A 1,153,433-nucleotide genomic window follows, 5' to 3' on the forward strand; every position below is an offset into this window, starting at 1 on the left:
TTAAAAACAAACAAACAAACAAACAAACAAACAAACAAACAAACTGCCCCTCGGCCAAGCGTGATCTCTCAATGTAGCCTAATCAGCAAATTCCAGGTTCAGTGAGAGAACATGTTTCGAAAAGGGGGGAAAAGCGAAAAGTAATAGAGACATACACTCAGTGATGACCTCTGCCCTCTACACACACACACACACACACACACACACACACGGATGTGTGCATGCACCCCCAGGTATGTGCACACACTTAAGCCGCACATACATCAGCACACAAAAACAATAAAGTTTCGTGTTGGTGTCTCTTCAGACATCCAGCACAAGTCTGAATTTTTACCTGAAAATTTTTACGTCCTGGTTTGAAATGCAGATGGGCATGCGAAGGGAAGCCGCTGTGACACACGTGCCTCAGCCTATGATGGTTCCAAGGGGACATTCGAGGTGGGACAGCTGTGCCGCATAGGGGCACTCAGGGGCCAAGGCTCGCCTTTGCTGTCCTGCTTCCCCACAGGGCACTATTCCCCTCTGCTACCAGACTGGCCGCCTTTGCGCCACGTGTGACGTAGCTGAGAGCCGAAGGAGACTTCCGGACACACTCGGAACGGCTGGGACTGCAGCCCAGCCCCGCACAGCATCTGGAAACGCCTGTGGCTGCCACATGAAGTGGACCCCTCTGCCGGTGTCCTCAGCTCTGTGAGAGTCTCTGTGATAGGCCCTTTGCCTAGACCTTGGGGGTATGATGGATTTCTTTGCTTTCTCAGTCTTGAACTTGGGGGTCGTTCCACTTATTTGAGGTTGGAGAATGTTGTAATGTTTTGGCTCGAACTTTCAGGCCTACCCCTTCTTTACTGTCTACGCTTCTGAAGCGGAATGTTCATCAGAGACATGGGTCCTTCTACTTCCCGTCTTGTATTGACTTTTCTCTCTTCCTCTCCCTGCCTCCTCTCCGTTACGTTCTCATTTTTTGTGGAAATCACGTTCTGCCTTTAAGAGCAGGGATTTATTTATTTACGTGTATAAACGTTTGGCCCGTGTGGATGTGTGCGCGACGTGTGCACACGTGGGGCCCGCAGAAATCGGAGAGGGTGTCAGATGGCTCTGAAACCGGAGCCCCAGCTTTTGGAGTGTAAGTTCCCACTTACGTGCGCATTCAAACAACGCAACTAGTTTCACTTATTAGTGAGGTTTACGCAAGTGAGCACTCTCCTACCTCTCGTCCCTTTTGGAGGTTCTCGTAGCTCCAGCTCTTCGGCCTTTACAGAACACAAGTGGTGCGTTAATCTGCACAAATGCTTTTGGTGTTAGCGAAAGTGAAAAGTACCGCTGAAGGATATAAAGAAAAAAATCCTTAAAAATGAGCCGAACATTTGTAAGGATTCTGACACGTCAGAGCAAATGAGCCTTTGAGAAGATGGCCCTCCTTCGCGCCACGAGCTGATTATAACAGGATTAAGGGAAGGAAATGACTATATATGTACGCTATGTGCTTCGTTCTCATAATAATTTCTCAAAAATATGAAATATACACATATACACACACGTGTGTGTGTGTGTATTGACTGTAAAGTGTCCTGCAAAGAGGATCCAGATATACTGAGAAGCAAAGCATGTGCTGATAAGTTCTTTTGACTGCATGGGTCTCTGAGTTCAAGGCCAGCCTAGTCGACAGAGTGAGTCCAGGATAGCCAGGTTCTCCACAGAGAGACCCTGTCTCAAAAAACAGACAGACAGACAAACAAACAATAAAAAAGTTCTTTCTTAAACTACAAACTTTTGCAACCAAAACAGACTGTGTGTATAAGTGGCTTATATAGGCATTTAGCAAGTATTTCAAAATAATGTTCTTGAAGCTTGCTAGCATCTTTTACAATGTTCATGAGCTAAGAATGAAGCTACTTACAATTAAGTTAATATAACAACAAAAAAATGGCATTGGGTGTCACGGCTCATGTCTGTAATGCCAGCACTTGAGAGCTGAGGCAGACAAATTGCTATGAGTTCAAGGCTGGTTTACATTGCAAGTTCCAGGCCAGTTTGGACTATAAGAGCGAGACCCTATCTCAAAAACAAATAAGCAAACAAACAATCAAACAAACCAAAAAAGCAAAGCAAACAGTGGAAAGGATGTGTTGAGGAAGCTGGAGGCCCCACTCCAGAAGTGGTAAAGTCACGTTATGTTTCCTCTCTGTGAACACCGGCCCTCAGGTCTAGAGAAGCTAGCAAGGCAGGACTAACATCAGACAAAACGTTATGTAGGGCCTAAAGTAAAACCCAAACTTGAAACCCAAGTGGTGGGTTCAGGCCGTGGGGACTCAGACCGAGTATAAGCAAAGAGAGTGTAAGCAAAGGGCGCCCGAAAGAGAAAGTGTGGCCTACGACAACGAAACCACTTGGGCCTCCACGAATGATCAAGCTGACGGCAACCTCAGCGCACGCAAGCCTGCTTCTTATGTAACTGGGACACTCTACACAGAAAAAGGAACTCTGAGGGCAGGCTCTGTATTGTGTTAAGGAAACACCGAAGCCGTTAACAGCTGATGGCTGATGGAGCAGTTAAATGGAGAAAAGGTACAAAATCAATTTTACAGCCTGCGTGTTTGTTTGCACCACCCTTCATTCCCTCAACAAAAAAAAACATTTGGCCACCATACTCCATAGGCAAAGCCCTCCTGCTGAGTCCTAGAGCAGTCTCAGGGACATGCGTGCCGTGATCTGACATGACTTGCGTTCTTCTTCGGCAGAACGTCGACCTTTCAATCCTTGTGTCTTTCCTAACACTTAACCCTTATCTTTGAGAAACTTTAAACTCATGGGGCATTGATCCTTAACGAACGGGACCTTGGTATTTGCTCAAGGTCCGTGAGACAGTTTTTAGAAGGGTGAGAAATGATTTTTAGTTTGTTGTGGGACTGTGTGTTTTTGCCACTGCCTAAAAGCTAATGTTGTTTTTAAAAACAAAGCAAAGCAGGGAACACCGATGAGTCAAACCAGAATTGAACGATTTCCCTTTGTTTTCGCTGCATCAGTGTTTCAGTTACTTTTATTTCTGTGACACAGTAATGGTTTCCCACTTACAAGCTCAGTAGTTCATAGAGAAGCTTCAGGAGTCGGGATGCTGGCTGCTCCTGTTTCTGTAGGAATTCTGGAGGGCTCCCCAGAGGAGGCTTTCTATGGGTATTGGAGCACAAGGCCTTCCGACTAGGAAAGTTACTGTGGAAATGTGTGCTGAAGTTGACCAGGAGACTCCAACTCGAGAACGCCTTTCTATCACTCTCATCCTCAAGACCTACACCCTTGTAGGTAAGGAGTCAGTGGGTGGGGGAGGGGAGCATTCCAGCCTCACTCTGAGTAGGTCCTGGAACCCCTGGAGAGAACCTCTCCATCCAGATTGGTTGAGAGCCACAGGCGCTGCGGAAGGCACTGAGCACAGACCCTCTGCAAGTGGCCTGCTGCTTGTGGGACAGGTGGGTGACTGCCTGTTTCCTCTGCCTCTGGCTGCAAACAGGGGTGGGCTGTTTCAGCAGGCTTCTGGATCCTTATGCTGCCCCGGAGACCCACCTGCGTATTTGCCACTGTTAGGCTGCATTTCCGTGGGAGCCATTGGGAAGAGAATGTGTGGCTGTAGGAGGCTTGCAATTCTATGTTCTCCACATAAGCCTAGCACATGGCTAGGCATTCACTGTTCCCTGGAGGACACTGTGAAATGAGGATGCGAAAGTTCTGCTGGACCTGGCTATTTATGGGCAGCATTAGTACCACATTTCCCGGCTCCTTGAAATTTCCATCCTTCTCTGGTGGGAAATTATAAGGCCTGGCATCTGTAAATTGCTTTGAGAGTAAACCGTGGCTGTACAAGTAGGTGGCATTGTTTGCCTGGCACTGACAGAAAGACCCAGTGGGAAGGGGGGTGGCTTCCGGGTAAAATGAAGACTTTTCAAATTAGCAAGAACCATGGGATTAAACCAAATGTGAGCCCCAAATACAGAGTGCAGAGTCAGCACTTTGCCTTAAACTACCAGATGGATAATGCTGCTTGGGGCTTACAGCGTGGGTTGTTTTTGAGGATATAAGATTGCTGACCCAGGCTGGGACAGTGGACAGGCTGTGGGCACATTTGCAACTACTGAGCACACATTCCTAAAGGTTTCCAAAAGAACACAAGTAAGCAATCGACCGCCTGAGTGATGTGGGATTCTCTCAAGTGCCATAAACCACCAAACTTCCTGGATGGCAATGGCAGGAAAGTCCAGCTGTTTGCAGATACAGCCATTTTGCCAAAGCATCCCGGATGGCACTGTGTCTCTCAGGTTTCTCTGTAACATTCCGAGCAGAAAAGCCGCATCTAAGAGATGGGTTCCTGGGATCTCTGACCTGGCGACATGAGCAAAGATTTGGCAAGTATGTAAAGACGTGATGTCAGCGTTGTTGCAGACAGAACCGAACAGTCCAGGGAGCCAGGGCTTCCAATAGCAGGAAAGGGAATCCACACAAGGCCAGATGCTTGCCCCACAAATCACAGCCTACCGAAGCACAGTTCTTCCAGGTTCTTACACGGCATAGACATTTTACCACATCAGCTCCATCCTGAAATAAGGAACACTCTGGACATTGTCAGGAGATGGAGAAAAACAAAGTGTTCTCTCAGGAAGCCTAGGGTCTTAGGTGTTTGTTTATCTAGAATTTGACCCATGGCTTTAAAATGCAGATTGCTTCCAAAACTCTAAGTGGGGCATGGGTTTGTGGTGGAAAACAGCCAGCAGAGGAAGCTGAGTCCTAGCAATGACACAAAAATGGCACAAAAGTAGACAGTAACAAGGCAGAGAGAAAGAAACGGCTTCCCACCTCAACAAAGCATTCTGTACAGGCTCTGGGAACTGTTGTTGGGCTGAAAGGTTGCTATTTGGAGGTGAGTGTGACCAAAAGTCGTGACAGAGAACAAAGGTCTGCTGGTCGAGGGCTCACCAGCCAAAAATGGATACTGTGTTTTGAACTGAAAACACACCCAGCTTTTTTGGTATGTAACAAAGGTAAGATCTAAGAGAAAGCATTGACATGGAACTCTGGGAACGCAGAACCCAGACACGGAGGTAGAAGATGAAAAGGGGCCATGAAGACTTACAATGAAACCACGTAGGTTGAACACTTGCTTTATTTTTAATTATGTCTGAGTGGGTGTGTGTGGTGTTTTGAATGTGAATGACGCTCATAGGCTCATATATGTGAATCTTTGGTCCTCTCTTGGTGGAAGTGTTTGGGAAGGATTTGGAGGCACGGACTTGTTGGAAGAGGTGTATCACTGGGGGTGGGCTTTGAGGTTTCAAAAGCCCCGGGCTTTTCCAGTTAGCCCCTTCTCTTCGTCTCTGTGCCCTGTGTGCTTGGGAATCAGATGTAAGCTCTCAGCTACCGCTCCCGTGCCATGCCTGCCTGCCTCATGCCATGTTCTCTGCCACGATGGTCATGGGCTCTAACCTGGAACTGTGAGCACCGACAAATGCTTTCTTATAAAGGCAACTTAGAAAGTTGCCTTGGTCATGGTGTTTTGTTATGGCAATAGAAAAGCAACTAAGACTCTCTGTCGCTGTCTTTCTGTTTTATCTGTGAGTTTCAAGAACTAAAGCAACACTGTTTTGGTGGAATTTGCCTTTGTGTGTGGACGTGTGCATTGTGTGGTTCAGGGTATGAACGGAATACCTTTCTTTGTAGGGAAGTGGTGGAACCACACCTTAGGACCGCAAATAAATGTTGTGATGTCTCCCCCTTCTTTCTAAGCAATGTAGGCAAAGCAGTCACTTCTATTGCTTTTGACACACATGGGAAGCTGAGAATGATGGAATTCTTCTGAGAATTTGCAAAAACTGTTTTGTATATGTTGCTATCAAGGGCCTCATACCCTTGTACTGGGTTGGGCCTTGTACCCTGAGTCCAGGGCAGGAAGCAAGTGACTCTGAAAGCCAACTGCTTCTCAATGTCTGTGCACACTGGTGCGAGGCTTGAAGGAAGCTCTCTCTCTCTCTCTCTCTCTCTCTCTCTCTCTCTCTCTCTCACACACACACACACACACACACAGAGCTGGCAAGCTCCCTTTCAACTCTATGAGGCCACGCAAGAGCTAGTAGCTGCTCAGAAACTGTCCCAAGCCATCACTAATGTCCTTGCAAGAAGCAGTAAAGAAGTTATTGAACATTCATCTGCCAGAGAGGCTCTGTGGCCTCTTTCACCTGCTTTCTCTGCTCCCTGGAGAGCAGAGGTCTTCCCTACTCTTTTCTGATTGGGAGAAGGATCTCTGTTGTCTAACTACCCCGAGATCGTCTCTTCTTACCCAGTTGTCCAGTGTGAGGGCTTTTCTTATTGTTGGATTATAGACAAAAACTCGGGCTCAGTGTCAGACCAGGTTTTGCCTGAGAACATAGATCTATAAGGTTAGCTCCTAGGGAGTTAGCTCTAAGGTGGATTCCAAATCCTGTCATTGAGCATCTACAACCTGCTTCTAAATTTTAAGGAAGTTAACTTCCTCCATCCACAGCAAGAACTTCTCATTGACACCCTCCTGAAGGGCCTGTAGGACATCAAAGGCCTGGGGTACCATGGGAAGTGACCTTTCATCTGGTTTAAACAGACTTTTATCGTTGTGAGCCAATGGACACATCCTGGGAATCCTACCGGTATGATGCTTTCTCTCCTCGTGCCAATCGGGTCATCACTTGCTTTCAAAACAGTTTTTGATCACGAACTGAAGCCTCACAAAGTTCTCACAGGTTCTCAAATGTTGGGATCCAAATCCAGAGCTATATCTTCTGAGTGACAGGAGCAAGATGGGGAGAGAGGTCCAATATGCACAGTGCCAGGGGACAGCCACCTCTGTGCAAGTCCTTGTAAGCCAGGCTTCTAAGCACCCATAGGCAGGGGCAAGCCCACAGGAGACAGGAGGATGGCTCTCAGATGGAAATCCTTTGGGGAGGCGCACTACAATGACCCTCCCTCATTTAGCTGGCTCACAACTCGTGGATTATGGGAGGAAAGTCCAGAGAGAAGAGAAATGATTTTCAGGAGGAGAGCGGGCCACAGCTTCCACTCTGCTGCTGGAAGAGGTGACAGAGGCAGAGCCTCTGTGTCCAGGCAGGAGTTTCTCCAGGAAGTCTTTCCCACCCCCCACCCCCCCGAATCAGCTGAGATAAGAGTGGGCCCCTCGGAGCAGTGAGGGTTACTCCCCTGCAGCGACCTTCAGGCTGCTGAGCTAGTGCTAGGCAGTGGCGCTCATTTGCCTTCAAAGAACTGGTCCCTTCTTCTCCATCCCACAACTGATTTTACTGTGGTCACATATTTAAGGACATAGTCTACTTTCTATGCTACGTAAATCATTTAAAGGGACACTCAACAAACCAGGCGGTAAATACTTATGCACATCCGTTTGCTAGACGGTATGGTTCCCTTTGTTGGAAATAAAGCAGTGAAGGGAGGAACCACAGAACGAACCCTGGGAAGGATTTTTTTTTTCCCTTCTTGCATCTATGTGTCCAAGCTGTCAAGCTCTTAAGAAGCTTTCCTTTTTCACTGTGCTTCCCTGGAAGCTCAGAGCCCAAGTTCTTCAACTCACTTCTAGCAATCGCTCAGGCTCTCATGGGATAAATCCACGCAGGCCATGCCTTTGCTTTCATGAAGTTTTTTCTGATTTTGCCTCTGTGGCTCACCTTACATCTTTGCTATCTTTTATTTTTTTCCTTTCCTTTTTAAAAACAGGAGTTTTTAGTCAAATAATAAGAGCAACAGTTTTGTGGGACAGAGAGCAGAAACTTGTGGTGAGATGTTTTGTAATCACACCCTCCCCCTTCCCCCTCACATGGGAAGTAAACACTACCAGGAAAATATGCTGCTGGGTGAGGTAGGTCTGGATGCCCAGGGCCTTAGGGAGCAGCAGGCCAGGGCTGTTGAGAAACAGGGCTTGGGGGGGAAGGTGTCAGAAGTGATGTTACTGACACTGACCTGGGGCAGAAAGCACCAGAACTTAAGGAAGGGGACTCAGAGAGAAGGCCGAGTTGTAAGGACAGTTGGGAAAAGGGCCAGAAACAACAGCGTGGCTGAAACCAAACCTTTAATTAGGCAGTAAGCAGCAGGTCACTTAGGAAGTTTTGACTGTAACGGGCAGGGACTCTGGAATGTAGCGGAAGGGAAGGGAATTCAAGGGAGCATGCAGAACCTCAAGGAAAAACAACAAACAGGCTTTAAGGAGACTGGGTCCCTTCTGAGAACACATTGGACCACCACCTTAGAGTTCCCTTGTTTAAAGGAGAAGGAAGCAACCATTTCCCGTGTTTTGGCTTCTCTGCTGAAGATTCCTATTGTTTGACGTGTAAGAGAAGCCCTCCCGCATACAGGATGAAAGAACGATGAGTGAAGGGACACCTGACTGACTGAGCACTCCTTAAACCTACATCCTGGGGAGCACCTAGACAAGAGTCCAGCAACGCGAGGTGACGGACTAGGATGTTTCACTCACTGGAGGAAGGCGAAGGGCGGCCCGGCTTATAGAGCCCACTGGGACATCTACATGAGGCTGGGGCATGGCTGTCAGACTAAAGAGGGCGAGGGCTCTGTTGCTGGCATGGAACAGTCCTTGATCCGGTTAGCTTCTGCACCCCTCCCCCCATCCCCCGTGCTCAGCTTCTTAAATGGTGGGTTGCATGACTGAATGTGTGTGTGTATGTGTGTGTGTATGTAGGGGTGGTGCTCACAAAACTTTTGGCAACAGGAAAAATGTATCTGAATGCACTTGGAATTGAATGCTCATGAAGCTGAGTGTTTCTGGAGGCACTTGTCTGTGCTGTGCTGTGTGACTTCACAAGGCGAGTTCGGCAGCCTTGGCTCCGAACTCACAGCATGAGCACTTGGCGACAGGCATGCGGTGGCTACATCATGCAATGCCAACCAACGCTGCTCAGACCACACCATGTTAGGAATCACAGCATTCTGACGGTACGTGCAACGCTTTCTGCTCCTGCAGTAGGAAGACTCACTACGGAAAAGCAAAGCCATCGTTTCCCTACCGCCATCCCTCAGCACGTGTTAAATCAGTCCATCTTTGTATTGCATTATAAGGTTTGATAGTAAAACTTTCTGTTTGAATTGCTGACCACACAATCTTGCTCGGTCATCTTGCCTTGGGATTAGGACAGGATTTCCAATAGTTTCTGGAAAGGTCCTCGACAGGTCTCTGCCATTTGGACTATGCATTTAGGCGAAACAGTTGCTTCTCATCATCGATGATCATAAAATGCAAATATCGATCAGCTTGGAAGAGCATTGATGATGGGCTCTGTCTTGCCGTATCAAGTGCAGGCCAAGACCTAATGCTCTTTCTAAAGACAAACAGCCACAGCCGATTAGCGAGTGTGATGGTTAACCTTCACTGTCACCTTGGTGAGGCTTAGCGTCCCCATGGAAGCAAGCTTCTGAGCATGTTTGTGAGGGATTTTCCAGAGTATGTTGAGGTAGGAAGGCCCATCCTAAGCGTGGTAGCATACCACAGACCGAATAAAAACAGGAAAAGGCACCAAGCGGGAGCGTTCACCTGCTTCTGCCTCCTGACTGAGGAATCCACGTCATCAGCCGCTTCAGGGTCCTGCCCACGTGCCTCTCTGCCACGATGGACGGTGCCCACGAACCGCGAGCTGAAATAAACCCCTTCTCTTAAGCTGCCTTTGTCAGCGTTGTCCAAGTGCAGGATGCAGATTTATTCTTACGTGCATCCAGGGATTATTTTAAAAGAAATTTATTGGTTATTTATTACCAGTAAATGTTTGACTTGCATACTATTGTATACGCCCATATGCCGGGGTTATATGAAATTTTCTCGGGCAGGAAGGGGCTGTGAGGAAAAGAAGCCACTGAACAGGCTAGAACTAGCGGTCCTCGACCTTCCTAATGGCTGCGATCCGTTGAGACAGTTTCTCATGCTGTGGTGACCCAAACCACAAAATGACTTTTGTTGGTGCTTCATAACTGCAACTTTCTGCCGTTAAGAACCATTAATATAAAATATCTGGGTTTTCTGATGGTCTCAGGTAAACCCTGCGGAAAGCTCATTTGACCCCAGAGGGGTCGAGACCCACAAGTTGAGAACCATTGGTCTAGCAGCAAAGGTGCAGATGCGAACCAGAACAACAGTCCGAGGCGCTGCCGCTTACCTCCGGGGCTAAGGCCAGACCCAGGAGGTGGACAGCTGGTCACACAGGGCAAAACTGAGTCCAGCTGGGCATGTCCAGGCGAGGCATGGGGAGGAGTGTGCTTAATCGAGGACACTCGATTAAGAGGGGACTCACTTGGAAACCAGCTACACGTTTTTGGAGAAGTAAATCAGAGCCCGTTTCTCCTACAACATCCCTTTAAGGCTTCTTATCAGGCTGCGTTTTAAAGTTTAAGGTTAAAAAACCAACGTCTGTAGCTCAAGCCCGGGGAACCCCAGCCAGGGGACTCTATGACCTTTTCACTGGATTTTGGACCAACTGAAAAAATTGTTGCTTCCTTCTTTTATTTTTTAAATATTTTGTGTATTGGTGCTTTGCCTCACAAGCATGCGGTGTGTGGGCAGTGTTCACAGAGGCCAGAAGGGGGCGCCAGATTCCATGGAACTGGAGTTACAGGTGGTTGTGAACTGCCCGGTGGGCTCCGACACTTGAACCCAGCTCCTCTTGAAGAGCAGCCAGTGTTCTTATCCCCTGAACCTTATCTTCAGCCTCACTCTTGTTGCTTAAAACAAAAACAAAAACAAAAAATTCCAAAAAACGAAAAAACGATAGTGACTTAATTCCACGTATGGTTCTGTATGTGCTGTGTCTCCAGCAAGCTCTTCTCATGTTTCCCGTGCAGCATCCTCATTCCTTGCAAGGATCACTTCTCCTTCTCAAAGGTCATCTCCAGTGTGAAGGAGCCGCCCCCAGTTTTTATCACAGTGCTCTCTTTCAGAGCAATCTTACTTAAGCTCGTGTGCACGAATGTCTTCTCGTCCACGAGGGTGGAGAGTCCGTGTCACTCGTCTGTGTCCTGCGGAAGTTGAGAGGCGCCTGCTCTCCCGCGGGTGCTTGACATTCATCAAGTGGACACTCCGCTCCCGGGATCGGTTCAGCGTGGTTACGGAACACTGCCCTCCTCCCCAGTATGATTAGACTGATTTTTTTTTCTCATACGTTTACACAAATTATGTATTCATCCTCAGCCATATGCTTCCTCCTCCCACCTGTCTCCTTCCAGATGATATTTCCCCTCAGGATGGGAGGGGGGAGGATAGCTCCTAGTGTGTGGAACAGTTGTACAAGATGGAAGGCACCTAAGCCTTGAGCGATTTGGAAGGACCTTCTTTAAATCCCTCTGAGCCCCTTGCCTTTTCTCCTGGGAACATTTTAAGTGACTGCCCTGGTTCCTTAGTAAGCTCAAGATTATTCAAGCTATTTCCCTTTGAGATTGTAAAGGAAAACGTTCCTTAAAATTCTCCTTGGGGTGTGACCATTTCACCTAAATTTCGGAACTAAGTTTAGTAGGCGTGGCTGCCTTTGGGCGTTTTTGGTCCACGTAACAGAATATTTTTATATGTTGCTCAGCCATATAAAATGAGTCACTTGTATTAATGAGGACAGTATGTTTTAGGTCAATGATTAAAGAATATTAAAAACAGTTGTGCACTCCCAAGTTCTACTGGAAACTTGTAAATTGCTGAAAATACAAAGGATGGAATGAATGGATTTTAGTGCCGAGGGAGAGCATTTCCCAGAGACAGGTCTCCTGGCTCCCTGGGTCGCATACAGCCCTGGGTGGGAACCAGTCCCTGGGGGCAGCCCCACATCTTTCCCCAGTTCAGATTCCGACAGAGAATTCTCCAATCTGTGCCACGTCCCCCAGGCTGGGGTCTGGCCTTCCACACCAGAGTATCAGAATCCTTCAGCGTGTTTCCAGGAGCAGTTCCCTTCCTGAGCAAACCGCAGCAGACAGCAGCGCTCTGAGGGCTTTCTTAGAAGAGATCGAATTGTAACAGAAGTAAATAGTGTTTTGAGACGTACCACAGCCCTGTGGCCGGATGGGACCCTCTGCAAGTGAAATTGCTACGTGGATTATTACATCTGGTCACTATTAGACCGAAAGGAGAGAAATTCCTGGACAAATGCAGGCGGAAGGGCACCTTCTAGTTCTATCATTAGCTGTCACAAAGTTTGGAATTAATCAAGACACTGTGAAAATGGCAAAATATTTACAAGCGGGGAGACTGGTGGGGATGCCAGAACCTATAAATTTAGGCCAGCTGAGCATCACAGCGGAGCGTCACTGTGGAGGCGGCTGACAAACGGAGTCCCTATTTTGCCAACTCCAGGAAAGCATTACACAACTGCATCAGAATTGTTTCTATGCAAACAATTGTTTTTTAAAAGGGTCCTTACCTCAATAACAGCAATTGAGTGCTTTCTGGCTAAGCACAAGCCCAGATATTCATATCAGACTCTTAGAAGGTATTTCTCTCGGCATGGTGATGGAGACCATAGGTGTGTTATTCTCTTCTCACTATTCCTATTTCCTCCATCAGTTTTTTTTTTTTTCCCATTCAAAAATACAGCTTTAGGTTCTGTGGGGGAAAGAGCAGAAGGAAGGAGGGGAGGTGTCTTCGAGGTAACACTGGAAGGGAGGTGGAGGTGGGAAAAAGGAAGGATGGAAGGCAGCACATTTAACACAGACTGGCAATCTTTACAGGCTTCATTTGTACCCAGAGGGATGTAATGAGGCATCTACTTAAGTTATAGGTGAAATTTGATGGCTTTGAGAAACGGCTCCACCTGTAAAGGTCCTTGCCACTACGCCAAACAACCAGAGTCACACCCCTGGCACCCACACAAGTTGTCCTCTGATGTTTCCGCACCAGTGCTGTGGCACATGCGCACTCCTGCACACAAAAATGTTTTCAAGATTGATCTCCACTGAGGGAGTCCTGTGGAAGAGCGGGAGGAAGGACTCCACAGGAGACCTACAGAGTCAACTCACTGGGCCCATGGTGGCTCACAGACACTGAACCACCAACCAAAGAGCATGCATGGGCTGGACCTAGGCCCCCTACACATATGTAGCAGACACGCAGCTTGTTCTTCATGTGGGTCCCCTAACAATTGGAGCTGGTGCTCTCTCTGACTCAGTTGCCTTCCTCTCTTCCATCTCAATTTGTGTAAATTCTGTTCTAGAAATGTCTTGTCCATATACTTTATTAGAACCAAGAGGGAACGCCTCAGCGGACCCTTGCTGGTGACATTATGGATTTTTCTGGAAAACAGGACTAAGTCAAACCGTGAACACTTTTTGCACTACTTCTTTGTCTCCACGTGTGTAGGGACGGGGACCCAATGTGTAAGGCAGCACACATGGATTTCAAAGTACAGCTTGTAGGAATTGATTCCATCATGCGGATTCCAGGGTTCAAATTCAGATCCCAGGCTTTAGTGCAAGAGCCATTTCGGTGGTCCTACATCATATTATTATTATTTTTTTAAAAATTTTAAACCTCGAAACCAAACCTATACAAAACAAAACAAAGACCTCCTTCCCCCAAACCAAACAGAAACAAAAACAAAACTAGTTAAGGTCACAGGGGCAATTGAAGTAAGTCCTTTCCCAAGAATTCCCGTGCCCAAAAGATTCTGTACGATTCCCTCAAAAAAAAAAAAAAAAAAAAAAAAAAAAAGTCATCAATGGCAACATTTTAAATATAGAAGGGTCTTCAGGCCGAGGGAGGCTGCTCCAGGTAGATAATTCGGTAGTAATTGTGTTTTACTTGTAAAAGCTTCAAACGGACCGGAGCTAATCAGACAGTCTCCCGGTGACCCCAGTTTTCCACAGGGCTGGTTCTCGGGACCACAGTGACTCATGTTTCCGTCCTTCTAGATGGAAACTGGAGTACCGTCTTTTCCTAGGCGCCCTCTAACCTTCACCCATCCTGCCCTCTCCCAGGGCTACCGCAGCTGCCCCATTTCACAGCGGAGGCGACGCTTCATCCCCTCACCAGTTCAAGGAAAGTACACAAACGAACCCAGACAGAAATAAAAAGTAACTTTTTAACACCCAAGAAGGTTTTCCTTTGCGATCGAGTTCTTTGATCTCGTCTCTTTGAAGCCAAGGGCCCCGACCAAGTATTTTTACTAGAAATTAAAACAAAGCGTCCACCCTCCTCCTCCCCCCCCCCCCCCCCCCCCCCCGCAGCCGGGTCTCAGAGGATGTCAGCAAAGGTTGGAAGCTCCGCTAGGAGCGCAAAGCCTAGAGCATCTGCCGGGCGTGCGGCGGGGGATGCGGGGTCACGGAAACCTGGGGGCCTGGTCCAAGTCCAGGTTCCCCGGACAGGGCGTCGCGAGGCTCGCCCTGAGGCCTCTTCAGTGACCCCTGGGCCAGAAGGATTTGTTACTTCCTCCTTGAGGGAGAAACCACAGACCAGCTGGAAAGGGCGAGCGCCGGGGGGTCGAAGCGTCAGGCCCGCGTTCCCGCGGCACCCACGGCCGGGGAGGTACGCCGTGGGGAGGGGGTGGGGCGGGGGAGATTCCTGCTCAAACTTTCATCCCCAACTCTTCTCCGCCGCGGATGCCGGAGCCCCAGCCGTGCGGCCGCCGAGAGGACCCAAGTCTCCGGCCGCGCGGGAGAGCCGCGGCTCGGGCCCCGGCGCCGCGCTCGGGGCGCCCCGAGAGCTCCGCTCCGTGGCCGGGCTGGGGGGGTGGGGAGGGGGAGGCGGCCCGGGCGGCGCCGCCTGGAACCGGGTCGCGTCTCGGGCCCCTGAGGAGGTGGCGGCGGGAGTCGGGGCTGCGGGGAGGGCGGGTGTGGGACGGGCTGGGGAGGAGGAGGAGGGCCGCGCGGCGGAGGGGAGGAGCCCGGGCGACAGACGGCGGCGCGCACCAACCCCGAGCGGGCTGGCAGGAGCCGCGCAGAGGCCGGCCCGAGCGCGCTGCAGGCGCCCGGCGTAGGGGGAGTCGGGTAGCATCCTCCTCCTCCTCCTCCCGGGAGCCGCTTCAGTGCGGCCTCGGCGGGGGCTCTCTCCGCCTCGGGACCTCGTTGGGCAGAAGCGGCCGGTGCCGGAGGCCCCCCTCCCCACCTTTTTTTTTTTTTTTTTCTTTTTTCTTGCCTCCAGCTACGTAGTACAGAGTCCTCCCGGGCCAGTCCGCGGCCGCGGAGCGCCGCCCGCCCGGACATCCTCCCTCCGGGTGATGGGCAGAAGCAGCGGGCGCTGCGGGGCCGCGCTCTGCACCGTCCCCGCCAGCCTCTCCGGAGGGATGGGGAGGTTCGCCCCGCCGAGGCCCGGGAGAGCGAGCGACGGAGAGCAGATCAGTCTGGAGCCGGGACGTAGATAAGCGCATCACCCTCCGACCTCCCCCCCTCCCCAGCGTCCACCCTCCAGCCAGCCCGCTTCGTGCCGCCCCGGAGCCGGTAGGGAGGCTGCGCTCCCGGGACACGGGAGGAGACGTCGCCGGAGCCGGGCCGCGGAGCGCAGAGCCGGGGCTCCGGGCCGGGTGAAAGTTTCCCCTCCCGGGCTGCGGGGGAAACTCTGCCCGGGGCCGGGGCGGCGGAGCACCGCGGCTTCCCGGGAAGGCTCGGAGACCCCACCGCCACCGCCCGGAGGCGGGAGAGCACCACCGCAGAGTCAAACCGAGCAGAGAGCGCGCTGAGCCGGACGGTCCGCCGCTCGGGGATCCGGGGACGCTCCGGAGCGCGCCCGGAGCTCCAGGTGAGCGCGGGAGCCCGGGGGGGGGGGGGAACCGGACCGGAGGGGGGTCACGGGGAGGCGTCTGGGGGGAGAGAGACCGGACCGGAGGGGGGGCGTCACGGGGAGGCGCCCGGGGGAAGAGACCGGGCTCCCCCACCCCCCCCACCCCACCCCTCCGCTCACCCCGCTTCCCCCCTCCGCCAGGTCCTGCCCGGAGCCGCTGCCATGGGAGAGCCAGCCCCAGGCGCCGGGGACCAGCCGCCTCTGCCGCCGCGCCCGCCCCGGATCGGCGGCGCCCGCAGCCGGCCCGCGGCGTCCCCCTCCCGGGCGGCAGGGCCGCGTCCGCCGCGCCGCCGGCCCCGGCTGGGCCTGTGATGAGCCGCAGCTCGCCGCGAGCCCCGGCCCCGGGCGCGCTCCCCCGGCCGCCGCCGCCGCCGCCCCCGCCGCCGGCCCCGCTCCCGCCGTGGCCCCGGCGAGCCGGCCGCCGCTGGCCCGCGTCCCCGCTCGGGATGAAGGTGTTCCGCAGGAAGGCGCTGGTGCTGTGCGCGGGCTACGCGCTGCTCCTGGTGCTCACCATGCTCAACCTCCTGGACTACAAGTGGCACAAGGAGCCCCTGCAGCAGTGCCATCCCGACGGGCCTCCGGGGGGCGCGGCCGGGGCCCCCGGGGGAGGCTGGGGGCGGCCGGGCTCGCCCCCCGCGGCGCCGCCCCGGGCCCACCCTCGCCCGGACCCCCGCCCCCCTCAGCGCCCCCCCGCGGCCGGCGCGGGGGCGGTCCCGGCCTCCGGGGCTGCGGGGGCCGCGGGCTCCCCGGGCAACGGCACCCGGGGCCCCGGGGGCGGCGGGGCCAAGCGGCAGCTGGTGTACGTGTTCACCACGTGGCGCTCGGGCTCGTCCTTCTTCGGCGAGCTCTTCAACCAGAACCCCGAGGTGTTCTTCCTCTACGAGCCCGTGTGGCACGTGTGGCAGAAGCTCTACCCCGGGGACGCGGTCTCCCTGCAGGGGGCGGCGCGGGACATGCTGAGCGCTCTCTACCGCTGCGACCTGTCGGTGTTCCAGCTCTACAGCCCCGCTGGCAGCGGGGGGCGCAACCTGACCACCCTGGGCATCTTCGGCGCCGCCACCAACAAGGTGGTGTGCTCGTCCCCCCTCTGCCCCGCCTACCGCAAGGAGGTCGTCGGCTTGGTGGACGACCGGGTGTGCAAGAAGTGCCCGCCCCAGCGCCTGGCCCGCTTCGAGGAGGAGTGCCGAAAGTACCGTACGCTGGTCATCAAGGGCGTGCGCGTCTTCGACGTGGCCGTGCTGGCGCCCCTGCTGAGGGACCCGGCCCTGGACCTCAAGGTCATCCACCTGGTGCGCGACCCGCGGGCCGTGGCCAGCTCCCGCATCCGCTCTCGCCACGGCCTCATCCGGGAAAGCCTGCAGGTGGTGCGCAGCCGGGACCCCAGGGCCCACCGCATGCCCTTCCTGGAGGCCGCCGGCCACAAGCTGGGGGCTAAGAAAGAGGGCCTGGGCGGCCCGGCTGACTACCACGCCCTGGGTGCCATGGAGGTCATCTGCAACAGCATGGCCAAGACCCTGCAGACGGCCCTGCAGCCCCCTGACTGGCTCCAGGGCCACTACCTGGTGGTGAGGTACGAGGACCTGGTGGGGGACCCGGTGAAGACCCTGCGGAGGGTCTACGGCTTTGTGGGGCTGCTGGTGAGCCCCGAGATGGAGCAGTTCGCCCTGAACATGACCAGCGGCTCGGGCTCCTCCTCCAAGCCTTTCGTGGTGTCAGCCCGCAACGCCACCCAGGCCGCCAATGCCTGGCGGAGCGCGCTCACCTTCCAGCAGATCAAACAGGTGGAGGAGTTTTGCTACCAGCCCATGGCGGTGCTGGGCTACGAGCGGGTCAACAGCCCGGAGGAGGTCAAAGACCTCAGCAAGACCCTGCTCCGGAAGCCCCGGCTCTGAGAGGGGCCCCCCTCCACCCCCCACCGGAGGGACCGGACTCCCCGCCGAGGCACCCGCAAAGAGGATGGCTGGCATTGTTGTCCAAACAAACACGGCCCAGATCCAAGCTGAGGAAGCCCACATAATTCTGTGATAGATATATATTATAAATAACCACACAGGCACTTTTGCTGTCAACGTTTTGAGTCAGTGACTTTCAAGGAACAGCCTCAACTCACGGGCGCGCGCTCTCTTGCTCGCTCACGCGTGCGTGTGCGCACACACCTCGGAAAAGGCAAGACTGAAAGTTCTGACAGATTGCCTTGGGCCCTCGCTTCTTCTCCCTCTTCCCTTCTCATCCCTTCCCCCGCCTCCCCCTTCCATCCCCGAAGTGGAATGTCGCTAAATCAAGTTCCAGTAACCCAAATCTTGTTTACAGAATTTCCGTGGTATCTGTGAAAGTGTTAAAAGAGTAATTTGGATGTGGGGTGGGTGGAGAAAGGGGAAGTGGTCCCCAGAGCAGAAAGCCCCCCCCCCACTGGGCTGGTAAACCGAGGAGGCAGTCTTCAAAAGTAGACTTTCCTGTAAAGAGCAAAGGTTACGTGTGAGTGTTAATAAAGGAGATAATAAATAATATTCTTTTTTTTTTTTTTTAATATTTGCCTCCATTACTCTGGATTTACCAGTGCTTTCTGCGCCCCTCCTCTCCATACATTTCCAGCTAGCTACCTGGGGCCCAGCTAAGCTGGGAGAAACCTCTGCCTTCCTGATAACTGAGCATTGTTTTCTCACATGTAAATCATTGCCTGCCAGGTGCCCAGCAATGGAACAAATCTTCTACGGGCAAAACCAAACAGGGCAGAGAAGAAAGAGCACACACTACTCCCCCTGTTCCGCGCTGAGCACAGAAAGGAAGAAAGGAGCCCTGGAGAGTTGAAGGCACTCAAGGCTTTGATTACTACTGCGCTGGGCGGAGACAGGCTACCTGGAAGCAGAGACTGGTGTTTTTGTTCTGAAGTTGGTTCTGGGGGGGTGGGGTCGGGGAGGAAAGATCGAAAGCATAGAATTTTCTTTTTCAAAAAAAGTTCTGATGACTAGAATATAAGTCTCGAAATGGAGTGAACGGTCTTGGTGGTGGTAGCAGCAGCTTCTGTAGTTAGTGGAGTAACAGAAATGCCTGTCTGGGGTGTTCTTGTGTGTCTTTGACACAGTGACTGGAGGCATATGAGAGCAAAGAAGTTTTAGCTGAGGACTGGAGGGGCGCTCACAGGTTTCCTTTTTTCCTCATGTCCCATCCAAATAATACTAAAGGACAGGAATTTGAAATAGTTTGCTTGGGACTTGGGTCGTCCTGGGAATATGGTATTCTCTTTATTTCCTAAAAGCAAATTTGCAAAACAAGGTACATGTTGCAGACAGTGTAGAGCGTTAGCTAAGAACCTTTAGATACTAAAGTGGCTATGAGGAAGAGGAAACAGAAGTGCATCAGTGTGTAGGATTTTGAGATTTGGTATTTTCTGGTGAGAAAGCCATTGAATTTCCCAGAGGTGGTTATGATACTCCTATGTCCTGAACTCATATTGTGCTCAAGTATGCTGTATGGTGTTGTGTTACGATACGAAATTATGAAGTTCAAATAGGACAAACAAACAGTATGGTTGTATATTATATTAAATACGGTACAAGTCCCGTATCCCTGCAGCTTTATTTTAATGTAATTTATTATGAGATTCTGGAAAGCCAACAAGTGTGGGTTAAATGCTGAGGACTTTCTTTAAAAAAAATGTACATAGGAAATGTTTTAACATGAGGCGATTCTTGAGTTTAATTATCATTACAATGTGAAATCCAAGATAAAGAAGCACATTTTTAAAAAGGTGTATCTGAATGGTTATTTCTTAATGTACTAAGATTGTTTCCCATGTGTTCTTATTGAGCTAGACTGCTAGGATACCACTAATCAAGAGTTCCAGGATGTTTTTATGGTAGTGCCTTCAGCAGCAGGGGAATCTTTGTAAGAGCTCTCATTTAAGAATACTTTAAAATTAAATGAACAAAATAAATATTAATGTTGGGTGCCTATAGATGAAAAAGGTTTAGCAGCAAATTAAGGTAGTGTCATTAAAAAACAATGACTCTGGATAAAATAACCATTTAAAAACAAATTTTATATGGCATTAGAATCCACCTTTATCAGCCACAGTGAAATTCATGTCTTGTTGAGCAAAAGATTTTTAAGCAGTTGACTCCATTCTTCCCTGGTGTATTCGCACACTTGGATTGCACTAGAATAGAATTATGTATTTGGATCTTGTATTTAAAACTTATTAGATGTTGTAACAGAGCCTTGAAGCTTGCACGGCATTCATGGCCTCTGCTAAGAGGAAAGTCTCAGCTAATGCCAACAGCTCTCCTCTCCTCTATTTGCACAGAGTTTCTGTCTATTTTTCTTGTTTTGTAGCAGCTGCTTTCTCCCCACTCCGCTCCTCCAGGGCTCTGCAATTTGAAAAGGTGAATTGCTGCTCCTAGAGATTTGTACCTAGCTGCATTCTAGGAAAGTGAGATGGGTGTTGTTCCCACGAGAGGCTAACATAGTCATATCAGTGACATTTAGCTGCCAGAGCTCGGGAGGGGGGGGGGGCAGCATTTTTGGTGTTAACAAGCTCTTGTCAGCCCCTGGTGCAAGCAGACAAACCTGTGCCACGACAAACTGCAACAGGGCTGTGACCGTTTCTGAAGCACTGTGTATGAGAGGGAAGCCTTTCATATTTCCCAACCTACCGGGATGTCCATCAGCAGGAGGAAATATTCCTCTGAGCAGCTTATCTGTCAGAGAGATTCTGTTTGTAAGTTCTGCCTGACTGGTAGCACGCCTGGCTTAGCCCATAGACTTTGGAATGTAGTTGTTAATTAGAAAGCTCCATTTAGAGAGTGAAGTCCAGGCAGGGCATTTAGTCAACAAATAGAAATTTGGATCAAGACAGAGGCACAGGCTGGGTGCTTGAGTTTCAGGACTGTCTGGGCCAAAGGCTGCATTCATCCAAGGGCAAATTGTTGCCCTTCACCATCTACCCACAGTGAGTGCTTGGTAAATATTTGTTAATAAGTGAATGAAATGTGTAACTGTCGACTACTGAAGATATTTAGAGGGAAAGAGAGAAAGACTGTGTTAGTCTGGACAGAGAAAGTGTCAGGCTTCTGGGTGAGGCTGTGGTCCATAGGCTCTGTGTAGATGCGCGGAACAATCAATGGGGCGTCTGCAGCGTTTCCAAGGTGATACAGATCTTTAATTCCCACCAAGGAATTAGGAAGGACTGTAGAGCTTATTAATGTGGAGAGACAAAAAATTCAAAAGAAGGAATTAAACTTTCAGTATTAATTTTTCTAGATAACACGAACACACAGAAGGGCAGGGATTGCCTGGGTGCCTAGGGGTGGTCTCTGAAGTCCGTTTTCGAAGAAACTGACCTGAGGGCTGTAAAGGTGTAGGCTGGAGAATCATGTTGTAGACTGTGGCCAGGCAGAGCAATGGCTACTGTCAGAAAGCCCATCCCACTGTGGAGGCAGAGTGAGGCAAATGTTGTCTAAGGTTTCTGTCACTCACTGGATCATGCCACTGGCTTGAAATGAATGTGAATTTGGGTGAAACTATTAAGTTAATTTTCCCTGGGCACTGATAAAAAAAATAAAGATCGTCTTTGAAACACAGTCTCTAGACATGAATTCAAGAGGAGCGAGAGAGGGATGAGATTGGGTCACTTCCGTTAGTCACTGACGATCAGGATGATGCGTCTGCTGTCGCCTTTCACCAGCGTACAGGCCCATGCAATGCTCTCTGCTTGAGTTCCTGAACTGTCTTTGAGGGGTCTTCACGAAGAGATCTTCTTCCTTTCTTTTTTTTTTTTTTTTTGGTGCTGAGGATTGAACCCAGTAGGGCCAAGGCAAGGCAAACACTCTATCATGAAGCCACATTCCCAAATCACCAAAAAAAAAAAAAAAAAAAAAATCTTTTTGGAGAAGAGGTCTTCATACGACCCAGGTTGGCTTAACCTTATACGTCCCAAGTAACCTTCAATTTCTGACCTCCTGTCTCCATCTCCCAAATGCTGGGGTTATAGTTGTACAGCACCATACCTGGTTTGTGTGATAATGGGGGTCAAATCTGGAGCTTTGTGCATGTTAGGTAAGTACCAACCGCATCACTGGCCCTCAAGAGAGCACTTTAATACCAGCTAACAGTGAAGAGCTCCTGTTTGATCTCCGGCCTCTGGAGAGTCAGCGAGCGGTCATTATATCAGAACTGGTGACCGTTCCATGTCAAGATCTGAAGTGGATAGGTAGAAATGACAATTACAACCGAAGAAATGACTTGAGGTGTGATGGGATGCCCTGAGATAAAGGCAGAGTTTACAGGCCTCCTTTGTCACTCACCTTAAGGAGAGCCTCTTTCAAGCTGTCAAGGATAAGAAAATAAATTTCCTCCCATGTGGGTGTTCAATTCTGGCTTTTTCAGCTCCTGTAGGAGCCACCCACCGGCTCAAGTTCCAGGGTCTGGTACGAGTTGGTCATAAGGCATAACATACATACCCTACACCAAATTGTGCTAAAGAAAGCGTTAAATCAGACCTAACGCACTGGGACCACCCCCTGGGGAAGTTTTGAACCAGTGTTTGGCCGGGCAGGTGTTTATAAACTTGAAGGAATTTTAAGGAGGGGAAAGGCCTCTCCCTGTAGTTGCTAATGGGATGATGATAAAATGTAGTCCGGAGCAAAGGGTACTATAGGTAAACATCAGTTACTTGTAACAAAATGTCAGACACATTTTGGGGCTGCTTGAACTCCCAGGCTGCCGCGGTCACCCTGGGAAGTGAAGGATGGCTAAAACAATCACTGTAACACAACTGGGCTCGGAACCGTTTTGTGATGGCTCCCGTGCCACTTCCGCACAGGGCTTCACAGAAATTTACCTCCAAGTGGGCTGTTTTCTGGACAGAGGCAGATGCATAATTTGCAATGCTCACTGCGAAAATAAAATGCAGTTCTCCTTGCTAAAAACAAAAAACAAAAAACAAAAAAAAAAACAATCAGGAGGCCTTTCAAGATGACAACTGCAGGGGCTTAAACCAGCTGTGAAATCCTTCTAAGCGTGCGGCACCATGCAGTCATACAGGTTGCATGCCTCTGGAGCACCTAGATGCAGAGAATGGCATGTCTAGCTGCAGGAGAGAGGATGGCTGATCGCTGCAAAAGGAAACTGCAGAAGCGTGAGCTGCTACATGTGGCGGCCATGGAAGCAAAGGTGTGCGAGCGCACACTTCGGTGATGAAGTTCTAAGTGGCTGGGTGTACGCATGACAAATCCCCCTCGGTGGCTGTCGCAGGTGACTGGCAATGCCCTTTCAGTCCTTGGTGGCGCTTGACAACACTAAGGATTTTCCATTTGAAGACGGACAGGACAGGTCACGCTCTGTGTTCATTTTTCACAAGAGCAGCTCAGAAGTCTCACATAGGTGGAAGAACTAGGATGCTGGCAAGTTTTGCTAATAATATCTCCTTCCTTTTAGAAGGTGTACGGGGATCTCTCTCTCTCTCCCGCTCTCTCTGCTTAGTGTGTATAAAGAGAATGCCCAAGCATGGAAAAGCAGAGCTGAAGTTACCATGTACCTAAAAGGCAAAGCTCAACTGGTATAGCTGGGTTCTGTACCGTTGATTGAGATTATTTATATTATAGGTTTGAGACATTCATATTTTATATTTATGCATATATATATATATTTCATATTTCCCCTGGCCACCATTTTCTCTAGTCTCTATGACTCTCCCTGCTTCCTTCTTCTTTCTCCTCCTGTTTTTTCTTTGTTGTACAAGACTTAGTTATGTAACTAAGGCTGGGCTGGAATTCCTCTAATTCCTCTTGCCCCAATCTCCTGGGTTTTCAGGCATGCACCAGTAAGATCTCTTCTTTACCTGTGAGTTCTTGCTTATTATTGAAGGCCCTGGGTCTTTTGAAGTTTTTATATATATCAACACTGCTCCAAGATATAGAAATGTCTTCCCGTCCCCTAGTCTCACATTGTGCACGGACCTGCCAGTGTGTTTTGTTGCAAACTGGACTTACTGGTAGGCCTGTTTTCCTCCCCTAGGCCAGATCCATCAGAATGGAAGGGACCGGCTCTTAGTATTATATGTGTGTGTGTCCCAGGGACAGCGAGTACTGTGCACATAGGTGTTTCATAAGGGAGTGCTAAATAAAAGGTGCAGCCTGAGAAATCAGAACAGAAAGATCTGGGGACAGAGGCTTTGTCAAGTAGCTTCAGACTTCATACAGCCATATGTTGGCAGTTCCAGCAAATGTTGGCAGTTGGTCTGATACTTGTCTATTGAGGCCGGTTACTGCCTGAGTATACCTAGCCTTGCTGTGTAAACCTACCTGATTGGCTGATTAAATGGCCTAAACCTGGGCAAGGCAGAATGGAGTGGGAGTGGCTTTGGGTTCAAGTGAATCATGGGAAAGAGACGGACAGGAAGAGAGGAGGCAGGAGGATGACACAATGGGTTAGCCTGGAGAAGGAACCACTTGAGCCGGGAAGAAGAACTTCAAGGATGTCGTGGATGAAGAGAACACCAAAATGAAAAAAAGATAAGTAAGTGTCTTGGGGTTATGGATGGAAGGTAGTCCAGATGAGGATGGTTAAGGTGATGGCATTGGGTGGGGCCTGGGAGGTGAATGGTGAGGTTGTTGAGACAGCATAGGTAGAAATATCTGCCCCGTCCAAGGTAAATAAGGCAATTACAAAATCTAACAGGTGTCTGTGTCTTATTATTTGTGATAGCAGGTAAGATAAGACCTACACGATAATCACAGAGAAAATATAATATAAAGCCAAACATCTCATTTTTATTTACTACAAAACCAAGTCTCAGCCTTCAGTTGCATGGCTAGTAGACGCTAATGGACCATGAAGAGTTAATATGGATGAAAAGGAACAGCAAGTTAACTCTCAAGGAGGAGCCGGATAGTCATCCTCAAACAAGTCTGAATGCTCCCCCAAAGAAAAACAATAAGTGAATTATAGTCAAAGAAAATGATAACAACTTTTAAAGTCCACCACTGGACTGTCACTGTAAAACCGGTTGCTACTCTGTGCTTGTGACCTGTAGAGGTTGAAGCCAATGATCATCTTTCAAGCATCTGAAGAACTTGAAAATTCTCAAGAACTATTGAGGTCTAAATGTTACAATTCCATTTTGAGATGTCCCAACGACTCTGGAAAATTCTTAGTTCCTCTAGGATTGCATTGGCTCCTAGGAAGAATGACAATATTTCATTTAAAATATTCTCACATTTGTGTTCCGCACCTACATGAAGGCTGGTGTCAGGTTATTACTTTTTAAAAAGAAAAAAACAGAAATGAAAACACGTCTTCTCTCTGAGATGACAATCACAGTTATGGTTTTTAGCCCTGTTATTTAAGCAATCCTATTAGCCAGCGAAACAAGTATTCTCCCAAAGATGTGGACTGGGAGTTCCCATTGTTGAGGCTAAGGCTTCATTGCATGCAGTTTTTCATTTATGTTTTCACATTTCCCAAATGTGCGGTGCTTTTTGTAACATCCTATCAATGTTTCCATTTCACTTTCAGATGAGCGGTGGCATGCCGGGCACATGTCCTGTCGTAGGGTCCATTAGAGTCTAGAACGGTACCATGATGGTTCTTGTTTGACAGAAGGGAATACAGGTTCGGATGAGTCATTTTGAGGTCACTAGTGAGGGCAAGTTTTCTTCTTGTTTAGTACATCTGAGGTCATACTGTTTTCAGTTTAAGTGTTATCAACAAAAGAGTAACCCCTCTGCCTCCCCACCCTCACCCCAGTTCTAGCCAAATGCTTTCTGAGAGATGCAGCCTGAGTACTTGCTACATTTTGACTAGGTGCCAGTATCTTTGGAGAAGCATTAATAAATAACAGAAGAAAACGGTAATTGCTATTTGAGGCCCTGGTCAAAATTTCTCTCACACTGGCTTTTATTTAGCAAACACTATAACAGGCCATTCTGGGAGCAGAAGATAACACTACAGAAAGCCTAGATGGGAAAATTTGGGGTTGGCTAAAGAAAGGAAGAATATGGACAAGACAGAATGTTGCAGCCCAAATGGGGAGATGACTGAGACACCTGTGAAGAGAAGAGAATGGCCAGGGACTTGAAGAACAGCTGTCCTTCTGGGAGTCATTTCCCTGGCTGAGCCGCACTGTGGCTGCTTTTATACCCTCCATGATGGCTTCTGCGTGCTGAGCAGTTTCCACCGAGGCAGAACACAGAGAGGCGTATTATTACTTGTCTGGAAGCTGGAAGTCAGAACTGGAGTCTGTCCACGGAGTGTTGGCTCATCCTGGGTACATGGAGGAACAGGGCAATGTCTCAACCATTCTGAGAAGAAGTGGGGGAATGATGAGTGAATGGTGAGGTGGTCTTGGTCCAGCTCCAGGAACAGGCCCTGACCAGGAGACTAAGATATAGCATGAGGAGCTCAGTGGGCAGGCAGAGATGGAGCCGAGGCATGTTGCCGTGTTGTAAAGGCTGATAAGATGGTGACAGCTGTCATTCACAGATGTGAAGGCTGCGGTGTGAGTCATGTGCTCAGACTCACATTCCATAGCTTGAAGCTTTGGCCAGGAGCTCTCTGATGGCCTGGACGCTTTTATTCTCAGGGTTCTGGCAGCCTTTTCGCAGTTCCAGTATTTCCTAATGAATTTGTAGAATATCCAGGTGTTAGAGGAATGCTCTCAGATTATTCTGGGTTTAGGGAGCAATGTGGCCTGCCTGGAAGGCTACAGCTGAGGGGCGCTGAGAACATCTGTCCGAACTCATTGGTCATCATATTGACTCAGGTTTGTTGAGGAGAACAGGAAAACATGTGGACAAAAGGGGAGCCCGCCAGTGAGGAGAGAGGAAGAGCCAGGCTGAATTTTTTCTTCTCCATCTCTCTTACCTTTCTTCGCATTCTCAACCTCCTTCCTTACTCTATTTGTTCATTCATTCCTTCTTTTCTTTTCTTTTTCTTTCATCTTCTTCCTCTTATTTTTATTTTTTTAATCTTTTTTTCCCTCCTTGCTTCCAACATTCAGAGGTCCTGGAAGACAGAGTTGGACTGGTTGAGGTTGGCTCTGGTGTTTGTTTTGGCCCCTGAGCAGGGCACCTTGGTTGATAATCCCGTCAGTCTGTGTGTCATGCAGGGGAAGTAATTTCTCACAGGAAGATAGGGCTGTAATAACGAAGCCCACGTTAGATGGGTACGAGGTGGTCTTAAACCCACCCAGTCTTCATGCTCATTTATGCACTTTTGTGATTATTCTCCGTGCCATGAATAACCAGGGGCTATTTTCTTCGGAGTCTGATATGCATGAGATGTGTTCTGCATTGTGGGCAGAGGTGTGTGCTTCATTAGTTAATTGGGCTGCCAAGCTTATTGGACATAAGACCTTCATTTATTTAGTCCCCAGTAAAGCAGATAAATGGCATGCCAGATGGAATTCGCGTGATAAAGTGCCTGACGGTGCTGTATTTCATGGTAGGTTTTTCTTCAAGCTTTTACAATCATTCCTCTTTACACTTTATAGTACTTGGTTGTTTACTAAGGATTCTGCCAACTTCCCACCCACTGTACGTTTCTTTTTCTTTCTTAACTCTCGGAACCTTAATTTTGTTCAGGAAGCCAATGTGCTTATCTAAAATTATTTCCCAGTCTTCTTTGTAGTTAGAAATGACCACATGACAGAAAGGAGGTGTAAGTGGAAGACTGCTGGGGACATCTGCAGTTTTCAAATATCGTATTTCTTTCTCTTTTCCTTCCTCCTTCCCCTTCTCCTATCCATCTCTTTTCTCTTCTCTTCCTCCTTTCTTTCTCCATCTTCCTGTTTCTGGATGCCCCACAGATTTGAGTATGGCAGTTTTCAAAAAGATAGGGAGCAGGGCTGTTGCTTTCCTGAGGACGCCACACCAGCCACAAACCACTAGTCTCCAGAGTAAGAGTGATGTGGAAAAACGCCCACCTACCTGCTTAAACTATTGCTGCCAGCTTTAGCGTCAGACCCAATCTCAGTGAGCTCATCTGTTAGTTTCACTAATGATATCCTATTTGATCATTTGAGACTTGTGACCCTGAGGTGGACGCGTTGCTATGAGTCTTCGTTTAGGGAAGACCAACATTTGGAGAAGCTAAGGTGCATTCAAGGGCAGAAAGCAGAGTAGATTCACTTCGGATGTCCAAGGTGGATGTCTTTCTAGTAGCCAGAAGTTTTCAAAGGGTTGTAGGACTGTGTCTGAAGTCAATATGTTTGAGGGAGCAGATTATGAAAAAGAACCTGTGCCATTTCTCCTCTATGATTATAGAATACTACTAGGTTTTAGTTGGGCTAGGAAAGCAGGGCTAAGTTTTTTGCCCAGTTCCCAACACTCTTTTGTAATGTAAGCTTGTTCTGTTCAAATGCCAATAGTGCTTTTCTTGAGCAATACTGAGATAAATTAAGCCAAATAACATTGCACACTTCCTGACTCAGAACCAGAAATAAGGGCACCTCATAGTCAGATCCAATCGGTACTAAGAAACGGTACTACCAGCAAGGTCATCATTGTCACTATCACTACCTACACCTTTGTGGCTATAAGTAATTGTAAGGCTGGTCAGTTAGTCTTTGGTTATATTCTTCAGCTTCAGGCTGGGTGCAAAGAAGGCACACGGTTGGATGATGCATAGTGGGGAAGCAGGAGGGATACAGGATTGGAAGCAGTGCGAGAGATGACAGATTTGTCATCTATGTTTTTGGCAGAACAGAATGTGGAAGTGGCGGCGTCAGGAATCCCTGAATCCTCCACTTGTGAGATGTGAAGGCGTTATTAGTCAATGGTAAGGGGGAAATGCGTGGGAGTGATGATGGCCACCATAAACTGGGCCACCATTCCAGAAAGGCTGGGATGTCGAATAACTAGGTGCCCAAACTGGACACTGTCGTTATGGATCATGTTAGACGAGGCCATAGAAGAGGGGACGTCATTGCAATGGGCACCAAAGGACTGCAGCTGTCCACATCTTTTCTGCGGATAACAATGTGCTTCTGTCCTACCATTTGCTCAGTCTCTCTGTGTCTCAAGGCACCCGCCAGCTCATTACTGCATCTGCTAGGTCAGGCTGGTGGATGCGTTTATTCCCGGCAATGTCCCGGGTCTCTTTTCTCTGTGCACCTGGCTGCACAGTCACTTGTAACTGGCTTCAAATCATTTGATGTGTGTTGATCTGGCCTATATTCTGATATGACTGTAATCTCCTTGGGAGCAATTAAATCACACTTTCTGCTTCATACCTTCTGCACACAAAGTAGCGAGTGAAATCTTTGTGGGGTGGCTGATTTCCTTGAGGGAACCCATGGCTTCTGCTGTCTTGGTCCACACCGTTCTTCTGAACTCTAGGGTTTGTTGATGGAGGTTTGATTATCCCAAGATCTTATTCCTTGGCTAAGGGTTGAACACCTTCACCAGTAGAGGCTTTTGTTAAGGTTTCTGGGAGAAGCAAGCTTGCTTATTATGGAGAAAGAGGTAAGGGGAAGAATTCAGTGCAGAATGTATTTAGTGTGTGGTAAGCGGCCACACTCCTCTAAGACAGGGCTCTTGTCTTGTCATCTGTGCGCCTCTAGCAGAAGCCACAGTGCCTAGTACCTGGCCTGTCTCCAAACTGTGTTTATTTTGCTGTGAGCGGAATGGTGCCACATTTCAGCAATGCAGCTCAAACTAAGATTCCCAGATCCCACTCACTAGGCTTCCACCCCAGAATGTGTATTTTAATATGATTTTCAGGGATTTGTGTGCTTTTGCAAAGGACTTCTCCAGAGGACCATGGCCTATTTCATTTTGTGAGCACATGGCCTGGAGAGGCTGTGCTGGTGTGTGCCAGCTCAGTAAAGGCTCCCTCAGACGGCATCTGCTCACAGGGCTCTGTGAATGCACACACAAAGATGCTCTGTTAGGTGAGACATCTGAAGTTGTTCTCTGCCCATGGGATGAGGAAGACAACAGAGCCTCTGGATATCTGGATCCTTTCCTGGCTCTGTGTACTGGAAGTCAGCTGCAGCGAGGGATTTTGCTTACTCATCGATATGTCAACTGCCTAACAGGTTCCTCTTGGTTTTGGGAGCCTGGCGAAGGCTAAGGCCCAAATTCAATACAACAGTCTAGAGAATGCTACATTCTGGGCTTCCATCTTGTGCCGTTTGCCACATTTCTCTCTCTCTCTCTTTCTTTCTTTCTTTCTTTCTTTCTTTCTTTCTTTCTTTCTTTCTTTCTTTCTTCCTACAAGGTTTCTCTGTATAACCTTGGCTGTCCTGGACTTCCTTTGTAGACAAGGCTGGCCTTGAACTCACAGAAATCCACCTGCCTCTGCCCCCCCACCCCGAGTACTGGGATTTCAGGCGTGCGCCACAGTGCCTGGCTTCTAAGTCTTTTTCTAAGACTCTAGAATTTGAGTCTTAGACAAAATTCCTGTCCATGTATTATCAGGGGGGCTGAAGGCAAAGAAGCAGAATATAAAGAATATAAAATAGTGAATGTCTTTACTTTTATTTGTGTGTGTGCATGCATGTTGTGTAATACATGTGTGTGATCACATTGTGGAGGTCAGAAGACAATATTTTGCTTTGGTTTCTGCCTTATACCCTGTTTGGATGCAGATCGACCAGGCTAGCTAGTCTCAAGCCTCTGGGACTTGCCTGTCCCTACCATGCTGCCATAGTAGACACATGCCTTGTGTAGGGTCTGGGGATTTTAAGTGAGGTCATCACACTTGCATAGCCATGGCGTGTTCCCAGACCATAATATGCTTGTTTCTAAGCTTGTTTTCAGGTGATCAAAGTTTTATTTGTCAGGCTCTCCAAGATCAAAAATTGGCTGTAAACAACGATGTGGAGCTTATTCCTTAAAATTCTCCCTGAATTCTGTCCAGCCCATCCACTGAGAATACATTTCTACTCTAAAGAATTTTACACTCAAACAGAACACATGAATTTTGGATGCAAAGACAGGCTGACATATGCACATTTCCGTGCACACACACTTGACAGACGTGACTTGTACAAATTTAATGAATTCAGGGCAAACACAATGAGTCACTTCTTTTCTGTAGCTTGGAATGTGAGATGCTAAGCAAGGGGTAGAAGAGGATCACTCCCATGGCCTTGTGGTTGCCGTCTGCCCAGAAGTGGGGCATGACTGACTCAGCACTGTCCCTGTGGCAGAGGTGTCCTGGCATTGTCAATGGCAGCTATTCTTCTGGGCCTTTCTGGGCACCTGAAATAACTCCGGACTTCCGGCTTTGAGATTTTCTAGCCTCTAGCCTGAGTGTGAGTCAGTTCTCTGGGTGTCAAAATGTCATGATGCCCCCACCCCCCCAACTCCAACAACAGAGAGCTTCTCTGATGTCCCATTGCAGAAAGGTTGTTGCTTCACCCCTCTGGTGAAGACATTCCAATTGTGCTAAATTACATCTTAGCATCCATCCAGGTTCTCTCTGTTTCTTTGCTGTGGGTTAAGTGTCCTCGTGTATATATGAGCCACACAATTTACAACTCCCATAAATTGCAGGGTCAAGCTATTACATACTCAACAGGAGACATTATGGAAGATATTAAAATGTTGAAGAGCAAGAGAATTCGGTGCTTGGCCACAGTGATCATTATCACTGAAAGCCCAGGCCCCTCAGTGTGTATGTATGCGTGTGCACATGTATTTTTGCATTTATGTGTGGGTCCATGTGTATGAGTGTGTGTGTGTGTATGTTTGTGTGTTTCTAAGGATGCTTTCTCACAGCTGAGGAGCATTGTACAATATCAGACCGAGCAGGGTAGAACAAAAGTGTTTCAGAGCATCCAGTGTGCAGAATGCAGATAAATGCTTTCTTTCCCCTTTTACATTGACTACGCTGGTAGCTCATTCACTGGAGAGGATCAGCTTTCCATTTTACAATGGAAGAATGGAAAGATCATCCAACCTCTGGCATCCAGAGGATGATAATTGGTAACTTTGGTCCTCTGCATGGGTCCAGCCAGCCTTTGAGTTCGACACTACTCAGAGCCTTGTCTACAGAGACGGTCAGAGAGGTGAAGTAACCTGCCAAGGTCACACAGCCAGTAATGGGTAGAGACAGGCTGTCTCCTCTGAACTCTGTTTCCCAGATAAAGAGTGGATAGCTGTTTTCATTTAGATCAACACAGCTACAGGAGCTCTTGCCAAATAAAAGACCTGAACTCGGTGTGGTCATTTGACAAGAAGAGAAAAGCATTGTACAAGTCTTTCCTTTCATGTGAGTAATTACTGAGTGATTCTTGGCTTTCTATTTTTAGGTTTTTTTTTTTTTTTTCAAAGAACACTTCAAGCGATCCAATCCACATACACAATTAGGATGTAATTTCTAATTTGAATCGTCATTATGTATCATCTGCAATTGGGACCAAATTATCAACTTTAATGGAAATGTCCTTTTTAGGGGAATGGGGAAAGAGACATTTTCTGTTCCTCATGACTTAGAATCAGCTGGTAGAGACTGACCAAAGGAGAGGTAGCTGCTTGTTCTCTTAATGGGAAGTCCAGCTCTGACCCGTGACCTGTGGCCAGTAGAGACACACATTTGAAACTTAGTTACATGTGGGTAGCGTGCTTTAGAGATTCTGTCCTCAAGGGATTCTGAGAACATCCTGTGAGGTTCAGAGTAGGGTTGAAACTAACACTCTAACTTGGCATCTTCCACAGTGTATGTTCTTAAAATAAGGATTAAGGGACTGCAGAGATGCTTGGTAATTAAGAGAGTACTGGCTGCTCCTCCAGAGGGCCAGGATTTGATTCCCTGCACTCACATGATGGCTGATAGGTCCATAACTCTGTTTCTAGGGCACCCAAAGCCTTATTCTGATCTCCGCAGGGACCAGGTGTGGAAGTGGTGCACAAATGTACGACAGGCGATAAACAGGCATGCACATAAAATAACAAATTCTAATATCTAGTATATATAAAGAACTAAAGACGCTGAAAAGCAGCAAACCAAGTAATCCAATTAAAAAATGGGGAACAGAGCTAAACAGAGAACTCTCTGTAGAGGAATATCGAATGGCAGAGAAACATTTAAAGAAATGGTCAACGTCATTAGCCATTAGGGAAATGCAAATCAAAACGACCCTGAGATTTCACCTTACACCCATCAGAATGGCCAAGATGAAAAATTCAAGTGACAACACATGCTGGAGAGGTTGTGGAGAAAGGGGAACCCTCCTCCACTGCTGGTGGGAATGTAAACTTGTACAACCACTTTGGAAATCAGTCTGGCGCTTTCTCAGACAACTAGGAATAACGCTGCCTCAAGGTCCAGCCATACCACTCCTAGGCATATATCCAAAAGAGGCTCAAGTACACAATAAAGACATTTGCTCAGCCATGTTTGTGGCAGCTTTATTTGTAATAGCCAGAAGCTGGAAACAGCCCAGATGCCCCTCAACTGAAGAATGGATGCAGAAGTTGTGGTACATCTACAATGGAGTATTACTCTGCAATGAAAAATAAGGAAATCATGAAATTTGCAGGTAAATGGTTTGACCTGGAAAGGATCATCCTGAGTGAGCTGTCCTAGAAGCAGAGGGACACACACGGTATATACTCACTCATATAGACATATAACATAGGATAATCATACTAAAACCTGTACCTCTAAAGAAACTAATTAAGAGAGAGGACCCTGACTAAAACGCTCAATTCTCATTCCTAAAGGCAAAGAGGATAGACATCAGAAGAAGAAGAAAACAGGAAACAACCTAGGAACCTGCCACAGAGGGCCTCCGAAAGCCTCTGCCCTGCAGACTATCAAAGCAGACACTGAGACTTATGGAATCTTATGTAAGAAGTGGGAAATAGTAAGATCTGGAGAGGACAGGAACCCCACAAGGAGAGTGACAGAACCAGGAAATTTGAACACAGGGGTCTACCCAGAGACTCATACTCCAACTAAGTACCAGGCATAGAGATAATCTAGAACCCCTGCACAGATGTAGCCCATGCAGTGTAGTGTCCAAGTGGGTTCCATAATAATGTGAAGAGGGACTGCCTCTGACATAATCTGATTGGCCTGCTCTTTGATCACTTCCCCCTGAGGGGAGAGCAGCCTTACCAGGCCACAGAAGATGACAATGCAGCCATTCCTGATGTGATCTGCTAGACTAAGATCAGAAGGAAGGAGAGGAGGACCTCCCCTATCAGTGCACTTGGGGAGGGGCATGCTCGAAGAAGGGGGAGGGAAGGTGGGACCGGGAGGGGAGGAGGGAGGGGATTATGGGGGGATACAAAGTGAATAAACTGTAATTAATAAAAAAATATCACTTATAAGTGATATTAGCTATTAAGTAAAAAAATAATCATCCAAAAAAAAGTGTTAAAACATTGCCTGTGGGTACATATATGTATACATGAGTGTGAGACAACTTCTGTGGCCTGTGGAATTGCACAATTCTCACTGCTGGGGAGAAGTGGACAAGCACAGATCTGGTTCTGCATTGTGCCTATTGAACAACCAGCGTGTACCAAGAAGTCCAAGGATCCTTGATTGATGGTGGCATTGACAGATGATGACATCATGGACTCATAGGCCAAGGGTCCAGAATGATCTTCTTTATGAAAGAGTTTTAGGCTACGTGTTAACTTTCCCCGAGGGGAGGGGGAGAGAGAGAGAGAGAGAGAGAAGCCTGGTCTCTCCTTCTAGGTAAGAAGATGGTCTTATTAGCTTGGTGCCAGTCTAACCCATTATGAAATGGAATATACATGGTCTGAAGGTATCAAATGTGACAATACTTCTAAGACAGCTGAACACAGGATGCTCCATGGCCTGACGCCTTAAGAACTCACGTCTGCAGAGAAGTGAGTGCAAACCCTCGATGCACGAACTGCTGTTTAAGATTCTGCTTTGGAGGTGAGAAGTGAGGCCCTTGTAAAAGCAAAGAGGGTAGACACCTCTGGCTGCCATGGTCCAGTTGGGGTTAGGCTTCCTGTAACCCAGTAGATCCCCTTTCTTTTGTGTTTCTGTCAGGGCTTGGTGGTTCGCACATTCTCCTCTTTGTGTTTGAACCCTGGGCCAGGGAATCATCCTAAAGAGCATCTTTCAGCCGCTTTCACTAAATAAGTAAAACCCCAAACCCACAAATGTGTATTTAAGGTTTTGATTTGGAACTGAAGGAAAGGGTAGGAAGCCAAGGAAATTTAGTGTTTTGGGTGAAATGCCTCATTTCGTTGGCTCATGCAGTTTTGCCTACCGCTCACAAGATACCAAAAGAGAAATTAATGTGGGGGAGAAAAAAATCAAAGGCTTTTAACATTAAACAGCCTTTTCATGTTCATAAGCCATCCCGGCTGTGTCTTCGGCCGATGTTGCTACAAAGCCCTCTTGCTCAGGAGACTGGAGTGTGCCACCCCAGGCTGGAGGCAGCTCCAGCTTTGGCTGATCTCCTTGAAGGAAGTGCTGGGGACATGTTGTCCTCCAGCTCAGCTGGTGCATGCATAAGCCAAGAGCAGGGCAGGCCTCCCCAGGGCCCCTGTGGGGCATGTGACATCTGGACTCTTTTTCTTTTTTCCTATGCAATGGGTTTGGTTTTACTAGTACTTTCTCTACCACCTGCCCAGATCTGGAGAGAGGTGGTTATATTTAGGCCCAAGAACATTCTTCTGTAACACAAAGCAACATTAGTTTGGAAAATTCAAATATGGACTTTTTTGGAAGTCACACTCAGCAGAAATATAAAGCACTACGATATCCCAGGGACATGGCATATTTTATTCTTGGCCATCATGTAGTTTACATTGTGGGAACACTATTAAATGGTTCAGGTACAGTGTGATAAATGTCACTGCAAGACAAGTCCTGGGCGGGGGAAGCTTCTCCCTGTTGGGAGGTAGCCAGGTGCTTAAGAAAGCTTGGCATAGAAAAGAACATTTATCTCTTCGGGTACCAAAAGGTGAAAGAGGGATTCTGTAACAGGCAAGGTGAGGACCAGGTTAGGGAATCAGACAGAAGGAGTGGTGAGTGCAGAGGTGTGGAGCAGTGGGCGGGGCGGCAGGCAGCTCCCACACAGTATTCTCCATTCAGCTACAGTGAAAGGACTACCATGTTTTAGAAAGTCCCAGAACAAAGATTACACCTCACAACCTTCCTCGCCACTGGGTATGGCTCACGACTATGCCCCTAACCGGTATGCCCTCCCTCCTGATCATTTTTTGCTTCACGGTATGATTAGAATATGGTTGATGTCATGAGCCTTCTGGCAATAGTCCCAACCAAGACTACAGTTGGGTCCTAATCAAGGAGGTACCTCAGAGTCAACAGACCACACACCCTTAGGTGGGTGCATGACAAAAACCTGCTTTGATGAACTCACTGGTAATTTGCATCTGTTATTACAAGTAGCTCTGTGCTTTAAATAATTCAAGAGGTCAGCTGTAGCTGGATCCTTCTTCCATTGGTGACAAATCTGGACAGAGTCATCACTCTCAAGGACCTGGAGTATGGTGAGGCAGTTGGTAGTATTCCCAAAGTAAAAGGATAATAACGTTGAAGAAGATGATAAGAGTAGCCAATGTTTATCACGCGCTCTCCGTGCTGGCAAGCACTTGATGTATTATTTCTTCCACTCCTTACCCAGGCCAGGTGACCTGGCTGCTATTATTGGCCCCATCCTATAAATGAATAATGAAGAACTTGTCTAAAGCCTCACCGAGAAGAAGTTTGTTCTCAATTTTGCATGACCTTTGAAAGTTACCGGCCAGTTTCCTCATGCGCAGTCCCTTACTCAGAGTTTGTATAATGTTTCATGATGGTTAAGTTTGGGCTGTTTGTTTTTGATGTGGACATCACAGAACTGATGCCACCCTTTGTGTCAGGAAGCACATAAGATTGTTCTCTAACTGATGATGCTAACAGATTAACCTGGTGGTACCTGAAATAATTCTCCATTGGAAAGTTACTCTCGTCCTCTGTGTAATTCATAAGTACTTTATGGGGAGATACTTTGAGACAATCTCTTTGCACTCAATTTAATTTTAGCACTCACTGATAATTCTTGCTGGAACAATTGTTATTATTGTATTTGTCAAACGATTATTGTTCTATTTCCATCATTCCTTCTATATTTGCTAATTGAAATTCTACTGTAAAGACAGATCTTTTTCTTCTCATATTTATTTGTCAATTTAGTTTTTGTGTTGGTATGGATGAGTAGATTTTATTGTATGCTATAGGAAATTATGTATTTCTGTCATCATGTATTTTACTGATGAAACTGTCTCAGATTGGGGCATTTGCTTCCTGTGTCATCTTAATAGAACCTCGTTAGTTTCTGAAGGTTTTATATATATACCTCTTAGCTGAAAATAGTTCAGGTTTATCTTTTACTGACTCAGACTCAGTCTCTTTTCCTAGGAGCCCTGAGTCCTTTTGTTGGTGAATGACATTTATAAATCAAGATCTGACAGAACCATTTTAAGCCTCAGTATAGGTGGGCTTACCGAGTACTGTCATTTTTCATTCTTTCCCTCTCAGTTCCCTGTTTTGTGAATTTATTTTTGTGGTCTGTGAGGATACATATTTACCTTCATTTACTGTGTGGCAACAAATTATGACTAAATATTTACTGTTCTGACAATCTCTCTACTTCTCAACCAGAACTTATTGCTAACGTAGATGAAAAGACGTTGGATTCAAGATAACCTAACTCTGATTCTACACATATGTGCTTGGCTGAAGAGACTGGACCGTAACTCAGCTTCTCAGTGCTCTTAGTTTGGATCTAGAATGTGTCAGAGCCCTGGTTCCCAGCTTGATGCTATTGGGGAGGGTGGAGCCTAACTGCAGCTATTTAGGTAACGAGACATGTAATAGTTTGAATCTGGACTGTCCCTCACTGGCTCACGCTCTGAGTGTTTGTCCCCATTTGGTGGTGCCATTCTGTGAGGCTGTGAAACCTTGAGGAGATGAGCTTTGGTGGGGAAAAGTGGGTTGCTAGGGGTAGGCTTTTGAAGGTAATAGCTTAGTCTTGGTTGCAGCATGCTCTCTGCTTCTTGGACCCCCATTATAGGAGGAACCTCCCGCCAGCTCTCTGCCTCCACACACTCTGTCATTTCTTTTCTGCCATGATAGATTGAAGTTCTCTGAAACCGTGAGGCAAAAATAAGTCTTTTCTCTCATAAGCTGTTTCTGTCACACATTATGTCATTGACATTTTGAGGTTCAAATCTGGGCACGGTGGCATACGCCTTTAATCCCAGCCCTCAGGAGGAAGAGGGAGGCGGATCTATCTTTAGGAGTGTGAAGCTAGCCTGGTCTACAGAGTGAGTTTCAGGACAGCCAGGGCTACATGGGGAAACCCTGTCTTGAAAACACACACACACACACACACACACACACGCAGAAAGAGAGAGAGAGACTTAAAAGTAACAGATTCAAGGTACATGCTCTTGAGGAGATTATGGAACCTCGGTCTATTTCTTTCTCATTCTGGCTGAGGTGTGTGGTTTTTGTTTTGCAACATTTAGCAGGGAGGCTAAAACACCCCCAGACTAAAACCTATGAAACCCTGAACCCAAACAGACATATTCTTTCTCTCCGTTGATTATCTCAGCTGGAGATGTGACAGAGTGGCAGACCCCTTGCCTAACACGTATGTGGTCTGAGGTTCAAACCTCTAGTATCACAATGAGCAGATTATCTCCAGGATTTGTTCTAGTGGCAACGAAGTGAACAGTACGAAAGTCATTCACTCATATCACTGCTCAGTGAGGCTCCACACAAATCACACAGACTGGCTGTTGGCACCCTCACAGCCCAAGTAATTACGCCTTCCATTGTTTAGAACAACAACGTTACCACATATGTGCAGCTTTGGTCAGAATTTCAGTTTACGAATTGGTAACACATCTCCCAGGATCCTTTCCCCCAAGGAATACTGCGGCTATGTGCACAGTCAGCAGGTGACTTAAGGGTTCCAGGGCCCAATCTGCCAGTGTAAGAACGATTCTCTTCTGTTTCGGTGCAGGATGTCTTTATTTCATTTTCTATGGGTTCTCCATCAGAATCACTCACATGGTTTGGTGGGAAACTCTCAGAACACGATTCAGTCATGTTGATTAGCCAACAGTTTCCTGTGTTGTAACACAGTTAGAGCGCTCATATAAACCACAACACCCAGTTCTTATCTACAAAGACTTTCCTATGTGGGCATCATGTGTTTGATGACCAGTGACAGATGAAGAAGAAAAAACTCAAGGTTTTGAGAGAGAACAAGAGCGAGAGTGAGAGACAGAAAGTGAGAGAGAGAGAGAGAGAGAGAGAGAGAGAGAGAATTCCATCTAGTCTCTTAAGATGTAATTTGGGAGTTGCAGTTGCCTTGAATTAATTTTACAAAAGATCCCCAGTTCCTGAATGCTCCAACCAGGACCGCCATTATAGATATAGCATAGACCTCATTGTGATGATTTGGTCTCACTGCTTTTGGGTCTCTTTGCTATTCAAGAGGGGCTATTCTAAGTAGGATGTTTGCTAGATCTTGCAGAGACACCGTCTTGCTGAAGAAAAGGGTTGGAAAGATGCCCAGCATCTCTCGTGCTTCCTGTGGGCTTCAAGTGACTGTTTCAGCAGAAGCATGCTTCCCCATGAGTGGTTTGGCTTAATGCTCTGCTCCGCAAAAGTAAGACCTAACGACCCAACATGAAGCCTCCTGGGGAGAAGAGCATTTCCTCAGTTAGAACCCCAGGTATAGACGAAGTCAACTGTTCTCATCTGGCTCAAGAAGACTTGACTTCCTGTTGACTCTTGCTGTTGAGGCTGACAGTCTTTGGCTCAAATTATATGTCCTACATGACCTGTAAAGGGAGCTGCTGTGGCCATCATGAGAAGTTTGGAAAACTTATGGTTAACCCAGATCAGCAGCACACTCACCTGATACGGTTTCGAGGAATTAAATCAGGTCAGATTGGAGGGGCCACAGCCCAACTGAGGCTGTGACAATTTTATTGAGAGCCATCAGACTTTTTATGACCTTGTCAGAAACAGACTATAATGTCAATTGCCAGGATCAATGGAGTTGTAGTTTCCAGGATACAACGATGTTTGCAAGTTACACAGCATATGCAAGATTAATGTCTAAGACCAAATGTTTTGTCAAGTTTCCATGTTTCCTTGACTGTTAAAGAGAGCAGACAGAGAAACACAAAGTAGCTTGAATGCTTCTCTTCCTGAGGGAGTGCATTGGTCTCTCAGGAACTTGAAGGCACATTGTGTCCTAGAAACCAAGGACTCTAACCTGAAAAACCCGTGACACATGCCTCTCAAGGCAGCTTGGCCAAACTAACTCCATGGTTCTCTACAGACAACAAGGCGCGCAAAAGTCAAACGTGCCACCTGGTGTCTTCCAAACATCTCAGGCCTTCACATTTGTACTTTCATTTATGTGGTGCTGCTGGTGGCTGCCGTGAAGAGCTCAGAATTGGGGGTTCCTCTCAGGCCCTCCCAACTTTTGAGAATGAGTCCTGTTAGCCCAGGTTTGTCTTGAGAATTTGTGCCATTCCTCCAGCTTTAGCCTCCTGAGTGCTAGGGTTATAAATGTGCAAAATCACATCCTTCTTGTAATTTTGTTTTCCTTCTGACTCACACTTCACTTGCTATTTTGCTGCCTCTCTTTCTCCTTTCCTTTCTCTCTCCCTTTCTTCCTCTCTGATTTCTTTCCTTTCTGTTTCATTTTTGTTGTTTTGTTTTGTGTGTTTATCTGTATGCGTGTGTGTGTGTGTGTGTGTGCATGTGTGGAGGGCACATCTGCCACAGTACTCGTGTAGAAGTTAAATGTCAGTCCTCATGTTTTTCCTTTGAGACCGGGTCTCTTTGATGCTGTTCCATTTCACATGCCAGGCTAGCTGGCCCACGAGTTCTGGGACTTCTCCCGTCTCTACTTCCCATCTCCATATAGGAGTACTGGGGTTACAGACACTTGAGTATGTGTCTCGCTTCTACTCCAGTTCTGCAGATCTGAACTCGTGTCGTCACACTTGCATGACTATCATTTCTACACACTGAACCATTTCTCTAGTGCGCTAGTTTTCTTTCTTTCTTTCTTTCTTTCTTTCTTTCTTTCTTTCTTTCTTTCTTTCCTTTCTTCCTTCCTTCCTTCCTTCCTTCCTTCCTTCCTTCCTTCCTTCCTTCCTTCCTTCCTTCCTTCCTTCCTTCCTTCTTTCTTTCTTTCTCTTTCTTTCTTTCTTCCTCCCTCCCTCCCTCCTTCCTTCCTTTTTTCTTCCTTTTTTTTTTCTTTTTTTTTTCGAGATGTGGTTCAGACTACGCTGAAATTCACAGTGCATTCTCAAGCAGCTTAAAGCTTGAGCTCCTCTTGTCTTGGTCTTCCAAGTGCTGGTCTGACAGTGTGGGTGCTGACTTGCTTACCAGACACTAGGGACCAGCACGAGGACTCACAAGTGCGGACCATATCTATTTTGGTTACAAGAGCGTTCTTGGGATTTGGAACAGTAATGGAGACTCTGCCTTAGAAGAATCTACAACACTCATGTGGATCTGAGTGTAGAACCATCCACCCTCCCTGGCAGAACTGATCTTGCTTCCTCTGGTGGCCTCAGGCCCATCTCCTAACTGACAACTCCCAGGCCTAGGAGTCTTCCTGTTTTGATCACTGTCTTTGTAGTGGCCGAGAAGAGTCATGTGACTCTTGTTTTCAGTTCATCCCCCTGAGATCCCATCGTGCAGCAGCAGTGAAGCCAGGCACACCAGCAGTGTATGCGTGTCATCCTTTAGTAACGTCCTCATGTACGATGTGTGGGGGGGGTAGAGTTTGCTTTCCTCTGAAATTTGGGGACCGGCTGCTGCTTTTGAGGGGTTTCTGTACAACTCATCTGCCCAGCTGAGCCGTGGGAACTAAGCGGAGGCCTGCCATCTGACATCTCTCCCTACCCCAATTAATATTACAAAAGGGCAATGTTTATGCAAAGCCACATGCCGAGAGGCCTTTTGCTCCTAATTTAAACTATTAAAATGCCATTAAGAATTGCGATGCACATTTCAGCCTAGTTTTCCTTCATTATTTCTTGTTGAAGAACAACCATGTGGAAGGGAAGGGAGGCATTTTGTTTCCGTGTAAGTGAGGCTCGTTTTTCAAGACAGTTTATGATGCCCCTTGGTGGAATTTATCATCCCCCCAAAGCCAACCCCCCCAGCCCCTCCCCTCACCGCCCAGGGATGGAGTTAGCAGATGCGATTTCTGTCAGCAAAAAAATAAGTGCGATCGATAGGAACATACCAAGGCATTTATTTCAAATATTGGCCAGATAAACGGTCATGGCTGTCGCGCTGGAGACAGGGTTGACTTCGGCTGGGAGGGCTGGGGAACTGGTGATATTTCCATCCTGCTCACTTGCTCCTTTGCAGCGTTGTCCCACAGCTGACGCCTCCTCTGAGGTGACATCTCAGGTACAAGGCATGTTGTCCAAGAGGTAGTTAGCACGTCATGGGAAGCTTCTCACGAACGTATAGCCTGCCCACGAGGCTTGTTATTTTTGAAGTTTTGGCCTAATTTACATTAAAAAAAATTTTTTTTTTGAGATTAAAAGACACACACAGTTTGATCCCAGTGTTGACCTTTTAAATTGTTTCAACTATATCTTTGGCTAAAAGCATGGAGAGTGGGATAATTACATTTTGTGAAAGAAGCAAGTTCTGTGCACAGAAGGTAGTCACAGCTATGGTAATGTGTCTTTCTCACAGGAGGGTCCATGCTGGATGGTATAAACAAAGAAAAACAGTATTTTTGTGCATTTTTTAATGAAAAAGTGTACTTTGCTTCCAGATGATGGCTGCCTTGCAAGGAGCTGTTCCCGGTTCTTTTTCTTATCTTGATGTCCTGTCCCCTGCAGGGTAGATGGCTTTTCCGAAAATGCTGCTCTGGGCTGCTGGAGCAGGCCTGAGGACACAAGTGATTCATTCAGAGATCGGGGCTTCCTGCAGAAGCCAGAGTCCCTTCAGGGCGGGTCTTGCTGGTCTCTGAAGAAAGAGCTAGTGCCGGCTTTGCCTTGCTAACTTCCTGCAGCTGGGTGCAGGGCTCTTCTCTCCTGTCCTCCTGTTCTGGCTGGTGGATCTGAGATGCCCGCTAAGCCTGTTCATTGCTACCTCAGAGACCACCTGCTTCTCCAGGCCTCACAGTCACCCCTGAGGACTGTGAAGTTGCTGCTATGTGTTGGTGGAAAAACCGGATTTTTCACATAGTCTACTGGATTCCTGAGCCCACTGCAGGCTCTGGCATCAGTTCAGGACCCGTTGTCCTGAACTGTCATCTAAGGGACTCAGGAGGATTTTCAGTCCAGCTGTTTGTTTGACCATCCATTTTCTCTACACAGAGAAAAATGACATTCTCTCTTGTGGGATATGGGCCACCATGATACCCCACAGTGAAACCTGGTGGCTTGAGACCATGGAATGAACCAGCTACTGCTGTCTCCAACATCAAGGCTGAGGCAGGATACCTCGCTCCAGTCATGCTTCAGTGCCATTAAACATACTTTCCTGCTTTCTCCCTTGGCCTCTGGGCACTGTTCCGGGCCACAGTTTCTCTTAAGGGATAAGGCAAAGGATGTGGACATGGTGTTCAAGGCTTCACGCCTGAGACCACAGACCCCAAAGGTGACTGTAGGCAACTTACCCAAGAATTATAACCTTCGACCCATCCTTCAAGGGGATGGTCCCGTTCCTGCAGCAGCCCTTTGCAGAAAGGAGTTGAGAGTTAGGTAGAGTGTGTCTGTAGGGCCCTAGGCATAAAGGTTGGGATGACTGGGCACAGTTTTCTCTTTGAGTGATTTGTGAAGTGAATTGGCAGTGATTGCATAGTTGTTGAAGGAGGGTAACTGACTGCTCCCCTTCCCAGGATGGAAAAGTTCTGGTGGTTACTCTGTGAAGGTTCTGTGTGATGGCTCTGTGACTCCAATTTGGCTCTGTGATTCTGTCTAAGTTAGGGTTTAATATTGCTGTGATAAAACATTAGGGCCAGAAGCAACTCGTGGAGGAAAGGGTTTATTTCACTAAATGCTTCCTGATTACAGTCTGTCACCGAGGGAAGTCGGGGCAGAAACTCAAACAGGGAGGAACCTGGAGGCAGGAGCTGATGCAGAGATCGTGGAGGAGTGCTGCTTACTGGCTCCTCATGCCTTGCTCGGGCCTGCTTTCTTCCAGAACCAGCCCAGGGCTGGCCCCACCTACTCTATCAATCACTAATTCAGAAAATGCCTTACAGGCTGGCCTGTAGACCGATTTTGTGAAGGCACCTTTAAATTGAGGTTTCCTTCATCCTTCTCAGATGACTTTAACTTATGTCAAGTTAATACAAAACATACCCAGAACATACAGTCATAAAAAAGGTACTTACAGAGCAGGAATGGCAGCCACCTTGGCCACTGTTGAAAATTGCTTGGCTGTTGCTTTGAGTAAGCCTAGAAGTTAGAGGAATACGGGATGGTACTTACCAGGGGCCAGTCCTAGGCAGAGGAGGAAAATGAAACACACTCCAATTGTTGGTACTATCCTCCTTACCCCACCAGATAGCCTCACCTCTGCCGAGGAAATCTGAGATGTAAACAAGACTAATTTATGTGCAAAGTTATTGGCATTGAACATCCAGGCACTGGCATGAGATGCCAGGCTCTTCCCACAGCTTCTGAGGTCAGAAGCCTAAACTCGTTTACTCATACCAAATGGCAGATTCAGAGGACTTCTGGGCTGCTGTGTGTCTGTGTCACTGTGTCGGTCCAGCTGTTCAGCTGTTCCCACTGGTCCATGATAAAGGCTCCTTTTAGCAGTGGCATGATGATGCGGTGGGGTGGTTTGAGGATTTGCCCAGCGAAAAGCATATCAGGGTATGTGACCCCATTTTGGTCCCTGATTTGTAAATCCATTTCTAAGTGACTCAGTGGGGAAAACTTTTCGCTTTCTGGATACAAACGCTGCTCACTTAGGTTTCTTTCTCTTCTTCCTGCCTGGAATGTCAAGGTGATGACTGGGAGAGCTATCTTGGAGCCTTGAAGCATGAAGAGAGAGACCTGAAATGTGAGGCTTGTGGCACCAAAGGAAAGGCTGGACTCCTGATGCTGGTCTTGCTTGAGTCTCTGAGCTGTTCCCAGGTTGCTGACCTAGAATGCTTCTGTATAAGACCAGTAACTCTTCATGCTTGAAGCCCTTCCCTGCCAGGCTTTCTCTTATGCCCGGCTGACTGCATTTCTAACAGGCACAAACAGCTTCTGTATCAGTGGTCTGCACACATACACAAACTTACCCTTTGAAATGGGCTCTGGGTTTTATGGGAAAACAGCGCACATATGAACAGATAATGAAAACAATATACAGTCTCTTTCTCAGTAAGGAACCAGCCTTTCTAGCTACAGCTTTGTCTCAAATTATGGCATCTGGCCTCCCGTGTCTTTTGATTCTTTAAAAAATTTAATTGAAACAATTCATTGTTAGGAAGCAGATGGCTGCTGTGGATCTGGCTAGGCGCTGTCCTGTTCTTTGGCCTGATTCCTTGTCCTGGCTCTTTCTTTTGGTCACATCCCCTGGCTTCTTCCTGGCACTGTTTATCACATAAACCCGTTCCCTCTTCTGCTGTGATTCAGAGGCAGTTATTGTCCACCTTGACCAAAAGTGGAGGGAATGGCCCCAGAAGCCAGGGACAGTCGGATTTGCTTCTCTTGGCTCTTCAGAAAGGAACGGAGTATTCGAAGTCTTCCTTATTATTGAATTTTCTCCTTCCCCTCCTTGCTGCAGGACCTGGTTTCTTGGAAGAGAATGAAGACACAGTTTCAAGAAGAAGAGCATGGCTTCCAAAGGGGGTGGGGTGGGACAACAAAGTTGTGGTTATAGAGAAAGGGATGCCGTGTCAGAGAAGGGATGAGGTCTGGTGGAGAGCCATACACGCTCTAGGAAAAGGATGTAGTCTCAGGGAGAGGGTCATGGGCTGAGGAGAGGGACATGGGCTGAGGGGAGGGACTTGGGCTCAGGGAGTGAAACATGAATTCCCGCAGCTACCAGTAGGGTTGCCTGCTCCTCGTCCACCTCCAGGTGTGGCTTGGAACGAGCTCTGTAAAAATCGTCAGCCTCTCCCAGTCACCAACAGCTGGGGCCCCTGACTTCTGTACTGTTTACACACCTGCCTAGAGATATTCCACAGAAAAGAGTTCCAGATCATTCCTTCCAGATGAGGGGGTCCTGTGGAGCAGTATGGGGAGGTGCAGAGGAGCTGGTGGGGTTTGTGAACACCCTTGCACTGTGGAAACTGACCCCCTTCTGAGCCCTGCCCCTTCCAGTAAACATAATTTGACGCCAACCCCACCTACCCGCAAACAGTAACTCAGTAACCAAGACGAAGGCCTCCAGAAGATGCTGGGTTGTCACTGGGCTCCAGCACTGTGGCCGACCCACAGTGGTTTCAGGTTCGGTGTTCCTTACCTCTTTGTCCTTGTGTTATTTATGGCAGGGCTGGAGTCAGTGGCCGAGGCACTTTTCAGCATATGCTTCATAAGTTTTATGAACCTCAATTGAATTTGCTTTCTTTGCCTCCTCAGTCCAGGCCTTTAAAACTCGTTTCTGGATTATAACCCTCGGCCTGCCGAAGCGGCCATCTATACTCCCACCACCCGCCGGGTTTCCTCACGCCTGGGTGCACCTGAGACAGGGTCCCATGCTGCTCCTGGGCATTGGGATGGAGCACCGCCTGCTCTGCTCCTTCGCTACCAAGTCCTTTTCGGAAGTGAGGCTGCCTCCTCTCAAAGTATGCAACAGTCACAGGCAAGGGGGCTAGAGAAGACGGCTCGGTGATTAAAAGTACTCGCTGCTTGCGCAGCGGACTTGGGTTCTGTTCCCAGCGCCCACATACCCGCTGTCAACCACCAGGTGGCCACTTCCAGAGGATTTAAAACCCTCTGCTGACCTCTGTATGCTCCTGCATTCATGTGCACATAGAGTATATATATATATATATATATATATATATATATATATGGTAAATATATATATGGCTGTCACTGTCACTGTTGGCCCCCTCAGCAACATTGCACACTTCTTACTATAGTGTATCTATCTCATGACGGGGGTGATTTCTATAAAGAGAGGCAGGTGCCCCCCCATTCCTCATTCCTTTCATTGACATCTAGAAGGGTTTGGAATTATCAGGGAGTGCAGCGTCCGAGGGAGACAGGCTGTGGTGGGCAGAGCTGGGTGGCATTGTCCCTGCTGGGAATCACACTTCCTGAGCGGGATTTATGTGTTTCTGGATGCTCAGCCTCCTCCTCTCTTCCATGTTTTCCAGACTAAGCCTTCTATCCTCTGTCTATGTATCAACGGTCCACATTCTTTTGGCACAACCTCAACCACAGTAGGCACACCAAAAACAATGAAATCCCTGCTTCTCATTGGCCTACGCTCTTGTTCACATCAGCAAAATCACAAGAAAGAGACCCGGTTGGTCTCTGTGCCAGCTGCAGTCTTCCCGTCCACAGTCCCAGCTCGTGTCAAATGTCCGTGGGACTGTTTCTCTTCCTCCACCCGTACTGGGCTGGACTGAAGTCCAGGCTTGTTTTCCTGAGCTCATTTCAAAGAAGTACTTTGGAGGTGACCGTGACTGATCTTAGTCCCCGAGTCAGAGTCAAGCGATTCAGGGGCTTAGGGAGGAAGGGGCAGCCCCCTTCTCAAGCAAAGCCTCTTGGATCTCTGCTCTGAGAGGAAGGCATTGTGGACAGGGCTTTTCATGTATCTAGTCTCCACACCTCTAAAACAGAAATGGGACATGCTGTGGAGGTGCATTTCTTATTTTGTTTCTTCGTTTCTCTCAGACAAGGTACCCCTATGAGGTCCAGGCAGGCACTGAACTGTCTCGATCCCTCGGTCCCAGGCTCTGAAGTTCTGGGATTACAGACATGCATTATCACACTTGGCTCTGGATTTGACTTTTGGAGCCTCCCATCCCCCTCCAAAGAGCAATCCGGGGGATCTTTCCATAAAGGTGCAGTGTGTTCTTTCTGTGTGAAGGCTGACAGTCAGTGTTGGACATCTTCCATCTCTTCTCCCTTCATTATTTTGGAAACAGGCTCTCTCGTTTGAGCCTGGAGCTCCGCAGTTTGGCAAGAGCTTCAGGGCACATGTCTGCCTCCACAGTGCTGGAATCACAGACCTGGCGGGGCACTCAGTCATTTTACTTAGGTGCTGCAGATCTGAGCTCAAGGTTCTCATGCTTCCGCAGCAGGCAATTTACTGACCGAGCCATCTCCTCATCACCCTCCATATATTCTTCTACGGATTCTGTAAAATTTTATTTTATACTTTACTTAACCCCTTATTTACATACGTAGTTTTCACTGGTAGATAGTATTCCTTTGAAAAACCTTGCATATTCATTATTGCATGCATATGAATTGTTTTTCTAGAACAGGTTTTTCTTGAATAGAATAGAACTGAGTTCTTTCCCCCCCTGTCCCCCTTAGATTAAAATTTCTGGGGCAAATACATGTCTTCACAATTTTGATAGCTGCCATCCAGTGGCTTTGCCAAAAAGCTTCATCAGTTCTCAGTTGCCCTGATGCCTAGTTCCAACAGCACAGCCCGGATGAAGTCCAATGGCCCTTTGGTGAATTTTACAGGCATCTAAACATGCTTTCCACTAATGCTTCCAAAACAATTGTGAGTTTCTGCACCAGAACTGAGCCTGAAGTACTGGGCTGTGTTCCCATCATATGGCTTCTCTGTTTAAAACACTTCTGTGACCGGTAAATACAGTTCACACGGAAATACAAGGCCCCATGCTCACTCACAGCCAGTCCCCTTTCTCCTGCCTCTGGGCTAGGCATGACTCAGCCTGCCTTTTCTGAGCTGCAGGGTTCTGTCTTCTGGCCACCTGGTCAGGGTGTGCTCACAGGGTCCCTTCCACCGGCCTCTTGTGTAATTGGATTGTGGCACTTATCCAGACCCATCAATTGAATTTTTCAGTTATTGAATTTTCCTCTTCTAAGCCTCTTTTCCTATCTCTGTACATGGGGAGCTTGGCCTGGCCTGGGCCTTCTGAGGAACTCATGCCTCATCCCCCATATCTTTTTTTTGGTGCACTTTGCTCTGGGCCACACTTTTGCTCTGTGGTCAGTTTAGCACCTGGTTAGACCAGAGTGGAATGTGTTCGTGGTTTACCATTTCAACGCTTGTATTTCGTCCCAATAAGCACTAGGATGAATGGTACCTCACCTTGCTCTCATTTCGTGTTCCAAAATGTTTCCAGAAAGATAAAAGAAAGGGTGTTTATTGAGTACCTACCACAGATGAAGTTCCTTCCTTCCTTCCTTCCTTCCTTCCTTCCTTCCTTCCTTCCTTCCTTCCTTCCTTCCTTCCTTCCTTCCTTCCTTCCTTCCTTCCTTCTCTTTCTTTCTTTCTTTCTTTCTTTCTTTCTTTCTTTCTCTTCAGGGTTTCACTGTGTACCCTTGCCTGTCCTGGACTCACTTTGTAGACTAGGCTGGCCTTGAAATCACAGAGATCCACCTGCCTCTGCCTCCTAAAGTGCTGGGATTACAGGTGTGTGCCACCACGCCCAGCATGAAGTGCTTTCCTAACCGTGAAATTGGTTAATATTCACAACCAACCCTGGAAGAATACCGTCATGTTTCAGATATGAAACAAATTACCCTTGAGAAATTGCCCCATTATAAGCTCAGGTATGCTAATTGAGAAATTCCCCCAACAGAAACTCAAATAAGCCAAAACACTCCCGGTTCTTCCTAACTACACAGAATGACCAGCTCCCTTTAGGAGCTTCAATCTGCAAAGCAGTATTGTGCTGAACACCTCCTAGGAAAACTAATTCGTGAAGAATGAAGAGGAGCCCTCTGCCTAAAGATCTTTCAAGACCCAACACATTCACAACGGGTTATTTTCTTTTTTTTTTTTTTGCACACCTGAAAAACATTTCTTTGGACTTTAAAAATTTACTGATTAGCCAGGTGCAGTGGCACATGCTTGTAATCCCAGCACTCAAGGGAGGCAGAGGCAGGTGGATCTCTGTGAGTTTGAGGCCAGCCTGCACTACAGAGTGAGCCCAGAACAGCCAAGGCTACACAGAGAAACCCTGTCTCAAAAAAACAAAAAAAAATATTTTTGACAGTTTACACACGTATTTAAGAACTTTCACTTTTCTCTCTATCTACTCTCATCTTCTTTGCTGTTAAAACTCTCAGCATTCTACTTTCACGTCTCCTGTTTGTGTGTGACCCACCGAGTCTATTTAGAGAGGCTTGCCTGAGCATGGCTGGAGGTATTGACCGGAGAATGGGCAGCTCATCAGTGGCCATGCTACTGAAGAAAAAGACACTCCTCCCTCACAGCTACTAACTGCTTATAGATTCTCATAGGCCTATCACCCATCCACGGTGAAGTGCTGACGGCCCAGTCTTGCAAAGATCTGATGCAAGAAACCACATGAGGTCTGAGTTCTTGAGTGCAGTGTCTGGGTCAAGAAGTATTTCGCTCTATGTATTCTCACCCTCTTAGGTTCTTTCTGTCTCCTCTTCTGTGGTTTCTGAGCCTTGGTGACACAGTTGTCTTATTTGGGGCTGAGTAATGTAGCGTCACTTATTCTAGGTACTTTGACCACTTCCGAGTCTCTTTTTGAACCACTGCTCAAGGCGGTAAGAAGTTTCTCTGATTAAGGACGAGAGCTGCCCTAATCGATGGATATAAACGTGAAATACTTAGATGGTGGTTAACAAACTACATGGCTGTTTTGCAAACAATGGTAGCACGTTCCACCCCTAGGGCCTCTGACTTCTCCAGCCATGGCTATTGACCAGGTTTATAGCACATACAGTACCAGGAATGAATCTCCTGCTATGGAGTAGCCCTCCAATCCAATCAGAAAGCAGTTGGTTATCTCCATAACCCATGCTAGTACTTACTGTTCCAGGGGCCACATCTTGAATTACAGGTTGTTGTTATTGTTCACAGGGTTTGTAGTGGGGTAAGGCCATTACTGTCTTTTTTTTCTTCAGCAGCCTGCATGTCCCCTTTTCAGCAGCAGAAAGGCTTCCCTTAGTAGGCAGGAAGCTTCCCGTTCAGCCCTAGCTTGATTTCTCTACATCTAGGAGTCAAAGTGTGTGGTTCTTTCTGCAATCCAGTCTCACGTACCTTTTCTATTCAGATAGTACTGGAAGTTGGAGACTGAGCAGTTAGGCAAGAAAAAGGAATAATAGGTGTTCAAATTGGAGAGGAAGTAGCAATTTTTTTCTTCAGTTCACGGGTAACATGACTTTATAGGTGGGTATCTCTGAGGACTGCACAAAAGGCCAAAGGGTCTCATGTTCAAGTTCTGGTGGGAAACCAAGAGCAACGGCAATAGAATATATTATAAAAGCAACCTTTCACTTGGAAATCTTTCTAGTCTTACAAAGGAGCTGCAAAACAGTGCAGAGAGCTCCAGACACCTTTTTAGCAGGCTTCCCACTGTGTTCAATCTTATATAACCATAATTACACAAGCTAAGAAAGCATATAGTGTTAACAAAATACAGATTATTATTAGTATTTTTATCAGGTTTTTAATTTTTTATTTATTTAGTTTTTATTTATTTATTGTCTTTTACAGATGCCTTTCCCATTTTAGAATCTCATCCACCATAATGGTGGAAAAACTGAAAGCATTTCCTTTAGGCTGAAGTATTTTTTTTTCTCTTCAAATAGTATTGGAAATTAGAGCCCAAGCAACTAGGCAAGAAAAAGAAATATAACGTATTCAAGTTGGAGAGGAAGAAGTAAGTGTTTCTTCAGTTCATAGATAATATGACTTCATAAGTGGATGACTCTGAAGATTGCACAACAACCGAATAACTAGTACTGTATCATGGAGTTACAGATGAAGGTTCAGCATACACAGCTATCTGTTCTTCTACACACTGACAATGAATAACTTGAAAACTAATTCCATTTGCAACAAAATCAGCAAGAATGAAATTCTCAAAAATACATTTACCAAGAAAGCAAAAGAAAACTTATTTATTAGCATCTTTTAATGTGTTTAATGTGTTGGATATTTTAAAAACTAAATTTATTTTAATTGATATATTAAGTCATAAATGTTAACAATTTGAGTTAATGTGATGTCTTGATACATGTATAAACTATACAATGTTTAGATCAGGTTAAAGTTATTTCCTCAGTCATTGATTATATTCGTATGTTAAAACTTTCAAAAGTCCTCTCTTCTAGTATTTCTAAAGACCCTTACACTAAAAACTATGCTGCTGGGAGACATTAAAAGATAGGAAGACATTCTGTATTTATGATTGGTAAACTTCATATTAAGATGTCTATACTTGTCCAAAGTGATAGACAGATTCAATACAATTCTTGCCAAAATCTCAATTTTTTGCAGAAAGGAAATTCAAAATCCATGTGGATCTATTAAAGACTATCAATAACTAATTCAAAAGAAAAAAAAGACAGAAGAAGCATACTAACTGGTTTTAAAAATATATTTTAAAGCTATAGTAACCAAAAAGTATGGCACTGGCATAAAGACAGTCATAAAGGTCACTGGAATAGAACAGCATGCTCAGAAATAAATCTTCACATTTGTGGTAAAATATTTTTTGACAAAGGTTTTTAGATTGTTCAATGAAGTAAGATGGTCTTTTCAGCAAAAATTTCTGGGGAAATGTGTATTCACATTCAAGAGAATAAAAAAAACTGAACCCCTGCCTTGTGCAATATATTAAAAATGGAATCAATACCCAACTGTAAGAGCTAAAACTATAAAACTTTTAGAAATAAACATGAGGGGAAAGTTCATGGTTTGGCAATTTCTTGCCACTACTACAAGAAGAATGGGCAACTCAAGAAAACAATTAGATAAATTGGACTTTATTGAAATTATTACTTTGTTTTTGTGCATCAAAGGCCATCATTACTGAACACATTTTCCCACAGATAACAGCAAGTAGCTGGAAAGAATATGGAAAGATACTCAACATCAACAACCACTAGAGAAATTCATTCGAAACATCCATGAAATTCTGCATCCCATCCAGCAGTGTTGCCAGAGCCCCCTCACTGAAAATGGAAGCATCCGGAGGGGAGGTGGGGGAGAGGGATGAGCAGACACTGGGACCTCGGAGCACTCCTGGAACTGTCACGTGGTGTCTTCATGGTGAGAGACAGCATGGTGATTATGAAAAAAATCCACACACATAAAATCACCACCCGACACACATTGTTACTGTGTCGGTGTTAGACATTGGCGGGGCAGTCATAGCCGTATGTTCGTATCAGCCTTATTCACAGCAGCCAAAATATGGAAACAGCTCCAATGACCGTCAGTAGACGAATGGATAACAAAAGCATGTATATAGAAGGCAGGATATTATTCAGCCATCAGGAGCAAAACCCTTTAAAAATGTCTTAATTTTCATATTTGAGAATTCCATTCCATACAAGGCGTTTTGATTATGTATTCATTCCCTCTCCTCCGTTCCTCCAAGATCCTCACACACCTTCCCACCCACCCAACTTCACGCTCTCTTTCTCTCATTTAATAAATCCATCAAATCCACTTTGTGTTGGTTGGGTGTAGGGTCCGCCCCAGGGTGTGCTTGATACAGCAGGTGTCACACTACTAAGGGACACTGCTTTCTCCTCTCCTATCCTCTCCTATCAACAGTCGAATGCCAATAGCTCATTAGGTAGGGGTGAAACTTCATGGCCCCCCTTTCTTCTCCATATCAGGATTTTCTGTCTGGCTTTTGCTTGCTCAGGGCTTATTCAGGCTGTCCCCATTGCTGTGACTTCATACGTGCGATTTCCCTGTTGTGTCTGGGGAAGCACTGTTTCCTTGATGTTATCCAGTACCTCTGGCTTTTAGCGTCTTCCTGTCCCTCGACTCCACATAGATCCCTGAGCCTTGAGGGGAGGACTGTGATAGAGATCTCCCATTTAGGGTGAACACCCCTAAAGTCTCATACTCTCTGTGCATTGACAAATTGAAGGTCTCTGTGTTAATTGCCATTTACTGCAAGGGGTTACTCTGAAGAGAGCGGAAAGATGCACTGATCTATCGGTATAGAAATAAGTCACAAGAAGTCATCTGAATGCTATGTCAATTTAGCATAATAATAGTGTTTTGTTTTTTTTTTTTTTTTCCTAAGCACACAACCTTTTTAGTCACAATTCTTGGCCTCTCAATGGATTCCATATTGGATAGCAGGCCATAAGTTCATTAAAAAAGACTGAGGAGGGCTGGAGAGATGGCTCAGAGCTTAAGAGCACTGGCTGTTCTTCCAGAGGTCCTGAGTTCAATTCCCAGCAACCACATGGTGGCTCACACCCATCTATAATGAGATCTGGTGTCTTCTTCTGGCCTGCAGGTGTACATGCAGATAGAACATTGTATACATAATAAATAAATCATTAAAAAAAAGAAGACTGAGGAGGGGCATATGGGGGGAGGTAGGAGGGAAAAGGAAGACAGAAATGTAATTAAATTATTGTTGGTATACTTTAAAAACAACTCTTTTATTTACATTTTTATATCTCTTTCTCCCTTCTGCCGGAGCCTGCCAGCAGAGTCGAACGATTCTTGAGTTGGGAGTGAGGATTAAAATTAATAAAAAAACCACACAACACACAGGAGACTTTTTAAAGAGGCTCCAGACCCGACCAGCCAGCAGCAGCAGCAGCAGCAGCCTGACTTTTATTGCAGAGAGCTTTTTAGCCAGAGTAAAAACAGCTCAGAACAATGGGTTAAATTCACAAGGAGGTGAAGCAAGAGGTGTGATCTTCACAAGCTATCCCACCTGCTGTCACAAACAAAAGGAGATGGACTTGCAAATTCTTCCCTGACTTCAGTGAAGGCCTGGTAAAAGCAGTCTTTCCGCTGAGATTTAAATATCAAAGCAGCTGCCAGATCAAGGGCTCCCACACCTTCTCCACCCTAATCCCTCCCAACACCACAGCACCAGGTAGGAGAGAGAAACGGTTAGTGGGAGAGGGGGGCACAGCTCTCTTAGCTGCTTCCTTGCTGGTTAAGGTTGTCGGGTTCCTTGGAGCCAGTCCAACCCTCATTTCAGGAGATCTCCAAAACTTGTCTCACTGCATCAATAGCAACCAGAAGTCATGGGAGCGGGGGGAGCAGCAGCAGCCTTTGTCTTTCTCAGAGCTCCCCAACACTCTCTGGGCTCTGGCATTTATTCTCTCTCCAGAGTCCTCAGATTTAAAGTGTCTGCACCTGGCAAACAGCTGCTCTCAGAGCCTGCATGAGGCAAGTAGTTTGCTGCTGTGGACCATCTGAATCAGTCCCACATCCCACACCTGGGATTAATAAAAACGTTGTTTATATCCATAACAAATTATAACTTCAAAAATTAAAATAAAAGAAGTGGTTGGTTACTGCCATAACATTTGTACCACTAATGCACTAGTGGGCATCTCTTGTCAGGCAGATTATTATTATTTTTTTTTGTAGCTTGCAGAGTTCACAGATGGGTGAAACTGAATATTACTTTTCTCCTCTGGTCATGTGCGTATCACTTTCCAGCACCAGGAAAGCCAGGCAATAGGGATGAAGCTTCAAGTTGAGAGCCAGATGTGATGTTTTCAGCAATAGGGTACTAACATCAAATTCTAGAGGGTAATCAATAGAAGTTGCAATAGCCTATAATGTTTTTTTTTTGGGGGGTCTCTGTGAGACCCCATTGGCCAACAGCTCAGAATGGGGTAACCGATTTATGGTACCGGAGTTTTTATTTGATAGAATATGGCAGACATAAAGTTTGTGTGTTATATAAATCTCCTTATTAAAGTAATCTATAGAAAATGTGAAAACAGCTAGCAGGGGCTCAGTGGAGGGTACAGCAGGAGCTAGTGTTTAATGGATGCAAGATTTTTCAGTTGGAAATAACAGAAGAATTCTGCAGGTGGGTAGTAACGATGATTATACAACTATTTGAGGTGCATGGAGTGAATGCTCTGAGTCACACCTCAGAAAGGGCCTTGATAGTGTGTTTAACGTACGTACATTTGACCACAAAATAAAAAATAGACATGGTTTCACATTGCTGCCTTTGGCTTCAAGCTAGCATCACCATCACCCTTTCTTTGATCATAGTTTGCAGTGTCTTTCTCTAAGTGAGGATTCTTGGTCCTCATGAACAGCGTGTCTGTGTCTGTTTATTGCCAACAGTGCCCCCGCCCACCAGTTGTTTCAGAACTGCCAAGTCAATATCCCTGCAAGAAAAAAAGCTTGCCAATAACAGCCAGTGTTTAATGTCCTTTTGTCTTTGGTTTTACCAGACTGGGTGGGGATCCTGTTTCCACCCAGAGAAAGGATACCTCTATTCCTTTCTTCCATATGGTCCTTGGTGCAGCTTTGTCATTTGTTTCAATACGGTTAGATCAATTTGTCACAAGTGCCTCCTTGACAGCAGTGAGATGATGCAGGCATGCAACATGGCTAACACACTACCTGGCATGGAGCAGAGCCTGACACTAGGACCCAGGCCTGAGTCTGTGGCCTTGGTTAGCATTTTGCAAATACCCATGGAACGTCAAGAGAGCCGCAATCTGGTTTGCAGTGCCCTCCACACCTGTGAGTCTAAACTACGCTGAGCAGCCATGGGGATCATGTTGGAAGGGCTTGCCTTCATTGGCATCCCCATCAAGACAGCATAACTATTCACCAGAAAATAATTAACCTGTATGTTTAAATGAGGTGTAATTATGATAGGTGTCAACCATGCAAGGGACTGCAGATACCTGGAAAAGGAGAGTGCATCCTCTTTTCTTGTCTCTTGAACATGTTTCCCTCAGCAGCTCTTCCATGTCAGTCATCTTATCAGAGAAGTGGCATGAGCAGGAGAGGGCTAAGCTGGAGGGCATGAGGCAGACATCTCACAGAAGTGAAGGAGAGCTGCCAGATTTCACCTTGCAAAGCTGGGCCAGATGAGCTCTGAGAACTCAAGGCCAGGAGCAAGCAACCCTGTGTCCATGCCACGGCTATTGGCTTGAGGCTCTGGGATTTTCCTGGTGTCAAATTTTATGATACTCTCAAATAAAATCCCAATATAAATTAAACTATTAGACTTGATATAATTCAATGCCAAGTTTAAGGGATGGGACGTGGGGTGAGGAGAGTGACCTTCCACTCACCAGTCATGTGTTTCTTGATGTTTTCAAAACTTCTGCAAGGCCCAATTTTCTCATCAATATGGGAAGGTTCTGGCAGAGTTAAAGTACAGAAGCAGGACCAGAAACTTTTCTGGTTCACACGAGCTAGACATCAGCAGAGAAGTTATCAGTGCCTTTACATTCTCCCCTTACCTACAAAATGGGTACTAATTCTCAAAGGCTTGATCTGAGAGTTACACGAGATGGTTTGTGTCTCTTGGCAATATTATTACCATAATCTTCCAGAGAATTAAGTGAACTCTTGTGCGAGAGGTGCTTGGCCCAGAGGGCCTTCACTGTGGCGAGACCTTTGTAAATGATGGGCAGTGGTTTGCATAGCTCCTTGGTGAATTATTCGTGCTCCCGTTTATTTGTTTGGATGACTGGGTTCTTGTTAATTGCTCCCCGTTGCTCCTACTTTCTTCTCACGATTCTAAAAATTGCAACGACCTTAAGAGACTTTTAGAGGAATGCTTATATAAACTGGTCTGATTCGACCACATAAATTCCTTGCAGATCCTGACATGGTGACACACACCCTCAATTTCAAAGGTCTTTCTGCTTTTAAAAGTTGAAGCTGAGAACGTGTTCTGGTAATTTAGGTAAACTAAACCACAGACCATCTTTTTCCTTCACGCAAATTCTTTGGTCTCAGTTTCTCCAGCTTTGGGGCACTAGGCTTTGCTCATGGACACAGGGCTATCTGACTGTCTCCACACAGTACCAGAGTCTCATGAGCAGAAACTGAACACCTCCCTTTGTCTTGGCTACTGCATCTGGAGCAGTTCTTTCTGGGACCTTCACTTTCTTTCTGCATTCTGTACCTTTCAGTTACTCTGGCCTTATGACCCAGGGCCTCGTGTTTCTCTAGAGGCAGTCTTACTTCTCTGGCTTGGGGCCTTTCCATTGTCCACTGCAGCTTCCTCATGGTTGCCTGATGACAGTGCCCTTGGGATAGGTGAAGATTGCTCTGTCAACTCTTGGAAAACAAAACAAAACAAACATCCCAGGGAAATTTGAAGAATTAATTTGGATTCTCCTGTCACCGTGTCATGTCATCCCACAGTGGGTCCCAGGCCTGGGGCCTTTCAAACTCCCAGACATCACTGTCCCCCAATGTTGCTGCCTCTCAGACGCATTTCTTGGTCTGCTTTGAGCTGCCAGTGTGGGCTTCCCTGCAGGCAGCACCGCTCAATAATTCCTTACCTTCTGGCCAGATCGGCCTTTTCAGTTCTTTAGAATGGTTTCATGGGATGCCCCAGGAATCTCCTGACCTAATGCTTCCCAGTCCACTCTGCAGGTCTCTTGTAATACCTCTGTGCTTAGGAGCTTTGTACATTTCCTGTTTGTGAGAGCTGCAGTTTCCTGGTGACTTTCTGTTTAAAGAGCAGCTTCCCCACACTGTCTCTACAGGTCTTCATGAGAGACGTAGAATCGGGGATGAGAAGAGCTGTAGGGATTCACAGGGTTCAGATTCTGAATGCAGCCTCGTGGGTGAAAGCAGTATATGACCAGCATTGTCTTGCAAAACAAATCCTTAATCTCCTATGAAACGTAGCTTACGTGGTTGGCAGGTCAAACTCTGGGTGGGACAAGGATGTGTAGTTCTGTACTGTAGGACAGGACAGGCAATAAGGGCACATATAAGCCTGCAGAAGTTAACTTTGTCATCACTGATACTGCTGTCCTGACGAGCTGGAGTTGCCTAATGAGTCCTTGAGGTGCCTGCATTCCTCAGAGCAGGAACCGGGAGAGAGGTTCCTGGCCCATGGATAGATGGCTCTGAAGTGTTGAGCTGGCCCTTGAACTCACATCTTCCTTTTGTCTCTTCTTGCTATCACAGGAGATAAAGGAGATCTAAGTAGTTCAACCCCAATTTTCTCATCCCTTAATAGTTCGTTGTCTATTTCCTTAATTTACAAGTTGTACACAGAGGAATTTTCCCAGTAAAATTCAAATCTTGCACAATCAGCCTAGTGTTAGACTCCTGTCCTGAATCTCTCTAAAATAGTAAACTGTCAGTAGACTTTCAGAAAGGCTGTGTTGTGGGTGAAAAATCGCTGCATTTATCAGAATTTGATTAACTTTAGTGTGCTCATTTGGTAGTTGCTCATCCTCCTGAAGGGAATCCCTTTCTGACTCAGAATCGACCACTCTCCTGTCAATGGGATTACACATCTGGGGTTGAAGATTGAGGCAGTGAAGGGTCTGCCGACGTCCTCAGAAGCTCTCTGTGTGGGAGCACAGTGAAGAGTCACAGTCAGGATGACAGAGGCAGGAATGGGTGTGAGCGAAAGTGAGTCAAAGTGCTTGGAACAAGGCAGGAGGGCAGAGGACTCACGGTTTAAGTGAATGCTCACTCCCCTTCCCCACCGAGAGGAAGTCTGTGTCGAGGACCTACTATGCATGTGTTTCTGTGTCTGGTGATGAAGAAGACAGTCACATTCAGACCTGGCTTCTGAAGCATCAAAACAGGGTTGTTGGAACTGGGAAGGCCAGTTTTGATGGTTAACTTAGAGGAATTGGTGGGAAATGATACATATTGGTGTGCTATCTACCACCATGATTAGATTAGACGTTTTGGGATTGGGAAAAGTGAAGCCGAGGAAGACGTCATGTGCCAGGGGAACCTTACCGGGGAAGGAGGGTTTGGCTTAGACTTTGAAGGAGGAAATGTATGTGGCATGATTTCTAAAGGCATGCCTTTACCTATAGAAAGGCTGGGTCTGGATCCCACGCCTAAGGGACAGCCCATCCATGGAGCATTGGTTTCCTAAAACCTAAAGCAGGGAGCAAAACACATCAGAGGATTGTTACAGAGATTAAGATGTTTTGACCAGGGACTAACTTTTCTCAGTCTTTCTAACAAATAGCGATGAGACAACAGGAGAGAGTGAGCCTTGGCTCTCGTATCAGCCCGGATCCAAATATGGATCCATAAAAATGGTGAAAAGTATTATAGGCAAAATATATAAAACTAGAATTGTAAAGTTTAGGAAAGCAAGCAAGGGGGAAGTCTTAGTAATCTTAGAGCAGCAAAAAACTGTTAGGGCATAAAAGCCCTTAAACATGAAAAAGAAAGTTGGGAAATTAACTTCAAAATTAAAAATCTTTGGTCATCAAAAGAAGTCACTATAACTACTATCCAAAATGAAATTGAGAGGAAAAAAGAAATCTCAAGCTGGAAGTATAGCTCAGTATCAGGGTGTTGGTACAGAATGCACAAGGTCCTGGGTTCCAACCAGAACCAGAAAGAAGAAAGCCACTTAAGAGTAAAATTAGCCAAGGAGATGAAAGGCCTGTATACTGAGGACCTCCAAATATATGAATAAAAGGGATAAAAATGGATGGAGATGAATTTGGCATCCTATGTTCATAGACTAGGAGCTTGATGGTCACACTAATCAGTTTCTCTTCACTTTCAGTGCAGCTGCCATGGGAATTCCAATGACTTTTTTTTTTCCCCCATAGGAAAAAGGCAACAATCCCAAAGTTTGCATAAAAGAGTCAATAGCCAAAGCAATTTTGAGCAAAATGAGGAAAACAAGAGGCATTGCTTTGTTGACTTCAAAATCTATCACAAAGCTATAGTGACCTAAACAATATGCTCCCAGCACAAGAGCAGACTTACAGACTTATAGCACAGAATAGAGACCAGAGATAAATCCATGTGTTATGGTGCCTTCAGTGAGGGCACCAGGAACATACATGGGGGTAAGGAACGGCATCTTCCGGAAACAAAGCGTGAGCAATCTACAGAAAAATAGAATCAGACCTTTGCCTCACACCATGTATGAAAATCAACTCGAAGGTGACCAAAGGTGTCAATAAAAGAACCAAAACTATAAAATTACTGGAGAATCTGATGGGGCAAAGTCTCCCCAATCCTATCTGTGACAAGGATTTCTTTGGGTTTGAGAGGTACAAACAACAAGGCAGAAATAGACAAGTGGGATTGCATCAATCTAGAGAGTGCTGGCCAGACAGGGAGACCGTGAACAGGATGAGAAAGATAATCCATGGAAATGAGAAAAATGTTTAGAAGGTATGTATCTGCTAAGGGTTCACAGCCAAGTGTGACTCAAAGAATTCAATAGTAAGAAAACAACTAAACCAGTGGAAGAAAAATTAAAGTCACAGCGGGATGTAATCACATACCTGAGAGAATGGGTATTGTTGAAAGATGGAGAGGAGTCTAGGAGAGGACTCATAGGAAAATGGGTGTCACGGAGTGATGCACATTGGCTGTCTTCACTGTACAGTTAACGTGAGTGTGAGACTGTCAAAACCCCTGGAGCTGAACACTTCAGATCATTACAGTTTTCTGATGTAATCTATTCTTTAAAAAAAAAAAAAAAAAAAAAAAAAAAAAGCCTGGGAGAGTTCACAGTGCAGGCCAACTTCTTAGAGACGGTGGCTGTGGCCATCGCAGGCACCACTGCCAAGAGCTTCAGCGTTGACGCTCCACCTCATGAAGCTGGTGGTTCCATCGGCCATCCCTTTGGCCTAGCATAGTCCCGTGGGACTCCGCTCGGACTATGGCCAGAGATGGGATGCCTCCCAATAGTACTGTGCCTCCCAATGGTGTATTTTACGAGGATAGAGTTTAGAAAGAACAATTCAGGAACACCTCCATCCCCAGACAATCACAGAAGGACTCCCTCCTCCTGTTGTTCATATTTTCTCTCCTCTTTTCCTTTCTCTATCAGTCATATTTAAATTTGTTTTTGAGATAAGGTCTTTTATGTGGCTCAGTCTGGCTACAGAGAGGGCCCAGAGCACTGTAACCACAGTGGCAAAAAGGGAAAAATGATTAGTTAGTAAGAAGACCACAGAGCAGTCTTGCCTTATTGTAATTGGTTTCCTTATAGTGAGTTAATGACCAGTAGGGAGGAACTGGATATTTTCGCCCTTGGCTAATTTTGCATCAGGAAGGTGCTGGTGGTCTGGAAGTGCAGGGCTGCTCCAGGATGCTTTCCATTCTCAGTCTGCGTGGCTATCTGCTGGGAAGTTCTGCTGCTTGCTGCGAGTTCATCCTCCTGCGGTCCCACTTTTGATGTGACACACCTTCCAAGTTCTGGCCAGATGCACTGTCACTGGATGGTCAATCGCAGTACAGGTCTTTTTGGTTCTTCTTGTCTGTTTTTCTTTGATTATGGTAGACTCGCTTTTTTTTTTTTTAATCCCCACTCTCAGGGTTATTTTAGACTTTAAGCTTTCTTAAGGTTTTTAGCTGCCTCTGTAGAGCATGTGGGTGCAGGCAGTTGGTAGATCAAGGGCTCTTTCCTGCCCATTCTTGTAAGAACGGACTTTTGTGAGCGGAGGCGGGCGATGGTCCTGCTATCGAGCATAGATCCACCTTCTGCTCTTCTTCGGGGGTTACTTCCTTGCAGGCCTGCCAGTTGGTAGCTGGGAACGAGGTTTGGAGAGAGCTCACCAAAACGAACTCCCAACGTTCAGAAATGGGGCTTCAAGCACAGTGGACTGTGGAATGGGGGTAGGGTCTCAGGGTGACTGCTAGGATGGAAGCCGGTACCTCAGTCTTTCAGGGCTTGCCTACTGTGTACAGGACCCAACACCCACAGGCTGTGACCATCAGACAAGAGCTAATGCTTGGGAATGCCACAAAAATTCATTTTTGTGAGTTTCTTTTTTCTTTTTTTTCCACGTTAAGTCCTTAAGGAGATAACAAGAAGAAATATATTCTCCATCATGAAGACAGAGCCACACATTACAAAACCACAATTACAATTCTTTTGTTATTGTCTGAAAAATTTCGGGCCCCAAATTCTTAATTACTCTTTGTCTAAATACTTAACTTCTTCCTCCTGGTTCCAATAAGTAGGAATTACAAAACAAAAAAAAAACAAAACAAAACAAACAGAAAAATAACCATAACAACAAAAAACAAAACAAAAAACCCAACAACAACAAAAACAAAACAAAATAAAACAAAAACCCTCCTCTTCTTTCCCTCAAAAGGGTTGTTGACGATGAGCTGAGTTTAGCAGCTCATGTCTCTTTTTGCCTGGATTATCAGCAACACAGAACTATATCTATTGTCAAAATGTCCGAGGCGTCTATGGTACTTGAAGCACTTTTTCTTTACCTTCTTATTCTACCTGGGATTTCTTTTGGGGGCCATTCAGATAGACTTTGGTACAGACCTTTTCAGAAGCATAAACATGTAAGTTGAAACTATAAATAATGTGGTTACTCATGAAACACTACGAATGCTTGCCTGGGAGAGGCTGAGATCCTATTCGGCATTGTTGTGGCTGTCTTGCTGCATAGTAAGAGGCTCTCTGTAATTTTAAAGCTCCTGCTCAAACATGGTTTCCTACGTAAGGAAGTGATGCCAAGTGGGGGCACAGTCTTTCATGTTTGTGTAGGACATCTTTTGAGGTATTATACCTGTGTAGCTTAGAATGCCTATTCAAGTGGATTTTGTGTGTGCATTGAGTGTTTGAGTATGTGTGTGTGTGTGTATGAGTATGTATGAGTAAATGTGTGTCCTAAGAACATCAGCTAGGTAGCACGTATGTGCACTTCGCGCTGTCCCTTTTTCTAACTCCATCTCTACAACAGGCAAGGATGAGACCCGAAGGCGCAGTGGAAGTACATCCATGCTTTTCCTGTGCCTGCCAGGACTAAGTGGATGGGGCGGGGCTTGGCACCGGAAGTTGAGCACCGACACGCTTGGGACTGATTTATTTTGATGGAGGCTAGCTGTGTCTGAGAGCGGACTTTGATTATTGGAAGCAAGCTTCTTTGTGTGGCTGACAGGGACTGGGAAATTTTCCATCGGTTGAGTTGTGGTTCAGGGGCAGAGAAGGAAGGTCTGACGGGGCAAATATCTAGACAGTAGACGTAGGAAAATACGCTTGTTCCCAATTTGAGTAATGCTGGCTGCTGACTAGGCAGTAAACTGGCTGGGAATCTGGGTGTTTAAGGGGAAAATGGATAGGAAAACATTGGCCCAGCCTCTCTTTGCATCTCAGCACTGGGTCTTAGGAAATACTGCCTTATCTGAGGTGACATCACTCACCTGTGATCCTAGCACCCCGAAGCTGCGGTGGGAGAATTGCTGTGAGTTCGAAGCCAACCTGAGTTACATACAGAATACCAGGACAGAGTATGTGACATAGAATATGTTACCTATATCAGAGAAGGGCAGCAGTGGGAGTGGGGGGGGGCGTGGCAGGGAAGAGGAGGAGGAAAAAACAGAAGAGAAAAAAAATACTTAGTATTCAGAGGTGTGCTTGGAAGCTTCTGTTCCAAGACATTACCTTATTTGACACCTCTTTCCTTGGATTAATGAACAGCCTTTCTCCTTTTGCCTCTGGGAAGTTGTCAGTTGAAACAGAAATATTCCCAGGGCATTAACAGCCCAGGCAGTATGATTTTGGTGTGTGTATGTGTGTGTGACTGGAAAGGAGATGGGATCAAGTCATCCATCCTGCTAGAAACCTTCAGTGCTTTTGTGAGTCATTCTGGAAAATCAGTGTGGCAGGCAAGGTCTTTTAGACCTGACCTCTGTTGCCCTTCTGGGTTAGAATTCTCTACCTGCCTGGAACATTAGTCTCAGAGATCTTGTGGAGTCTATGGTGCTCTGTCTGTCCTGTTCACCATTGTGCTCTCCTCTTTTCCCCGCTGGGAGCTGGGTATGGTGGTGTGTACTAGTAATCTAAGCTACTCCAGGGGCTGAGGTAAGAGGAGGTTATTGAGTTAGAAGGCAGCCTGGGCTACATGTGAGACCTCATCTAAAAACAAAAACAGCTGGCTTCTGATAACTTCTTTTATATAAAGTCTTCCTTCAGCACCCCAACTGATGGCTTCCTCCCTTAGTGCTGCTAAATGCTGAAAGCTTCTCCAAGATGAGATGGCTTTATGTGCCAGCAATTACAGGGAGGATGGGGAGAGATATAGCAAGTGAGAGCTCATGAAAGGCTTCCAAGCAAACTAGGGCCTCCTTTAAGAGTTTGCTGTTAATGTGTGGGTTCCTTCCTTTTGTTTTTGTTTTCAGATCTAAAATCTACCTTTATTCTTTTGAGTCTAATGAGATCTTCTTACCTCTCTGACTGTGAGTGCCTCTCCCCTGCTGATTACAAAGCAGTCCTTGGGTAGGCTCCACTCTCACTTTTTATGCACTAAGGAACTGGCTGGTGAGCAACTCCCCCCTCTCTCCTGCAGTGCTGAACTTAGTAAACCACTTGCAAAAGTCCTGATATTTGCCCCATGCTGTAGCTTTGTCCACACACGATTCTAGTATGTCACCTGACCTTCCTGATTTAGATGATCCGATCTGTTCTCCATAACTGACTATATGTATTTATGGTCAGTCTCAGCATTGAGGTCCGTCTTCCCCATAGGTGCTTTGTAGATCATAGATGCTTCATAAATGTTTGCTGAGTGATAAGCCATGTGATCTGAACCTAGAGAGAAAAATCTGGTGAGATGCTAAGTGAAAGAAATTGCTGGAAGGGCTGTGAGCGAGGGGTTGGGGGTACCTGTGGCCATCAGGCTGCCAAATTGCCTGGACTGGCCTACACCAGACTGAAGCATCCTGCTCATGTAAGACATCAGACTTGCAGGGAAAGAACTCCTCTATATAGAACTTTCTTTTATATACATGCTCAGTCTCTCTCTCTCTCTCTCTCTCTCTCTGTGTGTGTGTGTGTGTGTGTGTGTGTCTGTGTGTGTGTCTGTGTGCAGGAGGCACAAATGTAGATTGGGGAGTGAGGGGAACTGTATCTTTAACTATATATTTAACTATATATTTTAGACTTTCAGTGGCTCCAACTATGTCTAATACCAAGCCCATGGCACTGTTCCTTGGCCAGGTGGCAAATGTAGCACAAATGTTATCTCCATAACAACAACAACAACAACAACAACAACTATATATATATATATATATATATATATATATATATATATATAAAGACATGTGCTGCCATTTTCAAGTTAGCTTCTCCTCTTCAATGGAACCTTCCAGATTTGTACAATTCTTGAGAATCACCCCTTTACAGATGATCCTGCAACGCTTAATGCCTGATGCTTCCCAGTTTAGTTCTTGTTTATAATATCTTGATACTTCTGTTTCTCTCCTTAAAATGCAACTTCTGCCTCCTAGTACATTCTTATTTCATTCCTTCTATTGTTTCTTTTTTGCTCATAGAACAGAACTGACTATATGGGGGGGGTGTTGAGTAATTATGGATTAGTTAGATCTACCATGGAGGGCTTCATTAGGGTGCCAGTTTTTAGGAAAATATATAGAGAAGTATTTTGGGGCAGTCGTTTCTAAAGACAAAAAGAGAAAAAAAAAGTAACTAAGTTTGCCTCTCTGGAACAGCCTACGAGCTTGAAGTAGATCAACAGACTTTTAAAGAAATAAGCTACAAGTGGCCCAAAACCACAAGAGTTCAAATCACATCCGGTGTAACCCTGGGAGAGAATTTCTGCCCCAGGAGGAAGTCGGCTGTTCTTGACCTGAACTTCAGTATTCAGCAGTAATAGGAGGGCAGCCAAAACTCCTGATCTCACTGATGATGGTAGACTCCTGCTTGTAAGTCAAATCTGACATGAGGGGAACTGAATGCCTCACAGAGAACCGATCCCCCTTAGTTGACATATACAAACAGCAAGCATGTGTGTGTGTGTGTGTGTGTGTGTGTGTGTGTATCAAAGTAATTGATTACTTTGATACACACCCATCTCATTTTAAATATTGTTTCTTGTCATGTGATGCACATTATTTTTAAAACACAGCACAGGCATCTTTCAACTCTTCCCCCCAGCGCCTCTGGCATTATTCATACTGAAACTTTCAACCGGAGGACTTGGGAATGCTTTTTAACTACAGCTCACATCATTAGTGTTCCTGCTGTCTAAGCAGAAAAACAATGGGATTCAGCTTAGCAAAAGGCTTCAGGAAAACATAAACTCTGAAGGGTAATAGATCTGCTTCTCAAATGGTTTTCCTGTCTAATGAGCGCCCTAATGATTTTTTTTTCAATTAAAATATTTTCACAGATCTCAGAATAGTTAACCTGGGACTGTTTTGTTGGGATAATCTTCATTTACTGAGAGGTGTTGACTTTGAGGTCACTAGTCTTTACTCAGCTCTTGCCCTGACAACCTTCCCTAGGCTGTGTCGTCCCCTCAGGCCCTCACAGCTTGATCTTGACTGATCCAGTGCCTGAACTCCGGTCTTTCCAGCTCCATGCCAGACATTCCTGAAAGGGTCCACGGACAGTTGTAATGCAACAAGTCTTGTGATGTCGTCTCCAAGCAACATATACGGTAACACGACTGCAACATTGCACCTTCAAGTCAACTTTGTCTTATATTTTGATTTTCTACAATTAACAGCTTCTGAGTCCTGTTGCTCTTGACCCTGAAACAACATCAAGAGAACACTCTCGTGTTTCCTTTTCTGTTTCTGCTGCCCCCGTTCAGCCCACGACATCTCTTGCTTGTCTGGAGGAGGAACTAAGATGGCTGTTGTCTTAGGGTTTTATCACTGTGAAGAGACATCATGACTAAGGCAACTCTTATAAAGGAAAACATTTCATTGGGGCTGGCTTACAGTTTCAGAGGTTTGGTTCAGTAATTATCATGATGCAGGAAGCATGGTGGTGTGCGAGCAGACATGGTGCTGGAGAAGGAGCTGAGAGTTCCACATCTCGATCCTCAGTCAGCAGCAGGAGACTGTGTCATTGGATGTAGCTTGAGCATAAGAGACCTTAAAGCCCACCTCCACAGTGACACACTTCCTCCAACAAGGCCATACCCATTCCAACAAGGCCACATTTCCTAATCGTACCACTCTTTCGGCCAAGCATTCAAACACATACGTCAATGGGGGCCATACCTATTCAAACCATATTGGCCTTGTGGGCAGAAACCAACTTCTTTCTCGAGAGCACCCAGAGTGCTCTTCCCACAGAATGTCTTGGGTTAAGGTCATTTCTTGCTAAATATTCTTGGTGGTGGGCCTCAATTTCCTGTCTAGTCTCTTTGCAGCTGTTTGGTTCTATTTTCTGATCTCTCTGTACCGAATCCCAAGAGGCAACTCACTATTGCTTGATGGAATGCCCAGTGTCACTCTTCAGTGTCTTTCCTGGGCTTCTATTTCTGTGTCTCACAATGCCACACATGTGTTCTATGGATTCCATGCTCCTTACTCTGACTGCCCAGTCACTCCTCTTTTGATGTTTTAACAAAACTCTCTTGGCAGGCTTTATGAAGATTGTGTTTGTTCATATTTATGTTTCTGTTAACATTAGACTTGAGCTACTAGATAAAGGATGATTTTTTTTTTAAATTTAAACTTTGAATTTTGGTAAGGCTCAACTTTATGATGAATTAAAAACGTTCTCGTGTCTTCAATGTGTTGGAGAATCTTTGATCTTCCAAAGTTCAGTATTCTCCTTTTTGTATGTTTTTCTGAGGCTTTCTTTGTACTCAGTGACTAGCAGTTTTATTTTACTGTCTTTTCTTGCAAAGAATCAAACTCAGGGCTTCATATGGCTTGATGTTTTTTTGTCAACTTTAAAAGAATCTTGGTCAATGTTTTTTCATATATCGCTCTGTGACACCTTTCTCCTCCTCTTCTTTGGCGATTTTAATCCCATGGATGTTAGATTTTTTTTTTTTTTCTCCAGTGGAGTTTCCCTGTATCTCCTACAGTCTTTGGTATCTCTTTTTTTCTGGAGTAGCTTCTACCTTTCTATCTTCCGCATTGCTAGTCCCCTTCCCAGCTAAATTTACTTACTGAATTAATTTTAATACCTACTCATTTGGTTCATTCATTTATTTTTAGCAGTGTTGATCAAACCCACAACTTTTGTGAATGTTAGGTAAGCTAATATCAACTTAGAATTTCTATCTACTTCTTATAGATTTAATTCCCTGGTGTGATTTTCAGTTTTATAGATTTTCATTAACTTTGGGTGTTCAGGAGTATTTAAATATCTCTCTGTGTCTCTCGAGGGTCTGCTTCCAATTTTATTTATATTTAATCTCTATGCAGGGCAGAGGCTTCTGCATGTCAGGCAAGGACTTTATCTCTGTGTTAAATCTCCACCTCCAAGCCTGCTCCTATTGGTTTGAAAACATCTCGTGGCCATGTCTCTTGAATTGTCTTCTAAAATTTTGCTGAAGGTCAACAGTGTTTATAAAAGCTGCAGGTTCTTAATAATACTTTCTCCAGGGGAAACTTAGAAAATCTTCTGCCATGAGACACTGTCAGTAGCTATGCCCAGCTTCTTTCCCTTCGAGAAGCCTTTCTCTGCCCAGATGTAGGTGCTTCTGATGAGTCAGCAAATGCCTCACAGGAGTACTGGTGTTCAGGCTGTTGGCTTGTCTACCCTGGTGTCCCTTCTGTCCTGACGCTCTGGCACTTTCTGGTCTGAGCAGTCTTACTGGCCCTGAACTTCATTTTTTTTTTTTTTTGTCTCTCTAGACATGTAGATTGCTAAAATCTATACAATCATTTATTTATTCTATATCTATCTATCAGTCTGTCTATCTATCATCTATTTATCTATCATCTATCTATCTATTACCTATATCTATCTGTCTATCTATCATCTCTCTTCTTTCTCTTTCTCCATCTTTCTTTCTTTCTTTCATCATTTTGCATTTTAGGAGCTGATTATTAGTCTCAGCATTTCTACACACAGCATGTGTATGAATGAGAAGGGGGGGATCTTTTCCCTGACTCAGTGGGATCTCCTTACTAGGGGCTCCTGATGATCCTGCAAAGCCTGGCTACCTCGAGAATTTTCAGTGTCTTCGGATTTTTAAGTCCTAACAATCTTTCCACACCTCTGTAGTGTGGTCAGTTGGGTGACTGTTCTGTCATAAAAGTGCTAGCCGTGACTGGAAGCAGGAATAGATGTCTTGTCAGAGCACTTCCTCCTGTGACACACTCCCCAGGCCTGTTTGTTTCTCCAGTTCCTTAATTTCTTGGGTGCGGGGACAGTGAAGAATGGCAATTTGTTTCAGTTAAAGTATGAAATGCTAATTCATTCCTTAAGTCTTACGATAATCTTTCTTTTCTTTTTCTTTTTTGTTTTTTTTTTTTTTTGAGTGCTTGCTGCGGGGCCACGTGCTGAGGTAATGGCACGAGGAAGAGAGTCTCAGGTTCTCTGAGCTGTGGCCAGTAAGGAAGAAGAAAAGCAGCCACATGGAGGACCACGCTGGATGCCAGATCTACTTAATGCCCTTTCTAAATGGGAGTTGTTGGGATTTACAAGACAGGAACAATTCAGCTGTGAAAAGATTTAGGTCCCAGAGAAGGAAAGGGAAGGCAAGGGACCCAAGAGTGTTGCTAAAGTGGATTAATGTTGTGAGATCCTAAATTAAAAATTTCAACATAAGCTTTTTTTTTTTCCCCTTAAAAGAGAACATTACTTCATACACTTCAAAACATTTCTAATCTCAGCTAAGCAATTATCTCTGGCTTGTAAGTGGGTGCTACATACGCACTACTTTAACTTACCTTAATCAGGGTGTTACTCACTGCTCTTGACGAGGTTAAGGTGTTTGCAGCAAGGCTGACTTCCTTCAGCAGGGCAACTTGCCTGTGGTAGAGCCAAGATTGTGTGTACACGCAAACATGCTATTTTTATCTAAATGTAACAATGAGACATGACTGATAGAGTCTCGAAACTAAGTTTCTCTTACCCATCAATATCTCAGCCAATCAATCTAATTTGCACAGCCAAAGTGACTGCAAACAAGATGCTTAAAAGAGTACGGATGAGCTCAAGGGAACAGACACACCCCAGGCCTTTAGGGCCCGGGAGCGGTGTGCGGGACAGTGGGAGGGTACATGCAGGGATGCAGCAGCTGTGAGACCACACCATCCAGGCAGGGAGTGGGCAGAAAGATAAGCGACTGCTTTCTCCCCCCTCCTGCTTCTCCTCAGTCTGCTGTCAACCGGGGTGTGGGGGATTAATGCCAACCTCAGTCTGCTGCCAGTGGGACCAGGATGATGCTTTGCTTGGAGCTCGTCTCAGTACTGCAAGGAGAAGGGCAAAGAATGGACCCGGAGACAGGGAGCAAACTGTCAGTGATCCGCACAGATCTGGGGCTGGCGAACTAGCGACCAGGACAGGAAGAGAGGTTACTGGCTTCTTTGAGGGTCCAGCCTTGGAAGGGCATCTAACAGAGTGGCTTTCCCACACCGAGGATTGTCAATCCGAAAGGGTTCCAATCATTCTCAAATCCTTAAGACAGGGTGGGAACTAGAAAAGATCGTCCTGAGTGAGGTATCCCAGAAGCAGAAAGACACACATGGTATATACTCACTTATAAGTGGATATTAGACATATAATATGGGATAATCATACTAAAATCTATACACTTAAGCTAATCAAGAAGGAGGACCCTGGGTAAGATGATCAATCCTCATTCAGAAAGACAAACAGGATGGACATCAAAAGAAGGAGAAAATAGGGAACAGGACAGGAGCCTACCACAGAGGGACTCTGAAAGACTACCCAGCAGGGTATCAAAGCAGAGGCTGAGACTCATAGCCAAACTTTGGGCAGAGTGCAGGGAATCTTATGAAAGAAGTGGGAGATAGTAAGACCTGGAGGGGACAGGAGCTCCACAAGGAAAGAAAAAAAAAAATCTTGGCACAGGGATGTTTTCTGAGACTGATACTCTAACCAAGGACCATTCATGGAGATAACCTAGAACCCCTGCACAGATGTACCTCACGGCAGCTCAGTCTCCAAGTGGGTACCCTAGTAAGGGGAAACAGGAGCTGTCTCTGACATGAACTCAGTGGCTAGCTCTTTGATCACCTCCCCCTGATGGGGGAGCAGACTTACCAGACCACAGAGGAAGACAATGCAGCCAGTCCTGATTAGACTAGGATCAGATGGAAGGGGAGGAGGACCTCTCCTATCAGTGGACTTGGAGAGGGGTATAGGAGGAGAAGAGGGAGGATGGATGGGATTGGGAAGGGACGGGGGAGAGGGCTACAGTTGGGAAACAAAGTGAAGAAACTGTGATAAAAATAATTTTTAAAAAAGTCACTTAGAGGAAACTTGCAACCAAATCGAGCAAATATAAGAGTATTAGAAAAAGTAGAGTACCATTGAGTGGTGCCACGGACTGGATTTACTTCTGATGTCAGGAAACTTGGATAGCAAGCTTAGAAGTGTTGGAAAGTCACTTGCCCTGCTGGGGTGGGCTGTGAACTCTACTCATGTCTTAAGCAAAGGGTGGTGGAGGAAGGGATAACCTAGGAGAGGGAATGGGGACAGAGATGCCAGTGACAGAGAGGCCACAGAGGGAACTTGTGCAGGAACATGGGATTCATAATCATCGTTATTCGAGAGACTCCTTCAAATCCGTTTGTCTTAAAACTCTCCCAACAAAAGTTCAGTATATTGATAGGATTATAGTGTTATGATACAGAAGTAGCTATTTTCCCAATTCAGCAATTGAAATAGTAATGCCTTGGAAACTTTACTGCTCAGCACATACAAACGTGCCCATATGTATTGCTTTGCATACCCAGCTGCATGAAATGTCATTGTCCTCAGGCCCTGGGACTTTGTGCAATTAGGCGAAATGGTTTTTAGTTCCTATCTGGTATTTTTCTGTCAAACCTCCTACTCTGAATATCTCCTTTCTACTTCTGCATATTATATAATGGTTCAGTCAAATTTTATTGTTAATTCATAACAGAAGCGTTTATTATTTCTTTTTAAGCAGATTGAAAACAGGCTAGTTCTTAGAAAGGGCAAGAGCAATGGGATAGTCTTTTTTTTTTTAAGGGCACAAATATTATTCTTTTTAAAACTGTTTGTGTTAACTTTGTATATATATTTGAGTATTTTGCTTGCATGTATATCTGTGCACCCCATGTGTCCAGAATGGGTGTTGGATCCCCTGAAACTGGAGTTACAGATATTCATGAGCTGCCATGTGGGTGCTGAGAATTGAACCCAGCCAGTGTTCTTAACCACTGAGCCATACCTTCAGCCCCTGGAATAAATCTTATGCATCAAAGAGTTGGTACACCTTCTTGCCCCAGAGAGACTGAAATGGTTCATATTTATTATCCATTTTTTTCCAAGAGCATTGTTAGTATCTACTTGTGTAAATATTTATTCATTTTAAGTTCTTAAAATCTCGTGGGAACAATATGAACAGGTACCAAGGTGGTTCTTTTCCTCAGACACGCAGAGAAGCTGAAAGCTTTGGTAAGGAGAGCTCACGGCTAGCACAAGGCCACCAGCTAATAAAGGGAAGAGACAGGATTCGAACCTGGGAATCTGGCCCCAGAGTGTGTGGGCTAAAACACTGTTTCCAGTTGTTGTCAACCACTGAGAACATTTCTCTAAGATAATCTTGCTGCAGTGTGGTTCAGATGTCCGTATTGTGAATGGCTGTGTTTATCTAATGTTTGACTATCATTGTTAAGAGTTTCCTGGAAAATCTGCTAAGTCCTCAACTTAAAAAAGAATATCGATCAAATTGTGCCACAAAAGAATTTCTGATTTTTTTCCTTTGGGTCAATACAAGAGAAGGGTCTAAATGTTTTCACTACATGACCGGCTTTCAGGAAGCCTCTCTGTAAAACGTTTCCATGGCCAAATAAGCATGGAGAACAACACACCGTGCAGGGGAGAGGCGCACACACATGGAACATCACATACTAGGGTGAGAGGCTCGCACACATGTTACATCATACATGGTGGGTGAGAGGCGCACACACAGCCATCACCATGTGCTGTGGCTGAGAGGTCCACAGCCTATTGAACACCACAGACTACGGCTGAGGGGCTCACAGACATATTAAAGCATCACGTGCTGAGGGTGAAAGGTGCAAACACACACGTTAGAAGTGTGGACAAGTCATTTGAGGATGGACTCCTGCTTTGCTTTTTCAAGCAGGGATTTAGCAAGTTAGTTTAGCCAAATCTTCTTCTTCTTCTTCTTCTTCTTCTTCTTCTTCTTCTTCTTCTTCTTCTTCTTCTTCTTCTTCTTCTTCTTCTTCTTCTTCTTCTTCTTCCTCTTCTTCTTCTTCCTCTTCCTCTTCCTCTTCCTCTTCCTCTTCCTCCTCCTCCTCCTCCTCCTCCTTCTTCATAAATTGTAACATTCTGTAGACCAGGGTTACCCAATGTTGCACTGGTTCCTTAAAATCAGATCACAGGCTGTGATATTTCTGGCAGGCAAGTAAAAAGTGTAGAGTGGCTGAGAGAAGCAACTGAACTGGACAGGGACACAGACTTTGTGTCTGCTCTCTTTCACTCACCTGTAGAGCGTGTCTGAAATCTGCTCCGTGGATACCTCACACCATTGTGTAGTGTTGTCCTTGTTGGATTTCCTCTCTGTTCTTAGGCAGCCTGGAGTATAAGCTTGGAAGTGTAGTGGTGAATCTCACTTGCCCTGGTGCGGTGCGCTGTGATGTCTCTATACGGAGAGGCTTTGTGTGACATTTTGGAGTGATTTCTGAATGCTCAAAAAGGGCAGGTTCTAAATGCAGATCTGGTGAGAAACCGTGAGATGTGTCTGGGAAAATCAGCTCCATGAAGGACACACATATGTGAAGAGTAGATGAGAGAGAGAGAGAGAGAGAGAGAGAGAGAGAGAGAGAGAGAGAATTGAGATTCACAGGGACCCATGCTATAAGCTGTCTGTGTCTGGACTGTAATTCAGCAACATTTGAGGACGAAGGCCCGCACACTCACGTCTTCTCTCTCTACCAGAGTGCACGCTCTCCTGATAGAAGAATGAGGGAGGTCCAGCTGGTCTGAACTTCCACACACCTGCTTCTGTGAGCCCGTGCCTTCATCTCCTCCCTTTACAACTTCTCCATGCTCCCCTCACCTTTTAGCTCTCCAGTCTTTAGGTCTCTTCCCTAGGAGAGGCCAGCCCTAATATGACAATGGAGAATCACTCAGGTCTTTCAGAGACAGCTGCTGCTCACATCTCTCTCCCCCAGCCAGGCTTCTGAGGATCAGGACCAGCGGGAACTGCTGTTGGTACTGAGCTTCAATTTTCCATTAGACCTGGGTCTGTTCTGGCCGAGAGGAAACTACTCTCTGGAAGTAAACTTGTGACCTGTGCAAAATGAATTCACTCTTCCCCAGCACCAGAGGACCATTTAGTAAATTACTTTCATTGCACAGAATTCTGCCCCTGTGTCCTGGATGATGGAATCGTTGTTGCACCGGCCAGCTATTTTTTCTCTTAGAAAAAGAGTACTCACAGAAAAGGCTGTTGATGGAGCCTCACGTGGCCGGTGGGGCGGGGGAATGCGTCGCCAGCAGTGGACCAGGACAGGGCATGCCTGCCTAATATATACTTATTCTTAAAATTCTGCATATTGAATTTTGTCCCTGAAGGTTCTAGAAGGGCATAAGAGAAGGGCATAAGATCCCCTGGGATCCTAACTGCATTTCCGACCACAATTTGCAGCATCAGTGTCAGTGAATGGTAAAACCGCCACCACCAATTGTGTTTTTGGCTATCAGATTCTGGCACTATGGAAGATACGGCACACGCATGATGTTATTTAATTTAGCAACAGCAGAGTGATACAGGATTTTAAATCTGTTGGATGGCTGAAGACAATGGAGAGTGAGATCACGTGCAGAAAGCATTGCTGAACTCCTAACCCTCAGCGAGACGGCTTTAGGAGGTGAAGCCCTGATGTGGTGCTTGAGTCACGAGAGGGGAGCACTCCTGAATGAGCTGAGTGGCCTCGTAAGAGGAGATGTAAAATTCTGCCCCTTGTCGCTGCTGTCCACCACGAGAGGACACAGCATTTGAAAAGTAGGGGCATGCCCTCGCCAGTCATTAGATCTGCTGGAGTTTTGATCTTAGACTTACAGTCTTCAGAATGCTGAAAAATGGCAGATTTTTGTGTATCTGTTACTTGACAAAAATGCTTATCGGCTTTCAGGGTTTTTTGGTAGAGCCTTTAAGTATAGGTTTTTAGCCTTTAAGTATTTTAAGTATAGGTTTATATTATCTGCAAGTAGGGGCAATTTGACTTCTTCCTTTCCTATTTATGCTCGGGTTCTTTCTCTGCTAAACTAACGTTATTTCACTTAACTCCACTCAAGAAGGAACAGTTTTCAACACGCCAATCCCAAGTAATTTTATTAAGTTATATTAGGTTAGTTTGGCTAAGGAGGGGTCAACTCTTTGTTTCACTGGTTCTTTGAGTCTCCATTTCATTAGCTGTCTCTGGCTTTTTTTTTTTTTTTAAATCTCTATCTTCTGATTAAGGATAGACTTGCTATTGTGTTTCTAAGACTTTTGATGTACAACATAAAATGCTTAAAAATTTTAGAGTTCTCTGGTTTTCTGGTGCAGGCTCTCCTGGCTGTGAGCATCCCTCTCAGAGTTCCCTGGGATGTATCTGACTGGTTCTAGTAAGCTGTGTTCTCATTTTCAGATCCTAGTCTACATATGTCATAATCTCCCTGATTTCTTCCCTGATCCATTGATCACTCAAGAGTGTGATGCTCAATCCCTGTTGATTTGTGTAATTTCTATAGTTCCTTGAGCTCCTGACTTCCAGTTTGGTTCAATTGTATTCTGATAAGATACAAGAAATTACTCTTATACCTTTAACACCTGACTTATGGCCCAGAATGTGGGTTTATTTTAGAGAAACCATGAGATGATAAGTAGAATGATAAGTAGAATCTGTAGGCTGTTGGATATCAACTTCATTTAATTTATCATGCGTTTTAACTCTGAACTTCCTTTGTGGAATTTTGGCTGGAAAGTACGCGTTGCTGAAATTGGGTTATTGAAGTCATTCACTATTATGACATCTGGATTTACCTGTCTAGTAACATCTGTGAAATCAGAAGCACCAACATTTGGTGCAGGTATTCATAATCATTGCTGTTATTATGCCACCTTGTTGGCTTGTTTCTTTTGCTACTGTGCAATTACTTTCTTCATATCATCTGATTACTTTTGGCTTCAGGCTAGTCTGTTGGACATAAGTGTGGCTATTATTTATAGCTATTTCCTGCTTCCTATAGCTTGTCAAACAGCTTTCCATCTTTTCATTTTTGGTCTGTGTGTCTTTTGCAAACAACAAATAGTTGAATCTTGTGTTTTGGTTCGTCAAGTAGCCTGTGTCTTTTAGAGATGATCTATTTTTATATTGGGTTCAATTGTGTGTGTGTGTGTGCATGGGTCTATGCATGTGACTTCAGGTGTTATCAGAGGTCGGCGGTGTCATATCCCGTGGAGCTGGAGTCACAGGTGGTGGCGAGACTTCTGACGTAGGTGCTGGGAACTGAATCCGGGTCCTCTATAAGTGCAGTACACGCTCTTAATTGCTGATCCACTTCTTTTACACATGCCTGTGTGTTTTAATTGAAAAACTGAGATCATTAACATTTAGGGTTGTTAGTTTTATTGGTTGGTTCAGAGTGTTTTTCCTTTTCTTTCTTCCTTATTCCTCATGGGGTTTTGATGGTTTACTGAGACAGACATTTTTGATTCTTTCCTGGCTCTTTATTTGTCTAGTCCATTTGTGGGATTGATTATATATTTTTAATGCAACCATGTAATGACTTTCTTTCTCTTTTGTGTGTATCATTCTCCTAAGCATCTTTTGCAATGCTGGCCAAGTAGTCATGAAAAACTTTACTCTTGGATTGTCTGGGAAGGTCCTTGTGTATGCATCAACTGAAAATGATATCTTGTATGGACAGAATAATCTTGTTCAGCAGTTATTTACCTTGGGAGGCTCGCTTCTATGCTTGCCCAGATCTTACGGTTTCTGCAGTAGGAGGGTTGGTTCTAGTAGATTTTTCTTTGTAAGAAAGTTGGTTTTTTTCCTCCCTTTCAGATTTTATTTTTATTTGTTCTGCAGTTTAAACAATGAGGTGCCTTGGAGAACTTTTTATTTTTTGGGTCATGTCTACTTGGGGTTCTAGGTGTCTCTTATACTTATATGTCCTTATCTTTCCTTAGGTTTAGAAAAATTTGGCTACAATTTCATTGAGTAGATTTCTCTATAAATCAGTTTTAAAAAAATCATTATTATCTCAGCTGCTTCGTCTGTCTTGTAGATGATCAGGTTCAGTCTCTTGATCACATCCCAGGGTTCTTGAAAGTAGCGATCATACTTGATTATAATTTTTCTTTCTTTTTCTTTTGTTGTAGAATTTGGAACTGAGCCCAAGATTTTTAAGAGAAAGAATAAGAAAAGGGAGAAAAAGAAATAAAGTAGGAACAAGGGGAAATTCATGTGAATATGATAGTTCCTTTTCTTGTCTCTCCAACAAAATACCTGGCAAGCAATTTTTAGGAGGAGAGGATTATATTGGCTCATGGTTTTGGAAAATAGAATCCATCATGGTTGGAAAAGTATGGTGGCAGAAGATTTTTTTTTTTTTTTTTTTTTTTGCCTAATAGTCAAGAATTTTATGACTTAGCTATATTTATTTTCATCTTCTTTTTAATTTTCATTTTGAGACAGAATCTCACTAAGTTTCTCAGTCTGGCCTTGAACTCATTCTGTAGCCCAAGCTAGCTTTGAAGCTGTAACCCTTCTGAGTCAGTCCTAGCATCCCTTTAGTAGCTGGGATTTTAGGTCTGTACGACCAGGCCTGATTATTTTTTGTTCATGGCTGTCTGAATGTGATATTTCTTTAACCTTGTCTTTCATCCATGGTGTTCTTTCTTCTGTTTGATGTAGTCTGTTGATGAAGTTTTTTAAATCTTTTTTTATTTGACAAGTTGACGTTTTCATTTCCAACATTTCTATTTGGTTTCTTTTCAGAATATCACTTTAAAGTGATTTTTTAAATGTTATTGAATTTTTCATCCATGCTGCAGACTTTCTCATCTACATAATTGACCTCTTTATCTAGGCTCTGTGCTGCTTTATTCATATCATTCATTTACTTGTTTGAGCCTGCTTCGAAGGCATTACATATTATTTTTATTAATTCTGTGAGAATTCTATACAACACATTTTGAACATATTTACGCCTCCTCCAACTTCTCCCAGTTCCACTCTTTTCACCCTGATCTCCCTTCCCTTAAAATTTGAGCTTTTTCTTTATATACATCAAGTTTGTGTTGCCCAACTAGTCTTGGAAGTGGGGCCTTCCCTGGGCTGTGGTTGACCTGCTAGGGACCACACCATTAAAGAAAACAGACTTTCCCTCTCCCAGGAGCTTTTAAATGCCGATAACTCCTCAGTTAGTGGTGTGATTTCATAAGCACCGACCTCTTCTGGGATAGGATTTTGTCTTGTATCAACCTGTGCAGGTCTTGTGCATGTTGTCATAGTCATTATGAGTTCACAGGTACAGCTTCTCTGTTGTGTCTGAAAAACACTCTTTCCTGACTCACTGCTTCTGGCTCTTTCCAACTCCTCTTCCCTGAGTCTTAGGGGCAAGGGTGTGACAGACATCCCATTTAGAACTGAGAATATCATCATCTTCTTCTTCTTCTTCTTCTTCTTCTTCTTCTTCTTCTTCTTCTTCTTCTTCTTCTTCTTCTTCTTCTTCTTTGCCTGTTGACCAGTTGAAGGTCTCTAAGTAAATTGCCATCTACTGTAAGAAGCTTCTCTGATTAGGGTTGAGAAATGCTCTGACCTATGGGTATAGCAAGAAGTCAATAGGAGTCATTTTAATATGATGCCCATTTTACAAAATAATAGTATTGGTTCTCTCTTAGGACCCGTGATCTGTCTAGGTTCTTGGCCTTTTAGAACAGTGTTAAGGATAGGTTTTACCTCATGGAGCATGCCTTAGATCCAATCAGAAAGTGGTTGGGTACACCCATAACATTCATGCCACTGTTTCACCAGTAGGCATATCTTGTTATGGGCAGTTATTACTATAACTTTCAGAGTTCACAGCCTAGTGAGATTGCTGAAGCTATGAGGATGGTTTCACATTAAAACCATAACGGGAGGTTGAAGGTATGAAAAATAATAGAGAGAACACAATAGATTTAATATAGAAAAAAAAGCAGAACAATCATAAAGCCTAACCAATCAAGATAAAAATAAAAACCAAAAATTTAAAACAAAAATACAAAAGGAAAAGTTAAAAGAATAAGACATAAATTAAAACAAAACAGAAAATAGTGTAATACCAGTCTCTATTGTCGCTTTTATGTGCTGGGTTCCCACTCCTGGGGTGTCTTTGCACTCTGAGCTCTGCCAGTGGACAGGCAGCTGCATTCAAACAGGTTAGGCTAGAAGGAGGAGGTGAAAAGTGTGCTCTGTTTTCCTTCTCCGCTGAATTTCTGTGTGTAACTGGTCCTCTAGCTTTCTCTGCTGCTGAGAGCAAGTCTCTCCAGCCTTCCGCATGGATGCCCCATAGCTTTAGGCCCGCCCCACCGATACCATCTTCTTCAGTGGTGAGTAGCACTCTCAGCCCACATTTTTCAGTGACCGAGGTTGCAGAGCGGCCATGCATTTTGTGTTTACTTTTGTAGAGGAATGTCCTCATACAACTGCTCTGCCGTGTCACTATCACAGCCTGCAGTGTTTACCTAGTGGATTTTGTGTCCAGGTCAGCTCCAATCCATACTCCCATGTTTCCTGGGATAGTCTCTGGCTGAGTCAGTGTGTGTGTGTGTGTGTGTGTGTGTGTGTGTGTGTAGAGGTAACAGTGCCTTCTTTGGTTTTAATTAATTTTTAGCTCTCTTCATTAGTGGAATGGTTTGACTCCAGTGTTTTTTTGAGGATTGGCTCTGTATCTCATACCAACTTGCAAGCCAGGGGCCAAGAGGCAGGGCCCTTCTCTAGGCAGATAGGTTCCTTCTCCAGCATCACTCCATCACAGCACACAGATCTCTTGTCTAAAGTTTTGTTTTTGCAGTGTTTCTGGAGGCTTTCCACGCCTTTGCAGCCTCAGGGCAGAGTGGCAGTGGCGGTGGTGGTGGTGGTGGTGGTGGTGATGTGTGTGTGTCCTCTTTGCCCATTGGTTGCTCTAAGTTGGGGGGGGTCTATTGTTCCCTCTGTAAACTTAAATTGCAGTGTTTCTGGATCTCATTTGGTCTCTCACCATCTGCTGCGGCCTCCTTGCCCTTTCCATGCTCCACTGCTCTCTGTAGGCAAGGAGCCAGTGTTTCCTTTAAGGTTAGTGGTGACACAGGAGAGTGTTGTTTGCCTCTTCTTTGCCATGATAAAAATTCTTATGGGGCTGGGGAGATGGTTCAGTGGGTAAGATCACTTGCTCTGCAAGCAAGTGATTTGACTGGAGTTCAAATCCCTAGAACCCATATAAAAATCCAGGCATGACTGTGTGTGCCTGTCGCCGCAGCATCAGGGAGACAGAGACGGGAGAACCCCGAGGGCTCTCTGCCCATTCAACCTCATCAAAATGTAGAACTATCAGTTCAGGGAGAGGCCTGGGCTCAGTTCAAGAAAATGAATAGTGATAGAGGAAGACACGTGGCTTCCATACTGTACATCTGTGTGTTCACAACTCTCTCTGTCTCTGTCTCTGTCTCTGTCTCTGTCTCTGTCTCTGTCTCTCTCCCAGGTACCTTTAAAGGCTTTCATAGAAAGAGAGTTTTGATGAGGTCCCTGGGTTCTCCCATTTACACTGCCACGAATCCTTAGGACCACAGAGCTGGTCTCAGATCTTTCTATACTTTTCCCCTGAGAGGATTCTCAGACCAACCCCACGAGGGTCATGAATATTTCAACTTCAGCCCTTCATCTTCATCAGAGAACCTGTCACTGAGAGGCCCTTATCCTTACAACGTTCTGTTTGCTCTGAAATGGACCGGTCTGTTCCTCTTCATCCGTCCAAAGCCTTTGGAGCTCATGATTTGCCGTTAAGAGACATAAATTCTTATCTGCCCTGAGTTGTGTCGCTATCTTCCTCCTCAGATGGACCCTGGCTGTCCCCAATGACACTGCTCTCCCTGCGGCCCTCTCATAGAGACACTTTTGATTTCATACCTTAAAGGGGAAGTATCTTCCTCACTCCCCCTTTCAGCCTTTAATTAATCATCGCACTTGCTTTCAGCTTCAAAGACTACATCCCTTTGAAGCACACCATCAAATGCTGCCACCTGCTACCCCACCTCTTTGCTGTCCTTCACTGACCTTCATCCTTGGTCCCTCCAGCACCTGCCTTGCTGCCTGACTTTATCTCTAATGCCAGTGACAATAAGAGCTGCCACTCTTCTTTTCCTGGAATCTTCCAAGCACCTTGAAACCCCATTTTATCTAATTCCTACACTACTCTACAGTAGGTGTTAATAGTACCCTCATTTTATAGCTGGAGTAGAGTGAGGTGCCAAGGGACCACGTGCTTTGCCTAATAACATACACAGTGGCACAGTAGGTGCAGAGAAATAATTTGGTCCCAGGAACGTGCCCTTAACTGGTACGTTGTTTCCTTATCAGTGTTGCCGGCGGCAGCATCTGCGCAGGTGACCCTTGACTTTGCTGTTTCCCCCAACACACCACCCAGTCCTGAAACTGTATCCACTATCTCTGCATCAGCTGCAGCAGCATTATGTTAAAATATTGCTTCCAAATTTTCTGTCTTTTGTGTAATCTCTAGTTGTAGCGAGATTTATTTTTTAAAAACATAGAAGTGTTATACGGATGTGTTTTTGTTTTAATCCCAGGTGTGGGATATGGGGCTGCTTCAGATTTGTCCACGGAAGCCGGCTATGGTTTGCCCCTTGTTCTAGCAGGGGCGTGACTTCGCCAGCTGGAGATAGTTTTCGTTTGGAATTCTCAAGAGAGTCGATAAATGCTAGGCAGCTGCTGCTCCTAGTGCTGGTGCTGGTTGCTGTCTGTTTCTTCTGCTGTTGCTGGTTGCTGATTAGAGATGTCCTGGCAATGCTGATCAAACTCACCCCAAGGAACATGACACCCCTAATTAGTAGGAAGTAGTCTAATAATATCGATACCCCATTTCCTCTCTAACCTTCTTTCTTTCCTACCCAGTGTTGGGGGAGGGTTGTAAGTAATAGGGGTGGTGTAGGGAGGTAGGAAAAGGAACCCGATAAAGCAGCCCCAAACTCCAGCTACATCTAGTCTTAGCAACTACTTATTGAAAGGCGTCTATTTCAGAAGATCGTCAGGCTCATGGGAGTCTCATTCACCATCTGTGTTGGCCCTACCACAATATTCCATATCTCAGCATATATCTGAACTCCTCATCTTCTTCCAGCCGCTGATGACAAGGTTGAGGAGTATTTTTCTAATTAGTTATGGGTCATTGGCTAATAAAGCACAAGTTTGCCGACAATTTTGTGGGTCAGAATTTGAAAGGGGTTTCTGGATGGTTCTTCATCTCCACATTTGCTGGAGTCTCTCGGGGTTGTAGTCAGATAGTAAGTGAACGTAGAAAAGATAGTTTCATTTACTGGAGCCTTGGAGGTGACTATGAGATCTCTGTCTCTCCCTCTCCATCCTTCCTTCCCACACTTATTAGGGTGGTCTCCACATGTCTTCCTTAGGCTTCCTTGCTTGCAACTGGATCTCAACAGTAAGCATTCTCTTTAGCAAAGATAGAGGCTGTGGGTCTTTTGACGTTTTACTCTAGAAGTCTAACTATACAATTTCTGTTATATTTTATGAGTAAAAATGACATAGATAGCGAACTAGATCTAAAGTGAGAGTAAATGCCCCCCCCTCCCAGGTCATACCAGAAAAGAGGTGCCGAGTGATAGTGGGGGTCCTGTTGAAGCAGCTTTGGAAACACAATCAAATATCCCCCCCCCCATGGCACTGTCTTTCATGTCTTCTCCCTCTTTCCTGCTTGTCGCCTTTCCAGTCCTGATGGACAATTATCAGTTGACTCCATGTCTTTAGCTGAGTAGGTTAACGTATCTAGAGAAAAATCACACAACTGTCCTGACTCATCTCATGCCTATATTATCATCCAGAGTCTCAAGCGATCTCCCAGGACTGTGGAACAGTTTTCACAGCTTCTGGATGCTCACTTTGCACTCTCTTCACGCCACTCCTTCCTTCTCAAATCCCCAGCAGTACCCTCTTCTGGACAACAGTCATGAACTAGTTAGCCAGCTCACCTTCTGCTTAGCTCTACAGCAAGTTTGGCTCTGTCACACAGTTTACGAAGAACATGATGCAGCCGCACGTGGAGTGCTTCATTTCCCCCATCTGTCATCCTGCATGAACCTGGAGTGCCTCCCTACTGTTGGTGTGGGTCAAAGGTCCCTGATCCACCCCATTCAACGGCAAGAAGTGGACATGCGTGGGGTTCCCTTTGTTTTCAGTCTCCTCAACAACTTCATTACCGCAGGTATGTTTTCCTCTCCAATATCAAGTTGTCTGTTTAATTAATCACTCTAATTAGCACGCAAAGGCTTTGATACTGCCACCTTAAACAAAACAAGTAAAAACAAAACCCTGCTTCGACTTCATATCTTGCTAGTTACTAAGATTTCCTTTTGTCTCTTGACAAAATGTCTCTAAAAACAACCTGAACTTCCAAATTGAGGTTCTTCATCTCCCGTCGCCCCCACCCCCATCCCAGGCACGCTGGTGGGGCTTGTCTCTGTTACTCCAGGGGAACTGTTCTTGCCTTAGGCAATGCCAGCTCTCCCTCATGCGATGCTTTCATCAGCAACTGACATAGCTGACTCCTCCCCTCTTCTGAAACGTGTCCCTCTTTCGTTACTGTGCACCACACATTGACTGGTTGATACCCTACTTCATCAGACACTCCTTCATAGCCTTTGTGGTTTTCTAGTTTTTCTCCTGACAAAAACCTGGCAGTTACAGTAGAGCCTTTGCTTTTTTCAATACCATCCATCCATCATCGGCTAAGCTACTTATCCATTGTTCACCCACCATCCATCCATCCATCCATCCATCCATCCATCCATCCATCCGCACATAGTCCATCCATGCAGCTTTCCATAGTCTCTTCATTCTTCCTTAAAATATATTCTGGATATGGCTGTTCTACCATCTCCACTATCACCCTGTTTAGAAACCATCACATCCCCTAGCGTCCCATCCTCCTTTCCCTGTCTTGGATGACAGCTTATTCTGTTCCTAGTTGGAAAGTGATTAAAATCATTGCCTGTGTAATCATATTGCCTGATTCAAATGACAAATCTATTAAGCAAGAGTCAATGCAGATATCACTCCTTTACTTAAAACTCTTTAATAACTTTGCATTTCAATTAGACAAAATCAAATTACTAATCGTGACCCAAAAGAACCAGTCAAATCTGGCCTCCAACACACTTTCTGAGCTTGACTCATTATTTTTCCCTTACACATTTCATTTTGACCAATTGGCTTGCCTCCCACTAGCCTGTGAATATGCCACACTTAAGTTTTAGGCAACACTTTTCCATACCCTGGAATGACTGCCTTCTCTTTGTTCAGGTCTCTGCCCCAATGTCATCCTCTCCCAGAAACCTCCCCGGATCTCTCTAGATAGATTGTACAACACATGTCCTCTACAAAACATCTCCGATGAACTAATTACTTGAAATCAGATTATTGATCAAATAATTTCCATGTTACCATCAGTCTCACTGATAAGAATGCTAGATTTTATTTGAATGCAAGGACTGTACTTATGAATTCCCAGAACTTGGACACAGCTTAGAGCCGAAGAGCATTCTATAAATATGTATTGACTGGGAGAATGAGAGATTTTTGATTCACTAAAATATAAGTGATAGAAGAAATTCAAGCACGTAAGAAAAATCTCAGGTATCATCCAGGCATAAAACAACAGTGACATTGTCCTGTTGGCTGTGTGTAGGACATCTGCACTACTCTGCCAGGCTCTAATCCCAAGAGGCAAGTTGGCTTTGGATGTCACAGAATCCAGCACATTAATTAACATCACTCAGCTCCTGATTCACCCATTTTGAAAGTTACATTCCTTAAAATGTCTTCTTTGCTTACCGTTAAAGCCATAGCAGCAGAAGTGACAACAGTTTCTTGGCTAGTCCCTATCTCTGGAGAGAGCATGAGGACTTTCTCCCCACTTTTATCTGGCCCCTCTCAGCTTCCATCATTTGTTTCACACGATTAAGGTTTATTACATTTTTCACTCTGATCTGTGGCTATCGTTCAGTCTGTGCTTTGAGGAGAGGTTAGTTTCTTAAAACCAAATGCCATTAAATGACAGTTGGAAATGATGATTATGTAAATATTATTCAGGGGAGAACCAAGTGGTTTGATTAGACTTGTAGAGAATGAAAATAATCTTAGCTCTTCAAACCAATGGCACTCCAAGGCAAAACTCCCATCTTCAGACCAAATGAATTCTGATTTCAGCTGGACATTCCTTCAGTCACTCAAAACCACACTGTTTTTATTTGATTTGACATATGCCATTTCTTGACAGCTTCATTTTATCTCTCTCCAAATCTCTAATTGACTTTCTTTTTTCTTGGTGCAGAAAGTATAATAAAAATAAGCCCTTTCAGGGAAAAATACTGAGTGCAATGTTCAAGGTATTTTGGGTGCATTATTTCATTTACTTTTCATTATGACACAAAGTAGAAATTGTCGTTAAATTTATGAAGATGATGTTTATGTGTGTGACATGCACGCATGCACGTGCGTGTGCCCACGCACAGGCGCACACCCATGGGGATATTCATGCCACAGCATGTGTGTGGAGGTCAGAGGACAACTGGTGGGGGTCTGTTCTCTGCTTTTACTATGTAGGCTCTGGTTCTGAGGATGGGACTGAGGTCTTCAGTCCTGACAGGAAACATCTTTACCTGCTGAACTGTTTCTCTGGCCCGGGAATGATTTTATAATTAGGGACAGAATTCCAGCACATACCTTTTGATGCTCTTGTCTCCACTTCACAAGATCCGCAGATACAGGTGTGCATGTATGTATTTGTGAATATGTCCACACACCTTACTTACAGTTGCTTTTCAAGTAAAATAAATCAGTCTTGAGAAGACGCCCATGATTGCCCAAGTTCACATCATCTGTGATTTGGTGCAGGCAGCCTGGAGATTGGGAATTTAACCACACTGAGATGTCCTTATGGATTTCAGAAACTTCCAAGCTTTCTTCATTACACTGTCACTGAAGTAAGTGTGCTATCTTAATTGAAAACACACTAAAGTTCCTATTTGACTCAGTGCTTGTAGGTTTGGTATCCCTGCATGGGTATCATCTTGAGTTCTGTTTTGATCGCTTCATTTCTGGTTTGATCTGCGTGGATTTTCCCCCCTTCTATTTAATTCTTTTCCTGCTGGCATATAGTAACAGACAAGTTTCACAGGAAGAGTAATTGAGACCTATCATTTCTGAGTGCTTAAATGCAAAGCTATTAGGCTGTCCTTACACTCTGCTGATAGTTTGGCTCGCTATTGAATCAGAATTTTACCAGCCATGGTATATACTCACTTATATAGACCTATAAGATATGATAAACATAATGAAATCTATACACCTAAAGAAGATAAACAAGAAAGAGGACACGGGGTAAGATGATCAACCCTCACTTAGAAAGACAAATGGGATGTGCAGGGAATCATATGAAAGAAGGGGGAGTTAGTATGACCTACAGAGGACAGGAGCACCACAAGGACCAAATATATCTGAGCACAGGGGTCTTTTATGAGACTGACACTCCACCAAGGACCATGTATGGATATAACCTAGAACCCCCTGCTCGGATGTAGCCTGTGGTAGCTCAGTAACCAATTGGTTTCCCAAAGTAAGGGGAACAGGGACTATTTCTGACAGGAACTCAATGGCAGGCTCTTTGACCTCCCCACCCTCCAAGGGAGGAGCAGTCCCATTAGGCCACAGAGGAGGACTTTGCAGCCAGTCTCAAAGATACCTAACAAAACAGGGTCAGATGAAAGGGGAGGAGGTCCTCCCCAAGCAGTGGACTTGGAAAGGGGCAGGGTGGAGATGAGGGAGGGAGGGTGGGGTTGGGAGGGAATGAGGGAGTGGAATATAGCTGGGATACAGAATTAATAAAATGTAACTAATAATAATAAAAAAAGAATTTTACTGGCTTTGCTGTCTTTGAAAATCTAGTATGATTAATGAAAAGTTTCATACAATCATTTGTAGATTTTTTTTTCTTGTGGAAGTTTGCATCTACTCTTTACTTTTTATGTTTCAGATTTTAGGAGAGTATATTTATGTGTGTCCCATTATGCTCAATTATTGCAGCTTTGAATCTTGTGCTTTCCTCTGGTCCAGGATACTTTCTTCTATGATGGATTAGGTTATTTCCTTCCAATTCTCCCTCCCCTCTCTGGAACTTCTTTTGGACTGGTATTAGAATTCTTGAATTCAAGTCTGGCTCCCTAACCACAAGAGGGATTTATGTCTGGTATTGTAAACCTGGTCAAAGGTCAAGGTCGGGGAAATCAAAGACCCTAAGGGGGTGAGGTTTGGGGGTGGAGGGAACCTTACTGTTTTCTTCCCTAGATGGTCATGCTTGCCAAACTTCGTTCTAAATATTTATGTTTACTGGTATGCATGCCGGCTGGTGTCAACTTCGGTGTGAGAAGGCTCTTTTGCAGTGGGTGGTGGTTAGCCCAGGGACTCATAGCTGGTTCAAGGGCTGAGTATAAATAACTGTACGTGGTCAGACATGGATGGATCATCGTATCAGCCTGCCAGCATCCAAGGCTCAGGATACCTAGCAGGAGAAGGGATGGAAACAATTAAGAACCAGTGTTTGGGGAGAAGGACTGTGAAATGCCAACGTCTAGCCATGACATGGCTATTGTACACATCAACTCTTAGTAGCTGATGTTGGCCAATCCACTCAAGATTGCAGCAAGGATAGGGGAGGGCCTCCCCCAAACCTCTATCACCCTTAAAGGAGCAACTGGCAGCAAATGATTGCGGATGGAGGGGGAATCGCTCATCTCGAGGATGTGGCTGCTGGCAGATTGCTTATGCATCCGTGGAGAAGGGCAGCATTAAGTGGAGTTGGAGGCTATTAATAAGAAAAGTAAATAGAGAAGACATGCAGCAGGGAAGGAGATGGGCTGGAGGACCCGAGTTGGAGGGAGGTAGCAGTGGGTGGACGTGAGCAATATACATTGTATAAATGTATGGGACTTCCAAGAATAAAAATTCCTACTGAAGAGTCACTTCAGGCTGGGTGTGGTGCTGCTTGCCTGAAATCCTAGAAACTTGGTAGGTTGATACAGGACGCACCCTTGAGTTTGGGGCTAGCCTGGGGGGTTCCAGGCTACCCTGTGTGGTTGCTGTACTTTGTGGCGGTCCTACTTCCATTTGAAACTGTGTATAGGAGTATCACGAGGGGAGACCACAGAGAGCAGGAGGATGTGGGAAATGAGGGGAAGGAAGCTATCCTACAACACACCTTGTTTGAAAATGCCATAATGATATCTGCTACTTTGCATGCTAATTTAAAAATAAAAACAATCCAGCCATGCATTCTTGCTAATCTGCCATTCTGCCTTCCACAGTGGCTCTCTTTTATGATTCCTGCACTGTTTCTGCAGATTTGCTGCTTGCTCCTATTTGTAGCAAAATGATTAGATTGATCGCTATGGCCCATTAAGGTAGGTGCAGAGTGGGTCCATCCCTCTAGCATGCTCACCTTTAAAAAAGAAATCCAAAATAGATCGAGATTGCTGAGCGTTACATTCTCGTGAAAATCTTAAGCAATCCCAAGGTGCTCTGATCTAAACACCCACTTTTCAGGACATTTCCCTCCGATTTCCAAAATCATCTCATGAGCAACAGTTGGGAGGAGGAACCTTTAAGATGTGACTAGGACATGAGGACTTTACAGTGAGCGGAATCCAGTGCCTTTGTAAAAGGGCTTGGTGGAAGAAGTTTGGACTCTTGCTGCTGTGCCTCCTACTGTGTGACTCTGTGATAGATGCATATTAGCTAAACAGGCCATGCCCCATCTTCAGGTCACAGATTTCCTTCTTGAACTGTGAAACTCCTTTCCTTTCCCCTGCTCCTGGGTTATTAGAGGCAGCCTGATGACAAGCACATACTGTGGACTGCCATGGTGGCATGCGGCTTCTCCTCCTCCTCTGAAACCTATAGAAAGGCCCTTATGCTCTGCCGTGTGAGTCTGAACCCTACTCAGAGACCTGCCAGATATCCGTCTACCTGTGGTATTAGTAACTGTTCCATCAAATCTCTTACCCCAAAAGGTCAACTTGTCTCAGTGGCCCCTTTGATTCCCAAGCCTGAAATGGTTCATGATAGTGCTGAGACTTAGATTAGGGGCTCCACTAAAATGGACTATTTTTTTAGGGACCCCTGTACCATTGCTTTCTCCACACCTGACACTGGCTTCCACTTTCCACTGGGGAGGTTTTGGGTCTTCTGACAGTTCTGACCTGAAGAACTTTTTCTGATAGAGTCTTCCCTTAGGCTTGGGTTAGACCCCACTACCCTCAACCAGCAGAATCTAAGGATGCTTATTCCCTCTCTGTTAACTAGTTGTGACATTTGTCACACCTCCAGAGGGGGGTTAGAGTTCTGAGGATGCTTCTCTCTCTTATCCCTCTCCAGCAATCAACTAAGTCACCCCATAGCCCATAATGTGTACCTTTGACCTCAGACTTCTTACAGAAGTCTGTGAAATGGCAGATGGCTGAGGACTTCCGGTATCAGCATTTTTCTACCTTAAAACCACCTTCCTTTTTCTGTTGTATGCTGCTTGCCAAATCTTATTACTAAAAACCTGCTCCCCATAGCTGCTTTCTCTGGCTGCGTGGGAATATCAGGCTGCCTCTCCACTAGCAGGATTCCTCGCTTTGATCACATACGAGCCTTGTTTCTCTTAAGTGGTGTCACCCAGGGTCTCTTTCTTTGACTTGCCCCTGCTCTGACACATGTGTGCTTCCTATTCCTTCCTCCCCAGCCTAGCACAGACGGTCATCATGCAGCCTTTCCCCTCGACGTGGTACCCAGCCTCATTAACCAGCCATTGCCTCCCCCAGCAAAAAGTTCACCTCGTTGCCACCTACAACAATTCTCAGTCCTTCCGGAAAGACGAGCCTGCCCTCTCCTTCACTGCTGACTTTTGGCTAAAATGAAACCAAGTTTCAGCGCAAGCCAGACACTTCATTCTTTAGAACCCGCACTGACTCATCCCTGAGCTACATTTAAAGAATAAAAGGCAAAACTCAACCTCCACCCTGCCAATCAAGGCAACTTACTGGTTTTCCATCAGTCAGGAAGCTCAGTCCTCAACAGCAAGGATCTCTAGAACAGGGTGGAGTGTGCACCCCCAGGAAGCCTTCAGGGATGTGGTTCCCACCAGACAAGTAACTTCAGAACCGAGCAAGGCTTGCTACTGCTTACTCTAGACAACTAACCTGATATTTCATCAAGAGGGTCCCAAAATGTTTCTGTAGCTTCCCAAACCCCCTCAGCCATGCCTCTTTCGTTTTCTTTTTTATCCTCAGGAACCGCATTAGGGACAGGAAGGTCTGATCCTTGTTACGTCCCTGCTGTGCTTCCCTCCCCCTCCCACCCCCGCCCCAGGCCCTGCAGCTCTCAGCCAGTAGCTATAAAACCTTGTGAGCATGCCTGAGTCTCCATTCCCTCCCAGCCACAGACCCTCTCTGCAGCAGAACCTCTTCCTAAACACCATGTCTGCTCAGCTATAAGCCTTCACTATGCCCTTTGCCCTCTTAATGGTTAGACACAATCATGTCATTTAACATGTTGTCATTTTGTTTATGTGCTGCGGCTGTATGTAATCTGTGTTTGTGCTACATATATGCAAACTGTCTTTATGTGTCACTCTGTGTCCTAAGGGGAGGAGGAGACCTAAGTAAGACTTTGCCACTGTTAAGGTCACAGAGTCCTGTGTGCCCGATTCTAAGGTGTAAACACGCACATGGATGCGAATGCATGGTGTGTGGACAGATATAAACATTTCAAGAAAAAGAAGTTTTTGTACAAATACATACAGGACTCCTTAGAATTTACAGATAATCCTGTGTGCTTTTACTACACCATCAATATAACTTTTCTTTTACAATGTATTTGGGATAACCACTAGTTTCTGTGGTAAAGAGAAGAGGTATAGTCATGAAGCATGTTTTTGGTAAAGACGTCTAAAGAAAGGGAAATGCTTTGGGATGAAAAAAGTTTTTGCATGAAAATTTATAAGGGATAGTTAGATACGAGGTATACCATACATATCATAGATCATATATGACATATAATAATTCCTGAGGTCAGAATTCCATTGCACTGAGATGAAATTGATGCTAATTCTGTTTGCAACCATACGATTCTCTTTAGTGTTGATCCGATAACAGAAATGTTCACAAAAACTGGCTTAGGAAAACAAGGGTTCTGCTTTATCCTTTTACTGAGATATTGAAAACGTGTTTAATCCTCACAACCCTGAACACGATCACAAATTTACTTTGCTGGACACACACATAAGTCTTCATAAATATGGCCTATTATGCAAAATTTCCTCAAGTCTATGATCTTCAGTCATCTAGACTGATAATTAAGTGAACAACAATAATAATGAAGTGATTTTTACCACTATAAGTGCTTGAAAAGTAAAGCCAACCAAATTATTTCACTACCTGTAAGAAGGCCCTCTCTGGCCTAAAGGGAAATGTCTGTGCTTCTGCTTTTCTTAAATCTTGTTATATTTTAAAAATATTAAAAATTTTCTGCATTATTCCTCAATGATAAAAATGGTGCTCATCTTGATTCTGATGTAAGTGCTAGACCTCCTGGAAACTGTTTTTTACTGAGATCTCCTTCCCATCTTCCTTGAAAAAGATTACTTAAAACGATTTGAGTGTTTTCACTGTCTTTGTAAAATGATTTTCTTATTACTCAGTATACCTTGGACTTAAAAAAAAAATCTAATTTTAAAATTGACAAACTCTTATACTTAATTCCTCCAAAACAAACTCCATTTTGGATGGTGTCTATATTTTAAATCCAAGCTTTTAGAGCTCCAAACATTTTTCTCTATAAATAAAAAAAAAAGAAAGAAAAGAAAAAAAATACTAAGTGGTTTTAACCAATTAGATGACTATTCTTCTAACTTCAACTCCATTTATCAGGAATATGTGAAGATTCTAATGAATTCTTCTTGTCTGGACGAGAGGCCCTGTCTCCTTCATACACTAGCTTTCCATCTTTGAGACATATTGTGTTTTTTATTATTTTAGTGTTAGATGCAATGCTTTTGTTACATCAATGTTAAATGGGATACAGAAAACAGGATTAAAATCACTCCAGATCACAATGGTTTGTAGATTAATATGATTTAGACATTTCTTTCTTAATGACTTTAGCAACCATTTCTCTGTCCCGAAGATCTGTTGTCCTGCCCAGTCAGCCTCATGTTCCTCAGATCCTAGGACAGAACATCTTGGCAATGTGACACACAGACCCATATTTGTCATGCTTGGCCCATGGGAACTGTAAAGTTCCAAGGAAAAGCTAAGCTCATGCCCTTACAACATCATGGAGCTCCATGAACTTCAACAGTAAGCATGGACAGCCAGAATGGTACAAGGCCAAAGCCAAAAATTACAGCATGGGGTGCTTTGCCTGCCTCCTGCCTGCCTGTCTGCCTTCTTCTCCTTTCCTTCTTCACTTTCCTTTCTTCCTTCTCTCCTTTCATTATTTCCTTTCTTTCCTTCCTTCCTTCTTTCCCTCCTTCTTTTCCTTCCTTCCCTTCCTCTCTCTTCTTCCTTCCTTCCCTTATGTTCATTTCTTCCCTCCCTCCTTCCTTCCTTTTCTTCCACCCTTCCTTTCTTCTTTCCTTCTCTCCTTCCCTTCTTTCCCCTCTTCCTTTCCTTCCCTTCCTTTCCCTTCTTTCCCTCCCTCCTTCCCTCTATCTTCTTTCTTCTTTCCTTCCTTCCTTCTTCTTCTTCTTCCTTCCTTCCTTCCTTCCTTCCTTCCTTCCTTTCTTTCTTTTTTTCTTTCTTTCTTCCTTTCTTTCTAAATAGCCAATCTATTGCCTCCCTCTGTACGTGATGACATTCATGAGGGCAAAACTCAAAAAACCATTTAATAATTAACTTTGTGAAGATCTATAACAACCCCATAGAGAGCTATATTTTACTCTCTTGTTTACCTAGCCTTCTCCCTTCTCCTCCTCCTTCTCAATAACTATAATTTAAATTGTTTTCAAAATTCCTCATGAACTTCCTTACATACCAGAATACTTGTTTAATTACTTGTTTTTCTTTTTTCAAAACAGGGTTTCTCTTTGTAACAGCCCCAGTTGTCATGGACTTGCTTTGTAGACCAGGCTGGCCTCACACTCAGAGATCTGCCTGTCTCAGCTTCCCAAGTGCTGGGATTAATGCTGTGCACCACCACTGCCTGTCGATAACCATTTTTGGTTGTTATGTTCATAGACCCCCTCTCCGGTCAGTCTGCTGACTCAATTCATCCTGACCACTGTATGCCACGCATACTTATACAGAAAGTGCCCTCCCGATGCAATACTAGTATTTAACCCAGACCAGGATGTGGATGCAATACTAGTATTTAACCCAGACCAGGATGTGGAGGTCTTCTAACTCCATAGTTTCCCAACAGTCAGCAGGAAGCTGCCAGAAATTAAACATGATGCTCAGAACCCTGAAGACACCCCACCCTGTAACTCCTCCTCTTTCTTTTTATAAAACCAAAAAAAGCTGTTATATCCTGCTCAGCTCATACTCAGATGCAGTTACAACAACTGGCTACAACAACTGATTTTCCAACAAGCCCTAGGCTAATAGACTCCAAGCTATCAGTGGCTTTTGGTAACACACCACACAAGATGAATGTACTTTAACTAAATGCCTTCCCCCACACCACGGGAACGTCTTTCTTCTTCAGAATGTACAATGCCTGTGTCTTTTCTCTATCCGTCAGGGAATCAAGCGTGGACTGCCACAAGTATCCATCAACCACATGTCCGTTTGTCTGTCTATGTTGTTAATAACTTCCAATAAATCTCTTACTCAATAAATCTCTTATCTCGCTAAGTGGTCCCCCTGAACTTGAAACCTAGGACCTTTCACCTCCTGACAGTTTATCTTTTCACAGCTAGTTGACTTATTTTTATATAAATGATAAAATTCCTGTGTCGAAATATATTGAAGAAACACATAAAAGCACACAGGAATCTGTTTTGATCCAAGCAGCTCTGAGGCAGGAACTCTGGGTCCTGCTGAAGCTCTGCTCTGGCTGGCTACAGAGACTTGGGCAGTGAGCATGTCTGGGCCTCAGCATCTCAGCAGTGAAATGAGAAAGGCTGGCTAGGCTTGCTCAGACTCCGTTGGGTAGCAATAGCCTCAAGTCCGTTATTTATGGCATAAAAATTTGTGTAACAAATGGCCTCCAAAAGGAGTGACGTAGCTACAGCCCACAGCACCGTGGTCACAGGCGTTCATGGAGCCTGGGACATGACTACACATTGATCTTAGCTGACATTCACAGGGAACCAGCAGAACCACGTACGCTTTGGAGTCAGTTCAATTTCAGATCTTTTCCAGCCTTCAACTCTGTGATGAAAACAAATCGAAGACCACCCCACACTAGCATTGTGTCAGTTCCAAAGAAGGGGCGAGAGGGGAGCCCTGAGGAGAGGGGGCCTCTGATAAAAGATGGGGGGGTGGGGAGCTGGGTCCTGTTACCATTTTGCAAAGCTCCAGGGAATCTGAACAAAAGAGACAAGGGCTTTGAAGGTCCATGCCAGGCTCCTCTTAACAGCCATGGGATTAGGAGGAGAATGAAGCTTCTGGGAGCATGACCAAGCCTTTACTATCCCCAACCCGGCAGCCTACCCAACAAAAACCAAACCACCTTCATCTCACGACTTAAAAAGAAAACATGGAGGACCGTGGCTTTACTTGATCTCTTCGATTGGCTCATAAGCTTACACCCTAAGTAGCCAAAGCTTCCTGCCCAGGCAAACACACTCAGGGGCAGAGCACATGTCCACCCAAGACTTCATTTCCAGAAGAATGGGGCTTAATTTCTACACTATCAACGCTCTGATCTGTGCAATGTTCCCCGTTGAAACAATTCAACTTAACAAACAGGGAAAGTGTGATCTCACGTTGGTGGTAGCCATTAATAGCTCTTTTTTGGATGAATATGAAAACCTCCTCCCCCACCTCTGTCACACACACACACACACACACACACACACACGCAAAGGCGCCGGTGCCTTTGGAAGCATGAAAAGAAAAGTTTAATATATTGGCTAAAACCACAGCACACGGAGAAGGAATGGGTTATGGACATAGCCATAAAAATGTTTTCAATTTCTTTTGCTGTTAAGATACATCGTGAGGAACTAGTCCGTTTCCAGAGAGTCACTCGAGGCGATTTGCATATAGAATGTTTATTGCGGGATGGCAGATGTGACTTGGAGAGAGTGAGCTGGGCCAGCTCTTGTGGATTTTGATGCCCTTCTCTGTGCATGCTTCCAGGATCAGAGGAGGCAGCTGAGCCACATCCCAGAAAGCAATTCAGGACGTTACTAGGAGGCCTTTCCCCCAGCGCTGGTTAATTCCAGCTGACTTTACAGCTAATCGATGTGTCATTGCTCTAGAGTTTGTCTTGTGAAACGAGTCCTTTTTCAACATCAAGAGAAATACTTGGTTTACTCCCTGCCCCAGAAAGCCTTTAATTCTGTACAGAAAAGTTGGAATAACATAACTTCACCCTATGTACACTCGGACACCCTTCCCCAGTTCATGCAGAGGGCAAATTGGAAAAGCCACACGGGTTGCAGGCTTCTTGGAGACATTTAACGATACACGGAGGGTCAAAGCAGGTCATGAGTGAGAGTGATGAGCCCCGGGGCTGGAAGGAGGACAATGTGCCCAATGAGAAAGAAAGTCAACCGGGAAATTTGCTTTGACTTCATTCCAGACAGAAGAGGTCTTAAGATACAATAGTCTTGTAGACAGAATGGCTGTCTATCCCCCCTGGGGGTCCCTGGGAAGAAGTGGAGGGGCTGAGAGAGTCCAGCTGGTTGCACTTGTTCAGTTTTTCATCCCCAAGGCAGTGGTGGCAACAGGGGAGGCCCGCTTTCTCTCCTTTCATGGTTAGGATGATGCTATCATGTTGAGTACACACGGAACACCTCTGCTGGGGTGATCTGTTGCCAGCCACCAGCCACAGGCTCCAGGTGTCTCTGTGGAGCAAGGAGGCCTCTTCAGGGTGGTCTTCTGTGACCTGTCTGTCTCAATTATATGCCCTTTGCACACATTGGCCTGGGTTTCTTTTGAGGCTTCCACAGTGGTCTTGCTGTACCTCTTTTTTTTTTTTTTTTTTTTCTTCAATGTGGTTGGTTTTTCTGGCTAGGCTGTGTTGTTCATCCCTGGCTCCCTGCAGCTTCCAGGCTCCAAACCAGGCCCGGCACAGGAAGAACTCTCAGGAAGTCTTTGGTGACAGATGAGTGGACTCGGGGACTTTTGAAGGAACACTGGTCTCCGTTCTCCTGCTCAGGGTGGGAAGAACTCTCCCACTGCTTGGTGTCCACCTGTCCTCTCCCAGCTCTGCCTCTCCCTTACTCTGCCCTTCCCGACTCCCCTATGCTCATCTGTAACAACTCTGATGGTTTCCTTGCTACTTCTCCCATGCGGGCTGAAGAAGGAAACAGATGGGTAGAAGGTTTCCGTTGAATACTGAATACCACTCCCCATTGATGAGATCATTTTTTTTGGAATTTGCTAAAATTATTCTTCACACTTACATGGCCAGGGAGAAAAATATCCCTTGGTTCTTTGAGAGCTGGGATGTTTATCATTGTTAAAGAAACAAAGGCTTACCAGGACGAAGCTGTTGACAGTTTTCCTTGGCAGAAGACTGTACTCAGTAAGCTGTCCTCACCAGAGGCTCTGCAGGACTAGAGCTCTGTGCGTGTGTGCACGTGTGTGTGTGTGTGAGTGTGTGTGTGTGTGTGTGTGTGTATGTGATTACTTGCCACTGTATCTAAATGTCCTATCTGGGACGCTTACCATCCTTTAGGCTGTGCCAGTGGTATCCACGGTACGAATGCCAAGAGGAGATGATGTGTCCCTGGAAGGAATAGTCTTTACAGTTCAGTCTTAGTGACATGGGATTCTCTCCCCTTCCTTAGAATTGTGGCAAGCACGTAGGAAGGGTGATGTCATGCCCTGAGCCTAGGAAAGGAGTTCCAGGTGTTGCCGCCTGCCTGCCATGTTTGACCCTCCTTCCTCACTCTGTGGACAATAGAGAGCTTATGGGTTTGTCTCCTTCAGAGAAGCATCTAAACTCTCTCAAGGTTGAGTTCTCCGGTTGATTAGTACTGACAGAAGGAGTTGAGTTGTTGGAGCCCAAGAACAAGCAAACATAGCCCTGGTCCCTGGAGGCTAAATGCTCACCGGCCCTGGTGATGGCCACAGCAATTAGACTCTAGGCCAACTCTCTCCCTCACCTTGATCTCAGCCCAGAAAAGGCTGCCCTAGTGTAAAACTGTAGCAAGTTTCAACATCTCAGAGCAGGCTGGGAGGTCTGCCAGTAACCTAGCAACAGGGTAACGGAAGCACCCTCCCGATGTTTAGGTTTTCCAGTAATGAAATGATAGTCATAACATTTTGCATTTCAACAGCACAGTCTCGGAGGCTTGCAGTGTCTGCTGTGAATACAGAAAAGGAATCCTAAGAACCTTCCACTGAAGGGCTGGCTACGTCCATTTTACAGATAGGTAAACTGGAGCAAACAGGTTCCCTGCTGTTTTAAGAGGCAGAAGTAGTAGGAGATCATGCAAGAAGAACTTTTAACCAATAGAAAAGGAGCCATGGAGCAGCTTACTTTTCTTTTTTTCTCATTAAACTTTACAGCTCCGAGAGAGCGGAGATCGCTCTTCGTGTGTTTTGAAAAGCACTAACCTCCCTGATTGCTAAATTATAGATGAAATCAATGGATAGGTTACAGCCTTGCCAAATGGGGATTTGACTATTGGAAAAGTTTGCAGGACATTTTCTAGAAGTATGATTATTCTGTGATTGTTTTCTGAAAATGTAGCTTATTTCTGATCCCAAGGCACATGCTGCTGTTTGCCTGATTCTGCTTTTCTGCTAACAGCAGAAAAGTGGTTTTAAGAGATGATTGCAATTTTTTTTATGTTTTTTTTTTCTTTTGGAGAGTAATCTCTATACTTTCCCTTTGAATCCTGGGAATCTAAGGATTGATGCAAGCAAGAGAGGATGGTGGGAAGTTATGCTAAGTGAGTTCCTAGGCTGAGTCCCCAGATCACTCCAACTATCTCATTGTTTCTAGGGATACTCACATTTGAAGACCAGGGAAGCCAGATGAGGATTTTGATTCCTTTCAGCCTGATGCTATGTGGAAACCCAAGCCCCACAGGGAGGCCATGTGGAGACACTTAATCATTCCACCAAGCTCAGATCTTGAGTGTTTTCTGCCCAAGCACCAGGCACATGCCAGGAGGTCTTCAGATAACTATTTCGGTTTTCCAACAATCTTAATCTTTCCATCTAAAGCTTTAGATCTCATAAGGCAGATATCAGTGACCTCTCCCAGGCCCTTTACAAACTGTGAACATTATTAAATCATTGTTGTTTTATGCCAGAGAGTTTGAGAAAATTTTTTAAGCAATACAAATGAGAAAAGTAACAGAACTGTAATTTTTTGTGATCTGAGTGTTTATAGGCTAGAAAACAGACTGGGCTCTTTCTCGACTCCCTTGGGTGAATGTTTTGTCTAAGGCACTCTGGTCATCTAATTGACTTTATTTAGGCTTCAATTTTATATGTAGGGCAGGATGAATGCAGAAGTTTGCTGGGACTGCCTTCTGAGGACACGTATTGTCAATATGATTGGCAGGGCAGAACGGAACTCAGTGCTACTTTGGGATGCTTCTCTTTGCACACTCTGCTTATGCCTGAGTGCCCATTCTAGAGCTCTCAGAGGAGCCCTGGGTGGCAAACCTCACACTAAGGCAAAGGATGGGGAAGCTTTTCCTAGATGATTCTTAGCACAGATGATGTCCAATTCCTGCCCTAGTGCTACCAGCCAGGGCTTCCTAACTGTCCATGGATGTCCCAGAGCATAGAGACAAAGGTCAAGAGAATTAAATTATGTGTGGATTCCTCCATTATCAGATCTCAGCTCTGGCCGAACTGCTTGGTCACCTCTTTCGACTAAGCAGATTTTCTTTATAAGGACACATGAAGATTTGGAATGGGCCATTGCATTTGTAAAGAACAGTCTTGAGTTCTAAAGGGTACCTCGGTGAACAGAAGGGATCTCACACAGAGACAAGGGCTATAGACACAGCTTTGGAGGTAAGACACACGGGGGTTTAGGTGGTCATGGCCTGCCACTCGTGGTGTAACAGCTACACCTCTGCAGGTCTCAAGAGCTCAGGGAAGGGTCCTGGGGAGGGCTTGACGATATTTGCGTGAAGATCTTAACCAGGTTCTAAAGCTGTCCATCAAGCCAGTCAGATAGAGCCCCGGCCCAAGCCAAAGGGCTGACGAGGAAGAGGGAGCTGTTGTTTGGCACGATCGATACAAGGCAGCACACAGCACAAGCTGTGTTTCCAAACACCACGTGCAAGAAATCCCTCACCGGAGTTTCTCAGCTGGCAGCACAGGGGGCATCAGGATTGCCCTTAAGCAGTAGTTATTGGTCAGCTGCATCATGGGAAAAGTGAAGCAGGGAAGAGCCATCAGACCTTTCAATGGAGAAAAGACTGCCAGATGATGCCATGGCTCCGTCAGCACGGGCATCGCACGCAGGGCTCCTGGCAGGAGAACTTTCTTGGCTGCATGGAGCTGAGTCAGGATGTTTCAGACACTCGCTTTCCCGAGCGTTTAAAGACGCTTTGCAGTCCTGCTCGTACTTGCCTACAAAATTCACACGGCTATTTTTGTCATCGCTCCCACCTTCTAGGTACTTGGACTGTCTTCTAGAGTCACAACTGTGGCTGTGAAGGCTACACTGGTTCCATAATAAGCCCTCCTTAGGATGATGGCTTGGCTCTCTGCCCATCCCATGACAGCCACGGGCTTTCACTATCTCATTTGGTGTGTGTAGAGTTTCAGCTTCTGTGCACTGCAGCGCCTTGACCACCTCCTTCTAAAGATGAGAGAATAGGGGTGGGGCCCCCGTTCTTTTCTACAGCCCAGAGACCCAAATCTGACCTTATTGGAGTCCTTTTGATTACTTGCCTTTCCAATAGTGATTTGGATGCTACTAACTTTAATTAAAAAAAAAATGATAATAGGCATAATTTTATTTTAGCTGCAGCCCTGGATATCCAGGGACATCTACCTCCTTCCTCATGACGGGGCAGTTACAGACAAGGCCAGCATGAAGTGGGCCCAAAGGGTGGGACCTAGAGCCAAGCAGGATTATGGAGCTCCAAGGTCTAATGCTGTTACCTCTGGTATGTTTTGAATTTATATGAGGGCGATATCCTTTTCTCTGTTGTATTCCCCCCTTTTGAAATGGAAATTTCAAACCTATGCTTGTCCCACTCTTGAGCTGAGTTCAGGAAGTCTATAACAGACTCACAGCTGGAGAGGAATTCTGCCTTTGCATGAATCACACCTTGGGTCTCATCCATATCTAATTTAGATGCCATTTAGATGAGACTTTGGCCTTTAGAGTTTAGAGTTGATGCTGGAATAAATTAAGGCACTTGGAAGTGTTAAGTTGGAATGAATCTATTTTACGGTGAAGGAAAGGCATAGATTTCGGGGGTCAGGAGCAGAATGCTTTAATCTGAGCATTTGAATCCCCCCAATTTCAGATGTTGAAACCGTCATCTCCCATGTGATGCTGCAGGAGATGGAGGCTTTGGAAGGTGATTAAATTATGAGGGTGGAGCCTTTGTGAACAGAATTAGCATCTTATAAAAAGAGTCCTCGGAGTGCTGTTTCAAGAGGGGACAGCACAGAGATGGCCATCTGTGAACCAGCAAGAGGACCCTCACCAGAGGGCCTAGCACCTCAACTTCGATTCCAATCTCCACGGAGAACTGAAAAATGAATATTGGTTGAGCCATCCAGCCAATGGCATATGTCAGTACAGCTCATGTTAAGTCATGTGACCTTTTTGTGCTAAGCCCAGGGTTGAGCATTTTGCATGCCCCATCTCCTTTAATAATTTCATTTGTTGTATTGGTTTTTTGACACAGGGTCTCACTATGTAGCTTTTGAGTGACCTTAAACTCACAGGAACTCCACCCCCATCTCTGCCTCCCAAGTGCTGACATTAAAGGCTTGCTCCACCATTCCGGATCTCTACCAGGTTTTGACACAGACCAATCTCTGGGGATGGCTTTGTTAGTTTACTTGTTTACTGCCAGTCTTCCTGAGAGCTGGAAGTTTATTCGGCTTACACATAACTATCCCTCGGTGCCAGAAATGAAGACCAGCACAAGGCATGTGAACAGCAGGTATATTTTTTTTTTATATAGTGAATAATGTTATCCTTTAGGGATGAAAACATTCTCATCCTTATTTTACACGTGAAAGAACATGTCAGAGCAAGTCAGATATCTGCAAGCTGCAAAATTAAGATTTGAACTTGGCTCTTTGGGTTTATTAAGACAAGGAATAGGTAGGTTATTCCCTTTTGGAACCTTAGCTATAACCAACTTTTTTTTTTTTTTTTTTGAGATAGTATTTCTCTGTGTAGCCTTGGCTGTTCTGGGCTCACTTTGTAGACCAGGTTGGCCTTGAACTCACAAAAATCTGCCTGCCTCTGCCTTTGTGAGTGCTGGGATTACAGGCATGTGCCACCTCGCCTAGCTATAACACACTTTTAATTTTTTCTTTATTATAATTATTTATTACAATTTAATTTATTCACTTTGTATCCTGGCTGTGGTCCCCCTCCCTTGACACCTTCCAATCCTCCCTCCTTCCTCTTCTTCCCCTGTGGCCCTCCCCAAGTCCATTAAAAAAAGAGGTCCTCTTCCCCTTCCATCTGACTCTAGCCTATCAGGTCTCAACAGGACTGGCTGCACTGTCTTCCTCTGTGGCCTGGCAAGGCCCCTCTTTCAGTGGTAGGTGATCAAAGAACCAGCCATTGAGTTCATGCCAGAGACAGCCCTTGCTCCCTTACTAGGGACTCCACTTGGAGACTGAGTCCATGGGCCACATCTGAGCCTGGGTTTTAGGTCCTCTCCATACATGGTCCTTGGTTCGGGTATCATTGGTTCAGTTTTTTTTTTTCTTTCCTCTGTTGGTCTCCTTTTGGAGCTCCTGTCTCCTCAGATCTCTCTATCTCACCCTTCTTTCATAAATTCCATGCACTCTGCCCCAAGTTTGGCTATAAGTCTCAGCCTCTGCTTCAATACCTTGATCAGTAGAGTCTTTCAGAGGTCCTCTGTGGTAGGCTCCTGTCCTGTTCCCTATTTTCTCCTACTTCCGATGTCTATCACGTTTGCCCTTCTGAATGAGGATTGAACATCTTCCCTAGGGTCTTCCTTGTTGTTTAGTTTCTTTAGGAGTATAGATTTTTGTTTATCCTATATTATATGGCTAATATCCACTTATGAGTGAGTATATACCATGTGTGTCTTTCTGCTTCTGGGTTACCTCACTCAGGATGATCTTTTCTAATTCTATCCATTTGCCTGCAAATTTCATGATTTCCTTGTTTTTAATAGCTGAGTAGTATTCCATTGTGTAAATGTACCGTAATTTCTGTATCCATTCCTCCGTTGAGAGACATCTGGGTTGTTTCTAGCTTCTGGCTATTACGAATAAAGCTGCTATGAACATGGCTGAGCAAATGTCCTTGTTGTGTAGTTGAGCATATTTCAGATATATGCCTTGGAATGGTATAGCTGGATTTTGAGGTAGCACTATTCCTAATTGTCTGAGAAAGGTCCAGCTTGATTTACAAAGTAGTTGCACAAGTTTACATTCCCACCAGCAATGGAGGAGGGTTCCCCTTTCTCCACATCCTCTCCAGCATGTGTTGTCACTTGAGTTTTTGATCTTAGCCATTCTGATGAGTGTAAATCTCAGGGTTGTTTTGATTTGTATCTCCCTGATGACTAAGGACATTGAATATTTCTTTAAGTGTTTTCCTGACATTCGATATTCCTCTATTGAGATTTCTCTGTTTAGCCCTGTATCCCATTTTTTAATTTGATTACTTGATTTGTTGGTTTTTGTCTTCTTAAGTTCTTTACATATTCTGGATATTAGCCCTCTGTCAGATATAGGGTTGATGAAGATCTTTTCCCAATCAGTAGGCTGTTGTTTTGTTCTGACAATAGTGTCCTATGCTTTACAGAAGCTTTTAACTTTCATGAGGTCCCATTTATTGATTGTTGCTCTTAGAGCCTGTGCTGTTTGTGTTCTGTTCAGGAAGTTGTCTTCTGTGTCAATGAGTTCTAGGTTCTTCCCCATTTTTTCTTCTAATAGGTTGAGTGTGTCTTGTTTTATATTGAGGTCTTTGATCCACTTAGACTTTAGTTTTGTGCAGGGTGATAAATGTCGATCTATTTGCATTTTTGCCATGTAGACATCCAGTTAGACCAGCACCATTTGTTGAAGATGCTGTCTTTTCCCACTGTCTTGTTTTAGCTTCTTTCTCAAAAATCAGGTATCCATAGGTGTGTGGGTTTATTTCTGGGTCTTCTATTTGATTCCATTGATCCTCCAGACTGTTTCTCTGCCAGTACCATGCAGTTTTTATTACTATTGCTCTACAGTATAGCTTGAGTTCAAGGAGAGAGATATCTTCAGAAGACCTGTTATCATACAGGATTGTTTTCGCTATTCTGTTTTTTTTCCATATGAAATTGAAAATTGTTCTTTTAAATTCTGTAAAGAACTGTGTTGGTATTTTGATGGGAATTGCATTGAATCTGTAGATTGCTTTTGGTAGGATGGCCATTTTCACTATGAGCATGAGAGATCTTTCCATCTTCTGATAGCTTCTTCAATTTCTTTCTTCAGAGACTTGAAGGGTTTTTTTTTTTTTTTTCATATAAATCTTTGACTTGCTTGGTTAGAGTTACACCAAGGTACTTTATGTTATTTGTGGCTATTGTGAAGGGTGTTGTTTCCCTAATTTCTTTCTCAGCCCTTTTGTCTTTTGTATACAGGAAGGCTACTGATTTTTTATTTTTAAGTTAATTTTGCATCCAGCCACTCTGCTGAAGGTGTTTATCAGCTGAAAGAGTTCTCTGGTTGAATTTTTGGGATCACTCCTGTATACTATCATATCATCTGCAAATAGTGATACTTTGACTTTTTCCTTTCCAATTTGTGTTTCCTTGATCACCCTTAGTTGTCTTATTGCTCCAGTTAGGACTTCAAGAACTATGTTGAAGAGACATGGAGAGTGTGGGCAGCCTTGCCTTGTCCCTGATTTCAGTGGGATTGATTTAAGTTTCTTTCTGTTTAGTTTGGTGTTGGCTATAGGCTTATTATGTTTAGGTATGTTCCTTGTATCCCTGATCTCTCCAAAACTTTAAACATGAATGGGTGTTGGACTTTGTCAAATGCTTTTTCGGCATCTAAGAAGATGATCATGTGCTTTTATTCCTTCTGTTTGTGTATATGGTGGATTACATTGATGGATTTCTGTATATTGAACCACCCTTGGGATGGAGTCTACTTGGCCACGGTGGATGATATCTTTATGTATTCTTGGATTTGGTTTGCGAGTATTTTATTGATTATTTTTTTGCGTCAGTTATAACCCACTTTTATATCTCCTTTCTTTGATTATCAAAATACATGGGCTTAGAATCAGGTAGACCTGGGCTTAAAATGTTGGTTTTTCAATTTATATGCTGTTTGACTTTGAGCAACTTGCTTACCCTCTCTGAGTCTGGTTTGTTGTTGCTGTCTGTCCATGGCAATAGAAAACAACGATTCATTCAGAGGGCTACTGAGGGGTTAGGAGAGTTGGCACATCACAGTGATCAGTGAACCTGTCATTTTAGGTGTCTTGTCCTTTTGAATGCAATTGTCACATCTAGGATTCTCATGAGACAGTGAGTGCTATCAACATACACTCCCTGTCTAGACTCCTTATTGTTGCTATTAACCAAATGTCATGCACTGAGTACAAACCACAGAAATTTATTCTAGCGGCTGGGTGTGTGACATCAGGGTAGCAGCGTAGGCAGCTTCTGCCGAGGACCTCTTCGGAGATGCAGTCAGCTGACTTCTCGCCCTGTCTTCACGTGGTTGAAGCTAGAGCTCCTCAAGGCTTTGTTTGTTTGTTTCATTTTTCAAGACAGGTTTTCTCTGTTTAACAGCCCCCATGGCTGTTCCTGGAGCTCCCTCTGTAGATCAGGCTGGCCTCAAACTCACAGAGATCCGCCTTTGTCTGCCTCCTGAGGGCTGGGAGCATGTGCCTATGCTGCCTAGCCTCCTTTGTACATTTTAAGAAGGTCAACGGTTTCGCTCCAAGCTCTGCTGCTTTTGGCTTCCTCATCTCCTGGAGGCCCCGTCTTAACGCCATCATCCAAGGCTCATATTTCAGTCTGTGGATGGGGCAGGGCACAGGTGTTCACTGCTCCATCATCTAGAGGTTATTAAATGAAGTAATGTTTGAGCTTAAGCAGGGAGGGTGGAAGGAGAGTAAAATTAATTGGTGCTAACACCAAAGACATTGCTTTTTGACTTTATAGCTTTCCTAGAAACAGGGCTTTTAGGGAAACTACTATGAATGTATTCTAAGGAGTTCCAAGGTCCATAGCACTCACTTGAGGCAGGAAAGCTGGGATCTATGGCATTGCTATATACTTTTTAGATGTCTTATTAAGTAAGAACTCAGATTATAATGGACGTCATCATGAAACTCTTGTAGACAACACTGGTTTTAGAACCTGACATTTTCCTTGGACGCTTCTAGAGCAATACTGTCTGGTGGAACAGGGCTAGCACATGGGTATTGTTTGAACACTTGAAGCGAGGCTGGTTCAGGCTGTAATGGGCTTCATTGCAAATATTCACCAACTTCTGGATATTTGGCCTGAAAAACAAAAACACTCAACTTGCTTAATGCTTTTTTTTTTTTTTTTTTTTTAAAGTTGGTTGCATGTAGGAATGAGACTTTCTTGAACGTGTTGGGCTAAACAAACTATATTGTTAGAATTCATCTTCTAGTGCCTGTTTTACTTCCTCTTGTCATTTTGGGTGCAGGGTCTTACTTTATTGGCCTGGAACTTGCTGCATAGACTAGGTTGGCCTAAAACTCATTGAGATCCTCCTGCCTCTGCCTCCTGAGTGCTGGGATTAAGGGGGTGTGCCACCAGGCCTTGGTGTTTCTGACTTTCAAACTATGGCCTCTAGAAAATCTGAGTTTCCATGTCATAGTCCTCATACTGTGTGGTACAGCCTTGGAACACAGACATCAGAGCTCATCTGCTATGACTGGACAGCCTATTGCCTCAGAATTGGTTCAGATTTTAAGGTGAATTATGACACACACACACACACACACACACACACACACACACACACACCCTTGTAGGAGTTGCAAAGCGTTGTTCACGGAACTTTCTGGAGAAACCACAATAGATTCAAGGAAGCTGACAATAGCTTAGGAGCGTGAGCAGGAAATTAAAGATTTTTGGTGGGTATAGTATTGGGTGATGTGAAGGTTCTTGCACACTAGATTTGAAACACCACAGGGCAAGAAGCAGGACTTTCTTCCTGACTTTCCAGATGTGGGCATCGGGGGAAGAGGTTTTAAAGCGTCAGTTCCAAGTGCTGATAACAAGTGAGTCAGACATATTGCATTCCTTAACCTTCGACTTCGTTTGACCCACAGGGACTGAGAAGCAGAGAATATGGGGCGTAACCAAAAAAAAAAAACCACAGGTAGCAGCAGTATCAGAACTCAGGCCTCGAAAGCCAGACACTTCCTCCTCTCTTTTCTACGGGCCTCACAAACAGTCGCTTGCTTAGAGGGTCAGAAGGTTCTTTGCGACGAGTCTGTTTTGTGGATCTGCCAGACAGGAAGTGCTAAAGAGAGCCAGGCGCACAGGCTCACAGCCTTCTCACCAGGGCAGCTCTGGTCGAGGTTTGTTGACAAGATGTCTCAAGACTCTGAATTTTTAAAACTGCCTCAATATAAAATGGAAAAAAAAAAAGGCCAGTAGTCTGAAAAAAGTAAAATGAAACAAAGAAAGAAAGAGAGAAACAAACAAACAAATAAACAAACAAACAAAATAATCTTTGAGAGCAGAGTGGGCCCTGCTGCATTCTCCTCTGTGGACTTGAAAGTAGGGCAGGAAGCTGAGATCCGGGATTCTACTAAAAGGCAAAACCACCTTCTAGGAGAGGCTGTGAGTCTACAGAGGTCCTCTCTTGTAGGAGCACAAGTGCTTTAGAAAGAAAAGGAAGAACAGTCATTGGAGGAGTTTGAATATTTACAGGAGAGGTTTTTTTGTTATTGTTGTTTTTTTTTGTTTGTTTTTGTTTGTTTTTTTTTTTTTTCATTTCAGAAGCCCTGGATGCTTCACACCTGGGAAAAAGGTCGTTCTGTTCTAAAACCTGCATCTTTGCCTGACGCTTGGCAAAAATCTAAGTTTTTTTTTTTTCATCTTCCTCCTTATCCTTTTCCTCCTCCTCGTTTCCTTCCTCCTCCTCCTCCTTCCCCTCCTCCTCTCCATCTTCAACCCTGGAAGTAGAGATGAATCCTCAGTGGAAGTGACTTTGAGTTAAATCTCAAATAATTAGCTGCTAGTTCCAGCTGGCAGCCATGGGGATCCTGGAATGCGTTCTGTCTGCTGCCTTCCAGGAAGAAAGATGGAAGAATTAGTTAAGAAGCAGATATGGGGGATGGAGAGATGACTAGGCAGTCAAGAACACTTGCTACTTCCAGGGGACTGAGTTTCATTCCCAACAGCCGCATTAGGCGGCTCAGAGCTGCCTGTGATTCTAACTCCAAGGGATCTGATGCCCTCATCTGATCTCTAAGGATGCTGGTACTCACGTGGTACCCCCCTGCCCCCACCGTTCCAAGCAGATAGGGCTCTCTTATGCCATCAGTAGCAAGATAATTCTGCTGAAGACTTGGTCCACAGTTGCTTGGTGAATGGGATACAGTGGGCAAAGGAAAACATAGTGAAAGTACAGACACCTGCTCATGGGCCATCACCTTCTCCACGTCTCCAAAATGTTTTTTCTTTTCTTTTTTTTTTTTTTTTTTTCCCCAGCATTAGGTCCTATGTCCTGAAAAAGTATTCTCATATCATTTAACTCTCTTTTACCCAAATGCCCCTCTCTTTGCCCCACTTGACCTAATATTCCACTCAGACCCTCCCAGCTATGGTTGTCACATGTTGACAAAGAAGACAGAATGATTTGGTCTGTTGTCATCAGTCACTGATACAAAAATCAAGTCGCCAGGTTGACTGAGCTGGACGCTACTCATGGAGCCATTTACTGTGACTGGTGTAGTTGCTGCCAGCACCGAGTAGTCAACTTGACAGTGAGAGAGAACAACAATAAACCTAAATATAGGCTCTACCCGTCAGTGTCAAGGTGACCATGCTGGGCCCCCTGGGCCACTTCCCTCCTCAGGTGTGTGTGAAAGCAGTTCATTTTGTGTAGAATCAACACATTTCATAGGCGTATCTTTTCCTTTTTTTTTTTTTTTAAAAAAAAATTATTTATTTTTTTAATTTTATGTGCATTGGTGTGAAGGTGTCAGATCCCTTGGAACTGGTGTTACAGACAGTTGTGAGCTGCCATGTGGGTGCTGGGAATTGAACCCGGGTCCTTTGAAAGAGCAGGCAGTGCTCTTAACCACTGAGCCACCTCTCCAGCCCCAGGTATACCTTTTCCATGGGGGTCTAACAGTTCCACTCTTCAAACACTTGCTGAGGTATTTTTTTAACTTCTATTTATTTTTATATGAATGTATGTTCTTTTGACTGCATGTGTCTACACACCACATGCATGCCTGATGTGCAAGGGAGGCCAGAAGAGGGTATCAGAGCCAATACCTTGGCAAGAAAGAGCCCCACCCCGCAGGATAGAGCATATATCCTAAGCCAATAGTCAGATGGCACAGGGTCCCCAGGAGGGAGGTTATGTGAATCTTGGAAGGAGAGGAGCAAGCAGGAATGAGTTGACTTACTAGCGGCCCCTTTGGAGAGTTTTTACTTCCTTCTCTACAAACTCTTTTAGATCTGCAGATTCACGATACTTCCACCAGGGAGGTACCACTGTCAGTACCATCGAAGCTGAAGCTACGGTACCAGCTGGTCTCTTAGGAGTCTGTGTATCAGGAGAACAGCAAGAAAGAGTAAGCTGCTAGCTTGGCATGGTCAATTGGTCATGATAATCAGGAGATGGATTGACGCTGCACAGTGAGGCAAGAGAGAGCATCTCTGCATATCAAGACAGGTGACTCTCCTCTGATGATTCTGAGGGGAAAAGCTGGGCACCACACAATGGCATAAGCCTTGCAGGATGTGTGAGAAATTAGCTCTGTCAAGAATGGAGGAGTTTCCTTCAGCACGGTCGCAAACTGAGGCATCTAGAGTAAGCACTTGCAGAGACGATAGTGACTATCAGATACTGTCAAGATAGCTGGGGATTCTAGCTCACCCTGAGCTATGCTGCATTAACCACTGAAAAATCTCACATCCTGGGTAAAGCAGGGGAGCTCTTGCTGCAGCCGGGAAACTTGCTGCCTTGGTGGGGTTGAAAATTGCAATGCAAACCATCGTCTTGCAAATTTCTTCAGAAAGAGAAACTATCAGGTTTCTGGAGGTGTTGTTTCTAAAAGTGTTGACTTACACAAATGAGTCGAATACATTGGAAGGTACTGGGGTGGGGGGAAGAGCAGAGGGGACTGCACTGAATGCCATAGTACCGCAGACCCCTGCCTCCGCTGAAGGAATCACCCCCAGACAGCTTTCCTGCAGATGGTTTCTGGGCGAGTTGTTCCCCAGGAATCGACGTTAGCCACAGGGAAGATGGTTTGCCCCAGGTCATAGTCCAGAGCTTGCTGCTCCAGTTTCTGGCCACTGCAGGGGAGGCAAGTCTGAACAGTTGCCACAAACTGTGCCTCCTGAAGGGCCATTCTTCAGGACTCACCATGCGGCTGACGGCTGACAAGGACTCTCCTACAACTGCATCTCAATGCCTTCCGTCTGATTCCTTTCATCCTCGGTGCTAATTCTTCTCCCAAACACTCTACAAACAAATCGCCATTCCTCTGGAGCATCCCTGGCCTTCAGCTCCCCTTGACTCTCTGGTATGGGTGTGGTGTGGGCAGGGGTATGAGTGTGACTGCTGTGGCTCCTGCTTCAACACTCCCAGTGCTGTGGGCACTGTTGCTGTTTATCCCTCTCCTGATCCCAATTTACCTTCTAATTTCCACATGATTTTTCATGTTTAAGCAAAACGTTTTCATGCTCACTGTTCTCTACCTCTGCAGAGCATGAATATGCGTGTTTGTAAAAATTTGACTTATAGACCCAGTTCCTATGACTTAAAAATCCCAAACACCAAAAATTGCATCCCATAGGGATTGAGCATGATTTATTATAGTTTACATTCTGTTTTCAGGCACATTTTGAATACTCTCTACTTTTTTGTTTTGAGTGCTATTGAGAAGTCATGGCTTTTTATGTATAAAAAAAGTATTTCAACCAACCATGAAGTACACCGGTAATCTGTTCTCAAATGACCACCTCTCTATCAGCTGAGGGCTCTTCACATAGCTTTCCCTTTGCTCTTAAAGCTGGTCCTTTCTTTGTTTTTTTTCTTTTCTTTTTTTTTTTTTAAAAAAAAAAGAATTCTTGCTTGACCTGAAATTTCTCTCCCAGAAAGAACAGAAACTTGTATACGTCAAGGATCCTGGTTCTTCTTGCAGAACAAGATTTGAGTGTCAGGATGCCATCTAAGCTAGTTATTGGTGAGATACAGCTGCTGCTGCTGCTTGGCCGCTTTCAAAAACAACAACGTTGGGGTTGATGAAGCTGTGACCTCAGCCCAATATTTCCAATTAGACGTTTCATCTATTGGACTCTAGTCACAGTTCCAGTGACCTCCTAAAACTGCACCACACCGATGGTCTTACATACTTTTTATGAAGACCATCTGAGGTAGGGGTCATTATTCTATTTAAAATAATCAAAATGAAGATTCACAAAGTTTTGCATAAAGTTCAGAGAAGCAAGTGTTTGCTAGTCACATTGGTCCCGTTGGTTGCTAGCACATTCCAGTAGCAGGTGTTGGGATTCATAACACGTGACACTGATTTACTTTTTTAAATGTTTCCAGATGAATGTTAGAATACCTTTAACTTCTCTTCTCCATGGAGTCTTCCTCCATATTGAATGTCAGAAAGTATCAAACCTAAATTCAACTTCTTTCTTTTTCTTAAACTGGTGTTTGTCCCTTCTCTCCACAATCTTAGCTGTAGAAAGACTATTACGTATGTTGGGGTAAAATGGTTGTCCTGATAGTTAAGTATGGACAGGGTGACCCCCACACCCCAAACCTTCCTTCCCATTGTCTTCGATAGAGTTTGAGTGATAGAAAGCAATACTTAACCTCCCCCCCGCCCCGATTTACAGGTTTAGAAACTGAGCTTTGCCAATGCTGTTAACCAGAGCTGAATCTGTTAGAGTGACCTTGCCTGTGTGACCCAGGTGACATTTTTTAAAAATGGTCATCAGTAGCATCTAGAAACCCATATGATTTGAAGGCTAATATCTTTTATTGAGAGAACCAAGGTTTCACTTTGTGCGAAATTCTTCTCAGCTCCCAGTGACTTGCTTGCCTGGAAGGCTACACTTGGACCATCAGGGCCGGAGTCTTGGAAGCCAGTTTTCTCTTAGTTCACTGATGCATGATGGATAGACTAGCATATTTTTTTTCCATCAGTGAAATGTAAATTAAAAGCATAACTCAGTCAGTTAGGCTGGTCTTCTAAAAGAAAAGGATTGAGTCTTGGGATGTGACATGCTTGCCTTCTGCTCATTTGTGCAGAGGCTGGCCTGCATGGCGGAGGAAGGGTGAAACAGACTATCAGAAAATCTTTCCTTCTTTGCTTCTGCCCTTCCCTGAGCCTGGCTTTATTTTGCCTCCTAGTTTTAAACAAATGAGCTCCTATCTGTTACTCAGAGGCTCAACTAAAAACACAGCTTCATTTGCTTGAACATTCCCCATGCCTAAATGTCACTATACAGTTTTGCCTTTCTCTTGCCCTCCATTCCTCCCTTTCTCCCACTTCTTGTGACTCATCTCTATCATTTTTCTCCAAGACTACATTATGATAGGGCACTCAGGTTACAGTGAATCCTCATTTTTAACACAAAGCCGTTTTCTTGCCAGGAATCCCACAGCGACAAACTCTCAGCTTTGAAGGAGCAATTAAGCTAAAGGGTATACCTGCCAGAAAGTAGCTCACAACCTGTTGTCTGAAGAAAATCTGCAGAGTCACGGCTGTTCCCCAAAGGCAGCCTCCTCTCCTGCCTCCTCTTCATTAAGCACATATGTCTGGCTTCATTTCTGTGAGCGTCAGTCAACAACTCCTTTCACCGAAAAAGGGACAAGCACCCAGAAAATGAGAGGACACTGTGGCCCTTCACATGTGCTTCTTCAGTCAGCTTCATGATTCTTTAATATAGAAGAAGAAAGACTTAATAGTCGTCTCTCCACTTGTCAGTCAAAGAGAGTTCAAATGCAGTGGATTTGTTTGAAAAAAAAAATCATTCAAATTCAATATTCTTGCTTGCTGTGGCAAAAGGAAAACAACGAAAACCTGGAAATAACCCCACATTTCAGATATAGGAAAATGCTTGAATAAACTGTGTGATGGCTGCATTTTAGAAAGGTGAGCAGTTATTAAAATGAAATGATTTAGAGCAAACAGATTACACCAAGAGCTCGGTCCAGGCTAAGCTTACTATCTTGGCATTTACCCAGTTCACTTCCAGAAGGCCAATCTTTTCTGTGTGTGTGTGTGTGTGTGTGTGTGTGTGTGTGTGTTTCTTTCTTTCTTTTTTTTTCTTCACCAGACACACCAGAGAAAAAGACTACATTCTCTGGTTTTCTAGCTGTCATCTATGTATCTATCTGTCTGTCTGTCTGTCTGTCTATCTGTCTACCTACCTACCTACTTACAATGCAGTACTCCATTCTACCTCTCTATTTCTTTAAGGAAAGAAATAACAGACAATAGTTAAAACTACACTATTAAGAACAGGAACTAAACTATTTTTCTTTATCTTATACAGGAAACGGAGGCCAACTGCTTATTTTCGCTTTCTCTTCCTTCATAAGGTGGGGAAAAAATGCAGTGGAAGAAAAGATTGTGCCAGAGACACATTTTAATTATTTATTTACTTTACACCCCAATCAGAACTTCCTCTCCCTCTCCTCCCAGTCTTTTCTTGTCCCCCTCCCTTCATGTTCTTCTTCCCTTTTTCTCAGAGAAGGGGAGACCTCCCATGGATATCAACCTGCCTTGGCATATCAAGTAGGGATGGGCCCATATTTTTCTATTGAGGCTGGACAAGGCAGTCCAGTTAGGAGAATGGGATCAAAGACAGGCAACAGAGTAAGAGACAGGCCCTGCTCCTGCTGCTAGAGGTTCCCCATGAGGACCAAACTGTGTATCTGTTACATATGTGTCGGGGGGGGGGGGGTGTAGGTCCATCCCATGGATGCTCTCTGGTTGGTGGTTCAGTCTCTGTGAGTCCTCATGGGGCCAGGTGAGTTGAATTTGTAGGGTTTTTTTTGTGGTGTCCTTGACCTCTCTGGCTCTTTTAATCCTCCTTCTTCCTCTTCCATAAGATTTCCCGAGCTCTGCCTAATGTTTGGCTGTGTGTCTCTGCGTCTGTTTTCATCAGCCTCTGGGTGAAGCCACTCAGATGACAGTTATGTTAGCCTCCTGTCTGCAAGTACAGCATATTAATAGTGTCAGGAATGGGTTCTCTCCCATGGCATGGGACTCAAGTTGGGACGGTCATTGGTTTGTTGGGTCAAAGGTTTTGGGGGTGGGTTGGTGTCCCCCTCCCTCCACTGGAAGTCCCACAAGACTACAGAAGCTAGCCACTTCAGGCTCCATATTCCCCATTGCTAAGAGTCTCAGCTAGGATCACCCTCATAGACTTTTGACATCCTCCGCAGTATCAGAGATGTGCTCCCCTCACTGATTTCTCTTCTCTCTTCAAGCTCCCTCCCCTGACCCCTAATCCCTACTCTAATTCCTACCCCCATTCTCCTCCCTACTCCATCCCCCATCCGGTTCCCAGTTCCCTCCTTCCATCTACTTCAGATACCTATTTTATTTCCCTTTCTGAGTGAGATTCAAGCATCCTCCCTTAAGTAGCTTCTTTGGATCTGTGGATTGCAGCATTTACTTTGTGGCTAACATCCACTTATAAGTGAGCACATACCATGCATGGACAGAGACACATTTTAAAAGACATCCTTTCTAGGTCTATACACAAACCGTTAACGAAGTAGTAAATGCCTTTGAAGTGACACTCTAAACTGACACACGTCATGGTGGTCTGGCATCATAGGAAGAGCATGAACTTAGGGATCAGAGATATCTGTGTTCAGATCTTTAGTATTTCCATTAGATTCGTGTAACAGAATGAGAACACAAGCCCCCATGCTCCATGGTGTCACGTTTGGCCGGGACCTCAAGGCTAACTTCTGTTAGAAAGAGGAGATTGTAGGACCATGCAGGACATGCAAATGTGCTTGCAATCATTTTGGGGTCCACATATCCCTCGGCCACTGAGGTAATGAAAGGACTAAATAGAATCAGGGAAGGTTGTACTTGACTGGTTGGAACATTTTTCTTTTCTCTCAGGCCTAGGAGAAGGAAGTCTTTAATGGAGCTACCAGTGAGCTTGACATCTGTCCCAGCAGATAAATGTCTGAATCACATCTGAAGAGGGGGAAGGGAAAAGGCTGGTATACTTTGCTTTTCTCCGGGAAGCATGGGAAAGGAAAGACTTCTGTTCAAGTTCACTGGGGCAAGAAACAAATTTCCTCTTGAGGAACTGTTGAGTGTGGGGAAACTGAAATTAGGTTATTCAGACTCTGTCTGTGGTGGTTTGAATGAGAATGGTCCTCCCCCCCTCCCCCTGGACTTCTTAAGTTTGAATGCTTGACCCCCTGTTGGAGGAAATGTTTGGGAAGAATTAAGGTGTGGCTCTGTGGGAGGAGCTATGTCATGAGGGAAAGTCTCTTAAATTTCAACAGACTCAGGAGATTTTTGGTGTTCTTTCTCTGCCCCATGATTGTGAATCAAGATGTGAGTGCTCAGCTTTTTCTTCACTCTGCATCATGGACTCTAACCCTCTGAAACTATAAGCCAAATTAAGTGCTTTCTTTTATTAGTTGCCTCTGTCATGGGACGTATTACAGCAATAGAGAAAGCAATGAAGATACTAACAAAGAAGACTCTTTAGAAAGGCAGAGAGAACTCAGCAGAGAATGTGGAGCCCTTTGTCTAAAATGCTGCAGTACTGGTGAATAACTTGTGTATACGTCTTGTTTTCTTTTATTATTTATATATTATTATAACGATCTAATACAATGTGAATGCTGTGTAAATTGTCACTCTAGGCTACGGATTAGGGTATAATCATGAGAAAAAGTCTGTGCATGTTCAATACGGAGTGACCAATACAGCACAGTCCTAAGGTGTTGGTTAGCTTTATGTCAAGTTGACACAGAAGAGGGTCATCCGAAAAGAGGTAACCTCCGCTGAGAAAAGGCCTTCATCAGAGTTGCCTGTAGGCAAGTCTGTGGGATAGTCTCTTGACTAATGATTGCTATGAGATGGCCCAGCCTACTGCAGATGGTGTCACTCTAGGAAGGTGGTTCCAGTTTGTATAAGAAAGGTAACTGATCAAACTAGGGGAAGCAAACCAGTAAAGCAGTGTTTTTTCCATGGCCCCTGATTCAGTTTCTACCTTCAGGTTCCTGCCTTGAGCTCCTGGCTTGACTTCCCTTCATAGTGGACTGTGATTGGGATGTATAAGCCAAAAAAAGCCTTTCCTCCCTAAGTTGCTTTCCATCATGGTGTTTTATTATGGTAATAGAAAGTACATTAAGACCCCTAACTACACAGTCACATCAGGAACTGTAGAACAGTATTTTCCCAGAATATTTCTGACTCAGGTAGTTTGAATTCCTGTAAGAGGAAACCAATGGATACGAAGAGTTGATGAATATGGAATATTGTGAGTATGAGATACCCAAGCTAATACTGGGCATTACTGAGGAAAGTTAAAAAAATTAGAAATTAACAGCTAAATAAACAATTACGTAAGTAAAACTATATTTTTCCATTTTCTGCTTTAAAAACAAAGTACTTTCAAAGCAAACAGGAGCGGGAATCTTTTTCCTCAGTCTCCTAAAATTGAATATATTTTCTTTTCAAACATGCACAATCATGTGAAAATTATATACATTAGTAGGGTACCACATCATGTTTCAGTATATGAAAACATTTTGTACCAAGTCAGAGTCATAATAAACATACCTATTTCCTCAAAACTCATCTTTTCTCTAAAAGATGAGTTTTTCGTCTAAGTTTTTAAGAGGATATGTAGCAGGTAATTGCTATCCGCAGTACTAACACTGGGACATCAGCGCTTCCTCCTCCTTCCTAACAGTAATGCTGTGTCCACTGTTTACCTTCCCATACTTTCTTCGTCCCATGTCCCCCATCTCTGACAGTCAGCATTCTACTCCCAGCTTCTCTGAGGTTGACTCTTCACCCATTATACAAGTAATTGAGGTCACACACAGCCTGTCTTTTGCCGCTAGTCCCATCCATGGCACTTCACATGACAATATTTTATCTTTTAAGAAAACAGATGAATTATGTTCCACTGATCACACATACCAAATTTTTCTTTATTTGTTCATCAGCGGATGGACACCTAGGGTTAGTCCTTTGAGGAAATGTGCCTTATGAGCTCACGTGTTTGACCAGTAGGCTCCAGGCTGGTGACACTGCTGTGGGAGGTTACAGGACCTTTAAGGAGTGGGGGTGAGGCTCCCTGGAGGAATAAAGTCACTGGGAGTGGGCCTCATGGGGTAGAGCCCTGTTCTAGTTCCAACACCAAGTCCTCTTGCTGCCTCTCAGGTGCCTAGCTGTGAGCCATGAACCCAGAACTAATGTGCCCGCCTCCAAGCCTGCTGCCATGCCTACGTTACCATGAAACTGGGAGCTAAAGGAAATGCCCCCTGACGTTGCCTCTGATATGCACGCAGCCATAAGAATAAGAAAAGTGATTAATTTATGTAGTTGTTTCCATGTCTTAGCTGTTGCAAAGAGAGCTATAATAAGCATAAAGCAACACACACACACACACACACTCCACACACACACAGCATTGTGTGGTTAAGAATTGCTTTCAGAGCTGTCTCCAGCAGTTGAGAAATGGAAAAGGCTCTTCTGGGTCAGGCCATCAGTGGCAAAATGACAACTGCTTTTCCCAAGACCCTTCCTTGGTTAGTGAGGCATTGAACTTGGGTTTTGGCCGTGACATGCAGGCAGAAGTACACTTGGCTATAGTCATGGTTCCTGCATGGCCCTCTAGAAGTCTTCTTTCTTTGCCACGGTGACATTTAAAGGTCACTCTTTCTAGGGGAGTAGTTACACGGAGGAAGTATTCGTGGGCTCTTTGTGAGCGTGTTAATCAACAGCCACATTAGACTAAACTGTGGCTCAAGACAGCCCCCGTGAAAACAGAAAGCCAGGAGCAGGAATATGAGGTGCTTTCCACAGGCAAGTCTAGAGGTGAAATCTATATTTGTTTTAGATCAATATCTGCTGGTGAGAAAGGCAATAGGGAAAGAGAGAAGAAACAGCCCCGAATAATTGTACCTCGTCATTGCGTTAAAAAACTATAAAGTGAAGAAAAAACCATATTTATCAAGATGCACAAAAGTCACGGAATGTTCACGGAGCACACACACTGTGCCTCCAGCACAGGAGGAAAAGAAACGGTGAGTTTCCTCCCTGCCGTTTCAAGCCACTCCCATCGAAGGACACGGCATCGCGAGACTGCACAGGACCTCAGCTGACCTCTGCAGCTCTCTTCGGGCCCCACGTTATCAGAACCCAGAACTTACAACTTTCTTTCCCTCCCACTTTCTCATAACTAGTGGAGTCAAAGTAAGACAGGAAGGAACTGAATGGAGCCATTACTAAGCTGATTTAACTTTTTAGCCTATTATGTTTTGATCTCCTTCATTTTCCTCGAATAAATATTATACATCAACAAGAATCTACGAAGTTAGTGACATATGATTACCTCAGAGGACATCTTAGCACTTTAAAGAAACATTTTGGTGCTAGGCTCAAACGTCAGCTCAGGGCTCACTGTGTGCTCAACAGTTTCTACCCCTGAGCTAACGTCTGGGCTGATCTTATCTTTTGTGGTGGAGATTTTACAAGGTGAATCATACAGCATAACCCAACCTGATCATAAGCCGATACTGGAAAGTCCCAGAAATGGGAGCTGAAGGAGAATAAGAATAAATGGATAATGCTTGGTATAATGCAAATTAAAACTGAATTTGAAATCTATTGAAACGCAATGAAAAGAATAATAATTTATATGAAATACAACAATCACGGCGGAAGCTGTTGTCATGGAAAAATTCATAGCCTTCAATATTCTCAGCAGTACGGTAGGGAGAAGATAAAAACATCATCTTCCTTAAAATAGCAAAAATATTAAAGAGTGGAAAATAAGAAGGAAGTAAGGATAACCATGTTTCATCCACTTAAAGGCACACTTGACTTTTTACCTTGGCATATTTGCAGTTAGGATGTGTCCTCAATTTCTGTTGGTCACGTAACTGTGTGGTTCCTTTGTTACTGGTCATGTAACTAGCTGTGTGGCCTCATTGTTACTGCCCATGCGTGTAAGAACATGATTGTTCTTTTGCTGACCCAATCGAAATCCCTCAACACACCAGTCAAAAAGCCACTTAAACACTGTGAGCAGCGTTTAGTGCTGGCTGATGTCTGAAATACTCTGAGTGACATTTCCACTAAGAGATGCGCAGGGTGGAAGCTTGAAGAAAGAGCAGGAACAATTTGGGGGAACAAAACTTGGAACCCACAGTGTGACACCCTTCCAAGAAGTACTGCCTTGCCTCAGTGAGGAACAACACTATGGCCAGAAAGAAACACGGACGGCTACATGAAAGAGCTTGTCTTCCTCTGAGAAGAAGACATTTTAGAAGCAGCCAGAGCAGTTTCACATTTTCCTTTTATGGATACATGAGGGAAATAAGACCAAAACTTATGTCTAGATAAATCTGAAACTTTTCTTCCAAGATATACCAAGTAAACAAAGTGAAAAGGAGGCCTTATGTTGTAGATTATGTGAGAGTGTTTTGTTTTTCAAAACGGTCCAAAATCATGATGAAATGTGATAAGACAGCCAAATGCTACAGTTAATAAGAGCGAGAAGCGAGAGAAGCTTGCATATGTAATTATAAAAAACCAGTTTCTTGCAAAAGCCAGCAATAGATTTATAAAGTCTTCAGGAGACTGGCGAAGAAGGAGAGTGAGGACAATACATACAAGATCCGGGGTAAAGAAAGAGGGAAAACAGATAAGGCAGAGGTGAAAAACCACAAAGGAGCATCTCATATAACTCATTGGCAAGCTCTTCAAAAATTGAGAATACGGGTTGGCAAACTTGTGTGTAGGAAATATTTTAGACATTGTGAACGAGAAGATATTATGCTGTCATTTAAGTGCCATTTCAAATTCAAGCATTTAAAAATTTATAAATCAGATTTTGCTCAGTAACTGTAGAAAAGGAGATGTTGGGCTAGGCTTGCCCTGGAGTCCACTGTTTGTTTACTTGATTCAGAAGAAAACAGTAATCGTCTAGAAAAAAAAAATACAGTTTGCCAAAAATGACCTAATAAGAGATGGAAACTTTGAATAAAAATCATTGTGGAAGAATGAAAAAGGTTATATGGTTTAAAAGACCAGAGTGAGATAATTTCACAAGTTCACATTTTGTTTTCAAAGAAAAATGGCTTCTTGGCTTTTTGTCTAAGATTAAGCAGTAGTCATCTTTAAAACAAAAACAGCACCAGAAAACTATCCAATATCATATAAAAGATGAAAATCTCTCAAATTCACTCAATAAAGACAGTGTAGTTGATCCTGACACCAACATGAGTTCCTACTCAATAGCACAAATGTATGGACAACATGGAAGCTGAAAATGAAACGTGATGGCTGATCTCATAATCAACTTTACTAGATCCAGGGTCTTCTAGGATGTGTCTGTGGTCATGTTCCAGAGAGTATTAGCCACAGGGAAGACTCACCCTGAATGAGGAGCTCTGGGGTAATGAACGGAAAAAGGGAGACATTCGCCAGAGTTCCATCTGGAGCCACGAACCAAAATCAATTTCTTCTTTACACTGTTTTTGTCAGGAGTTTAGTCACAGTGATGAGAAAAGCAACTCGTAGGAAGAGTTACCAAAACCAAACCAAAACGGAAAACAACAAACCTGAAAAATCTAACAAGTGAACTGCATAGTAGCCAATAGGAAAAGTAGAGGGATTGGATATGTGGAAATTTATCAGTGTTATTTATTATATAACCAATTAAGGGAAACCACATGATCAGAGCAGGAAGTACTGAAATAAGTGCTCTGATACTAAAATATTGTGGATCAATCAAAATCTATTAATGAAACAGTGATGCAATAAATTGCCTTTGTTGTTCAATATTGTTTGGAGGTTTTTAGCAAATGTATGTATAAAAACAATAAAATAATTTGTAAAAGCACTGGAAAAACAAGCTAAACTGATCATGTGATCCCATATCTAGAAAAGCAAAGAAAGCTGAGCTTTAAGCATTTCTAGAACAATTAAGACAATTTTTTAATTATAGGAACAAGTTTTTCCTAGGAATAAGAACTTCAAAATGGAAAAACTGTTCTCTCTCACATGTGGATACTAGCATTTAAACTTAAGGTACATGTGCTTTGTTTTGAACACCCACAGAGGTTAAGTAGCTGGTAAGGGATGATGAGGGGCTAGGTGGGAGGGGAAGATCTTCTAAGGAAGAGGGGATGGGATATAGTGTTAGTAAGGGGCAAAGGGAAAATTAGAACAGGAGGATTAAATGGGGGTGGGGTGGGGAGGGAAGGGTAGAAGAGAGAATATAGGGACGGGCAGCTGACAAGGCCTTTTGAAAAGCCGTATGGAAACCTAACCACTGTAGAAACTTAAATGGAGGTGCCATGTCATGCGGTGGAGCAATGCCCAATTAGACACCCACACTACCAAATAAAACACCAAACACAGGTAATGGGTTACATTTCTTTGAGTCACTGTCCAAAGGGCTTCCATGGATTAACTACCCCAAACATTTACAGGGTTATTACTGTCAATGCTGTGGATTACCCTCCACAATCTGACAGTTAAGACACTGTCGGTGAGGACACCGGAAACTCATGTCGTAGAACAAATCTAGCTGGTACTCCACAGAAAGCTTCACTGCTATTAGGTAGCTCATAATCCTAGAAGGTGCTATACTCGCTACCAGAGGAGCAGAGTAATCGCTTAGTTTCACGTTTCACCTAGCAGTGAACTTTTTTGAACTACAATAATGATCTGCCTGGCAAGCTAAGCCCATGGATACAATAGTGTCGCAAATGCTATGAGAGTAACCTTTTTCTTGGATTTAAGCCCCTCTCCATGAGATGGAACCCATACCTCACACTGTTAGTGAGCCAAGAACCTGAGTTTAGCTTCGGTGATGGGCCCTAGGAGAAAACCTACCATGGCTGTTCTGCCAAATGAGCATAGCAATACAACTCCTCACAATTCAATTATTTCTATACCCATTGATCAGAGCATCTCCAAACCCTCACCAGAGAGGCTTATTCTTAAAACGGATGAGAGTCAACACAAAGACCAACAACCGGACAATCTTCAGACTGTGAAGGACTTTGGAGTGCTCAGCCCTAAATGGGATCTTTAGCAAACTCTTCCCCTCAAGGCTCAGGGATCCAAGCAATGAGCAGGTGGAGAGACCGTAAGAGCCAGAGGTGGTGGATGACTTTAAGGAAAGAGCGTTTTCCAGATACAACAGGGCAGGTGCTTATATGAACTAAGGAGACTGTGAGCCTGAGCAAATTCAACTCCAACAAAACCAACCCCAGCATGCTGGAGGGTAAGTGTACACAAAGTCTTACTATACAAGAAGCTGTTGGTAATTGATAACTGATAGGAGAGAGAAAAATCAGTTTTTTTTAAATGAAGTGGCAGTAGGTATATTAATCATACTCCAGGCTCTAAGCTCACACGAATCCAGCTCGTGTGTGTGTGTGTGTATGTGTGTGTGTGTGTGTGTGTGTGTGTGTGTATGTGTTTAAGACAGAGAAAAGACATGAAGTTGGGTGTGTGTGGAGGTTGGGGTGGACCTGAGGAGAGTTGTGGAAGAGGAAATAATACGATCAAAATATATTATATGAGCTTCTCAAAGAATAAATAAAATCATTTTTTAAAGATAGTTTTAGAAAGAGAACTAGGAAAATGCTCCTTTTGTAATACCAACATTTTAAAGAAAATATTTAAAAGAAAGTATAGGACTTATATGAATGAATGGAAGGAGTCAAACTGACACCTGATGGAGCAGAGAAATGTAAAACTCTGCAGGGGCAGAGCTAATACTGTAACAAACGTCAATCTCAGAACGATAAGAAAATACCTGGCCTTCTAATGTAGACTCCGATACAGTAACTAAAGGGGTGATCTTACACTTCATGGGAAGAAACGTGCCCACGAGCAGCCAGTAAGTATGCGAGGAGCTGCACAGTGAAGAGGCAGCTGCTTGGCTGGGTGTTAACGTACTAAAAGTACCATCGAGAGTCTACGTGTAAAGGCAGAGGGTAGCTGTACAGATCAGAGCACAGATGGACAATTTACAAATAGACCCCATTCTATATGAGAATTTTGAATATGAAAATGTGGTGTGTGGTTTTTTTTTTCAGTAGCAGAAGAATGGTTTATTTAATAATCTGTGAGTACAACAGGCTCTCCATCTGGAAGAAAATTGGTTTTCTCATATGTAGGATAGCTTACAAGGATAAACCATAAGGAATTAAAAGGATGAGACTTATGAGACCTTTTTGAAGGTCGATTCCACTACTTAAGGCCTCCTAACTCCATCCCAGGATGATGATGGGGAAGCTGAAGGACAGGATGAGGAAACTTGGAAGTGAAGGTTTCAGACTCAGTGAAGACAAGGGGAGCGGGCAACTGATAATGTCTGCTAGAGAGAGCTAGTGGGAGGGAAAGGAGAGAGGGCAGAGGAAAAGCAGGAAGAGGGAGAAGGGGGGACGAGGGAGGAAGAGAGAGACAGAGACACACAGAGAGCCATAGAGACAGGGAAACAGAGAGCATTAGAGAGGTATACAGAAGGGCACAGAGAGACACACAGAGAGAGACAGAGAAAGGGTGAGGGAGGTGCACAGGGAGAGATGAAGAGAGAGACAGGAAGAGAGCTACACAGAGAGAGACAGACACACACACACGTGTGTAATAGCTCATCAGCAACCGTCAATATATACAGCATAGTACAATAAGATTACACAGGAAGACCATGAGATGGCCTAGTTGTTGAAGGTGCTTGATCCCACATGATAGAAGGAGAGAAGCTGCTCCTATAAGTTGTCCTCTGACCTCCACACGTGTATGGTGGCATGTGTGTATGTTTTGCACATACATACACACACACACACACACACACACTCACACACACCAAATGAATGAATGAATAAATAAATGAAGGCAAAACTGTAAAAGGATCACAACAGAGCTGAAACATTCACATCCCCTACTGGCATCACCAGATGAGGAATCTCTCCAGTATTTGGAGTGATGTGCTAACGCAGACAAACCTACGCACTCCTGATTGTATAAAAGAAAAGCACATACAATTACACACAGTCCACAACACATGACAATATTAAGAAAATTCTGTTGCTGCAGGATGGAGAGATGGCTTGGCCATTGCTAGCACTGGCTGCTCTTCTAGAGGAACTAGGATTGATTCCCAGTGCTCATACTGTGGCTAACAAAGGCTCTATGCCCTCTTCTAGCATTTCTGGGAGCTGCACACACATGATACATGACACTTGCAGGCAAAACACTAATGCACATGAAAAAAAAAAACACAGCAAAGCTTTAAAAATCTGTTACTGACTTGTGTACCAATCACCATTCTATACTTCAGTCATTATTTTGGAGTGTACTCCTTTCACTGAGAATCAGGAAATGGTGTATGGTTGGTGACCTGCATTCACATCTCATGCCATTCTAGTCTCTGATGGCAACTGGAGCCCACCCCGGGCAGCTGGCTCCAGCAATGATGTCTGTGCAAGCAGAGGTCACTAAGGACAACGTTCCCAGAATGTAACCCTGTTAAGTGACACATGATTGTATGTTCGTCATCGGCTGGCATCATTTGTTGTGGCTATAACACAGGATGGCTTTCCCATTTGCTTCCACTCGCTTTGGCTTGTGGCCAGCCATTTACCGGGCCCCTGCAGCTCTTCCTTTCAGGACCAGAAAGCTGATTTCATCTTAGGTAACCAGGAGGAAAACGACCATTATTGTGTTAGAAAACTGAGCAAAAAATGCTGTGTTCTTTACTCATTTGTAAAGACCCTCCCCTTCCCTCCAACCTGGTCACTATAGGTAAGTGTGAGGATTGAGCACTGTTTCCCTGTGGCCTGTGAAGGGTCTTCACAGACTGGTGGTGTTGTTGCCTTAGAGATCGGCTCAGTGAACTCATGGGTGTGGGGGAGGGGAGAAGGGTAGATGCTGGCTGAGCAGCTTGACTGGGAGCAGTGCACTGACCCTCAGGCCTGAGCCTGGCTTGGGGATGGAAGGAGCGGCAGCTCTTAAAGAGGTTCTGGGAGAGGAAAGCAACCACGCACGGTGGGAGTGTCTGAGCTCAGAGCTGAAGCCAATATGTTGCTTCAGCAACAGTGAGGCCATCTGAAGGCCTAACGGGTGCTAGAAAGGGCAGTGGTGGGTGGCTTTCAAGACCAGATGACACAGACAGAGGGATATTTAAGGAAGTTGTAAGTAAGGACAGGGACAAAGTACATCTAGAACCTTCGAGGTCACCATCTGGCTTCTCTCAGGGATCCAGAGAAGTACCACGCCGGGGGTGGGGTGGGGTGGGGTGACAAAGTACCTCATCACAGTCACCAAACATGCCAATTTGCAGAGCTTCCCTGAGGGTAATAGGCTTCCCTCAGAAAGGGTATCAGAATGTGGGGACTTGAATAAAAACGACCCCAGAAGTTCATATAGTTGAATGCTGGGTGGAGCTGTTTGGGGAAGAATTAGGAGGACTGGCGCTGTTGGAGGAGGTGTGTCACTGAGGGTGGGTTTTGAGATTTCAACAGCACACAACTGGCTCAGCCCTCCACCCAACCCCCCAGCCTGTGGATAAGATGTAAGCGCTCAGCTGCTGTTCCAGATCCATGCCTGCCTGCCTGCCATGTTCCCTGTCATGGACTCTAACCCTCTGAAACTGTGAGTCCCAAATTAAATGACTTATTTTATAAGCTGACCTGGTCACAGTGTCTCTTCATGTAGAAAAATAACTGGGACACAGAGTAAAAGGTTGCAGTGCGAGGTTAGACAGGCCAGGGTTGAGATTCTACCTGGCCACCGGTTAGCCATCTGGCTGACAAAGTTTCCTGAAAGGTACGTTATGGCTAAAATGAAAATGACCTAGCAGAGCTGCTGGAGGACTCCATAAGATCATGGGCGGGGCATTGAAAACCGGAGGGTAGGCCCTGAGTTAAAGTGAGCTTCCCTTCATTCTGTGGGAGGTAACGAGGGTAGCTTTCCCCAGGCCTTTGAGACTCCATCCACTTTCAGTAAAGCTTACCTGGTTCTTTCCTAGCGGGTGGGGTAGGAGGAGCTTAGCAAACTGTAGTTCTAAGTATGGCTATGATTTCGCTCTCTGTTGCTTTGCCAAGAGTTGGCACCTGGCACCTGGCGCCTCTCTCAGTGCTACAGAGTGAGTGAATCATTTACTTGTGATAGGTAGACTGCTTTGAGTCGACTGTTAGATCGGGCAATTGGCACCTGACAGTCATTGTCATTTGAGTCCTCTCTCCCTTTCAGCTTATGGTTCCCCACAAAGACTCAGCCACATTGCGAGGTCACCACCAGCTTTCCGACCTCACATCATGCTCTTTGGGTTTATGCACACAAAGCCTGAATTAAAATCATGTTTTCCTCCAAAGTAAGAAAAGGGGGTTTGTGGGAACGGTTAGAAATAACTGGCCACTGGAAACTTACTTAATTGGCAATTTGCTATGATTTCTTGGCAATCATCCTGTTTGCTCAGGAGATTTTGCAAGGTGAGCAGAAGCCACAAATAGAGTACAGATGAAATGAAATTCTTAGGAAAATGAAGCTGAACAGTTAGTGAGGTTAAAATGCTGTTACATTTTGGCAATAAATATCTATTAATTAGCATTTTGTCAGTTTTCTTTCCATGTTTGGGAGTCAGTGGCTTTAAATACTGGCCTCCAACATCTTTGAAGTCCCTGAAGGACTCATACGAATGGATGGATGGATAGTTTGATAGATAAAAAGCCTTTGAAGGACTATCGATTCAGCATTCCCATGACTTACTCTTATCCAGACTAGGTCTGGTTGCCATCTTGAAGGAGCAAGGACATTAAGGCACTTTCCTAATTCTTGCCTTTATGCCCTTCATCTCTATTTCTCCTTCTGGTAGCTTCTTCCCTGCCTACTTCCACTCTGTTTTCATTAAAATCTGTCCTATTATATTAAGGGGATCAAGGCCACAGAACCTGATTAATAACACACTCTACTCTGTATTATTCAGTTCTTGTAGGGGTAGATGAAATAATTTTGTGTTTCTCACAAGGGGAGGTTAGTGAGTATAAATTGTAGGTGAGAAGCAGCAGATTAATTCTTTGGGTTAATTCAAAGGCATCTTTTCTCTTCAGGAGCTGTGCTGGGCTTGTGATAGAAGCGGGTAAGAATCCAGCAGTCACAAGGTCTCTTTTCTCAAACTGGCCTCCTGCTTCCATACTTTAGAGAGCAGATGATAGAACAAGGTGGAGACGGCTAGAAAAGCGGGCTGCTATTTCCAGACCTTATCTAATTGCACCATTAGATGCTTGACAGCAGATGAGGGCCACGAGTGAGGATCATCTATAGCCAGAAAGTGCAGGGATTCAGGCTCCATCCAGACCTGTCCAAGGAGCAACCGTACTTTAATAGCTCCCGGCTGAATGAGGGGATATAAAAGGCTTAAGGATCCCTGGCCTGGGAATTAAAGCCCAGAAGTCCACTGTTCTGATAAGAAGACCTTCATCCGCTCTCACAACTGGTGGCCCTTCCCGAACCTGTTGCATAGTGGGAGTATTTTAAACAGAATTTCATTACAGGACACACAATAGTTAATACTGACTGGCAACCTGACAGGGTCTAGAATCACTTAGGAGATAAGCTTTTGGGCATGGCTGTGAGGGATTATCTAGATTAGGTTAGCCTCTTGGCACGTCTGTGAGGGATTTTTCTATCTTAGGTTAGCTGCTGGGCTTGCCTGTAGGAGATTATCTAGGGGCTTACTGAGGTGGGAGGACCCAGCTTAACTGTGGGTGGCAGCATTTCAGGAGCCTGGGTCCTGGACTGAGAAGGAGAGCTGCCTGCTCTCACTTAGGCTCCCTGTAGTGAATGCAATGTGATCACCTATGCCAGGCTCCCTCCACCATGGCTTCCCTGCCACACACCACGCCCTTGAACTCTGAACTAAGGCACACCTCCCCTTCTTCAAGGTGCTTTTATTAGGCCTTTGGCCATAGCAAAGTGACAAATAATTAAAACAGGATGTGTTTATTGTATATTTTGTTGAATATACATATATAGCCACTGTGATCCAGTTAGATTATAAACTTCCTGATGATAGGTACCCTGCACATTCACTTTCCTCCACCAACAGCTTAAACTGGGTAGGAAACAACTTCATTTCCTTATCCAAGTGTAGGGGCTGAGCTTCATCTTGGAGATGTCTCTTGATTGCATAATTATTTTGATCCCGTGATAATGCCTTTAAAAACCAGAAAGAACCATAAAGTTGAAGAACACCTTGAATGCCACTAAATCAAGTAACCTCTGTCACCTCATCTTGCTGCCTGATTCTATCTTTTTCCCATATGTCTTCAGATGATTGTCTCACTTAACTGTGGGCATCTTGAGTGACAGCAACCACATAGCCAGTGGATGACATTTCCAGAAAGCCCGTATGTTTGTAGAAATTTGTTCCTATGTTTGTGGCTCTACATAGTCAAACAGATTAAAAAAAAAAAGTGGGTATTAGAATCAAAACAGATCTGCTGACTCGTTATCCCAAGTGTGTCAGTACCTGCCTCTTGGTGTGCGTGCAACCGTGCAACCTCCTTCCCTTGAGCACAGTTGAGTCCTGTGACTTATTTCTAGGCCACAGGGTATGTCAAGCCTTGTGATTACATCATGTGTTAACAGTGAGGTCACTTCTTCATTATGTTAGTTCCATTATACGACACTCTCCATCCTTAGCTGTCTTATTGACTTCACAGCCACAGGGGATAGAGTTTACTCTCAGTCTGCGGAAGTTTAGATGTTGTAATCTCACAGCTGAGTTTCCAGACAAGAACCCATTCCTGACACTTTGGTTACAGCTTTCGTGAGGGTCCTGCTCAGCCATTCCTGGCTTCTTGACCCACAAGAATAAATCTTAGTCAGCAAAGGAGACAAGTTTTATCCTCCTTCTATCTGACTACAGAACCCTCACTCTTGCAATATGTGCAAGAATAAATGTGCATGTTTTTAAGCTGAAAATTTTGTTTTAGAACATAGAAAATTTATATAGAACATAGAAAATTTATATACTGAACTTACACACTACATATTCTTCACTGCATTTCTGTAAGTTTAGTTGATAATAATGTTTGCTGTGCTAGGCTCTTACAGAGGTTAGAGAATATTGGTGGTTCCTAGTAGAAGCTCAAATAAGTTGGTTAGTTATTTCAGTTGTTATCATTCTTGTGTTTTTGAGTGTCTTTCTAGTCAATGACATGCAACTGTTGTCTCCACATTCTGTCTCCATTTCTTTGTGGCTTAATCCCTGGTCAGTCAGAGCTCCCCATCTAGTCCCTACCTGTACCAGGTTACTGAAGAGGCTCTCATCACGGTGATTAACAATGAGGCCAGCTTCATCCTGACAGCAATGTCTTGAAGTCTTAGATGATGTGGCTATCACTGATGACTCATGCTTTGCTGCTCTTTTTGTTTGTTTGTTTATTACTGTCTCTGGCTGACATCTTTTGGCTGAGACCTCTACAGAATCTCTCAGTTCCATAGAGCCTGGTGTTATGTCCCTCACCCTGTACATACTCTTTGGATTTGAGATAAGGTCTCATTATACAGACTGGGTGGGAACTCATGGTCCTCCTGCCTCAGGCTCCTGAGTGCTCTTACAACAGGTCTGCACTAGCACACCCGGGTCTACACACACTCTTTCTTATAGGAAATCCTCTGAGTTTAAAGTCAATGCTGTTAAATAGCATCCACAAGTTATTGCCTCCCAATTCCCTGGGTCCTTTGCAGTTCATTCCTCTGAACTCCAGACACTGTCCGAGTGTTCCCTTGAGTCCTTTGTTTCAACCCAAACTTAGCGAGTCACTCCTAGTTTCTTGTTTTCACACATTCTTCATACCTCCGTCCACAAATCCCGTGCATTCCAGCTTAATAAAACATGTCTCAGATGTGGCCACTTGTCTCCATCTCTCTTTACACCGCCGTAGCCCAACCTTGCGTGAACAACCATTGAATTACGACACCCTCTTAGCACAGTGTTCTAGACCACAAGTAGTCATTTAAATATTTTTAATTTGATTTTTTGTGACTGTACTCCTTAAAGACTTTTAACAGCATATATGCCATTGTATTTAAAGTGAAATTAAAAATTAAAGGTCCTAATGTGGGGGTGGGTGGGGGGAGCTTTCGCCATGTTCCTGGCCTTTCTTTTCTTCCTTGCCTCTTATTCACTCTAGAGATAATGGCTGCCTTAGCATGCTGCAAGTTGCATGCTTATACCTAGTCCTTTCTTCTTCTTCTTCTTCTTCTTCTTCTTCTTCTTCTTCTTCTTCTTCTTCTTCTTCTTCTTCTTCTTCTTCTGCTTCTTCTTCTTCTTCCTCTTCTTTTTTTTAAGACAAAATAGCTCATTGACTGTCAATATGTAGAAGAACATTTTGATAACCTTAAGGACATCATTGAACTTCAATAGCCATCTTGAAAATACATGTTTAATTCAGTTGAGATGATAACAGTATGAAGGGCCATGAGCAAGTTTGCCATTCAGAGGCCACGGAAATGCTACCACATTGTCTTGATCCTAAGGCATATTTGGATTTTAAAAATATTAAAATGGAGCAGAGGCTACTTCTAAATAGCTCAGTAGTTTCTGCCTGGATCAAAACTATCAAATGTCTCCATGCCCTGAATTACCACCATGAGAGTAGGGCCATGGTGTTAAAATGCTGGGGAAGGCAGGCTGGTTAGTGATGGCATGAACAGTTCCCAGATCAGAGAGACATGTAACAAGGCTCTTTGCTGAGCAGGTTGTTCAACATGAGTGGTCACCACTGGTTCTTGTAATTTTCTTATTGCTAATTGGACGAATGCTTGTGTTGTCTGTCACTTTCTGCATTTGTTTTCTGCTTCACTGCACTCTTCAATAAGGCAATAGGGGTGTGTTATAAAAAAAAGTTCTCTCTGTGTGTGAGAGAGACACTGAGAGGGAGGGAGAAGGAGGGGAGAAGAGAGAGGGAGAAGGAGAAAAGAGGGAGAAGGAAAAGGGAGAAGGAGACAGAGGAGAAGAGGGAGGAGAGTGAGTAGGAGAGAGGGATGGAGTGTAGAGGATATATTCATTCCAGAGATGACAGGATCCAGTGAGCTAGGTGGAATCCAGGAGGAATACACCCCTCTTCCTGTGTGCTGCAGAAGAGTGTGTCGGCATGATCCCCTCAGAAAGACCTCTCCCTCTAAGCCTATATGTAAGCACTGAAAACTGTGAAAACAAAGCCAGGTCCCAGACCAGACCTCCCTGCTGAGACATAGATTTTCACTGGGTACATGGGGATTTGAAACCTGTTGTGTCTTCTGTCAAAGAATTGAAAGGGCACAGTTGGTTTTTTAATGATTCAGTGAAGAAAACAAGCTGGTTTGGTACAGTTCCTTCTTACTTTCAAGTTGAGGCACCTCAGTCCCTGGACCACCCATCCAGCTCAATTCTTTTTCACATGGCATGGAGTAGAGTAAGGTCAGTGTGGACTTGTCAGATCTTGAAAGAAAAACTGACTGTCAGTATCCATGCTGTCCTTGCTGCCCCCAACACAGGTGGACTGTGGATGTGGTGTGATTTTAATGTTCTTTGCTTCTAAGCCTCCAAATCATTAAGTTTCTTATTTTATTGTCTGTGTTTGAAAAATCAACCTCCTTTCTGGTCATAGAACACAAGACAGGACAGGGTCTTCCTCTTTTGAAAACAGTACTCAATGTTAGACCACATTAGATTAGCCAAGAGTGAGGGTTCTGTAGTCATATAGAAGGAGGATAAAACTTGTCTCCTTTGCTGACTAAGATTTTGCCTTGGGCCTTCAAGTGCTAGGAATCTGCTTATGTGGGAAATGAGGAGAGTCATGAGAGACATCACTCACTCAAAGCCCAGGGCCTGCGTGTCACCTTCTGTGTGTCCAGTCAATGGTAACCACAGCAGTGTGTCTACGGGTCTGAAAGGGTTTCTTTCATGGTCTTATTCAGCTTTCTGATTCCATCTCTGTAAACCCTCTTCTTCTACAGTTAGGCTTTTGGTGTTGGCCAGGGTATTATTTTACAAGTGTTCCTGTCTATCTGGTTCTCTGGGCTTCTGCTTGCCTTTCTCAAGCCTCTCTTCCCCATTAAGTTCTTCAAATTCACCTGCTGATGGAAGCTAGCCTGTGGCTAATGCAATAATTGAAGTCACTGAGCCCTGTCCAGTCACACTTTTCCTCCAGGACATCTCTTTCTCAACACCATCTGCCAGTCTGCCAGTAGAGCTCAGCCCCATTTTCTTCTGACTGTCTTGTGTTCAATGATTCACCAGTGTCCCCTGGCCCCTGTACTCTGTTCTTTTATCTTCCATCTTAAGGTCTCATGGTTTCTACACACTATTCCTAACTAGCTTCTTTGCTTCCATTTTCTGTTTTCCACTCCATCTTTTACTTGGTTGTTCTTAGCTATTCATCTTTCTTAAAGCTGTCGTGGTGATTTTAATATGAATGGCTCGGTCCCAAGTTGGTGGAACTGTTTGGGAAGGATTAGGTTTGGTGTTGTTGGAGAATTGTCTAACAAAAGGCTTAGAGGTTCCAAAAGACTCATGGGCTTTCCAGTGCTCTTTCTCTGCCTGTGGATCAGATGTAAACTCTCAGCTACTGCTCTAGCTCCATGCCTGACTGCCTGTTGCCATGCTCCTCACAATGATGACCATGACTCACCCTTTGAAACTGTGAGCCTACAGGTAAATTCTTTCTTCTATAAGTTGACTTGGTCATGATGTTTCATCATGGCAATAGCGTAGTAGTTTGCTTTTCCTCCCTGCCTCATAGCTCCCAGAATAACAATTCATGAGACTCAACATATATATTACAAATACCTAGGGCACATAGCTAGGTTCATCTCTGACTAGTGCTTAACTTTATAACTCATTTGTACTAATCTACATTCTGTCACGTGGCTACCTGTGCTAAAGTACCATGCATCCACCTTCTTCACATCTTGCTGAAATCTCCTGCACCTGGCTCCATCCCATAATCGTGTCTGCCTTCCAGATGTCCCAACTCCTATTTCCTGCCTAAGCTATAGGCCATCAGATTTGTTATTGACAGGTGCTACATCTGTTGTTATAATGTTCTTGTGGAATGTATATCATTTACCCTTGTTCATTCAAATGCTGATTTCTCTACCCCACTGTCTGGTTTCAATCCAGACATTGCATTGTGATGCTTATTCTAAGCATCACCTGTCTCAAGGTTGTGTAAATATGCTACCATTTGTTCCCTGTATGTCAATAAAAAAACTAGCCAGTGCTGAGCAATGGAGATAATAGGGTAGGACATCCTGGTCTGGAGGGGAGGAGAAACAAGCGAGTGGGAGGAAAGGTTGGGAGAGAGATCAGAGAGGAGAGGACCTGGCAACATCAGGAGAAATGAACTGGACCTAAGATATAACTAAAAAGCAAGTATAATGTGGGAAATCTGAATGGGAGGAAGCTATGCAGGCTTGGAGGTTTAGGATGGAATAATTATTGCCCAGCATTGTGCTCTAGGTTAACTAAATAAATCCTAGTCTCTGTGTGGTGACTTGGGTATACAGCTGGTTTAGGAATAACCACATTTTAACTAAAAGATATTTCAATAATAAATATTAATAATCATCGACATACATCTATACAATATACAATACATATATACATACATCTATACAATTCACAATAGAAAAATAATGAAGGTGGCTTCCAATGGCTTCCTATTATCTTAGCATAAAATCAGAGTTCTATAACCACCTGTAACATCCTCCCTGATTTGCCCAGCCCTCTAACTACCTGGTTTTTCTGTCTGAGCTCACACTTCAGCCACAGCAGAATGATCTTCCTGGTTAGATGGGTTTGTACGCTCTTCCCTCTGGAATACACTTGTTCTATTTGCTCCCCTGGTTTACCCACTTCTTCAATATTCAGCTCAGTTGACACTTTCTGAAAGCCTTCCCAACTCTGCCCTTAGATGTGGGCCCGTCTTCTCTCCCTTTGCTTTCCAGGCCTTTCTTAATCCAAGCTCTAGTCACGCTCCATGGGTGACTACGAAATTCAGTGGTGCTGCTTGAATGCTGTATCACACTGGTATATGACTGGTATGTGAATGACACGGAAAGTATTTCCTGAAATGGTGACTGGAGAAAGGAAAGAACAGAAAAAAAGAGGATAACCGTCATCTCTCTGGAAATAAATCTGGGAGGGAGGCTTGCATGTAAGACATCCACACATTGTTATTTTTATGCAGCAAACTGCCTGGCCTCTGCACCGCTATTCGCTCCTAGGGAGCACGCTGTGGCTCACAGTGCCCTCTGGAATCAAATACTGTGGCTCTTTCTGGCCAGCTCCCTAGGCTCAGAGCAGCTAAGCAGCCTGCCTCTTAGGTTCTGCCTTTCTGAAAGAGGAGGTCACCCAGAGGCTGAAGCCACCTTGTTCTAGGACTAATAGGGAATGCAGCAGCATAACTGCCAAGCTGCGTTGAATGCTAGCTCTGCCTGTCCCCACCACGGGACCTGTTCAGTTTTTATGGGCCAGTTTGCATGGCCAAAGTCCTTTTGCAATGGCAAATAGCCCCTCTTGCACCTCATTTTTCTCTCGCTAGTTTCTTGTTCTGCATACCAAAAGAGAAAATTTGACAAAAAAACCACGGGTATATTTGTAGATCTAGAGTGATTTTTGAAAGCTTGTGGGCTGTTACCCCCCTTTTTAACAGACTGTAAAGACTCCGGGTCTCTAATTTATGCTGAACACATTTCAGTTCTGAACAGCTCTGATCGACTTACTTTCCAGAGCATTCATCTTAAGCACACAAAGGGAGTTGTAACATATCCTTTACCCAGCCGGGTACATTTTCAGGATTTTGTCTTTTGTTTCCTTAAATGACAGAGTTGAAATGAAGGAGAAGAGAGTAAAGGCTGCAGGAGGATGTGCCTTCTCTGCTGGCTGTTTGGTGTTCAGTTCTTATAGGTCAACAATTAGCTTTATGTGCTTTCTTGTGCCTATTGTCTCCATAAAGAGCTCTTAAAGGGCTACTCTCTAAGTGCTTGAACTTGACAAAGGAGGGCAACACATTTGCCCAAGGGCATTCAGGTAAGGAGCAGAAGTTTGGACAGCAAATACCCTCTCACATTTCACTTCAAGGCCTGGCTATTTAGTGTGGTCATCTTATACTTATTTCTCTTCTCTGCATCCATCACACTTTATCAGTCATTGTCTTCCTTTGGGACTAGTCAGACTCCTTTTTTCTCTTCACAAAGGCCAGAGGTTCGACTTCCTTCGAAGCCAACCTCAGGAGTCTCTGGTTCACACGCTCGCCATCCTCAGGTACAGATGTGAATGGGACACACGTACCCTCAGACCTCTGCAGATGTCTTCTCCAGGTGTCGGCAGCCGGAAGGTGAATTAGAGAGTCATTCCAAGGCCCCGAGAGGCCCAGCATCTTCAGTGCAGTTGTTCGTTTCTTGGCTGCATGTTCAAAAGAAAATTCTTGGACTTAGGCCCCGACCCTGGAGGTTTGCTTTGCGTTTAATTAGTTGAGGGTAAGGCTGAGGCATGGCTGTTCTGAAAAAATCTCCTCGAATGATTTTAATGGATGATTAGAATAAAGAACCGATTTTCTTGGCTGTTCTGTCAGTTTGGTGCGAAACCACTTGACCCTGAAAAGCTGGTTCTGCAGACATGGCCAGACCTGTCAGAACTGTCTTTTCATGTAAGCCACATTTATTATACTCTGCAGATGCTGAAGAAAAGATGGCTTAGCCTTGGAAATTGTAGACAGAAGATTAAACTCCTCAGCGTAGGAGCTGAGATGCACATGACAAAAGGAATTGCAAGAGGCAAAAAGTATCATGGAAGCATCACATGAAGCCATAGGATGGGTAGAATTTGAATGGAACCAGCCTCTGAAGTGGGGGAGATTAAGGCTCTTGCGCCTGCCAGAAGTCCTAAAATGAAGAGGTGGATAAAAGAGACTAGTAGTTATAATTCGCTTATTATCTCCAGAAGCCTGTGATAATGTTAATTCATAATAAGTAACTCGGTAGCCATGCAGGGGTGACAGAACTTTTAGGGGCCATGGACTGATGAGGAGGCCTGACACCTTGTACCAGGAACTTCCTGTCATTTTTCATTTGACAGTCTTTGGTCAGGACTCCACACAATGATCTGGTAATGGGCTTTGGGGTTCCAATTTTTTTTTCTCTTATTTTAATCACTCAGTTGCAGAACACAGTCTGAGAAAGAAGTGTCTCAGGCAAAAAGGTTCTCAGCCTCTCCTCCAGACCGCCTTTCTTTTGCTTTTCGATCTCAGCTTATATTCATCTTTTCACCTCACTTGTCCATGACCAGGCAGTGAGGTCAAGTGGCTGTAACCTCAGGTAATCTACTTGAGATAAATATAATGTTCTGTGCAGAGTCGTAAAGAAAACAAACCATGGACGTGCTAGGAACTGCTCTGGAGGCAGATGGGATGTGGTCCTCTACCTAATGATACACAGAAGATGCAATAACTCCAGCTTACATTGCTGCTTAGACTTCACATGTCTCCCCCGATACTTCCAGGGCTTTCTAGCTTGGATTGCAGACCTCCTGAGATGTTTCTTCTCTAGTTTGTTTACATATGGGTGTTGTGGTTTCTTTTTGGAAAACCACTGTCACCAGCTTCCAGTGTCTGGGTTCAGGTGGAAACTGCCTCTCACTGCCCTCCCCATTCTATATGCACCTCTCAGCTCCAAGTGCTCGGCATGCTTCCCTGGCCTGACCAGGCTATCCCTTTGGCTCACTGACTAGTGTAGGCATGGTCACTGGGCCCCTTGTGGTCCAGGGAAATCTAGTACAGGGGTCTTATTGAAACTATGGAGAAAGAAGCTCTAGTCTGCTGGGTTTGCTAAGATGGTGACCAGAAGCTGCCTTCAGGGTGTGGTTTCTTGAGAAAAGGCAACAGAACAGAAGAAAGCAAAGCCAAGAGAGGTATCCATTTATCAGACATGCCAAACAGACTTCTCTGTGGTGCTAGCAAAGCCTGCCTTCTGCTTTCCCTCTTAAACTTGGCAAAGCTGTATCTCTGTTATTGACCATCTCTTCATGAAAGGTCCCTAGCCGGTGCCTTTCTTCATACTGCAGTATCCCAACCCACTTCAGACATGGTGTCCCATCTTCTTAGGGATGGGGCTTTGGGCAGCAGTGTGTGGTAAGTCCATTTGAGAAATGATTCTGTGACTAGAAGCTGGTGGTTGAGGGACTGGAGAGGTGGGGCTAAGGCTTGCTTTTGAACAGCGGTTTTCTAGTTCCCCATCTACAGGTAACTCTCCAGAGTTTTCTGGGGAGCTTAGGTGACAGAGGAGATTGTGAGTATCTTCTATGTGCTTGGTATTGGGTCCTGAGCTCAGTGTGTGCAACCTGCCTCGAATCTCACAAAAACCTTAACTATATTATCTTACCCGCCTTATAGGCCAGAAGCCGTATCAGTAACTATCAGATACTGTGCTCCAACTCTTTTGTAATTATATTTTAGCCGTTGTGTTCATAACTTGTAAGTATATCATAATCAATATTTCACAGAGAGTGAAAACAAAGCCCGGAGAAGTTATGTAAATTTACCATGACCGCACAGACAAAGTGACCATGAGGGTGATGACGTCACTAGGGACTGGGCCTCAGCCACGAAGGACGGTGACTTGATCATCTAAGCTCTGAAGAGTTTTGTGGTTTTTACTGTATCTTACATATCTTTAATTAGACATTTAACATGGTTGGCTAACATTTATGGTGCCAGATATTCAGGAAGACCTAGTTTGGGGGTCAAGCTTGCTATTAAGCAGACCCTAATTTCTAGACTTGTTGCGGGGGCTGCCTGGCATGGGAGAGGAAGCATCCAGATAAGTGTCATCACACTGGATGCTCACTCTGAGCTCCTCACCTCAGACCACCTTAGCTAGGACCTCTGCTCAGGTTACTTGCTTAACAATATTTAAAATAATTATCTGCCCTAGGCTCTATAAAGATAACGAGAAGGGGTGATTAAGTACTGTTAAAGTAACTTTTAGTCACCTGATTTAATTATCATCTTGGAGGCTTACTGCCTCAGCCTGCTAACCTAGGCCTAGTCCTGAAGCTTCTAGCCTCTGTAATCTAATCTAGGCCTAGAATGTTTTCAGCCTCTGAGACTTACTGCTGAACAAGATAACCCTTTCTAGTTCTTTCTGAACTCTGGCTGGCTGGTTCAGCTCAGCTTTCTGGCTCCAAACTCCTCTCCAAGTTGACTAATTCAAAGTGGCTTCTCTCAGCTTCTGACTGAATTGCTCTGCTTGGCCTCATACTAACCTTGACAATGTGTTCTAGTCTTCTGCCTCCTTCTCTGGGTCTTTCTGTCTTCACCTATGTCTACCTTGTTCTCCTCAACCTGTTTCTGTAAAACTCTCCCAGTAAAAACTGCCTCTAATTCCACAAACTGAACTACCACAAACTCAACTCTACTGTACTGCCTCTTAACTTGCTCGGCCAACCGAAATGATGGAACAGAACTGACTAGAAAACAGAGATCTGCATACCTCTGTCTCCTGAGTGCTGGGATTAAAGCTGTGCATCACCATGCCTGAGTCTAAGCTTTACTTTGTCTGAAACTTGCTCTATTCCAGGCTGGTCTTTGAACTCAGAGATCTGCCTGCCTCTGTCTCCTAGGATTAAAGATGTGTCTGTATTACAATTGGTCACATAGGCCTAGAAGATCTTTGGATGTGACCTCTTGCCAGAGCAGCCATGTTCTGAACTTAAATTCCTCTACAAAGTACACATAGTAAAATATAACTCCCATCCACTCTATATACTCCAAAACAAAGATACAAAAATCTGTAGTGAAAGTTTTGGTTTCTTTAAAAACTCAGTTATGTTATATAAATATGTTCTTGTTTTAATCCCAAGTGTGGGATATGGAGCTGCTTTTAGTTTTTCCACAGCTGTTATGATTGTTTTGTGTGGGCTGGGAGACGGGCGTGATCTTTGCCAGCTGTGGATCGTTTAGTTCTGAAGACTCAGAGTGTATAAGTGCCAGAGCCCTGAGAGAAAAAAAGAGTTTGAGGAGGAAGAAGGCTGCTGCAGGTTTGTCTTACTGTTGTGTTTGCTACTTGCTGGTTTGCTGGACTGCTGGATATCCTGACTATGAAGATTGAACATGCCCCAAGGAACTGAGTCTGAAGAAATCTATGTCCCTTTCCCCTTCTAACCTTCTTTCTCTCCTACCTAGTGTTGGAGGGTTGGAAGAGAGATAGAGGTATAACAAAGTAGATAAATGTACGCCTACAAAAATCCTAAGCAGAATGATCACACTTTCAGTTACTAGCTCGTAAAACGTGGACCTGGCCAGGATCAGGGTGTTTATTGGATTCTACCAGTATTTTATTATGCTGCAGTAGTCCTGGGCATTGCCTGGGCTAGTCATTGGCCCATGCTACGTCCTGTGGCAATCTGTGCCTCATACGGAATCATGTGAGTCTCTCCAGAGAAGTTTCCTTCCTGGGTTAGAGGTGCTGTCCGTCCTCAAGTCTGCTTTACAGTGCAGCTACTCAAAATCAGTCTCATGACCATTCCGTCCTGCCATCAGTCTTGTTTCTGTCTCACAGCTGTGACACGTAGTAAGCTGAATAATGGCTCTGAGAGATGTTCGCTTCCTGGTCCCTGGAGCTTGCCAGTGTCCTTTCCCACAGTGAAGGTATTCTGTGTTTGTGAATAGGGGTGTGAGAGAAGGAATGCACTAGACTATCCGGCCGGCCCCATTGAAATCTCAGTCTTACACATGCGGGAACCAGGCAGATAAGAATTGGAAACAGGAATGTAAACAAGAGGTTGAATGGTCCAATGAAGAGTCATAAGCAACAGAGTCTGGCATCTTCTAGAAGCATAAGGGCTGAGAGATACTGAGATGTGTTCCAGATCGAGGCTCTGGTTGCAGCAACTCTTTTTCTTCCAGTGACTTCCTTCAGCCATGAAGCACTTTGATCATTTGCTTGCAAAGGTGTGTGCAGCTGACTTCCTCTGTGCTATGCAGATGGAATTCATGGATCCAGACTTTAGAAGAGGGAATGATAACTTTTGATTTGGGGAAACAAAGACCCTGCCCTTTACTTACAAGGACCCCTTTCTTCCTCTCTCACAGAATTGTATGCCCTACCACCACAGGCAACTTAAAACTGTCCACTCGTTATTCACTGGGTTTTGTGATGATGGAAGAGTTGTCCTTGGTTGACAGGCTCAAAGTTAAACACTTAATTCAGATTTCCCATGTTCTCATGTGAAGCCCAGCTCATGAGTCCCAGTGAGCCTTGGGGGTGGTGAATTCACTAGGGACCTGGCCTCAGCCAGATGGGAGGATGACTTGACTTATGTGTTATTAAGACCAATTAAAGTCACAAGAGTCTAATGACTACACTGGATTTTACACAACGGCCATTAGGCACATTTAATGCTGGTGGCTGATATTTGGGAGCCCCCTTTTTTCCTATAAGGGAAGGAAAAATTATCATCATAAGGTTGCTTTGTTCCTGTGACATCATCTCAAGGGGAAGGAGCAGACTAATAGGTACTGAGTTAAGGACAGCTGTTTCCCAGCAAAGGCTCTTGCTACCTTGTTTATTTGTATTTATTTCTGTATCTACATGTGTGTGTGTGCACATGTTCACATGTGTGAGTATATGTGCAGGAGGTAAGAGGTCAACCTGATGTCATTCTTCAGGCACCAGGTACCACCTATCTTGGCTTTTGAAACAGGGCCTCTCATTGGCCTGGGGCTCACTGATCAGGTTAGGTTAGCTGGCCAATGAGCCCAGGGACCCTCCTGTTTAATCCCTCTCTCACAGCACTTGGGTTGCAGAAATGTGAGCCCATTTTTTTTTTTTTTTTGTTTAAAACGTGAATTTCAGGATCAAACTCAGGTCCTTAGGTTTGCATGGCAAGCATTTTATTGAATGAACCAGCACCCCGCCTCCCACTTCAAGTCGATACTCCAGTTTCTGCTCTGCCTCCTCTTCCTCCTCCTCCTGCTTCATCTTAGTAGAGATCATTAGGTGAGATTTATGGGGCTTTGGGTGCTTGAGGGCTGGGGATTGGGATCGCAGCAGCTGGGTTTCTCCTCCTTATCTACAGAGGCCCTGAGGAGACTGATACCTCAGTCCTTCCTGTGTTGCCTTGCTCATACCTGCCCTGAGGAGTCTTCCTTCAGGACGGGGCTGAGACAGTGCTGCCACTCCCAGCTCTGGGGGGTTCTCTGTGTGCTCCATGCCAGCGCTCCTGCCTCGCATTCCATAATCTGTTCTTAAACTGGGCACAATGCAATTGATTAGGATTTATTTATCTCAATTACAATCACAGTTGAGTTTTGTTTCTTAGAAATTACACTCTTGTCCCCTTGATTGGCATTTTGAGTGTTCCCAAGCCCTTCAGTCACACATCTGCAATCCTTCGGTTTATTTTCAGAGGGCCGAATTCACGCATTTTGATGGTTTACTGGTGGGATCAGCTGTGCTTCTGAGTGGTTCTGGGTGCCGCAGTCACTGTCGTGTTTTCTCCATGTGTGGTGACAATCTTACCTCTGAGCAGGAATGCCTGATGTACTCACAGGATACACACAATATCCTCACAAAGGAGGGACAGGCAAAATACACTTTCACATTTCCCCCCATAATCCTGAAAGGAGAAGGTATTTTGAGTAGAAATTGGGCCAGAAGTGTCAGAAGCATACAGAAGCAGGAGACTCGGTTCATGAAGAATGCATATCCTTATCCTCCTTTGTTAATTTAGGTGCAAAACAAACAAATAAACAAACAAACAAAAAATAAAGTTTGAATGCTGAGCTGGTTTGAAGAAGAATGCCCCTCCCCCCCATAGGCTTATATGTTTGAATGCTTAGTTCCCAGTTATTGGAACTGTTTGGAAAGGATTAGAAGGTGTGTCCTTGGGAGAGGCAATGTATCACTGGAAGGAGGCTTTGATGTTTTGACCATGCCAGGGTCAGTGTCTCTCTCTTTGCCTGCTGCCTTTGGATGAAGATGTAAAGCTTTCAGCTACTGTTCCAGCACTGGGTCTGTCTGCTTCCTGACATGATGATCATAGACTAACTCTCTGAAACTGTAAGCAAGCCCCCAGTTCAATGTTTTATTTTATAAGAGTTGTCTGGTCATGGTGTCTCTTCACAGCGATGGAACAGTAACTAAGACAAATACTCAGGGACAACACCACAGCTGGCGGTGTTCAGCCCAGCACCTCTGTCTTCCTGGGACTGTGCTAGCTCAGCGTGGCTTGGCTTTGTCCCCATATTTCTTCCTCAATTTTAAACCAACTGCCATTTCAGCTGGTCAGTGGTAACTTCTTTCTTGTGACTGTGTTCCATGAAAAACATTATATTGAAATAATAGTCCCTCCTGTCCTTCAGGGACTGCGGAGTCTTTTTTACTCCTGCTTACTTTTCTCCTCACCTGGTTTAGACTTACCCATCTGTGTACACACAACTCCTTATCACAGAGCCACACAGCCAAGATGTTGTCTTGCCTCCCACAGCATCCGTGTTTGTTCAGAGGCCTTCAGGCCCAGGCTGCTCACCACGGAGGGGGTCCCTGCAGTCTTACTCAGCTGTGCTGTCTGCTTTCAGCACTTGAACTTGACCTGCTGTGCTGTCCTTGAGAAGATCAGTGCGGAGTGGGAAATGCATAGATGGGCTAATTACATAGGAGGGAGGAAAGCGTGCCCCTCGGAGCAAGCGCTCTTGAGGTTAGGGCTACCGTCAGTGCTTGGAAAGTGCTGTCTGGAGAGGAGCTAGTAATTGCTCTGTTTCCACATGTCCAGTGGGTGTCAGAGGGAGGAGCTGCCATGGGAGCAGTGTGATAAGTAGAGGTCATTTTCATCGAGTGCCAAATGGAGTCGGGAGTCTTTTCTCTTCTTGATGTGGACAGGTCACTGTTTTTATGGCTGCACTTGTTTCATCGTTCTTATAACTCACTTGGCTTGTTGGCAGGGCTGGGTGTTGCAGACTGAAAATTATTAGGAGTGTTTTCCCTTCAAATGGATTGTCTCACGTACTTTATCCCAGGCTATCCGTCAGCAGTACTCGGTATGAACTGATTTGTGGCAGGCAAGGGAGCAGGCTGGATTTGCTTGTCACTTCTTGGCCTGTTTCTCAAAACTTGAGCAGTTCATGAGTATTAGCAGGGGGCATCTGGTATACTGGTGCCCCACCACTTTCATGGAGAAGAGATGCAATGGTGTTTTTTTTTTTTTTCTTTTTCATAGCTCAAACAGAAAATATTAATAATTTAGTATTATTTTACCCTGTGACAATCCGTAGTCTAAAGTCTAGTCCAGGACATCCATATCTGGTTCAACAGTGGAGTGTGGACTACCGATGAACGTCTCTGTATAGCTGATTGCTTTTCCTCATTAATATCCTTCCTGAACTTAAAGGACTTAACTCCTAATTACGTCTTTGGTAATAAAGGGAGAGGTCAGGGAGTTCTGGCTATCTGGGTAGAAGGTGAACTGAACCACAGGGCATTTTCGCCGTTTCTACATCCAGCATCCCAGCTGGGGGTTAGTGATGCCGTGGAAAGCTGGAGATGCTAGCAAAGAAACCGATGGAAATGCATTCCTTATTTATTATCTGGCTATATTTGTAAGTTTCCTCTAATTCTGTCATAATATTTAGATGTGGCTTTCAAGTATGCCCATTAATAAGCCATGTATTTCTCTCTCTCAAAAAGACAAAAAAACATGTCTTAGAGAATTGCCTCTCCCAGAGACGAGATTTATAGGCAATTTGTGTTTTGAAAATCCTGATGCCTTATCCTCAACACTGGAAGTATGGCATTTCAGCTTTTGAGGAGATAGAGTCAAGCTGTTCAGGAACTGAACACATTGCTGTGATATGTAACGTGAGGAACAAAGTCGGAAGGATGAGTTATAAAGATGGCTTTCTGCTGGCAGTCAGTGTCTTGGAGAAAAAAAAATCTTTTCACTAAAAACAAACCCTAGCGGGTCCCACCATGACTTATATAGTTAGAGCATTTTGGAAATGAAAGCACCAAATGTTCACTGTGCATGCTCTACATTACATGATAAAAAAAAAAAAAAAGAAACAAACAAAACTACAAGGCATGTATCTTTTCTTTAATGTGTGACACTAGTGTTAGATCAAAAACACATGTAATGCCAATGAGAGCCATGGAAAGAAGATGACAGGTCTACAATCTCCAACATGGAGTGGGGGTAGGCACAAGTCCTACTGCTGGACAAGGAGAAATGTTGGCAATTGACAGCTGCCGGGGGGTGGGCACTGGTTAAGAGTGTATGTAGCCCTTGATAGGTTAATCACAGTCCAGTGGAAGACCATATATCCAAGAATATATGGGCCATACAAAGTGGATTTGATGGACATTAAAAAAGAAAAGAAAAGAGCACAAAATTGGGCAGCTAGGGAAGGGAGGAGGGGTCAATAAGATCAAAGCACTAACTTAGAGAGGAAGGAAGTGTGGATGGAAGGAAGGAAGAAAATCCCGCATCAAGCCAGCTGTTTCTGTTGGAGGACGGAAAGGGAGCAGGGAGAGGGCCAATGACGCTGGCTCAGTAGGCCTCGGTCTAGTCCGGAAGACCTCCAAAACACTGCACAGATATCGGAACAATGAGATACCCTCACTGTTTATGTGGCTGAGCTTTTAAAATTGTCATGCCATGAACTCAGTGTCTGGCTCTTTGATCACCTCCCTCTTAGCAGGGAGCAGCTGTACCAGCCCACAGAGAAAGACAATGCAGCCAGTCCTGATGAGACCTGATAGGCTAGGGTCAGAGGGAAGGGGAAGAGGACCTCCCCTATCAGTGAACTTGGAGAGGGGCATGGGAGGAGATGAGGGAGGGAAGGTGGGATTGGGAGGGAATGAGGGAGGGGGCTACAGCTGGGATACAAGGTGAATAAACTGTAATTAATATAAAAAATTAAAATTAAAAATTTTTTTTCATGTGGCACTATCAGACCAATATTCTTTATTGCTTGCCCAGAGTTTATTTCCACAGAGCACCAGGGTGATTCCTTTGGACATCAGAGTTGTCATTTGCTGTCATCCCTGTGATTGGCTGCCACCAGTTCTTATTTCACTGAGAGCAGAGCCAGTCTTTACAACAGCCTATCAGAACTGCCTCTCCCCTGACTCCTCCCACCCTGACCCTGTATTCTACAGTTCTCCTTGATACCTTGCTTATCTTGTTTCCCTGCTCTTCTCGAAGGTTCCAGGCAAGCACGGAAGCCTCTTCTTACATGTGTCTCATTAGTCATCCTTCTCAAGTCTTTACTCAAATGCCATCTTCTCGTAAGGGCCATACCCCTATGTAAAGTTCCAAGTCGCCACCCGGCCTATATTCTCAGTCTGCTTTATCCTGCTCATAAATGTGGGCTGTGTGGCTTGGTAATACACCACATAGCTACATCTGTCTCTTGCTCTAATGTAGGGCTTACAGGGGCAAGGACAGTGCCTGGTATATTTCAGGCACTTGTTAGATATTCACTGACTAGAGAGTGTACTGGTCACCATTTTGGCTTTCTCTGCTATAGCAATGTGAAGGTAGACATGCTTATTTTCCCGGCTAAGACCTTCCTGGCCACCCCAGCAGGATTTTGTTAGGATGACCCTAACATTTCTTCCCTCATCTGCTCCATCAGGCACAGAACAAGCATTTTCAAAACGTAAAGGCTTCTCTGTGGCAAGGGTGTCACAAACAAGAAGATGGCTCTCTCGCATCAGCTAAGAGCTGTTTTGTATTTTGTACACATTGATGATACTGTCAACCTTAGCTGCCTTTCCTGTTGCTGTAGTGAAAAACCCTGACAAAAGCAGCTCGAGAGACAGGGTTTATTTTGGCTCAGTCCTCAAGGGTAAAGTCCGTTATGTTGGGACGTCCTGTGGGCAGGAGTTTGAAGTAGCTGATCCTATTGCAGCTGCTGCCAGGGAGAAGAGAATGAGGATGTTTGTGTTCAGCTCTTTATAGAGTCCAGGATCCCAAGCTAGGCAATAATGTCAACCAAGACAATGGTGCCACACATGGTGGGAGATGGTCTTCCCACCTCTATTAACTGAATCAAGATATTCCCCCGTGAGCATGCCCAGATGCTGTCTCCTGGATGATTCCAGACTTATTCAAGTTGACAACTGAGCTTAACCAAAACATTGTTCCACTGAAAAGTGAAATACTAGCTAGAAAACACATGCGATCACCTTAAAAACCATGTCCTACAGGCCATCCTTTTCCTCTTCCTCTTCCCCATCCTTCCTCGTCTCTCCCTTCCTCTCCATCTCTTCTTATGGCTTTTTGAGATAGGATCTTACTATGTGCTTTAGTTGACCTTACACTCATGATCTTTCTGCTTCCATCTCTCCATCCCTCAGAGCTCGGTTTAGTGATACATGCTATTGAAAGGGCCAGACTAACTTTGTAACCTGTATGTCTTCTAAAGCCTATAGTTTTGAGTTTTAGGTTCAGGTTAAGCTAAAGCCTCTTAGTACCTTTCCAGAGAATGGAGAAATGTGACCCTATCTGTGAGGACAGATAGAAAAAAAGCGAGCAAGCAATGACCTTCACTCAGCAAAAAGAAGGACCAGACCCTTATCTTCGAGATAGTGTTTCTTAGCAACCAACCCAGATGGCCTCAGTTCTTCTTCTGAGTAGCTTCTGACCTCCAGCCAAAAGTCTGCAGCCCCAATCTCCACCCCCACCTTCAATTGCAGCTGCATCCACACTTGGCAGGACTGGCCAAGCTTGAGCACCTAAGACTAATCAGTTATCTTACTTTATAGCTTCCTTGTCCAATCCTAAATCGCCAAAACTGCAACTTCAAATTTCCCGCAATTTTTCTTTTAAAAACCTAAGGTCTTTGTCTCCTGGTGCCACTCTTTGCTGACCAGCAGGGGTGGCCCCATTGCGCAATGGTTAATAAACCTCTCACTTTTGCAACGAGTCGTGGTCTGTGGGAGTTTCTGGGAAGGGCACGATCTTGAACTCCTGAGCTGTGAGACCCCAGGTCTTACACTATCGCTCTTGCTCTTGCTGGTTTCATTCCTTTCAGTTGGTTTAGGAAACAATTTGGTCAAAACAATTTGACCCATTTTTGCTGCTACATATAAAGCTTTGAATGACATTCCTGTGGCTTAGGAGTCTATATCATTTGGGGGCCAAATTTGTGGATTTTTGTACTAGACAATATTAATTTTTTTTTTTTTTTTTTTTTTTACTTGTCCTGGAAACATTCAAGGGTCGTGTCAGGCTCCCCTATCTGTTTTGAAGTTTTCAATTTCATGTCCACCACAAGCAAGCATACTACGGGGGAGTCCTCCTGAATCGAGGGGTGAACTGCTAAGGGCATTTCCAAGTCTCCTGTGGGTTGCATGGTGCATGGGTTAGCTCTGCAGATTCGCATGCCCAGCCTCAAGAATGAGGACCTACGCTCTTACCGAGTTCCCTTTGCCACCCCTATGGATGCCATGTTGGATTTTGTGCTTTTACTGTTACCACCATGTCTGCTTTTATGTCTTAGCAAATCACAGTTGAGTGAATGACATAGATTTGTGAATTGTGCCAGTATAGTACTAACAACTGAAATGGACATTTGTTATGTATAAACCTTGACACCCAAATAAGGTGAAATATGTTAGAACCAACTTTGCCCTATATTAACCTGAGGGTTAGCTGGTATGAGCCATGAATCCTTTATCGTATGTGGACACACTTTAAAAATACAAGTGTTTCTGTGAAAATTTCAGTCAGTGCATTTTTATTTATTTATTTATTTATTTAATATTAGTTACAGTTTATTAACTTTGTATCCCTGCTCCCTCATTCCCTCCCAATCCCACCCTCCCTCCCTCATCTCCTCCCTGCCCCTCTCTAAGTCCACTTCCCTTTCATCTCACCCTGGTTTATCAGGTGTCTTCAGGACTGGCTGCAAAGTCCTCCTCTGTGGCCTAGCAGGACTGCTCCTCCCTTAGGGGGTGGGGAGGTCAAAGAGCCTGCCATTGAGTTCATGTCAAAAATAGTCCCTGTTCCCCTTACTAGGGTACCCACTTGGATACTGAGCTACCATGGGCTACATCCGAACAGGGGTTTTAGGTTATATCCATACATGGTCCTTGGTTGGAGAAATAGTCTCATATAAGACTCCTGTGCCCAGACATATTTAGTCCTTGTGGAACTCCTGTCCTCTCAGGTCATATTAACTCCCCCTTCTTTCTTATGATTCCCTGCACTCTGCTGAAGGTTTGGTTATGAGTCTCAGTGTCAGCCATGTTTGTAGCAGCTTCATTTGTAATAGCCAGGACCTGGAAACAACCCAGATGTCCATCAATGGAAGAATGGATACAGAAATTGTGGTATTTTTACACAATGGAATACTACTTAGCAATCAAAAACAAGGAAATCATGAAATTTGCAGGGAAATGGTGGAATCTAGAAAAGATAATTCTGAGTGAGGTATCCCAGGAGAAAGACACACATGGTATATACTCACTTATTTAGACCTATAAGATATGATAAACATAATGCAATCTATATACCTAAAGAAGATAAACAGGAAAGAGGACCCAGGGGTAGATGATCAATCCTCACTTAGAAAGACAAATGGTATGGGCATTAGATGTAGGAGAAAACAAGTAACAGGACAGGCACCTACCACAGAGGGCCACTGATAAAAGACTCTACCTATCAGTGTATCAAAGTAGTCAACGCATTTTTAAATGGGCAGTGTGGTTAAATTGGTAAAGATGCTGTGCTTGCTTTAGCCCTGAAACTTCCAGACTGCCTCTAGACAAGGAAAGCCCAAGCCTGGTGAACATTGCTCTGGCCTCTGGCCACCAAGAAGTATCATCTGAGAGCCCACCAGGAATGCAGACACTCAGGTCCCATTTAGACTTCCTGCCTGATTTTAATAAGCTCTTTAGTGTATCCCAAATGCATATTAAAATTTACAACTCCCTGTTCTATTGTTGCAGTAAATAAAAAAAAGAAGTGTTGGGCTATATAATTTTTATTATTGGCCCTAAGATTATCACAGCGATATTATCTAACCTGCTATCACATATAATAAGACACTGACAACTGTTAGATTTTATAATTGCCTTATTTACCTTGGGCCGGGCAGATATTTTACCTATACTGTCTCAATAACCTCACCATCCATCTCCCAGCCCCCATCCAAAGCTATCCACCTTAATCCTCCTCATCTGGTCTATCTTTCATCCATAATCCCATGGTACTTGCATTCTTCATTTGGGCCGTTTCATGCCATTATTGGAGTCCTTCCTCTCAGCCCATGTGTTTTTTTTCTGCACACTAACCCACGGAGGTGTCCTCCTTCCTCCTCTCTTTCCATCTGTCTGTTTTCCATGCTTCTTCTGTCCTTTCCAAGCCCAGGAACCTTAGCCATGCCTCCCCCATTTTGCCCTGCACAGGTAGAGTCTGTTCAATCAACTAATGAGATATAATGACTTACGTAGGTCCACACAACAAGGATGTGAGAATGTGCTCTTCTGAGCAGGGACATGATCTTAGAGGCCAGTAACACGCATCAGGCCAACCTCCAACACATCCGTTTGGACTAAGTTAGGCAGTTTACCTGTTCACTTCAGAAAGAGCAACAACAGGCCTTGGAGGGAAGGAAATAAACACTTAGAATGGGCAAACCCTATCAAATCAATAGTCATGTCTTCACTTTTACATGGTATGGAGTGTGGGGTGAGAGTGGGGACAGCTCTCACTGAGGATCTGAGAGGGGATGAACATACTTCGAAACACATATTCAAGGTGGACCGAGCCAGAGCTGAGCCAAATTCAGATGCAGTTGTCAGCTTTGGATCTGGTGTTAACGAAGGGAGACAAACTGAAGTGCTATGTCCAATGACATTGTTGCTGGATCACGGGGCCTCAGAAGGGAGCAGTTATTTTTCTTTCTTCTTTTGTTCAGGCAGCAGCTGTGGCTCCCTAAAGTGATATCCCAAATGTGTTGCATGCCAAGGATTTAGAAGTTGATGATTCACAGGTTTTGTGAACTGGAGCTTTTATAGGCAGGGCAGTGGCGCTGGAGTTACAGCTGAGGTTGGGATTTAGAACAGAAACTTCGGCAGCCTTCTCATCAGCCTGTGGCGGCTCCCCACAGCTCCATGTCGCATGGCCACACCTCTACTGGCGTGTCTGGCATGTCTTGCTCACGCTCTCTTCTCTTCGCTATCTGGTTTTGAAATCTTTCGCATGATAACAACCAGATGCTCTTAGGTGCCCCTGGGGCCTTTTCTGCAAACAGTTGATACCTTCTCCCTCCTGGAAGCCCCTATCAGCTCCTGGTTCTCACTGTTGTTTGCACAATAGAATCACCTGGGGAGCTTTGAAAAGTATTCCTTGGTTTGGGCCACAGTCTGGCTTGGTTCTGAAGCTTCAGGGGTGGGAAGCAGGCCTTGCTGGTTTTAGAAGCTTTCTTGTTTGGTCCAATGTGCAGGCCTAATGGTGAACCACAATCCCTTTCCTGTTAGGGCTCCACTTAAGCCTTAAGTGCTTCTATGGATTACAGAAAGAACTCCATTTTCAGTTCATCCCTATGCCCAGATCAGAACCTTCCAGAAGTCAGCAACAATTTTCTTCTCTCTGTTCCCTTACTAGCACTCAGCAGTTAGCTCAGGGAACCCGTCCTGTATTTTTCCATTCAGCCCCGGTGGAGCCCTTGTGTGACCATCTGAGGGGGTGTGGCTACTGCCACTTTGGTTCTGTAACCAACATCCATTTGTGAATTTGGGATCAGACAGTGGGGAAATCAGATATGTATATGCTGAGATGCAGGGGGAGGCAAGGCTTCTTGAATCTTAATCAGTTAGCAAAGGATTTGCTTTTACTGTGAGAAATGCTTAATAGGATGCATGGCTACAGAGTTCTTTTTGTTCATCCAGGAGCTTTGCATCTCGGTTACTGCATTAAAGCCACCCTTAAAGCCAGTGACTTAAAACAATAGATGATGTTTACTCTTCTACAGATTTTGTGGGTCAGGAATCTTGGAACAGCCTCATTGGGTGGCTTTGGCTCAGGGGCTTTCATAAGGTTATAGTCAAATGTCACCTGGGACTGTTATCATTCGAAGGGGTAGCCCTTCCAAGCTGGCTCTCTCAGATGACTGCAGAGGTGTGCTGAAGATTGGCAAGCAGCCAAATTTCCATGCCACATAAACTTCTCTATGTGACTATCTTTATGGGACAAGCGATTTTCCCGTAGTGTTAAGATCCAAGACCACCTGGAAGAAACTGAAATGCTTTGTGATTATGAATTATTATCTCCATAATCTACTGTTGGCTATGCAGGTTACTTTAGGAAGATATGACCTAAGAAATGAACTTTTGTCTTGGACAGGAGCTGTCTGCTAAACATTCAGGTTTGAGACTCTGCAAGATGGCTGTGTAGCATAGACTAGCTGACCTTGTAACTACCAAGAGGTGAGCAGGAGGCTGGAGATGGCCAATCGCTGAATTGCTAGGATTTTACTAGTATAATTAGGAAAAAGCTACCCTTAGGGTTTAAGAATTTGGTTGCCATAAAGACAACCAAAGCCCAGGAGTGCTGATGGGCATCTGTGCCATGTGTTGGGTCTACTGAGAATGAGGTCAAGGTAGAGGGGAGAAGAGAAGGTAGAAGGCATTATAAAGCCCTGGCTTAGGTCCTTATCTGCACCAAAGCTAACAAACTGACTTCTAAGTTATACAAAAGAGAATTTCCTTTCTTCAGCTAGACTGATGCAGGTTTCTTTCATTTAGTGTACCAACGGAGGTTTGACTAATCCAGGCCCTGGTATCTCCTGGCTCACCCTTAGCCACTGTCTTCTACTCTGTGCCTGGCCATTTACCCTGTGTCTGGTCTGAGAGCCATGAACCTCACACCTCTGGGTCTTATCAGTCAAATGCTCCGTCCAACGCTAGTGCATGAAGGGTTCTGGGCATATACAATTTTCTCCCAAGCAGCACGCAGAACAGGAAAATGGACTCAGGAGCTGTATTATTCTATGTTCAAAATTTGCTTCTGCCATTAGCCACCCATGGGATCATAGGCCCTTATCCCCTTGGACCATGTACATAAGCCGGAGACCTTAAGATGATGTTTCCACGTTCCAAAGATGAAATAAAATAGCGTGTGTAGAAAACGAGGCCAATATCAAAGGTTCATCCATATTTGTTTCCCTTCCCTCCTGCTGTCATTTTCCCTTTCTTTACTTCGGAGATAGTGCCAGGTACATGGGAGCCAAAATTAAATTCAGTTTAATTCTGCTTAATCGGCACGTTTTCATGCTTGCCATCTGCTAGATGTGAGTGGAAAGCAGGCTCTCAAGAAGGGTGACCTGGTGGTTTCCACTAACTGAGGTTTCCCTTAGACCAGGCATGGGATAGGCGAGTGTCCTGTATGGTTTTATATTGCTTCGGGTCTCATTAGGAAGGCGGGGGGGGGGGCACTTGAGTCTGACTTTGGCTTTAGGTCCCTGCTGTGGCCCTTGCCTCCCACTTCTCAGTGGGGAGAAGAGCGGAGGATGGTGCTAATATTCAGAGAAGCGGGCCACTAGGGTGCGGTTAGCTGTGCTGCTTCTCTACCTCAGGCTGTGGGAGATCCGCTCTCTTCCCCACTCATTGCTAAATTTAAGAAGTCTGCATGATGAAGCGATAAAGTAGAAGATCATGTTTCCAAATTAATGCACTTTCTGGCCTCGACTGCTGCTCCTTCTGCCTCCTCATATTTATCCCACTAATTACTCTGACATTGTCAATGCCTAACCTTGATTATTATTAGTCTATTATAAGGGTTTAATAAGTGTTTGTTGAACACAGTGACCGACAGATTGATGGAAAATATTTAAGAAGCATATAGAACCTTCATGTTAGGCTTCTTATACCCTCACACAACCCCCTATCCCAGCCTAACAATTGCCCTGACAGGAATAATGGATGAACATGAATGCTTCCTTGCTGGTCTCGCAGGCGCTTCAGGAGTTTGCTTCAGGGTCATCTTCATGAACATCAGCTCTCCCTGAACCATACTGCAGACAGAGAAGGGTCAGGTGACTGACCAGGTCAATATTACGAGCATGTTTTCCAGAAAAAAAAATACCTGAAGCTCTCTCTCATTGCAAACATCTGATTTCATCAGAGGTCTATGTGCTTCATTCATTCTTGTGGACATTCTTCTCACTGCCGAAGTCTTTCTGATCTAGTCTGAAGGGTAGAAGGGAAAGATAGCAACATTGTTGTAGGCTTGTGAGGTTCTCTAAGTAAATGTGGTGCCTGGAGGGCAGGCCATCATTAGGGCACAGGAGCCTTCTGGTAGGTTTTGACACTACTGTCCCCAGATAAAATTTATTTTCTCTCCACAAATTTCTGTTCTGTTCCCTCAACGGATTGAATCAAGGCCACCCAGATGAGCTGGCACAATTTTGTCTAATTAAAGTCAACTAATTGTGGACATCAACCATCTATGAAGTATACATTCTTAGCAAAAGAAATAGATTAGTACTTGATTGACTAGTGAGGTCCACAAGATAGCGGAATTGATGCATAGAAATGGCTACGAACATTAATCCCTGTTATTCATGCCTCCTTAAATAATTTAGTCTGGACTTAAAGGCAATAACAAAGTCCCATTTCTTCTGTACTGGCTGGCTTTTGTAGTCTTGACACAAGCTAGAGTCATCAGAGAGGAAGGAGCCTCAGTTGAGGAAATGCCTCTGTGAGATCCAGCTGTAAGGCATTTTTTTCAATTAGTGATCAGTGGTCCAGGGCCCAGCCCATTGTGGGAGATGCCACTCCCCGGCTGGTGGTCCTGGCCTCTCTAATAAGAAGCAGGCTGAGCGAGCCAGGGGAAGCACAACCATAAGCAGTACTCTTCCATGGCCTCTGCATCAGCTGTGGCCTCCAGGAGGCTGCCCTGTTTTCAGTTCCTGTTCTGACTTCCTTCAACAACGGACTATGATGTGGAAATATAAGCCAAATAAACCCTTTCCTCCCCAGCTTGCTTTTTGGTCATGTTGTTTTGTTGAAGCTATAGAAACACCACAGTGACCAGACACCTTCTGAAGCTACAGTCGTCTTGCGTACAAGAGAAACCATATTAACCCTTTCCTCAGGAGAGGATGAAAGGCCTTGTAGCATTTTCTTTTCTTTTCCTTTGACTTCCTGTAACTTAGTACTGTGACGTAAAGTTAGCTACCAATAATCTATGCTATTTTGAATGTGAGTGTTCTAAGAGAAAAGAAAAAAATATTAGCTTAATATGTGTGTAACATTTCACAACGCAGCAAGAAAGAAAGAGTCATGGCAATGAATCCTAACTTCTGTAGCTTATCATGTTGCTGATATTTATATCTACCATGCTCTAACTTCTCCACATTCCTTCTGTCTCAGTGAGAACCTTGGATACCTGTGGTTCTTAGGTCCCCAGAGCAATCTAACATTTCACTCATGATGACTCAGGGACATGAACAAATTTTCTTAATTGAGTTAGTGTAGTTTCCCCACTGACTTGAATCACAGGGTCTTTTTGGCATTAGACATGGTCTATGGGACTGTCAGTGTTCTAGGCTCACTATTCTTTAGCTCTGCTTATGCAGTAGCAGTTCAGTTCCTTCTTGGAAGACAGGTTCCCACCACAGTCTACACAGCAGCACCCTTCTTTCTTTATGCCTCAAGTTTATGAGGACTGGAGTGGCTGGGGCAGGACACTGTGGTCCCCGAGTGAAAGTCATCCTTTCTGAACAGTCAATAAGCTAGGGTGGAGAGTTAAAGAGGGACTTCTGGGCCAGGGGTGGGGGAAGCTTTCTCAGGTGTGAACCAGGGGCTTGCTATTGGAACATGGATAAAGAAGGAGGTGCTGGTAATTTGATGGGAATTGTGTTGAATCCGTAGATGATTTGGGAAAGATGGCCATTTTTTACTATGTTAATCCCATTGAGTTATGAGCATGGAGGATCTTTCCATCTTCTGATATCTTCTATTTCTTTCTTCAGAGACTTAAAGTTTTTTTTTATACAAGTCTTTGACTTGCTTGATTAGAGTTACACCAAAATACTTTTGTGTGTGTGTGTGTGTGTGTGTGTGTGTGTGTGTGGCTATTGTGAAGGGTGTTGTTTCCCTAATTTCTTTCTCAGCCCATTTGTATTTTGTATATAGGAGCGCTACTGATTTTTTTAGTTAATTTTGTATCCAGCCACTTTGCTGAAGGTCTTTATCAGCTGTTTCCATGTGGATCTCTGAGTGGGGGGGAAGGGGCTGCCTTTATCATGAGCTCAGTTGACTGTTCTTTTATCAGTCACCCCTAGTGATGCAGCCTTGCCAGGCCACGGAGGAAGAGGATCCAGGCGGTCCTGATGAGACTTAACAAGCTATGGGCAGATGGCAATATTGCAGAACTCCTTCTTTCAGTGGACTAGGGGAAAGGGACAGAGAGGAAGAGGCAGGGAGAGTGGGAATGGGACGAATTGAGGGAGGGGGCTTCAATCAGGATATATAATGAATACATTGTGAAAAAATAATAAAAAAGGAGGTGCCAGGGTGAGACAGAGATGAGAGGTAATGGCCACGTGGCGGGAAAGTAGACCAGGCCAGAATCGTCGGGTTAGGATAGCTGAGCATTTGGCCAGCTACGGTGCTTGAAGCTTTTAATAAATATAAAGGTCTTCGTGTCACTATTCAGAGCAAGAGCGGGCATAGAAAAAAAAAACCTTGTGTTTTACACTATATGCATTTGGATAAATCCTCACATAAATGAAAAAGCCTGCCACTCTGCCTACCTGATCATTTTATATACCACGTCCCTCAGCTTCGTGTCATAAAACACCTTGTTCATGTTAGCTGCTTGGGTCACACGCCAGCCTGGTGGCCTATGGGTACTTGTCAGTCTCTACTAGGATTAGTTACGGACTAAATTATTTCTCATCCATAGATAGTTGTCTACAAAGGACAGTCGAACCTTGCTTGGAAATCCTGAGGCTCTGAATGGTGATTCATCTCTAGGGACTCTCCAGGGCTAGTACCATCAGATCTGCTGGATCATGGAACCCAAGTGTCAGAGGAGATTGCCTTGTATCTTGGATCAATTGCAAAGCTTCCTCTGTTCGTAGTTCCTCTCAAACTCACAGCTCTTCAGATCACTGGGTATATGACTTCTCTAGGGCTGATTGCCACACGCTGATTGCTTAAAAAGTTAGACATTTATTCTTGTACAGGTACAGAGGCCAGGAGTCTGAGTTCAAGGCGTTACAGCCTCCATCTGTAAGCTTTGAAGGAAAAATGTCCCCCATCTGTTTCCTAACTTCTGGAGGATGCAGCCTTTCTCGGCTTTCATTGGCTTATAGCTGGTATCACTCCATTTTCTGCCTCCACTGTCACATGCTATCAGCCCTGGTGTCTGTGTTTCCATATAAAGACATTCATTTTTAGAATTAGGGCTCACTCTAATACCCTATGATCCCAACTTAACTTGATTACATCTGCAAAGATCCTGTTATCAAGTTAAGCCACAATCATGGCTGGCATATCTCTTGAAGGGTTTATAATTCACCCTTGGTAAATGAGCTGGATCAGTGGATGAAGAATGTACTTCCTTTACACTCCTTTACACTCTACAGCTGGCATACATGATGCTTTTTTTTTTTTTTTTTGGTCATCTCAGAAGGGACCATATGCAACAACTCACCTTCATCTTCAAGAAGATAGCTTGATATGCCTTATACTACCAGGCTGGGCAATTTCTCTAAGGTTCAAAGACCTGGCACTTTTGTCAGGTTTATTTCCAAGCTCCTGACAGGCAAATGTCTTGCCATTATGTTCAGGATAATAGCTACCTCTTGCTCACTAGGTCCAAATGTCATCAATGTAATAGACCAGCGTGATGTCTTGGGGGAAGGGAAAGGTGATCAGGGTCCCCAAGGAATGATTATGACCAGATTAAAGGAGCTGACATGCCGATGACATAGGACGGTAAAGTGGCGCTGCTGGATTTGCCGTCTGAAAGCAAACTACATCTGGTGGTTCCTAAGAGTTATTGAGAGCAAAGCATTTGTCAGATCAATAGGTGCTGGGGAAGCGTTACTATGCTGGGTCTGACCGTCACAGCCGGGGAGAGACAGCGCAGGTGTTTGAGAGCACAGATATAGTAACAGCAGAAATAAACATGGCTCAGTGTCCAATTCTCTAGTTCATGCAAATGATCTTGGATTCACAGGAAGGGATTGGGGGGGGAGGGGTTCAGAAGCACGTACTCTGTCCAACCAGGCAGTCTAGCATGCCTCAGCTCTCCATCTTGTTTGGTTTCTTTTTTGTCTCCCATGGTGCACCTCAGTCACTGTGGTGTCTTTTGAAGACAATCATGCGGAGGGTCTATAGTCTATTGCATAGAGAACATATCAGAACCTCTTCACAGTAGCTAGAGAAATCAGGGTCAAATGGCACCTGAAAAAAAATATCTCCACAAACCCAGGATGCGCATCTCATCCCTTAAAACCCCCATCTCCAGAACTTTTACTGAAAATTTTATCATCATCATTATTATTGCTACTGTAGAGCTGGGGATCAATACCATACCTTTCTCAGAATGTGCTCGGCAAGTACTTTGCCACTAAGCCATACGCTAACTCCCTACTCAAACTCTAAATCCACTTAAACACCACCTTAGTATTGCTAGAGGTGCTATGTGGGAGCCTCTGTTTCATCTTGTTCAGAACCAGATTGATTGGCTTTTCTTTGGACCTGTTCTTCCTGTCAGCTCCCCTCTCCCAAGGGATAGAATCACCATCCATTATGTATGTATGTAGACTGGGGGTCATTTTGGTGTCCAGTATTTTTCTTCCTACCACATTCCTTCCATTACAGCTGTATGTATTTCGCCTCTGAACTTCACCTGGACCTCCTTTTTCTCTTCATCCTCCTGACATTGTCTGTGATGGTCATAAGCTCAGATGTTTAGACGCTTGAACCCAAATTTGTGGCACTGTTTGGGGGAGATTATGGACCCCTAAGGGGAAGAAGGTTGCTGGAGGAAGTTTGTCACTGAGTTGTCACTGTGTTGAGTCCTTTTAAAATTATTCTACTGGTTTCTTAATGCTTCTACCTCCCTTCGAATCCCCCAATCCTAGGCATGAGAGAAAGAAGGTTAGTGGGGTGAGGGAGCGGGTTCTCTTTAGCTATTTCTGGCTTGTTAGAGTCATCAGATTCTTTGGGAAAATACCAATCTCAGTGAACAGAGTATCCAGCAGTCCAGCAAACCAGTAACTGTAAACACAGCAAACAGGCCTTCTTCTTTCTCTGTCTGTTCTTCCAAGCTCTTCTCTATGCTCTGGAATTTATACCCTCTCCAGTCCTCAGAACTATGCAGCTGACAAATACCACTCCCCTTTCCAAGCCACACGAGGCTGTTATTAGCTGTGGACAAATTAAAAGCACTTCCATCTCCCACACTTGGGATTGAAACAAAAACCTGTTTATGTACCATGACTGAGTTTTTAAAGAAACCAAAACTTCTGCTACAGGGGTGGCTTTGAGAGTCTGATGGCCTTGACACACTTCTGGTTCCGTCTCTGCTTTGTGCTTGTGTTTAAAGACATGATCGCTCAGCTTCCTTCTCCCACCACCTCCAACCATGGCTCACCCACCAACATGGACTCTCCCTCCAGAACCATAAGCCCAAATAAGCTTTCTTCCTTCTACAAGTCGCTGGTGGCCATGGTATTTTATCACAGCCACCGAACAGTGCCTACTGCATCTTCCTTCTCAGCTGTGAAAGCAACACCCATACTGGGAGAGCCCTAGGTAGTTCATCATCTCCATCCTTTGCACGCCGTGCCGTCTCCACCCAGCCCAAACGGTTCTCTTCCCTGAGTCCCTGTCCTCACAGGGTTGTGCTCCTCCTTAGTCTGTTCTGCATGGCCAGAACGGTCTCCTGTTCTTCTACTTCTCATCTTCAAACCGTAGCAACCCGTGTGGTTACCATGTGGAATCACTTTCTGGATGACCCTCACCCTGTTGCTGTCCACATTCTCCCCTTGGGCTGGAATGCCTTCACGGTATTCTAGTAATTTAGATCTTCTGTCTCCCAGTGGGAGAGGACTCAAGGGATCTGGGAAGCCTCTTATCTTTCAAGACCTTGCTCAAACAGAAGCAATGAGGTCTTTCTTAATCACACCTCCCCTCCCCCATCTTGAAGCCAAGGGCGTTCACTCTCAGGAGAAACCTCACATGCTTTTTATGGCTTTCCCTTTTCTGACACAGAATTCAACAATCTATTATCACTTTACTCATATTTTCCTAAACTTCTCAAATTATTAAAAAAAAACAGGGAAATCATGATTATAGTATCATTATTAAAATTAAACAACAAAACCCAAAGCCTCACCACTTCTCAGAGCTCTTAATCTGGACCCTTTCAATCTTCCATCCCTCCAGACTCCTTTTCACATGCAATATTGTGGTATTCAGGCTTTATCGTTGCTGTGCTCAATACCTGAGAAGGAGCAGTCTAAAAAGAGGAAGAATTTATTTTGGCTTCTGGCTTTCGTGATTCCAGAGTAAGGGTGAGCGGCTCCCTTGTTGCTGGGCCTTGAGGAGGCCAAGCATCAAGATCCAAGGGTATGGAGGGTAAATTTATTCACTACCTACCTGTGAGGAAGAGAGGGAGGAGAGGGAGAAAGACAGGGGAAGGAAGAGAGGAAAGAAAGGAGGGAGGGGGAAGAGAGAGAGAAAGAGAGAGAGAGAGAGAGAGAGAGAGAGAGAGAGAGAGAGAGAAAGAACAAGGCATATCTTCAGAGACTATTTCCTACCTGTTAACATTTCCTTCCCTCTCAAATGAGAACCACCAGCTGGTTACAAGGCTTCACTCAACACAGGCTCTTACGGGGATATTTCATATTTAAACCCCAACAATCATATTCTAGAAATATTTCCATCTGAGCGCACGTGGATGGGCTAATTGCTGCAGCGTGTGATTGCTGCAGTGTTCACCACAATGGGGGTAGTTTAGACAACCCTCCTGCTATTGGTGGGTATTTTGTGATTTCCCCCCAACACCTTGGCGACAGACAGTGCCACACTAAGGGTTGCTCTGTGTATGTCCTTCTGCATAAATGTCAATTATTTGTTTTCTATATAGTTATCTAAAAATAGACATTCTGAATAGTAGAAATTCTGGTAGCCTTTTGAATTTTTCTGATGTATTGTTAAGAGTTATTTGTATATTCTGGAGAATAATCCTCAATATGTACATATATAATATGCACGTCTATATTTTTCTCCCAGGTTGTTTCTTGGTTTCAAATTTGGTTTTATTGTATATTTTAATCTAGGAAGTTTCAAAATTTTAAGTCATAATGTTATTTGCTTTTAGTTTCTGTCTCAGGAAGACTACATGGGAAGGTCACTGCATGTTCTGAGGTTTTATTTACTTTTAAATTTCCGGTTGTTTTGCTTCTTACGTTACTCCAGTCACTTGGCATTTTGTTTGACATGCATCGGAGGTTAGCATTCAACTTTCTTTCATTTTCTAAATTGAAAAACCAATCAGTCCACTTAACCCCAGCCCAAATTGAAATGCCACGTTTTATAAACTAGGTTTCTAAATATATTCACAGGTCTGTTTCTGGACCTTGTGCTGGATTCTCCTGATCCCGTTGCTTGTTTCTGGGTCAGCAGCATACTGTTCTAGTTATAGTCTCTTTCTCCTGTATGCTTCCACCTATGCAACCACTTCTTTAAAAAATGCTAATTACTGGAGAGGTGGGGACACTTTCAGTCAGTAGCCAATGAGTCAAAGAGCTTTTGCAGAGTGGCAGGTCTGAGTGCTGAATGAGTTGGTGCTTGGTGCTCTGGGTGCTGTACCTCATACTCTTCTTCTCAGGGGAGGTTGTTTTGTCTCTCAAGGTGTAGCCCTGCCCGTCCTGGCCTCACCTGCCTGCCTGTGTCTCCAGAGTGCTGGGGTTAAACGTGTGTGCCATCACCGCCCAGCCTGTATCTCCTACACTTACACTCTCCCAACGATGATGGTGAGAATGACAGCATTTCTAGCTTTGTGCTCCATTTCCCATTGTGGCTTAGCTTTCTGCATTGAATCATTTCATATGAGTCATAATTATTGTTTTGTTTTGAGTGACTAATTCAAAGTCGACAGTATGTATACCTCACAAGGGACAAAAGCGAAAAGTGGCTCCTTCCAGTTCCTGGCAGCCAACCACCTCTATCGTCTTCACGGTAGCCCAGCATGCATTCTGGCCTGAACCTTGTTACTCTAACACTGTCTTGGAACTCAGTCTATATCAGCATGTCAGACTCTCCTTTATGAAATGGTTGTACCATGATTTATTAGTCAGGATGGCAATCAAGTTGTTTCAATAATTGTTTTCAATATGTGCAATTTCTCACATACACAGAATAAAAATTTCAGTCTTCAGTAAAGTCAAATTTAACATTTGAACAACTTTGTGGTTTGAAACTCTGGTCTATATCTTTTTGCTTAGTTGTGTGTCTGTATATATGGGGTCTACTTGTATACAATCTTTCATAGTAATTGAAGCAGTCCCTTGACTATGTAAGAGGTCAAAAATTTTGTTTATCAATCCTGTGGTTATATCTTACTGAAACAAAGAGTCTAACTTTTGTTTTAAAAGCAGAAGCTAAATTAATATAGATTATACATAATAGATATTATGTATAAATTAATGTATATATATGGGTTCTATATAGTTCAATAATGGCTATTCTGGTTTTTTTATATATGTACACATGCTTCTTATATTGTTAAAGACTTCTAAGAATGAATAGGCCTTGGACATTGGCATACAAGTTTGAAATCAGTCCTACTCCGGTTGGTTGTCTTTTGTGAAGCTTTGTAACTACTGTATGTTAGCATTCCTCAACAGTGTTTGCCCTTGATAACTACATGTTTGTTTAGCTTTATGCAGTGGTCATCTGTGAATATTCTTCAGAAGTATGGCTTCTGACAGAGGAGCCTGAACAGTATTTTTGGGATTTTTTCCTCGCTACCCACAGAAGAAGCAGAATGGTCTCTAGAAATGCTTGACATAGGAGCCATTCCTTCTAGACTTCTTAGTTGCTTAAAACTGGCCATAAAAGGTTCATGGCTCTAGCTCCTTGACACCTGCCACTTACCTTTCCAATGTGGGCTCAAATCCACCAACCAACTGTAAGTCTTATCTTGGCAATGAGACACAAGAGAGAAAACAAACCTGATGGTTAATCAGTGATATCTTCAGGGAATATTGTTCATAGACAAGGGAGGGGGATTGTCACAAACAAAATGAAGGCATAGTGGTCATGGTAGTGCTTGCTTGTATTTGCAGCACTTGGGAAGTTGAAGATAATGCAAGTTTGAGGCAAGTCTGAGCTTCATAGTGACATTTTGTCTCAAACCAACAAGATGGAGTTCCTTATGCCAGCTCTTCCAAAAGTAACTAAAGCTAAGAAGCTATGCAGAAATGGTCCTTGTGTACCAGATATTAACTGGATGAGTTCTAACCTTGGCTCCCTCTTGTATTCTGCTTATATTTGTTTTAAATGCACTTATACTTCATTGAGTTGTTAAAACAGAAAATGGTAGATCTCTGTGAGTTCAGGGATAGCTTGGTCTAGGACAACCAGGGCTTAGTAGAAAGACCCTGCCTCAAAAACAAAACACAAACAGAAACAAACAACGAACGCAAAGAGTGGGGAAATGTAACTGGCTGGCAGAAACGAATACATTCTAAAGAGACACTTACGTCCTTCTCTTTGGCTATTATACTATTCAAACAATGGGCACCAACAAATTAGAGTTTCCCCAGGGACCTCCTGCTGGGAGAAGGAAATCTGGGAGCACTGGTGACAATCAGAGGAGGAACTTGTCTACCAGAGGAGGAATCTAATCTCTCTCTTGGAGACAGATTTATAACTTGTGGGACAGCCCTGCAGGAGAGACTAGAGCAGAGACAACGCTGGGCAGGACTACACCTTGGCCAGACAGCTTGGTTGTTCACATTTCCTTACTTCTCTTTAAACTATACCCTCATTTGAGGATTCCGAGTTGAACTTGGGATCCACTGGGTGTCTTTGTACCATTTCCAAAATGTGACTGCATTGAAAAATTTCCTTAATTCTGAGTTTCATTGTAAAAAAAACTCTGTGCGTGATATTAAAGGTACAGAGAGTATTTAAAATTTCAGCTTTGATTTATATTCTTAGATTGATCTCTAAGAAATTTAAAAAAATTTCATGATGAATAAAGACCCTAATAGCATTTGATACTAGGTTTCAGACCTGCTCAGACATATCCAAGAATTATGGGAAGAACCAAAGAGGCTCTGGTAGTGAGTCAAATTCTATGTGTGTAAATGTACATGTGTGTGATGTACTCATCCATGTTAAAAAGTTCAAGGAAGATCCAGCCCTCTAATTAATGAGAACCCCATTTCAAGCTCTAAGAATGAATGAAAATATTAGTAGCTTGAATAAAAGCACTTGTGCCTTTATTATTCATTAGAAACTGGCAGTAAATAATAGGTTTGAATTTCACAGTCAGGAGGCTGCTAATCAAAGCAAGGGGCACTGCTTAAGATCATAATTCATTATCCTTCACAGCAGTGGCATAACAGGGCTTGTCTTTATGAATTGCTAACTGCGCACTAGCCTCTGCTAGGGTCTTGGACTGATTCAGAGGGAGGAAGGCTGGTAGAGTCATATAGCAAGATGGAGACACTGTCCTATATTTATATCAGATGGGCCATAATTGGGATCCTACTCCTGGGATCAGCCTGGTAAGGGGTATCCCCAACTGTCCTTGTCAGCAGTAATTCATGACAGTAGGTTTGAAGGAGAGTTTGTCTCTAAGCAAAAAGCCATCTGGGAGGCAGAGCCTAGGTTTATTCTTACTCATTCTTCATGACTTGATGCTGGCTTTAGTCAGCAACTGTCCCTTCTCACCTTACTTTATTTCGTCTGGTTGGTAGGTCAGATTCCTCTTCCTTCTACTTGTTCTGTTTCCATTATTGTTTGACTATTTTGAAGCCTCTTTTCTTTGGTGTGTGTGTGTGTGTGTGTGTGTGTGTGTGTGTGTGTATTTTAACAAAGCAAACACCTCTTCCTTCCACTTGAAGTGGGCAGAAATAAGACGAACCCTCAACTTCTGACCTACTTTTCTTCCTTCTTTAGTATCTCCTCTATTTTTTTTTTTTTTTTTTTAGCTCTTCATAAGTTCTGCTCACCTCTGGGGAGATGAAAGGAGGCTTCGATACTTTGCTTGACTCAGTTTCCCTCCTCTGGGACATCCTCCTCCCAGATTTCTTTATTCCCTCAATGCTTGCTGCTCCAGCCCCTTTGGCTATTCACAAGTCTGAGGACCCATGCATCTCCCTTACGCTAGCATCTTGTACCTGCTGTAGCCAGATCTCTAAAAGACAAGACTGTCGAGCTCTCAATTAGCTTGGTCAGGAGAGATGCCTCGAAATGAAGCTACAGCCAACACAATCATACACCATAACAAAACTTTATTAGGATGAGGTCAAATTAGAAAACTCCTCTACTTGCCATATTTACCTGAAATGACAAGGTTTTACTTAGTCGAATATAAAAGTTCCCCGCAGTATTTGGAAGCAAGAAAACTGACATGCAGAGCAGTATACCTGACACCACAGGTCTAAGGCCTAAGAAGAGCTCAGCGAAGCATGCATTAGTTTTAGGCTTTGGGCCTGAGAAAGAACCCATTCTCCGTCACCCTCAAAAGCAAATCCATCCTGTCTTAGGCTCCCAAGTGTGAAGCCTGTTCTTTGGAGCCTAACAGTAACATCTGCATTTCAAGAGAAACTAGGCTTGAGGTATCTTATGGCTTCAAAGGCACAGGTCATGCAGCTGAATTAAAAGCTATTGTGTTGTTTTTTTCAATGCAGCTATGAGCCACGCTGGGAAGGGGGTGGGTCCTTATTGGTGCTTGTCCTTGGTGCCTCAGTGTGGCCTAAATGCCACCATCCCTACTCTTCTGGCTTCTCTGTTGCCAATCAGTCACCGAATATTGGAATTGGAAAAGGTCAGGGCTCCTGCACAATCTCCTCCATGTGGAAAGAGCATGATGCAGAATACGACTTCCCAGCATGCAGAGGGAATCTGCGTCAAGAAGTTGTTCGTGTGCACACAAGGAAGGGAGGCTCAGCATTTGAGTGAAACACAGAATGTGGGAAAGAAACCAGCTTTCCCCTGAAAGAGTCCCCTTAAACTGGCTAGAGGCCCTCCACTTAACATAGACACACCTTGGAGGAGGGGGAGGAACAGTATGGGGAGAGTGCCAGCAAGGACAACAGGGCTCCCGACTCATGACTCATGTGACTTCTCTGAGGCCATCAATAGCGGGCACCGCACACTCACTGGGCTCTGTATGTAGCCAGCCCTACAGTCAAGTAGAACAAGTCAAGTCCTAAGAGATAAGCCTTATCGCTTATGCTCAGGAGTATTCTTTTCCATGTTATTAATGTTCCATAATTAATGGAAGAGAATCCAAAATCCACACGAAGGGCCTGGGGAACTGTCTGAGGAACAGGAGGAGCCCCCTGCAGGCCCAGCGCATATGGTTCATCCCAATAGCAGCTAGACCTGATTCCCCTGGCCCCCAATCCAGCAGTAAAAAATGGCTGTCAGATAATTAAATGAGGTTGTATAATAAGGAGGGAAGGTAATGAATTCTCATTTCTGAAGGCACGGGAGGATACATGTGACAAGGTTTTGATTCAGTCCAATTTATGCTCTTAATACTCTTTGTGCGTCTCTCTCTCTGCACCACCTTCTTGGCTGTTGGCATTCCTCAGTGGTTTTGCATTACCCGGTGACTACGTCTGCACTCATCATACCAATTAGTCCACCTGGGGTTGACCCCGGGTCTGCTCAAGTTTGAGTCCATAGCCTCCCAGGCCGAGGTCTCCCTCGTAGATGTTTTCCTTGCCTGGGGTCTGGAGTGAAGACTTCTGATCCAGAGCGAGCTTAGTGACAGGACTGCTGGGCGAGGGGCTTTGCTCCTGGTAGTTCATGGCGAGTTCATCTTGGTTTACAATACATTCCACATCATCGTCTTTCACTTGTTCCTGCTTAGTTAAGACAGAGAGATGGGTCACGCCATGATGAGGGCAGAAAACAGTAGCATCCCCACTGTATAAGAAAATCAGAGCGCTGCGTGCGTGGGGCACACATACATGCGGGCAGGTGGGGGCGGGAGGTGGACAGCAGCTGTTTTTAATGGCTTTCCACTTTCTCTCTCTCTTTTTCCCCTCTTCCTTTCTCGAGACAGGTTCTCTCACTACCCCCAAGGGCTCACCAGTTTGGTCAGACTAGCTGGCTAGTGAGCTCTGGACATCCCTCTGTCTCTGTCTCTACAGGCTGGGATTACAGGATCATGCCAGGTGCTGGGGATAGAACTCAGGGCTTCATGTTTGCACAGTGAATACTTTACTGACTAAGCCATCTCCCCAGGATCGGAGATTCCCTTTTCTTTGAATTAATGACCAATTTTACTATGGTCCATCTGTGCTTGCACATGGCACAGCATCCGCTGAGTCAGCATTGAAAACTTGGCTTCCTGCACAGCCTCAAAGAGTCTCCCAGCCCAAGGCCGGAAGAGGGTCATGACCCATGACCTTGGGCTGAGGGAGGAAGAATGGGGTGTGGTGGATTCTCTTCACTAGCACCCAGGGAGGTTGAGCAGAGTCAAGACTAAGCCAAATCCTGTGTCCTTAGGCACCTGCTTTCCTGAAAACCCCTAGAGCCAAATAGGTTGTAATTTACTGTAAATGGGTTTTCAGCACATTTCTTGAGACAAGTGTCACAGACTAGAAGTGACTGGCATCGACCCTGGTGGACCAGATAACGTCAGAAACGAACAGATCTGGCCGGTAATGTTCACCCCATCCAGAGGTTCCGCCAGAGTGAATGGCATCTCAGGACTACTTAGGGAGGATTTCACCAAGTCACGGCACAGTGAGGGCTGGCTGGGTCACCTCAGGACAGGGTTCCTACCTTTAGCCTACTCTAGGAACATCTGAGAGCTATTTAAAACAGATCTGTTGTGTGAGGGTTATTTCTGTCACCTTCCTCTGGGAAGCCCCCAGCTGCTGAGCGGATCAGAGGGAAGCGTCTCTGTCTCCGTCTGCAGGGGAATGTTGGCTGCCGGCTCCTTAGGCCACTTTCGGCTCCCACACTCTGTTCTTCCCCAGTTGCCTGACACTCTGATTTGCTGGTAATGGCTCTAATTGCTTCTCGGTATTTTTTTTTTTATTCTACTCCCCTGAGCTATAAAGCACAGACCTAATATCCAAAACTTCAAAACACAGCAGTTTGTGACGACACATCACTTTTATATTTTCTAAGTTCATTTTATGGTTAAAGATATTGGCGACAATAAAAAAAAATGCCTTAAAAAAAAAAGAAGAAGAAGCCAACATCAGCAACAAGAGGCAGAGAAGAAGAGAAACGCTTCTTGGTGCAGGAATTTAAAATCTGCCTTCCCTTCAAGCTGGGAAGTGAGATCCCCCAGATTTTTAGCTCGACAGTACCCACCAGGCTTGACCAAATGATTCTTGACTCACCCCATAGGCCTGAGGACTGGTGAGCAGCCTGGAGACGGGGCCACACCATGCCGGTAATGTGGTGGTCAGTGGAGGACCTGAATGCGTTAAGATGGGCTTCAGATATCTGGTGGGCCTGTTAAGGAATGCTTGTCAAAGGGAAGCCAGACTTTCATTTCTCACACAGCAGAAACCTTTGCACACCGCTCAGACAGATAGTTATGTCCACCTTTAAATCTCTCGCTCCCTCATTTGGGAAGCAATTTGGGCCCGCAAAAATTGCTGTTTGTAATCTTTGCTCTACACGCTGTTGTGGCCCTCCAGACAGCCTTTCATCATGTAAGAATGGCGAAGGGGCTACTGTCAGAAGGCGATGGGAGCATACCTCTGCTCCCGCCAGCCCCCACACCATGGTTAGTCTCTTTAGAGAACACACTTTGAGGAATTACCTAGAACAATAGTATAAAAGCATAACAGTGTAAACATTGTATATATAGCATAATAGTATAAAAGTGTGTTTTCTAAAAATTGTACATGACTTTACACACACACACACACACACACACCACACCACGCCACGCCACGCCATACCACACGGCATGGAGTGGGGTTGGGGAAAGCTTAAAACACCAGTCATTTCCACAAAGGAGGAAAAGGTATTCCATAAAACGCTCAGCTATTTCAGAACTGGGTAGTCAACAGAGATTGTTTTCCAAGATTCTTCATTTTCAATATTCAGTGCAGTCACTTTATACTTCATACATCAGTGCACTTTTATACAAAATTATGCAAATGAGCTGCTGCTAGGTTTATTCTATTGTCTAGCACCTGTCTTTCTCGTCTCTCCATCCCAAAGTGCTCTAACCAGCTAAAAGGAAAACCTGTTCATCTGAAGCCATTGCCTTTCCTTCCAATCTATCAATGATGAAATTCCCCCAGAGGGGGCCTCACGCTGCATTATTATTATTATTATTATTATTATCATCATCATCACCACCACCATCATCACTATTATTACTTGTTTACTGAAAGAAAGTAGTGAAATTATTCCACCATTGCATTAGAAATGACTTTTAAACTTATATTATTTTCTTTGCCAGAGAGTATTTCACTTCATCAACTTTCTGAAAAGTGATAATAAAAAGGGGAAGGAAGAAGAAGGGAAGAAGTTGACACTGGTTGGCTTGTCAAGATCTGCAGCCTCCCACAGGTAGTTGGGGTATCAGAAGATACAGGGCAGTGACTGTAGGAACCACCCATAATTTCAGTATGGCTCTTTCACTCCCATGATGCCCCAGGAAGTGGGGGTAGAGGGAAGATCTCTGCCCCACTCTGAGTACAAATCACCTGACAGTAAAGCAGCAGTGTAGCTGGGGATGCCTATGAACACGGCCTGTTTATGCTGGGAGGAAAATGGCTGGCAAGATTTGTATGCCAGTCTGCAAAAGGGAAGGTTGGCTTCTTTCAGATGAGTGTCTGGTGAGGCCAGTAGATGACCGGGGAAGAAATTATTGTTCAGCGACTAGCTTTGCTGTCACATCTTGTAAGTATATATACAGATCTGAAAGCCCTTGATGATATTCTATTAATTTTCATTAGCGTGTTATTTCCTTCATTTTATGGATGAAGGGATCAGGGCCTGAAGATATTATGATTTTACATAACCTAAGTCTCTCTTTGCAAATTTGGTTGCGAGCCTAGCCTTTAATAGCTGAGCCATCTCTCCATGCACCCCCCCCCCGAAACTTTGAGTCCACCACTATCATCTCCCTAAGAAGGTAAGTTATCAAGGCAGAATGAGGCATGTCAGAGTTCTCTAAAAGCAGGCTTTGGGGCTCCTTTGTGCTTGTGGGTTGCAGCCTCTTCTGAGCCAGGGTGGGAGGACATGGTGTCATGTCATGTCTTATCATATGCACAGGACCATGAAAATCTGTGGAAAAGCTTTTCAATGACAGACATATGAGCAAGGAAAACCTGGTTAACTTGATTTCTAGAGGTCTAAGCGATAGCATGCCAACAATGTCTTAGGGATGCCACTGTGGTCAAGGCTCTAAGGGTAGGAGCAAGGCCCAGGGAATGTCTACCAGGCTTCTCAGTGTGCTGAGAAATAAACAATGACAAAACAGGGTTATTTAAGTCAAACACAAATCAAGAGTTGTGTTAAGAACATTCTTTTAACCCTGAGGTGGTAACTTCTTTTATATTGCCATTAGAGCAAACCATTAAAGGCTAAATTTCTAGGTGTGTGTGTGTGTGTGTGTGTGTGTGTGTGTGTGTGTGTGGAGTGTGTATACATTAGAACTCAATCCAAATGGAACCATCCATCTCCTTCTGGATAGGCTGTGCTGATTTTACCAAGACAAGATGACATGGGCATGAATAGTAGCTCTACTGTGCAACTGATGGTCCGGTTATTAATCTACCCGAGTCTCACGTTTGTCACGGATATTCACTAAAGTCTCACGTTTGTCACGGATATTCACTAAACATACATCGGAGTCTTTTAAACTTTGACTTGCTATTCAGATGCTATTTTTCATGGCATTGAGGATGAAACCCAAAGTGTCAGTCACGCTCCCATGGGGCAGCCTCGGGAAGTTGCTTATGCTTGCCTTGAACTTTGTGGTTTTCCTGCCTCGGCCTCTCGTGTATGAGGGATTACATGCCTTTGCCACCAGGCCTGGAACTACTTACTTGATTTTTAAAATGTGTTGTTTGAGCTGATGTTTCCGTCCTTGTTTAAGTGAGAGTGGGGATCAACAGTGAGGGTGAACACAGATGCCATTCATACATTAGGTGTAGCATTGGAATTCATGGGCCCTGAAGTAGACCCTGTGCCCTGAACAGCTCTGTTGATTAAAAATTACGGAGTAGGGGCTAGCAGAGAATGATGAGTGAGAGAGAGGTCTGTAGAAGGACTCTCTTGTGTATTGTATGGATGCAACACCTGTCAATCAAAAAACTTATGGCCTATGGCTGAGGAAAGAAATAGGTGGGGCTTCTGGCAGGTAGAAGGGATTCTGGGATAGAGCCAGATGTGTGAGATTGAGCCACCAAGTTGTGAAGAAGATGGGTGCATGGTGCCTGCGCTCAGGTAACCGGCCCCCTGGAAGAATGTAAATTAGTATAATAGGGTATTTTAAGTTATGAGTTAGTCAGAGAAGAGCCTAGCTATATGGCCTAGATATTTGTATAATATTTAATAACTCTCATGAATCATTACTCTGGGAGCTAAGGGAGGGGGGGAAACCCACCTGAAACATAATGGTGTTCTAATACTTCAGAGAGGTGGGCAGCCTTTGCAATGTGTAACTCCTAGGAAGCACCATGATGCCCATTGACTATTCTGTAGTAGAGTGAACCCCAAAAAGCATGACCTTGTTGCATGAAGGGAAGTGTGAAGCCCTGTGCTCCCCATCATCTTGGTTTGTTCAGTGAGCCATATATGATAGACTCAGTAGATTCCCTGCTGAGTTTCTGGTATAGGATAATATTCAGAAGTGGTAAGGGGTGAGGGACAGAAGTAGGCTCTGAACGAGTTCCAGAGAAGAATGAGAAAGTTGGATCACAGACAGTGCATGAGAGTTTCCTGAGGATAGAGGCTAAGAGCCTTTATCATATAAAAATGGACCACTTGAGCTTGTGTTATAGACAATGGCAATCCCAGGAAGAGTGATGATGACATAGCATAAGGCGTTTAAAAATTACCTTGTGCTTCACTCACTAACTTACCCATTCACTCACCCAGTCAGTCAGTCAGTCATTCACTCACTCACTCACTCCTTCCCTCCCTCCCTTCTCACTCACTCACTTGTTTTTTACCATGTTTTTATTTTATGTGCCAAACTAGTGCAAGATAAAGACAAGCCCCTGCAGAAGTAGAGTAAGCATTCTGTGAGAGGATGGAAAGCTCTGTTTCCAGCCAGCAGCATCCTGAGTGCAGGCTACTCCTTTTATCTGTGTATAGTATTTGGTACATCTTTATACTGTACTCAATAAATGATTGCTAAATCAATAAAGACACCAGAAAAGCAAGGACAAATAAAGGCTCAAAGGACCCCAGCAGACCTGAGCTGTGACCATGGACTCTTCTCACATCTCTCAGTCTGTCATAGAGACAGATTAAGTGCACTTGGCTAGTAGAATGACTGAGTGAAACCAGGGAAGCAGCAACTTTTTGATTCTTCATTGCTAAGCAATATCTGAAAAGCAGCTGGATCTCCAAGGTTACCTGAATTATTAAAAAGCAAGAAAAATCTTTTTGATCTACAAAAAAAAATCCTCCATAGCAAATTTTGCAAAATGTGTTATTTTTCTCATTAGGGCTCTGGTATGTGCTTGGGGAGGGAAGTTCCCCATGGGGCATTTGACTATGGCTAGCTTTGCTTCCCTTGAAAGCTGATGATGCACTGAGACAAAATGTTGAGCTCTTGGGGGGCAAACAGTGATTTTCCTCATTTCTAAAGGAACAAGCACTTCAGGAATGACTGAAAGCTGAGGCTCAACGTGAGGTTTAACACATGGGAACTAGGAGAGGCCAATGCATTAGCAAATGCATTTTCTCTTTTGGCCAAAGATCCTAGAGCAAAATTTGGTACCCATCTACACTGACAACTGAAGTACATGGCCACAGGGACACCTCCAATCTCTGCTGTGGGTTGAAGCTTGGGTTATTGTCTGTCATTAAGCTTTGTTCATTTTAAATTGCCCAAAGCAATGGACATACAGTTTGTTGGTGTTTGTGCCTTGTCTAACTAACTTTTCACAGATGGATGAGAAGCAAAGACCCATCTCCAATTCCCCTTTAAAGTCCCACTGTCTCCTAGTATGGACACAAGGTTTTTTTTTTTTTTGTTGTTGTTGTTGCTGTTGTTTCGTTTTGTTTCTCTTTCTCAGATTCCTGTATTGGATAAAACCCTTGCTTCAGTGTGATGTTAAGTGGAGATAGAGCCTGAGAGGAGCAAATGGGATGTTATGAGGTCATCATTGTGTGTCATGAGGAGCTAAGTGTGGGTCCCCATGTTGTGATTAGTGTCCTCAGAAGAAGTTTGCACTCTCTCTCTACCAAGAGAAGAGGCTTCACCAAAACCTGGCAATGCTGGAATCCACTCTTTCCAGACCAGTGATAACATACACATGTTTTTTGAAGCCAGCTAATCTATGGTATTTTGTTGTAGAAGCCACAGCAGAATAAGACATCCATTCCTCTGGCTCTTGACTCTGTTTTTGAGACCTTTGTGAGCTTGTTTCTTAGCATATGTTTCTGTTGCGTTAGGTATCAAACGAGTGCAAGATAGAGACATGGAAGCCAAGTAACAATGATTTGAGAGGTTAAACCACTCCTTTACCAGCTCACAGCATCCTTGCATTTCCTTAAGCTTGCCTGGTGATTCAAATCACCTAGAGATCTCTGTTCCAATTTGTGATCTCAAAGACTGTAGCTTTTGATTCAGTAGGGTTAGGGAGTCCTAGCCTTTTGTTGTTGTTGGAACAGGGTCCTGTTATTTAACCAGCTGGCCTGGAATTCACTCTGTGGCCAGGTGACTTTCATACGGCAATCATCCTTCCTCAGCCTCCCAAGTGCTGGAATGACAGGTGTGAGCCACCATCCCTGGCTTTATTTATTTATTTATGTTTAGGGACTCTTTATTTTTCAACAAGCCATGCAGCTGACCGAGGATCAGGTATGTGTGGTACACAGCAGTGTCTCTTTGGGATACAAACTGCCATCCCTGTGACACAAACCTTAGACAGGAAGGGAATAAAAATGCCTTTTCATATCCATAAAGTTATATACATTAAGGATGAGGACAGGTGGAAGAAAAGCCTACTTGGCCATGGGCCCTCATCAATACAATGGCCTTTGATGCTGGTTTTATATTGTCTTCAGTGATGACATACTTGGTTTGAGATGATGAATATCTGATCTTGGATTAACAAAGCATCAGGTCTTGGCTTGTGGAGGAAAATTTTGTCCTTTCTAAGAGTCTGTGATGCACTGGCCTGGTGAACGGGTTTCATTTAAAGGATAACATGCTCACCAGGTCCTAAAGAAGGAAAGCACCAGTCTCTAGGTCAGGTCCGCAGAAACACACTGCTCCCCACTCATTTCTAAGTATTCCCATTTATCTTGTTTTCTCCTTAACAGCACAGGTGGGGCTGTAGCCCCATTTTATAAATCAATGAGCCTGGAAGCCCATGACTTTTCAAGTCTCACGTCTTTTCTAACCCACTCTTAACTGCATTCCCAGGCTATGCTTAGTTTCTAGTGCCAGCTTGCCAGCAGAGATAGTGAGGAACGGATGCCAGGTGGGTGAGAAGGATAACGGAATGCTGGCCTGGATGCCAGCCTCTCAGCCTTTAGGTTCCTGCCGAATACCCGGGTACCACATGCTCTGGCTCTTGCCTTTCTGAGCCCCCCTCTGCTGGCCCTGTTCCTAGACGCCCACAGTACTATTTACAGAACATCTAGGGACAGGGAAAGCAGAGGACAACCAGACCTGGACACACTCAATTGTTCTTTGTTTCTAATATACGACTCAGGAATTTGTTTGGTTCTCAGGAAATGTAGCCTAACAAAATGTGTCCTTCCTCTTCTCTTTGGATATGTCAGATTTTATCATCAGATAGTCATTGTCTTGCCTTGTTGGTTAAGCATGCAATGGGCCATTTTGTGGGACTGGTGTGTTGGGTTCGGGTAGGAGGAAGTTTTCTGGAAATTCCTCCATCCCTCAGCTCCCTGGCTGAAGGAGGAATCCTAGCTGTGAAGTGTGCTTGCGGAGATGGTGGCTGGGTGGGATTCTGCCTACACAGCTGAAGAAAAGTTGAGGATGGAATCTTTTTTTTTTTCCTTCAGATCACATGTGACGCTCTAGTTTTAAAACAAGGGAAGGGCAGGAGATATCAGTGACGTTAGTTCATTCACATCATCCTGTAATAATATGCCCTTTTGGTCAAATATTGTACCCTCCATTCTCTCAGAAGACACTGTCCTGGACAACCGCAGGGCCACAAAAGAAGCAACAAATCCCAGAATAAACACCAAGGGGCCCAGGATTGTCTAGAGGAAGCCAGTGCCAGGTGACCTGTGATCACTCTAGTCCAGTCTCTGCATTTGTCCCTCTGGAGAAGGCTATCCCCAGTAGCCAAGGCACTGTGTTTCCTCCTCCCAGGAGCCTTTCCTGACCTGGCCTGCTGAATTGTTTCAGCTCCACACCGCTTTGACAACCAGGTGTATAGACCCGTCTAAAAACATTTGTCATATTGCCTCAAAAGTTATTGTTTATAACATGATTTCCCACTCTAGACTCTGACCTCCTTGACGGCAAGAACTTTATCGTATTCATTTTTTTTTCCCCTAGTGATGGGCATCAAACTCAGGGCCTTGTGTTACCCTGTGAGCACACTTGATTGTATTTTTAAAGTATTTTCATTACAGAGAGAAACGGGGAATTGGCAAACCTTATAAAGCTCACACAAAGGTTAATAATCTTTATAAAACAAGAAGCCATGTCTGCTTGGAAATATAACTCGATCGTCCACCGCAAAATCCCTCACTTGTGTTTTGTCCTCATCAAAGTGTCTCCTTCCCATAGAGACCTGATATCCTGAATTTTGTATTAACCACGGCCTTCAGTATGCATCATAATTTTATTGCCCGTAGTGCATTCCTCCACACTACAGTTTGTTTTGCCCCCTAATAAAAAGGTATATGCCTTCTGATTCCCGGGCACCTCCCCAACACTGTCATTTTTTGTGTGTGCATGTGTGTGTGTGTGTGTGTGTGGTGTGTGTGTGTGTGTGTGTGTGTGTATGTTCTGGTCTACCTGCTGATGGTCTAGTTGATCTTTAGCATTTCCCATAGTCTGGATTTTGCTGATTGGAGCTGCCCCTGGCGTTTCTGGCATTTTTTTCCCCAGTTGGATCAGATCCAAGCTCTCTTTATATATCTGATTGTCTCTCTTGGTGTGGTCCTAGCAGCCACCGACTGATAAGGAATACTTACTTATATCTGTGTGCTCATTGGGAATTGCAAACTATTGAAATTCTATGTTTAGAATAATTTTATTATTATTATAGGCAGGACGTTTTTAAAGAGGCGTGTCATTCATTCAGCTGGTGTATTCTGTGGGGATATTTGATACGAAAGACAGTGCCTGATCATTCCATATATTTGTTAGCATTTAGGATAATGGTTCATTTCCTCAATCTTCCTAAAAGTGATCATCACTTTTGGTTAAATATCACTGTAAAGTTACTAGGTTTAAATATATTTGATTATAGTTCTTATTGTTGCTGTTCACATTGCGCCATCTTTGCTCAGTGGGAGTTACCTTTAGAGTCACCTTCTGAGTCTCTTTTTCTTTTTAGACAAGGTCTCACTACGTGTCACTGGCCCCAGCTCTCCAAGTACTGTGTATCAAATGCTCAGCATCAGACCTTCTGTCAACGTCTCGCACGTCATTTTGACTGAAGCTTGTTATTCAATAGATTCCTCAGGAAAGTCTCATGGGATCCATATTCTCTGAGTTCTCGTATATTGATAACAGTCAGTGCCCATTATATTTTGAAAGTCAATTTTTCAGGAACTAAAATCATTGACTTACTTTCTCTGAGTATCTTAAATATATCACTCTATTTCTTTCGACAGGAGAAGTTGCCCCTGAAAGTGTAATGGAAATGTAAATCATTGCTTTTCTAGTCGATGATCCGAGGTCTTTTTCCTCGGAGTTTATTAATATTACTATCATTTGTCCAGCGCTGTCTGTTCGAGGCTGACTGTCATAGGCATGAGATATGCTCTCTAAGCAGTTCCAAACCCGTTTACTCCAGGAAAGGTCTCTCCACTTAGAATCTGCTGTTTGCTTGCTCTTATGGCAAAACTCCTGCTCCATCCTAAGCGATGGCCAGAGGTGGTTGGTTCATGAGGATGCTATCTTCATGAATGGATTAACAATCCCTGGATGAACTCGTGGCTGAGAGGGATAGGCGAAGCAGGGGGTCTAGCGGAAGTAAGTCAGTTGGAAGCAAGATGTTGAAGGCGTTTATAATCCAAAATTTTTCTCTCTTTCTTCTTCCTCGCTATCATGGGGTAAACAGCCTGCTCTGATATATGCTCTTGCTGTCGTGATTTTCTGGTTCACCTTAGGCTAAAGCAGGGGAGCCAGATAACCACAGCCTGAACTCTGCAACCACGAGCCAGATAACCGCCTATAAGTGGTTTTTCTCAAGCATTTTGTCACAGCAAGGGAAAGGTAATATGTGTGTTTTGCCTTCTTCCTTTAGGGGCTCCTGTTTTCTGGATGTTTAACTGTCTTTGCTCATCTTTGACATTAGTTATTTTTTCTCAAATTATTTTTTCTTTTTATTTAATGTTGTATCTTTTCCGTCTGCATTTTTTTCATTGTGTTTATTTGGTTTCATGTTCTATATAATTTAGTCATGATTTCTAAAATGACTTTTCTTTTACTTTGTTTTTGGAATTTAAGTTTTTATAATTCTAGTAAATGCTGCTCTTTTGTGCCTTGCATCATTCACACATTGCTTTCTAACTGAGCTAATGAAGGATGTTACAGTTCTGCTTTACTTTATGGCTGTATTCTGGGGTATACTTTCCTTGTGTATATTAGTTCTCTGTTATTTTTTTCTTGTAAGAGCTGTCTGGGACTTGACTTCCATTCTTTCCTTTTCTTTTTTAAAACAATCTATCTATCTATCTATCTATCTATCTATCTATCTATCTATCTATCTGAGCGCTCTGTTTGCATGTATGCCTGCATGACAGAAGAAGACATCAGATCCCATTATAGATGGTTGTGAGCTACCATGTGATTGCTGGGAATTGAACTCAGGACCCCTGGAAGAGCAGACAATGCTCTTAACTGCTGAGCCATCTATCCAGCCCCCTCCATTCTTTCCTTAGTATTCATTCTTATGTGAAATTATTTTTCTTGAACTTATGGAAAGAGCTGGATTTCAGGAAACCATTTCCAATTTCAGAGCCCCTCTTCTATTGAATTAAACATGGCATTAAACATGGTGGCTTGTCTTCTGAGCTTTCCTGCCCGTTTGCTCCCCGAGACAGCATGAATCTTACTTCTTTTGAGTCCATTCAGGGCAGTTTCTCACCCTGTCCTGGTAGATGTATCCTGAGAACTTACAGCCTTTTTGTCTGCTCTAGCGCTTTCAACACCCCCTTACCTAGACCTGTATGTTTCTCCAGATAGAAAAGGCGATATTCTCCACTCCCTGAACATCTTTCATGTTTGATTTCATGTTTCAGAGGCATCTCAACTTTGAAGGGATGCTGTCTGCTCTTAGGGGCTGTTGCCCTCAGCCTCTCCCAAAAACACTTCTCAGTTTTTTTCTCTTCTGGCCTGATGCTAGTATTTCCACCCATTTGCCAACCAGGCCTTGATAGACAACTTGACCGTAATTTGGTTGGAAATGTGTTGATGGATGTTTGGTTTTGTTACCTAATTGTTTGACCCATTTTTGTATAGGGTTTTGTAGAGATTCGAAGATGTGTTGGTACCACTACCACCTTCCCAGAATTCTTCAAAGCCACTCAAGCTGCCTGAGACCTGCCTATGACCAAAGAGTGCCTGTTAGAATTAACAAAATGAACATCGGAATCACAGTCAGGTGATCTGGGTAGTTAGGTGATGCCTGGAACCATGGTTTTCTACCTTTCCTGTCAGCGGATTTACCTCTGAGAACTTGCCAACGTGCATTACAGAGCTCCCAGAGGCCTTGAAACCCATCCCCATTTTCCCAGAGGCTTGAGTTAGGAAATCCAAGAGTGATTAAGAGCAAAGGCAGATGAAGGACTGATAAAGTAGAATGCTGACAATCTTGTTTGTACTGGGGGTTAGTTTTAGCAGTGATAGCTATAGGATCTACTTATCACATGTTAAGATAATTCTATTAGGTTCCTCAGATCCAGACAATCCAGAGACAGAGAAAGGGCATCAGTGTTTGTTGGAAAGGTTAAAGGAAAGATGAGAGTGCTAAGATGCCAGAGCAGCAGCATAAGTAGGGCAAATGGACTCAAGATAAACCAGCAGACATACTGGGGTCAGGAGGAAACCTGAGCACTCATCTAACCTGCAGCCTTTGGAGCTCCAGAAGAAAGTCTAAGCCCGTTTTCTATGAGCTGGTCACCTGTCTGCACCAGAACTCTCTGCTGGGCTTGTTAAAATGAAGTCTTCTAGGCCCTTGAAGTTGACCCTCTCATGTTGGTGGGGTGAATGATGCGTACTTCTAAGCAAATCTGGGATATTGGACCCTGTTCCAGTATGACCTCAGCTCTTCTTAACTTATGGAAACCAATACCTGCAAACCAACCTATTTATGAGTGAGGTTGCATTTTTGAAGTCCTCAAGTTAGGGCTTCCACATGTCTTTTTGCGGGGGTGGATAATTCAATGTATAATACCTAACTACTTTGGGACCATCCAAGTCTGCTATTTATTTATTTACATTTTTTTTAAAGTAAAAGGACAGACTAGACTTGAGTCATAGCTCTGACACTGGTTATCTATGAATGACTAAATTTCTTGACCTCTTTGAACTTTGTGAAATGGAAGTAACATACCATAGTGACCTCGTAACAGAGAGGATTAGATGAGATTAAAATTAGACCTAATTTCTAGCATCGTTCTGGGCACAGAACCAGCATTCAGAAGATGGTACCTCATATTATTCTTTTCATCATTTCCTTTGAGGACTTATAAGTATTAGAAATATATCTCAGGGCTGGAGAGATGGTTTGGTGGTTAAAAGCACTGGCTGCTCTTCCAGAGGACCTGAGTTCAATGCCCTTTGTTACACACTATGTGAGCAACAACCAGTTATAATTCCAGTTCCAGGGCCTCCAATGTCCTCTTCCCAACCTCCTCAGGCATTACACACACACACACACACACACACACACACACACACACACACACAGAGATAAAAATGCCTATACCCATAAAATAAAAATAAACAAATCTTTAAAAAAGAAACATATTTCAAACATCCTAAGCCAAATTACTCCTCTAACATCAACCACACGGCCTACAGAATTCACAGTATTTCTTTTGCTGGCTGCTGAAGCCCTTCAAAAGATATTGCAAAGTTTCTCCCCTAAGGTCTCCAAGAAGATACTGCTCACTGTGTAATCGATGACACAGTTTCACAGAAGGATATTTTAATTAAGCCCTTACAGGATAAGAGCTCTCCTCATCCAGGAATGGCTATGTCTTTATAAAAGGGAAGTATTTGCTTAGAAGTCGGGGCTGTTCTGCTGAGCAGCAGGTTTTTAACACCACCTTTGTGGAGCTTTCTCTCATTGTTATGTTTGCTCACAGAGTCCTGGCTGTGCTTGAGGCCCCTTCTAACTTTCCCACAGTCAATCGTCATTTTTTTTTTTTTTATTCTTGGCCATTTAGCAAATTGCTTAGTAAGATGTCTATGCTGACTCTTTGACAAAGTTAACACACACACACACACACATGCACAAACACACACACAAATGTATGTATGTATGTGTGTGAACATGCATACATACACACAAATGTGCACAAACACACACACACACACCCACACACCACAAATGAGGGTAATGCAATGCAGGCTTTCACTCACTGAATTGTTGTAGGTGATAGTGAGTTATTTTTGAGCTGTGGAATGAAGACTTTTCAGGAGGCATGAGAAACTTTCTTTTTTCTTTTTTTGAAAGGACACAGAGAAGAGCCCTGAGTTACTGGGCATGTGCTATAGTTTCTTGGAAACTTTACTCAGTGGAGCTGTTTGCAAGTTGGGCAGAGAACCCTAAGGATGAAGCTCTCGTGAGTCAGCACTCATGCATAAATGCAATTTTTAGTGGTGCAGTTGCCCCAGGGTCATTCATGCTCCTGTAAGTCACCTCCTAAACTCATTGGTTCATCAAGCTGGGCTTGGGAGGACTATTGATTTGTTGTCTCCCAGTGTCCTTCCTGGACTGAGCAGATGGCTCTCCCCAGGAGAGTCAACGCTGCATTCCACGCTCACCTGCTAGTCTGCTTGCTGCTGGCCCGTGCTCTCTGATGTCTGGTTCTTTTTCAGGTACTTAGAACAGGAGCATCTGCCTCTTTGAGGTAAGTGAGACTATAGGACCAATGCTGGCATGAGTATCACTTCTATGTGGATACAGGGCAGGTAGCAGGTGACCCTCTCTCTGACTCTTTGCTCAGGTGACCCAAGGGTGAAAGGGTGTAGCCCTTTCACGTATCAGAGCAAATGGGGAATAGTTGTGCCCAGAGACTCATCCAGATTTTCTGTCACTGTTAATTGACAAAGAAACAAAACTGCTGGATGAGCCTCTGAGAGTTTAGGAACAGCCTACATATCTCGATACAACCATTATGCTTTCACTATGGCTTATCAGAGATGCCGGGAATCTCAGAGGCATTCAGAGTTGGTTAGGGATATTTGTATACCCATAATGAGATGTCTGAGAGGTGATGTTATGACTAAATGCAAATTCATTTGTGTACTAATTCAATACTTTATTGGTACGTTTATATTACCTTTCGTGTGTATCTGTGTTTTGATCGGCCCTTCTCAAGAGGCTGGGTGTGCCTGCTGTCTTTCCCTCACATTCCGATCTCCAGGGTACAGCCACTTCACCATGACTACCTACCCTACCCAATGGACTGAAATCTCTTGAATCCCTGAGGCAAAATCAACCTCTCCTCCTTTTAGTGGCTTCTGGCAGGGATTTTGTTACAGTAACAACAAAAGTTAACTAAAACAGGAAGCCAAAAGTAACGGAACAGAGAACCGGGGCCCAAGCCATGCGGTGCTTCTTTGCTACTGTCCCTGTGTCCACTGGAGAGCTTCTTCACCAACGTTCCGCAAGCTGCCACTCAGGCCATTCTGATTCCATTTATCACACCAGAATTATTTGGCCACATGTTTCCACTCCTGTTAAGCTGCGGGCACCTCGAGGGAGAGACACCGTGACTTCCTCCTCTTTGGGCCCACCAAAGAGTTTCCAGTGACCAGAAACAAATCCCTTCAAGTGAAGCCTGATGAGTCAAATTGAGACTTGGAAGAGATCTGGGGTTGGCCTGCAAATTCTCTTGGGATTTCAGTTGGGGTTCCACTGGTAAGTAAAAAGGCCTTAAGACATGGCACTGATGGGGTCCTTTGAACCCGTTATTGGAAGGAAAGGAAAAAAAAAGTGCAGCTGTGGATTTCAGCTATGGATTCCCCCAGGGCGATTCTTGTTTGCTGTCACATTTTCCTGCTACAAATTCTGTGTCCCCGGAAAGCCCTGAAGCAGCCTGACCACTGAGAATGCCTTTCTTGGCTGTTTAGCCTCCTTGAGAGGTAAAGCTTTCCCCTTGGGGCTGGGGATCAGAGATAACTGGCAACCCAGGCACGGCTGCCTGGCATCTCCGCAAGCCCCAGCTCTGTCCCCTTGGCCCTCCTGAGGCACTCTGGGAGGTTCTTCATGCTTGAGTTGCAAGATTAAATGAATGTATGTTTGGATAAGATGCTTTTAGGCTCCAGATCAAAGTTTTCACCATTTGGGGGTCTAGACCCCTTTCAGCACAAAGTACAAAACCAGCTTTCTCATCCTGGTAGATTATGGGTGCCAAGGAAGGCAGAGCCTATATCTACTGTACCAACAAATTTTCTGGGGAGTAGAGGTCATGGCTGCCAGGGAACCAATGTGATGAGAAAATGGAAAATGCACATTTTATTAAAACCACTCAACATGTTATTCTGCATGAGCAAAATTGATCCTTTGGCTAAATAAAACCACTAGAGAGCAAATTAAACAGTGACTCATAATGTGATTATTCTGTCCTTGTAAAAATAATAAAAAATTGTTTTGGTGCGTTTGCTGTGGGTGTTTGTGTGTTCCCTTTAATAAGCAGTTCTAGGGCCCTTTCTGGGAAGATACAGATATGAACTCAAGCAAAGGCAGTGGCAGGGGCTGTCCTGCTTGCTGTGTCGCAGAAGAGATGGAGAGCACACCTTGTCCATAGGCATTCTCGTTCTCTCACCTCACTTTCCATCCACCTCGGTCATTTGCCCTTCCTTTGCAATTGTGAGCAGGCACCGCAGTGGAACTGGAAGTATCTCCATTCTTTAAAGAGACATAAAGTGGCAGTTGGAGTCCCAGATGACAATTCTCCTTTTCTCCTCGTTAATATCCAACTGCTGCTAGAAGACGTAATGCCAGCTCTAGAAATTTCAATGGGACTTAGCTCTTGCCCCAGCTTTGAATTTTTTTTTTTCTTTTTGAAATCACCTCAGAAATTGGGAAGCTGAGTGGATTGTGACCTTGAGGAGTAATTCTTCTCTAATATTTCAGACGGGATGGCGAACTTCCCCTCATGCATCTGCCTACGGCTCAGCAGTGGGAAGGAAGGAAGTATTGGTGGCTTTCCAGAAATAGGATTGTGCTGTGGATATCTGCAGCTCAACTTGAGATTTAGCCAACTGGAATTTGGTAAAGAAAACTGGATCTTCAGACACTTCGGTGCCCAGGTAGCCTTGTAGCATTTAAACGTGTATCCAGAAAACTTACATCCTTCTGGCAGACATCATCAATGGCAGGGGGTCTTTGCTATCCTTCATGGGTCATCTTCCAATCTCCCCCCAACCCTTACTGTTAGCAAAATGCATGTTGCAGACAGCTGATTGTTCTTAATCTATACAATATTTTTAACACCTTCAGACTGCCTGTTGAATAACTGCGTCTGCTCGCATGGGGAAAGGGTGAACAGACCTTGCCAGGGAAGGTGCTGATAGCAGTGGCCCTGTCCAGGCTCTGGATGTATAGTTATATTCTTTCTCCAGTTTTATGCAGTGTCGCTGAGTTTCTGATATACCGATCAGAAGCGGCCAATGCCAGGCTCTCTGACCATTCAGGCTGGAACTGAAATGTTCTTGGTGTCAAGCATCTAGTAGACATGAAGTACACTGGACGCCCCATGTCAAGCTTTTCACAGGAAAAATCCTCTTTAAGGTGTTCATCATTATACTCATCTTAAGGCTGGGGAAAATCTGAGCACTGGGAGGCCAAAAGGTCACTCCATGGCCATGTAGTCAGGACTCGGGAGTACCGCCTGGAACTCAGGGTGATGATGTACTCTCCCTGTCACCTTGCCTCTGGAGCTCAGTGCAGTACAACAGCTTCCTTAGCTCAGGCTGAGTCACTGCAGGGGTCTCCTAGGAAAACAATATCACTTTGAGGCTCTGACATCTTTCACAACCAAGGCTATCAATCCAGTGGGTGAAACTAACCCAGGGAGCTCTGAGGCATGACTCATGGTAGGAGAACCAGCCATGGATTGTTAGGCAAAGATTTTTCACTTAGAAAATTTACTGGAAACTTCCATTTGCAAAGATGGAAGTTTTAGTATTTTTGTCTCTTTGTGTCTGGGTTTCTGGAGGACAAATTAGAAAAAGTAAGGACTACGGAAGAGGAACCTCTCTCGTGCTTTCTCTCTCTCTGAGTTTCAAGGTTATATTCAGGAGCTGTGCTTTGAGAATTTAGGAAATTAAGTAGCTGATAATCTAATCATCCTGAGAGGCTAGAATCTTAGGGCTAGTGACACACACAGGAAGGACCCCTTTCTCTTTTCTCCAGCTAGAGGGGGTGTCAAGGGCATCCAAGAGTTGATTTTAGAAGCTGAAATTTCCACATTCCATCTGCCATCTGCTGACTGGATGTTAGTTGTTATCATTTTCTCCCATCTGAGCTTCTTTTTCTCCCGTTTCTGATCTTAAGAGTGCTTGCCAGGAAGGGCATGTGCATTCTCTGCAGGTACCTGTGCTGGGAAGGACTCAAGTGCTCCCCATCAGCCTTCCAGGATCTGCCTGAGAACTCCAGCAACGGCCTGGCCGTGAACACAGTGCCGATGCAGACAGAGCCTCTGACCTTTCAGAGCATTGGAAGAGACCAAGCAAGCAGTCCAGGCATCCTTTGGTTGGCTTCCTCAGGACCCCAGAAGCCCGATGCCATTCAGATCCATTGTAGTAATTTGACATTTTGAAAGGAGTCCAGTGTAATTTTTAGTACAGGCAGTAGCCAGGCTCTTAGCAAATCACTGGTGTTTACTGCCTGGTGACATTCCGTCCAGCTCTAATCTCTAGTCCGGTTGGGGCTTTACTGAGTGTTTTTGCTCAGGCTAACGCAGCCGTTGTTTGTGCTATTGCGGTCAAATTCTTTCTTTCCCATTGATTTTCTCCAGGTCAGGGATGCAGTTCTAGATTAGCACATATCTGGAAAGCCATCAGAGTGGACAGGTCTCAGAGACTCAGCTATCTGAACGGTGTCTTCTGGTGTTTCCCAGGACTCAAAGAATGCAGATCAATTAACTCTGAACTCTCTAGAAGAATATTTCTGAATTCCTGAGAGACCGTGAAACAGATGCCAGTGTGGTTCTCTGCTGAGACAAGAGTCTGTTATCACTAGAAATCTTGAAGCAAAATGAGGTTCCTTTTTCTTGATTGCACAATGTGCTTATGGGTAGAATTTCCCAGATCCTCCCTTTCCCTGCTACTTGGGTTAGTGTGGGCTGGAGGACACTGACTGGCAAGCAGAAGAGGAGGGGAAAATGACCATGGCAGTACTTCTAGACGGACTGTGAACATTGAGTGAGAGGAGATGGCAAAGTTGGGAACATTTCCAATTTTGTGTTTGGATTGGTCAGTTCATAGCTTGGACACAGTTTTCACTGTGTGGGTGTGGAAGTGTGCTAGCAAGGCATGCTGGGATTTATTTGGTGAGTCAAATAATAGCCTGCTACAGGCATGTAGAAAAGGTGCTATGATCTAAAGGGAGACATATCCCTTTTGGTTTTCTTTGTATTTTGGAAGCTTCCCTTTCATGCTTGCCATCCCTGGTGGCTCTTGGGATTCACAAAGCCCCGGAATTGAAAGGACATGGGGGTGGGGTGGGGAGGATCACCCACAGCTTCCGGGTCAATTCCTGAAATCTCTCCTTGCCCACATAATGAAGGAGCCAACTGTAGAGCTGCTGCCTCAGGGTTTGGAAGAATTCCCAATGCTGCTCCTCATGCAGGCCAGTGCTATCATTTCTTCATTTTCTGCTCAGCATCATGTTCTTCAGTGCTAATGGAATAATGTTGAGCTGCCTCATAGAGTCATCAAGCCTACATACCTTTGCCCTTCAATTAGGAATGGCCTGGATGAAGAGGATCATTCACATAAAGTGGACTCCAAAGAGCATTTGGAAGACTTAAACATTTCCCAGAGATAAATTACTTGATTTTTTTTTAAAAAAAAAAAAACAGACCCGGGCTGGAGAGATGGCTCAGTGGTTAAGAGCACTGTCTGCTCTTCCAAAGGACCCGGGTTCAATTCTCAGCACCCACATGGCAGCTCACAACTGTCTATACCACCAATTCCAAGGGATCTGACAACTTCACACTAATGCACATCAAATAAAATAAAAATAAATTAAAAAAAAAAACAGACCCCCAAGTTATATCAACCGGTTACTTTGAGTAACGTTATAACAAGGATGGCATTTTCTGGTAAGTGCTGGTCTTTATCAAAAAGCCTCTTCCTGGAAAAGGACTCAGGCTTGATTGAGTTGTTTTGATTCAGAGAAACTGGAGAGGAGTCAATTTTATGTGTTGAGAGATGGTCACTGCTTCTGCGGCTGTCAGAACTACGATGGACAAAAATGGAACGCTTCCTTCTAAACGGAATTGTGGTGCACTGAGAACTAAAGAGCGAGTGGGAAATAGCCTTCAAATGATGATTTGTGCTTGCTTAAATGCCTGATTACGAGGATTGTAATGCTAGCTATACACAGAAAAAAAACAAGGGAAAGAAGCTAAGCCTGGGCTTCCATTATCACAATGACGACAACAACAACAACACAAAATCAAAGGACATACTGCACTTTTAAAAGTCCTTTAGGTTTCTTGGGATTGCCAAGTAAAAAAACAAACGAACATAGGACTCAGGATCTACTACCAGGGCTCAGAGTTCCTTGTAGGCCCTCTTTAACGTATTCACTTTTGATTTTGGGTCCCTACAAAACATTAGAAAGGGATATGCTGTTCCTTGTTTTGTCTGCAAAGGTTGTCCCACTGGACTACAGCGCCAGGCTTTGCAGGGTGAAAAATACATCTTCCGATGATGCCTCAGGGTTCTAGGAGTTGGACTTGAGCAGCCTCTGACCCAGCTGGTTTTAGAGAAGGTGACTTTGTGAATGCTACAGAGAGAATGCCTCCCTCCCGCTGCACTGCCGCCTACTGAGCAGAACCCCACTGGTGAGGTCAGCTCAGAAAAGCATTTTTTTCCTCTTTAATAAAGATAAAGTAGGACCACCACAAGTGTTTGGAAGCTATTTTTTTTAAGACTAAGGTCATTTTGAAAAATGTTAATAAGCTCAGAGTCAAAAAATGGTTAGAGTACCAACTACAGGATTTCAAATGACCTTGAGGGACCCAAGAACCATCAGGATAACTTAAAGCTTTCCTCTTCTCTGGTCAGGAGCGACAAAGACTCCAACTGCCCTGACCTTACTGTGTTCACAGTAACCCCAGGGATGTTTGGTACATAGGGAAGCAGTGACAAGGGAGAGGATACAGCTGGTGAACGGCTATCAAATCATCCATCTGACTTTAAACCTGAGGCCATTTGATGACGGGGAGTCCCCCAGCTGGGCTGTCAGACTAGAACCTCAGGCTCTGTGCTCGTGATGGGTGGAAGGGACGGTTACAGGGTCCTTGTTCATACCAGCTTCGTCTCACAACAGAGGGCACCAAACAGGGTCTTGGCACTGGAAGTTCAATTCACTGCTCCTGAACAACGGCAGCAGTGATTCAGGGTACCAATATCAAGGCTGCCCTGGCACACACACTTTGACTTGGCTTTTTGTTTTATTCAGTTTCAAGAATGTTTCTGATTTTTTTTTTTTTTTTTTTTTTTGTTTCTTCCCCCAAATGTCCCATTGTCTTTACCGGTTCAGCAATGAAGCTTTGGAAACAGCAAAGAGCTCTCAGAGATGCAGTCAGGCAGTTAGCCACACTTATCCTAACTCAAACCGAACACACCATCTCTCCTTTCCCTGGACCTGCTTCTCCCTCTGTTTCACATCTCATTGAAAGAGCCTCCTACTTTTTCATGCCCAGACATGGGCCTCTCCTACAAGCCTTTCTTATCGTTTCTCCACTATGTCAAATCAACCATCAGGTTCTGTTTGGTCCACCTTCCTGAGACATTCCTATCATCCTTGTATTCAGGCGTCTGTTAGTCCACTCATTTACTCTTCCTTCCTCTTCAGCCCGTAAGTAATTTCCCCACCCAGGTTGTTGGCACCTCTCCTCAGAGTTGTGACGATGCCCTTACATGTCCACGGGCAGGGCTGACTGGCTCTGGATCTTTACTCCATTTCCACTGAGAGCCAGAGAAAGTCTTCTATAAAGCTGATGGGATCCTTGGTTAGAAAAAAACAGAACAAAACAACAATGACGCTGACAATAAAATATTGAAAGCTCTGCTGGTCGCTAGACAGGGTTTAACACAGCTGGTCTCTGAGGCCAGTTTCCCTCCCTGATGCTGTGTGTTCTGAGTCTTGTTTACAGGCCTCCTTTGTAGGTGCTATTTCTTCTGCCTGGGTATGGACTCCACCACTGTCCCTGGCCACTTCTGCCTCAGTTATCCAGAACTCAGCTCAATTGTCAGCTTCTAATATTGCAGAGCACAGAAGTCCTGGTGGGGGGGAGGGGCAAAAAAGGCATTTCAGAGACTTGACACTTGAAAAGATGGTCATGCCTGGTTTCTAACATGGCTGACTTTTACAGTGATGGTCAGTACATATTTGTAAATAAATGTATAAGAGATGAACATGGCATTAGCAAATGGGAGTTTGGTCACGTGGTCCCAGATTTCAGGGTCCAGGGAAGTCTGCCTCTGTACATTGCCAGTGGGCTTGGATAGCCGTCCCACATGGCACATAAATGGATGTACCGGCTGGCCTTGCTAACACCACCAACATTCTGAAAACCAAGGAGCATTTTGTGAGATAAAGTAGAGGGGCATATCCCAAAGCGTGTTTCAGGAGGACAAGCCACTTGGATAACTGATGCTACATGACAGATAAACTCAGGACCCCAGATAAGCCGTGTAGATCTGGACTATTTCTAAGCAATGTGTTTCAGATTCAAATAGCCCTGGTACCACCCCCACTTTGCCTTCTCCATCACCCAGGTTTTGTGTTCTAGTTCTCTGAGAGCCAACCCAGGGCTGTGGCTCAGATGCCTGGTGGTGGCCGAAAGCCTTACATCTGTCAAAAGCAGGGCTGTGCTCTATTCATCTTCTTAGTTCTGTAACCAGGACTCACAGCCAAGGCTCAGAAGAGTCTTGATTCATGTAGGCTGGAAGCCTGTGTTTGAGCTGGAGTCCATGGAGTCCATAAATCCAGCGCTGCAGGTAGAGCAGGGCACAGAACCCTGACTTGCCTGAGAATGGTCCAGGAACAGTAAGGTCACGCCCCTTCCCTTCCCTGTGAGCATCTCCCTGTCTCCATCCTCACCATCCCATTGTCTACTGCCATATTCTCTGACACCAAAGTGCCACACTGACGAGACCTAGCCTAGGGTACTTGCCATGGCCTAGCCTAGGGTACTTGCCACGGATGTTTCCTATTGGATAAAATGTATCTGAACTTCAAGGAAAACTGCTGAGCTACAGAGGGCCAGGTGGTAGGGCTTATTCTGAGCCAGGCCACATCCACACTTTGTTCACTACCCTGCCCATCTGTAGGGATGGCCTTGGCTATGACAGTTAGAGTTGAACCCAGCACTCACTGAGCTAAAGGTCTGGATTGTGAGGTTGTTTGAGTGCCTGCTGACTGTTCTCTTCTGTGATGGCTTACTCTCTTTAAACTCTATGTTACAGAATGATGGGATTCCCCTCATGTTTCAGTGGAATGCCTCCTTTTCCTCCCACCCCAAGCCCAGCTTCTTCTTTCTTGATATGTGGCTCAAACTGTCCTGGAACTTACTCTGAGGCTCTTGGAACCTTGTGGCCATTCTCCTGCCTCACCCTTCCATAATGCTTGGAGGGTAGGGATGCCTCATCACATCTGGTGGCTTCTCCTTTGTATGATGTCTCTTCTCTAGTTTAAAATGGGAGAGAAAAGAGCCAGCGAATGACTCAGTGCAATTATGTAGTGAGCTTTTTAGGACTTCAGGTGAGTATGGCTCGGGGATTGCCCTACCTCTGCTTTAGGTGGCCAGGCCCATGCTGAGGGGAGTCCAAACACATTATATATATGTAAAAAGCCAGTCTTCAGGCTCTTACTAGTCTAAATGCTCCCGGACTAGAGCAGACATGAGCCAGGCATGGGACCAGCATAAGGAGGATACAGAGATAGAGGCCTTCCTTGGCTTAGAAGCCTCTTGAAGGCTTAGCCTTAGACAGTGCTAGCATTCAGCCTCATGCTACTTCATGGAAGTTTTGCCTCCAAGTCCAGCTCAGTTCTAATCAGCTTTGCCACCAAAGGAATCATGAAACCTGTAAAGTTTGCAGATAATAGCTTGCGATCCTATGGGATTATTCCCAATGTTCGAATGAGTGAAGCAAGATTCAGAACATTTAGAGAGTACCTCAGTTTCTACATTTGAGATTTATACGTTTGAGACCTGAATCTAACTCAGCCTACTTTCAGCAGAACCTATATCCTGATAATTCCTTGACCATGCCCAGGCCCCCTGCTCTCTTGTGAGTAGACCCCGTGGTTAGAAATATCCCAGAGCTGTACAATCAGGCATGTGGGCTCCATGACTGTGAAGCTTACTTCTCGGCCTCTTCTTCTACGTCTCTGACACGCCCCCTGCCTAAGATGGGCTCACACCTAACAGACACTATGAAGATAAATTTGTCCCCTCTGAGACTCCATCCGAACTGCAAGACCCTCATGCTGGTGGACACGTGTACACTCGAGACCTTTCATCACCCTGTGTTTTCAGGGCACTCCCTTTTGGTTGAAGCATGGGTTGTCTTAACTGAGCCAGGAGCCTGGTGGGGTAAATTAGGAAACACACAGGTATTCATCCTTTTTCCCATCTGTCTTTACGGTGGAGTGTGTTTAAGGACACACTTCTTATACCTCCCTATCCTCGTGTATCTGTACACTTATATCAGTTCATAAATAAAATATACAGCTGCCCGGCTGCAGTGTATCAGCTACTGCCAAGATTCCTTCTTGCAGGTTAATGCTTCCTGCCTGGGGAGCTGCCCTGGTTTGTGGCGACTTTTGATGACCTACTTGTAGTCAGCGGTCCAAGCCTCACTTAGCAGTGAGCTGTGCTCACTGCACACACTCCCACACGCTCGGATTATTTTAGTATCTTATCCCACCTCCCCAGATCAATACACCAAGCTAGCTATGTACACAAAGGTAGCTATGCAAACACGCTTTGCAAGAGCAGCTGACGGGAACGGGGGCTTCGGAAGGGGCTGCGGCTGGAAGACCAGTTCACGCTATTCCGCATGCCAGTGCTGCTCATTGTGACACAACTGACATTTCCCCTCTAACAGCCCTCAGGAACCCCTGCCTCTGGAAGGGAGGACTTCAAACCTGAGGACCGTGGCTTCCTGCTCAGAAGTGCTGTGTGGGAAAAGATCTAATTGACAGTGGAGATTGGTGTCACGGCAGTGTATCTGAGCCTTATTTGGCCCGGAAAGAATTGGAAATTTTTAAGTAATTCTTGAATAATAACCCAGGCATGGGCTAGTCTCCAAGTCAGAAGTTGGTTTAATCACCGTCATCACATCTTCAACGAAGGATCCTCAAGTTTTTCTCACACTTTCTGCAAAAGTCAATGCCTGAAAATTGCAGCTACCGCAGGGAACATTCATTGTTAAAATGGGGCATTTAACTAGGGGCAGGTATAGAAAACTGGACAAGGAAAATGTATAAATCTCTAGTCTTGTCTATGTTTATAAAAGCAGCTAGAACAAACATGATGGGTGAGGCAGCACAGATTCCTACAGCTGCTCGTAGGTATGCCTAGCCCCAGCACAGGCTTGGAGAGTTGAGGATTATTCTGTTTCTTGTAAACTAAATTACAACAAGTTGGATAAAAAAAAAATCAATGGACTATTATTTATGTTCCATTTAATCCAGGTGTCTTAATAATGTCTATCTGGCCAAACACAGGATTGATTTTTCATTGCTGTGGGATTCACTTAGCCTCAAATAAAACTAAGCAAAACTAAGCCCAAATTGCCTACTCTTTCTCCCAGATGTTGGTGTTTACAGTGGGAAAGAATACTCTAAATTCATACACCAGAGACATGATGAGGAGGAATTTGGGAGCCTTTGCTTTCTGTGCTTTTGACTAACAAAATTCTGATTGTGGGGTGAGGCTTAGGTTCTTTCCTTCTTTCTTTCTTTCTTTCTTTCTTTCTTTCTTTCTTTCTTTCTTCCTTTCTTTCTTTCTTCCTTCCTTCCTTTCTTTCTTTCCCTTCCTTCCTTCCTTCCTTCCTTCCTTCCTTCCTTCCTTCCTTCCTTCCTTCCTTTTTTCATTTATCTGTTTTTAAGAGTGATTCATGTAGTCTTGCCTAGCTTGGGACTTGCCCTGCAGCCAGCAATGGCTCTGAGTTCCTTCTCCTGCTGCCTCTACCTCCCAAGTCTCAAGAGGTCACTAGCATGTGCCACTGTGACAGGGGGGCTCAAGATCTTGTACTTTTTCAAATCTTAACCAGAAACCCAGCAAGTGCTCAGTCAAGAAGCATAGTAGAATACTGATCTGTGAACCAGATTAGAAGCCACATTTGCCAATACACATTAACTCCTAGAGTAAATCCTCTGTATTCTAAACAGGTAGCCTAAATGATACAACCAAGCAATTCACAGACCAGGCATGGCTGAGGGACAGAGGGCAGCAAAGAAACCACCAAGGTTTCACAAGCACCGTTTGATCTGGCATTTGAGATGTCTGATAATTCATTTCCCCACTTAAATCTTATCTCAGTTCTAATACACACGCACGTGTCCCCATTTTGTCTACACCCGGAGAGCTCACACATCTCGCACTCAGCAGATCTGGAATTCAAACTCAGTATGTCAACATGCATGTTCCTTCTGCACAGGCCCAAATCATAGCAATACTCTTATGAGTCAAAAGTATTATTTACACAAAGATTAATAATGTATTTTAGGCTTATATCTCTGACATGGATTTTTCTGTCTATAAAATAATGGCCCTGAGAGAAGCTCATTTGGTGACAGAGTCAGCTTTAAGCAGCAGCCAATCTCTTAGAATTGTCTGCAGTTCTTCTTGGTGAGTTGGTCTCCACAAAGTCTTATTGTCTCCCCATCCTGGAAGGCAAATGACCCCATAGCTTTTGCTTCCTTCCATTCTTCAGATCCGAAAGCTTCTCTCATTTGCACTGCCTGCCATGCCCTGTAGGCTTGTCGAGGGCTTTCCTGACACAGAGGACAGAGAAGCGTCTAAAGGTACAAGAGACACTCGTGTTGGAGAACCTACCATGATGACGATAAGCCCTGTGAGCTGAGGCTACCCCTCAGAAGCTCATGTTACTTTTGGTTAAGTGGGATGGTGGCTGGTTTGGAGAAAAGTAAACTTGGTAGCTGTTAAAAAGCTCCAAGTCACTCTTTAAAGAACAGAAATTTTCCCTACCTCCAAGCCTTGCAGGATGCTCTACCTGACAATTTCCCTACCTACCTACCCATTTCCACAGCCAGCCTTTCGCCTTACCTGCCCCTCTTCATTCTCTTCCCACCAACTGCCTTTTTGTTGCGCTTTCAGACCACTTCCGGCATTCCTGTAATTACGTGATAACATAAAACTAAATGGAACAAATGCACAGAAGGGTGCAAAGGCTCTCACCTTTCACCCTGCCTTTGGCATCTTCCCTTTTGAGAAGGCCCTACACCTTCTGGCACTAGGCATCTTTCTGTTATTCTATTCCAAGGTCCTGTAGCAGTCAAAGAACATGATTAAATGCCCAGAAATGCTGAGCAGCTTTTGGAGATTGATTAGCTAATTGCAGCAAGAACCCTGAAATGACAGCTGTGCTCTGCGCATGTTTTCTCTGGTTCCGTTAACTGTGTAGCTGCATCACGGAAGGTCCAACACTGGTCTCTGTGTGATAGAGACAGCCATTCCCAGAGTGCAGGCTGCATCTGAGCAGTATGTCCAACCTCTCCTAGGCCCAAGAGGGCTTTGAACAAAGGAGCTCAGCTGATAGGGCAAACCCTGAGGCCACCATTGCCACTTTGCAATCTTAAAAGTGCAATGACAATGACAGGCAATGTTTGTTGACCTGGGTTTCTGATGCCTAGCACAGAGCACGTGCTCATAACTGCCAGTTCTCCTTTCTCTTGGCCATGTCCACTTCTTTGTGGCCTTAGCAGAAAGTGGGTTAAAACACAGAAAGAGCATTTAATATTTCATCTGCTAGCCTCCACTCACCCTCTCCATCCTAAAGCATTAGAGCTTTTTTTACCCCCCAAGGGGCAAAGAAGGCCCTAAGAAGATTAAAGCAGCATGTAAATTTCAGCTTAGTTTAAAGCTAAGCCCCTTAAGAAACCACTCTTTGCGGAGATGCTGAAGCCTGGGACAGAGGCTTCTGTTCCGGAGCTTAGGGCTGACTCCCAGACTGGGGCCCTGGAGCACCGTGCTGTAGTGGTCCCATTCTCAGAGTGAACAATGTTAGAACTTCCCCAGAGGCTCACTGGGAAGATCGAGGGGTGTGCTGGGTGACCTTCTCATTTTTTTTACAAGTTCCCGATGAGAGGATTCTTCTGGTCCAAGGGCACCCTGTGGGAAGAGGCGTGCAGACAGCCAGATTCCTGCACTCTGTGCTTATCCTAGTATTAAGGAGTTGGAGACCTTAACCCCGGTGGGGGTTGGGGACACAGATTCCTTTCCGCCTAGAAGTGGGTGGAAAGGATGGTCTGGCAAACCTGTCACTTTAAGGTGAAACTTGCCAGTCATTTCTGCTGTGCTGGGTGCTGAGGATCAGCACCACATCTGCAACCCATTCAGATGTTTGATGCGCAGGTCGGACAGACACACAGTGAAAGCAAGCACATTCACATCCCGCCTCCTGGAAACTCTGGGTCTGTTTTCACTGGACTATCTGGATGGTCTTTGCTGTTCACCTAGGTCTGAGCCTCAGACCTAGCTATGCTTAGCTTAGCTATGAAACAGGCACAGAGCTTATAGCTACATCCGGGGTCACAACCAGCATTCAATTAAACAATGCAAGAGGAGTCATCGTGCGTAAACTATTCTTGAGCGGTTGTTATTGTCATTCTAAAGTCCTTCCATTCATCCTGTCTGTGTCTATCCTTATCGAATTGGAGGGTGATTATCCTCTGTAAGCCTCTTCAGTGTTAAGAATAGGTCCTTTAGAAAGTACTTTCCAGTCTTTAAAAGCATTCAAATTACCTAAAGATATTGTTCAAATGCAGACCTAATTTCAGAGGACTGTGGGGCCTGCGATTCTATGTCCAGGCTACTGACCCACAGAATTAAACTTTGGGTAGCAAGGCTTTGGGCAGTGGCTCTGGAATTTAGGTGCTTATTAGAATTCCTAGCCATGACCTTGCTAGTTAGAGTGCAGGGTCCCTGGGACAGGACCAAGGCTCACAGCTGCAGCTACCCAGGGGCTTCCAAGCACACCAAGACTGAGGACCACCGCTCTGAGCTGGCTGCATATTGGATTTAAAGAGAATGATATTTGAGCCTTATTCCCAAAGACATTGATTCAGGCCTGAGCATCAGGGGCCTTTAAGTGCTTCCTGAAGCGAGTTTGGGAACCACTTGCTAAAACCTAAAGTAGTACTTATATAGCACAGGGAGATAATCAACTCATCTTGTGTTCAAAGTGGTTTATAGTAATTAATTTCCCTTCAGATGGACCCTGGGTCCAGAGGAGATTTGCACTGAAATATAGCCAAACAAGAACTCAAAAAAAAAAAAAAATCCCATTTACAGCTGCACTGGGGGATGCTTGTTGTCCAGAAGCTAAGAAATGGGTCCAAGAGAAAGCTCCCTAATCCTCCTCACCAATGACTTCAGCGTGGCTTTGGGGAGCTCTCCTTATGTTTCTGTATTTTGTCATTCCCCAAACTTGGCTAACCTGCTAAAGTGATCTCAGGACAGACACATCCTCAGATGTAGCTTCAAACATAGCCCTTCCACAGGCGCAGGCAGGCCCCCCTAGCTGTTCTGATTTACTGACTGAATCCCGCCTGTTAAGTAAAAACACATAGTCTGCGAATCAGCCGAATGTTAAACCGCAGTCCTCTGTCTCCTTTAATGGTGCCAAATGCTTCCTGTTCTTCTCATGCCGAGTTTAGGATTAATGCACCGGGAGACGCCAAGAGACAGCCAGGGGCCAGAAATGACTTAAAAAGCAAGCAAACAGCAAGAAAACAAACAAACAAAATGTGAAATAGCCTGCTGCTTGGTCTTCCAGTGGAAAAGTGGGAGTCACGGGGACAAAGAGGTTCAGTAGATAGAGCCAGGTGGAGTGTGTGGAAATCAGGGTTATCCTGATGCAGGAGGATGCACTAGAGCAGAGATTCTCAATCTCCCTAATGCTGTGATCCTTCCCCAACCATAAGATCATTTTCATTGCTACTTTGTAACTCTAGTTTTGCTACTGTTGTGAATTATAACGTGAAAACATCTGTGTTTTCTGATGGTCTTAAGTGACCCCTGTGAAAGGGTCATGACCCACAGGAGGTTGAGAACCTCTGCTTTTGCAGCGTGTAATGCAGTGGAAAGCTAGAAGAGCCCTTGAGATTCAGAGCACGTAGGCAAGAGAGAGGGTGGAGGGTAGGGGCGGTGAGCCCATGAAGATGCAGAGATGAGGCAAGATGGGGCCTTGCCTTTGTGCTTTGCCAGGTTTCCTGGGGCATCCCCATACTCATCCAAAGCTGAGACCTCTGTTTAGCATTAGCTGTCTCTGTGTTTTCATGGACTTCCTGGACATAGTCTCCAAGTTATCTAAGGCACCGAGGCTTCATTCCAATATTAAACACAAGACGACTTCATTTTCAAGTGTTGCGACCCTCTCACTTTTGGCATAGCTTGCCAGGATCCCCTTGAAATTTGGTGTAGCAGTGGTGAGTTAAAGAGGGTGTGGTGGTTTGAATAGGAATAGCCCCAAAGACATGTGTTTGAATGCTCGGCCTACAGGGAGCAACACTATTGAGAGGTATGGCCTTGGTAGAGTGGGTGTGGTCTCACTGGAAGAAGTGTGTCATTGTGGGGGCAGGTGTGAGGTCTTCTACGCTCAAGCTATGCCCAGTCTCCTTCTTCTGCCTAGGATCCAGATATGTAATGCTCAGTTCCTTCTCCAGCACCATGACTGCATGCCGCCATGTTTTCTACCACGACAATAATGGACTAAACCTCTGAACTGTAAGCCAGCCCCAATTAAAGGTTTTCCTTTATAAGAGTTGCTGTGGTCATCCATGTCTCTTCACAGCAGTAAAACCCTAACTAAGAAAAGGGGTTAGAGAGAGAGTGCAGGGAGTGCAGGGCTTTGAGGGCCGGCAGAGCACACCACTGCTTTCTGAAAGGAGGGCGTGTGTCTTTGTTTCAGTAGGATGAAACATGTTGCCAGAACACATCAAGAAGGAACTTTATAGAACACTTGTCAGGGCCAGTGAGATGTCTCAGTGGGTAAAAGTGCTTGCCACCAACTTGATGACCTTTAGGACCCTTGTGGTGGAAGGAGAGAGATAAAATTAAGAAAAAGAAATGCTTGTCAGAGCAATAAATGAATGAATGGAGTAGCAGCAAGATGTGAGATGAGGCAGCATCAAAGGACGTCAAAAAACAGAATGGGAATTCTGTCATAGGAGGGAGGTAGGTGAACGTGAGATGATGGTGTCGATAAACAGCAAGGAGAACGAAAGCACAGATCTGGGAGAGGCCTGCAGGGGAGAGACAGGAAGGCTGAGTGGAGTGGGGAGGAACAGAGGCCCTGAGATGAAGAAAAAGTTAAAAATGACAGGAGAGAAGACAACAGGGGTAGTGATGAGGGAGGAGGAGGAGGAGGAGGAGGAGGAGGAGGAGGAGGAGGAGGAGGAGGAGGGAGAGGAGGCAGAGGCAGATGAAAAGAATAAAGGGTCAGGGAGGGAGGCTACAGCTGCCAGGAGGAAGGCTGTGTTTGCTCAAGGACTAGGGCCTGAGCAGGGCAGAATCAATAGAGGTGAATAGTCAGGAATCTCATGGTTTCTGGAACTGGAAGTTTTTAAAATTGCACAACTCTCCTCATTCTCAGTTATCCTCTCCAAGACAGCAGAGTCCCTCCCACATGACAAATCCACCTCAGCCAAGCACCAGACCATAGACAACTAATGCCGTAGACAACTTTTTGGCAGCCTTCCCACACACCACATCCTGTCTCCACCCCCATCCCCACAGAGACACAACTGGACCTCTAGGCATTTCCCTTCCAAATGTGGACCCAAGCCTCCTTCCTGCCCTGCAGACCCTCGCTCTCCCAGGGCCACAGCTACTTCACAAATAGCTTTTGTATAAATTAGGGAAAGGAGCCCGACTGGGTCCTGGGCAGATGATGTAGAGAAGAGTGCCGGTGAGAAAACGAAGGGCAACCAAACTTAAGAAGAAAGAAGCTCTTCTGCATTCTGGGCATGACGCGGAGCAGCCCCAGAAACTTCAGGAAAGTTCCTCACAGGAAACACTATCTGAATTGAGTTATCAAAGTGCCCTGAGAAGGTTTTGGTCACCAGAGATGGTCCCTGCTCCAAGAATGCATTTTTGAGGAAGGCTGGCTGAGGGATTGGTCTTCCCAGAGGCTTGAACAGGAACAGGGGTGAGAAGAAGGTGGCATTCAGTATCGGAGACGGTGTTTGTGCAAAGTGTTGGCAGCCAAGTATGGGGATGGAGTGAAGAGTCAGGAGCGGTGACGCTTTCAGGCAGAGATAAAACTGAAATGCGCCTGTGAGAACTGTCATTCTGAAAAAGGTGAGACTGTTTTTAACGAGGAGAAAATTAGACCTCAATGAAGCATTCGTAAATGACCTGTTTCCTGTCACACGATCAACGGTGGTACCAGAATTGGATTTTGCCAGGATAGATTAGGTGTTTTACCCACACCCCAGGTCTTGGTGACTTTGCAAGACTTTCCTTGGAGAGCTCGGATCTTTTCTTCCCACCTGCTAAAGACAGAATGGACTGGGTTTGGGTCAGCACAGATATTGCCCTTGGTCCTTTAAAGAAAGAGATGGCTTAAGCATTTCTTTTTCTTCCTTCCGAGTCTTAACAGATGATCATGTCACTATTTAGAAAGTGAAACCCAAATGCCCCATTGGCTGTTGATACGGATTTACAGAAAATACTTATACTGGATGAGTGGGGGCAGAGGAAGAAAGGCCTGGGCCTTTGTGGGAAATGGTGATTCTTAGTCACCAGCTGGGATGGTGAGGAGTAAGCCAAGCCACAACAGTGCTTTTGTCTGCACTTCCACTCCACTTCATGGCAGGCCTCCTTAAGTCAGAGAAAGGACATTTCCTCAGTGTTTCCCCGCTTTTTCTGTCTCCTGTCTAGGAAAGGTTACTCCTAGAGTTGGCCTTGGGGAGAAGAGAGATGGGAAAATCCACACTGCGGACATTCGTTTCCTGGAGTAGTCACTGGCTGCACCATCAGGAAGTGCATGGCTTGGTGGCCCTGCCTGGGACATGCCTTCATTAGATTCCAGCAGCGTGAGTACTGGAGGAGCTGGCAAAATCATTACCAAGGCTAGAGACAGCATTAGGAGAAGAACCAGAGCCGCATCCTCTGTAGCTTTCCAGAAAGACAGAGGAAGAAGAGGGAAACATATACCTCTCTCTGACCTTCCTTTATCGTGGCCTGAAGGCTGTGAGGAACTTGGTTTGAAGTCCTCAGATCTGATAGAAATACAGTCAGGTTTGGCTCATCAATGTGACACCCAAGAAGCCAATACTATTATCTCTGCTGATGAGGTTGAGTCTCCTTGAAGTTTTTCTCAAGAAGGATGATGTAAATAGTAGCTCTGCCCGAAGTGTTCCCCCAGACAGTAACAATCTGTCTTCTGATACTAACAGTTTGAAACTCTAACTCATCATTCCCTTCTTTCTCCTGGAGTCTTGTTATTAAAATGGAAGTCCTAGAGCAGCAGGGTGGAGATACACAGATCATTCCAGAAGCGGAGCCTTCTCCTAAAAACCCAGAGGCGGAATGGCCCCATGGTCAGCTCTGTGTTTCAGGCCCCACAATCTCTTTTGGGGGGGCCTAGCACCTCTTCCTGCTGACTGCTTACTCCTGCACGTAACGTCAAAACAGCCAACTGATTTGGGTCTACAGATATTAGCTCAGAAGAAAACTTTTATGTTTTGATATATGATCCTGAACCAGATGTCAGAATAACTACTAATTACTCGTATGAAGAAACAGATTCCCTTTTAACTTACGCATAAAAAGGCAAGACACAAGAGCCCCCTGACACTATTCACTTGAGAATCTTAAAGGCCAACTTATGTCAGGTGGTTGGGCAGGTTTGGGGAAAGAGGGCTGGGAACAGCTTTCTGGGAAGTACTAGTATCCATTTCTGTTGCTTCTCCCCATGTTCTGGTAAGTGATCCCCATCCCTCCAACTCCTCTCTCAGAGTTACAGTCAATTTGGTACCCTGCTGCTGGGTCATCTCTGTTCACAGAAGCAATGTATGTCTCAGTGTTGAACATACATTCAGTTTTAAGCCTTTACCTCATTTCTCTTTCTCGATCACAGAACGTTAGGGAATACCATTTTCACTTGAGAAGCAGGCCCAGAGAGAGTAGGTAATTGCTTAGAGTTACACAGCTCATACATAAGTGGTTAGAAACCTGGATTTGGAGGCTTGAACTGTTTCTGTCTGACCTGAAAGTATGGAAAGCAGGGTTTTTCTCTTCCATACAAATTCACGTCCAGATGGGTCTTTGTGTGTTGATAAAGGGTTGCCGAGAGGAAATACGTCGCTAGGAAGAGAAAGCCCTGGAAAAAGGCTGTCTACACAAATATAAATAGAGTGTGGAGCAATCTAAAAAAAATCTTTTGGGAAATATGACAGACATAGTTAGTAGACATCACTTCTCTTTAAAGCCCATGATCAAAACCAACTGCCCATCACCTCATTAGAAAAAAAAAAAAGAAAAAGAAAAAAGAAATGACTGAAGATAAGAAGGTATCAGCTAGGGTCTGGCTGAGAGTGAGACATGTCTTCTTTCTTAGTTTGTGATGGGGGAGAATACTTGCCGTGTGTCAGATTTATTGCTGAACAGGACAAAATAGCGGTGCAAGTGTTTCTTTGTGATGTATTCTAATCGGCAGCTTAATAGGGCTTGTGATCACTTGCTTAGTCCTATTGGAGTGTATGGTCTGCAGAAATTGTAAAATAGATTTCTTCCAAACAAAGGTTTCTTAAAATGTTAGACTTTAGCAAACAGAGGAATCATCCTTTTGTTTTCCTGTGGCCAACCTGGCTGCTTCCTAGATGAATACTGTTATACACCATGGAGGTATAATCAGGGAGGCAGAGGAGCTGAGGTGAGGCCACTGCATAGGAAACCTGGGCCTTATTAACAGATGGCCAGGCATTCCCCAGATGAACTCCAGCCTCTTTCTGGCCCCCTCACAGCATCCCCATGCCTTCCAGCCCCGACAGGCTCACCTTGGAGATGGCAGCTAAAATCCTGGCCAGACTTTAGACCCCTGAATGGCAGTCCTACCAGATAGATCCCTTCTCAGTATCTCCAGCAAGGGCTACCCTTGCACCTATCCCCACAAGTGTGTGAGGGTTAAATGGGAACAGTGTCTGGCAAGTATTAAGGGTGGTGCTGGGCATGCAATGAGCTCCAAAGATCTAGTCATTCTTATAATGCTGAGGACATTTCTACTTGCCTGAATGTTTCATGGAGACTATGGTGGTGATCTCTTTGGTGGGCTACCAGCGCCTAGCACAATGATAGGTGCCTGGTACAACCTTAGTGAATGCCTGTTCAACAAATAAGTGACTATATCTTGCATATTCAAGGGTCCTGTGTTGCAGAATATTTGATCCTATTGTGAACCCCCAAATTGTGAACTGTAAAACCCTGTTTCTTGTTTGATGTGGCTGAGCCATATCACACACCTTTAATCCAAGAGCTTTCTGCACACCAGATTTAATAAAGTTAACCCTAGGTCAAGAGGAGGAGCAAGAAAGCAGCTGACAGGGATTAAAGCGTAGAAGGGACTTTGAGTTGAGGGGTGTTTAAGACAGCAGGAAGAAGTAGAAAAGGCTTTTAGCTTAAGCTCTGACTCTATATTAGGCTTCAACTCCTCAGCTCCCTGGCTCTTTGGCTTTGAGTTAGCAAGCCTTTGGCTTTAGTGTTTTTATTGTTGTTGTTTGTTTTGTTTTTTGGCCTTTTCCTCTTGGGCTGTCAGTTGAGCTAGTGAGCCTTTTGGGTTTTTTCCATCCAGAGCTGAGAAGGGAGGTCAGCAGGGTGCTTTCTTTGCCTCTCTGAGCTAGCAGGTTTTCACCCAGCATCTGGTTCCTGAGTCTTTATTGGAAAAATCAAATGGTTGGGATTTCCATTTTTGATTATAACAACAATCCTGTATCTGTGATTCAACTAACCATAGATTGAAAGTATTTGGAAAGAATATGGTATATTACACATAGAAAGACAGTTTGTCCTTGGCGCCTTCTCATTTTCAAAATGATGCAGTGTAAACAACTGTTTAGGAGGCAGTTACACGGTACCAGGTTTTGGTATTAGGTTTTGTCCATACTCTAGAGATGATGTAAAACACACAGCAGTGGGATAAAGGTATAGCTTAGAAGGAAGATGTTTGCATATACAAGGCTTTAGGTCCATCCCTAGAATCGCAATAATAAAAAAATGTAAAAAAAAAAAAAAAACATTCAGAAGGATTTGTGCAAGTTCTCAGCAAATACTGTGCCTTGTTATATAAGGGATTTGAGCATCTATGGGTCTGATTATCCTTGGGTGTGCTGGGAGATTGAAGGGACAACTGTTTATACTCCCAGCCCAGGTCACCACAGGACCTGCTACGCCTGCTCACCCCTTGTCTCTGTGCACTAGCCACACAGCAGCCGGAATGATCTGAACCATAGGAAGAGTGCCATGGATTCCTCTGCACAGATCCCAGCTCTGGAGCTCGTCAAAGGCTGCCCCCGGCTCTTCTGCTCTCTGCTTATCCTCATCCCTGTCTTTCCCAGTTCCAGGCTTTTCTCAGCTATGCTTTCGTCTTTCTTCCCCTTCCCCTGTGACTTGTATATCCTCTGCTTCCTTATCCCATTTATATCCAGACATTTGCCACGTCTGGCGGAACTCTGTCTCTCTTGGGGAGGCCCTTCCCATGCAGTCCCAGTTGACTGATTTGTCCTCTGCTGTGGCACCATAGTCTGCTCTCGGCGGTCAGCTGCTGTAGGATCCACAGCGTCGTAAGCTTACAGACATCTCAATAGTTCTGTATCCAGTGACAGATGGTGCCATAGGGGCAGTAATTGCACCTGGCATATGCCAAAAAGTAGTCTTTACTTTTTCTCCGGATAACTGGTTTTTAAACATTCATGAGAATGCTACTGGCTGATTCTGTAGATGCCAGGAGTATCTCAGTCTGCCCCGCTGAGCCCAGCTCATAGTAGAGCTCGGGAAATATTTAAAGAGTTGAATAAACACAAGTTGAAGCTTTTCAGTGTGGCCACAGTGGACTGTGCACTCTGTATATCTGCTCTTTGACCTTGACACTCACTTGTGAGTTTAACACTACTTCCCTAATTTCCAAATGACGAAATTCAGGCTTAATGAAGGGAAACGATTTGGCCAGGTCACAGACTATGCAAGATGAGGTTCTCCCGAGGCTGCACACAGGTTCTGGTCCATCTTGCTGCCTTGAGCACTCCATACTGTTGACATTATGGCTCTGGTCTCTGGATATGGCCCAGAGCAGACTAGTTCTCAAGCTAACTGACACCTCTCTGCTCATCTGCCTGGCTCCCAGCCTTGCAGTGTTAATCCGTTAGCTGCCTGTCCACCCTATGCCAGGATCAGACTCTCTAGCTTGTTATCTGGGCCAGCCCCACCTTTGGAGGTCATACCTGTGGCCCCACAGGCATAGAGAGCTGCATAGCAGAGAAGATAACTTCTGGACAGCATCACCTGGGACCCACGAGTAGCATAAGCAACTTAATTTTCTAGGAACTCTCCTGATGCTAGAACGGAGAAATAATCCCAGTTTACGATAAACTGGGATTCATGATAACACTATTTGGCCACATGACCCCAGGGGAAAGAGTCTGGGTCATGTTCGCAGGGGAGTCTCAAAGGGCTCTGAAATCATGCCACCCACATAGCTTCCCCCTCAGCTCAGCAGTGTCTGCTTTGGCCTTCCCTTGCCTTGGTGGTGTCTGCAGTCTAGTCTTGGAGAGCAGCTGAGGCCAAGAACAAACAGTTGAATTTTCTCAATTCTCTGTTGACACATCTATAAAATGGAAATAATGAGGACTCTCTGCTTAATTTGTGGGGGATCAACACAAAAATGAAAACGTTGCTTAAAAACCACAAAGGATTTCAAACCAGTGGTTGGGTGGAACATTAAACCATGTATATAGCCCTTCTAAATGGGGACCTCAGTGACAGGATTGGTCTCATGGATGTCCTTGGCCCTGGCCCTGGAGGTGATAAGGTCCAAAACCATGGTGGTGAGCATTAAATGCCCCCCCCCCATGAACTGCACTGAGCCCATTCACAGCCCGGGTACATGGCCATGGTGATTGCTTCATGGAAGTCCAGCTTCTCTTCCCCAGCTTGCCTGGCCTGAGGTTTTTACCTTGACACTGACTCGACTGAGTGATCTTCCAAAAGTTCCTTCTGCTTCTCTAGGATCAGATCTTCTCCACAGGGATTGCAGAAATCTCTGAAAAAGCTTACCAGCTCCAGATCTGTCTTGGTCGGCTCCGCGATATGTATGCACACAGGCAAAGTCTTAATGTGCATCTGCAAGCCCTTTCTCTCTCCTTGGGCTTGCAGACATTCTCTTTGGATTTCAAGGTCTGTTCCCATAAAGAAGTTTCTGCCTTCTGCATACATACATGAAGGGTTCCTAGATTATTCCATATATATTTAACTAGGCTATTCCTGTGTTCTTTAAGCCTGCATCTCTGACACAGGCTGGACTCCCTGGTTTCTCTGCAGTTAATTTGCATTCGGCTAGGAGAGTGGAGGGTTTCCAGACCCTTTCTTGTGCTCTCTGCTGAGTAAATGGATGCTGCCTGCATTAAAGGAGAACTTTCTTAACCTTTTGGCTCCCTCTATGTAAGTGGTATTTTGGGGACTATCAAGTCATTCCTTTCAAAGAGAAGGTTGGAAAGAGAGAAGGAATATTTTCAGCCCTGGGTCTGTGCCATGCGGGGTGCCTCCCAGGCCTCTCCATGGGGCATCTGGTCATGTGCCTGTTGGCTGGAAAGTTTTGAGCTTTTCCTAGGGATGAAGAGTTAAGGGGAAATGGTCTTTGACTCCCTAAACCCTGTGTGTTCATGTCCTTCTGCAGCTAAGCCCTGGCTGTGACTGGAGAGCAATTTATGACTTTATTTCAAAGAAGAAATGAAAAATTTCACTTTGAACATGAACTGGCTCAGGGCCAAATGCACATTCCTTGTTGGGGAAGATGGTGTTTTGTTTTCTCCTTTTTTTTTTTTTTTTTGTGGCTTGGACTCTTCTAAGCTGTGTGCCACCTTTTTCTGCCACAGAGACGTTGATGGCAGAGCTCCAGTCAGCTGGGAAGGGTCTTCAAAATACTCAAGATGTCCAGGACCACATGCTACTTTCTCCATTTTTAAGCTTTGTAAGGAAGCACAGAGGCTCAAATTCTGACGCACCATGATGAGAAGGCCAGTGCAGGGCCATAGGTGAAGTTCTAAACTAGGAACCGTTTCCGGTGGGTGCTTTCTTCCTTTTCTGTGGAATCATCTTTCTAGAAGGCTGCTATGAATTTACGGTTGGTATCAAGCCAACATTAGAGCTGAGAGGCTTGGAGTGAAGTGCGGGGGTGGTAACGGCCTTTATAAAACAAAATCAGATTGTCTAATTTTTTTTTTTAAATCCCAATTTAGAATCTAAATTTGCACTGATGTCAGAGGTGGACTGGATCCCTTCAGCTTCTTGCTCACTCTCATGATGTAAGGCAGGCTCTCTGTGTGGACATCTTTCGTGTGACTGTTGAACCGAACAGGGAGGTAGCTGGTGCCTCTGCAAGAGAGCCTACAAATAGCAGGAGCACTGCGGAGAGGGTAGTTGAGAGCTGAGGCATTTAGAAGAATCTGTGCCCCAGGGCTCCCACACACTCATTTGACTGTGTATACAATGACAAGCGCAGGTAGTTGTACCCTTCCTAAGTAGAAAATAATATTTAAGTTCTGGAAAAATCTTCTGGGCCTCTCATCACCCAATGCTAGGAATGTCTTTGAGTCAAACCGGATTGTTTATCTGGGAGGATGTGGGATGTCCTTAGGCTTCTCCTTTTAGATGCCAGGAAGTGAACTCTGAGAAGGGTCAAGTGAGATGCCCAAGGTTGTAAAAGGGGACAAGTGTAAACAGCTTGGATTTCCAGGGACTTTTGCGTTTCAGCTCACACCAGATTAAAAGGGGCTCTTTGCCCCACACAGTTAACAGACTTTCCTTTTAAAGTATTTTTATTTCATGTGTGCTTGTGTTTTTCCTGCGTTGATGTCAATGTCCTCTAGGTGTGCCTGGTGCTCAAAGAGACCAGAAGAGGATATTGGAGTCCCTGGCACTGAAGTTCCAGACAGTTGTGGGTTGACATGTAGCTGCTGGGAATGAAACTTTGGTCCTTTCTAAGAGCAGCCAGTACTTTTAACCAATGGGCTATTTCTCCAGTCCCTACGTAGCCTTTTCTTCAAGAACAAGTGCAAGCTGGGCCCAGTGGCACAGACTGGTAATCCCTGCACTGTGGGGGATGGGACAGATTCAAGGTCTACCTGAGTTACAGAGTAAATTCGTGGCTAGTCTGGGCAACTTAGTGAGACACTGTTTCAAAAACAGTAAGTTAAAAATGGTATAAGTAACTATGCAGAGGAATACTTGCCTAGCACACAGGAGGGCCTTGGTCTGATCTCCAAATCCCCAACACTTCCCCAAAGAGAAAGTCCATTGTGTATTCATCGAAGCTGGCTGTCTGAGCTTCAAGACCTCCTCTTAGCTGCCAGGATCTCCCTCCCATGAGGGAGAGTTTGTTCTCAGCAACGAAGAGAAGGGTATCTCAGAAAGAAAGACGGTAAAATGGCCCCGAGAGCCAGAAAGCAAACACAAGCTTGACTTTATAAGTTTGACATTGGTATTTTCGTTCTATCTAAGCCAAACAAAGACTTTCCACAGCCTGGGAGTGAAATGGCGTATGACTTTGGCATGGGGTCAGAAACGGTCTTCATTAATAAACTAATATGTCTGCTTTTCCTGTTGGTTATGACCCTCTCCTCTGGCTGGGTGGGAAATCGATGGCAAACAGACATTTAAATGTCAGACTGTTATGGAGTATAGGTTAGGAGTTAACAGTTTATTCGACCTTTCACATATATCACCTCATGTTTTCAAATGTACGTGTGATCTTATTTTTACAGATAAGGAAATAAAAACATGGAAAAGGATGATTTATTAACAAGAATACAATTAAAGTGGCAGGCGTGGGGGTTAAACCTGAGACTTCTTGCTCCAATTCAAAATTCCTTGTATCACATGAGAATTGAGCTTTCCTAAGTCATGAGATAGTCTTTCTTAGCTGCTAGGAAAAAGCAGACTTACTCCTGGACAGGCTGGGCATTTCTACTCTCAGTCACTACACCTTTGACCTTGAGAACAAGGGGATGACAACAGAGAATGAGGCCCAAGTGCAGTTTTAGTAGAAGTAGGTGAAATGTCAATCTTATGACATAAAATAGCAATTATGGGGACAGTCCCTCCTCTCTGCACGTTTCCTTAGGATGTCCATCCAGTTGTGCCAACAGCAGTAGGGACAGGAAATGTGTTGGTAGCATTCTTTTTGCTTTACTCTGTGTAAATTGCCCTGACTTTGCTTCCTATGTGTCTTGAACACCAACCTTACATATTATGAAAATGACGAGCGAAGACAGCCGTTCCATATTTTAGTGTGTCTAAGAACATTCTAGGTGCAGTCTCAGAAAATAGTTTGAAAATACACCGTACTTCTCTATTCAATGGGGAAAATCTTTGCTTGAGTGAGTCCTTTTGACAAATAGAAACATTCTATTGTCTCCTAGAAGGAGAAACAAAACACGAAGCTCCACTATTCATGGGGGGAAGAGGCCTGAATTATGACCTTTTGTTGTTGTTGTTGTTCTGTTAAGAGAATTTAAACATCCCAGAAAAATAATCAATAGCTCTGTCACAGTGTCAGAGAACAGCATAAGACCTACTTTTGTCATTTAGGGGGCAAGAGCTGGCGTGTGGAGGGTGGGTGGGGGATGGGAGGGTAGACAGTTTCAAAGGTACCGCCACAGGCTCAAAACAATACCAAGTCAAAAGGAGCAGGGATATCTCTGGAGAAAAAAAAAAAAAAAACAAAAAACAGATGTGGCTTTCAGACAGTTGTCCTGACTGCAAAGTCACAGCGGCTCCCTGGAAGGGTCTGTTTGCAGAAACGTGAACATTATACAGGAGAGACGGGTTGTTGCCCAAATCTCTATCCTGATGTCTCTGACCTTCCAGAATTGATGAGCTGGTGATCTGCCTGTCATCACCCACCAAGGCATAAGCATGAGCCTTCCACACTCGCCGGGGGGTAAGGGGACCCCCGGGAAGTCAGCCATTTCATCATCCTACCGTTCTTTCTACCAGATGGAAGCTTACCCTACTTTGCGTGGCTGAGCCTGAAGTAATTTTCTGCCCTTCCCCCAGTACCCTATTCCCACAACTACCCAGAAGGCAGTCTCACTTTCGTACCTGTGGTTGCCGTGTTTGATCCCGACCTTATCTTCGTTCAGAGAAGATGACCACTGTTTCTGATGGTGTCAGACATCTGAGGACTGAAGTTGTCCCCAGGCTGTTATCCCTCACAACTCTAACCATTGCTCAGGCCATGATGGCGCCCCATGACAACCCCACCGATTCACATTGCCAACTCAGGGGTTTCCCCAGCCAACCTTCCACGCTCAACAGCAGGTTCTTCTTCTGACACACCCCTCTTCTCCTTTCAAACATCTTCCCTCAGACTGCTATCTGGGCAGGGGTGAACTCACTCCTTTTCGGAGATTCACCAAGGCTCTATTGTTAGTGGACGTAGATTCAGGGGGTTAGGAAAAACAACCACAAAGAGCTGAAATTGATTAGTCTCCTGCTGGAGACAGCGCAGCATGCCAAGGGCTTTCACAAGGCCTACCACTGTCCCCCACAGGGGGTCCCTCCTAGGTAGTGGTGGCCTCTACTCCTTCAGTGGCTGCAGAAACGGAGCCTGCTCTCAGCCGTCAGTGGGAGACAGTATCTTGCTGTTTCTAAAGCTGTTCTCAGCCACACAGCCACTCACAGGAGGGCAAATGATGGGGGTGAACTGTATCCCACAGACTAAATCCCTTTCCAGCCTCTTTTATTTTTTCTTTCCCGTAGCCACAGGAAAACAGTTTTATGAGTAACTTCAACTCTGAAAATGCTTGGAGGGCTCTGGCAATTAGGAGGCTGAAATCCACATCTGTAGAAACAGGTTTGTGCTTCTCTTGTATGACAGAGCCATGAGATTTCTTCATGCTTCTTGGTTAAAACACCAACAGTTTCATTTCCCCCGTGCATCCTCCTAGATCAGCGGTTCTCATCCTTCCTCATGTTGTGTGCGGCCTTTTAATACAGTCCTCCTGTTGTGGTGACCCCAACCATAAAATTGTCTTCATTGCTGCTTCAGAGCTGTAAGCTTACTACTGTCATGAACCATAACGTAAATACCTTTTTGGAGATGGAGTTTGCTAAAGGAGTCTCAGTACTGAGAACTACTGTCCTAGGGTGCTCCAGGCATTACTCCCGCTTGACAGAGATCTCGACAGCTTCTTCGTCCCCGTGAGCAGTAGAGGAATGAACGTTGCCAATCCTACAGCTTGTAGAGAAGCCTGGCCAGCATTACTGCAGAACTGTACCGGCTCATATGCAGGCGTTGGAAGTGGCCTGACCATTCACAGGCAGGGCTGCAGAGAACACGGCAGCAGACAAGGCAGCAGACGGGTGTACCTGATCCCGTCTATACCAAACAGAACCCATTTCCAAAGGAAGCATGCTATAGTAAGCACAGAGCTGGTCATGCTGCCCACTCCTGCCTCTCTGTGGGATGCTTGATGTAACTGGGACAGAGTTGTTCAGCAACCTTGCCCTGAGCTCCGGCTCACCATGGCCACTGCAGCTTTCTCATTTAGTTCTCTGTGCTGTGATTTCTTCTTTTTTTAAAGTGTTCTTCCCCCACTGGGCTGTGAGCTGCTTCAGAGCTGCATTTTCTCTTCCACAAACCCAGCAGGCAGCTGTTTGCTTGTTCATAGTAACTTTTTAATAAATGTGTGCTGAACCAATGAGGAGAGGAGCATGGCTACCTGCTGCGGATTCTGGTCTTTGCTGTTGAGGTGGCACACCGTTTCATCTCATCAGCTGTCGGCCGAATCCTGCGTTCCTCCCTGCTCGCATTCCTCCCTCTACGGTGCTCACCCTTGTCCCTCTAACCTACAATGCAGAGGGCCAATTCAAGGGAAGAACCTAGAAACCCAGCCCCCAGAGAGCCGTCCAAACAAACATGTATAGGTTTGAGACAGGGGAGCGGATGGTTTGAATTATAGTTTTCTAGGGTTTGCAGCGGGACTGGGGGAGTGACACACAGCAGCTGTTTCCACTTAAAATTGATTAACAAGTATCACTACAAATGAACTCAGAATTTAAAACAAAACTCCATGGAAACGAATCATGCGAAATCATTCCAAAATGGCCCAAAGGGAAGAACTTTCTCCAACCGATGACGCCCCCCCCCCCAAAAAAAAAAAAGAGCTTCAACCCAGTTTATCCCCACGGACAAACCCTCCTTGGGGCTACGTCACAGACATCACAGACATGCACGAAAGGCCAGTTCCTCCCTGCTGGCTGCTTGGCATGAGAACTGCAAATTGGCTCCAACGAACGCCCGGGCTGTGTCTGCAAAGCAGGAGGCAAAATTTCGCTTGTGACAGAGGTAGCCCAGGCAAAGGCAGCCTCTTTGTGCTTTGGGCAAGAGCCACCCTCCGGGAGATTAACCTCAGAACCACTCCGGGGACTCTTAGCACTGGTCCACTGCTGTATAGCACAGTGAGCAGCTGTTAGCCTGTGGGCAGGGCTTACCCCTTCCCCACCAAGGATGTTAAACAGAAAATAGTGGTTTTTTTTTTTCCTGAATGTTCTCATTAGAGTTAAGAGTCTAATTCTCAGAAACAAATAACCCCCAGGTGTGACACTCAAGGAAATTTCAGAGTGTCCTGTGGTTATTAACGGCTATACAATAGGGCAGGCTTCGTGGAAAGCCCAATGAGGAGGTAAATCAAATAAAGAAAATCAATTTTTGAGAATAAATGAAATTTAAAATGCTCCAGCTGCAGGGCCCCAGCCAAGACAAGACGTAGTCCATCTTCTGGTCATCTAACTAATGGAAGTCACACTTTATTTCTGTTACATCGTGTGCATATTACCAAGCTCTGTTCTCTAAAATTAGATCTCCACAAAAACACAGACGGCCCCTCCTGACAAGGCCAGCGGTGGGGGAAACCTCTGAGGGCCACAGGCTCCATCCGGGCAGATGGTGCGGCGGAGCCCCGCTGCGCATGCTCTGTGTGTCTAGAGCGCATGAGGTCGCCACATGGCACCGCAAAGCAAAGCTCACGCTTTCCCCTCCGAGGCTTCACACAAGGAAAAGGTCCTTCTCTGGTCCTAGCCAAGTCACCCCGATGGGAACTGAAAGTTTTCATCATGCAATGTTTGTAAGTTAAAAAATCGTGTGCTAGAGGCTCACGTGTCACAAGTCACAGAGACTCCGGGGTGGAGTCCCTTTGTAAAAGAAATTTAATGTCTGTACGAACTTTAGGTTTTTTTCTTTTTATTATCTCCTTAGTTGTAAGGATTCCCACTTGGACAGAGTTAAAAATAGGCACTGTGCTTTAATGTTGCCTTGGGGTACTGTTTAAAAGTATATTAATGCGCATTGATGCAGTGAACACCATCCCGTGGCCTTATGCTGTGAAGAGGAGAGAAAATGGAGGCCGGTCTGGATGGAGAGCTGTAGTGGCGTGGACAGAGCCTTAGCTGGTCATGGGTCTTCTTGTCTGGGTTCTGTGTTTTATCTACTTGTTTCTAAGCAGGTGGGTGGATTGTGTTTGGTAAAGTCAGTTGAGGCTTGTGGGTGTCAGGGATGGAGAGAGTTGGAAGCTAAGACAGGAGGAAGAAAGACTACATTGATGAAATCATCCGGATAAAAACAGCTCTATGATCTTTTGCCACTAAAGACCACCACGACCCACAAGGCCCAAAGATTGGCTATCTAGGGAAAGTGGGTTGCCAGTTTTATTTCACGCTGTTGATTGATCTATTTTCGATCTTGGGGACCACAACCTGTGTCTCAAGCCATGTCTATCTGCCCATCCCCAACAAGCCAGTTGAAAGAACCAGATAGTGGAAGCGGGAAAAGGAGATTCATTCAATGTGGCCTCACTGGGAAGAGGGATGAAGGGACCCAGTGAATCCCCTGGCCCCGGGTCCCCCAACAACTAAGACGTATTTGGTGTCCTGAGGTGATACCAAAGTTTAAAAAGAGTGCCATGCACATCTCAGCAGCCCCGGTCAGAGTGTGGTCATGCTCACCACGAACCCCGATGAAGATCCTCCTCCCCCTTTTCCTCCTCATCCGCCTCCTCATCTAGGTTTCAATCTCATCCTGTAAGGCCGACCGAGAAGACGCTAGGACTGTGTGAAATCTCAAAAGACAAGTCTCCTCCTCTGCCTGGTGCCCTTGCCTTTTCCCAGCATACGATTTGTGGGGGGAGGAAATCGTCTTTCTTTGGGGCCCATTGTTTCAAGAGTCTGATGGACTGAAAGACACAAGGGTCTCCTCAGAACATCTTTGCTTCTGCCTGGGTGGTTACAGAGCCATTTAGAACATGTCTCATATTTCAAAGACTTTAACGGCCAGTGAGGACCAATAACAACCACCGTTAAGACACAGTCTCTGTGTCTCTGTCCTCAGATTTGTTTCTGTCCCAGTAAGGAAAAGGAAAATAAGCAAAGGACTTCAATTTCTTTGCTCACTGATCCAAGAGACATAGGATTGGAATTTCCAGAAGTGTTGGGAGTGGTGCTAATAACAAGTTTGGTGGCAAGAAGACCTCTGCTTTACTATAGCGCATTGAAAAAGCACTGGCCGCGACAGTGACCAGCAGACTATGAGGTGAATTACCTAGTGGAAACGCCTGTAAGGCTGTGCTGACATTGATACATTGCAGTTCTATCATGAAAATACCTTGTTGGGACCACATCATGTATGTATATAGAAATGCTGTAACAGGGTCTCAGACCTGAGTAGGCTCCCAGATCTTAGCACAACTGACTCCATGATGGAAGAACCATTCAGGCTGTAAAACTTGGTACCACCTGCTGAAACTAAGACAAAGGCCTAATATATCAAAGTCCACATAGTTCTGGGAAAGTCTCAAACTGTACCACTCTTGCTTTTTGGCTTCTGGAGTTCTTCTTCTGGCTAACTGCTCTTGTTAACTGAAGCATGTTAACTCAGAACATCATTTTTGTGCTTAAAAGCTCACCCTGAGAAAGGCTTGGGGCTACACCAGGATCCCAAACACTCGCCTGTTGGCTAATAAAGACTTTCTGTTGGCTTAAACCCATGTCCAAGCAGTCTTCTCTGGTGGATACACCATAACAGTACTGCATTCTGGACTTTCAATAAACCATGACTCTGACATGAACCCAAATTAGGGAAGTGGGAAAAACTGGCCCTTCTGGGCTGTCACGCGAAGGACAGGCGGAGGAAGAGATGGCCAGTGCTAAGAACAGAGGCATGGTGAGCACTTAAAATGTTTTACTAGTACCCCTGCATTTAATTCTCTCAAAAAGCCACAGAGGGAGGAGACAGAGTTAATTCTATCTCTAAGATGAGTATAGAGAGGAGTCAAGCACAGTCAAGCTTATCCTGTTCCAAGGTACTAAGTAGTAAGTACAACAGTTGATCTCACTTCCTATCCTAGAGTTGGGCTTTCAGATGGGCAATGTACTAGAAATATGGCCTGAAATACAGCCAACACTCAGTATTTGTTAACCACTACCACCCTCCTACGCACGCACGCACGAATAGACACAGACAAATCCCCACTGCAGCTCTTTTTCAAGGAAAAAACGGATGATTCTCCATCAAATATTCAACCCAACATAGACCCTTTGATGATTCATGGCCAAAGGGAATCATGCTAGTACTTTTCAGCTCTCCTTTCCTTCTAACTAAGCACGGGGCCTACCAGGGGCCAGTCAAGAGAAACTTGTTGTGTTTGCACCCTCTCCCACTGATTTTACTTTTTTGGAATTGATGTCTGAGGGTTCCCCTGATTAAAACCTTCCCCTTACTCACAGCCCCAATGCTCCCCTTAGCAGGAGGATGTGATGTCATCAAGAGGTGCAACAACGAAATTTGGGGGGACCAAACTTTCCCAGATGTGGATCAACCATCGGCCTATTATTAGATAAATATCTATTTTCTTCCCTACAAGTTTTTTTTTTTTTTTTAATTTACTTATGAGGTCAGAAATGTTCATTGTTCTGTTTTCCCCCATCTCTCCCCATCTGATCTTTTTGCAGGCCTTCACCACACAGTGAGATTTCTAAAAGTGAGATTTCTAAGCACCAATCTGAAACAACAAAGACTACTTTTCAGTTTTTCAACTTTTTATATGACATACTTTTAGAGACTACATATAAGATTTAAATAACTTCCCAAACCTCAACCTCATGGGCAAAGACCACAGAAACTCTACAACCATTGCTCTCAAAGACTGGCATCCTCTCCAACTCAAGCCACCAAAGGCTTCAACGGGGCAGCTGTGGCCATGCGAAACAACCTAGGACTAAGGCTTCCTTGACTGAGTCCTAGGACCAGAGCCCAGCTGCTACACTGCATCGTTTTCCATGGGCAAGCAGTAGGCCGTGAGTGACATCTGGGCTTTGAGGGTGGTGGTGGTGGGGTTCATGGGTTTTTCAAGCACATTGAAAATCAGAGCTCCCTGCCTGTTTGAAAGTCAGTGCCCTTGGAAGAGAGGCTGCCTCCTGGTGTGTGTGTGTGTGTGCGTGTGTGTGTGTGTGTGGTTACTGCTCTCTAGTGCCTGGATAAGATCTCCCCTATGTTCTCATGTGTCAAGGGAAAAGGTTTGTTCAATCAGCAGGCGAGGGTTTTTCTAGAGGCTGCCTCTGTGACTAGGGAAGAGGTGGCAACTCCCAGGCTATTATTGCCATTTGTCTTTTTCCTCACTGACATTTTTGCAGTCTGTCGCAAGACACAAATCCTACAGAACAGATGTGCCAGGGGTGGGTGGGTACAAGGATGGAGCAGCTAAGGGGGAAGGCAATAGGTCACCAAGAATTTCCACTGAAAATGAAATTTAAAGCCTCATAAGAAACATGTCAAGATGATCAGGGCAAAGAGGGGGCACAGTGCAGGCCTGAGTGCTTCGGGCAGTGCCTTCACGGAGCGTGCTTCTGTTTCCCAGCTCAGAAATGAGGGTGATGGCCCTTGCCTGTCCTTTTGTCTCTGCCTATGTCTTTCCTCCATGACACGGTGTCGCCCAAGTCAGGATCATCGTCGGCCCATAAATAAGAGTCAGTTATTTGCCTAGTTGGCCTACTTGGCCTTAACATGGCTGAGTTTCTACGGCTCTTTCTCTATTTCATGTGTTCCAGTGTTCAAGTCTACCTCTCCATGCCTTGGTGGGCTTCAGAAGAGCAGGCAGAGCAATTCTCTAATTCACCGTGGCATGTCAGTTCTGGGGACTGGCCTGGACAGCGAAGCTAGAGTATGCTGTATGCTCATGTGACGATGAGTGTATTCTCACTGATATAATCAGGGAAAGGAGATATCTACCTCCTCTTACCCATGAACTAATTTTCTCTCCATGGTCCTAAGTGTCTCTGTATTTGCTTCTTTGAATTTTAAGTTCCAAGGATTACTTCTAAGAACAAATAGGATGCCCACCGATTTGAAGAAGACTTACCAAATTCGAGTGTTGGTATGTGCTTCATACCGCAGTAATCATAAAAGGTAGTTATGTTTGCTTTGTTTCCGACACTCAGTTCCATTTAGGGTACCTCCACGCTTGGAGTTTCTGGTATTTTAAAAATGGGTGCTTGGAGTATGCTTATGCTAATTCTCGCTTGTCCATTTGCACAAGAAATCGGTTGTGTACCCTTCAATTACCTAGTTGGTTTCACATGCTTCCCTCGGGGTACGGTCGTCCTTCCCAGTGTACCCGTCAGTGGGGGTGTTGGGGGAGAGGCTGCTTCTCTTTGCTGTTAGTCCCTTCCTGTGCTTGGCCTACATAGTCTGCTCTTCTGGGATGGGATACAGGTGAGGGCAAGAACACTGTACCAGGCTTCATGAATAAGTGGGAGCAACATGGCGGGGGGGGGGGTTATAGGGAAGTGCTCCCAGGTGACAGGCTGGCCTGGTCTAGTCACAGACATGCTTTGCTTTCAGCAGTGCCCTGGGTCACACTCCAGGCAGAGGATGGTCCCAGGTCCCGCTGCCACTGAAGCCTGAGCTACTTGAGGTCCTGGCTCTTCCACAAGGCTGTACTGCAGCTTCAGAGCACAACTGGGCAGCAGGAAAGGAGTGAGAGAGGTTTGGAGGTGTAGATCAGGCTTGCCTACATGGAATTTAGGGTAGCTTAAATCTGTGTTCCTGAGCAATGGCCATTTAAGTAGGGAGTCAGAACAAGGAGATCTTTTGTATCTTTCAGAGTGAAAAGAAAAGAAACAAAGACAGACAGGCAGGCAGGCAGGCATTTTAAGTCCATCATGCCCCTGGTCTGTTTCTTATCATTGCAAAAAAGCATCCGATAAAAACAGTTTAAGGTAGGAAGGATTTATCTGGAAGCAGGATTTCAGAATTGCTAGTACCTGGATGGTGACTCACTGTTTCAGAGTCGTTAGTAAGCGTTTGGTTGGTGCGGTTGTTTCTGGGCCGTAGTGAGGTCTAATATAAAGGGGCTGAGAGTGTGTGGTAGAGAAGGCTGCTCACCCACCTTATGTTTGTGGGAAAGCAGACAGAAAAAGAATAAGAAGGGCCAGGGCCAGATCAGCTTCTCCAAAGACATGCCCCGAGAGGCTTACTTCTTTCAGCGAGGACTCACTTTCCACAGTTTCACTGTCCTCCAAAAAATCTATTCAAAGTTTGAATCCACAAATTAATTTAATTATTCACTAGCCCAGAGCCATCATGATCCAGTTCCCACTAAAACCATCTTCACTGACATGCCCAGAGGTATGTTTTGCAAATTTTCTAGGTGTCTTTAATCCAGTCAAGTTGACAGTCAAGTGTAATTATCACGCGCACGCGCACACACAACCCTCCTGTGAATAGATGATACCATTATCCACAGGACTGCGTAAGTCAGGATCATGGGGAATCAGCCTAGACTTCCCCTTTCCTTCAGCCTCTTCCCATACTCAGTGCGAATACGAAGTCCTGCGATTCTACTCCAAGACGTCCATGGCATCGTGATTCCTCGATTTCCCATGTAGGTGACTCCTTGCTCTTATCCACATTGGTGTAACAGCTTCCCAAATGGCTTCCCATTCCAACAACCCCCACAGCGCTGAGTTATCTGAAGAGCAATGACTCCAAGTCCACTGTGAGGATGTTTAAGCCCCAGTCAGCTAGCTGCGGCCTGTGGAACAGGCTGCCTCTGGCTTCCTCCTAAACTTCCCTCCTCACTCACTGGCTCTTCCTACACTTTAGCCTTGCTGGCCTCCTGTTTCTTAAGCGTGCTTAGGTCTTTGCACAGGCTGTGCCTTTTGCCTAGAATGTTCTCTCAGTTCCTGAGGGGATACCTCCTCACCTCAGTTTCAGAAAGCCCTTCTCTCGCTGCCTCCTTTCACACGGTCCCCGATTATGTCAAACTATGATCACACTGCATAACTATTCCTTTTGTTAATCTGACCTCCCGCTACGTTATTCCATTGAAAGTAGTATGAAAACAGGGGCTACATTTCTCATGCACCAAGTACAGTGCCTGGCACATAGCAGTCACTAAGCATTTGTTTATTCAATGGGGTGTTGCTTGATGGTCACAAGACCCTCTTGTCTTCTGCTCATGGATTCTACAAATAGAAACAGGGCTCCCTCATATATTGAATTTTATTTTCCTAAGTGGTAATGTCCTCTTGAACCTGTCAGCACAGTGCACACAGTTAGGATCATTCCAGCTAAGAGAGGAGCACACTTGGCTCCTGGAGGTCTTCTGAGAGCGTTGTGGAAAACTGGCAGTGTGCGCCTGCAGTTTCTCCTGAACTCCACAACCAAGGCTCTTGCAGACAGGACAGAATTAAGGAAGCCTATACAGTCTCTCACAGTGGCAATGATGAATCCACATGAGGGTGTACCTTGGTTTCCGAAGAGTCGTGATTTCCCACGTGTAAAGAAAAACACACTGAATGCTGAATTCAGACTGTGATGGGCTCCCACAGAGGAGTCTGCAAAAGGAAACCCCCTTATAAATGTGTGTGAATTGGGGGTGGGAGAACAATTTAAACACTGGGCTTGACCCCCCCCCCCCCGTAAGAGGTACCTTATGGAGCAATCTGAATTTCTTCCACCATTCTCACCATGCTCCGACTTGACAGGGAAATATGGATACCCCTGACTCTCCTGGAACCATGCCCTGCTCCCCATTACCTTGATTCATCCCTGGTTAGTGCTGGAAGCCCACCTCAGTGGTATCTGCTCTATCAGAACCTTCACTCTCCTCCCGGAAGTCATTTTTGTCACTCCCGAGTCCCTCTGGGAACTTCTTGTACTTTCCAGGTTCTAGTTGTGAACAGGGATGTCTGTGTTTCTTTACCTGCTGGGCGCTGTCTAGGTTGTTGGTCCCGACTAGCTCCACACAAGCTACCATCTCCTCCCAAATCTGCCTCAGAGCACTGCTTTCCTTTGTGCGCCTGCTTACGAGTCTCCGTGTTTATATTCTGCTGTTGATTTTGCCTGAACATGCTCCATTCATGTAGAAATCAGGCCAAAGGGCATCGGACATGTAACCTGTCACCCACTGTGGGCCATGAACTTTCTACTTATGCTGACCTTTCAGAGTGGCATTGTTCAAAAAAGATCAGAGCGTCAAAAGAACAGCTTTGAAGAACTAACCACTTAACAGGGAGCTGTCTCCCCAGCTCGGAAGAGCCAAGCCATGCCCCGCTTCCCCGCTCACAGAAAATGCTGCATTTGGCAGAGGCAACTCATAGATCCTCTCATTCACTGCCTCTTGTAGGAGTCGAGAGGGGAGAGGAAGAGGAAAAGAGGAAAGTTGGCTAGGGCAGAGCTATCAGTAAAGAAACTGACTGGGACAGAAGAAAAAGAATGAGAGGCCCAGACAGGATACTGAATAATACCACTTAGGGAGAGACAATGCCTGCATGAAAGAGAGGTGTGGGCTTTGTCCGAGAAACCTCTCTGTCTTGGAACCATTCGATCCTTACTGACACAAAGTTGGAGATCATCTAATTCTATCTAATTGTTGGTAGCAGAGTGGGGGACTGGTACCTTGCTGCCATTCCCGGCAATGCGCGCAGCTGTCCAGCGGTAGGCTGGCCCGATTCCACACCTCCTGTGGCCTCAGGTTCCTGTTACTGGCAAAGGGGCTCAGCCTGTCTGGCTTAGGGACTTCCCATCTGTTTCTCTCCCAGGCATCCACTGTGGTTTCCTTTTCGGACCGTAAGTTCTCACCTCAGCTAGGAGCTGACGTGCCCTTCGTGGGAGGACTCAGACTAGCTTCTTGCTCAGCCAAACACTCGATGGAGATGTTCCTGGAACTCGCTGCTGCTGCTGTGTTTCACCCTGACTGGTTCTGGGTTTGGACCTGAGGTTTTTGAGGGAGGGTAGTTAGGAGGAGAGCCTGAGAAAACCTATAGAATATGGAAAGATGTTGGTGGCAAACTCGGGATAAAGTACAATTTGGCCTAGCCCCGAGCTCCACATCAGGCTTTAATTTGGGTGGAGAATCTAAATGAGGGGAGTGGGTCATCAAGGATGACCAGTGTGAAGGAGCTAGTTATGGCAGTAACCTTCTGCATGCTACTTAGGACAGAGGGACAGGACAGCGCTCACGAAAACCTGATGGGCAGCCAACATGCCTTGCAGTGTGCCCTCAGGGAGTCTTAACTGCGGTTTTGGAGTCTGGAAAACAATTCTGATCACTAACCTTCATCTAAACACAGGCAGTAGAGTGTTTGCATGTCATTTTGAGAGTGTCTTTTTGTTCAAAATTTTATTATCAGTGGCTGATGTTTTAGGGCATGCGTGGCTTCATTTCCCTGAGTGTCAAACACCTGCTGTATCCTGAACATTATACAACATCCTCCTTCTATCCTGCCAGTCCCTTTCAGCAGTGACATTTCCCATTGTCTTGTTTCCACATGCTCAACTATGTTATAGTAAATGTCGATAGTGAATTAACCACCCTGCTGAATGCTTTGAATATGGCTTTTAATTAAGCATATTAACCCAATGTAACACCATTTGAACAGCAACTAAAATAAGATTATATGCATCTTAAACTTTTGGATGCCCCACAGAACATTCAAAGTACTTTATGGAGCTTGCATTAATGCATATTTCATCATAATGTAATTCTCTATTAGACATTCCACTTATGCACAGAGCTGAAACAGTTTCTGTTCTGCAATGATACTGACTTAAATGAGTAAATCACCAGGAATCAAAAAAAGAAAAAAAAATATTAACTCTTCGTGAATATCAGCACTGTTGTGCTGGTAAACAGTCCTTTGAGGCAGAATTCCTTTTGTAGTTTGTAAAGCCCAATAGTGGGGGTTCAGGTGGGTGGTGTGTAAACTCATGGCTGCAGGTTTCCTCCTGAATACATTTACTAATTTGGGATGACGGGATACATTTCCTTTACATGCGTGTGATGTGGCTGATTTTGACACACCCCCCAAACCCCAGCAAGCCTTGAGACTGAGCTGCACAGGAGAGAGGGGCTGCTAGCCGCTTTGACACAGCCAGAGGAGCACGCCCACATGATACACAAAGAGACCCTAGATGCCCCACATGTGGTGCCAAGCAACTCTGCCCTGAAGCCTCCTGTGCAATATTACTAATTGACATTTGATGAGTTTTATAGCTTCCGAGTTATTTTTGCGTCAGTACTAGCATTCAATTATTTCCTGTTGAATAAGAAATAACATGGGCCTAAAGATGGAAAGGAAAGGCTGCTGTGGGGAGAGGTCTCTCCAGATGGAAGTTTTCTGGCAGATTGTGCTTTATGACTCAGAAGGAGCCCAGATTACTGCAGCAGATGGGTGGCAGCAGGGTCCACAGACACTGCTCATCGCTCAGCAGGCTCCCGCTGAACTCCTACTATGTGTCAGTTACTCACTGGGAAACAGGATGTGTAAGCATATGCACCTAAGGTTCCGTTCACTCACTCACTTACTCACTCACTCACTCACTCACCCACCCACCCACTCACTTATCAGCAACGTTCAGTGTATCAGGAGGGATGCACACATGTCAACTTACGGCACACACAAAATATCAATCAGAAAGAAGAGAAGAAGACTGCTTGGCTTAGAGGTGGAGACAGATGACATCCAGGGCAGTGAGAAGTCTTCAGGGAAAAGGTGACATTTCAGTTTGAGTCTTGGAGTGGGAGTCGGGTTATTTGGGGAGAAGGAAGGACAGGGCCACTCTAGCAAGGAGCTGGCAGCAGTGAAGGCGTGGACCTCAGGCTTTCTGCCTGGTAGGAGCCTTAAGAAACTAATGGTGGGCATAGCTTTGGGGTCAAAGACAGTCTGTGCAAGGTCCTTGGTCTGTGTTTAACTTGTGGCTTCACTCTGTTTGCTGGACAGGCAGACCTCAGAGCTGTTCACTCTGTCCCCAACGGTGGTCTTTCCTGCTGGGCCCAGGCTAGTTGCAGAATCTTACACACTAGGTTTAAAGAGGCCACAGCCAGCTTACTAGAAGTGGCACACTGGGGAGTCTGTTTAGCATTTTTCTCATAGGCAAAGGAATCTAAGGTTTCTAGCAGGCCAGTGTCAAGGTCAGATTTGACAGCTGGGGAAATTCCGGAAGCAGTATCATGAAGAAGAAGCCCAGTAGGAAGAATTGTGAATTGGGCAAATTAGAAAGGGAGCTATGGGCTTAAGCCACTGTTTCTCACTTTGGGTGCACATTGAAACACCTGGAATGTTTTTAAAAACACCAAACCCGGGCTCCACCCTAGGCCAGTTCTTCAAGATTTAACCCGAATAAAATCCAAACCAGGTGATTCTGTGTGCTCACTCATTTCAATCTATTTTTTTTTGTGAGTCTTCATGAAAACATTTACTTATGCACATATGGAATAGAATCATTACCCCTTTCAGTACAGACTCAGAGATGAGAGAGAATGAGTTGAGGAAGATGAGGGGGGACTTGCCAGTATTGGGGAGAGGTGTTGATAATGAATGGGTTTTGGTGTTTACCTTAACTATGTGCTTACTGAATTGTATATGGGTATGTGATTTCATGTACTGCCTCGCATTTTTCCTTTGAGTATGTATTTATTATTCCCAGTAAGCAGACGAAGTAGCCAAAGCTTGGCGACCTAGAGACATTAAGTTAACTTATTCAAGATCATAGGGCAATTGACACCAATTACAACTGCGGGCCGACCGTCATATTCTTTGGGAGAATGATGGGTTACATGGGCATCTCTTTGAAGGTTAGACTAGATCACTGTTGCCCATCAAGCGCTTTTACAGTGTTTCCTGATCACCCCAACTCCTCGCAATGTGTGTGCTATACTGTGGTCTGAGAGGTATGTTTTCTATACTGTGATTCACGTCTACTGTTAAAAACATTTTTCCTCAAATCAAAAATACCTTCACTTCATTTAGTCTTTCACAGATGTCTGTAACATTTGGTTTGTTTTGCCAGATGTCACTTATCAACCATGGCTGCATAATTATCACAACTGATCAGCAGGACATTGGTGGTAGCTAAGATATTCTGTGTGCATGCTAGGTTTGTGTTTTTTTGAAATGTCTAGAGTCTCCCCACAAGTAGCCAGCACCTAAGGTACACATCTAATTGGGCATCTGGATGGCATGTATAAGGTCACAGGCTGCTTCCTGCCTGGGAGTTCAGCCTGGGCTCTTGGAGGAGCATATGACAGCAGCTAGCAAGCTTCATGGCTGGCTAGTGATGAAGGATGCTGGGAGTGCGGCACACAGCAGAGCTGCCTTCAGGCATCGGATCATATCAGTTCCTAACAATGGAATCTTGCAAGGAGCATTTAACATAGTTGTTATCGTTCACTCTCTCGACAAAACTCCATGCATTTCCTTAGCATCTGCTTCTAAAATTATCATGGGGAAGAGAACCCAGCCCTTCCAGCTGGGTTCTTTCCAAGATTCCACACTGGCTGAGAGGGCCTTAGCAGATGTTATAGGAAGAAAAGAAGCGGAGAAGCCGCATTTCCCTCCTATCTCCAGGCAGAGCCAGTTTCCTCTCCTTGATTCTGTGTTGAAGAAAGCATTTGTTATCGTTGTTGTGTGACACACTGCCCTGGAGAGGTGAAATCTCTGGGTAAAATATGTGTGTATGTCAATTAGTTGGATTTAGTAACTCAATCATCCGGGAATTCAATCTTGATCCTTTACATGTCCTCAAAAAGTGAATTTGGCTGTCACTAAGGCCACAGACTTGAGGTACAGGTGCATATGTGGACACTTTTCCAGAGACAGCAGACGGTTGGTGTAAAGCTATTGCTGAATTAATAATCTTGGTTACTGGGCTTCAAGAAACATCATTAGCAAAGGTGGTTTGAAGCCAACATGCTGAAAAGCAGTAGGCAGCCCAGGAAGACGGGCGGCAACTCTGGGCACAGGCAGCGTTGAGAACTGTGAGTTCTCACAGTCGAGAGTTTGACGGCTTGTGTGTGCTTCACAGTCCAGTTTGCTCCTTGACTTTCTTTGTGACATTAAACCTCCTTGCTGATTTCTCCAAAGTGGGCTGAACCGAGATGCAGGACTTTTGATGCTCGTTTGAACTAAAGCGTTCATGTGTGCCATGGCCACAGACAAAAGACACAGTAACAATGGCTCTGTTAGGAAGTGACCCAAACCACTTTTTTGAAGTCAAAATTCAGCTGGGCAGTCATGGCTCACACCTTTGATCCCAGTTCTCAGGGAGGCAGAGGCAGTGAGATCTCTGTGAGTTCAAGGCCAGCCTGATTTACAGAGTGTGTTCCAGCCAAGTCTACACAGAGAAACCCTGTCTCAAACAAAACAACCAAACCAACCAACCAAACAAACAAACAAGAAGTCAAATACTCTTCAGGTCACCACAGCATCGTAACTCACATACTAATTCAGAACGATATCCTTATGTTTATATAGTTATATATTATGTAGAAAAGATTTGCTAGGCAGAGGGGTTAAGAGCAAATAGGCTATATGTTTTAGAAAAACGTCACAAATAACTTCATGCATAAAAACCAAACAAGCTTTCAAGATTAAGACAAGCTTGTTTTCTTGCGCCACTTATATTGAACAGTGTAACAATGGAAGTCCTAGCCAGACCAATTAAGTATGAAAAAAGCAATCCATCTTGAAAAGAAGTAATAAAGCGATCAACTTTCACACACTAAAAATCTTAAATAAAAATCCCACAGAAGACTATTTGAACTAACCGTTAAATCAGAAGGTTTCAGCATACAAAAGCAACATGCAGAAATGAGTTAACTTTCCATGCATCAACAATGACTAATACAGAAAGGAAATTGAGAATTCAGTCTCATTAATGAAATGGTAAAAAAAGAATAAAGACATTAGCAAATAAGCACAGGAAAGGACCAAGAACAGAATGAAAGCAGACACAAGGAACTGGAAAGACATCTTGTTAGCATATGTCAGAAAACAGTATCGTGAGAATGTCCCCACTACAGAGTGGCCTAACAAATTCAGTAGTATTCTCATTAAAATTCTAAGGGCACTCTTTAAGACACAAGAACAAGAACAAAAACAAAATTCTGTCATTTATATGGAATCAGAAGGGTTCCCAAGTAATGAAAACATGGAGAAAAAAAAGACAAAACTTGGAGACTTTATCCCTGCTTATTTCAAAACACATTACAAAGCTACAATGTTCAAAACAGTGTGGTATTCCCATAAAACCATACAAGTAGATGAGTGGAGTAAAGAGAGTAGAAATATATACAATCTTGTGTATGTGGTCAGATCCTCTTTCATGAAGTGACAAGAACATATAATGAGAAATTGTCAGTTTCTCCAACAAATGACTTTGGAAAACTGAGTATCTGTGTAAAACTGTAAAGTTGGATCCTTACCTATACTTATAAAGAAAACAAACTGAAAATGGATGAAGGCCTAAAAGTACAAAACTCATATAAGAAAATAAGCAGAAAATGCTTTGAGACATTGGGCTTGGAAATTATATTTTGATAATGACATCAAGAAGAATGAAAGGAAAAATAAACCAACTATGTGATCTCAAACCATAAAACTCCACGATAGAGGAAACAATCAATAGAAATGGGAAAACAACCTACCCAATGGGAGAAAATACTTGTAAATCTTCTTAGGAGCTATTATAATAACATTCAGGGCATACAAAGAACCCTTACAAACAGACAACAGAAGTAAACAACCCAACGGAAACAATGGAGAAAGGACTGGGTGAGATACTTATTCATGGAAGTTATGAGAGAGTCAGGAGCTTAGGAAAGGTTGTTCAGTGTCACCGCTGCTCAGAAAACAGTGGGTTGAAGCCACATTGAAAAATCAGCTCATACCCAGTAGGAAGCCTGCTTTAAGAACCCTCTCCTGTGCCAGTGACTTCAAGGCTCTTCCCCACCTTTTCTTCTAGTAGATTCAGTGTGTCTAGTTTTATGTCGAGGTCTTTGATCCACTTCGGCTTTAATTTTTTCAGGGTGATAAATATAGATCTATTTACATTTTTTTTTACATGTAGACATCCAGTTAGACCAGCGCCATTTGTTGACAATGATATCTTCTTTCCATTGTATGGTTTTGCCTTCTTTGTAAAAAATTAAGGTGTGTGGGTTTATTTCTGGGTCTTCAATTTGATTCCATTTATCCACCAGTCTGTTTCTATGCCAGTACCATTCAGTTTTTATTGAGATCAGGGATGGAGATATCTCCAGATGATCTTCTATTATAGAGGATTGTTTTAGCTATCCTGGGATTTTTGTTTTTCCATATGAAGTTGAGAATTGTTCTTTCAAGGTCTGTAAAGAATTGTGTTGCTATTTTGATGGGCATTGCATTGCTTTTGGTAAGATAGTCATTTTTACTATTTTGAGCCTACTGATTAATGAGCATAGGAGATCTTTCCATCTTCTGATATCTTCTTCAATTTATTTCTTCAGAGACTTGAAGGTTTTTTTTTTTTTTTTCATATAAGTTTTTCACTTGCTTGCTTAGAGTTACACCAAGATACTTCATGGTGTGGTTTTTTGTTTGTTTGTTTGTTTGTGGCTATACTGAAGTGTGTTGTTTCCCTTGTTTCTTTCTCAGCCTAGTTATTGCTTGTATATAGGAGAGCTACTGATTTTTTTGGAGTTAATGTTGTATCCAGTCACTTTGTTGAAAGTGTTTATCAGTTGTAGGAGTTCTCTGGTAGAATTGCTGAGGTCGTTTATGCATACTGTCATATCATCCACGAATAGAGATACTTTGACTTCTTCCTTTCCAAATTGTATCCCCTTCATATCCTTTAGTTATCGTATTGCTCTAGCTAGGACTTTAAGTGATATGTTGAAGAGATACAGAGAGAGTGGGCAGCCATGCCATGTCTTTGATACCAGTGGATTGATTTAAGTTTTTCTCCATTTAGTTTGATGCTGGCTACAGGCTTACTGTATATTGCCTTTACTATGTTTAGGTGATTAGCCTTATATCCCTGATCTTTCTGAGACTTTAAACATAAACAGATGTTGGATTTTGTCAAATGCTTTTTTTTTGGTATCTAAGGAGATGATCATGTGGTTTTTTTTTCTTCCAAATTGTTTATACGGTGGATTACATTTATGGATTTCTGTATATTGAATCACCCCTGCATGCCTAGGATGAAGCCTACTTGGTCAGGCTCTAAGATCAACAATAAATAAATGGGACCTCAAGAAACTGAAAAGCTTCTATAAAGCTAAAGACACTGTCAGTAGAACAAAATGACAGTCTACTAATTGGGAAAAGATCTTTACCAACCCTGCATCTGATAGAGGGCTAATATCCATAATGTATAAAGAACTCAAGAAATTAAACACCAACAAACTAAATAAGCCAATTTAAAAATGGGGAACAGAGCTAAACAAAGAATTCTCAACAGAGGAATATCATATGGCCAAGAAACACTTAAAGAAATGCTCAGAGTTCTTAGTCATCAGGGAAATGCAAATCAAAATGACTCTGAGATTCCATCTTATACCTATCAGAATGCCTAAGATCAAAAACTCAAGTGACAGCACATGCTGGTGAGGTGGAGAAAAGGGAACCCTCCTCCATTACTGGTGGGAGTGTAAAACTTGTACAACAAACTTGTACAAACACTTTGGAAATCAATCTGGCGCTTTTTCAGAAAACTGGGAATAGCTCTATCTCAAGACCCAGCTACATCACTCACTCCTGGGCATAGACCCAAAAGATGTTCAACTATACAACAAGGACACTTGCTCAACTATGTTCATAGCAGCTTTATTCATAATAGCCAGAAACTGGAAACAACCCAGATTTCTCTCAACTGAAGAATGGATAAAGAAACTGTGGGACATTTACACAATGGAATACTACTCAACTGTTAAAAACAAGGACATCATGAAATCTGTAGACAAATGGGTGTAACTAGAAAAGAGTGTCCTGAGTGAGGTAACCCAGACCCAGAAAGACACTCATAGTATACACTCACACATAAGCAGATATTAGCCTTACAATACAGAATAACCATACAATTCACAGACATAAAGAAGCTAAGTAACAAGGAGGACCTAGGGAGAATGCTCAATTCTCATTCAGAAGGGCAAATAGAATAGACACTGGAAGCAGTTGAAGAGAGGGAACAGGATCAAGATGTCCTCTGAAAGACTCCACCCAGCAGGGGATTGAAGCAGATGCTGAGACTCACAGCCGAACTTTGGGCAGAGCAAAGGGAGTCTTATGGAAGAGTGGGGGATAGAAGGGTCCAGAGGGGACAGGAGCTCCACAAGAAGACCAACAGAGCCAACAAAATGTGGGCCAGGGGAGCCTGCAGAGACTGATGCACCAACCAAGGACTATGCATAGAGAGAACCTAGGCCCCCTGCTCAGATGTAGCCCATAGGGTCTCCAAGTGGGTCCCTAAGTAAGGGCACTAGAGGCTGTCTCTGACATGGACTCTGGTGCATGCTCCTCTATCACTTCCCCCAGGGCGGGGCGGCCTTGCCAGGTACAGAGGGGGAGGATGCAGGCAGACTTGATAGTCTGTGGCCAGTAGGTAAGGGAGGCACCTGCCCCTTTCTGAGGACCAGGTGAGGGGAATAGGGAGGAAGAAGGAGAGAGGGTAGGATCTGAACGAGATGAGGGAGGATGATCAGGATGTAAAGTGGAAAAAAAAAGAAACAAAACAAAAACAAACAAACAAACAAACAAAACCTCCATTTAGCCAGGCATGGTGATGCCTGCCTTTAATCCTAGCACTTGGGTGGCAGAGGCAGGTGGATCTCTGTGAGTTTGAGGCCAGCCTTGTCTACAAAGTGAGATACAGACAGGCAGAGCTATACAAAGAGAAACTCTGTCTCAGGAAAAAAAAAAGAAAGAAAGAAATAGAAAGAGAAAGAGAGAGAGAATAACAACCTGCCCCTTGCCTGTTAATCTACCTCAGTGATTACCTATCTCAACCTTTCTAATGCTTCCAGCCTTTAACATAGTTCCTCATGTTGTGGTGACCGGAACCTTAAAATTATCTTCACTGCTTCTTCATAACTGTAATTTTGCTACTGTCATGAATCGTAACGTATATATGTCACATGCAGAATATCTGATATGCCACCCCTTTGAAAGGGTAGTTGGAACCCAGAAGATGTCACGACCGCATAGGGTAAAAACCGATGATTTATCTTATCTGGTCATTGACAAAGCCCCTGGATCAGGCAGGCTTTGCATGAATGTGTCAAGGCCTCTTCTTCTTAGGGCTTGAATTTTGCCTGGGCTTTCTGGTAGATTTTACAGCAGAATCCCCCTGGCACAGGTTAAGTGAAACAGACCTCTTGGCCTTTCCTCCAGAAAGCCTGAACCCGTGTTTAGATGTAAGACAAATGATCTTGTGCCCAGGCATCTGGAGCCTTTCTGCCTTCGGAAGCCCTGAGAGGCAGCCCTGTGAGCCCTGAGGAAGGTTCTTTGAAGCTACTGAATGCGGAGGGTCACCACAGCCTATGGTGGCCTTGGCCACTCACATAATTTTCTTTTGAGACCTGCGCCTTCTCTGTCGGTGTAGGAGCAGCTTTGAAAGTCAGGGTCAGCATGCAGCCAGTTGTGTTCCCCTGATGCAAAGTCACATGTTTCCACATGGCCTGTCCTTAAGGGAAAGTGAAGAAAGGGGGGAACCTTCAACACCAAATTATGTGACTTTTTTTTTAAACATGAGAGTAATATGCAATAAATCAAAAGTCTTTTTAAAATTTGCGCGTGCGTGTGTGTGTTTGGTAGTCACGCTTCTTTACCACCGCTGGACCGACAGGCTCCTTATCCGGAAACCAGGAGAGTTTCAAGAACAAAGGAAGCAATCATGTTGGTTGCATGGTCAAAGTGTTATGGGTGTCGCCTTGTTGGGCTTAAGTCTATTTTAAGATCCTTCCTTGAAAGTAAAACTGCATTCCACTTTCTGTAATGTTTCCATTTGCACAAAGCTTGTGGTAGAAAGAGAAAGAAATTGATAACAGTTTGGGCACAATTTGGTCTTTATGTGATTCTATGGCAGACAGTGATATAGTCTTCATGTGATGTGCCAGACAGGGTAGTGCCATGTTTAAAAACACCTTTGTGAATCCCAGGGGCAGACGAGGAGAAGGGAGAAGAGAGGGAAGGGAGAGAAAGTGAATGAGATGAGACGGCAGCTCGTCAGCTCAGTTTAATCACATATTTTGATTAATTCCCCCTCAACCTAAATCAGATCTTGGGGCACATTTACACACATCTTAGAATAATTTGTTAAAATAATGACACACCCGGCTCTAACCTATGGCCTCTGAGGTGCTTGCTTATACTCACAGCAGCCACTAGACAGAGGGGAAAAAAAATCAAAATGGATGTACAGTTTTCAATGCTAAAAACAACCCAGAGTAGCTGGAGGTGAATTATGGGTGGGACAGGGCTCCACACTGCACCGCTGTGAAGGAATTCTGCTCCCGTTTCGAATAACTGAAACCAGAGATTTGAAAGCACAACTTGCTCAAGACCCACGGGGTTAAATGGAAGAGCCAGGTGTTCAGATTCTGCTTTTAGAATTGGCGTTCTACAAAGGCACACTGCTGTATGTGCTACAGCCTGAAAAAACAAAAAACGAAAAAAACAGCAGGAAGACTGAGGATGCCTCTGCTTCTGTTCCCTATCGAGCGTTGCTGGCTTGTTGGTAAATTATAGGCAAGAAGTAGTTGAGAAACCTGGACTCCCTCAGACGCCATATTTAAATCTTATTGATGCCTCTCACACAAAGCGCTCTGTCGACTGACAGCCTGTGGCACAGTATTTTGGTTTGCTCATGCTACTACCATTGGTTTTTTTTTTTTCCCCACCTCTCAGGCATCACTAGTAATTATTCCTGAGTCCCCTGGAATTCCACCTTCCTCTATCTCACAATCTCCTCATTAGCACTCCCTCCTGATGTGGAGGGTCCTTGGAGAGGGGCCCTCCAGCATCCTTCTCTGCTAGCATGCATTGTCTGGCATCCTTTTCTTGGGTAATTAATTGTAATTTGCACGGCTGAAGAGAAGAAGTGCAGCTCGCTCACCTGTGTGAGCTAGCTCAGGGCTAGGGCTGGGGCTGAGGAGGGGCCCTTCTCTGCTTGAATTGCAGGCTGCTCATTCTCAGTTGGTGGATAGCAATCCTTTTGCTTTCTGTCTCTCTTTACCTTACTCCCTCCCACCTTCTGCACTGACGCCTACTTTGCTTCTTAATGTGAATAAATTACTCTCCAGATCCTTTTCTCTAATGTTCTCCAGGCCCTCCATCACACCATATTGGCTCATCACTTAAAGATGTGAGGTGCCTGGTGAATAGTTGTGAGTGAAGGCAGACTGCTGGGCTGCTCTCTGGAGTTCTCAACAATCACAGATACAGTGATGCTTCCTTCCCTGCTGCAAAACTGAGCCTGGCTGCGCGTTCAGTTCCCAACCCAGGCTTCGTGCTAACAACCGTTGTTCAATTCGCTGCTTTGACCTGATCATTAAGAGCACTCTGGAAGTGACAAATGCTTGCGGAAAAGGGTGGTGCTATGTGAATGGTGGGCTGCGCTAGCCACAGTCATGGCTTCCAAAGGGTGTTAGCAGACATGGTTGGAAGAGCAAAGATGGTCAGAAAGTTGAAACCTCAAATACACCGAGGACACAGTATGTAAACTTGTTGCATGGTGACACCGTAAACAGAATATTAATAAACGACTTAAAAATCCAGGCTGGAAGTCCCCAGTACTGTTGGGTCATGCTTAGTCTCCTGTGCATCCTTGTGCATTGCCAGCTGCCAACACACTATCATTTCATGCATGACCAGCTTAATACAGCCCTAGGCTCCAGATTCTTCTGTACACAACCAGGCCAACCACAGAAGCTAAGCTCCAAGCAAAGGAATCATAAAATAGTGAATAGCAGCCAAGAGACAATGCCCGCCACCAACCTGAAACACAGCAAGTCTCTCCTTGGAACTCCTCAGAGTTCCTGCTGTCATTGAACTGAAGGACTCTTCCCCTTCCTCGCAGATTGAACGTTAAGTAGGTGTTTCTGAAGCACCCGCGGAGGCCAAGCGCAGTGGGCCGGTAGACTGTGACTTGGAGGAAACAGACACTAATGAACATTTGCAGTTTCTTCATAGAGAGCCAGATGGTGGTCTCATCAGCCACTCTGTAGCCACTGGAGTCTTGGGGAGACTCACAGAGACACCAGTTGGTTCTCTGATAGGTTTCCCATGGTTTTCTGCCCCTTCTTCAGGATTCTTGCTGTGAGGGTCATTGACTCTCTCTACCCTTTCTCAGAAGTAGCTTCCTGGTAACTCTCTGCCCTTCTATATTCACGAGTCTGTATTTCACAACTGACTCAGGAAAAGCCTTCTCATTTGGTCTATCTGTGCTCATTCAACATTCTCTTGAGGCCTTGAAACCGTTACCAGGACCCTTTCATTTGCTGTAAAGTTAGAGCATAAATGGATTAGTGTAAGGGCTGCAAAGAAGAGAAACTGGAAAGGCATTGGGAAGTGTTGGTCACCACCAGGAACGGCTTTATTCCTCTAGCTGTATTTTACACAGTAAGAATCGTCTGAATTTAAGCACTTTTGCTGGTAAGAGAATCATAATTAAAGCTGAAAAGGACCCTTAATTCTAAGAAAATTCTTGAAGAAATCCTTAACAAAATTCTGAAGACTATCGCTCTCATTATCCTTAAGGCTGAATAGTCTGTCCAAATACCTTTTGGCACTTCCAGTAAATATAATAAATTCTTTTCTCTGAGGCTGTCTCAGGGCAGCATTAATTTGGTATGATTGGGAGGCAATTTTCTTTAATTAGGATCCTTCCCACTGTTCTTTAGAGGCTCTGTCATGCAGGCTCTTTTGAGCAGTGAGCTCTAGGATACTTATCTCCTGTGAACTTTGGTCTTGGGAATGCATACCTGAGACGGGAGCCTCTGGTACCTGCAGTCTGAGGTACCCAATAGGATTTTATAGAAGCCATAAGCAATGGGTTGCAAAGGAGGGTGGAAGGCTTGCTCCAGGCTATAACTGTATAATGTACATTCTGATGGGAGAATGAAAGGTGCTGGAATAATTGTTATTTCCTGTCTATGAGTCTAAACACACACTTCAGGAGATGATAGGTTGCTTGCCTTCATGCCGAATAGGGAAAGCTGTGCAGAACAGTCTCAACAAGATGTGGAGAGGGGTAACTGAGAGGTAAACTCAGAGCTTACAAACCTTCCTCAAATACGCTGAAAATGTATTCATTTACAAAACCAGCACTGACAGGCAAGTGCAGAAAACGATGCGATGTAGGATTGACATCTTTTACAACTGTGATTTATTATAAGAATTAATGTTTCGGATTGTAAATTACCTGATTTGTCTTCCGGCATGCACACACATGGACAGGGATACAGTGGAACCTGAAGACTACTCTGCTTATGGGTTTCCTCTTAACAAAAACGATACAAACTTTTGAATATAAAACAAACCCAAATAAGAGAGACCCTAAAAGCTAAACTTCATTGGATCTTAGGAAATCTACCTCCAGAGGGAAGCCTGTGTTATGGGACCCCATGCCTGGGTGCTTTCTCCTTGTACCCAGGAGGAAGCAGGCAAAGACACAGGAGGAAACTGCAGTTCTATGCTTCATCCTTAGTACGTCATAATAATCAGCTGAGCACCTTGGAAGATGATGCCTGGAGCCTTCTGGAGGAGATCGGTCAGTGGAACATATGCTAGGACTTCTGATCTTGCCAGGTTCTGGAGAGATGGCTCAGCGGTTAGGAGCACTGTCTGCACTTCCAGGGGTCCTGAGTTCAGTTCCCAGCAACCACATGGTCGCTCACAACCATCTATACCCTCTACTGCCCTCTTCTGGTGTGCAGGTGCACATGCAGATAGAGTATCCGCATAGATGAGAGAGGGAATGGTATCAGGAGGAAAGCCCTACTTAATAAACAAACAAACAAAAAAAGGGCATGGCTGACCCCTCCTAGGCTATTGTTGTTGTTATTATTATTTTGTTTTTGAGACAGGGTTTCTCTGTGTAGCCTTGGCTGTCCTGGACTCACTTTGTAGACCAGGCTGGCCTCTGCCTCCCTGAGTGCTGGGATTAAAGGCCCCCATACTCCATGCCATGCCTGTTGGGGCAGCAAGATCAATGTTGGAAACTGAGACAACTCTCAAGGACAAACAGCTCTGCCCACAAGCGGAGTTTAACTCAAGATTAACTCAAGCAAGTTGTCAAAAGTAGGCAGTGCTTAAAAACACACACCCTGTCAGAAAATGCCACCTTATTTCAAAAGACGGATAAAGCTGAAAATGAGCTGCAAAAACTCCTACTGAGAGATCTGAATTTAATCACCCGGGCTAGGTATAGTGTGTCTGCCGTGTATTTAGGCTGAGTCAGATATGTCAGACCACACACATGTGCACATACACACATAAACATTTGTCTGTTCTTGAAAAGATTATTTACTCTTCCTGTCTCGCCTGTCTGTGAGCAAACTGTCAAAGCAATCCTCAGATGCTAGGCAATATAATCCTCAAATGTCAGTAATATAAAAATTACTGTAATAATACGAGCGATGTCATTGAGGACCGTGGCACTGGCACTTTGAGTGCTCAAATCTGCAACTATCCTATTTTCTAATCTTTATTCTTTTATTCGCCAAAATGACTGATCCAGGCAGCTTAGACACCCAGCGGAGGAGGTAAGGGCTTTTTTTTTTTTAACCTCAGGTCATACACTGTGCAATGTATCCCACAGACTCAATACTATGAGAAGTTACACATTTTTTTTCTCCTGCTTTCTCCTTCTCTATTGTTCAGGAGACTAATTGTGTGTGGTCACAAACACATGAACATGCGTGTGACAGGAAATGTTGAATTCTTTTTGATTTTCTTTTTTCTTTTCTGGTTGCCAGGAGCGGGGTGGGGGGGCATTCTTTTGAATTTCTTTTCTTCTAAGAAGAGTGTGGGAATGAAGGGTGAGAAGTCAGTCCTCAGAATAAGTTGTTCTACCAACATGAGAAAGGGTTGGGGGGAGGGAGACAAAAGTAATTTTCAACAGCCAGGAGAGAGCTGCCATGAGTGGGAGTCGATCAAATCAATGACATGGCTTCATAACGTGGTGCTGGCTACAGCAGGAAAATGCTGGGGAGAGGAAGCTTTGGGATCCCCTATTATGTCCCTTCATGATGAAGGAGACGTTCTGCTGGAACCTGGGGCTTTCAGGTGAACTGTCTGCCACTGACTCCTCTGCTGTCGACAGTGTTTCTCAGTTCCCTAAAAAGAGAAGCCCTTTTTGTTTGCTTTGCTCGGGATGCACGTAAACGGAGGCAGGAGATTTGTGGTCACCTCATGGATTTACCCATGCCACAGTTCTGAGACCCGGGGACTTTGTGTCTATGAGCAGAGATCTGAATTCTCATGTAACTATTCAAGAAATAATCCATCCTGAACAGACTTTCTCAACCTGCGGGTCTCACTCAACCCCTTTGGCAAACCTCTGTCAAAATATTTACAGTTCATAACGGTAGCAAAATTACAGTTATGAAGTCGTAATGAAAACGGTTTTACGGTTGGGGTCAGCACACCGTGAGGAGCTTGTTTGTGTTAAAGGGTTGCAGCATCAGGAAGGTCGAGAGCCACTGCTCTGAACTTACCTAGTAAGGTGTAGTGATCAGTGGCTGGCTCAGCTTGCAAGTCATGGCTGAAAGGATGGCTTACCCTTCAAACTCGCATAGCGCCCGGATTAATTATGGTTCTAGCTTTTGTGCTGGATGCCATTTAAACGAATGATTACTTACAAAAAATGACAGCAGGGAGAAGAATCATGTAAATTGGCTTCATTCAATGGATAGGTCCACTTACACCTTACACTGGGATAATTTATGCTTGTTTCCTCTGATGTCATCTGTTGTCCAGGTCACAATTATTCATGGTCTGTACTAACTGAAGGGTGCTTTGTATACTGGCAGAGGGAAGCATATTATTTGGGAAAGTGCCTATGAATACTGAGCTTTCAATAACGGTATGAGAGATTATTTGCAAAGATGTAACGCTTATTTCCCAAACAATTGAAACTCTTTTCAGTCTCATGAGGCTTTGTGAAGGAGTATATTTTCTTTACTAGTATACAAACACGACTAAAAAAGAATAGGACAAAAATATTTCCTCTAGCTGTGTGGTGCTCTTTGCTCAAAGAGAAAGATAATATTTTAAAATATATTATGAGATGTCTCTTTTATAGGCCATACTATAGATCTTTTGAAAATCCAATGTGAACATGCTCATTTGCAAGATTTAATGAGCAGGATATTAACTTTACAATTCATTTACAGTGCCACCAAATATAAGGGATATATGTATCTATGATAGTGAGACAGTAATCCATTTGGGCTTTTTGAAATTCTTGATGCAGGTTGGAGTCCTTTGTGTGTGTCTGTGTAATGTACTGACTCTGGCCTTTAGGAGATAACAAAAATGATCCCACTACTGTTTTCTCTGAAAACAACAACAGCAACAACAGTAACAATAACAACAACAAAGTATTTCCTGGAATGTCATTTTTTTTTCTTTTTGCAAAACATGTCTGGTCCTGCATAGTATTTTATACTTAGAGAATTTCCCCAGTCTTAATATTTTCTTGTTTCAGTGCATTGGAGCAGCAACTGGGCAAGTATTATGTTGTTCTTAAAAAAGAAAAAGAAAAAAAAAAAGACCAACCAGACAATAATAATGGTAGCATTCTGAAGTATTTACTCTGATGGCAATAGCGACAGTAAACAACAATTTGTATGACAGTGAGATGAGAGAAAGAATATCCAGAAAACTCTTGAACATCCCTTTCAGTATCAGGGTGGAGGGAAGAATGGATGTCGTTTAGGCCTGCAGGAGGATTCCTGCTTGGGAAATGACTGTGGTGCGGCTGTGTGATGCACCTGTACCGGGTGAGGGCGGCTAGAAGGCGGGGCTGAGTGGAGGGATACATGCAGGGCTCATCTTAGTCTCCATGTTGTTTTAATTCAAGAACAGAAAGGAAAAGACAGAGTCTAGAGTTGTGAGAAAGGAAGATCTTAACAGAAACGTAGTCATTTCTTAACACATTTAATGGGTAGAGAAAGAAAGATAAGCCTGGGACAGTGAGATATCTCGGCAGATAAAGGTGCTTGCCACCAAGCTTGATGACCTGGGTTCAATTTATGGACCCACATGGTGGGGGGAGAGAGCAGATGCCGGAGAGAGAGAGAGCAGACTCTTCTAACTTGTCCAATGACTTCCACATGTGCAATGGAGTACACGTGCTTCTGAACACACACACACACACACACAAACATATGTACTTAAAACAAACAAACACTTTTAAGCAGAAGGATGAGTCTGAAGATGGCTGCCCAGAAGAGCGGTAGGAAATGACCAAACAGTACAGAGCTAAGAAGGACATGGATAAGAGCATTACAAGAGCAAGTGGGGATCAGCAACCCCCAGTATCAGATGCTACTAAAAGACAGATCAGAACAGAGCTGACAATCAATACCCATTGCTTGGGAATGTGGTGGCCCCTGGGGACCTATAAGCTACACTGGGAAGGAAGGGAGCCAGGTAGCAGGTTGAGCAGCTAAAACAAACATACAGTCTGCAAGGTCAATGTTCTGAGGAGCTGGACCAGGAAGGGACCCTGACATGGGGGGGGCGTTGTGAAGTCTCTGGAGGGTTTTATTCATGCCATTGTTAAACAGTCAGGATGTACGCATTTAGAAGTCATTTCAAAGGATTTAGTTAGAAGGTTGACTACACAACAAAAAAGAAAGGGTAGAAGCCAATTGTTGATGCTTTGACGGATTTATGGGAACAATTCCTACCCAGTATCTTCTGCATTCTCTGTGAGGTAGGAGGCAAGATCAGTTGTTCAGAGTGAGAAGTCAGAGGGCTGGGGATTTGGGGACAGTCGGGATAGGCTATGAAGTCATCGAAGACAAGATGATGAGCAACGTGGTGTAGGGGTCTTTGAATGGTACAGGTCTGTTAGAGGTTGATGACCAAACGTTTATAAGGCAGGCAGGAACCAGTCTGTACACGCATGTGGCTCCCAACACAACCATTCAGTCTGAGTTAAGGGTGTTAACTCATCCAAGCTCTGCTTGCTCTGGAAACAAAGGGTGGGATTTTTACTGCTTGGGACTTTTCCAAATGGGTGGATCACTAAGGGAGAGTGCCCTGGGATGTTTGCAGGGCTGTTGTGAAAATGGGGAAGCATGGTTCCCACCTGGACGAAGAGGAAAGTGAAGGAAGGGAGTGTGTTTGGGAGCCCAGGTCTCCATCAGCTTGAAGAGGGGTCCTCATTTACTGGGGTGCACTCTCTAACACAGAAGAGGGAAAGCTTGCATTCCTTTGTAATCCTTCTTAAAGGCACCGAATATAAAGAATTTCTTTTTGATTAAAATAAAAGAGAAAGAGAGCTGGGTCCAACTTTTCAGTCTCCTCTCCCCTCAGGTTTTTCGGAGGTCCAACTACAGAAAGCAAACTTCAGACAGGTCCAGCCTGATGCATACTCTTATGTGAATATAAGAGTATTTCTTCCCTTACGCCAGATGCAGCTCTCACAGAATAAGAAGCTTGTAGGAACAGCTGTCCTTCCTCTTCTTTTGACTAAAGCAGAAGAGGGCCATTGCATGCCAAGAGTTGCTGTCTAGGTGAGAGAGAGATAGGAGAAGGATGAATAACAAAGTTGTACTTAAGCAAGAATCTCACCTAATTTGCCTATCATTCTGGTGAAAGGAAATCTGGGTGAACTGCTTGAGAAAACTGATCCATGATGCTGCAAAACAGAAATTGTACTCATTCTAGAGTGTCATTCCTTCTCCCGTACTAAGTGGTCTTTTGATATTATTTTTATAAAAATGTGTAGATAAGATGAAATAGAGAAGTAATGAAACGTTTGCTATGTAGAAAGCAATAGAAGAACAGTAATGTAATAATATACAGACTTTACAGCGTTTTTCGCTGACTCCCAAGTTTCTTCACCAAATGATAAGTAATATCAAGCCTAACCTTTTTTTTTTCCTCCCCAGAAAGGCAAGCAACTAGTAATTTCAGATAAGGAAATGGGAGTTTTCTGTTCACCAACCAAACCTTACATAAAAAGAAATGATGTAAGTGCTCAAGGGCCAGCCTGGACCAGAACTATGGACCTGAGGCATCTGCCGGAATCCTAGCAAATGCTGGGGTGTGAGCTGAGAAAATGGCTCCAGTTCCTCCCGTGCAGGGAACATAAGGCTATTTTTCACCCTCGAACATGACCGCACATCCGTTCCTACAAGCATGGCTGCCGAATCTTGGGGTCCTCCACAGAGAAGCCCTGCCTGGCTTGATGAAGATGGGAAGGCAGGAAAACAACCGGCACGGTTTGTTCATCAACAAATGGAGCAATTAAAAAGATAAAACGAGAAGCAAAGACGATGGTTATTCCAAGAAAGCAAACAATGGGGAAAATAAAACAAAAACTCCTCAAATAGAAATCATCCTAAGAAAACACAGCCACTTTCTGGTTAAATTGGAAATCAAATGGAAACTATGCATCTTTGAGGTCCAGTGTTACAAAGCATAGGATGGGGAAGCTGTCCTTCAGTAGAGAAGTCCTGACCCTGAAGTTTAGTCTTAGCTTTTCTGAGCCTCAGTTTTCCTACATCTAAGGATCAAGCATTGTGCCTGGTGGGCACTACAACAGAGAGGCCACCAGCATTGTCACTGCCCTCTCCCATCCACAGCCACCCTGATGGACAGGGGACAGCTCTCTTTTCAGCCCTTTTCCCAAATGCTGGAGATGTACCTCAGGATAATTTAGAGTGAACAGCTCTTCCTAATTTGTCCTTGGGAAGATTATTCCAAAGTCAAGACGACAAACGGGATGAAGATGGGGAAAAATATACCTGTAAGGTGACAATCAACTCCAAAGGACCTCATTGAATACTTTGTGACTTGTCAGAAGTGAGGAAAGGTTGCTTTCCTGTTTCGTTGAGAAGGGAGGTAAAAGCAGGTCATGTTGAGAACTGTCTCTGAAGTTAAGCAGCTAGTTACAGCAGCATGCTAGACTTTATATTGTACTGTTCTTCCATACCCATGCATTATTTTTGTGACCAAATTATATCAAGTTAAGGTGTCAATTATCTCCTGCTGGCCCAAGAAAACACATCTGTCTACTACATGCTGTCACACAGACCTATTACATTTGTAAGGATAAACACATGACAAATGCACCTTAGTTCTGGAAGACAGGCTTCAAACACATAACGGGGAAGCAGGAGCCTTCTTCCATTGCTCACAGAAAACCATGAGCAAAGGTTTATTCTTTCTGATATAAGTAGCTTTCCTTTGGCTAAAGAGAGGACTGACTTTTACAGAGTAAAGCACTCCCAGGCTGTAGTATGGCTCTGGATGAAAAACTGTAAAACCAGTTCTAATTTCCAAGCTTTTCGAAACCATGGAGCATGTCATGTGAAAACACAGGTTTTCCAGATGTGAGGGTTGTTACCCAAACTTGAAGGCACACTGCATTGCATTGTGTAAGTTGTTTTTGTGGCAAGAGAACAGGGAAGGAGTTTCCTTTAGCTGTCAGACAAAGATACAGGTCTTTGAAGGGCTGGTTCGAGCTCACACGGCCAGCAAAGCCTGAACTAGACGCCTGATCCACTGGCTCTGTCTTGCTGCTGGTGACCTCTGGGGCCGGACTGCATAGACTTGATTATGAGTTTTGGTCTATTTGGGAAACACATGACTTTTCCTACAGTGGACACTCTCCTCACTCTACTACGCATTCTACGGCACTTGCGTGTTTAATGCTTACAGTCACAATTTATGATTGAAACAATGGGCAATTTATTGTCAGAACCAGATAGAAGCTATTCTACTCTGTGGTGAGGCAGGAGGAAGCCAGCGACCCCAGGACTCTATTCCTCGCAGCCAAAGACACCCCCCCCCTCTTCCTCCGATACTCCATCCTCAGCCCTTGCATGACTGGAGCAAGCAGTCTCATCCCTGAATGTCGTTTCATTTCCAAACCATACTGAGGCGAAACAAAGTTATTTTGTCCAGAGTGTCTGTAGCTGGGCTTTAAGGTGTTGAGAGAGCAGAGGGGCAGTGAGAACACTGTGCTCCTAAAGGGGCAGGATTGGCCAGGTCAGCTCTGGCAGAGCTTCTGTCTGGCAGAACCTAGGTAAGACTCTTCTATGGAAACAGAGAAGGGCTGCAGGGTGGTTATGGGGATGACAATTCATGCCCTTGAATAATAATACCCCCGCCAGGCTCTTTGTTACACATGCTGAGTTCAGTTGCGAGGATCTCACCCAGCCTCTGTGAGGTGGAGATTATCATTGTCATCATCCTTATTTTATAGATCAAGGTCCAAAAAGTTCAAGTAGTTTTCCCCACGTCACATCTGACTCATGCTGTGCTGCCTCGGGCTAATGATTCTGAACTTGGCTGGGTAGGATGTGGCGCAGCCATGCCTATTCATAACACAAGTTAGCCTGAGGTGAATTTCAGTGAGGTCTACAGGCAGAAGACAAGTTGATGAGACCAAATTAGCGCAAAATACGGAAATAAATGTTCTGTCTCTTTTCTTGCACGGGGTGTTAACCATGGCGTGTTCCTCCGTAAGAGAGCTGCTTGAAGAGAAATAGCAAGTTCACTGGGAGGTCTAGAGAATGCCATCTGGGAGGCAAGTGGCTTGCTTTATCCCCAAGAACCGGCTCAGCAAACATGAGCCTTCTTGAGCAAGAGGTTGGATCCGTTTCCTAGTTTCCTCCCCTAGCGTGTCCATTGTGACAAACACCATCCAGCCGGATACCCATAGTTACCTGGACCTCTACTTTCTTATAGCCTGGCTCTTTCTCTCTGTAGCACTGACATCCCCAATAATACCAGACCCTGTTCTGAGGGATTGGAGCAAGAGTTTCCTAGCCCTCACCCCTTTCCTTCCTATTCCCATGGTAACTACCACAATCAGATACCCCTTGACTTCTCCTGCCTAAATGCTGCTAGGTCAATCTCTCTAGGAGCAGACTCCTGTCATTCCTGAGTCTACACACTACCTGATTCTTCATCGTCTCCCAAATCACACCCAGACAAATTCCCTCAGCACTCAAGTCTTTACAAATTCCTCTACACATGGCTCCTTAGACTCTCTTCTTCTTACAGCCTGGCTGCAACTCACTTCCCCCAAAACATGCAACACTTGCCTTTCCTTCCTGCCTCCTCTTCAAACGTCGCTTTGCCTGGAGACAGTGACTGCTCCTGTGTTGGCTTGGCTTGTCAGGTTTTGCTCACTCCGTTTGGACATTACAGTTTTTCTCTACAGCAAATGTGACTATACTGATTTAATGGATTTAAAAACAGGGGTTTGGAGGAGGCCGGGAGCCTGTGGTTGTGTATCTAAGAAGTCAGAACCTAGGAGTTTATTTCATCCCCACCAACCCCAGCCCACTTGTGAAATTCTGCCTTTCTTTATAAAGTCCAGCTTGAATGCACCAGCTCTGTACTTTTCCAAAACCAAGTGATGAGGGCTCTCCTCTGAGTTTATACAGCAACTTGTCTAACTTGCTGACTACTTAAAACAATCGGGGGAAAGCCTGAGAATTCCAACACAAGGCCATTTTAGGGCATGACGCCAGCAGAAGTCAAACTTTCAAAATCTTTTGAACATGACCACTTCAAGGAACATATTTAAGCATGCACACAAGCATGCACACACACACACACACACACACACACACACGTACACACACACAAGCACAAACACATGCACACCCTGAAATACGTGTCACAACTAACATTTATTTCTAATTCTTCACTGTACTCTGATGTATGAAGAACTTTTGGGTAGGAACCTACTAAACTGATTTTGAGACCTACTCATGAGTTTGGGAATAGCAGTTTGAAAATCTCAAACTGAAATCTTGTAAAAAGCCCCTCAATATTTTTAGAGGTTTGCAACAGACTAGACCTACAAGAGAAATACGTTCAGTGGGATTTAAGTGCAGCTCCTACTGGAAACATAAACAGTTCTGACAAGGCTGGGTCAGGAAGGAAAAGCCTTGGCCTGCCAGAGGACATCAGCTCCTTGCGGGAAGGTCAAAGGTGGCCGCGTCACAGTGGGGCGTCTTTGAGGAGTGAGATTTGTGAGAACTAAAGATGCTGGGAGAAAGATTTCTCAAAAGACAAAGTTGTGTCTGAAGACTGAGAGGAATCTTACATGCTCATCATAATCTTGGATATACTGGGAAATCAGTGAGAATTTAAAAATAATAAAAATGTAATAAAATCCTTTGTTTCTATCTGCATAGCAAGTCTGCACGCCTTCAGGCCTGTAAACCTGTCACTGAATTTAGTATCATTTCAACTTTATGAAGCACTTGATGTTTGCCAAGTGCTTGTACAATTACCAATTACCATAATGTTCATCTTCTGAGCATTGTAGCTCACAGAGGGCCTGGGGACTTCAAACTCAGAGCGAAGAAAAAAAAATTATTTATTTATTTTTCTCAAAAGGAGAAACATTGGTCAGGCCAATTAAAGAGCAGCTTTCTGAGCTTGTAGTGCTGGAGCTGGTTAAGAGGTGGGGTGCTTCCTTCTGGAGACTCCTTCATTGCTCAGGACCCAGAGCCCACAGAGACAGCAGCCTCTCCTGACAGACATTAGCATGCTGCACTGGGGTGTGCCCAGAAAGACTCGGTGCCCTGGGACCAGAAGAGGCATCTGTAACCCAAGCCTAGACCAGAGCGAGGGATGCAGGGAACAGTTTCTCCGGTTGCTAGAGAAAAGCCGGAGGACAGCCCAAAACTCTTTCAGATTCTTGAAGTGCCAGCTGCTCAGCACAGAGTAGAGGTTCAGGCCTTGGCTTGCAGAGCATCCTGTGTTCTGGCTGTGTTTACAGGCAACAGGTCCACGAAACCCAGGACGGTGCTGGATTTCAAGGAATTTCGAGGAAATGGCTTCAAGGGGTGTCAGAGGCAATGGTTTCAGGATGTGCCTGCTTCCTTTGGGAGGAGGGTGGCTCCCCTGTGCATCTTCCCCTACTTTTGAAAGACAACAGCACTAGTGCTACCGTAGGAGCTGAGCATGACTGAAATGCTGTGTGGCATTGTAGTTTGGCTTAAGACCCAAAAGCAACTTTTTCTTGGGAAGTGAAATCTGATCCACACATTTTCTGTTAGGTTACTTAAGGCCTCTGTCAGTCAGTGTCTGGCTGGCAGATGCCCAGGGTTTTTAGAACGAAAGTGTTCTACTTGACCCTGACCAGAATACTTATACCGCCGAACCATCTTCATTGGTGGAAATCTAAGACTCCATCTCTTCATGAAAGGACACGTTGATATTTTAACCCACTTATGTCTTAGAATGCACAACATTCAAAGCAGACTGAGGACTTCACTGCACTAATTTTTACCCAAGCAGGAAGCTGGTGGGTGGGTGGGAAATGACTGTCTGAGGTCACTTCGTTCTTCCTGTCACATCACGCTGTACACCTGGCCGCTAGCTGCCATCATTATGACAAAGGCGATGGGTGACTCCATGTTTACGCATTCATCTGCTCTCAAGAAGGAAAGTCGTTTTCTTGTCCATGACGTGTGTGACTGACTAGCTGTGCGAGGAGCCTGCTCTGGTCTCACTTCTGGACAGTTGTGCCATTTTCCAAGCCCGCTGTGCCTGCTGGTGATTTTGCAGACCTGCCAGGAGGTCTCTCATCCCCTCATCCTCCTTGGAGTTTCCGACTGCCACTCAGTTCCCAAGTCCTCTCCATGGTGGCTCCCTGACTCTCCTGAGCTGCTGCTGATCACATCCCTCTTTGGCTTCCACAGCTTCTCATGTGCCAGTTGTTTGTGTCCCCGGAACTCCTCTGTTGAGACCTAATCCCCAAGGAGCAGCACTGAGAGGAGGGGCCTTTGGAAGTGATTCAGGTTAGAGGACTCTGCTCTCATGAATGGGACTTCCGTCCCTAGGAAAAGGACACAATGATTCGTTTACTTCTGTGGCTTCAGCAGAAGGTTGAGGATACACTCCCCCACACCCTAAGAAAGAAGCATCCAGAAAATGCAAACAAAACACCTATATTTCTTTTATGAAGAAAGGCACTGAAACCAAATCCGGTCCTGGAAGTATTAAGTGTGTAGGTGCCTAATAAATGGCTGTCACAGGAATGAATCAAAACCACTTTGGTCCATTTTTAGGCACCCAACAAAATACAAATTAACAGCAGTCAGAGAGAATTCTTTTTCCTTTTCATCTTCCTTCGTTCCCCCCTTCTTTCTAAAACAGGATCTCCCTGGAACTCAGACAGAACTTTGGTCTTGAACTCAGATCTGTTCTCCTCCCAAGTGCTGGGATCAATGGTGCTGAGCCACCATGCCCTGCTGAGACTTCTTACAGTAACTGTGGGATGCTGACATGCATTCCTTGCTGGAAATAAGCTTGTCTTCTAGAGGCTGGCATTCATCACTTTCTTCTGGGTCTGTCTACCGTGCTGGTTTTCTTTTATCCACATCTGTCACAGGCTTTTCTGTCATGTTACTCTCCTTGTTTAGAGTGCTCAGGCTTTCTTCTCATTATTAAAATCCTCCTTAGGAAACCTTAACTCCTCCATGGACCCTTTCCCACATGACTTAGAGAACAGTAATTATCACTCCATCAAGGCCTTCTTCTTCAAGTGTCAATGCGCTTAACTGTGTTCACTCATGCCTGTGGGGTGGTGTGAGGAGGTATTGTCAACATTGCACTCCATGAAGAAGACCTAATTTAGGGTGGTCTGTGCCATGTGGTGTCTACAAAGGCGTCATATGCAGATAGGTGATGAGTAACTGCAATCCTCCAGAGACACCAGGCTCCCCCTCCTGAAGGCGACAGCGTAGCGAGCAGCGGCCATCCACGCTCATAATGTGTGTCTCTGGTAGCTCACAAATTTGTTGGCAACTTGAAAACGCCCTGGCCACAGTTGAGGAGTGACTAAGGAACAATTAAATTTTAAACAGAAGACACCACCCCCACCAGGAGGAAAAACCCTATGAAAGCGAAACTCAATACTGGCAACATGGAGACAGTATGTATTTGATTTTGAAAGTCTTTTACATTTTTTTCCTTCGAATATTTTTAAACCAAATGATACAGTACGAGCCTAGAAATCATCAATATGACACTACATCGCTAATGGCAAGACAGCACAGCTTCACCTGGAAGGGGCAATTGAAAGACTTCTTTATCATGGGAAGGTACAAGAGGAATAATTACCATCAAAGCCTAGTATTGCTTCCATTGTGGAATCAAAAAATCGCCACACTTCTCTATCAAGTCCAAATTGCTATCTTGTGGTGTAATTTTCAGGGAAATAACTGTGGGAGGATGGACCGTAACTTAGGAAAAATTATACAGAACGCACACACACACACACAGAACAGCTTGGCTCCCAGCCTGGCCACTGAATCAAGATCAAATAAGAATTGTGGGGAGGGGAGTGTGTGGAGAAGGGGGAGGAAGAGAGGGATTGGGAGGGGAGGAGGAAGGGAACTAGAGGGGGGATACAAAGTAAATAAAGTATAATTAAAAATTTAAAAAATTATTTGGCAAAGAAAAAAAAAGAATTATGGCTGGTTTAAAATCTAAGTGAAACCTTTGATTATGGAGACTGAAGACTTTCCAATGCTGTTAAAATACAGCTGCTATAACGAAACATTATTGATGAGATATAAAATAATGGAAGTTGGGCAACTCAGAGATAACAAGTGATAATGAATATTAAATGCACTACATGTTGTTCTTTTAGATCTAGGCCTATCAATATGTAGTAAAGCTAACAGAACCCTTAACATTTCTAAGCACCACTCTAAGTGCCCGGGGTGAATTCTTTTAATGATCAAAACAAACCAAACAATTTCACAACTGCTCCTGGATAAGCCATAATAGCAAATCGTAGCTGATTTAAGTAAAAAAGCAAAGACGTGAGTTGCAGTAGAGAATCAATGCCCGACCATTAAAGCAGATCTTCTTTATTTGGTAAAAAGCAATAGTGGGACATCTGAGTGTGCTTTTCTTTATTCTAGAAATGCCTTCCTAAAAGGATACCTCTGAAGCAGAGGCCCTCAAACAAAACCACGTTAGAATGCTAGGTCTGTGGAATCTGTCCACACTGAGCATCCAGAGCCTGAGATGTCACTGGACCATGGAAGGCTCTCGACAATTACACAGCAAATCAAAGACTGAATCAATGAAGGAGTGAGGAACATCTCAGACATTGCTGTCTGTTAGGAAAATACCCAATTGATTGGTGACATAATTTAAAGCACAAATTTGGTGACAAATTTGTAAATTCATTTTCTGCAGAAGGAAGAGCTATGTTCTGATTTTTGTGGCTGCATAAATTTCAACGTTCATTTTGTTTGTTAAAAGTGCAGGTGAAATGAGAAAGCAGTCTCATCTAATTATCAAAAATATACTTACGGGAAGAAAGGAAAATCAGTGTAGGGGTCTTGAAGCTCATGCAGAAACCTTAGACCACTGTAGAAAACGCAGTCACCATCTTTGGACCTTGTTTTTTCACAATGGCAATGGTAAGCTATGGTGTTTAGGCAAGAGTTCAGAGGATCAAATCAGCGGTCACACTTACTCTCTAGGAGAGCTTACTCCAACTGTGGATTTAGGCTGTAGGGTCTTGAGAAAATAAAATTCTTTGAGTGTTTTCATTCTCGGACACTATCAAGTGGGTTGCTTGCAGTAGGAGTCTCTGAATAGCTAGTCATTTTCTCATGGATTCAGACAAAATAGGGGGTAGGATGCATTCCTCCCCCACAGGGAGGAAGGAAGCAGGAAGAGCCATGTTATGACTTGAACCTGACAGTCTCTGTTACCCTGTTGTTTCCCTTATATTGCTTCCACCAAAAAGTTGGGAGAACACAGGGGCCCAGGAAGCTGGCTTTTTCTTGCATTTAATTTTACTTTCTCTCCATTTGATGAGTAAAGTCAAGATCTAGACAGAAGCTTTTTCAACAGTGGCACCTATAAATGCCCGAGAAACTGACTGAGGGATGGGGGACAGTGGCCTACCTGCTGCTTCATGTAGGAATACTCCTTTTGGCCAGCTTTTGGGGGAAGCAATGCTGTGGGCATTCTTCTGCGAGGCAACTATCACAGGAGCCCTCAGGACTGCTTTTGTTTGTCTCAAATATGTGCCAATCATGATGCTTCCTGAAATCGCTTTGGGATCATCTGGCTACATTTTGCAAGTGAGAGCTACAATCTGTAGCTTGTTCTGTAGCTCCCTTAAACACATCGACCTGTCCCCAAGTCTCCTTCTCACTAGTGATTTCAAACAGGGCTGAAGCTCCCTTCAATAAGAACCTCATGAGGGCCAGCCGTGCCCATCTACCTAGCACCTAGCATCTAATGCGTCACCTGTCACATAGTGGGTGCTCATTACAGTGTTACTTATATAGATTCTGCTGTCTACTAATGAAAATAAAATGAGCCTCATCCCCAGACTATTGAAGTTTTAATGAACTACTAAGGAAATGATGACATTAAAAACAATGGCAGACATGTGTGTAGGAATAGTATCAAATACAAATCAAGGGCAGCAGAACTCAGTAGATGGGTCACATGAAGCAGCAACTGTGGGTTCCTCTGATGGGCACATTGAATTGATCATGCTATTGGCTTTCAGGTCCATCAGCAACTCTGGGTACCTCAGATGAGCCTTGCCTTCCTTTCCAACACAGAGTTCCTTGCTCTTCTGGAATGCTGTATAAGGCAAACTCAAGTCATTCACGAAGCTATAGGACTACTCCAACAAATGACTCGTGGCTGCTTCAACCGGTCAGCACAGGGAAAACCTGCATTGCAGGGAATCGTCATTTGAAATGGAAATTGCTGCCCATAACATTCGTACTTGGATTTAACGTAAGTGTGACTGTGTGGGATAGAGAGCATTCTGTCAAGTTTTAGGGGGAGGAGTTTTCTTTTATTCCTTATCAACCCCTTTCTCTCTCTGCTTCATATATGGTTTTATTTAAGTCCCCTAAAGACGTGTTTACTTCTCCCGGAGTACAGGCTCAACCACTGTACCTCAGGGTAGCAGGGAGTTCCCAGCAGGAACATACAAGAGCCACAGAACCCATACATCCTTCAGTGGGCCTTTCATTTGGTTGGTGGGTGTCTCACGGTTTCTACTGCTGTGAAGAGACACCACGACCAAGGCAACTCTTATAAAGAAAAACATTTAACTGGGGGTAGCTTGGAATTTCTGAGGTTTAGTCCATTATCATCATGGCAGAAAGCATGGTGGAATGCAGGCAGACATGGTGCTGGAGGAGGAGGCAAGAGTTCTATATCTGGATTGGCAGGCAGCAGGAAGAGGGAGTGCCACTTGGCCTGGCTTGAGCATCTGAAACCTCAAAGCCCACCCCCCAGTGACTCACTTCCTCTAGCAAGACCACACCCACTCCAAGAAGACCACACCTACTCCAAGAAGGCCACACCTCCTAAAGGTGCTAATCCCTATGGGCCTATGGGGGCCATTTTCATTCAAACCACCACAGTGGGAGAGTTCTGGGGGCTTTTTACCCTTGTGGCTTTCTATAATTTTATTAATGTGTCAATTTGCCAACTCATTGTTTTATCTGAGCATTCTTTGCACCATGGAAAATGCTGGCAAGCACACACTAAGTTCTTGTGTTAGTTGATTTTGTCACAGGGGAAGTGCTCAAGATGATTTTATGCTGCCCTTTTTATTTTTGAAAAGGTCATTTTTTATCTCGTGTCATTCGCTTTTGTAGGACTAATATATACACATGCTTAAGGAGAGCGGTGATAAATGATGGAATGGAAAAAGACTCTACGAAGCAGACAGCCCAGCAGGACCATTAGTCATGAAGAAGGCATGCCTGATTCCCACACCAGCTGTAACACTCTGAATCTAAGCAAATAGTTCCATCCGCTGTCTTAAAATATGTATAAGGATGCATCAATTTTGGCTTCTAGCATGCTCATTATATGAGAGTTAGTGAGGTTGATAGGTGATTCTAAAATCTGGGGTTCGGTCTTAATAGAACCAATATGTAAATGGTGGGATAAGACGTATTCAGTCCCCCACACAGAGGAGATTCAGCTTCTAAGCCAGGACCAGGCTCAACACAGCACTTCAGCTGAGTAGTGGAACATACGTGACTATGTATATCTGGGTCATTTGAGTTTATCCTTTAAGAGGTCAGACTGCTTTTAACCTTTAAAAATATCCTCCCTTAAATGAAATGGATAATCATGTTACTTTAACCAGATTCTTAGCCATGAAATTTTGGGCTCCTCTGTTAGTAATAAAGTCACTAGTATATTAGGCTTACAAAAGTCTGGTGGTTACACTAGAAAATCAATAGAAAAAGACCCATATTTCTTTCTCCTATGTACAGTAGGGACTAAAGAAGGGGAAACAACCATAGACTTGAGGTCAGTTAAAGTAACTGGAGCCAGGTCAACTGTGTGTGGTCATCTGTATCCAGTGAGATACATAGGTTAGGACGCCATGGGTGAGTGTCTACATAGGGCAGCCGAGATATACACCACTAATGCTATCCACTTGGTCTTGGCCTGCTTGCAGGCTCACTTAGTAACCTTCGGTAATTAATAGACATTTCTTGCAACATCAATATTTGAGGTGAAGGTGCCCTGGAGAGAAAACATTGCCTACTTGTTTGCTGCTTGTCTAATCCATCCATCCACCCACCCATCCATCCATCCACCCATCCATCCATCCATCCATCCATCCCTCCACCCCCACCCCATCCATCCATCCATCCATCCATCCATCCATCCACTAATTCATTCAGTCATTTAACAAATATTTATTGAGTGCCCCCTCCCTGCCAGGCATTGTTCTATGCCCTAAGGATAACCACAGAACAAGAACAGACTCAAATCTCCATCTCCAGAAAGAATATATCTTTGTCAGAGGAGGCGATTCAAACAAAGCACATGATATATTGGGAGGTATTGTTGTAGGAAAATTATAAAGCAGAGAAGAACTAAGTAAATGCCTTGTGGGGACTTGCTGATTCCAATATTCCTCTCGTCTTGAGGCAAGAGGAAGGGGAGAGGGAAAGGGTAGAGGCATTTCAGAAGAGAGAACCAGAGAGACGCCGGCCCTGGCACATGCTCAGCGCAGGGGGCCAGGCTGTGACTTTAGTCTTCTCCTGGATAGGGAAGGATATTCTTCCCCATGGGGACATGGAAACATAGAAGTTTGGAGTCTGGTTTGCATTTCTGCCTCCTCTGAGGTTGGTAAGACTGAGTCTATTCTCTTAGGATATTGAAGTACCTAAGTCCCTGGAATATTTGGCTTTATAATCCTGAAACATGGAAGATGTGATATGTTTAACGGTGCTAGGAACTGAACCCAGGACCTCACACATTCTGACTGCTCTACTGTCCTGTTATATCACCAGCCCGAACTTTGAAGACATGTCTCAGGAACTTAGCGCCTCCTTCACGGTGGTGCTCTCTTTGTGACCAGCATTGACCTCTGACCCTGATATCACTTAAATATTGTCAATAGGTATTTGAGAGTTGAGTGCACAGTATAGGGAAGAATCAGGACGACTCTTTGTTTGAAGGACATCTTCACGAACATGTTGAGATATGGGGTTTTATAAGTAGAGTGAATCGTTACAGGAGAGTTCATGTAAGTATCTCTATGGACTTTGGAGAGAACTGGGCTTGAATCATGGAGCTGAATTTTGCCAGCAGTGGAATGTGAAGCTAGTTATAAAAGTGATCTGGGAGCCTGGCTTCCTGTCACAAAGATGGCGATAAGAATTTAAACGAGAAGAGTGGTTAGCAGATCACGAAGTGCAGTGTCTGATAGTGCCCTGGGGCCCAGTAGCATTTGCTCCCCATCACCCCCTATGTCTCAATTTCTTCTTTCTGCTGCATGATTCAGAATTGATGCCCATGTTGAACTGAAAAGAAAAATGTCATTAATCATCAATTTTGGCACCACAGGCTTCCAACACCACAGCTGACCATGAGAACCCAGGTTGCTGCACTGAGGCCAACCTTGACCCCCGTGGTCTCTTTGTGTGAACTTTACCCTCTTCCCCAAATCTCTTGCAGAGGAATGTGAGGTACCAAGTGGAAAGCCCTCTGTGCTCTGCCTGGCCAATGCTCATCTTCATTAAATATGCATTTGTGTGACTCCTACCCCCACAGTGTAGTTTTGAGGAAACTCTTATGAAAACACACATATGAATTACTTAATGCTGTGGAAAAGTAAAACAAAAAAGGATATGTGAGCCCCAGTGGTGTGTTTTATTGCTAATAATGATGAAATAATGAGCCCTAAGTCTGAACATTGGGTATCAATCCCATCTGAATGGGAAAAGTAATGGTTACTTTTCCAAGAGAGTACCTCACTAGTCAATTAAACCCCAGCTTAGATGTTGCTGTCAAAAGCGTTTTGTAGATACGGCTGAATGTACAATCAGTTGATTTTAAGTTAAATAAATTATCCAGTGGGCCTCCTGCAATTAGTTGCATGAACTAATTGCATTGAAAGCAGAACTGAGGATTCTCCGTAAGATTCTGCCTCAAGATTGAAACATTAGCAGCTACCCCAGCTTCCAGGCTGAGAGTCAACTCTTCAAATTGCACCTGTTACCTTCTACAACTATTTACAGGCCAGTTCATTGAAATGGGTTTACATACACATATGTGCATCCTTAAATTACTTTCAGCAGTTGGTCCTGTTTCCTTGGAGAACTCTATCTAGTTCAGGTGTGCTTGAAGGCTCCTTTATTCTTTTTCTTTTACTGGTGCTAAGGATCAAACCCAGGACCTTTCATGTTAGGCAAGTGTCCTACCATGGGACTGCCTTCTCAGTCTTGTCAGGAACTCTCAGAAGGGGGCTGAGGCAGGATGGTGGCAAGTTCAAGGCTTCCCTGGGCTGTTGACTGTGTTCAAGACCATTATGGGCAACTTAGCTGGATTCTATCTTAAAATTAAAAAAAAAAAAAAAACAACAAAAAACGAAGGGGTAGGGGACTGGGGCTATATAGCTCAGTGGTGGAGCGCCTGTCTAGCATGTGCAAGATCCTGGGCTCAAACCCTGAGTACTACAAAGATAAGCAACAGTTCTTTATCCTGCTTCAACCATATGCTGGCATCTTACAGAAATGAAGCATCAATAGCTCCATACTCTATAGTCCATTTCTATCAGTGCCTTTGGTCAAGGTAGGCGACCTCCTTTGGCAATGACAGGCATGGCTTAACCTATGAGGGTCACAGGAAACGTCAACAGGGTTCCAAGTGGCCAACAGAGTAAATGTAAATGGTAAATTAATAACTCGTCTAAAAATATACCCACATCAAGAAGAAGTCACAGAGTTGAAACTGGTTGGCCTGCTCCTCTCCAGGTAAAATCCAGACCTTAACTAGGGCACAAAACCCCCGTTTTCTACAGAAAATATATTTGCGCAATGATGGCTGCACTGCAGTTGCTAGAATGAATGCACAGGAGGACAAATTGCGGCGCAGAGAGATATTACCGAGAGGATAAATCTGCTTTCATTTCTAGTAGGCTGTCCTTAATCGTATGGAAATAAACCTTTGGTGGAAAGTGAGATTAAAAACTATGACATCATCTAAATTTAGAGCCACTGCTCCAAGCTAAAAATCTGAGTGGGCTCCAAATTTCATTTTCTCGTCTCCGAGTTAATTTTTCTGCTTTATTCCTTTTCTTTGTTGCAAAGCTTCCTCGCAGCACTTCCAGAATTTGGAGGACGAAAATAAAAACCTCTTCCCAGGTTTCTGATTTCCCATTTCCTTGCTGTGTATTTCATTAGGTGCTTGCTTCACTCATTTCTTACACCTTCCTATAAATTTGGTTATCAGAGACTGAAATCAATGGCAGGAGCCAATCCTGTTTCTAGAAGAGAAGCGCAACAGGGGTATAAGCTTGCAGTAACCTGCCAAGAACAAACTCCCCTAGAGACCAGAAGGCTCCAGGTAACTAATGAAACCAGAGCATGCGGGACTTGCTAATGACCAGGATGCATTGCTTTTTGCAGGGTGGTAACCTGCACTCCCACACAAACGCAGGACTGACAGGAGGGAAGACACCTGGCCACAGACAGCAGGGAGATGGGCTTAAGCAGAACTAAGCTCCAAGCCCTGCCTTACACAGCACCCTTTGACTGCAGATCCCTTCTGGGGTGTTCCCTTTTTCTTTCTTATTTATTTATTTATTTATTTATTTATTTATTTATTTATTCATTTGTTTATTTTTAATATTAGTTACAATTTATTAACTTTGTGTCCCAGCTGTATCCCTGCTCCCTCATTCCCTCCCAATCCCAACCTCCCTCCCTCATCTCCTCCCTGCCCCTTTCCAAGTCCACTTCCCTTTCATCTCACCCTGGTTTATCAGGCCTCTTCAGGACTGGCTGCAAAGTCCTCCTCTGTGGCCTAGAAGGACTGATTTTCCCTCGGGTGTGTGTGTGGGGGTGGGGGTGGGGGAGGTCAAAGAGCCAGCCATTGAGTTCATGTCAGAACTGTTCCCCTTACTCTAGTAAGTAGAGTACCCATTTGGATACTGAGCTACCATGGGCTACATCCTAGCAGAGGTTCTAGGTTATATCCATACATGGTCCTTGGTTAGATAAACAGTCTCATAAAAGACCCCTGTGCTCAGATATATTTGGTCCTTATGGAGCTTATGTCCTCTCCAGGTCATATTAACTCCCCTTTCTTTCTTATGATTCCCTACACTCTGCCAAAGGTTTGGTTATGAGTCTTAGTATCTGCTTTGATACACTGCTCGGTAGAGTCTTTCAGAGGCCCTCTGTGGTAGGCTCCTGTCCTGTTACTTGTTTACATTGTATGTCCAATGTTCATCCCATTTGTCTTTCTAAGTGAGGATTGATCATCTTACCCCGGGTCCTCTTTCTTGTTAATCTTCTTTAGATGTATAGATTTCAGTAGGTTTATCCTATCTTATAGGTCTATATAAGTGAGTATATACCATGTGTGTCTTTCTGCTTTTGGGATACTTCACTCAGGATGATCTTTTCAAGGTCCCACCATTTGCCTGCAAATTTCATGATTTCTAACTTGCACAGGAACATATTCTTGCTTTCCTCTGCATCTTCAGTTGCCTTCTCTTCACGTCCTTCTTAATCTTCCTTTCTAATTTCCAGGCCTTCCTCCAATCTGCTTTCCTTTTATCCCTGATGTGAAGTTATGATATTTCTCGCCTCCTTGCCCCTTCCCATCACAGCTTCCTCTTCTTTACCTGTTTGCTGAGTTCTATCAAACTTCCAAGAAAAGTTCCTTTCTCTGATCTTAACTTTCCTGTTCCCACTGACATGTTGTGGCTTTAATCATTGCCTTTTAATCACCCACGGACTTACTTTTTCTTACTAAAAGAAGAGGGATTTTTGTCACTGCCAAAACAAAACAACAACAAAAACAGCTGCAAAGACCCAACACATTCAGTTCACAGTGAAATTGTTTGTTTTCTCCCACATGGTACTCTTGACTGGATTAGCCATGGACGGCTTGCTTCCACAGGGCAAAACACTTCAGCATGACTTTTTAGCCCTCAGACTCACAATGGCAGGGCCTGTCTGAGCTGCTGTGTTCACACTGATGGCTAGAACTTTTGTTTTTTTAAATGCTTTTCAGAGGAAAGAGTTTACCTAAGTGTTCCTGAGGGGAATACAATGAGCAATGCAGTTTTATGTACTTAAGCAGACTCCCAGTCCTCAGCCCCATTCATTTCTACTCCTACCCCATCATTTTACACAGGCGACAAAGGTATACGGTGGGCTCCTGAGAGACAGGTGTAGCTCAGTCCTGTCCAAGCCCATCAGACCAGCCAAAGCCTGCAAACACCACTGAGACTGTTCAGTGAAGCAGGTCTCTGGACAGCCCAACTGGAAGTAAGAACTTTAGATTGAACAACAAAATAGATACATTCTTTAGGACCACAGGATTTTGTTACCTGAAAATATCAGATCACCACAAAACAAACAAACAAACAAAAACCCAATAACCCACACTCACACAAAAACCCGCCGCGTACACGTGACACTTTCCCTTTTCAGCACTTCACAGTGGTCTACGTGGTTTTAGGTTTTGGAATCATTCCTTGGTGTGCGTTTGCCTGTGGACTCACTTTACCTTTGCGCGCTCCTCGGGATGCAGGCCTTCCTCCATGAAGAGGGTGCAGCGTAACCTGCCCTCATGGGGGCCTGCCAGGCTGTCACTAGAAAGGATACTTGTGGTCAAATCCATACCACATCCTGAAGAGCTGTGCGCTCTCCGTCTTTGTCGTGTTTTTGTCCATCTTACTTGCTTCCTGGAACGAGACCACAGAAAACGGAACATCTTAAATACATGTCAAACCAAATCCAATTTAACTATATTATTAAAGAAACATTTTTTTTTTTAAGTCTAGGCATGTTCATCTTCATGGTGAAAGAGTTTTCAAATTAGCTCTGAGATCTTTCTGTGCGGATGAGACTTTGGCACAATCCGACATTCACTTTCTTAATCATCTTGATTTTATTAAATAGCTCAGAGACATCACTTTTGGATGTCAGCATAAGTGGCGCATCTGTCATATTGCTGTGTGAGAATTTGCAGCCCACTTAAGTTAAATGTGGGTGGCATTTATTTATGGATTACTGAGAAATTACTAGAAAAATAATAGCCTAATGATTGTTATACTGGTTTTTGTACATTTTCCTTTTGATAGATCACTGTTAAAGGCCATGATTGGTGTTTGATACCTTTTTTGTTAGGATTAGAAACAGTTCAAAGAGTTGTTCCTGAAGGGAAGCTAGCACGAACTGTAGATGTATTTGCTTCTTCACTCCCCAAATCACCATAAAGCAAGGAAGAAGGAAATAAAGACAAAAGCGAAAATGTTTCTGATGGCATTGACTGAGAATGGCAGAGAAAAGGGGAGACAGGAAAGATTTTGTGCTAAAGATACTTGCACTGCAGTAAAACGGGTCTTTGGGAGCATTTTGATGTTTCAGTATTTCATTTTGCATATTAAGGAAAGTGAATTCCAGTCAATTTCATGCGATGGCCACTTACACCGGGCTTAATATGGCTTTTCTGCTTTGTCTGGTCCCAGAATTCCGCTCCTAACTATGACTTGGCTGACAGAAATAAAGCAAGCATTGTTCTGATGGATGATGATGCACGGGAGGCTGTGGAAACCCACCCGCTATGTCGAAGTCAGCCCTCCTCAAGCCCAGGACGGTTTGATCTTCTTGGTTTCAACTTGTTTGTTGCTCTTCCCCAGCCAGCTCCGTTACTGTTAACAATGCTCCGCTCTGTGAAATGTCTACCACTCCAAGCAATGGGAATACAGGGAAGACAAGTATGGCCCATTGTTACTTAACAATTCCCCTTTGCCATAAACGGTGCAGCTGAGACTCACACTGAAACCAGACCCAAACTCATCATCCCTCTGTTTTAGATCTCTAACCTTTCAAAATTGAAAGTTTCCTGCATGATGCTCCCTGCTATACCACTCTAAAGCCCTAAAATTCCAACCTTTTTTCCCCTTCCTTTTTGCTTTTGTTATGTAGTGCTGGTTGAATTTCTGTGTAGACCAGACTGGCCCAAACTCATGGAGAGCCACCTGCCTCTGCCTCCCGAGTGCTGGGACTGAAGACCTGTGCCTCCACCTTTTGTCCTTTTATAATGACCATTGAAAACACCATGAAGAGTTAATGTTTTCACACCCACGCCCTAGGCTGTAGCTCCCAATTTTCATTCCCAGTTCTTCCAGGAGACCCTGTTGTCTCTCACGGGTGTTATGAGGTCTCTGCTCTGTGAAGGATGGTGCACCATGGCTTGGTCTCAGGAATTAGAATTTTTACCCATTTATCTCTGAAGGAAATGCAGTCATCTGCTTCAGTCTCCCTGGGCTTTCTGACGTGTGTGTCTCTGCAGCCATGATTCACCTGATAACAGTGTCAGAGCAACCACTTCGTACAGCAGTTTCCGAACTGTGAGACAACTCCGGACATGTTTTCAAGCCTCCGCTGCCCACACACAGCATGACAGGACTAAGCTTCCAGAGTAAAACCTCTCATAATGAACTGGACTAGTTCAAAACGCACCAAATGTGGGAGCCTTCCATCTCCTTTCCTCCCTTTCCTTAAGAACAAGGGCTTTGAGGGTGAGTGTTTTACCCATCAACAAGGTTTGGCTGATTTCAACAGCCAGTAGCACCTACCAGTTACAAAACAGTCACTAAGTAAAGTGTTGGAACTGCAGGGTTTTCCCCAGTCCCCTTTTAGAGAAAGGTTAAGGTGGTAAGCTTGGACGGTGTTTGGAGGCTCAGCTGCCAGCCTTCAACAGCCCAGCTGAGTGGCTTTGTAATAATGACAGTTCCTAGCTATTGAAGGCTCGTTAGCTTCCAGGCAGCGTGCTAGTCATATTATGCAGCCATTAATTTCTTCAATCATTATCTTTCAATTTTCACCACAATCCATCTAGGTCGGTTGAGTTGTAGCTCCTCCGCACCCAAGGACCCAGAGACCCCTAGAGTTCTAGAGAAGACATGAGCCTACATTCACAGTTAGCAAGGAACATCACTGATTTCAGTTTGGGACCGAATTGCTAGACTTCAGAGATGACATTTCCTCCAAGTGTCTCACATTTAAACTGTGGAAAGCAGCCATTCCCTAAAAGGCAACATAATTTCATAGGTTTTTTTTTTTTATCCCCCTCCCTCTCTCCCTCTCTCCTGTTCTTCCTTCCTCAGACTCTTTCATAGACGTACCTCAAACTTGACATCCTTCTGTCTCAGCCTCATGAATACTGGGATTATAGAACATTTATAGTGTGAGTTACAGTTTCTTAACTATAAAATTAACTGAGGAGATCAGACTGGTCTCTAAGGGACTAAAGCCCTTTGGAATTACTATATGTGTGTTACTGACCGCTATACTAGCAGTGGCTGTCTCTTGTCCTTCCATGTCAGACAGCATCGCAGGTGATTTTTGTACCTTGTAGGTTCTGGTAATAAGTCTAGAACGTATGCTTTGTCATTGCCTCTAGTTTTTCTCCATTTATTATTTATTTAATCACTTTATATCCTGATCCCAGCCCCCTCTCTCCCCTCTTCCAAGCCCCACCCTCACACTCCTCCCCCCAAATTCTCCCTTCTCCTTCTTCTCAGATAAGAGAAGGTCCCCAAGGGGATACCAAGTCACCCTAGCCCCTCAGTTATTTTAAGGACAAGGAACCTGAAAGTGAGTGGGGAACATGGATATTTCTAGCACACTTTAAATTCCCCAGCCGCAGGCATTCTTTCATCTAGCTAGAGCTCTGGTGTGTAAACAGGAAGCCACTGAGGGCAGAAAGGGTCTCTGAGCAGGAAAACAAGGTCAGGATACTGGTATGCTCCTGGACACTGGGATGGAATTACTACCTACCATTTAGACTCCTGGGCACTCTTTTCAAGGTTTTTTTTTTTTTTTTTTTTTTTTTTTTTGTGATCTTAGAACTTCTCCTCTCTTGTTTTTCTGCTTTCCCCCCTCTGTTTCATTTTGCTTCCCAAGAATACAATATTGGAACTCAGCAGCACTAATAAGAAGACATACTTTTTTGTCATCTGATGGATACAATCTATAATTAAAAACCTTTATTTTAGTTGACTGGAGATGTTATTCATCTCGCTACTTTCTAAAGAAGTAAATTGAGTTCTAATTCTAATAAAACAGGGGTACAATGTATTTTCCCAGGTGGGAAAAATTTCACTGATGACCAAGAATTGACTGTTTTGCTGATCCTAGTTAAAAATTTCAATATGTATCTTAAACATCTGTTGGCTCAGTTCTGGATCCATTAATTTATTTCTCTGGAGTTATTGATGACTTAATAACTTGGTTATGAAAGGCCATTAATACATGAGTAGAAATAAATTAGTTAGTCCAGTCTGTGTTCCGTTTGTGCAGTGGGGGCTAAAGGTAAATGTGCCAAGGGAAGGCTAGCCTTTGCAGTCACACCAGAGTGGCGAAGGTATCTGATAAGGCAGCCTGGAGAACAGGCTCCTGGAAGGGTCCCAATATGCAGAGGACCAGGAGGGGCATCAATCTATCTGTATTATTCTAAAATAGGGACCAACGCATGCTTCAAGGACAACGGATGTGAGCAGTCATCAGAAGGAGGATCTACAGTCCCGTGGTGTTTTTCTTTATCACCAGCAATAGTTATTCTCTGGTAAGTTTCCTTATTCCGGAGAAGTGATACGCGTTTTAGAACAAGCATAGGGTACAACATGTCCTCACCTTTCCTATTCCCAGATGAGTTCTTAAATGTTCCCAAGACCAAGACTGGACTTTCCTCCATTGAATAACAATGATACACTCAACCAACTCGGAGGCCTCAGGTTTCCCAGCTCTGCATGGGAACTGGAAATTCAAGCGTGTTGAATTGTACCTTTTATTTGCCTTGCTGCATCTAAGAAGCAGAATGATGGATGTATATGGAATTTCTGGCTCCCTTATTATCTTCTATTTCTGGGAACATTTAAAAATGGCTAGGTAACCTGATCTTTCATTCCCCCCCCCCACTTTGAACAAGGGAATAGAGTAGAGATTGGGAAATGACTGCGCACAGCAGGATGTGGATCCTTTTCTTTGTATGTGGCACCACCTCGAGAGGAAACACTATGATGGTCTTCTTTATTTTGGGTTATTTGGACTGGCGAGGGAAAAAAAAAAAAACCAAAGGCTCTGGTGAGAAATTTACAAAAACCAGACATGGAAGCAAGAAAGGACAGCGCACTGCGTGGGTTTCAAAGACAAGTACTAAGCGAATGACAAGGCTTTCCCCCACTGCTGTGCAAATGAGGCGTTTGCCAACTGGATTGGGCAGCCTGGAGTGGGTGCCCACAGGGGCTGTTACGCATTTTTCAAGTAGGTCATGTGAAGGCACGCTTTGCTTTCTCTTTCTCAGTAGTTCATAGTCAGTAGTAATATCGGTAGAAGTTAAGTGAAGTGATTGCTTTAAGGGTTCTGAAAAAATGCTGTGAGGCCCCTTCTGGGTTCCCAAGTTGCTTTTTGGGTGGTCCACGTAGGTGGAATTGGCTTTTGGTATTTTGCCTTATCACCTCCCTTCAGGATGGAGATTTTTATGTGGTAATTTCAAATTTATGCCTTGGGTTACTAATTACCAAGGAGAGAACCAAATTTTGTGCTCTAAAGGGAAAGATTCCAGGATTCTAAAGGGAGGTCATAACATAGCTGAAGGGCAAGTGAAAAGTTTTTAAGTTACCTTTTAAAAGGTCAACCATCATTGCTTAGTCCCCACATAGAAACACTTTATGCAAATGTTCTCACCTTTCCCAAACCCAAATAAATTCTTAAATGTTCCAAAGAAGGCAGGCAGGAAATGCATGTACAAGAAGGAAACATTAGTGTTTATGGACAGAACAATAAGTGAGACACAGTGATACATTCAGCAGTATTCAATTTAATCACCCAGGGAAGGGAGTCTTTTTGTGTGTATTTGTACAAATCCAGTTTCCTCTTCATATATTAAATACTGCCATACTGTATATTTAAAAAAATACAAAGAAAACATGAGGGCAGATGACTATCAAAAGATGGGCAAAACTCTGAGATGCCTCCCAGATATTTCCAGATACCCACAGGTAGCCTGCATTACCAGATGGGCCAGCTCCAGGGTTAGCTGCCAAGGAACAGGCCTGGTCCATGTGACTTGGACTGTTAACAGATGTGCATTCATACAGGGAAGACAGATCGTTCGGCTCAGGAAAATGCAATATTGGTTTTTAAATAGATATCAACAAATTCTTTGATTCTACTTTCTTTGAGATGATCAATCCTCATTCAGAAAGGAAAACAGGATGGACATCTGAAGAGGCAGAAAACAGGGAACAGGACAGGAGCCTACCACAGAGGGACTCTGGGGTATCAAAGCAGATGCTGAGACTCATAGCCAAACTTTGAGCAGAGTGCAGGGAATCTTATGAAAGAAGGGGGAGACAGAAAGACCTGGAGGTAACAGGAGCTCCACAAGGAGATCAACAGAACAACAACAACAACAAAACTGGACACAGAGGTCTTTTCTGAGACTGATACTCCAACCAAGGACTATTCATGGAGATAACCTAGAATCCCTGCACAGATGTAGCCCATGGCAGCTCAGTGTCCAAGTGGGTTCCCTAGTAAGGGGAACAGGGACTCTCTCTGACATGAACTCAGTGGCCTGTTCTCTGATCACCTCCCCCTGAAAGGGGTACAGCCTTATCAGGGCACAGAGGCAGACAATGCAGACAGTCCTGATGAGACCTGATAGACTAGGATCAGAAGGAAGGGGAGGAGGACCTCCCTTATCAGTTGCCTGGGGGAGGGGCATGGGTAGAGAAGAGGGAGGGAGGATGGGATTGGGAACAGACAAGGGAGGGGACTACAGTTGGGATACAAAGTGAATAAACTGTAATTAATTAAAAAATAAATAAAAAAGAAAGCAAAAAGGAAAGATAGGGCCTAATTTCTCTCAAGCACTGTGTGTAGGATGTACTTAAAAACTCATATCCAGTGAATAAAATGTAAAATACAAGTGATGTGATGGTATGTCACGCTCTAGATTAGGTTATCAAAAGGCACTGGCACTTCCTCTTTGCTTCCTTTCTTCTTCCTGCTCAGAGTAGCTGGCCCCCCAGTGACAGTGTATGATAGCCGGTCTGTGGAGTGCTCCTATGTCAAGACAGAATCTTCTATAGCTAGAGAGAAACTGAGGGCTCTGCCAACACAGATGTGGATTCTCTGGATCTAGACAAGTCTCCCGGATATAGTCACTCCAGCCAACATCTGGTCTGCAATCACATGGGCGACCCTGAGTGGAAACACTCAGGTACGTTGCTTTCAAATCATTGACCCATAAAACCTTTGAGATAATAAATGTGTTGTTTTAAGGCATTATGTAGCAGTAAATAATGAATACTAACTAGCGCCTACTCTATTGTGAATTCTAGCTATAAAAGGTGCTCACAGGAATTGAAAAAATTAAGAAATGACGATGCCTGCATTTCTATAGTTCTCTGCAAAGTATTTCTACCAAATAACTTATTTATAAGGTAGACGATTTATCTCCCTTCTTAACAGTATGTCAAAAACTAATCAAGGGTCCAAAATGACCATGTTACAAACTGAACACTGAGGACAAAGACAAAAAAAAAAATGGTGGGTGAATTTAAAGATGGGAGGATATTTACACCACGTCATTGCTCTTGCTTCACAGTACTCTTACCTGATATCTGATTTATAGCATCATTTAGTTGGTATGATAACTCCTTTACATACCAGCATCCACATGCACTCACATTCCATAACGGAAAATGCATCTTACAAAGCAAGATTCCAGCTCAAGCTGCCCTCAAATATTAAGCTCCAGAAACACAACCTCCACAATAAAGCTAAGAGTCTCCCTTTAGGATTCACAGTTCCGTTATACAGCATTCTGTGTAGATCTGAAGACAAAGTGAAAGGAAACAACATTCTCAACCGCTCTCAGAATATGTAACGGTGGGCCACGTGGGATGAGTGGTATCACGGACACAGTAGGACTCAATGATTGGGTAAAGGGCAGCAAATAACGATAGGGTAAGCTACGGATAAAAAAAAAAGCAACAATAATGGGACATCCAAACTGGCAATCGACAGAAACAAACTTTGAAATAACTCAGGTGTTAGAATTAATAGGCAAAGGCTGTAAAAAACAGCTGTAAAAAAACAGCATGGTGGAGAATTTAAATAAATTGAGGAAATAAGTGCAAGTAAAAAAGACCTCAAAAGAAAAATGTGAGCTACAAAGAAAGAAAGGAAGGAAGGAAGGAAGAAAGAAAGGGACATTCCAGGTTTGTAATGTCTATAAAGAAAACTCTACTATATTGTCTTAACTGCTAACTACAGAAGTAACTGGTGGTGAACTTGAAAAGAGATCATAAGTTAAAGCATCCAACTTGTGGAACACAGTAAAATAAGATTCAAATAATAGGAAAGTGGCTACACGACCTAAGAAAAACACATAAAGAGGCTTAACAATTCTACGGCCGGGCTGCAGGAAGAGAACAGGGAACACAGACAGAAGAGTGTTTGAGAAGACAACAGCTGGATTTTATAAATTAGGCTAAAAACATCTCCACAGAAAACCAAGGAACTCAGTGAATCAGAGCAAATGTAAAGAACAACAAACCATAGTCAAACTTCTAAAACTGGAGATAAAGAAAAAAAATCTTAAAAGACATGAGATTAAAACAGATCAAATTATGTTGAGTGTTTTGGATAGAATGTTTTATTGCTACAATGAAGCACTATGACTAAAAAGCTTATACCCCTACATGGCTGTTGCCACCAAAGGAAGTCAGGACAGGAAGTCAAGCAGGGCAGGAACCTGGAGGCGAGGGCTGATGCGGAGGCCATGGATGGTACTGCTTACTGATTTGCTTTCCCTGACCTGCTCAGCCTGCTTCTTATAGAACCCAGGACCACCAGCCTAGGATGGACCCACCCATCTTGGGCTGGGCCCTCCCCCACTGATCACTACTTGAGAAAAATGCCGTACAGCTGGATCTCATGGAGGCATTCCCTCAACTGCGGCTCCCCTCTCTGTGATGACTCTAGTTTGTGTCAAGTTGACACCAAACTAGGCCAGTACATTCGGCAAAATAAAATAAACTCTACTAACATTTCATGAAAAATAAATGCTTGAGGCAAGAGGATGCCATTTTCAAAGCATTAAACGAAGTTGGGTTCTGTATTCAGTGACATTTCTGAAGTATCCGGGGCAGTATTGGCCAGACTATGAAGAAGAACCAGGCCAACCCCCAATGGGTGTAAGTTGTATCAGTAACTGATAAAACAAGTAGATTGAAACAAAGAATCAATCTGACATAGTTGACATATTGTGTGCATGTGTATATCTTTTGTGTATATGGGTATGCATTCATGTTTGCCTGTATGCACACATGTATGTACGGAAGGCAGAAGTTGGTGGCTGTTTAACTCTCTACCTTACTTTCTAAGACAGGGTCTGGTCTCTCAGTGAGTGTGGAGCTCATTGATTCATCTAGGCTGGCTGCCTAATGTCAGCCACCCACCTGTCACTGCTTTCCCAGCACTGTGGTCATTGACACATATCCTGTGCCTGTGTATGTGGGTGCTGAGGACCGGAAACCGGCACCCCTTTACTCAGAAAATGCTTTTACCAACATCTCCCTACCCAGCCTTTTATTTTGAGTGAGACTCTCATGCTAGGTAACCATGGATGATCTTGAACTTTTAATCCACCAGCTGCCACCCCTAAGGTGTTAGAACTACAAGCATGTAAGACAAGTTTGGGCAGCACCATAATCTGAATCCATGCATTTAGGGGTGTACATTAACAACTGACCTACAGCCTCTCTCCCAACTATTGACACTTTTGTGTCAATATTTAGTTGGTAATAGTATATCAACTGTATTCGGCAGTTGTTGGGTGTGTTGTTGAAACAGTTGCCGGAAGACATGTCTTTTCAAGTACGTATGGGATACTTACCAAGATGGGCCAATCACACTTATAAAATCAAGCCATGCATGTTCAAAAGACTGAAATTTTATCTATTATAAAACTGAAACTCTTTACCGTAGCCCAAATGATGTATACGGCAGATCAATTGTGTTGGAGATCCCAACTTCTTACGTCTCCCCATGTCCCTGGCATTTCCGATGAAAGCTGGCAGTACTTTTCACCAAAGAAGGATTGCCTACTTATGTACTTATTTTCTGGGGTGTCCTTGGCACTCTCTCTGAGGAATAGAGTGTAGAAGCAGAGTCAGCATATTAGGACTGAGGCTAGCCCCAAGAAGGCCTGCTTTATCTAACATTCTTGCTCTCTGTCTTTGCCAGTAGCATGGTGTGCCCTAGGTCGTAGACAGCAGTAGGACTCCCTGAGGCACATCTCTGAGGTGTGTTACCCACCATTAATGTGGTGACAGATCACCACACAAGCTGGCCCCTGCCTCTATCTCTTATAGATTCATAGTCTCTAATGTTCCCTGTGGCTATTCCAGCTGCAGCAGGGTTGTTACCACTGATCACACAGGCTGTGAATGTTCCTTCCTTTGGAGTTTTGTCCTGTCTGGAATGTTCCTCCTTTAGGCCTCCACAGGAACAAGAGTTTTAGACAGGCAACCCATGCCAGGAGAAATGAAGAAGCAGAAAATAATCGAGTAGGGGAGGGTGTCCAGCCTACTCCACTGTGACGAATGTTGACATACCATAGAGTGTAGAGGACTTCTAGACAACGGAACAAGGCTCTGAGCTCAGTGGGTATGGGAGAAGGGGAGGATTCCATGTTGAGATAAGCAAGGAATGGATGAGGCCTGTGCTCTAAGCCCTTGAAGTCAGGATCTGCTTCTATTCCTGCTAGAACTGAGAAGTTAGACTGGCTTGAAAAGTGATCGTCTTCAATGTCAATGGGAGACTGTAAACAGACAAGGCAAGTGCCCATGAAGGACTGCCAGGATGGAATAGCTCTGGCTTTAAGTCTTGGCTCAACACATCACGGGTTGGTTATCTTGGAGAGGGTTTCTTTTGAAAACTTTCATCTTCTCCCTTTAACAGAAGGCTATATTCATAGATATCCCGATTGGGCAAAATAAAAGTTAAAAATTATTTAAATCATATATATATGATTTAAATAATTATATATGATTTTAAATATATATATATTTTTTATATATATATATAAAATGTATAACAATTGCTCCTTACATTGTACCTGATACCTCCCTCTGCTTCCTCATCATTACTCCTGCTTTCTAGAGCATGAAATTAAAGAATCTATTGGTAAGAAAATATGTGGATATTGGCCCTATATGTAAATATGTTAGTGGGGAGTATGCTTTTGGGTGTTTATGACCCAGGTAAATATTACAAACAAAAATGCCAGTGTCAGTCAAGGGGAAAACCCAAGATTTTGGCTTAGGGATATTCTTTTTTTTTTTTTTTTTAATCAAGATAGTTTTAGTTACAAGGTGGCATTCAAAAACTTTTATCTGATTTGTATTTTCCTGATAGCTAAACAACTCTGAGATTCCATCTTACACCCATCAGAATGGCTAAGATGAAAAACTCACATGACAACACATGCTGGAGGGGATGCGGAGAAAAGGGAGCTCTCTTCTATTGCTGGTGGGAGTGCAAACAACCACCTTGAAAATCAGTCTGGTGCTTTCTCAGAAAACTGGGAATAGCCATATGTCAAGACCCATCTCTACCACGCCTGGGCATACACCTGAAAGAAGCTCCACCATACAAAAACAACATTTGCTCAACTATGTTCATAGCAGCTTTATTCATGACAGCCAGGAATCTGGAAACAACCTAAATGTCCCTCAACTGAAGTATGGTTACAGAAATTGTGGGACGTTTACACAATGGAATACTACTAAGCTGTTAAAAGCAAGGAAATCATGACATTTGTAGGCAAATGGAGGAAACTAGAAATGATTGTCCTGAGTATGGTAACCCAGAATCAGAAAGACATACACAGTATATACTCATTTATAATTAGATATTAGGATAAACATAGCAAAATCTACAGACCTAAAGAAGCTAAACAACAAGGAGGACTCTGGGGAGGATGCTTAAATCTCATTCAGAAGGGAAACAGGATAGTCACCAGAAGCAGTGGAAGAGAGGGAACAGGATGAGACCCTACCACAGATATACTCATCCAAGTCCACCCAACAGGGGATTGAAGCAGATGCAGAGATTTACAGCCAAACTTTGGGTAGAGTGCAGGGAGTCCTATGGAAGAAGAGGGGGATAGAAGGACTTGGAGAGGACAGGGGCTCCACAAGCAGACAAACAAAGCTAAAAAATATGGGCCAGGTGGACCTTCAGAGACTGATGCATCAACCAAGAACCATGCACGGAGAAGACAGAGACCCCCTGTTCAGATGCAGCCCATAGGCAGCTTAGCCTCCAAGTGAGTTCCCTAATAAAGGGAGCAGGAGCAGTCTCTGACAGGTGGGGTGGCCTTACCAGGCCACAGAGGAAGAGGATCCAGGCAGTCTTGATGAGACTTGATAGGCTAGGGTCAGATAGTAGGGAAAGAGGACCCCCCCCCTTTCAGTGGACTAGAGGAGGGAGAGGGGGGAAAGAGGGAGAGCAAATGGGACCAGGAGGAGACGAGGGAGGGGGCTACAACTGGGATACAAAGTAAATAAATTGTAAAAAGAAAATAAAAATTAAAAAAAAGTCTTATCTGGGCCATATCGATTTTAAATTTAATATTCTACTCCTGAAACACTTGTGGGGTATTGTGTGGAATTTGCGTCCCGTGAAACCAAGGCCAACTGTATAGGCTCGAGAAATGAAGTGAGTACGCAAGTATATCACACTAAGTGTGAGGTCTACGGGTGGAGTCCATTGTCTTGTGGTTATAATTCTATTAGGAATATTTGAAAACTATAACAACGAAAAGGTAAATCTTATGTAATGGACCGAATGACCCTACTTTTGCTGATCAGTCTCTCTCCTTGATGAGCATACCTGCCTTTCTGAGCACCGTAGGACCTGGATAAGGAGGTGTCATTTGTGCAGAGGAACAGACACCCTGTTCTGTATCAGTGATTGCAGGTTTCAAAGGCGTTCAAGGTTATGGCTTCCTGAGAGTTGGCAGACAAGTGTTTGTTCAGTGTACTTACACCCTTCATACCTGACAGACATTTCTTTGTGTCTCTGCTTAGCATGAGTCTTTTTGGGTGAGAAATCTTATCTTTAAATCCCTGTTGCTCAATTCCTGCCAGTGTCCTGCTCTTCTTGGTGGCTTTTGTGGCTGCGCTTGGACTGTCCGGAGCCACAGCAGTCAGAACCAAGTCACCAAGGTCATACTCACACAGAATGGACAACCGAAACCAGACCCTCAGGAAAGGGACTACTGGAAGGAAAAGAAAGGTGCAAGCTAATATATGAGAAACGCTACTGAGATGAGCACTGTGTTAAAAATAAAAATGATGTTCATAATGATGAAAACGGGCTTTTTCAGTTGACAGAGAGGAATGAGGAGAAATGAGACACTTCCAAGCTTGAGAAACTGTTGCGTGTGGTCATCACATGCAGTGTAAGATCAAACTCGCCATCGCAAATCAGGTCCTGGCCCTGTTCACCACCCCCACCTCAGCTCCTCTACTTCTGCCTTGTTCCTGCACCTCCAGCCTGCACACTGCTCTGCTTGGGCTCACACCAACCCACTGACTCAGAGCCTGCACCCTTGCTGTGCCCTCTGAGTGGACCACTGCCTTCATTTCCGCTTGGCTTGCTTGCTTACATGCTTCAGCTTTCTATCAAATGGGACTTTCGGCGGGCCTGTCCTATATAGCCAATGACCTCTCCTCCCTTCTCCACCCACTCACCTGCCTTATCGTTATCTTTTTTTGAACTCCCAGCCTGTACTTACTATCTTTTTCTCATAGGTGTTCTTCCTTGGAGCTGAAGTTCTGTGTGGGAAAAAACTTCAAACTAGTAGCAGTTGAACTTTCTGCATAGCAGCTGAGTCTTTGACAGGAGCGGGGTCAAGGGTTACTTGCACAAATGCATGTGTATCTGGTAAAACGGGATGTTCTGGAACCAAATTACCTGGACTCAAATTCCACCTTTGTCTTCTCTGTGCCTTTGGTCACATTATCTAACTTCTCTGTGTATAGTTTCCTTGCTTGTAGATGGGATGAGATAGTACCTGCTCAGGTTTATCTTTGAAACTGGGATAACACACATAATATGCTTAGAATGGTATTAAAAACCACAGCCAGCATTCAATCGGAAGGTTATGACAAAATAATGAAAAGGGAAAAAGAAGCCCTGCCGAGTCCTCTTAAGTGCTGGAAATTTCCGTCAAAGGCAGGAGTAGTACTCCAGAGACTTTACCTACCTCATAAGGGCATGCTTCCAAGAGTAGGGAAGTAATTACAAGGGAAACTTTTTGGGGGTTGGGGGAAGGAAAGTACTATTTGTTTTTCAAGCTTCTGGGACATACACCCAGTAGCTCCCATTTCTCAAGGCAGCGAAGTCACAAACTGTACACTTAAAGCTTAATGGCTGCATTTGGAGGATGCTTTCCAAAGTTTCCGAGCCTGGTACAGTGAAGAATGCAGTCATGCCCTGCAGAGTCAAAGGCAATCGTGCTGCTAGCTCATATCCCAAAGGTATTCCTTACAAGCTCAGAAGGTGGAAACTCCTTTATAAGGAGCCTCGTTTAATTATACATGTTTGGTTTTGACTTTGAGATTGCCTAGTGCGTAATGGCTATACGTATTTTAAACATTTTTAAGCTTTTGGTTGAGAACCGCTGTTATGGTTGGCCAGTACAGAGATTATCTTATGCTAATCCTGTCGGTGTAAACCTAGTTTAATAAACACAAAGCAAGCAGAAACATAGTCTTGCTAAGCATTGGACTTGTGCTTCACATCGACAGATACTGATGACAAGTAAGGCATTGCCAGGCAAAAGGACAGCAGAGAGCATCTTGAGAGAAGGCTTGAAAAGTACCAAACACACGTGTAGCCCAGCTACACGGCTCCTTTGGCCAGTTACTTCTGGTGGGAGTCCACAGCTTCCTGTACTTGACACTAAGAGAACAATTATTCCAGCCTCCTTCTGAAACTGGTTTTGCTATTTGCTGTCTTTGTGCTAGCTAAAGAATATGGTGAGAAAGGGTACCCATAGAAAACAAAACAAAACAAAACAAAACAAAACAACAAACTCCTGAAAGTTATTTGTAAGCCACAGCAGCTCCCCAGGATGCATGTAATTAAAGTGGGAATGGCTTAATATGGACAGAGTTCCTTCTTTGCCTCCCCACAGGATGCTCTGGCTAGATAGGTCGGTTCAAAACAGCAAGCGCCACTGTTTTCACACCACTGGTGCAGAGGATATGCCTTTTGTCCCCTAAAGATAAGGATTTAATATGTCACTGATTATTTCTTTTTCTGCCAGGTGCCCTCGGGTGCCAGAAAATTCATTTATAGTTGGAGCACAGCAAGGACAAGGATAGAGGCCCTGCAACCTGCTTATTAGGATTCTCTTTACCCCTGTGTGCTTGCTTTCTGTTCTGATTATTCTTATTCCACTGAAATTTAAAGCACACAATTATTTAATGATATGTAGTGATGCAGAGTTTCTAAAACCTTTTATGAGACTGGTCTATTTTAATGACATCTCTCTCTCTCTCTGTGTATAAGTGCGTATATGTGTGTGTGTTAGATATTTGTGTTTATGGGTTTGCTTGCTTGTATATATGCATGCGGAGGCCAGAGGTTGATATTGGATGTCTTTCTCTATTGTTCTCTCACCTTAGTTTTGAGCCACCAGCTCTCATTGACTCTTGAGCTCACTGTTTCAGCTGGGCTGGCTGGCCATTGAACCCCAGCATCAGCCTGTTGCCATTGCTACCCAGCCTGTGATTACAGCTGCGTGTGTGCCTCCATGTCCAGTTTTGCATGGGTGCTGGAGACCTGGATTCAGGGCCTCATGCTTACCCAGCAGGCTCTTTACCCACTGAGCCCTCTCCCTGGCTCTAAGTTTTTTTATTTTATTTTTTTAATGACAGCCTGCTCTGATAAACATCATTACCATTCACTTCGTACAGACAGGGAAGCTGAAACTCCAAGATATGAAAGCTTTTCAAGACCCAAATGTCACATAATGTTCACTTTGTATGTAGCACAATCCTATTTCTGAAACAACTAAAAAATGCCTTTCATTATGGTAATGTCTCCAGGTAAGAGTCTTTGCTAAATTAACAACATTGAACTTTATTTTAAAGCATTATATGAATAAGCTAAAATATGGATAAACTTTAAAAACGAGTTAGGCTAGTAGGAAATTTTATTTTTTACCAATAATTATATGTGATTATAAAATTTCAGGCCATTAGAGGAAGATGAAAAATTTTTCTTTGATGAATTTTCTTATTCTGTCTTCTAAAGAAAAAGGTACATGAAAACAATAGAATTTAGATAAAGGTTTGCTTGAAGGTCGGAGAATAGATTATTTGACCTATGGTAGATGAAAATGCCTTTGAAAGCTCAGCCACAGCCAGACCTTCCTCATTGCTCATTATAGCCCAGGATCCTCTCTCTAAGGTCACCAGGCTGGCCCTCATCCCAGTACTCCAGGCGGCCATGCTGTGCTCTGTCCTGCATGAAGGTTGTTTACCAGGAGCAATCAGTCTGAAATGAGCACCTACGGCCCTGGGACACACATGCAACCGAGTACAAAGCCCTCATGAGTCATGTCCGCCATCACTCCTTGGCCTTCTCTGTGGAGCAGGGGCCCTTCCGTCTCTCTGTGTATGAGCCAGGGAAGTGGCCACCTGCCCAGGAATGCCAGCCAGCTGTTTCACAATGATGATAAAGGAGGGGAAAAAGCCTTGAAATCAAAGCAGGGACTGTCCGTCCCCAAATCCAAACACGATCACAAAACACACAGTTTCTTAAGCAATGTCACACATTTACCACATTGTTCTGGTCGTTTCTGCAGACTTCTAACTGCAGCGAATGTGGAACATTACCCCCACGTTTGTCCTTTTCTTCTAAGGTGAATGACCACGTCAGGAAAGACTAAGGCGATATCACCAATGGCAGCTCCTATCTTGACGGCAGATCCAGAACTAGGTTTGGAAAACAGTTTCCTCCTACTCAAGGGATTGTGAGCACACTGTTCTGAGCAATGTTCTCAAAGGCTTTTGGTGGGGCTTTGCAGAAAATGGCCGTGCAGCTAGGTCAGGAATGGATCACCTGAACGGTTTCTCTGTCTCTTGACAGTTTCACTATTCCTGAACACCCAGATCTGATGAATGAGAAGCCACTCAAGAGAAGCAGGCCCATCTGTTGTGTGCTGAACAAGCTTTGAGTGAGCTGAGACCTGAGATCACCCGCTAGCAGCTGGTCAGGATGTGAACCATAGGGTGCCCCATTCTTAGAGTCATGATCTAGATCCTATTCTCTGTTTTCAGGACTGCTGATATCACAAGAGGCTGTGGTGAGTTGGTTCTGAGCATTTATATGTTAAACATAACCCCCTGAATTCCTAGGAACAGAGGCGACCCCTTTTAGAAACAGCTACCCTGGCTATGGGCTCTAGAAATCATGGATGGACCAGTCCAACTTGCCTGCTGTGAGGAGGGCTCTTCCTTCAGATTTTCATCCAGGTCCACACCAACTCTGTGAAAGAAACAAATATAGAGTAGATCATCGTACGTGCCCTGCTGCTGACAAGATCTTGAGCATCAATCAAATCATCAGGTGACCTAAACACAACGCAAGTGTGAGTGAAGGTTTGGTGAGAAAACCGTCCGGCCTCCTTAGAAACAGAAGCTCCAGGAGACAGATCACAGGAGTGTGGCCCTGAGAACTTGGCATAGGAGCCATCACGAGAAAGACCTCTGTAGCTTCAAAACCAGGGTTAACCCACAGGATTTGCTGAGAAAACTCTCCCACAATCGTGGCTCCCTAGGCTGGCGTAGGATTCTTTAATGCAGGGAAAATCGATGTGGGCTGTACGTCCACAGGGAGGGTCTATGTTGCGAGCCCTGAAGTGTATACAGTCTTGGGAGGTGGTTTCTTTAAGGAAATAATATAAAACACAAATAACGGAATATCGTAAAGAGACTCTTTAGAAAAGGAGGTATCACAGAAATCCTATAAAGCTAGCAAATGCAGCCAATATCATCATCATCATCATCACCACCACAATGTTTTGATTAACTGCCCTGGCACACCTCTAAAATCACCTTTTGGGCTGTAAAATGTGCTAGTATACCCTGACGTTTTCTTTATCTGATAATGATTTTCTATTAGTGGGGACGGAAAGAACAGAGAGGCCATCTCCCCCAGCAAGCCTGGAATTCTTGCTAGCCTGGAGGAACTAAAGCATGCTTCCTCACCGAGACTGGCTTGCTCCGCGCAGCGCTGTCATGCTAACGCGCCAAACAAAAGATTCCTGATAAATTCCGACTTGTGAAATTTCCATAAACAGTGTGCAATGTACTCATCTCTACGCATGCCTCCTCACTGAATACATCCCAGCATTTCCATTTTGACGGGCGTCGACGAGAACTGAGTTTTCATTTCTCAGAATTGCTTCTGGCTCTGTATGTCTCATGCCTTGTTCCCCCCCCCCCCTCCAGTACCTACGGGCCTTTGCTGTCAGGCACCAAAGGATATGTCCACATTTATTGCAATCTTTATGCTCGGTTTCTATAAGCTTTTCCTACTTCGGGACAACCAGAGGTGACTCGGCACACGCAGAATGCAGATGAAAGACACCCTCTCCTCGGCTGTTCCTGGTTTGGATCCCCTAGTTGTCCACAGAGGAAGAATGAGGGTGAGAGCGGGGAGTGGTAGCAGGCTGAAGAAACAGTGGCTCAATCTGTTTAAGAAAAACATTCTCTCCCAAATCTTACAGAAACACAGACCCTGGGAACACAGTGCAGGGGTTCTTCCCAGGGTCCAGGAAGAGCTAGAGCAAGCGAGGGGCCCTGACAATTTGCATTTCCTCTCTCGTAGAGTGAGCCCCTTGGGTTGGGGGTGGGCTGGGAGCCTAGGAGGAAGTTGGTGGGTGTGCAGCTTGCTTAGGGCTTAGGTCAGGCTCCAGCAGCGATAACCACCCTCCCCACCTCCCCACCCCCCTGCCGCCCTGGTGAAGGCTGCTTTTGACAGATCCTCATTCTTTGCATGAGCCTCAGCTGCTCTCAAATATCTCTTCAGGCATCTGGCTAGACAGAAGTCCTCAGAGCAACAAGCTGGTGAAAGGACAAGGGCCACAGTGAAGATGAGGTTGCTTGAAATACCAGATTCCTGCAAGTCAGGCTGCCCTGGGCACAGGTAGCCCTCTGCTTGAGCAGCTGAAGGGAGCAGCTCTTCACTGTCTCGATTCTTGGCTTTCAGGCTGGTAGGCAGGGCTCCGAGCGGAATGATATTCGGTTCTCCACGGCAGAGCAGAAAATATATTGTAATGATTTCATTGAAGGGGAAAAGGGCACGCGCGCGCGTGGTGGTGGTGGTGGGGGAGCAGGGGGGAGGGGTAAGAGGAAGGGTGGAAAAGGTAAGAGGGAGAAAGGGAGGGGAAAGGAAGGACAGAAGGAAGGGGGTGGAAGAGGGGCAAGAGAGTAGAAGGGGTAGGTTAAGACCCACCCAGGTCCAGCGCAGGCAGTGACCATGGGAGTGTGCGTGTGTGCCCACAGGAGTGTGTGTGGAGGTCCATCCATGCTGTCCCTTTTTCCTGGGACTAGGATGCCCTCACTCTAGGTTGGTGGGGGCGAATCTTCCACTCATTTGGGGAGTTCCTTTGAAGTTTCATTTCAACAGCGTAGGTCCAACCTGTTCCAAGGCTACCGGGCACCTGGACGGGCTGCAGTTTGAACTAGATTCCCCAGGCAGCAGCTGCTCTGCCAGTTCTGAGCCTCTTTCTAGTGCTTTGCTGGAGACAACAGAAATGAAATTTCTCAAGAAAGCCAGCTACGAAAGAGGCAGCACTGAGGTTTTTCCACCAGAAAATTTAAGCATTTCTTCCAAACAGCAATCAAAGCAGACACTTCTAATCCCAATTATTCAGGCAGCCAGATGGAACCGAGGAAGGATGACAGCTGATTGAGGGCTTTGGCTTCCTGTGCGCGAAGCACCTCAAAGGCCTGCCTGGGAACAAGACACACTCCGTGCCCCGCCCCACCTCAGCCCCTTTCTGGCAGGAGGAGATCTGTTTCCTGTTTCTGGCCAGGTCCACTGGTGGGGTTTTAGCCTCCAGCAGGGTGGCTATCTGAAGTGGCCTGAGAGAAAGGAAGGAGTCACGTGCCACCTGGGACAGCCTGGGGGAGCAAACAGAAATGGCCCCACGCTCATTTATGTTAGGAAAGTCAATGAAAGTAAAATTTAGAAAAAAAATGCGGTAGTGAAGTGCCATAAAGGGACAAGCATAAGAAACGCCGCCGTTTGCTTGTGAATTTGGCAATTCTTGATTTTTTTTTTAAAGGACCAAAATATATTGCCAAAATATATTACCCTGCCTCCTCAAACATGGGATCCTAGGGTGTTCTCTTCTCAGCTGAGGGCTCAGCGTCGACCTTAGTCCCGTAAAACCTGATGCGCGCCACTTCATAATGGTTTCTGAGGGGTGCGTGAACCTCTTTATGGCCACCTTAAATGTTCCCCAACTACTATCACTATAGTTTTTTTAATCTGCCAATGAGACTCCCTTGATTTCCAGGCCTCAACAATAATGTGTTAGCTTATTTTCCCTGTGTCATGTTCCCCACTGTAGCACCACTTTTTATTTAGCGGGACTAATAGCCCGGTAATTAAATTGAACACTTTTTTTAATTTTTTTTTTAGGTTTATTATATAATAATGAATTGCAAACATTGTACAAGGGTTCACAGAAACACCCAGTTGTTCATACTTCCCCTCATACACCCTCACCTCTTGTCTCTAAGTGAGGGGAGGGTTCTGTCTTTTTCTTTTTCTTCAGAGCTAAGGGCTGAACCCAGGAGCACTGTACCGCTGAGCTAAATCCCCAACCCCCCTGTCTTTTTCTTGATGGGTGTATGTGATCGTGGATATTGACATGCTTGGCACACTCACCCAACATCCCCAGGGGTATGCAAACATTCTGGCCACATCTGTATCACTCACTGTTCTATTCAAGGAAGCCAGTTTCAGAAGTGAAAAGAGACCTATTTTCATGTTAACCTTGCATTCACTCACTCTTTCTTTTCTTTTGCGTTAATGATCACTTCTACCCAATGAGTTTGGGGGAGACTGTAGAAACAAGACACGATGTCACGCCGGCTTGGGATGCCACATGTGCATACAGCAGTTCCCCAGGTGAGGTCAAGGACTCCAGCCTGCTCCAGGAGATACCTCTCCCGTGATGTCAAGGTTTCCCTTCGGCCAATCTGACCTCATGCCTCACGTCTGTCTCTTAGCCGGACTTCATTCCAAAGCCAGTACCAAATGCCGCTCTGAGCTCTGCCTGTGTCCTGCTTCAGCCATGCCTTTCTCATCACCTGACGTCTTCTCTCCAGTAGCCAAGCTTGTTGTTTGGCCGCACTGGCTGCTACTGGGCATCTGTGATGTTCTGCCTTCCTTTTGAGCTTGCTCTTCTGTTTCCTGCTGAATTTAAGACTCATTTTCACACCCCCCCCCAACAGCCAGGAGGCCTTCATAGATCTTAAATTCCTGTCTTAACACTCTCTTTTAGACATACTTCTCCAAGATGTAGATCCTGTGTGCAACGGAGATCACCTTACTTTGTCTGTGGTGACCCTGGTTTACCCTCTGTTGGCCTGTGTGGCTACACTGAGGTGACCCTGCAGGATGAATCAGTGCTCCATATCACTTGCCAACCCTCAGTGACTCCAGGGCCAGCCTTCAGCTGTTGAAGTATCAAGAAAAGCCAGCTGTTATGGGGCACAGTGGCACAAGCTTGTAACCCCAGCACCCAAGGGAGGCAGGTGGATCTCTGTGAGTTTGAGGCCAGCCTGGCCTACAAAGTGAGTCTAGGACAGTCAAGGCTACACAGAGTAACCCTGTCTAGAAGGAAAATGAACAAAACAACCAAAGCAGGGTGTAGGGGCTGGGGAAGAGGAGTGGTCTAAAGCCAGACTCCTGGGAATCCTGGGTCTACCTCTCGACATGTATGGCTGAATCACGCACAGTGTCTCTATCTGATTTATTAGTACAAAGGGAGTGATCATAAACTATATCCTCATGGAGTGATTATAAAAAGTGTTTAGCTTAGAACCTAGAACCTAATACATAGAAAGCTCTTAAATGTTATCAGCTACAGCCTGGTGCCTTTAATCCCAGCACTAGGGAAGCCAGAGGCAGTCAAATCTCGAGTTCAAGGCCAGCATGGTCTACAGAGTGAGTTCCAGGACAGCCAGGGCTGCACAGAGAACCCCTATGTTATCAGCTGCTGTTGATATTAATTTTTATTATTATCAGTATTTACCATCAGTAACATTAGGGTTCAGACTTGCCATGCTGGTTGTTTACCAGTGTCTCTAACAAACCCTTAGGTCCTGCATTGATGTATTGTAGAATTTATATCAACAGCCCCATTGAGTCACAGGCCAGCGCACAGCTGGACTAAAGGGTATCATTTCTATCCACATCTCTCAGTTGGGGTTTATTTTTATAATTTATTCATAGAGTAGAAGAAGAGGAAGATTCTTAAAGAGCAAAGGGAAGGAAGATCAGGAAGAAAAGAAAGGAAGGTGATATGGAAACACTAGAGAGAGAGAGAGAGAGAGAGAGGACTACAGGATAGAGAAAAGGTGCAGGAGGCAGGTGAAGAGCTGAGGCACAGGCAGCCTTAGGAAAAGGAGGCCAGGAGTAGATGTGCTGTGCGCACATCACAGAAGGCCTAGGCATTGTTGAAAATAGGGAGATGAAAAGCCAGCACAGGATTAAAAAGCAACTAAAAAGCATGGTTAAAATTTTATATGACATTTTGCATTCTTGATGTACCTTTTAATTTTAAGTGAGTGGAGTGCTGCCTCTGTGGTATTCAAATGGAAATGAAAGTGAGCTTTGCATATATTCCCAGCTGTGCCCTCGAACATCGCGCTCTGGGTTCCTCATTTGCAGTGAGCATCCAGCTCCATTTTCAGAGCAAAATGTATCTCTCGTGGACCATAATGCACCTCTCTTTCTGTTGCGCTTCCATTCTTTTGGTGGGTTTTATTAGACATATTAAAATCTCTGGATGCTCCCGTACCCAGCCATAGCCAAACGAGTGCTTCAAAGTTGGATTTTTCTTAGCAGGAAAGCAAGGGAAGTAACTAACAAAAGGTTCAATTTTTTTTCCCCATGAAAGCCAACACATTCCTTTCTGATTCTTATCACTTAGCACCTCTGGAAAGGCAGTGAAATAGTACCAGGACTTAGTTTCATTATGTGAATTCCAATGGTCTGAGGAACTCCTTTCATTCTTTTGAGCCCACTGATGATGGGATGGATTGTGAAGGAGGAGAAACCATTTCCTCCAAGAGCTGCATTTGATGGCACAGTGTAAAAGGCCATTTTCGGCAAGAGAAGAGTGACAGGGTATTGAACACATAAATACAGCTTCACAGTGGAGCAGTGTGAGAGACACCTGCTAATGCTTAGGGACTCTTATATGGGGGCTGTGGTTTGGCTCCGTACCTCACTGATGCCCACATCCTAAGATTAAATACTATTGGAATTTATGTGTGATCAAAATTAGTCCAATTTAATCATTAAAATATTTTAATTTTATTTGTGGAAACAAGAAAGAAAACTGAGGTTTAGTGGCAGAAGCCACCATAATTCTTTCCCTTTCTTAATTTTAATATGATAATGTAGTGAAGAGTTTGGACCATGAGGCGAAGCCTCATGTCATTTATTGCATTTGCAACTTTCAAAGTTTGATTTACTAGTACGGTGTATATGTCTGTACGTATGTGTCAGGGGATGAATGTGCCACGACATGTATGTTGAGGTTAAAGAACAACTCCACAAACTCCAACTTAACATGGGTTCTCAGAATCAAACTCAGGCTTGCCACCAGGCTCGGGTGGCAAGTGCCTTCAGCACTTGTGTAGCCTCTTAAAATCCCATTTTCTCAACTGTAAATGGCAGTAAGCCTGGGGTCCATTTTACAGACTACTACAAGTGCTCTAGATTGCTTTCTGCCACTGTGGTAACACCATGGCAAAAACAACTTGGCGAGGGAAGGCTTTATTTGGCTTACACTCCACCATTGAGGAAAGTCAGAGCAGGAGCTGAGAACAAGAACCAGGAACAGAAACCATGAAGGAACCATGCTTACTGAACTTTTTTTTTGTTCTGCTTATTTAATCCAGGACCTCCTTCCACTGGGCAGAGTGGGCTCACCCTTCCCAAATCATTAGGACAATTCCCAAAACACACCACCACAGGCCGGTTTGACCTAGGCATCTCCTCAGTGGGGCTCCTTCTTTCAGTTCGGCTCTTGGTTGTGTCAAGTTGACAATGAAAACTAAGTAGTTCAACAAGGAAGAAATAAGCAAATATATAAAGCACACAAAACACTGGCTGCTGCCCAAGAAACAGTGGCAGAATATTGGTTATGTACTTCTTATTAGGGAGAAATCGATGTACTTTAAATCAAGTGATAAATACAATTTAGGTTAAAACCGAGGGTGGTTTTTCTATAAAGGATAGATGCTAAGATACAAAGGTCAACAATAGGATTCTTGCCAACGGTGGCCCAAGGTCTATTGGAGAAGAGAGGCTCCAGAGACAAAGAGCTACAGTGCAGTGTGGTATTACAGAGCATCACATAGAGGGTCTACAAATGCACCAATAGGGAGCCTGACAGTGGCGGCCTGTGGAAGAACTAAGTGCACTTCCCAGAGGAGCTGCATACTGAGAAGTGAAAATGAGGTTTACGACCAGGCCAGAGAAGAGGTCGAAGGAGGAGACTTCAGGCACATCAACGCTAGGAAGGCTGGAGTGGGGTTAAGAGCTAGACTGCGGGGAGCGTTGCTTTTAGGACAGTGCAAAGGTCTGGAGCCTTCATTATAAAGACTTTTGGGTGCTGTGCTTGGGAAAGTGTATGAGAAAGGTCACTGGAGGTATGTGTTGTGTAAGCAGGACTCCTGGAAATGCTGGCCATCTACTGAGCAGCTTCAGCGGTTTAACCAAGAATTCATTAGGATATACAGTAAGACACCGCTGAAAAGGAGATAACATTTCAGAGATGTGGCTGAGCATGGTGGGATACTGGAGGGGCACATGACAGGCTCATGTGCAGATGTCTCTGGATTTCTGTCTGGACCACCTGAATGGGTTATTCCCCTCCTAACCATATTAAAGAGGGGACATAGGTGAGAGTCTCCCCAAAGCGGCATCACATTGTAAAGGTGAAACTGACGCTCAGGGTCATAAGGTCAGAACACTTCTGCTGTGAGTGGAACAGTGTCAACTCTCCACATTATCAACTCAGGAGAAATAAACCCTCCACCTTCAGCTTTCTGCTCTTTGCTTGTCTGAAAGAGAGGTTCAGACCAAGAGGTAAAACAAGGAATAACGTTAACTAATGGCTTCTTTAAGGGCAAGGCCAGTGGATTGGAGATTTTTTATGGTGTGGCAAGTTCAGTATTTGAAGCCAGTTTGGACTCTATCTTCAGGACCATAGAAAGGTTGCTAGAAAAGAGGCTTAGGAGATTGTGTCTTGGATATGGGTAAGTCATTCCTGGAAAGATAAGCAACGCATATGACAAGTATTGGCCGGGACTAACACACACTACACAAGTCAGGAGCACATTACAGTTTCCAGATGACAGTGTGGGCTTGGAGTCAAGAAAAGCCACAGTTTCCATCCCTTGTGAAGCAAAAGGTGATGGGTCACAAAAAACACTGTTGCTATAGTGAGTCCCTTGTTGAGTCATGCTAGATGACATGACACTTCTACTCAAAGATTTGGCTTAGAGCACAGGAGTAGACACAGCGCTGAGTGTGCAGCATTCAGGAGATATGCAAATGAAGTTGAGGAAGCAAGGGACGTTCTACAGTGTGGCATGAAGTATGCCCAGTGACTGTGGTCCTCACCCCCAGACCATTCAAGCCTGAGGGTGCCGCTTAGAGCAGAGTTGCCTTCTTGGCACAGACCTATCTGTGTTCCAGGTCATACTTCCCAAACCTTGGGGCTCGTCCTGGTATCAAATTGTACATGGCTGGATAGAGGGATTATTGTGGCATTTCTGCCTTGCTATCTACATGAGCCTGTTTTGCTTTCCCAAAGACTGTGGAGCTTAGATGGATTTCATAAAACATTTTCAAGCTGAGTAGACTAAGAAGGTCTGGTCTGTTACACTGTGCTGATAGAATTTACTGGAGACCTTCCATGACAGTTACCAAGAGGCATTCTTCATAGTCGCCATACTCCTTCTGACTACCTTGTCTCAGCACTTACTTGTGTTGATTCCAGACAGGAAGTTGTTGTTCAGTTTCTTTCTTAGTATGGTAGAGATTTGAACAGCAACTGTCCCAGAGGGCTTTGTGGGTATGGCCTACATGAAGCTCAGCAAAGGCCTACCACCAAGAAAGTTCCTGGAAGCTAGAGTTGAGTGTATGCCAGCTGCTGATGGTACTGTCTTTGTACTCATGCTTTCTGTCTTGAAATCTCTGACCTAACGGTTGTGTCTCATCCCTTTCTGCCTGGTCCTAAAGCAGATTTTCCCTGTGACATCTGATTCCAATGGAGGCTTATTGGCAATAAAGTTTGAGGGGGTATCATGACTGAGAGAAGAAAGTGTGTTCAGCCTGCAGATCTGAACCATGTGGCAAGGGCTTAAGCCCATCTGCCAACTTGGGTGTACCACTGAAAGATTTATGAGATGCTAAAAATATTTATGGTCTTTGAAAAGTAAGCTTTAATAAACAAGTGCACGTCACAGACACAAACACTTCCTGTGCTTCGCGTTTAGCAAAACTTCCTCTAAGTTCAGAGTGTTTAGTTCTGCCAAGAGGTAAGCTAATTTCAAACTACAGATAAGATCAGCTAGAAACCGGATTAAGAATGATTATGCAGACTAATTTATTTTGACCTAAGCCACAAGTGCACTGACACCCTTTGGTGGGAAGACAGATGTAATAGCTTAGCAAGGCAGCTGGCCTTTCTTTCCTAAGGCTTCTCTGTGGGTGCCCTGCCTGAGCAATTAGGGATTTATCAAAGCCAAATGCACATCCTCAGAAAAAAAAATCATCCTTTCAAGTGGATTAGCTTGTTTAAATTCTAGGTGGGGTGTCTTCTCAAAGTCAGGCTGAACACGTTATATGGGAAAAAGACATTTTATTACTGAATATAAAGTAGTCATAGGAGCATACTTTATGTGTTGGTATGAAACTGAAAGTGGTTGAAAATAAATCCTAGACTGTTGAGCATTTGGGAGAAAAGTGGAAATCCTAATACCTATAAACCACGTGGCTACCTCACAGCCAAGCAAATAGAAATGGATGACAATTTGGAAGAGCATCTTTCCCTCACTCCAAGCTTCTCCTAAGCTATAGGAAACAGCCAGCCCCAAGCATGGCCTTGGAGGGAGAGCCAAGGGTATCCTTGTGCTGCTCATCTTTTGTGTTTCCCAGCTGCCACGGAAGCCTGGGAGGGAAGCAGAATGGCTATGTGCTCTTGAAATGCAAGGATTGTGTCCTCATGAAAATCACCTACAGAAGTCAAGAGTGGTCTTTGACAAAGGGGGTCACGTAGGCGAGACAAATATTTAGAGAGTATTAAAGGTCCTCTAAGCATGATCTAAGAAAAGTTGGTCCAATGACAGTCAAGGGATACTTTTGTCCAGTCATATCCTAGAAAGAATCCTCAGAGGTAAGCAACAATGCTTTCAAGCCTGATGGATGTGTTAATATAACACACACGTAAAGACAAAATCATCCCGAACAGAAGGTTAAATTCTAGTGCTTTGTTTGGGGCTCTCGATCCCAAACCATTGTCCCCATTGGTGGGGCAGGTTTTGAGAAAGGGCTATCTTCAAGTCCCCACCCTCCCTAAGTGCTAATATCTAGCCTCCCTTAACACAACGTATGTTTTTCTGTGACTCTTTGAAAAATCGGGCGTAAAAGATAAGAGCTTGGCAGAGGTAATTCTTGGGCTTGTTCACAGAAGGCAGAAGTGAGTGAGTTAGAAGAACATGAGAACAAAATCTCAAGGTTACCACAGCTATTGGGAGATTCGACTACAGAGCACTGCAGTAAGACAGCCAGAGATTTAAAAAAAAAAAAAAAGCCAGAGACAGAAAATCATGAGAGTGCGAGCTAACACGAAAAGTCTCAACCAGGTAATATTTATACGTTATATGAAGTATAAAAATGTGGGAAAGAAAATATGAAGTTATTTAGTAATTTTAAACAAAAAAAGGAAGGGTTTATTAGTCATTGTCCAAGTTCACTATTACAAAGCACTTGCATCTGGGCTCTATGGTAATTTTTGTGCCAAGATGTCTGTCGTTCCTGGCCATCCATCACCAGCATCTTGCAGATGCTACAGCATTAGGAACCATGTGGACCTAAAACAAAAAAAAATAGCCAAGGAAGATTGTTTCACCAACACTAATAAATCACTGAAACTGAAATTAAAATGGTGTTGGGATGAATAATGGCTGCCAACGCCAGTATTTAAGCTCGTAATTAGGAGTAGATTATGATCCATAATCTCAGCAAGTAAAAACTGCAATCTTATTTTTCTTTGAGTTAGTTAACACTTTATAAGACTGTACGGTGTTATGAATAATTAACACTTAGATTTATGAGATATATACACACATCACATTACATATTTATTTATTCTTTAAATGAAAAAGCTTTTTCCTTAGTCCCAGAAGAGTTGTCATAAGTAGGTTTAATACATAACCTTACTTTTGCTAAGAGTGAATAAATGTCTTAATTTTAAAAAGGAAATCGACAAGAAGAGATAATGGGCAAGTTAGGAAGCTGTTACTGCCATGACTCATCAAAAGAGAAGAATAATTTTCATCTCTTGCTGAGAGGGATTAAAGTAAATCACTGGAAAAAAAGTAAATCGACAGAAAAATAATATTTTCCTCTGGTTTAAACCAACTGCTGTTAAGAAGCATGGTGTCAGTATGCACACTCACTGGCCAAACTGAAATTAAACACTCAAAACACTGAAGAATGCATGCTCGGTGCTAGGGTAACATTGAAAAATGCACTTTGATATTAGAATCATTGGTTTAAAACCAGGAAAGTAAATCAAGAACGGATGAAAACGCTACTAGGAAGTTGTGTTTGAATAGATGGGAAAGGAAGAGATGAAAGAGTAGGAAGACTTTTGCTGTAAAACAGGCGCTTACCTTATCACCATGACCACAGAAAATGCACAGCGTGGGGACAGAATCAGCGTCAATTTGGCAGGAAATGAAATAATGAGAGTTAAGTGGACGCTCATGGCTAATGCATCGTTTGGGCTTCCTCGGCTGATCACTCTAGAAGATCATGATGACAGGGTAAACGGCCTTCGCATATGAACCGGTGTTTTAACTGACCCACTGTGCACATCCTGAAGGTAAATATCCATGGGAGCCCAGATCATTTCTTCCTTCCTCTACCTATGCATCTCCACTGGTGGCAAGCAGATCAAGACTACTGTTGTTTGGCTAGTTATTTGAGAAACATGGAAAAGTTGTTAGTGCATCTTTAAAATAATTACGCTGGTTTCCACTAAACCTAATACAGCATCAGTTTCAAGACATGCTATTACTTTACGTACTTCCAAGAAAAAAAAAATACTGCTGATTACATTTGGTACATCATTAATTGCATGACACAGCTTTTCTTCCTAAAGGTTAAGATGTGAAAATTGTGAGTTTGGAATCAGTGACGTGTACTTTTAAAATAGTTAAGCCCCACAGTTTCTCAGCAATGCTTGATTGTCACCATAGTAGCTCTGTTTATTTTATGCGGTACTCTATAGTTAGAGGGGAAAAGTCAAAAGAGAGACTTTGAAATTTTTATCAATCTATTCAGTGCATGCATATGGATTAAGGTAATTCCTCTGTCTCCCCTGCCCCTCCTCCCGAGACAGGGTTTCTCTGTGTAGCCTTGGCTGTCCTGGACTCTGTTTGTAAACCAAACTGGCCTCGAACTCACAGAGATCCGCCTACCTCTGCCTCCCTGAGTGCTGGGATGACAGGCATGAGCCACTGCACCTGGAAACAATTCCCAGTTCATTTGGTAATTAAACGAGGCTCAGAATTTGGTGAGTGAGACACCCATGGGTCAAGCAGGTGTGAAGCAGGCATCTGCACCCCTTAGAGAAGGGAGCCTCTGTGTGCCTCCTGGGGGACCTTCTGTCTCACTCTGCTTATGACACTAGGTGAAATAACCTCCTCAGTACTATTTTCACAATCTACTCTCAGACTCTTCTGACTTCTACCATCTTCTTTGCACCCAATGTGGACAGCATCAGTTGAGTGCTCTTACCCTTTGACCTTAAATTGGTCTGGCCAAAAGGAAGCGCTGTTAGGACAATGAAAAGGGATTTGGCAGGTAAAGATCTGGTGCTTATGTCAGGCCCTCTTCTGTCTGGGTCACCAAACCTCAATTAAATTGATCAAAAGAGATAATGAATGTCAGGTATATATTAACGAACTGGAACTGAAAAGGACAATATAAAATACAAAGACCAGTGAGGTGAAAGGTTGGCTATTTGACAAGAGAAACAAGAAGTTGTCAGCTTTTAGCCAAAATAGCCAAAGAAAGAGAGGGGAGGGTCAGATTGTCAAAATCAGAAATGGAAGGAGAGACACTGCGACAGGTACTGGTGAAATCCGGAGGATCACTCAAGTGTACCCCGAAAACCTATATTCCTGGAGAATGAAAAATCTAAAACTGGATACACTTCCAGACACATATGACCTACCAAACTTAAATCTAGACGACAGAGCAATGTAAAAGGATGGCAGCAAGCAATCAAAATCGTAGTGAAAAGTCTCCCAACTAAAACCAGATAGATTCCCTGCTGAGTTCTACTGGTCCTTCAAATAAACATTAACTCCACCGCACCTCAGATTATTCCATAAACTGGAAAGGGAAGGAATGCTATCAATCTCCTTCCACGAAGCCATTATTACCCTGATATCAAAACTAGATCACAATTAAAAAGATGAAAATTATAAGCCAATCTCTATAATGATCATGGTCACAAAAATTCTAAATATTTGAAAACCGGTTTTAACAATACTTTTCAAAGGGGTCTGGAGAGGCGGCTCAGCTGTTAGGAGCCTGACTGATCTTTCGGAGGATCCGCATTCAACACTTAGCACCCACATGGTTGCTTACAACTGTTGTACCTCTAGTCTCTGGGGATCTGGTACTGTCTTCTGGCCTGTGTCTATGAGGCACATATATGGTACACAGACATATGTATGCAAACCATCCACATACAAAGCAAAATTTGAAAATCAAAAAAATATATACAAAGCTCATTCACCATTGCTAAGCTGGCTTACTGTCAGGGATCTAAGAATGGTTCAACATATACAGGTAAATAAGTATAAAATACCACATAAATATAAGGATAGAAATTACATGGTCATCTTAATAGTCATAATAAAGTTGTTTCTTTTGGTGAAGCCCAACATCCCTTTCTGATAAAAGCCCCGGAGAAACTAGGAAGGGGGCCTGGAAAGTTTGCTCAGTGGTGAAGAGTACTTGTTGCTCTTGCTGAAGACCTGCATTGGGTTCCCAGTACCACATGGTGGCTCAGAGCCATTCATAACTCTAGTTCCAGGGCATCTATCACCCACCTCTGACCAGCATAGCCACTAGGCACCCATGTAGCGCGCACGCGCGCACACACACACACACACACACACACACACACACACACAAGGAAGGAAAAGTACTCATGCACATATGAGAAATAATCTAAATTTCTTTTTAAAAGAAACTAAGAAAAATATACCTCATCACAGTAAGGTGTGCATAAATCAATACAATAGCATTGATATACCAAATGAGGCAAAGCAGAAAGCCTTTCTTCGAAATTCAGACATAAGATGAAGTTGTTCATCTTCTCCACTTTTACTCATCAAAGGCGCTGAAGTCTTAGTTAGCAATGAGATAAGACAAATAATAATAATAATAATAATAATAAAAGGATAAAAGTAGAATGGAAAACTCAAGCCATCTCAATTTTAGTTGATATGATTCTATATATAGAAGACACTAAAGACCAGACCAAAAACCTCTTAGAAATGGGTCCTCTTTTCAATAAAGTAACAGGACACAAAATCGATGCACAAAATCAGTAGCTTATCTGTCTAACAAAACAAACATTCCAAGAAAAAAAATCAGAAAAACAACCCTGCTTAAAATAAACAGAAAACTTAGGAATGAAGCTAGGCAAGGAAAAGACTTCCACCACAAAACTTTCAAAACACCAATAAAAAAACTGAAAAGGACATCAGAGGGCTAAAGAGGCATCCCAGTGTGCAAAGCATGTTCTGCTTGGGCCTGACCACCCCAGCTCTGTTCTCTGGACTGGAACTCACATAGAGATGAAGGAAAATAACCAAGTTTACAGAACCATCCTCTGACCTCTGCACACACAAATAATAAATGTTTTTTTTAAACCACTAGGCAATAGAAAGACCTTCCATGCTCATGGATTGGCAGAATCAATACGAGGAAAATGGCTGTATCAACAAAAGTAATCTACAGATTCAAAACAATTCCTATCGAAATTACAGAGCCATTCTTCACAGAACTAGGGGGAAAAAATCCCAAAATGCATAGGGAAGCACAAAGGGAACTGCGTAGCCAAAGCTGTCCTGAACAAAAGGAGCAGTGTTGGAGTCATCACAATGCTGGGGTTCATGTTGTATTGCAGAGCCACAGTAACAGAAACAGCATGGCACTGCCTCAAAAGCAGACACACCAATCAGTGAAACAGAACAGGGGACACAGAATCAAACCCACACGGCTACACTTTCGCTTTGTACTGAGAATGAAAACATGAAAATGAGTCAAAGGTCTTACTGTAAGACTGGAAACTCTGAAACTCCTGGAGAAAACATTTACATAGGTGTAGGCAAATACTCCAAACAGCTGAAGAAAAATACAAATACTACAAATACTCCAATAGCCCAAGAAATAATAGTAAAGTTGGGCAAGTGGGGTTACATGAAATTAAAAGTCTCCTGTACAGCAAAGGAAATGAGTGAGTGAAAAGACCTTCCACAGAATGGAAATACATCTTTGCTAGCTACATGACCAAGAGAGGATTAACATTTAGAATATGTAAAGAACACAAAAACTAAATACCAAAAAGACCAAACAACTTAAGTCAATAAAAAGACTAATAAGTAAGTAGTTCTCCAAAGATAAAGTACATAAGGTCAATAAACAAGTAAAAAAAGTTCAAATCCTTGGGCACCATAAAAACACAAATTAAACTACATTTGAAATTCCATCTCATTCCAGTAAGAATGGCAATGATTTAAACAGACAACAAACAAAAACAAGGCCAGTGAAATGGCTTTGTGAGTGTCCTAGCTTGCTCTCTCTTGCTGCAATAAAACACTGACCCAAATCAAATTGGGGTGGAAAGGGTTTATTTTGCTTGCAGGTTACAATCTATCATTGAGGGACACCAAGGCAGGAGCTGAGGTGGAACCTGGAGCTCAGGTCACAGAAGAACGCTTCTTCCAGGCTCTCGTTCAACCACCTTTCTTCTATAGCCCAGGCTCACCTGCCCAGGAAGGACACTTAGTTCACAGTGGGCTGGGCCCTCCCTCATCAATTATCAGTCTAGAAAATGCCTCCCAGACATGCCCATGAGGCCAATCTGACCAAGCAATTCCTCAACAGAAGTTTCCTCTTCCCAGGTATGTGGAGCTGGCAACCGAGATTAGCCACCTATGGTGGAAGGAGGGAACGGACTCCGGAAAGTTGTCCTTTGCCCCCTACATAAATATGTTGGCAAGGTCATGCCTATATTCCCTCACACGTTACACACACACACACACACACACACACACACACACACACACACACACTACTAATAATTAATAAAATAAATAGATTAAATTTTTAATAAAAAAAAAAACCTGAAAAAGAAATGCTGGCGAGGATGTGGAAGTGCAGTGGGAATGTGATGTAGTCCAGCCATTTTGGAAAACATAACGGAGGTTCCTCAAAACATGAAAAGTATAAGCCTCACATGACCTAGCTAAACCACTTTTTGGTAAACAGCCTCCAAGTAAATATATAAGAACAGATACTTAATGCATTCACACTGTTTTTGCTCTTGCTTTGCTTGTTTGTTTGTTTAGCACTATTCCCAATAGCTAAGCTCTAGGAATCAGCCCGGGTGCCTGCCAGCATATACAGACAATGTGATAAGAATACACAATGAAGCCTTGTTTCACCGTAAAGAAGAATGGAATTTTGTTGTTTCTAGAAAAACAGATGCAACTGGAGATTATAGGAAGCAAAATAAGACAGGTTTAGAAAGACAAACATTGCCCATTTTCTCTCGTTTATGAGTGCTTGGTTTTCCATAGGTGCACGTGCGCACATACCACACTTACAAATTACACGAAAATTGAAGCAAAAATGTGTAGGGGTGGGCACTAGACTGGGAGAAGGGGGCAGAGAGGAGGACATGGAGAATGAATATAATCAATTGTATGATACGTTTGAGTGAAAGTGCCTTCATAAAGCCATCAATCAACACAATGAAATATGCCATTAAAATCTTTTTAAATTCCTCTGAATTTGCAATATACCTTATGATCAACATCTATAGATGAAATCATTATGTGATCATTTTCACCAGTTAAATGCCTTTTACATTAGGAAAAGGGTCTACCAACTTTCTCACAGAGGATTTTTGCAACCTTGCTCAATTGATGTTTTATAAGCTTAGTTTTATCTTCAGTCATAATTTCTAAGAAGTCATAAATTAATATACTAGATATATATTTTAGTTTCTCTTTCTCAATGTCCATTGTAGTTAATTTTAGTTCCAATTCCTTTGAGTATTTCTATTTGTAATTATTAATGTTCCATGGCTTTTAAATTTTCTTCCTATTAATCTTTCCGAATACAAAAGAAATTTTGCTTATTAAAAACCAACGCTATTTTTGCTTTCTAATTACCACATAGGTCTACTGAACTCTTTTGAAATGTAGGATGTACAATAAAATCTGTGTGATCTTAGTTTTCTTAAATCTTGAAAAACTTTTCATCATCCTAGGGGTTATTTCATTGTTATTGACTATTTTTACTATTCTCTTAATAATTTTATAAAAGACCAAATTATCATAAAAACACAAAAGCAAGATACAATAGTGAAGTGAGTCACCATCATTTTTACCATTCTCTGGTTTTATTTTTATGTTGCCAAAAGTATTTTATCACCTATCAGAGGGTACAAAAGGAGATAGGAAATAATCCTTGCTGTCTGTGTTTAGTTTACTTTGAAAACAATTGAAAATACAGATTTTTTTTTTTCATTCCTCATTCGTTCTGGCAAAAGAATACAATTTACAAAGTCGTGTAATTCAGGATTATTAGAAAAAAATGAGAAGACAGAGGCAGAGAGGCGGCAAGCATCTCCACCATGAGGATGGTGGTCAACTGAGTGTGTAGGATTCGCAAGGTGAAACTGAAGTGTGGCCTTCTTGTCCAGTTAGCCATTCCAAGGGAGAATTTGATTATATGTTAAATGCTATGAAGCAAGAATTGGGATCATCCCATACTTACAAAAGGCTACACCTACTATTCTTTCATTTTTAAGGATATTTTGTTTTAGTTCAAATTATTTGATATGATTTGTAAATGAAAAAATGTTGAATGAGATAGGTATACTAAGAAAATGAAGATTTTGGGAAGAAAAATAATGGAATGGACTCAGCGATTGTTGATTATACATCTAACATTGAAAATGTTTTGTGTTCCAGATCTAACAAGATGGCCTATTATTTCTCTAACGAAGTTATGAGTTATCTAAAGTTCCAGAAACTTTAAGTTTCCCGTGCAGATGATACAAGTATGTAAAGGATAGTCACAAGTATAGGACAGCTAAAATCTCTTAATGATGTGTTCAAAAGCTAGAATAAATGTTTGCAAAATGAGAGTATGCCAGCTTTATTCATGGCAGTGATAAGCAGTTGATTAATCTCTGGGATAGTCCCCATTTCAGATCTACTGGGCATCTAGTGATCCTCAAAACAGAATGGAAAGTACATTTAATGTGTTTCCCTTCTTATTGAAAGTTTAACGAAAGTTGATTTTCACCTCTGAAATTCATTCACAAAAGCTCCTAAAATACAAATGTAAAGATGGGCTGGAACTCAATGTGACTCTTAGAGTTAGTGTACAACTTTAAGTTATAGCACAGCTGAGGACGCCCTGGGTTCAGTGTTCTGCCCCGGAGACGGATACGCTGAGAACATTCTCAAGCTCAGTGTGTTACCCTGTTAGACAGACATGTGCTGAATGTCTTGGGTAGTTCTGGAACCAAGGGCCCTTCCATTTGAATTGTGTCCCGATGCCTTTGGCTGTGTTACAGTGGACAGAAGCTGTTGCTCTCAGGAACACCACTCTCTGCATCCATAAAGTAGAGTAATAGGACCTGGTCTGCAGAGGCTGCCTCGTGCCCCCTGATGCATAAACAGCAACAAACTGTGACCAGAAAGCAACAGGTACTCAGTGAGTCTGCCTCTTCCGTCCCTGCAGCAGTGGCTGAGCTTGTTTGGGTGAGGCATAAGTAGATTGTGACTGGCTCCGGGACAGAGGACAAGCAGTCATGTACACCAGTGTGTGGATATGAGAGGGAAAACACTAAGTGAGATAAATATTAGTGGAAAAAATATGGACAGTACTGATACAGGGGTGCAAGAGAAGAGCACCTGTTCAGAAACAAGCTCTGATTTACACAGTGTGTGTGTGTGTGTGTGTGTGTGTGTGGTTTTGAGAAACAATCTCACTCTGTGGCCTGTGCTGAACTGGAGCTCACTATGTTGCCCAAGCTGGCTTTGAACTTGGGGTGATCATGTGAGTCTGGCCTTCCTACTAGTGCTGGGATTACAGGCATGAGCCATCAAGCCTGGCTGAAGGACTTTCTCAAGCATGAGTGCAAACGGATGAAGATCAGACAAGAATTCCTAGTTGGATTGTTTGATGCTTTAGATATTTGTTGAAAATTTTGGCTTCCTTGAAAGATCGAAGTTATCTGATTAATTCTTAGCGTCTCTCTGCTGACAACTTTATTTCATTACCTGAAGAAAACTGAATTCCACAGTGGGGAATACTATTCTTCTCTCAGTGCTGAACGAAAATACAAAGCAGTGATGACAAAGAAGGAATGGCTCCCTTAGGGGACATGCCTGTTACCTTGGACTTTATTGATGAGGAGAGACAGTGGTACCCCCACTCAGGAACACCTTCTGGATGGCTGTGAGACATACTTTATAACAGCCAGGAAAAACACAGTGAAACTCTCCAGTGGGCATAAGGACTCTCCGTACAACTCTCGGAGAAGAATTACACTATGTAAAAGTCAAACAGTGGCATAATAATAATAACAATAACAATAATAATAATAATAATAAAGTCCAGCCCTGGGAATTCTGAAATGTTCCAACTGGAGTTTAAAATCCACCTCAAGCTACAAGCATTGGCATGGTCACTGTAGATTGCCACCCATGACACCCAGTCAGGTGTCCTCAGAAATGACTGAGCTTGCTCTGACTTCTCTTGGTGAGGGCAGAGGCCCTTTCTCTCACTCTAGAATTAGTTCTGTACTTTTCTGGCACCAGGCCATATAACCAAGTGTCTCTTGACCAGCCACCCTCTTCAGGATGTCCATTGCTACTTGTAATAATCTTTTGGAGTAAGATCCAGTTGCCTATTACCCATAGCCTGGACTCACCATGCTTTCTCACCAACTATTATTGATACTAAAGAAGTAAGGAGATATAAGCTTTGGCTTATCACAGTCATAGTGTGTATTTCTATGACAAAATTCCACAACCTGAATGACTTATTAGGACTGAATTTATTTTATACAGGTCCTGGAGTCTGTATTTTTTACAGGTCTTGCAGTGCAGGGTTAGTGTGGTAACAGGCTGTTGGGGGAGAACTGCTCTCTGATCCTAGAAGGAGCTTCAGTGTGCATCCTTTGGAGGAGACAGATGTTGTAGCTTCACATGATAGAGGGACAGACCCAACTATAAACCCCAGGGAGTTACACTACCAATCTGCCAGGCAAAATGGGACCACTGGTGAAACAGTGGCATGACTGTTATGGAGGGCAAACAGCTACTTTTGGATTGGATTTTAGGTTCGTTCTGCAGGAGGGAATTTATACATGGTTAAATAAAGCTAGTGAAAAGTTTATGGCTGGATGGCCAGAGATTCTAGAGCAAAGGTTCTCAAGCTGTGGATTGTGATTGCTTTGGGGGTTGCATATCAGATCTCCTACATGTCAGATATTTTCATCTTGATTCATAGCAGTAGCAAAATTACAGTTGTAAAGTAGCAATGAAATAATTTTATGATTGGGGAGTCACCACAACACAAGGAATTATATTAAAGACTTGTAGCACTATGAAGGCCAAGAACCATTAGTCTACAGAAACCCACTACTATTACTTTGCTGAATGGAAACGGTATCAAACTACCTTGTTAATATATTTTTATGTATAGATTGGTGCAATGGTTAGTGTGAAGGTTTATATCTGGTCAATATACTAAGAATAAATGACTGTGCTCAGCTTTAAGCAAGACATCGATATTATTCTTTCAAAGCTCAGGGAATACCACAGAAGAGGTGGGAAGAAAGCAAGACAGAGGGAACAGGGGAGGAGGGGGATGAAACGCCACCTTCTGGACATGACAGCCATTGCGCTCATGAACTCAGCAGCTATGGTTACTTTCAGAAGATGTGGCCAAGACTGGACTCATCAAACAATTCTTCACGTGTGGTAGAAGGACTCCTGAGGGCCCATCCCTCCTTGAGGAGTTATTGGTAGTTAACTATTGCTGGGAGAGTCATATTCTTCAGTGGTATAGACACTGCTAAGTTGGCCTTAATCAAGCAAATATGGCCCCCACCAACCCTAAACACATTCATGCAGGTGGCCCTAATCAAATGCAGTGGGACGGACACACACACACACACACACACACAGAGAGAGAGAGAGGAAAAAGACACAGAAGTGGGTGGAACCTTCTTGGGAAGAGGAAAGGGTTTGGAGATAGTGGGAGGGAGATGAGAGCAGAAAATGGGAGATTTGATCAAAGTATGTTATATTCAAACAACAAATCGTTCCTGTTTTAAAGTAAGAAAACACATAGACTAGCAGGCTGGTCTTTAAGAAATGGCCTCATGTGCTATGGAGCATACTGTTCAGGTATTTGGGTCTTTTCCAAGCCATGTGATACTTTCTAGATCAAATGCTCTGTGCTTCTTTATCTGAAGGTCGGGTCCCAGACCCCTTTCTCTGGAACATTATTAAAAGTTCAGCAACTAATGCCAGCAGACAAGACACCAGTACCACAGAGGAGAATAATGTTAGCATTTAGACAGGAGATTCTCAAATTTTCAAATTCTCTCCTAAATTCTCAAAGTGGTACTTTAAATAGTTCTACAAAGATAAGTACAGCTTCAAAAAAAAAAACTTAAAAAAAAAAAAGATAAAGATTCGGGCCATTTTGCTGTCATTTTATTTGGACTGCTAATGAGACTCACCAGCCAGGTGAAATAGGGGTTGACTTTATAAAAGATCTGCATAAAAAAAGAAAAAGAAAAGAACCCCTGCCTTGATACAGTTTGACAATTTCCTGTAAAGGAGGCTAACAAGTCCTGGGCTCAGGGACACCAGTTTTCTCTAGCGATTATGTCACCAGCTCTCAGAATTACTTTGGATGCCAAGGTCTTTATTTTCCTTGAGCATGAATGGAGCTCCTTTGGATGTGAGGTCAGGCCACCGAGCCCAGATTCAGTTACTTCCAAGTTGATTAACTCAAAGCAGAGCCCACAGGCTTCCATTGTTACGTGGTGGATGACCTTGTCTTTCTTTTGACTGAATAGTGGCAGCCTTAAAGATAGATGCCCGACCTTCTGTGGTTTGAACTCAGAGGCTCCTTTCGGGTAGACTGCGCAGCATTCTCAGACACAGGAGACAGGATGGGAAGGACCAACCTGAGAACCCTAGGGGGTAACAGTACACCCCTGGGAGTCTAGAACGATGTCAGCATCCCAGGCCTTTGTTTCTCCGCCTCGAGCAGCACGCTATAAAGGCTGGTTTCAAATCAGGTATCAGTGATGGGCAGCCTCAATGTAGTCCTCTTCCCATCCTACCACGGACTAAGTTGACACAGCAGAAGTCCGTGGTAGAGGGATCAGCAGCTCTGCTCTGCAAAGCTATTCTTCTGCATGAAAGAGAAACTCAAGATGGCTCAAGCAGAGGCGCAGGTTAGAAGATATTCTTCCCAGCATGCTCCCTGCCTGGTTCTTTCTTTTCTGTTTCTAGTGCATGTTATTACTGTCTTGCTGCTTCTTCTGGAAGCTACACAGGAACATGACTTGGATAGAGGCCGGAACACGCGTTCCTGGATTTGTTTAAAAGAGCTGTCTTGATGTTAAGGATCCTGACAAACAGCTCTTCGATTTTTTTTTTCTAGATCTGAGTTTCTCAGTGCTGGGTTGCTAGAATTCTTGGCTGCAGGAGCCAAGGAAGAGGGCAAGGACAAAGAAAACATAAATTGAACTAGAGTGCTCAAGTTGTACTTAACAGCCGTTGAGCTACAACGTTGAGACTGTGTTTAAATACTTCAGGGACAAATCTCTTGAGAAGCTCGCGAGTTTCCTAAGTAGGGCATTTGAGAGGAATAATGAAGAGCAAATGCTGACCTTGTTGGTCTCTCTTCCCACTCATCCTAGTCCCAGACTCTGAGAGTGAAAGCCCCTCTGAGATGCTGCAGATGAAAGGGATGGAGAGGTTGATTCTTGTCTCCCTAGAGCTTCCTCTGGGAATGCCCCATATTATAGTGGCCCGTACATTTTTTTTTTAATTGTCATCTTGAGATGCCAGCCATTGCCATGGGCTGGCGACAAGAAATTCAGGGTGAGCAGGCCACATCCAGAAACACCATGCTCTGTGCTGAGTGTCACAGCTGTATTAACATTGAACTCATTTCCTCTATAGTTTGGACCAGGAATGGCCCCCAAAGGGCATGTGATAGAGGCTTGGGCCTCACAACTGCGTTATTTGGAAGTGATAAAAACTTCAATAGGTCTGGCTCAACAGCACGTCTTTAGTTCACTGGGGATGCCCTGGAAGGGGTTGCGGAAGCCCCTGTCTGAGCTGTTTCTCCTCTTCAGTTTCCGTGATGTTCCACCTCCTGTTCTCACCACACGGGGCTGCCACACCAACACAACACATCCAGCTGTTACAGGTCGCTAATTCTAAAACCGAGGGTCCGAAGCCCTTCTTAGAGGTCAATTGTCTCAGGCATTGTCAACATGGCAACAGAAAACTAGTACCCTGCCTGTCTTTGAAAGTCTAAGCTCTTCCCAAAGGTTAATTTTTCACAGATTCACCCTGCCTAAGATTCCCTGTCTCTTTATGAGACCAACTGTTCCTCAGCGCGGGGAACATTTTCAGTACTTTGTTTCATTGTTTGCTTATCGCTTCCGACGTGTTCTTGCTTCCTGTCTTCCGGCTTGCCAGGTGTGAATTCGGTTGTCCTTTGAATTTATCTCTAATTCCTTTTCTTTTTGCACATGATTTCCATTTGAGGGCGATTTCTTTCTGTCTTCAGATATTTCTTAAACCCAGTCTCTTAGAAAATGAAATCTATTCTCGGCGGTGAATATTCTTCTTTTGTTTAATTTGTCTACTGAATTTTTAAAATTCAGAAATATCATTCTTTGTTCCAGAAAGCCTTTCCTGTGCTCTAATTATATCTTTGTTTTAATTACTTTTATTAATGTCTTCTTTCTCTTTCCATTAGTTCAACTATAAATGAAGCTGCCAGCTCTTCTGGCTCAGCTTGCCATTTCTCCTGGTTTCAGAGTGCCTCTGAATCATTGAAATTTTCCATTTTCTAATCAACTTTGTGTGCTTCCTTAATGTGTCCTGCTCAGCCAGTCGGGGTATTCGATCATGGATAGCCCATGTTGGTGGCCTTCTGCTCATGGGACTGATGGACCCTTTTACCAACAGAGTGGCCCGAATGGCCATGACCCATGCCAAAACTCTTGATAGCTGGTATGAGTTAATGACCTTCAAATTCAGAGAAGAGTCCCTTTCTAAGGAGAGAGATGGATAGGTTCTTCAGACCCATGAGGGAGGGGACTTCCACTCCGAGGAGAGGGAGTGTTTCTTCTCTGCGCACTGGAAGTTGTTGCTGGTTACCATGGAACCTAGGGCCCCTCAACTTGTTCTGCCCTTAGGGGTCCTTTCAGTCCTGCAGATAATCTCACTTTTGTTAACTTAAGTTGTAAAACTGAAAGGACAGAAGACAAGGATGTATATTTCTCTTTGAAAGACACCTTAAAGTTCAGAATTTCCTCTTGCTGTGTCCTCTACTATCCTCAGTGGTCACTAAGGCCCCAGAACCCTTAGTGACTCCCCATTTCCCAAGGCAAAACATCTATGCCTTAGGCCTTTGAGAGAGACAGCCCCTCCTCAGGCTGGACTCACCAGAGCAAGCTCTGTCCTCTGCACCAGCCTGGACTCTAGCCTCTCTCCAGAACCGTGCTGTGCCTTCCACCTCCCCCTGTTGCTCTGGAGGTATTCCCTTCAGGCGGAAGTCTCCTCGCCACTCTGCAATTAAGATGACACCTTTTGCTGTGGTGGGGCTCACGCCTTTAATCCCAGCGCTCACCGAGGCAGAGGCAGGTGGGTCTCTGTGAATTCGAGGCCAGCCTTGTCTACCACAGCCAGGTCTCTGGTTGTCCACAGCAACTGAGCTGATGTGGAGGGTCCTCTCCCATTGCCTGGGGGCCGGAAGGTTTAGAAACACTCCTCCCAGCAGCTTCTGCTTTTCAAGGACCTGTCCAGGTGGATGGCAGAGGAGATGAACTGTGAAGAAAACCGTGCTGGCACTTTATGACGTTTGAGAAGGTACACTGTGGTGAAAGGTTCAGTTCTATTGGATGTTTGATGGAGCAAATAGCTGACAGAAATAACTTTTTGGAAGGAGGGATTATTTCAAGTCCTGGCTCCTGAGATATAGTCCATCACAGAAGGGAAGGCATGCCAGCTGGAGTGCTTGGCCTGTGGTGCTCCGGGTGTGTGACACTTTTTCATATCTCGATGGATCGGGAAGCAGAAAGCATAGGACTAGATGTGGTGCGAAGCTGAATCTACTCAGAGACCCACTTCTGCTGACCATCTCACCGTCTGTGACCCCTGCCCTAATGGTTCGAAATCTGCTCAGAGGGTTTCACAAACCAGAACCGAGTGTTCCAACACACGGGATGGGGGGGGGCATTTCACATCACACCATCACAGTCAAGGACAGGGCTTCCTTCTCGAAGGCAGCTCATTACAGCTGAATGCGGTTTATGCTGCTCAGTCTGACCGCAGACCCGCTGCTTCCCCGGTGGACACAGGTGACCCAGGCTGTGGGTGGGCAGCAGCGGCATCTGTGCTGAGGCGACCAACAGAAGCCATCACTTTCACCTACCTGTTGCCTCTGTCTACAGGACTTGGGGATGAGTGAAGAAAAGGCTTCTGACTGTGCCTGCCCCTGCCCTAGTCTCTAGGGCATCTTTTTAGCATCTTTTGGGAGCTCTTTGGAGTTGCTGGCCTCATGGAGCCATTTTCCTAGTTTTGCTCTGAAAGCCATATTGAAAGTACTAGTTAATACACAGACAGCTATTATGTTGCGCTCTCTCTCTCTCTCTCTGTGTGTGTGTGTGTGTGTTTATGTATGCTTATTGTAAAGTTATGCTAGTATGTTCCAAGAAACCTTTCCTGGGTGAAAACAAAATACTACCACTCTTCTTGGTGCAAGGCCTGTTGTCCCCTTTAAAAAAATCTCACAAGGACTCTGTCACTCTAAATGGATCATTTAAAAGCAAGGGTTAGTGCCTTGCTCAGGGCCAAATATGGAAGAGACACTTGAAAAATGTGTGGAAGATGGAAGAGTCAGTATTCGGTGGAAAGGCAAGATTCAACCTGAACTCTTTTTTTCCTTCAGCTTTTATATCATTTGTTTCCTCTATTGCATTCCAATTTCTCTTTTTCTCTCCTACAATTCCCTCAACAGTGAATGTGCATTTGTGTAGGTGTGTATGCCTTTATATTTGTGTGTGCATCTAATTTGAATTATGTATTTGAGTATCTATCTGTAATGTGTGTGTGTGAGTGTGTGTGTGTGAGTGTGTGTGTGTATGTGTGTGCATTGGTGTGTACCTATATACATATCAGAACAGACCACAGGCTGCCAATCACTGTTTCTTCATAGAAGCTAAACTAAAAGGAGCCACCCTGCTTAAGTCTATAGCCTGACACTTGCAGTCTTGCTGGAGTGGAGTAGGCTAGGTAGTGTAAAGGAAATATAGTTGTTTAGTGGAGGGTCCCATAGGAGAACCCATTGGGATGCTGACCTTGGCCACAGAGTCCGGTCTGAATAGAAGTAATGGTGGCACAGGGAGGAAGGAAGGGACAGCTGAGGGCTGGGAGATGTAGGTGAGTAGGGTCAGGATCTAAAGCTCAGGAGACGGATACCTTCCACAGGAGGATGGTAAGTCTACCAGGATAAGGGGCTCATCCCAAGCTGGAGCAACAAACTGGAATACCCCATTGCAATGGTCCAAACTCCAAGTTGAAGCCCTGCCCTCCAGTGTGGCTTCATTTGGAAACGAGCTGTTCAGAGGGTGATTTGGGTGTATGAGGCTGGATTGGAGGGGTGCTGACCCAACAGGACTGGCATCATTGAAAGAGGAGGAAGAAAGGAAGGAAACTCTCCCACTGCCTGGATGCAGGGAGGGATGGAAAGACCATACGAAGATGCAGAGAGAAGGTGGCTGTCTGCCCTGCCCCCCAGGAGTGAGATCTTGGTCCTCCTCCTCTTCGAAACGATAAGATGTAAGTGGTAAGTGGTCCATGATTGGGATCACCCTGGCTATGGGTTTTGCTGCGGCAGCTCCAGTTCGCTGAAATCCTTCAATCCATATGATCATCAGCTTATACAAGAACAGCCTCCAGGGCCCAGCGAGCCTCTGGAGCTGGAGAAATTGTATCCTATTTGACCCAGTGTCACAGGTGCTGGGGCAATGGGAAAAACCATCAGAGGGAGGCTGCCAGGGTTCCGGGGCTCTTGGTTTGGAGATTAATGAGCCCTATCCTGTGCTCCATGTGGTTTCCATTTCCCACTCATTCCCCTCAAGAAAAGGCCAAAAGGCAGACCCTGTTGGGGGTCTCTTTAGAGTAGCGAAGGCTTTATGGCCTTCTCTTTCCCCACCTACTCTGTAGTCTTCGTGGTGAGGCTTGCGGGGTAAAGGTTCAGCCTCTGGAGTGGAGGCCCCATTCACCTCCCCCCATAAGCTTGTTGTAGAGATTCAAGGAAATCAATATACATTTTATAAAGAAAACCTTAGCGCATGATAAACAGAGTCTTCCCCTCCCCCTCTGTCAAGCTTCTCGGCGGGGGAACTCATGGCATCTTTAGAGCAGAAGGAAGGATATGTAGACCAGAACACTTATTTCTGAAGTAAATAGCTTCTTGACTTTATTGGGGGAGAGGGGGAGAGGCAGGAGCAAGTGAAATTGGGTGGCAGGCCTAGTAAGGGCTCGTATCCGAGAGCTGGTTTTTAGCTGGTGGGAAGGTGGAGAAGACGCCCAGGAAGGTTTGCGAAGGACAGACAGGGGGTGATTTAGATGTCTGAGAGGGAAAGTGAGCCTTTGAGAGAACTGCAGAAAGCCTCCTGTGTCACCTGCAGCCAATGTGAGTCTCGAGACAACAAATGTAAAGTGCAGCAGACAGGGCGGATCGCGTGGAGGGCTCCCACCCTCCAGCTGCCTGAGTGCGGCATGGGGACGGCCCGGTGTGGCTTCGCGTGACGGCCCTCATTTTCAGGATGTGCACACTGAGTGCCAAAGTCTGCTTTCACACTCGCGGGCCGAGCTGATTTTCTCATTACACCCGCGTTAACGATGGAGGGAAACGCGTTTGAGTTCTCACCTTGTGGCAGCTTCGTTTTCATTTCTGTGTCCATTCCCTTGGGACTACGTGTGTAAATTGCCAGTTTATGGTAATTTAATTTGTGGAGTGATTTGGACAAAGAACACATTTTCTTCATTTATATGGCTCTGGGCACTGTATTTTCTTTTCATTCCCCCATTGGGATCTTCCTGTCTGGCAGGAAGAGCAGAAGGGAACACTGTACTCACAAAACACCTACTGTGTGCCGGGCATTATTGTAGGCACATTCACATTTATGACTGCATAGATTTTAGTATGTTCAGTTTCGCTCTTGACTGTGGCTCCTCCCTTCCTTTTCAACCCCTTCCACAGCACCGCTAAGGATGGATTGCCAGTATTGTGTATCTACCCATCCACGTGACAAGTAAATGCTTAGGGATGTCTTACATTGTTTTGGGAAGGACAAGGGTGACACAACACTTTCCTTGCCTCCCAGGAACTCAGTATTTAGCTGGCAATTTCAGTCACTCAGCAGGCAAAGTTTACCCAGGGATGCCTGCACAGCTCACACGAAGTAGGCTCCAGAAGAAATAAGCTACATCCAGAAAAGGGTTGGACCTATGGAGCTGAATTTACTCCAGCTGCTGTGGGAGTCCTTTTGTTTCCTAAGCAGATGCTAGCTCATCCAGCTGGGCTGGAGAAATACTATGGCAACCAGACACCAAGGACTCCAGTCATTGCGCTCTTTAATTTCCTGAAATAAAGAGTGTGGAATGCTGGGAACAGGGCAGGGCATGTACAGAGCTCATTTGTCAGCAAGTTTAATTGGTTTCTTTGTTCAAATGGACCTGTCCAGAATTCCTCAAATAAACTGGCTGGGTACATCCTGCGTGGTTCTTGGGACATAGTGTGGAGGGAACAGAAAGGACACCAGCACTGCAGCCCCTCACACTGAACTCAGTCTGCACCCAGGCCCAGACTGGCTGTGCGGGCTTGAGGAAGTCACGTATTGAAACTTTCCAACCTTCAGGTTTACAGTTTATGATATGGACAAAGCAGTGCCTTTCTTGAAGGGGTCTAGGAAGGATTACAATGAGTTTTGGAAAGTCCTGGGTGTAGCAGTCATCCAAGCAATCAAAGCCTTTTTTATCTATAGTTACACAGTTCAACACGGTGATGGACACTCAGTGGGGGAGTGACCTTAGGTGGACTCATTATTCCTGGAACAATCTTCTCTCCCTTCCTGCTTCTGCTTCGACTAGACCTTGGGAATGCACAGAAAGGGTGAAGAGCCCATAAAAATGCAACATCTGAGGCCCAGCTGCTGTCTCCAGCACTTAAAAGAAATCATGTGATCATGTTAACTTTTTGTTGGGCTTTCTGCTGCTCCCCCTCAGTGGGGTGATAGATCTTAGGGTTATGACTTCACATTGTGATAAGAAGAACAGGGAATATGCATCTATTTTTTGGGGGGGATCATATTTGACTGGTTCTGTCTGCCAGACACTGTACAGAGCAGTAGTTCTGTATACATTTAAATATCACAGCCACTCCACTAGCCTGCATGTTGGGGAGAAGCATCATTCACATTTTAAAGTCCAAGAAGCAAGGCTCAGAGATGTCAAGTCACATTTTCAAGGTTACATAGCAAGTGAGAATCCAGCAGCTGGCCTTGGCCTGGTGCGCCACCTGCTTCCCTGAATGGCCTCCTGAAATGTATTATGGCCATAAACATTTTAAAGGTAAAAATGCGGAGCCCACAGAGGTTTCAATTTTCCTCACTCTCTTCTAACTACCAAAGAAGAGAGCCACAGCAAGCCCATTTTCTTGAAGTTTAATTTTGCTTTTTTTTTTTCTTTTCTTTTCCTGGAAAACCTCATTAAGTATAAGGCTGTTGGCTTCTCACTCTCAGAGAAGGGCGTCTTCAATATGGAAATGGAAAGACTAGAAAGAAAGAGCACACAGGTATAAACACTCAGCTCCGTGTAAATTATTTTCTTAATGTGCATGCATGAGCACACACACACACACACACACACACACACACACACACACATTTCCCATTTCTATCTAAAAGGCTAACACTGAAGCAGCAGTAACCATGCTCAAACACAGGTCTTGGCTTTGACCCACAGCTGTCCAAACAAATAAAACAGGAACCCCCGGAAAAGCAGTTAATTCCAGGGTCATGGCAAGGAAAGTGCAAGATGAGCCAGAAAAATCTTATTGTTCAGATTAGTCTAAAAAACAAAACAAACAAACAAACAAAACTCTAACTTGAGAGTGTCACTGACAGAGCAGACAGGCTGAAGAGGCCCCAGTGGCCAAACTAGAGGACAGTGTGAACATCAGAATATTCCTCAATCCCCTGAATAAACCCACAGAGTTTATGCTGACATAAATTAATGAGTGGCTTCGAAGGACCTGTCCCCAAACACTGGCTAGTTGTGGGGGCTAAATGGGTGACATTCCAGCAGAGAAATCCGTGTGATGCTACCTTGACGCAGTGATCAAGGTGAGGACACCAGTAATGGGACAGATCCGAGTCACCACCTCCTGACAGTGCACAGGCAAAGTCAGAGCCGCTTCAAGAATGTCCCTGCCGATGATACAAAACCTGCACGTAATCATGAGGAAATACTAAACGCGCCCAAATGCAGATCCCTCGAAATTCCTGGCCTGTGGGTTTTTGTTTTTTAAGGTCTTAAGAGATAATGCAAGGTGGAGGAGCTATTCCAGATATGAAGTAACCAAGGAATCACGACAATAAAGCCAGCACGAGGGTCAGAGCTGTCACTGCAGATCTAAATGGCATTCTTAGTGAGCTGGGAGAACCTGAGTGGCCCGGGCCGTTGTGTAGTAATTACAAAGCATGATTCTCATTCATCAGGGCTCTGACACACTGGAAATACTGACATATTAGAAATAAAGCCATGAGGATCAGTGAAATGACTTTCAGTGGCCGAGGAAGAAAAAAAAAGGTTGCATGTTGATTGCACTTGTTGTTCTGTAAAAATCTGATGAAAAAAAAGTTATCTTCCCCAACAGTAAGAACCTCAGCCAGAGAAAGGTCACAGGTGCTCCATGCGGAGGGTACAGTGAAGTGTGTGAAACCAGAGGCATGGATTTGAATCCCAGCTTTGATGCTCAACAGCAAAATGTAGCCATGTTATCTGTGCTTACTTCAATGGTCTGTAACACAGGGTTAATCTTGGCAGCATAGGGACTTTGTGAACTGAAGTGAGCTGACAAAAATACAGTGCTTAATATCAAGAGTTCTACACTGAGTTCTGAGAACTGTTTTCTCCCTTTACTTTCTGAGAACACTCAGTGGATTCATTTCCCCTCACAGCATATGCCTGACAAGACCATCTGTAGAACTCCCTGTATGGCCCATCCCATCATTCAGGTAGATGTCTGCAGGTTTTCTAGATGGAGAGCATGTGAAATATCATAGCTATGCTTATCGTCATCAGATGGAATTTACTGTTGGTATACATTTGAGACCCAGTGAAGCTTGAGGCCTGGCTTTATTTTAAATTTTTATTTTAGACTACACATATTCATTCTGTCATGTGAAAATATTGTGTTTGGAATAATCCCAACACTGGACTGAAGAAAAAGTGATTATCTCATTGACAAGATGTTTCTTAAGCTGTTTTAAAATATGCAAGCCTGGCCCGTTAGGAAGGATTAGAGGGTGTCCGCCACCAAGTGTGGCTAATTCAATTAAAAGTGGAACAGTTTAAAGGGTACAGAAAGCAATGCTCTGGTTGGAAAGGGAATCTAGATCTACTTTGATCTCGATTCTTTGAGTTGATGCCTTTTCCATCCCCGTGCACTCGATACCAGCTTAACAATTCAATATTAAGAGCTATGTGTGTTTGGGGGATGGGGCAGAAGGCTAATGCATTACAAGGCATCTTTTGTGGAGTACTTTCTTAGTTTATCTTCACTGATCAAATTGTCTCGAGAACTCCGTGTACTTTTCCAGTTAGGTTCAGCTGACAGGAAAGCAGATGGCCTTTGACAAGGCTTTTTTTTTTCTGCATCACCATTCAACAGTTTCTTACAATGTTACTTCAAAACATTTTATGGGATTCACAATGACCATTGCTAACACGACAAAACGGGCTCCCCTACCACTGCAGACAGGGTGAAATAGTCCAGTTGGGGCTGACCTCAGACTTTGTTCCAAGGGTACATCCCACTTGAATATGCTGTGCTCCAAACAAAGAGCCACAGTGGCTTTTTTTTTCTTCTTCTCCAAAGACAGAATTTTTGATGCACCTTCAAGATTCCATTTATATCAGTGACATAATGGTGTCAGCTCTTTGAAGGAAGAGAGAAGAGCACACAGCAACTGGTATCATAGCGTTAAGTGCCCAAGAATCAATTACATCCTTGCTGAGACAAGAGGCAATTTTCCCATTTAAACTTCACAGATGTACGGACTCGCAAATTATTGTTGGGTTGCTGCTTCTTTTATTATAATTAACAATTAAAAAAACCACGCTATAATGTAATTATCTGTTTACTAGCTCTTACTGGCTCAGGTTGTAGCAAAGAGTTTATCTTCAAGAAATTATTTCTAATCAGCCCTTTTATATTCACTCACTAGTATGGAACCATTTTGGCCCCTCACAATTAAGCCGAAGGAAATTTCTAGGCCGATCCAGTTGTGAAGAAGCCTTTTACGGAAATGTATTAGTTTTCCTTTCTTGAAATGAGCCCGAGGTTATCGATTCTCCATTTTCTTGCCCTAGTTCTCTCCTGTTTGTCCTGGAAATGCTTTGATCCCAATCTGTTATGCAGAAGTGACTTCATACTTGCCAGGCACTGCTCTAAGTACTGTGTGGTTGATGAGCCGTGTTTGAGGCCCACAGGTTAACTCACATAACCTTTAAGGACCCTCTAAGATAGTTTCCCTTAAGGTATCCCCTGTTTCTGCTATATCCCCCTCCCCCCCTGCCCCACCCAGTAACAGCACCACGAGGTCAGATGGATTGGGGTGTGGCCATAGGACACAGGTGGCTGGTACGCAGCACAGCCTGTGAGGATCCACCGACGCTGTGACATCTTCTCTGCCAGATCAAGGGTCAGTCGATTTTTCGTTTCAAAAGACAACTCATGAAAATGGAAAGGAAGAAAACAAAAACAGAAACGAAAATGCATCGAAAGCAACCTCCTTAGATCCTGACTGACAATCAGCACAGCAAATTACTGTACGCCAGGCCCAAGCATGACATGGCCTAAGCATCAGGAGCACATCCACTGGGAACGACTGCGAAGCTTCTTGTGAGCGTAACTCTGAAGTCCGCCTGTCAGCTTATGTGCTATCACACTCTTAACAGAAGAAACGCTCTTACTGTATTTGCTGTGTAATTAAAATTATTATGAGAGAAAAAGCCTGGTGTGTTGGCACACGCCTGTGATCCCAGCACTTGGGGAGGAAGGGGAAGGCAGATCTCTGTGAGTTTGAGGCCAGCCTGATCTACAAAAGTGAGTCCAGGACAGCCAAGGCTACACAGAGAAAGCCTGTCTTGAAAAATAAAAAGTAATATAAAAAAAAGATAGGCAGAAAGATGATGATAGATGATAGATGACTGGATGGATAGACAGAGAGACAGACAAATATATGAGTAAGGGTTAGGCAGATGATTGAGTTACAAAAGATATGTAAAAATGATTCTAGAATCTTCTATACCTTGGACATCTTTCTTATGGGAGTAAATGATCTGTAATAATTATAATTATAGAGTAACCTGCTTATTACTTATACCCTATCTCTTAATAATTTGAATGTGAAGCAATTTTAAAGACTTTAAACAAGGACAGTATCACATGACGAAACAGGGGAACAGTGGAATGAGAGAGAATGATGGAAATGGTGGTCTCAGAATACCTGAAACAGGACTTAGGTTTCCAGTTAAGCTTGACTAACATACTTAAAAATGCAGGAAGCAACATGTGCAAAATACTCCCTGGGTTCTGACAGTTCATCTTTTATGTTTGTTCCTCATCAGCTTGAGGCACTTAGAATATATATTTTTCCTGGGTGTGTATCTTGGGGCTCATAGTGTGTCACTGTGGTCTCCCAGCTGGCTGTGAGAACAGTTCTTAGAAGCTACTACATATAAATGCTCAATAACCTGAGAGAGAGAGAGAGAGAGAGAGAGAGAGAGAGAGAGAGAGAGAGAAAGGAGAAGGGAGGGTTTGAAAACTTTAAAAAAACATTAGATGCACTTACTGTTATCATTTATGGAACATTCAAAACAGAGCCACCTTTAGATTAGTAACTGATTCAAATGGTATAGACAGTGATATTTGGAAGAAGGTCTACTCAGGGAGCCTACACTGACTGCCTTATGGTAGGAAGAGAGGAAAAGAAGTAGAACAGACAGAAAGTGAAGCCCCACTGAGCCTATCTACAAGAGGAAGAGTGGAAAGAGAGTCCGTTCCTGCCATCTTTCCAACTGCCATTTGGATGGCTTTACAAGCGTCTATTGGGAGCCAGCTGCATGCCAGTACTGTGATGGAAGCAGCAGAAAGGGGCTATCATCCTGGAAACTGTCAGCTCTTTGGGAGCTGCGACATGTCTAGCCCACTGCATAGGGCAAAAGAGTCGTGAGGACCTGAAAGGTCATTGGTTATTTTGCAAAGAGGAAGCTGTAGCCTCAAATGCATCGATTCCCTGTGAATGGCAGAGCTCAACACACCAATCACATACTCTGTTGCCCTGTCTGTGCCACACTTCAGTTTGAGTTTCAGGGGCTTGGCAGCTATTAAAATAGAGACACACTTGGAAGACAGGTCATTTTCAGTCATTTGTGCTTCAGGGTTAATGACTTCACCTGAGCCTTTATGTGAACACATTTGGAAAGAGCAAAGGCAGAAGGACAGTAGGCAGCCGGGATTCAAGAATGCAGGCTCTTCTAACACATAGCAAACCCAGTAACACCTTATCTACTGAAGCCAGCTAGGTTGGCTCATAGTGCCGTTTACTGGTGCGCGGTCACATGATCCTCCCAACATACACATTTTGGGGACTCATAACTTAGACAACTGGTACTGAATTGGGCTCATTCACATACACCTCCTCTCCATGGATACATGGATGCCATGATCATCACAGGGCTGTTGAATCAAAGATGCCCACAGACTGGTAGAAAAGGCAGAACTTGAGCCTTTTTTCCAGGGGAGGCCACGAGGAGGAGGCAGGACAGTGACATCAGAGGTGAGGAGGGGTCACCCCGGCACTCTTTGTACCAAGCTCAGCTCTAAGAGTTCAGCAGAACCACACTGCCTGCTGCAGAAGTTCTGTCTTCATTTGCAGCAGGTGGACTATCTGCTTGTATCAGCGCTGTGGGCGGGGACACATCAGACCCACCCCTTTGCTGAACCACCTTCTAAGCAGGGATGGTCATGTGACCAGCTGGGTCAAACACACATAAGCACATGTCTGGGAGTTGATAGGGGATTTTATTTCCTGGTGATAAAATGGGCAGATTGACCAGGCACTCTTTCGCCTCCTTCTTTCCCATCTTCCCTTCCTTGCTTGTTTCTCCCTTCTTCCCTTTCTGCCTTCCATCTTTTGCTCTGAATATACACATGGCAATCCTCTTAGGACCAGGACAAGCAGCCCAAAGGTACCAGAAGGCACCCCTCCCCCTCTTTTTTAATCAATTCTTGGCTGCTTTCTCCAAATTTCATAATACAGAAGACAAATCATACCCACTTGGCTGGCTGTGTACTTGGATATTTCCTGGCTTCAAATCAAATAGTAGCCCCAAGGTTCCAGGCTTCCACCATCTGGTGGCTTCAGACCTTTCTTATCTCACCTGCTTCCTTCCTCTAATGCATTTTCTCTAAAACACAGATCACAGCTCTGGGGGAGCCTCCTGGAAGATCTGGTCCCCCACTTTGTCCTGGAGACAACATGCAGAGTGTGGGTAGTTTCCAGCTTTCCCCAGATCGATGCCATGGCCTCTAGCCTCCACGTCTGCCTCCCTGCAGAACATAGCACAGCCATTCCTGCGTAACTCCAGCTAGTCTGTGCCCTCTCTTTCACGGAGCTGTCCAGTGCCTCCAGCACAGCACAACTTGTCTCCAGTTAAGGGCCCAGTCCTAATGTCTTCCCAGGCCCTGTGTAGCCCCACCCCCTTTCTTTCTCCACCACTCTCCTGATCACCAAGGCTCAGGCAACACTGGCCGGACCTTCCAGAGACACTGGTGCCCACACGCTCCATACGCTCTGTGTGAGCAGTTTCTCCAGCTAGCATGCCCTTCCTTCTCCCCTTTCTAGTCTTTGTCATTTTACCATTGAGATGCTCCTCAGCCATCCTAATTCAGAACACATTCCAACCCCATAATCTTATCCTTGTGCCTACCCCCACTCTGGATTTCCAAATGACTCTGTTCTATCTCTTCTACTTCACTTATCTAATATATAATTTGCATATTTGTCATGCTCTTTGCTTATGATTTATTTCCTCTTGTTACAGTGGAAACTCCCCCAGGACAGCTTTTGTCTCCTCTCCTCTCCTCTCCTCTTCCTTTATTGCTTTCCTTGTTGTTATGTGATTTATTTCAGGCACTCAGAATAGTACTTGACACACAGATACCTCTTATCAATGTGGATTAATCCATGGGAGACTCGCATGATCCTGAGTGCCTGCTGGGTGGGGATCCTCTCATCAGGGGATGGGTGCACTGTGACCCGGCCCTCACAGGACCTGCACACTGAGTAGTTATTCACCCAACAGCCCCAATGGGACCAGTTTTGTTTACAGGCACATAGTAACACATCAAATACAGGAAGAAGGACTAAAAAGTGATTCCAAGAGGGATTTTTTTTCATTACAATTATACTCCTAATTCATGTCAGAAAGGGAAAACACGTGGCTCCAGACTGGAGTGGTTCCTTATTTATTAAGAAAGATGTTTTAATAATTCTTTTGAAATTTGCCTTTGAAGAACTTTCCCCCAGAATGATGGCTACCTGGATGATCATGCCTGAAGTGGATCCCAACTGATGCCATTTCCCTTCCTTGGATTCCCTCCCTCTGAGGAGACCAATATTGGATCCAGGGTATGAGGTTAGGGCCCTGGTAGTGCTTTACCTTTTTTTTTCTTTGCACCTAACAGAAAGAAAAAGGCCAACTCTGATGATAAGGAGCTAAGATGAAATATGATGATAAGCTATTTAAATACAGCCTTTGGGTTAGTAAACCTTCCTAAGAAAATCTCCCTGGGCTCAGTCATAGGGATCTATCTTGATGGTTGGCTCTTTTCTTTATTGAGAGTTGACAGTTTATGCAGCAGTTTAAAAAACTTCTTTCTTTTTACTCCAAGTCCCCACCAACAAGAGTCCCTCTTCACTCTGAAGCCACACTTTTAGATGGTCCCTTAGTTTGTTTTCTTTTTAGAGGATTAGTCCTCTACACAACAGGGATGCTTATTTACTGTTATTCAACAATATTTCTGTGCATAATTTGTATTGTGTGTTTTGATGGCTTATCTCACTGATGGAAAAGTACTTTATAACCGAGAGGCATTTCAGCAGATCAAGGAGATTCATTACCCTGGCGGTTTTTCATTTTCAGATAGAAATGAGTAGAAATTATCCAATTTCTCTTTTTATAATAATGTCCAATACATTTAGTGTCCAATTTCACAGTGGCCCTTGATTTATAGCATTTACCAGACGACTTGAGATCTGCTGACAACAGGAAAGTGGGATGTCTTCTAACCCTTTAAGCACCAGGTGGCAGGCATAGAGGATAAAACAGGACGCTTGTTTCTAAAATGCACCCCAGAAAACCATTAATTTCTATTCTATTTATTCATGCCTTTCTATCTTGTCCTACCCTGTTCCAGCTCTTGAGGACATCCGCATATTCTTGGCATCAGAATGAGTCTCTGAAAATTTTTACTAAAAGCAACTAGTAAGTAGGGAGGTGGGGTTAAACTTTTATCTTCAGTGGCCCTGAAGTTCCAATCGCTTGCATCTTCTGTACCTTTGAGTGACAGCTTTTCTCTGAGGATGAGTTCTCACGTCCTCTCCGCATCACTAGGGGGCGCTGTGCTGCGGGTGGGCTTGGGGTCAGGATCTATCCACTACAGCTTACAGCCTGCCTTGCTTTGCATAAGTAACCATCTCTCAGGATCCGTTTTCTGATCTTTCAAGTGGATTCAATAAGAGGATAATAAATAATAAGGCATCTGGCACACTGTAGCTTCATACCATGATTCCTCCCACACACTTAATTTCACTTAATTAAAGTAATATTTCAAGGTCACACCAAGGCCTTGTACCTTCCTCAGGGTGGCTCTCCCGGAGAATTAAAGCAGATGATGTGGTGGTGAAAGTGGATACAGTTCTGACTCTGCAGATCTATTGAGGGTCAGTGAAAGACAAGGGTGAGGTGTTGAATTTTAGGAAAGAAAGAAGAAAGGGAGGGAGACAAGAAAATCATTGGAGGCTTTCCTGGAAGACCCCTGGCTGAGCTTTCATTAGGCTGGCACTTCCTGTAATTCCTCAGAGCTGGATGCACTCATGCACAAACATCCTGTCATTTTTCTTTCCAGTCACCTCATTGTGCTATGACTAGAAGGTCCCCTGTGGGAGTCTCCTTCAAACTTCTCCCAGTGCTGGTGGGCGGCTCCTCACTGCTGTCTAAAGCTGTGCTAAGAGGGCTAACAGACAGGAAGTCTAAGCACAGGAAAGACCAGATGAGCTGAGAAGCCAAGGACAACAGGAGAGGACTATTCTGAGGAGTCTTGCTGTTACTGGCAGGGTTGGCCCAGGACCTCTGCCCATGCACACCTCCTCACTGTCCTAACTTCTGACAAGCTGTTCCTTTCCTGTGACAAATTATTAAGGGAGTGCTTTGCAGCAGAATGAGCCTAGATGACCATCCCTTTCCACACAGTAATTTTAGTTCACTGTGGGATGTAACTCAGAGGTAGAATATTTGAATAGCATGTATGCAGTCCAAGGACGAATCTCCAACATTGGCAAGACAGATAAAGAAGCAAGCCAAGAAACCAACCATAGCCATCGTAGGGTTGATGGTATGTGATAATAAAGCAACTTCAGATCTTCAGCTAGAAAGTGCTATAAATTCAAAGCAGCCCCACCATCTCCTGTTTAGTCCTCTGGGAACTGAGAGGTGAGTTATGGTCATCTTCCAGTCTGATCAGATGGGTTGTCAAAGCAGAGTGAAGGCAAGGACCATTCCCTTGCCTTTGTAGATGGAAATGGGGGATTAGGGGAGGCCATGGTTCTAGCTATAATGCTGCAAAGCAAAACATTTCCTCTCCATGTACTGTAATTTGCGGCCAATTAGGTGTAAATGGATCCTGGCTGACCAGCACCCACCCAGAGGTCAGCAGCTGTGTTTCCTAATGGACTGTTTTCAAGTCACAGGAATGTGAGCATCCTCAGTTGGAAAAGTAACACTGTTCCATGGGGCTGCCTGATGCCTTCTTCCTCCAGAGAGGGCAATGCATTAAGTCTCCCTTGTGAAACCCTTACTATCATCATCTTGTGTTTGTTTGACTAAAAACCTCAATTCTATCTGCTCCTGCCACCCTCCAAATCCCAAGCACTCTGAGCTTCCTCCTTGTTGTCCTGGCTACAATGGCTTCCTGGCAAGTGCTCAGTAAGTGGTGTGACTGAATCACAGACTGTTGAGGCTGAAAAGGACACTAAAGATCCTGGAGGTGACCCAGTGTTCCTGTGGCAAGTCCTGATTCCCGTCCCATGTTCCTCGTTCACTCAAAATTTCCCTTCCCTCCAAATGAAGCAGATTGCCTCCAGAAGTACCCTCATTCCTGGACAGATATGCTCAGATTCTAAGAGTCATCATCAGTGGAGCAAGGGTGGCAGGAGGAGGCAGGGGACACCAACACGGGCCTGTCATACCCAGCTCTGTCAGATGACAATACATTGTGCTTCCTTTGAATATCAGGGACATTCTATCAGTTAGGGATCTAAGAGTTTAACCCAGAAAGCATCTGGTATGTGATGGAAGAACTGTTGAGGCCTGAGACAGCATACCGGTTGCGAGTGCTGTGGTCAGATGACAAGACCAGGTCTGTGACCTCACTGATAGGGTCTTGGGGGGAAAACTGACTCCCTACCTCAGTCACCAAACTGGAGCTGTTGCAACCTGCTTTAATTCTATAGGCCCTCTGTTGAGACCTACTTTATTTCTTAGGACTACTATGGCTCCTCTGTTAATACCTGCTGTAGCCTTTAGCATATCAGAAGCCATTTTGCTTCCAAGTCTCCATTTTGATTATGTCTCTTTGGTTTCCTCTCTCAAACTTTGTATACTTTGTTACCTGGACACTCTATGAAGTACCCAACTGCAGAACCAATCAAATTATAGGTCAGTTAGAAACGCTTTGTCTAGTTGGTAAAAATGATATATTGTTGCTTCTTACACCTGATACCTGGTTGCATTTTTTGTTACCTGTTTGTTACCTAGTTGCAATTTGTTTCTTACACCTCGTTACAGTTTTGTTACCTAGTTGTTACCTGGTTACGTTTTGTTTGTTTGTTTTTGTTTTGATTTGTTTTGTTTTGGTTTGGTTTTTGGTTTTTGTATGAAAAACCTGCCTTAGGCACAGACCAAAGTCATAGTCTGGCTTTGGAGAGCAGATTATGGCCGTGATCTGTCATTTTCTGTTCAGTGTTCAATAAACCTCTGTTGATTTGGTGTCTGAGTGGTCAGTGAGAGGCTACTCCTTAACCCACAACAGAGGTGGAAACAAAGGATTTTACTAACCAGAAATATCTATTCTGTTCAGTGAAGAAAAGTAACTCTAACGGGCATGAAATAACTCCTGTGGAGAAAGACTGTAAACTTAGAAGCATGAACCATTCAAAGAGCCAGGTGGACTGGGGAACCTATCGCCTATAAGTTAAATGACTGGGCTTTCTCTTATGGTCACTAGGAAATTATAGAGGGGAGTTGTTAGTGAGGCATTTCCTTTTTCAATAGTAAATCAATGGCTCCTTCATTTTGACTAAATTGTTTCCCTGCCCTCCAGGGAAAATATGACACGCACGTAATGCAGATGGGGAAAGGAAAGGCCAGGCCGGGACAAAACAATTAATTAAGTCCCCCTTTTATAAAGCAACCTCCTCCCCTCAGCTTGACAAATGGATGAAGCAAAATGTGCTTATGCAGGCCAAACAATTAACCAGCTCCATCACACTTCATAACCAGCCTGGCTCGAGGGGAGGTCATGATCCATCCTGTGCTTGTCATGGTGTGCTGGGGAGGTGGGAGCCGCTGTGGTGGCCTGGGCCCTTCACTCCCTTCATGGAGTGGAAGTCTGTGTGGAGGCTGGAGGCAAACGGAGGTACTGGGCTTTCGGAAAAGGGAGGGGGGTTATTTAGACTATCTGTTCTGGCTGAGTGTACACGCGCATGTGCTCATGTATGAGGTGAGTTTGCATGGGGTGGTATGGGAAGACAGTGATGGGGGTTTCTCTGCCATTAGCCCGGCCCAGTCATTCCAAGACTTGTTCAGGGTCCAGGGGGAATCAGTGGAGTCTTCCTGAGGAAGCTTTTAAAAATAAATTCCCAGCCCTACTGGGGAGAGTGGGGTCAAGCCATATGATTCTTGAGTAGAGACTGGTCCCCAGTTTCCAGCCACTGGTCTGAGGCTCCTCGTCCTTCTACGCAGCCTACAGGGCAAGACCATTCCCAGTTCCGGAAGGTCACTGGTCCAGAGGACTCAGGGTCTCCCTTGATGGGTAAGAGCTAAACTCAGTCTCATAGGTCTGAGAGCCCAGAGCTTTTGCCACCACACCCTGCTACCCTTTGTGTGCTTTCTAGGGTCCATTTTTTTTTGGTAAACCAGCCATTGATTCAATTCTTCAACTTGATCAGTATTCAACTCCTGAGTTCATATAGGCTGCTTTATTCTAGCTGCAGATGATGTAGACACAGGGTAGATGAACAGTGCCTGTACCCTGGAGGAAGAGCAGTGCAGTGCCTGTCACAGGGTTCAGGATGCAAAACCAGCATTGCCCACGTGCTAGGCATCACTCAGCCTCTCCCTGGGTCCAGCTCAGGGAGTTCTCCAAAAGAGTCTTGTGCAGTAGGTACAATCAGATCAATCTCATTACAAAGGTGACAGAGCAAGAGGTACAGAGAGGTGAAGCAGCTCCCCGCCCCCCTCCCTACCTCCCCCGGATACACAGCAGCTAAGAAAGAAGACCTAGCATTAGCACTTGCATAGTCCATCTTCCAAGCTATGAGCTTGTACCATTGCTGGCTCAGCTTGTTGCACATTCAGGGTCTAGTGGGGCACGGGGGACAGGAGACTGGGAAAGTCCCCCGTGGGACTGGAAAAAGCATGAGACAGGTGGGATAAGGGGACAAAGCAGCCTCCCGAGCCCGAGAGACCTGGGAAACAAAGACCTGGAGGTGACTCGCTGTAGGTCGCTGTCACACCTGGCTTGGTGAGTCATGAGGGTTCCACACCTGTGTAATCTGTCCTACTTAGGCTAAACTCTTTGAGGAAATGCCATTCTTCTCTGTATCCTCCATTTCATTTCCCATCTTCTCCATAGCAGCCAATAAACAGTTTCTGTGTGGAGGCAGAGGGTGGAGCAGAAGACACAGAGACCTTCCAGGCTGAGGCATCTGAGGGCTTCGGGAGGTGGGAAGGAGGTGGTTGTGGACAACATGTTTAGCCCTGAGGACAAAGCAGGAGCCACTCACCTTGGGCTGGAGGCAGCTCATGGGAACTCTGGCATCCGAGTGGCCATTAACCTTACCCAGAAGGCACATCACACAAAGGCTACCTTGGCGCCACATTCAGCTTGCCCCTGGCATTGTGGGGCTTTGAGAGCACAGAATTAGCTGTTCCAAGATGCAATGTCCTCATGCATGTTAGCTTACAGTCTAGCTATGTCACGGTAGGAAAGGCCATCGAGGTAGAGTGAATTTGTAGGAGGTGGGAAATGGCTGCTGATCGAAGCTGAGAAGGCATTTGCTTCAACCTGCCGTTTTCTGCTTCAGCAGAGACACCATTTAAAGACTTTGCAAGTACTGAAAGTAAAACAGTTTCACAGCATTTCCTGGAGGAAATCAGGAAGTCTTTCAAAGGCAGTCTGAGAAAACCTTTAGTTGCCACTCTGCCTCTGCCACATGAATTGCCAGGGGTTTCCCTTCTGTTCATTCTTGGCAGAGTAGGCCATGCGTCTCATCAGACACGTGAAGACATGTAGGAAAAGAGAGCAGTAGGAACCCGGAAGGGTTAGCCCAGGGCCTCAGCCGGCCTTTCTTTCCCAGCACAGAGTTTTCACTGAACATGTGATCTGCTCTTTGATGGGAAATTCCAGAATGATCACAGCTTCATGGTTAGAAAGAACACTTTGCTCTCAAAGGATTTCCGCTAGCAAAAATGGAGTGTTTAAATTTGTTCGCGCAGAAGAGGCTTTGAAATGCGCCTGGCTCTCTTTGGATACTGCTCTTCCATAGCATCTGGCACAGGATTATGTATAGATTTTTAGGATCTGTTCTAGAGGATTCTCTTTTGACTTGGGGACTTGGGAAGTGCCATTCTTTGGCATCAGGAAGTTTCTCTTCTGGGGCAGGCTCATCCCTCACCAGGACGTGTCCTCTGCTGACATATCCTTGTTAACCTAGGTCTTTCTCATGGCTCCATTTTCCCTTCTTCTCACCAACACTAAGTTACCCCAGACCTACTTCCTACCCTACCAAACACACATAAAGAACCAACACTTACTGGTAGCCGGTAAGCGGTTATCAGTAAATGAGACGAAGTGCGACCACTCTCAGTTCTCACCCTAACCCAGTAAGCTTTCTGTTGCCATAGAACATGCTGAAAACACGTGAAAACATGCCATGTTTTCAGGCTATGTGGAAACGGGTGCACAGCTATGCCAGGAAACATGGGAAATAAAAACTACTCGTGGATAAGCTGAGACCATTATAGAAAACGTCAGTGGAACCATTTAAAAGCCAAATGAATATCCCTTCCTGTCCGATGCCTTTGTACACATCAGGAAAACATGTGCATCTGCTGTGTGGCTGAGGCGAACCCAAGACCGTGACCGCCACTTGTCATGTGAGAACCACTGTCTGCAATGCAGCTCTGATGAGTGCATGCCCTGGATGGGCCTGGGCTTCTGTCTTTGCTGGGTCTGCCTCTCTGTAGCCTCTCTCTGAGTTCCCTATCTTGGTCCTGAACTTGTCGCTTGGTCGCATGTGAAGTAATCTTTAAAATATCCTCTAAGCAGCAGGCCATTTGCCCACTTCCTGTCGACACACCAACCCATCACCGTTTGGAGTCAGATCACTCACTCCATCCCAATCTTCCATCTCATTATGACAAGCCCAACGCCTGCCTGCCCTGGCTAACCAGCTCCTCTGTAATGAGCCCCTGCTGATCTCCTCGGCACCCCAGGCCTCCTCCATTTAGTTCCTGTTACCCTTTCATGGCTTCTTGACAAGATTTTTGCTCTCTATACTTTATGGCTAAAACCTTCCTTCTAGAGAAGGTTTCTGATGAAAGACACTTTTACAGGAAGGCTGTCCTTCTTAAAATAGACACGCATACCCATGGTCGCCTGACTCTTCTCTATTTTAACAAGTAGCAAAGATCATCATCATCTGAAAGCACAAATCTTAATTAGTTCCTGTCTATCACACTTGGTACAATATTGTGTCTAGGAAATGGGTCTTTGTTTGTTCTGTGTCCTCAAAGCCTAGAGAAATGCCTAAGAAAACAGAAGGAAGTTGGTCTTTCTGAATGAGAGACCCTGTGACTGAATGCTTAGGGGGAGATTTCGCCCCATTTTACAGATGAGAAAACCGAGGCTCGGGTGACCCACTTAAAAAGTGGTGGGACTGGGATGGGAACCCCTGGAGTTAAATGCTTGCTATTGGCAGGTGCTTCATAGGAGGCTCCCAAACAAATGGGCCGTCAGGCTAATAGATGGAGGCAAACAGGAAATAGGAATTGTAATTAGGAATGTTTAGTACCCAGATAAGGTAGAGAAGGGGACATTTATCTCTCCATGAATCTAGATGGGATGGGGGGTGGTAGTTGGGAGTTAGACAGGCAAGGTCAGAGCTCACAATGGCACTGGGGTTTGATGAGCTTTGAGTACAGGGTACCTAGAACAATTGGTTGTTTGTCTGGAGCAGGAGAGGACACTCTGGCCAAAATGGTCAGAGAGTGACACTTTTTCACAAACAAGGGGAGCTTCCCAAGGCAGGGTTCATCTTTGTAGACAGCAGTATGCCTTGCTGGTAGCTTGACCAGTCCTCCCCAGCTAGAAAACCCAACAACTAAAGGCCTCTGTGCTCTCTGTGCTGGGTGTCCCCCGCATAGATTCTGGCTGTTTAAAGCTACTGGTTATACTAGAATGGCAAGTGGCACCGGTGAGCCTGAGAATCGTAAGGCCTTGCTTAAAGCTCGGGAGAGGACAAGAGAGGACAGAGAGCTGTGTGAGGAAACCATGTCAGGCTGAGAGGCCAGGCCTGTGGGGGCAGGAATGGGGGATGCATGACAAGGGTTTCTCTACTCGGCTGGAAGAAATGTTCGCTGAGGTCGTGGGCCTTTGATTGTTTCCAGTACTTAAGCATGATCAACTGCCACTTAAGCCGTGTAATGTACAACGAGGAACTCCGGTTACAGCCTCTGGGAAAGAAAGGGGCTTTTGAGTCCTCTGAAACGCTTGCTGGCAGAAGAGACACATTAAGATACTTTGTAAAACAAGCCGTTTTGCAGGTGAGTAGAGCATAGCCCAGGCTGTGAAGAGAAGGCTTTACGTGGTTCCTGTCACCAAAAGCTTTTTAGTTATGCTCCCTTGAAGCCTTCACCAGGGTCTCCTCTGAACACGTGCGCCCACTACCCTGACGAGGTGAACGCCCTTTACCAAAAGTTTACAGCAATAGCACTTCAAGACAGAGTTTGGCAATATTTCAAGACATAATCCAGGAGCTGCTTTGTTATGTTTTATCTGTTTTAATTGCTGTTATAATGTGCTGCACTCAGAGATGCCTCTGTCAAAGGGTACACTCTAAGATGCAAAGAATTAGATAAACGAACAAATCCACAGGTGAGGAGTCACATTAGTAAGTTTAGTGTCGCATGAGGTGTTTCTTTTCTCTCTCTCCCTTTTTCGTTTTTTAAGCTCAGTATTGAGTTGAGTCAGCAATGGTCTCTCTTCCAAGACTATCCACCGAAGTGTGGTGTCCAAGGTCAGCCACTGAGCATGAGCAGAGCTGAGAACGCAAGGCAATATTCCCAATGGGTCTCTTAGTTCCCCACAATCAGAATCTATGCTGCCATGTTTAAATTCAATCTCACAGTCCCAATGAATCTAAAAGTAATGGTGCTAGTGAAGGTGAAAGTATGCATTTTCTATTTAACTCTGGTTGCGATTGGATTTTAGTTCTCTTGGCCAGGAAACAAATTCCATAGGCTCGGTTTAAGCTGAGTCATAATATCCCCAGTCAAAGGCAGTCCTTGGCTTAATAAAGTAGGAAATGGACCTCTGGCTCAGAGTTTCCCGATTTCCAGTGGGTGTTGCAATGGCTTAAGTCACCTCCACATACCACACCACAAACATTTCCGTATCTAAGCATGAGTGAGGTCGAAACAAAAGATGACATTTCATAAAAGAGTTGCAGCTATGCCTCAAACTTTCAACTGACTTCCTAAAAAACCCTTTAGAACCAGCTCCAACTGTGTGTAGAGGCGAAAAACGGAAACCAGATTCAACACCCTCGCAGTAAAATCCTTTGGTACTGAATTGGCCAGATGCCTAGGCTTCCTTTGTGTAAACAGGGTCAAGAGCCAGGCCAGCCGATTGTAAGCTAAGGTCCCTGCATCCCATTTTCTCATGGTCAAAGATGGTATCGGTGTTGCCAAGTTTCCACAAAATTGCCGTGCAAATGTACTGCCTAATGTCATAGTTTGGACACAAAAGTGTCTTCCCCTGCTCTCCCCAAAGCTCATGTTTTGAAAGCCTGGTCTATAGATGGGGACCGGAGCCTAGCTGGAAGAGGTGGCTCACTGTGGGGTGAGGACATGCCTGTTGTAAAGGCTGTCCCTGTAGTCAGTCTCCTGCTTTCTTCCATGCTTCCTGTCACCAACACAGTGAAGAACAACTTCCACTAAATGCTCCCGCTGCAGTGGTATTCCGTCCAATCACATTGAGGTTAAAGGTTCCCGCTGTTCTGTCCAGTCACATTGACGCCAAGGAGCTATGGAATGACAAATCCTCTGAAACCAGGGGGAAACAAATAAAATTTTCTTCCCTTTGATTTGTCTGTATCAGACCTTTGGTCACAGCAATGAGAAAATGAGAGAAGTATCTAACCGAGCTGGGGCAGGACTCAGGGCATTTGGAGCAAATGGAGAACAAAAGAAAACATCTTGAGGGCTAGGGGAGATGGCTCAGGCAATAAAGTGCCTGCTCTGCAAACAGGAGGACCAGGTACAGTGGAGCCCTTCTATATCCTCAGCCTTAGTGGTAGGGTGGGGTCAAAGACTGGTAGATCCCTGGGTTTTGCTGCCCAGTCAGTATAGCCAATCAGTGTGTTCTAGGCTAGTGAGAGATACAGTCTCAAAAAGTAAGTTGAGCAGCAATCGAGGAAGATGCCAGATGTAGATCTCTGGACTCCTCATGTGTGTGCATATGTGTGTATATAAACAAACACACACACACACACACACACACACGCACACACACACACACACACACGCACGCATGCACACACACACATGCACGCACACACATACACACACACACATACACACACACATGAAACAACTTCTGCATATTTTCCTTTTCCCTGAAACTCCCAATCCCTAACCTACTTCTACAGACTCTGCATGAGGAGCTGCTTCCTGTGAGAATTTATTATTTTGCAGATACTTCTTTTAAAAAGTCCTTTGGCCACATTACTTCTCACCCACAGGAAGAGTCTCACTCAGTTCATGCACAGTGAGTGCCCTCCACCAGGTTGGGTCTGCTACAAAAACGAGCTTTTCTTTTTCCATCCCTGATCCTTCTTTCTGCCACCTTCCCACCTCTATCTTGGCTTTGGCCAAGTTCAGGGAATGCTGGAATAATGTATCCCAGTGAGCAGGAGAGGATGTGACTAGCACACAAACAAAAGCACGGGCCTCCCTTCCTCTGGGGGCAGGGCCAGTCTGCCCACTGGAATTAGATGGAAGTTGGAATCGAAGGGCGCTGATGCGGGGAGCAAGGGAGATTTGATGGGAGACTTGTGAAATCATTTATTGATGGCTTCTGCTCTAGTGAATTGGAAAGATCATCAGTTTAGAGAGTAAGCTGAGAAAGAGGAGATGGGGGCTAGAGGAGGGTGGAGGAGGAGAACTCAGTGAACAGTGTAAGAGAGAGAATGGGCATGGGAACTTCAGGATGGTTGATGGGCATCCCCAGAGGGCCCAAGTGCCTAGACTGTTATGCCAGAGACTGTGTGTAGATCTGGGAGGCAGACGAGCCATGCCAGGAGGGTGGTGGGAATACTAAGTAAGAAAGAGTCCATTCTAGCTGGACAAGAGGAGCCTGGCGAGGGAATGGTTCTCAGAAGAGATGACTAACATAGTATGGGACAGGAAGGGGAAATAGTGACCATCATGTAACAAACATGGGAAAACCGTCTGCCTTGGGAAAGAGAAGAAGGTCTGTGGGAGCATGAATCATGTTGGGGAAGAAATTAAAGTATACCAACATACTGAAATGTAGGGTGTGTGTGCATATACACACACAGTCATCTGTGTCCTGGTTTACATACATGCATGTTTGGCAGAGGAGTTTTTTGTACAACCAAGTGAGTCCCAGAAATATATCTGCTAAACATCATGACCAGCAACATCCTGCCTTCCTATTTCTGTGTGATGTTCCTCATATACTTGAACTACCCCTCTATCTCCCTGGAGCCCGGACTGCAAACATTCTCACAGGAAGCCTGCCTTGTGTTCTGTGTTTTTCTAAGATACATAAAAGCAGTAGGACACACCTCACAGCCCAGTGAGAAATTGACAGGGAGCTGTGAACACGGGCCAGAGCTTCATTTCACCCTGATGTCTGACCAGGTTTTACACTTTGAGGGTTTGGCTCAGAGAGCTATTAAAAACAAATTCATGAGAAATGTTTGTATCAAGGATTCAAAGCAGAAACATTAAGTAATTAAGTAAAACAAGTGAATGAAAAAATAGAAACTGCGCCATAGCTTTTTAAAGATGCATTTATTCCCATTGTCTTCTGTTTTTTTTTTTTTTTCTTTTTTTGGTGTCTTTGTTTGTTTGATTGGTTAGTTACCAACTGACAATACTTGTTGAAACCTACTGCCTCAAAAACCTACCTTAGGTGGGGGAAACATACCTACATTGCTAACATGAACAACAAAAACTAGTGTGATGGCTTTGAATGAAAATGGCCTCCTTTAGGCTCATAGGAAGTGACTATCTGGAGTTATGGCTTTGATGGAATAGGTGTGGCCTTGCGGAAGGAAGTGTGTCACGAGGGGTGGGCTTTGAGGTTTCAGAAGCTCAAGTCAGATCCAGTGTTACTCTCTCTTCCTGTTGCCTGCAATCTGGATATAGAACTCTCGGCTACCTCTCTAGCACCATCTCTACCCGTGTGCCGTCATGCTTCTCACCATGACAATAATGGAATAAATCTCCAAATGATAAGCCAGCCCCAATTACATGTTTTCACTTATAAGAGTTGCTGTGCTCATGGTGTCTCTTCACAGCAATATAACCCTAAGATGTTGAGCCAGGTAGAACACGGTTAACAAATGCCCTGTGTGACATCTGTCCAAAACAGCATAAAGTCAGCATCTGTTAGTGGTGACTGGTAGTCTCCGAGTCAGCGCTTTCCAAGACCCAGAGAAAACAGCACCACCAAAGCCTCTGGTGCTGAAGTATTTGGGCAGAGAGACCACTGGCCCACTGCAGCTACTTCATCTCAGGGACAGAATATCCTTGTCTGTCTGCACAATGGAAGAGACTGGGAAACTGTCCACAGTCCCTCTGCCTTGGTTTATAGAACTGGTGCTGTCACAGGGCAGGCATTGAAGACAAGAGCGGGGGTATAGTGTCAGCCACACAAAATCCTGGGCTTTTGTCTATGCTTTACTTGTCTGTTACAGTGTGGCTGAATAAATGTTTACTGAGCCCCTTAGCTGTTCTTCTCTGTTGTTGCTACAGAATAACCTGACCTGAGCAATTTAAGGAAGGATGGGCTTAATTCAGCATATAGCTTGAGGGAAAGTCCATCGAGGCAGGGAAGGCATGGCGGCAGGAGTGTGAGGAAAGCAGCCACAGTGCAGCCACAGTGAGGTGGGGGGTGATGGTGGTGGTAAATGCTACTACTCAGCTCTTACTTTTCATTCTTCCAGGATTCTAGCCCATAAAATGGCCCCACCCATGTGTAGGGGGGGTTCTTCTCACTCCAATTAACCTAATTACATAATTCCTCATAGATACACTGTCTTATTTATTTTTCTGTTGTTGTACTAAAGCTCCTTGGGAGGAAAGGGTTTATCTTACAAGTAAGAAGTCAAGGGTATAAAGTCAGGGCAGGAATCAGGAGGCAGAAACTGAAGCAGAAGCCATGGAGGGGTGCTGCTTATTGGCTTGCTCTTCTGGGCTTGCTCAGTCTGCTTTCTTGTAGAACCCAGGACCACCTTTCCGATGGTAGCATCACCCACAGTGAGCTGGGCCCTCCCAAATCAATTATGAATTAAGATAATGCCAACAGACTTGCTTCTAGGCCAATAAGATAGAGGCGTTTTCTCAGCTGAGAGTTCCGTAATGAGTCTGGTTTGTGTTAACACAAAACTCAGCCAATGGCTTGTCTCTTAGGTGATTCTAGAGGCCATTAAGGTGACAGTTGCTATTAACCACCACACTGTGAATGGAGATGTCAGAGGGTGGGGATGGGAATTAGCATTTATGATGTAACTATATCCTGAGAGGACACATGTCCTGTGAGTATGACGCAGGCCAGGCTGGAGATGCCAGAGGTGGAATGCAATCACGAGTCACAAGCCAGGGGATGAAGCATCAAGGACAGGAGATGATGGCACAGGCCTGGGTTATAAACGTGGCCCCTTTCACTTGCTAGCTGTAGCTTCAGTAAAGGGTGATGAATACTCAGAAGGGCCCGAGGGGAGCCTGGGAAATCTATGCCTCAGTCTGGTAGAAGACACTGAGTCTGAAAGACACAGACACTGAGTCTGTGCTAGCAGAGACGACGTGATCAGCACAGAGCTCATCAAGATAGTCTACTGCAAGAGGAAAAGTGGAAGCTTCCTGCAGATTGCCGAGAAATGAGCTTCTGGCATCAGGAAGAAAATACTGTTATGCACCCTCAAGAACAGGAACTAAACAGGTTAAACCAGCATAAACAGGTTGGAGGAGGGACTGGAGAGGCAGTCCCATGACTAAGAGGATCTCCTGCTGTCTGAAAGGATCTGGGTTCGGTTCTCAGCACCCACATGCTGCCTCTTAACCATCTGAGACTCCAGATCTAGGGGCTCCTGCATCCTCTCTCGGCTCCTCGGGCACTGGGCATGCATGTGATGATGCGCAGATATACATACAGGCAAGCACACTCATACACATGAAAATATTTTTAAATGTTAGAAAGACTTTTTTGTTAATAGAAATATTTAAAGTAATTAATTTTTTAGAAAGATGTACTAAAATTTTAACCATAGTTACCTTCATGTGAAATGAACCAGGCAAATAAAATTGTTACATAATATTTTATTTCTAATTTTAGGTAGTAAACATTATTTTTAGTGTGCACAAAAAAAATTAAACACTTGATCAAATGCCTGGTATTGGCTAATAAAACATAGAATTAAGTTTACTGTTTTGAGCAATAATCTTTAGCTCTTTGAGAATCCTATTAAAATGACAAAAGTGCTGTGTAAAAGAGCAGATTCATGATGAGGGTGAATTAAAAGAAGAAAGAGAAAAGTGAGATGATTTTAATAGCTAGGTCAGAATAAACCCTAACCCGCAAGGCCTCACGGTCAGCAAAGCAGAGCAGCCTGAGGGGACAGTAGACAAACATGAGCAGCCCGTGGCAGCCATCAGTAGACCCACCAAGCCCTCGCCAAACACCGCCCTGTGCTCTCGGCATGGAACATGATCTGTCTGCTGGGGTCTCGTGGGAACAGAAGGAGGGAAAGGCTTGAGGTGACAGTGGGGACCCCAATGAATCCTATAGAAAATAAAGGTAGACAGTGTCACCAAGAGAGGACAAATGGCCAGGGATTCTCGGGCTCACCATCTATCAACATGGGCGCATTAATGACTGGTTGTACTTACACTGCAATAATCTTAGCACCAAAGAGAGTTAAAAAAAAAAAAAAAGAAAGAAGAAATATTCTTCAAAACATTCCTCTGGTATTTTTCCAAACCAGATAGTTGCCCTGAGTACAATGAAATTGTCATTAAGCCATATTTTGCCTCTAATAGGCAGTTCTCTGTCTAAAGCAATTTCCTCAATGTGATGCTAAGTGTAAACCTGAGTACTATTTTTAATAACTCCAGTTAGAATCCCATATTTTGACTGTGCAATTGATCTTTAGGGGTAGATGTGAAATGGGCATTTTAATGTAATTACTTGGGGTTTTACTCTGTAATTTTTCTTAAGCAGTTTCGTTTAGAATCAAAACATGCATTACCAGGTAAAAGGTTATAACAGATTAAAAAAACAAGACTTTATTTTCTGGAGAGAAATTAGAGATTCTAGGGAATTAAATGTTGTTGATGAAAATGCTGAAGCCTGCGGAAGCTGGGATCTGCCCATGGCTTACTGTACCCAAATGAATGTGAGGAAGGGATGCCTCCACTGCCTAAGGCTTAGAAACACATACATCCCCCTTGCTTGTGCACTTTGTGACCCCACATTTTCGGGACTGGAGATGAACATGGGGCATCAACACAGAAGGGAGATGGCACCACTTTGTTTATTTCTGGGTGGACAAAACAGGGACAAAATGTGAAGGCCAAGTTGATGTGTATCATGGAAGGACACGGGTCACAAAGAGCAGCCAGACATGGCTCGGTGTGTAATACACCACAAGATAATAACTAATATAGAAAAGAGCCTTGGACTGCAGAAGGTATAATGGGAAATTTGATGTACATCTTTTGTGTTCTGACCCATTTAGGAAAACAGAGCTAACGACACTGGGAATCTGATGGAACTGTAACTAAGAAACCCAATGCATACATACAGAACTTTATTCCTGAAAATGTCAAACACCCATTTTCCTCACGCCTAGAAAATATGCGTCCACTTACTCTTGGTCACAAAGAGAAATGTCATATTTTTGAAGGGAAAATTGTGGTGGGGGTGTCACTCAGTGCCAGAGCGCTTGCCTAGCATGCCCAAGGTCCCCGGCTTCAATCCCCATCCCAGAGAAAAAGCAATTAAGTTTGTCAGGCAGGATGCGCCTTGGTAACAGATGTTACTACCGCTCCACAGGAATAAACTCGGCCTCGTGACACAGGGCGCCCTGATGGAGCATCCAGGGCGAGGGTCCCAAAGCAAGCGACGGACACTACGCCACAGCATCGCCAATGGGTATCCATGAAAAAAGTACTCAACCTGAATTTCAAGGCTTGACCTAACTTCTCATTCATAATAAATACAGTACAGAAAAAGACTATATTAATTGACACTATGAGGAAACAAGTACAGCATATGGACAAGCATGTAAATCAACTGACCTGGTTTCTTCTACAAAAATCAATATCATGGGAAAAAAAGAGTAAGGCTCCGTTATAATATATCACTTTGACTAAATCCTGAATTTAAAATACCTGCAAATACCGTTTTTTTTTTTTTTTTTTAATAAGAAGGGGCATTTGAATATGTGCTGATAATAATGCTGTTGTAATGCTTTTTAGACATGTATTTGGGATATTTAATGGAATGTTTTTATCCTTTAAGATGCATGCTTCAGCAGTAGATAAGAACGGGGTGTCTGCCCCAATATTCAAGCGGATGAGTGAAGAACAGAAGAATACGTATAAAGCGTATGAGAGATGGAACCGTAGGTCAGTGGCGGAGTGATTGCCTAAGATATTCAAAACAGTACAAGAAAAAGATTGTTTACATAGAGATGTGGCTCGTATATATGTACAGACAGAGGAAGGTGAGAGCTATAGGGAGAATTATTAATGATGGGAAAAATTGGGTGAAAGGTATAGATGTATGTGTATATTTATTTTACTATTAGGTTAAAAATTGGCATGTGAAAAATTGGCAACACTTGGCCACCCTTCATTTCCAAAATGACAGTTTTGCAACTAAACAAACCACATGTGACAGAGACAATGGAAAGGTGATTAAAGACCTGTGTGAGAAATCACTGAAGGAACCAGTTTCTTTTCCTGTCTTTCTTTCTTTCTTTCTTTCTTTCTTTCTTTCTTTCTTTCTTTCTTTCTTTCTTTCTTTCTTTCTTTCTTTCTTCTTTCTTTCTTCCTTCCTTCCTTCCTTCCTTCCTTCCTTCCTTCCTTCCTTCCTTCCTTCCTTCCTTCCTTCCTTCCTTCTCTCTCTCTCTCTCTCTCTCTCTCTCTCTCTCTCCCTCTCTCTTTGGCTTTCTTGTTTTGTCATTTGATGAGACAGAGCTGTGAGATCCTCGGTTCTGAGTGTGGGTTTGTCTATCTCTCTTTTGGGACCCATCAGACTTGCCCTGTCTTAGAAAGCAATGCTATTACCGGTCACCTGTGTGCTCCTTTTATATAGCCGTATTGTCTGGGTAAACTGATCTATTCATCATTACATAACATTCTCTTTTATTTTAACCTGAGAAATTTTCTTGCTCAAGAGATTATTATGTGCAAGGTATTTGCATTATAAAGCTTTTCTAACTCTTAGCCAACCTACAACACACTTATGTCATAAGTCAAGTATGTCACTGGCAGCACATAGTAGATTCTCAGTTTTTATTCATTCTGACAATTTAGTTTATTTAATTGATGTCATAATTAATGTGTTTGGGTTTAGATATATAATCTTATCACTTTTGTTTGTGCTCTTCTTCCTCTGTCTTACTGTTTTCTTGGAGGGGATGTTTGAATTTATTTTGTATTCCACTTTAGTAATAGTTTGATTTTAAAATATACTTGATTGTTTACATCTTTTAGTAAATCTAGAAATTAGAATATAAACATGTAATTCTTTATGATCTATTTTGGATAATTTTTTTTTTTTTACTTTAAGTAGATCTCAGGAAACTTCATTTCCCAGGCCTTTACATTCACTCTCTCTTTTGAAAATCTCGGATAAAGTTAGTTTTTTTTTCTGTCAGCAATATATAGGGTTTTTAAGATCTCAGGAGAGGAAAAAGTCTACTTTTTATGCTATACTAATGCCTGCTGTTTCTGTATCCTGCTTTGTCTCTGTTGTCCCCACCTTCTTCGTTGTTTCTCTGCCATCTAGGAAATTCCTTGCATGTATTCGTCAAGAACCAATCTGCTGGTGAAAACTCCCGCTTGTTTTTGTATACATGAGAAGGTTTCTATGTTTTGTTTTGTTTTGTTTTGTTTTAAGGAAGCTTTAAATTTACTGCATTCTTTATCTGCCACTTTTTATTTTGCCATTAAACCAATCCAGCAGATAGTTTAGTTTAAGCATTACTTTCAGGTTCGAAAAGCCTCACTTATTTCCATTGCACTTTTTTTTTATTTTTCTGTTGCTATTTTTATTAGTTTCTGCTGTGTTTAATACTGCTTTCCTATGTGTGTATGAATATGTGTTTGTATATGCATGTGTGTGTGTGTGTGTGTGTATGCATGTGTGTGTTTGCTTTTACTTCTGGAGGCATGGCCATAATAACTCCATGAAAGTATTAGTTTTTAAATTCTAACATCTGAGTCGTGTTGAGGTTGGTATCTATCGGGTTTTTATTTGTGAGACATATTATTCCCTAATTCTTCTTATACTGAGTGATCATGAGCTTATCATAGAAAATCTGAATATTATGTGAATCAGATTCTCCTATGACATATTTATTATTTTTCGGGCATGCTGCAAGAATAGGTCCAGGGCACCATTTCTTGCCTGTCTTGTATTGCCTGTGGTCCCCATATTGGTTCTGGTTCAAAGCCTTTACAGCACTACTCAGCTCTGCCTTATACATGTACTTCCCAGCGTTTCGCCCGACTCGGGCTCTACTGGGCAGTTTGTTTCTCAGTGCTGTGCTGTGTTATTTAGGGCTAGCTAAACCCACACAGAGTTTATGCCAACTTCACAGAGCCACCCGCTTGAGCCTCTTCTGGCCACAACTGTCTTCACATGTTGTAACCCCCCACCCCCCAAGGCCTTTCCTAGGCTCCCTAAGAATTAAAATATGTAGCGCCCCTACACTGTTGTGTTTTCCCCACACTTTTCCATAGCATTGTACCTGCTCTCAAGAATAACTGCTGAGGGGAGCAGGAGAAAACAAAATTGCAACAGAACTACTCTCCCTTATGGTCACAGTGGCACAACCCCATTTTGGGGGGAATTTCACGTATCTTCTCATTTTTTTAGTACCATGGTCATCTGCCACATCATGGTTGTCTAAGATCAGGGAGAAAAAAATAATGACTACAAGAGCCACAACTCCAGGGACTCTTGAGGTGTCTGCCTGTCTTCCTCGTCACCCCATCCTCCCTCCCTTCCTTGCTCTTTCCCTTCCTTCCCTACTCTTTTGACCTACAGTTTCACTGCTTTCCTTTCCTTTGAACTAGAAGCAAAAGAATCTCTCCCATAGTTCTTTCCCTTTGCTTTGTTGTATAAATCCATTCATTGAACTGCCTTTGGACCCAAGCCAAGGGACTCAAGTAGGCAAATGAGGAAGAGGGAAACCTCACTCCTGACCCAAGAATTGGTTTATTCCCCGACCTATTATCATTTGCTTCATTTTCTTTCCCTTTTGGTTATTAATTTTTAAAGTGAGGCTATAACACATGTGAAATATTTTTTTTTAATTCATCCTTCTTCCCCACAACTCTCCCGTCCTTCCTGGCCTCCTCTTGCTGGTCTCCCATTTTTACCTCCTTTCATATCAAGTACTTCACTCTCCTCCTCCCCGTTTCTCTTCTTCTCCCTTTCCTCTCATGATCATCTTCTTTCATAACACACACACATACCTAGCGTTTATATATGAGACAGACTTCAGTATTTGTTCTAATTCTGAATAACTTTGATTAACATAATGACCCCAGTTCCATCTGTTTTCCTGCAAATAGCATGATTTCATTTTCCTTATAAAATCTCATCGTGTTGTGTATTCCCTGTTTTCGTTATCTGTTCTTCTGTTGATGGGCTTCCAGGCTGGTTCCTACTGCTTGCTTTTAGGACCTTAATATAACTGCTACTTGCACTGACTCAAACGCTTTGAGGTGCATTTGCTGGGAGACGTGGGGATAGCATGGATACTCTGTTTCAGCCGGGACTGGGGGCTTTTTCTTGCCCTTGAATAACAAGTTCCTCAAACTGCAGCTAAGTCACTTTTGTTAAACTTCCCACTTCAACCTAAATATTTGCCTGATACTTAAAAGAAGGCGACTGTTTTGGTTGGTCAAACACATTCCCTTCCACAGAACAGAATGCAGTTGTCTGGTAAACAGCACGAATGCACGGGTGAAGCTCACTGAGGCTTACGTTCAGAGAAAATAAGTCAGAGTGGGGCTCGGGGAGGGTGGCTGGAGGTGCTGGAGGTGAAAACCGTGTCCCTAGAACTGGGAAGATTCTGCATATGTGCCCACAGCACAGGAAAGCACTCAGATGGCGAGCGAATTTAAGAGTGGTTAACTTACAACACTAGCTGTAAACATGCTGTTCTCTTAGGTCAGTGGAACATGAAGACTGCGATAGCTATCCAACATCTATAATTAATATGTCAAAGCAGATTGATGTTAGCAATAAATACATAGATTTAGAAGTCATTACGGAAGAATCTATAGAAAGCAGAAAATAATTTCCAAAAGGGAGCCAGGGGTGAGGAGCAGAAAGTGTGATTCTATTTCGGTGAGTGAACTGGTTGTCCATGTTTCACCAGACAGCATATTTTTGAGGTCTGTTGATTGAGATAACTTGATATAAAATGTATAAGCTGCTTTAAAATCAATGCGAGGCAAACCCAAAATATAAATTGATGAAATGACACAAATATCACTTTTCAAATAATATTTGAAAAATTCATAAACAAGGATTATTATGTGCAGATGGAAATAATAGCGTCTTCTAGAAGGACTCCTTTTGAGCTGGTGGATAACTGTAATAGTTTTGTGAGGATTTTAATGAAGTTTATCATTTTGAATGCATAAGTAGGAGTTGTCTTTAAAACTGATGGATCTAGTTAAAGTACAAAAGGAACTAAACTCTCCAGAGACTATTTCTTTCTGTTTTCCTAAATGCACAAAATTAATAACACCGTGATTGTGTATATCACAATAAGCTATAAGTATGTGGCTGAGAAAAGGCACGTAGGTAGCCTTTGAGTTTACAGGAGTATTTGCTGGGTGTCTGTTGCATGCCTTAAATCCCACGTGCGCTGAAACCTAATGCTTGCGCATTCTAAAGAGGCGTTAGTATTGTTATCATCCTCATTTTACAGAGAAGAAAACTGAAGAACTGAGAGGCTGAATCTGAAGCTCATAGTTCACGCTTCTAAGAGACTGAGGCAGGGAAGGACACACACCTTCAAACTCTGTGCGTGTGCATGCACACATATCACACATACACACACACACACACACACACACACACACACACACACACACCACTATTTACTGCCTTAATCTCCCCATGAAGGAAATTGTCAAGCATGCTTGTGAACTTTGGTACTAGGGAGGAAACCAAATAGATAAATAGTGAGAGGACTTATTGTAAGCATTCCTCCACTGTATTAAATTGGTGTTTCCTCACTTGAGTAATACAGGAAACTCTGTGCACAAGCACTTGTACTCAGCCCTGCATTTATCTATATGGATTCTCCATCTCTGTGTACACTCCAAAGATAACTGTTAATCACAGAAGTTTGTAGCCAGTGGGCAAAAATGAGAAAGGGAAGCATTATTGCCTGGCTTCGGGTCAAAACCCAAGACTCCATTTTAAATATACAATTAAAATACCAACACTGGAGAAGCCAAATGATCTAAAAGTTACTTGCCTTGTAGTGGACACAGGCTGCTGGATTCACTTTCATTTCCCTGGTTTGGGGAGGAGAGGATGGGATGGCTTGAGTGGGGAAGGGTGAAACATCCCTGTAATCCCTCTGGTTCTAGGTTGAGGCCGAGGAGGCTGGAGTTACTTCTTTAGGAACTTTGAGTCAGGGTTGACAGAGGTGACAGAGGGAGGCTGCTTGGAGCATCCCTGCTACAAAAGAGAGCCTGCCCAGTCTTTCCTGCAGACAGGAACTTCCTGCACTTGTTTTTAACAGGGCTGTTAGGAAAGTTATATCATACTGTTATGAAAGTATACCTCTTTCCCTCCCCCTCCCAGAGACCAAGGTAGATTGCAGGCATTCAAAATGAGCTCCTGTATGCGGAGGTGGGGGAGGGGAGGGGAGCAGAATGCGTTATTGGGGAGCATGGGCTTTCTGTTCAGTGGTTCTGCAGCCCCACAAGGATGTGACATTGCCAGGCTTTACCCCTGCTAAGAGGTGGTAGCTACCATCTGCACCTCTATTTTTATAGGTTAGAGACGGAGACAGCGATTCTCTGCCTGGATTTTATGATGCAGTATACATCAGGACACAGAATGCTCCTTCAGTCAAAGATGGCTTATGACGACAGGCCACCAGCATTCTGCCCAGGGGGCCCTCCGGTGCTGTCTGAGAGGCAAGTTCTGCGCTACGTTTGTTTGCAAAGCTGCGATTCCCACTGTGGTTTAGGGTAAGTTTGTGAGGAGGCAGGCCCCGTGCCTGCCTCTGGGAAGCGTGACAAAGGTTCACCCTGTGGGCCGGGCTCATTCTCCTGCACTGTTTGCCGAATGCCTGTCAGCTCCACATGGTGCCCCACCCTAACCAGGAGTGGCATTACCATCCCAACATTAATTCTAGGTGCCCCTCCCACAGAGCTGGGCATCTTGGGTTTTGGTGCTCATTTGTAAGCACATGTGAAGACTAGGTTGGTGATCCCGTTTCCTGGACTCTGTGTGACAAAGCTCGGGACCTTTCAACTCTCCTGTTTCCTGCCTAACAGCAGAGGGTCCTCAGAAACTGTGCACTGGGTGCCTTCACTGTGGTGCTCATGTACCTCACAGGAGGGAAAAGCTGGACTCTAGTCAAGAGAGTCTTCTTTTTACATCTCAGCCTCCAAAATAACATGGGGTGAATCCTTTTCCTTTAGAATTTAAGAAGAAACATGAAAAGAAACATCCAATTTATTTAAAATTATTGAATTAAGTATATTTTACTATTTTTTTAAAGAAATTAAGTTGTTTTTTTTTTTAAGACAAGAAGTTTGCACCAAGGCTAGAACCAGACTTAAGAGCTTGCCTTGGAAGCAGAGAGCTTTCTTTCTGTCTCTAAGGCACGACCGTTGCTATCTGAGTCATGTCTATCAAAGAGAAACTGATGCTATTGCTACTGATTGTTACCTGACAGAAAACATTTTCCCTATCTCCTACTGTGGTAGTTTGTAACCGAATGATAAATTCTATAGGAATTAAAAAAAAAAGTAACTCAAGGACTTTCCAAATAATTTAAGAAAAGAAACTAAACCTAAGAAGGAACAGCCTTGTAAAATATATAAACAAATCATATTCTAGCAAGAATGTGGGCTTTTGGGTGAGATGGCATTTGCATTCTCTGCCTCGGCTTTTCCTCATTTGTGTCATTTTATCAAAGCTGCAACTTACATGTGGCTCTGTGGGAAGGCTCTAATGTGAATGCTGGTAAATGTGGCCCGCCCCGTGAGTAAGCAGGCCTAGCTAAACACAGTGCAGGGGACCAGCAGCTGTGGGGTTAAAAGCTGGGATGAATTTGCTGATTTCCGTAGCAAACTCACACACCAGGATAGGAGAGTGGAGCCTACGACAAGATCCCTACAACACAGTTGAAGGCAACTGACATTACACATCTGTGTATTTGCATATGTACTCTTTTACTGTCCTGGCCCTTAAATGTTTTTATAGCCTTGCGTCCATCTGCCTGAGTTAACTTCCTGAACATTTCTGGGTCTATGCCCTTTAGCAGTCTCCTTTGGATTTTCTTAGGATGGCTTTCTGAGGTTTCTGCCCTAACACCACCCTTTCCGTGTGACAAAACCCTCGTTACTTTATGTCATGATCCTATCAATGCATCCCCCCTTCCTGGACAGTGGCCAGAGCTGGTGTTGAATCACCTGGGCCCTTTAGACCCATCTCCTGCTTAGGGCGGCTCCATGAATTGACCCATGTGGCACTCTTGGGAGCTTGGCCTCCAAGCACCTTATCTGGGGAACTGTGCTTGACACCACACTCTTTATCAACCTTTGTCTTGCCATCTGCATAATTTCTCTAGTCCGCCTAAAAATCCACTGTTGCACCTCTTTCTTTCCAGTGAACTGGACATCAGAGGCCATGTAAGTTACAACACCCATGGGAAGTCAGCTGATGCCACTGGAAAGCACGGTAGAAGAGCTAGCTAAACAAAACACGTTACCAAACCAGGGACAACTTGAGAGTAAGGAAAGAAATCATAGAAGATTATGTTTGATTACTTAAGGGACATTTTGACAACTCTTCCTTATGCCCTCCATAGAATATTTGGCTAGCGTATTTGATACCTCGGTGGGAATTCACTTCCTTCAAGTTCTGCCTTCTAAGCCCTCATTTTTCCATTCAGGGATCCAACCTACTGAATTTTATTTTCCAGAAATCTGAACACACCACTGTCTTACTAACGATTTGCAGGGGACCCAACTCTTGAGAGTTTAATGCAGTGTGTGTACTCATCCATAGGAGCCCTCAGGTATCCACCACTGTGAAAGAAATTGCAGGCCACATTTATATGACTAGAAAATAATTCAAGGAACATTTCAAAGCACTCACTGTTCACCTTCAGTCAAAGCACTTTTGTGTGTTTAGTAATATTCACAGTAGTCCACGGGGTCTTTTACCCTGAAATTTGGCTTAATACACAGCCACTTGGCCTAGTTTACACATAAGCCTACTTATACTAAAAGTTTGAGGCCTGCTTTTTGCGATTTCTTTGCCAAATGGGTAGAAAAATCCTTGCAAACGCTTAACAAAGACATTTGTATTTATAGTTATAGTCATTTAACTTTTCATGAATTATTTATTCATTCTTATTGTAACGGACATGCCACACAAAGGTGCTGAAACCGCAGTCCCTGTTAATAAGAAACTTCTTGGAAATCTTTTCTCGGTAGAAGGATCTTTTTCTATCAGACGCAGTGGGCATGAATTTGTCATAGAGAATGGGTAGGAACTGGGGAGGATCATTATGATGTATGGATGTGAGAAATAAATGTTTGCTTAATCCGTTGCCTTCTGGGAAATGAAAACGAGGACCTGGGTCACCAAAACATTTAAATAAAGACAAAACCACTTTGCAATAGATTTATCCATTTTCCAAAGTGACACCAGCTATCCACTTTTATCTAATTGTCTGCTTCCCCTACCATCCAGATTTGTAGCCTCCAGCCGCAGGCACCGCTGGCTTATTAGACGTTGGCTTCTAACTGGAACCTTGGCTTCCTTTTTGGTGAGGAAGTATATAGCCACTGTCTCCAGCACCCCCTTTGAAAAACATACGGCTCCCTCACCAAATATGTGTTAAGCACTTTCTCCCGTCTTGAGGGCTAGTGCCAGGAGCAGTTAGAAATAAAGCAAATCTGCTTTCTTGTTAGTTTTGCTGCTTTTTCTTTGACAATCTTACTAGACTGTGAGTATCTTAAGGACAAGAGTTGTGTCTCGTTTTCGTAAGTCTCCTAGTGGATCACACTGCACTCTAATACCGTCCAATGGAAGAAGGAAGTCACGGGTGACTAAACGTGTGTGTAGGACAGCTTGAAAGCAGACATCGTTCCACCACTGTTGAAAAAGTCAGCTCAGCGAATGCAGGTCGCGCTGCTTCACCTGAAGGTCGTCCGGACTGTGGGGACCGTTTGGGTAAATCCACCATTGCAGTCCCGACAAAGTCGGCTTTACCAGAAATGGAAGAGGCCGGGCGCGCTTCTCAGTGACGAGCTAGTTCTAGTAAGGGCCACTCACCTGATCTGAAGCCACGTGAGCATGGGGGTCGTCCCTCCTCCGAACACCCAGACCGTGAAGAACACGAGGAGCAGCGTGGTGGTGAACACCATCTGTTTGGGCTGAGATTCCGTGTTGCGGATGGCCAGGGCAAAGGCAATGGCGCCTCGCAAACCTTACGGAGGAACCCGGGGGAGGAGGGGAATTAATACCAACACTAATTCATTCTTCTTTTGCCATATCTATATTTACAGCTTGCTAAACGTGATTTCTTTATTAACCAAAATTTTTATTCAGAGGCGATTGTAGATTCGCATGGAGTTCTGACAAATAATACACAGAAATAACTTTTCTTCAGTCTCTGCCAACAGTAACATCTTGCAATGAAACAGCGTGACAGCTTAGCCCGAATATTGATGTCTATCTATACAGTTAAGACACAGAACATATCCTCTGATAAACTAGGAGTCTCACTTGCTGTTCTTTTATAATCTCACTGATGTCTACACACACACACACACACACACACACACACACACAGACACACACCCCTTAACTCACAGTCACTAGTACTCTGCTCTCCATTTCTGTGTCACTTTACAGTTGTTTGTATGTTTACATGGCATGAAGCGATGAACTCCGAGGAATCGCTTTGTCTCTGTGTCCACCCATCATAATTCTCCAGACATTAAGTTTGGGGACTTGATCAGGGGTCTCTTTGTTTCCATCCTTGACTCTTAATTCCTGGTCTAGAGCTTTTCCATAGGTTGGTTGTTCAGTAACTCCCTTGTCGAAGGACATCTGCATTTTCCCAGTTACTAGAGAGTGAATTGAGGCAGCCAAAATTGCCACATATGTTTTCCTTTCTCGAGATAATACTCCAGAACGTGATCAGAGGGGTGAAGTCTCTGCATGTTTTATTTTAAGGAAATTATCATTTCTACATTCCAACTAGCAACATAAAAATCATCTAAATTTTCTGTATCCTTGACATATTTTGTGGCATTACTTTTTTTTTTTTTTTTTTTTTTTTTTTTTTTTTTTTTTAGTTTAATGCATTGTGATAGGTACTGAATGGTAATTTATTATGGCTTGAATTTTCTTAATGTCTAAGAACATTGGATCTTTTTACTTTGTTATCTGTATACTTTGCTACATGAAATAGCTCTTGTGTTTTTATCCCACTTTTTAATTGCACTGTTGGAGTTTCCAATTGCTGTGTGTTGAGTTCTTTATACATGGTCCATAACAGTCCTCTGTTACATGTGATGTTTTGAAAATATTTTCTTCTACTCTGCAGCCGCTTTTTCTCATCTCTGAGATGTCATAGAACAATCTTTTTAGGTTTGATGAAATAAAACTTACCAATTTTCAAGTGAAACGTACTTTTGGGAGTCAATTCTAAGAACGCTTTACATAAACCTAGTTCCCAAAGATTATCTTCTATAAGTTTTACCTTTAAGCCCGTAATCATCTTGAGGCAGTTTTCTTATCAAGTGAGAGGCTTGGGTTGTAGTTATCATTTGCCCTGGTGACATCTACTTTTCTCATCAACTGTTTTTCTTATATATGTTTTTAACTGCTGTCTAAAATCAGCTGCCTGGATTGTGTGAGTCTGCCTCTGAGTTCTCCATTTAGTCCATTTATCTGTGTGCATTCTCGTAGCACGCCGTCCTGATTGCTCTAAGTACATAGTGGGATTTTACTTGAGGCACAGTCATTTTTTCTGGCTTACTTTTTGTTTTCAAAATCATAGCTTTCTATTTTTCTTGTTTTTCCATAAAACTTTAGATTTAGATGTGTTTGTCTACAAAGAAACCTTCTTGAGCACACTTTTGTTTTTTCCCCCAAATCAAATGTGTCTGATAAGAAGGGAAATCAGGGTCACTGAAAATCAATAACCAATTAACCAACACTTAAACCATGCTAGAAGTTGCATACTCTCACAAACTCTGTTACTGAAACTAACTTATTGGAGCCAGCTTTTTTTCTTGTTTTACCTTTTGTTCTATGGTAAAAAAAAATATGCTAATTGCATGTTGTATAGTTATGAGTCTGCAGTAAACACAAGAAATATTACAAGGCGAAAGGCCAGAACTTCAAAGTGTTGATGATACTAATAAAAATAGAAATGCAGACTTTGACACAGAGTAAATAAAGTGTAAGCAGCAAAAGCAGGAGGCTCCCGGGTGACCTGAGACTTGCTGAGCCCTGTGGTCCTTAACACACTGTGGAGGAGGAAGAGAGTGGTTCATAATGGCAGCAAGCATAAGTTGAAGAGTTAGTGCCTCAGCTATTTTATAGGAAGTTTTAAATCAGATACATATAATTTCAGTGGTCCAGTTTTTATATTTTCTGTAGCGCTATGAGGTCTACTTTGTTGAAGAGATATGTTGTAATTTGGTGGGTTTCTATTTACCTGTTCTAGCTCCCACATAAATGACACTGAGACTTAACTAGATTTATTAATAAGCTGAGACTCTGTAACTGGGGAGAAACGATCTGTCCTAACCTGCTTTGCTAGTCTGGTTACTTCCCAGCAACAGGCCCCATCTTACTTCATTCTGCTTCTGCTCCATCAGGTCAGGCCTCATGGCTGCATCCTTTCTCTACCTCTCCTTTCTTCGATCTCTTCTTCTTTACCTCGTGTTCCCTACCTAAGATCCCAAGACTTGCAAGGGAAGTCCTGCCTTCCTATTTCCTTTGCCCAGTACTTGGCTGGTCAGCTTCTTTATTAACCAAGCAGAGATAATTGGGGAGCAATGTTTATACAACATATATCAATGAACATGAGAATGCCCACGATCAGACTGCAACCAGACTTCGGGGCACAGAAATCAGCATCTGAATACACACCTCCCCAGACCAACCTACAATACTCTGTTACTTCTTCAGGGGAAATATGAACAAATGTCTTTTTTTACTACAGAAAGGGTATCACCAACAGACCAGGGGAAAAATTCCATCGACACCAGCTTGGTGAACCAATGAGTTTAAGCTTGGTGAACCAATGGGTTTAACTGGGATTGCTTCCAGAAACATGGGTTTCAACAGCTATATTATTGAAAAGGGGGCACATGGATGGATTTTCTCCTCAGCCGACCTTATACCTCCCGTGTTCTCTAGCGCTCCAGAGACGTGTGATGGAAGTAGGACAAATTGTAGCTGCATGTGTAGAAGTAGCCGGCATGTCAGGGGAGTGTCTAAAGACCTTCCCCGTCTTTCTCTTTCTATGAGCTAATGTTAACAAGCCTGATCTAATGAGGGTTTCACAGAAGCAGTCACAGGTTCTGTGGCATCAAGACTGCCATGGCTGTGGTTGTGCCAGAGGACAAACAGCATGTTATAACTTGGGATTCCAAATTGTTATCGTACTTTCAAATGATTGAGAATAAAACACACAAACACAAGCCAGATGCTGGATAGGATGAAGAACATCATAGCCAGACCATGCTCCAGAACTTAGGTTGTGCTGCTTCTTTTTGTTCTGTCTGTGTTGAGAATGTACAAGAGACAAGCAGTATGACAGGAGAGACAGAGGATCGGGCTGGGGAGATGGAACACATTTTGCCTGAAACAAAAAGGCCTCCAAAAGAGAAAGGAACATGTACTCTGATTATAAAATACCTCCAAGGAATAGTGTAATGGAGGAAGGAAATTATTCAGAATCTCCATGTAGACAAGGAAATGGCCCGAAGAGAGGGAGGATAACATTTGAAGTAGACATTAATAAAAACATTCCTTTATATCAGAATTTCTGAACACTAGAATGGCTGTGCCCAGCACCGGCCCCCCCCCCGCCCCCGAGGTGTTCAAGCTAGCACAACTCAGCTGCGCACAAGGTGGTGAGGGCAGCAAAAAGCCCTAATGCTGGGACAATTTGAATAATGCTCTCTCCAGGATACACAAACATTAGTCATTAGTGAGTAGGAATGCAAGGAAACAGACTCCCATTTTCCAAGGGCAGGATTTATAGGTCAAGGTTGTTTGATCGCAGTGCAGTCCTGGAGAGAAGCAGTTATCATTTCCTTTTTCTCTTCCCCCTCAAGCTTGCTAGGGATGTCAGTTAAACAGCATTTCGCACACGAGGGGACAGTAAAAGTTTGAAATATTAAACCACGATTAATATTTGCTATTTGTTTTCCACTATATATATTTGTAGCTCTTTCACTTTTGAGCTTTTATAAGGAATGATAGAAAATAGAATACAAATTCTAAAATTCTGTATCTTGCTTATTGCAAGCTCATCTGTCTTAGATACCAAGGGCAAGGTAAGCAGTTAGTAACCTGCTTAAACACGTTTAGTCACGGATGGTTGTTAGGCCAAACTGGCATCGCTGTGTTCTTAACCAAATTATATTGAAAGCAGTCCTTAACTTAAACATGTACTCAAACAGTGGCAGGTTTGGTGGTAAACATGTATAACCCCGGTACTCAGGAGGCTACAGCGGAAGGACATCAAATTGGAAGCCAGTATGGGTTGCAATAGTAAGACCCTGTCTCAAGAAACGGAATAAGACGAAACAAAACCCGTCCTGATCCCCCAATGCTTTTCAAATACACGCATATGGAAACATATCTGTTAGGCTTCCTATTGGTCTATATGAAACTTTAATAATTGCTTTGATTAATGTCTATATAGCAATTGCCCCATATATGGAGTTCTATGCCTACTGACCCTATCTTTTAAACACCATGGATTTAGACCATGGAGGATTTTAGAATTGGGGGAAAAAAAAATCCTGCAGGCTCCTGGAAAAATACTAAGATGTAAAAATTAAAAAAAAAAATGATATTGATCTTGGGATTTTCGTTGTAGCAAAACATTATTTCCAGAAAACATATGCAGTTTTGCTTGGAAAGACAAGAAGTTGACATCAAAACTTGGATTTGATTTCATTTTCTGGGTCCTTGGACCCGTTGGCTTACCTTTCTTCTTCTCTTTGTTTTGGTCAACTAGTCAAAGTAATTCTGGGAATTGGTAGACTATATAATTTTGCTTTAAAAAGATTGACTTTGTAGGGATGTTGACACCTTTTATATGCCCGATTGGAAAGTTATCATCATCTTGGGGAATAAAGGAAATACCTACAATTAAATGTGGTTTCATTTAAAATTGGCCTCTAAGGGCTTCTTATGTTAATTATATTGATGTTCTGCTCATAACAATAGAGCATTATTGAGCCAAGAAAAGATTTCCAGCAAGGACCCCTGCTGCAGAAAATGTGCAGTTTCCTGTTTATCTTTAAAGAGCAAAAGTGAAGCATTTAATCAATTACACATTTGCAAAGGTGCTGCAAATGGGTACAGGTCAGATATATATATATAGCTGCATTTAAACCAAGGGAACATAAATATCTGTTTAGGCATTCTTATTTAAGGTGCAAAGCAATAATGCAAAACTGTAAATATTTCCTGAGCACCGATTATGTGCCTAGCTTTAGCCAAAACGCAGAATGGGAATGCATTAAGGAAGGTTCAACTTCCCTAAGGGACTCAGTCCTGGAAACCTGACTGTCTTACAATACGGAGAGGGAGGGAGGAGGGAAATAACACTAAGGATATTTGTAAACAGCCACAGGGAAACTTTCATTTTCTAACCTTACACACGAACACACACACACACACACACACATTCACCATTCATGCACAGGGGTTGCGGGAGAGATGAATAAATATGCACTTAGTTTTTAAAAATAGTTATTTTATTTATTTTTACTTTATGTGTGGGGATATTTTGCCAATACATGCATCTGTGTTCCACATGAATGCCTAGCACCTGTAGAGGCCAGAGAGGGCATCAGATATCCTGGAAGTGGCTTTACAGATAGTTGTGAGCCCCAGTGTGGGTGCTAGAAATTGAACCAAGATCCCCTGGAAGAGCAGCTAGTGTTAATAACCACGTCTCCAGTCTCTAAATACGTATGGTTTTAATGAGGTTACCCATTATGGTGGGATAATGTTCCCCCATGGGGCCATAGGCTACCTAACAAAACCTCAGAGCCAGGCAGGGAATACCTAACTTCAAGGTGACGTTCAGTGGGGTCCAAGAGACTCCCTCCAACAACATAGACTATCAAAATTGTTCTCGGTTACTTTCCAGAATATGAAGATAATACCCTCCTGCTAAAGACACTGCAAGACCTGGAAAAATCATGCTGGTTTTAACCTGGAGATTTTTATGCAAGGAAGAAAGGATATCAACGGTCCTTCCCAGCTACAAAGCCTAAGAATCACAGCCAACAGCAGGCCAAGATGATATTCTCAGTAGCGGAATAGTGGCATTTGTATATTGAGGGCAACCGTTATCTAATTTGACCTAAAGCTCAGTGAATTAGAGGGAATCTGTGCCTGATACTCTAAATCTAGTCAAGAATGTATGGCTGGAGAGCTCATAGGCCCCAGAGGAGATCCTATTACTGCCCTTTTACTAAAGTAATAGAGCTGCCTTCTAAATTTTTCCAAATACTCATCCTTACACCCAGATAGATGGGGCTCTCGCATTCCTTTGAGGAAGCTTCTTTTTGCACCAGACAGAGACCCCTAAAGAGCTTTGCAACTGGTCAAAATGTAGAGTGACCACGGGGTGCCCAGACCAAGTGGTACATTAATAACTCCAGCCCTATAGTTACATCCCAGGGAACTTTTCAGAGGAAGGGACACAAAGATTGTAAGAGCCTGGAGTCCCAGATGACTGCTGTGAGATCATATCTTCAGGACATGATAGGGGCCCTGCTCCAGTGAACTCTCAATGATATGGCCGACTACAAAGATCTCACCAGGTTGTCATGTCAACCAACATGAACGGAGGAAAATTTCACAAGGTTCCATCCCTAGAGGGTGAGCTATGGGCAGTCGGAGGTTGATGAGGAAATAAGAAACAGGTTTTTGTTTGTTTTGTTTGTTTGTTTTTCAGGGATGAGACCCCAGTCCTAAGGGGTCAGCCCTAAGCATGTGCACACAAGGGCAACAGGAATTGGAATCAGTAGGTTGTGTGTGTGTGTGTGTGTGTGTGTGTGTGTGTGCGCGTGGGTGATTATAGAAGATGAGGTCATACATTCTAGAGAGGGTGGTTGGAACGGTACAGACGGAAGTTGGAGGGGGAGGCCCGTAGAAAGGAGGCTAAGGTAGCGTGCCCAGGTATGAAATCCTCAAACAAACACTTAAAAGGGTAAACTGGGAGGGTGTGCCTAAAAGGGCATGTTAAATTGTGTGTTAGAGCAGGATAGACTGATGAAAGGAAATGATGGAGGTCATGACAGCCCACTCAAGGCCATTGCCGACAGATGTGTATCATGTGTGGGTCTGAAGTCACTGGAGTATAACAATTGCCGAATTACCTGGTTTTATCTGAGATCTTTCTCCTGAACCCCCCCCCCACACACACACACACTCTCCAGTGAAACATTGCTGTATTCTAACTATGCCTCAGAATTGAGCAAAGACATTGCTTTCTCTGGGAAGCCCACCCTTGAGGTCTGAGCTCGGGGCAAGCTGCCTTCTATTCCTAGCTCAGTCCAGTTCTCCTCAGATCTTCCATACAATGCTTATCATTCTCATGCTCTGTTTGCCAGCCACACCTAGAGCAAGACCAAGGACATAATCAATGCTCGGTGAATACTTATTGAGCAAGTCAATGGCTGGTGAAATTTCCTGATCTCTCCTGTGTCCAGATGACACGATGGTTGCCTCATGGTTTGCTGTAATTGTTGAATAATTTTCTGAAAGCCCAATGTCAGCCTTTTTATTATTTAATCACAGAAGGCATTAAGCTGGGGTTCAGGGGCTCTGGAATCTGCTCTTAGGACTACCTCTGATGTTGAAGTAGGTTGCTTCATCTGTGTCATCTCATTTCCTTTTTAAATGCATTTATTTTTTTTATTTTTTTATTTTTTTAAAGATTTATTTATTGTTTATACAACATTCTGCTTGCACACCAGATCTTACTATAGATGGTTCTGAGCCACCATGTGGTTGACTGGGAATTGAACTCAGGACCTTCGGAAGAACAGGGAGTGTTCTTAACCTCTGAGCTATCTCCCAAGCCCCAAATGCATTTATTTATTAGTCTAGATGTATGGGTATTTTGCCTGCAAGTATATCTGTGTACCCCATGGTGTATGTCTGTGTACCATGAGCGTGCCTAGTGCCCACAGAGGCCAGAAAAAGGCATTGGTTCCCCTAGAACTGGAGTTAAAGGCAGCTATGAACTGCCATATGGGTGCTGTGAACCAAATCCAGGTCCTCCGGAAGAGCAGACAGTGCTCTTAACCATTGAGCCATCTCTCCAGCCTCTGTTAACTCATTTCTAAATGCACATTTTAAAGGTTTCACTTGTGGCTGTCAACTAAAATGCACATCAAAATCTTACAGAACTTAAAATCTCGTGCTATCATTCATGCCAGGGACTCAATACTCGATAGGAATACTAGGCCCTTTTGAAGAACAAGCTGGGTTGGTAGCCATGAATCAGGTGATAACTCAGGCCACTGATCATGGTGGCCTAAGGCCATCGTCTCACCTCAACTCTACCTATACCAGCTGAAAGTCTAGTTTGTGCCTCACAAACTCCACGTTCTCCTCCATGCTTCTCCGGAAAGTTCCCCTACTCCTAGCTTATGATGAGGTTGTAATTCAGCTCAGCGCGCAGCTTCCCATAGTTCATAGAAATCTGTCAATCAAAACCCCACCCTATCTCTTTTTGTCTGCTCTACATTGAGACTCCATAAGCAAGTAAGCATTCTTGCTTATGGAAGATTCTTGATTATGCCAGGTACCCACTTATGCGTCATGTCCAGAAATCTGCATTTCCTTTGGGCTCCTCCGGTAGTCATGCATTTGAAATATGTTTGGGCCCACCACTCACTCTCAGGAGTTTCTGGAATCCTCGGGTTGCATTGCTCTCTCTTTGAAATCCTATACAACACACTGATCGTATCATTTGTATTACTAAATCATAATCGGGATGAATCAATAGTGGATGTGGTATGTTCTTTTCTCCCAACTCCTGATCTCTCAAAAGGTTAGAATTACATCTTTTATAAGTAGTTCTCAGATTCCCCACAGTGTCGTGGATGTGTAGTTCAGCAATCTCTGAAAGAGAACAACAGCATGGGCTTCAGACTTCCTACATAGAAGATGGCAATATCCAGGTGTGATTACTCAATTTTTCAGCTCCTTCAGCATACAGAGTTGAGTAACAAATGAGGGGCAGCGCTTGACTTAAAGGCTCATCCAGGTTAGTTACGAACTCTAGGAAGGTCTTGCACAAGAAAGTGATTTCATCTGATCAATGATTAAAAGAGGAACCCCTGCTGCTCTGTGGAACCCAGGTTTCTAGTCTGAAAACAGGAGGTCGATGAGTCTGATGCCTTAATCCAGAGAGCAGGCCAAGCATGCTCACTGGGATGGGAGTGTGGGTAGGTCCTGGCACGGTAAAACTTCCGTCTTTGTTGGTGGGACAGATGAGGGCATGTGGGGCAGCCAGCCAGGAATACGCTGCTTCCTGAGCACTTAGAGTAGTTAGGGAGAACTATGGGAGGAGTGTGTTGGCAAAGTTGGGGATGGGGAAACCAGTGACCAAGGCTTGTATTACAGCCATGTTCATGTGAGAGGGTGATTAGTCTCCCAAGTGGAGAGGTGGAATGGACAGACGCTTAGATGAAAGCATCCACAGTTCAGTGGTGGTTGGAATCCTCTTACTAGAGAGTGAAGGGGGAGAGGGTACTGTGAGGTTTTAAAAGTACGGGAAAGTAAAGTTTACTGTAAACAATACTTGGTTTTGCTTCTTGGCCTTTGTATTCACTGTTCCCTTCAGCTTCCCGGCCTCTCCCAGGCTATCCTTTCCTACTACACTACCTTTCCCAGACAGTTGCCCTGTCACTCCTCCTTATCTCGGGGCAGAAAGCCTGCCTGACCACTTGGTCACAGTGCCTCCATCTTTACCCAGGCTTGTGTGTGTGTGTGTGTGTGTAGAAATCTGAAATACTATCTATCTATCTATCTATCTATCTATCTATCTATCTATCTATCTATCTATCTATCATCTTCTTTGACTAGAAAGCGAGGTTGGGGACAGCTGCCCTGGTTGCTGTGACATCCTCCTGGTGTAGGAATGGTGCCTCTCACCATTGAGAGTGAGCATACCTCAAGCTTACCTTGTGCTGAATGTCTGAAAGAATGGAGGAAGGAAAGGTCATTTTTGCATTTGAAAGTGTTACTGGAACCCAAAAGGAAATGAGCAGAAGGCGAAGTGGGCTACAGAAATGTGCCTGAGAAACTGATCTGTCCTTTCAAAGAATTGTCCTTCAGAGGAGTCTTTCTGCTTCCTGTCTTTCCATTTGAAATAAAAGCTGGTGTAAACAGCCCCACCCCCACACTCTAACTGCTGTGAGAGGGTTGGTTTCAAAGCTCTAATACATTCTTATTATTAGTCTGGTAAATCAAAGCCCACGACGGGTCTACAATTGAATTATGTATAGCTTTTACACTAACGTCTAAACCAAAGTCTTATGACCTTGCACAGGGTAACTACTTTCAGCAAAAATGTCAGTCTGCTTTCAAAATACACTTTCTGGAAGCATGCAGCCTTGCTATGCGGCTCCATTTTCAATTCAACATCATTTTATCACAGGGAAGGGAAGCCAACAGTTTGTTTGCAGAGGGAAAAATCATCTACATTCAGAAATAAATTGAGTCCTTCTAGAAACCAAGTTTGTATTAGGCAAGCAGAACTTTCTTTCCTTCATCTCCCCATGAACTTGCATTACTAAAACTCAAGGCTGCAGAGAAGGAATGTAACAGCAATATATTTTTATCAGGAATGGAGTTTGCTTTTGGAGGCCCTGGGCAGCAGGAAGGGTAATTGGGGATGGGATTAGCTCTGCCACAGCTCTGAAGTCAACAGTCAGAGCTGCCTCTGGCTTTGGAAATTTATTTTTTATGTAGTGAAGACGGATGCAGTAGTATACCTTAAGCTGATCCTCACTGCCCGCTGAAACTCCGTCAGAGGGGTCCCAATGAGAGGCACTATTCTGTAAGCCTTGGCCAAGCTGTGCTCAAGAGGAGAACTCAAAACTTTCCATCTAGAACAGAAGTTCTTAGCTGGGGCAATGTTCCCCAAGTGAATATTTGGCAAGGTCTAGAAACCTTCATGGGTGTCTTGGGTGTTCCTGGGAGGCCTATAACTGGAAGCACTATAGCAACCGAAAGGTTGAAACTCAAAAGTACTAGTTTGTATATGAAAAAGAAAATACACAAGTTGACCCACGTAAAATGGAGATCCTTTTGGCATTTACAGAGTGTGAGAAGGTGACAGGATCTTGAAATGACCAGACTCACTTATCTTTTGAGATAATGCAACCAACAAAAGCATGTGAGACCCCAGCATAGGCAATAATGAAAAATTATAAGCCAGAATGTCACTGCTCCCTGTGTTCCAGGAATGTTGTCTTAGAAGGATACAGGAACATGAACAATTTAGCCACTCAGTTCTAGAACTTTCATGTACACTTGGGGTTTCAAGATGTCCAAATATTTTATTGATACTTTTAATCGAATTAACATGTCCACTGAGGCAAACAAGTAGACTAAGTAATTCTACACTATTTCCTCTTAAATTTACTTATAATTGTTTGCTGGCTTAGAACATGGAGTAGACAAAACCGTAGGAAACTATTAACATAAGCAAACCAATTTCAAAAAATTAGTCTCTGTGTGCCGGCACAAATCCCTTGAATATCTGCCTCAGGTTCTATAGGCAGAGCTGGAAAGAAACCAATAGAATTGATACAAATAAGTTATATGTGCAAATGAGCAAGAAGCAGTTTGCATTTACAAACGCCTTGTGCTGAACAACCCCGTAGGGTCATTTACTAATTCAAAATTGTGTGGTATTAGCTCTGATACATTGAGAAAGTTCAAACACTGGCCAGCCAGGGTTTCACACACTGACCAAACTTCTGTAGCAAGGCAAGACTTCTTGCTCTGCCTCCCAGTCTGCCAAAGGCTCTGCCAGGAATCTATTCCAAAGTCCAGAGCTGTAGCTGATTCCTGGTAAGAGGAGGAAGAGCCTCCTGGCAGCTGCTCTGTCTGTGACTCAGTATTTCCCTCTATTTACAAAATGGTCACCTGGGCCGTCACAGCATTCACTGATGCTCCACACTTTACTGAAGGATTTTCAATCCCTCAGGCAGACATGCAAGAACATTTGTTAAAGTTTGTTGGTTTGGGTGTTTTCTTTCTTTCCTTCCTTCCTTCCTTCCTTCCTTCCTTCCTTCCTTCCTTCCTTCCTTCCTACCTTCCTTTTCCTTCCTCCTTTCTTTCCTTCCTTCCTTCTTTCCTTCCTTCTTTCTTTCTTTCTTTCTTTCTTTCTTTCTTTCTTCCTTCCTTCCTTCCTTCCTTCCTTCCTTCCTTCCTTTCTTTCTGTCTTCCTTTCATAAAAAGATAAGTCTTACCCTTGTCTTACCTTGTCCCTGGCCTAGGAACTTCCCTTTTTGTCCAAATTGTCCCCCAGACTATTGGAAATCCTCCTGCCTCAGCTTCCAGAGTGCTTGGATTGCATGCCCGGATTGCATGCCTCTGGTGAATACTTTGAAAGGTATTCCTCTCGGGAAGAATGGTTGTCGCCCTTCAGTACATTTCTCACAATGGCATTCTTCCTGGTGGCAAGCTCATTCCAGCCTCCAGAGGAAATGAAGGGTTTGGTTGGAGGGTCCAAGTGTACTGGTTAGTTTTTTGTTAGTTTTTTTACACAAACCAGAATCAGCTGGGACGAAGAAACCTCAACTGAGGAACCTCCTGTATTACATTGCCCCTTGGGCAGGTCTGTGGGACATTTTCTTGATTAATGCCACCCCTCTGCAAGTGGTGTTAGGTTGAATAAGAAAACATGGTGAACTAGTATGAGAACAAGCCAGTGAAGCAGCATCCCTCTGTGGTCTTTGCTTCAGCTGGTGCCTCCGGGTTCTTGCCTGGAGCTCCTCTCCTATCTTCCCTTGGTGACGTACTATGAAGTTTAAGACAGAACAAACCCTCTCCTCTCCAAGTTACCTTTGGTCAGTGTTTTATCACAGCAGCAGAAAAGCAAACCAGAACATGAGCCAAACCACATTATTTTTGTCTAGGGTGACAAGATCAACGTGACCTGGCAACTCTTTAGAGATGCGCAGTTTTAGTAGGGCAGAGTGGTGCAAAGCTTTAATCCCAGCAGGGTAGGCTGGTGGATCTTGGTGGGTTCAAGGCCAGTCTTATCTGCATAGTGAATTCCAGGAGAGCCAGGATAAATAGTGAGACTCTCTCTCAGGAAAAAAAAAAGTGCAGTTTTTAGTCTACCACAAGCCCAATAAATAAGGCTCTTTAGAAGTCGAGTGTAGAATTCTGGAACTGTATTGTCCTCACCTGAAGGGAGAGAATGAAGAGGGAGGCATGTCTGTGGCTTGCACTTAGCTTCTTCCCCAGACTGTGTCCTTATTGGGGTGAGAGTTATCTTGTCTGTAGTCCCTTGGTCATGATAGCAGTGAGCAAAGCAACTGCAGTGGAGATAGCAAACACACACGAGCGCACACACACACACACACACACACACACACACTGATCAAAGCAGCCATCATGGCAGAGATAGTGGCCAGCTGTCTCCAACCCCAACCATGGCAGGATCGGGGCAGTAGGCTGCTCCAATTCTTCGCTGCCTTGGCAGGGGCAGTGGCAGCTGGCTGCCATCACTTGGGGGAAGGGGGTGGCTGGCCACCATCTCCACCACTGTTGCTGCTTTGTTCACTGCCTCGGCGATGGGCAGACTTCATGTATGGGTGAGTGTGTGTATGTGTGTGTGTGTGTGTATGTTTGAGTGTATGTGTGAGTGTATGTGTGTGTATGTTTGAGTGTATGTATGGCCACTATCTCCACTGCAACTGCTTTGATCGCTGCTGCTGCAATGGAGGGTCTACACTGTCATCTGTGACAGTGAAGGAAAGCAAAAACAAAAACAAACCCCCAAACCCCAAATCCCCCCCAAAAAACCAAACTCCCTCCTCTATGTGTCTCCAAGGTGGTGGTTCCGGGGCAAGAGGGTTGATTTTTAAAGTATCCTTTAAGAAAAACAAAACAAAAAAACCCCCTGCTTATCTGTATGCCCACCACCTGTGTGCAGTACCTCTAGAGCCCAGAAGAGGGCACTGGGCCCTCTGGAACTGGAGTTCGAGTCAGTCATGAAGTGCTTAATACAGGTGCTGGGATCCAACCCACAACCTCTGTAAAAACTCAAATGCTCTGAACAGCTGAGCCATGTCTCCAGGCCCAGGGCAGCTGTATAGTTTGGTTTTTAGCACCAAACACCTAGGCTATGGACAATTTTTTTCTACTCATCCGTAACAGAAGCTGTGGGTTAAAACAAGCTAATCACAAAGGTCAGAGTCTACTTTAAAGCCCAGATTCCTTGCACTTTGGCAAAACAGTAGTTGCGGTGCACCGAGTAGCAAAAATCTAATTTGCTGCTTAAAAACTGCAAGAGCAAGCAATTCTTACTATAAATGTATTTTGGCGCTAGGTGAAGAGGGATAATGTTTTGACTTCCTACTAGGAGAAACAAACGTGTGGGGCTGGTCACCATCCTCAGCCGGTTCTCGGCTGTTCTGTATTCACCACAACCGCACAACCCCTTCACAGTGGGGGAAGCCACGAGGAGCTAATGGGATCTGTGATCCGTGTGGGTCTGTGATGCTCATCTGCTCTGCCACGACTGTGCATGCTCATCCATTACCAAGATGACTTTTTCCGTGATTGCTTGACACAGCGGTTAAAACATTTTTGTGGTTCATTTGCTGCATGAGCTGATTAACCCTGTCCCACTTAGAGACCTCAGAAGACCCATTGGAGTCACCACTCACTAATGCCTGCCCCAGGCCATGGTGTTTACCACCTGAGAGGGACGGGGCTTCGGCATTCCTACCCTCTAATGAAGAAAAAGTTCCATCTCTGTACCCCATTAGTTGGTTAGTGGCCTACTAGTGAACTAATTAATTACACAAGATAAGCCCTGGTTGGGGATGAGACGGGGCACAGGAGAGGGGAGAGCCCTGGATTTTAGACAAGAAGGCTGCGAAGAGGTAGGTGGGATACAGAACACTCAGAGGGGAATGGCGTGGTTGGGCTGGCTTCCCTTTCCTGAAAGCACGCAAGCCAGCAGAAGGAAAGGCCAACCCCTGTTACAGGTACTCAGACCTCAGAGTTTTAGATAAGCCTGAACACACATTTAAGGAAATTATCTTCCTCAGTAGAATTTGAGTTTAGCTTCATTTTTGATTCAAATAACCTCGGGGTTTTTTAATAAGAAAGCAAACATATTCCCCCAGCATAGAGCAAGCAAAGATTTGAGAAATATTTTCAAATCCACATATTACTTTTGAGGACATGCTATTAGTGTCATGGTTACAAACTTTCAGGCTAGATGATAGTTGGTTTTACTTATTAATCTCTTGCTTTGGAATTTTTTTGCTGCTCATCTCCCACCTGTGCGGGGTTGGTACGAGCTGGCAGGGCAATTCTGTAACATAAACTCCTAGAAATTAAATGAGATAGAATGGACCATTCTTAATTGGCAGTCTACTTAAACATACCATTTAAGTGGGCAGTGTTGTGAAGTGTTCGCTCATTTGCTGATTATCTACCATGTATATGCACAAAGCTACTTAGTTTCTTCAAGCAGTGTTCTCGGGGCCAACTTAAGCATAACGCATTTAGAAAACTCCCAACATAGAGGGAATACGGTACAGACTGATGCCCATGGTAGAATATACTAATGCTTTCTAGGAAGGGATAATATTGGGGACCGTAGCAAGAGGCAAGAAAGATGTCAACTCAGACTCGAGATGTTACAAAACCTTCTAGTAAGAAAAGTCTAAGTTGAGGTCTGAGGAATCAACAGAACTACTAAGAAGCAAAGGTGGGTCAGAAGAAAGACATTAGCCTGAAGGGGCTGGAAGACATTCAGTTATTAGATACACAATGCTGTGCTGGCCAGATGACAAATGGAGGCGCAGAGGGGGGGTTATCAGAAATTTCCTATCTTTGGATGTAATATTGTCATCTACAAATGTGTTGGGATGTAGTCACAGCTATCCTGGAATGCTCGATGGGCCACACTGCTTGGACAAGCCTTCAGACATAACACAATGGCATGGGAGGAGTGAACTGAAGAGATAGGCTCAGAACAGAAGCCATGAATTGTGATGACTCTTGGGGACATACACTTGGATTACCCGGAGACTCTGTCAGAATGTAGATTCAACTCAGCATTCATAACGAGCTCTCAAGGAATGCCAGAGTTTCTCAGTTGACAACTACACTTTGGGTATTGACGTGGTTTAGATATGAAATGTTCCCCTAAAAGGTTCATCTATTGAAGTCTGGCCTTCAGGTGGTAGAAAACTCATTGAAATGTGACAGAATCAAAAGGGCTCTGACCAAATGGATTCGTAATTTTATGGCATTATTGGGAGGTGGTGGGAGGCAAGGCTTTAAAGGGTGTTTGTCCTTGCCCTTTTCTCATTTCTTTTATGCTTCCTATCTGCTGTGAGGTAAGAGGCTCCATTTTATGTTTCCACTATGATGTTCTGCCTTAGCATGGCCCCGAAGCCACAGTAGGAATTGACCATTGACAGAAATCCTGAAACTGTGAACAAATCAGTCCTTGTTCTCTATTCTAGTTTCGTTTCTCTTGCTGTGATAAAAGACTTTGACAAAAAAAAGTACCTTAGGGGAGAAAGGGTTTATTTCAGTACCCAATCCCATGTTAAAGTCTGCAGGGAAGTCACAGCTGCAGAAGGCTGAGATAGCTGATGTATTACATCCATAGCACAAAGCAGAGAGAAGTGACCACACACACACACACACACACACACACACACACACACACACATTCTAATTCCCAATTCTTATTACAATTCAGGAACCCCTGCCTAGGGGGTGAAGGCATCCATAGAGGCTGGGTCTTCCCACATGAATTAATTCAAGACAATCCCTCAGAGATAAACCCACCAACGAACCCCAAATCCACAATCCCTCATTGAGACCCTCTTTTCATGTCATTGTAGGCTATGTCAAATTGGTCACAAAAGCCAACCATCAAACTCTCTTACTTTGCAGGGCTCATTTTACTTCTTTAGGTCACCGAGACATGATACTAGCACAGGTGTTCAGGATCAGGAGAGCATAAAAACGTCTCTTCTAGATGATATCTGATGGTTGGGAGAGGCTAGTCATCTCCATGGGGTGTCGCTAGTCCATGAAAGGTTACAGAAAGTCTCCTGTTTCTGTTTCTTGACCCTTCTAAAACAATGATCTCCTTTATGCGTAGCCTTCATTTTTATTCCTTCTGCTCTGGCTTGAATAGGAAGTACTTCCTACAGCTCATGGTTTGAACACTTGGTCCCTAGCTGGGTCTTGCTCCTTTGGGAGATTGTGGGCATTTTAGGAACTGAGACCTAGTTAGGTCTCTGAGGGAAGGTTCATAGGGACCCATTCTTGGTCACTCCTGCAGGTACTGTCTGCTCCCTGTCAACCAAGGAAGCGACCAGCAGCCTCTGCTGCAGCCTCCCACCACTACATTGCTCTCCTCAGGCACATGGCACCGAGTGACCAGAGACTGAATCTTCTGAAGCCTCAAGCTAAAAGCTGTTTCTGCCAGGTATTTTTGACACAGAGCCATAAGACTGACTCATTCCCACTTGTGGTTTCTTTTGTGCTAGAGTCTTAAATGGAATCCAGATAACAGATGATTGGGGTTTCACGAAACGACACAGGGAAAAGTGGCCTCCAGCTCTGCAGTGGGGTTTCCATTGACCATAAACTCAAGAAGGCAGCACTGCACTGGTATTAGCTGGTCTTTACACAACTGAGGTGAAACAATGAATGTTGATGAAAACAAACAAACAAATGAGTTTCAAGTTTTTCTTCCACATCTTTCTCCTCTTCCTTGGATGCTGGCAGCTACGTGACTCCATCCAGAGGACGATGGAATGGACAGTGAACACGAACTTGGCATTGTTGTTTGTGTGATTATGTGATGAGCTTAGGGATGAGTTTTCATATAAATCTGCATTGTGGTTGCCTTTCCCTAGTTAAAACTCTTTTTGGTTTTTGTGAGAGGCTGCCATCCTGTCCCCATGTCTTCTTGCAAGCACAGCAAAAGAATATGAATCCGTGGAAGGGTGCTCTTTGCCGCACTCTCTGGCTTCCGCAAGGCAATCACACCTCCCTAGCCTTTCCCCCTATCCAGGTAAATGGAGCATCTCTGCGTGGGACGCTCCTCAGCCCTTGAGCCCAAAGTTCCCAAATCAGTGGTTTCAAGAAGGCTGCCAGAGCTCAATTAGGCTTGGCATCTCCCCTCCTTCTATCAGCTCCTGGCTCTTATTTAGTTTTAAATTAAATAAAAATTGCAGCACATGGGTTTGAATTAAAACAAGAAGACTGATCTTTGTAATATGCACCACATCAATGGGGAAGATAATTTGTGCGAAACACATCTCCTCCTTTAATTTAAACCACAGAAACCCCTTTGGTTTCAAGGGAGGCTGAGCTCTGGGGCAGGGCTGTCCCTGGGGCATTACTGGGGTTGCACTTCAGATCAGGAGTTGTTTTCCAGGAAGTTTAAAATTCTGCAACAAACCCTTTGTGCTAGATGTCACAGGCTACACTAGAGCAGTTACAGCTGCCTAGCCTTGAATTCAAAGAAAGCCTTAAATCTGTCTCGGGATTAATCTCCGTATTGACTCTTTAACAGCATTTAAATTACCAACAGAATTGTCATCATTAATGACTCCTGAAGACAGAGAAGACAAACAGTGGGGTCCAAGATGATCACAATGCCTTTACTGTTACAAGGCTTTCTGTGTACACACTACTTATCTACATTAAAGCAATTGTATGGGGCAAGAAAGTAAGTTTTCGGTCTTTCTGTTGTTTTGTTAATCTAACTGTTCTGGAGTTAAGGGATGGAGTCAGGGGCAGAGGGGTAGCAGTCTCTGGATCACCCCATCACCCGTGAACAGTGAGTGCTTTGCTGAAAAGTGTTTCTAGGCTCTCTGCATATTTTGTCTATAAGTCACGTGTTTGTGTGGTATCCATGGAGGCCAGAAGGAGTCTTCAGATCCCTTGACTGTGGAGTTACAAGCAGCTGTAAGTAACCATGAGAGGGCTGGAAACCGAACCCAGGTTCTGTGGAACAGCAGCCAGAGCTCGTAACCCCCGAGCCATCTCTGTAGTCCCCTCATCTCTTGGTTCATCCAAGTTGGAGGTAGGTCTGCCCAGGTTTTTATGGATCTCAAGGCCTAGATGCGGCTCTCTTCAATAACGATGAATTCAAACTCTGTGAGTATATTTATACACATCAGAGCACCCTGCTAGGGCTTTTCCCAAGGTCTGAACTGTGAGTCACAGGGGGAAAGTAAAGCTTAAGTCTAGTAAGTTCACAAAGAATTCACCTCTGATTAAATTTTATTTTCCTCCTGCCTGATGCCAAAAGGTGTGCAAATGGTGAGGACGGATAAACAGGAGATTTAGCAAATGGTAAGCACCACTGACTGGGGCAGAAAGCTAAGGTTTCTATTTGATTGACATTTGAGTCTGACCTGTACGGGCTTAGTGAATTAAGCCAGGCCAAATCTCCCTCTCGAAGGCACCTTTGTCTTTGTTTACCTGATCATCCCATCTTAGAGCATTTGGTGATGGCCAACTGACAAATATGTGCCGGGGGAATGTCTGGGTGACGAAATGTAAAGACGATGTTATGACTCCAGGCAGGCAAGCGGATAGGCTAACTGCAGATCTTTGCCTCTCTCTTCTCTATTCTCAATCCAATACCCCAGTCTCACCCCCAGCTTTGCAGCAGACTACCCGAGGCAGCTTTGCTCCTTTTTTGACCACCTCTTCTGTTATCCTCGCCCACAACTCCAGCAGGCCTTCTCTGGGTACGTGCCAGAGAAGACAGTAGGCCATGAAGTAGGCAGGCAAGCTTCAGACCTTCATTCTCCTTTCTCTCCTCCAGGTCCAATCCTCTGTAGCAGGCCACCCATTGCTGTGGCAGGGTATTGAAGCTGAGCGTGTAGTATTTTCTTTCTTAGGAAAAGCACGGTTTTAACTTATGTTCTCATTACCGTTACCTTAGGGGTAAATCTCCGGCAGTATCATATAGACAAGAAAGAGTCTAAATTCAAAGTCAAGAGGCTTGGGTTCAATTCACAATTCCTTCGGTGGTCGATTGTGAGATTGTAAGCAGGATGCCTGACTCCTCGCCGTGTCTCTACATGTTCCAGTGGGGATACTCTGGGAAGATGCAGAGCAGAAAGGACAGGAGTCTGTGTCTTCACCTGGGTGACAATTATACTGGTTGGATGTGTTTGACATAACTGCTTTTGCATCTTTAGAGATGGAAGGTTTGGGATATTCAGTACAAGCTTCAGACAATAAATTGTGTTTAAGTCTGATCATGTTTTTTTTTTTCCTCTTGGTATACATACTGGTGAGTTTAGTCAGGGTCACCTAGGAAGAGGGAACCTCAATTGAGAAAATGCCTCCATTGAGCAGAAGACATGGCATCTTTGGGGCATTTTCTTAATGACGGATGTGTGGTGCCACTCCAGGGCAAGTGGTCTTGGAGTATACAAGACAGTAGGCTGAGCAAGCCATGAAGAGTGAACCACTAATCATCCTGTAAACCAAATAAACCCTTTCCTCTCCAAGTTGCTTTTGGTCATTGTTTCTATCACAGCAATGAGAACCTGCTAAGACAGTATAGAAACAGCTGTCCATCAAAGGGCACACAGTGACACATGAGGTTCTGAAGCTGCGTATGAACAGCAGGAAGGGACCAGTTACTTGTGCTCCCATAACTGATTGCTGGCGCTGATCACAAGGCTACAAACAAAGAGACCAGCGGCCATTTCTGCTGCACCTTTGCTTAGCTTTGCAAGCTCCTGGCCTTTTGGCTGAAATGAGTTCCTAGAGATTTAAAGGATGAGAGTCCTTTTATTTCCCTCTTTCATTTTTTTCTCTTTTTTCTACATTTGGGAGCCATACATTAAAGATGGGGCATTGAAAAAAAAAACTGCATATTGAATCAAAATTAGAAAGTGATTGTGCAAGCTTAGAGAAAGCCACAAGCTTAAAAGGACCTGAGAAGGTTATAGTCAGGTAGATCCTTTACATAAGGACAGCCTACTCAAGTTTAAATAAATACAAATTTAAATTAAGTGTCAAAACAAATATAAACAACAATAACGGGAGAGAGCACACCCAAGGCAGGGGGGCATATGTGCTTTCTGAAGTTACCATGATATCAGATTAAAATGTTTCATTTCCAAACCACAATGAAAAGAAGCCGATTCTCACTTTTGCCAGCTATTTGCAAGAAAAACCAACAGAAAGAGACCTGATGGAAGGTTATGTTAACAGCAATGAAAACAACAACTGCCTTTAAGAAGGCTTCAAAGCAGAGGGAGATATGGAGAGAATCCAAACACGGTGTATACATAGGTCGCTTTGCTTTTGCTGTGAGAAAACACCATGACCAAGACAACTTAAGGAAGACAGTTTATACTGGCTTATGGCTCCATAAGGATCAGAGTCCATCACAGTGGAGAAACATGACAGCAAATGGCAGGCATGGAGGCAGGAGCAGGAAGCTGAGGCCGATTATCTTGGACCAGAGAGCTCAAATTGGAAGTAGGGTGAAATGGTGTAACCTCAGAGCCCCGTCTCCATGACATGGTTCCCTCAGCATGTGGCACCGCTTCAACCTCCCCAAACAGCACCACCAAGTAGGAACAGAGTATTAAAATACTGAACCTCTGGGGGACGTTTCTCATTCCAACCACCACAGTGCATGGGTGGAATATAAATAAGGAGGAAGAAGACCTAGAGAAATCAAGAAACCTTCTGGGGCTGGGAAGCACAGTGACTGACTCACACATTCCCTAGATTCCAAGGCAGATTTGAGCATGGAGAAGACCACTGTGGAGTAAAGGATGCTGCTGAGACTGAGGAAAAGGGAGGGGAGAGGTAGGAGTGTACAGAAAGCCTATGGTACCTGTAGGATATCATCAAGCAGGCACACTATGAGAAGAAAGAACGGTCAAAGAGCATATTTGAAAGACTGATGGCAGAACACTTCCACTTTGTGTTTGATAAAAGACATGACTATAAATGTCTGAGAAGCCCAATGAGCTTCAACTAAGGTGAATCCAAACAGATAAATACTGAAAAGACAGTACACACATACTCTCTCTCACACATACATACTCACACACACATAAAGGAGGATCTTAAAAGCTGAACTCCATGACTTACCATATGCAGAGTCTTTGATAATCATATTATCTTTGATTATCTTTGATAATCTGATCAGCAGCTTGCTCAGCAGAAAGGTCAGAGGCTCAAAGGCTCGAGAGATGCCCTGTGGTTAGAGCACTTGCTGCTCTTCCAGAGGACCCCACTTCAGTTCCAGCACTCACATCAGATGGCTTGTAACTGACTGTAACTCCAGCAGTATGGGCTTCAACACCCTTTTCTTGCTTTTCTGGGCACTTGTACACATAGGACACATAGCACACAGGCATCCAGGCAACACATACATTAGAGATGACATCAGAAGAAGATGTGGACAATAAAAAGATGGCTGGGAATGAAAACACATAGCAAGATCTTCAAGATACAATGAAATGAAGGCAGAAATATATAGCTATTAGTTTATTAGCACAAGAAAGGTCTTGAGCCAACAGTCCAACAACCAAACCCTGTGATTTAAAACACTAGGAAAAAAGCCTGTAGCTCCCAGATAGAAGGCAATGATAAAGTTTGGAGCAGAGATAAGTGAAACAGAGGATAGAAATACCATAGGGAAAATAAATGTAACACTAAGTCGGTTCTTTGAAAAGGTCAACAAAATTGACATCCTTGAGCTAGATGTATTAAAAAAATGAAAGAAAATTCAAATTGCTAAAAATGAAAATGGAAATGGAGACATTAGCATCCACTATAGAAATGTAAGAATTATAAGCAAATTCTATGGATAATTAAATCAGTGGATAAATTGGTTGAAACATGGGTGACTTTTACCAAGCATTAAAGAAAAAGTGCTCATCCCTCAAACTCCCCTAAAGAAACTGAGGAACAGGAATCGCTCCTTACCTCATTCTATAAGGCCAAAGCCAGGCAAACATATTACAAAAAAACTAGTGGGCTGATATTCCTTATAACTACTCAAAGATGAAACCCTGACTCAGATTCAACAGCACATTAAAGGAATTCTTCATCATATCCAAGTGAGACTCATTCTTAGAACTGGAAGAGGGCTCAGCCTTGCAAATAACATAAAACTATTTCAACAAAATGCAGGGACAAATCACATGACAACTTTAATTTATACAGGAAAGCCACTTGGTCCAGGTTGCTGGCTTTCTTTGCAAAGTATTATGTTATTTATTTAGGGTGTGTGTGTGTGTGTGTGTGTGTGTGTGTGTATGTGTGTGTGTGTGTGTGAAGGTCAGAGGACAATTTTCAGGAATGGGGTTTTCTACTTGTTATCATATGGGTTCCAGGAATTGAATTCATGTCAGGCTTGCTGGCAAACACCTTTACCCACTGAGCCATTTTGCTAGCCCTTCACCAGCATTTCATGATTAAAAGATGCTCAGCAAACAAGAAACAAACAAACAAAAAAATCATCTTAACATAAGAAAGGCTATGTGTAAAAAAGTGACATCAAATCTCACACTCAGTAGAAGCTCCCCAGCCCCGTGTTCAGAAGAAAGCAAATGATTCCCACTCTTGCCACTTCTGTTCAACACATTATTGGGACCTCTAGCCAGAACTTGAAGAAAAAGGAATAAAATCATCCAAGTTGGAAATGAAGTGATATAATCTCTATAATCTCTGTTCACAGATTAGAGAAGGTTTTATGTGTGTAGAAAAGCCTATAGATTGCATATGCATACACAGAAGCTATTACAGATAACAAATGAATTCAGAAAAGGAGAAAGATGCAAAATTAATGCACAAACCTCAGATGCATTTTAATATACTAGGAACAAAAAAAAATCTGAAAGGGAAATTATAAAAGAAATTCCAGAACAGCAGAAAAAGAAAAAAAACACTTAAGTGTTAACCAAGATGACAAAATTAAAATTATAAAATGGTGAAATAAATTAAAGTCAGAAGTAAGTGGAAATACTTCTCATGCTCATGAATTATGATATTTAATATTGCTAAGATATCAGTACTACTTAATTTGATGTTTATCAAAACCTCAAATGACTAGTTTGTTTGCAAAAATAGAAAATTCATACGGAATCTCAAAAGGACCTCCTTACTCTCCACAATTGAAATAATCTTGGGTGGGGGAGAACAAAATAAGAGGACTCAAGCTTCTCTGTAAAACATACTAAAAAACCTTCACTAATGGCATGAACCACTTCAGTAATGGCTGGGGAGATGAATGAGACCAGAGTTCAGTCCCCAGAGCCATGTTAAAAAGAAAGTCTAAACTGGGCTGGATAGATGGCACAGCGGTTAAGAGCTCTGCCTGCTGCTCTTCCAGAGGTCCGGAGTTCAATTCCCAGCAACTACATGGTGGCTTACAACCATCTCTCATGGGATCTGACTCCCTCTTCTGGTCTGCATGAAGAAAGAGCTCTCATATACATTAAATAAATAAATAAATAAATAAATAAATAAATATAAAAAAGAAAGAAAGGAAGAAAGGAAGAACGGAAGGAAGGAAGGAAGGAAGGAAGGAAGGAAGGAAGGAAGGAAGGAAGAGAAAAAAGAAAGGCATGGCAGTTTGAACCTACAATCCCAATGCTAAGAATGAGGAGAAAGGTGAATATTGGGGCTGATTTAGGCAGCCTAGTTTAGTGGGTGAATTACAGGCTAGTGAGAGATGTGGTTTTAAAAAAATGGTTGTATGTTGCTTGAGGAGTAGCACCAAAGGTTGTCCTACAGCTTACACACACACACACACACACACACCTTGAATCAACTCAACAGTGTAGCCCAGGCAAGACAAACATATGACATGAAAAAAAATTAACCTGACAATAAACGTTCACATATATGGTTAAATTGTTCTTGACAAAACTGCCAAGATTAGTCAAAAAGCAAGTGAAGTTTGAACAAATCATACTTGGACAACTGGATATCCAGGTGACTGAATGAAGCTGTACTCTCAAATTACACAGATGCAAAAATGTTCCAACAACTAAGCAAAGCCCAAAACTATCCCATTCTTATCTGTTTTATAAGGGGTCAATATCTAGGAAACAGAAAGAGTTTGAAAATCTTTGACCAAAAGACAAGACTTGTTTTAAGATGAATAAAAAGATGGATGGTCAATGTGTTCCCACAAAGATGTTTAACACATCACTAGTGAGCAAGGAAATACAAATCAAAACAGTCTTCTGCGACCTCATTCAGAGAGCACAGAGACCATAAAGACAAGTAAACAAGTGTTGGTGACGTCACAGGGAGACTGGTACTCTTGAGTATTCTTGGTGGGACTATGAAACACCACAGCGACTATGGAAAGCAGCACGGCAGGTAGAATTAGCATATAATTTAGCAATTCTATTTCTGGATATGTATTTAAAATTGCCAGTGGCACTTTAAAGAGATTTGAGCACCCATTTTCATAGCAGGGTTATTCATAATATCTAAAAGATAAAAAAGAAACCTAAGAGTGATGGGTGATTAGATAAGCAACATATAGTATTTACACACATGCATAAGAGACCATCATTCAGCCTTAAAAGGAAGGAGCTTCTGTATCATTCTGCACATTGACAAACATGGAGGACGCAATGCCAGTGCAATCATACAAAGACAAAATGGCAGGATTTCACAGGAACGAGGAACCCACAGTAGTCAAAACCATGGAAACAGCAAGTAATATAGTAGTTTCTATGGGCTGGGAGGGGATGAGGGGCTATTGTTTAATGCATACATTTTTCCTTTAACAAGATAAAAAGAGTGTGGCTACGGGGGGTAATCATCACACAGTTTAGGAACACATCGAGTATCTGTGCACTTAAGATGATAAAGTTTATATTGCAAGAATTCACAATAGAAAATTAGAGGGGAAAAATAAAAAATAAAAAAAAAGGTAACAACCAAGAAACAAAGGTTATTAACCTCTGCTGGTCTTGCCCAGCTATGAGTTTCAAAGGCTTTGAGAAGGCAAAATGTGAAATCTGTCTTGCGGCATCAGTGGGCCCATCACACAGTTACATAACACTAAAAAATGTTTGAAAATGAGGGCAGCTGTTTAATGAAAATCTCAGCTGTTTTTCTGCTGTACAAAGCAGTACTATGAATATAATGTACTTTTAAGAAGCATTATTAGAAATGTTTAGGAGCAACCTAATCTCTGTGTTACCTAGATTCTTTTCAGTTAGTGCTTGGTAGGTGACACAGATGCTCAGTAAAGAAAACAACCCGCACACTCTCTGAACATCAGGACCACATATAGATAAGCGTGTTGAAGACTGGGCTTCCTGGTCTTTTTGGTGATGGTGGGGAGTCAGCCCCATGAATTAAATCAAGCATTTCAACCCCATCAAGGTTAAGGAGTCTTGCTTTCCTTTTAGAAAAGGGAGAATTTAAAACACTTCCAAAACATACCACACACACACACACACACACACAGTTTAAATAGATTTACTTATAGATAGATAATGCTTCCCCTGGAAGCCGAAGGTTATTAAGTGACAAACCCAGTACCAGCTGTGAGCTACCTCCCTATGATGAGTTGTTGGTCAAAGGGGCCTCAGAATCCCCCCAAACAATATAGCATATTGTTTGCTCTGTAAGTTTTGGTTTTTCACCAGAAGTAGATAATAAGAGCCTGTTGCCTGGGTTATAGGACACAGACAAGTCAAGTGGAGTTGACCTAGAGGCCCCCTTTCTGTTGGCTATATTTCACTGAGCCAGGATGTATTACACAATGGGAGAAAGCTGGAAACAGTCCTACCCAGCTGTAGTTCCTATGAACTACAATAACAAACTGACAGGCAAGATGTGCTCACTAGGGCAACCCAAGCCTGATGCTGTAAGCCTGGTCATGTGCCTACGGCTGCAGCAGTGGAGACCCCATTGCTTATGTTTTGTTAAGTGGACATGATCTCAAGCTGCCTTCTAACTACTTATATTTGTATTCAATATTAATTAGTGCTGCTCTCAGCCTTTGTCAGAGACGGTCCACATTTGACAGTGAGCTGCCGTTATTGCACAGACTCACACCTGATCAGAGTCCTGAGATTAGCTGACAGTGGAGCACATGGTCCTAAGTGGAACACCTCAGTCAATCCCTTCATGCTCAGGGAACAATGGGGAAGAGAAAGCAGAAAGAATGTAAGAGCTAGGAGTTGGGAGAAAGTGCTGTGTGTCTTCTGGACCTGACATGGCTGTTGTACACTTGAGCTCATCTTTGCTGTAGTTACATGCACAAGGTCTGCATAAGACCAGTCCATCATCATTTTTCTAAGTCTGGATTCATCAGATGCAAGGGGTTCATTAGACCCTACCTTCCCCCACTGAGGGACTAGAGACTGCTAATGACTGTTGAGGGAGTACCACTGATAAACATTATATGCATGGGTCAAAGAAAGGGTTAAAAAAGAATATCAGAAAGACATCATTAAATTATGGGCCTCTTATCAGCCCTTATCTTCATATACCACCTTTTTGGACTCTACTAAGGTTTTTCATTTGTTTGCTTGTTTGTTTGTTTTTCTGCAGCTCTAATCATAGAGAGAAGCAAAAATTAGATACTGTCAAATCACAAAGAAACCATCAAACCAGGTGGCCATTTAGGCAGAGTTCGCACTTATGTCTATAATCGTGGGTTATTATTAAAACATCTTTGTCAAATGAAACAATGCTTGAAATAAAACGCCAAGCTTTCTAAAGAAGCTGCCGAGAAGAAAGCCGTGGACGTTTCAGTGGGAAACACGTCACACCCCAGGGCTGGCTTCCAGGTTTTTAGGAATCAAGGTTACCTTTACTTACCCACAAAAGAAGTCAATTCACTGTTGAGGCTCCATGTTGTCCTAAGACATGGAACAAGGTCTTTACAAATCTCTCACCATACCATGTCTGGGAGTGTTGGGAATCCCTGCCTGAGCCCTGTGAAGAATAAACCTTGGCTCTTCATGTGCCTGTGTTTGAAAAGACACCTTATTGCAACCCTGGGAGCTATGCCCAGTGCTCTGTGGGCCAGGCTAGCACAGAACTGAGGAAGGAGCGAGCCCTCTACTCCTAGAACTATCCTAAAAACTGTGACATTTTAGGCTGGAGAGATGGCTCAGTGGTTAAGAGCACTGGCTGCTCTCCTAGAGACTGGTTGCATCTCGTGGACGCAATTCCCAGCATCCTCATGGCACCCTGTTGCCATCTAGAACTCCAGTTTCAGGGGCTCCGATATCCTCTTCCGGGCTCCGATATCCTCTTCCAGCCTCCGTAGGCACTAAGCACGCATTTGGTGTACAGACACACACGCAGACAAAACGCCCACACACATGAAATAATAAAATAATTTCCAAAATGTGAATTTCAAAATACCTGCTTGGCGTTGAGGTGAAGTCTGGAATTGTAAACTTTTTTTTTTCTTGGCTCAATTACTTAAGCTGTTAGGGAGCCTACACCCAAAACAACTTAATATTAGCTTTCTAGGACTGCTGAATTATAAGCAGCAGACAGTACCTATCAATAAATGTCGGCTTCTCTCACTTCTTTCATATTTCCCTTATGTGCTACAATTGTCTTGGCACTGTTCTAAGGGCAGTTAATTTTTTTTTTCCACTGTAATGTCATGGGTCTGCCAATGAACTGCTCTCTAAGCGTGTTATGTAGGTGTGCACACACATTGAAGGCACTCTCTCACTCTGTCTCCAATCAGGGGAAAAGAATTAATAAATAGAAGGCAACTGCCATCTCTCAGAATAGCTTAGTGATCTGCAAATCACCTGCTGTATTTTCTTTTGGAAAAGAGCCTCCACCCAGGTCTTAGCAAAAAGAGCACGTCCTACCTGGGAGAGGAGACCTGTGACTCCATCAGACAGAGCCCCAAAACCACTCCTGGGCACCTGCTGAGATTCAATTAGCGTGTTTTTTAAACTAATAACGGAGCCTACGTGGATCTGATTAGCTTTTGTAACTAACTATGGGAAGTTTCTGGAGCCCGGCGTGAATGGTAAAACCACAGGGAGAAGTATCCACCACTACACGCTGGCGCTTGCAATTGAGAAGGTGGTGATTTAATTCCTCAATATGCAAATTGCGCTGATAGGTCAGAGGAAAGCCCGGTGCTGAACTGAGGCTCACGTCTGGGCAGACACTCAAGGTCACACCAGCAAATTCCCTTTAACTTCCTTGCTTCCTGTTGCTCGGCACCGAGGGACCAGCACCGTCCTGGGTCCAAGTGCTCAGGGTCCCCCACGGCTTTCTGTGCTCAGCAGAGGTGGGAGAGCCGCAGCGTGAGTGTGCAGTGAGTCCACGTACCTGAAAACATCATCATGTGCTGGAAGTTCCAGGGAATCTTCTGCTTTCTGCCCAGATTCAGGAGGAAGGAGAGGGGGTAAATGTTGCAGGCTCTGGCAACAAAAATCGCTAGCTGTCAGGACACGTTGAGGAAAACATTGCTGGGGAGAGGCTGACTGAGCAAGCTCGGGTATCATGTCCGTATGCTTCTCTACGATCTGACCCAGAAAACAAGGATAAACATGACAACTCATCTATGTCTAACTCGCTCGCCAAATTCATCGTTCAGTGTCAATCCCTCCCCAGAATGACATAAAAATTCTGCCTCTCTTTGAACATATGCTCGGCTGAAAGTTGGTACCATGATGCCATTTCAATCACTGAATTTTCTCATCACTTCTAGGTTGCTGCTGACTATCCTCAGTTCTGCTGCAAGCTGCGAGGAGGCAGCGACGCCCCGTGCTATGGTGTTACCTTCCCCGGCAGCTCTTTGGAAAGAACAGATACATTTCTGCCGGTGCTCTCCATCTCGCTTCCTAGCAGCTCTCGCGCCTGCTTCGGGCAATCCCGCTTACCTTTTCCATTTGGTGGATTTCATTTTGAGAGGAGCCCACCGTTAACACCTATCAGGCAGCCGCTACTTCGAGAGGCTCCCGGAAAGCCTCGGTCTCTCCTAAACGAACGTCTACTGAAAACCTCAGCCTCTGTTGCCCTTACTCCCTCTTGGGTGGTCTGTCTCTTCTAGCTTGTTCTTGACGGGGGGGGGGGGGGACGACGAGATTTGGGGCGAGGCAGCTTCCTTCTTTCTATGATCTAGGTTGGGATGAAATTAGGGAGCTCAGCAGAATCCCGATGGTGTGAAGCAGACGCCCAATTCAGGTGAACAGTGGGAACACGGAGACGGCAAGATCTCCAGAGGTTAAGATCATCTGCCTATGACCGGGGAAGCATGAGCCCGTTTTCTAGGTGGGGTGGACAATAGCTGAAGGTCTATCTGAGGGACCTTTGTAACTGTTCAGTGTCCCTGTGGCTAGATATCTGTGGGGAAATGCCTCCTACTCCAGCCCTACAGAAGGAGTGCACCCCTCCCCCCGTGTGTGTGTGCACGTGTGCATGTGTGCATATGTGAAAGCATGCAACTCACTTGTCAGAGTATGTTGGCTGACCCGCAAATCCTAGAGCTCTGCATGCCTTTGCCAGAACTGGGATTATAGGCATGTTTCACTTCGGCCAGCTTTTTTTTTTTTTGGTTCTGGGGATCAAACTGTGGTCCTCACGGTTGTAAGACAAATCCTTCACCGGCTGAGCTAACGCCGTCATCCCAGAAGGTGTTATTTGCTGGAAATAAACTTGCATGGGCACAACGCTTCTGATGTTGAAACTACAACGGTCATGCTCAGCCCTATGATGCTTTCAAAGCCCTACTAGGAAAAATGTTTGAATATTTTTCCGTTTTTTTTTTTTTCTTCAAAGGATACAAAGGCTCCAAGTATAAAAAGAGCATTAAAAATGTGATTCTGGAAGGTGAACAGAGCCAGGCCCATGTAGCAGAAGATGACATTCTCAGCCAGGAAGTTCATAAATTCAAACAGCTGAAAACAAAACAGAGACCAAAAACCCACTGATTATAACTCAGGTTTGTGTACAGCTTATTTATTGCAACCTTGATGACTGACTGGGCAAGCTCCGTTCGGCAAACTACCACTTTGGCCTTGAGCCCCTGCTTTTGGGTCAGTTGGCTTGCCTGGTTCTTTGTCCGGTGACTTATGCCACAGCCATGTCAGCGTCCTATTATTTTCAACTGTCAGGCTTCCAGAAATACCTCAGGTGGTATTAACTGGCATGATCTTTTTTACAGAACAGTTCCTACTATGATGACAAAATGTTCCCAGCTAAGGAAATGGAAGCCAAGTAGCTTGCTCAAGCTGTCCTGTAGTAAATGATGCAAACAAAGAATTGTTTAGCCTGTCTGCACCTCAACCAGTAGAGGCACTTGAGTTCCAGGATCCTGATGGAAAGATGAGAGAGAAAGAGAAAAAGAGAAAGAGGTACATAGGTAGATGGATAGATATATAAATAGGTAGATGATAGATTAGATAGATAGATAGATAGAAAGAAAGAAAGAAAGATTGATAGATAGATAGATAGATAGATAGATAGATAGATAGATAGATAGATAGAAAAGCAGCTTAAAACTAAATTAGCCTCTCCAGGCAGGCAGGAGAGACAAACCTGAAAAACTTGGAATGAATATGAACATCAATTATATTTTAACATTAGAATGATTAGTTTATTTCAACCCCTAGACAATGAGACTCATTAAATTGACTGATGTAGGTATATCCATTAAATGTCTACCATTTCTAGCTAGTAAAGGGGATGATTAATCCCAGGGATCAGCTTCTGCAGCAAGAACACAATAGATACATCAAATTCAGTTGGAAGAATGGAGTAATAACATGTTATGCTGAGGGGGTGCTCCCTTGAGTTATTCTTAGACCATTAACTAAACAATTTAAGTTGAACATAAAAACCATTTTCTGACTTCCATATTAAAAGTAAAAGAAAAATGTGGCCAGGGGCTGTACCAGAGTCTGATCTGGAAGAGAGTTTATTTTATGATCCAGGCTTTCCATTTGGAAGTTTCTGAAACTTCATTCCCGGACCCACATAAATCATGTTAGGTAAATGTGTCTCGAGGCATTGCTCCCGACTTTGTAAGGACTCATTATTTTTTCATGTAATGTATTTACGGCCCCACAAATAATTCTCAATACCTGTGCACTGACAGTTGACAGAAAGAGAAGCAGGATCTTGTCAGAAACATTATTTAAAACCAGTAATAGAAAGAAAGGATTAAAAAAGACACAGCTCCTTCGGAACAAGCTGGTCTTTCGACAGCGGCAGCCATCATAAATTTCTGTGAAAATTCTGCTTATGCTCTGGGACAGCTAATGTAAACAAATGCTGTCACTTAAGTAACTACCGAAAACTTAAACTATGGGGTTAGGGAATACAGAAGATGGAGAACCTTTTGTTACCTCATTATGCTTTTACTTTTCCCCAAAGCAAGATTTGAACATCATTTTAACCAGTGTGAGCTGCCCTAACAAACGATTTAGTCTGCCTGGATTAAACAATAGGAGTTTGTTTCCCATAATTCTCGAGGTTGAGATGTACAAGATCAAAGCGGAAGCTGATTTGGTGCTAGCGAAGGTCCCCTTTCTCATTTACCCCTGCTGGTTGTAAGCTCTCACGAGGAGTCCATTTTTCTTGTTTCTATTCTTAAAAGGACACTGATTAAAATCACTAGGGATCCACCATCAGGACCTTACTATGTACCAAAGCCTTTACCTTCATGTAGCATCACCCTGGGTCCAATACCTGAATTTGGGGGGTGGGGATGGAAACGCATCAAGTTCTTAGCAGCACTCTAGTTCTTAACACAGACAAACAAATATCCAGGTAAAGTTCAAACTGTCTTTCCTGCACCTACTCCAAGTGTATTTCACCTTAGAGAGGACATTTTGCAACCAGAAATGTATTCATCCTCCTCTGTGTGGTCACTCCAGTTTCCTTTTAGAGTCTAGTATATTCTCCATAGCCTCTATGGCCTCTGAAACCCCCCTAGCTTGGATGTGGATCATAGAATTCTGGACCAAATAACTCAGACCCATGTATTTTCCCACACATCCCATTTGATCCAAAATGGGTATGGTATATTTGGAGCCAAAGCAATTCAACAGGGCTATTGAACAAAGTGCTGGGATGATAACACCCACCTTTTCACTGGATAAGAAGTCAGAAGGATGCTGGCAGAAGCCACCCACTGCCATCTGTGATCACAGGAAATGGCTGAGAGGGAAGCTGAACTCTTGGTCATTCTATTTAAGGTCTTTTATCCAACTTCTCCCAAAGCACAAATCAAGATGTTTTCTGCTCTAAAACGTATGGGGTCAATTTCCTGACCCCTTTTAGGATAATAAGAAAGTCTATTATTCTTGCCTATTGCTACTTATCTTAAAGAGAGAACAAGGCACATGGGACACGTCAATTCTTTCTGTTACTTGAGCTATGACAAAGGCCTTTAAGTGTTCATTTTACTTTGGGTCTCTGGTTTTAAAGTGTTTGCTTGACAGATTTTCTTCCTTTTGATAATGCTGAATTTTAGTTTGATTTATCCACTCGGCTTATTGTAACCCATTATAAACATCTTTGTACAGCACACAGCACAAAACTTACACTCTGCTCTTAAGTTTATTCTGGATCTGTTTCTTTGTTCCCACTGATGCTTGTTCTGTGAAACTCCCACAGTCTTTTCACGTAACATTGATTCATAACACAGTACAATAGTCCATAGAGCTGGCCTGATCCCGTGCTCTAGGTTATTCAGAATTTTCTTGATTTTACATATGTAAAGATAATTTTATTGATCCTTAATTACTCAGAAATGTATGTGTGGCACATAAACCACATGTCAACAATTTGAAGTTTAAGAAAGGATTGCCAGGACCCACAGTTAGTCTCGTTCCTCTTCCATGTCATACTTCCTCACTCAGGAGAGCTATTAAAACTTACACACACACACACACACACACACACACACACATATATATATACACACATTTAACGTTTTTTTCTATTCTTCAGTTTTGTATGGAAAAAATTGGACAATATGTCCACTTTGTCATTTACTATTCAATAGAATATTTATTAATTTTTTAATTAATTTTTTAATTATGTTATTTCATAATCTACTGATTTATACTAGTATAGGTTGACATTTGTGTTGTTTCAGTTTGGAGCAATGATGAGTTTTGCTACTACATGTTTGCCTTTCTGAAGAATTATTGGGATGGAGTGCCATGCAGTCTTCCAAAATGGTGGTACCAACTTATGCATCCATCAGCATTTCCAGTTGCTATGAATTCCTGCCAACACTTAGGCTTTTTCTCTCTTTTATGTTTTTTTTTTTGAATTCACATTTTTGCCTCTTGACATTTGAAGCTAAGAACCATCTTGAAGCTTCAAACCATCAATTTGAACAAAACAGCATACTGATATTTTAGTTGGAAATCATTGAATTTTTAGATTAGTGTGGATAAACTCTAGCTTTAAAACTCAAAAATCAATCCATGAACACTCTTTATCTTTATCATTACTTTGACCATCTTTAATTTTTTCATAACTTTTTTATGAATATTTTGTTTACATTTACAACTATTATGTGATTTGTTGCTATTCTAAATAACATATCTAAGTTCACTTTCTATTTTTTATTGCTAGATTCATATATGTATATGTATATATATTTAATTTTTAAACAGATATTTTATTTAGGGCCCTGTTAATGTAACGATTTTCGTACTATAGTGGTAGATTGTTTTTAGACTTTAAAAACCATGTTGCTTTCAAGTAAAAGTAAGTTTGATTGTTTTCCTTTACAGTCATTGTGCATTTGGCATTCTTTGTATCTGTTGATCTCGTTTCATCACAATTGTCAAGACCTCTGATACAGTATAGAATATATATGACACTAAGGCTATCTTTGTCTTAGTTTTAATCCCAAAGGGACAATGTACAATGCTTTTCTATCAAGTTCAGAGTAACTTACTTAGTATAAATCTCCCTTCAGTTTTCTATGTATTAGAAATAAAGACCTAAAACAAGACAACAATGTATTGATTTTCATAAGTAATTTCTTTTGCTTAATTGTATTAGCTTGCTTTTTATTACCATGATAAAACATTGACCAACATCAACTTGAGGAGGATAGATTTGAGTTTGGTTTAGACTTCCTTGTCACAGTCCTTTATGGAGAGGAAAGTCAGGTCACGAACCCAGGGCAGAAACGTGGAGACAGGAACTGAAGCAGAGATCATAGAGGAGTGCAGTATAGTGGCATTTTTTTTGATACCACCTAGGGCCACCTGCCCATGGGTAGAACTGCCCACAGTGGGCTGAGCCCTCCCACATCTATCGTTAATCAAAAAAAAAAAAAAGAAAGAAAAAAGAAAGCCTCGCAGACATGTCCACAGGCCTATTCGATGAAAGCAATTTCTCAGTAGCACTTCTCTCTCCCTCGGTGGCCCTACTTTATGTCAAGTTGACAAATAACCAGCATACTTACTAAGATGATCATATGGTACAGAGGATTCTTGTATGTCAGCAGGAAAGCTCAATTAGTTATGATGCTTTTTTTTTTTTTCAGACGTTACTGAATTTGGTTTGCTATCTCTGTGTTGGCGGTGGAGTGTCTGTCTTGTGTAGGTAAAGCGGTGCAAGACATACAAGTGTGTATCATCTGTGGTTGAGGCTGGACAAGGCATCCAGTGTGTAGTTAAAGATCATAAACAAGGTTCCCATGCTCTTCTTTAAGTGCTCAGAAGAATTCGGGGGCAACAGTTTTATCTGTAGAAAGAGTTTAAATTAGAGGTAATTATGTCGTAGATGCGGATATGATGAGTCAGGATCCCTATTTGTTTCTGTGATCTGCATATTCTTACCTATTGGCATACAGTTGTTCATAATATTGCTAATAGTACAGTGCTTATCATGATGCATCCTCTCCAATATAGGTAATTTCCAGCTTCTTTCTTGATAAACCTTTTTATTGCTGGCAAGTTTGATGAATGCTCTCAAGATCTGCCTTCAGCCTTTCTGATTATTCTGTATTGCACTTATCTCCCAATACATTATTTCTCCCGTCTTTTTTATTATTTACCCATAACATTCTTTATCTTAATTTGTCTTTATTTAGTAGCATGGCCTCTCAAGTCCTGGAAATCCTGGAACCCTGTTAAACTTTCCAGATAGCTGTTATTTGTATGTCACCCAGCTTTCTGAAGGAGAGCTCTCCTGACTATCCAGCTACAGCTCTCCTCAGCCACTGCTATTCTTGCATATATATTTCTCAAGGTAAAAAAAAAATCATGTTTTTGTCAGCCACTCCTGTCAATTTCATTACATTTTATTTTGTGCTACAATAAAATGTATACCAATTCAGAGAGAAATTGCTGTTTTATAATACAAGTAAGGAAAAGGTTGGTTTTTAGGTGTGAGTTTCTGCAAAGAAGTTGTGTCTATAAAGGGTGATTTAAGCTGTGTCTGCAAAGACAGATAAACTGATCACAACTTCAGTGATGAGATGCTAGAATGCTGGAGTTTCAGAGCCTAATTACAATTTATCTTGGGCTATTACTAGCCCAATAGCCATCCCTTATCCACCTCTGTGCTGGACCTAACATTCTCTGATTAACACACAAAAACTTTTGGAATAAATTAACTTAACAAAACCGTAGTTTTCACCAATCAAAAGGCTAAGATTCATCATGTAGCATTTGAGGCCTATAGATGAAATTTCTTTGCTTTGCTGAAACCGCCTATGCAATGAATTTTACAAGTACCCTGATTCATGACTTTTTTTGATCTGTTCTAAAAACTTCATGAAACTGCTCTCATACTGGAACACGGAATTTGGAGTAACCTAATTCTGTGTCCCTGGTCATTTATAGTTGACCCTAGAATAAGCTATCTCTTACCCCTTTTTGAGGTGAGAATTGTGTTTTTGTGTTGACACAGGATAGATTACAGTACACATTGGCTAATTTGGAGAAAGAAAGAACATAACAAAATATAAGAAATTAAATGCTTGCTTCACTTAGCTTTACATCATCACCAGTTAGTCATCTCTGTATCTGCAGGCATTCTTATTCATTTATTTCTAGCGTTTGTTTTTTTCTTAATTTCTTTAAAGTTCTTTTGCAATGCAGGGGGAAAAAGACATGAATTAAATGATTCCTAACTTGCTTGTTATACTCAAACACACTCCAGCAATTTATATAAAGAAGGCAAATCCAACTCTGGGTTCTTCAATAAGTCATCTCTGATTTTGTATGTAATGGTTAATCAGGAAATATTATAAGGGAAAAACAAACAAATATAAGAAACGCCAAAAAAGATGTGAAAGCAGGAGAGAGACTTCTTGGGGAGAAGAAATGGCTTCAGCAGAAGATGAAGAGAGGATGAGAGAGGGTAGTAGGGTAAAAATCATTAAATTTCTCTCTCGATACCCATGGAACTGTCAAATAAATAAATAAATAGAGATAAATAAATAAATAAATAAACGGTTAGCTAATCATATGTTGATGTAATGGTAGACATCTCAGGGAATATTGTTAAGCAATGAAAGGCAAACAGAGGAAATACATGATATGCTTTTATCCATCTGAATGTAGTCACATTTTATAAAGGGTTCCCTTAATATTTGTTTTACTAAGTGACTCTTACTTTCACAGTTTAAAAAATTAAATGAAATTAGAATCACTGTACTAAAGTAGAATAAGAATCTTTCCAGGCGTTTTAACTCTGCCAGCCCATGTCTCTGTTTTGTTGGGAAGTTACCAGGAAGTTACCTCGTCTGTTTCTAGTGTACTTCCTACTTTCTTTGAAAGCTTTTCAGTGTAGAGAAGGAGACAGCAACACAACAGCATTTCTCCTTGTGTAGAGCAGTGGTCTCTCGGTTCCTCTAAGCGCAGACATGTAGTCAGCGTAAGTAACACTGGATGACTCTATGCACATCTCACATAGATAGCTTCAGCGATGTTTGTATTTGTACAGATAACGCAATAGTATTTCAAAAGCCTCTTTCCATGCAACTGAATTTGAAGGTGTGATGCAGTCCTTAATGGTGGCACTCCATCCCTCCCTCTGTTTCTTTCCTCCTACCAAATTTGATTTCACTGTACTGCTAGCCAGGCCCCTGGTTATTTTCAGATCTTTTCACTTATAAACAATGCTGCCCGGAGCATCCTTGCACAGTCTCCTGTCCCTGGTGAGTGATTACTCTTCAGGTAAATTTCCTGACATGGGCCTCTCCGTCAGCGGAGATCCATTAATTTTCCGTTTTAAGCATCCCACCAGCCTGCCCTTCAGAAAGAATGAGGCAATTTGCATCTCTGCTCGTTCTGTAGAGGGTACCCTTCTCTCCACACTCCTGCCAACATTCATTTTTATCAATTTTTAAAAACCTTTGACAATCTGATAGATTCACTTATTTTAAATTGTGACGGTTGTTAGCATTTTGAAAAGGTTCCTTTAATAACACGGCAGCGTGCTGATTAGCACTCCTCTGTCTAGCTCCAGCTTGTAACATCATGGGCTGAACGAACAGGCATGGTAATTATTTCCTTCTTGAGGCGCTTAATGAAAATCTGTGGGCGAATTCAATTTTGTGTCACAGGCAAAACCTCCTGAAGATGTTGCGAAGGGGACCCTACAGCGGGCCCATCGTCAGACAAGTCCAATTTGACTATTAAAACGTCACTGCCTGAGTCAGGCCTCAGGTAGTCAATCACTGAGGAAATAGGATAACCGGCCACGTTAGGCAAAAATTAATGAACAAAGAAAAACAGAAAAGGCTTCATCCCAAAGCCCGTAATATTAACATCAGCAACAAATTTCAAACTACTCAACCCATAATTCGATGAAACATCTAACGTATGTCTTTTCCACTCACGGCCAGTGGGGGAAAAAAAACAAAAAAACTTGATGTAACTTTTTATGTATCAGTATAACAAACAATATCTATCTCGTTTGCATGTCTTCACAGCATATAAAATTTTGTAGGTGGTCCAGGTTCAGAGAAATCTTCACTGAGCAGAGCTGTTCTTCGGGGGAGGAAAAGCAGGCTAACAGTGCCAACAAGCAGCAGGAAACAATAAAGCCGCCAAGAGAGCAGGATGTTTAAATGCTCTGGAAGTTTGTGATAGCAGTTCCCAAGTCCATCAAGCAACACATTGACTCACCAAATCATGTTCTAGGAACACTCACGAGGCAATACGCAGAGTTAGTTGGCAAGAGCTATGTAGTGTACACCTACTAAGAACTTAAGAAGTTGCCTGTCTTCTGAAACACATTCGTCACTAATCCTCACAGACAGTTTCCTGTTTGTTCCAAAGGAGGAAATTTGATCACACTATCATGATTCACGTGGAAAAATTTTACACAGCTCAGTATAACCTAGTTGATGAATATTAATTTGAATCCACAAATATTTAAATATTAATTTAAATTCACAAACATTAAAATATTAATTTAAATTCATGAATTCCTCAACATCTCTTAGTCTTAGGACAGTTTAAGGGAATCTAATGATTTTCATGTAGCGATCTAAAGAAAGGCACTGAAATTCATTTTGACTGATTGTCTCAATTAACGTTTCATTGCTGTGAAGAGACACCGTGACCAAAGCAACTCATGTAAAGGAAAACATTTAATTGGGGCTGGCTTACAGTTTCAGAGGTTTAGTCCAATATCATCATGACGGGGAGCATGGCAGCATCAGGAGACATGGTCCTGGAGAAGGAGCTGAGAGTTCTATATCTTAATCCACAGGCAACAAGGAGAGACTGTGTGTCACACTGGGCACAGCTTGAACATATATGAGAACTCAAAGCCTCCACAGTGACACACTTTCTCCAACAAGGCCACACTTCCTAATATTGCCATTCCCTGTGGCCAAGCATTCAGACACATGAGCCTACAGGAGCTGTATCTATTCAAACTACCGCATTGAGTGTTCTAATTTGCTTTCTCTTGCTGTGATAAAATATTGGCCAAGACCTACTAGGGGTAGGAAGGGCTCATTTGGCTTCCTCATACCCACCCCAGTCCATCACTGAGAGAAGTCAGGGCAGGAACTTGAGCAAGAGCAGAGACCAACTTCTGAGGAAAACTGCTTACTGGCTTACTTTCCATAGCTTGCTCAGGTCACATATTTTAGACAACCAAGGGCCACCTTCCCAGAGTGGCACCATCCACAGTGGGCTGGGCCCTGCCACATCAATCATTAATGAAGAAAATGTCCCCACAGGCCAGTCTGATGGAGACCATCCTTCAACTGAGGTTCCCTCTTCCTAGTTTGTATCAAATTGACAAAGTCTAACCAGCACAAGGACAGGACATGAAAGAATCCGAAGAATGAATTGCAAGAAAGATGAAATGAAGACTAAAACTGTTATCTTATTTTCTCTAGAATTTTATTCAAGAATTAATGTATTTAACAACCTGTTTAGAAAATGTGTCTATTTTCTTCACTGGGATCTCATGCTCCCTCTCCCTCCTCTTTCTCTTTCCCTCTCCTCCTCGCTCTCTGTGTATGTGTTTGTGTGCTGGTATATATGTGTGTGCAGGTGAAAGCAAAAGATCAGCTTCAGGTATTTTTGATTAGGAGCCTACTGCATTGTTTTTAGAGGCAGATCCCTTCAATGGGATTGAGTCCATTGGGCCAAACACCCAGCAAGCCTCAAGTATCATCCAGTCTCTACCTTCGTGTGCAAAGCTTTGTTACGTGGGTTGGGGGATGGATGTTAGGCCCTCAAAGTACATGGCAAGCACTTTATGGGCTGTTCTATGGACTCATTGGAGCTTTCTGTGGAAAATATTTCAGTTTTCACTAGTCAATAAATACTGTTGAGTGTATTTCAACAAACTGGGGCTTAAGTGAGTTCTTTTGTTTGCTTGCTTGTTTTACCACTGCGCTGTGAAAATTATGGCCATTATAGTGAAGTATTGAAAAAATAGAGTTGTATTCAAGAGTATTTTATAACTGCTTAGTTTTACATACTGAGGAATTGTGCCAAAGTGACCCAGTCATCCTTGTGACTGTGGCATAAAAGATGAGATGTCATGAAGGTTTTTACCCGTGGGACCTTCTGAGAACTATTTTAGCACAAAGCAAAGGATTTCTCATGAAGGCAAAAGTTCTTAGTTATGTTCTGGTAAAGTGCATTCCTAGGAGATCTTTCTAATCATAATACATCTAAAATAATAACAGCACTGAAGGAGCTCCAATATTTGTAGAACCTAACATGCGAGCAGATGTTAACGAATTTAACTTAAGGTTATTTGCAAGCAAGTTAGGTTGTGAGGACCTGAACCCATGATATGGCACTATTGTTCTTATGTTACAGTTGGCAAGACTCAATCCAGGGCATGGACTACTTGTTCAATTGAAACACAGGACTGAGATAAATGGAATTATCATGAGTTTAGGCTTAGCCTGCTTGTGTAAACCTGTGTGGCTATCCAGGTCTGGTAGCATGATGCTTGATCATAAACACCAAATAGTGAGCATTTTCAGTACTTCAGAGTCTGAGAGGCATATTTTTACACCCACATTTTGTTTGTTCATTGGAACAGCTCTATGGTTGGAAGGGAAGGTACCCTACATGAGACTCTGACCAGAGAGTTTTCACTTACATTTTTTAATGTAATGAAGTAAATTTGGCCAACATTTACTTTTTAATCAATTAATTTATTTTTGTCAATTAATGGAGTCTGATTAAGAGTGACTTTAGGAACACTTATTTTCTCTGAAGTGTCTGTTAAATCCATCTATCCACAGTGCCCAACCCTTTATCAAACAAGAGGAAACTAATCTCTTGCTGATTTGAAGACTAATCTCCCTCTTGAATGAGCCCTTTCTGACTCATCATTTCTTCTGCAGAAACCCCAGACCTCCATTGTGCTTTGCATGGAGACTTAAGTTTTTCTACATCATCTTTTTCCACATAAGAAATTTTACAGGACTTTGAACACATAAAGGTATATAAAATGCAATTGTAGGGATCCATAAGGGAATGGATTTTAAAACAATTCTTTGACATGATTTTATTTGAACACAGAAAGATTAAAGCAATTTTGCATAGTAAGGATATGAATACACTTGTTTATTCTTATGTAAGGGAGTAAGTCTTGGCTGAACAGCTGATACTGCAGGATGAAGACAACCTTCAGCATTTTTAGAATTGGTCAACAATTTGAGTTTTCATCATCATCAATGCTGAACGTGCCATTTTACATATGAATGATACAAAATGCAGAAATATCTAGTCATTTCAGAATTTGTTGGAAATCTTGTCCTAATTCAAGCCAAAATTCATTGAATGACTTTTTAAGAAACTTGAGTCAGCAACTCAATAGCAGTTTTAAAACCAATATGGTAACACAATAAAATTTAAAGATATAGTCAATTGACATACATAGAGATTGCAGGAGAACACTTCATCTTTATTTTCTGTAATTAAATCATTATATTTCTAAGGTGCAGTTCATGATATACAACATTGTTGAGTCTGAGCAGAAGGACTTCAGGCACCATTGGTTGTACTGCCTGGTTTGAGGCATGCTTAGTGCAAAGTGTGGGTCATGTGTTTGGAACCAAGGCTGCAATGAAGTTGCACAATGCTCCTGAGGTGAACGCTCCCAGACACCACCTGGACTCATTATGCATTTCACTGAATTGATTTTTGGTTGTTGAATGATCAGAAACCGTGTACTCATTCCAAATTTATTCATGACCCTCACACTTATCTAGGATCGCCCATGTGGGAGAGAGTTTAGAAAGCTGGGCTGTAGAGCAATATGGCGGCTACATACAGCATTGTAGAGAGGTGATATGTATGAATCATTTAAGTGTCTCAAGTAAGATGCACGTGACACAGCTGCTGTTCTGTCTCTGATCCCTCTGCTGGGAGGGAAATCATTGAGATGATCTATTTTCTGTAGTACAGCGCATAATCACTTGTTATAATGCTTCTTTTGCTTGAGATGTTTCGGGCTGTCTACGCACTCTTGCTTGCTGCTTAGCCCTCTCTCACCCTTTGCATTTCATTGTCTTTTCTAAATCTAATTTTGCTTTTAAAAAACCGTGTCTCCTTCACAAGCCCAGCCTATAAAAAGACAACACAACACATTTTAGGAAGACAAATAGGCATCATTAAGCCAGTAAAGTTAATATAGGAAATAAATGTAGTTACAGCTTCGAGGAATTGGGTTTCATTAAACTGAATAAATAGTGAACAACTACTGTAGCCAGGTTCTCTTGAAATCCGCCAGCTTATAACTTAAGGGGAAAGCTGTTTTCTTTCAATTTGCTAAATTACTTTAGCCATTAAACACTGATAGTGATATTCTCATTTCCGGAGGTTTTTCTACTTGAAACATTCTCTTTCTTTTTTTTTTTTTTATATTGAAGTACGGGGTTCTGTAGGCTCACATTTATGTTATGATACCATGAAGAGTATTTCTTAAATTTCCAGCTTCACAACATGTATATTTTGATGATATGGATCAGAAATATTGGTCCCAATATAAGATTGGCCTTAGATCTATTTCAATGTAAGTATCCATTCACACAGGCCTTAGGATCACAACATTTCAGACAGAGTCCATCTGTGTAGAGTCCAGACATCTACCCAAGTCTTAATTTCTCCAACAATAAACATGAAACAGAGAGAGGGCATGGGCTTTTGACACCTTAAAGTTCACACACCTCCTCTAAAATCCTTCCAAAAGAACCCCATCAACTGTGGACCAAGCATCAAATATATGACACTACAGAGATTATTTTTATTCAAACTACCATGCTACACAAGGAAGCAAATGGCATCTTGTGACTATGTAACTCCTGGAAATCCTTCCTTGGTTTCAGAAAAAATTTACCACCTAACCACATTGACTACTTCTCTACTTTTATCCCTTTGGCTCATGGTGAATAAGTTACCATGGAGCATCATGTTGTGTGTTTCACTTGGCTCTGACATCACAGAGGAATTTGCTCAGAATTTATAAAAGCAAGAGCCAGTTTGACAACAGGTGACTGCTCCTTTTCATTCAACAGTTTTCTTAGTCTAGGAAATAAATATTTTGCTGAGGGCTGTAGTTGGTAGGAAGGCCCTAGGGTATAGAATGTCTCTGAGGCTCTCTCTCTCTCTGTGTGTGTGTGTGTATGGTGTGTAGTTTGTGTGGGGGTGCTATGGTAACAAGGATCCATTCAGATAATTCCCCTAGAGAAGCCACTTTCCAGAAAATCTGAGAGCACTGGTTCTGGGAAAAACAAAGTTGTAGAAATAACATAATTAGTTTTTCCATGGTTTGGGCAATAAATACTAGGTAAAGAAAATTACTATGTTGAGACAATAATTTTTGCAAAATTAGATTGTGCTTTTAAAAGAAATCACTCAATAAGTGAAGAGACACATTAATATTAATATTAGGCACTAGTATGAAAACTTCATGCATTACTAATTTTAAAAGGTTTCTACTCATTTTTTACTCCACCCCCATTTAATTATTCTATTATTATTCATCTTGTGTGTACAGCTCTGGGGCTATTTTAAGAGTAGTTTTAGGTTTTTGATAAATTTGAAATAACTATCACCTATATGCCTGCTGCAGGCCTAACTTCTCCATAAGCATTCCCTGTAGGAGCAGCAATGTTTGTTCTGAGGAATCTTCCTCTACACATCATTATTCTCTCTAGCTGTAGTACATTGCTTACGTACCTTTAAATCTTCCTTATTAGCTTAGGGTAAAGTCTTGAGTTGGGGCCAGGCATGATGTGTGCTCATGCCCTGGTCAGTCTAGATAGCTATAAAAATTTATCACAGTCTGGGTGGCTTCAACAGCAAATGCTTATTTCTGTCAAGTTTGAAGTCAAGGTGGGAAGTTCGAGTCCAAGGAACATGTAGAGCAGAATCTAATGAGGTCCTTGTCCTGGTTTTGGATGACTGTCTTCTCATAGTGAGAGAGGAAGCAAATCCTCTCTTGTCTCCTGTCACAAACATGTAGCCACGAAATTCCTGATTGTCCCCATCTCCAAATATCGATTACATTGGGAATTACAGTTTCAACACATGAATAAGAAGGAGTACAAACATGCAGCCCATAACAAAATAGAAAGAAAGGAATTCTAATGAAATCCCATTTTAGGCTTTCAAATTGAATATCGTCATCCCTGTTCTTGTCATCCATCTGAATGACAGTCATCTAAGACATGGCTGGTTCTCTGGCCACCATGAGAATCATGTGTTCTTGTAGCAACAAATATTTGCCCCAGACTTCACATGCTGTGTTTGGTCTCTACACAGTCCTACTTCCTTGATTAAAATACTGTAAAGTACATTTAAAGAAATGCTCAACATCCTTAGTCATCAGGGAGATGCAAATCAAAACAACCCTGAGGTTTCACCTTATACCCATCAGAATGGCTAAGATAAAAAACTTAAGTGACAACACATGCTGGAGAGGTTGTGGAGAAAGAAACCCTCTTCCATTGCTGGTGGGAGTGTAAACTTGTACAACCACTTTGGAAATCAATCTGGAGATTTCTCAGATAATTAGGGATAGCCCTTCCTGAAATCCAGCTATACTACTCTTAGGCATATATCCAAAATATGCTCAACTATACAACAAGGACATTTGCTCAACCATGTAGTAGCTCTATTTGTAATAGTCAAAAGCTGGAAACAACCTAGATGTCCCTCAGTGGAGGAATGGATACAGAAATTGTGGTACATTTCCACAATGAAATACTACTCAACTATTAAAAACAAGGAAATAATGAAATTTGCAGGCAAATGGTGAGAACTAGAAAAGATCATCTTGAGTGAGGTAACCCAGAAGCAGAAAGACACGCATAGTATATACTCAATCATAAGTAGATATTAGCCACATAATAGAGGATAAACATACTAAAATCTATACTCCTAAAGAAGCTAAACAACAAGGAAGACCCTAGGGAAGAGGCTCAATCCTCATTCAGAAGGACAAATTCGATAGACATAGGAATCAGGAGAAGACAGGGAACAGGACAAGAGCCTACTACAGGTGGCCTCTGAAAGACTCTACTGATCAAGCTTTTGAAGCAGAGGCTGGAACTCATAGCCAAACTTTGGGCAGAGCACAGAGAATCTTATGAAAGAATGGGGAGAAAGACCTGGAGGGGACAGGAGCTCCAGAAGGAGACCAACAGAGCCATAAAAATTGAGCCCTGGGAGCCCTGAAGAGAATGATACTCCAACCAAGGACAATACATGGAGAGGAACTAAAATTCAGGCTCAGATGTAGCCCATAAACTCAGTCTCCAAGTGGGGTCCCTAGTAAGGGGAGCAGGGACTTTCTCTGGCATGAACTCAGTGTCTGGCTCTTTGAACAACTCCTCCTGGGGGGTGCAGCCTTACCAAGCCAGAGAGGAATACAATGCAGCCAGTTCTGATGAAACCTGATAGGCTAGGGTCAGATGGAAGGGGAGGAGGACCTCCCCTAGCAGTGGACTAGGGGAGGAGCACAGAGGGAGAAGAGGGAGAGAGATGGGATTAGGAGTAGATGAGGGAGAGGGCACAGATGGGATACAAATTGAATAACTTGTAATAAATGATGATAATAAAAAAGGAAAAATACTGTAAATTAAATTATCTACATTTTAGGACATTATTCAGTAGTGTTTCATGACTGGCTCTTTTCTCTCTGAAATGCTATAGATTGTCCAGATCAATAAGAAACACTGGAATCAAACCAGTCCTCATTTGTGTAAATGTTGCCTCCAGTGTTCTGCATTGAGATGTTGAAGCCAGGGTCTGAAATTGCACTTACTTGTAGCATCAACTTGAAGATCTCAAGAATGGAACTTGCTCTTTGTTGTTTTATTTTTAATGAACACTACCATTTATACTAACTCATTTGTTATATTCAAATTTTTATGGTCAAACTTTCTAAAGATGGTAACTTTACATACTCATAAACTCTATACCAGGCACCAGAACTTTACAGAAAAATTTTATTTTATCATCCTTCTGCTAGTCTTTATTTCTGAGGGAAAAGAATATGAATACTAATTAAACTGATTTACTATTGACTTGACCAGATTTCCTGTCAAATTTTTGCACTGGGGTCCAGTTTTAAGAAAAACATGGAAGAAAATATTTCACAATTTAAAGGAGGCATTGATATTTTCCTGGGTCTTTCAATATGATCTTAAATATAATGAATTTATATAAAACTCAACTTTACACTGAATGTAAACAATAATATTAATATTCTTAGCGTTTGTTCTCTAGGTGGTTAGAGAGTTCATTGATTTGGTTGTAAGGAAATAAAAAGCTACAAGCAAAGAGTTAAAAATTATCATTATTGTTCAGAAGATTCCGAGTTTAATTTTTTTTTAACTCTGGCAGAATGGACCACAGAGAGTCATTCAATAGACGGCCAGGAGCCAAGAGCAGAGCATTGATTCTTTTGGGCCTGATGAGAAAGTAGAAACTGTGAAAGAGTCTTTATAAGTCAGAGAAATCAATGGAAATGAAAGATAAAAAAATATGACATTTGGATAATGCCATTCAACTTGAGAACCACTATCAAATGATTTTCACGAAGGCATGGCTACTAATAAATCAACAGCTGATGAAAATTAGGTTTGCTCGGCCCGTTTCTCTGCAGCACACAGTTAAAACACAATGAGCGTAGATCATCAGCGCTTGTGTTGAACTCCAGAAAATTCTTATTTTGTACCCATTAACTTCATTGAGCTTTCTTTTTCAGTGAGATTTATAAAGCTCCCTTTCAGAGAGCCGCGTTGAGCCGAAGCTACTGCAGCCTTCTACGATATAGAGAAAATGTCAAGAATTATGAATTATGATAGTGTAAGAAGGTCTTTCACTTTGTTTCTGGGGAAGGCAATTCTGCTTTCAGATGAAAGTTTTGCATGCCTATATCAGCCCTGGAGGAACGCTCTGTCTTAGACTTGTTTTGTTGACTTGATGGGCAATTTTATTTTTGTATTTAGGCACATTAGAGTAAACCAACAAGGGTCTGTCAGAAATTTCTCTTGGATATATGTGGATTTATAATTATCAAAAATTACTCTGCATGCTAACCAAATCCCTTGCTTGTGTGCTGGGAAGTACCTACTTGTGAAATTAAGCATCCGCTCTTTCTGCAGAACATGCTGACTCCTAGAATCACATACACCAAACACTGACAGCCAGTAGGTTGCTCCCCATATCCATAGGTATTTCTGTTTCCCCATCGTGAGTACTGTGGTTAACAAGAGTCTGGCATGCTTGTCGTTCAATCTTTCTGTGTCTGACTCGTTTACTTCTGTTTATTTGTGTGTATGCATGTTTGCGTGTGTGCAGTTGGACACGCGTGTACATGTGTGTAGAGGCCAGAGGACAACCTAAAGTGTCATTCGAAAGTGTCATCTGTTGTCCCACGTATTTCTGGAGTTCATCTCTCACTAGACTGGAGCACACTGACTCAGCAAGGCTAGTGGACCTGCAAGCTCCATGCATTGGCCCGTCTTGGCACCCCTGTCCTCGTCCTTTTACTCCAACATTACATGCATGCTCTATAACACTCTGATTTTTTTTAATGTGAGTTTGGGAGTTCAAACACAGGTCTTCATGATTGCAAGACACTCATTTTACTAACTAAAACACTCAGCCCTTGTTACCTCTGCATTACATTTTATATAAGTGATTGTGTATTTCATTACATCGATTTATTAAAAAAGAGTGTGCAGGGGAGGTGATTTTTTTTTTACAGAACTAAATTAAACATGTCAGAAGTCTTGACACAATTAAGCTGCTTAGCAAATGCTGCTAAATTAGCAGTAGGCAAAACAACTGTAAAATGTCACATACTTAAGTATAGGACCATTCTTAGCTTATATTATTATTTTGTCAATGGCTAGCTTTTTGGCTTAGACCTAAAGTGAGCGAAATAGAACTAGACATTCCGGTTGATGGGGGAGGGGTGTTTTGTGTAATAAAAACAGGTTAGAAACCTGGTATTCAAAAGGCAGATGTTTAACACAAATACTGTCTTTTGCTAATGCTGATATCTGAAATCGCCCCATACTCTGCCAAGGACCATGGTTTAGAGGTGTGATCCTCAGCCTGCAATGCTATTGGGAGATGATGGAACCTTTGAGGGATGGGACCTAATGGAAGATATTAAGTCGTTGAGGATGTATGTGACCTGAAAGAGGACATTGGGGCTGTCTGTCTGTTCCTCTCTGCATCTCAGCTCCCTTGAGGTGATACGACCGCATTTGCAATATGCTCCTGTAATGTTCTTTTGCCACCAAAGGCTCCAGCTATAGAGCCAAGTGGCCATAAATGTGAGCCAAAATAAGCTGCTTGTTTTTATGGTTTATAAGTTGATTGACTTCTGTGTTTTGTCACAGTAATGGAAAGCTGACTAACACACCAAGTAATCAAAAAATGTAACAAAATATATATTGTAAAGAAGAAGCAAATGTCTAAGATTTGTGGGTTTTTTGTTTGTTTGTTTTTTTAATGAATCTTTGGTTTACCTGACTTTTCCATTAATTGACTGGCTCAAACTCTGTGTTGATGAAAGTGTGCAGAGTCAATTATCTATTTGTGAGCTTTAGAAAGAGAGTTTAACATTTTCATTTGTTTAATATCTTTTTATACCTGCTACCTATTACTAGTATTCTGTTTGAGCTCTTTAAAGTATTAATCGTGTTTATTTTCATTTCTTGATCTGTATGTTTTACTGTTCTTCATGTTATTAAGTGTTGGGGTCCTTTAGTATCAGTTGCAACCATTGGGAAGCTCAGTAATTTGGCTTGTTTTATGGGACTGAATAGTGTCTGGAAATGTGAATGCGGATAGGCCTATATAGACATGGGGTGTACCTTCAGATTTTGGAGAGAGCAAGAGGTGAACCCTTAACGCATTTTACCCCTGGATTGAACAGCTTTTTATAGTCTTTCCTCATGAACACTTAGGAATATAATAACAGAAATATACAGGATATAAAGCCTGAACTGAGTGAGGATTCTTCTCAGCACTTGTAAGAAAATCATGTGGCAAGAACAAAGATTAATACCGAGGATGTTTGCTGCTTAAAAACCAAAAGGAGAGAAAAAAAAAAAACACAGAAAATAATAAAAGAGGGCAAACTTAATAAACTGATGGTTCTCAACCTGTGGGTCACAAATCCCTTTGGGGTCGAATGATCCTTTCACAGGGGTTGACTAAGGCCACTGTAAAACACAGACATTTACATTATGATCATAACAGTAGCAAAATGACAGTTATGAAGTAGCGACAAAGATAATTCTATGGGTCACCACAACATGAGGAACTGAATTAAAGGGTCTCAACATTAGGAAGGTTGAGAACCACTGTGCTAAAGAAATGTAGCATGATTCCTAACAACACTCTGCTGTACTCACAGATCAGTGTCTTGCTCAGACATCATGGAAGAAGCTTCCTCCTGAGACAGATGAAAAGAGAGACCCCCAGACCAACGTGCAGAGAGTGAGAGATCTTAGGATCCTCAGCCCTAAATGGGATGTCTCAATCAAACCCTTCCTCTCAGGTCTCAGGGAACACTGTTAAGGAGGAGGAGGAAGAAGAGGAAAAAATGTAAGAACTTGAGGGGATGGAGGACACCAAGAAATATAGCACAACAAACAAGGAATTCACAGAGGATGTGTCACCCTCTACAGGGCCTGCACGGGTATCCATTCCATGGGGTCCTAGAGCTGAGAGGAGAAGCAGACACAGGCTTCCTTCCATCTCTACCCCCAAAGCTATCACCAACTGGTAACTACATGCAAGTGTTTTCTCTGTGGGAGTCTCATTGGGGAAACAAACCTCTCTTAAGGATAGGTTCCTATGTCCAGCAGTAGATGGCTAACACAGAATGAATTCAAAGACATCTTTGAAGGTTCTTTGTCTCCCATTGCTGAGTCAGGTCTTTTTTTTTTTTTTCCACACCTTACGAGTCTTTGTCTTTTACCGACTTGTTTTGCTTTATTTTATGTTATTATTTCTTAGGTGCCTGTTTGTCTTCTAAGCGGAGAGCCAAAGTTATGGTTCTGGATGGAAGGGGAAGGAGGGGGAGCTGGGAGGAGCTGGGGGAGGGGAAGCCAAACCGTAATCAAATGTATTGTATGTAGAATAAAGGGGTCTATTTTCAATAAAAGGAAAAAAAAAAGAATTTTTATTTTCATTTGTTAAGGTGGAAAATTACACTTATGATAGGTTAGACTAGAGTTCCAGGGTATGCAGAGGACAGAGCTGGATTAGCTAGTACTTTTTAAACATTGACTGATACAGCTTGACATTATTTTTGTCCAAAGCCTCTTAATTTACGCCTTCGAGATTGACATACATGTTTTATTTTCATTACTGACTGTGATAACTTGATGAGATCTAAAATCACATGGGAGACAGGCCTGTAAGTATGCTGATTAGGGATGAGCCTGATTATTTTAATTGAGGTGGGGAGCTTGCCACTGCAGACAGCCCTTTTCCCTGGCTGGGATCTTGTGCCGCACACACATAGGAGGAGAGCTGAGCATCAGTATGCATCTGTCCCTCTCTGCTTCCCGGCTGTGATGTCATGTGACCTGCTGTTTCAAGCTTCTTTCTGCTGACATTGTTTCACTGCCATCATGGACTGAATCCCTGAACTGTGAGACAGACTAAGGTGAGCTATTTTATGCCAGAATCAAGAAAAGAAACCAAGACACTGATGCTGACTGGTTTTGATTTTTGATCTCAGGTGCATTGTGCTAGTTCTCTGATGATGACAGTGGGTGCATCACAGCTTCATCTTTTCTCTTGAAAGATTTTTGTAAGTTTGAATCCACCTAAAAAACACCAGGCTTGTTGTTGTTTTGGTGAATGGATGTTTTAGTTACTGATTCAATTTCCTTTCTTCTTTTTAGATAGTTTGCTAAAGCTTATGTTTCTAGAAAATTAGCTGTTTCATCTAAACTTGCAGATTTACTTGCATTCATTTTTCATGATGCACTCATCTCTTTAATCTCTACAGTGCCTCTGTAGAGGACCTCATTTTGTTTTATAGATATGTTTATTTTTTTGCTCTTTCTCATTAGAATAGTCTGTTTAGAATAGTCTAGAATAGTCTGTTTCCTTGGCTTTGTCAAAGGAACAACTTTGACCTTGTTGCTCTTCTCTATTGTAGTTTTATCTTCTCTTTCTTTTATTTCTGCTTTTATATTCCTTTTTTTGCTGAATTCTGCATTCTTTAGATTTGTGTGGAGTGCCTTTTCCTAACCTCTCACATTGGTACCTTACCTCATTAAAGTTAAATCTTTTGTGGTTTCTAATATAAACACTAAGGAATATAAATGCTTAATTTCAATTAAATGCTACATTTAATTAGCTGCATTTAGCAAATTTTGGTATGCAGCTTTTATTTTATTTCTTTCATAAAATGACTTGCAATTAAATAAGCAATGTATGTGCCCTTCAATAGTAATTTTTTTGTTGTTTATAGTGCCTTCTTTGAACCCACTTTGATGCATTCTCAACCATATAAGATATTTTCATCTAAAAAGATATATTCAATAAAGTAGTATGTTTTAAAGTTTTTTTAAAATGTTATCTTGAAAATATAATGAAGGAATTTTTACCTATGATTAGTTTCATTAGTTTGATACTATAAACTGCCCTACAAAATGGCTCATCACTCCCCTCTCTGTGCATACCAGCTGATTGCCTAAAATTTTACTAACAAATATGATCAACTTCTATATTATTTTCAATCTTAGGGACATTATTATTGTTTTACTTGTAATTCCCAATAAGTAATGAGCTTGGACCATCTCTATGTCTTACCAGCCAGTTGGTTTCTTTAATAATTTTCTTCTATTCCCTTTAGATTTTTTTATCCAAAATTAGTTTTATCTGTTGAATAGCCATTAGGGAACAATTATAAACAATTATGGAACTACAAAGTAAGAGTGAGTGATACTGTAAATATTTACACATGGTTGAATAAGAGCAATGAGCTCATCACTAGCTAGAACCAAAGAGGGCTCCAGGGGGAAAAAAGTAAAGTTTCTATTGTACCATAAACTCCTAAGAGAAAAAGAAAAGAATTAATCAGAGTTGAGGGAAAGCGACCTGATTAAAAAAGTTTTGTCCCAAAGATGATTCAAAAGGCAAGGGGGAAATTAATCATTGAACAAGCTAAGCACTATCTCAAGAATATAGGGCAATGTCCAGAAATGATACCAGAATGGCTAGGATGGCAAGAAAAGCCAGCAATGTTTATGCACCCAAGAAACTGGCCTTCAGAATTAGAGACATCAGTGGTGCAAACCCAAACGTCATAAGGTATTGTAGCTTCCCTGTCTTTGCCAGGCTTTCGGTGGAACCTTTGTTAAGTCCTACAGAGCTTCAGCTAACACACTGAGGACTGTGGAATCGTGTGGCACGTAGAGGGACCTCAACCTCAAGGCAGGAAATCTATAAGGGCAGTTATGGCAAAATCAATAAGAAATGAATTGCCTTGGCAAATCACTCTAATTGGTCAGTCTTGTGGTGACTATGGTGTCCTCTGAATGGAAAACATGATTAGTGAGATTTATACTGTTTGGAAATGCTTCTGGGAAAGAAATAAGTTCCCATGGCCCTTCAAACTGTCTTGTCAGGAGGCAGAATGAAAGAAAAGAAACTCCATTTTGAGGAAGGTAGAGGAATAGGCAATAGTAAAGGCAAAACCAACAGGATAATTAGAAAAATGAACTCAAGTGGTGTATTTGTAACCGTGACAATTAATAAACATCGTCTGTGCTCATAACTAAACCAAGAAAAATAGCACAACACTTGCCTTTAAAATAGCCCCACATCAGAAAGAGGAACCTCCTCCATTGCTGATGGAAATGTAAGCTTGTATAATCACTTTGGATATCAATCTGGTGCTTTCTCAGAAAATTAGGAACAGTGCTACCTCAAGATCCAGCTATACCACTTCTAGGCATATATTCAAAAGATGCTCAAGTATACAACATTCGCTCAATCACATTCATAGGAGCTTTGTTTGTAATAGCCAGAAGCTGGAAAGAACCCAGATGTCCCTCAGCAGAGGAATGGATACAGAAATTGTGGTACATTTACATAATGGAATACTACTCAGCAATTAAAAACAAGAAAATCATGAAATTTGTAGGCAAATGGTAGGAACTAGAAAAGATCATCCTGAGTGAGGTATCCCAGAAGCAGAAGGACACCCATGGTATGTACTCACTTATAAATGGATATTAGACATATAATATAGGATAAACATACTCAAATCTGTACACCTAAAGAAGCTAAGCAAGGAGGACTCTGGGTAAGATGCTCAATCCTCATTCAGAAAGGCAAACAGGATAGACATCTGAAGAGGGAGAAAACAGGAAACAGGACAGGAGCCTACCACTGAGGGACTCTGGGCTATCAAAGCAGAGGCTGAGACTCATAGCCGAACTTTGGGCAGAGTGCAGGGAATCTTACGAAAGAAGAAGGAGACAGAAAGACCTGGAGGGGACAGGAGCTTCACAAGGAGAGAAAAAAAAATATCTGGGCCCAGGCATCCTTTCTGAGACTGATACTCCAGTCAAGGACCATTCATAGAGATAATCTAGAACCCCTGCACTGATGTAGCCCATGGCATCTCAGTGTCCAAGTAGGTTCCCTGGTAAGGGGTGCTCTTTGATCACCTCCCCCTGATGTGGGTGCAGCCTTATCAGGCCACAGAAGAAGACAATGCAGTCAGGCCTGATGAGAACTGATAGACTAGGATCAGAGGGAAGGGGAGGAGGACCTCCCCTATCAGTGGACTTGGAGTGGGGCATGGAAGGAGATGAGGGAGGGAGAGTGGGATTGGGAAGGGACTAGGAAGGGGCTACAGCTGGGATACAAAGTGAATAAACTGTAATTAATAAAACAATAAATAAATTTAAAAAGAAAAAATTGCCACACATCCTGTCATTTTTTATCCCCTTTTAGTCACTCTCTTAGAACACTTTGTTGCCCTGGATTCCCATTATATTTTTGTTGTTTACATTGAAATATTAATTTTACTTTCATGTTTTGAAAGTTATAGAAATAAAACTATGTTGTATGTATTGCTCAACATTTTGCTCTTGAAATTTATCAGCATTATTTTCTTTTTTATTAAAACTTTATTATGAAGAACTTGCAAATAAAAAAAATAACCACACATTAAAATTAACTAGACCCAAAGTCAATGCAGCGCAATGAGCTTTTATAGAGTTATATTAGCAGTCTTTGAAGCTGTGGAACTTCACATTGGATTTTATACTTTCACTATTAAATATATTTCTGTGCACTTATCCACTCCTAAAAAATGAAAATCTGTGACGGAATAGAAAAACAAGTAGTTTTATATCCTCTTTCATGACTCGTGTCCATAACCTGAGTTTAGTTCTCTCTCATCACCAATATTAAAATTTGAATATTGAGTATGGCCATTCTCTTTCCAATCACCACAGGAGATGTAAAGTATGGAGATGGATGTTAAGGTTTTAGACAGTGTTTAAAGAAGATGTCAATGAAAAAAAAATCTACTTAGGTTAGATCTAAGTAAAGTGAGGGATAAGCCAGGCCTGTATCTAGAACACTCCAGATAGACTGCGCAGCAGTATGAAGGCCCCAAGGACAATGAAGATGGAATGGAAAGAGAGGCAGTCAGAATGTGAACACAGTGTATGATTATTGGGGGGCCTGCAGGATTTCATGGGAATTTAGGCTTTTACTGAGGAAGATGGGAAGGTCCTGGAGGGTTTTAGAGGAATTGAACAGGAGGACCTCCATATGCTATAGCTTCATTATTCAGATGCTTTGTTGAGAATAGTCTGCAGGAAGCCAGGTCTGAGGGAGAACAGCCTGTGTGAAGGCTGACGTAATAGCCTAGTTGGGAGATTCAGCATCCTAGGTCAGAGTCGTGGTGATGGGACTGTGAACAGAGGGGGGAAAGTAAATATGCATTGAAAGTAGACATGAGAGTGTTCACTGAAGAATAAAGTTAGGGTAGATGAGAAATAAAGAAATCAGAGTCGATAGCAAAAGGTTTGGCCTGAACAAATGGAAGGATGGATTGCACTCAGTGAGGAAGGGAAGCCTGCATGGGCATTTGGATGGGTAGGTAGAGCCAGCTTTAGGCAATGTAAAGTTTAGAAGACCGTTAGAAATTTACATGCCCAGGTAGGGAAGATATATAAAGATGTGAGATGAAACTGTGGGAGTCTGTGCTGCAACTGTATGTCAATCCATTATTCTGAATAAGGTCCCTAGGAAGGCAATATAGATAGAAAACAAATGCGATCCAAGGTCCTTCTACGCTCACAATTATTAATCTCCCAGACTGAATGATTGTGTCCTTCTTAAATTCATATGAAGGGCTGAATTCCAATGCAACGGGTGTCTTCTCTGCTTGGGGTAAAGGTTTAGGTGCTCTTATAAAACCAGACACGACAGCCTTCTTTTCTTCTCTGTCTGCCATCAGAGAATACAGCCAGAAGGCAGTTCTCTGCAAACCAGAGAATTAGCCCTTGTTAGATAACAAAACTGTCAGTACCTTGGGCTTGAGTTTCCTAGGCTACAGGCCGCTGAGAAATAAGTGTTGCTTAATCAGTTAAATGTCTGATGAAGTAACAACCTGACCCAAGGTATACAATTAACACATACAATTTCCACCATGTCAGCCCCCTCTTTTCTTTTTTTTAACACTTTACATATAGTAACTAATTTGTCCATTACAATAATCCTGTGAGCTGGTGCTATCAGCAGAATATGGCTTGTCTCCTTCAAAACGCATGTTAAATTTTCTCCAGTACGAGATATTAAGAGGTGATCAAGGCTCTGATTTCATGAATGGGTTAGTCCGGTCAGATGATTAATGGGTTAGCTTGACAGTAGGTCTGTCTAGAGTCCTCTTGTGCCCCCAGTTCTGCACCCTACACTCTAAGTCCACTCCACTGAAAAGTCCATCACCAGACGTGGCCCTCAATACTGGGACAAATCCATGATCACAAATGGTTTTACTTTCTTCATATTAGCAACAGAAAATGGACTAATGTGGGTCAGGGAATTATTGGTTTTATTTTATGGATGGAGAAACGAAAGTTTGAAGAGTAGCAAATTAAGTCAAGAAAACATACCTACTGTTCAGATCTTATACTGTAACCAAGGAGTCTGCTCCAGTTTCAGCTTCTAACTACTATACTAATATTTTAGTTTTTACCGATCTTGTAGTTGCGGTTTCATTTTTGAGTTCTCTAGGTAATCACCACATCAAACATTTGGATACACTGACTGCCATAAAGATTCACTCTCCAGTGAAACAGATGCTGATTTCTTTTGTCCATTTCACAAGCTAATTGGCAGTGTATTTCTCATGATCTAGAGGGTATCCTTGTGTATTCTGGGAACTGACACTTGGGGAATTGTTTGTCTGACTGCAATTCTTCCCTCTCAGTTTTTACTAGACTCTCTGTTGCTTTTATGATACCTTTCGGTAAACAAAAATCCTTTATTTAATGTAGTAGTAAAATTCACCGCTCTTTTCCTTTGTATGTATTCTTGCGCTTCAGAATTTTTATAAACTCGGGTATAATAAAATCTATTTTCTGAAATTTTTGTGAGTTTTGTCTTTTATATTTACATCTTGAGTCAAATCTGGATTAAAAACAAAAACTAAGACGTGCAGTTGGACTCCTGACAGCTACGTTTTCGGGACAGCGCAGGAAGGTGGCAGTTAGGGATGTGAGGTTGGCCTCTGAGGGGCTGGTGTGGCTGCATCTTATGATGTAAATTCTGGTGATGCAGATGAGTTCAGTTTGTGAATAATCGCCATGTTAGGCACTTATCCACATTTTTCTGTGTCTATCTTTTTCTTTAATGGACAGTTTTAAAATTCAGGTCTCAAGCTCTTTCCCTGTTTGCTCACAAGTTTAATCTGCTTACAACTTTGTTTTCTATTGATAGACTTGAATTTGTTTCAGCCATTGGTCTCCAAATCACCCTTTGCTTTTGGATTTATTGCTATTCTTATTCCCCCTTTCCTTTGTATTTATTTATTATCTTTAATTTTCTAGCCCTCTGCTGGTTGGGAAGTTATTCACTGTATCATAATAGATGTATTTAACTATCATAAATTATCCTTGATACTCTGGTATTTTTATTTTAAAACAATTATGTGTATGGGGTTTTGACTGTATGTATATCTGTGAAAATGTATATGCTTACTGCCTATGGAATCTAAAAGGGGGCATTGGATTTCCTGGAACTGGAGTTACTGATAGTTGTGAGCTGCCATGTGGGCGCTGGGAACTAAACCTGTGTCCTCTTGAAAAGCCGCCTGTATTCTTAACCGCCTCACTCTCTCTCCAGCCCCAAATCCTTGAAACTCCTTTATAGACCAAAAGTCTTCAATACATTTTGTTCCTTATTTCAATAATTTCTGATTCTTTCTTAACATTGGGCTCTAATTTTTCCATTTGAATTATTTTGAACACATTTTATAGACTTTATCCAATTATTCCACCATTGATAAATTGGGCTCTCTGCTGTGTTATTTCTGCTGTCTCTCACAGTCATTTGCTTCATTGCACATTTTTTATTTCCTACTGGGAGGTAGTATTGGAGGCACTTTAGCAAAGGTGACATCTTTGTGGCCTTGGCTGAGAGTATAGTCCTACGAAGATGCTTTATTTTTGTTTTGCCTTTGTTCCAATCTAAGGCTTGGTTTTAAATTGATTTTTCAGTTAGAGTCTCTTGGATGTCACAAGCAATATAAATTTAAACCGTGGCCCTTCATAAAGTCAAACCAGGGGCTTAAATTTCTCAAGGGCTACATCTTTCTCTATCCAGAACACACTCTGTCTAGAGTCCTAGCTGAAAAATTGTTCCACAAAGTTGGTCTCCTTTAAGGACTATTTACCAAGCAAATCTAGCCCCTAAAGCATATGCAAACATAGTTTACAATTATCATTTGCATACTATTAACATACCAGTTGTCTGTCTACTTTGTGACGATACTGTGTTAGTTACCAGGAATTCAGTAAAGAGCAAAACACACTTTTTACTGGGAGTTTACAGTCAGAGGTTTGTATCATGTTGACATGACCAGGCTTTCCTCTTCTAGCATTTGATCAATCCTAGCTGTCTTTCTCATTAGGTCCTGAAACATCCACAGGATCTTCCACAATGTTTTATCAACAGCCAAGCCAGCATCCCTGTACCCCCTCACCATTCCTGACCCAGGGGAAATACCGAGAGTGCCCAGCACCCCATAAAAGTCAAGCAGCTGCCAAGATCAGAGGACACTGGGCATATTCAGGGTGGCAAGGAAGCAGGCACACTCCAGTGGCTTCCTTGAGATATGTAACCCTGCCCCTTGGATTCAGCTACAATGAGATTTTGGATGTGCCTCTCCCTGACATAAAAATTACTGCATTGCAAATCTGTAAGAAGGAAGGAAAGACAAGGAGGAAATGTCCTTTAAACCCCAGAGAATCATAGCCTAAAACTACCTGAAGAGGTGGAGATTGATTAATATAAAGAAGAGAGTTGTCATGTTCTCTCTACTTGCCTCTTGTGTCTTCCTCGGCTTGTCCTGATTTCGTGTGAGCCATAGGCTGGTGTTTATCTTCATTTTTGGAACTATATAAGGTCTTTTTGACTTCTAGAAAGCCACAGGAAGGAAAATAAAATGTCAACACTGTCAGGGAAACACAGCTTCAGCAGCTCTCAAATCACAGGAAGCCTGAGCCCCATAGGACTTGGAAGTGATGGGCAAAAGGCCAGCATTGAACTTTTCTGAATTTGTTTTCTTTCTTTACTTTTTTCTTCTTCTTTAAATAACACTTATTTTTGCTCCCAATGTCAATAATTCTTGTGTTCTTTGACAATTTAATACATGTATACAATGTATTTTGTTTATGTCCACCTTCTTCATACAATCCCCATTCTTTCCCTCTCCTGATGAACCATTCTCCTTCCCAGAAAGTGCTTTTTCTCCCTTCATGACTTCTGTTTTAGTTTGGCGATGCACTGAGTCTAACTAGAGTTATAAACATGAGAACATTTGTTGTTTTTTTTGTTGTTGTTGTTTTGTTTGCTTTTTTTGTTTTGTTTTTTCCTGAAGCCTACACCACTAAATGGCTACTGGGGAAAAAACAAACAAACAAACATAGCAAAACCAAACAAAACAAAAAACAGCTTTTCCTCTAGCAATTATTAATTGCCAATAATTTCTCAAGGAAGTTTAAGGTTCAGAATCCCTTCTCTACTCATGATGAAATCTTGATGGGTTCAGTCTTCCATAGGTCTTGGGTAGACAACCATATCAACTGTGAGTTCATGAGTGCGATGGCCACACGACATGCTTAGAAGATGGAATTTCATAGTACCCCTCCTCATCCTCTGGTTCTTAAAGTTCTGCTCATTGTTCCATGGTGTTTACTGATCCTTGGAGGGGGTGGTAGCGATGTCCCATTCAGAACCAAGCACAAAATTATCATTCTCAGAACTTTGACCAGTTATGATTATCTGCATTAGCTACAAAAGTAAGCTTCTCAGACAAAAGCTGAGAACATAACTAATTTCTGGGTATAAATTTAAGTATTTAGAAAGCCAATTGAAATGTCTATTTAGCAGAAACAAAATGAACAAACAAACTGAAAAACCAGTGTTTGGTCTCTTTCTAGGGCCAAGGACCTCTCTGGTTCTTGACCAGGTTTAAAATATCAGGCATGAACAAAGATCATGATTTTATAAGGCAAAAACAAAACAAAACAAACAAACAAAAAAACAATTGGCTTGTAAATTGATAACTTTTTTTGTCTTGTAAAAACCACTACTTTAAGATCTCTCTTATTTTTTGGAAAGTTAATAAGGAAATTATATAATTCTATATTAGTTTTTGTCAGAACTGAAAGTTACTCCCTCATAACCATCTCTCCCAACTTGTGCATTTTGTAATCTGTTTTAGTCACCTTTGGGTCATGTAAAGGTAATGATGAGTCATTGACACAGCTTGAACATTGGGTCCTTGGTTGCAAGATGTGTGAACTTGGAGCTTTGATCAGGGATTTAATTTGAGGTTTTAAGTCAAAATTTAATTTAAAGTTCTTGTCATATAAACTTTCTTGTAAACACGAGGAGTTCAAGAAAGGGTAACTTTTAGTTTTCTACAATATCTAACATGTAGGGGTTCCCAATGAGTAATTGTTAGAAGACAGTCATGGCAACTGTGTGCATGAAATGACACCCATGGCAAGGAGCTAATGAGAGCATAACAAAGTATTGATGGTGTGCATATTATCTATTTGTAATCTTACTAAGTAAGATACTTAATAAGATACTTACTAAGTATCATTAGTTCTTTTTAGCCCTGGAAACAACATAAAAAGAAGGAAGAACTGAATATAGCTGTCTGCTTTGCCTAAGCCAAACAATGAAATTTAATGGTAATATTCCACTTTTTAGCATGCTGAGAGAATAGGATCTGGTGGTTCTTTCTGGATGTGGATTTTCATGTCTTATTAAAACAGAAGAGTGAGAAGCGAAATCCAGGAAGAAGGAAGAAAACCCAGAAAGGGTTGGCTGTTTCAGAGAAACCAAGTGGAGATAGGTTTGAAGAATGCGATCTTGTCAGGCATGACAGTGCCAAGGACCCAACTGGGTCCAGTGAGTGATGATATCAGGGAAGAAAGGACTAAAGTAGACACTGAGGAGATTTAAGGGCCTGCTGAGATGGGAAAGGGAGAGGACAGAGACTAAACTGAGATAGAAGGCCAAGGCTTCTAGATTTCCCATCCAGCTGATTGCTTCAGTCCAGCTGGGGGAGGGACGCAGGGACGCTGGGAGTGGGTAATCTGTAGAGTGAAGAGCAAGCAGAAAGGCCTTCATGCACAGGGCTGAATATGCTATGGCCACATTGTTTCTTCATATGTCAGCAACTGTTCTGCAAATGATTGACAGGACTAACGTAAGTTCACTCATTTATAGTTTGAAAATAAAATGTCTAAAATTCCATCTACACTGACCCTCTGGACTTTATACAGCTCCGCCATGTTGACAGAGCTGTGGAATCAGATGTAATAGTCAACAGGATCAGCACGGACTATCAAAGGTTATCCAGACGTCAAAGAAACTGAGCTTAGGAGACAAAATACGCGCAACTTGAGCAAAAAGGGAATGCAGTTAATTCAGAAACAGGTCATCAGAGTCTAAATCCCTCTGGAAAATGTTATTTCTCTACTCTTACAAACTATGTTTAAATTAACCCAGACTTGAGAAGCTGTCCTGGTGAACGATGACACCAAAGCTTCAGCAAGCTCCATAGTCTCCCTGTGTGAGAGAAGGACTCTTTCACTAACTTTGTAGATGAGGCTTAGAGACGCAGGGAAGTTAAGTACCATGGTCAAAATCTGGCTGTCAGCCTAGAGTGGGGAGGGAGAATGTGAGTCTCTGGGTGGCTCTGGGAAAAGCAGTTTATCATGTATGCTGGGAAGGAGCAGACAAATGTCATAGCAACATTGGAGCATTTTCTGGGCCTTTGAGGACTGAGGAACATTCTCTCTCTCTGTGTGTGTGTGTGTGTGTGTGTGTGTGTGTTTAAAGCATACCACTTAGATAATATCGATAGTTTTTATTGTAATATGTGCTGCATACATAAGAATAAAATGAACTTATTAAAATACAAGTTAAATTGATGCAAAAAAGTGTGAGAGAATGAAATCGTCAAAACCCACAGGTTGTAACAGAAAAAAGTAGATGGTATCTAAAGTAGCTTTATTTGGCCAACAATGACAAAATAAAGGAGGGGAGTTGGAGCTGATAAGGATGTGCATGAGTTATAACTCAAGAAGACAGTGCAGCGTACACTATACGCACAGAGCATAAATTCTCCATTAAAATTGCTACAAAAGAATAGGGGGGAAGTGGCCAAAACATTAGCAATTGCAATGCTCACTCTCAAGCAGCGAGATTTTCCTTCTCGTTTTATCTATCATTCTGGTTTGTACTTACCAATATAACGTGGGAGTTAGATTGTCTTTCTAAAGAGGAGAAGTAACTAAATGAAAGCTGTCACTGATTGCATTTGGCCCATGAATGAGAGGCTGGGCTTTCTAAATAGCCAGGGAACTTAAACCCTCAGGTCCTAGAAATACCTGCTTGTCCAAGGCTGGGAGCAGACAAAAGAGATGGCTGAAGGCATTGTGGAGGAAAGTCTCCGGGGCTTGCCTTCTCCTCGCTCAGAGGTACTGCAGTGAGGCCATGACGGTCACCCTAGTAGCCACCACGTTGGGGCCACAACAGCACAATCTGGCACATAACCCCAAGCTAATAGACTTACTTCCTGTATTTTAGCATCTGAACTGGGTTTAAAAGGAAGTGGACATGGGCCTCATTTAAGAGAGTAAAAACACACTCTCTGCCCCCTCCTAGGACCCCACAGCTCTGCCACACTCTGATGGCATACTCCTCCAGCCTTCAGACTCTGTTTCTAAGGGCAGGGAGAACAATTTATTCAGCTTTAATTTGTTGAGAGAGGAAAAAAAAACCCTCCTATTTTATAATATTAATTCCTGAAGCACATTAAAAAACGGGTTTTATTCCTTGCTAAACTTTGGGGTTTTTTTTTTGAAAGATATTAATGTAGACAGTCTTTGAAATATTAAGAGTTGGAAGCCATTTTAAGGATCCTGAACTTAGCAAGCCTTCAAAGAAGATTTGAAGGCAAAGTGTGTTACCTTATATGTTGAAATATGTATCAAGTTTCCTGCAGGGGCAAGAGGCTCCGGTACTCTTGGGGAATTGTGGGCTTATACATAGATTGTGTTGCCCTCATTTAAAGCCGGGGTGCTTGGTAGAAAGGGTCAGGGTTATTTGAGGTGCTCTTTTTTTATTTTAAAGTACGGTTTGCTGTCTCCGGTTCTGAAATGCTGTCCTAATAGGTTTAGATGTTTACCATTAGGAACCCTAAGCCATGAGAGAACAATGATAAGATGTTTTGAAAGTGCATTTTTGTACTGTCATTTTTCTTTTGGAGATTTCGTCGTTTTGAGCTTTGCTATGTTTCAAAGACAGCATGCAATGTGAATCCAGTGCTTATTTTGAAGTTTCGGTGTTATATTAATACTTGTTAGTGGTTTAAGTATCTAGATGAACAAATTAGAAGCGTATTAGGCTTTAACATTGTTATGGTGTTCAAGAGACAGGTGATAACAGTGAGCACCATTTGTGTGTGTGTGTGTGTGTGTGTGTGTGTGTGTGTGTTTCACTGTTAGAATTTTCCGTTGGTTCAGGAAAGGAAAAATTAGTAGTCTTAGTTCAGAGTCTTCACTCAACGATTTTGAACTACGTTAGGAATATTTTCTTTTCCTCATCTGATTGACTAGCTGTCTTTGGTGTTTGTGTGTTTAGCAGAACTGCATCTGAATGTGTTAGGTATCATTTAATGAAGACAGGCAACAGCTCAATAGACTCCTTGCTCCTGTTCACTTTCTATCTTAACTTTTCAACACATAGATGAGCTCCCCTCACTGCCTGTAGATTTTGGATGGCTCTTTACTATCTACTGGATGAAAACTCTCCATCTTAACCTGATGTTAAGGCTCTTCCAGGTGTAGCAACAAGGCCCCCGGCCCTCTCTTGTTTGATTTTTCTTTACACAGGCCCTAAGCAGTAGAGGCAGAAGGGAGAGGCTGCCAGGACTCCAGCTAAGGATGCTTTGCAGTGATCAGTGGTGCAGGACAGGTAAGGAATATGGGCAAGTTGGGGTTTTCTGGAACATAGGCCAAGGCCCATTAACTGCTAATAAAAGTAGAAGTTCAGTGGACATGAGTGAGAAGAGTAAAGCCAGAGAGGGCTATAGAGAGTGTCCCTTTCCCTGCCTCCGGGCACTACTTCTGTGGCAGGCTTTGCAGGAACCACAAGCCTTCATGGAAGTGTGCCTCCCTCCTTTGTGAGGCCCACATTCCCATCCTTAGTAACCTGCTCTTCCATCGTAGATGTGACCTTTGTCAGGACATCTTGTAGTTCTACATCTCCTTTTACCTAGCAGTAAACTGTCATATGACTTATTAGAAGAATCAAGGATTACTTAGATATATACTTAGAAGTTTTAGAAGGGTTGAATAAGTCAACCATATGTCCAGAGTAACTTCTGTAACCTATGTAGTTGTTATATTGCTATGATGAATTTAACTCCTTTTTTTTTCTTGTTTTTGTAAACAAGAAGACAGAATTAGACTAGTGTGATAATCAGGGTGATGCATCAGTTCGAGTTGTGAGCTTTTCCCACATCAGCATTCTAATTCCCACATCCTGGAAGTTGCTCTTCAGTCACGGACAAACCGCTCTGACTAATCACCCTGGTTATGAAGGGGGCACTTTGCAAACAGAACAGCGCCCAGCTGCTGTATTGATTATTTTTGCATTACTATGCGTGAATAACTGAAATGATTTAAAGCGGGAAAGGTTTCTTTTGGTTCTTAGTTTTACAGGGCTTGGGTTGTGGTTGTTTGAGCTTGTGTACTTACACAGAACATAATGGAGACAAGACCATATGATGACATCACTGTGGCAGCAACACATAATGGGAGATTTTTTTTTTTTCATTTTATGGTAGATAAAGAAAGGTGAAAAGAGAGATGGAGAGAGAGAGAAAGAAGGAGAGAGAGAACAAACCACAAAGGACCATGGTATGATTCAGTGTCAAGAATGCACTTTCAATGGTCTACTTCCTCCAACTAGGTTCAACTTTTTCCCTTTTGCCATCTCCCAATAATGCTCCTCTGATATTGACCTATGTATTAGGTCAGAGCCTGCAGGATCTAATCATCTCTAGAATAGATATGTTTTACTAATCCCATCGCTTTTTAGTCCAATCAAGTTGATAATCAAGATTAACCAAAACAGCTACTGAGTGGCATGTAATTATGCCATAGCCTCCGCTTCTTTTTGTAAGGCTTAAAATACCAAATAGGAACATTTTCCAAGGTCTGACCTAGGTAAAGGTTCTAAACTAAGAAGGAGAAATGACCTTTTAAGGGTTCATCTCTATTTACATAAGTTTCTTGCTAGTTTATAAGAAAGAAAGGTTTTCCCTCTTGAGCACTAACTAAGTATGTCAGGCATCAGACTGCCTGATGGATGAGGGGTTTGTTATTGCTGCTGTAGATTTTCTTCATGACTCAGGAGAACAAACACTAGGAAGAGATGGAAATGTGAGTTGGATAAAAGCATAGCTCCAGAGGAAAAGAACAAAGCCTGAAGGAGACTATGCATAGCTAAAGATGGGGAAAGAAGAGCCTAGACCGATAGTGAGGCACAGAACTTCAGATGAGGTGAATCTGTGTGCACCAATAACTCCTTTCTTGGGAGTCAGAGACACAACATCCTTTCAGGATGGGGAACGAGTTTCTGGAGGGAATTGGCATCTCCTGACCTGACTCAGACCACCACTGAGACAGTGAGAAAAAAAAAAAACCCAAACCCAAACCAAAAAAACCAAACCAAAACAAACAAACAAACAAAACACAAATTCAACTTAAGTATAAAAGCACAGGTGACAGGAAATGACGTGTTCATTTTTGCTTTTGGAAAAAAACAGAGAGGATTTCTTAATTCATCTGCAACATACTCCCCCTGCTTCTACTAAAAATTGATATGTAATCCCTCTCAGGGTTTGGATCAAGCAAGGGCATTAGGCTCTTTTTCTTAGCAATGTCATCCTATGAGAACATCTTCAAACTGGAAGAGCCAGCCTTGTTTTGTTTTGAATAGCTTTGGGGCAAGATGGGAAGACAGGGGAGATTGTGGGGACACAGGAAGGAAGGGGAGTCTCTCCCCTTGCATCAACTGAAATGCAAGCATCCCAGAACAATCTACAGCATTTTCTGTGAGGGGCCCTCACATAGATAGTTTAGGTTAAAATAATACTGAACAAGGCTGAGATGTATGACTCTCCCTTGAAGATCCCATATCCAGGCTTGGGATGTCTTGCTTTCTGTAACTTCCCTTTCAGAAGCCCACAGCCATGCTTCCATACGTGCCTTGTGTTTCCTTCTGAGCATGTTTCTTTCTCTTAGCCTTTGTGCTTAAGACTGTATCAAAACACCTTTGTTAAACATCAACTCTGCTTTATCAACTGGCTTGGCCTGAGTAAGGGTCTCTGAAAACCTAAGGAAACTCCTTCCTGACTGTTGAAGGTGAAGGTGGAGAGCTGTGCCTTATCTTTTCCCCCCAAACACTGACAGCTTTACTTACTGGGTGAAAATGAAAACACAGTTGGGCACTGTAGCCTGTCTTTGTCCCTTTGTGGATTCTTCTTTCTTCTACCCTCGACACCCTTTTTCTTCACCCTTTAAACCCCCTAATATTAGATTTAAAAAAAAGATAGCAATGAAAGGAAGAGATCCCAGAATAAATCCAGGGGTTAGAAAGTGGGTGATGTTATCTTTTGTTGATAGACTATCTCTTGTTGATTAGGGGCATTGAGCTCTTTGGGTAAGTCTGATCTTCACCATCAGGATATCTAATTCATTCTTCTTGTTTATTCTTTGCATGACTGTTTAAGAAACCATGACCAACAGTAGCCAATGACAACCAACAACTAACCAACAACCTACACTGCCTCTTGGGGCCCTAGCATTTATATACCCTCTGAAAATTACCCAGAATTCCAAACATTACACAATCACAGAAACTATATGTAGCAGGCAAAATCACACCTATGACAGAGCATGCGGCAAATCATTATCAGCTGCTGCAAAGCAGCCCATCTCCCCACACCTGAAATCAAAATGAAAACATTTTTATGATATTTCTGTATTTTAATATAAATTTTTATTTATTGCAATTTATTCTCTCTGCATCCCAGCTGTAGCTCCCACCCTCATCCCCTCCCAATCCCACTCTCCCTCCTTCATCTTCTCCCATGCCCCTTCCCCAGTCCACTGATAGGGTAGGACCTCCTCCCTTCTATCTGACCCTGGCCTATCAGATCTCATCAGGTATTTTTTAAAAGAAATCCAAATCCCCAAATTCTCACTATTGAGCAGGGATTTTTAATTCTAAGAAAACTAAAGTAAAATTTAACTAAGATAATAGAGTAGAAGTCATAATTTTTAATTTTAAAAACTCTGTGTTCATCAATGGTCATTAATCTGTCAGAGAAGACTGAAAAGCCAGAGTATTTTCTGAAAGTTATACACACACACACACACACACACACACACAGTATTTACAAAGTCACTGATTCTATGTTAGAAGGGGAACTGTTCTTTTTTAATTAAATTTTTATTTTTTACATTAATTACATTTTATATGCTTCATATCCCAGCTGTAGCTCCCTCCCTCATTCCTCCCAATCCCACCCTCTCTCCCTCATCTCCTCCCTGCCCCTCTCCAAGTCCACTGATAGGAGAGGTCCACTTCCCATTCCATCCTACCCTAGCTTATCAGGTCTCATCAGGACTGGCTGCAATGTCCTCCTCTGTGTCCTGGCAAGGCTGCTCCTCCCTCAGGGGGTATGGTCAAAGAGCCAGCCACTGAGTTCATGTCGGAGACAGTCCCTTGTCCCCTTACTAGGAAACCCACTTGGATACTAAGCTGCCATGGGCTACATCTGAGCAGGGGTTCTAGATTATATCCATGAACGTACCTTGGTTGGAGTATCAGTCTCAGAAAATATCCCTGAGCCCAGATAACCTAGCATTGTATCAAAGCAGATGCTGAGACTCATAACTAAACCTTGGGCAGAGTGCAGGGAGACATATGAATGAAGAGGTAGTTAGTAAGACCTGGAGAGGACAGGAACTCCACAAGGAGAGCAACAGAACCAAAATATCTGGGGAACTGTTCTTAACTAGAAGTCTAGAATGATTGGGTACTCTGTCTGATGCTGTATTTCTAGTAAACTTTCCAACAGAAACCAGAAAAGAGTTTCTCCATTTTTGTCTCTGAATCTCTGATGGGAGGAAGGGACATAGCTCCTATGACTCTAGCAAGGAGTGGTGACAATAAGGTCCTCTGTGTTGTACCTATCTAGAGCCTCAGCTATGTTTTTAGGATCCCAGGACTGGGTTTGCATTATCACAGCCATCATTCATTGTTTGCAAGGTGTGCTGGGAAAATGTGGCACCAGGAAGTTGTGCAACTGGGGAAATAAGCCTGGAGCAAGAGTGAGGTCAAGGCATATCCATACTTCAAAAATCTCATCAGAACCATTCCCTCACTGCTGAGTGCCTGCATGTCCAGGCACACATAGGCTTACAGTCCTACCTCTGTAACGATTGAGGTGGTCAAGTAGCATGGTGGCAAAGTTACTGGTTAAACTTCCTCTATCCTTATAAGGTCATGTCGAGCAAGCACCTGGAATTCTTCTTTATGCAAATAAGGCATTCCCAGCACTTTGGCCCTGGCCAATCATGGACTCATTCCAAACACCTCTACCTATTCCCCAAAGATTTAAATAGCATTTATCCCACCGACCCCAATTTAATATGTTATCTCACTGAAGCTGTCTCCCAAAAAGGCTGTTTCTTATGCACTCACAGGTGACTGACAATCTGCATTGCACCCATTCACCCTGGCTACGTTTCACTCCCTTGAGTCCAGCCTAGTGCACAATGAGCCTGGATACCCTAAGGGGAGAAGCAGACACAGGGCTTCAGGAGACGAGAATAAGTATCTGTCTTTGAGGAGTTCAGAGGGCTGTGCCAATAAACTAGAAGAGTACCTGAATTATGGTTTGTGAAATCTTCAACGTATTCTTGCCAAGCTGGGAAGGAGAAACTTTGGTCAGATAGAGAGTATACATACCTTTCCTCAAGTTTATCCCAAATTTTGAGAACACTGTTCAAACAATCGTTGCAAACACTGGGAAGGAAGACAGGAATTGTACAGCTGTGAAGGCTGGATCTGGCTTCTTACTGAGCTGTCAGTGTATTCATTTCTCAAGACATTACTCTGATCTAACTCAGACCCTGGTCACCAGCCACCATATTTGAATTCATTGAGAAATTGTCATAGTACATATTTGCCTATGTCAACCTATCTTCTTTGAATAGTTTCAATTTTGTTTCATGGAGTAAAATAATCCCATTATAGATCAGAAGCTTGAACTGCAATGTTTAGTTATGATCCTGATTCTAGTGCTCAGGGCAGAAAAAAAAAAAAAAAAAAGAGCCAAGCTGGACATTGCCAGTTTCAGCACATGGGATGCTGAGGCAAGAGGATTGGCGAAAATTCAAAGTGAGTTTCATGGGATAGCATCTCAAAAAAAGAAGAAGAAGAAGAAGAAGAAGAAGAAGAAGAAGAAGAAGAAGAAGAAGAAGAAGAAGAAAAGAAAGAAAAGAAAAAATAAAGAAAATGAAAAAAGAAAGAAGGAAAAATAAAGCAGAATATCATGTGCACATTGTATTTGTTCAGACATCTATGTAAAGCAAGCTATGAAAAGTTTAATCCTACAGCCCTATTCATGCATTTATTTGGCGAGTATAGTCAGCTTCTCTGGGCCCATGTGTAGGTCACATATCCATAAATCCAACCAGTCACAGTTCAAAAGTATTAAAAAAAAAACCAAAAACATTGTGTATGTTGTGACATAGACATAGACAGACGGTTCCCTAAACACCACAGTGTGTCAGCTACTCACACAGCATTCGCGAGGTTTTGGGTTTTATAAACAATGCAGAGATGACTGAAAGTCTAGCGGAGTGTGCCGAGGTTATATGCCAATAGCATGTCACTCTACGAAAGGAACTGAAGCATCTACAAGCTTTTTGTGTCTGCTGTGTGTGTCTTAGGAACTACAGGAGGAGTCTGCCTGGGTTCAGGTATCATGACCTAAAGTCTGTCATTATTTTTGTTTATGAACTTGGTTTTCACTGTTGGTTCACCTTGAGCATTCTGCTCTTTCTCAGCTCCTGAGATTTAAAATCCGTCATTCTCGAGAAACATCAACTACATCCTCTCTCCTGATTCTGCTCCTTGCTCTCTGGAGACTGTGGTACACACAGTGGGATTTTGTTTATTTGGGATTATTTCAAAAGAGCAGTGAGGACATCCTTGATTTCTTCTGCATTCAGATGAAGGATGAAGAGATTAAAACATGGGCAGTTACCATGTCTGTCAGTCAGCTAAAGGTATCATTGACCTGAGTGAGAGACATAAAAACTGGGGTACTCATCCCAAAACCTTCAGAAAGGAGGCAGTTTACTCCAACTTTCACTGGGTTCCATCTTTCCTCCTCTTTATTTTCTTGTAAGTGAAAAATTGAAAAAAAATATAGGAAAAGCAACAGCAAGTGATCTGGGTAATTATTAGCATACATGACACAAGCCATTTTAATGAAGATTTATATAAAAATCCATTGGGACAGAATCATCTTTTTTAAAGATAAAAAGCTGCAGCTGTCAAGATGGTTCAGCTGCTAAAAGCAACTCCTGGTAAAGGCACCCACTGCCAAGCCTGATGACTCAACTTCTATCCCCGAATACACACCACGGAAAGTGAGAAGTCACCCTTGAAGGTTGTCTTCTGACTTTCACGTGTGTGCTGTCATCACACACACACACACACACACACACACACCAAAAAAGAAAGTACATTTTATCCAAAAGATAAAAGTTAAAATAAAAGTATTTATGTATCACAGCTTTCAAACCATCAAAGGCCCTGGGACTCTCTGAGACCTTTGCCGAGAGTCTGTGGGGCAGCAAGATTTTCAAGATTGAACTCTGTAAAGAGAAGCCACTCTTTGTCTCTGCACTCATTCTCATGAATATAGTCTAGTGGAGATTTCCAGAGGCTGTGTAAGTTGTAACATTACAATTAGGTGTCAGTTGAAGCAGGTAGAATTTAGGGGCCTTCTGTCTGTATCAGCAGATTTGCAAAAACGTAAACAGGAAGTGTTGCTCATGTTAACATGGAATATCTTAATTATTGTCATTTTGAAATAAATTACCAATATTTTTAAATCTTCATTTAATATGGTAGCATTGATCCCTTTTAATTATCCCTGTGCTGGTATACCAGTTGGCCCTTTGGCAGAGTGAGCAAGCCCTGATGTGGACGTCAGCTGGCTCCACAGTGTGATGCCCATTATGTCTTCATGTTGGAAGTTAGTCCTAGCTGGTTCCCTTGAGCAGAATTCACAAAAGAGAAGTTCTTTGGGGAACCTCACTAATTTCTAAACCTGTGAAGAAGCCCTGTTAGCAAAAGCTTGTGAACTGCCTGTGACGGTGGTGGATCGCCTTTAATCCTAGCACTTTAGAGGAAGACAGAGTTAGAAAGAGCTCTGAGATCCAGGCCAACCTTGTCTACATAATGAGAACCCGTCTCGAACAAACACAAAACAAAACAACAAAAACCAACTGAAGCAAACAAAGCAAAACCCAGTTGTCTTAGTTGGCCTTCTATTACTGTGATGAAACATTCTAATGAAAAACAACGTGGGGAGGAAAGGGTTTATTTGGCTTCCATCCTCCATCATGGCTCATCACTGAGAGGGGTCGGGGCAAGAACTCAAGCAATAACCCAGAGGCAGAAACAAGGAAGCCACAGAGGAGTGGTGCTTACTGGCTCGCTCTTCCTGGCCTGCTCAGGCTGCTCTCTTACACCACCCAGGCCCACCTGCCTAGGAGTTGCGGCACCCACAGTGGCATAGGCCCTCCCACATCAATCATTAATAAGAATTTTTTTAAATGCCCTACAGACTCGCTTACAGGCCAATCCGATGAAAGCGAATTCCCAATTAAGGTTCCCGATTCTCAGGTAGCTCTAGCTTGTGTCATGCTGACGAAAACTAACCAGCACACCAACCACCCAACCAACACAACCAACCAACTTGGCTTGAAAACTTCTAGTTAGATAGTATAATCACATTTTTGTTTTAAAATATGACTATGTAGAAACATTCTGAGAAGATATATCAGTTACTTCTATAGTGAAAAAAAAAAACCTGCATTTACTAGCAGCAGTTGTTTCTAGAGCTTAGACAAACAAACAAACAAACAAACAAACAAACAAAAAGTTAGGTTTTCCTCTATCAACTGTTGTGGGCTTGAGTTTTTACAAAAAGCATGAAAGTCAAACAGAAAACAGAAAAGAAATATATTTTAATCTATTGTTTGCCGATCCCTAGGCTTTGCTTTTCCAGTAGGTACTATGAACTCATTGAATACAAGGGTTTCTTTCAGCCTCATAACTGAGAGTCAGGTGATGTTGTCTCCCATGCTGGCTCATTCATTCCTCACACATGTGATCACCTTAAGGATGTCAAGTCAGCTGTCCTGGATGAGGCTCCCACCTGCCATGCTCCTATCCTTCCAGCACGTTTTTTTTTCCCCCCACATCTAGTTAGTCATTAGGTCCCTTCTCAAGGGCTCCTCTGACTTCTGCTGAGTTTTCATGTGTCCTGAAGGACCGGGTGTGGCCACAGGAGTATGGAGGGACTCTAACTCAGTTTTTTATTGCCTTCTGTGGTCTCCAGTGACAGCAGAGTCATGTGATTGTTCCTTTGGGGCCTGGGCTTCATAGAAGAAAACAGAGAGGCCCATCCATTCACACCAGAAATGGAACGTGAGCCTACACGGAACAAACAGCTGGGGGTTGTAACATCCTGAAGAAGTAGAACATATCTCTGCTCTTATGGCACCAGAATTACAGGAATGACAGCGTCCTGGCCCTTGCTCCATGACACACGCTGGTGTGCTAGCAGATCCAGGCTGAGAAACTAATCCTCCTAGGTGGGCTCCCTCCCAAACTGTCTGCCTTCTCAAGGTGCTGAGATGGCAAAAGACTGGCCTCAGGACACAAGATAATTCAGCATTTGTATATCTGAGTCCTGGAATGAGTATACCTACAGATCTAACCCAGTTGAAGGTTCTTTGAAGAGAATGAATATGCCGAGTTATGGAAAATTGTATTGCTGAGGCTAAAAAGATTGAAGTAGCCAGATGAGCAAAGAATATGCAAAGTATAGCAAATTGACCTTTGTTGTGGCAGAGACCTATAACTGTGAAAAAAAAAATGGCCGCAGCTTTAAATATCATATCTTTTGGAGGTGAAGGGATATTTTAAAAATGTGTCTGAGAGTGGGAGAAAGAATTCAAATAGGCCTTTGCTGTGAATGTGCTTCTGTCAGGGAAAGGTCTTTGTAGCTAGAGTGAAATGGCATTTCTTTGTTAATGAGGTGGACGTTTATGAAGAGTTATTGTGTATATTTTTCACAAAATAATAATGTAGATCTCTCTGTAATGCGATAAATGTCTGGATGCAATCCACCTAGCCTATTGTCTAAAATATAATGCAAATTCTAACATAAGCACCCATGAATAAATCGACCCACATCTTACAAGTCAGAATAATTCACAAAGCTATGGTAAATGCTTTTCTTATTAGAGATTTCATATAGTCACATTCAGAGCATAATAACCACCTTGCCCAGATTCACTTAAAACCAGTTTTATTTATGAAAAAAACACACTATATATGTTGAAAAAATAGTTCAGTTATCACTCAATACATAAAGAACCAAGACCAGCTTATAGGCATTAAATCTGATAATGTTTAAGGGGTCGGGGAAATCTGGAAGTCAGAAATACGCACAATAAAAAAGACCCTAGGTTCTTTGAAACAAATTCTAAACATCGTATGTCTTTCATTCAGCAGAACTATAAGCATTCATGACTTTTTGAAGGCTAAGGGTGAAATGTGAGTATTGTATAGTGGTTCTTATCAGAATGGTCATCCTGGAGTCTGAACTTGCTTGAGGAACTTGCTCTTTCTCACAGCATCTGGTACTACAGACCTCCAGGAGCACTGTGGTGCCCTTCTCCAGGTCAGGTCCTGATGCTCTTGGAATGCTGGCAGCAGCACTGACTTTGGCTCATATTAAGTTCTGTAGTATTTTAGTGCTGTTTGTTATTTCTCAGGAAATAGCAACAGGGCAGAGCTGGGAGCCTGGGATCCACCCAAGTCCTGCGTGCCGATTTAAGGGTACCTTTGTTGGCTTAATAGCTTACTTGGTTTCACATATGACAACACTGGTCAATACGTTTTGATACTGGACAGCGAGAGGAGAAAAGTCTCCTGAAAGAAATGACATTCATTTGCTTTGACATTTCCTCTGAGTCACCACTCTTACTAAACTTACTGGGAGTCTAATGGCACATGTAAAGTTTTGCTTTAAAAAAATTCATGAAGTCAGTCTTTATGTGCTTTGTATCATAAGCTGAAGGTTTCAATGCAGTTTAAAATCAAGGATTTTCTTCTCACATTTCTGGGTTTGAGGTATTAGAAAAGGATAAGAAAGGTTTCTTTGATTCCATTACTCATCAAAACATTTGTGTGAACCAACAGAAAAGCAACCACCTTTCTGCCCTTCCTGGAGGTCAACACTCTCATCATAACCTGTGACCAAGAAAATGCTCTGGGAGAATCAATCGCTCATATGCACTTACAGAGCTCACAAGGCACCCCATATAACTTATATATACACCACAGGAGAGATCTACATTATTTTACGTATATCTTTTTTAACATATGTAAAACTGAGCCATTTATGAACATAGAGATTAGAGAAAGGCTTAAAGACAGCTTAAAATACTAATGTTCTATCATGGAATTGGAATAATTTCCATATCACAAAATGTGCTAGTACAAATTGTTTCTCAGCAGAAAGATGTGTGAAAAGGAGAAACCTTGATTCAGCTACATCTTATTGCTTTCAGCTCATGACATCCAGGAAGTATATTTTCATCCCCAATTGGACATTATTAATGAATCTGCATCCTCTAAAAAATTTGTTCTTCCTTAACATTAGAGACAACTGAGTGACTTTTCTTGGAGTTAAATATTAAACATGATTTCAGAAACAGGGTTTTCTTTATCTATTACCAAGTCTTGAAATTCATTCCTTTGGTGACAGTAGGGTTTCTGAGTACTTACAACTTACAGACAAAGGTGCTCTTTGTAGAGAGGGATTTGTTGACTACCACAAAATATTTTGAGAATGAGAGCTTTTGAGAGTGTTGAAGATTTTCAAACATGTAACACAAACACAGAATACATGCACATGAATTATAACCTTAAATACACATGATTCTTCTTTGAACATTTATCTCAATATGTATAGAAAACAACCTATTTTCGTGTAGTCCTGAAAAACTCACCAAGTGTGCCTTAGCTTTCAGTCATAAAGAGCTTTGTCTTACATTACATATGGATAGAACGTTAGTTGCGATCATTGCCACTTAAGAAACATTCCATGCTCATCTGACAGATTTGCACATTAGATTTTAGTCTCTGAAGCCTCCAGACTAATAAGTCCAAGAAATGTTTGCTGGGGGGGGGAGGCAAATGATTTTAGGGGAAGGGAACAAATTTTACTATTCTCTAGGTGAACGGGTTTCTGTAGAACCAACAATGAGCATCTTTCCAAATACGTTGTGAAGGAAGAACTAGAACATGAGAGGCTGGGAGACAGTCGTGATTCATAAACTAAAGTTGGAGGAAAGATACATTAACGGTGAGAAAGCACTGGATTTAGAATTGGTTTGACTGGCTGCATTGTCTACCTTTGTGGCCTGGTAAGGCTGCCCCATCTCCTCAGGGGGAGTTGATCAAAGAGCCAGCCACTGAGTTTATGTGGGAGACAGTCCCTGTTCACATTACTAGGGCACCCACGTGGACACTGAGCTGCCATGGGCTACATCTGTGCACAGGTTCTAGGCTATCTCCATGCATGGTCGTTGGTTGGAGTATCAGTCCAGAAAAGATCCCTGGGCCCAGATATTTTCATTCTGTTGCTCTCCTGGTGGAGCTCCTGTCCCCTCCAGGTCTTTCTATCTCCCCCTTCTTTCATAAGATTCCCTGCACTCTGCCCAAAGTTTGGCTCTGAGTCTCAGCATCTGCTCTAATACCCTGCTAGGTAGAGTCTTTCAGAGGCCCTCTGTGGAAGGCTCCTGTCTTGTTCCTTGTTTCACCCTCTTCTGATGTCTATCCTGTTCGAATCTCATTTTCTCCTGTCTTTCTACTTACTGTATAGTCTCATGTGAATAATCACTTCTCTCACATTCCAGTTTTCTGTTAGGTCAACAACAGCTAATAGCATATAGCTCAGTGGTTGATGTCACAGGAGCTACAGATGTTAATTTTCATTAAATTTCCACAGACAGGGACAACTATCCAACAAATATTAACCAATTGATATTTTACGAAGTTAGAGTAGGTAAAAATAGATTAGAGTAGGTAAAAATAGATTTAATTTTTTTTTTTGAGGTAGGACAATTTCACGTGCTGCAATTGCTACAGTGGGTCTGTGACTCTGCAGTGAAGCCTGTAAGTGAGTTTTGAGTAGGTAGTGAAGTCACCTTAAAAGGGAATCTGTGGATTTGGGCTTTGGCAGTGGGCTTGCCTTTTCAGAGCTGAGAACTGTGGAATACTTATTTTGATGATCCCTTGGAATCATCCCACCTATAAAAAGATATGCATTTATACAAACACTCAAATCTTTGTGTCTCTTAGCCTCCACCTACTCACACAGAATATAAAATCCCTGGCAGTTTTCTTTTTTCTTAAGTATTTATAGAAACCCCAGAGGAGGGGCTCCCCATCAACTCTAGTGTTCTCTTGTTCACTGCTTCTCTTGTGCTGTCCCTGACCAGGGAACATTAAACAAGCCCACAACTGAGGTTGCATTTCAGACCCAATAAATCATAATCTTCTAGGCAGCACCAAACATGTAGGTTAAAAAAGTAAAACAACAACACAAAAGCAAAAAAAACATCGTACAGCTTGGTTTGAGGCCCGCTGTCCAAGGCCCACCAGCATGTACTGCCCTTTATCAACACACAGATATTTTTACTTTAATTCACTGGCTCAAAACCCTTTCCACTCACCTCAGTCAGCCCTTCCAAAGCCCTTCTCGTTTCTCCACTCAGCCACTCATTCAAATGACTTAAGCAGAGTTAAAAATGCCCCAGCCATGCCCTAGTCCACACTCAACAAATCCCAAGTCCTGGGCATGAGATTCAGGTCCCCGGGATTTATGGACAACAGTTTTTTAATGTGTATTGCTTTAGCGGTTTCTAGGGGTTGAGATAGGTCCTCTCATCAGCGTGGCCTTGCCTGCTGCTGTGCTCTGGTGGTGTCCTCCTAACCAACGAGCTGCTGCGAGTCCCAGCTTGCCAAGATCTCACCCCCACACCGATCATGCTTTGTCACTTGCAATTCCGGGATTGTCTCACTCCTTGGGGTACCTGCTATTTCTTACACTGGCATCTTCAGCCATATTTTCCTGCCTTTTTGTCTTTGCCATGTATGGCTCTTTCTGATAATTTTTTTTCTCAAGAAAAAGCTCTGTCTCTCTCTGTCTCTGTCTTTCTCTCTCTCTCTCTCTCTCTCTCTCTCTCTCTCTCTCTCTCTCTCTCTGTGTGTGTGTGTGTGTGTTAATCTTTTTCAGAAGTGATTTCTTTCTGTTCCTTGGGCACTTGTTCAAATTCTTTCTAATTTCTTTTCCCTCTAGAATCCTGAGAAGAGGCTGGAAAGACACCAATAGAGATATTTGCACTCCTGACGAAACTACGCTGCCTCTGCTTTCATCTCACCCTCTTCCTTAGGTGTCACTCAATGTCCTTATTGTGTGGTATACCAGTATGTGGGTGAGTTGGGGTGGTTCAGTTCACCCCACAAGAGGATGATGAACCTCAGGCTCTTCCATGCTTCTTTTCAGTTCTAGGGGTTTGTCTCTCAAGGCTCTTTCTTTAGATATTAATTTATAAATATTTGAGTTCCAATTATAAATAAGTTTCTTTTAAGATGTCTTTCCTCGGGTGGGCTAGAACTTGGGCAAATCAACAAGCAGGTCTGAACACACGTTTTACAGCCAATAAACATTCTAGAGTTTTTAATTGGTGTTTACTACCTTTAATATAGAGAAACCCCTTGAAGAATGCCACACTCAATGCTCTGGTATATTGGAATTCTATAAACAGCACATCCATTCTGGGAAATATCTAGTAGAACCTTTAAGAGAGAAAAAAAAAATGTTCCCTTAAAACCAGATTGCTTTTTTCTGGATGGACTCAAACTTCCCATTCTTCAAATACTTAGATGAATCAAAAGTTTCATATAGACCTCAACCTTGTGCTATAAGAGCAAGAGAAAAAGTCCAACAATAAATCAGCACAGAGGGGAAGAATGATGGTGTTTCCCTAAGAAGAAGCTATAAATTATTAATTTATGCCAGAAATGAGTACAGTCAGTGTCATAAAAATGCATCACTCTGATATCAGCCTACAGACCACCATTCGAGAACACCTGTGTTAGAACATAAAAAGTTAAGACATACTTTCTCTTCTGGCCCTAGGGAGGATCCTGTGCAAGGAACTTTCCATTAGCTATCCGTAAACCTGCTGTGTCAGGCCTCAGAACATGGACACGCTGCCACTTCCCATTCAAAACACTGGCAATGAAAGCCTCATCTGTCTGTTTCTAGTGGTCTGGAGATCTACCCCATGCCAGAGCCACACAGAATCACAGGCATGGCAGCTTCTGCAAAGAAAGGCAAGTCAAGAGCAGAGCAAAATGGCATCCTTTTGGAAATCCAAAGTAACCCTACCCAGATGAATGTCTCTGTGACCCTGTTCTCACTGGTCTCTGTGCAACTGTAAAGTCATGTGGCCATAGGCTCTTTCAGGAATGATAAGATCAAAACTTCATTTTTAACTATTTTTGATCAGGCATCTGTTCCCTTCTACTTTGTCTTTGAACATTTAATTTGACCCGAGCAAAGTACGGTATGAACAGGAGAAAGAAACGTGTCTCAAGGTACAGTTTTTAGCATCATGGAGCAAAAAGAAAAGGAAGCCACAATAAATACCTTATGACCTGGTGCTCCAGGTCATATTTTCTCTGATAGGATTGTTTTCGAACGTTTCTAGAAGCAATTCAGTCCCTTTCCTGAAGGACTGAGTCAGACTTTGCTAATTACGTTCTCTATGTCCTTCAAGGCCATCAAGGAAATGACAGCCTGAAATTTGGCCATATTCTCAATAAACACACACTTGGGCATATGCATTCAGCCTTGATGTTTTTCTGTGCTGCATCAATAAAATTTAATTAAAATGTGCAGGAAAAATTACAGTCATTTTCATTTATCATCCTCAAATGCTATTATGATACTAAAGCCCTTCATACCTGTACCTATAAGTGGGATGATAAAAGTATAATGGGCCATTAAAAGGGGTTATGCCCCTACCATCCTTAGAAATTTTAAGGTAATAATGGGTAACCATCTGTCTTGAATGTCATCAAAGTAGGAACCAGGACAGATGATGGATTAAACTCTATTCAGATACATTTTTTCTCATTTTGCATGGAATCAGACATAATCATACAAGAATGTGGGTCATAAATATTTATAGGTTGCTATTTAAGCATTGATGATGGTATTTTTTGTTGTCTAAAGGTGAAAGGAGAGAGGGATGGATGGTTAGGTGTGTGTGTGTGTGTGTGTAGCTTAAAAGTTTATTTTCATAGCCCTACCTAGTTGGTTTTACATCTTGAAATTCCCTCCTACAGTGTCATGTTATCTATTATCACAAACACAGACATGAGGTTAATAGACCAGGATAGATCATTTGAGTGGTTATACTATGACTATAGTTTTTTCAGGAGGAAAAAAAAATATTTACATGAAAAATTTTCAGATGGAAGCATGGTTCTCAGTTTGTGTTGTAGTTACCTTTATCCTCCTTGCCCCCTGGGACCCAGTGTACGGAATGCAGAGGGAACTCGCTGGGGTTCCAAATGGCCATCTGTGGCCCCTGCTGTTATGTCGACCATGGAGTAAGAGCTTCTGGACTAGGGGTTCACAGACATTCTGGGCACTGACAATACAGTACAGTGTGTTCTCGCTTTGATGTGGGAGACTCACTGTCATTAGCATTTGAAAGGGAACACTTATTAGTCAAACTACTAAATGTCCTTTATACAATATAATGAGTTTCATTGAAAGGAACCACCAGCTCAGCTACAGAGGAATTTAAACACTTTGCCATCATTTATAAATTCAGCCCTTCTAGGATAATATTTTAAAGGTGCTTTGAATGAAGAGAAGAAGAAAAGTGGTAGGAATCTTGACAAAAGAAATGTAATTAGAGTAAAAAATAAAGGCAATTCTATGCTTTTCGTAGATATCTTTGATCTTCCCAGAAGTCAGGGAAGCATGGGTATTGTCAACTCCCCTCCCTCCTCTGTCTCAGAACAGGTAACTGGCATGAAACGTGACCGCTTTTGTTAACATGTTGAAGGGGGAAAAATGCCCAAAACCATAATCTGAAACTACTGTAATGCAAATCAATAAGGCAGAGACACGCTGCAGGAGACACAGCAAGTAACAGAGCTGCTCTTGATCTTTCTTTCAATGTCTCAGGATTACCCTAGACATTAGCCTTATGCATCCAGCTCATTAAATTTAAATTAATGCACGATATGGGAATTAAAGAAACCATTAATTAGCACATATTGTTTCTCCTTTCTAATTTTTATTTTGGAATGTTCATGGTCATAATCCAGTTATTCATTAATTTACTTATTAGCTCAGTAAGATTTTAGTGAGCGCCTAAGTCCAAGGCAAAAGCCAAATGGTGAATTTCCATAAGCCTCTCTTATAGGCCAAACATCCTAAGAGAAGATGAGAGTCTGAAGTCTTAAGAGTTTGAAGTAAATTTAAATAGTATTTGGAAAAGTGACTTATTAGAAGAAAATGCAGTGTGAAGATCAATAACCACATTGCTCATAACTAACCCTTAAAACTTGCCCCAATAATGTCATCAATCTGATTATTATCATCATCTGTGGGTCTAAAGGTCTCAAGCAATCATCAGCCTAACTGGACAGAGTTCTCCAAAAACAGTCCAGTGAGAACCACAAGGCCCGTCTGAACTCACCTTTCCATTTCTACATGTCTCCTCCCTGTTCGCCATTCTACATCCACAGCCATACGTACTCTCTCTCTACTTTGCTGAAGCCTTGTGGCTCCCAAACACCATGTTGACTCTTTGTCTTAGAAACTTCTGCTGCTGCTCCTTTCTGTCTTTTGCTTTCAATGACTTAACTCTCTTTGCTTTTATACCTCTATATATCCATACAGTAATTTCCCGATTATCATTAGAACCAAATTCCAGACCCCATAAGTCTTAAATTAGCTTCTCAGGATCACTTTGTCTTCAGTAAGCAATTTAGTCCTTGGGTTTGTAGGGCGTGTTGGGCCTCCCTCTGTGTTAACACTTGTCCCATGGGGTGACACAACCTCCTCCATGAATGGATCTACACTGTATTAGGAACTCCTAGGGGGAAATCACTGTCTCATTTGCCTTTGTTTCTCATGTTTCCATGATGTCTGTTACACAACCACTGCCATGCTTGTTGCATGTCCAGAACATGCTTAAAATGAAAACAAAAAAAAGATAAGAACAAACAAACAAAAAACAAAAACAAAACGGAGAAGTCTTTTGTTCAAGTCCTGAGATGCTGAGTGCTGGCAGTGTGAGGTTTATACTGTCTGCTGCGGACGCAGGCAGTCTTGGGAAAAGCCATTGCAACCATTTCCTTTGGTTAAAGCTGAACATTTTTCCACAAAGAACCATCCAGTTCTCAGTGTGAAATTTTTCTTCCCAGTAGGAACTAATAATGTTACTTTTGATTGCCTCAATCATGAGTTTAATTTGGCAATTTCAGCCCCTCATCACATCTCCATGCATTATCATTTTTAAGCATGTTATCCTTCCACAACTGTAATTTAAAAAAAGAGAAGAAGCCAAGAGTGAGTGTGTGTGTGTGTGTGTGTGTGTGTGTGTGTGTGTGTGTGTGTACATCTTATTCTCAGTGTTCAACAGAATATTATGTTTGGAACATATTTGACAACACATATGAATTCATATGAATTCAATAATTCATTTTAAAGTGAGAAAATGGAAGTTCATATGTGCTAAGTATCCAGAGTCCTGCCTTTATCAGCAGACTTGGGGCAAAACCCCATTTTGTGGACTCTCACTCAGATGTCCTTTCACCATATCACCTTGCTTCTCTCATGTTCCAAATCTTTTATTTGAATTTTCTTGCAAAGTCATGCATAGCACATTCAATTTGGCTCCCATTGTCTCTTTTTATTGGAAATTTAAATTTGGATTTGCATTGCTGCTTTCACATTCAATGGCAATAAACACTAAAAATATCATCTGGGGGGGGAGAGTGGAAATAAAATAAGCATCTGGAAAGAACGCTATAATGAAGGTGCCACTGTTAGCCCATAAACACTTGACAAGGAATCTGGCTTTTCAAAAGCAAACATATGAAAACATCTAACCCAACCACATTTAAGTGAAAAGGGTAAAATGCACCAAAAATGGTAGATTTTCAAGGACGATTTGGAGGAAATTAAAAAACAAAAACTGTCAGAATCAGCTGAAAGTATAATAAAGGTAGCCAAGCAGGATGGTTTAACAAGAACGGACCACTATATGCTCATATATTTGACTGCTTGGTCACCAGGGAGTGGAAATGATTGAAAGGCTTAGAAGGATTAGTAGGTGTGGCCTTTTTGAAGTAGGTGTTACCTTGTTGGATGATGCAACCTCAAAGCCCACCCAGCTCATTAAGGAGTTCTGCCAATGGTGATCAAATACCAAGGGAAGTGGGAAAGGTGAAGGTTGTTGACACTGACACCAAAGACTGACAGAGTAGCAAGGAAAAACCCAATCAAACCAGGTCCAAGTCAGAAGCTGATGAAAGAAATCCGAGCCTCGCAGTGCTCAGACAAGCCTTTTGAAGGAATTCCATTGCAAAGGTGACCAGCAAAATGAATTGTATAACTAACCGTAGTGGTCAAAGAGGAGAATTTTTGGACCTTGTGTGTGCTGAGGAGAAATGTGAAGGAGAGGCGAGCAGTCAGAGGTTTCCCATGTCTTCTCAGAGAGGCAGACTTCAGCCACAGACTTTCTGATGCTACGTATCAAATGATTTGTACTCTTAAATGCATGTCGTTAGTAGGTAGGAGGGTACCAGTGAACAGCACTTATTCTACCAGGACTGCATGATTGGCATGGATACTTGGACAAGTGCTTGGTTTCTTTGCAAAAAATCCAATCTCCCTTTGATTTCTAGGCGAGGATATCGCCCCAGCTTTTCTTTGTCCTCCTGACTATGAAGGCATACTTGAGGCGATTAACTTACAAAGTGAGATGATTTGTGTTAGCTCATAGCTTCGAAGGTATAGTTCAGGATTGAGTGGCTCTATTGCTTTGGGCCTGTGGTGGAGCAAAACACCACAGAGGTACGTAATGGAGTAAAAGCATTCACCCCACAGACAGGAAGTAAAGGAGAAAGAGGAGGAGACCAGGGCTTCATACCTCCACTGACCCAAGACTGGTTCCCATCCTTCAGTATCTCACTATCTATATGCTGATGATTTCCAATACTGCACGTATGGCCTAGATGATTTTCCTGGACAGTAAAGCCTGAGTATCTAGCCGGTGACCCTAAAGCTCCATTCCACAGCCTAATGCACACCTCCCTGAGAGGGCCAAAACAGGCTCTTCCAGGCAGTTAGTCTCACAGCCTTGCCTGGTTAATGAATGACACCTCTGCTATTGAGTCACAGCACATACACACCTGTTGGAAGGGACAACAGTGTTCCTCTACATCATTCAGATGCTCTGTGACCTGGCCCTCACCTTGTTCCAGCCATGCTTTTCTTTTGCTCCTGCTATCAACTGTTCTCAATTTCTAAAGAGTTCTACTCCAAATATTAATATAGTTCCCGCTTCACCCCCCTGAAAGTTTGTCTTGCCAAGGACTTTTCTGGTTGTCCTATTGAAAATTACAAACTCCAATCCCATCTCCATTTCTTATTCTGCTACTGGCTCCATGACTATTCTAAATACATGATCTAGTGTCATTTATTCTGACTACTTTAAAGCTCTTCTACTAAAGGACCCTTTTAGTCTATTGTATTACTTGTATCTTGAGTGGTGCCTGGGTAAGAAGACTCTTTAAATGTTAGTTAATGAATAAAGGTAATTAGTGATAGCTAGCTATCTCTGAGGTTTGGCAAGGCACATACAAAGTAAATGAGTACACAGTACGTATTAATGAATAATTTCTCTAGCTGCATATGTATCTACTGCAAATGTTTTTTAGTGAGGACTATGAGGAAACAACTAGGAATTCTAGTAAAAATGAATGGCTTAGAAATCCTTAGTTTTTCAAGTTAGCCTCCATCTAGGTAAAGATAGTTGATGGAAAAACCTGGAAGCCTGTCAAGATAACAAGCTTTGCAGGACTTCCTTTGAGAGGAATGTGGAGGGAAGAGGGGCAGAGGCAGCCTGGGATTCTTGAGTGGCCCAGTGCAGGTCTGCTTGATGGCTGGGGGTTGGGGAACCCTTAGACTGCTATGTGTGGATGTCCATCTCGAATGTCCATGGCAATATTTAGTGTCTAGGACCAGAGCCAGGGCTTGTGGGACTTTCTCGCCTCTACAACAGTTTCGCAGACAGAAGCAGTGAATCAAGCCCAGTCAGGGGCAAGGATTGCTGCCATGTTTGCTGTGTTTATGAGATTTTTAATAAGGTGCATCACCACTGCCTCTGTGACTCCTTACCATGGTCGCAGCATGGGGTCACTGGCTCCTTTGTGCCTAACCCGTGGAAAGGCTAAGTGTTTTTCTTTCCAACCAGCTTAAGAAAAAAAATTAATTCACCTAACATTTAAAGGACAATCATTTACAAAATGCTTTAAGGTGAAAATGGAATTCTTGAAAAGGCATTTTAATTCTCAAAGAAATAAAGAACATACAATTTTCAAAAGCCTTTATTTCCAGATACAGCTGTTTGAGTAGCTGGGATAGACAAAGTCGATGGGTAAAATTCCTTCAAAATTGTGTCACCTTTAGATTTTATAGCACAAACTTGATTTATACAGATTCCCCTCAAGGCCTCCCTTGTTAACTCCCTACTCTCCCATTACAGGATTCTAAAGGAGAGGCAAACAGGTTAGATGGCAGCTCCTCCTGTTGGAGGTGTGGACATAGTGTGGGAAGAGACACTGTGTCCGCCAGACATGTGATGTCAATGTGGTATTAACCAAAGCATCCTCAGGCTCAGTGGAGATGTCGTAGCTCATACCTTGGGGATTCTGTACAACTCACAGTTGGAGCTGGAGATTCTCTTGCTACTTTGTACAGACTTGGCTGAGTATGTATGCTTGCATTTAAAAAAAAATGTTTAGGATGGTGACCACAGAGTGTATATGGGAGTCTGGGTTATGTATTGACAGTATATATATATATATATATATACATATATATATATATATATATATAAACATAGCTATGCATATATAAATATGCATGCATGCATGTCATTAGAGGAAAGTGAATTGGAAATGATAGACACCAATAGAAGAAAAGAAGGAGAGCCAGGAGAAGGTAGTGGAAGAGAATAAGCGTTCATTAAGCTTCTACCTCATCTAGGCAGAAGGCAGTGGGGGAGCCGCCGAGGGGGTGTGCGGTTATCTGGATGTTAAGGAAGAAGCTTGTACAAACCTCCTTCCGCAGGGAGGGAGGGTGCTACGAGATGAATTGGGAGCCTGTCAGGGAGTGCTTGTCATGACATTCAGAGGGAGAACAGAAGGCTGTAGGGCACTGTTTTTGGCTTTGTCTCCCCTAGGTGCTGGACTGCTGTCTCACCATGAGACGAGTTATCTTTGAAGTGTTGCTGAGCAGCCTAGATAAGATGACTTAAAAGTGCAAGTCCCTAAACAGGATTCGGCTCCCCAGAATACAAATGCTGAGAGAACCAAAAGGAGGCTAGAAAAAAAAAAAAAAAAAAAAAAAAAACAGCCCAAGACATTTCCCTTTAAGCCCAGGAGAACGCTGCTGGTTCTGGAATTGGAGGTTTCTGGATATTAGTATCAGGAGTTTGGTTCATTTCTGTTTTACTCTAGGGCTGTCAAGATGCCAGCAATTTCATTTTACGATGTCTCTAAAGCATCTACCTGAAGTGAAGTGATGATGGGGGGGAAGGGTGCATTGCAGAGTCCCTGTTCAAGAGAACACAATCAGGACAGCCTGCGATGGAGACATGACAGAAACGGCAGAATGCAAGCCAGAGCCGCTGCAGAAAGTTCCACATAAGCCTTCAGGAACTCCCAGGGAATTCTAGAAGGTGCTCGGATAACTTCCCCCTACATGTACATCCAGTACCACATGAGAGGTGTCGGGCTTCTCTGCCTTCCTTTGTATTTTCACTACATCTCTTCACTGAGTCTAATTCTTCATCATGGTCTATAGCCACAGCCCCTGCTACATAGTACTGCCAAACTTACTCGATGCATGTTGGTCACTTGCTTGGCTTCCTGTCTTGTGTTGAGCCATAGAAGATGATTAGGAGAGGTGGTGCAAGCCGATGACTGAAATGGACTTGCTTCAGTACTCATAGAATGACTGGCACATGGCACTGGCAAAGGTGAGAACACATACCCCAAGAAATCCACAGATAAGCAAGCAAGTTCTATCCATGCAAGTAGACCACCAAGTTAGTCCATCAAAATGGTGGACACTTGGAGAGGTGGAAATCAAATGCTTACTGCTGGATGTTTTTTGGATAGCCAATTTTTGATGTTGTTGCTGTTAAACAGCAAAAGCTAATTTATCTTTTTAAGCTTAACTTAAGCTTTTTAAGTTAGTTAAAAAGCTAACTTTTTCCTCATATCTACCGGAATGAGGGTCCTAAAATGAAACATCAAGTATCCTAAAGTTAGTCTGCTTTAAGTACTTTAATAGTACATCTTTGAGCTGAGCTATGCATCCCTCCCCCAGATTTATGTGTCGCAGTTCTAATCCTTGGTGCCCCAGAAACTGATCTTATTAGGAAGTAGGGTCACTGTAGATATAATTAATTCAGAGGAAGTTATGGGAGTAGGGTAGGCCCCAACCCAATATGACTGGTGTTCTTATCAAAAGAAAGCATTTGGCAATAGGCTGGTACCTAGGAGAACCATGTGAACACCAAAGCACAGATCAAGATGATCTATCTGAAAATCAAGAAACAACAGCCAAGATTTCCAGAAAACCACTAGAAATGAAGACATAGGGAAAAAAATAATTTTCCCCAGAAGGAGCTAATCATACCAACACCATTGTCCCCATTTTCTGGACTCCAGAACTTAGAGGAACCAATTCCAGCTGGTTCTCAGCTGGTGGGTGGTTACCCTCAGAGGGATCAGATATCAGATATCCTTCATATCACATATTGCCGTTACAATTCAGTAGCAAAATTGCAATTATGAAGTAGCAACAATCCTATGGTTGGGGGTCACCACAACAGGAGGATATGTATTCTCCTAACAGCGTTAGGAGAATTGAGAACCACTGCATTCGTTCTTTTACTTTTAGGATGAAGTTCCACCACTTTCATAAAGCACAGACACTGTTTCTTAGCCTGGAGCTGCCTGTACTGTCTCTTTCCTCACTTGCATCTCCTTGACTCAGTTTCTCTCTGCTTCTATGTCCAAGGAACCATTTATAGAGCATCAGTGAGTTTCCTATGAGACTTTGCCTGTGCCAATCCCTTGTTCTCAAATATCTATTTTATTACTTTCCGTTCTCTATTACTTCTGATTTGGTATTTCCTTACTTTTGTTTTCCAATGCTCCAGATTGGGAATGGTCTCTTGAAACGTCTTCTTGACTTTCCCACTCACCACTGGGAGAGAAGGCATTACAGGATGCCCAAACACTCTCCGGATATTTCTGCCCTAATATCTAGCACACTGTGGGCATGCCTCATCCTCATCAATAGCCTTCACAAGGGGTTCACCCCTTGAAGTAAAGGCCACTTTCAGTCTCTGCATTCCTGGTACTCAGGATGTGGCTGGCACAGACTGATTAAGAGCGTCTCAGTGGAAGACTGTGTATGTTTTTCTGCTGAGACATAAACCAATATATCCTCAGAATAAGGGAAATGCATTTTGCTCCTGTGGCAATGGGCAGCTGAATTTGCTTGGAGATAAAAACACTCAGTTGAAGACCAAGCATTGATTCCATATTCTCCTCCATTTCCTTCTCTGTATAACCAGCCATATTCCCAGGCTTCATAGTGCCTTTAGATGTAAGTGACTGTGAATTATTACTGACTGTAAGCCTTTCATCTTAGAGACTGACAGCCTAGGTTCCACATCTCTCAGGAGGGAGAGCCTATTATAACTATATTTTTGCTTACCAAGAGAATTGTTAATAGTTATCCTGGAGGGAAAAGAAATCTATAAATATCCAACCTGTAATGAAGACTTAGGCTTCCTTTACTAATGAGATTCTCTCCACGTGCACTGTCAGAGTGGCTACGGAACCACGGCACGACGAAAGAGACAGAGCCAGTCATGACTTCTTCTCTTACCTGTTTCGTCCTCAGCTTGGAATCTGATGACAGGTTGTTGTAGGTATAATGTGCCTGTGTGACTCCACAGAAGAGAACAGCGACTATGCCTGAAATTCAAAAGAAGACCAGTCAAAATCAATTTTCCTTCCCAAGACAAAGGGCAGGGCTAGAAAATGTACTTGATATCAAGAGAGGTGAACTTCTCAGTAATTACTATGATAATGAAACCCAGGTAAATCTTCCTGCTTCCTTTAAACAGGTCATGGGGTTAAACATAAAGAAAAGTATTAAGCGGTAGATTCTTACTAAAAAAGAAAGTAGTTTCTTCCTAGTGAGGGATGACCCTCTAGTCATGAGTTAGAAAAGCTACTCTTAGAAACATGTGAAGGAAAAAAAAATGTCGGGAGTTAACTCTGGCCTTCCCAGAACAAGGGCCAACTACTTTGCTGCATTTTCTGTTGGACCCTGGTACATCTGCTTTCTACTGTGTACCTTGGGGAGAAAGCCTGGAAAGGTTCCTACCATACCATAATTTAGTATTAAGAGCCATGAATAATGAACCTATGACCTGGATCAGGGTTTTGTGGATCCTTCCAATGTATCAGACAAGAGACCTCATGTGCCTAACTGCATTTCTGACTAAGCTGGCACACTCCTTTTGCAGCTGAAAATCAATGAGCACCTCTGTCCAAGCCATACACTCCCTGAAGATAGTAGGGCTGTGGTCTTTCTCAGTGTGCTCTCCACAAGCCCATCCCTGGCCAGCTGCAGGGAACATTTCTTAAAGGCACATTACTCACAGCTTTAAATGCTACATGAAGTCATAGATGCCAGATGCTCCTTGAGGACAGAGAATAACAACAGGACAAAAGTGTTACTTGTTCCTTGGCTCCGCCACTCTGTTAGTGTCCCTGGGGCGGGTAGGCTTTGGTGAGAGCTGTACTCTACTTTGGATTAAAGATTAGATTAATTATGGGAAATTGGGCATAGAGGGGGCTTGGGGAAAGGCCTGGGAGATAAGTATTCCTCAACTCAGAACAAGAGGATTGGGCTGAATTTTAAGCAGCAGAAGCTTTCCATCTAAAAACACTCATAAATTAAACGCTGATGATTCTTAAGAGTATAGAGCTATGTGAACTGAATGCTGGCATTTCAAATGAGCTTGAAATAAAGAATTTTAAAGGGCTGAGCTTTCTCATATGAAAGCTGCACACATTTATTTACATGCCGGTTATTTTTCAAGTTGGTATCAGATAAAATATTGTTAAAACATGTTTATATAATACCAGGATATGACATTTACATTGCTTATCCCCTCTAACATTGTGTTTTAAATTTTTAGAAAAAAAAAAAAAAAACAAGCAAGAACATTTGTTAAGATATATATACATACATATATATATGAATGATAAATGTTTCTGGAGATTTTTGGTAAATTTTTAGTTTCTTAGCATGTCTTGGAAAACTCTAAGAAAAAAAATAAAGTCTAAAATATTACTCATCACAGAATTTTTTTTTTTTAATAAAAAATCAACCAGTACCAGGAATGCTTAAGTGCCGTAAGATATTGAAGTAGGAGGAGGACTGACATTTGTTGTGTTTTGATATGAAATGTTTCTCTGTGTTTGTTTGAAAATATGATGACATAGTGTATCTATCTCAAGTCCTCAGGGGCCTCCTATGATTGGGGGTTCATTGAGCCCCACTTTACGGTGAAACTACTTAACAATGTATTTATATTCTGGAGAGGACGTGAATGCTGAATAAATGGGAAGGTGGCGAGGACCGTGAATTAGTTCACCCTGCAAAGAAGAATGACTAAGAGATCCTTGCCAGGAAGGGGAGGGGCTCAGCGTGTGGACACCTACACTGAGCTGGTTTCCCCTCCCTCTTCCTGCTTACTACATCGAAGTCTTCTTGCACATAGGCTCGGGCTCCTGGTGACTCGGCATCCTAAGTCTACTCTCTCCCTCTGCTCAGCACAGCATCTTCGCTTCCCTGCTTTCGTGCCGTTGGGCTCACCCTTTATTTCTCCATGTACACCACCAATTGCATTTATTAGCTGGGACCCATCATTTGCTAACTCCTCTAGCCAGAGGATCTTTTTCCTAAGCGAGCATCATTTTGGGCTTGGATGACAGCAATGGCTCTCTAGGTGAAGTCCATGACTCCCTAGTCGGTCCCTCACATTCTGTTCCTACAAATCCATTAGAGACATTTCAGGTCATGTGAGTCTTCTGCCCAGAACTTTGTAATGTGCTCTCAGGGTCTAGCCCTCTCTCTTCACCCTTCGCCACAACTCTCTGACCTCAATTTTAACAAACTCCCTCCTGACTCACGGGTCCTGCTACACCCCTCTCTCCAGAAGGCCTGTGAGTATTCAGAATTGGGAGAGCTCGTTTCAAAAGACCCTCGTGGTTCCCTCTTTCCTTCAAGCATGTCTTCAGATGTCACATAAACAGACAAACGTCCCCACTTCACTTTGTAAAATTGACCCTTTCATCATTCTCTACCCCTCTGTCTGGCTCCTCCCTCCATGAAATCTACTGTCACCTAACAGTTTTTGTGCTTGTGTGGTTTTCTGCCACCTTCACTAAAACAGCTTACGAGTCTCGGGCCACTAATTCTTAGAGAAGCTCTGGGCACTTGCAAGTGGCGCTGATGGGTAATGAAATGTTTCTATCCCCGTGGACTAGGTGAGCGACTAAACTTGCTGACTGAAGGTCACCTTGGAAACGACAGCTGTGAGGCAACGTTCCCTGACTCTCTTTGCTTTTCTGCCTGCAGTAGGCTGTCTACGCATGTTTTGAAGTGATCCCTGTCTCTCTGAAAGCTGTCATCTCTGGTGTTCCAGGAGAGTAGATATCTGATGGTGGGGATTACACATCTGATCTGGCTTGCCTCATCCTCTGAGCACGGTCTTCCTCGTCACTCCATTGGCTGCCATTTCCTTGCCTCCTGCAGAATACTAACATGCAATGTTCCTGCTAAATACGTTCAGAGGCATGTGCATAGCGACATGATATGCATGACAAACCATGAAGACCATGTGATCAGAAGCTTGCTCTTGTAATTAAGGTAAAGCAACAAGGTTGATTTGGCCTTTACTATTAGCACACACAATCATAATTCTATAGCCCGGTAATTAATTAAATCACACAAATTACTATGATTAGGGTGACTTTTATAAGCCAAGCACACTTTGAAACTGTCTCATCTAAATATGCCAACTAAGCCATCTTTCTTATGAATCGTTTCACTGTGTGATTTCAGTTATTTGCAGTCAATTCTGGCCTGAGAGTTTCAGAGCAGAGTCAACTCACACTTGCTACAGCTTGGCCTAAACCTTGAGTAGCCCTTAAACGAGACCTTTGTCTTGTTCTTATTTCCTTGGGGACAACACAGTTTTTATTGCCCTCTTTTATTTATTATTTATCAACTTTCTTGATAATGTTAAAGATGTTTTAAAAGCATATTTTGTGTGTGTGTGTGTGTGTGTGTGTGTGTGTGTGTGTTTCTGTTTCTTCTCTGGCTTTTCTGAACTGACGTGGTTCTATGAAATAAATTTATTTCAGAGAACAATTATCTCGCAGGACCTCTGAGGGCTTTAATTATTTTTTTCTTTTTTAAAAAAGCAATAGTGGTGAGTTAAGAAATTACTTCCACAGATTAAATTAATAAAATATTTTACCACCAAATGGTTCGGTAAAATTTCTCTTCCAAAGAAAGAAAACAATTCCCATCATTTAATTGCTATAAAATTATATCTTTTTATCCAAGTGCCATAGGCTCAGAAATTAACAAAAAGACATGGGCAACTAAATGTGCTCATTAGATGTTTCAAAGTAAACTCTTCTTAATGAAGATGGGATTGAAGATCAAATCAAATTAGAAATTACAATCTACTTAGAAATAAATATCACTGAGTGTATACTCTCTGTCAAAACCAAAGGGATAAACGCAAAAGTCTTTGGAGGATGTTTCATAGCTTTATATAGAACTTACTAGTAGAAGAAAGATTGATAGTAAGTGGACTATTAATTTCAAGAAGTTAGACCTGTGGCATAAAATAGATTCAAAATAGGTATAATAAAAATCAGCTAGTGTCTAATAATGTAGAAGGTATGTAAAATAAAGAGAGGAAAAACAACATACTCATGCTCAGCCGTTCAGGGTGGCTCGAGTCCCTGTCTTGCTCAGGTTGCCATTTTCTGGCTCTGGACATGGTTAGGAAAAAATGGGTGTTTGCCAGGTCCTTGGATTGGGAAACTTACCTAGAACAGAGTGGGAATGGAGAGGTGCTAGACACTGAACGAATGGTAGGCACACATGGAAAAAAGCTGAGGTTGGGTAGGCTGTCCTCGGTCTGATAAAAAGTCAGATCTTACACTATCAACCTGGAAACCCGTCTCTTTATTCTCAACAGCATAAGGAAGAAGGGCTAGCTGGTGCCAGCTGGGCTGTGTTTTAGGGAAGCAGTCTTAGGCTATAAACATCTGGGAGGAGCAATCTGTGGTTTATTTTTTCTATACATTCTCTAAACCTTCTTGCATGGACCATGTCATTTCCATGGGTCCTTGACATGACTATCCTCATGTCAGCAACATCCATTCATTCGGGATTTTGTCTGCTTCCTACTGGCAGTATTGGCCAATGGCCTCATATTTTAAACATTCAGATTTCTTGTTTGGATGGCTCTCAAATGTTTCACAGGTTTGTTCTGAGTATAAAAGCAATGTTCTATACACTGAAATGCTTTCCCAACTAAGCATATCAATAAAACTCAGTAAATATAAAGTTTTCCCATAAGTATTAGAGGAGAAAGAAATGAAGAAGACATGAAAGGGAGATTAAGCCAAGGAAACTCATTCAAAGGAAAAGCACACCCTTTTCCACTGAACTGTATAATGAGACATGTATGCTTTGTACAGTCTATGCTCTTCGGGGTCACTTGCTGCCTTATTTTACTCCTTACTACTGCAATGAGGAAAACAGGAAAAAAAAGAAATTTCTTACTCCTAATAATGTAACCAGACAGTTCATAGTCCCTCTATTTACAATAGCTGGACATGAAAACAGCCTGGAGACCCATCAGCTGATGAATGAATAATGGAGACATGGTATATTTACACAGTGGAACATATTATGACTCAGCTGCTCAGAAAAATGGAATCTGTGGGTAAATGGACGGAACTAAAAACAGTCATTCTGAGTGAGATAATACCGACTCAGAAAGATAAATGTCATACATTTCTCTCATTTGTGAATGTTAGATTTGAATTTTCAGGTAGGTGTGCTCCACTGGGAATATCCACGGAGGTCAGTGAGGAGCTTTCAAGAGAAAGGAGGTAAAACTCAGTGATCTAAAAGGCTAAAGGGAAATAGTGGAACAGAAAGGCTTGAATTCAGGTTGGGGGTGGGAGGGCGGGTCAGAGGAGAACGTACAGGGAAGGTTAACCCATTAAGGCTAGTCTTTTTTGGAATCGTTGGTCTGTGAATCCTACAGACCTTTAAACATTACAGGTTAATGCCAATGTTATCGAGTACCCTCTGGAACTTGATGGTTAGACACTATTTCGGAAGATGCCTTTCCTAGTGCTACGCATTCTACTGGAGGAGAAAAGCAACCACCTGTCTCACCCAGCTATGAAGACTGACCTCATGAGGCATACCCACTCGTGCAACAGTGGCAAGACTCTAATAGGGGCAACTGATCACTTTCTGATGATGATTGGATTTGAGGCCTGCTCTGTAAGATGAAACTCACACCTAGACAGGTCACAAGCTCTAGGGGAGAGCCTAGCACTAGTATTCTGCTAAATGGACATATTACTAAACTGCCTCCAAGTGACTTATCTCATAAGCCTATCTCAATGCATATATAAACCCTTATTAGAGAAGCTTCTATTTGCAGTAGGTGGTGATTAAGACAAAGACCCGCAACTGATCCAGGTGCAGCGAATAAGAAACTGCGTATTTCTCATCCCTAAGTGGTATGTAAATATTACAACCATTCCTCCCAAGGCTTGAGGATCTCTGCAGAAGAAAAGGCTGAAGGGAAGTAAAAACAGAGGGTAAAGTCTTTTCCTGAACACAGCAGGGCAGTTGCATGCATGAACTCACAGTGGTTATGACAGGATACAAAAGCCCCATGTCAGCTAAAGCCATTCATAATCCTAGCATGGAAAGGAGAGATGGGTGTTAAGCCCCACAACCAGATGAGGAACTGTTGACAATTGAATGTTGCTAGGCAAGGGAGATTCGGTTTTCTCCATGAATGTACCTGGTAGTTCCACTATGCTTTAGTAGAAGGCTACGGAATTGAGACTATATGGTCAGCAAAAATTGAACTACATGGATTAAAATAAAAGAAGACACAAATTTGGGCAGATGAGGAATTGATGGAGAATCTGGGAGTAGTTTGGAGGAGAGTTTTATCGGATTAAAATGCAATGAATGGAATTCTCAAATAACTAAGAAAATGAAAAGGGAAACTATTCTTCATTTTGTATCGTATAAAATAAATGGATTCTATTTCTATCACCTCTAGAAAAACAAGGAGCCGTTAAATGCAACTCTGGAAGAAATTGGGAAGTGGTTTAGAGAAAGTATGAATGTCTGACTCATGTTTGTGCACAAAATCTCCTTTCAGCTTCTGCCCACTGAGGTTTCAGTGGTGGGCAAGGTCATAAAAGGCTTGGCCACAGGGACTCATTTATGCAATTTTGAACAAAAATTAGAACCAACACTTTCAAACACTAGTTAAAAGAACTGTTTTGAGAAACCACAAAGCACACAGCTCAGTTCAGAATCACTGGCAAGGAAATTCAGGAAACAGCTATTTGGTAAAAATAATGATACTGTTGGTATGTAAATTATTTTCAGAGAGGTCAATTTTCATGGAACAATTACTGCCTTTTGAGTAACCGAATACTATTTACACCCTTCCCTGTTTTTTTATACTTCTGGACCCACTCAGAGACCTCTGTATTAATTTTCTTGCTTACATGATCAAGGTTCATGATCCTGTGATTGTAAATTATGTAAAAAAAATAATACTACAGTGAGAACATGGAGGCCTAGGACCCATAGGTGATTGTTCGGACACTGAACAAATTGGATGATTAACTCAATTTAAATTAGTTGCATTCCACTAAATCCCATTGTCTTCTCAGTAAATTAAGGAGGGTTAGTCTGCAGTAGTGGTTTTGAATTGGGGTAAGTAAGATAAATAAAAGGTAGAGGAAAATATTAGAAAATGTATAATTTTAACGAGCATTTTTGCATACTTTTAAGTAATGTAAGTATTCTTATGAGCAACAGATAAAAGTATGTGTCACATGATATGCTCAGGTGTAGGTTAGCCTGTAAGAGTCAAGGAATTCTGGCAAGCACTGTTATAGGTAAGTAGCTCTTAAGTATCTTTAACTCGGAGCATCCCTGTTAGGGACACAGCAGTTCTTGCACTGTGTCAAGGTCTATGTCAGATGGAGCGAGTGGAAGGGTTGCGTGCGGGCTTTACAGAGGCACACTGACTTCCCATCCTCCTACTTATGCTCAGGAGTCATGTCTGCTACTTTTCTCTCTGTATTGTCTGCAACCGTAATAACATCTAGAAGATGCTAGGTGCCCAAATGCTTGTTTGTCAAATTAGTTCCTCTCTATTTAAGAAAATGCTTATTTACTTTGAAAAGATAACCCGAGGTGAGGGTATATATACTTACACACAAATAAATGTTTGTGAGGATTGATTTATTGATTTATTTATTGTTTATGATAGTCCATTTTTCTCTTATATTTAACTGTTCTATTCAAGCCCATTATCACCTATTGTCTATCTGTAGTTTCTATCTCTCTCTCTCATTTTTTGAGACAGGTTTTCTCTGTGTTGTTTCTCTGTGTTGGTTGTTCCGGAACTCACTCTGCAGACTAGGCTGGCCTCGAACTCACAGAGATCTGCATGCCTCTGCCTCCTGAGTGCATGTGCCACTACCTCCTGCCTGTGCTTTTCTCATTAGAAGCCGATAAGGCCTTCAGATAGGCAAGCGTAGACATAATTGTCTGTCACAGGGAGCATGCTTTTCTTTGACATTAAATGCAGACTGGAGGGGTTTCTAAAATTGGGGAACACTGCATTTTTAGACAGGAAATATTGATTATATTATAAGAACACAGAGCGGGAGTATGAAAGAAAAACGATGTATCTTGTTCTTACACCGTACTCTGAGGGTTTCAAGGTTGCTGGGTTATTTTTCCATGCTACGCATTTCTTTATTCTTGATCTAGCAGAAGGGGCTGTTCTGACAGGTTTGCTGCTGCTCCTGAGAGGAACCTTGGAACTGAGAAGTCAAAGATTGAACGGAATGGAAAACTCCTTCAGGGAATATTAAGGAATCTAAGTTTCCAGAGCATTGACTCGTTCACTGACTCGCTCCCCACGTTTCGCAGCTGGGGAGCTGGCAGATTGATCAGGAGTCTGTGGAACGTAAGCGGAAGCAGCATTAAGCTATGTTCTCATTCCTGACTTCTCTGGTGCGGATGCCATATGCATTTCAGAATTATTCATGTCTGGGTTGCAAAGTTTTCAAATTTCCACTAAGTTAACACCACCCCACCCCCCCCCCCCCGCACACACACACACACACATCCCAGACTATTAGGGTAGGATGATTTTTACTAATGTGGTAGTGAATACTTTTTACTGGTTAACCTGATGGCTGGGGAAAGAGACCCCTGACATTTTCCCAACGGTTTGGTAATTCACCAGCCTTAGCCCACCTGCCTGTCCTTCTCCTTAGAGTCAGTGAAGACAATTATAGCGAGATGGCTGGCATTTCTAATCAGTCATAGCACCTATTAGCTGAAGATGTACCTTTCCCTCTGGCTGTTCCACACGGGGAGAACCCTGAAGGCCTTTAAGTGAACTACCTGTTGTCAGAGAGAGTTGCAAACAATTAACAGTCTTGGAGAATTTAGAATCACCTGGAAGAAGGGCCTCTTGGAGTGCCTCTAGGCAGTTATCTTGATTACGTTAATTGATTTTGAAGACCTGCTTGACAGTGGGTCAAAGGGCAGGACCTTTGCCTTGCAGGAGCTCCTGGGTCGCAATAGATGGAGAAAGTAAGTCTCGACCACTGGAATGCATTCATTATTCTAGTCTTCCGATATTGGTGTCACGTGACCAGCTGTTTCAAGCTCCTGCTGCCTTGACTTTTCCACTGGACTATCCTTGAGCTGTGAGCTAAACTACTCTTTCCTTCCTTATATTGCTTTTGTCAGATAATTTAATCACATCACCAGGAAAAGAAACTGAGGGTGTCCTTCCCCATTCTACTTTAGTGAATGAAGCCATTGCTCTATGCATCCGGAAATATCTTTGACTACCTTTTCAAATCCCATCACCTGTACCCTGGTTATTTGTGTCACAGTCTGACGATTTTTATGCTTCCATGCGGAATATAGTTCTTGAAAACTCTTTTTTTTTTTTCTCACTCTGCCTCCTGACATTTTGAGGTATTGGCTGGGAGTACTCACGGTGAAGAAGACAGGGTTTGAAAGGTTTGGATGTTGGTACAAAGGGCAATTTGGTTTGAGAAAGTGAAGGTGTGTGCTGATGAGCTGAAAGAGGAGAAGATGTGGGTCGTCCCTGTTTACCAGCCTGCACTGTGGTATGATGCAGTGTGTTGGTAACTAGTCTCCTTGGGAATGATGGGTGCTTGTTCCTGCAACCTGAAGGCACAGCATTTTGAGCCTCTTGGTAAACGCTCTTCCTTATCTGTTTCTGAGTCTTGTCTACATGAGGTTTATCCAGTCCTGTTCATGAGAAAGCAAGATAAATGCTGGGCAAAGAGAGGCTGGGCAGATTTGTTTTGAAAAACAGTTTGAAATAAGACCCTCAGGGCAATGTGCTTTAGGTACGGAGCACCATAAATATTATATCCCGGCCCAGTCATGCAGCATGTCGGCCCAGTCATGCAGCATGTCGGCCCAGTCATACAGCATGTCGGCCCAGTCATGCAGCATGTCAGTGGCAAGCCAAATGGAACATACTCAATTCTACGCTGAAAGATTTCTTTAGAATTTCCAACCCATTTTTGCCAATCTGTGCGATGGTAAAGATGAGAAGCAAAGGGCCAAGTCGCAGAGATCAAGCACAGTCTCAACATATCAGGAGAAGCTGCTGCAGCGGGAGATCCGTTCTCTTCGGCTATCCTTGCAGAGAAGAGACTTCCCCAGGTTCCCTTTTTGCTTCTCAAAAGCCTTTCACAAACTGGCCTGACATGTGTCACCTCTTCCTCAGTGTAATTAGGGCATGAGACTGCTGACCAACAGAAGCATGTGGTTGACATTACAGACATGATTTCACTGTTGTGTTCCACACATGTGCCAAGGGCGTCTCTGTTTCACCTCTTGGCCAGTTCTCTCAGATCAGGACTTGTATTAAGCTTGCTACGGTTATTTATTTGTTTATTTTTTATTTTTTAGAGAGCCTTTATTCTCTAGGCTCAGACTTCAAAGGCCATCAGCTTTACTTAGCAATCAAGACTGGTTTCCTTCACATTTCACAAGTTTATTTTCTTAGACGGAAACCATTCTAAGCTGAATAAACAGTGGACTATATTGTTTAAATTTGTGTGAGAGAGTGAGGTCTGTCAATACCCTCCCCCCTTTTTTTTCTCCAGTGGCTATAAAATAGGCTCCAGGAATCTAAAAATGGAAGATGCATTTCTTTCAGCAGTGCCTGGGAGAAGGGAATCATTAGATACCGTGTCAAAGTTGCTGTTAGAAATCACACACTTTGGTATTTAATGACAGTCCTGAAACTTTGCTTCTGGCAAAAACTGGACCCCCAAAGTCTCAGCTGGGAAAGAGATTATAAAAATGAATTTTCAAATAACCTTTCCAGCTGTGCTTTTTGGTTATCTTCATAAACTGAGCATCAGCTCCTATGACAGGATTCAATTTCATTAGGGATTATGCTATTCATAATGCTGCTGAATTATTTTCAATATTCAATTTAAAATAATGGCCTAGTAACCTCATGACTTTAGGAAAATGGGTCTCTGGATGGGGAGATCTCTACTGATCAGAAGCCAAGGATGCAGGTAGACCAGAAGTCTTTCTGAGAGAACACCGCAAGGTCCTTCATTTCCTCAAAAGCCACATACAATATGTTTACAGAGTCCTCCACTGGAAACTAATGAAAACCCTTTGCTTTAGCAGTAAAGAAATAAGAACTAATTAAAAGAATGGCTTGTTCCAGCCCCTGTGAGTCAGCTGAAGAGCCAGAAGTCATGGCTGCCCTCCCTCTCCACAGCTGGCTCTGAAAGCCGGACACACACAGCCTCATAAATTCTTTCTTCCTGGGCACTCCTGGGAAGAATCCCTGATGTCTATTTCAATGAGCACACTCTCTTCCCCGAGGAGGACTTTTCATTTGCACTTTATATCTGTCCAATCTTCCTAAGTAAGCTTCTCCAACCGCACTTGTAGTATTTGCAGGAGCAAAAAGATCAGACTTCTGGGAAACAGAAATTCCACCCTTCATTTGCATGTCTAAAAGCCACTTGTTTCCTATGAAACCAAGTTCTTCTGTGTGACTATTGAACGCTTGCAGGTGCAGTTTCCAAGAGACTGAGGTGGGGGTAGGGGGAGACAGATATGGCCCTTGAAGTCAAAGATGATGAAAATAAATCAAATGATCATCATCAAATTAGTAACAACTGAAGTGAAAGTTGGAGACATGGTAGTGAGCAAAGCCCTTTCCCCGCTGAAGTGCTCATAATGGATCTAATAAAAAGCTGAAATGGTAAGGATAATGAGCACCATGCAAACCATCTTTTAAAGCTCAATTTTTTTTTTGTTTGTTTGCCTCTAAGTATGCACCTGGCATAAGACGGTCCCAAGTACTCTTGTCTCAAAGCTGTGCTGCCTTTGAACCTCATTTCCTTCCTGGTCTCTCATCGACTCATGGTTTTCTTTTAGAAATAGTTTGTAGATCATTATTTCCTTGATCCCATTTAGGCTTCTTTGTAAGCAATCAAAACAGACCCTGGCTACTGTCACCAGAGGGAATTTATTGGAAGAAAGTATGGCAACTCTCAGGAGAAAAAAAAAAAAAAAGGCACCCACACAGTGCCAGAGTTCTGCAAGACAGCGCCAGGGCTCTGCTGGCAGGGATGAAGAGACAGTCTCAACAAGGCTCTGCTATTACAAAGAACATGTGCCAGCAGCTCCGTATCTTCCTGTCCCTGTTCTGTGATTCACATTTTAGGGAAAGTGTCTGGTGGACCCAACTCCAGAAGCTATGGATCATTTCAGCAAGGGGAGTGTATATGTGTGTGTGTGTGTGTGTAACATATTGCTTAAGATACTATTATCCAGTGGAATGTGTCTGGGGGGGGTTTAATTCCTTAATTCACATTGGGACATTACTATCAGTGAAGGGAGAATGGGTGGTGGATGGGCACACCAGCACATGCCTGCTACATTTCTCTAGACTAGGCTATTTTCCTGTTTATGTCTCTTAATTTTTCGCTTGAAAGACATGGGAATCAAGTTACAGATTAATGAAATTTGTGATGACCATTAACTTGGTCTATGGATCTGCTCTGGGATAGGCTGACCAGTGACCAGCAAGGATCTAGAAATTCGGTCAGGTACAAGAGCACTTACTACTCTATCATGGAGTCTGTGATGCAGAGTTGGGAAATTTGATTCTATGATGAGGTGTACCCACTCACTCCAAGACTCAAGAGATAAGCATTGAGGCTTGGGAGGCTCACTCAGTATGCAGAATGCTGACTTTAGTGCTCTAGAACTCTAGAACTAAAAACAACAACAACAACAGGGAAATCAGTATGTGCCTGTAATCATAGGATTGAAGAGTTGGGGACAGGGGATCCATGGGGCTTGCTGGTCAGCCAATCTAGCCAAATAAGTAAGTCCCAGTGTCAGTGACAGATCCTGTTTTAAAACTTAAAGGGCTAGTGATTGAAGAAGATACCTGATATAGATCTCTGCCCTGCCCCATGTACCAAGCACACAAACCCTCCCCCAAATTACAGACTGAATACCGAGGATGCTTCAGTCTTGCCTTACAGACTTGGTGTCTTTTAAAACATCTGCACTATATTTCAGAACCACAAGGAGTAAACACAGGAAGATTTTGAGATCTAGGCTCCTATAGACAGGCAAGTCCCCATTCATTGTAGAACCCCACATCATAAAATAGCTAAAGAGATACTTAAAAGTAATTTGTAAGTCTAATATGAAGATAACTATAAAAATTTACTGAGGGCCATAAAATGACTTAAATAAATAGAGAGACATAATTCTCAAATTATTTTCTGTTTGAAACACAACACTATTTTCAATTCATTTAGAGTTATAAATATATGAGCACTATAAATAGCAAGAGGCCTTTAAAAATGATGATGAAATGTAGGAAACTGATCTATCAGAGATGTATACCTTTATATCTATATTACATTTTTTGAGACTTATTTATTTTAATTTTATGTTTATGGGTGTCTTGCTGTCATGTATGTTTGTCTGTGCACTACATGTTTGCAGTGCCTATAAAAGCTAGGAGAGGGCATTAAATCCCCTGGAGTTGGAGTTACAGGCGGTTATGAGCCACCATGTGGGATCTAGGGATCAAACCTATGTCCTCTGGAAGAGTAGCCAGTGCTCTTAATCACTGAGCAGTCTCTCCAGTCCTGAGCTATTAGATATTAAGATAAACTATGAAGCTGAAATAGTTTAAAGAGTAAAGATCGAAAGCTAAGTGAACAAGAATCCCAGAACATACACATAATACATGAATACATAGGTGGATTCAAAAACATGGGTCAGTAGAACAAGCGGCTTACCACTTGGGAAGGAAATCAAATCCCTATTACGCCTCACAAATAAAACCAAGCAAGTACTACAATAAAGCAATATTATCCTTAAAGAAACATGTGGGTCTTATTAAAAGGGAATAAACTTACTCAAATCTTGAAAATGTCTACACTAACCACATTACTTGAAACAGGCAAACAAAATATAACACATTTAAAAAAGAAAAGGGGGCTGGAAAGAAGATTCTATGACTAAAGGACTTGCTGAACAAGCATGAGGATGAGAGTTCGGATCCCATCACTCCTGTAAACGACAATCGGGTGATGACCCACTTATAATCGGGAGGTAGAGAAAGCGATCCCTGAGGATACATGGCTAGCTAGACCAGATAAATCAATGAGTTACAGGTTCATCAAGGACTCTGACTCAATAGACAAGGTGGAAAGCAAATAAAGAAGGTACCTATGTCAACCTCTGGCCATCACATTTATGTACACCACATAAATGCATGGGAAAACACACACACACACAGACACACATACACATGCACACTCACACACACACTCACACTCACACACACATATAAAATGAAATAAAACAAATTGAAGAGTATTTATAAAATATATGATAAATGACAGCTTAATTTTCTTGATAAAAAAACAACGAAAACCAAATGTAGGAAGATGAGGCTTTGAATGAGAAGAAAGGACAAAGAGCCAACAGGCAGTTTGGCAAAGAAGAGAGGCGATAAACAACAGCAGGCCATTAGGACGCTTTTGTTCAGCAGGAGGGGAGCACAGAGGAAAATGGAACTCGATGATCAGACCAGTGTGTTTCATAGGCTGATGCTGTGAGTGTACTCCCGTGTTGGCTGCAGCACGAGGGAGATATGACTTTTACAGAAGACGATTAGGACAGCTCCCCATAAGCTTGAAATATTAGCCCCGAAATTTTGTTATAGGCAGTTATATAAGTAAAAATCTATATACCTAGCTATAAGGATTATTGCCTCAAAAATATTTCATTAAAAACTGCAAACAAACAAAAGGCTTGGTAGAATAAGTTAAGGTAAAGTTATGTGCCTTAGTATTGAAAGCTGTTAAAAGCATTTGTTATAAACTGTTGAGTAAGAAAAGAGAGTTGTTTATTGTTTTTCTAATTAAATATCTAAATGCATATTCATTTGGTTGTATGTGAGTGTAAACATATATGAATATGTTTTGTTAAACGGACACAGTAGAATATTAATAATAATTATAGATACAAAGTAATGATATGAGGTAGTTCTAATTTTGTTTCTGTCTGTGAATGTATATTTTCTAAAATTTCTACAGCAAATGTCTTTCCATAGAAGTAAGTAAAAAAAGAAAATTGAAGATATGTATGTAAAAACACACATGCTATAGTCAAAGTGGCATATATCCTGTTTTCCAAGCCAAGTCTTATGTGAAAGCTGAACTCATAGAACCTACAAAAGAGGTGAAGTGGGCATGGAAGAAACACAGGCCAGTTTCTGGAGTAACGTCCCTGAGGCCCCACCTGGCAAGGCCCAGGCTCAGGGAGTCTTTCTGGGAAAGGGGGGCACATGGGTACCATGTCCATGTCCTGCATGCTTCACTGTTAGTGTGCCAGACAAGCAAGCCACCACGGCTGCTGGTCTCAGTCATCCCTTAGCTCGTTCCACTTTACGCTCCGCTGTATTTGATGCTCCATATTCATTTGGTAAGCAGTTTTAAAAGGTCTCTAGGTTTTATCTTTGCACCATACTAGTTCATTTGTGGTGAAGGATGGTGCGGTTACAATGGGAAGCTATTAGACAATTGTACTGCCTATCAGAACCTCAGATTTCATTGGAGATGAGTATGAGAAAGGATCATATGAAGGAAAGACCATCCCCAAATTATCACTGAAGACATTTCCATTCTGGTGTTCAAACTACCCATATGATGATCCAACTGATAAAATCTCCTAAAATTTTAGTAGCCCCCCCCTTTATATTTTTGGCCATTTTATAAATAAAATAAATAAACTTATTTTGAAAAGGATGTTTTAGTCCTGGACTAGTCAACATGCTCCCTTTTGACTTTGGCTTCTAAAAAGCTCAGAGCCAAGCGTATTGCCAAATTATAGCAACACACAGCTGCCTAATTTTGCAGAAAAACTCTATCCCAGAACATGAATGTTTATCCTAAACTAAGAGGTCCCATGATATGCATAGCTTGTGTTACGCGTTGTCACAAATCCAGTTTGGAAATAGAAAAGTATTAAATAACAAATAAACACGTAAGTGATTTGGAATGACCAGGCTTGGTCTTTGGCAATAGGGAATGCTCACACCTAGCTTGGTTTGAATCAAATGCCTTAGGCACGTTGCCTAAATTTGGAATACTGCTCAGAAAAGTCTGCTGCTAGGTGCAGCCATGAACACTGGGGGTCTTTCTACTGCCGAGGCCCATACCTACTACTGCCCATTTTGTGAGGGTGGCTCCTTGGTCCTGAGCTATCCAGTTTTAAAAGGCTGGTGAAAGAGCAAGGTAAGAAATGCCACCACGTAGGGTTTTCTGTGGCCTGTGACCTTGGAAATAGTTTCTAGAACAAGGTCTAGTTGAAATGGATCCTGAAATCAAAACTCTTCATTCTTAGAAATGTGCCATTTTCAGGTGTGTTTGTATTACAATACACTTCTCAATCTTTCTACTTGTTTTTACTGTTAGCGTTATGCGGATAATGTCACAAGTACAGAACCAGGCACAGAATATGAAGAAAGGGGAAACAATCCTTTGAATAGTTGATATAAGGGGTTGCCTGTGTTATTTTATTTAAAGGACAGCATCCAACTTATCCCTCCAAAATGTGCATCTCTTCAGCAAACTCCTTAGTAACATAACACATCAACATAACAGTCTTTGCACTGTCATAACTTGGATAAACTGCCTGGAGAGGTGGAATATGATGGTACGGTCTTGATTGGAGTCTCTTGAGAACTTTCAAGGCAGCTTCCTAGCTAGAAGCCTTGGGGGAATGCAGGGCCCATGAGGCTCTGCAGTGTTTTAGGCAGTTTGTGCTAACATGACGTGCATGACAGTAACAGCGCAGACATGACCCAACAGCAAAGGAACAAGGGACCCAATGACTATCTTCTCTTGAAGGTTGGTGTGGTCTCCCACAGTGGAGGTTCATTTGCTGTCAGCCTGCCTAAGAGTTTGGATTTGGATTTTCTAGTTTTAAACCTGAGTATCACTGCTCACACACAGTGAATGAGAACACCTCTTATTTTGAGTCTTTCTCTAGATAAATGAGATCATCTGAGACAGGGTAAACTGGTTCATGGAATGTTCCTCAATGAGTGTTGAGTCACTCACTCACTGGCTTTGCACTGACTATCCAAGCAGCCATGCAAAGATTAAAACACTGATCTGTGTGAGAGGCTGTCCACAGCAGAGCCTGCTGCTGGCATCCAGAAGCCACTCCTTCCTCCCCATTGAAGCTGAGTGTATGAATTCCTTTACACACAGTGCATGGAGCCTTTTTTTTTTTTTTTTTTTTTTGTAAAGTCATCCATCATAACTATAAGCCAGGCCTTTCAACATCCTCTCCTGTCCAAAATGGAGAAAAGAACATTTTGAAGTCATTCTGTTAAACTATTTTACACAAAGTAGATGAATTATTTTTTTATCATTTCTCCCCAGGGAGCCCCACAGTGGCTGATTCTGACAGAATCCATTCAGTTCACTGTTTAAGAGAGACTTCATCTCCTCTCCCGCTGAGCTGGGCAGAGCACACACCAAGACACACACAACAACCACACTCACAGGTCTGGCTCATACTGCAGCATGGAATACTGACCTGTTAAGCCGGCGGCCTCTGCAGACAGGAAGGCACTCCAGGAAAGGAGGAAAAACAGGCCTGTTTCCAGCATCGGGAACTCACTGAGCTTGGTAAATTTGGTCAAGTGACAAGATATGTTAAGGAAAACAACAACTGTATTTGCAACTAAATCTCTTTGTTGGCTAAGAGGAATGGATTTGGTGATGACAGTCTCAGAATAAAAGGCCGTTTCTTCATATTGGAGTAGGTAAAGCACACAGGCCCCAAGGAGAGGAGTATAGGTTCCATTCTTCACCACAGGCTAAACACATCCATAAAAATTCAAATTTTTAAAAAAGTATCTACTGAGAGGCTGAGGGTATAAAATACCCTGGATGTCATTTAGCCCTTACAGTCTCACCTCAGAAACACTGACAGATAGAGAAAGGCCAAGCAAAGGAGTGTGCCTTGGGTTCAGAGAAATCCCTTAGAGGAGGCGATGGTGCTGGTCCTTAGGATGTAGCCTGAAGCAGGTCTCTCCATGTAACCTTCTCCCCTAGGGGTGGAAACAGGACAGGAAAAGCAGTTGTTCACAGTAAGAAAGAACTGCTCATGCCCTTGGTATAAGTAGATGGAGGAGGACTGGTTTTTTTTTTTTTTTTAAGTCAAACTAAACACCTTTGGCAAGCAACGGTTCATTTTGACAAAGGTGATACAGATGTAGACAATAATCTGTAAACTATAAATCAGAAGAAAAATAAAGGATGGTGACCCTAGCTGGGCAGAGAATGGATTATGAGGAGATGGTTAGGAGTCTGTGATGATGGGAAAGTGTTACATTGCCGCCATGTTTGTTGGGCATGAAGCATCCTGAAGTATCATAAGATGTGATCGACTTGCAATCTAATGCTTTTAGAAGGAAATATGAAACCCCATATACATCAAAAGATGGATAGTGCATGTTATGGAGGGGAAAGCATGACTTTTGACCTCTTGGGTTGAATACTTAGGTTCAGTCCTTGGCTCGTCTAGTCACTGGGTGTCTGTCTTCTAAGCAGTGTTAGCATGATCCTCACATCTGTCCCCTGTGACTTGGCAACAAAAATAGTGTGTCTCCCCTCAAGTTTGGAGAGTGAAATGAGATAAGCGTGTGAAAAAGTGATTTAATATGTTTTAGAAAGCAAGAATACCAGGAGTCAGAATGGCAGACTTCAAAATTCACTATCTGCTTAGTCATATGTCTAGACCATTTAACCTCTGATTCTCTGAGGAAAAGTAGATGATGCCATTATCTATCTGTTCATGGCCAATGCATGTGTATAGAATGATGTACTCAGAACAGCATTAGCATGCAGTGGGGACTGTGGAAGATTTTATGTTAGTGGTTTAGGTTAAATTCTTCTGGTCAAACACCCTTCCTGGAAATACAGCTTTAAAGATCTAGATGTGACTTTTTATGTAGAGGAAAACGTGGGCTTACCTTAGGACCTTACCGACAATCCCCTTTGTTGCTTCATTGGGTATGTTCTCCTAACTCTTGCTAGTTTGGTTTAAGGGGAAAGCTTACACTTGTCTGCTTATCAAAGTGGTACATCTACTGGGATGAGGAGCACCCTTTGACCTTCTCTGGGAAGTCATTAGTTCTGAGTTGAAATCCAACTCAAGAGCCTGAAGGCCTGACTTGAGGAGGCTACCATAGTACGGACAAGACGTCCAGGGTAGGGGTGGACAGACAGCTGTGTATACCTGCCTGCTCCACAGCCTGCCTATAGAGGCTGCTAAAGCCACCACGCACCATGCAATTGACCCCAGCACTATAATGGTAATAATAGGGCATTTTTTCATTGTCCCCTGTCTCATCTGTCTCCATGCTCTTTCTTTCAGATGTGACCTGACCTCTGGCAGACTTCTGGCCTCTAGGACTATTCCCTTTCTTCTGTGTCTGTGCATTCTGCTCCCACCAGCATGCTCACTTCTGTGTCTGTGCATTCTGCTCCCACCAGCCTGTGCTATCAGAGTGAAAAGCCTGGCTTTGAATCCCAGTACTGAAACACTCTAGCTATATGGCCATAGTCAAATTGTTTAACTTTAATTGGTCTAGATTATTCAAATGTACAGTTAGAATAATAACAGGATCTACCTACCTTTCAGGATCCTTGTACAAAGTGTCTGATTTAAAAAAAAAAAAAAAAGCTTAGGGTAGGGGTGTGGTGGCAAAGTTCCCAGTAAATCCTAACTGGTATTATTATCATCATGGTCATTATTACACTGTGGGAGGTCCCTTCCCTCCTTAATCTCCTGTGCAAAGAGGTGGTTTTAACGACATGTCTTGCAGGATGGACTCGAATGAAGAGGTGTCTGTGAAAGCCCAGGCACATGCTACACCTCCATCAGTGTCCCCATCATCGTTAGGACTACTCCAGTCCAGCCAGCAGGTGAGCTCTGCCAGAGCTCCACCTAATGATCAAGACACAAAGGGAAGCCATGTGTCCTGACCACCATTCCTTCATTCCCAACCCCCACAACACAATTGTGACGCTTCTTAGGCCCCTATTGGCCATGGTCCTGGCTTACCCTATCAGCTGGCGACTGACCACAGAGCACAGTCACTTTATCAACTGGAGCTGATGCCATTTTATTTTTGACCTTGGAGCTTCCGTTCTTCCTTTTCACCTTCTTGAGGTCAGTCCTGGTGTCCTATGCCCACAGCTTTCCTTAGGTGCCAGTGTTTCTAAGGCTGTCTACCAGAGGGCATTGACAAAATGGTAGACTTGACTGTGGGCAGAGAAAGAACCCTCCATGCCTCCCCCCACTCCTGGCACTGATCCCACGCTTCATGGGATCACACTGGAATGAGCTCAGCAGTGCTGTATGGAATTCAATCTGATCTCACCATTCACTGCTGAGGAGGTCATTCAGCCTCAGAAACTATCCCCAGCTTCCACACAACAAACAACAAAGGATATCAGTGCTGTGACAACTGCATAGGCAGAGCCCATGGCAAAGGAGCCGGCGAAGATCCCTAGGAAATTGCCCACAGACTGGAAGAACGCTGCGGTGTCAAAGGCATTGGGATTCTCCTTGGGACTGTAGATGGATATGGAGCTGGAAAGAGAAGAAGGCAGCTTCAGTCAGTGACAGTCAGAATTGCACACCACCGTCTGGCAGAGGCACACTTTTCCAGTCAGGCTAGGTGCCGGTGAGAGGAACGGACGGGGAAGGAAAGCGGGAAGGGGCGGAAAAAGCAGCTAGCATTCCTTGCCTTCCAGCCCAATCCCATGGCATCCATATACTACTGCCAGTCAGTAAACATTTTTATATTGGGAAGGCCGTGAAGAATATTGTTTCTGAGCAGACTGGGCGTTAAAACACGGTAGGTGTGTACGGAATCTGCTGAGAAGCTGTGCACAAATGGGCGATACAAATCACAGCATGCACAAAATATTCTTCAGTGAGCCTGTCGTAAGCCACAAAGCATTTCTCTCTCCGGGGTAACCCCGTGGAAAAAGAGCCATGGTGGCGTGCAGACCACTGCGGAACTAACCCCCCGCATTCTTCCACAGAAATAGACGGCAGCAGCCACCCCAGGTCATCTCTCACATCTAGGTCTTGTGGCGCCAGCAGACAGTTCTCCACAGAGAAACACAACCCCCCCCCCCCATCAGGCAGTGTGTTTGGTTAATTTCTTTGTTTGTTTGTTGTGAGACGGGGTCTTACCCTGTCGCCCTGCCTGACCCCAACTCATCGAAATCCTCCTGTATCCGCCTCTCAAACGGAACTGTATGTATGAACCATCATGGTCAGCTTACTTAAGTATTTTTGAAGACACTGTATTTGATTTTTTTTTTCTTTTAATAGAACTTCAAATCCCAGAATGCTGATAAGAAGGCCAAGGTGTGTTCTCTTTTAGGGACTCTGAACTCCTCACAGCAGAGCATTAAAATGAGCAGATGTGCTAAACCTGGAAGGTTTGGGGGAGACTAACGAAGTTAGACTTCAGAAGATTTTTTTATAGTTTTAATTTTAACACTGAGTCTTTAAAATTAGTCAGGGAAAAAAATAAGAATTTGGCAGTGGATTCTGGAAAGGTCCTTGTAGCTGTGTGGAGAGGATGAGGCACAGCAGACAGGCTGTGATTACACAGATTCTGCAGAAAGATGGAACCGAGTCTCTCAGGCCAGGATAGGTAGAGTCAGCTCACTCTCTGCTTTGGCTCTCTGCCTCTGGAAATTAGTGACAAGGGGGAAGGAATGGATTCTACCTTTCCCACAGGAAGGTTTGGAAGGAAAGGTGGTCATTTTAAATGTTCTTCGGATTTCTGTGGAAACCTTTAAACCTCCAAAGCAGGCCAACCCTTCAACTTTGATCTCTTAATTGGATAAGGAAGATGAATGGTGGAGAAGGCAGCCCAGAAGCGTATGTGAGGGAGGGCTGAATCTGAGGAACTCCTCCTGTGCTGTGCTAGGCTTTCAGGAAAGCCAAAACAGACACAAATACACCTTTGAGCCTTTTGTAATTGCCAGTCCCCAGAAAGGTGTTAAACCCAGGGCTGATGAAAACCTAGCACTGGAGCTGGGGAGTCTGAGTTCACCTTGACATTCACCAGCACAACTCTCCTTCCCGTGGAGACCAGAAAAAGACCCCTTCCTCTGTTTCAAATAAAAGCTTTTCTTTCTACTTCCTTCCTTCCTTCCTTCCTTCCTTCCTTCCTTCCTTTCTTTCTTTCTTTCTTTCTTTCTTTCTTCTTACCTTCCTTCTTTGCTTCCTTCCTTTTTTCAAATAAAAGTCTTTATTTATTTATTTATTTAATTTGTCTGTTTGTTTGCAGTAATAGAGCTTTGTGAATAACTCTAAAGTTCTGAAGGCTGTACCAGCGGGTCTGACCCTTCAAACTGGCATCTCTTCACTCCCACCTTCGTCTCCCTAGAAATGCACAGTGACAACTAGTGACAACTTATGCCATTATTTATGGTCTGCTTTTCCTTAAACCAATTTGACGTTTATCGCTATAAAAGTTTTCATTAAAGAATACATAAAAATTTTTAAGCATGATGTGCTAAATATATTTCTTTGTAACAGATGTGAGAAAACATACATTAACAAAAATTCCCTGTGTGTGACCTCAACTCATCTTGCTGGCCCCACTGTTTTGAACTATGCTGTTTGGGGAAATGTTGTCCTCTTTATCTGTCCACCAAACATGATGGAGCCTGTATTTGCCCAACTGTATGTGCTTCTCTGTGACAGTTGCCTTACTGGAAGAGAAAGGCATAATAACCGATGGTCCCAGAGAGGTAGTCCATTGAATTTGTTGGTTGAAAGTCTTTCCAGAACATAATCACTGGGTGCCTGCTACGTGCTGGGTGAGGCATTCCATACAGGGTGCTGGAGACAGGCAGGGACACAATTAAATCCAATAAATATCAGCTGATGCGTGGAAGCCATCTCTAAGCAGAAAAGCCTAAGTTATGGACGACAAGCACAGCGTTGAGTGTGAGGTTGTGAAAGGCATGAAACATTTAACAGCACAAAAGAGGAAACAGTATTTTAGGATAAAGATGGTATTTGATGTCGAGTCAACAGACAGTGATGGTGAGAGGCGATGGCAGGCAGTGAAGGGAGTATAGGCAGTGAGAAAGGCAGTGAGGCAGGTGAGTTTAGGGCACCTTCCCGGTGTAGCTGCTGCGTGTTTATGCCTGGAACTCAGGGAGAACGCACAGGAACCCATGAGCAGAGGGAGTACTGGGTGACACAGCATTCCTCGGAGGCTGTGGTTCCATGTTAAGAGCGATCACTAATACAACATTCACTAGCTTATGCCCACATTATAATTTTATTTAACCTTTTATTGTGTGAGATACACAGGGTCAATGTTGTCCTCTCCCGACTGCCTCCTCCCTTCTTTCTAAAATAAAGTAGCTGAAGAAAGAAGAGAATCATATAGCTAGTAGGCTCATAATGTGAACTTTTTGTTTTTTATTTATTTACAATTTTATTTTTTTTCTCCACAGCTTATTCATTATATATCCTGATTGAAGCCTCCTCCCTCCCTCTTCCTATCATCTGCTTCCCCCAATCCAATGAAAGGAGGAGTTCTCCACCATTGCCATCTACCCATAGCTTGTTAAGTTTCATCAGGATGGCTTGGATCATCTTCTTCCATGGCCTGACAAGGCTGCATCATCAGGGGCGAGTGATCAGAGAACAGTCAACCGAGTTCATGATAGAGGCAGCCCTTGCTCCCCTCCCTCAGAGATCCACATGGAGACTGAGCCGCCAATAGTCCACATCTGAGCTGGGGGTCTAGATCCTCTCCATGCATGGTTCTCCGTTGATGCATCAATTTCTGAAGGACCCCCTGGGTTAAGACCTTTTAGTTTTGTTGTTCTCCTTGTGGAGCTCCTGTCCCCTCCATGTCCTTCTAATTCCACCCCTCTCTTCCTCCATAAGACTACCTGCGCTCTGCCCAAAGCTTGGCCCTGAGTCTCATCATCTGCTTCAATCCTCTGCTGGGTGAATCCTTTCAGAGGACCCTCTATCATAGACTCCCATCCTGTTTCCCCTCTTCTACCCCTTCTGGTGTCTATGCTATTTGCCCTTCTGAATGAGATTTTTTTAAAGATATATTTTATTTTTATTAATTACAGTTCATTCACTTTTGTATCCCACTTGTAGCTCCCTCTTCTCCTCCCAATTCCATCCTCTCTCCCTCTTCTCCACTCATGCCTCTCCCCCAGTCCACTGGGGAAGGGTGCAGCCTTACCAGGCCACAGAGGAAGACAATGCATCTACTCCTGATGAGATCTGATAGACTAGGATCTGAATGAGATTTAAACATCCTCCCTAGGGTCCTCCTTAGTGTTTAGCTTCTTTAGGTCTATAGATGACTGTCCTATAATATACAGCTAATATCTGCTTATTAGTGAATAAAGACTTGTATGAAAAAAAAAAACTTTAAGTCTCTGAAGGAAGAAATAGAAGAAGATATCAGAAGATAGAAAGTTCTCCCTTGCTCATGGCTCAGCAGGATTAATATAATAAAAATGTCCATCTTACAAAAGCAATCTACAGATTCAATGCAATTCCCATCAAATTACCAACACAATTCTTTACAGATCTTGAAAGAAAAAATCCCAACTTCATATGGAATAACAAGAAACCCAGAATAGCTAAAACAATCCTCTACAATAAAGACTCTACCCAGCAGTGTATCAAAGCATATGCTGAGACCCATAACCAAACTTTGGGCAGAGTACAGGGAATTGTATGAAAGAAGGGGGAGATAGGGGGACCTGGAGAGGACAGGAGCTCTACAAGGAGAGCAACAGAACCAAAATATCTGTGACTGACACTCCAGCCAAGGACCATTCATGGATATAACCTAGAGCCTCTACTCAGATGTAGCCCATGGCAACTCAGTATCCAAGTGGGTTCCCTAGTAAGGGAACAGGGACTGTCTCTGACATGAACTCAGTGGCTGGCTCTTTAATCACCTCCCCCTGAGGTGGGAGCAGCCTTGTCAGGCCACAGAGGAGGACAATGCAGCCAGTCCTGATGAGACCTGATAAGCTAGGGCCAGATGGAAGGGGAGGAGGACCTCCCCTATCCGGGGACTTGGAAGGGGGCATGGGAAGAGATAAGGGAGGGAAGATGGGACTGGGAGGGAATGAAGGAGGGGACTACAGCTGGGAGACAAAGTGAATAAAGTGTAATTAATATAAAAATAAAAATTTAATATAAAAAACTTCTGGAGGTATTTCCATCCCTTATCTCAAGCAGTACTATAGAGCAACAGTAATAAAAACTGCATGGTACTGGCATAGAAACAGACCTGGTGAATCAATGAAATTGAATAGAAGACCCATTAATAAACCCACAAACCTATGGACACCTGATTTTTTACAAATATGCCAAAACCATACAATGGAAAAAAGATAGCATCTTCAACAAATGGTGGTGGTCTAACTGGAAGTCCACATGTAAAAAAAATGCAAATAGACCCTTATCTATGACCCTGCACAAAAATTAAAGTCCAACTGGATCAAAGATCTCAACATAAAACCAGACCACTAAATCTGTTGGAAGAAAAAGTGGGGAAGAGCCTTGAGCTCATTGACACAGGAGACAACTTCCTGAACAGAACACCAACAGCTCAGGCTCTAAGACCTACAATTAATAAATGGGACCTCATGAAACTGCTTCTTATTTATTAAAACAGCAGCAACAACAAAACAACGATAACAAAAAAAGGCAGTTCTTGGGGAAAGCAGGAACTCACATGAAAATAGCTGACTGGTATGGTTGCATTGACTTTAAGACAGTTGTCCCAGGGGTCCCAGAACCTTTGTTTAGGTGGACTGTGGGCTGGACCCTCCCGTGTGCAAGGATAATTGGGTGAAGCAGTGTGTACTAGCAACACCTGAGCTTCCTTAAAACCACCTGCTTTCAAAACTGGCTTGTTCAGCTACACTTCAAGCTGTGTTCAGCCTTACCTGGCCCTTGTTTCTTGTTGTATGCCTTTGTCACAGCCTGGTGCCTGGCATGTGGAAATCTGTGCTAAGGATGATGGAATGAGTTCAGGCATGCACAAAGAAAGAAACAAAGGAGGGAGCCTTGCAAAATGTAGTCGGCTCTTAAGATGAACCACGCTCTGCAGGAGTTCTGTTAGGCATTGAGTAGATGTAACCATGCCATGGGCACTGTTGGGGTTCTCAGTCCAACCCTGAGAATCACCCTTGTGCCTTGTTGTTCATGTCACAGCTTTGGCACCTCTTGGTTGCAGATACTGGGACAAGTCATCATACTCAGATTCAGTTTCATTACCTGGTGAACAGAGATGATAATACACCTCCATAACTGTGAGTTTCTGAAGCACTTGTAAAACTCCTATGCAGATGCTGTTGGGTTATGCAACAAGTGCTTCCAGTGTGCACCCAAGCAAAGACCCAAGGAAAGCTGGTTATTCCCATTACCATCCTGCCCAAAACTTCTACAAGTCCCACACTGGCAGATAGCAGAGTTCTATAATTTGAAGCAACCCTTAATTCCAAGTGTGGACAGAAGGGCATGGTTGACCTCCTGTCACACGAAGCTTGAAGTTGTTGGCAAGGAGCTAGTCACAGAAGTGGGTTTAGAAAGATCAGACACCATACAGGCATCGTGTAGAAATTATCATAAGAGTGTATCTCAATGAATGTCATGTGTTTAAGTATTTTTTTAAAAACTGTGTTTTTTTCTCTTAGTTTCTCTCTTAACCTAGATATCACACAAATAATTGAGATTCTGTTATATTATTTTAATAATATACTTCACAACACAATAACTGAGCAGGGATTGCTCTATACTTAGCCCTCTAAGCTGATATGCTTCCTCCCAGCACAGAGCCCAGAGATACTTGCACTTTGTAGCTTTCTCTATTCCAGCTCCTGCTCTTGATGTCTCTTGGACCTCCCGTATGGCTGAATCCCCTCCTTTCCTCTTCTAACTCATCCTCTCCTGGCTGGGAAGTCCAGCCCTATTCTTTACCCTGCTCAGCAATTGCTGTAAGCTGCTTTATTGGCATAAAAAAGGGGGACAGTTGGGGAGCAGTGTTTATTCAACATCGAGACAGGAGATTCTAAGAACAAGGATTTCAATCAGATATGGGGGGTACAGAAGTTATACAATAACCTTATGCTTATAGTCATGTTCATCACAGAGTTCTTGAGCAGCTGCATCAAGGAACAATGTGTCCCAGCAGGCCGGGCAGGGGTCTCCACAGGGATAAGAAGGCCACAAAACTCTGCTTATGCTGCCAGTTGGCTTCTAGGGAAGAGTAAGGAAGCGGGTAAGGGAGATGCACAGAATATAGAGACCTTGTAAAAGCTAGCTGTCCCCAGAGAGGCATACTCTCTGCACTGCCAATGTTTAGAGAACTGGTCCTTTAGGACCTTGCTCCTAGACAGACATCTCTTTGGGCTCTGGTTTCCAGTCATGACACTAAGCCTCTGAATTGGGTGTAGCAGATGGGGGGTTAGAATAGAAGCTAGGAACAGCTCAAGATTTAGGTAGCATATACAGAGCTTTTTTTTTTTTAAACTTTAACCTAAGGGAGAAATATCATCGTTCATTGTTCAAGCAGCTTCAACACTTGTGACTGGAACCCTGTGCCAATTGTGATGGCTGACCTATTAGTGGGTAAAAATATTGGAAGGACAAGAGAAGGGGGAAAAAAAAGAAAGAAATGGACTCTGTCAACACATTCAGTGGTTGTCCTTCAGAATACCCGATGAGGCTTTTCTTACAGCACAAACTGGGGCACTAGAGTTTTGAGGAGGGTGGATCTAGTAGCTTTGAAAATATTATGACCAGAAATACCCAGTAGTGTTTAAATATTCATCTCATAAGTTGGAAATCAGTCCAGGTTATCGATTTATCCTGTCCAGGAACTGACTGCTCAGCAGAAACTGAGAAATAAATGTGCACAGTCCCTTCCACCAAAGAAATTTGAAATAAATGGAGTTTTGTAACTTGATGAAGCAACATTAATAAGGGTCTTTATTTTTCGGTATACTACTTAAGATTCACAGGCACAACCACAATGCTGTCTATTATTTCTCAATAACTAATTGTTTTTTTGCTCTATAATACAACAGTCCCGAAATGAAAGGGCTTGGCAGCATAGGGGACATTGAGTATCTGAATTTGAGATCTGGGTATAGATCTTGGCTCTGTCTCACTGGCTGTGTGACCTTGATCGAGTTACTTAAACTATTTGTATCCCCATTTCTATAAAATTATAATAGTACCCGCTGCAAAGGGTTGCTATGACAATTAAATGCATCGACATTTTAAAGCTCTTTAAATGGCACCTGGAAGGAACTAGGCAATCATTTCTCAGGGAAATCTTCCTTCCTTCTTCAAATGATAAATTTTCTCTCTCTCTTTTTCTGCTTCTGTTTGTGTGTTTTCCCTTTTCTCACTTAGAGCTTGGTTTAGTTCTAAAGGACGTATTGCAGAGTAGATGTCCCATGAAAACTTTAATTTATATAGAACCAAGACCCTGGTGACTAGCCTGTGGTCTTGAGGGACAGGAATCATTGGTGCATGCAAAGTATTTAGTATAGAGGATTTTGTGGCGTATAGTGAATTCATGTTGCAAACAGAGGCAGTGAGGAGGGGGAGATGAAGAAAAAAAAATGGAAGAAGAGATGCTGTGAGAGAAATGACGCCGAGTGAGCGTACACTCAGTAAGGAAAGTATGACCTCACTGGTCCCACGCATGACTTTGACCACCTTTTTTCCATCTGGACCCTCCTGAGTTACCGTTTCCCAAACTCTTATGACTGATTCCAGTCTCTCAGCTTCCAAAAACATTTGCCCTTGAGATGTCCCTAAAATACTTTGCTACGCAGTGGCTCATGGAAGTTGCCCAGCCATGTGATGGCCTAGGTTCCACATAGCTGTGCAGCAAAGCTATCCAGTGCCCTGCACTGCCCCTCTGCAAACAAGGTGACTCTTTAGGACAGCTTTCTACCCTTCAATCTACTCTCACTTCTTTTGTTAATGTCAAATCAATGTCACTTGAAAGCTTATTTTTAAAAGTGTTAAGGGAACACACCGTATCCCCTTTAGAACTTCTATGGCTTTAATCATTAAAAAATAAAAATAAATAAGTGAAAGCGATTACTATAGCCAAAAGTATTTTTTTTTAAAAAAAAACCTTCCATTTTATCTGCCAAGTCTTTAATGCCTAACAGAGAAATTTAAACCACTGGCACTGTTCACTGACAAAAGAGTTCTTGATTTGGGACATAAATATGAAATGGCTCCCCCAGCCCCCTGAAATTACTGCTCTAGTTGTACTAAATAGAATCCCCATCTGTTCTGGTTAAGCAGTTCCGTTGATGATTTCTTGGTCAAACTCCATTATTTAATTAATTTTCTTGATTAAAACTTAGTTAAGTCTGGCTTTTAAACTTCGCCCTTCAAAGCAGGAGTTTTCTTCTCTACACGAAAACTTCCTTAAGGGGATAAGCAGCAGTAATGTCCTCCCCCTGCTGGCACCCCGTGGTGCTGCGTGCTGGAGGGTATGCCTGGCTTTTGCTCTGGGTGTGCCTGGCTTTTGCTCTGGGTGTGCCTGGCTTTTGCTCTCGGTGAGGCGGGCTCTAGTCTCACTCTGCTTCTTGTTGAGTCACTCCCAGAGACCTCAGCTGATGTTCTGTTGAGAGACCCTCCTCGTGTGCCAACTCAGCCGCCATCCTCTCTGCCAGCTATGCATACTCCTGCCTTCTTCCCACGGCTTGAGTTACTGGCCGCTGTGCCTTCACCTCTGCTCCTGACCTCAAAGTTCCCCTGAGAAGTTCCCTGTGTCAAGAAGCGTAGTTCCAGCTGGCTGATCTCACCTGCTCACCAAATATGCCAGCCCTGGGAGCCTACAGGTTCTGCTTCAACTGGCTCGTGCTTTGTTCTCCAGGCCGGGAAGGGCACCAGCTTCTTGATGTGTGTGCCTTGCACTCTGAGGACCCATAACCAATTATTCCCTCCCTTGACCCTGCTTGGAGAGAGACTCGCTTTCTCTCCTGAAGGATGAACTGGAAGACCCAAGTGTCTAGTGATTGAGGGGAGTTTGGCTGAAGGAGGGGAGAGGAAGCACTCCCCCGAGGAGGGACACAACCATCCTATCTCACTACCACGACTCTCCGAGGACAGCTCCATCCTTCCCGAGCCTTAGCATCCGCTGATTCATCAAACTGAGCAGTTGGCAGGCTTGGTCCTCTCTACTCTGGAGCCCTGTTGCAGCCTTTCTGTATTTTCAACCAAGTCCCTAACACGATCTGGAAAACCAGAGAAGCTCACGAGATGAGCGCTCTTGTGTGACATTTAACTTCAGATGCTTACAGTTTATTTTCTCCTCATCTAGGGTTGGGCTGTCATTCTGCAATTCGGGACACATTTTAAAAGAGCAATACAGCACAGAACGGCAATGAACTTTCTTAGAAGCTGTTCCATTTTGTTGGGCTTGTAAGTCACAGGCGGGGACCAGGCAGGAGAAAAGAATTAATTACAGTGTTACGTTGCGTTTAAAACTCTTTGTACTAAGAAAAGAAAGATGAACAGAACAAGAAACAAGTGGATCCTTATCTATTATTTATCCTTTAATAACTATACCAACGTGCCCTTTCCCAGGGAACTTGCTTAATTATGAATAAGGAATTGATTTTTATAGGGCCAAGAATTGTGTGTACACATTGGAATTCATTCTGGCGTCTGCCTGCCCATTATTCGGGCTTATGTTCTGCCAAAGGCTGATGAAGTTCTGTCAAGAGAACCTGCTGTAAACCATAATGGCTTCAGGAATTGGGGGCATTCCAGGCACCCTGGGAGGTTAGAGGAGCTGTCTTAATAAGAAGTCCTGGCCAGAAGTTCACTAAGCTTGAGTTAGAAGCATAGAATTTCTTCCCAAGAGCCTCCTCATGAGACCTTCCCAAGAGCCAAAGGGCCCTGCAAGGGGCTGTGCCAGGGGAGGCTCATTAATTAACTCTTTCGTCCTCTGAAGTATCATTTAATGATTGCTTGCTAAGAGCCCAAATTCCTACCCAGAGAGCAATTTTCCCAGCCCTTGACAAATATCATCTTGCCATTCTGATGTCAGCCGCGAGAGCAAAAGACAAAGGGAATTCTGAGGGGAGTGGAAGCTGCTGTGTCACGGCCACACTGTGAGTAATGCAATCTCAAGCCAAATGGATTCATTCCACCGACAAATATTCATTGCCCCTACTGTGTGCAGGCATTGTTCCCGGCATTGGGGATGCAACAGGGTCAAAACACAGCTGTCCCTCCATCGCAGTGGAGAAGACAACATAAATACAGTGAAGCAAACAAACACAAGAGGAAATGACGAGATCTAAACAGACACTGGGGTGACAGGAGTGGAGGGGAGAATGTGCTGGGGGCTGGGTTAGTGCTGTGCAGAAAGGCTGCCTGAAGATGACTGTGGGGGAAATGAGGTGGAAAGGGCTTCCACAGCTCTGAAGCGCCGCATTCAGGCACGGTAAGAATAGCCACAAGGAGGCCATAATGGCTGGAGCAATCTGTGAAGCTGGGAGGAGGTTGGCAGGACTAGGGTGGGGAGGTAGCTAACTCCTGGGGAGCCTTTCAAGCCAGTGCTAGGATCTTCCTCTGGGGGTAAGCCTCTGGGGAAGCCATTGAAGATCTTGGAGGTGAATGAGAGGTGTACGGAATATTCCAAGTAAGTGGAGCAAGTCAGTTGTGACAGGTTGACATCATAGTACAGCCAAAGACTGAAACAGCTGGAGGCTAACACCTGAATAAGACACCGGGGAAGACAAGAGGAATGAGGAGAAGATGAGGAGAGCACGAGAGGGAAAAGGATAGATGGATTTCAGAGAAGCGGCTGCAGCAAACATTTGAAAGATGGCCCTCCAGAGGAACGGCTGGCAGAACCCACAGAAGAAGGCCTGCAGAGGACCGATTGACCTCAGCCCTGATGTTTCTACCAGGAAAGATGAAGTCCTGAAGTAAAGTGTTGTTGGGAGATAGTTTAGATTATATTCTATTTCAAACTGATCTGTTCTTAGGTTTGAATGAAAATGAATGGGTTCTACAAAAGAGCCCCGAGGTCTCTGAAGTTAGAGATGCTTAAACATGAATGAAAAAATGCCTTGCCCAGGCACTATTTAGGAAACTCGTACACTCAACAGTGGATAACATGGCCCCAGAAAATTGCTCACTATAGGGTCACTGACTTATTTTCTATCTTCCTCCATATCTGCCAGAGGAGGGGGCAGGGTACACAGGCTTTTCTGTGCCCACTCAAATCCTGCTGCTGGAAAAGTGGCCCAGCCAAGGAGGAACAAACGGTCTGTCAAGAAAGGTCACAGTGAGAGTACAGCAATTCTGTCATGCCAGCATCAAGAGCAGTTAGGAAGTTCTACACAGGATCTCACCCTTTACAGGTTCCTAAGTGGCTCTGGCCTACTAATCCCAACTTTAAGGTGATAAAAAGAACTCCTGAGTTTAAATGTGGTTGAAAAGGATTGCACGTGTGTGTGTGTGTGTGAGAGAGAGAGAGAGAGAGAGAGAGAGAGAATTATATGTGCATTTTCTTTGAGAGATCTTAAATTACTTTGCAATTTAGTCTGAAAAGTCTTGTCAGAATTGAATTAGTTTGTGGGCCTTGAGAAAATTTCTCTCATACCTAATATTAAAATCGCATTTTTAGATAGCCTTAAAGATAGAAGTAGCTTGCAGACATTCTTATAATTCTCATTTTCTTCCCCCTTTTTGAGGTAAAAATAGGACTTCGAGCCTTGGTGAGAGACCAGGAAGTGGGTAGAGGAGGCAGGGGAGTCCTTTGTCCCAATGGGAATTTGTTCCCTTTTCCAAACTTTTCAGTACTGTCATGACTCATTAATAAAATCTTAGCTCTAACAGTCCTGTGATAGGTGAGACTTTGAATCAAAATATAGAAAAGATATTCAAAAGTAGGCCAACAACCACTCACAATGAATGTCTAGCAAATAAAATAATATAATTAAAATATATCATAAACAGGTACAACCTAAGACAAATATTAATCCCCAAGTTTGAAACTAGAGAATGGAGTCAGATTCTCTCCCATTTCAGGTTAACAGAGGACTCAAAATAAGTCTCACTCCTGTCCAGACCTTGCTTTGCAAGCTCTTTGTGCAATGTTTTGTAAGCATTATTCCATGTAACTTTCACCTCCTGAAGCAGGTACACTATGCTTTTATTTTGTAGGTGAGGAAGCCATGGCTTAAGGAGCTTAAGTGACTTCATGTACTTGTCTTACTTAAGCTTCTCAACAACCTGATGAAGAAAGTGTTCTCATTGTACGTGCGAACATGCAAACAGGTGAAATGCTTTGCCCAACTTAACTCACAACAATGGAACCCCAGCTTCTCCACTCAGGTCTCCCCAGTGGAAGCCTGTGTCTCAGGCTAAGAAGGGAAACATCTGGATAGGCCAGCAGAGAATGAGCAAAGACATGACTGGACCGCCTTCGTACAGAGACAAAGACCATTCTTAGAGGACTCCTCATCTTAGCTGCGAGGGGGAAAGACTCATTAGTTAAAGTATCCATTTCAATCTGACAACCAACTGGCTGGGATTTCTTAATAGAGACCTTTCTATACACACAAGCTGTGTCCACAGCCCTCAAGGTTCCTGTCCCATCTATTGTTTACCTGTTTGTAACAGGTAGTGACTATTGTCTTTTTTTTTTTTTTAAAGATTTATTTATTATGTATACAATGCTGTCTGCATGTACACCTGGACACCAGATCTTACCATAGATGGTTGTGAGCCACCATGTGGTTGCTGGGAATTGAACTCAGGACCTCTGGATGAGCAGCCAGTGCTCTTAACCTCTGAGCCATCTCTCCAGCTCCCGACTATTGTCTATAGCAATTACTCTCCTTGTTGTCTGAGTTCTCATTTAAAAAATTAGTGAGAAAAAGCATGCTTAAGTTGTATTTCTTTCAGGGTGGGGATTAGATGTGTGCATATGTATGTAATGCTTAACACCTGGAATACAGAAACTCCCTCTCGTAGAGGTTAACTTCATAATTGATACCGTTTATATTAACATTGCTAGGTGACTGCTATCTCTTCTGTCATTTTCCCCTGAAAGAAATCAGTTAAAAAAAATTAAGAACCATTTCTAAGAACATGGGGACAGTTAGGACTTGCTATTGCTGTGTCAGAACTTTATCAGAATCTTCTAGGATGGAATAAGCAACACACTCAGATCAAATACTGAATTTCTCTTTTTCTCAATAAGACCTATAGAGCTACCAGGACAGGATGAAACAAATGGATACAATGTGCATTTTTAGCGATTACTGAGGACTAAAGGCCACCCCCACCCCCAGTTGTCCTGTAAGTTAAACAGCTGAATTTCTAGCTGTTCTTTCAGAGACCCTTGGATACACAAACATGCCACAGTAATCTTACTATTATACCTGGAAAAAAAAATGTTTGCGAGCAGTGTCTGATGACATTTTGTGGAACTGTTAAAAGCAACAATCAAGGGAAGAAGGCGTGAGACCACTGGAGTTGGCTTTCCTGGAGGCTGCCAATCTACAACTCATCACATTCTACGTGGAGATAAAAAGAATCAAACACAGGTGCTCATTTGGATTGGTGCCTGAGTGTTCCAAAGTGCTGTATGCCGAGGCCATTGCTGTCTGTCGAGTAGCTGAGTGAAATACCGCTTTCCTCTGGCTGGGTCAAAGGATGTTTCACAGACAACAAGCTGCCTTCCTAATCTGGGAGCTTTTCATTTGTCCCTCTTTGATTATAAACAGCTGCCCGAGACAGCTGATGGAGAGGGCAATGCCTGGAAAACATTTGCCCTGATCAACTGATTCACCCAGGCCTTCTCTCTTGTTGCTGCTTTCCCATTTATTAGCAATTAAATGTGCATCTGGGTCCCAAATCACAGCTTAGTTTCAGTCAATCTCCGCATCCATCTTTTCAGAACTTCAGAGAATCGCACTGCTGTGTTTGGGTGAGAGGCACCTGTGATCATCTTAAACTACAGTGTTTTACCAGGACCCACACACTTAAATTTTGTATAAAGCTTGGAACCTGAAGCTTACCAAAAGAACTTTGCTTCTGTCTAATGTTCTTCAATTACATACCCAGAAATTGCTAGAAAGTGCATACTCTACAGAAGACTGAGTCATTTCTGGTACTGCATCATCAGCTTTGTTTCTGTAAATTCTATTTAAATCTCAACCACACAGCTTATAAGCACACATAGATTCATTAGCAGATTTCTCCCATGGCCATGCAATAGAGAGTTTTACTAAAACTTCCAGTCAGATACGAAACACAAAGGTGAACATTTCATGTATAAGCCATTGACATACTTTGGAGGGGCACAAGGTACTGCTTGGTTCCAGGAAGTTGGGAGAAGAAGGGTTAGGCTTGTGTGTGTGTGTGTGTGTGTGTGTGTGTGTGTGTGTGTGTAGGTCTGTCATGGCTTGTAGCCTGGAAGAGTAGGGAATTGGAAGACTAGGTGAGGTTGGGAGAGAGAGAGATCAGAGGAAAGCTCAAGTTAGGACCAAGCAACTAAGCCACAGTCATGTGAAGAACCTGCTTGGGATCCAGAAATTGATGATTCTGGGAGCCCAGGTATGATGTGAACTGAACTGGGTCAATGTACACATGCTTTTCAGCTAGAAGGGTACTCCTTAATCTTCTTCACATTGTCCAATGGTGTCCGCATTCCCTAAAAACAAACGGTGTTAGCACACAAATGGTGATGGCAGAGCAAAGAGCAGGAGGTGAAAAGTTGAACGAATGTCAAAGCGAGATATGAAACAAGAAGATCTTGGTAATAGGAGCAACAACTCTGGGCCTGAGCTATGACCTTTCCCATGCCTCAGGCTCGGCAGGGATCCGTGTGGCTGCTCTGAGCTCCAGACTCCCTGGGGGGAAGCTTAGATTGACTAATGACAAAGTAATGAGAAAATAATGGAGGGTCCCGACATCCATCCATATGTGTTTTAAAGAGTGAGGTTTTGAGGGTGGTATGCATCTGAGCCAAACTGCCTGTCTTTTTAGTCATGGCTTAATTGATGTTAATGTTAATTATGTCAATACGTGAAAATCCACATGGCCAACACAACCAGGGCTTGGCGCTCCTGGGGTCAGCCAGACTATATGAGATGCAGCAATTCCCAGGTCTTGGTTTTCAGCTCACCCTGGGCTAGATCTCTGGAAGATCTACTAACATTATATATCAAGAGACAATCACACACACACACTCACACACACACCACGCACAGACACATGCGTACACACATGCACATGTATCCACTGGCACGCTTATATATATAGGGGAAGCTAGGGAAATTGTCCCTTGAGGAATAACTTATGAAATGATACCTTAGTGATTAGAAACATGTGATAGACAGGTGCCTTCGAAAAAGCTTTAAACTAAAATGAGTGAATGAACAAATAAACAAACAAAAACCAAAAATCTTCTCAGGATGCTCCTAAGAAAACACAGACTGTCTGTGGCTCAGGGGAAAGCCACACAAGTGACAGGCACAGGCTCCTCCCCCTGGAGGCCGGGAGGTAGAAGGACTACTTTTTGGTAGCTCTTTCTCCTTTTGTGGTCTCTGTCCTCCCGACCCCCCTCTGCCTCTGAGTTTGTTGAGTGGGTGTTTCTCATACAAGCATGTGATCCCTTTAATGGCTGTGCTGGTGAATTAGCATTGCGCTATACATCTCACGCTGGAGGAAGGTTATAAATTGCAAATTCTTTGGGAGAAAAGGTAGAATTCGATAATTAAACCTCACTATCTCCTCTGACTTAAGTGTATTCATTAGACTTTTATTCAAACCTCTCACCACCTTCTTAGAAAATTCAGTTTAAAATAAATGCCTCGGGGCCACGGTTAGAAAGCACCCAGATGAAAACAGGTGAGGTGGCACAGGGAAGGGGAATGCCACTTAAATTAAAAGAAAGAAATATGCAGGAATGGGCTGAATTTCAGATTCTGTGTGTGCAGGTGGGCATGGGTAAAGGGGGCACTTAAAACTCAGGTGCCGAGAAAGAACAGATCCCTGTTTCTGTTTATAAAGAGCCTGTTTTGTCAGTCAATGCTAACGAACATTATCGGGAAGAGCTCATGATGTCTAAATGGAGATTGCAGCACCCTGACTCTTTCATAGGTAACTTCACCCACATGAAGAGTGAGATCATCCCTTCATAGTGTCAGCACCTGGACTCCAGTGTAATGCCATCCCAGGGAACTGGGCGGCATCCAAGCCATGCCTGCCCTGACAGCCCCCTGACAACCCTTCTGCTCAGTGTGGTCTGTGGATTGGAGAGGAAGGAGAGTTCTGGCTCTGGCTAGTCCTACTGAAGACCTTCAAAACTCTTAAAATTCTGGATTTCAGGAAAAGGAAAAAGAATGCCAACTGGTAACAAAAATGACAGGGTGAGGTGACCCTTGGCTTTTCGAACCACAGTAGAATAAACCAAGACAGTTAAAAAAATATAGTTTGTCAGTAAATTGAGCGATCACCGTTCATAGTGCCAGCTTAATGCTGCTTAAATACTGGGCTTGGAAAGCTTATACGATCTATTTCCTCAAAATGTTCAGCCGTGAAAATCTCTTGGACACAGAGGGTTCTACATTTCAGGTTTAGTAGCTGCCATTAATTGAGGGACTTTTGCAAGCCAGAATTGTGATCATTATTTTGAATACATTACTTGCTAATTTTGCAATAAATCTACAGCAGGAAGAGTAATGTTTATACATTACAAGGGGAAGCTGAGTCAGGTTAACCAGTGCAACCAGAATCATGTAGCATACAGTACTGTTGGCATTAGACCCCTTGCCAGTCAATTACAGAAGCCCTGGCCTGTGCCCTCAGGCTTGATGCCCACACCCTTTGAATAGTTTTGCAAGTCTATGCTTAAAGAAAAGGTATTTGGAGGTGGCCCAGTGGGAGGGCTTCTCCATGAGACAACCCCCGCTGGGTGTCTTGATAGAATTTAGTTTTAACTTACATCTGCACATTTCCTTGGTTTTCCTTTTTTCTGTGTTTATTTAACAGTGAACCAGCAAAAATAATTTAAAAAGAAAAGTGGCCCAAAAGATTATCCCCCAAAGTAAAACTTTTGAAACAGAAATAGAACAGGGTTAACTTTGATCCAGACCTTCCCCCTAGGCGCAACAAAATGTTTATGTTTGAAAGGCGGGATGTCTTGTTTATCTGGCAGCAAGTAGCACATCTGTCCTTGACTGCTACTAAATCTTTCAGGTAAGTAGAACGTTATTTTTCTATCAGAAGTCAATGCAATTCAAAACAGAGACCCTTTGTGCTTTAGGCCTTCATCACCAAGCAATCTTCAGTACATCCAGACAGGATTCAACTGCACATGGCACCCTTGAACACTGAGATTTGAATCATGTGACTTGTTCTTCAGAGCACAACAGGGAACTCGAGTCCATATGCATACACAGACACACACAGACACACACAAACACACACAGACAGACACAGAGACACACACAGACACACAGAGAGACATACAGAGAGGCACCAGACACACACACAGACACATACACAAAAACATACACATAGGTTAGCGCGCAAGCGAGCACACACACACACACACACACACACACACACAGACACACGCACACACACACTGTGGTCATGACTCATGACTCTCTTTGACTCGGGCCCTCCCACAGGGTTCCTCACTGGACCTGGTTAGCTTGGTTCTTTTTGGTCATCTGTTAGGAAGATCCTGTCATAGACCCATATTCTTTGTGCTTCAGTAGAGTTCATCAAACTACATTTTAGCCAGTGGGATCCTTTCTGGGTGCCTCCAACCCCTATCAGTCACCTGCCTGGGGTCACCCCACCATGAAAGGCTTTCAAGCAGAGAGCGCTCGCTCACCTTCCTTCTTTTATGACTGCATTTCTTTCAATGTTTCCTTTTCTGTTCCTGGATTTTATTCAACAGATCCTCATCCTTGCTTAGCTTAGTGAAGTCAAAATTAATGACATCACATTCCTCCAAAGCTTCTGGACTAAGGCATGGGACAGTGTGGTGAATGAGCTGACTCCAGCAGAGTGAGTGGGGTGGGGCAGTGTGAGGATGGGCCAAGAAGAACCCGAGTTCCTTGTATTGACTGGAAACTTGCTCTTGCCCTCAACAACGCAGATAGATGCTTTAAGGAGCCAACGTGAGCAATGAAGTAGCAATGGAGATTTCATTGGAAAGACCCTACTGGTGGCATTCTGACCATCTCCGCCCAGGTTTCAGTTCTGAGACCTTTGCTTGGTTGGTTTGGACAGGGATCAGGCTTGGCCCCGTAAAGGAGAGAGCCGGAATAGCCTGCTTCCTGCACAGTAGCTTTGTGATATACCATCCTGTCCTACAATACAAACAAAACAATATCTGGTGGCTGAGCTTAGAAGGGGGGGAAAGACTTTGGCTCTCTGTCATTTTCTAGAACAGAATGAGTTGGAGTCTGTTTGCAATCTGTTTTCTCTGGCCCCGAGCAAAGCTTTTCCCCTTGGGTTTCTCCGCCTCTTCTGAACGATGTGGGAAACAGACTAGGGCACAACACAGTTTGCGAATGCCTGCACAAAATATGACTCTGGAGGTGAAATACACACTCCAAAGCTTCAGGGCTCATGAAGCGCAGACTTTCATTTAAGGGATCTGGACCATGTGAGAGATAGTGGGCAGCATGCATTCTAATGTCCTCTTAAATCCTGTTCCCTCAGAGGCACCCACGGACCTGCCTTTCTTTGGGTGTAGGAGTTTGTCACAAGTGCATGAAGAATATTGGCGCTGATAGATGTTCTTATACACTCAAGGTTTATTCATCTGTAGCCTTAGAGGCCACCAGCATATTAAGGTTTTATCTTTTCCATAAGTTACCCAGAGGAGATGCCCCATCTCTGTTCCTTAATACTTGAACAGTTCTTATTGGGTTATCTGGCTGCTTCCATAAAAGGCGTGGCATGTGGGATCATTAAGATGATGCAAAATCCTGCTCAGGGAATATGAAAAACACCCCATTGATTCTCTTCCTCTAGGTCACAGCAAAACCCTTTCTGAAACTCTTCTAACTCAAGCAAATGTTCAGAAAAAAAAAAAAAGAAGAAAGTACCAGAACATTTACTCTGAGTTCATGAAAGTTGCTGCTTCCCTCAAACTGAAGAGGAAATTTAAGCTTACTCTTAGCCATCCACTACTTACCAACAAAGATGGGAGAAAACTGGCTCCTATCATCTTAAGCATAGAGGTCTCTTAAAGTTCCAAGGGAGGGAGGATGCTAAACGAGGCTGGAACAGGATTCAGTGAGCATCCTAATTATCACTGAGGTTGCTACTCAGTGATTCTGTGTAGATGGTACATTGGGAATCAGGGTGTTCCAGGCAAGACCAGGGCAGGTCCCTACCCTGGGCTGCATCCAACTCCCACTGTTAAACAGTCGGGTTAACAACATGCAGATAAAAGGCTCCATCTTCATTCACTAATCCAGCGAGCCCTCCAGTTTCCTGTTGAATTTCTTTGAGCATTTTTTTTAACAGAATGTTAGCGGGAAAAATCCACTGTAGTATAAGGTGCACATTATTTTGAGAGCACAGATTTCCCCACAAATATCTGCGTCATTTCCACTGCTCTGTAATAAGTAGCTGCAGCTGTTGCCATGACAATTTTCATTTTTTTTTAAAAAAAACTGTATCTATACAAAAGATAGACAACACAGCTGTTTCTATAGAGCATCACAAAATAAGACCAAATGTGATGGTGTTTCCGTCTTTTGCCAGGAGAGCATGCTGCGCCTGTAAGTCAGGAAAGACCAAAGGGTCAGGCTGAGAGTTGCCTTGAGATGGCCACTTGCTTCCATTTCAAGCAGAGTAGGGGTTGATAAATTAGAGCTGTGGCTTGTTCAGTTTTATCTTTTCAAAAGCTACTCACCTCCCCTAAATCTGCATGTGCCCTCACTGCAGGGGTGGCTGCTGCTGGGAACCCCTTCCTGTTTATCTCAACTTCCACAGTGGTCTGTCTACATATTACAAATGTGCCATCAGCAATTTAAAACCATATCCACTTTCCAGAGAGACCAAGCGTACTGTTTTGGTCCTTCTAGAAAATGGAGTTTGATGTTCTATGTGTGTGGTCTAGTTGCCACCAACAAGGGCAAAAATGCTGTTATCTGTGTTGCTAGTCTGGAGCCGCAGATATCTTTTGTTTGTTTCTGTCTAGGGCTTTGTGTTGCTAGCTGGCCAAATCAGATGCTAAAACTGCTGTGAGTAGAACTCCTAGCCCTGAAAATGGCGTCTGAATCCCCCTCCTAAACAAGATTCAACTGGTTATCCCTCAGCGATGAGAGACTGCTTCTTGCTGGTGTTTCCACATAGTGTGTCATCTGAGACTGTGACCATAGAACAGCCAGAGGAGGAAATTTGACCATGTTCCTCACGGGAAGGGCATCTGAAGAGAAATTATTCGACAGCCAACACCCCATCTCATGTTACCTCTCTAAGAACAGAATCTTCTTTGGAGTTTTTGAAATGTTTTACTGGACAATTGATTATAGATATTTTGCAGTTACTATGAGCATTGAATTATAGTCAGTACGAATTACCCAATGTCCAGGAGCCTAAGACTAAGCAGGCTTTTTCTTGGGGAGTGTAAATGGTCCTTTTATTCTGTGAGAAGAGCCTTCCTTTGCTTTGCTAAGCATGTAAGAAATCAGAAGGCCTTTGCTGTGGTTGTTGCTAATATAGGACTGAAATGTGACTTGCAAATAATCCATGGAATCTGTAGTTCTTGTGAGATAAACAATTGCCTGTGTTTGACCCTCACTTGCAAGAGATGCTGTCATGGTAACAAATAGTGCTTCAGTTCTTCACAATTGCCTTGTGATTGGTGCTGACCAGAGGAAGAAGGAATCTGAATTCCTTCAGGTAGCCTCAGATATTACAATCCCTCACGTTATTATAGAAACACCATATATAATAACTTGAATATATATGACAACAAATAAATAAAAATCTATGGATGAGAAATTGAAGTATCTCAAAATGTTTTGTCTGTTCTCTCAACATCTGAGTGTGACAGCAATGGCTCACCCGGCTTTTGGAAGCCCAGAAACCAGTGAAAATTGGGAGAATGAGGACACTAGTACAAACTGCTAGAAATAGTTCTCCAGCCCAGCCTAGCTCCCTTTGGTGATTCACCAACCAGAGCTGTCCTAGCGTGAGGGGGAGGAGGGGCACCAAGAACAGAGAACAGGCAGAAGCTTCCTCTGGACAAACAAGGGTTCCATGAGAAAGAGAAAATAAACAGTAGAACTAATGAATCTATCAAACATAAATAGTAAGGTTATAAGTGAACTCTGAAAGCTCCTAGACCGCTATTTCTAAATATTAATGAATGCACAGAAATTGGCAACGTTCTTGTCTGTTGGGTACACTTGAAGTCACCTCCCCAAACTGAACTCACAGTCCATCAAGGAAGCTGATCTATGTGTAAATAACCTTCTGGTTCTCAGCTAGGGCATGAGAGAATGAAGAAAGCACTTCACCTGGCCAAGAGAAGCTGAGGTGGGGAGACAGGCAGAGTATAGACACAGGGAAGGTGGAAATGCTTTTCCTACAAATGCTTCAGCTATTTTCCGTCCTCTTTTACCCAGGCTAAAGCTTCTTGAAGGGAGCATTGGGTTACTGCTCTCATTTGGGAAGGGTTGATGATCAAGACAGCATGGGGGAAAGTTGAACACAGTTACATGGTGAGTGGAGCTTCCAGTGGTAATTGATCACCTGTTTGTTTTTGTTTGTTTGTTTGTTTTTGTTTTGTTTTGTTTTACACAAGAAAATCAGAGGGAGAAGTTACTTTGATAATGACAGGAAGAGGGTTAGTTTTTAAAATGTCTTCCCTTTGATGGGGTCACATCCATTCACACAGTAGTATTTACTAAGGACCTACTAAGCACTTAGGATTGCAAAGGTGCTGGGGATAAAAATGAAATAGACGATAAATACATAAACCAAAATCAATTTGTTGGGATGGGAAACGACTGGTGACCTGCTCTACCCACAAATGAAAAATAAGTCGGAATTTAGAATTATAAAGGACTTTCGATAATATCTCATCTGGAGACTGGAATTCAGTAATGCGGTTCGCCTAAATTGATTTCATCAGGAGATAGGAGCCAGGCTTTACTCTCCCTACAGTCTGTTTCTCACTGTGTCGGCTCACTTCCAAAGGCTGTTTTGAAGACTGTATATTTACATTCAGTTTTCCAACCTGGTCTTAAATACTTTCTGAATTCTTATATTTACCCTCTTACTCCTAGTGAAAATATACAGCACAGTAGATTTCAGATAGACCGCTGCTTTCAATTATGTTTACTAGGGAGAATTGGCTGGATTTGATTTGAAGAACAAAGAGGCCCCAAGCCTCAGTTAGTATGAGTCCAGAACTGGGCCTGGGCTGGAACATGTTTAGGAGATAAAATATGGCCCCTTTGAAATGACAAGAGGTTTGTAGCTTCAAAGAAGAGACAAGGCATAGTAATATTTTACCACGTAATCTTTACAGGTCCAAGCTGAGAGAGAACCGTTTCAGGAATTCACAGATTGGGGAGAAAAATCGTGAAGTGTCTCCCGCATGTGGGTCTCGGCTTTTTCCACTATAGTGCGTGTGTTAGGGTCACCAAGAAGAGGCAAGAGCAGGTTCCTGGTTAGGTGGTGCCTCTTGGGAGATAGCTGTGCGGTAGACAAGCTCTTGGCTTCTCCCTAGGCACAATAACTGACAGGCCTCAGTGTGAGCAATGGTACGGCATGGTTAGATATGTGACCCCTTCCTTTGTCTCTGTTGGCTCATCCGTGGAGCGGGAGCCTTGGCCGGTTTTTCTCTCAGGGTTCTTAGGATCACGTTATCTAATAGATGTGGGCGATAAGGTATGATTACTGCTAATGGAATTCTGTAAATAGCTGTCCGCTCGTACATATACCTCTAGATTTGGCTTCTCCCAAGCAAAGAGGACTCAAAGTGTCCTGCCAATGTTTCTCTGCAGTCAACGCCAAGGACACGTAGCTCTCCAGCTAACAAAGCAGGTGGTCAGATTTATTGGTTCACAGGCCCAGAGGCCCCAGGGAGCAACCTTCAGGAGGTTATTTTACAAAGCCTGTCACCCGGCTATCCCTTAACGTCATCCAGATCGAAACCAGGTTTTTTGTATATTTTGCTGAGCGCTGTATCAGGTGGAAGGTAGCTGTGACTTCAGGAGCACTGCTGACAGAGGTCGTTCTGAGTCCACGCCTCGCTCAGTGCTGGTTGCCCTCCACTGTCCACACGCACCGTCCCTTTGCTTCCCTCTTACCCACAGTCTGCTGACTGCTAGCTGAGGCTGGAGGCCCTGCTGTTCCTTCCTGGAGAGAATCTCCCCCGGAAGAGCCCTTAGAGCCGCAGTATAGCCTTCCCCCGCACCACCCCCATCCTTCTGTTCGCCTAAACTTCTCAGGCAATGCTTTCCTCGACTTTGATCAGTTAGACACCTCTACAGACTTCATTTGTACCGCGCACGGCTGTGTTCAGGCATCGGCTTTGGTGCGGTGTTATTTGATGTTTCAGAGCATGGAGAGGAGGCCTATTGAAGCATTTTGCGGGCCAGCTGCAGGTAACCTGGCCTGGGGCACAGAGACTCCTTGCTGTGCAGGCTCCTGACCAAAGCTGCAGCTGAGGTTCACACCAAAAGGCCCAGGTCAGCACACGGTCTCAGGATTCAGTGTGAAAAATCTTAAAGTCAGCCCCTGAAGAGACTCTGATCTCCCCATTGAGAAAGGCCAGCTCAGTGTTGAAAGTGCCAGGTCAGTTGCTGAAAATACTTCCTGTCTTTAAACAGACCTGGTTAATTTTAGCAAATTTTTTTATCTTCTAGAAAGTCTGATTTTTTTTTTTAAGCATGGTACTTTAACACTATTTATTACTAGGTATTGCTTTGTTTGCTATTTTAATCATGGTCATATTTTAATAATTAATTTTGAAAAGAATCATTATTTTAAAGAATTGGGGCATAAGGGAAGCAAATCTAGGATGATCTGAATGTACTCTTCCAGCTGGAATGGTATCTGATGCTTATTTCTGTAACAACCAAGTTACTTAATCTGCCTGTAGCGTGAGATTGACAATAGTATCTGGCCCAGTGCAAAGATGCTTGTGAAGGCCATTGAAGATGCATTCCTGCAAGGTTCAGAAACACAGACCCGGCACTAGAGAGGCAAAGCACACAGAGCTGTACTTTGAACTGTTCCCAGCTCGGTCTGGCCAACAGCATAAACAGGGACTCCCACTCAAAGAAGTCAGTTCTGCACTGTCTTCATCCAGCACTTGCAAGAACAGGTCAGTAGTTTAGGTTGGTCGTCTACTGTAGGTGAGAATCAAAGAGTCTTTCACGTTCCTGTGTAGCTAGCAATCGAGAGGACCCTTAACGATTCCTGCTCCTCGGGAATCATACTCCGCTCCAGCATCCTTTCACATTGTACCAGGATTGGTCTGTGTAGCCACAGGATGGTACAGAAGTAGTAATGTGTCATCAGGGAATATGCATTAAAAGTCATCTCATAGGTGGGGGGGATAGGTCAGTGGTAGAGGGCTTGTCTAATTTGTACAAGGCCCTGAGTTTCAGTCCCACAAACCGCACACGCATTGCAGACCCGGTTTTGTGACTTTGTCATGCTCTCACATACATTCTCTTGCCATTTATCTTGCATTGTTGTCTCTGGAGAAGCAAGTCTCATACTCCCTTGTCATGAAGTTGCTCTAGACTAACAGCATGTGAGTATGTCTAGAAATGAACCCTCTAATCCCATCAGGTCTTCCCCGACATTAAAAGAGGAAAAACAGTGATTCTGTGAAACTGTTGACTGCCTGTGATAGCTAAGCAGAATGCTGGGCTCTGGAAAAAAAGCAATGCAGAGAAGAATAAAGCAAATAGGATTTGCTCTTAAGAAACTCGAGACCTCCTGAGAAGCTGTGCGGAGAAGCAGACACAAAGACAGGTGGCAAGCACACTCTTCATACTGTGAGCAAGACAGGTGGGAAAGCTGGAGAGAGAAGACCTCTGGGCAGTGTGGCCACCAGCCTGGGTCCTGCTCAGAGACCCAGACATTAGGGCTGAGAAGAGTCCTTCAGGGTGTGGTGAGAAGGTAGGGGTATTATGGGGTGGATGTGGATGGATGCAAGCTGCAGTTTTAAATGCTGCCTCTAAATATGTGGAGACAGTCTATCTGGAAGAGAGTGCAACACAAACAAGATCATTTCTCACATTATTACTGGCCAAACTTACAGATAACCTGCCAGAGAAGGATAAGAAGATGCAATATGAGTCTTTCAGTTGTGACAGAGATGAATTCTTGCATAAGGGCAGAGAAGGAATTCAGCAGACTCAGAAACATGTCCTATTCTACCTGTGGATCCATGGGAGTATCCAGTGAAGGCCCCATAGACTGAGGCCCACTGAGGGCTTCAGAGGCTAAGCTTCTACAGCAATGGTTCTCAACCTATGGGTCATGAACCCTTTAAGGGTGGGGGTCGAAGGACCTTGTAGTGAAGTTTTGGTTTCTTTAGAAACTCAGTTGTGTTATGAGAATGTGTTTTTATTTTGGTCCCAAGTATGGGATGTGGAAATGCTTTATCCACTGCTGAAAACAGACTCATGCATGCAGGAGCATGGTCTTTGTAAGATGAAAACATCCTTGTTTGGAAGATGAGAATGTACAGATAAAAGCCCAGACACACAGAGAGTGCACCTTGGCTTTTCTTCACTTTGTTTTGAGATGCTTCTAGAAAGTCTCCAGAGAATATTTTGAGTTTGCTACCACATTTGCTGTTTTCTGTTTGTTCTTTGACCGGACTTCTGGAATGTGGACAATTGAGATTGGTGTTGCCCTAAGGAACCCAACAACCCTAGCCATCAAGAAGTAGCTAGAAGAGTCTTTGTCCTTGTCCCTACTAACCTGCTTTCTCTCCTAATTGAGGCAGGGGTTGGAAGGTAGGTAGAGGCATTTAAGAACTTTAAATAAAATAGGTTTGTGAAACAAAGATAACAGTTAAAAGAATCAACAAAACTAAGAGCTGATTTTTTTGAACAAACCCTTATCCATATTAACTAAAAGGCAGAAAGACTTTTAGTTAATATCCAAATCAACAAAATCAGAAATGAAAAGGAGGGGCTAACAACAGACTCTAAGGAAATTCAAAGAATTATTAGGTCTTACTTCAAAAGCCTATATGCCTCAAAGGTTGAAAATCTACACGAAATAGATGATTTTCTTGATAGATTCCACTTACCAAAGTTGAATCAAGATCAGGTAAATGAATTAAATAGTCCTATAATTCCTAAGGAAATAGAAGCAGTCATCAAAAGTCTCCCATCCAAGGGGGAAAAAAAGCCTAGGGCCAGATGGTTTCAGGTCAAAATTCTAATAATCTTTAAAGAACTAATATCAATACTCTTCAAACTATTCCACAAAATAACAACGGAAGGAACATTACCATACTCATTCTATGAGGCAATAGTCACCTTGATTTCTACATCACACAAAGACCCAACAAAGAAAGAGAATTTCAGACCAATTTCCCTTATGAACATTGATGCAAAAATACTCAATAAAATACTTCCAAACTGAATCCAACACCTAAAAGATATCATCCACCATGACCAAGTAGGCTTCATCCCAGGCATGCAAGGGTGGTTCAATATACGGAAATCCATCAATGTAATCCACCACATACACAAACAGAAGGAATAAAACCACATGATCATCTCCTTAGATGCAGGCAATCATTTGACAAAATCCAAACCCATTCATGTTTAAAGTCTGAAGAGATCAGGGATACAAGGCACATACCTAAACATAATAAAGACAATATACAGCAAGCCTATAGCTAACATAAAACTGAACAGAGAGAAACTTAAATCAATTGCACTGAAATCAGGGACAAGACAAGGCTGTCCATTTTCTCTGTATCTCTTCAACATAGTACTTGAAGTCCTAGCTAGAGCAATAAGACAACTACAGGAGATCAAGGTGATAAAAATTAGAAAGGAACAAGTCAAAGAATCACTATTAGCAAATGATATGTTAGTATATATAAGTGACCCAAAAAATTCTACCTAGGAATTCCTCAGCAAAGTGGCTGGATACAAAATTAACTTAAAAAAAATTTAGTAGCCCTCCTGCATACTAACGATGAACAATCTGAGAAAGAAATCAGGGAAACAACACTCTTCACAATAGCAACAGAAAAAAAAACATATCTTGGTGTAGCTCTAACCAAGCAAGTGAATACTTGTATGAAAAAAATTTCAAGTCTCTGAAGAAAGAAATTGAAGAAGATATCAGAAGATGGAAAGATCTCCCATACTCATGGATCGGTAGGATCAACATAGTAAACATGGCCATCTTACCAAAAGCAATCTACAAATTTAATGCAGTCCCTATTAAAATAACACAAATTTTTTACAAACCTTGAAAAAACAATTCTTAAAATCATATGAAAAACAAAAAATCCAAAATAGCAAAAACAATCCTCAACAATAAAGATCTTCTACAGGTATCTCCATCCCTGATCTCAAGCTGTACTATAGAGCAACAGTAATAAAAACAGCATGATAATGATATAAAAACAGACTGGTGGAGCAATGGAATTGAATCAGACCTAGAAATAAACTCAAACACTTGATTTTTTACAAAGAAGCCAAAACAATACAATGAAAAAACAAACAAACAAACAAACAAACAAAAAAACCCCAAAAAAACCTAGCATCTTCAACAAATAGTGCTGGTCTAACTGGGTGGCTATATGTAGAAAAATGCTTATTACCCTGCACTAAACTAAAGTTTAAATAGATCAAAGACCTAAACATAATACCAAACACACTAAATCCATTGGAATAAAAAGTGTGGAAGAGCCTAGTACTCATTGGCACAGGAGACAACTTCCTGAACAGAACACCAACAGCTCAGGCTCTAAGATCAACAATTAATAAATGGGACATCCTGAAACTGAAAAGCTTCTATAAAGCAAAGGACACTATTATCAGAACAAAACCACAGCCTACAGACTGGGACAAGATCTTCACCAACCCTATATCTGACAGGGGGCTAATATATAAAATATATAAAGAACTCAAGAAATTAAACAGCAACAAACCAAATAACCCAATTAAAAACTGGAGTACAGAGCTAAACAGAGAATTCTCAACAAAGGAATATGAAGGGCAGAGAAACACTTAGAGAAAACATCCTTAGTCATCAGGGAAATGCAAATCAAAATGACTCTGAGTTTCCATCTTACACCCATCAGAATGGCTAAGATCAAAAACTCAAGTGATAGCACATGCTGGAGAGGATGTAGAGAAAGGGGAACCTTCCTCCACTGCTGGTGGAAGAGTAAACTTGTACAACCACTTTGGAAATCAATCTGGCTACCATAAGACCCAGCTATACCACTCCTGGGCATATATCCAAAAGATACTCAACCACAGAAGCTCAACTATGCTCATAGCAGCTATTGGGTTCAGGGTGGAAGCCAAGAAAACTCACTTGAGATACAGAAGCTTAAAATGAAAGCTCTATTATCTGAGGTCAGAGAGGCAGTAAGTTTGGGATCTGAACCATGTCACTGAGGTGAAGCTATATTGCATATTTAAAGAGTGAAAACCACAATTAGCTCACATGGGGGCAGGAAAATAGGGGGCACAAGGAACAGGATAGTCATCACTGAATCAAGTTTTATTTATTTATTTACCTATTTATTTATTTATTTATTTATTGTTATCTAGACAAGCAGTTCTAGCTGACCTTTAATTGGTCCAAGTAATGTTTATGGTTAGGACCAGCTGTGTTTATGGTTAGTGTATTTCTAGGAGTAGCAAGGCGACAGAGGATGCTGAACATAAAAAACAGTTTTTGCTCCACCTGACCTTGTACAGAAATTCTTTTTTTTTTCTAGTTCAGCAACAAGTTGAGATGATGTTAAAAATGACTATAATTATGCTACCCAAAAGAAGCAGGCTCATCACAGCTTTATTCATGATAGCCAGAATCTGGAAACAACCTAGATTTCCCTCAACTGAAGAATGGATAAAGAAATTGTGGTACATTTACACAATGGAATACTACTCAGCTATTAAAAACAAGGAAATCATGAAAACTTCAGGCAAATGGATGGAACTAGAAAAGATCATCCTGAGTGAAGTAATGCAGAACCAGAAAGACACTCATGGTATATACTCACTTATATGTGGATATATAATACATATAATGCAGAATAACAATATTAAAAATCCACAGACCTTAAGAAGCTAAATAACAAGGAGGATCCTAGGGAGGATGCTTAACTCTCATTCAGAAAGGTAAATAGAATAGACACTGGAAGCAGTTGAAGAGAGGGAACAGGATGGGAGCCTACCATAGATGTCCTCTGAAAGACTCCACCCAGCAGGGGATAGAAGCAGATGCTGAGACTCATAGCCAAACTTTGGGCAGAGCACAGAGAGTCTTATGGAAGAGTTGGGGGATAGAAGGACTCTGAGAGGACAAGAGCTCCACAAGAAGAATAACAAAGCCAACAAATCTGGGCCCAGGGGGTCCTGCAGAGACTGATGCACCAACTAAGGATCATACATAGAGAGGACCTAGACCCGCTGTTCAGATGTAGCCAATAGGCAGCTCAATATTCATGGGGGTTCCCTAATAAGGGGAGCAGGAGTTATCTCTGACATGATCTCTGTTACCTGCTCTTTAATCGCTTCCCTCAGGTGGACCAGCCTTGTCAGGCCCTAGAGAAAGAGGATCCAGGCAGTCCGTGTGAGGAGACTTGATAGGCTAGGGCCAGATGGTAGAGGAGGGCTCCCCTTTCTGTGGTCTAGGAGAGGGTGAAAGTGGGGAGAAAGAAGGCATGTGGGAATGAGAGGAGATGAGGGAGAAAGCTACAATCAGGATATAAAGTAAATAAATTATAAAAAATTTTAAAGAACCCTCTAAGCCTACAAAACGCTTTCACAAGGGTCACCTACAGCCATCAGAAAACACAGATATTTACATTATAATTAATAAAAGTAGCAAAATTATAGTTATGAAATAGCAACAAAGATAACTTTGTGGTTGGGAGTCACCACAACTTGAAGACCTGTATTAAAGGGTTGCAGCATTAGGAAGGTTGAGAACCACTGTTCTAAAGAGACCCTGAAACTCTGGGAAGGGTCAGGAAGAGGAAAATAACCTTTTCCTGCTCATCACAGCCCAACTGGTCCACATTTATTGCAGCTGGCTGGTGTGATGTGGTTCCATCCCAGAGCCCCTTGTCCTCCCCAGGACCAGCTCTCTCCTCAGCACTCAAACAGCAGGTTTGCTCTGTGTCCTGAGCTTGGTGGATGAAGCATCTCACACACCAGCTCAATTAATCAGCCTTTTACATATTTAATAGGGTCTTAATGGAGATTTATTTGCTGGAACTCTGCAATTTCTCTCTTCTTTTTTTTAATCTTTAGAGCAGAATTTGCAAACTCAGGTACTTACAAGCTCTACATCTCATGCAGAGGTCAGCCTGTCCAGAGTAGCAGCAGCCTGAAGCTGCTCCTACCTGCCCAGGTCTGTACTGTCCAAGAGCAATTTCTTCTTCTTCTTTTTTTTAAGTGAGATACTGAACATTTAAGCCCATGGAATGTAATTTGCCAATTTTAAAATGTTGGAATGGCACATCAGAGATTAACCGTTGCATGAGCTGTGTATTCTATGGATTAATAGAGGCCGGATGGTAGAGGTCTGTGGACTACACATTGGTAACTTCAGCTTTAGACAGCAATGCTGGTAGGTACCATCGTTGGCCCATGCTAATGAAATTGTAGGGAGACCACTTTTAAGGCCCTGTTTTTTTCGGTGCCCTCATATCACTAAGGGCTAACTGGAGTGCTGAGCAATGTATCATTTAGACAGTCTTTAGAGGTGGTTTTAACATCCTCTTTAGCAAACCAAAGTGGAACTTTCTCCTGTACCGCTATTATAGCCACACCTTAAAAACTTAGCTCTACTCAAAACAGACGGAATCCTAAAAGTATAAGACAAAAGGAAAACTAACAGCTGATAGACCCACATGATGCTAATTACAAACACTCTGATAAAGTGAGTTTATGTACTTTCTTTAACTGAGTTGAATAATCAAGTAAATAGATGGCCTTCCTTCCTTCCTTCCTTCCTTCCTTCCTTCCTTCCTTCCTTTCCTTCTTTTCAAGTTTATAAACTTTATTATAAAAAGTAGAAATAAATAAAAGCACCAACACCTAAGTTAACCAAACCCAAAGCCTCTACAACTCAATAAACTTCCCATAAACAAATTAATTAAACATATGACCTCCTCTTTCTATTATAACTGCTTTACAAAATATTGGAATCATGAAAGTATACAAGAGGAACAAGTTTGAAAAAGAGGCAGAGAATTAAAAAGTATACATTTAAAGAGAAAGAACCAGTGGCATAAAATGAAAGTAATACAACTTGAAAACTCTAAAACCTACATTTAAAATGACTAAGCAGACCGTAAAATTAAATGTAAAATATAGTAAAATGATATAACTGTAGCCAATTTAGAAAAGGTGAAAAAAATCTAGCAAGTAAAATATAGGCAATAAAATGAACTCAGTTTATAGCTCAAAAGAGAATAGGAGGACAAATTCGAAGGAAATCACCCAGACTGAATGTGAAAAAGAGATCCAGCATGAAGCAATCTGAGGCATGCAGAATAAATGGGAAAGACTCAAGTGCTCTTAACTGCTGAGCCATCTTGGCAGCCCCCAGAAAATATTTAAAGTAATAACACCATCTAAAATTAAACTTGCAATATTCTCAAGTGTCCTGAGAGAAAAAATGCTTGTCGATTCTGAATTCTATACCCACATAAAATATCCTTTCACAGTCACAACACAAGAAACTTTTAATACAGAAACTAACACTGAATGCTAGAGCACAGCAGTAAGATAAGTTACTTGCCATGCACATACCTTAGTAAATATATTAGCCATCACAGGAAAACCTTCAGAGGGAAGAGAGTAGGCCCACAAGCACTGGTAAACAAAAGAGACCAGTAAGCAAGCAGAAAGTAAAATAAGTACTAATCAGATAAATAATAATGATCATTAAGTGGCTAAAAATAAGATGGAACTAGAATGGCAGTTGATAACATGAAAGTAAAGAGAAAGATAGTGATGACATCATATGTCCAGAACTGGTGGAAAAACCCCTACCATGATGTTAGGATGGGAAAACACAGGAAGAGGGGCTTTAAGGGATTGGAGAATGAAGGAGGGAACAAGAATAAAAGTGTTGCTGTTTTGTTTTGGTTTGGTTTTTTTTGTTTTCCCATAAGGGTGATGGATATTCAAATTATTTGATGGAGTATTTGAATAGTTTCCTGTAGTGACAATTATGGAACTTCGGTTTCTTTAGAAAACACAGAAATACTGTAAGAACATGTTCTCATTTTAATCCCAGGTGTGGGGATATGGGGCTATGATCTGCCTCGTGCTCAAGCAGAGGCTTGATTTTGCCAGCTGCAGGTAGCTTCTTCAATTGTGTGGTGTTTGGAATTCTGGGGACCTTTCAGAAGAATTCTAGGGCCCTGAGCGGCATGGTGGGTTGTTATTGCTGTTGGTTGTTGTTGGTCATGGTTTGTTAAGCAATCATGTGCAAACAACAAGAAAAAATTAGATATCCTGACATCGAAGATCAAACTTACTCCAAGGAATTCAAAGCCCCTAATCAGTAGGAAGTAGTCTAACAATAATGCCTCATTTCCGACCCCTGACTTTGTTCAGGAATCTTTTTCCTTTCTTCTCTATCCTTTTTTCCTCTCTTATCTAGTGTTAGGTGGTTGAAAGGTTGGAAGAAAAGGGGTGGAGAAGGGTGGAAGAAAGGAGAATCCATAAAATCCTGGTTACAATTTCCTTTCTATAGGACAAAAAAACAAAAACAAAATAAAAAAAGTAAAATAAAATAAAACCTTCTAGAGGGCTTTAAAATTGCCATGGCACCTCATATCTAATCCATTCTAATCCATTTTGTGTTCCAGGGCAGAGGGCAGAGCTGAGCAAGCCTCTTTTCCATTAGAGTGTTCTATGTACAGATGGATTGTGACCATGGTGAACTACCCAAGAGAACAAAACGCCAGGAAACATTCACACCACAGAAGATTAGGTAAATGAAAACCACTCAGAAGCAAGAGCTAAGAACGTAAATGAGCAAAAAACAAAGCAAAAACCATTACACCGCCCTAAAGAATGCAAAGGATGATGATGGAGATGTAGAATGAAAGCACCTTGGCAAGCTCTCGGTTTATGGTAGAAATCTCTATAGAGTTAACCAGCCTAGAATCCATGTTTTTGCAATCACATTTCCAAACTGTGTTTGGGCAGCAAGATAGCAAAGGTGTTAATTAATTTTAGCATAATTTTACCTATGCATAATATATATGATGAGGAGGAGTGCAGAAGCCATAAAGTATAGATAGATAGATAGATAGATAGATAGATAGATAGATAGATAATTCTTCCTCAGTCTACTTTGAGCTCTTCTTCCTATTCTTTCTGAAGCTTTTCAATATTTAATTCTAATATAGTTTGGTATAATTAGCAACTTTAAAGAATAATATATATATATATATATATATATATGAATATGTATGTTTTAGTCTAGAACCAATTGATTCAATTTCTCAAGAAAGTAAATCCTCCAAAGTGTGGGATATATTTTTTTTCAGTAAATTGCATTTTAATTTAATTTATATATTGGATATTTTACCAAATTAGTTTCTAGACAGACTCTACTCATATACAGTCAATACATTTAATAAGCCAGTTCTACTTAGATGGACATTTTGCTTGTTTCAATTTTTTATTATTATAAACAATGCTGCAAAGAAATCTTCATATGTCTCATTTCTTCCCCACAAATACAAAAAGCTATTTTAAATTCCTGCATGAATTGGTTTTCATTCTTTTTTCAGATTCACTCTTTCATGAACCTTGGAATATACCTTGACAGGACAAAACTTGATAGTTCAGTTTCTGGGAGAATTGTTTGCTAGTGGTCCTTGAAATATGAATTTTTTTCCTCTTGCTGCAGTACCACACTTCCTTCGAAAGTATCCAGATTTTTCTGAGCAGCTAGCTGCTGTCCATCCCTACCTCACATTCTGAAGGATTTCCTTTCTTGAGGAATTGAACCAATTGGTTCTGGACTAAAGCAGATCTGGGGAAAGAAGTGGGGGTGTAGAACTGAATAGTTGGGGGTGAAGTCGAAGCCTGTAGTGAGAACCACAAGGCCTTTTCTGCAAAGTCCTGAAAATGTTCTCCCTCAACACAGAGCTACAATCAATGGAACTGTCGGGAAAGATAGACTCACAGTTGCTGATATCTGGAGGCAGCCCACAATAGAAAAAGTTTTCAATTAGCCTATAAACAATACACTCTAGTTGACAAGCTCAGAATTTTCTCCCTTCCTGTGCCATCTTAGGCTTTCTTATACTTCAATCTTAAATATGGATGTTAATTAAGCCTAGCCTCTCTGGAGAGATGAGAGGAAAATAGATAATAGAACAAAAATCCAGGAGGATAGAGAGGGGAATAACCTGAAGAAAACAAACAAAACTTAAGATACCAACTTGTGTGTGTGTGTTAATATTCTCAAAGGCAAGAGGAGATACTGCATTCATGAAATGGGAATAGGAGAGTACAAAAAGGAAAATTCAAAAAACAGCAAGAGTTCTCAGAAGTACAGAACCGAAAATGAAAATTTCAAACCTGGGACATCTGTTTTGAGGACTTCTCCTATAAAATATTTCAATAGATAAATTGATAAATAGATGCGTAGGTAGATATACAGAACAAAAAAAGTAGGAAAGATGAGAAAAAGAGGTTTCATTTCCTGATCCAATGTTCTCATTAAATACTATTAAATAAAGAGAAGAGGAAAGATGAACAGGCCAGGCACTGGCATGGGAAAACTCCTCGGGGTGGAAGATGAGAGTTTCTGAATTGAAGTGCCCAACAAATATGAAGCTCGGTGAGCAGAGAAGAGCTCTCACACATGCCAGGTACCCTGGGGCCTTCAAACAGGAGACAGCTACTAACTTCACTGCTGACAAAACAAGAGGTGGAAGACACCCAGAACTTGCTCCCTAATGACAAGGAAACTCACCTGGACAATTCTGAAGTGGCATCATTTTTACCCTAGCTGTATAGTCAAAGAATCATTCATTCACAAGGGGAAAACAAAGCCATGTTCACCACACAATGTTAAAAAATAATGGGCACAGGGAGCACAGCTCAGTGGTAGATCACTTGCCTAGTCTATGTGAGAGGCCTGGGTTCAAATCCACATACTGAAAAAAAAAAGGGGTGGTGGTAAGCTCAGTGGTTAATAACACTGGCTTCTCTTCCAGAGGACCTGGGTTTGATCCTACACTCATATGATGGCTCACAACCATCTGTAACTCCAATGCCCTCTTCTAGTCTCCATGGCAACTAGGCACATGTGCTGCACAGACATATATATATATATATATATATATATATATATCCAGGCAAAATATCCACACACATGAAACATTAAGCTGTGTGAGACGGCTCACCCTAATGATCCAAGTTTGCTCTCTGGAACACAGGTGGAAAGAGAGAAGTAATTTCCACAAGTCCCCTCTCCCCAACATTGGGTGTACATACACATACAAATAACTAAATTTAAACAAAAAAAAAATGTAACATTCACTTGCAGAATTCTCCATGGAATATAGACGGTAAGTAGAAAACAGAAACAATAAGAGAGAAACGGAGCTCAGAACAAAGACTTAATCTTCTATTTCTTCTATTGCACAAGACAAGACATAACACAAGGCAGGTATAAACCAGGTTACATGCAAAGGCCCCTCAGGTCAGAGAGCCTCCCTTTGAGCCCCAGCCAGACACTTGCCCCCAAATGTAAACACCCGAAAAAATGACTCAGTCATAAGAACACCTGGCTCATAAGAAACATAACAAATTGACTTAGGATAGACTGCAAAACAATTAGCTGTTTTCATGAATAGGCAAGCTGAGTTCTCTTTTATCCTGTGGTTGTTTTTTTTTTTTTTTTTTTAAGGTATTTTTGTCAATTTCCAGAATATTTCTTCTTTCAAGACTTTTCTTCTTTCAAGCTTCAGTTTCTAGCTCCTACTAACTGTTGCTATACCTGATGGTCAAAGTAAAATGTTACAAACAACAGCAAGTCCCCAGGATAAAATCATGTGACAACAGATGACTGGTCCCATGTGCCTTGACACTGTGGTAACGCAGGGTCTGTGAGGCGGGTCTGGGGAATGGCTGAAGTAGATCTGCCTCTAGAGCGGTGTGTGTGAGCAGGTGGGGTCATCATGGGGTTCTGTTTCGCTTGTCAGAAATGAGAGGTTTTTTTCTTCTGCAGCACCTACATTGTTTTTGTTTAGAGGAGGAAAAGCACTAAAAATGTTCAGACTTGTAAATTATTTGGCACTTTTCCCTTAATTCACAGAGCTTGAGTTGATTCTTGGTCAAATGCATCCTTTCAGCTGTTTGGCTCATTCTGTGCTTTCCTGAAGCCCCATGAATACGCCCTTGGTACGAGTGATGGAATTGCAACATGAGAAGGAGCATTCTTTACAAGTGAGGTGCTGCCCTTGGTTGTGGTTTTTTTTTTTTTTTTGTAATGTTTAAAACTGTCTCAATAATTACACAATCAGAACCCTCACCCAATACATCTTAAGTGTGTGTGTGTGTGTTTTTTTTTTTCAAGTAAATGTAGGATTTTGAACATTTAGTCCTTTAGCTCCTTTTGTATCCAGAGTGGTAGATGCTCAAGGAAGAGAACACGGTATTGATATTACATAACCTTTCTGTGGCACTTCAGAAATCAGTAACAAGGCAGAGAGGAAAAAACAAAACCTCAGAATGAGACACTTGTTTATGGGAAAAGCTGCTGATGGCTTATTATTATTATTATTATTATTATTATTATTTATCAGCCAGATGGTCTCCGGAGACACAAGTTAGAGCCTGTTCTATGAGGTGACCAGAAGTGATGCATAGCCAGGAACATGAGTGATGACATGTGACGTTTGGCGTATAAAATGTAGACAGGGAGTGTGGACTCAGTGCCAGTACTATTATGGTCGGTGGTAGAGAGAAAAGAAGAGAAGAGGAGAGAGGAGGGGAGGGGACCGAAGAGGGGGAGGAGAGTGGGGAAGTCAGAAGTAACAACTTCGAGTTTTCTGCTAGCTTCGAGGTCTCAGACCCAGGATCCATGTGATTTGTAGAGTGCAGCTACTTCAGTAGACCGCCCTCTGCACAGTGGACCCAAGCCCTCGCAGTCCTTTCTTTGTTCTTAGGTGCTCTCTCCCTCCTGGAAGTCTCTTAGGTGAATAAGCAAGAGCTGGCCCCGCTGAAGGCTCCTTGATCTTCAGGGGTCCCTCATGCTCCTTTGTTTGCAAGAGGCACCTAGGGGCTAGCGTGCAGGGTGTAGTGGGTGTGAGTGTCTAACCTGAGGCACAGGTCATAACTGCTCCCGAGGCTATGCATGGTTCTTCAAAGAACTGTATGTATTTAGCAACCCCCTCCCCCCACCCCTTCACAGCCTCGCCTTGTTTATAGCCAATCAGACCCAAATACCTGGAACTTGTCTGTCAATGTGAAATGACAGGTATGGGAATCTCCTGCTGATTTGCACCGAGATGCATATTTATAAACCCCGGAGGGCGAATGCTTTGTCTCCTCTCACGGAAATGTTCTAGCTTGCTTATAGAAGGGGCTCCTGTGATTTTTGAGTTGAATATTTAACATAAACAAAAGGAATTACCTTAAACAGAACTTACTTAAAGAATTCCCTTAGAAACTTGAAGCACATGAAGAAAGCTAAATTGGACCAATATGGATTTTTTTTTTCTAATGTAGAAAAAAGGGAAAAGTGCCACAGCAGGGCCTGCAGTACGTGGCAAACAATTTGGAAACAGCTGTGATGATTTCATGAGTGGCCGGATAACATACAGCCTGTATTCTTGACTCAGTTTGGTTCCTTGACTCCAGGAAATATTGAAAAGATACAAAGCATACTCTCATGCAAGCTACTTTTAACGTGATCAATCATCTCTCCTTGTGTTTGCTGTGCTGTGGTTAGCATCTTGTGATTAATATCTTATCCAAAGGGGTCCAAGATATGCTGTTTTCTTCCCTTTACTAAAAAACAAAAAAAGGTCTTAAAACTGAAGAATGTAGAAAAAATTATCCCAAACATCAATATGAAGTGGTTAGTTTTTGGGAAGTGATGGTTGCCAACCTACTGAAAATAAATTAAGTACAAAATCATGAAGAATTTTGTACAACGATTGAATATAACAATCAGAGTCTCCAAAGTACTGTGACCTTTCAAGTCTTATCATCCAATCTTATAACCAAAAAAGTATTCCACATGTTTACTGTTGACTAAGCAGTAACTATTTCAGGTACGTTGTGTTTTTAACATAAAAAAATATCAGAAATCTATATGGGGAGAGATGACTAACCTTTGAGGCAACTACATAGGAACACATAGTAGATGCTTTCTACAATATATACACATTTAAAATGAGTTTAAGTGGAGTTAATCTATAATAGGGGACTAATACCCCAAGTAGACACCACACGCTACCAAATCAAATTTCCAGGAATGGGTCACCTCTCTTTGAGTTGCTTGGCCCAAACATTACAGGCTGTTGTTACTGCTCTTGGCTACCCTCCAGAGCTTTATTCATTCCGAAAGGCTGGCTTTTATGCTGCCAGAAAGTGTCATGCCTGAGAAAACTCCCCCAGCTGTGAACTCTGCAAGTATAATAATGAGCTGTCTGAAAAGATAGGGTCAGCTGGTTGCAGTAGTGGCATGAGTGTTCCATGGGTAACCAGCTTCTGACTGACTGCAATTAAGGCCCCATGCATAAGATGAAACCCGTAACTGGCACTATTAGTGAGGCCAAGAACCTGCGGCTAGATAGGTCATAGGCCCCAAGGGGAAAACTTAACACTATTATTCTGCTAAATGGACATAGCATTAAAATCACTTATTGCTAATCACTAATCACTTATTGCTGTCACTCAACTGCATAAGAAAAACTTCTTCTTACAGTAGGTGGTAATTAACACAGGGATCCACAGACCAATGTATAGGGAATATGCAATTTTAGGCTGCTCAACTCTAAATGGGATGTCTGTGTCAAACTTTACCCTTCGAGGCTGAGAGAAAACCATGAAAGAGAGGGCAGAAGGATCGAAAGAATCAAAGGTGGTGGGGTGAGTTTCAGGACACAATGTTTTTAGGATATAACAGGTCAGATGTACATATAAACTCACAGCAATTATGAAACATGCAAAACACCATGGAAATCTCAAGCCAGAGAAAAATCTCATCATAATTGGGGAGGTAGGCATGTAGTCCATTCCTAACTAAGAAGAGATTGGCATTTGATAGCTTCTGGGAAAGACAGTCTTTGTTTTTATGGTATGACTATTAACCACGCATTCTAGGTCAGGCCCCACGCCCACGAGTCAACACAAAATTGAGTCTTTGGAGACAGAGAAAGAGAGAGAAGGTTGGAGGGAGAAAGCTTAGGTGGGCAGAGAGGTGGGGTGAAGATGGTCAAAGTGCAAAAATAATAAAAATAAATTATATGCAACCAATTTACATATGAGATACGATGGTGGAATGAGCACTTTCTTTTTCTTTTTGTTTGTTTAAATAATTGGCCACCCAAACTGACACCTTTGCATCTTTCCTCTTTCATGTCCAAACTGTCACAATGTTTATACATATGTAACACATGTTTACACGTGTCCAGTGACATACATCTTTTATTTCTACATGTTCTATGCCATTCATTTGACCATGCTGGTTCAATTTTTTAATACTGGTATCACATTTCAATAATTATAAGAATTGCACTATTTCATTATTCTTTATTTTTAGAATTTCTAGACATCATTGTAACTCATTTATTCTTCCATATGAAATTTAAATAATGTAACCCAATTCCAGGAGCCATGGATATATTATTTTCATGAAGAATATATTACCTTTTGAAATTAACTTAGGGACGATGTGGTTTGAACATGCCAAAAAAGTTCACATATTGGAAACTCGATCCTCAGTGCAATGGTGTTGAGAGGTGAATCCTAATAAGGGGTTAGGTCATGAAATCTCCACCTTCGTGGATGGGTTAACAGTATTGCCCCAACAGTGGGACACTTGTCCTGAGCATGCTCTCTGTAAAAGTGAATTCGGCTCGCTCTTGCCCTTCTACCTTCTGCCACGGAATACTGCAGTATGAAGACCCTCACAGATGACAACTACACGGATTTTTTATTTCCCAGCCTCTAGAACTCAGTTCTTTGTCTATCTTCCAGTTTTCATGTTCTAGTTTGATCTCCATTGCCGTGATCAACATACTTTGGCAATTAGCAATAAAAGAAGAGGAGAGGATTTATTTGGCTTATGCTTCCAGATCACAGTGTATCTTTGAGGGAAGTTAAGGCAAGGACCTAAGCAGAACTTGAAGCTGATAGAGGCTGCTGGCTCACTCACTCACACATAGGCTTATGCTTATGGTACCCCCCGCCTTTTTTCTTTCCCTTTCTTTCTGCCTTTCTTTCTTTCTTTCTTTCTTTCTTTCTTTCTTTCTTTCTTTCTTTCTTTCTTTCTTTCTTTCAAACAAAGGCCAGGACAACCTGCCTATGAGACGGTGCCACCACCAATGGCTATGCTCTTCTACATCAACTCTAAGAGAGTCCCCTCCAGACATGCCCACGGTCTGATCTAGGCAGCTTTTCTTTTTTATTATTTATTTTTTACTTTCCTTTAATTTATTTTTTAATTTATTCACTTTACATTCCGATCATATTCCCTTTCTGGTCCCACCTTCCCTCTTCCCCTATCCCCCCTCCCCTAGTTCTCAAAAAGAGGGAGCCCTTCTCCCCTACCAACTGACCCTAGCCTGTCAGGTCTCATCAGCACTGCCTGCATGCTCTTCCTCTGTAGCCTGGCAAGGACGCCCCACTGCAAGGACACCCCACCTGGGTGAAGTGAATGAAGAGCAGGCAACAGAGTCCATGTCAGAGACAGCCCCTGCTTCCCTTACTAGGGACCCCACATGGAGACTGAGTAGCCTACTGCTACATCTGAGCAGGGGACCCAGGTCCTCTGCATGAATGGTCTTTAGTTAGTGTATTAGTCTTTGCCAGGCCCCCTGGGCCCAGATTTGTTGGCCCTGTTGGTCTTCTTGTGGAGCTCCTTTTCCCTCTGGGTACTTCTATCTCCCAACTCTTTCATAAGACTCCCTGCACTCTGCCCAAAGTTTAGCTGTAAGTCTCAGCATCTGCCTCTATCCCCTGCTGGGTGGAGTCTTTCAGAGAATATCTATGGTAGGCTCCAATCTTGTTCCCCTTTTCAACTGATTCTATTTGCCCTTCTGAATGAGAATGAAGCATCCTCCCTAGGTCTTCCTTGTTACTTAGCTTCTTTAGGTCTGTGGATTGTAGTATGGTTTTCCTCTATTGTATGGCTAATAGCCACTTACAAGTAAGTATATACCATGAGTGTCTTTCTGGGTCTGGGTTACCTCACTCAGGATGATCTTTTCTAGTTTCATCCATTTGTCTGCAAATTTCATGATAGCCGTGCTTTTAATAGCTGAATAGTATTTCTTTTTGTAGATGTATCACAGTCTTTATCCATTCTTCACTTAAGGGTCATCTGGGTTGTTTCCAGTTTCTGGCTATTACGAATAAAGCCACTATGAACATAGACGAGCAAATGTCCTTGTAGTATGGCAGAGAATCTTTTGGGTATATGCCCAGGAACAGTATAGCTGGGTCTGGGGGTAGAGCTATTTCCAATTTTCTGAGAAAGTGCCAGATTGATTTCTGCTGCTAAGCTGCACTGAGTTGAAAACTGAGGCTAACCAGGACAAGTATCCTGTTACAGCAGTAGAAACTAAATGAAGATAATGCAGGGGAATTTGCATTTTTAATACTGAGATTTCCTATCCAAGAACATAGCATATGTCTCCTCTTCTCAAATTTTCTAGGACCTTCTCTAGGCTGTGCACAGTATTTATGCAATTTTAGTTAGCTTTCTGCCTGATAAGATCACTTGGTCCCTATAATGAGCCTTGCTCCTTTTCTTTGTCCTTTGGGAGTCCTGACCAAGGCAAATGATGAAGAGATCACTTATGAGGGTTAAGGCTAGCGGTTTCTAGGTTCAACGCTATGGTCTTGCTTCTTTACTTGAAAACTGGATCCATTAATAGTCTCTTTTCCCTCCCCTTCTTACTACACATCATTTGGCAGTCTGTGTATGATCCTGTGTTGTTTCTGTATCTTTCTTCAAATGAGCCACAACACCTATTCAGAGATAGCTCCAGCTCAGCAGGAAAGAAAGTGTGCAAAGCTCCCTTCAGATTCTAGCCCTCCAATAGACAATAGAGTACATCATACTGATTACCTAATAAAGGAGGAGAAATTGCTCTCTGAATGTGCTGTAATTGGATCATGTCTTTGCTCACATGGCATTCAATAAGCATCCAGAAGGATTTTAAGTTTGTTTGGTTTCTTCTTCTTTTTTTTCTTTTTTAGTGTAAAGAAGGCTATAAACCACAGTTAGCACATTAGAAATTTTCTACTGCCAAGAAGGATGGTAGAACTATCAATTCAGATTCCACAGTTATGCAAATCTTTTGTGTGTCAGAAGGGGCTCTTGGCATTCTCTCAGATACTCTCTTGCTTTGATTTACAAAAAGAAAACCATGAGCTTAGAAAAATTAAAGTAAAATGAATAGGTTATAGATGCTCATGTCCACCTATTAAAATGATAATTCCCATGTTCAGGACACTTGTCCTTCAGGCAGCCTCTGCTCAGCAGGACATGGGGCTCCAGGAGGAGAGTAGTTCCAAGGTGCCTCTGGCTTGAAGACCAGTTTGGCTGGTGTGTCCCCAGCTCTTGCTGTGACACAGGAGCTCCTTGTCTGGAAGGCTCCAACACCACAGTGCTGCAAAGGCAGAAGGCCAAGGTAAAGCTGTTTGCAGAAAGCTGAGCTGCTATTGTCTTCCAGACAGGAAACAGAAGAGACCCCCCTGACAGAATTCTGTACTTATGCTTCCAGCAAAGTCACATTGGTGACAGGGGCGCTTTTGACCTCCTGTCCTTCTGTGCACACAGAAAGCATAGTATCTTTTGATGTCAGCTGGACGCTGCTGTCGGCAACACAGCCAAGTCACCTGGGCCCACCTCACCCTGCCTGGCAGAGGCTGAAGCCTGTTAGTTGTGGAATGATGGGCTCTAATACACTGGATTTATCTGTTGGCTGCTGCCTTGCAAGGGACGATGGTTGTCACCACTGGGTGCAAGCATTTCATGGAGACCACATTATAATTTGTTCAGATGCAGCTCTTGTCCATCTTAAAGTAAGGCTTACCCTTACAAAAACAGATTAAACATACTTTTGAGTGAAACTCCTGATCACTTATCAAGACTGCATGTGGGCATAAGAAGGAAAGTTAGAGCATGCCAGACTCTGAAAATGGTACTTAGATGAAACCTTCCTCATCAATCTTCTGTCCTTGGCTGGATCTGGTATAGGCCACTGGCATGCTCTAGGTATCGGTTCTGTGAGAACACTGCAAAGCAAGCTGCTGGAATGTCTCTAATTACAAGACTCATCTTTGATGCCAGTTATTCAGAGCTGGGAAAAGCATTCGCTCCTAGCTGACTGACTGGGAGCATCCCATGACAATAACTCAGTACCAAAAATGATGATGATGATGATGATATAATGATGATTTATGATAATAGTAATAGCGGTGGTAAATGTAGTGGGTCCATTTGTTGAGTTTTTATCATGGACAGTGTTGGATACTATAAATAATTTACCACACTAGCTCATAGCAGTTGTGTGGTACCTCGTTTCATCCAGAAGGAAAACAGGTATCTGGGAGATTTAGTACTTTCCCTCGGGCTGCACAGTGGCAGTGACAGGGGCAGAGAAGTTGTTTTTCTTCATCCAGGCAGTTTGGGGATCTATGCTTTTTTCAACATAGCACTCTACTTTCACTCACTTCTATCATCTACAAAATTCTAAGAAGTTTAGAGAAATTTGGTTACCTAGCATTACAATGCTGTCTTCAGAAAGAGCAAATAGTTTGAGTGCTACCACGTGTACGAAAGAGTAAAACTAAAATTTAAGGAGGAGAAATAAAAACCATTTTTTAGTACTATGGTTGACTGAATGCAGGGCTTTGCACAGCTAGGCAAGTGCTCTGCCTTTGAGTTATATTCACAGTGAAGAAAGATATTTCTTAAAATATCCCCAAATACCAAAACAATTCCACACAAGTACCCCAAAACAAATACTGTGGAGGTGATGAGTGATGAAGTTAAAATTCTCTCTTGGCAATCTTTGAAGTTGGCACTGGGTGTTGGCATTAGAGAGATTCTCTCTGTGGCTGGTGTAAAATGCCATTTCCCAGAAATTCTGGAGGAGACAGTTATAGATCATCATTAACAGAGGAGTAAACAGATACAGGGTCCAGTAGCGGGGTGGTAAAATGCCTGCCTCACACTGGGAAGGACACAGGTTTGGTTCCCAGAGATTCAACCATCCCATTGCAGAAGCTGCCAGAGTTGAGCTGGTCAAATGCTAGCCCCTGACAAAGCTGAGCACAAACCTCGCTCTTCCTAACTCCTGACTCATGATTTTTTGAATACTTCCTAGCATATTCCTAGGATGCTCGGTGACACCTTCTAGAAGACCGTACAGCTAGCTATGAGTAACAAAAAGAAATATAGACTTGTGTAGACTAACAGAGAAGACACAGTGGAGGCACTATGACATTTCATGATAGAGGAATGGGTAAAGCCCTTTCAGTGAAAACCCCCAAAGCACAGTGGACTAAAGCTGAACTAGACAAATGGGATTGCATTAAACTCTTAAAAACCTTTGCAGCAATGGGGACAGTCAACAAAGTGAAGGGACAACCTGAAAAATGAGAGAAGAAATGTTCAAACTACCCATCTTCCAAGAGGTCAGCATCTAGACTAGGTCAGGAACTCAGTAAAACAACCTCAAATAATCTAGTTTGAAAAACAGACTAAGACCACAAATACGGTATTTCTGAAAAGAAGTTATGCAAATGGCCAACAAGACTGTGAAAAATGCTTAGTACCACCAATCATCAGAGAAATGAAAATATAATTACTGGGAGATATCATCTGGCTTCTAGGTCAGCTGGTAGCGAAAGATAACAAGTGTGCGTGAAGACAGCGAGTGAAGCAAAGCCTTGGTGAGAATTAGTCAGTTAGTAAAGCCATCATGGGAAGCAGTGTGGAGGGTGTTCCAAAAATTAAAGCCAGAACCACCACATGACCCAATAGTCCCAGAGCAAAGGATGTTCAGAGGTGTCCGAATTCCCACGCAGAGCAGTGTTCTTCACAATAGCCAGGATGAGGATACAACCACGCATCAATAAGCAGAACCATAAAGGGAAGGTGCATACGCATGCACTGGAGTATTATTTACTTATAAAAATAGATAAAATCTTATCATTTATGATAATGTGGCTAGACTCAGTGGAACCCTTTCCTACATGGAAAGTCAAATACTACTTGATTTCATTCTTCTGCAGAATCTATAGGAGTCATCTGGAAAAAATGGAAGTGGAATTGAGACTAACCAGAAGCCACAGAGGAGAGAGGAGGCGAAGGGGAGAAGGAGGACGAGGATGATGAGAATGAAAAGGAGGAGGAGGGGGAGAATGGGTTTGGCAATTTTATGGTGGATCCAAGGAGTAAGTTCTGATATTCTATTGTACAGTTTGGTAATAATAACAGTTAATACTGCATTGTGTATAAAAAGTGGATCTTGAGCATTTCACAAGCAAAAATGATAATTGTTTGATGTGATAGATACGCTAATTATCTTGATTTGATCAACTTACAATATATACATCTTCAGAACTTCATGTATATTATTCATTAACAAGTATAATTATTAACAGTTATAATTACATAAATGTATGCAATTATCATGTATCTATTTAAAAATAAAAGAGCTGGGCATAGCGGGTCAACGTATAATCTCAACATTCTGGAAGGCATAGGGAGGATTGCTATGAGTTGAGACCATCCTGAGCTACATACATAGGGAGTTCAAGGCCAACCTGGGTTACGTGAAACTCTCTCACCCTACGTCTTCCCACACATAATGAAAAAAAAAAATCTTGAGTTTGATGTTAAGTTAGATGATGTTAATTATTTCTTTTTGCTCAGTCAATTAGGTATTAGTTAAGGGTCTGCCAAAGAGATGATGCGAGACAGAAAAGTCAACAGCAGAGACAACAGTGGGGAAACAACCTTCAGGGTGACACTGGAGGCCAGAAGCCACCTAACAGCTGGACTTCAGAAGAGGTCCAGCAGGGTTTCTCAGATGGGTGTTACTGGTTCTACCCCAGAAAAGAGCCAGGTGGATGACTCGGAGAAATTTTATGTAAGAAAGCATTTCTGCCACTTGAATAGTCACTAAAGAGGACTCAGCTCCCTTGATGTGATCAGGCAGAAATCAGCAAGCTGACCCAGACTACAGGCTTAAGTTAGCTGCTTCCTCTCTCATAAATGTCCTCCTACTGAAACAAACCCCTGCTAAATCATTCACCCGGTGGGTGTGGCTAATTTTGTACCACCACAATGGAGGAAAGGATTCACAGAGCCAGCTTGGCCCACTCAGCTAGTTTTAACAAAATGCTTGTTCGACCTTGGATTGGAGTGTGAAGAGACAGCGCAGCAGGCTGTTCAGAAGCACCAGGACTCCTGTGCTTGCCTGCCTTCATTAGGCCTGTTCGCTCTCCTTTCCTTTGCTTGTGAAAAAGAAAACAGAAAGTATTTCCAACATTTAAACATCAGGGTTTAACATCACATAAAACACTGAGATCTCTGTTTCTGTAGAAAATTTGGATCTATCAGTTTGGGCCCTATTTTCTGCGTGAAAGTAACTAGACAGAACACCGCAAAATCAGCCACCTTCAAACACAATATTAAATACAGGCAATCTGAGTGTACCCAGAGTCCACCTCCTCCGTCCTGGCCTGCCTCACCAGTATCTACATATCCTCAAAGGCTGGAGTTCAGAGTAGAGGTGGTTCAGTGAGGGCTAAGGGTGGCTTGCTGAGCACAGAGCTGGGACTTAGTCCTCCGGTGTTAGGAGACACGGTAGGGTTTGAAGCAGTGCAGCGACCAACAAGAGTGGCTTTTTGTTGAACAGGATTCTGGGAGCAGCAGAAAGAACACACTGAAGGCTACTGAGACTGGAGGCTAGGAGACCAGTGAAGACTTCTTTTGAAGAAATCCAAAAGGACATCAGGAAAGGCCTTCAAGTGGTTTCAGGCGGAAGGTGAAGAGGTGACAATGGGAGCATTTGTAGACAGCTGAGCAAACAGTGGGGACTGAGATTCAAGTAGATCTTGAAATAACCACTGGAATGGTGGGAGGAAGGGCATTAACACCTAGCATTTCACAACTCTCGCTGGGACAACCTCGCTGAGGTCAGTAAGACGATGCTTGCTGTGTCTTACTGATGTACTTGCCCAGCAGGACATTTAGGGATGAGGAGGCAGAGGTACAAACATAGAAGCTCTTTGGAAGAGACTACAGAAAAAGAGTCTTGGGCTAGTGGTCATGGCCTTTGATAACAGAGGAGGAACCACTCAGTCTTAATCATTTTATGTGCATTGGTGCTCTACCGGCACGTGCATCTGTGTGAGGGTGTTGGATCCAATGGAACTGGACAGCGGTGAACTGCCGTGTGGGTGCTGGGAATTGAACCTGGTTCCTCTGAAAGAGCAGCCAGTGCTGTTAACCATGGAGCCATGTCTCCAGCCCCTCTGAAACCAGTTTTAACAAAACACTTGCCATATTAGAGCAGTGAGAACCTGAGCATACCAGGCTGTTCCAAAGCCCAAGGAACTCTGCTTGCCGGCTAGCTTCCATTGGGTCTGCTCATTTACCTTTCATTTGTTGGTGAAAAAAGAAAACACAAAGCATTTTCAGCACTTAAAATAAAAAGAGCACGTTAGCAGACTTGGGCTCCAGTGTACATCCCAAGTGTTGAAATTCAGGTAGACATAGATAACGTCCACGCTCTACAGGAATAAAAAATTGTACAGTAATTACATCATTTTGTCTCCCAAACTACAGCAGGTCCTGATGGTGGGAGAGAGGCCACCTTGAGGCTGGCCTGGCACCGAGACAGAACACCCAGCGTTCTTCCTAGACTACCTGTGTGCACTGTAGCCAAGTCATTTCTCACCTGCTAGAAAGACCTCCTGAATCTTCTAGTGCATTCCTGTCTAACAGAAAGGCTCAGCTGCCTCTCAAAAATGAAGTCCCATGTTCACTTTTGAATGTCGAGAAAAGCTGAAATCCCATGTTCACTTTCGAAGGCAGAGATAATCTTAAAACCACTATTTATTTGAAAAGAGGAAAAAGCAAGTAGATAGGGTTTCCTATAGGTTTCAGTCCAGTGGTTTTCAAATAGAGAATGAAAGGGCCAGAAGGTTTAGGCCATTTCCTTGAGGAGAGGAGAAATGGCGGTTTCCAGAGAGCATCGCAGCAAAGGACTGATGCCATGCTGTTGGCATTCTGAGGAGTGGGTTGGCTTCTCAATCAACTTCATCGAAACAGTGGAAAGAATCCCACAGGACACAAAGATGCCCCCCCCCAACAACTCACAAACACTCCTCTAACTTATCCATGGATGCTGCAAAGGCAATTTTCTAAGCCCTGTATCTCATTAAGATGGAGAGCGAAGATGGAGAACGCCCACAAGGAGACAAGAGGAAAGGCAAAGAGGTTAAAAGGGAAGCCTAGGACACACTGTCTCTACAATGGCCACACCGTTTCTGGAGCAAGGTAACAAACGGTGCCCGGTTTTGGAGAAAACTTATAACAAACAGTATAATTTTATATATTGGAGAAAGAAAAGAAAATGTGTTTACAAAGAATGATTAATATTTAGAAAGGGTGCTTACTCAACATAAACTGCAACCATTATACTTCTCCGATGAAAATAGGATTTCGGAAACTTGCAGAAATTTACATTTTATGCATAATGCGCACACATTTCCCATGCACGGCAGCCAAGCAGCCCCATCGTTACAGAGGCTTGGCTTCAGCTCAGTGTGCATGTGAAAAGTCTTGCCATGCCCTAGATAAAAATTCATTGCACGGTGTCGGGCTCTGTCACTCCCAAGGGAAGGCACATAAATCTTCATTTTACCAGGACAATAGCTTTGTATAAGAGGATAAACTAGTCTCCTTTAATCTCCACTCTCTTCCAGCTCACCTCAGAGAGCTGCAGACATGGCTGGCAGTTTGGGTGTGGACTGAGTTAAAAACACTTCTAAACATGGCCTTGTCTTTTCCAAATCTCAGCTGGCTCTGATATTGCCAACATAAGTAAACCACTCTGCTATCTCACAGTTAACACAGAGCTAATCTCATTAATCTTTCTTGAAAGTTTCATGTGTGTTTTGTAGACATTAGCTAGGTGAGGTTAGTTGCCCAGGATTGCTGGGAAGTAGCCTAAGATAAGCTTCATTCCCAGGTGGCCTTGGGCCATTAACTTCTCACTGTCCCTGATGTCTGCTTCATATCAGCCGAAGGAATCCTGATGGTTCCTACCTCTGAGTCATGCTGTGTCTTGGGTTCATCTGGAGGCAGTTTCCTCTCATGGGAACTCTTTGACTTCTTTCTTTAGACATCTGTTCCATTTATTTCACTTAATTGTAGCAAAGCTCCTCCAGTTTCTAGATGGGGATTGGGACAAGTAGCTAAGCCTTCCTTGACTCAAGTTTTCTCATTGGCTAAGTAGGAATAAAAAGTATATGTAGCATTATAATTTAGGGAGATTGAGACTATATACATAAATCTCTTTCCAGAATGTAACATAGAGTAAATACATTGATAAAACGTTAACAGGGGGATGTGCTCTGGCAGGCCAGTGGAGTAACATGCCCATAGCAGAAAGCCGGAGGGTGCGGTTATGAGCCATAGGAGGAGATGGGGGCGCCCAGCACAATTCCCAGGTGCTCCTCAGTGACAGTCTAGAGGCTCTAGTTTGGAACTATTCTTTGACAATGAATAATAAAAAATGGGAGAATAATTATCTCACACCGGGAGGAATAAGTTTAGGGAGGCATGGTCATCTACGGAAGACTATAATGAGTGTGGGGAATCCTTGAAGCTTGCTGCACTTTCTTGAGCTGGTGCAGGCACTCCAGCCTGGCACACTTTCCACACCATGCTATAATGACCAGAGGGACAGGTTCCTGCTTGATGTCTCTAATTAACATGAGAGGGAAAACAGCAACACAGACACTCTGGACCTGCCGAAGCCACTACTGAGCATGAGAGTCAGCAGTATTTGCATTTTTCCCTGGGTAAGTTCATCATGGTGTGGCACAGACACACTGCCCTCTCTTCAGTGCTGGTTACAAGCAGTGAAGAACTTGCCATGGTGATGTCAGAACAGGTAGCTCCAGAGGATGCTTCGTGAGGTGAATGAGCTGGACTCTGCAGAACTCAACAGCAGCTGGTACCCAAGCTGGCCACCAGATCTCTCCACTTAGTTTTATTGTCATTTTTTTTTTTTTTTACTCTGTGGCATGAAGTTCATTCTTACTTGTCTAAGTTTCCTATAAATACATTTAGTTTGGAGGAATTACTTGTGGAAAAAAAATCTATGTGCAATGGAAACCAACGAAAATAATTGATAACATACAAAAAGCCAGTTGTGGGTGTGTGCGTGTGTATTTGGCCATGCTTGTGTATGTACACAAATTTTCATTTGTAAAAAATAGTTTTAAATGTAGCTCAGTTATTTTTTCTTTTGCCAACATAGATAGATAGACAGACAGATAGACCATTTACAAGAATCATCAACAGAAAAGCTGTACTCTACTTGACTAATTACTTAAAGTCTGGGTGAATTCTGTTTCCCTTGGCATGTATAGAGGTCACATCTGTGGAAACAGCAACGAAGAGAAAAAAAAACAAGGTGATATTCTTTAAGTGCAACTGGCTGCGCTACGTCACCACAGGAAGGAAAAACACTGACTAAATAACTGGTCTGTCCACTCCAGTCATTGATTAATTACTGTGCAATAATTAATCACATGTGACAGCGTGTCTGCTCTCTAAACCTCTCACTCAACAAACAGGAAGTCAGCAGCAGCTAGGAAACACAAGAGATCCAGGGAAGGGGAAAAGCTGAGGAGGTGGGCCTCTGAGCAGGGGATTTGGGCCGCAGTGGAAGAAGGGAGAGGCGTCTCTTTCTGCACTGAGCTGTATATACATCGGAAGGACCAACTAGGAGCTCTGCAATAGTGAAGCTGTGAAATCATCATTAGGAGTGATGGAAGACCACCCAAACACATCATTCTATATCCTTAGTTACTAATCTGTGGCTCAACAACAACAACAACAAAAAAAAAAACAAAAATGTGTGTGTGAGCTTTTAGTTGATTTTAGTAGCCATTTCTTCTTAAGTTGGCTGGGGGGAGGGGGGAGGAGAGTGAGGGGAGACAAAAGATAGAAAAAAAGACAACCTTTTATTATTCTTTCTAAGGCTCATCTTTGGGTCACTTGTCAGAAATGAACTGTCATGAGATTTTTAGACAGTCAACGTACGTAAAGGAGAGGCGGAACTGAGAGAAACAAACACAACAGAACCCCGACCTGCCCTGCCGGATGTGCCGTGTCCCGAGAAACGGCAGCAGCAATGCTCTGGGTATGACCGCAGACCACAAGGACGCATTCTCTCTTCTAGTGAGGTGGCTCCCGCCTGGGAATTTCAAGAACGTCACAAACACATCACACACCAGCGATCGCCTTCTTCCTCTGCGCGTGTCAGTTTGCCGTGAGTGAGAAAGTGTTCTTAGTTTGCTTTTGGAATAAATTTGTTTTACTTTTAATGTGTGTGTTTCTGTGTGGATGTACATGTGCCTTGGAGCCCAGGGGTATCCGACGCCTTGGAGATTTGTGCCGAGAGCCAAACTCAAGTCCTCTGCAAGAACACTGTGAGATCATAACCGCTGAGCCATTTCTCTAGCCCTGAGATATGACTCTTGGAGAGGAAAGTGCCAAATGATTCTTGTGTCCTACCTCTGTGTGGTTATTTTGCATTGGGTGGCTGTAAATGTGTGTGAACGTGCCACGGAGCATGTGTGGTGGTCACAGGAGAACTTGTAGGAAGTGGTTCTCTCTTCCCACTATGTGGGCTCCAGGGATTGAACTCAGATTGTCTTCAGTGGTGGCACACGCCCTTCTTTAACCACAGCCCCGTAATTCTTTTTTTTAATAGATGCTAAAGTAGATTCTTTCTGCCTGATTTTTAAATTAACATTATTCATTACTGATATAGTTTAAAGGGAAAATTGACAAGGCCCCAGGTTAAGTTTATCATGAAAAAATTTAATGGGCAAAAATAGAATTATGATTTATACTCATTTGAAAAAAATTCCCTCTTCAAACATTATGGAATGTAATTTTCTTGTGTGTTTTCTAAACCATATAAGTTGCATTTAAAGAATCTGGCAATTAATGATGAACTATCATATAAAATATGATTATAATACCATAGTTAATAATTCAGGGACTTGCAAAAGGGACCTCAAATACACACGCAATCTATTTCTCTAGCCAGATGCTCTCTTATCAATCTTGATGTTTTATTCTACATTTTATTACTTCTCAGGCACATGTCGGCTGCTGACTTGACAAACTTGCCGTGAGTTCAGCCATTAATGAAAATATTAAACAGAATAAATTTCTGAATAGAACTCACCATTAAGCTACTAGTAATATTGGAACTTGTTGCTACACAAATCAATATGCAATTACTTAATTTTGCCTGCATCTAGCTCTAAATTCTCTGTATTAATCCACAAGTTTCTGATGAGAGGCCAAGCATCTTGCGTAAATCCACACACAATTTCATAGGGATTAAAAAATAATCCCTGCATTTGGCTCAAAAACTTTAATATACTTTTTGAAAACAGAAACAAACTTGTTCAGTGGAGAGCAGCAGGGATGGTGAGCGTGACCAGAGATTGCTGGGCACAAGTAGGGATTTGCAGAAGAGGAAAACATTTAATTTTTGATGGCTTGACTTTTTTTTTTTTTTAATCTAAGGGGTTTTCCTATCAGAGAGGACATTCTTGCTTAGCATTAAAGATGGCTGCTTGGTTTCCGCCAGGGTTGGATGGGCCATGTTAGGCCATTGCCATTTGTGTACTTCTCCTGTGATTAGACATATGCATACAAGAACCATTTAGCTCTCTCACTATACAAACTCAGTTGTCCTATGCAGATGAAACTCTAGGCTCCGTAACAGGCCCTGTGCTTGGGCTAAAGGGGAAAGATAGTAGCTTTTTAAGGCCAGATAACTGTTGTCAGATAAAATTTACATATGTTCTCCCAATCTTACTGTATTTCCTAGCTTTCTCCAAAGAAACTAGAAATCTGAGTTTTTCCTTTGTCTTAGTTTTAAATTTGGGCAACAAATTCGAAGTTTTCTCAAGTACTCAATACTGGAAAGCCTCCACAAAATACCAGAGCTTGGGGAGCAAGTAAAATTTGTATGGAAAGGAGAACTTGAAAATCCTCAGAGAGGTCCTGCTGTCTGCTGAGATCACCCATTCTGGGTGAGTGGCTCCATCTAATGATGATGGGATTCAGTCATATCACAAGTTGGCGGAGTGTCCTCAAACTCACTATTACTCTGTGATTCCAAAGAGAACTTTCTCTGGAAGCTCGGAGATGGGAATGAATTCATGTCTGGAAAGTTCTTGAGAATGCTTGCAAGCCAGGTGCAATGGAAGCTTGGTTTTTACAGAATGGTTGCCACTTGCAGAGGAGGGAGCCAGCCATGCTGGAATATTTATTCCATCTCAGCATTTGGGAAGTAGAGGCAGGTGAAACAGAACCAAGAGCTCAAGGATGACTAGTAAGGTCAAGGTCAACCTGGGCTACGTGAGACACACTCTGTCTGTCTCTCTTCTCTTAGTCTCTTTGTTCTTGTCTCTGTCTCTGTCTCTGTTTCTCTCTCTCTCTCTCTCTCTCTCTCTCTCTCACACACACACACACACACACACACACACATTCACACATTCCTGGAGGAGATTTTTTGCTGATAAAAAGGCACCAGGCATAGGACAGTAGAGGTCAAATGAGAAAGTGGCCCAGGAGAGAGGTAGTGATGACAAAACACTCCGGAAAGCAGGGGTGCATGGCAGTTAATTCTGGGGATACAAACTGGCCATATCTAGGTATGTTTGATTATCACTTGGTTTAGAATGCAAAGGGAAGCTAAAACGTTTTTTGGTTGGCATCAGTCTTCATTAAGCTCTTGTCCCACATCATCTCCCTGCTTGGTACCCTGAACCATCACACATCTACATTAGCTGACTGGTCCACAAAGCAGTTAGGTCTTCCATTGCCAGTAATAAATTCCAAGTTGATATAAACATATTTTTCTAAGACAAGTTCATGGTACATACATCTAATGCCTCATAAACATTTTTATGTGGCTAAGAAATTGGGTAATGCATCTTAAAGTGAGCTGCCTTGATCAGATGTTCTCATGTTCTGGGATATTGATGTGAAATGTTTCACCGACCTGGATACAGCTCTGATCTAGTGACAGGCTCTGGCAGGACTGGTTAGGGCCATTCTCATTTAGAGCCACTGATTAAACTCCCAAGCTAATCATTCAGAGGACTGCTTGGCCGGCCAAAGATTGCAGTTTTCAATCAAGGATTCTGGCAACAGAGATGCGTGTCTCATTTCTGGAGTTTTATTCTCATTATTTATAAATAGCTTTTGCATCACACAAATTTGTATATTTCTATATACCTTTTATCATCATCTACCATGAGATCCTCATTATGTATCAACTATCATCTATCTATCTATCTATCTATCTATCTATCTATCATTCATTAGTTCATTATTTCATTAGTATACAAAAACTTGCCAACAAAAATGAGCCAACTGTTATTCCATTTATAGATGATAGGAATACAGCCTTAAATCTATTAGGCAAGTAGGGAAGATACTTTTGTTCACATTAAAATGTACTTGTTATTTAAATCATTTTGTTATCAAAGTGTAACAGTAATATACTGTGTACATTAAAGATTAAGGCAATGTAGAAGTTTGAAGAGTATAATGCCTAAAGCCATTCTATTGCGCTTATTTGCAATTATATGCCTATCTGGTCTTTTGTATAAATTTTATTATGTAATGTGGATTTTAAGAAACTTTATAACTTGAAATGTTTTAGAGATTGTTCTGAATCATACACTCTTTAAAGACTATGAAAATTTTTATAGCTTGTATGTATCATAGTATATTTAATCTCTTCTTTACAGATAGACAGTTTAGCCGTTCACATTTTTTTGTTGTTGTTAGCGATTGCTACAATGTGTAACTTTGTTGGTTGATATAAGCAAGTACTTCTTGAGGTAGATTTCCAGAACTGTCTTTGTTGGACATATTTAAAACTTGCCTCAATACTGACCAAACATATGAGTTCAATTGTCCTCAAGCATTACAGTGCTAGGGAATGTATCCGTATCTGTACATAACTCTATGCACAGAGAACCATAAATTCATTGTCCATATTTTGATTAACATGGTAACATACTATATTTTCAATGTTGATTAGTAGGCATCCATGTGTGTTTAAGATATTAAGATCGCCAAAGAGCTATTACAAATATTTTTGTAGCCTTTTCTATTTGTATCATTTTCTATTAATGCTATTAGTTATGTTTTAAAATTCATGGTAAAGTGCCTAATTTTTTTTGATTGCTTCTATGGTTTTTCAGTTTTTTTGTGTGTGTGCATGTGTGCTGTATGTAAGTCTGTGTATACACACGAGTATGTGTGAATATGCACACGGAATCCAAAGAGAAACATCAGGATAATCAGAAATTATCACTCTCCACCTTCTGTGTTTTGAGACAGTGTCTCTCTGTTATACCTAGAGCTTACCAAATAGACAAGCATGACGGCAAGGCCCCACTGATCTCCTGTCTCTGCCCCCTGCCCCGACTCTTGGAACTGAGATTATAGGCATGTGCCCTCTCTGCTTGGCTTTTATTTGGGTTCTGGGAATCTGGACTCAGGTCCTCATGCTCGTACAGTCGGCACTTTACCAGCAAGACCATCTCCCCAGCTCTGTCTCTAGGTTTTGAATCTAATTTAAGGAGACATTAACATTAAAAAAAATCACTTAAAACACTTCCTCTTTGTGGTTTTTCTAAGCCTTTAGTTCTGTAATTCTTGCAATTTATTTTAGGAATGGTGCTTTCACTTGTTTCTCACAGTAGAACAGCCCACTGCCGCACCAGGTTTACTAAAACTCTCAAGGTGATGATGCCTTTATGCTGGAAGGACAGATTGCCTTGGTCCCACACTCTTTCCCTTAGAAGGGGACACCCACTGGCTTTCTGTCTTCTGAAACTGGACATCACTGGTTAAGTCAAAGGTCACCTGGATTGTTTCTGACTCTGCATATGACTTGGATTTCTTTCCTGCATGTCCCACATGCCTTTCTGAAACTGAAAAGAAAAGAAAGCTCTGCATCGCTCATGCTGTTTGCAATTCCAAATGAGTCTCTGCTGGTCCTTTAACCCCTTAGATCCACTTATTGCCCTATTTCACGGGAATGATATGTGTATGCATCTATGCCTGTATGTTTGTGTTAGTGTGTATAGGTGCCCAAGGTGGCCAGAAAAGGTATTTGAATGCCCTAGAGCTGGAGTTTCAGGTACTTCTGAGCTGCCCGACTTCATGCTAAGAGCCTAACTGTACTCCTCTGAAAGAACAACAAAATACCCTTAATCTCTGAGCCATCTCTCCAGATTATTTGTTATATTGTTGACCATCTTAGACCATTCCTTTCTGCCATAACAGAAGAGCCGAGGATGAGTAAGTTACAAGGTAGCACTACTCTCAATTTTCTGAGAAAGCGTCAGATAGATTTCCAAAGTGGTTGTACAAGTTTACATTCCCATCAGCAATGGAGGGGGGTTACCCTTTCTCCACCTCCTCCCCAACATGTGTTGTCACTTGAGTTTTTTATCTTAGCCATTCTGATGGGTGTAAGGTGAAATCTCAGGGTTGTTTTGATTTGCATTTTTCTGTGACAAAGGACATCGAACATTTCCTTAAATGTTTCTCTGCCGTTCGATATTCCTCTATTGAGAATTCTCGGTTTAGTTCTGTACCCCATTTTTTAATTGGATTACTTGGTTTGTTGGTGTTTAACTTCTTAAGTTCTTTATATATTCTGGATATTAGCCCTTTCTCAGATATAGGGTTGGTGAAGATCCTTTTCCAATCTGAAGGCTGTCGTTTTTGTTCTGTGTCTTTTGCTTTACAGAAGTTTTTAGTTTCGTGAGGTAGCCCTGATTTTTTATGAGATTTATTTTACCAAAAATAAGATTTTTCCTTTTAGATATATTATACATTTATTACTTAAGACTCTTTTGATTATATTAGGATTGGGAAGGTTACTTTGAGCAAGATTATTTATTATTATCATTAATGGCTGTGTTTGATTTTTTTGCCTTGCTCTCCAGCCAAGCCAGATTTTGTAGTTCACTGATATTTGGTTCTTTCAGTGTTTTGTATTTTCTAATTTGAGTCATATCTACTAAGTAGTTTATTTTGATTTTCATACTTAAAATTTCTATTACTTTACTTTCTATAATTTCATCCCTTCCCTGTATAACAAATATTCTGGCTCTTTGTACCCATCCCAGTGAGCAGGTCTGTGTGCTTAGAGTATTATTTTCTAGTTTTGTTCCCCTATAAAGTTTATGTGATGTGCTATGTAATCCACAGATTCAGCTCATCTTGTTCTAAGTATGTTCTTCTTGTGTATTAAAGCTTCCAGCTTGATGAAATGAGAAAACTGACTTGAAAGATTGACAGATTCTATGGAGAAGTAAAATTCCCTCATTTATATCTGAGGGTTGTTCCAAGATAATTATTTTTCCAGCAAGAATTTTATCAGAATCATTAATAAAATAATATATAGTTTCTTTCATAACTTTTTTACTGTGAACATGAAAAGAAAAGACTGAAGATGAACAGCTCTAAGAGGCAATGTCTGACTATCTCAACAGTCACCTTTCACATCAAAATTAATATTCAAATGTCACAGAAGCAAACACCTGAGGATAGGAATGGAGAAAGATGAAGAGAACAACTGTACACATGTTAAGGTAAAGACTTAAATTAACACCCTCAAATATGACACTCACATTCATGGCGTTTGGTCACATTTGACTGTTTTACTATCATTTAAAAAAATAAGCCCTTTGGCCTGGGATGTAAAGTTCATATATCCGTTTTGAACTCCACACTTCTGTAAATACTAGATGAAACTGCATTATAATTCTTATATGACAGGAAACTCAGCAAAGAATATTCTGGATTTCATTTCACATAAAAATTTACTGGGCACCCACTCTATATTTTGAAATGAGTGGCATGCTGTTGCTAACCCACGGAGAACATCTAAATGGTGAATGGATTTCTTCCCTTCCCTTACAGTGCTCCCTGCCATGGCAGCAATGGAAAAAAATGATGTATCTGTGGACCCCTGGGAAAAAAAATTGATAAGAGCTCCCAACTTCTCTCTCATAAACAACTGATATTTTAAAGCTATTAGCACAGGAGTTGGGCATTTAGGGACAGTTCATTTATCATCCAATGGCTGGAAAGGGTACCAGGCCTTGCAGTCAGGCTCTGAAAAATGGGTCCCATGTTTATCCACTATTGCAGAGCAGCTGCTATTTCCCAAAGTTTAATCAGATTTCCTCAACATCGCATGCCCCAGGAAGGCAGAACCCACGTCGGACCTGTAATAAGCCCGCCATGTCAATGCATTACGAAACACAAGTAATGTGAACAGATTATGTTCTCCGGGCTCAGAGGGATTTTAATTTAGGCCAAAATTATGACTTAATATTGACTTGACTTCTTGTTTCTTGAAAAAAAAATATAGAAAAGAATTCAGAACTGAGCGCTTTAAATAAAAGATATTCTTCTGGTTGTGCAGGATGAAAAATCCAGCTTAAGTATGTTAGAAATAAAACATGCTTGATGATGAAAAAAGTCTTAATCTAGAGCTCTGAAACTGTAGAGTTTTGCCTTTTTATTAGGTGTTTCTTTTAACCCCTGCTGTGAGGACCTTGACTTCCTTCAGACTCTAAGCCTGTAGCATCCCACTAGAAATTCATCATTCAGTGTTTTGAATCACATTGTCTTTGGGGACCTTGCCTTACAAGAGATATACAGCCTGCTACCTTGTATGGGCTACCATCTGCCACTAGGCACCATCTTATCAGTGAATGTTACTCACTGGTCATGGCAGAGTCAGAAACCAGAAAATACTCTCAATTCTCCCAACCAGATACCGAATACCAGATACCAAAGACACAAGCAATGGTTATGCATCATGACGAAAGCATGGTGCATCAATGAAGAATTGCTTAGTCACCGAGGAACGGGAAAGAATTGCAGAACTGAACACTGCAGGTGACCATCACAGCTTTGTGTAATGGAGAAAAAGCTCATTCTATTTGTCTTGTTAAACTTCAGGGTGGTTTTGAATTATCCCAAATATTACTGTGTGTTCAGGTGGTGGCTGCCAAGAACTCAAAATTTCAGGTCCCATTAGAAGGTGACTTCGTCTGAGTGAATGATGAAGATAAAGAGAATTGACTAGCAGACCAGTCGACCTCTACCTGTCTCCACGTGTACCATTCGCCTCTGGATAGTATTTGCTGCTGTGTGCAGACCGGGTGCATGAAAGCCTGCTTGTACCATATCGTCTTAGGGGCTCTTGAAATCCCAACGACAGTAAGTTCCGGTGGTGAATTAATAAAGTGGATACTGATTAAGTGTCCTGAGTAGCTTGACTACAGGAACAAAATGAACCCATCAAACTAGAATGGGTATTCTCACCCATGGATCAGGAATTTCTTTTGTTAATTATAACTGCTCTGATCCTCATGTACAGATTGCTAGTGCATCTCATTCTCTTCCCAAATGGCTGGTCTTTCGGGGCTTAGACTAGGACTCAGCTTGGGGCCTCTGTGCAAGAGGACAACTCTTCAAACTGTGGGCTAAAATGAATGTGAAGCTGCTATTACGTAGTAGCAAGATGCATCAGAAGGCAGACCCAACATCTTCCTAGCGGGAGGTACCATTTGGATGATCCAAAATGATGAGACTTCCTGCAGTTTCATAGTAGGCTTTCATTGGTTTTGGCAACTGGGCACAAAGTAAAGAAGTGTGGCCCATTCAAAGACCCTCTCACACCATTTTGAGAAATGTTTGGATGAGTGAAATCTGGAGAGGTACAATAAACAGGCTGTTGCTGTGCCTCTACTGTGCACACGCTATTTTTCTCCACACGGCTACTTAATGTCCACTGTCTCTGAATATTGTAGTGGAGTTTGGAATTACTGTCTACCTGATTCTCCCCTCTCCATTCATCTTCATTATATCTGGCACACTCATTCCTCATTTTAATCTCTGAGTATTTCTGGCAATATCTTAGTTTAATGTCCTTTGCTCTTTGCTTCTTACTGAGTTCAGCTTCTTATTTCTACTTAATTATGCCCCTTGGAAGATCTATAACTGATGATGTATAGATAGTAAACTATATTTGAAAGTAGATTTCCTTTTTATTTTTAAATCACATTTTTGTTGAATTAGGGTCCTGGGCTATTGGTTATTTCCCAGCAGACGCTGGGCACATCTTCCCTCTCTTCTTGGATGCATTTACTCCTTACGAGGACACTTTTCTCAGGCAATTTAAAACAGTGAATAACCTTCACACTAAGTAACCGATTTTAGCTCTATGGTTGCTCTTAAGATTTGCCCTTTGTCTTTACTGGTCTTTCATCTCACGGCACTTCAATCCGCCGGCTAGTCTCCCCGCCCTTCTTTGTATTTCCTTAAAGACCTTTTACATTTTCTTCCCATGTCCAGTTGGTAGAGTCTCAGTCACTTAAGAGTTCCATGCACCTAATTGATGAAGCACTGTTGGGTCAAATGTATGCAGAGGTGGGGATTTCAAGACAACCGAAAATTAAGATGTATCATATATAGATTAGTTTCTACTTGTTGAGCTGTAAATATTATACGGTATTCCAGTTTGCGTCCTTAACTCTAGGAAATTACTATTCACCCTCTCTTCAGGTGAATAGTAATTCTCTGCCCCACATCATTCCCCGTCATTCCTCCTTCTGAAGTTTTTACTGACATCTTCAGGATTTCTTCCTCTGCTATCATTCACATTCTTTAACCAACCTGTCATATTTTTTTAAGCCTGTTCTACATTCATTCTGGATCATTTGTCAACTTCATCTTCCACTTGCCAGTTGGTTGATAATATGACATTTATGTCATCCATTGAGTTTTTAATGTCAATATTTCCATTTTCATTGGCCAAGCTCCATGTTTTGCATTGAACTCTTCTTTCCTCACTGTTCCTACTCTTCTGTTGGCCTCTTCTGTTCATTTTAATATATCCGTTTTATAATCCTTCTCAGACTCTATGCCTTCTGGTGCTTGCTCCTCTGGCTTCCTCTTCTCTTCTTGATTCCTGGCTTTCCCTTGGGTGGACATGTGTCCTTTTGTGGCCTGTTTCTTTTTGTGTGTGAGCTCATTTGGGGGAAGAATTGTTCGCTTTTTCTTGTGGGATTTGCATGGCCCTGGCTATGAAAGTATCACTTTGGAACAGGATTAGAACAATTTAATGGTGAGAGCAGAGTGTGGGAGGGAACATTGTTTTAGTTGTCTTCAATGCATTTTGGTTTTTGTTGTTGTTGTTGTTGATGATGATGATGATGATGATTTACAGAGTTGCATTTCAGATCTTACACTCCCTGGGCCAAGGCGTTTGATCTTTTGAACTCCAGGTCAATGGCAAACTTCCTTACCAGTTCTTAAGGTTGGTAGAAGAGCAGATGCGATTGGACGAGTATTCTCAAAGCCCAGACCTTATTCAAGTTTTGTCACCAAAGCTGTATTATCAAAAGATGGGGTCTGGGACTCCAGCGCAAGAACCTCTGAACCACCATGAGAGCATGTACCCACACACAGTGGGCACTTCCCATTCTTACTGGGATTTCTTTGTTTATTTGTTAGTTTGTAACATACAGATTTTATTTTTCTATCCTTTAATTCTACATGAAGAAACTTTTGCTTTCCGAGATGAAACATTTCTTCAAGCATATAGTGGCACAGGGCCTTTCTGCTTTATTTCAATGTACCAAGTCATGGTGTCTATGGCAGCTGCAGTTTTGGAAGGTCTGCTAGGCTTTTCCTCCAACTGATTTCTTCTCACAAACAGACCATAAACCATCAGCCTCTGGGTAGGACCATAAGTCATGTCTGATCAATCGCCATGTCCCTTGGAGGACTATGTGGTTGATCTTAGGGGAAATCATGTAATGCAGGCAGAACCAATTGGAGACTTTGTCATTGATCTGCAAAGTACTGGGAAAATGAAGTGTTATTTTGGGCTAAAAATTGCATATTTCTGGAGATACTCTCTCCCGTTTCACAAAATAAGTAATCTATAGAGCAAACACAGAAGCTTTCACACGAAGAACCAGAAGGATGAGTGAAAAAGAAACAGCCACATTGAATACTTGAGTCCAGCATTCCCCTGTCAATTCTAGTGTGATGCATAAGCCAACAAATTCCTTTGTTTACATTAACTATAATTGTGTTTTTGTCACTTACATCTGACTTCTATATCAATGAACTAAAGTACAACGGAATCGAGATAAAGAACTGACAATACAGATTCGCAATATTTATTTTGTTGTTCATAGTAGAACATGAGCAAGCCAAGTTCTACACCATGGGACTGAGTTCCAAAGAAGAAGCAAGCCAATGTTAGATCTAATCTTAGGGTCAAGACACAGACCAGCGTCACTGGATAAAGCCAAGGTGAGATTCTAACGATAGGAAGAGGCATTAGGAGGTAGGGTAAAGGAGATGGCAAAGTCATGGTCAGGAAACAGGAACCAGAGGTAAGAAGTGAGCCAACCCTAGAGGGCATCAGTGGACAGGTAGGCGGCATCCCACTGAGAATGGTTTGACTTAGAGCCATTGTCAGCTGAGCATGGAGGCCTTGGGGCTATTTAAAGAGCCCAGGGAGCCTTTTCCACTCCTGCTATATGACACCACCTAGCGTTTAAGAAATGAAATTAACATAGAACTGATTGCCTGGACAGGAGCATTTAGGCAAAATGAGCCACACACTGGTTATCCTTTAATTATGTAATACATGAGCATCTATCAAGACAGCCATCAAAACAAATGTGATGCGGGCTGTTTATTAATTCCCAAGCCAAGATTAATTTCTGAATCACCTTCAGAAAGATGGGTCAAGGCATGAAGAATTTATTTTTAAGTTAAGCAGGTTTAGGAGAAATGTATGTCGGCATTGTGGTGGCAGTTTCTGCTCACTCTCAGCAGCCAGGCTTACCTTCCTATCACCCCCTCGCTTCAGGTAGGAGTCAATAGGAGACACGGAACTAATGAGAGTAGCTAGCAGGGCTTTCCAAACAGTTGGAAGAAGCACAATGAGGACTATTAAACATACATCCTCTGGAAAAGATGTTAATGAGAGGATTAACAAATGCCTCCATCTGCACCTGAAACGACCCTAATTGATTCATTCAGTAATTATTGGAGAAACTGCCAAACAATTAGTTTGTGTTGCGGCGGGGTGGGGGGTGGGGGTGTCAGAGAAAGGTCTAACTTGCCTGTAAGGAGTTTGCGCTCTTCTTGGAAATGATATTCCTTAAGAGAATGAATAGGATTTCCCTGGGGATCTCTCTTTACATCCAAACTCTACAGCTCTTCTGAATTGACTTTTAGAGAAATGTTTTGTTTTTGTTTTTTTAATCCATAATAAATCCTGTGATAGTTATTATCTGCCCAAACTCGCCGAGGGCAGGGATGGGCTATTGAATCCAGGCAATCAATAGATTGCGTGTACAGAGGCTGGCACATTGGGTTGAATGGCTGGAAAATATCTCAAGGTTCCTCTTAGTTCTATGGTTGAGTCTCACAGCATCCCACTAGCTTTCCTGTTAAATTCCCCTTAAGAAGCACAGGCCTTAAGAATTGTGGTCTTCCACTCATGGTTAAGTGCCAAGCCTCAACTGTCATTACACTTGCTGTGATATTTTCTAGCAAAAACTTCCAAGCAGTACAGGACTCTCATTTAGAAAGAGAAAACTGCTGCTCTGTTTCTCTGTCTTCTAATGAGCTGAACTGAACTTCCTTATCAGTATTTGTTTTACAAGGAATAAAGGCACTTAGTGTGTATTTATTACCCTCTGAGAGCCTGCTCTTTAAGGAAGCACTTAGTTTATTTCTAAGAAAACTTGGAGGAATTTATACACTGTGGAATTGTTTTAAAAGAATATGTTCCAGCACAATGCCCTACTTACATATAAATTATATTTGTGTCGAAATAGCATATATTTTATGTATGATATATAAGTAATTTACATATAGATAGCATAAAGTACTTCACCATATCTTCATTATTCTAAGTAAAAATATAAAATTTATATATAATATCATTACTATAGTATAGATAATTTGCCTGTTTTTGTTGTTGTTTTGTTGTTAGCTTGACTCAAGATGAGGCCATTGGGGAGGAGGGCACTTCAACTGAGAAAATGCCTCCATCAGATTGGCCCGTAGGCATGTCTGTGTGATATTTTCTTGATTATTGATTGATATGAGAAGGCCCCACCCACTATGGCAATGTCACACCTGGGCAGGAGAGCCTAGATTATATAAAAACAGTGAACTAAGCAAGCAAATTAGCAGAACTTCTCCACGGTTCCTGCTTTAGCTCCTGACTTCCTTCAATGATGAACTTTGCTCAGGACATGTAAGCCAAATAAATCCTTCCCTTCCCAAATTGTTTTTGGTCATGGTCTTCATCAAAATATAGAAGCAAAACGGAAAAGAAACATTGCATAAGAATATGTATATCCACATACAGTTGGTAGTTTTGTTTCGATTTGATTTTTGAGACGAAGTCTCATTGTATTACTAAGGCTAACCTTGAATTTGCTTTGTAATTTGTTAGAATTCTGTGGTCAATATATATCTCACTATACATTTAGTTTTCCTAGTATTTACTAAGTACAAATACTACTATTTATCAGACATCAATATTTATAAATTAGGTTTCTTTGTTTTATTTAAAATGTATTATGTATATTTTTTACATAAATACATTACTCTATCAATTTTAAATGTGTGTTATGGGTGACATCAATGCACAAAACTTACAGAACCACCTGGTAACCATTGCACACAATCCCACGTCCTCAAATACTTCTTAGGAAATTTTCTAGAAGCATAGTTCCTGATTAAATGACTCCAAGTCCAATGACTCTTAGCAAATAATGCTAAAGTATCTTTGGAAAAGTTGTATTACTTTTCTCTTTTGTCAGTAATATAGGAGTTTTCTAATTTCCCAAACTCTAACTCTCTGGGTATGATTATGCCATATTGAATTATTAAGATCTGAAGATTTGCTAGTTTAAAAGAAAATGATACATCTGGGCATGGTGGCACACACCTGTAATCCCAGCACTCAGGGAGGCAGAGGCAGATGGATCTCTGTGAGTTCTACAAAGAGAGTCCAGGACAGCCAAGGCTACATAGAGAAACCCTGTCTTAAAAAATCAAGCCAAACCAAACCAAACCAAAAACAAGAAAAACTATATATTGATATGAATGGTAAGATAAATTAGGAAAATATTTCTATCACATAGTTTTCTTAAATTACTGAGATACTAAGCTTTGTCAACTGCATTGCTTACTTGCTTGGGATAATTTTGTAATGTCTACTATACAATGACTCTTAGAATTTGTAGATGCACAAACAAACACAGCCAACAATGGCCATACAAAGCCACTATTCTTGTATGTTAACTTTTGTTTTATTTCTATCCAGTATTTACTTTTCCTCCTTCATGGTAATTTCACTTGAACAATCTGTTTTCCCCGTCTCAGCTTTGTGATTTCAAGTGAGGCCTCTCATGGCTCTAACCTTCTTGCACATGGATTAGATGGGTGAGTAAGGCAGTGTCGCCCTGGCCTCAGTGAGCGCACCTAAAGCAGCAACTGTTCTAGAATCTGCAAAGGGTAACAAAAGTTAAGTCTGGGACAGTTCTTGGGTTCCTGCTTGGTTGTGAAGAATGAAGCAGCTGCCTCCTATCCAAAACAGGAAACTCACCATGAAGGAGCTGAGCAAGAAGGAATTGCCCTGCTTATTTCATGGAGCCTTGTTACTGAGCTATTTCTATGGCTGCTGCTCATTTATAGTATCTCACAGTCAGCTAGCTTACCATGGTTGAGGCTGGTTCTGTGAGAACTGTACTGATTGCACAGTTAATTAATGGGGACTCTGACGCCAGATCTGACTTCTAGCTGTGGCTTCTTTCAACCCTGCAATGCTGCCTCTGAAATTAATGTCTTTGTTCAGGATTCAAGCATGCATACCCCCTCTATATCTCTTTGCTCTGTCTTTTGCCTTGTTTCAAAGTCTATTTGATGATTTTTAAAGTCCATTTAACATGGCAAATTCATCATGTAGAATTTACTCATTTTCAGCCAGTACTCACACGCTTGGAAAGGATATTCCTATATACTAGAAATAACAGTATAGGTCAAAGATAAGCTAATTTCGGAACTTTTGTTCTAAATTTGTAATTGAAGTTACTTTTATTTCAGGACAAAGAATTGCCGGATCATTTTTTTTAACCATAGAAATATGATATGGCACTCATTATGGTACGCTATGTAAGAGAGATGGGAAAATCAAATTCAATTATAAATTAATTGTCTGAAATTGAAAGGATATTTAACCCAAGAAACAGTATTAATTATAATATTTTGCTTCATAGACTGTCAAAGAAAAGCACCTTTAATAAAAATGTCACTAAATACTAGAGCACACTATTGTCATAATATTAACAATTAAAAATGCAAAGCATTAAAACTGAAAGGAATGGATAGTTCTAAGGTAAAATTCTATGGCTGATGAAGGCAAGTACATGGAAACTACTTTATTTAGAGGTTAGACACCCTGTTGAGAGCATATTTGCTAATGATTTAGGTTTATTATGGTAGTCCATGGTTTTGTTTTTCTGCAGTTTTATTCATCCATAAAAATAAAAATATTAAATAGAAGTTCCAATAAAAATATTAAATAGAAGTTCCCCAAAACACACAGCGGATAGCTTTTAAGAGCTCTTTGTTAGTGTGCATTGTTATAAGCATTCTATGTTATTATTAGGGATTGCTGTTAACCTTCTACTTCACCTAATCTGTGAAGTTACACTTTATCATAGTTCCATCTACATAGGAATAAAACATTACATCTGTAGGGTCACTATGATATGTTACACGGTTATGAAGATCCTGAAATGTAACCTCTGTGAATACAGGGAAAGACTATCTATGTAAATCCAATTTCACATCAAAAGTTAAGGCTCTTATTTTTCCATGATGCTTGCAAAAGAGTAGCCCTATAGCTATTTAAAAAAAAAATACAAACTTTGGTGGTAGAGGTGGAATCCAGGGCCTTGTTACATGCTCTATAGAGATAGAGCCAAATCCTCTATTATTGAGCTACACCCTCAGCACTTATCAGTATTTTTACACTTGAAAACCACGAATGAAGGCAAAGCATAAAAGAAGTCTTTCACTTGTTCTTTTTGTACACATTTCAAGGATGTATAGTGTTATTTCAGAAAGTTACTATCTAGAATTCAAATATACATGCAAATCTAATGCCAAATGGGAAGAAACTGATGGAGTCTGGAAGTCCCCTTTCTGTTTGTGAGCTACAATATCCCAAAGGAAGATAACAGGATGGGAATTAGAAGATGTCCCTAGGCAGAACCTGAAGCCTGGAGAACAATGCAAAAAGAGAGACTTATATGTAATGTCTTGGACCTACCACCCAGAGGTTATCAATGTTGCTGTGTGTGGTTCAGGATAGAGGGTAAGAAAAGATGAGGAATAAATGAACTGTTAGGAGAAAGTCTGGGAAAAATCTTTAAGTGATGTTGAAATAGAGCTTCCCTAAGAGAGATGGAATGTTTGGAAGAGAGAGAGAGAGAGAGAAAGAGAGAGGGGGGCATTAGAAGGAGATGTGAACAAGAAACAACATGAAGAGACCATTATGCAGGATCTCCTACTCAGAGGGACTCAAGTCCAGTTAGCCAGCTGTTGGCTACTCCCGAGATAAGAGTGCCACTGTAGCACTATCCAGCATGTCTTACCAGGCTGATTGTTGCTGTGGTCAGTAGGCGTTACAGCTGGGTAGGTCTATTAATTGCTTTTCTCCCTTGGCACCTTGCATACCACCTTGCATACACCTGATGCTGTGGAAGTCAGTTCTCAGGGAGAAGACTTGCAGGGAAATTTCAACTCAGTTCCTCCAACCTCACTGACCACCCATGGTTAAATAAGTCTTAGAAACTGGAAGAGAACTTAGTAAAGCAATTTTTCTAAACCAATATGATCTCTGTTTTCTAAATATTTAAACACACAAATAGTTGTAGCTCTTCCCCCTTATCAAAGAAGCTTCTTTTGAAACAGATGCTATTTAAAAGACTATTTTAAAAAAAGAGTCAAACTGGTCAAAATGCAGAGAGTAAGTGACCATGGGGTTCCCAATTTCAAATGATACATTTACAACACAACCTCTATACCTAAGGCTTAAGGAAAAATCACAAAAGGGACCATAGAAAGACCATAAAAGCCAGAGGGAACAGAATGCCATCTCTGAGATAATGTCTTCTAGACATGACAGGAAAGCTGCACCTATGAAATCTCAATATGGTTGCTTAAACAAGACCTGCATAATAAGAGAACCAATTGACATCCCAACGTTGATAAAGACTATTTCACAAGGCCCTTCCCTTAGTTAAAAAGCTATAGGCAATTGATGAATGCTGACAGAGGAAGAATTAGTATTCTCCAGGGAAAGCTCAAATGGTCAGCCCAAACATATATATATGAAAAACATTAAATTGATTCAGTATATTGTGTATATATGTATGTACATGCAACCATATATATATATATATGTATACAGTCTATATATATATGGACTTTCCATGTTCCATATATATGTATGCAGAACATGGGAGGAGTTGGATGGAGGAAATGATAGAAATTATATATATGTATAAAATTATATATATTATATATAATTATATATTTTTTAATTTCATAATCAGTAACATATATATAGTATACATGTATATGTGTGCATGTATATATACAGCACAAACCCTATATACCTAAGGCTTAAGGAAAATCACAAAAGAAGGCATAGAAAGACCATAAAAGTCAGAGGGACCAGAATGCCCTCTGTGCATATACACATACAGTACTTATTATGAAAGTTTTTAAAGAGAAACAAGTAAAGAGACAAGTAAAGAAACAAATAAAGAAAAAAAACCATGGATATCAATGTAAGGGGAGAAAAGGAAAGTCATAGGAAATGCTGCAGGCAGATAGGCATCACACAGACATTGGCTGGCAGTCAAACCAACCCGTGGCAGAGATCCTATAGATCCTGATTGTGGACTTTGGGTAGTCAAATGGGCTTACTCAGATGCAGTTTTATTTTAATAAGAACTCCCTGGGTTTACTCCTCACAGTGCCAGAATACTAAAGCTGAGGACTGCAGGGCTTCAGCTAGAATGTCAATTGTTTCCTGCCCAGAAACGAAGATACGCTGTCAAGATACATGCATAAGATACATTTTGTCACCATGATCAAAACAGCTGAAAGAAACCATTGGGCATGAAAAGATTGATTTTGTATGGTTTCAGGGAGTTTGGTCTGTGGCTGCCTGACCCAGGTGTTTGGTCTGAGTATTATGGCAGCAGTGGCACATGGCACTTCTGTGGCGTACAGGAAGCAGAGAGAAAGATAGATAGATAGATAGATAGATAGATAGATAGATAGATAGATAGATAGATAGATAGATGATAGATAGATAGATAGATAGATAAATAGACAGAGAACAATAAGAAGGAGACAGACACAGAGAGAGACAGAGAACAATAAGGAGAGAGAGAGAGAACAGTAAGAAGGGGTCAGGATATGTACCATCAAGGACCAGACTCCAGGGATCTACCTCCTCCTCCACGTGGGTTCCACCTCCTAAAATTTCAAAAACCTCCCCAATAGTGCCACAAACTGAGCACCAAGCCTTTAATATGTTCTTTATGCCTAGGAGGTGTGTGTGGGGGCGTGCATTCATTTTATGATTAAGACATTGTTGAGATGCGCATAGTTGGGTTAGGGAGGCATAGACGGACTTGAGGTGGAAAATAGTCTCCCATGCCCCAGGCTTATACTCAACAGGCCAACATTCATGCCCAAGTCCTTATTTTAATGGGAGCTACTGTGAGTGTCAGTGCTGGGCAGACGCCAAGCCTACCTTGGAAGGAGCTGTGCGGGTCTCCCAGCTCTTTTGTGCTTTAGTGCTTTTGCTTGGCATGGCCTTTTACAGTTTGGCAGCTCAGGAAGTACAAATGAGGGACTCAGCAGATTTTTTTTTTCAAGTTTTGTTCTTCAAATATTCCTTTAATGATAGTATTTCTGGGACAGGGATTCTTGGTGTCCTAATTAGTTGTTCTTGATGTTTCTTTCAAAGCATCGTTTTGCATTTGTGGCTCTGCCCATGGCTCTTGTTTTTATTCTTACATGCTGGTAGTTTCCTGAAATCAGGAAAGGCCCTGTCTCTGTGGCCAGGTAATGTGGCTGAATCCAGTGACGACACTGAAGGGAGGCAGCCTTAGGAAATATCAACTGGCAAACAAAAGGAAAATGGAAAACTAGCGTGCAGGGCTGCCAGGCTCTGCCTGCTTCTCACTCCCGCCTCTGAGGTCTGCCTTAAAAAAAAAATCTTTTGTTACTCTACAATACATTTTCAATTGCATTTGAGCAATTAACACTGGGAATAGAATCCTGTTGTCACATTTAATTATCAGATAGCTGCTCTCCTTGGGAATATCTGACAGTTGCCCAAAATGTTGGTCTTAATCTAAAAGCACAGAGAGACCTCCGCTACAGTGAAAGCTGCCAGCGTGGCATTTATTAAATATAAATGGCTACATGTCTAAAGAGGAGGTGGAGAAAGATTGCTGGGGTCTCATCTTGGGAGGAAACCGCTCAGCACAAAGGGAAATGACATCTGCACTCAGCTGAGGCAGCCTCAGGGTCATGTGGTGCATGAAGGGTTAGCACCCCGGGCTCGCCTTAAAGTGCTCAATCTGCATTGAGAAGGTGAAGAGTCCTGACCCTGAGTTCTAGAACCCCCTCTTCCAAAAGCTAAATTACGGAGCTTCTGTCAGTCTGCTATCTGGGAAGCAACTAGTGGGAGGAAAATACTAAGTGGCACTGATTTGAAATGTGGAAGCTCATTTCCGTGCATCTTTGGAACCTTCAGTGAATCAGCTAAATATATGCACTGAGAAAAAAAAAAAAATCTGTTACCCTCTGGGTATTATCTTGTAATAAGCTGGGAGTGTGAATGCCATTAACAGTATTAGATATTAGGTGCCTAATGAATTGTGCTCATTATTGGAGATCTTCTGTGACAACAATACCTTAAAAGCTATAAGTGCTGTATCTCTGTTGGAGAGAGAAGATGCTATTAAAGACATCAGGAATTACCTCCAGGATGAACCATGGTTAAAGGGATGCGGGGTGAGGTCTGGTACTTACTATGTGAGGACTATGGCCACCGCATCGTTCAGCACACTCTCCCCGAACAGCAGTGTGTACAGGTCAGGGTCCACGTGTAGTTCGTGGAAAATGGCCAACACCGTCACTAGGAAGACACACATGAAGAGGACAAGTTAGCTAGGACACAGCCATGAAATGTGTCTTGGTTGTGGTCCCTTTTAAAAAGCGTTTGTTAAATACTGATCTTCTCAAACTCACCCTCCATACCAACAAGAGATCTTCATTCAGAAACAATGGATTGTCATTCCCCTCCTCCCCAGTGAGGAAGTCCTAGCTGCACCATGCTTACCTCCCAGTGATGCAAACAAGGCCCACCCTCTGCTGCTTCACAATGAACTTGCTGCAACTTTCCAAACATACTGCAGTTTTATTTTGCACTTGACACTTCTTAAAAGGACAAAAATGTCTTTGGCATTGACTTCTACCATTCCCTCATTTTTATATGTGCTCTCCAACACACACACACACAGAGGGGAGAAGGGCAGATTACATATATTCTTGCTTCTGAAGATCCTTTTATTCATTCTTTAAGGGTCTCTAAAGGGACTCCCTTGGAATCTCCCGATCTCCTCTTGAGATGGCTCATTCCTTTGTGATCCTAGCACTTGGATCAAATCACAGACTAACAGAAGGGACTGAGCTCTCTGGCGTTTATTTGGCCAGCATGCAATAATTGTTTGATGCATGCCTGAAGGAATGGGCAAATGAATATTGCTGCGGTGGCCTACTGCTGTGGCTGGAGAGGCAGCCAGATCCTGGCTCTCATTTGTTCCAGAGAGCACATCAGCCATAAAAACAGACTCGGTTTTCTCCAGTGCAGGACTCAACTCAGTCTCTACGTGCTCTTTAGTGTCTATTACGGCGATAGATGTCACACGCTGATTGTCTGGGCTCCTCAAAACTACCTGGAGACAGTTATGCAATGTATGAGCAGCACTCATTAGGAAGAAGATCCACTGAATTGATTGCCAAGAGGGAAAGAGAGATGTACAAAATCATACTGATGGAAAAAAAGGCAGAATGGTACTTTCACTTGTGTTCTTTCCTCTCCTGTTTCATGAAGTGTGAGGCCAATATGCACATGGTAGACAGGGTGCTGGGGGTAGAGGGGAAAGGAAGTGAGTTAAGTGTGAGGGTTTTGTGAGGAATCCAGAAATTTGGAGGTTTCTCTGTCTTCCACAGTAGAAAACAACTGAATGTCTTTCATAAGAGGGTTGACCTAGTCTGATTTGAACTTGGGCATAAAGCTCAGAGCGCGGAACAAAGGCAGGAAGAGAGGTGGCTCAAGGCCTCCCCAGTAGTTCCAGTGAAAGATGGGTTGGTCCAAGAAAGGGAGAGGTGTGAAATCAAGCTCCAAGCTCACACAGACACACACACACACAGACACACACACACACACATCACTGCTGGCCTTGCACATCTACCAATGCAGGTGCAGCTTGACCACAGCGCTCATACATGGCTTATTCACTGGTTCTCATCTCCCCAGCTCATAGCACTGTGCTGCAGTGTAGCAAGTTGCTTAGTGACTGGAGAAGCAAGGAAGTGTTGTAAGGACAGAGAGGAAGGGACAGTGCTCCCATGCTACTTGAAGAAGAAGATAGTTGGGTCTTAGTTTCTGAGAGAGAGAAGGGAACTCTAGATTCAGACTTACTGTAAAACACGATGAACACCTTTAAAAGAACGCATTATGCACTTGAAAATTGCAAGAGAGTAGATTTCAAATGTTTAAAAAGCAAAAAGATTGATCAGCATTTGAAGTGAGGCTCATGCTGATTGGCGTGATTACCCTTCCTACTGTTCCCAGGCACAAAATATAAAAACGCAGTTGAGTTTTATTAATCAAAGTATTTTATCTTTTCTTTAATGCTTTAAAAGAAGAAGCTGGGTCTTGAGGTAGAGCTATTTCCAGTTTTATGAGATAGCATCAGATTGATTTCCAGAGTGGTTGTACAAGTATGCATTCCCATCAGTAATGCATTCTCCACATCCTCACCAGCGTGTGCTGTCACTTCCATTTTTTGATCTTAGCCATTCTGATGGGTATAAGACAGAATCTCAGAGTTGTTTTGATTTGCATTCCCTGATGACTAAGGATGGTGAACATTTTTTAAAGTGCTTTCGACCATGCAACAATCCTCTGTTTGATAATTCTCTGTTTAGCTCTGGATCACATTTTTTAAAATTATATTATTTGTTTGTTGTTGTTTAATTTCTTTAGTTCTTTATATATTTTAGATATTAGCCCGTTGTCAGATGTAGGATTGGTGAAGATCTTTTCCCAATCTGTAGGCTACCATTTTGTTTTATGGACAGTGTCCTTTGCCCTACAAAAGCTTTTCAGTTTCATGAGGTACCATTTATTGATTGTTGATCTTAGAACCTGAGCTATTGTTGTTCTGTTCAAGAAGTTGTCTTGTGTGCCAATGAGTTTAAGGCTATTCCTCATTTTCTCTTCTAATATATTTGGTGTTTCTAGTTTTATGTTGAGATTTTTGACCCAGGTAGATTTGAACTACAATTCACTGACCCAAAGAAGAAAAGTAACAAGGAGGACCAAGGAAAGGATGCTTAACTCCCACTCAGAAGTTGAAGCAGAATAGACAGTGGAGTGGTTCAAGAGATCTAACAGGGTAAGAGAGGGAGGATAGAGAGAGATGAGGGTCAATATAGTACCTAGGGAGAATGGTGGTGGTAGGGGAGACAGAGAGCTTGCAGAAAGAAGAGAAACCTTTGGCGGAGACTTTTCTGTGACACACTGGAGGCCTATGACAGGGTAGGATCCTGGGAGGACATGAGGGTGACTCTAGCTAAGACTCCTAGTAAGAGGAGCATGGAGACTGCAGAGGCCACGCTCTAAGTAGACATGAGTCCTAGTGGGAGGAGGGAAACACAAACCCACCACAAAATCTTCAACCCAAAATTTACCCTGCCCTACAAGATATGCAGGGACAAAAATAAAGCAGAGATTGAGGGAATGTCCAACCAATGACTGGCCCAACCTGAGTCTCACCCTATGGGAGACAGCCAACCCCTGACACAATTGACGATGCTCTGCTGTGCCTGCAGATGGGAGCTAAGCATAGCTGTACTCTGAGTGGCTCCTAATGAAAACAGATGCAGAGACCCACAACCAAACATCGTGTGGAATGTAGGGAGTCTTGTGGAAGGGGGGGATATAAGGACCCAGAGGGGATAGGAGCTCCACATGAAGACCAACAAAGCCAACTAATGAGGACCCAGGGGGGGCTGTGGAGACTAAAGCTCCAACCAAGGACCATGCATGGACTGGCTCTAAACCCCCTACATAGATGTAGCCAATGGGCAGCTTGGTCTTCATATGGGCTGCCTAGTAAGGGGAATGGGGGTTGATTCTGACATGGACTCTCTTGTCTGCTTTTCAATCACTTTCCTTTGTCAGGGCTACCTCACCGGGACACAGGGGGAAAGGATGTGCTCCTTCCAGATTAATATGCTGGGGTGGGTGGGCCTTCCCTTTTCTGAAGAGTAAGGAAAAACAGGGAGGGAAGGTAGAATAGGGAGAGGAGGTGGTAGGGGTTTACAATCAGGATGTAAAATGAATAAATAAAAATTTAAAATATAATTAAAAATTAAAAAAGAATCTAGTAACAAAGCAAATGAAGAGAGAGGTCATGAATTAGAATGACAGGGGACTGTTTCCTTTTTGAAAACAAAGGATAAAAATCAGTTTCATATTCAAGCTGAGAGGGTCCCATTAATCACACTAGGCAAATGGCAGAGATCTACTCTCAGCCCCTGAGTACCTCTGAATCATCAGGTACAATTGGCAGCCTCTGCAGTTGGGGATGGAGGGGTTGGGGTGGGGTGGGGTAATTCATCTCTCTTTGGTGATCACTTTCTCCATCTCAGGTTGAGTCAAGAGTCTTGGATAGATCCAGGCTGAGATCTTGTGGAATAAAGTACAAGTTATTTTCTAGCAGAAAATTTTGTCACTGCAGTTCACGTGCTGGTTTCAGCTTCTGTGTGTATCTGTTCCTGAGCTCTGAGGATAGCTTGTAATGCATCTCTACTTTGGGGACATTTCCTAGGTTCACTTGTACCATAAGGCTTGCCTTCTTATCCTCAAGACCCCACTCATTGCTACCAGCCCTGTTCTGTGAGATGGATTTTGCATTTTTCCAAAGAGAGCACAAGGCTATTTTGAGGAGAGTCTTTTAACTATACATCCAGTCATGTTCAGAACCGATCTGACATTCCCACAATTCCTCTTGAATAGAGAACTGAGCCCCGCTTCATGAACGATATCCCACACAAAAGAGAAAGCGGTTACTTGGCGCATTCCTATCTACCCGTGAAGAAGCCGAACAGCTTCAGAAGAAAGCCAGCCAGTGTGCCCTAGAGGAGGGAGTTATTTTGTCAGGACGGCAAATGAGTTGAATAGGTGAGTCAGGAAATTAGCCACCCACTCTGCTACTGAGCTTGGAACTTTTGAAAGAACTCATTTAGTTAGTTCTCAGACGGCACTGCGTCTTAAACATAGCGTTTAAAACTGCATGTTCAGCTGCACTGTCCCAGTATAGACTTTCTTGACACAACCACCGTGTAATTCATCGCAGCTCTCCTCACTGGGTTGAGGAGACCAGTCCTAACTCAAGGCTGGGCTAAAAACCAGTACTTATTTAATGAGCCTTTTGTGACTTCAAGAGAACGTTCCAGAGAGCATGGGTGAGAGTGCACAGAAAGGAGAGAGGACACAATCAGAGCTTCTGAACCTCCAGTTTTATTAAAGGATTTGGCCATTTTTGCATGTATCACACTGTTGGACCACTTGTCTCCCCATGGCAGCAGCTGCTGCTTCACTCATGCTTTGAAACTCCCTCTCTTACACCTTCTAAGGCCAATTTATTTATTTGTTTGTTTGTTTATTTTTAGAGACAGATGAGTGTGTGTGTGAGTGTGTATGTGTGTGTGTGTGTGTGTGTGTGTGTGTGTGTGTGTGTGTGTGTGGTCTTGAGCATTTTGGAACTAGTTCTGTAGACCAGGCTGGCCTTGAACTCACAGAGATCCACTTGCCTCTGCTTCCTGAGTGCTGAGATTAAGAGCATGTACCGGAACCACCAGGCCCACTTATTTACTTTTAATGTTATTATTTTATGCATATGAATTTTTGGTCTCCAAGTATGTATGCGTACCACCTGAGTCCCTGGTGCCTGTGGAGTCCAGAAGAGAGCATCATATCCCCTGGGACTAAGTTATAGTTGGTTGTGAGTCAGCATGTAGGTGCTGGCAATCAATCCCAGGTTCTCTGCAGAAGCAGCAAGTGCTCTTAACTGCTGAGTCCTCCGTCATCCTAAGACCCGATGTTTTAGATAGGAAAAAAAATCACCTTTGTTTCTCAAGTTGGTAATAAGGGACATAAGCTCCTCTTATGCGAAAGAAGATTCCCATTTATACAGGCATGCACCGTCATCTAGGACACTGAAAGAGCGTGGCAACGGAATGACGGACAGATGCCACTGAATCATGGGAGAGTTTCCGAGAAAATAGTTTGAGCAGCCAGCTAGTGTAGGGCTGTCATGGATGAGTGAGAAGACAGTGGGTGGCTGTATTTCTCAGATGTATTGATGAGGTGAGATAGCGATTCAAAGCTAAAACGTTAGAATGCAGAGCCGAGTAGGGTTTTCTTGTAAATTTTCAACGTTGTAGGTTGAATAAGCCAGATAACGGAGAATGGAATGAAAGGAACTGCCAGGACAGGGTCTGAGGGAGGCAGAGGACAACCGGTGGCAGTAGGGAAGTTATGTTCCTTAGGAACGCAGGATGGTCTGCTGCAAGCTGTGAACCAATGCATGACTCAGGCCACTGGGGGCTGGAAATGACTGGGATGTCTCCAGGGGGGATGAATTCAAGGCTCATGACAAATGATTGGAATCAAACGTAGAAATCCAGACACCGAAATAGTGTATTTTTGTTAATTTCATCATCCTACAGAAAGTCTAACTAGTCGATCTCAATCAGAAAGATAAAAAAAAAAAAAAAAAAAAACATTCACAGTGTAAAAAAACCAAACCAAACCAAACCGAAAATGACTGTTTAAGCTCATCAGAATACCAATGTGTTGACTGCTAAGTGAGGCTTCGTGTATGTTTAGCTGCTTGTCTGATCACTTTCTGGAAGCTCCCTCAGGAACTCTGAAGTCTTCCGAGTGATTTGGTGACAGTCCATGCCTTAGAACCTTTGTTAGTAGCTCTCTGACCCACATTCTTTTGATGTTTTACAAGGAATTTAAATTTCAAATGGCATTTCAATGTGCCAGCACTCAGCAACCTAGCACAAGATCTGCCTAGGTCGATAGACAACAAGACACAATACTTTCCTTCCTTGTCATTCCAAGTCATCATTCAGCCTTATCAAATGCTGGCTCTTCTTGTAGTATTTGCTATTGCTTTCTGTGCAAATCAGTATGTATGACACTTGTCCATGACACGTGGAGAATGAGAAATGTCTAAGGCTCCTGCAGCTGAATCCTTGTTAGTCCTGGCAGGTGTTATTCATGTATATATAAATGGGGAGCATTCTTCTCTTTGTAAAAGAGTACTGTGAACTTTTCTTCTCCCCACAGATGGTAAGTGCTTATAGGGGAGTTTCCAAAACAGTTGTAGCTTTGTGGGAACAGTCTAAAATATTGGAATTATTTTGAGTCTAGACCCTCCCTCTCCATGCACTTGACTACAAAATCAGCTCATCGATGGGCTTTTGCCAGTGGGGCTCTGCCAGTCATGATAATAAAAATATAACAGAAATCCTACCCTGCTGAAAGAGGTCAAAGATGATGGCAAGTCTGGAGAGCCCATCATTAGATACTACTTTGTTGAGGTCACTCTAAATTGCACATTCCACAAGGCATCCCAAATGACTTAGCCCTAAAACATGGCAATTTTATTTGACCTTCACAGTGATACATGCTCTAGGTATTGAGTGAGTGGTGAATAAGAAGTTATATGCCAGAACACTGCCACAGTCTTTTCAGCCAGGTCTCCTTGGGAGAAACAAGCTCTAGTGGCCAAGGTGATGGTTTCAAAGGGTAGTCCAGGGATCCCTGGAGTTTCTTGAATCACATCCAGGAAGTTCTTCAAGGTCAGAACTATCTTCACAATACCAGGCAAGGGTTACTTGCTTTTATTTTTTTAAATTCTTATTCTTTGGTTCACATAAAGTAGAGTTTTCAAAAGGCTGCCTGATAGTGTTAGTACAGCATGTTACATGCAGGGGCAGATGTTAGGACAGAGAGTCCTTACATCTTTTATTTATTATCTTTTATTGCTCATATCTCACATTGAAGAACATTGCAAAACTATAAGGCAATGCTACTCTTTTCAGCATATTTTTTCATTTCTCTTGGAAAATAAATTTATCTTTCATCAGATATGGTGTTTATAGTCAGGTGCATAGGTGTATAAATTATTACTACTTTAAAATATCCAGTGAAATTACATCTTGATATTTGTCTTAATTTTTAATAGGATAAATAATAATGGGTACAATAAGAGACACTCTCTGGTGTCTTCCTTAATTATGGTGAGTTGTGAAGGACCATGTTAAAATGGTCTGAGAATGCCTAGGAGTGGTGTCCTAAGACAGGTAGGCATATAATGGCTTATTTCCTTTGTGTTGAGAATGACACTAGCTAAGCATCCCGACTCAGAAAGACGAGGAAAGATTCCCTCAGTTTGCATGCTGGATCCTTACCCAGGAAGGATCCCTGTCTCAACACCTTTTGCCATGCAGTAACCCACTGGCTCTTAGTGTACGTGCAGAAGAGTCACAATAACTCTCAAATAAGGAAATGGTTGTCTTTTTACTATTATTTTTAGAGTCAAAATCCCATTGCTCTTATCTATATTTGTTTAAGCCATTCTTTTGAAAAGTTAAATATTGGTGACTTGTTTCTTTAATGGAAGGATGAACAATAAAGGCACAGACAATCACATCCCAACCTTGAATTCATGGCTGCATGGTGTTTGAGAATAACTGACTTCACCTTTTCCTCAAAAGCCACAAGTACAACCCCTACTGGTCTCTGAAAGTAGAAAACAGTAACCAGAAGGTCATGAGATTTGGCAATGAGAAAATCACACACTAGAATATAAATGCTGCAAAGAGATATATTTAATAATCAACCCAAGCAGGGACTAGTTCCTGGGTCTTGTAGTTTGGAATGTATGGATTGAAATCCTCTTGGCACTTCAGCTAGTGCTTTGAAAATTTCCTCAAAGGTATGTACAGCAAGAGTATTCTAAATTTAACATTAGCAGAGAACATAAACATTTAACGAAGACCCAATTTTCTCCCCAATGGGGTTTAATGAGCCATGGTATAGTTTAATGGGGATCTGTGCAGTATACCCACTATCCAAGTGAAGATGACTCACCCTGCTGCACAAGCATTCTCCAATCACAGTGATTGCTTAAGCACTTTGCCATTTTAAAAGATAAAATGGTAGGCAAACGTTTACGTACAAATCATGAAATACATTCAGAGCAAAGCCCAGTGGCTCCAAAGAGCAGCCAGAGTTAGCGATGGGTCACTAAGAAATCATCACTTGGAGGTAAACAAAATACTGTGGCTCATTACATAGAACAATTGTGAGGAAAGCAAAAAGTCAAAAGACAATTGTGTTAGCCATGAACATGGCTGACATAGAATAAGAGTGCTTCACAAATTTTCTCGCTATAAAAACATATGAAACAGGCATTGTGTACCACAAATTCCCAACGTCTGGATAAAGACACTGAGGGATATTACATAATAGTTCCAAAATGAAGAAGGTGGCCAAGGACAAATAAGCGTAACACTGAGAAGAATCAGCACTGACATGAGAGAGAGGAAGGATACAGAAGCCTAGAAGGAGGGGTTTGTCAAGGAGTTAGGATATTTCTCAGTGGTAGCATGCTTGCCTGGTCTGCACAAGGCCCTGGATCTGAATCACAGCATTGCAAAAAGGGGCAGGGCCATATCTTATGCCCATTCTGCCTGAGAATCTCCTGAACAATACTCCTTCCCAAATCTGTCAACTAATCCCTGGAACATGAGAGTACATCTTATTTCATGGCTACAAGGGCTCTGGAATGTAAACAAGGCCAAAGACCTTAAAGAAGGCATATCATCTTAGTTCATCTGAAGGCCATGGTCAGTCCTACTCACACAGCCCTTAGACACGACAATTTCCCCTAACTGTTCCCCAACTTTGTGTCCTTTAAAGACAGTAACAATTTATCTCCTCCAGTTTGTGCCACCCACATACTCTTGGATTTGTGGCCATCACTAGAGCATGGTTGGAGTACCAGAGGTCACGCCCTTAAGAAAAACTTTCTTTTCTCAGAAGCCATCAATTGTTCACAGCCTCCCAGTCAGGTGTAGAGGCTGTTTAAAGCTCTTTCCTCATTATGCTGGAATGTTACCTGGTTGTCTTCATGTAGATCTCCTCCAGTCAACCACTGCTGCCACAGTGAGCTCTTGAATGCTGAATGAGGCAGTCCTGACATGTCCAGGAGAGACAGTTTGGTTCCACTCCCTTCTGACCTCTGGCTCTTGAGGTCTTTCTCCCCCCACTATTCTTCTTTCCCCATTCATATCATCTGTATTCTCTTATTCACTCCCCTTTCTTAAAGTCTTTCTTCCCTCTCCCAACTGATGGTCTCTCTCTAGTTTCCTGGATTCTATGGGTGAACATGCAAGTCTAAAGATCTGAGGCCTAGATCCACAGATGGGAGAAATGGAGTGTGAATACAATAAAGATACATTGTGTGACACTTCAATGAATTAATAAAAAAATATTTTTAAAAAGAAAAGGCATGTTTCACAGGTATAGTTTTGGAATTCATGATACCAAAAATATGAGATATGAGATATGAGATGGGAGAGAAGAGGATATTCTAGTATGCATAGGTCTAGATGATGGAGACGCACTGTTCATAGAGTGTGTGTACTTGGTCATGTGTGCCCACCTAAGAAGCCGAGACCCCCGAGGATGGCCAGACCTTGAGCTTCCCCGGTGTCCTCTAGGCTCTCTGGCATGGCACTGAACACTTAAGCATGTAATAGATATTCTCCTTTCGGTAACATTCATTGTTCGTAAGTGAATTCACAATATGTGTGCAAAAATGACTGTCGTCAGTCATGACTCTGTAAATTGTTAACCAGCAAAACACTTTGAGGCAGGAAAAAGTAAGTAAATTTTATGCAAGGAAAAACAAGGGGTGAAATTTCTTAGGCTGGAGTGAGAGAATTTGCTGGAGAGATGTGAGTAAAGGAGAAGGTCAGGGACACTCTGAGGGTTAGAGGGTTTGGTATACTTTGCTGGGCTTTAAAATGTAGAGGCTGATTTGCCAGGGCAGAGAGGGGGTCGTAGACAGCTATGGGTAACTCCGTTAGTGAGCAGTGGGACCTCAGCTCCGTAATTGCAATAATCTGTGTTCTGCCAGGAACGTAGATGGTCTTAGAGAGAGATTCCTCTTAGAACTTCTGAAAGGAGCCCAAGCAGCCAAAACCCTGACTTTGACCTTCTGAGACCTCAACGCAGCCAAGATGGACTTCTGACCTTCAAAGCTGTGAGATAATAAATTTGTGATGCCAAAATGAGCTGGATATGTGGTGATTTATCATATAGCTAACATATTAACGTGTCCAGGCCCCTAGGCCATGGCAATTTGATCATGGTGGGTGGGATGGCATTGTACTCTTTAGAACCTGAGCTCCTGAGTGGGAATATGGCCGGAAGGACCTTATTCTCAGCTATTCCACAGCCCTTTTTGCCTCTATAGCACCACTGGCACAAAATAAAAAAATCACATATACAAATCCATGTTTTAGATCATGCTTCACAAAACCAAACTTGGTCCATAGGGTTTCTGCCTATAGGGCTATGGGCATGAAACACTGATACAGTCATCTGTGAAAATATCTCCTGCCTGCCATCATCACACACATCATATGGTCCCGTCCCTCAGAATGAGTTTTATACCTCATAGAGTATCCTTCTTCTCCAGGAATTACCCTTTTTAGGCCACACTGTTGTGTACAGTCACATGAGGAACTGGTGCTTACAGAGATAGGTTCAGTCAGGGTGCCAGGTCAACCTTCTGGGCAAGCCGGGTCTTGGGAGAATAAATCCTAAATCACAAAGTCGTTCCCACAAGAGGAGAAAACAGCAACTACTAGAATTCTCTCTTCTGGGTTTCTTGTTCGTTTGTTTGCTTTCATTATTCTAAATTTTCTGCGGTACATGTTTCATACTTTTAGGCTCAGGATGAGCAGAAAGCCATTCATAAACTTAGCCAAGCTTCGAAACATGAAGCCCGGTACCCAGAGTTCCTTTCTCAATGCCATGGATGCCACATGCGAGGCCCGAGCCTTGAGCACCTTGTCTGTGCTTCCAGAGTGCTGACCCCTCTATGTTTGCCACAGACCCTGGCCTGTGCCTATCTCCCCTTTGTTCCGGACAACTGGCCTCCTGTGGTTTTCCTTCAAGTTTCCCTGCATCTTTTCTCTGTCCTGAAACTGGTTGCTTTAACTCAAACACTGTCGAGGAAAGCATCCTCAGAACACTTCTCCCAGTCTTCCACTTTTCCTTCTCTCTTTGCAGATACAGACTGAGGTCTCCAGCTGCTTCTGCAGCGGCTCTGTGTACCCGTCCCTGGGAAAGGCTGCTTGACTAGTTCTGCACTCCGTAGGACCAGGCTCTATAAAGCCGATTTTCTTGAGTCTGAAGAGTACATTGTCACCAACCCAGAGACCTTTTGTGTTTTAAGAAAATAGATAGATGATGGGATAGATGATAGATAGATAGATAGATAGATAGATAGATAGATAGATAGATAGATAGATAGATAGATAGATAGATAGATTTTATTGGCAATGGGAAACTTGCCGGCTTTAGAGAACACAATAATAGGAGTCAACCTACACTTTGCAGTCCAGCAGTTTACAAGGTCAGGCAAGGAGCCAGCCATCCTGAAGGTGTGATATTACATCAGATACTGCAGCAAGAATTAACTTTCTTAGTCCAGAAGTTTTAACCCCCTCCAGGAATCCTTTCTAAAAGAAAAGGTAATGTAAAAATAAACATGCTCAGCTACCAACTTATTTTCTTATGTAAAAAGAGCACTTTTTAAAAGTATTAACACCCTAAGAAATAACATACCATCACTTGAAATGGGCTTCTGGTATGCTAAGTTAGTCACAGGGGTCGGGGAGATGACACCGTGGTTAAGAGCACTAGTTGCTCTTGCAGAGGACTGGGTTTCACATCTAGGTGATCCAGCACCCTTTTCTGCCTCTTCAGACACTGCACACATGTGGTGCACATACATTCATGCAAGGAAAACACCCATACACATAAAACAAAAAGTAAATGCATCTTTTAAAAAGCAGTTAGTCATCATTTGTACTGTTTGTTGAGCTATGCATTTGTCAATGCCTTGGGAGTTTCTGGCGAGCAGTGAGCATTGATTCTGTTGGCTGGTTGAATGAATGAACCTCTGAGAAGGTTGATGAATGAAGGCTAATGCCTAATGTAGGAGCGTGTCTGTGTTGTGCGTTCTCCATGGTTTACCAATTTTTTGTTTACTGCCTGGCCTACGGTACTTGTTTGTCAATGTTATCATCGCTTCTGTTCAAACTAATTCAGTAACAACCAAGTGTTTCTTGTCTAGAGCATCCAGGTAAAAGGAAGATGTTTTTGAAGTATTCTTAACTGAAGAATACTCAAGAATCTTCTTAGATCAAGAAAAAGCCAATCTCAGTTTACTACTAGTGGATACTCTCCTGCCTCACACACCTTACAGCACCACCCTTAGGGATATATGAACACTGACCTCATACATCCACAATCCTTTCTGCTTGCCTTATTTGTCCTTGATTTGTACTTTCCTACATTCTGTGCCCTAAAAAAGATCCAGGCAGTAAGAAAAGTCTCTAAGAAATTTCCAAATCCAGCTTGCTCCAATGTACGACACCGTCTCTAACTCATAGACAGAAGGCGTGGGCCGGACACTGACTTTGAAAGCATTCATCCTGCAGGTCTGCCTTTGAGCATTGCTGGGAATGAACTACTTTCACTGAGCAAAGTCATTCCCCAGAGCAGCGAGCCAGAGAGGTCCATCAACCACAGCTGTTCCCCAGCTGTCAGCAGCACTGTTGAATTGCTTCAAAGCGTTTTTCAGTGTGTTCTTGAAACCCCATCGTCAGGACACCTGGAGTCTCTCTGCATCTATGTCCAATATCCCGAGGCATAGCTGGCCATTCTTTATGACTGCTTCCAAGTCTGTTCTGGGCAGCTGATGCTCAATGACTGGTGGGCTTCCAACTTCTCAAGCAAGACCTTTTCGTGAGATCCTGAAGTTAATTACTATCCTGGAGTCATCAGAAACCTGACTTTGATGTCAAACCAACCCAAGTGGGGGTCCCAACTATGATGCAAATTAATTTGGTGATCTTGAGCCAGTTACCCACCTGGCTAAAGCTTCAGGTGAGGAGCATTGGTAAGTGAAGAGAAGTGTTCATTCCTCGGATGTCCTGGAGAATGGCTAAGAGGAATCATTTCTGCAAAGCGTTTGGCATAGTAAAGTGAAAAAAAAAATGGTGGTCACCATTATTATTATTGTTCACACCAGTGGCAGGTCATAAAACAAGTGATAATCTGTGCTTGTTTGTTTCTCTTTTGACATAGAATGACTTGAGAAGAAAGCATAGCAAGTAGAGAAAGGCTAAACACGTCCTTTCAACCCCGTGCATACCCTGTACACATTTACTTTCTCTTTCTGAGTCTTAGGATCCTTTTGCAAAGGATGAGGAGGTTGAAAAGATTGTTTTTTAAGGTCCTTCCATACCTCAAAATTTATAACTCTCAGAATCTGTACTCTGAACTACAGATCTTGGACGTGGTTCCCTCACAGCCTCCTATATTACACAGAAGGAGCCTGGCTGTGGTGCTCGGATCAAGGGGGTGGTTTATAGAGTAACTGAGCTTCAAGTGCAGTAGGCCGAATGCTGAGCGTTATTCATGAATAACGCTAGGGATCAAGGCTAGACAGACAGTTCTCCCCTCCTTCCTTCTCCGCTGTCTGTCTAGCCTTGATCCCTGAAGTACTGAGCCCAGGAGTCCTTTGCTAATGCTGAGCAGGTCATGATGTTTGTGGCCCACGGATGGGAATGAAACCCACTGCTCACCATAGTCCTGTCTCTTACAGATGAGGAACAGGGCTTCTGGTTCCACTCGCATGTTGTCAAAAAGGACGGTGTTGGCTTTTGGTGAGGGAGCTTTAGGCAATCTGACAAGCATAGAGCCTCCAGGCCCCATGTGTTTACAAAGCCGCTGGAGTGCTGCTTTGTCTTTTAAACTCATCGCCAGTGGCTGGAACTACATTCCTCTGCAGGCTTGAGCATCTTGAGGCCTACCATCTGTCTACCTTATCACCAGCTGCAGCGGACCCATTCTCAGTACCTGCTACCTAGTAGCTGCTTATTAAATGTCTACTGAATGAAATCAATAGTACAATGAGAGTTTGACTCTTGACTACTGAGTGTCATTTTCTTTTAAAAGTTCATTGGTACAGCACTGGTTTGTTTTGAGAAATAGCAGTAGTATTGGGACCAAGAATACAGGAAGTGCCCTCTGTCTTTGACGCTGCTGCTGCTGCCTGTGAGCAGTGATGTTTTTAGAGCCTCTGCTTCTTGGAATGGGCAAAACCACCTGGTCATGGTGGCGGTGGGATCAGTTGAATCAAAATATCATCAGTTATTTGTGCACACAGTTCCAGACCGTTATCAGTAGACGACAGACTCTCTGTGTAGAAAAATCCAGACAGAACTTTTACGTTTGTGTTTATCAGCTTTGGGATGCTTCTTCTGCATGCTGACTCATGCGGGATGCGGTTTTCATGGGCAGAGTAGAAACATCACTGATTTTCATCTAGCTGAAAGTGAGTGAGCTGAAGTGGGTTAAGACATTTTGCTCACAGAGGGTTAGTGTCCCTCAACAGTGTAAAAACTTAAGGCAATACAAATTCTGGCACTTGAGTCTAGTTCTCACTGGCTGGCTGTGAAATCTTCAGATTTCTTTGCACTTCAATTATCTAACTAAAACGTGGCTCTTCTCTCCCTGAGACAATGATGTGAAATGAACGGAAACACCGTGTGTATGGAAGCTATTTGAGTTCTTTGAAAGAGATACACGATATAAATCCAAGCTGGTATTTTTATTTCTGAGTAAATTTGGTCGAGAATAGAATCTGGGTTTATATGAGGGTGTTTTATAGACTAAGGTTTATATAGAGGCTTTTAAACTGATGCTATCACAGTGTGCTTAACACGGAATTGGATAGAGCGAGGAAATGCATTCGAGTGCCGTTAAATAACACTGTGCAGACTTGCAGCAGATCACACAGAGAAATTGGCCGGTCCGCTGGTGCTATCTCGGAAGCCTGATGGCTTCAGGGGGAAATGCTGTAGGCTAATGTGCTTAGACTTCCTATGAGATGCAATATCACCCCCCTTGGAGTTCAAGGAAAGTACATGAAAAATTTTCTTATCCCTGTCCTCCCTCTCCCTCAGTCTCAATAAAGTGTTCCCTTGCTGAAATATGCTGAAAATAGAGTCACCTGTGTTTCTCCTCTGTGACCAGAGAGAAAATTCAGCTCCATGAACTTTATATAATTTGTATTTGATTCTTGAGGACATGGATATCACACCTGCCTTAGCAGAGTCGTATGCTACTTAGCAGACCGCAGATGTTAATTGAATATTGTCTTTGTTCTCCATGTTAATTGTGATACTGAAAAAAAAAAAACTCCTTTGTCAATTGCATCTTGTTGGTTTATTTTCGTTGAATAAAAAGTTGTTCAGTAAGGTAGGATACTAAAACCAAAGATGAGTAGCCAACTGTCTGTCTACTTGACACTCGGAAATACAGAGGCAGAGAGGGCCAGAAGGTGACAAAAAAAAATCAATATATAATATGATATAGAAAAGAATGACAGGTTCTCTGACAAAACAAATAAATGAAGAACACAATCAAATAGTGAGATACAACAATGACCCAAGAGCATGAGCAAAGAAACCAAAGGAAAAACACAAATCAAAAATAAAATCTCTCTGGGTTACGACAATGCCAATGTTACTAATCATTTCTCCGATGTCTGAAAAAAAAATATGAAGACTTTAACTGAGGAGTTCAATGAGATATGAGAAATGATGAGAGACAGCCCAATTAAGTCACCCCTACTGAAGAGGCTTTTCTCCAAAAATAACAGTTCTGCTTTTAATTATAGGTTCTTGGGTCTGTTAATCAGCCATCTTCCTCAAGGCTAAGCTTGGTGCAAATAACAGAGAGGGATTCAGCAAAATGCCCTGTTTAATTAGAAGGAATTTAATTAAAAATATTTTTATACACATGACCAATCACCATTATTTATGCAGATGTTCCTTCGCGCTGCCTCGGAGATGCTCCTCCCCACCCCCACGCCCCCCTTTAAATATGCTGCTGCGTTTTCTGCAAGAGCCGCTGCGAAATGAGAAGCACCGTGGCTGGTAGTTAATACCTATTTTTATCAAAACAGCAGTGCAGCTCACACATCACCCGTGCAGCGTAACCATAGTAACCCCAAATAGACAGGGTCTTCAGATTATCGTTGTGATCAAAGGTAAGATAGCTCATGGGCCTTTGAAACAGTTACACTACGGCAAACGTTAAAGGACGGAACGGGCTCTTTTAAATTTTGTTTTCCTGCTACTTAAATGTTAAGGGGAAACTTTGACTTGTAAATGCAGAGTATGGAAATGCCTTTCATTTTGGACGACTCTTCCTCGAAGTGTTAGTAACTGGAAAAGATGAATATTCACATGCGCACGTCTCTCTAGTGCTTCTGAATATGATATGGAAACAATAATATTAATAATCATATTTTCAAGTTGGAGAATTTGTTTCAAGAGGAAATTCCACATTAAGGAGCTCAAGATGAGAACCCAGGTTCTGTGTCCATGGGCTCTGGGGAGGATGGAGATGCACATCCTATGGGTTGAACTGCAGACAGTGGCTCAGGGTGTGGACTAGCAGTCAGATTACAAAGAAAAAGCATCCTTAATGAGAGGAGCAGTGGAAATGACTTAAACAGTAGTGAGGGAGCAGCCCAAAAATGGGCCTGAATGGGGCTTTATAATATATGGGCATTGCAAGATGGGATGGAAAAACATTAGTGGTGTGAAATAAAAGTGCCCAGTTATTAGTCTACTAGAGCATCCATGATCCAGATAGCACCAAACAAAGCCCAACACAGAAGCTGCGATAGCCACAGTAATTGGTGGACGGGACAACAGGGACAGCCCCGCACACCCAGCAATTGCTATGAATTCAGAATCTTTGAGTACACACAAGTATGTAAAAGGAGAGATTCCATAGCACGTAGCTATAATTGTTTATTTATTTTTTCCTTTCTATGTCTTTATACTTGGGGTTTACTACGGAAGCGGGTAATGCCAAGAGGTGAATGTGAGGAAGCAGGCTCTTTCTTGTGGCCACTTTGTTGAGAATGGACTTCTGGCAATTTCGCGTGCAGTAACAAACAACTAATGTGCTGTGGGAGGGGTATCTGAAGAGCCAGTTAAATGTCCAAGGAGAGATGATTTTTTAAGTTTCACTTTAGAACTTATGGAAAACGTAGCAATTTATAAATGATTTTCAACAACACATCTTATTCGATCTGGCAACAGCTCTGGAAGAAAGAGAAAAATAGGTTTTGTTTGATTTTGTCTTATTTTGACAGGGCCTGTTCAAGAATGTGCAACAGAAGTTCTAAGAATTTAAGGCAGTGAGCTGCGGTCTTCCTCCACCATGCAGGCTGGGCCTACCTCAGCTCATAGCACAAGCCCTCCACTCACTGTGAAACCCTCCACTCACTGTGAAACCCTCCACTCACTGCGAAGCCCTCCACTCACAGTATTACCTCTCCACTCACAATACAACCCCTTTCACTGTATAACCCCTTCACTCACAGCAAAATTCTTTCACCTACTGTACATAGAACCAGACATTGTCAGCGACACTTTTTATACGTCTTGATTTACTTATCAATTTCTTCATTTTCATTTATTTGTTTGGCAGTACTGGGGATATAAACAGGGCCTCGTGAGTGCCAGGCAAGTACTCCATCACTGAGCTATGTACGCTGCCTAGCTTTCTCCATATACCAAGCTCCTGGAGACCAAGACTTTAGGTCACATTATCTTAGGAGAAAACTGATATGGAAAAAATCTACCTCTGTTACAGTTCTAGTAAGAAAAAAACTGTGATTCACTTCAAACTGTACACATGTCCGACAAGGGCTGGCACAGGTATTTATTTCAGTGGGGATACGAACATTGAGCTTACTTCACTTTACAACTTACCACTTTTACTCAGAAAAGCATATATTTCATTCTTCAAGTCCTAGGTTTGTCAGCTCTGTGGACCGACACCATCATTATTCACGGACACCTGTCAGAAATGGAACACTGGGACCAACTCTACACCTACTGAATCAGGATTTCCTGAGCCAGGACCCAGGAATCTTTTTACACACTGCCCTGGGGGATTCTTAGGTATTTAAAAATGGAACACTGTTTTGCACAGGAGGTGATCTTAGCCACCATCCCATTGCTCTAGGAATACACAAAGAAAATAAGGCCTGGAAAGGTTAAGCAGCCAGCTTGACTTTGCCCTGTGTACTTGAAGCAAGAATAGCATGAGACCTGGAGTCTCTTAACTCTCAAAAAGAAAAAAAAAATAGCACCAGTCCATGACATGTGTCAAGTAGGGGCTGGTCCAGCTAAACATGAACAAAAAGACTTTGACTTTGGATCCATAAGACTTTTGGCATCTAATTTCAGTAAATGAATTATAACCCATGCATTTAATTTTGTCTCCAGACAGGATAATGCCACCATGAGTTTTCTAAATTCAGTTAATGGGAGCCACTAGTCTCCTCGCGAAAGCCCACATCCGGAGCTCGGGGCTTCATCAGGCAATTTGTATTCTTAGCACATGCTAGCTGCTGAAGGAAGCGAAGATGTGTGACTTATATGTCACATGCGAATTTGCTGATTTTGTTTTAAATTTCATGACATGCATAACATCATATTGCATTTTAAGAGCTTTTCCATTACAGTTTACTAACATACTATAAAAATGATGGCTTAAGTCTCTATGTGGTTTTCCTTACAAGCACACAGGCTTACACACACACACACAGATGTTATCATAACAAATCCACTGTGTATTCACTAGCTTTAACAGTATTTTTTTTTTATTTTTGATACCCTCTCCCATATCCTTCTAAGGAAACCTCTTATCTTCTCTCTCTTCCCAACTTTATGGTCCAGCATATGTCCCACCAGGTTCTCTTGGCACTAAACTTCTCTTTATAATAATCACCACACACATTTGCAACAGCTGTTAAATCAGAATCTGAAATAGAGGAACAGAGGCGCATTTCCATCATGTGGTTTTTGGGTTTTTTTTTTTTTAGCCTTTATCCTCTTTTCTAGTTGCGTGGCTCTTTCACCTCTCACCCACAGTAAGCCAGTGATAGGCTCCCAAGGCCTTAGCTCCCCCTGGAGGTTGAGATTTGTAAAGGGGCTTCTGCTGATGGTGACCTGAGGCTCTCACGTGAAACTCTAATGCTCATGTGGGTTGCCTGGGAATCTCAGACCCTCATCTCAAGGCTTTGGAAAGGAACCACATCTAGCCCAATAGGCAACATAAGATGTCCCCCAGGAGTTTGGGGATGCAAACAGTGGAAAGATGTTTGAGTCTCACTGGAAAAAATCTCACAGGCAGAGGGCTATCTCGGTGCTCTGAGGGTAGCTTATGTCAATCACATAAAACGGTTCCTCATCACTTTCCCCACCTTGGAGAAGTCAGAAACTATATACAGGGGGTGGTAACTAAGGCATATGAGAAAGATGGTCCTTTCTATTCCTCTTCCCAAAGGTCATCAAGTGGGGAAGCACGTGATTCAAGTCACCCCTTAAATAAGATTGATATTTTGCATTATTACATGGGATTGGAGGTGCTCGTTACCGGCACAAGTCTCTGCTGCCACCTGAAACACCTCAGGTTTTTATCTACCGGACCTACTTTAGGGATGCACACAAACCCAGGAGTGGCTGAACGCATAGGTAAGCGCGAGGGCCTGGCCCCTTGTTTTTCGTCCCATGGGACAGATGGCCGTTGCCCAATTGCATCACTGCTGTTCCGCTCACGCTCTACCAACCGCCTTCCTCAGCACCCTTAGTTTGTGGCCCCTCATGACTTCAGTTTGCCATGGTTTGTCTGATTCCAAATATACTCAAGGCATCTCTCGTTTTAGTCCTTTTAACCTTTGTTCCTGCTGCTAAGCTTTATAACCGTGTTTCCAAATTCAGTTTCTCAAGAGCAGCATGTAATTTAGCTTCTTTTTGATCCAGTCTACACGCTGTGGGTCGCTTGCTGGTCAGGACATGCATCGTGTACTTTTGGGTCCTCCAGGATGTTTTTAAGGAGAGTGATAAAGAGAGGGGGGAAAAGCAGTATGCATGGTTGTACTTCATGAGTCCTGATCAAGGTCCAAGTTAGGTATATAGAATACATGAAGACAGGCATAGGAGCTAGTTACCTCCCGATACATACAGGAGGGTTATGAGATCAATTAAAAAACTTTGAATTATTTTATAAACACTTTTATGCATCTAATTTACAGAGTGAAAAATATCCCTTAGGAAATTTTCAAGTCATCAGGAAGAGCTCTAATTTATCCTTTTAATGGCTCCGATGTTGTTCTGTAGGAGTTCTACAATCTCTACAATCCATCCTGTTAAGAATATCACAGTAAACATCCTTGTCTGTTCACAAACACCTAAGACCTAGTGGCACAGAGGACCTCTGACAGGCTCTGCCCTGCAGACTATCAATGCAGATGCTGAGACTTATGGGCAACCTTTGGGCAGAGTGCAGGGAATCTTATGAAAGAGGTGGGAAACAGTAAGATCTGGAGAGGACAGGAACCCCACAAGGAGAGCAACAGAACCAAAAATCTGAGCACAGGGGTCTTTCCTGAGACTGCTATTCCAACCAAGGACCATGCATGGAGATAACCTAGGACCCCTGCTCAGATGTAGCCCATGGCAGTTCGGTATCCAAATGAGTTCCATTGTAACAGGAACAGGGACTGTCTCTGACATGAACTGATTGGCCTGCTCTTTAATTATCTCCCCCTGAGGGGGAAGCAGCATTACCAGGCCACAGAAGAAGACTATGCAGCCACTCCTGATGAGACCTAATTGACTAGGATCAGAAGGAAGGAAAAGAAGACCTCCCCATCAGTGGACTTGGGGAAGGGCATGCATGCAGAGGGTGGAGAAAGGGAGGGATTGGGAGGGGAGGAGGGAGAGAACCAAAGGGGGGGGATACAAAGTGAATAAAGTGTAATAAATAAAGAATTAAAAAAAAAAAGACCTAGTGGATTTTTTGTCTGTTTTTGTAGTTTTTTAGATTAGACTTCCGGAAGTCACCTTGCTGGGTCAGGAGGGCCTTTGTGTTTGAAGTTACTAAAAATGATGCCAGTTGCTTTCTAAAAGTCTCGGCATGGTCTGAGTTTCCACTGGAAATGTGCAGAAGTCCACTCTCCCTGTATCAGTGCCAACAGCAACTGTTAGTTGGTGTTACAACTGCTGCCAAACTGTGAAGGCAAATTGTACGCTGTTGTTTTATTGTACATTTCTATGACTTCCCTCAAACCTGAACAAGTTCTCATGTCTGTGGCCAAGTAGATTTGATCATTTACAAATTGCCTGGTCTAAGTCTGTGTCCATGTTTATGTTATGTATTGCCAGATTATCCCTGCCAAGAGAGAGTAAGAACTCATCATCTGCTTGTAAATTGCTTCTCCCAATATGTTGCCTGTCCATTGATTTTGTTTACAGTATCTTTTCCCATTTAAAGTTTTTTTAAATAGGTATTTTTATAAATTATGATTCCATTTTTATGAAGGCCAATTGCTATTCATAATTTATCAAAATAGGTTTATAAATTTCTGTGAAGTTTTTACTTGATTATTATCTTTTAATTCAAGTATATTTTTATAAATACCATCTTCTAAAAGTATAGCCAATCAGTTGTGCAAATGGCATTTAGTTAATCTGTCATGTTTTTATTTTTTTTCCAATTCTCATTTATTCTAGGGTATTTTTCTTAATCATCTTTTTTTTTTTTCTATTCTGGGCCATTGCCATCTTGATTGATTACAATACATTTTTATGATATTTTGTATCTTCTTATTCATGTCCTCTTCTACTTTATTTAACGTTATAAACCTTAAGATAATTTTATCCATTTTTACTCTGAAAGTACTATGCTTTCGTTGGGAGTATATTTATTAATTTGGGAGAAGGTGACATTTTATGAAAAGTATTAGAATATGTTACTAGCTTATCACCAAAACCAATGATGGAGAAGTCTATAGAGAAATGTAAATAGAACGAACAAGAATAACAGCAAAAGCCTTCTCTTAGGGAGAAGGGAGGTTGTTTGGGATATCTGTGCAATAAAGAGCAGGCAATTAGAGGTGGGAGTGATTGGGGCAGAGAAAAGAAAAATCAAGAAACAAAAACATCTAAGTTCACTGAATTTCTGCATTTTCAACTTGCATTTCCTTGGCATAAGCATTGCTTGGCTCCCTGCTGCATGAAGCACACACAGCTAGCCAGGCACTTGGGCACGTGTTCACTGGAGTCAGATCAGGGCATTACAAAAAAAATCTGGAGTCTAAATAGACTCTGACAACTCTCTTCATTTACAAGTCTCACACCAGCAGCCTGCAATGCTGTTTTCTCCTAAGGTCTAAATCCTGTGCTATACGGATAGCTGGCACAGGGCTTCTCAACCTTTGGACACAAGGTAAATATCTATTACAGATGGCTGTCCTCTGCATCATCGAAACTTAGCAGCATCCCTGCCCTCTCAATGTCAGATGCCTATCCACCCCTCTAGACTTGAGGAAAACTGATCCGTGTGTCTCCTGAAAGCCAATTACCCCAGATAACTGGGCTAAAGAAATGTTCACAAGTGAAATGATCAGGTGCAGTCTTGTTGACCCAGTACATATTGTCGGTTTAATTGTTGATAAATTCAGAGGAGCCATGGGGGTTGTGACAACACAGAAAAGCAACAAGCAGAAACAGTATTAAAATACTTTTATCAGAGTTTTACTATTAAATTATTTAATAATTATTAAATTACTAAAAAATATGAGGAAATAAAAATAAATGAGAGGAGATACAAGGGACAAAACTTGCACTGTCAGTGAGATGGCACAGTTGGTAAAGGCACCTGTCACTAGAGTCAGTCCCTGGGACTCACATGGTAGAAGGACTAAGCTGACTCCTGCAAGCTGTCTTCTGACCTTCACTTCACTTGTGCACTGAGTTATGCATGCATGCTTGCATGCATGCGCTCTTCCTCCCCCCCCCCCCATGCACACATCAATCTCAAACAAAATTAAGAGTTAGGAAAAAGAACACAGAAGAAACTAGGATAATGGAGAATGGTAGATAAATAGATAGCGCTGAAGAAGGGAGTTAGGTAAATGGAAAATTTATCCATGGAGCTCTACCAGATGGAAGCAGAAAGATTTAAGGCACAAGAATACATTTTAAAATATTGAGAGACAGGAGGCAAGAAATAGGGGCACAATATCTAGATAACAGGAGTCATAAATGGTAATTTAACTAAAGATGCAAAGAGATACCTACTTAAACTTCAAATATTTAAACTTAAAGCAATAGAGAAGAAAAGTAACTTTCAATGCACAATTTTTTTATCTAATAAAATAGCTGTTATAATAAGATGGCATAAGTAAAATATTTCCAGGTATACAAGATTTCAAAAAGATTGTTATACAAAGACTGACATTAGCATGTTTGGAATAAGACATGAAGACTAACAGGGATGACATAGCTTGTTGAGGACTCTGTTATTGAAAAACAGTCTGTGTAAAAAACATTTAGTAGCAAGTGAAAGGAGTCCCTAATTCAAACTTCCATTGTAGTACTTATTTCTTCATTTGTCAATAATTCTATCACTTGTTGTGTTATAACCCCAAGTATCTGCTGATTTTGTAGACACTGTATTGTGCTATTTTTGGGCTTGAACCCAGAACTTTTTGCACACTAGGAAATAACTATTTCCTTAGCTCTTTGTTTTTCATTTTGAGTAGATAGGATGACAGGTTTTCATTACCAGGCCCAGTTAAAAAAAAATCTTAAAGCTAATGGGTTTTGTATATTTATCTTGTATCTAGGCAACAAAATGTTACATTTAATAGTTGTTTTATAGAGTGTAGTATTAACAAAAAAGATAATTTCTTTTCTTGATTTCTACTGAATATGACTTTTGCCCTATACCCCCTCAGCCCATTTCAGTCTCTGGAACACTATGCCACTGTCTTACATCTGTCCCTCCAGATTCTCATCCATCTCTATCTCCTTGTTCTCTGACATAGAAAACTGACCACATGATGACAGCAAGTCTCCAGACCCTAGCTTCCAGTTTCTGTTCAGTAGAGAGTCCAAAGAGAGATCAGAGGAAAGGCAGAAGGGGAAATTTTGATGTTTACATCTTGATTTTCACTGCATTGAATAGAAGTTTCCCCTATACTGACAAACACTGCAAGCTTCCTCCAACTTAGTTCTCTGGGCCACTTTCTCTTCTTACCCAGGAGTAAGAGCTGTTGATAATCCAAAGCACTAGAGTTCTATCTTATTCCCTATACTTCTTTTATAGCTATTGCTTTGAACAAAGTTGGATACAAATACATCTTAAAATTATTTCAAGCTGCTATTTAAGATGATATCTATTAGATCATGGTGAATACTTTGAGTTACATTAAATTATCTTTAATTCATATTTTTCTAACCTGTAATTCATCTTTAATGTTGTTGCATGGTTTCAAATGCCTCTATCTCACTAATGCATCCGATGTTGTGTCCTCTTTACCATACTTATGAAGTAGACGAAGTTAGTAGATTTTATGAGGACTGGCCACTCTTACACCCATACAGTGCAGAGCTTAGTTTAGTGGGCCTTTCGGTTTGTCTGCTTTTAGGGTCCTGGAGATTGAACCCATGGTCTTCTTCATGGTGGGCAGGTGTTTTCCTCTGAACTGTATCTTCAGTCCACATAACATTAATATCCTTCTGATGCATCTATTTGTTTTATTAACAGTTACTAATGGGCCCCTCTGAGAAAAGGTAGAGATTGGCCATGGAGCGTGCAGTAGTTTTCTCTGAATTTTTACAACTAACAGTGCTAGCTTTTATTTGCAAGTAATTTATTTCTAACTCTAGTATTTACAAGTCTGAGTGGGGTAGGTTGCAACTTTCTGCCGTGTTTCTTTTTTTAGTAGTTTGATTTTGGCATCGGGATGCTTTCATGCCTCTAAATTACTTGCAATAGTTAAAGTCTTGTTAGGGGTCTTTGTTTTTCAACACGAGGCACAGTTCATCTATGAAACCATCTGATTGTGGTGCCTTTTCAGTGACAGACATTTTGTCATCTTTCTAATTTTTGTTCCAGATTTTTATTTGAATTTGATCCCAGGGAAGTTCGCTGTAATTTTGTTGTGGTTAAAGTTCTTTTCTTGTAAGTTGCCTGGAATATTATTTTGGGCATTGTGCTATCTGAAGATCTGACTCCTGTCCACTAGGGGATGTTTGTAATTGCTGGTTTCTCTGTCTCCAGTGAAGCTCATGTATATTACATCTGTCCTTCCAGTTGCTCACTGAGCTAATCCTGAACATACTTATCTGTTTGTTTGTTGTTGCTGTTTTTATTTTCTATTTCATTATTCAGGATATTTGTTTTTATTAATTCCCCCTTTCTCAATTTTTTAAGTTTATTTGAGTTTTCTTTATCTCATCTTCTATATCAAGTTTTAAAACCTTTTATAGTCTTCTTCAATAACAAATATATTTAACACCACAAAAGTTTATCTGATTGTGCATTAGGTGTGGTTCAAGCTCCCCCTTTGCTTTATATCCTAGACATTAAATACTTTCCTCTTGATTTCTTTTAATTTTTCAAAAGGATTCTATTGTTTCCTTTGCTTTCCCATCAATCTGATGAGAGAATGTTGCTAGCAAATCCTTCATTCTTTTTAGAATCTGTTGATGTCCCTTTGTGGTAAAATCCACAGCCAAGTTTTGAAATTTTCTGTTGATTAACAAAAAGCAGTTTTTCATTAGGGAGGTAAAGATTTATTAAATATCTCATCTATCGTGTTGATTAATTACTTTATTCAATCCATTACTTTTTATTTCTCTATTATAGCTAATTTAAAAAGAGTTCATTGAGGGCACCCAACATAATTACCATTTAATCAGATTCTTCCTGCTTTCCTGAATTTGTAAACATACATTTAACAACTACAATATGGCATGCATGCTCTGTCTTCCAATACCAGATATTACAAAGGGGAAGTCTAATGGTGTCCTAGTATCATTTTTGAGGTGATAAAATACCCAGACAAAATGTGACTTAGGGGAGAAGGGGCTAATTTTTAACTCACAATTCCAGGTATATAGTCCATTTTTGCTGGAAGAACTAGAGTTGGCTCAAGAACTAGAGTTGGCTGGTCATATCACACAAACACAGTAAAAACAGTTCTTGATTGCCTCTCTTCTGAGGTGGATTCAAGACTGTGTCAAGTTGACAATTTAAGATACCCATCAAAAATGGATTCCCTCCCCCCATCTTTTACATTTGTATGTTATTGTCCCACCTAGTTTTCTCTTCTTCTGCATAGTTTAAAATGGCTGCCTGGACATATACTTTATGGACATCTGAAGAGGAAGAAAACAGGGAACAAGACAGGAGCCTACCACAGAGCGCCTCTGAAAGACTCTACCCAGCAGGGTATCAAAGCAGATGCTGAGACTCATAGCCAAACTTTGGCCAGAGTGCAGGGACTCTTATGTAAAAAGAGGGAGATAGAGGAACCTGGAAGGGACAGGAGCTTCACAAGGACAGCAAGAGAATAAAAAAAATCTGGGACCAGGTTTTTTTCTTTTTTTTCTGAGACCAATACTCCAACCAAGAACCATGCATGGAGATAACCTAGAACCCCTACACAGATGTAGCCCATGGCAGGTAGCTCAGTGTCCAAGTGGGTTCCCTAGTAATGAGAACAGGGACTGTCTCCGACATGAACTCAGTGGCTGGCTCTTTGATTACCATCCGCTAATGGGTTAGCAGAGGAAGACAATACAGCCAGTCCTGATGAGACCTGATAGGCTAGGGTCAGAGGGAAGGGGGGGAAGGGGAGGCAGACCTCTCCTATCAGTGGACTGGGGGGGGGTACGTGGCAGGAGATGAGAGAAGGAGGGCAGGATTAGAAGGGAATGCGGGAGGGGGATACAGCTTGGATACAAAGTGAATAAAGTGTAGTTAATAAAAAAAATGTAAGGTTCAGGGAAAAAATAAAAGAATTTCTCATCAATCCTGTCTGAAACTGGATGGGCTCAAATGGATTTAATATATAGGGCTGAGACTTTTTAATCCAGCCAGACCAAAACAACAACAACAACAAAAAAAAAAAAAAAAAACAATGCTTAGTTTGCATACTTACTATTTGTTTTTTACTTTTTCCTATGCTGGCTCTCATATTTTTTATATGTGACAACTCTTGACTTAGCTGTCCAGTTGCTTATTTTATCTTCTTGATTTACATATTTTAAAATGTTATTTTATGGTGCTAAGAGTGCTTGCTTCTCCTCCAGCAGGCCTGAGTCCACTTCCTAACACCCATATTGGGCAGCTCACAACTGTCTGTAACTCTAGCTCCATCAGATCTGATGCCCTCATCTGGAAGAAACAGATACCTGCACACATGTGGTATACACACACACACACACACACACACACACACACACACACATATAAACAAATGTTTAAATTTCCTTTTTTTACTTTTCAGTTTTTCTTCTATAAAACCTGCCACTAACTCAGGATTTTATTACAATGGGTGATATTACTTTTCCATTCAGTTGTTACTTGGAAAAATCACAGGTCACATCTACATTCGTTCTTTTTAACCTCTCTTCCCAGAGCACTGTATTTGTCTTCTAACTCTAGACGTCACTGGTGCCTTGGGGTATATGCAACTTGTTTGGAATAATCTTCCTCTCTTAGGCTGCTAAGAAATCTTGTGCTTTTGTTGTCTTTGTTAGTTTCCTGGAGCTTCAGAGTATGGGACTGCCCCCTGTGTTCGCAGTTCCGTAAGCGGCAGTGCTGAGGTAGTATGGTTAGCCCTTAGGCACCAGACAGAAGCCACCATACTACCAAGGAACCAAGGAGGTCAAGTTTATTAACATGAGGTCTACAGCAACCTCGGAACCCTTCCTATCACGAAGGTCCAAAAGGCACAGATTTACAACACACACTTTTCTAACATTTATGATGTTCTAGTTCCCATGTGAAGCCTCCTCTACAAGGATAGGTATCTTGATCCTCACTTTCTTCATGATACAGAAGGCTCCTTCTACAGGAACAGCACAGAGCTTATGACTTTCCCAGAACTCCTAGGAACCAAGAGTTTAGGAAAATCATATAATGATAAACGGAGTAACATAAGGTAGAGTAAGCCATCTCCCAGAATCTGCTGCTGACCCTCAGGATCCCTCTAGACTAATTGTAATATTGTTATATTGCTTCTGGCTGTGGCAAAATATTTCACACAACCAACATAACAAAGGGTCTGTTTTGGCTCACAGTTTGAGGATCAGTTCATCATGACAGAAAAGTCATAATGGCAGGAAAATGTGGCAGCTAGTCACATTGTATAAACGGTCAAGAAATAGAGAGAGGCAAGTGCTGGTGCTTGGGTCCCTCTCTATTTAGGCCAGGCCCTGGAAGAGTGGCACACATTCAGGGAGGTCTTCCTTGCCCAGCTGGAAACGCCCTGAACACTCATAGATATCCTCAAGGCTGTTTTCATGGTGAGTCTAAGTTTCCTCACAAATATGAACTTTTTTAAAAAAAAAAAAATACAAGATCTCATGAGGTAGCCCAGGCCACACTGGAATTTGCTAAGCAGCCCAGGTTACTCACGGATTTTGGATCATCTTGCCTCGTCTCCCAAGTGATGGATTATAGGCATGGCTTCTCTTCCAGTTAGTAATGCCAGTTTTGCAAATGTTTGTTGTAGAGCCAAATTACCCATCTCTGAGCCTGTGTTTGTTCTCTATAAGTAAAAATGTTAGATTACATGATCCTTAAAGTCTCTTTTTAGAAAAAAAAAACCTCAAATTTTATTATTTTAATTTATTTCTAAAAGGATTGAGGACACATTGTCTGGATTCTTGATCAAAGAAAGTAACCATAGTAAGTTTAGGAGCAGTTTGGAAATTTTCAACCCAATTACATATTGTTACTATTTAAGCATTGCATTAGTACTATATTTTTACCCTATCTAACTGAAACTTTAGTATCCTTAAACAACATAAATTTAGCATCTTTTAGTTCTATAGGTAGATTCAACACAAACCACAGCAGGATAAAATTAAAGCATGGCTATAGTCCTTGCTGGAGTTTTGAATATGAACTGTCTCTCATAGTCTCAGGTATTTGAACCCTTGGTCTCGAGCTGATGGTGGGAGGTTGTAGAGTCTGCAGAAGATGGAACCTCTCTGGTAGAAGCAGATAACCTGAGCAAGCCTTCAGATTTTACAGCCAAGCCCCACTTCCAGTCCCACAGGCCTGGGGACATGATGTGGCCAGCTGCCCGGCACATCTGCTGCTATGTGCCACAGCACACTATAAGCCAAAGTAAGCTTATCCTTTTCTATTGTTTTTGTCGGAATCCTAGAAAAGTAACCCAAGGCTTCAGGCGACAACCAGTTTCCTTGAGCATTCTAGCTGGCAGCATTTGCCTATATTCCTTGGATCACGTATATCTTTCTATGCCTCCTTTTCATAACTACAGCTTCCTCCAATCAAATCCAGGGAGGGGTCTTCAGTTTGGAGGGTTCCACATGATCAGAAAGGGTAATTTCCTCAACCCAAGGTTCTTAACTTAATTACATATGCTAATGTCTCTTGAGCCAAGAGAGTTAATGTAGTCATGTTTATAGGTTCTAGGGATTAGGGGTTTGCAGGGCCATTACTTCACCTACCACAAAAATTGCTCTTAGTATTTTAGGTGCAAATGGTGGCACTGTGGTTAAGTTTAATACATGTTTATCATGGAAGTTTGTTTATGGATTCTTCTCTTGAACAATAGTCCAGAGAATGTCTGTATAATCCTTTTTGATAGATAAGGAATGGCTTAGAATAAGTACATGAGATAGTTTTTGTTGCAGAAATAATTATAGATTTGGAAGAAAGGGCAGAATTAGAAAAAAAAAACCATACATTGTCAGTTTGCAATCCCTAATGGAATTAACATACACAGGTCATAGGTCACACTTGTGGCAGACAAGCCTGGGTGAGGAAGCTGTCCCTTAGAGAAACTGAGAGAAACAGTGGCTTGGCAGGGAGTACACTGTTCAGTCTAGAATGAGGTTCCTCCCATAGAAGTGACCTCATTTCTTCAACAACAGCACAAAAGACATGATAGCATCAGGGGGCATGGCTCTGGACTAAGAGAGAAGGCGGGGAGTGGGTGTGATACCTACATGGCACCTGTGGGCCCCTCTTGGGTTTTGATTACAGACAGAACAGTGTGTTTATCTCTCTGCAAGTGAACAGATTATTTGGCGACAGGAGTGGATTCTGAAACTATTTGCAAGTCTTTGTGAGGTTTTTGAAACTTTTCGCAAGATAATGGCTCTTGTTCATGCTTGCACATGATTTTAGATACTTAGGAGTAAAATGACACTATTTAAATTTAATGGCAATATCTAAATTTAATGACAATATCTAAATCGAATTTTAAGAATCATTATCTTCTACCAGCGGAAACAGAAGTGAAAGTGTTATTTGCTTCTTAAAGTAAAATCACCACATTTTACATATTGTGCTTCCTGCTTTTATCATGCAGCCCTCAAAGGAAAGCACCCATCCGGAGGAGAGCCCATGAAGGATGAAGAGTTCAGTACTGTTGCCAGAAAAACAAGCAAGAATGTGCACACCTGAGTTGTGTTACACTGACAGCAACATGCCACCTTCAACTCAGTGTCATCACAAAATAACGACAACCCTGAAAACATCTATCAGCTCATTTACTCTCAAAGGCAGACCCTTAAGTAAGTCTTACCTCATTTTATAAGTGAAGAAACGGAGGCTCGTATAGCTCAGACAGAATGCATGAGCCTTAGATATGAGCCTGTCACACCCATAGACTGCTCTCAAACAATAATCAACATTATTATTATGCATCTTAGGCAGTCCAGAGCAGCAAGCCCTTCATATTCTAAGGCATCTTCTGTAGGTGCTTTCTCAGATTTAGTCACTAGACGTCATTCAGCAATGACAATGACAAATAAAATGAATTGTATTGAATTCTGTGCTTTTCCTTGCTTAATTGGAGAACTGAACCAATAAAGTACACCAGCAAGTTTTAAACTCTAAACTTCATGAAAAGAGTTATGGGCTATATATTTCCAACTGACTGCATGGGTAGTCTCCATTGACTTCTTTTACATAAACATTTATTTCTGATATTGAGTTTATCCAACTTAGAAACATCAACTGTCTTGACATACTTTGAGAAGGGAGTAACATAGGTTGTCAGATTTGCTGAGTTTGTGACAAAATGTATTTAAAAAAAAAAACAATAATAGTTATTCAGCATCCAAGGTTGTTGAGCCTTTTATTTATGTTCTGCTGGGAAGAGGAGCAGTTGAACCCTTGGGCTGGAGATTATTGAAGCTGCCTCTCCCCAAGTCAGAAGCTGCAGTATTCACAGGTTAGAAAGCACATTTATGATATTTAAATTGTTCCTTCTCTCTTTGCTTTGCTTCTGAAGCACGGGTATAAATCAGTTTATGGGTCATTATGCATTATGGTGGAAAAAGGAGACCGGAAAAGAGATTTTTGGAAAGAAAATTTTAAATGTATTAGTTCAAGTTCATAAAATGTAAATTATCTGTGTTTCAAGAAATGCCATAATTCACCTAGTACGCTGTGTCTCAGTTAACATTCTATTGCTATGAAGAGACACTATGACCACAGCAACTCTTATAAGGGAAAACATTCAATCAGGCTGGCCATTTAGAGGTTTAGTCCAGTATCCGAATGGCAGGAAGCATGGCACCGCACAGGCAGACCTGGTGGTGGAGAAGTGGCCTGAGAGGTTTACATTCAGGTCCTCAGGCAGCAGGAAGAAAGAGAGAGAGCACACCACTGGGTGTAGCTTGAGTATTTTAAACCTCAAAGCCCACCCCCAGTGACACACTTCCTCCTAGAAGGCCACACCTACTCCAACAAACTCACACCTCCTAATCCCTGTCAAATAATATCATTCCCTAATAACCAAGTATTCAATTCTTTGAGCCTATGGGGACATTCTTATTCAAACCACCACGATGTGTAAACATGCCTGATTCTTTCATTTAACTTTAAGTTATTGTGCTGTTTTAATTAAGGATCATGTATTTGGTATACAACACTCCTCTTTGACATTGCTCTGTTGAAACAATGACCAACAGTGTACAGAACATAATTTTAAATTGTTTAGTGGCCATATTGAAAAAGTAAAAATAAACAGGTGGGATTAATTTTAGTAGCATATTTTACTAACCTGTTATCAGATGAGTAATATTTCAACTTGTAATTAATGCTAAAGACTATGTTCGATGGGTATAATTTAGGACACAGCACCTGCCTAGCAAGCTTAAGGTTCTGTCTCTAGTACCATAGAAACAACCTTATTTTATTATTATAAAAATTATTGAGATACTTTTTTATATTAAGTCTTTGAAACAAAGGGCACATTTATGCGATAGTATGCATTGACTGAGCCTGTCACTTCTAAGTGCCTAGCAGTCAGGTGGTTTTGGTAAGCTAACACACAAGACTGTAGACTTCCACCTTAAGCTAAATCTGATCCAAAGCCAAGAGAGCCTGAAACAGCTCTCTATGGAGAAACAGCTGAGTCTATGAAGTCAGAGTTTTTGAGTCCTGAACTCATACCTCTAGAGCTCAGAGTACGGCAGCTGTATTTGAGTCTCAGAGCAGCTGCAGCATACAAAATGAAGATATTTGAATCCAAAGAAGAAATAGAAAAATTGATGGTGTGCAAAAAGCGCAAAGATCACACGTGCTTGAACGAGCAATTTTCTATAGATCTTGCAGGAAGTATCAGTCCTGTCAAATGCCAGGATGAGTTTCTAGAATTCTCTGGGTAATTACTTATCACATGGTGTAATGTGTGGAGCCCCTCCCTTTTCCCAAAGGAAGCCATTACTGTGAATAACTTCCAACCTAAAATACCGACATCATTATGACATTTTCCTCAGGTCCATAAACCATGGCTTGGTTTTCTCAGTAAAGTATTAACCTAACTTCCTAGTGAACAGGGAGAGAGGAATTCTACCTACGTGGCTTGAAAAGGCACACATTTTCGTTGTTTTTCGTAGAGCACAGAAAACAATAGTTTGATGAGCCATTTGTTGGGTGTTCTGCTATGTACCTGGAGTTTGGCCTACTGTAACTCATGTCCCTGTCCCTTCCAGGGCATGAGACATCTGATTACTGACAGTGACCTACACATTTCAGATGCAGAGGAGATTTCCTTTCAACGCTCCAGACTTGGCTCTTATAGTTTCTTCCACAAACATAGTCATTGATCTATTGAAACCCCACTATTCTAGACAGTAGACATATTAGCTTTAAAAGATAGGTGAAAAGCCTTCCTACTTAGGGAACAGACCATAAATAAATAGATCAATAAAAATAACTGATTGGTAGTGGTAACTGCTGTTGAGATAAATAGATTGAGGAGCCAGGATTCAGAGGCAATTAGGATGAGGGTGTGGACAAAGCTAACACTACTTCAAAGGTGACAACACAAGTGACCAGCCATGCTCAAGGGGTGTGGCTCTGCTGGGGATTCCGTGTGTCTTCACGATCCTTAAAGACTTCTCTTCTACCTTACCTACCACACCAGAAAGGGCATTGAGATCTTCTTAGTCAAAATCATAATCTTGGGTATTCTGAATTTACCAAATGGTCCCAAGTCAGTGCAAGAAGAGCCAGGGAGAGAGAGAGAGAGAGAGAGCAGTAGAGGAATCTTCTCAGCCTTGACTATCTCAAAGCAGGATTATTAAGGCAGACCTTCATTCCCCATGCTGAGCCTGTTGCTACTGCATTTAATTTTCTTTGTTCTTGTCCCATCTTTTTGATCCCCTTACTCAGAATTTACCCAAAGAAAAAGCCGACTCACATATTTGCATGGGCATTCCTGAGCCTTGATGTCTAGCCTGCGCTGTCCCTTTCAGGGTCTGTCCCTAGGTATACATTCGCTGTCCCAGCAGCAGGAAGGGGCTCATCACTGAGGCAAAATTTGTTAAACTGTGGTCAAATCAACCTAGCTCAACTAGGAGATTTGCTAGTTGGAGTAAGTCAAAACTAGCCAGAGAGAGTCTGAAGCAGTAGGAAGAATTAAAGTCTGAAGGTGTTTCTCTAACAGATGCATAAGGGCGGGTAATAACCCCTGGCTCGGATGCAGCTAAACGGGAAAGGATTCATTTAAAGAAGGCCAAGAAACGTCAGGCCTGGAGAACACAGGTTCCCTTTCAAAAATTAGTGAGTCATGAGAATTTAGGCAATAAATGAATAATTGTGGGGTAAGGTTAACTAAGTATTTTAAGGTTATTGAAGATGTTAAATTACACCAATTTAGCAGAGAGTGGGTTCAATGTGTTTTAATATAACAATTAGCTCTAGGTAAAGGAGGGAGAGCCCGGGGCTTTTGTGCCACAAGCTTTCTGCTGTGTGAAATCATGGCTGCATTTTGCCGAATGGGGCCGGAACCCCAAACTATCCAGCCGACTGGCTTTGGGTTGATTTTACATTTCCTTAAAAAAAAAAAAAAAAAAAAAAAAAAAAAAAAAAACCACTAAAGTTTATTTTAAAAGAAAACTCACAGAAATAAGAATCTCGCACCGTTAGGGGTGGAAGGGCATGCGAGCCGTGGTTGGAACTTTCCATTTTACAGATGAAGAAGCAGTGTCTTCATCTGAGGTGGGAAGGCGGGAGATTGCCAATCTTCCGCCTGCAAGAACCCGTGAAATCTAAGGAACTGAAGCGGCTGCACAAAAGTCGCATAGCTGCCACACGGCGGACACGGAAGGTGGACTCGGTGGCCTGGGTTCCCCTCCTGGCTGGCCTCCAACGTTAGATTTTAAAGGACTTTTCTCCAGTGCCATCCCCCAAGACAGGTAAATAACCATTTATTAGGCTGCATCCTCCCCCCACCCCACCCCATTTCAGTCACTTTTCTGGGTAGTTTCAACATAACCTTGGGAATATCGCCAGTAACAGAAGGAGCACAATTCGTATGTGCCCGGAGACAGCCAAGTCAGTCAGAATTCAGCACGCTGAGGGTGTAGCAGTAAACACGCTTCTGAGACCAGCAAACAGTGGATGCGGTTATGTGCAATCCAAATGCTCTGCAATACGCGTATTTGGGTAAAAGTGACCTGAAATTTGACCCAACACCGAAAGGCAGAGTGTTCGTGTTTTGCTGAAGAGCATAGCCCTAACTAGCTAGAAAATCAGTGGGGATGAAATCTTTTGTCTTGAGCTTATGCTTCAAGCTGTTGCCAAGCCAGCACGGCATTTCCCTGGGGCATGTGATACAGTGTGGAATCATTCTGAAAAATGCAATGTAAATCTCTCAGCAGTGATGATAGAGCCAAGTTATCCCTCACCCTGGGGCTGGAGCAGTCTATCTTTTTACGCCACATGGATCTCTGATTTCCTCATATACACCATATGCTCCAAACCAGAGTTCAAAAAAAGAAAAAGAAAAAAAAAAAAAAAAAAAAGAAGAAGAAGAAAACTTATGTTCCCTCAACATGTAAATAAATGTTCAGTCTAACTCATAAGAGAAATGATTGGGCAGACCACGGGGAGATGTAAATCTCCTAACCCATGGGGGATCCTAAGTTTGCCTTGGCATGCCTGTGAGGAAAATGAACCTCCACAGATCAGTAACATGAATGCAAACTGGTACATGGTTCAGGGGAGAATTTCAGTATCTAGGAATATTTATTTCTAGATCTATTTCTAGAAATCAGTCTCAAAGACACACTGGAAACACATGAAAAGCTGTTAATTTAAGAGATGTTAATTGCAGCACCATTACTCATTTAAAAGCAAAGAAAGCACCATCAAAAAAAGCAAAGAAAGCACCGTCAAATACCCGTTAATAAGAGGTTGGCTAAATAGTGGCCTATTCTATGGCTGTAAAAGGGAGAAAGATCTTTAGATGCTGCCAACATCTAAAATGCTGTAAATTAAACAAAACGAAAACAAAGAGCCAATATACCATAGTGTATACCGGAGGGTTTTTATGTTTGGATGTATGACTAAATTTAAAAATGGAAATTTAACCCTACAACTACCAAAATATCTCAAGTTAGGGCAGAGGGGACAGGATAGCAACTAGGTTCTCCATCCCCACCCCGCCATGTTTTTTTCATTTTGAATACTTGAGGCTTTTATCTAATTTTAAAACAAAACAGAAAAAGCTCAGTGAAACAAAAGAACATTATCATGATGGACCTGGGGCTTAGCCACACATTGGAATAACTTCAAGTGATTTTAAAATCCGAACAACTTTTAACTGCATCCCAAGTGGGGTATACTCAAAGCCTAAAAATAACCACATGAAATCTGAAGGTATTTTTAGTTGTTATATTTTTAGCAATAATGTATGTGAGATAATTTTGAGAACATATATTTTAAGCAAGTAAAAATTACATTAATGCAGTAGGAGGAAGAAAAAAGAGGGAGAAGAAAAATACAAATGCAAATTGAAACTCAAAGTACAATAAAATTTCACTGATCTTAAAACCAAGCTGAAAATATTAAAATGTATTTTTGGTATAACTTTGCTTAAATATAGACGGTCTTAAAAGAGCGACCTATCCAATAGCAATGAAAACACTTAGTTGCAAAACTGATTCTTAAACAAATTTTCTTCTTGAAAGATCCAAGGCTCCTTGGAGAGATGGCTAATTTTTAAATGGAAGGACAGAAGTTATAGATGACAAGGATGGAACATTAGGCCTACCCAAATGCAAGAAGTTTATCAGAGACCATAGGGTCATGTCAAAAGAATACAGGACAAACATGAAGATTCCCCCCCTGCTTGTGAAAATGGAGTGTTTTAATCATAAAAAGAGTAACCAGCACAGACTGAAAGGTAGCAGTTACGTTAAAATCCATGCATCCAGAAAGATGTATTTTAAGAACCTGTCTTAGTGGTAACATGTAAAGAATGCCATGGAAACAGCACATTATTTTCGAAAATTAGTAAGTTAGAAGAAATTATCAATCACTTGTCCTGCTTGGCTCTTGTTTATATGAGACCATGGCGTGCTCAAGTAGTTGAACTGGGAAACTCCTTTGAGGAGACTGGACTGGAGGAAGTAGCGACCGTCAGTGGGAACTGGGACAGCCAGTGGGTAGACAGGAAACAGTAATCTACAGAGCTGTCTGTGTCTATGAATTAGGTGGGTTCACTGTTAAATTCTGAGGTCTGTGAGGGTGCTGCCTTAAGCCATTTGATGCCAGCACTGCTGGTCAGGAGGTGTTGGGTGCTACCATCCACAGCACAACCTCAGACAAGGTCACTCTGTCTTAAGCAGGGTGGAGCAGAACAAAAACAAGACTACACAATCATCCCTAAAAATAAATAACGCGCATTGTCGAAGCCAAACCTATGGAACATCCCCTATTCTAACCATGCAGAGGGAAATGGCTTCTTTGCCAATCATAGATTAGGCTTAATCTGATCTTAGCTCTTTCAAGACTTAATCAAGTGGGTAATCACATGATTACTTTTACTTCCTGACACATATGATAGAGAGTCAAATCCTGACCCCCTAAAACCTTCTCTAAACATCACAAATACAAACACACATCCTATCAAAAGTCTTTCTCTCTCACACCATCTGAGATATCCCTTGATTCTCTGCTATCTAGTTAGGGTTGCTACTGCTGTAGTGAAATACTATGAGCAAAGCAACTTGAGGAGGATAGGGACTGTTTGGCTCATGCTTCCATATACCGTTCATAACCAAAGGAAGTCACCAAACAGGGCCGGAACCTGGAGGCCATGGAGGAGTGCTGCTTGCTCGCTTGTTCTTCATGGCTTCTCCTGTTTTCTTATAGAATCCAGGACCACCAGCCTAGAAGCAGCCCCATCAACATTTTCCTGGGCCCACCCCCACCAATCACTAAGCAAATGTTCTACAGGCCGGCCTGCCTACAGCCCAATGGTATCAAGACTTTTTTTTTTTTCCAGTTGTCTTATCTCTAATGTCAGCTTGTGTCAAGCTGACATAAAATTAGCCAGGACACCTTTAGTGAGCATTCTCTTTCATTGTATCACATAAGAAATCCATTTTGTTCACGCTCAGGGACATTGTGGTAGTCTTTGCTAGAGAGGCAATTCATGGATTTGATGGATTAAGCTGACAGCAGAATCACCAATCAGCACTTGCTTTCTGATGGGATGCTCCCAGCACCATTTTTGAAGAAATCATGGTAGAAAAAAGTTGAGCCTGATTCTGATTAAGCCTCTAGTTTTAACCATAAGAAACATTGGGCACACATAAGGAACATTTCAAGGAACCGCGTTCAGTTTCCTCGTAAAACAATCACTTATTTTTCTTTATTTTCCTAAACAACAAATAAATATAGCGCAGCATGTTGAGAGGATCTTAAGTTTAAACAAAAGTCAGCAGACAGCAACACATTACGTGTTCTCTTTGGATATGATTTGTATAAACTACTAACAAACCAACAATGCCAGTAAGAAGTGAACTGAGGATATTTAAACAGTGACTAGAGGTTTCTTGTTATTAAATCATGATCGTGAACAGTTGTAGGTCTTTTTAAAGGCAACAACAGTCACTTTTAGGGTATTTAGGTACCAAATATGATGCCTGAAATTCATTTTAATGCAATACAGTCATAACAAATCAGCGTTGATGTCTCCATTTGCTCGTATTTGACGACTAAAGGGCAGTTCTCTTTACTCTGATTCCTATCTTTGATGTGTTTTATCAGTTCCGTAATAAACAATTTTTAAAGTGTCTTTAAGCTACCTAATTTAACAGATCCTTTTTGAAAGAAGATATGTTGGATAGAGACAAACTTAAGGACAACAGCTCAGAATGGCTCTAAATTTGAGAGAAGCAATAACAGCTTTAAAAAATCCCACTACGAAGATTGCTTTCTGACCAATTTCTCAGGAGCTGTCTGATATCACCTATTTCTTTTCCTTTTCTTTCCCGAGTTTTTATTTAATTCACTTACAGATGTGCCAACAGCCTGTGATGAGGAATGAAGAATTATTACCAGGCAGACTAGATGACGGCCTGTGGAGAAACCTTCAATTTAAATGTTTGACTCGTCAAAGAAAGAGATGCATTATTTGAACAGTTACCGGGATCTGTAGCAGACATCAGTGAACCAAAAAATAAACAGTCAGTGAAATGGAAGTCTCCGCTCTTCAGCTGGCCAGCATACACCATGGCCTTCACAAAGCCATACATAATTAACCTGTAAAAGAGAAACAGAAGACCTTCAAACATCACGCTGGATCCTGTGTAAACCCTTGCTAACTCAGAGGACATTCTTATGTGCTTTCTGGATATGGACCATGCATAAACACAATTCTGCCAACTCATGGTCACTATAATCTCTCAGCTCTGAGCGGTACCTTCAGTGAATATCACAATCCATCCACCAAACAAACGGTCAACAGAACATTTAATAGCATATGCCATGGAAAATAAGGTAAGCTTCAAGGATGTTTAAAAAAAAAAAAAGACAAATGTGGCAGGCACAGCAAATTTTGCCTACAAACCAATACAATCTAAAAATCAGTATTAGCCCTTGGAAACTGCAGACCGTCCAATCTCTAAACAGATGCTGAAATCCTCACATGAACTTGTAGTTTAGTTTTTGAAAATTGTGCTGTGGTTGTGAGCATGGCTAAAAAAAAAAATGGCTGAATATTAGCTATTAGAACTAAACAATTTCAACAGTGATACAGGTGCTTTTAACTCTCCTGAGAGACCTACCTCCTTAAGAGGATATTTCAGACAGACTTGAATTTGAACAGTGACTATCACATTCAAGCTATATGATTATTGTAGGGTATTATTAAAACTGTCTATCCCTCGGTACGTTGTTCATCAGGTGGGATAACAACAATGGTGTACGGACACTTTGGAGGATAAATAAAATTAAAAAAAAAAAAAGAAATGTGGGCTATTCAGAGCTCTTCGCATTCTCAGGGAGCTGCTTACTTTGCTCATGAAGGCAGAGATGGGAAGCATTTGTTTACAGTTTCTGCCTCTTCACATGTTTTAATTAACTTCACCTGCAGTTGAGCCTATAAGGTCAGCACTATCCATTTACACCTGAGAAAACCGAACGCAGGATGATGCGGTCACCTGGTTAACATGGCAAATCAAGCAGGGTGCTTAGGCTTGAACTGAGATGGTCTGATTTCAATGCTGGGGATTTCAGCCACCACAATGTGTCCCATGAAGGGCGGCTTCAGTGTTTTCCACTCTACTGATAACCTGTGACCCTTTAATAAAGTTTCCCATGATGTGATGAACCCCAACCATAAAATTATTTTTGTTGCTAATTCGTAACTGTAATTTCCTTACTGTCATGAATCATAATGAAATATCTGATATGCAGATATTTCCCAGGGAAAGGGTCTTTTGACTCCCAAAGGGGTTGTGACCCACAGATTGGGAGCCAGAACCATTGCTCTAGACAGTCCAAAGAGAAGTAATGGAGTACCCCTGAAAACTTGAGGCTGGCACCATTCTCTGGATTGCACTATTGCATAGATCCGCCATGAGCTGGAGATAAAACACTGTAGCTTTGCGGAGTAAGAACTGAATCTTAACCAGACTGACTACACTAAGTATTAGTGAACACTTGCCAGTAGGGTATGACCATAGGATCTGTAAAGAGGAAAGTCCAAGGGCCCCAACCTGGCTACCAAATACAGATTCTCCCACCAGATCCCATTGCTTAATATGTATATTTTACTGAACTCCTACTGTATCAGGGCCCCTACTAAGGATTAATGAACCCTCATCTGCCATGTGGTAGTATGGGCGAGGGATAGATGCCCTCCCCACCCCCACCCTCTTGCCACCTGTGGCAGGTGGGAAAGTTAGCCCTGAGGTCATTAGATAGAGAAAGCTGGCCTGATGTGAGTAGTCTGAGTGTCCACCTAAGGATGTGGTGAAGTCCTGACCAGTGCTGTTGAGGGGACTGTGTCTGGGTTCAGGCCCCAATGTTACCACCAAAGGCCATGAAGACAGCCCTGGTCTGTGCTGCCGCTGGGACCACGCAGATGGCTGAGGGCTGAGCAGAGCCACTCCCATCCCTCACCGGGGCAGCATGACAGAGCTGGCCCTGGTGAAGGAGATGTGGGGAGGGCATATCACCCCTTGACAGCTGCTGCAGGTAGAAGAGATGGCCCTGCCCCTCACCTGGGCAAAACAGGAGATCTGGGGGGGGGGGGGAGGCAGACCAACTCAGCTACCACTCAGGACTAGACTCAGATCTTTGAGTGAGTCCAGCTTCTTCCCCATCTATGAACTGTTGGAACACATGAAGGGGCCAGTCCTGCAGAACTAAAGCTACAGTATCTCCATAACACAGCACAACAAGATATCTGAGAGAAGTCCCAGTGAGGATCCAGTACTGACAGTGTCACAGAAGCCAGAGCTCTCAAACCAGATCCATGACTCATTGCAATGAACATTTGCAAGTAAATATGTTTGGGCAACAGATGTGTGTATTGTGTGACACAGCATGACACACTGCAGCTTTCATGGTGAGGTTTTTCTTGTTTGTTTATTTTCTTTTGTTTGTTCTTCCTTTGTTTTATTATTTTAGGTGGGGAAAGGTTGCAAGGACAGAGGGCAATATGGAGGGATGGGGACACATGATGTGAAATTCACAAAGAATCAATAAAAAAGTTAAAAAAAAAAACAATGAACCAAAATATGTGTCTTCATTCAGCACACACTTTAATGGAATGGACAAAAATGGAAATGATCAGAAATTTAAATAATATCTGCTGTCCACATCATTCCCTTGGTTGGAATTTGCAAGTATTGTCAGTGATATTTTGGATAGCAGAGTGGTCTTCATTAGTCTTCCTTTCAGCCCTTCTTCACATCCTGGCCTCACAAATGCTCTTTCTCATTTGAACTGTACATCAGACAGTGAGAACCACCAGGCAGTAAAATCATGATAATCAGTACAAACCAGGTTCATATCCCTGAATTCTGAATTGACTAGTTAATTTTATAGGAAGCAGAAACTTGGAGTTGAGATGTGCTTATTGTTCATTGTTCAGAAAAGAGAAAATTACCCACATAGCTGCTATCTATGCTTAGGGAAGCTGAGAGGAAGCTAAAAGCCATGTTTGTACCATTGCTATAAACAAAACCGATATGAGCCAATATAGCCATTTTATACCAATATGGCATTAGTACCTTAAAAATACTAATATTAGTATGTTAAGGTAGTCTGATTTCATCAAATCTTTTATGGATTAATATCAATAAATTAATCAAATATATTCTGAAATAAGTGTATTCAGCTTGTTTCAGATCACAAGTATTTACTTATAGCAAAAAAAAAAATCAAAGAAAATTACAGCACATATAACTGACCAATACTCAACCATTAAAGTTATATACAAGAATATATTTGGTACAAAAATATATTATTAAAATTTAATAAATAATCAATTTAAAAATTTTGAAGTTGAATAAGTTTAGGCCTTTTTCAGGCAGAAAAACTGAAAGCATATGTCCTGGCTAGATTTTGTTAACACAGGCCAGAGTCATCTGGAAAGATGATATTTCAGTTAAGAATGCTTCTATCAGATTGGCTCGTAAGCAAGTCTGTAGGAGAAATTTCTTGATTAGTAATTGGTGTGGGAACCCCAGCATACTGTTAGGTCAGGTGGTCCTGGGTAGCATAAGAAAGCAACCTGAGCAGGCCATGGGGAATGAGCCAGAAAACTACATTCCTCTATAGTCTCTGCTTCCGTTCCTGCCTTCAGATTCCTGCTCTGACTTCCCTCAATAATAGACTATGATATGCAGAAAAATGAAAATAGATCCACATTTATCACCCTGCACAAAACTAAAGTCTAAGTGGATCAAAGACCTCAACATAAAACCAGATATGCTAAATCTGTTAGAAAAAGTGGGGAACAGCCTAGAATTCATTGGCACAGGAGAAAACTTCCTGAACAGAACTCCAACAGCACAGGCTTTAAGAGCAACAATCAATAACTGGGACCTCGTGAAACCGAAAAGCTTCTGTAAATCAAAGGACACTGTCATCAAAACAAAGCAACTGCCTACAGATTGGGAAAGAATCTTCACCAACCCTTTATCTGATAGAGGGCTAATATCCAGTATATATAAAGAACTAAAGAAGCTGAAAAGCAACAAACCAAGTAATCCAATTAAAAAATGGGGAACAGAGCTAAACAGAGAATTCTCTGTAGAGGAATATAGAATGGCAGAGAAACACTTAAAGAAATGCTCAACGTCATTAGCCATTAGGGAAATGCAAATCAAAATGACCCTGAGATTTCACCTTACACCCATCAGAATGGCCAAGATCAAAAACTCAAGTGACAACACATGTTGGATAGGTTGTGGAGAAAGGGGAACCTTCCTCCATTGCTGGTGGGAATATAAACTTGTACAACCACTTTGGAAGTCAATCTGGTGCTTTCTCAGACAATTAGGAATAGTGCTTCCTCAAGACCCAGCTATACCACTGCTAGGCATATACCCAAAATTTGCTCAAGTACACAATAAGGACATTTGCTCAACCATGTTTGTAGCAGCTTTATTTGTAATAGCCAGAACCTGGAAACAACCCAGATGTCCATCAATGGAGGAATGGGTACAGAAATTGTGGTATTTTTACACAATGGAATACTACTCAGCAATCAAAAAAGAGGAAATCATGAAATTTGCAGGCAAATGGTGGGATCTAGAAAAGATCATTCTGAGTGAAGTATCCCAGAAGGAGAAAGACAAACATGGAATATACTCGCTTATATAGACCTAAAAGATATGATAAACATAATGAAATCTATACACCTAAAGAAGATAATCAAGAAAGCAGACACGGGGGATGATGATCAATCCTCATTTAGAAAGACAAATGGGATATGCATTGAACGTATGACAGGAGTCTACCACAGAAAGCATCGGAAAGACTCTACCTAGCAGTGTTCCAAAGTAGATACTAAGACTCATAACCAAACCTTCGGCAGAATCATATGCAGGGAATCATATGAAAGAAGGGGAGTTTGATGTGGAAAGGATAGGAGCTCCACAAGAACCAAACATATCTGGGCACAGGGTCTTTTCTGAGATGGACATTCAACCAAAGACCATGAGAGGATAAAACCTAGAACCTCTGCTTGGATGTAACCCGTGATAGTTCAGTAATCAATTGCTTTCCCATAGTAAGGGGAACAAGTACTATTTCTAACAGGAACTCAATGACTGGCTCTTTGACCTCCCCACCTCCCAAGGGAGGAGCAGTACTGTTAGGCCACAGAGGAGGACTTTGTAGCCAATCCTGAAAATACCTGACAAAACGGAGTCATATGAAAGGGGAGGAGGTCCTCCCCTATCAGTGGACTTGGAAAGGGGCAGGGAGGAGATGAGGGAGGGAGGGTGGGATTGGGGAGGGAATGAGGGATACAGCTGGGATACAGAATTAACAAAATGTAACTAATGAGAAAAATAAAATTTAAAAAATGCTGAAAAAAATAGACTATGATAAGGACATACAAGCCAAATAAACCCCTCCTTTTTTTTCTATCACAATTTTTATTAACTTGACACAAATTAAGATCCCCTGAGTCAGGAGCCTCCCCTGAGAAATTGCCTTGGTTGCTGTGCAATGGCTCACTCTGGTGGTGGACAAGTTCCTTCAGGTAGCTGCCCAGATGAGAAAAGCTGTGTCAAAGGAAAATCATCCCCTGCTGGCATGGCCTCCCATCATGCCACTGAATTGATCCACTCCACTGTTGCTGATGCCTTCAAGATAGCAGAACCCACATTTCCAAGATTTTGGAACCAGCAGCTCTCCAGGAACTTCCCAAGCTTCTAGCATCAGACTGGGACTACTGACACACCATCTTTGTGGACAGAGTAACTACTGGTCATCTCTCCAGTAAGAGACAGCTCTTCTGGGGCTGCTCTGGACTGTTGAGGTACTTACCCTCAAGCAGAGAATGCCAGGGTCTCACAGGTCTCAGGTGTAATCTGGCTATGGTTATTGGTGAGGAATGAAGGAGCCAGACTGTATGAGGTCCTAAGGAGATGTGTGTTATTGACATAGACACAACCATATCAAGGACCTCAAAACCATAAGAATGGCAAAGCCTATCCCAGGTAAGACCCAAAGTGAAATGGCAAAGCCTTCCTGGTGAGTTCTGAGTGTGGGTATTGATAGTGTAGGCAGAAAATGTCCACCATAGTTTTCTCCCCCTGAGTGTTTACAGCCTGAAGACTGCCTCCCCACCCCTGCTCCATGCTGTCCTTCTGGGTTGCCGCACTTTCTGTATCTGAGAGCCCAGACCATCTGATCCCAGCTTTCTGTCCCCGTGTCCATCTGTCTGTTTTTTCTTCATTCCCTCCCTGTCCCAGTAAGGCCCAAGTTCCCACCCCCCACTCCCTAACTACCCCACACCCAAACACCCCTACCATTCCACTCCACCCCTATATTTCCCAAAGTTGCTTTGGTCATGGTTTTTATCGCAGCAATAGAAAGCAAACTAGAACAGCCTAGGATTAATCATTATTGTTAACAGAAGTTACATAAAAGGAATTAAATGTGAACTTTTCTTCTGCTTTACTGCATTTTTCCAATTCTTTTAAAATAATAGCCGGGGTAGAAACAAACAATAATGTACATTAGTGAGTTCTGTTACAGACAATAGACAGTCATGGTGCTATTTAATCCTCATAGCCCTCTGAGGAAGGTATTGTAATTATCGCCTTCACAAATGAGACAATCAAGAGTCACGGAGGTTAAATAGTCATACAGTGAGCTTCTGTTAAGTTGAATACGGGTGGACAGACACAAACACTTAGCACAGCTTTGCAATGCTTTGGAGCCCTTTTGAAATCAGTGTGTGGGCGGGGTTGCACACACACTTGCTTCAGAAATGTAAATTACAAATTTGCTCCCTATGAAGTTCTGGACATAAAGTAATTATAATCATAGTTACTTCCTTGAATTAACTTAATTAATTAATTAAAACAATGCAGAAAGAAAATCTCCAAACACTGAACCCCACACAGTACGAACTTGTTTCGCCCATTTTGTCTCTTGCTGCGCTTATGATGGTCGCTATCACTGTTAACTGTAATAAGCTGTTCTTATTCTGCTATTTATATATTGGGGCATTGTTGTCATTGCCGCGTTGTTATTAATAAGACAGTTAGTCATGAATATGTTAAGTGGGAGGCTAAAAAGTGAACTCATTAGCAGCCATACATTTTGACAGAGTTCCGTCTTTTGTCAGCACTTCACAAAAAACCTTTCGTGACAGTGGTAGGAGCTGCCGCATCAGACCTACAGCTGTTGATAACAGTGATTTCAATCTGGGCTCTCATGGGAAGCATGATGCCCACTGGGTGCTATTCTTGGAAAAGTGGAGCACAGGTGCTTTGGAGACCATGGGGATGGGAATCCATGACACTCAGTTGAGTAAGGAAAAGGCAATGTGCCATTGCCACTCACTCTAATGGAGGGCACCAAGCGAGAGAATTTGGGAAAATGCTCTACACACTCACTTTCCTGGGTGCTCAAGATGCATGTGCTCATTTTTGATTTCTTTAGCTTGTCTCACACTCTCTAACCTGCATACTTAAAGGCATGCTGAGAAAATGTTTCAAAACAAACAGTTCCAGAACATTCAGTTGCTTGGATAATTTCAAAATATGACATTTTAATCATTGTATTTTTAAAAATTTCTCTTACCTCTTTTTCTTAAAAACAAAAACAAAACCATCACCAAGCTGTGTCTGTAACACCAAGAAAGGCATATTTTGTGTTGAATTCTTAATGGGTAAGAAAGAGAAGTGCGAGTTATTTCCACCAACACTCCAAAGGATCATGTCCACCTGAGCACAAGAAACAGGCAACTATGTGGAATTCACTCACTGGTGAGGAAATCTGAAACCACTCGCCCTAGAATAAATATGCACCTGAATTTCTGAAAAAAAAATTAAACAAGTTATTTATAATTGTGTGTGTGTGCAGGAACACCTGTCGAGTCCAAAAGAAGATGCTGGGTCCCCTGGATCTGAAGTTACAGGCAGTTGTAAGCTACTCAGTGTGGTCGTTGAGAACCAAACTAAGGTCTCTAAGCTGTCTCTTCAGCCCATGGGTTTCTGAACTCTGTGCCTACATATTTCCCTTTGATTAAGCATCTTTTCCTGTTTATTTGTTTATGTGCTAGAGACGGTTTCAGTCCAACAGTTTGTTTTGACTGGGGCGTACATTCATTGCTAACGCCCCACTGCAGAACTCACAAATCTTTAGCGCTATGTTGCATGGGGTTGGGTCTTTCAGCCAATTTCATTCATTTCATCACTCAGGAATTCATTAATTTGAAACACTCCATTTCTTCATTCAACAAATAATTGTTGGTAGATTATTCCTGCTCTCAAGGAGATTACACTTAGAGTCTAACAGTCCATTGACTCATTTTATGCACATTGTGGCTAAGTGCTCTGTAGAAAAGTAAAGCCATCCCACTCAGTTCCAGAGAAAGCTGAGGGAGCCTTCAGTTTTAAAATGTTGGGTCTGAGGTAGTGAGACAGACTGTTGGTGTCTGAAATAGACCAGTGAGGAGTTTGCTTAGGAACCTGAGAGCAAATAGTTGAGATGCATTAGCGTAATCTTGGCTGTAGAGCCAAGGTATAGAAAAAAAGGTATAGAAAAAACATGAAGTAGAAGAAGGCCCATCAGTGAGGTGGGGTTGGGGGAATGGGGGTGAGGTGTATGTAGGGGGAGCTGTTACTTCAAGGAAGTTAAAGGAGGAAACAGAGAGGTTAGGAATCTGTTAACAGAGACATGTTACTGGAGTCAAAGGGAGAAGGTGTCATAATACAGCCGGAGAAGTTGAACAATGTCAAGAGGACCAATTAATTTATGGGCTATTAGAGCATAAAGTGAGATCTAATGGGTAGAAGAGAATCTGGAAAATGAAATTGAGACAAAGAGCTCTTAGATGCCTAGGAGGGGACACAAGTCTTGCTCCAGACAGAGAGCTGGGGTGGGAATGCAATGGATTTCAGACGAGTGAGAAGCCATACAGACAGATGCTCATGCTTTCCTGGGGCTCACACAGAAAAGTGTAAAAACGGCAAATTTGCTTGATCGTGTTTAGTAGCATAACGGGGCAAAGCAGACTCTGGATGGCCGGTTGATAATGCATCTTTGAGTGTCTGTGGGAACCCGCGGCTCGTATGCATGTCAAATTCTCAACCCCCTCCCTTTGTCAGTTTCCCATATCCCACAGACATAGTAAACATTGATATTATGGAAGTGTCTTCTGAGTCCTGTGAAAAATGCACAGCTAGTCCAACACATGATTTCCACCCTCAGGAAGGAAGAAGTCACCTGAATCAGGAGAGCTCACAAAAGAAAGTATTGTGTATGAGAGGCATAGTTCAAGTTAATGGAGAAGTGTTTGTCTTTGAGGGCTCTGGACAGGCTGGGAGCATCAGCTGACATGCTTGTTGAACCTAAATCATGCAATCAGGCAAGGATACTGCCACAGAGCTCCAGTGCTATGTGAGCTTCCCAACTTACGATTGCCTCCCTGAATTGTGTAAAAAACAAACAAACAAAACAACAAGACCAAAATCCCTCAAGAGAAACAAATCAAACCCAACCACTGGTAATCTTAGATCCATAACCATTGGACGCTTACTACTATCCTGTGTTTGGGCTCCACTTGCAAATTCTCTCTATTTAACTTCTTAAGTTCTTTATGTATTCTGGATATTAGCCCTCTGTCAGATGTAGGTGAAGATCTTTTCCCAATCTGTAGGCTGTCATTTTGTTCTGACGACAGTGCCCTTTGCTTTACAGAAGCTTTCAGGTTCATGAGGTCTCATTTATTGATTGTTGATCTTAGAGCCTGTGCTGTTGGTGTTCTGTTCAGGAAGTTGTCTCCTGTGCCAATGAGTTCTAGGGTCTTTCCCACTTTTGCTTCTAACAGGTTTAGTGTGTCTGGTTTTACGTTTAGGTCTTTGATCCACTTGGACTTTAGTTTTGTGCAGGGTGATAATTTAAACACCAACAAACAACGTAATCCAATTAAAAAACAGGGTACAGAGCTAGACAGAGAATTCTCAATAGAGGAATATTGAATGGCAGAAAAACACTTAAAATAATGCTCAACATCCTTAGTCATCAGGGAAATGCAAATTAAAATGACCCTGAGATTTCACCTTACACCCATCAGAATGGCTAAGATAAAAAACTCATGTGACAACACATGCTGGAGAGGATGTGGAGAAAGGGAATCCTCCTCCATTTCTAGTGGGAATGTAAACTTGTACAACCACTTTGGAACTCAATCTGGTGCTTTCTCAGACAATTAGGAATAGTGCTTCCTCAAGATCCAGCTATACCACTCCTAGGCATATATTCAAAATATGCTCAACTATACATAACAAGGATATTTGCTCAGCCATGTTGGTAGCAGCTCTATTTGTAATAGCCAGAATCTGGAAGCAACCTAGATGTCTCTCAACGAAGGAATGGATAAAGAAATTGTGGTACATTTACACAATGGAATACTACTCAGTAATTAAAAACAAGGAAATCATGAAATTTGCAGGCAAATAGTGGGAACCAGAAAAGATCATCTTGAGTGAGGTAACCCAGTAGCAGAAAGACACACATGGTATACATTCACTTGTAAGTGGTTATTAGATATATAATATAAGATAAACATACTAAAATCTATACTCCTAAAGAAGCTAAACAACAAGGAAGACCCTAGGGAAGATTCTCAGTCCTCATTCAGAAGGGCAAACATGATAAACATTGGAAGCAGGAGAAGACAGGGAACAGGATAGGAGCCTACCACAGAGGGCCTCTGAAAGACTCTACTGATGGAAGTATTGAAAAAGAGGCTGAGACTCATAGCCAAACTTTGGACAGAGTGCATGGGATTTTATGAAAGAAGGGGGGGAGAGAAAGACCTGGAGGGGACAGGAGCTCCAAAAGGAAACCAACAGAGCCACAAACAAACAAACAAACAAACAAAGAAAAAAACCTGGGCCCTGGGGGCCCTGCAAAGACTGATACACTAACCAAGGACTATGCATGGAGAGGACCTAAAACTGAGGCTCAGATGTAGCCCATAGACTCAGTCTTCAAGTGGGTTTCCTAATAAGGGGAGCAGGGGCTTTCTCTGGCATGAATTCAGTGACAAAGGCTCTCTGCTCACCACCCCTGGGGAGGAGGGGTGAAGCCTTGCCAGGCCACAGAGAAAGACAGTGCAGCCAGTCCTGATGAGACCTGGGTCAAATAGGCTAGTGTCAAATAGAAGGGGAGAAGGAACGCCCCTAACAATGGACTAGGGGAGGGGCATAGGGGGAGAATAGGGAGGAAGGGAGGGTGGGATTGGAAGAAGATGAGGGAGGGTGCCATAGCCAGGATAAAAAGTGAATAAAAGGTAATAAATAATAAAAAATTCTCTTTATTATTTTTATTTAATTAAAATATAATTACAATAATTGCATCATATCATCACTCCCACTGCTATCCATCCCTGCTCCTCAAGATCATGGCCTCTTCTTTAACCTGTTGCAGATATGTGTAAATGAATAAACATATTAATATTCTGGCTGGGTCCATTTAGTATTACTGACATGTTTCTGATTTTAGGAGTAACAATTTGGTATTGGATAACCAATCATGGAACTCGTGCCTAGGAAAAACTAATCTTCCCTTTCTCAGCAGTTGATTGCTTACAACAGTTGTAAGCAGTTGCTTACAACTTTTCATCTAGAGGTAAGGACCCCTATCTACTTTGGGATGCCAACTGGTGTTGGAATTGTTCAGGTCTTATTCAGCCAGCCATGTTGTTGAGATTCATGGACACAGCTTCCCTGTCATAGCTAGAGGACATACGTTCATATCAGACTTCCTGGTCCTCTGTCTTCTTACAATCTTTCCATCCCTCACTCCCTCCCTGCAATGTTCGCTAAGTCTTGGAGGTAATAGTGTTTTTGTAGTTGTATCAATTGGAGCTGGGCATTCTACTATCAAGTGTTGCTATGCATTTTTACTGGTTGTGGTTTTCTTATAATGGTCTCCCGTTGCTGCGAAAGAATCATTTTTTGTAAGGTCTACACTCACAGTGGGAGTGTTAGCGTTTTGAATGCACATAAGAACAGTACTGGTTGAGGGCAGTGGAAAGAGTAGATTCTCCTCTAAGCTCCATGACCTCACTAGCCATGTCCTTCGCTATAGTGCCAATAACCAGGCATCATTTCCCTCTTATTAAGCAGGCTTTCAGTCCAATTAGATGTCTCTTGGTTATTGCCAAGACACAAGTACCAGTATGGCAACATTAGGGATCTCTTGCCGTACTGGTCGTTATGGTTCACAGGCAACAGAGCTGTGTAGGACTACCAACTTCATTCCTCCCTTAGTGTAGTATTTTCTGTTACCCCTCAGGGAGGAGACTTTCCAGTCAGCTCCAGCTCAGATCCTCAGCCCGATGTCTGGTATGTGATGTCTCTAGCAATAGGGACTTATCTTCAACTTCTGCAAGGCAACCAAGGGCAACAACCATGTCCTGTATTGTTCTGGGAGCCTCGTGGACTCCTTTAGACAACAATTCAAAGGAAGTTCCTCCTGTCTGCTATTGGGGGTTGGTTGGATAATGTTTGGCTTTTGGGAGGAGTATTATCACCCCAAATGTTGTAATTTCACTGAGACGTGTGTGTGTGTGTGTGTGTGTGTGTGTGTGTGTGAGAGAGAGAGAGAGAGAGAGAGAGAGAGAGAATGGTCAGTTGGACGGCCATCATGATTCTCATTTCATAAATAGGTTAAACCAACAATTAATATAAATAGATTTTAAAACATTTCTGTTTTTTACTATTTACTATTTACTATTAAATTGCCTAAGAAGGCAATTTAACATAGCTCTGCCTATAGTTTCTCCAGTTTGTAAGAGGCATCACTATGTCTTTTGGGTTTGGTGGAGACCATCTCATTTATTTCAGGATTATGTATGTCCCAGAAGATGCTTCTTCTGCGTACTAACTACAGTTGTAGGATCCCTATATTTTCCATGATTCCCTTTCAGCCAGTTCAACACTTGGCTTCCTGTGGTCCTACCACTATCCACCATGATTTTTGAAGAATGAAAAATACTGAAGACAACAAATTGTGATAAAATATAGTTTTGTTTAATCCTGGATGAGATCCAAGTCTATGACCTTGAGACCACTGGAAGAAAGCTGAATCCAGTGTGTGTGTGTGTATTGTCCTCCATTTTTCCAATTCCTGGCATCCTCCAGAAGTTTCATTCATCCTTGCATTTTTGTGCTAGTTCCTGCTGCTACAGCAAACTACACCATTATCTGTTGGGGATCAAGACTCCCTTCTGTGAAATGCCTTAAGGTTCGAGGAAGAAATATGATAGAAAGCCTAACAGGAATGTGGAATGGGCATAATAGCAATATTGAATGTGGATGAGAAAAGAAATCTGGTCAAAAAAGAAACTACATGTAGGGCAGAACCTGACCAGGCACCCTGATTTTATGCTTATCACATTCACTGTCCCGCAGAGAACTAGCCATTCAAATGTGAAGAGGAGCTATGTCCAGAACAGTCCATCCATCACTCAGTGTCAACGATGTCAAGTATACTTGTGTGAGGCTGAGAGGAATCCTGAAGAAAGCATAGCTCTAGCCACATTCACTAAAGGACCACACACACACCCTGAAAAGGAGAGCCATGCTCTGAAGGAGGAAGGCACTAGGTTGCTTCAGATCAGACATGATTATGGGTGAAAGAATAACAGAGAATTACAAAATAGAAAGGAAAAATGGCTATCAGAACAAGTGGAAGTAATGCATGTGCCTTGGTCAAAGTTTTAGCTTCAGTGAATTGGGATTATCTAATTAATTGGGTCACAAATTTTGCTGCATATTAGAATCATAGAAAGGCCATGATGCTGAATATGGATCATTTGCAGGCTATGATACTGGATATACCTCAAACAGAATAAGACAGATTTTCTGTAGGTGGGATACAGTGCCATATTGCTAAAATTCACCCATTGTTTTAAAATGTAGTCAGGGTTCAACGCAAGTTTTCTAAACCATCACTTCTTGTGCTTTAATGTTTAAGCCAAATACATGAACCAGGGGGCTAGTGTGGGGTCCAAGGTTCTGCATTTCTGATATGCAGAACCTGTGCTGTCATTGGGCTGGCTCCGGGCCACGTTAAGTAAGACACTCTAAATGAGGATACGTAGTTGTCAGAGCATAATAATAGAAATAGGCAATTGCTCCTTTCACTAGATCACACCAGATGCTGGTCACTGAAAATTTTCTAAGAAATTTGTGGAAAATGCCGAAGTAAATACTCAAGATTTTCATTTAAAAAAATTGTAAAAACCCCAGAATAAATTCTATATTTGCTAAAGGAACCAGTATATTCTAATTAACAGAATAATGTAGGTAGTTCCTCTGCTTTGAGCCCAGTTATATCAATTTAGATTATCTGATGTGAAATATGTGTGTATGTATGTGAGCACCATGTGTGAGATACATACACCCATAACTATGCACATATCCTCTGAAGGATGGGGAAGCTTTCCAGAAATGACTCAAGGGAAAGGGGATCAGCACGATGGCTCAAGGAGTAATGTGCTTGCTTCCCAGTCCTGGTGACCCGAATTCAGTCCCCAGAACCCAGGAATGTAGGCATAAGGTTATTGTATAATTCAAATGCTGATTTACATACCCCCTCTCCGCATCTGGTTGCAGCCCTTGTTCTGAGAATCTCCTGTCTCAAGTTGTGTAAACACTGCTCCATAATTGTCCCCTGGTAGGCCAATAAAGCATCTTACAGCCAGTTGCTGAGCAGGAGAGATAATAGAGCTGGACTTCCTGAAGGCCAGGGGAGGAGGAGTTAGAGGAGAAAGTAGGGGATTCAGAAGACAGCAGGAGAGAGGAGCTGGAGCAGGAAGCTACAAAGTGCAAGTATCTCTGGGATGGGATACTCCTCCTTTGGGAGGAGGTCAAATTAGCCTAGAGGATTAAGAAAGAATTAATTACTGCTCCGTTCTTATGCTGTGAGGCTTGTTAATAAATATAAAAGAGCCTCAACTTTTTGTGTGACAGCCAGGTTAAGAGAGAAGCTGAGAGACAAACACTGTTTTATAAAAGTAACATTAACTTAATAAAGGTGAGAGAAAAGAACCAAGTCTATGCGGTTGTCCTCTGACTTCCATATGTGCCATAGTATGTGTGGCCTCACACGCCACACACACACACACACACACACACACACACACACACACACACAATTTTAAAATATGGGTTTTTAACTAAATTATGAAATTCACCCAGGCAAAAGCAGAGAGAGACTGTGAATGAACCTCTGACCACTGGCCATGAGTTTCCACCTTTGAAAGCAGATGTGTGGCCATCATGTCATTTGCTTTGATTCTTCAGGGAGGGAAGAGAAGGGTGGCCCACTATTCCCCTGGCACAGGGTGTGCATGTTCTCTCTGCCTTTGCCATGCTCTGACGTCTTTCTCAAGGTGAAACTAGAACAGTTTGGAACCAGTTGTTTAGATTGAGTGTTGGAGGAAACAGCCTGAAAACATGGGCCAGCTTCTGCTCTTGCACAACCACAGGGATCAAGACCCGGTCAGGTCAGTGAGTTAGCTGAAGCCGCACTGAAGCCAGCTGGCAGCACAAGCAGGGATGGGATTTTTATTTCTCCTAGATTCACCTGAACTGGCCATCCATGTCAATCCCTGAAGCCTTTTTCAGCAAAGAGGAAAAAAAGCCTGTGATTTGAATATAATTTGCCTAATATATCACCCACAGGAAAGTTTCCATCTCGTTTCATATTCTCTAAAGCATATTTATCTTTTCCAGCTGTACCATTTGGAACCCTGAAAACAACTGCTGGCTGCAACAGAATGTAAATGACAGGAAAATGCAAGCCTCTGGATTTTCCCCAATCAGATCAATATCCCAGCAAGCAGTCAGCTGATAAATAATGTAGATGTTTAAAACATATTTAGTTCAAATTAAGATGTTACATTAGTTCCAGTTTGATTGATGGCCTTAAAATATGTTGTCATTATTAGTGACAAGACAGAATGAACAATTTATCTTGTGAAAGATGAAAATCAAACATTAATTCTTTGCCCTGACTTATTTTCAACCATGTCAAGGTACTTTTGAAAGCTTTTTAAATCTAGAATGGAAAGCTTTAAACAGGCCATTTTGCTCGTGGTGTGTGTAGCACAACCTGTTACTTGAAATTCTTTTGATGGTGTGGGGTGAACTTCTTTTGTAATGATTCAATTCACTCTTTAGAACAGACAGATTTCTCAGAGGCTTTGCTTTTATAACAAGTGTTATCCACCAATCAAATGTAAAAGAAATCGCCCTGATGTTTTAAAGGATAACAGCATATAAAACACCTACTTTCATATAGAAATGATTCCTGATTTATCTGAGCTTTGCCGTCAGTACTCTTTGCTCTCTATGCCTAGCATCCCAAGTATCTCTTAAAGAAGATATATCCAGAGGTCATTCTGAAATGCTCTCTCCTGACAGCATTAGAAGTAACCAGATTTGTGTTACACCTACATGGAACCAATACTAATTGATCAGTGAGGGCATTTTTTGACCATCACCCAGTATTATGGTCTATACAACACCAGATGATAGACATACCTTATTCCTTTACTTCCTGTCTATCACTCTCCAGCATCCCGCCTGATAATGGCTCTACACTATAAGGAACTGAAGTGAAGTATTCTACAAGCCTTCATCTGGTCTGAGTTGATGAGGCTTTGGATTCAGGCGCAATTCAGAGTGTGTTTGCATGAACTGTCTGCAGATGAAGGCCAAGAATAAATAGGTTCACAGTTGATTCGATTGTGTAACAGCTCCTTTGTTTGAAAGAACAAAGACAACTGTTCTTTATCAAACCTGATCTGATCTTTAAAGGGTTCAATGGAAGAAAATGTTGATGTCGTTCCTTTGTAGGAAAAAAGAAGTTTTAAGAAAAAAAGTACAAAAACTATTAACATAAAATGTTAACATAAAATAAATATTGGTGCCCAATATTTATTTGTTCAACACTAGGTGTCCAGGTACCCAAAATGAAAGAAAGATAACTGACAGTCTACTGGAATAACAGAAATAACAGACGTCTAACTAGTAAATCTTGGTCTTTGACCGTAGGCAGCTACCTGTCTCTCCTTGGTTTCCTTGTTATAAACAAACACTATAATAATCCTCCATTCTGTATGGTTGACCAGGAACAGGAACCCCTGCTGACTGTTCCAAGCCTTTTCTTTTTTCATTTTTTCAGCTATCGCTTTTTTTTTTCTGGAAAGCACAAAAAGACTACTTAGCATTCTCTCTCTCTCTCTCTTAAAAAAATGAATTGAAAGGGGCTCTATTTTGGAAGCTGCCAAGACATGTCATTAGGTAGTTATTTTCCACATGGAAGCACATGTTTGTGTCCCCACGTATTCTCCAAGGTTGCCAAGACCTAACTGGGAAGAGATGACTCTTTCAATTGACTGCATATTGGTTCTTGAGATGGGTCTTGAGGTGAGTCTTGTGGAAAACACACATCAAAATGAGCATTGTTCCCAATACCACCATTTTAAGTTCTAAGTCCTCCTGAATAAAGTGATCAAGGGCACCAGCAAAAGGGACAAAAAGCAAGCTTGCCAGGAAGTAATGAATAGCTTAGTTAGTTCAGTCCGTCACATAATAAAAATTCAAGAAAGTCAGATTAGTTTGTAGTGCTGTGGGAGGCAGTAGCTTCCTTCCATAGATGCAATGAAGAATCCCTTAATTATTCTGCAAAATGGATACTGGATTACTCTACAAAAATGTATGGTTATATTTGTGGGAACAAAGTGAGGAGATGGAATAAATGACTCTTAATGTGACTTCAAATTTTACAAGTTTATATCTTTATAAAAGTCTGAAGAAAATTAAAAGCAAGGAACAAGAGAGGAAGATAGAAAATTCTATAAAAGGTAATATCTTCTAGCATTTATTTATTTATTAAAGCAAAAGAAACACAAACTTCATTTGACTGAAGGCTAAGCACAGGCTGCTGACTTTGTTAACTGCTATTCATTCCTCTAGCCCCAAGAGTCTTTCCAAGAGCTCAGTCTGAAATTAGGATGAGAATAGATAAGGAAATTATCTTCATCTGTGTTGAACACTTGTCTTCCAGGAGATGGAACTAGCATTCATGCCACTTATTCAACTCCATGCAAAGACTGGATTTTTGTTTGTGTATTTGCTGGCAATTACACAAGCTAGATTCATATGGAAAGGGTGAATGCCAGTTGAGAAGATACCTCCACCATAGTGACCTGTACTCAAGTCTATGGGCATTATTTTGATCAATGGTTGACGTGAGAGGGCTCAGCCCACTGGGGGTCGTGCTACCTCTTGATGGGTGATCCCGGGTTCTACAACAAAGAAAATATTGCAAGCCATGAGAGCAAGCTATTAAATCAGTCTTCTTCCGTGTTCTCTCTTTTAGTTCCTACCTCTGGGTTTCTTCCCTGAGTTTCTGGGTTGGTTTCCCTCAGTGTTAGACCGTAAGTTTTAAGGTGAATTAAAACGTCTTCCCAAGTTGCTTTTGTTCATGGTGTTTATGACAGCAATAAAAAGCAAACAAGAACACTCTCCCAAGATTGGGGGCTACACATTTGGTTTTCCAAATGACCATGAACACTAAGTTTAGTGATCTTTCTATCATGTTTATCAACAAGGTTCTTTCTGGCTTTGAGGAGAATGCAAGGTCAATTACACATAGGTACTTAGAAGTTGTTTACCTAGTTAAAGGGATTCTAGTGTGGAAAGGAGGGGACAGATAGATATGAAGGGCAAGGCAGGAGTAAGAGGGCCGTGGAGTGACACCATTGTCGTAGTAAAGCCAGGAGAAGAATGACCTAAAAATTGATGACACATTTTCAAAAGATAGCATTTTCATATAGGCTATCTTCATTAAATTCAACTTCAAAATGTGAGGTTTATACCCGAAAGAAGAGGTTTTTATTTTCTATGTTACTGAATACAGAGCCATCACAGTCTACAACAACTTGGCTGGCTTTAACAGAGTGTTACCTTGAGCTATTTTCAAAATAGAAATTAAATTTCTACTTCCAGACTCAAATGTCAATATATTTAAGACACACACACACACACACACACACACACACAGAAATTGCTCCTTCTTATCTCTGGTTTCTGTGTCTGTATAGTCATGTATAGTCAACCATTAAGGGGTGGAAAATACCTGAAATAATTATATGTGTGATGAATATGGGCATAACCATTTATCTGTGACTGTTGCTTAAATAATATAATAACTATTTGCTAGACTAGATAGGAGTTTGTGAGAGCTAAGAGGATGAAGGGTCCTCAAAAGATGCTTGATCTGAGCCAGGGAATAATGCTAAACTGGGGCTACTAACTCCAATAATGGTGGGCAAAGGTCTGAGGCAAAACAAAAAACAAAAAACAAAAAACAAACAAACAAAACAAAACAACAAAACAAAGGAATATCAACAACAACAACAACTAAAGACAAACAGGCATCATGACTAAAGAAGAGGCAGGTGCCACAGGCAAAGGAAACCAGAGACATCTGGAGCAAGAGCATAAGCAATTACCAAAGCCCTGACCCGTCTGGCTCTTTTGCTGTTGTTGGAAGGCCTCAGTTCCATGCTCACTGACCACAACTAACAAGAATAGGGATACAGCAAAGGAGGGAGCTGAGAGATGGACCACACTAGAGAGAAAACAGTCAATGAGCCACATCAGATGCTGCTTGATGGTCAATTGTTTGAGAGCTTCAAGGCTCTGGGGTATCCTCCTAAGGTAAGCATGTCATGGTAGAGGCCTCTCTAGGACATTAGGCACACTCTTACACTAGATTCATGTATGAATCATGATCATCATAACCCCAAGGTGCAGATCAGTCACTCAGGGATCTTTCATGGACTATGATACAACAAACCTAGGATGAGGCCTAAGGTCCTGGACTCTAAGACAGTCACAGCCAACACCAATGTCTCTGGAGCATACTAAGTAGCAGAGCCCTGAACTACAAGGGCTTTCCATCTCTCACTGAATAATTTTACCTCCGTAGAGATTTTCTCTTACTAGGAGTTGCAAACTGGCAGCTGAGTGCCAGAGGAGTATTTTAATTTTTTTTTTTTTACAATCATTGACTAACAATAATAATAATAAGGTTATATGTAAAAAGTCAAACTGTGAACTTCCATTGGAAAATAATACAGTTGAGGACATGCTGGGTTGTTGTTTCTTCCTGGAAATGACCAGAGTTGACTGGGGCTGTCTGCATGTTTTCCTGGGACCCTTGCCATGCTTGCTGTAGTCTGAGCCTTGGCCCCGTTTGAGTTTTGTGGCCATGAATGCTGATGTATTAATTTGAACTATCTACTTATTGGAATAGTGTTTTGCTTCCAGTAAAGCATGTTTAGTAATCCGCTCACTTCTCCATTTTGGAGCACTGAGTTACTGGGGCTAGGGGTGGAACCAAGTCAGCCGAGAACATAGTTTCTGCTGCAGGGTGGCCCTGTTCGTTTGCAGATAAGGGAAGGAAAAATGAATAGTTTCACCAACAGCAGCAGGGTTAGTAGATCAGTGCTCCAAAACGTGGATGTGATTTTTCTCAAGTAGCAAAAATTGAGCAGCTGATTATGTCTGAGATGGGGGAAAGAAAAAAGATGCATCCGGTTGGTGATTAAAAGTTCAATCCACAAAAGATGAAAATCAACTGGGTCATAGAAAGTTAAACGAGAGGAAAAAGAACTATGGAAGTGGGGGAAGGGAGGCAAAAGGGAGAACCTCCCAACATTAGCTTTATCTTAGGGACTGGCAGGTTTTGAACCTCTGATTTAAAACATGAAGAGCCCAAAACCAATACTCAGAGAGAACATGGCTGAAAAAAACCCAGTGCCCTCTTGCAGTCTTTGGTGTGCGAGCTTGCCTTCTGTCTTGATTTGATGTATACTTGCATCTCTCTATTCTTTTAACATCTTTTTCTTTTCTCCCCTGCACATAAGATTTTGAGAAGGAATCAGGGAAAATGTTTTCCGTGCATAGTTCTTTCATGCCTTTGTTGATACAGTATCTCTAACACCAGCAGTGTCCTCACAGAGAGAACATTTCTGCCTTTGTTAGCAAAGGAATTGAATTAAAAGCACAGGCAGTAATGTGCTAGTGAGACTAGGTTGAACACAGCTGTGTTCCTGGGGTCTTAACACCTTTCACCTGCTTCATAAAATGAACTTCCGGGATACCAGTAACTTCTGGAGCCTTTTCCCCCTGACAAACAGAGGCAGGTTCTTGTTAGTTCTAGAACCCTTCATGGAGCCTTCTATAGGACCCCAGGCCAAGGTATACAGCAGCTCACCTGTATTCAAGCTTTTCTTTTCCTTTTATCAGAAATGAATGTGTGCATCTGGAAATGTGGCTCAGCAGTTAGGAGGGCTTCCTGCTCTTAAAGAGAACCAGAATTTGGATCCCAGCATTCATATCAGGTAGCTGGCAACCTCCTGTTGTGAAACTCAACACCCTTTTCTGGCCACACACACACACACACACACACCATACACGCATGAACATGCATTCATACACACACATCCATGCCCATCAATTAAAAGAAAACATTTTTAATTGCCATAAATTGAATTCCTTTCCAGGTGTCAGGTGGATGTAAAGCAAAGAAGCCTTTCAGACATGCTGAGTTCAACTCTCAGCGCTGCTGTTCAGTAGCAGTTTAACCCAGAATAACATAGCTGCATAGAACATCAATTTCTTGTGTGCATCAAGGACAGAAATACCGGCCTGTGGGGCCGTTCTGTCTGCCACACAGTGGGCATCTCAGTAAATGGCTGTCACTTCTTCAGCAGAGAAATGGAGCATTAATTTCCTAATATGTTCTATCAACACATGGCTGCATCTCTAAGGGACACAACTCACACTGAAGGGTAGCGCTGTGGGCCCTGGTGCCCCATGGCACAGGCCAGTTGGGTGGTGTCATCTTTTATTTAACTGGCTTTTGAGGACGAGACTTGAGGCTCCTTACTTCATCATTTAGCCTCTCACTTAGGGCCTTAGAGAGACGGAAGAACTTAATTTACAAAGAGAGTTTGGTATGTTAGCTTTTAATCAGCGTGTTGCTTTCTGTTGCGGTGACAAAATTACAAGGGAAAAATAGTCAACTTAAAGGAGAAAATGCTGTTCTTGGTTCATAGTTTCCAAGACTATCTGTGGTCACATGTCTCTGTCATTTCTAGGCTTGTCGGGCAGAGCACCAAAGCAGAGGACAGGGCAGAGGGAAGCTACCCACCTCAGGTAACCAGGAAAAAGGACAGGCAGTGGACACTTCCAGGTCTGAACAGCCAGATGACACACTTCCTCCATCTAGGTTAAGCCCCATAAAGGATGCTCTATTGTCCTTTGGGATGTATTTAATATTCATGCCATAGCAGTTACCTTCACCCTGATAATTGGTGGCACTGATTTTAGTTTCGGCTCACTTTTCCTAACTGGTGAGGTTCTACACAATGTCATTAGAGGTGGTAGAGCTACAAAAATAGCATCTGTGTTTTACTTGGATACAGGAAGTGCGCAGATATGAGCATGATATTCTTGTTGAACCAACCACGCAGAGAGCTAATGGACTGAAACAATTTACTTTCCTTATGCCTCTGTTTTCCTCTTGGGGATATTTTCTGCCTCTACTATCCTTCTGTATCCATCTGAAACAGTCCTACACCCTCCAGGTCTCAACTCAAGGGACCAACACCATTGCAGTGCTACACCAACTACCTATGCTGACCCCAACATCTTCCAAGGAAATAAGCAATATGTAACAGCGGGATTGGATTATCCGTAGTCTTGCTTTGTGTGGTGTAGTCTCTCTTGGCTTCCCTTGTGGAGAATTGCCTGTGTTAGTCAGTTCCGCGTGACTGCAACAAATACCTACAATGATGTACCTTTGAAGAGAAAACTTTTATTTTGGTAAACACCTTCAGAGATTTCTGTTGTGAGTTGGTGTCACCGTATTCAGGACTGTGGCAAAATAGCACATCATCATGGATGGAACCTGTGCCAGAGAAACACTGATAAAACCCTATGTTCAGAGGAAAAAGAGAGAGAAAAGAGAACCAAGGTCCCATAAACCCCTTCAGTTGCATGTCTTCAATAGCATAACAGCTTCCCAATGGAACCTACCTCCTTTAAAGCTTGCTTTGGGGATCCAGCTTTATTTTCATTTGGTGACACCAGAAATGACTACGTTATCAGTCTTTATTCTTCACTCATCAATCTACTGGCCACGGTGCACTTGCTGCCCGCCTGGACAGGCGTCAGCTTTCCAGCACCCCTTCACATGGAGCTCAGTCCCCAAGCTCTGCACTGGAAACAGCTTCCGCACTAAGACTCCACGCTGAATACTCTCTCCAGCCAGTAATGAATCTGCTGCTTCTCTCCGCTGGTTCTATTTAATTTCTAACATAGTGGCCCTCAGAATCTTTTTAAAGACTTGCAAATGAATAGACTATGTTAAGTCTAAGTGATATTTGTAAATATTCTGATAACATATAACAAAAACAAATACATATGTGTATATGTGTGTGTGTGTGTGTGTGTGTGTGTGTGTGTGTGTGTGTAGTGTCTGTTGGATCATCCCTATAACTCCAGCATTTGGGAGAGTGAGGCCAAAGATGAGTTTGAGGACATTCAAGGCTAAATAGTAAAACCCTGTCTCTCTCTCACACACACATGCTTTTGTACATAAAATTAAGAAAAAAATACTCTATAAATATATGTAACCATACTTCTATAAAAAGCAAAATATAGATAATGTAGTATATGTAATAGATTATATATTATGTAAGACAGTACATAATTGTGGAGATAAATCATATGAGATATGAATATATGTATGTCTATATAAGTGTACATGATGATTGATAGTCACATAGAAAAATAAGTAAAGATAGATAGATAGATAGATAAATGATACATACAGCCTATCTCCCGAATCATGAGGCAAAAATTTAAAAAGTTGCATATGGCTATAGTTATAAGAAACAATTTGAAAAATCAAAACAAATTTTTGTGTAGGCCCAGGGCTTTTCTCTCTGGTTTGTTTTTTTCCTGGAATTCAAAGTCAGGACTAGCGCTGTGAGGCCAGGCCACCTGAGGAGGATGTAGTTGGCTGCCAACGCCTCCGGCTTTGCTTGCTGAGAAAAGAACAAATGGACAGGTGTACAATTTTATTTTTTCATTCAACCCAGACATATAGAGGTGTCAGGAAACAGGGCTCTCTTGCCCATATAAAACACTTTAAACTTTTTCTAGGCCTCTTAGCATCCTACACACCCTGTGCAACTACAAAGAGCCAGGACTGCTCCTCCTCCCTACCTTCTGCTGTCTCTACTCATCTCCCCCAGTTCAGCCCCAACCCACCTCCACACCCAATCATAGACTTTATTAACGCAAAGGACTAAAAAGGCTTTCAAACCCAGATCTATTTTCTAGGTGCATTTCAGGAAGGCAAAGAGATGGTAAGTGAAATTTGGCTTCCTAGATTTAGGTTTAGGAAGAACTAACTAATGATTTTTATACCTACAATATCAAATATTTTCCTTATGCCTTCTCTTACTTAAAAGAATGAGGTACAGACCCCCAGGTGTGAACTTTGTGTCCTCTCTGTGTGTTAAATCTCTTAGAGACCCTTTCCTTTATCTCTTGTAATTTTGTGTCCTCACAGTATATAAGAGGGATATCTAGAAAAGGGCCAAGCCAAAGCATCTCATGTGAGCAGAGAAGGAATTCTCTTGGGAACATTCATCTTTCCATTTTTTTTTTCTGCCATGGTCAAAATAAACAATTTCATGCCATTCACTCTGAGAATGTGATGTAGGCTCAGGAACTTGTGGGTAGGATGCTGATGAGAATATCATAGTAGGAAGCCGGCCCTGGGAGTGAACCCAGGTAATATACCCCTGGAGGCATTCCTCGGCTATGTAGGTTGGGAGCTTCCCTCCAGAGCCTTTCTCCTATAGTGACGAGGGCTTCTGGCTCCTCACACCAGCTATAGACACAGTGATGTAGAACCAAAGGTGATAGTGATGGAGAGTAGACAAGAAAAAAAAAGGGGGGGTGAGGAAAAACTGAGTAGTACCCTATGAAGGAGAGAAATGAGGAGCCCCCTCCTAAGATAAGCTTCAAACACCAGGAACTATTCAGTTAAACAGTTCTGCTTTGTTTGACGTAAGAGGGCTCCAGCCTAGGGCTTCACATATGCCAGACAAACACCAGGATGAACCACTGAACTCTAAGCTCGGTGTTATTTTTTATTTTTTTTAATTAAGGTGTGTGTTTGCATTTCAACAATATGAGTGACAAATCAGTGCATAAAATACAAGGTGCTGTTTTAAGGTGTCCTTTAAGAAAATCTTTTTTTTTTAATAAAGTGTTTCTAGGTGAACCAAAAAGTCAGGCAAGGGAGAAGGTGGGTCACAGTTTGATAGTTCTAAACAGTCAGAAGGTAGAAGCAGGAGGTCTTGAGTTTGAGGTCAGCTTGGAAGACATAGGGAGATTTTTGTCTCCAAAAATCAAGAACTGGAGCTGGAAAGAGGCTCGGTGGTTAGGAGCCTTTGCTGCTCATTTGGAGAACCAGAGTTCAGTTTAAAGCACAAGTGGTCAGACAGCTCAAAAAGTTTGTAGATCCGAGAAAGACATACATACACATACATAAAAATAAAACAAATCTTTAAAAAGAAACCAGGGCTGGGCTGTTGCTTACTGGGAGAGCACTTACTTAGAATTTGGGAAGTTCTGGATTCAATCATCCTAGAAGTAGGAGTGGATGATTCTATGATGTTGAGTGTTAAAGAATTTGATGAGCATAGAGGAAGGGCTATTAAGTTACAATTGTGCCTTAATCCTGCAGTTCATCTGGCAGATTAAACAAAATCAAAGATAGGGTGCTTTCCAGGAATAAGGCACTATACCCAAGACTGGGCTTCCCCAAAGTCTCACCAAATTTGCAGAGTTCAATATGCTACAGCCTCTCCTTTCCAAACTACAAAGTCTAAAATCCACGTGTAAAGAAAAATATCTTGTGTGTTGTGTGGATTGATTGCTTGACAATTAAAAAAAACCTATGGCCTATAGGAAAAGATAGAATAGAAAGTGGGACATCGGGCAGAAAGAGAGGATTCTGGGGTAGAGCCAGGCATGGGAGAGTCACCTGGGAAGATGTGAGAAGGACAGATGCATGGTACTTCAGCAGAGGTAACTAACTGCATTGCAGAATGTAGCTTAGTGAGAACGGGTTGTTCTATGTTATGAGCTAGTCAGAGAAGGGTCTAGCAATATGGCCTAGGCATTTATAAATATATTTTGACTCTCATGCATCATTATTATAGGAGCTTGGGTCCAGGAGAAAAAAACATGTACTCCACTATACCCACGGTATTAAGAAGTGGGAGGATTATTTTTTTTTCTGCTGTTTCTCATTCCTGTGCTTAGTGACATTTTTCTTCTCACTCCCCTGTTTCTTCTCTACTTTTTATTTTTAGCCAATTTTATCTGCAGTGGCCACTAATTGGTCTCAGTACTACTTTTTCAAAGACCAAGTTCTTTCTATTTACCCAGTCTCTATTCCTCAGGCTCAATTATTTCAGATAATTGCAATTTTAATATTCACCAAGAGTGCATAGGGCTCCGGACACTCATAACCTGGCTGTCTCCTCTTCTCTATTTCATTTAAAATGAGTTTCTATCTAATCTGTTTCCCATATCAGCAGTTCCAGCTGCCGCTAACGCCATCTAGCCTTTCCTTTTCATGTAACTTGCAAGTTGTAATACCTCCCCTCAGCCTCCTGACTACAGTGCAATGCCTGCTCTCCACATCCCTCCTGTCTAGTCAACCCAAACAGGCTGATTTAGTTTAGATATCCCACAGATAAATAAACCCAACAACACATAAATCTGCTCCAAGTTTCAGCATCTGCCTTCCTTAGGTGATAAAAATAATATGTCTCCCTGGGTATGTGATTGATGGAACAAAGATTGCTTTTAGAAATCAACAAGCCACTAAGCAGGAGTAAAAGTTGAAAAAAAAATAACTGTTGTTGAAAGCAAGGTCAAGACAAAACTTCATTCTGACCCCTGTATGTACAGAGTTGGATGCTGAACTCTAAAACTGGCTGTCCGTGTGGAAGGAATCAAGACACACTACCTCAAGTCTGTGTCCTTTCAGAGGCCAGAGTAGTGATGGATGGAACACCAACAGCTGGCAAAGAGGTCCCAGAGGACTTGAGGCAGGGGGTGATTTTCACATTTTTCATGTTAATTTGAAGGACAACAGATTTTCCAGCAAGAAGGTTGGATGACTGGGTTGCTTGCCCTGTTTAACATGTGTATTTTTTTCAACAGCACTTGCAGTACTGTCAGAGAATTGATTTACACAAGACTTAAGTCACAGGCGCTCTGTTCTCTGGGCATGCTGAGATTTCTAATCTATGTGCCTCAGACACATAAAGAACTTAAAAGAGTACTCAGTGGTTCCATTGTCCCAGTTCCAACCCCAGTCCCCACCCCCACACTGGCCACCTGCAGGTGTGCTCTCTCGTCTAACACTACCTGGGCACATGCCCCAACTCAGACTGAGATCTGCATTTTAACATGAGCTTTAATGGAAAAATTTAACTTGTTGAAGATTGAGAAGTACTGCCTATTGAAGGGAAATAGAGGTGCAGGATAAAAATCAGGGTACAGGATGCTAGAGAAAGATTCAGTTCTTCATTTGTATCTAGAGGTGGTATTTTGTCCTTCTTGGAACTGAAGCCATTGTAGAAGCCTCTTCTCCTGTGTCCTCACCTACTTTACTCAGTGGAAACTGTAGCTTTCTAGACACCTAACTGCAAGGATAAGGGTACCTGCCAGCAAGGAGGATGAAGATCACTAAAAGGAGCATCTTGGAACTATTTCCTGGCTGAGACAATACCAATTAATATATTTCTCAAAACCGAACAAAAGGTAATTCCCTCATAATTCATAAATAGACTAAAATGACACTCTGATGATTGCTTCTGATGAGGAGACTTTGGGGTACTTCATATTATAATTTTTACTTAAATATATCCCAGCAGAGACAGACATTAGAGTACAGAATTCCACACAATTTCGTTGGAATACATTGTGTAAAGGTGAATCTCTATTGCGAATTGTTGATTGCTGTGCCAGCAGAGAGCTAAGTACTAGCCAGACCTCAGTATTGTTGTTTCTATGGCCCATCACTCGCCTCATATTTTGTAAATATTTATCTTTCCTCACTTGCCTATTGGCTGTAATAAAGATCTAACAGCCAATAGTTGGGCAGGAAGTGAAAGGCAGACTTCTGGGCAGAGATAAAGGGACAATGGGAGAAGACTGAGATTCCTGACACTGAGATGGATGGAGAGATGTGAACAGAAGCAGAGAGGTGTACCTGGTCACATGGTGAGACATAGTGCCAGGATTAGTCGGGTTAGAGTAGTCGAAGACTGCTCAGAAATGACACAACTTTAAAATATTAATAAACCCCTGTGTCACTGTTTTACTGCTGGCGGGTCTGAGAAAGTACCGCTCTGCAACTTGAACCTCAACAAGAGAAGTCACCTTCAGATGCAAAAGGAAGGCTATGACATCAGAAGGGCTTTTAGAGGCCAGACGGTAACAATCATCATCTTATGGCTAGGAAACAACAGCAAAAACAAACAAACCAATTAGAAAAATGTATGGAGCAGAGGCAGAGGTCAGGTTGCTTAGCCCAGCCTTCCTACCCACCGCTGCCAGGCTTCTGGACACACCATTCTTCCATATGTACACCTACTTGTGGAGCAGTTTCTTTTGTGCATATTTTTAATAAACTTGCTGTAAATTTAAGGCATGTGTTGTGTAACAGTTTCCTCTGAAGTTGAAACATTCCATTCTGCAGGATGCCCCTTAAACAGGAAGGTAAACAACTCAAAAATAGCTTCAGGAAGTCCCTGAAACTGACCAGATTTGAACCCTCCCTGCCAGAATAAGCAATAAAATCCGAGAGTCCGACTAAGACAGAAGAGAATCAAGCCCTTGAAACCAAACTAGCAGCCTGGAAGAAGCAGAAATCAGCTGAACTGTCTTCAAGAGGTTTAGACCAACCAAGTCACTTGGAAAGGACGCTTTCTAATTGGCTGAGTTGTTTGCAGGCTGTGTAGCCTGTTCCAGGTTCCCAACTTTTGTGAACTGTCACCCACATTGGGGTGATACATCAATATCTTTGGATCATTTATGTTCCTGTAAGTACCCCCTCATCCATACTCCTGTAAGTAACCCCAATAAAATTCACCAGTTTATCAAGTTAGACTTGAGTGATCTCTGTCCATTGGCTATGTTATGGGATCTAGGGTGTATGTTGCATCTCCCTAAAAAATGTTTGTCACACAACAGTAGGAATTGTCTTTTTTCTCGTCCTCTAGATAGCAATCTGTAGAAAGTTAGAAACCAAGTTCCAATCATTAGTTGTTCTGAGCTAGGGCAGGGGACTGGCTACACAGGGAACCATGGGAACTCTTGAGACAGCAAGCAATGATCTGTTTATTCAGGTGGCATTAAATAAGATATGTACTTACTAACATCCATCTGGTTTTTGCACACTAGTTAGTGCTTGTGTTGTATGTAAGTATAGCTTAATAGATATCATTTTTAAAGAAAAGTATAAGAATCATTATTATAAAAAGTTCATTTTTATCTTGCAATACATCATTAGATTTGCATTTGCCCTGAATATTCTGAAGTTTCTGACACATCTCACCAGCAGATGAGCCAACTGTCTACCAAGTTATTAATAAAAGTGTCTTCAAAAATAAGGCAGCAAGAAGCAAATATAAACTTTTTTGGCAAGATACTTTAAAGATAATGATTTAATTAATTGGATAATATCTCATAGGTGTGATAAGAGATTATATACTATCTGAAAAAGTTAAGGAAAAAATTACATTTAGCGAGGTTATGGCTGATGCAGAAAACAGTAAGCAGATGGTAGCTATCTTTCCTCACTCTCCAGGAAGTCTTCATTACAAAAGCACCCAGCATGCAGTTTAAGCAACTCAGCCCATAGTCCCTTAGGCTGGACCATTTTTTTAATTAATTTTTAATATTAATTACAGTTTATTTACTTTGTATACCAGCTGTAGCCTCCTCCATCATTCCCTCCCTCCCCCATCTCCTCCCAAGCCCCTCTCCAAGTCCACTGATAGGGGAGGTCCTCCTCCCCTTCCATCTGACCCTAGCCTATCAGGTCTCATGAGTGGCTGCATTGTCCTCCTCTGTGGCCTTGTAAGACCTGGGGTCTCACAGCTCAGGAGTTCAATCACACCCTTCCCAGAAACTCCCCCAGACCAAGACTCGTTGCAAAAGCAAGAGGTTTATTAACCATTGTACAACAGGATCACCCCTGCCTGTCAGCAAAGAGTGGCACCGGGAGACAAAGGCCATTAGGTTTTTAAAAGAAAAATTGTGGGAAATTTGAAGTTGCAGTTTTGGCAATTTAGGATTGGATGAGGAAGTTATAAAGTAAGATAATTGGTTAGTCTTAGGTGTTCAAGCTTGGCCAGTCCTGCCAAGTGTGGTTGCAGCTGCAATTGAAGGTGGGGGTGGTTAGCTCATCCTTGAAGATTAGGGGCTACAGACTTTTGGCTGGAGGTCAAAAGCTACTCAGAAGAAGTCTAGGTTCGTTGCTAAGAAACGCTATCTCAAGGACAAGGGTCTGGTCCTTCTTTTGCTGAGTGAAGGTCATTGCTTGCTTGCCCTTTTTTTTATATCTGTCCTCACAGATAGGGTCACAGTCCTTCACTCTCTGGAAAGGTACTAAGAGGCTTTAGCTTAACCTGGACCTAAAACTCAAAATTATAGGCTTTAGAAGACATATAGGTTACAAAGTTAGTCTAACCCTTTCAGCCTAGCAAGACTGCTCCTTCTTGGGGGAGGGGGGGAAGTTGATCAAAGAGCCTGCCACTGTCAGAGACAGTCCCTGTTCCCATTACTAGGGAACCCACTTGGATACTGAACTGCTATGGGCTACATCTGAGCAAGGGGTCTAGGTGATGTCCATGAATTTGGTTGAGTTTCTGGAGAATGGAGGTGACTTACTCAAAGGTTCAGCCCCAAGAAGTCCTTGCCTCCACAGAAAAGTCATGAGGAACTGAAGAATAAAATTAAAAAAAAAAGTCTTTCCCTAATTATAAAGCAAGCAAAGATAAAAGCTGAGCATTTTAACATGACAAGAGAGAACAAACTTTAATTAACACTGTCTGGCACATGGCAAGTATTCAATAAATATTTGTTGACTGATAACTACGGATTTAAAAACAAAAATCCTCTGCACATCTGTGTCGGGAGACAAGAGTCTAAAGCCTTATATTTTGCTTCTAACCAATGTAGTTCAAGCACACAGGCTATTTCCAGCTATTCATGAAGGACATTGTATAAAGTGCTTTCTCTTATATAATGCTATTGTGGCTGTGGTGTGAACTACCACTGCCTTCAGAAGACCAAGTCTGATGGCCTTGGCAACTCTCCTACTTGAACCACATTCATTTTAACATACTCATCTTACCCATACTGTATTATTGTATGGGAACCAAAATTCTCTGGATATACTTTAGGCCTCATTCTTCCCTCCCTCGGTATTATTAGGTTACTCTTGACTGGATCAACCTCTGTTCATTACCATGTCTGTCTCTCCTGGCAAAATGTCCTGAATGGCAGGGTTCACCTTCTATAACAAAGTGGATCCTAGCTTCAGTTTGGAAAGTGAATAAATAGAAGGCAGCTGAGAAAATGAAACGCTAGCTCACAGTCAGCTTTTCCTTCACAGACAAAGAACACACTTTGGAGAATGACCCATCTGTACTTGGGGTATTGCTTTTCTTTCCCTGGCCACTATAGAGTCTGTTGTTATTGCAGTGTTTATCTGAAGACTTCACAAATCATTTAGCTGATATTAATTTATTATATTAATACTTATTGATGTCATTTCTCTACCAGTCACTGTCCAAAGTAGCCGCCATACACCATGCCTGTCAAGGCAAAGCCTCTTTATATATGTGTTTTTCCTATATATGTTTTATATGTCCTGTATGTGATTTCTCTATTCGCACCCAGTCTCTTTGCTGTCTTAGCTATTCAGTTGTTAGCAGGTGGAACTGTTCTTAGAAATCTGACAGACGACAGCTATATTTCTAATGACAACAGTTATACTGGGATTGTCACTTCAGATTGACTGCAGATAGAAGCAACAAAGTGCACACTGTCTCTTGGGAGTGTATGGACCAAAGGAAGAGACAGACATGGAGATGACCTGTTATGAGGACACTGAAGAAAATAATATTAAAGTTAGAGCAAATTAGAGAGGGATGATGGGGAACAGGAAGACCAAATTGAAGATGAAATATGAACAATGAAGGAGTCTTGTAAAGATCTCGAACAAGTCATAACTGGTAGAGATGACTACATGAACTGTGGCCTCCAGGCAAGAAGTACTTGAAAGCCTTTACGAGAAGAAAGTCTATCTAAGTGGACAGGGGATAAAAGGGGGAGGCAAGTTTAGAGAGGAAGGCAGAGGCTCACCAGCTATCGTTAGCTGTTTGGATTTCTTTTTTCTGAAATTTAAGAGAAGGCAAATGTAGGAGGATACAAAACAGAGAGGAAAGTCTAAGTTCTTTTCAAGAGATTTCCATGGCTTCTGGGTGGTGAACAAGAGCTTCTAAAGAGGACCCTCACTAGATTCCAGGTAGGATATAGTGAGGAGAGGATATCTGTGCCAGCCTTGTGAGGACAGAGGCCACAGGGAGGATGGAGAAGGGACCAGATTAGATACGTGTCCCAAAGAGAATATCTTTGGGTGCTGATTCATTAAACAAGATGGGGCATCAAGGGTGACCCTCAAGGCCTGGCAACTAGATGTATGGTGGTCTCAGCACCTCATGGAAATGAATTTTATGGTAGGGAGTATATAGTGAAGTTTCCTGAAAAAGCCACACTACCTTAGAGACTGCAGATTGACTGGCTGATTAAGATTTGCTGATTGCAGTGAGTTGGAGTATTCTAGATAAAAAGTCACATCTTTCAGGGGGTATCTTTGACATCTTTATTAGCCATTTGTCACCCATCCTGTATCTAATCTAACATCTTTTCATTTATCAGGTAAAAAAAAAAGTACTTGGAATGTTTTAAATTAGCAGGTAATTCACTTCCATTAACCCCAATGCTAAGAAAGTCATTGGATAGTATCTACAGCCTCTTATAGAGTCTACCTCACTCATGCTTTGCTGTACCTGACTAACATCCTCAGCAAAGTATTTGACTAATGCATTGATATATGATAGTATGTGAGCTTACAGACAAGTCATATAACCAATTTCATGCCGGGATGTGTCCTTTGGGGAAGCATGATCTCCTATCCCTAGGCCATACTCAATTATACTGGCTCTGAATAAACTATCTCTTACTCCCTATGGATTGACATCTGTGTTTAACATCAACCGAGGTGATGGTACAGTGATAATGATATCCATGAAACAAGCAAGGATAGAAAATGTCCAGCTCTCTTTTTCAGAGGCGATCCATGATCTGATTCCTGCCTCAGGTTCATCTCCACTCTTCCTTGCCTCATAACAGTGGCTAAGCCAATTCCCAATGCTCCCATCAGGCAGCGAGCTCTCTGCTTCTACACCCTACTCAAAGTTTTCTTCCTGCCAACTTTCATTGCCTCCTGTACCTCTCATTTTCAGAACGTTATATGCATCGACTCCCTACAGAAGAAGCCTTCGTTGAGCCCAACTTGAGTGAGATACCTCTGCACCGAACTTTCAGATTTCTATGTTACGTGATTCCAAAACCCAACAGGCCAAAATTTGAATCCAAACCCCACTGCATTTGATCTATAATGTCTCTATACTCCAGTCTCTCCCTTGCAAAGCCTGCTCAATAGTTCCTATTTCACTGGGTGTTGTGAAGACTGTGAGATACAGTCTGGGCTGTGTCAGCAGAGGCAGGCTCTATACGTGTTAGCGCTTCTATGCTTGTCTATATCTGTCTCCACCTTCATTGTATTGTATGTGGCACATGGCAGAAACTCAACTAATGCAGGATGAATGATATCCAGCCTTCTGAAAATGGCAAGTGAGACCTCTGCTGATTCACGAGCCCTGCCCGTCTCCCATGACTCTAGGCTTTGCTTCACCCAGTGTTTTCTGCTAATCCCACTCATCGGTTCATGCTTTCTTTTCTCTAGAAAATTCTTACCTTAGACAGCCACTTTGACTGGGATTGCCTGTCCTGTGGTTTCTCCTAGTCAGAAAATTTTCCAAGACAGAAAACCCTTGATACCTGTCCTACAATATAAACACAGCCTGTTCTCCATATCTGGCCTGCCGCCCTCCCTGCACCCTTCGATAATTTCACCCGGATGAACGCCTTTTTATAATGTTTGTTTTGTCTGTTTTCCACTCTAGCTTGTAAACTCTTAGGTCCCAACTCTACTATTTACCTCCTCATCTACTCCTTCAAACTGGAGCACACACATGGAAGGTAACTTCTTAAATAAAGTCTATACAACCCACATGCACATGCCAGGACCTCTCTGCCAGTCAGAGCCAGAGAGGAAAGCATGAAGACTTCAGGAAGAGTGCTCACTTCTTCGCCTTCACTGGAAGGATTTCCTTGGTATACGCAGGCCTACTGCAACTTAAAAGCAAGGGCTACTTCTCCAGTGGACCTACAACCCCCACCTTTCTTTTTTCTAGTTGCTGAATGAACTAACCTCCTTTTTAGTTTGTCACTTGCCATCCTCTGGGCTTCACTGCTGACAGAGAACATTCCCACATAGCCCGCTCTCTGATTGGCTTTCTGTCTGGGTTTGTAGTGGGTAGGGGTTCCTTGGTACTAGTCTCTGCTTCTGCAGGTTTACAGCTCAGGACATAGAGTGACCACATTCTGCTCATTTTCCATATGCCCTTACTTGATTCTGATCTGGAGATTAGGCCTCATTATTCTAAACTACCAAGACATTCAGTAGCTTGCCGTTTTACAGGATTTCCTTTGTCAGATTATTAAATATCAATTATTATCCAGGCTCCGAATGTAGAAAGATCAAGGACTACTTCTAATTTATTTTCATGACTTTTAACATTCACCCAAATGGATAGCGCATTATAAGCATTCAATTAGTGTTGGAAATATGCATGCATGGGTGCATAGGTGTGTGGATAAATGAGCATGGATAAATGGAGCTCTTTTGTTCTCACTGGGCATGTGTGGGATCTGTAAAAGATGGAACATTTCTGAATGTTATCTGCCCTCGTTTCTTCCTCCACCTTTTGATTCTCAAGGTCACAGCTGTTCCTGCTTATCATCTATATGCCTTTGCTCCCACTCCTGAGGTAGAAAGTACTTGACCACACCTGCCTGCTTCTACTCAAGTATTTTTATTGTTGACCTATCTCAGATTCAGTGCCTCTCAATAAACATGGGACTCTTCAGATGTGACAGAATACCAAAAACAAAACAAGAAGTGCACACACAAAGCAAAGCAAAACAAAACAAAAACCATGGAATCCAGTTTGTGTGGGCCAAGTACTCCTGGGCATTGGGCTTGTCCTGGGCTGTGGTTGATAGACCCATTGTTATCCATTAGTGTAAGGTGATTATTACATTCCCAGTAGGTATCAATTGCAAATAGCTTCCTGGCTAGGGGTGGAAATTTCCATCTACTTCCCCTTCTCTTTTCTTTTTTCCTTTTTGTTTTGTTTTGGAATTAAGACTCATTTTCTTACTATATTCTTTATTACTGTATTCTATTTAAAGATCAGTTAGTTTCTGAAACAGAAAGATGAAAAGATACCCTAAAGCCCTCATGTATATATATAATGTATTATCTATATTTATTTATTACAATTCAGTCAGGATTGAACCTGTACAGGTCTTGTATTTGATGTCACAGTCTCTGTAAGTTCATGTGTATCAGTCTGGTTTATCTGAAAGACACTGTTTCTTTGGAGCAGTGGTTCTCAACCTTCCGAACACTGTGATGCTTGAATACAGTCCCTCATGTTGTGGTGACCCCCCCAACCATAAAATTATTTTTGTTACTACTTCATAACTATAATTTTGCTATTAGTATGAATCGTAATGTAAATAACTGATATGCAGGATATCTGATATGCAAAAGGGTCTTTTGACACCCCCCCCCGAGGGGTCATGACCCACAGTTTGAGAACCACTGCTGTGGGGTCATCTACCACCTTTGGTCGGTACTTAAAACCTTTCCACTTTCTTTTATGTGTAGACCCCTGAGCCTTGTGGGGGCAGGTTCTGATATAGACATCCCATTTAGGGCTGAGTGCTCCAAAGTCCCTGACTCTCTGCACATTGTCCAGTTATGGATTTCTTTGTTAATATCCGTCTACTGCAGGAAGATGCTTCTCTCTTGAGGGTTGAGTGAGCCTCTGCTCTGGACTTATTGCTCTGTGCAATAAGTCGCTAAGAATCATTTTATCCTTATGTTTGTTTATCAAAATAACAGTAGTAGGCTCTCTTCTGGGCCTATGACCTATCTAGTCTCAGGTTCTTGGCCTCTTTGTCAGTGCCACACACCGGTTCCATCTCATGGAACGGGCCTTAAATCCAATCAAAAAAGTAGTTAGTTTCTACCATATTTGTGCTACCACTTTACCATTAGAGCTTGCAGGCAAGTTTGTTGTGTTTTTCATCTTATTGATTTTTTTCCTTTTTTTTTTTTTTTTGGTCTGTTTTGATTTTTGTTTTTGTTTTTTTTCCTATATGTGGTAGATGTGTGTTTATGTGTATGTGTGTGTGTGTGTAAGAGAAAGAGAGAGAAAAAGAGAGAAAGAATAAAGTTGGGTGAGTAGGGAAGTGTGGAGGATTTGAGAGGAGTTGGGGGAGAAGTAAGAATATGACCAAAATACATTATATAAAAATTTATGAAAATTTAGTAAAAGAAAGTCTATATTGACAGCACGGAGAAAAGGCATAGCAACACACACATAAGCTTTTATTCCTCTTTCAATAATGGAAAGAGGCACAGGACTTAGATAGGACTCTAGACCAAATGAACAGAACATTCTTCTCAACAATCATAGAATACACACTTGAACATACACAGATAATTCTCCTAGATAGAACACAAGTTAGCCCATAAAAAGGGATATGACCAAATGACATGCTACATGACATCTCTGACCTAGATATGATACATCCTGAAGGTCATCTTTCTTGGCGCTTGTGATTCAGCATCCTTTGTACCCATTATCCTTTTTTAAATGAGAATAGCTTATGTTCTGCCCAGGTCATCTTTGAGCCTAGTGATTCCTCTCTAAGTGTTAATACACCCTCATGATCTGTTTGCTTTAGTCACTCTCCAACTGCCAAAGGACATGAGACATCACTTGGAGTTGTGCTCCAATGGCTCCTTTAAGGACTCCTCTTGCGGGCCCATCTGTTCAGCTACAGCAGTGTGTTCAGGAACTGTCTTGATGTCTTAGTCTAATTCACTTTCTGTGCATGACCTGCCCAACAGAGTTTATTTACACGGCTTCTGTGCCTGTGGATTGGACTTGCTCCAGGAACCCTGTGTTGGTTAGTGACTAGAAGCTGTCACTTGATGTTTATTGGAGCATGTGTCACTGATTCAGAGGATAAACTTGATGACAACAGAAGGCCCAGATCTCAAACCTCAAAAGGTAAGTACAGTGTGCCATGAATATAAAGTGCTTTGTGTTGTCGAAACCTTAGTTCCAGCTTATTCCTTTCTGCTAAAAATATACACATTCCTTTATATAGCCTCCCGGGTCCTTTTAAATAATGTCTGTGATCTATTTGTGGACGAAGTAGGGTTTACAAAGAAAAGTAGGGCAGCCCTTATTGCCCTCATGTCAGGGCAGGGATACCTTAAATATCATCAATGACCCATTTCTCATAAATGAAAGTGTGTGTTTGTGGCACTAACCTCAAAGAAAGAGCTTTACACAATGTCGCCTTCTGGTGCAAGTATAGATGTCTCAGTAAGACCCACAAGAATTGTGAATGGGGATATGTCAACTCTAACTTCTCATTAACAAAGCCATCACTTACTCATTTAATGTTCAATTGTATAATGGGCGAATCCACACTTCAATAGAATCATGATAAACACTACAATAGCCTCCTTCCAGGCTACACCTTCTGGGAATCCAAGGCGCTGCTGTGCTACCTTCTCTAAAGGAACATCATCTTTTCACAGAAAATAATGATGACCAGCCCATGAGCTGCAGAGAAAGGAAACTTGGAGCAGAGAAATAAAATGCAATAAAGTGCAGCATGGTTGTCATTAGAACAAATTCATTCAGAACATAAAGTCCAGCCAGGTATAGTGGCACATGCCTGTAGTCCCAGCACTCAGGAAGCAGAAGCAAAGATTGCAAATTCCAGATTAAACAAATAAACAAACTAACAAACAGAGCACATGAAAGAAAAGAAGCAAACCATAGAAGGCTGTCCTTCTTTGAATATGGTGACTTGAATTAATGCTATAGATGATGCAGATTGTAGTTTAAGAAGAAGAAGAAGAAGAAGAAGAACCAGAAATGGCTCAGTGAGTAAAAATTAAGCGTTAATTGCACAAGCCTAATGACCAGAGTTGGATCTCCAGAATTCATGTAAAAATCCAGATGTGGGGGGGCGGAGCCAAGATGGCGACTAGCACACACAGTTTCTGAGCGGTGGGATACCTGATCTTCTGAGTTGGAGAATGGAAGGACCCCCAACCCAGGAAAACCACAGCGAGGCTTTCTGAACACCAGAGAACATCGCAGGAGGTGAAAACTTTGGCCTCCGGTCACCCGGAGACTTGCTTGGGGAAGGAGAGAAACGATCCTTTGTTCTTGCGGCACTCCCTTCCCCCAGACCTCCTTCCTCCTCGGCACAGCGGCACAGCTGACTCATCTTTCTCAGCACAGACCTAACTGCCTGGGGTATACAGCCGCTGAGACGGAGCCCCAAGCACTTTAGCAGCAGACAAAAGCCAGCAGTACGTGCCCCGGACTCCCAGATTCGCGCAGCGGCTACGCCATCCTCCCAGGGCACGAATCTGCTAGACACCATACTAGCTCCGCAGGATCGCCATCACTGACGGTGCGGCCCGTCCAATCCCACAGTGACAGAGAATACGCTATATACTCACCAAAACCAGGCAGAAACGTCATACAACCTGGACACACCAGGCGCTGGGCCTCCCAAGCTTGGAGAGCACAACGAAGAGATCCCAGGACTTCCCAGAAAGCTTTGGGACTAGCAACCCAGTCTCCAGTTACAGGGGGACGTGGAGGCGGAGCAGCACTGAACTGGCGGGGCACCACAGCCCTCCAGTTTAAGACTAACCAGGGCCAAACCAGAGAACAGAGAGCCTGGTTACCCCATCCCTGCTGAAGTGACCATCCTGAAATCTCCAGCTGCAGCAAGACCTCAGAACCTGGCAGTGACAGCAGCACAGAACTGGCGGAACACATCAAAGAAGCAGGGCCAAACCAGAGAGCAGAGAGCCCCGGATACCACGATCTCGGCCAAGAGACCTGCCTGTACAGCTAGTCCTCAGCACACACTAAGAGTGCTCAGCTTCCTGAAGAACTCTCCAGACACCAGAGAGAGACAGCACCAGTCTGATCTGCAGAATCCAAAAACAAACAGGGAAGGTTTCAGATAAGCCAATGGCCAGAGGTAGGCGAAAGAACACTTCCAACATAAATCAGGACATCATGACTTCACCAGCAAACGCCAAAATCGGTGGATACACCAATTCAGCAGAAGCACAGGAAAATGATTTTAAAGCCATGCTTGCCCAATTATTTGAGGCTCATAAGGAGGAAATGAACAAGTCTTTCAAAGAGATGGCCAGTCAATTGGAGGCAAAGAAAGAAGAAATAGACAATATCCTTAAAGAAACACAGGCAAACATAGCCAAACAAATAGATACACAAGTAGAGGAAAAATTAGTGGCATATAAGAAGGAAATGAAAAAAGAAATAGAGGCCATCGTAGAGAGACAGGAATCCAAATTCAAACACATGAAAGAAATGGTGCAAGGCATGAAAACAGAATTAGAATCAATAAAGAAAACACAAAATGAGAAAACCCTTGAGCTAGAGAACTTGGAGAAAAGATCAGGAACCACAAAAGTAAGCATCACCAACAGAATACAAGAGATGGAAGAGAGAATCTCTGGAGCTGAAGACACACTTGCAGAAATGGATACTTCTCTCAAAGAAAAAGTAAAATCAGAAAAGTTCCAATCACAAAATATCCAAGAAATCAAGGATGCTATGAAAAGACAAAATCTAAGAATAATAGGAATTCATGAAAAAGAAGACTCCAGACTCCAAGGTCCAGAAAATATTTTCAAGAAAATCATAGAAGAAAATTTTCCCAACTTAAAGAAAGAGATGTCCATAAATATACAAGAGGCCTACAGAACTCCAAATAGACTAGACCAGAAAAGAAACACATCACGTCACATCATAGTCAAAACACTAAATCTACAGAACAAAGAAAAGATATTAAAAGCAGCAAGGGAAAAAGGCCAAGTAACATATGAAGGTAGACCTATCAGAATCACGCCGGACTTCTCATCAGAAACTATGAAAGCCAGAAGGGCCTGGGCAAGTATCATGGAGACTCTAAGAGATCACAAATGTCAACCCAGACTACTATACCCTGCAAAGCTTTCAATCAACATAGATGGAGAAAACAAAATATTCCATGACAAAACTAAATTTATACAATATCTACACAGCAAACCATCCCTACAGAAGATACTAGAAGGAAAACTCCAATCCAATGAAAACAAATTCACCCAAGAAAACAGGGCATACAGATAATGTCCCAACAAAAATGAAAAGAAAACAAGCAATGAAACTGAGTTAGATCATCGACTCCATTACAAAAGGAACTAACATGCATTGGTCACTATTATCTATCAATATCAATGGACTCAACTCACCAATAAAAAGACACAGGCTAACAGAATGGTTAAGGAAACAGGATCCAACATTCTGTTGCATCCAAGAAACACACCTATGCAACAAAGACAAACACTACCTCAGAGTAAAGGGCTGGAAAACTATTTTTCAAGCAAACGGTTCCAGAAAACAAGCTGGAGTAGCCATCCTAATATCTAATAAAATAGACTTTCAACCCAAGTTAATCAAAAAAGATAAGGAGGGCCACTATATTCTCATCAAAGGAAAAATCCACCAAGAGGACATCACAATCTTGAATATCTATGCCCCAAATACAAGAGCACCGACATTCGTAAATGAAACATTATTAAAGCTTAAATCATACATTGCTCCTAATACCTTAATAGTCGGAGACTTCAACACTCCGCTCTCACCAAGGGACAGATCAACTAGACAGACACCAAATAGGGAAATAAAAGCACTCACAGAATCCCTAAATCAAATGGACCTAATAGACGTCTACAGATCATTTCACCCAAACTCAAAAGAGTACACCTTCTTTTCAGCACCGCATGGAACCTTTTCCAAAATAGACCATATAGTGGGCCACAAAGCAAGCCTCAACAGATACAAAAGGATTGAAATAATCCCTTGTATACTATCTGACCACCATGGACTAAAGCTCGACCTCAACAACAACAGAAACAACAAAAAGCCGACACGCACATGGAAACTGAACAACTTACTACTCAATGACAGCTGGGTTAAGGAAGAAATAAAGAAAGAAATTAAAGACTTCCTAGAATTCAATGAAAAGGAAGGCACAACATACCCAAATTTATGGGACACATTGAAAGCAGTGCTCAGAGGAAAATTTATAGCACTAAGTGCCTGCAAGAAGAAATTCGTAACATCACATACAAACAACTTAATGGCCCAACTGAAAACCCTAGAAAAAAAAGAAGCAGATACACCCAAGAGGAGCAGACGGCTGGAAATAATCAAACTAAGGGCTGAAATCAATCAACTAGAAACAAATAAAACTATCCAAAGAATCAATGAAACAAAAAGCTGGTTCTTTGAGAAAATCAACAAGATAGACAAACCCTTAGCCAAACTAACTAAAAAGCAGAGAGAAACTATCCAGATCAGCAAAATCAGAAATGAAAATGGGGACATAACCACAGACATTGAGGAAATCCAAACAATTATTAGGTCATACTACAAAAGCCTATATGCCACAAAATTTGAGAATCTGAATGAAATGGATAATTTTCTTGAAAGATTCCATCTACCAAAACTAAGTCAAGATCAGGTAGAAAGACTGAATAGCCCTATATCTCCCAAGGAAATCGAAGCAGTTATTAACAGTCTCCCCTCCAAAAAAAGCCCTGGACCAGATGGCTTCAGCACAGAATTCTACAAGACCTTCAAAGAAGTGCTAACTCCAATTCTCCTCAAGCTATTCCACAAAATAGAAACAGAAGGAACACTACCAAACTCATTCTATGAAGCCACAGTCACCTTAATACCTAAACCACACAAAGACGCAACAAAAAAAGAGAACTTTAGGCCTATCTCTCTTATGAACATTGACGCAAAAATACTTAATAAAATACTTGCAAACCGAATCCAAGAACACATCAAAGATATCATCCACCATGACCAAGTAGGCTTCATCCCAGGCATGCAAGGGTGGTTCAACATACGGAAATCCATCAATGTAATCCACCACATAAACAAACTGAAGGAGAAAAACCACATGATCATCTCCTTAGACGCCGAAAAAGCATTTGACAAAGTCCAACACCCATTCATGTTTAAAGTCTTGGAGAGATCAGGGATACAAGGCACATACCTAAACATAGTAAAGGCAATATATAGCAAGCCTATAGCTAACATCAAACTCAATGGAGAGAAACTTAAATCAATCCCACTGAAATCAGGGACAAGACAAGGCTGTCCATTGTCCCCATATCTCTTCAACATAGTACTTGAAGTCCTAGCCAGAGCAATAAGACAACTAAAGGAGATCAAGGGGATACAAATCGGAAAGGAAGAGGTCAAAGTGTCACTATTTGCAGATGATATGATAGTATACATGAGCGACCCCAAAAATTCAACCAGAGAACTCCTTCAGCTGATAAACACTTTCAGCAAAGTGGCAGGATACAAAATCAACTCAAAAAAATCAGAAGCCCTCCTATATACCAAAGACAAAAAGGCTGAGAAAGAAATTAGGGAAACAACACCCTTCACAATAGCCACTAATAACATAAAGTACCTTGGTGTGACTCTAACCAAGCAAGTGAAAGACCTGTTTGAGAAAAACTTCAAGTCTCTGAAGAAAGAAATCGAAGAAGATATCAGAAGATGGAAAGATCTCCCGTGCTCATGGATTGGTAGGATTAACATTGTGAAAATGGCCATACTGCCAAAAGCAATCTACAGATTCAATGCAATTCCCATCAAAATACCAACTCAATTCTTTACAGACCTTGAAAAAAAGATTCTCAGCTTCATATGGAGAAACAAAAAACCCAGAATCTCCAAAACGATCCTGTACAACAACAGATCATCTGGAGGTATCTCCATTCCTGATCTCAAGCTGTACTACAGGGCAACAGTAATAAAAACTGCATGGTATTGGCATAGAAACAGAAAGGAGGATCAATGGAACCGCATAGAAGACCCAGAACTAAATCCACACACCTATGAATACTCGATATTCGACAAAGAAGCCAATTCCATTCAATGGAAAAAAGACAGCATCTTCAACAAATGGTGCTGGACCAACTAGATGTCTACATGCAGAAAAATGAAAATAGATCCATATTTATCACCCTGCACAAAACTAAAGTCAAAGTGGATCAAGGACCTCAACATAAAACCAGATACCCTAAATCAATTGGAAAAAAAAGTGGGGAACAGCCTAGAACTCATTGGCACAGGAGACAACTTCCTGAACAGAACACCAACAGCACAGGCTCTAAGAGCAACAATCAATAAATGGGACCTCATGAAACTGAAAAGTTTCTGTAAAGCAAAGGATACCATCATCAAAACAAAACGACTGCCTACAGATTGGGAAAGAATCTTCACTAACCCTTTATCTGACAGAGGACTAATATCCAGTATATACAAAGAACTAAAGAAGCTGAAAAGCAGCAAACCAAGTAATCCAATTAAAAAATGGGGAACAGAGCTAAACAGAGAATTCTCGACAGAGGAATATCGAATGGCAGAAAAACACTTAAAGAAATGCTCATCCTCATTAGCCATCAGGGAAATGCAAATCAAAACGACCCTGAGATATCACCTTACACCCATCAGAATGGCCAAGATGAAAAACTCAAGCGATAACACATGCTGGAGAGGATGTGGAGAAAGGGGAACCCTCCTCCACTGCTGGTGGGAATGTAAACTGGTACAACCACTCTGGAAAGATATCTGGCGCTTTCTAAGACAAATAGGAATAGTGCTTCCTCCAGACCCAGCTATACCACTGCTAGGTATATACCCAAAGTTTGTTCAAGTACACAAAAAGGACACTTGCTCAATCATGTTTATAGCAGCTCTATTTGTAATAGCCAGAACCTGGAAACAACCCAGATGTCCATCAACGCTGGAATGGGTACAGAAATTGTGGTATTTTTATACAATGGAATACTACTCAGCAATCAAAAAGGAGGAAATCATGAAATTTGCAGGCAAATGGTGGGATCTAGAAAAGATCATTCTGAGTGAAATATCCCAGAAGGAGAAAGACAAACATGGGATATACTCACTTATATAGACCTATAAGATATGATAAACATAATGAAATCTATACACCTAAAAAAGATAATCAATTGAGTGGACATGGGGTAAGATGATCAATCCTCATTTAGAAAGACAGATGGGATGTGCATTGAACGTATGACAGGAGTCTACTGGGCGCATCTGAAAGACTCTAACTAGCAGTGTTTTCAAAGCAAAGACTCATGACCAAACCTTTGGCAGAGTACAGGGAATCATAAGAAAGAAGGGGAGTTAGTCTGATGGGGAAAGGATAGGAGCTCCACAAGGACCAAATATATCTGGGCACAGGGTCTTTTCTGAGACTGACATTCAACCAAGGACCATGTATGGATATAACCTAGAACCTCCACTCAGATGTAGCCTGTGGTAGCTCAGTAACCAATTGGTTTCCCAAAGTGAGGGGAACAGGGACTATTTCTAACAGGAACTCAATGACTGGCTCTTTGGTCTCCCCACCCCCGAAGGGAGGAGCAGTCCTGTTAGGCCACAGAGGAGGGCTTTGCAGCCAGTCCTGAAGATACCTGATAAAACAGGATCAGATGAATGGGGAGGAGGTCCCCCCTATCAGTGGACTTGGAAAGGGGCACGATGGAGATGAGGGAGGGAGGGAGGGACTGGGAGGGAATGAGGGATCGGGACATGGCTGGGATACAGAGTTAATAAAATGTAACTGATAAAAATAAATAAATAAATAAATAAAAAATAAAAAAAAAAAAAAATATCCAGATGTGGTGGCATGCATCTGTGATTCCAGAATTCCTATGGCGAGATCAAAGACAGGAGAATTGCCTGGAAGCCTACAAGCACTGTAGCTAGCCTGGGGCAGCCACAGAAACAGCAGAGATCTTTCCTCAACAAGGAGGAAGGTGAGAACTGGTGTCCCCAAATCGTTCTCTGATCACAGCATAAGCCATGGCAGTTTCCCTACCGAGTGAGTGATTATTTATAGACAGGTGACAGGTAGACAGACACATCCAGGCTAAGCAGCATTATGTAAAGACAGTGCTTTGTCTTAGCTTCTATGTTTTTGCTTTTCTCCCTGTTTTATTTGGGGTTACTACTGCTGCCATGAGACACCATGGCAAAAGAAACTCGGGGAGGAAAGGGTTTGTTTGCCTCATACTTCCATATCACCTTAATGGCTTGCTCTCCATTGCTTTCTCAGCACTCTTTTAGAACCCAGGACCACTTCCCCAGGCATGCCTCCACCCACAATGGGCTGGGCCCTCCTCCACCAATCATTAATTAAGAAAATATCTTTAGGCCTTTCTATAACCTGATCTTAATAAGGCTTTTTCTCAGTTGAGGCTCCCACCTCTCTGATGACTCTAGCTTGTGTCCAGTTGACATAAAACCAGCCAGCATACTCCCCAAAAAAATACCTTCTATGAACTATTACTTCTTTTTCATCTTACCTCAGCTCAACTTTTGATTTCAAAGTTCTTAGGTTTTGTGCTTTAAGATATATAACAGTTGGATGGAAGATGAGTTAGGTTTTTTTTCTTAAAAGCCTGTGTTTTGAATGTTGAAATCAAAGGTCTGGAAGGATTTAGAATATGATGAATAGATTTGGACAAAAGAGACATTACCCTGAACCAGATTTTTCCAGCCCTGCCTCACCCCTAAACCCAGATCAAAGGCAGGTTCCTAGCCTAGAAAGGGATGGGATGAGAAGGCAGTCGAGGAGTCCACACACAGGTATGTTGCTGTTCTGTGGAGTGGGACAGAGAACAGGAGGACAGAAGCCACTAGGGTTGACAGAATTGACCAGGGGCAATTTCAGACCATAAGACTTAAAGATTTTTTTTTCAATCCCAGCAAAAGCACTGGCCTCACTGACCTAGAGTGAGTGCCTTGAAAGGAATGGAGACAGAGGTGAGATGCCCACAGGGAGGACCGAGGCAACTCTCTCATTCACCTCACTGTAGCTCCTGGAGCAGAGATAAGGCAGCACCAAAGGCGTTGCTGCACAAAGAGTGAGGTCATGCATTCCTATGCCAAGACCATAGATGAGAAACTACTTGGGATTTATGTCATGTGACCTCCGGATAGAGGACAAGTAGGAAGGAGAAGCCCCCACCATCTACCATCATTGGCACTTCTGAAACTTACAGTTCAGCAAGTACAAGTTTTGTTTGGCGCACTATGAGCTGTATTCCTGTGATTTTCTTTGCAGCTCTGCTGCAAAGAATGAATGCTTAGAGCACTGGATTGTCTGGGATGGCTGATTTGCTTGCTTCCTATCTTCACGAGTCCCTCTCTTGTCCTGCTATTATGAGTACATAGAGCACATGATATTTGCTTTTTTAACATAAGTAGTCTAAGATTGTGAAAATGTAGGTGGTCAGCGACATAAGAGAAGGAAGATTTAAGCAGTTATAAAAGGTTATGGTCTTTGGATTCATGAAAAAGTGTGAACCCATAAGTGATATATGCAGACACAGCAGAAGACAAATGTGTGATTCAACTCATGAGGAACATCTAGAATGTGTAACTTATAGGAATAGAATGTTGACTAAAGGTGAGTAGGGGGCTTGGAGATAAAAGAGGGACGTGGTTGTTTCTCTCTGGCTACAGCCTAGTCATCTTCATGTATGACATGGCAATCAGTGGTATACTTAGAATCAAAGATTTGCTTTGAGCACAAGGAGGACTTACCAGGTAGAAGAGAGAATGCAATCTCTGACAAGACCAACATCCATGCACATGAAAGCCAACATCTTCTCTTTATAAAGAATGAAAGTGAACTCTCCTTTTCCTCATTCCCCAAAGAATAAGGCTTTGAGAACCAGATCCATAAGTAAAAAAATCTTAACAATAGTTGGAACCTCTGGAGTCCATTAGATGAAGCAAAAAGTCAGATGACATGCGTGTAAAGTCCCCAAATAAAAGGACTCCTGCCTTAGGGAAACTCTAGGAATTCTTCAATAAGTAGCTTTTTGTTCATTTGTGAAACACTTGAATTAAAAGAGATATTCCACAGGTAAGATTAGATTTGCATTACCACTTCAATGACCCTGGGGAAAATGACTTTAGAGATGGTGGCTTTTCTCACGTCATTTCAATGAAGCCCATGAAGAGAGTGCTACAAATCAGTGTGCAGCACAGAATGTGCTACCATGGAATAAATGAGTGAATGAATGAATGGGTGAATGAATGAATGGGCAGGCAATAAAGTGAGCTATACATTTTGAAAAAACTAGAGACAAATGGGATTCTGGAAAATCATCCAAATCACACAGGATCCTTCTGATTTCATGGTCACCAAAGAAGTCTTTGAAAAAAGAATTGCTTTTGTGAGTCTACTAATTCAATGAAAGAAAGAGGTGAACAGAGACAGGCAGCCACGCTCCCTGCCACAGCACAGTGTCAGTGGGTATGCCGATGGCTCTAGGAAAAAAAAAACAACTCGGCAAACTCTGTCCATTCTCCTCCACATGACAGTAAACAATATCTTCCTTGGAATCTTTAAACCTTGGTTTCTTTGATATTTCAATTTTTACATGTTCCGATTTTCCTTTCAACTTACCCATTCTTCCTCAGGTTTCATCATTCTTCTGTTTGAAACTCCTGACTATGAAATCTCAAAAACACATGGATTTTACAAATATTCTTAATTTCTAACAGAAAATGTTCACCCAGAAGTCTGTGTCTTTATGTATGTTGTACACTTGTTCTGAAACCTTCCTTTTGGCTTGTTGAGTTCCTGGAAATTCTTCGAAACTTCTATGACCTTATCTCTAGGAAGCTTGTTCTGCTCCAACCCAAACTGCCAAATTGACAGAGAACTAACTGTGTTTGTCTTGCACGTTTTCTGTGCCTGGACTTTAATAATCCAGTACATGCTGGCTTACATGTATCTGCTTTTGTGTCTGGTTCTCTTCTAGCTCGGGAGCTGCCTAAACATAAGAACCATATTCCTTCACTATCCTATAGTAACATTGTAGCAAGTCTTCAAACAAGCATTTATTCAGAATCTATTAGGCACCAGACAAAATTTTAGGCATTTGGATTCAGAAGGAAACATGGTTAAAAACTACATTTTAAGACTGCGGGGTCTGGTAGAAGCAGATTATTAAAGAATGTACAACACGCAAAGGACACAGTTGGGGGCTTTGTCAAAGTGAAGTTATAATGTTTAGTATGGATTATCCACTTGTCAGGACCAACCTCTGGGCTTTCTAGGTGGGGATTTATTTGAGGAGGGAAGCCCCACCCTGTGCGAAGCAACATTTCATGGGCTACGGTTCTGGACTGGCTACGAAGGAGAAAATGAGCTGATGGATCAGCAGCTTTCCCTCCCCCACACCCCTCTGTCTTGTAACCTCCCCACCTCCCCCAGTCTCACCTCTGCTTTTTGACTGTCTGCACTGTGGCCAGTTGACCCTGCCACCATGTTTCCTTTGTGATGAATCATGCTCTTGAACTGTGAGCCAAAATAAACCCTTTCTTAAGTTGCTTTTTGCCAAGCATTTTGTTGCAGCAACTAGAGACGCAACTAATGTATAAATATTTTCTTTTTCCTTTAGATTTCATCTGAAGCTCGGATATATTTTTAATCAATGTCGAGAATACCAAAGACTGGGAAATATCCTGCTTATTCTTAGTTCCTAGGTTCAAAATAGGTGACTGAGACAAAGGATTCAATGGAAGGAGCGTTCCCTCCTCCATCTGAGCTGCTGAACTCTAAGGAGAAAGCGGTTAATTGGCCTGCTAATCAGTTCCTGAGAAAAGGACTAACACAATAATGGACCAATAATGAGCCAGCTCTTCTGAGGCTGGCTGCAGCTGGTTTGTAAAGTATTAATCAGCTATGAGTCAGTGGGTAGGGAGTATTAGGAACAAGGTTCTCTCCTAAATAAATTATTTCCCGCTTACTCTGACAATCATAATTGGTGTATTTGAAAAAAATTATTTTAATACACTAAGTGGAACAAAGCTCAGATTTTGAGTCATTCTAATAATATCCCTTGATTAAAATATCAAGTTATCATGCTTTATATTATTAAAGATTTACAGCCAGCAATAATAACTCAATAGAGTGCATGCCACATTAAAAATGTCATGGTAGTATGTAACAATGTAAGATTTGTTCTGGAAAGATCATACTTTCCAAATCTTTTGTGTATTTTCTTCTTGAAAACAACATTTTCTGTCCTGGTATTTTAATTATTCTTTAACTGGAATTTTCTCTTTTGGTTCACTAAAAACAATGTCTTTCCATTTAAATTAGTGTGCCCCACTAGTCACTTGTTCTTTCTAGTTTTTGCCAAGATGTTCTAATGCATGGTAGAACCATTTTTAGTTGGGAAAGAGACCAGATACAACAGCGAAGCTTGAAACACAGAAATAAAGACTTGATTCCAAACTCACTCAATGCCTGTAATGAAAATTAAAGCAAGTATAAAACTGCTCCAGATGGCAGAACTGGGTGGTGATCTAGTTTCAAACATGTCCATAACCTGGCTCAAACTTTATGTATTTGTTTGGTTCACTCATCTGCTTCAGCCTGACTTTCTTCCTGTCTGATTGATATCCTATGCCAATACTTGCAGCTACAGAAAACATGACTTCTTAGTGACTAACTTTTTCCTAAATAAAAGAATATTATGTTTCAATGTGGACAATTGGAAAGCGTGGATTAATATATAAAACAGATATCCAGTCTTAATCTTCTAAGGTATCAACTTTGTTCCCACAATGACCATCATAACAAACAATGTTTATATCCACCAAATTTATGAAATTACCGATAGGCCCTGTTAACACCATTTATCCATATGCATTCTGTAACTTAATCCTCACAAAATTATTACAAGATAATATGCTAGAACTTAAAAACCAGTGTAAGTTGTTCACATTTATTCCTATGACGTTTCTGTGCTTTGGCATGTAGACCGAGAACTGTTTCCTATACCCCCACCACAAGTTCTGTGAATGATTTACGTTTTTTTTTTTCCATCTAATGACATGCTGTATCTCTAGACGTCAGAGACAGTCAAGACTCAGAAGCCATTTATTTTTCTACTATGAGAAGAAAAAAAAATGGGACTTAGCAGAACTTAGTTTTATGGCAGTCTCTGAATCGCTTTCTCGCCCTCTACTCAAGGCTTAGGCAGCGCAATGGGCAAAGTTTCCTGTGGCCCCTCACTCTTGTCTTAGATTCCCCGGTAGTCTGGGGCACAATTGTAAAATATTTCCTTGACATTCTTCTTCATTTCTTCCTACTGTTTTATAAGCTCCAAAATATAATTAAAGTCTTTCTATTTTTAATACCGACAATGGATCTGTTTCCTGATTAAGCCCTTACTGTGACAGAAAAATATTATTCCTGGGGTATTCCCTCTACCAGTTCTTTCCAGCTCAGTCGGGTGTCCAGCAATTCAATTCCGTTCTGACAGAATGTATCTGAAGTTACTGTAGGACCCCACCTGTTTAAATGTTCCCTTACCCTCAGGCTGTCCACACTTGAAATGGCAGTTGCAAGAACCGGACTGCCTGTAGTCCTGACCAATTATCTATAAATTGGTGGTCCCTCCAAACTGTCCTAGAGTAGTTTGTCAGTTATTTGCTAGAACAAGTTACAAACCGGGAAAATGCTTTGCCCCGTAGTACTAGTTGACCACAGGGGCTGCCACTCAGGAGTAGCCAAATGAAAGAGAGGAGCAGGGCGAGGTAAGGGTGGGCATGAGGCTCACATGCCCTCCTAGTAACTTACTGTATTTGGAAAGCCGGAAGTTCTCTGATATTCAGTTGTGAGGTCTTAACAGGGTAAACTGTTGGCCACTGGTGACCAAATTTTCTCTTTGGTTGGTTGGGGCATGGCATGGGACTGAGAGTTCAATGTATGGCTTGTGCCTTTTTCTTTGTGATGACCAGCCTCTACCTAAAGCTAGAAGTTGGGGGCAGGAAGAGTCACCTAAAGAACATAAAATCAGATAAGGGAAGGGGACTTGTCAATCATAAGATGATCCTATCACCTCTGTGTCTAGAAAATTCCTGGGTGTTAAAGGTTTTGTATCAAATGTTAGGGAAAATGTGTGTGTATATGTTTGTGTGTGGGAAAGTATATGAATACATATACATATATATATATGTGTATATATATTACCATTGTATAACTTCTGTATCATAATGAAAGGCGGGAAGAGATTTTATAAGGAGTCATTTGGGGACACCAAGACGGAAGGGGTAAAACCTGGATCTAATCCTTATGGGGTCTGTATCTTGGCGCAGAACTCACCTTCTGAGATAAGCTGTGTCTCACTTTGGAATACTTTGTGTCAATCTACATTTTATGCATTTTACCACTCTATGACTCATACCAGTTACAGAATGTTAGAATAGTCTATTTTTAAATGATAGTACAAAGATTTTTATATCATTTATAATTTTGACTTGAAGGACTTGAATTTTTTGCTAATATTTAGCATATCATATTTTAATGGTTTTTTAATATTGGACTTTTGGATGAGTTGTAATTTTTACTTTTTAATAGTGATAAAAGGACTGTCTCTATTCTCAGATTTTGCCTACATTTTTCTACATTTCATTTTGTCAAAGAGAGATTCCTAAAAATTGAATTATAATATCTCAGGCTACAAATTACTTTAAGAATCTGATGTTAACAGCCATCAGATGGACTAAAACTATACAAAATATTTCTAGTTGAAAAAGATTCCTTCTTGGAGCCATTCTATGTGAGCTAACAAACCAACACTCAACAACAACAAACCCCTGACTTCAAAAAGTCAGGCTTGATTGCCAAAATAATCCTCATCAAGGGGTGGAATTTCCTGCCCACCTCCGTCCTCCATGCTGGGATTCTGCCCAGTTTGACGTGAGGGTGCCATGCATGCTGTCACAGCCATGGTCAGCTCACGTGGGTGAGTGCTCTTTTATAGCTGGAAATACAATATTTCACTGGAGTCATTCACTACTCCTGGCTCTTACAACCTTTCTGCTCCCCTCATCCTCCACTTCCCTGAACCTTGGGAAGGAGGTATGTTTTTTTTTTAACTTTTTCTTTTTTTTATTTTATTATTATTATTTTTTTTATCAGTTACATTTTATTAACTCTGTATCCCAGCCATGTCCCGATCCCTCATTCCCTCCCAGTCCCTCCCTCCCTCTCTCATCTCCATCGTGCCCCTTTCCAAGTCCACTGATAGGGGGGACCTCCTCCCCATTCATCTGATCCTGTTTTATCAGGTATCTTCAGGACTGGCTGCAAAGCCCTCCTCTGTGGCCTAACAGGGCTGCTCCTCCCTTTGGGGGTGGGGAGACCAAAGAGCCAGTCATTGAGTTCCTGTTAGAAATAGTCCTTGTTCCCCTCACTTTGGGAAACCAATTGGTTACTGAGCTACCACAGGCTACATCTGAGTGGAGGTTCTAGGTTATATCCATACATGGTCCTTGGTTGAATGTCAGTCTCAGAAAAGACCCTGTGCCCAGATATATTTGGTCCTTGTGGAGCTCCTATCCTTTCCCCATCAGACTAACTCCCCTTCTTTCTTATGATTCCCTGTACTCTGCCAAAGGTTTGGTCATGAGTCTTTGCTTTGAAAACACTGCTAGTTAGAGTCTTTCAGATGCGCTCGGGAAGGAGGTATGTGTGTGATGCAGACAGACCGTGTAGGGGTGAGAATTCCCCAGTTTTTTATTCTCGGTACCTTGAACAGCTGTGTTTGTTAATCTACTGCAAAAAGAAGCTTCTCCAGGGAAGACAAAGAGATGAACTAATCTGTGTGTAAAAAGGCTTGTCTTTAGAGTGAGTTAACACTTTGTCTGTTTAGCAAAATAAGAGTAGTATGTTCTCCCCTACGGCCTATGATACGCCTAGAGTTGGAGCCCATTAATGGTGTCAGACATGAGTTCCGTTTTTGTGATTGCTGTGTAAAGAATCTCTTTTATAGGCAAATGGGATGGACATCGGAAGAGGGTGAAAACAGGGAACAGGACAGGAGCCTACCACAGAGGAACTCTGAACAACTCTACCTTGCAGGGTATCAAAGCAGAGGTTGAACTCATACTCAAACTTTGGGCAGAGTGCAGGGAATCTTATGAAAGAAAGGGGAGACAGAAAGATCTTGAGGGGGCATGAGCTCCACAAGGAGAGAAAAAAATATCTGCGCACAGGGGTCTTTTCTGAGTCTGATACTCCAACCAAGGACCATTCATGGAGATAACCTAGACCCCCTGCACAGATGTAGCCCATGGCAGCTCAGTGTCCAAGAGGGTTCCCTAGTAAGGGGAACAGGGACTGTCTCTGACATGAACTCAGTGGCCTGCTCTTTGATCACCTCCCCCGGAGGGGGGTGCAGCCTGACCAGGCCACAGAGGAAACTCCTGATGAGACCTAATAGATTAAGATCAGATGGAAGGGGAGGAGGCCCTTCCCTATCAGTGGACTGGGGGTGGGGCATTGGAGGAGAAGAGAGAGGGAGAGTGGGATTGGGAAGAAATGAGGGAGGGGGCTACAGCTAGGATACAAAGTGAATAAAGTGCAATTAAGAAAAAAATTAATAACTTAAAAAAATCTTTTAATCAGGGATGCAGCTCGTGAGGGATCAGTTTCCCCTGCTCCATCAGATGTCCCTGTGCACACAGCAGCAGCACTGTGTGGCTCCATGGGGAGTAAGAGATGATAGAAATTGAGATAGGGAGAGATACAGAGGAGATGGGTAGAAATGCCGGTGGTGGGGATAGATGAGAAATTGGAGGGGGAGGATAAAGGGAGGAATGAACTTAATCAAAACACATTGTATGTGTATATTAAAATCCCAATCAATAAAAAATACAGGAGGCAAGTCAGACTTAAATATGATATTGTTTGCTATGGAAGAAAGGAACTACCATGAGGGTATGCTGATTGTCATTTTCATCACACTCACAAGCAAGCACTTCCTTACTCGTGATATCTTCTTTTGTTATCAGTAAAACAAAGGAGACTAAATTCCAATTCACTAGATTCCTAAAATTTCATTGGTAAACTTTTGCCAACAAGAAATGATATTTCCTATGATAATGCATTCAGGGAAAGCCCATCATTTTGCTTTACCTAAGCCACCTTGTGGACACTTGGATGGATGAATCGGGCAGATACTTACTTATGCAACTTCAACATCATCCAGAAATTTGTTAGACTACATCTGGAAACTATGAAGATAGGCCCTAGCAACTTTTAAGCTAGCAAGGTCTAAGTGAGTGCATGTGTGTGTGTGTGTGTGTGTGTTTATTTGCCATTGGTCAGCATTTCCTTCATTGCCCCACACCAAGACATTTCACCAAGACATTAAGCCCATCCTCCATCCATGATGCTCCCTCTTATCTGGGTTCCCATGTGGTAAGTTAATGTGGTGGACTGTCTTGCTGAACATGGTAACAACATCCAGCTTCTCCTGCTAGAAAGTCCTTCAGTTTCCTATTCTCTGTCCTAATGAAGAAGCTTTCAGCTTGGTGAGAAGTTGGCTGACTGATGGACGATTGCCTTGTGTAGAATGAAGTCATACGAGACTAGAGACAGAAGCATCACTGTTTACACAAAAGTGTGCACACATATCTGCAAATACAAATATGTGTGGGACACACATATAAATATAGGCCATTTTATTACTTTGAATTGTCAAGAATGTCCTAGTTTGGGGCTGTGAAGAGAAAGATGGTCTTAAAGGTACGGTGTATGAAGCAGCAGAGGACGCATGCCCTCATAGGTTAATCCATTCTGATTCTCCAAACTGCAGCCATTCCCAACTGCCCATCAGATTTCCTGAATGGATTTTGCTCTTAAATTAAAAATACCTGTCTCTGTCCTAATTAATAGTGTTTATGACACCATCATTTTGATAGGCAATTGTGTATTCTACTAGTAATATTAAAATAAATGCATAGTCATTAAAACCAAAACATCTGCTGGGCACCGTGGTACACGCCTGTAATCCAACACTCTGGGAGGCACAGGCAAGTGGATCTCTGTGAGTCTAAGGCCAGCCTTGTCTACAAAGTGAGTCCAGGGTAGCCAAGGCTACACAGAGAAACCCTGTCTCAAAAAATAAAATAAAAAAATAAAAATAAAAACATCTACTTTCAGAAGCATCGTGTATACCATCTTTTAATGAACATAAGATTAATTTGGTTAATAGGAAAAAAAATCACATCTTCCCATACTAGGAATGAATGCAGACTGACTAAAGAATATATATATATATATATATATATATATATATATATATATATACAATATAAATTAATGTGTGAAAAATATCTCATGGAATTGGATAGGTGAAAGGCGCCAACCTTAACATTTGTGGAGACAGGCAGAGTCTGTGAGACTGAAGGAAGCTGAGCTATCAAATAGTATTGGACTATAGTACTGAACTCAAGTTCTTTTCCATGGAAGCAGAGGCGAAGTATTCTGATAACGCCATATAAATCTAATGGCAATTAATTGGCTTCTCAGGATTAAAGTGAAACAAGAGAAAGAGGCTGGAATGCAGTAATGAGCGAGGACTGAAGATGTAAATAGTAACTCAGGTTTCCCTTACTCTAGTTACAGACGGTTACATGTGGAAGGAGGTACGGGTGTGCGTATGTGGACAGGTTAATGAAACGTTCCTACATTGGAAGGACAGAGAAGGGAATATTCAACATGAGCCCAGAGCATCTCACGCTGCCGGGGAAGTAACAAAGTTCACAGTGGTGTCTGTATGCCGGGCAGGCACGCTGGCCTGAAAGAGCTCCCGGTGGCCAAAGCTGACATCATTTCGGCAACATAATGAGGCAGTCTCACAATATTAACCGAAGTCTAGAAATATTCATGGGTCCACACTGATAAAAATAAGCAATTGAATAAAACAGCAGTTGGAAAGAGGCCAGTGTCCCCACGGAGAAGACTTTTAAAAAGTGTGCTGGTACTCCACCAAAAGTTGAGGAAATGACAGTCTGCATCCTGTGGGCTCCTTTCGAATCAACACAGCAGGCAAGGGGAGGAAGGCAGCGTTACCAGTGAGAAACTAACCAACATCGCCTCAGGCGGGAGGTCAAAGTCCACGTCATTTGTCATAAATTATGTTGAGAGTATGTGCCTGTGGGATGATGTGATAAAAATGGTACTGTGCCTCCATGATCTTTCTTCCCCAAACCCCTAACCTCCATCTAATCCTGCGATGACTATCACACAAATTCCAGTACCAGGGCATTCTCTCCTATACCTGTCTAACTCCCATAAAATTGTCAAAATCACTAAAACAAATGCAAACTTAAAGAAATTGTCACAGCCAAGAGGAGTTTAAGGGGACCTGACAGCCAAATGTAACACAGAATACTGGATAGGATCCTAAAATAGGGAAGGGACATTCAAAATTAAAAAAAAAAAGGAAGCTGCAATAAACTATGGTGTTTAATAATAGCATACCACATAACACTGATTCATTTTGATAAATGAACCAGTTTTGACAAATATTTTAAAAAGGGAAACTGAGCAACAGAAATTCTCATATTCTTATTCACTCAGTGTTTGTGCATATCTAAAACCGTTCCAAAGTACAGAACTCATTGCTTAACACATACACAAACACACACACACACACACACACACACACCGCACCACACTACACCACACCTTTTCAGGAGAGTCTCGTTTCTGTCTCGAAGAGACCCTCTGCAGATTGGTCCAGGGCTGCTGTTGAGGGTGATATGTGCGCAGCAAACCAGAACTCCTGTCCTGCTTGCAGAACCCATGGCTTAGAGATCATGTCGCATTGTATTAAGTGACACCTCTGTGCTATGTGCTTGGGTGCGGTGGGGTCTTCTAGTGTGCCCTTTGGCTTTCCTAACTGCTTCATGAATGGAGGCATGCAAGTTAGAAGACTATCATTTCTATTGCTCAATTCTTTAGTAATGAATATAAATGAAAAGCTCAGTTTAATAACTTCTAAGCCCCTGAATGCGAATGTTTAGACTACAGGACCATCCAGGCATTGTGCAGCTAAGAATGCAAATGGTGAGCATCTAACAGTGTTCATAGAGATAACAGTAGTGAATATGAGTGCAAGACATAGCATATCTCAGACGCTAGAGATAAAGAATTCAACATCATTTTTTTTTCTTTGAGAACTTCAGAATTCTTTATCCAGCCTGGCTAATGGCAATTTTCTATTTTGTGTAAAGTACAACTCTGCTCCAGTTGTCCACACAGATCCTGCTGTCCTTGGACAGCCACGAGGCTGATGGGTGTCTGCAGATCTCCTCTGTCCTCCTTAGCAACCTGAACACATTGCTGCTTCACTCCAGAGGCAAGTGACGACAGGATGGCAGGCTGTTCTAAGCTGCGATGACACTCACCCGTACATACTGGCTCCTATGCAGGTGTGCACGGCTCGGAAGTTCTTCAGAGCTGAACCACAGTAATAGAAACTAAATGGCTCCTTTCTCCAGTGTCCTGTCTCCTTTCAGAACCTGCCTGAACCCTGCGTGTCTTCTTCTTGTCATAAAAGAACTTTTGATTAGGTTCCTCCATGCTATTTAAGTGATGACTATAACTCGCTATTTTATGCTCTAACAGTTCAACGAAGCTTCAAAAATCTTTGCTGCTTTTTTTAGTCAGATGATTAAGTAAAGAATAGGTTTTTGGTGTTTTTAATTAGGCAAATAAATAACAATTAAGCTTGATTAAGTTGAGGAATCAGAGGAATGAGATGAAAGATATACATATGTGTGTGTGTGTGTGTGTGTGTGTGTATTCACCACGCCAACATTCAGAGGAAGTTTTTAATGAGAAAGGAATAAGATGGCATTCATCAGAAGTTTGACCACCAAAGTAACCCTCCCTAGATAAGGTAGATACCCAAGTGCTGGGTTAGGCATTATTCTCAACAGCAGTCCAAGCTTAATGGCCAATTAAAGCCATTTGTTCAGCTTCACCATCCTCTTTTTTTGTTTACTGCTTCAACTATGAATGCCAGAAGGATTTTTTTTTTTCAAAGAAGACTGGCCTTTGCATAAAGGAGCTTTTGCAGTTTAACCTCTAATTTAATATGACTGGCATACAGAAGATACCAGTCTGATGCTTGGGCGATAACTCAAAGGAAAGAGAGATGAGGTGTTCAGACAAAACAGAGTACAGAGACTGATGAATGGCAAATACTGACCACTGGCCGTTTTTAAGCCGCCAGGACACATTTTTTTTTATCATGACTTTCTCTAGTTGCAAAGAAACTGCAGGTGTTTTGTCACTGGGGTGCAGAAAAAGAACCCAGAGAAGGAAGGAAAGGATATAGCTATATTCAGATTACCACAGTGTTCACTCCTGGTCCACTGTTATTTTAAAGTTGCTGTATTTTAAGCTCATTTTTATTCTTGTGTCATAATGCTAGCCCGATGACTAGCCTACGAGTCCGTAAAGAAGAGAAAACTGAAACTGTCCTTTAAAAATCTCTTACAATTGCACACAATTAACTTTACAGCCTTAACTCCCAACTTTGTGCTCAGGCTTGGAGGGCAGTGTCAGCCATGCCTAGGAAACCAGACATTGGCATAATGGCAGTTATTGTTGTTTTTATTTTTGGAGATTCTTTCATCAAGGTGCTGACCTTGAACGGTACAGATTTTGAATTCCCGTGCCATCCCAGGTGCTAGAACGTTCTTCTATTATGTGACAGACACCAGGGATAAGATGTGGTACAAGATTAACAAGGTTCTTGCCTCAAGGAAATTGCATCTCAATGGAGGGTGGAAGGAAGCAAAGAGGAGACATCATTTTGGAAAGTGACAGCTGCTGCAAGGAAGTGCCCTCTTATAAAGATGGATTCTTTCTGCAGGGACTTTAGGGTAGAGTCATGGATGAAGAAGAGACAGGCCAGAGCCACAGAAAGTACAAGACAAGAGTCCTGGGGCAGGAAAGAACTCAGAGATGCTAGGATGGGGTGGGCAGCGGCTGTGGCTGGATCGCTGCAAGTATCAAGAGATAGGCAGCCCAGGAAGGGCATGGCTCAGAATGGCCTCTTGTTGCCAGCAAGTTCAGATGCAATGGAAGGGGGACCAAAGTGGCAAACAGGAACCATTGTACAGGCTGTTCAATACTTTGAGATGAGGGGTGATGGGGTTGTTTCTTTTCCTTTGACTATGTGGCCCCTGAATATCAGATACTTGGCTTAGGTCCTCTCTTTTCCCTTTGCACCTCCATCCCAGCATTTCAGTCATAACCCCCTCACAGCACACAGTGTTGTTTCTGTTTTCTTAACTGTTTATGGCCATTCTTCTCACATGCTAAATTGTGAGGTCTCAGAGGACACTCCTGGGATATAATTTATCTTTCTATTTGCAAAACTGAGCCCAGTGCCTGGCAGTTACTGGTCTCTCAATAAATCCATGTTGAGTTTAATTGAAAAGTTGAATTGAATTCAAGGCTGCTATCTCCTGTTCTCAGAAAAGAGCTTGTCATCAGGACTTGCCAATGTGGGAACATTCACCTTTTTGAAGCTACTCAAATAATTTCTTCCCGACATGCTATGATTTGCTGCCTGCTCATCACAAATAAAAAATAGCAATTAAAAAGAACAAACTTAGAAACACAGTTGGCTGAAGAGGCTTATTTTTCGAGACACCTGCTACCAGTTTTACTTTCTAATCATGAAATAAAGCCATAAAAATTTTAAAAGTTGTCACCACTGATAATAATCTCTGTAACATCCAAGACTGAAATATTTATCTTTCTACATTAAACTTTCTAAGAACTCTATGTGCTTTCTTTATCAAAACTAATATTTTTTTTTAATTTTATCTCTTTCTCACCACATGCTATCACTTGAATCATGAAACATGATTTGTTTGAAATAGTAAGAAAACAACAATGGTTGTTGTTTCCTAAGAAACAACTAAGAAAGCAGACACTAGGTTCTTGAATATCTAAGTGTGACCTGAGATGAAAATAGGGGTTTTGAATATGTTATTAAATTACAAATATTGACACGGATATGTATCAGATTATTCAAATGGATCTTGAATATAATCTCAAGAATGCTGATGACCGAGAGGCAGATGAAGACTGAATATACAAACAGGAGGACATGTGATAACTGAGCAGAAAGAAGTATAAGACACTTGAAGACTGGAATGATGGAGCCATGTAACAAGGAATTAGATAGCTGCTAGAAACAGAAAGATGAAACAAACAGTGGTGACTCCCCTTCAGTGTCTACGGGGAAAGTGACACTATTGATGTGTTGCTTTCTACCAGAGAGACTGATTTCAGGCGTCCACCCCCAGGACCCTGAGAGAAAGTGTCTCTGTCATCTAATGTTTTCAGATGTGTGGTTGTCCATTACAGAAACCAGAAGAAAGAAACACAGTCAAGCTCCATATACTCCAAATACTGTTCTAGAATTCTTTGGGACATGGTCTGCTTTCTGTCCTTGTACCTTCCATTTCATATCTCCTCTCTCTCTCTCTCTTTCTTTCTGTCTGTCTCTCTCTCTCTCTTTCTCCCTCCCCCTCCTCTGCCCTCTTGCAACTGGCAACAAAAGAAATACACATCCACACCCCTTTTCAGAACTTGTACTTATGGGCTCTGTTACAGTTAACCCCCAAAACTGGGTAATGTGTAAGCTCACAGATCTCCTAGCAAATCATGCTTTGGATGTCTGAGACCTCAGAGTTCCTTGCTGTCATGGTCCCAAGCTTGCGTCTAGGACCTCATGGGTCTTATTTCTAAGCCTGGGATGGAGCTGAGGTGGAACCGGGGGTGGGACTAACCAGAACTTTGTGTGTCAAGAACTCCAAAGTGAGCCAGGCTTAGAGGTCATTATAAAGGCATATTTGTCAAGGCAGAAGTATAAATATGTTTATTTAGCATTCTGGTAACTTGATTTGTAGCATTAATGTGTTTAGAAATACCACTGTGCTATTGTCACATGATCTACAGATGTTAGAAGTCAGTGGCTAGGTCAGGACTTTGCAGAACTGACAGAACAAGTCATCACCAGAAAACACTCCCAAGTACAAACTAGGAATCTGTCAGTTTAGTAATGCTGTCCCCGCTGTAGCAACCAAACATCCTTCAAGAGCATGAGACCTAGAAACCTTCTGAACTGACCGTGTTTGGATTTGGAACCTGGGTTTCGAATGATGAATCTGTTTTCATAGAAATCTCATTAAATTCCTAGCTCTTCACACAGCATAGCTGGTGCCTTCTGCGTATAAGCAACTTAGCTGACCCTTCATGAACAAAAGCCAATTGAAAGAGAGGATTTACATTATCTAAAGGAACGAAGAAGGCACCTGTTTTCTAGAATGTGAAGAGGGACTGACAATCTCTATTCAGGTCTTGAGGTCTCTACATGAGGTCTTGGCCTTAGGCCTTTCTTCAAGAGCAGGAATCTTGCTAACTCTATTCACAAATTCTTTGTCCCTGATCTATGGTCACCCTGGCTTACTCTTCGCAAGAAAGTTGTTGAAATTTCCAGATGACCCAATTCAACCCCTGCATTCATATTTGTCCTTGTTGTTTTTGGACTTGAGTTCTATCAGAAAGTTCTATAAGAAGGGAAAGTTCTATAGGAAGGGAGCTTCCTACAACAGTTCCTCATTGAAAACCACCTTTATTTATATAGCCACCATGCAGTAAGAGCTCTCTTTGATATCCCTCCCCTGTGGAAACTCTCTCAGCATAACCCCGGGTACTTAGAACAAAAGCCATTCTCTCTGCTGTGCTCTGTGGGTGGGCTCCCCTCTGACTTGCTGTTCTTCCTATTTCTCCCTCATTCATCTGGGTCCAACTCCTCCTTCCTCTGATTTGCTCTTCAAAGATGCTGAGTTCATTTACATCTCCTGGGTCTCCTGGAACAAGCAGCTGCCACCTCTCCTAACAACTGGACTCCTGCTTCCAGGGACATCACTTACCTATTAATCCCCGCAGACTCTCTGACAGGGCATCTCTTCAAGCACAGTTTTGGGCTCATTGTTTTCTTACTGACCATCTCTCCTGGTGGAGAGGCTGCCCTGTGGCCTGGGATCTTCCTGACTAGTTCCTTGCTATTTTTTCAGAGTCCAGCATGGCGCTTGCTTTCCTGAATGAGCTTCTGCCTCAGGCTGCTCTGGCAGTTGTACAGGTCAGTTGTGCCTCTCAGGTGAGGCCCTCCACAAATGCCGAAGGTCACGACTCCACCGTTTGACAATATGGGTGGTGCCCGGCCCTCAGGCCTCACTGCCTCTTGATTTAGGATTGTTCAAGCCCTGCTTGGGAGACAGCACTTCTCCATCAGTCCAGTGAGGCACTACTGAAGCCTCCTTTACTCCATTCTGGCCACCTTTCTGTTTGCTGCCGTGATGACAGAAGGCATCTGTCTCATGAGGTCTTATTCTTTCTGAAGGCCTAAATGCATGCAGTTTTAGAACTTATCACACAAAGCAGCACTGGATCTAGAATCTTCTTTTTCCATGAAAGCAGGAGCTGTGTGTTGTCAGTCACTTTCTTCTTTGTCAGCAAGTGAGGAGCACATTAAATATTTATGTTTACTGCATATGTCTTGAATATGGAATCCCTACCTCGCCTTCCTCCTGATTGCATTCACTTACTAGGTACAGACAAGCACAAGCAAGCAAGGCCATGTGTGCCTGTGTGGTTTTAAAAAATACTTGTCCCATTTGCTGGCTTGCTCCTACCAGCCTCCTCTGAAATTCTTACCCAGAGATGCTTCCTTCGTAAAGAAAAAAATACCACAGACATCTTGAAAACATGAAAGACTCATGTCAACAACATAAAATCATTAGAAGGAGGGGAAGAGATATTAACTACAAGGCTAGAATTAACTGAAGAAAGGTACAAGCTAAAATTATAGACTCCATCACCATGATAAATAAGCATGTGAATATAAGGATCAATTTTTAAAAGTTGACAGTTAAACACAGCAGTCTAATATCTAACTTCATGGATACTAGTCAGGCAAAGATATAAACTAAAGAAAGTTTAAAGCATTATGTTTTAAGAAGAGTGAACACATGACATTATCTTTTATCGTGCCATTTTAAAAATAGCATTCATGGAAACTGTACATGTCTCTGTTCAGTTTGATGCACTGAGATTGTTGTAGTTTGGAAAATGAAGAACTGTCTTATTAAACTTTCTCACAAACAACTGGGACAGTTTTCTTTCTAGAAAAATGTATCCACAGCTAAAGGTAGGAAGAAGCCGCTTCCACAAATACCACAAAAAGCTGAGAATCAAAGAGCTGGGCTAGGAATTTTATCTCTCTCCCACTCAGAGAACAACTCAGTAGGCCCTATAGAACAAGCACCCTGCTTTGTGGAATGAATATTAAATGCTGTCTAATTTATTCAAAGTCAAGGGGAAAGTCATCTGTATGTTTAATAGTTTTTAGTAGCCTAACATTTTTCTCATACTGAAAAGCCAGAGTTGATGGGCATAGTTGATTGATTTCCTAACCCAAGTACTCAACAACTGATTTGATTTAATACTCTAATTCTCAGATCATCTAAACCCTCCTTTAAAATCCCTTAATTGGTCCATAGAGTATAGCTATCCTGGGTTCCAGGATGTATTTCTATGTGATAATCCTTGTGCATGCTAAAGTGTGAGGACTGCGGGCTCGCTGAGAGCACAAACAAAAGAAGAGTCTGTCTAACGCAGGTGAGTACACATTAAGTCCCTCTGTTTTTGAAGCCATTAAGAGCTGGCTTCAAGTTGGGGTGAAATCAAAACAATACAGGCTTTCCTGAAAGCATTGTTCCTTTCTCCTCCTGTTAGAAGATTAAGCCCCTGGAACTGAAATATTTCTTAGTGGGTTTGCCATTGTTCTTAGTAAAGGACGCTCCTATTAGAGTCAGGGAGAGAAGGAGCCTCCACAGTTAGCTTGCCTGGTAGGCACTTGCACCTGACCACACAGTTAAAATTGGCCCAGAAGCAAAAGAGGAGAGTCAACGCCTATAAGATCCCCTACCCACTCTGTTTTCATCGGTCCCAACAGTTTATTTTGAACTTTGTTCTAGCTTTTCATGGAGCCCTTAATGACTTCAGGAAATGAAAAGTGTTTGCATTTTCACTCCCATTTTCTGATCTTGGGAGCTTCCTGTGGTTCCAGAGAGCCCCAACCTCCCCGTATTGTATTTTTTTTTTTTAAATACCTGTAATCAAAGGCCTTAACCCAGGTCCTAAGCGGAGCTAACAAATAATTATCCTCCACAATATGGCTAAAAATGGGAGCCTAATTAATTAAAGCACTAATTGAACTTCCCCATTACTGATACATTAGTTCCTGCTCTGACATAAACATTAATCAAATTCGCTGAATAATTCAGTTCGCCATTTCCCTCACCTGTGTGGACACATCTGCCTGCTGTCCTGTGCTGGTAATATGGAAGGAAATGCTGCTCCTGCTGCTCCTGCTGCTCCTGCTGTTCCTGCTGCTGCTGCTGCTGCAGGAGCTGCTGTTCCATAAAGCCTTTGTTCAGTACCAATAAGCACTAACCATATAAATAACATGGGAGTGAGGCACAGAATAAAGCCAGTACAGGTGTGCTATATATGTCTGTGGCACTATAGGTAACTCATAACCATCTTTATATGTAACATAAGTATGTGTAAATATATTTAAATTTTAATGTTATCTATTTAAGACAAACGATTCTTCTTGATCTTAACAAAAAAAAAAAAAAAAAAAAAACAACAACAACAAAAACCAAAGAACCAAAAACCAAAACAACCATTTAGAGGAGAAAATAGTTTAAAGTGTTTCACAAGACCCTCTGCATTTTAATGAAGTGGGCTATTTCGATTGCAACTGTAGAGGCCAGTAGATTCTTCTCTAATTATGTGATTAGATAAATATTTATATATTTTTTTTCCTCTGTTGAAATCCAAGTTTCCTGGGGCATGTGAATGCTGGCGCTGTCTTCTCCAGATGTAGGCCCCATTCTCAAGTCTACTGAAGAGGACACGCTGTTTCTCTGAGATCTGAGGACATCCTCAATCGGCCGTGGTTTGCCGTTGCAGGGTGAGTCAAGGGCACTGTGCTTGCTGCCGCCAGCCTGGTTGTTGGCCCATGGGAAGCGGCCCACTCTTGAGAGGCATTGACTTCATTAAACATTCCATCTTCAAGTGAAGAACAGGGTGCCGCCAGCAGAGGAGATTTCTGTGGTGTAACTGGTGGTGAGCGAGGTCACACAGATTTCTTCTCTTTTCAGAACATTTGCTTCACCACGTCTGCTGTTGAAAAGATACCTGTAGCTGCCAGCCCCCACAGGCCTTGCATTGGTTGAAGGAAGACACCTTGCCCAACAGTCAGCTCCTCCCGTGGACAATGCTGACAGGACATCTGACCCCACTGCCCTCTGCCCTGTGAGGCTGGCTACTCAGAGTAATGAGGTGGATATGGCCTCAGTAGGCAAATGCTAAAGGGAGGCTAAGGAAACCCAACATGGTATGGGGGAGAGCCAGGTAATACTGAAGATCAGAATGCATGAGCCATGCTTTTCCCTTCAAGCTGGGTATGCTTGTGGGCCAGGGCCGGCACCCTCAGTGATTCATCAACACTTCAGGCAGGTCGGAGAAGACAGAACAGCCAGGGTTGACAGGACAGGACAGTTCTTCCACCCAGAACCTTTTTAATCGCCTCTCAGACTCTCATCAAGCTCTTCAGGATCCGGTTCAGACTTGCTTCAAAGCAGAATTACTTCAAAGCGAGATGTTCAGAGGCTTGAAAATAAATGACAGAGTCCTCAAACATCTCATCGGCTGCTGCAGCTGAGTGGGCACCACCCCTGCCCTTATTGTTGAAGGAGAATGAGATTCCAGAAATTTCTCTCATTATCGGAGAAAGCGCCAGTCTACCCCTGGTGCTGCTGCTAGGGACACAGCTATGGAGGCTTCTAGCAGAAATCTTGCCAGCATTTCCGTGGGCTCTGAATTCTCTTTTTCATCACTTTGGGAGCATGTAATCTAGCAGGGATCCAAATGAGGCTGTCCACGTTGTACATTATCACCCAGGGAAGGTGAGACCAGCCTTTGGCTTGGATAGTCTCACTGTGCTCTAGCCCAGATATATACTGGGGTCCTTGCGAGCACAGTGCACAGGGAGGCAGAACACAGGGGCCCAAACATGGCGGTGCCTTTAAAGAATAAACGTGGACTTAATATTTGATGGTGGCTTTGTCCCCAAAAGCCATCTCAGGCTCAGCTGCCTGCACAGAGCACCAACTCATGAAAGGGCACCAGGAGAGCTATGTGAAAAGATTTCTTTTCTTTTTTTTTTTTTTTATAAGTTATCTACTAGATGCTCTGAAAAGAGCTTTTTGTGCTGAGCTTAAGGCAGCTCAGTTTAACTAGCAGTGGGCAGAGCATTGTTAAAAACGGATAAAAATGGGAGATAAGCTTTGCTCCCACAATCTGCTTCCAACGGATACGGAAAAGAAAAGAAGTGGCTCCTTGGAGGCACATTGTGGCCGCGCTCCTTGAGCTTAAAGGCCTTCCTCTGGAATTAATATTTACCTCCAATTACAGTTTCCTGGGGTAAGGAGTCCCTGCCGATGAACCCGCTCTGAAAAGCTTTGATTTACTGAAGGAGCAGGCAAATCCACTCACTCAGGTTCCCCCCCCCCCCCCCGCCTCACAGAAAGGGCCAATGAGAAGATTAAAATCAGAGTGGGAGGCATTTTTAGTTACATTTCTTTGAAGTTCAGACCTTGGCTCCTTCTCTCTTTCCATTCCCCTGGAGCAGAATAGCGCTGGAAATTTTGCTCAGCTTTTCGAAGGCGCACATCTGCCTGCAGGCTGGAGCTATGCACTCTCATGCTTTGCCACCTTTGGAAGAATTTTCTGCCAAATTGAGATTTGCCTTACGTGGAGGAGAAAGGTGTGTTTTCACTCTGCTCGCCAAAGGCCTGCAAGGTAGAGAGCCCTAGAGGAACTGCACTTCTCGGATACTCCAAACCCTCAGGACTCTGCTTTTTTTTTTTTTCCTTCCTCCCTCTGTTAATTTGCAGGACATACCAAGCTCTGCTCGTGTCTATGAGCAGATGGAGGAACAAGGTGGGAAATTTCCTACAAGACAAAGGCCATGAGATTCTAGCTACCTGGCCCAATGCAGCTCTAGCCTTTGCTCTTCCTTAGTCTTCTTCAGCACATACATTGGTGACCACAGCTGATGGCTATTAGCCATAGCAATCTCAGAGGGCTTTCTAAGGGCAGATACTAAAGTTCATTGTGTGTTCTAGCTGAACAAGGACTGCTGCCTCCGATGCTCCCTAACTGTACACTCATGTGGCTGAGCACGGAGGAAAATAGAGGCCTTCATCTTCCACCATGACATCCCTGGTCACCGCTGGGATCACTCTTACATCACTAGTGCTGCCTAGAGCGACATGTGATAATAATATTTTTTTTAAAAAATGCTCTTAATATTTCTTAATACTTTGTGCAAAGAAGGGGAGGGAAGAGAGATAAGAAACAGACTTTTAGTGAAGAAAGGAAGATAAAGTCCACCACAGTAACTAACCAAGAATTTCAGTCAGCAGAGGTCAGAACAACCTGGAGATGGACAGTCTACCATGTCTGGGGGATCGGGATAGCGCTTTCTCCTTTCAGAAGGTAGGAGAAAGGTATGAGGCTTACCAGGCCCCCAGAATTTTGATAGAGATCGTTGTGAAAGACCCTCAAGAGAAAGACATAGGAGGAAATGCCACGTGAATCCAGAACGGTTGAGGACTAAGGCAGTGTGCGAAGACAGCAGAGACCGGCCACTGCGGCAATAAGGAAGAGTTGCTCAGGCCCCTGGTTCTCTTAGGGAGAGTGAACCGCAATGTGTGGGCGCCACAGGGCTGTGGTGTGAAGCCTGACGATGCTCCCTGCTCTTATCCCTCTATACAGGCGTGATGATGTCTTCTATTCTTCCTTTGTTCTGCTTTTCCTTTTGAAGCTCCCAACAAGATCTGTCTGCCAGGGGAGTGTTTTCTTGTATGTGAAGGGATCCTGGGATTGTTTGCTCTTAGGAGCATCTGCAGACAATAATTGGGAAATGTTAGACCTGCCGTCGATTCGCTTTATTGATGTGGCAGCCTCAGTGGGTCCTGTGCGGAATTCACTCTTCCCCAGGTGAGCGAGCCGATGAAAGGGCCGCGTGGCTGAAAAGCATGAGTCTGTCAGAGGCAGACACCAAAGGACAAGGGGGAAACAAAAGGATGGAAATGGAGCCAGCATTCAAAAGACAAAGCCTGTGATAGAAACAAAGGCTTTGGGGGATGCTGAGAAAGAACACCAATTATCACAGAAGCTTTTCCGAGAGAGGGATTTGCAGTGACTTAACCAGGATGGCCAGCGAGGAGAGATCAGGACCATGTATATCAAAAGGGTCCCATTTGGGTGAAGTGATCCCTGTCTGCTAAGCTGTTCAGTGTTACTCTTCCTCCGCCCCTCCCCTCAATGTTGGCTTTTGTTTCACCATAGAGAAATCTAGAGGCACTTGACTTGGTTTATGGTGCTGGACAAGTGGTAATTATCTGTCCATAATTCCCCTGAGGGGAGCTGATGTTTCAATAAATTATAAGAGCTGAGCTTGAGTGGTTTACAGCACCATCAAACTCTTGCTATGGACGTATAATCTTATAACCGCAACTTACTGGGGAATAGATGTTTGCACAGTGGCTGATTTAGGACCCTCGACCCTCTCAGAGAGCTCAGAGAGCTATCAAGCTATCCCCAGCTACCACCAAGCCACCCCTAAACAACACTGAAGAGAGCCATATCTCAATGAGTTGCCAAGTTGTACACATTAGGTTCCCCATCGCATAAATAAATAAAAAGCTTGGTGGTGCCCTCCCATCGCACCACCAAACAAACATGTATGTGGCCACAAGCATGTTCTTGTGTGTTTAATCTGTTCATAGTATCCCAAAACAGGGAATTTTATACAGTGCATCCTTAAACATAGGGAAAGAAGAACACTTAGATCAATCCCAATCTGGGGGTTGGACAAGCCTTTCAAAAGACTATCAGGAAACATAGATATCTATAGTTATGATTCATAACTGTAGCAAAATTACAGTTATGAAGTAGTAACAAAAACAGTTTTGTGTTTGTGGGTCAGCACAGCACGAGAAACTATATTAAAGGAGCATGGCATTGGGAGGGTTGGGAACCACTGATTCGATGATTACGCATCTTTAGTCCTGGTCATTTAATATTGAAATTTATTTTAAGATCTCCAATTCCAAAAATGAATTAGAGCCCTATGAGAAACAAAGAGGCTCTCACACCATCTGAAAGAGACTTGTGAGATCCTCTCATGGCCACATAGAAATGTCCTGTTAAACAGTCATGTGCAAGAAAGGAAAACATAGATGGTTGCTGAAAGGAGCTAAAGGGGCTGAGAGGTAGGTTCGGTAGGTAAAAGGGCAATATTGAGGGCCAGAGTTTGAGTCCCCAGGATCCACATAAAAATATAGGCACAATGGTACACATCAGTTACCCAGAGCTGGGGCAGTGGTGACAGATGGCTCCCTGTTGTCCAGCCAGTCCGGTCAACATCAGTCAATTCCAGGTTCAGGGAGAGACCAAGTTCTCATAATCACTGAGAAAGACTCTAAACACTTAGCTCTGGCACACACACATACACACACACACACACACACACACACAGAGAGAGAGAGAGAGAGAGAGAGAGAGAGAGAGAAAGAGACAGAGAACTAAAATAATGACTTTTTATTTAATTCATTTATATTATGTTCCTAGCTTTTCAAAAATAATTTGAAGTCGCTTGAAATATAATATCATAATATATTTAATTTTAAACACATTCTACAATATATATACAAATTGTGTGTTTGGCGATGCATGTGGTCTATGGCCATACTGCTCTGCTGAACACTCCCGATCTCACCTGACTATGAATGTAACTCTTCAAATGTACCTGGAGCATATTGCATTAGGAATCAAGAAGTGAGTAAAATCCCTATACTTTGGAGGCTGAGGCAGGAGGATTGCCAGGAGTTGAATTTCAGCTTGGCCCACAACGTGGGACCCTATCTCAATGCCCTCCCTCCAGTAAAGTACTGTCTCTGACTTTCTCCGTAAGTTTCTTAGAAAATAGAGGAAAGAAAAGAGGGGGGATGATGGAAACCTCATAACTCTTGAGGAAACAGTTTCCGCGGCAAGCGTGTTTAGTGGCATGTCTGCGTGATGCAGTGGTGGCCTGAGGGGAAACGTCTCTGGGAGACCGCACCAGGTAAATCACCACTTCTTGCCAACCAGCTCTTGCTCCTCCCTGCACCACACAGTCACCGAGATGGCATTTCATCCATCACACTGTCTCCTATGGAGGAGATACCCAGAGGCCTTTTGAGCTATAATCCTGTAAGCACATCCAAGATTCAGGGAAGGGTGCCTCTTCTCTGGGAGTGGCAGTCAGGCTAGGTAAGCCCTTGAACTGCATGAGCTAAAACTATGGGGTGGCCTCAGAATGGGAAGCAGAGCGCTATCTCTGCTTCCATTGCCTTATTTTTGCATGCTTTCTTAAAAGCATTTGCATCCCAAATCTATGAAAAACCCTGTTCTAAACATCTACTTGCCTGACGATCTTTGTCTTGTATATATTAAACATGTGGTCATCAATGGGTAAAGATTTTTTCAAAAGTGCAGCCAAATCTCCTGGATTTTATTTTCATGGATTTGACAAATCACCATTCCAAAGTATTTAGGGGGATTTTTTTCACCTGCCGTACACAGGTCTAGACTGTTTTTTTTTTTTCTGTTCATTTCCCCTTAAAGAACAAAACAGAACAACTACTTATGTAATATTTTAGTTATAGAAAGCATTACTAGTAATCTAGACATGGTTTAAAGACAGATGAAGATGTGTGAGAGTTACATACAAAAACTTAGTAATTTTATATGGGAGAATTGAGCACCCTTAATGTGGGAATCTGAGAGGGTCCTAAAGCCTCAGGATATATCTGTCACAGATATATCATAAGAGATAATGTATTTTCAAATGCACTTACTGGTCCTTAACTTTGCACTTTGGAACCCAGGACACTTGGAGATGGTACATTTTTGTAGCAGTAAAAAGACAGACTGAAAATGTTAACAGGAAGAGTTATGTAAGTCTGTGTAACAAAACACTCTTCATTGTCCATGTCAGCATATGAGGTCTTTGTCCCTAAATCTGCATGACTCCTTTCAATAAGAACAATAAGAATTATATAACCAGCTTTTCACTCATCCGAGGAGACACGGGGTTAACTTAAATGTCAACTGAAGTAACAACCTAGTAATTCTCATCCTCAGAACTGATTTTCTAAATGGCTCTGAACCTGTTTTTGTCTTATTGGTACTACAAGCTGCCTCAAGTCTTTTGAGAACAGGCAAAAATCATGAACCAACAAACGTAAAAACTGCGACTGCCTTCTATAGGTAAAGTGTAGGAAGAGCCAAAATATTCATATCCAAGCCCAAGAGAACGTGGATAATTAAGGCTTACTTTTTATTTTATTCATTTATTTGTTTTTATTTTTATGTGCATTGGTGTTCTGCCTGCATGTAATAGTCTCTGTGAGGGTGTCAGAGCTCGGAATTACAGACAGCTGTGAGCTGCCATGTAGGTGCTGGGATTTGAACTCAGATCCTCTGGAAGAACAGTCAATGCTCTTAACAGCTGAGCCATCTCTCCAGCCACTTAAGGCTTATTTTTCAGCCTTTACTTTGTCTTTATTTTTTATTTCCTTTAGGCTCTCTACATATTTTTTTATTCTGAGAATTTCATACTTATACAATGAAATATGATCAAATCTACTCCCCATCTCCCAAATCTACTCCCCATCTCCCGCTGCAACCCCCTTCATGTTCTTCCCAACAGGACCCCTCCCAACTTCATGTCTTTTTTTTTTTTTCTTTTTGAATAAGCACTAAGTCCAGGTAATGCTGCCCGCAAGGACATGGGTGTGGCATCATCCACCAGAGCATGCTCAACAATGAATGATCCTCCCTTCCCCCATCAGCTGTCAACCGCCAGTAGCTCCCCAGGAAAGGATGGAGCTGGCCATCGTCTTCCCCATCTACACTGTATTTTGAGCTCACTGGATCTTGAATAGGCAGCTTCAGCTGCTAAAAGTTGACGAGGGCCATCGCCTGTCACGTTCAGAAGTCATTTCATGGTGCTGCTCCCCATCCTTCAGCTCTGACACTGTTTCCACTCCTCTTCAGAGGTGGTCCCTGAGCCTCGGTGAGGAACCTGGGGGTGGGGATTGACACTGATGTCCCTTGAAGGGCTGAGCACTCAAATGCAGTGGCTGCTGTCCACTGCCAAAGGAAACTTGTCTGACCAAGATTGAGAGATTCAAGATTCAGAAATGTCACCAGGACGAAAATCAGAGCAAGGTCAGTATAAAGTTACAGCTTGGATCACTTTCTAATTGTGTGTGTGTGTGTGTGTGTGTGTGTGTGTGTGGATTTGTAACACCTAAGTCAAAATCACCGGGCAGAGGCAAATGCCTTTGAGTTCTAGGGATGTGAAACAAATGAGGGACATTGCAAAAACAAGAGTAAGCCAGGCCTTTAGGAAAAGGGGAGATAATGGCTCCCACCATACATAAATTGAAATTTTTATAAAGTTACTTCAGGGCAATCAAGATAGATCTAAGAGTTGTAGTCTTGGCTTAATGTCTGTTTTCTGAGATCCATTTTTAATATTCAGTGTATTCCTCTCCCTACTAAAGTTTCCTCATGTACAGACATTTCCCACTCTAGAATTCCCTGTATTCTGTAAGTCAATGTACATCTGACTGAGTCTTCCAGACAACTAAAATGTCCCCTCTTTCAGAACTCCAAGCATGTGTCTCTCCCACCCACACTGGTGAAAAAATCAGTGTGTCCAGTTCCAAAGCTAACTTATTCCATATCTTGTCTTGACATTTTAAACCCTTACTTTGTATGTTTACTTTGCCTCCATACAAGTCTGCCATGATTGTCTGGGTTAAGGATGGTATGGCTGAAGGTGATCCTCTCCATTGCCTTAGTCTACATGCAAAGGGCTACCATGGAGGACTGGCAGCAAATGTGAAGATATGAGGAGGGGGAGGAAGTGAAGGAGGAGGAGGAGAAGGAAGGAGGAGGAGGAGGAGGAGGAGGAGGAGGAGGAGGAGGAGAAGAAGAAGAAGAAGAAGAAGAAGAAGAAGAAGAAGAAGAAGAAGAAGAAGAAGGACAAATAATCAAAGGCAAGGCAGTCACTAGGCAAAGGGAACAACAGGGAAAGTACGCAAACAGGAAGGCAGAACCAGTCCTCTTTGCTGCTGCCGCCAACCACAGGGTTTTTGAAGCCTTCTCTCTTTCATCCTCTTCCATCAGCCTGGACCTTTCCCAGATTGGCCAGTTTGGGAAACTCTGCATTTTGTGTCTCGCCCTTCACTAAGAGTAGAATCCTGTCTTAATGACTAGCGTTTATAATGCCCTGTTCTACATAATGAGGTCATTGCCAACTCATGGTCAACAGCCTTCACCCAATGTGCTGTAGTGAATACAATTAGCTCCCTTAAATGGAAGCTCATCTAAATACCAAATCATGATTTATTTAAAGCAGTCCTAGTTTGTATATCTGTTAGATAGTGCTCTAGTCAGAAACAGAAAAGACTTTTGGATTTGTTTGTCTGTCTGTTTGTTTGGGTTTTTGAGACAGAATCACACTATGAAATTGAGGCTGGCTTTGAACACTCAGTCTTCCCATCTCTGCTCCCCAGGCACTTGGATTACAGACATATGCCACCACAACCTGACTAGAAATTCCTTTTGAATGAGTGTACTATGATAGTCTCAGTAAATCTGGCATGTATTTGTTTGCTGATTCTGAAACTTTGCCATTTCTGGGACCCTAATGATTGTTAGGAAGAGTCCTTGCTAAAGAGTGACCTTCACAGTTTTGAAAAGGTTAAAATACTCTCCCAGAAAATATTATAGTTTTAAATGTCTGATGTGGGTTGATGGTCTCCAGATGTTGGTACCATTTGGGAAAGTTGTAGAACTTTTAGGAAGCAGAACCTCATTAGAGGAAGTGGAAGTGAGTCACTAGGGGTTGGTCTTGAGACTTTATAGCCTAACCTTACTTCCTGTTCCCCAACCTTATGCTCTGTTGACCTAAAAGTTTTGGTTCCAAGTCAGGAGAAGGGTAGGGAGTTGTCCCTTTGTCATGAGCTCTAACAAAGATTCCGTTGATCTGGAATCTAATGCTTTCCATTGATCACTTGTGACTGACTCCCAATGCCCTTCAGTCAGCAGACATAAAAGCTACAATACTGAAGGAGTCATGGAGTCTTAAACCACACCAAGGTTCCAGAGAGCTACTAAAGCCAAGAAGTATGTGACAGGGTCAGAGTACCTATAAAGATGCTGCTATGAGAAACTGAGGTCCCGGAGAAATTGTGAAGATGGACCCTAAGATGCAATGGAGATGCCAGGATGTTAGAGAGTCCAGAATCAGTAGGATGTCCATGGATGAAAACTGCACACACAGAGTGGACCCATCCTAAGAGAGAGGTTACATGGGCAACAAGCAGCAAAGCCGGTAGTAAGTCTACCTAAGTCATTTGGAACTGAAATGATTCTGTCATGAGTTCCAAATGCCAGTCATGGAGGTGCAGGATTTTCTCCCACTCTGAGTTCCATCTTGCTTCAATCCAATCTTTGTTATGTCCCATTTTTCTTTTTCAAATATGAGTGTATACACTGTCTCATTATATATCAGAAGCATATAATTTTTATTTTTATTTTACGGGAATTCACAATTAAGAGATTGTCTCAAGTCTCAAATGAGACTTTAGACTGTATTTTTGAATGTTGCTGAGACTGTTAAAGACTGAAAGGACTTTCAAAATTGGACTGGATAAATTTTGCATTAAGAGATACCCCATGAGCTTGTGAGGGACAGAGGTGAGTTGTGGTTTGAATGTGCAGTCCCTTATAGGCTCAGACACTTGAACACTTGGTCCCCACTTGGTGGTGATGTTTGGGAAGTTCCTGGGACATTTAGGAGGTTGAGCCTTGCTGAAGAATATGTGGGTGATTGGGGGCAGAAGATGAGACTTTATATGCCAGCCCCATCTCCTGTTCACGCTGCCTCCGAGGTGCAGATGGAAAGTGAAAGGCCTGCTCCGTGTCTTCCCTCTCTGCTACCCTGTCTTCCCCACCAAGACAGACTAGAACTGAAAGTCAAAAGAGGCTTCTTGTCATTAAGTTGCTTTTGTGAGTATGTTTTTTGTCAGCGCAACAGGAAGTAACTAATACCGGGGGACATGTAGTTGTTCAGGGATAAGATTGTTAACTGCCAAGCACAGGCAGTAGGATGATAATGTGATTGCTACCAGACAATTGCAGAACTTCAAAGTAGAGGAGAGTCAGAACCATGAAACTCCAGACATCAAGATAAGCAAACATCTGTGCCATTTCGTAGTTATCTCAACAACTAATATTTATCAGTTAGTTACATTGTGGCCATTGTGTTTTCAACTTTATAAGCGAGCATTCACTGTTTTTCTCTTGCTAACACTGTGGGTACTCTCATTTCCCAGATGAAGAACTTTAGGCAGAGAAAGTTGAAAGACCTGCCAATGTTGTGTCTCTAGATGACAGATCATTTGAGGGCTACCAGTGTCAGCCCCAGAGGGTTCTCCACCCCAGAGGTCAGAGTTGTCAAATCAAAGTGGGCGCATGGTCCAACCAACCCAATCGACTCTCCTCCTAGGAACTGGAGACTGAGATGGAAGTGGCCCTTTTAGGACTGGTCTTTGCCTCTGAGAAACTCAGCCCTGGTACTTCAATAGCCAGCTCTCTTCCTTCCCAGCCGAGAGATACAGAGAGAGAGAGAGAGAAAAAAAGAGAGAGAGAGAGTGGCAGATACAAAGTGAAGCCCAGGGATTCAAAGTGTCCAGCTCCTTAATCCAGGGCTTTCTTGAGGCCCATCTCCTTTGCCAGCATTGGATCTGATAAAACACAAGCTCTTCAAGCTGCCCCGTATTCCTTACTGTCGTGTCACCCTCTTGAGTCAGTTACCACAGAGAACCCCCCCCCCCAGTCCACGTGGTTCCTGTGGGTCATATTTAATGCACCACCTCATGCACGTCAGCCTTCTTTCTGATAAGGCCCCCTTCCTGAAAGAGTTCAGTGTCAGAACACTGAGAGCCGCCAGAACCAGCACATCTCTGTTTTCTCCTGGAAAGACTGGCAGCGAAAGCACCCACCAAACCCAGAGCAGGCCAAACCCCTGTGTGCAGATCTCCCACACCCCAGCCTGAGTGATGTTGACAGCTCCAGGAGGAGCTGAGCAGGTGGATGGCCTCAGTGCCTTAACCTCAAGGGCACTTCCTGAATTTCTCCAAACGGCCTCCTTTAGACATCATCTCCAGATGAACCACACGCTGTAAACATGGAAAGGGCAGGAAGCACCAGCTTCGTAAAGATGGTTACAAACAGTAACTACCACCCATCATGTCTTATACTATACACACTGTGTTTCTTTAGAGAATACCTTCGTTGTATTTGAGCTGCTTCAATTTAACTGAAAGCAAATGCCATGAGATCCTTAATAAAGAGGAGAATTGGATAGGAGCACAATTTTCACATTCTAAAATAAAACTTGGCAGCATGTTGCGTTAATTGTATGATGATCGTCAAGGCAATTTCGCCATATGACATGAAGTGGGATTATTTCCCCAGGTTGGACTGAGCATCCTGGAGTGATGTGTGTGTGTGTGAGTGTGAGTGTGTGTGAGTGTGTGTGTGTGTGTGTGTGTGTGTGTGTGTGTTTATGAAAAGCCCCCTCACCTTTCTTCTTCCACAGGTAAAAATGCTTAGGCCTAAAGAGGCAGCTTGGCACTGAACTGTGAGTCAGCGTTTCCTGATGGTAAGCTCTTTGTATTTCACCACCCTGAGGAGGCCCAGGTCACGGGGTCATGATTTTAGGAGGTAGCCTTCAGAATCGGAGGTGCAGATGGGAGCAGCTGGTCCTGGGTCTGTCCTCTCCTGGCTGTGCTCTGGGGTCCAGTGGTGCCCCAGACACCTGGGACTAAGATGCCCTTGGATGCCTGCTACAGGATACTAACAACCACCCCCCATGGGGGCTGGTTGGAAGCAGACCTGTTCAGAGTAAAGAACTGGAAATTCCCGTGACTTCTCAGGGAGGTATCTACTCTCCTCCCTTAGAACCCCAGTGACATTCACAAGGCAGAGCTCATGGTGGCATTTGGATATCCGTGTCAGCCACCAAAGCAAGCAGCATTTAGTGTACATGTCTCAGAAATGTACATCTTTCTACATCTCCCACCGTCACTCCCTTGCTGGGCTCTGAACAAAGAAATTCCGAGTTGCAAGAATCCAGACATCTGATTTAAAGTATCTTCATAAACAAATCAGTCCAAATAGTTGATGTGTGATTTGGCCACTGTGGTGTCGAAGAAGAGAAACACAGCCCCTTTCGTTTGCTTAGGATAATAAAATACCATCACGGGATTTACATCCCCACGTCTTCCTATCAATTCAGCCTTCTGTGATAGGTGTTACTAAAAAACCTTTGAAGTTCTTGTTTGGACATGCCAGATTTCCTTTAATACACCAACTGATAAATAATTCCTCTCTGCAATCTTTCAAACTGAAAAAAAAAAAGCATGAAAATTGAAGGGAAAAAAAAAAAACAAAATAAAATGCTTTTCACATTTCTTCACGCGCTCCATGATCCATAGACTGTGGCTCAGGTGCGCCACCTAGTGGAAATTTAGGGTTAAGGAGTGTTGTAAAACCAGAACACAGAAAAAAACGTAGAGTAGGGCATCAAGTCAGAGGGATTTTCTTTTTTCATGTAAAATGCGTGATGAGCTAACATTGCTTCTTTTAAACCAGGAGCATTTGTTTTCTAAATGATTATCTACTAGCTTCCCTGCTAAGGTGGACTATGATCTCTGGTCCTTAAATGCTCCCTTTCGTATCGGGACACCTGTGAATTTTCCGTCTTCTGCTTCAAGCCTGCATGGAAAATTGTTAGGTGGACAGTCACTTCCCTCTGGTGGCCACCTTGGTGATATAGAAGGGCTGAGCATTCCTCTGCTGAATTTTTCATATCCTCTCCCTTATTTCTAGTGTCTGATTTCAGGAACCCAAGTCCATCCCAGTTAAATCAAGAAGAAGCCCTGAGGCCAGCTTCGTGGGACTCAAACCCTGTGGGTCTTTCAGATTTTCAGCATGCTGCCTAGAAAAGATGGCGTGACTCAGAGGTCCCTCGAGTTCCTGTTACATTGCTGGTGCTCTGTCCACCAGCTGCTTATTCATGACTAGTGCTTCTCAGTTGGTTAAGACTTGGTTATGAAATTGAACAGATTCAACCACTGGCTGTTCTTCATTGCAGAAATAAGCATCACTTGGCATTTGTTATTGATGACTGCTTTTCGTGATGAGTGGAAATTTCTGGTCACTCTTACAGCTCACTGCTTCCAAGTTAACGTGGGCTCCATGCAGCCAAAATCAATATGACTTCTGTGTCACCATGAAGTTTTCGCTCAGGACTTATGGTGAGATGAATGTATTAATGGCTCCAACCCCTTCATCCCTTTGCTCTCTAACTTTGCAGTGTCCTGTCAACTTGAGAAGGGCCTAAATCAAGTGTCTTGTTTTGAACAATAGGTTGTCTGGGAGAGGCCACAGCAACGGTTTAGAAGCATTCTTGCACCTTTCTGCTTCCTGAAAAGCCCCAGGAAAGTCCAGTAGAAGCAAGTCCAGGCAAGTCTAGTAAACAGTGGATACACATGGCACAGTCTTATCACACAACAGCCAAATGTCAGATACATAAAAGACACCAAGCAATGGAAACTAGGATGATATATGATGGTGCAAAGCTTTAAAGGCTTGGCCTGCATGGTCCTCAAGGTCTTCCTGTCTTAGGCCAATGAAGGGTTCTTCCCTCTCTGCCTTCCCCAGCATCCAGACATGAGATAGGCCTAACCTTTGAACGATTTGCCATGGTTTCCTTGTTGTTCTGGTGAGGCAGTAGTTGACTAATAGAAGTTGCACAGTATGTTTTACAGTGGCCTAGTGGCTAGCTAGAGGAAGGTCTGATCCGCGGCCGAGATATGAGCATAAAACTACAGCTTGTATATAGGACAATAAAAGCCAGAGGGAATGCAAGTGAGGCGGTGACCATGTTGTGACGACAGAAAGTTGGAAAAGATGTATCCAGACAACAGGCCAGAGTGAATCAAACCATAGGTGGCTAAATGTACAATTCCATTGTGAGATGGCTACCAGGTAGGGGCCCCTCTCACCAGAAGTTCAGAGGAGCGGATTAACTTGTAGATGCGGGTACTTGTCTAACTGGGTCTCATTTCCTGTGCTGCAAAGGAAAAGCACAGACGGAAGGAGTTATAAAGCTTTCAGGGTGCCCCAGAAATTCTATTATGTCAGTATATTAATTTATCCCTCTGCACAATGATTTCGATAGCTGTTCTGTTAATTCCGTAGTTGCCGCCAGTCATGGGAAAGCAGTCTGTGTAAAGAGCAGCCTGGTGTGCATGCACCTGAGCTGCAGAGGGCTGTGGTTAGGGTTTGCAGAGCACATGCTCATCTCCTTTCCTGCCTCTCCCGGTTCATGCAGGGAGCACATTAAAGAGCTGAAGCTCAGCATTCTCACGCCAAGGTACCTTTGGGCAGCTTGGAGAACAAGGAGACACCCCACTTCCTGTCCATTTCCCACATACAGAAAGATGAGATAGCGTTGACCTTTGAATGATTTTGTTGGTGGTGGGGGAGTAGGGATGAGAAGAAATAAACACAAAGGACTACATTAACGATTTGTCACGACTCGGAAGAAGGGTAGTTTTGTGGGAAGCTGCCTTCTTAACCTCAACTGCAAAGCTCCCCAGGAATGTTCTCGCCCTTAACTCCTATAGCATTCGTGGTTGCTGGAAGGAACACTGTAGACTTTCCACGGCTTTGTGCGTTGTTCTTGCTCTTTTCCGCAAAGAACATTTAGTATAGACTTGTTTTCACGGATGTGAAAAGGGTTAGAATTTCTTCCACTGTACATGTAGCTCTTCCTTTATTCATTACAGCATAAATTTTTCAAATGCCATGCATTTGGGGGAAATAACAGCCTATTTTCTCACACAAATGGCTATGTGGATGTCAGGCTTCCAACTGTCTGTCATTTCGTGTGTCTTTCTGACACCTTTCCATCTTATAAGCTAACGATTATGCGGGGACGCCTAACGATGTAGAATTAATAATACAGACAGTAATTATATCCTCCTAGTTCTTACTCCTCCAGAATTTGCTTCATGATCAAAATATGTTTTATTGAAAGGAGATGCTGCGAATTCTAATGTTGATCCGCTTGTTGCAAATTTTGGACCAGGAAACTGACAGGTAAAAAATGACAGCCGTACCGCTCCCTTCCTCCCACCAGCTAGTCTTTTTCCGCCTTTCTTGGTGTTGTCATGGTTTGAATAGGAAATGTCCCGAATAGGCTCAAGGGTCGAAGACTTGCTTCCCAGACAACGATGTTATTCTGAAGATGGGTATAGCTGAAGGAAAGGAGTCACTGGAGTGTGCCTTTGAAGGTAGTGCCTGGTCCCCACTTGGTCCCTTCCCCTCTCCTGTCCACCATCCGTGAAAACGACTTCCTTACTGTGCACGTGTTCCCATCACCATGAAGTTTCACCCAAGAGAAGGGGCCCCATCCAACTTTCTCCCATTTAAGTTTCTTCCTTTGCTATGTTAGTCATAGCCACATGAATGTGACCAGAACACTAACCTCTCTGTTCTTGTTGAGCATTATTGCTTCTTCTCACTTGCATTCCACACTCGCTCACTCACCGCCAGACAGTAAACACCAGAGAGACATCACTGCCTGACCCGATATGATGATTATAATGAGCACACAGAACAAAGTGCTTACTGAGGTATCTGGCATGGTTTTAAAAATATCGCTTAGTGGAGTTAGGTTGCTTAATATCCCTGACAACCTGTGTCATGCTTTAGCCTCAGCTTATAAATTCAAGAAAGACTGTTTGTTTATTTGTTTATGTTTTGTTTTGGCTTTGACCGAGTGTCTCTTTGCAGCTGTCCTGAAACTTATTATGTAGACTAGGCTGGCCTTGAACTCACAGAGATCCACCAGCTTCTACGTACAGAGTGTGTAGATTAAAGGGGATTAAAGGTGTATGTCACCGTACCTAGCTGGTTGCTCTATATTTTAAAGGAATGAAAGACAATTCTGGGAGGATGTGGAAGCAGTAATGGAATACTTATTACAAGATATTGGAATGAATCCCATCTAAGCGTTGCGGAGACTGCTTTCAGAACCCTGGGAGGTTCTCTCTAGGTTAAAGGACTTCCTAATTACGTATGCAACAAGCCTCGGGGATGCTGTGTAGAATGGCTTCTGAGACCTGCAGCTCTGTGCACATCGGAGATGCCTTGCAAGTCACACACGGTGCCTGACACGGCACATGAATGTGTTGCATTGTGTCTGGTGTCTTCACTCAGCATAACACAGGGACCAGTGAAGGAGAGTGGAATTTCTTAGGAAAGCTTCTCATTCTGATGCTGCTCTGTTTAGGCAAGATTAGACACTACTAAGCAAGCATTTTATAATTTTGATGAAATGTTTTATATTAGGACACAGAGCTAAAAAGAATAAGATCTTTTAGAGCCAGCCAGATGGCTCTGTGAGTAAAGGCACTTGCTGCCAAGACAAATGATCTGAGTTCATTCCCTGGGACCCACATAGTGAGAGGAAAAGATCAACACAGACAAACTGTCCTCTGACCTTCACATGTGCTATAGCATGTACACATGTGTGCTCATGCACACACACACACACATACACACCAGACACACACAGAGTCACAGACAAACAGACATGTGCCAGATAGACACACACCAGAGAGTAACACACACACACACACACACACACACACACACACACAGAGTCACAGACAAACAGACATGTGCCAGATAGACACACACCAGAGAGTAACACACACACACACAGAGTAGTAATACAACACAGAGTCACAGATAGACGGACACAGACAGAATCACACACAGATAGGCACACACACACACAGTCATGGACAGACAAACACATGCACACACACACCCCCAAATAGATAGAGACAAGACAGAGAACACATACACACACTCACACATATATTATGCATATTCCAAATAAGTGTATAAAATGCTTTTTAATACTAAAGTCTGTCACGCACGAGAGGCTCTGCATAGCACTATGGCTCAGAACCCAGGTCTCTCTCTCCAGGTTCCCCACTCACCATCAGCTGAGTTAACTAACATTTCTAAGCTCACTTCCTCCACTGTTGAGTGAGAAGAAACCACGTGATAGCATGATCAGGATTCGATAAAAACCCGTATTGTAGGACCTTTAATACTCCACTCATTGTGGTAAATGATTTTACTAGTAATTAAGATGGGAGAGAAAAAGTTAACAAGGTAAGTCAAAATAACGCTTTGCTTTATAATCTCAAGAATAAATGAATGGCTTCCTCACGCCTAACTCGCCTGGAGCCCTCTCTGTACCATGTTCTCCCTACCTGAGATCAGCTTCTGCGTATTCCCTGGGACGGGTTCATGCAATCCTTACCTACGCCAACATTAGTGCGAAGAAGCCCATACTGAATTCTGTGGAGGAGACCAGCCCAGCTCATTTAATGTTTTATTTTTCTGTCCCTAAGGTATTCCTCTGAAATGAAACAAAAATCAGGAGAAAACACAAGAAAACGCAGGCCCCGTTTTCCTTCCCGGTCTATTACAAATGCCTTCTTCTGGTTCCGTCTGAGAGCAGTAGCCTGTGGTCCCAGAGCTCCAAGTAGCTAACTTGTAATTCCGTGTCATGTAATAGATTAAAACGTCCCTACAAACATAACAATTTAAGGCGTAAGCTAGGGAATGCTGCTTGCAAAGCACTCTGGGAAGAGGCCGATGAAGTCCAGCACTGTATGTTGGATAAACAAGAACATGTGTTCTGGCTTCGGTGCGGCCTCCCACACCCCACATGCGGCAGGGGTAGTCACTGTTCGCATGTAGAACACACGGTCCTCGGTGCAGAGACCAGGCAGGCCTAGGCTGGCAGAGCTCTCAGGGACCTGTGACTGTGGCCTCTATTAAAGAAATAGGCTGTCAGTCCAGCAGATGGGAGTGTTTATGGGTATCTTGGATTTCACTGCAAATATCCAATAAGTAGTTATTCTCATTGATGACTTCTTATCCATATTTCTTGATCTGTGGAACTTAGCCTCATAAATAATCTAACTCCTCATCAATTTAACTGTAAAGTTAATTTCTTGAAATAGGTGCCATTGGAGGAAAGCTAGGACCTCGAGCTCAGAGATAACTAGAAATTCAGAATAGAAGGTTTTTTTTGTTTTTTAGTTTTTTTATGCTGAATCATCCCATTCCAGCCCAATATAATTTAGTTTAGGCTTTAAGGAATTCCCGAATTATAATGGGGTTTCATTGACCTTGACAATGGGCCTTGTCAGCAATATTCGATTTGCTCCCGACTGTTTCAGCTCCTTGCTGTGGGAATGCTGGAAGCCACTCCGCTCCTCAACTCCAGTCTTTTGGAGCACACCAATAGAGGACTTTCCCCCTCCCCTCCTCAGTTCTCAGGGGACGGGCTACTGACCACATCCTGTTCCTGAGGTGACGCACTGGGAGAAGTTGCTTCCTTTCCAGACCACCTACAGGCTTGGGCAGCAGAAGTAAGAGAAATGCCTGGATGGATGGTCAGAGGCGTAACTGTGGCTGGTCTTGTGGCTGTCCTAACATCAAACACAGCCGGGGCTTGTCTAGGCAGGTGGCCCGATAAAGACTAAGAGCAGCGTGTGTGTGTGTGTGTGTGTGTGTGTGTGTGTGTGTGTGTGTGTGTCGGTGTGTGTGTGTGTGTGTGTGTGTGTTATGAATACATACACTGGGAACAGACAGCCGAAGACTGGTCCCACGGGGTGCAGAACGGCATCAACATGACCCAGACTTCTGGCAGTCAGTGAGGCTTTGTGGCCAGGACAAGGAGGGTGGAGCAGGGAGGTGTGTGATGAGTGATGAGTGGCCTGAAAGCCAGTCTATGCCATCCAGCGTGCTCAGATAACAGCCTGCACTGGAGGGCCCCAGCCCTTATGCCCTAGTACACTGGAGCCCCTGGCAACTGGACATTTTAAAAAATCTATTTACGGCACACTCAGCACTGTGGATTAAAATGTGTTCGAGTACCGATATCAGAGAAGGAAGGTTCCAGTTAGAATGACCTGAAATTCGGGGCCCAGCCATGTGTGCTGCGTTCTGTAAGCCCTTACAGTGCGGGTTTCTGAGCTGTCTGCTTCACTGTTGTCTGAAGTGAGAGCCAGTCCTCACACTATTGTAGACAAGATTGGCCAAATACTGCAGAGGGCTTTTCACAGGAAGGAAAGAGATGGGATTGCTCCTGGGGGGGCGCTGCCTAGCGTAGAGTGTTTCAAGTCCAGTCTGTAGAAGATACGTTCCTGATTGGAAACCATCCTTATGAGGTCCCACCAGCGGCTGCCAGCTTGAGAAGCATCAACTGTATTTCTATGAGCAAATTCCAAGGAATTGGGGGATGTGGAAATGGGGTTGATTTTAATTTCTGTCAAAGGTTAAGTGATGTCTTAAATCAGTGTTGCTAAGAATCACAGTTAAGATCTGACTGCTCAGACTTACTTTTTGTCTTTCAAATTAAAAAATAATAATATATAGTGTATTGTCACAATCACTGGCTATATTAGAAAAAATATTGTGAGGCTGTAGAGGATGCCTATGAATCCCCACTGTGACTGGGGCGAGCTGCTAATATTCAGCAGCTAGTGGTTGGCTTGATTTGTAACATTTGTTGATTTCCACAGAACAAATGCTTACAGAATGCCCAATTTCAAGCTAAATCTGGGATACCTCTGAGCTTAGAACCCTGAAGAGATGCTTGTTAGCCCATCTTCACAGAGCTCTTATTCCCGAAACGTTAGCTGTCCGCTCTCTCAGCCGCTATAAGCCATTAACTTCCCGTTTCTGGGGAGATGATGAAGGCTAGCGTGCGTTCTCCATAAGGAAGCGTATGTGTGACAGCATCTGAGCAAACAATTTGAAGGTGATCCTTTTGGTTCGCAGTGTGGGAGGGCTCAGAGGAGGGTTTCAGAAGAGCAGCTCACATCAGGAAAGCCCGGAAGCAAAACGAAGAGAACTCATTCCCTTTTCAGTCTACCGCAGCGGTTCTCAACTTGTGGGTCATGACCGCTTTGGGGGCTGAATGACCCTTTCACAGGGGTTGCTCAAGACCATCAAAACAAGCGAACGAACAAACAAACAAACAAACAAACAAACAAACAGGTATTTACATTGTGATTCATAACAGTAGCAGAATAACAGCTATGAAGTAGCAATGACAGCAATGTTATAGTTGGGGGTCGCCACGACTTGGGGAACTGTATTAAAGGGTTGTGGAGATGGAAGGTTGTGAACTACTGGTCTACCTAGATCCCACCACAACCGTGGGTCTTTTGCCTTGGCTAATCCTCCCTGGAAACACTCGGAGCAGTGTGCATTAGCGAGAGCCGTGCCTCTCGGTCCAATCAAGCTGACAATGAAAAGGAGCCATCACAGGTACATGTCTGTTGACTAGATAACCAAACACTACCCTTTAGGCCTTACCCTTGGGTACTGCCCACATGTAAGACAAAAACGCAACCAAGGCAACATTCCCGGGTTCAACCTCAATAATTTAATAGTCAACTAATAGACTTCTTCTTGAGTTCCGATGCAATAGGTACGTTAGAAGAATTGTTAGGGTCAGAGCCTGGGCCCTTCTATCCCTGACAAGTGAGGCTCAGTCACCTGTCTTTACAAACCAGTAAAATGAGAAGTCATGGTGAAAAGCAGAGAAAGGAGATTTATTCAGTGTGTCCACAATGGGAAGAGGGACAAATGAATTGGTCCAGGGGTCTCCCACATCTGTTGCCCCGGGGTCCTGCTATGAGGTTTAGGTTTGATATGGAGGATAGCTGATACGCGACCCTGTGGGATTGTGACCCACAGGTTGAGAGTTATTGCTGTAGAAGGTAGAGCCTCATTGGAAAGAGTTAGTCACTGGGGAGAGCCTTTTGATCTTATGCCCCTCCCTGCCACCTGACGAGAGAAACACCGCGACCCTTCTCCGCGCTCTCATTCCCAGCTGACTTTGTGACGGACCTGGGATCACATGACCATGTTCTCCTAAAGGGAGGCCCAACCCTGCTGATTGTGTTCCTCACAGGGGCCTCTTTGGAGAAGCATGAGGAAAGATGCACTTTAGTGCTATTTAAAGCAACTGTCTGCTGTCTGTAGATGGACTTCAGCTCCCCTGGGAAGAGGCTAAAGTAGCGGGGATACTGAAGGAGAAATGTCTCAGACTAAAATCAGAGTTGACGGAATTCGGTGAAATGATGCTTATGTAGTGTCTGGCACTTAGTAGGTAGTCAATAATTAATACCTTCCCTGGAACACTGGAAAAGTCGGTAATAAATAATTCACTTCTTTCAAGCTCGCAGGGTCATTTGCCATTTGCAGGCAAAATTCAGTGGTTGGATTAACGGATACTTGCTGTGTCTTTCCCCAAACGATGAAGTTTTGATTATGCAGAAAATTTTTAGCAAATGAATTCAGAACTATCGAGATGCTATTTATAAAGTTTCCCAGCAGAGGGCACAATGCAAAAGCCGATGGCTGCTCAGCCATGGCAGATGATTGTTTCATTTTGTACATTTTGGAGAGGAAGCTCAGCTTCGCCCAAGGTGACAGTTGTCCCTGCCTGCTCCATACTCCATTCCTCATATTTAGGGCTTGACTGACTCTGAAATCCACAAATAATTTTACTAAAATGGCTTTTCACACCTGCTTGTTAGAACAGGCCTTAAAAAAAAAAAAATGCCCACCGGCCTCTTAGTCCCAGCGGGCAAAGCGATCAGAACTTTGAAATTGAGATTTGAATTTGGAACGAGACGTGGAGGTGACTCCCCTGAGCGGCTTTAGCGACATAAAAGTACATTCCAGGTTTACCAGCCGTGTGCTGTGCTGTGAGTCTGGTTTGTATGCAAATCCTCGGCAGCGTTCTAATATTCCAAACAAAATCCATCACCCTCAAAATTTAAATATCTGTTCTTTAAATCTGAAGTCTTGAGGTGGGGGCAATTTTCTATTGCTTTCTGAAAGTGTGGGTTGGCTTAAGTTAGGGACAGGATCTCTAACTCTCTGTCACTGGCTCCTGCAGAAGGGAAGTTAACTGTATCTCTGCGTGCTTGGCTAATGGCGGAATGGTCACCCATCTTCTCAAATTAAATTTTGTGTAAAACATTTATCCCTAGTATTTGCTCTTGACTCTGATTTGATGGACTCATAGAGTGGAGTGACCACTGTACAAAAATCATTAAATCTAAACAAAAGAGGGGGAGGCATTAACAAACTCTAAGGCATTATACAGCCAACTCTTCAAGCCCAAGCATCACAATTTATGATCTTCCCTGCCCCCCTTTTAAACAGAGCAGTCAAGACATATTTTCACTTGAACTAAAAGCTACTTTTCTCAACTAACTTCTCTACAAGGTGGTAGACTTTTAGAAGCTGTTTTACGAGAGAAAAATAGATTAAACTGTAAATTAAAACAGAAGACTCAAATAGTGTTTGATGTGAAAAATCAGAATTTATAAAAAGGAATATCTTTTCTAGCTCAGAATATTTATTTTTACCCTGTGACATATCACAAGCAGTATTCTACTTCCCTTTCATCATGAATGCATGTTTTGCTTAACTATGCCAAGAACATTGTTTCAGTGGAGGAGAATGTATTCTAACATGTTTCTTATTTTTTGAAAGGTTGTACAATTTAACACTCCCCATCCTATGAATTTTGCAAACTCACTTCAGGGTACTAAAACCCTGTTCTCTATTATAGAAATTATTTCAGGGAGTCAAAGACCTCACCATAGTCAGGGAAAAACATACACAAATTTGGGGTTTCAAATGAACAATAGGGTCCATAAGTAGCATTTTTAAACCTCTTCCTGGTCCCACACTCTGCTTTTATTTTATTTAACAGATGTAAAGCATTTCTTTCACTTTTTGGCAAACATTATAAAAGTTTGCCCTTCACTCTTGGAAACCCCAGCCTGGCACCAGGGGACCTAGCATTGTGGTCGTGCGTGAAACCTAGTCCTCCCGGCTCTTCCTGAAAAACAACCTTTTCATTTCAACCAAAACAATCAGAGTTTCTTGACATTCAGCTGCCCCAAACACACTCAAATGGAAAAAATTCATGTTATGGAGGAAATCCGCTAAGTGTCCAACAGTCTCCCTCTTTCTTGGTCCAGTAAAAGAAATTGGAATCAAAAAGTTTATCCAAGAGTCTGTTTTTAGTCAAAACATATTCTTGGGCGGCAGAGGTTTCTCAGTGGCTAAACGTTTGCTCTTCTTGCGGAGGAATGAGTTCAATTCCCAGCAGCTACACAATGGCTTGTGGCTACATAGAAGAACAGTTCTAGAGGGGATCCAATGTCCTCCTCTGGTCTCCATGGCCACCAGGCATGCAAGTGGTGCGCAGGCATATATACAGGAAAAGTGCTCTTACACAAAATAAAAATAACTTTTAAAAATATTTTTGAAAAAAATACCATTTAAAATACATATTTTAGGTGATGTTTGATGGTGTTTGATGCAATTAAAATTTGTTTTGAGAAGTTAATATCATGAACATTATTCACCTAAAAACCAAGAGATGTTTTCTAAACTATCACCTAAAACTGTTGTTATGGATGACCCCACAAAGAGAAACCCTTTGAATCAACCCTCCTATTCACTTCTCAAGCTCTGAGAGGGAAGATTAACTAATTAATTCAGCTAATATTATCTGTATATTATTGCACTAAAATGGCATGCTGGATAAAAGGCTTTTGGTTGGGGGATAGTTTTTTGAGACAGTCTTGCTGTGCTGCATAGGATGACCTTAAACTCACTATGTAGCCCAGACCAGCCTTGAACTCAGAGTGATCCTCCTGCCTCCGCCTCACACAGTTCCATGACTATAGGTTATGCCTATAGTTAACATTTGTATGTTAAGGGAAACGATCCAATTTTTGCCACAATTAGCAAATAACAAATTATTCTTTCTGATCCTTGTGAACATTTCTGAATGTCGACTTTTAGTTTTGTGGTGGTCCTCCTCCCCTGAGCCAGAGAGCACTTGGCTCAGCTTAGCACAGGTCTGCACACAACACTAAGTTGAGCGTGGAGACCCTTCCGCTGCCATGCTAACACGACCCCTTCTGATATACCTCTTACATGGCTGTGACAAGTGCTCATAATTAAATCATACAAAGAATATTAACACTATTCAAAAGCTCTTCACTGTATTTAAATAACTATGTGCAAGGTTAGACTATAATTTCTTCAACTTTATGGAAATTTAAAACAAAAAAAAATGTTTCCATCCTCCTGAATAGTGAATCTTTCAACATGGAAGGAATGGAATCAGAACATGTGTTTTGGAATGATAATGTGCTGGCTAAGCATGTTCCTTGTAACTTATCCTACTGGGCACCTGAAAGAGAGGAAAAATGGGGTGGGTGAAAATTATTTGGCAGCCATGTCAGCAGATATGTTAAAAAGTAGTTGTATTTTCCGAATGTGATAAACGGAAAATTAGTTAAATTTAGAAGGAATCAGAGAAAACATTTGGGGTGATTTCTACTTTTTCCAACAGGGAAAGCAATTTCCTTCTCCCTAAAAATTCAATGGAAGCAGCCAAGCTAAACTGCAGGTCAGTGGAAGCAATAGATCAGTTGAGTAGGAGAACTTAAGAGACACAGCTCCCTAAATGTGTAATTTGGGCTGTAATTGAGCTGGTAACGTTAGCCAACCCGCATGCTCTGTGTATGTAATTTCCTCTAGAGGGCCTAAACTCAGTTTTTGAAATGCCGTTACTAATGCTAGGCTTTCAGTAACATGAAGTTTTATTTCCAGGCCCTGAACAACTTCACTGCGCATATCATGGATAGATAGATGTCTTTGAGGGAAATTTTAAATCCTGGCTTGCATGATAAACAACAGAAAGAAAATGGGTTAAAAGCTCATTGAGACTGAAAGTGCTGTGAATGAGGAAAGGTGCTTATACAACATATGTGATTATATTATTTATCACACCTCTCACATGTCTCTTTTTTGTTGTTGTTGTTCCGTTTTGGGCAACTGATTTCAAGGGCAGGTTTCAGGGGTGAGGTAGGCCCTTAACCACTTTAGACAAAATGTTTGCAGAGAGCAAGAGTTCTGAGCAAATAGTTGTCCCCAGCTTTGGCAAACATTCACAACACTGGGGAAAAGAATTGACCCTTGGTGTTTGTATTCGCACAGTAGGCTAAGGCTGTCCCTGACAGTCTATATAGCTGTGAAATGAAAACATGTCAAGGTATGTAAAAACACTGTTAGTGGGCTATGAAAACAGCACCTTTTATCATATTTCTAACCTGGGTTGCCTTCTGTTAGACACCGTGAGACCTGAAGTGAGATTACATCCTAAAGCCTGAGCCATGCACAGTAAATACATTCTTCCAAATGAGTTTCTCCTTACTTCCTACTCTCCTAGGATAATGCTTCCCTCTTTCTGCACTCCTAAACCCTCTCCCCTGGGATAAGACTGTAATTGGATTTAGCCCTGTGCAGTGTGGCGTGAAATAATCAGGACATTGATTTCTGTGGAGGCCTTAAATCTGCAACTTACAATAGCTACTGTTTTGCTGCAAATTAACAACAACATCTTCACAATCGTGTAAGCAATTTATCTCGTTGTGGGAGAAGCCAGAGGTTTGCCTAGGAAGAGGAATGCTTGGTGGTGGAATGCCAAGTCATAAAAAATCAATAGGAACAACTAAACTTTGAAGCAGAAGTGTCATGAAGACTCAGAAGTAATTAATAACGGGTGACGTGGAAGGAAGGGAATGTTGTCACATTACAGGGCACAAAAAAATGTAGTGAGAATATGATCTATAAAAAAAAAATGGCCTGAATTACAGTTAAGTAGGGATGAGCAATGCAAGAGACTAAGACTCTTATCTACTCTTATCTACTTTGTCAGTAACAGAGTTTGGAAGCTTAAAAAGAAGAAGCAAAAGGCTCAAAAGAGCTGACATCCACTCCTTAACATAAAGGAACTAAAGTTAAGTGTGGGCTATTGAGCTAGCATCATATTCGTAACAGGTGTTCTAAGAGACTGAAGTGAGGACAGTTATATATGTGAGGAGAATCAGATCAAGACTTTCCCAGGAGCCTTAGAGTCCCACTTCTAGCTCTAGTCTCAGAAGGTCAGATGCCAGGATACAGAAATGGAAAAAGACCATCAGGCGAGATGCTTTACCTCTAACAGGCCTAATGACTTTGGGGAGTTTATGGACTTAGAAGGTCCATAAAGGTTCAACAAGTATGGGACAGGAGGTGCCATGGAAAATATCTGTGACAGTCTACTTGTTATTAAAGGGAATCATAAGATATGTATAATGTGGAGATTCTATTTTAAATCAACAGACTTTTTGCAGGTTTATAGAAGAATAGGGTGGGAAGTATTCTAAATATGATCCCATCTCCTTACTCTAATCCCACATTACACCTTGCACTAACTGGTCTACATGTTGCAGCTTCCAATCTAATACTGATACATTATTGCTGACTAGAGCTCATACTTGGCTATGATAATAATGCTAATACATTTTTGTTGACTATAGTTCATTACAATCTGCTCTTTGCTTTATAGAGCTTATGTTAATATTTTTTCTTGAGATTCCTTAAGTTTCTATTGCCAGTTAACAAAATGTTTGCCATATGACAAATTAGTATCTCAGAATACTTTGTAAGTTCTTTGCTATTATAACAAAAACTGGAAACTGTTCTGATAAAGCAAATTTGGGACGTTTTATAGAAGTAAATGTATTCTGCCTCATTTTGAGGGGAATCTGGAAGGATCAAGTGAGTTTACTAGACAGAAAACGTGCGAGGCAGGGGTGGGCACACATGAAGTGCTTAAAGAATGCTGCAGGAGGCTTTGCTGTACTTAATAATTCTTTTTGTTTGTTTGTTTGAGGCAGCGTCTCAAGTAGCCATGCTGGCCTTTAGCTCCCTGTGTAGCAGAATATGACCTTGAACTCCTGCTCTTCCCTGTCTCCCCTTCTCAAATTCTAGATTATAGTCTATCACACCCAGCTTTGTATTTAATATTTCTTTATGTTACAGAATTGACTTGAGGAGAGAAAACAAATGACATGGTATCCTTGGTAAGCCAAGCAAACCACTGATTAATAGCTTTAGAAAGTACTAGATCTTTGCAAGGAAAGTATATTCCAAGAAAACAAAATTGCCCTTACATTTTAAAGGTAGGAGATGCAACCAAAGGCAGAGTGGCCAAGAGTCATTCGGAAATGCAGACATGGAGTACCTGTCATCTAGCAATGACCTTCAGGAGTGCACTTGCTCATTGATGCTCAGCAATGATGTCACCGTCAGTAGTCATGATTCTGTTGATCACGTGGGTTGCCCGTGGAAAATGAGCTTCACACCTGCCTCTCATGCAGTGAGGATTAGCAGGCAAGAGTGAAATAGGCCAGTTAAATCTCTCAGAGCTGTAGTTAAGATTGACTCCTAGTCCTTTTATTGGAGCCATTTTAATTTAATGACATCGGAATGTAATTGCTAAATCAGGTTGAGCACTTCCCACACCTGAAGTGCTAAAATCCTTGGACCAGAACACTGAAGCTTTTTCACTGTGATACTCCTTCGTGCCAAGCTAACAGTATTCCACCAATTATCTTCTGTATAATACACATGCACTATTTGGTCTAGACATGCGTCATATAAATCTTGCGGCCATGCATCATGAAATTAGTTGATTTGGCTTAGTTTCAGTGGTTTCTGAATAATATGGATTAAGTTGGCTGAAATAGTTTCCTTGCCTATAGTCTACATGTAGTAAATTCTAAGAAAATTATTAAATCCCTCTACTAATTTGGGAATGTGTCACACTTTAGTGCCAATGGGGGTTATCTAGGGCTCTTGTTAAGGTGCAGAGATGGGCTCAAGAGGTCTGCAGTATGGCCTAGCACTGTCTAACAATCTCCTGATGCTTCTGATGTGCCGGACACCCAAGAATGCAATTTCAGTTGCAAGTGTGGGCTTGGCATACTCTGAAATTAGTGACATTTCATAAAAGTCAGCAAACAAATTGGAGCCTTAGGTACCTATCTTTAAAAGGGGAGCTTAGAACAGAAATATCTGTCTGCACTGATCACTGCGAGGTTAATATGAGACAAGGAAGAAGAGTGGTCAGGTTAGGGCTAAGCACCCCGAAGATACACGCAAAGGTAGCTGAGGTCACTTTCATTGCTCCTTCTCCATCTGTTCGACAATGGAGGGATGCATAGCTCTCACATGCTTCCACTAATTCTGTCCTCACTTGGCAGTTCAGTTATTGACTCATGAAGAGCAGGATTGACAACTGAGAAGGTCAGCCTAGTAGGAAGCATAAGGTAAGGAAGAGGAGGGAGGGTTAATGTGACGCTCAGATTGGGGATGCATTTGACAATCAAAGCCCACAGTGAGCATAAAGTAGAAGGGGAGGGAGTGGCTTCTTAAAAGTGCATATTCCTAATTACCGCCCTACAGTCAACAGGGTCACATCCAAACTCTAGAATGCAGGTTTCAAGGCCTGGACCAGCACTGCCTCCCCACCCTCTCCATCTTCATCTGCTTATGGCGTCCTCTGTCCTCCTTGAACAACAGGTAACATGAAAGCTCTGTCAGGATGCTGGCCTCTGCTGTACCACCTTGTCTGAAGGGATAGCCACTCCTGGATGCCCGTCTGGCTCTCTCTAGAACAATTTAAGATCTCAGGTCAGCAGTCACATCCCTCGGTGCCACTCTCATCCCCTACATGTTCCTAAGCCCTACCCAGAGCAACAATTGTGCCCTGGGCCACAACCTTGTCACAATCAATCATCAGACACGAGAGGGAGCCCATTTTAGTAAGGCCCTCTAATCCCAGTCACGGTATCAGAGGGTCGAAGTCACACGAACGCCTCTAAGTGGGAACCACTTAGAGTTGAGCCCCTACTTAAACTGCTGAGTCATGGTTGCTGTTTGAAGACACCAAGAATTGGAGGTTGAAGATTATTACACAAGAATGAAAATGAATAAACCCTCCTATATATAATATATCTTACTTTTTATCTGAATGGACAGAAAGAGAGAGAGGTGAGAAAAAATACCAGATTTTACATTTTAGGGTGCTACAGGGTGAGGCCGAACTGGCACTTTGAAGACCTGGCTATTTCACTTACTAGGAATCCCATAGCTAGAAGCCTTTGGCTACATTGCTGCCTTGCGGGGCTCTTCAGACACAGTCTTTCGGAACACTTCCTAATAATTTACACATTTCTCTTTTGTGATAAGATGCTGTCCTTGTTCCGTTCCAATACTTTCACATAACATTCTTCAGTGCTTCCAATATTCCTTTTTCCAATTTGGAGTCAGATTTCATTTTTCCTTGGGAGTTCTTCCTCTTTTTTTTTTTTTTTTTTTATGTCCCTGTCTCTTTTATCCACAGCTAGGGAAGCAGGGGAATTAGACTAGCAAATCCAGGTGTTCTCTCTTCTACCTCCAACTTGCACATCTGCTTTTCTCCATTGTTCTTCCTTCCTACCCTGTGTTTCTTCCCCCACAGTTCCCTCTTCTCTCTGCAGCCAGCAGCATTTTCCACGCAGACTTTGATACTGATATAAGAAGTTGCCTTGTCAGCAGCCTAGACTGTCCCTTCCCAGATTAGAGATTAGGCCTCACATTCATCTGTGTCCGGGAAGATATATATATATATTATATCTTTATGTAATATAGATATTCCCTTGATACCAATGATAACTGCTCCAGCCAGCTCAGGACCCAAGTGAATGAATGCAGATGGGAGGCCCAGGGCTTCTAAGCCTGGCCCAACAGGTCTCCCTGAGCTATGGCTTTTGAAGTCCAAGAAATACAGAGACATGGAGAACAGTCCAGATGGTTTCAAGAGATGAAGGGAAGATGTTTGAGAAGAAAGAACCTGGAGAAGGGAAAAACAGAGAAAGGTATGGATAGAAGAAAGAGGAAAACATAGGGGTTTTGGGACTAACAAAAATGAACCTGGGGATACTGGCAAGCCCTTCCTTGGCACTTGCGTCTCCCTACTGCTGCCTGCCAACCCAAACTGTTCTTGTTAAAACACCCAGAGAATAGTTTCCCAGGACTGGAAATGAGCTGCAGGGTAACAAAGCAGAATTCTATAAAGCTGTTAAGTGGCTCCTTCGACTTGCTCCCTCTTATGTCCTTTTTAGTGCAATTAACACATTCAAGAGGCTATAGAGAAGATATATGAAAGTTGTACATCATGATAACACACTAGATAATATACCTGAGGAAACACCCAGGCCATGAGTCAGTACGCTATCTGTGTTTCTTTTTGCCTTGCTCTCTTTCCTCTCCCTCCAAAAACTAATCATGGCACTGAATTCTGTGTTCTCAGTCCCCTTACTTATTACATGCTTGCACACATATCTTTATATCCACATGCACGTGACTTAATAGTATTCAATGTTGGTCAGTTCTGAACAATGATGCTATAGTTGATGTGTTCCTTTGTCATAATATTTCTGAGACTGATCTAGGCTGTCCTAGATAATGGTATTGCTTTTCCCTGCTGTGTATTTTTATATTATGTGAATTTACTTGTCTTTTTTCATATTGATGAGGTCTAAGTTATACCAATGTTTCCACTATGGTGACCACTGAAGCACAAATTTCCCTTGTGTATACTCTCTCCTGTTCATGTCCAAGGGAATCCCTAAGGAAAACATAAAGTATACAGCTATTAAAAATACAAAATATGATTTTTAAAAATAAAAATCATGCTTGTATCCTCATGCATGTATTGCAGTAAATGTCTATGAACAAATAAAAACCTAAGGATTCCTAAAGAATAATATATCCTTAGTCTTTCTGTATGAAACATTAAAACTTAAGAAATTACAGAAACTAAGACTAGCCAGTACTTAGGTGGCTCATCATGAGCATAAATTATAGGTCATTCCAATAGAACCGAGAGTCCAGAAATAGAAACCATAGTGCCCAGAAGACAACTTGGTAGAAATGCAAGGCCAGCTAATAACTGTTATTCTTAAAATTGACTATCCATTTGAGATGAAAATTTTGACGGGAAATCTACTGTCTGCCAAAACCAAAACTGTCCCATAAAATAGACTTACTACAAATAGCAAAAGTTTAGAGCAGTCAAGAAGGAAGTACCTTTGGTGTGCTGGGCAGAGAAGGACTTACTAAAGGAACACACAACTGTTAACCACACAAGAAGATAACATGCAACCTAAGAGATGCACTTACAAATGCTGTAAGTGAACATGGCTTAGTATATGCAACATAAAAGGAGCTCTAAAACATTTGTGAAAAAAGGGACAAGACAACTCACATGAAAAAAAGGGATTATAAAAACATAACCAGTTCAATAATCGGGAAGACACAAACGAAGACTACAACGCAATTTTATTTTACACCTACTGGATTGCTAAACATTACTGGATCAGTAACATTTCTTTAGAAAATGATTTTGGTGTTATTTTTGTTAAAACAAAACAAAACTGAGTGGCCATCCCAGCACTTCCACTCTTCAGTCAATAAGACAGTTAGGACAAGTCCTGGAACAAAATGCATTATAACTACCTTATTGTCGCTATCTTACTGTACAAGCTAAAGTGATATTATATGTATTTCTGGACTTTATAGCCACTCTCACTACATTCTAAATAAGCCTTCAGTCCTAACTGAATAGAGAGATACATAAAACCCTCACTGTCAAAGCTATGTTTTTGCCCAAGCTTTTAGGAAACTCGAGGCTCTTTTTTTCTTTCTCTCTTACAGATTGTAGCTCCCTAGAGGGTCTGATGAAATGGTAAAATCTGTGCAGGCTCTCGCCTATAAAAATTCACGACTAACTTAAAGAGCTTCATTCCTCCCTGAAGTCTTCGCACATGACCTCAGGGTCTCTGTTCCCCAGTGGAGGGCTCATCTCAAATTTGTTCTCTTGCTAGGGTTAGAGCTTAAAGAGATTTATTCAGCTTCCACCTCTGAGCTGCCAATCACATTTGCCTTTTAAATGTCCAATGTGTTTCTTCTTTAGAGCTAAGGAGTCGGTATATGGGGGGCTGCTGGGACTCACCATATCACTAGATGTGAAGGTCCCCAGATGTGCAGACTTGTCCACTCAGAGGGCAGCCATGAGCACCCATGAAGCCCTCTTCAGGCTTGTGCCTCAGAGACAAGGCTGCCAAGCATCTTAATATTCTGTGTATATTAAGGATTCCTATGCGGAAATCAGTCCAGAGGAATGCTGGAATGAATAATGTAAACAATCTCATACTTACAAATACAGGTTTTCCTGGGTAAATTATCAAGAAGCCTAGCAACATTGAAGAAGTAAAGTATCACCCGTCTACCTTCTAGCTGGCTCCATGAGAGAATAGAGGTTTGATTTCCTCTGAGCAATCATATTTTCAGATAATTCTTAAATACCCTGATTTTTCATAGTCACTAGCTATGATGATAAAAGTAAGAGGTTGAACTCACTGAAGGTGTAGTTTATCGGGCAGGTACAGTGACTCCGTGAGAAACACCGGGACTGTAACAGGTCATAGTAGGAGGATGAGGGGCCGTGGAGGGTGTGCACTCTAGGCTCTTGCGGGCTCTACCATTTACTACTATTTAACCGCTGCGCAGCTTTGAGCAAGTCTCAGACTTGGCAACATTGCAAAGAAATGTGAGGAACAACAGGAGTTATCTCATGAGATCATCATTTCAATGACATGAGATAACAAATATGAAGTGTTTATGTTGGCATCCAGCACGAGAGAAAAAAATTCAAAAGGGTAAATATTCTTTCTCCACATATTTCTGGACTTGTGAAGTTGGTTTGACATCTCCATTAATGGAGAAATTAAAAGAATATCGGTCTCATTACTCTTATAAAAGCATCTTGGGCCAGCAAGATGGCTCAGTGAAAAGATGTTTGCCATCAAGCAAACAGCTTCAGTTCAATCCCTCAAAGTCACGTGGATAATGGATAAGCATATGTTATCTTCTGAGGTCCACACGTGTATCATATAAGGAGTCTGCACACAAACACACACATACACCCCAAAGAAACAAAATGTAATTTTAAAAACCATCTTAGAGATACTAGTAAGTACTTAGGACAATGTGTATATAAGTGTATGTGCGTAAGTAAACACACACAGTTTAAATGAAGTTATACAAACTGGGGTGATAATGTTTTCCACCAAGGCTCATAGGCTACCTAACAACCACAAATCACAGTTCCGCTGGAGGAACTTCCTTCTGAGTTACTGGTCATGGGAGTTCAAGACAAACTCCACAACCAATATAGGCAATACACTGTAAGAGATACCCCACAAAAATACAGGCATTACACTATTGTTGCCTGCCAGAATGGAAGGTAGGTCCCTATTGCTGAATACGCCACACACTTCAGACACAGGGCTTGGATGGTTCTGCTGCATCTCGTGTGGAAGCCTTCTTCCTAAGGGCTATCTCTCATAGTACTAGAGGTGCTATGTAAGATACCTTGGGAGAAAAGTAATCAGTAGTCTCAAATATCTATAAAACCTTGACCCACAGCCATGACCTAGATGGAAAGATATTCCCAGGGTACAATAGTGGCACTTAGATCTTGGAGAAACCAAGAGTTTTCTGGTTGGACTTAAGGCACACTTGATGGGGGGGAAATAATCTCTGGTTCTGTAAACCTAGCTGACTAGCCATGGCTGCTGATGCTGTGGTCCTTAAAGGAGAATGTATTCCTCTTTCCTAGGCCACTTTCCTAAATCAGCATGACTTCTAACTGCGTTCTAAACACCTCTCCTTACACCCACAAATATGTGTAGCATTCATTCTTCTTCAGAGGAGCTTCATTGTTATAGTAGCTGGAAATCATTAGAGAAATCTACAACTGGTCAAAATGCAGAGAAACAACTCATTGTGAGGTGTGCAAGCCCAACAAATAAATCTACAACACAATTTCACACTTGAAGCTCAGGGAAGCTTGTAGAACAGCGGGTACAAATATTGCAGGAGCCAATATTTTCTGTGTCTTATGATGGGAAGCCACTCCCATGAAATCTCAAAAATATGGTCACTTAAATAAGCCCTATGAAATGACAACACCAGATAACATGCCAGCAAGAAGAGAGGAAGTCTCACAGGCCCCACCTTTAGGTGAAGAGCTACAAGCAATTAATGCCTGTTGTGAGGCAGAGATTCAGTCTTTTCCACGGACCTAGCCCCTGCTAGGTTATCCAATCACCCGTGATCAGTCCCAAGCACACACATGTATGAGTAACACTAGGCAGACTCAGCAGGCTGTATCCATATATTTATAGGCACACATAGTAAACAATAATGAGAGAAGAAGAGGTCATGAACTTTAGAGGGAGACAGAGGGACATAGGAGGACTTGGAGGGGAGGGAGATACAAATGATAAAAACAGCACTTGCGTATAAAATTTAAAAAGATAAATTTAAAAGAAAGCCACATGCAAGATTTTATGGCTCCTACTATATACAGTTTACACAAAGAACATAGTTCTGAAGATTATCTCAGAGCTGCACTTGTCCTTAATTCACTATTTAAATTTCTTGATGTTCATATAACACCAGTTAAAAGAAGCCAGGTTCAGTGATACACTCCTCTAATCTCTGCTCTTGGAAGGCAGAGGCAGGAGGATTATGACAAGTTTGAGTCTGAGATTTCTACATAGCAGATTCCAGGCTAACTGTGGATACTCTGTGTTTTATAGTTACCCTCTCCCCCCAAGGAATAAATTGTTTAATTCCAATAAGTGAAAAATCACCATATCTCTTAAATCAAAATATTCTGTAAAAGGCTGTTTCATATACATCGTGTATGGCTTCTTTTACTTTTTATCAAATATTTCAGATCTAAGAGAGAATAAAGATTTTTTTTAAATAAAAGCATATGATAGAAATATAAGTATGCTTACAATAAACAACATATTAATGAAGATAAAGAACATATTAATGAAAACTAATTACACTACAATTAAGTTTTGTCTAGTTGTCTAGACATTTTATTTATTATAAAATTCAGATCTTCGTAGTCCAAAATTGCTAAACTTGGTGCTTGCTATGAACCAACAAATACCTGTCAAGAAGTCATGTATCTCAGAACCTGCTGCAAGTGTGGCAAGGTGCAGAGGGGCCTAGGGACTTGGAAAACACAATCTTCTGGGTCAGAAGCTAAGCTTTTGAGTTCTGTCTTGATTCTCTGTTGACCTTGGCCCTGCTTCTCACTGATGACAGTGCTGGCCTAATCCGTTAACATTTCAAGATGCCGCCTTGTCAGTAGGAGCAGGTTTAACGACATAGATTTTTAAGGTCCTTGCCAGGTTCAAAATTGCATATTGAGCACACACACACACACACACACACACACACACAGGTCAGGAAGGCCTCCCCAGACAGCTCTATGAAGGACCAGGCATACTGTCTGTCAGGTCACAGACAGATTAATGTTTACTCGATGTGATAAGTTTCTACTCCCTCAAGCCTCCCCTTGCAGATGCTAAAATCTTTCGCTGCTTCACCACCTTAAGTATGCGATACATTTTCACAGACTATAGCTCAGTTGGTTCTAACCTCCACTAAAGAAGCGTTCAACACAGACTCTCCCTGCTTTCAGGCTTGCATGGAGCCCTGACACCTCCTCAGCTTTGGCTGGTACACAGTGAACACTGCAGAAGAGAAGGCCTGGAGGCATGGCTGGTGTGCACGCTCAGCGTCACTTTCTTGGCTGGCGTGATGATAGCTGCAGGCAGTAAAAAATATATATATATCACAGGTAGAGTTGGCTGTGTCACGCAGTTTAAGACAGATGCATCCTGGCAGCCATTGCAGCTGGACATCGCTCTGCAGTGTCCAGAGCAATGCTTTCACACCATAGGAGATTGGACAAGTTTTACCATGCTGGACCTTATTTGTGAGAGTCTCTGCAGCTAGTCTTTGAACCAGCAGCATAATTAACAAATATATTGAGAAAGAAAAGAAAAAGCTCGCGTTCTACAGTTCACCAACCACAAAGCCACTCCAGCCATATACGATCCTGCTGACACTTGAAGCTGTTTCAAACGCCGCACTTAACAAATTTTCCTCTAGGAGAAAACCCTCGGCTTGTAGTTACTATTGCAGTTCTGTCGAATGTTGGAAATGCCCTATAGAGATGATGGGGAAAATGCACTGAGGCCATATACATTATCCAAGCTAAATGAGAATGTGATCCGCTTTATATAACTCAGACCGAGTGGTCCACACACCCTACATCAGAAGCTCAAACTCACAGAGAAAAACCAGCCACCCAGGGGCAGTTTGCTTTGCCTTGAAGCCTTCTGTTTGTCAGAAGATGAAGAAATGTTGGACCGGGAATAGAAGAATTTATAAGGATGTGTGTAGGGATGGCACTCAGTGGCAAAAAAGCTTGCCTAACCTGTTAGATCCCCAGCAGGGTAACTCAACAAAACAGCTACAACAAAAATCAAGCAAAACAAACCCATACTAGAAACACACACACAAACACACACATACACACAAGGTCCAAGAAGCAGGAATCCAGACCTTTGAGATCCCGCTGCAGATGGCTGCCCTCCAGCCACCTAGAGCTCAGGCTCTGAATGTCACTTACCCTATGACCACACAGGAGATGGCTGTTCCCAAGAAGGCATACGTTAAGATGGATCCCAAGTTTTGAAAAAAGTGTCTCTGGGGAGAAACAGAAAATAATTCATGAAGCACATCTGCACTTCTCACTGAAACGGGAAATAAGAATGAGCCAAGCTGCTCACAGCCTTCCCGTCTCTCATTAGTTAAGCAATTCTTCTTGGAGCCTCGTCCCTGAAATTTGGTGCACCTGAGCATAAAGCCTGGTAAGTGATTTCTCCGCAAAGAATAAGGAGAAAAGAAAGGCAATGAAGAAAAAAAAATCTAGGAGATGATAGGCAGGGGAAAGATTACCCACAAAGCACAGAGACCCCAGAAGAGGGAGCAGCCTGGGCAATGAGCAGTTAGAAGGGTTTTGTAGACGTAACACCATTAACTTTTAAAATGTTATCCTAAATGATTTTAATGGCATCTGACTTTCACGGAATGTTCTTAATTCTCTTCCTCACACATCTTCTGGATGTGATGCAATCAAACGTTAAATGCTTTAGGAACAATGCTTTATGAGAGAAATATAAAATGATGCCCAGTACTGAGGCAGGGCATGCGGAAGGATGACCTGCAGGAGTTGAACCTTCTAAATCCTCCCAAATGCTTCTTAGTTAGAAATACTCCCTTCTGGGTCTTTAGTGAGAACTGAGCAGCCAGCGTTGACAGCAAGAGGGAGCCTAGAGTCCGCAAAACAAAACAGAAGGGGGAAAAAAAAAAACAACCAAACAAAACCTTCCAGGTTTGTAATGAAGAAGCTGCCTGGCTGCTGGATATGGCAGGCCAAGGGGAGGCAGTGCTGAGCCTCGGAAGTCTCCAAGGTGGTGTCCCAGCAGCCGAAGGGCAGCGTGTTCCCTCTGCCTCACCCTGTGGCACAACACTATCCACCTAGCTAACCTGTTGCCCTGTGACACGGACAGTCGTGCACTGTCAGGCAAGAAGAGCTCGGGGACTGAAAGCCGTGGCTCTCTTTGTGGAGGACCCAGTCTTCCTGACTTAAACCCAGGGTGAACGAGTATGTGAGCTCTGGGTGCACGCTCATCTGAGATAACACTGTTCCATGGTCAAGCTGCACAGGTCACAATATGTCATTTACAGACCTGTGAGCAGGCCACATGAAATAAACTTTGAAGGGTAATGTGGGGTTTGTTAATGTTTTGTTTAACACAGTATATAGTGCCAATACTATACTTCCTTTATGAAATCAGATTAAACATCATTGAGACGATTTACACTCTCTTTTTAAAATGCTAAGACTTTAATATCTACTGTACATGTTGCATTTACAGTGCATCTCACTTTTAGACAAGCCACAGCATTCATTAGCTATGTGCTGCTAAGCCCTGGATATAGGTTTAATAGATTTAAAAGAATTCCAAGATGGACAGGGCTGAACATTTCTCATATAATCTACAGAGTGTTATTATTACCAAATAAGAAATCCCATAAAAGAGAACTACTTTTCATTACTGTGGGCAGACTTTTCTATTTACTAATAAAAGAGGAGGATGCCCCTTAGCCTTACCTTCTTCAGACTGTATCCTGCATGAAATATAATGGGAGGCAGCAAAACGTTGAAGAAGATTTCGGGGTCAAATGTCATCTGCCAAAGAAGACAAAAGTAAAGTTAGACATTTGTTTACAAAACAGATACAAAACCTTTGTGAAGGTTGGTGGTGGTGCAGACTTTTAATCCCAGCACTCTAACACTTTGGAGGCTGAAGCAAGCGGATCTCTGAGTTTGAGGTCAGCCTGATCTACAGAGTGAGTGCCAGGACAGCCAAGGCTACACAGAGAAACCCTGTCTCAAACCAGCTAACCAACCAACCAATCAACCAACCAACCAAACAAACAAACAAACAAGACACCAACAGAAAAAAAAACAGAAAATATAAAATACAAAATTAAAATTAGAAATCTATAAGTACAGTATCACATAAAATAATACTTAAATCTGAAATGTATTTTTCCATCCTGTTACTAACAATAACAGCAAACAAAAATCTCAGCAAAGCCTCTCTGAGAAAGAAGACTTTTTCTCTTAACTTGGTTAGTCATTCCTAGTTTTATTTTATTATTCTAACTTTCACTCTGTAGTCCAAAATGGCCTTCCACTCAAAATCCCCCTGCCTCAGCCTGCCCAGAACTGGGATTGTAGGTATGCAGCGCCGTGCATAGCTCTCTCTGCAAAGCTCAAGTGTCTTTAATTATGTTTCACTGTCTTCTTAGTTGAAAAGCTGGAGTGCTCGGGCTTTTTCTGTTGATAAAGGTTTAAAATGTTTCCCAAATTAAAAAAAAAAGGGAGATTTTTTTTTTCTCTCATTTTCTCTATTTATCCAACTCTAAAGTTTAAAATACATTTCCAAACTGAGGAAAAACACATTTGAAAAATGAAAGTGCATTTTTCCAGCATTTATCCTTTGCTTTTTACTGGTGTTAAAATTTTTTTTTTGCCAAAAAAAAAAAAAAAAAAAAGAACTGATGTGAAGTATAATGAAATGAGGTGTGAGAATTCTTGAATCCAATATCTGCTGTACACTTGACAATTTGCAAAGAGCTCATTTGGCTTCTAAAACCATCCAACAGTAATCTTCATCTCTTCCTTTCTGTCTGTCTGTCTGTCTGTTTCTTTATCTCTGTCACTTTCTTCTCTCTCTTTCACACACACACACACATTTCATCTGATGCCTGGGTTTCACGCTATAATGTACAGTCTTCCCCTTGTCGGGTGCCTTTCCCCTCCCTTCTCAGGAGGGGCTTTGCTGTGGATCTGCCTGACCTCTCCATCCAGGATGCCTCTTCTCTGTTTGTTCGCAGCCTTTGGCCCCTCCCACTACTATGGTTTCTGACATAACTCTGAGTGGTGACTGCCTTGCAGTTTTTTCCATTAAATCAGGAGAAATCCTCCTTTTCCAAGGTTATAGTGAAGCCTTATCAATCCTGCTTCACCTCAGTCCCTCCCTGTGTCTAGATGGCAGCTCAGTAGATATTTACTGAACTGAAAAGAAGAGAGAATTACGTTTGAGAATCAAGCCTGTTGAAATGGAGTGAACCATGCTTGGCCTCATCACAGGTGAGGATCATGTAAGTGAACGTTCAGAAGAGCCTCCCTTGGACTCAGCCTTCGCCTTCGGATGGGGAGGCCACTGTCAGGCCTTGTACTTTCCTTTCTACGTACTCAGTTTCAACTCTGCTCGTCTAATATGTAGGGAGAGAAGGTGGGAGAAGTGGGAGCTGCTAACTAAGCCTGGTCCCCTCCCACAAGCCCAACGAGGCCCCCACTGAAGGCATACTCCTGTATCAAAGGGACTCTAGACATGTTATCTGTGCCCTCAACTTCCACCAGAGCCCTATGCTACACTGTCCTCGTTACGATGATCAGTCTCGTAGTGAAACACCATGACTAGATCAAGTAGGGAGGAATGGATTTATTCCGTTTGCACTTCTACATCATAGTCCGCTGTTGAAGGAAGTCAGGACAGGAACTCAAACGGGGCAGGAACCTGGAGGCAGGAGCTGGGGCAGAGCCACAGAAGAGAGCTGCTTATTGGCTTGTTCCTCATGACTTGTTCAGCATGCCTTTTTATAGGACCCAGGACTACCAAGCCCAGGGATGGCAGCACCTGTAATGGGCTGGACCCTCTCCCATCAATTGCTAATTAAGAGAATTAACTGCCTGGATGCATTTTCTTAATTTCGGTTCCCTTCTCTCAGGTGACTTTAGCTTGTGTCATGTTGGCATAAAACTACCCAGGACAGACATGATCTGTTTTCTGCCTGAACCCCACAGCCCTGTTCTTAGGATATTTTGCTCCACGACCTACCTCAATATTAGTTTATCGAGCCATGAGAATAGTCCTCAACCATCTCACTCCAAGGCTATCTAAACTCATAGTACTGCATAACTACCAGGTAGTAACTGACCAAACAGCTTAGAAATAGAAAAGTCCAGCACAGAGTAAAAATGGAAGAGATGTCTTCGTGGTATCCGCTAGTCATTCCGGGGGACACGGTGGAATACTCCGGGTGACATTTTGTTGGGCACCCACAGGAAAACTGAGACATAATCTCGCCTGGCTGTGACCCATCACTGTGTCACTCATTCTGAGAGGTTTGCTAGGCTCCAGAGATGAAAGGTCAAATTCATTTCACAAATGAAAAGCAAATAAAAAAGGAGGCTCAGATATCCTGCATATCATATCGGATATTTACATCACTATTCTTTAAAACAGCAAGATGACAGTTACAAAGTCGCAATAAAATAATGCTATGGGCTGGGGGTCACCACAAGATGAGGGACTGTACGAAAGGGCTGCAGCAGTAGGGAGAACACTGCTCCAGAGCCTCTCTGCTGGTGCAAAGGCAGGAGAAACTAACTGATCAGTTCCTTGTTAACTAAACTGACTAACAAGCTTCCCAAGGGGCAGTGAGTTCTGTGAAGAAAGTGATTCAGGCTATGATGTCCAGCAGGCTCTCCTGAGGGATCCTTGAGGAGGTAACATTCAAGCCGATGTGAAAAGTCATGAAAAGGCACAGAGAAGAAGGAAAAACCAAGGCAGAGACAATAACGCTCACAGAGATCAGAGTCAGGGAGCAGAATGCCAAGGCTGGCGTGGGTAGGTCAGGCTAGCCAGGTGGGAGTGTGGCTGAGGAGACCACAGAAATGAAAAGTGAGACTTTCGGGAAACTGGTTAGAAACAGTTCCAGGAGGGAGCTGGAGTGCAGATAAGACAGATCCGACCTGAGGCTTCAAGACAGTGGTTCTCAACCTTCCTAATGTTGGGACCCTTTGATACAGTTCCTCCTGCTGTAGCGACTCCCAACCATAGGATTATTCACTGCCACTTCCTAACTGTAATTTTGGCATTGTTATGAATCATAATGTAAATATCGGATATGTGACCCCTGTGAAAAGGTCAGGTTGAGAACCATTGCTTAAGGGGAAGCTCTTGGTAAGGACTGCAAAATCCAGGCTTGGTGCTGAGGAAAAGAGAACATTTTTCCGGAGGTTCTAGGAGACAGGGTGGAAGCTGACAAACAGGAGGTAAATATATATATATATATATATATATATATATATATATATATATATGAAAGGAAGAATTACTTCTACAAGCAAAAAAAGCCTTTGGCCCATGTTTGCTCCTCTACCTATATATACACACTCACAGGTGCACATATGCGAGCATACAAACACATACATACACACACATACACAGAGAGACAGAGACACAGAGTGAGAGAATATCTCACATTATGTGAACACAGTAAAACCTGTCATCTTTTGTGCACACTCAAAAAAGTCACTCGGAAGACAGACAGCAGTCTTCACATAGAATGAAATCGGTGTTCACCCAATACATAGAGCAAGCTACCCACTCCTTTTAAAAAGTTTAAGAATGTTGCCAGTGTTTGTGCTTTATAATTTATTCTCAGTTCTTCAGACATCTTCCGTTTGCTTTAGACATTCCATACCAGGCTTTACAACGCTAATGTTTTAATTCCAATTTCCTTACTCTCCACACTTCCGGCTTTTAACATAAGAAAACCAAGGCGGTAAGTCAAAAGACCCTACTTCAACCCCCAAATCCCCTTTGATCTAGACTCTTCATCACTTAGGTTACCTGGCATCGTTTTAAGAGTGTGGGCCTAAGAGCCGTGCTGCCTGGGTTCAAATCTCATCTCCTTGGCCTGGGGGGCTAACCACTCTCCGAGTGCCTTGGTTTCTTTGTTGTGCAATAAACACAATGATACTTTGTGTACAGGTAAGGTAATTAGAACACTTCCTGGCGCCTAGCTAGCAGTTCTTCAGCGTTCATTACTAATAACAATCAAATCTAGGGTCAAAAATTTTCACACATTGGGCCTGCGAGAAAGCTCAGTGAGTGTCTTAGTCAGGGTCACCATTGCTGCAATGAAACCCCATGACCAAAAGCAATTCCAGAAGAAAAGAAAATTATTCAGCTTATGCTTCCATATCGTTGTTCATCATCAAAGGGAGTCAGGACAAGAACTCATGCGGGGCAGGAACCAGTAAGCAGGAAGGCATCTGCTTACTGGCTTGCTCACCATGGCTTGCTCAGCCTGCTTTCTTATAGAACCCAGGACCAACCAGCCCAGGGATGGAATCACTCACAATGGGCGAGGCCCTCCCCCAGCAATCACTAATTAAGAAAATGCTCGAACAGCCTGATTATAGAGCCATTTTCTTAACCAAGGTTCTCAGATGACCTCTCAGATGACTTTAGCTTGTCTTGAGTCTGCATAAAACTGTCCGGCAAAACGAGTAAAGGTGGTTTTGGCAAAGCCTGATGACCTGAGTTCAATATTTGGGATACACATGGTAGAAGGTTTCATCATGGCATTTTCCAAACAAAAGTTATTTTCCAAACAATAAAAAGCTACATACTGTCTTACTTTTGCAATTATAATAATTACATTTCTTCCCTTTTTTTCCTTCCAAACCTCCCATATAACCGCTCCCTGCTCACTTTCAAACTCAAGGTCTCTGTATTCATTGTTATTGTATGCACATATGCATATACATATATATTCCTTAACATAACCTGCTCAGTCTGTATACTGTTACTTGTCTGTGCTGGTATGTACGTTTTCAGGGATGATCATTTGTTACTGGATAATCAGTATGTTCTTCCATGGGGAAGACTATTTCTCTACTGAAACCAGCACTTTCATTTTCAGGCTCTCCTGTCCTGTGTAAAGGATGGGTAGAGATTTTAACGGTCCTTCTAGGTCGACTCTTCCTGAGATGGCCCGCTACACCGACATTGCTTTAGATGTGTGGAACATCAGTGAGTGTTCCAACTAGAGGACCAACGCACAGCTGTGACCATCTCGAAGGCTGGATCTGGGTGACACAGCCTCCTCACAGAAAAACCCCTGCCTCTGCAGCTTTCCTGCAGGAATCAGGCTAACTGCCGATGCAGAACTTTTCAATAAGCAGAGTAGCCCGCTCCCTGCACGCGGGGGAACTAACAGGCCACTGGATTCTAGTTTCTGGAGCAGCCAGACGACGCTGGCAGGCTGAGAGCGGCAAGCCGCACAAGGGGATTTATTTGTGTATACAAACAGATTTGTGTTCCTTTCAGCCTAGCTCTAGGCTTAGTCGTTGCTAAATCAGAGTTCTGGGAGTGACTCCAATCCAGACAAGTTCTCAGAAATGGCTGGATTTGCTGCTGTCTCAGCCTCTATTGGAAATCTCACATGTCTTTCCCCCGCCCCCCTCCAGATTGTGCTCTGCTCTTGGCCCTGGCAGTGAACTATTCACCTTGAAAATTAACATACTGGGGGAGGGGCGGGGTCTAAGTAAAGGGTGCAAGAGAAGATCGGAGAGCCAAAAGGATTTAAATATATCTCTCAAGACACAAAGTAGGTGAGACCCTCAGACCCTGCCCATCAGAACTTCACCGGATCAGAAACTGAGGTGTGGCCACTAGCCACGTGGTATGGTGAGCTCTTGAACTGAGGGACCGAATGTTTGCCTCTGACACTGGCGGCTAGTGGAAGTCAGATAGCATATGAACATGCACACAGCCAGCAAGACTACACATTCTCACCAGTTAGCTGCCAAACGTTCTATTTCACTGTTCAAGATGCGGCTGATTTAAAACAACAGACCTAAGATGCTGAGATGGAAGGGTTATCTGCGTGTCAAGAAAACAGATTTTTAAGCATCGGAATTAAATCTTAAAGACAAAGCGAGGATAGTAAAATATCAAGTGTGTTCACAATAGTGCAGTATATTTGAAATGCCGTTTTGCATATGCCCGAGTATTTGACTAGAACGGCCCACACATATGTTCACAGAGATAACTAGTTAAGAAAATTTCCAAGAACAGGAAGAACATTCCAAGCTTCATCCTCAAGGCTTCGGAAGGTTATAGCTCCAAAACTGTGTTTGGGCCTGAATATACAATGACGCGCTATGACTTGTCTGACAAGAAATGCCAGTGTTCTACTGGCCTATTAAGTAAATAAGCACTAAAGTAACCACACTGGCGAAAGACCATGATTGATGTGGCCTCATACTTCTGAAGATGTCTTTGAAAAACAGTATTTCAACACCTCTGACAACATTTTTGAGGGGTGGCTGGCAAATACAATTATCCCTATTTTCCAGAGACAGGAGATGAAATTGATGGCACACCCAGTGTCAGTCAACATGACTGGGATCTCACTGGGAAGTGAATGCAGATGCATGGACCAACTAAATGTATACTTTCCAACCGAACTAAGTTCGTATAACGTAGCAAGATTTGAGACTCAGAACTAGGCTTTTGTTATTTGGGAAGTAGCTGATTTCTTTGGATAAGTAAAAAACAGCTAGCAAAATGATGTGTTCAGTCCCTTGTGATGTTTTCAGTCATTGAAAGCTTAGCAAGCCTTTTGGGACAAAGAATATGAAGGTACATTGCATAATAGAGTGGTTCCGTGATGGCTATAAACAAAGAAAGGCAGCAAATGGCATTCCCACAAGACAAGGCTTTGAGGTAAGCTGTAATTTGGAGTTCTCCAGCACAGAGACACTACTCTGGCATGGCTGGCCTATGGGAAGTCTTGATAGCAAAGCAGTAGATGAGCTGGGATTTGCGGTATGGATGAGGATCTACCCATGGGCTCCCTACATGCAGAGCCATGCTCACTTACTGGCTATAGACTCCATCGGCCAGGGTACTCCAAGCCACAGGGAAAGCAAGGAGATTTTGAGCGTTCAATTACATCTGATAGCAAGTAACTTAAGATGTTTTTCAATTCCCCAACAAAAAGAAACAAACTAACAGGATGGATGCAAGAATAAGACCCATCATTCTGCTGTGTACAAGAAACACACCTCAGCAACAAAGATAGACATTACCTCAGAGTAAAGGGCTGGAAAAAAAAAAAGGTTTTCCAAGCAAACAGACCCAAAAAGCAATCTGGGGTGGCCATTCTAATATCTAATAAAATAGACTTTCAACCAAAATTAATCAAAAGAGATGGGGAAGGACATTTTATACTCATCAAAGGAAAAATCCACCAAGATGACATCTCAGATCTGAGCCCCTATGCCTCAAATGCAAAGGCTCTTACATTCATAAAAGTAACATTACTAAAGTTTAAATCACACATCAAACCCTACACATTAATAATAGGGGACTTCAACATCTATTTCTCACCAATGGATAGGTCATCAAGACAGAAACTAAACAGAGAAATAATGAAATTAACCCACATTATGAATCAAATGGACATAACAAGATATCTATACAACATTCCACTCAAACACAAAAGAATATTTTCAAATGCTGAAATAAGTGAAGATATGTTAAAAAGTGGAATCCATAACCTGGATGCATTTTTAACACAAATAGGAGACTTTAAAGTGATCTTGGATGACTTGGGGCACACAGCCACAAGATACATCTGGTGATGGCCCACGCATGTGCTCGACCTTCCTTCTACCCCAGCTTGACTTTGGTGTGAACTATAGAAGTGAGAGGAAGAGCAGACTCGAAATAGTTAACAAGACTATGCCGTGATACTTACTAATATGAGCTTTGTCTCTTTTTTCAAGTTCTCTTAGTCTCATTTTATTTCCTCATTTTCACTGTGAGTAGGTAGTGTCTTCAGAGAAGTAATGAACTTGGAGGATTCTGTTACAGATCTGAGTCTAAATGAAGGAAAATACTAATGGTCTAGGGGTTGGAGATACAGGGCCCACCTACAGAACAGAAATAAACAAGACAGAGGGATGGAGGAGGGGAAGCCCAATGGGCCCACACTAGTCCAGACTCTCTCAAATCCACTGGCAGTTATTTTGAACTCTGTTCACTCAAAGATGAGGAAAATTCAAGACCCTTTCATAAACAAGATCACAGACTAAGTGGCTATCACAAATATAATATTGTATTTGACAATGGTATAATTTGACAATGGCTATGAAAAATACTGTCTATACACACTTGATTTGGTAACATCTAATCTGAATTTTTTTTTTCTTTTTTTGCAAATAGACTTGCATGCATGGGAACCCTAACAAAGCATAGAAGATGGAGAGATGAACCATGGCCTGGTTGGTACACTGTGATATAATCTGCAGCTGAAATTTGATGTGACTATTAGAATAGCTAAGGAAGCAGCCCATCAATGGGCAAAGTTGTTCTCCGCCAGTTGTCAACTCAAACGGACAAAGGGCAGAACAGCACGCATGTGGCTGAAACTGCACAGGATTCGTACACGCCATTTCCTTCTTGTCCTGGCCAGAAATGTAGACTGGTTCCTCACTGTCAGGTGGGGGTCTATGAGTTCCAACTGAATCCAGATGGAAGTAATAGATACTCATTCCATCTTTGCTGGTCTCTCTCTCACCCCCTCTTTATCCCTGAATTTCTCAGTCCAAACCTCCCTACCAACATTTCTATCCATCTCTACACTGCTGACCTCTCATGTACTTCTCTCTTAGCAGCAAAATGAGGCCGACAGAGAAGACATTGAATGGATGCTTCAGCGTTCCAACATACCGTTTTGAATCTTTTAAATGCTGAGTCATGTGACTGTCTCACCTACTCAAAGAATAATGTGTGTGGGTTTGTTTTTTTTTTTACCTTTAAAAAGATAAGTCCTTTGAGATTAGTTTGCAGAGACATCAAAGTTGAGCTGGGTGAAAGGAAAACATTGTCAGGCTGCAGTTGCCAAAGCCAGCACAGGGGACTGTGAGTGCTAAAGGAGGTGACTGTGACGGAATGAGAAGAAACAAACCCAGGAGACAGCTATTCACTCAACAAGGATTTGCTTAAAATAAACCTGGCATATGGCAGAGAGGATTAGCAGGGCTTAAGGTTGAAATGGAGAGGTAAAAATGAAAGAAAAAAAAAAAAAAAAAAGAGGGGAGACCTATGTTTTTACACCTGACAAAGAATGTGTCTGAGAAGCCGCTGACTTGGTGGGGTTGAGAGGGTCAGGACCCCTGAGGCCTCCTGCGCTTCGGCTCGCTGAGCCCGACTGTCTGGAGCAGTTGGAGAAGTATACTTGATGGAAAGGTCAGAGTCAAGGAGAAACACTCCAGAATCACGGGAGTGCATCGGGGTCTCAGGGGAGTGAGTGCCATGGAAAAAAGAAGAGGGTAGAAGGCAAAGCTGGGAGGGGGCGGGAAGAGAGAAAAAAAGAGAGACAGAAATGAGAGAGACAGACCGAGAGAAAGGCAGAAAGAGACAGAGGCTGAGGGACAGAGATATGGGGGAGGTGGGAGGCAGGAAGACAAAGAGCTCAGCTGCAGAAGATCCCGATAAAGAGCTACAGAGAGTGGCTGCTGCTGGGTGCAGGTGCCAGCATCAGTGACAGATGTGCAGGGAGACTGGGGCTTTGTATACATAACCTTGTTCTCAGAATAATCGCTTAGCACCACATCTGGGACACATTTTCCCCAGTTATTCACTGTGTGTGTGTGAAATCCAATCACTTCAGACAGGGACAAGAATGCAAACCTTCAAAATGAACTGTGCTCTTGCTCGTGAATGATATCCGAGATAGGCCGAGAAGGGGCAGACTCCCCCTACCCTACCCATATATGTCAGCTACTAAACAGGAGTTTGAGGATTGAGATTTCATGCTTGGGAAGAATTGCTGATCCTTTTGGGTTGCCTTCCATGGAGAAGTGGGCACAGGGGTTGTGAAAGAAGTCTGTGCCGAGAAAGTAGGCACAGTGGGCTCTCGGCCCCTCTCTTGGGCAGTGGTTGTCTTAGGGACCTGGAAATTGGAACTATATAAAAAGACATAAATGGAATATAAATGACTATAATTGGCAAATAAAGGAAAGAGCAGTAAGGGGACAAAGATGACAAGCAGGAAAGAAGGAGAAGGATGGGGGCCAGACCGAGGAGTAAAGCAAAGTGAAGACATTGACAGAGCTTAGGAAGCAAAGCAAGTGGCTAAAGCAATAGTGTGAATAATGATGAATTCACCTTTAAATCAGTGAAGTCTTACTCAGGATGGACTTGACCACAAGAAGGGGTGGCGATTCATGCAGAAAAAGCTCTTACATATCTCCAGATGTTTACGCAGAATCCTTACGTCTTAAATATAGCTGGTACTTGTCAGAGAGGGAGGATGTGTTTTACATAGACTGGTGCTTATGGACAGAGGGCCATCAGAAGGAGGCCTCCTTAGAGGAGCTACACCAGATGGGAGGCAAGAGGAGGTGGGGTGCTCACCCTGTGCCAGCTCAGCACCTGCCAGGGTTCAGCTTCCTTTCTTGCCCAGGCTCAACTTCCTTTCCTGCTGAACCCTGGAGCAGTCAAGGCGTTTGTGTCAAGTCCTGATCACACGGGGGCAGCACCGGGCTTGAAAATCCTAAGCTAGGAATCATCTCCTTTATTTTATTTCTGGTTTTAATTTTACTTCAAGAATTTTTTTTTTTTTTTAATGGAGTGGTGATCTATAGCCCTGGCTAGTTTGGTCCTAACTATGTAGACCAGGCTGATCTCAAATTTGCAGCAAACCTCCCACATCAACCCCCCCAAGTGCTAGAATGGCAGGCATATAATCCTCCCTGCTTGCTTCTGAAAATTGTAAGTGATTTGTGTCTAGATGAAGTCTGTCTTCATCTCAACCAAGAAGCAAGGCACACACAGAAGTCAGTGTTCTTTCCTTCCTCTGCTATAGTCTTTAGTTTTGTAAGATGTATCAATAAAAAAATAATCAGGACTGTGTATTATCTGCATTGTAAGAATTTGGCAAAGATCCTTTTTGTAAAGATCCTTTTGTATCCTGTCTTCTATGTTTGGCATCGATTTTTAAATTTGTCTATATTAATGAGCACGTGGATTTGTGTCTATCTGCTTAAACTGCGTTGGGAACATTCTATTGGATGACTAGATCAGGATTTGGGGATTTTGTTTTCTGACAGACAGGTTGGTCACTATCTTCCACAAACACGAAATACTCTAGAGTAAGCCTCTAGAAGTGGACTGTTAAACAGTAAGCAACACTGTCTCTCTATAGATGCTACCACAGTTACACCCATTTACATTCTCACGGGAGATTCTTAGACCATTTCTTCCGATTCCAGCCAACACTTTGTACTGATAATTTCCTAATTTGTTGGCAATCTGATCAATATTAAACATTACGTTGTTTGTTTCCCATTACTAATGAAATAAGTATATATATTTTGCTTGTTGGTCTTTTGTATTTCTTAAGGGAAATTCCTGATCATCTATTTTATCCAGTTTGGCTTTCCTTATTGATTAGTTTATTCACAGAATCTGGTTACAATTCTGTTTAGTTGCTTATATTCTTCTGGTCCTATTATCTCCTTCGACAATTTGTGTTTTCAACATTGTTGAAAATCTCTTTTGAAACTTTCTAGTCTTATTATGTCCTTTAACCATTCGTGTTTTTAATATTGATGAAAGTCTCTTTCGAAACTTTCTAGTCTTATTATAGCTTTCAACAATTTTTGATTTTAACATTGACAAAAGTCTCTTTCATAACTTTAATAGTGTGAAATTTGTGCATTTTTATAGCATTTGAGTTATAGTGATGGATTTTTTTACCATATTCTGATACCATAACTATATTTTCTCCCCAATTTTACCAATTTTATATTAGTGTCTACAATTAAGTCTTTAGTTCATGTGAAATGAGTATATTACAGCCATGAATGGGTACTCACTAATTTTTCTTCTGCCAGCTGTCCCAGAAAAGGTCCTAGGTTTCAATAGTTTGACTTTTCCCCATGCATTTCTGTTGGATTTGTGGCCACTGTCTAGTGCTTTTCCAAAGAAATAGAAGGCATTTATTTCAATAAATATTTTATTCCTACTGTCAGAGAGATGGCCCACTCAGTGCTCCAAAATACAGAGACAGCTTTAGATAGATAGTATTCACTAAAATTTCATTCACACCAAATTTAAAAAGGACACACATGTGAAACACGAGTCCATCCATGCACGACACTGGAGTTTCTAAACATCTGAGAAAAGGTATAAGTTTATGTAAACATGGGAAGGCACAAAGTTTTAGGTCCTGTCTGAACTTCCTAGAAATAAATAGATATACTATGATAGCCTGGATCTATTGTGGTGGTACAATGTAGAATTATCTGGATTCTTTCTTTCCAAAATATATTTTTCTGTCTATCTAAAATGGACATTGTATGACATTATCAGGAAGTTATAGTGACCATTGTAATAAAATTCACATTGCAAGGAACAAAAATTATACACATTACAACGAAACTGGAACAAGAAAGGAAGAGATTATCCGTATACTTACCATTTATCAGTTCATCATCATGATCAACAAATTATATATTTCCATGATGCTATTTTGGTTTTAAGCTTCCTTTACACACGGCACTCAGATTTTCCACTCAACAACCTTTGCAGCTAAATATTGTGGAATGCCTTGTTTTCACAGATGTGGAAGGAAAGCCCTGGTGTGTGATTGGCCGAAATTCACATACCTGGTAAGCAACATAGCCTAGACTCCAACTATAGCTTCCAACTGGTTTATTGACAGCAAAAGTGACACCAGTAGGAAAAGAAAAAACAAGCAAACACAAAAACCAAAACCAAAACCAAAAAACAATCAACACAGTGAGCTCCTACCTAGATCCAGATGTTATTCTAAGTTCTTTGCATGTGTTTTTTTTTATTTGCAATTCATGATGGTCCTGCACTGTAATCAGAAATATCTTTTTTTAATTGATCTTTTTCTGTTTTAAATTTTTAAAAATTTTATTGCAATTTATCACTTTGTATCCCAGCTGTGACCCCCTCCCTTGTCCCTTCCCAATGCTGCCCTTCCTCCATCTTTTCCTCCTCTGCCCCTCCCCCAATCCACTGATAGGGGTGGTTCTCCTCCCCTTTCACCTGACCTTTGCCTATCAGGTCTCATCAGAAATACCTTAATTATAAAAATGGGGAGACTGGACTTAAAAAGGTTGCCTAGAATTTCTAAAACCACGTGGATATAGAGCAGCATTTGAACTAAGTCATACAGCTCAGGGACTGGCCTCTTAGCCACAGTAACCGCTCTGCACCCAGAGGAAGATTGAGGTCATCCGGGCTGCTGTCGCTCATCACCCACCATGTAAGAGGTGTTCCAGCCCGGCACCATGGCACCAAATCACCAATGCTCGGACAGACGCCTGTCTTTTGCTTGAGTTTCTTGGTCTCACAGACTACTTCTCATTATCACCAACGTGACTCCTTACTGCAGTGATCAGATAGCCTGGCTGTGCATAACACCTCTTGTCCTCTCATAAATGCAGCTCCCCCCTTCACCCTCAAGTTCCAGCCCGCGAGACAAACGCAACAGCTGCGTCCTCCTGGCCCTGGATGCCAAGACTTCTGATCTTTTAACCAGCTTTACCCTTGGGAAAACTGCTTCTGATTTCTCCCGGCCCTGCCCTCCCCGGGTTGGTGGCCTGCCATGTCTGTGGTTCTAGCATGACAGGGCAACTCAATTATGACTGCCATAGGGTGGACAGAAGACTAAGGAACAGGTGGACAAGAGAAGGACCTGTGCTCCTGTCTCTCCTCAGTGACCATTTCTCAGGACCTATGCATCCAACACATTCTTCCATCAACAATGACTGCTTTTTTCCCCAGTCTAGAGTGGATCTTACCCTTGGCCATCCTTGATACCTCAGGCCAAAGACACTGTGCTTCTAGTATGCAAGGCACAGGGGAATCCCAGCCCCACGGTTTCTTTTCTACACCTGGCAACTGTTTTGAGTTTGCCTTATCCTTACCAGGCTCAGCCATGACTTGTGCATACAGCTTCCCCTTCCTAAGATCTCACCAGGGAGCAACTGGCCTGAGAAGCTGAACTTGGAAGAGCTGAGTCAGCAAGAAGCCCGGTCAGAGCAGGCAGGATGGGGGCGGAAGGAGTGCACGCTGACCTCAGCAGAAAGTGTGATTAAAATCAGGCAATGCGTTTTGAAATGGTGCATTCACCTTAAAAATGACTCATGAAAAAAGCAGCACCAAACCTCCTCCATCGACCTACCTCACTCTTGGGGAAATAAATGCCTGTCAAGGGCAAATGTTACAGAAACAGGAAATGGAAACAGACTAATATTTACAACATGTCTGACATTCACAGTTGGTTTTGGAAAGCAAACTTCTGCTTATAGGTATCACCAATGCCTACGTTATAGATAAAGCAACATTTGCTGAGAGAAATGAAGCTTGCTGGCCCTGTTTCTGAGAGCAGCAAAATGAGATTCATTCCTGAGTCTAATTGGGGGGCATGACGCACATCGTATTAGGGGGCACGAAGCTCCACCTAACAGCGGAGTCTTCACGATAGCCATTGTGGGGAGACATTCTAGGGAGCTAAAAACCGAGATGTTTGGCTCCTTCCAATTATCCTGAAAATATAATTACTTAAGCACATGTCCTATGCTGGAAAATCGTGTCTGTTAAGGGAATAAAATCTCCCAAGTTTGGTCTGAAACCCTTTCCAATTTCTGTGGTGTAGATTTCCATCATGGCCCATTTCATGCTGCCATACTCAACAACTGGTTCAACAGATACAAAAAATTGACTGAACAATCAGCTCACAAGAGCTGGGAGAAGCCTGCCCTCGAATTCCAGCGGGCTCCCTTGAGTTCCACTCTGCGTTAACTAACAGGTGTGGTGTGAGGACATAAATTCTAGCTTGGGGAGGTCAGTCTTTTCAACGCCGTGAAGTGCCATCTACGTTAGAAGCCTCTCCGATGAATACTTTGCTGCTCCTGCCTCCAGGGGTGTGATCCGTCTAGTCAGCGAGTGCCAAGGCTACAGAGCCACTTCTCCCAAGGCCACACCCTGTCCAGAGTGTCTGCTACCCAGACACGGAATGGCTCCGTCCTTTAGGGGTGGGGCGGGATGGTTCAGAGGACCACGGAGACAGCGAAATCCTCGGCCTGTTTCTCCTCTCACATCCTTCAGCGCTAGGCTTCCTCCTCCTCTAGTTTTAAGTCCGACTCCCAGGCACTACGCCCTGCCCACCGACCGCTGCCTCTGCCTTGGGCCCACGCTTCGGAGCTCAATAATAACCGGCAGAGGGAAAGGCAAGATTAGCTTGACTTCTGATAGCAAGCTCAGCCTGAGGCAGAGCTGCACCAGTCAGTCCCCAGTAGGCCTTGCAATGAAACATGATCTGAGAGGCACCGAGGTGGAGCTCAGGAGCAGAATGCTCGCTTAGCATGAGTGAGCCTGTAGGTACTATCCCACTTCCACAAAACAACAGTAACAACAATCATAAATGTACAAACGTATTTTAGAAATAATGTACAAATATATTTTAGAAAGGTATGAGGCACAGCGGAGAGGCGCCTTGCCCTCTGCCTCAGCTTAAGACAAGCTGGCTGCCTGACCCTGGTGTGAAGCGAACCCTTCAGTTCAGCCTGCTCTGTGTCTACCACCCCAGCTGTACAAGCTATTAGGGAGGCGCTGGCAGGTGGCCCGAGGAGGAAAGTGGGAGTACCATAGGACAGAGCTTTATATAGCTGCTCCCTGGAGACCAGCGATGATGAAAGTGCGGTTCTGCCAGTCTAGTGTTTTCAAAGGAGCAAGGCAAAAGGGGAAACGGAGAAAGAGCCACTTTATTTTATCTACTGAAGCTCGGCGTATAATAGGAAGTCTCTTTCTTCCCCTGCTCCTTCTGTGTCTCCTCTATGCTCAGACTTCTCTTGGGCCTCTCTGCCTCCCCATTTCCTTGTCAGAGTATTTGAAAGTGAGATTTGTCCAGTCCTCTGAGAAACAAAAACTATTTTGGAGCCTGTGTAGTTCACCCTGAGGATAAACCTGTGACACACTTCATTCATTACAAAATAGCCAGCCTTTGCGACAGGACACCATGGCAGTGACAGACAGCAACTCACAGCAAAATGACAGGTACCTACTTGCACCAACTATTCATGTGCCAAGATCTACAGAGTATCTACCATATGACAGGCACTGGAAACAGGATGTGACAGAAAGCAAACCTAGGCCCTGACCTGGAGGCTTTGCAAATTTAGGGAGGAGAAAAATTAAGCAAAGCCTCATAGATAAAAACTATGACTCATGACACTAGTAAATGCAAAGGGAGAATGAAAGGTGGCCTGAGACTGTGGACTCGTGACACAAAATAACTTGATTCTGGAGTATAGTGGCATGGAGTCATTTAAGACAAAGACCCGTACTCCTCAAAGGCTTATTTGCTCCTAAGAACATCCCCATAACAGGTCAAGACTCCCCCTTACTCCCATGCTCTTGAATGTGCAGGCAGAATGCCATAGATTTCAGAAGAGTGGGATTTCTGAAGAAGTTGCTGTGGTTTTCATATGAAACCCAGAGCCTTGAGTTAGAAACTTAATTCCTGACACAACTGCATAGCTATCTGGGGCCTTTAGGAAACACTGGACCATGAGAGCTGTGCCTGAACAGTGGGTTGGCTTTGTTCTCTGGAGTGGATTGTTATAGAGTATTGCACCCAGTCTTCATATCTATCTGAAAATATCCTTCTAAGAGAAGAAGGATCTGCGGTGGCCACTAAGAGATTTCTGTCCACATGGAGTGGAAGGCATGGACCCAACATGGCAGAGCTTGAGTCTCTACACCTGGGTGCAGGTGAGGATGCAGCAAAAGCAGGCTGGGACGGGACTTCCACCAGCCAGGCCCTACCTTGTAAGGTCTTCTCGGCCTTCAAAATACAGTCACAAGCTGGGGACTTTATGTTGAAAAGATGCGCCTCCGAGGAGCATTCTAGATCCAAACCCTACCATGTGTGTTCCAGGAAGATGAATGAGTTGCTGTCCCTCTCCCCTTCTTTCTGTTCCTAAAACCTGATTAATTACTCTATGCTGACACCGTAAACAAGGCCCTCACTAGGTCGGTGCCATGAGCTTTGGTTTTTGGCCTTTAGAACAAAGAGCCAACTTTACCTTCATTTATAAATTACCTTGTCTGGTGGTGTTCCATTATTACGGCCCAGAATGGACTAAGATAGAGCCAGTTTAAAGTAAAAACACAGTTCTAATAAAATATGTGACACTGTACTGATCCCTAAAGAGAGGTGTCCCATACGAGAGGAAGAGAGTTCAGTTGCATTTTGCTTTTGGTTAATCCATGAAAACTGTCACTTTTATGTGTGTGTGTTTATAGCATAGGTCATTGCTTGCATGTAATCTGTAAACAAATGGCACTGTATTAGGTGCTCCAGGGCATCTTACTGAGGAGTTTATGTTTACTGTTATGGTCTGGGTGTGGTCACATTGTGACTGAAGACTGGTCTCTAGGGTGAATGAAGACCCTTTAGAAGGTAAAGCCTAGGTCTGAGATGCTTCTCACGCAACCCCTTTGAGGGCTTTAGGGATGCCCCCCCCTTGAGTTCATTAGAAATGCCTGTCACAAGAAGAGGAAAGCCCCCCACCTCTACTCCTGTTTGAGAAGTGACTGTCTTTTCCTGAGCTTTGTGCCGTTGTGATGTGACACCATCTTTCGCCCTCACCGCAGACCAACCCAATGGAACTGTTTCTTTATAACCACTTACAAATGATCCATTTTATGAATAAACTTGCTTCTTTACAACAAATGTTCTCTTAACTAAGGTATGGAGGAAAGGAGCTGAGAGTCCAGGCAGCCTTGTGGTCCTCCCTGCGAGCTTGAGTCGTACTGGGATCCTCTCTTACAGCACAGCCAGGACCGGTAAGGATGGACAAACACAAATCACAACAGCCTGTTTCCTTGCAGAATGCGAAGGATAAACCTACTGCGCTGAGAATATCCCACCAATGCTTCTCTAAGTCCTGAGGCTGATTAATCACTGGAGGCCCGGTCCCTCCCAGCCTGTCTAGAAAAACTACAGAGGAGATTGTCCCCGCTCCTTCTTTATCCTTCCCAAGAGCACTCCAGTGTTAACTGCACACATTTATCTCCCGGCCAGCGACTTTCCCTGGTCAAATTGTTCCCATTGCCAGAGGAGCTTTGGCCCTAGCCTCTGCAAGAATACTTACTCATCAAGCACAGTGAAAGACTGGAGGTTTCGCAGATAAACATGTAAGAATCAAAAGGAAAATTGGGACAGTGAGAAACAGACTCAATTAAGTGCAGCGCATAATGGAAACAACTGAATGAAAGCCATACAATTAGCTGTTCGTAAGTTTTTATTTTATTTTTTTCCAAACATCCTTAAGAATCAGGCACATTTGTCATGCCCTTTGACCTACTGGGACAGGACCAGATTCTTTTTTCTGAAACAACAGGACATTTTTGCTCAGCAGTATAGAGAACCCCCAAAGCCACTTCCCTTAACCAACTGATAGTGTCACTTTTCAAACAGGAAGTGGAGACAGCAAAATTTTCACTGAGGGGTTTCCTTTGTCAGTACTCTGGAGTCATCTGATTCGTGAGGGACAGGAATGATAAATTTAACTGTGCTGACTACTTTTTGAAACGGGACTAGATCTGCGTGACATCTCAGTGAAATTCGCTACTCACTCTTTAAGTTCCGCAGTGTAAATACACAGCGTGCTAAAACGAGTGACTGTATCAGTGATGAGACAGGCACATTGTTTTGTTCACCGCTTTAAGTCATTATAACTGTGTAAGTTGTTAAAACTGTAGAAGTCATTAAACTGTAAGTTTCCCCTGTCATCCAGCTCCTGGTCCTCTATTTCAGTTCCTCTGCTCTTTCCCATTCCCCCTTCCTATGACTTCACAGGGCCCCACCAAGCAGCCTGTTCCCTCCCTCCTCCTCACACCTATTTCTTCTGAATCTACCTGTTCTTCCTCCCCCTTACCCCTGGGTCAACACTCAAGTGCTGCCTCTGCTTTTCCCTTATTTCCTCCCGGCTTCAGCGGAACTAAAACTCTGTCTTAGTTAACATCACACTTCTCTGCTGACTACAGACAAGCATGAACACAGGCAGCGTGGCCCTCAGTGGCTTCCGTAGTAGAGCTCTGCCCTCATTTCCACCTCTATGGTTTTCTAGCCTCCATACTTGCAAATACAGGAAAGGTTTCATTTCCTGCAATGTTTATTGTTTTTCCCACTTGCATACCATGCCCCTCTCTCTGCCTGGAATGTCTTCCCACCCTCTCCCCATCCTCTCAGTCCATCAGGATGCTTTGCTGTAAGCCTTCCTGTCAGCCCTAATTCCACAGGACACCAGCGCCTGCCTGGAGGTCTTGGGACAATCTTTTGGTACCTGCGTTTTAGTATTATTTAATCAGTGTTTCTCAGGCATTATTTTCCTCTGACTTACTGGAATCCTCCTGGAAACCATGAATATTTCAGAAGTGTAACTGTGGGGACTCAGGTCATTGATGCTGAAGACTAAATAAATGAAATATTCGTGATAGACAAGGGCTGTTGTTGTTTCTTTGGGTGGTACTAAAAATAACACCTGGGGCCTTCACATGCTGGGCAAGCTCTTTATCACTAAACTACATCCTCACCCTTGATGTATGGGTTCTTCATTTATTGGTCTTTATTTATTTATTTTTCAAATTTCCATCTCCTTTTCAAAAGAAAAAAAATTGCAACTTCTGTTTATGCGAAATTCAGAAATGTATACAAATTCATATTTGTAAAGCCATTATAAAATCTAATATCGGTCCCAACCGGATTAAAATTAGAAATTCCTTAGAGCCGAAGAACAACCTTGGCAAATGGTGCTGAGAACCAAGTGGATAGTTATGGCGTAGCACAGGAGAGCTGCGGCTGGTGCTTTGAGTTGTCTATTCATAACATGTGCAGCATTATTTTCACTTGTCTCTAAGTCAAATGGCCATTTTCTGTCCTACATTTACCCACATCGAGCACGAATAGAACAGGTTTAGCACGTGGCATTTCCTGAAGTTCACACGTGGCATAAGCTTACAGCACATCACTGCTGCTGTAAATGTCAGCGGCTCTCAATTTTCCAGCTTTAGACTTTCCTATTGGAAGGAGTTCATGAAGGCACTGAGCTACGCTCTGTTTCCAAGCACCATCAGGGCCTAACCATCCCAGAAATGCATGTGCTTTTATAAAACCTTCCAAGAGGTGATGGCATGGCACAGGACTTTTTTTCCAGTCTCCCCAAATCCTTGGCATTTCATCCGAGCTATAAACTCCATTCTTCTAAGAGTAAAACTGAATATCGAGTCTTAATGCATAGAAACAAAGGCTGAATATTCATTGAAATACATTCCAAAAAAGAAAGAGATCCAGTGGAGCCCTGTGGGTTTCTGTGACCCACTGTGTGGACTTCTCTTGAACCCTCCCAGAACTGCCCACCTCCTCCTGCCTGGGAAGCTGAAATTCCTTGGGCCTCTGCCTCGCTTCTATGGGCCTTCTGGAGAGCCCGGCCAGTGTGTGGGTACACAGAACTGTCAGGGCTCAAGGTCAAGTGCTGTGAGTCCCAGTGTGGCTTCTTCCTACCAGCACTGGAGTCTGGTCAATTCTATAGTATCTATGGACACTTAATTTTTTATCAGCATATACACAACTAACATGAGAGGATAATTTAACATTTTAAAACATTTAGCATCTAGGCAATGACAACTCTACCAAATTCAGGATGATAATTTTCAAACACTGCATTTTTCTCCAGATACGTACATGATGGCAAATTTTCAGACTTATTCAATTATCCATTTCTTCATTCACTCACCAGATATTTATTTAGCATGTGGCAGGCTTTAAGGATACACTGGTCATTAAGAGACATGGTCCCTGTCATTGCAAAATTTTCTAATGTGTGGCCTATTTCTCCCAATGGATGTTGAATAAACGAATAAAACTGCCTCAGAATTTACTAACCCTGGCCTGTACTAAGCTTCCAGAATGTTGCAGTACAGTGTGGCACCACTGTTGGAGGAAGTGGGAGTGACAAAGAGCATGGTTGGCAGTGTGGCACTTCAGAGGCAGTAGCCGGTAGTAAGAGTATGAGCCATGAGAACAGGATATGTAAAGGCACAACATCAGCTGGTGTTTTCTGCACAAAGTCCCATTTAAAATGAAACAATCCCACAGGACAGGTCTTAGTCTCTCTATAAAGGTGAAGATAAAATGGGGCGTAACAAAAGACTTCAAAGAATAGGAGGGATACAGGGAGAGCTTGATCAGTGGGTACTGTCTTAGTTTCTCTTCCTGATGCTGTGATAGAATACATTGATAAGAATTAACTTAAATGAGAAGAGATTTACTCTGGCCACAGCTCAAGGTTCCAGTCCATCACCGCAGGAGATCCACAGCAGCAGGAGTGGACGGTCACATCTTACCCTCAGTCAGGAAGCAGGCAGCACCATGCTCCGCTGCCTTTCTTTCTTTTAAGATAGTCTGGAACCTAAGACCAGGAATGCTGCCAACAACTTTCAGGATGGATCTTTCCATCTCAATTAACGTAACCAACCTGTCAGAGTCATACCCAAGAATTAAATCATCCCTCAGTGTATGTCTAGAGCAGTAGTTCTCAACCATCCTAAATCTGTGACCCCCTGATAAGATTTTTATGTTGTGGTGACCCCTAACCCTAAAATTATTTTCATCAGTATATCATGCTGTTACTTCAGAACTGTAATTTTTGCTACTGATATGAATTGTAGTATAAATATTTTTGGAGACAGAGGTTTGCCAATGGGGTTGAGACCCACAGGATGAGAACTACTGGCCTAGAAGCTCATCTCTTTAGTGACTCCAGAGCCTGTAAAGCTGACAATTAACACTGATGGTCACAGGTAAGACAGCGTTGAGGATTTCTTGGTCTGGGGGATGGCTCAGTGGTTAAGAACACCACTGATCTTGCAGAAGACCTGGGTTTGATTCCTAGCACCCACATCGAGCAGCCTACAGCTATATAGCTTTAAGGGCACACAGCACCTCTGACCTTTGACTTCCAGGGACTCTTGTCCACATCCACATCCACACAATTTAAAATAATAACAATAGGTTTTTGAAAAGAGTGTCTGCTATGCTTTAGCTCACTGAGTAGGATGATTACAGATAACAGCAACACACTTACTGCCCTGTTTATAAAACTAGAAACACGATTGTGGCCGTTTCCACCATAAAGCAATAGTAAGCGATGGAGACGATGGGTCTGTTTAGCGTTATTAAAGTGTATTATGCAATGTGTGTGTATGAAAACATCACATGGTACCCCACTGATATGTACAACTTTGTGGTTTTATGTAGCATTTATAAACAAAGTTGAGAGAACTAAGAAGATTGATCCGTGGTTAACAGCAGCTGTTACTCTTGCCTAGAACCAATTCTGTTCTCAGCACCTGTAAGGCAGCTCACAACTATCAGTAACTAGAGCCAGATAATATCTCCTTTCCTGACCTCTGCAGACCGTATGCACTCATGCAGTGCAAATTCATACATGCATGCAAAACATTCACATAAAATAAAATAGATAGAACTTTAAAATATTTTTTCAAAAGAAAGCTGGGGACCACAGTAATTTAGGTGAAGCTAGGAGAAATTACAAACTGTATGGCCCATGTTACTGCATCCTAAGCCTTCCATAAATGGATCCTTTTATGGGGTCTCTTTTCATACAGCAGAAATGAACCGATTGATACAAACAGACAGATGCAGTAGAGAACCTGAATGGAAGGCAAGCCAACAGCTATACGTGTCTACAGACCTAGGAAGGTCCATCTATATTGTCACACGAGCAACAAAGTATGTCATACTCCAATTACAAGAGCAAAATCCAGTCCCTGTGTAGCCGTCTAACACAGTAAGGACTCTGGAAGATGGCTTGTTCTCCACAAGCACAGATGGGTGTATTTGCTCTGAGCACAGACTTACCAATTACAAACCCTAGGCCCTTGAAGCCACCAAATACTGACCTTGACTCAAGGTACCATGGCATCGAAATGTATGCAGAAGACACCTGAGCTATTCAATGACTAGCAAACACCCTAGGAACATGCCTCAGAATCTCACCCCTGAAAGAAATATTTTCATCTCTTACCTTTAGTTTCCAAAAGCAAACCACTTGATTGTGTCTGCTGATAAAGAAATTACTATAATGTACTACCAAAATTCCTGGCCAGGTATTTACAGGCAGTCATGTTAGAGAACAAAATTGCTATGGCAACAGGAATAATTCTGGCATCCTTGGAGAATCAACCTGTCTGGAGTACTGCTGTGTAGAAATACAGACAAAATTGGGCTGGAGCAGAAGGGGAGAAGTAATTTATATCTAGGAAATGCCAAATGTAAAACTGGCCAGGTGTGCTGGTACTTGCCCGTGAGCTTAGCAGTCAGGAGACTAAGGGTAGACTAAGAATTCAAGAATAGCCTGGGCTACATAGAGAGTTCTCAGAAAGGTGAGGGTACACAGTGAGATCTTGACTCAAAATAAATAAATAAAACTGAAATACGTTTTTAAGTGCTATACTGTATTGTCAACAAGTTATATAAATTAATTTTATTAAAAAATTTTCTATTATCCCTGTGGATAAAGAGAATCATGACTGAGATGATTGAAAACATAAAACCACGAAGTTGCTCCATGTAGTATGGAAGCGAATTATTATTAAGCTTCCTTGCTGTGTGCTCAAATCTACTTTCCTATTTAAATATGGTATGACTTGATATTATAATTTGAATTGCCTGAGTCCTAACAAGTCCTTTCACACAATTAACGTGGAAATATACTAGTGGAAGATAATGAAGAAAAAAAGACTGTAAATCAGTCATCTCTAAAAAGAAAAAACAGAAAATGAATTCCATCTCTTATTCCTCAAAACTGGAAAAATCTGTGTATTTCTTAAAGAGAGAAGTGTGTGTGTGTGTGTGTGTGTGTGTACACACGCACATGCATTCATGTGTGCATTTGCATGTCTGTGTGTCCCACAGAGCCAGAAGAGTGTCCGGGTTTCTGAAGCTGAGTTACAGGCAGTTGTGAGCCATTGGGAATCAAGCTTGGGTCATCCGGAGGAGCAACAAGCCCTCTTAACTGCTGAGCCATATTTCCAGCCCTCTCACCTGAAATGTACGTGTTTTTGTTTGGACACAGGGTTTCTCTGAATAGCCCTGGGTGGCCTTGAACTCAGAGATCCACCTGCCTTTGTCTCCCTTGTGCTGAAATTAAAGGTGTGCACCACCACCACTGGCAGTATGTTTAAATAATAAAATTAAGTCAGTATGGAATTGAAGTGCTAAAAATGAATTACAATCCTATCGGAGAGGGCTCACCACTGACCCAAAGACTCTGAAGTAGTTCCTGCAAGGGTCTGGCTCCTCCCACACATGTTCATTGTCAACAGGAACTCAACATCTCAAAGGTGATGTTTGACACTCCAGGAACCACAAGCTTAGAGCTTCACACATATCAAACAAGCGTCCTATCACTGACCTATATCCCAAGCCTGAAATTAGCTTTTAAAATACGAATCTTCTTGCAATTTTAACCTAAAATTTCTTAGCTAAACCACCATGGTGAAGATCTCTTGGATGGGCTGTAGGTTAGTGTGTTTATAAACAGCCAGAAGCCAGTGCCTTTTATTGGTAGCCAAAAGCCATCCCAGATCAAAGTTCACAAATGGAAACATTTTCATTCTTTTCTACTCCTCATTGGCTTGGGAAGATTTGAGCCAAATATCCAGCAGGCAATATGTGCAATAACACCAAAATCACATACATGGTCACTGGGATACAGCTCAAAAAAGAGAAAATGGCTGAAAGAGTTTATCTTTAAATACAACTCTCGCTTGTGGAGAGTTATACTAAAGTCTTTGTCCAAATGTTATGAAAAATACTGACAACCTGGTTTATAGAGTCAACTAAACATCCCCCTGTTACAATGTGAAAAGGACGTGTTTAGGTGAATGCAGAGAAGCTTCTGTATGATACCATCAATTACGGAAGACAAAATTGCGTGTGCTGACAAGGCCCTTACCTTCTCCAGTATAGCGTTGCCTTGGTGGGGACTGACGTTGTGCTGGCTGATTTCCCTCTTATACTTATATTCGTAAACTTGGTCAGTGATGTTGACCAGCAGAGTTGATGGGCTGAAGGACAACTTCCCACAATCGTAGACAGTTCCACTATCAATATCGGTCGGTGCTGTGGCATATCGTAAAATCAATCCCATGATGAGGCCTGAAACAAAGAACAAATAGTTGTACTGGAAGAAGGCAATCTAAAGCTCCCCTAATTGAGTGAATCAAATGTTTGATTTGGAGCCTATAAAAGCAACATGAAAAAAAAACAGCATTGCTTGGTTTGAAAATTCTTTGCTCACAGGTATTATTAACCCATTGGAGTATGTTGTTGGAATGAGTCATCGACATTGTTGCCTAAATACTCAGAACATATTTTCATGTTTTCTTTTTCATCCCCGACTTTGGAGGGGCAATATCCACCTTTACTATCCATTCAAAGTATTTAAGAGAACCTTTGCTCTGTGGGCAACACAAAAAAGCCTGCTATACAGGAGTTGGATTCCTGGGGAGGGCCTGTCTTGTAGAGATCTGCCCCCCTCACACCAACAGGATTCATTTATATTTCAGGCTCAGGGGGAGAGAAGGCCTTGTTCTCTTCCTGAGCTTATGACAAAGCAATAACTTCTCCAATTTTAAAGCAGGTATTGGGAACCAACAGAAGAAGATTTGGTCCAAGGACACAGGTCCAAGGTACAGATGGACTTAGGCTCCTAAGAGACACGGCTGAGCCACTGGATCAAGCAGCTTCCTTTCCAGCTACCAAATTCAGTTCCACTTGTCAGGCAACAGGGGACCTTTTCTTAAACTTTCAAACAATTTCCAGTTAAAGTTTTGCTTGCTCATAATCACATGGATTCTCATGATATAATATCCCTTTACTTGATTTCTAAGTTTCTAAAATTTATCTGGATATTCATGGTTATAAGATCACCATAAACCTTTTCAACATGAATTTATTAACAAAAGGGGAGAAAAGAGCTTTAGAGACCCAAAATAGCCCTTGATTTAAAATTTGTATTGATGTATCTGTTTGGGGAGAAATAATCCAACTTTACTCTTTCAAACTCAATTTTTGGAGGTTTTATCTCTTGCTGGTGAATTTTATAATCTAGTAGCATTTCTTTTCTTTTGCTCTTTATTTCATTTGTTTGTTTGTTTGTTTGTTTCTTAGGCAGGGTCACATGTAGTCCAGACTGGCCTCAGTCTCCCTATGTAGCCAAGGATTAACCTGAATTTCTGACCTTCCTGCCCCGGTCTCCTAAGTCCTGAGATTACAGGTGCACATCAGCTCACCCAGTTCAACATTTCATTTTACCAATGAGACACTTCTAATTAAATATTTTGTTCTACATACCTATATGTCTAAAATAAAAATATAGTTTTGGGCCTGGATGACCTTGAGTTTGTATAAACTGAAGATTCAGAAGCAGAAAATTCTAACACAACATGAACTGTGCAAGGGCAGCTGGGAAGCATGCAGTTACAGAGAGAGGCACTGAATAATGCAAAGACGGAGAACAAAGCCACATGAGTCTTTATTGTGATGAGCTGATTAGACAGTGAGCAGGGTCTGGGCTGCACATCTGGGTAGCAGCGGGAATCACACACAGTCAGTAGAAAGTGTATCCGTATCCAAGCTCTCTCTACAGCACGACTGTTAGGGGAGGGGGTTGCTCAGCCAAGGACTATTTCTTGGCTGCCTTGCCTCTGGCCAGATCACATCAATAGCATGTAAGCAAAAGTGATATGTTTCACTGCCAAGTTGGGACTTCTGTTGGGACCAGAGATTGCCTTGCCTGCAGGAAGTGCAGGGATGGTGAGGGAACAGAGATTGGGGGAAGGTCCAAACAATGATTGGCCTGGCCTGGGATCCACCCCACTGCAGAGGGCCAACCCCTACACTAATAATGATACTCTGCTGTGCTTTCAGACAGGAGCCTAACTTGACTGTCCTATGGGAGGCTCTGGCTAGCAGTGAAGGAATTGAGCGTGGCAGGAGTGGCTCTATTTTGTTTCTTGGACTCTGTCTTAAGTTGACTGTCCTTGGAGTGACTTGGCCCCCACCTTTGGGTTCCAAGAAGGGCCACCTGGCCCTCTACCCCACAGGTTGTCATAAATACCACAGAATATGTTAATGGGTTGTCCACCCAGCAGGCTATCCTACAGATATCTTAGATATCTTTTGGTTTGGTCAGTTGGCTTGGAACAATTAGTCTAAAGGTCACTTCGCTTGTTTAACCCCCACCCAAACTTACCCTTCCCTGTAACGCCAAGGCTTGGAATTCCCCACTTTGTGGTTTTTCCCCTTAAAAATTCTGCCCCCTTGAGACTTGGGGCCTCATTTTCTAATCTGCTGCTTCAGGGAAGATTGGCAGCCCAAGCTTAAGCTTGAATAAAGATCCTCGTGTGATTTGCAACAGACTTGACTCCTGGTGGTCTTTTGGGGGTCTCACGAGTTGGGCACAACAGAAGCAGATAGAGACAGATGCTGGGACTTGCAACCAAGCACAGGGCAGAGCTGGGTCCTGTAGAAGTGTTGGAGGAAAGATGGAAGGACCTGGAGGGGACAGGAACCTCACAGGAAGACCAACAGAGACAATTAACCTCGTTCCGTGTGGGCTTTTAGAGACTGAGACATCAACTAAGGAGCATGCATGATCTAGACCTAGGCTCCCTGCACACACAGCTGATGGCTGATCTGGTTTTCATGTGGAGTTTCTGGAGAGTGAAGTGGGGGGGAGGTACTGTTCCTAGCATGGACTCTGTTGCTTGCTTTTGAATCACTTCCTCCTGGCCTGGATCACTACCTTGCCTGGCCTCAGGGGATGAGGATGTACTTGGTCCTAGTGTGATTTGATATGCTGGGGGGGCTCCACTTTTCAGGGGGAGGAAGGGGAAGGGAAGTAGAGGTACTAGAAGGAGGGAAGGGAAGAGGCACCATCAGGATGTAAAGTAAATGAACTAATATTTTTTTTTTTCAAAAAGTGACTTGAATGAAGAATAAATAAAGTCCTCTCCAGTGGGTTCACTATAAGTTAAAAAGAAGAAAGAAAGAAAGAAAGAAAGAAAGAAAGAAAGAAAGAAAGAAAGAAAGAGCAAGTCCTTACCACAACAACAAATGCCTACTTGTTGGTATAGTTAAGTTCACATAAGGCCTCAAAAACTAAATGGTCTTGTCCAGTCCTGAACCAGTTTAAGTCTCAGCCTTCAAGAAGAATCACCCTGAAGTAAGTGAAGGCATTTGCAGCACACAGTAGGCAGCTGTATTAGTCATGAAAATGCCTCTGAGGGGAAAAAAGTTGGCATGGCCTTTGCATCTGTGTCCCTGGATCTATCAGCACATGCATGTTGAGTCATTCTATACCCTGTTCGCAGCCCGTGTCTGTGCCCAGTGTGTTTAATAAGGCAAGTCTCTGGAGACCCCTCTGAAGGACAGCCACAGGCACAATCTCCCCATAACTTTCCCAAACCTTTCTTAGAATTGCAGTGTATGAGAAAGGTCCCCTGCACAACCTCTCTTCCTCTTCTTTCTCCATAAATCTTACCCCAACATCAAAGACAGAGAGCTATCCTGGAGTTCCCATAACCCTTTCCCGTTTTCTCCCAAAGAAGCTTCCCATAGTAAATTATTTTCTGTAGTTAATCTCTTCCAGTACTTCCTTCTTATAGGATCCAGCTTAACACATGAGCCAAAGTTTGCTGCAAAACCCCAAGTGTTGGAAGGAATCAAATCTTGGCAGTTTGCAGAGGCGCCATGGCTGACACACCCATGCTGCAGGAACAGCAGCTGGACAGTCCTTGCTTCTCAGTGGCCAGGAGCTCCCACACAGCCTCCCACTGTTTTTCACAGGCAAACTCAGAGCTTTGGGCCCATGGAGACACAAAGTTGGCATGGTGAGCTGACACGCTGCACTGGCAAGACTACGTGGGAGTAGAAAATCATGAGTAGAAGGGATAAAGGAGAAATAAGCTGTCACCGTATCACAGATGAACAGAAGACTAACCACGATGGCTGCAGAACACAGAAGCACTATTTCCGCTGGAAAACAAGAAAACCAGACAAGCAAAAGAGCTACCCTGCCTCAGTAAGGGACCACCTCTCAGACACGTGCTCACAGCCGAAACCTGGATCTGTCCCAGCACTCAGAACTCTTCTCTGAGACCAACATTTTTTTTTTCAGACAGTCTATAATTACAAAGCATCAGGGTTTCTTCAAGTCTGAATGGTCATGCCTGAACCGCTAGGTGGGAAGAGGAGCCCTGATCTTCCTCAGCTATACCCAGGCCCCTTACAGAGCTTTATTGGCAGAGTTCCCAGTACCTGCAAAAGGTGCTTGGGTCCCACCTTGGCAAACTTACGCTCTCTCAGAGCCCTGCCCACAGAGCTCACTCGCCTGAGCACAGCCCACATAGTGGGAACCGCCCAGTGTTAAGAGCTAGTCTCCCATTCCGCAGACCTCTAATACACAATGACACCGTTAAAGCTAGAGCCTCTGTGCTGTGATGCGTCTCCTCTCCTCCACAAAAGACAAAAACTCTAGGCAGACTCGTAGTTGGATTTTTTCCAATGTGTAAACTCCCTTGAAGTCCCCAGGAAAAGGATCTGCTCTGTAGTCCAATCCCAGGGGTTTTTAAAGTGTCACAGAGGAGAACCTCGGCAAATGCTGTGATGTTCCCGTCCTTAAAAACTTTCTATATAACTGTCACCTAGCAGATGGCAGGAACACAGCTACACCCTGTCAGGACATGAAGGAGGAAAGAGGTAGCGATGCGTGGCTGCACACACCTATAATCCCAGCTCCTGAGAGAAAGGCAAGATGATCGAGAGCTCAAGGCAAGAATGGGCTACATAAGACTCTGTGTCAAACCAACAACTACCGAAACATATTTAAAAAGAAAGAAAGAAAGAAAAAAAAAGAGATGATGAAAAGAGAAAAGAGTTTCAGGGACGCTCCCACTAGGGAGCATTCAGAGACACTAGCCTTGTCATTTGGATTCTCTCTTATTTCATTGCCCACTTTATTCTACACGCATGCCACAGACAGAAGATGACGGAGCCTGCTGGCCTTTTCCTCCCTCGCCTTCTGGTATGCTAATGTCTTCTACAAATAAGGTAACTGCAATTGTCTCACTATAAACCTCATTTCACAGCCAAGTCCCCTGCATCCTGATGGCAGATATTCAATATGGTACAGAAACATCTGACAAGGCTTTGCTTAGGGAAATACGGATGGGACCTTAATATTTTTAAAAATTCATAAGTGGAAGCAGACGACAGGATGGTCTTCAAAATACAGACATATCCCAATAGGCTCTTTTGTGTTTACATGGCCACACATAGTGCCCCACAGCAGGGCAAAGCACAACTGCAGCTCCCTTGTTGCTCAGTTCTGTAGGAACGGTGCTTCCCAGGAGATGAAGGGCACAGCCAGCCCGGGGGTGGGTGTGAGTTTTATATTGCACAGCATTCACTCAAGTGCTGAATGGAGTTTACAAGAACTTGGAAGCCACATGCACACACAGTTCACACATGAAGACTGCAGGACAGCTGAGTTCTGGAGCTGATCCTCCCAAGCCTCGCTACCTGATATGTCTGGTAAAAACTATCATTTGCTAACTTTCTCTGCCTTCACTTAACAGAGTTGTATTTCTTTGTTTTGCGAAAGGGTCTCAAATTCATGATCTTCCTGCCAGCTCCTCACCAGTAGCTGATATCGTGTGCATACACACCACACATGGAGGATGCCCTGTTTTGCATTTGTTTTGTTTTGTTTCGTTGGCTACCCATCCATCCCCACACAGCCCAAGGTAAATTTACTTCAGTCTCAGCTCCAGGCACCATCTTTTTCCTCCTTGTTGACAACTGGCTCTGTAGTGTGACCTTATTTCTGGCATTAACAAGTTTGGGGCTCTCTGCCAGGGAGCATCATAGGAGAGTCTGAGAGACAGGAAGACAGGGAGGAGAGGGAAGGAGGAGGGGAGGAGAGGGACAAGGGTTTCTGTCACTTGTTGCCGAGTGAAACCCAGGTCCTGTATATGCCAGGAAAGTACTGATACTAGGCTCCATGCTCAGTCCTGAACACAACTGAAAACTCTATTAAATTTTTTTTTTAAAGTGTCAGGTGCCAGAGAATCTAAAGTAAAGACCAACAAGCCCTGGTAGCACTGGAGGAAGCTTCTCAGGGGAGTTTAGGGATGTGCAAGAGTTCAGTCCCTGGAGAAGATGAGGCACACAGCTGCTGGCCAGAGCATGCACAGATAAAGGAGCACCACTCTATTGAGCAATCAGGCAGCAGGGGTGGCCAGCGAGGGCATCGATGAAGGAAAGAGCATGACAGCCTGAGAAAGCCAAGCAGTAGACATTTCTAAGCATTGGTGTTTAACTACGTCTCTGATGCTTTTTTCTTTTTTTAAAAATTTATTTATTTATTATTAATTTCAGTTTATTCACATTGTATCCCAGCTGTAGCTCCCTCTCTCATCCCCCCCATCTGCCCTCCCTCCCTCTACTTGTAACTTCTTATTTGAAAGTTCTTTTCTGGACTTATCAATGTCCTGGTACGCACACTCCTTTAAAGAGATGACGAAGATTTGCGTATCGATGTCCAAATGCATTTCCCGACAACTTCCTGCTTAGTAATTTAGTTTTCGCCCTGAGCTTAGTCAGGGATGAAATGGAGAGTAAAACAATATATATACTGTGCTGTCTGTTATTTAAGGCTTTTGTTTTTTCCCTGCCCTCCCACCAACATTCTAAATTTGAAAGCGGAGTGTGGGTGTTGCTAAAAGAGATGCAGTTTATTGCTTCATGTTATTCACTATGGACTTGCCCTTGTGTGGATAAGACAGTTTAATGATAATTTTAGGACTAGCCTGTGGCAGCCTGAGTGTCCCCACACCCACCCAGCTGGAGAACCATCCATGACGTTCTTCCCCTTGGGACAACTTCAAAATATTTATCTTGTATATATTAGACAACACTCAATATGCTATGAACACATGTGTGCACATATGTAACACACAACATGCATGCACACATATATACCTGCAACCTAACACACATATTTCCCTGGGTCCTTTCTTTCTTTCTTTCTTTTTTGCTTTTTCTTTTTTGTGTTTTGTTTGTTTGTTTGTTTTGAGACAAGGCTTCTCTGTGTAGCCTTGACTGTCCTGGAACTCACTCTGAAGACCAAGCTGGCCTCAAATTCGCAGAGATCCACCTGCCTCTGCGTCCTGATTGTTGAGATTTCTAACATGTATTATAGATTATTTTCCCTGGAAATGACTTCAGGCACCAGCTTTTTATGGCCAACATCCTTCCTTGTGATCATGCTCAGAGGAAGTCAGCAGAACTGTAGAGACAAGAGGTTCTGACTAGATACGTATTGGCTAAGCAATGGTTTCTTACTTCATGGTTTTACACAGAACAATCCACCATTTTCCCCTTAGTAGAATAACGTAGACAGCAAAAGGGGCTCTCTAGAAGGGAGATGGTTTTCACCCTGGTGGGGTGGAGAAGATCGTAGAAAATGAAATCAGCATCTACCTGTTGAATTTTTTCCCTCCTGAAGCACTAGAGCGTGTGATTACACGGGTGTCACCTGGAAGAACACCTTTACCACCCAGTATTTCTGATCCCCCAGCCACCTGCTTTTAGTCACTGTCCTTTCCCTGAGGCTGCTGCTAGTTCAGGCTGTGAGAGGCACCATACAGGAGACACTAGAGACAGTAGTTCCCACCAAGAGCCGGTAGAACTGAGATCACAGACCACAGACTCAGCACGAAGCCCTCAGGGTCCTGAGGCCCCAGAGATAAAAGACATCATCTTTTAGACTCTTCCAAAAATTAAATTCAATCAAACTCACAGATGATGAAAGCCCATTTATTATTATTATTTTTTTATGATTCACATCCTTTCTCAAGCTACGTAAAGCAGCCACCACACACATTCTGACGTCCATATATATTTAAGACACAGATAAATGAGGCAGTTGGCAAGGTAGAGGAATCGAGATGTGGGTGGGTGGGTGTTTTGGGGGCAGCCTTGTCACCTTCCCTGGGATACCCCGGTTCCAGCTGAGTAGCATGAATGTGATGTCACAATGTCGCTTCTACTGGGTTACCTTGAGCACTTTGCTCTTGACACTACAGAAAAGGACTCAGCTGCCCCTGGCCACAGCGATTCCCCATTGACTGAACGGGCACACTCTGATTAGAGCACAGGGCTGACCCAAATCCGAGAGCGTGGATTTTGAAAAGTGTTTCCCCCAACTCTGCACAGCCTGTACATGTTCGAATGCTCAAAGTTACTGTCTTAGTTAGGGTTTCTATCACTGTGATAAAACACCATGACCACCACTCTGGAAAGCTATCTGGCGCTTTCTAAGACAACTAGGAATAGTGCTTCCTCCAGACCCAGCTATACTACTGCTAGGTATATACCCAAAGTTTGTTCAAGTACAAAAAAAGGACACTTGCTCAACCATGTTTATAGCAGCTCTATTTGTAATAGCCAGAACCTGGAAACAACCCAGATGTCCATCAACGGTGGAATGGGTACAGAAATTGTGGTATTTTTATACAATGGAACACTACTCAGCAATCAAAAAGGAGGAAATCATGAAATTTGCAGGCAAATGGTGGGATCTAGAAAAGATCATTCTGAGTGAAATATCCCAGAAGGAGAAAGACAAACATGGGATATACTCACTTATATAGACCTATAAGATATGATAAACATAATGAAATCTATACACCTAAAAAAGATAATCAATTGAGCGGACATGGGGTAAGATGATCAATCCTCGTTTAGAAGGACAGATGGGATGTGCATTGAACGTAGGACAGGAGTCTACTGAGCGCATCTGAAAGACTCTAACTAGCAGTGTTTTCAAAGCAAAGACTCATGACCAAACCTTTGGCAGAGTACAGGGAATCATAAGAAAGAAGGGGAGTTAGTCTGATGGGGAAAGGATAGGAGCTCCACAAGGACCAAATATATCTGGGCACAGGGTCTTTTCTGAGACTGACATTCAACCAAGGACCATGTATGGGTATAACCTAGAACCTCCACTCAGATGTAGCCTGTGGTAGCTCAGTAACCAATTGGTTTCCCAAAGTGAGGGGAACAAGGACTATTTCTAACAGGAACTCAATGACTGGCTCTTTGGTCTCCCCACCCCCAAAGGGAGGAGCAGTCCTGTTAGGCCACAGAGGAGGGCTTTGCAGCCAGTCCTGAAGATACCTGATAAAAGAGGGTCAGATGAATGGGGAGGAGGTGCCCCTATCAGTGGACTTGGAAAGGGGCACGGTGGAGATGAGGGAGGGAGGGAGGGAGGGAGGGAGGGAGGGAGGGAGGGACTGGGAGGGAATGAGGGATCGGGACACGGCTGGGATACCGAATTAATAAAATGTAACTGATAAAAAAAAAGAAAAAAAAAAAAACACCATGACCTGAGCAAGTTGGGGAGCTGGGGTTTATTTGGCTCACACTTCCGTATCACTCAGCTGTTCCCCATTGAAGGAAGCCAGGACAAGAATTCAAACAGGGCAGGAACCTGGAGATAGGAGCTGATGCAGAGGCCATGCAGGGGGCAGGCTGCTTACTAGCTTGCTCCTCGTGGCTTGCTCACCCTGCCTTCTTATAGAACCCAGGATGACCAGCCCAGGAATGGCACCACCCATGATGGCTGAGCCCTCCCCTCATCAGTCCTCCTTAAGATAATGCCTTAAAGGCTTGTGTACAGCCTGATCTTTTGGATGCGTTTTATTTAACTGAGGTTCCCTCCTCTCAGATGACTTAATCTTGTGTCAAGTTGGCATAAAGCTATTCAGCACAGGTACCATTGCCTGGGAAAGAATAAACCCTTACTAAACAATAACAGCTGTTCTAGAGCGAATGCTTGAGGCAGGTGGAAGAGGACAGGTGTCATAGCCCTGAGTCTGAAACACAGCCCCGCAAATGCCAGTCACTCTGTGTCTTTGAGTATTGAATTTCTCATCTGTAGCATGAATGCAAATTCTTTTCTCTATGCACTTGTGCACACATATACTTACATGCTCATACTCACACACACATTGATGATATGAAGAAGCCACACAGAACCAAACTGGCAAGCTTTGAGGCCCACACATGGCCTCAAGTGCCTGTGCAGCATCAGACACATCACTTGATTCTCTGCTGTCCCATTTTGCCTATCTAAAAATGCCTGTTGTGACGATGAATCAGTTGATACATATAAAGTCCTCACAACTGTAAATTTTGCATTATGCATACTATTTGTGTTAACTAGTTTTTTATTATATATCAGCTTCTAGAGATAACAAATGTTAATACTCCCTGTCACTAACCACATACGTTTAATTTAATTAGACTCTAGATAATAGTTTGAGTCATAAACCCCTTCTCTTGGTGTGCTTTATCAGTAGCCCTTAAGACCTGAAAGGAGCAAAATGAAGAGGCAGCAGCGCAGCCAAGCCAAAGCCCCACACATTTGAAGGTTCAGAACCCCAGCACAGTACACAGGTGTACTTAGAATACAGAGATGATTTTACTTAAAAAAAAAAACATCCTTCCCTCTTTGATTTTTGCAGCAGAGCCTGACTGCCTACCCTTCCCTGGCCAATAAGTTACTACGCAAATCAGGGTGATATGAAATGAAACTTAGGTTGATCCTCTTGCCTCAGCATGCCCCAATATAACACCTTATGTAGAGACAAAATGTTCTTGATTCATTTCTTCCACTTATTTAATTTAGCCAACACCATTCAGTGTGGAAAACCTTGGGCAGATCCCTGAAGCGCCCACATCAATCTTTTTATAACACAAGAGAGGACAATTTGAGTATATTGGACTCTTGATCCTAACTACCCTTCCCAAAGATCCTTTGAGTTAAGGTAGAGCCTTGAGTTAAGGTTTGGCGAGAAAGGGGCCCTACAGAGATGCGCACAGCCATCGCCAACTCCTGTGAGAAGTCATTCCTCACTTCACTTTTCCAGTAGGAAATCACCGAGATTTACCGAACACCCAATTCAAATCAAAGCCAGCCCAGAAGAAGTAAGAGTGGGAAATCAATGCTAAGTGAAATTGTGTCTATTAGACAGGACTAGGTGGCACGATCACCTATTTGAATCCACAAAGAAAGCTACTGGGTTTCACAGAAGTAGCTCTGAGATGTCTGACTGAAGTCTGTCTTGGCCTGAATTCTGGAGAAATGTTGAAGCTAGCAAAGAGTTCATTTCCTCCCGTTTCAAGATGGGCAAACTCAGACCAGAAATTAAATCGTGTGATAAAGCAATACATACAGTTACTGAGAGGAAAAATAAAATAAAACAAAACCCAGCAGCTTTAAGAGCTCTAGACCTCAAAAAGGAGCATTGGTGTTTGCTGCTTTCTCTACAGAGTTTGTCAGGTTTCAGCAGGCAAAGTGCCTGAGAAGGAACACTCAGGTGGATGTGGAGGGATGTGGTGATGAATATCCCCTATGGGTCTGTCTGTCAGGAGTGCAGGCTGAGCTGGGACAGAGCCAAACTGTACCAATAAGGTGGAGACACATCACGTCCAGCAATCCAGTTTCAGCTGGTAACTTCTGAGAAGAGCTGGGATGAAATCAATGCCCACACAAGATTTGGGGAAAGGACGCTTTTATAATTATAGTTTCTTTAACCCCCCCAAAAAAAAACAACTAGCTGTTGATTAAATTAAATCGCCCTATTAAACTGTAGACAAGAATGTGTTTGCAGGATCAGAAAAGGTGCGAATATTATGGAGGTTTGAATGAACCCAAAAGTCTAACTATAGAGGCTTGGGATTTCTTTGGTCCTTGCTAAATGATGATCAAATTTCTACATGAATTCAGGGCAGTATCTACATTAGATGATAGTAAGATCAAAGGTAGGACTCCAAGATGCTTGCATTATTTTGTCCCTAATCTTAAAGGTATGGCATTACAAATGTCGTACAAGATGTGACAGCCCCTAGAGAGAACCAATGGACTCTTTAATGCTATCAGGAACCAAATAGCAAGTGCTCTTTCATGAACACTGAGGGGATAAATATATGCCTCAAATAAGCAGCACTAAGTGTCCCAGCTGCTGTCAATCAATATTTTTACCATTAACGCTCATTCGGGCTTTTAGTCCCGTTTAAATGATTATTACTGTTGCTTATTCTTCCATTTTGAAATAACCAGAGCCATAGGATGTCAGGAATGACAATTTCCTTTTACTATGCCTGGTGAAGCAAAAATATCGCTACTATGCTGCTGCTAATTTTTAAAAGCATCTCATGACCCATAATAATGAGAGAAAAACCTCTTTTTTTTTTGTACAAGCAATTACTTGTATTTGGATCCTTAGTTTTATTTCTAATCAACACAGAGGAAACCTCTTGGCATCTATGACCCTGAATATGATATTTTAAGATTAACAACTTGAAAATTGTTTCTAGCAATAATTATGAAAGAACAGTTCAACATTCTGCTTGGTCACCTTGCTCCTCATTTATCCCCTAAACTGTTCATTTTCTAAGCCTCTGATCCCTAGAATTTTTTAAATTGGATTCCCAGGTACACTGATTAAATGTATCAACATCTATTACATCTTCTAAGAGACATTTGGCACAGGTCACCAGTGTGCCTGCAGAGAAGCCAAAACACAGGAAAGGTGGTGCCTGAAGAAAATACTGTTCTCAGTAGAGGGGCAAACAGACAATGACGGCGAGAACTGCAACCAGAGAGGTAGGGGCTGCCGGCCTAATTCACTGATGAGCTTGAAAGGAAAGGCTACTAACCATCCAAGGTGCTTCCTGGCAAGCCTGTGGGGGGGAGGGCGCTGTCACAGTCTACTCTAAGGGGTCTGTCGGTCTTCACAAAACAAGAAAATTAAAGTGTCTAAGTCTGTCTTCTTTTTCGTTGGTCCTCATTATGGCTCTAGCCAGACTACTGTAGAAACAATGACTTCCTAGATTCAGCAAGGGTGTACCCCGAAATTTCAATTTGTCAAACCCTCCTGGAAAAGAAAACCAGATGGCCAGCCCTTAGTGGGTTTACAACAGGAGCATGTATTTGGCACCTGCTCATTTCTTTACCACCCACGCCCCCCCATACACACACTTCCTGGAATATCACTGAAGGCATTTGCTTATTACTGTCTCTACATCCTTAATTAAAAGGCATGCTGAGCCCCAGGTCAGCACCCAACCAATACCATGACCTGCATCTAAGTCCTACGCCCTCTGCAAAGTGAGGATTCTGTTCTGTAAGGTCCCTTTCCACTGTGTGCATTTCATATTCATTTACAAGGACTGGGTGTGTGGGATTCTCTCCATCTTACTATTAAGAGTTTCTTAGAATTCCTTTTTTTTTTTTTTCAGTTTGTCTGCTTCATTTACATCTCTGACAGAAAGTCTGCATTAAGCACTTCAGTATAGCATTTTGATTATCCTGGAAGAGGTTACATGGAGGCCATCCTGATGAATTATTTTCAGAGTCTACCCTGGAAAATGAATAAGAACCTCATTAACAGCTTGAAATGTATGAAAACACATGGAGCATGGAGGACCACCAGGCCTGGCTGCTCAGCTTGGGGAGGACCATCTTGCCTGCTTATTAACCACATCTAATTACTTCAGTCAGCTGGATGCATCCAGCACTCAGGGAAGCAGAGGCAGGCTGATCTCTGTGAATTTGAGGCCAGCCTGGTCTACAAAGTGAGTCCAGTAACAGCCAAGGATACACAGAGAAACCCTGTCTCACAAAACAAAAAAGAAAGAAAGAATTAATTCAGTCAAACTAACTACTTTAATAAAACAATATCCATACTATAGGGAAGAAATTTGGTTTTTTAAAAAAGTTATAATTTAAGTAAGTGTAAGGAGGTGGATAAATCTTTCCTTCTAATAAAGACTTAACTTTTTTAACAGTATTATTATTAATCACTTACAATTTATTCACTTTGAATTCCGGTTGTAGCCTCATTTCTATGGTTTGTTACGCAGGGACTTAATCTTAAATCTGTGTTGTATCGGCAAAGTATGCACAGCCCTTTGATGTGATGTTAAGGATGGCCCTGCAACTGGCTTCTCAGATTACATCCTGTATCCTTTTGATTATTTATTACCCGAGATAGGGAAAGAGCCTAGTGAATCGATTGTGGAGAAAGGGAAGATGACTCATGTCTGAATCTCTGCCTCTGAAAGCACTAAGCCCTTCTCTAAAGAAGGCCTGTCTCTTCTGAGTTCAGCTCCCACCCCGAAAAGTTGCGTTGTGTGCTGTGTGACTTTCAAAACAAAGGAACTTAACTCTGCTCCGAACTGGGTGCCTGAAAACAAACTGCACTGCTGGGCCTTAAACGTCTGTCCTCTAGCTCAAGTGTCTCACCGGGGACCTAGTTAAGGATGGGATATCTCATGCCTTCCCTTCAGGGCAGTGCTTGGTTAACAGCAGGGCATCACACACACTTAACACGTAAAATGTGCACTCATCTTTTTCCCTGGACCTCAGACACACAAAAGGGCCTCGAGGCTTTTGGGGGGAAAGCCAAAAAGTATGTTCTTTGCCATGCATTTTGACAGCCCCTTGACTGTTTCCATTGCATTCGAAGTTGTTATTTTCTACTAGGTGGGATGAAAGTAGTGAAGCCAGTTGGAAGTGAGACAGTTGCCTCAGCACCAGCTCAGTCCTGTATCCTACTGAAAAAAAAAAAAAAAAAAAACCTAGGTAATCCGGTTTAGTCTGTATAGACTACATAATCACACTTTATTAAACTTCTCAAAAAAGGTGGATGGCATGGTGACTTGCACAGAAAGAGTATCATTTTGGGAGGTTAAACCTAAACCTAACACTTTTCCCCTGTGGTTTAAAGAATCAGGTGTGGTTACCTATACCTACTATTCCAGCACCCAGGAGGATGAGGCAGGAGGATGGCTGTGAGTTCCAGGCCAGCCTTGGCTACAGAGTGAGGCCTGTCAATTAAAAAAAAAAAAAGAAAAGAAAGAAAGAAAGAAAGAAAGAAAGAAAGAAAGAAAGAAAGAAAGAAAAGGGAAAAGGCAGAAGCAGAGGGGGTGTGTGAAAGCACAAATAGGTATTATAAACAAGATCCTATAAAAATCAGGCTGAGCAATGGAAAGTGTTGCATCGGAAAGTCTTGGCTTAACACTTTTATGATCAGAAGCTAAAAACACTGCTCAGAGGATGAGAAAGGGTTTGGATGCAATTATTCCCACAATTGTGTCTGCTTCTACAAGCATCTCTTCTTGAAGATAGTTGAAGGAGTATTTTCTCTACGCAGTCCGGAGCTATCTGGTTAACTTTGCGCCGCTCCTCTGGCTGCTCTGACTACGTTGCCATCACCTCCCGCTGTCGTGACTAGTGCTCCATGACTCCCCGCCTGACAAAGGACTGCAGCTGTCAAAGACTCAGAACGCGCTGCCTCAGAACAGGGCTGTGACAGCCGCTCGGTGACCAGGCGGATCTCTCCCGCTCCTCTCCAGCGTCCCTAACGCCGCAGCACCTCTCCTCCAGCTAATGACACTTCAGTCAGCGCCTTCTCCTCACTTTCTGTACTTTGCCATCTGAGCAGCAAGTCTCTAATTAAGCCCAGGCAACAAGTTTCACATCCCATCCCACCGCTTACGCACTCACCGTACACCATCGCGCCTCCAGTCTCGTGCAAGAAGCGGAATCGATGATTTTTAAACAGCCAGATGGTTAAAATGGTAAGGATGAGCAAAAAATTAAACGCGAGCAGCTCCACCGCTCCCTGGTGTTGAAAATGATCTTCATCCTTCCCTGACGTAAGCCGAAGCTGCCCCGCCATTCTGCACTCGACCGTGATGCTCAGAGAAATCCCTGGATGAGGGATGAGCACTCTGATGAGGGATGCCTGGGACGGGCTGGCGCCCACAGAATTTCGGAATAAACGCTGCTACTTTGTTGCTACTTCACGGGCATTCAAATGGCTTAGCATTCAGACGGCTTCTAGTTACAACTTCCTGTTTCTCTCTTAAAGCAGCCTCGTCTCTTTTCAAACTCCAGAGGGTGGATTCATCATTGAAGACTTGTCTTTAAATGATTCATTCTGTGGAGGGTATCGTTCACGGAGGTTCAATCTGCCTTCAAGATGTTAATATCTAGACTCGCGGCCATCCTGTTTCAGCATGATTTCTCAGGCTGTGTAACTGGCAAACTGTAGGTTGATAAGAAAACAGTTCGACTGAGCGCATTAGTATTTTCCAGATCGAAAAGGGCAAGTCCAAACCCCTACCTTCACCTCCTCAGGTTTCTCCCCTCCCACCAGAGCCTCCCATGTGAGGAGGATTGACAGATGTCATTTCGCAGGAGCATTTCTGACATGGAGAAGCACAGATCCAACACATGATTCTCTCACTTTTTATGATTGTTAGTCTCAGAGTAGAACTTCAGCTAAAATAATAACAATAATTTTTTTCTAGGGCCATTCCTTTAACTATGGTATTTGGATTTCTTAAGGAAAAGAAGAAAGAAAGAAGGAGAAATAGAGAAGGGGGGGACAGAGGGAGGAACAGAGGAAGGAAGGGAGTGGGGAGGAAGAGGAAAGGGAGGTGTTCAAGACAGTGGTACTTAGACTGCTTCAGCTTCCTAGACAAACATCAAGATTTCCTTGCCTTTAATCAATCATCATGTGGCCACATAGACTGTGGACTCCCTGCGTCTCTAACATGCTAATAAGGAAGGAGTGTTTCTGTGCGTTTCTATTCTGATAGGAGCAGGATTCCATTTCTACAGCGTAAATCACTGATAAGCAGAACCCAAGGCACTGTGAAAACAATACATCTAATACTAAAGGCTTCCTGGCAAACACATAATACTATTATGGGCATGCCGACCTGCTGAGGCAGGAGGATCACTGTGAGTTCCAGGTCCATCAAAAAAGACTAACTTCATAGTCTGGAAGAGTTTATCAGCCACTGTGCTACCTCAGCTTCCTTGCTAAGCAACTCCGTGTGCTTGGCTTGGCAGGGGCATTTGCGTGCACTGCAGATATTCTGATGCATGGCCCCTTTTGGCAGGCGTCTCCATGATGACTAATATTGGAGCTGTCTTGAAGCCTGTCAGCTATTGCTTGCATGCGTTTGCCAGCAGCCTCACCTCCATTATTTGCAAACCCGCAGGTGAGTCGTTAGATTTACAAGATAATACAAATTCAAAACCCGAGCACTTCCTGTTTTGTTGCTTTTAAGTCATCAGCAAGTCACTTTGGTTGTCCCTTTGTCACTGTTTCTCCATCTGAGAAAACACACGTTCTCTGATCACCACACTACCTCCAGTTTCGCTCTTCTGCCCGCTAAGGAGATGTAAGCGACAAGCAGGTGAGAACGGGCATGAGAGGTTTGGCTGGTTGTACAATCTTTTCAAAAGTTCTAAATTTGGTGTTGACATAAGGCAGTGTGGAAAGCCTAAGACGAGGTGGGTTGGGGGAGGAGCCTCTCATCTGGAAGCCTGGTTGAAGGTGGGTGGCGGCTGAGAGTGAAAAATGGCAGCCCAGTTGACAGCAGTTGGCTGGGAAGGTTTTGGACAGAGACAGTATTCCTCTTCCATAGAGATGCGTAAGTGGGAACATCAAAATGCTAAGATGTTGTCTGGAGGCCTAAGTGCAGGAGGCCTTCCTACTCTTCCAGTAGCAAAGGCTGGGAACCTCAAAACCCTGCTTACAGCAAAAGACGGGTTTTACTCAACTCTGTAACCCATTTCTGTTTGTTTGTTTGTTCTTATTGTTAGTTTACAATCCCATCCAAGATGCCTGTGGGAAGACCTTATAATTGCATGTTTTTTAATTTTTTTATATTTTTATTTCATTTTACAATTTATTCATTTTATATCCTGATGGTAGCCCCCTCCCTCATCTCTTCTATGTCCCACTCTCCCTTCCCTTCCCCGCTTCCCTCCTCTAGTTCACTGATAGGGGAGGTCCTCCTCCCTTACTATCTGACTCTAGCCTATCAAGTCTCACCAGGACTGCCTGGATCCTCTTCCTCTGTGGGCTGGCAAGGTCACCCTGACACTGGGAAGTGACCAAAGAGTAGGCAACCCCGTTCATGTCGGGGACAGTCCCTGCTCCCCTTACTGGGAGACCACTTGGAGCTGCCTATGGGCTACATCTGAAGAAAGGTCCTAGGTCCTCTTCATACATGGTCCTTGGTTGGTGCATCAGTCTCTGCTTTCACCCCTGGGCCCAGATTTTTTGGTTTTTTGGTCTCCTTGTGGAGCTCCTGTAACCTCTGGGTCCTTCTATCACTGTCCCCCCTACCTTCTTCTGTAAGACTCCCTGTGCTCTGCCCAAAGTTTGGCTGTGAGTTGCTGCATACTTCTCAGCTATTAAAAACAAGGAAATCATGAAATCTGCAGTAAAACGGATGGAGCTGGAAAAGATCTTCCTGAGTGAGGTAACCCAGAACCAGAAAAACACTCATGGTATATACTCACTTATAAGTGGATATTAGCCATATAAATATAGGATAAACATACTAAAATCTATAAACCTAAAGAAGCTAAACAACAAGGAGAACCCTGGGGAGGATGCCTAATTCTCATTCAGAAGGAAAAACAGGATAGACACCAGAAGTGGCAGAAGAGAGGGAACAGGACTGGAGCCTAAGCCTATGGTAGGTAGGTCAGTAGATGTCCTCTGGAAGACCCCACTCAGCAGGGGATCAAAGCAGATATAATTGTTAAAAGAAAGGAAAGGCCAACCTTGGAGCAATATCCACAGAAGAAGACAATGCAGCCAGTCCTGATGAGACCTGATAGACTAGAATCAGATAGAAAGGGAGGAGGACCTCCCCTATCAGTGGACTGGGGGAGGGGCATGGGTTGGAGAAGAGGGAGGGTGAGTGTTGGGAGGGGACAAGGGAGGGGACTACCACCAGGATACAAAGTGAATAAACTGTGATTAATAAAAAATAAATTAAAACAAGGGGGGAGGGGAAGGGCTGGTGAGATGGCTCAATGAGTAAAGACGCTTGCTGCCAAACCTGACGACTTGAGTTCTGTTCCCTGGGTCCACAGGATGAGAGGAGAGGACCGACTTGCAAGCTGTCTTCTGGCCCTCCTCCTGATTCTCTTGAGGGCTGTTGTTCATGCAGCCAGCGATCAGCTCCACAATCTGCACTATGGCTTCACTCCCGTCCAGTTACCTTGCTTCTTTTGTGAGCCCTGTTTTCCATTCTTTGGATAAGAATCTTAGCACCCCGAGATGCCTGACCCCGGACCCTAACAGCCAGTGACAGTTCTGTGTCCTAGGAAAACTGCAATAGCTGATTGCTGGAACAGCCAGGGTTCCCCACAGTCCCGAATGCTGTGCTGTCTGTATTAAGGAGATAGATGTTGACAGAAGGAAGATCATCAACTTAAGGCACTGTGCTGGTACCCAAGGACTATAAAACCCTTAGTGTCACATTCTCACATGAACCTGTGCTGGAGCCCAAAACCAGGTCCTTGTCTTACTTTGCTTTCTATTACGATGACCAAAACAATTTGGTGAGGAAAGGGTTTGTTTGTCTCATACATCCAGATCATAGTCCCTTATAAAAGGAAGTTGGGGCAGGAACTCAGGGCAGGAACCTGGACACAAAAAGTGGTACAGAGACCATGGAGGAACCCTGCTTACTGGCTCACTCAGCCTGCCTTCTGTTACCACCCAGGACCATCTGCCCAGGAGAAGCACCACTCTGCAAAGGGCTGGGCGACCCCATATCAATCCATTGATTGAGAAAATGCCATTCAGACTTACCTACAGGCAATCTAGTGCAGGCATTTTCTCTTCCTGGACAACCTCGGCTTGTATCAAGTTGACAAAAAATAACAACAACAACAACAAATTGACCAGCATAGCCCTAAAGTGCAAAACAAAGACCTGGGAGAAATTAGTGAATGCCTTCCAATTCTGTTCTCAAAACCTGTTGGGAACTGAGTTGAAGGTGCTTTTCCCAAGTGTTACATGCAAATGAGATAGGAAAGAGAAAGGACAGAACCGGCCGGCTTAAAGCCACCATCCTTAGTTATGTCCTGCCTCAGCTTGTCCACAAAGCTCAACAAAGAGAATCAAAGAGAGGAACCTGTACTGCCATGAAACCGAGGGTGGAGTAGATGTTCCACGTAGGAGGGAATGTCACCAGTCAGTGCTACAGAATCTGCAGTCAAGGGTGAGCCCTGGTGTTAGGAGAAGGCTGCAGGTACAGGCCAGGGAAGCAAGCCGCCTGCGTGACGAGATCCTGAGGCAAGCCTGGCATTATGTTTGCCATTTAGCCTTGCTATCCCAAAGCCATCAAAGGGGTGATGGCATTCTACTCACGGCCTTAGGAAGGAGGAGGGGCCCATCCACACACCCCTTGATTGCCATCTTGTCCATTCTCACCTTGCTTCCTGTAGTCACCTCTCTTTTGTCTAGACCACGGCACCTGAACTTCTGGCGGGCCCCTCTTCCATAGAAACAGCAGGCTTTGGCCCAGTGGCCCCTCTCCTGTCCTGCACATGTTGGGAGACTGGTCATAAGGGAACACTGACTCACTGACTTAGGGTGTTTGGTCTCCACAGGCAAGGCAGAGGGGTGTAGGCTGTCCCCAGTACCTGGTAACTGCCCCCAACCCTAAATGTTAGGCTTCTGGGTTGGGGTGAAGTAGGAACCCTGGAGCCAGGGGCAGGGGAAACAGTTAGGGAAGACACACTGAGCCACACTACAAAAACCAAAGAAACTTTCCAGCCAGGACAACCCTGAAGGCAAAAGCCTCAGAACTTCCTTTTTTTTGTTCTCCTTTCACTTGTCCACATGATAAATACATTTAACCTCTTTCTGCAAAACCTAAGACAGTGGAGAACCCTCTGTCTTCCCCACTAACTACTCCAATTCCCTTCCCTAAAAGAGACTGCCCTATGACTTCTCTGGATTAAGTCAATTTTGTATGGCTCATGCCTGAAATCCTCTACTTAGGAAGGAAACTTCTCTGAATATGAGGGCTATATAGTGAGTTCAGGCTATTCTGATCTAGAGATTGATACAGTATCTCAACAAAACAAAACAAAACAAACATAAAGGCCCCAAAAGGAAAGAAAGGGAAGAAAAAGCAGGAAAAGAAGGAAGGAAGTTGGTTTGCTCTTATGTAAACTAAAAAATAACTGTGCCAGGCTCCTTACCTCTCCCTAGTTCCTGCCTTCTCTGCAGAAGAGGGGAGAAGATGGCGTTCCGGATAAGGGTATGGACACAGTGTCTGAAATGAAGTGTAAATTCCAAGCAGACTGTGACAGAGTCTTACGTAAGTCAATTCAAACTTGAGCCTTTGAGACGGCCATACCCTAAGGATGGGAAAGAATGATCTGTTGGGTGATGTAACCAGGACCTCAAAGTCTGAATTAAAAACTGCCGTTGAGAATACTGTGTCATGGCAACAATCAGAAAGGCCCATCTGGGTCTCCGGACCCATCCCCCCCATCACTAAGTTGATGGATGACTATGAATATTTGTTTACCCTTTGTGTCCTTCCTTAAAAGATAATCTAAATACTCTTTCCTCAGTAATGTGGGCTTCAAAATGCTAAATAAAGAATTAAAAAACAAAACAACAAAAAAATTTATTCCCAAATGTACTTTGAAATTACTTCAACCTTGTCTGTGAAGATATTATCACTTTCAGTACCCTTGAATTTGAGAAAAAGCAGAACAAAACAGTTACCACCAACTTAAGATTCAAACAATACTGGATGCCAAAAGCCAAGTCTTTAAACTGGATTTATCTCTATGTGAAAAAAACAGACTGTTAGATCCTTAGCAGATTAAATCTCTCACCTCTCTGACTGCTGTCTTAGCTGAAGAAATGTTGAGTCTCTCTCTGAACTCTGAGAAAGAAATTTAGAGCAGAAGCCTCCTGATCTCACTCAAGTCGACCAGCGGGCTAAGGGCTGAGAAGCACCTGCTATGGACAAACCAAGGCGGCAGAGCAGGACCCACTGTGAGCTGAAGTGAGCTGTGTCTATGCGAAGGATCCTGCAGGCTCCGGTCCTGGGCTGAGGCTAGATGGGACGTTACAAGTCAACTGCTAGAATTATCTTCGGCTATCTTTAGCTCTTCCTTATACACATTGTGCTAGCCAGCCTCTGCCTCTGACTTCACCTCCTTGCTTTTAGATAAAACTTTGGGGTTTTATCATTTAACTTAGAGAAGCTCTATTCTCCACCAACCTTAAAGCTAAAAACGTGATAAAAGAGATTTTCCTGCCTTGCTGAGTGTTCTTGCTACCTTGTTGCTATTATTCGGTGACCCGCAAGCACGTCCTATAGGTTCACGAATTCATGAGTTCTTTTTAGTCTATGCTCTCATCCGCTCATGCAGTCTCTTTATGGTGGCACATGTCTTTCAAGGAAACTTGAATCCAGGTTCCCAAAGGGGTCAGTTATTTCATCTGGATCAGAACAAAGCAGCTTGTTTACTTGTATTTTGTTTAGTTTTTTTTTTTTTTTTTTTTTTTTGAGAAATTGAGGATTTCTCCCTAGGTTGTAGCCCAGGTTGGTCTGGAACTCACTACATGGTCCACACTGCCCTCTAGCTCATAATCCTCCTGCCTCAGCTTCCTGAGTGCTAAAATTACACTTGTGCAATATTATGCCAGGCAGGCCTTAAGCTAGTTTTCTATTTCCTTGAAGCACAGTTGTTATTTTATTCCCAGAACATCCATATGCTCAGTCTACTTTAAGGGGGGTTGGGGGAAGGGAATATGGGGAGAGCTCCTGCAAAGACAACACAGGAAATAGAAAGAGCTTTAAGGTTCCACACATCACCCTCAGCCTTATAGGCTCACTGACTGTTGGCCAAATACTGAGAGGAAGAGTTTCAGCCTTTGACTGCAACCTTAGGCAACTCATCTCTGTCAAAGAGGTGGTGCCTTGGTCCCCTCAGATGGTTCCTGTCCCAGGGGATCAAAAAAGAAGCCAAAACATTCAAAGAGGCTTCCAACAGGTAAGCGCTCTGTCCTGCATGGACTGATGTGGAAGTGCTGGGAATAGAGACCGAAGGGTTCCCGGTTATTTGTTCTCAGTCTGCTGGCCTGAGCCGATGTCATAGTGAAGGGACCGAGCTCTCCGTCCTTTGAAGTTTAGTAATCAATCTCACAGAAGTTACATTAACAGAAGGGCCATGCAAATGTACTCAGCCAGTTCACTGGAGGGGCATTGCAGGAATGCAAAGAGAGTGCTTTAGTGATGCAAGGAGATTTAGTTTAAGTGTCGTCTTCACGAGAGGGAACGAGGTGGGGAGGTGGGGCTCTCAGCACATCTGGAGGAAGAGTAACAGATTTTATGGGGTGGAGGCAGGGCCGGAGGATAAACAGACTTGGAAACAAACAATGGGCTAAGACAAAGTAAGCCCTAGGAGATATGGTGACAAGGTATAGGAAAGTGGGGGGCAGAGGGGTGGGAGTGCAAAGGCCCTCCTTTGCCATGCAAAGAGTCTTTCCAGGAAGAGATGTCAGAATATATGCAAAATCTATCAGGGCGGGCATGATGATGAAATCATCCAGCTTCTTGGATAGTGACTAACCTTCCCTGCTTAAGAAGACTTGGGGAGCTATTGCTTTTCTTCTAAAGGAACTAACTGCAATTTCAGATGAAGCCCCACCCAGAGCTTCAGTGGGATGGAGTACTGGAGATAGGGCCACCAGAAAAATTCCGAGGCTGCTTCTTACATTGATGCCAGGCACTGCACACTGGGTACCATTTGCAGAGTTCCAACAGCGCCATACCTGGAAACCAGCCTCACCCCAGAGCACAGCTAGTTGCTCTTGCGCTCATCAGAACTCTTTCTGTGCCCTCCTGGGACCCCTGTGCTCTGTGTTCTAAATGATGCCCCAAAGGGATGAGAGGTTTCCTTAACTCCACCCACATCAAAGGATGATTCACTCTAGCTGAGCTTTATAAGCATCTAAGTGATGTTGATCACAAGTTGGGTTGAGTTTTTGCAAAAGTAGCTCAATGTCAACCTAAGTGGATATAAAAAGTATATCATGAGATAATATTCAGTACTTAAAACATTAATCTCAATTACATGAGATTTTTGTTGTTGTTGTTTTGTTTTTTGTTTCATTTTACTCTTGGGACAAAGCCTTGCTACAATAGCTCTCTGGAACTCACTATGTAGCCCAGGTTAGCCTGGAACTCATGGACATTCTCCTGCCTCTGCCTCTCAAGAGTTGGGACTGCAGGGATGAGCCAGCATACCCGCTGTAGCTGTTAAATTGGGAAAACAAAAGCACTGAAACCCAACTTCCCTCCCTCTTGTAAACTTAGATTATTTTATTTTTTTGTGCCTGCTGTCCATTTTCTTTATTGGTCTCATGATGAGGCGTAGTCCTCATTTGTAAGTAGCACTGCTTGCTGGCCAGATTCCCACTCTCTTTTTGCTTTTCCTTTTGAGATCACTCAGTTGTCCCGGAGTTTAAAAAAAAAAAAAGATTTTTTTTTTTATTTTTAATTCAGACAAATGTGTTCTTTGTTCAGACACATCCGGTCACCTTCACCTTCACCTTCACCTTCACCTTCACCTTCACCTTCACCTTCACCTTCACCTTCACCACCATAAACCGGCCAGTTCTCTACACACACGACTTCCAGCTAAGTCTGGTGTCTTTCTCTCTCTCTCTCTCTCTCTCTCTCTCTCTCTCTCTCTGTCTTCAGCTGGCCCCCCTTTCAGTGTGTTTTCCCTTGCCAGACTTTGAGTCCCTTCACTGAAGCAAGGCCGTGTGAGGGGCCACCTTCCACCTTCCCAGCAATATTTTTTCCCTCTTTTTTTTAACTTTTATTAATTACACTTTACTCACTTTGTATCCCCGCATAAGCCCCTCCCTCTTCTCCTTCTAATCCCACCTTTCCTCCCCCTTCTTCACGCATGCCCCTCCCCACATCCACTGATAGGGGAGGTCCCCCTCTCCTTCCTTCTAATCATAGTCTATCAGATCTCATCAGGAGTGGCTGCATTGTCATCTTCTGTGGCCTGGTAAGGCTGCCCCCCCCCCTCAGGGGGAGGTGATCAAAGAGCAGGCCAATCAGATTATGTCCGAGGCAGTCCCTCTTCCCATTACTATGTAACCCACTTGGACACTAAACTGCCATGGGCTACATCTGTGCAGGGGTTCTAGGTTATCTCCATGCATGGTACTTGGCTGGAGTATGAGTCTCTGGAAAGACCCCTGTGTTCAAATTTTCTGGTTCTGTTGCTCTGCTTGTGGAGTTCCTGTCCTCTCCAGATCTGACTATTTCCCTTTTCTTTCATAAGATTCCATGCACTCTGCCCAAAAGTTGGCCATAAGTCTCAGTGTCTGCTTTGATAGTCTGCAGGGTTTTCATGTGCTCTGTGGATCTCCCAGGTGCTTCTCACATCAGTGATGGTCAGATTTTTGAAATTGCCATGATCAACAACTCCTTGAAGTTTCCCAGCTCCTCTCTTATGGCAAACCCAAGAAAAAAAGCTCTCAAAATGCTAAATTCAAAGAACAATAGATTATTTGACAAACTTGAAACAGAGAAAACAGGGTAGGGCTGTTAGATTAAAAAACAAACAAACAAACAAAAATGTAGTGGGCATATCAACTAAATGTAATATGAACATTTTCCTGATTCCAACCAATCTAATTATATGTATATATTGAGGCATGCATATATTATTCATAAAACTAGAGAAGCTAGAAAATAGATAGACACTATGGAATATGACTGAGTATTAATACTTTAAGTGTGAAATGATATTACAGCTAATTTTTTTCTTTAAATTCTTATTTCTTTAGTTGGCTGTGCTGCCTATACCTGGAACACAAGCTTTTGGGTAGCAGGAGGGCTGACAGGAAGCCAGCCTGGGCTGCGTAGTGAGATCTATATCTCAAAGAGTACAAAGCAAACAAAAACAGTTCACACGACTTCTCTGTTTAAGATAATACAGATGGAATCACATGATGTCTGGAAGTGACTTCTAAATTCTCCATCAGGTTCTTGGAGGAGGGTGGGGGAATCCAGAAAGTGCTTAGAGGAGGGAGGGGAAGTCCAGCAGGTGCTTGGAGGAGGGAGGAGGACTCGAGCAGATTCTTAGAGGAGAGAATGCTTAAAAGAGAAGTCCAGCAGGTGCTTAGGGGAGGAGTCCAGTAGGTGCTTAGGAAAGAAGTTTAACAGGTGCTTAGGGGAGGAGTCCAGCAGGAGCTTAGAGGAGAGGAATTTTTAACAGGTGCTTAGGAAAGGAGTTCAGCAGGTGCTTAGGGGAGGAGTTTAACAGGTGCTTAGGAGAGGAGTACAGAGACATAAACAATTGTATTGACAACTGCTGAAACTGAGAGATGGACACATGGAATTTTAACATGTTCTACTCTTTTTTTATACATTCCTGCATATTTCCATGAGTAACAATTTAAAACAAGATCAGTGCAAAAGACAAGTTCTTTCTCCATGTTCTCCTTGATCTGGACTTTCACTGAAAAAGTCAGCACAGCTGGCTCTCCCAGCCTCTCCTTCTTTAACTGGTCTTTGGAGGCCTGTCCTCCCAATTGAAAGTGGCAGTTAGGACATTTCCTTTCTAGCTTATCCATTTTTAAGAATTTGACATTTCATTCTTTCTTGGCCTTATCTCGTCTTATCTTATCTTATCTTATCTTATCTCCCCTTCTGATCTGTCTTCATTCCTTTGTGTCTGCCACTGACCTGTAGAAACCCCTGTGGCCACACTGGGTTGCAACATCTACCAATTCCTCATTCAGCCCACATCAGAGAAGCTTCTTGCAGTAGACGGGAATTAACACAGATTCCCACAACTGGACAAAGTGCAGAGAGCGAGAGGCTCAGGAATACTCAGTCCTAAATGGGAGCCCCTCTACTCCAGGATTAAGGATCTACGGAAAAGAGGGGGCAGAAAAACTGAAAGAGACAGTGCCTTTCCAGGGTCAACAGGATTGATACACATAAGAACTCACAGAGACTGTGGCAGCGTACACAAGGGCTGCACAGGTTCAACCATTATCATCGTGTCCCCGAATCTACATTTCAGAAGTGCTGAAGATCTACCGCTCTCTTTCTTTCCAGCATGTTCACTAATGAAGGAACCACTCACAGAACAGACAGGTAAGTTCATTACCGGATTAGCAGGGGAATGCAGCTTTGACTTGAAGCTGTCTTCCGTGTGGAACTTGTGCATCCACGCTGAGGATACACAAAGGCCCGTGTTTAAGGCTCTGGCTTTACTTAGGCACCTGGCTGCAGAGACAAGCCCTGCGTTGTATCTCTAGTACGGACACTGCTTGAGGGTGGATATTGCCCCCTCTCTAGCTTGTTCCTACAGGAGGGTGGTGTCTGTTACAAATATAGTTTTCTAGTTTAGAACATGTACCAGGACCACATTCTGTCCATAAGAGATAGAACAGGGCTACGGGGCCCCAGGCCTCCTTGTGAGGACTATGTAGAAAGGGTAAATGTGTTCGTTCGCACTGGGCCAAACCAGTGAGACCCATGCAGAAACAAGGATCTATTGAAACTCCTAAATTTGAACCTTTAAAGGTGAAGAGGGCGGGTTGGGAAAGCTAACTTCAAGTGACTCATCTTAGCTGGTTCTGTGTCTCAGATCACCACAGAAACTCTTGCTTTTAGTGTGGCTATGATGACAAATTGATCAGTGTTTTTCTGAACTCTGTAATTGTTATCCTTGGGAATGCAATCTTGTATTTAAATATCTCCATCGTGTGGACACACGGCCAGAGCACTCTATCGCTTGTCAAATATCACAGAGCTCAGAGAAAGGTCCCTGGACCGGCAATGTCAGCATCACCAAGAAACCTTCAGAACTGCAGAGTCCAGAGGAGACCCAGCTTGAGAGCAGAGATGGCCCTGGTCCTCTACCAGGGCTGATCCACCTTCCTCTTCCCAGCTCTGCAACTTGTAAGCTCTCCGACACTTGGCCCAGGACGAAATGCACCTGCCATTCCTCTTTATGAGGCATGGAGGCCTCTCTGTATTGTCCATGACCCTCTCAGGCATGGAAGACCTTTATAAGCCCCAAACATTAAGCTTCCCCGCTCCATTCCTTCCCGGAGCAGAAAACAGCACCCGTCAAAGAGCAATCCCTCAGCCATGAGAGAAGGAAGAGCCAGCTCAGTGCTGGACATGCCTATATTGGCACATCAGGGGAGCCTAGAAAGCACAGGGTGCTCTGGAAAACGCATTTGGGGACGAACAGCAAAGTCCTGCCCCTGGTTCAGTGGAAGCTCCCTCCTCATTGTCCTCCAGCTCTCCACTCACCCGACCCAGCATCTGCTCTCCCTGCCAAGGAAAACAGCGTCAAGCAGTCTTATAAAAACAAGGGGCGGCCTCTCAAGGCATGCATCCTGCGTGCAAGGCCCACACACTCACCCGCCATTCTCCCACCTTCACCTTCTTGCCAGATTCCACTCCTATCCAATGTCCACCTATTCTCAAATTGGACAAGGTCTGTATTATTGTATTATTTCTTTTATCTTGTTTGTATGTGCGTGAATGCAGAAGTGTCAGAGTGCATGTGTGTGGGGGGGTTCAAAGGGCTTTTTTTTTTTTTTTAAGAGTCAGTTCCTTTCTGCCACCTCATAGATAGAGGGATTGCACTTGGTTCCTCTAGTCTATATGAAAAGGCCTCTAACCACTGGGCTATCTCACCAGTACAGAACAAAATTTTCACTACAGAGCTGTGCAGCCTGTGTTCGTGCCCTGTGCTGTGTCAGAGTGGGCTGAGGCAGCTCCAGCCATCATACTCATGTTAAGAGAGAAAATGACCGCGAGCAGTGGTGTCACATGACTTAAATCCCAGCACTTGAGAAGTGGAGGCAGAGAGATCTCTGTGAGTTCGAGGACAGCTTGGTATACAAAGTGACTCCAAGATAGCAGGGCTATGCAGAGAAACGCTGCAGAGAGAGAGAGAATCACACAAAGATTTTGTGTCTTTTCTTTGCAACAGTGGAAACTCTGTGAGAGGAACTCCAGCTGCCTGAGTATTCTATTCTGTGGGCCTGGTTAACTGCCTGCCTGCCTGGGAAACATTTCCGGAATGTCAGGGCAACTGAGAGACCCTTTGCTGAGACTCAAAACCTGTTCAAACACCAGCAGGTACACCCCTGGGGAGGAACAGCCGTTGCCTCTCCAGGAGGGGATGCAGACCACACGAATCTGAAGAAGCAGTGAGTGGATGGTGTGTTTTCCCATATGTTTTCTGTTTCTGTGATAAGCACCAGGAACCAAAGAAACTAGGGGAGGAAGGGTTTTTGTTTTTTTTTTTTTTTTTTTTCTTTTTTAGCTTGCCTGCCACAGTCACATTCTATCACCAAGGGAGGCCAACGTAGGAACTCAAGCCGGACAGGAACCTTGAGACAGGAACTGAAGAAGAGGTCATGAAGGAATGCTGTTTACTGGCTTGCTCAGCCTGCTTTTTAAACAGCCCAGGCCCACCTGCATTACCCACAGGTTGGCATTACCCACAGGTTGGCATTACCCACAGTGGGCTGGGCCCTCTGATATCAATCATTGGTCATGAAAATGGACTGCACTATTATAGGGCCTAAAGGCTTGCCTTACAGGTCAATCGACAGAGGCACTTTTTTGCAAGCTTAGGTTTCCTCTTCTCAAATGGACAACACTGACAAAAACTAGCCAGCACAGATGGTCTCCTGACTGCATCTAAAGGAATGTCAGGCAGCGACAACTCATGCTGACAGCACACTGTATTGGTCCCAGAAGCCATGACTGCAAACATTCATCAAACAACATGAAATTGCAGAGCTCACTCAATTAGCTCCTGTCCCAACACCCCATCCTGCCCCCACCCCTGCCTAGCATATGTATTCATATTTCCTGGTGTAATCTGAATCTCTCCCACCTGGTTTTGTCATAGGCAGGGGCCATGACAAGAAAAGTAAAATTCCTCACCTGGGAATAGCAAACAAATATTATTTGAGAGAGAGACTAGTGAGGGGATTGATTGATTGATGATTGATTGATATATTGATTGTTACATCCTCGATGTCTTGCATCAGAAGCTCTTGCGGTGAGGTGGAGTGTGGGAATCCCCTGAGATGATTCTGATACTAGTGGAAGAGTGACAAGTAGTGCGCTAAGAGACAGTGAGACAGACGTACGTACTGACACAGCAATTTGAGCTATAAACTAAATGGAGCCCAAATACCCAGAAGTTCTGTTTATTAGAAAAATAAGGCCTGTTAAGAGATAAACTTGGCAACACTAAAACTCTAAAGAACTTCTTTGATCTGACAAGGGTTCAAGTGCTTGGCAGCACCAAACCATAAGCTATTTGGGCTCTTCAGAGGGGCACCAGGGGAAAATGTTTATAAGGTGTTTGCAGAAACAAAGCAGAAAGTACTTGCTTGTTTAAGCTGTAAAGTTCCAAGAGGTTAGTTGGCAGTTGCTTTCTGCTTGGTTAGGCTGGAATGAAATTATGCTGTGTATACAGAGTTAGCTCCAATTTGTGTGTGTTAAGAACCCCAGATACTGGAGCTGTCTCTCCTTGATGACTTCCTCATCAGAAAAAGAAGGGACAAAGAAATGATGCGTGAAAATCACAGCCAGCCATGCGAGGCCTTAAGTTACTAGCCCAGGGCAGTTAGATGGAGGCCCCTCCTCCCCCCGAAGAGGGTTAAAGGTACAGTGCCACAACCCATCCTAATTTCCATCTCTCCCTCTTCCATCTCTTCCCTCCCTGCCTGCCCCTTCCACCTCCTCCTTCCTTTGTTTTCTTCCTCCATTATCTTCTCCTCCCTTCATCTTCTCTCTCCTTCCCTTCCTGTGCAAATACTCAGTAGGCACCTGGCTTCCTCTCAGTGTTACACCCATCTGTCCCAAACGTTCTGCGTCAGTTGGTCTCTGCAGCATCCCACAGGGCTGATATTTTCCCCTCTCCTCATGCATACCTTCCCTTCTCAGCTAAAGCCCATCATTATTTTGGGGAATGATTCATTGTGGTTCTGCCCACAGGACAATGAAAGCGTTAACACACTTGACATGGAGGCGTTTAGTTACTCCCGCCATCTGGAACAACAAATCGCACACTTTCCTTTCTCAGTCCTGCTTCTGGTGAAGGGACAACCTCCCTTCCTTCCCACTGCATGAAGTTCTAGGTCCACACCTTGGCACCAGGCACTGAGTAGAGTCCTTATGATCCTGCGTTTGCCCCTCTCTGGACATAACTTCTTGCTTTCTCTCATTTCTCGCTTCTTGTTATTCTCTTATTTTTGGCTTCTTGCCCTCTTATACAGATAGCCTTTGTTCTCTAGTGTCTCCTCTTCTTCCTCTGTCTTTTTTCTTATTGCTCTTTCATCCACCTGTAATGAAGAGAGGTTAGACTCCTGTGGTGCCCCTGAGAGGCAGATCCATATGCTAGCAGAGACTTTTGGCTCTGAAAATCCAACCCTTTGCGAAGCGTAAAAAAGTATTTGGAAGGCAAGAATGTAGCTCTGTTGTACTTGTACCCCACAATCTGTTCTTACCAACATAAACCTAACACAAAAGACATTATAATATGGACACACACCATTATATTTCCAGGCCTTGGAGACTGAAACAGCTAACAAAATTTCCATGCTTTCAAGGAGTACCCTATTCCCAGTAACTAATAAGATCCATCAGGAAACATTGAATTATTTCTGCTTTCTGGAAGACACACTTCTAGTCAGCCACCTGCCTCCATGGTAGATAGCATGTCTTCAACAAACTCTCATCATTGTCTCGTGAGAGCAGATTTCTGTTCAGAGATACCCATCTGCTTGCTACCCAGCAGCCTCCTCATGTCTCAAATTCATCCAGCTGTGCACCTCTACCACAAGGTCCAGCGACCATCACTGCCCTCGATGACAGGCTGAACCAACTCTCCCCTCTCTCCTCTCTAATGTTTTACAAAAATGTACTTAAGCTGAGTCCTGCCAGGCACTCACTAGCAAGCCAAGAAGAACTGCCTGAATGATAGTTTACACCCAACAGGTTTGAGTGGCACAGAGCCATCCTGAGAATCGATCCATCTTTGCTGCCACCTAGAGCAGGCTAAGCTTCAGCCTCTGTAGCAGGTGTCCAGTGTGTCCTTGCTGGCCTGTATGATTGATTTAAGGCTCTTTTGGGCAATGATCAAAGCTAACGTTGTTGCTGCTGTCCATCTCATTTAATCCTGCTCTGGAAGAGGTTCACCACTGTGCCCATTACACTTGAGCTTAATGTGGAGAGAAAGGGATTGTTTGCAAGTTCTCATACTGTGGAGGTGGCAGAGTGGGGACAAGAGATTTTCACCTCCAGTTCTCTCCGTTTGGGAGCAAAGATATCAAAGAGGCATGCCTAATTAGGGCCTCTTTGTATTTTCATCTGAGTTCTTATCCCCCCACCCAGCTCTCTGCCTTTGAACTCATATCATGGAAATCTTAATTTGGAGTTTTGATAAAAGGCTTTGAAATGCATGACTTTGTTTTTGAAAATAGAAGCATTAATTAAAGGCCACATTTCTGTTTCAGCAAACAGAGCATTATTAAATTTCTAAAACCTTTTCTTGGATAGAATACAGAGGAATATTCTCAGCTGTGCATTTCTGAACGCACATTATTTTTCATTAAATATAACTCTTTGCCTACCTCTCTCCACCTCTGAAGACAGGGTCCTACCCCATGATCCTTTTTCCTCAGCCTCCCAAGTGCTGGGACTACAGGTGTGAGAGCTACATCTGCGGTTTGTTGTTTTTCTAAAAGTAAGAATCAACTTTCTGTTTTGACAATAAGCTATTTTCTTCATTACCTACTTTAAAAATATGTAATATCAAAAACTTAACACTTCATTTCTCATCACCTGGCATTTCCTGAAAGCAGTAAATATGACATCATTTCCAGTATGGCGGGCCGAGTTGTCTTCATATTAAGAAGCCATTTGTTTTCTCTCTTTGTCATCTTTTACTGTCATTATAGATAATGATGGATTACATCATGACACTTTATTTTAAAAATACATAGGAGGTAAATAATAATCTTACATATAGCAGTTCCTCGGGCTGTGTCAGGTCAGACTTACATGAGAAAGCCAATTACAAGGGCGCGCTAAGTTCTTTGAGTTTTAGTTCTGAATCTGTCACAGCCCCACGGAGTTTCTGAGAAATCCGTTGAAAAACCTTGTTTTCAGTTCTTCCATTGTTAGATGAGATTTACAGTGTGCTGCAGAGATCCTGAGGATTAAGTATCAAATGATGGCCAAGTGCTTTGAAAGCTCTAACTGGTTATTAATGATTTAGCAACGTGGCATCCTCTGGGTGCCGTGGGAAGGAGCACGTGGTCCATCCCACTTCATCATTTAGCATGCCTCTGAAATGTCCCCTACCCTGAGCTTCTCAGGAAACCATCTGATTCCCTTAAAAGAAGACTTTAAAATTAGTTCTCAGTTTGCAGTTCTCAATGTACTTTCACAGCCGTCGTCTTGTTGTATTCCTAAGAAAAAGCCCTGGGTGATATAAATAATACACAGCCAGCCCTCCTAGTGTGTAGGCTGTATGGCTGTGGATTCAAGCACCCTAAGATTGAAATGTTCTTTTTTTAGAAAAGCATCTGTACTGAACATGTATAGGCTTTTTTTTTTTCCTTTGTCATTGTGCCCTAAGAATTCAACCCAGCTACACACAGACGTTTATAATAAGCAATCCAGAGATGATTTGTATATGCACAAGTTATATCATGCCATCATGCCAACCAGTCTAACAGAAGAGACGTCAGCAGGCAAAGATTTTGCTCTCTGTGGGGCTAGGCAGGGCACAATTTTAGAACCAATTTTGGGAGATACCCAGGCACGACTATATTTTCTGGAAATGGGGCTACAAGAAATAGAATGCCCTTACAAGTGCTTAATTGTTTATACAAACACGTGTTTATTAATACTACTCTCATGTAAAGAAAAGTCTGGGGTAAGGCACCAAGGGAAGATGCTGATTCCATAACAAAATCAAAAATCCAAGGTCACTGTATCTTTTGCCTTTGTAATCTTTGATGCATTGGCTTGTCCTTTCTTGATCAGACCTTGACTGCTACAGCTCTTCATGACATACTTCTTCTAAAGGTCTGAGATCCAGAAGGAGGGACCCCTAAATAATTATATCTATTGTTTGTTTGTTTGTTTTGTTTTGTTTTTAACAGAATTTACCTCAAGCACAGTTCTTTTAGACCTGGAACACATGACCACTGATAAGGCAAGAACATTAGAAAGTTTGTCATTTACTTTTGTAATGTTGTGATAAAACACCACCACCAAAGCAACTTACAGAAGAGAGAGTTTATTTGGGTGTACAGTTTTAGGGGGTTAGAGCCCAGGATTGGCAGATGGCAGCCAACATGTGGTAGGCAGGGCGGGTGGAGCAACAGGCAGAAGATTTACATCTTGACTGTCACCCACCAAGCAAAAAGTGTAGTAGAAATGATAAGAGTCTTTAAAATCTCAAACCCCACATCTACTGTCATACTTCCTTAATAACCACTAATAGACTCCTAAACCTCTCAAATAGTGTCACCAATTAAGGACCAAGTGTTCAAGTGCTTGAGACTATGGAAAACATCTCATTCAAACCACCGCATAAAGCAATGTGGAGATGTATGTGTGTGTGTGTGTGTGTGTGTGTGTGTGTGTGTGTGTGTATTTGTTGTTTCGTTTCTTCCACCAGTGTGTCCTTCTGTCTTGAGTGGAGGGAAGCAGCAAGGAAAAGGGGCCACGGTCAGTGGATCATCTCAGGGATGCCCTGTGTGCCCTGATGAAGGAAGTCCTTTTTAACAAATGATAGCTATTCAAAAAGCTAGTTTCTCAGGGCTGCAGAAGTATCTGACAATAGCATATAAACTCAACCAGTATTTTAAGGTGGCTGAAGGTCACCCTGAATGGCCTCGCCCTTCAGAGTACTGCCTGTTTCACTATGCCGCAGGATGTGTGTTTTCTTTCTAGTAGACGAAACAGACCCAGCTTGCCAGCGTTTCTGAGGAATTGTCTTTAATATGTTTTCAGAAACCTCTGCCTGCCTTTTCCTTTCCCTGTTGTACGCATTGTAAAGAGAAGCACGGTACAGTGGCTATGAATACATTAGCAGAATGAGTCACTCAGTAGAGAATGCCTGTGGGGAAGACAAGTGTGTGGATCCTGCTGGAATCAGTCAGGGATTCTGCAGGGAAAAGAGCTGAAAGCACACGGTGAGGAGAAAGGGGCACTTATGTGACAGAAAAGTGGAGGCAACTGGGTCAAGGGAAGACACTGCCAGTATTGCATGCAAAAAGCCAAGAGCTGCAGCCGAGGCCTCCCCAGCTCCTGCTCCCACTGAGAAAACACTGGACACCCCCAGAGATGCTCCACAGGCCCCTGCCACACATGCCTGTGGAGAGTGTACAACAAAAATAAGCCCTGGCATCTACACAGCTCCTTAAGGCAGTGGTTCTCAACCTGTGGGTTTCGATGCCATTGGGGTTGCTTATCAGTTATCCTGCATATGAGATATTAACATTACAACTTATAAGAGTATCAAAGTCACAGTTATGAAGTAGAAACAAAATGATTTTATGGTTGGGAGTCACCACAACATGAGGAGCTGTATTAAAGGGTCCCAGCATTAGGGAGGTTGAGAACCACTGCCTTTTTTACTTTAAACACATACAGCTGGAGGGTCCAATCTGTATGGTATAAAAGGAACTTTTATTCACCTGGTTCAATTATTGTCTTGAAGGCTTACTGCCTCCTTCTCCTAACCTAAGCCTAGTCCTAGAAGCTCCTAGCCTCCATATACTCTAACCTACACCTAGGAATGTTTTCAGCCTCTGAGACTTACTGCTTAATAAGCTCACCCTTTCTCGTTCTTACTGAGGTCCAGGCTGCCAGGCTCAACTCAGCTGTTCTGGCTCAAACTCCTGTCCCAGCTGACTTATTCAAGCTGGCATCTCTCTTGGCCTCTAAATTGCTCTGTTTGAAATGAAACTAATTCAGCAATCTTTTCTAATCTTCTGGCTCATTCTCATTCTCTGGCTCTTTCCATCTTCACCTGAGTTCTCTCTCTCTGCAACGTGTCTATTACTGTCCTAGTTAAAAGCTGCCTCCTCTCTTATTCTCTGTGTTGCTCTTTAAGTAGCTTCCCTTTCCTCTCTCTTCTCATGAGAGTTAGGTATATCCGTTCTGTGAGGTCATTCTCAGATTCATCACTGTTTCTGCCACTCAAACAAACATCACTTTCAAACATGGGTGCTTCCTTCTACAAACTAACTTAACTAACCTTCATTATTTGGAATTAAAGGTGTGTACCACCACGCCTGAACCTAAGCTTTTCTTTACATGAAACTTGCTCAATACTAGGCTGGCCTTGAACTCAGATCTGCCTGCCTCTCTCCCCTGGATTAAAAGCGAGCTTGTATTCCAGCTGGATCACACAGACCTACAAGATCTTTGGATGTGATCTCTTATCACACAGACCTAAGATCTCTTGCCAGAACAGCCATGTTCTGAATTAGAATTCCTCTACAGTATGGTATTTGGGAAGTTGGGAAAGGCAGGTTTTAGTTTCCATTCCTTGCAAATTTCTCATTACTAGAGATGTTACAGCTGCCACTAGGCCCCAGTCGACTATGTATCTACTATCAAATGTGATCAGAGGCAAGAACCAGAGCTTACAGAAAAGGAGTTTCCCTTAGGTGTGGACGTACTCCCATGGACTCCTCTGTGCTGTAAATTCTGCTGACAGAGGCTAGGTCACACGGGATAGCAGATCTGGTGTCTGGAATATAAAACTAACAGTCACCGTTCGATGGGGGGCTTGGTTTGTGTTGGACTCTACTCTCGGTGCCTCACATGTCTCTTTGACTCTCATAGCCAACCTAAGTGGCAGGAAGTGTTCATAGAGCCAGTATTGAGCTGAGGAAATTGAGGTGCAAAAAAGATGAGGTGGTCAACATAGTAAAGACGGGAGCACCAGACCCGGGTTTCACAGCACGGCTCTGGAGTCCAGGTTCCTCACAGCTAGAGCCTTCACCAGCTTTCCTGGAATGCAGGTCAGTGTTGAGGGAATTGGCCACAGCAGTCCCTTTACTGTCAAGTTACTGCTTACTGCTCACTGTAAGAAATGGGGCCAGATGACTCTTCCAGCGGTAATCAAAGATGGCACTGTGAAAGCAGCGTCTGTTCCTCCCCTCCTTTCGCTACTGATCTCAGAATAAATTAAAGCGACCTGTTGTCTGAGAGTCTCCTCGAGATTTGAATTCACAACAAAGGCAACTTCTTTTTGTAAGAAATCCTCCAGTCAAAGGTGTATTTGTTGTTTCTCAGTCTCCCGATCTCTAAACCCCAGGGTCAAAGATAGAGAAACTGATAGAGGAACAGCAAACCCTGAAAGAGACCAACACAGACTCGAGAGACGCACGAGGTAGCTACATCCCTGACTTCGTTTTATGAAAGCACTTTGGGAAGCATCTCAAAACCTTCCCAGCACTGTCCCTGTGTTCTGGCTATTTATCACCATGTACTCATATATCATTCCAACACTCACTGGCCTAGAACAATCCTTCATTTATTTCTCCTACAATCTGCCATTTGGGCAGAGCTGGGAGAGGACAGGTGTCCTGTTTAGCTGGAGTAGCTTGAAGACCTAGGCTGCCTGAATGTCCAGTGTCCTACTCACTTTGCTGCCTGAGCTTGGTTTGTGGTCTATGTGTGTTGAGAGACAGAGAGAGAGAGAGAGAGAGAGAGAGAGAGAGAGAGAGAGAGAGATGCTGGCTGTCAGCTGAGACCAAAATCTTTCGTCTTTCAGTGGGTGACTTGCATTCTTCACAACATGGAACCTCAGTGCCTCTGGCAAGGATCTCTGGAGGAGAGGACCAGCAGGCAGCCATAGTGTCTTTTAGTACTTATCCTTGAAGTCACACAGTCCCTTCCAGAAGTCCCAAGACCCGTATTCAAAGAGCATGTCAGGGACACCTCGTTAAGAGCAGAAAGTGATGAAGGATAACTCAGATGAATGCTGCTCTTCTGGACTTTTGTTCCTGGGGGAAGGACACAGCGTGGTGAAGGGGTGATTCCTCTCAGACTTACCACTGCAAGACAAAGCAGAAGTTCATTACCCGGAATTTCGGCTTGTCTATTGATTCAACTTTTTGGAAAAGTTCATTTGATTTAAATTATTTTCATAACTCTGCACAAGTAAAAAATGGTTCTTTTGGCTCAAGCCTTTTCCACCACATACACGCTCTGTGGGTTCTTTTTAAATTATTATTTAAATTATTTATTTTATTTGTATGTATTTTATTGTGTATTTTGCCTACATGTGTCTGTTCCAGACTCTTATGTGCCTGGTGCCTGCAAAAGCCAGAAGAGAGTGTGGGAACACCTGAAATTTACAGACGTTTTTGAGCTGCCCTCATGGCAATCACACTCTGGTCCTCTAGAAGAACAGTCAGGGCTCTTAACCACTGAACCAGGTTTCCAGGACCCTGTTGGTTCATTTTTATTCACCATAAAATGTCACTAAAGATGGCTTTTCTGGGTCTCTGATCATCAGCTATAAAGCCAAGTTGGGCACAGGACTCCTCCTCAGTGACAGTTTGTGACTACACTTTGTGACAGTGACCTTGAAAGTGGAAAGGGGAAGGGAAGGCGAAAGGAACAAAACCAGGGGCGTGCAGCTGCTCTGGATGTGGCCAACTTTGAATTTTCACTGGGCAGACCAGGAAAACAGTTACGTAAAAATACAAAGAAAAGGACATTTTCTCACTATCTCAAGCTTTTCCTGGAGACCTTATAAATAGCACAAGTGACTAACCGATCCCTTCCTTTCCCTTCTCTGCCACATTCTGGGTGACAAGGCAGAAAAAAAAAATACAAGATAAGCCCCAGCCCAGAATGGCTGTATTTGTTCATGTCTGTCCATGTTAGTCTTCCTGATCCAAGTGCCTTGGGGGATGAGTATTCAAACTTAAAATTTTTCTGTCTTCTACAGATAGAAACCATAGCCAACGTTAACACGAGTCTGAGTCTTTTGGTGAAAACAACCTTAGGATGTATGGTCAATGAAGATGACAACTAAGACTGTTTTTTTGTTGTTGTTGTTGTTTTTTTTTTCTTTTTTGGCCTCCTGACTCCCATAGATAAACACAAGCATCATTCTCTATGCCATGTGACCAAATACCCTTTTCTACCATGAAAGCACTCCTCGGAAAGAAGCGGGCTATTCTGGGCAGAATGCTGATTCTATCCCTCCTTCAGTTGCTTCCCCTCTGAACTTTTTCTCTTGTTCTCAACACGGCAGCTATTAGCAGCTCAGACAGCTTTGTGCACTTCAGGCCTTACTTCCACCAGCCTGGAGTTTATACTGTTCACATCCTTGGAGACAGGAGAGCCTTCCAAAGGCCAACCTTGAACATCAGAGCTTGGATACCAATAACTCAGGTTCTAGTGTGCTGGCTGGCTGGGGCAGAGGACTGCCTTCGCTAGAAGAGGTGACTGGTAGGGATGGCCCACAGCTAGTATGGATGGATTAGACAGAGTCGTGTTCTGAGATTCTCACCAAAGTCCTTTCTGTGTCATGTGCATTTTTAATTTTTTTTCTTTTTAACTTTATATTACAATGTCTGATCCAGAAAATCAATGAAATAGGAAATTAAGAGTTGTTTGGACATTTCCCCTGAGTCCATAGCAAGATTTTTGTTTGTTTGTTTTTTCTCTAACATGACTGCTCATTCATGACTTTTCTGAATACTCAAACTGCTTTTTTGGACATTAAGTTTGAAAATTTGAAGACAGAACAGGCCATGAAAAGAAAGGTATCATATGAGTCAGAAGCCTGCATTTCTCTTCATAGAAGGGGACAAACTCATGGGAGTCCATGGCGGCAAACCTCAGTATATCTAATTCCGAAAGGCCCCACTCCAAATACTGTCACACTGGAGCCAGGGCTTCATTGTATGGGTACAAGAATTCAGCCTATAATGGGCAGGTTTCAGGAATGTTTGAATCATTGTGACATGGCTCCTTCTTTCCCCGGGAGACCCTGCAAGCCCCTCATCCCTGTTGTCAGCTTAGTTTGCGGGATAAAAGGCAGTGGTGGCTTCAGAGCCCCAGAGCAGCATCTGAGAGCAAGTTCATAACACTCGGCTAGTCCTGTGGCCCATGGAGATGCATCAAAGATTCCCCTGGAGAAAGGGCTCAGAAAAAGGCTCAGTGTGAGGATGCCTGACAACAAAGGGTGGAACGCAAGTGAGTGATAAGGTACACTCTTACCTCACATTCACAGGCTGTGAGCAAGGTGAGTGAGCCCTCTGGCCCTCAGCCTCCTTATGGGTGCCTCTCTCACAAAGGTGAGTTACCACAGTTCACCTCATCAGAGCAACAGCCTTGCGTGGAGCTCGTGCTGACTAAGGGCTTTGTTTTTAGTTACTTTTCTCAAGCTGTGATAAAACGCCATGACCCAAAGGAACGTACAGGAGGAAGAGTTTATTTTGGTTGTGGTTCTAGAGCGGTAGGGGTTCATCATGGGCAGAAAGCCTGGCAGCAGGTGGTGGGCACAGTGGCTGGAGCTCGCAGCTGAGAGCTCACATCTTTAACCACAAGCACGAAGCAGAGAGAAGGAACTAGAAGTCTCGGTTGGAAAGGCAGGTTAATCTCAAAGCCCCCTCCCCGGTTCCCGTGACATACTTCCTCTGGCAGACCTGTCTTGCCTAAGCCTTCCCAAACAGCACTCCCAACTGGGAAATCAAGTGTTCAAATGCCAAAGACTATGGGGAAACCATTCTCACTCATACTACCACACAGTCATAATTGCAAACTGCTCAGATGCCAGCTGAGACAAGACATGCCTCTGTGCTTGGCAGAGCAGGAGGACAATGGCACAGATGCCTAGAGGCACTAAGGTAGATGTTACAAATGGCCAGAGGATGTGAAATACAATAGCCACAGCCAGCTGAGTCAGGAGTCACATGCCCTGAAGCTACGCCAAGAAGACTTTTTAAAAAAATGAAAATAAAATTAAAAAAAAAAAAAAACATAAGTAGCACAGGGGGATTAAATCTATGAGATAGAGATCAGTTTAGCCTACAGTAATCACTCTTTTCTACCATTAAAGAAAAGCATGGCTTGTGCTCCATTGGGCATGATATCCATTAAAATTGGAACAATACAGAAAAGAGCAGCATGGTTCCTGAGCAAGGATGAAATGTAAGTTCACAAACTGTTCTATATTGATAAATAAATAAAGAAATAAATAAAAGAAGTATATGGTGTGGCCTGAGAATGGTGGTCCATGACTGTATTCCTAACACCCGGGAGGCAGAGGCAGGAGGAAGAGAAGTTCTAGTCTTCCTTGACTCTCTGGTGAAATCAAGGCCATTCTGGTCTTGAGACCCTGTTTCGAAAGGAAACACGAAAGCAATTACATTTGTAAACGTAAGGGCTGAGCATGGAGATGGCTCTGTCAGCAAAACAAGCCATGTTTTGACAAGCAAGCATGAAGACCTGAGTTTAGTCACAAGTACCCACGTAAATGCTTAGCGCTGAGTATAATCTCATAAGCAGAGGGCATTGGAAGGCAAGAGGATCCCCGGAATTTGCAGGGCGGCCATGCTAGCCAACAAGTAAGCCCTAAGTTCAGTGAGAGACCTTGTCTCAAAATATAAGGTGGAGAGCAACAGAAAAAGATACCCAATGTCAACTTTTGACCTCCAACTTTGTACCTGTATACAAATCACACATGTACACACACACACACACACACACACACACACACACACACACACACTTACTCACATTATCTCAGGGAGTAGTTAAATATGGTAGCCAGCTAATTTAACAGTAATGTTTGAAGTCACTAAAAGATGAAAGGGGAAAAAAATACGTAACATTCTTTTTCATTTTTTTTTTCAGCTCTGAGAATTGAACCTAAGGCTTCACACACTCTAACTGAGCTGTAATATCAGTGTGCCTCCCCCCACCATCTTTTATAGACCAAGCTAATTCACAGTAATTGTGAATAGTGCCTGAACTAATAATTTCAACTCTACCCAATTCAACATACCTTTTATATAAATTATTTTGCAGTTTATGTCTGCATGCACATGTAATTCTGGTACTTGGAAATTGAAATCAGGAGGACCAGGAGCTCAAGGCTGTCATCAGCTATCTTGAGCTCTTGATAGCCTAGATTTTGCCTCTAAAACCAGAAACAGGGGCTGGAGAGTTGGTTCAGTGCTTAAAAGAGCATTTTGTTAGGCTCCTGCCTTTGTTCCCTCGTTATCCCTGCCCTTCTTGTAGGCAGGGTAATTTTTGGTTGACAGGTTTTGTCAGTCGGTTGTTGATCCCCTCCTTCCACTAGTCCTGCCTGGCTAAGAGGTGGTCACTTCAGTCTTCATGCCCCTGTCACCCCGTTAGGAGTCTCAGCTGGAATCACACCCATATCCTCCTAGGAGCCTACCTTGCCGTGGTCCTCCAGCTTGACCAAGAGATGCCCCTCCCCAGTTTCCCTTTATTTTCCCCAGCTCTCTCACCTCCCACATCTGATCCTTACTCATGTTTCCCTCCCCATTCCTTCTCCTGCCCACTTCCCTCTCTTCATCCACTTCTGCTGTCTATTCCATTTCCCCCTCTGAGTGACATTCAGGCATTCTCCCTTGGGCCCTCCTTGTTACTTGGCTTCTTTGGGTCTGTGGATTATAGTATGTTTGTCCTATACTATTCTAATATCTACTTGTGAGTACATACCATGTGTGTCTTTCTGGGTTGGGGTTACCTCACTCAGGATGATCTTTTTCATTTTCTAGTTCCATCCATTTGCCTGCAAATTTCATGATTTCTTTGTTTTTAATAGCTGAGTAGTATTCCATTGCATAAATGTACCACAATTTCTGTATCCATTCTTTGATTGAGGGACATCTAGGTTGTTTCCAGTTTCCAGCTACTATGAATAAAGCCGCTATGAACATAGATGAGCAAATGTCCTTGTTGTATGGTGAAGCATCTTTTCCCAACACCCATATTCTGTGGCTCACAATGCCTGAAACTCCAGGTCCACGGGATCTGACTGGCTCCTTGGGTACTGCATTCAGACACACTCATTTATGTATAATTTTAAAAAAGTAAAACTATATCTTTAAATAGGACTGAAACAAACACATGACATGAGAAAGGGAGAGTAAAATAGCATGACTCGAGAAATAAGGGAAATTCATTTTTCACACGCTCCTGAGCCAAAGAGTGAACTTAGATCTTTCACGGTGAATATCTGACATTGTTTTGTAAGGTAATAGAATCGCTGATGACCACTGGCATAAACTGATCAGTGATTTCTGTATAAATTCTGATGATTTTAATATAAATTTGTGTATTTGTTTACTTTAACATATCTCGATATTTTTGGAATCATAAAAAAGAAAGTTAAAAGCACTATGGCTCTATGAGTCAGAATTTTCCCTGTAGCAATCCATAACGATGTGAAGTAAATCCACCATAAGGATTTATTTCACATTGTTATGGATGTCTACTTAAACATTTTTTGATAACAGAAATTTGGATTTTACTGTTGCATTTGGATTAGCCCTTATGCCATGCACTTGTTCCTAGGAATAACAATGAGCTTTCAAAACATTTCAGCACCTAAGAACATTTTACATGTGAGTAAATGAGTATTTATTAGACCTCTCCCTACTAAAATGTTTATCCTGTTACTTAACCAATGGGCATGTCCACTGTTCTGTTTCTTATTATGATTAATGATCTGTAATAAACCCCACTCACTAGGACCATCAGACATGTCTTATTCTGTATTTTAGGTATTGAAAAGATATCACCTTCCTATGTTGTACAATATCATTTTCTAGCTGCTTCCCAAAATTACTGTCTAAATTTAAACATTTTTGAAGTTATTTTTTTTTTTTAGATAAACCCAAGTAGACCTAGAATTTTTATGTAGCTGAAGCTGGCCTTGAACTTGTGCCTGTCCCACCTCCACTTCCAAATGCTAGGATTGCAGATAGGTTCCGCCACGACAGTTCTGATTTGAACTCTTAAAACAATATATGAGAAGACCCTTGCATGGCTGTGGGTGACTGACATGTTTCCTCAGCAGCATGGCTGAATATTTCATTTCCTCAGTCATCCATTCATTTATTATTCGTTGTTTAATATTTTTACATGTTTAAGGAGTGTGTGTGTGTGTTTGTGTGTGTGTGTGTGTGTGTGCAAGTGTGATCCCCAGTGCAAGGGTTTGCCAAAGTAAGAAATCAAGTGTCTTCCTCTTGCTTTCTGCCTCATTCCCCCGAGACAGGGTTTTTGCTGAGCGTGAATCTCACTGTTTGGCCAGACTGGGATACACTTGTTGATGTGCTAAGGTTACAGGAGTTTTCCATGGGTTCTAGGGATTTGAACTCAGGTCCTCCTGCTTATAGAGCAAACATCTTACTCGCTACACCATCTCCCCAGCCCTCACTCATTAATCAACTCAACCAAAAGTGAGTGTTTTCTCAGTGTCAGGCACTATTTTCCGGGGTTTTAACTCCCCGGATAGACCCTGCCTTCTGGGCAGTGTAAACCAGATCAGAAATGTAACCAGTATCAGATGGCACAACGTGGTGTGGAAAAACTGGGTTTTGTTCTAGAAGAAGAAGTTCAGACAGAGCAATGGCGTGGTCTTGTTTACAGACATTAGAAGCTCTTTCCCCCTGACAGATACTGAGTGGGACAGGGGCGGGAGCAAGAGTTGACCCTTCTAGGCCAGAGACCTAGAAGCCCAAACAGACAAGGTACTAGTGCCAAGTGCAGGGGAGAGGGAGAGTCCACATTATTATTTGCAAATGTTTTAAAATACATAACTGTTTTATTTTAGTCTCTTGTCATTTTGTTAGAAACATAGTCTTTTTTTTTTTAAATATGTGCCAGCACTGGCTGTGTCTGCTTTTATTTGTTTGTTTGTTTGTTTACTTAATCTTTCTGTTCATTTGGTGTTTGGCCTACATGTATGTCTGTGTGACTGAGTCTGATCCAATTTTACAGACAGTTGTGAGCCACTCTGTGGGTGCTGGGAATTGAACCCGTGTCCTCCGAAAGAGCAGCCAATGCTCTTAAACTCTGAGCCATCTCTCCAGCCCTGTTGGAAACATATTCTAAATATTGTTGTTTGTCTGCTATATTTGAGCACATTATTTGGAGTATCAAAATTTAACTTTTCAATAGGTTTGGTGGTGCCGGTCTGTATTCCCAGAACTCACCAGACAGAGGCAGGAAGATCACTGCAACTCCAAAGCCAGGCTGGACTGCACAGCAAGTCGAAGGCCAGGCTGTCTGGTGACACACACACACACACACACACACACACACACACACACACACACACACCTTTTCTCTGTACCAAGTCTTTACTTGCTTAATAATTTTCTCTTGCTCTGGTGTGGGAAGCAGAGGAAGCCCCGAGGTATGGGGAGAGGATAAAGTCATGAGTGAGTTGTGTGTTGTTGACATAAGCACAGCCATGTCAAACATCCTAATGCCTCAGACCCATGGGAGTGGCAAAGCCTTCCCAGGGAGAGGCTCAGAGAAATGCAAAAGACTCCCTCTATTCTAAACACGAGTGCCCATGAACAACTGACAGTGTTTGCAGAAAGTAACAGCCATGGCTTCTTCCTCCAAGATGGCTGCATCTTGAGACTGCTCCCCTACAGAGACCTCCTAACAAGATTAGCTAAAGCTGCCTCCGAGTTCTGTTGTATGCAATAAGCTAATCCTGGATTTAGATGTATAAAATAGAAAGGCTGAGGCTCCCCCGTCAGAGAAAGCACCGTCCATCTGATCCCAGCTGTCTGTGTGTCTGACTTTTCTTCATTCCCTTGTTGCACCAGTTAGGTCACTCTGAAGCCACACAGGGCACGATACCCTGAAATATTCGTCTCTTGTTGTTGCTATTAATGGCTTCATGAAACATTAGAATCCTAACAGTTTCTGCTGGTTTGTTTTCTAAGGCCTTGAAATGCCTACAGGTGCTCCCAAATTCCAAATAGCGAGTCTTTACAGCTCTGATGGAGAATTTGAAAACACCAGTGTGACCACTGGCCGGTCCACGGAAACAGGCCTAAAATGAGAAGACACACACGCACTGCTGATAACATGCCCCAAAGGCCTTGTGCACCAAGCAGATGCATGGTGCTCGGGGTTGGGAGGTTGATGTAAGAGATGAGACCTTGAGAGAGAACATTTGTTCATTGGGTGAGTTTCCTTAGAAAAGACTGTAGGACCCTGGTCTCTTGGTGTTTTGCACTGCTTCCTGGCTGGAAATTAGGGTGCTTGCTCAGACATTTGCTCTCATCAACATCACCCTTGTCAGAGGTGCAAGCAATGCAAATGACCATCTTGGGCTTAAGTCATTAAAGATGTCAGGAGTCTTGTTATGGAAACACAAAGCTGACGAAGTGCTGTAGAGGTATATCCCATACCAACCCTGAAAGGAAATGGGAGAGGGGTCCTCTCTCTCAACTTCAGTCCATTTTAGGACTTTCAACTGCCACCCAGGGATTCATTCGACTGGGGACATAGAGGACCAGAAGCTAATCTAAGCTGTTCTCCCACAGTGGCAGGATTAAAGGGACATAGGTAGAAAGTACAGGCAAGAAAGGGTTCTTTAAGACAGTGGCTTCTTATTCTCATAAGATATTTGGAACAGAGGTGACAGGAAAGCACAGGGTAGCTATCTAAATAGGAGCAATGGAAGGAAAGGGAATAACCCAGAACACTAGAAAACACCCATCCCAGAGTTGGTTTAATGGATTCCCATGTCTTGATTCTCTTCTATCTGGAAGGGAGCTACTTGCTTGCTTCAATAAAACTGTTACTTTTGATTGTGGATAGGTCTTCTGTCTTCCCTGGATGTTCAGCCATTTCTCTGCCCCATAGATGGAGCTCAGTGATCCCCTAGAACAGTGGTTCTCAACATTTCTTTTCTTTTCTTTATTTTTAATAAAATCTTTCTAACTTCTTTTTTAAAAAAATTATTTATTAAATATTCTGCCTGCATGTGTGCCTGAACACCAGAAGAGGGCATCAGATCTCATTACAGATGGTTGTGAGCCACCATGTGGTTGCTGGGAGTTGAACTCAGGACCTTTGGAAGAACAGACAGTGCTCTTAACATCTGAGCCATTTCTCCGGTTCTCAACATTTCTAATGCTGCAACCTTTTAATATAGTTCCTCATGTTGCGGAGACCAGCCCTACCAACCATAATTTTTTTTTCTTTGCTACTTCACAACTGTAATCTTGCTACTATTATGAATCATAATGTAAATATTTTTGGGGATAGAGGTTGCTAAAGGGGTAGCAACTCACAGGTTGAGAACCACTGCCCAAGACAGATGTTAAACCACTATTAAAGCACTAGTTTCAGGAGCTAGTTTCACTGAAATGACTTCAGGCTGCGCAGAGCTATCTTAGAGAAATGATACTTAAGCTTAGGTACTTATTGCTCAGTCCACCTAAAGACCCTGCACCCCACCTGGAGAGGTGGAGAGTGGTCCTACTGGTGCTATTTATAGGCACCTACCATGCTGACCAACCATCCAGGTCCTCTCAGGACCAAAAGTCTCAATGTGAGAAAATCCTCAGTCCTAGGACAAGGTGTGGGAGCTTTTCCCACCCTACCTTCTGTCTGGAAGTTGCACACAATCCAAAGCTGAGCCAAAAGGCAAGGAGAAGCTGTGTCTGAAGCGATATGAGGTGAATGGGGCCTTTGAATGGACTCTTTGTGTCCATCTCCCTGCGAATCCCTGCATGATAAAGAGCTACCCTTAAGCATCTGCCCCAGTTAGACATTTGTTTTCCTGAAATTCTCCATCTACTCTCGTTGACTAGATGTGATTGAAGACACTTTGCTATCAAGAAGTGGATGGATAAGTCGGGGGACCTCTGTAGACAAATCATGGAACAAATTAACATTGTACTACTAGTGCCAATGTCACAGTCACACTATGATGCCCTAGGGACAGGATCTCATCGGGTTCTTCCCTAGTAGCCATTTGTCACAGGCCATTGGTAGAGCTCTAACTGTTTTAATCTGTTTATTGTGCATTGCAGTTCTGTGTAGGGCTATCTTGGATGCTTTGTTGATCCCTTTAGACACAGACTTCAGTTACTGGAGTTTTATAACAAGATGCCCTTTAGAAATTTCTCAAAAATTCTCAACATTAAGTCCATGGGGATTTTAATTGTGATTATATTAAAATATATTCATCCAGGGAGACCTGGCATTTTAAAGCCTTCCCAGAATAGCCGGGTTTATGGGATGGCTTTGTTATTTGCAACCCATGCAATCACAGGCAAGCTATGTAACCTGAGAGCTTTCTCCTCACATATAAAATGAAGCTAATAGCAATACCACATTTGGAGCATTGTTGCAAGGATTACGGAGAGCTAGTTATGCAAAACACCTAGGCAAGTCTAGCAGGGTCTGCATGGTTGTGGTTGCTTTACATAGGTCAGCTTAGTTAGGCTAGAACCACGCTTCCTAGACACAAGCCCCTCCTCCATGCTTCTGGTTGGGTCGGCCATAAGAGAACTCTGTGCATGACTTTTAAGGGTTGAAAAATGAAGCCGGAGCCAGTTCTACAGCCTTTCTAGTTCAACCAGGATCTTTACCCCAAGACTTTCAGGGTTGGAGCCACGTCCACGGGACATATATCACTTACTTTTCTGTTGCTGCAATCAAACACCACGACCTAAAGCAATTTATAGAAAAAAGAATTTACTTTGGCTCGTGGTTCTAGGAGATGCGTCCATTGTGGTGGCAGGGCAGTTTTGCGGCCAGCAGCAGGCACGGCAGCTGCGGCAGGAGGAAGGTGAGAGCCCACATCCTCAGGGGCAAGCATGAGGTAGGGAGAGACAACTGCGAATAGGGCAGGGCATAAAAGTTCCAAGTCCTCCTGCAGTACTGTACTTCATTAGCAAGGCTGCACATCCTAAATCTCCCCAAATAGTGCCAGCAACTGGAGGTCAGATGTTCAAATACCTGAGCCGATGGGGAAATATTTCTCATTCAGACCTTACTCCTGAAATTAGTTTATGATCTCCTAGTTTGCTTTCTGTTGTGTGTTAAAGACCATGATAAGAAACAGCTTGGAGAAAAGGAATTTATTTGGCTTTATATACCCCATCCAAGTTTATTATTGAGGGAAGCCAAGGTAGGGCCTCTGGCAGGAACATGGAGGCAGGAACAGAAGCAGAGGCCATGCAGAAATAGGTTGCTTACCAGACAACTCACAATAGCTTGTAGAGGAATTTTAAATCAGAATGTGGCTGCTCCGGCAAGAGATCACATCCAAAGACCTTCTAGGTATGTGTGATCTGGCTAGAATATAGATACTCCTTTAATCCAAGGAGACAGAGGCAAGCAGATCTCTGAGTTCAAAGTCAGCTTGAGAAACTGAGAGAAGCCAGATTTAATCAGTCAGCTTGAAAAGGAGTTTGAGCCAGAACAACAGAGTTGAAGCAGTCAGGCAAAGCTCAGAAAGAACTGGCAAGGGTGATCTTAATCAGCAGTAAGTCTCAGAGGCTGAAAGTATCTAGGCCTAGATTAGATTGTATGGAGGCTAGAAGCTTCCAGGACTAGACCTGGGTTATAGAGAGGAAAGCAGTAAGCCTCCAAAACAACAATTACAACAGGAGAATAAAAATTTCTTAGGATAGGTCACTTCTTTTGCTCTCTTATACTATTTAGGATGACCTGGCCAGGAGCAGCACCTTTTCCACAGTGCACTAGATCCTCCCAGTCATTAATTAAGGAAATGTCCCACTGGCTTGCTTATAGGCCGAGCTGATGGAGGCCTTTTCTCAGTTGAGGCTCCTTCTTCCCGGAGGATTCCAGTTCGTATCAAGTTGACAAAAAACTAACCAGCTCATGGTAGATTGCCAGGAAGAGCAGGGGCTTAACGTGGGTATCCATGTCACTGAAGTTGGAGAAGGACACAGATTCACTGGTTCCTGCGGCCTTCACGTCGGACCATTTCATTTGCAGACTTGTTGACATGAGGGGCAGCCCCTCTGCAGACACAACAGTACCACAATGACTTCTCACCTGGGATCTCGTCTCCTTTGGGGCACTCAGCGGCTTTGACTGGACAAAGACCACGTCTTGCAATTATTCAGTCTTTTTTCTTACAGCTCTCAGTTGGCTGCTGTGTTTTGTATCATGTATGTTCAGGCATTTCTTTATGGGATGATTTCTGGCTGATACCGAGCAAATGGTCTTTAGGTTTGCTTATCTATTAGGTTTTCCAATAAATAAACTTATAGGAATTATTGATTCGTTGTATCTTTCATATTGTATCTGGTCAGGACTTTTTCTTACTGTTTCTGTAACTGCTTGTGAGCCCTGTTCCCACCACTAAGAAGAGGAGGAAAAGTACTGGGAATGTGACAGGGCATCCCACCCTTTCTCAGGCTCGCCTCAGCCTACCCATCATCTTCCCTGTTGTTCCCCTCCAGTTAGTTCCCCCTTTCCACTACAGCAGCTCTCAGCGAAGCTGTGTGTCTCTCCCTTCTTGGTTCCTCAAGGAAAAACATGAGATTTTTCCCAGCCATCGTTTAGAAAATGGCACTTGTCAAACTCTTAAAATTTCTGAGAATTAAAAAGAAAGCAACTACTTACTCTCTGGACTCCCAGTTTCTCTCTATTCCCTGGGCTCGGTTACCCAGTTCAGTCCACAAAATAAAGTTCTTAGTTTCTTTTCCAACCAATGATGATCAGATCAAATAGCAGACCTGAAATGTAAATGATCCAGACTCTGAATGAACTCGCCCCCGGTGAAATTTCAGCTTCCCAGAAAACTGGGTCTGGCTTCACTCTGAAAAGCGCAGCAGTGAGCCAGCAGAAGCATGGAAACTGAGAGCAAGAACTGAGTTTAAACAAGCAAATCATAAACACTTAGAGAAAAAAAAATCATTTCTCAAGAAGTCATTAAAAATTCATTTTTTAATGACCAGAACATAACATCATTGCTTACATAAAAGGTCCATTCTTCATCCACAGTGCTTAACTAAATCACCGGTATTTAACACACAAAGTACAAATCATACTTTAAGAGGTTATAAGTGAAAGGAAACAAAAAAAAACAAAAACAAAAACAAAAACGAATAAACAGTTTTGCTGACTGAAAATATTGTGATTCCTAAGGATCAGATGGAACCTCAGACCCATTCCTGGCCACCATCTGCTATGTGCTATCTACATTATGAAAACTTTCATATTTTTGTATCTTTCAAATCAACAAGTGAACAATATATTTTGATATATGAAAACTAAGTAAACTTCAAATTTCAGTGTCTACAAATGGCATTTTTTTAGAGTGTGGCCATACTCATTTGTTCACCCACTGCACGTATCTTGTTTAGCAGTATAGGTCAGGTGGCAGTGATGTCGCAACATCCACGCTGAGGAGAGAGTAGTGGTACCCAAGTACAGCAGGAATTTCTCACCCTGGGCCTATACTACTGGTGTTGGCGTTTTGTAACATCCCTCTCCTACAGACGTCACCAACCCTTATTCAAAATGTCTTCAGACATTGCCATCTCTTTGGGAGCAATCCCCTGACTGAGGCTCTGCAGAAAACTTGGGCTGCTACAGGATAAGGGGCAGGGCAGGGAAGAGAAAGCAGAGGGAAAGGAAAATGACAGAACCTGTTTTCTGAGTTTTAAAAACACGACTTTTAATTTGAAACACGAATGGATGAAATTCAGAATGGCCCTAAGCATAAAACACACCTGGTTTCCAAGGGGGAAACATGATTCTTAAGACATCTGTCTTCTTAGAGCAGCATATCATGAAATGCGACAGCTTCTTTCTAAGTAATTTTATTATTTATTTATTTATTTAACCCATGTGAATTTCCTGACAAACTCTCAACGGTGTTCTGAGAAGATATATATTTAGTATGTTACAGGTCTAAACCTCATTTGTCTAGGTTCTAGAATGCTCTGCTCTGAGAGGGGACAGAGGGTTCGCCCCAGAGGGCCCTTTCCTTTAAGAGTTCCTTGTTTTTAAATAAATGTACACAACCTCTTTACATATATATGAGCAATTCTTTCACAATTTCATACACCTGTGCAGTGTATCTTGAGCCTACCCACCTCCAATTCCCCAGATATCTTCCTACATGTTCCTTTCCTACCTTCACATCTTCTCCTTTTAACATTCTCTAGAGTTCTTGGTTAATCTTGTTGATCATTTCCTGACTCAGCTCTGACCCCAAGGGCTGCCTGCCTAACTGGTTCTAGGAGTCCTAGCTTGGATTCTAATTACCTGGCTAGGAGTCAGAAAAGTCTGGTATTTCTGGAAGCTGTGGGTGGGGTAGGCTCAGGAGTTCTTTGGCTTGAGAAGGCCCATGAAAAAAAGGGATGCAGACAAACAAGCTTGGGCCATATCTGACAGAAAAGACACTGAGTATAGTAAACAGTGTATTTCTAGATTAGGCTCCTACGAAGGGAGTCAGTTCACTGATATAAACCTAGGAGAGAAATTGCCTCCAAACACTGCAAGCCACAGGATGCTTTCCTGTCTGAGTCATAAATATTAATACCTGATAAGCATTTTTCTATTTTGACTGTCCAAAAGTTAAAAATATAGCTATCACATTCAAATACAGTGATCATGTATCAAATGTTAATCTGATTTAGTACTGAAGGAACCAATCAGTTGAGAATCTGGTTAAAAAATAAAAGGACTGGGTGATTTGTCATATATATGTGCTTGCGTTGTATTGCAGTTTCCTCAGAGAATGAGACATTCCATCCTGCTGGAAGCATTCCATCTTAAACAGGAAGACATTCCATCTTAAACAGGAAGATTACAAACTCCAAATAGCTTCAGGAAGTCCCTGAAAACTAACCAGATTCACTGCCCTCATCCCAGAGTAAGCAATAAAAGCTGGGACTCCTCAGGTGATCCATGCTGCTAAGACTCTCAAAGCTGCAAAGAAAACTCTGAGAACAGATCAGCTGTCTGAAAGAGGTTAGAGCCTATATCAATGGCCCTCAATATGTGGGTTGTGACCCCTTTTGGCGTCAAATGGTCCTTTCAGAGGAGTCCCATATTAGATATCCTGTACACCAGGCATTTACATTACAACTCTTAACAGTAACAAAGTTATAGCTATAAAGTAGCAACAAAATAATTTTATGGTTTGGGGGTCAACAAAACATGAGGAAATTCACTAAAGGGTCACAGCATTATGACGGTTAAGAACGACTGATCTGTGTGGTCAGTGACCATTATTTGTCCAACTTTTCAATTTCCAGTATTTTCTATTTTCTGAAAAGAGTATCAGCTGGCCCTCATTATTTCGGACACATAAATGCATGAAATTAATAACATTTAGTTAACCAATATTAAGTTATTTCTTCTACAGAAAATAGAAATGTTCTTATATACTTCTGGTTCAATGTTTTGTCAGCTGATCAACATATAGCCCTGTTTTATGTGTGTTTTCACTCAAATACACCACATTTAGCTTATTCTGTTGATTTACTGACATTGAACTTATGGTCAGCTGTATTACAACTCAAGGTTGAATAAAACTTTTTAAACAATATATGTTTGCTGTAAGCCACATGGGCTAGCTCTCCAAAACCATTCTTAGGAGTCATCTTGAGCAATTAACAAAGAAACAAAGAAAAACTCACAAAATATGAAAACATGTTACTAAACAGACTACAAAAAGGCACTTGCTCATAGTCTGAGGATGGAAACAGGCAAAGGAGCAGAGATGAGGTAAGACCTCTGCATTCTGATGGAGTTCTGAAAACTAACGTGAGAGGGCCTTGTGTGTTGATCTTGGGATTACATACTTTCACAAGGAGACATGACTGTGGGGAATATTCTCAAGATGGTAAATATTGAGAATGGACGGTATTTGTTATGTAGTTCTGAACCTTTCTAATGCTGCAACTCTTTAATACGGTTCCTCATGTTGTAGTGACCATTAACCATAAAATTACTTTAGTTGCTACTTTATAACTGTAATTTTGCTACTGTTATGAATCTTAATGTAAAATCTGTGTTTTTCTATGGTCTTAGACCTGAGAAAGGGTCTTCTGACCCCCGAAGGGTCGTGGCTCACAGGTTGAGAACCAGTGACATAGATCATAAAACTTTAAAATAGCCAGAAGCCATTTGCTACTTATCAGCTTCTCTAAGTTAACATTTAAGACCTAATCAATGGAAAGCCCAAATCACAGTCTCCTGGGTATCAGGTGGGTCTTGATTAGGCTTTGGTAGGTAACGATTTAGCATTCACCTTCTCAACCTTGGTGTTTTAGTTGAGGTCATCTGGGTTTGGAGGGCTGCCGTGTACATTGTTCAATGTCCTGCAGCACTCTCAGCCTCTGCTCACTTGGTATGAGTGACATCTTTTCTCCTGATTGTAGCAATTAAATGTGCCTCCAGACACCATCTAAGACCCTTAGGAAACAGAATCACCCTGTTGAAGGGCCTTTCCTCGTGTATCATGGTCTCAGTTCATTTTGCCCACTGGAACAAACAGGTATCTTAGGTAGCTTATAAGCAATAGAAATTTCTTCTTTACAGTTCTTGAGCTTAGGAAGTCTAATTTTGATATTCCAACAGATTTGTTCTTTCATAAGGGCTTGTTTCCTGGCTTAAAAATGGCACCTGCTAGCTTTATCTTCATGTGGCAGAAGGGCAAAGGAGCTGCCTCAGGCTTAGTTCATAAAGGACAATTTATTTCTTCATAAGAGTTTCATTATCATAATTTTATCCTCTTCCAAGGCTCTTTTTTTTTTCTTGATACTATCACACTGGATTCTAGCATATAAACTTGAGGCGAAGCCCAAATATTCAGACAATAACAATTGGAAAAAGGATAAAAGTATCTGCTCACCAACTTTGCAACCACACAGGTTTGACCCTTCAAAGCTTGTATCATAATATGCAGTCAAATGCATGTGCACACACACACACACATTTTATATACTATTTTGTTTATTTTTTTGTCTTGCCTATACTGGGAGAACAAAAACCACAACACATTGCTGAAAGCTCAGAAGACACTTAATAAATATTTCTAGTTGGAAGTTAAAACCTTTGACCAATCTAAGATCTGAGTCAAGAGTGAGAGTTGGAGGTTTGCAAAGTCTGTGTTACATGGAGACACTCCTTCTGAAGTAGAGATGCTTCTGCTCATTGGAAATACTTCCCACTATCTCCCAGAAAGCCTGAAAGAAAGGCTGAAAGGGATCGCCCCAAATGACCAGAAGAAGAGGGCTCTTCATGGAATTGTTTCTGTTGGCATATACATCTGCCCTGGCCTAGAAATTTGGTGATACTGGCTTCATCCATTCAGGAGTTGGCCTAAGGGTGGCTTCATGAAGGAGGTCTGGCCAAATAGCAACAAGAGAATTGAGGCAGAACAGAATAGTCTGTGGCCTCCACTCAACAGGAGAACCTCTGTGAGCCTCTGGTTCTCCGTGTATAAAATCAAAGTGACAATAAAAATTAACCCCTTACCACTGTGGGGTCATTGTTGGAGACATAGATGTACACTTTTCTCATTTTAACCAAATAAGACAAACCTTAGAAGTGCTGTGGGTGGAGGCTTCCTGTTATCAGCTGGCTTGGAAATGTCTTTTCCACACAAAACTTGCCTCCAGTACTGCTTTTATAACTTCAGAGGCTGTTATTTCTTTTTACTCATTTATTTTGTAATTATAAATGTAAATCAACACCAGTCTCTAGTGTGCAGTTGTATTTACACATTTGATTACTTTTTAAAATTAAAACTCTTTATCTGAGATACCCATTTAAACAGATTCTTACTCAAAATCCTTTGTTTTGCTTATGTTTTTCAACAAATCTGGTCCCTTGTAACGAGTTGCCCCACTTGAGGCACATTTCATGTGCTCAGGGTCTCCCAGCCACAGCAGAAAAGTTAAAGTTTCTCTCTCTCTCTGCTGCAGTAAGGGCAGCTCCTTGTGTAGAGTCCTGTGATGGGTAACAGAAGCCATATATACGTTCCAAACAGAGATTTGAAGTGTTCGTGTGGAGGAATTCTGTCTTCCATCAGCAGCAAAAAGTGCTTGAGTTCCAGCACTAAATGTCAATAAAACTTGACATTTTTGGCTTGAAGGATATCAGCTTCCAAGGACAATGAGGTGGATCCTTAATTGATAAGCCACTCAGAAGAAGACTGGATGCTGCCCTGACAGTTTAGAGTTCTTTATCCCTGACTTTACGTCTTCTTCAAAAGAAAAATTCACTTCTGAGGAAAATTGTTCTTCTGTTTGTTTTCCTGAACCAGATTCTGAAAATAGGTACGAAGGCTAGCCCGGAATTTATTATATATGTAGCGCAGGGTGGCCTCAAACTCACAGTGGCATTCCTGCCTTTGCCTTCTGGGTGCTGAGACTCCTGACATGAGCGACCACAGCTGGGGAAATAAAAATAGTTTCACACCAAAGGTACTCACACCAAGCTCCAGAACTTTGACTTTCTACAAACAAGTAAAAATTCCCCAAAGCCGTTTATCTGTTGCTCATCTTCCAGGATCATTGTGTTGAATCTTATATAAGATTCTGCAATGCAGGCCCTTCCTGGCTTTCCTCTGTAACCTTGTGGTGTATGGCATCAGTATGGCTGTCAGCCTCCTCTTCATCTAAGAGTTGAGGAGTCAGTGTCAAATCAGAAGGATCAAAGAGAGTCATTGTCCTTGCCAGTCCCTACGTCCAAGGACGTGGAGTCTAGTTTTCCCAATGGCATTCCGGGTGGTCTTGCAATTGTGCTCTCTTCCCTAGGCAGGTACACCTCCTCGTAGTCTTCTGCTGAGCGGGCAACTTGTGCACAGAGTTCATCAGAGCCAGTGAGGGACCCATCAGTGGAGACACCCATAACTGAACAAACTGCAAAGGTCACTTAGCACCAGGTTCTTGAATGAGTCAGGTAGTGCCTTGGGAGGCCTCAAAGTCCTGAATCCTCTCCACTGCCAAGCCGTGACCACTGATGTTAGTTTGTCCGATGCCACAGTGAAGAAAAGTTTTCTTTTAATTTAAATTTTTTATACAATAGATTTTTTTATCATGTTTTCCCTCTTCCAACTCCTCTCATGTCTTCCCCAACTCCCTACTTATCCAACTCCACACAAAAACTCTCTCTTTCTCTTGCTCTCACTCTCAAAAATAATTCACAAAATAACAACAACAAAAATAGAGAAAATCAAAACAAAAATGTCCCCCAGAGAAGAACCCCTCCCCACCAAACAAACAAACATGGAATTTGTTATGTGTTGGCCAACTCTTCTTGAGCATGGAGCCTGTCCTGGAGTATGGTTGATATACCCAGTTAGACTCCGTTGGACCCGCCCATAAAACTTTTTTTTCCTTTGTCAGAAGGTATCAGTTGCAAATGATCTCTTGGTTGTATGTGGGACTTTGGAACTGCTTTCCATTTTCAGTGATGGAGTTTTATCTGGCTTAGACTTGTGTATGTCTGGTGTGTGCTGCCCTAGTCTCTGAGTTTATATGTGCTTCAGCCCTGTTGTGTTTGGAAAACAATGCCTCTTTCGAGTTGCCCACCATCTTTGCCTCTCATGGTTTTCCTGTCTCCTCCCATTTAGATCCCTGAATCTTGAGGGGAGAGGCTTTATAAAAACATCCTACTTAAGAGTGAGTGCTCCGAAGTCTTTCTCTACTGCAAGAAGAGGCTTCTTTGATGGGCGCTGAGCAATGCACCTACCTATGGGTATAGCAATATGTAGTTAGATGTGGTTTTATTGCTGTGTCCCTTTTGCTGAATCATTATAGTAGACTTCTCCCTAAGCATATGACTTATTAGTTTAGGTTCTTGGCCATTTCAGCAGTGTCAGATAGTGGTTTCATCTCATGAAGTGGGTTTAAAAACCCATCAAAAGTGGTCAGTTACTCCCACAAAATTTGTGCCACCATTGAACCCAGGATTCATTGCAAGCAGGTTTCTACCGTAGTCAAAGGCTTTGTAGGTGAGTAATACTAGTGATCTTTCTTCTCCAGCAGCATGTAGAGTACTGCCCAGCGCCATGAACACGAGTCAGTAGGGGTGAGGCTTCTAGCTCCAGCTTGACTTCTCCATGTTCAATAACATTAGTAACTGTTGTCCTCAGAAGTAGGACCTTGCTATCAGGTTGTGGAGATGTAATAGCCTGTGTTGTTTGGTACGAGGTCCATGGGACTGCTTTAGCTAATGACTACACAAGATGTAACCTATTCCTGGCTTTGGAGGCTTAACTTGGTGTCATGCATGTCTAGTTGGGGCGTTGTCTCTCCCATTATATGATGACTCTATTTAAATTCCTTTCATATACGTATATATTTTAGGAAGCTCCTAAGTGGTAGGTTTCCAGATGATTTTTAAGGCCTTTAGTGGACAGCAGTCAGCAGGCTAGTGCTTCTTGACGTGTTCGTCACATAGATGATTGCTCTTGAAACAGAGAATGACAGGAGCTGAATAATAACTGTCCTGGGTGAAGACATCAGTCTTCCCAGAAATAACTGTCAAGGTGTATTTGGGCAAGTTTCAGGCTTTCTGGGATATCTGTCATCACCTGATCAAATCTGATGGGACAGCAACTGAGTGAGGTCACCAAGCCACCACTGGCCCAAGTTCTTATCTTCTCGTGGCTGTTGTTATAGATTAAATACGAAGTACCTACCATGGACACAGGTTTTGAATACCTGGTCCTCAGTTGATGGTACTATTTTGGGAGAGCCTGGAAGGTTTGCGAGGTGGGTACAGTTGAAGGATGTAAGATATTCAGAGCAACTTCATTATTCCTGGCCACTTGCTGTTTTGCTCTCTGCCCCCTGGAGAGCCATGCAGTGAATTGCTCTCTTCTGCGCCATACTCCCACGCAATAATACCCTGTCCTGGAAACCAAGCAACCATAGACCAAACTCTGAAATCATGAGCCAACTAACGCTGTGTGAAGCCTGAGACACCTGCATGAGAGCTGAGGCAAACCCTTAGTTTTTGTGGTAGCTAATCGTAGGTGTCCACTTGACACACCTAGTAAGGGGATCCTCTATTCAGAAACTGCCTCTGTCAGACAGGCCTATGTCTGTGCAGCATTGTCTTGATTGCTCATTGACTTGAGAGGGCTCAGTTCACTGTGGATAGTTCTAGCTTTAGACAGATGGGCCTGGGCTGTATAAAAAAGAAAACCGGATGAAAGCCTGGAAACAAGCCAGTAAGTAAGGTTTCGCCGTGGTCTCTGCTTCTGTTTCTCCCTCCAGGCTCCAGTCCTTAGTTTCTCTCTTGGCTTTCTTTGGTGATAGAACATAACTTGTAAACTGAAATAAACACTTTCCTCCCCATGCTGATTTAGATCAGTGCTTTGTCACAGCAACAGAATCCTAAGTCGGACAGTTTTTTTGTTTGGTTTGGTTTGTCTCTTTGTTGTTTATTTATTTATTTTTAACTCTTTGTCTACTCTTCCCTTCTCCCTGAAAATGAGGTTGTGTCTAGGGAATTCCACTTCTCGAGTCTGATGCATCTGGGTACAACCAGTGAATTGTGGACAGAAGTTCAGGCCTGAAGCTAAGGTACTGCCCACCAGCCTCCTCCTTGCCCTCCCCTCCCCCTGCCTCCATGAATTAAAGCAGGAAGATGCTTTAACAGAGCAACAGTCAGGAGCCAGAAGGAGAGAAGCTGAGTCCATGAACGGCCTGGTTTAGCTGAGACACTCCCCTGTCTGTTTTGGACCATGCAATGAGAGAAATAATCTTCCTTGGTCTTTGTTACAATCCTGCAGATTTTCATATAGGCAATGCAAACCCCAGGGTCTCACGTGAAGAATTGAGGCCGTCCTTCTAGTTGGCTGGGTCCCAGCTGACAACTAAGTCGCACAGTGCCTGGAATACGGTAAAGCTCAGTACGTGTGAGTGTGCGCCACTAAGAGCTGTCAAGGCTGGTGCCCCAAACACAGCTGGAACAAACCTCTCAAAATGGCAGGTTACAAATGAAAATGAGAAGAGCAAACCACAGACAAATGCTAACAAGCGGTTAAACTTAGGTGGCAACCTTTGTGGCTACAGTGTAGAAATGACAGTTAATTATATGCCGTCACTTGAGTGATTTGCAGATAGTAATCACAGTCACTGTCATTTTCCAAAACAAAAGACTTATACACGCACAGACTCTGCAGACAGGTAATTTCTTCTTTTAACAAGTTTGATGAGACATCAAGATTGCTATGCTGTAAAGGTCCACAAGAAAATGAAAATCCATGGCTACAACGTGCAGGCTGAATACAAAGTAGCTGCTTAATTAGGCGGCTTGGCTTTTTTTCCCCCCTTATAGCAAATGGCATGGCACCAACTACATTTGCTAAACATTTTTGAACATCATTTCTCACTAAATGTGAAATGTTGCATTAAATACAAGGAGAAATTCGTAGATAACAGACTAAGATACATAAAGATACAGGGAGGGGAGGATGCTACAAAACCAGTTATTTAGATTTCCAAAAAGCTTCAATGAATCATTGCCTTGGTCATGTTGCCAGTTTCCGAGGTGCCTCTTATCCCACATGATTTGGAGGTTTAAAGTGGAAGAATGAGAAATATTTGGCGGTGACCTCCACGAAATATTACCCTGTTCTCGTCTTCCGTTCTGTACTACGGTATTTTAAAACTTGGAAAGGATGGATGTGATAGACGTTTTTGGTTGTCAACTTGGCTATGCCTGGAGGTAACCAGACCCTAAGCAGCTGGGTACACCTGTGAGGGGCTTTTTTTTTTTAATTAAATCATTTAAAGAAACGGAAAGGCCCACTTTTAATCCAGATCTTTAAGGTAGGAAGATCCACCTTTAATCTAGGTCACACCTTTTGCTGGTTGCCTATATAAATGACACAAGAAGGAATTTTGATCTCTTTGCCTGCTCGCCCTTACCCTGGCTAGCAAGTCCATTTCTTCGCTGGCATTAGAACCTATTTCTTTAGGATTCTGGTGTCTACTGAACTGATACACCCAGCTCCATGGACTAAACAACTACTGGATTCTTGGACTTGCCCTTAGTGGACAGCCATTGTTGGACTAGCAGGGACACAGCCTGTAAACCACTCTCCTCAATCCCTTTTCCTTCTGATTTGTTCCGGAGTCACAATAGTATTTTTTGCTTATCTCAAGTGCCGTTGTGTATCTGTGTGCTTGCACACTCTCCCAATCCAGGGCAAGTGAAGAACACCGCATGCATTTTGTAAAGTAAACAATAACAGATCATGATAGACATCAGGGGTGTCAGGTGCAGGCAACAAAAATTCCTCCCTAGTAATTTAAGACTTTCGTACTGAAAGATAATCCAGTGGCTTACAGCATCCACTAAGAGCTAAAGAAACAATTGTTCATTCTATTTTCCTAACTAAGGGGACAGTGGCTCTGTCACTGCTGACAGAGCCGACCTGAACTACGATCTTTCCTTGGGTAGTTCTTTAGGAGTAGACACTTCTCTTTCCCTTCGTCCTTCATGACTGTGAGTGCAGTGTGGCTAGCTGTCTCCTGCTCCTGCCACTGTCATGCCCCCATGATGGACTGTATTACCTCAGAATTCAAGCTTTGTAGAGTAGCATTCAATCCCAAGATTGAAACCTTCCATCTTGAATAGAAGTTCATTATTCTAAGGGGGTTGGTGTGGGGGTGGGGTGGGAGCTCATAAGGATATGTGATGTTAAAAGGAGGGGTGAAACAACTGGAAGCCCAGGAGCAAACAACTCAGGGGCCTCAGGAAGTCCCTGAAACAAGCCAGACTAGAGCTCTTCCTCCCCAGGCACACGCAGTTAAGAAATGTTAGACAAGCTGTCTTCGATTCTCAGACCAGAGGAGCAGCCTGGAAGAATGAGAGACCAGCAGGGCTGCCTGAAGAGGCTCAGCCCATTTGATCTACGTGGAAAGGAAACCCTCCAGCTTGTCAGGCTGTACAGTGAGCTCCAGGTTTCCAGCTTCCGTGAGCTGTGGTGAGCTCTTGGTGATGCCGCCGGCTGTCTTTGTGTCATTTCTGCTCCTGTGAGAAACCCCACTAAAATCTGTTGGTTCACCAAATTGGGCTTCGGTGGTGTTCTTACTTTGGTGAATAGATGTTTGCTTACGGATCTCCAGGAATCGTGTCACACACTCTTCCTAAGTTGTTTCTTGTTGGGTATTTTTGTCACAGCAGTAAGAAAAGTAGCTAATACAGCTAATACCTTCCCACTGTGACACAAACCCAAGAAGCTCCGAGCTAACCTGGACCGCGGCACAGTACGGCCTGCCCACAGGCTGCCCCAGCCACGCTCCTGCACCTGCTGTTGACAAAGCTCACCCAGCTGAAGCGCTCACGGTGCCTTCTTGAGGAGCTGTGGCCAGCTCAGAAACGCATCGCTTCGTTTTTTTTTTTCACTTTCGCGGTTCACATCATTTCCTCAGGACAATACTGTCCAGACAGAAATGTGACGTCTGAGTTCCTATCGCCTAGTCTCTGTTTCCTGGAAAACGTGTGTGAAGTTAGTATCACACCCTTAAATTTTAAATTCCAAGCTGGGGCAGCTGGCTGGTCCTGGGCTCCATGCCATGTCCTTGCTACCAGGGAGCTGGGAAAAGTGACATCTGTCTCCCCCATGAAGCTGTGGCAAGAGGCGGAGTCTCTTCTATAGAATTAACCCTGAACAGGAAGTGTTTGGACTCTGAACACAAGGCGACAGGTGAATTTGCTTAGCCCTTACAGTCCCCTCCACATGAGGTGAGCTTATCTCAGATAGTCTGTCCTCTTCCATCTCTTTCTTTCTTGTGTGTATTTGTTTTTGTTTTTCAAGACTGGGTTTTCTCTGTGAAATAGCCCTGACTGTCCTGGACTTGGTTTGTAGACCAGGTTGACCCTTGAAACTCACAGAGATCCACATGCCTCTGCCTCCGGAGTGCTGGGATGAAAGATGTGCGCCCCCAACATCAGGCTGCTCTTCCATCTCTTAACTCTGCCAAACGGTCTGTGTTAGCATTTGCTTCTGGTATACTTCTTTTTTCCTGTTCATCCTTTTAGGCCAGGTGTTCGAGGCTGACCCACCTCTCCTATCCTCCCAATCTCTGACAGAGTTCAATTCTCCTTTGTATTTCTCCCCACAGGTCCACAGGCAGTTCTCACACTGCTCTCCTGTCACTAACGTTCCACTTCTCCGCTGCCTTCAGAGTAGAAGCAGCTGGTTTCCAACACAAATGTTCACACTGGATATCCTACGTCTTTTACAGCAGAGAGTCGGATTCTATGGAACAGCAAGGTGGCCGGCTTTCCAGCTTAACACAGTGTCTGGGGAAAGTCTTGGGCTGGCCTCAAAGGGGATTTGTTTATAACTAGATATCCTGGACTAGAGCTGCAGTCCGCCATTTTACAGCTTCGTCTGATGAAATCGTACATGTTGTATGATGGTGGGGAGACATCTTTGTTTTAGGTAAACAGAAATGATAATGTTCCCCATGGTCAGACCTCTCCTGCCCACGTTAGCAGATTCTCACACAAACACTGGTGGTTCCCATGCATGCTAATGTCATGGCATGTCTGGTCTCTCCGTGACCCAGAAGTTCAGCACAGTCATGCAGGATTTATGACACGTAAGAGAAGACCATTCTTGTTATGAAGACAATGTGTTTACTGTAACAACTTTTCTGGCCCATCACAGTGAAGGGCTTTTTGTTTTTAAAACTCAGTTTATTAAGTCAGCTTCCTTGCAGACATAAGTAAAGGGTACTAGAGAATGGACAGTTTAGTTTTTACACAGATGCTGAAAGATATAGTGATAATTCTGCCTGTTGCTCACTTATGCCCAGAAAAATGGTGGACTTATCCTGACCTGATTACTAAGCACTGTGTGCTTGCATCAAAGCATCATGCTTTACTTATAGATATGCAGGATTATGCTTTTGTTTTATTTTGTTTTGTTTTGTTTTTTAGATGTTTGTGTGTGTGTTGGAGAGGGCTATGTGCTCATGAGTTCTGGTGCCCTTGACCCCAGAAGCATTGAGTTCCCCTGAAGCAGGAGACACCGGCTTTTGTGAGCCACCAGAGATGGGTGCTGGGAACTGAACTCAGGTCCTGTACAAGAGCAGCAACTGCTGATCCATCTCTCCAGCCTTGGAGTTCTTATATCTTAATAAAAAATGTACAGAGATTTCACATCATGGTGCCTGAATTGGAGCGCAGAAAGAGAAAAGGGAAGCTTTTCATGAATCAGTATTCTCTCCTTCCCTTGCATCTTAGAGGTGACTCTTGCTCAAGCTAAGTACCTCCAACCATGTCTAAGGAAGAGACATCTAATTCATCACCCCAATCTACCTCCATCCTGATGCCTTTTGGATGCTGTGATAATCTCTGTAAAATCACCATTCTGCCTGAAGGGAAGACAACCTATTGCATATAAAAGCTCTGCTCTTTTTGGTTCTGTAGGGCCTGGCTTCAACGTGATGGAACTGGATTGCTGTTTACCTTTGCAAAAAGAGTTGGTGCACGCATATAGGTTTTTATGAAATAAATTCGATCTGCTACCTAAAACAGCAGGTTACCTACATTGCCAGTGATTGCTTTTTCTGAGTCATTAGAGTTCAGTCTTAAAGCCCCTGATTACATATTTAGCAACTATTTAAGGTGCAATTTATGGAAGCCAAGTCCCAGGCTAAGCAGCCCTATGAATATTACTTAGAGGAAAGTTATCAGAGACTTTTCAGCCTGGAGAAGGCAGAAGGTAAACAACGAGACCTCCCAGAATTACAAAATGAGGGTCATAGAAGTATGTGCAGGGTAGAGTTATAATGTGGAAAAAGTGCGTGGTGCTTTTTACTTGGAGTTGTAGGGGCAGAATTAGAAAGATAGAGGAGGAGGAAGATGAGGAGGAAGCGTGAGAGTTATGATTGTTGTCAGGCAATATGGATGCCTGTTGAAATATACAAACAACCTCAACAGCTGTTGAGGCCAAGATCAGAGCCAACAGAATGTAAAGAAGTGTTTACCAAGAGAGGAAACTAGAAATCCAAGAAGCATCTAGAGTATGAGGAAGGGCCTTCCATGGTATGTTTGGAATCTCAGCCTCAAATATACCCACAACAGACACGGAATATTTTCATGCTACATATACTAATCCTTAGATAAGTGCAGTTGTCCAGGCATGGCAGCCATCACTGGGCAGCCCCAGCATGTTCTAGCAGCTAGAAAGAAAGCACACGGAGCATGTAGAAAAGCGAGGACAGAGTGAAGAATGGAGATAGGATGAATAATGGGTATAAAAACACAGAGAGACAAAGAATTCTAATGTTATACTGCACAGTAAGGTGGAGGTAGTGCACAGGACAAATTTTAAAGTAGCTAGAAAAGAGGACTCTAAGTGTTTTCAACACAAAGAAACAATAAATGTTCAAAGTGATAGAAATGTAATTATACTGGCTTGTTGTTATAGCTTGAATGCACACATTAAAATACCACACTGTATCTCACGTATCCGTAGACTTGCTATATATCAATAAAACATAAGCAAGGAAATGGAGAAATCACAAGTATATGAAAGCAGAACCAGTCTTTGCAGAACCCAGGGATTTAAGTGTAGTCCAAGTGAAGGAGGAAGGGATGTGAACATGTAGCATTCTGGGTGAGGGGAAAGAGGATGTTTTTATAGCATTTTATTTATCTACGAAGCAGAAAAGAGTTAGGGATGGAGGTAAATAAAATTACATTCCAATGTGTTGAGCACGTATCTTAATGTTCCTGCCTTCTGTCTAAGAAACCCTTGGTGAACACTTTACCAAGGCTGGAGAGCCTGAGCAGGACTTGCTCTAACTTCCCTCTGCATGCTGGATAGCACAGTGTACTCTGTCACTCCAATGTCAGAGACTGTTGGCTCACTGTCTTGGAAAGGCACTCTTTATTACACGGCCGGCCTGCCTGGAAACTCAGTTTTCATCATCGATAATCACAGATTCCAGTAACGTTACGCAGAGAATCCTAGTAAGAACAGGTGTAGAATACAGACTTCTAGAATCCATCAAATCTCAGGATGGAAAACATGCTGAGTGACACTAATCCATGGTGTACTCAACAGCCACCTCCAGGGAAGAGCTCTCACAAAGCCCTGAAGAACAGCCAGGTTTGACAACAGTGCCTAAGAAAAGCAGAGGAGCAGCCATAGAATATGAAGTCCCACGGGCTGACATTTCCAGAACTGAAGGGATTAACTCATGAGGAGCAGAGAAATTGAATCTCAGGTTGGGTAGGTAAAGTCAGATCCTTTTGTTTTTCAAGCTTGGAGATCAAAAGAAAATACAAAACCAAAAAACCCAAACAAACAAAAATACAAAAACCAAAACCCAAAAACCTTTAAATCCTGCCCTATTAAAAGTGTGTGTGTGTGTGTGTGTGTGTGTGTGTGTGTGTGAAGTTAAATATTTTCTAGCTTGGGGCAAAAAAAAAAAAAAAAAGAAAGGTTCAGATTTAATCTTAAAACCTGCAGAGTCATGCATGGCTCCTTCTTGTATACTACAGTTTTTTTCTGGGTTGATTTAGACATTCTCAACTACAGAGAAAAAATGTTCCAGCAGGGGTCTCTCTCTACACATGGTATTTGCAGTCTTAGACATCTTCAGTCTCTCCACTAACTTATCCTCAGTGTTATGTAAATGAAGGCCTGTGCAAAATGCGTCCACCTCCTTTTCTCATAGAATCACAAAGCTACAGAAAAGATAAAATACAGCATCACCGTCCTGATCAAGCTGATAAACATGTTTGTTCACCGTGTGCTATTCGTCAAGTAAAACACTTAACATCCACACATTACTATCCTTATACATTGAATATAATCCCTGACTTGACTTCTAAACATGTTTCTCTAACTTCCTTCATTTCTTTTCTTATTTACCTAGGACACTGAAAGTTTTGGCACATGGATATGTATTTAGTTAACTAGTATTATTGATTATTATCATTTTGAGACAGGCTTACTATAAAGATCAAGCTGGCCTTGAACTCTAGATCCTCCTGCCTCCACCCACAAGTGCTAGGATGATAGGCATGAAGCACTATGCCTGGCTATTTTGCTTTATTTTGAGACAGGATTTCATGTAGCTCAAGATTGCCTCAGAATTGGCGTGTAGGTGAGGATGACCTTGAACTCCGGATTCTCTTGCCTCTACTTTATTGGATTAGTGACATGTACCACCATGCCCAGCTTCTTTCACAGACTTTTGTATGTGTTTTCCCACTGCCTCAGGTACTTTTCTATTGTTGTGACAAACACCATGAAGAACACAACTTTAAAAATAAAGTACTTAATTTGGCTGTAGGTTCCAGAGGGCATATGATAGGGCAGCAAAGGAACAGCTGGGAGCTACTATCTTGAACAACAACCATGAGGCAGAGAGTGCACTCTGGGAAGGGTGGGAGTCCTTTTGAAACCTCAGATCTCCCAGTGGCGCACCTCCTCCAACAATGACACATGCCATAATAGTTCACAAACAGCCCCATCAACTGGATGCCAGATATTCAAATAGATGAGCCTATAAGGACCATTCTTATTCAAACCATCACCCAGTTCAGGGATGTTTGATGTGTGTGTGTGTGTGTGTGTGAGTGTGTGTGTATGTGTGTGTCTTGTCAGTGAAACAGGAAAAGTTAGAACTTGGTCACTATTCAACAGAGGCCTTGTCTTGTTTGTAGTGAAGATTATGCAGTGAGAACGTTTGCACTGCTCTTCTTGTTTATGAACTTGAAGAGGGGATGTGGTTGTTGATGTCCGTGAGAGGGGTCCTGCAGGTGAATGGAAGACTTATAATTCTGATGGTAACAGATGGGCAGGGCCTCTGGGCACAGACCATGTTTGCCTTTCTGCACAGGTTAACCTTTGCTGCCAACTGGTTGATTTGCTCATTCCTACAGGCTGAAGTTCAAGGTCATCTTCAGCTGTGTAGTACATAACATCCCTTGGCATGTTAGCAAATGACAACTAAAATGCAATGGCCAGGCAAAGCTGACATTGCTTGCAAAGCGTGTTAAAATTCCTGGGACCATAATTCTGCAAGTACCTAGACTCCTGGTTTGATTTCTGTACTTTCATCTTAAGCTTTTGTTATTTTTCTTTTGCTCTGTTTCTTTATGATTGCAATCATTATGCACATTCTTTTCTGCTTCTATTTTTATTCTTCCATAATTCTCTCATGTTTGAAAAACAATTTTTTAATTCTAGAAAAAAATTGAACATCTTAGTGGCACCTTTTGATAATACATATTTTCCCCTTCACAATAAGTTAATATTGGACCATAAAAACTTCAATCCTGATTGATAATAAAACACAGAAAATATTAAGTGAAAATGTTTTATTCCAAGTGACATTGCCACTTACTCTTTAAGAGTATTAAAGAATTACCTTAATTCGTGGGGGAAGAAAAGTCCATTAAGTTTCTGTAATGAAGGGAATATATATTTATAATGGAGCAAATGGCACCGTGCCTTTGTCTGAAGCAATCCCAATGTCCAATAAAGAAGAGCCATATTCAAATGTGGTGCCCAAACACCAGATATTATAAGAATTCCTAGTCAGCAGGATGCCATGCCAAAAGCACTCCACAAATTGATTTAGGCTGTCTCAGTAACTTGTGGCTCGTTCGAAATATTCCTGCAGTATGAAAATCAGCACCTGGGCAGTTCCTATACAGACCTTGGCATCTTGGCATCCTGTCTCGTCTATCCCCTCCTCCCCGGTCCATGCTACAATGTATGCTGAACATGAGTGCTACTTCTGGGCGCATGCCCATTGCTGGGGTTCGTGTGCTCCTGCCTGCCTCCCTTTTTCCTGCACCAGCCACATCTTCACCCTTTGTTTTGGTTATTGTTTTCTTTCTCCTCTGCTTGTTCAGTTTCTGTAGAATCATTCCTCTTTGCTCTGGCCCTTGCTCCAACCTCCTGTTCATTCCAGCCACCACCCTTTTTTCCCCTGGTAAACCTCTTTGATACCAATTGACAACCTAAGTTTTTTTTTTCTTTCACTTTGCAGAGGTTTCTGTTGCCATAGTGATGTTTCATGATTATCATGGCCATGACAACTTTCCTTAGCACTCTGGTTGCTATAACAATGCCAGTCAGTAGAGAAATCTGTGGGAACTTGTGACAAAGACGCTAGTTCACAGCTCTGTGTGAGACAGTTTGCTGGGAGATGCTTCGTATATAATGGTTGTTTATTTCACCAATACTGAGTCCACAGATGAGGACAGCTCGTTTTTCTGGGATTGAAACATTAAGATAATAATGATTTTGTTTCATATCCTTAAAGAATTCCTTCCTTTGTTTAGGCTTTTGTCTGGTCTTTCTTGCAACTTTTAATTTTTGATGAAAATATAATTTATGATTTAATAAATATATAGCCGCTATAGGTATAACTCATTTCCAAATTCATATATCAAAATCTCAAACTGTTTTTGGAAATAATGCTTTTAAAAGGTAATCATACTGAATGAGCTTGCTTGTGTGAGGCCCTAATCCTATAGGATTAGTGTCCTTATAACAAGACATAGCAAGGAAAGGAAGGAAGGGGACCAGTGGGAGGGGGGATCAAGGGAGGGTTATGAGAGGAGATGCCAATTAAAGTACATTATACTCATCTACTGAAACTGCACAACAAAACATTATTTTGTACAATTATTTCATAGACCAATAAAAACACTTTAAGATGACAAACCAAGAGCGTAAGCCCTGGGGAAGGGCAAAACCCTCACCAGGAAATGAACCATTTGGCACCTTAATCATATTTCCAATCCTCTAGCGCTGTCAGAAAATTAACTTGCCTCATTTAAGCCACTTGGGCTATGGCATTTGTTATAGCATCACAAGGTGATTACCATAAATCTCAGTACTACTTAACATTCACGACTTCTGCTAGATTCTTTTGGTTTTAAAGACATCAATTTCTAGAAGTATATCCAAGTAAAAATCACAGCATTGGCCTGTGTATTGCTTGTCTCTGAAAGCTTGATGAGCCAGGAGGGAAAGGGTGATGCCACGTACTGAATTTTGTGAGCCTTTTGTTGCTGCAGCTTACTTAGTCTCGAGAAACTATAAAGTAATCAATGGTTATAGGACTGTTGTTGTTACATGTCATTGTCACTGTGCCATCTCCTTGTAAAGTATGGCGACTTGCAGCTGTCCACTTCCCGTCTGTAAGGGTTGGGAAGGAGCAGCCACAACATCAAAGCTTGCTCAGGACTAATGACAAAAGTGCCTCCTGACGACATCTGTTCTATGTACAAAAAGCCAGATGAAGGTGGATAACTGACTAGGAGAAAAGAACACGTGATATATCTCAGAGTGTGTTAAAATGAAAGATAACAAAATCCAGAGTTTTGCCAACAAAGAGTTTATGGATTGGGTCATTCTTTGGCCTTTTGCATTTGCTTCCACTAATAGTGCCAATCAAAATAGCAGTATTTGAGCACCATAATGATACAGAAGCAAGTGTCAGGATATTATATTGCCAGTACATACTGTTTATGGAAGTCATAGTATAAATACTATGAAATTGAAGATTCCTAGAGAATCTCAGGAAAAACTATGCTACCTTTATACTGATGTGGAAAGTATTTTCTGGTATGTTATAATAATTGCCCTAATTTGTTTAAATAACCTGATTTGTCTAATCATAGTAGAGAAGAATCCTTGTGTTGCTTTTTTTTTTTCTCTAGTGACAATGGTAATAACTTTCTATGTGTGCCAGGCACAATGTTAATAAGCAAATCAGATCTACAAGCTCTGGTTGTCATCATGAATTTAACAACTAGTAGGTAAAGAAACTGAAGAAGTGCCTCTGAGAGGTAAGATTTACATTTCCAGTATTTCCACACAGCTTGAGAATTTAAACCAGTACTCTACCCCAAACTATTGTCAACCAAAGGAACATGCTAAAACCTGTCGGGCTGGCCTTGAAGGCAGGTGCTTACATTCCAGGGTCACAACTGAGTCAAAGCCCTTGAACAGCCTCAGATGCACTTGAACTTCACTTTGGCCTGTTAGTTTATTTCTTGTGACAGTGTGACAGGGCAAGATAGTGCAGAGGTTCCTCCATTTTGTATTCTTGCTGAGGCCATTTTAGGTTTAACTAGAATTTGATTTTGATGGAGACTCCTATGGAAAATTAACCAACTCTATTCTAGGAACCAGAAATCAGGGTGCCCGAGCCAAAGTTGTTTTAGCTTCTGCTAGACTGCCTGCGTGTGCAAAACCTCCCCCCGAAGCTACAGAGTGAAATACCATGATGTAGTTTTTGCCTTTAAAATTCTATCACCCTAAACACTTGGTGTTGCCCGTAGATCTCAAATTCCTGAGTGTAGTCCCAGCTGGCTGGATAAAATCTTTCAATTGGTTGTTATAGACTGTGTCTGTGTGTTCTTCTCTGGTGGGTTCCCTGTAAAACCAGTAAGACGTTAACCAGAGCCCTTGTCCACACCACCTTCTCCCAATGAGTCAAGTAGACTATGGCTTTAAAAAAGTAAATGAGATTTCTAAAATGGAAGAGGCTTTAAACTGGGTTTACTCATTTAAGAAAAGTTGTAATGTAAAAATAAATGGTGATCTTCAGCCTCCTCCAGCTTTTAGTGACTAAGTTGCTGAAAGGGAGCCTTTTGTGTATCTGTGTGTGCGTGTATCCATGTGTATGGGGTGGGAGGAGAAATGAGCAAGTAAGCCTGGCTGAGAACAGACTGGCCCAAAAAGAAATCTTCTGGCTGTATTTTAAAACTTCATTAGTCAGTTTGTGAGTCATGGTTGCAATATACAGTTATAACCAATTTTAGGACATCTACGTATTACTAATTGATACATGATATAAATAAATTGCTTCAAGGGTGTGTAATTTCTCACACACTTTGCTTTCTGGGAACCCCAAAGTAGAAGTGATCCTATCTAATACCCGGGCTCTCTCAACAAGCCTTTTCTGTTCCTTATGTGGAAAAACCCCAACAATAAAATGTGCTTCAAATACCTGTCTTCTCTTTGAAAACATTTTTGTCACACTGAGATTCTCCACAGAAATATGGGGATTCTCATATTTCCAAGAGACGATCCCACAAAAGGACAGGAGAAACAGAAAATTTTCACACAGTGTGGAATAGGGCTGGGCTATCCCAGTGGGCAGAGACACAAAGGCCAGTAGATTGCTCAGATTTTTCACACCTAGACATTTTATGGCCTCTCTTCTCTGAACTACATTTATGAGCTAACCCAGGAAGTGTGTTAGATTGGGAACTGGGAATTTTTCTTGTTAAATGTTGGCCAGTGTTCAGCATACTCCTCAAACAACTTTCTGGACTATAACTGAGTATAAGAAGCAATGACATCCTTGAAAGGTCCCTAGATATAGGCCAAGAGGTGAGCATGTTAAGTGTGGCATGGTACAGAAACGCCTGACTGAACAATCTAAGAACCTGTTTCTTATCCATCTTTTTCATTCTCAGAATAACTTGGAGACAATTACATAGTAGTTCTAGGTTTCAGTTGTTCCTATAACTTTAAAGGTATTTCACATATAACTTCATAATGCCTCTATGGTTAATATCATTGGCAATAAAATGAGACCTAATATCTATGAGCTTCTCCTCTGCAGACAAGGAGAGGAGAAGCAACAAAATACTGAGCCCTGGGTTCCTGTGTCCTGGATACCAAAGTTTTAAACTACGAAAGGTCTTGCTTATTAACTTACTTAAATCTTCTTGTAAAGAGTGTACAAGTTTTGATAGTATATAGAAACCACATTAAAATAGCTTTTTGAAGTAATTGGAGTAAAGGGAAAAGAGCTCAGACCTTCTCAGCAACTGAATTAAACAGGAAAAGATGACCAAGTACAGAACTTCCTATGTTTTTAAGTCCTGGGTAGTGGTGGTGGTGCTGGTTGGAAAAGGCTGTGTGGGATTTGCTTTGGACAGTTTCTCTCAGGGCGAGGGTGTCAAGAGGTCTTTCACATAGTTTCTTTTACAGCAGGACTTTATGACATGTGATAGAGATTTTCAACTGGGATGGTCAACAGAAGATGCCCTGTTCCCACAGAATTTCATGCTGAGGGATAATCCCACACCTCAAGCCCAATGTTAAGGTTCAGCTCTTTGCAACTGCATTTGAAAGGAACTACAGTTGCTTAAATCTAGTCAAGGTGATGGACATACTTTAGAGTCCTTACATCATTATGATGAGTTTCAATGACTGTTTCCTTTTTCAGTAGGAGCAAATTTCAGAATTATGAAGCAAAATGTATTTATGTGAACTAAGGTATTATATTTGGGATAGAAAGTTCTTTTAGGATCATGTTTGAATGTATATTAACATTTGGAACACCAAGAAAGATTCAAACATTGGTGACATCTTACTTAATGAACACTAGTTCACTCATAGTGAATAGGTTGGTGGCAAACAGCTGACCTGTCCCACTGACCAGCACAGGAGCCCGGGTGCTTGGATAATATCGTCTCTCTCTTTCTTTGGTTCTGAAGATATATTCTAAACTCCAAACACTTCAAAGTGAAACTGAGGGCATACAGTTAGCTTCTTGACTCTTATTTGTTGTAATTCCTTAAAAACATGAAACAAAACTTTGGAACCATGACAACCCACCCATGTAGTTACTCTTTAGAGGTTAGAGGTTGCCAAGAGACCTCACCTTTCCCCCTTTGATTCTCTTTATCCTATTCCTCTTCTTCACTGTAATCATTTGATTATCTGGTTATTTTTATCCTTGGCTTGTCTCCCACCTTGTCTTCTGTAAACAATTGTATTAAAGTATATTTCTGTGGTGGTGTAAAGTTGAACTGACCTTAGAACATGTTTTTTTTCTACCAAACTTCTTCCCACTTCTCTCCCTTTTCTCTGCCACCCCCATCCTCATCCTCCTCCTCTTTTCCTTCTTCTTGGTGCTGCTGAAACGAGGTCTTGGTATGTAGCCTAGGCTTATTCTCTATGTAACACAGACTGGCCTTGAACTCCTTTCAGTCCTCCCAAGGGTTTCACTTACTGGCATGAGTTACTATGCCTACCTTAGAGTACACCCTAGAGATTTTAGTATATTCAAGTTTGTGCCACTATCACTCTAATTTTAGAAAAGTTTCACTAGCTCCCTTCCTAAGCCTTCTATACTCTTCAACCATCATGGTTAGTTAACTTCTTTCTTGTAGCCCTCATCAACCACAGATTTATTAAGTTTGCCCACCCTCTAAGTATATGGCCTTTTCTGTGCAAACAGACTCCTAGAGTGCAGGCATTGCTTTCCCCTCTACCTCTGCTTTAGTCTCCAGTGCTAAGCCGCCCTTTACTAGAAAGGACTCTTTATGTTTCATTTTTCCTTTTATTGAAAATAAGCATTCATTTGTTTTTACACATAGTATATCCTAATTGAGGTTTCCTCTCCCTCTGTGCCTCTCGGTTCTTCTCCACCTCAGCTTTTCTCCAGAGCCACCCCCTTTTGGTCTGCCATTAGAAAACAAACAGGCTTCTAAGAGATAATAATAGAATAAAATATAGTAAGGTAAAATTAAAAACGAATTTATTCGAGTAGGACAGAACAAACAAATGAAAGGAAAAGACCCCAAGAAACAGATATTGATGAAGCAGAGACCTGCTCGTTCACATGCTCAGAAATCCTATAAAAACTCTAAACTGGGAGTCATGTTATATAGACAGAGGACATGTATAAAAAGATTATGTGTTTATACATATATAAATAAGATTAAAATAAAAAATGTAAAAAGCCTGACATGTCCTTTTAAGACAAGTAACCTTCAGTGATGCTGTTGAGTTTATTCCTGAGGCATGCAGCCTGCCCTTAAGAGGAGTTTGTTTCTCCAGTGAGACTCTTGGACAAAACTAAATTTTCATTTTCAAGAGGTTATCAACTGGAGATTGCTTCTGGGTTAGGGATGGGGGCATGTGTCCACTCTTTCTTTTGGCTCTAGAACCCTATCTGGTCAGACCCTTGCAGGCCCTGAACATACTGCCTCAGTCTCTGTGGGTTCATCTATGTGTTGATCCTGTTGATTCGGAAGGCCCTGTTTTCTTGGTGTCCTTCATACTCTTTCCACCTACTCTTCTGCAGAGTTCCCTGAGCCCTGAGGGGAGAGAATTGATAGCGTCATCCCATGTAGGCTCTAGTCTCTCATTCTCTGTGCAACGTCTGGCTGTGACCCTCTGTATTTGCTTCCATCTGCTGCAGGAGGAAGCTTCTTCTGATGATGGCTGAGCAAGGCACTGGTCTACGAGTTTAGCAAAATTAGACAGGACTCTTGGTGGAAGAGCATCCAAGCCAGTGTGAGATGACTGAGAGCTAACCATGTTCTGACTGAGATGTTTTCTGCATCGCTTTCCGTTTGCCACTCTAAAGGATCTTGCTTGCTATCATCACCTCAGGAGTTAACCAGCTTTGGGGAAGGCAATGGAAGCACAGGATAAAATGATACGCTCAGGATGCGAGGCTAAGCACTGCACTCAGGGTCAGCTGCTTTGGACCCAGAGAAGAGCATGTCTGATTGCATGCGGGTTGATGCCCCAGGTCCCGCCTCTGAGAAAAAGGTATCGGACGGGTCTGATGCTCTTTGGGTGGATGACACCTAAATGAACATCTGTACAAAGTCCCAATTTATTTCTAATATCAGAGATCAGACCTCTACTCTTGCCTGATGCGTCTAAAACGAAAAGGGGGAACTGTAGAGAGCTGCGGAATGCTATGCCTTAAAGATGGAGCTGGTTTCCGCCTTCCACCTTCCCGATGGTGAGTGCTCTCTGTCACGAACAACTCCACATTTGGCTAAGGCTGAGGATCTGGCTTGCTTCCATGTATGTGGACCTATCTGCATTGCCCCCGTGGCACGCCTGGGTTGGCTACCCAGAGGCTATTTAAGCTGTGGGCTGGCTTTCCCCGGGGTCCGAGGATTGTTCAAGGTTCCTGAATAAACTGCATTGAAAAAAAAAAAAAAAAGTAAAACCTTTGCCCACTGAAATATTTTTTGTTAATATGTTTCATTTTAAATGCAGTTTTAAAATATAGAAGGACCGAACAGTAGGCACATAGAGTACTTTCTGTACATTCCCTGCCCTAGCATCCCTCCTCTCATCCACCCCCTGTCCCAGCATCCCTTCCTCAGGCAGCCTCTGCCTCCAGCATCTCCTTCTCTCATACACTCTTGAGTTAGTCATGGTGCTTTACCACAGGATTAGCAAAGTAACGGATACAATATCTTTCATCAGCATTTTGTCGATTTCCTCATATAGATCCTTTTTTGTTTTGTTGGATTTAAAGCTAAGTAGAAGTTGCTTTAGGAAGTTCATGTAAACGGCAATGTGTCTTTAATTTCAAATTCTACTTACTTGTTCTTTGCTGATATTTAGGAAAATAATATTATTTATGTTAAAAGTGTGTCTTGTGATCTTACTATAATTTCTAATTAGTTTCAATTTTCTTTTTGCAATTCTGCTGTATTTAGATGGTCTTATCAGTTGAAAATGAATATTTTTTCTCCTTCTCAATCTTTATGCCTTTCTTTCTTTCTTTCTTTCTTTCTTTCTTCCTTCCTTCCTTCCTTCCTTTCTTTTTTTCTTTCTTCTTTCCTTCTTTTGTTCCTTTCTTTCTTCCCTCTTTTTATTTTTTTAAATAAAGAAAATAGTCTTGCTGTGGTACTGATTTTGTCAGGAAAGTTGCAAATCTTTCATTATTAGGTTGTTCTTTTTTTGTGGGGTGGTCTCTATTAGCAAGTGGAGAAAGATTCCTTTTCTGGTTTGGTGCTAGTTTTTGGCATAAAAATGTGCACATTCTGCCAAATGTCATATACTTACTCTTCTTTAGGCTTTTGATATGATGTATTCATATTAAATTACTCTTAAATTTTGAACCAAATCTGCAACCTGGGTGGGCCTACTTAGTTATCATATATAACTCTTCCTATTCATTTTGTATTACATTTACTAAAAATTTTGTGAGGATTTTTTTTCTTTTACTGTGTTCATGAGAATTATTGGTCTGTAGTTGGCTGATAATGCCCTTATTTAAATACTTGATAGTATAATAACACCATCCTCTTAGATAAAATTATGAAACAAGTTTTCATTTGTGTGTATGTTCTGAAGAGACTGTGGAAAATTGATGGAATTTCTTCCCTAAGCTTTTCAAAATTTCCTCATCAAGTCACTTTAACTAGCTTCTTTCTGTTTGGCAGGTTGTTGACCACTGGCTCTGTTTCTCTTCTAGATGTTAGCCTGCTCATTTATCTGCTTCTTCTTGTGTCCTCTGGCACATTCACCTTCTGAGGACTGGTCTGCTTCACCTAAATTACCAAGTTTGTGGTTTATGGAGATGTTTGTGGTATTTATTAACTGTCTTTTTAATGTTCAAGAGGTCTGCAGTGGAACTTCCTTGTCCCCTTCTGATTTTGGTGACTTGTGTCTTCTCTCCTTTTACCTAGCCTATCTGTATGCTTACTGATTGAATCGAAAATTTTAATAAGTCCGTGTTTCTTTTTGCCGATGGTATCTATTTATGTCCTTTCTAATGTTTATTTCTTCTCTTCTTGTTCTTATTTTGGGTTTATACAGTCTTCTTTGCTCATCTTTTTCCAGTTTCCTGATGTAGAAACTTTGATTGGTTTTAGATCTTCTTCTTCTTTAGCATACATATTTAAAGGCATGATTTCCCTGAAAGAACAATGTTCACCAACCACATCACTCCCCATGGACTTTGATAAGTTTTCATTTTTGTTTGGGTCAATATAATTTAAGTTTTCCCTTCATTGAAGTATTGTTTATTCTTTGTATACTTTTAGACTATGCCTTATATCATTCTCTTATTTATTTTTAGTTTAGTGTCACTGCTAAGAGCATACATTATATGATTTCCATTCCTTTGCATTTGTTAAGGATGTTTATGGTCCATAGTGTGTTTCTTTTTCAGGAGAAAGTTCCATGCAAAGTTTGGAAGAACATGTAATTTTCTTTTTAAGGGTGAACTGTAAATAATATCAATTATATCTAGTTGACGTATGCTATTTTCCTGTTCAATCATGTCTATATTGAATTTTTGCCTGTAGGATCAATCCATTTATTTTTCTAAAATTACACTTGTTTGTTTGTTTGTTTGTTTATGTGTATGTCATAATATACACGTGGAAGTCAGAGGACAACTCGCCAGAGATGGTTCTCTTTTTCCACCATGTGGGTCCCGGCAATCCAACTTAGATCATCAGGCTTGGAAGCAGGCACTGTTTCTTTCCGGTAAGCCATCCTGCCAGCCTGGGAGGTATCCATTTCTTTCAGAGAGCCACCGGGTCCCCAACCTTAATAGTGGCTTCATCTTTTTGTCCTTGAAGATTTATGAGTTTTGCTGCATGAATTCTGACATTTGGTTATTTCCACAAGCACATTAAAGATGTGTCTTCTTGCAGCATTGATGTGTAATGCCCTCATTATCGCTCATGTTTCAAGTCAGCATTGCTTAAAAGTATTTACATATTCTCACTTTCCTTGTTGGCACGGCATGTCATCTCATCCTTTTACTTATAACCAGCGCATGTCTTGGCTGTCCTGGACTCACTTTGTAGACCAGGCTGGCCTTAAACTCACAGCAATCTGCCTGCCTCTGCCTCTCCGAGTGCTGGGATTACAGGTGTGTGCCACCGTGCCATGCTGAAAACGAAGTCCTTACAGAAAGCATACATTTGTTATATCTTCATGCACGTTGATAATCTGTTTTTTATTGGCATATTTAGATCAATGGTGTTTAAGGTGACTATTGATACAGTCTGATCAATTTCTAGAAAAAAAATTAAACTATTTTCTATTAGTTACCCTTGTTTTTGTTCCTACTTTCCTTTTCCAGTCTTTAACTTTTGTGGTTCCTATCAGGCATTTTCAGAATTCAAGCTTTATTCTTTGTTAGCATTTCAATGTAGAGATCTCTTAAGCAATTTATTTTAGTGATTACTCTGTGGTTTCTGATTTATCTTTAAGACTAATCCAAATCTACTTTTAAAAGACACTGTAATACTTCAGTCAGTGCAAGTCCCTGATAATTACAAAACGTTCCTAGTTTCTCCCTGCTATCTCCTCTAGTGTTGCTGTCATTCATTTCAGTTCTACATATCATACATAATTGAACATACTGCTACTGTCATTACTTTAAATAAAACTTCTATTTTTTTAAAGTTCAATTAAGAATCGACAAATTCATTTTAACTTGTTCACACTTGCTCATCTCTAGTGCTCTTCTGTCTATAAGTTTGAGTTTCTGGCCTATATTATTTTCCTTCTCTCAGAAGAACTTGTTTTACTATGTTTTTCAAGTTATGTCTAAATGCAGCAAATTCCTTTGGTTTTTGCTTTTTTTAAAGGCTTTATTTTTTTCTTCGCTTTGAGGGAACATTTCTCAGGTGGGGACTCTGTTGGCATCCTTATTTTTCCACACTAGTCATGGCATTCTGGTTTTGTTTACGTGACTTCTGAGAAGTCAGTATAACTGCTCCCTCCAGTCCTCTGTAAGGAAGGCTCCCTTGGTTACTTTTCTCTACTGCTGGGATAAAACACCGTGACCAAGGGAACTTATAGAAGAAAGAGTTCATTTGGCCTTATAGTTCTCAAGGGTTGGACTCCATGATGGCAGAGTAGAGGCAGCAGGCAGCAGGCAGCAGGCATGGTGTCTGGAGCAGCAGCTGAAGGCTCATGTCCTGAACCTCAAGCATGAAGCAGAGAATGAACTTGACTTGATGTGTGTCTCTAGACTCTCAAAGCCCACCTCTAGGGATATAGTTCTTCCAACAAGGCCATGCTTCCTAAGTTAACCCAAACAGCATCACCAACTAGAGAGCAAACGTTCCAATGCCCAAATGTCATCTCAATCAAAATACCACCGAAGGTGTGTTTTTCCCCCACTGACGTCTTTTGGGATATTTTATTTAGCTCTGACTTTCTGGAATTTGAATGCTACACTGTTATACTCAGGTCCGGGCTGTCCTCCACATGCCATGGTATTAAAGGCTTAGTCTTCAGCTTGGTGCTTTTGGGAGTGAGTGGAAATTTTAAGAGGTGGGAATCTTATATAAACATCTTCTCGTGTTTGGGGGACAACTTTGAAGAAAATGATGACATCTTTGTCTCCTCCTTTTTTTCACATAAGCTCCCTTGGATACCTGCTCCCTCCACGATGGATGCTTCGTATGTTCCAAAGCCACAGGGTAGAAACCTCTAGAACTGTGACGTAAAATCGACTTCCTCTTTTTAATTGATTACCTAGGTTCCTTGTTACATTACTGAGAAGCTGACGAGTCCATAAAGTATAGTCTGTAGATTTGTTTGTTTAGTAGCAAGTACTCACTGTATATTCCAGGCTGGTATTTACTGATTACGTACAGGCTCCCCTCACTCCTACCATTTCCCTACTCAGCCTTCTGAGCACTAGGGTTACAAGTGTGGATCAGTATGTTCAACTAGATTTTCAAAAAAAGAAAAAAAAAAAACACCTCACTTTTGTTTGGTTAGTTTTCTCTGGAATTTCTGGAAGCCTGGCTTCCAGTCTTCAGTGACTATTTAAAAAACTTGCTTCTTTTCCCCTCTCTCTCTTTCCTGTGATCTCATCACACATACGTTGCCTCTTTCGTGGTTGGACAACTATCCTTATATATCTGTATTTTTATTTTTCACGCTTCTTCTCTGCTATTCATTTTGAGAAGTTACTGATTTTGTACATTAACCTCAGAGAATATTCCTCTGCCATGCCTGATTTACAAATGAGCCTGGTAAAGACACTCTTTGTTGTTTTTCTTGGTGATTTGGTCTCTGGCTCTTCATTTAGAATCTGTAGCAGCACGCCTGCCTTTGTGTTTATGCTCACACTACCCATCCACTCTTGGCCTTTCTGTACATTTTACAGAAACTCACTCAATGTATCAATCACAAGGTTTTCAAAAATGTTTCATCTCTACAAGGAATCGATCAATACTTGAGGTGATGCAAATACCAGTTACTTTAATCTACTAATTAGTATGCTTGCATTGAAATAAATCATTTGCTATCCATGAGTATACAAAATTACACTGTATTGGTTAAAACTTTAGAAAAACCATTGCTGGTCTGATGATTCCTGATGCCACTGTGGTGTCGAATTGTCCCTCTTATGGGTGAAAGGAACTGTGATAGACAGACCTTTAGCAGCTGGGCGCTGAGATGGTGCAGGGACAGGGCATCTCCCATGGCCCTGTGGTTGGATTTCCAACTTTCTGAGGATGTGTGTCCTGGGCTGTGAACTCCACCAGCACATTTCAGGTTCTGCTCATGTGAGGTGAGGCAGGATGGCTGGAGGACTCAGGAAGTTCCTGTTTTTCTTCCCTGAGACAGGTTACAGTCTGATAAAACCCATCCATTCAGCTTCTGGGAAAATCAATTCTTCTAAGTGCTGATCTTGGCAAGAACAGACAGCTCTGGCAGACATCAAGAGTTCTGTCTCCTCTCCTTCCACCAAAGCATGGAACGGTTTGTTTTTTTTTCCTTCAGTGTTTACTGTGAACCCCCCTGAAGATACTGAAAATACAATCCACAAAGTGTAGGGTGCCTGATGACTTCACTGAGTGCCCTGAAGTTTTTCACAAATGTACCCACATGGAGCCCCCAGCAATTTACCAACTACAGTTCAGGTTTTCCCACTCCCTGACCCTCTCTCAGGGAGGTTTCAGCTTGAGTTTTCACTCCAGTAGGGTGGAATTCTTTCAGTCTGATTGTCTATCTTTCCAATTTGGGGAGCTGCAGTTTGCCTTGTGACCTCATTTCTCTGAAAAATAGGAAAAGTTGACTTTTCAGTTTGATCAAATTCTGACCTTAAAGAAATGTTATTTTACAATCAGTGTGTATGTATGTGTTTGCACTCATGATGAGTTTGTGACTCCACCATTCACCTTTCCTTGCCTGTTTCTTACGGTTCTCTTTCTCACATGCAGGCCCCCTTTCTTCTGTCTTTCTTTTTAGAGGGTCATCTCAGTGTGGTAGTGGACTCCTCTCATGTAGGTCAAGGTGACCTTGTGTTCCATAGGTTTGGTGATGCATCTTGGGTGCTTTGTTCCCATAGATGTGTTCAATGGCCAGAGGATCTATCTAAACCCTTTCTTTCTCCATTTCCAAGCCTATGTAGCTGTCTTAGTTAGGGTTTCTATTGCTGTGAAGAGCCACCATGACCACAGCAACTCTCATAAAAGACAGCAGTTAATTGAGGCTGGCCTACAGTTTCAGAGGGTCAGTCCATTATTAACACAGCAAGAAGCATAGCAGCATGCATGCAGACACGGTGGTGGAGTTCAGAGTTCCACATCTTGATCTGCAGGCAGCGGACACTGTGTACCACACTGGGTGTAGCTTGAGTATCTGTGACCTCAATAATGACCCACCTCCATAATGATACATTTCCTCCAACAAGGCCACACCTACTAATAGTGCCACTTCCTACGGGCCAAGCCTTCAAACACATGAGTCTATGGGAGCTATTCCTATTCCGGTCACCACAGTAGCAAAAATTGACATTATTTTTTGGTCCACTAACACTGTGTCCAGCCCCCACCCTGTTTGTCCTGGGAATACCTAGCAAGTATGCCACTGTAACACCTGAGTGACATATATTACTTCCTTAAAGTTATGTTCAGGTAGACTCCCAGATGTTAGAACTCCAAATCCTAGGGAGTAAACTAAGAACACTTGATTTGCATTGTTTATAAGGTTTTCTAAGTCAAGAGAATATAGTGAGCCATCTTCACAAGGCCTTTCAGGACACACAGAGGAAGACAGCCAATTCTTTATACCTCCTCCCAAGGAAACCTCTTTTAGTTGACCTCCCTTGCCGGCCTGCTCCTTGGAGCAAAGCTTAATAACATGTTGAAACATACTGAAGTTGGTAGGATACCTCTCTTAAGTGTGGCAATTTGAAATTACTAATATTTGGAATGTTCTTATTTTCTATATAACATAAAAAATCAAATCTTGGCTGACTAATTGATGCTCCAGGATGTAGACTGTTTTCAGCATTGTTTAGAACTGATTGACACTTTAATTCAGTGATCATTAATGCTGAGTACACTACTTCACATAAATATGTATGCAGAAGGTATAGGTCTTTAGGGCCATTTCAAACTTAAAAAAAAAACAACAAATTCTACCCTAATTCTAAGCCAAATCCATTGAATGATTTTTAAAAAGAAAGAAAGAAACATAAATTAGCTACTCAAACAGCAATTTTTAAAGATTCATTTTTATCTTTAAAATTATGTGTACAAACCACTGTGAAAATCAATCTGGCAGTTTCTCAGAAAATTGGGAATAGATTTACCTCAAGACCCAGCTATACCACTCCTGAGCACATACCCAAAAGATGCTCCAACATACCACAAGGATGCTTGCTGAACTATGTTCATAGCAGCTTTATTCGTAATAGCCAGAAACTTGAAACAACCTAGATATCCCTCAGCTGAAGAAAGGATAAAGAAAATGTGGTACATTTACACAATGGAATACTACTCAGCTATTAGAAACAAAGAAATCATTCAGTATTCAGATAAATGAATGGAACTAGAAAATATCATCCTGACTGAGGTAACCCAGATCCAGAAAGACACACATGGTATTTACTCTCTTATAAGAGGATATTAGCCATAATGTACAGGATAACCATGCTATAAATCATAGACCCAAAAAAGCCAAAGAGGTCCCAAGGGAGGATGTTTGAATCTCATTCAGAAGAGGAAATAAAATACTCATCTGAAGTAGACAGAGGGAGGGAGTTGTGTGGGAGGGCGGTGGGGAGGTCATTGGGGTCAGAGATCAGGTGTGGGGAGAGTAGGGATGGGAGTGAGGGTTTTGGGGAAAGGAAGGAGGAGGATCTAGAGAGAGAACAGAAATTGGTGGGGTAGTATCTATGGGTCAGGGAAGGCCCCCAGAGTTTATGGGGGTGACCCTAGTTGAGCTCCCTAACAGTAAGGAATATGGAGCTTGAAGTCTGTACTTCCTGTAGACAAGTGGGACTTCCAGTGGAGGGAGGGGGACATCATCCCGCCCATAAAACTTCTGGCCCAACTTTGTCTTGCCTACAAGACATGTAGGCATGAAGATGGAGCAGAGATTGAGGAAATGGCAAACCAATGACTGGCCCAACTTGAGACCCACCACATGGGAGAGAGCCAACTCTTGTCACTAGTAATGATACTCTGTTATGCTTACAGACAGAAACCTAGCATAACTTTTCTGTGAGGCTTTACCCGGCAGCTAATGGAAACAGATGCAGAGACCCACATCTAGACAATAGGCTGATCTTGGGGAGTTTTGTGGAAAAATGGAAGGATTGAAGGAGCTGGAGGGGTCAAGGACACCACAAGACCTACAGGGTCAATTAATTTGGGCCATGTGGGTTCACAGGCCACCAACCAAACAGTATGCATGGGCTGGACCTAGACTGCCTACACTGTCATAGCAGATGTGCAGCTTGGTCATCATATGGGTCCCCTAACAGTGGGAGCAGAGGCTGTCTGTGACTCTGTTGCCTGCCTCTGGATCCCTTTCCCCTAGCTGCGCTGCCTTCTCTGCCCTGAGTAGAAGAGGATACGTTTAGTCGTGCTGCAACTGGAGGTGCCAGGGTGGGTTGGTACCCCTTAGGGGCCTCCCTTTTTCTGAGATGGAGAGAGAAGACCGGGAAGGACTGCATAAGGGTGGTCCTGGGAAGAGAGGAAGGAGGGCTGGAATTAGGCTGTAAAGTGATTAAATAAAGAAATGAAAGGTCCATGAGGAAAGTGGACCTAACAGCTGAGGCCAAGGCTTGGCCCTGGGAGATGCTAGCACTTCCTCACAGGTTTCCTCAGCCCCACTCAAATCCAGATAACGTCCCAATTTTTTTTTCTATATTACATGGGGTTTGTCAGATAAAATACAGGGGTCCAACTGAATTTAAAGCCTAGATAAGTGACAATGCCTTAGTGTATGTGATCATTTTAATCACCATTGCAAGCGAATACTTGACAGTAACAAGCCAAGACAAGAGGTTCATTTCGTTCATGGGTTCAGAGGTCTCATTTCATTTTGGTGATGAGCATGACAGAGCAGGCTGCAACCTGACAAGGAGGAAGCAGAGCAACAGCAAAACCAGGATAAGATACAGCACCCGACAACTTCTTCAAGGCAGACCCACCTGCCACAGTTCCATAGTTCCACAGTTTCCCCATAATCAGTTCAAAATTTGAATCCATCAATGGATATATGTTTTCAGTTTTGCTAATGAAGGCCCTTTATACTATGAGCCAACTTTAGTTTTGTTGTTGTTGTTTGTTTGTTTGCTCAGTTCTTTTTGTTGTTCAGTTCTGCCCAGTTTACTAACTCTGAATTCCCCACAGCAGACTTTTCGGTATGAGCCTGATTCCAAACACTTTATTTTGGATGCTTTGAAAACATTGGTAAGGAAAGGGGAAGTGGGGCATTGCCTGTAGTGGGTGGCTAAAGCTAAGATCTGTGTTGGGGGGGAGGGGGAATTCTGAGAAACAAAACCCACTTAACCCGCCTGTGGGCAGAAACATCTGGGCTGTTTACAAACCCACTGTGCCAGTTACTGGCTGAAGGCTGCATTTGGAGTTTTAGTCCTCTCATGTCATCTCCACAGGGAGGGAGAGTGACCTTGTGACCGCCTGAAGAAAAGACCTCAGGTACAGATGCAGACGCAGGCTGGTAAGAGCGTGCTGGAGACAGAACGTCATCATGCCCCAGGAACAGGGACAAGGGTAGCTGCTGCAGACGTTGGTTTTGGGGATTTTTTTGTTTGTTGGTTTGTTTTTTTCCTTCCTAGAGCATGTCTTGCTGTTACTCTCAGACTCTTTGCATCTCATCCCCACTGCTTTTTGTTCTACTCAGACTGTAAGTTAAACTTTGAGTCGTGACCTCATAGGGGGTCATAAACAGATGTGCCAGTAGTCGGGTGGTGGGGAGGGGCACGACAGTAAAAGATTTATAAACATGAAATGGCCCCAAATTAATTCAAGATCAGGTGCATAGTACGCCATTTGCAAAGCTATCTATACCCTTGAGGTTAGGTACAAACTAACAGAATTACTTCAAGAGCAAGGAAAGAAAGAGATCTCCAAACATAGCTCAGATGTCCTCAAATCATCCTACAACTGATGGGAAAATGTCCCTAAGCCTATCGCTCAGGGATCTTCTTCTGCCCATCCCAGAAGACATCTTTCTGGGCAAACATCTGCTCCCGGTGTAGCTTCGGCAGCTGGTCCTCTCAGCCTCGTTCCCTGACAGGCCTCTGACCTTTGCCTCTAGAGGACAGAATTGTCAGCTCCGCCTGGCAAGGAGCAAGGAGGAAAAGCGTGCTCTCTCCTAGCACATTTCCTGTTTTCCTGAGATGAAATCTTCCCTGTGAGATAACCTACATCGTGATGCTCACGGTCCTATGTCAGGTCAGCAAAAAACCCATTCCATTCATGGAGATGAGATAGGGAATGTATTTGTGAGCCTCTCTGTGTGGAGAATTCTTCTTTTTCATTTCAACGTTCATGAAGGAACTTCTATTCCCATGGGAAAGTGCTTCAAAAACATTAGATTAAAAAAGAAAGAAGAAAAATGAAACCCATTATAGCAATGGGTTCTCTCTTCTGTTTTGGTCGTTCTTCAATTTGTAAAATGCACAGCAAAGACCATTAGGGAACATAATTTGAATTGCTTCACTCTAAAATTAAAGTATTGAAAGAAAAAAACACTGTAGCAAAATGAAAGCCAACCTTCTCTCATTTTCTAATACCTGAATTTGTTGTAACTTTCATTTTTGAATTTGTATGGATTATTTCCCCCATACTAAAATTCCACATATAGACTCTATGAACAGGAATCTTATGTATAATGCCATTTTTTGCTGTTAATGTTAACCTGCATTCATATATCCACATAGCTTCAGTAGAGTGACTGGGTAAACCGAGCTACAATTTACATGCATGCTCAGCCACCTTGCAAGCGTCAAGCAGGGACTCCAGAAGCCAAGGATCTTTTGGTTATTTAACAAATGTTACAAGTTAAAATTCCTCATAGCCTCACAGGGTAGCTACTTCTCTTCCCCTTTTAAAATTGTAGAAATAGAGGCTCAGAAAGTTCACGCTGTCCAGTCATATAGTGAGTAAGTTACTGTTATGAGCTAAGCCATATTCCCTTAGAATCTGTATGTACTCACATATATCAAATTATACTCACATATACACCTTACCTATCCTCTTGCCCTCCATCACTATAATTTTCATAGGTGAGAGTTCTCAGCTCTGCATCCTCTCTGGTTTGGGTGAAGTACCTTACAAGGTAACCGCTTTTGGAGATCGTGAAATGGTTAGACTGGATCCTAACCTGATCCAACTGGTGTCCCTATAAGGAAAGAAAGAGTCTGAGGATCTGTGTGAACAGAAAAAGAACATGTAAGGGCTAGTGCAGCTATCTACAAACTGGGAAGTAAGGTCTGAGGGAAAATCAAACCTTTGGACACATTGGTCGTAGATTTCTAGTCCCAGAGTTGTGAAAAAAAGATATTAATGTTGGTAAGACAGCCAATCTGTGGCACTTGGCCAAGGAAGCCATAGAGAACTCTTAACTACAGCGGCCAGATCCAGACGGGTGGGTGGGCGGTTGCAGTATTCTAGGTGGCTGGTTTTCTGGCATTAGGCCCCAGGCCATAGCTGGAACCTCAGTGTCTGCAGCTAACCCACTTCATATTGCAGCATGGGAACTTCTGTTCCAATGTACTCCTCCTAACCACCTTCCTAGACATTGTCCCAGAGACTTGATGACCTGTGCAGGTCTGCTGCGGGGGAGGGTGGTGGTGGTGGTGGTGGAGGGCGGGCAAAGAAAGAGGATGAGTCAAGCTTTGGCTCAGTGACCCTGATAGGCTTCATTGCAGATGTTAAGGCAGTCCTTCCTGTAAGAGACATGTTCTAGGTGAGAAGCTGCATCCATATCTTGGTCATCTTCCATATGTGGACACTGTTTCCTGTAGGAGAGGAACTCTAGGTGAGAAGTTGCATTGGTCCATAGGTCATGTTGGAGCAAGCATCTTTCCCTTACCTTTTCCCCCTTCTCAAAATGCCCAGTGCCTCCATAAGAAAGAAATGAAATGGTTCTTTTTCTTCAGCTATCCCCCTTCCCTCCATCACTGCCATTTTCATAGGTGAGAGTTCTCAGCTCTGCATCCTGTCTGACTTGGGTGGAGTCCAATCTCAGCTCATAAATCCCTTTTACAATTCTCGCTTGCTCTATGAGTTAGAAAACATCTGAGTCTCTGCAATTTAATATATGTGATAGGCAAGTTCTCCAAGCCCAGCTGACAGGACAGGGGCCTTTGCAATACAACTCACAGGGCAGTTTGGAAATATCTGGTCCACCAGAGGATTGGATGCTTCAAAGAATAATGAGAATGTTCTCAGGCCAGGATTTGGTATCAAGGCAGGCTTTAGCATTCAGAGAATAAAGATGCCAGACCTTGTTAACTGTTGAACCTGAAAATAAATCCAACCCCAATCTACACAACTCTTTCTGGTTAATTGAAAGCATCCAACACCTCATTCTGTCCTTCTGGAGTAAGAACCTGACACAAGAGAACTCAGAAAATCTCAGTAGTGGCTTTAGTGTCTCTGCTGAAAGGAGCAAGCAGCTTGCATCAGCAGATATAGTATCTGGGCCTCTCTTCCTTGCCAGAAGAGTCCAGCCAGGAATGATGAATTCTGGAAAGGACACCGTAGTAGTGAGGTATAGACGTCACTTCAAAACTGCTGGGTGGCGTGAGGTGAACAATGAATTGTATAAACACGTGGCCTTGAAATAACAGAGGCTGACCAAAGGAGCCTCCTTTTACATTTGTTATACATAGCTCAGGCAGAACTGTCTTATTTAGATACAGGCCCCATTGACACATGCATTACTTAGAGATGGGGCAAGGTATCCAACGCTTGATTCTCTAGGAGAGAAACCACATTGATGTGTGTGGATGTTCTCTCTCCTGTGAGGTGAAAAGCCGGATGCATCCTTTGGTCATCTTCCAGATGTGGATTCTTTCTCCCATGAAGCTGCCTTGGCTGTTACAGGCCAACTCATTTCGTTAGAGTCAAATGGGATTTAGAATTTCTGGCCAGTCTCAACTCTCAATCATGAGGAAAATTCAGCCATAAAGTGGAAAAAAGAGGGCATGGGGGTAGGGCGGTAAATTAAGAGAAGGACATGGTTTACATTACAAAATATCAAAGGGGAAATCCATCATTTTGGACAATGAATAGATGCCAATAAAGCAAACATACATGTACAAACACAGTTAAATGAACCCCTACAGTAAAAACTATACCATTCCTTACAGTAGAAAGCTGGGTCATCCTAACCTAGCATCTGTTGTTCTCAGTGACAAATGGTACTTTCTGCATTCATTCCTTCTAGAAATTATCTTCACATCCTTACTAGTATCACTTATATACAAATTAGCCTGACCAAGATGCTAATGTTGGAAAGCTGAAGTCACTCTCACTGACAGGAGGCAGGCAGCCTTTGCCTTCAGGGATGAAGTTGCTATGCTCAGGAATGGCACCTACAGTCAGAACCCATAAACTTATACACTGTGCATTTCAACACTGTTTTTCCTCAACTAATTCTGTACTTTGGTGCCCGTGCCTTCTACGAGGCCATACCAAAACCAGAGAATCTGCGATATTCCAGTAATAATGAACAGCCCAATGCCAGGCTTGCCAGCCTCGCCTGATAAGTGTACTGCTCTCTATCTCTACAAGGGGTCCACCATTCCTTCTTCGATGCTGATAGCATCAGGAAGTTTTTTGCTCTGCAAAAGAACCTACTTTATTTTACACAGCTCTGAACAAGGGTTTCTATTTCTGTTTCTTTTACTTTTGACCATGAGCTGAAATTTATCCTATAGCACAGAGGCTCTCTTCTCAGCCCCCCTATTTAAAAGAGGACTCACTGATTTTAGTATGAGTTCATGTCCCAAGCCCAGAACCCTCAAATTTTACCTCTCACAACCAAAATCACAGCCCAACCAAAACCCACCATTCTCCCCTTTCATCTGACATTCATCCGAGAGTCTAGGTGTAGCCTGCTGTTTCCCATTCAGAGATACTCTTGGTGAATCCCATAGAGCAAAACAGAGTATAGCTAAAGCCTGCACAAGCTGTGCTATGCCCTGGATCCACTTCTTCCTTTTACTCTGACATCTGAGCCTAGGCCTGTAGACTAGTTTACATAAATCACAACAAGGAAAACTAAAACCCAATGAGGTGTCCCCAATAGTGTGTGTGTGTGTGTTTGTGTGTGTGAATGTGCCCACACGCACATGTACCCCTGAAAATGTGGGAGTGGGGGTTCAAGTGTCTCTTCCTGTTATTCTTCACCTTATTGTTTGAGAAATTGTCTCTCACTGAATCTGGTACTCATCAGTTCAGCTCACTGGATGTGCAGGGAGCCTCTGGGATCCTCCTGCCTCTGTCCTCCAGTACTGAGATTACAGGACCATGCTACCAAGCCTGGCTTTTTATGTGGCTTCTAGGGATCTGAATTCAGGTCATACTTGTGCAGCCAGAACTTTATCCACTGAATCATCTCCCTATCCCTCTCCTCATCTATAGCAAAACATTTTCCTAAGTGATTCGTGAAGAAGAGGAAGAAGCAAAGGCAGAAACAATAGCAGCAGCTGCTGCAGCTGGGAGGGCAATGGTAAGAAAGCAAGGAAAACAGAGAAAGGCAGAGTGGGAGGAAAGGGACTAAGCTTCAGTTGCATGTGAAGGCAGCTGTGCTTTTCAACTGCTCTGGGCAGAGAATGATCAGACAGAAGGATCAGCCATGTCCTATCCTCCTGTAGAGGAGTTTGACATCTACACTGTGAGGGTTTAATGTCAGGAAAGGACTCTCCCCAACTCATGGGCTTCCACTGTAGGTTTCCCAAGAGGCCCTCATGAGAAAGAGAGTCAGGGCAAAATCCTCACTTGTTCTCACCCAGCTTTCTAAACTGGATTCCAGATGTTTTTTTGTTTTGTTTTGTTTGGCTTTTTTGTTGCTGTTTGTTTGTTTGTTTGTTTGTTTGCTTTCACTTTTAACTGAACATCATTCTTCTGGAATTTCTTGGCTCCAAACCCACTATGGCTTCTCTCAGCATTATCAGATCTGCACTTAACTAACCCCGCCCCTCTTGGCCCAGAACTCTTTAGGTCTCCTGGCACAATAAGAACATGCCATCCCCCTGTGTCCAGGCTGAGCTTTGCTAGAATGACCGCCAGCCCTTCCTGGACCAGAGGACTCAAGATGTTGGCTTATGTTTTGAAATGGCTGTGCCCCTCCACCCAGTACATTTAGGTTTAACCTCTAGCCATTCGTGACTTCTTTTAGAGACTGAATCTTTATAGGATTAGGGTAAAATAAAGTGATACAGGTAGGGCTCTGTTTCAGTAGAGTTAGTCCTTATAAAAAGAGAGGCCAGGAAGTTTTTTTGGTTCTTTTCCAGCATGTGGGGACACAGTGAGAAGAGGGCCTTCTGCCAGATTTTATCTTAGACCTTCTAGACTCTAGAATCACAGTGAAACAAGCATGATCTGTACTGTTTGGTCATGGTAGTGTAAGCAGGTTAAAATAACAGGTAAATAGAACATTTCCTTGTCTTGGTTATCCAATGAAATGTACAGGTTTTATTGCTTCCATGAATATATTCCTGGATATGTCCAGAGGGTCTTCCTGTGACTTAGCAGACCAAGCTGCAACCCAAAGAATACAGTAAAATACTCATTTCTTCAAAGGGATAGTAAAAGGGAGGCAATTTACGAAATGTCAAACAGAAACTGACTGGGACAACTAGCAATATCTATCCTCCATAGGCACAGTTCTTCTCAATTCCCAGGACAAAACAGAGTCCTCACACAGAGGCCTTGTGTGTGAAGAAAGCACCCAGCTATGCAAAATAGATTTACAGATTAAGCTGGTTTATGACAATTCTTTTTCCTTAGAATTCTTTTTTGCATCAATTCTCTTGTCATTTCTCTCCAAATCCTCATTTTTCTCTGATGATGCGGAAAGTTGAGGCTTCACAGCTAAGTTCTAAAATAAATGGCTTATATACGTCGCTTTTTGTAGAGGGTAATGAGTGTCTGAGGGATAAAGTCTTCAAGATTGTACAATAAATACTGAGGCAGATTTCACAAAGGCCTGAGAACAACGGGAAATCGCTTCTCAAGAACATTGCTAGCAACTGTTTCAAGGCTGAGAACAACTGGACATATAATCAGAGAGAATCCAGCCTTGATTATAGTGGATTATAGCATGAGCCATCATCATACTGCAGTAATTATGTGTCAGCAGTTAGGCCCTCACATTCTTTTTTTAGAAAATTACTACAAGCTTTACAGGAATAGATCCAAGATAACAAGAGACATAAGGATCTCAGCAAGAACCCTTTGTGACTAAGGAAGTGGCATTGTGCCCTTCTCCAGTCTTCCATTTCTAAACTCTCCCAAATTAAACCCGTACTGCCCAGGACAGCAAACTGCAAAGCATTACATAATGTTTCTTCTTTACCATCCATTCCTGTGTAAAGTAGATGCATTCCTTCAGAGCACACACATGTCAAAATTCTTTAAAACCAGCAAAAGGGTCAAACAGTACTTGCTGATTTATTAATCCAGATACTTCCTACAGTGTCCTTTCTTGCCTAAAACTTAAATTCCATTATCATTTGTCAAAAATGATGAAAGTGTTTTATTGTTTGGGGCACCATAAGTAAATAGAAGATAATATTTTCAAATGACATCACCCCCTAAGGGAGGAGCAGTCCTGTTAGGCCACAGAGGAGGACTTTGCAGCCAGTCCTGAAGATACCTGATAAAACAGGATCAGATGAATGGGGAGGAGGTCCCCCCCCCATCAATGGACTTGGAAAGGGGCACGGTGGAGATGAGGGTGGGAGGATGGGATTGGGAGGGAATGAGGGAGCGGGATACAGCTGGGATACAGAGTTAATAAAATGTAACTGATAAGAAAAAAAATAAAATTAAAAAAAAAAACACGTTTTACTATTCTGTGGTTTTTTAAGAGCTATGATTTCTTAAAATCAGTGCCCCTTCCATCAACTTCTAAGATGACTTTCTTGATGGTTGTACCTGATCTTCCTTTACCTGAGTGCTATGAGCCAGGTGTCCTCCATTCCTGTGTTCACATTCTAGAGAAAAGCTCACTGGTAAACCAGCCGATCCAGTTACAATTTCGGCATGGCTTCTTGTAAAGTAAGGGGCATGACTCCATTTTCAGTGGTACACAGATAATTAAGGAACTGCGTCTTCAGCAAAGTACTTAACCATCCCTGTAAAAAGTACATGAGGAAGATGCAAACTCACTCTTGTTTCTGAGGTAACTTTGTTTTCAATTAAAAAAAAAAAATGTGACCATGTATGTTAGTTTCACAAAGTGCTCATTTCCAAAGCAGCAACCAGTTTATTCACATATCTTCATCTGAAAACAGAGCTCCGGGGACTATCTCCTGTGGATTAATCTGAGTCACAAAAGTACATAAGGGCTCAAAAACAAATTTTTAAATGTCATAGAATAAAGTTAGACAGAATATACCGTGGAACTTATATTAGACAGATCTCCAAAATATTAGATAAAGAGTAGAGGTATTGTAACTTCTCCAAGCGCTTGGTGATGCCCACTTCCTGTACTTGTGTCCCAGTTAGCACCTAGTTCCTTCCTCATGGGAGGTGAGAGAGACTGGCCTGACCTGTGCCTGCTGAAGGCAGCAAGCCATTCTCAAATTTTCAACATGTACAGAGAGGACAGGAAAGTATTATATTCTTAATGTCACTTTGGCTTCTCCCATATTTCTGCCCCATTTTTAATATCTGAAATGCAGATCATTGCTTCTACCAAAAATCTTCCGGGGGGCTTTCCAGGAGGTGGGTGACCTGTGAGGGGCTTACATGGCAGGATACAGGTAACCATAACGACTGTTACTCCAGGGCTCTGCTTTTCCATTCTTCGGCTTCTCACTCGTAGAGTTCTTTGTGACTGGCTTGAAGCATAGCATTTTTAAGCCAAGCAGACTGTTTTTTATGACTATCTTATTCCATGGCACACAGACATGTTATTTACATTCTCCATTAGACACCCATTAAGTTTACTAATTTTAAAGTGTCCTTTAAGCTTTATTTACAATGGCATTCAATTTAGAGTTTAACTGGAGAATGAAGACTACAGCTGGGATAATTCTCTTTCCATTTTGTTCTATAACTGATTCTTTTGAGTGGCGTTTATACACAGCCAAGATTAGCATTGTTTGGGGTTGCCTAGGGAATCATCCCCAAACAATTTTCTGTTTTCCAACATACAACTACTCAAAAAAAAAAAGCCTTACTGCATTAAAAGTTACTATCTTTTTTGGAGGAATGGTTTTGGAAGTTAACATACTTATTACATACATACAGGTCCTCAGGTCCAAACAACCAAGGTTGAAACATATGTGAGATAAAAAAGTCTCGGACACTCACAAGTTCCTTTACCCCTATACCTCAATGTCCTCCTTTCAGTAAAAACTTCTATGGAGCCAGATGTGGTAGCATACATCTTAATCCCAGCATTTGCAGAATAAGAGGCAGAGGCAGGTGGAGCTCTGTGAGTGAGTCCAGCCTGGTTTACATAGTGAGTTCTAGGACAGCCAAGGCTATGTAGAGAGAACCTGTCTTTAAAAAAAAAAAAACTCTTCTAAAGAAGGGGGCACACAGTGTAAAATCATTCAGAAACATGTGGAGAACCACAGCTTGCCAGAAAGGTGAGTAACTATGACTCTTCCCAGGCTTTACCGAGGCCAGAGCATTAGTCAGAGACTTTGGGGCTTTCATTATTAACATGATCCTCAAAAAGAAAAAAAAAATCTCACTGAAAATTAATGAATTTTCTTTTGTCATTGTTCTCAATGATTTTTATGAGCTTCAAGTAAGAAAAGCATGTTCTACCTACCACCTTCTTAGGTAGTGTTTGCTGCTATAAGTAATCTGATGATCTAAAGAGGAATGTGCAGCCTGTATGCAAATATAAGCCAATTGATAGATGGGACTTCGCATTCAGGGGAGTGAGTGTCCACAGATAATGAATGTGGAGTTCCTGAAACCACTTCCCATGATTACTGAGTGATGAGTGTATATCACTTACTTGCTCTGTATTACAGGACAAATATTAACCCCATGTGACAGATAAAAAACTGAAGTTCAAAGAAATGAAGTAAGTTTCCTTAGCATCAGATCACCAAGAGGTAAGAAAACTGGTTAAGTGGTTTTTCTTAGGAGGACATTCAAGCAGACCACATCAACATGGACTGAGACCAAGAGGAATGCGACTTGGCTTTATAATACTCACAATATATCTCTAAATATGCTTTCATTAGCAAACAGCTAAAAAAAAAAAAAAAAAAAAAACCTAAATTCTTGAAATTCTTGTCACATCCTTTCCTCACATCACCAGCCAAAAGCCCTCCCCTTTTTACCTGTGATAGGATCATTTATTACCATGCTCGGGAGTTCAGATACTCATTTTCACACAGTACATAATTTTTAACATTTTTAAAGGATTCGTGCTTATGCTAAAATAGGAAACAGCCCATTTGATGCTGGCTTATTTTCAGAATAAAATGATGTATCATCTCAAAGGCTGCCTTACCAAGGCAGTTTTTGTTTCCACTGCTCCTAGAAGGTAGAAGATTTTATTTTCCAGAACCTTGAGGACTAGTCAGCAGGCAACCTCTCAAAGACACCTGATCCAGGTTGGGGGTGGAGGAGGGAGAGTCTGAGCTCAGGACCCAGGAATGCTGGGAGGGCATTTGACAGACTGACTTGCAGGAGAGAGAGACTGGTTTAGAGCAGCTGCTCTGGGGATAAGAATACTGAGAGAACTGCTAATGGAGCACTGGGGAGCTTAGCTCCGCCATGCACAGTGTGAAATGACTGTGTTGTCCCCTTAGGAAAACAGAACAATCTTCGAGCTGTTCTTTAAGAATTTATGCTTTATGTAAGTCTCCTTTGGGGTAAGACAGTACAAAGGAGAGAGGCGTAGAGCTAAGTTCTTTACGTGGAAGCTGGTTGGAGCTCCCTGAACTGCTAGATCTTGGATTTAGGCCAGATTTTAACCTTGAAAAATGGTCATGACTTTGCTTTGTACTTCATTCTTGAATGATAAGATGGAGCTAGGTACTTGGATCCTGAAATAAATCTGAGCTGGGGAGGAACACAGGGAAATGCCAACTTGTTCAGGCATAATAAGAACTCTGTCTTAGGCTTTGCAATAGCACAGCTGATCTGAACCCGATTAGGGACCAGCTGCTGTAAGAGCTAACTGACAGCTGAGGGTAGTTTGGCATACCAGGAATTCAGGCCCTTGGAGGCTGAGGCAGGAGGCTTGCTGTGACTGCAAGGCCAGCCTGGGCTGTCCAGTAAATTTAATTTGTGCAATGAATGGGTCCATGTGAGGCCAGCTTCTTGATGATATATCATTTTTATTTAAAAAAAAATAAGCCAATATCAAGTGGTCTGTTTCTTGTTTTAGCATAAGCCCAAATCCTTTTAAAATGTAAAGCATAGTCTACTGTGTGAAATGACTATCTAAACCCATTGAGCTTGCTAATAAATGATCCCATTGCTGGTAAAAAAGTATTAGAAAAACTCTTGGCAGAAAGCTCAGCTTGAACTTCTGGATTGGAAAGGCTTTGATTTAATTAACTGACTAAACAAAACTTCAAAAGTCCAGTTGGTTCATCAGAGGTGGAGGTACTATGGCACTATGTGTGATAATCCCAGCACTTGGAAGGCTAAAGCTCAAAGTTGGAGAGCTGTAGGCCAGCCTGTGATGCAGTCACAAAGGACTGAGGAGAAGGAATGCTCACTCAGCATGTCCCAAATCCAGTGTTCAGTCTTCCACATAGCAACAATGATGGCAACAGTGAAACTCAGGCCGTTGGTTTTACTGTATCCATAGGAACACTAGGGTTCATCTTGGTCAAGACCCTGCCATCTACTTGAAAAGTAAATGTGAACTGACTAAATGATTGTTTCATTTAGTCGGAATATTATCAGATGACTTTCTGTCCAGTGATTTTGCCGACCTAAAACTAGACCTTTGACTCTGACCTGTAACTTAGTGACAAACAGTAACTGTACTTCCTTAATTTCTTACAACTTGGTAAGACTTATACTAAACGTCCCTGAAACAACAATACTACTATTCCCCAAAGAGCTATAATTTCTATAAGTGAATTCACACAACCGTTTAATCAGTAAAAGAAAATTCCGGGCCTGGAGATGACTCAGTTGTTTAGAGCAGAGACTAGGGTTCACTTCTCAACACATACATGAAAACACTGACGACCACCTGTAACTCTAGCTTGAGGGGATGGGCCGCTCTCTTCTGACGTCTGTGGGCTCCTGCGTGTAAATGATGTACACAAGCTCATGAACGATATACATATATGCGTGATTAAAAATGTTTAAAATGCTCAAATTCTTCAACCTCTTTATTTTCATGGCCCAATTTTAAAATCTTTTAAGAAATGAATAAGTGTAAATCTGTAAGTAGTTTGTGATTCCTCTTCTGTAAAGATGTTTAACTTTCTGTGTTGAATTATGACATTTTGAACGTTGGTAGACTAGTGGAAGACAGACAAGTCACTCTAAGCCCTCCTGCTGCTGCCATGTGGAAGTCAACATCATTCAATAGCAGGAAACCTTCCTCTCTAATCTCTTCTTCACAGTTAGTTTATGGAACCCATCATGTCATTACCTCAGCTTTTTATTTATTCATTTTGCCTCAGCCTACTTAGCAAGTGTTCTATCACTTTGTTACTTTCTTTATCCATGGCTTTTTGAAACTATATAGCCCAGGCTAGACTCACACTTAGGATATCTACCAAATATTGTGATTATAGGCATGTGCCACCACACATAAATTAAGAAAATTTTCATTTTGTTGTTTTACAGTTTGTGTTAAGTTTTGTAGCAAAACAATACATAGATTAATTTAATGTAGGGATGAATTTCAGAAAGCTCTGTGCTTCCTTGGAAAGTTCTAGGCCCCAAAATCACTAAATCATGAAGCTCAGAGGCTGAGAGAAACAAAACAAAACACAACAACAAAAAAGAGACCCAGGAAACATTAACTCTGCCTACTTGTGAATTGGGCCCATTTCTACAGCATTCCAAGATTTAAATAATGCATGAACCTTTCTCCATCCATTCTAATTAATTATTCATTCAGAAGTATTATCAAGCATCTCTGCTCTGTGTCAAACACTGTCACAGAAGCAGCCATATAGAAAGAACAATGGAGTTTGTAGTTAAATCTAGTGGCTACAGCTCTAACTAATGTTTTTCTTGACATGATGATCAAAGTTACAGTAGCCAGGAGGTCAATTAATCAAATATTGTTTATATTTTTAGACATATTCTTTTACTTCTTACAATATTTACCATTTATTATCTATCAATACGCACTTCATTACTTCTTGATCAATGCCACAACCTCGTTTCTTTGCATTTCTACCAGCAAAGGATCCATTAGCGTTTGTGAGGTGCTCAGCTGTAACTAAAATGTTGGAGAAAAAGAACGAGTCAATGCCCTACAGGAACATCACAGGAAGATGTAAGCCAAGATGAATTAAACAGGACAGACAAAATGCATGTATTTCTTTTTCAAAGAAAACCCAGCAATCTTTATTGGAAGATAGAGAGATAGGGGTTAGCGAGATGGCTCCATGGGTTAGAACATTTGGCCCCAAGGCGAACAACCTGACTTTGTTTTATCCTGTGGTGTGGGAGAAGACTTCTGCTATTTCTTCTCTGACCTCTGCACGCATGCGATGGCACATGTGTCCCTCCCGTTCTAAAAACTAGATGGTCTGAAAACATAAAAACAGAAGAGATGCTTATCTTCAATGAGAAAAATGTTAATTCTTCCCAAGTGGCTACACTGCTTCCCAAAGTTCCTATAAAATTCCAGTAAGACTTGCTATTGCTTTACTGTTCCAGCTGTACTGTGGCACACGGTGAGGTGTATGGATAGATGGGTACACTGTTAAGTGACCATCCGTCAGGCTGAGTAGCAATTCGACTGCCCCAAATATTGCTATTCTTTTTCCCTCTCCTTTTCCATTCCTTCCCCATCTCCCCTCCTTTCTCTCTTTTTGTATTGGAGTTGAAGATCTCTTCTCTAGACAAGTCAGGGGTGTTATGCAGAACTAGTTTTCTGCCAGTATACTGTGTTTTAGAGCCCGGAACTCATTCATTTGCCAAACAGAAATTTTATATCAACTGACCGACACCTCCTATTCTCCTCTTTATAGTAATCTGCTCTTTGCTTGGACCCTTTCAAACTCCACACATACATGAGATCATGCAGTGTTTGTCTTTTTTGTCTTTGTTTGGTTTATTTCACCAAGAATGATGTTCTCTTGGTTCATTCATGTTGTCAGAAATGATAGGACTTCTCTCCTTCTTAAAGATTGAATAATATTTCAGATTATGCTTTCCATTCATATTCTGATGGATAGCCAGGCTGTTTCTGATTCTTGAATATTGTGCAGAATGCTTCAGTGAATGTGTGAGTTTAGAATTCTCTTAGAGGTATTGATTTAATTTCTTTTGTATTCAAGAATAACAGAATTGTTGGATCATCTGTAAGCAGAAAAGCATCACAAATATATGGAAGCTAAGCAACATGTTCTTAAACAAGCTTTGGGTTAAAAGCTAATTTTAAAAAATCCTGAAATAAATGAAAGCACAACATAGTAAAAATAATAGATACAGCTAGAGTAGGGATAAATATCTTTCAAAACTATCTCAATCAACCTACTTTATGCCTTGAGGAAATAGAAATGGAACAAGGTAAGCTCAAAGTTATGAAAAAAGAAATGATAAAGATCAGAGCAGAGATAACTCAAAGAACTAAATCAGTAGGAAATTTAAAAAAAATGTTTTAAAATGCTAAAAACTTTAGCTGGCTTCATTAAAAATAGAGAGAAGAGGTAAATAAATGTAGACGTGAAAGGAGACAAGACACCTCAGGTTAGCAAACGGTTCTTCCTCTCATGTCACACAAAAATGTCAATTCAAAGTGGATGGGAGACTTTAAAATAAGATCCAAAACATAGGAAAGGACTATCTGAGAAGTCCAGTAGCTCAGACAACAATATTAAGATTGACACATATATTGGAGGAGAAAGTACAAGAGAGAGGTATATAAGAACAATACAAGGGGCATACGTATAAAATGCATAAGACAATTTACATTTTCTATGCTAGTTTAAATGTTAATTAAAAGTTTTTTTAATTAGATTAAAATTGAGGTAAACTTTTAAAGATTGTAAAGAACAACTATAATATTTATATGTCAACAATTTGGGTAATGTGTGAGAACAGAATACATTCAAGGCCAGAGAGATGGCTCAGTGCTTGTTATGAGTGCTTGCTGCTCAAGCATGAATTCAAATCCCTGGAAACAGGTCAAAAGAAAGGTGTGCCTGTAACCCAAGCATTATGGTGGACAGAGACAGGAGGATTTCTGAGGCTTATTGGCCTCCAGACTAACTCCAGGCTTAGTAAAAGGCCCTGTCTTGTGGCAATAATGTGGAAAATGATAAAGCAAGACAGCAGATACCTTCCCCTGGCTCCCACGATCATACACAGGCACATGCAAACTGTCTCATACATGAACACACGCCACAAATGTGTATTCTCTCACTTGAAACAAACACACAGGAAGTAAACAAATTTATATGTATTGAGAGACCAAAGAATTAAAGCTTACTTTTTTGGGGTTATTGGATTAAGCCTGAACAAAGGTCAGATAGGTGGAGACATGTCCAGCCATCCGCAGGGAGGAACTAGCCTAACTGCATTCTTTCCTGCCCACTAGAGATACTCTTGCTAGGAAACCATCCCAGATCGCAGCTCTCCCCTAAGATAGCCAAACAAAGGAAACCAGACCATTAATGGTTTTGGTGCCTTCCCACAGCCAATCAGTTCAAAATGCAACATCCCCTTTTGGATTTCAACCAATAGACACTTGCCAGGGTGAAATTCCCCTGCTTTGGGCGTGCTGGGAGGAACTGGGACCTTTAAATCACCCTCTTACCCTGAGCTTGGGGCTCTACTCTCAACCGCTACATCGGTGAGGGTGCGAGCCCGAGCTCCAGCTTGTAATAAAAAGATCCTCATGTATTTTGCAACGGACTCAACTCCTGGCAGTCTTTTGGAGGTCTCTAAGGAAACTGATAAATATTTAGAAATATACACACTTTCATAACTCAATAAAGAGATAGGCACAAACAGACCAATAATAGATAAAAGACTGGATTAATGATGGCAAAGCTCCATTTAAGTCTGGGAATAGGGCACATGCCTACAGTCCCTGGACTTGGGAAGCTGAGGCAGAAGTGTTGTGACTTTGAAGACAGTGTGGGCTATGTCGTAAGAGCTTTTCTCTAAACAAGCAAACAAAAAAACCTCCAACATTCCCAGTAAAGAAAAATTTAGAACCAAATGGAATTTCAGCAAATATTCAAGGAAGAAGCAATCTCAATCTTTATTAAGCTCATGAACTCCTTTGGAAAATGGAAGGCAGAAGAATATTGCCGTACTCTGTGAGAGCAGTGCCATCCCGCTTTTCAAGAGAGCATCAACAGCACAGGAAAGAGTACCACAGAGCATCTCCAGTGATATAGACATAAACAACCAACACTACATTAACAAAACTGAAATCTACAGCACATGAAACGGATAATACCCCATGGCCAAGAGGTGTTTATCTCTAGGAGGTCAGGATGGTGCAACATATACAAATCAACGGATGTGGTGCCCAAGTTCCAGAGGAAGGTGAGGAATCAGGGGCTGCAACTTTTACCAAAATGCAGTATCCATTCACACAAATTCTCAACAAAATATGTATGACCACAACATCCAGTTCATATCAAAATCAGTGAAAGAAAACAACGTTTTCATTCTCAGACCAGGTCCAAAGCAATGTTACTCTCTCTTGCCACTTGTATTCAACAGTTATAGGAAAGTAATCCTAGGCGGATCAGTAGAATACAAGAGAACTCAAATATAATCCCAGAGACTCAGGTGAACTAATCTTTGATAGGGGTGTTAAGAATACATAATGGGTTCATGTCAGAAATAGTCCCTGTTCCCCTTACTAAGGTACCTACTTGGATACTGAGCTACCATGGGCTACATCCAAGCAGGGGTTCTAGGTTATATCTATACATGGTCCTTGGTGGGAGAAACAGTCTCCTAAACGACCCCTGTGCCCAGATATATCTGGTCCTTGTGGAGCTCCTGTACTCGCCAGGTCATACTAACTCCCCCTTCTTTCATATGATTCCCTGCACCCTGCTGCAGGTTTGGTTATGAGTCTCAGTATCTGCTTTGGTACACTGCTAGGTAGAGTCTTTCAGAGGCCCTCTGTGGTAGGCTCCTGTCCTGTTACTTGTTTTCTCCTACATCCAATGTCCATCCCATTTGTCTTTCTAAGTGAGGATTGATTATCTTACCCCAGGTCCGAAGATACCTGATAAACCAGTCCTATCAGTGGACTTGGAAAGGGGCAAGGAGGAGATGAGGGAGGGAGGGTGGGAACGGGAGGGAAGGAGGGACTGGGATAGAAAGTTAATAAACTGTAACTAATATTAAAAAAATTAAAAAAAAGAATACATAATGGGAAAGGACAATGTGTCCTCTAAGTGGCGTCAGGAAATCTAAATATCCATATGTTGAAAACGTTGTTTCCTTACCCAATATAAAGTCAATTCAAAACCAAATAAAAATTTAAATGTAAGACCTAAAATAATATAGAAGACTAAAGGATTAGTCTTTTCAATGACTTTTTCCCCTTATTTGCCTATGACACCAAAACCAAACAGCAAAACAAAAATAGACAAACAGTCTGCAGAGGAGATGGTACACTGGATAAAACATAAGAACCAGCAATCTAATCCCCAGTACTCACATAAAAGCTGAGAAGTGTTGCAGTCTGTGTAATCCCAGCAGGTAGAGACCAGATCCATGGAGTAAGTTGGCTAGCAAGCTAACCAAATTAGTGAGCTAGAGAGGTTCAGCACCAAAGCCTACCTCAGTAAATAAAGTGGGGAGACAGGAGGAAGGCACACCTATACACATGCAAAACAAAGGTACACACATGCGGAAAAAAATAGACTAGTGGGGTTGTAGCAAACTGGAAAGCTTTCACTGCAAGAAATCTATCAACAGAGTAAAAAGGAACACACACACACACACACACACACACACACACCAGAGAGACAGAGAGAAAGAGAGAGTGGGTGTAATGAGAGGACTGTCTGTATCCTAAATGCACAACGAATACAAACAGTTCAATAGCAAAGCAAACCCAAAAACCAAACCAAACCAAACCCAAACATGTTTAATAAGCAGATTAAGCATGAACAAAGATTCTAAAAAGGCATTTCTCAAATGGTATACAGGTGGCTAACAAGTGTCTGAAAATGTGTACAACATAGCAGCCGTCAGGGAAATGCAAATAAAAGCAAGCCAACATGAGATAAAACCTCACCTCTCCTAAAACAACTAGAGTCAGACACACAGAAGATAAAAGTATCAGGTGAAGCAAGGCCCTTGCATACTGCTGGTAGGAATGTAAATTAGATCAGTAAAACTCTGATGGAAATGAGCATGGAGGGTCTTCAAAATCTTAAACATGGCTCATAAACATTGCAAATTATGCGATGCTATAGGAATTGCCATTATGCACCAGCACACTCAGGAAATAGGTTTATTTATAAAAATCCTTGCATGGTGTTCTATACTATCACCTTTTATATTACAGGAGTTTACAGAAACAGTCATTTCATATGAACAGAAGTGTAAGAAGTTGACAGACTTAAAAGGTTCTCCTATTTTCTTCTCACACTCCACTGGATCCTTTTGCACAGACACCAAAGACTGCTGAGCCTGCTGGCCAACGTTTAATGCCATTAACGGTATTTAAACAGTGACTTCAAAGTGAAAGTGTTCATTGATCTATTTTGCCGATGAACAAATCTTTTCCAAAATGCATCCTGATTTAAGAATTCCTTGTCAATGTATATGTGCATTTGGAATTCTGATAGAGGATATAAATATTTTAACTACTACTTCATGATCTTTACCTTTGTACTAATCAATGTAAACGAAATGACCTAGTGATAGGGTGAGTGCATATAATCATTAATAGTATCTGTTATGCACATGGAAGAATATCAACTGACTATAGTTACTTTTCTTAAATTAAGAAAGCATTGTTGTTTATTGTTATACTCTATCTTATTGGTAAAATAATGGTTAATTACAAAAAACAATTTTGACAGTGAATAAGAAGGTTTCAATGGCTGGTCTGGTTGCTAAGGAAGTACTGGATTAAAGGAATTGTCCTAACATTTTAGGGACTCTAGAGTTGTACATTTATAAATAAATTCATACGTGTATATACTTGTAACTATAAACCTCAGGGTTTGAAAAGGGAAGTAATGAATGCTACATAGATCTCAAATAGGAGAACTAATCTTTAATGATGGAAATAAAACATTTGAGCTCAGAGAGAAAGCAGTTACTTGAGGAACCTCTGATGTCATTCCCAGAAGCCTTCAAAAGCTCCACTTTGCATCTTATGCAGAACAAAAATATTTTAAACAGAAAATGGAAAAATATCCCAAGCAAAAAAAAAAAATCATCAGCTGGACTATATTTTAAACAGAGAATGACTATATTTGAGATCTCTTAATGAGAGCATTGATCTCATCTTTATGAAAGAAGAGAAATGGTATCAAGAGGCGAGTCTTGGATGTTTATATAAACGAACATGGTTCCAATCAGAAGGGATGGGCATTTCTATGAAGCTTTTTTAGCAAAGTATCTGGGTCATTATTTTTTCTGAAGACTCTGTCTCTGTCTTACTTCCCTCCCCCATCTCTTCCTGTTTTCCCCCTTAGGCCACCGACCTCCCCGGGGAAGGATGCACTCTGTTCACTGGCAGTGAAGCACAGATGCAGACAGAGAAGATGGAGTTTTGATTGGAGGGGGAGTGCACTGCAGAAAACTGAGAAGGTCTAGGAAGTTAAGATTCCACTTATGGACCCATAGCTGGTGGAGGTTGTCTTGATAGCAACCGCTGGCTGCCGCATTTCCAAATCTCTAATGTCTGTGTATGCCGTTCACCACTTAACAGATGAGTAGATTCAAGGCACTGTTTTGGGTACCCCGTCCCTTTTCCACACTGCTGTCTTGGTCACAGTATGTTTTTTTATGAAAGGATTTTGGGCAGTGTAAGTCACAATAGACTCAGAAGTTCGAGAAACAATTGTTTCTAGGTAACTAGTCTGTGCCTTTGTCCACCAGTGTTGCCTATCACACTGTCCTTGTTTTGTTTTGTTTTTATCTAATCTGATACTATATTTCTATTTTTGGGAAGAATATTGTTTAGACCTGAAGGTGACGTTTGCAAGCGAATGTATGTGATGCTATTGGCTCGTGGACACTGTAAATTTAGAAGAGTTGAATTAAAGTCGATTTTCATTTACAGTTGTCGCAAACACCTGTGGCAGTTTGTGCCAAGCCAGCTGCTGCTCTCCTCTAGCAACTTCCTATAACTGTTCCTCATCCATCACTTACTTCTGACAAATGCTTCTATGTGCCAATACAGCCATGTCCTCCTGACCACAGTTAGGGTGCCTTGAGGCAGGGAAAGTTGTCCCTCCTCACTCAGTGCTACCAAGATGTGTGACCCGGGACTTCCGCAGCAGCTGGGCACTCTATGAGGATGGATACAAAGATGAAGAATGAGTCACAGGACATTTGGTAGCAGCTGTCTCACTCATTCTTGAGGCCTCTGTAGCATTATTGCCCTGGGGCTTGGGATTAGGGATCTCAGAGCCCACACAGCAGAAGTAGTCATGGGTGAAGGTGATTTGAACTGGGTTTCTATCAACTTCTCATGAATCTGTACTGGAAAAAGTAGCATCAACTCACCTAAGGCCTCTGAAAAACATGCTCTTTCCAGGGGTTTATCTCAGACCTGCTGTGTAAGAACATGAGCACGTCTGCAGAGGAATCTACTATACTGATGTTTAATGACTGAGAGGAACAAGAGGCCTCAGGACAGGGAGCTTACTCAGAACAGCCAGGGCCACTGAGTAGTATTTGTTTTCCTTGCGTTTGAGCTCAGAATATCTTTTCCATCAATCCAGTGTTTCATGTTTGTCTGTCCAGAGACCTGGGAAATGTGTTTGCAAGATGAGAAGGCTAGGGACAGGGAATGGCCTGCCCATACTGCCCATACCTGTACTATTTGGTTTTCTTTTGAGCAATGAATTTGAGCTCTAAATATTTACCTAAAACATATGTAATGGATAGTTTTTATCTTAAAATTGTAATAGTGCTTTGTCAGGTTTTAACTAAAACATTCCATCATTGTAAGTTTACACACGAACCATATGGCTAAAACAAGCTACATACACCCAGTGAGCATAATAAATATTGACCGAGTGTTGGTTGTTTGAAGCCCTCTTCTGTAAATGCCACTGCCTGCTTCTACACCCTTGTTTGAACAAGTCCAAGTAAACATTAACTGGAAAACGTTTTAGTTCTACATGTACTGTGAAAATTAATGATTCAACATATTCAATAAAAGACCATGGGGGGGACATCCCCTGGAGACCGAGTGAAAATCAGATGGTGAGTAGACTTAGAGGGGTGACAATGGGTCGAGAAAAACTACTAGCATCCTCAAGATCCCCTGAATGGCTCAAAGCTGCTGCCTAAAAATGCTGAAGGAGTGCTCTGCAATGCATGTTCAACTCTCAAGGCAGCATGTCAATGGGACATGCCTCATTCTCTACCTGTTATTACATGCAAATGTTAGTGTGGATAGCTCCTTTTACTTGATAATTCTAAAAACTGATTTAGTTATTTCCTGAATTCACCTGTTCCCCATAACAATGCCTCCCTTTCAAACAGCGTCTCACTGAGAGCTTCCGATGCTGGGGGCGATAGAAAACAAACTGAGGCCTTGTGGTCCATCGTTAGCCTCCACTTCAGATCAATGTTCTCCTTCTTCATTAGGAATCAAGCTTTGGTTGGGCAGAACTGGAGATTGCATTCCCCAGTGTGCCTTACTGTTTGCTGTGGTCACGTAATGAAATTTAAGCCGGCGACATATAAGTGGAAGTGGTGCCCCTGATGTTGCTCAGCTGTGTCCTTGAAACAGTGGAATGATGCTCTTCTCAAATCTCTCTTCCCAATTTCACGTAGCTGAGGTACAGACAGACACACAGTATCTTCGATTCAACTATTTAAAAGGGAGGTCCTGTCCTCTCCAGGTCTTTCTATCTCCCCCTTCTTTCATAAAATTCCAATGTATTCTGCCCAAAGTTTGGCAATGAGTCTCAGCCTCTGCTTCAATACATTGCTGGGTAGAGTCTTTCAGAGGTCTCTGTGGTACCCTGTCCTGTTCCCTATCTTCTCCAGCTTCCAATGTCACTGGGGGCTCTGCAGAGACTGGGGAACCAAGGACCTTGCATGTAGAGAACCTAAAATCCCTGCTCAGATGTAGCCCATAGACTCAGTCTCCAAGTGGGTTCCCTAGTAAGGGGAGCAGGGGCTGTCTCTGGCATGAACTCAATGGCAGGATCTTTGATCACCTTCCCCTGGGGGGTGCAGCCTTGCCAGGCCACAGAGGAAGACAGTGCAGCCAGTCCTGATGAGACTTGGTAGGCTAGGGTCAGATAGAAGGGGAGGAGGTCCTCTCCTATCAGTGGACTAGGGAAGGGGTATAGGGGGAGAAGAAGGGAGGGTGGTATTGGGAGGAGACAAAGGAGGAGGCATGGCTGGGATACAAAGGGAATAAATTGTGATAGATAATAATAATTAAAATAAAAATTTTTTAAAGGAGAGGGTCACTTTTGTACTAGCAGAGGGCCAAGACAGAGGACTGTTATGTTTCAGTGTGAGTTCAAGGGATAGAAAGTAACTTTGTAAGCTTGGAGGATTATTCTGGGTAGTTTCTGTCAACTTGACAATAGCTAGAGTCATCTGGAAGAGAACCTCAGTTGAGGAATTGCATCCATCAGATTGCCCTGGGTGCATTTCTGTGGAGGCAATTTCATGATGAAGGTTAATGTAGAAGGCCTAGCCCACTGTGGACAGTACCACTCCTGAGGAGGTGGTCCTGGGACATAAAAGAAAGTACACATGAGAAAGCCATGGGAGCAAGTCAATAAGCAATATGCAGCCATGGTCTCTGCTCAGTTCCTGCCACCAGGTAGGATCTTTGATCTTCTCTCCTGGTTTTCCTCATGGATGAGTTGTGATGTATGAGCATAATATGAAAGAAATTTGTTCATTCACAAGCTGCTTTTGATCACTGATGGACTGTAGTTTGTACATTAAAATAAATCCATTCCAAATAAATAAATAAAATAAACCCATTACTTCCCAAGTGGGTTTTGGCCAGTGTTTCATTGTGGGAACTAGGACCAAAGTCTCATTTGAGACTAGTTTCAAATAAAACTAGTACCAGAGTGTGTGCATTACTGTAGTGGACCCGACCATATTGTTTTGGGGAGGATTGTGAAGCATGTGGAACTTTGGGCTGGAAAAGGGGTTGAGCGCTCAGAGCTTACTTAGTAGGCTTATAATCTTTGGCATCATGGAAGATAGAAAGGTGGATAGGAATGCCAGTGATGGAGGCCTGGCTTGAGAAGTTTCAGAGGGAAGCAAGACTCTTTCAGGCCCCTTCACACGAGGTGTTGGATGTGTCAGGACTGTGGGATATCAGCCGAGTATAGCTGCATGTGTGGAGTGGAGCTGATCTGAGATTACAGATAGCCGTGTATGTTGGCAATGGCAGGGGTGGAAAAGTAGAGTTGCCCAAGCTCTTTGGAGAACGGAAAAGGGTGCCAGATACCAGCAGATACTTTCTAACCATTGAAATACAAGATTTGGAGCTATAATGCTAGATTTTGGTGTGTTGTAAATGTGACTTTTTTTTTTTTTAATGCTACATTTTATCTCACTCCCATTTTGGAGTGAGATAATGTTTAGCTTTGTTGTTGTGTTTGTTTTTATGTATAGGTATCTGCAGTTTAAGAGTCTGGCTATTTTAAAGAGACTTTAAACTTTTAAAGTGTTCAAATTTTTTTAAAGATTGGGACCTTTAAAGTCATTCTACATTTCAAATTGTGATATTAATATGAGATCTTGAGTAAACAAGAAAGGAATGGTTACGGTTTAATAGTAATATATTTGTGTGCCAAGTTGACAAGGGGCCAATGATGTTGGTTAGTTTTTGTCAACTTAACACAAACTAGAGTCACCTGGGAAGAGGGGACTTCACTTGAAGAATTGACTCCATCAAAATGGCCCATAGGAGTGTCTGGGGGCGTGGATTTTCTAAGCCAACAGAGCAAACCATGTAAAGTAAATCAGTAAGTAGCTTTCCTTTGTAGTCTCTGCTTCAGTTCCTGCTCCAGGTTCCTGTTTGAGTTCCCTCAGCAATGACAGTGATGTGAAAGTATAAAGTGAAATAAGTCCTTTCCTCCCCATGTTGCTTTATCACATGTGTGTGTTTATCACAACAATTGAAAGTGAACTAGAACATATGGCTCTTGAATTGCCCACAGCAAGCAAAATGCAAAATGCTCTCTGGTAACTTGCAACTCTTGGGAAACCTCCATATTGTAGACTGTGAGCTCCTTCCTTGATGACTCTTATTTTTTATGATCTTTGACAGGTAAATGGACACCACAAAAACATTCAATTAACTTTATATAAACTGAATTTCACAAGAATAACAGAGAAGAAAGATCATACTTAGGCAATTTTTCAGCTGCAAAACTTTTCAATTTTAAGCTTAGAAAATTGAACAAAATGTCTGTGAAAGAAAAATCTTTTTTTTTTTTAAAGAGGATGGAGTAATTTATTAAATAAAATTATTAAGAAGAAGATTATGAAGTCATTGAGGCTTTCATTTGTGAACTTTTTGCATAATTTGTTATGGGACATGGAGGGTTACATCAGGGAAGGATTATGAGAGCCAAGAGTACCAGGCAGTACACAATACGGGGCAACAGGGTTACAGTTCAAATGTCACTTGTCGTGAACCAATGTGGTGTTGTCTATGCTGGGAAGAAAGCAGGGAGAAAGTAGACAGGCTAGGCTGGGTATTAAGCTGGGCAAGGCAGAGAGGTTAGGCAGAAAGGAAGGAGACTAGACAACAGGCCATCTAGAAGCAGACCCAGGGAGAGTGTATTTAGAGCAAGTGCTGGCTTCTGGTTTGGTTTTTCTTAATTCAAGTCCCTTAGTCCTGGAAAAGGCTCTCTACAGTCTCCTTCCTGTTCTCTTATACTGGGCAATATCTTACATGTACATGGAGTACCTGATTCCTAATCATGCCCTGGACCTCTATGAACCCACAGCTGGCAGGATGTGCACTTTCCTGCACTCTTACTGACAGTCTAGGACAAGGCCAGCAAAGCCAACAGAAATTGTCTTACTCCACCCTGAACCAGGGTGCTTCTAGAACACACATTACACAGAATGCTCATGTTTATGTTCGTGATTATATCTAGAATTTTGTTATGCTTGAATTACCTTTTGGAAAATTGTGCTGGTTCCTAAGTGGGCAGTGAGTCTACACTTGGCTAGCCTTCATTAAGGCCCTGGGTGGATCTCCAGCCATGACCCTTGTATGAATCACAGACTGGGGTGCTAACAGAGTTGGGGAGCAAACCTAAAAGGCAGAACTCTGAGAGTGCTCTCTTGGGGAGCTTATTTCATTAAAAATTCCTTCTCATTTCAAAAACAACTTTGGAACCCAGGACACCCTGTACTGTCAGAGTAGTGCCACTATAATTTCTGCCTCTGAAGTCTATCTCATCTGCACAGATACACTGGGGAAAAACAGAGTCTTTCAGGTCTTTCCCAGAAACCCTGTGCTCAGAACCTACAAAGTCTCATTTGAACAAAACCTTTGGTTTTGTGGTTTACATCTTTATAGACCATGTGAAAGAAAACATTTTTTTTTTTAAAAACTAGGCTGAGCTAATGATGTGTTAAGGGTTATGAAGAACTATATTCCAACTGTAGAATGGCTTTAAACACTGTTCGGGACAGGAGCATACATAGCAAATCACACCCCGTGAAAGATGAAAGGTCTAGAAACTCATAGCTCTTAGACTGTGAGCTCCTCCGGAGAATAGCATTTTATTTATAGCTTAACTGTAGGCAAAGGGTAAAGAAAGTCAAACGGCCACTGATTAGTCCTACAGGATTAGAATACATTGCAAGGTGCTGAAAGGTGAGCACCTGTGATTTTAATTAAGTATATACTATAAATAAGGTTATATTTACTTTTCTTAGCCTCCAAATAGAAATTGTTCCTTCTATGTTTTAAAGTTAAAAAAAAAAAAAGCATTCTTAAAGATCCATCCTTTACAAGCTGGAGTCCTAGAAGTTGAGGGGAGAACAATGGTTCCTGGAGGCTGAGTAGCAGAAGGGAGGTAGGTGGTGCACAAAGGCTGACCTTGAGAGAGGCAAGAAGTCCCAGTGTTTGTTGCACACTAGGATGGCTCTGGGTGACAGCAGCACATTCCACAAGGCCATCAGCAAGGCTTCTGAAGATTATCACTATAAAGAAATGACGAAAGTTTGGGAAGACAAGCATGTTTCACTTTATTTGAATATTACGGAATGTATACAGGTACTGAAACTACTCTGTTAACATACACATTTCTTAACGAATCACTTTAAAGCGAATTAAAATGTATCAGTGGTAGTAGATAGTGGACTCATGATAATGAGAAGAATGGGACAGACAAGGAAGGGCAGAAAAATGTTAGTTTACAGAGGTTTGCATGTACGAAAAACTCGCTAAACAGTCACTTGTAAGTTCTATTTATTTTACTCTATGTAGACTATCACTTAGTAAAAAATAAGTTAAAGTGAGCATTATAGTATATCTAGCAGCGTTCGATTTTAGCATGTGACTTCAAAAACTGCTCCTGTTGTTACAAACAAAATGAGTTTTTGAAGTCACATGCTAAAATCGAACTTTACTGCTGAAATACCTAGGGAGAATGCAAGAAAAAAAATTATATAAATCATAAAAGAATCCACTTTATTAAGTCAAATATTAAATATCAGAAGCATGAAGATGATTAATTGTAGTATAAGTCCTATAGGATTTCACAAGTAAGAGGTAGACTAGATAAGTAAATAATTTACTTTGAATATTCCTAGTAGACATTATAAAAACCCACAGAGATGATGAGACAACTCATTTAAAAATTATTTTATAAATCAGAATGAATTGGGGCAAGTTGAGTTCTATGTCCATCATGAGTAAGAAGTACTTGTTCTCAGCATTTTAGAGATCTGGCTTCAACTTGCCTCACATAGGGTCAGACAAAAACTGCATACACAGACACTAGGAAAAGTCTTATTATTTTCTTTCTAAACAATTTTAAAGACAAGAATTTAAAGTAGCAAATTTTCAAATCTACTCCATTGTGTATATGTACCACCATTTCTGTATCCATTCCTTAACTGAGGGGCATCTGGGCTGTTTCCAGCTTCTGGCTATTACAAATAAAGCTGCTACAAACATGGTTGAGCAGATGTCCTTGTTGTATATTTGAGCATCTTTTGGATATATGCCTAGAAGTGGTATAGCTGGATCTTGAGGAAGCACTATTCCTAATTGTTTGAGAAAGCGTCAGATTGATTTCCAAAGTGTTTGTATAAGTTTACATTCCTACCACAGTGGAAGAGGGTTCTCCTTTCTCCACATCCTCTCTAGCATGTGTTGTCACTTGAGTTATTCATCTTAGTATTCTGATGGATGTGAGGTGAAATCTTAGTGTCGTTTTGATTTACATTTCCCTGATGACTAAGGATGTTGAACATTTCTTTAAGTGTTTCTCTGCCACTCGATATTCTTCTATTGAAAATTCTCTGTTTAGCTCTGTACAACATTTTTTAATTGGATTACTTGATTTGTTGCTGTTTAACTTCTTGAGTTCTTTATATATACTGGATATTAGCCCTCTGTCAGAAAGAGGGCTGGTGAAGATTCTTTCTTAATCTGTAGGTAGTCGTTTTGTTTTGATGACAGTGTCCTTTGCTTTACAGAAACTTTTCAGTTTCATGAAGTCCCATTTGTTGATTGTTGCTCTTAGAGTCTGTGCTGTTGATGTTCTGTTCAGGAAGTTGTCTCCTGTCCCAATGAGTTCAAGGCTCTTCCCCACTTTTACTCAGCAATAAAAAACAAAGAAATCATGAAATTTGGAGGCAAATGTTAGGAACTGGAAAAGATCATCCTGAGTGAGGTAACCCAGAAGCAGAAAGACACACAGGGTATATACTCACTCATAAGTGGATACTAGACATATAATATAGGATAAACATACTAAAATCTGTACACCTAAAGAAGCTAATCAGGAAAGAGGACTCTGGCTAAGATGCTCAATCCCCATTCAGAAAGGCAAAGAGGATGGACATTGGAGGAGGGAGAAAACAGGGAACAGGACAGGAGCCTACCACAGAGGGCCTCTGAAAGGCTCTGCCCTACAGGGTATCAAGGCAGATGCTAAGACTCATAGCCAAACTTTGGGCAGAGTACAGGGAATCCTATGAAAGAAGTAGGAGATAGTAAGACCTGGAGAGGAGAGGAGCTCCATAAGGATAGCCACAGATCCTAAAAGTCTGGGCACAGGGGTCTTTTCTGAAACTTATTCTCCAGCCAAGGACCACTCATGGAGATGGCCTGGAATCCTGCACAGAGGTAGCCTATGGCAGTTCAGTATCCAAGTGGCCTCCCTAGTAATGGGGACAGGGACTATCTCTGACATGAACTGATTGGCCTGCTCTTTGATCACCTCCCCCTGAGCGGGGAGCAGCCTTACTAGGCCACAGAAAAAGACAATGCAGCCACTCCTGATGAGACCTAATAGACTAGGATCAGAGGGAAGGGGAGGAGGACCTCCCTTATCAGTGGACTGGGAGAGGGACACATGTGGGAAAGAGGGAGGGTGGGACTGGAAGGGGTGGAGGGAGGGAAGTACAGGGGGGATACAAAGTGAATAAACTGTAATTAATAAAAATAAAAATAAGTATTAAAAAATAAAAAATAAATTTAAAAAATGTAGAGAAAACATTTTCAAATCTACAAATAGATGTCAACAATAACTAAGTGAAATAGTAATGTTACTAGTGATAAAAGCCTACATCCTACTCAATGGATGGTACTGAATCATGTTCAGAGTAAGATTTCATAATTAAAAGACCTAAAAATACTTCGTGATGAAGGTTCAATAGATTGCTGTAGCTCTTCTTAGAATCTTTAATTGGCTCTTGTGCCTTGGGGCATTTTTGAAGGCAGATTCTACCATATTCAAATGCTTTTACAGACATTTTTAGAGTTAGTACTGCAAGAAACACAGTTTTGGAAATGCAAAAGGCACAAATGGCTGACCAAGAGTTTCCAAAGGACATTCCTTCCAGAAATGTCTGCAGATATACATATAGTCAAACTAGTAGTATTCCTATTATAAAGACACTTTGAAAATAGGGTGTCAACCTTGAAATCTATTTATCATTACGATTATGTCATAGGCAGTATAATGCCTAATCTTTTCTGGGATGCGAAGGGGTCATCAAACATAAGCAGATACCATCCTACCTGACGAGGAGGTACTAGACATAGGCACCCCAAACTTTCTGTTCATTGCCAGCATCAAGGTTGAGCTGATGATCACTTATCTCCATGACAATAGTTACCAGATTGGCCCCTTTGTGCTTGTTTCTAAAGAGTAACTTGCTATGTAGCTGTTTCTCCCTAATTAAAAGATTCCAGCCTGAACTCCTGGAGCTAAGGGACTTCCAAGTACAGAAAATTTAGAACTCATACATCTCTTCCCCCAAGGTGATAAAGGCAGGAAACACAACTTTGGGAAAGAAAACCTTCCATCAGTTAACTGACTGTCCTGGAATTCGACATGAAATTCCAGAGATGCAGCATTCTGGAGTGACCGGCCATGTTGAGGTTGAGGTGTTAGCATTCTGGAGTGACAGGCCATGTTGAGGTTGAGGTGTTTCTAATGCAGTTACCTTGAGTCAGCCATGCTCCAGTAAATAACCACTCAGCTATGCTCTAAATAACTACAATAAACTACCTAGCTCATTAACAGACTTGGGTGGGGCTATTACTCTGGTCTGTTGTTGGTACCCTATCTGGAGTGAATACACAAGTGTTTATGTTCCTCTCCCCCCAGGAAAAGTCACATAACACAAACATGGATTGACAACTAAACATGAGTTTGGGAAGAGTGGTTGCATGATGCCTATAGTAGATGCTGATGTATTCAGCTGACCCTTATTCATATGAGGGTGGAGCATCCAGAGGAACAATCCAGAAATGAGTACATTTCCCCCATACAATGTCTCTTTCCTATAGTGATCATTGTATGCTCCTGCAGTTGGTGATATGACTGGCAACCAAGACCAAGCTGTCTGAGGCTAGAGTGTACTTCAGAGGAATCCCAAGATGAGTATCTTTCTGAATATGGCATACAACAGCATACCTCACTGGTGAATTGTGCTGTCCACTATGCAAGTATGCAAAAGCTCCCCCAAGCTGCTGATAGACTCTTATTATCATGCAAGACATGCTAATAAGCAGATTGTGGCTTCATTGTGTGCAATGGGGTGGTCAATAAGACAAGTAACTGATGCTCAGCTGTCTTTCCAGAAAGAACTTACTTATATAACAGAGGAATTACAATAGGAAAAACATGCAAATGCTATCCTTTCTGCTGCATCTAGTTTATGATTTGGCAGGGAACTTCAGGAAAGGAGAAGATGAAATTGTGGTGTTTGTTTGCATTTCTTAGAGCTGGCAAGCTGCAATAAAAAGAGTGCAGATTAGGTCTTGCTAAAGAGCCCTTCCTAGGATCCCTTGGAACTCATGGGAAAATTGGATAGTGAGGAGAATGTGGTAGAAGTGATAGAAATTAAGTTTCACCTTTAACAGAGAGGAAGGGAAAGTCCATGATTCAACATTCAGACAGGGCCCTTCCTAGTGACCTGTAACAGGAAACTGTAATAATCAGGAAATGCTCTGCATCAGAACTGCTCAAACTGAAGAATTTTAAACAGGGAATGAAAGAGCCTATCGTGACCTGGGTTCCTGAGGCAGTGGGACATAGGGGTGGATATGAGCAGTCTGAATGCCACGGAAGCGGAGACACTAAATAATCAATAATAATCTGTAAATCAGCCAGTCCTTGATGAATTGAATCATCTGGGTGTTAGGGATTGGTCTGGTGCTATATATTCAAATGCTGATTTCAGTGCATTGAGATCTCCAGACCGCCCTGCCAGGGCATTGTTATTAATGTTGAACTATCTCCTGTAACCAGGTGGTGAGAAGGAATGTTCCCCAATTGTCCCTGACTGGCTGATTAAAAGGCATACACTTAGGCAAGGCCGAAGGTGGTAGGGGTGGCTAAGGTTCAAGGGTTTAGGGGACGGAAGGATCTTTGGAAGAATAAAGTACAGGAAGAGGAAGAAGGAAGAAGGACACCACCTATGGATTAGCATGGGATAAGGACATGGCTGGCATGGATAGAGGACGTGGCCAAAATGAAAAACATTAACAAGTATTTGGGATTATGGGATGGGGGCTTAGAAGTGATAAAGGTAGTTTAGAGGGTTAACGTCTGCCCTGCTCCAGGTGAATTAAGGCTATTCTAAAATCTATCAGGTGTCTGTGTCTTTTATTGACTGTGATGGTGGGTTGGATAATACCGCCATGATTATTATAGGGCTAATATTAAATATTATTAGATCTTACCATTAAATTAACAGCAACATGTGGGCCATTGGGGTCACTTGCTCATCACTAGCTGAGATCCCTATGAAGGGTCTGGAAGACAAGAGAGAGAGGACAGGCATTAGCTGAGGATAGTGGGCATGAGAGACACTATATGCCCAGCTCACTGGTTTGTGTTCACGGAAAATCACAGTTGATTTAGAAGATAACCTAAAGATATGGGACTTTGGCAGCTTTTCTGAACCCCGTGGTGAGACATAATCTGTGTGAGACAGCAGAGGCTTGGGTAAATCAAAATGGGTTAGAATGGCAATGTTTGTGAAGTGCTGATGCAATCAAGAGGGAGTGAGAGAACAGACAAAGAGATCCGAGACACTGAAGGCAAATGTGGCAATGTTTATGCTGAGTTAGAGTTCCCAGAGAGAAAATTAACAGAAAGCTGAATGTGTTGCTAGCGAGATTCTAAAGGGCTTTAAAGCCCAAACAACAGTTCAGAGAAGACAAAAATGATAAACTGGGGCAAGTGAAAAAACACTAATCTGGTCCTAGGAGTGGGTAGTTACTCCACTAAAGTAGAATGTTACATTCTCGTCTGCAGGAAAGCTGACAGGGAGTGGAAACTGTTACCTAGCCCAGGGCCCTGTCAACAGCCAGGTGTTGTAGCTGTTGTAAGGCAAAGGCCGGGATGCTGGCCTGGAGCATGTCAATATTGGAGTGATGGCTTGAGCAGGGAAATATTATCTCTAATTTACAAATGAGGGAACTAAAGTTAGGGGGTTAAATAGTTTGCCAAAAGTTATCCAGCTAATAAGAACGAAAGTTAAGGGTCAGAACCCAAGAAGATACCTTTCCCCAAGCCTTTGCTCACACTATGCTCTGACATTTACTATACTGTCTCATCAAGGAATACCTGTTACTACCATGGGTGCTAATTAAAAATATAAGATGAGCACACTAAAATCACATTTTAAATATGAAACATATAATTAGGTATTCATAAACTCAATTGCAAGAGTGTCCACCCCTTGTTATAAATTTAAAACTAAATGAATACAACTCCTCCCAGTCCAAAGAGAGCCAGGTGCTGCAGACGAAAGCCATTTCCTCAGGGTAATCAGCGCAGAGACAGAATCTGAATTGGGTTCTATTGTTACACTCACAGACTTACCTGATGTCGTGGCGTGCCGAGAACTCTGAGAGCCTCTGACTGTCATCCCAGGCTCTGGCAATAGCGGGCATGTAACGCTAATAAAACAATGTGGTGTCAAACAAACCTCCTATCAGAAAAAATGACCCTCATCGTGGATTGTCAGGCTGAGCACCATGTCTTCCCTGATTGTCTTTGCCCAGATAGTTTCAGTTTAATGGGATAAAATAGAAACTTCTATTTGAGTAGATCTGTTTTTCCTCCTCTGATTAGATTTTGCTTACCTGTCAGTCGTTAAAATTAGAGATGATTAAATTTTGGGGAAAAATACATCAACAAGAAAAAAGCAAGTAAAAACACCTTTAATTTTTTGTTACAACAGTTAGACAAATTTTGAAAAAAAAAATGATGATAGAAGACACTGTTCCTACATGCCAGGATCTGTGAATAACCTGAATTCTACAAAAGCCACTTAGCAGATTAGTCTGAGAAGGTAGACTGAGAAATTAGAAATGTGAAGTTAATGACTAGTTTTCTTTGTTTTGTATTTTCATTATTCAATTCCTTATAAAAGATCAGCTATTGGTCCATCTTTGGATCCCTCCTGCCTGCTGCTGAATTTTGGAACACACAAACTCTCCATTGACTTGTGGAAGGATATTTGCTTGGTGCTTGCAAAGGTGTAAGGAGGTCTTACATGGACACTTTAAGCAGTGGTTTAGATCTATAAACCTTCTGCTTGCACGGTATTCTGGTTTCATTCTGTTGCTGTGATAGAAACAGTGATGAAAAGTGACTTGGGGAGGAAAGATTTTTATTTGGCTTATGAAGCCAGACCATACTTCATCACTGAGGCAAGTCAGAGAAGGAATCTGGAAGATATGAATCTTGGAGGAACTGCTTGTAAGAACAGTTTTTGGTTCCCTCAGCTAACTTCCTCATATAGCCCAGGATCATCTACCCAGGAAATAGTACCACCCTCAATGGGCTGGGCACTCCTACATCATCAAGACAATACCTCAGAGGCATGCCCACACACCAAACCAATGAACACACTTACTCACTCAAGATTGCATATTCATGTGAGTTTAGGCTGTGTCAAGTTGACAGTTAACTAGGACACATGACTAATTATCTGACTGAATTGTTCAGTACTTTTATCGGGCATTAATGACATATTCATTACAGCTACAAAAATTTTGTTTTATCTGGTCAATATGGGCAGAAAATAGCTAAGGAGAAATAAAGGTTCATAGCCTGAAGGTCTGTAATCTTTCTCACACTTCCTAGGGATGGAGTGAGAACTCAAAAAGACATAGTCCCTGATCCAGAGGCAAGGATTACAGTGTTTTTGTTAAGTATTTTCCAAAATAGTTATTTTTTCAATCTTTGACACTCTTGTACATGTATATTTTGAATTTTAGTCCCTTTTACTTCCCATTACCATCATTCCTATGCCCTCTTGAAACCCTTCTTCTTCCAAGCAAGTCCCCCTCCTCCTTTCATATCCTTTTAAAATGTACGTTGATTGACTGAGCATGGGTGGGAGTTTACATACTGGAGCACAAACAGCTTATCTGTGGTCACACCATTGAAGAAAGTGACACTCTTTCCTCCAGTCCCCATAACTGTCAATAATCCTTCAGGGAAGAATGAGAACTCATGAACCTTCCCCTCTTCCTTATGAAATACCAACAGGCTCAATCTAATATAGTACTTGTGCAAGTAACAATTGTTTCAGGGAGTTCGGGAGTGTATCAGCCTTGGCATGTCCATGAGACAATTTCAGTACAGTCATTTCAAAACTCTGGTTAGTACAATTTCCACCCTTGCTTCCTTGATGATCCCTGAGCTTTGGTGGTGGGAATGGGACAACACAGATGTTCCTTTGAGGGCTAAGCATTCCATAATCAGATATTTTGTGCATGACATCTAATTGTGGATCTCTGCATTAACTTCTTCACTGCAAAAAGCATCTCTGTTGGGGGCTGAAAGCTGCATTAATCTATGGGTACAAAGATAAATCTTTGGATGATAGTTTGACAGCTGTCCATTTAGCATACTCTAGATCCATGATTCTCAGCCTTCCTAATGCTGAGATCTTTGAATACAGTTCCTCATATTTTGGTGACCCCCAACCATAAGATTATTTTTTTCTGCTTCATTAAGTATAATTTTGCTACTGTTATGAATTATAGTGTAAATATCTGATATTCAGGATATGCAGGATATCTAATGTGCAACCCCCAAGTTGAAAACCACTGTTCTGGAGTATACAGTTTGATGACTGATAACAGATACGGAAGATTTAAAATTCTATATTCATTTGGAACATCTATACCATGTAAGAACCTATTTCATTTTCATGATTGTTTTATTAAAAGCTTAAAAAGAAAAAAAGTTAATTTCATTCCTAAGGATAATAGACTGTTTTATGGTAGCTTTGCATAGCAGAAGATAGAAGAGATTAAATTACCTTTTCACAGTGAATTGTTTAACATATTTAATAACATGCTGATTTTCATAAGAGAACCTTAACTGTCACCTCATTACTAGTTAGTGATTCTGGATAAAATACAGGTCACTCAGTTAAATTTGAATTAATTAGTATAATTATGTTCCATGCAGTATTTGATACTTTTTTTTGTTCTTTTTACTAAACAGGCTATTTTCTACATCTCAAGTTTAAATGGGAATCTGTCATTTTATTTGCTAAATCTGGAAACCTCATTAGTAGACTATACTTTTTAAATGCTTTTGAAATAGTTTTCAATTGCTATGAGTACACTTTTTTATTCAGTGTCGAGGGTTGAACACAGGCAACCTCTCTACCACTGGACTCAATGTTCATTAATTCATTTACTTAGTAGTTCATCTGATGAGTATTTTCTCACATCTAAACTGTTGTTAGCATTGAGATTTATATTTCAAAACAAAACAACTCCCCAATAAAATCTTACCTCATTGACCAGCAGTTCCAAGCCTTTGTTGACCATTATGTTTTGGAGGGGAGATTTTTTTTTTTTAAAAAGTTGAGTCCCAAATGCAGTCTTCAAAGGTTCTGTAGTTCAGACGTTTACAACTTCTCCAGGTGATATTCTTGTGTGGCTAAGGTTGACAGCCACAGCTACAGATGAAGATAAATTCTGCTTTATTAGGCTTTATGTCTTTGCGATCCATTAATGGTTGATTTTTTTTCCTCATCAGACCATAAATTGGTATATTATTTTAGCCAACTGATTTTCCAAAGCAAAGTAACTTCTTTAAGGTAACATTAAATATATTAAAACTAAACTATTTTACTCAATTTTAGAATGGTGAATGTTTAAATAAACACATTCATCCATTCACTTAAAATGTTAATTTCTATCTATGCTGGAAACTGCACCAGGTACGAGGGATGGATAAAACTCCTATTTCTCCAAAAGGGACAACTGATATAGATAATTAATAATACTTGGTATAAAAAAATGTCAAAGGCTTAAAAATAAATTAGATAGTGGTGAGCCATTTATTTGATTTGGCACAATCAAAGAAAGCTCTTTTGGGGACATTTGACCACATCCCTGTGATGATCAGAATTATGCAATGTTCTCCAGAGAAGGGTAAAAGAAATAGCAAATGGAAAATCTTTGAAGCTAAAGCAATAAGATCAGTGTGTTTCCACTAAGAGCTGGAAGGGCAACAGGGCTAGGGCAATGCTAGAGGGACAATCATGGTAGATGTGACAGAACTATGTTCAGGTGCCAAGAAGACGCTAAAGACACCGGTTCATACTCCAGATGCAAGGTGCCTGTAATTAACCATTCAAAAGCTTTGGGCAGCAGGGTAGTAAACAGGATCTAGGTCATATTTTAAAAAGACCTACTCTCGTCTCCACATAGATTGGGGTGGTACAATACTGGCTGAGTAGAAGCAGACAATTATAAACTAATAGATATAAGTGACAATGGTAATTTTGGATTATAATGGTAATAGTCACGGTTTTAAGAGACGGATTCAGAAAATGAACCCAGCAAGTACTTGCTGATAGGCTGCATATAGAGGGATAAGGAAAGAGTAGACAAAGTTTTGGAACTTAATGGGGACAGGGAGGTATTGCCAGAGGTCTAATAGGGCCCCACTAACCTTGAAATGTCTAACATTCATCCCAGTAAACAAGTCAATATGGCTGATGCATATGCCTGGAGCAATCGGGGCTGCAGAAATCTATTGAGCTAATTAGCTATTTGCAGTAGGAGGCTTCCCCCCCTTCCCTAAAGTTTACCATATCTTTTAAATGAAGTAAGTTTGGCCACTCCTTCCAAGGTGAGTTGCTTGTGCTAGAAGTTACACTTATAATCTTCTAAACTACTCTGGCATCTGACAGTTTAGAATACTCCATTACAGGAACACATAGAAGAGAAATTGCTCCCCTCATGATTTTAAAATGTCCATGGGATGTACTCAAGAAGTAATCATGAAATTATACAGGATACAGGAGGCATCTTAAGATCGTTGCCCAAACAAGCTTGTTATGACTAAGAATTATTTCTTTTAGTCATGAGTGTATTCCCTTTAGAATGAATAAAAATACATTTTAGGTTGAAGGGAGAGACTTATGAAACCCTGGCCATCTAATGTCTCTCCTGTGGGGAAGGAGTTATTTTCTTCAATGGTGTGTCCACTGGTGACTTGACCATGCTCTTCTAAATAACCCATTACCCATGGTTCCTTCAAACAATCTAGTTCACTTGGTCTCTCTCTCTCTTTCACACACACACACATGCAAAGTTATTGTGGTTTCTAGAAGCAGGTTCACATAGGTACCATTTTTTGATAGCTTAAAGGAAGAATTTTAATAATCAAGTAATTCCATTGAAATAGTCACTAAGAGTTAGTTTGCGAGACTGTACAATAGTATCAAAAGTTTGATTTTGAAATTTGTCATTAAATTAGTTGTGTGACTAAAAACAAATCATTTAGCCCCCCAGATCCCAGTTTCCTTATTTGGAAAAAGATGGTAAATCTACTTCCAAGGTCTTTGTGATATTAGAAATAACAGGTACACAAGTGTTTGGTGAAAGACACCTCTTGTGAAAGATGCCATTTTTTTTTATTAGCAAGCCCAGGTAATCAAGGACCCAAAGGAAACCACAATGAGCTAACCTCACCATGAAAAATTGATAGGAAAAGTATGTTTTAACAAAAGAATATAAAGCTTAAAGGTGTCATTTGTGTTCATTTTGCTTCAGTTGTTTCTCTAGTAATACTTACCTTCCTTCAGCTGGTGATGTGCTTTTGTTGATTCCTTTCCTCTGATGGTGCCCTGTTCCCTCCAGCACTGTGCATAGTACCTTCCAGCAACATCAAAACTAGCCAGTAAAGATTAAGGTCCAGGTTGGTACTAGCTTAAAGCGTTCTGGATCTTACAGTCAACTTCTGGAGTAAGAACACTGGCAATAGTCTGTGATACTTGGAAGTCTCTGAGACCTCATTAGCTAACAATTCCCAAAGAGGTAACCTATTCCTGGAACTGGGTTTTGTTTGTTTGTTTGTGTTTTGTTTATTTAGCCTGTGCTATCTAAATGGGACATTGTAATCCCATTATAGTGTCCTAGTTTGCTTTCTACTGCTGTGATGAAGACCATGATTATTCTAGTTTGCTTTCTATTGCTTTGATAAAAATCATGATCAAAGACACTTGGTGAGGAAAAGGTTTATTTCAACTTACAGGTATAGTCCATCATGAGGGTAAATCAGGACAGGAACTCAAAGTAGGAACTTGGAGGCAGAACCCAAAGGCAGGAACCAAAGCAGAGGCAATAGAGGAATGCTGCTAAGTGGTATACAGTGCACAGCTTGCTCAGTATGATTAATTATACTACCCAGGACAACCTATTTGTGTGTGGCACTTTCCCTAGTGGGCTGTGACTTCTCATGTTAAATATTAACTAAGAAAATGCCCTATGAAGTTGCCTATAAGCAAAACAATGGAAGGCTTTCTCAACTGAGGTTGACTTTTCCTAGATGACTTTCATTTTAATCTAGTTGGCAAAATACTATCCAGGATAATTGATGCTTTGTTAACACGGTACACCAATACATTATTATTAAACCATCATCTTTTTATTCTTGTTTATTCTCAATATTTCATATTAATATCACAATATAAAACATAGTATACCTTTAAAGGTCCCAGAATCTTTAAAAGTTCACTGTCCAAAAATTTAAAGGTTCTTAACTGTAGGCTTCTTTAAAATAAAAAAATAAGTTACACATTTCTTATTCCAAGAGGCAAGAACCAAACAAAGTCATAATCAAATGGTCATAGTCCAATACCACCTCTGTAAGTCATCTTGCATCTGTACGCTCAATGTCCCACATCTGGGATTCACTCTCAATCCTCTGGGTGCCAATGGGCCTATGTAGTTCCTCTTCTTTGGCTTTCTGTAACCAAACAGTTTGTCCCAGTTAGGCCCAGGCCTGCTCCATGCTACACCTGCTACCATCCTTGGTGGTCATCTCATAATCCTGGCATCTCCAAAATGCTGGAGTCTCCACAGGCTTCACACTCACAAATGGCTTTCTGGTCTCTCTTCAGGGACTACACCCCTACCACAAGGTGACAAGCCTTGGTTTCTCTCCATGATCCTTTCAATTCTGGGTTTTCCACTGCAACTGAGGTTACATCTTTACCAGTGGCCTCTCCTAGAACTCAGCCTCAGCTTCTCATCATGACCATTTCAATCCTATAGCTCTCATGCTACCCAACCGTATGCCATCTAGGAGATTCTTACACATTACCAAGCTTGGCTGCCAACATTAGATGTTGCATTGTCCTCCTCGGGACTATAGCTTCTGTGTGCTGACCTTGAGAAAATATTTCCCAGAAGATTTCATGTCAGTGATGCTGCTTTTTCTTTTCTTAATCACAGTTGATTTCTCAGCCCTGACAAGAAACCACACATTCTTCACTTAAATATAGCAAACATCCCCAGTGGAGTGTTTGATGAAATCTCAAACTTTCCTCTGAGGAACCACAGGCCAAGATTCCATCATCTAGATTACTCTCAGCATTCTTTTCTTCCAAGCTACCACAGAAAAGCTCATTAAGCTATAAGTACTAATTTTCCATTCCAAAACATATTCATACCCTTCCACGTCTTTCCCAAAACAACAAGGTCAGGTTGGTTACAGCAATAACCTAGGATGCTAGTATTAATTTCTATTTCAGTTTGTTTTCCATTGCTGTGATAAATTTCATCACTTGAAGAGGGAACTTGAAGAGGAGGAGGGATTTTAGGCTTAAATATCCTAACCACAGCCCATTATCAGGGAAGCCAAGGCAGGAATTCAGGACAGGGACTTGGAGGCAGGAACTGAAGTAGAACCACAATCATTATTGGCTTGTTCTTCATGGCTTGCTCAGATTGTCTTTTTATATAACACATGACTGCCTGCAGGGGGTGGTATTAACACAGTGGGATGGGCCTTGATAGATCTCAATCATTAATGAAGGAAATGCCCCACCAACTTACCTACAATATGATGGAGACATTTTCTCATTTGAGGTTAACTATTCCCATATGTCCCTAACTTGTATCAAGTTGACAAAAAACTGATTAGAACATAGGCAACTCAATTCCATCTCTTTTTATATTTTTATATATGTTTCCTATCTGGTGTGAGTAGACGTTCCCCAGGAATAGTATTGAACAACTCTAGCTTTTCTGATAGCCATTACACAGATTTCCCAAAATCACTCTCTGGAGATCCTAGCAGACTGTACCTGCATGCCACCTTGGATCACCCTATATTTATTGTTTAAGGAGATGTGGTGGTCTATGGTCTGAACAAAAATGACCCCCATAGACTTATAGAGAATGGCACTATTAGGAGGTGTGCCTTGTTAGAGTAGGTGTGGTCTTGTTGAAGGAAGCATGTCAATAGAAATCCTGACTAAGACAGGAGTTTCTTTTAATTTGTCAAAAACCATTATGATTAGTCAAGGTCTAGGATTAAGAAGCAGTTAAGCATAATGGGATTCCTTTCCATTTCTATCTATCCACTCTTTGTTTCCTGGATCTTACTTATAGGAGAAATGCCACAATATAATGTATATTGGTTTGGATATAACCAACCTCATAGAGAACTTGGGAGTTGCATCATTCACTATTACATCTAGTGATCTACTAACAAAAGTTTGCTTACATCTCTTCTAGTCTCTTTCTGTGCTTTCACAGAATACCACACACATAAACAATGGAAATACATTTCATCACAATTCTGGAAGCTGGAAAATGTAAAACAAAAGCACTATCATGTTTAGAAATGAAGACTGTTTCTTGCTCTATGCCATTGTAATGCTATTTCTTCTGAGAAGGAATAAAAGCAGTAGATGAACTTCCTCCAGAAAGCTGTTTTCAATTAACTCATAATTCCATTTACAAAGGAAAGGCTTTAAGTCCAAATCTTTCTTTAAAAGCCCCTTCTAATACTGTCCTATTGCCAGTACCTAAAATTTGAGGACACAGTGAAATCATTGCTGTTCCTGTACATTATACTCTACTAGAGTTGTTTTTCAAAATGAGGAAAGCTTTCAACAGGAACAAGGAGCACACCATGTGAAGCTAAAGAGTCACAGAGTTATGCATCTACAATCAAAGAGTGAAAAAGATTGCTGGCCAACACCAGAAGGCAGAAAGAGGCAAAGGATGGTTTGCCCAGATTTCAGGGGTGAGGGTGTGGGGTGTTAAACTGCTAGCACATTCACTTTAGACTTGTAGTCTCTAGAACTGTGAGACAACAGATTTCAGGCTATTTTTTAGAGCCACTTAGTTAGTGGTATAGTACCGTAAGACAAACCTATGACACTAAGATAGTCACTATTTTGATAAACTTTCCACACATTAAAAAGCCATAACATTTTAAGGAAGATGTTCTGTTCTCTACAGGATAAGGGGCTGGGTCTCCCAAGTTACACAAGTAGTGAAGGAGAGCAGAAAAGTAATGTGACATAGATAACTTGTATAATTTTTTTCTTTTTTATTTTTAATTATACTTTATTTACTTTGTATCCCCCCTCTAGTTCCCTCCCTCCTCCCCTCCCAATCCCTTTCTTCCTCCCCTTCTCCACACACTCCCTCCCCAAGTCCACTGGTAGGGGAGGGTTTCTTTTTCTTCCTTCTGATCCTAGTCTGTTAGGTCTCATCAGGAGTGGCTGCATTGTCTTCCTCTGTGGCCTGGTAAGGCTGCTCCCCACTCAGGGGAAGGTGATCAAAGATAATTTTTAAGTAAAAAAAAAAAAAAATTATAATTTCGCCAAGCAAAACACATTTTTTCTTTCTCCTTTAGGGGAATGATTATGCGATTCTGGATATGGAATCAAACTGGCAAGTATATGTGGAGACTATGAGCCAGGGTTATAATAATGGGTGATGACTTAACATTTAACAAGGTCCCTTCAAATTTGGCCAGAGCCAAAGCCTAAAAGACAAGGTAGGTCATTACATTGTCCAAATGCCTACAGCAATATCTGATTTGGACTAAGGCAGTACAGACACTCCAAATAGATGGGGGAGGGAGAATTTTAAATAATCCCGTAAGGAAACTCTTTGAGAAGAACAGCATCCATCATTTTGTCAACAGTGATTTGGTTAAGGCTAAGATTTCTAGAGCAGGGCAATTGAACTTTGATATATAATATGTGGTGTTATTTTACTACTCAATATCATTGTAGTACATTGATACAATGACATTGTAGTACATTGATATAATTTAGTTATCAATAGTTACTATCATCAATCAGGAAAAAATCTATGAATACCATTATCACAAATTCTTTAGATCTTTAAGAGAGGAAAATAACAACAACCACTTCCCTTCTATATTACAAGAAAGAAAATGTAACTTGTCATTTGGGTTAAATTACTTAAAAAGTGGCTTCAAGAGAGAGTTACAAGTGAGATATATTTAGTAACAAAAAAGGTAGAAATGCTACCAGGAAGTAGTAATAAGCTTATACTTAAAGTATAACAAGGCAGAAATCAGCTAGGGTTCTACCCAGAACCAGAAACCATTTATCAAGAGATATAAAATGGGAAAATATGTCAAAGAAACACAATTAGACTGTGATTATTCTCATTAAATCTGTAGGCAACTCTGAAAATATTAATGGTTGGAAAGAACTGATTATGAAGTATAGGAGGGCCAGGGAGTGACTAAAGATGGTTTCTATTTTCTACTCCCCAGGAGACATCACTGCCTTTCACCTGAAGCATAAAGGTTTCTGACATGCGATATTTGAGCAGATGCCAGGAAACTACCATGTCTTCTAGGTGTAGAAATATAAGCTACCAACTAGGTATATTGATGTTGTGAAAATATACTAATTAAAGCCATTTTTTTTTTTACAGCATCTTTATGATAATTTTGGTCCTTTGCATTTAGCCTGACAAAAAAAGTACAGAAACTACAAGGGACATTTTATAGTTACGCCAGGAAGTGAGTACCTTATTTCCAACATGTAGACTGGAGTCCAATCTCCCTTGAAGGGGGAACAGCCTTACCAGGACACAGAGGAAGACAATGCAGCCAGTTCTGATGAGACCTGATAGGCTAGGGTCAGATGGAAGGGGAGGAGGACCTCCCTATCAGTGGACTTGGGGAGGGTCATAGGAGGAGAAGAGGGAGGACGGGATTGGGAGGCGACAAGGGAGGGGCCTACAGCTGGGATACAAAGTGAATGACTTGTAATTAATAAAAAATAAATTAAAAAAATTTTTAAAAATCAGAAGTATACATGGATGTGCATATGTGGATGCCAGCAGAGGCCAGAAAAGGGTATCAGATATCTTAGAGCTAAAGTTACAGGCAGTTGTGAGCTAACATGGGTTCTACTCCCAATCCTAGACTTCTGCCAGAGCAGGAAGTGCTCTCATCCATGGGTCCATCCCTCCTCCAAAGATACATGCTTACTGCAGTGTTGGGAGAAATGGCCTCAAAATACTGTTTAAGGCTAGCTGATTGTTTTTAAAACAGATATTACACGTTCAGAACTACAGTGTCTTTTACTTTCTTTTAATAACTGTATTTCTTTTTATTTATTATTTTTTTATATTAATTCCAGTTCACTTTGTATCCCAGCTGTAGCCCCCTTCCTCATTCCCTCCCAATCCCATCCTCCCTCATCAGCTTTCTGCCCCTCTCTAAGTCCACTGATGGGGGAGGTCCTCCTCCCCTTCCGTATGCTGTTAGCTTATCAGGTTTCTTCCTGGCTGGCTACAATATCCTCTTCTGTGGCCTAGCAAGGCTGCTCCTCCCTTGGGGGGGAGGGGAGGGAGGTCAAAGAGCCAACCATTGAGTTCATGTCTGAGACTGTCCCTGTTCCCCTAACTAGGGAACCCACTTGGATACTGAGCTGTGATGGGCTATATCTGGGCAGGGGTTCTAGGTATAACTATATTTCTGTCTTCCACATTAAGAATCTTGATTCTCAAGGACATAGGAAACTATAGTCAGAGCTTAAAATAGTCACTTGTTTTATTCCATTTTATAAGTTTTAATTATAACAAGTTTTAATTATAACAGTTTGAACCTGCCCTTTACAAACCTGAGATTAGCTTTGCTGGGTATAAAATCTTTAGCTTACATTTTCTTTCCCGGAGTCTCTTAAGGAAAATGAAAGATTTTTCTGTGACGCTTCCCCTGGGATTATTAAAAGATATGTTCTTTACTCCTTGATTCCCAAAGGATATTTTTTAAACCCAGTAAAATTACAAGACTTTATTGTAGTTATTTCAAGTTGATATTCCCAGTTACAGTACTCTTTTAATGTGTACTTCACAGTATTTTAATCCAGTTTTAAATATTTATTCCATTTCACATATCCCGCTTTTAGAAAGTCCCATATTTTAAATCTTGTCTTCAGTTTATGCCATTTCTCCCAAATCTCCTTTGCTGATATATTCATTTTGCTCTTGTGTGTTTTAAATTCCTGGAGTATTAGAAATAAGTTTTCCTTTTGTCAGAGTTCTTTAGCCAAAATGCTTTTAGGTGAAACCTAGCTTCCCCTGGCACTCACAGCATCCTCCCAGAACTCTCTGCACTTAGAAAGGAAGGAATTTGAAGCATTTCATAAGTTGCACAATAGTTTATATTCTGTTCCCATCAGAGCACAATGCATGTTATACCTCTCCATATCACATTCATGTGACCTTTCATCATTTTTAAAAGTTTCCTTATTCATTACACTGATGCCACGTTTTGGGCCATACATTGGTGATGTTTTTAGGTTTATTCTGTTTCACTGTTTATATTTCTACTTTGTATAATATTTTAATTAATTCTTATTACAACATTCCAAATTTATTACTTTAACTCCTGTAGCTTTGTCTTCCCTTCACAGTTGGCTTGGGTGCTTTTGGTACGGCTGTTTGAATTTTTAGTTTTTCAAATTAGTAAAAGCCTTTTTGGGATTCTGATGGGGTTAACTATGTGTGGCATCCTTATAATATTGTTGTAGTAAATAAAAATGAGCATTGAACTATATAATGCTTATTATTAGCCCTAAGATTATCACTGTGGTACTATCTAATCCACTATCACAAAGAATAAGACATAGACACCTGTTACATTTTATAATTGCCTTATATACCTTGGGCTGGCTGATATTTCACCTATGTTGTCTCAATAACCTTACTATTCATCTCCCAGGTCCCATCTAATGCCATCCACCCTAATGACTTTGTTTGGGCTACCTTTCATCCATAATGCTATGAACACTTGCTTTTATTCTTCATCTGGGCCTTTCCATGACATTTTTGGAGTTTTCACTTCTCAAACACATGGTTCCTTCTCTACTTAACCCATCGTCGCATCCTCCTTCCTCTCTTCCTGTCCTCAAAGCCCGGGAACCTTAGCCTCGAATACTCTATTCTGCTGCCTAGGTATAGGCCGTTTAATTAGCCAATCAGGAAGGTTTACACAAGGGTAGGTGTATCCAAGCAACAATATACAAGCATCAGAACAACCTTAAACATTATGTATCTTATATGAACAGTCATTTTATCATAAACATGATGATCTTATCATTATTCATATCTTCTTTAGTTTTTCTCTATAAAGATTCTAAATTACTATGCACAAGAAGACATGTTGGTCACTGGGAAATCTTAGTTTCCTAAAAGTCCAGGAGGGAGGGAGAGAGAGAGAAAAAGAGAGGGAGAGAAAGAAAAAGAGAAAGGAAGACAGAGAGGGAGGGAGAAGAAATTTCTAATGTATATAATCTGGGGCATTAAAAATCTTTGACACTGGCAGACATCACGTTGGAGATAGTATATTGCTTATCTGTGCAGGTGGTTTTTCAGATGAGAGCCTGTTAGGGACACTAGATAGATGTCAGCTGCTCAGCCGGATCCTCTTCTCCTAGCTTTCTGGTATACTTCCTCAAAGGAGTACTGTCGTCTATTTTTGCTGTCATTCAAGAGAGATGGGAAGAACACTATCCTTACAAGCCAGAGAATAACAAGAGGTAGGAAAATTAGGAGGAGTCTTTAAAGGAAAACAAAGTGGCAGAGAGAGTGAAACACAACTTTCCTGGTGTCCATAGTCTACTCTCTTAAGTGAAATCCTATCAATAAAAAGGTATCTGTAGCTATAGGAATTTCTAGTTTATGCTCATTTAATATTTGCTTATGTGTCACTATTTTCACAGCATTTGTGACTCTGTGAACCTACACCCTCACAATCTTGTAGTTGGCTTGAACTAATGGGCATTTTCATTATATATGTCAACCTGTAAAACAGATGATAGTGATGTTAATTTATGCAGGTAAACATTTTACATGAACTTTTGAAAAGGTCTAAACAAGTGGGTACATAAGCAACTGCTCAGTAAAATGCATCATTTTCTTGGTGAAACAAACCAGAAAAATCAAATTTAAAAACAATTAGTAAATAAAGGAAATATGCCTCCCTGGATTAATTTAGTCAAAGTGGAGCTGCATGTTAAAATGAATGACTCTAAATGGTGAATTGTAATGTTGCATTTGTATTTGGACTTACTTGCATTACTTTTACTTGACTGGCAAATGATATGACTCATCCATGGCAACTCATGGATGTGTTGTTATGAGCATTACAATTCTATTTTTATACCCAACAGGATCAACTGTGTGAAACCAGGAAATATCTATGTATGGAGTTGTTGATTTAAAATGTATTCAAAATTCTGTTAAAATATTGAAGTTAAAAGACTTCAACAGAACCTACCCTTAAGGTAAATCTCATAAAGCAGATAATTAACAATGCTTTGTAGAACAGTTATATTGTTAGAGTTTTTGAATCTTAGGCATGTAGGTAGAAACAAGAGAATCCTTTGCCATTCTGTCAATAAAAAAAATGACTGCGTAGATCTTTTAGACTAAAAATAATTTATATTTCTTGTATTTTGATAGGTAAGCACAGGTTTCAACAGCTAAGTCTAGAAATGGAAATGCAGCACTGAAGAAAGTGCATAGAATCCTACTACACTTTCCTCATCATACTCTGTCTTCTGTCTCGCTAAATGTCATTATGCCTGGATGTGTCCCCAGAATTCATACTCTGATGCCTACTCCCAATGTAATGGCCTCTGAAGAAGGCATGTTTTGGAGGTTATAAGTGTTCTTAGAAAGAGATTTCAGAAAAGCCTCTTCCCTTTCTGCCATATAAAGCTATGACTGAAGTGTGTGTGTGTGTATGTAATTGTTATAAAGAAACCATTAATTTGGGTATATAAATATGCACATTCATGATCCAGAAGAGTCTAGACATCAAGCTTGTACTTTCAGAATAGACTCTCTAGCCTTCAGAATGCTAAGAAATATATTTATGTTAGAAGCCATCCAGTTTGTGATACTTTTGTCCGAGTAGCCCTGACACAACCAGAGAAACCATACTTGATACTCTTGATATTTGTCTTTCTTCCCCCGCCCGCCCCCGTCTTGGCTTTGCTTTTCCAGACAGGGTTTCTCTGTGTAGCCTTGGCTTGGCTGTCTTAGACTTGCCTCTGCCTCCCTGAGTGCTGGGATTACAGACATGTGCCACTACACCTGGCTTCTATATATATATTTTTTGAATTTCCAATATAATTACAATATTTCTCCCTTTCTTTCCTCCCCTCAACTTTGAACTATTACATTATTTCTATCCTAATGGGTTTATTCCTTTAATTGTTTATCTGTTCATTCACTGAACAACCATTAACAGGCAAATAAATCACTTGTATCAGTTATTGCTCTGGATACTGAGGTACACACAAATTACCTTTATAGTTTATACAACAGAATATCCTTTAGCTATACTGAATCATGATGGGTACACCGTCCCAGGGCATAAATGCCATGTCACTTAATAGAATAAATACGAGGAAATAATTTTAATTATTAGTTAAGGAAACATTTTTCCAATCTTATTAAGAAATATATTCAATAAAATATTTCTAGTATTCCAAATTAAGGTATTTGTATTGTAAATCAGCTGTATACTAATAAGAGTGAAACAAAGATATTTATTATATTTATGGAGAAAGTTTGCATTTAAATTTATGCATATCTTCTGGCTATAATGTTCAAAATGTGAAGTCAATTTGGAGAAATACCAAGCTTTCATGCTTAAAACTACACTACATAAGAGAACTCTGTAGACATTTTTAGCTGCTTGTTAACATTTGGGGTGGGTTTTTCTCTGCTGGAGTGTCTTGCACAGTGCAGCATCTTTCGAGAAACCAACAGCATTCCACTCCCCATCAGGACAACAAAAATATCTCCAGACAATGCAAGAGAAAACACTGACCGCAAAAGTAGATGACTGGGAGGCTGGGGAGATGCTTCAGATGTTTAAAGCACTTACTGCACTTGCAAAGGACCAGGGTTTCTAAGCACCCCCATGGTGGTTCAGAAAGCTCTGTAAGTTCATCCATGGAGATCTGATGGCTCTTTATGACCTTCCAGGGTTCCTGCATGCACATGGTACACACACACACACACACACACAATTATATATATATATGTATGTATGTATGTATGTATGTATGTATGACTGTTATCAAAGCACAGTGATCTTGAGCTGCTGAGATGACTCAGCTAAAATGGTGCCTGGAGTTAAGCCTGGCTATCTGAATTCCAAATAGTCATGAACCCATACGGTAGAGGGAAAAGCTGAGTTTTGCAAGTTGTCTCTGACCTCCACTCCAACCACTGTAGCATCCTTGTGTGTGTGTGTCCATGTACAGACACACAGAAATAAAATAAATGAAAAAAGTTATTTGAAGCATTGTGGTCTTTAATTATACTGGCTACATTTATAACAATGGCAGTCACACTGCAAATTACATTGCCATTATGTAAAATAATGATCAAGAACTTTGGCTAGCAGTTTATGGTCCATTAACTAAAAGCATCCTGCAGTTTTCTGGAAAGGGGAGAAAAGTGCATTAAAACTTACTTGCTGGCCTTTTCCAATCTCTGATTTATCTCATGTGTCTTTAAAACATTTTTTTTATTTTGCAAAAGTTATTAAATTCTTGAAGACTATGTAAATATCTAGAAATTTTAATTGCAAAGAAATTCAGACAGCCGAGTATGGTGTGTCATGTCTCTACATGCTCACTTCACTCTTAGGAGACTGAGGCAGAGCTGTTAAACAAATATAAACTAGTTTTAAGCAAAGAACTGGCCTCCCAGCAATTTGCATTGAGTAAAATAACCTTGTTTGTTTACACTGATAAAATGATGTCAACAGAATATGTTGTCTTTGGTTTTAAAGCAATCCCACCCGTTATCTAGTATTAAACTGATCTCTGAAGCACATAGAAGGGACGTCGAAGACAACACACAGGTTAGCAACTACTCGCTTCATTTATAACTCTGCCCTCAGCAGCACAAATCAACCGTACAGTCCAAGCCTCCATTCACTGCAGACACTTCTGAGGAAACCTCATTTGAGCTTTTGCTTACCTAACCTTATTGTATGGGTTTGGGAGCTGCTTGATGTGCAAGTTAAATCAAACTCCTGCCAAAGGATGCACGGGATGCTCTTCTGCATCGGCCAATTTCCTTAGTCACTTTGTACAAGCTTTTGAAGGCTAACATCTTAAAAATCTGTATTCTGTGGTAGCATGTAAAAAATCACTACCATGTTGAATATATTCTAAGATTTCTTCCAAAGTTTGAACTCCTACATCGAAAAGCACAAAACGTTAACCTCGCCAGTATTCTTCCCGGGAAGGGGTCTTTACTCTGCCATCAAAAACAGAAAATTCAGGAAAGACTCTCACAGTCTAGGATAGATAACTCTCACCGTCTCGGTGGAGCTTATCGCTACAGACCGGTTACTAGGATTTCTCCTGTTCGAGCTGTAAAACCAACCCAGTAAAAGCGAATCTAATAGTTCCCGGGAACTGGCTGGCCCTCCGACTAACCACCACGCGAGCGCTGAAAGTTAGAGAGTGCTCTACTGGAACACACTGTCAAGTTACTGCGGGGGATCCCGGGCCTTCCACAACTTCAACCCACGCGCTCGGGGCCGCGCTCTTCCCGCAGCGTGGTGTCAGGATGCGATAACCACCCGGCACAGGTGCGGCGCCCGACGGCCTGGGTCCCCAAGGCCATCGCCACAGCAACGCGTCCCGGCCGTCAGGCAGGCCTGGGCCCAGCGAGCAACGCGCGGAGGAGCGGGGCTCCCCCGGGACCCGCCGGGCGGCGCCGGCGAGGAAGGACCAGTGCCCACTCAGCGAGACCGCGAGCGCCTCCGCAGACACGACGCCAGCCAGCCCCGCAGCGGCCATCCGGGCCGGAACCGCTGCAGCTCTTCTCCCCCCACCAAGTCTGCCCATAGGCCCCGCGGCGGCCGGGAGCGCGCGAGCCGAGCCTGCCGCCAGTCAAAAGCAGCAGGCGCGCGCGCCGCCCCGGCCCCGCCCCCAGGGCCTGGCCCCGCCCCCGCCCCGCCCCTACGCGTCGGCCCCGCCTCCGCCCTCTCCCGCGCAGGCCCCCCTCCGCCCCCGCGGCGCGCCATCTCTCCACCCTCTCCCTCCCGAGAACTTTTCCACAAAGGCTTCGCGGCGCGCCGGTGAAGCCCGACAGTCCCACGGGAGGGAACCGTTACCGAAGGTCTCCCGTGGCGGGGCCGCCGAGCTCCGCCTCTCCCGGGGCGCGCGCTCCGCCCACCTCCCGCCCGCCCGCCTCCCCGCCCCCGCGGGCGCGCGCTGACGCTCCCCGGCGGCGCGCTCTCCCCGCCCCCGGCTCCGCCCCTCGCCCTGGGGCGTGCCCGCGCGCGCGGGGACCCCTCCGCAGCCTCTCCTCCCCCTCCTCCCGCCGTAGCCTTCTGGAGTGCGAGGCGTCCGGGGCTCCGCCCTCGCCCCCCGCGAAGCGCCGCTCGCCCGGGACCGGCAGGCACAGCTCGAGCGTCCCGGGCGGGAGTGCGCGTGCGCGCGGCCGCGGCGCACCCCCCACCGCTCTCCCTCCCGCCCCTCCCGCGCCTCTATAACTTGGCGGGCGAGGAGGCGGCGCCCGCGGAGTCGGAGGGCGGGGAGCTCGGAGGAGGAGGGCGCCCGGAGTTGTGGAGACCGTCGACCGGGAAGTCGCTGCGCTCGTCCGGCCGGCGCAGCCCGCTCCGGGGGGCTCCTTCGCGGCCGCCCTCCGTCCGCGCCGCGCGGGCCTCGGCGCCGTGGGGCGGCCCCGGGGTGCGCTCGGGCGCCCCGGCCCCCCAAGCCGCTGGTGCGGCGCGCGCGGGCGGGATGTGGCGCCTGGTGCCCCTGAAGCTGGGCCGCCTGTCCCGCGCCCTGAAGCTGGCGGCGCTCGGCAGCCTGTTGGTGCTGATGCTGCTGCACTCGCCGTCGCTGCTCGCCTCCTGGCAGCGCAACGAGCTCGCCGACCGGCGCTTCCTGCAGCTCAATAAGTGCCCGGCGTGCTTCGGCACGAGCTGGTGCCGCCGCTTCCTCAACGGCCAGGTGGGCTTCGAGGCGTGGGGCCGCCTGCGCCTGCTGGACTTCCTCAACGTCAAGAACGTGTACTTCGCGCAGTACGGGGAGCCCCGCGAGGGCGGCCGCCGGCGCGTGGTGCTCAAGCGCCTGGGGTCGCAGCGCGAGCTGGCCCAGCTCGACCAGAGCATCTGCAAGCGGGCCACCGGCCGGCCGCGCTGCGACCTGCTCCAGGCCATGCCCCGCACCGAGTTCGCGCGCCTCAACGGCGACGTGCGCCTGCTCACGCCCGAGGCGGTGGAGGGCTGGTCGGACCTGGTGCACTGCCCGTCGCAGCGCCTGCTGGACCGCCTGGTGCGACGCTACGCCGAGACCAAGGACTCGGGCAGTTTCCTCCTGCGCAACCTCAAGGACTCGGAGCGCATGCAGCTGCTGCTCACCCTGGCCTTCAACCCCGAGCCGCTGGTGCTACAGGTAGGCGCGGGCCCGGGGCGGTCCCCGCCACCCGGGTGCGGGGCTCTTTAACGCCAGAGGGAGTGCGTCCCTAACTCTCCCAGAAAGGCTGGGCCGCGACTTTCCTTACGCCCCCCCACCCCGCCCCGCCGGTCCCCGTCTGGATGCCGCCGCCGGTGATCGCGAACCCTCGTACCCCTCGCAACCCTTGGGCGCCACGGTCACACCTCCCTCGTCGCCCCTCCTGGCTAGCCTAACTTTCCCGAGTCTTGTCTTTTTTTTTTTTTTTTTTTTTCTCAGCTCATCTCCCTGATAGTCACTCGGCTGGTTCTGGGACCAGGTGGGGGCGTGGGGTGGTGGTAAGTGAAGGGGAGACTAATCCTTGTTCTTCGTGGAATTAGAAGCCTGGTGATGGGGGGGGGGGAGTTAGTGTTGGGTTAGCTAGGAAGGCTAAAGGCCAAGAGGGACATTTGCATCCCGATCCTGTGACCTGCCCTAGTCATATGGTAATCCGGTTAAGGAAGGAATTAAAGTGTTTAGGTCAGAGCTGGGATCGAAGAAAGAAGGTTCTGGCCTCCAGCCCAACAGACTCATTTGCTCTCCTCTGACTTTATTGTGAAAATAACCGGGCTTTTTAGGAGGATGGTATGTAATCTTTTCGCTGATTACAAGAAGATAAAAGATAAGAGAAAAATCCGGTTTGTCTTTGGAGTAATTTGTGTTTCCACACCCACCTCGGGCTAAAGTGCTGTGCCCTTGGGCAGTGATTGCCCAGTAGGGGTGTGATCGCTTTTGACTGCGGGGAAAAGTTACCAGTTCTGAACATCAAGCACGAGGGAAAGTGATTTTAAATTAACCACAAGTAATTGATTGTATAGTTCACAGCCTTTCCCCGCTAAGAACGCCACTAATCGCTAGAGGGTTTGTACCTTGTTTTTGTTGTTGATTAAACTATGAATAGGAATGCACTCCGGCTTTTTTCCCTTCAAGTTTCCTGCGTCTTAGTCGAGAGAAATCAGCCTTGATTAGTTCAGCCAAGTATTCTTATCATGAACATATACTCAGATGAAATTCTAATGCTAGTCTTTGTAAAATTTTAAGGTGATGTTAAGATGTATGTGATGGGTTAATTTAAAAGTTCAGTCTGTTTCATAAATACCGTTTTATCTCTGATCAGTGAACAGTATATAAAAATCAGTTACGTTTACCTTGGAGGATTATTTTATTCATTAGTTTCCAGACTAGTGAGTCTCTAAAGGCCGAGTCCCTAAGTATGATCTCCCACCCCCACCGCCCAAGCTGTGTTTGTATCAGCAAGGTTGGTCCCTGGACAAAGCTTAGCGTAGTTAATTGAAGTCGATAGGAGAATTCTCTGGGGTCCCAATATTTAGCACTGAACTTAAAGTGTATACAGTTCTTGCATTTAAAATACTGAGTGCCTATTGAACGATTTTTATCAGGTTGATTCCAAGTATTAGGAACAAGCACTGTGCTTGCTTCCTTATGAACATAGGCTTCTGAACTTGAGAAACTTTGCTCTGTAATTTCCACACAGCAAAGCTGCCGCTAACAGGGAGCTCTTGTGCCTTAACACTCTTGTCGTTTTCAGCCTGTTCTGCAGTTGAGATAGTCATGCGTGTTTGTGTCTGGTTTCCTGACTGACTCTTCCTCACTTGCTTATTTTCATCTTTGGTGATGACGTTGCAAAAAGTTTACATTTTTCTCACTTTATTTGAAACATCATGCCCATATTGCTCTGGGTGGATGACTGCATAGGGTACAGGATGATGTAGAATGTGTGAAAACATGATTGTGGCTTTCTGCATCTTTAATTTAGACAGCCCAGCCCCAGGGATAGTCCTGATACTTCCTTGCTACCTACTTGTGAAAGACAGGTTTTGGAGTTTTTGACTAGTGTGATAGTGGTTTTTTGTTTGTTTGTTTTTTGTTTTACCTGAGGAGATAGTGCTTGCCCAATTGTTAATGGCATAAATCAAGAAGTTGAAGAGTCTGTCTATATTTGTATTCAAGAATACCTATTTTGTGTGGTTAATCAGATTGTCATATCCACTTCGTGTTAGCTATGCAAACTGTACATTTAGTAGTGCAGTTTCTATAAAGCCAGCTGTCTTGATAGTATTTGCTTGTTTCCTGATGTATACTTTTGCTTCATATAGTTTTAAAAAGTATTTTGAAGATGTCAGTACTTTACAACTTAAAGACTAACTCACCTTTCACGTTTTTCCAGGAGAGGGAGCCACTTAACGAATTTTTAGATGCTGGATGACAAACTAGATTTTTAAATTTTCTGTTGTCCAAAATTTTAGGCAGGAAAAAAAAAGAAAAAAAACCTTTAAACTTATGTTATCTAACTGTTCTTCACAAAACCTACATAAAGTGATAATGCTTATACCTTGATTACTTAAAAATCCCCTTTGGTTTAAGGTACTAGTGAAAGAAATGAAAACATAGATGAGTTTAACTCATTAGTTCTTCAGATTTTAAGACACAGTGAAAAATGAAGTCTTTGATAGGGCCTGAAAAAGGAAGAGAAAGAAAGGTGTTGTCTGTAAGATACAGCATGAAAGTGTAGATTTGTGCTGTCAGTGTTCCTGTGTGGAGCTGACAGGGAGCACAGCAGTTCCTGTTGTTTAATGGTCTTACCTGTCACGGAACGTGTCTGTGCCTGGCTTCTAAGAAGGCTGTTCTGCAATAGACAAGACAGTTCCCAGGACCTTTATCATGTCAGCAACCTTTTCCCTTTACAGTTTAGGTCACCAAGACGTGTATTCTCATGCTTAGCAGGCCCTCACCCCGGATGACTTGGTATTTGTGCTCACTACCTATTGTTGAACAGGGGTCAAGGTCAAGGTGCGGAGTGTCTGGAGATCCTGAACCTCAGCAACTGTCTGGTTGACGCAGGAGTGCTGGCAAGTGAAGAAAGCCCTTGGTCATTTCAGGAGAAAGAGCCAGGAATTTATTTAACTGTATTATATTGGTAGAACTGTATTTGCCTTACATTTTCTGAATCATGGGTTTAATAGGACATAATTTTTATTGTATGCAGTTATCATTGTTCACGCTGTGGCTTTTAAGTTTTCGTTTTACGTGTAAAAGGCAAATGCACACACACAAACACAGAACATTTGTGCAGGGCTTGATGCACGGTAAACAGTGAATAAATGCTAGCATACATGCAGAGAGTGGCTTGTCACCTCGTGCATTTGGTCAGCAGCAGGAAGCATGCTTGGAGTGTGGGTGCTGACAGACTGAGCTGAGAGCTTCAGCTACTCTGACCTCATCCATCCTGACAGAGCCAATGGGAGGTGGTAGAGGGTAGTGCTTTGGCCTCTGGAAGCGGCCTGTGTGCAAGACAGTATACTTCCAGGTGCCTTGCTGAAAGTAACTTTTTGAAGTAGAAAATGAGGATTATGACCATGGAGATAAATGTTGGAATAAGTTAATAAGCTTTTTTTTTTCCTTTTCTTTTCTTTTTCTTAAATGGGGTTACTTTCTTTTCTCTTAAATAGGTCTGCTGAGTTTCTGATATATTTGGGTACTCTCAAATTCTTGATTTGAGAAATCTGTTTTTCTTTATTGCTGTTTGTTTTCTAAGTTCAGCTTTAACTATGGACTTACTTAATCTCTAAAAGAGGACCCTACTGGGGTAGGAGGCCTCTGATAGGGTGTGCATTTGAGACCAGATCAAATAATCTTTCACAGTTTTCTTCCTATCTCTAAAGTTTACTCACATGTACTCAGATTTCAAAACAAAAGTCCTTCTTAGGAGGATAATAAGGAGCCAAGCATCTAGTTTAGCAATAGTTGTAGAATGGATGTTTTCTACTTCGGAGGTTTTAGGCAATAGTCTGTGGAGCCTCCTTCATTTTCTCCCTCTGGCAGCTGATTTAATAACCACATTCCTGCATTTAGACTTCAAAACACATTAGAGGTTGGTGCTTTGTTTTCTTTTAGTGCTCAGCTCAGTCTTCTTGCTTCAGCCCCCAGTGCTGGGATTGCAGCTGTTCATCACACACCCTGCAGGGCAGAGGAGAGCACTTTTTAATATTAAGTTTGTAAGCTTTTTAAGTGTGTTTGTGTTGCACGTGAATTTTCACGTGAGGCTTTATTAACACATTTGAGACTTGACTAAACCATGAAAATACAAATGTAATAATAAAAAAAAAACTGTATGTCTTAGGTTCACAAAATGAAGGGGAGAATTTATTTAAATTAGGAAAGCCAATGGAACAGACATCTTTAAGGCACGGGGGTGTCAGTATGCATTCCTTTTCACTTGCTGCTGGAAATAGTGATCTCTTTGTCTTTGTTGCAGCTTATTCTATTTGCTGTGGTTGGACTTTGTGGTCTTGGGTGGACAGTTAGTTTTCCAGGGCATTGTCAGACTGGTTTTTGGTTTTTTATGTTTGTTTTGTCTTTTAATCTTGTGGCTGCTCTGGCCTGTTACTGTCATTGATTGCTGACTAAGTTTTTACAGCATGCTGACTTTTATTCTTGTACCTTGCATTCACCATCAGTGTAGTAAGCTAATCATGGCCTTGGGAATGTAAAGACTTGCATTCCTTACATGTACAGCGACTTTTAAATGGTTGTGAAACAAGTCTAAGGTGGGGGTAGTTATCTGTCCTAGTTATAAACCCTGGAAAGTTTTAGTTTTGGCTGTGAACTCTTGATCTTCCTGTCCTACCTCCCAAGTGCTGGGATTACAGGTATGTGTCACCACATCTGGCCTTTGGATGGAAAGTCTTAAAAATTATATACTAAATTCATTTACCCAATTTATAAGTTGCAAAGAGGAAGTTATTTGTGAAATACTACAGAGTTTATTAGACTTGCAGTCAAAATAATTTTTGTTTGTTCATTTGGCGAGTTGTCTCCTAAGGCTTTTGTACTTTTGTACTAAAAGGCTAGAGAGACAACCCTGGTAACAGACAGCTAGCATGTTTGGCTCACATGTGCATGCACACAGACATGCACAAACACATCAGTTACGATCATTGCATCATAATAGGCACAAAAATTAAAATACGTTTATTCATATCAGATGTCTGACGTAAGGAAGGATACCTGGGTCCATCATGAGAGGAGCGCGTGCCTTTTTTCAGAGGTGGGGTACAGGACTGAACACTGAGTGAGATTTGCCAGTGTGGTGGTAGAAAGGTGGGGGTCTGTGTTCAGATTGTGTCCATTTATATTCTGTAATAACATGAAGTTATGGGGCAAATCACTCAAATACTTCAAACCCTGAGGTTTAATTAATAAAACGAGAATGTTACTGAACAGGATTGCTTTAAAGGTGAAAGGAGATGGGAATGTTCAAGTGATACCTGTAAAATGTCTTTAATTTATAAAAAATATACAAGTTTTCTAGTTTTCAGACAGCTGTAGTAGTTGAAAGATTATTTATCTTCAGTACGTTATTCTGATGTGTCAGAATACATAGATTTTACCCTGAAAGATATTCATATGCCACCTCTCTTCCATGTGTGTATATGTATATAAGGAAATATATATATGTACACATGTTTGTGTGTGTGTATACATTTATACAGTTTCCTACATATCTGCATAGCTATTACTTCAGGCTCTAGCTTACTGGGAACAAACATTTAAAAGGGGGTTTAGAAATTTGTTCCATATGAGGTAAGTGGAGTAGAATAAGTATCATAAATACAAAACAATTTGTTTTTCTCGGTCAATCATTAATTATGCAGTAACGTACATTGGCATTTCTGAGTGGTATCAAAATAGGGGTTCCATCTGAGGAACTACGCCATTGCAAAGTACTGCCAGCAACTGTTCTATATACCTATGGGTTCCAGCAGAGCTGACAGTTCAAGAAACAGTTTGCACAGCTTCAGCTTTAAGTTTGGTAGCACTCAAGAACAAGATAATTTTGGATTTTATATTCGCTAAAGAGGACAAGGAAGATCTGGGGATGCGACTCAGGGTCTCACTCAAGTGGGAGGCCTCTTGTACAGAGTAGGGAAGGACAGGTGAGTTTAAGATAAAGGATACTCCTGCAGGATGAACACAGAGTTCATTTTCAAAGCAGGGGAGAATTAGAAGTTTAGAGAATGCGTTTAAGAAAGAAGAGAGGGGAGGTCCTCCTCCCCTTCCATTTGACCCTAGCCTATCAGGTCTCATCAGGACTGTCTGTATTGTCCTCCTCTGTGACCTGGTAAGGCTACCCCCCCCAAGGGGCATGGGAGAAGAAGAGGAAGGGCTGGATTGGGAGGGGACAAGGGGGCTACAGCTGGGATAAAAATATTTAATTTTTTTTTTTTTTAAATAAGAGAGGAAAGTAACTTCTAAGATTTGCTGTTGGGTTAAGATATGAAGGGTAAGGAAAATGTTCACTAAAGAAAGATCACATTTTTAGGTTATCGGGTCCTAAAGCATATTTTTGTGCTTATCATTTCTTTTACTGTTTTTTCTTTCTTTTTTCTTTCAATTGTGATAAAATGTTTGCAATATAGCATTTGTACGTACACATTAAGTTAGAAATGTGGGTAACAGTTGCTATCTGTAAAGTAGGCAAGAAAGGATCTGCTGAGATTAGTACGTTTTTGCATAAAGCTTTGCCAAGTAAGTTTTGGCAGTAAGGGTAGGTGGCAGTGAGGAGGGGGGTGTGTGTGTGTTAAAAAGCTTTTCTATAAGATGACTTATTTCTTTCTATTTAATGTAGGTAGGCTTTTGTTTTTAATATATATGACATTGGTTCTCAATTTTCCACATAGCCTTTTGACATGCTGACATGATGATCAGTGGATAACACAGCCTTGCTATTTTCAAAGCATTGGTTAATATTGGAATTTGAGGTAGGTGGGAAATAGCATCAGAAAATGATTTTATAATAATGAGGCATTTCATGGGTTTGTTAGGCGTCTGCTGTATTTGTGATAAATTTTTGGCTATTACTTCCCAATATAAATTAATAAACTAAGATCTCAGATAAATTCTAGCTGGAATTAAGTAACTATTAAATCTTCGTAGTAACTTCACTGTATCCCCCTTCCAGACAGTTCACAAAACTGTGAACACATTAGTCTGTCACCAGCATAGCACAGTTGACTAATCTGTATGAACAGCTGTTACAACATGTATTGCCACGCTGGGATTTCGTTCAGATCTGAGCTTTTAAAATAATTCTAAGATTGAAATTAAACCTTTAAACATTTCTGTGCTCTCTATAACATTTGCTTCCTTAAAATGTTCTCAAGTTTGCTTTTTGTGTATTTTTGTGCAGAAATACTAGTTAGAGAAAAGCTGATGGACATTTTAGGTTGTATATTTTGAGGATTGATAGGCTTTTTGAAGTTAATTTATATTAAAGAGGAATTAATTAAGGAGGAATGCCCTCCTTTAATAAAAAAGCACACCTACATGGTAACACATTTCTCATGTGTTTATTTGATATTTTCTTGTGAACTGTAGTACCCTTCAATAGAATGCTATGAGCTCATGAGTGCTTATACAAATTATATTCTTCTCTGAAAAGAATTTAGGTATTTAAAATTTAGTATATAAAACTCATTTTGGTTATGTAGGAGAAAAAGACAACAGAACATAAATCTTTATAAGTTGACCTTATTTTTAATGTTAATCTGGTGACATTTATAGTAAAATAGTAAGTCATCTGAGAGCTTGTTTTCTTCCTCTGTAAAACTGGAGTGATATTTACACCATTGTCTTCATCAGGCAAGCCAAGAACCAAACAGAAAAGGGCTATGCTTTTGGTGAGTTTAATGAACTTTCTAAAGAACTGCTTCCCCAAATCCACATATTCATCAAGAAATGCGATTATTTTCCTGACATGTTCTAAGACATGTACGAATAATACCCTCCCAGTGTGACCAAGAACCACTAAATCTGTTTACTGCCTTCTAGGAGCTTTTAATCTGTAATGGGCCATACAAGTTTGTTAGCAAATTTCCTAAAAGACGTGATTTTATGAAAATGTATAATGCATCCATAAGTACTGATAATTAATACAAGACTTAAAAAAACTTGGTAACATGTACAAATCCCAAATGTTTCATTAACCTGTTACTATAAAAAATTAAAAGCAAGTTCATTGTTTTAATGTTCAGTAGGAAAAAAGGATTCAAATATGTTGAGTTGGTTACATGAGGTAAAATTTTATTTACTCTTAATAAGATTATCTCCCCTCCATGTTCTCTATTTAGCCAAAGCCTAAGTGTTTATTAGACTGATTGTAGATGTGGTGAGAACATCCTAGGTTTATGATAACATATGAAACTGTATTCTTGTGAAAAGAAATGCCAATGAAGCTGTAGCAAATGATTTGGAGAAGTAGCTTGACTATTGGGGTCTGGAGGAGATGGGGGTTGGGAGGAAAGAATTATATTCAGGTATTGAGAGGTAGAGATTCAGGTGGACAGTTGAGTCTAACCTTATAATTTCAAACCCATTACTATATGCTGTACGATCTCCCCCTTTTAGTGTAGAAATTTTGTTGAAGATTGTATATTATAGAAAGTATAACATATTTGAGTTTTCCAGTCTTTTCCTAAAATCTTGACATCTTTGATATCTATTGATAGCTTTGTGAATGTATGGCTGTATTTCTCAAGATTAAACAAAAATGCCTAGATGTGATAATTTGAATTCTATTTCGAGATCAAAATATTTTTCAAGTTAATATTGAAGGCATTTATATTATTTAGATCACGGCACTAAATCATGCTTAGATTAATTTTTAAAATTAATTTTTAAAATTTATCTCTCTTGTGGGTCTCAGTCTTTTAAAGGACAATAATAGAAAGGCAAATATGTGGATTTACAACTGTTTTGCTCCTTTGTACAGTATTTACTTTTATAAAATTGGTAGTCTTGTTTTATACATGCATTAATAACCTATCAACATTTACAAACAGTTGAGTTCCTCCCAGATCTGCCATTGGTACTGCCCTAAGTCTGAAGATTCCTTCATGTAGGAAGCACTTACACATTTTTCAGTTGTAAATAGTTCAATAAAATAATTGCATATTTTAGATTAAGTGAAGTTCTCTGGTTCTAGATAATTTGAATATCTGGTCTTCAGATTTTTTGTTTTAAGTACCGATATCTTAGCCTTGTTATAAACTTCTTAATCTCAGCTAGTGCTACTGTACTTTACACTGAAGGAGTTGGCTAATCAGAAAAAAACTCACCTCGATTCAAAACTTTATATTTAAGTAATTCAAGCTTTTCCTAAAATCTTGACGTGTAAATAATGTATGAGCTCCATATTTTTTTGTATAGTAGAAGATGACTTTAGTAAATTTCTGGCTTTAGACAGTGTCAGTACATCCAGTGTTCTTTTGATATCACTTCAATTAAAATGTCTCTCAAATTCTGCCTGGCTATGTAGTATCTTAACTGTAAGCCAGAATTGTTTTAAATGCAATGACAGGTATCTTGGTTTCTAACCCTGAGCCTTTTTATTTTTATTTATTTTTAATTTTTGGACTGCAATGTGTTTAATAAAAACCAGTTCTTATTAATGAAGAGTATTTGATTATACAGTGAAAAAATACTGTCTTAGGAGCAAATGGTATGGCTTGAGCAATTAAACTTCTTCTAAAAGTTTAGGTAGCAAGCTAAATAAAAGAATGTTGCTTTTAAAACAAGGCATAAGATTTCAGTTAAAAACCGTCAGAAATCACAGTACTAATATAAGAGTTGTTCAGTGTGACATTTGTTCATATATTTTACCCTCCTCTATGAGGGGCGCGGGTAATGAAGTGTACATTTGACTCTCGTTTGCCAGTTGGAAAGGCTCCAAACACAAGGAGGCATTTGTACATGTGCAGATGCTGGCAGGGATCCCTTTTCTCTTGTTGTCAAAGACCATTTTATTTTCACAAAGATATGCTTCTGTCTGTTCTGCTGTACAGCATGTGAATAATACAGTGTGCAGAGGTGGTTTTGTTACACCTTTTACATGACAATAATGTAATTCCACATACTTACCAAACTTCTAATGTTCCATATTTTATGTCAGGATCTTTATAGAATCCACACTTCTGAGAAATAGCTAAATCTGTTGTAGCCATTTGTTTAAAAAAATATTCAAGGTCGTAAGATATTTAAAATTGCAAGGAAGGTTGAAATAGTGTGTGGTTTGTGAACAGTTTTTGCACTGTATGTTTCACAAGAGCCATCTTTCTGTCACTTCTCAGTGCCCAAAAGAAATAAAAATACTGTTAAGGATTGAAAACATATTTTCCTCCAACAGGACTAAGTAGCTGTTGTCTCAGCCCCCAAGGGAATCGATTAATTTAGTATAGTTAAGATCCATGGTCTCTTTTCACATAATTAGGATTTTGTCTTAAAATACTTTTATTTAAAAGTAAAGTTACATGTGCAAAGTATGATTGTGTATGAGGTAAAGATGTTTCTTCTAACATAAGGATTTTAAAATAAGTTTAATTTGTTCGGACAATTAAAGGTCAAGGCTTAGTTAGAATTGCTTTTCTTTTTTTCTTTTTATTTATTTATTTTACAGAAAAGTTATACCTCTGGCTCTTCAACTGCATGTAGATTATTCAGATTTTGGTAATAGACGTGGGCTGCTTTGGTCCTCTGGGGTTTTAAGGTTTTACTTACTCTCTTCCTGATCTACCTCTACTCTGCTTTAGTGCTGGTTTGAGTATTAGCTCATAATTTTTTTTCCAGCTAAGAAGTACAAGAGTGACACAAACCTCTGGCCTTGTAACCTTACATATGTTAATAACTTAACCACCTTTTTTTTTCTTTAATATTCAGTTTTGTGGCAGCACGTTTTAGGACTAGAAAGTGTCAGTGGGGCTGGGGATGTTGCTCAGTGGTGGAGTGTTTGACTGCTTGCACAGGGTCCTAGTTGGCTCCCCAGCATGGGAGCAGGGGCAGATGCAGTTGATAATTAAGTTGAAAATGACTTGCTTAGACATTACTTTTGATTTAGAACTAGAATCTTCTCAATAGCTAAAGTGCCTATAAGAAAATCACACTAATGTGAAAAGAAAACATAATAAGTTGAGGCTGGCACAATGGGGAAAGGGAAACAAGACTAACCTAAGACCTTAGATGCTTAGAATGGACATTGTGTTCATAGAGAGCAGCTTATTCTTTCCCAGGCCTAGAATCTTTCCCAGCACTGTCTTGACTACTGGATTGGTTAAGGCCTCTAGGAGTGTACAAACTTTAGTTGTTAATAGCATACGGTTTGTTCAGTGTCTAAAAAAAATAAAGCCTATGACTAAACAACCCCTATAGTTCATCCTTATTGCCCATACAGCACAGTGCCGAACCAGGTAAATAATTACTGCCTAGTGTATTTTCAGGGTATTGAAAAGTAACATTAGGTTGTTTGCATGTATAGAATCAAAAAGATACAGAAAACTATAAATATTTTTAGAATTGGTAATAAAGACAGTGTCTCGTGCCTTATTGATAAATTTGTTTCTGAGATATTGAAAGGTAAAACTTAAGGTTTCAAATACAAAGTTTTTCACAAAGTTTATGGTAATGTTGAGGAGGGAAAATGACATTTATACTGATGAACTGTACCTAGTAGGAATCTCCTCTGACAGCATCTGGGGAGAGACACCTAAGATAATTTCATCAGGCTGTCTTATAATATTAAGATACTTCTTTTGTAGAGTTTTCCATCTGATGAAGGTTGGCCATTTGCAAAATATCTTGGAGCTTGTGGAAGAATGGTGGCTGTAAATTATGTTGGAGAAGAACTGTGGAGTTACTTTAATGCACCATGGGAGAAAAGAGTTGACCTTGCGTGGCAGTTAATGGAAATAGCAGAACAGCTTACAAACAATGACTTTGAATTTGCACTCTACCTCCTGGATGTCAGCTTTGACAATTTTGCAGTTGGTCCTCGAGATGGGAAGGTAATCATTGTGGATGCTGAAAATGTTTTAGTTGCTGACAAAAGATTAATTAGACAAAGTAAGTATATAATTTTCACGTTTGTCCAAGTGTTATTTATAATAAAATCCTAAATTTCTTCTTAAGATGATAACCTTGTATCTTTTCTGAAATTTTTGTGCAATCAGGATTAACAAGTGTTTGTGATACTTGTAATTAGAATTTTCCCACAGTTAGTAAGTGTCCATTTAAGTGAATACAGCCCCTTCTCCTGGGTGTGGGGTCTATTGAGGTAGGCTTACATGTATCCACATCTTTTACTGTATTCTGTGGTTTAAGACACAGTTTCTTAAATTGGGTCACAATCTCAAAGGGGTTACATAACGAAATGGGGTTGTGAAAAAAAAATTGGCAATAGTCAATGGATTCTAAATTGTGCAACAAGTAAGAATTAATTCAAAATCAAGTACATAACGAATTTGGGGTATTTTGCCAGCGATTGCTTGTGTCATATCATGCAACTTCACTGCAGCCTAGATTCTGAACACTGTGTGTCTACTGTGCAAAGCACAGAGTTCACTATCACCCCATACATCATCAGTCACTACAACCTGGAACACCTTGACACAGATTGGAGACTACTGCGTCTCAGGAATTACAAACCTTTAGAAGTGTTGGACTACAGAAAACTGGATATTTTCCTGCAGACATTCCTTGGCATGTAAATATCAAATTGGTATATTTTTAAATTGTATTATGTTGGAATATTTGATGTTAAAAGTTATTATTTGAGTTTCTGGCTTAAGTTTTCATTTAAAAAAATCAGTTTTGGTTTGGGATTATGACATAATGGCTAGCAGTTTTTGAATGGCTTTAAACATAATTCTGCTGTTTTCTGCTATGTATTGATGCACAGTGGCATTATCAGCATTGACTATTACAAATTCAAAATATCCATTAGCTCTGAAAAAATGTTGAGATGCTCTGTGTTCTTACCATATTAGATACTGGAAAAATCTTTTTATTTTTTTATGAGATTTAATTCTTACATAATAAACCACATTCATCTCACTATGAGTTTTTCCTTTCTTTAATCAATGATACAACTATATATAAAATAATTGTTTTAGAATAGTTTTTATTGGCAAGGGCTTGATTTATATTTCTGTATGTACAGAATTGTATAACCATTTCTTGAGCAAAAGGAGGTTGTGTATGAAAAAAGTTGAGAATCCTTTGTTTAATACAAAAGGAAGTTTATGTTGTTATGAGATATAAAAGTGTTGCTGCTCTAGTGGAAGGTTCATTTCTCTGCAGGCTAGAAGAAGAAATGTTAGGGAAGCTACGCCCTGAATGCCAGCACTCAAGCAGGTAGCACAGGAGCAGCTCACGTGTGAGGCTAGCTAAGAGTACATATTGCATTAGAGGCCAGCCTTGGCTACAGTAAAACCTTTTTTAACCAAGTAAACCCAAGAATTGTTGCTTCTTGGTGAGACTCTTATTTTCTTAACCTAACCTACCTTACCCTGAACATAAGGGGTATGAGCAATTTTAGGTGACTTTCAGAATTGCTAAGTTGCAGTACCTGGTCCATGTGGCTGACATGGCAGCTTGATAGTCACTGCATTTTCTATGATTGTTACAGACCCGCTCAGGGCTTCTTTTTTTCTCAACACCTTGTTCCGATTTTGTGCTCGCCAAGCTCTTTTCTGGTGTCTTGATTTGCCATGGATCCTCCCATAGGGAATAATGACTACTGTAGGATTGTCTGTCATGCTTTCTTTTTTTTAAAAGTTGTAGCCTGCTTTCTCCTAGCTAACGTCAATAGCTTTCCCTTTCTTAAATGGTTCTGATGACCTCTTATTATTGTTCTGGTAGAATCCAGATTTCTTACAGGGCACAGTATGTGTCACTTGGTCTTATTCTTCATTTTCAATATCCTCTGTCTATCCATGATCCTTGATGCCTCAGGAATATGGCCTTTTGTTTCTCTGGATGTATCTTTTGCTTCTGGGCTTTTCTAAGTGCATTTTCTCTGGATAAGGGGCCTCATCTCTGTTTTGAGCAGGCTAGCTACCTGTTCTTCGAGCCTTGACTCTACCAACCAAGCACACATATGCTTTTGTGTTCTCATTATGGGTGTTAGTCCTCTGAATTTAAACTCAGAGTTCAAATCTAGTTCTAGTCACATATGACAGGACAACCTGAATGCCTTATAGCTATTTTATATTATAAAATATCCACACAATCATGTTATTATGTGCCCTGCCATCCAGTTGGAACCTTAAACATTGCTCACGTAGTCATCATTTTGTTTCAGATGTCTCTTTTACTTGGCTTTTCTTTTTAAAGTTAAATGTATTTGTGTGTTGTGGTTGTATGTACGTGTGTATGGGTGTGCCACGGTGTGTGTATAGAGCCAGAAGACAGCTTGTGAGACTCTGTTGTCACCCTCCATCATGTGGGTCATCAGGCAGGCCGGCCACGAGCATCCTAGTCCTTCCTGTCTTTAGCCTAAAGTTACCTTTTTTGAACAGTAAATGGTCATGCAAGTTACAGCTTATTTTTAGCCTCACTTGTCCCTGTTTCTTGGTAACTGTCTCACAGTTCTAGCCGCAGTGCTCTTTCCTCAGCCAGGTGGACTGGTGTCCCTACGTTTATTCCTTTGCAGGTGCTGTGCTGTGGGCCGCAATGCTGTTTCCTCTCATTTCTTGACTTGCTGTCCTTTAAGAACTAAAAATCAGGTGGTGGTTTTATGTGGCCAGCTGATGCTCCAGGCAGACCTCTTGATCTCTTCCGTCCTGTAGGGTCAGATGATGCCTTAAGATTCATTCTATGTTAACTGAGAAGTGGAACAGGCCTGTTCCACTTCTACCTGAGATCCCAATGAATGTTTTTTGAATTAATATATTGGAACACATAAATTTATCATGTGTTTTATGCATGAAAGTACAGAACAAATGTCTTAATGTTCTATTTAGAGAACTTCAGGAAGAGGAAGTTAGTTTCCAAATAAACTTTTTTGATTTTTTTTCTCTCACAGATAAGCCTGAGAATTGGGATGTATGGTATGAGAGCAAGTTTGACGACTGTGACAAGGAGGCTTGCTTATCATTTTCAAAAGAAATTCTTTGTGCTCGTGTCACTGTGGACCACAATTACTACGCTGTTTGTCAAAACCTCTTGTCTAGACATGCCACCTGGCGTGGCACTTCTGGAGGACTCCTTCATGATCCACCAAGTGAAATTGCCAAAGATGGCCGCCTGGAGGCCTTGTTGGATGAGTGCGCCAACCCCAAGAAGCGCTATGGCCGATTCCAGGCCGCAAAAGAACTGCGTGGATACCTAGCACAGTTAAGTCACAATGTGAGGTAGTTGATGGTGAGGTTTTCCTTTTCTTCGCTGAAATAGCACTGGCAAAACTAATCCACCAAAAAACAAACAAACAAAAACTGCCTAGAAAAAAACAAAATGCGGAGGTATTCCATCAGAGGATAATGAACTTGTTCTGGTAGATCTTACGTTAACATCCATCAATAAAAAGACATTACTGTCCATCAAAGTTCACACAATGCTTCTGCAAGTCTGCTCTTCACTTTGGAGACTTGAGATATCATTGACTGCTTTCCCCCTTCCCATACCTGAGTGGATTAATGATATTGTTAAGCTATTGGAAAGGAGTCTGATAGTTACATGGCTTGTGTATCAAAGGGTACTTGGTACTTAGTTTGCATATCTATCATGATTTTGTGAATCTCTTGCATTTACTTTGAATGTCAAGTTAGATTGGCCTGTTTTATAGGCCACCTTTTCCTTCTGATGTGTAAAATTATTTTCCATTTTTTAAAAGTTTTACACACCCAGGTTATAATAGGTGTTCGCTTAAATTTTAATATAAGTAGTTTTCATGCAGTGCTATGCGGTACACACCTGTTAGGGCAGGACTCCCAGGTTTACTGTTTTTACAGAGATCTTAGTATTTCATTATGTAAATAATTTACCTCTCCCCACCCTTCTGAGCTTCACCATTGCATGATGTCATTTCAGGTTATTTAAGAGTTAAATCCCTCAGTGCCAGTAATTATAAGTATACACTGAACAAGGTGTTCAGCATATGCTACAAAATGTCACTGCATTCTTTGCTAAAAGGCTTTAAGAAGAATATACTAGCAGGCTACACTTTGATAACTTTGATTGAAGAACCAATAAAACAATGTTTTTCAATGCTAACTAGTCCAAGATAGGAATGTATATGCCAAAGAAATATTAAGACACATTCCCATGTTTAGAGCTGAAAGTAGAATTGGTCACCTATCCCAGTTCAGTATTTAGCTGTCACTGTTAACTTAAGATCTACCTGTTCCTTTAATGTTGACAGTTGAGCTACTGCTTTTAAATAAATGTATAACTTAAAGATCTTCTACCCTTTTATTCATTGTTAGTTTTTCCAAAATAAACATGGTGATCGTTGTTGGAATTTAATTAGGCCTCAGAATCTTTTACTTACTGATATGCTAATCATTTTTACTGTAAAACTTGTCTCCCCACTGTGATCTTTATGCAATTGCTAAATATCGAAACATCAAATTTAAATATGTGAGTAGAAAAATTAACAAATAATGTGTGACAATTTTGTTTATTTAAAAACTGTTCTTTGTAAAAGTTGACTCAATAGCACAGACAATATTTTTCTGTTTGAAGTTGTTGCTTTTGTTTGCAGTAAAGTTTGGGTTCTTGGTTCTGGACTTACTTACTGAAATCAGAAAGTAATTAAAACATGCACAACCAAAGCCAAATTTGTCCTTTTGATTCATTCAGCAACTATTTATTAATCATCAAGTCCATGCCAGGTGAATTTGTAGCTGCTCTATACCATCTGAACATGCCATGGTCAAGTAACTTTATCATAGGTACTTCTTAAGTTGAAACACCATTATTTAGGGGGACACTTTCATGTTATTTGATTATTGATGGAAATTGCTTTGTACCTTATTAAATTAGTTTGTTAACCCAAAGCGGAGGGAGACAGCAATAAAATTAATCTAAGTTTTAAAATGGGAAGACAAAGGGTAAGAGATTTCTATTATAAACAAACTTCATTGTGTTCCTTCTTATACATCGGTATATTGCATAGCTCTCAATGAAACATTGAAGATTTTGCTAGGCTACTTTTATACAGCTTGAAAAAAATTTTGAGGGGAGTAGGAAAACCAACAATAATGCTCTTGCTTCTTCCTTAGAACTACACTAAAAAAAGGCAATTTTAAAACAGAACACCATTATATTTTCTACATATTCATAACACAGAGGCTGGAATTCACAGGAGAGCTGTCTGTGGTTCCACAGACATCATTATATTTTTGGTAAGTGGTTGTGATTACAGAGCAGGAAGTGAAGAAGCACCCCAGGCAGTCAGCGATGGCTACTTCAGGTATAACTACAATTAGAGATTATGTGTAATGTTATCTTTGGAGAAGACTGAGAAGATAGTAAAATAATTAGAAATTTAAAATTACAGGGAAAAATATGTATGTGAAAAGCAATAAATATTTTGTTCTCTTTGCTATCAAGATGTTCACACTCAGATATTTATTATACAGCAGCAATTTATATTTTTAATCATTGCCCATTAATAGACGCAGTAAAATATTTTTGAATCAAACATTTGGGGTTTGTATGTGCATTTAAATTGTCTTTTGTACTGTATGTTACTGTTTAATTTGAATATTTTATCAGAACTGTCTCCCTGTGCCTTTATAATATAAAGTTGTTTCTGCAACTTTTAATGATCTTAATAAAGAATACTTTAAGAACCACACTTTGCAGACTCTGTCTTCAACTATGCAAGTTTTTCTTGAATAAATAGTTATTCCTCTCCCCTCAAATGCTCTATTGTTAGTCTTTGTAAACTCTTCATTGGTTGTAAGCTGAGCTTAAAGTATGTTATGGTTTTCTGTGATAGAATTTACTACTAAGAACTGGAGGCGGGGAGAAGCTTAGAAATTTTCAAGTGTTTGATATTACCAAATATATTTCATCTTCACCAGAATCTACTTCTCCCAGCTTACTTTGCAGTAAATTTAGCTGTATTGTTTGATGATTCGGGAGTACATACTAGATATGTCCTCTTGCAACAGAATGACAGTGTAACCAATCAAAAATGAACAGTAACGCCTCAGTATTGCCAAGGCAGGCTTTTTTCATTAGCCCTCCAGCTACAGGCATTCTGAACCACAGACTGAATAGATGAGCAACTTAATGACCAAGTAGGATGGTAACCAGAGTAGATTGAGACATACTCAGTACATTAAGTTCTGAGTTCAAGTGATAATGAAAACAGCAGCCCGAACCAGCATCAGTAATGCCAACTTTGAGAGGATATTGAAGAATATCTTCAGTAGTTGTTAAGAGGTTGGGGAACTTCCGTGCTGAAGAAAAGAAGCAACCCGTCTTATCTCTGGAAATTCAAATGATACCAGGAAAATTGTACAAAACACCTAGAACTCCAGTTAATGAATAATAGGAGTGTTAGCACAAGGTTGCAATTCTGGTGCCTTAACCAATCTTAAGTAGTGGTCATTCTGAAGCTGTTAATTGGAAAGCTGGTGAGGAACAGGATGACAGCTTGACCTGCAGTACAGCCTCGTGATCACTGAGCCGCTAAGACAAGGGGAAAGCACCCAGTACCACCTAGGAAATGTTTTGCCCAAAACCAACCAGTCATATGGCCACACGCATAACCCGTCCATTGGTAGGAAGTACACAGAGCAGAAGGACATTTAAGGATAGCATTGGGAATAGTCAAAGTTCAGATTCTGAGGCCTGTACACTAAGTGACAGGGCTTCCACTATTCTGCAGGGAAAGGCAACAGCATTAGAGGAGACTGCGGGAAAAGAAATAAAAACATCTCTGCAGCTTGAGAAAATCTACTTTCAAAAAATTTAAGTTTGAACAACCTAACCTCATCAACTTCACTTTTCCACTTGAACACATTAAAAAGTCCTAAAATACCCATTATGCTAATTTATGCTAAGGAAGCTATAAATCACTAATGTATAGTTAAACTGTAGTCTACGATTTAAACAATATTTTTTCTTTTGTAAGATTACACATAGTTATAGAAATAGGCAGTAGAAGAGCTGGACGCAATTTTATGGAGAACATTTTCCCCCCTATTTTTTTCATGGTCCGCAACGTTTAAGGGCTAGAAGTATATAGTAGAATGCAAGATCATATAAAAAGGACAAATCGTGCATTTCCCCAATTAGGAATTTGGGGAAGGGAAAATTTATGAGGACAAGTTAGAGAAGAATCCCAACAGACAAGGTAACAACACTAAGGGGGTAAGTGAAGAGAGAAGAGGATAAACAAGTAAGAGAAGCGTTAGTTCTGAAAGAACGGGTAGGGTTTTGTTCTCTTTGACCTCAAAACTTCAGGCCTTTAAAATTTCTATCACCCATTTACTATCTCTAGGAAGCTGTCTTAGAATTCTTTTTTGTTACAACTACAGGCCATACTTTGATCACAGTGCACAAACAGTATAGACGAAAGGGAGTCTGTCATTTTAGGGAACACGTCGTTACAAGCGCCACACAGTTAATCAGCCTTGGGTTTGTGTTATTTTAGCTCTTTGTGAATCTTCTCACAGTACTGAAAAAGGGAACAAAACCAGTGGCAACTGCAGTGTGACTCAGGAGTGTGCTAATTCTCTTTGTATCCAAGGGCACTGTTATTGTAGTTTCTTGTAACGTGCCCATATTTTTAGAATTCTTTTTCAGAACTTCAACTTGTATTTCATGTTTATGAATGTTTTGCTCACATGTGTGTATATGCACCACTTGCATGCCAGAAGAGGGGGTTGGATTCCCTGGAACTGGAGTCACAGATGGTTGTGAGCTTCTGGGAACTGAACCTGGGTCCTCTGCCGGAGCAACAGGTGCTCTTAGCTACTGAGCCATCCCTCCAGCCCCACCCATATATTTTCAAGCTGTTGTAACTGTGTGACTATGTGATTGTACTCAGTGTCCTTTGTATTTGGACAGAGAGTGAATGGTGACAAAGCATCTCCCCACAATTGTTTAGTTTTCTTTCCTATTGTCTCAGTATCAATCCTTGAAGGATATCTCTTAGAGTTTTAAACCGTGCTTATATTTTCCTCCATTATTACTAGAAAACATCATGGTCCTTGTGTGCTTTTTTTTTTTTTTCCAAGTAAACTATTTTTAAATATTTTGAAAAGTAGAATAAGATAAGGATCAGAAGTTGCAGGCAGTTTTGTCTTTGGAAACAAGAGACATCAAGTTGTCTTCGTTGTAATTAAGTTTCTGGGGTAGTTGGTTTTTTTTTCTTAATCATTCTTTAGCACTAATAGTTTCATTTAAAAACCTTGTGGTCAGGACAGGGACGATAACTTTGTTGGTAAAAACATTGCCAGACAAGCATCAGGACCTAAGTTTGATCCCATGTGAAGAAAGGCCAGGCACGGTGACACATACTTGTAATCCCAGTACTGGGGAGGCGCAAACAGGCAGATGCTTAGGGCTCCCTGAACAGCCAGCCTTGCTTATGGACAAATTCAAGATCAGTGAGAAAACCTGTCTGAAAAGCTAGAGTGACAGAGACAGGAATGACACCCAAGATCAGCCTATGGCCCCTCGCACATTCACCAACCCCCAATACACAAATCTTTGCCTGTTGTTAAAACTATAAATAGGACTTGCAAGTACTTGATACCCATTTGTTCCCAAGGGAAAGATATTTCTCTGCCATTGAAGAAAAGAAAACTTTTAAAAGATAGTATACCTTTGAACTGTTTAAAACAGAGAAGAATTTGAATCTTTATTTTTTAAATCTTTTACTCTTGCTCAGTTGTGACCAGTAGATAAATTATTGACTGTCAGTGAGACGAGTACCCACACTTTGAAGATAATAGGGAATGCCTGTTTTTGACTCTGATTAGGGGATTATTGGACAGGATTGGATAATGTATGGAAAAAACACTTTGGAAGTGATAAAGTTGTACACATATGTTGCAGTAACAAATAAGCATTGATGTTTTGACCAAAGAGAAAGAGGGAACTTCATTCAGGATTAAGTAACTGCCTTCTTGCTGGTTGATGGCACTCAGCCATCAGTGACTCCTACCTCCTTGTGACCTAAGACCATAAGTTAGCTTTAGCTGAGGAGAAGCATCCAGTGGATTATTTTTAGAATGCCTCCTGTGGTTTCAATAAAATGGCTGACGCTATTATTTAGCATGAGGATTCTAAGTTTGTAGCGCCTTGTACTTCACAGGGTGTTTACCATCAGCAAAGGAAAAAAATTAATTTGGAGAGGGAAGAGGAGCTCTTTGAAGAGTAGGTAATATTGTTAAACTCTCATTATTGAACTAACTTTCCATTTTTTATTGAAATATCAAAAGCAATGAAAAACATCTGCTACAATTATATGTCTGTGACTACTTATTACCAGCCCGTGGTTTCATTTAGAATCACCTTCATATGAAGAAATAGCCTACTAAATTAATATCATGACAATATATATTAGTATTGGGATACTTAACACTTATAAGTTAAGTTAAGGCACAAGCATTCAGAGTTTCTAAAAGAAAAATCAGATAACATAGCACTCTGTTTTCATGCTCTTCCCTGAAAGGAAACAAAGCCAAAGCCAGTACAGAGGATAAAGAGAGAGGTTGAGCTCTCCTGCGTGGCAGAATACCAGCCATAGGTGAGGATGTAATGACAGGAAGGCAGTGCTGACAGGTGAGGGGAAACAGGTGAATCTAGAGATACACCCTTTCTTTTTTTTTTCAACATTACATTTTCTGGGAATTTCCCATCACACACCCTGGTCACATTCACTTCCCAGTACTTCCATGGCCTCCTACCCCCTTGCCTCGTCTTTCCCCTAAAACAATAACAGCAGCAATAATAATAAACAAGTCGTATTTGTGTTAACTATATCCTCACTGGTCAAACTTTCAGTGGCCTGCCCCTGAAATCCCTTCCCCTCCCACCCTCTGCTGGAGCTGTCAATTGTGGAGAGCTACTCTTCAGCGCCCCCTTTTTCCGTTTTAATGTCCTTTAGGGCACGCCCCACTACTGTAGCTGCACAGGTGGGAGTCAGGCTATGGGCTGTAGTGAAACTCCTTTCTAAGCCACGGCGAACTATTTATGCTGAAAACATACCATGTTTTGCTTAGCCATCTGCCTAGCTTATCATCACATCCAACATTTCATCATTAAACATGCTGCTTGAAATATCCTTCCACAAACAAACCTTCCATGGATGAGTACCACTGCAAAAAGTGGAATTGCCAGTTCCAGAGGCACTTGGAGAACAGAGAACCTCCCGTTCATCCTTGAAGTTAGCCTCCAATTGTCCTCTGGAGAGGTTCACCTTACTTTTATATACTATTATATACCAAAATAGTATATAAAATGGGGTTTCTACTCTCCAAGACTAGATTATCATATACTCACTTACCTTTAACTTTTACTGGTATTAACGGGTAAAAAAATGTTCAGCCGTGCTTCCATGTGCAACTTAGTCACTACTTGATGAGTCTTGAGAAAACTAAAGATACCACTTTACCTACCTGCATGATTTAGAGGAAGACATAGATGCAAGAATGAAGAGGGAGGGGGACTGCCACCCCCGCTGTTGACAAAGATGATAGCAGTGGCTTTCTCGATGCTACATGTTAGCGTCACCTTTCGCCTATCACGGGCAGGGTTGGAAAACCCGAGTTCTGTTTGTCAGCACATGCTCGGAGCTTTCCCTTGGGCCACAGAGACAGAGAAGCTGAGGATTTTTTTTTTTTGTTGTTGTTGTTGTTGTTTCGCTCTTAATTCACAAGATGGTCGCTTTCTAAAAGGAAAGAGAAAGTGCAAAAACTGTTTTCCCCATAGTCACCAGTAAGTGAGTCACTGGCCAAGGGGAGGGGAGGGCTGTTGGCAATGCACTCACACCTTCCTATAAACTGGAGAACCTGGACGCAACCTCTTCTTCCCAGTGCACTAGCTCCTAGCTTTCTAGTGAATTCAATAGCCATTTGGGATTTCTGTATGCGAACCGCCTGCTTTCTTTCCTTTGTCCTCAATGCAGATACAATAAATCCTTAAAACTTAGAATTTTGACATGTTATGTATTTTGCGAGGGTCTGTTTAGACCCCTGTTTGTACTTAGAAGGGCAGTCCTGAGAAAAATGGACGAGCTACGGTGCGTGCCAAGCATTCTGCATTTGCTCACCCCTGTCCCCGAAGGTCTTCCTGTACAGTGTGCTTCCACACTGGGTCATCCGAGGCCATCAAGAACAGACTCTCCGTTTCCCAAGAGTGCCCTAGTCCTGCCTTTACAATGTTTTCTAACCCATACCACCAATTTTGTACGTCTTGATGCTTTCTCCATCATACCGGTAGATATAACAGGGTTTCCATCAAGAACATATAAACTAGGATCTGTATTTTTTTTCCTCAGTTGGTTCTTAAATAGTTTTTGTTGTTGCTTTGTTTGTTTGTTTGTTTGTTATGATATAGCGTCTTCTTATGTAGCCTTGGCTATCCTGAAAATTACCACATAAACCAGGCTGGCCCTGAAATCAGAGATCCATCTGTCTCTGCCTTCCGAAGGCTGGGATTAATGAACAGATTTTTGGCTTAAGTGTGTAGGGTTTGTGCTATATCCAGTACAGGAATTACAAATTTGAGTGTGCACTGGCGATGGTACCATTCCAAAGCTACTGCCTAGCTCACAGCTGGTGCTAGACATTCAATTGAAAAACAAACCCTCATTTTAGATACCAAAAACTTGGAAACTATCAGTTACGGTTGGTAAACTGTAGGGTTTTTTTTGTTCTAGTGTGACATGTTATTTTTTATTTTTTGGAAAATATACAAACAAAATTAGCAACTTTCACCATTTATAATTACATAATAGCACCATTAATTATATTTGCAGTGTCATGTACAACTGTCATCCTGTTTCCAAAATGTTTCATCATCTCAAATAAGTTTTAAACTTACTAAAAAAAATAACTGTTCATTTCCCTTTTTCTCAGTTGCTGGTGATTTTCAAGCATGAGTTGGCCTGCTGTAGATAATTTAACATGGGCTCATAGGACAATATTTATCTTTTGTATCTGGCTCCTTTCACTTAGCATGCTATTTTCAAATTTCACCCATGTTGTCTCATGCATTACCTTATTTTGGCTCATACCCCATTGTATCTATAGATCACATATGTTCATACATTTATCTATTGGTCAATAATTGAGTTGTTTTCAGCTTCAGTAAATAATGCCACAATGAATGCTATCCTACATATAGGTATCATTTGGAGTCCCTGCTTTTAACTCTTTAGCATATATATCTAAGCCTAACATTGTTAGGTCCTCTAGTAATTCAGTGTTTGACTTTGTGAAGCATCATTAAACCATTAAGCTGCCACACATCTTTCAACATATCTGGCTGGTTCCTTGGGGGAGTGAACAGAGTTGTCTGTTCTTGTTCCAGAACTAGGAAGTGGGTGGCGGTGGCTTTAAGTGAATTGGGCATTGCCCATCTAGAGCAGTGTCCATGTAGGTTTCAATTGCAGAAGAGCAAAAGCTGCCTGGGTTCCTTCGTTGCGTTGTTAGTAACAAAGAGCTTGCTGTAAATGAATTTAAAGAATTAGGCCAAGCCCAGAGTAGCTGAACATCATCTTTGCACGATTTAGGATAGGACACAGAAACGGCTTGATGGTACTGCAGGACTTAGGGAGGAGTGGGGGTGGGGAGTGAGGACCTGCAGGCATCAGTTGCTGCTTGGAAAGGGAAGGTGCTGGGACGAGGAGACAGAAAACAGGAAAGACACATTTTGTTCTGCTAACATAAGCTTGAATAGCATAGCTCCTCATGCGTGCACCACTTACAGTGATAGGCACTGTGCCAAACACTGCCTAGCTGATCTTTAAAGTAGGTTGGTGTGCTAGCGACTTGCCCAAGGCTGAAGAACTGGGGAGCTGCCAAGATGGTATCGGAGTCCAGCCTCCGGCTTGTTGTGTCCATACATGTCTCCCCATACACGCCAGTGTTATACACATAACCATGATAGCCCCACAAGTTCCATAAATCCTTCTTCTCCTCCTCCTCCTGCTCCTTCTTTAATCTCCATTCTTCTCTGTACCCAGTAATGACTGTTCACTGTTCTACACTGAGGCTTTCTGTGGCTGTGCTACAGCTTTAGAGCCTCCAGTCCAGTTCATGGGAATAAAGCTTCATTCTCAAACTGTCTGTCTGTCTGTCTGTCTATCTATCTATCTATCTATCTATCTATCTATCTATCTATCTATCTATCTATCTATCTATCTCTATATGTATGTATGTATAAGTATGTATATATTATACAGAATTCTGAGTTTCATCGTGGCTTTTCATACACATGTGTGTGCATGTACCCCCCCGCCACTTTTGATCATTCCCAAGCTCTTAACCTAGCCCCTTATGCAGCTTGAACTACGTTTCTTTGTCCCAACACTCTCTGCCCACTTTATGGGTATATCAGTGAATGATTTGTGTCAGCTGAGCATGGACCAGGCCTGCCCTGGGAACAGCACTACTCTCTGCTCATAAGGATCCCTTTGCTTTCCTAGGACAGAAAAAACACCAAAAAGAACCAACCAACCAAACAAACAAACAAACAAAAAAACCCAGCTCACTCCTGAGGATGACTTTCTAAAATATGCCTGCCTTTTAAAATAAGCCCTGCTTGGACTGTTTTACTTTAAAATTATGCTTGCGCTTTTATTCCCCATTTCAGAGTACTTGTATCTCTTAAGATCCACACCAAGGGATCTTCTGCCTCTGGGGTTCCTGCTTCCATTCCAATCCATTACTGTTGTTCTTTCTCTGGCTTCTTTGAGAGTTTCTTTCACTTGCTCAGTGCAGGCACTCTGCTTCCTATTGACAAACTGATTTTAACTGTGCCATTTTCAGATCCACAGCGTGCTCATAGTTTTCTCCTCAGGAGCCTGCACTTCTTTTTTCTTTTGCCAAATTACCCCTTGTTTTCCATTAGAGGTTAGGAGTAACACTGTGAAAAGAGGTACTGAGGTGCCTGCATTGAGTATAGAGGCTCTGGGTGTCAAGAAAATGTCTCAGTGTGATGCTGTCTCATTCTTTTTTGTGTTAGTCATTAAAAACAAAAACAAACAAACAAACAGGGCTGATGGAGTATATAAGCAGGTACAGGTACTAGATTTGAAGCCTGACTACCCGAGTTTTATTCCCAGGACCCACATGAGGCAGGGAGAAAACCAGCTCTCACCAGTTGTCCTCTGATCCCTACCCAGGGTTACTTATGTCCCTGATATATCTTCCTCCCCACCCCCCACCCCCCACCCCCCACACAAATAAATATGTAAGAAAAATACCAGAGGCTGAACATTTTGAGAAGGCAGGAAGTCGATTTTATTTCATGGCTTTGAAATAGAAATCCAAAACTTAGCATCGTTATCTAAAGAGGGTCTTGTGCTGCATTGGCACAGTGGTCCATGTCATGTGGAGGGAGCAGGAGAGGTGCGCACAGTGTGTATAGAAGAGGCCAAACATGGGGATCCTCCCTTCATAAGCCTACCCCCCAGGAGGAGCAAAGGGGGGACAAAAGAGAGTGATGGGGAGAGAGTGTATGACCAAAGGACACTTACATACACATATGAAAAGTGATGAGACCTATAATTTTATAGGATTTAATGTATGCTCATTTTAAAAACTTTAAAATTAACCTGCTCCCGTGGTAGAATTGATCCCAGATCAACGAGAACAGCAGTTTCCAGCTCTTTCCTGAGGTATGGACATTCATTTCTTTGTGGCTAGCTGTCTACGGCCTCTGACCTCTCTGCTTCCTACCAGCCTCCACCTGCTCAGAGGTTCTGCATCCTCCCAGCGGTGCTACACTGAGGACCACGCTTCCAGCTTCTGAAAACAAACCACATCCTAAGTCTTACTTAGTGTTATAATCCAATTAACGAGAAAACTAGGCATCTGTCTGAAGATTAAAAAAATAAGCAAACAAAGAAGATAATCTCCAGGCAGCAAAGTTTCCCTGCACTTAGAAAGATATTGCAGTTGTATTTTTATTCACTTGAATCCAGGTACTGTGGGCCCTGAAATTTCTGTAACCAAGGGACCATCTTTGAGGAAAAAGAGGATTCAAGCACTTTAAAGGGGCCTAGGTGGGACTTTTGAAACATAAGCTTCGGCGATATGTTTTATGAGGAATGTGGGTTTCAGAAAACCTTATAAAACTTTCATTTTAGTTCTACAAAATAAAACATGCATAATGCATAAAGCGTATCCATATATTCATATCAGAACCAGGCTAATGAGCTGTGCAGAGAACTGTTACCTGCTGCATTTTTATTTTTGATGTATTCATCTTCCTTTTGCACATCTGTAATGCAGTGATTATGTGTGTGTGCTGCTTGGTTTTTGTCAAGTTGACACAAACAAGAGACCCCTGGGAAGAGGGGTGCCTGTTGAGGAATTACCTCTACCAGATCTGCCTGTGGACATTTTCTTGATTGTTAATTAATGGAGGATGGCCCACCCACTGTAGACAGTCCTACCCCTGGGAAGGTGGTCCTGGGTTGTATTAAAAAAAAAAAAAAAAAAAAAAAAAGTAGCTTGGACCATGAGCCTGAAAGCAAGCCAGTAGGCAGTGCCCTCCATGGGCTCTCTGTTTCCATTCCTGCCTCCAGGATGCTGCCACAAGCTCCTGCCCTGGCTTTCCTCAAGGAGAAACTCTATAGCCTGTAGGCCAAATACTATCTCCTCCCTGCCCTGATGTTGTTTTCAGTTGTGAAACCTTTTGGACTTGGGGTCTAGCTGGCACAGCTAGGCAGTAGGGGTGAGGACTGAGAGATATAGGTTTCCTGCACTCCTTGCCAAGCTGTCAACTGCCTGATCTGAGATCTAGCAAGAACAGCTAACAGCTCCCCTCCATCACGGACAGAACTACCCAACTACCATGTACCTTCTCAGTCCATGAGCCAAAATCAATACTTCTTTGAAGTTGCTTCTGTCGGATATTTATTTGGTTATGAAGGCATGAAAAGTAGCTAGCAAAGTGTATGTGTAGCTACGTGTCTTTTAAAGTATGGACCCTCCTTGCTCAATATTGTATGTACCTTTCCTTTAGACTCGTATTTCCTGTCAGAACGCTATTTTCCAATGTGATTTAGGAACAGTGTCATAATTTTCAAAATGCCCTTTTATTTCATTTGGTAGTTGATACTCTAAGTGTGAGGAGGAAATACATAAAATACGTAGCAGTTGATTGTGAAGTTGGAATCCTCATTATCTGGCGTCGAACGTCTTTTGCAATAAGATATGTTCTCCTCTGAAAAGCTAGATTCTATCCCCTCCTCTTGGATTGGTATTGGCGCTGGCTTGGACCAATGGAATGTGGTAAGATGTTGTTACTTCTAAATGGTATCAAATGATTTGGAAGCATGTACTTTTGCCCTCTGCACACTAGTGCTTCCTAGTGAAGGATCCTGGGGACATGTGTCTTCAGTGACAAGTAGTACACACAGTTAAATATATCTGTGGGGCCGTTGTAGACACTGTTGTTATTTGTGCCACACAGCGTCTGCAACTACATGTGACTCCCAATTAAAATCAATAGAACTTAATAGCTAACCGAATTAGTTGCGGGTTATACTTACATTTTTGTTTGTTTGGTTTTGGTTTTTTTTGAGACAGGGTTTCTCTGTGTAACAAACAGCACTGGCTGTCCTGGAACTTCCTTTGTAGACCAGACTGGCCTCAAACTCACATTCCACTGGGATTAAAGGTACGCGCCACCATGCCAGTATACTTACATTTTTATTATCAAGTTCTGGGACAATTTATTAGTATCAAGGCGTAAATGATTCTGTTCCTGACCCAGCCTTTGTTTTTGTTTGTTTGTTTGTTTGGTTGGTTTTTTTAACATTCAAGAAGGAACTTTGAAAGGGATGGTTTAAAGATAATTCATTGACTTTATTTTAGTCATCAAACACAGAAGAAAATAGATAAAGAGAGGTTAAAATCGATGCATCCAGGCAGTTGGTGGCAGTAGCTGGAATCTGAGATTCCTGTTTACTTTGGCACTTCCTTTACTGTATATTTGTTCTTCAATCCCTTCTTGGTAAAATTCTATAACTTAGCTACTTATGGCCGATATGACAGGGTCCTGTTTTATGCCTTATCTGAGGTTTTACTTAAGGTATTTATGCTCTTTCTATCCATCATGTTGGGTGACAGACATTTTTAAAGAAGAATTAAGTATAATGGATGTGTGAGGAAATACTTAAACCTTAAAAAGAGATGTATTTGTAATGCTAACCACAACGGAATTCTAAAATGGAAGATAAACATCTTTAGTTCTCTCAGGATTCTGATTTTTTCCTTTGAGATGCATAGTTTTCTGCAGTGTAGAGGCTTCAGTCTTGATTTTGAGAAATCCTTTGTCTGCTCTTAATTCAAAAAACTGAGCTCTGCATCGTAAGTACTCTGTTGCCATCTCGACAATCTAGACGGATCTTGGCAATCATGAGGAAAATTGTTAAGCTCGCCAGATCTTCAGCAATGCTTTTGTTATTCCGACAAGCTGTCCAGGCTGTCAAAAACATATCTAGGTAATTTGGTCCCTGAAGAGAAAATAATTCATGTCATATCTTTGAAAGAGGAAATCTCTTTCTCCACTTTTAAGTAAATAGTTCACTAGCTGTGGATTCCATTTGAGATTCCTTCAATTCATTCTTCTTCCAAAGTAATTTTTATAAAACTGGTTCTGTCTTAATTAGGAAACATTGCCTTACCTTCTTTGTGCAGTTTGTGATGCTAAAATGAAAATATGAAAAGCATGAATTGAAGCCATTAGGCTTTAAGTTTTTCTTTAGGTATGGTTTTAATAAAATGTCTAAATTTGAATTTGACAAAAGATAAAAATTATATCCATATCTGTTTCCTATTTCCTTTTAAAGTATGCATTTTAAGTCACATTTTAGGAAATGGCCCACCGGATGAGGTTAGTTTTTTTTTTTTTTTAGTTCAAATGTCATCTCAGATTATGTTCAGTGCTACCGGCAAAAGACTTCATAGGTCTGCAGATCTTTTAACTTGGTTCAAAATTTTGGCAAGTTTTTTTTTTTTTTCCTATGATATTTATTTCCTCTTGCAAGTTTATAACAACTTGATGCTTTTAAGAAAATGTCCCTGATGGTAATCTTTCCTACTTGCCTAGCTCCGTTTTATTTTTTGACACTTGGAATTCAGCTTCTTGCCGGCCTTGAACTGAGCAAAACACATACTTTCTTGTGTGTTGCCTACTTCTGCAAGGTTTCCTCTCTGTGCAGCGTGTTTCCTCTTGTGGCTGACTGTACCTACAGTCACACAGATGGGACAATGGGAGTGAAGAAAAGGCGAAGCAACAGGAACTCATCCTTCATATACTCCCCACCTGTCTCAAACAGAAGCAGGAAGAAATCTTGGACCAGCTATTCAACACTTTCAACATGAAAGGGTTTGGAAGAATCATTCTGCGTGTTTATGGGTGTGTGTGTGTGTGTGTGTGTGTGTGTGTGTGTGTGTGTGTGTAGCAAGCATGGGTCTGTGTGAGCACACACGTGTGGGTATGTGTGGCGAGCAGAGGCTGAAGACAGATGTCTCTCTGTTTACTGATGCAGAATCTATTTTTGAACTTGGAACTTGCCCGTGTAGCTAGTCTGCTGATCAGCTTGCCCCGGGATCACTTGTCTCTGCCTCTCATGCGCTGTCACAGGTGGGCTGCCTCAGCAACATGGCATTTGTGTGTGAGTTTCTGGGAACTAAACTTCCGTCCTCACGCTTGTCTGGCAAGCACGTCTCAGGATCCTTGAGAAACAACTGTTAAAGAAATAGAAAGGCTAATATTAAAAACAAAGAACCTCAGAGGCCCAGTCATTCACTTTTCTCCTCCATTTTCTTCATCAAGTTGTTGGGAAAGCAAGTTTATTTTACCACTTTCAAGTAACATAAAAGCATGTTAAGCAGGGGTTTTTCTCTCCATAGTAGCCATTAGTACATTAATGGCAGCACATTTCAAATGGAAGTTCCGGAGAGTTGAGCTGCCCCTGGGCAGGCAGGAGCACAGTCTGCACCATTCGGCATCTTCCTGCTGGCATCTAGTGTCAGGTATATATATGTACACACACACACACACACACACGCATGTATAGATATAGACATATATATCACACATATATAGACTGTATTGCACAGTGTGGAAATCACTCATGACACATATGAGGCTAATTAATTAAATAACTGTTAAACTCAATACCATATTCACGCTAGCCACTATCTCAGTGCTTCATGGCTCATGGCTTCTTCTGCGTTGGATATCACAGATGTAAATCATATATCCATATTGTGCTAGTTTGTTCTTTTGATGTGATGAGTTAGGTACAATATACTAAAGCATTGTACGAGCCATTAACGATAACATTTGAATCTCATTGTGGTCTTTCTTCTTTGTAACATGATAAATTACTCAAAGGTAGCTAGCCCATCCATAGAATTTTGCCTCTTTTCTTTTGATTTGCTATTGAAAATACTTTTCCCATCTCAAATACAGCTTTAGCACATCATTAAAAGTTTTGAGAAATGCTGGCTTCCCCTACCTCCTTTCCCTCTGCACATCTGCCTTGTAAATCAGTGTGCATACTTTGTCAGTAGTCAGTAGTGAAGTGAGCTGAATGAAAGAATGTTTGGGACATTCATACCATCTCTACTAAGAAAATCATTCTGATTGTGTGTTTTCTATGATGCAAGGAAATGGTCCTTAGGGAAAATCTTCACCATAATTTTCACGTGGACTCCACAGCCTTACAAGAAATACCAGGAAATGTATTTGTTCTATATTGAAGTTCCATCTGTATCCATTTGCTAGCATCTTTGTTGCCTTCCCAGAGATGACTTATTACCATCTCTGAATTTGTAGGGTGTGGAGTGGATAGGGATGAGTGTGGAGGATGACTTTGTTGCAAAATAAGTAATAATCTATAGAATTTGTAAATCTTTTTATTTATAGGAACTATTAACAAAGCTTTAGGAAATTACCCTCCTTTGAATGCTCTTTTAAGTCCTTAAATGATTCCCCATTTTATTAGATCTTAAATTCATTAAGTTCCTGTCATATTTCTTTTAAATATTTGTAAAACAAAATAGTATTCTTGTCTGAAATTGGACATATGTGCTCAGCTATGGAAAAAATGCATTAAGCTTAAGTCTGCACTTCCCTGGACTTAGTTTTCTCCGTGGTGATTTTTGTATACTCTGTATTTTAGCTATTTATTTGTTTATTGCCACTTCTCAACTGTCCTCAATATGTGGTGTCTGTGAAGCAGAGATGTTTTCAACACTGTTCTTACCTGATGGTTACACTATTGCCTGCCAAGGACATGGAAGTCCTAATGACTGGATGAATGAGAGTGAATTTTAGAATTTCAAATGGTTTGCTATTTTTTTTAAGAAATAAACAAGCAAGTTCCAAACATATAACAGTTTCTTTTATCCAGCTTGCACATAGCCAGAAATGTGTATCTAATTATCTTTTATTTTTATGAAATTAAAGTTTCCATTAGCAGATGCTTACCTAAAGGTTGCTTGCTTATTTTTAATTAAAAATACTTATTGGCAGAATTAAATGCCAATAATGTGGATGGATGATTATATCATCTGAGAGATAAGAACAAAGGATTATTTATTCATACTGGGAAAGATATTTATATGCATCTTCTTTCTTCTAACAATTGCCCATTTCACTCAAAACTTTCTTCTGCTGAAATTGTCCTACATAAATAGCAGTGATGGCAGCTCCTATTAAAACCAAATTCATCATTTAAGAATCCTCTTCTCTCCTGGAATACACTCTAAATTAGCTCTGTGAAATAGTTCCCAGTGCCTCTCTCCTGAAAAGTTTTAGTGACTGCCCTGGCTTGTTTCATTGTGAGATTATTTGTATAGGATGCTAACGTCTATGTCTTCTGCAATATTCTACTGAATGTACTGAACCGAACTAACAGGTAGGAAGGAAAATGTGTCATGTCTTCTGTATACTATTACTGATCAAAGAATAGAACATGGCTGTTTTGCTTCAGTACATCCCAGTGGAGCTTTTAGTTATTTCAACTCATATAGTATAAGCAGGCTTGTCAGAATACCGAATGCCCAAGTGAATATTAAGGAAACATGTAAGCGTAACAAGACCAGGATAATAAACAGAGGTTCTTATCAAATCAGTCATTGGATGAGAGCTGTGACATAAATATCAGCTGGACAATTTGGAGGCTGAATGCTTTCAGGAACAAAATTCAAGCCATTCATATTTAAGGAAATTGGACAATGACCATGCATGGAGATAACCTAGAACCCCTGCACAGATGTAGCTCATGACAGCTCAGTCTCCAAGTACTGATATCCTAGTACTAGGATACCCTAGTAAGGGGAACAGGGGCTGTCTCTGACATGAACTCAGTGGCTGGCTCTTTGATCACCTCCCTGTGGGAGGAGGGGGCAGCCTTATTGGGCCACAGAGGAAGACATTGCAGCCGGTCCTGATGAGACCTGAAAGGTTAGGATTGGATGGAAGGGGAGGAGGGCCTCCTCTATCAGTGGACTGGGGGAGGGGCATGGGAGGAAAAGAGGGAAGGAGAGTGAGATTGGAAAGATATGAGGGAGGAGGTAACAGATGAGATACAAAGTGTTGAATTATTCTTATACAATAAATTGTAATAAATAAATAAATTAAAAATGTTTCAAATAAAAGAGAGAGAGAGAGAGAAAGCTCACGGCAGGTGAGGGGTATTGGTCACAGCAGAAGGCTGGCATGATGCACAGGATCTTTTGTGTTCCCACTGCCCTCCATACTGGGTTCATAGCTCCTACCCAGGTGGAATTTTCCTGGAAGCTTTTGAGTTGTTACCACATTTTCTCTCCTCCCTGTAGTTCCCAGGAGACCCAGAAAAAAATGTCATCTGGATCTTGACCCAGAAACTGGCTATCCTGCAGAATGAGCTTCGCATGGCCAGTTCCTCTGTACTCTTGCAGGGAAACCCCCTTCTTCTTGATCTTCCAGTCATCTATCTATCCCTTGTGCCTCCAGTCTCCAGGATGGAGGCTGACTTCCATGCCTGTGTCTTGAACGCCCTTCACTAGGTTTAGAGGGAGGGAAATCACTTTACCGAGGTGATAGACTGATACTTAGAGAACCTGATATTTTTCTTCCAAATACATTTTTTCTTTAGCTCCTTCTGTCTTCATGTGATGAGACTTGTGGGACAGTGGCTTCTCTGATTTTGATATGCTCAAAGGTGTCTGAATATCTCAAAATATAGAAAACTCAAATTTTAATTTGATCATTTATTTTTTTGCCAACTGTTTTGCTCTCTGTTCCACATTAAGGTGAGATACCTCTAAATAGGCCAGGGGAACAAATAGAAGGATTCATTCTTAGCACCCGTGAGAAGATGATGCAGCTCTGGCACTCCTGAAAATTGGAGACCAGAATCCCCAAGTTTGACACCACACTTGCACCTGATATTCTTTATGTCCCTGGGCGTCTCCTCTGAAGATCCAGGCACAGCGATTAGGGGGCTGTGATTGGCTCCTCAAGGTAACAGGACTTTCCTAGCTTAAGAGTTCTCTGAGTGACCGCCAAGGGCCGACAAATAGGGGCTTACTCCCCGAGGGTGTGTTCATTGTATCTTCATTTTGAATATGGTTTCATAGCTGCATAAAACATGAGAACTTAACAAATCCTAGGTTGTGACTACATCTCAGCTAAAAAGAAAGAGATCTCATCGTTGACTTTTCAGGGCTGCCTTTTCTTCTGATGTAATCCTCACATCGGTAAAGTGCACTTAATAATTGTAAAGCGATACCACAAGAATATGATTCAACATGATCTTTGGTCCCATAGAGTTTTGAATAGTGTGACCTTGCACAAAAATTTCATTGTTCTTGATTCTTATGAAACAGGATGAATATCCGATGACGCTGGGTCACCATTCTGTGTGACCACCGTTGCCTAGAGCAGTAGGTTCCCCACTGTTAGCTGATCATGTTACCTGCCTGACCCTTGCAAAGGATTACGTAATATGACTGATTTCTGCTCCAAGTCCACAAGGACAAACAATTGACATTTCCTGGTGGCTCTTGCTGCTGTTGTTGTTGTTGTTTTTAATTTCATGTTGTGTGGAATAACGTAGGTTCTCCTCCCTCCCTCCTTGCTTGCTTGTCTCTTAGCCCAGCTCTCACACTGCCCCTTCAGTCACAGTGCTGCTGATGTCATCGGGTTGATTAAATGCTTCTTTTCCTGTAGACTATTTTTATCTCCATCTCTGCTGGTTACAGGGGAAAGAATGATCTGCAGTAACATTCAGCACATAAATAAAAATTCATATAAGTGTTAAATATGATTCATGGGATTCAAAATAAACTCCCCAAGCTGTGAACAATGGAATTTATTTTATGTGTCCATGTTTTAAAATAGCTGCTTTGGTCCATACTGGGCATTACGTCTTCAGGGAATTTATGGCCGGGAATTAAGTGTGCTGCTTTCTAGTTCTGCATCCGTCAAACCTTGGCCTTCCTGTGGGAGTGCAGGTCTTTGTATCCAGCAGGTTCTTGTATGGTCTGCAGTCTTCTCCTTTGCTTATGAAACCGATAGGTTCTGATGACGAGAGTCCCAGAAAATACCTCCCTCTTATTTTCATTTGCATTGAAACTTTTCTTTGTTATTGACTGGAGAATAGTGATCTTGATTTGTGTGTTTCATGTGTGCCAAAATAGTCATATTAAAAATTGCGTAAAATTTATATAAATCCTGTAATAAAATATTAACTGTGAACATGTATTTCTGAGACATCTTCCTTTATTTGGGGGAAGTCTTTATGTCCCTTGGGAAACTCCATCCAGAAGAAAACCTGACAATAAACCTTTGGACCACTTTGTAACGTTATAGAACCTGTGGAGTTGAAAGTCACCGGAAATTGGATGACTTTGAAAACACTGTGAATTTGAGTGATAAAGATGCTGATGTCAGTTCATCTCTTGTAATGAATACACCAGTGTGTTTACAGCATACTGAGTGTCAGAGAGAGTGTGTGTATAGGAATAGCAGGTGTGAGCATGCTTCACACTTCATAGTCAGCTTACTGTCAGGGTACAACTGCTGTCAAACTAGAATGTATTAGGAAAATGCATTTGTTGATGGGCATTGGAAACTGGAAAACAGTTTGGCATATTGAAAATAGTATAACTTTTGGAATAGGAAAGAAATTTGAGTCTTGACTATAACAGTTTGATATCACTAAACCCACTATCACAGTGTTCATGTGAATAATAGCAATGAATAATTTGCTATTATCATAATTGTAATTATACAACAATAAGTAATTATTATGATGATAATAAGCAATTATCATCATAATAATAAAAAATAGAAAAGTCACTTTGCTAGACTGTTAAGAGGAGTAATTAAAACAATGTTCAAAAAGCTTAGTAAATAACTCAAGTGTTGCTAATTTTTTTTTTCTCCCAGTGAGAAATACAAGCAACAGCTACCCTTCTTCCTTCTCAGGTCCCAACATCAAACTGAAGTACAGGTCCTCTAAGTTTATTCTGGGTTTAGTATTCTGGGTTTAGTAAACTCATTGTTTAAACAATGAGTTTAGTAGGCTTTACAGATCATGGTGAAGGGTTATGCAGTGAGGTTTTCACCCAACATTGATGAGGGGTTTTGCATAACCCTACCCTAGACTTCTATGTCTATATACTCTAGCCCCTCCGAGAGGCCATGCACAATTAGGACAGAGCTGCAAACAATGGAGTGTCTGGATACTCAGGTGAGGGTTCCTGACCCTCTCTCCACACCCCTTTATAGGAACATGTAAACAGTCAGCAAGCTCGGTTGGAATGATCGCTTGTAAGTGGCACAGCTAAACTCCCAAAGACGGCAGTCGTTTTGCTTGAGAAGAGAGTCCTGTAATAACCCTCAGTACCTTCCAGTAACAACTCAGCTGCTATTAGTTGTATTATGTGCCAGGGTGCTGGAATGAATTAGTCCCTTATGGCAATGAGAGCCAGATTCAGGCTCATCACTGGTAGACTCCCAAGGGCCAGCGGCACTTTGGTATTGATAGATAAGCCGTAAAATGCATGAAATCAAATTTGGCCAATTCCAAGTACACAGTGTTTGAAAACCTTTTCCTATTTTCCTCGCACTAAAAATATGACCTCTCTTTAGACAATCTGATGCTATTTAAAAGTACCTCACGTACGTTTATTCTTGAAAAAATGTTGACATGATCTGCAGAGACCTGTATTTCTTGATGGTTTTTCTGAGTAAATAATATATGTATGTGAAAGTAACTTACTAGGAAGATATAAGCTGCTACTATAGTTAGTAATCTTATGAAAAATGAAACTTGTTTTGGTGGAAAACAGTGACAAAGGTATCTTGAGAAACGTAAAAGTGGATGGACACAGAACATCAAACAGCTCCTTTTCCATTTAGTACTTTTCCAAGCATTAAGGATCCCCCCTTAACAAGCAATCTAATGTCAAATGATATGGCTTCTTGATCTATACAGCACCCATTTCTTCCTGTCTGTCACCTTGGCCATCTCGTTCTGGTCCTGTGTTCTTTCTCCCCTCCAAGGCAATGGGGTTCTGAGGAAGAAGACTTTTCTCTCCGTTTTTAAAGGGAAGGTTGTCACTGAAGTAAGATAATTTTCCTCTTTCATCGCCACAGAGAATGCTTCCAGAGCATGGCAAAGGTGGCATATATGAGGAGGTTTGCTGAAGGGTTCAGGGGAAGAAGTTTCCTTGCTCCAAGGGAACTGCTGCAGAGAGGTTCAGTCTCTGTCCATCAGGTCCTTGTGGAGTTGCAGATGCAAAGCTCAAAACTATCTCAGATCTCTTTCTGTCTCATGGAAGCTGCTCCAAGGCAACATTGATACATAAGGGACTCATTGGAAGTATTTCTAGAGATGTGGGGTGGGCGTGGTCTTCAAGTTACATGAGCCCCTGTACATTCTTTTCTGAGCTATCTGTCATCAATGATCTTGTTTGTTTGTTTGCTCATTTGTTGTTGTTGTTTTTTTTTTTTTCCAGAAGAAAATGTTCTGGCTTATATCAGCCAACTAATGAATGGCTAAAAATAGTTATTTCTGTCACGTTGGCTTTTGTTGACACCATGCACAAAAATGTTAACAAAGATATGGCAAGACATTTATGTTCATGGCACAGGATAAAAGGAAAGCAGGAATTTGAAACCCTGGGAAAATAGCTTTGCAGAGGCCACCGACTCGTCTTCTAAAATGCATCATTCTGCTGCCCCCCTTTTTTTTTCTGACAGTTTTGTGAGTTGTCACATGACTCGATGTCAGCCCAAGTTAGAGATGTAGCAGAAACAACATGAGTAAGTATGTGGGACAGCTGGAGCAGGCGCCACTGACTTACATACCGTGGAGGATGGGGATGAGGCTCGTGGCAGTGGGGGCTCACGTCTGGGTTCAATGCAGTTAAGTCTAGATGCAAAAGTCTTTAAAGAACTAAGATTATTAAGTCTGCTTTGTTTAAACAAAACAAAACCTCACACTCATTCTCCCCACTCTGAACCGTAATATACCTCTTTCTGCATTAACCATCACTCACTGCAAAAAAGAGGCATCTGTGCCCAAAGTTGGAAATAACACATTTAGGAAGGCAGTTTGGCAACATGACCCATTTAGGAAAACAATGCCAGGAAATTCTCCCCAAGGACCTGTGATGTCACTGGTCACAGGAACAAGTTGGTTTTTTGTTGTTGTTTTGTTTTGTTTTGTTTTTGTTTGTTTGTTTTTTCTTAAGTCTCCAATGTGTTGTCAGACCATGGAGACAGAAACACATTAATACATTTAATGATGTCTAAACAGCCTGTCCTGACGTTTAAGCATAGCGCACGTCCTTCAGTTATTCTGAATTGACTTTCATGTTCTTTGAATTTGACTTGTAAATCTTCTTAATGAGAATGACATCAGGATGCCATTGGTGGAGAAGGATAGGATGTCAGCCAGGATGAACATAACTGTGTACCTGTCGAAGAAATGGAGGTGATTCTTATCCTTCTTTCAGTTGTCCTACAATATGTGTGTTCATCAGTTAGGACAGGAGATCCTACAAGCTGCTTCTGACATCCTGCATGTACTCTTGTCGGATTTCATTTAGTACCCTGATACCAAGCTCATCTTCCCAGGTGTCTATAGGTGTTCCCCACTATTTCTCCCACATTAAACCTGTCTTATCTGGGTCTTCCCCACACCCCATCTCCTCATTCATCCTTTTATTTGGCAGAGTAACATTTTTCCTGCCGTGAAAGAAAGCATGCTTATTTCTTGTTGGATTCTCTCCTGACCTTATCTGTGGACTTCTAGTAATTAATTTAATTTAATTTTATGTGTGACGGTGTCAGATCCCTTGGAATTGGTGGTACAGTTGTGAGCTGCCATGCAGGTGCTGGGAACTGAACTCAGGTCCTTTGGAAGAGCAGACAGTGCTCTTAACCACTGAGCCATCTCTCCAGCCCCATCTGTGGAGTTCTGCTTACTCTTCTCTTGTGCCCAATGGCAAACAGACCTCAGCTCTTTTGTGGTTACATATATATAACTTTCTTTTGAGGTTTTATTTTCACTCAATTCAAACTACAGGACATACATGTGTTAAAAAAATAAAACAATGCCCTCACTATGTTCGTTTGTTTCACCTGAGAACTCACACTAGGTTAAGTTTGAAATTCAGTTGAATTTGGCTGTCTTTTCATAGCCTTTCAGCATTTGTCTCATACTATCTATAAAAATGTGTGTGTGTGTGCTTGTAGTATCCATAAGTGTGTTTAGGAAACCAGAAGTGCATGGATACCAGAGTACACTATCGGATCTCTTCACTTAGAACTCTCTAGCTAGACTGCCTGCCAGTGAGTCTTAATGCTGAGAATTTTTTTTTTTTTTTTTTTTTTTTTGGTAAAGGCTGTGATATGTTATCAGACTTAATTTTCTCTATGCTGGGATTTACGGGGGTGTGCTTTTATGTGGGGTGCTGGGGATCTGAACCCAGATCCTTATGCTTGTGTGGCAAGCACTCTACCAAATCAGCATGCAAAATTGTTTTTCAATTTTACTCAGAATAACCTTTTATTGTCGTAGGTTAGTCTGTGCTGCTGCACACTAGACATTCCTATGGCTGTACCATTCCCAGACCCTCCTCCCATCAGTCTTTCCAATTACATTTGTATCTTCTCCCCACTCCCACCCTCATATCTATGCCCTATCTCCTGGGCCCAGCTAATCCTTAACCCAACGTGTATTGCCTGCTCTCTCAATTCAGTAATAAACTTGGCCCAGAATCTTAAACCACTGGGCCAAGGATCAAGGTTTTCCTCTCTACCTGGTCAGACACAAGGATAAGTTGTTGCCAGTTGCCCAGCTAAGTGACTTCATGAGTGCAGATCAGCTTGATGTAGCTTGGAAGCGTGGGAGTTTCCGTTGCCATTTCTGTCTGTGTTGTTGCCATCTCCGACACTGAGGAGTGTTGGAGTCATGATTTCAGTCATAACACAGCTTGCTGGCTCTCTCTTAAATATGTTTTTCCTTTTTGTGGTTTCCCGAACAGGACTTCACCTCATGAAAAAAAAAAAAAATTAGGAATTTACTTGAAAAAAAGGAGGACAATTTATTGCTATTTAGAAAGAAACTAACATCTGGGTTCTGTTAAAACACATAGAAAAGAGAAGAAGATCTGCATCTAAAACATCTTGAGGGCATCAAAACGTATGTACTCAACTGAAACAAAAACGGGATGTGGGTATCGGTGGTCATTTTGGATGCTGATATTCTAAGTGCCATGCTGTCTTCATGATACTTTCCAGTACCTTTCAAAACAGCGGTCATGAACACAGTTTACATTTATAATAAGAATGAAAAGAAAACTCAACTTGAAAGTATTTCTCTTTAGTGCTCGTCCTTCTTGTAGGCCAGTGTCAGGGCCAGGGGCATAATGAGGCTGACTGATGTCGCTGTGCTAAGTTAGAGGCTCCCTCGTGTTTGGTGTCACCTTCAGGAAGAGACCCTTTCTTACTTTCTGTCTCAAAGTGACTGACAACCCATGGCTGCATAAGAACACTGCCTGTGCGTTTCAAACCATCTCTGTTTTTTATTATATTAAAATTTCTGGTAACTTTGCAATTCTATCTCTGATAATTTACCTTAAAGATTTGCTGTAAAAAAAAAATTACTGGAGGAAAAAGAACCCTAAACTAAACTTGGCCCTCAACTGGGATTAGTGGGGGAAAAAAAGACAAAACAGAAACTGTATGTTGTTTAAAGCAATGAAAATCCCTCTGAATACGTGTACACAACAATCTCAGGATATATTGCTTCGTATATGAAGGAGAGTGTGTTGTAAACAAAGCCACACTTAATACCCATTCCTTGAGAAACTGAAACATGTGTAAAGGAAATTCAGGTCATGTGATAAATTTGTGTATTAGCGGAATTAGAAAACACACTCCTGAATGTTCTACAAAATGAAATTAAGGCTGAGTCAAGGCTGATATAGACTACCTTTAGAAAAACATTAAACATTAAGTATAATCCTGGGCAGTGTAGAGGTCAGATGCTAGGCTGCTTGCCTAGCACGTATGAAGTCTTGGTGAGAATGGTCTGGAGCATACTCCTGTAACCTCATCAGTTGGGAGGAAGGAGGATCCAAAGTTCAAGGTCATCCTCAACTACATCTTAAGTACAAGGTCAGCCTGGGCAACAAGAGACTGTCTTTGAAAAAAAAAAAAATCAGTATGAGATTAACAGTTATGTTGACTCATCAGGCAGGAAAAGAAGTATGCATACTACAGAGGTTCTTTTTAATAAATAAATAAAATATAATAGAATCAATTTAAAAATGTTAGTAGATTTGTCTTGTATGTTTATATCCAGTTTTATTAAAATCTCAAAGCACATCAAAAAATAAAGTGAACACTGTGATGACCCTATATTTTTACAATGGTTAATATCTTTGACGTATTTATTTCATCTATTTTTTTTTCCTGAAGTTTTAAAAAATAAATTATCATACTGTGATACTTTTGACTACTTTGGGATGAATCTCATAAAATAAGAGCAATTTTTCTACATAAGTACAGTTCTACTATCAAAACTAAAAATACAATAGAAATTGTTTTATCCTATCTACTACTAAATCTACATTTAAATTTTGTGTTATTCCCCAAATTTCTACCTCTCTCTCTCTCTCTCTCTCTCTCCCTCTCCCTCTTTCTCTCTCCTGTGTGTGTGTGTGTATCCTAATGAGGGATGCTTGTGATGTTATCTATTTGTTTCTGACTAGAGCCACCCCACACCCTGATTTTCCTCAGTGGGGATACTCTGCCTTCCCAGCCTTTCCAGACCCTGCTTCTCTCTTAGAGATACTGACTTGATATGACATCTTTGTTTCCTGGTGAGGTTGCTTTTCCATGCTCCTACATCCTGTTTACTGTAAAACGAATATTCACTCTTTGGGATGTGAGGTTCCAGTTGAATATTTTGGGAGTGACTGGAGAGCGGAGCCACCTGCTTGGTAATAGTTTGTCAGATCCGCTCCCAGGATGTTCATGGTTTCTTAGTGTTCCCTGGATTATCATAAGAACACTGCTCCAAAGCAGAAGTGGATCCGCTTGGGTCTTTTTCAAAGCTTCCCTCCTCCCACCAGTGGTCTCTGTAGTGGTGCATTCTAACCAAGAAGAAGCTAAAGTAAAAACAATCACCCTTTGACTTTAAAAGTTTAAATTTAAACATACACTCACACGCACACACACCAGTTTTCAAAATTCCTTACATAGCTAAGTTTACTCTTGATTTTGAAATACGACTGCCTAAAATAAACATCCCATAATGAGCAACAGAAACACGTATCAAATCAAGCTGCTTTAAACTGATGGTTATTTTTTTTTTCTCAACCATGAGCTCAAAGTTCTTTTAGAACTTTCATGTTCTGATAAATTCAAATATCAGCATAGTTCATTCATGCTGTAGAGCTTTGATGGTTTTGCTGTGTAAGCACCCGGGGACTCTCACACTGCCTCTTTTCTGGGGCTCTTGAGACATGGAAGACAAGCGCGCCTTTGTGTGCTTTGCCGTGCCTCCCAAACTGTGCTTTCTGCCAATCAAAACTGACCAGTCATGCTGTGCCAGGCTCCTGCATCAGTATTTGGGCATCAGCCAGTTCCTAAACCAAGCGGTAGGGTTAGTGCTGTGTTGCTACATAGCCACTTAGTTGAAATTCTGGCAAAAATGTGATGTTTTAATGGTTCTTTGGGAAGGTACTTCAATATTCCATTCAAACTTTGCTCTCTGGACACATCAACTCTTTGAAATATTTGTAAGAATAACAGCCATAATTTATGTGATTTAAGTAAAAAAAAAAAGATGTAAATGCATGTCTTTATTTGACTGTGTGCATTTGCTATGGTTATTATCATGTGACTGGGTATCTCTACCCTAATTAATGGGATGGGGACTCATCTCTTCAGCATTTTATTGGTGTTTCAACAAGGAATCTACAGTGTGGCTCTTGTGTTATGTAATGCTGACATTATACTTGGACTGTGTTACGTACTTATAGTAAAAGGGAGTGTGGATTGATCGTTACTTAGTATTTAACTAGGTAGATTTAAGGCTTAGAATGAATCCTTGGACTGCTTTTACAGTTAAGTAAATGCATTATTATTTTTTTTTGCGTTATTGAAAAAAAAAATACAAGAGCTCAAAACATTAAAAAGGTAGACAAAGGAGGAGGCAGAAATGGAAAGTGACTCCGTTTCCAGTGTTCTTAGCAATCTGCCTTCCTTTTCAGAACTGCCTCTGGCTGGAAAAGGATTAGACAGTGTATGTTCTCTAAGTCATTATGTAAAAATTTTATTTTTTCCACGAGTTCTTAAAGCAAGAAGCCAAAACGGTGTTTTTCTGGGCCTAAGTGCACTGCACAATCTTCAGAAGCCTATTTCATGGTCTGCTAGAGTCTAGCGGAGGTGGCTGGTAATGAGATAATATTTATTTATATGGAAAATAAATTCACAACAGAGCGCAAAAAGCATGTAAGCAAGCATTACCTGCTTTAAAAATTCACGGTGAAACCATGGCAATGCGTCCCATTTCTCCAGGAAAACACTTTATGGGTACACTAGAAATCCCTCATGCTCATGCCTAAAAACGTTCATTCTCTGTCTTTCTCTGTCTCTCTCTCTCTCTCTCTCTCTTAAGCAAAGACACCTGAAAACTTTGAAATGTCATGGTGGATGTGTCTTGCCATCTAATGAAAGTGGCAAAAAAATCTTACTCTCTGCAGAATGCTGCTGTTTTGATAGCAAATGCTCATTTTATTTTATTTTTCTTAAAGTAGTCAAGTGATTTATGGTTTTTTTCCTACCAAAGAACAGTGAATGAAACTTCTGGAGTGTCTTCCGGTGACCTTGACAGCTGATGTGTTTATAACATTTCAGACTGTCAGCTTGCGGCAGGCTTCTGGCCAGAGCTCCGCAGTAAATTGTGGCTGCATTGCAGGCGACAGTTTAGTTCCTTACATTCTCAGGTTCTTGTTGATGTTGGGGCTGTAGACTCCAAAACCACACTCCGTCTGCCACGTCTTGGAAGAATCACCAATGTTGTCAGAACTTGATGTGATTCATAAACATGCTTTGCTCCAAAAAACACACTGTGTGATACCTTGACGGTGACAACTAGGACAATTTTCGATGATGAAGTTGGCTGTGTTGAGACTGAGGGAAGAAAAGCTTCGTCTGCGGTCAGGCTTAAGTCTCCACAAAGCCTCCCCATGCCCTGTCTAAATAATGGTAGACAGGGCTGCAGGAAGCAAAATGTGAGGCCTTCAAACTACACCTCACTTTCTTTTGGCCCTCACTCCCCTTCAGCTGGTGCCTCTCTTTCTCTTCACACTCAACCTTTGCGGGAATAGAGAAGGCCCTGGCAGCTCCAACCGACTGAATGCCTTTTGTGGAGGTTCTAAGATATTGGTCTGTGTGGGGTTTAATTAGCAAAACTGCTTTATTTGTTCTCACAGTTTCCTTCTGTTTGCTTTAATGAAATACCAACATTTAAAAACATGTTTTCATGTGTAAGAACCAGGCTCTGTGTGTCCCCTGAAAGACAAGGAGCACTTCCAGCACTCATAACCACCCAGGCTTTCCCTCAGGCGAAGCTGGTGGTGGCCAGACTCTCTACAAACAAGGGCCGAATGTCCTCTGTAGTTAATGGAATTTTACTCCCTTTCTTGAAGGCTTGACTGGTATTACCTGCTGACTCCCGTGGCCTTGGAGTTCTTGGCTCTTCAGTGTGTTGAATGACTGTCTTGCAAACACAGAACTTCTGTCTACAACCTCACATTTTCTCCACAGACCCATATTCCAATAGTGGAGAGAAATATTTGGTTTCCTCTTAAAACACTATCAGCCTTAGAAGGGTATATAAGAAACTCGAGCCGTTACCTTCAAGACCATGAGAGTTAAGTTGAATTACTCCTATCAAACAACGAGAGAGAAGCAGCTGTGTTGCTCAGTAGCAGAGCACAGCCCCAGCACCCCACAAGCCTCTATAATCTGTTCTAACACAGAAGTGAGGTGGGGATGAAAAAGGAGGGTTGATGATTCAGTCTTTGTTTCAAGAATGCTCTCCTGCCACCCCATCAGCCCATCCTACTTTTTCCCTGGGTCCACAATGGTAGCAGCTACTGCAGTCTCTTGAGTGCCAGGAGCTAAATGCTTCCTCCAGTGTTTCACTAAAATCCATGCTACTCTTATGTTGGACAGCAGGAGCCTTCCCATCCAACACTCTCCCAAACTCCCCCATCTCTTGATAACAGGGGTTGAGTGTTGTTTGTCTTCTACGATATCACTTAATATGATTTTCACTTATGCTAAATATTAAGAGTCCAGTTGTTTTATTTTACAGTAGATTCAGTGCTACTTTCCTTAGTATTTTGTCATGTTTTCATAACATGTCATGGCTTTTACCATCCTGTGTGAAATCCTGATGCTAGCACCTCTGTGTTTTTCAACCTTGCTTATGAGAATCTGATGAATATGTGTGTGAGAGGCACACATTCTCTTCATTAATAGAGGTATTACTCCAAGCCTGTGTTAATGTCCCACTGGAAACAAGCCTGCAGGAATGTTCATATTTTCAACAGGTTTTATTTGCTGAATTGTTCCCTGGTGCATTCTTTCAGAGTAAAGTAAGAAAAATGCATTTCTTATGCCTGACATTTGGGTTTTATTTTAAAACTGTCCATTGTTTTTTATTCACAGTTACACGCATTGCTGCCTTAGGCTGCTTTGTAAAAGTACTTGTGCAGGGAACCTGTTGATCATCATGTTCTCACTTTGTGCTTTTATGTTCAGCCCCAGGTTGGGTCTGTTGACTGAGCCATGAGTATAGACAGAGAGAGGCCCATGGCTTGCTTCAGCTCTGCTCCAGACTGGACTGTGTGCATTTCCCCATCTCCTCTGGGCTTTGTGATTATGGGTCCCCACTAACCTAGCGTTTGCCAGGTAAACTGCCATATAAATGTTGTGTCTACAGAGAAAGACTATTTCCTTTTCATGTGACCCCGGGGACACAGGCTTTGTTATTGATATGTATTAGAATATAGTTTTTCCAGAGTGAAGCTAGGTCTTCTATGACCTGACAACTTTGGGGAGCCCCTGGATAGATATAGCACCATGGGCCCTGACGTCAGCGAAGCAAGTGCCAAAACAAAACATAAACGAAAATCCAGGCTGGGTGCAATTGCTCAAGAGACTGAGGTAAGAGGGTTACCTTCATTGGTCATCCTGGACAATCCATTGAAAACTTTTAATGAGAGGCTTGTGGTTCAGGGGAGGGGTGCCTTCCTAGTGTGTGCAAGGCTCTGGGTTCCATCCCCAATTGGCAATAGAAAGAAAAACAAAAGGGCCTGGGCTCACTCGGGAGGCCACTTTTGCAGAGCTAGCCAGGAAAGGACAAAAAAAGGAACATGAGATGTGAAGGGGAGAGAATAGCATGAGTCAGAGGAAAACTCACAGGAATTTTGAGGGATTGTTATATTACTAAATCTGCACCCTTCCTCTTACTTTAGCTACTTCTTACATATACACATGCCCACACATTTTAAGGACAGCCACTGTCTCGGCAAAAAAAAAAAAAAAAAAAAAAAAAAAAAAAACAACAACAAAAAAAAAACCAAAAACTATCCTTTTAGGACACTGGGCCTTACCAGGATTTTCAAGGGACTCACTGCAGCAGCATTTTTATATAATTAATTGTAGTCATTCGACAGGCAGTCCATTAGAAACTGTTACGGTCTTAGTAAATGTGCACTGGAGTAATGGTTAGTTTTTGGCTGCATTTCCTTAAACTGTGCACATAGTATTATTATGTTCCTAGTGTACACTCAGTATTGCATTTGACAGGGAAATTGTGTTTTAAAATCAGCAAGGAGGCAAAATTTCAGTCAAAATTGCCCTTTTAATCTCTTAATAGCTTATATAAAAGAGCATATGTAGCCTCATATATGATATTGTACACTAATTCGCAAGTACATAAAGGGTGAAAACCCTTTGAGTCAGACCAAATGAAAAAAAAAGCAAAGAATACATGCAGATGTCTGATTCTTTAGATTCGTTATTGTTTCTTCTTTGTTGCTGTGATAAACACCACGATTAAAAGCAACTGGGAGAAGAAAGGCTTATTTTATCTTATATGGTACAGTTTATTATGAAGGATTACCAAAGCAGGAACCTGGAGGCAGGAACTGAAGCAGAGGCGTGGAAAAATCCTACTTCTTGGCTTGTTTCCCATGGCTTGCTCAGTTGGTGTTTTTAGACAACCCAAGACCTCCTGCCCTGGGGCAGCACCACACACAGTGAGCTGGGCCTGCCCTCATCAGTCGTTAATCAAGGAATGCCCCACAGATGTGCCTGAAGTTAGCCTTATGGAGGCATTTTCTCAATTGAGGTCCCCTCCTAGTGAGAATTTTGGAATTTTAGTTTTTCTAAAAACACAGCAATATTATAAGAAGATCTTCTCATTTTAATATCTGGTGTGGGGGTACGGGGCGGCTTCAGATCAGATGGCTACAATTCTCCTCATGCTCTGGCAGGGGCCTGATTTTGCCAGCTGCAGATAGTTTCTGCAATTGTGTGATGTCTGTAGTTCTGGGAACTTTTCAGAGGATAGGTAAATGCTAGAGCCCTGATAGGTGGGTTGCTGGTTGGTGGGTAGGTATTGTTGATTGCTATTGGTTGTGTTTCATTAAAGTGGGTCTGTGCAAAAAAAGAAACAAGGAGGAAAAGAAATTAGATATCCCAACAATGAAGGTCAAACTTGTTCCAAAGGATTCTACACCCCTAATCAGGAAGTAGTCTAAAGATAACATTATCCCATTTCCCCTCTATTCTTTTTTCTCTCCTATCTAGTGTTACTGGGTTAAAAAGGTGGAAGGAAAGGAGTGGAGAAGGGTGGTAGCAAGAAAGTAGCAAACGCTGGCTACATTTTCTCTTTCCAGATGCTAAGCTTGTGTCAAGCTGACCAAAAACTTAACTATCCCATTAGCCATTCACTAACTTGAAGTTCTTGGGATTGATGTAGAGAGAGGTTTAAGGAATAGTTCCTGCCTACCTTCCTTCAGGTTTGCTCCACTTGGCTTTAATATAAAATGTCTGTAATAGGTAGAGTTTAAAAATACTTGTCCATATGAATGAGATTTAAATGAATGGCACATGTATGCATGCAATTCTCTTCGTAGTTCTTTGCCCATCCCACACCTTCCTTAGCTTTGACAGTCTCTTTATTAAGGTCATGTCTATATTTTCATCTTGGCTTCCAGCACACTCCTGGTTCTGGCTTAACATTTCAACTGCTGGTGGTTCTCTGGGAGATGGGGGCGGGGGGCAACCTACAATTCCAACATTCATCTTATCCTTTGCCTTGTATAACTACCACAACAAGAAATGATGATGCCATACTCGTAGGGCCACCTATGCTCTGTCTTCTGGAAAAGTGGGAAAAGGCTTTCTCTCTTATCTCTTCTGACATAGTATTAGTCACCAGGTTTTGTGGGTAATTGCTTAATTGGTCTTTCTGCAATTATAAATTTCCCTTCAGTTCAAATCTGTGGCTATCAGAATTCAGGTAACCCACCTGCAGAGGTATCAGCATAGCATCCTGGGTACCTGTAGGTCTTCTCAATCCATTGCTCTAGGCTCAGCCCTCTTTTAGGACTCTAGTGAACCATATATGATTGGACTCCTTCTCATCCTGCTCTTTGTTCAAGGAGGAGACAGTGTTTAGAGATCCTTTCGGTATTAGATGCTTCCAGTCTTTGAAAGCCCAACTCACATACTACTTGATAAAAACTTTAAGAATCTCATTAGGAGCATCGGTTCCTCTATTATCTGAACATATTTTAGCATATCTCATGTACAGTCAAATTGCTCTGTATTTATAGTTGCTTTTGTCCAATTTCTACTCTCAAAAATCATGTATTATATATTCTCACTATATAAAAATAAAACATATATACAAATTCTCACAAAACAATTTTGTATGCCTGTAGAAGGAAAGAAGACATAGATTTTCCTATATTGCTCAGCAAATGTTTTTAGTAAAATAGATGCTCAATAAACTTCATTAAAGTTCTATATCTATGGAATTGCACCTGATCAAAGCACTGACTTGGTTCCTGAAATGTGAAGTGGAAAGGAAAATGTTTATTTGGGTTGAAATTTTAGAATTAAAAATTTCAGAGGTTAGTAGCTTAGAGTGGACAAAAAAGAATTTCCAAGCCTAAACGTACTTATAACAGTAGTACCACATTCAATATAACAGGAAATATGGAAGAATTTGGGCTGAAAAATGGATAGCAAGCAGTTTTTCTCAGTAATTCTCAATGTACGTGTTCCAGTTCAGAGAAAGCTACTGACTCATCTGGTGTAATTTAAGCACCAGGATCATTTCAGGAATGATGGGCGGAGTATTTGTGCAAGAGGAAAGGAAATACGATGCAGCATGTGTGTCCTGTTCTCTGGGGGTCAGCCATCCACAGTCATGACTCATACTTGGCACTTTGTTTCCAACAGTATTTTCATATAACACATGCATGCGTGTTCATGCACAAACACACTATGCACCACAGAGAGACATGAACACCATATATACACAGAATACACACACACACACACACACACACACACACATTTGACTCCATACTCTACTTTGTAGATATAATCAAGTCTCAGAAAGTACAGGCACTCAAGTTTTTTACTGATTAAAAAATACTTGGTGTGTGTGTGTGTGTGTGTGTGTGTGTGTGTGTGTGTGAGTGCATATATGGGGAGTGTGTACCAGGGCAGTGTATGCATGAGGGTCAGGTGACAACTTTCAGCTGTTGTTCTTTCCTTTGCCTGTGGGTCCCAGGATTTGAACTCAGGATGTCAGGCCTGTGCAGTGTGCATTTACACTTTCTGAACCATCTCACCAGCATCCTTATTCGTTGTTTTTCTTAAAATGCATTAAAAAAGTTAGGCTAGTATTAAGAATTCCTACACCCAGTTTCAACAGTAATCATATTTTGACCGTGTATACCCTTACCTACTTTTCTCTTGTTTTATTCTGAAGTAATTCATGTATATTACATGTGTATCTAAATGATGAGGATTTTCACTTAAAACATATCCATAAAGAATTATCAAAAGCGAATGCAAATAGAACATTATTTAAAAAAAAAAAAATAAAATTCTGCCAGCATGTAAGTTTTCAATTATCTTATAAGTCTCATACTGATTTGCATTTTTTTGCAAACATGCTTGAATTTTTGTTTATACTGACTTATTTTTAAAAAAGCAGCTCACCCATTATGATTGGTGTGGGATTCAGCCTGCTTTAGTCTGTGGGTGCTGTGCCCTTTCCTTATTTCCTCATGTTATTTGCTGAAGAAGGCGTATCACCTGCTCTGTATTGCCCTATACCAAGTCCTTTGTTAACTTAGATGCAAATAAAGCCTCAGAGACTACAGCTACTTGTGACTTAATACAGGAATAAAAGGCAATAGAATTTATGGAAAGACAGAATGAGCAAGCCCTGTGCAGTTTGAAGGGTAGCTTTTGCATATGGAAATTTCCTTGGCATTAAACACATATTTATATGCTCATGAAATTTCCAAGACAAGTGCATGAGCTGTTTCAGAAATTAATTTTTAAGAAGTCCCCAGCAGTTGGGTGACTTAATATATAGGATGTCAAGTCTCTGGGGGCACTTGGAGAGTAAATTCAAAGTCATGGGTTGAAGGTAAAAATGTTACATTAGGTGTTTTTATTCACAATAAATTTCAAGTTTCAACAACAAGCAAATAAATCAGTACAAAAACATTTAGAATTCTAAAAATAAAACAAACAAGTTACTGTTCCAGCACTTGGGGGAATAAGAGAGAAGCAGAGAACTCTCTGCAGTCCTCGGAGACGTGGAGCAATAAGAAGACGACCCACCGGGGCAGGACAGCTGGGCCCCAGGAAGGTGAAGAAGCTGTGCCCTTGGAAGGGCCTCCTTCCTCTGCAAAGGATCCGTCTAGCTGTGCCGTCCCCGTCCCGTGTCCCCCCTCCCCCCTCCCCCGGCTTTCCCCTCATGAGAAGGGCGCCTTGTCTGTGCCTGTGGCTCTCACCCTTCATGTTTACTTCCTGGAGCTCTTCTTCTGGCCTCCTGGTGTTTGCCCTGTGGTAAAAGCCTCATGGCCTCATAGATTCATACTCGTTCTTTCTTCTCATTCTGGGCATCATTTCATCCCAGATTCTGCTGTCTCTGCTTTCAGCCACTCCCACCTCTCAGCCCCTGGCCTTCCTTGTAAAACAGGGGTTTATTCAGTGTGTGTTTTCCGTTGCTCTTTTTCTACCCTTTGCCCACGTGGTGCCACCAGGTACCCAGATTCAAAACTCCTGAGTTATCCTCTCCCTTCATCTCAGCCCCAGCTTCCACGCATGAGTCACAAAAGGCTCCAAGTGTTCCACCACGGTCTCCTCAGCTTCTCTTTTATCTGGAGCAACTCTGGTACTTTCCTAGCAATTCCTCTTCCTTCTGATTTCTTCCTTTACTCAGACTTTCACACTGTGACCACAGTGGCTTTTTGTTTGTTTGTTTCCTTGCTTGCTTGCTTGACTCTCAATCTCAACATGTAGGGTGGACTAGCCTTTAGCTCTTTTCTTCTTCTTCTTTTAAATAAAAAAAAAATTGTATTTACTTAGAAATATTCAGAATGTCAACAAGACAGCACATTTTTTTTTTGCAATTATACAATGGTATTAACAACAACAGCAACAAAAAGACACTCTACAGTTTAAAAACAAATCTGACATAGCCTTACGTTTCAATTTTTTTTTTCTTTAAAAGGAGTGAGCTGTGTACAGGGGGATAACATGTTTTATAGACAAGAAAAATAACTGCGCTAGAACCAAGTTATTCCCCATCATCGTTCTCTTCTGCATCTTCATCTTCCTCCTCTTCTTCCTCTTCCTCATTCTCTTCATCATCCTTGTCATCTTCTTCTTCCTTCTTTTTCTTGACCACCCCTGTTTTGTTGAGTAGGGTTTTCCTTTAGCTCTGTAGGCAGCAATATCGTTTTCCTACTTCTCCTTCAGCTGGGCGGCCTTCTTTTCGCGGGGCTGCTTGCCGTCCGCAGAAGTGTTGCTCCACATCTCACCTGGTTTCTTTTCAGTATCACCAATGCATAAGCCAGGGTGTTCTCCTTTGATCTGGGGGCAGTACTTGGAATGGAACAAGAAGAAGGCAGAAGGAGGCCTCTAAGGTGCATTGGAGTCCCTGAACTTCCTTTTGGTGTCCTCTTTTGGGATGTGGTGTGTGTGTGTGTGTGTAGGTTTTCATTTCTCTTTGATAATGAGCCCTGATAATAAGCCCTTTGCCATGTCTCAGATTTCCCCTTTTCTTTAGCAGACATGGTTATCTACCTTTCTGGGCACTTCTTGGAGAACTCTGAGCATCCAGGGACACAAGCATCTTCTTTTGTTCCTTCTGGTAGGTTTGCACAAAGAATGCACATAAAGATATATTGCCTCTTGGCTTCTTAGGATCTCTTTTGCCCATGTTTAGTTGATTTTTGTCTTCAAGGCAGAGTCACCCAATGTTTGTCCAGCTCGCACTGGCCCCAGCACATGTCTCTATGGAGTTCAATGTACTGTCTTGAACTCTGAATCCTGCCTTGTCTTCCCAACTGCTGAGATTTCAGTCATAAAATGCCTCTCTCAGATGTGCATTGAACGCTTTTAAGAACTACTTAAACAATGTACATTGCCTTGCTTTTAAAGCAAACACAAAACAAAACAAATTTAAAAACAAACAAAACTGGGGAGGCAGAGACAGGCAGGTCTCTGTGAGTTAGAGGCCAGCCTGGTCTAAAGAATGAGTTTCAAGATAACCAAAGCTACACACAAAGAAAGCACGTCTCAAAAAAATCAAAATGAAACAAAAACCTACCTTTTTTTTCGCCCCCCTGTGCAATAAAAATCTGAACTGCTTAAAATGCCTGGCCAGGTCCAGCAGGAGCTGTCTTCTTCTTCCACTGGCCCATTTCTCACCAGGCCACTAAATCCCACAAACAAATTATTGCCCTTCATTCATCTGTGCCCTTTCTCATGCTGTTCCTCCTCCTTGAAATATCGACACCTTCTGTCTCCTTTCTCCAGCCCTTTAAGATTCTACTGCCCTTCCAGGCAAAACTAAAGGTCATCTCATTAATGGTCCCTAGGATGATGGAGCTGTTCACCTGCAGCCTTCCCTCACTCCACGTGCCCTTGTAAGCCCAGGACACACACTGTTGGTCCTCTGGCTGTTTCCACACTGCTAAGAGTCCTCTGAGGAGAGCAGGGCCCGGCAAGCAGTGAGAACGCGTGTACTGCGCTGTAGCTGAAGTTACTCCTTGCTACTACAGTGTTCAAGGCATCCGTTCTGAAGCCCACCTTACTAAAATACACGTAACGTGAAATTACTGCCGGAAGCAACCAGCTGGATTGTTAGTAAACTGCGGCAAACACCCAGCCAGGAAGTTCCCTTAGGGCAGCTGTGTGGGGAGGGCACATCGTTTCATTCTGTAGGAGGGAAAGCTACCACTTTATGATTAAGGAAAAAAAAAAAAATAGGCTAGTAGGATCTATCTCATCATCTGCGAGGCATCGTTTTTGCTTCCTGCTCATTTTCGCTTCTCTCATGTGGAACAGATAAATGAAGCTTTGGGGACCCGAATTGCGAGAAAATGATGCAGCAGCTGGAACGAGGAAGTCACAAAAGATCTTTCTTTGACCGTAATACTCAGGACTCCCAATTACAAGATCCTTTGAAACGTTGTGAGGTGTAACTCCAGTCTTCTGTCTTTACCGCTGGGTGATGTTGTACTTTCCAAACACTTGTTTATTTCTTTGCGTTCCCTCACGGGCTAGGGTTAGAGCCTTGCGGCTTTAGAAATGGTTTTAAGATCTTAAATAGTCACCTTATCTCTGCATGAGAAACAATAGAGGTCTTCCCTCGTGTGGCTCTGCTTCTAGCTGCCCAAAATAGAAGCATAAACTATAAGCAGAAGATTCGTGGAGGTTCACTTACTTTCCCAAGGGAAAGTACACCCTGTGGGAAGGACGGAGCTCTGACGTATTGACTTCATTTTGGCTTCATTTTGGTTCTCCAACTCTACTGCCTCATGTGGGCGTGGCCTCGGTCTCCTCATCTGTAAAGTAGGAACTGTAGTGATATTTATTTCGTAGGAAGTTGTGAATTAAATGGAACCATTTTTAAATATCTAAGAGCAGTGCCTAGAATATAGACAGCACTGAGAGTGCTTACAAAATATGCAGTATTCTTTAAGGAGCACCGTGTCTGAGTCACATGCTTTAATTTTAGTAGAAAAAAAAATGTTGAGAGTTATCCTTGTTATTTTTAAATTTTTTTAAAAATCTTTTTGAAACATGGCTATGTATTTTCTTGTTTGATACTTAATACTCTACTCTGATGAGTGGTAAATAAATATAGCCACTGAAATCTGAATCAAGTGCCGTGATGGGCATGGACTAGTCCTCTGAAACCGTAAGCAAGCTCCCAATTAAGTGCTTCCTTTCTTAAGTTTCCTTGGTCATGATATCTCGTTACAGCAATAGAGCAGTGTAAGATGGCATCATAAGCAGAATGGTGAATCTGAAAAATTCAGGTTTACATTGAGAAAAATAGGGGAGTAATGATGTTGTATTTTAGAAGAATGAAGAACAATGTGACATTGACGGTACATGAAGTTCATTCCAGAGAATGAAACTTAGGGGCTTTAAAAGTAATTTAGATTCCAGGTTGTGAAGAACGTACTATTAAACTTTGTTGATTATAGAGAAACTGATTTTATTATTCTTTAGATATTGAAATTCAAACTTTTATACATATATCTCTCTATATAATTTTATTCTTGGCTCTGCCTTTCTAAACATTACTACCGAACACTGAGACACACCTGAGGAGTGGGTAAAAAGGATTTTTAGTTTGAGCATCAGACTGTAACTATGCAAGAGGTCAAGATGGGACAGATCCTATGGCCACCATAGGCCAGTGGCTTTTCCAGCTTGGGTTGTAGGCTATTTGATTATCTCTAGCTGCCCTTCTAGATTTTCACTTTCTAGATTTTCATTTAATTGGATTCTGTGTGATTTTGAGATGAAACCAAAAATCCAAAAGCTTTCTTGGTTTTGGTGCAATGAGTACCTGTGGTCGCCTTCGACCATCTTGTCCCCAACACAACACCATTTCTCTAAGCTCAGGAAAATCAGAGGCCAAACCCTTGTGTTTGGCGGTAAAATAGTTCTGAGAGTGAAAGTGTTCCTAAGACATTCAGTCTATGGAGCGAGATAGTAGGTCATTTGGGGACTGTGAGATGGCTCAGGTGCTTGCCTCCGAGCCTGATGACCTAATTTGGACCCGAGGGTTCATGTACTTGATGGTGAGAATGTACTGGGCACTGTTGTCCTCTAACCTTCATATGTGTGCTCTGGCACACGGGCACACCTCCCTCCATGCACCCCTCCACACATATACACAGGTAAGATAAACATGAAATATATGTAAGAAAAAAATGTGTCTTTTGTTTGCTTGCTTATTTTGTTTCATTTACAGATTTTTCAATAAGACTGTGGGCTAATTTTACTTCATTGGCATACTTTCTAAGTGAAATTCCCAATTCTAGCCTGTTAATGAGGTGGATCAGCTCTGATTTAAAATATTATCACCTGAGTCAGGATTCTAGGTTCTTGTTATCTCAGCTCTCTGGATATCGAGGCAGGAGAATCTGGAGTTTGGGTAACCTTGAGCTATACATCAAGACCTTGTCTCAAATACCAAACCAAACCAAAATAAAATAAGCCTTCTTTTTTGCCACTATAATACATATAGTAGACAAATTTCTATTTTGTAGGAGTGTTGATTCCCAACTTAACCAACACAAACTTATTTACTTCCAGAACAGTATCGTGATGCCAAGAGTAAAACAAGACATTGATGCAAACAACAAAAACCCCTAGCTTAACATCCAAACCGTTCTGTGGACTTCCTCTTGTTTTCAACCTGCACCTTTCTCAGAATTTGCACATGACGTTGTTCTAGAAACTCTATAGCCTGTGTGTGGCTGCATATTTGCTTAGTGATAGAGTTTGGTTCAGTTGTTTCTATCAGCTTTCAGTTTGAGGGCTTGGCATAGCCCACCAGATGATCATTAAAGTTCATAAGAGAGTAATCTTTTAGCTGTTAGTGTTTCTTGGTGGCTGTCATCAATTATCAGGAGAAAGATCTGCTTTTCCAGAGATTAAAGTCAAAAGCAAATGGCCCAATCTTCAAAATTCTTCGCATTATCTATGAAAACATCATTCTTAACAATGCCATGGATTATTACTACATATGTGTAATATCCTATATATAAATACCATTGAAATTTAGTAACATCAGAACCTCAGTATTTTATAAATTTCATTATGTGTACTTGATAGTCAGCCAAGTCATCTTTCCTTCTTTTGAGTTTATTTTGATGTCTGTTGTAATTACAAACTTTTAGAAATTATAATGTATAACATCTTCTTAAGAATTCGGCATCTAACTAAGCCTGCTTGGGAGGCTGAGGCAGGAGGATTACAAGTTCAAGGCGCACCTGGGTTGCACAGTGATTTATAATATGGATGAGATTGATGGCTGGTCATCCACTGTTTGCACTTCTTGAGAGTAGACTGTAAGACAAAGGTGGGCCTCCTTGTCTCAGTGCCAATCACGTTTATCTTAAGTGTCTTCCAAGAAGAGACTCCTTGTCAGGCGGCCCTGAGTCTTTCTCTAACCATGAGGGGGGAGAAGAGCACCTACTTTGCTGATGTTTTGCATCAGTCTGTTGCTTACGTGTTCTTTCAGATGGCGACTCCACTGGAAAGGAAGACAGTCTGCTGCTCCCTGGACTCAATACGAACCGATTGCCTCAACTAGGCTCTACTGGAGGTCATAAGCGCCCAGTTTAATATTATCTGGTACTTTTAATTTGTTCATTTGCTCTTGCTTGCTACATGACCAATTCATGTATTTGAAACCGGAAGTACAACTATCTTGTATCATGCCCTGAACAACACGGAGTTCAAGTCGACCTTAGACAACTTAGAGACAGCCTGACTCAAATTAAAAAAAAAAAATATTTTAAGCATAGAAATACCTCACTCATGATGATCTTTTCTAGTTGTCACAATTTGCCTGCAAATTTCACAATTTCCTTGGTTTTAATTGCTGGGTAGTATTCCATCGTGTAAAAGTACCACAATTTCTGTATCCATTCTTCAGTTGATGGACATCTGGGTTGTTTCCAGATTCTGGCTATTACAAATAAAGGTGCTATGAACATGGTTGAACAAACATCTTCCTTATTGTTTACGTGAGCATAGTTTGGACATATGCCTAGGAGTGGTATAGCTGGATCTTGAGGAAGCACTATTCCTAATTGTCTGAGAAAGCGTCAGATTAATTTCCAAAGTGGTTGTACAAGTTTACATTCCCATCAGCAATGGAGGAGGGATCCCTTTCTCCATATCCTCTCCAGCATGCCAGAAGCAGAAAGACACACATGGTATATACTTAATCATATGTGGATATTAGATATATAATATAGGATAAACATACTAAAGTCTGTACACCTAAAGATGCTAAGCAAGAAGGAGGACCCTGGGTAAGATGATCAATCCTCACTCAGAAAGGCAAACAGGACAGGCATCAGAAGAGGGAGAAAACAGAGAACAGGACAGGAGCCCTACCACAGAGGGCCTCTGAAAGACTCTACCAGCAATGTATCAAAACAGATGCTGAAAATCATAGCCAAACTTTGGGCAGAGTGAAGGGAATCTTATGAAAGTAAGGGGAAATAGAAAGATCTGGAAGAGACATGAACACCACAAGGAAAGCAACAGAACCAAAAAATCTGGGCACAAGTATGTTTTCTGAGACTGATAATTCAACCAAAAACCATGCATGGAGATAACCTAGAACCTCTGCTCAGATGTAGCCCATGACAGCTCAGTGTCCAAGTGGATTCCCTAGTAAGGGGAACACGGGCTGTCTCTGATATAAACTCAGTGGCTAGCTCTTTGATCACCTCCCCCTTATGGGGGAGTAGCCTTGCCAGGCCACAGAGGAGGACAATGCAGCCACTCTTGATGAGACCTGATAGGCTAGGGTCAGAGGGAAGGGGAGGAGGACCTCCTCTATCAGTGGACTTGGGGAAGGGGCATGGGAGGAGATGAAAGAGGGGCTACAGCTGGATACAAAGTGAATAATCTGTAAGTAATAAAAAAAAATTTTAAAAAAGCATAGGAATATCACTTAGAGACTATAGCACCCACAGAATATAGTACTTGCCGAGCATGCACAAGACCTAGTATCCCAATACTCCCAAACAAAAATAAACAAAATAATTTAACATGTCAGGACTTAGGTTATTGAATAGTCTGAAGTATGAATAGCCACAGCCAGCTTGTCAGTTATTGTGTAGGGATTCATTGCTAAAGTCTGTAAATTTGCTTCAGAGTTTGCAGAGCAATTTTCTTGGATGTTATCATTTGTATGATTAAGAATAAGGCGTGTGTATGCATGTTCTTTAAGCTTCATTGAAAGGTGGGGTCAATGTAGACTTACTTGCTATATATTCTTAGACTCCTTAGTGTGACAAAAAGTCTAACGGACAAAGTCCTCTTTCAGAGATTTTTGAATAACTTTAAATGGATGTTACCTTAAAACTTATGAATTCTGACTCATTTTTTTATTTTGTTTTTGTTTGCTTTATAGGCAAGGTTTGATGTAGCTTAGAATTCACCATATAACCAAGTATAACTGAATTCTTGACTCCCCTGCCTACCCCCACATGTGTGCCACCATGCCTAGCAATAAATTCTGACCTAAAAATTCCACCAATATCTTATACAATTCCTGGATATGGGGACGATATGTTATTCAGGTCAAATGAAATGACTTAATTGTTTTGGAACAGGACTCTGCATTGAGCTCTAAGATATCAGACTAAAAGTTGACATGGAGTAAGCCGCACTAAAGTTTCAAGTTGCCAACTGGAGATAAGCTATGTAACATTCCCAGAAATTAGAATTGAGAAATAGCTGGGCTTCCCAAGCAGGCCAGTGGGCCAATAAAGGCAAAAGGTTTTAACCTAAAGTAAACTGACGCTAAGCACGCAACAATTTTTGTGTTTTTTTTTTTTTTTTTTTTTTTTTTTTTTTTTTTTTTGTTATTCTAGCCTCCCAACCCTACCTTGCAAAGAAGTTTTATGAAATGACCAACCCACTTCATTTCTCTATTTTGGCTTTCTTTAAGCTTTTTTCAATCTATAAAAACCAGTCTCTGTTCTGCCAATCTGAACATTAATCTGTTTTACAGAGTGAAATATTGCCCTATTCTAGAACTGAAAATAAAGCCAATTAAGATCGTTAGGCTAAATTGTTGTAATTTTGCCCCCTGACACCTGAGAAATCAAGTGGGTCCTTTTCTACGGATTCATGCAATTTTCAGATTATGAGAGTCGTGTTAGAATGATATTCACAAAGGACACCCAGGTTTACAATTGCAACACATTTCAATTGCAATTCATTTCAAATGAAAGGAAATGTCATGTTCTACGTGACATTTACATAAAGTGTTAGCTCTTTAGTTTTAGAGCAGAAATTCAAATTCTTGACGGGAAACAAATATGCTGTACTTGAGATTTCCATTTCATGTCCCATAGTAATTACAGAACACAGTTAGAGAGTGAAATATGAAATGGAAAAATAACTGGAAGAAAGGGCTTTGAGCATTCTCACTATAAAAAGTATTAAATGTCTGAGATAATTTAACTTGTCCAACTCGGGTTTTATGCCACGTGTACATATATGGAAAGAGCATGTTGTACCTCATGCATTGGTCTTATTGGTTCACAATCAAAAGCAAGTGATGGCTCATTCCTGAATCCCAGCTTCTGGGAAGCTGATGCAGGAGGATCTTGCAGTTGAGACAAGCCTGGGCTACATGCAGACTTTCTGGCCAGCCTGGGCTACAGGGTGAGATTCTGTTCCCAAAAGAGAAAAGAACCTTCCCTCCAGAAAACTTACATTCTTGTTATTTAATGTTTAATTATTACTTGAAGTTTAAAGGCTTCAAAACAAGGCTCAAATCATTAAAAACACATATAAATATATTATGTAAATATGCAGAGATTTATTCATTATTGAGGAAGTCAACAAGAGGACACACTGAGCTGAAAGAGAATTCCAAAAAGACTTCTCAATATAGAATAATAATTTAGGTACAAAACAGGAAACTAAAATCTTCCTTGTGGGAATATGTTTATGTTATGTGTCTGTGAGTGCCTGTGTGTATGTGTATCTTCTGTGTCTGGTGCCTGTGGAGGTGAGAAGAGGGTGTTGGATCCCCTGGAACTGGAGTTACAGGTGGTTGTGAGCCTCCTGACATGGGGTACCGGGAACTGAACCTCTGCAAGAGTAGCAAATGCGCTTGACTTCCGAGTCATTTCTCCAGTCCTGTTTATGTTTTCTATAGGGAGAAAATTGTTTACGATTCCACCAGGTTGAAATTATCTGTATGTTGTCAATATTCTGCAAGCTGATAGCTCATATCACAGAGTCTTAACCCCAATCAGTGGTAGACTGTCAAACAAAGACATATGTCCTTGTCAGCTGACCGTTAGCAATGTTCCTCTCAGGCAGTGGAAGGGTGACCAGGGGAACCTCAATCAATTCTAGTTCTCCTATCTCTTTAGTGACTGGAAAGTCATGAATTATATTCCCACTCACTTTGATGCACCAACACGACTACGATTTATGCACATAGGTAGCAATTGCCTATGTGCTTTGTACAAATTTGAACATTTCTGTGGTAAACATTGACACGTTTGGGCCTGACAATGCCTGGTTGGTACCTAGAATAGTATGAAGAGACTGGCATTTCTGCCTTCATGTTGAGTCTGTCCCTTTTGGTGCCCAGACCTTCCTGTCAAATTCTATTGGGTTTTGCATTTTTACCTGTTGAACAATTGAGAAATATTTTGTCCTGCACTGTATTAGAAGGTTAACTTGACCTAAACTTGACTGTTCTTTTCCCCCGCAAAGCCCCTTCAAGTTAAAAACAACTAGCAGCTACCGTGATCAGAAACACCAGGCCATAAAAACAGTGTGAAGAAATGCTCTTTGACTTCCTAGAAGATCTTTGTTCATCACCAGGAACGACAGACTATGCCTTCCCCTTTATTAGCCACTCTGCCCCCCCAGCCCCCCTCCCCACTCTCTTCCTGATTACTCCAGCCCTGTACCTGTAACTACTCAAATCCCTGGAGGAGAGGCTTTTACAACAAAGCTACCTTTTCACCCTCTTGTGGCCACTGAGTGACACCTGTTTTACTCTGCAATGCTCCTCTCAGACTCCGTTCCATCAGATGTACTTCTGGACCTGGGTCCTAGACAGACAGACACACGCAGTCTAGTATAAGGGTTTCTTCTTAGCTGCAACAGCTCAGCAGATTCAGCAAATCTCAGAATCAAAGCCTATGATCTCTCCCACGAATATGTGAAAACCACCAACACAACAATTCACTAAAAACACAACTCTCATGTAGCACCCGTGTTGTGTTAGTGATGAGCAATCTGGAGCTGACACAATGTTAGAGAGGGCAAGAGAGGCCAATAACCTGAACACTGAGCCATGATATATATGCACACACACACAAACACACACACACATATACATACACATATATCTGCAGAGATCTGGAACCAATCTTCTGTGGATAAGTTTTTTGTTTGTTTTTTCCTTATTTGTTTTCCCAACAAAGGTGTTTAACTAGAAACAAGATCAAATAATCATAATCCTTAAACTTGCACTGAGTATTTTGGAAATAAAAATGAGATAGAGCTAGTCAGTGGTGGGTGGTGGGACATGCCTTTAATCCCAGCACTCAGGAAGCAGAGGTAGGTGGATCTCTGTGAGTTCGAGGCTGGCCTGGTCTACAGATCAAGGTCCAGGACAGCCAGGGCCACACAGAAAAACCCCGTCTTGAAAGGAAGGAAGAAAGAAAGAAAGAAAGAAAGAAAGGAAGGAAGGAAGGAAGGAAGGAAGGAAGGAAGGAAGAAAGGAGAGGTAAAGAGATCTCTATCGTCTCCAATTTTCTAGAATTAAAAACTCTGTGTCTTCAGATTACAAACATACCATTTCTTCCTTCCTACCACTTCCTCTTCCTCACTTTCCAAGCCTGGCGTGGGGCTCAGGCCTGTCATCAGTTCCTTGCCTGTAGAAGGCCTTCAGCAGGTAGAAGTGACTTCAACTCCTTGCACTGAAGACTCTAATATGTAATAAGCGAGAGATACTCTTTTAAAAGTTAACATACAGACTTTCAGTCATGTCTCGTGTTTCTGTTAAAATAACATTAAGAATGGTCTAGCGGCAAAGCTAAGTCCCATTTACCGGGGATGATGCAACAAGAGGATCATATGGGTTCAGGAGTTTGGGGCCAATTTTGACAACATGATGAGAACTTTTTTCAAACCGAATAAATAAAAACAAATACTATAAACTTGACATGCTGTGTACTATTTAGCCATATATATATTTAAAGATGTAGGTTGTGGAAACATATTTGAGAGTACCTCTCCAAGCAACAGTTTCTAAGATACTAATGGGATTTTTCAACACTGTTTGTTACTCAGTAGGATTATGGTATTTTCGTACTTATCCAAGCCGGTTCTTATTTTACTTTTTAGGATAACACATCCTTTAATGTGTGAAAGAAGACTTGCCTCAAACCCCAAAGCAGCATACCTCACACTTATGCCTGTTTTTCATTTCGCATCAACTCGCTGCCTTCTGCTGGGCTAACATTTCTCCTATCTGGTTCACTCCTGACTGATGGGCTGCCTACCACTGCCACTCTTTCTAGGATAGGACCTGCACAAAGTTGTACACCTCTAGGAATCTTTGAGATTCTTAAGGCTACATTGAAGTAATTTCACAAAAACTTTCCTGGCATGCCTGAAGAGGGGGACCTGTGGGGATCTGAGGTTGTTAGTTCAGTGTGAAGTTTAAAGGAAGTTTATTATTGGTACTGAGTGTTCACACAGGTGCATGCATTTTCTTTAAAAAAAGTAATTAATTAATTTATTTATTCACTTTAAATTCTGATCATAGCCCCCTCCCTCCTCCCCTCCTGGCCCCACCTCCCTCCTTCTTTCCCCCTCCCCTATTTCTCAGAAAATAGGGGACCCTTTCCCCCACCAACCCACACCAGCTCATCAAGACTGAGTGTGTTCTCTTCCCCTGTGGTCTGGTGAGGCAGCTGCACCAGGGAAAGTGACCATAAAGCAGGCATGTTTTTTCTTATGGAGCTTGGTTCCAGGGTCTGGATGCTAAGAGGGTTAGGACTTATACTTCTTTGCTCTTACAGATGCTTCTGCAAAGTTAGTTCTTAAAAATTATCTATCCCCTCCCCTCCCCTCCCCTCCCCTCCCCTCCCCTCCCTTCCCCTCCCCTCCCCTCCCCTTCCCTCCCCACCCCTCCCTTCATTGTCTAAAGTGAGATTTCAGACTATCTCAGGCATCAGAGAGAAGTCAGTTAAGATTTGGCTTTCTTTTATCTCCTCCTGGCCCACATTCCATTGATACTGTTGTCTATCTGGACAGTAGGGAACTTCTGCCCCAGAAAAAACAGTTCGGGTTTTCTTCTCAGATATCTGTGATGTCTTAGAATCCATCAGGAATCATGAATGATCTCTGACGCCCAGTTGCTCAGGATGACATTCATTACTTGACAATGGAACAATGATGGGTTCCTGGTTATTGGACAGAAGACTACGGGTGTGGGAGGGGTGCTGCACCGGAGCTGCACAGGAATGAAAATAGAATGGTGGAAAAGATTATTAGTGGAATCTTTATGGAAAATCCACTAGTTGGGAGGGGGGAGTTAGAGGACAAAGAGAAGAATTAGCAGTCACAGAAGAGAGTCTCAGTGCGCTGTGCTCTTAAAATGATGACAGTGCACAGACAGAAGTCTACTCAGGGAGCTTCTGGACAAGACATCCTGAGGTTTTCCTTCTGTTAATGGATGACCTCCACTGTCGCAGCTTCGCTTCTCTTCCCTCCCCTCATCCTGCCCTTTTCTCTCTCCCTCCCCTCAGTCTGCCCTCCCTTACCCCCTTTTCTGTTTTCAGGTAGTGTTCTGTTCCAACTCATGTCAGTACCACACCACTTCCTGTGTGGGTAGGGGGAACCAGGCATGACATTTGTCACTTGAGGGGCTGAGCTGTCAGGGTTGACTATGTCATCCATAGTCCTATGACACTAGTTCTCAACCCGTGAATTCAAGAGCCTTAAAATGTTTGTTTTGCAAAAGCAAAACGTGGTGAAAGAGGTCTTACACATTTGAAGATTCAGATCTCCACTGAAAATGAAGTCAACACTAATTAATTTGAAATAAGAGTCAAATATTCCCTCCTGAAAAGGGAGAGTGGGGTGCTGGAGAGGTAGAGCCATGGCATTTACTCTACGCACCGAATCTCATGAAAATTTTGTTATGGAGTCTCGAACTGGGGGGTGGTCGCCACACATAGCCAAAGCTCTGAGTTAGGGATGGCGCCTCTCCCCAGCGTCACACAGCAGTGAGGCTGTTAGCCATGCATGTCACCTTTCGGTGCCATTTCCTTGTCTATGACACCTTGTTCTATACATCTTGGCTGCAAGACTACATGTGTTTCTCCATGTGGGAATAGAGTCAGACACACAGCCCTCATCATCACATTGCTAGCTCTTCCTCATTTTGAGGCATACTTGATACAGAATCTAGGCTGGCCTTAAACTTGCTGTGCAGTCCTACCTGGCCTAAACATCAGCATCCTCCTGCCTTTGTTCTGCGACTACAGGAAGAATGAAACAACCTGGCCTTAAAGCTCCCTCACCCTTCAGGACTGGTGCCCTAAGACGATGGACAGTTGGAGAGTGTGGATCTCTGAGTCTAGTGGAGCAATGGGCTTACTGGAGACTTAGCTGATTCCAAGGCAGTAGGGTCTAAAGTGTGTATAATAATTTCAGTCTCAATAAATCTCCATTTAGCACATTTTACTTTACCAGTGAAAGTTATTTTCTATACATCATTTAAATTAGTTATCGAGTGTTCTAGGGATGATCTCTATAGAGAGCCAAAGGGCTTCTCAGACACTTAATGCAATGTAGATTCCTGGATGGAGTTTCCCAATACTAATAAGCATCTTTTGGACATAGAATAAAGTTCGTGCATTCAAATGCCAGAGTGTTTACCCTTAAAGTAAATGAGTGTCGAGATAATATGGCCACTTAGCAAGTGTGGACTGATGTTTAGGACACAAATTAACTCTGATCCCGGTTTCCTGCTAAGCTCAGCTTTCACACCTACTGAAAGCTCAGCCTTCAGACCCTACTGGTGTGTTTATAAATCAGGGTCTGTGTTTAATATTCTCTCGATTTTTCTCAGTACGAATCAAGCTGCATTGAGTTAAGTTGGGCATTGGGGTAGTATTCATAAAGTAAAATATTATTACAGAAGATAGTTCATATGATAAGAAATCAATCATGTGAGTGCTACAAAGAATTTTAAATCTCATTAAATTGAAGTTAGAATTTTTCATATTCGTGCAGAGAATTCTCTTAAAGGGAAACGTTGAGAGCAGGCTGGAGAGAGCTGTGGTGTGATGAAGACACACACACACACACACTTCTGAGGAAGAAGAAAAGGAGATTTGGGAAGTGGTTTTCAAGACAGAGGCATAAATCTACAGAATACGTTTTCTTCACATAAAGCAGTCTGTGAGTGAGTGAAAAATCTTAAAGAAATCAAAGCAAATGGATTAAAAATACAGAAGGCAAATCCAAAGTGAAATTCCATAAACATTTTATTTTAAAGCAGTGATAGGTTCCCCGCAAAAGCGCAAATGTAACACAGTTTCAGTATGTCCCACAGTTCACTTTCCCATTATTAACATCTTACAGATCAGTGATAGTACATTTTCCATGACTAAGTAATTGGCTTTAAATATAATATCAACACCTGAGGTCCAGGTTCCATCCCAGATTCCCCCTCTTTTAATTCAGTGTCCTTCCTCTGTCTCAGAGCACTGCACCACACATTCCTCTTAGATGTGATGGTTTTTTCGTATCTGCCTGTTTTGGATGCCTGTGACCATGCTGGTTGTATATCAGGCATCTCACAGGGATTTGCCTCGTGGTTTTCTCATGATCACATTGGATTCTTGGGTTTGGGAGGGACTTCTCAGAGGTCAAGTGCCACCTCATCAAGTCTTGTCAGAGATAGACTGTGGACACAGGTCCTTGGTGTAATGCTGACCTTAGTCATCTGGCTGAGATTGTGTTTGCCAAGTTTCTCCACTGTTCCCTTCTCATATCCTCCTTTCTGGGAGCCCGTCAGTGTAGGCAGCCTACATGTGAGGAATGGGGGGAGAGAGTCCTAATCCCTAACAACTATAAAGTAATGCACGAAAATTTACATAGAGAAAGGAATATTTTTTTCACTTAAGTATATAGTGTGAAAACACTTTCATGCCAAGTAAATGTATTTCTACAAGATGCCAACAGCTGCAGCAATTCTGTGGAGCTAATTCCCTGCCACCCGCTCAGCTGCCCAAAGCTGGCTCTGTGGTTGCAGGCAGTCACAGTGCTTAAGCCGAGGACACAGATGTGCACTTTTCATAACCACAGGCTTGGTACGGAAGATGTTGGAGGACAGTTGTGAGCCTTTCCTTGAGTCTCCATCAGGCTGTGTGGTACAGACAAGGTCATTCGTTTCCTAGTTCTATCTTCTAATTTTATATTAAAAAAAAGACACCAAGCTAATATTTAGTTATTTAAAATACTTTTAAAGTGTGTTCCAGATGCAGAAGAGACATGGGCTAGGCTCCAATATTTTCAGAAAGAAACCAGCCATGTGGAGGGCTGAATGTTCTTGCAGGCCTGGCCTTCTACCCACTGAGCCATTTACAGCACAGTAGAACAGAGGTTATCTCGAAGATTCTTGCTGAGTAGATGCACAATCATCTGTGCATAGAGAACAGATAACCCCAGTTTATGGCTTTGTTGGGCATTAGCTAGTTTTAAATCTAAACAAATAATCTCATTCTAAGATTTCTTTGTCAAGTTGCCTACTTTGTCAAATGCTCTTTGGACCAGTTCTGAAAACTTGGTTTATTCATTAAATAACACAGCCAAGTTTATAACACATGTTCAACTTTATATTTGCTCAAGAGCCATGATTCACCTTTATGATAATTATCCTTCAATAAATACCATATTGTGGATGTTATTTGTACTGATAGTTCAGCTCTGCGATGAGATCCTGGAACATATGTAGGATTCCTTAGCAGAACACTGTTTGTTCTTGGTGGATTTTTTTCTGTGTCATCTAATAGTACATTATTCTGTGTCATAATTTCCTTTATGGAACATGTCCTATAAAACTGCTAACTTGATTACATGCTTAAGTCAGACTTTCCATTTTCTATCTTTTTGTAAAATATGAATATAACTGAAAAATTCAACTTCTGTAATCTATAAAAACTAAAGTTATCAGGCGAATCTTGAAAACGTTGCTGTATCTGATTTCTCTTTTAGGGTTTTTCTTTGCACAGAGGTTGGAAATCATAGGTCCTGGTCCAGTCTGGCTTATCACCTGCATTTGTTGATAAAGTTTTATTGGCTTACAGCTGTGTTTGTCTTCTATCTGTCCTCTCCAATTGCTTTGGTCTAAAACTGTAGAACCCAGTGGTTGCAATGAAAGCCTTCTATCCCACAAGGCCTAAAATGTTTAGTATTTGGCTTTTTAACAGAAAAAAAAGTAGGTCTTTGTTTTGTCTATGATTTATCATATGTTTGCTTAATATTTTATTACTGGACAGAAGGTATTAGAAAGCAAGTACCCCACAGTAGCAAACGCTGTCCTTTTGTCTTACAATGTGGATGCTTTTAAAATAAGCCTAAAAACCCCTATCATTTTATTGTTAGACATTAGTATTTTTCAAATGGTATAGACTCTGAGGAAGTCATTTATCAGCTAGTCTTACATAATCAAGCTTTCTAAAATATTTAAATTACACTGTTGACAATGGGCTCCAAGTCATAAAATATTTCACTTGGTCAGTCCGGCAAATAATCGCCTGCCTTAGGCACATAATAGCTTTGCTGAGCGAGGCGCTAAGGAAGCTTTTGTCAGTTTGCTCTCAACCTCTTTCCTGATGAAGTGATGGCATAAGGAGATGAGCTCTGGGTAGTATTTATGAAGCTGCATTTTCGTAAGAGTGGTTTTGGACAGCAGAGATAGATTTCATATTAATGTAAGGATAGAAAAGAAATGCAAGTTTTCAAAAATCTCTAATTTTCATGAATTGGTAATTACTGGAAAGAAAAATCTTCAATATCACATACCATCATGTATCTTCTGTCTTTAAAATGTGGCTCAAACTAATGGTTGCTTGACTAGTTATGAATTAACTAAACCATCTTCTCTCTGCAGTTCTTTCATTTAAAAAAAAGGCATAAATAATTCTGTTGGCTCTTACTTGTATTAGAAGCTTCCATTCTTTGCCTGGACTATGTGCCTTCTAACCATGGGTTAGATGCTAACCATAAGTTTCTTTGGGGCCAGAGGGTTGAGTGATGGTTATAGATAAAGTGCATAAAGGGTGACACAGAAAGAATGTTGTAGCCATCTTCTTCTCTGTCTGATGATCGATCTGAACGTGACAGAAAACTAATACATACACTTGCCAGAAATGACGTGGGGCATCTGCAAGCAACTCATGTGTATAAGGAACAGATCCAGAATTGTAAGATTATGGTTACCAGATTCCAGGACAGTCACCAGCTGTCCTAAGGCTTCCCACTGGTCCTATCTCTCCATACTCCAGTGTTCCCAGTGCATTTCCTACTCTCACTGACTCCATGCTTCCTTATTTTCATGCCCAAGGGAGAATTCTGGCTTGGGGCTATCATCTGAGCCCTAAATCTTGAAGTCAGAGTCAGTTGAATTTATATATGTTCCCAGCATACGCTTGCAGTTTGATAATTATAATTGGCTACAATCGTCTTTCGTATCTGTAGGAGCCCCGTTCTCAGACACAGATATTCTTAGATTGAAAATGTTTGGGAAAAGTGAAAATCGCATCTGCACTGAACCTGTACAGATTTTTTTTTTTCCTAGTCATTACTCCTTAAACAATAGAGTGTAGCATCTACTTACCCTACATTTATGTGATTCTGGGTATGACAAGCCCCTTATACTTTCTGTGCAAATACCTAATTTGATATATGAGATTGGAGCATCTGTGAACATTTTTGTCTTCAACAAACATACCGAGGGAGGTCTATATTACCAGTTTGTTTCTTCCATGTCAGAGCCTTGGCATCTGCTGGAAAATATTTTAATAATCCAAAGTCACATACATGACTGGCTTTTTGTGAGACCTAGTATATTGTTTTAAGATTTCTCAAGTTAAAGCTTACAATGGAAAGCAGGGCCCCAACAGTGCTCTGCTTTGGCCACTGTGTGTCATTTGAGACTGAGGCTTCAAATCAAGCTGAAGGGTTTTAGTCCCTAAGTCTTTCTTTCACTCATAGAGGAAATGGTGACAAGCTAGGGAACACTTCATGGACTTTCAACCTTGAAGAAAGGCCTGTGGCCTGTGCTTTGCCAACACACTCTGCTGCCAATCTAGCGGTGTGGCTGAGTTCACCCTGTCAGTCTTGCAAAATCAGACTATTTATTTGCTTAATTGGGAGAGTGAGGCAATGCCTTGCTAAGTAATAGTTACAAAACTCATTTGGGTAATTAAGATAGTCTTTGTTTAAAGAGGCAAATGCAGGAGCTGTAATCAGAATCGTGATAATGCAAAGGGGGAATTCTAGACTAATCCACCTTTCTTCTCTCATTCCCATTCCAGTAATTCCCTCATTTTTCATTGCCTAATGATGTGGCTTGGGTTTTGTTGACTTGACCTGTTCCTTCTGTTTCTATTAAAGTTTAACTCAGAGACAAGTACCTTGCATTCAGCTCACAGAACAAGACCTTCAGTTGGGCCTTAAAGCGCTGTTCAGGAGGATACACACTCAGCTTTCGGGACGAGTCATTCCTGCACGTTGGAAAAGAGACAATCAAGCAGTCTTTGTCAACTCAATATGTCCTTTTCATCCATGTACAGGTATGCTTAGAGAGATTAAGATAATGACCATTGCAGAGTCCTAATGTTAGGTTGTAAAGGGTACTTGAACTTGACAATAACAAAACGTAAATTACCCAAGAAACAAAAAAGGAATGACAGGTAATTTTCTGAAGTCAGTGATATGGGCCAGCTTGAAAATGAAGGTTATTCAGACAAAGACAGCTTGGCTGGCTTGCAGACACTGTGTTTGAGTTTTGTTCTTGTCAGGGAACTCTCTGAAAGGTGCCAGGCCTAATGGAATTTAGATAAAGACGTTCTCATTTCAGCTGAATTTCAACATTCCTTGGTGTCTGATTCATTCCTGTAATATCATCAAGCTGATAGAATCTCAGAAGTGCTTCGACATTTTTAACAGTCTCCGTTCTTGAGGAAACTGTCACAGCATTTCAACCTAGGGGTTAGCACAAGCGAGGGAGAATCATAGTCATGCCAGGCAGGTGAACTTGAGAGGCACAGCATAATGGAAATTTCCAGTGCAATTACATTCAGAGCCAATGTGAATCAGCTGAATTAGGTGGCTTCAGTGTGTAGAATTGAAGCAGCCTGGAGAAAACTTCCACTTTTGCCTCAGAATCTTTCTCTCTCACTGTCAGTATAGTAATTAGGAAGCTGTATAGAAAAACATGGCTCAATAAAATAAAATCCAGCCAATACTTTTGGTGCGTTGGTCAGCTAGCTTTTTTTTTCTCCCTCCCCCCCCACTGTGGTACAGATTGGCAAGAGGGCATGGTAAGAATCATAGGACAGACAGAACAATGAAGGACCAGGTCAGGCATCACGTGAAAGGCAGGCAGGCTGGACAGGAGTAGTGAATGAACGTATACTGTTTTAATTAACTTTTCTATTGCTTTGATAAAAACACTGTGACCAAGACGCATTATAGAAAAAAGGCTTTAATTGGGCTTAAGGGGTATGAGTCCATGATGACACAGCGAAGGCACAGTGGCTGGAGCCAGAACCTGAGGGCTCACATTTTCAAAACACAAGCACGAAGCAGAGGGCAAAGTGGGTACAAGGCTTTGAAACCTCAAATCCAGCTCCCAGTAATTTATTTCTTCCAACAAGGCCACACCTCTTAAGTCCTCCGAAATAGTGTCATTAACTGGGTAACAAGTATTTAAATGCCTAAGACTAGCATTACAGATGCAGTAGAGGGAAAGAACGGAGTGAGAAAGCTCAGGAGAAGAGCTCCAGGGGCATGCAGTCTGTGCTCTTTGTACTTACAGTACAGTATGAACCAGTTGCTGTAGCATCCAGGAATATCCACCACTCTTGCAAGACCCAGACCAACTGAAACAGTATGGCTATTTAAAAAGGTCCCAAGGGCAAACATGACTGGCAAAGAATAAGAAGAAAAACAAAGAAAAAGTCAGTGAAATGATTCCCAGTGATAGTCTGCTGTACTCATAGACTGGTGCCTAGACCAGCTGTCATCAGAGAGGCCTCAGCCAGCAACTGATCAAAACATGCAGAGACCCACAGCCGGACATCAGATAGAGCTTGGGGAATTGTAGGAACCAGAGTAGTCAAGGGCACCACAAAAAAACTCACAGATTCAACCAACCTGAGCCCATAGGGGATCACAGAGACTGAACCACCAACCAGGGAGCCTGCATGGGACTGACCTAGGCCCCTCTGCGAATAAGTTACAGTTGTGTAGCATGATCTCCATGTAGAACTCCTAACAGTGGGAGCAGGGGCCGTCTCTGACTCTGTTCCCTGCCTTTGGGACCCTTTCCCCTACTTGTTGCCTTATCCAGCATTAACAGAAGAAGATGTGCCCTAGTCTTACTGCAACTTGACATACCAAGGCTGGTTAATAATGTCCATCAAGGCCAGCCCTTTTCTGAAGAGAAACAGAGGAGTAGTAGATGGGAGACAGTGTGGAGAGGGGAGGGTGGGGGGATGGGGGAGAGTTCAGGAGGGGATGTAAAATAAATAAAATTAAAAGAAAAACGTGGAGGTCTTGAAGCACTGCGCCTTTGAGACAAGCTCTCACTAGGTAGGCTTGACTATCCTGGAATCCCTGGTCATCCTGCCTTCACTTTCCCAGGGCTAGAATTACCCAGCTTGTGTGCTTTCTTTCATTAAGGATCAGCTGGAGCACAACAGAGCTCTGTACTCTCTGGAGGTCATTTGATACACACCTAGGGTGCCTTCAGCAGCACAGATTCACCAGTCAAAAGGAGAGTTAAATTAAGAGCTAAGGAATGCTATGTCACTTGGTATCTATTTTAGCAGAAAGCAAGGAAAATAAGCCCAGTCTAGTGCTATGGGTGAGAGTGTCTTAGTTCTGGTTTCTATTGTAGTGATAATACATTATAATCAAAGGCAGCTTGGAAAGGAAAGCATTCGTTTGTTTCCTCTTACACCTTATACTCCAACACGGAGGGAACTCAGGGCAGGAACTGAAGGCAGGAACCTAGAAGCAGGAACTGATGCAGAGGCCATAAAGGAATGCTACTTACTGTCCTGTCCTCTGAGGCTCTCTCAGCTTGATTTCTTATACATCCCAGGACCACATATCCAGGAGTGGCAACAGCCACAGTGGGCTGGTCCCTCGCCCATCAATCACCAATCAATAAAACACCTCACAGACATGCCCACAGGACAATCTGAGGTGGACATTTTCTCAATTGAGTTTCTCGGTTCCCAGATAACTCTAGCTTGTGTCCCGTTGACAAAACTAACCAGCACGGTGTCTTTGAATGTCTAGAAGGAACAGGATCTGTTACCAATAGTTCAGTAATGGTTTTGGAACAGGTAGGAAGATGCAACACCAGGAGACTTAGATGCAAGTGTCACAGAGTTTAAATCTTTGCCTTCGTGAAGCTTCAGGTGATTGGTTATGTTAGGCCAGGACAATCTTTCTTAGTAGATGGAGAGAACTTAGTATTAGTGAGGGACAGCTGGCTCCTCACAGATCACTTTAAATGCCAGGACGAGTTAGAGATAGACTAAGCATGAAAAGCAAGCCTGATAAGCAGCTTCTGGATGACAGATTTTGATATTTCCTTTTCTCCCTTTGCCATTTTCTCCTTTTGCTTGGTTAGAAGTCAGTCGAAGGATTCCAGACCTGGTAGGTACATACATGCTCTATCCCTGGACAGCATCCCAGCCCTTCGGCTCTTCATGTTCAAGCTGGAGCTGAGCCAAGGAAGGGAAGGCAGATATTTCCTCTGAACTACCTCAGGTGTCACCATGGTGAGTGCTAGGAAAATACCCACCCAAGGGACTCACCACACAGTATATATGGACTGCCTACTAGACAGTGACAACAGCATAATCTTTTTCTAATTTCCAGTCCAAGAGAAGGTAGTTAGCCCCAGGACAAAGCAGCTTGTGGCCAGTCCACGATGAAGGAGCTTACAGTTTACTAGCAGAAACGAAAGAGTGAAAGCAGACAGGTAAAATCCAGGTCCTAAATGGGGAGCGGGGGGTAGGGGATGGGGTGGGGTGGGGTGAGGGGTATTGGGAAGATTTCATTTGGTTTCGTGATGCTTAGGATATATGCTTTAAAAGCCAGCTTTGTACTTGGCCCAAAGTTTGGCTGTGAGTCTCAGGATCTGGTTAGATACACAGAGGAAGATGATTATAACTAGTCCTGATGAGATCTGATAAGCTAGAAGGGGAGAAGGTCCTCCCCTATCAGTGGACTAGGGGAAGAGTATAGGAAGAGAAGGGGGAGAGAGGGTGGGACTGGGAGGAAATGAGAGATGGGACTAAACTGGGATACAAAGTGAATAATTTGTAATAAATAATAAATAAATAAATAAAAACTTTTAAAGCTGGCTTTGTATTCATCTGTCTCTGGCACTCATTTAAGTATTACAAGAACCTTCAAGTTTGCTCTTTGATGCCTGTAAACAAATTGGCTTGCAGAAAACACCAGCTGTACTATTAAAATCTCTTCTGCTTAGATTCCTCATCGTGTCTCAGTTGCCAAGACCTAGTTTCATTTAGCAATATGATTCTTAAGCATTTGAAGGATTTTCACGCTGTTTGATTTCAGCATGATTGATGAAAATAACGGTTAGCGGCTCTTCCCTGCATTGTGCTTAGTCAATTGATTAATGGAGGGGCTTTGCTACACTAGGCTGCCAGTGGAAGCATTTCAGTCAAGCTGGCCTCCTCCATCTTTAGAAATAGATGGAGCTTTGTACGTTCTTCACTCTATTATTGGAAAGTGTGGGTCCTCAAAGCCTTCCAAACTGCTGTGAGGAAAGCCCCGATGAGGGCTGCCTTCACTTCTAGGCTTGTGCCACAATTTTTCTTAAAAAATACATTTAAGGTCTATTTATTTTTACTCTGCGTGTATATTTGCCTGCAAATACATATGTGTACTAGTTGCGGGCCTGGTGCCCACAAGGCCCCCTTGTGGGAATCCCAGATGGTTGTGAGCTGCCGGGAACTAAACCTGGGCCATGTGAAAGAACACTCGGTGCTCGACGGCTGAGCCATCCCTCCAGCCTGCTGCAGCTCTCTTGATCAAGCCTGCTCCTTTGACTCGATTCTCAAAACCTGTCTCTGATTCTCAAAACCTGTCTCTGATTAATTTCTGTTAGTTTTGAATGAAGAAGTGTGAGGATGAGAGTAAAGGCACAAGGACCTTGTACTCACAGAGAAATACGAAAAGAACCAGGAATGTTAACCACGCAGGGGCGTCTCCTCAGCGGAGGAGATAAAACAGAATACCTGCATTCCAGAAAGCTGAGGATCGAGGTTGCCAACAACCTAGTGACCTTTTTGCTATCTGAAGAGACAGACCTCACCCTAATTCCCCAGTATGATTATCCCAGACTCTTCCTTCCCTAAATCATTACCGCGCTTAGGGGAGATGTCACGTGTGCTTTCTGGCCTGCTGACCTCCATGTTATCGGTCAGAGACCTCACTAGATTTTAGACCTTTTAGCTACGGAACCCACCCTCATGGTCACATGTACTTCTTAAAGGAGCTTCCATGTAGTCACACCGTAAGCTTCTTCAAGCACCTAGGACTGGAAGTATGGGAAATATTATTGCCAGCAGAGCCTTTTCCAAATTCTATTGTTTTAAAATATACTTATAATAAGCCGCCTGGCATTAAAATTGGTGTCGTCAATCTGCATCAGGTATTCGTTCTTCCTGGTGTTAGCATATGGGCAGCCTGCTTCTGGGTTGCCTAGTAACCTATGATGTCATTATGTGTTGCCCACCAGCTGCGTGGCAGATGTGGTTCAGCTGTGCATGCACAAGGTATAAAAAGGACCAACCTGCCACTTTGCCTCTCCTTTGCCTCTTGCCTTCCTCTCGATCTCTTTGCCTGGCTTTCTTTGGCCCCCACCATGTCTCTCTCCTTTTCCTCTCTATCTTTCTACCTCCATCCACTAAATCTCTTTCATATAACATCTGTTGTGTGTGTGGCATCATTTTAAATAAATACTAACACCTGGGGTTGGTTTTCCTGTTTGAGACCTGCAGAGACCAACTCAGATGAGGATGGTCGTTTTTCTGTTTGTTTGTTTCCCCAAGCCAGATGCCAGACGTCACATAGAGACCAGGAGTACGGGAATTTCAAGTACATGTAGTTAGATGAGCCTTTCATAAGCTACTTCACACGGTGGTCTCCTGTGGCTTCATTTGAACATTGTAGTCCATATATAAATTTGAGAAATTACACCCAAAACTCAGCATTTTTGGTTTTTGCATCAGAGCTCTGGTTTTGCTTCATTTTTCTCTCAGATGATTTGGGCATCCAGTAGCAGCTTCCTCCTTTGAATGGGCCCAACCTCTCACAGGCAATGCAGCAAAGCTCTTCTTATTCTCAGCTGCCTTAACTCTGTAGATGTTTGCTCTTGGGAATCCTGGTCCTGCCAGTGTTGACCTTGCTTGGGTTTAAGAAACATGTAAAAGTAAAGCAAGAACGAAATATTCTCCCTCTTTGACATCAACTAAAATTTTAATTCTTTAATAACGTTTAAAGGGAAACTGTGGGTTAAAAAAACAACGCAAGTCAGCCAGGCTTATTGGCACATGCGTTTAATCCAAGCACTCAGGGAGGCAGAGATAGGCAGATTGCTGTGAGTTCAAGGCCAGCCTGGTCTACAAATTGAGTCCAGGACAGCCACGGATACACAAAGAAACCCTGTTTCGAAAACCCAAAACCAACCAACCAACTAACCAACCAACCAAACAAACAAAATCCAAGCAAACAAACAAAAACAGTGCAAGTCTGAGAACTCACAAACCAGACTTGGAAAACTGAGTGCCGAGTGAGTCATCGACAAAATGAGCGCCTGTGTGTGGACTGGGAAGGGTTTTCGGACTTTGCAGATGTAGTTTTGAGACCTGTTGACAACCGACCCAATAGAAAAAAAAGTAAGCTCTGTGGAAACAATTCTATTAACCATCCACTCTAGAAAAGACTTCCGGAAATCTAAAAGAAGGAATGGAGACAGGAGTCCAGCATACAGAAGATTGGCTTTTAATAAAGGAGGAAGTAAAGTTTCTAAGAGGCACAGTTTTCCGATGTGCAGTTTTCAGTTTCTGTTACAGAGGTGCAGATACATCCATCTGCCGTTTCAAATGGATGCATTCCCTCCTTTGAGTTTATGGTTAGAGTTATAAAGCATATGAACTCATGACGACGGATTGTTTGTAACTTCATGTTTCACTGTGGAGTTTCTTAACTTTTAAACTTTTATTTAACTGGGTTGTTCAAGTCTGTTTCCAAGGAAATGTATATTGTAACGTGAGCATAGTCTCCCCCAGTTCATTATTTTCTTCCCTTTCCACCACCCGGTGGTCTTTTATTCCACTAGAATAGACGGTTTCACTTTTACTTTTATGTTAGTAAACAAAGGTTTAAAACTAGAAGCTGGCTCAATGTGCTGATGTGTGCCTGTTATCCAGCACTCCAGAGCTTGAGGAGGGGGAAAAGACTTTTCGAGGTCATCCTGGGCTACCTAGGGAGACTGTCTCCTGAAACAAAAAGAGGACAACGAAACCAACAGAAAGGAAACAGGGATAAGAACAGGACGATGTTAGGTCACACTCGTTTCTGTTCTTTCTGCTCTGACATTTCTGACAGAAGCAACTAAGGGAGCAATGTTGGTTTTAGCTCACTGTCCAACCCAAAGCTGGACTGCACGGGAGATGATCTAGTTAATCCATGGTGGGCGGAGTCTTCGGGTACTGACCAGGAAGCAAAGTGAGCCCAGGAGGAAGCCCTGCCAGACAGTAGCCCCCACCAGCTTGCTCCACTTCCTCCAGGTGGGCCTTGATTCCCAAATACCCCACAGTCTCCTAAGTAAGCACCAGCCTGCAGGGGACATCTCTCTCGCTCTCTCTCTCTCTCTTTTTTTTTTCAATTGTCTTCAGACACTTGCAGTAACTTTTACTACTGGGTTTTCTATGCTTCTTTATTCCATATTTTATTTCTGTGTGGGTTGGGTGTGTGGGTTGGGGGCAGACTGCGGAAGAGTGAAGATCTCTGTTTTCTGTAACCGTTTTGACACAGTGCTTTTTCCAAGTAGATATTGTTTTTATGTCAAATCCTCAGTCTTGGTATGGGAAGTGAGGAATATACCAAGCAGCAGATTTTCTTTTCATGACAGAAAGGCTTGCCCTGGGCTAGCTAGTCCTCGAGGACTCATTCAACACCTCCCCTGTTGTTGCTCTTCTGTTTCCTAGCTGGAAGCCGTTGTCTAGGTCTCTCAGCTGCTAGCTTAAGTCTTAATTTTGGTAGACAGTGGATCTGCACATTTGGGTTTTGAAGCCGGGAGCCCACATCAATTTTTGTTCTTTTATTTCTGAAGTTATTAGTTCTGTTTATATTATCACCTTTGAAAGAGAGAGACACAGAATTAACTTCCTGGAGTAACTGTGAGGTTTCTTTTCTACCCAGCTCAAGTTGCCACTGGAGACCAAGCAGAAGGTCCTACTTGATTGTGGACTCACTTAGGTGACAATCGCTTTAATCCATAACAGCTCCCCAGGGATTCAGCAAGCCATGGCTTCCCTGTGGCTAGGTTTGGCTCAATAGAAATCTTAGAAATATTTATTTTCTAACATTCTCTCTTGATTTTTCAGTGTATTGTTCATTAGGATTTCTATTATGGCTATTACACACACACACAGACACACATACACACGTGTATATAGATAGATAGATATCAGTGTTTTCCCACAATTGTCAGTAAAAGCAACCTTAGATTGTCCAAATTATTTGAAACATTCTGAATGGTAAAATTGGCTTTAATATTATTAAAAATGTTAGTGTTAATGGGGAGCCTATGGCTAACATATGTATAACATGTATAGATTTTTCTATTAAAGTAATATATAGGAGTGGTATAAATATTGAAAAATTTCATAAAAGCATAATAGAAATTGTATCTTTACCTAGAAAAATTTAATATAGTTTCTTCAAAATATATGGTCTTTTCTGCTTTTAAATTTAATAAAATTTTAAATTATACCACAGTGCTACATCTTTTTTTTCTAAGTCAACATTTTAGCCAAGCTTGATGGCACATGCTTATAAGCCAAGTGCTTCGTAGGCAAAGGCAGGAGGCAGGAGGGTCACTGCAAGTTTGATGCTGGCCATGGTTACAGTGAACCCAGTTTCAAATGAGCACAAACAACAACAGCAGAAATGAAAACATTTCACGTGAAGTATTTCCTGCAATCCACAGCATGGGTGGATTGGCAAAGATACTCAGCTGTGAAGGGCTTGCCTCACAGGCGAGGCCCTGGGTTAAACCACAGCACTGCAAAAACCAAACCATTCATCTAACCAGCCAAACAAAAAGATCATTATAAACAAATGGATAGCATTTCTCTTAGGAAGACGCATAATTTAATTAACCACTGATTCCAGTCATTTTGATGGTTTCCCTTGTCCCCTGTCATAATTCTGTGGAACCTTTTCATCCAATATTTTCAGTGTCTTTCAAATATTTGCTTAGATTGTATTCCCAGTAGCACCTTGCTGGGCATATAAATAATGCCATGTGTCTGCCACCACTCAGGACACACAGACTGAAAACTTACTCCTAAAGGAAAGATGGATGCCTCTAGATTGTTTAAAGTAAATTGGGACCTGATGAGCACATGGACATATTAAAATCTTATCAGAAAAGTGGCTTCAACACTTACTGAACACACCAGAATGAGGAAAGGATGCTTCACCTTCACCTGAACCCCCCAAAGGGGTGGAAACCTAGCACAGTGATGGTGATGGCCTCCACCACCTTTGCAGCTGGTGACCAGAATGCCCACTAAGGAACTGGCAGATAGAAAACTGCAAATTATCCCAAGAACTTAAACGCGGCTGCTACCAGCCTATTCTGGATGCTGTCTGCCTGTCCTCTTTGCTGGTTTGTCTGCCTGGACCCAATCCTGCTCTTTGCCTCTATGATTCCACAGTCTGCCTAGACAAGTAGATTAGACTCTGATGCTCAGCTCAACTTTGATCCTCCAGTGTGGCTTGACCCTGTGACCAGACTGATAATCAGTGCCTCCAATTGGGTCCCTTAATCTCTAGCAGCCTCCTGCTTCTGCTAAGGCCTCTTTGGAGCTCCCAGAGCCTATTTTGTTTAACTGGTATAGTAAAATAATATGTAGAGTGTTGGACTATATAAGTTTATTATTATCCCTAAGATTATTGCAGCAGTATTATCTAACCCATTATTATCTAATAATGAGACACTGACACCTGTTAGATTTATAATTGCGCTATTTACCTTGGGTTGGGCAGATATTTTCCTTATTCTGTCTCAATAGCCCCACATCCATCTCCCAGCCCCATCCAATGCCATCTGCCTAAATCCTCCTCATCTGGTCTACCTTCCACACATAATCCCGTGGGACTTGTTTTTTATTCTTCATCTGGGTCTTCCCATGCCATTGCAGTTCTTTCTCATTGCCCATGTGTTTTTTTTCTCCATACTAACCCGTCATGGCATTCTCCTTCCTCCTCTCTAACCTTGCCATGTGACCCATGCTCTCTGTCCTCCAAAGCCTGGGAACCCTAACCACTCATACCCTATTCTGCCCTGCCCAGGTATAGGATGTTTAATCAATCAATCAATCAATCAATCAATCAGATAAGTCCTATGCAGGTTTACAAAACGATAGGTATAACCAGATCTTAAGGATTAGTAACACAAATCAGACCAACCTCCAACATTTAACCTATTTAACCCTGTGCAGCCAAGAAGAGGACCTCCTATTTGCATATACAGTGATATATGTATATATATATATACATATATCACACACACACACATATATATTATGTGAGGTGTAATATGTTATCTGAGAGGTAACAGTAGTAGTTAAAATTGGAGTGCAAGAACCTCTGCTTGCCTAGGCAAATTTTCACTGCAATCAGGAAGGCTTCACAGATTACAGCCAGGCAACAGAACCTACAAAGCTTGTTCGAGATTATTGTTATTTAACAAATTCTGACATTGTAGAAAGACACAAATGTGTCTGTCTTTCTGACATCTGTGCTTGAAACATGGGATTGAAACTGTTCTCGCTGCAATACTCCTGACTCCCAGGCTCCAAAATCCCAGGGACACTTTTACCAATTGTATTATTTGACTTCTCAGAAGTCAATAAACGTAGGACTTACCTCTTATCCAATAATTCAGCAGTTCCAATAGCACATCCTTTTCTCTTTCCTTCATCGATTATACTGACTTTCTATTACTTTAAGGACAAACTGTTGATCATGCACACTAAATTTAATGTCTATTTCTTATCCAGGTCATCTTTTTGATTTCTTTTCTGTGTGGAATTAGGACCTAAACCCAGGACCCCATGCATGCTTGTAAGTACTCTACCACTGGGTCAGGATTCCAGTACCCATTTTGTTTTTCTGGCATTTTTATTGTTGTTTTATTTTCGTTTTTCTTTTTCAGTCTTGTAATGTTTGTTTGTAGGCGTGTTATACCAAACATCTTCCAACTTGATCTCTTTATTCCCTTCCACTTCTGGGTTTGGCTTGTCAGAGAATGACCCTCTCACTTCAATTGCCCTGATACTGAATTCTATATTCAGAAGAAATCGAGCGCGTTCAGGGTGGTATGGCCGTAGACGAATTCTATATTCAATGGCTCTCAAGTTTCTCTTTTCTCTCTTCCAGCTGGTGAGACATCTCGAACTAGCCTCACCTTCACTGTGCCAAAGAGAAAGTGAACAGAGGAGGGGATTGAATTAAACCAGGCCTTTGAAATGTAAAAAAAAAAACAAAAAACAAAAAACAAAAAAAAACTGATGTGAATATTAGAGTGTCTTGTAGGAGTAGATAATTTACATTTGAGATTGTTTTGCAATCAGAGAAAGTCTTAATTAGCTGAATCAGAATGCTTCAGTGTCTAGCTAGTTTCAGAGTGACAAATACTTCTAACTCAGCTCTCTATGAGACAGAAAAAGGGAGGTTGGATGAGTTTTGGACAGGGTCTGCATGTCTAAGTCATTGGGAAGGGATTTTTTTGCATTAAACCCATTCCCAGAAGCATAAAATATTGAGGCCCTTTTCGTCACTGTTTTCTGGGAAGCATGGAGTCCAAGCCAAGCTCACTATTATGGTTTCCCAGTTGAACTCACTGCATCTATCAAGTTGGTAGGGAATCATTAGCTTAATTTTAATCCTTTTTTTCATTATGATGATAATTGATCATCTAAAGACATGTTTATTAGCCATATTTTCTTCAGTGAACTGTCTTCCATCACATAGTCTATGCTAACATTTATCATATTTAATCAGTTCTGAGTCATTTACGTGCGAAGGGCACTGGTCTTTTGAGAACACACCACAGACTCCCTTAGCTAATTTGAGCCAGACTGTAAATCTTTTTTCTGACTTTCCCAACTTTAGGCTTTTACCCTTTGCCTAGTGGTTCTGCTTGCTCGGCCTCATCTGTTCAAGACTTCTGCTGAGTCAGTTGCCCAAAATGCCATCTTTACTCTGTGATGAGATTCCCCATCTATTGTCCTCAATCCTTAAGAGCTATCAACTATACCCTTAAGGCATAATCCCACCAAGGATAATGGGGTCTGCGACCCCAGCCCACTGAGCGGTGCTGCCCACCTCTAGGGCTCGTCTTCCCACCATTAACCCCATGTAGAATTATATCAGCCAGTGTCCCTCTTACCCGAGTGTTTGCCTCGTAGGACTTTCCCATCTACCGACACGTTGATCTCCGTGCTGCTACTCGGTTGTCTGTGCTCTTGGCCTCTGTTGCCCGTAGGTTAAGGCTGATCTCAGTCTCAGTGAGGTACCCTCTACTGCCATTCCCTGTGAATGTCTGCCTTTGCATTCTATAACCATGTTGAGACTAGTCCCCCCACCGTAACCTATGATAGAGATTTTGCAGTTTGCCTTATTGATTGATTGACTGCTTGACTGAGAAAGGGTCATGCTCTGTTGCCCAAGCAGGCCTCAAACTTCTATGCTCCCACGATTCCTCTGCATTAGCCTCCTGAGGGATGGGAATATAGACATGTATCACTGTAACTTTTATTATTAAGTTTTCATAGTGATTTATTTTAATGTTTATAAGCCTCTTTATGTTCAGAAATTTTTCATTCCTATATGAGACCGTATTTTTATTATGTAGACTTTACCTTGTTTAATGGTATTGCAAAGTTATGCTTTTGTCATTTTGTTCATATATGTATATTTAAGAATAGAGGAAGATTTTATTCATTGAAATATTACTAAAGAATAGGAATATAAAACATTGGATTTTTGTAATTGGTTAAAGATTATTTTTTATTTGCTCTTAAATATCACATCACCTTCTTACAGATTTCCAGTCATGAAGAATTTGTATTTGGAAAGAGTAATTTTTTTTTTTTTAAATAAAGCTTCATGGGTTTTGGATGGAGCACAGTACTAAGGGCATGCTTACACAGGCCAGGCCCTGCGTTTAATTCCCAGCACCGAAGCAAAAGAAAAAGTAGAACAGGAGCAATAAAGTCCTGGTTTCAATCACTAGAGCCCAAAAAACCCCAACGATGATGACAGTCACAGTAACTATGCCAAAGCTTTTCGACATTAAAGTTTATGTCACAATGCCAAGCCATTTCTTGTCATCAAAAGCTAAGATATTATTAAACTCTTTTTTTGTAGCCAAAGGCAGACAGCAGAGTTAGTTTGCTTGCTCTGACTGGAACAGCTAGTAGAAGATGGGGCTGAGATTACAGTTGGGGGCTTTTGACTGATTTTGTTGTGGCAGTGATAAAACACCTAACAAACATAACGTAAATAAAGACGGGTTTACTTTGCCTCACAGTTTGGGGGTCCAGTGTGTCATAGTGTTGGCGGGTGGCAGTAAGAGAGAGAAACAAATTGGTGACACTGATTATGCAGTCAAGCAGCGGGCAGTGATGTCACAGGGCCCCAGCTTGCTGCGGTAGGCAAGAAGTGGGCAGTGGTGACCCAGGGCCTCAGCTTAATGGTCCTCTCTTCCTCAGTCTGCGACCCCAGCCCACTGAGCAGTGCTGCCCACCTCTAGGGCTCGTCTTCCCTCTATTAACCCAATGTAGAAACTCCTTCCCAAACCTCTGAATCCCATCACGCTGACAATCAAAACTAACCACCACATTCAAGATTTGGAAATTACCGGTCTTATACTGTTCTATTACATATGAGTGATTGAAGAGGAGCCTTGTATGACTGATGTGTTTACCTGTGTTGTCAGATTGCTCACCTTTCAAGTTCTATTGATTTTGGTATTGAATCATTTGCTTGTCTAAAACTATACGAATTTGAGATTTAAAAAAAAATACAGGTCAGATTCATAGCAATGTATAAAACACTTCTCTGAACACTCCAGAACAGGCTCAGTGTTTTTCAAATTTAACTTTCTCTCAAATATTACGAAGTCATACCCTGCAGCATTGACAGGCAACAACCCAGAGTCACGGATTTGCCTGTGAGAGGTTCATCCTGATGGCTCTGGCTCTCTGTTTCACACTTGAAACTGAAGAATCTTTAAAAAATAAAATAAAATTACTCTTACTCTTCCTTAAGAAAGGAGAATGATTCTATTTTTTAATAACATCATTTTATTTATTTAATGTGTTCTGTGGCTCAAAAGTTCTTGAATTCATCCCTGTGTTCTGGTGGGTCTTTTCATCTGGAGTTTGGGTAATGGCAACAGTTAGGAGGAATCTACACACTAGTCCTGTCTGGCTTCCGGTTGAAAAATCAAACGGCACTAATGTCAAATGACTAGCTTGCTGCAGATAGAGTGCAGCCAGATAAATTAAGCCTCCCAAAGTACATTATACTAGTCTTTGCTTTCTGTCTGTAAAGTACACACTGTACCATCTGAGTTTTTTGCCACGAGCAAGGAGTGAGCCAGGGTGAAAGAGCAGATTTATATAAGAAAGAAAGAAAAAAAAATAAAACAAAAACCTCAAATATATGTGAGAGGACGGTGTGTGTGTGTGTGTGTGTGTGTGTGTGCAGAAACACATCTCCAACCCAGACATCACTGCCCTTCAGTTCTGTCTTCTGGAGTTCTGCTCCGCTTAAACACCCTTTCAGCATTAACGGGCATGAAGGACATGGATTTCTGTGTTAAAAAAAGAGTGCTTTCTCATGTCTCTGCCTCATTTTGTAGGAGTGAGAGCCCAGACCTGGTTTTAACAGAACGATGTATGAAAAGTTGTCTCATTTTTCATAATGAGACAACTGAGGGACAGTTTAGACGATCTAGGAGATAAACACCGCATATGAATCTTTCTAGGTTTAAAAAAAAATTACAGCAATTCTTATTTTTATTTTCATTCCCATGGCAATGCACTAAAGACGTCCAGACAAGTCCCTGAAATTAAAATGCAACCTTTTCTTAGCTGCTTCAAAGAATGTAACTCTTTCTTTCCTGGATTACAATGCTAATTCTTTTTTACTACTGACATGCCGGCGGCAGACATTTTAAAGAATTTAGAAATGTGTACTACGAAAACAAACATGGAAAATAACTTATGACTCCTAACACAGAGATCACAACTCATTCCTCTGCTGATTCTTGGTCTCTTCTTGCTTGTACACGAATGTGGTGGGAACCGAAGAGGCACCCCACAGACTCTAGTGTTCTTTCGTCACATGACAGTGTACAGTGTCCCATTTCGTAGGTGGTAACTGATGTTTACCTACAATATAAAAGGCTTACAGAACCGTGGCCAGGTATGAATATGTCAAAGAAAATCTCGGACTCTTGGGAAACAGCTAGAGCCAAGAAATTCCTTGTGGTTATTCTGGGTTAGTAGTTATGTGGCTTATTGTATGTATACATGCTCAAAACGTTTGCTCAGCAAATGCCAAATTCCAGTGTATAACAGTGTATAGAACAAGCAGGCTAAAAGTGAAAAGATTTTTTTTTTTTTTTTACCCCTTTCTCTCGGTTTCTCATTTTGAATGCAGCAGAAAGGAGATACCAACAACAGAACTGGGTCACACACACACACACACACACACACACACACACACACACACACACACACAAACAGGATGGGTCTGGGACAGGCTGGGTGGCCATGAGACTGTTGCAGTGTGACTTCCGTGAGGGAAGAGGGGAGGCACAGGAAGTCTCAAACTGTGAGCAGGTTGTAAGAAATTCCACAGGCCAAATCTCTGAAGGTCAGTCTTCACTGGTTAGACCATGGTCCTTTCAGACTTATTAATGCCCCAGAGCAGCAGGCCCTTTCCTGTGCCTCCATCTTTTGACTACTGTCTTCTCTTGGCTTGGACTTCCCTTCCTGTGCTGTCCTCTGAGGAATGTGAGCTCATTACCCTTTCCTACAAGGATTAAGAAATATTTGTTCATAGTTCCATTTACCTCAGAAACTTCTTATAGCTACAATGAAATACGATTCACATAATAAATTCACATAATAAATTTCACACATGTCGAATTTCCAATTTCCACTTTGCCACATTTTCATTGTGCTAAAAAGAATCCCCTATTAATTAGTAGCTACTCTCTGTTCATTCGCCCCCCAGATTCTTACAGCCTCCAATACACATTCTGTGTCTATGGATTTGCCTTTTTTGATTGGTTGGTATAAGTTCTGAAGCACGTGACATAAGCCATGAAGCACGTGACTTCTTGTAGCTTTTATGCTATTAGCATGATTACTTTCAAGGTTCATCCATTTCGTGGTACTTCAGTATTTTGTGTTGCCATATTGGTGCTTCATTTACTATAAAAGAGTTCTCTATTGAATAGACATACCACATTTCTTTGTTTTTTCGTCAATTGCTGACCCCCTTGGGTCCTTCCCAGTTGGTGGCATTATGAATCTTCATGTTCCAGTTTCTGTGAAGGCATTTTTCATGTGTCTCTTCGTGCAAGTTAAGCTGCTGTACCACAGGGTAGGTAACTCTGTAACATTTTGAAGAACCACCAAACTGTTTAAATAGCATCAGCACTATTTGAAATTCCTAAAAGCGGTGAACACATCAGCACTATTTAAAATTCCTAAAAGTGGTGAACGCGTGTTTCGATTTCTCCACATTAGTCTAATATTTGCTACAGTCTTGCTTTTTGGTTCCAGTCATCCTAGTGAGTGAGAAGTGATGTGTACTTGCAGTTTTAAATTGCATTTCCCCGATAGCCTAACGGTATTTATCAAATGAAGCTTAGCTTGGTGTCATGGGATGAGTATTCAGTCTCACCACTCAGTGAAAACTGAAGTCGGAAGACTGAGTTCAAGGCCGTCCTGGGCTCTGCAGTGAGAGTCTGTTTAAAAATAAACAGATGACTCAGATACCCCACTTCTGCTTTTCTTTCTTTGATTCCATGGGCTCCTTCCCCTTTAAGTTTTCCCATATTGTTCCACACATATGAATGTTACTTCATCTATGGCATAGTCAAATCTCCATTTGTTGGTTTGAGCTCTGTGTGTGTATAGGCCTGTGCATGCATGCGTGTGTGTGTGTGTGTGTGTGTGTGTGTGTGTGTGTGTGAGTGTCTGTATGTGTGCATGTGCGTGTATGTGAGCATGATTATGTATAGAGATGTGGCTGCTAATGTGAGTCAGAAGTCAACTTGGAATGTTCAAGGTCCTTTTCAGTTTCTCTCTACCTTATTTTCTTTGAGAAAGGGTCTCACACTGAATCCAGACTTACCCGTTCACCCAGGCTGACTGCGCAGTCAGTGCCAGGTGTCCTCATGTCTCTGCCTCCCCAGCACTGGGATTTCAGACGTACACCAGTGGGTTCTAGGCATCCTAACTCAGGTCCTCAAGCAAGGTCCTCTTTGTGGTAAAAGCTTTAAACCATTTTTCCCTATACCAAAAGTCACTGTTCAGGACAGAGTTGACTATTCTTTTCTTCCATTTAAGCTCTCTGGTCTCTGAGAATGGGTTATTTTCTAACGGAATAGAACACACCCTTTCCTTTCACCCTTTCTTCTCTTTGGTAGAAAGTTTCCTCATCACAGTAGGGTGTGAGCGTAGAGTGTGGGTATGGTGCTTGTGAGGCAGGTTCTTGTGAGTATGTGAGTAGAGAGGTTACTAATAGCACTTGTGTTTTCTGTTTGTTTTGTTTGCTTGTTGTTTCTTTTTTCTTTATTCTGAAGAGAAGAGAAATTAGTCGGAAGGCAAAAAGCCAAAACAACCCTATTAAAAGAAAAAGAAAAAGAAAAAGAAAAAGAAAAAGAAAAAGAAAAACTTATCTAAAAAGTGGTTTTGAAAACAAAGGCCAGAAAATGATTCCTTTTTCTCCTCTTTATTTTCTTTGGCCTCCCTTGCTTCAGAAACATGTCTTGACTTCTTGTTCTTTGTTTGATATGGTAAAAACAAAACCAAAACCAATGAGGATAACAAATAGAGGCAAAAGTGAAGTAAGTAAAAGTGCTCAGTAAAATAGAAAACAGGAACTGGGAAGGGGAGACAAGAAGAGTGGGAGGAGAGAAGAAAAATGGAGAAGTGCCAGGACATAAGACCACTTCCTGGGACCGAGCAAGCCCAGGCAAGAATTCTCTTGCAATCTGTTGTGAGATTCTATGAGCTTTGAATTTCCCAAGCCACACAGAAAGACCATGCAGCCAGTCCTGGTGAGACCTTTAGGCTAGTGTCAAAGAGAAGGGGTGGGGGAATTCCCCTATCAGTGGACTAGGGGAGAGGCATAGGGGATTGGGAGGTGACGAGGAAGGGTGCCACAGCCAGAATACAAATGGAATAAATTGTAATAAATGACAATGTTAAAAAAAAAAATTTAAAAGACCACTACCACATTTAAAGCCAACTTTGAAGCAAGATTTAATTGAAACACTGGTCTAGTGGATGGGTTCTGGGCAGGCCCATGTCAGGGTTCCCAGAAAAATGGCCACAAGTTATGCTTTTGCAAAGGCTTAAAAAGGCAAAACACACAATTCGCTGCATTTGCCATCACGTCCAACCAGGGGAGAGCATTTTCTGCCGACATACCTCCCATCCACATGTGTTCAGGCATATCTGCTGCAGATGGCTCAAACAAACAGGACTCAGTTTTAACAGTCTTAATTGCAAACCCTTAAATTGCAATGTGTATTTTCCTATTTTGGTCTCTCAATGGGCCTGCTAGAACTCAACCAGAGGGATGAAGGTTTTTTTTTTTTTTTTACTTTATTAGAGCTATGTATTAATGATTAGCATTAAAGATACATAGTACATTGTTCTTCCCATGCTACCTTAGCGTTCAGTTGGGGAGTTGTTACTTTTGTGTTAGATACACTTTATATAAAATGAAATTCACCCTTTTAATGGAGTTATGAGACGTTTTCAATGCAATTGTCACTAGAATCAAGATTTGTAATTCTATCATTGTTCTCACCAAAATCTCCTGTTGCTCCTAGTACCTATTTTTTTTTTCTTACATTGTCTGCTCCTACCCACCCCTTAAATTATTGTATTTTACTAAAAGTCATGTCATTAGAGTCATATATATGATGACCGGGTCTCATTTACTCAGAGAGATATTTTAGGAGACACCATTTGGTGCTATAGATCTTTCATTCCTTTCGATGCTGTGCAGATGACAGCTTGTTTATCAACCTATCAGGGAAAGAATATTTGAGTTTTTGAAAATCCGGAATAACCATCGTTGTGCTTTGAATGAACATGTCTGCCACAGGCTCAGATGTTTGAGTCCTTGGCCCCCAGTTGGCTGGCACTGTTTTGGTGGCCTCTCTGGAGGAAGTATGTCATTGATGGTGGGCTTTCAGAGGTGAAGGCCTCGTTCTACTTCCCCAGTTGGCTTTCTTGGTTTCCTGCTAGTAGTTAGAGATGTGAGCCTTCAGGTCCCAGCATCAGCTCCAGCTGCCACACCTGCCACCCACTGCCATGCTGCTCCACCAATGCCTAAATAAGTCATTTTTTTTTCTATAAGTTGCCTTGGTTCTGACATTTTATAACCTGATCGGAAATAAACTATATGACCATCAATAGCTTTTTATGTGAGCATGGCTATAATTTCTCATGTGTAAGTATTTAGGAATGAGGTTTTTGAGTTTCATCATCACATATGTTTAACTTTAAAGAAAACCTCCGAGTGATCTCCCCCCCTCCATTTTGATTCTTATTAGCAATGTCAGGGAGGTGTAGGCCTCCACTCTGAAGGCTTCAGAAAGCAGTGATGCCTGCCATCATCCTAGCCACTCTTAGGGCTGCAGGGCGACCCACTGTACTTCCTTGAATTTTCAGTAAACCATAGCATTCCTGCTCATCCCACATGCTGGTGGCTGTCGGAGAAGGTAAGGAGCATGAAAATGATGGAAAGCATGGACTAACTCTCAACCTTCTTCCTATGTAGGCCCATGGGACAGCTAGGCAAGGCTGAGAGAAATACAGAAATCCAAGGACTTCCAAGGGACCGACACGATGATAAACTGTGGCTCAGATTTGAGTGTGGCAGAGACAAGATTGGGAAGAACAGTGGAACTAAAAGGATCATGCAGGGGGAGGGTGTCCTCCCCAATGTTTAGTGGAGCAAACTCTTGAATATTGAGGTGGGTGATAACCCTGAACTACAGATTGACTTGTGGGTGGGGGGTGACTTTAATTACACACATACAGACAGCTATGTAATCACAGAAAATTTCTGTAAAACTCCACTCCGAAGATGATCCCAAGTCCATTTGAATGAATAAACATATGACTGGAGGGGCTTCAGCTATCAGCAGCCTTTTCACAGAACTTCAATCTAATTATGACTTCGGGGATTCGAAAATCCTCAGGAATGTAAATATGATCTTGTGATTGCAGTGAGCTTCTCCGTGTCTTAATTGATAGCATCAGCTCTAGCACTGAATGCATGCTAATTGATGAGGCAGATAAAGTGATTTCAGAGTTTCAAAGCAGCGGCTCCCAACCCTGGCGGCACGTGTCAATCACCTGCGAGGACTTCAGAAAATCCTTCAGGCTGTGCCCCACCCTAGAAATGCTGGTCTGCCTGCTCCAGGATGGTGTGGGATGCAGGGATTTTTAAACTTCCCCATATTGTGTGAATGCTCACCAAGTTAATGTTTTAAACTTTTAGGTGCTCGGGATTGAATCCAGGACATCTTGTGTGCTAAGCATTTACATCAGGCTGCAAGCCTTACTCTCTAAATTTAACATTTTATTTTTATAAAAACATGATACACATAGCATAGAGGTTACATGATTGCTTTAGGTATAGAGTGCAGAGTTCATTTGTATTAACTCTGCTCACATAGTGAATTGTGAGATGTTTTGTGACCATCACAAATATCCATCTCTCTTAGTTTTCTGCTGCTGCTGTGATAAAATATGACCAAAAGTGACCTACAGAAGAAAGTATTTATTTTAGCTTATGGTTCCAGAAGGAGAGTCCATAATGACAAGGAGGCACAGCAACAGGCAGCCAGAGTGTGAAGCTAGGAGAGCTCACCTTCAATCGCCAACACAAAGCAGAAAATGGACTGGAAGAGGGACAAAGCGATAGACTCTCCTATCCTGACACCGACTGTGTCTCCTCCAGCAAGGCTGCATTGCCTTCTCCAACAGCACCATCAGCTGGGGACCAAGGGTCCGCAAACATGAGCCCATAGGGGGATTCTCATTCAAACTACCATGCCATCGTGAAAACCTTTTCGACCTCTAAAGTTCCATAGCCATTAAGCAACATGCGTCTGTTCCTCTTGCTGAGCCTCCTAAGGTCACCCCCCATTTCACCTTCTGTGAATTTGCCCGTGTTTGATATCAAATGCTGAGCAATGTTCCACTGTTTGCCTATTCATGTTTTGTAGTCATTATCTATCAGCGGATCAATATCCGGGTTCTTTGTATCTGTTGTCTATTGTGAATAATGCTCTTCTTATGAACACTGCTCTACAAACACATCTTCAAGTCCCTGCTTTTACAATTTTTGGGAAGCATAACTAAAGGAATTGCTAGGTTATGCGATAATACTGTGTTAAGTTTGTATTATTTTATGTTTTAATCAGTTTAAATATTTTGATAATTTTAGACTTGTGTTCAGCACATTTGATCACATTCACTCCATCACCTTCCCTTATCTTCCCCATGTCAGGTTTCTTTGGGAACCACCAGACTTCTTCCTAGAGACTACCCTGTCTCAGCTTCATTTCTGTTGTTGTGACAAAATGCCATTACCAAAATGGAGAAAGGGCTTTATTTCAGCTTATATTTCTAGGTTATGGACCATCGCTGAGGGGAAATCAAAGTGGGAACTCATATCACAGAGAGTCGAGAGCAAGGACAGGGTAAGCATCTTTGCTTGCTTGCTGTGTATATATGCTCAGCCGGATTCCTTCACTCTTTGCAGTCCAGGGTCCAGTCCATGCTTCCTCCTACTTCAGTGAATAATCAAGGCAACCCCCAGCTGACATGCCTACAGGCCAGTTTGTTACAGACAATCCCTGATTGAGACTCCTGTCTGGGATGGTTCTACGTATCCTGAACTTGGCAGTTGAATCTCAGCAGCATGTACTTATCAGTATTTGTTGCTTTCTATTATTTATTTTAATAGCAATTGTCCAGTAAGCATGAGGTGCTATTTCACTGTGGTTTTGATTTTTTTTCTTTTTTCCAGAAAAGGCTATCTATCTATCTATCTATCTATCTGTCTGTCTGTCTGTCTGTCTGTCTGTCTGTCTGTCTGTCTGCCTATCTATCTATCTATCTATCTATCTATCTATCTATCTATCTATCTATCTAACAAGAGGGGGGGCAGCCTGGGACAAGCACTGGCCACCCCTCCCGCACAGAACAAGGGGGGAGAAGGTGGTCCTACACCCTTTTCCATCAAAGTGGGCCCCCTCACTCAGCTGCAGCATCCCCTGGGCACGCTGAGACCTAAACATCCCCTGACCATACCTGCTTCTGCTAGGTCAGTCCATGGGGCTTGTCAGAATGAGATGGGGCTGCGCCCCTTAAGGCCAGGGAACGCTTCCAGGACCCTCTACAGGAAAGCCAGCAACAGCAGAGCAGAGGGGATCGCCAAACAAAGAGCCCGGAGAGCAGTGTCTCTAAGGGAGGTGAGCAGCAGGATGGGCTGTCACTGAGTGGGAAGCCTTGACCGGAGAGGGCAGCTGTGGCAGGGAGGAGGGCACAGGGACTGAGCCAAATCCTGCTCCCGTGGGTGGTGGCTGCCTCAGAGCCTGCAGCTGGTGCGATAGTGTGCAATGGGGGTGGGGTGAGGCGCCTAGGATCAGGGCTTCTAGTCCCAGGGGAAAGCTGCTTCTGCGTGGCTAAGGAGCAGGCGGCACATAGTCACTGCTCCTCCTCTCTGAACTCCTGGGAGATGCTCTCTTCTTCCTCCTTCTCTAGCTTCTTGGGTCTGCCCCTTGGTTTCCTCCCTGAAGTTGGGGTAGCTTGGTGGCTCCCTTAGTTTTGCTTCCCTTTGGTCAGCTAGGAGGTCTCTTAGGTGTTGGCACTTCACTGGGCTCCTTCGAGGGCTGCTTGCATGGCCTACCCTGGTTCTCACTTCTCCATCAGGTTCTTTTCCTGCTTGGAGGCCAGGGGCTGGCTGGACTTTGAGCCTGACTCGCTCATCTTCCTTCTCTAAGGGGCAGTTAAGAGCGACTGGGCCTTTGAGCTGCGCCAACACCAGAAATAGCCCTGAGTCCGAGTCCCTGTGGTTTTGATTTTCACTTCCTCAATTGTTAGTGACGTTAAGTATTAATTCATGGCTTGTTGGTGTCTATTTATCTTCTTGGGGGGAGATACTTATCCAAGTCATTTGCTCATGTGTTGTTTAGGTTGTTTTTGAAATAGAATATTTTGATTGCTCTTTCAAAGCTATAATTCTCAGCTTTCAACATCAGTGCTGGACTGCGTTTTGATGCCCTTGCATCACCGCCTTCCACAGCTGACTTGTTCTGAGTGGGAACACAGGCTCCTTGGCTACAGCCAGGGATCAGTCAAGGATCTGAACTCATCTGCTAATTGGCTAGGTAAGAAAGTTCGAGGTGGGGGGCGGGGTGGGGGAAGGGAGCACCATATGTATGCCTGCAAGTCTGGGAACATTCTCTGTACGTGAGAGATCATTCCAGATTGTGTATGCTAACTATGATTCTACGTGGATTTTGACTTTCAAGAGACCATCGGTGAAAGTTTTGAGTTCTTTCAAAATCTGGATGCAAAATTCAAAGGGCACTAAAGTCAATGAGACCACAGAATCAGTCCGACTTCAAGCAGAAGGAATCTTCTTTTTAAAGATTTAAAATTTGGGTTGCCTCTCTCTCTCTCTCTCTCATGTGTACACACACACACACACACACACACACACACACACACGCATGTGCACTCATCTGCATACACATGTGGAAGCCAGAAGAGAACTTCAGATATTTTCCTCTGTCACTCACCACATTACTGTCTGAGAAACAATCTCTCACTGAACCTAAAACTCACCATTCTCCCTCCAACACATCCTGAGATACTCTTGGTCATCCTTCCCTGAGTGACAGGGGCTAGGCACACACCACTCTACCCAGATTTTACATGGGTGCTGGCAACCCAAACTCAGTCATTCATCATGCTCGCGCGGCATGCACTTTAATCACTGTCTGAGTGTGTGTACATGCAGGCGCAGAGGCCCACAGAGACTTGAAGAGGATATTGAAGTCCTTGGAGCTGAAGTTACAGTTGGTTGTGAACCGCTGAAATGGTCACTGGAATCAAACTCAAGTCCTCTACAAGATCAGTACACGCTTACCTGCTGAGGCACTGCTCATCCCAGACCCTGCTGTTTAATTAGCAAAGGGGGTGGGGGAGTGAGGGACTATTGTTATCTGGGGACACTGTTTGCCATACCAGGGGATTTATGGCTCTGCCATGGTATGATGCTCTATAGTGGGTGTTTTCCTCCTCCATATCACCAGCTCTTGGACCTAGCTGTTCATCACAGTCTATAAAAAAAACTTGGGATAGAAATGCATGGAACCAGGACAACCAGTTTATAGACATGGAAGCAGGGCTCTTGGCTGACATGTTTATTTTTTTTTTTCTTTTTTTTTTAATTTTTCATCAATTACACTTTATTCATTCTGCATCCCCCCATAAGCCCCTCCCTCCTCCCATCCCAATCCCACCCTCCCTCCTCCCTCTGCTTGCATGCCACTCCCCAAGTCCACTAATAGGGGAGGTTCTCCTCTCCTTTCTGATCTTAGTCTGTCAGTTCACATCAAAAGTGGCTGCATTGTCCTCTACTATGGCCTGGTAAGGCTGCTCCCCCCCAGAGGGAGGTGATCAAAGAGCAGGCCAATCAGATTATGTCAGAGGCAGTCCCTCTTCACATTACTATGTAACCCAATTGGACTCTGAACTGCCCTGGGCTACATCTGTGCAGGGGTTCTGGCTGACATGTTTATAATATAATTTACAACTACTTTTTTTTTTTTTTAATTGGAAGAAGCTAGGTGGCTACTTCCTGACCCAGTCAATGCTAGGTGAGCATTAGTTTTGAGTTGTTTTTATTGATGTATTTCTACATTTCACTGGTAGGTCTTGTGGCCCACAAAACATATTTATTATAAGTCAGCTGCCTAAGTTAGGTCCATGTAGGCTGAGAAACAACACAGAAAGCAAGGTTGTTCACGAAGGTTCTCTCTACTTACTTCTGCTTTACAGGACTCCAGTGAGTAGAAATTGAAATGAGCCTAGATAAAGCTCTGTCTTCACTGCCAAGAGTGGTGTAAACTTGGCCAGGTCAGGGCCTTGAGCTTCAGTGTCCTTGTGTATAAATATGAAACACTTGTCTCAGTGTTGTGAAAATTAAGCAAATACCTGTATGACACCTTGATGTTGCATTAGCTTCTAGCACAGGTGTAACACCCACCATCCAGAGCAAAACAGCCAACATAAGTGTTATGCCCATGAGCCCTGGGCACTTTTCTACTGAATTTAAAAGCAACCCCAGGTAGGTTTTCTATTGTGCTCAGCTGCTAATTTAGTCATGGCTGAAAGCTGTTGCTTAAAAATAAGTCAGATTTGGTTGCACTGGAAATTCTTCATTAGAATCAGAAGAAATGGAGTAACTCAATTTGTAAATCTTATGTTGTCATTTTTAGTGTGTGTGTCTGTGTGTGTGTGTTCAATCGGCTTAGGTCCTTATATGACTCTGCTGTGACTGTACCAGGCCCTTCATGACATTTGGTGACATACACCAGCCTTCTGCATAAGTATAGCACAATTTTCTTAAAGTTGCCTGTGATACTTTAGGTAGTCACATTTTAATGTGGATTGAAATTTGTCATGTGTGGTAGCTCTAACCTCTAGTATCTCGGGTTATAGAAGACAGAATCTCCCCTGTCAAAGGTCTGGGTTCATTGAGGGAATCAGGGGCCACTGTGAGCTCCCACCCCTGGTGTCTGGTGGAAGGCCTGGCATGTGCCTGAGCAGGAAGGGAGGGCTACTTGAAAGTGAGGAGCTCAGATCCACCTTGGCCAAAGCCTTTGGTCCTGAACATGGCTGAGGAGCAATGGGGGTCGAAGTTGAGCTTGCCTTTATGGGCACCAGAAGTCAGCATCTTTTGGCATTTCTCACACTCCTCCAGGTGTGGTCAATGTCAGCCCTTGCTCAGTGAGGTCATTTTCTCTGTGATGTATCCCTCCCTGCATCACTTGGGACACTTCACCATGTTGGAGCCCAATCCCAGACCGGTACCTGCAGCTAGGAGGAAGCAGGTTGTGGGCTCTGAACTGAAAAACAGGATTCTTGTGAAGGTAATCAGCTTAAAACGGGGCCACGAGTGTGAGCCTCATTCTAACTTTCTTCTTCATAAACAATGGGACTGGATATACTCATATTTAGGGAGTAACAATATTAATGAAGAGACAGATGAAAATACAGCTAGCTATAAGCCAAGGAGGGAGGCCTTAGTCCCCCAGTCTCTCAGGCCTCAGAATAACCTACAGGGCCAGCAACTTTGGTTTTGTATGCCCCGTCTTCAGACAGAGGGGACAACATGTTTCTGCTGTGTAGGCCCCTAGCAGTGTCAACAGTGCTTTGCTACAGGGATGCTAGTGAATGAATGCTGTAGGTTTTAAGGAACCCTGACAGGAACCTGGCCAGTCTCGTTTTGCATATAGGGTGGAGCTGCTGACTGTCCCCAGGTGAACCTGGTAATAATCACAGGAACACATTTTGCAACCCTCTTGTGCGGCCTCTATGCAAACTTTTCTTTGATGTCCTCTCTAACAGGTGTCAGAAAGAGAGATGGTAGATACTCTCAACTACCATGTTCTCACAGAAGAGGGAAGCCGGAGACTCAGTTATGCATCTCATCTCTCATTTGGACTTCATGCCCTCCTCTGAGAATCCTGTATGAAACTGCAGGAGCAGTTTTGTTGGCACGTTGTCAGAGTGAGGTTTTATTGGGAGCAAACAGCACTGGATGAGCTGGCATGGGCGTGGGTAGTCTGCAGCTGTGTGGTCTGTGGGGCAATGAGGTGGTGAGAGACACCCTTTGCGCACATGCAGCCTGTACAAAGGTTAAGAATGGCCGAAGGTGGTAGAGGAGTAAACGTGGACACTAGGACATTATCGTGTGGTCCCCATTCTAAATCACTCCGACACAAAACTCTGGGTCTATCGTTGAGTACGTTGTGTAGATCTTAGTGCTGTTTCGATCTTGTTTGAAACTTATGGATCTCTTTCTTTTGGCAGCAAATAGCTATTAAAGTGCCATGGAAATTTATATGTGAGCCAAGTAGGTACATGTCGACTGAGATGAGTAAACATGAAACCCCCTGAGGCTAATTTTATTATCAAATGCGGAGTCTAATTACTATCCACCCATGTTTAAAGACATAGACAGTATATATATTTGTGTGTGTTATTGTGACACTTTACAAGGTTTTAGGGAAATAAAACTGTGGGAAATTCAAAGCTCGTAGAATCCCAGAACAAATTGCAAAATACTTCTTGCCTGGGCTTGCTCAGTCACCAGGCTTTAGTAAGGGAAGATGTGCTGTTGTGCCTTTTCTAATAAATACAGCAAGAAAACAGCTATATGCGTGTCCACACACAAAGTATGCAATGCATGTGGTAAGGATGATGGAAAAACTCACTTGATTGTGAGTCTGGAATCTACCCCAACCTTCTCTGGGGATAACTGAGGCGGGAATGGTGAGGAGCCAACAGCATCAGCAAGGAAAGAGCCACTCCACTGTGGAGAGAGAGAGAGAGAGAGAGAGAGAGAGAGAGAGAGAGAGAGAGAGAGACTGTGGACATGAATCAGAGTTATATTCAGCCAGGACAAGTTATTCTCTGGTTGTGCTTGAACAAAGAAAGGTGTTTGTTGAGGCCAAGGCAATGAGATGATTGGTGTCTCACTCCTGCTCTCGTTGATTGGGGTAAAACCAGGTTAGAAACGTCCATCTTCGGAAGCTGTAAGTGATCACGATAGGTGATGATGTTTTCTAGGAAAATGTTGTAAGGAATGAGATGGTGGATTCTGCAGCATGTGAGGAAAAAAAAAAAGTCCCTGCTATACTTTATGGATGTGGATAGCTAACTTTTGTTCATCTTTGTGCATGTTGGAGGTATCTAAGGAATTGTGACTTTGTCAGACTCAGTTACAGAGGGGGGAAATTGCATTTAATTTTAAATATTAAAGAATGCTTAAAAGTCAAGTCAGTGTTCATCAGGGTTCTCTTTGAGAATTTGTGTTTTGTTCTCTCTTCTTAAAGTGTGAAGGGGTCTTGGGACATGTGCAGGTTGCTTCCAAATACAGAGAATTTTAAGGTCTATTACCCACCAGTTGTCAGTTTTGGGGAAATGATTTAAATTTTCTGCGCCTTGTTTTCCAAGCTGTGAAAGGTGACAGCGTGGTGTATTCCCACTGAGAGCGTCTGGCCCACAGAAGGTGCTCAGGGGACTCCTTGCTCTGGGTCCCATGTTAGTAGTGGAAAGGCCTCTGGTAAAATATGAAGAAAAACAGTAGGTTTGCTCTGTGGAGGCGGTGACATTCAAACCAGGCAACCTTTTCCCAAGATAGTTCACCATCCAGAGGTTGTTTAGAGCCAGCACCTCTCACAGGGTACATGTGACAGTTCCTTGAGGAAAACCTTTTTTTTGAGAGAGAGAGAGAGAGAAAGAGAGAGAGAGAGAGAGAGATCCACCTTAGTCCTGTTAAACACACACTAACAATACCTGTTTCAATTTTGCCTGCTTTTGTATGTGAGCTACCATCACCACTACTGTCGCCAAATGATAAATATCAGAAAGCCACAGCTTGCTTTTTAGAGTCTCTAGGCATTTCAGCTTCCCCCTTTGCATGCTTATTTTCTGAAAGACAAATGGATGCAGTGCAGGAGGGGAAGGGCAGTTCTCTGATGAAAACCACTGTTGGTGGCAGAGCTCTCCGTTGTTACAGAACAGCTTATGTCAGTCATTTATATCAGTGTAGCCTTTGGCACATTCAAGCATGCTGAAAATCCCACGAGGCAGGTTTTAGATACAATATGCCCGGAAGGATGATTTATTAGATGATACATGTAATTATATAAATATATGATGTTTTCTCTAAAATGGAAAATTTCAGCTGTTCTGAGAGAGAGGCCTTTCCTTCCCAGGATCCCCCTTTCCTTTGTCTTTTTCTTATGATAGAATTTCTATAAATATGATCAAGATACACACCTTCTCTGACCAAAACTTAACAGGGTAAGTATGGCTGTGATTCCTATTGCATCACTTATTAGCTGTGATTTAATTGTTTTTGGACAGCACTCACGGAAACACAGGGTTAGGGGATTTATAGACAGTTGGCTTATATGCGACAAATTCACACAGTATTTATACACGTTAGAGCTAGCAGAGGAACGAATCAAGCTGAGCCTGTGTGCACCTCTGGGCATCATTTGCTTATTTATGAGGAAATATGCAGTGGAAAGGATACCTGATGAATTTTTTAAAAAATCTTATAAAATTTCTTATTAAAAAAAAAAAAACCACCCTTGCAAATAAATAAAAACCTCACACACCAAAATTAACCAGGTTCAAAGTCTATACTGCAGTGGCCTTCTATACAGTTAGAGTAGGCGTTCAGAACAGAAACTGGGGAGCTTTGCGTTAAATTTTACACTTCCTTCTAGAATATTAGACTGGCTCAAATAATTAGTCTTTTCACGATGTTTATAAAAAAAAATCCAAAGCAGATAAAATATGTTTTGAAAAAAAAAATAAGTAACCTCTTATTTACATTGAGAGAGCTGTAAAATTATCCATAACGATATAGTGAACCCCCAAGCAACCTCTTAACGTAGGATGAACTAGCCAGAAGTTCATTCACAACCATGTGTGTAACCTTCTTTAACAGATGATACCCAAGGGACACAGAGCGCAGGAGTGGTTAGAAGGAGGTACAAGCTAGCCAGTGACGGACCTGAAATGACCACTGGGGTTTCTAACCTCAGTGTTCCCCTTAGAGCCATTCTAGGACTTGAGTGTCATGGCAGTGGATAGGCTCATTTAGTGGGAAAATTCACATTTCTTAGCTCTGATGTGTATACAGTAAACAATATCGTCCTGGAGTCAGGAGAAGTACACAAAGGACTCTGTTCTTTTCTGTCTTCTCCAAAGCACTCAGCTGCACTTGTCACTCATCATCTGACTGACAATGCTCAGCAGCCTGCAGACTCTTCTCTCTGTGCTGGGTCTTAACTGCGAGGGGCAGATTAGATTGTTGCGGTCGTGGGACCTGATATTTCAGCACTGGCTTCTAACTGGTATCCACGCTGGTATGGAGGACTGTATGTGACCACTTCAGGAGTTCTTGTTTCATAAGAAAAGTAACATTAGTTTTATGAAACATTTAGCACAAAGACCGAAGTAGCCATGCAGATGATTTGTGAGATAATTTGTTAACTTTGGGGCTGTGGATGCAAAGCTCTTTCACTCATGAAGATGTCTGGAGACACTTTATTTTAGAAATATTTAATAGTGTGTGTGTGTGTGTGTGTGTGTGTGTGTAAGAGAGAAAGAAAGAGAGAATCTTGGGAAGAAGGGGTGCTGTAGACTAATTTGAATGGTATAAAGGTCTGAGTCTTAGAATGGGAGACGAAGTTTCAATCTTAAAGAATATGTTTTTTTCATTTAACAGAAGAAAGTTTACTTGGAAAGAAGGTATATTGTCTTGCATTTTAAAAATATACTTAATGTTTAATATTATGGTGGGATAGCAAGATGTTTTGCTTACCATTAAGTCATAGAATTAAAAAGAATGAGCAACGGCTATGAGGTGAAGTCCAGTGGAAAGGGGACTCTGGAATCAGCCTTTGTCAGGTGCCCAGCCCTGAGGTCTGTGTTGTCTCTAGGAACAACCCTGGTCATGTCTGCAGCTCTCATTGTTCTCTGTGGAGAGAATAGTAGCACCAAGGTAAGGCTGCAGTAACAGTGAGACACATTGTCTGAACATGTCTGCCCACTGCCTCCCACATCCCAGAAAGGCAAGAAGAGATATTAGTGATTTTCTTTTGTAATAAGACATCTTAATGGTTCAGCATACACCCTAATGGTAGATATTGCCTCTCAAGGATTAAAATTCCATTCAGGCCCTTCAATTATCTACGAGTGATTTTCATGTTGCCTTGAGGTATTAATTGTGTTTGATCGTGATATGATCTTCATATATTCTATCAAGAAGCACACAAAGAAACTGGCACCATTGTGATAACATGTACAATCGTATTATGGATTAAAATGAGTTGAGAGGCTAATAAAGGAAGAAGAGAAAAAGACAAGTCACAGCATGAAAAGAAACGGTGCACCAATCTCACCTTCAACAGGGGCCTTTGAGAGGCTTATGTTCTCTAAGAACTCTCTGACAAGCAAGGCTGAATGGCATGCCCGCTAATGTGCCACGTGATAAATTATTTAGGCAGGGCAAAGATGAGGAAGAATCTTTAGAGACTCCCAGATCACACTGTATAGATTAGGTAATTGTGGAACAATGGTAGTTAATTGAGAAAAATAGCAGCAGATGAGATTCATCAGAGGCCAGTGGGGCAAACTGAAGACTTTGATGTGGATTACTTGTACATGTTGAACATTCCTAATTGAGTGTGATCCCCCAAAGAGAAATGAACTAACATAAATTAAGGGTGGGGGGGCAGGGTATGCGGCAGCTTGCCTGCTATGTGAAGCTCTTCAGAGCATTCTCTTCCGATGTTTATTTATTTATCATGCGTGTGTGTGTGTGTGTGTGTGTGCTCGTGCGTGTGTTTGTACCACAGTACACATGCATGGAGGTCAGAAGACAACTTTCAGAGCTCCGTTCTCTTCTGCTGTTATGTGGGTCATGGGAATTAAACTCAGGTCATCAGACTTGGCAAGCTCCTTCACCCAGCGAGCCGTCTCCCTTGTCCTCATTTTCTTATGAAAAGATAATTTCTGCCCAACATAGAGCATTGCAGATTGGAAAATGCTTGGATAAAGGTAAGTAAAGTTGCTCAAGAAGAGGGAAATGGACACAAGTACATTGTCTTGCCTGTGTAGCCTTTGCGGGGTATTGTGTTACTATAGGGAATTACATCAGTTTTCCTAATTTTTCCGTGTTTTGCCTCTGAGTCTTTGGCTCTGTCACTTAGTGGTTTCTTCTGTTAGAGCTAGCTATGCAAATATCCTCTTAGCTAATAGAATGTTAGCTGTCATGATGAAAGTACATGTCTCGCTGCTTCCTAATTGCTTTTCGTGGTGTGGGCTCTGAGCTGTTCTTGCTGCTATGCCTTTGCTCTGTCAACCATGGACTCTAACCCTCTGAAACCATATGCCCAGTTAAACACTTTATTTTATAGGTTGTCTTGATCATAGTGTTTTGTCACAGCAACAGAAAAGTAATGAAGACATGCAGGGAGGACAAATATTCCTTGAACCCATGAACTGAGTGGTGGGGATGCATTGCGGACTCATCCGAAGGAACTAAAGGTTTACAACTCCCTCTACCTATAACCTTCTTTCTCCCCTACCTCTGGTTAGTGGGTGGAAGGGAGGGAGAAGTGTTTAAAAACCCTAAGTAAAGTAGGTTTGGTGACTAATCTAAGCCTGCATACCTCCTTCAAGTTAGTTTTTGTCAGTGTTCTATCACAACAACAAGAACAAAACTAGGACAACCAGGTTGACCTAGAACTCCTGTTTTCACCTATTAAGTGTTAGGACTATTGGTGCGAGCCACCACACCAGCTCTAGGAGTACACAGTGGGCCACATGCTTCTATCTACGTCTAGGTGACTCTGAGAGAGTACCCATCAGGAGACATGGGTGTCTCGGGTCACTTGGTGTAACCCAGTGAGCTTACATTCAAAGCCAAGAAGGAAAATCCTAAGCAATTACAAAGCAATGGTGGGGATCTTACTTCTGCCGGGCTAGCACTGTACTTTACTGCAGCCTAATTACAGTTAGTGTCCGCATAAGTATGTGCCTCTCAGAGTAGAAACAGCCAATTTGCTTACTTTGTCAATGTGCTTTGATTGTATTTGACCTGACAAATTAGGTTACTTAATTCTAGACTTAATAAGACTGCCTCATTCTCAGCTCAACACTTTTCTGTTCGTTGGAACTTTTTGCAGTAGTTCAGGGATATGATGCTGCCAGCCACATTTCTTAAAGCATAAAATTAGAACTGAAGTCACAGTTCAGGTACTTGATGGTGAAACTAATTAAAGGCCAGTCCTGGGCTGTTGCAGACCAGGATTTCTATCTTGACACTGGGCTTTTCCTCTCTTGGATTTTCTCCTGTCCCGGTGTATTTTCTTATTCCATCTAAGTATGCAAAGATCTAGAGGGAGAGAGAGGATTTGCTTCTAGGGGCCTGTTCCTGTGAATGTCTCTTTCTCATTAACTCAAGTACATAGACTTTGCAATTTTATTTGGGAATGTGGGTCTTACAATGCTGCCCAGGCTGTCTCAAGCTTACAGGGTTTCTCCAGTCTTAGCCATCCATACACTGAGATTATTGGTATATGCCATGATTTTTCCTTTTTTTTTTTTTTTCTGAGACAGCATGTTGCTATATCATTCAAGCTAACCTCAATCTTTCAGTCCTCCTGTCTTTTGCTTTTTAATTCTGGGAATACAGGCATGAGCCACCATGCCCACCTTTAAAAATCAAAGTCCTTCTTAGTGATGCAAAGGCCTGTGCAACTTCCCTCTTCTTCTATGTCCAAAGCTTTTCTCTCCTGTCCCACGGAATGCTTCTCAGTATTTTTCTTGCATTGGCTCCAGCAGTTGTCCCCAGCTAGGCTGTAGCACTTCTGTGTCACCTTCCCCTGCACACATTCATCTATCAGATGAGTAGCCCAGCCTCGTGGGCGGATGGCCTTTGTTCTACCCTCCAAACCTCAAAGCACTCGATGGTCCTGTAGTCATTATTTCAGGAGATACAGATGTCAGAATACCTACTGGGATCCATGTCCCTGAGGGCAAGGACAAATAGCTCTTAGTCCCTTTGCATTAGAAGTAGGCAGAGCACAGCCTTCTGTGTATTTCAAGATCACGAAGTACTTGTTGCATGACATAATTTGTTTAGATAAAGATCTCAAATGTAATTCTTCTTGAAACACCAAGTTTGAAAGTGTGAAACTTATGAGGAAATTCATGCTTTCCATCTTAAACTGTGGATAGCACAGGCTATCCATATAAGATGCAGCATGGGAAGTATGGATTTGAACTGTTACTTATTTTTGACTTTCTCTTGATCTTTAAAAATGGCTACTTCTTACACACTCTTCATAAGAAATTTACTGAAAAACAGAAACATTTAGGCAGAGTGTTAATGTTAATAACTAGCCATGCAGAGGGGACAGAAAACCAACAGTCAGGCTGGGATGTAAGGCTGGGATGCAGTTGGAAATGTGTGTAGACGTAATCTGTTTCCAGAGATACATGATTAGAATTTTCTAGAACACCCCCTCCTCCACACACATAATGTTACAGATGTTCTTCCAAATGGTTTGTCATCACTAAAAGGAAGTGTGTTGCTCAGTGTTCAAAATGTTATGTGCACTCGGCTGAACTGTGATACTGATTTGCATCTTTAAAGACAACCGGTCTCCAGTCTTGAAGATGAAGTCTCCAGCTGAACTTGTCATGGTCTAGTTATGTTTCCAGCTTCATGGTGGATGAAGCAGGAAAGCAAGAGACTGTTAGGAAGGTGGTTCTTAGGAATGGACTAAGCAGCTGCTGCAGAAGACACGGTTTTAATGCTATGCTAATGTTATGTCAACTCGACACAAGCTAGGATCATTTGGGAAGAGGGACACTCAATGGAGAAAATGCCTCCTGGGGCTGGAGAGACTGGAGGGGCTGGGGAGATAGATCAGAGGTTAAGAGCACAGGCTGCTCTTCCAGAGGTCCTGAGTTCAATTCTCAGGAACCACATGGTGGCCACCACCATCTGTAATGAGATCTGGTGCCCGCTTCTGGCCTGCAAGTGTGCATGCAGGCAGAACACTGTATACATTAAAAAAAATCTTATAAAAGAAAGAGAGAGAAAATGACTCTTTAAGATTGACCTATAGGCAAATCTGTCATGCATTTTCTTGGTGAATGGGGAGGGAGAAGCTCACTGTGGTTCGTGCCATGCCTAGGCAGGTGGTCCTGAGATGCGAAGGAAGGCAGACCGAGAAAGCCGTGGAGAGTAGCCAGGATACAGCGTTTCTACGTGGCCTCTGCTTCAGTTCCTACCTCCAGGTTCCCATCTTGAGCTCCTGCCCTGACTTTCTTTGATGATGGACTGTGATGTGGAACTGTAAGCTAAAATAAAACCTTTCCTCCCCAAGCTGCTTTTGATCATGATGTTTAACTAAGACAATTCCCCAATGTCTTCCCCAATGGGAATACAATCAGTTTCTATAGTATCCTTTATGAGATATTTTTTCTTATTTTAACAAGCAAATACTAATTTATGTATATATACAATATATATGTGCATACATGCATTTTATATATATATATTTTTTCTACTTTTTCTGGCTAAAATAGCATCATAGTATATGGATTACTTTGTACTATGCTCTGTGATACTTTCAAATGGACATATACATCAGCATCAGTCCTGACTACATTTTCATTTATCTTGTGTGCTTTTGTGGAGGTCAGAGGACAGCTTGCAGGAGTTGGTTCTCTCCTTGCACCACCTGAGTTCCAAGAATTGAACTCAGGAGGCTGGGCAGCAGGTGACTTAGCTGCTCAGCCAACTTCCTGGCCCTCAGTCTCTACCTTTGTTTTTCCTCAGCCTTATATGATGCTTCTAAGCATAGCTTACCTGCACATTTCTCTCCTGTTGCCTGAAGTTAAGTCATTTTCACACACTGTAGAATGACTTTTACATTGTAGGATTCCTTCCTCCAGGATTTTTCTTTTCATTAAGCTTGTCCAGTTTTAAACTTTATGTATAGTTTTGTTATGTATGTTAGCGTGATATTCATGCATGTTTGCATGTGTTTGCAGTTCTGTGGACACACATGTATGTGCAGGTGAGAGAGAGGAGAGAGAGAGAGAGAGAGTGTGTGTGTGTGTGTGTGTGTGTGTGTGTGAAGTTGACCTTGGATGTCTTCTTCAGTTGTTCTCTAGCGTCTATATTGAGGCATGGACTCTCTCTTGCTGAACCCACCGCTCCTCTGTCAGGTTGTCTGGCTAGTGGCCTGCTCTGAGGTTTCCCTGTGCCTGCCTCTCACATGCAGAGGCTATAGGCTGTTTTGTAGAAATTTAGTAGTGCTAATCCTAACAGTGAGCTTTGTCTATAAAACGAAAATACTTTAAAATAAATAAATACAATGGATATATTGCAATATTTCTTTTATCACAGATTAATTTTACAGTTTGTTTGCACATGCCTGTTTCAACTCAAGTAGCCATCATTAATTCCTGGGTAGAAATACCCTGTGTCAACTGTCCCCACCCCCTCCCCCGGTTTCTCACAGCAGGATTTCAATAGCATTAGACAGTGTTCAATGTTTAGCTGTCGATTCCACTCTTGCCAGCCAGAGCAGCTAGTAGCTAAAGTTAGATGTGGTTTTTTGAGTCACTACCTTGCATTTGTCCCAATTTTTTTCAAGAGGATATTATAGCAGAATAAGATGACTATAAGGAATATAACCATATATCCATCCATTAATATATCCACTTATCCATTACAGAATTCTGTTATCTAATTTTGAAGGGGAGGTTACTACTTTTGCTTAGAAATGGATTGATCATATTCTGCTTTTAAAATACACATGTTCCTAATATAAGTTATTATAGATTATATCATCGAATAACAACTTCTATTAATTGTGCTAAGACAGTAGGGTGTGTTGAGCATTGACTAGGTTACTCCTGTGAAGGAGAACCAGAGAGAGGGGAAAATTTTAGCTTGTGCGGCAGAACAAGTATCACGTGGGTGCGATACAGTGAGATTAAGCAAGAATAACCTTAGGCTGTCGTGAAGTGCAGCAATAGGCCCCCTGCTGCAAGGTTAGGCCCAGATGATGTCTGTGTTCCATGGACATGGACCCTCTTGGGCTCATCCAGTGGGTTGAATCTTGTGGTACATCAGTGGGTGTCACTTGCTGTCAACTACCTGTTCTTGTCACAACTTCTCTTCTGAAAGAGAAGCCTCATCCTGGGCTGGCCATAGCAACTGTGATATAACAAATGTACGCGTGGAGAATGGGGCCTTAAAAATGAGGGTAGCCATGCTATACTCACAATGCATTCCTCAGCCATAAAGGATGAATATGATCCTATCATTTCTAGCAAAGGGGATGGCTGTGACACTTGAATACAGTTCCTCATGTTATGGCGACTACCCCAGCCATTAAATTATTTTCATCGCAACTTCATGACTGTAGTTTTGCTACTGTTATGAATTGCAGTGTAAATATCTGATATGCAGATTATCTGATATGCTACCTCTCTGAAGAGATCCTTTGACCCTGTAAAAAGGTCCTTTGATGCCCAAAGGGTTGCTATACTTTGAGAACTGCTGTACTAAGGCTGGGAGGAGTATGGTGGGATTGAGCAAGAAGATATGGGCAGTGAGATAATGAATACCAAAATGACCACACAGAAGCAATAAGCTTGGGTGCTTCACAGCACAGTTCCCAATAACTTATACTTAAGGAAGACCTGGGATGAGATGAGCTGAGGCTGGACCTAAAGGACAGAAAGAGGGAAATGAGAATTGACCTGATCTCTTCAGTGCATCCAGTACCCTATTGATAAAGCAATTACTATGGTTGTAAAAAAATAAGACGACTGAATCACTTTAAAAAAAACATCTAGAGGAAAGGGAAGAGGACCTCCCCTATCAGTGGGCTTGGGGAGGGGCATGGGGGGAGATGAGGGAGGGAGAGTGGGGTTGGTGGGAGACTACAGCTGGGATGCAAAGTGAATAAACTGTAACTAATAAAAAAATAAATATAATAATAATAAATAAAAATATAGTTTTAAAAAATCTAGTTTTCTTCAGGCTTGGTTTGTTTGTTTGTTTTTCTTGATTCAGGGTTTCTCTGTGTATCCCTGGCTATTCTAGAACTCGCTTTGTAGACCAGGCTGGCCTTGAACTCAGAGATCCACTTTTGCCTTCTGAGTGCTGGGATGAAGTTCTTCAGTATTTTTTATTGATGCTTCAGTTCTGCCTCATTTACTGGTGAGCACATCTCTCGGAGAATAGAGGAAACTTCCTCTATCCCTGTTGCCATGCGGAAGTATCACAGACTGTGTCATTTATAAATAGTTTTTCTTTCTCACAGTTCTGGGGCTGTGAGGTCTCAGTTGAGTTTACCAGCAGATCTGATTTCTTGGGTACCATAGATGGTGTTTTCCTCATATGCCCAAAGAGATTGGAGTTCGGTAGTTCTCTGAGCCTCATTTATGAGGCATTACCAATGGCTGATTATAATTGTATAGCTCTCCTTGTTCAAATTCCTTTTCAGCTGGCGCATTGCCCTGAGTCTAAGTTTCAATACTGGCGTTGGAGGAACACAAACATTCAAACTGGAGAAGCACTGCTCAAAATCAGGAAACCAGCACAAGCAACAACTATACATTTCACCCAGTATTCCAAGTGCTATAACGTTTGCTTGCAAACTCTGTGTTTGAAAAACTTAATAACTTTTCCACATGGGTAGTATTAGTGTCACTTTTATTCAAGCTCTGGTTATCCCAAAGATGTTAATAACAGTTTTTTGTTGTTGTTGTTGTATGATGCTTCACGACTGCTGTTTAGACCTTACACGGGAGTGTCACCTAGCTCTCATCCTCTGTATGGTTCTTTTGATCTTTGCAGCCAATGAGCTGAAGCCCAGTAGGAGGAAAAGTCAAGTTGAGTCACACATGGAGGGAGTTTCAGGACTTATAACAGCACCTAAGTCCTCTCACTCCATACTGTGGTTCCTCCATTGGTAAGAGAAGACATATTTTTTCCCACAACAGTGTGTGTGTGTGTGTGTGTGTGTGTGTGTGTGTGTGTGTGGTGTATGCACAGAGTGAATGTATCTTAAGATGTAACATCTGCATGTACTTCTCTGGTATTAGGGCCTGAAGTTGGGTGCTGGGGAAGTGGGGGTGGGTCTTGAATGAGTTGGGGGAGAGGGGAAGGATGATGATCAAAATACATTGTATGAAATTCTCTAAGAATAAATACAATGCTACTTTAAGGCAAACGAAGGAAAGGGTGAGGCAGCTAACTTTTACTGGAACATATTTTTATTACCATATAATTTTAAGTCTGCTAAAGTTGAAAGTGTCAGTGTTTTAAATTCATAGCACACCTACCTAGAGAATATTAGCAGGCTTTTATTACATATCATGCCAATTAATGTACACACAAAGAAAATGAGTGCATATTATAAAGTTTTATTAAAAGAATTAGCTGTGTCTTGCACCTCCCCCCCCCCATCCCATGGGTTTAACACTTTGGATATCTAGCTCATCCTTTAGCAATTTCCATTATTAAATTAACATCAACAGAAGAATTTTCTGAGAATCTACAGTGTAAAGTGTTAAGCAGAAATTACACATAATGAAAATTAAAGCTGATGTACGGAGTGTATTGGGGTTGTTTTGCTAAATCACTTTAACACTTGGATGTATTTATGTTTGTGTGGAGGTGTTCACAAGTGTGTGCACAGGTGTAGCCCAGCAGTTGACCTTGGGGGTTGCTCCTCTGGTACCATCCACCTTGATTGTTGAGACAAGAGTCTCTCATATGGCTCAGGGCTCAATTTACCAACCAGCCGTCTCTCTCCTCCCAGTGCTAGGCTTGGAAGCATGTGGGAACAACACCTGGCTTTTTTTTTCCTCCCCTTTTTGTGTGTGTTCTGAGGTTGTTCTCAGGTCCTCATGCTTCTGTGGCAAGCACCTGATAGACTGAGGAGTCTCCCAGGCCCCACTTCACAGTGGAAGGGTAGGTCCAAGCATTGTCATTTTGTATCACATAGTTACTTCTGTGATGGAGGCAGTTTAAAAGTTACATTTTTTTGTTTGTTTGTTTAAATTTTTCATCAATTACACTTTATTCATTCTGCATCCCCCCATAAGCCCCTCCCTCCTCCCCTCCCAATCCCACCCTCCCTCCTCCCTCTGCCTGCATGCCACTCCCCAAGTCCACTAATAGGGGAGGTTCTCCTCTCCTTTCTGATCTTAGTCTGTCAGTTCACATCAAAAGTGGCTGCATTGTCCTCTACTATGGCCTGGTAAGGCTGCTCCCCCCCAGAGGGAGGTGATCAAAGAGCAGGCCAATCAGATTATGTCAGAGGCAGTCCCTCTTCCCATTACTATGGAACCCAATTGGACTCTGAACTGCCCTGGGCTCCATCTGTGCAGGGGTTCTGGGTTACATTTTACCGATAGATTCTTCCTGAGTTTTATTTGGAAGTACTTAAACCGTAGCCAGCTAGTACAGAAAATGACAGAAAGAGCTGCTAGTACCTCCCCGATGCTTTGCCCTTCTATAGAACGGCTTTGCCAGTTGGAGAGAATTTTGCTTCCCTTCTCCCTCCACAGTACAGAGGCAGAGATGCCCGTAGCCACAGTCCACACTTCCTTAGCCGTTCAGCTTGTCTTCTAACCATCCCAGTTCTTTTTCTACAGCCAAGCTAGAAACTGCTTGGTGATCCACTTACCAGCTCCTAACTTTGCTCGTTCCTTGCTTTTGATCACCGACTGCATCAGTGCACACACCTAAGCGCTAAGATGACTGGTATAAATGGTTTCCATGTAAATAATTTTTTTTCTTTAATCTGCAGATGTTTCCTTTGTAAGATTCAAAAATCATAGATGGGATAAATAGGTGAAGTATATTCCCTTTAACACGCTGATTTCTCACCTTGCGGCCTTGTGTAGGTGACACTGGATTACTGAGCCATGATTGCTGATGTTTTATTTTGGGTCATTGTCACATGTTCATTCTAAAGATGTTTCATTAGTGGATGAGCCACGGGGGTGGGACTTTATGTCCTTTTGAAGATGTGGGGGTGTCTACAGCCCATACTTTCAGGGGTTTTGTGAGACCATAGCCTCGGCCATACGGATGGAGTGCCTTTGGGGAATCACAGAAGTCACTTTCTCTGCTGCAGAAGCCAGCAGAGGGCTGTCAGAAATTCACGGTGTCTTCCCACTTGCTTTCTCGGAAGGGCTCTTTTCCCAACGCCACACTCTCTGTAAACCAGTTGTCCCACGCTCAAGAGAGCATCAGATCCATCCAGGGAATTTGCTGGGTAATGAATTAACCTAGATTGCAGGTTTTACCCCTACAGGACCAGATGCCACGAGTCTGGGGAGGCCTGGAGAATTTGCCTTTCAAACCGCTGCCTACCGGTGCCTCTGGTTCAGATACCGCACTTTGGTCATCACTGTTCCAAGCTAGGTAGCAGTTCCTCAGGCCTAAAAGTAGCCAGACTTTTGCTACTTTATAGGTTCTTCTTTCTTCCACCCTTCTCCACCCTTTTACCACCCTTTCAACCCCTAATGCTAGATAGGAGAGAAAAAAAAGGATAGAGAGAAAGAGATCTCTGAATAAAGTCAGGGGTCGGAATGGGGGCGGTGTTAGTGTTAGACTGCTGATTGGGGGTGGGGGTTGAGCTCCTGGGGTAAGTTTGATCTTCGTCATCAGGATATCTAATTTCTTCTTGTTTCTTCTTTGTGGCGTGACTACTTAACAAACCTCAACCAACAGTGACAACCAGCAACCACCAACCCACCACCAACCCCTGTATCGGGACTCTAGCATTTATATATCCTCTGAAAAAATTTCCAGAATTCCAAACCTCTTCCAATTGCAGAAACTATCTGCAGCTGGCAAAACCATGCCTCTGCTAGAGCACCAGGCAAATCATAGTCAGCTGCTGTGAATCCTCACACCTGGGATTAAAAGAAAATCGTAATTTTCTGTGGTTTTGAAGAAGCAAAAATCCCCAAATTCTTACCACACCTAAAACTTAACTTGATGGCACACTGCTATTATCATCATTAGCCATTGCCTTTTTTCCTGGCATCCATTCTCTCCATCTTCACCTACTAAAGATCAGTGTTTTCCCCTTGCATCATTTGTTTTGAATCTGCCTCATCCACAAAGCTTCCCAAATGGCTTCTAATCACTTTGCCTGCATCCTTCACAGAGCCCCCATTACCAATCTGACAACAAAGGACTGAATCTTAATCTTTTTTCTTTAATCTTTATTTTAAATTGGTTCCCAAGGAGCTTATAGTAGATTTCTTTAGAGGGATCCAAGTACAAACTCACATTCATGCTCCTGCCTGTCCTTTCATCTACCTCATTTCTATAAATCTAACAGCAACTACGCTGAGAGCCAGTGTGTACATTTCCCAGGCTTTCTGTACTGTGAGCCTGGCTCAAACTGTGTCTGTGTTAGCAAAGGGCTATGCTTAGTCACAGGTTTGCGGAGCCAGGGTCTCTTCTTTAGCATTGTGTTTGATTAATCTTTTATAAAGCAATTCGTGACAGGGAAAGGGGATCAGTTTTAAATAATCCAAATTTAATTAAGGACTGTGTATTAAATTTGAATTTCCCTTTCTTTCTTTCTTTCTTTCTTTCTTTCTTTCTTTCTCTCTCTCTCTCTCTCTCTCTCTCTCTCTCTCTCTCTTTCTTTCTTTCTTTCTTTCTCTTTCTTTCTTGACAGTAGCTCTATCCCATTCTTTCTGCAAGCAGTTCTGCCCTGTTTTCACCCCAGGCCCCTTTTGGCCATTTTTCTCTGTCAACTATTAAATCCAAGAGCTGACTTCCCAGAGACTTCATTTCTCAGGGTAGCATGTGGCTCTGGGCAATTACACAGACATCCAATTATCAGAGCAGCCTAATGAGCTAATGACTGCCCAGGGCATTCTTTTGGGAGGGGCTTGGGGACTCCTCTGGAAGTGGTTTCTGTCTGTCACCTGCTTGGACATGGGATGAGCCTCGCAATTACACATTCTCTCAAGAAGGGTAAACAGAGAGGGGTTTCCTTGGCAATGCCTTTTCCCAACAGTTGAACACTTGCCGTTCCCACCCTTGTCTAGGGTGGCAAATCGCCAGGAAGTTGTGCCCAGGGTTAGCTTCTTGATTATCTAGTAAGGAAAAAAAAATGTGCCCAGCCTGTTACTGTGGGAAAATATCGGAAATAATAGTTTTCAAACTGCTTCAAATTCTGTCGTCTATATTTTTGTTCACTTTGTTGAGGCAAGTGAAGTAGGCATGCTGTTTGGGAGTCACCGTAATTAATGTTTTTAACATTTCTTTGTAGAAAAATTAAGAATATTTTTTTTTTGGCTAATTCTTCCACAACCACAAAAACAACAACAACAACAACAAAAACCAAAAAACCAAATCACTCCAAACAATAGACCCTCCCCACCCCCTTTCAGTACATTTGAACATGAATTGTTCACCGTTTGTCAAGCCCCTGGACAAAGTGGCTTTATAGAACTTTAGTTTGTAAGTCCAGTTTTGGAACTTTGGATGCCATATGTATGTGATAATTTCATCTGTGTTTGAGCTAGATAGGTTTCAATGTCATACTCAAGAGTTAGAAATTGCATACAGAGAGAAAACTACATTCTAAGAAGATTTAAAGAGTTGCTCCGTATGTCATATTACTTGTTTTCAAAGATATGATGAACAATCCCCACACATAAAAGAAACTAAATGAATAATGACCAGGAGTAACCCAGAAGGAAGAAAAGTCTCAGGGTGGAGAGCATCACAGTAGGGATATATCATAGGACCTCACAGACAGCACGGTTATCTGTCTCATTTCCCAAGTACATGATTCCAAGGTGGAATTCCCTCCTTCCTTCCTTCCTTCTTTCCTTCCTTCCTTCCTTCCTTCCTTCCTTCCTTCCTTCCTTCCTTCTTCCCTTCCTGTTTCAAGCTGGTACACAGCAACACTTTGTTTAGCTAAATGCCTGTGGTCTCTCCAGGGAGGCTGTCTGACCAAAGCAAGCTTCTGAGGTCTTTCAGATTCCTTCCCTTGATGAGGTCACCCCAAGGTTTTATCAGCTGTTTACTCATCAACTTGTAATAAAAACTGGATCTCCCGGAGGCTATGTAAACAGAAATTAAGTGGGAAGCATTCCACATCTTAGAGAGCAGGCTAAACATTAGATGTTGCTGCCTCTGTACAAATTGAAGACACAGGGAGTGTTCAGCTGCGGATACTTTGACAGAGATAAGTATAATTTCCTCATTTTTGCAGTGTTCTCTGTTTATTCTTTGCCTGTTACAACCACTAAAGAAAAAAGAATACACTAACACAAGGCCCCCCCAAATCCATTTCTGCAAACTCCTTAGTAGATGTTTGCCATTAAACTTTAGGTAATCTGGAACTAAGTTTTCTTCCTGGAGGACGTACTAAGGTGAATCATGATTTACTTATTTGTTGGTTTGTGTTTGCAGCACTATGGATCAGATCTAGGGCCAGGTGCTTGCCAGATAAATGCTGCAGTTCCAAAGCTAAACGCTTTCTCTGCTCTTGAACTTTGAGGAGCATTAGATGGTGGGGGGAAAAATGGACTAATAAATTTGGCACCTGTGGATTTAAACCAATTTTGTCCTTGAGACCTGTGTGATCTTGGGCCAGGTGACCAACATTGTTGCCTTCAGAGCTCTCATTTGTAATTACTTCTATTTTGTTCTTTTTTTTAATTAAATTTTTATATTAATTGCAGTTTATTCACTTTGTAGCCCCCTCCCTCATTTCCTCCCAATCCCACCCTCCCTTATCTCCTCCCATGCCCCTCCCCAAGTTCTCTACATCTAGGAGAACTGTCACTGACTGATGCTCCGCCTTTAGCTCAGTACCTGATTCCAGATAGCGTGCAATCAAAATAAACTTCCTTTACTTATGGTTGTTTCCTTGGCAAAAGTTAAACTTCCACCTTTAGCCATTAGGAAGTGTTAATTAGTTCTTGTATAAGCACACACACACACACATACATATATAAACATATTTATATATATATCACTCTCCGTGTGTGTGTGCTTCTCTTTCTATAATTCTCGGTTGATTCTTTTGATTTCTTTTCCTTTCCCTTTCTCTTTCTTTACCGTTTTCAGCACATATTCTTGCTTTCTACTGGTAGAAAATGCTTCAGGTTTGTTTCCTGCAGTAGTTCAAGAATTTGCCATTTTTCCAGAAAACCTTTGACACTAGAAACGAAGATTTGAGTACTGCGTATGATCACATGTGCTATATTAGAAAGAATAGTTGTTAACATTTCTTATTCTTTACAGCAACTTTAGCTTTATAACAAAATTGAGCAGACATTTCAGAGATAACCCCCCGGTTTTTAGCCATCCTGTTACATTTTTCTGCTGTGATTATTGTAATTAATGAATCAGTACTGACACGCTTTAAATTCTCTACTTTATTCAGATTTCTTTAGTTCTCACTTAACATCCTTTGTCTGTTCCAGGATCAGCACCATGCATTCGATCATATATTCTTAGTGTCTTTTTGGCAGCGCCAATTTCTTGTGCTTTATCACTTTTGATTAATGTAATGGTATTGAGTTAATACTAGGTAGGCATTTTGTAGGGTGCCCCTCTGTTGGGATTTTTCTGCTGTGTTGTTAGACTGAGGTTATGGATTTTGGAGACTGTCCAGAGGAGAACTGCCATTCCCATCATATTGTATCAAAAGCCTACATTGTCAACATGATTTATGACTGTTCGCATTAACCTTGATATCTGACGAAGGTAGTGTCTGTTAGCTTTCTCTGCTATAACTTTTCTCTCCTTACATGGGGTGCATTTTGAAAAGAATTCAGTACGCATACTCCACAGTCCATACTTTCTCCCCTTGAGAATATTTGCAAGTCTTAATTGCAATTTTTTACATGGGTTTTTTTTTAAGCAGTGTTTCTGGTATGGTTCTTCTATGGTAGAAATTAACTACCTTTTTGTCATGTTTAAATTTTTTTGTATTTAAATCTGTTTGTATTAAGCGGATTAGATGAGTCTTATGTTGTAGGTGTTTATGATTCTTCATAACAGACAGGCATATGTGTAACCTGATATTGTCCACTTTTTAGTTATTGAATCTCTGGTAATTTAGTAAAGCTGGCTCTGTTTTTCTTCTGGAATGTTATTTCCTGAAATAGCATCATTTCTGCTGAGGTGTGTCAGAAATAGCAACACTGGTTAGAAGTTACTCTGCATTCTTAATCTATCGCCTAATTATTACTCGATGAAATATTTTTTAAGGTTTTTTTAATTTTTTATTTTTGAAAATCGAACAGGAAAAAGGGAAATCTTATCTCATGTAAAGAAAAATTAGCCACAAAATACACAAGGCAAACCATCCATGAAGTAATGGACACATTTGCCGTGACAATTCCTAGTTTACCTCTTACATGGCAGAGCTGTACAGCATCGCATTAAATGTGAGAACGTGTAGAAGCAGAGAGGAGCTTAAGGTTAAATGGGAAACAAAATACTACCTCCAGTTTTAATCACTAATCACTTATCTTTTTTTTTAAACTTTAGGATTGATAAGGCGTTTTAGGTCTCTTGGATACAATTTAGTTTGGCATATGGGCTTGCCAGGTTTTCTCCTCCTTTCCTTTGTGACCTGCTTGAAATGACTGAAGAGGTCAGATGTGAAAACAGGTGGTGAAAATATTCAGGGGGGGGAAAGCACAAAGACTAATTGTTCGCATTTGCCAGCCGTTCTATTTGGTGACCTGAAGAAGCTTGACCCAGCTTTATATTTAGATCTTGCAAGATGGTAGAGCAGAGAACAGTGTTTACAGGCTCATACCTTTAAGTAATTATTGTATTTTGATTGAAAGGCTTTATCCTAGTTTGTTGTAGCACCTGGTCCTTGAACTGAATCGAAGACCTCAGATGGTCGGAAAGAAGTACACACTGAAAAGGTATTGCAGCCGGGAAGGGAGAATGGCTGTTTTTCTCTTTTTGAATGGCGGTTTCTATGTATTTCAAAGCCAACAACAAAACTTTAATACATTTATTCTAGTAAACGTTCTTCAAGAAAAGTGATTTTTAAACAGTGCATAAAAAGTGATTTTTCACTGTGCATAACCTGAAAAATCCTTGTTGTACTTATAGCCAATACCTGCTTTCTTTGTTTTTCATATTGTTTGTGCAACTTAGGGGTGTGTCTATTTTAAAGGCCAGGTTACATTTCTGATTATTTTCTTCATACTTCCTACCATTTGAAGGAAATGTCACCCACATTGATAGAACATAAACGCATGGAAGACATAGTTAGGCTGCTTTCAAGCCATTTTCAAGGAATCAGAGAAACCTTACAACTTATGCTTTGAAGGGAGGGATGGCTGGATGGCAGCAAGTTAAAAGTTCCACCCCAGTTGAAAATAATAGCGTCCCTTTACTTCACAGAGTTTAAACTCTCCCTCCAGCTTTTCAGCATTTCACCTATATTATCTCATGGAATTTGAATGAGGACCAGAACCTGCCTTTCATTTTTATGTTGTTAGGAGCTGGGAGCAGTAGGAAGTCTGAGTCAGTGGATCTAACACAGACTAAATGTTTGGATTTTCTCTTCCTTCCTTCCTTCCTTCCTTCCTTCCTTCCTTCCTTCCTTCCTTCCTTCCTCTTTCCCTTCTTCTCCCTCCCTCCTTCTTCTCCCTTTCTTTCTTCTCACTTTTTCTCTCTCTCTTTCTTTTTTCTCTCTCGCTTTCTTTCATTATTTGAAAATAGATTCTTCTCTTTTACAATACAGCCCAACCACAGTTTCGCCTCCTTCCATACCTCCCAGCTCCTCCTCACTTCTCCTCTTCCCCAAATTTCAATCCAGAATTCATTTGACCAGAACCTCAGATTCTGATAATTTATTATTGATTGATATATTGAGACAGGTATCTATCTATCATATATATATATATATATATACATATATATATGATAGATAGATAAATAGATAAATAGATAGATAGACAGACAGATAGATATAGAGAATTAGACTCAATCTCTAGCTCAGGTTTACCTGGGATTTACTATGTACCTGAGGCTGATGTGGAACTCATGGCAATCTTCTGCCTTACCCTCTCCAGTGCTGGGATTGCCAGCCACAGCTACCAGGACAGTATCTCTGAGAACCTTAGAATAAACAGCAGGGTGATGATGTCCCAATGGATCACTTTACACATATCTTGACTTTTCCCAGCATGCTCTGGACACTCCACCAGAAAGAGAAAATGAAGAACCTGGATGCTAAGCAAAAGCGAGTTTATGAACTCAGTGGTGAGGGAAATGCTGAGCTTCCATACTGTCTCTGGAGGGAAAGTGCCTTAGGGTGCATGAATGCGAGTCTCAGTAAGTGGTTTTCTCTTGAGTGTCTGAATTAGGGCAGGAGGGAGGTAAAGCCCAGCTGCTTGGTGCTCCCACACCTTTAATCCTAGCACTCAGATACTGGTGAATCTCTGGATTTTAGGTCAGCCTAGACTACAGAGGGAGTTCCAGGCCATCCAGGACTACCCAGAGAAACCCTGTCTCAAAAAAACATAACAAAAGTGAAACAAGACAAAACAAGAGCCAGATGCTTTGTGTAAATAGATATGTCACAGGTATAGTATTCTAGTACAGCATTATACTCTGGCATAGTAGAGCACTCTCTGTTTTATTCACAAAAAAGAAAATGCTCATGCTCTTCAGATAGAGATTATATTCAGACCTAGACACATCAACATGTCCTGCTGGCTTCATTCATGCTGCCCACAATGTCATCTCCATCTTCTCCCGCTCAGGATAACTTAGTGACCTCATTGTTTTTCTTGCTTAACATTTTATTATTATTTTTCCTTCCTGATCCTCTTGCCTCTGCCTTCATGGTGCTGAGATTACACGCACACACCACTAACTTTTGCTTTTTTGCTTTTCTAAAGTTCAGGCGTGTTACAGAATTACTTACATCTTTGAAAAGTGCCTGTAGTCACCTTCTGAGTGAATGATTTCTTTACCTCTTAGCCTATACCCACTGCAGCTTTGATTTTTATCTTTGAAAACACTACACCTAACCACTGGAGGGAGTGGTGCCTTTATTACACGGAGGAAAAAAGAATGTCATTCCTCTGTGGCCAGTAGGGCCATTCCAGCAGTGAACAGAGCGAAACTTGTGTACACATCTCTTGTGCATTTCTAGGGGAAACATAGAACAGTGAGTTTGGGAAATTGTCCTATTAGTTGACTTCATTCACACTGGCAAACAGAGCATATTGGATCATAAACAAGGAAAGGCAGTCTCACACAGGATGATAGGTTACGAGGACTCTGCCTATTAAAAAGGCTGCACTTGACCACCAAGGCTTACTGTTCTATGGTGGAGAAGGGATGTCTACAAACTTTAAGCATGAGATTGCCTTTCTTCATGGCATGCTCGATGAACTCCAAACTTCTTCTAAAGCCAGGACATCCTATTGGTCTTTTACATCAACTCCACTGGTTCTCCTCCTGGGTCTAGTACTGTGTTCTGGCTGCGAGAGTCTTTTCCTATTCCTGCATGACAACCTAGCACTACTGTCTGGTAGATTTTGTCTCCCAATCTTGGAAGATTTTCTTCTTGTAATTGAAATCTCATCCTGAAGATGATTTTGTCAGAAGGAACCACCTCAGGTATTGAATTCAATGTTGCCACTTTGGTTCATGTTGAATCTGTGATACTATTCTACTTTCTTCATACCATTAACCAGTATATGAAATTGTTTTGCTCACTCAATTCTCTTTTTAAATTTGTGTCTTTTCTAGAGCATGCAAGCAGAAACCTCTGTCTTCTTGCTGAATGCTATGCTCTTTGTGCCTAGATCAACACTTAAACACACTAAACATTCACAAACATCATTTTGCTCGGGTTATAGAGGATTAGGGACCAGTCCTACATGTTGTAGGAACAAGTGTAAGTTAGATATAGTTTGATAGTCCCTCTTTCTCTCTCAACCTTTGTAGGTATCCTGTACCTTTGCTTGCACCTGTGAAAAACATATACTCAAGAGTATCTGTGTACAAAGAAGTTAGCTGCTACTTTACAAGGTTATCTATTGGTTGTTATTTGAGATTTGACTGGCAAATTAGTCCTTTCACTTATAGAAAACTTTCTAAGTGATAAGGTTTTCCAGCCACTTGAGAACGGAGCTTTCTTCATTTGGAGTTTTGACGGTTGCTTGACAGGGTGATCAGGATTGCCTTCTGAGTAGTGAGTCTTTACTACATTTCCTTGGGAAGAAATGTTGGAGGAAAGAGCAAACTCTGTACTTGTTCCGGTGGGAGGAAGGGGACCCCCATGCATGGGTCTCACCCCTTGTTGATTCCATCATGGTCTCTTTTGCTTTACTAAACTTTATATGTCAGAACAACTGTCTTATTAGCTTCTTCATCCTTCTAAAGAGGCATAGACAACTTGGGGCCTTTGAGACATTCGTTACAGTTATTTTCCCAGGAAAATATTAAACCATTCAAAATATCTGTGTAAAAACGTGTCACAGATAGAGTTTTCCTATATGGGGCCATCTTATACACTAATATGAACATACTGTCTAAAATTTTTGTAAAAAACAGATTAGGTGTAAAGTGCTTCAGGCAGATTGCTTATTACTGTGTGTGTACATAGTGACATAGATGCTATGCATGTGTATACTATGACTAGAAACATGATTGAAAAGTCTGTCGGAAATTTGCTCAACTATGTTCATAGCAGTTTTATTTATAATAGTCAGAATCTGGAAACAACCTAGATGTCCTTCAACAGAAGAATGGATACAGAAATTGTGGTACATTTACACAACGGAATACTACTCAGCTGTTAAAAACAAGGAAATTATGAAATTCGCAGGCAAATGGATGAAACTAGAAAAGATCATCCTGAGTGAGGTAACCCAGAAGCAGAAAGACACATGTGGTATATACTCACCTATAAGTGGATATTAGACCTATTATATAGGATAAACATACTAAAATCTATTGTCCTTAAGAGGCTAAACAACAAGGAGGACCCTAGAGATGTTTAATCCTCCTTCAGAAAGGCAAACAGGATAGCTATTTTGAAGTAGGAGAAGACAGGGAACAGGACAGGAACCTTGATTGGGGGAAGGAAGGGCAGAGCTCTTAAAGACTCTACCCAGCAGGGTATCAAAGCAGATGCTGAGACTCATAGCCAAACTTTGGGCAGAGTGCAGGGAATCTTATGGAAGAAGGGGGAGAGAGAAAGACCTAGAGGGGACAGGAGCTCTACAAGGAGACCAACAGTGCCAAAAGTCTGGGCTCGGGAGGTCCTATAGAGACTGATGAATCAACTACAGACCGCGCATGGAGAGGGCCTAGACACCCCGCTAAGATGTAGCCCATGGACAGCTCAGTCTCTATGTGGGATTCCTAGTAAGGGGAGCAGGGGCCCATTCTTTGATCACCTGGCCCTGGTGAGGTAGCCTAAGTAGGCCACAGAGAAAGAGGATCCAGACAGTCCTAATGAGACCTGATAGGTTAGGGTCAGATGGCAGAGGAGTAGGACCTCCCTATCAGTGGAATGGGAGAAGTACATATGGGGAGAAGAGGTAGGGAAGGTCCCAGGAGGAAATGAGAGAGGGGGCTACAGCAGGATATAAAGTGAATAAATTGTAACAAATAATAATGAAGAAAAAATTAAAAAAAAAGTAAAAAAATAAAAGAAAATCTGTCAAGAGTAGGTATTTCTGAGCAGAGGAACTTGACCGAAGAACAAAAGGAAATAGGTTTTTACTGTCTTGTGCTAATATGTTTCTCACTAGTCACACATGGCTTCTTAAATTCAACTAACTTGCAACTACACAAAATAAAAAAAATCCAGTCTTCTGAATAAACAGCCACATGTCAAGGTCTGGAAACCTACACAGAACAATAGGACTACAGAGTACCTCCACCACACAGAAAGCTACATGGCGTGACAGTGATCTACATCTTTCTACTGTTTGACATTGATTCCATTTCATATTTTACTATGAAAATATGAAAGCCAATCATTAGTAGGATAAATGAAATAATAAATGTGGGTTAAAATGTGTTCTCTGATAACTCTTCTGAGACTCAAGAAACTGACTTTGTGTTGGGAGTTTAGAGCTGGTTAAAGCAGGAAAGAGCAATAGCACTGTCAACTTTTTGATAAAGGATATTGTTAGCCTCGCAACAGAAGCTAATTCCAGATTCTGGGAACACTTGCTGTTCACCAAGGAGCATGCCAAGGGGCAGGAGAGTCTCTCTGCCTTGTCTTTCCTTCTCTGGATCCAGGAACTTATGCCCAAGGCACTCAGCCAGGTCTAGCTTACCAGTGTGCAGAGCAAAACAGACTTCCACGCTGCTCCGCCTTCCACTATCCCTTAGTAAAGACATCTCTATAATGCTGCTCTTAGTATTTTCACTTCAGTAATTATTAAGTGATTGCTGAATACTAAATGGCATTTAGCTTTTAGGTTATTGTAGTCTTGCACGAGTGCTTGGAGAAGGGAACAGATTCTGTTGCTATCATAATACTAACTAGTGCCAATCAAAAATTTTGTTCATGATGCAGTAGGGTGTGGAGAGGCAGTTTGGCCCCATGGAAAACTGAATGCCAGAGCCCCAAACTGAAGGAAGAGAGGCAGGTGAAAAGTGACAAGGAAGATAGAGAAGGCTTAAATGGCGGGAGCTGGTGCTGAAGCTAAACAGATGGGATTTTAAGGTGTCATATTAAAGGTTAGTGCCATAATCAGATGAGGGTCCTATTGATTAATGCATTTTCTGAAATTTCTCTAATTCTCATCTTCTGTTTTCAATTTCATTACTTGAGCTTCAAAAGATAATCTCTCAAGTCAGCTACTTGAAGCCCATCTGCTGCTCTGAAAGGAGAATTGAGTGGTTAGTGCCACCCAGTGCCACACAAAGAATGTGTAAGATGACAACAGAAGGCCACTGCCACCTCCCTTCTCATGAAAGTCACTGATTACTTTTGCACAAGAACTGTCAATTGAGTGGTGAGGGTGAATCCAAACTGCAGGGAACCTAAGAGTGAGGCAATATGGAAGGAAAACGCACCTAGATGAACCTTCTGTGCTGTTTGGCAAGTAATAGGGTGGTCATGAGAACTGGTCACAGATTTAAGAATAGAAAAAAATAGGATTCTACAGTTTATATATAACACAGTGCTGTGCCTTACCTCTCAATAACTGCACCTCAAATTTTCTTAGAATAGCTTAGAGATTTTCTTAGAATAGCTTAGCATAATACAAGAAGCACAGAGAGATGGAGAAAGTAGACTATTGACAAACTCACTAGAGCTCTTGGATCTGACCATGCTTGAAGACTCCCCATGTTGTAGTTAGACTTTGACTTACATGAATTGAGCTCTCTATTTTTCTCCAGTCAGAGTGAGTTAGGTTCCTGCAATCTGAAAATTGTGCATAGTACAAAACTTTCTTCCTTAAGGCCAACTAAAAACATTTCTGTTTTCATCAAACACACATGCATCTTCCCTCTCTAACAGAGTGCACAGATGCTATTATTGTAGAAGAAAGTAAAGTGATCAAGCCATGAGAAAGTGATAAAGTTGGACATGAAAGTGGTACCTGATGGAACATGACTCGAGAGGATGCAAGCTGATGACCCCAATAGCTCAGCTCAGTGACTGCCATACACATTTTATAACATGCTGATAAGGACATTTAAAGCTACACAGAGAAGTTGAAGAGTCCCAGGGAGAAATTGGATATGTGCCATGTAAATTCTGCTGTTGTCACTGGGTACATCCTGCTTAGGCTTTCTCATACATCTTGTGTACCCATCCTATGTTCTTCCAGTGGTTCGGTTTACTTTTATGTTTCAAAATAGGTGGCAGATGCCAGTCTACTTTACCCCTCCATACTGAGGCATACATATTATTGGCTCGATGTCTAAATTGAGTTTCAGCTGAGACAAGGTCTTGGCATATAGTCCAAGATGACCGTAAGTTTGCTGTCCTATTGCTTCAGCCTCCTCAGTACTAGGATACTGGAATGTGTCATCACACCTTGCTTCCAAATTTGTTTACTATTGGGAAAACCCAGTGTGTTGAAATATCTGTTTATAACAGCTCTAATAGTCCAGTGATATATCTGTCTTATATTTTAAAATTCAACCAACTATTTATTTATTTATTTATTTATTTATTATTTTTATTTATTTTAATCACAGGTAATTCACTTGTATCCCAGCCATAGCCCCCTGTCTCATTCCCTCCCAATCCCACCCTCCCTCCCTCATCTCCTCCCTGACCCCTTCCTTACAAGTCCACTGATAGGGGAGGTCCTCCTCCCCTTCCATCTCACCCTAGCTTATCAGGTATCTTCAGTAATGGCTGCAATGTTCTTATCTGTGGCCTAGCAAGGCTGCTCCTCCCTCAGGGGGTCGGAGAAGCTCAATGAGCCAGTCATTGAGTTCTTGTCAGAAAAAATCCTTGTCCCTCTTACTAGGGAACCCACTTGGACATTGAGCTGCCATGGGCTACATCCGAGCAGTAGTTTTACGTTATATCCATACATGGTCCTTGGTTGGAGAAACAGTCTCATAGAAGACCTCTGTGCCCTGATATATTGGGTCCTTGTGGAGCTCCTGTCCCCTCTAGGTCATACTAACTCCCCCTTCTTTCATATGATTCCCTGTACTCTGCCAAAGGTTTGGCTATGAGTCTCAGCATCTGCTTTAATACACTGCTAGGTAGAGTCTTTCAGATGCCCTCTGTGGTAGGATCCTGTTCTGTTACTTGTTTTCTCCTATTTCCAATGTCGATCTTCTTTGTCTTTATAGGTGAGGAATGATCACCTTACTCCTGGTCCTCTTTCTTGTTTATCTTCTTTAGGTGTACAGATTTTAGTATGTTTATCCTATCTTATAGGTCTAGTACCCACTTATAATTGAGTATAAATGGTATGTGTCTTTCTGCTCCTGGGATACCTCAGTCAGGATGATCTTTTCTAGATCCCACCATTTGCCTGCAAAATTAATGATTTCCTTTTTTTTAATTGCTGAGTAGAATTCCACTGTGTAAAAATACCACAATTTCTGTATCCATTACTCCATTGATGTACATCCAGGTTTTTTCCAGTTTCTGGCTATTACGAATAAAGCTGCTACAAACATGGTTGAGCAAATGTCTTTGTTGTGTACTTGAGCGTCTTTTGGATATATCAAGCAACTAATTTTAAGTGTTTTTAATGATTCTTTCATATTTTAAAGCATGATCTGTTAGAACAAATGGAAAAACACAAACCAAGCTTATGCAGGTTGGCTTTTTAATGTGTTAACTTACATAAATGTTGGAAATTGTCATCTATAAGGTTTGAAGTTTACCATTTCTACATATGGATGTCTACAGTAATCTTAAACTTCAATTACATCCCAGGCAGTTCTTCTATAGATACATGGCCAATAGCATTGTGGAAGGCACTATGCCTTAGTGGCAATTAAGCTTTTCCTGATCAAATGTTGACCTGGAAGGTGTTATGAACCTAGGCTCATTAAAAGTGTTGGCTGTGAGTCTCAAATTCTGCCTTGATACCCTGTAGGGTAGAGCCTTTCAGAGGCCCTCTGTGGTAGGCTCCTGTCCTGTTTCTGTTTTCTCCCTCCTCCTATATCCATCCTCTTTGCCTTTCTGAATGGGGATTGAGCATCTTAGCCAGAGTCCTCCTTCCTGATTAGCTTCCTTAGGCATACAGATTTTAGCATGTTTATCCTATATTATATGTCTAGTATCCACTTATGAGTGAGTATATACCCTGTGCATCTTTCTGCTTCTGGGATACCTCAGTCAGGATGATATTTTCTAGGTCCCACCATTTACATGCAAATTTCATGATTTCCTTGTTTTTTATCACTGAGCAATATTCCATTGTGTAGATGTACCACAATTTCTGTATCTATTCCTCAACTGAGAGCCATCTGGTCTGTTTCCAGCTTCTGGCTATTACAAATAAAGCTGCTACAAACATGGCTGAGCAGATGTCCTTGTTGTATACTTGAGCATCTTTTGGATATATGCTTAGCAGGGGTATAGCTGGATCTTGAGGAAGTGCTATTCCTAACTGTCTGAGAAAGTGCCAGATTGATTTCTAAAGTGGTTGTATAAGTTTACATTCCCACCAGCAGTGGAGGAGGGTTCCACTTTCTCTACATCCTCTCCAACGTGTGTTGTCACTTGAGTTATTCATCTTAGTCATTCTGATGGGTGTAAGGTGAAATCTCAGAGTTGTTTTGATTTGTATTTCCCTGATGACTAAGGATGTTAAACATTTCTTTGGTTATAGTAAGACCTGGAGAGGACAGGAGCTCCACAAGGACAGTGACAGATCCTAACAGTCTGGGCACAGGGTTTTTTTCTGAAACTGATACTACAGCCAAGGACCACTCATGCAGATGGCCTGGAACCCCTGCACAGAGGTAGCCTATGGCAGTTCAGTATCCAAGTGGCCTCTATAGTAATGGGGACAGGGACTGTCTGTGACATGAACTGATTGGTCTGCTCTTTGATCACCTCCACCTGAGTGGCGAGCAGCCTTACCAGGCCACAGAAGAAGACAATGCAGCCACTCCTGATGAGACCTGATAGACTAGGGTCAGAGGAAAGGGGAGGAGGTTCTCCCTTTTCAGTGAACTGGGAGAGGGACATGGGTGAGGAAGAAGGAGGGTGGGATTGGGGGGGGGAAGAGGGATGAAGACACAGGGGGGATACAAAGTGAATAAACTGTAATTAATAAAAAGAAACATAATTAAAAAAGAGTTTTGGCTGATCTTACCAAAAGCAATCTATAGATTCAATGCATTTCCCATCAAAATTGCAACACAATTCCTTACAGACATTGAAAAAACAATTCTCAACTTCATATAGGAAAATAATAATAATAAAAAAACAGGATTGCTAAAACAATTCTGGAGGTATCACCATCCCTGATCTCAAGTTGTACTACAGAGCAATAGTAATAAAAACCACATGTTACTGGCAACATGTGGAAAACAGACAAGTTGATCAACGGAATCAAATCTAAGACCCAGAAATAAACCCACACAGCTATGGACATCTAATTTTTAACAAAGGTGCCAAAAGTATACAATGGAAAAAAAGAACACATGTTCAACAAATGGTGCTAGTCTAACTGTGTGTCTGCATGTAGACGAATGCAAATAGATCCATATTTTTCTCCCTGCACAAAACTCAAGTCCCAGTGGATCAAAGACTTCAACATAATGTCAGAAACACTGAATGTATTAGAAGAGATAGTGGGAAATAGCCTTGAATTCGTTGGTATAGGAGACAATTTACTGAACAGAACACCACCAGCTCAAGCACTAAGATCAACAATTAATAAATGGGGCCTCATGAAACTGAAAAGCTTCTGCAAAGCAAAAGACACTGTCAATAAGACAAAACAGCATTCACCAACTGTATATCTGGCAGAGGACTAATACTGAAGATATATAAGGAACTCAAGAAATTAAACACCAACAAACCAAACAACCCAATTAAAAAGTAGGGTACAGAGCTAAACAGAGAATTCTCCATAGAGGAATTCTCTATGGCTGAGAAGCACTTAGAGAAATGTTCAATGTCCTTAACTATCAGGGAAATGTAAGTGAAAATAACTCTGAGATTCTTAGCCATCAGAATGGCTAAGGTAAAAAACTCAAGTGATAGCACATGCTGGCAAAGATGTAGAGCAAGGGGAACCCTCCTCCATTGCTGGTGGAAGTGCGAACTTGTATAACCTCTGTGGAAATCAATCTGGAGTTTTTTTTTTGTTTTGTTTTGTTTTGTTTTGTTTTTCCAGAAAATTTGGAATAGCTCTACCTCAAAGACCCAGCTATACCACTCTGGGCATATATCCCAAAAGATGTTCTATCATACCACAAGGGCAGTTGCTAAAATTATATTCAGAGCAGTTTTATTCATAACAGCCAGAAACTGGAAACAACCTAAATGTCCCTCAATTGAAGAATTGGTTAAAGAAATTGTGGTACATTTACTCAGCGGAATACTACTCAGCTATTAAAAACAAAGACATCATGCAATTTGCAAATGGATGGAACTGAAACAGATCTTCCTGAGTGATTTAACCCAGGCCCAGAAAGACACACATGGTATGTACTCACTTGTAAGTGGATATTAGCCATAAAGTACAGTATAACCATGCTACAATATAGAACCAAAGAAGTTAAGGACGGCCAGTGGGAAGGATGCTTGCCTCTCTCTCAGAAGAGGAAATAGAACGGACATCTGAAGTAGATGAAGGGAGGGACCTGGGTGTAGTATGGGTGGGAACGGTAATGTGGGAGGTGATCAGGTGTGGGAGCGCAGTGCTAGGGTCGGGGGAGGACAATGAGAGAGAATGGAAATCTGTTGGGTGGGCATCTCTAGGACAGGAGAGGCTCCTGAGAGTCTATGGGGGTGACCCTAACTGAAACTCCTAGCAGTGAGGGTAAAGGAGCCTGAGGTCACCACCTCCTGTAGCCAGGTGGGAATTTCAGTGGATGGAGGGGAACACCAACCCACCCATAAAACCTTCAACCCAAAATTTGTCTTGGCCTAAAAGAAGTGTAGAGATTAAGATGGAGCCGAGATTGAGGGAATGGCAAATCAATGACTGGCCCAACTTGAGACTCACCCCATGGGAGAGAGCCAATGCCTGTCAGTATTAATGATACTTAGCTATGTTTGCAGACAGGAGCCTAGCATAACTATCTTGTAAGAGGCTTCATCCAACAGCTGATGAAAACAGATACAGAGACCCACAGCTTAACAGTAGACTTTTGTAGAAGAGTGGGAAGGATAGAGGGAACCAGAGGGGTCAAGGACACTACAAGAAGACCTACAGAGTAAGCTAACCTGGGCCCATGGGGGCTCACAGAGACTGAACCACCAACCAAAGAGCATGCATGGGCTGAACCTAGACCCCTATGTAGTAGATGTGCAGCTTGGTCAACATACAGGTCCCCTAACAATGGGAGTAGGGGCTGTCTCTGACTCTGTTCCCTGCCTCTGGATCTCTCTCCTCTACCTGGGCTACCGTGTCAGACCTCAGTGGGAGAGAATGGAAGGGGACCTCAGTGGGGATGAAGGAAGAGGAGCGTGAGGGTGGGTTTGGGAGGAGGGGAGCGAGGGGGCTGGGATCAGGCTGTAAAGTGATTAAATAAATAAATAAAAGCTTTGACTGCTTTTATTGGTAATATTTTATAGAAGTCTTGTCATTTTTCTCTGTTTATCTCTTCATATATTTATATATTTACGTGTGTGTGTGTGTGTGTGTGTGTATGTGTGTACCCCCACACACATATGTATATGGGAGAACAGAGACCAGCCTTAGGCATTATTCTCAGGTGTTATTCACCTTACTTTTTGAGGCAGGATTTTTCATTGGCCTGGAGCTCACTAAGTAGTCTAGGCTAGCAGGGGTTAGCAGGAGGCTGAGAGAAAAGAGACAGAGAGAGGGATTTCACTGAGCCAATAACTCAAATTATTACTAGGTTGAAATAATTAAAATTCACGTCTCATCTAGTGATGATTGCCAGGGGGAATGATTGGCAGCTCCTTCTGACCTTTTAGTGCTCTGGTCTGAAGATGGTACATGTCATCTGAGCTATAGAGTCAGTGACCAGAAATCCTTACGTGGCTCCATTCATAAAGACATCTTGACATTTTTGGAGGATCAGGACCTAGACATACTTGCCCACTGTGCTGGCCACCTGCATGTGTCTCTCATGTCTTCATCCTTAGAATGACTGGGTATATGTCAAATACGTTCCTTCTTTTCCCCTTCCTTTTGTTTTTCTACCTCCTTGTATTGTCAGTGATGTTCATTTGTTTGCTTTGTTTTGTTTGGGAGTTTGTTTTGTTTTGCTATCTGAGGGGAAGTATTTTATAGTCCAGGCTTGCAAGTTCTGAGACTTAGTGGTCATCCCAGGCTGGTCTTAAACTCTTGATCCTTCTCTCTCCGTCTCCCAAGCGCTGGGATTACAGGCACGAGCTTTCTCTTGGGGCCCCACCCATTACTTCTCTACAGCAGCCGTCTCTGCATTTTCAAGACATAATATAGGATAAACATAATAAAATCTGTATACCTAAAAAAGCCAAGCAAGAAGGAGGACCCTGGGTAAGATGCTCAGTCCTTATTCAGAAAGGTAAACAGGATGGACATCAGAAGAGGGAGAAAACAGGGAACAGGATAGGAGCCCACCACTGTCAAAGCCTATCAAAGCCTATCAAAGCCTACCAGGAGGCCGTTGATACCCAGCAGGGTATCAAAGCAGATGCTGAGACTCATAGCCAAACTTTGGACAGAGTACAGGGAATCTTATGAAAGAAAGGGGAGATAGAAATACCTGGAGGGGACAGGAGCTCCACAAGAAGAACAACAGAACCAAGAAATATGTGCCCATGTGTCTTTTCTGAGACTGATACTCCAACCAAGGATCTTGCATGGAGATAACTTAGAACCCCTGCTCAGATGTAGCCCATGGCAGCTCAATATCCAAGTGGGTTCCCCAGTAACGGGAACAGGGACTGTCTCTGACATGAACTCAATGGCTCTTTGATCACTTCCCCCTTATGGGGGAGCAGCCTTACCAGGCCACAGAGGAAGACAATGCAGCCAGTCCTGATGAGACTTGATAGGCTAGGGTCAGATGGAAGGGGAAGGGGACTTCCCCTATCAGTAGACTTGGAGAAGGGCATGGGAGGAGATAGGGAAGAAGGGTAGGAGTGGAAGGGAATGAGGGAGCAGCTACAGCTGGGATACAAAGTGAATGAACTGTAATTAATATAAACATTAAAATTAAAATAAAAATACCCCCCAAAGAGTAATCCTTATTATTGCCTTGCCAGATTACAAAATGTCAATGGCATCTTATTTTAGCTGTATTTGTTGATCTTAGATTTCTGACATTGTAGCAATGTCTGCTCAGTGGTTTTCTGTTCCCGAGAGTCAATCCATCACTTTCCCATTCTAGAGAGGAACGGGACACAATCACTTTCTGTGTCCATTAATCTGAACCCTGCTGAAGGGGCTCATGGACTTCAGACTCCTGGCTATCTTTATTAAAACTTGTCTAGCTGGGTGGTAGTGGCACACACCTTTAATCCCAGCACTCAGGTGGCAGAGGCAGGTGGGTGTCTGTGTGTTCAAGGCCAGCTTGGTCTACACAGAGTTCCAGGACAGCCAGAGCTACACAGAGAAATTCTGTTTCAAAAAAACAAAACAAAACAAAACAAAACAAACAAAACAAACAAACAAAAAAACCCTTCTAAAAATGGCTGGAAAGATGGCTCAATTTTTAAGAACACTGGCTCTTCTTTCAAAAGACCCAGGTTCAGTTTCCAGCACCCACATGGCAGCTCACAACTGCCTGTGACTCCAGTTGCAGAAGATCTTACATCCTCATACAGACATACATGCAGGCAAATACCAACGCACATAAAACATAAGTTGGAAAAAAAAAAAAAAACCCTTGTCTGGTTCCTCCATCCTAGGCAGAGGCACAAAGGCACATGTATCAGGAGAGTCCAACATGTGTGGCTCTGTGGTGAGAATGTGGTGGTCACTGTAGGAGTTCACCAGGGCCATGGAACACTCATGGCATTGGGCTCCCACAGGACGCCCATGTCACATGTGTTCATGAATCTACAGCTGTATCACCTCAGACAATCCTTTCACTCACAAGACATTTAAGATGTCTTTTACTGTTGCCATCTCATTAATTTGTTCACTCATCCATTCCCTTATAATTTGCTCATTTGGTAGCATTGAGAATGGAAACACGGATTTTAAGTTGCAGTTCGGTTACTCACTTGCCAAATGTGCGTGGCAGGTGAGTTCTGACAAGCGTTTTCTCTACAGAGTCTTTTGTTAATGGGTCCTGGATAAACCGCAGCTTTAGACCATTGTGTACATCTGTTTCATTGCAGGCCCAGGGTTCAAAATTGAAAAGGTGAAGGGTAGCTCTTTAAATGTTTCCATGCGAGCGTGTGGGATCTTTCTTACAGCACAATGGCCTTTTGTAGTTCCCTTCATTCTTTTTGTATAACCACGAGTCAGTTTTTAAACTCTCAGAGCTACACACGCGTGCCCCCTTCCATTCTTTGCTCTTTCCTCTAGTCAGTTACATTACCGGTGAATGTAAGGAGGCAGTGATAGAAAGGAGTCCAGGAAGGGGCTGCTGAGGGTACTATCTCTGCAAGGGTTCTTCCCAACGAAAGCCTTTAAATAGATTTGGAGCGTGGAACAGAGTATAATGGTGACGGCGGTGTGCCTGCTGCTTACCAAACGTTAAATTCTGTGCAAAGAATGATAATGACAGGCTCTGAAGAAGAGCAACCATCAACCCTGTCCTGATTACTAATTAATCAGGGACTAACAGACTTTAAACCAGTGACCCTGCCTCAGCAGTGCACAACTTAAGGGTTAAAGGAATCCTGGATGTGCTTTCCTGCCTGGTTAAAAATTCAGTGTTAGCTTTATTTTTGTCATTTGCTGTTTTCATAGAAATGTCATTTGGTGAGCAGAGTCTGCCTGTTGGAAGGCACTGAGAAGAAATCCTGAGGGATGAGGCCCTGGCGACTCCTTCAGGGTGGACATTTCTTCCTCCAGGCCAACAAGTTAGATTTGTCCTGATGGACACTTGATTGCACGTATATTAGCTAGGTTATGTCTATAGCTAATACCTGTTCACTGACAAAGATTTGAAAACAGAAAGTAATCATAGTGTTCCTTTCATAATGTATTACTTTACACATAGCTTATTTTTATTGACTGATTTCTTAAATCACGCTGTAGCGTTTTTTTCTAACACTTGATAGCTTATAAACATTTTTTTTTTTTTACATTAAATTTGTGTTCTCATATAGCTTGTTACTGTGCAGAGAGTAGAAGAAGCCTTAAGGAAACTGGGTATTATTTGACATGTGACCCCAATGCCTCACAACCCGTGAGAAGGCCAAAGCCTTCTCTCTAGGGTGAGGCTTGGAAAGATGACAAAGCCTCCCTCTTGTCTAAGTGTGAACGTTGACAGCAGGAGCAAAAAGCAGCAACCACAGCTTTCTTCTCCTGGGTGGCTGCCACCTGAGATTTCTCGTCTACAAGGACGGCCTGCAGAGACTAGCTAATTTTTCTCCGTGTGCTGTACATAAGTGAAAGGCCTGATGGACCACCATTGCTTGTTCTCATATAGCTGCCACTGCTCCACCAGAGAGAGGACATCCCATTTGATCCCAGCTTTTCTGTATGTGTGTCTGTTTCTTTTTTATTCCCTCTTAATCCATTCGGTTTTCAAGGATCAAACTATAGCAGTCACACCATTCCTGGGTCACTCGTATTTGAATACAGGCACAGATAATGTATTTTTATTTTTTTTCATTTCCAATTCTGAACATTTAGATTCTCCTTTGTTCTTAAAGCACAGTAAAGGACAGTTATGCTCCAAGGTTTTTGACATATCGATATACTGATATTCAGAAAGCTGAACTGATTTCTATAAATACAACAGTACAAAATTAAAAAAAAAAGACTCCTTTCTCCACCATCCACATTCCTGAATAGTAGTTCTTTAAACATTTTATCAATGAGTAAATATGGATCTTATTGCCTCAACTTGCATTTGTATTCTTTTAGGTTAGAGTAAAAGCTTACCAATGATTTTTATGAATTAAAAATATACCAATTATAACTATCAAGATGGCTCAGTTTGCAAGAGAACTTGCCAACAAGCCAAGTGAACAGAGTTCAATCCCCTGGACAGACACAATGGAAGGAGAGAATCGCCTTCAAGTGTCCTCAAAAGACACCATGAGTGGCACAAGGTCCCTCATAAATCAATTTATTTTGTTTTCATTTTGTTTGTGTTTTGAGATAAGGTTTCTCTATGTTGCCTTGGCTGTCCTGCACTCACTTTGTAGATGAGGCTGACTTCAAACTCAGATATACACCTGCCTCTAATTCTCTGAGTTCTGGGATCACAGGAATACACCACTGCACCTTGCTAATAAATCTAAATGAATAAATAAATGTAATTATAAAACTGCCAATTTCTCATCATTTGGGCTATTTGACTTTTTCATTGATTAGTAAGGGAGTCTTTATATAATTGTCTCTTCATCTTATATCACAAAATAATTTGTTTTAATTTGTCATTTACCCCAAAATTTCTTTGGCCTTTTTTGTTTTGTTTAGAATGAAAATTGGCTTTCCGGTTATAGTATTTTAATATGCAATCTAGAAAGAGAAACTTAATTTTTCTTAGACTAAGTCGCTTCAACTGATCCTTGTCTGTGGAATGTATGTTGGGAGGGGAGTAAGGATGACCAGAAGGAAGAATTTAGGCAGCTTCCATGAAAGTGCTCTATGAAAACTCTTCCAGTTCTAAAGAGATAGGATTCCCTTACTTCTCATTGCATTCCCCATAAATTAAGGGCAAGTATTATTATTTTTATTTACAAGCAGGTTATAAATACGATTATTTTTCTCTAAGTGAAGAGTCTTCCTCATGTCTTCAGAGCTTTATTTTCTTCTGTCCAAGTGTCACAGGCCATTTCTATTTAGAAAATGCCAGCAGTTTTAATGAGGTAGGCCTGCCCCATCTGCTGAAAGGCTGCTGTGGTCTGATCCTGCAGGTAGAGAAGGACAGAACACTTGGACATGCCAAAGGATCCTTCCTGATCTTGAGCCTGTGTAAGATTTCATCATCATATGGACATAAAACACGGTCTCTGAAATGTAAGGTGTTGCAGTGTGGTAGCATTGGTAGCAGGGCAGTTCCGTCTGATGCCTTCTTGGTAGATGATGCTGTGTGTGTTAGAGCTGGTCCTTTGGACGTCTGCATCCCTAGATGTATGGATTCTGTGGATGAGACTGTGTTTGGGTGGAGTGGCATGGGTACCTCTCCCAACCTTCAGCACTCCAGGCTTTGCTCCCAGGTTTTGACACTGTGGAACAGGAAGATCTTGAGCTTATGTGTGTGTGTGTACATGCAAACATGCATATGCTTTGATAGATCATGAGAAGTCTCTGCTGAGTCAGCAGTCTTTTTTTTTTTTTTTTTGAGTCACTTTAGTCAAGTATTTATTGATCTTGAGTTCTGTAAACTGGCATTTCCTGCAGAAAATATTTGTGAGGAGTCCTGGCCTCAGTCTGATGCTTACTAGGGTGCTGGGCTTTTAAATTTTTTTTTTCAGTTTTGAACGATTCATTCAATGCTCTGTTGGCCCCAGGCTAGTTTCCTCTGGAGTTAACCTTGGCTGAGCAGTTTCTAACTGTTGGGGAATGCAAGCTTCTCCCTGAGAAGATGATACCCTGAACCAAATGCCCTCCTAATTTCAGCCTTTCCAGTGGAGTTAACTTCCAGTAGTGACACTTAAAACTTTTTTTTTAAATTATTATTATAGTGGTATAGTTTTGAAGTCTTCCTCATTCACACCTTTTTCCTAATAAGTTCTCTTCTGCTCTGTTCAGCATGGCAGACCAACCAACAAAGGCAGAGTCTGGGTGATCTTAGCCAGGGTAGGAAGGCACAAAGGAAAAGAAAATGTTTGCACAGATAAAGGGAGGAAGCAGTGGAAGGTGAGAAATGAGATAATGTGTTTGGAGCTTTTTTGCCTGGCCCATTTTGCCATCTAGGCAAAGCTTGCTGATACCTGCCATTCTGCCAAATTGAGCCAGTGACAACTAAATAACTCCATGGTTGCAGCATGGATGTGGGGATGGTGGGTTCTCTGATGTGACATAAATAAAATCCAGATGTTCTGACATCTGGGGGGAGGTATGGAAGGCCCTCTAACTAAACACCTTCCTATAGCAACAATAACAATGGTAAATATGAGTGCTTATGTGTGCCAGACACCTGGAATACTTAATAAACCTCAGAATGCTGAGTTGTAGGTGACATTGGGATTTTTGTTTCCAGTTTAGAGAGGAAGAGCCCAACCACAGAGATAGTACGTAGCTCTCCCAAGGTCACAGATGATCAGGAATGGTTTGAAAGCAGGCAATTCAGTGTGATAACGCAAGAGGATGACTACTGCTGAGAGCAAAGAAACATAGTGGTCCACAGCAGTAACCGGAGCAGAGCACTGCAGAGCTCTGATTGGATCAAGTGGTAGAGACATGAGGGGCTATCCTGTTTGACAACACGTGGGAATTAATAAAGAACATAGAATCATATTCTAAACTCTTTGCCCATTGCCCAAGGGCTTGTCAGTCTCTGCTGCTTAAACACTGCCTGCTTAGGGACGAAGGAAGATGGGTAAAACTCTAAATGGTAGCCTTTACGGAAATAAGATCATGTTACACAGCTAAAGTTTTTGGGGAGGGATCTGGACAACACATTCTATCAAAGCTTAGTTTTCAACCTCTGCCATGCTGTGGATGGGGCTCCAGAGAGAAACAGAATTTGTTGCAGACAAATTAAGAAAACAATGAATTCCTCTAATGTAGCCTAAATATTCCCAAGGCTGGAACTGATTTTTTTTTTTTTTCTGTGCAGAGAAGGTTTTGGTATTAGTTTTGTCACCATGCATATAGAAAAATAAAGAATGAGTTCTTTCTTATCAAGTCCCAGTAGCCAGAGTGAAGTATAATCTAACTAACAGTACCTGAGTGTTTTTGCTTTATATGATTACTATAATCCATGCTTCTTGTATTCAAGGTTACAAAACTGCATATTTTCTTTTTGTTGTTGTTGTTGTTGTTTTGTTCGTTTTGTTTTGTTGTTAAAATGGCCATTGGAGAACAAGTTCCTTCAGTCCCTTACAATTTATTCTGTTGGCTAAGGACAATTCTTGCATCTGTTTTTGAGATTGTAGTGCCATGTGGAACAGTCACTTCATTTAAGAAATCCATATATATTGTTGTTTTTTTTCAGTGACCTGTTCATTATTTGATAGTCTATTGTTCATTCTCTCTTACTGTGTATATTTTCTGTGGTTTCTGTTGCTGTTGATATCTAGATTTATTCTATAGTGGCCAGATAAGACACAAGGAACTATTTCAGTTTTCCTATGTTCATTGAAAGAAGCCTTTGTGACTCAGTGTGAGGTCTGTTTAAGTGAAGGCTCTACAGGCTCCTGAGAAGACTGAACTCACACATGTTTGGATGGAATGTTCTATAGACATCAGTTATACACTTGATGTATGGTATCATTTACTTCTATAATTTCTTCTCATTTTCTTTCTAGATCATCTGTCCAACAACAACAACAACAAAAAAGGAAATAGAAAATTTCTTAGAATTGAATGAAAGTGAAAAGACAGCATATCAAAGTTGATGGTTTTCACTTAAGAGGAAAGTTTATAAGTGCCTAAATAAAAATATTCAGAGAGACCCAACTAAACAACTAAGTGGTATGTCTTAAAGCCTGGGAAATACAAGTCATCTTGTATTTCAAGTCATCTCCTTCCCAGAGATGCAGGCATGATTCAGCACATATAAATCAATAAATGTAATCCACCTTTGTTGTAGGTGGTGATTAATATTTACTACTGGTTTATCTTTTAGTAAAGCTGCTGTTAATCCTAAACAGCTGTATACCCAAATCACCACACAGACACTGGGATTTCTTTAGTTAACCTAGAACACAATGCTGGGCAACAAACAGTTACTCCCTCCTAAACCTTCTATCTCTCGTAGTTTCCTAACATTTAGATTTCCCACACCATACTTGCTTTTAGTGATATATTATGTCTGGTCCATCTCCACTTCTTTCCAAGATCTCTCTCCCAGCTCTGCTCTCCTCTTGCCCTTCTTCCTCTCACTCATTTCCTGCCCTCTGGCTCCTCCCTCTTTCCTGTCCTCGGCTCCTCCCTTTGCACAACATTGTGGCTAGTTGTTTTATTTTGGCTTGTTTACACATAGTTGAGACAGGATGCTTAGAATAAGTATCACAATGCAATATCTGGATTGAAATGGGGGCGGGGAGAGGGAGGGGCGGGGAGGGAAGAAATTAGCATTTGCATGAACAAGGGTCAGGTGTATACATTTCAAAAGAACATTATACCAACAAATATAAACAAACTCAAGGAAAGAAGCTACATGATAATCTCACTAGATGCAGAAAAGGCATTTGATAACATTAAATATTCCCTCGCAATAAAAGTCCTGGGAAGACTACCTATACATATCTCAACACAATAAAAGTAACATATAACAAGCACAGAGAACATCATGCTAAGTGGATGAAAACTTGGGTCATTTACATTAATGGTCAGGAAATGCTCTCTGTGGTGGTTTGGATGAGAATGTCTCCCACAGACTCTTACATTTGAATACTTGGTCCTCAGATGGTAGAAATGTTTGGGACTAGGAGTTATGTTTTAATTGGAGAAGGCTGTATCACTGAAGGCCAGCTCTGTTGTTTCAAAACCCCAAGCCATTTCTAGTCAGCTCTATTTTTATCTCTGCCTCCTGGTTATGATTCAAGATGTAAGTTCTCAATTGCTTCTACAGTACCATGCCTATCTTCCTGATGCCATGTTCACATCCATGGGGTCCATGGGACTCTAACCCTCTGAAACTGTAAGCTCTAAATAAACTCATTCTTTTACAAGTGGCCTTGATCATAGTGTCTTATCACAGCAGTAGAAAAGCGTTTCAGACACTCTCCATTCCTGCTAAATATAGTGCTTAAAGCCTTAGCTAGAACAATAAGACAAGAGAAGGAGGTAAAAGGAGTATATGTAGTTTACCCTATTATGGGGGCAATGATGCTTCCAACAAAAAAAGCTCAGTGTAAGGTATAAGTTACCTCTTTTGAGTTGTTGGTCGCTGAGGTCCCATACACCTCATAAAACATTAGAGGCTATTGCTATGGTCTTGCTCACTCTCCAGAACTTAGTGTCAGATCTATTCCTGAAGACACCATATACTTGAGTCATAAGACATGGAGAAATCACACTGATACTGTCTTGGCAGCTTCATTTCTAATTGTTAGCTTTCATAGTACCAGAAGTTTTCTTTGTATGCTACATGGAAAGAAAAGTAGCCAACAGTCTTACTCAGCTGTCACCTCTGCGAACTATAATAACAATTTGCTTGGCAAGATATATCTGCCAGTGCAATGGTGACAAAAATGCTATTGGAATAACCAACTGCTTTCTGATTAAATTTAAGGCCTACTCCACAAGACAAAAAATCATGCCTAGTGCTGTTATCTGGGCCAATAACCTATGGCTGGCTGTGGCAGAGACTTTAGGGAACAATCCACTACTATTCTACTAAACTAATATGACATTAAATCCCCAACCCTGTACTTACATTTATACTCATAGGTCAGTGCATCCCTCAACTTTTATCTTAGAAGGTTCTTTTTGCAACCTATGACAATTAATACAATTAACAAACTAGTCAACATGCAGAGAATAAGAGTCTGTGGAGTTGTCATCCCAAATGGGGTCATGTATATCACACACCTTCTTCACGAAGCTTAAAGAGGATTTTAGAAGAGGGGATGGAGGGATCAAAAGAGCCAAATGTATTGGATGACTGCTAACTAGTCATCAATATGACATGCCTGTTACTCATGAACTGACAGCAACTGTGATGGCAAACAAAAGACCTGCAAAAGACCAGGCCTGGCAATATCCCAGTGTGGATGGAGGAGGGGATCATGGATTCCCACCCTTACCTGAGGAGCTACTGGCAGTTGATGTCTGTGGGGGAGAGTGAGGGTCGGTTTTCTGAAAGATGCTGTCCCTGAGCTACCCATGTTCCTGTAGATGTCTCTATACTTGTGTGCATACTGACAGCATTAAGTGGACTGAGTGGACTAACAAAACAAACAGATGAAGGCTGAGAAGGAAAAATGGTGGAGTGGGGCTAGGAGCATTTAAAGGGGAAGGAATGAGGGTGGGTTTGATGAAAACATATTACGTATATCTATTAAAATAGAATTTTTTTTTAATAATGTGTAAACATAGTCCACACAATTAGGTGAATAAGGCAAAACAGTAAATGGGTCTAATCAGTGGCTGCTGTTTAGTGCTCTGGACTTGTAGGTTGGCTTCTTGTTTATATAACCAGCAACTGTCTAAGAAGCATTAAAGGCCTAACTAGTCAGTCTTTTCAACTTTCTCCTCGGTGCAAACAGCTTCACAGAGCACTGACGAGAAAGTCACAGTGTAACTCGGTGTTCACATGCTACAGAATCCAGCTGCATCCCTCAGGCCACTTCAGTGACGTGTTTTGATGGAGATGAGGTCCCAAGCAGCAGGGAATGGGCATGCTTCCTTTCCAAACCCAGCCAGCTTGCCCCACCCAGGCAGGGACTAGAGCATAGCTGTAATAACCCAGGTGTTTAGTTGAAGGCTTTGCAGTACGACAGGACCCTGAGCATCCACAGGAAGAAAGCCAGGTGGTAATGTACCTGCCCCCTTCTGACCAGCACCAGATGGAGTATACTGCCTTCACCCCAGCTGAAATTTATCTTTATTTTGATGAAAACTTGAAAGGAAACGATAAAGCACAGCTCCTGTGGTATGCCTCTTGAGGCAGACATCAGCACATGGTTGTCGAAAGGAATGTTAATAATGAGGCAGTTGATATGGCTGCACTGCCATGGCTGACATTGGTGAACTTTGGGGCATATTAGTTTCCTGTAAATTCTGTAACAAATTATAATATACTCCTTGGTTTAAAACAGAAAATGCTTACTTTCACAGTTCTCGAGGCCAAATCTGAAATAGTTTCACTGAGGCAAAAATCTAGGTGTCCTCAGGGCCATTGCTTGCATCTTCAGGCTCCATGTTGTCCTTGCTTGTTTTATGCCAACTTGATACAACCGAGAGTCACCTGAAAAGAGGGGACCTCAACTGAGAAAATGTCTTCCTAAGATCCAGGGTATTTTCTTAATTAGTGATTGATGGGGAAGGGTTCAGCCCATTGTGGATGGTACGGTCCCTGGGCTGGTGATTTTATGTTCTTCTGTGAGAAAACAGGCTGAGCAAGCCATGATGAGCAAGCCAGTAAACAGCACCTCTCCATGGCCTCTGCATCAGCTCCTGCTTCCAGGTTTCTGCCATGCTTGAATTCCTGTCCCTACTTTTCTCCGTGATGGACAATGTGAAAGCGTAAGCCTAATAAACCTTAACTTACTTTTTCCTTCCTAACTTACTTTTGGTCATGTGGGGGCGTCCCTGCAGGGGCTATATGAGGAATCAAACCCAGAAAAGAGATAAGAATGAAAACTCGGTGCAAATTGACTTCGTCAACTTGGGTAAGGCTCTGGGGACTCTAACGCCAGGTGGTTCATTGTCAGCATATTTAAAACACAGTCCAATTTGGGAAAATGTTTTAAAGCAACAATCAGTCCAATTCCAGGTGCACAATAAAGCTTAAGGTGCAACTACATAGAAACTCCATTTCACAGTACATGTGACTGTGAGGGTGGGTTCTATGGCTAAAAATCCTAAAGTTTAGTGTGGTCTCTGACCGATAGCGTAGAGGTCAGCAGGCCATAAAGTACATGTGACATCTGTACTAAAGATGGGTAATAGTCTAGGGAAGGAAGAGTCTGGAATAATCATTCTGGGAAATTTGGATGAGGTCTGTTCTTTCAGATAGCAAAAAAGTCACCAGTTTCTTAGCAACCTCCATCCTCAGCTTTCTGGAATGCAGGTTATTTGGTCCCTGAGTGATTAACATTCCTGGTTCTCTTAGTGCTTCTCTGCGAGTACAAGGTCCTCCGTGCCCCGACACTTATAGTGTCTCCTCATAGCACTAGTAACCTTAAGACGCACCTTGCCTCCTTCAGCATTGTTTGACTGCATAAACTTGGTATCTGCCTCCAAGATCAATGTCATCTTCTCTTCTATGTGTTTTCTCCTGTCCTCCATCTGTTAGTTGTGGCTGCTTTAACTAACTACAATATGTTGTAGGCTTAATCCGCACCCTACCTCCCATTATGGAGGTCAGAACATTTAAGTACTAGTATGTTCAATGTCTGTTAACAGCTTTCCGGTACACAGGGAGTTGTCTTTTCATGTGCCGTCATTTGATTCACTGACAGGATGTGGTAGCTTTGTTTCTCTGGCTAAGGCAACCATGGTTGGCCATTCTCTTCTTGTGGACTCAACCTCCATGACCCAATTCCTTCCTGAAGGCCAACTTCTTGGGCATCATCACCTTGGAGTTATGAGTTTAGTATCTCAATCAGGCACTGAACCATACTATCCTTCTCACTCTTAGAGACATCTGCCATTGGGTTTTTGTCTCACCTAAACCCAATATTAAACTATAGCTTAATACTCATGGACATTGTTTATAAACAAAGTCACATTTCCAGTTCCCAGGGTTGCTGTATGGTTGAGAGCCCTTTTTTTTTTTTCTTTTAACAGAGGAACAGGAACAAGAGACCTCGGAGGAAAAGGTTGTACAGCACCCTCGGTGAACGTAGTGTCATTTGTCATGAGGCCAATTTATTCCTGACAACTGTCTTCTGAGGTATTGTCTGCTTTTCACAGATGAAACTGTGTCAGGAATCTTAAACTCCCATCCAATATGGCTTTCCAGACTTGTACATATCAGGGGCTTTACCAGATCCAGCTGCCAGCAGCCGAGCCACTTAATGTTTCCAGCCTCCCTGATCACATATTAGCAGTGAACGCACTCTCCACCACTGGGTGCATTTCAGCTGCATGGCGTCTACAGGAGCTCCTGCATTTTGTCGAAATCCCTTTAAATATAAGCTTCCTGTGGCAGGCCAGAGTGAGGCCATCTTTCCAGACCATGGTCTGCTTGTGACTGCATGGATATCTCAGGTGAGTGTGGACTGCAAACAGACGATGGCCTCATACATCAAATATCTTTTCTCACATCCAAGGTGCTGCAGTGTTGATCAAGAGCTCCATGTTTTTGGTGAATGAATCAGCCACACTGATAAGTTGTTTATCTTGCCTCCGGGAGACAGAAGCGCACGGTTCACCTTCATTCACCTTCTTCGTGCTGCTCTGTAAATTATGTTTAGTAGGAACTGTGATCGCTCTTAGGACGGAGCCTCCTACGGCTCTTAACCATGCGCTGTCACCCGGCTTTACTTTGACAGAAGTTTAGAGAGGACAGTGAAACATTCTGGCGGGAATAGCTGCTCTAGGGTGCTCCTCAAGGTCTAGACTTAGGAAAAGCATTAGCAATGACCTCCGTGTGTCCTCCTTCAGTCCAGATGTAATGAGAAAGCAAATGACAATGGAGTCTTTCTCACACCGTCTGATAAAATGGGGTTTTCAAATTGTCTGTACCCTGGGCTGAGGAAGAAGACTGACAGAGAACTAATCCCTTCACACAAGGTATAGGTGATGTTTAAATGCCTGTCTGTACCTTGTTTCTAAATTCGAAATTCAATGCTCCTCTACCTGAAGGTGAGGACTGAGTGGTGGGCTTCCCGTGACACAATATGAAGAAACAAACATAGAGGTAGGGCATTTAAGAACATTGACTCTCAGTCCTGATGAAACTTGATGAGCTGGGCTGGATGGAAAAAGGAGCTCCTATTTTCTAAGGAAAAGCAGAGGGAGGGAGGGACTGGGAGGGGAGGGGAAGAGGAATGGGGTTATACAAGGATGTAAAGTGAATAAGAATAAAAATAATTTAAAAAGAACCTTCAATATTTTGTTTCAAATATAAAACCTTCTTATAGAGATACATTTTGCAGAAGTGAGCTCAGGACACACACATAAGCAGCGATGGGCACCATTCACAGGGAGGCTCGCTCCTTCATCCAGTTTTTCAGAATGGTTGCTGTGAAAGGCTGTCTTTTCTCTGTGTTTGAGGGGCCAAGTGAGGTTACCCTCCCTTCCCTCCTCCATCTAGTTCCTCCTGCCTTTCAAGCATCAACTTCAGGCAGTCCCGTGATAGCAGACAGCTGCTCCTTTCCTGTTCCTAACAGCTTATGTCATAACTCGGCATTTATCTTGGGCACTCCACGGGATTGGGCTTATTATCTTATTGCTTTGCCACTACAGAATTTATTGCATAAAGGGCCCTGCTGCTGGCTGGGAGCTGGGAGCTGCAAGTGCAGGGTTTTGGAGTCCTCCTGAATTAGGGCACCAGATGCCTAAGTAAGATAAACCTGCTATCGCCCTAGCCCTGGGGAAGAGATGTCTCCCTCAGAACCCACCTTCTGCAGAGTTAGCAATTTAGATTAAATTAGTTGAGAACACAATAAGGCAATTTTCATTTGTAAAGGGATTAGTTTTTTTTCCCCCTCCTTTTCTTTCTAGGCTAGAAAAACAATACAAACACAAAGATAAATTGAAATGGGATTTTATTTTTAAATGGCTTTCACTAATACAAGTAATAATGTAAAGGGAAAGCTGTTTGGGTAATGCTGAATAGTGTCTAAGCGTGGCATTTAAATAACTGCAGGTAATACATTTAAGGGTTTAATTCGTTGGGCTTGCATTTGCTGGCTTTGGTGAACCGAGGGTGCATGTTAGAATCTCTCTCCAGGCATACTCTCAGAGGTGCTGACCTACCGGCACCATTCTAGGGTGGACAGTGTCCCAGAAACAAATGGAAGCAAATGGCCTTTAGTGTAGAATAATTTATATTCATAATGCAATGGAATCTGAAATGCACTCAGCTGAATGCTTTGTACTAAGGAAACTCAGATTCATGCTATAAAATATAATCAAATGCATTTTACAATAATGAACTACTCAGGTTTAATGAATTTTTCCTTAAATGTGGAGTTAATGCCCATACTTTAGAATTACTTTTGTCCAGTGAGTATTTAAATGACTGATCACTCACATATTCAATGGAATATTTCATAGGAACAAGAAAAATAGAGGGAAAATGTCAGGCCCATTTCCTCATTTGCTTGAACAGTATAATTATTAAAAATAAGTGTGATGGGAACTCTAGCATGTCCAGACAAGTCATGCTTTTCTGAAGTGGTGCAGGCTCTTCGTGCCACCTGCTCCTTTGGTCATAGATTAATAACATCTGACCAAGCATGAAGGCATGCTGAGGCCATCTGCTATCACGAAGTGGGATGTGGTTCAGTTTTCCAAGCAGGATTCTGTAAAACTACCTGGCACAGCTCTCGGTCCAGAGTCGTCCCGCTTATATCCATGACCCAGATACTTGGCTAACAGGAATTCAGAGTCCATCTTGGTCAGACCAAATGCACTTCATCTGCTTGCTACTGGTGAGAACACTGGCTCCTGTGTAATTTCCTGACAACCGTGGCCTTTCTCTTCTGTCCTATAATAACAGGATGTCAGCTGAGACCTGTACATTTATCTCTTAACTTTGATACTGTTTACAAAGTCGAGAAACCTTCTAAGCCAAGTCAAATTCCCCTGCTCCTTAATCCCTCACTTCCCTCTGTCACCCAAACCATCCCATCTGTCTCCACCACAGACAGCCCTGCTGTAGCTGTGACCACAGCACTGTCTCCCCACCTCTCTCCACGCTCTGCTTTTTTTGTTGCTAAGGAGCTGAGAGGCCCGGAGGGATGAGAAGGATGGGGTTGTGGAGGAGGAGTTCTCCTTTTCAGCCTATGCCCATCATCTGGTTCCTATAAGTCTCACCCAGCCCTTCCCAGCCTTTCTTCTCCAGTTTGTGGCCAGGTCCCCTGCTGCTACTGTTATTCCACAAGAAAACACCAGTTTCCAGAAAGTAGAGTGTGTAATGGAAACGGCCCCAGCCTGGTGACTAAGGGACTTATCCTACCCCTAATGCACTTGGCCACATAAGGAAAGCCATTTGCGCTTACAGTAAGTATTGCAAAAGCCCTAAAGTAGAACGTCTCAAAACTGTTATGAGATGTCGTAGCCGCATCTCTAGCACTATCACTACTTCCTTTTTCCTCCTGCTCGGAATGAGATTGAGAATCTGGCACTGAAACAGTTCTTTTGTGGCTATGGATCAACAAGCATGAAGATAAAAGCTGCCACAATTCACTTGAAAAAAAAAAAAAAAAACCAGACTCTAATGGCATAACTCGGGCACCGCTCTCCAGTTTTCTCAACAACTTTTCACAGAAAGAAAGAAAAAAAACCCAACAACCTCATTGGACTGATTTTATTAGTGATGCTATTAGTGATTTTCTGTTGTGAATATCTGAATGTCGAGCCTATGAATACAGCTTTTTTTGTATTTAGTGCTGTTCACTAGAGAGGTCAAAGATCATGCTTACCATCCAGTTAATACTGTCAAGCCTTTCACAATACAAACTGTTTCTGTCAGAGATGCGAAGACTTCTATCTGTTTGTTTGTTTGACTTTATTGAGACAAATCTCATTAAGTAGTTCTGTTCGGCCTCAAACTCATGACTCCACCTTGCTTCAACCTCCCAAGTCCTAGGATTATTGGGGTGCACCATCATATTTAGCACATCATATTTAATGAGAGCATTTTAGCATTCCTGTCGGCATTGCGTATTTATCTTAATTCTTCTCCAGCACCTTATCCAAAATACTCTGAAAAACAACAACAACAACAGAACAATTTAGGGAGTAATGGATTATTTTAGTCCACAGTGTCAGATTATGGTCCATCACTGTGAGGAAGTCACAGTCGTAGAGTTTTGAGACAGCTGGCCACAATGCATCCGTAGTCAATAATCAGAGATCACTGAATGCATACATGCTGGTGTTCAGCTTACTTTCCCTACTCTTTTATATAGTTCTGAATCCTCTGCCTAGAGAACAGTGCTACTCAAAGTGGGTGGGAACTACATCAATTAATGTCAAAAAGATAATTCCCCACAAACATTTCCAGAGGTTCATCTCCCAGATGATTCTAGGTACTGGAAGGCTGATATTTAACTGTAACTGTCCTAATTCCACCTCTTGTCAGTTTGACACCTGAACACATAACTTTTAAGCTATATTCTTCCAGCCCTTATCCCTACAGGCTCCTGGCCATCTTAGCATTCAATTCCAAAATAACCAGTTCCAAGATTTCATAATCCCAAAGTCTCTTAACTCTGAGCTCCTATAAAAACCAAGCTAAAAACAAAACAAAAAGGCAAGTTACTTACTTTCAACATATTATGCCATAGAATTCCTATTCCAAAATGGAACAATCTGGACATTACAAGAAATGCTCAAACCAAAGTAAACCCAAAACCTGTCAGGAAAAACATGAAATTCTTCATCTCCATGTCTGGCATCTGGAGTTCATCACATTGTCATCTGTCCTCCAAAAGGCCCTGGGTAAGCACACCTGTCTATTTCCTCTACCCAAGCACATAGACCCTCTCACTTCATGCCCACATCTTTCCTCTGTAAATATCCTGTGACTCACTATCCTGGGATCTCTGCCACAACCTAGGCTTCTTTGTCTTAACAGTTTCAGGGCCTTTCAGGGCCTCCCTGAAAAGGGTTCTGTCCCAGTCCCACGTTGCCTGGCATCAATCTCTTTAGAAATGTGGAACAAGACTCCATGATTCCTTGACTTTTGTGCCTTTCATGCCTCTAAAACCAAATGGACAATATTCTGCTTCCAGCTGGAGACGGGGCCTCCAACGAGTTGAATTTTGCTCCTCTGACACCTTGTCCATTCGCTCTCCCTCCCAGCAGTACAGAAAGTTTCTCTAAAAGGGTGCTGATCTCTTTATTAAGTATAGCTGCTTCTTCAGCATCAGCCTCAACACCATCTTGTCCTGAACGTTCTTCTGACAAACAAATTAGTCTATTACTCCTTCACTTAGGTACTCAGGACATGAGCAAACTAGAGTCTTGGTGTCAAAATGTCACACTAATGACCCCGACCCAATTCCTTATAGTATATGTCTGTTCTGCCCTGAAAAGCCTTAAACTAGGCCTCCATAGGCCACATTTCTATCAGTATTCTCATCACCTAAGCTTCCATAAGAACGGCCAATTAGGCTCTGCTTACAGTATTCAAGGACTTTTCTTCTAACACGAAGTTCCAAACTCTTCCAACATTCATGTCACAAAACAGTTCTAGTGGCTTTAAATTCATGTAGCCAGGTTTTGTTTTGGTTTTGGTTTTGGTTTTTACGAGAATTCTTGATGCCTATTTCTGACTCAAGTTTCTTTTCCAGTTGCTGTCATCAAATATTTTGTCAAAATCAAATTAGGGGGAAAAGGTTTATTTTAGTTCCTTGTACCAGGCTAGTGTCCATTACCGTAGGGAAGTCACAGCAGCAGGAGCTTGGGATAGCTGGTCATGGTTTCCCCTACTCAAGGATCAGAGAGTGCTGAAACTGCACCCATTCCCTGCTCTTCTCGTCCGACCGTGCCTACGGTGTAGCAACTAATCCAAACTCCAGAGGATGCATTGAGTTCCCAGAGTTGCTGGTCCATAGCCTGGAATGTGAGCTCTTTAAGTTGCATTTTTCAGGATATTTGATCAGAGTAAGAAAGAAACTCCGTTGGTATCTATTTATTTTGTGTAAACGTCTTTAGATGATAAATGTGATTACAAAATTTATAACATACTCCGTTCTTGTAAAAAGTAGTTTGTGCAGCAAAATGTGAAGTATTAAACTGAGAAGTCACTGTGTAGTGTAGCTAATTGTAAAAATCTTCAGATTAAAAACACTTATGTCTATGTATTGAAGCAACTAGTCTCTTCGCTAGTTTTTGGCAAAGATTTATTTCTTTCTGCCCTTATTAAAACAAATACAGCTATCTGTTGTAAAAATGAATGGCTGGCAATTTTAACTTTGGAATGAAACTTGGATCTGAACTTAATTCACCAGTGTAGTTTATTCAATAAGTAAGTATTTAATTTTCTAATAACTTGATCGAAATGGTTGAGCCTTTTATATATTCACATCCAGATAGATACCAGCAGCTTGCTAAGATGAATTGAAACGCAACCTTAGTTTTGTGAATATCAAACGCCCTTGCAGTAATATTCCAGCTTGAAATTTGAAAATGTTGAAGACACATTTGGTTGAAAGATGTAGTGAAAACACGTTACCTAGGTGACATGAATTTATGATCAAAAATATAAAATGGATCCTTTCCAAGCCTACTCTGTAATATACCTCCCTCCACGTTAGATGTAATCTTCACTTTAGATGAAATCTCTTACCACTTGATGATTCCTACTTTGTACTATAACTCAGATCTTAGAAATCAAATAGAAAATATTTTTAGAGGACTAATAGCCCTGTTTCCATAATAATATTACCATATATTCATAACAAGTAATTGTTATCATCTATCATTCGAGAAGAACTCTGGCTTGCTTTGAAAGAATTTAAAATAGTAGTTGACACCTTGGTTTGGATTTTTAATGAATGTTTAAAGTTATTATAAAATAACACTTCTTTAACAAAAGTCATGTGCAGTCATGAAAAGAATGTGGCTTTCAAAGTTTCAGTTTCTGACATGTTCAGAATCCTGACATCCTAGTTCTCTGTGGCTCATGTTGCTTGGCTGATCCAGCAGTCTCCAGAGCCTCTTATTTTCCCTAGGTGGAAAGGTCAGATCTGAGCTGGCTGCCTCCACCTCCTTTCACGAAGACAGGGTGGAACTGTCCCAGTTATCCTAAGGGGCTTCATACAGAGAATCCGAGGACATCTTCAGAAGAGAGAAGAGCATGAATATAGTGGTCCTTTCTTTCTTTTTTCTTTCTTTTTTTTTTTTTTAACTGCTGCCACTCCTTCCTATACTGAATAAGCAAATAGAGAAAACGGCTTGTAGCCATCTTTTGACTAGAGATAGACGATGAGAAGATGCCCTTACTAGACCCAGTGTCCCAATCTTGTTGAGTCATTGCCTTGATCATGGGGCTACCAAGGGGCTACAGAAGTCAGGGTACTTTCGTCCTCAGAAGCACCCCTTTCTCCTTTATGGCAGTTAATGCAATAAGCAAAATTTAACTTCCTCCGTCTCCAGCGTCCTGTGGTTTAAAGTGGGATTGGTAGCACCCAGCTCAGCTGGCGGCCATTGTTTTGTAAGTGTATGTGAAGTCTTAAAATCAGAGGACCAAGCAAGGAGTCACCACAGGAGGCAGCCCAGAGAAGTAAAAGACTACTCCTTCATACAATAAACACGCTTTGACCACAGGGATGCATGGAGGGAAGGCAGTGACTGGAGGAGGGAATAGTGAGAAATAGCTTTGCTTTCATGAGCAAACGAGGGCAGTTCTTTTAGCTGAGCTAACTTATTCTGGGCAGAGAGAGTATTACATGCAAGCAAGGAGAGATAAGGAAGGGGAAGGAGTGTCCTCAGCAGAGTTCTGAGTCCACCCTAGTGTAAACAATTTGAAAATGGACTACTCACTCTGGCCCTCACTGAAGCACAAGCCTGTATCCAAGATCAAGTGTTCCCAGAGTTGTACAGCTGATCCCAGAGGACAGGCTGCAATGAGCACAGCTTGGCCTCCACTGACTGGCTCTTAGTGAGGCACATGGAGAGCTCAAGGTACATATTATTTTGGGGAGAAAACTTGGTAAACATGGCTATTTTAAAATGTCTCTCTCTCTCTTTTTTTTTGGCATAGTTGGGATATACACCAGAGATGCTTACCGTGTTTCACAGCCACTTGAGTTAAAAAGTGATTAGTTTTTCTGAATAAAATTAAAATAGAGTTCTGTTGTATATTGCATTGCTCGTTGTCCTTTGTTCCTAATCCAATTATTTGAAATTACATTAAATAAATCAACAGCTTATTAAATAATAAAAAAAAGCCTTAAGGGAAGGCCAGCTAATAAAGGGCTTTTATGACAAAGCTAGGGCATTTGGATTTCATCCTGCAGGCATTTGAAGGATTTTAATTAGCCAAATTCATGGGCAAATTAGCACTTGGAAGGCTAACTCCTGGCTCTGTGTAGCAGAAGACAAAGGAAGAAGCATGATTCAAGATGGAGAGCCCCACGCAGGCTCCTTCCACAGCATGGGCAGCATATGATCTGCTTGGACTAGGATGTGGGGAAGGAACATGAAAGGAGGACCATGGAGGGCAGAGATGGGCTGTGTATACTGCCTATAGGCAGCAGAGAGAGAGAGAGAGAAAGAGAGAGAGAGAGAGAGAGAGAGAGAGAGAGAGAGAGAGAGAGAGAGCTGACTCCTGGAGGCAGCAATAGACTAATTGTGGGCTGGAGAGATTCCTTTTCATCCTTAACAAGGATACTGCTGGCTTGGGCACTACACTTTAACAACTACAGGCCCTGGTAACTTGCCTCCTTCTGCCTTCGGTATATGAGGATTTGACTATTTTCCAAGACCCTTAGAAGTGGAGGCAAATAGTGGTTTGCCAATGCGTTGTACTGAGAACTTAGAAATCGTATGAAGTCAAAAGATGGAAACTTCCTACTGTACAAATTAGTTTATATTAAAGTTTCTAATACCATTTTCCCCCCATAAAAGGCAGGATAGCTGAGGTAGAAGGAAGCAAAAGGATCTTGCTAACTCAGACTTATGTGGCTAGGAACATGGAACGACCTGGAGAATTGGCCCAGTGAAGTTTTTTGTAATGTTTGTAGGAACAAACAAGAGAATCTTGTAATAGGTTTGAAATAGTAATTCATACCCTGTAGAAGCTTTCCTTTAAAGGAAAAACAGAAAAACGCTATTTTCTAGGAAGGGTATCATATGGGTAGAGGTACCACATAAGCCTGTCATTTCTTAAAGCTTCTTAGAGATGTCCTCTGTCCTCTGATTCTGTTTGGCTGTGGTTCAGTCCAAGCGTTGCGAATGTGTTTGGCTAGTTGGTGGCTCGGCTGTAGCTACAGAGGGTGGAGCATGACAAATGCCATCCTAGGATCTTTACCAGAGATGGATGCTGGCAGTCTGTCAGGAGATGCAGCTGTGGTCTTCTATTACCATCACACCCCCAGTTTGAGAGCCGTTAACGGAGACTGTCCAGACAGACCTGTGGCAGAGCAAGGTGGAGATGCTTGTGTGTGAGTAGGCCAGAAGTCAATTTCAAGTATCCTCCCTTAGGAGAAATCCACCTTATTTGTTTGAGACAGGGTCTCTCAGTAGGACAGAGGGCTCACAGATTAGGGGTTGGTTGACCAACAGGCTTCATGACTGTACTGTTTCTAGAATCCTAGCCTTGCGACTAACCTCGGGTCCTCAAACTTGCATAGCAAACGCTTTACTGACTGCGCTATTCTTCTGGCCTTTCCATTGTTTCTTTCTTATTTTTTTTATTTTTATTTTTTACAGTTTATTCCTTTTATATTCAGATTATAGCCCCCTCCCTCATCTCCTCCTGTTCTCACCATTCTTTCCTCTTTCCCCTCTATTCCTTTCCCCTAGTCCACTGAAAGGGGAGACCACCTCCCATGCCATTTGACCCTACCTTATCAAGTCTCATCAGAACTGCCTGGGTCCTCTTTCTTTGTGTTCTGGCAAGGCTGCACTGCCAGGGGGAAGTGATAAAAGAGCAGACAACCACGATCATGTCAGAGATGGCTCCTGCTGCCCTTACTCAGGAATGGAGACTGAGCTGCCTATGGGCTACATCTGAGCAGAGGGTGTAGGTCCTCTTCATGCATGGACCTGGGAGCCCCTGGGTCCAATTTTTTTGGCTTCGTTGGTCTCCTTGTGGAACTCCTGTCCCCTCTGGGTCCTTCAACCTCCCCTTCTTCCATAAGACTCCCTACATTCTGCCCAAAGTTTGGCTTTGAGTCTCTGCATTTGATATGATAGGATGGAGCTTTTCAGAGGACATCTAAGGTCAGCTCCTGTCTTGTTCACTCTCTTCTACTGCTTCTGTTGTTTATCCTGTTTGCCATTCTGAATGAAAATTAAGCATCCTGCCTAGGTTCCCCCTTGTTTAGCTTTTTTACATCTATAGATTTTATGTTTATCCTATATTATATGGCTAATATCCACTTACAAATGAGTATATACTATGCATGTCTTTCTAGTTCTGGGTTACCTCACTCAGGATGATCTTTTCTAATTCCATCCATTGTCTGCAAGTTTCATGATTTCCTTGTTTTTAATAGGAAAGTAGATTTCCATTGTGTAAATGTGTCACAATTTTTGCACCCATTCTTCTGTTCAGAGACATCTAGGTTGTTTCCAGGTTCTGGCTATTGCAAATAAAACTGCTATGAACATTGTTGAGCAAATGTTCTTGTTGAATGGTGGAACATCTTTTGGGTATATGCCCAGGAGTGGTATAGCCACTCCAGTGGTATAGCTGGATCTTGAGGTAGTACAATTCCCAATTTTTTAAGAAAGTGCCAGATTGATTTCCAAAATGGTTGTACAAGTTTGCATTCCCACCAGCAGTAAAGGAGGGTTCCCTTTCTCTATGTCCACTCTATCATGTGTTGTCACTTGAGTTTTTGATCTTAACCATTTTGATGGATATAAAATGGAATGTTAAGGTTGTTTTGATTTGTATTTCCCTGATGACTAAGGATGTTGAGCATTTCTATTAAGTGTTTCTCCGGCATTCAATATTTCTCTGTTGAGAATTCTCTGTTTAGCTCTGTATCCCATTTTTAAATTAGATTACTTGATTTGTTGCTGTTTAACTTCTTGAGTTCTTTATATATTCTTGATATTAGCCCTTTGTCAGATATAGGGTTGGTGAAGATCCTTTCCTAGTCTGTAGGCTGTTGTTTTGTCCTATTGACAGTGTCTTTTGCTTTACAAAAGCTTTTCAGTTTCATGAGGTCCCATTTATTGTTGATCTTAGAGCCTGTGCTGTTTGTGTTTTGTTTAGGAAGTTGTCTCCTATGCCAATGAGTTCAAGGTTCTTCCCCACAGTGACTCACAACCATACATACTTCAAATTCTAGGAGATCCAACCCCCTTTTCTGACCTCTAAAGGGGCCAAGCATGTATGTGTGTGTGTGTCTACAGTCAAGACACTCACACACATAATTTTTTTTTTAAAAAAGAGTGAGACCTTAGCTTTCTTGTACCCTGAAAAACTTATCAATCTTAAAAAGCCCATCGTCCCTTTACCGAATAATTTAATGAGAAATATAAAGTACATATACATATAAACAATTTTTTCACTGATTTTTTATTATTTGTTGAACATTTAAAAGTCTTGGGTTTGATAGTGAAAAAAAATAAACTTGTTTAGGAGAGAGATAAAGAAATGGGGCGGGGAGGGAGAGGAAGGAAACAGCCTCAAGGGTCACCACCTAAAGTCACAGTCTGATCAATCAAATCTCACGTAATCTTTACTACCCCCCAATAGGCATTAAATTATAAACTCACAACGGCCTCATGACACACTCATTTCCTGAAAGTCTCACCTCTAAAAATGCTGTCCTGTGGACTTCGAACACTTTTTTGAAGACTATTTCAGACTCAAGCTATAGTAGCAGCACCTGGGGAAAAGCTTGCTTAGTGGCCAGCAGCCTCCTGGGAGCAAATATTAGTCTGGCCTGGGACTCCTACCTAGGAAGCCTGTGGTAGGCCAGAGTGCACTGTCAGTGAGGGTTGAGTTCTGTAAGATAAGTCCCCTTGCTTTTTAGCGAGGTGCAAAATATTTTCATTTATCGTTTCACTAAAGGACTTCTCAAATTATTCTGAATTCCAGATAAAATTATCTTAAACACCCTCAAGATTCCATTACAATTTTTCCCAGGAACATATTTTTTTAGTAAAGCAGTAAGATAAAGAATTAAAACCTATATTCAGTAGCCTCTCTGTGTACAGTAATGAGTGCGCTGAGAAAGAAATCAGGGGGTGAAAAGCACATTCACAGTAACCTTAAAAAAATACTTAGGATAAGTCTAACTAAGGATGCCAAAATTTTTTTCTTCAGTGAAAACTATAAAACACGGAAGAAAGAGAGCAAAAGCTCCGGAGATTAGAAAATCTACGTTCATGAATTATCAGAATTAATATTTTAACATTGGCCATGTTACTAAAGCAACATGCAGATTTATTACAATCTGTATAAAAATTCTAATGACATAAATAGAAAAAAATTCTGATATTCATGTACAAACATAAAAGACCCTAGGTAGCCAATGGCATTCTGGGTAAAAAAAGCAGTGGTGAGGGCACTAGACTAGAAAACCCCTATGTAAACCCAACACAGCTACAGATATCTGATTTTTAACAAAGGGATCAAAAACATATGTTTGGAGAAAAAGCAGCAGCAGCAACAAATGGTGCTGGTGAAAATGGACATTATATGTAAAAGAATGAAACTCAATCTCTATCTCTCACTTTGTATAAAAAAAAAAGCAATTCAAAATATACTAAATACCCCAATGTACAACCTGAAACTTTGAACACAGAAGCTAGAGGGCAATGCAGGTAAAATATGTCAACATACAGAACACTCGAAAAACACCCCAAAAGCACAAGAATAAACCTCAAGAATTGAGAAATGGTATTGCACCAAATTAAAAATCTGCTGCTGCAAAGGTTAGAATCAACAGAGTGGAGAGACAGCTGCAGAATGAAAGAAAGTCCTTATGAGATATTCATTTGGCAGGGCATTAATATCCAAAATCTATAAAGAATTGAAAAAACAAACACCAAAGGAACAATTAATCCAATCAATAAATGAACTTGATAGACTATTCTCAGGAGAAGGGGTAAAAATATTCAAAAAACACAGAAAAAAATGTTTAATGTCCTTAGTCATCAGGGAAATGCAAATAAAAAAACAAACAAACCCTATACTGAGATTCCCTCTAACCCCACTCAGGCTGTCATCAAGAAAAGAGAAAACTAATACTGGTGAGGGTTCACGGGAAGATGAAGCTTTATCCACTGGTAGTGGGAATGCGAACTGGTACAGCCACTACGGCAATCCATATGGAAGTTTCTTGAAACTAAAAAGAGAGCAGCATAGACATACTTGCATATCCATGTTTACTGTATAGGGCTCCATTCACAACAGCCAAGATGTAGAACCAGACCAGATGTCCATCCACAGCTATGAACAGACAAAAAAAAAAAAAAAAAAAAAAAAAAAAACCCACAAAAAAACCCCTTTTATTTATTCAGAAAGAATAATGGAATTTTGACTTTTACAGGAAATGGATGAGACTTGAGACCATCATGTTAAGCAAAATAAGCCAGACTCAAAAGACAAATATTGCCTATTTGTGGATTCAAGCTTTTTTTTTTTTTTTTTTTTTTTAGATCATAAAACTAGAAGGGAAATTAGTTTGAAAGAGGAAGAAACCCATCAGGAGCAGGAGTTGTGACAAGAGCAGGCAATGGGGGGTAGGGGGTGAATATAACCAAAGATCATTATTTACACATTTGAAAATGTCATAATGAAGCTCACACTTGTGTAATTTGTAGATGCTGGTAAAGCATTTAAAAAGAATGATTACTTGCTAATGCCTATACTTCAGATTTCTATAATTAAAAATGGACAATATTTTGTTTGTTTTGGTGTTTTTGAGATAGGGTTTCTCTATGTAGCCTTGGCTGTTGTAGACCAGACTGGCCTTGAACTCACAGAGATTCACCTGCCTCTGCCTCTGAAGTGCTGGGATTAAAGGCATGGCAGTAGCAAGCTCTCTGATCATCTCCCCTTGGTGGGGGGGGGGGGCAGGTGCAACCTTGCCAGGCCACAGAGGAAGACAATGCAACCAGTCCTGAAGAGACCTGATAGGCTAGGGTCAAATAGAAAGGGAGAAGGACCTCCCCTATCAGTGGACTAGAAGAGGGACATGGGAGGAGAAAAGGGAGGGAGGGTGGAATTGGGAGGAGATGGGGGGGGGGGGCCACAGCCGGGATAAAAATTGAATAAATTGTAATAAACGATAATAAAAGGAAAATAATTCACAATTTAAATCTTACAAATTTATACAAACTTTCCAAATTCATACAAAATGCATCCACTGACTAATTTGCATGAGTAATTTTGACATATTCAAGATAGGACAATGACACAGCAAAGAGATTATGCACTAACCTAAAATTTATAAGTGAATTATAGACCTAGCAAAAGATTGGTGAATACTTTTTCTCTTTTGGATTCTCACAATATTTTGTATTTCTTGTTTCATTCATTGTGTTCAGGCTTTTTATAATGAGCATCACATTTATACATAATTTTCTTCTTTTGCAGTGCATCTAGGACCATGCTTACAGGTGGCTCTGTATAAGACAGCTGAGACTGGTTAAGTACTTCTGTGAGAATTAATTAGAAATAGTCCATATGTCTTTCTTGAAGCTTCCTAACAATATACATACATGCATGAGAGAGAGAGAAAGAGAGAGAAGGAGAGAATGAAGTTACCATAGAATAATGCAACAATGTCCCTATTAGATATTAAAACCTAGGGCTGGAGAGATGTGGCTCAGAGGTTAAGAGCACTGGCTGCTCTTCCAGAGGTCCTGAGTTCAATTCCTAGCAACCACATGGTGGCTCACAACCATCTATAATGAGATTTGGTGCCCTCTTCTGGCATGCAAGCATACACACAGGCAGAATAGTGTACACATATAAATAAATATTAGAAGCTAGCAAAAATACCAGTGCCAACAATGGGTTTCTTATTTTTGGAGTTGCTGGACAATGAGATCCCGTAGACCCACAACCATTGTAGGCTATCACCGTTGCTCTTGGTTACCCTCCAGAACAGTATGGTAAGACCTTGTTGAAGATAGCCTACTTAAGGATGCGATAGTGGCATGGAAGTAACCAACCACTTTTTGATTGGATTTAAGTCTAGCTCCACAAGATGAAACTAATCCATTGTAACATTATTGGGCAAAGTACCTCTGGCTGGATAGGTCAGAGGCTGTATGGGAAACTATGCTACTGTTATGCTGCTAAAGGTAGATGACATCAAACTGATTCCTAGGGACTTATTGTTACAACCACAGAAAAACATGTCTGTCAACCCTCATCCAAGAAGCTTCTGTTTTGGAGATCAACTTGGAGACCCACAGCCAGGCACAGTAAGGGAACAAGAGACTGCAGAATGTTCAGCCTAGGGGAATATATACTACGCCCCAACATCCGAGACCCAGGGATAATTTTAGAAGGGGAAGGAATCACGAAAAGCCTAAGAGCCAGAAGTGGTGTTCGATGGGGACAAGGAAACTTCTAGACACATAAAGGCAGCTGCACATACCGACTCACAGTAATTGCAACATCATGTACAAAATCTGTACATGCTCACATCAGACTGAGTTCCCGCCATGGAGAAGGGAACTGGGCACCCAGTCTTACCCCTACCTATGGAGCATTTTGCAACTGTTGGCTGCTGAGAAAGGGTCTATTTTCTTTAATGGCATAGTCCCTGGTATGCCACCACAGCTCAGTGGAAGTTCACATATCCAAGAATATTTGTCACAGCACAAATTGCCCTTAAAGGTTTTTTTTTTTTTTTTTTTTTTTTTTTTTTTTTTAAACAAAACAGAGTACACAGTGTGGTGGATAGGAAAGAGGGGGTGGATCTGGGAAGAGCTGGGTAAGGTAAATGTGATCAAAACACATTTTGTGAAACTCTCAAAGAACTGATAAAAAATGTAAGATAAATAAAATTTAAAAAATAAAGATAGGACTAAAATCTTGTAAGAAGGCATACTTGACTTAAAGACCCGTTTTATATATGACTCTAGGACTTGGCTGCATCTTTTGTTGAATGAGCTTAAATGGAAGTCATATTCAGCAGCCATTTATGGTAGTTCTTGCCATGTGCCAGATAGTCTTGAAAGTGGGTTACGAACTTTAACTCCTTTAGCTTCGTGGCAGTTTGCTGTGCCTTTCGCTCCACTTGCAGAGGAGGACTAGCAAGGAGAGGGCTTGGTGTCTCTGTAGACTGCAGTGTGGGCAGTAGGAGAGCTGGGACTGGTGGGCTGGCTGTCTGGCTAGTATTTCTGAAAGGGTGGAGACTAAGGAATTTCACAAGTCAGTCTTGGTCTCTCTGTCTCTGTCTTGTCTCTCTGTGTCTCTGTCTGTCTGTCTGTCTCTGTCGCCTTCTTTTCCTCCCTCTATCTTTCATTCCCCTTGTGATTTCTTTAGTCAGGTCAACCATGGGCATTGTCAAAGCAACTCCAAGCGTGCGTCACCACACAGCATCCCACAACTAAAAGTGACGTACCCAAAGAGGGGCTTGGGACTCAGGCCCTGCAGAGCCCAGGGGCAGAATTAGAAATGGAAACTCTTGTGGTTTTGCTGACAGTGTTCTCTAGTCTCCAGAGGCTGCTGTGGTGGCCAGGGTGGCAGAGAGGGAAGTCAACAGCTCCTCAGGAAGCCATCATGGACTGGAACTTTTTCTTTGTATCTTGCAGAGGTTGTGATTTCCTTCTGGGGAGAGCGGCGAGTGCCAAGCATGAGATCTATGTCCTTGAATAACTTTTCTCATCTAAGACTTGAACAAAGTACAGAAGTGTTTAAGTTGTCGTTTAAGCTCGCAGGGAACAGAGCCATGTCTAGAACAAGTTACCATAAAAGGAAAAGTGCTCATTCTCAAACCCGTTGCTAAAGTGATTGCTTTGCTCAAATTTCAGATTTCCTCGGTAAGACACGATGCTAGCCAGAGACTCTTGGTTCAGTCTGAGCTTGCTGTATCTTAATGACATGTGGGAATTCAACAGTAGGAAGCTGGGGAGATATTATACCTTGAATGGAGTCCAGAGCTGGCATTTGTGGGATAGTGGAAAAGAGACTGAGAATATGCTGTAATGATATCAAAATGTGGGGGAGAAAAAGGGAGAGAGAGAGAAAGAGAGAGAGAGGGAGAGAGAGAGAAAGAGAGAGAGAGGGAGAGGGAGGGGGAGGGGGAGAGGGAGAGGAAGAAGGAGAGGGAGAAGGAGAGGGAGAGAGAGATTTGGAAATGTATTTCTTATAATGATCATTATATGCCAACATTTGATATTCTTAGTTTAGCTCTTTTGAATTTTTAAGCTTCTGTGATTTGGCCAGCATAGAAAAGGGGACTTTATTTATGTACAAAGCTTCTTGGGCAAAGCCTTGTCTCTAGACAGACTGATTATCACCTGCCCAGCTGTTTCACTGAAATTCAACAAAAGGGGCATCTTTTCTGTTAGAAAAAGACAATGCCCTTTTTAAAAGGTCTGGTAATTGCATTCAGTTGAAGTCAAACCTGAAATAATATCTGAACTAGATCAGTTTCTGAGGTTAAGACAGATATTTTGAGACATTTTTAGCAGTTTGATGACAAAAGCCCACCTCCTGGCGTTTATAGCCTGACAGGCTTTCTTTCAGTTCAGAAACAAATTAAACAGAAAGATGAGCAAAAGATGAAACTGCTAACAACATGGGCTCACACATTTACCATGAATTCGTTAATATAAAATGTCCACACTAAATTCTGATCAAGAACCTGGTTTTGTGTGGAGAGATTTTTTTTCTTTCTTTTTTTTTCCTTTCCATTTTTTATTTTAATTTTTATTTATTATACTTTGTTCACTTTGTATCTCCCCTGGCTCCCTCCCTCCTCCCCTCCCAATCCTCTCCTCCCTCCCCCTTCTCTACACATGCCCCTCTCCAAGTCCACTGATAGGAGAGGTCTTCCTCTCCTTCCTTCTGATCCTAGTCTATCAAGTCTCATTAGGAGTAGCTGCACTGGAGAGGTGTTTTTCTTAAGAAGGCTACAGGTACAATTGATTTCAGGGATTGTTGTGGTGTCCAGTTGTTCCAGGATCATGGACCTTGATTTGGTTTGGGTCAGATTCAGCTGGCAATAGCAGAAAGATCACAACCAAGAAGAGTTTGCAGAGAGGGGGACTTAGCTCCTTCAAGAATACCAGTCTCCCTGGGCAGCATGGACAGTGGGGATACCATGGTTCTGTTGACCAGTGTTGGCTGGCTTATTGGCTTAGTCACAGAAGTTTCCTGGGAGGTGGCATAGAGTGAGCATAGAGAGTACTTTGCTCACCTTGGTGCCCACAAAGAGCTGGTCCACAAAGAGATCTGGAGTAGATTTATTGTTCTCCAGAAGAACTTCAGCATTCAGCACCAGAATATTGTGTTATCAATGGAATAAAGCTAAAGACCAACTTTGCAAACATCTGGTGAAGAGGAAGCTGTGTGAGATGCTCATGCTTAATGAAAGAAATACAACTAGGCTAAAAGAAATAAAACAAACATCATGCAATTTTTAGCCAGAAAGACCCCCCCCTTTTTTTGTTGTGTTGCTTTGGTTCAGCTCTTTCAAGCTGCACAAGATAGCTTCAGATCCCATTGCAACATTCCTTCCCTCTGCATTCCAACCTTCCACAGTTCCAAACAACAGAAATACAACTTGTCTGGGCCCCAGGCCATGTACCATGTATAGTAATGGCCTGGGACAGTCTCTTTGATGTATCCAACCAAATGCTTATTCCTCCCCTTAAATATCCAAAGGACCCCAACCAGCAGCTGGTGTCCACTTTTCTCCCTTGTATGAGAGAATGAGGTAGAAATGAGGTTACCGGCTTCACACCACAGCAGTCAAAAGTATAGAAGCCCTCAGTGGATTTTCTCACAGGCTTTGAGAAATAGCATTGAAAATCTGTCCTATAATTTATTTAAGATGCTGTAAAATTTCTGCCAAACTTGCCCTTTCAAACCACAGCCTCAAATATAATAGTCAACTCAAACTCTGGGCACTGATAATCTTCAAATTTCTTCTAATCATTTGGCCATAAGTAACCTTTCCCCAAGCACTCTGATAGCAAAAGAATTTTCCTTCAAAGGAAATATTACGACCTTTTCTTTATATTAATTTTACCAAGACAATTGACTTCTAAAATAGAAATAAAATTGCCTTACTTTCTAAAGTCATGTTATTGAGGAGTGGCCTGCAGCAAAATGATAGTCAGAAATATTTGCACGGCATTATTGGCAAACTTTCTTTGTCTCCATGCCTAATATAAGGTTTTATGCCTCAGTGTGACTACACATATTACTTCTGGCAGATGATAAACTTTTATTTAATACTAATCACCTCATCACAGGGTCCAGATTTTCCTTAGCAGCGGCTGCAACAGAAAAAAGTAATAGGGTTGAGTACATTTTTGTTCTTTAACAAATACCTGTATGTGCACTTTAGCGTATCCAGTGCCCAAATGACTGCTAAAGGGAAATGATTTTGTTCACAAACCACCTTTGGACTCACATGGCTATAGCTGATGGACATGGGCCATGAGCCTGGCATCAGTTATCACATGACTTACTGATGTTCACAATTGTTTGAATTTTCTCCCACTCTAAACCCAGAGTGGGTTGGAGCTATCTGTTTCTTCTCAGCATTGCTTTCATACACGGTATATAGTACACAAGTATAAATCTGGCTTTGAGGGGAGAATAGAATGGCCTAGCCCCACACCCCAAAACACACATATAGAGAGAAGAGACTGAGTTTCAGAGATAGAAGGTCTTAAGATAAAGCAACCACTCACTAATGATTTGCAGTCTTGTTGCTTGATATTCCAAAGAGCCAGTTTCTTTACATAGAATGAGGCTAATAATACCAGCTCATGCGCTTATGAGAAGAAAGTGAATAGAAGGACAGGGAGTGCTTGACACAGAGTCTGTTATCTCGTGGGATGTCTTTGTTCAGGTTTCAGATGGGGTGGAGACATGCCAGAACTGTGTTGGTTTAGTAGTATGGATGGCTGCAGGTTTCTTTACATGACAGTCTCCAGTGGAGAAAGAATCTGGAGAGGGAAAATTTGACTAATGAGTAAAGTAACTCGTCATGTAGGAGAGGTGTGTGTGAATGATGGCTCCATGCTGAGTCTTCATTTGACTTGTGACCAATTACTGTGCTGACGGGGGTAAGATGTAAGTGAGAGTGATGAGAGGTTTCACAGAAAGGCCTAGACTGGGGATATTAATAACCTTGTATCATTATTTTTCCAGTTAAATTGAGAGAGAAAATCCTAGTGCAATGGGAATTCCCTGGAATCTACAAGGGTGAACCTAGCAAAGACTCCTAGTAATGGGCTATGAAATGTTTATTATTAGCATTAAATAGCATTATTAGCATTATTACAGTGCTATTATTTAACCTGCTATCACAATTAATAAGTCACAGAAACCTGATAGATTTTATAAATGCCTTATAACACATTGGGCTGAGCAAATATTTCCATCTATGATATCTCAATAACCTTACCATCCATCTCCCAGCCCCCATCAGATGCCATCCACCTTAACTGTCCTGAACTGGCTGCTTTCCATCCATAATCTTATAAATACTTGTATTCTTCATCTGGGCCTTTCCATGCCATTATTAGACTCATTCCTTTTGGCAAACCTGGTTCCTTCTTGAAGATAACCCATTGTGTCCTCTCTTCCTGTCTGTTTCCCATGTTTCTTCTGAACCCAAAGCTCAGAAACCTTAGCCATGCCTACCCCACTTGCCCTGCCCTGGATTTAGGCCTTTTAATCAACCAATCAGAAATAATGTCTTAGGCAGGTTTACACAACAAGGATAGGGCAGTAACCTTGAGGGACAGTAATTAGCATCAAATACAAGCACCAGACCAATCCCCAACATGGGGGATATAAACCCTAAACGGGCCATTTTCTATAACCAGGCAAGACTTCCAGTAGTGGGACTAGAACCCCAACTCAGCCGCAAAACCTACAATTTGTCCCACCTACAATATTTGCTGGGGTAATGGTAGTGTAGAAATTGTAGCATTGGCTAACCAATACCCCGTGCAACTTGAGGTCCGTGCCAAGAGAGGGAGCTCATGCTTGACACTGCCTGGAGGGTCAGAAAGCAGAGGCTGGTAGCCTAGAAGTCTAGTATGGAATCAAACCCAACTGACAAAAAAAAAAAAAATCGTGAAATGCTTACTAATGATATTCTGCTATACTCGGACACTGGAGCTTAGTATAGTTGTCCGCAGAGAGGCTTCCTCCAGCAAGTGATAGTACCCGGTGCCCTGACCCAACATTAGGCAAAGCTCAGGGAATCCGGAAGAGGGAAAGGAAGCATCGTAGGAGCCAGAGGGATCAAGGATACTACAAGAACTGGGCCCACAGAATCAACTGGGTGGGGTCCATAGGGGCTCACAGAGATTGAAGCGACAATCAGGGGGCCTGTATGGGTCTGAGCTAGCTCCTCTGCATCTATCTTATGGTTGTGTAGCTTTGTGTTCTTATGACACTTCTAAAAGTGGGAGGGGGGATGTCTCAGACACTTCTGCCTGCTTTTGGGATCCTCTTCCTCCTATTGGGTTGCCTGGTCTGGCCTTGGTATGAGGGTATGTGCCTAGTCTTACTGTAACTGACTATGCTGTGTTTGGTTGATATCCCTGTTAGGCCTGGTCTTTCCTAAAGGGTACTAGAGGAGGAGTGGATCTGCGGGAGAGGATAGGTGGCAAGGAAGGAACAGGGATAGAAGAGGCGGGAGAGACGGCAGGCATGATGTAATATATAAAGAAAGCAAAACAAAGACTACAAGACAAAAGAGAAAAAAATAAGAGAATGAGAAAACACACTTTGTTTTAATAGCGATAGTGATAAAGGTCAAGTCTGGAATCTTGGGTGTTCTGGTGCTCCAGCAGAAGCGGTCCTGCTTGATGCCCAGTGAATGCTTAGGAAAAGGGTGCTGCGCTCTTGATCTGACAGCACCCAGCACTTAGAGGAATATTGGGAGAAGCAGGGCTTTAAACTTTGTGTTCAAGTGAGAACAGACATTGCGAATGTCTCTCAGATATACTTCAGCTCGTTTCCAGATGGATGGGATCCAAACTGAACAGGAAAGGGCCAAATGCTAGAGAGATCTAAGTGACTGCCGCTAATGCAGCTTCTTCCGGGCTGGCTGATGTAGACAGCTCTAACTGGCTGTCGATCGATTGAAGTGTACAGGAAAGAGAGCTGTTCTCGCGAGCAGAAGGCCCGCCTGAATCAAACTCGGTTCCCAGGTGTATAAATATGAGTTTCTTGAGATTAAGCTCTGGAATTTTGCCCACTGTCCACCATTAATTAGATGTGTCTACTTTACCAAGTCTTCAGGAATGGCTCTTTCAATAGAGCGCACCTTGATACAACCTATCAATACTACCGATCTCTTTTGATTTGCTGTTGTCTTAACTAGATGGGCAAATGATTTCATTGCTTACCTTCAGTTTGGAATTCATTAGTGCCAAATGTCATGGTTGTGTGACTCAGCTTTACTGCTGAGGTTTCTTTTTCTTTTCTTTATTTTTTATTTTTTTTGCATATACCCCCTGCTGGTGTCGGGGAAGGGACTCCTAGGGTATTCTTACTAATACCAGCAAAGCAAAGCTATTGATTAGTGATTTTTCATTTTCTTAGGAAACCTGGCTTCATTTGTTTTTTTTCTAAAGCAATTTAGGACTTTATAGGTCACTATTCTTTTGAGGCCAGTTTCCTAATTTACAAAATGGAAGATATCGTAGTGGAAGAAAGGATAAATTTAAAAAGGAAAGAAAAGAAACAAGCCTGTTAGGGGCAATTATCCACAAAGAAGTCTGGACCTTTAGCAAATTCTAAGCCTGACGTAGAATATTATAAATATGTTCAGCCTTGGCTTTCTTTGTTCTGTTTTTTTTTTTTAAGATTTGTTTACTTATTTTATGTGTATGGGCATTTGTTGGCATGTATAGCTGCACACAAGAAGAGGGAATCAGATCCTATACAGTTCTAGACAGTTGTGAGCCACCATGTAGGTGCTGGGAATTGAACCCTGGACCTCTAGAAGAGCAGCCAATGTTCTTAACCAATGAGCCATTTCTCCAGCCCTTTGTTTTGTTTTTAAGAAACTAGAGAACATAACTAAGTTTCTTTATAAGTTATGAGCTATCTTTCTCATCAAAGAAAATTGACATGCTTTTGAAAGAAGAAGAAGAAGAAGAAGAAGAAGAAGAAGAAGAAGAAAAGAAAAGTCTTATGTGTGTCAGAGGACACTGAAGAGCAGTAGAGAGATTGGGCAGGTTTATAATCTCAACCAGAAATTGTTCTATCCAAGAAAATGGCCCATCAAACACTGAGAAGGGAAACAGAATGGCCTTGGAACTTGGTACTTTGGTACCTTGAGATCATGCTCATGTGCTATGCATTAAAGCACATACATGTTTAGTAGGGTGGGACAATCTTTATAATTCATGAGTTGCCCCTCATAAAACTTGCTGAAGATGAAATAAGTTCCAGCATTCATAGCCTGCTCAATGAGAAACCTCCCCACAAGACTGGTAGAGAGCCCACTGTCTCATTCTTAGCTTTGCAGGCAAAGTTCTCAATATAATGCATTAAGGATAAGAAAATTTTGAAAATGTATGATATTGAACACTATGCTGATTTGGTCAGTATATGCAGGATTTTTTTCCAGGTTACTAAAAGCAAGGAAATATAAAATATTTTGCATATCAAGAGGTCCTAAGCAATTTGCTTGTTTCTAATGTTTCATCTTGGGACAGAGAAAAAAATTTTTTTTAAGTCATATGCTTAAAAACAGGCTTCACCATAAAATAGTTTATACTGTTGATTGGTGACTGTTTTTAAAAACGAAACCATAAGCAAATATCAACTCAATACATTAAAATCTTAGAAACTGTCTAAAAGGCTACTAGAGGGAAAGGAGTAAAGTGTGAAGTTTTAATGCAATAGAATTAAGGGCCACTATTTTTTAAACTGTTCTGTACATATAAATCATGAAGGTTCTGATTTTGTGGGTCTCTCAGGCAATGCTAATGTTTCTCAGCCACCAAGAGTGAGTTTGCTCTCTCTGGTAGTTCAAACAAAGCAGAGCTATTTGAAGATGAAGAAATCTAATATATATATATATATATATATATATATATATATATATATATATATATATATAAAAGAAAAAGTCTCTTGGCAAGACAAATAAATCTCAAAATCAGAATGTTGAGGTTAAAAAACAAGTAACAGTCTCAGAAGAAAATATAGGATATGGTAAAGTTTATATGAAGTTAAATAATTCAAACCAATGTGGTAATCAGTGAAACAAGCACAGAAATAATTTCTATTCGTAGTTACATGTGGGAGGGTAGAGAGAGGAGAGTTTGAGAAGATTGTACAAGTGGCTTTGAATGTGTTACAGTCATTACATGGTAAGACTGGTGGCAGGGACAAAGGTAGTCACAAAATTCATGTGTGTGTGTGTGTGTGTGTGTGTGTGTGTATGTGTGTGTGTAATAGTTAACAGTAGCAGGTTTGTGTATGTTTGAGTTAATTCAGCATCCCAATAGCGACTACGCAAATTTTGAATGTTTCCTTGGGATGTTTTGTCGTTTTGTTGACTAGTCTGAAATGATTTTACTCTGAGGTAATGTGGAAGACAGTTAAAAGACAGCCAACAGTGATGTTTTTGAAAAAGAAGAAAACAAAGCTTATTTTAAAAGAAATATGGCATTTTTCGCAAGTATTTTTAGCACAGGTTTTCGTGACAGGTAATTCTATACATGCTTAATTGTTATCGTCTGAAATTGCCAGAGAATAAATGTTGACTCTCCAGTAAAAGCAGAATTCATAACATGTACTGTGTACTATTTAGAAACAGCCAAGTCTGTCGTTGCTTGTCAGGAGGGTGGCTCTACTTAATGGGAATAACTCTGTTATTTCTTCAATTTCTTCTCAAACTCGGTGAAAGGACCTTCTCTAACGGAAATTGAGGGCAGTGTAGGATTTTAATGAATAAGAATACTTGTCACAGGAGAAAAGTGGGACCTCTAAGAGGTGGATGGAGAACACCAGAATTCTCCCCAAAGAGGCAATACATCTCACACACCAACACCCAAAGCTATGTTCCCATTCATAAGGCTCAAAAACTGCTCATAGTACAGCAGCTAGGATGTATGAAATTGTTCTAATAACCAGAAGAATGCTGTTTTTTTTTCCTGTGGAGGGTGTGACACTATTAGCACAGTTGTTATCAGTTTAGAGTAAATTGTGACAGTGTGAAGATATGCTCTGAGCACTAAACATGCCTCTGTTGCCTATAGAATAATTTCTCTTAAGAATTGAGGGAAGATGGGCAAACAGAAGAGGGAGAAAACGGGGAATTGGATAGTAACCTATCACAGAGGGCCTCTACAAGTCTCTACCCAGCAGGTTTTAAAGTAGATGCTGAGACTCATAGCCAAACTTTGGTTAGAGTGTAGGGAATCTTATGAAAAAAGAGGAAGATAGACCTGGAGGGGACAGGAGCTCCACAAGGAGACCAAGAGAGCCAACAAATCTGGGAGCATGGGAGCTGCAGAGACTGTTACACCAAGAACCATGCAGGGAGAGGACCTAGACCCCCTGTTCAGATGTAGTTCATAGGCAGCTCAGTTTCCAAATGGGTTCCCTAGTCAGGGGATCAGAGGTTGTCTCTGACATGAACTCAGTGGCTGGCTCTCTAATCACCTCCCCCTGGGGAGTACAGCCTTGCCAGGCCACAGAGGAAGAAGATGCAGCCAGTCCTGATGTGACCTGATAGGGTAGGGTCAGCTGGAAGGGGAGGAGGACCTCCCCTATCAGTGGACTAGGGGAGAGCCATAGGGGGAGAAGAGGGAGGGATGGTGGAAATCAGGGAGGGAGCTACAGCCAGGATACAAAGTGAATAAATAATAAAGAAATAAAAATTAAAAGAAGAATTTTATCTATTTTCAGACAACTATTCAAAAGTACCCAGCACAATATTCAAATAGCAAAAATTTAGAAGAAATCTTGTATGGTTTGGATGTTATATGAAGAGAATGTGGAGACAGAATTATTTATGCATGTAAGAAATTTATCGGCTGATCTTTGACAAAGATGCCAAAACCATACAATGGAGAAAAGACAGCATCTTCAACAAATGGTGCTGGTCTAAATGGATGTCTACATGTAGAAAAATGAAGATAGATCCATACTTATCACCCTGCACAAAACTGAAGTCCAAGTGGATCAAAGACCTCAACATAAAACCAGACACATTAAATCGGTTAGAAAAAAAGTGGGGGATACCCTTGAACTCATTGGCACAGGAGACAACTTCCTGAACAGAACACCAACAGCCCAGGCTCTAAGAGCAACAATCAATAAATGGGACCTCATGAAACTGAAAAGCTTCCGTAAAGCAAAGGACACCATCATCAAAACAAAACCACTGCCTACAGACTGGGAAAGAATCTTCACCAACCCTTTATCTGACAGAGTACTAATATCCAGTATCATAAAGAACTAAAGAAGCTGAAAAGCAGCAAATCAAGTAATCTAATTAAAAGATGGGGAACAGAGCTAAACAGAGAACTCTCTGTAGAGGAATATCGAATGGCAGAGAAACACTTAAAGAAATGCTCAACGTCATTAGCCATTAGGAAAATGCAAATCAAAACGACCCTGAGATTTCACCTTACACCCATCAGAATGGCCAAGATGAAAAACTCAAGTGACAACATATGCTGGAGAGGTTGTGGAGAAAGGGGAACCCTCCTCCACTGCTGGTGGGAATGTAAACTTGTACAACCACTCTGGAAATTAAATCTGGCGCTTTTTCAAACAACTAGGAGTAGCGCTTCCTCAAGATCCAGCCATTCCACTCCTAGGCATATATCCAAAAGGGGCTCAAGTACACAACAAGGACATTTGCCCAACCATGTTTATAGCAGCTTTATTTGTAATAGCCAGAAGCTGGAAACAGTCCAGATACCCCTCAACTGAAGAATGGATGCAGAAATTGTGGTACATCTATACAATGGAGTATTACTCTGCAATGAAAAATAAGGAAATCATGAAATTTGCAGGTAAATGGTGGGATCTGAAAAGGATCATCCTGAGTGAGCTGTCCCAGAGGCAGAAAGACACACATGGTATATACTCACTCATATAGACATATAACATAGGATAAACCTACTAAAACCTGTGCATCTAAAGAAACTAATCAAGAGAGAGGACCCTGACTGAAATGCTCAATCCCCATCCCAAAAGGCAAAGAGGATGGACATCAGAAGAAGAAAACAGGAAACAACTTAGGAACCTGCCACAGAGGGCCTCTGAAAGGCTCTGCCCTGCAGACTATCAAAGAAGACGCTGAGACTCATGGCCAACTGTTGGGCAACATGCAGGGAATCTTATGTAAGAAGTGGGAAATAGTAAGATCTGGAGAGGACAGGAACCCCACAAGGAGAGCAACAGAACCAGAAAATTTGTGTCTCTGGGTCTTCCCAGAGACTCATACTCCAAGTACCAGGCATGGAGATAACCTAGAACCCCTGCACTGATGTAGTCCATGGCAGCTTAGTGTCCAAGTGGGTTACATAGTAATGGGAAGAGGGACTGTCACTGACATAATCTGATTGGCCTGCTCTTTGATCACCTCCCCCTGAGGGGGAACAGCCTTACCAGGCCACAGAAGATGACAATGCAGCCACTCCTGATGTAATCTGATAGACTAAGATCAGAAGGAAGGAGAGGAAGACCTCCCCTATCAGTGGACTTGGGGAGGGGCATGCATGAAGAAGGGGGAGGGAGGATGGGACCAGGAGGGGAGGAGGGAGGGGCTTATGGGGGAATACAAAGTGAATAAACTGTAATTAATAAAAATAAATAGATTTAATTATAAAAAAAGAAATTTATCAGCAAAACTCTTAAGAGAAGGAGATCGGGTATTTTTGAACAAGCTCTGAGAACAAGCGAAGTTTTGACACCCATCAAAAGAGAGAAAGAATGAAGGATCAAGAAGCAGTCTTGTGCTGCAAGGGCCATTCTGGAGATGGTTAGCTGTGTGGACCTGTCTTTGGAGCAAATGTGGACCTGTGGGAATCCTGCTTAGTGTAGAAGCACCTTGAACGCAGTCCAGTTCATGTGCAGACATGAACTGTGTAGGAGTTGCCAGGCCTCCTGTGAACACCACCAGAGGCCAGAAGGAGCAGTGGGAGGGCAGCTAGTCTGTGCTCCCTGCAGCGTTTTCTCTGATAGGAGATCTCTGCACTGTGCTTCAGAACAGCCAGTTCCCTGATACGTTCAAAGGACTTAACTTTCTATGCAAGGTGAGGAAAGAAACCAACAGGAAGGAAGGGTAGGGGGATTACAGGACTGAGAAGAACAATATATAATGACATATATGAATGAAAATACCATAATGAAAGCCATTACTTTGTATGCTAATGAAAAGCCAATTTAAAATGGATCTTTTTGGTATTTGACTTAGTTTTAATTTTACATGTATGGGCATTTTGTCTGCACTTATGTGCATTATGTGTAGGCAGTGCCTGTGGAAGCTAGGAGAGGGCACTGAATCCTCTGAACTGGAATTATAGATGGCTGTGAGCGGACATGTGGGTGATTGGAATTGAATATGGGTCCTAATTAATACTCAGTAGAAACTGGGGCCCTTGCAGCCACCTAGATGATTACAAATGCAGTCAGGCTCACAGTCACAGCTGACTGTCTCTGGGGGCCCCAAGCGATCTGAGAGGAGATACCCTGCTCTCCTCTCACTGCCCTCTACTCCCAGCAACACAGCTACTGCAGTCCTCAACTGGTACTCTGGCCTTCTTCAAAGTCACAGCCCTCTCATTAGAGGTTAGTATGAGTTAACAAAATGAAAGCTTTGCTGTCAGTCAGCACTGTGCCTAGAAAGCCACCCCTGACAAGTTAGGATTCATGCCTTGCGCATCTGTTTTAAAAATACTTGTTTTGAAACTAGTGTTTTGTTGTCCCCTGTGCCAATGAGTTCTCTATCATGAACTCGGTTGACTGCTCTTTGATCACTTGCCCCTGGTGATGCAGCCTTGCCAGGCCATGGAGAAAGAGGATCCAGGCAGTTCTGATGAGACTTAACAAGCTATGGGCAGATGGCAATGGTGGAGAACTCACCCTTTCAGTGGGCTAGGAGAAGGGGATATGGGGAAAGAAGGAGGAAGGATGGGACTGGGGGGAGTTGAGGGAGGGGGCTTCAATTGGGATATATAATGAATAAATTGTGAAAAAACAATAAAAATTAAAATTAATAATTAAAAACTAGCCTTTTAAAATACACTGACACACGTACTTTAAAAACATAGCTGTTCACACATTTTACAGTAAAATCAAAATTCTGCTTAGACATCTTGATATGAAGTGAACATATCTCAAATTTAGTTATTTTCAATACCACTCTGCCATTCCTAAAATAAATTATTCAGACTCCAGCGATCTCTTTTGAAGCCATTTCTTGGTTTCTCTGTTGGTGCCCAGATGGGACTAGAACCCACTAAGTTTTCTGATTGTTTTAAAGTTGCTGCATCAGCTAGTGCTGATCTCTAGGGAAGCTGGTAGGGGCGATTTCTGCCCCTCCGATGAAAAGGCTCCCTTGCAGTCACCCAGAGTCTCCAGATCTTAACTTGACATATGCAAACACCAGCACCAAGTTGGCATAATTTCTAAACAGTGCTGTTTATGTGATGAAGCCTCACAGCCATCTTCTCTTCCTGGGCCCATTTATTACTGATTACTAGACTGTACTCTGACTTAGAATACCCTTTAAAGAGACCAGATTGCTTAAAATAGGGAAATCTAATGCATTTGCTGTGTAACGTGCTGGCCGCTTTGGGAGGCCTGTTCCTAAGCATTGGAACACAGCTAAGGCTACCTGGGTTGGTTTTGTGTGTCAATATAGATCTCTGTGAACTCTCGGATCTGTGGTTTGTCAATTTTGGACTTTGATGTCCACTGGAGCTCACCGTGACCAAACACACGTTAGTTCTGTGTTAGAAGTCAGGCACACCCCCAGCTTGCCCTCAGGAACACAGTGCTTGAAACCCTGTCATTACCCACTTTCACCAAATGTGACACATCTCCACCATAGCTACTGTTTGTGTGTTTTCCCCATGTGTACCCTTTAAAAGGTCTCCACAATCAAAGACTGCTCTCTGTTCTCTCTCTTTTGCTCTATTTGTGTCTGTCTGTATCTCTCTCTCTCATGTCGCAACTCTGAGATGGTCTTCCCCCTACCCTGTAAGTCTTTTACATGAGCTGTGTTGCATCGTGTGATCTTTGCAGCATACCATGGTCTGGACCCACTAAGGTGCTCCTGTCACCAACTAACAGTCTATCATTTTTGAATATGTCTAAATCACTGGATCATTTATTTCTGTTAGCTCCTCATTCTATTCACCAGTACTCAAGTCAAAGGTCCAGATACCCATTCTAACCTGCAGAGATGGAGGCATAATTTGTTCTTTTTATACTTAGATTGTACACAACGATTGCTTCTAATAACACTGCAAAAATAACAGTCAGACACATCAATAATTGATTTAAAATTTTGTAAGCACTCTGGCTTGCTTGTATGGTGCAATTAATAACATTCTCCTATCAGGGATGAGTGTCTTACTTTATGTCTAATTGTCACTATTTTATTTTCTGTAATTTCTTGATCAGGGTCAATTAACACCAGGTACCTGCCCTGTGTAAATCTAAACCAACAAAGAAATTCTGACTTATTTCATTTTCTTCCAAACAGTCTCTTCTTATTTGAGCACTTCCTTCCTTAGCAATTCTTTATACTGTTTTAAGTACTATCTATTAAAAACTTGTGTTAACACTTTTTATCTCAGTGCCCTTTACATCTGTGAGTGTGTGGAGTGAGTTGCCCCTCTGGATGGGATCCTCCTAGTGTTTATGAAATAAGGGTACTGCCAACTTGTGTTAGATTTCCTTCTTAACTTGAGTCCAGTCAGACTCAGCACAGAGAGGAGACATATGTCCAGTGTGTGTTCCCATTGTACTGTATACTGAGCATGTGCAGTGGCTTGTATTGGGGTTGGGGGATGGTTGCTCTCAGGAGGGCACACTGTCCATGTCGATATTTGTTACTCTTGGGTGTCCACATTGGCTTCCTTGAGGACAATTGCAGAAGTCTGAATAAGCTGAAAGCTGGTTGGCTTTGAACTTGAGAAGTGGTTCACACTGCCAGTTACCCTCAAATTAGTTTTGTGATTTTTATGTGAGATGTAAAACACACACAAGCTAATTTAAACTAAACAGATGGTTATGAATTTATTACCATTTTGGATTGTTGGCTTAAAATTAAATCAAACCAAACTCAAATCCAATTCATCCGAACAATGATGACATTATTATTATTATTATTTTTAGTTAATGTTTTTGATTTTGAGAGACTAGGAATTAGAAAGACTTCCTAGTAGGAGGAGGTACAAGAAGGAGGGTCATGGCTAGCTAATAAAGATGGCTAATTTCCAAGATAACCAGCTTCTTCCTCAACTTCTTGACTTGAGACAAAAGCCTGCTAGGCTTCCCACCTCCCCCCCCCCTACCAGCAAGTGTCTGCTGTTGGACTTGCTGGGCAAGTTTGAGGCTGGAGTAGGATGTGTCACTCAACAGCTGAGGACCAATCAACCAACCTGTCTTCAAGCTGACCAACCCTATATTAGGGGAAGCAAATTTTTGGGACGTTTAGTGTTTCTTTCCCAGCCCTGGAGAAGAGACTGTAGTTTCTGCTTTCCAGTTCCCAACTCTGCTTCACAGCGGGTCTTTTTCTCTGTGTGCCTGACGCCTGAGTGCTTCCTCACTCCCAATAAATGCCTTTATTCAACCTTCTGTCTTTGGTGCTTACAATTTCCTTGTTGCTACCCATTGTGCTTGAGCTATTTCCTGCCTTTTAACTATGTAACTTGTAGAAAAAAAAATGAACCCTATCAAGACCTCTACTCTGTATTGCTTGCAAATATGTATGTTATATTTAGATCATTTTTGCCGCCTCCCTCCAACCTCTCCCACATCCCCTAGGTTCCTTCCCCAAATCCCAGTCTCTTTTTCCTTCAGTGCATGAATTGGGTTGTTTGCGTATCAATTTGCAAAGGAAACCCCACAGTCACTTGTTCTCACATTTAGGCCAGTTCTACTTTTCTGTAATGGCTGCTGTCTGTTGCAAACAAAAGCTTCTTTGGTGAAGGGTGAAAGTCTACAGGTATTAGGACAAGTGTTAAGAGTGCAAGTAGAAGTTATACTGATTTAGTGAAGTAGCAGTTGTAGGTTCCTGTCTGGGTCCCAAGGCCTCACCAGCCATGGGTAGTCACCAGCCATGGGTAGCTGCCTAAGTTTACAGTGCTATGCATGGTTTTCCTCTTATTTAGTGGGCTTTAGGTCTAGTTTGACGTTACTGCTAGCCATGAATATATCAGAGTCACTGTTGCAGCTTTGGAAATCTTGAATGGTACTCATTGTTCTGGTTTGTAGTCAACACCCTCAGATAGAAGCTATTGATCTCTCTTCTCACTTGGCAGTTTGCACAGCACTTCCTGGTACTATGAAAGTTGGTTCTCAGGAAAGAGGCTTCCAGGTCGGATCCAGCCTGATTCCTCTAAGTTCTATGTTGAAAGTACAGGGTGTACAAGCAAAAAGATGAATAAGGTAGAGAAATCAATTTAGAAAGATAAAATATAGCAACATAGAAATGGAAGTCATCACTCTGGATAAGGAACTCATTGGCTTGTATGTATGTTTATTAAGCAAAGTGAAAGAAAGACACAGCAAAGAAATTGAGATTCTGGGGAAAAGCACACAGAAGTGCTGGAGTGAGAAAATCAGTGAAGCAAAGTAAAAACAATGCAAAACATCATCAGATATACTGAAATTTGGTTAAGGAAATTCTTAGGGAAATGGATTATCATTAAGAGTAATTACATTTAAAATCATGAGATCTCAAATAAATAACCTAATGAGTCACATGAAGATCTCAAAACAAACAAACAAACAAACAAATTAAAACCCAGTAACAGGCAAAACATACAAGCAAAACAATATATGACATGTAATAATAAAGATACAAATAATAGATATTAAAGAAGCTAATAAAATAGAACTCCAAAGAAAAATTCATGGAATTAATTGGAGTCGATTATTTTCAAATGTAAGCCAGATTGACAAAACTCTAGCCAATATACTCAGAAGAAAAGGGGATAAAACCAAAATGAATTAAATTATAGAGAGAATGGGGGACAATAGCATAGATTTCAGTCATACCCCAAGGACTATTTGAAAATACTTTGAGAACTTATATTATCCAAATTCTGGGAAACCTAGGGGGAAAAATGGGTAATTTTCTTTACACATCCAACCTGCCAAAGTTAAACTAAGGGGGTATAAGTGATATAAAATGACACCAACAAGTCGTGAGATTTTTGAAGCAATAATAGTTTCCCCAAACAAGAAGCCAAGCTTAAAATGGATTTAGTGCAGAATGCTACCAAGCTATCAAAGAGGAGCAAACTGGGAGGAGCTAATGATCCGCAAACTGTTTCATAAAGCAGAAGGGAAGTGATATATGGATCTGAGTGTGGTGGCATTTGCTGTGTAATCCTACTTGGGAGGCAGAGACAGGTTAATTAGAAATTCAAGGTCATTCTTGGCCACAATAGAGTTCTAGGCCACCCATGTAAGACTCTGACATAAAATAAAAAGAGAAGTAAGAAACACTGTGAAATTTATTATCAAAAGCTTGACAATATGTTTAGACAGAACAACAACAAAAACTGCAGACCAGTTTTCCTGAAGAATGCAGACACAGAAATCCTCAATAAAACACTTGAAAAGTGAATTCAAGAATACGTTAAGATCATTCATCATGGCTACGTTGGTTGGGTTCCAGGAATGCAAGGTTGTCTTAACATACAGAAATTCAACAAGTGTAACTCAGCACAGATAAAAGCTTGGGGACAGAAAGATAATAAAAAACTTCACCATGTGTGAAAAGCAGAATGAAAATCAAGACTTCATTAGTGGCACAAATAAAGCTAGCCATCTACAAAGTTCTTGAGGACCGAGCGGAACCCTGAAGAAGCCTTTCGGTTTTATTTCATTTTGTTCCACTACTGAGTTGGACAAAGGAATTTCAAAGCAGAGCTTGCTTTGCCTGTTTTGCACAAGCAAACCGTGCTCCCTGCTTGTCTCACCCCAGTAGACCCAAGGTTAAGAAGAAAAGGAGAAAGCCAGTAGTCACCCAGCAGTTGCCTCCTTCTTCCAATGTGAGGAGGGCAGGAGGGGAAGGGGAAGGAAGAAGCAGCAGAAGAAGATGTGTCTTTCTGGGCACTGGTACTCCCTGACCACCCAGAAGTCCCACACTTGTGACTACCCTTCCCCTGGGAGCAGAAATAATGCAGTTGGCAGGACTTCTGCCACAGGGCAGTGTGTGCACCAGGTGGCAATTAGCAAAGTTGGCGGCTGTATCTTTTTAGTAAAAGTAAATGGTCTTTGGCTGTCTTCCTAATTAGGGAATCGGTAGGTTGAAGTGAGAGTTTATACTGTAAACAACTTCAAGCGGATAAGGCTTTATTTGAGAAGACAGGATGTCTTGGTTGCAGACGAAAGAGAGGATCAATAACTTATTGAGATGCAATCCTGAGTTTCTCTGCGAATCAGAGTTCTATGGCTAAAAGCACAGGCTCTAAATTTGAATCCACACTGTACTACCGACTACACAGCCATGGGTGAATCCTTTCGTCCCCTTCCTCATTTTAATCTTTAAAGCGAGAGCAGCTGTCGTGCAGACTTTGACCTCGTCTGGAATGAAGCTTAGCTGTTGTCCTTGACTGCTGGCCACTGGAGGTTTTTCTCCAGGCCCTCAGCATGTCCTGTTAGATAAGAGATCCTTGTTTGGCTTGGGAGGTTTTTGTCATGGCAGAAGGGCCAACAATCTGCTTTATTGGGTAAGAGTTTTGGGTCGTTGGGAATTACTTTAGCCCATGAAAGAACTAGAAGCTAAGGTTAGCCATGTGGGTAGTTAAACACGGGATGCCAAATAAAGCGTCTGGCCAGGTGAGGGTCCATGTTTGGCAATGCTATGTTGTTACACAGGAGGGGGTTAAAAAGTCCACAATTACGCAGGGACAAGATGTCTGAAGTTAATGTGGGATGCCCTCTAGACACTGCCGAATGTTTCTCTTTCAGCTGACTACAATCTGTGTAACTATCTTCTGTTCTAACTGGAAGTATCTTGAATGAATGTTATGAGTCATTCTACCCAAGTATTAAACAAAGTGTAAGCTTGAGGATGGCGAAGCATTCAGTCAGTATCACAGGCGTGGGCTGTGCAATCTTCAGGTTTGTAGATCAACCTAGATGATCATGCTCAGGCAGAGTACAGTGGAAATCAATTCCCTCGGGATGCATTACTTTATGTCTCTTGATGGGATGCCATGTTGTGGGCGAAGCCCTTGAGAAGCTGCTTGGCTGGCATGGCCAAACATAGCAAAGAAAAATATGGAAACAGTCTTCTATCACAAAAGCCTTATTCAACCGAAATTCATACCTTGCCTCTAGAATTTTGTATGGCCCAATGAGACATGGGAAAACTTAGTTTTGATGAAAAGACTAATGCTCACGGAGGTTAGCAAGCTAGGGTCCATAGGTTGTAGCAGGCCTGGGACCAACTGGCGTATCTTTGGAGTTTCAGGCAAGTGGCAGGTAGAGCAGAAATGGCTCCAGAGGTAGGTTAACATGGGAATTTAAACCATGTATAATGAGGGTTTGTAATGGTATGCCCCAAGCCACTAGGTTGGGGGGGGGTGTCTCAGGAAGTTTATTATCCAGTCGCTCATCTTTTGACAAACACATTTAAGTTTCATTTGTTAGCACAAATTATTTAAAATGTATTAGCTGTCTAACAATGTTAAACACCTTGATACTGTAAATATTTTATCTTCTCTGCTTAAATGAAATTAGTATAATATCTTGGGGGATATCTGTCATATGTATTGGGATATTGGTGATATTTTTATATGCAAGGTTTGTTGCAAAACATAAGTGCCTTTAGCTCCACACTAACTTAGAGGAGTTGAATGAGCAGATACAAAATCTCTATTTTAAAAAATAAAACAGCGGGAGACTTAAATTTTTTTTTAGACATGCCAAAGGTCACTGTCATTCCTAATGAGCAGAAGAGATCCGGTCTTTCCACCCCTGGTTCACTGAGGCAAGATTTCTTCATTTCTTAGCAGTTCATGATTCCAGACACACACAGGTTGGATTGGAAGTGAAGGAGTAAACCATTCCTCTTTGTTAGATTACCCGTGCATGATAATCCCACTGCTAAAGCTGACTAATGAAATGAGAAGGTGCAATATTTCCATAGTAGGGTCAAAACCTACTCCTACCTTCACGGTGCAGTTTTCGAGCTGCCGAGCAACCTATTCTCTGAGCTTCAACAGCAGCAGCATCTGAAAGGACCACCGTCAGTAAAACGATGGTAAAGAAAGAGGAGTGCCTGGCGTTTGCCAGAGACACTGTTCAAACTTTGCTACCGTTTTTTTTTTTTTTTTTCCTTTTAATGTTAGTGATATAGAATGAAATGGAACAGCGTTTAACTTGTCTTGGTTATTAATTATGGTTTTGAGCTTGGGAAAGAAAATTAGGGAGTTGCTTGTGAAATTTTTAGATTTTATTTTGAATAATTTTCACACATTCCTGGTTTACAAACAACAATTGCTTTTAAAACTGTAGTTCTGTGGTTTAAACATTTGTGCTTGGCTTGAATGAAGCCTGGAAAATCTTGTGCTATGGGTGGTCTATGCTGGGCTGGTTTTGCTGAAACTGTTTATTCTTCATGTAAGTCAGAAACAATTCTGTTTTGACTTTCCTGCCCTGGATAGTATCATGTTTTACAAACATATGAAAGAAACATGCTGATGTCAGAAACAGAGTCCCTTTCATTCAGAACAAACAACCTCGTAGTTACAAAGATCTGCTGCAGGCGTATTCATCCACCCTGTCTGACTAATGGCTGTATCATATTTGGCTACAGAAGTCATTTGAGTCATCAACATAGAGATATACAAAGCTTATTTTACAATGAATGTGCAATGATATTGTTTTGGGTTTCGGAAGAAACCACAGAACCACAGCGACCTTGTGCAGAGTGAAGAGAGCTCCTTGGCTTTCGTGACTGTGGAAGTGTTCAACTTGATGTTGAACATTAACGTTGAAAATGAGGAAAGGTGGCCTCACTGATCTACCATCTTTCTGGGATAGCATTAAGTCCTTCCTATCAACCTCACAAAAACTTCACTTCTCAGTGCTTTCTTTTTCCTTTTTTCCCCTAGAAGTTAGTGTAGACTGACTTCACCTGGTGAGAATTTACTGCCATGATGCTGTTTTAATCACACAATGATTTCTGGGCTTCTAGAAATGGCAGAGAAGCATCAGCCTTGCTTTCTAGCTCTCTTGACGCTCCAGTCATGGATCCTTATCCCCCTGAGGAGGAAAACAAAAAATAAAAAACAAAAACCCTTTTACCAGGGCTGTCATTGTCACCTAAGTACTTTTGGAGATACTGTCAAAGCCAAAGTCAACCCTATAAGTTGGTCTAGGTCCATTTTTGTAAGGTTTTCCTCCATGTGGTGGCAACTACAATTCATATCTACAATGAAAACTACATCTCTTCTTGAGAGCTAAGGCAGAGATCTCCTTTTCTTGTATTTGCAAATGTCTACTTAACACTTATATCTAGAATTCCTAGTTTCTGTGGTATATTATTAAATACTTCTATTTTCTTTTTACTTTTTTAAATTTTATTTTTTTCTCATCAGTTACATTTTATTAACTCTGTATCCCAGCCATATCCCGCTCCCTCATTCCCTCCCAATCCTACCCTCCCTCTCTCATCTCCACCGTGCCCCTTTCCAAGTCCACTGATAGGGGGGACCTCCTCTCCATTCATCTGATCCTGTTTTATCAGGTATCTTCAGGACTGGCTGCAAAGCCCTCCTCTGTAGCCTAGCAGGACTGCTCCTCCCTTGGGGTGGGAGGGAGGTCAAAGAGCCAGTCATTGAGTTCCTGTTAGAAATAGTCCTTGTTCCCCTCACTATGGGAAACCAATTGGTTACTGAGCTACCACAGGCTACATCTGAGCAGAGGTTCTAGGTTATATCCATACATGGTCCTTGGTTGAATGTCAGTCTCAGAAAAGACCCTGTGACCAGATATATTTGGTCCTTGTGGAGCTCCTATTCTTTCCCCATCATACTAACTCCCCTTCTTACCTGTGATTCCCTGTACTCTGCCGAAGGTTTGGTCATGAAATACTTCTATTTTCAACTTGCATAAAAGTAATCCCATGATCAAAACAAAAGAAAAATGTTAATAATTACTTTCAACATAGTAAGTTGTATGTAAAATCATTAAAACAGTAATACTTAAAGCCATAGTGTTAAAAACTCTAAAAAATCAAAACAAAAAAAAAACATAATGTCAGTTAACATAGTTTTGAACATTTACAGTGTCAGGAACTATGCTAAATATTTTTCCAAAATTTTCTAATTTAGAAATAAAAACAGAAGCTCTGCTGATCTTTGCTCATGTCTAAGGTCATATGTCTATCTATCAAATGACATAGTGTCAGGTCTTTGTCTTTAAGCCTTCCTACTAGCTAACATATTAACATCCTAACTGCTCAGGATACCATGGATACTAGCCAAAAATATGAGACTCGCTGACTCAAACACCGCTGTCACAGAGGGCATTCCATTGGGAAACTGTTCTCCCTTGAGTTGTTTCTTTTTTCAAGGCATTCTAAATTGTAAAAGAAAACCACACCTACACAGTGAATATTATCTGCTAAATTGTCTTCCTTTAGACTTACAGAAACCAGAGCATTAGATGGCCTTTATTTATTATGTAAATAAGCAATCTTCTTGTTCATTAGTCTCTTGCATCAGCTAACACAGAGCATGTAAATGTCCATAGATTTTTTTTTTAACCCTACTTTTGCTCAAGTATTATAAACATTTGCTTCCAAAAGGCTGAGATCAGCTGTGGTATTCTGGGAAATGTATGCTTGTGGGGTGGGGGTAGGTGGGACATCATTGTATGGCAAAAAATATCATCCAGCAGGTGGTCTAAGCCCAATTAAAAATGTATAGTCACTAACGATCTCTCTTGAAGGACAGTGGTTTCTATCCTTTCAAGACACCAGCCCTTGAATAAAGTACTTTTGTCTATCAGTGATTTTCTTCCACAGAGAATTAGCTTTTAAATGGTGGGCAGATGAATGTGGGCCCAATGAAAGAGCCAAGGGACATAATAGGCAGCATGATTTCCTTGTTTTCATTGGTTAACTTTTACCCTTCAGATTCCAGGGCATGATAAAGGGACACCTAAGTGAGTGTTGTGCCAATATGATAAGTTAGTTAACTAGGTGCATCAAAAGATTTGATCAGTCCATGCAGTCTCTCTTAGGAATATAATTTGGGGCTAATAAATGGGGACTCCGTGAAGGACCTTAATTCCCTTGCCCCTCTTTCTTCTCATATATAAGGAGTTAGTAAGAAAGTTCTTACTAGATGCTAGTTTGGACCTTAGTCTTGGAGTTATGAGGCTCCCAAAATTGCAAGAAATAAACTTTTGTTCAATGTTCAGCTTGTAGCATTCTGCTATAGAAAAACGAAGGAACTAAGATTAGCCTCAGGCTTTGGAAACTCTATATTTTTAATGGGTTATATATAATTTTGTCCAACATCTACCCTGTGTGGATATGTGTTTATTGTGCTAGAGAGCAAATACATATGCTTTCCATTCTAGAAACACTTGTGCTTTCTCCATCTTCCAAGGTTGTGTATTATATAAAAATCTCTGGAAAAGGATTCTATAATAAAGCCCAGAAGTGTGCCTGCTGGCGAGAAGTGTGGACAGGTAAGAGACTTACGAGAAATTTATCTTCTACCATAGAGTTCTATTCTGAGAACACATGCTTTGACCATAGTGCAGTTTTTTGATGAATTCAGATATTATCAGCTGTTATTACAGGAAGGCTGCCACACCTACTTTGTACAAATCAGAACTTGAGTCCTTAGGTTTGTTCTCCAAATGCTTTTCTTCCAGTGCCTTCTCCCAGCCCAAGCCCATGTTTGGTTTGTTTGTTTAACACTATATTAAGCCTTGAATAGGTTGTGGGATTCATAATTTACTTTAGGCACCAGCCTTAGAACTTTTTCAGAATGTAATTCACTATAAATGAGTGTTTTTCAAGTATCAGTTGTATAGTGTGTGTGTGTGTGTGTGTGTGTGTATACTTAAATTGTGAAGCTTCACTTTTAATTTTTTTCTTAAGTACAACATGGAGTGGGTATAAATGTCCTCTAACAAAATTTTTAGTGGAAGATTTCAACAAATTATGGGAAGAAAATAACTTAGATAAAACAAAACGGCACTCATCCCAATATCTACTGGAGAAATTACCCAAGTATATAATTTAAGTGTAGGTATGATACAGGACCTGAAGCAGTCATACATTAGCATGACGTGAATTATATTGTTTTAAGATATGAAGTGTCTGTTCTGCAATTTATGGATGGAGGCAGTTCTATGAGTGCTTTGCTGGCATCTTACCCTTCTGAGAACAGCCAATAATTATCTTAATATCTCCTGAAATGATCTACAAGTAATTGAAATTGATGACAACCTGAGTGGTGCCAAACGACTTGGCAGAAAGTCAGGGGCTTCTCTGAACATGGACATTTATGCTGACCTCCTCTGTAACCTAATACAATGTGATCTGATGGATGTATCACTGAGAGCCTTGTCCAAAGCTGGAAGGTGTTGCTCTTGCAAGCCATCAGCATGATAAAAATTATGGCCCTGAACTGCTGAATGCAACTACTGGTGTTGAAAAGGATTCATATTCTTTTATCTGTTTGCTATTTTGACAAGAAAGCATTGTGTCTAGGACAGCTGGCCTATGAAAATAAGCTTTTATATTCCCAGAGGGCTCTTTGATGCTTTATCATCTAGATGTAATAAGTGGCTCAATAGATGGAGGAGAGTTAAGAGCAGACACAAGGTTTTACCCAGTAGTATTTATTTTCCTTGGGATTGGTGGTCTGCAGAAATATCATTCTGTATTCTGTAGCATTGTTTCTGAGGGTTAGTTCTTTCCAGTTGGTGCAGTTTGGATAGGACATTCACTTGTTGTCTTGAAATTGTCTTTTTGATATTCTCAGCAATGTATTATTTTCCTAAATATGTCACTTTGATGATCTTTCCCAAGAACTAAGTAGATGCAATTGTGGGACATGCTTTCAGGACAATTCCTCCTCAACCTTGCTTGAGAATCACAGCTTCTCTGTCATCTTTCAGCATGCACCACCACGGATCATACCTGTCTACTTTGTTACAGTCTTCTTTCCATTGGAAAATTCTACTCAAGAATATCTTTTTTTTTTTTAAACTAAAGTCAGTAGGTTGATGGCTCAGTTTTTTTTTATTAATTACACTTTATTCATTTTGTATCCCCCATAAGCCCCTCCCTCTTCCCTTCCTGATCCCACCCTCCCTCCCCTTTCTGCATGCATGCCCTTCCCCAAGTCCACTGATAGGGGAGGTCCTCCTCTCCTTCTTTCTAATCTTAGTCTATCAGTTCTCATCAAAAGTGGCTGCATTGTCCTCTTCTGTGGCCTGGTAAGGCTGCTCTCCCCTCAGGGGGAGGTGATCAAAGAGCAGGCCAATCAGATTATGTCAGAGGCAGTCCCTCTTCCCATTACTATGTAAACCACATGGACACTGAACTGCCATGGGCTACATCTGTGCAGGGGTTCTAGGTTATCTCCATGAATAGTCCTTGGTTGGAGTATGAGTCTCTGGGAAGTTCCCTGTGTTCAAATTTTCTTGTTCTGTTGCTCTCCTTGTGGAGTTCCTGTCCTCTCCAGCTCTTACTATTTCCCACTTCTTACATAAAATTCCATTCACTCTGCCCGACAGTTGGCCATCAGGCTCAGCATCTGCTTTTCTCTTTCTCCTTCTCCCTCTCTCTCTCAGTGTGTATGCTTGAAAAGATAATGTCCACATTAAGTAGGTTTTGAGACAAGGCTAATATTATTTTTTTGTTTATTTCTTTGACAAATTCATACATTTATATAAAGCATTCTTGTTATTCTCTCCCTTCATACTCTATCTCTTTTCCACCCTTATGAGCTGCCTCTTCCTTACCTATACCTGGCCCAAATACATATCTTTTAATTTTGTCTCGTAAGCTATTTATTTTAAGTAGGACCACCTGTGTGATCACCAGCTTGGGTTGCCAGTGGGTAGGTATACAACTGAAGGCAATGACTCCCATTTTTCCTGAAGCTGCCTGTAGAAGGAATAGATAGGTCAGTAGTGAGGGTTAAGACTCCCTAGGTTTCTCCTTCATCCATGTCTGGCTGTTGATGGAGCTATTCTCTCGTAAACCTCAGGCAGTTATCTGTGATTGTTGAGAGTTTGTGATCACAATGGCTGTGTATTTCCCAGCAGAAAACATTTCACATCTCCTCCTTCCCCCTTTATCCTCTGGCTCTTATATTCTTTCTACCATTCTTCAATTAACGTTCCCAGAGCTTTGGGAGGGATGGTATAAATGCCTCGTTTAGGACTAAATACTCAATCATCATTTATTCGAAGGTTCTTCTTAGTAATGAGTCCTACTGTTTACCACATTTTTCTGGAAATAGGTTTTTCTGATTAAGGCTGGAAATAGTCATTGCCTATTGGTATAAAAATATGTTTAGAAGGTAGTTCCACACTATGTCAGCTTAGCTAAACAATACCCCCTAGAGCCTATGGAATTTTCAGTGAGTTTACAATATCAGGTACAGCTTCCCCACAGTAGAGTTGGTCTCAAATCCAACTAGAGAGCAGTAGTTACATCCATAAGAGTTGTACCACTATTGCATAGTGCCACATCTTACCTGTCAGGTTGGTACCATAGTTTGTAGGGTTCACTGCTGGGTAAAGTGGTTAAAATATTTTTTATACCAGAACACGAATAAACAACATTTATCACTATGAAAGCTGTCGGGCTAGGAAGAAGCTATAGGAGCTATTTTTAAAGTCTAGTCCTTAATTTTATTTAATGATTAATCAAATAGTAAATGAAAATCCATTATGAAGCAACCAGGAGGGTACATGCTGCAGACAAAGGGATGAATTATACAAGTAAAAAGATAATAGCCTGATGGTCAGAAGTGAGCTCTTGTCTTTTTTTTTCTTTTTCTTTTCTTTTTTTTTTTGAGATTGCAAAGTCTTCTTTTTTTTAAATTCCTTATTAATTACACTTTATTCACTTTGTATGCCTCCTGTGGTTTCCTCCCTCCCATCCCAATCCCTCCATTCCTCCCCCTTCTCCACGCATGCCCTTCCCCAAGTCCACTGATAGGGGAGGTCTTCTTTTCCTTCCTTCTGATCCTAGTCAATTAGGTCTCATCAGAAGTGGCTACAGTGTCTTCTTCTGTGGCCTGGTAATGCTGCTTCCCCCTCAGGGGGAGGTGATTAAAGAGCAGGCCAATCAGATTATGTCAGAGACAGTCCCTGTTCCTATTACAATGGAACCCACTTGGATACTGAACTGCCATGGGCTACATCTGTGCAGGGGCTTTAGGTTATCTCCATGCATAGGCCTTGGTTGGAATAGCAGTCTCAGGAAAGACCCCAGTGCTCAGATTTTTTGGTTCTGTTGCTCTCCTTGTGGAGTTCCTGTCCTCTCCAGATCTTACTGTTTCCCACTTCTTTCATAAGATTCCTTGCACTCTGCCCAAAGGTTGCTCTTCTTGCTGAATAATTTCACTTGTGAATTTTGACTAGCTAGTGTAAATATGATTTTTCTAAAACTGAGGCCATAACCAGGTTAAATAAGTTAATTACGTTCACTTATTTATTCTTTCCCCTGGAATCTTATCAAAATGACACATTAAACATTTTTAGAAACATTAAACCCCATGTAAAAATAAAAAGGAAAGGTTTTTTTTTCCTTTCCTTTTGAGTAGGCTCAAAATATTTGCCAACTATTTTATCTGATTAGCTAATCTGATGGGTGACTGACTTACCAAACCAAACTATAGAAATCTTACATCCAAAGCTGTTGAGGGAAGAACTGCAAAGAGCCCATCGAACTTATCCTGTAGAAGCCTGAAAACCACCAAAGGTGGTTTCATGTACCCCAGAAAGCAAGACAGAGGGGTGGCATGAGAATCAGAATATCTATGCACAGTCTTGAAAACTCGTTAGACTATCCCAACCCTTACCAATACAGCATGGTTACTGTCTTCTAATTCAGAAACGTGAGGAAGTGAAATTTGCCGCTCCCTGGATGCTCAATGAGATGAATTCTATCTTGAATATGAAATATACCTGAGGGTAGTGCTGACAAGCCACCCCGAGACCCTGGAAATCGCTGTTATAAGATGCCACTGCCATCACCCCCTGCTTTGTCCCTAGAATGTTCTCTGATGGCTAATTTCGAAAGTAAAAAGTCGGAAAAACTGTTTTTCTTTCCTTTTTTTTTAAAGGTGTTTGCCTGTGTGTGTGTGTGTGTGTGTGTGTGTGTGTGTGTGTGTGTGTACCCTGATTGGAAAGCCCTGCATTTTGAATTTGGTATTCAATGTTGTGTGAGTGTTTTTATTGCTGCTTACAAACAAACAACAGACAAACCAAACCCCCCAAAAAACTCAAAACAACTTAACAAAAACCATGTTTACTTTTGTTCACAGTTTGCACACGCTTCATCGTAGCATGGAGGGCACGTGGTGGAAGCTTGAGGCAGGCATTATTCTGCAGTCATAAAGCAGCGGGCGATGGATGCTGCTGGCTGCTCTTTATTCCGTTCAGGATCCCAGCCCCTGCCATGCAGCACCTCTGTTTGGGATGGGTCTTCCCACATCAGTCACCCAAACCTAGAGGTTTCCTTATATACACACCCAGAGGTTTGCCTCCTAGATGATTACAGAGATGTCAAGTTCTATAGTCAATGTTATTGATAATAAATATTATCCATCACGCATGCCTAGATTTTAACTTGATCACGTTGTAAGATCACCAGCTGTCACAATCCGCCAAGTGGATGGAGCCCCCCGTCGTCATTGCTGTGCCTTGTTTGTCACTGTGAAAAGAGAATTTTCAAAACAAAACAAAGGACCTCGCAAGAAAACCTCTGAAGAGCCATGTGAAAGAAAAGAGGAGAGGAAGAAATAGAGTAAAGTCAGAGGAAGCAGAGGCAAGGAGGATGGCAGGCCGCAATGCATTAACAGACACCCACACACACCCGCAGACACCCACAGACATTTCCTACCCAGCAGGCAAATTTAAATCCTTACAGAGATTGCACGTATGGAATATGGAAAAGAAGCCATTAGGTAAAGATAAAGGAGGTAAAAATCACTTTTAGAAATAAAAACAAAATGCCAACATGAAAGATTTTACATTGATATATACTTAAATTTAAAATACAATTAATTTTTCTCCCTTCCCTCTCCATTCTCCAACTCCTCTTATATCTCCCCTCTCCAAGCCCTGTCATATTTCTCTCATCATGCTCTCAAATTGATGCTCTGTGTGTGTGTGTGTGTGTGTGTGTGTGTGTGTATTCAAATACATAAGTACAGCCTGCTGAGTTAGATAGGGCTGACCAGTATGTATTGGATACCTAATTAGAGGGCTCATCCCTAGGAGCACCTAGTTCTCCCTCTCAGCAATCATTAGTTTCCTGTGTTACTCTTTTTGTAGTGGGACATGGTGAGACTCCCTGCCCTCCTCAGTGTTAGCAAATTTCTGGAGAAACAGTCATAGTTCAGGTCTCATTCGTGTAACCATTTCTGAAGACACAGTCTGAGCAGGCTTCTCATTTCTCTGACTCTTACAATTTTTCCGCTCTCTTCTGCGATGGGCCCTAGGTGCAGGAGTCGTGTTGAAAAAATAAGTGTGTTGGGATCGCTACAATTCATCGATCTCCACACTGATTCTACACTATATGGGTTTGTGTGATAGCCAAACTTCTTTGATGGAGGGTGAGACCTGTGGGCATAAGGATACGTTTTAGAATGTAGCTAGAATTATGCTGATCCAGTAAATGGCAGTAGTAGACTTTCTTTTCAGATTCATGACCTCACTAACCCCCACGTAGCTGACTAGGTTTCTAGTACTAGTCATGATTTTTCTCCTATTGTCTGAGCCTTAGGTTCAAGTAGAGAGCTGTGGTTACTGCCAAAATATGAACGCCACTAATGCACTTTAAAGGAAATCTCGCCATGCTGTTCAGTGTTGTGGTTTAATATGAACCACAGCTTGATAAGACTATTGCCTGCTCCCCTCCCTTGGCAGGTTGCCTAGTACTTTCTAGTATTATAGAAGCTATGCTGTAGAAAGGAGGCATCCAGGCTGGATCTGGCTTGAATAATCTGAGTCTTGCGTTATAAGTGCGTATTCACCAACAGGGACCTACCTTCAACTTCCAAGAGGCAGCTAAGGGCACTAAAAGGCTTTATAAGAACTCTTGGTCTGGAATTGCAAACATGATGTCATGGATGACACTGAAATATATAATCCTAAATAACATAATCTTGAACATCCAAATCCTCAGTGTCTCCATCCGGAAAATCACCATCCTGGAAGATGAAAACCCTAAAGGCTAAACCACTAAGTATTGGAAACCACAGTCCCCATGAGCAGATTTTAAGATGGGCAGAAAGATTAATTATGGGGAAGGGATTGGCCGGGCTATATGATGATGAAGAAAACAAATGTGCCATTTGCCGGGGCTGGCATCCCCATCCCACTGATGACATTCCAGTTCTAATGAAGTGAAGCCACGCGTGTTCAAAGGAGCCAGTGCTGTTGCTGACTAGTTTAGAGGGATGCACAGAGGATGAGAAGACATACCATCACTTTTCTGTATTGTTTCCACTACATTTGTGGTCTATGAAAACATGTGGAATGAATTTCCAAGAGCTCAAAACGACGTGGAGACATGACGCAGAAGACAGGAGAATTTAACCGGGAATCCTTGTCAGGGCACATTCGTCCTTAGAATTTCAAGAGGAGCAGCATACAGGAAACAGTGGATGTGTATTATTCATGTTCTGATATCAACCTCTGGCCTCCACACACATAATACTAGCAAGTGCACCCTCATGACATATGTGCGCACTCATTGAACACACACACATACGCACACACACGGTGTAAGCACCCTGATAAAATCTAGAAGTGTTTGTGTAAGTGAGAATCAATTAACAGTAAGAAAGTTATTAGTGGAGAGAAGCAGAGTGACATTTCCCCCACATTAGATGTAGTCTAGTATATTACATGTATTGAAAGTTGTGAGCTTACAGTAGTCACCTTGGATAAAATTTTAGTAAGAAAGATCTAAAAGCACTGAATAACATGAGGTGTTTGAAGTTCTTAAATAAACCATCTTCCTGTACAAATGCTCGTGGATACTAAAACGGTTCTAGACTATAGTACGATTATTGGCAGAGTAAAAATGCGACAACTTTAACTTTATAGAGCTACATGAGAATGAGGGAACATGTCAGGTGAATTTCAAAAACTGTTCCCTGTCCTAAATGGGCAAAATACTCCAAAGAGAAGTAGTACGATAGTGTTTGTTTTTAGAAGTCCTTGCAACATACAATAAAGATAGGGCCTGCAAGGAGTTTTAGAATACAAAACTAATTTTATAGCAGATGGTTTAATGAAAAACGAATAATACAGAGACTCAATATAAATACAATGGATGAAGAAAAAATTGCTCATTATTATGGAAGATTAACCTGTTCTACAACATGGACATCTCAGCATATTCCTAGAGAGAGGGCTATACACGCATGGCTACAACTGCTGGTGTATCTATCATGCATGATCTTGAACACACTTCTTTGTTATCATGATTTATAATACAATCTATATTTCAGAGACTTTCTACACCATAAATTCAGAAAGAAATTTTCACTCAACTGAATTATTGGACACTGAATTCACCAACATTCTCACTAAAACTCATAGAAACATGATAGTGCTTTATTATTATTATTATTATTATTATTATTTTGACACAGTGTTTCACTATATAACCCTGGCTTGCCTGGAACTCTCTTTGTAGAACAGGATGGGCTTGAAATCACAGAGATCTCCCTGCTGTGCCTTCCAAGTGCTCGGATCAAAAGCCTGCACCAACATGCCTGGCTTATAGTGATCTTTAAAAAAAAAAAAAAAACAAAAAAAAAACCTATAAATATAATTTTTTCGAGTATCAAAGAAAAGGTTAATGTATGCAATTGCACCATGCAGTTTCCAAGACTCTTTGTTCCCATGTCTCAGAGAAAACAGAGCCTAAAGCCTAGCTACGAAGCAGTACATGGAAACAATTGCGAATGAAGACCACACTGCAGCAAAGGCAGTTATTTTGGAATCTGGTTGTTACGGCTCCTAAGATGTAGAATTGCATTCTCCTGTTTTTCTCCAATGTAAGATTATTTTTGTTAAAGAGATGCGGTCTAGCTGACAATTGCTATTCTTGAGTTTCCTAGTAAACTGCTGGAGAAGTTCTTGTCAAAACCAGACTCTTATTTCTGGTTTGAGCTTCTCATCAAATTCCCATATTTTTTTTTTGTTTTCCTTACCATAGCAAGCTAGATAGGACCACAGAAACTTTCAAGGGTGTTGCCGCATTTGTGTTACCCCTTTGCTTTAAAATACATTTTAGAAACTTCATTCAGAGTAACTTAGTGCAAACTAGGTTCTTAAGAAGATGTTGGGGTGCTATCTACAATGAAGGGGGCTTAGATGCCGAAAAGATAAAAGAAAACATCAATGCCACTACAACTAACCCCACAATTCCTTGGTTATCTAGAAACCCTCTCCCTGGAACCACCACCCCCAGCACTGCACAATCTGCAAGAAAATCAGAGTAACAAAGCTACATTTGCCTGAGTGGAATGATAGCACGTGGTAGACATTTGTAAAATTAATGGCAACAATTAATAATTTGGATCTGTTTTTGGCAAATCAGAAGGAATACAATTAGGGAAGTAGTGACAAGAAATTCTAGGAAAAAAAAATGTATGAGAGCACCTCAAACCAGTCCCCAAGTGTCACCTGGAATCCACTGAAAAGTCAGTTCTTAATAATCAGGTATGTAGCATGTTAGATTATGTCACTGTGACAAATACCCAAGATGAACAATATGAGTGGTGAAGGACTTGCCAGGCTCATGTGCACGGTGACCCAGCGCCATGCTCTGGGGTTGAGGTAAGACTGAATATTATGGCATGCAGCCTGTGGCAGGGCACATGTTACCTCCTCCAGAAGGGAGGTGGAGATGGGAAAGAACCAGGGACAAGACACATTTTTACAAGGCACGCGATCCACTTCTTCCATAGCCTTACCTTCAGTTTCATCACTTCCCAGCAATCCATCCATACCTGAATCTGTCAGTGCATTCAATCCTTGATTTGGTCAGAGACATCTTGTTCCAATCACCCCTCCAAAGCCCCACCTCTTACCAGTGCTTGCACCAGCGACCAGACTTCTAAAACCTAAGGACTGAATAATGCATTTCCTACCCAAACCATTACACAAGGGAGGTTCACTACCATTGCTGGTTATTTACCACAGCCAGCCTCGTGCTTTCCCAGTGAGTTCATGGAGTGGTTTGATGGTAACATATATCCTCAATGGCTAACCCTCTTTTTTACCACACTGGGAGTGCAGTTCCCAGGAAGTAGCTATTTAATATGGAACTTTTGTATACTTACCCCTGTGACCCAACAGCTTCCTGATGGCAAATGACAGGAAGTCAGTGCAGCTTATACTCACTGGGATAGGTATTTGTTCTGACTAATCGTGAGATTTCTTATGTTCTGTTATGATATTCCTTTGTGTCATTGCTTCTTATCAAGGACTTTGTTTGAAGTTAAAGAAAGAAAGCAACAGGCTGATGTCAGTGGAATAACGGAGGCTCTACAGTGGTTGAGTCAGTTATTAAAGATTCTGTTGTGGTTCTAGCTGCTTAAATCATCTAACAAGGAACATTTTTAAAACATCTAACAAGGAACTGGTAGGAAGTACAGATTTAGGACTTAAGGCAAACAGTGAAGGAAGCTGGATTTGATTGTCGTGATGGTTGCCATTGAAGTTTTAATTTTGTTTCAACTGGGGAATGTTCCGTTGCTTGGAAGTTTGGACTATACCACCCAGTAATTTTGGCTTTTTCATACAGCTAGAGATATCGTGGAAAAGAATAAATCATTACAGCAACAGGGTTATAATTCAGAGCTGAATTGGGAACTTTGCTCTACCATTCCGTAATCATTTGAATATGAAATATCTTCCTCATAGTCATGTGCTGAGAGCTTGGTCCTCAGCTGGGGGTGTTCTTTTCATAGGTGCAGATAAGAAAGAGTCTAGGCAAATCTTAATATTTTTGGACCATGGTTCTAGCCAGAGGATTTAGGTCCCAGTGGTTACAGCTGTGAAGTTTATATATGGTCCATGTGAAGGGCCACCTTCTTCACATGTTCCAACTGAGATACTCTAACAAGATATATGAAAACAACCAGCTCTAGACAGAACCCTCTGAAAGCATGAGCCCAAATGACTCTTCTATCTCATAGTTGTTCTATCACATAATTTGGCCTCATAAATGAGAAAGGTAACAACTACAGGGACAGTAAAGTAAGAGACCGAGAACGAAATTCTTTCAATGCAGTTGTAGATAAGCGTTATAAGATGACTCCAAATCTATAAACATATGCCCACCATGTGCTCAGGTATCACAAAGTCTGAGCATTTCAGGGCATACTCTACCAATCATGGGGGAACGTGGCTAAGTCCATGTAGATCTGCTAGCAGTTAGAAGAGAAGAAGTCACACTGGCACTGCCAGTAGCAGAAACTGTAGTTTAACCTTCACCATGATACATCATGTATATAAGTCATTTATAAAGGACAAATATCCCTGCTCTTTTTTCAGCCCATTGATGGTGATCATATATATATAATCATGAATGAATAGGATTATGAAGACACTGCAAGAAATGAACAATACAGGAAATTCTAGCCTTGGCTCTAGAGCTAGAGGACTTTGCTTATCTCTTTTTAGGAATTGGTGGATTATTGTTACAAGGCAATTTTATTTGTAATCATTTCTCTGACATTCTGTGAACATAGATACGTTTTCATGGAAGTAGATTAAAGAACAATTCGTTTTTTATAATCAGTTCACCTCCATTTCCATCTTTCTCACCGGCACATCTGCTTTCTATTATATAGTCACCTCCTCATTGAATACATTGTGTGGGACTTATTTCTTTGATCATTTATTTTCTATGACAAGGAACGCAGAATGACTTCATGTAGATGAGTGAGATGTCCTCTTCTGTGTTGCGCACTGGCTATCTTAATTTTATTTCCTGTTTCTGTGATTAAACTACTCTAACAAAAGTAACTTAAGAAAGGCTTTATTTGGTTCACAGTTCCAAGTTATATTCTATCATTGCCAGAAACTTGAAGCGGTTAATTTCATTATATTAACAGTCAAAAGCAGAGAGAAATGAGGTGATGCACGCATGCCAATGCTCAGTTTGATTTCTCCTGAATCCAATTGCATTCAATCCAAGCTTTCCACATTTGGGGTGTGTCCTATCATCTTAACCAAGCCAATTAAAATCCTTGGCAGACGTGCCCAAATCAAAGAGTGAAACCCTGGTAAGGAGAACCACTACATCCCTGTTGCATGCAATTATTTGCTGATTCAGAGTCCAATGAGATAAGCTTTCAGGGAAATGTTCAGGATATTGAACGGTGTGAGTTGCTTGGCGGGGGCATAGAAAAATAATAAAATATGAATAACAGGGAAAATAGAGATTTCTGGCAATGCCTTGTAGCTCATAATTGTATTGGGCACATTATAAGTTACAGATTACTTTTAAGAAATCCATAGCAGAATTTATGCTATTAGTTAAATAGATAGGCATCAGTGGGTGAATTATAGAACAGAAAATTCTAGGGTGAACATTCTACTCAAAATCAAAAGATAGAGAGAGAAATTGAAGAGTCATATAAAATGTATGTTGCCTAGCCTTGCACAAATATGATAAAGAGTTTTTTTTTTAAATTATGAAGTAATCAAAATGTTCTTTACATTTTCTATTATGTAGTTTGCATGAGAAGCAAAGGGGAAAGTATGTAAGTGTCCTAATAATTCACAAAGTACTACAGAAAGGGACTGGCACCATCATCATTGTTATGGCCACAGCCATTGTCCTTTAAATCCAGTCATAGTGAGTCATATAATTTCTTTTTAAATTATTATTTTCAAATTCCCAGATAAAAATAAGTTCTTAAGATTTCAGAAGTTACTAGATAGTATGTATATGTATATATACACATGTATATATATATATATATACACACATGTATATATATATATAATTCCTTTTATTCATGAATAAAAATATAGACAGAATGAAAAATTAGTTCTTATGCACTATTTTTTCTTTTGCTTAGTTATTAATATTTTTCTTGAGATAGCATCTCTTACTATAGTCCATATGGTCCTCCAAATCCCTGTCTACAGAAGATGTCTCCTAAATTAAAGATGGCATTAACTCAGCATCCTGAGTATTTCAGATTATTTTTCCTCCTTGTCAATACATAGAATGCAAATGATGTCAAACTGGACCCGTGGACAGTTTTTCTAAATTGCTTCTTTAAGGAATTGTGAGCAAAATTCACCAAGGATGTGGATAGCAACCAAGAATATGGCGTACAAATGTGAAGTTCTTGGCTGAGATACAAATTTGGAGGTTTTTTTGGCATTCATAAATTGTCTAAAGTTATTAAAAAGCTTGTTATAATTTAATGGGACATACATTAAAAGTCAGAAATAACCCCAAGTGTGAACTAAGGCAAACTCATGCATTATGTGGTTGCTTTTAAAATAAGAAGAGATCTTCTTCTTTGCAAATGGATGGCCAGAAAGGTAGAGGGAGAACTAAGAAGTATGACAACATACACAAGAGAAGGAAAACAATTATCTATGCGGAATATTATACTGTTTTGGCCATTGTGATGAAAGAAATGTACTCATGAAGTTTGGCAATACAAAAACATTGCTTACTTCAAGAGGAGCAGAGTTAGCGTTACAAGACAAAGTCATTGCTTAGTAAGTGGAGGGAAACTGGAAAAGAAGTAAGATCTCTAATGTTACATTAGCCATATAATATAGGATAAATATAGTATAGGATACATATAATATAGGACAGTACTGTAGTTCTAAGGGAGCTAAACAAGAAGGAGGACCCTAGGGAAGATGCTTAATCCTCATTCAGAAGGTCAAACAGGATAGTCATGGGAAGTAGAAGAAGAATCGGAAGGGAACAGGACAAGAGCCTTCCACAGAAAGTCTCTAAAGAGGCTAGTTAACTAGCAGGGTATCAAAGCAGATCCTGAGACTAAGAGCCAAACTTTGGGCAGAATACAGGGAATCTTATGGAAGAAGGAGATAGAAAGACCTGGAGAGGACAGGAGCTCCACAAGGAGACCAACAAAGCCAAAAAAATCCGGGCCCAGGGAATCCTGCAGAGATTGATGAATCAACCAAGGACCATGCATGGGGTCTCTCATACACAATTGTTTACTGATGAACCCATATTCTTTTTTTTTTTGAAGCTGAAGTTATTCAGCCTATATGTTTTTAAATTGCATAGTAAAAGAAAACATTTTTATGAGGTCCTATAGGAAGAATGATTAATTATAGGAAGCCTGAAATATCTGTTTTTCTTTTTTAAATTTTTTAGATTTGTTTATTTATTAATTATGCCACATTCTGCTTGCATGTGTGTCTGCGCACCAGCTCTCATTATAGATGGTTGTGAGCCACCATGTGGTTGCTAGGAATTGAACTCAGGACCTTTGGAAGAACGGCCAGTGTTCTTTTTTTTTTTTTTTTCAATGCAGTTTATTCAGGAACCTTGAACAATCCTCGGACCCTGGGGAAAGCCAGCCCACAGCTTAAATAGCCTCTGGGTAGCCAACCCAGGCATGCCACGTGGGCAATGCAGATAGGTCCACATACATATGAAGCAAGCCAGATCCTCAGCCTTAGCCAAACGTGGAATTGTTCATGACAGAGAGCACTCACCATCGGGAAGGTGGAAGGCAGAAACCAGCTCCATCTTTAAGGCATAGCATTCCGCAGCTCTCTACAGTTCCCCCTTTTTGTTTTAGACTCATCAGGCAAGAGTAGAGGTCTGATCTCTGATATTAGAAATAAATTGGGACTTTGTACCGATGTTCATTTAGGTGTCATCCACCCAAAGAGCATCAGACCCTTCCGATACCTTTTTCTCAGAGGCGGGACCTGGGGCATCAACCCGCATGCAATCAGACATGCTCTTCTCTGGGTCCAAAGCGGCTGACCCTGAGTGCAGTGCTTAGCCTCACATCTTGAGCGTAACATTTTAGCTTTTTATGGTATCCAACCATGCTTGGGGAGAATGTCCTGCTTCAATGGTTGTAAACAGCCAGTGTTCTTAACCTCTGAGCCATCTCTCCAGCCCCCAATATCTGTTTTTCTATTTGTATAATGTGAGAGGAACTTGATGGTCAATGCTTAGATCCTTTATAATTTGAAAATGATAAAATCTGTCATAAATGATAAATTTTTTTTCTCCACCTGGTGTTTTATTTATTAGTTTCATTTAAGCATGTCTTGGTTATCACCCCACATTAGCATACAGACATACGTTTTAATGTCTTTTTATTTCATTAGAGAGTTGCATAGCATCCTCATTTTATAATGTAGCTGTAGTTTATATAATTAGCCTTATCAAAAAAATATTAGGGCTTCTTACAAAGTAATAATCTTGTAGTAATTAACTTCCTGCAAGTAAATTTACATTTTTGTCAGGGCTTCTTTGGGGAAAATTCTTCAAAGAAAACTGTTGCCAGAACATAATGTATAAATAATTTCACTAGATACTAACAAATTACCTGGCATAGACATTATATGTTATGCATTCAAATGGACAATATGTGACAGTCTGTTGCCATTTAGATTACTGTGCAAGTTTCATTATCTGAAAGCATTCCAAATGAACAAAATGATGTTTACAAACTATATCATGGGAAAAGTAGAATTTTTCTGATCATAATAAAAATATGCAATGATTTTTTAGAAGATCAACTTATCCTCCTCTTGGCCTTAACATTTTGTTTAGCTCACCTATTAGGGAAATAAAACACCACATACACCTATAGTTGTTGCCATGTGCACACAAACAATGTCATAAACATGTAATCTTTTAAGATATCTCACATGATAATTGTATCTTGAAAGACTCCCAAGAGCCTATCTAGACGGGGAGACCCCGCTTCCCAAGGAACAGCGAGACCAGCCTTCGGATGCAAGCCGCAAGAGGTTTATTTTGATACAAGGGTACCCGGGGCGACCAAGCCTATCGGAGGACTTGCGCGCCTCTCGGTTGGGGTGACGGGTTTTTATAGGGCTCGGGAGCAGGAAGCGGGTTACAGAAGCGAGAAGCATAGTTACAGGGGTCTGATTGGGTGGTTTGAACAAAGCCGTAGTTAAGTTATGTACCCAGAACAGGGAAGGTGGGAAGGCAGATTGTGAGCTGAGTCACATACCCGGAACCGGGAAGGCGGGAAGGCAGATTGTGAGCCGAGTCACGTACCCACCCGGAACCGGGAAGGCGGGAAAGAATGCAGCAAGGTAGCTCTCCCCTCAGGGAACTTACTGCTATACCGCACCTACTCTACATAGTGTTAACAATCGCTGCTTATCTTTTGGTCTCTCAATCTACAGCTTCTAAAAACAGTGAGGTTGTTGTTGGTTTCATGAGTCATGGTCTTGCTATATATCCCTGGGTAGCCACCAACTCTTGATCCTCCTGTCCGAGCCTCCCGTGTGCTGGCATCCCAGTGGCATACCACCATATTCAGCCTGAGCTTAGATTGTTTAAACTGAAGATTAATAAAGAAACATTTAAGCTGGGAGGTGGTGGGACATGTCTTTAATCCCAGCACTGAGTTTGGGCCAGCTTAGTCTACAGTGTGAGTTCCAGGACAGCCAAGGCTACACAAGAGAAATTCCATCTAGAAAAACCAAAACAAGAAAAAAGAAAGAAAATATTTAAATAGGCAATGATTTAGAGGATGTAGTCAATTCAAGTAGCCTTCTTAGGAAAAAAAAACCACTCAAAACAAAACAAGCATCAAAATTACACGAACAGTTTTATTATTTCAGATAATTAACACAGTTCTAAAATATAATCCATAAGGAGAACATAATAGAAATAAAAAAAAAAAACCTGGATATAAACTTTTCAGATGTTTTTATTAAAAACTAAGTTCAGTACATAACGAAAGAAGTAGAGATGAAGTTTCTATTCTTGCTGGTAGGTGATTAGCAGGTCTTTAAATCTTTGTATTGTAATAGAGAAAATAAAAGCTCAGAAAAATAATGTAATTGAATAATATGTACCAAAAGCATAAGGTTTAAATTACTTGACATAAAAATGTTAAACTTATAAGAAAAAAATATTTAAAAAGAGAAATTAAAGAAGATAAATACCCCAAACCTAGTACCAAGGAAAGAAGACTTCCATGCTACGTGCATCCTAGCACATCCTAGAGAAACAATGATTGATAAGGCAAGATTAAAACAAAAAGACTGCGTTAGGAACAGTGCATAGCAGTCCTGTTTTCTGGTATCGTATTTTTGAAACCATAGTGCTATTCACACCCATTCCTCTCTCCTTAGCTTTTTCAGAGTAGAAACTAGAGCATTCACTATTCGTTCTGCCAGTCTCCTGTGGCAAAAACACAACCATATGACTGAGAAAATCTGATTAAAATCGTTGATGCTAGACCATCAGAGCTGAGGAAGGGGGCTCCAAGAAGAATGTTTACTCACCGCTCTAGCTGGAAGAAGCGTCCAAACTCTTGGCTTTTGGGTGAGTCACCTGTAGAATAGAATTGTTGATGTAGAAATGCAGTCAGTATCAGGGCTGGGTGCCTCCTCTACATGGTGGCCTGGCAATGCAGCCCCACTAGGAAATCCACATGAAGACTAAGCTGTCCATCATGCATGTACGTGTAAGGGGCCTAGTTTCAGTCCATACGTGGTCCTTGATTGGTGTTTAAGTTTTTGCAAGCGCTCCCTCCCACACCCCTCCTCCCGATGGCCCTGGTTAGTTGGCTCTGTTGATCTTCTTGTGGAGATCCTGTTTCCTCCAGGTTCTTCTACCTTCCACTCTTACACAAGGCTCTCTGCCCAGTGTTTGGCTGTGAGTCTCAGCATCTGTTTCAATTCATTGCTAGGTGGGGCATCTCACAGGACAGCTATGCTAGGCTCCTGTATTCAAGCGTAGCAGAGTGTAGTTCAAAGTGTTAGGGGTTCTCAGGACTGATAGAACTTGATGTGCTGGGATAGGTAGGTGGGGATTCCCCTTTCCTGAGGGGGATGGGAGTTACAGAGAAAGGGAAAGGAGGGTGGGACCAGGAGGAGAGAAGGGACAAGGCTAAGATTGGGTTGTACAGTGAATAAACAAATAAACAAGTAATAAATGAAAGAAAAGGAAAAGAAATTCCAACAGTATCAGACACCAAACATTATCCCCAATGTTCCTATAGACACTTATCCCTGTGGTATGGGTGACACTGGTTATTCCCTCTTGGATCTATTTTTTGTGGTATGATTGTGTAGATTATCTGAAATCTTAGTCCTTTAGCCTTTTCTGCTTTTCTCTAAAGGCCTTGAAGGAAATAAATAGAGACTAAGTTTCTAGTCTTGTTGATAGGAGATTAGCAGGGTTTAAAATCTGCTTCTTATTGTAATAGAGAAATAAAAGCTCAGATAAAAAAATGTAATCAAATAATATGGCTAAAAGCACAGGCTTTAAGCCGCTCTTGTTGGCTTTATCTTTTTCCCAGTGATCAGCGCCATCCCCTGCAAGGCTAAACAGCAAGACGCCACCTTGGAAGGGAGGGTAGTTCTCATTACCCAAAGAACCCGATGGCCTTTTCATCTTGGATGTTCCAGTTCTCAGAAGTAAGAGAAAATGAAGTTTCACTCAATATAAACTGTCTGGTCTGTGACATTCTGCTTTCACAATGCAAGTAGAGTAGGACAATTACTGTTTCTTTATGGGAAATTTTCTATAAAGAAGTTAAAAATATAAAATAAAATCCTGAAATGGGGGACCAGAAACTGAGATGGAAATTTCTAGATTTGAATTTGGAGGAGCATTAGTGGACATTCGAGACATCTTAGGATGCAGGTGGTTTGACAGTTGAGGCAGGTCCAGAATGTATAACAATCCCAAGTGGGATCCTGGCTTGCATTATGAGATCCATCTGACTGGCTGGGATTTGGTTGGCATTGTTACTCTATAATTAATTTTTACAGTGAGTTCTTCTTCAGAATTTTTTTTGTCATAGACAAGTAAATTATGTAAATAAAAATCTCAGGAGCAGATTGAATAGGAGTACAGAGAGAGAGAGACTGAGAGAGAATGAACATGCAAGCGACTCTCTGATGAAACCCATTCGTTATAAAGGATGAAGGTTGCACAAAAGCAGTTAAGTTTCCAAATTGCTTCACTATATTATAAAAAAAATACTAATTTGGGAAGGATATAAAGCTGTGCTGGAGAGAATATTTGATCCTTACTCTTAAATAAGTTTTCTGCAAAACTATCATAAACTTGTAACTTCACGAGAGTTCACCCATCTCTGTGAGGCTCAGCCTGACCAAAGAACTTGATACTCACGACTGTTTTCTAATCGCTGACAGTATCTCCAATCTTATGACTTACTCATGAATATGCATATGGTTAGTATAGCTTTTGTCATTCCCACTTCCATTTAATTTCTTTAAATTCACTACTACGATAATTTATAAAGTTGGTAAAAGTATATTACTCTTTGAATTACATAAAATGAAGAAAATTAGGAAAACAATAGGACAAATGTTCATGAGATTCATTCAAGACGAAAGAGGTGAACGCATTACCAGTGATTTAGAATAAAAATCAGTGCACACACCCTGATGCCCTTCCTACATTCACTCTTTCAGCAGTATCTTCCGAGTCAACCCTAACCAGAGGGCTTTGTTATTTTATCCCACAGAGAACACAGATATGATGTCTCCTTGAAAATGCACATGCTTCACAAATACATGCCTGGAGCTTTGAGTTTGTTACATCTTCCTCGCTCAAACGGTTTGTCATAACTATAAATGTACAAAACCATTTATTTTTTTTCCTCTTGAGGTTTAGTTCACTCATTATAGCTAGGCTATAGTATTACATTATACAAATAAATGATTGTCTATCTTCCTCCACCCAAGAAACATAGCATTTCTCACTTTCACGATTACTAACACCATTGCAGTAAAATGCTTAGGATTTTTCTCTGTGTAGGAGAATGAGGTGACCTCTGTCTGTTTCAGAAACAAGTATTCTCCATTTTCTAAAAGGGACATGTCTTGTGGATGGAAGGCTCCTGTAACAGGAAGAGTCCTTTGTCCCCAGGCTACGGAGAGGTCTTCTTTTATAAGCACATCTGCTGGCAGAAGCTTGCTCTGTGTATCTTTGGAAATCAGCTTTGGTCCCACATCCTGTGTATCTCACACCAATTTTGGAAAAGAATAGTGGTATGTCAAAGAAGAAGGGAAGATCACTGTCCCCTTTGCTCTAAGTTTAGAATGCCATGTGCAAGATAGCTACAGACAAGATGCAGACAAAAGGTGGGCTTCAAGCAGGGGAGGCTATTTCTTCCTGGCAAAGATTGCCTATTTTTAGAATACATCTTAATTTCCTCTTTAATTATGTTTGGTCTGCTCTGTCATATGATCACTGCTCACAAGACAGGGATCTCTGGCTTTGAGTGGAAACATGACATTGGGAACCACCCAGAAGTCATCAAATTGATGTGCAGCCCAGGTTTTCTCACACAAAGGAAAGGCATACCAGTGCCCTTTCTCTGTCAATCACCTGAGCAGGAAAATGCCCTATTAAGAAAGCTGATTCAAGGGACTTTAAGAAATAGTACAAAACCCATTTAGCATGTAAGCTGGAGCAATGGCCTCTTTCGTGGTTGCCTGCTCTCAGCCTTGACAGTCGGCATTACCTTGGTGTACATTCCATCTGTCTCCTGTATTCTCCTCCATGTGTCTGAATTCTCTTGACACAGAGTATAAGGGACTTGGGAGCAAAGGCGAGACCGGAGTGAGATCCCTGAGACACTATGTCACTTTGCCTCAGTACTAAGTAGAATGCTCCCAGTGCCCATCTTCAGTATCTGAAATGAAACGTATTAGAAAAAAATAATCTAATATGAACATTAAATCCCAACTTTCCAGAATGTGGCACTGCTACTGTCCCTCTGACACCTCCTGTCTCATTTCATACACATATAATATTGATTTTCATGCTCTCTTGATATTTATAATCTAAGAAGTACCTCTATTCCACCCTCAAATTATGATATGTGTTGGAAAATAATGTTGCGTTTACCCATCTTTTATAAATAGAAGACTTTTAAATGTAATTTTGGACTCTGCCTTTTCTACTTGTTATTAAAAAAAAAAAGAAAGAAAGACAAGGAGGAAAATTCACTTTATAGAGTCACTGTAAACCAGCGAACTAACAGCTTTGGAGACTTGAGAAGGAGTATTTTTGCATACAAATTAGGAGCTATTTTATTGTTTGCATTTGATGAAATAGACTGTTAGGTTTACTTGCTGTTTGGTTTGAGTTAAAGCATATATGCAAAGAGGGAAAATAACGATGCAATTGATTTAGGAAACAAAGCAAGCCAAGTGAGGTGTTTCATAATCCAGCATTATCACCACCTCAAATCGATGAAGACTTACCAAGTTCTATTTATAGTAAGGAAAGGAGTTTAAAGCAACTTAAACCGCAGTTCTTGAGGCTGTACGTTGGCAGCAAGGGGCCCAGACCTAACTTGTTTGTGCTGAGTACCTTCTTCCACAAACAGAGAAAGGTCTTCAGCCACTGCAGCACTTCAAACAGCACCAGACTCCACAAGGCAAAACCTTTTGTCCTTCGCACATTCCAGAGCCCAGCTGTCTTTTCATATAGGATGAAAATACCTAGTGATATCGGAAGGGGGAAAGGGCAATTAAGACTAAAATCAGGTTTTTTTTTTGGTCTTTTTAAAATTAATTAATTTATTTTTATTACAGCAGGCATTTCAACACCTTTATTGCTGCCGAAAGCTGTTGTCCACCGGGCTATGCTGGAGTTGATGTGAAAATTTTACATTGCTTGATGAAATTTTCACCAAATGGCCTTTTCCGTAAAAGTCAGACTAGAAGTCATTTTGTGACGTGCTAGCAAGCATCATTAGTGGGGGTGGTGGCGGAGGCCTTAGAGTTTAATGCATTCTGGGAAACCACCACTTGGCAAAGTCTCTCTGTGGTTGTTTTATAGTGTGGCGCTTCACTCTGCAATAAAAATAAAACCAAATTCACTTGGGCTCGGTCTTTTTGTTGCTTTATTTAATTTTCACTTTGGCGTGTGGCCCTTAAAGCTTTAACAGGGCCAGTGTGGCTTTGGAAGCGCTTACTAATTCAACTTGGTTAATGGCTTCCATGGCAGAAGCCAGCTCAGCAGTTTGGTCTTATTCCCTCTTTAGTTCTCCCTTTCCTTTCATTTTCACTCTGATGGGAAACCTCTCCACGGGACAACCTATTATCAGTAGATGTTTTCTTGACTTTTGAGGTAACTGCCTTAAGCTTTGTGGTCTGCAAAGGCACAGGCAGAACAAATGCTGTGAAACCAGATTGTAAAGCGGTGGGAGAGGAAAGAAGGGTGTTTGCCTTTGCAAGTCCTTTCATGATCTGTAGCATGATGCCCACAGCTTGCTGTACACACAGATTCAGTTAGGTTCAGAAAACCTAAAAAGAATTACAATTTTTGGTGTTTTTTGTTTAGTGCAGATTTGAGGGTAGAATCGTGGTTTTGGTATTGGGCAGTTTATCTTTCAACATCCAGAGCTGAAGAATGTTCTAAAGCTCCATGAGTCCAATTCCCAACAGTGTTTATGACGCAATGTTTTGTGAGGATTTTATTTTATGAACTATAGCTATACACACAAAACAAGAGATTAAAAAAGTGTGTATGTGCATGCGTGTGTGTGTGTGTGTGTGTGTGTGTTATGTTCACCCAGGTGCATGGTAGAATGTCAACCTGTGTTCATCTTCTGCCTTGTCTAAGATGGTATCTCTTCTCGGTGGTGGTGGGGCTGGAGTTTACCACCACATGGATGGGTCTGGCTGGTCTGAGGGCTTGCAGGGATTCACCTGTCTCCCCCGCCCACGTCACCGTAGGTGCAGCAGGATTACAGATGTGCACCACCATGTCCAGATTTTACGTGGGTTCTGGGGAAACTGAACTCGACCAGGTGTACTCACGCTTTTGTGGCAAAAGCTGCCTCAAGCCAACTGTGAGGGGGTCTAATGTTCTATATTCGCCCTATTAACTTTGCATGTTTTAACCATCGATGCCCCCCGTTTCTTTAACTGTATGCTCCTTTAACTCATCCAAAGCAATATATGTAAAACATCAATGTACTGGTCATATTTTTATTACACATTAAAATAAGTGCAGAACTATCCCTCAAACAAACACTGTTAACAGCGATGTCATGCTCAGGGAAAGCCAACCACAGCAGCTTTAGTTGTGCTGGTCTATAACCTCCACCTGCTGCAGCAGAAGCTTTATCCAATTAGCATCCTGAAATCCTTGTTAGGCAGTGCAATGTCTGGCACATGGAAAAGAGGGTTTAAATCATCTGAAAATTGCCCTGCAGGACATTTCCTATTTTCCTGGTAAAGAGCACATCAAATGGAGAGACCTGACTACTCCCACCACTTAGAGGCGTGCCTCTATCAAAGCTCTGCACCCCACATAGCTGGGACTTCCTTCCCCGGCAGTGAAGCAAACTTCCCAAGAGCTTCAAGACTAGATGACCTGCTTTCCCAGAGTACTGCAGGAACACCTAGGATCAACCCTGGTCTATCTGATTCTGCAATGCTCTCCATGATTGCCAATCCTCTTATCTGCCAAGAATTCCTCATTCCCTTCTGTTCTCTACATCATCCCTCTCTCTCTCTCACACACACATACACACTGATTATTTACCCTTCCCTGAAATCTTCACCCTATGTCATCATGTTCGAGTCCTGGGATGTCTGAAAACATCAGGGCTGTCTGTCTGAGAAACCTAGGTTTAGTTGGTAAGTTCCTCAGGATGTAGCCCTACAAAGTTTTGAATATTCCCAAACTTACTTTCTGTCATAAGCTGGGGCACAGCTGGTATCAGCGTATGCACTCTCATGTTCTGTTGAAAACAAGAAAAAAAAAAACAAAAACAGAAACAAAAAAACAAAAAACAGAACCAAAAACCTCTGAGCTCAGAACACATTTGCACACAGTGCCTAGCCAACAGCATGACATTGTCAGTGATTGCTGGCACCATGGTGAATGGGAAAACACAGACTCAAAGCTGGCTAAAGAATAAACAGCTGGAAAAAATTTCACAGTTGTTGTTTTCCGTTTAATAGAGTGAAGGACCAGTAAAGAACAAAAAATAATAATAATAACTATAATTAATTTTCTGATACTTTTAGGGAATAAGCTATTCTAGAGTATCAAATTTCCTGGACTTTGAAGAATCTGTTTAGTTTCATGTAAATATTTCCTAAAATATTTTAGTATTTACTTTAGTATTTTACTTTTTTAGTTTGTTACATTGAGTGGATTGCATATAATTCAATCTTGTCCTCAATACTTACTAATAAAAACAGCACCTTATAAAACAATTAAAATGATATGTAGATCTAGACGTTTCAGGGCCATTCTTTAAGTAATTTTTGCTCAGGCTGTGAAAGTCATGTGCCTGACAGAAGAGTCCTGACATGAAAGGGTCTTGGCAACATTCTGTTTCCTTCATTCTACAATGTTTCTCTTTCATAGATATTTTTCTAGAGACACATTGTTGGCAAGGTAATATCATTTGCTTAGGAAACACAGCTATTCTGGTATTTACATGCTAGCTTTAATATTTGACTCTTCATCTTGGCCTATGTTTGCAGAAAAATATATACCTGATTGTGCTCAGATCTGAAATATTTTCATATTTTTTAAGGGACAGTCACAGATTTAAGACTTAAGTAGTAAATGTTTGTTGAGCCCACAATGCTGGCAGCTGTTCCACTTTTACATCAGTTCAGTCTCTAGTACAACTGTATGAATTGGTGGCCCCACTGTCAACATTTTATGTATGTTTAGTAACTGATGATAGAAAAGGTGTGTGGCCTTTGCTTTCTCTTTGAATGTTTCAGTATTTTATTTTAGTTATGCGTATGTGGTACAGGTGGCTGAGTCCAGAAATGTCCAAGTAGGAAAGAAGAGTTGGATTGTCCCAGGGGTTGGAGTTCTAACCTCTAGGTGGTTGTAAACTGCCCAGTGTAGGTGCTAGGAATCAAACTCGGATCCTCTGGAAGAGTAATCCTCACTCTTAACTACTGAGCCATCTCTGCAGCCCAGCATTGATCTTTCATGCTACCCTTGTGTGTTCTTGGTACAGATACGATCATCTTTGGCTCTGCTGTCTGTTGCTCTTTTCTTGGTGATGTGTTTTATTTACTACTAGACACCTGTTCTCTGCTATTTTCTTAGTTATCATTGCTCTAAATGTATCACTTGAAGATAGTTAAGTATTAAAAAACGATAAATAGAAAGCTTGCAGATAAGACTCTATGGTTGATTTCAAATTTCAGCATGGCAGAAAGCAATTAGCATCCACCCACCCCCCACCAGAGGTTTTTTTGTTTTATTTTGTTTTGCTATGCACATCCTTTATAGAACCCCAGCACACACATACCAGGGTTACTGAGAGCCTTCTGTCTTTCCGCCCTATTCCCATGTTCCCACGATGTGGAGGGCAGCTGAGAGAAATCTGTTCCATTGACTTGACTACGTAGGGCAGCTCACCTTTTCCCCTTTTCTTTTCTCTCTCTTTTTGAGACAGGGTTTCTCTGTGTGACCTTGGCTGTCCTGGACTCACTTTATAGACCAGGCTGGCTTCAAACACAAGAAGATCAGCCTGCCTCTGCCTCTCCAAGTGCTGGGATTACAGGCTTGTGCCTCTGCCCCTGGGTCACCTTTCTCTTTTTATGTAGTTTTACTTTGCATTACTTTCATATCTAAAGAGAATTTGCAGATGTTCTTTTTAAAAAAAAGCTGTCTCATAGAGTATTAAAAGGCAACTATGGCTATTTTTTTCATCTTTAATTATTATTATTTATTACAATTTATTCATTTTGTATCCCAGCTGTAGCCCTTCCCTCATTTCCTCCCAATCCCACCCTCCCTCACTTTTCTCCCTCCATGCCCCTCCCCCAGTCCACTGATAGGAGAGGTCCTTATCCCCTTCTACCTTACCCTAATCTGTCAGGTCTCATCAGGACTGTCTACATTGTCTTCCTCAGTGGCCTGGCAAGGCTGCATCCCCCAGGGGGAGGTGATCAGAGAGCCTGCAACAACAGCTAATTTTTGTTTCTTTGTTTCCAGTACTGATACACTTTCTTCTTACTCCCATCTACTAACGGAAAACTAAAAACCTTTTAAATATATTGAATTGTGCTTCTGCAAATAAAAGGCAGATCTAAGATATAGTTATGTTTTCCTACGAAAACATTCACTCAGTACTTAATGCTTACAAAAGCTCCGCACAACACCGTGTGTAGTTTGATGTATTTCTTCTCTTCTCTTCACTCCTCTGCCATTTTCTCTCCCTCTCCTTCTCTGCTTGTCTTCCTCTAGTAACAAAAGAATTCAGGAAGGATATTATGAAAATTGTCTATTCTTTCTCAGACCATAGCTAAGCTGTTCATGTCAAGGCCTATTACTGAAATATGCTCTTAACCCTGCCATAGCCTTTGTTAACGGTTAGTCATGACTAAGGGCTTACTGTGTGCAAAGGGTGGTATCCTGTATGTCACAGGTATTAAATCATTTAAACTCACCCAGAGCAACTCACTAACACATCTACAGAATTGAACATACACCTACTGAGGCTTGGCTCCTCTTCCTCTATAGCTGAAACACAGAGAAATAACTTGTTCCGTTCATAGATGGCTAGGCCTGTACTCACGAGTCTTGTCACTTGTGTCCTCTTCTTTCAGACAACATGGCTTCCTCCTTCATTTGCTTATGCTCCAACAGGACTTCAGTGTTTTTAATGAGTGCTTAGAGTAAATATAATTTAAGTTATGAAATCAGTATCATAAATTTTATGCATAATATTAAATCAACAGCTTCTGATAACCGCATGTTTATAATAACTCTTTTGATCTGCATGTATGGAAAGGAAATACCTTTTTGTTTTGTTTTGTTTTTGTTCATTAGAGGCCTCATGAGCTCACACTTGTAGGTAGTTATTTTCAGTATTTGAGTAGGTGAAAGTCTAACAATTACGTAACTGCTAAGGTAACTATGTTCTCTGTGCTATTTACTAGCTAACCTTTCACTTGTCTTTGGAAGAACTCAGACAAGAGGTTCTATTGTGTACCTGGTGCTTCCATTGATAAAGACAGAGAGTTCCCAGGCATGGAAACAATAGGCTGAAGTTGGAATGTTCTTTTTATTTACATAGGAAGAGTTTCTAGGTAGAGATGGGGGATCTCAGGCAGCTGAGTGATAGTGATAACAGATTTCACAGCAGCAGACTGGCCAGTTTATTCCCAGGTCACTCAGATGGGTCTTGGACAGGTTTCTGGGAATTTTCTGTCTCCAGTCATCTGCTTCCTGGAGAGGGAACAGGGAGTGAATGCACCAGTGGGCAGGAGAACAGTGGGCTGCAGGACCTTATTGCTAGACTCTTCATCCTGTTCCAATCTCTTGCATGGCTGAACAGGAGTTTCTCTCTTGCTGAGCACGTCCCATGAGCACAGATTTCCTCATAAGAGATGAATTCTTTATATCTACTTTCAAACATTTAGTAATCAATTTCCTTCATTCCTTTTTTTTTTTGCTTAATTCAATTTACACCTCTGTCATAAGTCTCTCCTTCCTCTCTTCCCAGTCCCACCCATGCCCCTGTATCCTCCCTCCTTCTATTTCCTTACAATAGGGAGCCCCCCTATCTAGACAGCCCAACTCATCTATTCCCATGAGGATTGAGTTCATCTTCCTCCCCTGTGGCTGGACACCGAAGTCTCATCAGGCAGAAGTGATAAAATAGCTGGTAACATAGTCTACGTTAGAGAGATCCCCCACTGACTATTGGGACCACAGGAAGCCTAAGATCACTTGCCCATGAGCTGCTTTCACCTGCAGACTGAGACACGCATATGAGCAGGGCACAGATGGTTTTGTGTGGAGCATGCTATCTGTTCTTTCCAGTGGCTTAATGTGTATTTCCACTCTCCTCACCTCCATCTGCGCCCCCACCTCTTCACATAAACAATTAGAGACGCCCTGTAAATGTGCTTGGAACATGCCAGTGTAACGGCGTCACATAACGCTCTCAAGCATTTCAGGGGCATTCTCCCCCACAAAATCTACACTACAGCAGGAGCCTGTCCTTAGGTGTCAGAGTAGCTGTCCTGAGGCCCTTTGACAGCACTGCTTTTGTTATTACAGTATGTCAACCTGGATTTGCTCTGTCACAGGAATGTGCCATCAGTAGCTTGGCTTTTGACAGCTTTAGTTATGTTTCTCCTTGTAACATATTGTCACACACACTGGAAAGAAGAAATGTAGTCTGCTAAATATAAATCCTCCTGGATAAGGAGAGAAGCAGCTCCTGGGCAAAAGCTATCAACTATTTTTTTGTGTGTGTGAGTGTGTGTTAATTCACTTCACGTTGAGTCATGTTGGTTGGTTTCATACATGATAAAAATGTTTCCACATCTAGTTTAAACAGTAGACGAATAGATATTTTTGGTGTATCAGATGCAAATCTTTTCATTTTGTGTAGTTATTGGGGAAAGCCAGGATATGTCAGTGTTACTGAGGTGATATGAGAGAGCGGGTAGGACATGCAGGTTCTTTGTGTCTTGACAAAAACTTGATCAAGAGACAGAAGGGCAGCAGTGAAGGTATAGGTTCAGTAAAAAATGTGAGTTAGGAGTACATGAGAGGGCTTGGAGGAAAGGGGAAATAATATAATTATAATCTAAAAATCGTACTAAAAAGGAACAAGAGGAGAGGCACACAGTTCACCCCACAGTACAGTAGAGGGCAAGCACAGCTTTAAAGCACCTAGTCCACCAGTCCTGGTTTTCCTTCACAGAAGGGAGAGGGGGGCTTCCATCCAAGGGGTGGCCTTCTCTTGGCTGACTGATTTCTTTGATGGCTAGATGGAGCTGTATACCCTTTTCCCCCCCCACCCCCTCTTTCTCCATATGCCATGGTGATTATTAGAGTTCAGGGGAAACCTCAAGTATTGGCCATACCTACCTTGTTTTGAGAAACTGTATCTCATTACCCACTGCTGTGCACTTCAGGATAATTTGCCAGTGAGGTCGCAGGCATTCTCCTGTCTCCACTTTTCCCATGTCATCATAGAAGGGCTAGTTTTACAGATACTGTACTCAGCTTGACAAGAGTTCTGGGGATCTCACCTCAGGCCTTCATGCTTTACCCACTGAGCCATCTCCCCAGCTCAGTTTGCACACTCTTTGGGATGGTCTTGACATTCTATGTATGAACTTTGTTACTGGGTCCCAGAGTTAAAGTTCTTATGGTTCACAGGTCTGACTCTATCTTCATATGTCACCAACCTTACAATAATTGGGATCACATAGGTTCTGTTTAATCCAAAGGACTCTGTGTAAGGCTACGTATGGCTCACTAGAGTCTGTGACTTGAAAAAGGTTGACTGGGATACATACATATATATATATATAAACATTCTTCTACATACTAAAATAATAAGAAGTTCCCTTGGAGACATCTGAACTCCAACATAGACTTAAAGGGATACGGCAAACTGTTTAAAAATAAATAGGTCCCTGATGGTCAGTTCAGCTGGTATAGTGAGTATGCAACTCTTCAGCCTCCTTTGAATCTATGCTACTTCCCAACAGGAATAACAGGTTTTTGTGTGCAAGGTCACAGTGCATTTTCTCAGTTTCAATTCTCATGAATCCCTATTTTACATTTTCTGTTTAGTTTGATTTTTTTAACCTGATTAAACATTTGAAAGAAAAGAAGTTATGATAGTTTGAATGAAAAATATCCCCCATGGTGTCCTGTATTTGAACACTCAGTCTACAGTTGGTGCTATTTGGGGAGTTTATGGTAGATATTTAAGAAATTTCCTGGGAAAAGCATCTGTCCATTTTCACTGGTGGCCCCTTTGGCCTTGGGGTCTTATGATCTTTTGTGTCTTTTCAACATTTCTATCCTTCAAGGATCAATTCAGCTATCATTCTCACACTTGCCACATCCAATAGACAACTATGCTTTCTCTCTTAATCCAGAGCTCTTGAGATCCTTATGTTTTCTTTATTTTTCCTTTATTTATTTCTTTATTTTTCCAGCCAGATGACTTTATGTCTATCTCTTCTAGTGACTACATTCTCTAAATACAAGGGCATTTCTTCTATTCTCCTGTTCTTAGATGTTAAGTGTTCAGCAATTGAAAGGATGAGTAAAAGACCCTTAGTACCTGGGGCTCTTAAGATTCCTCACTGAGCACTAGGTATGGTTCCCTTGCAGTGAGGAGTCTGAAAGACAACCTTATGTCTGAGTGAGTTATCGTCTAGTGACTCAGCATTTCTGGTTGATATATCATCGAAGGAGCTGAGCCTGAAGACGAATTTCCTCCCTAATGAATGACTTCCATTATTAGGTTTTTAAAATTTGCTCAAGAAGAATTTGAACATTTCCATTATAACTTGCATGTGTATTATAAATGTAAAAACAGAAAAGCATTAACATAGAAATGAATCAATAAAAATGAAATAATAAAGTGAACAAAGAAAAAATGAATACAGAAAGATCAGCTTTCTTTTCTTCATGGGTGTGAGCCTAGGCTTTATCAGCGGTGTCATCTTCCAGCCCACCATTAGCTTACTTGAAGCAAGCCCATCCAGTGTTTGGGCCAGCACACTGCAAACCTTTGTGTCCTGTGTGTCTGACATAATTAAACTAGATGTTATTAAAGTGATGCTTTGAGGGAACAGATGAGTTAATTAGCACATCACATAAACACTAATAGGATCAGTTACATTTTTATAGGACCTGTATAGAAACAATATTCAGATCTGTACTAAGTACTTCAAGTGGAGTTATTCTGAGCAGCTGTTGTATGGTAGGATTTCTCTTTTGTGGCTGTTTGGTTCAGGACGGATAGCATTGCATTTTGGTGGAAAGAAATCCACCCATTAGCAAAAGTCTGTGACTGCTGGGAGTTTAATAATCTGTGTGTGGTCACCTCTAGCTAGGCTGCATTTCACCTTTGTTTCTATGTAAGTGCTGCGCCAGTAGAGGGGAAGGTTACAGAGTAAAGCCATGGCTTGCAAACAGCTTATTGTTCACAGAAACCAGACTTTCTTGCCTCTGTTTAGTCCTAATGAGTTTAATTAAAAGTCAGGGTGAATTGGAGAGTATTTGTGAAGGGAAAGGGGATTTCTAGCAAATTGAAGGACAGATAGAAGGTCAGACTTATTTGATAGAAGGCACCTTATTTTCTCTCTCACTTGTGTATATCAATGTATCATGTCTTTGCTTTCCACTTCCTTTCTGCCTTTCCAAGCAGGCACCACGCATTGCAACAGGAAACATGGCACAGTAATTACATTTAGATGTTCTCAAACACACAGAGTCAAACCTGGCACCTTTAGAGCGTTAGCTCTGACCTAACAGGAGAGATGGTGACATCAGTTTGCTGTCAGTCTACATCTACCCTGATGGAAGCAACACTGGCGAAGGGGATGGGTCCTAGCCCTTCAGTACTGGGGAGGGTTTTAAAAGACAAATGGCCAACTTGAAGACAATCGCCACATTTTTTTGGTAAGTGAAGACCATGTAGAAGATGGAATATGTATGTGTATATGTATATGTATATGTGTATGTTTATTCCATCTTCTACATGAGAACATTCACCAGTCAGCTCCCACTTCCAGTTCTGCTTTGGATGGAGGTGTCTAGCATCTTCACAAGGTTGTTTGAGCATTAGTACCTAGCGGTAATGACTCTCAGCCAGTCTTATAGAAGGTAACAGGGTGAACATCACACATCCCTGCAGAAGGAAAAAAACACACAAGTAATCACTCCTGTAGCCATTTCTGTGCATTTTCATCTTGCCAACGGTGGTATCTGGGGATGACAATCATTGGTTTTATTAATCGTTGCCACTGTTTGTGGTGGACTTGAGACGGTACGCGTCCTCCAGCTTCACTTAAGCACCTCTCTTCTTTTAATCCCTCTAGCAGAAGACACAGATAAAACCCACTCTCAGTTATCCAACATGAGGGTAGTTATCAAGGTAGCAACTGATAGCAGGCACTTCTTTTTATTATATGTCCCTATAGGACTGCTCAGGAGGGTCCTGACCTTTTGGTTATACTAGCTCCCTCCTTTTCCACTTTCCACAGAGTTGGGAGGAAAGGATGACATGGAAGAAAGTACTCTTGTTCAGCCTTTTCAATATTCTTGCAGGGTTCTAGACTCTGCTGTCATGACATCTGGACTCCCAGTCAGAACACAGAGGTAAGTCTTTTCCTCTCTCTCTCTCTCTTTCTCATGCTGGGGATCACAAAAGGGCCCTAACATGCTGGGCATGTATTCTCTACCACTGAGTTACCTCCTCAGTTTTTTCTCTTTATGAAAATGTAAATCATTATGCATGACGTTTAGTATGAATTATGAGACCATCCTGTGGGAAACACATTTCGGATTTCACTCTACAGTATGTTGTTCTCTTCTTTTTCTTCCGTGGTCTTTAAAAAGTTAATATGCTGCAGCTTTCTTACACTTTGGTTCTTATGATAGTGATATCAATGCGGTAATGATGGCAATGCTCTCACAATTGTGCAAAGCGAAGCTTACCACCATGTACTGAGTCATTAATGGAAGGTACCAACTGAGCTTCAATGGAGTTGGAAGGGAAGGCATAGACAGCAGGCATAAAATGGTTGCCTCAGAGCAAATTGGGTATTATGTTCATGTGAGAACCAAGTAGTTACATATTTTCCTTTTTGTATTTCTATTGCTATGGGGAATAAAATGCCTTTTACTATTTTATTTCCTCTTTAATTTCACATCTTCCAAGCAGTTACATGACAGGAACCTTTTCATGCTTTTCTCAAATCCCCTCAGCTGAATACATAGGAGCATTCAATAAATGCCCATGGTTTGCTTGATGCGAACAAGTAATGATGCTTGTTTAAAAAAAAAATCCCTAGGATTTTAATCATGCTTATTGATGTTCAGTGTCATGCAGACTGCATAGAATGGGGTTTCTTTCTTCCTTGTTCTCTTTACCTTCTAAATTCTTTGAGTATACTGCACAGAGGTCAGTAGAAGATAAATCAGAAACCTGTGTAGGACCATGGAGAAAGAAAGACTCAGAGATGGGTAGCCTTGTACAGGATGCCAGAGACTGAACGGGATGAGGAGGCTGTTTGTGTGCGTCTTGGAGTGGATGAATGAAGAGAGCAAAGCACCAATGAGGTGCTGTCTCAGCCAACTCTTGAGTCCTTGGATGTAAAGTGGGTGATCTACAAATTGGATATTGGCTAGATTTGGAGGAGTTGAAGATGTAAGTACTCATGATAGAGGAATGGGAGTCAGTTCCTTATTGTTCGACACGGGCTTAAGAAGAGCAAGAAAGAAAATTTGAGTGACCTGCAGATTAAGTACTCCTGGTGCAAACCAATGTTAAAGGTTGATAGAAACGTGTGCACATAAATACAGCATTCAGAAACACACTGAACACTGATGTATTTCTCTCTCTCTCTCTCTCTCTCTCTCTCTAAGGATTAAAAAATGTTGATTTTAGAATGCAGACATGGAAGGTCTAATAAGCACCGGTCATCCTGAGAGTATAAACAGAACTCAAATCTTAGAGTGACTCTATCCAAACTCTTCCCAAATCATGGTAAATTTACACATCAAAACAATCATTTTAATGGATAACCCACTGGTGAAATAAGAGGCCACTCATGGATGATAATATAGTTATATAAATTAATAGACTGAAGACAGAATATTTAAATATTTCAAGCTTCCTTTTCACTAAAATAGACACCAGGAAATTCTTGGAAAAATGTAGCAGACCATATGTTAATCGCATGGCCAATATGCATATCATTATCAATGAGAGGAATTAAATTATGTCCCAAATGTTAAATCAGGTAAACACAAACTGAACGGTATTCTGTAAAATAGTTGACCTGTAATGACCAAAGCCTTAATATTCTTAAAGTTGAGAAAAAGAGATTTTTACCCTTGGAAACTTAGCTTTCTGACAAGTGAGTATATCAGGTGAAGAAGGGTGTGGCTGTGGCTACTGCAAAAACCTTAGCGGTCTCCAGGGGGTAAATAAATTAGTATTGGTGTTCCCTTTCTGGTACTGATGTTTACCATGTGGTTATAGAAAAGTTTGCTCGTGGCAACGTTGTACATAACCATGATCTGTCAGGGACAGGACATGGTGACAGGAACTTTTCAAGCAGCTCAGGAAAAAGAATGGTGTAACTGACTTCTCAAGATTTCTCTAAATTTGTAGCTGCCTCAAAACTAAATCTCAGAAAAACAAAACCTCTCAAAACTCCTAAGTCCATTGTAGAAAAACATAAACTTATCATAAATTTCAGAAGTTATTCTCACTGAGTGTAAGGAATTGCTCACATCTCCAGAAGTGCTACATTGTAACATTTTTTTTTTAAAGTTGCTCTCTTGTACTATCCCAAAAGAACAAATTAGAATGGCAACAATAGCTTTTGAGGTAATCAGCTACCAACTATGCCTTTTGACCATTCTTTGGAAGCGCATTCTCTCGTTTTTTGCTTGATGGTTTGTTTATTTATCTGTTTTGATACACTTTCACTATGCATCTCTTGGAACTCTCTATTTAGCCCAGGCTGGCCTTGAATTCTTCAGCTTCAAACATACTAGGATTACAGTTTTACACCATCACAACCAGCTACTTACACTTTACTTTCTCTATTTTTCTATGGGAATCATCCATATCCTCATTTTTAAATTAGTTTATCTCACTCTTTTAGTTTTCTCATTATTTATTTGTTTATTTATTGTTATAATTTATTCACTTTTTATCCCAGCTGTAGCTCACTCCCTCATCTTCTCCTAATCCTACCCTCCATCCCTCTTCTCCTCCCATGCCCCTCCCTCAATCCACTGATATGGGAGGTCTTCCTCTCCTTCTATCTAACCCTAGCCTATCAGGTCTCATCAGGACTGGCTGCATTGTCTTCCTCTGTGGGCTGGTACAGCTGCACTCCCCCCATGAGGAGGTGATCAAAGAGCCAGCCAATGAATTTTGAGATAGGGTCTCACTATGTAGTCTGGGCTGGCCTGAAACTCACTGTATAAACTTGACTGATGTCATGTTCATAAGATACACCTGTCTTTGCTTAAGGGCTGGGAGTAAAGCTATACATCACCATGCCAGCAATTGTGTTCTTGATTAGTAACATTTTTCTTTTAAATGCTACTTTTCTGTGCCCTTATAATAAGATGTACCTTCAGGCTATATGCAAATAGATGTATGGAATATTTTGTTTCCTAATCCATGTCTTAAGTTTTTCTCTCCTCTGTCTCTTTTTCCCCCTCTCTCCATTTCGATAGTTATAGTGGGTCCTATTATGAGTTCTGAGTTTCCTGAGGATGACAGAGAAGAGAATAACATGATGAGTCTCCATAGTGTTATGGGGGCACTTGTGAAAACAGGGATCTCAGAGATGGATAATATTAGTGAGCCAGACATTAGAGAAATGAGAAAGGGAGGATCCAGAGAACACAGGGTTGAAGCTGAGCTGTGATGAGAAGCATTCTCAGTGAGTGAATAAGTGGCTAACAAATTGGGAAAAAGAAATTACTACATATCAGATGTGAAATATACTTAGCATAAAATCTTACTGAACAGTCAATGAAATGGGTGGCAATATTGGCAAATATTTGCTAGATGTGCACAAGGTATTGAGAATGTAAATAAAAAATGGCACGAAAATAATACATGGACTATAAGCAGCACTGGAGAAACGAGCCTATTTGAAAAAAATAGTTTCTAGTTTTGAAAGAATATATTTTATGTTCTAGGAGTAAAATACATTTGTTTAATAAAAGATAAATCATCAATAGGGTTACAAGAAGTAAAACACTTAAAACCATCTGTAGCTGTATATAACACTGAAAATGTCATAATTTCTTAGTTCTGGGTAGTTGTCTCATCAAAAGAAAGAGAAACGAATTGTCATGACTTAGCAGTTCTTCCAGGTGACCAAATCCTGCAAGGCTATCTCATTAATTTTCTAAGCTAGGTTTTAGGGAGACCAAGACAGATATTGTGATTCTAGGAAAAAAGAATTAACTTTCAATGAGATCTTACCTGTAACTCCCCACATCTGAAGAGTATAATTACATGTGAGTTGTTGTCTGAGTCCTAGTTTTGTATACTGGGCCCGAGATTTGATGCCTACCTCCCTTGACTAAACACTGGACCCTGAGTTTTAGTTTGGGATGTAGGTACAATTAGCACAAAGCTTTATTTTCCTTGGTAATTCTAGAGAAAGATTATTAACCTAGATATCAGCAGCCATACTAATTGCTGCCTTTTTTTTTCTTTAAGTTAAGAGTATTCACTTTTTTACACAAAAGAACTATCCTAGCTTCTCATTGGAATATCTGAATTGACAGAATCACTGCTTTTGAGCATTGGAGCTATTAATAAATAATTCAAGGTTATGTAAACCCAGCATGCAATTCTGAAATACTGAGACAGTTCCTCTGAGGAGTGAGGCATCTTCTACGTGATCAGTGTCTGGCAGTTTAAACCGATGGATACTCTGGGTAGGAAGTAAGATATTGAAAGAATTCATCACTCTTCTCAGAATGGCAAGCACTTTAAGACTTACAACATTTTATTTCTGGTATTTTTTTTGTTTAATAGTTTGGAGCCACAATTATGGTGGGCAAGGGGAAGGATGGAGCGAACTGCAGATAAGAAGGATGGCTAAACATAGATGAAGCAATCAAAGTGAGTCATGGGCAAAGAAACTGTCAGGTGTGAGAGGTGTGATTTAAAGGTGGTACTATCTCAGGAATGTTAGGCATTTCATCATCAGAAAATCTAATGCAATTCTCCATAGAAACAGATTAAAGGGGGAAATGCCCTTTAATTATCTCAAGTGATGCCTTTAGAACATTTCATAAATATACTAACTGATGTTCAAATCTCTTGACTTGGAACAGAAGGGAAAGTCCTTAATGTACTAACAGGCCCGCGCTACTCACAGCCAGCACCCCAAGGAATTGTGTCACTTTAGAAATGCGATCAGTCAGAGCAAAAGTTGCTAATTATTACTACAACCTTTTGGTAGTGTGCCTGAGGACCAAACCTAAACAACAAACTACATAAGAAAAATGAAAGAATTGGTATAAGAAAAGATGTGATTGTCCTTTGCTGAAGATGACATAAGGCTAGAATTTAACAGAAAAGCATTCTAAAGTGACTTAGAATTAAATGAGGAGATGAGACAAGTTGCCATGTGTTGTGGTTCTGTAACTTTCCCTTTTTGTCCAGGTGACAAAATTAATTTTTAATTAAAAAACATGGTCATGTATTTTTGCCAGATAAGATAAAGTTGTTTTTACGTGAAGTCATTTTATTGTTCTTTAAAAATGAAGTTTCCTGTCCCCTCCAGGTCTTTCTATCTCCCTCTTCTTTCATAAGATTCCCTGCTCTCTGCCCAAAGTTTGGTTATGAGTCTCAGCATATTTTGACACCCTGCTGGGTAGAGTCTTTCAGAGGCTCTTTGTGGTTGGCTCCTGTCCTGTTTCCTGTTTTCTCTCCACGAGGAGAGCAACAGAACCAAAAAATCTGGGCACACGGGGATTTTGTGAGACTGATACTCCAAACAAGGACCATGCATGGAATAACTTAGAACCCCTGCACAGATGTAGCCCATGGCAGCTCAGTGTCCAAGAGAGTTCCCCAGTAATAGGAATAGGGACTGTCTCTCAGTGGTTGGCTCTTTGATCACCTCCCCCTAATGGGGGAACAGCCTTAGCAGTCCACAGAGAAAGACAATGAAGCCAGTCCTGATGAGATCTGATAGAGGAGGGTCAGATGGAAGGGAAGGGGGACCTCCCCTTATTATTGGACTGGGGGAGGGGCATAGGCGAAGAAGAGGGAGGGAGGGGGTGGGATTAGAAAGGGATGTGGGAGGGAGCTACAGTTGGGATACAAAGTGAATAAACTGTAATTAATAAATATAAAATAAGGAGGATCAACAAGATGGCGGTGCCGGGACAACTCTCGTTCTGATCAGCAGCACAGCAGGATCAGCGCAGTGACCAGCAGTCAGAACTCGCAGCCCTAAAATACAAGTGACTGTGTTTCCCAGGTGAGAGAATACCCCACTCAATCAGCTTTAACTCACCCGGCTAAACTGCGGAAGAGATCCCAGTTCTACCAGGTGCTTGGTCGCCAGCCCAGAGCCACATGCCAGCGTGCTCTGATCACTGTCCCAGACGGAACTGTGGGCACCACAACATCAGAGATTAAGATTTCCAGTGGAGAGATAACCCCATGGTGTAGGAAACGATTGGGACCGACCTTAGGTCACCCAGACATCCCCTGGAAAAGACTCGGGGTTCCGAGGGTGCCCAAGAACCAGCCCAGAGCCAGAGCTGGGGACTCAGGTGCCCGCACAGAGTCCTGCCTGCAACTGACTCACTGCCCCAGAGAGACCTGTGGGTCCCAGGGTACCAGAGACTGAGTTTCTCTGTCGGGTGAAAACCCACAGGGAGGGGAACAGCTGGCCTGATCTCAGAGCACTCAGCCAATACCACCACCCGGAAAAGGTCTCAGGAAAAATTACCCAGTTTCAGCGGACTCCCAGGCACCCAATCCCCAGAAAGGCAGAAAGGCGGAGCCACATAAGTCTGTGCCTGCGGGTTCTACTCGCCATCACAGACAGAATAGCTGTCCCCAAAGCAAAGACTGGGTGTTCCTGTCAGGAGGAAACCTCATAGCGGCGGGGAGGGGGTCATCAGGTCCAATGCTTGGGACACCCAGCTCCAAAAGTTTCTGGATTCCTGCAGACTCTAGGCTCTAGCCTTCTACTGCAGGCATGAGCGCTGTGCTCTGCTATTGTTGAGTACCACTAGGGCACTGGAGCACACAGCTGCACCCTCAGACCTACAAAAGCCAGAGTGCCATTACAGCAGCCCTCAGATACTGCTCCAAGGTTCAACCAGTTATCCCTAGCTAAACTGACAAACTGTGGGAATCTCTGGTTGTTCAAGAGGGCTGCACCCAACAATTAAACCTTAAGAGCAACAGCTGCCGCTCACTAAATTCAGAGAAAGACACCCAGCAGCAGGGCAGCCATCACCAGCACCTCTCCTGATGAGAGGAGAGCCTTCTTGAACACCACAGTTACCACACAGGTCCATACACCTGAAGTGAACTGTGACAATTCCTGAGAAGTACCACCATTCAGTTGACCATACCCAAAAAGCAGATGAGAACTTCAGAACTCCGCCAAGTGGATTCTCCCCACCCCAGGATCCAGAAGGCACCAGAAATTAACAGACAGCACCTTCAACAGAGAGAAGGGTAGAGGCCTTTGAAAAAGCACAATCAACAAAAGGCAAAGCAATATGGCATCCTCAGAACCCAGGTATCCAGGGGCAAGTAGCCCTGGACACCCTAACATAAGTGAAATTCAAGAAGATGACCTTATATCTATGCTTATGAAGAAGTTAATGGAGGAAGCAAATAAAATGCATAAAGAATTAGGGGAAGATATAATAAAACAGATAATGGACATCCGTAAAGAAATACAGGAAGATGCAGCCAAACAGTTTGTGGCATCCAGAGAGAAAATAATTAAATCATTGAAAGAAATAAAAGAAACAGAGAATGTTCAAAGAAACAGCTGAAGGAATTGAAGGAAAAACAGGAAAAGACAGTCAGAGAGGTGAAGGAAATCAACACAACGCTCAAGATCTGAAGATAGAATTGGAAAAATTAAAGAAAACACAAATGGAGAAAATCACGGAGAGGGAGAACCTAGGAAAGAAAACAGGAACTACAGAGGTAAGCATGACCAACAGACTATAAGAGATGGAAGAAAGAATCTCAGGTGTGGAAGATACAATGGAAGAAATCCGTCAAAGAAAATAATAAATCTAAAAAATTCCTGACACAAACCATCCAAGAAATCCAAGACAACATAAAAAGACAAAACCTAAGAATAATTGGAACAGAGGAAAAAGAAGATTCCCTCCTCCAAGGCCCAGAAAATATTTTCAACAAAATCATTGAAGAAAATTTCCCCAACTTTAAGGGGAGGCCTATAAGAATACAAGAGGCCTACAGATCACCTAATAAATTAGACCAGAAAAGAAAATCCTCCCATCACATAATAATCAAAACAGTAAGTATACAGAACAAAGAAAAAATACTAAAAGCTACAAGGGAAAAAGGCCAAGTAATGGCAAACCCATCAGAATCACACCTGACTTCTCAACAGAAACTATGAAAGCCAGAAGAACCTGGACAGATATCATGCAGACCCTAAGAGAACACAGATGTTAGCCTAGGCTACTGTACTCAGCAAAACTTTCAGTCCTCATAGACGGAGAAAACAAGATATTCAACGACAAAAACAAATTTCAACAATACCTATACACAAATCCAGCATTACAGAAGATACTAGAAGGAAAAATACAACCCAAGAAAACTAACTACTTTCAAGAAAACACAGGAAATAAATAACCTCACTACAGCAAAACAAAAAGTCGCCAAATACACAAACACACTACCATGGCCAACATCAATATCAAAGGATCTATAAGTCACTGGTCATAATCTCCCTCAACATCAATGGACTCAATTCTCCAATAAAAAGAGACAGACTAACAGAATGGATGCATAAAGAAGACCCAACAATCTGTTGCATACAAGAAACACACTTAAATCACAAAGATAGACATTACCTGAGAGTAAAGGGCTGGAAGACAGTTTTCCAAGCAAATGGACCCAAGAAACAAGCAGGAGTAGCCATTCTAATTGTTAATAAAATAGATTTTCAACCAAAATTAATCAAAAGAGATAGAGAAGGACACTTCATACTCATCAAGGGAAAAAATCCACCAGGAAGATATCACAATCCTGAACATCTATGCCCCAAATGCAAGGGCACCCACATTTGTAAAAGAAACTTTAATAAACTTAAACCACACATAGACCCCCACATATTAGTAGTGGGAGACTTCAACACCCCACTCTCAACAAAAGACAGGTCAACAAAACAGAAATTTAACAAAGAAACAATAACTAACAGAGGTCATGAATCAAATGGACCTCACAGACATCTACAGAACCTTTCACCCAAACACAAAAGAATTTATCTTCTTCTCAGCACCTCATGGAACCTTCTCCAAAATAGACCATATAGTTGGTCACAAAGCAAGAATCAACAGATACAAGAAGATTGAGATAATCCCTTGTATCCTATCTGATCACCATGGACCTCAAAGACAAAAATAGCAAAAGGCCGACACACATGTGGAAATGAACAACTTGCTACTACATGACAGCTGGGTCAGAGAAGAAATAAAGAAAGACATTAAAGACTGCCTAGAATTCAATGAAAATGAAGGCACAACATACCCAAACTTATGGGACACAATGAAAGCAGTGCTAAGAAGAAAGTTCATAGCACTAAGTGCCTTCAAGAAGAAATTCAAAACATCTCATGCAAGAAACTCAATGGCTCACTTAAAAGCCCTAGGTAAAAAGAAGTAGACACACCAAAGAGGAGTAGATGGTTGGAAATAACCAAACTCAGAGCTGAAATCAATAAATTAGAAACAAATAAAACAATTCAAAGAATCAATGAAACCAAGAGCTGGTTCTTTGAGAAAATCAACAAGGTAGACAAACCCTTAGCCAAACTAACTAAAAGGCCGAGAGAAACTATCCAAATCAACAAAATCAGAAACGAAAAGGGGATATAGCCACAGACACTGAAGAAATCCAAACAATAATTAGGTCTTACTTCCAAAGTCTATATGTCACAAAATTTGAAAATCTAAGTGAAATGGACAATTTTCTTGACCAATTCTACATGCCAAAGCTGAATCAAGACCAGGTAAGCCAATTAAATAGTCCTATATCCCCTAAGTAAATAGAAGCTGTCATCAAAAGTCTACCATGTAAAAAAAGGCCAGGGCCAGACAGTTTCAGCGCAGAATTCTACCAGACTAACACCAATACTCTTCAAACTATTCCACAAAATAAAAACAGAAGGAACACTACCAAGCACATTCTATGAAGCCACAATCACCTTGGTACCTAAACCTCACAAAGACCCAAAAAAGAAAGAGAATTTCAGGCCAATATTCCTCATGAACATTAATGCAAAAATACTCAACAAAATACTTGCAAACCGAATCCAAGAACACATCAAAGATATCACCCACTACGACCAAGTAGGCTTCATCTCAGGCATGCAGGGGTGGTTCAATATATGGAAATCCATCAATGTGATCCACTACATAAACAAACTGAAGGAGAAAAACCACATGATCATCTCTTTAGATGCTGAAAAGGCATTTGACAAAATCCTACATCCATTCATATTTAAAGTCTTAGAGAGATCAGGGATACATGGCACATACCTGAACATAGTAAAGGCAATATACAGCAAGCCTATAGCCAATACCAGACTCAATGGAGAGAAACTTAAATCATTCCCACTGAAATCAGGGACAAGGCAAGGCTGCCCACTCTCTCCATATCTCTTCAACATTGGCTTGAAGTCCTTGCTAGAGCAATAAGACAGTTGAAGGAGATCAAGTGGATACAAATTGGAAAGGAAGAACTCAGTGTATCACTATTTGCAGATGATATGATAGTATACCTGAGTGACTCCAAAAATTTTACCAGGGAACTCCTAAAGCTGATTAACACCTTCAGCAAAGTGGCTGGATACAAAATTAACTAAAAAAAAAAAAAAAAAAAAAAAAATCAGTAGCCTTCCTGTCTACAAAAGACAAAATGGCCGAGAAAGAAATTAGGGAAACAACACCCTTCACAAAGGACATAAAGTACCTTGATGTGAACCTAACCAAGCAAGTCAAAGACTTGTATGAAAAAAATTTCCAGTCTCTGAAGAAAGAATTAGAAGAAGCTATCAGAAGATGGAAAGATGGTGCTCATGGCTTGGCAGGATTAATATAGTAAAAATGGTCATCTTACCAAAAGCAATCTACAGATTCAATGCAATTCCCATCAAATTACCAACACAATTCTTTACAGACCTTGAAAGAAAAATTATCAACTTCATATGGAACAACAAGAAACCCAGAATTGCTAAAACAATTCTCTACAGTAAAAGATCTTCAGGAGGTATCTCCATCCCTGATCTCAAGCTGTACTATAGAGCAACAATACTAAAAACTGCATGGTACTGGCATAGGAACAGACTGGTGGATAAATGGAATCGAATAGAAGACCCTGACATAAATCCACACACTTATGGACACCTGACTTTTGACAAAGATGCCAAAACCATTCAATGGAAAAAAGACAGCATCTTCAACAAATGGTGCTGGTCCAACTGGATGTCTACATGCAGAAAAATGAAAATAGATCCATACTTATCACCCTGCACCAAACTGAAGTCCAAGTGGATCAAAGACCTCAACATAAAACCAGACACACTAAACTGCTTAGAAGAAAAAGTGGGGAAGAACCTTGAACTCATTGGCACAGGAGACAACTTCCTGAACAGGATGCCAACAGCACAGGCTCTAAGAGCAACAATCAATACATGGGACCTCATGAAACTGTAAAGCTTCTGTAAAGCAAAGGACACTGTTGTCATAACAAAACGACTGCCTACAGATTGGGAAAGGATCTTCACCAACCCTATATCTGACAGAGGACTAATATCCAGTATGTATAAAGAACTCAAGAATTTAAACAGCAACAAATCAAGTAATCCAATTAAAAAATGGGGTACAGAGATAAACAGAGAATTCTCAATAGAGGAATATCGAATGGCAGAGAAACACTTAAAGAAGTGCTCAACCTCATTAGCCATCAGGGAAATATAAATCAAAACGACCCTAAGATTTCACCTTACACCCATCAGAATGGCTAAGATGAAAAACTCAAGTGAAAACACATGCTGGAGAGGTTGTGGAGAAAGGGGAATCCTCCTTCACTGCTGGTGGGAATGTAAACTTGTTCAACCACTCTGGAAATCAATCTGGTGCTTCCTCAAAATCCAGCTATATCACTCCTAGGCATATACCCTAAAGAGTTTCAGGTACACAATAAGGACATTTGCTCAACCATGTTTGTAGCAGCCTTATTTGTAATAGCCAGAAGCTGGAAACAGCCCAGATGCCCCTCAGTGGAGGAATGGATACAGAAATTGTGGTACATCTACACAATGGAATATTACTCAGCAATGAAAAACAAGGAAATCATGAAATTCGCAGGTAAATGGTGGGATCTGGAAAAGATCATCCTGAGTGAGGTATCCCAGAAGCAGAAAGATTCACATGGTATATATACTGACTCATATAGACATATAATATAGTCTAAACCTACTAAAATCTGTACGCCTAAAGAAATTAACCAAGAGGGAGGACTCTTGTGGTAAAGAGGATGGACATCAGAAGGAGAAAAGAGGGAACAAGTCAGGAGCCTGACTGAGAGGATCTCTGAAAGGCTCTGTCCTGCAGACTATCAATGCAGATGCTGAGACTTATGGGCAACCTTTGGGCAGAGTACAGGGAATCTTATGAAAGAAGTGGGAAGCAGTAAGATCTGGAGAGGACAGGAACTCCACAAGGAGAGCAACAGAACCAAAAAATCTGAGCACTGGGGTCTTTCCTGAGACTGATACTCTGACCAAGGCCTATGCATGGAGATAACCTAAGACCCCTGCACAGATGTAGCCCATGGCAGTTCAGTATCCAAGTGGGTTCTATTGTAATAGGAACAGGGACTGTCTCTGACATGAACTGATTGGCCTGCTCTTTAATCACCTCCCCCTGAGGGGGAAGCAGCATTACCAGGCCACAGAAGAAGATAATGCAGTCACTCCTGATAAAACCTAATTGACTAGGATCAGAAGGAAGGAAAAGAAGACCTCCCCTATGAGTGGACTTGGGGAGGGGCATGCGTGCAGAGGGTGGAGGAAGGGAGGGATTGGGATGGGAGGAGGGAGGGAACCACAGGAGGGATACAAAGTGAATAAAGTGTAATTAATAAAGAATAAAAAAATTTACAAAATACTAGAAAAAAATAAAGTAAAAATTAAAATGAAGTTTCTGTGGGGTTATGACTTTTTTGAAAAAAAGTTTCCTAACACAAAATGGAAGTGGGTTGGGAACCAAAAGATTTGATGTTCCTCTAAACAACCATTTTCAGATATTCTGTTCTATTTTCATCTGTTTATGCAAAATCATCAAACTGTAATATTCACTTATTCAAATACATACAAATTAACATTCTACATGTTCAATGGAGTTCCATTCCCTTTTATTTGTCTGGCATCCTAACTCTTCAAAATTATTATTATTGTCAACATTACCTTCATGCATCATTGAACCTCTTTTGAGTCATTGATCCAAAATTTCAAATAGGAACATTTTCTCTGCATTAAACATAACGGAAAATACTAAATTCACAATTATAAAAATAGAAATGATGGAAAGTTCACCATCAGAAACAAAAAGTATCTGTATAAAGTATTCTATTACCTGAAGGATACATAACAAGAACTGATCAGCACATGCTCATAAGGCCCACAACTTTCCAGTGATCATTATGATACATGTAACAAGGAATCAGAAAAATCGTTGTATTACACGACTTTCCAGAAGTTTGTTAACATAATTGTTCTATTGTTTTTTTTTTTTTTCTTCAAAAACTTTTATGTTACCTGTAGATCTATTGATTGACCACTGTGAACCACTGAGGTCTGGGCATATCAGTTCAGGAGTCCTTGCTCTACAGATTTAAGCGAGGAAATATGTGGGTTTAAATATGTGGCCAGGTATAGTGACATATATGAGCACCCTAGCACTGAGGTTCAAGGGTACAAAACGTTCAGAGCCAGCCTCCCTGATGTGTAAAAATTTTCTTAAAATTTAACCATTTAAGTCCCTCAACTTAGGAAGTAAGCAACCTTATAAAGCTTAGAAAGCAAGCAATTTGTAAGTCTCAGGAAGTTCCTGAAACATAGGAAAAATTCATATTAACTCCCTTCTCCCATTATTCGCATCTACAACTGATGGGGAGTAGAGACTGACCAGCTGAGCAGCCTGCATGCTGTGCATAGAACTCCAGAGATGAATCTTTGTCAGTGGGGAGGGCTTCTTGATGATGTAGCTGTTAGAGTCACTCATGCTGTGTAAGTAAGCCCAGTAAGCCGGCTGGCTCACCCAACAGTGCTTTGATGAAATCATCTCTTTGATCTGTTGTCATTTCCCTATTTGGGGTAAACTGATGTTTGTACATGTTTCCCCAGGAAAAGCCATATACAGCTTGGCTATATATACTTAGTGAGTTCAGTGTTAACCTGGGCTACATGTGACCTTGTCTCCAGATAAATACAAGAAAAAATTATGATGATTTGAAAATGGTGAGAAGTTACTGACTTCTGTCCTGTCTTTGTATGTCTATCTCTATCTGAAGAGAAACTCAAAGCAATTTCCTGACATGAGACTTCACTTGATATTGATATATTGGGTGACTTTTAATTCTCGGTCTAAGTTTAGTGATGATATTCATTCAGAGGTCATTGGTGCTGGGAGAACAGATCTCAAAGAATCCTTTCTCCAAAGAAAATCCTTTTTTTTTTTTTTTTTTTTTTTTTTAACTAACCAGTTCTTGTATCAGTTTTTGTTTCCAAAAGGAATCCTCGGTTTCAGGAAAAAGTTTCCAATGTATTCTAGTGTCTGCTTTTGCTCTTGGTTATTACAATGATCAAGAGAGAAAACTAAGAGTTTATCTCGGAAGGTGGTTAGTGGTTTTAGGCAAAGAAAGAAAATAAAGCCTTTAATTTGCTTTGAAAAATATTCAGACTCAGCGTAGGTGGGAGATCTTCAGAATATGGATCAAACATACAGCTTTAGATTTCTACATTTTTAAGGCATTGGGAGTTTTGAAAGTGTAGGCGTTTAGGAATAAGAAATATCAAGAAAATGTGTGTGAGAGAGAGTAAGAGAGAAAGAGAAAAAGAGAGAATTGGGGAAACATACAGAGACATGAAAGAATTTTTCACATTTATTTGGTAGCCTGATCTCATTGCCAACCTTATGTTTTCTTGGCTCTGAACTGGAACTTTCTGGTACTTTCAGCTTGGAGCAAATCATCAGAAATTTTCTAATGAGTTTTCGTGATATTTACTTTGACCCAGTTCAGGTCACTTACTGCTTTCTTTTTTTTTTTTTTTCCCTCAGACTCCAGAAGCAGAGTGATAGGAGCTAAACCTCTTGTTGCTTGCTAGGGCTTCAGTGAGTAATATTAACTCAAGAAATTCTAACTAAAATGAAAGATCATTAATATGAGACACAGTAGAGGCGCTGTTGTAATGCTGTGATGGTGGTTCCAGGCACCCTTTTGCGAGTGTCTTGCTGAACAATTGATGCTCTTGGGATAGCTTTTCAGTAGCGGAGGGCCTTCTGCCTGAGGGCGGGCCTGGAGGAACCAAGAGGATCAACAAATTGCAAAGGCAGAATTTTCTTGGTTGCTCCTACCAGGCCCCCAGAATGAGTAGCGCTAAGAGAGAAAGAGGAAGAGGTCACTAATGTCAAAAGCAGAGACATTATACATTTTAGAATTTTTACCAAGGAGAGAATTGAGATGGATACTCCTAGATGTCAGATTAACTTGTCTTATGTTGTTTGGTATTCCAGTTTTGTTCTTCAGGAATTCAAGCATCTATATAATTTTTACTATTGCAAAAACACTTCTTTAATATATGTTACCTTTCCCATATTTCTGACCTTTTAAATAGAGGTATTTACTTCTGTTTGGTGATGTGATATTGTTGATCATATCGGCTAAATTATTTTATTTTGTATGTAACATGTAAAGTTTGTTTTGATTAATTGATTAATTAATCCAATTAATGTGATTAATTAAACCTATAAGTGCTCTTCTGTTATGTAAGGATTCATGGGGGCTTTAGTCCCCAGTTGGTCATACTTATGACTTGTCTTATGTGTGTCATATTAATAAGACTGAACTTTAGAGCCATAGTCAAGAGCAAGTGAAAGTATGGAGCTGTATGTATTTTCCCCTACTATGTTTTAATCTTGAGAATATTAACGGGGGATTTAAATCAGAGACAAGAAGAATATAATGGCACTATGGATGCCTGACTGGAAAATGTGTGCTCATTGATTGGCTTTTCTGTTGTCATCTGAACTTTTGACCCATTTCAATTGTCACAATGTAATTAGTTTTTCTATTAAACGAGTCGGGGCTAATAGAATAAAAATACTTTCTTTGATAATTGGTGTTGCTGGAGTTGCCTGGAGAAGATGGATATTTGGAATATTTGTGATTTCAAATTCAGCTAGTTGCAATGGCAAATCATTACAATTTACATGTACATACTTTTCTTTCATCTTATTGATTAACTGAGGTGGAACTGTTTGAGGATGACATATGGGTACTGACTTCATTCCGTGTTTTGATGTAAATGTCATCAAAGACTCAGGTAGTTTAGAGACTGAAAATTTACACTAAGCTGTGATAGGAGATTGAAGACTTATTCTGTGATATCCCTGCTGTAAAATGGTAATGGGTTTCATCTACATCACAAACTAAATGCCCATTTCAGACGAGATATTACTAGCTCTGAGGCATCAGGAATCTATTCACCATGACGGACAGAAAGAGGGATGTGATGGATAGATAGGTAATCTCAATTGTCAAGTTGACAGAATTGGGAGGAGGGAACCTTGGTTGAAGAGCTCTTTTCATTAGATTGGCCAGTGGACATGTCTATAGGGCACATTTAAATTACTCATTCATGAAGAATGGTCCAGCCCATTGTGGGCTGGGCTGTATTAAGGAAGGTAGCAGAGGAAGTCAGGGGGCACAAGCCAGTATGAAGCATTCCTCCATGGTTCTACTTCAGCTCTTGCCTTGAGTTCCTGTCCTAACCTGTCTCCCCAACAAACTGTAACATGTGAGGTAAAATAACCTTTTTCTTCCTCAAGTTGCTTTTGGTCAGTGTTTTATCATAGCAACAATAAATAAACCAATAAAACCTAAATAAAAGTGTTAAAGAAAATGTTGCAGTCAAAGAAGAGACATTAAATAAATATCTAGTGTGCTTCAGGGTTTTTACGTAGATATGGTTACTAAATGTACAGAGATTGGGAGAGTTGCTGTCTTTTTTATGGAGATAACTTATTCCCAAACAAATCAATGTGTTTTTCATAGTTTTACAAAAATATGAATTTAAACATTTGTAAATCAGACAAAAGTTAGACTACAAATTTCACTGTCATGTGAGCCATGGCAAGTGGTAGGTCTATTTAAAACGTGTGTGAGGACTAGAGGTGTCACTCAACGGCACACACTTTGCTCAGCATATGCAAGGTCATGAGGTCAGTCCCCAGAACCTCAAAAATAAAAATAAAATAAAGTTAGCATGTAGCTCAATAGTGGGGTTCATGCTCCTGTGCACATCATATCCCCCTGGGGGTCTCATTAAACGCATAGTCTGCATGCTACTCACTGAATTCCTAACACATCCCCAGCTGCTGTAGTTGCTTTCAGAAAGATGGTATTAGGATATGCCTATGAGATTTTAAGAAAATATTTCTTAGATGTACAGTCCTGGCACACATCTTCAATCCCAGCACTCTAGAGGCAGAGACAGGCAGATTTCTGTGAGTTCAAGGCCAACCTGGTCTACAGAGTGAGCTCCGGGACAGAGAGAACTATACGGTGAAACCCTGCCTCAAAATACCCCTCAATAAACAAACAAACAAACAAAAATTCTTTATTATATTTTAGCTCTCAGTTGGATTAGGATTTCTGAATTGTTGTGGTTGAGCCCATCTGAAAAGGTAACGGGAACATTTTGAGAAGTCACAATGAGATGTGTTCGCAGTTTCACATCATTTACAACATGGATCTAAGACATAAGGTTTCAGAAATGTATGTGATTCATGTATGTCTATCTACCTATCTATAATCTAATTGTATGTCTATGGCTATTACCTATGAAGATAAAATTTTATGATGGATTTTTTTTTCAACAGGGAAGAGTACAAATGTAGTCCCCTGCTACACAAATTACAGAGTTGAGTTTCCTGCATTTGGGGACATCTCAGGGTCAGCACACCTGGAATGCAATGGACAGGCCAGCTCGCCCTGAGAAAACCACCTTTGTGACTGAGGTATCTCCCTTTCCAGGTAAGTATTTTATGGTGGATTTTTGTGATTTAAACAACCTAGATATTTTTGAAGTTTAGGTTGGATTCAGTTTTTGATGAAATGTTGGAAGTTGGAAGAGTATCTCCAAGGGTTTAATACAAGTTTCTTGTTATCAACAAAGGTAACATATCACTGGCTTTACGGAGAGAATTGCCAGGAAAAAAAATCAAGGGAAGACGTCATACGTCATAAAATATTCTCACCCCTGACTGAAGTACTTTAGCACTGAAATACTAAGACAGATCTCTGAGACAGATGTTAAAATATGAATCTGTGTATTTCTGTAGCTATATATGAATAGTTATTCCACTTGACTGTTGACTTTGCAATGTGTTTGTGTTCTTTTTTAAAAATTTTAAATTTCTGTTTTTAATTTCTTCACTTCACATCTAGATCATAGTCCCCTCCTTCCCTCCTGGTCCCAAACTCCCTCCCTCTTTGCCTCTATCTCCCAGTCACCAGAAACAGGGAGCCCTCTCCTCCTACTAAGTGACCCAACCTATCAAGTCTCATCAGGACTGCCTGCATCCTCTTCCTCTGTGGGCTGGCAAGGTTGCCCCACAAGGGGGAAGTGATCAAAGAGCAGGCAACAGAGTCCATGTTAGAGACAGCCCTTTGTCCTTTTACTAGGGGAGTAACATGAAGACAGAACTGTCTATTGGCTACATCTGAGCAGAGGACATAGGTCCTCTCCATGCATTCTCCTTGGTTCATGTATCGGTCTCTGCCAGGCCCCTTGGGCCCAGATTTGTTGGCTTTGTTGATCTTCTTGTGAGCTCCTTCCCCTCCTGGTCCTTCTATCCCCCTGCTCTTCCATAAGACTCCCTGTGCTCTGCTCAAAGTTTGGTTGTGAGTCTCAGCCTCTGCTTCAATCCCCTGCTGGGTGAAGTCTTTCATATGGCATCTTTGCAGGCTCCAGTCCTGTTCCCTCTCTTCCACCACTTCTGGCGTCTATTCAATTTGCCCTTCTGAATGAGAATTAAGCATCCTCACCAGGGTCCTTCTTGTTACTTAGCTTCTTTAGGTTGTGGATTTTGCAGTATGGTTTTCCTGTATTACACGGCTAATATCTACTTATAAGTGAGCATATACCATGCATGTCTTTCTGGGTCTGGGTTACCTCACTCAGGATTATCTTTTCCAGATCCATCCATTTGCCTGCAAATTTCCTGATGTCCTTGTTTTTAATAGCTGAATAGTATTCCTTTGTGTAGACGTTCCATAGCGTCTTTATCCATTCTTTGGTTGGCGGACATCTGGGTTGTTTCTAGTTTCTGGCTATTACTGATGAAGGCACTATGAACATAGTTGAGCAAATGTCCTTGTATGGTGGAACATATGCATCTTTTGGGTATATGCCCAGGAGTGGTATAACTAGGTCTTGAGGTAGAACTGTTTCTAATTTTCTGAGAAAGCACCAGATTGACTTTTCAAAGTGGTTGTACAAGTTTACACTCCCACCAGCAATGAAAAATGTTTCTCTTGTCCACAACCTCTCCAGCTTGTGTTGTCACTTGAGTTTTTTCTCTTATCCATTCTGATATATGTAAAACAGAATCTCAGAGTCATTTTAATTTGCATTTCCTTGATGACCAATAATGCTGAGCATTTCTTTAAGTGCTTCTCCGCCATTTGATACTCCATTTTTAGTTGGACTATTTGGTTTGTTCATATTTAATTTCCTGAGTTTTTTTTTTTTTTTAATGTTTTGGATATTAGCACTATGTCAGATGTAGGGTTGGTGAAGATCTTCGCCCAGTCTGTAGGCTGCCTTTTTGTTCTATTGACAATGTCCTTTGCTCTATGGAAGCTTTTCAGTTTCATGAGGTACAATTTATTAACTGTTGATCTTAGAGCCTGTGCTGTTGGTGTTCTACTTAGGAAGTTGTCTCCTGTGCCAATGAGGTCAAGGCTCTTACCTACTTTTTCTTCTAACAAATTTAATGTGTCTTGTTTTATGTTGAGATCTTTGATCCACTTGGACTTAGTTTTGTGCAGGATGATAAATATGAATCTATTTGCATTTTTCTATAGGTAGACATCCAGTTAGACCAACACCATTGTGTTCCTTTTTTATTTTCCATTTTTACAGTTATGGGAATTGAACCCAGGTCCTATTTATACCAGACAAATGTTTTTATCACTTTTCTATATCCTTGACCTTAGCTCTTACTTTTCAAAGAGCACATATGTAATTTTAAATCAGTCTTAGACTTAAACACAGCTTAAATTTGATTGTCAAAGAATGCAGAAGACATATCTGCAATGCTCTGTCCAGCAGCTGCAGAGTAGGAGCAGATGTTCACCCAATGGCTGTGGAGTTTTGTGTCGGCGAGTCTTTGCTGTGGGCTGTTGGAGCATGCACAGAGGTTCATACTGTCTCTTTTTGTAATACCTGCACGCCTGTGTTTGGTTAATGATTAAATACTAGAAACCATGCTGAATATCAGGCTTCTTAGCAAGGGAAATAAATACCCAATCTCTTCTCAAGAATCTGTTGTCAATGGGATGGAACATGTCATGGCTCTGGGCATATGGCCTGGTTACTTAAAGCTATATATTTTATTGTTTGGAAAGATATGTGTAAACATGGAAGCTCCAGGTATTCATTGAAAGATTATCTTTGTACATTTTTTTTTTTTTTTTACAGTTGTGGTCTTGGAGTGTAGTAAAATAGTGTATATTGGTGAAAATCTATTTTATGCCTACTGAAAAACCTTTTCAAGTGAGAGTTTGGTTAGTCAACAAAGAAATGGGTTTTGTGTGTTACTTTCATACGTATATACCAGTATACGTTGTCTTTTAACATTCACTGCTCTTCTCTTTCCTTAACCCCTTCCTACCTCATCTGACACCCCCTTCTGCTGTCATGATATGTATATTCCTTTATCCTCTCTCATTCTCCCTTCTTCTTGCTTTAGGCTTGTTCCTCTCTCACACAGGCATCTTTATGCTTTCGTGTCATCTGTGTGACATGTTGTATATGCATATTTGCAAAATGTAGATTTCCCTTATGATAGAAAACCTGATATTTCTCTTTTTTGAGTTTGCTTCATTTAATACAGTGATTATCAGTTCCACCAATTTTCTTCCGAATGTCATACTTTTATTCCTTTTCACAACTAAATTCAATTTACTATGGATTTTTTTTTAATCAATCGATTTTTTGGTGGACATTTAGGCTAATTCCATACCTTATGTAATATAAATAGCACAGTAATAGATCTGAATGTACAAGGATCTCTGTGGTGTGCTGGCTTGTTCTTTTGGTTCTGTGACAAAGTAGTGTGACTGACCTATCTTTGGTTTTTGGAGGAAACTTCATTCTGGCTTTCACAAGGCTATAACAGTTACATTCCTACCAGCAGTGGCTAAGGGCTCCTCTTTCTTTCTTTTGTTCTCTTGGTGATGATAAGCCATTGGACTAGGCAGAGGTGGAATCTAAAAGTAGTTTGTATTTCCACTTCCCTAATGTTGTTCGATTATTTTCCAAATATTTATTATCTGTACGTATTTTTTTCTTTGAGAACTATTTACTCAATTAAGTAGTGCATTGATAATGGACAATTTGCTTTTTTGGTGTTTTTTTTCTTTTTTCAAAGCAAAGTTGGAAAATTTTAATTCAGTCAGATCTTTAATTGGTATAATCTTTTTTTTTAATTTATTTATTTTTATATTAATCACAGGTTATTTACTTTGTATCCTAGCCGTAGCCTCCTCCCTCATTCCCTCCCAATTCCACCCTCCCTCCCTCATCTTCTCCCTGCCCCTTTCCAAGTCCACTGATAGGGGAGGACCTCCTCCCCTTCCATCTGACCCTAGCTTATCAAGTCTCTTCAGGACCAGCTGCAATTTCCTCTTCTGTGGCCTAGCAAGCCTCCTCCTCCCTCGGGGGGAGGAGGTGTTGAAGAGCTTGCCATTGAGTTCATGTCAGAAACAGTCCCTGTTCCCCTTATTAGAGAACCCATTTAGACACTGAGCTACCATGGGCTACATCGGAGCAGGGGTTCTAGGTTATATCCATACATGGTCCTCTTTTGGTGTTTTGAATTTAGAGCTCTTCATAGATTTCAGATATCAATTGCCTGTAAACAGTATAGTTGGCAAAGATTTTCTCCACTCTGTAGGCTGCCTTTTATCTGTACTGATTGTTTTCTTTGTTTTCCAGAAACTTTTCACTTTCACACAATCTCAGTTTCCAGTTTTGAGGTTGCCTCTTTAACTAACTCTTCAAAGTAAACACTTCTTTTTAAAAAACATTTTTATTTCTAAATTTTCCATCTTTTTCATGGGAAGAAGAAATGGCAGGGGGGAAAAGTGCTTAGAAACTTCAGTGTTTACATCTAATATTTACCGAATTTCAGCTTCAATTTTATAGCAAGGAAATTGTTTCGAAATTTGTCTATTTTTAAGAATCCAAGTAGAATGTAAACATGAGAGTGGGAGGGAGGGCATGTGTGTGAATAGAGATTATGTTCTCCTGTCTTTGTCATTATTTTTTATCCCTAATGTTGATTTTAATTTAGGCAAATACAAACAGTGCTCTACACACTAAACATATTTAAATACTTTCCAATGAGTATATTTCCTCAAAATGTTTTCTACTCAGAAGAGAAAACTTTCCACATCTGCCCCATTGTGGCTAAAGATCATTATTTTTTTCATATCTCCCCAGTAAGTTTTTGAGATAGCTACTGGCAACAAACAAACAAACAAACAAATGAACAAACAAACAAAAACAAGACAAAACAAACAGAAAAAACGCCTGTGCTCAGATTTTTTTGGTTCTGTTGTTCTTGTGGAGCACTTGTCCTCTCCAGGTCTTTCGATCTCCCCGTTTTTTTCATAAGATTCCCTGCACTCTGCCCAAAGTTTGGTTATAAGTCTCAGCATCTGCTTTGATACACTGCTGGGTAGAGTCTTTCAAAGGCCCTTTGTGGTAGGCTCCTGTCCTGTTAACTGTTTTCTCCTTCTTCCAATGTCCATCCCATTTGTCTTTCTGTGTGAGGATTGGTCATCTTACCCAGGGTCCTCCTTCTTGCTTAGCTTCTTTAGGTGTACAGATTTTAGTATGTTTATCCAACCAAGGATGATTCCTGGATATAACTGAAAACCCCTGCTCAGATGTAGCCCATGGTAGCTCAGTATCCTAGTGGGTTGCCTAGTAAGGGGAACAGGGACTGTCTCTGACATTAACTCAGGGCTGGCTCTTTGATCACCTCCCCCTGAGGGGGGAGCAGCCTTGCAAGGCCACAGAAGAGGAAAATGCAGCCAGTCCTGATGAGACCTGCTAAGGTCAGATGGAAAGGGAGGAGGACCCCCCCATCAGTGGATTTGGAAAGGGGCCTGGAAGGAGATGAGGGAGGGAGAGTGAGATTGGGAGGGAATAAGGAAGGGGGCTACAGCTGGGATACAAAGTGAATAAACTCTAATTAATATAAAAAATAAAAATTTAATAAAAAATAAAAATATGCAAGCAAAAAAGAATAAATGTCTGTAATATTTATAGTAAAAAAAAAGAAAACAAACAAACAAACAACAACCAAACCCAGCAGGTTCAAAAATTACTTTGAGTGAAATCATTATCTTTTTCAGACTTGATGATTAAATTGTGATTAAAGTGTCATAATGCTTTCTTTTGAATCGCAGAGTGAAATTCACATATCTCAATGTAATGTTCTTTTCTAAACACCCTACCTTCCTACATCAAACCAGAAAGCCCACAAATTTATTAATAAAGTCAACATATCATTCTACAACTTCAAAATATTCACTGAAAGCAACATTAGTTTCTTCTTTCTTGGGTGGTTGAGAGCTTATGGGTGCTTCCCTTCTGTTGTGACATACGAATGTGATTCTCAAATTACTGAAAGTATAGAAGGAGTGTAACAATTATGTTAATGATTGGCAGCTTCAGAATCGTATGCTGTAACAGTTATTTATTTATATAGAACTTTGAACTTTTGAGCATTGTAGTATCCAGTAGTGTTAGAGCCTAGAGGAGGTGAGCAACATGGGCCTTGAGCAAGTAAAAAAGACAAGAGAAAAACTAACCTTTATGAAGATTGAGCTCTGAGCAATAATGTCTCTGCGTTGCAAATTGTTCATGGGAAATAGTTTGTTTCTCCAATGAGATAGATGTTGATCACTGAAGATGCATGTCCTGTTAACATACGTAATTCAGTCTCTGACAGGGCACCAAACATTTTATTGCCTTGGACCTTGAATATTGTTGGCTTGAGAAACATATCCATTGTTTCTAAGCAAAGAATATACTTCTTTGTCATATACTTTTCTGGTCCTTGGAAAGGGAAGGATCTAAAATGAGTTTCTTTTTGCAAAAAGCCTTGCTTTGTTTGGTGGTAGGCTAAGAAAGGATCCAGCGAGCATCCCTCTTTTTACTAAGCAGCTTGGAAAGCCCAGAGGGCACAATGGCACAGTCAAAATGAAAATGTACAAAAATACTTCACGAAGATAGCCTCAAAATAGACAAGCTGCTGATTAGGTTGGAAATCTGGGGGTGTCTGACACTTACTTTTTACTTATCTTTTTATAAAAAACAAGGCAAACAGACTGTGATGTCTCTTGTTTTCTGGGAAAAATATTAGAACCTTGTTAATTATGCTAGAGTGAACATGGCAGCAAAAGGAAAAATATGATTTTAAGTATAATGGTGCATGCTGGAAACACAGATTGGCAAGCATATGGGGTTCTGGCATCTGGACAGAAGCCTTCTGAACCATCTGCTTCTCAGAGGTTATTCTGGCAATTTCTGCAGCTATTCCAGTGATTCACTGGCCTGGCCTAAGGATTCTCAACAAGCAGCCAAGGAGGGCACAAGCACACAGAGCCTCTGCATACAGAGCCTTCCATCTCACGTTGTTCTGGATGGAGAGCCACCCCAAGTTGTAGCACATGTCAATATTTCATCGTGATGGCAGCAGACATTTCTCCACACTAATATTTCCCCCATATTATGCATCAGTAAATGGTCATTTTCTCCTTAACACATATCTCTCTTCTTCTGCTCCTCTGAAATGTGTGCAATTGAGTGACTTTGTGCTCTGTCACGTGCTCTTAAATGCAGACCTAACTGGCAACTTGGCTCTTCTCATTCGCTCCAGTGTTTGCAGGAATTTGAGGCATTTCTTGCAGTTTTTTAGGACACAGAAGACGCCTCATGGCCTACATTGAAAGTTAAAGAAACTTTCTTCTTTCTGAAGTATGTGTTCAGCATATTCTTGTTTCAGCATTAGGTTAAAAAATTCAAGTCTGTATTTAAATGTGCGACATGCATCAATTAAATGTTTGACCCCATCCCTTCAGATTTTTATGTTGAGGGCCTACAACTTAATTCATTTTGTAGTTTTGCAGATGGGGTGGGAGAGCTGTGGGCAGTAGAACCAGGTCAATAAGGTCTTGAAGGTGATACCCCCTTGATGGCACTAGTGGTGCATGAGAGTTGGAAGAGACAAGAGACAAGCTCATTCTTTACACTATGTGAAGAATTTGAGGAGGTAGTTATTTATAAGTCACTGAAAGATTCTTTATCAGAACATAACCACATTAGCATCTTGACCCTGCACTTCCAGCCTCTGGAACTTGAGAAGTAATTGTTAGCTTCAGCTGTTTAGTGTATGGCCTTTGTTACAGCAACCTGAGCTGACTAATCAGACAAAAACGTTTCCTTTTTAGGATGTCTATGGATTTTTTTTTTAATGTATAGATATCATTTAATATATAACATATAAACCTTTCTTTTCAGATAACGTTACTCTCCACTCTCCAACAATCAATCCTGAATGATCAGAATAAATTTGAACATATACTAAGAAATACAGAGCGACACATAGGATACGAAGGTCATTCATTTTTGTAACACTTTTATCCAGTGTTCAAGAATATGAGAGATGTTTGTTAAATAGCCTTTGTAACCTACAGATCTTATTAATAATGTGCTATGAATCCAGTTAGGCTTGGGAGCTATTTCAAGGTGCTGGTATCACCCACCCAGTTAAAGGAAAGAGTGACAGACTTATCTCTACCCTAGCAGTAGCTGTTCCTCTTATTTTCATCATGAAGTTGCTAGCTGGTTTCATGCTCTCAGTCCCCTAGACTCCTGTGGTGACTATGGTCATTTGGACTGCAAGAAAATGCTCACAAATATCCTGAAGGAGACATTAGGAAACATCAAGAAACTATTTTTGCATCTTGGCATTTCAGAGGAATCTTTGAGGGTTTGGGAGTCTTTGTCTCCTATACTGTGTGTTTTGAGATCTTAACTTGTGGGCATTTTTGTTTTATTTTTGTTTGCTTGCTTGCTTAGCATTGGTCCTCACTGCCAGGATCATTCCACCTTTAAATAACCATCCTTATAAGATTCATGAGCAGCAATTTATTTGTGTTTTGAAAATTATAGCCAGACTTTCTTAGACCTGCCAGCAGTTAAATAAAGACACAGAGACTTATTAATATTTATAAAAGCTTAGACCTTTAGCTGGGAAGACTCTCAGCTACGATAACCCTATTGCTGCTATCTTGCCATGATGCACCATGTGGCCAGCTCTGTCTCTTTGCTGATGTTGACATCTGTCCACCTCTATGTCCTGCCACTTCCATGTCCCACTGGATTTTTCTCCCAGAAACCCCCTTTCTGTGTAGAAGTTCCACCTTCCCTTTCCTACCTAGATATTGGCTGTCAGATCTTTATTAAGTCAACCAGCAAGTAAGGAAGGTGTATATAAGAATAAAAATATCAAACTCCTGCTAGTACTCAGCTTCCTGCTGATACAGCAATCAACAACTGAATATACATAAACAGCCTTCATGCAGTGCACAAAAAGGTTACCCCAACAGGAAGCTGTTCAAGAGCAATTATTTCCTCACTGCTCCAAATGCTGTTTGAACATTCCTAACCTCTGCTCACCCTACCAGCTTCATCCAGATGGCTTCATCCAACCATCTTGTTGGACCCTCTTTTCTTTCTTCATCCCCAAATGCCACAGAATTCCTCTGCACTTGAGACTTTAATTTTGTTCAAATTCTGCTGAATGATCCAATGAATTTGGTGTAACTCATTCAGCTGAAGTACTGTGCTTAGGTAATTCACTTTAAATTTTTTTTTTTTTACTTACATATTTCTGAAGGAGATTATCAAAATTCACGGTATTCATCTTACAGAGCTTTAATTTCCAGAGTATATAAGAACTCAAAAAATAAACAAAACAAACAAACAAACAAAAACAAAAGACAAATGGCCCATTCAAAAAAATGATCAAAGACTTGAAGGGCCGGGAAAGGGTAAAAATACATAAAATATATATTAGCTTCCCAACAATTACAGAAATGCAAATCAAAACAGCTTTGAAATTTTATCTTTCACCAGTCAAAATAGCAAAAATCAATGGAAAACAAACAGTAAATTTGGGGTGAGCGGGGACATAGGGAAGGAGTGGAGCCCTCATTCACTGTTAGTGGAATTGCAAACTGGTGCAGCTGCGATGGAAATCAGTGTAGAGAATTATCGAAAATAAATCTACCATATTTCCTAGCTGCCTGGCATATACCTAAAAGGCTCAACATCCTACTCTGCAGATTCTTTTTCCGTCTTTCAGTCTTTCTTTCAGTGTGTCTTGCTGCTCTATTCACAATAGCTGAGAAATGGAAATACCTTAAGTATTCTACAGCTGATAAATGAAAATATGTGGTGTATATGCACTATGGAATACTATTTGGCAGTAAGAAACATGAAGTCATGAACTTTGCAGGTAAATGGATAAACTGGAAGAGATCACATTGAGTGAAGTAATCCGGACCCAGAAAGACAAACCTTGCATGTTTTCTCTTATTGGAAGCTCTTTCCTCCAAATTACAGCCTGTAGTGACTACAAAAACCAGGGAAGTACAGTGGTTCCATTGCCAGCATACAGAAGTTGAGGAACAATAGAGAGGGCAATATCAGGGTACAAGTAATCTGATCAGGGAAATGGAAAAATGTTGCAGGATATTTGATCACATTGTGAACCCTGAAGCTTAATTGTTTACTGAAAAAAAAAAAACAAAACATAGTGGCACAGCCCTAGCACACACTTTTTTTCCTTCTATTTTTTTTTATTAATTACACTTTATTCATTTTGTATCCCCCCCACCCATAAACTCCTCTCTCCTCCCCTTCCGGTCCCACCCTCCCTCCTCCTTCTTCATGCATGCCCCTCCCCAAGTCCACTGATAGGGGAGGTCCTCCTCTCCTTCCTTCTGTTCTTAGTTCCAAGATCTTTCTGCTTGAGCATTGTAGATAAGATTAAATAAAGCTGACCCTAGGTCAAGAGGCAGAGCAAGCAACCAGTTGACAGTGTGTGAACACAGAAAAAAGAATAAAATATAGTGAAGTGAGTAAGTGGAAGTCAGGAGGACAAATAGAGAGACACGCAGGAAGTAAAGGGAGGAACATTCAGTTTGAGGGCCTTTTTGGAGATGGCATGGGAAGGAGACTTCCTTTTCACTTTGGGATGTCAGAAGCTCAGCTGGGTGTTTTCTCTGCCTCTGTGAGCTAGCAGGCTTTTACCCCAGCATCTGGCTCCTGAGTCTTTATTGGTAAAATCAAACTATTGATATTTTGTTAAAAGCAACAGGAAGAAGGGAAGATCCATAGGGAAGGGGACAGGGCTAATGCTGAATAAGGTAGGAGGAGGGTGGAGGAATAGCAGGCTACAAATGGTCTGAGAGGAGAAATTGGAGTAGGACTTCGTTGGGATGAGGAGGCAGTGAATGGGGGCGGGGTGGGGTGGGGTGGGGTGGAGAAGGTAGGTAGGTAAAGATGGCTTTAAAATCTACACAGCATTATACTATTAACCATTAAACTAAAAACGAACTATAACACATGTGAGTCACTATATTAATATCTATATACAGTTTTAGTGAACTTTTCTCATCTAAGCTAACAGCTCTCTTTCTAAGAGATAAAGATCATCTTACAAAATACCCCAATACCAGACATGAGAAACTCTCCTTGGATTTGTTGGCCAGGGCTATCTAAGAGATCGTCAAAACATACAGCCTAATGCTATTGCCTTAGGCTGTCCCCAAGAAGTAAAAGGTAATTTCATACTGGTGAAGATGAACTTCAGAAGCAGGGCCCAGAGGTGTCTGAGCTAGAGCTGACTGAATGGCTCCTCTCTGAGGACTAACTTTCACGGTACCAGAAGGTGCCATGAAAGTTGCCAAAGGCGAGCAACAACCAAAATTCTCACTTAGTTATGATGCCCACGAACCATATCAATGACCAGCATGGCATGACAAACCTACGGGTGCAGTAGTGGCACACATATATTGGCAGTAACCAATGGTTCTCAAATTGGACTTATGACTCACTCAAAGGGGGAAATGTTGTGCCCCATATGGGAAATTTTGCTAACTAATCAGTGCTAGTAAAATCATAGTTAGTGAAAGAGAAATCTACCACCACTAATTTGCTAAACCGGCTAACCCATAATAACAATCAGTAAACTTTTGTCCTTATGCCTACAGATGAGTGTGGTCTTCATCCCTCATCAAGGAAGCTTCTCTTTGTAACAGACAGGGACCAATACAGAAAACCACAACTAATCAGCATGCAGAGTTGTGGAGCCCAGTCCCAGTGGCTACAATGCAAAACACTCCCACCGTAAGATTCAGGGAACATGCAGAACAGGGAGCAGAAAAACTGTAATATCCAGAGGATCAGGTCCTTTGCTGTGAGATTTTTGTCTCCTGCTAACATCAGAAGCTACACCTGGGAAGTCCCATCAGCATAACTGCCCATGAACCGAACAAGGAAGAAACCAATGAGCATTCCAAACTGCTTACAGAAAACCCCACAAGGTCTCTACCCTTCACAAAAACTACAGGCAAATGAGTAAAGCCAGGATAACACACCAACTGCGTATCCAGTGTTAAGTGGCCAAGCCTGAAAACATACATGCAATTAATATTATATGGACACAATAGGGAATATTTGACAATACGTATGCATATAGAAATACATGTATGTGTGAGATGATAATTGATGAGAAATGGAGGAATAGATTTAAAGGAAAGATGAGATATGGGAGTGTTTGGAGAAAGGAAAGGGAAGGGAGAAATGCAATTAAAATACAATGTGTAATACATTTTAATTTAAATACAAACCATGGATATTTTCATTTCATTTAAATTTGTTTGACACCCTTTATAAATAAAACTATTTTTTTTAAAAAAGATAGAATCTGTCATAAAAATGAGATTCGAAATTGTGAAAATAAATAAATAGAAAGGCAGTGTGTTGATCCCTTGGAACACAGAGGAAAACTTTTTTTCTGGTTGAAAATGTTCCCTTTGCTTTCCTTCTAAAGTATCATTGTTTCCAGGCAAGGCAGGTTCCCCTTGTAATCCCAGTACTCTGGCAGACAGAGACAGGCAGATCTCTGTGAGTGCAAGGCCAGCCTGGTCTATAAAGGAAGTCCAGTACAGCCAAGGCTACACAGAGAAACCCTCAAAACAAAACAGAAAGAAAGAAAGAAAGAAAGAAAGAAACAAAGAAAAAAACAGGAAAGAAAAGCATCAGTGTATACAACCAAGGCATATCCAAGGCTTCTTCTAATGTCTGTGAGTGAGTTTGGTGGGGCACCTGAAGAGTGTGCCATTTTTGTTCCTCTCATCACTGAAAGTACAGATACAATTTTTGGGTTAAATTGAATTAAACATTGCTGGTACCTTTAAGGAAGTAGAGCTCAGTGACAACTAAAGTAGAAGAATTTTCATTTAGAAAAATAGACCTTGAAAAGTTGGATTTTCAGTAGAGTACTTACAGCTTAAGCACAAATATCAGCAAAGGTGGCAAAGGAGGCTGGGGAAGTGATCAGGTGCATCCTGAGTCAAGTGCCCTATGGTAAGTGAACTTGGAACCTTCAGTCCACCCAGCTCCTTGAAACATAGTGTTACTTAAGTGTGGGGACGAAATACTTTGTTTTTTTTTGGGGGGGGGCTTTTCCTGCGTGTGTGTTTGTATATTTATGTGTATCTCTGGGAATTTCTTTTGGAAAGTAAAATCCAGATAGCTGCTATTTTATAAGGAAATTTAAAATGATGTTTTATATTGTAGCCTCCTTTCAGCAAAAAATATTTGGATACTTTTTATATGATAATAACCTCCCAAATATAAAAACATTTTGCTCAAAAAAAAATAATTCAGAAGTGGTTTCAATTGAAAAAAAAAAATTGGGCTAGACCTTTGGTTTTTCATTAGAGTGATGGCAGTGACTCCTATGATTTCTGATGAACTGGATTACCTGGCACTTCCAGACATAAGAGTTCAGACTCCAGTTCCTCTGAGAGGTGTCCTCATTGGTGAATGTGTATCTTCAGGATGGTGTTAGGGATTTGTCACACAGAGGGGACTTCCTCTTTTAGAAGCCGATGATTAGCCAGTCCAGGGTTGAGGGAATTCCTTGTATTTTCTACTCTGATTATGGTTATAATAATTATGGTTATAATAGCTGCTGCCTGCCATCAAGTACAGGTCAAAGCAATAGCATGGTAAAGATTGACATACAAGTTCTGTCTTGCCATAAGCAAGCCAGATGGAATAAGCACATAGTGGTAGGTAAGAATTCTAGGAAAAGCATCCTGATCCAACAGTGCTTTCCTCAACCTCAGCAAAGATTTAGGTCACTGGTTTGATGAAGTCTGTATGTCAGGGAGAAGAAAGACAGCAGAAAGAAGAACGGAAACAGGGCAGGCTGGGAGGCAGTGGCAGTGACCCCAATTGCTGAAGTGATGTTTAAAGGGCCTGCAGCTAAGGAAATGACCCTTCATTCTGAAATCTATAAAGAGCCGTTCTCAGAGGCCAGAATGTGGTGCCACTGAGATAAAGCTTTCACTACCAATAATTGCTTGGCTTTCAGCTAAAAAGCCAAAAATGCATCAACGTTTCAATCATTGAGTCCTATTTATTAGTATCTTTTCCAAACAGAATGGCTTTTAAGATGTCAGGGTAGTCTACAACTTGTGCTCTCATAATACCTAGCTTAAACCAATTTCAGATACAAGGAGTTGAAGTAATGACCCCCATTAAATTCTCATCAATATTGTCCTGACTGGAATTCTGTTGTGTTTTGCACAGCTGTGAGAGGAAACAAATGTGTTGACCAGTGATCTGTCATTAGAGGTGAGTTTGCGTAAAGTAATTAAGTTTCTATAGATAAATAATCACTTTAAAGGCTCTTAGATATCCTTGGTCCTATGAAGTTCTAGTGAAAAAAAAAAACAACATTTAAAGGCTATTTCTAGTTGCTAACATGCCACTAATCAAAGATATCAACAGTATCAGGTACATTTTGTCCCTGAAGGAAAGGAAACCTGCTTTAATAGTTTCATGCGTTTTAATTCTTTAGAAGAACTTTTAGAAAGTTCTTTAAGCTCCCAAGAATAAAGAAGTTACAAAAATACCGATGCTCTTTATAGCCTTAGTCCACTTAAGAGCTTATTAAAGATTTCTTATTAGTGATAAAATATAAAGTACTAATTTTGATGAGCAGCATGGGGTTTGGTACACCCGTGGATGATTTCTTTCTGTTGTACAAAGTGTATTTGAGATTGGAGGAAAATTTCCTGCCACAATAATTGCTGAGAGAGATGCTTTCAAAGCTTGTATTAAAAATATGTTAATTCTCTAAGCTTTTAGTATTCAGAGAAGATTGATTGCCAAGAGAACAAAGAAAACATGAATTTTTTTTTATACCTTAAAAAAGTGGAAGCTGTGTTGTTCATATTTTATAAAGCCAGGAAGAATTCAATATTCTCTCATGGGATGCTTTCACAGATAAAAAGTGTTTGGGAAAGTGTTCATTAGATGCCCTTCTTTATAGCCATATGTGTTTTTATTGTGTGACCAAGCTAAATATGCAGCAACATTTCTCATTAATGTTCTTAGTTTAAGTTCACGGTATAATAGAACTCTGAACAATTTAGAATAATTCCCAGCATTCCAGTGTATTAAGACTACTGCACTTTGAAAACATCACCCTTTAAGTTAACATATGTGGGATGTACATCACATTCTGAATTCCTGTCTATCTTTTACACAAAGCGGTAGATTAAGGAAGACCTGGAGGTCAGGAATTCTGCATTTGAATACACATCAGAGACATTCTTACCACACATATGAAAGTGTAGCTCAGCAGGAGAGCACTTGCCTGGGTTCAGTCCCCAGCACCAAATAAAGAATATAAAAATGGTAGCATGCTATGTGTTGGAGGTTGGCCTGGTGCATGTTACTGGCCTTCAAGATCTGGTTACACCTATCCTTGTTTTGTAAACCTGCCTAAGGCATACCCGATTGGTAGATTAAACAGCCTATACCTGGGTAGGAAAGAATGAGGTAGGAGTAGCTAAGGTTCCCGGGCCTGGAGATGTACAAGAGAATCAAGAGAGACAGATGGACAGGAAGAAAAGAGGAAGGAGGATGACATGATGGGTTCCTGTGGAGAAGGAACCATATGGGACTGGTGAAAGGACTCCAATAATGGCTTGGAAAGGCCCAGGTAAAGAATAAGAGCAATAGCATGGTATTATGGGTGAAAGGTAGTCCAGATGGGGAGGATTAATGCAGATGGCATTGGGTGGGGGCTGGGAAATGGATGGTGAAGAGGTTGAGCCAGTGCAGGTGAAATATCTGTCCAGCCCAAGGTAAATAAGGCAATTATAAATCCAACAGGCAGGTTAAATTATACCACCATGATAATCTTAGGGTAATGATAAACTTTACATAGCCTACCACTTTCTGTTTTTATTTACTACAACAGCTGTGAGATGAAGAATTGTATATAGAAGGTTTCATAGGCAGTACATTTGGTACAACCCCTGTGGAAAGTGAGGAAAACAGAACTGTCAGTGAGCAAATGCCAACAGCATACGTCAAGGCTCTAATTGCTGTGAGTGTTCTGAGGAGGTTTCCCTCCAGGGTCATTCTGAACTAGAATAACGGGACTGAGCCCTCTATACCTTGCCATGCATGAGGTACATAAAATAGAAGAGGGACGAGGCTGCCAACAAAGTGTCTGGCACCTACAAAAATCAAACTCTAAAGGAGAAGCTAGCTGTAAACAATCTATTACTGTCTGCTACAAGCTGGGGAGCCTGTACTTCTGTCTTGGGGCAGGGATTAAAGCAATGCAGTAGTATCCTTAGCCATTATAATCTTTTTTTTCCAGGTCATTAGAGCTGACTGTGTGGCAAAGGTTCTGGGTACAACGGTTCAGGATTGTAGAGTAGACCTTTTAACCTGAAAAAAAAATAAAACCCACAAAGAGGTTGGATTGAGCTTCAGTACACTGCCTACCTTTCTGCTAAGAGTGAATACTGCTGCCCTTGTGGGTGCTCGCTGATGGAGATAATTCAGATCCTCCCCTCCGTGTGTTTCTTTCAGGACATGGTTGTTACACATCCCAATTTCCAAAAAACTCCCCAGTGAATCACTGTGAGCCAAGTTTAGTTTTTATGATCCACTTGTAGCTGTTTTATCTCTTTTTAATTATCAGGGTTAATTACTCTTGCTTGTCTGGAGTTTTCTCTTTCTACCCTTTTTAGAATTTATCCCCTGTCTTTCCTCTCTCTCTAGTGATACTAATTGGAGCTACGGTACCAAACCTATAACTTAAGCTTTAATATCTTTAATATGCGCCTGGTTTATAATAGCACCACTTCTGTGAAACAGACTTTCTAGGACTACTAAAAACTAAAGCCGTATGGCCCGATGTCATCCATCCAGAGCTTGGAGGACATCCCTTGGAGGACATCGTTCCACCTTTGTAGTTTATTACCTCCAGCAGGTGTTCTGGCGCTCTATCAGTTTGGCTGCTTCCAGTTCGTGCAAGAAGAATCCTCAATGCTGTGCCTATCGCTATGCTCCTTTTATCTACAGAATAGACCCACTGGTCTGAGATGATTCTACTCAGGAAAAGATGAGGCTGGGAACAACTTTTTGTTGTTGCTTAGAGAAGCTGAGAAATGAGTCCTTTAGTTCTTATTTTTCAGTATTTTTTATTGTTTTATTAATTACAGTTTATTCACTTCGTATCCAAGCTGTAACCCCTTCCCTAGTCCCCTCCCAACCCCACCCACCATCAGTCCTCTCCTCCCATGCCCCTCCCCAAGTCCACCACCTTCCCTCTAATCCTAGTCTATCAGTTCTCATCAGGACTGGCTGCATTGTCTTTTTCTGAGACCTGGTAAGGATGCATACCCCTCAGGGGGAGATGATCCAAGAGCAGGACCCTGAGTTCATGTTAGAGAGTCCTGTTCCCATTATGAGGGAACCTACTTGGACGCTAAGCTGCCACAGGCTACATCTGTGCAGGGGTTCTAGATTATCTCCATGCATGGTCCTTGGTTGGAGTGTCAGTCTCAGAAAGGACCCCTGTGCCCAGATTTTCTTTCTCTCCTTATGGAGCTCCTGTCTTCTCCAGGTCTTTCTATCTCCCCGTTCTTTCATAAGATTCTCTGCACTCTGCCCAAAGTTTGGCTATGAATCTCAGCCCCCGTTCCCTGTTTTCTTCTCTTCTGATGTCCATCCCATTTACCTTTCTGAATGAGAATTGAACATTTTACCCAGGGTCCTCCTTCTTGCTTAGCTTCTTTGGGTGCACAGATTTTAGTATGTTTAGCCTCTAGATGGTATAGCACAATTATTCACGACATCAATCTACTGATATTTTAAACTTTGGAGAGTGATTCTAAGTAAAAGTTTAGAGACAAAAGGGAAAATGCACCATAAAATAAATGAATGAATCATGGTCTAAAGAGAGTGGAACGAGTCACTGAAGTCAGTGTGTTATAGTGTGTCTGGTTAGGATCATGGAATGGTGTCTTAATGTGGAACCAGATTCAATCATTGTTGGCAACAGGTTGAATACTCATCAATGAAAATAGGTAAGCAAGTCTAAACGTGCTCAACCCATGCTGGTGGCTCTATCCATAGCTTGCTTTTTAGGTTTCTTTCCTTTTAAACTTAACCGCTAACATTATCTCTCAAACCATGCACTGAATAGCACAAACCAAATCTCTTTGTATCTACATATCTATGTTTCTGTCTTTTGTCTGTCTATTTAGAAGCATGTTCTAAAGTAGCTATGAAGGGTTAAAGAGGCCAAGTGGCCTGAGAGTCAAAGATAGAACAAGAGCTAAGGCATGTATCAGTGACATAAACAAGGCAGTTGAAACACTCTAAAGAGGGGTTGCTGCTCTTGCTGTCTCGGCTCACAGGTTGAAGCAGAGCTGCAGAGTTGAGTCTAGCTTCAGAGATGAAAGACCAGGACTGCATCCATATAAATAAATGAGAATGTTCAGACTGGTAAGTAGGAGGACTGGCAGGTAAAAGTTGAATGAATTTCTCAACAGTAAAAGCAGAGCCAAGCTGAAGTCCGTGGGACAGTTAGGAGTTCTCTATCATTACCCAGACTCATGTACTTTATAGTTAGGTATCAGGTGGTTGGAGCTGTTACCATGACAGTGCTAGGTATCTGCTTCTTTGCAGAGGGCACACGAGGAAGTTACATCATTTACTTAGACTGGCATGTCCAGCAGTTCTTCTGTCAGGAGTCCTGCTGTGATTTTAATATGCCTATGTGATCCTACGATTTTTGTTTACCAGATAAACCTACAGCTGGTGCCTTTTTCTACTCCCAAGAATAAGTCATTTATCAGCCTCTGCCATCTTGGAGGTCCTGGCTAGATGGCACTATTTACATGTCCACCTTGGTTCAGAGTCAACCTCCATCCTCAAAATGGAGTCAAGAGATGCTTGTGAAATGGAATCTCTCACTGCAAGTCACACTGTGAAATAGCTGGTTTATGCAATGTGGAGTAACCTAGAGGAATGCATAGTCTGATATCAACAAAGGAGCACAGTTGCCTCAAAGGCAGCTACATCAGCGCAAAGCCCACCCAGCACAGGTGAAGACTCCTGAACGCTGAATCCATGGAGTCCTCTGCCCTACCTTCAGCTGCTGTGCTGATCTGAGTCTCCTCTTCCATAGTCATTACACAGCAAGGAAGACAAAGGCTCATAATGAAGTTAGAAGATTTCGAAGGCCCCTCTTCAAGGCTAGATAATTTTGTTATATCTTTTTGCAGAGTAAGTGGTCAGAAAAATATCTTCAGGTATGGACAATGGTGCCATCACAGTTTGAAGAAGTCTTACAGGCCTGTGCCTTTTTATTCTTGGTAGAGAAATAATGTGGTAATGTGTATTTTTCTTTGAAATACCCCAGGCCATTAGGAAAGTTAGAAATTTTACTGATAAGGTGGGGCTCTGAATTGCTGTAAAGAGTGATTTCAGTCTTTTAGAGAATGCTGTCTTCCTAATTACTTCAATTTACTTGCAACTTTTATCACTCCAAGTAGTGTGACTCCAACAACAGAGTGAATTAATATAATGTTTATGATGATTGTTCGAGTGTTCCTGATTTATTGTCTATACTGCCAAAGGAAAGGAGTACTATTGCCCTTTTCATAAGAGTGCTCTGACTATTCTTTTTGTTAGCAACATAACTTGCATACCAAATCAATGGCTATGACCAAAGAGGTTACTTGATCTACTCAGAAAAAAATTAACTGAACTACAGTGCACCTAACTTCCCATGGTAGGCAGCCTATTTCTTGTTAATTTGGAATTATCAAGGACCCATCTTACCAGTGACCATTGATCTCTGGCCCTTGATCTATCTACAAAAGGGTTCTGTTTTAATGGTGTTTGGAATGGTACAGCTATTAGTCAAGGCTTCAAATGATTTGTTGAAGGAACCAGTGAACAGACTCTATTTTTTTTTTGTTTCAAGTTCCTTAATTCCTTTTATTACATATTTATTTTTATGCTTTTTTTTGCTTATCTTTATCAACTGCTTTATTTCCACAAAGTTACAGAGTTTATGAGGTTATCATTGTGTTCTAACTCTTAAGAATAGTGCCAAACACATGATAGGCACTTTGTACCTGATAAACATGAAAATGAGCTGAACACACAGAATTTTAATTTACTCATGACTTTTGAATTCTGACTTTGATACTTTATTACAAGCCATGACCTGATTTTAAAACAGCTTCACAAATCTTATAAATATGTGGTATAATTAAGTAAGCCATTTCCTTTTGTAGTTTTCATTTGTTAATAAGAAAAATGCTGCACTAAATCTAGATATGAAATTCAGAACGTTAATGGCATCTTGAATAAAAGACTTGCGCTTTCTTAGAGATGGTGGGACATGGCCTTAGAATTATAGACTCAGAGAAAGGCGAGAGTGGAGAGGGAGATAGCAAACAGTTAGTTGCTCTCATTTCTCCTTTTATGTATACGAGGATAAGCAGCCTTGACTTTGCCAAGAGAGAGTGAGGGCTCCGCAATAAACTGTGTCCACATTTCATAAATAAGCTGAAGGTAACATGACTTCAAATCCAGCTTCCACTTTTTCACTGAAGAAGAGTAGGGCAAATTATCAGTAAGTTTCATTGTCAACTCAAAGCAGTTGATTTCCAGAAATGTTTTAATTAAAATCCTTTTGACTGTGAGCAAGACTACATAGTGAAAGTTTGGGTTTCTTTTATGTGTTTTTTGTTTTGGTCCCAAATGTGGGCTGTGGAAATGCTTTCAGTTCATCCTCGGTTGAAAACAACCTCGCGAGAGGGCACATGATCTTGGTCAGCTGATGTTATCCTGGAAGTTGTCACATGCAAGGGGCATGGATTTTGCCAGCTAGAAAAACAGCCTTGTGTGGACTCTGAGAAGAGATAAACAGAAGCCCACAGACAGTGAGATGACGCTTTTGCATCACTATGCTTTCTAAGGTTCTCATCGCTTCTTTCACTGGTCTTCCTTTTTCTACACTTTACTTCTTAGAGAGAAATGCTCCAGAGAACTGTGGCACTCCAGCTGAGTCTTGCTGCTTTTACCGACTCATACTGATTTGGAGGAGTCTTGCTGTTTCTGATAAATCATGCTGCTACTGTTGATTCATGCTGCTGTTTGGTGCTTGCTACTTGACTGGGCTGCTGGTATCCAGACAATGAAAAGTGGAATTGCCCCAAGGAACTATGCCTAAAAAGGTCCACAACCCCCTTTTCTTAATAACCTTCTTGGTTGGAAGGGAGGTAGAATCGTTTAAGGACCCTAAATAAAGTAGGTTTTTGGAAAATTTAAGCCTACAAGATTAACATGAGGCGGCATAAAGCAATTTATAAATGTTAAGAAACTAGAACTTTTGTCCTATTGTTGATATATTAGGCTGGCTCCCAGGACATGCTTTATTCTCCATTATAACACTGTGGGCTCTCGTTCTCGCTCTCTCATTCAGCTCTACAGGGATGTGTATGGAGTTTAGTAGTGTCCAATCTCTGCTTTTCCCACGGTTATAATGAATAGTTCAGATGAGCCAAATAATCTTGACAAATCACTCATGATCCTCATCTCAACTGATAATTCAGGGGCTGAGAGATTCCTTTATCAGTGGGGGTTGCTCAATGCGGAATTTGTATTTATGGACCAGTCAGCAATAATTTAATGCAGCATTTAAAAAGAGCCAGTTAACAGGAAGATGTGAATGCAGAAACAGAGAAGACATTTTTGCTACATGTGAGTTCTCAATTTCAGTCTTCCAAGTCCCTTGTCTCTATAGCACTTCTCTAGTTGCTTACTACAAATAAAAATAAATAAATAAATAAAAGGTGAGACAAGTAGCCCATGAAAACAAAATTTGGCTCACAGTTTCAAAGGTTTTATATTGATCAATTGATCCCTTTCCTTGGAGGCTGTGGTAAAGTAGAAACATATCAGAAGGACACCTCTCACTTCATGGCCACAGTGAAAGAAGAGAGACCCACAGCCTTGTGATTTCCTAGGTGGCCCACTCCTATCACCTGAAGAACTATCTTTAGGCCCTATTGAAGAGGAAGTTTCTGGCTTCTTTGATGGCTCAGTTGTGTCCTGTGATGTTTTGCTGTGAGCTGTCTCACGAGAGGGGCTTTACTTTGACCAGCTAAAAACATCCATGGGTGGACTTTGAGGAGAAAAAAGAAGCCCAAGGACAGTGAGACAACACTTTTTAGATTGACATTGCTTCGCTGGTCTTCTTTTTTTGAAACTTTACTTCATAGAGAACTTTGGGGGGCAATTCAATTGAGTTTTGTGGCTTTCGCTGACTCATTCCAATTTAGTGTAGTTTTTCTGTGTCTGCTGAGTCATGTTGATTCCTGTTGCTGTTTGGTGTTGGCATTTGGACTGGACTCTCGGTATCTAGACAAGGAAGAGTGGACTCCCCTCAAGGAACTACTTCTAAAAATGTCTACAACCCCCTTTTCTGATTGGGAGGGAGATAGAAGCATTTAAGAACCCTAAATAAAGTAGATTTGTTGAAAAATCTAAGCCTACACTCTAAGTTTCCCCAAGCTGGGTTTAAACCTATTAACTCAAGGGACATTAGCATTCCACATCTATAATACAGCAATCATGTATCTCCTTTAAATGGATGAACTAGATCGCCATTTTCTTAACCTAATTTGAGCCGTGTTTCAATAATTCCCAATCTAAAGAATTCTAATGTATTGAGGCATCTCATGGAACCCAAACACTGTTTGATGATTTGAGGTCTGAAAGAAAAGTTTTTATTCTTTGCGTATTTCTCTCAAATATTCATTTAGTTATTTATATGAGTATCTGCATGCATGTGTGCCTGTCTCTGTGACCATCCCAGCCAGCATAGTGATGATCATGGGAGGCAAGAGGGCAGTTCAGTTCAACATGACTAAGTCACTGGTGCTGGTTCAAACTTTCGGAGTCTGACCCTGGGTAGTCTATTTTAGGCATATTTAAGCACAGCACAATTTGTTGAAAACTTTCCTGGGATAATTATTTCAGTCCTTTGTTGACAATAAAGAATACGTAAAACTCCTTGAGAAACAAAGTAAACTAAATAGAGATTAGATATTACTACATCAAAATTCTTTGTGAAGTACACAGGACACCTTCCATAAAGATAGTTTATCTAGGTTGAAAAAAAACAAGCTTATGGAAAAGGTCTGATGAAGGCTCTTTTGTAGTCCCCACCATATGAATAACACACAGTTCACCAGGCTATTAACCTTGTCCACTTTCAGCCTTCTGGGCAGATAACATTTTATGCATGTTTTTCTTTGAAGGGACAATCCTGCATGTTTAACATTTAAGGGTCTTCTAGTAGTACTTGTCTGTGAACACAAAGCCCTCCATGCCTCCTACATATAGAAATGTTTGAATGGATGGATGGATGGATGGGTGGGTGGGTGGGTGGATGGATGAATGGATGGATAGATGGATGTCCTTGCCTGGAGGCCAGAAGAGGGCATCAGATGCCCTGGAATCAGTTATAGGTGTGAACTACCACCTAGGTGCTAGAAACTGAACCCAGGTTTATAAGCGTTGACTTTTTTAAACCTACTTTACTTGGGGTTCCTGATGTCTCTTTCTCCCTTCTCCATCGCAGTCCCTTCCAACACCACAATGCCACGTAGGAGAGAGAGAAGGTTAATAGGGACAGGGGATGTGGACCTTTTTAGAAGTAGGTCCGTGGGATGATTTCACTCCTTGTCATGAGGGTACCAGCAGTCCAGCAATAGCACAAGCAGCAGCAATGCCCAGCAACAGCAGCAGCAGGGTTCACGAAGAGTTCTCTGGAACGTTTCTCTCTAGGCGTGAAGCAAAGCACAGTGAAGTGATAGCAGGCGTTGCCAAGCAGAGCAATCTCTCTCTCTGTGGACTCCTATTTACAGCTTCTTATGGTCCACACAAGAATGTTTTTCAGCCGGCCAAAACCATGTTCCCTGTACCATACAGATTCCTGTTGACAAGGATCACATGCCCGCTCATGAGGCTGTTCTTCAGAGGATAAAGAGAACGTGCCTCTCACACCTGGGAGTACAACAAAAACATACACACACACAACAAAACCCAAAGCTTCCATTACATGGGTTGTTTGCAAGTTATTATCAAGCTGCAAGGTGTCATCAAGTCCTCTGTACTACTGAGCCATCTCTTTAACCCTCTTTCAAGTATTTGCTTTAGTCTCCGTGTCTCCTTTGTTCTTCTTTCTCAGGATCTAGATTACTTCCTTTTCAGTGTGTTTTGCTGAACAAAAGTGACTGACCCGTTTTTTTAAGTTTCTGTCACCTCTGTACAAATTAATGAGAAAAGAAGAAATTAACTGATTCATCTTAGATTTTTAAAAAAAATGTTTAATTTATTTCATGCTTACTTTATCTGTGTTTTCATCATGTATTACAAAAACAGCTAGTGAAGTCCTGTTGTTGATGAAATAGTTCTCAGGGAAAAAAAAGGGTGGAGGGGGTGGAGGAGGCATTGCTGTAGGCTAATATCCCCCAAATACTTATCAACTGTATATATTTCATTATCTTTCTTTCTTTAACAGATTCTGAAATATTTGAAGATCATGTCTATTAATATTTACTATAAATATTAATTCCAATTTAAATACTATTCAAATCACTTGAAATGCATAGAAATGTCACATGCCGTCTTTGAAATGGATGTGTTCATTTTCATGAAGAGGTGCTCCAAAGGGAATCTCTCTTTCAAATACAAGCAAAATATTATGTGATTGATCTGGCTGTGTTTTGGACACAGTCATAGCTGATTTGGGATAGGGCCCTTGCTGATCCCTGAGGTCAGTTGTTCATCCTGGCAGCAAGAGTCCCATGAGAAAGCAGAATGCCATATTTTGATAGAAGATTCATGACTAAGCATCTCTTTTCTCTAAGCTGCTTTCATTCTCTGTAGCTATTGATGGGTTTAGGTAAAAACAAGAGGAACCCTCCAAGGTGAGCAGGAGGTTGTGGCCTGTAACTATCCTCTCTTCATTTTCCTTTCTTCCTTCCCCTTTGGCACAGCATTTGTTCTTGCCTTATCTTAACTTCCAGTACTTATCTCTGCAATAAAAGTAAGATAACAGACATGATCTCAGATAATTTCTTTAGAAAGGCAGTAAAACACTCTGACTCTGGCAAATAAACAAAAGTCTTTTGCATTAGCTTGCTGGTTTGGGTTCCTCCAAAGTTGGATTCTTATGTGTGATCATGTGATAAGTGCATGGAGTTTCCTGAAATGGGATGTGTGGTTCCCAAGAGTGTAGTATGGGATTCTGTGGTCAATGTTTCCTGTTCGATTCCTAGCTCATGTCTTTTTAAAAGGAAATGTGATTGTGCTGATCTTGAAATTGTGGGTGAAGCCTGATAAGGCGAGTGCTGTGCTTTCAAAGATACAGATACACACACACACACACACACACACACACACACACACACACACCATCTGTCAAACATGTGACAGGGGTTAGAGCATCTCCGTGCGAAGAAGTGAAGTTGAATAAGTAGAATCATCTAGCTGCCTGTGATAGGATCACGGTTGATAGTCTATGTACAGAATTGATTTTTTTATTGAAAGAAGACAAGAACAAAATGTATTTGGGAGAAGGGACGCTGTTCATAGAACAGTCACACTCAGTGCCTGTTGGCTCTGTTGCAGTTGTGGGTCAGAGTAATGAATCCAGTTGTAAGGCCGGTCACTGGAGGTGATTTTTCTTACTGGTAAAACTGTCATTTCTGGGCCGCAATACACCACTGCATTTTAAAAGTGAAGCTTAGATGGCTATAGGAAGAAAGCAATAGAAAGACACATTCTGGAAATGACTATGAGGTATTTCTTGTTCTGAGAGCATCTCTCTCACCTTGTAGCTGCAAAAGCAAACTGTTTTCTCTCAGGGTCTTCCCACAGCAGCATCATCCTCTCCATACTGCATTCTAGAATATGCCTGCTACTGAGTTTTAATGGGCCAAATTCCAGGCATCTATTGTTTGTTTAATTTTATTATTATTATTATTATTTTTGGTAGTTGATTTGTCAGCCCTTTCTGTCATGTTTAGTTGTATTACTATTTTCCCCCATGAATTATCCTTCTGTCTTATGGGTTCATTTTTGTTGAAATGCTTAAGCGTGGACTTTGCATGACCTCCTGGGAATTTACACCAAAATTTTACTTATGTGCTTTTCCATATTCTATTTTGTGTGGTTTCTTCTATCATTGGGTCCCTAAATTCATCAGCATTCTTTCTTAGGCTTCCTACAGCACATATTTGTAGTATTTCCTATTGAAATTTAAGTAGATTAAATCACCACTAAATATTATTCCCCTCACCCCTGTGTGTGTGTTTCATTCTTACTTGATAATCTGACGACATTCTAAGAGCTTTATGGTTATTTAACTTAAAGGGATAAATTATTTTTATAATACATCACTATTAGTATTTATTAGCATTTTCTCCTTGCTATCAGATTGATACTTCTTGAGCTTATGTGATGTATCTTTAAATAAACTGAGGCATTTATAATTAAAGAAGAGTCTCAAATCTCTTACAAATTGCTAACACGATCGCAAATATAAGGCTTTTCTAAATAAACCCTTTCTCTTTTGTGACAAATTCTTGTGTTCACTTCATAACACTTCATCTTTCAGAGTTGCTGCTAGTGAACTTTTTGTTCAGATTGCTCTTATTTGTAAATTCTCTAGATTAATGAAAACAAATTGCTTATTTATTAATTCTGTATGGTTTGCTATGTATGCATTGTATAACAAGATTCATGTATGTGTCATGTAGACATATGATTGGGAAAGGTACACATTCCCAAAATTAAAATCAATTAAAAATTTACAATGGTTTTCGTAATCTTTGTTTTAACTTGCTGAGGATTTGGACCTTCCCTCATCTACAATGAACCCACATGTTCTGTGAGGCCATCTCAGCACACACAAGTTCTTCTTTCGTTCCGTGCTGCAGTGCCTTCCTAATAGGTCTCCAGGAGGCTGGGCGCTTGGTCTGTGTTCCAGTCTGCTTTTGTTGATTTTCTCTTTTAAGATCCATTGGCCTCTGTTCAAACTCACACAATCAGAATTTTGATAAGATCTCAGCACTTCCAATTCTGCCACAGGGGAAGAATCCAGAGCAGTTTGGGGCTGCATGTGGCTGCAGATCTCACTTGTCTGATCAGTTTGTCATCCCCAGGGATTCTGCTTCTTGGCTGTTTTCTAAATGGCTTTCATTATCCCAGATCCTCCATTCTGTGTAGCATTGTTTTTGTGTATGGCACTGTTCCGTTTTGGTGAAGGGCACAAAAGCATGGTACACAGAACATCATCCTGTCAGGGATGCTTGGGAAGGCTAGATTTGTTCTGTGCTCATCTTTTTCTTCCACTGCACAACCAAAGCAGAAGTTCAGGACTTTTAATAGATTATTTTGTTGTTTCACATTCCCCGAATACACGATAAGATTTTTTTTTTCTCTCCACATTTAATTTACATCTATATTCTGACTTGTGGTTTCTGACTCTGAGAGGCATAACAATAGATTATTAGCAATTACTGAAAATCCTGGGATACAAATTAAATAGTATTGATTTCTTCTTTGCCTTAGAATGTGTTTTGCTTTATATTCAAGAGAGATTTTTATCTACCTCCACTTTGCTGAGCTTGTCTATTTTGTTAATGTAAATCTATGCCTTACTACTTTGATCTGCAGGACATGTTGGTTTGTATTAGCAGAGAAGTATGATCTCTGCCTGTGGAAGTGGATTGCTCCTCCTCTCTGAAACCCAGGTCTGTGATGACCTGGGGTGTCAGGCAGTCTGTAGAATACCCGATTGGTCCATTACAGACCAATCTAAAGATTTAAATTTGTCTGTACTTCCAAACATTTAATAACAATTCTTTCATCTCACATTTCCTGCTATATTAAATTTTATAAGCATGTACTAATTGCACACAGAGGTTGATTTCATTCTTTATACATCTGTATCATGCACTTTGAAGGTAATCATATTATTGCCCTGTCTTGTCCACTTTCCCCTACTACCAGTTAGTTATCGTTCTCTCCCAAATAGCCCTGTTCCTATTCTAATGACTAGGTGACATTTTTTTTAAATCTAGATTCTAGCTAAGAGAGAATGTGTTGTGTTTGCCCTTCAGCGTCTGCTGATTCCACTCACCATAATGATCCAGCCACTCTCATTTCTTCTCTCATCCACATGCTTCAGCCTTACCCCTTCTTTGCCTCCTGGTTCTTGTTCTCTCAGTCTATCCAGCCCAGCACACTTGCTAAATTTTCCTTTGATATTTAAAAATGTAGATTCACTGGCCATTATCTTAGAAAGCATCCATTTAAAAAGCTTCTGCTATTTGTTGCGAAATTGCAACTTTTTCTTGGTAAAAGCGTTTACTGCTTCTTGTTTGCTCTGTGTTCCAGTTTGTTATTGAAAACCTGGCACACTGAAACACACACACACACACACACACACACACACAGAGAGAGAGAGAGAGAGAGAGAGAGAGAGAGAGAGAGAGAGAGAAGCTCCAGTGAATGAAAGCTGTTGTGTGTAGGTTGCACCTAGAGTTTGTTTGGTATTAAGAAGAGGTGGGGCCATCCCTCCCTTGCAGCTTTCCTGGATAAGTGCTATTGCTGGCAGTTGTTTAAAACAAACATGGAAGGAGAGCGATGCCAGGCACCACATTTTGCTTCCGAGGGAAAAAAAAAATTCCATATACTCCTATACTTCTGTTTCCTTGGACTGTAGAATTGTTCTGAGTCAGGAAGTGGCTAAAGCAGCCACTTTTCCCCCTAGAAACATGGAAATCAGACAGCATGCTCCAAAACCTTAAAAATACAAGTGGTCAGGACTTGACATCAATTTCTACTGCTAACAATCACCACAAGGTCTATAAAAGACCTTACTAGCAGACCTTCTGCTGAACAGCCTTTTATTTCACTAGGAGGCTACTTAAAAACCTTGAGGAATGGTGGGTTGTTTGGTCCCCACTTCACCTCCAAATACTTCTTCTTGGACCACATTGTATAGTTAGGGCAACTCCCATAATCCCTGAATACAGAATTTCGTAGTCTGAGATATCCCAAGACACCATCATCTCTATAGAAGTCCCTGTTGGCCAGTGCCTTGAACTTCTTTATTTTTCACAAATTCTTCTAAATCTCTGATTCATTACTAGCAATACACAATACTTATTCTTTAGCCTTTCTGTCACAGATTTCTTTTCATTATTAATATGTTTAAATAAATATCCAGCTGATTAAATACTCTGAGGTATATGACTGGGCTCATTTAGCCCTATCAATCTACTTCCTTCCCTGGCAATATTTCTGTAGTACTCAGAGTCATAGAAGAGTGAGGCTGTAAACGCTCACCTACCTCTCCAGTAGGTGCTTCCTATTGGAAAGATTGGGATCTATTTTGTCTGATCTTCCTTTGTGCTGAGTTATTTTTTTGTTGTCAAGTTGATACAACCTAGAATCACCTGAGAAGAGGAAATCTCAACTAAGGAATTTCCTAGGGATTGTGCTGTTTGATGATTGAGGCGGGAGGACACAGCCCACTGTGGATGATGCCAGCACCATCTCTTGGCAAATAGATCCAGACTGTATAAGAAAGATAGTTGAATGTGAGCCAGTGAGTAAGCAAGCAAGCAAGCTGTGTTCCTCCGTTGTTCCTGCCTCCAGGTTCCTGCCCTGACTTTCTCAATGATGGATTGTGATGACTAAAAGTATCAGCCAAACACTGTCCTCCCCAAGTTGCTTTTCTTCTGACGGTTCTATCACAGCAACAGAATAGACGTGGTACATTGCTATTAATGTTCTATAATGATACTAAAGGGAACATACACGTAAGGATTTACGATTGAAGTAAACAGCCGTTGCATTCAAATTAGAATGATTTCTAATTTCAGAATTAAACACTTAAAACTCTTCTGCAATATTTTATAATGTAGGAAATTTAAGAAACCAAATGTCTCCCTCATTAGTAGTCATTAATGTTGTCTCTGGAATCAGTAATCATGGGAGAGAAAATGGTGTCTGACTTTGGTGATGTTATTAAAGTAAGGAAAGGCGTTATATTTGGACTTGTAATTTTCCTTTAGGGGAGGAAGAATGCTCTGCCCTTACTTTGCTAATGCAGAGTGACCCAGAAGTCACCGAGTGAATCCAACTTGTGATGCTCCTGGAGAACCAGTGTGCTGGCTCTATAGATGTTCCTGGTAACTAGATTTATAGGCAATTAAGATTACAATGCCCCTAAAACATTGAGCTGGCACCTTTCCTTCCTTTAATGTTGTATTCAGAGATTTCTTTCATGGACCCAAATATTTTGAAGAGGCAAGATAGCATTGATTCTTTTGTGTGAATCTTTACAATGTGGTCCAAGAAGAAGTATTTGGAGGTGAAGTGGGGACCAAACAACCCACCATTCCTCAAGGTTTTTAAGTAGCCTCCTAGTGAAATAAAAGGCTGTTCAGCAGAAGGTCTGCTAGTAAGGTCTTTTATAGACCTTGTGGTGATTGTTAGCAGTAGAAATTGATGTCAAGTCCTGACCACTTGTATTTTTAAGGTTTTGGAGCATGCTGTCTGATTTCTATGTTTCTAGAGGGAAAAGTGGCTGCTTTAGCCACTTCCTGACTCACAACAATTCTACAGTCCAAGGAAACAGAAGTGTAGAAGGGATCTTTTGTGCATATATGGAAGAATTGCCTATCAATAAAAAACTAATGGCCTATAGCTGGGACAGGAAATAGGAGGTGGGACATCTGTTATGCAGAAAGGATTCCAGGATAGAGCTAGGTATGGAAGATTTTCCTGGTAAGATGTGAGGAGGACAGATGCGTGATACCTCAACAGAAGTAACCAGCCACGTGGCAGAACTTAGAATAAACAGGTTATTAAATTATGAGCTAATCAGGGAATGAGCCTAGCTATATAGCCCAGATAGTCTTAAACATATAGTTTAAGTTTCATGAGTCATTATTCCGGGAGCTTGAGACCACAAGGAAAAACTATAACACGGAAGGTAGAGAGAGGAAAAAAACATGAATAAGACTTGGTTGTTGAAGATACCTTCAGTCATTCTCAGTCATTGTAAGGCCAAGGCAGCTGAGATGGCACCTTATATGATGGATATTTGGGTGAGGGATGGGAAGCTGTGTTCACAGAAAGTAGAATCTAAGTAAGAGAGCCTCCCTCCCTCCCCAATAGCCATAGGAAATATATTCACTACAAATGAGGAAGAATATAAAGAAGTGAATAACAGGGTAAATGGTGGTTTCATGTAAATGGAACCCCAAAGACGAACAAAAGTACTTGGCTGAAGATTGTGTTTCTTTTCAATTCAGATTTCCATTTACAAAACGAGAAATAAAAGAATGCCTTTTATTGTCTTCATCAGGTTGTGATAAGCATGGACACATGTGATCAACCTTTCTTTCCAAACAATGGATTTTCAAGCTACCAAGAAATCATCAGAATGTAATTTGCCTTTGTTTTGCTTATATCCCTACGTACAGCTGAAGGGCTGACAGTCAACCAGCGCTTGGTTTGGGAGGGAATTGGAAAATTCAGCTCCCACTTGAAAACTGTCAGAGACAAACATGTTAAAATAAACTGAAACTAACAACAGAGAAATAGGAGGCATATGAGTGTGACAGACACAGATACCATATTTGGGCTGCTCAGAAGCCTTCATGTTAGCTTCTTGACTATTGGTAACCAGATGTACCTTGAATGACTTTTATCTAAAGAAGCTATTGTGAGATTTGTGACCTGTTTGTGGGTTGTGTTATTGTTAAAAATAAATCACAACACTCTAACATTTTTTAGCTGTGAATGAATACATCAGCAGACCTGTGTAACTATGCCACATAAGTATTTCTGACTCCAGTGACTTATCATCGCTAAGTGAATCTGAGACAGAACCAGTCCAGATGGGGAAATGACATCACACATTTAGTACAAGCCAAAGTAGAGGTTAGCTCAGGTCATATTCCGAGTTGATGTGGGCAGTCTTGTGCAAGGTGAGTATATGGAAGCCTGTGAAATTGTTTGTTCTAGTGAACAAATCCAGTTCTCTTTTCTACCCTGAGTGAACTCTCAAGCTCCACTCTCGTCTTCTTCTTGGATGTTTCTAGAAAAAGCAAGAGATTTTCTTGTGCTTAAAGTATTCAACGTCACCAAAGAATTTTGGCAAAACAGTGTTTCAGATACAGAAAACATTTTTTGAAGAAAAATCAAATGCTATTCCAAATCATCATTTTCCCTCTGTGCCTATAAATGGGTATTTTTTCCACACTCCTTTCTCTTCCATCTACCACGAAAATCTTGTGTTATATTTATAATTTAAAATTCTGCCTCACCAATAATATGTATCAGAGGATGACCTTGAACTTCTGACTCTCCTCCCTCCACTTTCTGAGTGTTAACATCACAGGCAAACTCTCTACCCACCAAGTTCTACCCTCAGCCTGTTATTTTATTGTGTCTTGTGAACTATTAGGACATCCTGCCTTCTGTAGCCCGTACTGACACTAGTTTAAGGTAGAGGGGTGACTATAGACAACATCCTTCTGAGGAAACTGAAAAGGCTTACGCTGCTCATTGTCATCATGCCAGAAAATGGGAGAACACACTTCCATTGAGTGCTGAGTTGAGCAATAATATTTATTGTTGAGACAACCTCTGTCCAAGTAGAGCCCTTTTTATTCCCGACCTTCAAGTATATAGTAAACGTTTACCTTTGTTCTGTTTTCTAGATATTGTGTTTAGGCAGCAACTATCTCAACACACAAGGGACAAACATACTGGCTTTCATGTGCTTGCTGTCAACCTGGAAGAAACTTCTGTCTAATCCATACTAATGACTTCTCCTGAGATGAGGAAAGCAGTGTCATGTCCACTTCTGTTGGAGAGCCAGGGAGGTGGTCCATGATTTCAGGACTCCAGAGCACAGGGTAACACTTAGAACCAATTCTGGGAGGCATTTAAATGTTGCTGTGGGTTTGAGCTTGTAGTATGTCCTAAGATATCTGATGTCCTCACACAGGTACTGAGATTCTGGGTAAATCCTACTTCTCTTCTCTCTCCTCCCTTTATCCCTTCATTCATTTACTGATTTGACTAAGATTTAGACACTAAATTTAAGGGATTAGATTTAAAACCCAAATTTGGAGAGTATCAATTTCCTCTAATGCTCCATTCACTCCTCAAACATTGATTAAGTATAAAGCATACAAATTCAAGAAGATTGCTTGAAGATGTTGTACATTCAGCAGTAGAAAAAAGAGATAGGGCTGGCTTCAGGGAAAGTGTTAAAGTAGCAAAATTGCTAGCACTCCCATTCCTTTGCTCTTGCCTCATTTCCTCTTTGCGATTCTGCATATTTATCCACTCTTTCTTCAGCAAAACTCTTAGGAAACTCTAGCATGTTTTTTTTTTTCTTAAGGTTTCTGTCTAATATTCATTTCCTGAGACTTAAATGTGTTCATCAGCAATTGAAACTTCCCCCGTCTCTTGCCTCTATTGTTCTGGTTTGGTTTTCAAGTACTTTTGCCTTTCTCCTCCTTTCCACTACTCCTTGGTGTTACTTTCTACCTCCCTTTCACCCTGTTTAATCTCTTAATTTCTGTAATGATTTTGGTAGCAAGGCAGTGTCAGCATATAGTGGGGAGTATCAACGACATCTCGAAAGAAGGGTGAAAGAATCAGAGCTGAAGGAAGAGATGTAGCTCACTCCCAACCTGAATGTGTGCAGCGTGCTGTAGTGTACTTAGTTTAGGAGCTGCTTGTCCATGCTTTTCAACATTTTCCTGTTTCAGTGGCGAAAAACCAAAATGGAGGCAAAGCTACAAGCTGAATAGTTTTATCAGATTACACCAGAAATATGGTTAGCAACAAATGTAATTAGTTAATCAGATTAATGGTTAACAAATTGGCTGATGCTGAATAAATGCTGAATAACTTTATTATTATATACTTTCTCATCTATAGACTTAAACTATTGCTCTGGTGTATTGACCAGAGAAACTTTGTGAGTGTGTGTGTGTGTGTGTGTGTGTGTGTATGTGTGTGTGTGTGTACACACACACAGAGTTTTCCTGTTGTAAACAAGTTAAAAGAACAAAGATGTACTATGTCTCTGTTGGATGTTGGTTTATGTAGAAAATAATTGTCAAAAGTTTAAAAAATGAAGTTCCCAGGTGTGTGTAGGAATTTTATTTTTGAGATCACAGCACATAAGAAGTAGCTAGTTAGAAATTAGGTAGTTCTCTTAGAGAAGCACTTCTCAACCTTTCACAGGGGTCACATATCGGATATCCTGAATATCAGATATATACATTACAATTTATAACAGAAGCAAAATTAGTTATGAAATAACAATGGAAATAATTTTATGGTTGGGGTCACCACAACATGAAGATCTGTATTAAAAGTTTCCAGGATTAGGAAGTTTGAGAACCATGTCCTGAAGTCTGACAGAAAGAAGGAACCCAGATATCAATGAAGGTATTCCAAACTGAATAATCCAAAAATCTGTGGAGTAGTGACCCAGTATTTCCAGGACAGGCAGTGGTACATAGCACTGCACTCTTGATTAGCCTTGAACAGAATAATTGTACAAGAAATACTGCCAAGAATCTTGGAAGCAAACAAAACAAAATCTGTTTTATAAGGGTTAGAATACATATAATATTTTTTATTGTCTGTGAATGGCTTGGTGTACACAGCAGTGGGATTCTCTTATATGAAGCAGGTTTCCTGTGGACACTGAGTAAAGAGGGATTTGCTATAAAAATCCATGGCTGCTGTTCATGGAAAACTACATCTCCTGGAGGACGAAAATTTGTACAGCTTCTATGTAAACTCATTCCCTCAAAATGTTTTACTTTCTGGAGCTAAGAACTTCGAAAACAACAGATTTGGGCTGTGTCCCAGGTAAGCTTCTCCGTTCTTAAACAGGGCCAGTTAGTCCTTTCCATGTAGCTTTGTGGTTTCAAAGTCACAAGTTAAGTGGTTCCATGGAGTAGAAGCCAAGCTCTATTACTTTTCTTTTGACTTTCTTTCCCATGCAACTTCTATTCCAAATATGGAACTCCACGGCATATTCCAAATTCTTCTCAAGGCATTAAGTGTTTGGCCAGTGACAAGGGAAATCAAAGTTAAGGTAAAGATAATATGAGTCGGGTTTGAAAAAGGTTTATTTAGCTATAAAGTTGTTCCAGATTATAATTACTTTTTAGCAGCTCCAGAATGCAGACAGCCTTCCTGATAGACAAGTCTGTTCCTTTGGTATCTGGCTGGTCCTTTTTGGAATGCTAATGGCAAGAATTTTCTTAAGACTTTGGAATGATTCCCTTTATTCTCTCCACAGATATTAGTACTTTACTGGCTTATAATATTGTTTCAAGAAACATTTGTAAAAGAAACTTTTATTCTCCTGGTTCAATTGTCTCGGAGGCTTACTGCCTCCTTCTGCTAACATAGGCCTAGTCCTGGAAGCTTCTAGCCACCATACAATCTAACCTGGGCCTAGAATATTTTCAGCCTCTGAGAATTACTGCTCACCCTTTCTTGTTCTTACTGAGCTCCTCTGTTGGAGTTAGTTTGAGGCTGAGCAGAGCAATTCAGGGGCTGAGAGAGAAGCCAGTTTGAGTAAGTTAGCTGGGACAGGAGTTTGAGCCAGAATAGCTGAGTTGAGCCAGCCAGCCCGGAGCTCAGTAAGAACTAGAAAGGGTGAGCTTAGTAAGCAGTAAGTCTCGGAGGCTGAAAACATCCAAGCCTGGGTTAGATTGTATGGAGGCCAGAAGCTTCCAGGACGAGGACTAGGCTAGCAGAAGGAGGCAAAAAGTTTCCAAGACAACAACTGAACGGGGAGAATGAAAGTTTCCTTTACAACATTACTGGTTTACATGATTATTTCAAGAACACACTTCTTTTAAAACAGTTTGACCAAGACCCACTTTGTAAACAATGTGTAGAAACTTGATGTTTCATCAAAGAAGAGCACACACGGTATTACTCCCCGTGGCTTTTGAGTCTTCCTTCTCTGGAATGTCCAACATAGGGAACACTGATGAACGATTTTTCAATCATAGGAGCTCAGAACATGTTGAGAAGTTTGAAATTCCAAGTACTTGCAGCGATCCAGCACCGTCATATAAAGATATCTGCAGAAGGACACAAGAACCCTGGACCAGCTGAACTTTTTGTTGAGGGTGTAAGAAATACATTTCACTTTCAACATCAGTGCATATTCTATTACAGGTCATGGGTTACAGGAGTTTATTTGAAGATTGTCATGTGGCTTTTTATTCATTCTGAATGAACTTTAACTAGACACTTTTAAAAGACAGATGAGAAAGCATAACTACGTACGAAACAACACTGCTTTCTTTAAAACAGTGAAGTATTTTTTTTAACTTAAGCTTGACTTACCTAATTATTCTTCTTTTCAAACTTTTGCTGATTGGAATCCACCTTTAACTGCTTCTTGAGATTACAGCAACCATTTGGAATTTTGAAACGGTATACTTTTGATCTTTTTCTTTCCATCTGAGTCTAATAATAACACCAGCGATATGAGGCTGTGTCTGTTGTCTCTCAAAGCTTTTTCGTGAAGAGCTAGGACATCTAATCATCACATCAACTGCTGTTCTCAAATCATATTCTCCAGGTTGTCAAGTGCAGTAGGAGGAAGAGCACTGAGTACCCTTGGGTTGGGCCATTGGGAAATGGGAAGAAATGGGCCATTTGGGTAGAGACTATGTCGATACATCACTTTAATTTACATTTTTTTTGTTTTTACTTAAAAAAACCAAATCTCTGTTTTCTCAGGATAAAATGCACAGTTTATTCATTTTATGAATATAATACTCACACTCTGCAGAAACACAATAATAGCATAATTAGAGATTATTCATGCTATTATCCCCATGAAGGCTGCCAGTAGTTAGACACATACATAATTTCCATGCACATAGCCTCGTGATCATAAAATCAAGTTTCAGTGAAGTCTTTATAACTTTAATAGATTAGCCTTTCTTCAAAGTTATCTGGATTAGTGAACTATCGATGTATTTTGTAACGCAACTCTTAGGCAGCTCAGAGAAGCTGAAGCATCCAGCATACATGAGTGGGATTTGTGCGTTAACTGTAGCGCTCTTTTGAGGCATTACTCTTGAATAGCAATAACCGTGTGTTTCACTATTACTGGGAAATGTGGCAAAACTCTCAAACAAGTAATATGAACCTGGAAATGATTAGGTTACACTGTATTTTGGACGTTGTTGATAGACACACACTAGTCACCACAGCGTCTCAGTATGCTTTTCCCTCCCCCTCCCCCCATTCTTAGCCATTTAACCAGTACCTCAAAAAGGCTCACTTGACATTTAGCTCTTATTTTCTAAAGCTTTATGGTAAAGCCAGCCGGGGTGATTCTACATCTGAAAAGAAACCATGTGTTAGAATCCACTGCCCATCATTTGTTTCATCATCTTCAATACTATTGTTAAGTTGATTCTTTATCTGTGGGTGCCAAAAAGGAAAAAGGAAAAGAGAGAGAGAGAGAGAGAAATGAAACAAAATGTGAAACAAAGTATAGCAGAAAATGTAGGTGATTACATGCTTTGCTTATGGTCTTAAACAGACATCTGGTTTACATTTTCTGTGTACTTTAGAATTTTACTAGCTCTTGAAAACATGATAGGAAAATTAAATCGCAAATGTAAAAAATAAAATAAAAAAGATGTTAAAGAACTAGACTAGGGAAGAAGGAGGATGTATCAAGAACAAAAATTAGAATAATCTACCTCCGTTGAAGAAGACAGGAAAAATACCCATTTTATACACATCCTTCACCACAAGGAGCATGGAGCAGGGGTCTGCATAGTTTTCTCCCATTCATCAGTATGCAGCTATAGGACAAGGATCTTCTGTCTAGTCAAGGCCCCCAGGTCAAGTGTACATGTCCTAAAATCAGACCTAAGAAGACAGGAAGATCTGGAGAAACCCAGGGCATATTTAAACTGGTCAAAACAAACAAACAAACAAACAAACAAACAAACAGCAGAAATATCATCAACAACAACAAAATGTCCCATGATGTGTATTTTCTTTTTACCTCCTTACCTTTTCTGACATCACTGCCTTCCCAAATCAAGTAAATGCTAAAATTTTATAATTCTAGGAAGGGATTCCAATTTAGATAGCCCAGTTCTGTTAAACACACACACACACACACACACACACGCATGCACACATGCACACACATGCACAAATTGAAAATAGTGCTTTAATGGGAAATGTATGTATAGTTGTGCAAGAGATAGACAAACCATGACAAGAAGACACAGCATCTGCTGTTTCTAAACTGGTCTACTCTTCCAAAGGACTGATAACACTCGACATTGCTCTAATGGCTCATCTTATTAGCTTATCCCAAATCTTAGGCATCACAAAATTCAATAAGATACTAACATGGGAATAACTGCTCATCCATTTTACCTAGGGAGGGCTTCCTCTCAGAATATACTCAGCTACGGAAAGATGAACAGCACTTGGCTCAGAATATTCTGTGTGTCCTTTCCGCATCAGGATTAATGAGGTCTTGTGGAATTTGGCTGTAGGTATAATCTTTGTCTGATTTAAAAAAAAAATCAGACAAGTTCTGTTTCATTTTCAGAGCAGGAAACTATATAAATGCTCAAGAAAGTAGATTTTGTCCTTTGGAGCCTTTCATGATGTAGTTCACCTACTTTTAATTGTAAATTGGCGGAGAGAGGACTTGAACAGCTCTGTTTACTGGCTGGGACTCCTGAAATGATTCATCTGACACAGAGTACTCATAAGTTTGGGTTTCTTCCTGTCCAGGCTTTTACATGGTGCTTCCAGAAGTGGTTGGGCTGCGCTCCCAGTTCTACTTTGGAATATACAAGCTCAGGCTCTTCTGTATTTTAGGAGAAAAACTAACTGTAAAGTGCATTTACTTTTTTTTTTAAATCATATTTGACAAGATAAGAATTGTCCACTAAGCATTTTGAAACATCATCTGTTTCCCCATCATATTCTGTCTTCTTCCTCTTGTTGCCCCATTTTTCCTTTGTTCCCCTCTTATTTTGAAAAAAACTCAATACATGAATTCAAATCCCAACTCTGCTATTTTTTCGTGTGACATGCTTCGATCTCATCTTTACCCAAGAGGATAATAAGCCAGTTCTTAGAGAACTCTTGTGGGGACACTTTGATACACAGGAACGGCTCGGAGTAACCTGCAGGTCACTGCAGAAGTTGGTGATATTGCTCAGAAGCAGAGGGTGGTAGAGAGCACTGATGGAGTTTTGAGAAAATGGTGCTTTAAAAAGATTGATCAATTTTGTTGGCGCCGTCTTCAAATCTTGTTCCTGTGTGTGTATGTGTGTGTGTGTGTGTGTGTGTGTGTGTGTGTGTATGTGTGTGTGTGTGTGTGTGTGTGTGTGTGTGTATGTGTAAGTACAAGAGTAACAGATAGTTTGGCCAGAAAAATATCTACAAGTAGCCAAGAAGATAATGTGCATGATCAAAGGGGAAGTTTTATGCTTATGAGTTGGGAACAGCAACTACCTTAGCTCAACCATTCAGAAGGTAAACTTGGCAATATAAATACAAGAGATTTAAAATATAGATGTGTTTCGATACCACTGTCGCATTCGGGAAATTCTTCCAGCAATGTAGTTTGTATAAAGATGTGTACATGGCTGTGCGCCAAGAATATTCATTGGAGTTCCCATTCAAAAAACAGAAGCAACACGAGTTGGGTAAGCAAGGTATAGAGGTCTCAAACAATGGAGCACTATTCTGGGGAAAATGTACTGATTATTATGGGAAATTATCATAACATATAGGTCAATGAAAATAATAGCTTTAAATCCATGAGTTTGGTTGGTTTGCATATAGAGTTGCGGGAGGCATCTTGGGCACTGCCTATGTCTCTGGATGGTATGGCGGGCCTCATTTTCTGTATGTTTTTAGATTTTTTTCTTTTTACAGAAGAAATATCATCATCAACAACAAAATGTCCCATGATGTGTATTTTCTTTTTACCTCCTTACCTGTATATTCTGGTTTTCCATATTCAACAAATATCAGTATTTAGTTTTGAACGGATTTCAGATGAAATGTTCGTGTGCTCAAATATTGTGGTCAGATTTTAGAATTATAAAGCATTTTTTTCTGAGTAAACATTATGTGTAGATTTTAACCATTAGAAAGAAATGTCCATGTTTAGCTCACAACAAACTTTTCAAGGAGTCTGTTGCATAGTTGTGTGCATTCGTTTTTCATTTTTTTTTCATCTGTGAGGTGGCTAGATCAATGCTAAGCCTACCTTGCCTCTATGAAGTTGCATGGATAACACAGGATAATACATAAAATGATTTGAAGACTGTACAAAAATATTTTTGGATTTGTTTATAAGGAAAATATACTTAATCCCGCTGAAGATAAGGATACATTATCACTGAAGAAAAGTCAAGAAAAGACTAAAAGCTTTTCAAGCATATTTTATGCACAGTTCCAGCTTCCGAGGCTTCTTCAGACACAGTCTGCTCAGAACAGGCGTTAGACTGGAAGGAGAGCTGATGTTAATGGGTGGGAGATAGTAAGGAGAGTTGGTGCTCACAAGCTGCCAGTGTTGCCTAACAATTTAGTGAGAGTAGAGATTTACTAATAGGAAAATACCCAGAGTGAAGATGGAATCAAGTTAGAACATTTCCAGTGATGACTGAGCTACTTATCCTCATTGTGCGGAATAAGCATGTTACAGGAGAACGCTCCTGTCTTGAAATTTCCTCCATGAGTTTGACATTATGAAGATAACTGGATGGTGTCTGGAGAAACTCTGTCACAACTGGAGAAGATAGAACAGATGCTTAGTTTTAAGAATTCTAAAATCTCATTAAAAATAAGTAGGTCAGTGTGAGCTCTGAACTGAGTGAGTTTCAACATGAAGGGCTCTCAGGGAAGACAAGGAGGTGAGACGAAAATGAAAGTGAAGTGAAAATGTACTCCATGAAAACACATTGACTACCTGTTCACTGTTTTCCAGAACTGGCTATCTACCTTGCTTGCATCACCTTAGTCATTGGTTCTCAAAAGTGGTTTCTAGACCAGCAGGATCAGTATTGCCTGAGAGCTTGTTAGAGATCCAAACTTCGAGATCTGGAGAGACTTCCAACCTCAACATCCCTAGAGATAGCACTGAGTCATTGGTATTGCAGCACTCTCTCCAAAATTTTCCTAGGTGGATTTAATATGGAAATGATTGATCTAGATTAGTCATTGTTACAACACAATAAAGGTATTGTTGCTATCTATGTCTGGCTTGCAGCCCAGAGAAGGAAAGCTCAGAAGGTAACTGCCTCCTTATAGGTCTAGAGCCCTCACATTTCTAGTTCCAAACATAAGTTCTAAGCCCTTCACCCATCCTCCAATTTCACAAAATTTATTTATTTATTTTTTTAGACATTCGCCTTTGCTGGCCAATGGAAGAAGATTGAAGAAGAAATGTTAGCTCTCCACAAAGGTCATCAAAATAGCAGCCACCAGTGATTTGATATTGCCCAGAGATATCAAACGTATCACTCGATATTTCAAGGTCTAATTTTAATTTGGAGAATGAGAAGCTGGAATATTTTTAACTGGAAAAGGACTTAATAGGAGTAGACTCTAGTAAGAATTTCAACCTTCCAGTCATCGTGTGTGCGTTAGGATATGAGAGGGAAATATTTTTGAGTTTTTTAGAATTAAAAAAAGAAAAAAAAAGCAGCTGCTCACCTCTACAGTAGGTGCTCTTTAAGGAGAGTGCTGAGAGATCTTATGTGTGGACCTCTGAATACCCACTTGGCCTGTTACACCTATTTAGCACTGTCATTCAGTGCTTTTGTTCGTTCAGCTATTGTCTGTGTGATCAGGTGCTATTGGCATTTCAAGCTCCAGCTTGTTCTCAGATAGAATCACAGTTCCCGAAGCCTTCTCCAAAATGTGGGACCCCTTAAGGAGCATAAACACATGGAGTGTCAGGCCCAGGCTCTTGTAATGAAATCAGGGTCTCCTGGTTTTACCTGGCTTCTCAGTAATGCTGGCAGAGGCCAGGATGGTTGAAACTTCCAACCAGGGCCATGCTTCTGATCTAATGCTGACAGTGACAGACCTGATAAATTTGTCACAAGATTTTAATTGGCTTGTTATTTTTTTTTAAAGGAGTTTACAGAAAGAAATAGTCTCCTTTGTCTGCATGTGTAGTTTAAAGTTTATAGCAATGCTGCAGTGGTAAGCATGAAATTTTGAGACAGTACAGGGAGAGAGTGAAGAATCAGTGCTCTCGCCCATGCTGGCTTCAAGTATTCCTGGGATCAGATTTATTTCTGTGCTCAAGAGTTAATGTCCTTTGATTTTATGGTATCTTTAATTTAGCTCTCTGTTATTCCCAGCTAATTTACCTGTCGTGGCTTGGTTCTGATTCTGATTTATGTGTAGATTTTAATAATTATCTAGGCTAAAGTGATTGGTATTTTGAGAGCAATTAGAAGAAGCAGTGCAAAGTTAGAATCATGTGTAGACACTTAACAGAGCAGCTGCTCCCTCTTCCTGTGGGTCAAAGTGAGATACTCTAATGAAATAATGAGGCTTCAGAGTTACAGACAGAAGGAAAATTGAGGAATTTCCTTTTCATAAATTTCTCTATTTTGATGCACATAATAGTGAGAAATGTATGTTTTAAAGCTACTATTTCAGCTCACTGTTGAACCAGACCACAAGAAATATCTAGTGTGTACTGTAATTTTAAGATACTTAGATTATGGCTGTAGCCATTTCCTCCTCCATCACTTTCCACAACAGCAGATGGTCTAGCATTATGTCCAGGTTCACAGGTCTTCACACAGTGGATATAAAAGAATGTACAGCTTGTTCCCAACTTACAGTGAGGCTACTTTCTAATAAGCCCACCCTAAGTGGAATCTGTGTTTAACACACATAAGCTGCAGAGCACTGTAGCTCTGAATACAGAGCACTGTGGAGAATGGTCTGTTTATCCTTACGAATGTGTGGCTGAGTAGAGCCTGCACGGGTCCTCTGCTGCTGCTGCTGCTGTTCATCTCTGCAAGACAGTGTATCATGCCATCTGTCCCTAGCCTGAGGAGAGACTAAAACTGATAATCTAAAGTCCAGTTAGTGCCAGATGAGTGACACCTTCATTCCATAATAAGTTGAAAAGTCACAAGGGGAATCATCATACCTTGAGGACCATGAGTATCTTTCTGGAATTCGTTAGGAGATCAAACGTGGTTTTAAACCAGCAATGATCTTTTGGTGGCATCTGTAACTACAGCGATCAATGCCTTTGGTGGTATGTTGTAAGCTGGATCACAGTAGCCAATGGCCAGCTGGCACAATTGCTGCTGTGGCTGCTGCTGGCCTGGAAGGCAGTTTTCCGTAGCTGAACTTTCAGTTTTACGAGATGTTACTGAGGCCCAGTGCTGTGCTTAATCTTTATAGAACTATTGCAGCAATCCAGCTTCATATTTGAGAAAAAGCTTATCCCTCTGGGTTAGGCTGTTAAGAGTTTCTTGTGCCCGGGTGTCTCAGTCACAACATGTAGAGTTCACTGAAACAGTGCTCTCAGCTCAAATGTCATGTGTCTCCAGAGTTGTCAGATGAGGACAGGTGTGGCCAGACTCATCTTAGTTCATACATGCCTTGGCTGGGTGCTTAGAGTCCTGTTGTTTTTTTCCCTTGGAATAAAGTCTCTTTCAAAGATTTTATAATATAGCAGCCATTCACAATGACTTAGGCTGGGCCCTCCTGGCCTGTTAGACTTGCTAGTTTCTTTGAATACCTGCAAAGCTCATGATAGAAGTGTCTATCTCTGTCTGGACAATTTTACAGCCCGTGCATATAAGCTGATGCGGTCATCCAAATGATAGGAACCGGAGGTTGTTCGAATGTGAATGGGTGCACCTAAGTTGATATATCAAAAATGCCCAGATATCGCTTCCCCTGAAGATGGCTCATACTACCATCCTTCAAGAATGAGAATATTGTTTGTGACTCTGTCAGGTATTTTATAAATAGACACGTGTAAACATTTTTGTGAAGTGAATATCTTATGTGTTCATTTCAACAAGAATTTCTTGACCATTCAGTGGCTAGACATGGGCTATTTTCTGGTGAGACGGAAGTAGATAGGACACACTTCCTCCAGATAAAAGCAAGCTTGTGGTTGAGGAGGTAAGGAGAGTGTTGAGACTGTCCTTGCTGTTAATGGGCAGCCAATTGTTTCACTGATTCATTTGAAGCTTCCACGAAGCTCAGTTCAGTTAAGGGTGCTGAGAATCGTCTTCTGCCGCTGCTCACTTTCATTACCCATGGGTTTTCTGGCTAGTGCTTCCCAATATCTGAAGTTGTCTATCCATTAGTAAAATGATTTCTGAAAGTACAAGTTGTCCTTCCTGTGTGCTCAATGTTTATAATATGTTTTGAGTCAAATCATGAGGAAAATCACACAGCTTCACCTTCGGAAGAGTTTAATTGTTCTTTCCAAAACTGGAGATTCTGTTCTGTGCTTTCAACGCCTAGATGACAAAGAGGGCTATAACTGGGCTAGCAAGAGGCTAGCAGCATAAAAAAAAAAAAGTCTTTAGAGAAACCCAGACGGCCCAGCACTGTGGTTACAGCAGTCAGTGTGTAGCTAGTGAATGGGAACTTGGCCAGGAAGCCAGGAGCGAGCTCTCCCCAGGAAAGGCTATTCTGTGAGTGGCAAGTGACATTTGGAATTCATGAAAATCAAGGTCCTTCTCCAAGTGTGGTTTGTGGCACAGAGTTTCAGAGTGTTTCCACCGTCGGATTTAGGATTCCTTCTGAGTCTTTTGGAGAAGAAATAGAGGTTTGCCTCTCGGGAGAGTGTCTGTCTAGTTCCAGGCTGGCATTTCAGTGGACACCTGTGAAGGTGTACTTCTTCCCATTGTTTCAGTCCTCCAGATGTTTGGGTTTGGGATGGTGAGCACCTCTCAAATGGTGTATTTGTCTTCAAAAGTGTCTGCTTCCCACATGGGCAATTTTTTGAGAGGCAGGCCCAGGAGCAACAGCTAAGGCAGCCTACATCACTCGTTACTCGTTGCTGGCTATTTTCTACTGTAACTGTGTCACTGACTATCCATGAGCTGCAAGAGGGCAGGCAGGAGCTATGCCCTCATTAAGGTCTGCTTCACCAAACATTTGCCCACTTCCTGAATCAGCACACAATGAAGATGTATAAATAAGTGGCTTGTTTAGAGCAGAAATTTGATTCCCAATTACTGGGCTTCTGCACCTGTGCTGTTCATGCTGCTGATGCTGAGAACTGTTTGTGACAACCTGGGTCGTTTCATTGGATGTGTGCCAAATGCCCCATCTTCAAAGTAAAGTCTTAGGAAATAATGCTGGTGGACATATTTAAGTACTTTTGAACTCTCCTATCTTTCATATCACCAGCGCAGAGGACAAAGGAAGAAACATTTATTTATTTGTTTATTAATTTTTTTGTAGTACTTAGGGTTGAACCCAGAGCCACATAGACTCCTCTGAGCTAGGCAAGTGCTCTCTAAGGGAGCTAACTCTAGCTCTCTTTAAAGCTTGTTATTTTACATTACTCAGGCTGGTCTTGAACTCTGTATGTAGGTGAGGCAGTCCTCAAACTTTTCATCTTCTTGTCTTAAGCCTTTGGTATAGCTGGGGTTATAGGCTCACTGCTTGGCAGTAACATTGCCTTTAAAACCAGCTGTCATGATGGAGATAGTAACTAATTGTCCTCTTCGGAGTTTCAGTTTCTTTCCCTATAATGCAGACAATTAACTGTTTTATAGGGCTCCTGTGGAGATTAAAAGGGAATGAAATACAAAGAAGCTTTGCACCCTGTCACATTGTAAGCATTCATTAGTGTCAACTTGCAAACCTGGCTTCCTCCCATGTGGGAGCCAAGGTCAATGCTCACCTAGAAGCAGCGAGCCACAAGACTACACCCATTGGCTAACTTAGTCTTGTGAGTTCCTTGCTCTGTACATTGGACAGTTTTCTAGACAAAGCTACCCACATTACCTTCTCCTTTGAACACTTGGTGAAATATGGCCACGCATAATGCTATTGCTAGTGAGAAGCAAGCAGCTGGCAGAGGGCAGGCACCCTCTGAATCCTAGGAACGGAGTGTGGGGTGTCTGTTCCCTGTCACTATATCGTCTACGAGAATCAGATAGCAGGACAAGCATTCTGCTCGAGACTGCAGCGGTCTCTGTGTTTGTTTAATGATTACTACGGCTTGCTTTGTAATTATGACTGCATGAGCAATCCCGCTTGATCCAGGGAACTTTCAGAAAGTAATGACTGTAATTTACAGCCATGTGGCTTTTGTGCGGTCTGGAGCCGGCTTGCTTGCTCTGTTGACTGCTGGATGGCCCCGCTCTCCACCTGGATAGCTCTCCCTGCTGCTGGTGAAGCTCGATTAGCGTGGATAGAGAGAGTTTGGGAAGGCCGAAGGAAACAGAAGGCATGTTGGGAAGGAAATGTTGAATCTGGAAGAAATTTCTTTCATTGCTTTCTCATCAAGAGAAGCCAAACATCCCTTCTTTCCTCTTCCCATCCCCCACCCCTGTCCCTCTTTTCTTGTGACTATAAAATCAGCACAAGCTAGCCTTTCGCGCTGTACCTAGAGCTTTAAGCAAACTTGGAGAATTCCCTTGGGCTCCAGGTAAACTTATGAATGCTTCCTTTCAACTGGGTGTTTCTAGATAATTAAAAACTAATTGAAGTAAATTTCCATGGCTTTGGTTGCAGATAAGTAAGCCTTATTCATGGTGACAAGCTTCTTTCAAAAGGAAAAAAAAAAATAGGTCCTCTTATGTGGAAACCATGTTTAAGTCAAATTGAATTTTTTTTTCTTTTTTTGAGAAAGCCATGAATGATGAAGTAAAGGGAAAACAGCAATTGCATACCCGGTTTCTGGGTATTGCCTTTGAAAACATGCCACATCCTGAAATGAGACTCTGCTTCTATGTGCCACGGTCTTAAAAAAGGGAAAATGAAGATGTTGGTTAAAATCTTCAATAAGCCAGCCCCGACGAATTTCCTTTGAAGTTGTTTTATAAGCTTCCTCACTGAAAAACTTTAAGATAAGTTATAACTATGCTTTGTGCTTTGAAAATAAATTCAGCACATTAGTTGTATTTATGGGAGAAAGTAGTAAATGTCCCAGAATGAATACACAGCCATAATTTACTCACAGGGAACTGCTACTGCCCATAAACTTCTCCTGAGCCCCTCTCCTGGTTTATGACATCAGCCAGCCCTGAGAATGAATCACTGCTCTGTGCGCCATCAGATCCTCCTGCTATGTAAATTTCCACTGACTGCTTATCAAATAGGATTATTAGTTATTGCCTATTTTCTTTGATAATTTTCCAGGAGATTAAATACAGTCTGTACTCGGTAGGGAGGCTATGGCTGTCTGAAGCTGCATAAGCATTTGGATTTGGAACTCTGTGGGCATCAGTGGTAAAAGAACAGGGTAGTTGTGGGGGTTCTCTTTGCATTAGGGATTTATGGGTCCTACAGAAAAAAGTCTCAGTCTATGGGAGAACAAATCTGGCTTGGAGTCATGATTAGCCACGTCTTAGCCATCACATGGGGCAGTGACTAAAACATTGTAACATGTGCTAATGTTTACATAAGGGTCAGGCATCTACGCCTAAGTTTTATGGAGAAAGTGACAGACAAGTAAAACAGAACCCAGCTGTATTAACGGATAAAATATCTGACAAAAGCAAGAGGCAGCTTTTATTTGGGGTCATAATAATAGATATAATAGTGAAGATACACGAGGCAAAATTACCAGTTGGTAAGGTGAACTGAAGTTGCAGACAGCTGTGAGGCTGAATCTCCAAAATAACAGAGGCAGCCGAGGTTCTTAGGTCAGGTCAGTGTTGGGGGAAAACGGTGAGGAAAACCCGGGTTTTGGGCCCAGCTCAGAGTATTCATTCCTCCTCCTATGTATCAGGTGAGTCTCTTCCATCAGTCCCAGTGACAACTGAAAACTCAGGACTCAGTGGTTGCTGAAGGAACTGGCTGTGAGCTTACCTACCCCGATGCTCAGGGAACTGGATTTAGGTGTTAGGTAGCTGAGGACCAAATATCATCTTCAAGTGCTTAGGAGATGAAATCAAAAGTAGCATTGTTGTTACTACGGACTGGAGAAGATGGAGGATGTTGTTTTGTGTTCTCCAAAGTAAATGACTATTTATTTGAAATTTTTTTTTATCTTTCCCTTGGTGAGAGAGGTATGTTGAAATTTCCTACTATTAATGTGTGGGGTTTGACTTGTTATTTCTGCTTTAGTGATATTTACTCATTTATTTATTTATTTATTTATTTATTTACTTTTAACAAATGTGGGTGCCCTTGCATTTAGGGCATAGATGTTCAGAACTGAGGCGTCATCTTGGTGGGATTTTTCTTTGATGAGTAGGAAGTGTCCTTCCCCATCTCTTGATTAATTTTGGTTGAAAGTCTATTTTATTAGGTATTAGAATGTCTACTCAGGGATTCTTCTTGGTTCTATTTGATTGGAAAACTTTTTCCAGTTCTTTACTCAACCCCTGCACAGATGTAGCCCATGGCAGTTCAGTGTCCAAGTGGCCTCCACAGTAATGGGGACAGGGACTGCCTCTGACATGAACTGATTGGCCTGTTCTTTAATTACTTCCCCCTGAGGGGAGAACAGCCTTACCAGGCCACAGAAGAAGACAAGATAGCCACTCCTGATGAGACTAGGATCAGAAGGAAGGAGAGGAAGACCTCCCCTATCAGTGGACTGGGAGAGGGACATGGATGGGGAAGAGGGAGGTTGGGATTGGGAGGGGATGAAGGAGGGAAGTATGGGGGGATACAAAGTAAATAAACTGTAATTAATAAAAATAAAAATAATTAAGTAAAAAAAAAGTTTAAAAAAAGAATAAAAAGATACAGGTTAACAGAATGGTTGTAAAAACAGGATCCATCATTCTATTGCATACAAGGAACACACCTCAGCAACAAAGATAGACATTATCTCAGAGTTTATTTGAACTTTTACTGCTCTCACATAGCATACACGCACATACACACAAACACATACACATACACACACATGCACACAAACACACACACAAACATACACCCAGAGGGGAAATATTGATATGTAAACAACCATTTACTTATTATCAAACATTTTTCTTCCCATTTGTTGGAAGTTTGGATATATCCTCGCCATGTACAACTGGGTATTATAAATATTTTTAAGAGAAAATTGTTGTGCACAAATACCTAATGTGGCTCGTGCTTGTGTTCATTCTTTATTCTATTAAAAGTGAAAAGTGCATAATGACGTCTTCATCATGGCCCACTCAACCTGCTTTCTTATAGTACTAAGAACCACCAGCCCAGGGGTGGCATGCCCCAAAGTGAGCTTAGCCCTCCCACATCCGTCATTGTCTTAGGGTTTATATTGCTTTGATAAAACACTGTGACGCTAAGCAACTTGTGGAAGAAAGAGTTTATTTCACGTCACATCTTACACTCCATCATCCGGGGGAGTCAGAGCAGAAGCAAAAGCCAGGAACATGGAGGTAAGAACCGATGCGGAGACCCTGGATGAGTCCTGCTTTCTGTCTTGCTTCTTGTAATTTGCTCGTTCTGCTTTATTACGACACCAGGGCGAGCATCTAAGGCTGGTTCCATACACAGTGATCTGGACCCAGACAGCAATCAAGAAAATGCACCACAGCCTTGTGCACAAACCAATCAAGTGGGAGAATTTTCTCTGTAGAGGTTCTGTCTTCCAAAATGACTCTAGTTTATGCCAAGTTGACATAAAAAAAAATAATCAGCACAAACATCAATCAAGAAAATGCACCACAGCGTTGCCAAATGTCCAATGTAGTAGTGATATTTTCTCATTTGAGAGATTCTCTTCCTACATGACTCTACCTTGTGTCAACTTGACATAAAACTGGCTAGCATGCACTCCCAAACGGTTCCACTGAGAACCAAATAGTCAAACATATTAGCCTAAAAGGACCAGTGTAATTTAAAACGCCACATTTCACTCCCTAGCCTCAATAGGCTTGTGGCCATATTATAATGCAAAATTAATTCAGTTCAACTGCAAAGGCCTCCATAGTCTTTCCATATCAACACTCTTTAAAATCCCAAAGTTCAAAATCTCTTTTGAAACTCATGGACAATCTCTTAACTATGCAAAATAAAAAAAAGTAAATTATATACTTCCAACATACAGTGGTACGGAATATATATTACTGTTCTAAAAGGGATGAATCAGGGCTTTATGAAGAGATACTAGACCAGGTCAAGACTGAAATCCAGCAGTGCGAACTTCAAATCTTGGAGTTCTATGTTTAATATCAAAGTCATGGTTGGCTCTGCTCTTCTAGCTTTGATGTCTGCAACATGTTTCTCTCTCATGTACTAGTTATATTCCCTGTCTACAGCTCTCCTCAGCAGATGTCCCATGGCTCTACAAGCTCCAGCTTTCAGGGGTCTCCAGTTGTAAAAGGCTTCACTTTTACAACTCCATGGAATGGCCTCTTAAGGCCTCTATGCAGGGACTTCCCTGACACACACCTGGCTTCAACAGCTCTCCCTAACCACATTGGTAAATTCTATAACGCCTTTACTTTATATGCCTCATGACTCTAAAGACAGAACACTAACACATTTGACTGCTCACTTGAGAGCTATGGGGACCATTCTCATTCAAATCGCCACATTCTAGGCCCAAGATGACTGGCAGAAACCTTGTAAGGGTGGAAGGGTTTGTTTTGACTCCTGGTTTCAGAATACTTCCAGTTCTTTTTGGCAGAGAATGAACCGTGGCATCATCAGGTAGTGGTAGATCTTCATTTGGCTATAGACCAGGATACAAAACAGCTTACTTTGGAACTACGTGTAAGACTTGCCCTTAATGACTAACTTGCATGAAACAAACCCCACCTCCCAAAGACCCCACAGACTCAAAATTGCTCTCTATACTAGAGATCAATAAGGTATAATAAAAGCCAGTGGGAACTGAGTTAGATTCAAACCACAATAGCAACTAAATTTATAAAAGATTTCTATGAAAATGTTTGTGCAATAAGCTTGAGTACCTAAGATTAAATATTTTTGGTAACACTGACTTTAGAAGGTCCAAAACAGTGAGATAAAGGTAGGCCACTAAAAACACTTAAAGAGACTGATATTTATTACTGTTATTTATAATACAAATTAATTTTCCTGGAATGACCGTACACTTTTAATATTAGATTAAATTTCCCAGAAGTGAAAATTCATAAAAAGTCTTTAAACTCAATCAGGTTAGAGTTATCCTGATACCTGATACTAAAGATACTATTAAGTCTAATGAAAATAATACAAAAATTACTTTGATTGCTAAAACTATTTTATGGATTTTTAAAATTGATGTTTGAACTCGAACTATCTAGTTTAAGAGATGTTCTTTAAAGCTAAGTTTGCTAGCATAATTTTAATATCATTTAGTTAAAAAGAACCTTATGTCCAAAATATATTACATGTTTTGCTCATAAAAAGGATCAAGTTTAGGAGAATGGAATTGAAGGCAAACCAGAACTAAATTCAAGTTGCCACGTATGAGGCAAGTTTCTTCCATGAAATAAGGAAAATAAGATTGCCAAAAATGGATTAGAACTACAGACTACAATTTACAAAAGTGAAACCATAGCCAAAATTAGAGTATTGCTATGTAAATGCATAGCTCTATTCTATGAATAAGTGAGAATAACATTAAGGAGAGACAGAAAGATGGCAGAATGTATCAGAGTGAATAATTAGAAATATTTAGAGCTTCCCAGTCTTCTAACAAAGCAGAACTTGAAAGGGACATTGAACATGAAAGATCAGTATGTGGTCTAAGATTTAAAGACTATGCTGGGACCTCTTAGCAACACTGAATGCTACAGTTGGAAAGGGGAAGCAGACACAAAGTTCCACATCTCACCGCAAGGTTATTTACAATGATACCTGCTGGTAAAGGAAAAATCAGTTTTCTCCAATGGAGTGTCAGTGAGTACATTAAACACACTTCAGGGCAGGACCCAGGCCCAGGAGTAGTTGGCTAATAAAAAATAGGTTCCCTCTTTTTGTTTGTTTGCTTTATTGTTTTTCTGTTTTTTGGAGGTAGTTCTTTCTTGGGGGGGTATACTTTTTGTCTTACTGTTTTGTTGTTGGCGATTTTCAGGTTTTTGTTTGTTTGTTTTTTTGTCCATTTGTGGAGGGAAAGGGGAGGGAAGGAAAAGAGAGAGTGAGAGAAGAAGAAGAAGAAGAAGAAGAAGAAGGAGGAGGAGGAGGAGGAGGAGGAGGAGGAGTTGAGTAAATAGAAAGGTGGGGAGGAGCTGAGACGGGTTGGAGAGGGGGGAACATGATCAAATGAATGAAGATTTCTTTCTTAATTAAAATGGGCTTTACAGATCAATCAGGATAGCAATGCAAGAATCCACGGAGACTGAAGAGTTCAGAAAAGCTCTACACCCACAGAAATATCTGCTTGTCATCCTGTACCCAGCATCCTCAGAGAATGAAAAGAGATAAGAAGCCACATGTATATAGAACATCATTTTCACTTATAAACTTACTAAATATTTGTGGAGTGTCACATTCAATCAAAAGGTGTGCAGCTAAGCATTACGGTGAAATGAAGTATACATCACTGAAGCCTTTTCATTTACCAGAACAAATGTAAACTTTGACTTTGAATAAAAGTATAAGCACTAAGAGAACTTACTAGTGGTCTGAAAGAAGTAGGGGTTTGGAAGATGGAGATGAAGAGTTCTTGGAAAAGCCAGAGGCAGTGAGCTCAAATGCACGAAAGACGAGACAAGAAAGGAGATTCTCAAATTTCAGCAGATATGTAGTAAAACTTTCAAAGCATGATAGGGTTGACGGAACCAAAGAAAAAAATTAAAAATTGATAAGTAACAGAATAATAAATGAAGTACTATCTTCAAAGTTAAATTCCTGCCTTTCATAGTCTTCAAGAAGGAGAAATAATTTAAATATCTACAAATATATGGGGTTCACAAACTTTATTATTCTGAGTCCTATTCTGAAAAAGTTAGTGAAAGAGAGAAAAAAAGGAGAAAATGTATAACAAACCCAGAAAGCAACAAAAATATTTCAATATAAATCATTGAAAATTTCAATGAGAATAATTAATTTTAACTTTGAGTGTTCCCAATTCTTGAGATCAGAATAAAATTGGAGTCTTCAAACAACCTTACCTGGGGAGATTTTGGACTTTGATAGACAGAAAAGTAAAGCATAGCAAATTCCTCTGATTGTTTTGATGGAGATATTAGATTCTAAGCACCAAGGAAAATGAAAGTTCAGTTGTGTGTGCTTTATGTTATGGTTCTATAGTTGTAGTGTGACTTCTGATAAAAATAGTGATGGATCATAGCCAAGACCATGGCAAAGATAGCCAAATATCTACCAAAATCTTTGTTTTCCTTTCCATGAAATAATAGTTCAGTAAGAGGCAGCTTTTAGGACCTTCCATGCGCCCATCTTGTCTGCACGTGACTCTAATAATGGAATGCTAATGGAATAGCAGGATAAGGGAGTCAAAAACTTCAGTGGGCTAAATTTTCTCCACTCTTGCTTCAATTCAGAACATCTGAGTACCTGTGGATTGGCTGCCAAAATGATGGAGGAAACCTGGACTCTAGTTTCTCAATAATTAGGAATTATAATGTCATTGGAGCAAGAAATGAAACTCGGATGTGTCGCTGGTAAAATGACTGATGCTGGACTCTAGAAAAGTGGATGGAGAAGTACAGCCTTAACTCTGGGAATGTATTAAAACGCTTGTCTAATTTACAAAGAGAGAGTGCTTTGCTAATAGCTCTAGGTGCAAAGGGCAGGAAAGGTACCACCAGATGTCTTCATTATACCTTTTCAGGTTTTGTGATAAAGAGATAATTTCAGGCAAAAAAAAAAAAAAGATTTAAAAACAGAAACTAATTGTAAAAAGAACCACTAATAGAGCTAGAGCTAGAAATGTAAGATCTTTTAAGGAAAATCTAACTTTTTTTTTTTTTTTAGTACCATGTTCAGACTTTTTAAAACGGGGTTGAGCTGGGAAGGTTGATACATATCTGTAGTCCAAAACTTGGGAGCTCGTGGCAGGGGAATTATAAGCATGATTTTTTTTTTTTTTAAGTTACGCTTATTTATTTTCACATATGCTTCAGTGCCTATGTGGCTGCCAGAGAACAGCTTTCTGGAGTCAGTTCTCTCCTTCTACCAAACAGGTCCTAGGGATCAAACTCGGATTGTCAGACTTGTTGCCTACTGCCTCTAGGGGATGAGCCATCAGCCTGGGCTGCAGAGTCAGTTTGAGGCTGATTTTGACTACCTACTCATAATATTCCTCAAAAAGCCAAACCAAATAAAAATAAACTGAAACAAGTAGACAAAGTTTCCAATCAAAATTATCTCTTCCCTCTTCTGACCCCCCCCCCAAAAAAAAAGCAAAAACAGTAAAGAATGGGGCTGGAGAAATGGCTAGACAGCTCAGAAGTTAAGAGTACCAGCTGATATTTTAGGTAATTGGACTGGAGAATTCGATACTACGATGGAGCAGCTGAGAGTGGCCATTGTCACAGTAAATTCTACCAGAGTGGACGCAGGACTAGCCACAGGATTATCAACATGGATTGCTGCAGCCATGAATCATCTGAAGGAATGGGCGGGCATGGGAGTGTTAGCAGGCCTTCTGGTGTTGGTCTCCTTGGTTTGCCTGTGGTATATATGCAAGATTAGAGTCTCACAACAGCGTGATGCAGCCATGATCATTCAGGCCTTTACAGCCATTGAAGCAGGACATTCTCCCCAAGCATGGTTGGATACCATAAAAAGCTAAAATGATATGCTCAGGATGCGAGGCTAAGCACTGCACTCAGGGTCAGTCGCTTTCGACCCAGAGAAGAGCATGTCTGGTTGCATGCGGGTTGATACCCCAGGTCCCGCCTCTGAGAAAAAGGTATCGGAAGGGTCTGATGCTCTTTGGGTGGATGACACCTAAACGAACATCGGTACAAAGTCCCAATTTATTTCTAATATCAGAGATCAGACCTCTACTCTTGCCTGATGCGTCTAAAACAAAAAGGGGGAACTGTAGAGAGCTGCGGAATGCTATGCCTTAAAGATGGAGCTGGTTTCCGCCTTCCACCTTCCCGATGGTGAGTGCTCTCTGTCACGAACAACTCCACATTTGGCTAAGGCCGAGGATCTGGCTTGCTTCCATGTATGTGGACCTATCTGCATTGCCCCCATGGCACGCCTGGGTTGGCTACCCAGAGGCTATTTAAGCTGTGGGCTGGCTTTCTCCGGGGTCCGAGGATTGTTCAATGTTCCTGAATAAACTGCATTGAAAAAAAAAAAAAAAAAAGAGTACCAGCTGTTCTACTAGAAGACCTGGGTTTGATTCTCTGCAGACCAAACACCTACACATATTAAATAAATAAATAAATAAATAGATAGATAGATAGATAAATAAATAGATTTAAAAACAAACATTGAAGGAGATAAGCCTGTTAAACTTCATTTAAACAGGCGCACCTTTATGTGTGCCTATGATACGTGCAGTTTTCGTTTTCTCCGAATCTGTTGTTCCAAATGGCTGTAGGGGAGCTACGTTTTTGTTAACAAGATCCTTAGAAGAAACACACAGATTAGATTTGTAAATAATGCCCACGAAAGAACTTTCCATACGATTACGTGTAGGTAGAGCCAAATGTATGCAACAGTTCACAATGTCTAAGGGATTGTAAATCATCCTTAGGAATTCTAACCCCTGTAAGCAGCAGAGGTACGGCATGCCTGAGCAGCCTGGGAGGAGGGCATGCTCTCTACAGCATCCCTCAGAGCAGGAATGATGACAAGCAGAAATCTCGCCATGAGCAAGCTTCACTGACCACAATGAGCACAAGAATTGGGTTTTATTCGAGGAAATGTTCTTAGCCCTGGTATATGGCGTTTTCAAAATGCTCGCTTCGCTGACTTCTTTTATTGATAATGATGACTAGTGACTAATGCTTATCTCTTTCCTGAACATTCTTTTCTTGCGTGTGTGAGCATGAAGTACGTGTGTGTGGTAGAAGGTGCTACAGGCACAAAGAACGTAAAAGCAACAAGAACATTTATTTACACTGGGAAGGAAAACTGCCAGAATTTATAGTGATTATGGTCATTGGACTAGAAAATTCAAGAAAATCAATTAGAACCCATAGAATGAGTTTAAGAAGCCAGTAAGTTTGCCAGGTAAATGCCCAAGAAAACACCCACCATTATTTTCTATGCATGGTGATAATTTTAAAGTAATAAGAAATAAAAAAATACCGTTTAAAGCAGCAAAAATAACAAAGATAAAAATTCCAAGAAAAAAACACCTTACGAAACATATTTAAGAATACTCTGAAAGTACATGAACTTCATTTAAAGATATATGATAAATAATGAATTGATACAGAAAACACGATAGAAAAATCTGACATGGCGAGGGGTATTGGGCAACTTGGTCGACATCAACGTACAACATCAGAATGTACTTTTCTCCATCAGCTGGAAACACCAAGATGGACCAATTTCCCCAGAAAGCAAGTCTTAACTTATCTATAAGTACTGAAGTCATATAAAAGATTCTCTGACCACACAGGTATCAGTTTTAAAGAACATGCCCAATTTGAAAAAGCCCAGAGAACTGGAAACTAAATGACATATTTTTAAATTGGCTGTCAGTCAAAGACTACAAGGAAATCAGAAAGCATTTTGAATGTGGAAAAAGAAATCTCTTCAGAATTAATGGGATGTTGCTAAAATGTACTTAGAAGGAAATCTGTATCTGTCTTTAAAGATCTCTCTTATAAAAGAATGGTCTGAAGCCAATAACTTTAATTTTAAAATACCAGATTAAGAAAGTTAGATACAATGTAATGAGATGAAAAAGAAAGAAAGAAAAAACATGAAAGTTCTGCATAACTGCAATAGAGACCAGAAAAGTCAACTAAATAAAAATGACTTTAAAAAGTAAAAGCTGGTATTCAGACTGCTGGGAAAGAAATGATGCTTTAAGGTTACAAACAGTAAAATAAATAAATAAAAACAAAAAATAATGTCAATGCATCAACAACTTAGAGAAAATAAATTCCTTTTAAGTTATTTACCAACAAACATTGACTCAATGATTAATCTGTATGACTTTTGTCTTTTAAAAAAATAAATTGCAATTAAAATCTTTGCTATGAAAAATATCTAGTTATATATTTTCAGCAATAACTTTTACCATATTTAAGAAATAAGGAATATCATTTTTATCCAAATTCTTTCAGAAATTGAGAGGCAGAATTATTTCCAAATATGATGGAGGGAAGCCAAACCCAGATGAACATAAAACAAATAAACAATTGTGTAAGTGGAATCTCACAGAATATAGAAGGAGTGAGCTATCGCACAACCAAGAGGTATTTATTCCAACAATATATGGTTGGTTTAATGTTTGAAACAAATGAACATGCAACTCAAGATGTGAGAAAATTAAGACAAGAATTCTTACATTTGATCAAACCCACCATTCAGACTTGATTTAAAAATATTCTCAGTGAACTAGGAAAGGAAAGGGGCTCAATCTAATCCACAGCTCCATTCATACTAAAGGGGAGAAGACAAGATATCCCCACATAAGAACCAAAGGAAGCTAAATATCCATTTTCTTCTTTCACTTCTAAACTATTATTCATTTTATTTAACACCGTGCTTGGGTTCTATAAGATTATAGCCAAATAAATATATAAAAACAAATAAAAGTCATCTAAAAGAAAAAGTAGAAGAAAACGTCTTATTCACAGATGTCAAGATTATGTAGGAAAGTTCACAAAAGCTAACAAGTAAATCGAAGTTGTAGGTTAGAAGATCAAGACACGAAAGTAAATTTATATATCCTAATAATAAATTAAAACCAAATGATTAAATATAATAGTATCAAACTATGAAATATGTCATAAACTATTATGCATGTGAAATTGCCATATAACAATGCTGAATAAATTTTAAAAGTTATAAGTGGCTGAAGATATGTACCAGCTAATTAATGAGAAAATCCAATAGTTATAATAGGTCATATCTTTCCTGATTGTACTAAAGACTCAATATAATTTCAATCAAGATAACAGCAACTTCTTTTGTAGAATTTGCCCAGTTATTTCTAAGACTCGTTTGGAAATGCAAAAATATAGACTAACAAAAATTAATTCTAAAACAGCAGCAATAACATCAACAGTTTTTAAAGATAAAACAAAGTCTGAGGAGTAATATTATTTGATTTCAGTATTTATTAAGTGGCAAGAATCAATACAATGCAACATTGGCATAAAGATATAGAAAGAGATAACTTTTTTATAAATGTAGAGACTTGAGAAATCAGCCTATACTTATTTGAATAATTCTATTGGATAATGTGCGTTGGGTAGCTCATAACCTCCTGTAACTACAGCTGCCGAAATAAATGCTACACCCAACGGAATACAAGAGTTCCAAAATAAAAATATAAACATGACTTAACAGCATTAGCATAAAGGAAATACAAATTAAGGCCACAATAACCATGAGAGGATGGCTCAGAAGTCCAGTGTGCTTTTTGCTCTTTCAGAGGTCTCCAATTGGGCTTCTAGCCCCCACATCTAGGAATTTATAACCACCTATAACTCTGGCTCCAGGAGATTCCATTTCCTTTTTCTGCTCTTCGTGGGTACCTGCTAGCTCATGTATGCACATACACAAAAAATAAAGTTGTTTTTTTAAAGACAACGGTGTTAAATCACTATGTGCTTATTATAATGACTAAAGAAATAAATTCAGGCTCAAATCCACAATGACAAGCTGGAGAGAGTACAGAGCACCTGGGACTTTTGTCTACTGTGCAGCGAACGCCAACTACAGAGTGCTTACACAAGGACTTTAACAGCTTTATTTTAATTATTTTTTTATTTTTTTGTCTTTTATATTTTCTGTGTAACTCGGCAGAAAATCACAGCCGAGATAAGCCAAAAAGCTCACAAGTGCTGGGCCTGAAGCTCACTATGTAGACCAGGTTGGCCTTGAACTTGTGACTGATCATTCTGTCTTTGCTTTCCTAGTTGTCTTAGCTGGGTTTCCATTGCTGTGAAGAGACACCATGCCACAGCAATGCTCATAAAGGAAACATTTATTTGGGGCTAGCTTACAGTTTTAGAGGTTTAGTCAATTACCATTATGGCAGGAAGCATGATGGCACGCAGGCAGACATGGTGCTGGAGAAGGAGCTGAGAGTTCTACACCTGTATAGACAGGCAGCAGGAAGAGAGCGACACTGGGCCTGGCTTGAGGATCTGAGACCTCAAAGCACACCCCCCAGTGATACATTTACTCCAACAAGGCCACACCTAATAGTGCCACTCCTTATGGGCCTGTGGGAGTCATTTTCATTCAAACCTCCATACTGGTCTTTCAATTACAGGACTGGATCACCATGGCTAACTCTAGTTTAGCCTTTTTTTTTTTAAATAGTAAACTAACTAACAATTATTTATTATTGTTTTGATTAATTTTCACTGTCAGCTGGAGTGAGCTTAGAATTGCTCGGGAGATACACCTTGGTCCCAGTCTGTGAAGGCTTTCCTGGAAATGTTTAACTGAGAAGGGCAAACCCATAGTTAACTTCCACTGTTGGCTTGTCACAAACCTAGATCACCAGGGAAGAATAAATCTCTTCTGTCCAATTAGACTGGCGTGTGGGTCTGTCTTTTGGGCTTTTTTTTTTTTAATTGCTGATTGATGTAGAAGGAACGTCAGCTCACTATGGGCAGTGCCGTTCACAGGCAGGAGTGTCTGAACTGTGTAAAAAAGGTAGAAGAGTAGCAGAAAGGAACAAGGCAGTGAAAAAGTCCTCCATAGTCTCTGCTTCAGTTCCTGTCTTCAGGCTGGTACCTTGCTTTCCCCCTGTGATGGAGTATAACCTCATTGTAAAGTAAACTGTTTTTATTCAGGGTATTTATTATATCAACAGAAGCAGACCAAAGACACAAATGTCATGCACTAGGGTTCTGGAATAAATAAGAAGGGAAACAAGGAGAAAGTGAGCTGACTATCAGCATCCATCGCTCTCTTTTTTTGATTGTGAATGTGATGTGTTCAGCTAGATGTCTTTTACTCCTGTCAAGGAGGACGGCATCTCCTAAACCTGTAATCCAGACTGAACACCTACTTTCTAAAGTTGCTTCTGTTCTGTGTTTGGTCACAGGGATGGAAAAAGAAAATAATACATTTAAGATAAATAATACATAGTAAATGCAATATACAGCAAACCTATAGCCAACATCAAACTGAACAGAGAGAAACTTAAATCAGTTCCACTGGAATCAGGAACAAGACAAGTCTGCCCACTTTTTCTGTATCTCTTCAACATAGTTCTTGAAGTGCTAGCTAGAGCAAAAAGACAAGTAACAGAGATCAAGATGATACAGCTCAGAAAGGAAGAAGTTAAAGTATCACTATTCTCAGATGCTATAGAAGTATATATGAGTGACCCCAACATTCTACCAAGTAAATCCTGCAGGTGATAAACACCTTTAGCAAAGTGACTGGATACAAAATTAACTCAAAAAAGTCAGCAGCCCTCCTGTATACAAGACAAACAGTCTAAGAAAGAAATTAGGAAAACAACACCCTTCACAATAGCCACAAAAAAAACATAAAGTATATTGGTGGAACTCTAACCAAGCAAGTTAAAGACTTGTATAAAAAAACTTCAAGTCTCTGAAGAAAAAAATTGAAGATATCAAAAGATAGAAAGATCTTCCATGCTCATGATTCAGTAGGATTAACAAAGTAAAAATGGACATTCTATCAAAAGAAATCTAGAGATTCAAACAAAATACCAGCACAATTCTTTTCAGATCTTTAAGAACAATTCTCCACTTCATATGGAATAACAAGAAAGCCAGAATAGCTAAAACAATCCTTTATAATAAAAGATCTTCTGGAGGTATCTCCATCCCTGATCTCAAGCTGTACTATAAAACAACGGTAATAAAAACTGCATGGTACTCACATAGAAACAGACTTGTAGAATCAAATCCAAACAGATAAGTGGAATAAAATCAAAGACACAGAAACAAACCCACATGCCTAAGGACAATTGATTTTTGACAAAGATGCTAAAACCATACAATGGAAAAAAGACAGCATCTTCAACAAATAGTGCTTGTCTAACTAGATATCTACATGTAGAAAAATGAAAATAGACCCATATCTACCTGCACAAAATTAAAGTCCAAGTAGATCAAAGACCTCAACATAAACCAGACACACTAAATCTGTTGGAAGAAAAAGTAGAAAAGGGCCTTGAACTCATTTTCACAGGAGACAACTTCATGAACAGAACACCAACAACCAAGACTCTAAGATCAACAATCAATAATTGGGACCTCAAGAAATTGAAAAGTTTCTGTAAAGCAAAGAACACTGTCAATAGAACAAAACAACAGCCTACAGACTGGGAAAAGACCTGCACCAACCCTACATCTGACAGAAGGCTAATATCCAGAATACATAAAGAACTCAAGAAATTAGACACCAACAAACCAAAAAATCCAATTGAAAATATGGGGTACAGACCTAAACAGAGAATTTTCAGCAGAGGAATTTCAAATGACAGAGAAACAGTTTTAAAATGCTCTATGTTATTAGTCATCAGGGAAATGCAAATCAAAATGACTCTGAGATTTCATCTTATACCAGTTAGAATGGCAAAGATCAAAGACTCAAGGGATAACACATGCTGGAGGGCATGTGGAGAAAGAGGAACCCTACTCAATTGTTGGCGGAGTGGAAACTTGTGCAACCATGTTGGAAATCAGTCTAGTGGTATCTCAAAAAAATTGGGAATAGGGCTACCTCAAGATCTAGCTATATACTTAGCTATATACTCCTAAGCATATGCCTGAAAGATTCTCCACTATTCAACAAGGACTTTTGCTCAACTGTATTCATAGCAGCTTTATTTGTAATAGCCAGAATCTGGAATGTCCTACATGTCCCTCAAGGAAAGAATATGTACGGAAATTGTGGCACGTTAACACAATGGAATACTACTCAACTATTAAAAAGGAAATCATGAAATTTTCAGGCAAATGGATGGAACTAGAAAAGATTATTCTGTGTGTGGTAATCTAGAAGCAGAAAGACACTCATGGTATATACTCACTTATAAGTGGATATTAGCCATATAATTTAGGATAACCATACTAAAATCTTACAGATCTGAAGAAGCTAAACAACAAGGAGGACCCTGAGGAGAATGCTTAAATCTCATTCAGAATGGCAAACAGGATAGATACCAGAAGTGGTAGAAGAGAAGGAACAGAATGGGAGCCTACCATAGGGGTCCTCTGGAAGGCTCCACCCAACAGGGGATCTAAGCAGATGCTGAGACTCACAGCCAAAGTTTGGGCAGAGCGTAAGGAGTCTTATGGAAAAGGGGGGAGGAGGACCTGGAAAGGACAGGAGCTCCAGAAGGAGACCAACAAAGCCAAAAAATCTGAGCTCAGGGGCCTGCAGAGACTGATGCACCAACCAAGGACCATGCATGGAAAGGACCTAGACCCCCTGCTCAGATGTAGCCCATAGGCAGCTCAGTCTCCATGTGGGTACCCGAGTAAGGGGGTCTGGTGCTGACTCTGACATGAACGCCATTGCCTGCTCTTTGATCACTTCCCCCAGGCAATGCAGCTTTTCCAGGCCACAGAGGAAGTGGATCCAGGCAGGTCTGATAAGACAGTGATAAGCTATGAGCAGATGACAAGGGAGGAGGACTTCCTCTTTCAGTGGACTAAAGGAAGGGGGTAGGGGAAAGAGGAAGGGAGGGTGGGACTGAGAGGAGATGAGGGAGAGGGCTACAATGGGAATGTAAATGAAGAAATTGTAAAAATAATAATAATAAAAAGATAAATAAAACATATTTACTCCAAAGTCATGTGGTAGATTAACACATTAACCTTGTTATTTATCATTGTCAACCTTAAATCTGTCTAGATGCCCTTCAACTGATGAATGGCAAAACAAAAGGGCAATCTCCATACAATAGAGTATTTGCTCAGCATCGAAAGGCACTTGCTATTAGTATATTCAGCTGCATGGAACCTCGAATACTCTGTGCTGAGAGATGTCATGTTTCTCATAAAAATTAACTCCATTTCTAGGACTTCAGAAAGAACAATGGTGTGTAAGGTGGCAGCTCTGTTTATGTCCTTGTATAGATTGTCATACAACCGCACATTTATAAAAATGTCCTACTATGGTTTGTAAATAGGTGTGACTACTATTTGTCAAACAAAGCCAGTCTTTGTCAGATTTCTGCCACAGTAAGGGCTGGGTGTGAAGGAACATGGAGGAATTTGCAAGAGGTTAGGCGAGACCATTGTGCCATGACTGTGTCAGTTGTGCCAGAACTACTTGCATTTCTCAGAACTTGTGTGCTAAACACTGACTATTTTCTATAAATATCAATAAATTTGACTTCGAGTCAGATGGTAAAGAGAGGTTTGGATGAACATTAACTTTTACTCAAGTCTCTCCTTAAAGAAGAAAGGGCTTCTTAAGCAAGTTACAAACCTAAAAGTCATCTCACAGAGCTGGGAGATTTGAGTACATGAAAATGTGCATTATGTATAACGAAATGTGTTCATCATAAGATTGAGGTTTTTTTTTTTATTATAGTCAAAAGATATTTATGATGTGCTTAGAAACAGGCTGAAATTGAGATTATCTAGAGTAGTCCTACAAAATAGGTAAACTAATACTAATTATACAGCTGAAAATGTGTCTATAAACACAAATCTCAGTTGACTCTTGTACAATAAACATACTATGTTCAATAGGAACTATTTTCTTAGGCTTGATTGGCACAGGCTCCAGAGGCTGCAAGGAAGGTAGCAACTCTCATATATTCTGAGAGGAAATTAAATGCTGCAGTTGGTTGCAAAGACAATTCCATAGGCTCTTTTTAAAAATTGCCTTTGACCATACAAGTCCATTATGAAATTCTTGCCTTGTACACATTTCAATATGATTGCATCTTGTTTTTAAAAAATAGAAATTTTAAAATGAACTAAATAATTAGCAAGCAGCAGGGTTATACTAATAGTGTCTTACTATTCTACATGGCCAATTGAAAATATGATAATGCTGTATATGTTTTGTTGGAAATCTCTGCAAGTCACTTCAATAGAATAAATTATATATTTAATAGATGGGGTTTCTAATTTATGTAAAAAATGCCAGAGAGGGATTGGAATTATGAAAGGGAAAGGAAAAGTGATGTCTTTATGTTTTAATTAAAAATTAATAAAAGACATAGCTCATGTGTTCATTTTCATCTAAGAAAAATGGTGATTGTCAAACCTAAAGACAATTGCTACTTATGAAGGGGTTAAGACACAGGATGCTGAGATTTTCATCTTTGTGTTTCTAACAAAGAATATAATTGTTTCACTTCGTTATTGCTTGAATCCTTGCACTGAAAATATTTATGAATTATGAGATTTGAAGAATGGGTGCAGAAAACTGGAGAAATGCGTTCGTGCAGTGTGTTCCTGTGCGCAGTGCCTGGATTTTAGGGGCAGACTTGGTTTGAAACTGTAATCACTCAACTATGACCTGACAACATGTGAGTTAAAAAATCACTGGAGGCATTGTGACTTATAAGCTGCAGTGTTTGCCTGTAGCAGGCCACGATTTACAAGTGTGCATTGGACATAGTTGTTTCCTTTAGGAACTATTTCTGCCTTCCTCGTCTTTGGACTCTATGAGGTGACTTAGCCTTTCTCTTTGGGATCTGTGGTAGACAAAAGGTTGTGTGTGTAGCTGCTGTACTGAAGACACGGAAACACAGCGCCAGACTTGAGTACATGGGTTTTCTCTTTTCCATGAATGTGAAATGACTGACATGTTCCTACGCATACCTCCTCAAGGTAGACTGCAGGAAGGAGGATTTGAAGGAGGATTTGCCTGTCAGTGTTTTGCTCCTAGAGTGTCAGTCACTGAGGGGTTTGGCTTCCATCTGATGGCAAGGCTTCACTAGTAACCTCCTCCTCTTCCCTGTTCTGTTCAGAAATGTTCTACTGTCAATCATTACGTCTCCTTATTTCCCTGAAGGGTAATGTCATTAAACAACCTGCTTTAGCCTCCCAAAGATATCAGGTTTAACACTAGTCAGAAACACTGATATCTAGTTCTGTTCTTGGATCAGTAAATCTTGCTACCTTTAAAGGAAACTTTTTGCTCTTGCAGATATAAGTCCACTTTAGGGACTGTGGGAATCTCATCCAGTTCCAGTGTGAGCTCTTATTTGCTTGTTTTTCTACGAGCTAAGAAGAGATACAGGGTTCTTTTGATTTAAGGAAACAGCATGTTAACACTGAAACACTGAGTTGGTAGCAGGGGGGTGAACATAGCTTTCCTGTTTCTCCTCCAAGCATGACTCCACCCAACGGTAGTCAGATGGGGCTGAGTGATTTGCTTTGATTTGAGATGTGAAAGAAGCATTGCTTCCAGGAACTGTGTTACAAATCTATACGGCCTGATATGTCTCTCCCCTTTCCTGCCCGGTCACAGCGAAGGACACTGATGAGTCAAAGACCCATAAGGTTCAGTCACACACATCATAACATGTGACTTGGCAAGGAAGAATCCCCACGATTCCCTCTTACGATCTGTCATTGGAATTTGGAACTATGACAAGGAGCCTCTGCTGGCCCATCACAAGTCATAGCATCCTGCTAATAGAGTAACCTTTGCCAGTCTGTGCTAATCTAAGGTCATAATGACCATTAAAAGCTAAAGAACATCTTACTTCCCTGCAGTTGTTTTGTTTTCTGTATTGCTATAATAGGAAGCTGATTTAAAAAAAAATCTTAGAATCTTCTATTTAATATGATTTTTTGTATTTCAATTTCATGTTATTTAAGTGCTATAACGAGGGTTTTCATATTAAGGAATAACGTTAACCATTGTATTAGCATATATCTTTTAAATATTAAACTTGTGTCTTTCATTTTTTTTAAGCACTCACATGCATGATGTTTTTTTTTTTTCTTAACTGTTATTAATGATAAGAACTGTTGGTCATTAAATGTCTGTCCTCTAATGCTAATACTTGAGTCTCAGCAAAGATAATTTCATCGCAACTGTACAGTGACCATGCATGGAAGATGACAGACTGGAGCTGAGAGAGGTTAAGTGTTCAGGGACCTAAGGAAGAGACGCAGCTGGAAAGCTAAGGGGCACTAATGTAAGAGAAACCCTGTGGGCTCCAGCGCTGAGGGGTCACCCTGCTCTACTGTGAGAAACATTGCTCAGAGAGGCAGGAGAGGAGAAAAGGAAGTGGAGCAGATGGTCACAAAGGAACCACATGACCTTTAGAGGACTCTTGAGACAGTGATAGGACAGGTGTGCTAAGATAATGTGAGACAGGATCTGGGACCTTAGCTAGAGGTGGCAAGGGCAGGTGACTTCAGTTTTGTGAGCATGACAAAGACAGCAACGAGGAAGAGGTGGTATGGGAAGTACTTGCTATTTGTCTATTTTAATTTGGAGAAAGAGAGTTAATAATGTGAGTATATATTCAGAATGGTCCATTTGGAGTGGCTTACTAGTGAGGTTGGGAGGAGGAGGTTCAGGTAGAACCATGTCCATGGAAGGTGAGAGGAGGGGTGTGCCTTGCAGAGACTCATACATTTTTTTTCCCCACTCACAATCTGTGTTTTAAAAATTTTTATTTATTCCATTTACATCTCAAATGTAGGCCTTCCCTCCTTTCCTCCCAGTCCTCCCCTCTCTTTTTCTTCCCTCTATTCCTCCTCCCCTACTCCTTACATCAGGGGAGTTTCCCTCATCCCACCCCCACCAAGAACCCACACCAGCACAGCAAGAACCATCAGGACTGAGCATATCTTCTTCCCCTCTGGCCTGCCTGAGGCAGCCCCACGAGGAGGAAGTGATGGAAAAGAAGGCAAAAGAGTCCATGTCAGAGACAGCCTCCACTCTCCTCTCAAGGGGACTCATCTGATGGCCAAGCTACCCATCAGTTACATATGTGTAAGGGGCCTAGGTCAAGTTCATGCATGGTCCTTGGTTGGTGCTTCAGTCTCTATGAGGGCCCTTGGGCCCAGGTGAGTTGGTCCTGTTGCTCTTTTCGTGGGGCTCCTGTCTTTTCTAGATCCTTCTATTCTTTCCCATACTTCCACAAGATCCTCTGTACTCTGCCCAACGTTTGGCTGTGAGTCCTAACATCTGTTTCAATCTGCTGCTGGGTGGAGCCTCTCAGAGGACAGCTGTGCTAGGCTTCCATATGCAAGCACAGCAGAATATTGTTAATAGTGTCAGGGGTTAGATCTCTCCCTTGGGGTGGGTCTCAGGTTGGGCCAGGCATTGGTTGGACATTCTCTCAATCTCTGCTCTGTCTTTATCCCTGCACATCTTGTAGGCAAGGTAAATTTTGGGTCGAGGGTTTTGTAGGTAGATTGGTGTTCCTCTCCCTCCACTAGGAGGCCTGTCTAGCTAGAGGGTAGACTGACAGTCTCCATGACCCCTGCTACTTGGAGTCTCAGCTAGAATTACGCTCATATCCTCCCATAAGCCTACTGTGTCATAGGTTTCCAGCTTGTCTCACAAATGCTCCTGGCCACAGTTTCTCTTCTCTGTACAAGCCCTCTGTCCTTCAGACCCCTCTCCCCACATGTGATCCCTACCGTCATTTCTCTGCACACTCCCTCTCCTACCCTGATGCCTTTCTTCAGCCACTCCCACTGCCTATTCTATTACCCCTTCTGAGTGAGATTCAAGTATCTTTCCTTGGGTCCTTCTTGTTACTTATCTTCTTTGGGTCAGTGAATTTTAATATGGTTTTCCTATACTATATGGCTTATAGGTACCTAAAAGTGAGTATATACTATGTGTGTCTTTCTGGATCTGGGTTACCTCACTCAGGATCATCTTTTCTAGTTCCACCCATTTGCCTGAAAATTTCAAGATTTACTAGTTTTAATAGCTGAGTAGTAGTCCATTGTGTAAATGTACTACATTTTCTTTATCTTCTGTTGAGGGACATATGTGTTGTTTTCAGTTTCTGATTACTACAAATAAAGCTGCTATGAACAAAACTGAGCAAGTATCTTTGATGTGTGGTGGAGCATCTTTTGGGTATATATCCAGGAGTGGTATAACTGGGTCTTGAGGTAGAGCTATTCCCAATTTTCTGAAATAGCACTAGATTGATTTCCAAAGTGGTTATGTAAGTTTGTACTTCCACCAGCAATAAAGGAGGGTTTCCCTTTCTCCACATTCTCTACAGCATGTATTGTCACTTGAGTTTTTGATTATAGCTATTCTGATGACTGTAAAATGAAATCTCAGAGTCATTTTGATGTGCATTTCCTTGACGACTAAAGGACTTTGATCATTTCTTCCCCCTCCTTTTTTTTTTGGTTTTATTCTTGTTATTTTAATTTATTTTTAATTTATTACAATTTATTCACTTTGTATCCCAGATGTAGCCCCCTCCCTCACCTACTTCTCTTGGGTGTGTCTGCTTTTTTTTCTAGGGCTTTCAGCAGATAAGTTGCTTGCATGAGATGTTTCAAATTTCTTTTTGAAGGCACTTAGTGCTATGAACTTTCCTCTTAGCACGGCTTTTTGGTGTCCCATAAGTTTGAGTATGTTGTGCCTTTCTTTTCATTGAATGCTAGGAAGTCTTTAATTTTTCTCTTTATTTCTTCCCTGATCCAGCTGTCATTGAGTAGCGAGTTGTTCAATTTCCATGTGTGTGTAGGCTTTTTGCTGTTTCTGTTGTTGAGATCCAACTTTAGTCCACGATGGTCTGATAGGATACAAGGGATTGTTTCAATCTTCTTGTATCTGTTGAGTCTTGCTTTGTGACCAACTATATGGTCTATTTTTGGGAAGGTTCCATGAAGTGCTGAGAAGAAGGTAAATTCTTTTGTGTTTATATGGAAGGTTCTGTAGATATCTGTTAGGTATATTTGATTCCTGACATTGTTTCTTTTTTTAATTTCTGTTTTTTTGACCTGTTCTTTTTTGAGAGTGGGGTGTTAAAGTCTCCCCGTATTAACGTGTGGGAATCTATATGTGGTTTAAGTTTTATTAATGTTTCTTTTATAAACATGGGTGTCCTTGTATTTGGGGCATAAATGTTCAGAATTATGATGTCTTCTTGATGGAATTTTCCTTTAATGAGTATGAAGTGACCTTCCCCATCTCTTTTGATTAATTTTGCTTGAAAGTCTAATTTATTGGATATTAGAATGGCTACTCCTGCTTGCTTCTTGGGTCCAATTGCTTGGAAAACTGTCTTCCAACTCTTTACTCTCAGGTAATGTCTATCTTTGTGACTTAGATGTGTTTCTTGTATGCAACAGATTGTTGGGTCTTGTTTATGTATCCATTCTGTTAGTCTCTGTCTTTTTATTGGAGAGTTGAGTCCACTGATGTTGAGAGAGATTAATGACCAGTGGCTGTTAGATCCTTTTATTTTGATGTTAGTTATGGTAGTATGTTTGTGTGCTTGACAACTTTTAGTTTTGCAGTGAGATTATTTATTTTCTGTGTTTTCCTGAATGTAGTTAGCTTTCTTGGGTTGTATTTTTCCTTCAAGTATCTTCTGTAAAGCTGGATTTGTTGGTAGGTATTGTTTAAATTTTTTTTGTCTTTAAATATCTTGTTTTCCGCATCTATGATGATTGAGAATTTTGCTGAGTACAATAGCCTGGGCTGACATCTGTGTTCTCTTAGGGTCTGCATGATATCCGTCCAGGCCCTTCTGGCTTTCCTAGTCTCTGTTGAGACATCAGGTATTATACTGATGGGTTTGCCATTACATGTTACTTGGCCTTTTCCCCTTGCACCTTTTAGTAATTTTTCTTTGTTCTGTATACTTACTATTTTGATTATTATGTGGCAGGAGGATTTTCTTTTCTGGTCTAATTTGTTAGGTGTTCTGTAGGTCTCTTGTATGATTATAGAACTCTCCTTTAAAGTGGGAAAGTTTTCTTCTATGAATTTTTTTTTTAAATATGTTCTGGGCCTTGGAGACAGGAATCTTCTTTTTCCTCTATTCCTATTATACTTAGGTTTTATCTTTTCATATTGTCTTGGATTTCTTGGATGGTTTGTGTCAGGAATTTTTTAAATTTAACATTTTTTGACAGATATATCGATTTGACTTTGAGCATTTCTTTAAGTGCTTCTCAGCTATTCAAGATTCCTCTGTTGAGAATTCTCTGTTTAGCTTTGCATTCCATTTTTAATTGGATCATTTGGTTTGTTGGTGTTTACTTTTTTGAGTTCTTTATATATTTTGAATATTAGCCCTCTGTCAGGGTTATTAGGGTTGCTGAAGATCTTTTCCCAATATGTAGGCTGCCATTTTGTTTTATTGACAGTTTTCTTTGCTTTAGAGAAGCTTTTCAGTCTCCTGAAGTCCCCTTTATTAATTGTTGATTTTAGAGCCTGAGCTGTTGATGTTCTTTTCAGGAAGTTGTCTCTTCTGCCAATGAGTACAATACTCTTCCCACCTTTCTCTTCTATTAAATTTAGTGTCTCTGATTTTATGTTAAGTTCTTTGATCCACTTGGACTTGAGTTTTGTATAGCGTGATAAATATGGATCTATGTGCATTCTTTTTTTATAGCAGACAATTCTTTTTTTCCTATTTATTTATTTTTATATTTGTATATAATATTATATTACACAATATAATATTTTTATATTAATTACAGTTTATTCATTCCCTCCCTCCATCCTACCTTTCCTCCCTTATCTCCTCCCGTGCACCTCTTCAAGTCCGCTGATAGGGGAGGTCCTCCTCCCCTTCGATCTGACCCTAGCCTATCAGGTCTCATTGCATTATTGTATATGCAAACATGCAGTTAGACTAGCACCATTTGTTGAAGATGCTATCTTTTTTTTATTGTATAGTATTGGCTTCTTTGTCAAAAATTAAGTGTCCATAGGTGTGTGAGTTTATTTCTGCGTGTTGATTCTATTCCATTCACCAACCTGTCTGTTTTTAATGCCAGTACCATGCAGTTTTTATTATTGTTGCTCTGTAGTATTACTTAAAATTAGGAATGGTAATACCTTCAGAAGTTCTTTTATTGTGTAGGGTTGTTTTCTCTATCCTGTTTTATTATTATTATTTCCATAGACTTTGAGAATTGCTCTTTCAAATGTGTAAAGAATTGTGTTGGAATTTTGATGGGAATTGCATTTCACTACTGATTGCTTTTGGTAAGATGGCCATTTTTGCTTTTGTTATTCTTACCAATCCATGAGTATGGGCGATCTTTCCATCTTTTGATAACGTCTTTTGATAACGTTTCTTTCTTCAGAGATTTGAAATTCTGATCTTTCAGTTGCTTGGTTAGTGTTACACCAAGTTACTTTATATTATTTGTGGATATTGTTGTTTCCCTAGTTTCTTTCTCAACCTGTTTATCATTAGTATAAAGGAGGAATACTGATTTTTTTTGTTTCTTTTTTGTTGTTGTTGTTGTTGTATTGTTTTTTTGTTTTTGATTTTTTATATTTTTATTAAATTTTTTATATTAATTACAGTTTATTCACTTTGTATTCCAGCTGTAGCCCCCTCCCTCATCCTCTTCCAACCATACCCTCCCTCTTTCATCTCCCATGCCCCTCTCTAAGTTCATTGATAGGGGAGGTCCTCCTCCCCTTCTATCTGACCCTAGTTTACCAGGTCTCATCAGGACTGGCTGCATTGTCCTCCTCTGTGGCCTGGCAAGGCTTCTCCACCCTCAGGGGAAGGTGATCAAAGAACCAGCCACTGAATTCATGTCAGAGACAGTCCATGTTCCCCCTACTAGGGCCCCCAATTAGATACTGAACTGCCATGGGCTACATCTGGGCAGGAGTTCTAGGTTATCTCCATGCATGGTCTTCGGTTGGAATATCAGTCTCAGAACAGACCCCTGGACCCAGATTTTTTAGTTCTGTTGTTCTCTTTGTGGCTCTCCTGTCCTCTCCAGGTCTTACTATCTCCCTCTTCTTTCATAAGATTTTCTGCACTCTGACCAAAGTTTGTTTTGATACACTGCTGGGTAGAGTCTTTTAAATGTCCTGTCCTGTTTCCTATTTTCTCCTTCTTCCAATGTCCATCCCGTTTGTCTTTCTCGGTGAGGATTAATCATCTTACTCAGGGTCCTCCTTCTTGCTTAGCTCTTTTAGTTGTACAGATTTTAGTATGCTTATCATATTATAGGTTTAGTATCCATCTATAAGTATATACCGTGTGTGTCTTTCTGCTTCTGAGATACCTCACTCAGGATGATCTTTTCTAGAGCCCACCATTTGCCTGCAAATGTCATGATTTCCTTGTTTTTAATTGCTGAGTAGTATTCCATTGTGTAAATATACCACAATTTTTGTATCCATTCCTCAACTGAGAGGCATCTGGGCTGTTTCCAGCCTCCAGCTTTTACGAATAAAGCTGCTATGAACATGGTTGAGCAAAAGTCCTTGTTGTGTACTTGAACATATTTTGGATATATGCCTAGAAGTGGTATAGCTGGATCTTGAGGAAGAGCTATTCCTAATTGTCTGAGAAAGCACTAGATTGATTTCCAAAGTGGTTGTACAAGTTTACATTCTCACCAGCAATGGAGGAGGGTTCCCCTTTCTCCACATCCTCTCCAGCATGTATTGACACTTCAATTTTTGATCTCAGCCATTCTAATGGGTTTAAGATGAAATCTCAGGGTCTTTTTGATTTACGTTTCCCTGATGACTAAGGACTGATTTCTTTTCAATAAATTTTTTTATGCAGCCACTTTGCTGAAGGTGTTTAACAACTGTAGGAGTACTCTGGTAAAACTTTTTGGGTAAAACTTATGTATACTATCATATCATCTGTGAATAATGATAGTTTGACTTCTTCCTTTCCATTTTGTATCCCCTTGATCTCCTTTGGATATCTTATTGCACTAGCTAGGAAGTCAATTACTATGTTGAATAGTTATGGCAATCGTGCACAGCCTTTTCTTTTCCCTGATTTTAGTTGAATTGCTTTATGTTTCTCTCCATTTAATTTGATGCTGGCTATTATCTTGCTATATATTGTCTTTATTATGTTTAGGTACGCACCTAGTAACCCTGATTGCTTCAAGACTTTTATCATGAAGGAATGTCAGATTTTTGTCAAAGGCTTTTTCAGCATTAATGAGATGATCGTGCGGTCTTTTTCTTTCAGTTTGTTTACATGGTAGATTACATTGATGGATTTTCATATGTTGAACTATGCCTGCACCCCTGGGATGAAGCTAACTTGGTCATGGTGGATGATGTTTTTGATGTATCCTTGGATTCTGTTTGTGAGTATTTTATTGAGTATTTTTGCATCAATGTTCGTGAGGGATATTGGGCTGAAATTTTCTTTCTTGGTTGAATCTTTGTGCAGTTTAGGTATCAAGGTGACTATAGCTTTATAGAATGAGTTTGGCAATGTTCCTTCTGTTTCTATTTTGTGAAAAAGTTTGGGGAGTATTGGTATTAGCTCTTCTTTGAAAGTCTGGTAGAATTCTGTACTGAAACCACCTGTCCCTGGGCTTTCTTTAGTTGGGAGACTTTTAATGACTGCTTCTATTTATTTTTTATTTATTTTAATTTTTAATTTATTTTTTGATTATTACATTTTTTTCACTTTCTATCCTAGCTGTAGTCCTGTCCCTCATCCCCTCCCAATCCCACTTTCCCTCCCTTTTCTCCTCCCATGCACTCACTCAGTCTGCTGTTAGGGGAGGTCTTCCATATGACCCTAGCCTATCAGTAACATCAAGACTGGGTGCATTGTCTTCCTCTGTGACCTGGTACAGCTGCAGTTCCCCCAGCGGGAAGTGATCAAAGAGCCAGCCACTGAGTTCATGCCAGAAACAGCCCCTGCTTCCCTTACTAGGTAACCAACTGGGAGACTGAGCTTCCATGGGCTACATCTGAGCAGGAGTTCTAAGTTATCTCCATGTATGGTCCTTGGTTGGAGTATCTGTCTTTGCAAAGACCCCTGAGCCCAAATTTTTTGGCTTTGTTGGTATCCCTGTGGCACTACTATCCCTTTAAGTTCTTTCTGTCTCCCCCTACTTTCATGAGATTACCTGCACTCTGCCCAAAGTTTGCTGTTTAGATTGTTGTCTTAATCTTGATTTAACTTTGGTAAATGGAATCTATCAAGAAAATTATCTATCTCATTTAGATTTTCCAGTTTTGTGGAGTATAGCCTTTTGAAGTAAGACTTAATGTTTCTTTGAATTTTCTCAGTGTCTGTTGTTATAGCCACCTTTAAGTCCTAATTTTGTGAATTTGGATAGTATCTCTCTGCCTTTTAGTTAGTTTAGTTAAGGGTCTGTCTATTTTCTAAAAAATCCAACTTTTAGTTTGAACTTTGTATTGTTCTTTTGTTTCTAAGTTATTGATTTCAGTCTGCTATCTGCTGCTCTTGGGTGTGTCTGCTTTTTGTTCAAGAACTTTTAGATGTGCTGTTAAGATGATAGTATGTGATCTCTCCAATTTTCCAATTTCATTTTGAAGGTGTTTAGTGCTATGGACTTTCTCTTAGTACTGTTTTCATTGTGTCCCATTAGTTTGTGTATGTTGTACCTTCATTTTCATTGAATACTAGAAAGTTTTTAATTTCTTTCTTTATTTTTTTCCCTGACCCAGTGGTCATTGAGTAGAGAATTGTTCAGTTTCCATGAGTTTGTAGGCTTTCTATTGTTGTTGAGTTCCAGCTTTAGTCTATGGTGGTCTGATAAGATAAATGGGTTTTTTTCTATCATCTTGTATTTGTTGAGGCTTGCTTTGTGACCAAGTATATGGTAAGTTTTGGAAATGTTTCCATGTGGTGCTGAGAAGAAGGCATACTCTTGTATTTGGATGAAATGTTCAGTATATATCTGTTAGGTTCATTTGATTCATAACATCATTTAGTTTCATTATTTCTCTGTTTAGTTTCTGTCTTGTTGACCTGTCCATTGGTGAAAGTGAGGTCTTGAAGTTGTCCAGTATTAATGTGTGGGGTTCAATGTGTGATTTAAGCTTTAATAATGTTTCTTTTATGAATGCGGACGCTTTTGCATCTGGGGCATAGATGTTCAGAATTGAGATATCATTTTGGTGGATTTTTTTCTTTGATGATTATGAAGTGCCCTTCCCATGTCTTTTGATTACTTTTGCTTGAAAGCCTACTTTATTAGATATTAGAATAGGTGCTCCTGCTTGTTTCTTGGGTCCATTTGTTTGGAAAACCTTTTTTCAGCCCTTTATTCTGAGGTAATGCCTATCTTTATTGCTGAGTTATGTTTCTTGTATGCAGAAGAATGATGAAATTTGTTTTTATATCCAATCCATTAACCTGTGTCTTTTTATTCCCTAATAAATTGAGTCCATTGATGTTGAGAAATATTTTTAAATTTATTTTTTCATTATTATTATTGTTTTTTATTATTATTAATTTATTCACTTTGTATTCTAGTTGTAGCCTCCTCTGTCATCTCCTCTTGGTCTCTGCCTCCCTCCTTCTTCCTTCCCTATCCCTCTTCCCTAGTCCAGTAATAGGGGAATTCTTCCTCCTCTACTGTCTGATCCTAGTCTATCATGTCCCATCTGGACTGCCTGGATCTTCTTCCTCTGTGGGCTGACTAGTTCATCCCACCAGGGAGAAGTGATCAAGAAGCAGGCAACAAAGTTCATGTCAGAGACTGTCGCTCCTCCTCTTATTAGGGAACCCACTCAGGAACTGAGATGTCTATGGGTTACATCTCAGGATACTGAGAAATACTAATAACAAATGATTGCTGATTCCTATAATTTTGATATTGGTGATTGTAATGTGACTGTGTGTGCTTTTCATTTTATTGCTGGTGTGAAATTATTTATTTCGTGTGTTTTCTTAGGTGTATTTATCCTTGTTGTGTTGGAGTTTTTCTTGTTGTATTCCCTTTAGAGCAGAGTTAGTAGAAAATATGTTTTAAATTTGGTTTTGTCATAGAATATCTCATTTTCTCTATCCATGATGATTGAAATTTTTGCTGGGTATAGTAGTCTGGGCTGGCATCTGTGGTCTCTTATAGTCTGCAAGATTATAAGAGTCTGCCCAGGCCCTTCTGACTTTTAAAGTCTGTGTTGAGAAGACTGGTGTAATTCTCATAGGTCTGCATTTATATGCTACTTGACTCATTCCTTGCGGCTTTTAATATTCTTTCTTTGCCCTGTACATATAATGTTTTAATTAGTAAGTGGCAGGAGGATTTTCTTTTTTGGTCTCTTCTATTTGATGTTTTGTAGGTTTCTTGTACATGTGTAGGCATCTCTTTCTTTAGGTTAGGGAAATTTTCTTCTATGATTTTGTTGAAGATATTTTCTGAGCCTTGGATCTGGGAATCTTTTCCTTCTTTTATTCCTACTATTCTTAGGTTTTGTCTTTTTATGGTGTCCCAAATTTCCTGGATGTTTTTTGTTAGAAACTTTGTAGACTTAGTATTTTCTTTGATAAATGTGTCAATTTCTTTCAACATGTCTTCTATGTCTAAGATTCTCTCCTCCATCTCTTGTAGTCTGTTGGTGATGCTTGTATCTGTAGTTCCTATTCTCTTTCCTAGGTTTTCCATCTTCAGGATTGCCTCACATTGTTTTATTTTGTTTTTGTTGTTTGTAGCTTCTATTTTCCTTTTTAGGTATGAACAGTTTTATTCATTTCCTTCTCCTGTTCACTTAAATTTTCTTGTATTTCTTTAAGGGATTTATTCATTTCCTTTACCTCTTTGATTGTATTTTCCTGTATTTCTTTGAGTGATTTATTAATTTCCTGTGTAAAGGTCTCTATCATCTTCATAAGATAGATTTAAGGTTGTTTTATTGTGCTTCAGGTATGTTAGGATACCCAGGGCTTGTTGTAGTAGGTTGGGTAGGTTCTAATGCTGTTGTATTGCCCTGTGGTTTGTTAACTATGTGTTTGTTCATATGCTGTCCTCTAGACATCTGGCTGTCCCTGATGTCAGCAGGCTTGGAAGTCCCTGGTAGTCCCTGATGGCTGTCACCTATGGTAGTCACCAATGGCTGCTGCCTCTGAAGTTGCAGGCAGTGCTGGGACCTGTAAACTGTAAACCCGTGGAGTGCTCAGGGTAGACCTCACTTTTGCTGGTAGTCCCCAGTGGCTGCTTTCTCTGGGACCGGAGGCAGGCGTGACACACCAGAGCTGTTCTGTGGAAGTCATCGAACAGACCTCCCTGCTCCTGGTAGTCCCCAGTGGCTGCTGCCTCTGGAAATGCAGGCAGAGCTCTGCTGGTTGTAGCCAACGATTGTGGTCTCTGGGACGTCAAGCAGGGCCAGGGCCCGGAAAATATTGCACAGAGGTCAGAAGGAAGACCTCACCAATGCTGGTGGTCTCCATGACTGCTGCCTCTGCAATTGCAGGAGGACCTGGGACCCCAGCATAGGCACATAGAGGTGAGACAGACCTCACCTCTGCTGGTAGTACCCTATGGCTGCTGTCTTTGGGTCTGCAAGCAGAGCTGATGTCCAGGAGCTGACATGTGTAACCACAATCTCTTTTAATTAAAAAAAAATTTTTTGTGATCCCAGTCATGCAGATATATAAAATAGGTATAAAAATCAAACAATTATTGATAATAAACTAATAATTATTAAATAAAGCATCAATAATAATTAACCTTTAATTATTTAATAAATTTAAAATAAATTTATTTTAAGATATTTCTCTAGAATGCATGTAATGTTATCATTTACTAAGGGGGGAAGCAAATTTATATACTAACGAGAAGAATATGTTGTTTTAGTTTTACATGGAGTGTGAAGAGGAAATGAAGTCCATGGTTAACGTGTATCCTTGACATGAGCATAAGCATGTCAAACACCCCAATGGCACAGATGCATGGAGGTGGTAAGGCTAGGGTCAGGCTCAGAGGACCCAAGCTACCTGATCCTCGCTTTTCTGTATGTTTGTCTGGCATTTCTTCATTCCCCATGGCCCCAGTTAGATCAGTGCCAAAGCTGTTCAGGTCACAAATTAAATCTTGGCTACATATTTGATATAGTAGGATGCCAAGCACCTTCAATGTTCTCAGAATTGTTTGATATTTATAATCATCAATTCTGAGAAAGTCACGCAGTATAAATACACAGAGCAAATGGCAGAGGTATGTCGAGACCATTTGAGAATTTGTTAGGAATTTTATTCTATACTCTAGCCAAAATTCAATGAATCCTTTTTTTTTATTAAATGAAACCTGAGCCTAAAACCCAACCAACAATTAAAAAAAAGATTAACATTGTAGCACAACATTACCCAAACATATCCTATTATGATGCTTACCCTCTAAGAAATGGTGGCACAGAAATACCGTTTTTACTTTCAACAGCTAAACTATTACATTTGTGTCAGACCAGAAGACTCTGTACAATAATAAAAAAAAGACACTGTAATCAAAACATATAATAGTGTCTAAGCGGTTCCGAGGTGTTGCAGGCAAGCATTTGTCGGTGTTGCTTGATTTGTTGACATGTGCAATACAAAAGGCACATGTTCTGTGCTCAGGAACAAGGCTGCACAAGCATGCTGAAGACATCACAGGTCCAAAACAAGTCCCATGATGCAGCCTGGGCGAGTCCTGCCAGATACACCTCTGATTCATCATGTGTGTTATTTTCAGTTAAGTTTTGGTGGTTATATGTTAGGGAAGTTTTGCTGTTGCCAGAATTCTCGCAAAGCTCACACACCGTTAAGTAAGCACGTTGCAAACCACAATATAGTTGTGGTCTTTTGGAGTAAGAGGCTGTGGCCTCCATTGGGATCTTAGAAACCTCATCTACTTTGCTCTAGATAGCTTCTCTGCTGAGAATTGCTGGGGGTGCTGAGCAAGGGTTTACGAACGTATGGGAATGTGAAGGAACTTTGAGTAGCTCTATTCCCCCAGCAGTAGGGGAAGAAAGTCCATTGGGAGAGTAGGTGGGCAAGGATCTTCCAGGAGTTAGGGAGAGAGGTGTGAGCACATGGTTCTGAACCTGACTGCTTAGCAGACCTGCACAAAGATTCCGGCCTCAGGGAGTACACACACTGAGGCACTGGGATGACTCGGGCTCCCCAGGTGCAAGGGAATGTCTTGATATCAGTAACACAAGCTGAATATATGCCTTCTCTACACAGTTAGGTTCTAAGAGCCGTCAGAGATATAATGCTTTCTGGAGGGATACAGGATTCAGTTAGAGTAGTTTGGGTGGTTATATGTTCAGGAAAGTTTTACTGTTGCCAGAATGTTCACAAAGCTCATACCCCATTAAGTGAGCAGGATACAAATCACAGTTTAGTAAGAGGCTGTGGCCTACATCAGGAACTTAGAAATCTCATCTACTTTACTCCAAGATAACTTCTCCACTGAGCTGAGATATAATGTCTTCTGGAGGGACCTAGGATTCAATTACAGCCAGAAGATGGGACAAGGAACACAGTGACAAGGTTTAAAAAAAAATGGGATTTAAAAATATTTTGTTGTTGTTATCATACTGAGAATTCCAGATATCATACTTTTAAGGTTTCAGGTTCTGGAGTAAGGTGGGGGAGGAGATAGAGCTGGTGAGAGATGCACAAGATCACATAAAATGAAGACTCTGGGCTAACTGTGAATTAAGAACTGATGAGAAAATGGTCAGTATGGCTCACTGCAGTGGGCCTCCTGTATTGCCTAGACAGGCAAACTCAGGGCTTTGGTGTGAGAAGTCTTAGTCTGACAGGGCTACCTCATGACTTCTGTTGGTGCATAGACACAATACTTGATCTTTGTTGAAATAGAAGCCCAGTGATCAAATGTAGAAAGAAAAACTCAACTTCGATCTTAATTAGCTTTAAACTGTGTCATAACATCTGATTCCTCTTGATTCCAGAAGACATGTAAAAGTTACAAGATGGATAATTCAGATATTCAAGAATATAGAATGACTATTACAAATAAAGCTGCTACAAACATGGTTGAGCAAATGTCCTTGGATACAGAAATTGTGGTACATCTACATAATGGAATATTACTCAACAATGAAAAATAAGGAAATCATGAAATTTGCAGGTAAATGGTGGGAACTGGAAAGGATCATCCTGAGTGAGGTATCCCAGAAGCAGAAAGACACAAATAGTATGTATTAACTCATATATACATATAATATAGGATAAAGCTACTAAAATCTGTACACCTAAAGAAACTAATCAAGAGGGATGACTGACTAAATGCTCAATCCCCATCCCAAAAGGCAAAGAGAATGGACATCAGAAGAAGAAAACAGGAAACAAGTTAGGAACCTGTCACAGAGGGCCTCTGAAAGGCTCTGCCCTGCAGACTATCAAAGCAGATGCTGAGCCTGATGGGCAACTGTTGGGCAGAGTGCATGGAATCTTATGAAAGAAGTGGGAAATAGTAAGATCTGGAGAGGACAAGAACTCCACAAGGAGAGCAACAGAACCAGAAAATTGGAACACAGGGGTCTTTCCAGAGACTCATACTCCAACTAAGTACCATGCACAGAGATAACCTAGAACCCCTGCACAGATATAGCCGATGGCAGTTCAGTGTCCAAGTGGGTTCCACAGTAATGTGAAGGGAAGAGGGACTGCCTCTGACATGAACTGATTGTCCTGCTCTTTGATCAACTCCCCCTGAGGGGGGAGCAGCCTTACCATGCCACAGAAGATGACAATGCAGCCACTCCTGATGAGATTTCATGGACTAAGTTCAGAAGGAAGGAGAGGGGGACCTCCCCTATCAGTGGATTTGGGGAGGGGCATGTGTGAATAAGGGGGAGGGAAGTGGGATTAGGAGGTGAGGAGGGAGGGGTTTATGGTGAGATATAAAGTGAATAAAAGTTTAAAAAAAAAGAATATAGAATGAATTGGGAGATTTTTATGGTCCTGGGCAAAATGATGAACTGTTGTTGCCATTGCTGCTGAGGAGACATCTGAAAGTAACTTAAAAATTATTTATAATATTTTCTCTCATATGTGGAATACACAGTTAATATGCATACCTTCATGCATATTATCTCTCTATTTCTCTCTCTGTATACATACACACACAAAGGAATCATAGTATACAAGTAGATATTTAGGTAGAAGCAGGGTGTCAACAGGATTGACAGGCACAAGAGTTCAAGAGGAGGTGAGTGTGAATACAATACATGAGATGCAAGCATAAACACTTTGTAAGCATACCCACCATTTTGAAGAAAATACTTATGCTCACATACACTGATGATTTCCTGTAGTTCTTTCTACATGGGAAGCTGAAGGAGAAAGATCATTTCACTCTGGCCTAAATGAGGTGTCTTTATACTGACACATTTCTCAAGTCTCTAGGATCTCTGCTGAAGAGGAAGAAGAACAATTTTAAGAGCCAGAAGTGGTGGAAAACTCCAAAACACCAGCATTTTCCATATGAACTCATGCAGACTATGACAACATGCACAAGGCCTGCATAAATTCAAGCCAGAAAAAAAAAAAAAAAAAAAACCAGCACAGAGAAGAAGGCACAAAGTTTCATGCTCTCCGAAGAAACCAGTGGCAATCCATAGTTGCTGGGAGAGGAAAATCAGTTTTCTGCAATAGCAGAACTTATCAACCACACTCCAGGGAAACTCTGAAGCTCAGAAGTATTTGGCCAATACAAAATAAACTCCATTTTTTTTAAAGAGAGATACAGAACATGAAGTTAGGTAGATAGAATAAGGGTAGGATGGAGGACCTAGAGAGAGTTGGGGAAAGAAAAGAATATTATCAAAATATATTGTATGAAAACATATATATTCATAAAATTTTTAAAAAAGAAAGTAAGTTTGCTACAGCTCTGGAGTTTGTGCCAAGCCTGGGCAATATAGCAAAGGCCCATCTAAAACAGAAGCAATAAAAAAGTATATAAATAAGGTTAAACTTCGCCACAGTAATTCTCTTCCAGAGCATGAATGTTTGGCAAAATTTGTTTTTCTAGGAATTGATATATATATTTTATAATAGAAATAACTTCTAGTGGCAAAAGTTAGATGTAACCTAGACATGGTTCCAGGAGGCCAGGATAAGAGACTATTGTGCTTATGTATGGTGTCATCCAATATGGCTATCAGAAGAAATTAACCAGATTAGATGCTGCATATGGATGTGTTTTATAGTTAATATAAAGGACAGAAGGGAAATATCGAGTAAGCTGGGATTTTCAGTACAGTTAACTTACGCAAGCATACCAATTCTATTACAGGAAATGCATGTACAATAAGAATAAAATTACATAGACTGCCATGACCAAGAGAGAGAGAGCCGGGCCATGGTTTAGATGAGTGAAAGGCAGATCAAAATGCCAAGTCAAGGGGCTGTTGGTGGTTACTAAGCTACAATTGGATGGTAGAAATAAGTTCTGATGTTCTACGGCACAGTGGGGAGAGTATGATGAATGATGCTTTAGTCTATGTTTGGAAAAAGCAAGAAGGAAAGACTTTGGAGCGTTCACTACAAAGATGTGAGAAATATTTGAGGAGATAGATATGCTTAATGCAATTTGAACACATGATGGTATATTAATTCAAAACAGCACTGGTATTCTGTAACTACGTGGAACTTTAATGCGTCAATTAAAATCAAAAGGAGATAGTGCTGGTAAGTGTAAGCCAGGAAGAAGGGCTCCTCCTGATTCAGTTCTTTACCACAAAATTCTAAAAGGAAACCAAGTACTCTTAATTTACTCATTAAACTAGTTTTACATGAACTATTTTATTAGGCAGTAGATTAACACATGAGATTAAACAACAACGAGAAATATAAATTGAATGAACCAAGCATTCTTCTTACTTCTTTCTTTCCCTGTAAATTAATTTTCTCTTTGCTAGAGCCACATTGTAAAGGCACAGGCAATCACCTTCTATGGGATGCTGAGTAACTCAGGATTCCCAATGACTATGATCAGATCTCCATTCTCCAGTTCAGAGCTGGCAAAGGCAGATCCTCCCTAAGTGCTCACTGCAGAAAAGCATCTTTTATAGCTTGAAGAAATAACAGTTAAAGTATTATTTACCTTTATTTATTCTGGTTGACCTGTAGTCTTTTTATTTTTATGTTTATCTTAATTTCATTTATGTTTCTCTGTGTGTGGAGTGGGTGGGTGTTTACATTCGTGTGTGTGAGTGTGTGTGTGTGTGTGTGGTGGGGGCCCACAGAGGCCAGAGAGGGAGTTATGGATTGATCCCTTGGGCTTGAAGTTATAGAGAGTTCCCAGTGTGAGTGCTCTGGACCAATGGTTCTTTGAAAGAGAAATGAACTCAGGAAGGGAGTCGCCCCGCCAGCAGAGACCCTGAGACTCACACCTTCAACACGCTGTGCGGCTAAACATGGGCAGCTTCTTTTATGTTAACCGAGTGTGCAAAGTCTGTCCTGAGCTCTAAAGGTTGACTCCAGGACATTGATATTTTTTAAGAACCAGCATGTCTTGTCTGGTGGTGAATGTGCCACTGTTTATCTTTTAGTTCTTTGGTGGTAGTTTGTGGATGAATCTATTTTATCACATTTTGTGCATAATGGTTTACTGGGGAGAGCTCTCTCCCCAGTGCACATGTTTTCGTCCTGCCAACTTAAAAGTGTAACCAATGGTAGTGGTTTCCTGTAGTCCTCCATATTGTCTCTGTGCTCATACAAGGCTATAAACACATCTTGAAGTGTTGCTTATTTGATACTTGAAAATAAATGTAGTAATAGATTCATGAGAGTAATTCATGGTTATTTTAGAAAGTGCAATGAGGTAAAAATACTACTGCAATACGTTGTTAAAATTTGCTTTGTATGATTCTGTTCATTATTTGCTTCTATGTTGTAGAATTGTCTACCTATAGCCAATAAGAGGCTAAATTATAATAAATCTTTGAACTAGAATACCATAAAATATTAAAATGGACAATAGATATATCTTCTTAATTATTTCCAATGATTTTTAGTAGCTAGTTCATGTTGTTGCAATATTTAGCCAATCTCCAATTATTACCATTTTACTAAACCTAGAAATAACTGCAAATAATAAAGGTGCCAAGGGCATTTGTGTCGTCTGCTTTTAATGAGGAGGGCTCCAGAGCTTCATTAGCTGGTGTACTGTTGACTAGTGGTTTGAAATGTTCTTTATCATGCTGCAGAATCATTTTTCATTTCCACTTTCTTAAAATCTTGAATACCAGTTTGTTAAAATAAATGGGTTAGTGAAGGATTTTTAAAATGTCTTTTCCAAATGCACTGACTTGATCAATTGCTTTATTTTTTTTTAAATGACCGGTTGTCTCCAATTTTCCAATTTTAATATTTCTTGTATTTTGCCTTTGTCAGCTCTGTGTTGCAGTAACAAAAGCCTGGAGTAATCAACTTTAAAAAGGAAAGGTTGATTTTGGCTGACAGTCTAGGAGAGTTCTGTCCTTGCTTTATGGGTTGTGAGGAGACAGCACATACAGAGGGGAGTTGGTGAGAGAGGAGGCTGCATCCTCACTACACAGCAGCTAGCAGGCAAGGGAAGCCTGGGACCCAAACATCTCCCCAAGGCAAGTGTTCAGTGGGTTGCTGTGTTTTCTTTGGACCCCCATATCTTCAAGGTTGCCCCACCTCCCAACAAAGCCAAGCTAAGAAGAATCCTTTAACACCTGGGCCTGGGGCAATGTGGAGGTACTTCTGATTCTCGAAAGTTTGAGTTCATATTCTCCTATTATAGCTCCTCATCTGAAGAATATAGCCTCCTTATAGGCCTTGCAGTCAACACAGATATTAGTATATAGTTCAAGGATCAGTATTAAGGGGACCCTACAGTGCTTGCTGCTCCCTGTATTGCAGTATGGGGTTGCTGCTAGCAAAACTATGAAGTGGCTGTGGGGGTATGATCTTCTACTTATCACCAAGGGTCTCCATCCTACTTTATATATATATTTTAACTGTAGAATTATTCAGTACAATATGGATTTTTTTTCCTAAATATTTAATTCTTTTTGGTGACAGGACAAGATTGGTACAAATTGCCACCTTGTGGTCATCTGCTAAACACAGATGCAGGGAGACGTGTGTGTGTCGGATGCAGGCTTTCTGCTCCTTTTTTACAGATCTATTCCATTCGCACAGCTACCCAGAGTGCCGTGTGCATAATCTTCAGTGCAGTACACTAAAGCAAAACTGTTCATAGTCTAGATTGGCCATTTTACTATTTTTAATCAGAATGGATCCCAAGGCCATTAGCTAATTAGTCTGTACAGGAAAAGCTCAGCATCAACTACATGTAGATTGAAATAATCTGATGGATTCTCACTGGTATTTAATCAACCTCAATCCACCCACAAGGTTGGGGCTGGTAAGTTAAATAAGGGTATCCTTTTCTGCTCACTTTATTGACAGAGGCCTTTGGGTTGATACTTTCAATAGTCTTTTATTAAATTAAAACTCAGAAATGTATTGATTTTTTTCTATGAAATTGTAAGTAGGAAAGGAAATACACAGTTCAAGGCAGTTAAAGGAAACTAAAATTTGAAATACAGTTACATATTTACTACCACACAAAAACAGGGGTGATTTAAAGCAATTGCCTTTTAAAGTGTTACTCAACTGAAATTAAACAAATTGAAGGGGAATTGGGACCTTGGAACCTTGTAAAAATAAAATATAATGCTTTATCCTTCTCAAAAATCTGGAAACTGCACAATGGCTCTGTCTCTATACCCAGTCACCTAGACATGCACCACCTACAAACATGATTGCCATTAGACCCTACTGATCCAGAAGGATGCTGGTCTGGTCTGCTTCCATTTAAAGTAGTCCCCAAAGGCAGTTACACAGGTCGAGTTTCTTTAGATTTAGAGGACGGATAACTTCACACATCCCTCAGTGTGGCTTTCTTTAGTGTTTTCCTCAGATTATTAATGAACGTTAAAAGGGACAATTCTTAGTATTTTATCTTTACAAAGCACTACACCACAGTTCTTCAGTGAACTAGATTAACACACACACACACACACACACACACACACACACACAGAATTATGTATGCTCTAAAAAATCCTTTCACTGTGACATTCTTTCCCCTATGTTGGAAGATGAATCTGATGGAGCTTCTGTGAGGACTTGCACAGCCAATTAGAAGTTGCTCTTAGCCTGGCATCCCTATTGCTTGTTTGTGAGGCGAACAAATGTGGTTGTTGACAAAAACTGACAAATCTTGACTAATAACTAAATCAAGGAGGCTGCATTTTAATCGACAATGCCAAGTATTTACATGGCAGCTTCCTGTGAGAGTTTAATCACGAACTGACAATAATTCAACTGTTGCCAGCCTCACCCAAGAAATCTGGTATTTGAGAGTGTCTGATGGACAACTTTGCTATCTCACTATTTTTAAAAAAATCCTCTGTCTTAATTAGATTCCAAGAATGTGAGGCTGTAGACCAGCATGCCTTCCTTTCCCTACCAAATGCCTTCAGCACATCGTTCTGTAAGCATATTCTTGCTCTATGCATAAAGGGTGAGGTGTAGGAAATTCGTCTAATCACACAATAGAAGTTATGTGTTAACTGGGGTAACTTACACAAAGTCCCAAGTCACAAATCCCTGCATGTTTATTCCAGGAAGTGCCACAGACTGCAGAGACAAATGTGTGTACTTTTGTTCGTCAGATAATGAAAAGAATGAAGCTCAACATGTTCTCTTTTGTGTTTTAACTGGCAGAATACGCTGAACTCAATTTGCACCCAAAGAACACTGTCACTTGCTTCAGGCAGTGGGTATCTGTTTGTTTTTTTGGTTCATTTATATGGGTAAAGCTCTGTTTTACTGCTAACAGCTCTACTTTATATTATGTTTACCTTGTAAGATGGTTTAAATATTTTGGAAGAATATGGGGTGCATATTCTAAATTAAAAGGTAAATGTAAGAGGAGTGGAGCATGCATTGGGTGGTCGGGCGATCACCAGCTAATAAGGGAATGCTCTAGAAGAGAAATGTTTTCAGCAATAGCAGCACAATCAGAAATGTTTCACTTAGCCAGAACTGTGAAACTATTAAAAATTGAGGAGGGAGCTTGGGATTTGGACACTTTATTGGATCAGTGACTCAGTGTTGGATAGTAATCAGATTTCAGAGACTTGAAAAATAAACATTAAGAAATAAAGTCAGAGAAATAGGTTTTCTATTTAATTAACCTGAAACATGAAGTGGACCAGTAACTGACAAGAGAAAAGTATCCAATGATACCTGCTTATGCCGAGGAAGGGGAAGATGGACAGATGGCTCAGTGGTTAAAAGCACTGGCTGCTCTTCCAGAGATCCTGGGTTCTATTCCTAGGGCATACATTGTGTCTCACAACCATTGTAACATCAGCTCCAGGGAATATAATGTCCTTTTCTGACCTCTGAAGATACTAGACCTGTGACCCTGGTACACAGTTATAATTTCAGACAAAACAATCATACACATAAACATTAAAAAGTAATCAATCTTTGAACATAGGAAGAAAGCATGGGCAATGGGAGCTTGCAGCTTTGAGAGAGACTCTGCTCAAATGGCAGCCAAGGATCAGAGATGGTGCTGGTGGGAGGGTGGTGTTATGGATACAGAAGATGCCAAGCTGAAGCATCAGAGATCAGAGGATTCTGGGTAAACCTAACAAAAGTTTTGCTCAAGGGAGTGATCAGGTAGCTCCCAAGAGATGTGGAAGATGAAGTTTTCCATTGTCAAGGCTGAGCAGGTATCTGGGGCTCCTGAAATCCTGACTTACCAGAGCTTTTTGGTTTATTTGTTTATTTGGTTGTTTTTGATTTATAAAACTGAAGAAGGTTAAACTAAAAGAAGGTTGAAGCCTAACTAAAGTAGGCCAGGCCAGGAGTTTTTGTTGGGGCACTTCAGCTGGATCGTTTGCAAGCCAGAGCTGATTTAGAGCCGAGGAGAAGCTACAATTTTGCATTTTATTTCAGTTTCTCATTATCTGGTGCTAAATATGCTATGTGCTGTGACCTAAAACTATTTGTTCCATTTTAACTTACAGATTTTTTTAAGTTTATATATTTGGATAATTAACAAAATATATTCGTTGTTGATTTTTTTTTTTTACAAAGTCATCTTTCTAAAAAAAAAATGGAACTTGCTGGGCTTTTTTCGTGTTCTATTCATGTCTATAGTTCATTTGTGATACAAATGCATTCTTTAACCCTTGAGCAGAGCTCAATGGATCAAAAGTAGGAAAACTGTTCAAAGTCTTGTTATAGAGAAAGTCCCATGAATTGTATCTGACCCTCATATCAACTGCAATGCCTGACTCAAAGAGGCCATTTTGAATAGTTGGTGATTGAAGTGGTTTAGTAGTTCCATGTCAACAATCTAAAGACTTACTTAATATTAAGACAAAGACTCAGCCACCCCACCCCTGAGGAGTATGGCAGAGTTATGTACCATTAAACTCTGTTGAGAATGTTAGTCTCCTACTGCATCTTGTTAAAGTTCATATTGCAAGAATTATATGATTTTATTTCTTTTTCTGTGAATGAGTGAAATCACCAGGATTGAGCCAACCAGACCCTGGGCAGCTAATTGATCTTACTCTTATATTTAGTGGCCTGGAGCAGGAAATTGTCAACCTGGTCAGGCATTCTCTGGCAACCAGGTAGACTGTTCTTCTGGCAGCCTGGCTATTTGGGATGCTACAAGGACCACTGCAACTGAAGCTACACTACTGCTCTATGCTCCAGTCACAAGCACTTAAAACTTGCCCTCCTGTGGAAGACAATATTCCAGGTAAAAACTAGATGGCTGGTTAAGGTTTCAGATGAGAGAGGCCTTTTGTGGTAACTAGCAAGAAGACAATGGGCAAAGGACAAGAAGCTGTGCTGTGAACAGTATAAATCCAGTCTTTCATGTGCCTACCGGCTCCATCCCAACTCACCCTTTCCTGGTTATGTAAACAAGCAGTTCTGGTCACTTTAAAAAAAAACATGTATTTTAATTTTATTTTATATCATTTATTCTCTTTCTATCCTGATTGTAGCCCCCTCCCTTATCTTGTCCCAGTCCCACCATCCCTTTCTTTCCCTTCCTATCCCCTTCCCGTAGTCCCTAGAAAGGGGGAGTTCTCCTCCCCTACCATCTGACCCCAGCCTATCAAGTCTCATTAGGACTGCCTGTATCTTCTTCCTTTGTGGCCAGGCACGCTGCCCCACCAGGGAGAAGTGGTCAAACAGCAGGCAACAGAGTCCATGGTCCTCTTACTAGGGAACCTACATGAAGATTGAGCTGCCTGTGGGCTACATCTGAGCGGGGGGGGGGCTAGGTCCTCTCCTTGCATGGTCCTTGGTTGGTGCATCAGTCTCTGTATACCCCACCCCAACCCCCAATCCCTAACTTCCAGGCCAAGATTTGCCCTTTCTCAGAAAATTGGGAATAGATCTATCTCAAGACCTAACTATACCCTGGGCATATATCCAAAAGAATTTCCACCATACAACAAGGACACTTGCTCAACTATGTTCATAGCAGCTTTATTCATAATAACCAGAATCTGGAAAAAACCTAGATATTCCTCAACCAAAGAATGGATACAGGAATTATGGTACATTTACACAATGGAATACTACACAACTATTAAAAACAAGGAAATCATGAAATTTGCATGCAAATGGATGAACTAGAAAAAAGTCATCCTGAGCGAGGTAACCTAGAACCAGAAAGACACATGTGGTTTATACTCACTTATAAGTGGATATTAGCCATATAATACAGGATAACCATACTAAAATCCACAGACCTAAAGAAGCTAAACAACAAAGAAGATCCTAGGGAGGATGCTTAATTCTCATTCAGAAGGGTAAATAGAATAGACACAGGAAGCAGTTGAAGAGAGGAAACAGGACAAGAGCCTAACATAGATGTCCTATGAAAGACTCTACCCAGCAGGTGATCAAAGTAGATGCTGAGACTCACAGCCAAACTTTGGGCAGAGTGCATGTAGTTTTATGAAAGAAGGGAGGTGAAGATAGAAGAACATGGAGGGCACAGGAGCTCTGTTGTTTAAAAGAAGGAAAATCCCAACTGCTCTAGTTTATCCATAAAGACTCAGGAGCTGGCTGCTGCGGTGAAAACCTGTTAGCTCAGAGAGGCAGAGAAAGTAACTAGCTAGCCTTCCTTCTCAACTCGTTCTGGATGAAAAAAAAAAAAGGCTCACTAGCTCAACTGACAGCCCAGGAGCCAAAGGCAAACTAAACCAAACCAAACCAAAAACAAACAAACACACAAACAAACAACAACAAAAACAAGGCCAAAGGCTTGCTAGCTCAAAGCCCAAAAAGTCAGGGAGCTGAGGAGCTAAAGCCTAACCTAAAGCCAGAGCTTGAGATAATAGCCCTTTCTTCTCCTGTCTTAAACATCCCTCAACTCAAACTCTCTCCTACTCTTTAATCCCTGTCAGCTGGTTTCTTGCTCCACCTCTTGACCTACGATTAACTTTATTGAATCCTGAGCACAGAAAGCACTTGAATTAAAGGTGTGTGCTTACGCTGGTTGAGCCACACCATAATTACCAGTTTACAATAAATAGAAAGTTCTTGGATTAAAGGTGTGTGATAGGGTTCAACCACATCAGAGTTTTACAGTTCACAGTTTTTGGGTTCACAATGGAATCAAATATCCCACAAGGAGACCAACAAAGCCAACAATTCCTGTCACATTTTGAGAGAACTTCTGGAGTCATCGGGTGGAACCTACTGTTTTGGTCCTTGGGGTTGAAAAATTAGATCCATGAAAGGCTTTCCATGAATTGTGTTTGCTTGCCTCATAGAGACCAAGATGAGCAGGTAGCACCTAGAGAGGCAGAGCCACAGCAGAGGTGGGAACAACAACAATGTGGTAGCCTCTTGAATGGCAGCAGTCATAAGAACAGAAAAAGTAAGAAGGCAGACACAGAGTTCTAGAGACTGGCCCAATGGTAGAAGCTAGGAATCCAAAGGTGTAGAGAGGATGGAGGATTCTAAGTCCCTAACTTTAACTAACCCTAACCCTAACCCTAGCCCCAACCCTAAATATTGCCCTAACCTAACTCTAATTTCAATCCTGAGTTGTCTCTTCAACTCCTCGGTTTCTTTTTTTATACAGATATAGGATAGTCTGATATAATTCGACTTATCTATTTTTGCTTTTGTTGCTTGTTTCTTTGGGGTTATACCCAAAAATCCTTTTTAAGACAAGTATTATTGGGCATTCCCATGATGTCTTTATTTGGTAATTTTTACTGTTTCTAGACTTAGATATAAGTATGTAATTTTGGCTTGCTTACATACATGGTTGGAGATGAGTCCAGTTTAATCTTCTGTTGAGAGAGCAAGAACAGAACTAACTCCACCTTGTTTGTCAGACACCATTTTGAATGGCCCTGTCCTTTAGATGACCCAAGTTCTCCCACCAGGAACTTGTCAAGTGAAAACCCACAGAAGGAAACTGGTAAGTGAAAATTCACAGGAGGAACTTGGCAAGAATAATTAGGCCCTGCACCTGGAGCCAACAATTGAAATAAAAGTACATACATAGTTCTGGGCATTGCCCAGGTCAAGGTGCTCCTTTTTCAATAGCCTGTTTCCCCCCTTAAGATTTGGCAAACTGGCCTGAATCAATCAGCCTAAAGGTCAGTCTACTTCAGTCTACCCACCTCCTTCTTACTCAGTCCTGCAATGCCAAAGCTCGGAATTCCTCCCTTGTGGTTTTTTTCTTTAAAAACTCTATCATCCTTACGGTGGAGCCTCTCTTTTTAAACTGCTGCATCAGGGATGATTAATGGCCTAAGCTCAAGCTTGAATAAAGTCCCTTGTATGCTTGCATCAGACTCCTGTTCCTGGTAGTCTCTTGGGGGTCTCTTGATCTGCATAAAACTACAAATAGATAGTTTCTATCACATCATTTATTGAAGGTATTCCCTTTGTTCCATCTAGCACTGTTGGAATCGATTGATAAAATAAATTTGTAGATTAATCTCTGAGTATTCTGTACAGCTGTTACAGTGTTCACACTGTTTTTTAATTTATTTTTATTTTTATTAATTACAGTTTATTCACTTTGTATCACCCTGTAGCTCCCTCTCTCCTACCTTCTTAATATCACCCTCCCTCCCCCTTCTCCACCCATGCCCCTCCTCCAGTCCACTGATAGGGAGGTCTTCCTGCCCTTCCTTCTAATCCTAGTCTATCAGGTCTCATCAGGAGTGGCTGCATTGTCTTTCTCTGTGGCCTGGTAAGGCTGCTCCCCCCTCAGGTGGAGGTGATCAAAGAACCAGCCACTGAATTCATGTCAGAGACAGTCCCTGTTTTCCTTTACTAGGGAACCTACTTGGAGAGTGAGCTGTCATGGACTACATCTGTGCAGGGATTCTAGGTTATCTCCATGAATGGTCCTTGGTTGTAGTATCAGTCTCAGAAAAGACCCCTATGCCCAGAGTTTTTGGTTCTGTTGCTTTCCTTGTGGAGCTCCTGTCCTGTCCAAGTCTTACTATCTCCCCCTTCTTCCATAAGAGTCCCTGCACTCTGCCCAAAGTTTGGCTATAAGTCTCAGCATCTGTTTTGATACCCTGCAGGGTAGAGCCCTTCAGAGGCCCTCTGTGGTAGGCTTTTTATTTTTATGTCTATGTCATGTTATTTTCATCACTATTACTTTGCCTTATATCTTGAAACGATGTAACAAGATGGCTTCAGATTTATTCATTTTGATGAAAATTGTTCTTTCTTCCTTGAATTTTTAGTACCCCCAATCTCTTAAAATTTTAACAGTTAAAGACATTTTATGAAAGATGCCATTAAAATT

General features: G+C 42.1%; 3 protein-coding genes, 2 non-coding genes and 3 pseudogenes across 6 annotated transcripts; 4 read left to right on the plus strand and 4 right to left on the minus strand.

Annotated features, from left to right (window-relative positions):
- Nucleotides 1-15,593: 15,593 nt before the first annotated feature.
- Chst2 (carbohydrate sulfotransferase 2) lies at nucleotides 15,594-19,516 on the plus strand. The gene is made up of 2 exons (XM_060385516.1): nucleotides 15,594-15,727; nucleotides 15,911-19,516. Exon 2 carries the CDS (start codon nucleotides 16,081-16,083, stop codon nucleotides 17,659-17,661), a length of 1,581 nt encoding a protein of 526 aa, XP_060241499.1. The 5' UTR covers nucleotides 15,594-15,727; nucleotides 15,911-16,080; the 3' UTR covers nucleotides 17,662-19,516.
- Nucleotides 19,517-165,307: 145,791 nt separating this feature from the next.
- On the minus strand, nucleotides 165,308-706,042 carry Slc9a9 (solute carrier family 9 member A9). 2 transcript variants are annotated; one of them, XM_060385517.1, is made up of 16 exons: nucleotides 705,476-706,042; nucleotides 689,789-689,991; nucleotides 664,436-664,513; nucleotides 662,888-662,964; nucleotides 560,214-560,329; nucleotides 520,525-520,630; nucleotides 447,942-448,080; nucleotides 445,015-445,120; nucleotides 427,342-427,430; nucleotides 368,709-368,822; nucleotides 367,252-367,363; nucleotides 337,729-337,882; nucleotides 273,915-273,966; nucleotides 256,981-257,060; nucleotides 168,403-168,508; nucleotides 165,308-166,908 (listed from the first exon to the last, which is right to left on the minus strand). In XM_060385517.1, exons 1-16 carry the CDS (start codon nucleotides 705,648-705,650, stop codon nucleotides 166,678-166,680), a joined length of 1,938 nt encoding a protein of 645 aa, XP_060241500.1. In that variant the 5' UTR covers nucleotides 705,651-706,042; the 3' UTR covers nucleotides 165,308-166,677. The 2 variants fall into 2 exon arrangements, with proteins under 2 accessions (XP_060241500.1, XP_060241501.1); XM_060385518.1 differs by having other exon boundaries at nucleotides 165,308-166,905; nucleotides 705,476-706,039.
- LOC132654784 (large ribosomal subunit protein uL30-like) lies at nucleotides 391,013-391,665 on the plus strand (annotated as a pseudogene).
- A 24,926-nt stretch (nucleotides 706,043-730,968) lies between the features above and the next one.
- LOC132655055 (U6 spliceosomal RNA) lies at nucleotides 730,969-731,071 on the plus strand. Its single transcript, XR_009592636.1, has one exon. It is a non-coding gene; the product is annotated as a U6 spliceosomal RNA (small nuclear RNA).
- A 95,186-nt stretch (nucleotides 731,072-826,257) lies between these two features.
- On the plus strand, nucleotides 826,258-845,065 carry Dipk2a (divergent protein kinase domain 2A). The gene is made up of 3 exons (XM_021658946.2): nucleotides 826,258-827,376; nucleotides 839,025-839,328; nucleotides 842,291-845,065. Exons 1-3 carry the CDS (start codon nucleotides 826,720-826,722, stop codon nucleotides 842,620-842,622), a joined length of 1,293 nt encoding a protein of 430 aa, XP_021514621.1. The 5' UTR covers nucleotides 826,258-826,719; the 3' UTR covers nucleotides 842,623-845,065.
- Nucleotides 845,066-879,844: 34,779 nt separating this feature from the next.
- On the minus strand, nucleotides 879,845-880,489 carry LOC110562240 (high mobility group protein B1-like; annotated as a pseudogene).
- A 40,444-nt stretch (nucleotides 880,490-920,933) lies between these two features.
- On the minus strand, nucleotides 920,934-921,215 carry LOC132654685 (high mobility group protein HMG-I/HMG-Y-like; annotated as a pseudogene).
- A 139,028-nt stretch (nucleotides 921,216-1,060,243) lies between these two features.
- On the minus strand, nucleotides 1,060,244-1,060,408 carry LOC132654946 (U1 spliceosomal RNA). The gene has a single exon (XR_009592547.1). It is a non-coding gene; the product is annotated as a U1 spliceosomal RNA (small nuclear RNA).
- Between the last annotated feature and the right edge of the window lie 93,025 nt (nucleotides 1,060,409-1,153,433).

The sequence above is a fragment of the Meriones unguiculatus genome, chromosome 6 (assembly GCF_030254825.1).
Source record: "Meriones unguiculatus strain TT.TT164.6M chromosome 6, Bangor_MerUng_6.1, whole genome shotgun sequence".
Taxonomy (NCBI): Eukaryota; Metazoa; Chordata; class Mammalia; order Rodentia; family Muridae; genus Meriones; species Meriones unguiculatus.

Coding starts and splice junctions, on each gene's coding strand:
- Chst2 (XM_060385516.1), top strand. CDS start 16,081: ATGAGCCGCAGCTCGCCGCGAGCCCCGGCCCCGGGCGCGCTCCCCCGG.
- Slc9a9 (XM_060385517.1), bottom strand. CDS start 705,650: ATGGCGGGGCAGCTTCGGCTTACGTCAGGGAAGGATGAAGATCATTTT. Junction 445,121..447,941: donor ATGCAGTTGTCACAGCACTG/ATATCCTTTGTT, acceptor ATATCTTGTCAC/TTGACCAAATTTACCAAGCT. Junction 273,967..337,728: donor CTCACGTGGCTTCAGATCAG/GTGAGTGGCCCT, acceptor TTTCTTTCACAG/AGTTGGTGTGGACCTGGATG.
- Dipk2a (XM_021658946.2), top strand. CDS start 826,720: ATGTGGCGCCTGGTGCCCCTGAAGCTGGGCCGCCTGTCCCGCGCCCTG. Junction 827,377..839,024: donor CCGAGCCGCTGGTGCTACAG/GTAGGCGCGGGC, acceptor CTTCTTTTGTAG/AGTTTTCCATCTGATGAAGG. Junction 839,329..842,290: donor CAAAAGATTAATTAGACAAA/GTAAGTATATAA, acceptor TTTCTCTCACAG/ATAAGCCTGAGAATTGGGAT.